Source organism: Periplaneta americana, chromosome 16, assembly GCF_040183065.1.
Source record: "Periplaneta americana isolate PAMFEO1 chromosome 16, P.americana_PAMFEO1_priV1, whole genome shotgun sequence".
In the NCBI taxonomy this organism is placed as follows: domain Eukaryota; kingdom Metazoa; phylum Arthropoda; class Insecta; order Blattodea; family Blattidae; genus Periplaneta; species Periplaneta americana.
Genome location: NC_091132.1, coordinates 74,842,381 through 75,950,077, shown reverse-complemented (window position 1 = coordinate 75,950,077; position 1,107,697 = coordinate 74,842,381). Strand labels below are relative to the sequence as shown.

Genomic DNA, 1,107,697 nt, shown 5'->3' with positions numbered 1-1,107,697 from the left:
CGCCACTGATTTAACAGTTCTAAATGTACAGTAAAGAGTCCACCAACCATGTTGATCAATCAGAGTACTTAATTATCTGTTCATGGGCTCAACTACTGATCAGCAGAAGTTCACTTCTCAACTTAAAGGTGCCCTCAGATGATTACTATTTATTGTTAAAATTGCAATATTACCAGTAATATTGATATGCTGAAATACAGTGTTATCAGTTATGTGACGTGGGGTTTTTCCTATGAGCAAGCCCCCCCCCCCCCCCCCCCCCCATTTGCCATGCACTAGAGGAAGTAGCAAGCCTGCTTACTTGTTGACCTTGCTGATTGTCGCAGCTGTTTCTGGGTGTGTGTTGTGTTTTGTTCATTTTTTAATTTGACAATATACATAAAGTGTATTATGCCTCGTGAGTTTACAATAGCACAGCATGTCTTTACGATTCATGTATGTTAACTCAGTCAGCTCGTGAAGTTTGAAGACAGTTTCAAGACATATTCCTGGGTGTAGATGCTCCAGATCATAAAACAGTTCATAATCTTTATCATAAATTTCAGGAAACTGGAAGTGTCCAGCCCAAGAAACCGAAAAAGCAGCATAGAGTTCTCACCAGAGAAAGATTACATGACATTCGTAATATTTTAGAAAATTTTCCTAGAAAATCTCTTCATCATCTTGCACACAGCAAGTGGGAATTTCATATGGGTCTGTGTAAAAGGCTATTAAATTATTACACTTCAAGGCATATAAAATAACTGTGGCACACGCTCTTCAGCAAAGTGGCCCTGTACGTAGGCGCACATTTTATGAGTGGATTCTGGAAAATGTGATGAATAATTTCCTAAAGAGATGCGAAAAATGTGTGGAGAATGAAGGTGGGCAGTTTCAACAAATTTAATAATTTGGTAAGTAATGAGTAGACATCGGATATTTAGGCCCTAAAAAATTAAGTTTTAGGTGCCTACATAGGTTGGAAACATATGTAAAATAGGTTCTTATTGTTTTAAAATAGGTACAATAACATTTCTGAAAATACATCATAAGGGATATAAGTAAAATTAATACAGTACGTATGTTATATTTGAAATGGTTTGTTTGATGTAACATTTTATCATTCGTATTCTCATAAACGGAAGTACAAAAGAAAAACTTTAGCCTTTTATAAATACAGTCAACTCCGGATATAGTGAACCTCTGCGGATTTGCATATTTCGTTCACTATATTCGAAGTGTCTCTCCCCTAACCTTAAATGACAGAAATGAATGAAATTGTGAACAAAAAAATAAATATTTCATTTTTATGGCATGGATTACACTGTATACTGTTATTCACAGTTGATTTACTTAAACTATGCTGTCGACCCACGTCCGCTTGCAAAAGACCACATTCAATGTCGCTTACAATATTCGCCTGATCTTCCAAAGAAAACACTTTATGCTTTGACATTTTTATACAGTACATTCACAATTGGAACACTAGATCAAATAGAAATGAGAAACTCTGTTATGGTGTGACTGCATACTAAGCCTTGGAATTTTACCCGGGTCACTTAATGGAAACTGAGAGAGGGTTCACGGAGTTTGAAAGCCATCGAAATCTTACCTTCATTTATGCTCTGGACATAATGTCCGTCCCCTTTTAATAAAAGAAGGCAATTTCATTTTCTGTTGTTTCAATGCTATCAGTCATAATGGAAATGTTTCTGGGAACAAAAGGCAACCCTTTGATGGTGGAGGATTAGAAATAACAGTAGAGTAGTGTGCCTGAGAACAGAATGGCAACCCTTTGATGGTGGAGTGAGGCAAGGTCGTCACGCGTTGCCTGGATTTACAGTACAGCTCACTGTCTAGGAATCACTAATCGTACTTTTGTTCTTTGACTAAAGGAGTAAGAAACTTAGAATATTGTTCTCAACACATTCTTTCAATTTTATACAAGAAGGTCTGACTTCAAATAAGAACTTGTCAGGATACAAAGCTCACTATAACCGAAGCTAGGTAGGGTTCACTATAAACGGAAATATTAATATACTTTTTAATGTATGCGGGTCAGGACCAACGATTTAGGTTCATTATAGCCGAATGTTCACTATACCCAGAGTTGACTGTACATTTCATTACTGAACTATGTCTAGTCTAATATTTTTAAATTATTCACGCTTTAATTAATATTTTAAAATTAGTGTCCTTGAAGCATATGCCTATATAGGCAGGCTGTAGCGACAGTGGTGTGAAATAAGCCTTTCTTTATTAAAAACAATCTGGTACAAAGAGTACTGAAGTGATTTATATTGTTAACACACATTCTTAGTGCAGAGCCATCTTCCACGAAAAAATTTACCTATTTAAAAATAGAGAAATGACAGTATTGTAATGCTTGAGAAATATAGGCTTTAAGACAATTGCTGAAACTGCAGTAAATTTAACATTGCAAAAATGAAACAGATTATAGTTTTAGAATGTTATTTCACTGATGGATGAAACTTGTAATGTGCATTTAAGTTAGTACCATGTGGTGTAAAGGTGTCATGTTACCGAAAACTGACCTATGTTTGTATGGCTGCATATTCAATATAAATGTGTAGACCTACATAAACACGGGCCAAGTATTTTTGTGAAGTGAAAAATCAGATCCATATTCGTACATGGAATAAAAAAAAAGTTATTTTCATAATAGAGATTACATTTACCTCTTTATTACAGGCACAAAACCACTTTCCCATCTGTTGTAAAACACTGGAAATCTGAAATCTCTTGTCTTATTATTACACTTTTGGAAGTTTTCAGTTTGGAATTTTGTAGCACAAGCACAGAAGCACAATACCAAAATTATGAAGCACTTTCCTAGACTGTCTAGCTACAACTGTTTCGGAAATGTGTGAAGAAAGATGTCTTAAACTTTTCACAATGGATTTTGCGTGGATAACTATTGTTGACGAGATCTTTTGATCTGGCTGCCACTATTGCCATAAATAAAAGGACGACACTTTTCTGCCTACAAAGACTGCGCCCATTTATCCGACTACTGCAATATAATTGAAGGGTACACGGGAATAACGAACAAGGTCCATCAAAAATCGAAATTGAGTTAATAGTGCCATCTGATAGTAGGAGGGGAGGGGAGGGGAGTACTTTCATGTGGCTGCATTGGTTTTATGTAAGAACGAAAATTGTCCTCAGTATTCTGCGTTAAAGTTTCTGTATACTTTGGAAGAATGAACAATGTCACATCCATCCCAAGAAAGAATGAACAATGTCCATTTTAAACACAGAAACTAATGCAGACAGCTGTTACAAACTTGATCTTAGAGTCATAGCACATTGCTTGTTAGTTTATTTTTACATATGCCAATACGATCTGTATTATACAATAATATATTATTAAATGACTGTATGATGTTTAGCTGTTATTCCATGTGACAATAAATTATATTAATTTTCATTAGAACTTGTGAGCATAATACAAACAGCTGTACTATTCCAGTGTTCAGATGTCTGTGATAGGGTATTGATTATTTCCTTTATTATACTTTTATGGTACATATTGTAGTGTTTGAAGTTAGTACAATTTATTTTTATAATGTCTGACGTTAGAGAAAATGAATTATCGGGACCCATTCCATCTTCTGTAAATTCAAGGAAGAGAAAAGTTACGGGATGTGTTACAGATGCATAAAAAATTCGTGCTATGAGTCATATTATAGGAGAAGACTGTAAATGTTCTCGTTTTCAGTGTTTTCAGAAAATAAGCCAAAGTGAAAGAAGCGATCTTATTAAACATTTCAATGAATTAGCATCATATGACACTCAAAATGCTCACCTTTCAGGACTAATTTCGGTACTTCCTGTCCAAAGAAAAAGATCCAGAAAAACACAAGCCGAAGCTGATTTTCATAATTTTTCTTATAGATATAAAATGCGAATAAACAAAGATGGGCAAAATACTGATGTTCCCATTTGCTATAAAGTATGTATTGCTCTGCATGGAATAACAGGCAGACGTTTAGTCACTTTGAAAACGTCATTGGCTACTACTGGAAAAGCCCATACAGAAACAAGAGTTAAATATGGAAACAGGCCTCACCAAATGAAAGGAGAGATTTTATTTAAAATTTGTCAGCACATTCAATCACTTAGAGGTCAGAAAGTCCACTAATCTCGTCACGATAGCCGAAGGTTGTATCTTCCAGAGGACTTGAATATTTCTAAGCTGCTTAAGTTACAATTAGAAAAATTTCCTGCGAACCCTGTGTCTTACGAGCAATACAGAGTAATTTTTGTCACTAAATACAACATTAGCTGACATTTCACACATTAAATCAGAAATTTCCAATGAAAAAGATGCAAGTAAATTAGATAATTTTGAGAAGGAGGAACAAAATTTGATTTGGAAGAATGAGAAAAGGACAGAAGTTTTATGAAGTAAAACGGGCTGCACGTCTAAAATCCAGGAAGTCTGAGTATAAAGAGGCTATCTGCATGGATTTCCAAAAGAATTACCAGTTCCAAACATTTCAACTATTGAGGTCTATTATCGTCGACAGCTGCCCTTTTATTCTTGTAACATACATACACTGTCAACAGAAAGATTCATACGCTGTCAACAGAAAGATTTGCTTTCTACATGTATGACCAAAATATTTAAAGTAAAGGCTCTGATGAAGTTTGCTCTAAGTTATGGCACCATTGTATGAATACTGTACCAAGCTGCGTTGGTGAACTCCGTATCTTCTACGATTCTTGTTCCGGACAAAATAGGAACTTTACGGTACTTAGATTTTGTCATTATGTAGTACATACTAAGAAGAGGTTTGATGTTCAGTGGATCACATTTCCCACTCGAGGCCACTCGTACCTGGAATGTGATAAAAATATGGGACTTTTCAATCAGAGAGCAAGGTGTGAAGTACCCGATGACTGGAGGCAAGAGATTGCGAATTCTAGGAGGAAACCAAACCATTCATCATTGTAAACTGTAAACAGCTACAAGGAAAAGTACAAGGAATTACAAATTTTGAAAAATGTTTGTTCTCCAACTGCTAGAGAATATTTCAGTCTTCCTCCCACCAATGACGAGTCACAAGAAGTCAATAACAGTGAATGAGATGCTTTATAGTCCAATCTATTCATTCACAGTGGAAAATTCAGTGCAATTAGTAGTGTGTAGATTTGTTTTTCATCACTCAAAGATAAACATATTGTAAATTTTATTAGTTACAACAATGTAATTTATTCGTCACAACAATAATTCCTTTCTACAATTCACCTTAAACGCTCTCGTCAACAATTGGATCTTCACTCAACAAAGTATTCGTTATAGCACTCCACCGACGACAATGACAGTTTACTTGGATTATTACGCACAACAATGAACTGTTAATCTTAACTAATATTTACAAAGCACTATTTACAAATCAGAACTACCAGTTCTCAGTTCACAGTTCTTCTATCTCAGTCACTCGAGTTCACAGTATCTCGAACCACAGACCTTCAGAGACAGTTCACTGTACTCGAACTCGGGTCCCTCCAACTGCGGTCCACTGCACTCGAACTCAGGTCCCTCCAACTGCGGTCCACTGCACTCGAACTCAGGCCTTCGGATGCTGACGCAGATGCGGACGCACACTCGAGTCGAACTCTGGCTTGCTTGCTCTGGCTTACTCACTGACGGAATAACTGAAAACTCTGAAACTCTAGTTCGCTGGCGCCTGCTCTTTTATAGCAAAATCATAGTTGCGAGAACCTTCTACAGTTGTGTAGAGAATTATCTCGATATCTCTACATCGACAGACTCCTGGAATAATCGAGAAGGTCGTTCCACATTCACTGCGTTAAGTAGCAGCTGCGCGCAGACTCGTTGCGTTGACGTAATACACCCTCTCTCTTCTCTCCACTGCGCGACGTCACTCAATGTTCCGTGGAGCCTGTGCGATCTGCTTTCATGCGGGACGCTGGTCGTGAGTTCGATTCTCACGTCACTGTCACATTGCCCCCTCCTTAGGGCTGCTCGTCCCGGGCAGTCCCTTGGTAGGCTGCTAATCGGTCCAGATGCACCACCATCATCTTCCCTCGAGGTTGTCGCTGGATGCGGTACACCACGTCGTTGATCCGGGTCACCACGCGGTATGGTCCATCCCAGGCACGCTGCAGCTTTGGCGATTTCCCTTTGGTCCTAGTAGGTCGATACAGCCACACCAGGTAGCCCTCCTGGAATCCTGCAGAGTTGGCTAATCTGTCGTAGCGCACCTTCATCCTGTCGCTGGCCATCTTGAGGTGCTCTCTGGCCAGTTGGTGAATTCCAATCAACTTCTCGGTGAGTTCTGCCACATAGTCAGTCGCTGGCTGGTCGGCGCTGGGTGGCGTGCCAAACAGCAGATCACAGGGCAGGCGCAGCTCTCTCCCGAAGACCATGTTTGCCGGTGTCATTCCTGTTGTATCGTGGACCGAAGCTCTGTAGGCCAAGAGGAACAGTGGAACTCTGGCATCCCAGTCTCGCTGATGGTTGGACACCACCTTCCACAGGTGCTCCTCCACGGTTTTGATGTATCGTTCCACCATGCCGTCGGACTGTGGGTGGAGGGGAGTGGTCCTGGTTTTATGCACCCCCAGACGCTCGAACAATTCTCCCATCAGGTTGGATTCGAAGTTGCGCCCCTGATCGCTATGCAATTCCCGGGGCACCCCGAATCGGCAGATGAAGTTGTCAAGCAGCGCGTCGGCCACCGTCGAAGCCTCTTGGTTGGGAATCGCGTACACCTCTGGCCATTTTGTGAAGTAATCCATGGCGACTAACAGGTAGCGGTTCCCGCGATCCGTGACCGGGAACAGTCCAGCAACATCGATGGCGATCCTCTCAAAAGGAGCTCCCACGTTGTACTGCTGCATGGCTCCCCTGCTGCGGGTCCTTGGTCCGCGACTGGCTGCACAGGTGTCGCATCTTCGGCACCATTGTTCCGTGTCGGTTCTCTGATGCAACCAATAGAACCTCTGCCTTAACTTGTCCAGCGTCCTGTTGGCTCCCAGGTGGCCTCCAGTCACTCCAGCATGAGTCTCCTCCAGCACTTCCTTCATCTTGCTCCTGGGCAGGACAAGTTGTTCTATGTGGGTCCTTCCATCGGCCGACTCCCAAATCCTCTTCAGGATACCGTCCTTGACAGTGAAGGATTCCCACTGTGCCCAGTAGCTCTTGTAAGTGGTGCTACGGTTGGCGATATCGGCCCATACTGGTCTCTGGCCGGACTCCACATCACGTAGTAGCTGTCCAATGTTTGGGTCCTCCAGCTGCTCCCTCCTTATGGCGGCGTTATCCCATCCTGGGCTCGGCTGGGCAGCAATACTCGTACTGCGTGGGCGTCATCTTGCTTTTCCCCTTGGCCCTCCAAGGAGAGCTCGCTGGCCACGGGTTGGTCTTCGGCGTCCATCAGGAACACTTCATCCCGACCAAGACGGAGTATACGGCGCCGGACGTCCACCGCCGCATCGAGTAACCGCATGGCGTCGAGTCCCAGGACGACGTCCTCGGTGATGTTGGCGACGAACACCCACATCTCCAGTTTCCTCTTCCCCAAGGTCAGGTCCAGGAAGACCTCTCTCTGGATGGGCAAGCTCTCGCCTGAAGCAGTCCGTAGCTCGTATTGGCGCAGCGGCGTCCTCCCAGGTAGGCCACGCACGACGTCTGGTCTGGCGATAGTGAGCATCGCCCCGGTGTCCACCAGTACTCTGCATGGACGGCCTCTTATCCGTCCTTCAGCAATCAGTCCATCGTCGCACCTTCTGTCGACCGGTTTCAGGACGAGCCGAGGGGACGGTGATGATGGTGTCGACGTGCTCCTCCTAGCATCGGCCCCCTCTCTCTCCTGACTGTTGCCAAGTCGGTCGCAACTCCTGCGCAGGTGCCCAGGTTCACCGCAGGACCAGCAGGTGGGCACCCGTCGTCCCCGTTGCTCAGGCGACTGTTGACTCCTCTCGGTGTCAGCCACCTCTCTCTCCGGCCGGTGGCCAGAGCGGTCGCAGTCCCTCCTTAGGTGTCCCGGCCTCCCGCAGGACCAGCAGATGGGCGCCCGTCGTCTCCGCCGCTCCGTTGACTGTTGGCGCTCCTCGACGTCGGCCACCTCTCTCTCCTGCCTGTGACCGGATCGGTCACAGTCCCTTCTCAGGTGTCCCGGTCTGCCGCAGGACCAGCAGGTGGGCGCCCGTCGTTTCCGCCGCTCCGTTGACTGCTGGCGCTCCTCGACGTCGGCCACCTCTCTCTCCTGCCTGTGGCCGGATTGGTCACAGTCCCTTCTCAAGTGTCCCGGTTTGCCACAGGACCAGCAGGTGGGCGCCCGTCGTCTCCGCCGCTCCGTTGACTGCCGCTCGGTTGGCTTTGGTTGGCGCCCCCCAGCATCCGTCGCCGTGACGCTCCTGATCCAGTGCGGTGTTGAGACTCCCGCCGCCGACTTGGCCGCCTCCATCCTGAGGGCCGCCGCCAGAGCTGCGTTGATAGTGCGATGCTCTGCCAGGAGTAGCTGTTGTCTGATATCGGGGTCTCGAACTCCGCTGCCGAAGGTGTAGGCCGCCTCTCCAGCGATGAAATCATTAGGTAGGCCCCTGAGGGCCTTATGGGCCAGTTGCTCCACCGCCATCGCGAATTCTTGTAGGGACTCGCCTGACTGTTGGACCCTCGTTTTCAGTTGGGTCCTAAATGCTGCAGCAAGTTGATGGTCACCATAACGTCCCTCCAAGGCCGCCATTATCTCAGCGGCTGTCCCATCTTCTGGAACGCTGTAAAGAATCTCCGACGCCTGTCCCTGAAGCGCGGCCAGCAGCTGAGTAGTTTTCTCTGCTGGCGTCCACCCATTGTGCTCTGCGATGGCCTCGAACTGGCGACGGAATATTGCCCAAGACGTCGTACCGTCGAACTTCGGCGTCTTGACGTTGTGATGTCTGGCTGAAGCCGATGGTTCCGCAGGGGCACTATATGGAGTCCTCAACTCTGTGGCCGCTTCTTGCATGGCACGTCGAACCTCCTCGGCAACTATCTGTTTCTGTTCTCTAGACTGGCGATCCACCAACGCGAGGATGTGCTTGTTTTCTACAGCATGTTGGTCCATCAGCACACACGTTTCCTCTTGACGACGTTCGAGATCGCGGATCTTGCCGTCGAAATGGTCTACCTCCTGTCTCAACTCGGCTACTGTCTCGTTTATAGTTGTAAAATTCTGGTTTAGTTTATCCAAATCGGCCTTAAGTTCGTCTTTCACGATGGCGACAATTCCATATACGTGGGCCGAAACGCTTTCAATTTGCGTAGTGACGTCATCTTTCACTCCGCTTATGTCACTTTTCATCTCTGTTTTCACTTCACTTATGTCACTTTTCATCTCCGTTTTCACATCGCTTATGTCACTTTTCATCTCCGTTTTCACATCACTTATGTCGTTCTTCAACTCACTGATGTGCTTGTTCATTTCGTCTTTCATTTCTGCTTTCATTTCCGCGATGGCTTGCAGGATCTGCTGTAGGTTCTCCATTGTCGATAATATCCCACTTCTGACACCAATGTAAATTTTATTAGTTACAACAATGTAATTTATTCGTCACAACAATAATTCCTTTCTACAATTCACCTTAAACGCTCTCGTCAACAATTGGATCTTCACTCAACAAAGTATTCGTTATAGCACTCCACCGACGACAATGACAGTTTACTTGGATTATTACGCACAACAATGAACTGTTAATCTTAACTAATATTTACAAAGCACTATTTACAAATCAGAACTACCAGTTCTCAGTTCACAGTTCTTCTATCTCAGTCACTCGAGTTCACAGTATCTCGAACCACAGACCTTCAGAGACAGTTCACTGTACTCGAACTCGGGTCCCTCCAACTGCGGTCCACTGCACTCGAACTCAGGTCCCTCCAACTGCGGTCCACTGCACTCGAACTCAGGCCTTCGGATGCTGACGCAGATGCGGACGCACACTCGAGTCGAACTCTGGCTTGCTTGCTCTGGCTTACTCACTGACGGAATAACTGAAAACTCTGAAACTCTAGTTCGCTGGCGCCTGCTCTTTTATAGCAAAATCATAGTTGCGAGAACCTTCTACAGTTGTGTAGAGAATTATCTCGATATCTCTACATCGACAGACTCCTGGAATAATCGAGAAGGTCGTTCCACATTCACTGCGTTAAGTAGCAGCTGCGCGCAGACTCGTTGCGTTGACGTAATACACCCTCTCTCTTCTCTCCACCGCGCGACGTCACTCAATGTTCCGTGGAGCCTGTGCGATCTGCTTTCATGCGGGACGCTGGTCGTGAGTTCTATTCTCACGTCGCTGTCACAATATTTATAATGGGTCAACAATATTAAATTTATAACCTTTAAAAAGAATACCCTACACGAAAGTAAACATGTGCTACATTGTTTGAAAATATTATGCCTGATTCTATTCCCAACAAATATTCAATTAAACTGTGACATTGTTCGTTCTTCCCGTTTATAAAACGTACCAAAGTAGAATTTTTGCAGTTTTGCATTGTTGTAATTCATAAAATCAAAACAATATTTTGTCACATATCTATCTATATATATAATTTGAACTGGTAATGGAAATTACGGGAAAACGGCTGAACGGATTTTAATAAATGGCCCCTCATTTTGAAGCTTGGAACCCAAAGTTTTTCGGAAAAGTGGTAGTTTTCAGTGAAATGTCAATTTTCCTACACAATTTTCCTATTTTCCAAAATCCATCTGTTGTCAGTTTTGAGAACTAATTTTATCGAATCACGGCCGACTTGATTGAATTTCAGAACAAAACACAAATTACAATAAACAATAGGCTATTACACGAAGGCCATGACCTGCAGGATTGCCGACATATTTAGAGCTCAATTCAATTTGTTATTAAAAACTGATTCTGCAGTGTATAACAATTTTCTGAGTACAGCTGTGTATTGGATATTCAAATCTACGAAACTTGAGGTGGTTTGATGACATTATTATCATTAGAAATTAAATTTTATTATAGTTATTATCATGATGCATCTATTTTTCATTAATTGTACATAATATTGATGCTATATTGATGACATGAAAGTGAAACTTTTGAGGTTATGTAAGTAAATGTAGAGAATATCTTAATTTAGATCTTCATTTCTATAATTTACTGAGTGGCTGCTATATATAACTACAAAACTTAAGTAAGATAATAATATTGTTATTAAAAATCAAATAGTTTTATACTTATTAGCCCAATGGGGTTGGGTCTTTTTCATATACTTAATGGCGGTGTAGTGTAGATATTGATATGTGTCATTGTCTTCAGTCTTGACTCGACAGAGCGCAAAAATTACAGTTCCTAAGGAAAGATCAAAATAAGAGGCCTAGAAAATTGTGTAGTCTCTAGATCATTTCAGCAAGATCTCTTAGTAGGATAAAATGATTTTAGGCTCTACATTTCAAGTTCTACATGCAGCAGCTATAAGAAATTGCTATTGTTCGAAAGCTTAGCAAACCTGACTTTTTTTAACTTTTGCCTACAATCCACAATGACCTGAAATAGCTACTGCTTTCTTCCTGACATTGATACTTGCGTTTTCGCGTTGAAACTCAAAAACTGAAGTTGGATAGGTTCAAGAAAAAGTATTTGGCCTAAAAAAATCCATTCAGAGGGAGTATGTTTCGTTATTATGGAAGCAAATAACTATTAAAAAGACAAGTATTCTTCATTGAAAATAAATCTGAAAAATTTTTATTTGAACATCTAACGAACTTAGTTTGCAGCAGCATTTGCTGCACAAGCCACTAGTTTGCTTTATAATGCTACATTCTTGTGTGATAAAAAATAACAAGTTAACAATAAACTATACGTTTCAAGTCCTCAAACTTTAAATTTCATTTATCTCAAAATTATTCTAAATGGACCTTGTTCGTTATTCCCGTGTACCCTTCAATTGTTAGTGCAGTGTCTGTCTGTCCCTCACCAATTCTGTCTTCGAGGATTAATATTTTTAATATTTTGAATTCTCACTGCTTGTTTGGGGGGAGGGGGGAGAGTACTATTAAAATATGGCGAAAAAAGGCTGTTATAGGTGCAGAAAAGCGAAAACAAGTGCATTTAGGCACTATAAAGTTTATAATAGTAGGCATATTATATATATATATATATATATATATATATATATATAATATTTACTGATAGACAAATTATATGATTATGTCTCGTGACTAGAATATGGTACGAAATGGAAACACAAAAATTGGAGATTTATCCTTCGAAGAGGTGGAAAAATTCAAATATCTTGGAGCAGATATAAATGACACTCGGGAGGAAATTAAACGCAGAATAAATATGGGAAATGCCTGTTATTATTCGGTTGAGAAGCTTTTGTCATTAGTCTGCTGTCAAAAAATCTGAAAGTTAGAATTTATAAAACAGTTATATTACCAGTTGTTCTGTATGGTTGTGAAACTTGGACTATCACTTTGAGAGAGGAACAGAGATTAAAGGTGTTTGAAAATAAGGTTCTTAGGAAAGTATTTGTGGCTAAACATTATAAAGACCGGAAGGAAAAAAAAAACCTTTGGGGAGGCCGAGATGTAGATGGGAAGATAATATTAAAATGGATTTGAGGGAGGTGGGATATGACAATAGAGACTGGATTAATCTTGCTCAGGATAGGGACCAATGGCGGGCTTATGTGAGGGAGGCAATGAACCTCCTGGTTCCTTAAAAGCCATTTGTAAGTAAGATAGGCTATTAAGGAAAACAATAGGTAAAACCCTAAAGATTCGATGCCTAGTAATGAGCTTCTTAAATTTGTTTGTATATTGTTGTATAGTTGGTTTGTTTTATTGTTTTACCCTCTCACTAATCACTGAGACCCGGCTAACTGGCTAACGAGCGACTCGCTCACCCATAAGAGTCATTCCACGTCAAATCACACAAAATTATACAAATTTTGATCTTCATATTTCTGATTGCGTTTATATTTTTTTTACCAACTCTATGGGTCTAATAAACCAACAAGTGTATCTTTATTTCCTCCTAAGTCCACATGTTTTTAAAATATTACATGTTAAAATTCGTTACAAATGTAGCACAATGCAACATTTAAAGCGTCATATTTCTGACGATATTGATGTTAAAAATTTTTTGAAAAATGCATTTAAAAGCTTAAACTACTGTCTTTTATTACATATTTACTAACTAATTTTAATATAAATATTACAAATATTTTTTTATAATTCAATTTTTAAAACATATATATCAATGTGAAATAGCCCTATTAAAAATCTAAAAAAATGCCTGCTAGGTGCTGAAGTATTCTTAATAATTCCAGAAAAAATCAGAATGGGATCTCCAATAGTTTAATGGAAATTTAATTACTTACGAAACAATGTGTAGCGGTTGGTGCAGCAGCAGTGGACAGGAAGTGTTAAAGCATGCTGGGAGGTTTATCGGCGCTGGATGATTGACTGAACATTGCAACATTACACCCAGTACGGATCAAGTCACTCGAGGAAACTCTGCTAATTTACTTATTATGATATCTTCAAATATTTGTACATTATGCTTTTTAAATGTTTCTTTTCATTCACACTTTAAATTTTCATTCGCATACCTTCTTTCTTGAAAGAAAATTGTTTTACTAAATCATCAGTTTTTGACAACAGAATGAAAAGAATGTAATTTTAATGTACCAGTTATTGGTTTTAGATTGTGGTATCTGGCCTGCAAATTTTCAGTGTGGTTTTTGTGCTTATTCAATGGACAAAATATAAATGACACGTTAGAAATGTTTTTTGTGATCAATCAAACAGTTTTTTTTTTGGTGTTGTTATAGGATCTTGTATAGGCTGGCTCCCATGGCAAGTCTTTTAACAGTTTCTCCAATGCCATCACATGGACCTTTACCATGCAATGTTGCAAAGAAGTATCATTCAGCACTAATTCCATAATCGTCTTCATGTAAGCAATTATTTTAATTTTTTTTTTTATTGTGAACTTGATCCATGGGAAAAGTAGATGATTTTTTTCATATCATTGAATTCTTGCTTTAAGAAATTGATTACTTCGGATTGAAAAACGTGAAAGGGATCGGTGTCATGTTTCATTGTTTCTGTGATGACAATACTTTTGTGACGAATTTCTGTATCTCCTTTGAAATATACTACGAAAGGATGTATTGTGGCTTGGCATATGTTCCAATGCATACCTTGTATTGAATCTTGTATTACAAATGCATAATTTTCAGAAAAGTCTGCAATAACTATGTAATTTTCAGGTTGTACATTTCTTTGCATTCTGTCAAAAATAAAATATGGTTGACTTTTGAATAGATGACGATGCATTTTCTACATGAAAAACTTTACATGCAAGGAGCCTTTTACTTTTTGAAACTTTTCACGGGGGTTTCGCGTTTGTTGTAGCTTTCTTTTCTTGATAGGGGATTCTATTGACATCAAACTCTTGTTTAATTCCATAGAACTGCTAGAAGAAGAACTGAGATGAACACTTTCTCTGTCCGCACTTTCATTTGATTCATGTTTATTAATATCACAAGAACTACCGGTTTCACATATAATTTCACCTGACCTATGCGGAAATTGATTGATTTTTATGGAACGAATCACATATTTGCACATTCAAAGACTCCTTTAAATTGAGCTTTATCAATAAGTCGCGACTTACACGTCTTAGTGTATTTTTCTTTTTAAAAGCGTGATTAGGAAGGTAAATGGATTTAAACACTTGTTGTATATTACGCGATCTTTACCATAACTCATGTTGTATAGAAGTCACGTCACTGCGTGAAATTCAAACCCAAACTGATTATTTTTCTCTTCTATATTTTGTCTCCTGCTATCTGTTTACTGTCATAAAGTTTACTGCCTTACCCAGCCTTGCTGTCATCAAACACTTGGCTATATTACAGTATAAGCATACAGCACTGTGAAGGGCTTCCCCTCTTAGCTGAGCTGACAATAATAAAATAATTTTAGATAAGATATTTACTGTTCCTTTTAAGGTATTAATCATTTGATGATTAGTATGGTGACATCAGATGCAAAGGGGGATTTCGTAAAACTTTCCACGGGCAGCCTTCTAGCCTATGGCTGCAAGCAGTTCATTAGCTGGGCATCGCGAGCGCGTGCATGCCTCTGGAAAATAAATTGTTACAAATGTATGAGTGCTGATCCCATATTTATAAATGCATTAGTTTACAGATAATACATCAGCGAACAAGTCTATTTTTTTTTTTTTTTTTTCAGATTTTTCACTTGGCTATTTAATATAGTAATTTTGCTTTGAAAAAGAAATGATTAAAAGAAATAGGCCAAATTTTAAATTTATTTGTGATAGGCCTAAAGTAATAAAAAGTGTTGTATTTAGTCTTTCAAATGCGCCAAACCGCAAATCTCAATTATATGTAGACACAGAGTTCCAAGTGAGTTTATGTAACAGTGCGCGCATAATTTGCGTAACTTCAAATAGTCCTAACTACACAAATAATTAATAATTGTGAAAATAAAACAATATGGGTCTCCTTATTTGATGTCTGGAATTCATGAAAAAAAATTCGACCATTTCTGAGAAGGTCGTGTTTTATTGCTGTGCGATTTGACGTGGAATGACTCATAAGCAAAACACTCCGGTAGGAAGCAAAACTGATCGCACTGTAGACTGACATAGGCCTACTGTTGTCAACACTGAAAATATTGGTGGGATGGTTTAGTGAAAACCAAAATACTTGTAATAATCACGGTATATATTGATCATGTGAAGCCCATTATTGACAATACCGAGATTTGAAATTTCCGTTATAACTCGACCGAGGCAAGTGGAGATCCGACATAATGTGAACTATCGTAATTCCGCTATACAAACGCAGGATAAGTACAAGTGGCACTCTGGGCTGCAGGACTCCACTGGCCTCAGTCGAGTAATACCTGAAACACGGAGATGACTGGCAACTCACCACATGTAAACAGAGACTTGACAACAAATTCTGATACCGTACCCAAGTAGCTTTGCTAATTTTTAGTGAAAACTAGAGAGAGAGCTTAGTGTGTTATATTTCACTGTAACTGGTCCTAACAGTTCCTCGAAACACATGCTAGTAATGCAAAAATAATTTTGAAAATCTCTGGACCAGTGCCTTAACCCCCATTGAAGACCACCAACCCCAAAATGCAACATTCATTATCTTATTTCGCCACCTGAGGTCAGACATTATGTTGAAATAATTTGTTCAACTTTGTATTCATTTAGGAGAAAAGTGATTGGTCTTGCTTGAAAACTGGAACAGTAGCTTCATTTCTTTTTATTGAAAATTATGTTAACCTGTTTTTTGATCTGAGGCTGCTCTCGAACATGGGGTTCGAATCCCGCTTGGGTTGATTACTGGTTAGGTTTTTTCCGAGGTTTTTGCCAACGTAATTCCATGACAAATCGGACTCATTTTCCCAAATACCACCTCACTAATACCAATTTCACTTACATACACAATAAGTCTTCAGGCTGCACAATGCGTTCAGAAATAGGGGAGAACCCTCCTGTTTCGTGTATGTAGGATAGCTGGATTGTACGTTTTTCCCGTATTCATACGTTTTTTCACTTTAAAGTAGGTCTTCCATAATTTGGGGTTATCTAGGTCTTTAATCCTCTGATTGAGGTTCTATCTGATATGTAGCCCACATCTGTTATCAGGCAGTATATCTCACTTGACGATATGTGTCAGAGGAAGAACAATTGTTTTTATGCATCTGAAATCTGACTAATGTAAAATGTAACTAGTCTGTGATGTTTGCAATGGAGGGGAAACGGAACTGACTACCATACTCCATTATCTCCTGGCCTAATTGCCTCATAAGTGGTGATTTCTTGGTATCACTTGCGAGATTCAGACCTGTCTTCGGACAATTGACTAAACAATAACTACGTCTTTTTCCCCCGCAATATAAAAATTATTTTTAGTATGGAGTCCATTTGGCCTATATGTAGAGATTTGTTTTTAAAATACTACAAATGTTTGCACTATTTAAAGGAAAATGTTAAAAAAGAAACGACCTAATGGCTTGTTAATGGTAATGACTAGGCTTGTAATGTTGGGGACCAATTATAAATGTTGACTACAGCATGGTTCATAGACCTGGGATGTAAGCTAGTACGAGGGCATTGACTTGGTTCTGCAGTCAATTACGGGAATAACAAGGTGAACATAAACAAATCTGGACAGCTCTGAAAGTAAATATAAGCTAAATAGCATTACAAAGATATATATTTTTACGTACCTTTCATTATGTGGAGAAGAATTATCATAGAATTCACTCACATTCACTTCAAAACACTCACCAAATTCTGCTGCAAAAATATGTGCCTGAGAACCTTTAATCTTTTGCATTATTATTCAGGTGGTACACTGTTTATGCATGCTACAGTAGTGACTGATGAACGGAGTATTCAACAGTTATGCATGCTAGAGTACTGACTGGAGAATGGATATAAACTTGAAACCACCATAACGCATTCTGTCAGTCCCTGACATTAGTACTGACCATACATCTTAAACAATAAACAGTCACTTATATGCTACTGGTACTAAGTCCTGGGAAGTTCGCATGGTGTCTTCCTTATTTTTTCTGAAAATTTTCATTTTTTCTTAAAACAAACCAGACAACCCTACGCGTATGATTCCCATTAAAATGGCTGTTATCCTTCACTCATCCTGTTCTGATTGTCCGATCGATCAGAATAGAATCAAATTTTCATATCTCAAGAAATCATCTGGATTGAAAATATTTTTAGAGTTAATAATTTCTAGATTTGTTTACAAATAGCCTTACTAAAAGTGATTCTCTTTGCTTTTTGTATGTAGACATACGACATTCCTCATTCTTCCATCTTTCAGTCAATACGAATTCAAAATTACAGATCTATACAGCTTTTAAAGTAAATGTAATTTGATGTACTAATAATAATCATTATCTCTTGAAGGTCCAGACTGACTAGTTGATTGCTGGCCTTACATCCACATACCTCAGCAGAAGTGAACGATCATCTAAACAGTATGAAGATAACAGGTGGTCAACATAATCTCTTGAGCCGTTATAGCTAGTTTTCGAAACCAGAGTTTATCTATTGTAGCTTCCCAAATTCATCATAATGCGGATGAACACTGGTCTCATACATTGCCCGACATAAGAAAGTTTCGAGATCAGTGAGTAATGACGTTAAAATGTGTAATTTCAAAATATGTTTTGTTATGCACACATAGTTGTTTCAGTGTAAGTATTAGAAATTGACAATGAAAATTGTATAATTACTTTGATTGAAATATCACACACTATACATATGTGAAACAATAATAAAATTTAATACGTCACAAGAATGAAAACTTAATTATTTTATTTTACAGAATAATATTGCTTAAAGTAATGTGGTATTAAACTTAAATCCCATTGAAATTTGTGCAATTTTTACTAACAATAGCTTTCTGTTACTTATTAGTTCCATTTTGTTAATTTTTGCTACATGGTGAATTATATATTTTCTTAAGACTATACATAAGAGCTCCAAATTTTTAAGCTAGTGTTTGCTATTACACACACACACACACTCACTTAAAATATTTCTTCTAGAATGTTGTTGTTGTTTTCTAATGCCAGGCATTTGACAAAGTCATTTGACCTCTTGCACTCCAATATTTTTCAAAGATATTATCATGACCAGCCACTGAAGCACAGATTTTGAGATGTTCCGAATCCATTTCTTGGTTTGAGTTGCATAATGGGCAGTTAGGGGACTGATATATTCCAATTCTATGCAAGTGTTTGGCCAAACAATCATGGTCCGTTGCCAATCTAAATGCAGCTACAGACGATTTTCGTGGTAAATCGGGAATTAACTGTGGAGTTTGATGCTCTTATAGAATATATACAGTGCATTATGGCCTTTCAGTTACAATTTCTTGTACTGTGGTAAATGCATAATTGTATTCATCACTTCCAACACAATCCTCAACACTCGAACACCTTTTTTCATTGTGACATAGCGAATCAAGTATGTTGGCACACAGAGTAACACACACACCATCTTGACAACGTATACTATATGATGCTTGTGTAAGATGTAGTCCTTGCCAGTACACTAGAAGTAGGATTACCACTGCACAATAAACTTTCATGATTGCTGGATCTCGGTATAAACCCCTTACTTGATGAATACCAGGAAAATGTGTGAAAATTGTCGTAAGCACATTATAAGCTAGACTCAATTATCTTCACATATCAGCACTCTCCTTTCCTGAAACCTGTAACATACTGTGAAGGTTATCACTTGTTCGCCCACATTTGAATACAGTGGTACCTCGCATAACGAATCTAATCTGTTCCCAGATGAAGTTTGTTATGCGAGAAGTTCGTTATACGGAACACTGTTCCCTATAGTAACATATGGGAAAAATTTTAATTCATTCCTGATCCAAAAAAAACCCAATTTATAAAAAAAACTCACTGATGTTTCTACTTACTTCACAACACCAAAAATCACTCAATTTTCGCAAAGTTTAACCTTTCTGAAACAAATTAAGAAGAAAGAAATATTAAGACATAAGGCATACAGTACAATATCTCAAACTACTGTAACCAAAAAACAAACGGAAAAATATGTTAATAAAAATGTATTCTCACTTTACTCTCGAAATATGCGATTTTTTTGCATATGTGATCGCATGTGTTCAGTTCATTATGCAGGTTAAGGTTTGTTAGACAAGTCGATCTCCAGTCGAATCTCGCTTTTGTTATGCGGATTGTTTGTTGTTCAGGGCATTCATTATGTGAGATACCACTATATATTGTTCTCCAGTTTCCTCATACAAAAAAAAAATGCTGCAATGAATATAATATACACACTTTTGTATTCTTCCCATTGCCTGAATTTAGATCTCTCTTTATTATTTATTACATCCTATGAATTCAGGTACATGTGTCCAACTGAATATATGACAATTCAGAATAACAAATAAGGACTTACATTTAGGTACGTGAGGATGTGTGGAACCAAAAGCAGATGTTTGAGACAAAAAGCATGACAGTCGACTCAACAAATTTTATAAAGTACAGAGTGAGTCAGCCAGGGTTAGACTGGCATTAGAGGAAAGTCGTATGTGTAGTAACCGCTGCGCTATCGCAGTGATCAGACCTCTTGCTCGCATACGTTTCGTGTTTGGTTACGTAAACACGTTCATACAGTGAGGGTGCAGCTGTATACCGTACATTTAGAGTGCAGTAGTGTGTCCATTATGAAATACAGCCTTGAACAACGAGTGTTTATTTACAACTTTGTGAAATATGAATCTTGGAAAACAATTGTAACAAACTTCCGTAAGTCATTCCCTGATTCGCTAGAGCCTTCTAAAGCAATGATTTATAATTTAGTGAAGAAATTTCGTACAACTGGATCAGTATTGGATAAGAAACGAACATGTGTGAAGCGTGTTCTCACTGAGGAGATGTTAGATGAAATTGGCCACCAACTAGAAAGAAGTCCTATGACATCGTCCCGCTGTGTAGCTCAGCAAGTAGGGGTGTCACAGTCTTCAGTGATAAGAGGTACGAAACAATTAAAATTGAAACCTTACAAAATTCGTGTAGTTCAGAGTTTAATGGAACCCGATTATCAGAGCAGACTTAGATTTGCATGTGGTTCCAACAGTTAGTGTATGATGGACTACTTGACCCCATCTTAATGTTTATAGTGACGAAGCATGGTTCCACCTCGGTGATTAAAAGTAAAGTTTACACGAATAACCACATTCACTTGAATGCAAAATATCTGGCACGAAATTCCAGCGATGTCGGAGAACGAACTGCGACAAGTTCTTGGACATGTCTAAAGGAGATGTGCAGCCTGCCAGATATCACAAGAACGTCATTTCGAACATTAATTGTGAATTCGGTAAGTACATCATTATGCAATACTAACCACAAAAGCGCGAAACGAATCCTCTGCATATGGTAGCATTGTTATGTATAAATCAGATGCTGTGAGTGCGGTTAGGAGTCTAGCCTTGGCTGGTTCACCCTGTATTAGCGATTCCATTATTAACATACAGGTGCAAGAACTAAACCATCGCTATAGAGTAATGGTAGCATATCTGACCTTGAACGAATGGGCCCGGGTTCAAATCCTGGTTGGGACAAGTTATCTGGCTGAGTTTTTTCTAGGGGTTTTATCAACCCATTAAGAGCAAATGGCGGGTAACTTTTGGCGCTGGACACTGGACTCATTTTGCTGGCATTAACACCTTCATTTCAGATAAAGCATCGTAAAATAAACTAATTAAAAAAAGTATTGGATTACAAAAAGAAGAATCAAGACACAGCAGAGATGAATTCTTGAGAGTGTGACTGGGGTCACCCTTCTGGATAAAAACAGAAATGTCAATATCATCACACTATTAAATGTATAAAATTAAAATGACAAAATTAATACGATCATATTTTGAGAATTGGCAAAGATAGACTACCAACATAACACCTATCATATAAAGAAATAGCAAATAGTGGGCCGCCCAAAAGCAATATGACAGTATCACTTTCTCTGAATACAGAACAGGCTATATTATACTGTGTATATAGTCTACAAGTTTTATGTATTTAAATTTAAACATAGTTCCTTAGTTCCTAGAAGAAACATTACTGCCTAAACAACAAAATTTCATTCATAGAATAAAAAAGTATGGCCATAGGTCATATATACTTTTGATTTGTAACATCTGCAAGAGCTGAAAGTAAAATTTTGCAACAACAGCTTCATATACTAGAATAAAAGTTATTTCCCAATTTATGGCTACTGGCCTAACCTACTAACAAGGAAGTGATAATAGATTTTCACATCGATTTTTCCCTCATACAATCCATTTGAAATAAGAAACCTCCCTATAAATTTCTACATCCGGAGAAAGCCTAGTTTTCGAGATATTATTTTTTTTTTAATTCAACAGCTAATGCAAACAGTGCTATGTGCTAGACATATCAGACAATAAATTTCATCTAGTTGAAAATGACATTATCAGATATATAATATTAATTAAATTCACTTGTAGAATAGTCTATGAAGAACTGAGATGGGATGCCGAAAAAAAAAACACTTTTTTGTATTGTTGAAGCTAAAAATGTGTATTTTCGTGAAAATTTGAAAAATCGAATTTTTTCAATACCAAAATAATCTTCTACTTCTATAAAGGAAAAAGTAAATAAATATGCAGCTGAAGCGTCTCTAAAGTCTATTTACAATAATGATTTAGAATTGGTCCAGTCTTTTCTAAAATGCAAAAAGTACCTTACAAATAAAATAATGAAATGTAGGATTGCAATACATGTTATTTATTGCTGTATGTAATTTTTTAATTTATCGATTTTTTTTTAGGTTTTATATTATTAAATTGTAAAATGAACAATTTATTATCACAAATAAATATTTGACACTTTAAATCTATTTCATGGCAGTTCCAATTGTTATAGCTTTACTCTATTTCAAACACAAGATAAAAGTCTGTATCTTCAATTAGGCAGCAATCAAATGAAATCCATTCTCAACTATATGAATAACTGCTGATCCGAAGCTGCGCTCGGGTGTGGGTTCGATTCTCACTTGGGCTGATTACTTGGTTATTTTTTCAGGGTTTTCTCCAACTATAAGATGAATGTCAGGTAATACCTGGCAAATCGTCGATTTCATTTTGCCAAATACCATCTCGACATCACAATCCCATCGATACTAAATAACCTAATAATTGATATGTACAGCGTGATTAAATAATCTAATAAAAAAATAAGCTGTCCACCGCTGTGGAGTAATGGTTAGTATGTCTGACTGTGAAACGAGCGGGCCCTGGTTCAAACAAGTTATCTGGTTGGGATTTTCCTTAAACTAATTGAAGCAGAATTGCTGGGTAACTTTCGGCATTGGACCTCGGACTTATTTCGCCAACATTAATTCACATATCATCATCTACAGTCTGATCTGTTTGGGTATGGATAATATTAATTTATTAAATTATAAAGCTATTATGATAGGAAAAATTTCTTGCTGGTTACATTATGATTAAAAGACGGGAGTTTCCATATATGACAATCAACAACGCATAATCTGAAAGAACAAATGAAAATCGTAGATGATTAAAATGGGTACTACAAATCAACAGCGGGCACAATGTGTTCTTTGGTTTGCTAAATTTGAGAGTGTTAAAAGGGTTCAAAGGGAATTTCGACGTGAGTATGGTGTGCGTAATGTACCTAAATACGATTCCATAATGTTGTGGTATCGAACATTGTAGAAACAGGTTCTGTGTTAAGGGGTTGGGTACAGCTTACAGCAGTAAAATTTTTGGAAATATTCAACATTTTTTTCCTCCATTACTGTATCTTGTACAATAATGAAAATTGGTATGTGTAAAACACTGTCCTTCTGATATGTGAAAAAAATATTTTTACGATTTAAAAAAAATTATACACATATATATATATATATATATATATATATATATATATATATATATATATATGTATATATATATATTAAATGTTATGTTTTATTTAACAATGCTCGCAACTGCAGAGGTTATATCAGCGTCGCTGGATGTGCCGCAGAAGTTCTTTTACATGCCAGTAAATCTACTGACATGAGTCTGTCGCATTTAAGCACACTTAAATGCCATCGACCTGACCCGGGATTGAACCTGCAACCTTGGGCATAGAAGGCCAGCACTATACCAACTTGCCAACCAGGTCGACTATATATATATATATATATATATATATATATTTTTTTTTTTTTTTCCAAAATTCATAATGATGGCAGTTCACTGTGCAGTGATGAAGCGTTTCCCTCATAACTCATAAACTTCTTAACTTTTTCATGTTCTCTCTCTTTTAGTTTATTGCTGAAACTCGTGTTTACAATATCATGCTCTTTCAACTACATTCCTTAATAAATAATATTTGTTTTTTATTTTGTGTTAGAAGAAAATACTGATATTTGACCATTTTTTAAAGGAGTTCATTTTTTATTAGACAATCTATCAAAGGTAGAGTAGTGATCTTGCATCATATTGTAGAAATGACATGCATAAATACACACAAAAAATTTCACCACAGAATGTTGGATAGTTTTTTAGTTAAGTGGGAAACGCTTCATCACTGCACAGTGAACTGAATTTTGAAAAAAAAAAAAATGTAAATAATTTTTTTAAATCGTAAAAATACTTTTTTCATATAGCAGAAGAACAGTGTTTTACACATACCTATTAATTTTCATTATTGTACAAGATACAGTATTGGAGGAAAAAATATTGAATATTTCCAAAATTGTATTGCTGTAAGCTGTATCTAACCCCTTAAAAAACATGCAAGAGGTCGCAGGCGAAACCCAGTACGAGAAGCAGCTATCTCTTGGCTTGGTCCCCAAGCTCCCCAGCTCTAACCCCTCCTGACTTCTTCATGTGGGGTTTTGTTAAAGACATTGTCTATTCACAGAAACCCAGGAACATTGATGATCTGAGAATAAAAATTACTCAAGCTTTTCAACAAATCACCCCTCTTATGTTACAATGGACATGTGCTAAATTGCATCACCGTTATGAGTTGTGCAGGGTGCGTAATGGGAATCATGTTGAGCTCTGAGGAATCTTCCATCTTTCAGTGTAGTATGCACAAAGTTTCGACAAATAAAGTTCAGTAGTAAGTGTTTTACGGTGTTTTTATGTTATCCATACCCAAACGGATCACCCTTTATACCATAGTCCGGGTTAAGTTCAGGGCGCGGCATGTTGCACTTGTACAAGAGGACGACAGTTCGACTACATATATCATTCACAGAATAGGAGTGGTAAGCACAATAAGCCTCACGCTGTAGTGTAAAGCTTTGGGTCTGTCTTCTCCAAAAAAAAATCTTATATTAAAAAATACCAGCATAAATACTGTAGATATTTTACATTACCGGTATATTAATATTACCTATGAACCTCCAAAGTGAAACGGAAAAGTAGGTATTCACGAACAGTTTTCTGAAGAAACAAAAATGCAAAGTGTCTATGAAAGTGTCAGAATTGCAGGGGAAAAAAAGAGACAGAGAGAGAGAGAGAGATCACCGAAAAAAGTGCGGAAAATAGTAATCACTCTTGGGAGCGGTGGTGCAATAGAACACAGAAGTGCTCGAATTCGACGCCAGCATATGTTACTCAAGGCTGGTTCACAATAAACCGGGAATGGAAACGAGAACGGAAATATTGTTAAAATAGATGTATTTAAATGTGAACATTCACAATTAACTATTGTGAATGCTCACGTTTAAATACTTTTATTTTAACATTATTTCCGTTCTCGTTGTCGTTCCCTTTTCCGGTTTATTGTGAACCAGCCTTACACCAAATTCCGGAATATGCATGACGTGGAACAAGTAATTAGACTACTGGCATTTAAAGAAGTGGGCAGAAGAAGCAGCTTATTTCAATGGGCATTCCCAATTTGAGAGCCACAAAATATTTCTTGGACCAATTCAAACGTGCTATAAAATAACATCACGCAAGATTACAATGTTCATTACTAGATGGGAAGTTACTATTGACACCGTCGCACAATGTGCAATAACGCAGATCTTACTTACTTACTTACTTACAAATGGCTTTTAAGGAACCCGAAGGTTCATTGCCGCCCTCACATAAGCCCGCCAGCGGTCCCTATCCTGTGCAAGATTAATCCAGTCTCTATCATCATACCCCACCTCCCTCAAATCCATTTTAATATTATCCTCCCATCTACGTCTCGGCCTCCCTAAAGGTCTTTTTCCCTCTGGTCTCCCAACTAACACTCTATATGCATTTCTGGATTCGCTCATACGTGCTACAGGCCCTGCCCATCTCAAACGTCTGGATTTAATGTTCCTAATTATGTCAGGTGAAGAATACAATGCGTGCAGTTCTGTGTTGTGTAACTTTCTCCATTCTCCTGTAACTTCATCCCGCTTAGCCCCAAATATTTTCCTAAGCACCTTATTCTCAAACACCCTGAACCTATGTTCTTCTCTCAGAGTGAGAGTCCAAGTTTCACAACCATACAGAAGAACCTTATGAACAGCACATATTTTCTGCGTACAAACTCTGACTACCGGTACGTTTGTGTACGAGGAACTACCCCTTTATAAGTGGTGGTTTTAGGCTAAAATAATAACTTGTCTCCTAAATACAGATTTTTATGAAACACTGTACGGAAGTTACTGGTAGAATATGTTTTTTTTTTGTTTTTTTTTTTTTTGTGTACGAACTATATTTACGTTTGCATAAGAGAAAGTAACTTCTGATTACATCTGTATGCTACCTGTAGGCCTAATTGTTGTACAAAGTTTCATAACAAATGAAAATATATTATATAGGAGAGAAGTTATTAATTTCACTATAAAGGGGCAGTTCCTCTTATAAAACATAATCAGCCTTTGTAGAAAAAAATATATTGTACTTGTAACTTCTGTATAAAGTTTCTTAAAAATCTGTTAGATAGGAGAGAAGTTATTAATTTTGTATAAATGCACCCGCTATAAAGGGATAGTTTTTCTTGTGCAAACGTAATCAGATTTTGTACACAAAACATGTGTGCCACATATAAAGCATGTACAAAGTTTCATAACAATCCGTTAGAATGCAGAGAAGTTATTAATTTTGTCCAGCTAGTGATTTGCGTTCTGATTCACTGTCATGTGAATAATGTTGCAGGCCTAAAACACTCACAAGAGATTAAAAACTTCTTCATTCCACGATTCTTTTCTGCTGTTAAGCCAAACATGGAACAATTACCATATGCCCTACCACTGAAAAAAATCAATTACTGATAAATGCGCAAAAACGCGAAAACTTTAAAACAGGGATTCAACACTCTAAATGATGATGTACGGTATTATATGGTAAAAGAATTGTTGTAACCGGACGTGACCGATTATACCAAAACTCACATTATATTTGGAGAACTTTAAAATAATATAGGCCTATATTTTCGGTTATAATGTTTAAACCCTTCTGTAAGAGGAAAAATACTTTACAAACTAATAACTGAAGTTACATTAGTAAGAACGTACCTATCTTAACAGATTCCAAGTCTCACAACACAATAAATCACTAACAATTCGCTCTTTTTCATCCACATCTAATAAGCCTCTCTGTCTACGGCTGAACAGGAGCGAGAAGTGTTAGGAAGAACTCAATTGTTCAGACCCTTCTAAATGTAGCTCGCTGCTGATAAAACAGTAAAAGCTATTTCTCACAATATTCTTCAAATGTTAAAGAACATGAATTCATATTCACCTATGCTTAACTACACAAGTCGAAATGTGATTTTTGTCCATCTAGATTGGGAAATTGCATACTTTGCGTCGTCGGGATCAAAACATTGGAATTTGTACGAGAAGTTACGGACAACATTACAGCTAATGAAATCAATGCCGACATGGTGTTCAATACGAACCAAAATCAATTTGAATATGAATTCACGTCAAACAAGGTATTATCAATGGCTAGAGAAAAGACGACTGAAACTGATATGCGTTTCATCTGCTATACACTCGTACACCACCCAGGTGCTTATTTCAATGTCAGGATGCCTTGCAAAGAAACTGAACATCTGCTTTCAGAAAACGGGCGATAAATTTCATAAATGTGTTTCCGAAACACTACAACGTAACCAAATATAGAATATGACTGCAGCACCAATGGTATGATGTCCACAGCTCTCGATAGTCTTGATGCATAGAATACAGGAACCTGAACTAACGGGAACATCGCTTCTGTAACTGGATTTTTGGTCTGGTCAAACCGACGCGGGTTTGTCGATCAAAGCCTTCGGCAACAGGGACGTAAATTTTCAGACAAAATTTCTTTCGCCAGTATAAATCTTTTGCACGACACATGCATGAGTTCATAGTTCATGTGTGGTGAGAAGAAAGCTGGCAACCTGTATGACAGAATCTTCATAGTAAGTAATTTAATTTAACACATATACAGTCTTTAATTGTAGGTAGAAAATTCATCACAGCTCCTTCTTTGAAATTAGTGTACGTACGGTTGTATGTTACGTCCTCTGGTAGGTACCGTAGTAGTTAAATACAATTCAATACAACCCAGTATAGCAAGAAACAAATAAATAATACAATTAAATGTTTATTTAGTGTAATGTGTGCATACGTTCCATTTACTTGTTGCATAATATGTTGCAGGAAAAATTACAAAACTGTGTTATAATGTGAACAGAATTCATCATGTTAACATAACCTGTTTGCATCAACATTTTAAGTTGAGAACGAAAACTATTTTGAGATTTAATAAAGAAGAATATATTTAGGATAAACTTCAGAACACGGTTACCATCCTTACTTGTAGGTAGAAAATTCACTACAGTTCCTCCTATGAAATGTACAGTAAAGGTACAGGTATCCCCGTAACATGCCATGAAGGCACTTGGGGGGGCATGGAGGTAGAGCCTCATGATTTCCATGACCTCGCCACCAGAATGAGGTGGTGTGGTCGGAACCACGCTCTGACCGTCTTTTACCCCCGGGAAAGACCCGGTACTCAATTTTATAGGAGGCATGAAATATACAGTAGTGCCAAAAAAAAAAAAACCGGACCGACGGAATAATCAAAGTCCCCGAAATGAGCCACTGAGCATGCCACACCCGCATTCACAAGATAGCGAGTAATCTATTGAAATTGTTGTAGTTTCGACTGCTGACGTAGCCCATTTCGAAAGCCATTAGAAAATAAGCTGGTAAAATTCATGTTCTGGGAATAATAAGTTAATTAAGTAGTAAAATATTTCTGCAATCGAAGAGTAGTGGGAATAAATTTGACTAAGGAACAAAAAAAAGTTTCCTTCCCAGACGGGATTCGAACCACGAAAGTCTTAGTTACCAGTCTATCGTGCTCGGGAGTGAACAAGGCTCTGAAATCAGCTACAAGGGTCGGTCTGGTTTTTTTGCCACCACTGTAGCGTACATACAGTTTTATTACTTCCCCACGTAAATAGTGGATAATGCAATTCTATACAACCCAGTATCGTAATAAATAAATTAGAATACAAATTGAACTGCGGGAGTATCATACATTACATTTTGCTTAATTAGAATGTATAATTGCGAATATAGGAGTATAAGGTAGGCCTAAATACAGTAAACATAACTTATAATTTCTATATGGCGTCATAACGTAGCTATGGAATGACAGGCATTGGAGAACATTAAAATTAGACAGAAAGCGTTATATTAGGATAACTACTTCTTAATTTAAACTGAATACATTAAGCATTACCGATCTTTTTACGGAAATATTTTATCAGTGTCTATAACTAGTTTGTGTGAAGATTTCTCGACACAAATGCTTGCTTTCACTCTAAAATAATTATTAAGCAATATATTTATACATACGAGTATATTCGTGCAATGGTTGTTGTGGACAGTTTTTACCGCGATAATTCGTTCAAAACAATTTGTCACAATGCGAATTGGTAACTGATAATTCGCCCCAGGTTTGTACCGAATAAGTCCTAGATTTTGGAGAAACATTTTATATCACAAATTTTAAGGGCGTACACCTTTAAGTATAGCTACCTCTATCTGATTGAGGTCCTGGCTAATATGCACAGTCTCCTCCCTCCCCAAAAAAATGACACGACTCTTGGTGATGCGAAAGTCTAGCGTGGTTCACATGATATCGACGTAGCAGGCAGGATTTTATATCCTGTTATCGTTCTTTAGCGTTATAAATAATATTCAAGTTATCATTTATATTCTGTTATCGTTCTTAGCGATATAAATAATATTGACGTTATCATTTGAAGTTGAAGAAACGCAATATTTCTAACAGCAACTTATACTTTTAACTTACAGTTAATTAACGCTATGTTAGGTGCATTTTAACAAAGATTGAAGAAATCGGGCCCAAGTTCATTTCTGCATAGAGGTACACGGAGTATAAAATAAAGCAGATAATGTAAAAAAAAACATTTTTTATTTGATAAGTAGAATACAAAACCGACAGGAGCTAGGTGCTAGTTTTAACAGGTAGTCTATGGTTGACTCAGTACACTGTTGAATACCACTTCTATTACGAGAGGTCCCTTAATTTCTCAGCCTTCGTTGCCACAGATGGAGTTGGAGAGATTACTGGTACCGATACAGGTTTTTCCACCACTTGCTTCTCTTTATGCTCTGAAATATGTTCTCATATTTTCTATATATTATGACACAGTCATAAAATAATTCTTTATACGTCTGTTGATTTTGAGGAAGAGAAGGATTTGATTAAATCATCAGCCCTCCAGTGAGGGTGACCGCAAGGATCCAGATTACAGAACAGTTATGTTTTTTAAGTCGATTAATTAAAAAAATATTTTGGATTTGGGATGCGCTTGATACCAAAATGCCATATTGACAAAATTACCTTTCTTGAAAATATAGATGATATTGAACGATATCTAAAGAGTCCCTAAGAATTTGTAAATAATAATAATAATAATAATAATAATAATAATAATAATAATAATAATAATAATAATAATCTTGAACGGTCCCCCATTGAGGGTAGCCCTTACGGACTCAGTATATCCTCAAAAAAAAATATATATATACATATGTAAACATAGATATTAAATTTTAAAGAAGGGAAACAAAGAAAAGGGCGTGAAAAATTACAATTGCTATTAATTTGCCACCATGTGATTAATTAGGATTTGGCAGAATTTTTTTAACACAATTATCACAATTTCATCCCTCAGAGATGTTGGCAGAGCAAACTGCCGTCGAAATTCTTCAAAAAAAGCTGGTATAGTCCCTCGAGCACCTATGAGCAAGCCGAATACCTCAACGTGAATTAAGGCATATTTCAGCTTGAAATAGTTGACTGTAGGCTCATAGATCGACTTCTTCTCAAGGTGGACCTCGGCTGACTGATGACATTCTACTTCAAAACGTATTGTGGGGTCCACAATGATGCCCTGTTTAGTGTCAGCATTGTACGCTAAAATATCTACTCGTCTCGTTGACCTATTTTCAGCTGGACAGGAGATTTCTTCTTCTACTATCCAGCCCTTATTTCTTAACGCGGCAGCAATTTTGATCTTATAAGATGATGTCTAGAGTTCCTCAAGAGCAATCTCTGTTCACAGAATCCCAAGACGTGTGCTAAAGTTTCAATCTCCGGGCAGCCATGTCTGCACCGGGTACCGTCGAGAGATCTGCCGGGAACGGAACGAACAGCTGCTAAATTTGCTGTCATTTTCAGGCTAGATATCCATTCACTAGTCGAAAGTCCTTTCTTGTTTGCAATCCAACTGTTGGTGGCTGTTACTTCGCTATACATCTCAACACCTTTTCCCCGTCCTGAAAGGGTCTTCCATGATTCATATTCGCGACCTCGCAATTCTTCTCGAAAATTTCGAATTGTAGCTTTAGTAAAGTCTTCGGGAAAAGAAAGGCAGAGGGAATCACACGACGATTTGAGTTCGACATCTGTCTCATCATGTTAACATGCGGATTATCTGCTCTGATTAATGATAGACAGATGTTACAATGTTGAAGAAAAGCTTCCCAAGAAGCGCGTATTAACCGAAGTCCTTTTAACTTTTGACTAGCGTACAGCAATATCAGCCGGGGGGAAAAGCATTTCTTTAACAGAGCTTCGAAGGATCTTATCAACGTCTTCCAAAAAACTTCGAGATAATTTATGTAAGGGAGCCATTTGCAGAGGATATATGAGCTTGGGCCAGATATATTGATTAACAATATTAAGTTTTTGATCAGTCCGCAACATAGATGTCGATACTAAAAGTTCAAGACTTTTTAAAATCATTGACTGTAGTGTTTTCTTGGCAGTCCGGAACAAGTACTTAAATACCTGATAATGATAGTAAATGGCCGGTACCAACTTCTCGACGATCTATCTTAGGATAGATACTCGAGGAGCTGGTACCGGCGGCCGTCCATTATCCTCACTATACTATACATGCAACGAGTTAGATACTATAGAGAGGCTAAAGACCTCTGATAAGCGCTCCCTGCGGAGGCCAACAGTACTATGGATCGTTCCCTAAAAAACATGGCGTCTATAGTACCGCCAGCCTCCGCAAGGAGTGCTTATTATAGGCACACTGTAACGAGTTGGTACATGTATTATATTTTTCAGATACATCAATATTTAATTTAAACATTTCGCTATAGGTTTTGTAAAAAGCTGATTTATAAATGAAAAAGTAATAATTAAGACTTTAAAATTTCCAAAAATGTCTCATTCCCTCGGATTTAAATGAAATGTACCGTAAATCATAATATTCGTTGCTGGATAATTAAACCCTCTCAATACAGGTACCATTGCCGCAGAGAATTATAAGATAAGACAGACAGCATAAGCGAAATATCTGTATTAATAAGTTTGTACCATGAAGAGTTTAGTATTTATTGTGTTTATAGGGCCTACTCCAACTTTCTTTTTATTAATGCGTTAGGGCTCTTTTTGTTATCAAAGAGGAAAGATAGCACTTGCATCACACACAATTTGTCATTATTGTTCAAAATAATGTAAGAACAGTTTTATTCTGTAAAAGCCTCTGCTTAGTTGCGAGACACGTATGAGATCAATGCTTGTTTCAAATTATATTAGACTACACGATGTCTCCATCACGCGACAATATTTGTTTCAAACTATATTAGACTACATGATGTCTCCATCACGCGAAAAGAAGTGTACCTAGCTGTGGGTCCTGTTGTTTCTGATAACAATGTTAATCGTAAGTATCTTATCGTTTCAATAAATGTGGTGAGATATGATCGTGAGTAACTTTCTATTAGTGTCATTCTTTAATTATTATGTTGCATGCTAAGAGATTATTTGTAGTTTTAATAATTTCAGTTTTCAAAAGTTCTCTGTGTTAATTCCAATTTCAAATGAATTTTTCTCAATAACTTAATTACTGGATATTTTTTTTTTAATTTTCGCCACTACCTTTACTATATTTTACTCCTATTAGTTACATACGTCGTCTCTCTTGAAATCACCTGGTGAGCACTGAATTACATGATTTCATATTAGGTTAGACTAGCTGTAAGGTAATTAAATTTGTGACGAAGTCAAAAAATTATTTATTTTTCTTCTGCCGATTAAATTCATCCGTCTTTCGGTGCTTTGCTTTGGTTGCATCGAGTATAGCTTGTCATTTAATATCTGGGCTATATTTAGTGAAAGTAATAAAACATAGGCCTACAGCTGTTATAAAACGTAAAGTTTTGTGTGTATTTTACTTTTTACTTATTAACATAGTCTTAATATGTAACTCAATTCACAATAATACTAACTTCATCACAGTCATTTCCTACAACATCCGAGCCACGCCCCTTTGTTTTGACTAACCGAAACATGGCGGACCAATGTTCAATTTTCTTCAACTTTCTGAGATCTTTGTCCTCTCTATAGTATCTAACTCGTTGTATACATGACGCCTCGTTTCAATGTTGTCACTAACTGCCGCATCAGCGTGCTCCCAACTGTAAGGAACCATGCCGAGATGTACTCTGCTATTTTGCGAAGGGTAGAACAGCCGGGCTCCTGTAGATTCTTTATTGCAGCTATCACGATTTGGACTAACTTCCTTGCCTTCATGTCCGTTGATTGTTGAGTTTTATTTTTTTTTTTAGCAAAGATTTGTTTTAGACAGAAGTTAAATAGGACCTTAAATATGCATAATTAACTGACGAACAAAGAATTCATCTAATAGGGTTCAAAAGTATGAAGAAAATTGATCAGGTATTTAAATACTTGTCCCGGGCTGTCAAGGAAACACTACATACAATGATTTTACATACCTACGTATTTCGTACCGAGGACGATGGAGGGATGAGTGTGCTGAGCAAGGGTTGAACAATTGTGGCGGTGGGTCATACGTGACAGAGCTCAGGAATAACTTCATCATTTAAACAATCTCAATAAATAAACAAATTGTGTCCCATCTAATTTATTTACAGTAACGTAGTAGTAGTAGTTGAGCTCAGGAATGTCCCATCTTTCAGTGTTTTTTTAGTTGGTTATTTAACGACGTTGTATCAACTACTAGGTTATTTAGCGTCGATGAGATTGGTGATAACGAGATGGTATTTGGCGAGATGAGGCCGAGGATTCGCCATAGATTACCTGGCATTCATCTTACGGTTGGGGAAAACCTCGGAAAACCCCAACCAGGTAATCAGCCCAAGCGGAGATCGAAACCGCGCTCGAGCGCAACTTCAGACTGGCAGGTAAGCGCCTTAACCGACTGAGCCACGCCGGTGGCTCTTTCAGTGTTGTATGCACAAAGTTTCAACAAATAAATTTCAGTAGTAAATGTTTTATGGTGTTTTTATGTCATCCATACCAAACAAATCACCTTGTATATCATAGTTCGAGTTAAGTTCAGAGTGCGGCATGTTGTACTTGTACAAGAGGACGACAGTTCGACTAGAAATATCATTCGCAGAACAGGAGTGGTAGGCACAATAAGCCTCAGGCTGCAGTGTAAACCTTTGGGTCTGTCCTCTATAAAAAGCTTATATTAAAAAATACCAGCATACTTTACATTACCGGTATATTAATTACTTATGAACCCTCAAAGTGAAACGGAAAAGTAGGTATTCACGAACAGTTTTCTGAAGAAAAAAATGCAAAGTGTCTATGAAAGTGTCAGAATTGCAGAGAGATATATCACCGAAAAAAGTGCGGAAAATAGTAATCACTCTTGAGAGCGGTGGTGCAATAGAACACAGAAGTACTCGAATTCGACGCCAGCATATGTAAAGCCTTGGTTTTTCTGAACCGACGCATGCGATTTGCGAGGTGCGAGGCCCGCGTCGCAACTCGCATGCGTCGGTTCAGAAAAACCAAGGCTTAACTTACACCAAATTCCGGAATACGCATGACGTGGAACAAGTAATTCACTACTGGCATTTAAAGAATTGGGCAGAAGAAGCAGCTTATTTCAATGAGCATTCCCAATTTGAAAGTCAGCAAAATATTAATATTTAATATTTCTTGGATCAATTCAAACGTCGCTATAAAATAACATCACGCAAGATCACAATGTTCGTTACTAGGTGGGAAGTTGCTATTGACACCGTCGTGAGGGTCAGAACATTGGAGTTTGTACGAGAAGTTTTTTAGTAGGTTATTTTACGACGCAGTATCAACATCTTAGGTTATTTAGCGTCTGAATGAAGTGAAGGTGATAATGCCGGTAAAATGAGTCAGGGGTCCAGTACCGAAATTTGCTCATATTGGGTTGAGGGAAAACCCGGGCAAAAACCTCAACCAGGTAACTTGTCCCGACCGAGAAACGAACCCCGGCCACTTGGTTTCGTGGTCAGAGACGCTAACCGTTACTCCATAGATGTGGACGTACGATAAGTTATGAACAACATTACAGCTAATGAAATCAATGCAACATGGTGTTCAATACGAACCAAAGTCAATTTGAATTTGAATTCACGTCAAACAGGACATTAGCAAAGACTAGGGAAAATACGACTGAAACTGGTTTGCGTTTCATCTAGGCCTATACACTCGTACACTCGTGCTTATTTCAATGTCAGGATGCCTTGCAAATAAACTGAACATCTGCTTTCAGAAAACGGGCGATAAATTTCATAAACGTGTTACAACGTAACCAAATATAGAATATGACTGCAGCACCAATGGTATGATGTCCACAGGTCTCGGCAGTCTTGGATGCATAGAATACAGGAACCTGAACTAACGGGAACATCGCTTCTGTGACTGGATTTTTGGTCTGGTCAAACCGACGCGGGTTTTTCGATCAAAGTCTTCGGCAACAGGGACGTAAATTTTCAGACAAAATTTATTTCGCCAGTATAAACTTTTTGCACGGCACATGGAAGAGTTCATAGTTCATGCGTTATGATGAGAAGAATGCTGTATGACAGAATCTTCATTTTCAAGTTGCAGTCTCTCATATACAATCAATTGAGTGCACCACAATACCAATCTATGCTTCGCTATACAGGGAAGGTGTCTGGGTACTTGTCACAGGACACGCCTTATGTTCCGTAATGTGATGGACATACAGTTTACTGCTTTTAACATTCCTGAATGTGATTCCAGTGCCGCCACTATCTGCTCGTGGTGCGGGATTCAACTTTGCTTGCAACACTGACTTTTCACATCTCATTATCAGGGTGAAAATTAACGGGGGGGGGGATTTCCCCCCTGTTTGAAAGTTGTTCCCCTCTCATAAATTCATATTAACATCCCTACCAGGGATAACTTCTGTCCCCTCATACAAAATACAATTATTGTTTTAATACAAGTATACTTTACAAAGTACAGTATAAATTAAGCAAATAAAATAATATTGATGTATTATCATCACCGGCAAGCTAACTTAGGAATTACACATCTTAGGTTAAGCCTGCTCATGGATATAATTATTACTATAATCAAGATGCAAGACAAGCAACTCAGTGCGACCAAGCGTTGAGCCGTATCGAATGAGATTAATAATAATAATAATTTTATGGTATTATTTATTTATGATTCTATCCCTCCCTCATCAGAAATCTTAATTCGCACCTTGCTCATTACCATGACGTGGACTGGGGTATTTATATGAAATTTACAATTTTATAATGTTGTACATAATCTGTCTTATCATTTGCACGTCTCTCATCTATTTAATTTATTTAACCCTTTGCAGCATAGTGGTTATTCAGAAGAACCACCGTTTTCTATCTTTCTAAATTTTATGGCACAGATATTCCACCAAGGAACCACCTTTTGAGTATACATAGAGGTGCCATCTGTGTTTTGAATTTGTGTGCAGAGTTAAAATGTTGAAAAAAATTGATTGAAACTTTGGTATGATCCATGATATGAAAAACATAAAAAATTAATTTGTGCTTCAAAGGGTTAACTAGCTAGCTAGCGAGTACAAATTAAAATTATAAAACAAAAATGTTTCTAGCCTCTACCGTAAGAGCCTGGCTCGTGTACGGTGTGATCTTAGCCAATAATATAACATAAAATTTACAAGGACAGTTTACTAGGTACAGTAAGCTAAGTAACTTAATTCAAACAATAAATAACACACAAGAGCAAAAAAAAAAAAAAAGAATAAGAAAGAGAAAAAGAGACAAAAAACGCATTTAATATAAATTGACAATCAGACAGAAGCCAGTGTTATTCAATAAAAACATGAATATTGTCGACAGAAATAAAAGGTAAAAAAATACACACAGTTAAGTTGTGTTAGACATTTTATGGCTGCAAATATTACAGGTGCGCGCTTCACTTTTATAAGTAATGTTATAGCACAGTCTACTATATACAGTCACGAAGCTTGAGTTTTGAGGGTGCTAGAAACAATAGACTGTGCCGGTTCTATTTTGCATTGTCTGTAATGAGGTAATATTAGCGATCCTAGTGGTGAGCAACTATCTAATGTTTGCATATTTACTACGTATTGAGCTTCGTGACTGTATATGTATACTAGACTGTGGTTATAGGGTTTACGGTGATTGCGAAATGTCGCCCTTTGCACCAGTTACTTTGGTCTCATGTTTGTCCACTTCAGAAAGTTTCGTGATGATTCTCGTCGGGAGGTCCAAAGCCTTCCTTTGTTAGTTTAAAAAAGTCTGAAATCTTCTGAGGGAACATCTTGGAATCCGGAGAACATTTCGCCCCACCAGAGCCAACCCCTGAATTCATCACTGTTAATGTGTTTGCAGAAACGATTCAGTTGATCTATTTTGAAAAATTACGACGATAATGACGATATTGATGATGATTATGATGTTATAAATAATATTAATAATAAAAGTCCAGCGAACAACAAAAAACCTACCTAAAAAGATGAAAAGATCGTGTCGAAATAACATCACGGTTAATATTTAATTAGCACGTATGTGTACATTGCCAGCGGAGAGAGAGATCGTCTTGACGTTAAACATGGTGGATAGGAGGCCCTCTGTCAGCTGAGCAGCAGCCTACGCGATGATGGCGCGGTCCAGCGCAAGCGAGCCATTCTGCCAGTGCAATACCGCCGTGCCTCGCACACACATACACACAGCGTCATGGTGCTTCCTACCGGCGGACTCCTCTACATCCTCTGCCTGCTCGTCGTCTTCGGTAAGTTCCATTACGATTAATGAAGTTGTATGTAATTTTACAGTTGTACAGCCGTGGCTGAACTTTACGTAATTCTATAACTGGAGTAAAAACATAAATGGGCTGTAGTTTCATAAATGAAAACACATTTAATTTCTGAAAACATTCTCACAGTTCATTATTTTATAAATACAATCCTATTTAACTTCCGATATTGAATTAAAATCGCGTTTTGCAAGAACCATCAAAAGTCTTGACAAGATCTGGTTTATTACAGTTGTACATGTAATGCCCCTCATAGACAATGTTATATCGGTAGCGTCAAGGTCCGATTTCCGAGGCCTTCTGTCCTCAGCCGTACGCCTCAGTTTTCTTTAGTAAGCTTACGATACGTCCCGTAAAAAACGGGAGAGTCCCCTTTATTTGGCCTAGGAGTCCGGCGTCCCATATTTTTTCTCGGAACGCGCAATAGTCCCGCATTTTAATTAAAATCTATTTCATGATGTAAAAATAAATTTCTTTAACTGATGTTTACTTCATAAATTAAAGTTTAAATTATTGCTTTGATTTGTGTAAATGTTTACAAATGTTTAATTTTTAAATCAGCAAATATGAATTAACTATGTATGAAGGGTAGTGTAGACAAAAATATAAGTGCAAAGTACTGTCAACTAACGCATATAAACTGATATGAATAAACATTGTTTAAAGGCAATAATCTTCTTTCTTTCTTTCTTTCTTTCTTTCTTTCTTTCTTTCTTTCTTTCTTTCTTTAACTCTCGCGTTTCAATCTTATTTAATACATTTTTGCACGATCGTGTTTTTACAGCTATTGTTGTTAGGCCTTGAAAGTTAGAATTTCCACACAGAAACTTGTTGCTAGGGAAACCATTCTTCATAACATAAAACAATCCTGAAATAGACCCATTACAGTTCACTTATTATTACTTAGTTACCATTGCAGTATAGTTTTGCGAAGTCTTTGGAATAATATTGCTCTAAATTTTCAATGCAAAATATATTGTATTTGCAATTTTAAAAAATATTCGTGCAAGAAACGTTGTACAATACACATATTTTGTGAAGTGCATTAAAAATCTCGGAAATTGAAAAACTCGCTCTGCTCGTTTTTCGAACTTTTACTCGATTTTATGAAAGCCACTTCCCAACTATGTATTGTAATAGCCTATACTTACTATTTAAACTTCTAACTTAAATCTTTTCGTGTATTTTCTTGAGACATTTACGGTAGGCTTATCTTTAGACTGACCAGAATATGTTAAAAGTAAGATCTTCAATACGCCTGACTGACATGAGAACTAGGCTTCCATGGTATTTTGGGTTTAGCGATAGCATGAGATTTCATTCCTCTGACGTTTCGGAACTACTGACTAGGTTGTATAGCTCCACTCTAAACACGTTCCGAAAGGTTTCCAAAATCAAATTTGTTTCATAACGCCTAGATTGTTTTCTCGAAATTTCTTCGTATTTCGCACATCGTTATCTTCATTGCTCCATATCCTCACTATTACCACTAACATAGTCCTAATCCACGTGAAACTCGCAACTATCACTTAAATAAATACTGTTTTGGTACAGTTCACGGTGAAACGAGCGTTGACAGACTTAAACAAGAAATGTTAAATTATTTTACGAAAATTTGCACCGTGTGACATGAGTGATGCATTGTTGCAGGAGACAACTGACGAAATAGCGTAATTAATACGAAGCTCCTTTTCTGCCTGAGTATTTGTTGACTACAGAAATATGGAAGACAATCGACAACATTTTATAAACGAATGTTTCCGGAAAGTCCTAAACATCAAATGGCCTGATACAATCTGAAAATAAGAATTATAGAAAAGGACAAACGAAATCAATGTCACGAAACAAATTCTGAGCTAGAAATGGCATTGGGGTACAACTCTAAGAAATATCAATTCGAAAAAAAAAAAAAAAAAAAAAAAACACACACACACACACACTGGACTAAAATCTACTAAGGAAAAGAGTGGGAGAAGGCCGAACAAATTGGATAAATGGGACAAATACGCATGGAAGAATTAGGAGACATAGACTGAACATGGAAAGAAGCGAAATGCATAGTAGAAACAAAGTTAATCAACCCAATCGGAAAACACGTTCAAGCGCAGCTCCGCAGTAGGAAAACACGCTACCGTCTGAGCTACGTAAGTAGCTCAACTATACTAATTGCAGTAATACCGCGAGTCAGATCAGTTGCAAATGTAACAAACAGGAAGACACACTTCTAGAAAATTAAACGTGAACAATTACTATTACTTGCAATTATGAAATAAAACAATTTCTAACAAATTGTAAATTTCTTATATTTTTACTTGAAGTCTAGGGAATTAGCGTTTTAATGTGAAGAAAAGACTCAAACTCGGACTTGTATATAAGTATTGTATATAGGTTGATTCATAAATACACGTAAAGACTTTGTGGGTGTAATGTAGAGGTAAACTAAAACTAAAACATTCTATACAACTTTTCCAGCAAATCCTTACTTTCAGAGTTATGATGCGAGTGGCGTCGTCGCAATGTCTCTCTCGAAACCATGTACAGCTGTCAAAAGAAAAAGTGGCCGCTCTCCTGAAACAAAGTTCCCTTCGGGTATCTTCGCTACAATTCGGAGACAGGCGATGTTACATGTTGTTGGACCACGTTGCCTGATATCTACAGTTATAATTGAAGTATACTGTGTGTTATTCGATAGCATAATGGTAGCGTTCAGGCCTCTTATTCATGAGGCCCTGCGTTCGACTACAACCTCGTGCTTTTTATGTCCTTTTTTGTTCTGTTTTTGAGAGAGACAAACTAGACATAATGGCTCCTTTCTCTTTTATGATTATTTTAGTAATTAACATCAGGTTCATTAATATATTATGCCATGACTTTATCATTATCATTATGATATTGTGGCTGCAAATGGAAAGAAAAAAGATTTTATTCTCAATAAAATATCTTTCGTGGCATAAACATAACAAATTTACTGGCGTCGGCCTTAAAACATTCAAACAATTAAGCGTTCAAAAAACAAAACAAAAAGCCACAATTCAATATTTAGTCTATCTTCCTCTTATCTCGATCATCTTGCAGTCGAGTGGGCATGGAATTGACTAGTCTTTGCAAATAGCGACTGTTCTTAGACACGATATTCCAGGCATTCTGAACATACACACATGAATGTTCTGTCCATGGGCAGGTCTTTCATTGCAAACACAGCAATCTCCAATCTTTCCTATTTTCTGCCTTCCTCTTAGTCTCCGCATATGATCCACATATCCTAATGTCGTCTATTATTCTTTTCAACCAGAGACCCAACCAATTCCTTTTTCTCTCTCTAATCAGTTTCAGCATCATTCTTTCTTCACTCACTTTTTCAAACACAATTTTATTTCTTATTCTATCTGTCCACTTCACACGCACCGTTCTTCTCCACATCCACATTTCTAATGCTTCAATTCGTTTCTCTTCATTTCGTCGTAATGTCCATGTTCTTTCCCCATACAATGCCACACTCCACACAAAGCACTTCACTAGTCTCTTCCTTAGTTCTTTTTCCAGAGGTCCGCAGAAGATCCTTCTTCTTCTATTAAAAGCTTCCTTTGTTCATGTTTGCAGTTTTCTTGGGAAGAATAGGCCTAAATGCGGTAACATCCCGTTGCTTTCCGCACACCACTATCTCTTTCGCATCTTATTAAATTCCAGGGGGCCCAAGCGTGGAGATGAGGAGAGTGGATTTGACTAATTGGGCCCTCCGGACTTCACCGAAAGTCACGGCAAGGGTTAAATATTAATTCTATCAGGATGTTTGACCCGGTCAGAGACCGGGAAATCTCAATTAGCCTTTGCCCCCCGCATCCTGGACTAGCTTCTACGAATCGTCAGAAAATCTTAGAGTGTGATTGGGCCAATTTTTCCGAAAATGTTTCCACACTTTTGCTCTCGTACCTCAGCGGACGAAAGTCGGAATTTAGATGTCAACGTCTCAGGTTCAATTCCTCTTTACTCCTTTTCATTTTATTGTGGTTCAAGATAGTATAATGTAATAATACAAAAATAAAAACTAATACCAGTATTATGCAACTGGATTTTTCCAAACCTAATATTAAATTTATGTTATTTATATCGCTAAAGAACGATTACATATAAATAACTTGAATATTATTTATACAGTATCACTAAAGAATGATAACAGAATATAAATGATAAATATCGGTTTGTTTAATTAATATATTGCGAAAGAACAATAACAATATAAATAACTTGAATATTGTTTTATAATGCTAATGAAGGAAAACAGAATATAAATGATAACTTGAATATTATTTAAATCGCTGAAGAACGATAACAATATAAAAAACGTGAATATTATTCATATCGGAATTTCACAGATTTATTACAGATGTATTTAAGAAATTGTAGAAGAATAGTAATTAGTAACAGTGTCCTATTTATTCTTCTTGGAGCCAAATTTGTAGCTTTTAAAAGTGTGGTTACTATGTTGAAGTGTATGTGTTGTAACGGATGCTTGATTTGTTATGTATGTGAGTCAGTTACGGGATGCTTGATGTCGTCGCAATGTCGTAACTATAGTTTGATTGTGTTTGTGTGACTATTGTGTATTAATTTATGATGTATGGTACGGAAAGGTGCATATTTGTGTTATAGAAGTGTTACGTATGTGTGTTAATGTTTTTGTATGTTTCAAATTGATACCTGATATTTGTTTTGCAATCGCAATGCCTAATTTACGGATTGTTTATGTTTTGTTTACATCGCGTAAGCTAATTTAATTTTCTTTTCCATTTCTCTTTATGCTCATCTTTTTTGTGTATAAAACTATAGCCCTAACATACATATGTAAAATAGGGCTAACCCCCATTGGAGATACAATAATAATTATTATTCATATCGTTATAATACGATAACAGAATACAAATGATGACCTGAATTTTATTCATATCTCTAAAGAACCATAACAAAATATAAATAACGTGATATCCATAAAGAACGATAACTGGATATAAATGATAATTTGAATATCATTTACATTGCTAAAGAACGATTAAAAAATAAAATGAAAACTTGAAGAAGGCCCGAACCCACGACCTTTGAATCATTAAACAAGCACTCTACCGCTGGTCTACGAGGCGCAGATATGGAACACTTTCATAGTTCCGGAACTGCTTGTACAAGCACATGCATCGTGTAACATCGCCGCGACCCGTGGACTTTGAAAATATTCGCTGTTCACGAGTGCGGCCACTTTTTTTTTTTTATTTTTTTGACAGCTGTACCTCTATAAAAACGAAAGTTTCAAGTAGGATGGGAAGACTCATTTTTTTGCTGTCAATATGATGAGAATATAAAATGTATGATTTGTTCACAAGTATTAAGAGGAAAACTGTTGTATAACATAAAACGGCATTATACTACATATCATCATCATCATCATCATCATCATCATCATCATCATCATCATCATCATCATCATCATCTCTGTACGTCTATCCTTTTTCGGCAGATGTACGAATAATACGGTTAGCTCTTCAATTTAAACTCTCAGATTTACAATGTGATGTTAAATGAAAGCTAGGTGAAAGGACTTGACAAATGTTGAACTTTTCAAATCTTTGCCAAAAAATAAATATCAGAAGTTTCGTTCTTTCGCTTGCTCTGTTGAAGCCATGTTAGCTACAACTTCCGTTTGTGAAAAAATTATTTTTAACAATGAAAATAATAATAAACCAAATTTAGATCACGACTGACAGACAAATACCTTCGTGATCAACTACGACTGGCAGCAAGTGACAATTCCTGATTTTGAGACTGTCGCAGAGACATTCTGAAGACCGTTAATAGGTTGTGATAATGTGTCCTATGTTTTCTTGTTCATTTCTTTCTTCGTTACACGTACTAGACATTAGTTTGTAACCTTATACTGTATAAAATTATATTTAAGTGCTTGGCGTAAGGAAAATGAAAATCCGTTAATAAGTCAGAGAGTTGCTTCACTTGTCTATCGGGTGTTCGCCTCCCTCCATAGGTGCTATGCACGTTGCAGGTTACACAGTGGCTCGGCGCACGATCACATTTTCGCCACGGCAGCTTTAAAGCAGGCATGCCAAAAATGAGACACGGATTGTGCAGTTATGTGTGCGGATCGCCGGTCTGTGCAGACTGCATCATTCAAGCATTGCTCTTACCAGTTCTTAGCTGGAGGGGTGTACAATAATCTATTCTGCGCTTCTAGGGTTGGATTAAATAGGCCTAAGCATTTGGACATTATAAACACACTTAGCAGAACGAAAAAAACACAGTTATTATCAGTGTATATTTGACAATTGTAATACAAGAAACATTAGGCTTACTCAGTTATACTTCACAAAGTAGTGGTTTGTAAAGCATAATTTATTAATACGATTTTTATATAGTATTCGAAGAAAGAAATATTGCAGTAATTTCGAAACAAAAAACGAACAAGTATTTCATTTTACGTAGGCTACTAGGTACTAATTATTTTAAAGTAATAGACCCTACTCTTTCATTGTTCATCAAGCATTATTATTTATTGGGACCATTGGTACATAAATGTTGAAGAAAATATTATACTCCCAATTAATTACATGCAGTAGGACATTGTGAAGTTTTACACTGAAATCATTTCCTTGCTGTATGTCAATGTAAATTAACATTAATATTAATAAACAATATAAATTAAGCTTAGAATTTAAATTCACATAATACAGTTTATTTGTAAAACTTTGAGAGCCAGTATCGACAAGTTGGGAGCGTTACTGAAAGAAATTAAAAATGTAGTTCACAAGCTGTGAAGCGACGATATTCTCTTTATGTCAAGTTTAAAGATTTATTAATGTACGTATATTAACATAATATAGTGACGTGAGATGGAAAATTTGCCATTATATATTTTTCCAGAAAAATTTTCCGCCTTGCAAATAGTTGCTTTCTTCACTCCTTGCAACCTCAAGAGCCTCACATGCATTCCTCACAATATTATCACATCAGTTTATGAAATGAAAGTCGTAAGTCGTCTAACCTTTCATGGCTGTGTTAGTACAGACTCCAAAACAACGCCATTGTCAAGTTCATTTTGCCGTAAGAAATAAGAGCTGGTGAATATCATATTTTGAGAACTTTACTAATCTGATCTAAACTGTTACAACATTATTACCTCGATATGGGCTGATGAAAGCCTTTCATTTTAAAATAATTATTGTTGGCTGAGGGAAATATTATAACAATAATTATGTTATACGATTCGTAATTTCTCTTCTTCGTTATCTGTGAACTCCTCACTTTATGTATCATAACTCATTCATAGACACAGCCAAATTAGCACCCGTACTGAAACTGTGTTACTGAAACAAAGCTGGTATGTTGCTGAAGGTACAGTCCGCATTTCACAAGAAGATCCGAGCAAGGAATGCGAGTTTTTCCCCCCACTCTTAAAACCTATCCCCGACATGGAACCGACCGGCCATTGACTGAGCTTTGTTTGTACCAGCCGACCAATGACACCACTGCTATCCATCTGCTCCTTCAAGAACTCTAAGTTACTGGTTTACCCTCTCGTCTTACCCCGCAAGGACCGTTCTCCTCTCGCAGGGATCCTCTCGTGAAATTTGGACAGTACTGTCGTGCTCCCCTCCAAGGCGATTCACTCCCTCCAGGTAGTGGAATAGAAAGTGCACATCGCACAGAGACAACTGCACAATGTGCGCGATTGCACAATGTGCAGGGTTTTGACATGCCTGCTTTAAACAGTTATCACAACGTACTACAATAATTAACGAAGTTTTTCGCTCTGAAATAGTGATCTTACAATAAATTGTGATCTTGCTTGTAATGGAAATTGGTTTGTTGCTTATTTTCCATTGCTTCGTGTTGCTTTGTTTAAACAGTTATTAAAACGAACTACAATAATTAATAAAGTTCTTCGTTCTGGAATAGTGAACTTACTTGCAATGGAACTAAGTTTGTCACTTCTCTTCCATTGCCCTATGTTGCTTTAAACAATGATAAAGACTATCGAAGACTATTATTGTTCACTTTTTCATAATAGTGATTATGGGAAAGGAAGAAAAGGGTCTAAAATCTTGTCAAAGATGGGACGACATTTAGCCATGTTATATTTTTATTCCTTTTTAGTCGCTCTTGGCATTCTAACTGCCACTAACCTCGAAATCAATGTGGGTAGTTAAAAATCATAATGTCTACTTTTGGGATTTCCCATATTGTGATAGTGAATGTTATCAGTATTATCACTTGTAAAGGCCTTATTCATAACGAACAAAGTAAACCTATTAAGATGATAGAAAATAACACGTAATGGAGTATTCATAATGTTAAACTGCACGAATTTCCTTAAGCCGTTTGGAGAAAATAGGGTATTTCATAAAACTGATGACGCATGTTGTCTTCAAATGGATTGAAGACCAAAGTAGGCTACGTATCTTCTCTTGGGCCGCGTCTGTGGCTCAAACGCTAGTGCGCTGGTATTTATCCAGGCAGCTTGGGTTCTAACTCTGGCCAGCCCGTGATGTAATTTGTGATGGACAAAGCAAATTTTGCATAGGGTTTTTTGGGGGTACTCTCGTTTCACTCTTATAAGTTCACAAACACTCTCCACCTTCCTTTCATTTCATCTATCTGCAATAGGCCTAGTTAAAAATAGGCTAGGTGAAGTCTTGGGGTTCCCTAAGTTGATATAGGAAGGACTTGGGATTCCAGACACTGCGGGGCTCTCGAGTATTAGTCTGAGGATAGGACCTGAATATTTATAGGTCCACAAAGGGCCAAGCCAAGCTCAAGTGCAAGGATCCGCACCGGTTCCAATCCTCAAAAAGCGAAGGCAAACCACTTTGTCTTGGATATTTGTTAAAGGAATTGGAGAATACTAAAATATGGGTCAAGTTGACATTTAAATTAACTTTATACGTGCGGAGCTACAGTAGTTAAAACATACCAGATCGATTCCGAATAGTATAATGACCTCAGTCCATATGTTTCTCATTTAAAAATTTTGGACAAAATTGATTACACAGGGTGATTCAATAGTTTCTTTAAAGATAGGTCTGCCCTGTGATTTTTCATGTGAAAAATCCATACTTACACTTGTGGCGGGTAAGACTGCAGTTGAGGTTCTCCAGCTTCCCAGTAATAGGCATTGAGAAATATGTATTTTAATCATGGCTATACAGAGTGATTCATTATTATGTGTAAATACTTTGTGTGTGTAATGTAGAGGATGAAACTAAGACTAAAACGTTCTATACAACTTTTTCTCAAAACCTTTAATTCCAGAGTTAACGTCTCAAACAAAGAAAGGATAACACACCAAATTTAAATTAATTATCACTTTCGTACAGTGCATTTGGACTTCAGTACAAAAACAACCAAAGTCACTAAACCCATGTCCTCGGCAGTCTACTTATGCACGTTTTGTGAACTAAAACCAAACACAGTAAAGACTGTAAAGCAATTTCTTCTAGACTTTACACATTTGCACAATTCTTAGTGTAATGCATGTTCAATGTGCTATCCCTCAACTTGAAGACATACCTGTGGTCGCCGCCTCAGTGATCTCTGAACGTTACACAGCCCGTTCAACTCATTACGAACAATTCCACACGCATGTTCAATTCGCTGTTGTAGTACTTCTACGTTAGGTGCAGCAGAGGCATACACTAACGACTTCAGGCTGCCCCGAAGGTAGAAGTCCAGAGGGGTTCATGTCCGGTGATCTTGCTGGCCAAGGAGTTGGCCCTGCGCGGCCTATCCATTGTTCTGGATACGCAGCATTGAGATACGCCCTTACTTTGCAGCAGTAATGCGCAGGAGCACCGTTGTGCATAAACCATAAGTTCACTCGCGTTGCAAGAGGAATATCATGTAGCAAACCATGCAATTCGCGTTCCACGAATGCGCGGTATTTTTCCCCATTCAACCGCGGAGATAGAACTCGAGGTCCGAGTAACTGATTCCCCACAATATCACACCAAATGTGTGGGAGAACAGTAATGCCTATGCAGTTACTGCGATATAGGTGCCATCTACTGGAACTCTGGAATTAAAGGTTTTGAGAAAAAGTTGTATAGAACGTTTTAGTCTTAGTTTCACCTCTACAATGCACACCCAAAGTATTTACACGTAATAATGAATCACCCTTTATACACAGTACAGCAACGCATTTTTCTCATTGAAATATCTATTAAAGCAGAAGTTGTAGTTGTGACTCCGTAAGTTTCGGTGGACGTTTCGGTGGACGATGTTGTTAAATTATTTAATAAATTTTCTCATCCAGTGGCGGGTACTTGCGTTGGCGTCATTCACCGACTGGTTTCTATCTATGAGCGATGTGCTGAAGCTAGTTCTTTTTTTTCCGCCGTAGGCGTGGCCCTCGGTGCACTATGGGTGGCGAACTACATACTATCGCTTAACTGGAACAAGGTGGAATGCTCGTAGAGAAAACGAGAATACCCTCCGACAACCTACCAACACGCACAGTTCAATTCCACTTAGACCCACCGGGATTCGAATCCGGGTGACGAGAAACGGGTTACGTTCTCGATAAGAAAAATGTTGAACGAAGCGTGCTATAATAGCAAACACTGAATATTTGCGTGTGAGGATGGAATTAAGCCCCTAAAAGGTAAAAGATTTGAAATTTCTCAAGTTAACTCCTACAAGATGTCGGTGGTTCAAAAATTGAATCCAAATGAACCAGTAGCCAAAGCACGAGTTTCTCGATGGATGTTAGAATAAATCCACGACGGAATTGTTGACTCAGTGCTTCTTTTTTGTAGTGACGAAGCTTAATTTACAATTGTTCGGAGCTTTATGTGAAGAACAATTTGCAACCGTTTTCACAACTTCTCTTGTAGTAAGAAAAGTATTACACATTTTCAGTAAGATGGCACAACACACACACCGACGCATTCAATGAAAGCCCTGCGTGGAATTTTTGACGAGAGTAATAAATATAGACTGTAACCTGCACTGTCTCCAGATTTATCTATGTGTGACTCTTTATGGTGTATCCCCAAATAAAATGTATGATAACCTGTGTACTCTGTAGGCTCTCAAGGATTAAGTAACACGATTAATACGTAATATTAGTGAGGATGAGCTCCAATGAGTGTTTCAGAACTTCAAACGTAGCTGCAGTATTTGCCTAGAATATAATGGACATTTTCAACAACTGCTCTGAAATTTCGGTAAGATTCTCCCATATCCTTATTCGTTCATTCTTAGTTTTCTTCCCAAGGGCAAGTCTGTCATTGCAAACCAAGCATTCTCCAATGTTTTCTATGTTCTGCTTTCCTTTCTGACTTGCATACGATCTATCATCTGATACCTTCTTCTACCCCGAACTTTTCTTCCGTTCACCATTTCTTCCAGTGGATTCTTCAGTAGACAATTTCTTCTCAGCCAAGGACCCAGCCAATTCCTTTTTCTCTTCCTGATCAGTTTCAACATTATTCTTCTTCCATTATCTATTTCGTTAAATACTAAATAATTCACTAGTTGCAAGAGAGATCACTTGCCAGACTGTAGTGCCGTTAAACGACATGAATGTTATCCATGAGACCTGGCGATCTGCTTGCAGACTGTAGTGCCAAGAAACGGAAAGAGTGCCGGTGCCTTGGATTTGACTTGCTCTGTACAATCGAGAATATCCCTGGTAACATGATAAAGAACATAACTGTTTCAAACAGTGTGTTTTCTTTATGACGCTGATGTTTCGCGAAATAAAGTCATTTTGATTTTAACGAGGCACTATAAAATTGAGTTACAAATCTGACTCTTGTGAAACGAAGTTTGATGCACGTTGATGAAACAGGCTATTAATCTATCAGAAAACTAGATTTTCCTACGATAACTACCTTTTTTATCATGACAAGAGCATAAAATGACATTTAGTCGCCTTGACAGAAGCTATGACTGGAGGTCAGTGGAGCTCTCATGGTTCGACTTGTTACTATGATAATTCGGTTCTTATCAGTGAGCTGGGGTAAAGTTTAACAACGCAAGGACCTGTTCAAAGTTCCTAATTTAACCTCAATGGGATCCTCGATAGATCCCATGAGATTTGTGGTGGACAAAACTGTTCATGGAAAGCTTTCTTCACAACAAAATGTTTGTTTACCAAACTGTGTATTATTCTTCCAAGTTAGTGTATCAATCAGATAGTGATTTCATCAGAAAATTAAACACAGGTAATGAAATCGAGAAGTGTCAAGTAAGTTTCTACGTATAGAGGCTCAAATGGCATGTCCAACTACAAATTCAGCGGTCCCAAGTTCGATACTCAGAAGTTGAAGTGGATATTCGTGCCGTCCACAGAGACTCGATATGTGTATCTTGTACTGTGTTATCTTAAACGGCAACTTTGAAGTCTGCTGTTGGTTTAAAATCCTCAAAGGTGTGAATGGAACGGGCCGAAGGACCCCAATTCTAGAAGAGAATACGAGACAAGTTTTCGAGTACTAACCTTGACGCAAACAGTCGGTAGGAAACTCTATTAATGGATTATCCAAGTACGGCCGATTTTTTAAATTTCCGAAATAGATCTTGTTTTGTTTTTAAATTGTCAGTTTGGTGTCGTGTAATATTTTAAGAAAAGGCCCGGATTCCTGGTCTCAAAACTATTATTAATTTTTCTTTTTACATGGCCGGTTTGAAACTTGGCACCAGTCAAAATGACGGGCGATAGTGTGTTTAGTAGTAACTGTTTATAACATTCTTCTCAAAGATCTTTAAAGCTCAGGAATCCTACATCACAAAGATAAAATAAGAGCGTAGAACGTGGGAGTCATAGAATGAAAAGCTTTCGTCTAATAATTAATTATTTAAACCCATGGTACCCGGCAAAATGACGGGTCCGGTCCTCCTAGTGTTAATACTGTATACTACTACTTCTGTTATTATTATTATTATTATTATTATTATTATTATTATTATTATTATTATTATTATTATTATTATATCCTTCGAAGAGGTAGAAAATTCAAATATCTTGGAGCAACAGTAACAAATATAAATGACACTTGGAAGGAAATTAAAGGCAGAATAAATAAGGAAAATACCTGTTATTATTCGGTTGAGAAGCTTTTGTCATCTAGTCTGCTGTCGAAAAATCTGAAAGTTAGAATTTATAAAACAATTATATTACCGGTTGTTCTGTATGGTTGTGAAACTTGGACTCTCACTTTGAGAGAGGAACAGAGATTAAGAGTATTTGAGAATAAGGTTCTTAGGAAAATATTTGGGGCTGAGAGGGATGAAGTTACAGGAGAATGGAGAAAGTTACACAACGCAGAACTGTACGCATTGTATTCTTCACCTGACATAATTAGGAACATTAAATCCAGTCGTTTGAGATGGGTAGGGCATGTAGCACGTGTGGGCGAATCCAGAAATGCATATATAGGGTGTTAGTTGGGAGACCGGAGGGAAAAAGACCTGTGGGGAGGCCGAGACGTAGATGGGAGGATAATATCAAAATAGATTTGAGGGCGGTAGGATATGATGATAGAGAGTGGATTAATCTTGCACGGGATAGGTACCGATGGCGGGCTTATGTGAGGGCGGCAATGAATCTGCGGTTTCCTTAAAAGACATTTGTAAGTATTATTATTATTATTATTATTATTATTATTATTATTATTATTGTTATTCTCATTATATTGATATGAGACTTTGAATATAGTTTTGCCTAGGGCCTCGCAAATCCTAGCACCGCCACTGTGGGTGCTCTCCATTCAATCACTACTTGGGCAAACTTTACTGCAAAATACGTACCAGATGTTCCATTCATGAAAGTTAGGAATATTCACTTTTTTATTGCGCAACAAACACTTGGTCATTTGTACTTTGGTGATACATAAGGATAAATGAAAGTTGTAGAACAACTATTATTGCCTCTACTGGTATCACTATTCCAATCTCAGCCTGGAAGGGAAGTAGCCTACTGTAAACCAGCGTTGTATATCTATGCATCTGAGAGTTGACGGATGACGGACATAATTTGTCATGTTTCGCTCCGGAAATTTCGGCATCCACCTTGCATGGTTCTGTTCCATACAAATAATTGTGTACGAACAAGAGTTGGAAAGTTAACCTCGCTCTTTGAGGTATACTGTAGTATTACGAAATAGATTCAAATCAAAAGAGAAAAGACTAAAACATAAACAATGAGGAAAATGTTCGCAAATCAGGGGCATGAGTTGATAGGAGGAAGTGAAAAATAACACAGCTAAGCGCTTTCTGACTACCATGTACAGTCTTGGAAGTAATTGATGGTGTGACTCTTGGTGGTGAAAAAAATTTTATCGCACTTCTCATTTAAACTAAATTTTTTACCTGGCACTTGTTCTAGCTACTTAGGGACGACATACAACGAAACAGAACAAAATGATACTGCCTTAACTAGTGGTTCGTCCTCTGATCATGCGCAGTGCCTTTTTTCTAGGACTTCGAAAATGTCTTTGCGCCATCAATTATTTCTAAGACTGTACATAGCACTGTTAGAATTGAGGACGTTTGAAAGAAAACGACGAGAAAAATAATCAGACCTGAAGAACATGAACTGAAGCGGATACAGGAACTCATACTCATATTCTGGAGCTAGTACTGTTAAAATATATGTTTTAAATACAGCACTGAAGAGAAGTTTTACATCTGACAAACCTACAAGAGGCTGTAGAAAATTACAGTGAGGAGGTTTATGGCTTATATTTTGTGCTAAGTGTAGCTAGGATTGAGGATGTTCGTAACAAAACGTTAACAAAAAACGGCCAATGTGTCGATTCCTATTGTACAGTATATTCCGATACTAGGTTAGTAAATGTCCTATAACAGAGGCGAGAGAAAGTTTGAAAAAACGAGGCGCTTGTTTTATTTATTTCGTAATACGTAGCCTATTTTAGTTGTGTGTTAATTTTGAACTGAAAGTTTATAATTTTGTTAATGGTAATGTGTAATTTTCTAGATCGTGTTTTTATATACTGTATATTTTTGTTTTATTTGTTGCATACGACTGTCTTATGCATTGTTCAAATAAATAAAAAGCTATTAAAATATAAGAAATTAAATTGTAGAAATATTTTGTATGAAGGTTTTAAATTGAAAATATATTAGGGCCTATGGATTATATGAACAACAGTTTTGATGAAGTTGATAACGAAATTGAAGACGCTTTGAGAAAAAGATTGGAGGCATGTTTGCCTGTTAAATCTAGAGAAAGGTACAGTAGAGCGTCTCGTTTAGGCACAGTGAAAACGTAAACAAAGTGCAGGTAACATGTGGGGGGAGGACGAGCCGTACGATAAATACGAGCTATGCATAAGGTTTTAGTTACAACATTTATGGCGGAGCATTAATTTTTTTTTTATTATTTTGCTAATAATTGTAGCATAAAATATAATATAAACAGAAAAACTTTATCTCGCCTCTGAAAGAGTAGAACTCCCATTGAAATTATATTTTCCAAAAAACACACAAATTGCACAACGTTATCATATACACATTTTAACAAACAAGCAATTGTAACGTTGAAATAATTCAATATAACAAATCGAATTTTGCTACCTACATGATGTTGCTTTCAAGCAGCACGTTTTACGGTCATGAATTTCATTCTCTGTATAACTAGCATAATATCACAGTCTTCTGTAGCCGAATTAATAAAAGTACTGTATATTGGTCTGAAGTGACAACACTATTTCATAAACATGATTACAGTACTGTAGTTTTGTTAATTCGGCCACAGAATAGGATGATATTACGTTAGTCATACAGAGAATGAAATTCATGGCCGTAAAAATGCTTCTTGAAAGTAACATCATATAAGTAGCAAAATTTGATTTATTACCTTGAATTATTTCAACGTTATAATTGTTTCGATTATTATCTATACAGATATATTTATAGGACCAAAAATTAATCTTTACGTAGTTAAAATTGCTTGTTTATTAAAATGTGTATATGATAAATTGATAACGTTATGCAATTTGTGTTTTGTTTTGTGTTTTTTGGAAAATATTTCAATTAATGCTCCGCCATAAATATTGTAACTAACACCTTGTGCATCCGTCGTGTTTATCGTACGGCTCGTCCTCCCCGCACACGTTACCTGCACTTTGTTTACGTTTTCACTGTGCCTAAACGAGACGCTCTACTGTATGAGAAGGCATACAGTTCTCTTTTAAATGGCTTAATGATAAAAAAATTAAATATTAATGAGAAAACATTAGTTGGTTATTATATAAATAGGAGTAATAAGCCAAAGTCACCTGGTAGCTTGTAGAGAATTTACTTACAACACAGCTGTATTGTAAGTAATTTACTTACTGCACTGTTAATTCAAGCGTTTTCGTAGTAACCATTGAACGTGTTGAATCTTCAAGTTAGCCTACATTACATGCAACAATGATGGTAAGTATGCATAAAAAAGCATGATTGTGAAAAAATAATATATCACTATCTTTCCAATGTCTAAAATAGGATCTACTTCTCAACTAGTCAATGAAATACTTATCTGTGTCACAGAACAAAATGAATAAGCTTTTTTAACATACAATGTATTGTCACTAAAGCCTCGAATCCGTTTTAAATTTGACATGCACAGAGAATGGTTTTGTTGACTTCGCTGTGAAAGAGTTAAATGCTATGTAAATAACATTTACGTTACTGAACATTTCAAATGATAATTATTGTCCATAGCGTCCCTCTAGTGTTCATAAGTGTGGGACTGACTGAGAGCAGTAGGAACAAACAAAGCTGAGCCTCGGATAACTCGGTAATTGCTTCAATTGAAGCACTGCTCTCCCCTTCAGCCGACCTTGCGACTGCAGGAGGGAAGAACGATGACTAAACTGTCGGAAAATATACCAAACTCCACAGGACAAAGAAGATTAATAATTTTAAAAAGTACAAAATTGGCAACTCGGACCTATTTTTATTTACTTTGTAAGTTATAACATATCTTGAAGCTCCACGGGAACATATTTTATTTAAAATTTAAATTATGCTTTATTTAACAACGCTCGCAACTACCGAGGTTATATCAGCGTAGGCTGACCATATGTTCCCGATTTCCGAGGACAGTCCTCGGTTTTGAGTTGCTGTCCCCAGGAAGAAAATGTCCCCGTTTTTGTCCCCAGAAGTTTTGATTTTGTTTCAATGACATTTTACACGTAAATATTTAAGTGCTTACTTACTGGCTTTTAAGGACCCGGAGGTTCATTGCCGCCCTCACATAAGCCCGCCATTGGTCCCTATCCTGAGCAAGATTAATCCAGTCTCTACAATCATATCCCACCTCCCTCAAATCCATTTTAATATTATCTTCCCATCTACGTCTCGGCCTCCCCAAAGGTCTTTTCCCCTCTGGCCTCCCAACTAACACTATATTCATTTCTGGATTCGTCCATACGTGCTACATGCCCTGCCCATCTCAAACGTCTGGATTTAATGTTCCTAATTATGTCAGGTGAAGAATACAATGCGTGCAGCTCTGCGTTGTGTAACTTTCTCCATTCTCCTGTAACTTCATTCCTCTTAGCCCCAAATATTTTCCTAAGAACCTTATTCTCAAAAACCCTCAATCTCTGTTCCTCTCTCAAAGTGAGAGTCCAAGTTTCACAGCCATACAGAACAACCGGTAATATAGTTCTTTATAAATTCTAACTTTCAGATTTTTTGACAGCAGACTAGATGACAAAAGCTTCTCAACCGAATAATAACAGGCATTTCCCATATTTATTCTGCGTTTAATTTCCCCTCGAGTGTGATTTATATTTGTTATTGTTGCTTGTGATAAAACTGCTGCGATTCATGCACATTTCTGAACGGTTGTCAGTATGAGACAGAAGAACCAGCGAGCACAGTATGAGATATTTTGCACTTCTTTAAGAAGAACATACCATTTTTGTCTTCCTTCGCGTTGCGCGAAAGCGTTAGAACTGCCGCAGCATCCATTTTTAAGTAGTTCAAAAATGAGAAGTTTTGTGACAAACCAACAGGTGAAAATTGGTGTGATGTTTTTCAACATTTCAAAAAAAAATCTATTTCATTTGAAAATCTTCTCAAAATAGTGCCATTAATCATGTGTCTTTCAGTGAGTAATTCGTCAGTTGAAAGACTTTTCTCCACAATGAACTCAATCTGGACTGATGAAAAATCAAGAATGAAAACTGAAATAGCTTTGTTACAAGTGAAAACAAACTTTCATTTCTCATGTGAAGAACTTAGTGTGAGGCTGTATGGAAATGAACAGATCCTTAAAAAGATATATTCTTCAGACCAGTACTTGTAAAATGTGTATGTTAGAGTTCAGTGTGTACTGTACAATATTATGTAAAAGACTTCCATGCATGCGTCAGTACTGAAACTGAATTCTTAGTGGCCATAATTATATATAGAAGTTATGTGTGTTTATTCATTTAATTCAAAAAGTAAAGATACTCTACAAATTTAGTGTGCAAAGATCAATCATTGTATCTACTGTTACAAGTATTTTCTGCAACATTTCAACGGATATGACTAGATAAGTGTTTTTGGTTTTTCTTGAAATTGCTGATGTCCCCTGCTGGACCATAAAAAATCTGGTCAGCCTATATCAGCGTCGCTGGTGTGCCGGAATTTTGTCCCGCAGGGGTTCTTTTACATGCCAGTAAATCTATTGACATAAGCCTATCACATTTAATCACTCTTAAATTCCATCGACATGGGCCGAGATCGAATCCGCAACCTCGAGCGCAGAAGGCCAGCGCTATACCTACTTAATTTTTTATTATATTACCGCTACTTAAAATGAGAATATATTGGGACGTTGTGAAAATTGAATTCAGAAAAATTGAATGATTTTTCTATACTCTTGGGTGCTGGAGAGATTACAACAAGGTCGAAGAATGGTGTAAGACAGCGGTTCTCAACCTATTTTAATGGCTTACCACAATTTTTAACTTAGGAAATTTGCTGTACCACTAACCAAATTTATTATGGGAAAATGTCATATGTCACTCCCAGGTCATAATAATAGCAATAATTGATTGCTTTATTTAGGAGTGTTTAATTAATAAGCAGTTACTCTTTGAATTTATTCAATGAGTGTTCCATAAAATATGCAGAAAACTGTTATATACTTACATATTTTATGATAATTTACATTTTTATTTTAAATTTTAAGTACCAACCCGGATCACATAGGGTACCACCCAGCAGTGGCTCGTGTACCACCAGTCGTATGCGTACCATAGGTTAAGAACCACTTGTAAGGGAAATAAGCTTTGACGCAATCATCTACCTGTCGTTTTTACTCGTAGTTGCTGATCATTTCACAGTATACAGGTTCGTTTTTCAGCCATGTGTAAGTTGTTTCTTATTTAATTTAAATAAATCGTTGCATTGATTCAATAGCGTGTGGAAATTATCAATGTTACAATGAGTGTTTACTGAAAAACTCTGATATGTTACGTGCTTCTTTTTTATCCAATGGTAATAGCATTTATTTACCTTACAATCTCTGAATTTTCCAGCTGTAAAATATATTGTATCTATAGCCTTTGCACCTACTTTTGGAATGATTTTATTTCACATCTAGGGGTCTACACGGCATCTGCCGTGCATCTAAACGGTTCAAATTTTCTTTCAACTTTAAGTATTCAACCAATGCATGCAAGAGTGAACGAAACGCATTCAATTGTGCATGCTTTTTGCCACTAAAAATGAGAGCGCATGCGGCAATTGAAAGCTACTGATCGCCGGTGGGTATCTTGAGCGTATTTCGTTCAACAGTAGTATGTAGCGAGCAGCTGATTGTTTTAGGTGGCCGTGAATAAACTGAAAATTCTTTTGTTTGGTGAAAGTAGATCTTTTAAACTGAAAATTGCGGTAAGTACGATTAGCTTTATTGAAGATTATCTCAAATACGAATGCCTATGGAATATTTAACCACAATTTTGCGAATCAAGTAGGCCTAAGTATTGGATTGATATTTAATATTTATTAATTAATATATATACTAGTGAAGATGACGTTCAACACGGCGCACCGTGTACACAAAATCAGCATGCATCTCAATTATTGAATGTTCGTTTTCAACTTGATTCTTTCGATATTCTCCCCAGATTGAATGCGTAAACGCTTGGAAAATTGAACCGTGTAGATGCACCTTAACAGTCGGTTCATCCGAGAATGATTCAATTTAAATTTAAACATACTCATTCATAACTAATGTTGTGTTACTTAAAAATACAATAAGGATTTACTGACATGTTTAAACGACCTTGTTACCGTATGCTTTTATATACGAAAGAGTATTACATAAAACGGCACAGCTCGCATGTTCGCAAAATATTTTATTTCACAGGAAATATTATCGTAGGTAATATAACAAGAGATTTTCATTCTGAAACGAAAATCTCACATAATATAAGATCATTTCTCGAACATAATAATAAATAGTTAAAAATTAATCTTCATCTTTAGACCACTGTAAGCCATACTTAATCTACAAAAAAAGAACTTTAAATTCTCTGATTTCAAATTCTTTGCAGGTGTACATTCCACCTTGCTATTTTTTCTTCTATTGCGTTCCTAGACTCGCTCCTCTTAATTCATAATTTCTCCTATAATAGTTTCATACTGTTGAAGACTACTGGGTGTTCATTTCAAAGTGTGTCATGACGTCACTGTTGTTGGGTCACCGATTTGAAGCGAGTTTCAACTTATATGTTAGAGAAGTTGCCTATTATTTAAGGCGTTCTTCAATCTGAGCTTGAGAACGTGTACGGTATAACTTGAACGTCGTAGCAACAGATGGCGGTCTGTACAGTCTGTGTGCTACCAAAACCTCTTTCGAACTGTGTTTTGCGCCGGCAAGTCGTACGCAGGGTATTTGTTATCATCGGTTGCGTACGGTAACATTCCACAACACAAATCAAATGCTCCGTGTCCATGTTGACCGTCGAAGTTAATGTCAACAAATACGTAAGTAATCGTCTTAACCCTCTCCCCATATCCCGACAGTACGTATTTCCAAACAGTTCACATTCCAGCCACTACCGGCGTTACCGTACGTATCGGTACGTACTCTTCAGAATGAACGCCGTACTTGCTAGCCAACTTCTCTGCCTCTTAGATTATACACCTGAGCTGCGGAAGTGTAGGAAGATTGAATTCTCTAGGCTCATCAGCTAGCCACATGACGGCATACAGCGAGCCAAGACACATTTTGAACTGAACACCCAGTATAGCTATTACAGGAACACTATGAATTACATCAATATTTTATTGAACAACAGTAAAGGTATGAAAATCGAGAAAAATGTTTTATGACAGCATTTAATATCATGTAAATAAGAACAAATAATTATTAATTTTAATGTCAGTAAAAAAATAATTAAAATACAACTAGGCAAGTTTGTATAATTGTTTCGAGCGGTGTATTTTGGAGCTTCTATAAAATCGATTACAGTTGCTAGCAATCTGCTCATATGTTGAGCGCTTATTGTCCCTTAAGGGATTAGGTTGTCCTTCTGCTATGTGAGAAAAATACTTCTACGATTTAAAAAAAAAAAATTATTTATATATATTTTTTCAAAATCAAAATGTTGGCAGTTCACTGTGCAGTGATGAAGCGTTTCCCTCATAACTCATGAACTTGTTAATTTTGCTGAAACTCGTGTTTACAATATCATGCTTTTTCAACTACATTCCTTAATAAATATTTTTTTTATTTTGTGTTAGAAGAAAATACTGATATTTGACCATTTTTTAATTAATTTATTTTTTATCAGATAATCTATCAAAGATAGAGAAGTGATCTTGCATCATATTGTAGATATGACGTGCATAAATACACATAATAAATTTTATCACAGAATGTTGGATAGTTTTTGAGTTATGTGGAAAACGCTTCATCACTGCACAGTGAACTGAATTTTGAAAAGAAAAAAAGTGTAAATAACTTTTTTTAATCGTAAAAATATTTTAGTACAGTGTTTTACACATACTAATTTTCATTATTGTACAAGATAGAGTAATGGAGGAAAAAATGTTGAATATTTTCATAATTTTACTGCTGTACCTAATCATTTAAGAATATTATTATTTCATGATCAGTGTTAAAAATACAGTTTTAAAATTTAAAGTTCAAACAGAAATTTGTAAACTCATTTTTACATGGAAGTTTGAGAAATGATTATAACTCAAAGTGATATGTTATCGCAAATTATTACGCTATTGAACTGATTTATGTCGCTTCTCAACTTTGAACTTACAACCAACATAATATCTACATGCGAAGAGTAGCACTAAAGAAGGAAGTTCTTGACAAATATACTGTAATTCACCACCACCATAACTATACAGTAATTTGATTCCAAGAACTGGGCCGTTGATTTCAAGAATTGGGTCTTTTGACCATTTCTATAACTACCAGGATCCGGATCATTGGAAATCATCATTACTTCTTCTTCTTCTTCTTCTTCTTCTTTTTCTTCTATTAATAAGGTTTAGGCCTATTGAGCTGTCCCATCTTCTATATATATATATATATATAGAGAGAGAGAGAGAGAGAGAGAGAGAGAGAGAGTGAGTCTCTCCAGTAAGTTATTGGTCCTCCAGATTCTGTTCGTACTCTTACGAAAATGAACCAGCATGAGATTGTCACAAATAGGTCGCCTCTGGCTGTGTGATCAGCATTGCGGAAGTTCACCGTTTAATTGAAGGAATAACTAAAAGAAAATTGTATTTTCACGATATTTAAATGGACTATTGAAATATTACTAACATGAATGAAAATATTTGTATTTATATATGTATATGTACTTGGATATTCGGCTGACTTTGTGACAGACTTGGAGGAGTGGTAATTGATATGAAATGGAATGACTTTTGCTTTTCACTTTTTAAATGTTTCACCTTCCATTTCCCCATTGACAATGGCAATGAATCACCTCATAGTCTATCCGGCAACGCTTCAATACGACGTTAAATACCTTGGAAAGCAGCTAGTTTCTCCCATAGCAATCCGTTTTTCCTCGTTACTCTTCTGTATTAAACGCCTGGAATTGCAGACACTCCACACCTGTGCAGTAACGGTTAGCGCGTCTGCCCGCGAAACCAGGTGGCCCGGGTTCGATTCCCGGTCGGGGCAAGTTGCCTGGCTGAGGTTTTTCCGGGGTTTTCTCTCAAACCAATATGAGCAAATGCTGGGTAACTTTCGGTGCTGGACCCGGGACTCATTTCACCGGCATTATCACCTTCATCTCATTCAGACGAGAAATATTCTGAGATGTTGATAAAGCGTCGTAAAATAACCTACTTAAAACATTACAGGCAACTCGTTGGACACAACTCCACCTTTTGTTTCGGAACACTAAGGGGATAAATACTTTGTGAAAGCATTTATTCATTTGTTAAAGTACTCATTTATGCACACCGTTACGTCATCGAACATTCTGGGTTTCGAGTTTACCTTCCTTCTTAACTACTTGCAATGGAGCGTTTCACGAATGAAGATTTTGCAGTTAATCTATTTTGTTTATGGTGAAGCGCGTGCAGAATTGCCATGTTGAAGCGGCCTGAAGTACGAGTAGTTACATTTATAGCTCTATATTTCAGTGTCCTCACCATCAACAAAATTTTTAGTTCTTGGAATGACGCTATCCATCGAATGACAAGATGTGACGCTTTTATGTCAGAAAAAAAAACAATAATAAATAATATACGATTATGATGTCCTCTTAATATTTTACTTAATACAAGCAACTTTACCATGAAATCAAAAGTCATTACACAATCATATACGTCAGTACATGGACTGCACTTCATTAGTCATCATTTCTTTGGCTATCAGTATAAACAACTTTCACTTGTTTACACTTATTACTTCAAAATATATATAAATAGTAATTTATGTAATTAATGTTTATGATGAAGATTATATACGTGTTACAAGGTTTTATGCTATTTTAGCATTAAAATATGTAAAAGAAAACTATTATAAATTTATAAAATATGTTATGACGTAGTCGAGACATGAGTACTGGATTATGACGTATGGTTGCTAAGTAACCGTTTCTAAGACAATGTTATGTTGTTGTTGTTATCTAATGCCGGGCTTTGGCAACGAAGCCATTACGTTCTTGCTCTCCAATATTTCTCTGTGGTGGATCCATCAGGTAGAACTTCACAGGAGACAATGTTATGTTGTTGTTTTTGTTTTGAAGCTTTTTCTTACAGGTACGTTGTATCAAATTATGTTGTGAAGGCGGTGATGACGTCATGAAATATTAGTTGCTAGGTAACCTTTTCTGGAATTTAGGCGTCATAACAAGCTTGTTTTAATGCTAAGATTGTATAAAGGTATGTTTTTGTTTTTAACATTAAAGGTAAAAAGTTGTTTACAGATGATGCAAGAGCTATTTGTTACGTTTCGCGTGAATTAAAGTAGTTAAAAAAATTTAACTTCTGTCTGTTGGGCATGTAAATATGTGACGAAGGGGTAATCGGACCTCTTGAGTTAAAAAAAGATCAGTTTTGTCCTATTGGGTCACATTTCTGAGATAGTAGTAGGAATGTGCAAGATTTTTTTCGTTGTAATAATTTCTTAAGAAAATTGTAATATTGTGATATTGAAACAACAGTATCCCCTTAATTAACATTGTAGCTAATAAGGTTACCAAGGAAAATAAATTAATTTCAGTAGGGTAGCTCAGTTGGTAGAGCAGCTGGCTACGGACTGGAAGGTCCGGGGTTCGATCCCAGGTGGTGACAGGATTTTTTTCTCGTTGCCAAACTTTCAGAACGGCCCCGAGGTTCACTCAGCCTCCTATAAAATTGAGTACCGGCTCTTTCCCGGGGGTAAAAGGCGGTCAGAGCGTGGTGCCGACCACACCACCTCATTCTAGTGCCGAGGTCATGGAAAGCATGGGGCTCTACCTCCATGCCCCCCAAATGCCTTCATGGCATGTTACGGGGATACCTTTACCTTTTACCTTTTACCTTTTTTTACCTTTTATTTCAGTATATGCAAACATTGTATAATAAAAGAATAAGACATTATAGAAAAATTTAGTTTAATTTAAAATGCTTCTTTCTTTACTTTTTCATAGCGATAAATCCTAAGTTTCTCTTATGGTAAACCAGCAATGATCTACTACCACAGTCTAGTATATACAGTCACGAAGCTTGAGTTGTTGGGGGTACTAGGAACAATAGACTGTGCCGGTACTATTTCGTATTGTCTGTGATGAGGCGATAGTAGCGATCCTAGTGGTTAGCAACTATCTATGGATGCATATTTCCTACGTATTGAGCTTCGTGGCTGTATATACTGGACTGTGCTACTACCGTGATTTTCATATTTCTTACAATGGTTTTCCATTTTAGCAATGTCCTGATGGGAATGCTCTCATTGTTCATCGCATAGGACCCAGATTTGGTGGGATAGATTCTTAAGTGTGCGTACAGAAACTGAAGGTCAAATATATTAGTGCCAGTAGCGAAGCGTGACAAAAATTTTGGGTAAGCTGGGCTGAAGGCATGGTGATCTAGGCCGTGCTTTAAATCGCTAACAGGTAAACAAAACGTGGAAACGCTCCTGTTTTTAATTAACTAAATTCTAAATTGATCTTGTCCCTTCCTCGAAAATGTTTGGGAAAGCTCAGCTTACCCTCCCTACCCTAAAGCTTCGACTTAGTGCCACTTATTTTTATAACTTTCTAGAAGATTCTTTTAATAATTGAGCGTAATTTGGGACTTCGTGTTCCCAATAAATACAATATTGTCTCATTGAAAGATTCCTAGTCTGTATGTTTCACTTCATTCGGTTTACAATCGAGAAAGTTTCCTGTAAACAATTTTCTAATGTGCAAAAATGCCTTACTACTTTCCACAAGTTTAACAGCTATCTTTTTTTAATTGGTTATTTTACTACGCTTTATCAACTGCTATGATTATCTAGCGTCTGAGTAAGATGAAGTTGATAATGCCAGCGAAAATGAGTCCAGAGTTCAGCGTCAAAAGTCATCCAGCATTTGCTCTTAAGGGTTGAGGGGAACCCCCCCCCCCGGAGAAAACCCGTCAGCAACTTGTTCCAACCAGGATCTGAAACCGGGGTCCGCTCGTTTCACGGTCAGGCATGCTAACCGTTATTCCATAGCTGTGAACCGACAGCTCTCTTGACGAAACAAGAAGGAAATAGATGTCTCTCTCTGGACATTTTATATCCTCTATTTTACGTAAAAGAGGCGCAAGCAGGTCATCTCCATGAGGCAACGACTTTTGAGACAAATGGCATTGTGGGGCAAATAATTAAATGTTTAGTTTTTGCACTGAATTCAGACAACTTTGTGAGGAAAAAATGATAATCAGTGATGTAATCTTTTATTTCTCGCCAAATCATAAGAAACGGAAAAGATAGTTCTTTCTTTCTTATCACCACTCCAACAAAGTAAACATTTGGCATTGTAAAGAAACAATCCAGAAGACGAAAGCTTTTTCTTATTATTTTGGTACACAATAAATGATTTCGTTTTCATTTCTTTCAAACGACCGGTCAATAAAATAAGCTATTAACGAGAATATAATTAGTAATATGCGTAGAGATAGAATCCCAAAAGTCATGCTCCACTATCGTCCAAACGGGAAGAGATTTCTCGGTCGTCCAAAGAAGCGCTGGATTGAAAACTCAACTGTGAGATCGTAACAGGCCATATGGCCTAATACTTGAAGGGAAGAAGAAGACGAAGAAGAAGAAGAATTAGTAATATCAGAATACAAAACTGAATTATTTCGAACTCTTGAAACCTATAACAATATATTTTGTCCTCATTGTGCCACGTATTTTTAATGTGCAGTCTGGCAACCCGAGTGGTGTACAGTCCCCAAATCATTGATGGGTTCTTGAATAACTGTCTCCAAGTGTAGGAGTGCTCAAGCTTCTTTAGATGGATGATGTGGAACGTAAGCGTGGACATTACGACGCCTGTCACGTGAAGTGCAGCTCATCAACTTCCGCTACGCAGTTCTGGCTCTGCCAGAATCATATTTCATATTATGATCAAGTGTCTGTGTACTAACAATATTTCCGAAAGATTTCAGCAATTTTGCACGTGACCCGAGTGTGAGGAGCTCCCTGACCTCTGAGGTCAACTTGTGTTATCTGTAGTCATACGCAAGGTTCTACAAGGCCAGGCATATCATTGACCGACCGGTTTGACGTTGCTTTTATATATGAACTACGTTCAGTACATTTTTGTTACCCTCATATTTGTATCTCCCCCTCCGGCCCCTCCTCAACTTGAGATGTGTAAGGTCATTACTGGAGTCCAGATTCATACGCAGCATTAATTGTAACTTGAAAATTCTATAACACATATAAATGAATCGAGATTGTGATATCTCATAAAAATTAATCCCCAAACTGTTTTGACAAAAAAAAACTTTCGCATATTTTTTATGTTATAATCAGACCCCGGAGAAAGTATTGCTTACAGGGAAACGCGCGATGTAGTATAGCTAATGTTTATGAACCGAGGACTCTGCACGCATCACTGTACAGGTAGGAGTAGTGCCGGCGTAGCTTAGTACAACGCAGTCAAAAGCAATCGACACGGGTCTTCAGAATGCCGAGACCAAAAGTACGCAAGATAGAAACACTAAGGAAATATGTTCGTCAATAAAGTGTGTTTTCCATCCATGGTAATGAACTGTTTTGTGAAATGTGTCATGTGAAATTGGCAGCCGACAAGGCATGCAACGTTAAGAAGCATATAAATAGCAATAAGCATAAACGCGCATGTAAAAGACAACAGAATTTAAGCAAGGTGCAGCAGGAATCTCCTTCACAACTACTTGAACGAACATTTTATGAAGATATGTGTGACGCATTTATTGCTTCAAATATTCCGTTAAACAAATTAGAAAACGCGAAACTCCGTGGATTTTTTAGAAAAATACACTGGAAGACAAATTCCTAAAGAAGCGACACTGCGGAAGAAGTATGTGCAACATGGATATGAGAAATGTCTGCGTGAAGTGAAGTGAAGTGAAGTGAAGTGAAGTGAAGTGAAGTGAAGTGAAGTGAAGTGAAGTGAAGTGTAAATTACAAAATGAGAAGATATAGGTTTCTTTCTATTGAGGAAAGCATGGACTCCGTTGGACGTCACGTTGCAAATGTGGTCGTGAGTGCCCTTAGTGCGGAATGTTGCTGTAGACCCTATCTCTTATTGAGTGAAGTGTTAGAGAGGATTAATTATTCCACCATAATATGTGAACTTTTTGATAGTGCTATGGGGTTGCTATGGCCATCATGTGTGCAATTCGAAAATGTGTTACTATATGTTACAGATGCTGCAAGCTATATGAAGAAATCCGCTAAGTTTCTTGAAACACGTTATCCGAATATGATACACGTTACATGTCTTGCACATGCATATCATAGTTCATTGCAACGCATCAATACGTAATTAATATTATTACTAGTATGTCAAGTACAATGAAATATTTAGGTCTCTTAATGAGAATAAATTAGAATTGCACTTTGTAAGCTTCATAGCTAATCACTGGAAACTAGTCAAAAGGACGCACAAATAATGAAACTTTCATGTATTAATTCATTTCTCATGAACCAAACTGCACTACTGCCAGCGTCACGCTGTCTATCGTTATTTACCCCATCCCTCTCAAAGCAGATATGCTATGTTGCATACTAAGCTGATAGCAATACTTTTCCCGGGGCCTAGTTATAATGCAACAGTACATAGTTATTTTTATTTGCTTACATAATCTACATAATAATACATACTTCGTTTATGTTTTAATTATTATTTTTGTTTAATTACATTTTAAGTCCACAAAAATTAACACTGTAGTGTGGAAATAATTATAAATAATAATAATAATAATAATAATTATTATTATTATTATTATTATTATTATTATTATTATTATTATTATTATACATCACAAACATAATACGTTTATTATCTCACACTCTTCATTAAATAATAATAATAATAATAATAATAATAATAATAATTAAGTGCAGGAACAAGCACAGAACATAATTAATTTTGAAATATTTTAAGATATTATTCTCAGAAATAAAACCCATTGTTGACATGTTGTCGTCGTCGTCGAATGTGCCTCGTCTAACACTTGAGTCATTAGCAGTCTTGTTCTCCAATACTTAGAGGTTTTAGAATCTTCCTGTTTGACAGTGATGCAGTTGTTCAGGTGGTGTTCATCCATTTCTTCCTCCAGATGATTGCATAAGATGCACTTCGGTGGAGGGAAAATATTGATTTTGTAAAGGTGTTTTGCAAGACAGACGTGGCCTGTTATTAATCGAAAATATGCTACAGTTCTTTTTCATGGCAGGTCAGATATGACATTCTTTTTTTTTTTTTTTTCATTAAGCATTCCCATTTTTTTATTTTGGCTGCTGTTTGAAGTCTGTTATCATTCATAATTTTGGTTTTCAATTTTATGTGACGTTTTACTTTGGAGTAAGGACTCCTCATTTTGAAGCTTGGAAGTCAAAGATTTTCAAAAAATTGTAGTTTTCAGTGAAATGTCAATTTTCCTGCATAATTTTCCTATTTTCCAAAATCCATCTGTTGTCAGTTTTGAGAACTAATGGCTTTCCAGAATAAAACAAATCACACACACACTACAATGAGCAATAATACACGAAGGCCACGACCTGCAGGATTGCTGACATATTTAGAATAAATCGGAGCAAATTCTGTGACATCATAATGACGTGTCGATCTTCATTTGTACAATTTTTTTAACATACTCCCACATTGAAAAATCCACTGATCGTCCTGTCATTGTGACTTGCGTTTTCGCTTTTAAACTCAAAAACTGAAGATGGATAGGTTCAAGAAAAAGTATTTGGCATAAAAAAACCATTCAGAGGGAGTATGTTTCATTATTATGGAAGCAAATAACATTTAAAATGACTGGTATGCCTATTCTCCATTGAAAATAAATCTGAAAAATTTTTATTTGAACTTCTAATGAACTTAGTTTACAACATTTGCTGCACAAGTCACTAGTTTTCTACAGGGACATCATTTTATTTTTACTTCAATTTTTATTGTACCTGAGTTTTTGAATGTACTTCACTCCCACCCCTTCAACCGTCTTCCACACAGATCCAAGACCGCATATACAGTCATAGTAGCCACAGTACGTTCCAAAAATATGTTCGCATTTTTCAGTGACGAAAGAGCTTTTAATATCGAATCATTTTCGCACAGGTACTGTCGTCCATTTGCCTACGTAGTATCCCGGTTTCCCCAACCAGCTTTTATATTCGCCAACTAGTGGCTGGGCTGTCTTAGCTCTTTTCTGAGAACATTAATTTCTGTTAGGAAGTGGACGTGTACGTAATATTATACAACTGTTTAAAATAACTTAAATAAAAGGGCCTCGTTAAGTAATTAACTGTCACGTGATTTCCCTCCTTTCTACGACCCTACGACATAACCACTTGGACGGACAGTAGATATATGTCTGAGTAATTTTATCTTTTCGGGCAGAAGTGAAGATTGAATTTACAGTACGTAAGGTACTCTTTTATAGAGTAGGTACAGAATTATTTCAACATGAGGTATTAGTACGAAGAACTGGTAATTTGAATTAAGTACAATATGCTATAGTGCGATAATATGCACATTAGAACTCAAGCCTGTATCGAAATGTCTTTAAATATCCATATTATGATTATTTTTCAATTTAACTTCATTCTCTATATTGTACGCTAATGTGCTGTAGACAGTATAATATACACTGCATAATGAATACGTCCACATGGACAGCACAGTTCGTGAGTAAAAACACGCATTGTTAATACTGTACTGTATTTTGATTAAACAAAAACCTAATGAAAATGATTAAACTCAAAAGCGCAATATTTCCTAGTTTACATAAATGGATGAACTACTTTTCTTCCCTCCTATAGCTAGTAAAGTGATTTGTTTGTATATTACGTCAGTTCATCGAACTCCAGTCGTGGAAGGGGATAGCAAACGGCGTTGTTTCAGAGGTATAGGCAAGTTAATATTAAAAATGTTAGTAAAAATAAAATGATGTCCCTGTATATATTACTAGTGGCTTGTAGCAGCAACTGTTGTTTGATAGGTAGACATTGAAAACCACAATAAAATTCCTATACACAAAGTCCCACATTACCATGACCTTTAAAAAATCTAATACAGCTGTATTAATAACTCAAATGAAGATGAAGTACATTACGTGAACCACGGCCCACTGCACAACACTACTAAACGAACTGCAAGTTGTCCTACGGTTTACGCTTTACTGCGACGTTCGTACATATTTTTAAAATTTAAAGCTTTTTATGAACTTCGCTACAAACCATTTAGATTTTCCCGCAATATTAATATTATTAGCTTCCGATTCAGACATCACACAACCTCACAGGATGTATAGTTTTCATAAAATTAAATATGCAGATGACACAGTCATAATAGTAATATACGTTACAAGAGCGGTATGTTGACGTTTTCATGTTCGAGGAAAAGATTGAAAAAACGAAACGTAGTTGAGCTTTTTTAATTTCCGAGAACATGAAAACAAACATACCGCTCGTGTATCGTACATTATTTTGTGCGAAGATCGTTTATTACATACCTGAAAGACGAATTTCTAATTAGTTGCAATGAAATCTCAATCTTGGTTTCTGTTTAATGACGGCAACTTCGGAAGGCCAAAATATCTTTCTTGAACATTGTTGCTATAAAATGTTTTCTGTGTTTACTATACTCCAGCAGGCCGTGATATACTGTACGTATTTTTTCCCCCCAGTCTATAAATGCGAACTTAAAACAAACGGTAAGGTTATGTAATGATTTATTTTTCATTTTAATATTTTAACAATATTATTTATATAACATATTGCAGTAATAACATCGGCATCTGGAATCTTGTTGATTTTTTCACGGCTTCCTTAATGTTACTTGTATCAGGAATGCAAAAAGTTTCGTGGAGTAGTAGACTTTACTTAATTTTTGCAAATATTTAAAAACAATAATTAACATTGCAATTTAGATGAAATTGCTGTGGTAAGTTTCCAATTCATAATTATTACTATGTTAAACGTCTCTAAAAATAATATGTTAAAAGCCTAAAGCAGTAAAATGAATGTCGCGCTTAAGCGGAAGGAAGAGGGAAATTGTTATGTGTGTTACATTGGGAATACTGAATGTGGTATTTCACACTTACCGCGTATTGGTTCTGTGCGGAAAACAAGCAAATACGCACGATCTTGCACAAAGTAATCCTTTATACATACGTTGATTTTGAGGAATGGACACAGTTCAAGACATTTTAAAATCATTGTATGTAGTGTTTTCTTGACAGTCCGGGACAAGTACTTATATACCTGATAATGATAATGAACGGCCGGTACCAACTTCTCGAGGATCTATCTTAGGATAGATACTCGAGGAGCTGGTACCGGCGGCCGTTCATTGTCCTCAGTATACTATACATGACGACTAACTGCCGTATCAACGTGCTTCCTCCCAACTGTAAGGAACATGCCTAGATGTACTCTGCTTTTTGCGAAGGGTAGAACCTGCGGGCTCCTGTAGGTTCTTTATTGCAGCTATCACGATTTGGGCTAACTTCCTTGCCTTTATCTCCGTTGATTGTTGACTTTTTTTTAAGCAAAGATTTGTTCTGGACCAAAGCTAGATAGGACATTAAATCTGCATAGTTAACTGACGAACAAAGAATTCATCTAATAGGGTTCAAAAGCATGAAGAAAATTTATCAGGTATTTGAGTACTTGTCCCGGGCTGTCAATGATATACTGCATACAATGATTTTACGTACGTATTTCGTACCGAGGACGATGGAGGGATGAGTGTGCTGAGCAAGGGTTGAACAATTGTGGCGGTTGGTCATATGTGAAAGGGCTCAGGAATAACTTCATTATTTAAAGAATCTCAATAAATAAACAAATTGTGTCCCATCTGATTTATTTACAGTATCGTAGTAGTAGAAATAAATCTGTCTGTACGTGTACAAGGCATTTATTCGTAGGAATATATATTTTATTTCGAAAAATAGAGTACCTAAAGCATGTTACTGAAGGAAAATTAATTGAATCTTTCTGGCAAACAAAATTAAGGAAGTAAAAGAACTTACAGTTTTTTACCGATTAGAATATAACAAGACCTAATTCTTATTCGATCACAGTAAATAAATATTTAATATGGTTTGCACACTGCTTAAGTCGAAATGTACTAAAACAGTAGGATTAAAAATAACACATTTGTTTAATTAAAACAATTCGTGAATTTTTTTTTCGTTTTGATTTTGGCGGGTGTCATACTGACTTCTAATATCGTGAATACTTCAAACTTAAGTACTCTATTACAAAACGTTTTTTGTCTCTTCGAATAGTATAACAAAAATGTACACATTAAAATAATAAATTACATTAGAAAGCTGAAATTTTGTATAGACTTTCAGATCTCTAGCATGTTAATATCCCTTATGGATAGTACGCTTCGCGAGGTCGCTCGTGTGTGCGAGAGTCTCTACACTATGTGCAAATTTAAAACTATTTTTTCCACGTGGTATGTAATAATGAGTAAAGAAATAACTATGACCCTAAAACTTACGTCTCATACTTTGAAATATTGCTAAATGGTTCATTATAACGTCATAAAATGTTACATCAAATTATGCTGTAACTTTGTTGTACATTTTCAGTTTAAATATAAGCATATTCGTAATAATTTTTCTTATAGATTCACATACAAGTCCCCTTAAATTACTACTAATTACTACTCTACTATCGAGAGCTGAGAACGGAATATTGGCGAATCTGAACATATAATTTTGCTGCCATTCGTGGTCAAAGGGATTTTTACAAGCAGTAAATCTACTCAATTAGACCAACTGATTTACGTCTTTGTCCAATGGAAGCAGTACTTCGGATTATTTGTTCCTAAAAAGTAATTTACATTGAGATTGGTTTCAATCCGTGACACTCGGATTCAGACACAAGCATGTTAACCACTAGACCTCGGAGTCGGCCAAAAAAATATGCTTAAAATAAAATTTTAATTTTAATATAAGACTTCTGTTATTGGCCTTACGGAGTGTAATGGAACAAGAAGAAACACTAGTGGAACGATTAGAAAAGAGAACGTTGCAATGGTATGGCCATGTTCAGAGAATGCCAGAGGATAGATGGCCCAAACAGATACTGTCATGGTCTCCATATGGGAGGAAGAAAAGGCACCTGGAGAGGTGGAGTAGCCAGGGTAATGCAGGAGCGGAATTAGAAAGATGGCGACTGGCAGGACAGAAGACTTTGGAGGATGGCAGTAGGAGGCAACTCCTGAAAAGTATTGGCCTTAAAGTGATTTACTAAGAAGCCTTCAAAGTCATTGAACAAACGTTAGCTGCGAGCACTTGTGCGTTGTGTTTGTCTGACCGCTGACCTCGCTATCAACTACAAGCGGCCTAATTGCAGTCGGTCGCCCTCTGCCCTATTTCAATATTTAATATCGTAACATAACATAACAAAGGCACACTTCAGGTATAAACCAAAAGTATTATTATTATTATTATTATTATTATTATTATTATTATTATTATTATTGAGTTGTAATCAGAAGATGAGACGATACTAACGGATATGCTAGTGGAGCTAAAAGACAGCTATGAGCAGTATGGGATGAAGATAAATGCAAAAAGACGAAGATCATGGTTGTCGGAAGGAAAATAAAGAAGGTAAACGTGATAATACTAAATGAGGCAGTAGAGAAAGTGGACAGCATCAAATACTTGGGATGTAACTTACTACTTGTATAATCAGTAATATGAACTGCTGCCAGAAAGTAAAAAGGAGGATAGCAATGGCAAAAGAAGTTTTTAATAAAAAAGGAGCATCTTCTGCGGACCTCTGGAAAAAGAACTAAGGAAGAGACTAGTGAAATGCTTTTTGTGGAGTGTAGCATTGTATGGGACAGAAACACGGACTTTACGACAAAGTAAAGAGAAGCGACTGGAAGGATTTGAATTGTGGGTGTGGAGAAGGATGGAGCGTGTAATGTGGACAAACAGAATAAGAAATGAAACTGTGTTGGAAAGAGTGGGTGAAGATAGAATGATGCTGAAACTGATCAGGAAGAGGAAAAGGAATTGGTTGGGTCACTGAGAAGGAACTGCCTACTGAAGAATGCAGTGAAAGGAATGGTGAACGGAAGAAGAGTTAGGATCAGAAGATATCAGATGATAGTCGACATTAAGGTACATTGATCATATGCGGAGACTAAGAATAAGGCATAAAATAGGAAAGATTAGAGAATGCTGGATTTGCAGTGAAAGATCTGTCATTTGGCAGAACACTACTGCCTATGTATGTATCAAGGCAATAACAATCATTATCAACGTCTGCTAAAGAATAATAAATTGACATTCAGCAACAGAATTAGATATCAACTACAGTATTTTATTCAAAATATTTACGAAATACTTGTAAGAAATTAGAATAACTCTCATTACTTTCATCTGCTAGGGACTATTAAAATTTTGTGTGACCAACTGTGTAATGCTTCGCCACTAATATGGATATAGGTATAGCCACCAGCGTAACTCAGGTGTTTGCGCGTTTGCCTACTGATACGGGGCTGCGCTCTGGCGTGGGTTCGATTGCTGCTTGGGCTGATTATCTGATTCGATTTTTTTCCAGATTTTCCGCAAATGTAAGGAGAATGTCTGGTAATTCTATAGCGAATCTTCAATCTTATTCTGTTACACCAATTCTATTAACGCTGAATAACATAGCAGTTCATACAGTGTCGTTAAATAACCAAAATTTAAAAATATGTACGAATCGTATATGAAGAAAGTTACCTGAGGAGAATAAAAATTCATTATTCAGATTTCACAGTTTCACGAAAATCAAGAGTGCCTAATTGTTGATGAGTTGATGGCATAAAAATTTGACATTAATGAAATTATTTTGATTAAGCTTACTTAGTGAAAACAACTGCATGTGTTATTCTAAATATCTTGCGTATAGTCTTATTGCATGATTTCGAATTGACGTAATTGATAAGATGCTATATCAAGAGATGTACCGTATTGTCTGCAACTTTCATATGTCTATCTTTGATCAGGCCAACGATGAAAATAAATTTGTTTTCTGGGTCGTTGGTTATTGTCACTCGTGTCACGTTCAGCAAACTAGATGATCATTCGTTCTGTCCTCCGCACTTATCAGCGAGATTTTAAAGATGTGATGTCAACATATCTACTAGAGACTACCGTAACTCTGAGTTCATAAAAGATGGAAATAAAATTAAATGATAGGCGACGGTTAAGGATAGAAAAAAACTGAAATTATATGCTGTAATTAATTATACATAATGGAAGTGATATAACTGTTCAGATTGAAGGGGGAAGTAGAATACATTAAAATAAATAAATAAACAAACTGTTACGCGTTTTGTAATTAAGTGCATGATTAATTAGAAAATCAGGCTAAAAGTCTGCGTAGTTTGGCAACAGAGCATCACTGGCTCAAGTACGAAAGTACACAAACACCCGGTCTAAACAGCAGAGTTCCGTACCTTAGTCACTCCAGTAAGGTTGCCAGGCTTTCTAATTTCAGGAAATAACGATTCGTGTTAATTTTTTCATTTAATTTGCAAGAAAATCGTTCATTTTATTGAAAACTGCAAAGTGATAAATCACTGCTTATCACTTTCTCTAGTGATAAAAGTAAAAATCAGAATCGTAGATAGTACTTATCGAGTAAAACAGCGTTAACATTTCATTTATAGCGTTCTGTTCAAGGACAGGTCTTTCACTGTAAACCCAGCATTCTCCAGTCTTTCCTATTTTCTGCCTTCCTCTTATTCTCCGCATATGATCCATATATCTTAATGTCGTCTATCATCTGATATCATCTTCTGCCCCGAACTCTTCTCCCGTTCACCATTCCTTCTAGTGCAACCTTCAGAAGGCAGTTTCTTCTCAACCAGTGACCCAGCCAATTCCTTTTCTTCTTCTTGATCAGTTTCAGCGTCATTCTTTCTTCACCCACTCTCCCCAACTCAGCTTCGTTTCTTATTCTGTCTGTCCATTTTACACGGTTCCGTTCTTTTCCATATCCACCTTTCAAATGCCGTTAACATTTAGACGATTTTTTTTCCTGTGGAAAAGTATTCATTTGGAACTAATATGATAAGTATTATACATTTTTGTTGTTTTCTGTTCTAGGAATGAGTTCTTGAAATCTTCAGAGTTACATTACTTCCACCCTGCATGGAGGAATTTTTATAACTTTTATTCTAACAGAAAAGTTTCTTTCGTTACTTTCGGTGGGAAGGATAGGCGTTCACTTAGTCTACAACAACTGGCTAATTTATTATACATACGTACAGTCGCCTAGGTGGGACTGAGAGCAGAAATTAAAGAATTTTATGGGTGAATTCGTAGTTTTAGATTGCACAAAAATCCATATAATCAGATCACGCACCAATTCCATATAACTTTATTTCAAAACAATTGGGAAATCTATACTACTAATAATAAATCTGTAGTGGAAATTTTTCTGGTAATTTTCGATTTTCCAAAAATAATTGGTCCTAACATATATAATTAACCACCCTGAAACCGAAAATCGCTTTTTTGAAATTTTTGTTTGTCTGTCTGTCTGTATGTTTGTTACCTTTTCACGCGATAATGGCTGAACGGATTTCGATGAAAATTGGAATATAAATTAAGTTCGTTGTAACTTAGATTTTAGGCTATATGGCATTCAAAATACATAATTTAAAATGGGGGTTATAAGGGGGCCTGAATTAAATAAATCGAAATATCTCGCTTATTATTGATTTTTGTGAAAAATGTTACATAACAAAAGTTTCTTTAAAAATAATTTGCGATAAATTTTATTCTTGAAAAATTTTGATAGGACTGATATTTAATGAGATAAATGAGTTTTGAAATTAAAATAACTGCCATCTAAGGCCGTGTAATGAATTAAAAAACAAATGACTTCGTCTATAAGGGGCCTTGGAGAGCAACAATCGAAAGCTATGAAAGATAGCTTACAGAGAATGTTTCTGTGTTTGTATGAAGTAATATCGGAAGCTAAATTAACCGATTTGTATAATTAATTATTATTTCACCACTGGAAAGTGTTAGTTTCTCTAGATGGACATAATGCTATAATGTTATTATAGTATCTTCTGATAATATAATATAATATAATATAATATAATATAATATAATATAATATGTAATGTAATGTATATGTAATGTATTATGTAATGTAATATTATATAATATAATTTAAGTTATTTGAAGGGTTCAGTACCATAGTAGGCCAAGCGCCATTTACTGAATACGTAGAAAACAAGGGTTAAAATTAAGTTATTACCATAATTCAATGGAAACCTATAACAAGTAAAATAAAATATACACATTAAATCTAAATGATGTCAATCTTCATTAAACTATGGTTGCATGTAATAAAAATTAAGAAATATGTTAAAGGAATTGTCATTGCACCAAATGAGTGTCTCTGGACCAAAATGATCACATTTTAATTATTTGGATGCAATTTAAATTAAGTAACATATTAAACGATTTATCTTTCTATCAAACACGAATGTTCCCTGGATCAAATGTCCTATTTTAATTATGTATTTACTTTATATTTATTTCTAACGGGAGCAGCGGAGCGCACGGGTACGGCTAGTAATTAAATAAATCTGCAATATATGTATTAACTGCCAAACTATGTGACTTTCTTGTGCACAGCATTTTCTCTTGGTTCCTAAAATTTTATGTAACACGTTAATTTCACATTGTGTTTTTTTACATAGGCCTTATACATATTCATATTACTCGTACTTCCATTGTTTTTCCGTCGGCCTCTTTCATTTTAAATTATATCTATAGCCTATACTATCCAATTAAATTTATTGGGCACGAAATCATAGCGCCTATTATGTGTTTTATTGACGTGTTCTACGTATATATATTTTGTGACTGTCATTTCCAAGTTGCCCCTCCTCATACTAGCTCGGAGAAAGACGTAACCCTAAATCAAAATGCAACCCCCTCCTGCCATCGGGAATAGGAAGACAGGGAGACCTAATAGCATTAGCATTCTGCTGTCTCTCATAGTCTTGTTAGAGTAAGCAATTGAAATTCTGTTATTTTTGTTTCATCACGGATCCCGAAACCGGTGTCCATAGTCGGTGCGGGGAAGACATATTTTAAGTCGAAATAAAATCATGGTTATCATTTTACAAACTGATCTTGTAGACGCTGTCTCAGTAGTCGTTTTCATGAAAGTTCTTCTTTAACATTGTGTGCGCTTTTGAAAATTTTAAGACCTTTTCCAGTGTTCCGTGAGGTAAAAATATCTCATCCAGACATTACACGAATCCTATAGATTCCCTATATCCACTTTCACAAATTGAAGGATTTTGACAGTAACTGGTGGCAAATAGAGAGAGTTTTCAACCTAATAGTGATTTTTAACTAACCCTTTACTTTAAATTTAGTGGATTTTTTAATTAAGACTATAGAAATCATTGGTTTTAATTCATTATTTGCAAGCAATATGTGAGGGTAACTCAATTATTAACAAAATGGTCTTTAGGGGGTTTTGAATCTAGAGCAGTGGCGGCTCGTGAACTTGTGGATTGGGAGAGCTGCAGTAGATTTGGGTACATACAAATTTCACTTCTTGATACCATTACTAATAAATACAGGACAAAAATAAATGCACTACATATCGAAAAACCAATACTTTCTCACTTAGTTGGGAGATGTCTATGGCATCATTTTCTAATCGCTAAAAAAAAAAAAAAAAAAACTAATACCATCGATTTCAGTCTGAATTTCTGAATCAGCAGACACTCAACTTGCAATCTACCAGTTCATTCTGAATTGTCTTAGAATTACCTTTAAACAGTGGCATGTTCCAAGTGATTTTTGAGAGGCTCGTTTAGATTACTCACGGACTGTAGCAACCCACGAAATAAGTTACACCAGAGTCCTTCGAATCGTTTTTTCATCATGTCCCCTAAGGGGAAGTTCATATTCGCCACAAAATTTGATACAATCAATATTTTTTAAAATAATTTCACGATTTTTTTCTCGCTTCTTGAGTATGTTTGAGAATATATGTTCTGTTCGTTTCACTTAATTGCACAGCAATATTAGTTTTGCCTAACATAGCCAATGAAATAACATTTTTCAGGTGAGATTGCGAAGATTCGTGCTTTTTAATTTCTAGGGGCAGATGTCCTAAATCTGTCACACCACTCCTAGTCTATGCAGTATCACCATCGAAGAGGAGGCAACCACAAATGCTCAGCGTAAATGTCATTATTATACTTCCTTACATATATGCACTATTTCGGATGGAATAAGCTCCAGTAAGATTTAAGTTGGGTAACGAACGACCCTCTAATTTCACTTCATTACATGAATTTTCTCCGCAAGGGAAAGTTGAGAAAAATAAAATTAATATTCTGTAATTCACACACACTCATGCTTGCACATTTGCACTGGTTAAGTTACGGTACTAAAACGTCACACCAAAGCAACACTCAGATAATATACTGATGGTCAACAATTTTCTAAAACTGGAAAAGAAGGCTCTTTCGTATTTTACGTGCTATATCAAAAGGATTATACTCGTGCAATCATTTTGAGTTAAAGCAAATATTAGGTTCTGCTGGCAGCTGGATAGATACGTAATAATAAGATAAAAGAGAACATTAATTTCATTATATTAACTCGATAATATTCTACAACAATAAGTATGTGAAGAGAAAATAATTTTGTCATTAAGTTTCAAGGGAATAGAGAATCCATTTGACGTAGCATTACAATAGTGGTTGGGAGTGGAGGAAAGATCTTCTCTTGTCGCCTGGCTCTGCAAGCCACTGCAGCGAAATACGGGTTTTAAACAGCGGCAGTTTCCCTCTGCTTCCCTTCACCCCTCTATCCCCTACCTAGCAAAACACACTCTCTATGATCTGTCCCACCCTGCAGATCCCAGGACGACTTTGAATGCAGTGTCAATTCCAGTACAGTCGACACGCAAAAAGATAATGCATAAGATAATAGTACATATTCCCGGCCAGATGAAATATAAAGCAATTTACCAATAAACGCTGTAACAATTATTCTACAAATTAAAATAAATATTATTTTTATTTTCCTCTCAAAGCAGGGAGTGCTGCAGCTCCGCAGATCTTATGGACGAGCCGCCCCTGATCTAGAGGATTCATATAGCAGGGCAGACTTGGTTAAATTCGTTTTACTAAGATTTTGGTGTAAAAATAAGGTTTAAATTAAAATAATAAACAGTATTTTTTATGTACGTACATTTTTAGATTTCAGGAAGTTACATGTCAGTATTTTTACCTCAAATAAATGTATACAATATTTACAAAAAAGCAATACGTATAAACAAAACAAAATTAGCACTCTAGAAGGACTTGAATAATTTCGTGATGGTACAAGGGTATTTTCGTGATAGTCCTTAAATTCAAAATATTTAGGCATTGTATCCTTGGTTATTCCAAGAATTTTTTTGTTACTTATAAAAATATAATCTGAACCGATTCTATTGAAAGTACTTAAGTATTTTAATTTATTTCCATTGTATAAGAAGTATTATAATATACGAAAACAAAATATCTATTTTGGCTACTCATTTCTCATTCAAAGTTTCTCCACGGAGCGAAAATGTGTTTTTCGCTTGAAGACTGTTATTTAGACAATAAGGAATTTTATTATAACACAAAAACAATTGAAAGAACTAAGATGAAAATGATGGTTAATTAAGACGGTAGTTGAAAAATCTTGTTTTACCTACTATAATTCTACTATTGCTATTGCCTCTACCAATTTTCAAAGCTTCGTAAAACTATTGCAAATGGCATATCCTGGAATTAAAAATACTGAGGAATTTCTAGTAAAATGTATGCAATGGAACAAAAAACCAGTGGAAATTATAGAAGTGAAACTAGGCCTACTGCAAATATCCTGGTAGGCCTACCATAAACATGAGGATTTCCTTGTAAAATGCGTAGGCTATAAAAGGAAAGGAAACTACTGCAAAATAACATCCTGATAACATAAACACGTAGACTTTCTAGTAAAATACATACAGTGAAAATTCTTAGGATTAGCATCAGCATTAGAAATTACAGAAATTAAAGAGATAAGAAATCACAAAAGAAAATAGTCTTCGAGGAAGAGAAGTGATTGTAAACCTGAAAAAAGTTATTTTCCATAATATTTTCCCAAAGTCACAACATTAAAAAAATTTTATGCTTATCATAGCATTAGGCTTGTCTTCACCGCACCGGCGTCCTCTTTGGGACAAAATTCTATAGCCCTATTTCTATTTTCTCAAACCTCTTAGCCATCTTATCAAAACACGTTCTCGTTCTCCTAAATGCTCTGAAAGCATTTAAAACGAGATTCCCATAATCGGGTTGGCAGTTGTCGAGTCAACAGAAAATGAATGGACCTTTGTAACCAATGGCTCCCAGCCACATCACTACAATCAGCCAGTACATCAACGTCACGCTGGTGCTAACGCGGGCGTGTCAGTCAGGATTGAACCTCTTCCAGCCGCAGAATGGCGCCCAGATGGGTCATCTTGCTCCTATTAGGTAACTAGTATAAGAAAACAATTGTGTACCATATATAGAGTAGTTCAGTTACAATCTGAACAAGATTTTAGAACAGCATCAACGAAAATCATTGAAAATATTAGGGGACATGAGAATAAAATTATATTTGAGAGTAATAAATGAACTTACTCCGAATCAATCATGATTAATAATCAAAAAGCACATTTTAAGAATTAGATTAACTGAATTATACTCAAGTTTTAATTAATTCTTTTGGTGTAGAGCAGTGGAAGCGTAATTTTATATAGTAGACCTACCAAAACTCTTCTGTCTAGATATCGCAGTTGTAGATATAATTATATAATCGTTCTTACCAGTTATCGTCGAACCGAAATAGAAACAGTACGAAGTCATTTTAATGCGAACCAGTATGACGTCATTTAATTAGGCCTATCATTATCATAATTATTCTTCACAACTGAAGGATTGTTCGAATTGACTCCTACTCTTGGTGAAAAATGTGCCGACCACAGATCTAATGGAAATGCCTTCTACTGCCGGTAGGAAAGTGAAAACTTCACTTTTTTTAACTGAGTATATATCCCTTGTCTTACGTTGTTCTGGTTTGTCTTTCGTAATGGTCTTGCACCTTGATGGGTACATTATCAGCAAGTTTCTCTTTCTGGAAATACCTAGTTCTGGTTTACAATAGTAATGACGATAAGCCCAAAAGGCCCAATTCTTAAAGTATATGATTGTACAGCACCTAACAATTACTATTTGCGTCATTTCCATGGCATGCAATAAGCACGGCACAGAACCACTGCTTACGAAATACGATCACAGTCTAGTATATACAGTCACGAAGCTCAGTACGTAGGGAATATGCATCCATAGATAGTTGCTAACCACTAGGATCGCTACTATCGCCTCATCACAATGCGAAATACATAGTACCGGTATACAATCTATTGTTCCTAGAACCCTAAACAACTCAAGCCCTCGTGACTGTATATACTAGACTGTGATACGATCATGTCTATACTTGTTTTTTTTTAAAGATGGTACATGACAGGAGCGTTGCGTTCGGAGAAACAACTGAATGTCACATAGCGTGGTAGGCCTGTTGCTATGGTAACAACTGTTGAGTTGCCAAACTTACAGTTCGCACGTGGCGAGTGCTTAATAGTTCTCTTGGCGACATTTATTGTGCACACAATGTTAGCATTGGTACGTTTCGTCTTTGATTCTCTGTCGATTTTTGTATTGTTTTCTTACCTTCGCGTCAATTGTCAATGGATGTTTTAACGTCAGCCAACTTAACGACAATTGTTACCTTCAATCAGCTGGCAGCGTGGTAGTCCATATCGGCAACATGGCACTGTAGTTCCAAGCTCGGCCGCTTAACTGTCATGCCCCATCTTTCAAAAAAACAAGTATACACTTCTATTAACAAATACTGTCAGCCAGTGGTTATGTCGTAAGGTCGTCGAAGCGGGAGAAATCACATGATAGTTACTTAACGGGCTCCTTTTCTTTAAATTATTTTAAACAATTGTATAATATCACGTAGACTTCAAATTCTATACAGCAAATATTTTTACCAAAGAGGCTGAAAACCTCGCCACTAGCCTTTACAGAGGAGCCATCGGGAACGGGTGGGGAAACCGGGATACGATAACCACTCGGACGGATCTGTGTTTAGAATCACAAATACCATCATAATTTCACAAATGATCACAAGTACTATTATATTACATTACCAACATATTTTTTCATATCATTATTGGATTAACGGTTAAACTTTAGCTCGTTTAGATATTTTTTCATATCATTATTGGATTAACGGTTAAACTTTAGCTCGTTTAGAACTACTTTTGACATGACTGACAATCGATGGGACTAGAGTACAGGCTGGTTCACAGTAAACCGGGAAACGGAAACGAGAACGAGAACGGAAATATTGTTAAACTAAATGTATTTAAATGTAAGCATTCACAATAAACTATTGTGAATGCTCACGTTTAAATACATTTATTTTAACATTATTTCCGCTCTCGTTGTCGTTGTTTCCATTTCCGTTCCCGGTTTATTGTGAACCAGCTTTAACTTGTCATCAGGTGGACGCATATCCTCCATGTACAGTCTTAGAAAAAAGTTATGTCACACAGATACTGTCCCAGAAATGAGGTAATGTGCATGATGAGAGGACGAGCGACCCTGTTCACAAGAGGAGGACTAGTTGAGGTAATAAAATTACTGATCATGCGTACTGCCTCCTTTCTGGGACACCCTATCTGAGCGACAAAACCTTTTTTCTAACAATGTACGTAACATGGCGTCCTTGCGCCATGTTGATCACATGACCAGAGAGTCCGACTTTCGAATATCTGGTATTCGTTCAGATTACATTACAGAAATGAGGACGGAACGGACTAAGGGGCCAATTGTTGGAATCGAGGATTGTGATCATCTCTGCGACTTTTAATTACGCGTCATCTGAGTTTAAAAAGTAGGCCTATTATATTTTTAATTATTTTGTCACAGAAGCAACATTATAGCACTAAAACTGTTACTATAGTATGTGATAAGCATCTTCTTACAGATTTTTCAGCAGAAATCTTAGACTTCTCAGTTTAAAACTGTCAAATGTACTTCCATTTTTTACCGCAGCAGATACAGTCGAATATCTCCTCTACTGAGTTCAGTCTATAAAAAAACCGGAAGCATACTATAGTGCACAACACGGGGAGGGGGAAAAACGTGAAGTTTTATACCAACAAGTCGGCAAAAAATGTTAATTATTCGTCACAGTGTATGAACAGAAACGGTATTCATCATTACAGAAAATACGGGATAGTCAAACTTAAGTTTTGAAATAAAACTTTTCATCTTCAGATCATCGGTAATTTTATTAATGAATGAAAATTTTAAGTTTTAAGTTGGAAGTGAAACTAGTGCCTTGTAGTTCTACTCTAGTGATCAGACGACGGAAGACAATAATCGGCACCTAACGAAAAGTAGTAATAAGAGAAGCTGCCGAGTCGTGGTTGTGTTCTGCCCTTGACCTTCGGCATTCTGTACGTTTCGTTGATATTAGAGACATTTTTTCGAAAGTGTAAAATGATACAACGCAGTAGAGATGTTCTTTAGCCGCGACTGTAGCTCGAGTGCTAGCGCGCTGGTCTTAAATCTAGGCGGACCGGGTTCGATCCCCAGTCAGGTCGTGATGGAATTTGTGATGGACAAAGCAGACGTTGCAGGGTTTTTTTCTTTGGGTACTCTTGTTTCTTTGTCATTCCACCAACACTCTCCACCCCTCATTTAATCTCTCACCTACAATAGTAAAAACAGGCTAGTGTGAAGTCTACGGGATAGTACAAGTTTCCAGTGCTGATATAGGAAGGGCTTAGGGCTACGGGCCCCTGGGGCTCATCAGGCTATTCGTATGCGAACGAGTTCTGGTTCCATATCAGAGGCTGAGGAAGGATGGCTTACCTATCAGCCTAAGATGACAGGAAGGGCTTGGGACTACGGGCCCCTGGAACTTACAGGCTATACGTCCAATAAACGGAGCCTGGCTCTATCAGGAGTTTAGGCAGGATGGCCCACCTGTCATTACCGGATTTACAAATGCCACCCAGGCTACCTGTCGGAGTTGGACTTTCATCGCATATATAGGGCGTACTGTAGACAAAGCATGCCTATGTGTACAGACTTCTCGCAATGCCAAGCCAAGAGATTTGTTTTCATAATGTTTATATTTAAATGTATTGCTCCTTACATATTTGCATTATTCATATGCTTTTAATTGCTTATGGCAGCTTATGTCTACTTATTCCGCTTCGTGATCTGTTTTTCTTATGGGGTTAGGTACAGTTAGCAGTAAAATTTTTGAAAATATTCAACATTTTTTTCCTCCAATACTGTATCTTGTACAATAATGAAAATTGGTATGTTAAACACTGTCATTCTGCTATATGAAAAATTTATTTTTACGATTTAAAAAAAATTGTTTTTTTTTTTTTTTTTTCAAAATTCAAAATTGTGGCAATTTACTGTGCACTGATGAAGCGTTTCCCACTTAACTCATAAACTTGTTAACTTTTTCATGTTTTTTTTTATTTTATTGCTGAAACTCATGTTTATAATATCATGCTCTTTTAACTACATTCCTTAATAAATATTTTTTTTTATTTTGTGTTATAAGAAAATACTGAAATTTGACCATTTTTAAAATGAATTTATTTATTAGACAATCTATCAAAGGTAGAAAAGTGGTCTTGCAACATATTGTAGACATGACATGCATAAATACACACAAAAAATTTCATCACAGAATCTTGGGGTAGTTTTTTAGTTATGTGGGAAACGCTTCATCATTGCACAGTGAACTGAATTTTGAAAAAAATAAGTAAATAATTTATTTTAAATCGTAAAAATATTTTTTTCATATAGCAGAAGGACAGTGTTTTACACATACTAATTTTCATTATTGTACAAGATACAGTAATGGAGGAAAAAAATGTTGAATATTTCCAAAATTGTACTGCTGTAAGCGTACCCAACCCCTTAAACCACTGTTTCTTTGTCAACATGTGTATTTTACAGCTATAAAATCGCTTGGTTTGCTTCAAATCTCTTCTTCCACTATGTATAGCGTCGTTTCAGTTCCTGTATTTCACTCAAAGGTTCTGTGTTTCATGATTGTTTTTCACATACAGTAGAGTCTCGATTATCCGACATTTCTTATTATCCTTCACTGTTCATGGTACATCTCGCAGCGAGAAAACGTCAATCAGCAGGTAGGCAAACATTAATGACATTTTTCTTAAATACTAGACATACTGTAAAAGTTTATAATTACGGATCGAGACTCTACTGTAGATTTAGTATTGATTTTGCATTTCCTTTTAACCACTTCTGCACTTAGCCTACTGCCTTTTGAATGTGCTAAGGATAGCTTAAAACTGTTATTGTTATTTGCGATGTAGCCTATAATTTGTTTTCAGTTTCCGCTGACATAGTAACTCTCAGGTTTTAATATTTAATTATTGTTCCTCTCATTTCTCTTGCATACGTTCAAATGACCAGAACCTTGTCAATATCATTCACGAGATGTGCACAGATTTAATTCTGTTAGTTTATGTATTAATTTAATTATAAGAGCTACTTCAATTTTTTTAGTCAGCCATTCCTAAAAGTAGTTTTTTTTTTTTTTAACTTTATGCAAGCGTGTTCAAAATTGGTCATTATACGGTAGCGTACTTTAAACACTAACTTTAAAATGTATGTGTAGACGTTTCTTCCCACAAAGTGCCACGTCGCAGCGATCGCAACCGATCAAAAATGCGATACGAAACTAAGCCTACTACTTTTAAAAACGATTGTTTTGTTTTGGCTAAATTTCTTCAACAACTGCAGTATTTCATTGATAATCTTAACTTCTTATTACACATTTCCAGAATATACGGGCCTATATTAGAGTTTGAAACATTGAACGAATGGGATGAATCTCTTCGCTGAATACTCAACTTTAACTATATTTTCCGTCATTCCATAAATAGGCTATGTCGTATTATATATTATCTTATTGCTGCCTTGATTTGCTGGTAATAATTCCATTGTTACTCTCCCTGCATCTTCTCATAATTATTCACGTTCACTTTTAGAATAATAAGTTATCTTATCATCATTATTACTATTGTCATTATTATTATTATTATTATTATTATTATTATTATTATTATTAATTTTCGAACAACATTTTGAAACTCCAGTCTAGCACTTCAACCAGTATACCTATGTAAATGAATTACAATATGCAATACTGTATAATATTATCTAGTGCAGGCATGCCCAGGCGGGGCAATTCTAGCCTTCCATCGAGGTGCGACAGTGACGTAGAATACCTTTTATACATGTGCCTGCATGGCATTCTGAGATTCCACGTCACTGTTGCAACTTGTTTGAAGGCTATATTTGCCCCGGCTGGGCATGCCTCATCTAGTGGCTAAATATTGAACGGCTGTCTAAAAATAGTCTACGATAAACATGTTAAAAATTAAGTATTTTATTTTGTACGTAGGGATGCGACACTCGGCATGTGGCTTCGTTTCGCAAACATCCCTGTTCACCAAATAAAATTTAATTTTTAATACTGTATCGCAAATAACAATTAATATCTCGGACGACAATGATAAAATAACTTATTTTAAAGTCTCATTAATTATCGTGATTCTTTAATGAAAAAATGTTTGCTTTCATTTTTCAGAACTTTTGATTTAAATTGTTTGTAATATATCAGTAATGTTACAAAAAGTGTGCCAGCAGCGAGTTTCACAAATTGCTGAATTCTCGACCCAAATATTAAACGTCGAATTGAAATAACTTCTCTTCAATGATAACGGATTTCGATCAGTTCAGTGTGGTCCACAACTTGAGTAACTTTGCCCAGTGCAATCGATTTTCACGTTTCAGAGAGATATATATGAAGAAAAATAAATCGTCCGGTTTTAATTAAGAATAACCACGAGGGTCCGGAAATTAATAGCAATAATATAATGAATTAATGATGATTATTGTTGTAAAAATAAATTGTAATTATTAATCACTGTTAATATCAATTAACTTACATAAAATCTTAAAAGATAACCTTAAAATTAAATTTATAAATAAAAGATATTATTTTAAAAAATTACATGTAAATTTTGGTAAGAAACTCCGAGCACCAAAAAGTAAAACTTACTGACAAATTGAAGTGAGGGATGTTATACTTTCCACTAAGGTAGGAAATAATAAAAAACGAAACTTAAGTTTTTCGTTGTTACATTGATCTTCACTCAATCTGAGAGTTATACAAATAACAGTTTGTGTAATTAGTTCCACTGCCAAAAATATTCATAAATTGTAATATAAAGTATTATAGCATGAATCTATTTACTTTATGTCTGTACATTTCTGAAGATAATCATTACAAAACAAACTCAAACCATTTTATTGTATTAATTTTCTTCCTACTTCTTTGTGCTGACTTCTTTCCTGCATTTGCACTTTGCTTTGTTCACTGGTGAAGGCTTTATCTAATTGTTATCCTCCTTCTCTTTTAGGTTCTTACTGTCAGATGGCACCAGGTAAGCACAATGGGCGTAAGAGCACTTTCTGTATGTATCACTTCCGTATTAATTAACATTTCTGTGCTTGCAAACAGTCTTAAGCATGATACTGTAATTTTATAATAAATTATCATTTGTTGTAAAATGCAATGTCCAGTTTTAAAATATAAAAAAGCAGTGTTAACAATTTCAGAAAGTTTCAATCATCGCCTAATCTTTATAACTAGTATTCTGTTGGCATTGGGCTCTAGTAGCGATTATTATTTATTACACTGTACAACATGAAATTTGCTCTAACTGAAGACAATTTTACTTGTTCTTTTCTTTTGCGTTGAATGCTAAAATTATTTTACAAACAAAAATATAGTTCGTATGCTTTTTTAATCAAAGAAGAATTTTTTTAAATTTACAGTTAGTAGTAAATTCACCATACACTTAAGAAAAGAGGTACGGAGAATTTACACACTGACACAACGTTGCGATCATTACTATCACTACAGACTAGCATATACAGTCACGAAGCTCAATATGTAATAAATATGCATCCATAGATAGTTGCTAACCACTAGGATCTCTACTATCGCCTCATTACAGACGATGCGAAATAGTACCTGCGCAGTCTATTGTTCCTAGTAACCTCATCAACTCTAGCTTCGTGACTGTATATACTAGACTGTGCTATTACTAAATGTGACGTTCTGAATCCTAACCCAATATGTAACAGTTAAATGCACTATTTCACTACTTCTAAATATTAAATCACAACTAATTGCAGTAGTCTGCTATTAACTTCACCTCTTAAACGGCAACAATAAACGCAATTGAAAACCTCAATTAAATTAATTTAGTTTAGTTAGGAAGTTTATGCGAACTGACAGAAATACCATACGTATCTTTAATTTATTGCCTTCAATTAGGTAAATTCAACCTTCTGTGTATATATAATGCATATTACAGGACAATCCGATCAATAATGAAGATGTGCTTGATATTATGGGTAGTATGTCTCTGAACTGAAGCTTTTCCATGTCTGTGTTTTTATAAAAATGATTTGAAGTCTAAGTTTTGTGCTATGTTACTTCATTATTTTTAAATATTAAAGTATACGTTGAAGTTTAGTTGTGGTTATAGGAATAATATCCAATAACATAGACCCATCCAAAAGTGTGCCAAAATTAGAATTTATTCATTATTTTGAGGAACGTCGTTTGACTCATGAAAACGCGCAAAATAAAAATTATATCATAAATAATGTAAAATGAATATATAAACAGGAAATAATGCCACAAAACAAGGAAAAGGCTAAGAATTGAGTCTTCTCATACTAGGTTTATCATGGTGTATTCATATGTTGCTAGGCCTGAAGTCTGGAAAGTAACTATAACGTAAAGCTCCATTTTCCGTACTGATTTGGAGTACGGAAAAAAGTAAAATTCGATATAGCGTGTGTAATAAAATGTTTTACGTGATGGGAGAAATTCCTAGGGATTCGAATTAACGTAGGGAATGGGCGGGAACTTTCCCTCTTCTGAAAGCTTTTCCTTGGCTCGCATTTATTTTTTCCTGCCTGGGATAAAATATTAATCCTTCCGCCTCTGTGCAGTAGGCGCGTCTTCATGAGAGTACTTTACACTCTGAATAAAATAAATCAGAGATTAATATTGTACTGCTGTAACGGAGTGTCAGCTCACTGTTGGTTATGACCTTCAGATAAACATTTTGTATCACATAATCAGCGGAAGAAAAATCAAAGTTCCCCGTTGGTTCAAAAGTCAATGCGGGATGGATATATCTGTAGTGCTCGGGAAAAGTGACACAAGTCAGTTTCCACAAACCTTTTTTGATAATTTATTAACAATTTACGGAACATCTGTTCGCTTGGAAAAAAAATACATAGTTATTCCTCCCATTACAATAATTCATACAGAAAAAAATCAAATCGACATAAACCAGTGTAAGTTGTCAATAAATTATCAAAAAATGTTTGTGAAAACTGACTTATGTCACTTTTCCCAAGCACTGCAGATATAATCATAATCAACGACTCTACTATTTGTACCGTTGGGGACACTTCCAAATATAGCGAGTACATTCGTGCAAATCTTAAGTAATGTATTTTAAAAACATGGATGTCCGTCGTCTTTGCTCTGTGGACAGCGTATGCTTTTGAAATTCAAGCGGTCCATGGTTAGATTCCCGACATGGACAATGGAAAAGATTTATCTCCACTTCGTAAAACTGGTGTTTGTACTCTGTCTTATAGAAGATGTTTATCTCTAGAGGGTGGAACCGGGATATTTTAGCAATCAATGTACGCAAGCATTGACTATAGCTTTTACACACTCGGTACTGGGCACACACTGCGGACATAAACAAAGGTAGTACAGTCTGGTTATGATTGAAAATAAAGCACATGAATACATACCTTATACATGCAAGGTTCCGTCTTCTTCGGTTTCGTTGCCGGCATTACAATGAACAACAAAATACATCCGAAGATTTGCGAACTGAAACGTCCTGCGGCGATCACTCAAACAGTTTTTATATTTTGAGAACGACCGTTCAACATCACAGGATGTCAATGGTGAATGCAAATAATACGATATTGCACTTGTACACGTTACCAAATAAAGTAGAGCGTCTCGTTTAGGCACAGTGAAAACGTAAAGAAAGTGCAGGTAACGTGTGGGGGGAGGAAGAGCCGTACGATAAACAAGAGGGATGCACAAGGTTTTAGTTAAAACATTTATAGCAGAGCATTAATTGAAATTATATTTTCCAAAAACACACAAAACAAAAGAACACAAATTGCATAACTATCATACACACATTTTAACAAACAAGCAATTGTAATGTTGAAATAATTCAATATAACAAATCAAATTTTGCTACTTAAATGACGTTGCTTTCAAGCAGCATTTTTACGGTCATAAATTTCATTCTCTGTATAACTAACATAATATCACCGTCTTCTATGGCCGAATTAACAAAACTACAGTATATTTGTCTGAAGTGACAACACTATTTCCTAAACATAATAATTGTCCCTTCTCAAAGTTCAATTTATTCAGGTACAGTACAGAAGACGGTGATATTATGTTAGTCATACAGAGAATGAAATTTGTGACCGTAAAATGCTGCTTGAAAACATCATCATATAGACTAAGTAGCAAAATTTGATTTGTTATATTGAATTATTTCAACATTACAATTCCTTGTTTGTTAAAATGTGATATGATAATGTTATGCAATTTGTGTTTTTTTTATTTAGTGTATTTTTGGAAAAGTCAATTAATGTTAATTAATATAATTAATTGTAACTAAAACCTTGTGCATCCCTCGTGTTTATCGTACGGCTCGTCCTCCCCCACACGTTACCTGCACTTTGTTTACGTTTTCACTGTGCCTAAACGAGACGCTCTACTGTACACGTAAACACTGTGACAAACAACCTCGACACTATGACTGCGCACAGTACTCTGCTGGCTTAGGTTCGGTTCCTACAGCGCGCAACGTGACGCCTGACAGGTCATTTTGCGTTCTTAACAAAATGTACCTACGAGAGTAACGTCACATGTATAAACTGCGTTGTGCATCAACCTATTGCCGCCGTAAAAGTATCCCAAGCCCGCCGTCTATTTGTCTCCATTTCACGGGACTGGATGTTTGTCCCTTCTTTTATAGAAGAGATGTACCTCAATTTCACGGGACTGGGTGTTTGCCCCTTCTCTTATACAAGAGATGTAGCTCAATTTCACGGGACTGAGTGCTTGTTCCTTCTCTTATATAAGAGATGTATCTCAATTTCACGCGACTGGGTGTATGTCCCTTCTCTTATACAAGAGATGTAGCTCAATTTCACGGGACTGAGTGCTTGTTCCTTCTCTTATACAAGAGATTTATCTCCATTTCACGGGATTGGATGTTGATCCCTTTTCTTCCACAATAGATTTATCTCCATTTCACGGGATTGGATGCTTGTCCCTTCTTTTATATAAGATATCTATCTCTATTTCACGGGACTGGGTGTTTGTTTCACTTGATCTGTGACATGTCTGCAATGGCTCTGCGTTGTGCTGAACACACGGTCAGTGGCCTGCACTGAGAAAGAGTTTAGTGTTGGTCCAAACACATCCTACATCATAATGGATTGTATTATAAGTCTGTAATTGGGGAATACAATAATAAGACTAGAAGAAGAGGAAGATATGAATCATTTGATGGAAATAGACGCATAAACTTTCAAATTTTACAAAAAAACATGTTTACTTGACTTCATACTGTATTCATTAAAGTGCTTATTTCACAGTTTTAAGCTTAATTTTTCAGTATTTGTTATATACATGTTATTTGAGGCGTGTAGTTGTAAAGGCAGATACATCACTTTTTTTTTTTTTCGAAAATGAGTTAATGTTATATTTCATATCTTCATATGATTCTACAACTGTTATAGCACTGTTATGCTCCAAAGCCAGATACATCGCATGGATTTGTATGATGAAAGAATAGTATTGATTGCAAATCCTTGGTTCCTTGCAAACGTTTTATCCTTCATATTGAAACATTATGTTTTAGTGATGTATCTGATTTTGCAACTAAACACCTCATTTGATAGTATGTGTTAATGCCTCGAAAAGTGATTAAGGTGATTTCATTGAAAATAAGTCCCAAATGTTAATAAAACTATTAATTCTACTAATCCCTTGTGACCTGAATGTAGAAATTGTCTTTCTTATACTCATATTATAAATATTTTAAGCGATTTTTTCTATTTTGGAATAATGAAAACAAATTAAATTACTGATGTTTTAAGGTCTCGCACAAGAAAAAAAAAGTTCATCAATTCATTTATTGTTAATATTAATGAAAATCCAACTTCTTTGATAGTACTTATTAGTTTAACAAAAATGAAAAGCTTTAGGTCTATACTTTTTGTAATTTCACTCTAAAGGTGATTTCAGTGGTACAGCATGTGATATTTTGTAGCCTACTATGTCAAACGAACAAAATGTTATTCTTAGACTGAAGATTAATTTAAAAACGTGAACCTTCAAACAAGTTGGGGGATAGCTGGATTGAACGTGTTGGATTTGTCTTATGGTCACGTAGCTCACCTGACATCACACTTTCGGAATACTTTGTATGAGATACACTAAACAAAAAGTAATATTTGCAGCCCTTGCAGCTAAAGTAAATGTGAAATAACGAATATGTGAAGCGTGTATGCTGTTAGATGTTCCTAAGTGTTTAGATGTTAATGGAGGTCATTTTGAGCACTAATAAAGTGATGTAAAGTAATAGCTGTGTGATAGTTACTTCTTTAATATATATTTACCTAATATTCTTTCGAAATTTAAAATGCTCATTATTTCTTAAGATTATGTTTTATTACAGAGAAAAACATTTTAGATGAAAGTTGCTAAACCTTTTGAGAAAAAATTAGAATATTAAAAAAATTAGACCATCATTATATTTGAAATTTCATAGCACTATATAGCTGATTTGCGGTACCTACAAAGAAAGCAGCTATTCGGATTTCACAACCATTCAGTACAAGGAGTGGTAAGACATAGTAAACCCTTTCGAGGCTGCGGTGTTAGTCATCGGACCCCTCCTCCGTACAAAGAAAAAAAAATACGCCCGACGTCCCATGCAAGGAGCACACTGAAAAATTGTTTTTCTCTCTTGTACGGAGGAGGGACCCGAAGGCTTGCACTGCAGCCTGAGGCTTATTGTGCTTACCACTCCTATTCTGGGAATGATTGGGTAACCGAACGGCCGCGCTCGAAAAGTTATGTTACCACTATAATTTTCTTGAAGGCTATTAAGAAAATTTGGAGAAATCTATTTTAGAAATATTGCTTGTAACAATCTACGTGGATCACTTTGTATAGCTTCAAGGTGATTCTTATCGTACTCTATGGAAGATAACATTTCTTCAAAAAGCTCAGAACCATTTTCAAGTACATCTAAATTCAGACGGAACAATTTCACAATTTATGGACTGTTAAAAATCTATATCTAATTATTAAAGTAATTTTGTACTCTTAATTGTAAGATATAAATTTACATTAGAGAGAGAGACATAATATATATTGATCTATTTAAGCAAAGCATAGAATAGTCTGTCACGATTTATATGTGCTATAGACTATGTACAGTACAATTCTCCCTCTTTCTTGACAATTGCTTAACTAGAACGACAAAATTATTATGCTTTGGGATTTTTACTTGGAACATTTTACGTCTACTGCTCAGTCATATCGTTTTATCTGACACAAGTTTAATATTCTTACGTTTTTTAGGTAGGTAAGAGAGACCTTGTAGTTCTTTTTATAAAATAATGAATTTTTTAAAGTGGGGCTTAAAAATTAAGTTGTAAAACTTGTGAGAACTTTGGACATTACTTACAATAAAGCGTAATTGTTTATTTACATGTGTACTGTTAAGGATGATTGCGTTCACTTTTCTTTCCTTCTGTTTTATTTATTTCCCTCCCCTCCCCTCCCCCCTAGGATTGTGTAGGCCTACTTCTTTCAAAAGATATATATTACATTTTCTTTTAATAACGCTGATGAAATACTTGTAGTATTGTTTGTGGTTTATCTACTCCAAGAATTTAGAAATCTAGAGGTATGGCTAATTTCTTATTTTAATCATGTTTCTTCAGTTCACTAACAGATGCATCAATTGACCAACAAAAGAACAAAGAAGTAAAATAATGCAGAGCTCGACCGCTACATGTGAGAAGGAGAAAGAAAACTACCGGTATTTTTAATTTCTGTTATGAATTACTTCTACTTTAGAGCAGTTTAGAGCTTGTACGAGGGTCGTTTAGAAAATAATGCCTCACTTTTTTTTTCTCAGAATACATTTCATGAAAATTATTGCAATTTGGTGACAATGTAAGTGAATGTTTTCTTCATATACTATTTTAAAGTCATATTGTACAGCCTTACGCCAGCTTGAAACGAATCCATGTATTCCATGCCTATACCAGCAAAACCACTTCTTCGCTGCATCAGTTACGCTGTTATCACTTTAAAAATGAGCTACACGCAAAGCAACTTTAACAGACCCAAAGAGATGGAAGTCTAACCGTGACAGATGGGGACTGTAGGGTGGATGGGACAGCACGGTCCAACCCATTTTGGTGATATGTTCCTGGGTTCGCAGATTTGTGTGAGGGCGTGCATTGTCATGCTGGAGCAACATTTCTGCTGGATTCTTGCCTGCTACTACACTTTCTATAATATATAGCATTTCCGTTATTTTGGAGACGATTATGGAATGAATGAATGAATGAATGAATGAATGATGGTTATTAAGATCTCGAAATGTGGTAGACGAAAATCTTTCTGTACACTGCTTGTCCGGCAATGTGGATAACTCTATTTTAGACGTGGAAGAATCTCAGAGGTGGAACTCTTTCACGATAATAGTATGATACAGTATTGGTGATGGTGGGGGTGGTGGTGGTGACTTACAGTGTTGAATTTTGACATGGACAAGAGATGTACAGTACATTTTACTGGAGTTCTCTAGTTCACGAGTAGAGGCAGAGTTATTTTAATTTATGTGCCGTAATTCTTCGACACGCTGCTCTCAGCTTTATTTTTTCTTCGAAAGAATTTAATAATCAATTTATAGTTATTAAAAATTAAACACTCTTGACCTAAGAATCTCAGATCTAATAAGATACACAGATACACACCAAACACTAAGTCTGACGATTATACACTTATTTTGCTTTGACCAAGTTGTTGAGTTCCATCGCGTACAAATTTCGATTATTTATCAAATACAGTATTTAGATTATGGCATATCTATAATTAGTACGATTGAGAAACAAACATAGCCTCATTGAGATATTTGAGTTTGAGGGTCAGAATGTGGACTTGCTCAGCATGTAATAAAACAAGCAATTAACTGCGTGTCCGCAACTCCAGCAGATAAATGACACCATAGAAACTACCGTTTTATCTTGAGATTTGGATAAGTAAAGTAGTATAAGATGTGAAATGTTGAGTAGGTGAATATTTAGCCCTTCATTTAAGAGGGTGCTGGCAAAGGTAATTCAGCGTAACGCGACAAATTGCGACGGAACGCGCTAAAAAGGAAAAACTCCACAGTTAAGGCGTGCAGTTATAACATTGCGGGAGGACTACGATCATAGATTTGAATCCTGCCCAAGGCACGGATGTTTGTATGTTATTGTGATGCACTTGCGTTTTCTTAAGTCGACACCTGTTCAAAGTTGCAGAAGCCCAGCTTTGTACACTGACGTTAAAATATATCTGACTTACGGTTTTATGATCGTGTAAGCGAACTTTTGAGCCACGGGATAAGTCAGAACCAAAGATATAAACAAATTTACAAACTTTGAAAGAGTGCCGCTAGTTCTCAATAGGTGGTACTAATATTGGGGCGTTAAAAAGTGTCAGGGAAAATTATTATGTAGATCAAGCATAAATTATTCTCATAATTGACAATATCAGCGGATTTCAGCTAAACCCAGTATTGTTTTACAATCAGTGGAGTGGTATGAAAATTGAATTCTATAATGCGGGTATATTTATGTACAATTGGCAACACTAACTAATATCTTCGCCATCTATTCACAGAAGTAATAACTAAAGAAGCCATACTAACATCAACAAATTATCCATCGCTATTATACGAGTATCTTTGAACGTCAGTGTACACGTTGAAAACCAAACAATTCTGCGCTGTATCAGGGATATACCGGCACGTAGAATACGTCTCCCAGTTTCGGGAATGAAACTACAGTTGTGTTAATTTGAATATTTTTTTTTTTCGGTTTACAAATGGAGAGTATGAATCTATGAAAAGTGTAGTATAATTTAATGAAGAGCATGCAATATTATTTTCTCTTTACATGAAGCGACATCCCGAAATTAGTCCCAACTCACAACAAATTTTTTATTATGGTTCACTCAAAGTGTATCATACTTGTCTATTATCACTTCAGTACTGCAGGACTCGCGATTACAAATCAAACGAATGGTTGCAGAAATCTGTAGTTGCTCTCGATGCCGAGACATTACTGAGAGAATCTGTATGACACTTTGGCATCCTCATTTCCGTAGCAAGGATAGGTGGTATCATTTGACTTGGTCACACAAGTTACATGGGTTCATGGCCTAAATACACTTAACTTCGATTGTAGCATGTTCTGTAATAACTCCAGAAACGTTGACAGTAGTAAGTTGATCAACGATGGAGCGTGTACAGGAGTGTTGCAATTCAAATGGTCTTGTATTTGAGTGTAATCTCTACAGCATCCGCTGTGAGAAAGAACTGTGTTTTTCCAGAGTAATTATGTTTATTTTTTATCTATTTATTATTTTAGTCAACTGTCCGAAGGTTTGAAGCGCATACGTGGACAGGTTTGAACTTCATAAGTGACACCAATAAGGCATCACTCATATGGCAACTAAGCCAGGAGATAATGGGGTAGGGTGATCAGTTTCTTCCCCTTAATTTTATACGCATTATTTTAATGACAGCTCAACAACATGTGCAACTTTTCCCCAGCAAAATATAGTATTACTGTATTATCATTGAAACATTATGTTGACGTTCATATCTTGAAAATTAAGTATAAACACAAGTACTTAATTATGTGCATCAGGCATTACCTTCGATATGGTTTCATTTATATTTTTCGTATTGTGTGTAGCAACACTAGCTAAAACGTTGTCGGAGGTAAATAAAGGTGTAATGTAACTGATAATACGAAAAACAATTATTTCGAAATTCGCAAAGTGTATAATGAACAAATATGTTTATTTTATTTTAGCTGTATACATTCCGAATAATAGTCACAAATAATTATCAACAAAATTACTCAATAATTCAAGAGAAAATGGATAAACGGTATGCCGAAAGTTACTTTTTGGCATTAAACTGGTTAGGATGTCGTTAGTAAATTAACATGATCAAAATTGTCTGTTTTATTACACTCCTCTTCCGGCGGGATATCTAAAATCTTTCTAAGTAACCTTGACACGTATGTATATTATATATGTATATACTTACACATGTATGCATATATTATATACTTGTAGCATAGTCATGACAATATTTATCCATGCATGATATCTATAGTGCAGAGCGTGGGACAACAATAAATTGTATGGCTTTTCATCAGTAACTGAAGGTTAAATTGACTCACAGCTCGTATTCTTTTCAGACGAGGCGTGGTTCCACCTGACTGGTCGTGTAAACAATCAAAACACTCACTATGTGTTCTGAAAATCCACATCGTGTACAAGAAATCCCTCATCATGATATAAAAGTTGGAGTTTGGTGTGCTGTTAGCGCATTACGAATAATCGGTTCGATTTTTTACGAGTAGAACACACTTTGTCTACTCTTCATTGTTTTTAAATTGAACATTTTATTATTGTGAGGTTTCTAGCATATATATCGGTAGAACAAATGAAATCAATAACATTACAGAGGCCGAATTTAATCGTGTCAATCAGAATGCGTTTTCCCGATTCAACACCTGTTTAGTCGAGGGAGGACGACATTTCCAGCATCTTCTATACTGCACGTCTAGCGGAATTAACGTACGAGTGCGGCCAGCTACGACATACTCAGCCCCCGAGAAGCAAAACAACGCGGAATTAACGACATACTCAGCCCCCGAGAAGCAAAACAACGCGGAATTAACGACATACTCAGCCCCCGAGAAGCAAAACAACGCGGAATTAACGACATACTCAGCCCCCGAGAAGCAAAACAACGCGGGATTAACGACATACTCAGCCCCCGAGAAGCAAAACAACGCGGAATTAACGACATACTCAGCCCCCGAGAAGCAAAACAACGCGGGATTAACGACATACTCAGCCCCCGAGAAGCAAAACAACGCGTTAGCGATGAGTACATTTAATAGAAGCTCTGTATATTTCGAAATTTAAAGAAAGTAATCATAAAACCTTACGCAAGTGGAACATTTGGAACATTCATCTCATTATATCTCAAAATGAAAAGTTCGGCTTTACTTCCTTATGGCTTCTGAGCAGTGGCGGCTGATTGACTGAGGCAAGTGAGGCCGGGCCTCAGTCACTTGGCTTAACTGAAATCAAATTTTGTGTTTTTATATAATGTATTAGTTATTTGAATGAAGCATACATCGCTGTAGAAGCATTTGAAAACTTTGATGTATATAGACCTGTTTTGCAGTAAAATTTGTTCCTGAGGCCAGGATTGCTCGTGCCGGGTCTGGCTTGTGATGTATATAGACCTATTTTGCAGTAAAATTTGTTCCTGAGGCCAGAATCGTTCGTGACGTGTCTGGGTTAATGCATTTCATGTCCTTTCGCGGGCTTTGAGTTTACGCTTAAAACGTTGTAGCTGAGGCACAATTCGTCTGGCCTGGTCAGGTTTCACTCGTCCCATCCATGGGCCGGCCTCAAGGGTAGAGTGGGGTGGGAATAGCAGTGGTGACTTGTCTTCCAAAATTCTAGCTCTTTGGCAGGCAGAGACCCGCTCGATTCTCTCCCCTTATGTCTCAGTTTATGACATAAGCGAGGGTGTTGTACTTTTGTACTTCGTAATACAGTAGTGAATCTGGGCCAATGTTGTTATGTATTTTGGGAAAATATAAACAGAAACAAATGAGAGAAATAATGCTGTTGCAGTTAATTCATTGTTAGTGTCCTTTTTCGAGAAGAAATAATACTGAAAGAAAGGAAGTTTTAAATAAAGAGAGAGACTACCGAGATACCTACGACAACGCTGATTATATTTCTGAAACATAATCTTAAAACGCGAGTTTCTATTGCATCTTGCTATGGGCAACATAAATAGTTATGTGGTAATGTGATGCAAAATAAACTTCTCTTGGCCTTGTTTGTTGCTGTCAAAGGAAAAAAATAAAAAGAAAAGAAAGAAAGGGGAATTTCAACACATAATACGGGTTGCTTCATCACACTGAAAAAATCACTGAAACTCAGAGTATAACAGCTTATTTGGTGAGTGAAATTATTATTTTTCATTGATAGTAATAAGAATAGACTAATAATAGTAATAATACTTACTTACTTACTTACTTATTTACTTACTTACTGGCTTTTAAGGAACCCGGAGGTTCATTGTCGCCCTCACATAAGCCCGCCATTGGTCCCTATCCTGAGCAAGATTAATCCAGTCTCTACCATCATATCCCACCTCCCTGAAATCCATTTTAATATTATCTTCCCACCTACGTCTCGGCCTCCCCAAAGGTCTTTTTCCCTCCGGCCTCCCAACTAACACCCTATATATGCATTTCTGGATTCGCCCATACGTGCTACATGTCCTGCCCATCTCAAACGTCTGGATTTTATGTTCCTAATTATGTCAGGTGAAGAATACAATGCGTGCAACTCTGCGTTGTGTAACTTTCTCCATTCTCCTGTAACTTCATTCCTCTTAGCCCCAAATATTTTCCTAAGAACCTTACTCTCAAACACCCTTAATCTTTGTTCCTCTCTCAAAGTGAGAGTCCAAGTTTCATAACCATACAGAACAGCCGGTAATATAACTGTTTTATAAATTCTAACTTTCAGATTTTTTGACAGAAGACTAGATGACAAAAGCTTCTCAACCGAATAATAACAGACATTTCCCATATTTATTCTGCGTTTAATTTCCTCCCGAGTGTCATTCATATTTGTTACTGTTGCTCCAAGATACTTGAATTTTTCCACCTCTTCGAAAGATAAATCTCCAATTTTTATATTTCCATTTCGTATAATATTTTGGTCACGAGACATAATCATATACTTTGTCTTTTCGGAATTTACTTCCAACCCTATCGCTTTACTTGCTTCAACTACAATTTCCGCGTTTTCCCTAATCGTTTGTGGATTTTCTCCTAGCATATTCACGTCATCCGCATAGACAAGAAGCTGATGTAACCCATTCAACTCCAAACCCTGTCTATTATCCTGAACTTTCCTAATGGCATATTCTAAAGCGAAGTTAAAAAGTAAAGGTGATAGTGCATCTCCCTGCTTTACCCCGCAGTGAATTGGAAAATCATCAGATAGAAACTGGCCTATACGGACTCTGCTGTAAGTTTCACTAAGACACATTTTAATTAATCGAACTAGTTTCTTGGGAATACCAAATTCAATAAGAATATTTTATAAAACTTCTCTCTTAACCGAGTCATACGCCTTTTTTAAATCTATGAATAACTGATGTAATGTACCCTTATACTCCCATTTTTTCTCCAATATCTGTCGAATACAAAAAATCTGATCAATAGTCGATCTATTACGCCTAAAACCACACTGATGATCCCCAATAATTTCATCTACATATGGAGTTAATCTTCTCAAAAGGATATTCGACAAAATTTTGTACGACGTCAACAAAAGAATAATAATAATAATAATAATAATAATAATACAGTAATAATGATATTAATAACATAATAACAATAATAATTAATATCATAAACAAACATTTCCTAGTTGCATTTGGCCTCACAGAGGATTTCGATCACCGGCCGCTACTGCTTCTGAGATAAGAAGCAGTGCCCGGAAATGTATACAAAAACAAAATATCTGTACAAATGCACTCGAATTTAATAAAATATCTATTGCATATGCCCCATATGCAATTAGTTATTAATATAAGGGATTAGGACAAAAATCATACAAATGAATTTATCTTTTTATCTACTGTCACACAAGTGCGAATTCAGACGGGGCACAGGGGCACGTGACTCCCACAAAAGCTGAAAAATATTATTATTATTATTATTATTATTATTATTATTATTATTATTATTATTATTATTATTACTACTGTTTTTGTTGTTGTCCACACCTGTGAAGTAACGGTTAGCGCGTCTTGCCGTGAAACCAGGTGGTCCGGGTTCGAATTTCGGTCGGGGCAAGTTACCTGGTTGAGGTTTATCCGGGGTTTTCCCTCAACCCTATGTCTCTATCGCTTGGTCCGAAGAGTTGTGGGTTCGAGTCCCGCCTCGGGCATGGGTGTTGTGTACGTACTAGTTTAAGAAAACGGAAAACAGAAAAACAGAAAAAAAAAGAAGAAGAACGGAGGAAAAAATAAAAAGCAACTGTCTGACAAATACAAAAAAAGACCCAATATGAGCAAATGCTGGGTAACTACTGGACCCCGAACTCATTTCACCGGCATTATCACCTTCATTTCATTCAGACGCTAATTAACCCGAGATAATGATACAATGGTATAATAAAATATTATTATTATTATTGTTAATTTTTTTCTGAATAGAATAGGGCATTAAAATGAAAGTTTCAAAGAATAATGCCAAACAAACATTCAACTTTAACAATAATAATAGGCCAGGCCTATCAAATTAACGGAATCGATTCTTTTTTTATCAGTAGGCCTATTAGATAAGGAAAGACTGAGATGGAAAATTTGATAGTCATTTATGAAACGAAAGTACTTGCTGGAGAACTATATGTTGATGTAAAAATTCCCAGAATTGCACATAACGACAGGCCAGTTCAAAAGGAAAACAACTCAAAATTTAAAATTTTGAGAAAACTGCATTTTAAAATTCCATATTGCAGTGAAAAATCGAAGAATCATTTAAATTACTACAAATTCTATTAATGATGTTTCATAATATACTTCAAGTTCCAATTAGACTGATGCTAATTTGACTTTTCGCAGCAACATGAAGCTTTAAAATGCAGCTATCGCAAAACTTTAAATTCAGAGTTGTTTTCCTTTTGAACTGGCCCGTCGAATTACGCTATCAACACAAGAGAAAGTGATTGGTATATTTCCATGGAAACATCTAAGGAAACTGCAGCTTCAGCTTGTAGGATGAATGAAATACCTTCACTAAGTTTTTTTTTTTTTTTTTTTTTTTTTTTTTTTTTTTTTTTTTTTTTTTTTTACTCCAGAAATAAGTTTACGCGAGAAATATTTTGGTTAAGTTGTTTGTATTATAGCGTGATTAAATATAAAATTATGTTGCTAATAATTTGGGCGTACATATATAACTGGTAGTAAAAGACATAAAGTATTAAAGATTTATTGTAAAAGAATAGAAGTTTGGTTCGCCCCTGCTGTTACAGTAGGTAGGCATGTAATGTAATTCATTCTGTGGTTTTCCTCGATGGAATTTTACATCATATTAGTTGTAACCGCTTATTACAGAAATGTAATAGGAAGCTTTGTCAAATGTATTTGTGAATTTTATTTATTTTTCTGTTTGAATTTAGGACTGTGCGTAGTAACTAAATAATTTTGATTATCGTTCTATAGGTATGATTGATTTGAAGCACATGAATGAAAGAAATAAAAACACGATTCTTCAGCTGAACACTCAACAATAATGTTAAATTAGCAATTTTGGGTCAAACAAACATACAGACACAATTGGATTCAATGAGACTGTCGAACTTCACAATGATAAAGTTACCAAGAACAGGTAAGTGCGTGCGGTTTTGTGAAGCTTCTGAGTTGGCTTTAAGAGGTCAAGAACTCGGAAACTCATCTTTAAACGCTAGTATTTTTCTTGGCCTCGTCAATTTTAGTTCTGAATTAGACGCACTCTTAAGGAACGTTTGGAAAGAGGAACAGTGTTTAAAAGCACATCAAACACTATACAGCACGAAATCCTTGAAGCCATTTTGGATGTATGCCATGATGAGATTTCAAAGAAATAAAGAATGCTGCTGACTTTTAGCAGTTAAGGCTGATGAGACGACAGACGTATCGAATGCTTGTGAACGTGTGAACTGTGTTATAAAACGTAATATAGCGAAAACAATTTTCTTTACGATGTGTTGCATAGAAATTGAATACTTTACTTTGCTATTACTGTACCTACATAGGAAACTGATTAACTGCAATTTCTTGACTAACAAAATTATGTAAATCTATACCTATATAACATATATTAATAGTTATGTTGTAGTTAGTACCAATAATAATAATAATAATAATAATAATAATAATAATAATAATAATAATAGGGTGTAATAATAATATGATAATCATAATCATAATAAATATTTGTGCACCACCAGGATTATTGATCACCACACGCCACTGTGTCCAAGGGCAGTCACTGCAAACTAAATTTCTCCAATCCCATCCCATGTTTGCAGTTTTTCTTGGGAAAGATAAATGCGGTAGCTTCCCGTTGTCTTCTGCACACCACTCTCTTTCGCATCTTAAGATCTCAGGAGAGCCCAGCGTGGAGATGAGGAGAGTGAATTTGACTAGTTAGGCTTTCGGACTTCACCGAAATTCACCACAAGAGTTAAATATCAGTTCTATCAGAGTTTTGGACCCGATCAGAGCCTACTTGACCAAGGGTACTAAAATATTGTATTTTATTTAAATAGTAAGCCCTAATAATAACCTCAAAACAACATGCACCAACATGAGCTTTGAAAGAATACGGTAAAAAAAAATAATGTACATTCCTTGTTGAAGTAGAAAAACACGCATAAAATCATTATTATATCAAAATATGAAAGACATTGCAGTTGTTAAATTTAATTGATAAGCCTATTTGATTTTTATGCAGTTGGGAAAAGATTAGTCAAGATCTTTTAACAGCCATAGTTCAAGTTTAATTTTTTATATCCACACCAGACTTGGCGTGGTAATGTCTGTCCGTTCCACTGACTATTGTCTTTCCTCCTAAATTATTAAATAGATGGAAGTTACAGTATTATGGAACAAGGAAAAAATGATCGACATACCTGTTAATTTTATTCCTTTTTGTTATACAAGAAATTTTCTAGGATCACACAATATGTATCGTACATGTAAAAGACTTCTAGTTTATTACATTAATAAAAATACTATAAATAAATGCTATGTATTCTTATGTCACCAGCGCAAATGCTGAAGTTTCTTACTGCCATAATATGTTTAAAAATTAAGCCTGGTTCAGACGGTGCTTGTTTTCTTGCGTGTTTCCTTGCTGGCTAGCAAGCTGGGTGCCGTGGTGGGTACGGTGATGGTTGTTGTTCTCACGGAACTCGCTCTTTCCACAATTCAAATTGGAAAATCATCTGCTGTTTTATCTGTTGCCAACACTCATGATCAAAAAGAAACTAAACCGTGAGTGGAAAACGACTAAAGTCCTACATTAACAATAGTAAATGTCGTAATAAGGTAATTAAGCCATAAGTGCAGAACAGCTAAAGTCCGATATTTAATTGCTGTTTCTTGGAAACTAAAGAATATGGAAAAAACAGGTTTAATTGGAAAACAACGAACATGGCGACATGGTTTCAGTGGTGATACTATATCATCATCTTTGGTTCCAGCCTGCAAACCAACACGAAAAATAGCAAGGAACCTACCCTCCAAATCTAGCAAGCTAGCCAACAAAGCAGCCACTTTGCTTTACTTCCAGCAAGTGAACACGTAGGGTAGTCATCAGCGCAGTCACCTTGGAATCCATCACGGAAACAAGCACCGTCTGAACCGGGCTTTATAGGTGGATCATATTTACGGCCTCATATATAATACACACCCCACGGCTACGCTAGATATGGTTAATTAAAAAATTGTTAGTATACAAAAGTTGAAGATTTCAATGAAATGATTTATTAACAGTTATTGCAAAAAAAATGTTAAAATTACTTGTTTAAGATTACACTATTTATTTTGCGTGAGAACAAAAAGACAAGTTAACGACTATCATAAGAAGATTTTGCACATGCGAACACGCAACTAAAAAGGGATGCTAATGAATACTAAGCAAACTTCTGAATGGAAGGAGAAATGTGAACGTACTCACACGCATCCCCAGACGGTAAGCCACCATCTTTGGCAATGCATTCATGCTTAACTTCGACTCTTCGTTGTGACAAGACAATGCAATTTGCTTCTTAATGAGCTTCCGGGAGTTTCGCTTCGTATCGTCAGCGGTAATGGATCTCTATATATTGTGTCTTTTAAATTCTTAGGAAAAACTTCCAATTCTTATTTGTAAAAGTTGTCACTTATGGCAATTCGATTGAGAATTCCAGACAGTGTAACGTTTGTTTTCTTTATTTCTCTGTTTGTCCTTTTGTTTTTGTCCTTGTCTTTGTCATTATTTGCCTATCTGTTTGTCTATCTTTGTCATTGTTTGACTGTCTGTCTGCTTTTTTCTGTCTGCCTGTCTGTCTTTGTCTTCTGCTTACTTGCCTTGTTATTCTGTATGCCTTGTCTGCCTGCCTGCCTGTCTTTGTCCTTCTGTCTGTCTGTCTATCTGCCTGTATTTATGGGGAAATGTTGTACTTTTGATATTTATTTATTTATTTATTTATTTATTTATTTATTTATTTATTTATTTATTTATTTATTTATTTATTTATTTAATCTGACAGAGCTAAGGCCAGTAGGCCTTCTCTTCCGCCCAGCCAGACTCTAATTCTTATTGAATACAATTGGTTACATACCGGTAGTTATTACATTAATAACTAGACCATAAAACAACATGAAAGTAAATAATGAAAGTTGGATAAGTAATGTTAGTGAGACAATAATAAACATTGGTAAGAAATAATAATAATAATAATAATAATAATAATAATAATAATAATAATGAGATAATTTAAATATTTATTCTGTGATCTATATAACCATTAAACATTGAGAAACCTGAAACAGCTATTATTGTTAACAAGAATTGTTAAAAAATATTTCCTTAGCCTATTCTTAAATTGATTTGATGTTTGACAGTCCCTGACATTACTCGGTAGGGAATTCCAAAGTCGAGAATTAGTCACAGTGAAAGAAAATGAATATGAAGGTGTTCGGTGGAAGGGAATGGATAATATTGAGGAGTGTTGTGATCGTGTATATAGATTATGGTGGGTGGATAAATTTTGAAAACAAGACGCAAGATAGACAGGAGTGGAGAAATTCAATATGTGAAAGAGGAGGGAAAGACAGTGGATTTCCCTACGATCTTCTAGACGGAGCCAGGACAACATTCCAAGGGATGGTGTTACGTGATCAGCCCGGCGAATATTGCAGACGAAACGAACGCACATATTATGAACACGTTGTAGTCTCTGCGCCGAAATAACACTTAGGTCAGTAAACAGAATATCACAGTAATCGAAATGTGACATCACGAATGTTTGCACTAACATCTTTTTCATGAAAAAGGGTAGAAAATTCTTCAATAGCCTAAACGAGTGAATTAATTAGAATACTTTTTTGCAGGTTTCTGCAACTTGAATGTTCCAATTTAAACTTTTATCCATATAAATACCTAGGTTCTTTACTGATTCACTGAACGGAATTTCGGTACCGTATATTTTAATCGGGGACAAATTTGGCATAGTAGTAGTGCTTAACAAAGGTGAATGGCCCACAATGATTGACTGTGATTTTTCTGGATTTAGTTTAAGTCGGAATTTCCGTGTCCATGTCCAAATTCAGTCGAGATCGTCATTAATTTTAGTTATTGCATCATTTATTTCGTCAGTGTGGAATTTTATGTATATTTGAAGGTCGACTGTATAGATATTCGGTGTACAGTTGGGAAAACTCTTGAAACATCTCAATGAAGTAATCAGTCGAGCCTAGAAAACAGCTTAGGACCTCATGTCGCTTCCTGGAGTGTTTACAATTTTTTCACATAGTTAACCGTCCATTACTACCGATAAACTTGAAAACTATATTTACTGATTCATGTATTGAGTTACTTATAAATTCATTGCGTAGTATTTTCTTTTTTGAATAATTCATCTCAATTCTACCAATAATACGTAACACATTCGTATTTCCAAACAAAATGTATAGTGACCTATGCCTCGAGTAACAATGTAATTCAAACAGCCGTTCTTTAATTGTTGCATTTAGTTTGCGCGAGTTTAATGTACATTATCTAGAAATTAATATTAATATTTCAGAGTCACTCTATGCAATTCAAGGGATAATAGAATGGGTATTCAGGGGGAAGTGAAGAATGAGATGAACATGTTAGCAGGATGTCATCTGGTCGGATAGTGTGTGCTGTATGAGACTGAAGAGATGAAGGAAGATTACCAGGAAGGCCAAAGAAAATATTGAGCGACTCTTAATTTTAAAACACGGGCTGTAAGCATAGCCTATACAGTAATCAAAAAGGAAGACTGTCTACAAATCGTGGTTTATAGCGAAGAGGAGCTATTTCTGAAAATGTACAGCAGTGACAAAAAAAAAACCGGACCGACCCTTGTAGTTGATTTCAGAGCCTTATTCACTCCAAAGCACAATAGACTGGTAACTAAGATTTTCGTGGTTCGAATCCTGCCTGAGAAGGAAACTTTTTTTTTTGTTCCTTATTCAAATTTATTCCCAATACTTTTCGATTGCTGGTAAAATTCTTGTTCTGGGAATAATAAGTTAATTAAGTAGTAAAATATCGCTGCAATCGAAAAGTATTGGGAATAAATTTGAATAAGGAACAAAAAAAAAGTTTTCTTCCAGGCAGGATTCGAAGTCTTAGTTACCAGTCTATCGTGCTCTGGAGTGAACAAGGCTCTGAAATCAGCTACAAGGGTCGGTCCGGTTTTTTTTTTTTTTTTTTTTTTTGCCACTACTATACATAATATGTAATGCTGAGAAAATTTAATGTATCTCGACTCCATGAAGGCCCACTTTTGTTTTCAGATTCTTGACTTGTTCTCACAGTTTATCAGCTAAATGCATGTGAAGAGAAAACAAAAAGGAGCCAACCTATTTCAAATGTGCTTATATCCAAGAAAGCTCTTTATCTTCTTCTTCTTCTTCTATTTCTTCTTATTCTTCTTCGTTCTCTTTCTTGACCTCGGATTCAATTTAATGATCCTATGAAACAGCTTAATTCCCTAATGTAGAACTGCATATATTCTGTAATATACTGAATAAATAGTACCGAAGTACTGCACCCACAGGTGACTATTCTAAAAACCGTAAATGAATAGTGGATGCTTTCTTTCTTTCTTTCTTTCTTTCTCTCTTTCTTTCTTTCTTTCTTTCTTTCTTTCTTTCTTTCTTTCTTTCTTTCTTTCGAAAGAAGCTGTGTATTATACGTATTTGTATATACTTCCGCATGTGTAATTCTAGGGTAGTATACCGATACTATAAGTTTTATAACAAACACTAACGCTATATGAAAGTGGAGATAGTAAACCAGTTCACTGAATAGTGAAACATAATCGTGTGAAGTTGGTAATGACGTTGACCTAGGTGAGCGTCAATGCATGACGTCACGCCAAATACTAGCAATAAGAAACAAGTAATTGGCAACATTGTGTTTTATGAGTAATCATTTGTGATGGTAATGCATGCTTTGTGGAAGAGAGGCAGGAGGTGCGGCCACTAGGAATGTCGGCGACCCCATCTTCACTAATGTTACCAGAGGCTGGCCATAGCTCGGTAGGGCAATAACCTTCCTGTTTTAGGCATTGTGGATATAGGAGGGGAGTATTTCTAACGATTTTATATTATATGACTGATGCACCCAGATCATCTTACCGGATTAGGAATAATTTTTATCAAAATTAGTAACTCCATCTTTTCCTAGGACGTCCATTGGTTCTTCTTCCTTTAGGTTTGCAAACAACTATCATTATTTGAGGTTTTAGGCTTTCACGGTGATTGTTATGAGCATTGGCTTTTGGTTTTGGGTAATCCACAGTGTCCTAGAACATGGCATTTCTAAAGTTTCTGAACTACATGCAGTTTCCATCATATGGGTAAGGCCAAGGAGATAGTCTACTCTGTTGGCTTAGGCCCGTTACACACTTGAAGAGATCTCGCTAGCGAGAAATGTGTTGCGAAAAAGAGGCGAAGAGCCTTCCTCCAACACACTTAGCGAGGTCTCGCTATCACAGATCACAACTCGTTATGATCATCTATGCACTGCCTTCATGCAAAAAGTAATTTTTCTGATTATAGTAATCACTCGTTGGGGAAATTATTACAGGTTATGTATTCACGCATGTTGTGGTACTTAAATATACAAACCTGTAAGCATGTTGTCGTACTTTACAAATTATGCACAAACGCTACTATGTTGAATCTGAATCTTCAGATGTTGAGGAAATGGGAATTATATGAACATATTTTGTTAATGAAAAGAAAAAGTTGGCTTAAAATTAAAGGCAAAAATATCTGGAAACCACATTGTATCTTATGAAGATAAGAGCGAGTTTCGGTCACCGATTTCGATTTGGATAATGATACGTTTAGGCGTTATTCCAGGTTGAATAGACCTCAGTTTTTTGCCATTAATGATATGATAGAGGATTCTTTGCTATGTTCTGATTAAAATTATGTAAACTGTTAACACATATAGATACATTATTTCAAATGTTATAATTAATAGGCCTACTATTAAATATCATCAAAATAAAATACAGTCCTACTTATTTTCAGATCATCTTATATTTGTCTCCAGATTTCTTCTTTAAGTTTCGTGTTTTTATAGTTTTCATCCCGTGTATGATATATATAAATAGGCCTACGGGTGACATCATATAAGTTCGATAAGTTTCTGGCTGCAATTATCAGCCATATTTTCTCATTGTCAATAAAAACAATATAATTCACCGCCACCTGTGATATTACTTCTTCATCATTTTCTACATTCAATCGTCATAAAGAGTATAAATGTCAAACATCTTTGATAAATGTGTCAAGAAAATTCGCTGAGCTACTGATTTCAGCGAGAAACTCGCTCGAGGTTATCGCCTCGAACGAGAATCTCTTCCAGTGTGTGGACATCCGATTGAAACCTTGTTGTCTATCTTTGATTTTTCTTGCAACACATTTCTCGCTAGCGAGATCTCTTCAAGTGTTTAACGGGCCTAATCCGGACGACTGAGCTGGCGTAACGAGCCAACAGAGTAGACGATCTCTGGTCTTAACCTGATGATGAAACCTGTATATAAGTTCCGAAACGTTGGAGATGTCAAATTCGAGAACACGGTGGATTACCCAAAATACTAATTCTAATCTGTCATTATTGTTTTATTCCTGTTATGTACCTTTCCATTAAAATGTACTAATTCAATTAACTGCATGGATCAATGGCCTGCAAAAATATTTGTACATGGAATATTTTTATGTGGCCCACAAAGAATGGACGACAGTGAGATATTTTTCGGCTTTATAAATAATATTCTCTTTATTATTAGGCATGAATTACTATAACATACACAAATTCCGTGTAAGATTGAGACATAGTATTGTTCAATAGCAAAAACTGTAACCAATGTTATAATTCTGATAGTGTAGAAGAGAAGGCCTCATGGCCTTAACTCTGCCAGGATAAGTAAATAGGCCTACAGTATATAATTTTGAATGTCAAGCTTGTGAACGTCTCTAATCTTTTCTCTCTCGGTCAGTAGTTTGTAAATCGTTCTCTTTTTCAATAATACAGGGTTGTTTCCGATCTCTGATAACGAATTTGAATGACATCATATGCGTCAGGAGTCACACGGCAGCTGAACTGTGGCGCGAGGTGACAGACCAGTAGTGAGTGATCTCACAGTCAGAGTGCACGGCGACTCACGGCAGATATTCTCAAGAAAATCGAGCCTTATTGGGAGGGGTACATAACAAACCTTTCCGATGCCAAGTACAGGTAAGTGAAAATAAAAGACGCCTGCAATAAACGAGGTTTCGTTATTTCCAAGAAAAGCATCTTCTGTATACTTAATAAGATTGGTAAAGCTCGAATGGAATTAATTTGTGTCATCTCGTGGGGTGCGGCGTCTTGTGACGGGGGGGGGGGAGTGGATTTGCTTGCTTTTTCCACTCTGAAATTAATCCCATCCGAGCTTTGCCAGTCTTATTAGATACACACAAGATGCCTTTCTTGGAAATAACGAAACCACGTTTTTTGCAGGTTCCTATGATTTTCATGTAACTGTACTTGGCATCGGAAAGGTTTGTTTGTACCCCTCCCAAAAAGGCTCGATTTTCTTGGGCATTGTTACTGTGATACACCGTGTACTCTGATTTTATGAAATCACTCACTATTAGTCTGTCACCTCTCGCCGAAATTCAGCTGCCGGTGTGATTCCTGACGCACATGTCATTCAAATTCGTTATCAGAGATCGGAAACAACCCTGTACACATTGTGTCCGATTATCCTCGCAGTTAATAATAATAATGTTGAGAATAGATGTGATTTAGTTGCACTGCGATAATCCCTCAAGCTTCACAAAGAGGACTTATTAGAAAGGACTCTTTCTTTTAATTTATTAATTTAATTCTTTTAATTTCTCACTTTTCTTGTATTCTAGAACTGATATGAATCAGTCCGCTTGAGAAAATCGAAAAGTGAATTGGATATCAAGTCAGAAGGTTCTAAAAGATAAACACAATTCCTCCCACACTCGAATTATTGAATTCGTGGCTGAAGTGGTTCCTACTTCCTATAATATTTTATAATTTTAATCTTTTAATGTGAAAAAGTATAACAAGCTATTATCGTATAAGCCCTCCCTCCCTCCTTCTCCGGTTAATCTTCGAGTTATTTTCGAAGGGCCTGAATTTCTCTGTACAAAACGACGAAGAGTTGTACCTATAATTCGTCTGTATTTTTGCAACTTAGGTTTGAAAATTGTATTAGCTAGCAATCCAAATAATTGATGAAATTTGTTCTGTCTCAAAATATGTCTCTCCTTTTCTTTTTACATATTTTACCTACAACAATCTACCAGTGTAACACGTAGTTAATCGGCGATGTATGCAATGGAGGGGGAAAGGAACTGGCCTAGTTGCCTCATAAGTGGTGCTTTTTGGTATCACTTGTGAGGTTCAGATCTCTGTCTTCGGACAGTTGACTAAACAACAGTTCTAATGTTTGTGGGGCCTTTTTGCAAAAAAAAAAATGCTTCATAGAATAAATTGTCATATTGCAACATTTAAAATAATGTAAAATAAAATAGTACATATCTAGTAAAAAGAATACGTAATGTACATACTACTTTATAAAATATCTGTAATGCACTTAAAATTTATATAAGCATTCAGCAATAACTGCAAAAATAAAAGCAAGACAATTTAAATGGATAGATCATGGTGTTGAGAACTCCACCAGATAGGAAAATTAGGAAAGTCAGAAGAAAAACCCCAGGAAGAAGACCACTGTGAAGGCCACGTACGAAATATTTAAACTATATATGGAAAATTTTGCAAATAATAAGCATAAATTACTGAAAAAATGTTTGGTAATACTGAGAAAATATTTGATAAGAATAAAGAATAATCTGGCACAATATTGTTTGATCTGCAATGAAAACTTTCTCGGCTTATAAAACTAAAAATTAAATAATAATAATAATAATAATAATAATAATAATAATAATAATAATAATAATAATAATAAAATACTCAATGCAGAACTGCAAGCATTGGTTTCTTCATCTGACATAATTAGGAACATTAAATCCAGATGTTTGAGATGGGCAGAGCATGTAGCATGTAGGGGCGAATCCAGAAATGCATAGTGTGTGTTAGTTGGGAGAACGGAGGAAAAAAGACCTTTGGGGAGGCCGAAACGTAGATGGGAGAATAATATTAAAATGGATTTGAGGGAGATGGGATATGATTGTAGAGACTGGATTAATCTTGCTCAGGATAGGGACCGATGGCGGGCTTATGTGAGAGCGGCAATGAACCTCCGGGTTCTTTAAAAGCCATAAGTAATAATGATAATGATAATGATAATGATAATGATGATGTAAAAATCATGGTGGTTTTATAACAAGTTCCCACAGAAAGGGGAGCAATAGGGGCAACCACACCTTTTTTTTTTTTTTTTTACTTTTCATCTTGTGTTATATAGATTTTTGTAACATAATTGTATTGTGTTCACAACACTATATAGGCCTATGTATTCCATTTGTACTGGTTTCGTTACAGTATATCGGGGGAGAGCTACTCAGCTCTCAGTTACTCTTAAAAATTAATACCATGGGTCTCAAGGAAATGTTTTGTACCTAATGAGACGAAAAATTTGCACACGCTTCTGGGTTTAAATGGCCATATAATTGCAATGAAATATGATAGACAAGTGTAATAGCCACTAGATGAAAGAACAATTCTCCAACTTTGTCTACCATGAATATCATGATTAATTACCGATCGATTTATTATTACAGTAAACAAGAAGGACGTAAGGAGAAAAGTGCAGCGTTTTTTGGTTTGAAAATTTTGAATCAGTTACTCTTATCTGACGTGAATACCGCTGTGTATTCAACGAGGTTTTCCCACTCAAAAACAACCACCGCCGTTTGGTTAAATAGTTGAAAGGAATGGGAAGGCAACTGGACAAAATGCATTCAGATAGACCGTCTGTAAGTGAAGAGTCTGTTGAAGCCATCCGATATGTTATGTGCGTATTCTCAAGAAATCGGTAGAAAAATGTACTCAACAAGTGGACATTTAAAAAATGACAGTCCATACGGTGTTTAAAATTGTTGAATTCTAGTGATCAAATGCCTATGAAATTCAGTTGTTACATGCATTCTACCCAGATAATTATCACAAAAGATATGATTTGCTGCGGTCATCCTTCATGAAAATGACGATGACTATCAGTCCTTAGACCGCACATAATATTCAATAATGAGCCGACGTAGGTTTCCGGGCAAATTCGACACAATGTAAGAAATTGGACTCTTAAAAATCCACAGGTCACATGAGCACAATAGCCCGAAAGTTAATGTGTGGTGTGCTCTTGCAAGAGATAAAATAATTGAAGATATTATTACAAAAGCAACCCTTGTCAAAATTGCTATTTTTCAGGATAACAATAAAAATAAATACATGTCAGCTGTTTCGGTACAAGTGGTGTTTATCCTTGTGGTTATTGTACCTGACATGTGTCATTTTTGGAGTCTATAAACATTTGAAATAGTAGTAATTGTGTCCTTAACTCAATTTCATTAAAAATGACTAGGGCTGTTTTTGTAATAATGTCTTCAATTGGTCCCTTGGTGAATTGACTGTAGCCTGACAGAATTACCTCAAATTCAAATCCAATGTAATCTTTCGATAATATTGTGTTCCTCCGTACTTTTTTGACGTAGTTCGGGAATCTTTAATTAACATTTCCATAGAGATGGATCGGAAGGGTCTAATAGAAATCATAGCCACCATTCTCTCCGGACTTTACTCCTTTGGACTTTTATTTTTTTATTTTATTGGGTTATCTTACTACGCTGTATCAACATCTAGGTTATTTAGCGTCTGAATGAAATGGAGGTGGTAATGCCGGTGAAATGAGTTCCGGGGTCCAACACCGAAAGTTACCCAGCATTTGCTCGTATTGGGTTGAGGGACAACCCCGGAAAAACCTCAACCAGGTAACTTGTCCCGACCGCGGTTCGAACCCGGGCCACCTGGTTTCGCGGCCGGACGCTCTGACCGTTACTCCACAGGTGTGGACTCTGGACTTTTACTTAATGGGATTATGTAAAGCAAAGAGTGTACAGTACACTGTTAAAAAAAACTTAAGAGAGTTATTCTTCCATTTAGTTGCATCTTTGTCGTGTTTTATTACAATTATATAATCATTTAAAATCCCACCATGACTTGACGGACATGTGGTATTTTCTGTCAAAATAATTTAATAGGAAAGAAATACAACGTCCTGATCCATACAGTTGGTCATGTGACGTGAAAGTGACGCGCATCGTGTAACATCGCCCAGGTAACGGAATCCCCCTTCACAGCAAGCTAGACTTCAGCTCACCTTCACCTTGTAGTAGCGAGGCAGATACGACCGGCGATAATACGCTTGCGAGTGTCAGCGCTACCTTTCAGTGCGATAAGTGACAGCCGTGTGTTTACAACTCATTCCGATTTTAATAAGCATAAAGATTTTCCGAGCTACAGCAATGAGTGCGGTGGTGTGTGTTTATTTGTGTGTTAGAAGGGAATCTCACGCTATATGATGCGGCAAGGCAAGGTTTGACATTTTTCTAAGCGTTGCTCTCTCTGCTGGAGCGTCATTCTAAATCTATGAAAACAAGAATAGTAATTTTATCATAAATGGATACGTATGCAAATCATTTTCTTTGACGTAACAAATGGCGATATCAACGAAAACAGGAACGACTTTGCGAGATATGTATACAGTATGATAAAAAGGTGAAGGTTACGACACTTGAATATCTTCAGATTAAACAAATATATTACATGTTGTATCTTAGATTTTAAAATGCGATGCGAGCCATACTTTTCCGGTAGTGAATACAATATTTCTAATACTATTGGCCTTAGAATTAGACCTATACACAGTAATAAAGAAGGGTTAGTTAGTTGTGTTAGAAGTGCTTACATTTTATAATTTATAATCTGTGGTTAACGAAAACCTTGCTGAAATTCAGATAATCTGACAGAGTTTAATTCAATTTCTGAGGTAAGCGTTTGTCTAAAGTAGAATTCATTAACCCCTCCCGATCTCACCTTGAGACCAAATAAGGCTAGCCGGCAGTAATATAACTCTTTTTTGTTTCAGTTAAAAATAAGGATAATATTTTATGTAAATATCAGGTCGAAACTATGCAATTATTTGCTTATTATTTAAGATAGATTGAATAACCAATACTTTTTTAATGCAACCCAAATGTTATATTTAATTACTATAGCTGTATCTCAAAGGAGAACTCGTAGGTAAACTATACAAAATTCGTTCGTGCTCATAAAATTACGAGTAAATGCCCGAATAAGTAACAAATTTCATATACTACAAATAGCGGAGGCTTCCGGTTCCTTACACTTAGGCATGTTTTGGGCCATTGTGCGCCTATACAGAGTGTTAAAAAAAAGTATCCAATATTTTAGGAGGTGCTAGTATGCATCAAAACAAGAAAATAATGTCTAATAAACATGAGTCCTAAAACACATACTTTCTGAGATCTGAACACTTGTTCATAGGAGGTGCTCAATGTGACGTCCATTCATGGCAATGCATTCCTCTGCTCTTCGGCGCAAGGAATCGCACACTCTTTTAAATTTGTTTTAATACTACGTTAATAACAAAGTCCTGATAACAATCCCCAGTTAATCTCTGTGGTAGCTCATATGGCCCTATTAATCTATCACCAAGAACGCCTGGCCATACGTTAATTGAGAATCGGTGCTGATGCCTTGTTTCTTCAACTGCATGGGAATTTTCTTCAGCCCACACATGCTGATTACCAAAATTCACAATACCATCTCTGCTGAACCCCGCTCATATCCGGAACCAGACTTTTGTTTTCAGTAATCCTTGCGACGTATCAGTATTCCATGCCAGAGGTATCAACTACGGTGTGATTATCTGGCAGTCTGCTGTATTGTAGGGCAGAAAAATGCATTGCCATAAATGGACGGCACAGTGAACACCTCCTATGAACAAGTGTTCAGATCTCAAAGTATGTGTTGTAGGACCCATGTTTATTAGAATTTTTTTTCTTGTTTTGATGCATACTATCACCTCCTAAAATATTGGATATTTTTAACACCCTGTATATGCGATGTTTGTCCAAGTCCGACAGGTGACCTGAGTAGCATTCGTGAATCCGACATTGATAGGTAGGTCATCCTGCCTCAGGCCCTGATAGGCCTAGGTCCTATTTCGCGGACGAATACCTGATGAGCACAAGGGTCCCGAAGTCCCAAGCCATTCCTATATTAGCATCGGACACTCGTGCTATCCATTAACTTTCACTCCAGACTATTTTTACTATTGCAGATGATAGATTAAATGAGGAGGTAGTGTGTGTTGGTGGAGTGATAGAGAGGAAACTGGAGTACCACGAGGAAAACCTTCTGAAACGTCTGCTTTGTCCACCATAAGTTCCATCACGGCCTGGCCGGGAATCGAAACCAGGCCGCCTGGATGAAAGAGCAACGGTCAGTTGGACTAACGGATAGGGAGACCACAAATCTATGATGACTCGATCAATCTTCTTGAATATCGGAACGGCTTTGAGGGCCCAATTCTTGTTAGTTTTGAAGAATATAAGAGTGGCAAATTAATAATTAACCTACAATCTAAAACTGCGAGCAGAATTGTTGGTGACAGATGAAGGTGATGGGCGGTTCTTAAATTTCGAGATCTCACTAAACGCCCCTCGCAGGGATGTAAGTAAGCATGGGTGGGGGGGGGGGGGAATTACTGGGTTTGAACCCCTCTCCCTTAAACTAAAAAGAATACATATTTAGATTTGAATATTTTTTATCCATAATCGTTTTACCTTATCTAATTTTTCACTGTTAGATTAACAAAATCTACATCGACATAAGGTATAGTCCTCCTACCCCTCCAATATAATCCATGTGCTTGGTGCTGCGGAACGTTCGAATTATAACAGTGCTATTTTTATTATAGAGAGACCTACCGCCTAGTAATGGTCTTGTAATATAATGAAGCCAACACAACATGAAATTTAACTTGTGAAACATATTTTGAAAAGCTATTTCGACTGTTCTGCAGCGCAGATGTTAAATATTGTGCATTGTCGATTTTTAAACTCATTTTAAGAGCGGTATTCACCCGTTCGTTAGAGTTCTGACTTTATTGTGAAACATTTGTTGAAAGTTTTGTGCATTTGACTTCATATTTTTAATAATAATATAATAGTAATAATAATAATAATAATAATAATAATAATAATAATATTTAAAATATCGATAATGTAAATTATAAACAATTTTTAATAATGAACCTCCCGTGACGAAATTCTGCTTACGTCACTGGCCCCTCGTGATATTTCTTTATAGAAGTCCATATTACGTCTGAAGACAGTATTGGACCAGTAAATAGTATATAAATGTAAGACGTTTATGTAGACTTTTCCCAGAGTTTAAGCGCGTGTGTAGCGACGTGATAAACTAAGAGGGGGAGAAAATGTTTTAAGCATCCTTAGAAAAAAATCTTTCTGAAAAGTAAATCATAAATTTTTCTTCAGATATTGTTTCAGTTAGCTGATTATAGAGTGGAATCTCTGAAAAATAAAAGTGAAAAATCTCGAATTTTAGTTACTGTGAAACATGAACATGTATCTGTGTGTGTGCATACGTTTGAGTGCTTGCGCTCTTTCCTTGCACACAATTTCACAATCTTTCGTATTAACCATCTCGAGTAGCTAACTTTTCCTTAGTCATGAGAGATGCTGAAACAATATTCTTGGTTGGTAGGTGTAGCGTACCGTACTGTTATAGTTCTCACTTTTTGCTTTAGAGTAATGACGTCAGCATGACAGAACCAGTTATAACGGTGATGGGATAAGTACAGCTTCGAATAATTGTAACACAGGAGAATGTGATAGACTAGACTGAGGTACCAGTAGTCGCGGAAATCAGGAACAGTATCGCTTGGCCATAATCGTACACTCTTATTTATTATCTACAGATTTTAGGTAGAAGAAACATAGACATTGAGAAATGAGAATGTACAGTAGCTTAGAACCACAGTCTAGTATATACAGTCACGAAAAAGGCTAAAAAAAAAAAAAAAAAAGATGCTGGGCTAAGCATTTTAAACATAAACTAACATAAAATTTCTTCGTAAATGTTTAAGTAGGTAATCATTATTCTATACGCATGATGTAGGCTTAAAAATAATAAAAACTCTTACACAGACGTTTAACTGTCTTATACTTACACAACGAATAGCTCGTTTATAAGTCGTATGTAAATTCCTTACTAATAATCACTACATACGTCGTGTATAACAGTACAACTGTTACATAGCTACGTCACAGTTTCGTCATTACTTCATTACGAAAGGTAATAGAATGACTGAGGTTCTATATTGCATCCGATGTATGCTCTAGTGTGCCGCGATAAGTATCGACAGTACAACTGGGCCTGATCGATTACCACGCTATATTTTGATCAAAGAGTTGCAGTAACAGTAATATTATTCTAATTATTCTATGCTCTTTGGTTTGTTCTTCTGTGGTTACAAGGCAACCTTCATCATAAAATGATAATTGATATGAACAGCTGTTAGGAGGACGGCCATTTTTTTCTCTATAATATAATAACTATTGCAAAGCAATTCCCTTGTATAGTTACAGACTGTTTATACATCCATCGCTTATGCGTGGTTTATTAGTAACGTTTTCTGTTCCAGCTCTGCATAAATCTCGTATAAAAACTATACACGGTTTATTAGTAAGATCGGTACTGGTATTAGTGAACGTCTACCACCACCACCACCACCACCACCACCACCACCACCACGGACTGAACTTTTTCATCAGTTCCATCCTGAAACTGGGGCAGAATTTCAACAATACTGTGTATTAGTAATTTACTTCCATATATCATAAAACACTCACGAGATCACTATCGTGTCTTGATAGTAAATGACGTAGGCCTATTATATTTAAGTTTTGATTAAACACAAACATTCTGTGAATTCTGATATGAGTACGGTAGTTTCAAAAGAGTCAGTACCGTTGAAAAGTCGTGAAATAGCGCCTAGCCCTTTTGTAATAAAATTGTCAAGATAATGAATCATAAATTAGAACCAAGTATCCCATTAATTAGCCGTAACTATCGGTAGTAGTTTTACTAAGTGCGTCAACTTGGAATGGAATGAAATTTACGGGAGAGGGCACTACGAGCTGTTACAATCTATTGCGCTAACCCTCAAGCTAGGCGCATTCTCGAACCCACACCGGCTGACTACAATAAGGTTCGCTGCGTATCCAGGTTTCGAGCAGGCAACCCCCCCTCGTCCGTAGGCCAGCCTCTTCATTGAGTCGCCGGCGATTGGGGAATGCTATGGAATGATTAAATGGTGACGGAATAATATTGATGCCTAATATGGAGAAAAACGGAAGAATCCCCAGAAAAATCCAAACTGCGACCTTGTCCTCTACAAAGAAAAATCCCAGAAATGATAGAAATCGAACCCGGCCCGTTTTCGTGATAGGTCGGAGGTCTGACCACTCAGCAAACGCAGGGGTTAACTGCACCAACTTAGTAATAACTTATAAACAGCACTTATTTCAGAGTTTATAGGCTAATATGAAAGCATTCTGCACCCACTCACTCGTTACACATACGGTTTTAAGGTTATGATCTGATATACCTACTTTCGATTTCGCTCGGATAACTGTACACTAACATGGAGATTGATGTGCCACGATAAAGAGTAGGTTGCAAGGCACCAAAACCAGATTAAGGTGGTGGAGATGAACGGATTCTTTAGATAATTGAATTCAGTATTTTAGAATGGAAAACTCGTATGGTCATAAATGTATTCCAATGACTCCTAGGAATTCCTTTGAAAGAATTAAAAAAACTTTATCGCTGCTACAGTGACTGTCAGGATATGCAGATTTTTATTCGAAAGAGGAAAATACTTTTATTGAAAGCTAAGAGAAATATATTACTCCAGTCGCTCAAAAACAAGTTCCAAATTTTCACAGAAATGCAAAAAGAAATAAATAAATCGTCGGTTTACAAGCAAAACACATTAATAATTTTATTGACATATTGTTCCGATAAGCAGGTATGATGACAGTAGAATATCTATGTTTAATTTGTTCCGTCTATAACTCATCTTTATACAGGGTGATTCACAATGATTTATCGTCACTTACAGAGCTTATTTCCGAAGACATTCGAGCAAAAAGATGTCATATAAACATTTGTCCTAATCGCAATATTTTCAAAGTTACATTAATTTAAAGTTGTTAGTAAAATACCGTTTTCTTTAGTTTTACGGGTAAAAAATATTACAAATAGAGAATGAACTATTCACAAGTGTCATTTCTTTAATTGGCTAGTGTTCTGAAGCTAAAAATGTGTTGTTAATTGCTTTGTACAGATTTTATTTTTCAATTTTTAACTAAAAATTACCTAATTCTTACGCACTTATCACAAAAATTATTACAAATCATACGACTTTAGAAACTTGATCTTTTACAGTTTAATTATGCATCCTAATGTAGTCTTAAAGAATTTACAAGAGTGGCGTGATTTCTAACAGTTGTGATAAATGCATAAGAAAATGTAATTTTTAGTTAAAAATCGAAAAAAAAAATCTGTACGAAGCAACTATGGAAGTCATAACACATTTTAGCTTTAGAATACTAGCTAATTAAACAAATGATACTCCTGAATAGTTCATTCTTTATCTGTAATATTCTTTTAACCTTAAAACTCAAGAATAATGGTATTTTACAAACAACTTCAAATTAGTGCAATTCTAAAAATGTTCAGATCAGGACAAATGTTTGACATTTTTTGCTCATAATGTCTCCGGAAATAAGCTCCGTAAGGGACGGTAAATCCTCGTGAATCACCCTGTATAAAAATGTGTGTATAAAGATGAGTAATAGACGGAACAAATTAAACACAGATATTCTACTATCAAAACACATTAAGTCAAAAATATTACTTCTGAGAAAGAGGCGTATATAATGTATATAATGTAATGTCTATAAACTTAGAATTGGAAAACTAAATACACTTAAAGAGAAACTACTTACTAAAATAATATATTGAGGATTCAGTTTTGTTAAGAGCTTTTAAAACGCCTTTTTTTTAGAGGTAATATTTTTTACTTAATGTGTTCTGCTTGTAAGCCGACGAAATAATATATACAGGATGGAAGTGATATCACTATGTAGATTGAAGAGGGGAATAGAACACATTAAGTAAATATAAAAACACCTATTATTAGTTTCGTATAAATGCATGGCTAATTAGAAAATTTGGCTGAAAGTCTGCATAGATTGGCAGTAGTGCATCGCCGGCCCACCTACTAATACACATACGAACTCTGGTCTGAATAGCAGCATTCCGTCCCGTAGTCACTGCAGCAAGATTACCAGACTTTCTAATGGCAGGAAATAACGATACGTGTTGATCATTTTATTTAATTTGCAAGAACTCTCAATTTTATTGAGAAACTGCAAAGATATATATCATTCCTCACCAGTTTATATATAGTTATCGACTCATATGCCCACGTCGTGTAGAATATACCAAAATTTCAAATTTTCACAAAAAATGCAGGCAAAATAAATAGCTGATTTAAATTTTACACACAATTTTCTTTTTCGTTTATTTCGCACTTGCAATAATTAGTAGGCTAAGCTTTAGATTTTATAATACGTAGACATCGAATTCATCATACAGGCGCTTTTAGTAGTAAAGTTACTTCATCCTTCTGCAATTCTCTTTCCCAGAACTTCATCGGGAAAATGTAACGAGTTTCGTTTCTATTTTAGGTAGAGTTTAAATACGATGACTCTGTATGACTTTAAAAGTATTTTGGTGTATTGGAGAGGATTCACTCTTTTGTCATCCATGAATCCGCTTTGAATAATTGCCTTAAATGAAGAATAAGTTCGTTTTAATTACTGTGTTTTGCACTAGTCTTATTTTAATATACTCAATAAACGATAAGTATGGAACATTGCTCATAAATTCTTAAATTTTAATTTTACAAAACAAAAGTTTTATACAAAATCTGTTGGATATAAACAATAAAATTGTTATACCAATGTTCGAAAAAAAAAGTTATTCAGGCATACAAGATGTGACAGTAAACTTCATTTTTAGTGGCACCCTATATTAAAATGTACATATTTCGAATCTCCAATAAATTTTACGTATGAATGTGTAGAAATGTTACCTACATTCACCCGTTTCATGTATTTTAACTATTTATTAAACTTGTTTCGTGGACTTCAAACTTGAGACAAATAAGTAGGTAGTATGTAAAATCATGTTGAGTAGACCATAAAACTAAAAAAAAAAACACTATCACTAACCAAACTTAACAACAAATGCTCAAAATGAGAACCATTCACAGCCAAACAATGTCCCAGTCTCTCACGGAAACAGTCCATTGTCTTTCTCACAGTCACATGACTGATTTGTTCCATCTCATATCTACAATAGACTGTTATATATGGTATATGATCAGGGATAATACGTATCGAAAAGTCATACAGTAACCTGTACTGATGCATTTTATTTTGCGATCCTTTTTACTTCCTTATTCTCTATCCGTTCTCTGTGACAAACTGATCGCGTGCCAACACAGGTCTCGGAAGTCCAGTGCGATACCAACGTCAGGTGGATGAAGTGTGTGGGAAGAACCGTTATGGAAGCAAGTAAAATATGTACAGTAGTGGTAAAAAAAAAACCGGATCGACTGAATAATGTCCCCGAAATGAGTCACTGCGCATGCCACGTCCGCATTCATAAGATAGCGAATAATCTATTGTTGTAGTTTCGACTGCTGATGTAGCCCATTTCGAAAGCTATTAGAAAATAAGCTGGTAAAATTCATATTCTGGGAATAATAAGTTAATTAAGTAGTAAAATATCGCTGCAATCGAAAAGTATTGGGAATAAATTTGAATAAGGAACAAAAAAAAAAAAGTTTCCTTCCCAGGTAGGATTCGAACCACGAAAGTCTTAGTTACCAGTCTATCGTGGCTCTGGAGTGAGGAAGGTTCTGAAATCAGCTACAAGGGCCGGTCCGGTTTTTTTGCTACTATTGTACAGTATGTTCGAATTTTTTTTGACAATGATTTTACTTCAGTTATTGAATTTGTGTATAAATGGCGACTTTTTCCCTTGGTTTTACTGGAAACAGTTTCATAGTCTTTAGAGTGTACTTGGGTGATAAATTCATTGCATAATATCATGTTTAAAATTAAGTTAAAGCAGATTTTATTCTCCTTTCACATACGTGTGTAACACACATGCTTTCATATCGCACATATATTGCTATGTCTAAAATATTAATGTAAGACGACGTTCAAGAAGACATATTATTAGAAAGTTCGCTAAAATATTTCTTGTTATAGAGAAATAAGACTTTCTTAATCGGTTATTTAACGCCACTGTATGGACTGCGAGATTAACTAGCGTCGGTCGGTGGAATTGGTGACAGTGAGATGGTATTTTGGTGAGGTGAGACTGAGGATTAGCAATGAGATTACTTGACATTCGCTTTACAGGTAGAGTAACTCTCGGAAAAAACCCTCGATATAATCAACCCAAGCGGGATTCGAACCACGCCCGAACGCATCTGATCAAACATCCCACTCGCTACCCCGGAACTACTGTACGCCAGTGGTTGAATTACAGCTCATGCATTATGTCCCACTCTTCCTACAGGGCTGTGCACGAGATCGGATGAGTCTACTTACGAATTATAGGGGAATGGGTTAGCCTTTACCTTGAACTCGGTAGACATACGCCCGACCTTCCCTTCTACTCCTACCCCTTCACAGAAACGCTGTTCCCCTACTGCGCATCGCGAGTGTCTTGACAAAATTTATGAGCTGTATGTCTAAATCAACAGTATTACCGCAGCCGATAAATCCAAGGAAGCTTATAAACCGCATTTTAATATGAGTATTTCAAAAATCTAGCCAAAAAATGTAGCGAAATGGAAGAGAAATTCAAGCAGTCCATTTGTTTCAATATGCGGTCTCGCTATAGACGTGATAATTGGAGAAAGACTACAAATTCGACCGACTTTACGGCTTGATTGTTACAGAGAGAATGAGATCGTGAACATAAACCGGGCAAAGGAGGACGCAGTTTCATTATATCTGCTGGGTCATTTAAAAACTTTGCTTTGTATAACAACTTGGTGTCAAATAAGACCATCCTCCACACTGAGATATCATGCTTTCTGTAAATAATATTTTGTTATTCTTTATTGAGCAAAAGATTCTTAAGAAATTATTATTAATTCAACGTGTCACCATATGTGTCCAGACTACGCGTTATTTTCCACTACTGATTGTATAAAAATGGTAAAGAAACGTAAAAAGTGGCATTGAGGTGTGAACTAATAACGGATTTAATTTTAACGTATTTTCTTGATCACTGCATTACATTATCATACGCAGGGTTGGGGGCTATTGAGAGATGAATCAGAAAGGGAAGTTGAACATAAAAGTCTAGTATCATTGTGTTCTTTGTGAACGAGTTTTGAGAGAAGTAACACTTTTAGTTAAATTTTGGAATGCGTATTCCAGGAGAACGGGAGATATTCAATAAGTCATATTGGGGGATTTTGAAGAAAATATACGAGTAATTATTAGAGGGCGGATTTTTGCATATTACCATGTTTTATTCCTTGAAGGTTAAATACTTTATATGTATGAGAGAAATGTTTCATGCTATGGGAAATTAATATGGGAAGTTTTATAGTGCATATGAACATACTTTCTTACAGATGTGAGTTACTTTGCTATTCCTATTTAAATCTCTGTCCATTAATAATCCAGGATTTTTTAGTGTCACTATAATTAATAAACGGTCAATTTATTGACAGTCTCGGTATGATTTTGTGGCTAATTGTGCTGAGCAAGCGCTGATGTCATATTACAATTGCTTGCGATTTTTCTGGGTTTAACCTCAATTCAAACTTTTGAGCCCATAGACAGTTTGTCTTCATTCACTGTGGCCATCGCGTCAGTTAGTTCATCAGGACGAAAGTGTATATAGATCTGTAAATCGTCAGCAAACAAGTGGTATCTGCAGTGCTGTATGGTGTTTACTGGGCATATAGAACGTCATACAAAACCAGCAATTCTTAATTTTAATACAAATTTGTATTTTTATTTTAGCTAACGAGTTCTCCGTAATACTACAGTCCAGTATATACAGTCACGAAGCTTGAGTTGTTGAGGGTACTAGGAACAATAGACTGTGCCAGTACTATTTCGCATTGTCTGTAATGAGGCGATAGTAGCGATCCTAGTGGTTAGCAACTATCTATGGATGCATATTTACTACGTATTGAGCTTCGTGACTGTATATAATTACTAGACTGTGGTAATACCTTCATGTGACCCTACGTCAGGCACCTTCATAATTGAGGGCTTTGCCAGAAGAAAGGCGGATAGACCTATACGCCCTTCTTCGGGAAAACTGTTTAAAATGTAGTGAATAATTATAGTAGTGAAATTTTTGTTTTCATTGTACCGTACATATCTGTAGGACAGTGCTGCGTGCGTGTATAACATTTTATTCAGGTGCGTTTTAAAATCTTAGATTTCATGTATCTCAATTCGCCATATTGACGTATACGCCCTTTTTCCGGCAAACCCCTCAATTGATTTTTGGGTCGTTACTTATATGGAAACCACAGCCCCTTCCTATCAGAAGTAGAATAATGACAGAACAACCGTTGCAGAAATGCAATCAATACACGTGATTTTTAGACAAACATCTGGAAGCAGAACAAATATCGAAGGCTCAACGTAGAGAGACAGTTTGCTCAAGAGAGTTAATTCAAAGGTACAACTGAAGTTATTTTATGTAAAATGTCGTAGGTTTACAATCCACAGATGAACTTAATCAGAGGTTGAAGTGACTCCCCGTTGAACTTTAATTATGGCAAATTTTGGAAGTGACAATCTAAAATGGTAATGAGTTGATGAATGGGGCCCCGCACGTGGGGGAGTGACTGCCGGCATGTTGCGCACAGTGGCTGCGCTGCTGCTACTGTGGCCTCTGATGTTGTGTTACGGCTTCGTGCTTCTCTCGTCTCCAGCCGCAGGGTCGGCGGCCGTGTCCCGACAATTTCAGCTGGGGGCGGGACATGCTTACCGGCTGGAAAGCACCGTGCTGCTCAACGAAGCCGGACCCCGAATCGGCAAGGACGTCGGCTATTTGATCACAGCAACCCTCAGCGTCGGCGTCATTTGGCAGAGCCCCTTCGACCCCAACGACAAGCTACTTCAACTCCAGGTCGGTTTCATTCAAGGAATTCTTTATAATTTATTAGAAATTAAATATTTGTTTACTATACTTGTTTTTTTGAAAGATGGGACGTGACAGTTAAGCGGCCGAGCTTGAAACTACAGTGCCATGTTGCCAATACCACGCTGCCAGCTGATGGAAGCTAGCAATTGTCGTTAAGATGGCTGACGTTAAAACATTCATTAACAATTGACATGAAGGTAAGAAAACAATACAAAAATCGACAGAGAATGAAAGACGAAACGTGCTAATGCTAACATTATGTGCACAATAAATGTCTCTAAGGGAGCTATTAAGCACTCGCCATGTGGGAACAGTAAGTTTGGCAACTCAACCGTTGTTACCATAGCAACAGACCTACCAGTTGTTTTTTCGATCGCAACGCTCCTGTCATGTCCCATCTTTCAAAAAAACAAATATAACACCTCACATCAACGGATGAATTATCATCTTCATCATAACTTAGCATTTTCAATAATAATGATAATGATAATATGTATTTTCCACCATAGAAATATTGTCAGTAATGATAACCGTTTTATACATCATAGTATTATCTCAACAATAAATATTATTATGGACAAGGTAGAGTATCCACCGGCCACTGAACGAATATAGCACACTTTTATCATTGCCAAAGTGGCGCTATAAACCAAGTTTCATCACTTTTATCACAGCCACAACACATTCCAATTCTCATTGTACTATATATATGGAATTATCACTACATTAACACATTTAATATTTCACAAAACATACACTGAACGAACTAAATATAATTATATTATGAAAGTGGCCATATTTTCTTCCCGCATCACGATCTACTTCCACTAGATGGCTTTCGACAAGAGTAGCAGGGATGGCAATACATGCAAACGAAATGATACTAAACGTGAGGAATGTTACTACAAGTGTGTAGTATTGTGTGGCAGGTTAGGTTAGATTAGGCGTGTATTATGTGAGAGGTTAAGTTAGGTTTGATCAGGTGTGTAGTATTATTACTAAATTTTCGACATAGAAACGCACTGCAGTTTCTGCTTCAAATTACATCACATTAACAAAATATGTCGTAATCTTCATTCACGCACTACGATTTTCGTATATGTATATGTAACTTAAGGTACGTATTTAGGATGGGTTGGGCTCTCCCAGTGATCACATCAATTTCTACTAATCAATGCTATAAATTCATGGCATTTTCAAAGTATTTTAGCAAGTTCCTATAGTGCCTGGGACATAAGTAATCTTCACCATTATTATTATTATTATTATTATTATTATTATTATTATTATTATTATTATTATTATTAGTTATTATTATGATAATGACGTAATCTTCTTCATAATATTCTTCATAAAAAATCTTTTTCTTTATAAGCTTCACCACCACAACCACCATCATCATTATCATCATTCCTTTCCGTTTATGATTTTGGTAATGTTCGCCAAACCGATAACTATTTAATTATGGCTGCTACGAAATCGACTGAGGTGGTTACTATGTGAATGAAATTATAGCTACAGTTAATATCGTTGGTTTAGAAGCAAAACACATTAAGTAAAAAGTATTACTTCAGAAAAAAAAAAGCCGTATATAATACACCAAATGTGTGTATAAACTTTGAATTGGAAAATGAAACACATTTAAAGGGAAACAACTTGCTAAAAATAATATTTTGAGGATTCATTTTTTGTCAAAAGAAAAACGCCATTTTCTCAAAAAGAATATATTTGACTTAATGTGTTTTGCTTTTAAACCGACGATATTCTCACGATGGCTAACATTACAAAGGCAATTCGGCACTGAAAAGTAAAGAATAAACCTAAATGTAGGCCTAACGGGAAAATAGGCGGAATTGTTAGAACCTGAGTGACAGAAAGATGATTTCGTCGTAGCTACCGGTTTGGCGAACATTGCCGTTTTTAATGACTCATATTTTAAGTAGTTATTCCTTCGAATGTAACCTTCATTGCTTTCGTTCTTCCATATATATGTCATCATTCAAAGCAATACAGTTTAATTGTTCTCATACAGAAGTATAATTTTAAGGGGCCAATCCAATCACCAAACATTACTTTCTCATTTCTTCCAGAAGCTCTTGGTAATAAGATATCTTGGCTGCATTATGGGCATTGCACAGGATAATGCTAGTCATGAGACTGCTAAAAACAGTACTACCACAAGACGTGCTGATTTTTTATAATGTCATTGACAAATGTTTCTTGTGATAATTATTTCGAGACCGAAGGTTGACAAGTAATTATGTGATATGAAGCATGTGTTTAAAGCGAAATGAAATTATCGCAGAATATTATCACCACGAGTGGTATTTGGCCAAATAACTCCCACGCGAAAAAAATTAAACTTATTGCATGAGTGCATTCAATTATTTTTCTGTGAAAGCAGATGTTAGCCTATAGATACATAGGCCTAGGCCTATCTACGCCTTCTGGAATATCGGCATATGACATTTATTGATAAATATTTGAGAAATTTGGCCTCCTTGCAATAAAACAAGCGAACATTTGAGATTAATTTATTATTATTATTATTATTATTATTATTATTATCATTATTATTATACTTCTCCTTTATTGTGAAATACGTAGACTAAGTTGTTCTGTCTTTATTTTGAAAATTATTTTAAATATATACTGAGTGAATCATAAGTAATGTCATTAATTTCAGTGGGTTATTCTTTGAGATACACTCAGGGACAAAAAAACCGGACACTTTAATATTTGCTGGTATTTTGCAAAACATTATCTTCTCATACAATATTATGGTAGCCATCTGTTTTTATGGAGACGTGTATACATTGTTGATTGTTTTATAAATAAGCCAACCAAATATTCCAATTTTGCTTTCGGAGTCTCAGCTATAACAATTTTGTCTCAACCATTTTGTGCTTCATTATCGTTATCATTCGTTATTTCTTTATTTTTACATTTTCTGAGTTTAAGTGGGGTTGTAACATTTGTCTTAAAACAAGATGCGACCTGAAGATGTGGCTCGAGCTGTAGTCCTTTAAGATGATGGACGCAGTGTACGTACATTGCAAATGTTATGAATATGGCTAGAAGCACAACCCATGATGCCATAAAACGGTATAGAGAGACCCTAGAATATACCAGAAGACCAGGTTCGGGTCGTCCAAGAGCTACATATCCAAATGAAGACAGGTATATGGTGTTGAGAGTTCTTAGGGAGCGCAACCTGCCAGCTACTAGTGTAGCCCAGCAATTTGTTATCATGCATGGACGCCCAATTTCGGCCAAAACAGTTAGAAGGAGGTTGGAAGCAAGTGGACTGATATCAAGTAGACCTGCAACTGGTCCCAGACTTCTCAGGATGCATCGAGTTGAACGACTGCGTTTTGCAAATGATCACAGGGATTGGAGAAATGGACAGTGGAGCTATGTTCTGTTCACCGATGAGTCCCGTTTCAATCTGTGCTCACCTGATGGACGTGAAAGAGTTTGGAGAAGGAGGGGAGAACGATTTTCACAATATTGCATTTCCGAAAATGTGCCATATGGAGGTGGTGGAGTGATGGTTTGGGCAGGAGTGTGTACGGATGCTCGTACAGAGTTGGTTTTTGTTGAAAATGGAAGAATAACAGCTGATAGGTATATAAATGAATGTTTGGCTGATCATGTTGTGCCATTTGGGCCAATTTGTAGGCGATAATTTTGTTTTAATGCATGATAATGCACGGCCGCATATTGCCCATGCGGTCGGAGATTATCTCCAAGAAGTGGGAATCCATGTTCTTCCATGGCCAGCAAGGAGTCCAGACATGAACCCAATTGAACACGTGTGGGACATGCTGGGAAGGCGTGTTAAGAATAGACGACCGAGACCAGAATCGTTACAAGAGTTGAGGCGAGCACTTGGCGAAGAATGGGAACTTTCCTCAAGAAGACATTGCTAACCAAATTGAGAGCATGCCAAGACGTATGGCTGCAGTTATTCAAGCCAGAGGGGGTAATACCCGTTACTAAAAAGAGTTTTTAATGTTTAAGGCACCATAAAATGAAAAAACAGTTAGACCAAACGATGCCATAGTTATACGCCCTTTGTAATTTTTTGTAAATTTTCTCATCAGAGATTTTCTTTTTTTCAAATGTTATCGTATAAGGTGCTAAATGAAACATTATTTTGTTTAAATGGGTTTTGTTTCATTTTGAAATAGTTGGCAACAAAATACAAGCAAATATAGAAGTGTCCGGGTTTTTTTGTCCCTGAGTGTAAGTTATTAAAAAAAAAAGTGAAACACAATTTTGCCCATTTTTGCTTCCTTTTCGAGATAAAAATTGTTTTATATCAAACAATTTTATTTGTAGCGTATTTTGGGAAAGCCATTGATTTAATTCCCGATATGCTCAGTCAATTTAAGAGACCAGTGATAATAAATGACTGAAAGAATTTTACTTTTGTCCTTTAAATGTGCAGAAATTTTATCCGCACAAATGTAACTTTTCGTTCCGAAAAGTAATTTTACAATGTTACATTTGTTCGGATCAAATTTGTGCACATTTAAAGCACAAAACTGAAATTCTTGCTTTGCAGACATGTTTCCATATACCCTGTGCACTACAGTGACCTCTGATGCTCTCATCAGCAAAATTAAAAAATTGACTTTAACATTGTTGTGAAGGTTCTGAAGACTTTCACGAGATAATTCAAAACTTGCGGAAAGGAATGAACTGTTACAGTAGGTAGATATGAGCCGGTAAAAGTAGTCACAATTGACTTACTAAGGCTGAAGAGTCAAGACTCGCTCCTTAATCCTTTAACGACTTCGGAAGAATGTTAGAATTGCTAGATAAGCGTAATCTTGGTCTATACTTAGTAGAAATACTGTTTTGTCATTTCTTTCATTGTCATTTGTCTTTTAAGACTGCAGTCGCTCTTCGTCTTGGATGCAAAATCTGCCTACCACATAAATGTGTATTTGGGGAAGTTGTCGACACTTTGTCATTATGCTCTGAGCTGTGTCAAGAGTAAGGGACGTTTTTTTAGACATTTAACAATTAACAACATAATCAAGAGAGCATTAACATCTTCTAGTATCCCTGCTATTTTAGAACCCATTGGGATTAGTCTGACGGATGGAAAGCGCCCTGGTGGATTAACCTTGGTCCCATGGAGCAGAGGAAAATCGCTAATGTGGGATACGACATACGTGGATACTTTAGCAAATACTGTAGAGACTAATACCGGAAAGCTGGCTCTCATATGTGCGACATCGACTAACAGCGCTCCAAGCGGAAAGGTTTGAATAAGTTGACGAGAGGGTCTCGGTCGGCCGTGCAAGAGGAGATCGAAACATTTCTTGTGTTGCCTGCAGCGAGCTAGAAGCACAGTCTACATAGACTGTGATAAAAGTAAGATACAGTACTACCTGTTTTAATATAATCTATGCATTCTACAAAGTCACAAACTTTTAAGTAAGTCCTGATTGTTGTATTTTTCTTTTCCTGGCCCTAATATCGTAATTGTTACTTGCTAGCAAATATAATTACAATACAAAATGTTTCGAAATATAATATTGTAAGCCTTATAAAGCACAAAATTTATCTTGTTACAGATAACTTGGAGAATGCTGAACTCCTGAAAGAGAAAAAATTTCGTCTGAGAAAAAATTCAGTTTCTTACTAACAAACTAAGGAATGGGCAGAAAATTATGTCAAAACATAAGGAAACTCATTCAAACCCTAAGAGCTGACGTACAAAAATTGAAAAAATCTCATTCATCTTTAGAATGTGATCAATCGCTGGTAGAAGATTCATTTCTTAAATTTCAGTTGAAGCTAAGAAAAAAAGACCTATGGGAAGGCGATATACCAAGTATGACAAAAATTTCGCACTGGCATTGCATTATGCTTCACCGAATGCATATCGATACTTGAGGAAGACTTTCTGTCTGCCGACTATTCGCTCCTTACGTAATTGGCAGCAACAATTGGGTATTGGTCCAGGTTTCAATGAGAAAATAAAGCAACTGCTTGAGATAAAATCGATAAGTATGACACCAGCTCAGAGAGTTGTTTCCATTGTACTTGACGAGATATCTTTGAAACAAAGTTTCTCGTATGATGTAAAATCAGATTTATTCGATGGTTTTGTAGAATTTGGACCGTACGAGAGCCAAAATCAAACAAAAAGTGAAGAATTGAAACCCGCAAGTCAGGCTTTAGTATTTATGATTAGGGGCTTGCAAACCAACTACATGTAGATAATACGATATTTCCTATCTAATAATTCCACGCTCGGTGATGTTCTAAAGGATCTTTTTCCGAAGCCATCCGCGAGGTTAGGAAATGTGTATATTTTCCTAAAGTAGTCGTTAGTGACCAGGCAGCCAGTAATATTAGAATGAGGAATTTATTGGGATGCGAGGTTGATAAACCATTTATTGAAATAGATGGCACACCAGCCACCGGCGTGGCTCAGTCGGTTAAGGCGCTTGCCTGCAGGTCTGAAGTTGCGTTCGGGCGCGGGTTCGATCCCCACTTGGGCTGACTACCTGGTTGGGTTTTTTCCGAGGTTTTCTCCAACCGTAATGTGAATGGAAAGTAATCTATGGCGAATTCTCGGCCTCATCTCGCCAAATATCATCTCGCTGTCACCAATCTCATCGAAGCTAAATAACCTAGTAGTTGATACAGCGTCTTTAAATAACCAACTAAAATAAAAAAAATCCATGACACACCACATCTCTTAAGTCAGTACGAAACAACTTTAAGCGGCACGACCTTTCGTACAAAAATGAAGTATACAAGTTGCAACATGTTGAACTGTATAATAAGGATAAAGATATGAATCCTCGATTATGCCCAAATTTGAGACAAAAACATATAGAACTTCCACCTTTCTCGCCCATGAGGGTTTGACTGGGTGCTAAGTCATTCAGTCAGCAAGGCCATAAAAACTCATGTGTCGTTTCAGTCACTACCTGAAAAAGCTCATCAAACAGCTGAGTTTATAGAGCTAGTGGATCGTGGATTTGACTGTTTTAATTCATCGACCATAAACGATGCTAAATCCTCACGCAGGGCTTTACAAACTACTTCTTGTCATTGGACGACTCTACAAAAACTGAAAATTCTGAGCGAAAAATGACAAACCCTCCTTGCTTTAAGGGTTGGATACAAAATATAATAGCGCTACGTCACTTGTGGAAAGATCTGGAACAAAATTTTAACTTTCGGTTCCTGCTTACAAGACGTATAACACAAGACTGTATTGAAAATATTTTCTCTGTCGTGCGTTTAAAGGGTGGTAATAATATTACCCCTGACAGCTGTAAATTCAAGTCTGCCATCAGAGGAATTATGAGCTGCCAGCTCTTAACACCTTCAAAGAAAGGCAACTGTGAAATTGAAGTCAGTGATTTTTTAGTTACGAAGAAGGAGATTGAAGAAAGTTCATTTAGAATCTGCAGTGATTATCCAGCAACAGAAAACAATTTTGTAGAAACCGCTGAACTTGAAGAGGACAATCATGATTAATGTACTGTATGATTCCAGATAATTCATTAACATATGTGATAGAGTGGGCTTGTAGCAGAATACCACATGAGACATGCAAACTAGAACTAGCTAGTTTGAAATCTGAAAACTTGACAGGCATTTATCAGCATATTGCAAATAAAAAGTATGACAGTGCTAATTTTCTAATTCCCACAAGTTATTCAGTTTCTTTATCTAAAATTATTCGATCAACATTTCACACGCACTTTAGAAAAATTCTTTCATCAAGCAGACACGGTGTAAAAACCAAGTTAATGGCCCCTTATTTTTAAACAAATAGAACAAACTAATTCAGTATGTAAAGATTGTAAACATGTTTTCGTTAATAAGGTCCTTAACGTAATGATCAATTGTTTTGTAAAAAATGAATGTGACACAATAAGTTGTAGAACAGTGACTGGAAAAAAGAACAGAAAGGCCAAAAAAGTAATGCATCAGTAGCCTGGAGAATAGAGAGTTAATGAGACAATTAAGAAGTATATACAGTAGCTGTACTGTAGCTTTAATGTTGTTTTTCATTAATGTGATATCTCTCTTTAGAACATCTTATAATATTATTATTAGCATCATAATGTTCGTTCAATAGTTACGACAATTAAATGAACGAGAATGTAAATCTGACCGTTCTGTAATGATTTCTTTAGCTCTCATGTAATATTGTACAGGCTTACCACAATTCCTCCCAACCCCTCTTGGATATGTACGCAATCAAATACAGTATAGAGCTTCGTACGGTATTTGAAGCAATACATATTGGAAGCATTGTTCAAACCAAGCCGCTAGACAGCGCTAGTGTTCTCGTGTCGCCGCCCGACACCATGTCAATCGCGTTGCTTTCCGGTATTAGCTCTCTACAGTATTTGACTTTAGCTCCATCCCACTTGCCATCAACTTCTAAAGGTACGGTTTGTTTACGGCGATCATCGCCGGACGCACATCGCCAGCGATTGTCGCCGGAGTTGCTAGCAGTTGAAATGAATGCGCACGGTTTCTTTACAGCGAAGATCGCCAGCGCAGTTCGTTGGACGCGACGCAGATCGCTGGAGGTTGCTTCTGAAGCAAATTCAGGACGCACATCGCCGCATTCGTGTTCAATAATCGATATTTAGACAAGGTCATGTTGTAATATCGAATATCTAATCTGTACACGTTAACCACGTCTGTACGTTTTGGCTGCAAAACAAATCAAGACGTTTTGTAATTTTTTGCGGTCTGAAGACGAAATTATTATTGAATATGTGTCACAACATAATGTTCTTTTCAATATGAGCTTGTGAATTAATAAACAAATTAAACAATAAACCCTTACATTACATATTACATTTTTATCACGTCCGAGCCCCAGAGAATTTCGTTCAGTGTTGGGTAAGGGGGAAATTCTCTCTTCTGTAAGTTTTTCACCAGCTCCCTTGCACTAGATTTCGGCTGCCATAACCACAATAATAATCTTTTGGCTGCAGTGCGTTATTATACAAAGTTGAATGGCAGCATTGACCTCGGGTCATATAGCCATCACTCGCTTATCAACATACAATTTTTATATACGGTATACGAGTACATAGGTAGATCTTGTTACATTATATGCATATATAGGCCTACATTTTAAAATTTATTTTACATGTCTTTTAACTATCTCTTTTTATGTAGTTATTTTTTATTTAACTATCTATCTTGTACCAACAATAAAAACATGTTTTAATTACTTTTAATTTGCACAGTCTTCGTACCTAAGTACTTACGCGGTATTCTGAAATATAGCGGTTTTTTTTTTTTTTTTGTAGAGATGTAGTTGATCGTATATACAAGGCATAATAAAAGCCCAAACGAACCAAACCTAACCTATCACATGTTCGTACATGTGAAGTGTATAAGCGGATTACGAAGGGAACTACCTCAGCGCTAGTTTAGCCATTTTTTTTTTTATTATTGGTTTGAATACGCCATGTAATGTAATACAGTATCATAATAATAATAATAATAATAATAATAATAATAATAATAATAATAATAATCAGTTCATAACCTGAGTTACTGCCAATCTTTCAACTGGAGTTACAGGGGTCTTGACAAAATTTGTAGGTAATTTAACATTGTCGTTTTCAATTAAACCCAAAACATAATCAAACTGGTCAGGTGAGAGTCTGAAATATTCCTTAAATTTTTTAGCGTTTTTATAAAGATGTCTCATTATCAATGTGTTAAAAACAGAATTCTGTAAACCTATTCCTGAATATTTCATTAGTCTGTAGCTTGTTCCTTTTATAATACGCATGTTCGATAATAATATCGTCATCTCCCTCTTCTATAATAAATAGCAACTTCATTATCTTGGATTTATTCATTATAATTTTTAGGTTATGTCCGTGGCCTACATTAATTTACTTGACCATATGTAGTAGATGAAGGAATAAACAAATGAGAATCTACAGCGATGTGCGTCAATAAAGAAACCACTTCTCGGCGATCATCGCCAGCGTTTATAATCGCCGGCGATGTGCGTCCGACGATGATCGCCGTAAACAAACCGTATCTTAAAATCGCAAGCTCTGCAGCAGAATCTGCCGTACGCAGTTAACGTCGTAAATACGTACATCTAGTAGACAATTACATCTTCATCGTCTTTTCTGTCGAAACAATAGGCTCCTGGTGTAAAGAAGCAAAAAACCTAGTTTCCGAAATTGGTAGAAGTTTGGTGACTGTTACTGGAGACTCTCACTGCACCAATTACCTACGGCAACGAATAGGAATAGCCATCCAACTTGGAAACGCAGCCAGCATTTTGGGAACCTTTCCAGACGCCAATTCCCTGGATGAGATTTTCTTTATTTGAATGTCTGAAAGCAAGACAAGGGTGAAGTACGAAGCCCCGTAGAATGAAGATAAAACTCCACTCACGGCAAGAATCGAACCACGGACCGCTTCGTTGAAAAACACACGCACTATGTACAGAGAAATAGTGACAGACTATAAATTCAACCTGTTACGAATTAAAGTCTAAAAATTCCTCGGGATATGATGAAATTACAAGTAAAATATTAAAAGCCAGTTCACAATTGTAAATCACAATAAATGTTGAAATAGGCCTAAAAAAAATAGCCCGATACTTAAGCCTACGTCAAAAATAACTTTACTTCACATTCCAAATCTGATGACCGGATCAGTAAAATTTAAAAGCTGATTCCTGATTGATGTTGTGAAGGTTCTGAAGACTTTAACGAGATAGGCCCTAGTTGAAAACTTGCGGAAATGAAGAGAACTGTTAGGTATGGGCTGGCAAAAGGTTGTCACTATCAACTTATTGAGACTGAAGAGTCGAGATGCGCTCCTTAATCCTTTAACGGCTTCGGAAGAATGTTAATGATATATTTTTGGTATGTAGGGAAAATACTATAGGCCTATTGTCATGTGTTCGAAATTCTTGCAAAAATTCAATTAGCTGATACCTGCGTCAAAAACAGCTTTACTTCCCATTCTATACTAATCTTAATTAAGATAACACATTTTCCATTCATTGATAAAGACGACGTAAAAAACAGGTTTCGGCTTTCCCAGTCTTATTTTACAAATATTCATATTATTCACCATTAACTCGCTATGAAGTAAATACTCTTAGGGTCATCTATGAGCACGCTCGTAGAGTTCGGATGAATAGCGGCAAGTTAAAGATTCTACCAACGGATAGAAGAAAAATAATTATCTATTATAGCCTATTAATTAACGAAATGAGCGTCCTGACATCTGAGGATATAAAACTCTAGATAAAAGAAGTGTATTACCTGAAGTTATTATACCATCATATATCATGCAATGTGCCAGTTTGCACGATGCATCATAAATCATAAAGCAAGTCGAAAGCTAATAGATATAAATAATGGAAAAGTAAACCCACGGAAAATGCAACATTTAGTTTGACAAAATTCTGGAGGAAATTAATAAAAAAAATTGCAAGTTGGAGGGATTTTTTGCGATTTATCCAAAGCATTTGACTATATACGGAAGGTTGTTTCCGATTTCTGGAAACGAATTTTGAATGAAGTCATGTGCGTCAGGAGTCACACGACAGCTGAACTGTGGTGAGAGGTGACATACCAGTAGTGTGTGATTTCATAGTTTGGCAGGCGACAATAAGATGTGTATGAAGCGGACATATTAACAATCATGCAGTATCGTTTGCGCGATTCTGTGAGTACAGACGTGTCAAGATCCTAATGTGTGGGATAGTTTTAAATCCGATCATTACTGTTACGAAATTACTACGAAATACAATTTTGAATTAACGTTAATAGCCTATTAATGTGGAAAACTTAAGAATGCAATTATCGGTACTGAAATAATAAATACTGCAGCCGCACCTATATAAATGGTACTGCTCCTTTGGTTTTTGTCGTTTCATTACTCATATCAAATGTCACAGACTGAGTAGACCTTTTTTTTTTTCTTAAAAATAAAAGCAGTACAGCTATATAACGGAGAGGGTCTAATTTCATTGTTAATTTTTATTCCAGGACCCTCTTTTAATTAGACTTACGAAGGTGTAGCACAGGGATGCCCGAAATGGGAAATGGGCAAAACATTGGTTCTAACAAAATCAGGACCTGATAATACCATAAAGCGTCACTTTTATTTAAGCTATACAACAGCCTACAAATAGGCCTCGTTTCGACAACGATCGCTGCTTCGCCTGTGAAGCATGTGCTATACCTTTCGATCATGAATATGAACACGGTCTGCGAAACATGTGGCAATCATTTAGGTACTTAAGAAAAAGTCTGTAAAAAAAGAGTGGGGGGGGGATTTGACGCAGCAGGGAGAATGAGCACCTCTATGTCTAGGAATTCTACCAGCCAAAATGTTCTTGCTGTGGTCTTGTGTTTGTAAATATAAACCACATGATAACGAAAAGGTACCATAAGAAGGATATTGTATTTTGCTCCTGGCTCTCAAAATTTGGCTGTGTATCTTAAAAAGTACTTACAAGACCTGTAGCCTATTATATGTACAGTCTTAATATATGCATCCTTAAATGACGTGATGTCGGTGTTTTTTTCTTTCCACGAGTATAGGTACACTAGTTGCCATAATGATTCGTTCCAAACAAAGAACTATGAAGTAATGGTAAAAGGGTAGTGAACTAAAAAATAGTCGTATAATAGGAAGATGTAGTTCAACAATTCCTCAAATAATTCTACAGAGTAGAAACGAACTCTATCAACAAAATTTCAGAGATTGCTCAGGAATGTTGACTGAATGTTTTGATTAGAGATGAATAAAACTAACTGCCGCTCTCGCTCGCTGTGTTCGTTGTATTTGTCTTTCGAGTCTCGTCTCGTCTCGTCATTCTCGTACGCTTCGAGTCTCGCTCATCATTCTCGAAATAGCATTTGGTCAGCGTGGAAAGATTTCGTAACTTTGAATAACATATACTGTATCATTGAAATAAATAACATTATAAATGTTGAAATGAGACAAAAAGACAAAACACAACAGTATATTAGTTATCAAAATGTTCTGGTTCTATTATATATTACCTATGGTTATATAAATATAATAAAAACAATTCTCAAATAAATTTGCATTTCTAAGGAACATAAAACATAACGTTAATATCGTTTTACTTGAGATTGCACACTTGATCTCAAAAATATGAAAAGAAAATTCCTAGCCTTTTCATAAGGGCCTAGTAATTAAATAAAGACTGAGGAAAGGATTATTGTACACTGAAAAGGTAGAGATGATGTTTCAAATAGGCTACTTGATTGTTTATACATATATAACAGTTGCCAAAGTGGATAAAAGTTCAGTCGGGTATAAACAACTGTGGCGATTCAAGGCTGCTTGACGTTCGGGACTTCGGGAGTGATCAATCTCGACGTCTCGAAACATTCACAAGCAGTCTTTACCTCAACGACGCGACATATACAACACTGTTGTACGAGTTTTCGGCTTTGCTTTGTATTTCTTTAAAACTGAATTACCTTTGTGTGTATTCACGCGGAATTTTTTTTCATTTTTCGAACCAAACTTCCTTTGTGCGTGTTTACTCAGCGCAGTGTCGTTTGACTGGTTGTCAGGGTACTCGCTGATTTAAGTTCATTATCTCGCCAAGAGACTCGAAATCTACTGCTGTATGACAATAAGAACACAGTGTTCAGTCCTGCCCGAGATTTGGTTTCCTGTAGCGCTTTAAGCTAATAGTGATCTAGTATGGATGGGCTTACTTATGAAGATTTAGCAGATATGCAGGATGCAATGAAAGAGCTACTCAATGACACTATAGAGCAGTGGTCAGCACATGTACAGTAGTGGCAAAAAAAATCGGACCGACCCCTGTAGCTGATTTCAGAGCCTTGTTCACAGTGACAGTACGATAGACTGGTAACTAAGACTTTCGTGGTTCGAATCCTGCCTGGGAAGGAAACTTTTTTTTTGTTCCTTATTCAAATTTAATCCCAATACTTTTCGATTGCAGCGATATCTTACTACTTAATTAACTTATTATTCCCAGAACATGAATTTTACCAGCTTATTTTCTAATGGCTTTCGAAATGGGCTACGTCAGCAGTCGAAACTACAACAATTTCAATAGATTACTCGCTATCTTGTGAATGCGGGCGTGGCATGCGCAGTGGCTCATTTCGGGGACTTTTAATTGTTCAGTCGGTCCGGTTTTTTTGCCACTACCGTACATTTCGTACAAGGAGAACGCGACTTCTCAGCATACGAGGTGAATGAGCTGGGTAGATTTGCTGCGATCACTGTAGAACGGCTGAAGGTATAAAATGCCGACCATAGTGAGATGTTCCCGCATGACGGCAACCTCATTACACCACATTTACAGCTGTATATACTGCCCGTCCGAGTGGTTATATCGCATCCCGGTTTCCCCCACCGTTTCTGCTGGCCCCTATGTAAAGGCTAGAATCTGGCCTGTTAGGCTCTTTCCTGAAAATATTTGCTGTACGGAATTACGTGATATTATACAGCTGTTCAAAATAATTTAAAGAAAAGGACCCGGTTAAGTAACTGTCACGTGATTTCCCCCGTTTCGACAACCCTGCGACATAACCACTCGGACGGACAGCAGGCACCTACGAGAAACTGGGTCCTTCCGTTAAAAGTGAAGAGTACGCATGATACTAGCCATGAGATAAGTCCGAACTCCCGATCTTGAAGAGGAAATTTTAAATGCAGTTTATGACAATCCTGCATCAGCAGTCGCCGTATTGCACGAAATTTGAATGTAAGTCATGCAACCAATATTACAGTAGGGCCTACGTATGTCAGAGGGTAATGAGTAGTTGATTCATAAGCGGAGTTATGGGGGGGGGGCACTATTAACATTATAAAATATTAAATTCAAAAGAGTTGTCTCGCTTTTGTTTATAATTAAGTTTCTGTGCTCAAATTGACGAATTAATGTCTTCAGATCATATGTCTGGACTAAATTGACAAATTAATGTCTTCAGATCATGTCTCTGGACTATAATATTTATTTTAAATTTCTAAACGTGTAAGATTTTGTATTCCTAATTTATTTTGAGGAATGGAAGCACTGTAATGTTTCTTTTGTAACAGCCTGTACTCGTGTGTTAGAAGTCTGCAGGTGTTCAGGCCGCCACTGGGAGAAGTATGAAGAATCATACTGCAGAACAATGCAGAAAAAAGAAGGGCGCGCTTCCGTACAGGGGTAGCGGCATTTCTCTAAGGCTGTAGCCCAGTTTAGGTGTGTGTGTATTAATCGAAAATTAGGGGCTAGAAAATATTGAGAATAGGACGCATGTTTATATGCCTTTTTTTTTTTTTTTTTTTTTTTTTTCGATTAATACACACACACCTAAACTGGGCTCTAACCTTAGAGAAATGCCGCGGCCCCTGTACGGAAGCGCGCCCTGGTTTTGCTTTGCCCCCACAAGGAAACTGTTCCCTCTCCGCCTATGAGTTGATTAATGTTTGTTTGCAATATATTAAACAGTTCAAAAGACATAAGACGTGTCTAATACATCAACATCAAATTACTCTGGCATAAGGTACAGGAGACCATGGGTTCCTTACATCAAGATACTCAGCCACTACCCCTGAGTAACCTCTCAAAGTTAGTCGATATAGTTAATTTCCAACCTATATATTACAACTACAATGGTAAAAAAAACTGACATTTTTAATATGAATGTTTTCAAGTTACGTACCTTTTTAAAAATTGTCGATCCGCGCAGATGTTCAAAATGGATGTAAATTTTTCAATAAGCAGTTCAGAATTCTTTCCACATGTAGCTGGACCACCAGAGATGATTAGACTTATGCATAATGTTGAGCTCTTCCATTCTTGGAATACAGAACTTTTTCTTCACCAAAGATTTTCCAACATGCCATAATTACGTCAAACTTGTTATGAATGTCCGGGAACTTATTTTATCATGTTATTATCTCAGTAACTTATGTATCAGTAAAGAAAATTTAATTGTTACCTTTCGGTACAATTATGTGATAGCATCTCGCAAGCAGAATTTTTCACCTAACCTTTTGTTATGCACTCCTGAATAATAAAATTCAGTATCTTACACTGAGGTTCATGATGCTGAATGAGACATATTTTGCCGAAAGTTCGGGGGAACCCGAGTTACCCGTCTCCTGCTAGACACAGATTTTCTTCTTTCAGTACAGCTGTAAACGAACGTTCCTCAATCCACGCGCGGTGAATGTTTGCAAACAAAAAATATTATTTCACAAGTTCATTATCAGTTTTAGTTACGTAATATAAAACCTTTCAGCGTTTTTGCGAAAGGATTGAAAGTAAAATTCTTAAACGATGTAAACGTTATCTATCCTACGTAAGTTCTCACTTGATTGTTTTGTATGAGTTTCCGCCACAGGTGCACCATAATTTAAATAAACATAAGAATGCAATGATGAGCACTGCAATTAATGTACACATAGTTGTTCACTAACATTTAATTGTACATTTTAAATTCCTTCACTCTCGAATCCGTATAACTAGATGGATGATATTCTTTAGTAGCATCGGAATCTTAGCACAGTGTTCCGTGTGGATCATAATAAAATTATAGCCTAACCTCCAATGTTTCATTTCGAAATAGCAAGTTATTATCTTCCAACAGAACTGACGATACTGAAGCACTACAAACACTATGGCGGGTTAATTTATAAATATCTATTAAAACACTGAGGAACAATACTTAAAACTGTTTATAAATACTATCATAAGTTTGCGCACGTACATGATTTGTATTTTACCGGTTAAAGCTGCGTTTTGTGACATCATAAAAGTCGAATCCGTGGCTAACGAGAGTCGAATCCGAAGAGGTCGGGGGGGGGGGGGAGATAGCCAAGAGGACTATGAGATAGCGGAGAAAGAGGGAAATAATCGTTACTTTACAACGACAATAATAATAATAATAATAATAAATTTTATTAGGAACCTTCCATTATACAATGGTTCTCCAACCCAAACCAATCTGCTGTAGAAAAAAGTCAGTAATAATGTCGGCTGGGTGACGCAGTCGGTAGAATGCTGGCCTTCTGTGTCCGGGTTTGCGGGTTCGATCCCGTGCCAGGTCAATGGCATTTAAGGGTGCTTAAATGCGACAGGCTCATATTGATAGATTTATTGGCATGTAAAAGAACTCCTGCAGGACAAAATTCTGGCACACCAGCGATGTTGATATAACCTCGGCAGTTGCGAGCATCGTTAAATAAAACATGATTTAAAAAAATAATAATAATAAAATTTTTTAAAAATTCCAATCTGCCATTTTGTTCAACAATGGGTTCAGCTCAGCTGCGGAATGCACTCGAGTGTCAGTAGCGAGGATAGCACAATTTCATAGGTTTGCTGATAATTTTAATACTCATTAAACTGGACAAGTGGGAGACTGTAAGCTTACTTCTTTCACAAATGGCAATGTCATTCATTACACTAAAGCCTCTTTTATATTCTGCGCTGCTGAAAGAACAGTTATTCTTTGTATACATCTGAAGTCTGATTAGTGTAATATGTTTCTAGTCAGTGAAGTATGCAATGGAGGAGAAAAGGAACTGGCCACCCTAATCCATTATCTCCTGGCTTAGTTGCCTCACGAGTGATGTCTTATTGGTGTTACTCTTGAGGTTCAAAGCTGTCTTCGGACAGTTGACTAAACAACAACAATGGTGATAACATTCGCGATTTTTTTTTTTGCTTTGGCTATATAGCCAACTATATAGTTAATGCCAAAGGCACATTGTTCCTTTCTATTAAGTTATTCTCCACGAAATCTTGGAATCATAATAATTACAGAAAGTTTCCAGCAAGTAGTGCAAAATCCGCTAAAGTCCTATATTTCCAATTGATCGCTTTAGCAGAAGGTAAAATAGAAGATGGTTGAATTAGATAAGTTCGTTTATTTCATTGATCTTTCCATATGAGCTAATTTAACAAAGGGCTCGCGTGAGCTCCCTCCAGCACACCCCTGCATGGGAATCAGTCTCTGTGATCTGATGGTTACCATGCTGGCCATTGGATCCTGAGGTTCGAGGATTCAAATCCGATGGACTTCAAGGGTGATAAAATTCTTTAGCATATTCCTCCAGGAGGAGAGTAAAGCTATAAGGACCCATGTCATACATATATTTATGAAACTCGAAAGAACCTTGTCCCTGACAGAGAGCCCCATGCAAAGTTCGTTGGTAATGTCTTGCTGTCATTGAATTTCTACGCTGAATAACCTCTGCAATTAAAAGCATTGTTAAGTAAAATTCTGCTGCTGCTGCTACACGGAAAAGATGGCATACCTAGTGAACCCTTTTCCAAAGCAGTCATCAGTCATCTACTATCTACACTATCAGCTTGCAGGTCTTCTAACGTTCTATCATATCTGTGGAAGTGAGTGTTGAACCTGCATCTCCAATCTCGTCATTTCCAACGGGGACAGAGGCGCCAAATTGAGGAATATATTAGCACAGTCTAGTATATATATAGTTACGAAGCTCAATACGTAGTAAATATGCATCCATAGATAGTTGCTAACCACTAGGATCGCTAATACCACCTCATTACAGACAATGTGAAATAGTACCGACACAGTCTATTGTTCCTAGCACCCTCACAACTCAAGCTTCGTGACTGTATATACTAGACTGTGATATTAGTTTGTTTCCCGTTGTTGTTTTTTTTTTTTTTTCATTTGAGAAAGGATAAGTTCTGTCCACTGCCACCAATAATTGCAGTGATCTCTTGGAGACTGAAAACCTGGTGTCCAATAATAAAAGCTGATTTTACAGATGTTCCTCTAATGATGTGTGTTATATTTTACCTGCACTTAACCATATTTGAAATATGTCTAGTTACTATTAATTTTACTTTAAATAATAAAGTTTGGTGTGTTACTATTTAACTCAGTGTCCATAATTTTCTGGTTCTTTTTCATTTTAATGCAGTTCTTAAAACAGGTGTGTGTTTTTTTATTAACTTACATAAACTAATCATCAGCATTAACTGATTTCTCTTGTTTGCTATGTAAGTTACAATTAACTTGACCTGTACATCACTTTAATTGAAACCAGTGGCGGCTCCTGCATATTTCTTAAGATGGAGGAAAGAAGTTAACGGCACGAAATGACACCTTCTTGAATGAAACATGCTACAAATTAGCCTACATGCATACGTGTAAGACCAGGTAGTGTTGGGGTTGGCCTTCCCTTCTGTATAGCAATAATCTGTTCTTGTAAACTGAATCTCCTAAATTGTCCAAAATATATTATGTTTTCACTTCCATTCATTGTTGAATAATTGCGCAAATTAACAATTACAAGGAAATTCACAACCTCGTAGCATTTTTCGAGCACACTACAGCATCACACGTGTTGGAAGAGACTAGCTACTAACTCGTAACCGGAACTGTTTTACGGAAATGGAAATGGAAATGGGAAATAATCTGAGGAAAGCGAGAACACTGCACCACCCACGTGGTCTGTGTTGCCACATGTACATTTTACAAGTTCAGTATCACATGCTTTTGAAGAATGTCAGTTCTTTTAAATTCATGCTATCATTATTGTTCAAAGCTGCCAGTGGCCGATTAATTTTTTATGTTAAAAATGATGTAGTTTGGAGTATCTACTTTCAGTTTCAAGTATATTTGTACAAAACTGACAACTTGGCTGTTGCCCTGTCTAGTAAACAATGAATAGAAGTGAATTTCAGGGGCCAACTACGTAGAACTACTTCCTCTTTGTTTTACATAAACCCGACTTTAACTTTCAAATATCCACGAAAGTTTCAAACCATGAATAGTAGCCTATATAAAGTGGAATGAATAATATTTTTTATTTATAATTTTAAAAAGTTTACATGGTGTCTTTCATAGCGTTGCGTTAAAACTGTTTTTGTTGTGTCTCCTCCTAGATGTGTTATAGTCTGGTTGAATGCAGCATCGTTAGGTGGCAGCGGTAGCGAGCTTGCTGCACGACCAGTCGGTTTCTATTTCCCGCCCATGACTGATTCAGAGGAGGATCTCCTCCATCTCCGTTCATTTACTTGCTTTAAAACTCTGCTTCTTTCTCTGGCCGCTAGTGCGCTGTTGTATATGTGTGTTAACTGCAGTAGAGGAGGAATGGAGTGCCTTTCCTCTACACAGACAATCTCGCATCTTTCTCACAGTTTTCTACAGCACATGAGCGTGCGTCGTTTAAAACTCGATCAACCGAGTTTTTCTTATAGCTGTGAACTTAAAAATGATCGAATCTTCCTCGAATTTCAAGGCACATATTTTATTTGGTATTTACTTTCAAAAGAAGAAAATGTGAGGAGGACGTTCCTCCCTTCCCTCCCCCAAGGAACCGCCACTGATTGAAACAAATTTTTGGTACAAGGACTAAGGTGTGTCCATACGTTAATAATTTATTTGGACTTCAAATATAACCTATATTTAGAAAACCATTCATATCTAAATGGCGTATTTTCAATTTGCCAAGATGCTAACAGTTACTTTTTTCTTGCCAGTAGTTGTCCTCATTACAACTGCACATCAAATCAAGAAAAGCGCCAGAACCAGAAGGATTTGTGGTTCATACTTCCAAACTTGAGAGTCTGAAAAACTTGCCATACTTGGTACATTGGAACACAGGAAAGATTGAACATGTGTTTCTAGCAGAAGGAGAGGACCTTTCCATGGTGAATCTCAAGAAAGGAGTTGCTAGTGTCTTTCAGGTATTTACTTATCTTACAATAATAGATCCTAATTAAGCATAACAATTTACAATTGACAGAGTTTTCCTTTTCCTTATTTTATTCTTATAGGTGCCCAAAATAGGAAATATCAAGCAAAATATGGACCTTCATATCGCTCACAAACTAGATTTAAGAAAATAAAATTTCTTCATCACATTAATTAAAGTTGAGTACAATATTAAACAATAACCAATATTAAATAAATTGCCTTCGTTATTGATTTAATCCTATGTAATAATGAAATAGCAATAATTATATCTTATTCATACATACATACAGCAATAAGAAAAAAAGGGTGGAATAGTACATTTTTGTTTTGTCACTTGAAATGTACCTCATAACTGAAATGTATTCTTATAAATCATATAGATAGATACTGGGCACATGCTTATCTCTATTAATCAAGAAATAAATACAGTTTCAGATTCTAGATGTGACACAAACAGAGAAGGATGCATCTGGCAAATGTCAGGTTTCATATAAGTCACTGGATCCACAGACATTCCTCAAGAGTAAGACTGACTGCATCTCAGGAAAAACAGTGCCTTTCATCCTGCATCCTGACAAGGTAATTATATTATCAATCTACTACTTACAATGAACATAAACTTCAAATTTCTTGTGCAACATTTCTAAAGCAGGAGAAGGCAAAAGAAAGTTACAGAAGAAAAATGAAGAAGCACAGATGCAGGAAAAACGTTAATAAGTCGTCTTCATTGGTCTAGAGCAGCATTTCTCAAACTGGGGGTCAATGTACCGTATCAAGGAAGGTGCGAAATAAAAATAACTTAACACATTGAAACACATTTTCTGAGAAAAATGAACGTGCATGTTATTTATAAATTCAGAATACTTCGAAATTTTATCACTAAGGAGGCATTGAGAATAATATTTTTAGCTTTAGTACAATCATTAATGGAATATGGTGTAATAAATTGGGGTTGAGTAGCGTCATCTGTATTAATCCATTAATTTTATTACACAGAAGATTAATAAAAATTTGTCTAACCAAAAATATGGATTATCCAACAAATTTAATTTATACAGATTTTAAAGTATTAACTATTGAAGAAATTTATAAATATAGTTTACTAACTTACTACCACAGAAATCAAATAAAACATAAATCTAATCGACATGAATATCGTACTCGAAGACAAAAGTCTACTTTCCCATTAATTGAGCCTAAATGTCATACAAGTGCAGCTCTTAACATAGTGCTAGTTTCGGCCCAAGACTTTATAATAAAATTACAAATCATTTTCCAAATTTGAAATATTTTAAAATTGAAGCTTTTAAAAAAGAAATTTATAAAATTATTCATGGTATATAATATTAACAAATGTGTGTATTTTTGTACCTTTTATTTCTGTCGACTATATTCATGTTTTTATTGAATATTACTGGCTTCTTCTGATTGTCAATTTATATTAAATGTGTTTTTTCTCTCTTTTTCTCTTATTTTATTTTATTTATTTATTTTTTGCTCTTGTGTGTTATGTGTTATTTATTGGTTTGAATTAAGTTACTTACTGTATTTAGTAAACTGTCCTTGTAAATTTTATCTTATATTATTGGTTAAGACCACACCGTACATGAGCCTGGCTCTTATGGTAGTGGCTAGAAACATTTTTGTTTTATAATTTTAATTTGTACTTGCTAGCTAGTTAAATAAGTTAAATAAATTACATAAAAACACGTATTCTTTACTTGTAGACACACAATTTTATTGTTAAAACACATTCATTAAAACTACAATCCAAAGTCCAATTTTTTTAATGCGATGGATGTGTTTGTTTTTCTGAATGTTATGTGATGGGATCCTTCAATTGTAGCATTATCACTCTGGCTTGCTTTACAACTAGCAGCTTCTTTATTGCTCTTATTTTCTTCTTCTTCTTTTTTTTTTGAGAAGGAAGGATTCAAACTTGACCAAGCGTGATAGATTTTAAATGAAGAGAAAATCCTTGCTTTGGCTTCCTCTGGAAGGAAAGAAAAGATGGGAAGCACACGTTAGAGAATTATGGTATTTAACTGAAAGAGTCCTTAACCCTTAAGGAGTCGCGCCTAACTTGGTAACATTAAGAGTCATGCAGGGTGTTGCTGACATCGCAAATATAATGGATTCTTATGGGCTCTATTTTAGTGAACATTTAAAAAATCGCTCTTTTTAAATTGATACAACTATATGAAATACTTTAATACCTATCACAATGGTAATTTTTCAATATTGGTTTCTCATGTAATATTCGAACGTCTATTCACTCCTAATCATGATATACTTATCTTCCTTTCCAGATCACTTTCTTGATTTTTCTGTCACTACCGGTACTCAACATCTGTTGTTATTGTTACATAAGTATGGTCAGTTTAGTCTCTGTCACTGTTTACAATAGAAGTGCAGTAAGTTGGCGTTACCCCACACCAATTAAACCGTTATTATCTCCAGTAAGCGAATTCTGATTTCAAACATGTTTACGATTATTGTTGTCTTACCAATTCTAAGAAAGGTACTGAAAGTTTCAGAAGTACAGACTTACTCAGTATGCAGTTAACAGCTCCGTATATGTGACTGGGGTGTTGACAACACCTCACGAGACTGCTTAAGGGTTAAATAAAACTCTAATAGCAGAGGAACAAAGATTTGTTGCAGCCTTTTGCTTCAGTCTGAGACGAAGGAAATGATTACTACTAACAGTGATAAAATCTATAGTAGAGGATGGTAATTTTGCCAATTATAAAAGTAGTGAGTGAAGAGAGTAATAAATATTAATATTAGGTAATTATGATTACAGCCCATTCTTTTAACTCTTATCTATTACACAAGGCTAAAAATAACTTGCTTAATATGAGTACTTGGCATGAACATGATATTGTTTTGCAAATACTCCCTCCTGGAGATTCGAATGAGAGACTTTCAACTCCAGAATATTTATCTATAAGAACTGTCATTATTCTCCATTTTAAGTATGAATGTAACCGTTTTTAAGTGGGCACCACTTTTTTAATTGATTATGGTGGTTACACCACACACTCATTCAAAAACCCCCCTCACCTGTCTTTGGTCAATAAATTCATTGGACCTAGTTGGGAGGAAATATTTGAGTCCACCGACCAATCCCCATAACCACTACTTGTGGCTCATCTTTCTACCCGTGACAGGCTAGGCATTAATTTAACCAGCAGTTGAGTTACTATCTTAAAACGTCTGGATAGGTTTTAATGAAATAGTATTTCTTAAATTTGTGCTGTTACAGTCATGCCACCAATACTCTGTCCCCAGTGCCTCATTTATAAAAGTAAGTTGTTCCACGAGCAGTTGAGGATGGTATTTGTATAGGAGAGGTTATGAAATGAACTTCACCACCTTGCAACCCAAGAAAAACAAAGACCACCTCCAAACCTGCAAAGCTCTATCTTCTGGATCCATAACAGAAAGATACTGAAGAGCAAGAGTGCTAATGGCTTCACTGCCAAATTCCAAGCATTAGATAACAACAACATATAAATGTATTTTAATTGAAATATGTTAGTTCATATAATTCTCTGATTTTACTAAAGCTTACTTAATTTGAAAGTATTTTTACATTAGGTGATTGATTTTGATACTCCTCTTGCAGGTAATGGGAACTATAGTTACCTCGAAGAGAGAAGCGAAGTATAGGCTATCAAATGATATGTCAGTCTTGCAGACTGTTGTGGCAGATGAAACCCACAACATGGTGGTGGGAATGCGGCAGGATGCTGGTGGCTCTGTTAGAGCAACCCAGCAGTTAACTTTGACAGGTGCGTCACTTATCTTCTATTTACACTGACGCTCTCTGAAAAGTATTTATCTTATGATTTCTCTTAATGTGTCTGTCATTAGGATAGGGACTTAGTTATAAACGAAGTGGAAGAGTATAAAAGAAAATTTGTACAGTGTAATTTCTACTTTTTTCCTCTAGGTTCCTCTGTCAAAGTTGTACCACTGAAGCTTTCATCCCTCGAAGAAGCTGTTCAAGAGGTTGAAAAGAACTCGAAGACGACCTTCACGAAACAGATTCTGGTGACAGAGAGAGAACCTGCTGCCTGTCAGGATGATTGTCCCACTGTAAGGATAAGACATTTCTTAGAAAATGGGAAAATGTAGTTTAGGAGGGAGCAGCATGAATGCTACAAAGCAAAATGAACAGTCCTATGAAAAGTGGACACTGAATTGTGGTTTTCTTGTCATTTTAAGCAAGTGCAGAGTTAGTGCTCAGGAATAAAATAAGACGACTATTTTATGTTGGTGTTTATTAATATTGTTATTCATAGATTTCAAAAAGGCATATGACTCGGTTAAGAGAGAAGTTTTATATAATATTCTGATTGAATTTGGTATTCCCAAGAAACTAGTTCGATTAATTAAAATGTATTTCAATGAAACGTACAGCAGAGTTTGTATAGGTCAGTTTCTGTCAGATGCGTTTCCAATTCACTGTGGGCTAAAGCAAGGAGATGCACTATCACTTTTACTTTTTAACTTTGCTCTAGAGTATGGCATTAGGAAAGTCCTGGATAACAGAGAGGGTTTGGAATTGAACGGGTTACATCAGCTTCTTGTCTATGCGGATGACGTGAATTTGTTGGGAGAAAATCCACAAACGATTAGGGAAAACACGGGAATTTTACTGGAAGCAAGTAAAGAGGTAGGTTTGGAAGTAAATCCCGAAAAGACAAAGTATATGATTATGTCTCGTGATGGGAATATTGTACGAATAGAAATATAAAAATTGGAAATTTATCTTTTGAAGAGGCGGAGAAGTTCAAATATCTTGGAGCAACAGTAACAAATATAAATGATACTCGGGAGGAAATTAAACACAGAATAAATATGGGAAATGCCTGTTATTTTTCGGTTGAGAAGCTTTTATCATCCAGTCTGCTGTCAAAAAATCTGAAAGTTAGAATTTATAAAATAGTTATATTATCGATTGTTCTGTATGGTTGTGAAACTTGGACTCTCACTTTGAGAGAGGAACATAGGTTAAGGGTGTTTGAGAATAAGGTGCTTAGGAAAATATTTGGGGCTAAGAGGGATGAGGTTACAGGAGAATGGAGAAAGTTACATAACACAGAACTGCACGCATTGTATTCTTCACCTGACATAATTAGGAACATTAAATCCAGACGTTTGAGATGGGCAGGACATGCAGCATGTATGGGCGAATCCAGAAATGCATATAGAATGTTAGTTGGGAGGCCGGAGGGAAAAAGATCTTTAGGGAGGCCGAGACGTAGATGGGAAGATAACATTAAAATGGATTTCAGGGAGGTGGGATATGATGATATAGACTGGATTAATCTTGCTCAGGATAGGGACTAATGGCAGGCTTATGTGAGGGCGGCAATGAACCTCCGGTTTCCTTAAAAGCCAGTAAGTAAGTAAGTTTATTAATATTAATGTGTAAATGAAACATTAAATGCAACATTTATATTCAGTGCTTCAGTAACGTTTATTGGGAACATAAAGAGAAAGTATTGGGAATAGAGAGAAAATAAAATCAGTTCCATCAAAATACATACAGAGGACCTATCTTCCAAATACTGGTAGAACAGACGGGAGATTCCTTTGATTTTATTAATGGAAGAGATATAACTAAAATCTCTGTTATTGAATTGTGATGAAAAGATCAGATAATCCAACAAAGACTCCTGCTTGCTCTTGGATTTAAAATTTCGTGTAATGTACAATATGCCGATTAATACAAAATAATAATAATAATAATAATAATAATAATAATAATAATAATAATAATAATATACTAGTGGTGGTGGTGGTGGTGGTGGTACGTACATACATAGTATTCTGCCCAAGGGCAGATCTTTCACTGCAAACCCAGCATTCTCCAATCTTTCCTATTTTCTGCCTTCCTCTTAGTCTCCGCAAATGATCCATATATCTTAATGCCTATCATCTGATATCTTCTTCTGTCCCTAACTCTTCTCCCATTCACCATTCCTTCCAGTGCATCCTTTAGTAGGCAGTTTCTTCTTAGCCAGTGACCCAACAATTTCCTCTTTCTCCTCCTGATCAACTTCAGCATCATTTTTTCTTTACCCACTCTCTCCAACGCAGCTTCATTTTTTACTCTGTCCATTTACATGCTCCATTCTTCTCCATATCCACATTTCAAATGCTTCTAGTCGCTTCTCTTCACTTCATCGTAATGTCCATGTTTCTGCCCCATACAATGTCACATGCCACACAAAGTATTGCACTAGTCTCTCCGTATTTTTGGGGGGGGGGGGGAGTTATTTTACGACGCTGTATCAACATGCCAGATTATTTAGCATTTGAATGAAACGAAGGTGATAATGCTGGTGTAATGAGTCCGTGGTCCAGCACCGATAGTTATCTAGCATTTGCTCATATTGGGTTGAGGGGAAACCCTGGCAAAAACCTCAACCACGTAACTTGCGCCGACTGAGATTCGAACTCGGGCCACCTGGTTTTGCGGTCAGACGCACTAACCATTACTCCACAGATATGGACCCTTAGTTGTTTCTCCAGAAGATGCTTTTTTTTTTCTCCTAAAAGCTTCCTTTGCCATTGCTTTTCCTTTTGACTTTCCGGCAGCAGCTCATGTTACTACTTTCAGTACACCCCAAGTATAATAATAATCATCATCATCATCATCATCATCTGCATTACGGTATGGACCATAAGATCCGTTCCACTCCAGTCAAATCAAAACTGGTCCCACCATTGGAGACTTTGAGTAAGATAATGTCCCCTAAAGAGGTTACCAACCTCTTGTAGGGTAAGATCATGATGAGGTTGCCATCTCAGAGCATTATATTATAATCATTACTCCCTGTGTACTAGCCCCATCAGGAGGGTTGCCTCTTCCGCCAGTTTCGCCATGTTGATGGTCTACTTCTCTGCCGATTCTGCCATTGAGGTCTTCGCCGTAATCCTGGCAAGGAGCCCTTACAAGGTACTATCAGCCGGAGCCAGCTGAACCAAGGTTTTTTTACAAGATGTTACTCCTTCCCCTCCTCCTTTTTCATCCGGGCTTGGGACCGGCAATGGCGGAGTTAATAATAATAATAATAATAATAATAATAATAATAATAATAATAACCAATATAACAATAAAGTAAAATGTACTGGTACTTTTATTGTTTATTGCACACTTGCATGCTGATCCAGAGTTTGGGCTTGGGTTTGATTCCTGCTTAGCCCGATTCCAGATTTATTTCCAGATTTTCTCAATCCAACAGTAAAGCAAATGTCAGGTAATCCATGGTGCATTCTCAGCTCCATCTCACCTCATCTCTCCAAAAAAAAAAAAAAAAAAAAAAAAGTAGGCTATAACTCTTTACTTAAAACGCACGTTCTAAAGCTTCAGTTGTGATTTAAGAACTATGGAATACAATAAATGAAATGGAAGAAAAAAAATGATACACGTCCATGAAATATCAGAGCTAGAAAATGAGAAAAATTTAAAGACAAACTAGTACTTAATATAGTTGAAAAATTTATAACTTTAAAACTCGCATATTTTTATCATTATAATTTAGATGTTAGTATCTTTTTAATTCCATGGTTTTATGAAATGTAATAATGGAACTCCTGTTTTTAATCTAATCGTTTCCTGTTTAGTCTAGAAAATAATTATTCTTTTGTAATTATAAAATATTTTGTTTTCTTTTCTTTTAGTTACATAAGCTTGTGAAAGATAATCGTGATCATCTGAAGGATGAGAGTTTAGGAACTGCCCGCTCAGCTGCAATATTCATCAAACTACTTAATGTTGCAAGAGAATCAAGGATGGAAGATATTTACAAAGTCCTAAAGAGCTCAAAGAACAAGGACATATTGTACGTACTCATTATTATTAAAGTGAAGGGTACCGGGAAAGAACGAACTTTGTCCACTTTAGCAAATTGTTCAGCAGAGTCTGTCTTTAGCATATTCTATCCTAGTGTGCCAAATCTAAAATCTGCCATAGAACCTACATCATTCATATTATCACAGTGTTTCATGTGTAAGATTAAACTACATGGAATCAGATTCCACATAATATGAATAACTCATTTTTGGAAAAAAGTGAACAAAGCTCTTTCTCTCTCTGTAGGCCTATCTTTAAAATATCACATACATTACCGGTACAGTACTTAATTAGTTGCCCTTCTAGTGCAACAAAATTATTGGAATCTTGCTTCTATTCATTTTAGTAATGGTTACCCTTAAGCATTCACACAGAGTGAGTCATAAAGTTATACAGACATTTAACAAAGTTTAATTTCTGATGTCAGTTTGTGTAATAGTGCTAATACGAATAAATAATTCATTCATTCATAGTGTTCTGCCCAAGGACAGGTCTTTCACTGCAAACCAAGCTTTCTCCAATCTTTCCTATTTTCTACTTTCCTCTTTGTCTCCGCATATGATCCATGTATCTTAATGTCGTCTATCATCTGATATCTTCTTCTGCCCCGAACACTTCTCCTATTCACATTCTTTCCAGTGCATTCTTTAGTAGACAGTTTCTTCTAACCAATCAATTTCTTGTTCTCTTCCTGATCAGTTTCAGCATAGTTCTTTCTTCACCCACTCTTTCCAACAATAATACAATTATTTCCTATTTCCATTGTAAATCAGTCTTGTAGCTTTTGATCTTATAAGCACTTCGTCAAACCCTCGATCTCCTCTGGATCTGCGATTCACATACATGCAGTCAGATTTTGTTTAAGAATGAAATTATATATTTAATATCTTTTATACAGAACGTGTGGTGCACTTCAAACCTACTGGACGAGATCAGATGGAGAACTTTATTTATTTTGTTGATTTTGATGGGCCAAAGTTACTGAATATGTGTAAATACAAATGATTTAATGTACCAGAATCAAAATATAGGATGGAAATAAGAATGAAATGTACATTTTTGAGGTTGCAGCTATGTGACCTGGTGGGTGCCACACAAACCGTTGCAGCTCATGAGGCTGCTAGGAAGTTCCTTCATCTCGACTCCGAAACAGACGTTGATGTGAATGAACGCTACTTTTGGGCACTTTCGCTTGGTTCTCATCCACAACAGCAAGTTATAAAAGGTTAGAAACAATGCATAATTGTACTATATATTGCTAACAGAGGAAGTAAATCTTCCAACATAATTTTTAATATGTATTGTGTGTTCTGGTAGCTTTGACATTTAATAGCTAAGTTTACTACGTACCGTAACGTTAAGATTTATAAGTTTAATTAATGGTTTTAGGACTTCGTTTGCCTGTAGGCTAATTCTTAATTTTCTCAATATACAATGTACAGAAAAATCACTGTGATGCTGTAAAGAAAATTTGTTTGGAGATTTTCATGAAAATCAGGTTCACAAAACCCCTGATTACTGAAAAGTATTAAAGTATTTTGCATTTATTTTCAGATGTACTAAAATTGACCTACAAAGATTTTCCCGAGAAACTGTCGGAAACTCTAGTGCTTACAGTAGGAGCTCTTACTAACAGATTCATGAAACTACCAGGAAACAGTCAAAACAAGGTTAGATTACAAATTTATGTTTGTTATCTTGTAAGTTAATTTTTTCTCATTGGTTGAAACTGTACATAACTTTGGTTTTTCATAATGGACATACAAATCCTCATGATAGAGCAATAAAATTGTGAAAATAATATATTCAGTTCATTAAAATAAATATGTAATAGGCCTACAACATTCCAATTGACTTGCTCGATTTTCATCATCAGCATGTTGAGTAAAAGGCCTAATGACCTGTTGCGATTTTCCGTTTTTCTGTGGGCTTCAACCTAACGAAACATCATTACAGACATTATTTTAAGTATGAAATTTAAAATAAAATGAAAATGTAAAGGAATTCTAGTACTACATAGGTTGCTGATTGAGCAGAAGTGAACCTGCAATATAACAAGTTTAACATTGTCATTGTTCAAATACAAATTCGTAAAGAACAAGAGAGAAAGATGAAAATGTTAAAATAAATGTTGGTTTGTATCGAGTACTCTTCAGAACAGAGCATTCATGCAGATGTTGGCGTTCATTACATAACACTAATTTCAAAGAAACATAAAATATAAACCTTCAGTTTTGATAATGAAAAATACAACAAGTGTTAAGTTACGAAACATTGGGCATAAATGGAAGTATGTTCAAAGAAACCACTGAACTGAAATAACTCTATACCCGGTACTATATAAAGCTGAATATTTTTGTCAAATGATATTATGTATGATAACATTTTTTCTTTTTTGTTAATATTATTCCTGAAAATTTGGTTTGAATGTGATTCACTATAAATCAATGTGTTTGCATCTGATTTAAGTGAATATGTATTTGTAACCAGATAATTGGAGAGGTGAAAACATCACTAGTGAATGGACTGTCCACCTGCTCAAATGAGGAGTGCAAGCAGAAATACCTGCGTGCCTTAAATAATTTGGGCTTGTCAGACACTATACCTGTGCTACTACAGCATGCCTTGAATGGAACAAAGAAGACAAGTGTTACTGCGATGAAGGCCTTGCGGTCACTGCCTCCTGAGAGCTGGGATGACACTGTGAAGAAGGCAGCTATCCGAATCTACTATCAACTGGGAAAGAGATTCGACTCAAGCGCTAGAACACTTGCTGCAGATATTCTTCTTGAGTCTGATCCAAGCCGGGAAGTTCTTAAGGGCTTACTTCTTTCTTTAGCTGTAAAGTCAGATTCAGCTTATGAGGTAAGGGAATAAATATTTGTAATTGATTAACTAGCGGACTTACTCGTGTTAATTATGTAAGTCTGTGCGGCTTACAGTTGTTTCGGTGCTTCATCACACCATCCTCAGGATGAGTAAGTCCGCTAGTTAATCTATTACTTATATTCAAGTGTTAAAAGTAATGTACGCAAGATTCAAAATGGAATAAACATTTTTTTTAGAAATGGGAATAACTTTTAATACTGGTATTTATAATGTAAGTGTTGTGTCGTATTGCTTCTCTGACACCAAATTGTTGTGACGTCGCACTTCTGAACACCAATTTTTGTTGTATTTGTTTCTTATTGCACACAAGTTAAGTTTTACTTTACACTTAATGTCGATGACTTGGAGTATGGATGGCTACTTATCAAACTTATCAGGATTTCTGACACAATCATTATAATATTTTATAATGTAAAAAGAATTATTGTACTTTGTTTCCAACTTTCTTTACACTTTACTTGTTTAGTTAATTTCACTTGTCATACCAGTAATTAATTTATCTAATATCGCTTGTTTTACTTCTTATGCTAATTTTAATCAGGATATATAGGAAATCTACTTGGTTCCTTATTCAGATTCAAGATTAAATTAATTAAAAACAAAACTATAAGTTACTTGATTTATTTAATTTACAATTTACTTACATAAAAATAGATATCTTCATTGTTATGTTTGCCATCTGATGCCATAATTTTTTCCGAACTTTCTTGAAATATCTTCAGCAATCCATGTTTGTCAAAAAACTAATAATAGTCCAATAATAATGATCCTCGCGAACTTGAAGCAACAGGTTTTGTATTCTCAACAACTGCATTTCACCTTCAGTCGGTAAAATACCCTTAAGACGTTAATGTCTTAAGAAAATCTACAGAATCATCATAATGAACACAGAATACAAATTACCACATCGGATTATCTTTAACAGCAATAACGTTATAAGAGAAAACAATGGAATTCTGCTCAGAAAATAGTTCTGTTAACATTCCATCATCGAAAGCCAACTAGAATTTGAAACACGACCATACGTGTCCAATTTACTTTGATGTGGCGTGAATGACTACACTTATTGAAGACTGTGATTCTTATCCATGTGCGTGTCAAGTCTTCTGACGTTTAACCAGAGTTCATATATATGTCAGCGAATTCCCTTCTGGTCAGACAATACATTCTTTACAACTTATTAACTTCCTTCTCGAGGCTTTTATAACGCATTACAATATTTCTAAAATACTTCCTAAGATAACCATAGATCACAGACCAATAGAGAAAGTGCTACAGGGTAGTTATACCCTGGGTCACAACATAAGAAATGTACCAGCGTTTGTGCAGAAATTAGTGCTAGATGAAGGACATGAGTATAAAAAAACCATGAACTTAGAGTATGAATGGACAACAATAGTGTCATATTTTTATAAACCAAGAGTACTGTTAAAAAAAATAATACTAGTAATAGTAAGGAAAAAACCTTCACTTCTGCTTAGAATTGAACAAAGAAAATACTGTAATCTACGAGTTTAATAATTTCATCTCTGTTTAGCAATGTTCATTTTTCTTTATTTTCTTTTATTTAGCAAGTTTTACAATGTTTGTAACATCTTTCTGCGCCCAGTTAATACTGTATTCTGCAGTGCTTCTCCATCCTTGTTATTCCAATCTTCATCCTTCAGTGCTTTCTCCCGCATACCATATGAAATGCCATCCATCCATATATTTATGTCTTCACCTTTTTCTTCTATCAAGTGGAACCCATTCTAGTATTTTCATATTCCTTTAAATAATGTGCAATATATAAATTAAAATACAGGAGAAACTCCAAATTAAAGTATAAAGAAATGAGGAAATATGTTATTCAGTTTAATGTACGGACAATATTACTGCTACATTTTAATACTGATAATATTTTACAGATACGACAGTATGTGTTTCAAAGAATTCATCAGATTAGTGATAAGGATCCAGACTTCAGAGTCCAAATAAAATCTATTATTTTAGAGGAACATGATCGACTCAATAACTACAACGTGATGGCACAGAGAGGTCTTTCCACTGCTTTTACACGGTCATTCTTTTCGAGTCCTAGTGGAAATGGAAGTCTGGTCACTGTACAAGAAATGGCTGGAGGTCTTCTCAAGAGAGGACTTGTAGATGTGGTGCTGGATACGGATGGTATTTCACAACAAATCTTCACCGTGAGTAGTTATCCAAATGAAAACAATTGAAATTACCAAGCTTCCAACATAATGAGATAGATGAACACTAATGTACTGGTATTGATTAGCGGGTCCATATGATATAGCCAGGAGGATTGTCAGACAACTCCACTGACCATATCCCCTCTTCACCACTTAGGGGAAGCTTATGCATGCCATGACAAGTCAACATGCTGAAATGGCATTTCCTCCATTTTTGATGGAACAGTTATACCGCTGTGACTTGGTCCCCAGAGCCTCGTTTGTTAAAAACAGGTTGCACCACGGGAAGGTGAGGATGGGATTTGAGTAGGAGAGGTTATGGAATGCACTTCACTACTCCTTGCAACCCACATTCGTAATATTCTTGTACAAGTCCAATATGAGTTTGCAGAGTTAAAAGCTTTTCCTGTCATAAATATAAATATATTAAACATTGTTGAAAATTAAAAGTTAAATTGACATCAAATTCCTCATAACTTTGCTAATTTTTATGCAGTCTTTGAAATTCGGCTCTTGTCTCTTTAGAGGTGAAATAAGATTTGAGATTTTCTTTTACGTAAGCATTCACTTGCTGGAATAAAAGCTCAATAATTTAAATATAGTTGTTTTGAGTATTACCTTTTATATTTGAAAAATAATCAGGTCTACCTTATTATGTAGGTGCAGAGGATAAGGAACCCTACTCATTGGAGCCATTATAAATGACTAAACCCAGCCACAATTGTGGCTTGAGTGCGCTGGTTTTGCATCCAGGCGGCTCAGGTTCGATCCCTGGCCAGGTAGTTTGTGGTGGACAAAGCAGATGTTGCAGATGGTTTTCTCTAAGTACTCCCATCTCTCTCTCTTATCATTCATCAACACATTTCACTTATCCTCATTTCATCTATCATCTCGAGAGTTAAAAAAAATAGGCTAGGGTGAAGTCTTAGGGGTAATATGGGTTTTCAATTCTGATAAGACTTGGGGTTCCAGGCATAGGGCTTATTAGGCTACTCATTCGAGGATGGGACCTGGCTGTCAGGACTGAGGCAGGATGGCCCATCTGTTAACATTGGATTCGCGAATACTACCAAGGTCGTCTGTCGGACTGAACAATCATCGTATATATAGGACACACAATGGACTAAAATAGATCGAAGTGCATGGATCTGCTCTTGATTGAGCCTTGGAAAAATCAAGCCAAGCCAAATAACTAAACTTATTTGATTGACATCCAGTAAGGTTCTTTCCTTCTCGCCTCACCTGCAAGGGAATTAAATTAATATCATTTTGCGTAATGTCATTAGTGTAATGATCTCCACATATGCAACCCAATATTGGCACCAAAGACATCCAATATTATTATTAATTCACACAGTTTAATCTATTTCATGACTTAATATTTAGGTTTTACGAGTTAATTTATAAGAGAACTTTATATATTCCTTGTGTTTCCCTACATAGCATAAGTAACTCATTTAGTATGCTTACAAATACTAGCAGTTCAATGGAAATAGGTTTATTGCATCTAATCTTTCTGTAGAATATCAAATAGGTTTTATGTTTCACACGTAAAATAAATAATGTAGGAAGATAATATATATTTTCTCATTATACAGAGTGGAAGTGAAATAGTCCTGCAGATTGAAAGGGACGATAGGCTACACTTGAATGAATAGAAAACCTATATTACGTTTTGTGATTAATTGTACAGTTAATTAGAAAATTAAGTTGGAAGTTCCAACAGTCTGGCAACCTCGCCAATAAGTCTTCTTCCATATCATAATACAGATGTAAGAGGTCAACGAACTCGGCATATATGAACTGCCTTGTGCCTCCTCCTCTAGCTACAACGTTGCAATGTAGTGGTTTGAAATTAGTGAGTTTTTAAATTAAATTTACAATATGGACAAGAACCACGATCCAACTCGCAATAGTTGCCGAATAAGAGAGTGTTAAACAATTCAGAAAAAAACATTTTTTTCTGAGAAAACAATGAACTTTCCACCAATATGGTATTACATTTTTTGTTGATACAACATGAGGTATTCGCTCTAAAAATCTGCAGGGTTATTTCACTTCCATCCTTCATGTATTACGCGTTTCAGAACACTTAATTTATCATTTTATCAATAATATTCTTGTTTGCAGTTCATTTTCTTAAACTATCATTCAAAAGATATACAAAAATAAATTCACTAAGTGTGTATCTACATAAAATGTTAAATTTTTCTTTTCCTCGTTACTCATTAAGGCAAATTATTTGTAATTTCACAAGTAAGAAATTTGATTTAATTTATAAATTATACGACTTAAATAGATGTAATTAATTATGCCCAAATTCAAATAGAATAGCTTCTCATATACGTAATCACTTCTAATATTACTTCACTATTCACTAAAATAGGCTAGTATATCAAAAGGAATTTGCATTTGTAATGAAATTATAATTTTATCTGTTGATTCTATTTTACAACCGTTGAAGGATTGGCTGTTTACCAGGTGAGTGACCATGGTCTTCACAAATGTTACAACCGATTGTCTATCTTACAGAGGAAGGTCGACTCTGCCATGTTGGCACACATTTAAATTTATATTTTTGCTATTTTTCTCTTTTTTCTAAGCAATTATATTTTTTTTGAAGCAAATATTTTATGACATACAATCTGTGCCATTCAATTTGTCACTTTATCTTATGAAAGCAGAAATTTCAAGAAAATCATTACAGTCGAAGAGTCCACTGCAAAAAGGGGGAATGTCGTAAATTAGTGAAAAATGAGCTGAAGGTTCAGTACTACAGATAAAAGGGAGTAGAATATAATTCACTTTGTTCCACTTCAAGAAAGATGGTGGTTCCAGATCTACATCGTACTGAAGAATTGATATACCACACAAAGAGTGGGAATGTCAAAGTTTAAATTGCATTTCCTGCCAAATGCAATACATTCGACATTCCTCCTTTTTGCAGTGGACTCTTCAGATGATTTCGAGTAAATTGCCATTCTGTTAAATTTTTAAAATATAAATTAGTTTTTTTGTAAGCTGTACATATTCTACACATTTATCATTGCCGGACAAATACTGTTTCCTTAGAAATTGAATGTAATATTAAACTATTTAATAAAAAACTATGTACATTAGGTACTTAAAAAAATAAAAAACTAAATTTAAAACTACAAACCTCATCCAGATATCACATACTCTTTAATTTATTCAACAATATCCTATTTAAGTTTTATAAAGTAAACAACTGTATAGTACAATATACATTTATTACTAAACTGCAGTTGTCAATGAAATTTTTCCTTGGAAGTGGATGGTTCCGAAACATAGTGCTTACATTTCAGGAAACCACTCTAAAAATAATTCTGCACTTCTTCCTTTAGAAGCCATGAAAATTAATTTGCCGTAAAACTACAAAGGACATTTTCACTTTTATACAGATGAATCAAGAAACTCTAATAATGGGACATCAGGAGTAGGAGGTTACATTTCAAAATATCAAGACAGTTACTTCATACCATGTTCAACTTCCTCCAGTCTTGATACTGAACTTTTGGCTATTGACGCTGCTCTTCATTGTTTTTCCCAAATTTCTAATGAATCTATCTAGCCTACATATTTACTCATTCCATGAGGGCTATATTTAATATAATCAAATGCGCACCAATTCTGTATGTGCATAGAAATAGTCCTACACAAAAGCAACAGAGTAAACTCAAGAATCTTCAAAAGAAAACAATATTTCAATGGATAATAGTTAGCCACTGTGGTATAAACTAAATGGCCTCAAAATATACAATTTACCAAGACATATTCAAATATTTTTAACAAGAGTCAGAACAGGTCATATTGTTACACAATTATATCTACACCTACTTGACCTTTCTGGTAGTTTTGTCTATAGTGTAACAATCGTGAAGATTTGGAATATATTCTTTTATACTGCACACATCCATACATACTAACAGCAGCAAATTAACGTCAATATCAGCCACACAAGACTCAACTCTGCCTTTTTTCTTTTTTTTTCTTCTTCTTCTTCTTCTTCTTTTTTTTTTTTACAGTCATTAAGGCATATAATATAATTTGAGTGTACAATATATTTAAATATTACTCAGATTTCTTACTGCGATAAAATTTAAAAATGTGTGATTTAGAAGACAGATAACTCAATTTTATTTACTTACATATTAATAACTCTAGTTAATACTAGAAAGGTCACAGGCTGGAACAGCTAGGTAAGCTCTGAATAAGAATTTCTGTGAATATTCAGATACATAAAAATGTCTGCCCTGCTATTGTTTTACTGTTGATGCATAATCTATTAGTGATTAGTATTAGCTTCATACATTTAATAAACAGTTAGCAAAATGTTTCCAACTTAAAAAGCACTTTCCATATTTGTAGAATATGGTTGCAAATGTAGGTTATACTGTGAAGATTATAAAAGTTTGATTTATAAACTTACCTGGCATTTACAGCTTTATCTGTTTGCTGGAGGTCTGAGTTCTTTCATCTCTTCTGACGAGGAACCAATTGACCCTGAAGAACCAGAGGAATCTGCTACTGCTGGCATGGAAGTGACAGCACTAGGTGTTCAAATCCGACCTTTTGTCTTTTTCAATGGTCAGGGTGAGCTCATGGGACACGTCTGGTCAGGAACTGGATCAGAAAAAACACCTGCCTTCCAAGTAAGGATACATGAACTTCGAAAATCTTCAAAGACACTATTTAACATAAATAAAATTGAACATGTTACATGAGAATTAACATGATTATTCTTTATTTCAGACACTTGCACTACTACAGGACCACCTGCAGTATCTGCCATTACAGACTGGCTTCATTGCAGAACTGAATCTTATGGGAGTTGTGTCGTTTGATCTCTCCGGACAGATACAACTCAGCTTATGGAACAGAAATGCACATTCACTTGTCGAGAAAAAGTGAGTTAATTTTATTATAATGCACCTTTACTTTTTAACTTTGCTCTAGAGTATGCCATTAGGAAAGTCCAGGATAACAGAGAGGGTTTGGAATTGAACGGATTACATCAGCTGCTTGTCTACGCGGATGACGTGAATATGCTAGGAGAAAATCCACAAACGATTAGGAAAAACACGGGAATTTTACTGGAAGCAAGTAAAGAGATAGGTTTGGAAGTAAATCCCGAAAAGACAAAGTATATGATTGTCTCGTGACCAGAATATTGTACGAAATGGAAATATAAAAATTGGAAATTTATCTTTTGAAGAGGTGGAGAAGTTCAAATATCTGGGAGCAACAGTAACAAATATAAATGATACTCGGGAGGAAATTAAACACAGAATAAATATGGGAAATGCCTGTTATTATTCGGTTGAGAAACTTTTATCATCCAGTCTGCTGTCGAAAAATCTGAAAGTTAGAATTTATAAAGCAGTTATATTACTGGTTGTTCTGTATGGTTGTGAAACTTGGACTCTCACTTTAAGAGAGGAACAGAGATTAAGGATGTTTGAGAATAAGGTGCTTAGGAAAATATTTGGGGCTAAGAGGGATGAAGTTACAGGAGAATGGAGAAAGTTACACAACACAGAACTGCACACATTGTACTCTTCACCTGACATAATTAGGAACATTAAATCCAGACGTTTGAGATGGGCAGGGCATGTAGCACGTATGGGCAAATCCAGAAATGCATATAGAGTGTTAGTTGGGAGGCTGGAGGGAAAAAGACCTTTGGGGAGGCCCAAAACGTAGATGGGAAGATAATATTAAAATGGATTTGAAGGATCTGGGATATGATGATAGGGAATGGATTAATCTTGCTCAGGATAGGGACCAATGGCGGGCTTATGTGAGGGCGGCAATGAACCTCCAGGTTCTTTAAAAGCCAGTACGTAAGTAAGTATAATGCACAACTGTCCGCTCATGCAAACACACAAAGCAGTAAATTATTTCTTTTTTGTCTTCAAAACAAAATTAATTCTACATAAAATTGTCACATTTCAATTCAATATCCAATACTGAATTATCAAGTATTTATGTCGTATAGCTTTCTTGCTGTAAGGTTTTACGAAAATTTTAGACCTGTACACAGAGCAAAGGCTCTGTTCAAACATTACCCCAAAATAAACAATCCCTGGAATATAAATTATTTGCCTTTTAATAAATTACATTCATATAACATTTCATAATTCTCTTTTGATACATCCAAAATTCACACACCTACTAGTTTGAAACAGATAGTGATAGGAATTTACAACATTTGTGACACTACACCAACACAACTGTACAGTGATTTGTAGAAAGTAAAGCACTCTAGTGCAGGGAGTAGGTGTTACTCAAGTTAATAAAAAAATCTTTGTAGAGAAGTGAGATAATGTGGTACATTTAAACAAGCATTCAGTAATGAATCAATGAGTAACTTAGTTCTGCAAATGGTACAAATGCTTCAAAGAAGTCTGAGTATCAATAGAAGATAACCAAAGTTCAAGACGATCTTCCATGTCACAATATGATTAAATGATTGGAAAAGTTTCTGAAATCATTCCTGCTGATTGGTATCTGACACTGTGGGAAGTAGCCAAAGAGCATGGCATCTCAAAGATGTTGTGTCATGAGATTTTAACAAAAAAACCTGTAAATATACTGTCACAGCAAAACTGTGCTATGCATCTTCTGGATGAGCAGAAAGAGAACCATGTTCTCAGTTAAGAAATGCAGATCCCTATTTGAACTTTATAAAGGAAATTGTTATGGATGTTCTACTTCATCTTCTATCTGTGGTGCAACAGCCACCGTCATGCCTCGGGTGGTAACGTGTTTGCCTGCCAATCTGGAGTTGCGCTCGGGCATGGGTTCATTCCTGCTTGGGCTGATTACCTGGTTGGGTTTTTCAGAGGTTTTCACCAATAGTAAGGCGAATGTCAGATAATCTATGGCGAATCTTTGGTCTCCTTTTGATATCATCAATTCAATCGATGTTAAATAAGCTAGTGGTTGATAAGCGTCGTTAAATAACCAAGTAGAAAAAAAAAATTTAGGCCGACCAGCCTCATTCCTCATGCTTCAGCAAAGGTAAACTATCATCCAAACCAGTATGGGGAGTGAAGTGTGGTCAGTAAGATGATCCTTTCAGCCTTTATATTATAGCTGACTCTCAAAACAAGATTTTACTGTAGTTCTAAAAGTTCATCGCGATGCTGGGTGGGCACTGGTCCTAAATACTAGCCGAAATTTCATGAGAAAATATTTTACCTGATGAAACAGTGTTCACATATGACAATGGAACAGAAGCACAGTCTTCAGTGAGTTTCAAAGATATCCATCAGACGCAAAAATACGAGTCAGTACAATGTAAAAATCGTTTTGAATATACTCTTTAACATTGAAGTTGTTCTCCATGAATTTCTTTCCTCAGGTTCAGACAGTCAGCAGACATTATTTTTCAGGAATAATGAAATGTCTGCAAGAGCAGTGAGAAGAAAAAAGTTTGACTCATAAAGGAGAATAAGTAGATACTACACCACGACAATGCTCTTTTACATGGGAAATGTTAATTCTTATTTTTTCACAACCTCTGACTTTACACCTGCAGACTTCTTCCTGTTTCCAAGGCTGAAAAAATGTTGCAAGGCCAACATTTTCGGACAGTAAAGAGAGATCCAGGAAAATTTTCTGGAAGATCTGTGTATTTGCTCCAGCAAGAAGAGTTAAACAATGTTTTGAAAATTCAAAGAAATGCTGGGATTATGGTATTACAGGAGAGAATACTTTGAATGTGACAAGAGTGAATAAGTTGTAAGTCCATTTAAATGTAAAGGAAAACTTTCTGGAACTTTATGGACAGACCTCGTACAGTGAACATGAGATTCTTGAAATAATGCAGACATCATTTACTGCACTCAAAATACAGTGTTCAAATATGAAATAACTTATTTCAGTCAAATTAAAATTTTTTCAAACAATTTTACAGATATTTATAAACATCTACCCAGAAATGTTTCATGTCGATAGACAAGCATGACAAAATTATAAAATGCTTCGCTCATAATGTCGTTAATACTGAGTTCTTGATAATGAAGTTATTAACTTTCTTTCTCTCCAATATTTCTCACATAAAGTGGATTTAGAGGAAAAGGCTGGACATCACTGAAAATGATTCATAATGTAAACACATGTAAAAGATAACAAAAAAAAAAAAAAAACTATATCAAGAACAAACTTAATTGATATTGAAAATAAATTTGTCATAAAGCATATTTGGTGAAGACACTTAAAATAACACGAGATATATGTACACTTCTGTTTTTATTGCAGTGCTGGTGTGACTGTGCAGGGCATCATGAGGGTGGATTCATCATTTGTAAGGAGTCAGGTGGAATTTAATATTGCAACAGAAGCAAAGCTAAATTTGGTTTCAAATATTGACTTCTACAGTAATGTAGCTCTCTGTCTTCAACTACGATCTCCAGATTCAGTAGTTAAGTAAGTATGAGAGTAATGAATCTGATATAATACACATTTTTATATTACTAGTATTTATTATCATGAATTAACTTCGAATTGGACATATTTTATTGTTATATCATACCGTCGCCTGAATGCAAGAACTAGGTAACTTGATTTTTCATATTTTGTGACATTGCCTATTTACTTATTTATTGCACTAAGGAAAAGTCTCATTTTCTTGTACCTATTTGTTATATTGGAAAATAGATGTATCGTTCAATTAGTTACCTAGTTCTTGCATTACATTTTGTGCGATTTTTGCTATGCTATAAAAAAAGGTAACTAAAAAACGCAAATTTCGAGTTACCTAGTTCTTGCATTCACGTGACGATATATTTTCTATTAATTGAGGACAGTTTTTGCAAAACTTGCAAATTGAAAAAACTAAATTTTACAGGCGAGACAAAACACTGTAATAAGCAAGTTTTGCTGTAACTCTTACTTAAACAGAGAGCAAGTTTGAAAAACGATCACACTTTGACACACTGCAATGAAGAGAAATAACCCAATTGTACTAAGACGCCTTGAACATCATGTAGAGGCCTGTCTTATGTTAACGAATCCATCAAAATCTCAATTTTGAAAATTTTGCAGTTAGCAAGTTTTGCAAAAACGGTCCTCAATTGTAAAGTCATCTCAGCTTCATTTTACACTTTGTTTGCAAGAACTTTCATGCAAGAATAACTGTTAATAATGTACAATGTGTCAATCTCACAATTCCATTATAAGCGAATTACGCCACTTAGACATTTTGTCTTACTGTTATGCAGACATAACATCTACAAGGTGGAACGGATTCCTGGAAGCAAGCACAGGCTACGCAAGGCCAAATACAAAGCAATGAAAGTTCCTGGAAGAACGTATGCACTCAACAGAAAGAACAATGAAATGTGCAATGTTATATTCAAGGAATGAGTTGGTGTGAAGGCTAAGAAAGACAAAACTTGATATTGAATTGTGACTTAGAACAGTGATTGGAAAGTGAAGAATAAGTACATTAAAATGTATCTGTGGACTTGTGATCAAATCTTTCTCCTGCCAGTAATTTATCTAATTGTATTTTTTTGTATATAACTAATGTTCTGACATACATTCCTTATTTAAAACTGTACCTTCATTATTTATTTCAAAATCATAACAGAAAAAGAGAGTTTCATAGGAATGAGTGTATGATTGCCCTTAACTGTCCTCTACACAATTGCTTGGAAAGTTTGTGACACCTCACAAATATTTGCACCAATCTTGAAAGTGTATTAACACCTAAGAAACATGTCTCTGAGTGAAATATTTGCATTAGTATTTTTGACATTCAAGGAAAATAAAAGACGTGGATACGTACATTTTTATAACTTGATCCTAAATATACTGGTACCGAAAATATTCTAAAAGAATTAAAATTAAATGATTGAGACTGGTTCAGTGATTTTGAAGCATGGAACAGAATTTAAGTCGACTGATGACAGTGTTAGTACATTCCACATTTTAAATGCTTCATTAATAAAGATAAATTAATGACCCACACGCACTATAAGCTGTAAGCTACTCTAACTCAGGAACTATTATTAAACATCTGCCTGCAAACACTGACAGACCTGCATGCTTGTAAGTACTAAGTACAATAGCATATGTTTTCTAACCAAACTGGAATATAGAAAAATGCTAGTCTTTCTTTAAAAATAGCTTTAAACATACACTTTTAAACAGTTTTTATACATTTGTATATGTGTTTGCGGCATTTATGGGTATGGAATAGGCCTAAAAAGGCAAGTGCTTCCCATTTACACATAATGTATATCGAAAAAGTTGTTTTGACACGGGCTAAAATTTCAACTTGACACTCTGTTTTGTTTCTTACAAAAGTAGCAACAATACCAGGTATTTTAATAATTTAGCATCATCCCATTTTGGTACACTTACAGTACATTAAGTATCTGAAGACAAAAAGGTCTGCATTATGTTAAAATAAGCATACACTCATGTTCTGCATTCGTATGTTTATATCAGTTATGTACTTCTGCACATATACAAGCAATATCATGTGTCAAATTACATTCATATGCATCAAAACAATTGATTGATTGTGCTCTGTTGTTTGAAGGTGAAAATGGAAATGCATTATGTTTCAATTCTACACCACTACAACTCGGCACAGAATACAATCCTGAAGTGAAATTACTTTCCAAACTCAGAAATCTCTCTAGGAATTCAGAAGAATCATAGTAATATTGACTATGACTTAAAAGTATTAGGATAGAAGCTACCAACGACATACCCATACTAACTTCATTATGGAAGTGCTGACTCATGTGTTACATGATAAACTCCATTAATAAATAATAACCACACTACTAGCAACATCTCTCGTACCTCTCAACTCTTCATACGTTTGAAGATTAAAAAATAAAATGCTAATAACAAACTACAAACAACGGAAGTATACTTTCATGCTGTAGGTCATACATGGGCAAAGGTGCCTCAATGGCTTTGGCAATGCTTATCGCTCTGTATGACATAAGCGTCTTACTCCCCTTTCCCCTCTACTCATAGCTCGTTGATGTGGGCAGAATATATATTCAGTTAACAGTGGCGGAATCATGGCTTATCAAAGTAGTGTGTACGAAATAAAAAGACTCTCATGTGGAACAGGAAAAGTTATTTTGCTGTTTAGAGGGAGAGAATATGTATTGTATGTTAAGCTCGAAAATCGTATCATCTTTGACCGCATAAATTACATGGCACATATTTTATGTATATGTTAAACGTAATTTATATTGTGTCGAAAAACTAATTTTTATACGATTTTATATGCAGAGTAATAAATTACTTTCATTTTAATAAAATGCCATCACAATATAACTGGCAAGCATTTGTTGTAAATAATTTCATTTATAAACACAGAAAAAAAAAATAATTTGAGTGGTGAAATGTAATGTACATACAGATGTTAAGAAAAAGATTATAATATTTTGAAATGTGTAGTAGGCCTATTCATAAAAACAAGAAAAAATTCTAATAAACATGGGTACTAGAATATTTTTGAAGAAACAAGGACTGCCAAATTCGTACTGTAACAACACCTAACATTAATTTATTTGAAGAAACAAGGCCTGTGAAATTGTATTTTAACACCACCATAATTATCTTCTAATGTCAGCATTTTATTTGTTTCCTATTGGAATAAGAACACTTCGTTTATTTAATTTGTTAGAGAAAGTTGTGAATTTATTACATTTTTTTTTTTTTTTACATTTATAGCAAATTACACATTTACGCGAATTTTACACATTGTGTAGAAATTAATTTTGCGCGCAACTTCCCACATCTGCCTAATACGCACTAATAAATGTTACACGACATAAAAACACGCTGGATTAAAAGGTATGAGAAATTAAATATTGTTTGTATGTACTATTTCCCAAGGAAATTTAAAAATATGAAATGTGCGTAGAAAACGAAATATGATTTTTTTTTAATTATTTTTAGGTCAAGAACGTGCAAATCTATTAAGTAATCTTGAGAGATGCCAGAATATTCAAGAGAATAAATGTAGACAACGTGATGGAATATTACTGGCTAGTTATACAATTTCTTGGGGACTCGCCTGTGATTTAAATCAATTCAGTGATGGAGAAACAGTAGAGTGTTCATGATTAAAGCTGCCGAATTAATTTTCCCAAAATGAATAAAAGTTTTCGAGAGTTTCACGTTAACCAGACACTTTCCTAATAATTCACTACTGATTGCCTTAGTGATTATGATAAGGTGACGCAGGTCACAGCAGTTTATATTTCCCACCCTACTCTGCAGTCTGCTTTCCTAATAAACAAACTATTTCAAATAGAGTGCCTCACTTAACGGAAAATTGTGTCCATGTCTGCTATAGGTGCTACTGAGACTTCTTATGTAACCCTTGTATATTAATCCAACTTCAGATATTTTCGTTTCACAATGATAGAACCAGACAGCCCAGGTTTAATTCCCAGGAAAAGAAATTTGAGGTCCACAGTCATTTAGAAGAATTGTTATGGTTACAATAAAATGAACAAGTTGCACCACATGTTTTCTCATTCAGAAATTTAAAATAAAAACAGTCAGACTTATTTCTTAAACATTTCAGGAATAAAGGATGGTGCTGGGTTGGTAAGTAAATAAATTACTTCACCTGTTATGAAAATTTGAATTTATATTTGTAAAAATAAAGTACGTATGAATTATAATTTCTCAGACCATGAACTGAGTCAAGATAAACAGCAGAATAATGTGACGGTTGTACATAATACTTTTACCAGCACAACTACATTTTAAATTACAATAAAAAACAAATCAATTATCTATAACCTTTTATAAATATAGATAAATGCGTATGAAATACTAGAGTAATTTCATGCGTACCTTTAATGTACATTATTTTTAATACTATTTACTTAAATATGTATCAATACATTTCTTTAGTTAAGCTAACAGTCACCAAACTTTTTCTCAGATGTGTACTGTGATAAATAAATAGTGAATTTATAGTACACATACTTTTATGAAGTCTCGCATTTTCGAAATGGTTCATGGCACAATAAAAAAAAAAAACACATAAATACAAATTATTGTTCGACAAATAATTAAGTGAGAAGTTATGTTGAAAAAAATCACCCAAAAGAACAATGTCCTATAGATACTTGGAAATACTACTGTTTGAAGTTCACATTCAACAGTTTTCAGGTTAAAATTTACTCAAATGTAGTTATTTTATAAATATTTAACAAACTTTCATCTTAAGAAAGTTTGTCTTCACTAGCAATAATAAGAATTGTACTACGTTTTGAACTTTAAAACTAGGTATGTACTAACTGTAGTAACTTCAAAAACCATTATACAGTGAAAATTAAATATTTACAATAATTTTCTTTATACTTTTTCAGACTAGGTTAAAGTGATGCATCATAACGACCAAATGATATACTAATATACATGGTACTCTGTAAGTGAACTTTAATCTGCATAATATATGTATACTGAAAAAGTAGATATAAATGAAGTGCTGATAAAAACTGAAAGAATGTTTCAAAATGAGAACAACAGGACAAACATACTCTTAAAACTTTCCTTACCGAGTCACAGAGAGTGATGAAAAAAAACTCGATTTGACATTTTAATATAGTTCAATGTGTGATTAGTAATCATCTCATTTACACAAAAAACACACACACAATTTTAATCGAGATTATTTCCATCAATTAAAAAACAGTACCATATAAAGCAATTATTTTACATGATGTAAGGATATTATAAATGTTTTTCTCAAATTTAAGACAAATGAGCAGTTCTTTTCAAACTAAAGGCCATGAAGGCCTACAGAGTAGCAGGAAATTAAGAGAAGCAGTATTAGTAGCAGTAGGGATGTATATCTTGCCAGCTTTACCCTTCAAGGAAAACTCATTGGTATTCATTTGTGTTAAAAGATGAGTCCACTCAGGGGCATTGTGAGCCAGAATTAGGTCAATTGAAAAAATCATGACCAAATCAGGAATCGTATTGTCCTTCGAATTTGTAGTATAGTGGTTAGTAATTTATCTTTTAAAATTTATACTTTCTAAAAAGACTGGAAGCAAGATTTAGCCACTCTTCTAAAGAAACTGATATTTGTGTTCTACAAAATTACTGAGAAATGTTTTGCCTCAACTTGGTTAAACGAAATGAGTAAGGACTTTATGTAAGACACCCAACAATCGATTTGTCTATTCTTTAGCCCCAGAGATTCCTTTTAAATGATCAATGATACGGGTGTCCTATAATGGCACAAATCTCCTGCCTAATGTTTTCTTTAAATTTCTCTGAAGAACAAGGATTGTTTACATAAACTTTCTCTTTCGAAGTACCCAGTAAATAAAAATCGCTGGGATTTTAATAGAGGGACCTAATATCTGATATGGTACATGTAGTGCAGAATTTTCCTGCTACGTTACACAGTAAATTGTCTTGCATAGCAATAGGGAATTTGGATAATACTTCCTACGAAACTTTCTTTGCACTCTTCCCCACAATTCATATTTTGCAAATGTGTTGTTAATGAACACTCATTTTTCGACAATGAATTTCATATTTTACTGACAAATGCAAGTAGCGAATAGAAAGAAACACATCTTATCACAACAGTTCAGAGTTATAGTTAAGGGTGTGATTATATGGTGATTATTTTATCCTGATTTCGGTGATTAAAATGGTTTGATTTCAGTGACTATTTCATAAAAAAAAAAAAAAGATTCTGTGCATATTTCGCACCCTAAAGAAATTTTTTGCATCATTAATTCAATTAAAATTAATTAATTTAATTCGACTGTGAGAGAGTGATGGCAATGCCTTCTTTATCATTCGAAGGCAGTTGTTGCCAGAAAGAGAAATGACTGGTCTGCTTGCGCTGCTCCCTGGAAGTAGTCCCTGAAACTATGTGTACATCGTTGCCAGATAATGATCAAATATGTAGAAATGTTCATGTATATTTTGTAACAAAGAAAATGTTCACTTTTTATTTGGAAGAAAGAGTAATCTTTCGTGCGAATTCTCCATGAAACTTGTTTTTCGTTGAAAATATCGTGATTATTAAGTAATTTCGTGATTTGCATTTTCCATGGATAAAATTAATTTTTAACGTATTTCACGTATATCATTAATACCAAAAAATCATACCCCTAGTTATAGTGCCCATAGTGTGGCAATTTTCATGCGCTCAACTCCAGCCATAACTGTGTTGCTAGAGCATGACTCATTCCCAATTCAGTCAAGCTAAAAGGTTATAAGACACCTCATAATATAGTGAACTATTATGGTTTCAACAACAAACAAACATATTCATAGAGTAGAGCGTCTCGTTTAGGCACAGTGAAAATGTAAACAAAGTGCAGGTAATGTGTGGGGGAAGGACGAACTGTATGATAAACACGAGGGAAGCACAAGGTTTTAGTTACAACATTTATGGTGGACCATTAATTGAAATTACATTTTCCAAAAGCACACAAAACAAAAGAACACAAATTGCATAACGTTATCATATACGCATTTTAATAAACAAGCAATTGTAACGTTGAAATAATTCAGTATAACAAATCAGATTTTGCTCTTGGCACTTAGTTGTATGCCAAGTTTTCGGATGCCATGCCGTGATTTAAAAGTCTTCAGCCATCCACTGCTGGCTTTGAAATTTGTATCACCTTCCATCTTTCTATTCAAGTCTAAAGCTTTTCCACATAATAGTGATCCATACACAGGAATTCCCCATGCCCTTTGTACTTTAAACCACTGCAACATTGCACTGTCAAATTCGTGGAAAGCAGACGTACTACTTTCAATTACTTTTCGTCTTCCTACATCACCATCACTATTCTTAACTTTTTCTGCTATTTCTAGAATTTCCATTCCATTTTGTTTTATTCTAAACATTATACCAATTCGCTACATCAGACACAACGTTACCATTTTGTAAGCATTTTATAATGTCACACTTTTGTTGTACGGTAAGACCACAGTCTACTATATACAGTCACGAAGCTTGAGTTTTGAGGGTGCTAGAAACAATAGACTGTGATGGTACTATTTTGCATTGCCTATAATGAGGCGATATTAGCGATCCTAGTGGTGAGCAACTACCTAATGTTTGCATATTTACTACATATTGAGCTTCGCGACTGTATATACTAGACTGTGGTAAGACTGAGTTTCCTATTCCCTATGTTCTCTACTCAACGTACACCAGTATACACTGTATTGTTAAGCGGAATGGACAGCCCCGACAGACAGTGCTCTATTGGGCGCAGGTCATGATTTCGAGCTTTCGAATGCACTGCCTAAATGAGATGCTCTACTGTACTGTTTAACTAATAATGCTAAAGAAAATATACTCTTATGAGTTATGCAAGGCATTTCTCAGCATGTGAAAAACTGCAATGTAATTATTTAAAACCTTGATATCCAAGAAGAATTAGACAGCTGTGTAAAAAAAAAAAAAAAAAAGTGGTCATTTAGAATACCAGCTTCATTAATGAGAATAATAAATTATCTTCATCATTGATTTCAATAAAATTACAGAATGCCAAAATAATTAGAGTATAATTAAACAACATCTGAAGGAAAGCACATCTACCAAAAAACAAAAATAGCTGAGGTAGCTAGCTTTTCTCAGGTACTTCATCTTTTATCTCTCATAATTATATTTTACTCTTTCACATCTAAAAAAAAGTTGATCTTTCAATATTAACATAAGATGAAGTTTAGAAAACCCAATATTTGACAACTAATACTCTCAATCTTGTAAATACCTAACACTAGAGCACCTACCACTGGTAACTCAAACTTTACCACCGAAATACAGAACGAATGTAATACAAAATCTTTGGTAAAAGCCACATTATCCTGCAGATTCACAGATTCACTATGCATCTACATAGACGTCACTATACATCTATCCAACCCAACCATCACCTACATAACCAAAATATCTCTAAGTTTAAACAATAATCAAACAAATTTACTCTTAGCTTCAGCCATATCAGCCAATGTCGTCATAACATTAAAATAAATTTATGTTATTTTTGCATCAGTTCCTGGGCAATTCTATAATCATACATATATTTTAAAATACCTTTATGATTAATCCAGTTAAAATAAAATTTAAAAAAAATCACACATCAATTTATAAAGCTGCAGGTCGACATGTAAAACTACAATTTTCACAAAAATTGAAATGTACTGTACTCACCAAGATTACGCTATGTACACAGAAAATGCATTACAAATAACATCAATGTGAAATATTTATGATTCATATTATTATCTGCCTTTTCTTTTTTACCCCTCCTAATGGTTGAACTAAAATCTGAATTAACAACAATTAAAAGATTTTAAACAGCATTTCTAAACAATGTGAACAGCATGTTACAGATAGTGCCAGTGATTTTAACATATGGAACTGTTCTATTCAAAGCTTGGATGCGAGTTTCTAATCATTAAGTTATCGGGATGGCATTACACACTGACAGAGCGTAACTAATATATATATATATATATATATATATATATATATATATATATGGTTGAAAGCCAATTTTATTGCACTGTACAGCCACTTCACTTCTGATGTGTGATACACATGACATGTTGGATATATACTGTAAAAAATACTTTAAAATAAAATTCTGCCATCCTCCAGTTCGTCTACTCCCGAAATATCTTCTGCAACATAATTGTTGTTTTTTGTTCCTATGTTTCCGAAAACAGGTCAAATAATTCTCCTGCTCAAAGCATATATGTCTATGTTGCTTTCAATGAGAATGCCTTTATTAGATTTTATTATCTTTTATTTTTTTCCCCATTTAATTCAAGTTCTTCGATGAGTTCTCTCACACTTTTGAAACTATATTGGAAATTAATGTATTTTTTTCAATTATACTAACAATCTCTTTACAGATGGCACTGAAGTTTTTTTCACATAGTTATGGATAGTAGATTAATAACCATTCTGTTGAAATCAAGTTCGTTAACTTTTTTTAGGACATAATGTTTCTTGTGGAAGTACCAAACGTCCGTTATTTTCTTAATATTCTTCAAATTGAACCAACTGATATGTAATTCGCTTTGCTAGTTCTCTGTTGCACTTTCTAAATTTCTTTGCAAAAAGTTGGTGATAACGTTTCCTTTATTTCTGACATATTAACTCATGAAATAATAATAATCCGAGGCACGACAGCCCATGAAGGACCATGACCGACCAGCTGGCTGCTGGCCTCACATCCACATGCCAAAGCAGAGGTGGACGATCATCCAACCAGAATGGAGGTACCATGTGGTTAGTATGATGATTCCCGCATTATATTATATATATATATATATATATATGAATAAAGCAAAATTGTGGTTTGTCCCCAAATAATTTTCACTGCTAAGTTAAACATTAAATTTTCCAGCTTTAGTTATGTAACATTTTGTATGTAGAAATCACACATCTTCCCAATTAACTAACATAACTTGTGACACATGTTTGAACATAATTTCAACACAGACTGTACTGTGTGGTCCAGGTATATTCATAAACATAAACTAAAATGATAAAGCTGCTTTGTTTCCTCAAAACTGGGGAAGTGAGATTTGAAATGCGACAAGAGGGCCAGCAGGGCCCATACGATTCAAGTTGAAGGATAAACGTTAAAATCAATGGCACTGCCTATACTGCATTACATTATGTATTTCTCTGATAAATATTAAAAGGCGACAATGTAGCACTGAACACTAAAAGAGGTAAAACAATAAAAGAACTCCTGTACACTTTAAATAGATACTTACTGACATCACAGTGTATATCCATTTTGGTTACTTTAAACATATTAGACTAAATTACTTATCACAATATTATGAAGTGTGATGTAATAAATGAATATGGCTTCTCAATAATAAAGATTATTATACCAAAATAATATACATTTACTACAACTAATACACTAGTGTGATGTAAAATCACTTTAGAGAAATAAAAATCCACGATGCTTGCATGATAGTAGTGCAAACAACTCATACAACATTATCTGCATTAACTCATTATGTAATTAAGAACTTGAAGTATTTCCGAGTTAAGAGCAAGGTAATTCTTCCCTATCGATTACACCAAACAACATATAAGACTTCAAGGAAATTTACAGTATATTTGGAGAAATTAAACAATGATTCATGTTTACTGAAATATGGATTGTAAGTATAGCTTCCTCACTGCAGAATTAATTTTTGTCACAGCCACAAAAATTTTCTTTCATGGGTATAATATATGAATCTCTCTCTCTCATAAACAAGGCCAAGCCAACATCTACTTTTCTAAATGATGTTTCGTCATATTTGCTTCAATCCATATGGAATGTATTCCAATCGTAATTTGCACTTCCCAACCATTATTCTTACATGCTGATCATCTATTCTAACATTATAAGTGGCAGGCGTACTACTAGCCAAACAGGTGGAGCATCGACTATCCATGTTGGTAAACCAGGTTCGGATGCTGGTGGGCCCAACTGGAATTTATAGTGATTTTCCTATGGGGATTCCAACATTGATCCATTAATCATCATCATCATAATACAGTGTTACACAGTTCGCCCAAAGTCAGTATATATGGAGAGATCTGCATTCTTTTGATCTGACAAATGCAGACTTGATGGCCATATTTACTCCAGAGGAGACTCAGTACAAAACAAGACTTGCGTAGGAACACAGGTTTCTAGTGTGATATTCCATTGTTACCTTGAAGAATACCGTGTTGTTGTGCAGTTAAGTGCTCTCAAAGGTCAGAAAAAAATGTTAGATTGTTTCTGCTGCCTCATGAAGACAGAAATAAAGAAAGAAGAAAGAAATGGATAAACAACATCAAAAGAAAAGGTTGCCTTCCAAAGTGGGCCTATGTATGCAAGGTTAAGTGCTACTACATTTGAATTATATTGAATTTCAATATAGGCCTATATTTTTATTTGTATGTGTTGCAATTTATGGTCACTGTAATTTGTAATTATAGAAACATTTCACATATGATATGTTTGAAAATAATCGAGCTGACAGAAAGAGATTGTTACGCTGAGACGCTGTTCTTACAATATTTTCACATAAGAAGATTCCCAAACCACGGAAAGAACCAGCAAAATGAGTTGACACTAAGGACTTTGACATCTTTATTCATTAACACTTCAACACATAGGCTGTTCCCAACTTACAATATTTTTGAAAAAGTCTATCACTGTATTTTAGGACTAGAATGTATTTATTGTTAAGAAAATTGTCTATTACAGCAAATGCACTATAACAATCTGCTAAATGTGGCAGTCGAAGTGTTGGTATGAGAATTGCAGTAGAAAATTGCTGATTTTATCCCTATTGAAAAGAACACAGTAACATACAGTAAATAATAAAGTGTTATCTCTACTAAGTCATTTCATTATGACAATACTGTTTATTACTCCATGTCTTCTGTATTCAACAAACCACAACAATATCTATGATATCGGCTTTAATGACCTTCGTTCTAGCATTACTGGATATGCTTCTGCACCGAGCAACGAGTAAATATGACTGCCACTGAGAATACAGTACTCTCCAATATATACTGACTCTGAGTTTGCCTCCTATGGTGCACTACACCAATGACAACGCCTTCATGGTAGCTGAAAGAACTACATGCTTCGGTGCGTCATCCACTAGATGGGGACACTTGGGTGAATGACGCAAGTCAAATGTCTGTCATTAGTTTAAAAAAAACATATGTGTAAATTAAGACAAAATACACGAACATGGGTTGTTCACTTGTAAGCACAATTTTTCTACTATCTACAGAAGAATATAATAAAGCAAAGGCCTGGCATTAGAAAACAATATAATAAAGCAAAGAATAACCAGACTTAGAGTTGCGTTATAAGGACAATACTACGAAAAATACTGATGGCAGTTACAAGTACTGATGAAGATCAATCATACCAGTAAATGACAATTATCATCTGAAGAACATCTGCAGTACAATATAAATATTTACACAATTCTCCAGTTGTGGTATAAATGAAATATAAATTTTGTACGTATATGTTAAAAATGATTGGAACACTGGATTTAAGTCTGATCAAATATATCAAATACTTGTCAGAAGAGAGAAATTCTCATACATGTTGACAATGTAATTCTGTGCTATGTACAATGTGTGGGAATCTTCTCCTTGTAAAAAGGAAACGAAATACGTCTTACCTCTCTCAGTGTGTAGTAATCCTGTATGCAGTCTATCTCATTATCTTTACGTATTGTCACTGTATTCGTCCAACAACCAAAATGTTCAGATGGCACATATTTTGACCGACAGAAAACCAATCAAACCTGTAAATTACACAAATAGGGCACAAATCATCACATGCTGTGTTCTACTTGTAAGTTTCTTGTATCAGTAAACCTAAAATCACATGGGAGGGACTGATGGTTGGAGGTGCAATGCGGCAGGAGCCCTCTGTCGTGGAACATGTATATTGATGGCTCTACGATCATCAGCCCTGTAGAATTCATTACTGTTCCTCCACTTAGAACTAGCTTCCTGTGCATTTCTTCTTCTTCTGTCAACGTAGCTAACTACACAGCTTGCTGGAATCCAGATTATAGCTGTCACAAGGATCACAGTGCCAACAATATTGTCTCGCAGGAATACTAGAACTTTATTAATATTGATGTCTTCTATGATATCCCAGAATCTCTCCACCACATCTTGTATTGTCTTCTCACACATACCCTGAAATATACGACACAACACTTAACTACGTGTTTCTGGTGTGATTAACTGTTCAGAACAGGTGTTATGCAGTACTACTTCAGACATTGCACATAACATTAAATATTTTACTTGCATAAAAGAAGAATGAACATGATACCTTATTACAGAAACCCTGTATGCAGGGAGTTCCATCAGGTAGAATGTCTTGAGGATCAACAGGAAAGCATGTATCATTCAAGTTCATGCGGCAACAACGTTTACAAGCATCTGCAACTGGAAGAAAACACCACCATCATTATTCATTTATATAAAGTATAAAATAAGGTTTTTAATTCAAGTCAATCACCACAATGGTTCACTGCTAAACCAAGACATCTGTCGCCTGTTCATATATCAGTCATCTTAATCAAGTAGGCCTACTGATTTTACATATAACTATACTTAACTTCATATTAGAAAGTGTTTGTATGTAAATTCTTGTATCACATATAATTTGTATTCCAATGTGGAAAGGTTCCTTTTCAAAATGAGAATTTACAACACAAATAATGAAATGTTATCTACTTCTAAAATCTTGTACAGAAAAGGTATATCCGTGGTGCTACAGCCCATGAAGGGCTCAGACGACCAGCCGGCTGCTGGCCTCACGGCCACATGCCGAAGCAGAGGTGGACGATCATCCAACCAGAATGGAAGTATATATGGTTAGCACGATGATCCCCCCAGCTGTTATAGCTGGCTTTCGCAACTGGATTTTGCTACCTATCGTGCTCCCCAAGTGCATCACGATGCTGGGTGTGCACCAGTCCCATACACTGGTTGAAATTTCATGCGAAAATTTCTTCCCCCATGAGGACTCAAACCATCGCATATTCTGTAATGCGAGTCCTAGGCAGGATGCCTTAGACCATGACACTACGGCACAGGACAGGAAAGGTATATACAAAGCAGAAATTTATACACAGAACTTTAAAATTATGTACAGGACATATTGGAATGCTGCCCATCTCACAAAATCTTCACAGTAGAGCACCTATAAGAAACATTTCAATCTAATATTGCAAACATACCTACAAATCACCTAAAATTAAGGAAACGGAACAATGTTACCAAGACGAGACAGCTGAACTAAAAATTAATATGAAAAAATCTGAATATTTGGTAGTATGCAATAATATAAACAATCCATTGGTAGAAAATGAAGAAATAATGGAAGTGAAAAAATGCAATTAGGTACAAGCAATATTTAATGAAGATGGTAATAGTAATAAGATAAAAAGCAAGAATATAACAAGGTATCTAAATTCTATTTTGTGTGAGAAGAATATACGAAATCAGCGAAATACAAATATATGAAATATTAACATATGGAAGGTAAAAAAGAGGAAAAAGGAAGAAACTTCTGGCAACTGAGACAGATTTTCTGAGATAATGATTTAGAAGAACAATATTATGCTAACTATACACGGTCAAAGTATCGAGGCTCTTCAAAACAAATTGGTGTGCAGGTCATACTTCACATTAAAACAAGAAGAGCTGTTTTTGATGTACAAGTGAAGGGAAGAGATGTTTTGATAAACATGCGAGAGTACAATGTCAACTACAACAATAAGAAAAATTATGGAAATAAATAAGGGAATCATCAACAAAGTACAGAAACAAGACAAATGGGGACTACCTAGATATAATTTGAAGGAAGCCATGCAGCAAGGAGGATGCGTGCGCATGTCCGTACATATATATGTATGTATCATTCTACTGTAATAGCTTTTTGTTGTACTGTATTACTTATACTATATTTCTTCAAACAACTCGGGGAATTTGGGGGAAAGCCTTAACTTCTAAGCAAATAAAATTATGGGAGTCTCTTATTAGTCTGAGCTTGTATTAATTGTTACTGCAATGGATATTAATTAGTAACTGCAGTGAGTGGCATAAGAGAGGCAAAATTACTAGTCTTTGTGACATCACGAATTGTGAGGCACACTACATTGACCACGTGTTGAATGTTCTAGTTTCGATTTAGAAGTTCAAAGTGCAGTGGTTGGTGCAGCTTATAACATTAAATTTAATGAAGCATTAAACAACATTTTTATGCACTCTCAGTAATCTGGCACTCTTACTAATTTGGCACCCCTCTGCGTGCACGCACGCACACACACACAATAAACAATGCCATCTATACTATAATACTATTCATAAGGAAATCTTTCACCATGATAATATACAGAGTGAAAGTGAAATACCTTTGCAGATTGAGAGGGATGATAGGGTATTCTTAAATGAATAGAAAATCTATATTACATTTTGTGGTTAAATGCACTGTTAATTAGAAAATTAAGTTTGAATTTTCAGCAGTCTGGCAACATCACCGTTAACACACTATTCTCGTGATACAGATGTAAGAGATCAACGAGCTCTGTGTGTCTCACTATACTAAAAGCCAGGTTATGAACCAACTAAACCGGAAGCAACGTTCTGCTGCTCTCTTTCTGAGCTCTATTGCCACATAGTGGCGCGAGATTCAAAGCGTGTTCAGCGTTTGTCACCGATATGTTTAAAATAACTACTGTCTATAGTTCTCAATAACACTATCAACAATATTAGTAATTAAAATTACTGTTTTTAAGAAAGCACGAGCTAAAGACACTGGTATAAAATGCTACTCGCAATGCACATGCTACTGCAAATGAACTGGGAAGTCTGGCTACACTGTCTCCGTGATTCCGTTGCCAGATTTTCTTTAGCAGACGACATTTTCACGTGAGGTCCAATGAAAAGCTCCGTTCTCCTTCCCCCCTCCACCCCACCATACTCAATGTGTCATCGCTGCACAGGCTACCCCTCTAACCTGCACTTTCCTCTCACCCTGCCAACTACTTCCTGTTTAGTCGGTTCATAACCTGGCTTTTAGTATAGATGAACTGTTCTCTGGCACGTGTTCAACAAACTCGCATCTTGCAGAGGCTTGAAATTAAAGTTTTTAAAATTAAATTTACACGAAAACCGTCCACACTATTGAAATACGCCAGAGGGATAAATTATTCTTCATTAGTTTTCCTACTGATATCAATCCTACTCGCAATAGTTACCGAATAAGAGGTTGTTAAACATTTGAGAAAAAATTTTTTTTCTGAAAAAACTATTAACTTTCCACCAATATGATATTACAGTTTTTTGTTACATACAACATGAGCTATTTCACTTCCACCCTGTATAGTCACCAACATAAAACAGTGAAGCAAACTTACTGATATCACACATGCAGCTTTGCAGACCTTGTGTCTCACAATATGGAACACACTTTCCTCGTCGACACTGCCCTCTCTCCAGACATGGAGTTCCGTCTGTCATTGCCAAGCTGCGGGGACATTCTGAAGAGGCCCCAGTGCAGCGAGACTCCTGCTCACAAGTAGCTGGCTGAGCATCGCGACATTTCATCTGTCCTGGCATGAACTGACAGTTCTGGCAGCAAGGAGAGTTTTTGTCACTACAAACAGCTCCCTGGTTGCGACGCAATTTACAGTTCTTATCACAGCAGGCATCATTATCTTCTGTGCCAAGTAACCCTGCATCACATTCCTCATCACCCTCTACACGAAGATTTCCACAGAATGACTCTTCTGGCTCTGAGAAACAGCGTCCAGACTTGGCTTGCAAGACTTTGCGAATTGATCTCAAGCTGCATGGTGAGAACCGCTATAAGAGAAATGACCAATGCTTTTAATGTTATATTCTTCTTATACACTGACCAAATTTATTAACTATAAAATTCTAAATATGAGTTAATATTAGAGGAGAAAAATTCGCTCTGGCACTGGGGATCGAACCCGGATCCTTGGTTCTACGTACCAAGCGCTCTAACCATTGAGCTACACCGAAGTTCAATCCAAAGCACCGGACCAAATCCCTCTCCTTCAGTGTTTTTCCCTTTGTGGCCAAGCATGTTGACATTTTTATATGCCATTATACAAGGAGCACACTCAGTTCAGTGACTTGGTGGCCGGGATTTCACAGTAATATGCACTGTTGCTCGAAGAATATACGTAAAGATTAATTTTTGATCCTACAGAATACGTCTGTTACAGTAACAATTAATATAAAAATGTCAACATACAGTACTTGTCGAACTTGGAGTCAAATCACAAAGGGAAAACACTGAAGGAGAGGGATTCGATCCGGTGCTGTGGACTTAACTTCGGCGTAGCTCAATGGTTAGAGCGCTTGGTACGTAAAACCAAGGACCCAGGTTCGATCCCCGGTGCTGGAGCGAATTTTTCTCCTCTAATATTAATTGTTACCGTAAGACGTATTCTGTAGGACCAAAAATTAATCTTTATGTACATATTAAATTCTTGCAAATATGGTTTTCAGATATAGCTCCCAGTGAAGCTGACTTGAATAATTTCAGAAAAAAAATTGTTCCAGGGCCGGGTATCGAACCCGGGACCTTTGGCTGAGTGCGCCAAGTGAGCTACCCAGAAATTGTAATCAACACTGGCTTAATTTTTCCCTCTATATCCACACACCTCAAGTGGGCTGACAAGACGCCAGAACCCAACACTGAGTGCACACAAACTCTGTGTGATTTGAATTGTGGTTCTATCTGTTAATGAACAGTGACATATATTATGCACTATAAGATACTAGTTCTGGACCAACAATCCCATCATGTACTGACTGCTGAAACCATGTGCAATAATGTAATCTTGCTCCTACACCTACTGGCAGAAGGTGATGAGCCACAGTTGATTTATACAGCCTCAATTTTAATAATTTTGTTACCTAATGTGCAAATGCCCTTGATTACCCTGTTTGTTGTGCTAACTTACGAATAAACTTTCTTGGACTGACTTTTAAACAGGCATCTATCTCGTTCAATTTGTCTTCAATAAGAAGATATCTACATTTAGTTTCCTATCCAGCAGTGATCCTATTAACTTACAAGAAGTTTTGCTGGGTATCTGGAAATTTGGAAATTTTCTATGAAAATATCTTTGACATCATCTCTAATTTTCATATTTAACAGAAGTATTGCTGTTCAGCCAAATACATGTTACCACAACAAAGTCAATAACGCTAGTGAGCATGGCTTGCCAGAAGAAATGAGGGCTCATTTATATGCATGAGTCATGTGATAAATGTGCAGAATAGCATTTTCTCTTTGCCCATCTCTGCTTATGTCAGAATCTCATTATTTAACAAAGAGGAGTTGCAGTGCCTATTGTTTTTTTAATGTAATATAATTTTTGTTTCAACGTATGTTTTTTTTAATTATATTAATTAATTATATTATATTAAAAAAACATGCATGCCTGCCCATATATAGAAAGATGGCTCACCTTGTTATTGATATCATAACCACTGACACTATATGTGTACATTAGATAAGAGCCCCCCTGACTGGCACTTGGACTGCATTCTGGGATATCTGGATCATGCTCAGAACCCCAGTTGTGACCAAACTCATGAGCAGTAACGAGATCTGCTTCTCTTGTGATCACCCTCTGTCCATAGTGATTCCGGCTGGAACTCAGCCCAGAATTCAGATACAAAGTGTATCCATTCTTGAAGTACTCTAGAGTGAAAGAAATAATTTTTAATTACAAACTTCGGTACATCACATTACATTATTTATTAAGTCTGGTATAATGATAACCTTTCCTTTATTAATATCATATCAATAATTGTACAGTGCTTATTTATCTTAATTTTTCTGTATGACTAATATAGTTTAGCAGCTGAAGGTACAATACTGAATTCTATCTAATAACTCATGCTTTAATATTATTACAGATACAAGAATTCATATAAAAGCAACTTACAAGCAAACATTCTCATGGGGGCAGATAAAAAAGTTGATTTTTTTTCTTCCACCATGTTAATAATGTCAAAAGAAGTGCTTATGCAAATTTTGGCCACTCGGCCGCAATTACGGGAGCTGTAAAAAATAAGTTCGCCAGGGGCCATTAACAGAAAGAAAACACAATTTCATTGGAAAAATATATTAGAAAAATCACAGCAATTGTTGAGATATTTTTCAACATATTCCCCACCGGAATTGAGACATTTGTCATATCATGAGATCGGCAGAGAGGTGCAGACGGTTGTCAAACGCTGGTTCCGATCCCAGGCACCTGACTTCTACAACACAAGAATACAAAAATTGATTGCATGGTATGACAAATGCCTCAATTTCAGTGGGTGATATGTTGGCAAATAGCACAACAATTGCTGTATCTGTTTCAATAAATCTTTCCATGCAATTGTGCTTTATTTTTTTTCTGTAAACAGCCCCAGGGAAAATCACTTTTTGGATGGCCTCGTAATTGCAGTCGAGTGGCCAAAATTTGTATAAGCACTTCTTTTGACATTATTAACATGGCGGAAGAAAAAAATTTAACTTTCTTATCTGCCCCCATCAGAATGTTTGCTTGTTAGAGTTTGTAGCACAATGCATTTAAAAATTTGACTTAAAGCTCTCGAAACTGTTAAAACTAATAAAAGTATAACATTTGAGGATACATTAAAAATTTAATTTTTAACACAAGAAAGTAAAATTCGCCAACAAATTTTTACCTAATGAGAACATACACATTTTGGTTCAAACTAAATCACTTTTATAGGAAAGAGATATGTATTAGTAAATTCGGAAAAAGAAATATAGGCATGCTTTGCTCTATTTTAATAATCTTATATTCAAGTATATTACTGTGAGATGTGTCAAAACAAGTCAACATGTAACAATTTCTTGAAGAGAAAAGTGGGATGAGAATTATCAAAATTAGAAATTGACGAATAATTAAATCGCAAGTTTTAGAAAATGTAACTGTTGACAGATCATAACTGACAACAAACAAATCCTATTACATTATCAGAAAGCGTTGATATTAGTATAACTTGAAATGAAACAGATAAGAACTTTCACTAATTTTTATTCAACAAACTCACTCCTTTTGGTAATAGTGCTTGCTACAAATCTCAATAGCTTTGTATATGTGTAAGATATAAATTAATTTATTGTAGACAAAGAGGCAATTTAAACAAAAACAATCTTTCAAATTGTACAAAGGGAAGGTAAATGTTATATAAAAATTACATGAATTGATTTTAAAGCTAACAGTAAATACGTATTAGCTACAAGTGTGTTCAAATTCCTAAGGGATTCAGGAGTAAATCATAGATAAACTTCCTCTCCCTTCAATAAACGCCTTCAAGTCAACTTAATGTAATATACTTCATAATATGAAGAATGAAAAAGAAACAGCTTTTATAGCATGCTAGTTGCCAATTTTGTTAGGTGCAAATTACAGCCGAGTCACAAACCTAAACTCTAAAAGCATATTAGCAGATGATGATATGAAGATAACTGAATTATTATTATTTTTTTTAGACAGAAAATATTCCTTACTACAAAGATTCTACATTCGTTTTTAGTATTTTTCACTTTCATTTGAACACGAAATCCTTAAAACTGCTCTTATCTATTGAAAACAAAGAGGTTTTTGCATAAGACACATTTTGAAAAGAATCTGCATGTAATAAGTATGAAAACCATTATCTCATATAACCTTGTGTTTAAAATATATAAGTACTAAATAAAAAAAAAAAGAGTTTCTGTAAAACTAAAAAAAATATGTTGTCATATATTCATCAAAATATGCAGAGTGGTTCTGCATAACATAAATCACTAAATTTTGGTTTCAATAAGTGATATACGTAACATCAAGATTCTTTTTGCAATAGGCCTATATCATGGCTTCATAATCCAGTCTAAACAAAATAATAGCCTAAGTAAAAGGATGTTTACGACGAGAGTAATGTGATGATAATGAATGTAATATGAAACACTGTGATGGAATAAACCACTAAATTACTTTATCTGACCTGGTGTGCAAATACCCCCAACAGAGTTGCGTCGAGGAGAGCCAACATAAGCCAGTCCCAAGATCCCACCCTCAAACTTGAGGTCTGTGAAAAGATGTGCCAAGCAGAAGTCCTTGTGGCTGTATTCTCGACTGAACACCTGAATAACAAGCACACAATCCCAAACCACAAGCATCCATTAGTCACCCAGTGCAATTTAAAACGTGCACTTTTTTCCTTACCCACTTCATGCAAACTTTAATCTGTAGTAAAATATTCTTTGTTAGATGCCGGATAATCTGATGTTTCTCGACTCTATATAAGCTAAATCACCTTACATTTATCACAAATAACATGTATATCACCACTGTTAAAACTTGATAAATATAATGAGCAACAGAAGACATAAACACATAAATTCATCATTCTATGCATGACTTACAATTCTAAAAAAAAGCGAGCCACATAAATGTACTTCATTATTTGTAAGTGCTAACAAAGTTATTAAAGACTATGCCTTTCTTCTTCCATTTGATGACACTAACTACAGAGTCTTAGTAATGTGGGGGGAAAAGGAAAGAGAGGATAAAAAGCAGTTTTCTAACCTCTAGATCACACCCCTATCCTCTAGATGACACCCCAAGAAGTTCTTAGCTAGGATGAGAAAGAAAACTGTTAAAGTTCCGAATTTGATGCCTACTAAAAATCTAATACAGTATCTCCCAGTCACAAAAAGTAACATATTTTTAGCTATGGTTTGTAAGCTGTTACAAATTATCCACACTGCTTATCAGTAGTTTAATTGGGTTAGACAACAGATTATGTTCCCTTACAAGTAAATTTTCCACACCAGAAATCGATTCCAGACCCAATGATACATTCATTACCTTAAGAAATAAAACACTGAATATCATGTTAGTAAGACTGTGAACAATTATGAGCAGTAATGACAAATGAATACACAATGCTGCAGGAGAACTACTTGCTACTATAAGAATAATTTTCTCTTAATTAATTTAATCATTTATTTTTAAGACAGAATAATTTATATGTAATTTTTAATTTTGTAAAATAACATCATAAAAATTTTGGTTTATGTATGTTTAATGTTGTAATTATATTTCTTATTGCTGGTATAACAATTCGTTCTCTCCTTATAGTGTAGTACAGTAGGAATATTAGCAGTCAAAACGAGAAACCATTTCAGTTCACTGCAGATGAGAAACCATTTTAGTTCATTCCAGACCTAAGTCAAAATCTTATGACACTCCCTCAAAGCCTTCCCAAAAGCAAGTGACTGCAAAGAAATAGTCACTAATATAATATCTACAACCTATGGTACATATGCCATTTCTTGTTCTATATCCTAAATGGCTGGATTTATGTTAATTTTGAAACATAGTTAATTTACACAGATATTTTTAACTTCTTTTAATTTCTAACACCAGGATGTAAGTTTTGATCATAAAGCAATTTAAACAATAGTTTTAATCATCCTGGTTAAAATTAGTTTCGACCAAAAGTGGTTAAAATGGTGAAACTTAAATTTAGAGATAAAAATTATTTAAAAATATACTCATGAAGAATGACTTATTCCAATATAAGCTCACTACTCTAGTTTAATGTAACCTCCAATAAATAAGAGAAAAACGGCATATTCTTATGTACTTAATACAACTATGTACTGAGGAATCATATTCAATACAGATAGACATACTCAAAAATTAAGAATGGCTTATACTTACACACACACACACACATCTATATCACAGCTCTATGTATTTCATATTTAAAGCTGCCAGTCAATTTCTTGTTAACAATTTCTATTTAACAGTTATTTTAACTTTTTTTCAACCCTAAGAAGTTTCTTAATTTGATGCGAGGTTTTTGGATATTTGCACCATGCCGTAGTTGTAGAAACTCGCAGACACATCCAATGTTTCAGAGTAAAATTTAGGATCCAACAGAACGGAAAGAGGAATAGATAAACTCATCTGTGACATTCATTACCAAGAACTATTCACCATGACCAGACGTTGAGTGTAATTCAAGGTGAGTAATATGGTGGGGAGAGGGTGGTGTAGCTATTAAAAGAAAAGTCGCAATTGGTTAACTCAGTGATGTTTTCGTGAGTCTGGTTTGCAGAACGAGTATTAATACAGTGCCTTACACCCAGATGGGTGGCCACAGAACGTGTAGCAATATAGTGCATAGGTGGTCACAGATAGTTCAGCAACACAATCTGTGGTCAAGATTTGAATGGGTCACACAATTAACAAGTAGGCTCTTTTAAGGACCAGAAAGTTATAAGGAATGATAAAAAGAAGAAAATAACGCTCAAGTGAAGAATTAAGTACAGCAGCTTTGAGCTGTGCCATTACAATGATAACCAAGCACACAATATCGCCAACATATGACTATGGCATTTATCTGTGATGTTGATCCAAACAATTCCTTTTTCTCTTTCTTATCAGTTTCAGCATCATTCTTTCTTCACCCACTCTTTCCAACACAGATTCATTTCTTATTCTGTCTGTTCATTTTACATGCTCCATCCTTCTCTATATCCACATGCCATGCCAACTGTTTCTAGTCGTTTCTCTTCATTTCATCATAATGTCCATGTTTCTGCTCCATACAATGCCACACTCCACACAAAGCACTTTAACAGTCTCTTCCTTAGTTCTTTTACCAGAGGTCCACAGAAGATGCTCCTTTTTCTATTAAAAGCTTCCTTTGCCATTGCTATCCTCTTTTTGACTTCCTGCAGCAGCTCATGTTACTGCTTATAGTTACATGCCAAGTATTTAGCTGTCCACTTGCTCTACTGCCTCATTTAGTATTTGCAAGTTAACCTTCTTTATTTTTCTTCCGACCACGGTCTTCGTCTTGTTTGCATTTATCTTCATCCCATACTGCTCACAGCTGTCATTTAGGTCCCTAGCATATCCCTTAGTATTGTCTCCACTTCTGCTAACAATGGCGTATCATCAGCATGATATTTAACTCTTGCAGTGAATTTTGATCTGAAGGGCCTAATTAGTCAAATCCACTCTCTTCACCTACATTCTGCGCCCCCTGGGATTTTTTAAGATGCGAAAGAGAGAGTGGTACGCAGAAAGCAATGGGAAGCTATTGCATTTATCTTTCCCAAGAAAAACTGCAAACATGGCATGATCAGCAAAGCTATTAATAATGACAAAAAGATGGCTTCACTTGCAAAATCTATTTTAGTAGTTCACAAAGTTTCAAGCTCTATTCCGCAAAACTGGCAAAACTGTATATATATAACAGATGGGCAGGTTGTCAGGCAAAGACAGACGGAACACCAATCAATCTTCTTAATGTATCCAGCTGTGTGCTGACAATATAAAGTCCACTATAGTCCACTGTAGTATATTCAGTTGTTGTTTTTCACGAGAAATGAGGGGTATTTTGATTGGTGTTCATTATAGATACCTGTTGCTAGTAGCCAGAGTTGGGATGTAGTCAATATATACTGCAGGGCTGTGTCTTCTGCAACTAGTACTGATGATTTTAATTTACTTCTTTTGTGGTTTATGGATGGACAGTATAGAAGAATGTGTTCGAGATCTTCATCATGATTATTACACCACAGACAAGTAGGATTGTCAGAAATGTGAAATCGGTGTAGGTACAATTGAGTGACAATGTGACCTGTTCTGGCTCTTGTTAAAAATGTTTGAACATGTCTGGGCAAGTTTTTGTACATTTCCAGGTCATTTTGTTTCTGTTGTACAGACTGTAAAATTTTTCCTTTGTCAGAAGAGAGCCAATTGTTGATCCATAGGTTTGTAAAATGAGACTTTACTGAAGCAAAAGCACTGGATAGAGATATCACTTGAAGAAGTGTTGGTTGCAAATATGTTGCCTGTTTTGCAATATTATCGACTTTCTCGTTTCCAGGTATACCACAATGACTAGGTGTCCATTGAAATGTTATTTCCCTTTGGAGTTATTTTAGTTTAAATAGTTGTTTCTGAATTGGAATAATTCTATGTGCATATAGGTTTGGTACATATTTAATTATATTAAATATAGCCCCCTTGGAGTCTGTAAGTATGCAAATAGATTTTTCAGAAATTTGAGTAACACACTGAAGAGCAGCATCAATAGCTAGCAATTCAGTGTCAAGACTGGAGGAGGATGAACATGGTATGAAATAACTTTCTTGATATTTTGGAATATAATACCCTGCTCCTGATGTCCCATTATTAGGATTTAGACTGAATACCAAAAAAGAAATGAAAAATTCTTTGTGGTACCTATAATGAAAACGTGCATTTTTTTAGATAAAAAAAAACAGAAATACTGGTAGTTATTCTGCAGCATAACGAGATTTGCTCTACACTTTATACAATGCGAAAGTAAAAAGTGAAAGTGCTGTTATTCTCCAAGTTGTTTTGTACAGTTAAGTTAAAATATATACGAGTTACAAGATACTATTCCCAACAGTGTGCTACATCCAGAAATTACCACCACCATATCGACATGCCTGCAACAGAACATGAAACAGTTTTATTTTAAATTAACTACTGAAGCCACAGGATGTCTACCAGTAACGAAAGTAACCAAAAAATAACTAATTTAAAGCAATGGGTATCAAAAGTAACAAAATGTAATGAATGGTCGTGGGTAACGAAATTGTGCATATTGTTCTGCTTACTTATTTAATCATGCCGCCACTGCCTGAGCTACGGAGGTGGTAGTTAATTATTATATATGTGTGAGTCTAATATAGTCTAGAAAGCTGGGAGAGAAGTTGGCTGTGCGTCCATTCAAATGAAGATAAGAGAACTTAAGAAACAAATCTGATGACAGATTGTAAGATGACTGAAATGTGATTAATGTTTCTTTCATCGTGCTTATGAGTAATTTTATTATTAAGTTGTGGTAACTAAAATGTAACTAATTTTTGTTTCACGTTTTCGGTAGACACTCTGAGCCCTGAAAAACAGCCTGCACATTCAACTTTATATCTAAAAACATACCACTCTTGTTCAAATCCAGAAATTACCACCACCATATTTGCATGCCTGTAATAGAATATGAACACTCTTGTTTTAAATTAGCAACTGTACAGCTAGAGTTCACCTCTAAGAAAATTAATGCCTCAATAGTTGCTCCTCATTATAAAAATGACAGTGTGAATTTTTAAAAAGTAACTTCAATCAAACTCAGAACTCCGAAATATAAAGCAACAACTCTACTTGAAACTAGTTAGTAACTAGTAGTATAGTCCGGGTCAGCTTTAATACCCTAAGGGTGAAATCTAACCATTTCCCCTATTACTACACATGCTAGTGGATTATAGTGATTTTCTAGCTCTCAGGTTGAATTTTCTTTTACCAACTTCGTTTCGAATTTCAGGTACTGACAAATACTACAACTGGCAGTTATTTTCTATCTGTTATGTTGGCATCAATAACGTCGGCTTACAGTAAAGTAAACTGATGAAAATGCAAGTACCTAGGCTTGTGAATTAATAATAATTAGTAATACCGGTATTAATATTAATATATAATTCAGTCCTGTTTCGTTGTGATTCCAATTCAACTCTACGGGTATATTCAGGTAAGTGTAATTAAATAAGAAATAACTTGTAGACCTACTTCGTATGAAACATGCATGTAAATATATTGACATTTTAATGAAATTCTGTGTTTAGATTTTTATTAAAATGTCCAAGAGAGAAAATAGCATGGTAGCGTTTTCTCCAAGAAAGAAAGTGCTTGAAAGTATTTTAAGTAAGCTATATGTAATAAGCTTTGTCAAATCTGGCAACCTTTTCATAAGGGAAGCTAAATTTATTATTATTATTTTAAAGAGGTGTTCTGTTTTCGGAATTCGTACTAATCATTTCACATGATCAAACTACATTTTTAGGTTGGGTCTCGCGAATCGTAAACTGTTTGGTTAAAGTAATGAATTTCATGTTGCCAGACAAAATAAATTTTAATATTAGATCATACTAATCCTAATTACTAACATAAAATGCGAGAATTGCAGAAGGAAAATATACTATTTCATAAATTATTGAATCATGTAGAAAACACCTCGCATCATAAAGATGAGATGTGGTAAATAAGACATGTAGTTATTGTTAATTACTGTATTATTGTTGTTTTTATTATTATTATTATTATTATTATTATTATTATTATTATTTCAGTATGTAGCATTGTGATTTTCCCCTCTTTGGTGATAACTGGTATTAGTTGGCAACACTGAAGAGACGGCCAAATTAGACTTTTAGGAACTACACTTACGTGATCCTCACTATAATGATAAATGATAATCTTTACTCCAATTTGAGTCCTGTATGTACAACCGTTTGTTACAAAAATTCATCTCTTCACTTCATTATGAAAGTAATAATCAAGAGCATTCATAAAACTCAAACAGACACGATTTCTACACAAACACACTGACTGAAAGTCACAATTCACAGCTATCCATTTGTTTTTAAAACAAGATCTGTTCTAGCAATTATTAATAAAAACGTAAATTAACCAGGAGTGCAGATTCCTCCATGAGAGTAAGGCCGAGGAGAGGCAATGTACGCCAGTCCCAACACTGCTGAACTTGAACTGTCAAATGTCTGATGAGTGAACAGATGGGCCAGACAAAAGCTGGGAAGCTCATTATAACGAGAAAACACCTGGAATATAAGTTCAAACAAAACTTTGCATCACTGACTGGAAACAACATAAAAGCTAAGAAAATCAATTACCACCGATTCATTCCAGTCCCCTAATTATCCTGAAAGGCATTATAATATAATACTACCATTTTAACCATTCAATTCTTTTCCATTGTTTCAAACCTTCATGTGCTTATCAAAAGACCAATTTGAAAACTGTTTAATACAGAGAGGAGCATTTATCGAGATCTGAGGTAGCAGCCTGTTATCTGGCTGAGAAACAGAGAAGCAGCTAGTGTGAAGTGTGGACATGCACACACAAGGACATTCTATCACATCTTTGCTATCTACCAAAGTATCTGTTGCTACCAACAATCAACATTTTCGCTTATAAACAGCTGTTTCACAACTTCTCAAACTATGACATACTCGTATTGTCAATTTTGTTTATTGCACAACTTAGTGGACTAGAGGAAAAAAGACCTTTGTGGAGGTCGAGACATAGATGGGAAGATAATAATAAAATGGATTTGAGGGAGGTGGGATATGATGATAGACTGGATTAATCTTGCACAGGAAGGGACCGATGGCGGCTTATGTGAAGGGTGGCAATGAACCTCCGGGTTCCTTAAAAGCCGTAAGTAAATAAGTGGGCTAGTGTGTTAAAGAAAAATCCAGGTTTTTCAGTGCTGTGGTGACTGAACAAAGTCATGGATGGAAAAGTGAGAATTTTTGTGAAACTGAATAACAATTTGATAAAAAGATGTGAACACTGTATTGCAGCAAATGGGAGATATTTTGAGCAACGACTGTAAACTAAGTAAGTACAAATTCTACAACTCTTAATGCACCGAGGATATAGGTGAGTACCTTGCGGTAATCAAGCCATAGCTCAGTGGGGACTGGCACTATCTATCTCCGGATCACAATAAATGCTTCTCACTGTACTTCTTTCTTGATGATAGTAATTCTAGAATAATTAACGCACCATCCAAATCCATCACACTTATAATATAGATTTAGATCCAAAATTAAGAATTTTTACTTCTCTCTGGTGTATACCTAGCCACATCTAGAATTAATGTCATTAAAATTTAATACCATCCTGCACTCTATGCAACACTCAAACTGATATGAACGAAGAACATCTGAAAACCTGCAGCACACTGTCTGGAGAGAAAGACCTAATTCAAAAGTAATGGAGAGCAAGAGTGCTATTGGCTTCTTTGCCAGATGCCAGGCTTTAAACAACAACAAATTTAATACCTGAGTAAGGAAAAGAACAAAAATTACAACACATGTAATAATTATTAGTATCACTCTCACATCAATTTCTTCTTTGAACGTAAGGAACAATGGACATATTATGTTTGCATTTAACAATATTACACATGCAGTCTCACCTCCAATAAGTTGCGTACATCCCATTTCTCTCGTACCATATTGTAATGAGCTTCTCCTCCTCGCACTCTGGTGGGTTCACTATGGACTACAATTTTTTTTATGACAAATCCCATGCCCTTGAAGCCATCTTGCTCCTGACGGTCTTGCCATGTTGTGTCATTATATATCTTGTGCACTCTATCAATGAGACTAATCTATAACAAAGGAAAAATAACATCTAAAGGTATAGAAAGACTGTGTACAAAAAGGAAAATAAATAAAAAATATAACAAACACAGCCTCAAAGCTTCGCTCTGTATAGAATTCTACATTTGTATTTGAAACAAAAGAATTGTATTATAATTTCATCATATTCCCAAATTCAGATAATATGAATTTTTCTTAAATTTAATTTCAATATACTTTATTTTACCATGCAATGCCATACATTTCTCATCCACAAGAAAAGAATCAAAAAACCACCACCAATACACGAGAAATAACAGAAGTCAGCAACTTAAACAATGCACTTGATGAAGTGGAAACCTTAATCAAAATAAATATTACAGAAAGAAATAAAAGTAAAACATGACAGGCAAATGAATTGTTTGGCAACACTGTTAGAAACTACGAAAGAACACACTCGAGACATTACAAAAAGCAAGAAAAACACCTCCACTCAAGGAAAGTCAACATTATGCAGAAACATGACGAGGATGCGAAGAAAAAATCAGGAAAAAAAAGACACCATACCATATCTCATCAAGAAGAAAAGATAACGCAAATAATAGAAGGGACTTCCAATGTGGCAATAATACAACCAAAATTCCCCATTATGCAATAAAAATGGTAACATGGGAAAGACACCTTGGAAAAACAATGAATAAAGACAACAAAAGGGGAGCATTCAACCATCCACAACCAACAAATGATATTAACTGCCGATTATTTACAGGAAAATAGATAAACTACATAAATCGCCAAATAAAATAAATGCATAAAAGGAAAAATACCTGGACAGATGAGGACAATGATCGAGATATCGTACAAATAAAAAGGTTACATCAAGAACACCAACGAATGGAGAGACTTTGCAGTGAAGCATTGCAACTTTTAAGTATGTATGAAGTTTCTAAGACAAAGACAACAGGAATGAAATATCGGACAAAAACCTACTAGAAACATTGGCTTCAGATCCAGGAGATCAACTACACATGCCATTTCAAATTTACTAAAGGATATACAACACAACTTAAAAATAAATAAGACCAATACTAATGAATAAATTAGCTGATGCTTATGGCCAAAGCTGAAATAAATACAATAAGAAACATGACTCGACTGTTCGTCAATCATCCATATGAAGACAGTTGTGTAGAGCAATTTACCAACAGAGTCATTACCCAGGGAGCGCCATAAAAGGCCCGTCTATGCTACACCCACAATGAGATGAGATGGAGATTTGTTGGGATACCACAGGGGAACCGGACCTCCTGGAGAAAACCCCTATGTTACAATGGGCTTGCCCAGTTATATATCGGGAATATGCTGGGGATCGAACCCAGGTCCACAGGATTATAAGTCCAGTGCTCTAGCCACTAGATCACAATGAAATATCCCAAACCAAATGTGTACTGAAAAACCATTCATTCCCTTAGCCTCACTATTCAAACAACAAAGGACATCACACTATACATAAGAGGAGAGCGGACTTACAAATATATATGCATATGCAGATAATAATCCTCTGATTGAGATTCTGGATGATATGTACATCTATTATCGGGTAATACATCTCACTTGACATATATGTCAGAGGAAGAACAATTGTTTGTATGCATCTAAAGTCTGACTAGTGTAATATGTAGCTAGTTGGTGATGTATGCAATGAAGGGGGAAAGGAACTGGACACCCTACCCTATTATCTCCTGGCCTAGTTGCCTCATATGTGGTGCCTTCTTGGTATAGCTTGTGAGGTTCAGACTTGTCTTCGGACAGTTGACTAAACAACAACAATGCAGGTAATACAGTAGGCTACTTGTATCTAAAACATAGGATTATCTAGAGGTATCACAAAACCTGCTAGCAACCCAGACAGAAGAAAATAGCTAACAGATAAATACAATGAAGATGAGGGTAATGGTTTTCAGAAAGAAAAAGAAAACACCACACAGTAACAATATGGATCACATAATCACAAAAAAAAAAAAAAAAAAATAGGCCAACTTCTATCTTAATTATATAAGAGACAGCAGACATAAGATTAAGACAAAATTCTTACCAAGTAATTTATGGTGGTCTTTGTGTTGCTGCCACCCATTTCTTGATAGAAGCGATAATCTGCAACAAGCAGCAATGGACATCTTGTTTTGGTTGGAGTGTACTCATACTGCTCAGCCTGTCGTTTGCTTCGTATCTGAATATCATCTTCCTCATCGTCGACCTCTTCATGATCTACAAATAATAATCACTTAAACACAAACTGAAAACATTTCGGATATATTATTTAAACACAGAAAGCTGTTCATTCAAATATTAGTTAAAATAGAATAGCACTTTAAAAAAATTGCTTTTAACACAAAAACTTATATGCCTTCTTGAGTTTTTTACTTTGAATCACTCACTACTAATGATTATATATTGTAAGCAGGCGCGGATCTAGAATTTAATAATAGGGGGGGCTAATAGTAATTGAGGGGCTGGGTGCAAGAAGGGCATTTTAGAGGATGTGCCCTTTTTGAGTAAAACGCTTTATTGTGTTCTCTGATCTGTTATGCATATGATCACAAAGTTGTAGTTTAGTACTGTGATCATAGAGGTCAGGAGTACCGGTACCCAAAATGTAAAGGCGTGCATAGATAACATTATTACGGTTTGAATTTTCAACATCAATTTTCTCAAAACTTGCATTTGAGAGAAGTGCCTTTCTTGCACCCAACCCCTCAATTAACATATGAATACAGTAGTATAATCACAACACAGAACAATGGAATTAAAAACAAATAAATAAACCACAACAATATTGTCACTCTTAGGTTCTAAGTCTTCAGTTAGTTCTAATTCTAAAGGAAATGGTGACTGGTATGGAAAGTCGATTAAATGTTACTTACAGTTTAACGAAGCTGAAGTCGTCTGGGATGTTTTCTTGCGAAAAGTTCTATTACTTCGTCCGGACTTACGTCAATGTTACGATGAATGTTGAGCAATATCAAACCATTCAGTCTGTCCTGGTTCATCGTCGATCTGAGGTAGGTTTTCACACGTCTCAGTGTTGAGAATGACCGTTCCGTGGTGCAAGTTGTCACTGGCATGACACATAATATAGCGAGCAGCTCTCTTATATTGGGGTAGAAATTATTCCTAGTATGCAGCAAAGCTTCTATAGCCGTGTCTGGTTTTTTTTGTTGCTCCTTCCAAAATTGAAACCACAAATGTAGCTCTCCTCTAAGCTCTGGAATAGTTCCTGGCAGATCCTGTTCATAAATCGTTGCAGCTTGTAGGATGACATCGATATTTTTATCAGGATCGTGTAAAAAGTTAGGAATCAAAGATTGGAGTTTAATTACATGACTGTGCCTAGCAGGCGAAAATCGTACTGACAAATCGCTTAGAAGGTGATCAAGAAAAGGAAGAAATACATTGAGGCGGTAATAATCTTTAGGATACTTAGACGCAACATCATTGCGATGGATTTGTCTGGATGCAACTCGAGGTACATTTACTTCTACATCTACAGATTGAGCCAATGCAACAGCCTTCTCAAAAAGAAAATTATGTGTTATTATCTCGGCAGGCCTGAAGAGTATTCATGACACATTCAACCATCTGGTAGCACTGACTTAGTTCGAGATTTGGGCTCTGTAGCTTCCGCGAAACACACAGTGTTATTCGAAATATTTCTGCTAAAATATGCAGTGAAATTATGAATTCGAATTTTAGAATTGAGTTAAGCATCAAATGTGCCTTTGTACCATAGGATCCAAAATCTTCCAGGAATGATATAACTGCGGAGAAAATGTCTAAAAATTGTAACACTGCGTCATGCCGTTCAATCCATCTTGTTTCACACAAGGTCTTTAGTTTCGTTTTCTTGTGTTCAGGGCATATTTGACTAATTTTTTCTTTCATCATGATTGACCGCTTGCTAGACTCCCTAACATATTTTGCTATTTCAGCTACTGTGTCTACAGTTTGTCTAACACTGGGAACAGAGCACGATTTTGAAAGTGACAAATTTAGACAATGTGAGGCACAGTGCATATAGTATGCGAGAGGCTGCTCTTTTAAAATTCGCGCTTGGACACCGCGAAACTTCCCCGACATATTAGCACCGCCGTCATAACCCTGTCCGCGAAGATTCGAAATGTCTAGACCTAAGTCCCACAGTTCACTTAAAACAACTTTTGACAATGCCTCTCCACTTAGATCTTGCACCACTACGAATCTCAAAAATTCCTCATGCAAGTAACACTTTTCTCGGTCTACGAATCGCACACATATTGATAGTTGCTCATTGGAACTGATGTCGGTTGTTTCATCTACTAAGATAGAAAAATATTTACTTTGGTTAACCTCTTCAACAATTTTCTTTTCAATAATGGTGCCACAACAGTTTATGAGATCGTTTTGCGTTGTTTTACTTGTTAGAGATGAGTTTTTGGGGGCATTTTTAAGATGACTATGCAGAATCTGATCACTGGCATCAACGCGATATTTTAGAAGCTCCCTGAAATTACCTTCGTTTTGATTTTCGCTTTCCAAGTCAATCGCACCATCATCCCTGTGTCCTCTTAATGGAATATTTTGTCGGCCGCACAAAATAATTGTTTTTACTATTGGGACAAGTTTCATCCTGTTTTCGCGCACTGCTTGTAACACTTCATTATTCAATTGAACCAGAACGTTCTCTACCTTACCTTCAAACACTTGTTTAAAGTTGTCACATTTTAAGAGAGCAGTTTTATGATAACTGTTCTCTGAATGTCTCCTGAATATTTCAGAGGCCTTTTTGAATTTTCTTAGAGGTTTCGTAACTAAATTCTGTAACGTCACTTTGCTTCGCCCTCCCTCTTTAGATCCGAATAAAACGCACACGTGACAGAACGCACCTTCATCCTTCTTACTGTAAGAGAGCCATGGAAATCTTTTAAGCCACGCACGCTGAAATTGTCTAGACTGTCCCGATTCTAGTGTCTTCGGAAATAGATATTTTTCGTCTGGAACCCACGGATTTGTTAGAGCTTTGTATTTTATCTCGTCGCTGCATATTTCTTTTTCCACTAAGCAACCAATATCTAATACATTATGAGTCGTCGAACTAGCGTCATCACTTTCACCGCACATAACCGATTCCACTGTTACGGTATTAACAGGCATACACTTTTCTTCATCAGTTGTATCATTGTCATCCGTACTGCACTTTTCTTTCACTTCACCACACGGCTTCTTGATGAATTGTAAGATATTTGTTTGAAACTTACGTTTCGACATTTTATAATTTCTTATAACTGTTACACTAAATAATTCACCTGTATGGACTGATCACTTCTCGTCTCAATTCAGAAGTCGAATGTAGTGGCTATTGTAAAGTACGATAATTAAGGTGTTGGTAGCGGCCTAGCTACAGTGTGGTAGGGGTGGTTACCGTTAGATTTCCGTTCCGAAGTCTGAACTATTGTTAAACCCCATGGTAACGACCCCTAAGGAATGCGACCACTTACCTGATCTATTCACTCGAACTGTAAAGAGAGTTTGTATGCGAAAGAAAATAGCAAAATAATATTAAGTTTAGAGAGTGAAGAAATCATATAAGTTATATGAATAAAAAAATAATGCTTTGTACATTTTAAATAAAAAAAGTCTTTGAATTGATAGGGGGGTCTATAGCCCCCCAGACCCCCCCCTTGTATCCGCGCCTGATTGTAAGTACTGAGCATTTAACCAATATATTGTTACACAATGACGGTGATCATGTAAACACAGCTAACATTACATTTTCAATGTGCTCCAAATGGAACAAAGCATAGGGTCTATACTCAACATACATCTTTATATCAAATTCACATAATATAACAGAACACACGCACGTTATTTTCAACAACAAAAGTTATAACGAGAAACATTTTTTTTCTATACTGGAAAATAAATTATTCACATCTCATTCTACATCAATATCCCAACCACACTCTTGAATTGCTGCTTATTCAAAATATCAAAACTATATATTAACACTTAAGGAGTAGACTATATTCAACAAGAAAAACAGTAATTTGATGCCAACAGATATAATGCCCTTGTTTAAATAATACACCTATTCAGTTTTCATGTGAATTTGTGATGCTTGCAGATAAGAGTGAAAAGTAATACAGTAAAATCCCTCGTAACCGGCACCCAAATAACCCGCAATACCAAAACAATGGCACTTTTGACTGGGCCAAAAAAAAAATGTTTAAATCTGCCACAGTGTGGGTCGTCAGTTTTGGCATATTAAGAAGTTTGCACGAACTTTCATTTTCAGTGAATATTCGAACCTAAAATTAGTGTACTATTTGTGTTGTATGATGTGTTTTAATTAAGAAATTCCACACAGTTTTTATGTTTATTTAATTATGTTTGGGCCGTCAGTGTTGCCACATTAGGAAGTTTGCACGAACTTTCGTTTTCAGTGAATATTCAAACCTAAAATTATATTAGTGAATTATCTGTGTTATATAATGTGTTTTAATAAAGGAAATACACACAGTTTTTTATGTTTATTTAGTTATGTTTGGGCTGTCAATGTTGCCACATTAGGAAGTTCGCAAGAAACTTTAATTTTCAGGGAATATTCGAACCTAAAATCAGTGTATTATTTGTGTTGTGTGATGTGTTTTAATAAAGAAAATCCACACAATTTTTATGTTTATTCAGTTATGAATAAGTGATAGAGAAATAAGCTTCACATGGCTGCAGTTTCAACATTTGACACCATGAAATACGAACTTTTTTTGTATATACTGGTATTTATTCAATTATCCGTCAAAATCTCGTATCCGTATCCTTTTGGTGTCGGATAAGAGTGATTCTACTGTACAGTAAAATGCTCTCACAATGAAGATATCACCATTAATTCTGTAGACATGAAGAACAAAATTATTCTTTTTATTATTGTGTTTGCATCCAATCTTCTTCCCAATTTATGGCTCTATTTTTCTATTACCTAATTTAAAATTTGAATATTTATCTTTCCCTAGTTGTTTTATCCATAATAATGTCTGTATGTTTATATTCTATATGGCTATTAAAATTTCATTTCATATTCAGTTTTCATTGCTATATACTTGGGAGGAAATTTATAAAGGCTACAGATTGTTTGCTTTATGCTGAGTACATTCTTTCGCCATAAAATCAGACTAGATGAAATTTTAAAAAACATCATTCTTTGCCATGGCCATTAATAAGATCTCTTACAACTTACTTAATCCCCCACTTATTCCATGAAGCTGAACATACATCCCAGTATTAAAAACGCATTACTTTATTTTCAACAATTAACTTATCCCTTCTACATTCAGTGATTACACAAAATTAATTTAAGTGGACTGCTAATAATTAAGTTTATAAACTGTCAACAAATACGCAATGAAAAGTTAAATATCAAATCGTTTTAAAATTCATCTATTGAAGATTGACTTATCTTAAGGGAATGCAGAAAAGTACAACAACAAAAGGTGCCCAGGATGACTGTATATTGATAAAAGTATTATATCTCCTATTGTAATCTCAACAACGCTTGTTGGAGATCAATAACAGCCAGTAGCTGCAGCTGTCACTTATTTTGATAACTATCTTTCCCAAGTATTCATTTAAAGATTGCACACTGCAAGTCTGTAAAAGAAGGATCTCAACTAAAAATGAGCGCAGTTCACAGGTACTGTAACAAAACTGCTACAGTTGAATATAGTAACACTAGAAAGTAGCTTATTTTAGAAAAGACCCACGCACCAAAATAAATACAATTTCAATTGTCACTAATGAATTAATATCTTTTGTCCGCAGAGTTCTCGATCTGAGTTATATTTCACGAGAAGAAAATGACATGAAACCAGAATTTTTTCGTTTTATAAACGAAGACCTCGGAAGTAAATAGTGACAACCCTTAAAATTGAGATTTACAGTTTTCTGGCTGTTAAAAGCCTTTAAGTCACATTATCTTTGATTTGGTTAAAGAATTATATGAATATGTTAACAAATGGTTGGATCATGCTGCTTGAAAAATATGGCAATCATCTTGTGTTTGCAGTAAAACTTAAAATGTATGCAATTTGTATATGTGGGTTATCATTATTTACACCAAGTCTTCATATGCTTTATGCAACACCATTCAGGACTATTTCTTACTTAAAAAATAAGAAATTAAATAACTGTGAACATATTGAGTTTTGCAAATGCGTGTTGAAATTTAATTTAACTAGTGGCTTGTGCAGCAAATTCTGCAAACTAAGTTCAATAGACGTTCAAATAAACATTTTTCAGATTTATTTTCAATGAAGAATACCAGACATTCTGAAAGTTATTTGCTTCCATAATAATGAAAGATACTCTCTCTCGAGCCAATACTGAAGAGAACCATGCATATAAATATCTACACCACACCACCATTAAATATATGAAAAAGACCCAATCCCACTTGATTAATATCTATAAAAATATTTGATTTTTAATAATATTATTATCTTACGTAAGTTTTATAGCTTTCAGTAACATATACTATATATACTATATAGCCGCCACTCAGTAAAATATAGAAATCAAAATCTAATTTAAGTTATTCTCTACATCTACTTACATAACCCGAAAAGTTTCACTTTCATATCATCAATATAGCATTAATATGTATAATTAATGAAAAATAGTCACATCATGGCATTAACTACAATAATATTTCATTTCTAATGGTAATAATGTCATCAAACCACCTCAAGTTTTATAGTTTTTAATATCCAATACATAGCTGTACTCAGAAAATTACACACCACAGAATCGAACCTGTAAATTATTTTTAGTAAGTTAGGTTTTTAATAACCAATTTAATTTGAGCTCTAAATAAATTCGTCCCTCCTCTGGCAAACTAGCGAATGTGAAAAATAAGCGACCCTGCACTTAAGGTCTATATTGCACTATTAAATAGTGCAATATAGATCTTAAGTGCAGGGTCGCTAATTTGTCACTTTCACTAATTTGCCAGAGGAGGGACGATATGTCAGCATTCTTGCCTATCATGGCCTTCGTGTAATATTGTTTACTGTAGTGTGTGTTTTGTTTTATTCTGAAATGCAATTAGCTAGTTCTCAAAACTGACGACAGATGGATTTTGGAAAATAGGAAAATTATGTTGAAAAATTGACATTTCACTGAAAACTACTATTTTTCTGAAAAACTTTGAGTTCCAAGCTTCAAACTGAGGAGTCATTTATTAAAATCCGTTCAGCCGTTTTCCCGTAATTTCCATTACCTGTTCAAATTATATATATAGATATAAATATGGTGATATTAAATCTCAAACCATAATAGATCGCAAAACCCATATTTTATCACAAATTACACATTAAATGTCTAAACTCTCACATGAAAATTAGATTAATTTAAATGAAATTGTAATTTGTAATTTGATTTATTATTATTATTATTATTATTATTATTATTTCGTTCACATCAAGAGAAGTATTATTTCCATGACTCCAGAGCATACTTCCATATTACGATTTCTGGCCAACTAGACCCTAGCTGTTAAGGTATATTATCCTATTTTACAAAATCTCATTTACAGATAATTCTACAAAATTAAACCATATTAAGTTTTACATTAGGCATTTTCTATGCAGTTTCAATTAGAGACGTGTTTAACAATTCTATAATGCTGTGTTTCCTGCTTCAGCCAACAATTTATCGGTTTTGTATTGAAATTCCACATGAATAGTGCTTAAATTGATTTACTATTTTAGTGAGATAAGGTCGAGATTCGTCATGTGATTATCTAACATTCCCTTCATAGTTCGGAAAAAACTCGAAAAAAAATCCAACTAGGTACTCAGCCCAAGTGAGTATCAAATCTATAACTGGTGACCTAAACTGTAGAGAAAAGTTATATAAAACACAGTTTGCTTTTTGTTTTATATAAATAAAATATATGAAACAGCAACCTATAAATCCACTGCCATGTCTTACCACTGTCGTACCACTGCCATGTCTTACTATCAACAAGAGTGATTAGCGCTCCCCGAGTATACTAAAAATAAAACACTCTGACCTGCGTTACCTCGATGTGTTCCAAGAATGTTTACGAAGTTGAGTCAATATAGCTGCAATCTAAAAGAATTACCCTCGTTAACCTCTAGAGTGGGATGATAGCAATGGGTGGCTTGTACCAGTAAAAAGAGATGTGCAAACAGCAAGCAAACAAAAATGAAAGATTTTTTTCACAAGTTAATTAACAAGTCATTCTAGTACAAATAGGCTATATAGAAATTAGGTGTGTCTGATTTAACATTATTATTAACACTGGAGGGACAATTCTTCTTTAAGACTGTAATGGGCTGCATGGCCTAATACTTGGAGGGATGATGTTGATGTTGATGATTATATTATTATTATTATTATAGCTCGACCAACTACAAAAAGATCTTCAACTTTTCCAATACTCTCGTGGCCATGGAGGGGGAGCCGTCATCACTATGCGAGCAGCTCGCTAGGCCATGTTACACTAGTCAGACTCCAATTGTGAATCCAATTCAAAAGCTGTATATGTAGCGGAGCTTTCACTTGGTTTCCCTTCCATTATTATAAATTACAATCTGTTTTAACTAGCCTATATACAATAAGTCGAAATGGAATATTAATTTATTGAAAAGTGAAAGAATGGACGGGAACACGACTGTTGTTTCGAATAGTTTAAAATGTACTCGCTGCGAGACGTCGATCAGGGAGCACATCTACAACACAACTGACCCCCACTATAACAACCTGCGCAGGAACGAACACTGGTTTGAGGCACAGGTTTTTATGTCAGTGGTCGGGCTATACTACAATATTATATTAATTTACAGAATCAATTAATCAGTGAATTAATATTTTACTTCTAATATACCTAGTCATGTAATAAAATAAGATCAGATCCTATTCAAAAATTGCATAACCTTAATGGTCACCTGTACTAACAGCCAATTTTCGAAGAATGGCCAGTGGCTGCTTTAGACATGTTAATACTGTATTGCCTAGTTCTTTTTAAAATATTTAAAAATACATATTAACAATTATCTGGAAACCATAAATTAAAACATTTCCGACACAAATTATAGCCTATTTTTTTGGGACACACCAGTGCCTAAATTAATAGCGGCTGGATTTCAAATATAAATATACTGGTAAGTCCACAGAATTACATTTTGAAAGCTAAAGAATAAAACTTTACTCTGAATAATAATAATAGAATAAGGAATAAAGTCTACCCATGCTCACTTTCTTGAGAGAAATTTAAGTAATTGCATAGTGCATGCCTTGGTCTTGGTTTCACACTTCGCCACTGATACATTCTAAATGCAACACTAGAGGGTTAAAAATTTCAACCATATTAAACAACACAGATTCAACTGTAGAAGAAATTCATACTTTTCAGAAATCAATTTATAACATTCTCACAGTATCTAACATAAAGTTTTTTTATAACATTCTTACAGTATCTAACATAAAGTTTTATCATCATTTTAGTTTCTTCATTCATTCATTCATTCATTCATTCATTCATTCATTCATTCAGTCCTCGTTTTCTAGGAAACTTATCGAAATTTTCCAGTGCTGTGAATGCAAGTCAAGGGCAGGTCTTTCACTACAAACCCAGGATTCTCCGATCTCTCCTACTTTCTTTCTTCCTTTTCGTCTTTGCATATGATCCATGTATCTTATTGCCGTCTATCATCTGATATCTTCTTTTGTCCTAAACATTTCTCACATTCACCATTCCTTCCATTGCATCCTTCAGTATACAGTTCCTTCTCAGTCAGTGACCTAACCAATTCCTTTTTCACTTCTCGACCAGTTTCAGCATTATTCTTTCTTCACCCCCTCTTCCTAGCACAGCTTCATTTCTTATTCTATCTGTCCATTTCACACACTCCAGTCTTCTCCATATCAATAAAATGAAAATACAAAATATTACGGACATAAGATTCTTTATAAATGAAATTCATACTCACCTCTGTCATACCCCTCTTTAATATACGCACATGTGCGTGGCCATGTTTCTGTGTCTCCTTGTCCCTCTCCTTGGTTCCAGCTGAAAGTGACATCTGATGCTCGGTAAGCAATCATTGACTGATTGTCCAAGTGTGGCAGATGTCGCCATGACGGCTGAGTAAAATGAAATAATTATACATATTTTTAAAGTACAATGCACATTTATTCATATATTATACGATCAATAAACTAATTAATCCTTTTCTGGCACCAAAGTGATATAATCCGAAGTCATACCAACAGTTGCCTGGTATAGGCATGCTTTGGTACATGTTTTTCTTCTGCATGTACTAGCTAAACAATAACCAGTCACTCAATGTACTAAATGCTCCAGAATATTAAATTTTCTCTATTAGTTTTCTACACTTTTCTCTGAAATTTTGATAGACTTGCAGTTTAACATGAGCAAAATTTTATTATTTAATCCATCACTTGAATGTGAAACTTGAGGTCCTCATAATGAATATTTCTCTGTTGCAAGCTGCAAAATTATATGATTTGACAAAAGAACCGGGAGGTCAAAAAAGTGAACAGACCGGAAGTAGTAAAATCAGACAAGATTATGATAGAGCAGTTCAAATATTAGAAAACTATGAAATGAACGAAGAAGTTTTCCTTCTTAATGTAGATTTCTGATAACAAATCTATACTAATAATAAAACTGTAACCTAAATTTTTCTGGTAATTTTCGTTTTTACAAAAATAATTTGTTGACATGTATCCTGAGACCGAAAATCGCATTTTTATAATGTTTGTTTGTATATCTGCAGGCTATGATTGTTACCTTTTCACTCGATAATGATATGTAAATTAAGTTAAGCTTAGTTCCCAATTAGATTTTAGGCTACATGGCAGTCGAAATATTTCCTTTAAAAGAGGGGTTATAAGGAGGCCTGAAGTAAAAAAAATCGAATTATCTCGCTTATTATTGATTTTTTTTTTTTTTTTTTGGAGAATGTTGCATAACAAAACTTTCTTTAAAAAATGTTTTCAACAAATTTTAACCTATGCAAAATTTTGATAGGATTGATAGTTAATGAACGAGATATGCGAATTTTAAAATAACAATGCGTTTTATGTCAGTGCTGTCTCAATCAGACATCATTATAAAATGAAAAGAAATGACTCTGCATTTATTTAAGATGGCCAATACAACAATACTCGATTATGTTCCATGGACAAAAAAAAGTGAAAAAAATTAGTATTATTCACTAAGTAATAACAAAGCTGTATTCGAAAATATAATATCTTTAATTCAATAACATTTATTTGTAACAGTGCAGCAAAATGCAAGGGTATGGCTAGTCAGAAATATATTCTTAAAGGGTATGGTTTCAAAGATTTTGTAGGACTGCATGCAAGCAATGACTGCACACAGCATGCAGCAGAAACAGACGATCACAGTGGTGAGGAATCAGTTACATCTACAACAGTGACACTGTACCACTTCTGAAAAGACCACATAAAGGATCCTAATAATGGCCTACAGAATGACCTGAATATTTATAAATTGAGGCATGTGCTTCCCAATGCTAAGAAGAAAGGAAATGTGTAGAGTTCGCTCATCCCACTAAGGAAAGAAATTAGTGTTATGTACGCAAATTGTGACATGGCTTTGTGAAAAACGTCGCATGTTTCAGTAATTATCACAAAAAGAAAAAATACTGAATTCATATGGCAGCATATTTAGCCTAATCTATAACTCAGACATGAAAGTATGTCTGTAAAATATGAGTTAAAAATAATATATATTTTTTCACGCAACCACAAAAAGTTCTGAATGAGTGCATTTTATTTCCATTTTATTTAAAAGGCTGTCAGGATGCTGGTAGCATTTAAATACCTGCTGCCAGGAAAAGGGTTAAAACACTGCATGAACTAAAAAACACGTACGTGGATACTCACCTCAATATGGTATGTCTCCTCTGGAGCATGAATAATTGCCGTCATAACACCATCTTCTAGGTGAACACTTGCATCAGATGATACCTCTCCAAATAAACGTCCATCATAAAAGTTCTCATGATCTGAAATAAATTATCTCCAATATCTATCACCATCATCATCAATTTTATTGCTAATTATATAGTAACTCATTTTCGAGATCACTGTTATTGTTATAGCCTCTGCATTCAATTAATACCCAGCTGGTGTCAAAGTCGATGCATTCCTTTAGATATAAGATAAAAGTTTGTTTATTGATTAGGCCTTATCAGATGCGGCTCCAATCAATGTATGTTTACCAATAATACATTAACATTTTAATTGACATGCCAATACCAACTCCACGTGCAGTATAAAATAAAGTTGTCATATCTCGAGTTGATTGATGGCGACAAAGAAGGTCAGTCATTTTAATTTCAATTTTATATTAAAAGTCATCTTGTAGTTTAAAATTGATTCACTGTGGATGGTGGTAGTAGAAATCAATGTACTGATGTTGGAATAAAAATATTTGTAATTAGGAATAATCTTTACAACGAAAATGTGACAGCACTGCTTGACATTACAAATGTTGACGCATGAAAAAAAGATATATCCAACACGAAGTCTGCTGCTAGGGTATTAATTGAACGATTTTCTGCTATATTATTACTTCCTTACCTAATTCACAATGTTAAAAATAAATGACGACACTGGTGTAGCTCAGGAAGTAGCACATTTGCCTACTGATCAGAGACTGCACATAGGCATCAGTTTAAACCCTGCTTGGGCTCATAATCTGACCGAGATTTTTCCAAGGTTTTCCCCAGGTAATCCCATGACGAATTCTTGTCCTCATCTCGCCAATACCATCTTACCACCACTAATTCCATTGATGCTAGATGACCTCACAGTTGATGGGAAAATTTCAGTATACGGATACCTCACTGGCAACAATTATCTTCAAATACTAAAAAGGGGCAGATTTGTCTGTCTTTGTCGAATGTGCATCATCATGCTTATGAAAAGGCACTTTTCAGTGCCAATAATTTACATTGTATGCACAAGTTGGAATTTTGGAATAGGAAGGAAAGCCAGGTATCCCATCAACTAAGACCTTTATGGAATTCTGCTAGTGTGGCAGAGTTGAATTCCATTACTCAGGCATCAACTATAAGATAGGGTTCCCAACCTTAGGTCAATGAATTCCAGAACTTATATGAGGCACAAGAAAATTGTTCTTGAATCAAAAATTACAATAATTTAAGAGCAATTTATTTTGTCGTGTACATTCAAGATCACATAAAGCAGTTTCCTTCGTGCTCTGGTTACGAAGGTTAGGTTTGGTTAGTTTAGGGTTTTATTAACCAAGTCCACACAAGATCCCGTCGCGAGCCGCAAGTATATTATAAATCAATGTTTGATGATGTCATATTAATTCGATATTCAATTGTTTTCATTTTGTCTCTGTCACTTTGAGATTAGTTCTGGTGATAGAAGGAGCGTGTAGTTTATGTCGCGTGATGATATTTAGCAGAGTTGATGTTCAAGAGGGCATATTCAGATCATCATGAACGCGTGCATTATTTTTTCATGAAAGTGGAAGAAATGTATCCACGTTTTCATTAATGTGAAGTAATGATCGCAGATTGCTATTTACTGAACTGTTTCGTCGTTAATGTAGGTTTGGTTAGGTTAAGTTGTATTAGCTTACAAATGTGAAGTTAATTATTGTTATTATAAGTTGAAATGTAACTTTGAAGTTGTCTATATTTAAAGTGTTTTGTTTTTGCGAATTTTTTGTTTTAAATTTACTTGTAAAAGTTGGGAGTTTTTAGATTTTTTTTAAGTTATTTCAAATTTTAATGTTTTCCGCTCATTTCTTCTTAGTGTTTTCATTTTTGAGGTAAAAATCGGTGGTGTTTGGAATATATTTTTCTCGAAAAGACAGAACTAGTACTTACAGATATTTACCTATTTTTAATAATAAAATTTTCTTCTATAGTGTCCATCAATAAACCACAAAAGAAGTAAATTAAAATCATCAGTACCAGTTGCAGAAGACACAGCCCTGCAGTATATATTGACTACACCCCACCTCTGGCTACTAGCAACAGACATCTATAATGAACACTGATCAAAATACCCCCCATTTCTCGTGAAAAACAACAACTGAATAGACTACAGTGGATTATAGTGGACTTTATGTTGTCAGCAAACAGCTGGATACATTAAGAATATTGATTAATAATAAAATTGAAAAAACAAAAATAGTAACATGTACTTCGAATAAAATAAATAATTCTTATTGTCTAGTATCTTTATTTAATGACTTTTTGGCGATGGTGTATCAACTACTTACTAGGTTATTTAGAGTCAATGAAAATGGTGATAGCGAGAAGATAATAGTTGGCAAGATGAGACCGAGAATTCATCTTTGATTATCTGATATTCGTCTTGTAATAAGGGAAAACTCTGGGAAAAAAAACTCAACCAGGTAGGCCTAATCAGCACATGTGGGGAAGTGAATCCACACCTGAGCACAGCTCCGGATTAGCAGGCAAACGTGGCTGAGCCTGAGTTAAGCTGATGGCTCTCTAGTGTTGATAACTGAATTTACAAAGAAAATATAATTCATTAAGTATTTCCTACATTAAAATAAGTGAAAACGACATTGTTTAAATATTTTTATCATGTTTGGATAAAATCTATTTTACCCATATACATTAAGAATGGTTTACCTTGTTTGGGGTTAGTGTATAGGTCCAAGTTATTCAACGAGAAAAGCTACAAACAGAATTTACAATGTAGAAAAAAAACGAGATATTCTAATGTTTGTTTACCTACTTGACATTTCACTAATTCGTCACCGAACCACAGATGAATTTTGAAAAGGAATAAAATTTCTCCAAAAAGCATCACTTTTAAAGCATTCCATACTTCATCTGATATGCATCTGCAGCAAAGAAACTTACCAACAAACACTGGCTTTTCTTGGCCATCGCCATCCACCGTATAGGCCTTAAACTTGGAATGAAGTACTCCCTTCTTTGGGGTGAGAATTATACGAAAATCTCTGGAAATCAAAAAGGAATATTTTTTTAACAGACAATATTCAGATGAAATAAAAAAACTTATAAATTTTCTTCGTAGCAATACCTTCCAAGTGTAGAGAAAGTAACTTCTCTTATTTTATTAAATGGATGATCACTGTGTTTGATGCCTCTCTTAATGATGTTATGGTTGAATTGAGAAGCGTGGAGTGTCTCAAAGTGTTTCAAGTTTTTATAAATTGAACCTGAAAAACAAATAAGTTAATCTTGGAGTTAATTATGTCTTTTATTTTATAATTCGCACTTTCCCTTGAATTTATAAATGTAAACAAACCCAAGCTTAAAAAAAGTAGAGTTGAGCATTGCATTTGCCCTACCAGCTTTAACTCTTTCACTTTTCCAATCACTTAATGTTGAGTGGCACATCTATAGCTAAATAAAATTAACCTATTACACATGCACAATTCTGCACTTTTTCCAATTCGTTACAAGCACACCTTCTTTTAATTAGGCCTACATTAACTACAGCGTGTCTAGTATCAATAATAAAATTATATTTCCAAAGTGTAAATAACAAAGTTATTAAGTCATTTTTATAATCTTTAAGTTAAGTGGTTGTCAAAACACGCTGTCTGTATGAAGCCCAATATAACCTACAAAATCATATTATATTGATGAAATTCAAAGTGGAAGTAGGTCTAGTTAATGTATGTAATCACAGATATCATCTGTAGGTAGGGCCTAGTACTGATTTAAGTTTCTGTACGGGTCAGATGAGTTAAATGAGGAAATAGCTAAGTGACATTAAGCTGAGGTATATGCCAAGGTTAGTGGGTTAGTTGATGGTTTTATTTAAGTGATATGAGGCCGAGAAATTGTGTAGTGTTGGCAGATACCGAAGTTTCACAAAATGTTTTTGGCTCTCTTGAAAAATTTCGTTCTGTGCACTTACAACCTTTGTCATTTACACTCTTCAATAACAAATTCATTCACGGAGTAGGTGTGGTGACTCGATAGTAAGTATAGGTTATAAAGAAATAGAGTGACTTACATGTTACGATATTACATACATAACAAATTACAAGTAATATTACTGCAGGGTTAAAGACACTTAAACCGTAGATATACATTTATGAATTGTTGTTATATTCTGACTGTACACAATAAATTCGAACTTAAAGAGGTCAAAACAACCTCCTCCATCACTAAACAGTTTGAACTTCGAGTCAATTGTACTCTTTCAACAATTGGTAACCAATGTTAATAAATAACCTGAGTACGATGTGTGGTAACCGTCTTGAACTAATGTAACCACAAGTTACAATAAAATGTGTCGGTGTCAATTCTGTCACTGATAACGCGAACCCTGCGAACAAAGCCGAACATAAACGAAACAATCAGCTGCGAACAGAAATGCTGTGACAGCTGGCCATGTAATTATAGTGTGTCGTGGTTTTAAATATCCAGGACATTATTAACTATATTTTTTTCACTTTATTCCATATTATTTGATGTATTTAATACTTAAAATGGCTGTACTAAATTAAATATTATATAAGGTATGTTCGATAAATTTGTAAAATGCTGTTTGTAGGTGCCCTTCGCAACTAGTCAAATAATGCTAATAAATATTCATTTATTTTACAACACAAGTGGAGTAACACCTGTTCATGATTAGCCGGGGCAGGTGTCGTTATATGGATGATGTTATATGAACAAGGGATTTTTTTCGGCCGCACTTTGCGTCATTGAGTTGTACTATGCTTGACATTGAAATTTATGTTTTGTGGGCACAGAAGTGTAATAATATTTTGTTTATTTTCAGCACATTAAATTTTCTCGTCCAGAATGACAACTAGTAAAAGGAAAATGCTTAAAAGAAATCTATCTCTTCTGGTGTGGGTGTGGTTTTTGTCTGTGTGCCTGGGACAAGAATATAAATTAAATCCAAGATGGATAGAGATATGTCCGCGAATATATTTAAGTGTTTTCACCAGTTTTGCTCCAAGAGGAAACGATACCGCAGGTGTATACACGAAGAAGGATAATATACATACTGTGGAGGGCTGCATTACAAGTTGCTGTGAAGAAGAGACTTGCAATGTTGTTTTCATGCATGATAATACCTGCTACCAAGTATGTCAGTACAGATTTTGTATGTTATGTTTAATAACATTTTACATTATTTTCAATCATTGTTATCAAATACATGATTTAAAACATGACTTATATGTTTCAATAGATATCCTTAACTGTTGAAATTGTTTCATTCCCAGATTATGTGTGATACAAGTGAACTTTGTGCACCATTGTTCCGTCCAGAGCCAAAATTTGGTCAACATGTTAGAATGATACTTGTTCAGCCTGTATCACCAGCAGAATCGTGGAATGATGTAATAGAATCTTCATGGACGGATGACTATAGAAAGTATGTAATAATTTAATTCATGTTTTATACAATGAGACCTGAGGTAAACTTAATATTTAATTAATTTACGGTACCAGTAATAACAACTTTCGTATACTGTAAGCATCACTTTTATGAAGCCATTAAATACACCAAAGGTCTCCACAATAGTAGTGTATTTTTTATAATACAAGCCAGCATTGGACACATCTGAGAACTGTAGCTATCGTCGGGTTATTTTTGGTCTTCTAATTTGGTAATTATTTACATTACTATCTCGCCTATTTCTGGCCGAAAATAAAATAGTCTAATTTAAAAAACATAAAATTACAAATCGAGGTAGTTAATCTACATAATTAATTCTAATTTTGTCAACAATCATCTTGTTGCTATTTTTTATTGTAATAGTGTCCAAAATAGGCCTACACACTGACAGGCGAGGCTTTCTTTGAAACTTATTTCAAACGTCATTTTCATACTAAACATCCATTTAGTGTTTCTGAAATAAATCTCAAAGTAAACAACATTTGTCGAAATGTATTTTATGATTTTAACAATTGGAACAATATATTATCTTTATGTGTTTGTGCATACACTCACATAATTATACATACAAGCATAGTGTAGGCTTACATTTATAAATTAAAAAGTTTCCTAGTATCCGGTACTCATTACATAAGCTGTTAAGTCAATCATTATAAAAGATGTGTATTGTCCCTGGATCAAAAATATATTACAAACTGACTAAAACCACATCTAGTAACAAACTTAAAATTCTTTTCAGAAAGGAATCACTGTGTAAACACAAAAACGACTTATGTAACAGTGAAGTACCGGTACTAGGAAACTACCTTGACATTAGATGTAAAATGTTGCTTTAGATTGAGGCAGAATATTGTAATGAGGGCTACATTTTAGGTACAGTTTCAAGTTTGTCACGAAAGCTTTAGATTACTGTGCACACTGTGAAAAAGAGTTACACAAGTTAGTGTCCTGTTTTGGTAATACTTCTGTGAAATAAAATGTTATACAGTGAGGAGCGTGTTTGCAGGAATGATTATAGACCATGAAGTTCCAAAGTGTAGCAGAAGGTATGGCTTCCATCTTTTCTAGACAGTCAGCATTAGTAGCAGCAGAGATGTCAGTTCTACATGCTTGTCATCTTTAGCCTCAAGCAAATACCACTATTACTCTTTTCTGTTAGAGGCCGAGTACACTTCAGGACCATGGTGTGGCCGGAAGGATTAAATCAATGGCGAAAATGTATGATTCCATTGAGAAACGAACCCAGGACTCCACCGCGCGCCTTATCACTTAGTAATGCCGTTAATTTAAATATCTAATTGCAAAATTAAGTAAAAATTGTTTAAACCTTTGAAATTTTCACTGAACAGATCGTACAGTTTCATTTGTGTTCATGATCATGTGTTAATTCGTTTTATTTATTTTATTATTTTTTTTTTGCTACTAAAATTTCTACATATCGTAAGTTAACTGAAATATAGCTTACTGGTGCTATTATTGCTCTGACAAGTGTACCAAGAATCTTGTTTTCATTTATTGTCACTGAACTTTTAAATGTATTTTCAGCCACTTTTGATCTGCCTTCATTAACGTTTCAGAACATATACTATGTGTCATTTTTTAAACTTAGAATTCTGTTTTACGTAATGTTATGTAATATGTTAGACCCCTTATTATTTTTTTTAGGAACAAAACATGAAAGTCAATGTATTCTTCTCATGTTACGGTTTTCTTTGAAAAAAAAATTCATCTTCAAAGTGACTGGCGATAATCTAATTATGATAAAATACAAATAGACAAGTTGGAATTGGTCATACCCACTTGCTTCAGAATCAGCTTACCACTGCGAATGTATTTATTCCCAAATGGTCGGGAAAGTATGACCTGGCAATATAGATAGTATTTTAAATAATGTCTCCTACATGTATTAGGCAACAGTTATTACTATATTTTTACATCATTTACAAAACATCTCAAAATATCTTCTCCCAAACATTTTTTTTTTCTTTATAATGCCACGAGGTTGTCTTTCGACATTTCTGGTCTTGTCTCCTGGCAGTGGCTTAGGTGTAACCTACTTCTGAGGTTAGGGCACCAGGAAGGCAGAGTTACATTACCCTAATGATATGATAGTATGATCATGGTATGTGGCGCCAGGAGAGGTCTTAAATCTAAACTTCAGCTAAATTCCAGACCATAGACTAACACAGGAATAATTCCTTTTAAGAAAAAATTCTTTTGCTCTAACCAGGAATCGAATCCGTGACCTAATGAACTATAGCTAGAAGCTCTGACCACAGATCATGAGGCTGGCCTCTTCTCTCAAAATTTGAAGCCATAACTGAACTTTTTGGGGGGGGGGGGGACATTATTCCTTAAGCTTGCATTTTTTTTATATGTACTTATCTCATTTGACTTTGTACAGTAGGCCTATATTATGTGTTTTGGTATGGAGTTCTTTTTTTTTTTTTTTACATTTATAATGATTATAAAACTACAATTTTTGCCTGTTTTTCTTCATTTGACCTCTTCCACTCCAATATTTTTCAAAGATATTGTCATGGTCAGTCACTGAAGCACAGATTTTGAGGTGTTCCGAATTCATTTCTTGGTTTGAGTTGCACAATGGACAGTTAGGGGACTGATATTTTCCAATTCTATGTAGGTGTTTGGCCAAACAGTCATGGCCTGTTGCCAATCTAAATGCAGCTACAGACGATTTGCGTGGTAAATCGGAAATTAACTGTGGATTATGATGCAGAGAGTTCCATTTTTTCCCTTGAGATTGTGTTATAAAATTTTGTTTGTTGAAGTCTAAGTACGTAGATTTAATACATCTTTTCACAGAGTAATACATAGATTTAGTAACAGGTCTGTAAGTAGCAGTGCTGCCCTTCTTTGCTAAAGCATCCTCATTCTCTTTTCCCAGGATTCCACTATGGAATGGTATCCATTGGAATACAATTCTTTTATTGAGTATTATTAATTGAGAGAGTTCTAGTTATTTCTGCTGTTTGAAATGAAGGTGTGTGTCTAGATACTATTGATAGAATAGCTGCTTTGGAGTCTGACAATATAACTGCATTCTTAAATTTATTGATGTGGCATAGAAGATTCCTGAGACTTTCACTTATTGCAATGATTTCTCCATCAAAACTTTTGTTCCATATCCAAGAGATCTATAAAGTGAGAAGAGACAGCACATAACACCTACACCGGCACCTTGTTCCCTGGAGATCAAGGATCTGTCGGTGTATAAATGAAGCCGGTTTTGTGGAGAGTACCTAATATTAATTGTCTCTAAAGACAATTGTTTCATTATTTCAGTGTTTACTTCTGATTTCAGTATTTCTTATGTTAAATTTAGACTATACTCTATAATTAATAGGGTTAAAGGGATTGGTTTAATATGTAAGTTTACTTTTAAATTCGGAATGTTGATATTCTGTTTTAATTCTTGAACCATAGATATGAAACTTTTTTGAGTTTTTAATCTACAGAGAGGACTATATGAATGCCAATTGGCTTTATTGTATATGAAATTATTCTTTTATAGCAAGGACTCGCCTTTGGATGTGGCTGAAACTAATTACGTGAGCACTTCAGGTAGAAATTGTGAAATTGGTGTAGTTGTGGACTGTCCATTACATGAAGAATGTGTTCAAATTGCCAAACATTCTCGTAACGGAATATGCCAATGTGTAGAAGGTTTCGAAAAGAACAGCACTGGCTTTTGTACAGCTGTTGGTAAGTTTTTACATTGCTCTACTTATTTATACGTCAGATAATGCCTATAAAATAGAATTATTGCAACCTAGACATAAGATAAAATATGCTGTTATTCGTCGCAACGAGAACTAGTGATCATTTTCATTGCCACTTTGTTATAATGCCGGCTTATAGTGAGTTATATATTTTTCGGATATGATTTGCAGAAGTAGTGGCAACAATGCTTGTATCCAAGACCCACTCTAATATAGTGTATCCTAATCATGTAGCATAGCTTATTGTAACATTCCTCTAAAGTGAACATTAATAGGAACTGACATATCTAAACATGAATTATTAAAGGATAATAAGTACTCTAATTCTCTAGAAGAAGTGAACTACAGCTGCACGTTCCCTCATCACAAGAAGCATTCAGGTGATGGGGAATGAGAGGGGTTTCAAACAGAGTCCATGGGTATGCAGAGTACCGCAATCCTTTGCGCCGGCAAATGCCGACAAATTGGCCATTGTTATTCCAGCATGCTGTGCAGTATACAGTCGTGCAGGGAACAAATGTGATATAAGTGCGAAAAAAATGCCATGCTGCTGTGTTCAGAATTGTTCACAAAGAACTGAAAAAGGCGCACATTTGTTTTCTCTGTCACGAGGTGAAAGAAATAAGGAAAAAGGAAAGAAGTGGTTATGAATATGAAAAGTATTGATTCACTACCTAAGTGAGCATATTTAATTTATTGTGAGATTAATAAATAACTATCTTGGTAGGCCTATTTTTTTCTTCAGAATTTGGCCCCAAAATGTTTTTCTAAAACTAATCTAGAATTTGAGTTGTTGCAGCAATGATATTTGTACATATAACAAATGAAAATTATGTATCAATTAGGAAAAAATATCAAATTTCACCATCTTCTCTCTTTACCACCAAACATTTCTGAATTCATTTCTCATTGATATTTGCCAGAATGCCATACTATATCTGTTAAAGTTCTGAATTCATCCTTGACAACAAGAATGTATTGTTTCGCATGATTGGAAAATACAAAGAAAGGCTGTAGAAATCTTATTAAATGCGAAAGCCAGAGAGTGAGCACGAAGGATGCAATTGGAAATGTTTAAATTAATTTTTTTGCAGTATTATTGTTTTCATTTTTACTTGTAATTTATTAAGTTTGTATTGCTGTAATACCTATAATTGTGATGTGTAGGAAGGAATGTATTAAACACTTAAATGTATATTTATGCTTCAATACTTTTTAAATGAAGTTTTTGTACATTGGTATGTTTTCTGACAATACGAAATATATGAATATCCTTTTGAAGTTTTTGTCCTTAAAATTAAATATATCTGAGTTTTACTTTAAATATTCATATCCTAAGCATTTTGAAAAGGAATAACAATGGCGGCTGACTCGGTGATTATGCTACTCTACTACATCCACAGACTCTGGTTTCAAAGAAGGAGGGGAGCGATCTGTTAGGAAATGAAAGAACCAGATGTTAGATTAAAATTTCTTTACTAGATCTAACTGAGAGGCCGGAGGCCAGAAAAAGACCTTTGGGGAGGCCGAGACGTAGGTGGGAGGATAATATAAAAATGGATTTGAGGGAAGTGGAATATGATGATAGAGACTGATTAATCTTGCTCAGGATAGGGACTGATGGTGGGCTTATGTGAAGGCAGCAATGAACCTGTGAGTTCCTTAAAAGCCATTTTTAAGTAAGTAAGTAAGATCTGATTATAACTCTTCAACTCTGTTCTTTAATCTCGTTTCACAAACAATATCTTCTTTTGTTTAAAACAAATAATTATAAATTAATAAATATCTAAAGTCTATCTAAATTGCCAAACTTCATGTCAAACCAGTTTAATATTTAATCACTGTCTCTAATGAAGAATATCTACCAAATTGGTTATAGATAGTTCCATTCTGAATTCTTTAACGCAATTGTGTTCACAAATTATACATCCAAGATAGGTGTACCATATTTCAGTCATTTGTATGGATTTGTACAAAGCACTTCACGAATCTTGCAAATTGTTAGTTTCAGAATCCTAATGCATGAACAAGTAACGTTTCCTTGTGGACATACAGGTGTATTTCTCTTATCGGTAGTGCTCATTTGTTTCACAAATTAAGTTGTCGATTTTCTTTCTTCATTTACAGGTAAATCTAATTCTAGTATGACCAAAATAAAAGCATTCCGTGCCCAGCTTCTGACTGGTACTCAGGCTGCTCCACAACCAACAAAGGTTTGTATTTGTTTAAATGGAATGAAGTCGTCCCCAGTATTGCAGGTTTAAGCCTAGCTGAGCACGATAAAATCCTTAGCATGGCTCCACCTCGGAGAGAAGTAAAGCTGATGTCCGTGTTATATAGATTTACGGCACATAAAGAAATCCTGTCCCTGATAGAGTTTCAAGCAGAATTTATCGGCCATTTTTCACTCATGTTGGATTTCGACTCAGAATAATCTCTGCAGTTCAAAGTGCCAAATGAAATACTGCTGTCTACATGGATCTTGTGTGGTCTTCCTGAAAAATAGCATGACGTTGTAGCTTGCCTTTCCATTTAACAGAACAGAGTGGGAAAATAGTAAATATGGAATGTTAAATATTTTCTATAATGCATATTTCACTGTAGTGGCAAAATGAATTGACACTGAATAAAGGAAAAAATGCGCTCCAAGCAGTAGAGAGATGCTTAAATAAATGGCCAAATATTGGGATGAAGAATTTTCTCAACATCTATAACACACGAGTAGAATAAAAAATATTGTATAATATTGAGATCTGGGGTAGTATGTTATCCAGCATAAACATCGATAAAGTAAGAGCCAAAATTTGTAAAAAATTTCTAGGAATACCGGAGGATGCTTCTAACCTGGCAGCGAGACGAGTTTGGGAATTATTCTAGAAAGAAAAATCGAATATTTAGGTAATATTCTGTTTAGGAATGATTCAGCAATTATGAAAACATGCATCTTTTGTATGGAAGCCGCTAATTGGAAATCGAATTGGCTGAAAGAGCTGGAACGAGAAATAAACAGATTAGGTCTAAATTGGCTATGGGGAGAACTAGGGTCTATAAGCACGAAAACTATTGGAAGAATAGTAAAAGAGAGGGCAAACGAAATTTCGAGGCAAGATATTTTTAGTAATATTAAGGACCTAGGATCACTAAAATACTATAGGGAGGTTAAACAGTTTTGGAAAAGGAAGAATATATTAGGCTAAATTCAAGGGAAGAGAGAACAGGAATGGCATGGTGGAGATTAGGTATCTGGAGGCTCAAGAATAAGAGAGGGAACGTAGAGAAGGATAAATGTCCTTTATGTGGACTAGCTGAAGACGCAATGCATATTGCGTTAAAGTGTCAGGCAACGAATGATTTGAGAAATGGTTGGGTGAATAAAAAATTCTACAAATAAAGCAGTAACATGAGCTGCTGCCAGGAAGTCAAAAGCAGGATAGCAATGGCCGAGGAAACTTTTAATAGAAAAAGAAGCATCTTCTGCGGACTTCTGTAAAAAGAACTAAGGAAGAGATTAGTGAAGTGCTTTGTATGGAGTGTGGCATTATATGAGGCAGAAACCTGGACATTACGACGAAGTGAAGAAAAATGACTAAAAGCATTTAAAATGTGGATATGGAGAAGAATGGAATGTGTGAAGTGGCCAGACAGAATAAGAAGTGAAGCTGTGTTGGAAAGAATGGGTGAAGAAAGAATGATGCTGAAACTGATCAGGAAGAGGAAAAGGAATTGGCTGAGAAGAAACTGCCTACTAAAGGATGCACTGGAAGGAATGGTGAACAGGAGAAGAGTTTGGGCAGAAGAAGATATCAGATGATAGATGACATTAAGATATATGAATCATATGAGGAGACAAAGAAAATGGGAAAGATTGGAGAAAGCTGGATTTGCAGTGAAAGACTTGCCCTTGGACAGAACACTGAATGAATTAAATGAATTAGTTTAACTTAAATAAGTTCTTTTCTACCTATTGGCTAAGTCAAGATTGCATAGTTTTACAGCAATTCAAGTTATGAATGTGAATAAATTCATTAAAAAGAAACAAAGAACAATGTCTGCATTAAAGATACTGACCATTTTCAGTTATAGCCACTGTTCGTAATTAGTTTGCATAACATATGTTTTTTATATGTTAACATTACCGAAAGTATATTTCTGTTGACTTCTTACATTTAATTGTTCATGAATTAGATGTATTCCGAAGGTGATTTGGGAGGAAGAACTGATGTTTACATGCAAGAAGTAACATCAAGCAGACCTATAAAGCAGCTTGTTGTATCTGCCATTTCAAAGGAAGTTCGTCTTCCAGAGAATGAAGTAACCTTGTCGGCATTCACAGTTCCTGCAGAACAGCCAGGTAACATTGATTACAATCCTTGAATTTCTTTGTATATATTATGACGTTACATGATTGAAGAAATTTATTGATTTTTATGCAGGTGAACATTATAAATATGAGTGGACTCTTCTCTCTCAGCCAGAGGGTGTCAACAGTGGCACAATGAATGATCAGAATGGAGAAACACTGAAACTAAGCCACCTAATTGAGGGGCTTTACATGTTCAAAGTGAGTGTTTCTGCACCAGGAGCATATGGTGAAACATATGCCAATGTAACTGTGCTGCCACGTAAGTAAATGACGCTAGTTTATTAGTAAGTTTAATCGTAATACTGAAACTCTTGCATTTAATAAGTTATATTTGGGCGGAATTCATAGTCGTCACTTATAAATGAGTGAACCCTTACTCATTTCTAATTCATAGTTGTCCCTCATTCACATAATGAATGATTACTTAAGTGAGCTGATCTGTACCCTTAAGTGACCACTCATTTTCAAAATGGATACTGAGAATGATTTTGAGGATTTTGTGGAGTTTGTTGAATGAAATGAAGATATACGTGTCCCAAAAAGGTATATTAGAGACATGGAGAATCCTCTGGAAATGTATAGTGAACTGGAATTTAAGAAACGATATCGTTTTCGCAAGACCACAGTCGTTGATATTTTAGTGCCTTTAATAGACAAAGATGTTGCAAACAACAGAGGGTTAATAATTAATATTAAGGTTACCACTCCCATTACTGTTAAAAATGCTGATAGCACTAAGATTTTGTGCAACATCATTTCAGGTAGGTCGTAATTACACTAGGTCTATTTCTCACAACAGAATCAATAGGCCTATGCTTTATTAACACAGAATACATTATTATTTTACAGTTGGTGTGTGCAGATCTGTACCACGCAAGTCAGTCTGCAGTGTGCAGAATAATTTCCGAAGCAGTATCACGTCATATTAAAAGGTTCAAATTTCCAGCATCTGCCTTCTTACGAAATGTTATATTTCCCGATAGTTTCTTCAATTGCTCGATGTTCCTTGAAATATTTTCGGGGTTGGAATTGAATTCTGACGCAATAGTTTCCCAAGCAGTTTTCTTTCATCGAACAGAGACACAATCAGATTGCCTGTTTTCTGCGATGTCTTTATGCCTTAAAACAAGCTCTCGAAGCCAAAGTCGTTCTTCTTCGGAAAAATTCTTTCCTTTCGGCATACTTATTTTCAGCTAAATTGATCGTTATTCAGTACAATAATATTGATAACTCGTTGTTATAGCAACTCCACATGTACAGCAGCCTTCGATTAGTCCAATGAGAGCAAGCTTTTGTTATGAAATCATGTCCGGCAGCTGTGGGTTCACTTATTATAAGCAATCCCTTATTACTTAAGAGTTCACTCATTTTACAAGTGACGACTATGAATTCCACATCTTGATTACACACTTTTAACATTTGTACCACTAATGATTTAGTGAGTTTATTATATTAACAACTTTCCTGTGTTAATTGAAACTATTTGGTATCTTACGTTAGTTAACAACTAGTTTTGCCTCCATCTTCAGATCCCTTCTCTCTAAGGTAAAATACCATATAGTTTCAATGAACACAGGAAAATTTTTATATAACAAATTCACCAAATTATTATAAATTAGTTGTTTTCAACTTTATCCTTTTTTGGGTGCATTCTCAAACATCTAAGGTTTTGTTTTATAAACATAATAATAATAATAATAATAATAATAATAATAATAATAATAATAATAATAATAATAATAAAGTCATGTTGGTACAGAAAAGCGAATCAACCAACCTCCTATTGCGGTGATCTCCCCATCCTCCCAGACTGTGAAGCTCCCCAACACTGGGGCTGTTTTGGACGGCTCCACTAGTACAGATGATGATGCGATTATAAACTGGCATTGGGAACTTCAGCTAGGCCCTCTAGGTTACCAGGCCCACCTGAAAGACATGCCCACATTACAGCTGGATAATCTAATGGTTCCTGGGAACTATACATTCAAGTAAGTACTTTTTTCATTTTCTGTGTGAACATCAATGTTAGGATAATCTAAGTGAACATACAAAATTTGTAAATCTCAGTTGAACTTACAGAAATTCGTCTTAATGTGGAAAGTATGAACAGGAATAAAGAACAGTTCTAATTTTTGTACAGTGAATTGGTTTTGTGGTGATTCAAATGTCAATCTCCCTCAGGTGCACTGATTTAATTTTCTTACAATTGCAACCAGAATAGACTACATTCAGGATTACATTATATCACAATAGATTTAATACTAATAAGATTTTTCATTATTGAAACATTGACATATTAATACTCTTCAATGCACGTTTGCTTTGTAAACTGGAGAGTTGTGTGTTACATTCTTTATTCTTAAGAGTTCAGTCTGGAGGTACAGCTATACTTACTTACTTACAAATTGCTTTTAAGGAACCCGCAGGTTCATTGCCGCCCTCACATAAGCCCGCCATCAGTCCCTATCCTGTGCAAGATTAATCCAGTCTCTATCATCATAGCCCACCTCCCTCAAATCATTTTTTAATATTAACCTCCCATCTACGTCTTGGCCTCTCCAAAGGTCTTTTTCCCTCCGGTCTCACACTATATGCATTTCTGGATTCGCCCATATGTGCTACATGCCCTGCCCATCTCAAATGTCTCGATTTAATGTTCCTAATTATGTCAGGTAAAGAATGTAATGTGTGCAGTTCTACATTGTGTAACTTTCTCCATTCTCCTGTAACTTCATCCCTCTCAGCCCCAAATATTTTCCTAATAACCTTATTCTCAAACACTCTTAATCTCTGTTGCTCTCTCAAAGTGAGTCCAAGTTTCGAAACCATATAGAACAACCGGTAATGTAACTTTTATAAATTCTAACTTTTAGATTTTTTGACAGCAAACTAGATGATAAAAGCTTCTCAACCGAATAATAACACACATTTCCCATATTTATTCTGCATTTAATTTCTTCCCGAGTGTCATTTATATTTGTTACTGTTGCTCCAAGATATTTAAATTTTTCCATCTCTTCGAAGGATAAATCTCCAATTTTTATATTTCCATTTCGTAGAATATTCTGGTCATGAGACATAATCATATACGTTGTCTTTTCGTGATTTACTATCAATCTATCGCTTTACTTGTTTCAAGCAAAATTTCCATGTTTTTCTTGATCATTTGTGGATTTTCTCCTAACATATTCACATCATCCGCATAGACAAGGAGCTGATGTAACCCGTTCAATTCGAAACCTATCTGTTATCCTGAACTTTCCTAATGGCATATTCTAGAGCAAAGTTAAAAAGTAAAGGTGATAGTGCATCTCCTTGCTTTAGCCCATAGTGAATTGGAAAAGCCTCAGATAGAAACTGGCCTATACGGACTCTGCTGTAAGTTTCACTGAGACACATTTTAATTAATCGAACTAGTTTCTTGAAGGTACAGCTATGCAAAAAAGAGATATATTAAAAAATCTTGGCATTCTTGAGATGGCTAGAGCAAAGTTCAAGATTTAGAAGCAGGATAACATCAGTAGCCAAATTCAAGTATGTGAAGACATTTGAAATTACAAGACTTGTCCGTATACTTCATAAGGATTTAAAACTGTGATTGTTGAGATAGTACATCATTTATTTATTCAGGTTAACTGTTGAGGACTCAGACCATGCTACGAACTCCACTACTGCAAACATAACAGTTCTGAAAGTGACAGATTATCCTCCAGAGGCAAATGCGGGACAGGATATAATTATATATCTTCCACGGAATAACTTAACACTCAACGGGAATCTTAGCACAGACGATAGAGGAATTGCCAGTTGGGAATGGACCAAAAGTCCCTCTGACCAGGACAAAGCTGTTGACATGCAGGTGCAGTATTGTATTTATCTATTTTAGTCTTTCTTTTGCAATGCAACATTCTTTAATAATAACCATATGTTTTTTTTTAAAGAATTGTATTTTAATGTCTTGTATAATACTTCTTTGAACTATACATTTTTATGTACAGTATTAAAATTGAAAGAAAATTAAAATAAGTTAGGTTAATTTCTTACTGACGTTCAGATATTGCAGCTTTATTAGCGTGGATATTTTGTTACCAGTATTATATTTTACTGTTTCGCACATTGTGTAACATATTTTCTTGTGAAAAATATCTTTTTTAAATCTTACATCAATCACTGAAAGTCAGTTGAAGTCAGTCTCTCTCTCTTTCTCACATAATATGGTGCATGTGCATCGACTCTAATGTTAAGTATTTTGTCAATGTTATATCACTTTCTTACAGAACACACGGACGCCATACCTCCAGCTCTCAAATTTAGAGGAAGGGATGTATACATTCGTTCTTAAGGTCACAGATAACTCTGGACAATCTTCTTCTGCAGAAGTTCATGTTTTTGTGAAACCACCCACAAACAAACCCCCTGTCGGTATGTATGGAACAACAGAATGCTTTGGTTAGAAAAATTAGTGACTATTTTAAAGTACCGTACTTACTCGCGTAATAGACGCCATCATATAATGTACGCACCTCAATTGTTGACAGTAATATGTAGGGAAAAAAAATCCCTGCATAATGTAAGCATTATATTTTCAGTCGCTACCTGTGGTAATGTACATACAGTCATAATGTTGGATGCACTTTCTGTGTTTAAATTTTTAAAACAAAGAGTTAATTTATTACAATTGGTCCGATTTCGAAATCAGCTGTTATTATCATGTAGAATGTCAGGTACTTTTGATTTTTCCCTCTAAAATTTTTTCCTCGCATATAATACACACCCTGGATTTATAATCCAAAAATTATGGAAAAAAGTGCGTCTATTATGCGATTAAATACAATATCCGAAATCTGCTTCTTTAGAATTTTCAGTAAACTATCTTTTCAATATTATACAGAAATGTTTTTATACAACTCCAACTTAGCTTTTCTTTGTAGAAACCATTGAAATCCCATAATACAAGAAATTCTAATTAATATAATTTTTTCACGTTTCTTTTATAGCAAATGCTGGAGTTGATGTTACTGTTTCTTTGCCTCAAACCTGGGCTATGTTGGATGGATCTCAAAGTAGTGATGACATTAAAATCACAGCTTGGAAATGGGAGCAGCTCAGGTAATAAGCGTTTTGTATCTCTTCCAACACTATATAAGAATGTGTATGTTCACATTTTCAAGTAGCTTACTATGTTGGTGATACTCGTTGATTTATTTTGCTATACATTATTATAATGGCGGCCGGGTAGCTCAGTTGGTAGAGCAGCTGGCTACGGACTGGAAGGTCCGGGGTTCGATCCCAGGTGGTGACAGGATTTTTTCTCGTTGCCAAACTTTCAGAAGGCCCCGAGGTTCACTCAGCCTCCTATAAAATTGAGTACCGGGTCTTTCCCGGGGGTAAAAGGCGGTCAGAGCGTGGTGCCAACCACACCACCTCATTCTAGTGCCGAGGTCATGGAAAGCATGGGGCTCTACCTCCATGCCCCCCCAAGTGCCTTCATGGCATGTTACGGGGATACCTTTACCTTTACATTATTATAATTTATTCATACAAAAAAATATATATATATATATTTATTTAGTTGTATATTTTAAAAATTTTGAATATAATTTTGTGATTATGATGTAATATCTACATTGTATTTTTATTTTGTGACGTGCACCAATTTTAATCGAAGCTTGTTAATTTTTGTTGTAATAGTGGTCCCAGTAAAGTGGTGTTTTCTGCCAGCAACAGTTCTCTTACAAATGTGACAGAACTGACGAAAGGAGAGTACGAGATTCAACTGACAGTCATTGATGATAATGGCAATAGAGCTAGTGATGCTGTTGTGATCACTGTGACACAAAGTAAGTGCAATTTGTTATAATAGTAATTATTTTTTCTCCTTTTTCTTCTTAAAACTGTTTGTGTACATCAACTCTTATAGCATGATGTTCTACTAAAACAGAATCAGTAACAAGACGTGTTTCGAAAAGGATGTATGCATTTCAGACTCCTTTAAAAAGATGTACGTGGGTTCATTAATTCTTGGGTACTTAACTTTTAAGAAAATCTCTGTGGTAATATTCATTTCTCTTCATGGTTACATAAGTTGCATTCATTTATGTCTTCAATGTAGGATATAAGATATTGTGTTGTTTTCAGATTAGCATTGCAGTGAGAATAAATTTTGATTTCTTACTCATTGTCTTTACTCATGAATATGAGTGATGCCATTTCTTGCAGTATCACTGTATTTGTAAATGGTACTGTGAGCTATGGTGCAGTGCCATAATCACTGTCAGCTATGAGCAATGCAATTATTATCCCATTTTAAGCTGCATTTTGGCTGGATGATTGAATTTTTTCAATTATTTTAATTATGCGCAGAGTGAAGCTATGATACAGTATTGCTATTAATAAATTTCATGTTGCTTGTACATTAACATTTACGAAGCCGTCCACACCTTTGGAGTAATGGTCAGCGCGTCTGGCTGCGAAACCAGGTGGCCCGGGTTCGAATCCCGGTCGGGGCAAGTTACCTGGTTGAGGTTTTTTGCGGGGTTTTCCCTCAACCCAACACGAGCAAATGCTGGGTAACTTTCGGTGCTGGACCCCGGACTCATTTCACCGGCATTATCACCTTCATTTCATTCAGACGCTAAATAACCTGAGATGTTGATACAGCGTCGTAAAATAACCCAATAAAATAAAAAAATTTTACGAAGCCTTTCCTGTTGACATAACATCACCATATTTTTATGGCTAACTACTTGTAAGCTCTACATAAAGAGCAGTATCGAAAAACATTGTTGAAGTTATGAACTGCATCATGGATGAAGCTTCAGTGTGGGTCAGATTTCCTCAGACTGAAGTCACTCATAATGGGGATGTTTGAGTGAATGACGTACATGGCCTGCCATTAGATAAAAAAAATTGTACGTATGAAAACAAATTCTATAAACTTGTCAAGGAGAACCTATTACTTACTTCCTTCCTTCCTTCCTTCAAGCCACAAATGAATAGTTGGAGGGATATCACTCTGATGATTTATAAAAATTAGAAATTACATCCATTTTTAGAAAGAATCAGAAATTACAGGCAAAACTGTATGTATATATCAAGAATTGGCCTCCTGATATGGAGGGTAGCTACGAATATATTGAATAAGCAGTCGTGGACAGCCAATAAGGGGTGGTCCTCCAGCTTGCGGGTTGGGCCAAGAACTAATAACCCATCACTGCAAAAAAACAGCTTGTTACGAAACCACATAATAAGCCTCGGAATGGAGTTAGTTGGGAGGCAGGAGGGAAAAAGACTTTTGGGGAGGCCGAGATTTAGATGGGAGGATAATATTAAAATGGTTTTGAGGGAGGTGGGATATGATAGAGACTGAATTAATCTTGCACAGGATAAGGACCGATGGCGGGCTTATGTGAGGGTGGCAATGAACCTGCAGGTTCCTTAAAAGCCATAAGTAAGTAAGTAAGGATGGCAGCAGAATCTGTCTAAAAATTTTGAATTATAAATTGAAAGAGAAGACTAGGAATGTCGCTAAAATGTCTGATGATTTCATTTTATATGCTGAAACAGAAAACAAATTTTTGACAGTAGTTCAGTATATTCATCTCTGGAGTGGGGACAATTAATTTTCACTGGAGGAGAAAATTTATGGGTGAATCCAGAAATGCATATAGAGTGTTAATTGGAAGACTGGAGAAAAAAAGACCTTTGGGGAGGCCGAGACGTGGATGGGAGGATAATATTAAAATGGATTTGAAAGAGTTGGGATATGATTGTAGAGACTGAATTAATCTTGGTCAGGATAGGGACTGATGCGGGCACATGTGAGGGCAGCAATGAACCTCCGGGTTCCTTAAAAGCCATAAGTAAGTAAGGAGAAAAGTTTCTCGCAGATCACCCCTTGAATTCATTACTAATTTACATACAAATTATTATCTTCTGATTGTCATTAAATCTTCATCTTTTAAGTCATATCTGATGAGTTATTGTCAGATATAAAAATACTTGCATTTATGAAGCTAAGAAACCTTGAAAGACTGCTTACATTTCCCAGACAAGAATGCTAAACCTAAAGCAAATGCTGGAGGAGACCAGACTATAGTTCTGCCAGTGAGTGTGATCATGTTGAATGGATCCCAATCGAGTGATGACCTTGGTATTGTCAAGTGGGAATGGACCCGAGAGTCGAGCAGTCTTGCACTTGGACGAGTCATAGCAGACTCCAGTCATTCGCCTGTGTTAATGGTAAGTTTGACTGAAGATTGTTTAAAGAAGGAATTAATTTTTTAAAGTGGTGAAGTTGATTTTTTCAGCTGTTATTATATACTCTTGTCATAAATTTTTCCCACAGTTAACAGACGTGGTTCCTGGTCGTTACGTTTTTCGGCTACGTGTTACTGATGAACAGGGTGCTTTTGATGAGGACACAGTATCCGTGATTGTAAAAAACGGTAAGGTATCTAATCTGACACAATTGAATTATCTTGTAATTTATAAGTGTTATCTGGAACAGTTTGTCTCTGTTTCAAACGGACATTTGCACAATCTGATCTCAAAAATATATTTTCATTCGAGATCACATGTTCACTATTTAGTTTACGCAATATATTTGAAACCCTCATTTATATTATTAATACCAAGTTCCATCGAGATCCAGAATTTTACTATATGATCGATTCCTTTCAGATCCACATTTGTACCATCTGGTCGAATTGACTCTGAACATTGAAGGCCACATGCTGACAAAGGCTCAGGAGTCTTCTCTTGAAATGAAACTTTCACTGTTGCTGCGTGATGAGGCCGAAATACATGTGCGGGAATTGCGTACAGAAGACCGCACTGGGAGAGCAGTGATTGTGTTTTATGTGGAACAGAGGAGTGGCAAAGGTGTACTGCCAGGGCCAGCAGTAGTGGCTAGACTGAAGGAAAAGTTGACACAGGACTCGGGTCTATTGGAACTATCAGTAGCCAATATCCAAACAGCCATCTGTCAAAACAACTGCTCAGGTATGGGTTGTGGAATAGGAATTTTGTTTTGCATTGATACTTATGACTAGGGGGCGGATGTTGATGACCAGGGAAAGGATTTATATGTAAATACATATTTACTTATAAAGCTAATATAATTTATATTTTGCATTATCTTTATGTTTCACAATGTGTAGGGTTGAAAAATCCTACTTTTATTTTCCATATTTTTCCATATTTTAGAGTTTAGTACATATTTTCGTTAATTTCCATATATTTTCCATATTTCATATAAAACAGTCCATATTATATTAGGTTTAACAATAAAACAAAACAAAATTCCATTAACTTTTAAAAATACATTTCAACAATAGAGATTTAAACACATGTTCAGTAATCCCTTTAACATCAGAGTTATTTGAAAATTAGCAGTCCTATCAACAATGGGAAAGTAAGTTACAAAACTGTATTAATTTAATTTAAAATTTTTAACAGACTTCAGTTGTGCAGCTCAACAGTTAAATGCCAGTCAGAGTACACATAGGTTCAGTTTTGTAAATCATACTATAAAGACGGTAAATATGCCAAAAGTACGTCATTCAGTCAATTTAAAATCAAAACTAACAAGTTACATTTCAGAATTTAAAGAAGATGGTTTATCAACTGACAATAAAATATTATTTTGTAATTTGTGTCAGTGTGCAGTATCATCTACACAAAAGTTCCTGGTGCAACAACACATTACAACTAGTAAACATCAGGCCAACAAACAACTAAATTCCAAGCAGAGACAATTGTTTTTAACACAACCAACAACATCGAATGTAAGATCTGAGTTTAACATCGACCTGTGCCGTTCTCTCATCTCTGCTGATATTCCTCTCTACAAACTAAAGAATAAGGTCTTCAGGGAATTCCTTGAAAAATATACTCAACATACAATCCCGGATGAGTCAACACTTAGGAAGACGTATGCTCCATCCATCTACGATGAGACAATACAGAAGATAAGAGATGAAATTAAAGATAGTTCAATTTGGGTTTCCATTGATGAGACTCCCGACAAAGAAGGTAGACTTGTTGGTAATGTAGTTATCGGTTTGTTAAGTGAACAATATTCTGAACGAATTCTTTTACATTGTGATGTTCTAGAAAAGTGCAATAACAAAACTATAGTTAAACTGTTCAACGAAGCTATGGGTATCCTGTGGCCAAAGGGTATTATGTACGATAATGTGTTATTCTTTATTAGCGATGCTGCCCCTTATATGGTCAAAGCTGGACAAGCATTATCTGTTGTATATCCTAAATTGACTCATTTTACTTGTGTGGCGCATGCATTTCATCGTGTGGCAGAAGTGGTCAGAGACAATTTCCCTAAAGTAGATTTGTTGATTTCATCAGTGAAAAAAGTATTTCTCAAAGCTCCCAGTAGAGTTAACGTGTTGAAAGAAATGTACCCTGAAATTCCATTGCCACCAAAGCCAATTTTAACTAGATGGGGTACATGGCTAGAAGCAGTTGAATATTATGCCGAACATATAGACTCTATTAACAATGTTCTCCTTGCATTGGACTCTGAAGATGCAGTCTCAATTGATACTGCGAAAACAGTTACCTGTGACATAAGTGTGAAGAATGACTTAGCTCACATTCAGCATACATTTTCATGCATCATAAAAACGCTCAAAAGTCTCCAAAATAGGCACCTTTCACTATCTGAAAGTTTTGAAATTATAAATAGTACTGTGGAACAACTGAATCGTGGTAGAGGTAAAGTTGCAGATGCAGTAAGAGCTAAGGTGGACACTGTACTTTCAAAAAACCCTGGATATGAAGAACTACAAAAGGTTGTTGCTGTGATGAGTGGTGAATCAACAGTGAAGATTAACTTGGACTTATCCCCAGCAGACATTGTGAAATTGAATTATGTACCAGTTACTTCTTGTGACGTCGAACGCTCTTTTAGTCAGTATAAATCTATCCTCAGAGACAATAGAAGAAGATTCACTTTTCAGCACTTGAAAGAAATGTTTGTAACCTATTGTTATGGTAACAGACAATAAAAATTGTGTTTTGTTGAAACTACATTGGAAGATAAGGTACGTCCATTATATTTTTTGTTTAGTTTGATTAAAATGTACCAATATTTAACGTACATAGTCATTTTTTTATAATTTTAAGTCCATATTTAATTCCATATTTTGGTAAAAATCCATATTTAATTCCATATTTTGGTAAAAATAACTACATATATATTTACATATTTCATATATTTTTAGTCCATATAAATCCGTTCCCTGTTGATGACCTAAAAATCTACTTAAAATGAGCAATAAAATGCCCTTAAAATAATGGAAAAATGACATTTAAATATTATTTACTGTACTCGCACCACAACTTCTTAAAAATTAGTCGTCTTGTTTCAATGATTGCCCTGTAAATGTCGGAGAGAGGAGGCAACTTTCTGGAATTTGACTAAGATGAAGGAAAAGAGCATGTAACAAAATGAAAGTTTTAAGGGAAACCTATCGATTTTAAGAGGGTTTACAATGTGTTTCAATCAGGGGTGGTCCATGTCAGTGCCTTCATTCTCCTCCGCTCTTCACTTTTGTTACCAGATCTTCCAGATGGGGAGTATAAATGACAAAACAAATTGTGGGCGCAGCATGCATTCTTGAAATATTTGTGTTAAAAATACTGTCTACTGTAGTACCGGTACATCTGTCCGAATCATACTGGGGACACAGCGTCCTTTTGTCCAGGAAATGGTGAAAGTTTCCCCCCTTCCAAAAATAAATTCTAAAGACACCCTCATACCAACAAGAAAATAGTAACCCTCACTTAAACTAAACTGTTGTCAAGCATTTTTTTAATACTTCTGTTGTGTGAGGTGAGCCTTCAGTGAAATGAGGGATGGACTTAAGAGTTTGTTCCAAACTAAAAAACTCAAACTTCATTATTCACTTATTCAGTAGTTAATTACTAGTAGGGCCTAGTACTTATCTGTTTGATTAGAAAAAGATTTAACAGGTCTATATGTAAAGAAGGAGTAAAATATATTCAAAATGATCTAAAAGTTCTTCAAGATATTAAAAATGACCAAAAAATGCCGAAAAAAACACAAAAATGACCTATTAGTTCAAAAACGTTAAAAAAATGCAATAAAAGAAATTAACTTTTTATGTTGATATTAACATAGAAAGGATTTCTATATTAATAGGCATTGTCCTAATGTGAAAACTAGGAAGATGACTTTTCATCAACATCTGCCCCCTACTTATAACAAACTGATTTTATGTAATAATGTAATTTTCCATTAGCTGTGGAATGTGATTTTTAATTTTGGAAAGTGAACAGCTGTTTTTGGACCAATTATGTGCAAATTCGTCCTTTTTAGACAAGTTTTCTTCATTCAGTATGTCGTTGACTAATATGAAAGAAACATGCTTTTAAGGGGGGGAAAATGCTTTGAAAATTGATCTGGTGGCTATGCAGTAATACAAGCTTAAATAACTTCCTTGTATACTCGACAAAGGAAGTCTTTATCACTGAAATAGTACCACAGTGGGATTAGTAAGTCTAAATGCGCCGACATCACAGTGGTGTCGGATTTGAGTTGACTATAGGTGAATTAATTTTATGTATATTTATCAGCTGCTGCCACACTGATTGCTATTAAATATCTGCCATTGTACCGGCAAAGGATAAAATTTATGCTGACTTTAAATATAACAATGTCATTTCTGACCAAGTGTCATCATGTACACTTTATGATAACATTGTTTGCGATTTTGGTTTGTTTGAATGCTGAATGTCATTGTGGATATGAACAATAATTAGTAACATTCTTAATTGGATGAAGAATTGTGATTTGTTTGAATGTTGAATGTCACTGTAGATGTGAACATTAATTTTATTAGTAATATTCCTAATTGGATGAAGAATGATGATTTGTTTGAATGTTGGATGTCATTATGGATGTGAACAATAATTAGTAATATTCTTAATTGGATGAAGAATTGTCATTTGTTTGAATTTTGAATGTCACTGTAGATGTGAACATTAATTTTATTAGTAATATTCCTAATTGGATGAAGAATGATGATTTGTTTGAATGTTGGATGTCATTATGGATGTGAACAATAATTAGTAACATTCTTAATTGGATGAAGAATTGTGATTTGTTTGAATGTTGAATGTCACTGTAGATGTGAACATTAATTAGTAATATTCCTAATTGGATGAAGAATGGTGATTTGTTTGAATGTTGAATGTCATTGTGAATTTGAACAGTATTTATTGGATGAAGAATGATGATTTGTTTGAATGTTAAATGTCATTATGGATGTGAACAATAATTGGTAATATTCTTAATTGGATGAAGAATAGTGATTTGTTTGAATGTTGAATGTCATTGTGGATATGAACATTAATTAGTAATATTCTTAATTGGATGAAGGATGATGATTTGTTGGAATGTTAAATGTCATTATGGATGTGAACAATAATTAGTAATATTCTTAATTGGATGAAGAATGATGATTTGTTTGAATGTTGAATGTCACTGTGGATTGTGAATGTGAACAATAATTAGTAATATTCTTAATTGGATGAAGAATGATGATTTGTTTGAATGTTGAGTGTCATTATGGATGTGAACAATAATTAGTAATATTCTTAATTTCATGAAGAATGGTGATTTGCTTGAATGTTGTATATCATTGTGGATGTAAACAATAATTAGTAACATTCTTAATTGAAGAAGAATGGTGGTTATAAAATATCATTTATGGCAGAATCAGATATACCAGACAAAATTCTTAAATTTAATATATCTATGAGTATCATCAACAGCATTATGAAACCATCATTAGTCCAAAGACATATATGCCTCTGCCTCTATAAAACCTTGGCGAGACCTGTTCTATGTTATGACAGTTTGGCTTGGACACGTGATGAACACCGCATTACTGCCAGTGAAATTAAATTGATGCGTAACACAGTAGGTTATATGAAATGAGACAGGAAAAGAAATTAAGATGTCTTGAACGAGCTTCAAATAATACCTGTTCTAGATCACATACATCAATATCAAACCAACTGGCTCCAACACGTAAATCGAATGTTAAACAATAGAACACCAAAAGCAATCGTGAATTACATTCCAACAGGAAGAAGGTCACTAGGATATCCTCAAAAACGATGGAAAGAAAACTGATAGACTGTAACAGTTCTTGAAAATAGACTGTAACAGTTCTTGAAAAGACTACAACCTGTGAGAATGAGGAGGATGATGATGATGATGATGATAACGACGACGATGATGATGATGATGATGATAATGATGATGATTATAACACTAACTTCTTATTTTCATAAAAATTTCTGTAACATCTTCTCAAACTAGGTATAACAGATAACCACCACAATGATTTTTATAGGAATCTGTTAATTTTGTTCTGCACTATGATTTCATTTTTTTAAATTCTGGTATGCCTATATAGGCTACTACAGCCACATACAGTACACACATTGTTTGTTTCTAGTTCGATTTTTTCAGAGATTTGACATATTATCACATAAATTTACGAAGTACAGATCGAACCTCATTCGATAATTGACACTGTGGTAAAATAATGTATTTAAATATGTAAACTTCAGTGAACTGTAGTCTGTCGAAAAGTGGGCTGCTGACTTTCGTTGTATTTGTAGAAATTGTGTATTACTGAATACCAAGCAATTATTTCTAAATATAGTAATAGAATTTTCTTCAACTTATTGATCTTAACAATGTTGACATATTACATTTCAAATTTGAATTACATGTGGTGAATGAATGTGTTACTGGTACCTACAAAATGTTTATATTACTTCTGTTGAAATATGCTTGGATGCTAGAATAAAGAGAAATTATTTGTTTTTCCTTGTAGGCCATGGTGTATGTGAGCAAGTCACTCGTCAATGTCTCTGTGAAGCATTTTGGATGCAGGATCTCATCACAAAATACCTTGGAAGTGGAGACTCAAATTGTGGTAGGGGCTTGTAGTATACTTTATAATTAAATTCAGTGTTCTCTCAACTACAGTGCATTAGTAATGCAGACACTTATCAATATACTCGTATATATTTAATTACGATAATTTTCGTTTGTTCAGTAACAACTGAATTGTTTTATTATTTTTATTTTTTGTGTTCATTGTTTGAATTTAGTAATGTGCGAGATAACTGCACGTATTTAATGGTAAGGGATGAGAAATGAAAACTAGAAGGAAATCATTAGTACTTGTGTTTAATGCAGCTAAGTATTGAATTGATGCAGTATCATAGTTGAGGTATAAAAAATATTTTCTAGTATTTATTAAATTGCCAAGTACCAGGTGTTTCAAAATGAATATAGGAGTTTTAAGGCTTTGTAGTATTTATTACATTTAACGTACAATTATAAATAATACACCAAATGAAAGAGCAACTCAAACAGTTTTGCTACAAGTGCTCAATGTGAGCACCATTCGTCACACGATACACATTGAGTCGATAAGTGAGTTCTTCCCTAACCTTGACTAGTGTGTCTGGAGTAATTGTTGCAACAACTGCTTCAATTCTCTGTCTTTAAGTCTGGTAGGTCAGCTAGTAGCAGAGGTATATACACACGATCCTTTATGAATTCCCAAGGTAAAAATCGCATGGTGTAAGATCTGGTGAATGTGGAGGCCATGCAAAACAAGCTCTGTCATTCGGCCCCTTTTGGCCAATCCAGTGGTCGGGTACAATGTCGTTTAACCAATTGCGTACTTCCATATGCGAATTCTTAAAATTCTCCACACAGACGTTGCTGGAATTGCTAATTCACGACTAGCCTTCTGAACAGATTTCTTGGGGCTATGCGTGAAAGATTCTCTCACTCGTTCAACGCGCTTTCTAATGGCAGACAGAGGAAACAGTGCATGCACGTACAAAACTGTTTGAGTTGCTCTTTCATTTCATGCATTATTTATAATTGTATGTTAAATGTAATAAATATTACAAAGCCTTAAAACTCTGATACTCATTTTGAAACACCCGGTATAATTAGATCAACAAAGAATGAAATTCTTAAATTTTTGGTATAAAACTTTTGCTATTTTGCTTTCCAGTATAAGAAATTCACTATTGCCATTATTGTCACTCATCACCTTCATTTTCAAAATAATTATTATTGCTGTCAGCCACCACAACTACTACTATATTCATATTCGTTTTATGACTTATTCCGATTGAACATTTTTACCACTTTCTCAATCTCCCTTCATCTCTTATTTCTTCTAGCTAATACCACAGTCTAGTACATATAGTCACGAAGCTTGAGGTGATTTTTTGTATTTCTCGCGATACAATGCTCCAAGCAGTTAGCAACTGAGAGTACTAGGAATAATAGACTGCAATAGTAGCGATCCTAGTGGCTAGCAACTAAAGTTCAACTGTCACTGGATGTGTATGCCCTACGTATTGAGCTTCGTGAATGTAATACAGAAGTTGACATATTTACAAATATTATATGGAACAGTGCTTGCATATTATAGCAGTGTAAATCAAATTGGTTGTAAAACATTGAGCATATATGGGAATGAAAATTAACAATATACACATTATCTTATGATATCTTTATGTGAGGTTATTTACAGGATCGTTATTTATGTATGTCATAAGAAACAGTAAACTCGAGTGTGTGTATATCTATGTTGCAGATTGGAGTATCCTGTATGTGGTGATTGTGCTGTTCACAAGTGTGGTACTGGTGGTTGCTTGTGGCTGGGGAGTGGTCTGCTTATGTCAGCGTGCATGTGCACGTCGACCTCGCAAGAGGCAGCGCTATTCACTTCTGGATGAAGGGGAGGATGATGCCATGATCCCTAGAGGTAAGGGATCTAATTTACATATTTTATAATGATTTTAATTATTTATATAATGTCAACTCCTTTTTTTCAGTCTGGAGTAGTTTCTTTATTAATTGTCCATTGATCTAATTTTCGTTTTATTATTTTACTGCCATATATATAATGTAAGCTTCTTCCGTTAGACCAGAGTAGCATTTTTACTAATTGATTATGCTTGTGACACTAATAAAGACCTCAGAACAACATGAAACATCTAACTGGATTCCAGTAAATCAAGACAAGGATGTGGACTCACACCACTTTTGTTCATCATATATATGAACTACATCCTCAAAATTTGGAGGCAAAGGCATCATGCTGGAATACAAATCAACCGGAACACTTGTCTCGACACTCTGCTGTTTGCTGACGATCAAGTTATCATTGCAAAAACAGAAGATGAACTGCAATGAGCCGTCCACAACTTACAAATAACTGCTTCAAAATTTAATATGGAGATATCAACCAAAAAAACCAAAAACATAGCCTTTTTAGGAAAAGATCCAGTTCCATTCAAAATCATTATAAATGGCACATTAATAGAACGTGTGAATTCATTCAACTATTTAGGTTATAATCTATCATTCTTCCCTGATGATGATATAGACAACAAAATCTCAAAATTTCTAAAAATTGCTGGAACCATCAACAATGTATTCAAACCTTCCCAAGTACAAAGACATACAAGGCTGAAAATCTACAAAACTCTCGCACGACCAGTTTTGGCTTATGGCAGTGAAGCATGGACACTAAGAAAATGTGACGAAAGATGGCTAACAACTGCCGAAATGAGATTCCTGCGATAAACTGCTGGATACTCTCTTCTCGACTATCATCGGAATGTAGATATTCTGAAGGAATTAAAAATTGACTCTATTGTCCATTATTTGCAGCAATACAGGCTTCAGTGGCAGACACACGTCAAGAGGTAGATTTTATCATATGTCCCAAGAGGTCGAAAAAATTTAGGAAGACCTAGGAAACCCTGGCAAGAGACTAATAGATCCACTGGGGTCTAACACTTGAAGGATGATGATGATGATGATGATGATGATGAACAACGGACAAATATATATATATATATATTTTTTTCTTAATAATTTAAAAATTCAGTCATATAAACAAATGCCTTTAAAATATAATAAAGGAGAAGTATATGAGGAGGAATATGTAATGAATAAAGAGTGCATAAAGAATGCACAAATGAAGTTAAATGTACATTCATAAGTTTGCATATGTGCCCTTAATAAGAGTAGGCCTACTATTTTAAATTGGTATAAAACTTGAAGTCAGATATCACGTAAATACAATGTAACAGTAGTACATAGGTTGGATAAAAAGTAATGGCAACACTGCTGTCACGTGACGATGGTATGTTCGAGAGTTGCCAGCTGTATGGATATGAACAAGGACTGTTAGATGAGTTAGTGTAGCCAGCAGCGACAGTACTCTGTCAATCTACTGCAGTGTGTAGAGCATTGACTTTGATAGGGATAGTGCGAGCGCCCTAAGATCATGTTTACAAAACTAGAGCAACGTTCCTGGATCAAAATTGAAGTGGCACGAGGTCGTAGTGCACAAGATTGTTTTCAGGGACTGCGTGAAGCATGTGGCAATGCAGCGTTGCCATATCGCACAGTGGCACGATGGGTTAAAGCATTTCGGGATGGCCTTGCTGGAAGTGCTGTGAAGGTGATATTCATTGTGGCATATGACATTGATGGGGTAATACTGCACCACGCTGTACCTCCAAGGCAGACGGTAAACACGGACTACTACTGCAGGTTCCTGCAGCACCACCTTCATCCAGCCCTCAGGAGAAAACGACGACACTTGGGAGTACAGAACCCCATCATTCTTCATGATAATGCAAAGGTCATACCGCTGCTGCTGTCAAGGACCTCTTGCGTCGCTGGCAATGGGAGATTCTGGAACATCCTCCGTATTCACCCGATATGAGTCCATGTGATTACAATCTCTTCGCCAAAGTGAAAGAACCACTGCGAGGGACCCAGTACAATACCAGAGATGAACTTATCTGTGCTATAGGGTGGTCAATATGGAACGTCAACAAAGATGGACGCGCTGATGGTGTACGACGCCTTCCAAACATTTGACAAAAGGTAATAAATAAGGGGGGCGACTATATTTAAGATACGTAAATGTTGTACCCTTGTGAATAAAGCCATGTCAGAAATATCGAACTGTTGCCATTACTTTTTATCCAACCCATATAAATGTGAAGTAAAATAAATAATAAATACTGTACTGTATTATTAGTATTATACATATTTTCCACTATAAATTCGAGAGTCAATGCCAACTTCAAAATAATAAAGAAGTGGATGATAAGGATACAGAAGAAATAATAGAAGTAACTTTCTGTAAAAGTAAAAAGTGATTTACAACAGCCAAGGAAGAAATAAGACAACTGTAAAATTACAAATAAAATGTTGCTAGGTGAACATTCCGTTAGTGAATGATTAGAAAAACTCAGATATGTTTTAATAGTAGCTCTCTTAAAGAGCTGTGAATTAACATTCAATCGTAATAACTCCCACTTTGATAAAACTCACTATAATAACATTAATACAGTGTTTGTCTCAGTATCACAGAGAAAGTAAAGAGGAACATCAAGTTATCAGAACTAAAATGACATTAATGATCATCCACTAAACTTAAAAAAAAGAAAATTGACTGCATACATGTACACAGATGTTACCTCCTCCTCCTCCTCCTCCTCCTCCTTCTACTTCTTCTTCTTCTTCTTCTCCTCCTCCTCCTCCTCCTCCTTCTTCTTCTTCTTCTTCTTCTTCTTCTTCTTCTTCTTCTTCTTCTTCTCACGTACTAAACCTGGTGGCCTGTTATGGTCCTATGAGATGGTTACCTTAATATCTAAAAAAACAAAGGAATTCTTGCAAAGATGAAAGAATGAAAGAGTAGGATAAAGCAAATCCAATTTTGAAACTGAAATAAAAACGCCAGAATTTCGTTTTACTTAGGAACAACAAAGACCACATCTCTTTACTGTGGTATTTTTAATAGACTCGAAAGCTCCAATTCCGGTACTGTCATCTGGTAATATAATTTGCTTGCTGATCTGGGACTGCATTTGGGGTCAGTTCGATTCCTGTTTGGGTGATAGAGTTTTTTTCCGAGATTTTCTCTAACTGTAAGGAGAATGTCAACAACAATGTACGTTGTACAAAATTTTGTCGAATATCCTTTTGAGAAGATTAACTCCATATGTAGATGAAATTATTGGGGATCATCAGTGTGGTTTTAGGCGTAATAGATCGACTATTGATCATATTTTCTGTATTCGACAGATATTGGAGAAAAAATGGGAGTATAGGGTACAGTATATCAGTTATTCATAGATTTCAAAAAGGCGTATGACTCGGTTAAGAGAGAAGTTTTATATAATATTCTTATTGAATTTGGTATTCCCAAGAAACTAGTTCGATTAATTAAAATGTGTCTTAGTGAAACTTACAGCAGAGTCCTTATAGGCCAGTTTCTATCTGATGCTTTTCCAATTCACTGCGGGCTAAAGCAGGGAGATGCACTATCACCTTTACTTTTTAACTTCGCTCTAGAATATGCAATTAGGAAAGTTCAGCATAACACAGAGGGTTTGGAATTGAATGGGTTACATCAGCTTCTTGTCTATGCGGATGACGTGAATATGTTAGGAGAAAATCCACAAACGACTAGGGAAAACGCGGAAATTCTAGTTGAAGCAAGTAAAGCGATAGGGTTGGAAGTAAATCCCGAAAAGACAAAGTATATGATTATGTCTCATGACCAGAATATTGTACGAAATGGAACTATAAAAATTGGAGATTTATCCTTCGAAGAGCTGGAAAAATTCAAATATCTTGGAGCAACAGTAACAAATATAAATTACACTTGGGAGGAAATTAAACACAGAATAAATATGGGAAATGCCTGTTATTATTCGGTTGAGAAGCTTTTGTCATCTAGTCTTCTGTCAAAAAAACTAAACGTTAGAATTTATAAAACAGTTATATTACCGGTTGTTCTGTATGATTGTGAAACTTGGACTCTCACTTTGAGAGAGGAACAGAGATTAAGGGTGTTTGAGAATAAGGTTCTTAGGAAAATATTTGGGACTAAGAGGGATGAAGTTACAGGAGAATGGAGAAAGTTACACAACGCAGAGCTGCACGCATTGTATACTTCACCTGACATAATTAGGAACGTAAAATCCAGATGTTTGAGATGGGCAGGACATGTAGCACATATGGGCGAATCCAGAAATGCATATAGAGTGTTAGTTGGGAGACCAGAGGGAAAAAGATCTTTGGGGAGGCCGAGACGTAGATGGGAAGATAATATTAAAATGGATTTGAGGGAGGTGGGATATGATGGTAGAGACTGGATCAATCTTGCTCAGGATAGGGACCAATGACGGGTTTATGTGAGGGCGGCAATGAACCTCCGGGTTCCTTAAAAGCCAGTAAGTAAGTAAGTAAGGAGAATGTTGGGTAATCACATGGAAAATCCTTAGCCTTATCTCGCTGTTATCAATTTCATTAACACTAAATAATCTAGTAGTTGATAAGCGTCATTAAATAACAAACTAAAAAAAAGGCAATAGTATAAATTTGATAAATATTCTAAAATTAAAGCACGAACAGCAACATATTTTGAGAGAGTCCCATCAGAGATAAGACTTCAAGAATATAAAATCATTGCTGACTAATTGGCAAAGGAAGCCAAGGTAAGGAAAGAAACCAAAATACTGCCATTACATCTGTCATGCATCTTATAAAGACAACAGCACCACAAAACGTAACAAACAACTATTAGATAAATCCCGAGGAGAAAAATGGCTCAATGAAAGAAAAACCTCTAAAGATCCAGTAAAAGAGCAGTAGCTTGCCGAACATTTGTACAAATTGGGAATTTAAAATCTGTCTGTATATATCCTCTGTTAGAAAGCCAACACAATTTAAACTAGGACCATGGGTCAACATAATGTAATACCATAAACCTTATGTCAATGGAAAAGACCAATAACTTTAACTTGACATTTAGTGTCGAAAATGTGTAAATGTTAAATATCTACAGTTATACAATATTGTCATTGTCATAATTCATGTATGTGTATCAGTTCTGGTTTTTCATACATTTTCACTTCACATGGAGGAAAGTCAGTTTACATTCATACCACCTTCATGTTACTAAGTTACAGTAAGTTTCGTTTGTAATTGAGATTTTAGAGAAGGAACTGTTTAAAGAATACATTGAAAACTTTTTCTCTTTTTTCCAGTGTCCCATGGCAAAATGATGATATCAGAATCTGAGTCAGACTCAGATGTCTTGTTTGAGAGCCGGAAGTGCAAGCAGAATGGAGATGCCCGGAATGGACATGGCAAAACTCGGAATGGTTTTGTCAAGTTAGGACGGCGGATCAAGACATGAAGGTGTTTTGAGTGCTGAAGTACAATGGATAACCTAAATGAAGAGAACTGAAGCAGCTTGTTGAGAAATGACAGAAACAGAACTGGAGAACTTGCGATAAGGTTCATTGTTAGAGTTATACTGGTTAACAAGTTTGCTACTGGCTTATATTTATATTTTATTATTACTGTCGTTTGATGTGCTCATGATACATCGATTGTCATCGTACCTTATACTGTAAATTTGATATATTATTTATAAGGGATGTGCATATATTTTCAAGAGGGATCATGGATAGTCGAGCTCTTGCATTTATTTGTTTCTAGTTTTACACTTATGATGGATGAATTTCATAATATATTCATTTTTATACATTTAGTTAACGCATGTGTGATGTTGGTCACAATGGAACTACAGTTTCTAGACCGTCAATGTTAGAAGATCCAAAACTGCTAAAGCCGCACTTTTTCAAAGTGTAGTTTTCTGTAATACAAAATAGGCAGCCCGCGAAACAAAAAATTATTATACTTAATAAATGAACAAATTATATATTGCTATAATGAGCAAAGAACAGGAAGAATTTTATGTCAGACTTTGTAGTTTTTTAAAAAGTGTGTGAAACAGTGAAGCAGGACACGTTACACAACACTCTCTGAATGTAGACAGCTTTTTATTTCAAGACATTCCACTGTTTTTGAATTTTAAGTTTTCCGTAAAATGATTTCTCGTCTTTATCTTTTTATACAAATTTTGTATAGGTATTTTAAATACTGAGTAAAGTGACTGGCTATCGTAAAATTTTAGCAAATCTTTCTCTTTTCCATATGGGGTAAAAGCATTGCAAACAAAGCCTCATTCTGGCCTTGTCTTTTACTGAAATGACTGTATTATTATACTAATAAACAACGAACATATTGGACATAGATTAGTTTCGTGTGAATGTAAACTTTAATATTTATAGTAGGAAGTTGAGAAGCTTAATGGGTTGCGTGTTTGTAACAAAAGTATAGAGACTGAAAAACTTAATTCATACAATTCCGTTGATGGCCAGATGTGATGACACAATTTCCATTTTATTTACTACTATATTTACTACACATAATTTGCACAAAATTGTGAATTATTTCTTTCAGTCCTCAGCCACATGTTTATTTTTCCTATACTTTTCACCTTGAGATGTTTCTGCATATTCATTTTATAATGTAAGTATTTCTGCAGTATTCCGCTTTATTGGTAGAATGATATAATAGATCCTTACATTACAAATTGAAACTTTTATAACTGCAGTAGATGTGGCCGACTGATTCATCTTTAATTATAACTTCATCTTGAAACCAATCATAAGCTAGTAATAATAGAAATGTTAAATTGCATTGAGTTTTATGTTTGTTACGTCAAAGCTACCCATTGCTGACACTGTTGTTTGCAATAGCTGTTACCTATGTTCTGTTCTAGTCACCTGCATTAACATCCATCATATTCAATGTATTTATGTTGGATCTCGACTTCCAAATAAATTTGAGCTTCCAAATCCAAATTAAAACATTCCATTTTGTTTCTGTTTTTTTTTTAATGATTTATGTAAAATTGTATGATTTTATTTGTTGTGTAAGTGCGGTGTCCATTATTTCTATGTTGTATTAGTTCCCAAAACAGCAATAGGATTGCTGGATTGTGGACTCTTGCTATCCGGCTTGTAAAATTAAATAATATACTTCATTTTACACTGAACTGTATTCAAACTTTTTCCTAGATAAAACAGAGAGATTAAAACTTGTGATCTTCCCTTTTTCGTTTTCTTGTTCTCATTCTTCATATTTCTTATTTTTCTCTTCCACTTTTACAACTCCTCCCCTTCTTCGTCTGCTTTTCCTTAATAATAAATATTCAATACTTTGTAACTATCAAACCGCAGAATATTGATCCGATAATGATGTTTGTCATACAGAGAACATTAGCCATTAACTTCAGAAGAAAGTTATATGAACTTTTCAGTAAATATTCAAGCACAAGACTAAAATATTTTGTAAGTTGATAAAATTTTTCGTAACATCATCTTGATATTAATATTACCTAGTCAATAAAAATGTAGGCCTATGTTATCAAAACGAATTGTTGAAGGAAGCAACAGATATCCTTCATTCACTCTCGTTAAAATGGTAATTTCTTAGGAGTCTTATTTCTTATCAGATGCTGTATTATGCAGAATGCTAACTATATCCTACCACTCTTACTAAAAAGTGCAGCTAAAAAAAGAACGTGATAACTAAAGCTGTACACTTTCCTGCAAATTGCACTTTTTACAAAATTGTCACACATGTCATGGACAGGCTACATCAATTTTTGTCTGACTTGGTTCATTTTTCTATTTCTTGGAACTGTTTTAGAGACTGCTGAAATGGAAACATCAGTAAATCCACTTTTAACTTCCACAATATCATCAATCTTGACTTCAGGATATTTCTCAGAAAACTTACGAAACATGTTTAGTATAATATTCTCTTCACATATTAAAGGCTTTCCTTGACGAAGTTTATTATAGAAAGCCATAATGTTGACACACCAATTTCCATCTACCTGATTCTACTTTTATACGAAACTGATGTTTCAAGTAAAATACGGATACTTAGTCATTGCAAGGCGGTGTTGGCGAGTTCGGATTACATTTTCAGTATCTGTTAAATTGTTCACTAATCTTATCTGTTTTCCGTAAAGTATTGAATATTTGGTTATTAAAATTTGTTATGAATTTCACAATATCGTAGAAACTTCAAACAACAAATCTGTGTTCTAGCTATAGACAGAATATTAACAGGAGAGCAATTAATGTGAAAATATTAAAATCCGATTTCAATCATAAATCATATAGCATTAAATTACCAAATATACAGTGTTTTTCAGAAGTTATGGTAAAAATTTAGGGATGAGAAGTAAAAACGAAGAGAAGCAAAAAACTTTCAGTAACGTGGGTCTGCAAATTAACCATTTACGAGATGATGCCATTTAGTACTGGTAGGAGCCTGCTAAATACTAAGAACTAATTCCAACAAAAGCAGTGACAATTTTATTAATTTATCCATCACGAGACAGTAAAATTCATAATTTTGGCTTCAGCACCACAGAAATGTGATTGAACATACACGAAAAAAGCTCTTTTTGTTTGAACAGCAGTTAAGTTTGTGAATAAACAAGGTACAGCATAGTATGAACATGTTAACTGGAGAATTTTGCAGCAGGTGTTCAAAATGCTGACCATGTACTTGAATACATCTGTCTAGTCTTCTCCACAAAGACCCGCTCAAGGAATCCAGGGTAACTTTGCTGGAAGGCATCTATAATTCGATGCAGCAATATTCTTCAGGTGTAGTATTGTCTGTTGTGTGAACTAGACTTTTTGCATTTCCTCATACATAAAAACCTAAAGAATTTAAATCCGGTGATCTAGGTACAGATCCTCCTCCATCTATTCATTGTTCACCATATCGTCTCACACTTAGAAGGAAATGCGATGGAGAGTATGGCATCGTACAAAGCATGAATGCTACCACTTTACCATACCAGGTGCTCGGTTCACTGATGACCTCAACCAGCACCCATGTTTACTGCAACTTTTTTGCTTCTTTTCGTTTTTACTTCTCATCCCTAAATTTTAGACCATTTTTTAAATATATACAGAGTGTTTCAAAAAGATTGTAAAAGAAACTTCGTGGGGTGGTAGGACAGAGCATTTGGAGCAGTTTGAGATAGGAACTGTATGTCCGCCAAAGGCTTGTTCCAGAGCTACGTCATTGTAAAAGTGCTAAATCCTGTAGGTAGATAAGTTACTGTGTCCATGTAGGAAACAAGGACAACAGATTTTTTGTATAGCATTTGCTATAATGGTATACTTCCCTGGGAAAGGAAAGGTATTAAATGAAAGGAAGAACAGCTGCTTTTTCTATTGCAATTTCAATTATATCATGCATACTGACAAAGCAAAACAAGCAAATTATATAAACAACATCTGTTTTGTTCACTACAATTTCAAGAACAGTAAGTCCGCTGAATTAGCTCTGTGCTAGCGTGTCTGCCTTCAGACTAGCCAGCCCGGGTTCGATTCCTGGCGAGGTCAGAAATTTTCATGTAAAATTTCTATCCCGGATTTTCATTGGACAAAGTTGTTGTTGTTGTTTTCTAATGCCAGGCGTTTGACAATAAAGTCATTTGATCTCTTGCACTCCAATATTTTTCAAAGATGTTATCATGGTCAGCCACTGAAGCACAGATTTGTCATTGGACAAAGTGTAAATGAAAGAAAAGCATATTTCGAGATTTTCAGTATAAAGTTGAAGTTTTTAATATTGAAATCAGAGACGTGATTTTAATGTGCAATGTTTTTCTACGCACTACTCGATAAAAGAATTTTTACAAATATTACAATATTACTCCTTATGGGATTTTGTGTCGATGGTATCTGCTATGCATTCGTTAGCTAAGAACAAGGGCGGGAAACTCGTATTGTAAACAGAACAGTCAGCATATGAGTACCTACGTAATACCAACTGTGGCGGAGAAGCTAAGCTCTCTGAGAGAAGCTGTTTACTGGCCCTAGCTAAGAACTTCATTTATTAGTTCATGTCCCAGCAATTCTGTAAGTGTGAGGATTAGATACATTTGGGTTGTAGCTCTCCCCATATATCAACAGTAGGGGTAACACATCTGCGTTCTCTTACCCTAAGTTGTAGTCTGTGTTGACAGTACACATTGAACACATCACCACTGCTTGTACCTTCTTCAGGTAAATTAGTGGAATGGCAACAAGAGAAGATCGCAACACCATGAGTTATTTACATTTCATTTATTACAAACTGAGACACTTCAAATATGTTTCAAATTTGGAATGTTGTTTATATAATAAAACAGAAACATTGTACAGTATTTTATGCACAACAAATGTTCAAAGCGATCTTTACATTTGTTTTGAGGCCCACATTTTATGACTGTGCCACTCTCCTCTCTTGTTACATTCCACTGTGCTAATACCAAAATTAGCCTGTTTGTTGTCAGTGCATATTGAACCCATCCCCACAACATGGAATGATACACGTAGCAGAAATATACTGACATGCTTCAACTGAAATCATTCCCTATCTAAAATGGCTCCAAATGTGCTGCCCTACAACTCCACGAATGTTTTTTATAATCTTTTAGAAACACGGACACAGCTACCAGGCACCAAAAGGGCCTTTAATTTCAAGCAACTTGCCTACCTGAAGGGGTTAGCACTTTTATAATGACGTAGGTGTAGCTCTGAAAGAAGACTTCGAAGAACATGGATTCCCTTTCTCAAATAGCTCCAAATGTCCTGCTTTACAACCCTACAATCTTTTTTAAACACCTTTATATCTTATGGGAACTACATAGTTACCTCTCATTGTGTGCTGATATTGTGCAAAGAATTATTATTATCATCCTTTCACTTTTTACTCGAACTGCCTGTTATGGTCTCTTTTAATTGTTCCATGGGTCCTGTTGACATTTATGTGAAAAGCTTGCCTTCCTTATTTATGTCATTCTTCCTCTTATGGACGTAGTTGTTCCATTTCAAACCTGTAAGTTTAGGATAAATTTCAACATTGCATTCTTAATCCTTATTTATGACCCCAGAAGTGAATAATCGATGGTTCTCAATGATCTGCTGTTAATATCTTGGCTAGTCGTTTAATATTCATTTGAATTTGAACGTAATAAAATTTCTTCAGGATAAGTCACAAGCAAATTGCTATGTTATACTGCAGTAGTAATATGCCCACCTAAGTCTGTAAACAGGCATTACTACATCATTTTTTATGTATATAGTAATGTTGAAGCTACTTGTACACTTCAAGATACTTGTTTGTTTACACAAATGCAAAAACAGTTTTTCTATCCAATTTTAAAGTTGCAATCCAGACCACCAGTCAACTACATCCTCTGAAATAGAAAAAATTTAAAAAATCGATTGCATGGTAAAAAAAATTCAAAATTTAAGTAAGAATATAGTTTTGCAATGGATCCCAGCCCATTGTGTGCTGAATGGTAATGAGAAAGCTGATATGTTAGCCAAGATAACAACGAAATCAACATAAAAACAAATTAGTACAGTTTCATATGAATCTATGAAACGGGTTATAGAAAGGAGAATTAACTCCAATTATAACAACAATAAATTCAATAGTGAAACATCAAAATTCAAGATGGAAAAAATTCACTGAAAGATTTAAAATTAATCCCTGATTTATCTCAAAAATCTGCTGTGGCCATGTTCAGATTGGTTACTGGTTATGATTACCTTAGTAAACACCTTAATCGAATCAGCTTATTGATTTCTTCGAAATTCTTGTTATGCACAATGGAACAACTAGCAAATTGCGAATCTCTTGAGAATTTTGTGGGTCTTAGGTCAAAATATTGGGAAACAAGATGGAAAATAATTTCATTGTTAAATTTTGAGGCTTAGATGCACACACAAGATGGAACAGTTATTTTGCTGTGACTCAAATTTGAGAAACCGAATGGTAAAAAAAGGATAGACACATATAGGCGAGGTTGCAAATTGGAACAGGTTATTGTTTCTGGTCCAATGCCTAGGCACTTGACAAAAGTCGTTTGCCATCTTGCAGACCGATATTTTTGTAATCATCTTCTTGCAGCAATGCTGTGCCTTTTTTGATGTACAACAAAACCTCGATAAGATACGCCCGCTTATTACGCTATCCCGTGTAATATGCTTTTTTTTGTCTGGTCCCTGCACATTTCATATATAATACTTTTATAAAATACCCTGTTTCTTGCATTCAAGTCTCGCATAATACGCTATTTTTGTAGAATATTTTCGATGTAATTTTCAGCAATGTACTGTAACAGAAATGAAACATTTTGGCTATTGAACTCAGTGGTGCTATTAACCTGAAAAGTACTGGCATTCGACCCTTTACCTGCGCACTTAACTTCATACTATACAATACTTTACCCTCTTGTTACACTCTCTTATTCGATTCTTTACCTGCTCGCTTAAAGCCTATATACAGTTACAATACCCCCACTCTCTCTCAAACAACATTCCTCACTCGGCCATAATAAAATTCAGAAATTTTTTTCTGGTCAGTTTGTTGTCCTTTAGTGTACTGAAGTGTCTGTGAGTGTGATTAACTGATTACAATGAGTGTTAAACGAAAAGTGCTTTTTGTGTCGGAAAAATTGAAAATCTTACGAAAGTACGATGAAAACAATACTCTTAATCAGAAACAACCTCTGATTCATTAGGAATCCCATCATCGACATTAAGGACGATAGTAAAAAATCACGACTCAATCACTGCAGCTGCGACGTCGGGAGGATGTAAGCGCAGGAAAGTGAAGGACTTGGAGAACATGCACATGGCAAACAACTATAAATTACTTTTTTTTACGAAAGAATTAAGTATAGTACATATTGTAAATGTCTTGGACGTACAGTACAGTAATTACATAATGGAGTAATAGTTTCTATTATCTTTCATGAATCATATACTTCTATAAAGAAAAATGTTAATAGATACTGTATATAAGTCAAAATTAGTACATATATCCACCTAATACATGGTCCCAGTTAATATGCGATTTACACGAGGTCCCTTGAACAGCATCTTATCAGGGTTTTACTGTATTCCATGTTCATCTCTCCATTTGTATCACACAATAAAGAGGCGGATGGATGGAAAATTTCTATCCTTTGCAGGTAGCTTGCATCATGACCTGTTATCAACCTGAACATCACAGCAGCAGATTTACGCGGCCCTTGGGGGATTGTCTCAGGGTTAGTCAATGAAATTTCCTAGGTTTTATCTTTTGCTGCATTCGAATTCTGTTGTTTTTGGGCAGATCTGAATTTACTTTTGATTAGTTGTTTTACAGAATAAAATGGAATTCTATAAGAGATGCTTTACAATCCTTTTCTTATCGACAGTGAATAAGTTCTTCAGAAATATGCTTTATCACACCTGGTAGCTGCAATACTTGAATACAGTTCAGTGTCATGAATTTCCGTCTTGATTCCCCTATATTGTAAATGATTATATTTTTCTTTTACTTGTGGCAAATTGTACATAATATTAATTTTATATATGCATTTTCATAAGCTTTTTAGATTAATACATTCGCAGCTGTCTGATTGGTTTACTATAAAGGGTGCCATTGGAACATTATTTGTTTCCCTAGTATCTAGTCATGCATATGTTCCAGATAAATAATCAATATTTTTATGTTTAATTGTGGCGAGTTTGTTCTAAGCATAGGGCCTGACACATGTACAGTTAATAGTGGCAGATGCATACAAACTGTTAGGAAGCAATCTCATCATTCAGTATGACTCCCTGTTTAAATTATATTCATTCATATTTACCAATGAAATTAGCTCTTACTTAGTAAAGCTTTCCATTTAAGATTTTAAGATTTTAATAAGTAATTTTTTATTACTCAAACTTTGGTACAAGAAAATAATGTTTCTTCACTTATTAAATGCAGTAAGTGTAAAGCGAAATATATTGGTTTGTTTTTTATATTGCAAGTACTGCGTAAGGAACTATATATATTTTTAATTTGTCTGTGAAATGCAATTTTATTTAAGATTTACAGCTTTGGTCATTATTGATCTGCCCTCTTTCTGTTATTGGCATTCGTGTACAAAATAAATATCTGATATTAGAATCTTTATGATTGAAGTACACATTTTTTCCCCCTTAATACTGGTTAAGCTGTCTTCTTTGATACTTTGTAGCAGTTTTCGTTGGTTAAATGAGTTTGAAGCAAACTCTTTTCTGGCTAATTTGGACCATTTGTACTTCCAGAAGTTTTTATGCAGCCTGCTTATTTCAGTAAATTACAGAACATGTACACTGTTCAGGTAGGAAAAAATAAATTATTTAAAAATATATAAGAAAAAATAAAAGTTTTAATGCAGAATTGAATATTCAGTTAATGGAAATACGTGTATTACATTTTTTCTTTGTTCCTCTCCCTAATGGTACCACGTTTCCTTTGATTTTAAACTACTGCTATAATATACATGTTCGAAATAGACCAGTTTGTTACACCGACATTTTTTTTCCAAATTCCATACTGGCGCTTTCTTAACGAAAATATATACTTCTTTAATATAATTAGAAGTTCAGTTAAAATGAAAGACAGCACTTTCATTTATTGTGCTGAGTCACAGTTATGTTAAGTTATGTCTGTTGCAGCTGTTCTTGGAATCAACAGTTGCCATCTCAAGTTTAAGAAAAAGAACAGAAGGAACAGTAAAGAATTATCTTTAGTTTATACTATAATGATGGCTGATGTTAGAATTCACGTTAACAAAACACGTGTGATTTAAAGCTCAGTCAGTAAAGGAACACACTGCACCAAATTAAAAGTGATATGTTGGCCTATGTATACATTATATTTTTATTATTACAATATATAATATGTCTGCACGTTTCATGTATATAGTTTTATTTCGATGGTATTACGTAATATTGCTTAAAAAAAACAGCAAAACTTCTAAATTTTCACTTCGAGCATTGTGTATGTTTTGTCCGTGCAAGTTCGCATATTAAATTATCAAAAATGCATTTTGTTTCGTAGCAATAATGCATATGAAGCAAAGTGTTAACTTACATACCCATTACAATTATCTGCAATTACTGCTTCAAATTCCTAATCTGGCTGTAATTATGATCATGGGAAAAAAAAAGTGCATTACCAGTAGTACCGAGAGAAGCTGCACAACCATGCCATGACTCTAAATAAGTATAGCGGTATTAAATTGCCTCGAGGTCCAAATGCATTTTGTGACAAGACATAACAGATTTGAGAGATTGTTCTATAGAGCTGAGTGACCCATCAAAAGTTCTTTATTATTAGATTCATAAATTATAAACAATTTTACCTAGACTGAATACTGCTATGAAGCTACAAAAGTCCTTGTTTCAGTTATAGTTTTGTAAATTTTATCTCTTACAAACTAAAATTTTCCATTGTTCAGAATGTAAGTTGTCATTATAAGTGTGATTCAGGTGAGCAGTGAAATTTTGTAAAATATAATATTACGGTACTCTTATTTTCACACGAATTACTTCTTACACTAACATTAATGTGCTCAATCTGGTCATAGCCATTGTAAAGTTTCAATGATTATTAGAGAAGAAAAATTCGTTCTGGCGCTGGAACGAATTCTTCTCCTCTAATAACCATTGTTACGATAACAGATATATTCTGTAGAACAAAAAAAAAAAAATTAATCTTTACATAAAGTTTCAGTTAATGTAGGCCTAGTCTTTCATTAAGCTTATACTTTGAGAGAATAAACACAGTAGAGCAAACAACATTGAGCTATTTTTGAGATAATGTGCATCTGAAGCAGCTCTTAAATCAGCTACTGTAGAAAATGTTTACACTGAAATGCTACTTCTATAATTAGAAATCGAAATGAAAATATATTTTAATTTGTTTGTTACAGAGTCTATAAACTAGACCATAAGGAATTGGGATTTCTGTTTTATGAAACTGCTTACATGAATATTCTATTGCAATATTGTTACAAATAATTAAACTGTTGTAGAGACTGTTATGTGGAGAAACTGAAGCACTGGTGGGAAAAGAATATTAAAATAAACCTGATTAAAGCTAAAACTGAGACTGTTCTAATTTTCATGAGGGTGGAATTCACGTACCGGTAACGATATTTATAACTTTTATATTTCTCAATTATCACACATATTATCAAATTTTCAACACGTACTACTGTATTTTTTCTATGAATAGAACAATTAATTAATCTTTGTGAACAATCTAAGGAATCATGATAGCATTCAGTATAGAATGCTTGTCTCGTCTTACTGTCAATTTTTGTGCTCAGGGGGATTCATGTTAGGACACTTGTAAGATATGTCGTCATATTAAAACGGCAATATAACCATATGTCTTTAATTGAAGTATATTCCTAAATGTTTAATTTGTACATATCTCTCGACATCAGTATTCTGGTCACTGTGTTAATGTTTAGGGATTGTTTAGTTTAAAAAAAATAACATACAGTAAAATCCCTCGTATCTGACATCCAAATAACCGACAATACCAAAACAATGACACTTTTGGCTAGGCCAAAAAAAAAAATCATTCATATGAAAGGGAAGAGTCGGACAAAGATGTGATTTTCGTGGATCGCATATGCTGCATATTGTGTTTACTTTTTACATTGTTCATGCATGAAAACATAGACAGGAAACCCCGTTATGTCCCTGGAATAGAGAAGGTAGATCTGTAAGCTGTCACTTGGGCCTTGCAAACAATGTGCAGAGACAATACCTTTAAATTTAACACTTGAACTCGTCCGTTTCGAGGGGTTGTTGGACGAGTCTAAATAGGAAAGTGTGTAATTCTCTGTTCCTACAGCATGTAAAGTTTCATTCGAGTTATAGATAGTATATATAAACAAGCAGACATTAGAGATATGTTAAAGAGGTTCAAATCATCGAGTGCTACTTCGTCTTCATAGTTGCGATGTTGGCTACACTACTCTTCACATCACATGGTCGCCATTTAAAATTGTCATAATGTTACAAAAACTTTTAGTATTTTTTACGCTATTATGTATTACTGTACATTACCGTATTTAGTATTAGAAATAAACATTGTACGTATTTCGAAAGTTTATTTTTAAATATCTTTATGGAAATTAACTAAATTTCAACATGGAAAAAAAAATGTTGGTGCAGTACAGTATGTCTTTACATAACCTATAAACGTATTTTCCAATTATCCGGCACTGTTTTTGTCCCACAGTTGCCGGATACGAGGAATTCTACTGTATTTGTTTCTACACATTTTGATGAGATGGTAAAACTCGAATAATTCACTAATTTATGCCTCTTGTTACAGTTTAATATGAGAGAAAACTGTACGGTTCTCTAATAATTGGGCAAAGATAGAGATGTTATCACATACATATAATGTATTTAGTGTTGTTAAAGAAACCTATTATATATACATTTAATTGTAAGCTGTTTTTAGCAGAAAGATATCTTGCAAAAGTTGATGCACAAAGTCTGTAATAATGATCAGCTCCGGATAATGGAGAAGTGATTAAATTATCTGTGCTTCAAATAATTTGAACAGTATTCAGTTGCCAAAAGATAACATGCTGTATCAACCACAATGGAAATCTCAGCTCCTTATCTCCTAATAGTACAGGCAGCCTCATTAACTCTAATTGTATCTTATAATGTAACCTTTCATTTGCTTGCAGACAGTTTCAGCTAAAGGTGGCTAATTACATTTGGAAAAGAAAATCTGTACTGTAACTATTTCATTGTTGCATCATAAATGTTTTGCTACTGATGACGTGTTTTATTCTTCAATGAATTTCCTAAGGAAATGAAACTGGTGAACACACCTGCAAACAGATGTAGTAATATTTTTTGCAAACCAAAGACATTTCTTTTTTTTGGAAACACTATAATCATTTAATATAATATAGTCAAAATCAGGTAAATCTATACTTCATTTTAATATTTAGATTGAAATCGCTGAAAAGAGATGAGAACATGGACAAGATACTATAGTGATATTTATAAAGAATTAAAAAGAAAACTTACAAATGAAACCAAACCCTTTAACTATTAAATATAGAATATAATCTAAATTTAACAGAAGAAATACTGAAATTAGAAGTAAACACTGAAATACTGAAACAATTGTCTTTAGAGACAATAATAGGTACCCTCCACAAATCTGGCTTCATTTATACACCGACAGATCCTTGATCTCCAGAGAACAAGGTGCAGGTGTTATGTGCTGTCTCTTCTCACTTTATAGATCTCTTGGATATGGAACAACAAGTTTTGATGGTGCAGGAATCTTCTATGCCACATCAATAAATTTAAGAATGCAGTTATATTGTCAGACTCCAAAGCAGCTATTCTATCAATAGTGTCTAAACACACACCTTCATCTCAACCAGCAGAAATAACTAAAATGCTATCTCAATTAATATCACTCAATAAAAGAATTGTATTCCAATGGATACCATCCCATTGTGGAATCCTGGGAAACGAGAATGCGGATGCTTTAGCAAAGAAGGGCAGCACTGCTACTTACAGACCTGTTACTAAATCTACGTATTACTCTGTGAAAAGATTCATTAAATCTACATACTTAGACTTCAACAAACAAAATTTGATAACACAATCTCAAGAGAAAAAATGGAACTCTCTGAATCATAATCCACAGTTAATTCCCGATTTACCACGAAAATCGTCTGTAGCTGCATTTAGATTGGCAACAGGCCATGATTGTTTGGCTAAACACCTGCATAGAATTGGAATATATTAGTCCCCTAACTGCCTATTGTGCAACTCAAACCAAGAAATGGATTCGGAAAACCTCCAAATCTGTGCTTCAGTGGCCGACCATGATAATATCTTTGAAAAATATTGGAGTGCAAGAAGTCAAATGATTTTATTGTCAAACACCTGGTATTAGAAAATAACATGTATACTTAAAATAGCAGTTCCATTCATTGTTGCATAAAATGTATGATGAGAAAATATGTTCCATTTACAAACCACTTATATGATAGGCACCAGCTGAAAATTTCAAACCTAGTTGAATGACTGAAGCTATAAAATTTGTTCATACAGTGGAGATTTAAGAAGAAAATAATATAAAAAGAAAGAACATTTAAAAAGCTTTGTTCCGGTTTTAACATACAGAACAAAAACAGTGACATCAGCAACAGAAGTGAAACTTCTGATAATATCAAAAGGAATTACAAGCATGGACAGTCTGAGAAATAATACACTGATGAAAAACAAACTAAAAACTTTTATGCAGTTAAAACAATTGTTTACAAAGTTCTATGAAAACGTTAAAAGGAGAAATGAAGAATTTCTAGTTACCGTTAGTAATGAAAGAACAGCAAAAAAAAAAAAACTTAGAAAGATCAGGTTCACGTTTTATGTATCAGGTCATAAAGACTGGAAAGGAAAGAGGTAGAACAAAACAGGAAGAGTAGAGAATGGGAAGATGAGACAACTCTGTAGGATTTCTTTTTTAATTGCCCACAATAGTAGGTGATGATGGTAGTAGTGAAGAAAATATCAACATAATTGTGTTTATTACAATTCATATCTTACATAATTATTATTTCATAATAACAATAATATATAACACCAATCTTGTGTATTTACAACACTAAAATTATACTTTTTATATTCTACATTTAATACTTTACACTTGTCTCGTTCATTGTCTCACATTGGAATGTATAGGCCACTCTGCTTATGGTTACAGGACAGTGGTGTCACTTCACAGAAATGTCCATGTAAATGAATTAAAAATCGTTTAAATCTGCCGACTTTATTTTACATGCAAAAGACAGTCTAATTAGGAAAAAGGTTGAAATAGTAAGTAATATGCAAGTACTAGACAACACACTCATTTAAACTGAGTCCAGAATCTGTTGAACATATTGCAGTGCCGTAGTCTTTTTTACAACACTTTACTCCAATTTTAAATAATAACAGCCCCAGAAAGCGAATTTCAGGAAAGTGCTTCAAGGTTTCGATTCTCCGTCAGCACCCAGCTGCAGTGAGACTGAAACACTTGGCCATGTACTGGAGTTCTGTAAGGGGAAAACTACTGCGTAACAACAGACACCATTGTGCCCGTACAGCAATTGCCAACCTGCTAAGAAACAGAGGATGGAAAGTAGTACATGAGGAGATTCATTGTGTGTCGGAAGATGGTTTTCTCATAGAAGGGTGGATATAATAACCATCAATAGAAGAACCCAGAAAGCAACAGTCTTAGACCCTTCTATTTGCTTTGAAAGAGACAAGAAATCACGCACTGTGAGCTAAATATGTATCTTGTCTTCCATACCTCAGTGAAAAATATGGCATTTCGCTTTACAACTGGGATGTTACAAGCTTACTATTTGGAGCAAGAGGTTGTTTATCAAAATTTACACGTAATATCCTTAAATCTTTTAAAATTCCCTTTTATGATGTTCAGAAGATTGTGATGGAAATTCTGAAGGTCTCTCTTCAAATTCTACACTATCATTTATATGTTAGCACATAAATTTTTGTTTCAATGTACAAATCGAATAATTATTTTACTCGTTTCATTTCCCTTTATCTTTTTATGTTTGTTAATTCTGGATCCCAGTGATCAACCTCACTTGAGGACAGATAATTTTAAATAAATCTTAGTAGCCATGGTAAATTTCGTATTAATACACACTGCAAATTTCAATACAGAAACTTATCCATTTCTTTCGCTGCACCTGGTAAGAGTTTTCAGAACATTATGCAATTTCGGACAGAGTAATGTTCAACACATACAGAAATATACATTATATAATACTATCTTGTCCACATAGACGAAATCAGTCCATAATCCTGTCCAAGTAAATAAAATATTCCATACGTTAAAATCGCAACAATTTAAGATAAATGTCGACTAAATTATAATTAAACATTATGTTAAAATATTAAGCTTTTATAGAACTGGATAATACTTTTGTTTCTTTCAATTTATTACTCAACTTACAGAAGTGGACATTTCTGCGGAGATATGAGTGAAAATATGAGATGCAATATAGAAATTACATCTCCTCTGACGAAGTATGTACACAAACCATAATTAAACTTACGTATTTAATACTGTGGTCTGATGCATTTGAGTGTTTCTGTGGCCTCAATATTTTCTCTCAATTGTACTTCAGTTGGATGTACAACTCAGAACAACAAAGGAAGTTGAGTAGAAGCAATATAACCCACAACGAAATACTAAAAGGTCATTTGACCGAGTTACAACTAGGGACAGGATATTACAGATTAACATTCGTGTACAAAATATTCTGAGTCTCCTTTACACAAAAGTAATTCAATCACAAATTTCGAAGCTTATCTTCAGCTTAATTCTTTAGTGTATTTAATTATGTGCAATTCACACGTACTAACATATTTCATTTTATATTACAATTCTACTTTGAAAATGAAAAATTTTAATCTGTAGCTTTATCCTGACTTTGATTCATTTCATATATAGGTTATTGAACAAGACAAGAGGCTGTTCAGTAACCTATATATGGAACGAGTCAAAGTCAGGATAGGAGAAGAAATGTCTGAAGGAAGTGAAATAGGGAGAGTAGTACAAGGATGCCCTTTATCATCTACTTTGTTCAAAACTTGGAGGATTTGATGAAGAAATGTTTTCAGAACAAGGTAGGGGTAAAAGTAGGAGGAAGAAGAATAAAGTGTATAAGATTTGGTGATATGGCGTTGTTAGCAGAATAGGAGATGATACTAAGGGATATGCTACTGGAGCTAAATGACAGCTGTGAGCAGTATGGAATGAAGATAAATGCAAACAAGACGAAGACCACGGTTGTCGCAAGAAAAATGAAGATGGTAAACTTGTGAATTCTAAATGAGGCAGTAGAGCAAGTGAACAGCTTAAAATACTTAGAATGTACTATAAGCAGTAACATGAGCTGCAACCAGGAAGTCAAAAGGAGAATAGCAATGGCAAAGGAAACTTTTAATAGAAAAAGGAGCATCTTCTGCGGACCTCTGGAAAAAGAACTAAGGAAAAAACTAGTGAAGTGCTTTGTGTGGCATTGTATGGGGCAGAAACATGAACATTATGACGAAGTGAAGAGAAATGACTGGAAGCATTTGAAATGTGGATATGGAGAAGAATGGAGCGTGTGAAGTGGACAGACAGAATAAGAAATGAAGTTGTGTTGGAAGGAGAGGGTGAAGAAAGAATGATGCTGAAACTGATCAGAAAGAGAACAAGGAATTGGTTGGGTCACTGGCTGAGAAGAAACTGCATACTGAAGGATACACTGGAAGGAATGGTGATGGGAGAAGAGTTCAGAGCAGAAAAAGATATCAGATAATAGACGACATTAAGATATGTGGATCATATACGGAGACTAAGAGGAAGACAGAAAATAGGAAAGATTGGAGAATGCTGGGTTTGCAGTGAAAAACCTGCCCACAGGCAGAACACTTATGTATGTATGTAATATGTTGAAGATAAAATTTAACCCCCTTATCAAGTAACTTTCAATCATATAAAAATTCTATTCCACAAGACAGAAATTTTGAATGGAATTCATGCTCAAATTGCTTTGTCAGAGGAAGGATCTTAATATACTGATAAAAGGGGCATAGGGGATATTCAGGGTTATTCAAATTCAATTTGAAAGCAGATTTTTCCAAATACACGATACTCATTTTCAATCACATTGAAAAATTATTTAAAGAAGAATATAAAGCTTCCCGCTTACTACTGACACAAAAAAAGTTTGTGATAATTATTCATCAATTAAATAATAAAAAAGGGTAAATATCCTGTCCCCAAGTCTTCACTGTGAAAACAAAGCCCAAGAGCCACATGACTAACTCATCCATGTAAACTACGCAGTTTTATTTTATATTATTGAATTTTATTTTACATACTATGGAGATTTAAATTACATCCACTTTCAGTTTCTAGGCTTTAGCTGCCAGATTTCCAGATCCAGCAGGTTGCTTTGTGGTTTGCGTTTGTTCCTTCTCCAGCTGTCTGCCAAGATACTCCCTGTAAGCACACAATCAGACTTCTAGTTTTAGAAGAAACAAGTTCCAATTATTAGCTAATATCAAGAAACAAAGACGTTTCTGTCTGTTAAATACAAATAAAGTAAAAAAAAAAAACAACCTAACTTAATACAGTAAGACCCCGTTTAACATTCCTGGTTTTAAGGAATAATCTGTTAAGTCCCAGCCAAATTATCATAAAAATAATGTAATTAATTCCTGCTTTTAAGGAAACCGGTTTAAGGAAAATCCCACTTTTAAGGAATACTTTTCAAGTGGATTTTGTGATAATGAAGCCCGAAATATCAAATTGACTTTCAATAATCAATAATACCAGCATATTTGGTAGTGCATCTCAATCGATAGTAATGCGGCACCATGCGGCGGCATTATTCTTTTAGGACTATGAAAAGGGAGCAGTTAAAGCTAGTGATGGTACCGAGTATAACTGCAGCAGGTGGAATGGGGTGAATTTCCCCTATAACTTGATGTAAGCAGCGGTACAGACTATGCTGCTTACATCAAGTTGTAGGGAAAATTCACCCCATTCCACCCACCGCAGCTATAATCGGTACCATCTCTAGCTTTAACTGCTCCCTTTTCATAGCCCTAGTCATCACCCAGTGCCATAACTTCATCGTAGATGATGTATGTGTCCAACATTTTGTTCTTGTACAAACCCAGAAACAAAATTTGAGCCACCTGAATTTTCCAAGTTCCAGTAGTTTTAATATTGTGCATTGTCATTAATCTTGGTTCCAAGAGTGAATCATCTGCTTCGAACCTAAATGTACATTAGGCTTAATAAGGTATGAAATTATTATTATTATTATTATTATTATTATTATTATAAACAGCATTATTCATCACCCATTAGCAGCAGACGTAACAGTAACTTCAAGAAAACTGTTCAGTTTTAGTAAATGTGTTGTGCTGTTCTACAGTACTGTAAACTTGACTGTACGATCTCCTCTCCTTCATTCCTTGCCAACCCAGGTTGCCCCTGACCACTCTACTCATGGCGCTCTTACCGCCCCTCCCGCAAGTGAATGTCAATGTGGTCGCACTGTAATTGTTTTTGTCTGCTGTATCAAGAATTTTTCATACTCCTATCGTGTTTCGGATGGGGCTTTTTCAACTTAGCATTAAGGCAGCCATATATTGGATTTATCCTCTGACTGAGGTTCTGGCTAATATGTACATCTATCATCAGGCAGTACATCTCACTTGACGATATGTGTCAGAGGAAGAACAATTGTTTGTATGCATCTGAAGTCTGACTAATGTATATGTAGCTATATATTATTTTAATGTACCGAAGTACATATGATATTTCCATGCAGATATTCTGCGTCATCATACGATGTAAGAGCAATGGAACAGAGAAAAATTCTCTCCGGCGCTGGGATTTGAACCCGGGTTTTCAGTTCTACGTGCTGATGCTTTATCCACTAAGCCACACCGGATACCACCCCAGCGTCGGACAGAATCGTCTCAGATTAAGCTCCAACTCTTGGGTTCCCTCTAGTGACCGCCCTCTGCACTACGTCATAAATGATTATGAACGTAGGAACGAAGTCCACACATGTGCTCTTACATCATATGATGACGCAGAATATCTGCATGGAAATATCATATGTACTTCGGTACATTAAAATAATATATATATATGCGTAAATCACTTCGTGATTTAAGACGGCGCTTATTCCTCGGATCCCGGCCAACTAATCACTCATAACGAGTGCACTTCAGCACATGTGTGGACTTCGTTCCTATGTTCATAGTCATCTATGACGTAGTGCAGAGGACGGTCACTAGAGGGAACACAAGAGTTGGAGCTTAATCTGAGATGATTCTGTCCTATGCCGGGGTGGTATCCGGTGTGGCTTAGTGGATAAAGCATCAGCATGTAGAGCTGAAAACCCGGGTTCAAATCCCGGCGCCGGAGAGAATTTTTCTGTGTTCCATTGATCTTACATCGTATATGTATCTAGTCGGCAATATATGCAATGGAGGAGGAAAGGAACTGGCCACCCTACCCCATTATCTCTTGGCCTAGTTGCCTCATAAGTGGTGCCTTCTTGGTATCACTTGTGAGGTTCAGACCTGTCTTGGACAGTTGCCTAAACAACAACAACAATTTGGGATTTATAAGACATGGGTCAGCACTATGATGAGAACATTCAACTGGCAATGGGCAAACATCCAGGTTATAAACATGATTTGAAACCACGACACGGATTTGATTCATACACTTTCGTTATTATTACACACACCAGTCAGCAGATAAAGTATTTATTCCAGTTCTTCATTTTTGGATTAAAAAAGAACTGAAACAAGATATCTTTAGAGCACTTTACTACACCTTCCACAATCATTATTTAATTGGATGATGATCTAGGGATAGCATTAGAAATATCATAATAATATCTCATTTATGCATAATGTCAAATAAATTAGGATATCATTAAATGACTAAATAAATACATAATTATTGGATGAATCAGTAAACTGATTAACGAATTTACTGAACATAAATTGAAGAAATATACAAAGAACTGAATAATGAAATAACTGAATAAATACATGAACAATTAGGTGAACAAATAAATAAGTATATCGATAAATCAATGAAAAAATTAACGAGAAAGTAAATCAGTGAATGCATATATTATATAAATGCATTCAATTGACTCGAAAAATCACAGTTAAATTGCAAAATGTATTTTAGGAAACGAATTTTAAATCATTGTGCACTGAATTTTTTTTTTTTTTGAACTGGGAAAGAAACACCTCTAAATCAAGAAGCTTAATTTGAACACAGAAGCAAAGTTAAGTGTAAACATTACAATCAATGGAGCTATAATGAGATATTACTAGAAAAGAGAACTTAAATTTGGATCAACTTAATAATTTTAAATCGAAGGTATGACATGAATACAACAGATGAACTGATGTAAAGAACTTAATATCCAATGCATGAAGATGTGTTTGATAAGAAAAATGTGCAAATAATTAAATAAAAGTATTTTTTAATATCTCAAGAAATTATTAACTCCACATTCGTGTTTCAATTTGTTTTTCTCAAAATAAAAGAAGTAAAATAATGGAACCCACCAGTTGTGGACCATTAATTTCTGAACTGCAAGAAGGGCTTCATATCGCACATTGGGGTCTTCATGACCCAGCAACTGCATCACAAGCTGTTTCCCACCAAGCTGTTCGATCACACTGCAAAAAATAGGAAATAACTGTGAGGTCATTCAAGGAACTAACCACATGATAAGAGTACAAGAAATTTATTTTAATTTGGTAGTAAACACTGCTATTATTATTACTCTTGACTAGCCATGTCTTTTGAAACATTTCTACAAAATAGTCAACAAGTGTGCTGTATGTCACATTATGTCAGCGGTGGATTTTCAGGAGAGGCAACAGAGGCCATGTTTCTACTCCCCAGTAACCATGACAACAGCAGTTCAACCAATAAGACATTCCCAAATTCTTTCCACGCATTCTTATGTTACTTTATAAGTCTATGCTAAAAAACCAACCAGGAAAGGATACGCTAAATGTATCACCTTTGGAAAGTAGATTCAATTTATAAAATGATTAGGAATGGCTCTGTAAGGTTATAGCAAGTTTGTGCTACAACCAAAAATTTTTGAAGTCATAATTTGTTTAAAATAAGAGTTGAAGTAATTTAGTTCTGTCTACTAGATCATAGCAACATGATTACTTTGCTTCAGAGAATCGTGCAAATAGTTTGCAGGAGCCTCACTGACTCAATGTAATTGGCTTGCTGGAGTCAATTAACGTGGTTCTTATGGGGACAGATTGAATCTTAGGATCCTTCCTGGGGCAAAGAGATAGAAGGGGTTTTTATAGCACAGCATAAGAGTTGTTGGTAAATGAAATTCCCAGTTCTCAACATACTGTATTACGGACTGAAGGTAGTGAAGGTTAGTGAGAGCGAAAGAAAGAGGGAGAGAAAACACCCTCGTTTCTCTTGTTCTGGTAAGAGAAACAGATTTTCCTTAATTTTATCTTGATAGTGTAAGTATCTTCTGTCTTACTTCCTTTCCAGTTGCAATGACTGTAACTTCAGTGATGTAAGGTTCATTTGCTTGAGTATCCACGGTTCCAGGATGATCGGTCCACTACAGTTATGTCCATTTTTTATAAAGTCCAAAGAAAAAATGTTCATAATCACGTTATGTCCACAAGCGTTTTGTCCATTGAACATAACATCCATAGACATTTAATCCACGAACAAATATGTCCACAACAAATTTTGTCCATATATATTATATATAATGAAATTTTTAGAATCAGAATAAGAAATTCTTATTCACAATGGTAGATTCTATCAGTATCATTCAAAAAGCAAGAATGAAACTAGAATTTATTGGAGATGTGTGAAATGAGATATTTGCAATGCCAGATGTGTTACTAATGCAAATGTCAACCAAATATTGACTGATGATTTTTTAAATTGGTTATTACTTCAGACTTGTGGATCTTTTAAATTATGGACAAACCATCTGTGGTCACAACTACAAATGGACCTGTAATGTAGTGGACTTTAAATAACTGGACCTATAAATTAATGGACTTTAATGTAAAGGACAGAAGAAACTAGACATTTGCACTGTGGACATAAAAAAAATGGACATTTTGTTTGCGGACATATCATCCGTGTATCCTATAGTCATGTAAATATTTAATTAGTGCTAATTATTATCATGTGCGAGATAAGTGTTTGAAGGTGACTTTCGTATTTTATTTAATAAAGGTTAATACTGTAACTTACAGTGTTTATTAGAACAGCTGTTTCAGTGAACACTTTGAAAGAAAAATCGAGATTAAGTGACTTGGCAGACCAACTCTGTTCCTTGAAATTTTAAAGGTGTTAAAATGAAAACTAAGTCTTTTATTAGAAATTTTAATCCAGACGCACAGTCCGCATTTCACGAGAAGATCTGAGCAAGGAATGCGAGTTTTTCTCCCACTCTTATAACCTGACCTGAACCGGTCTGCCATTGACAGAGCCTTGTTTGTACCAGCCGGCCAATGATATCACTCCCATCCACCTGCTCCTTCAAGAATGCCGAGTCACTGGCTTACTCTCCTCTTATCCCACAAGGACCATACTCCCCTCGCAGAGATCTTCTCGTGAAATGTGGGGTTACTGATCTGATGAAAGTAAAACACCAAATTTTTTTAACCACCAGCCACCATTGGAACTGATAAATAAATTCTTTAACAGAACAATGATCTTAACTTAATGCTAACTGTATTTAATACAAAAAAAGAACCAAATTATAAGTACAGTATATCATATGAACACTCACTGTTTGCCTCGAGGATAATGACGAACATATTCACCAATATCAAAGCTTGCAACACTCAGAACGAGAGGATCTTTACTGGACTCAAGGAGGAGAATCAAGATCCGCAAAAGTTCGTAGTTCTTCTCATTGAGTCTAGGAGCATTTTCTCGCCAGAACTTAGCCGACTTATGCACAGGACTCCATTCCAGGCGACCAGATTTCACTTCTGTTGCATACTCGTCAAATGAACTGTAATATAAATATATCAAGAATTGAAACACGTGCTAAAGATAGTCACAGAGAGATGTAAAACTGTTCATTAAATTAACTGATGAACTAGTGGACTTACTCGTGTTAAATATGTAATATTTGTCCGGCTTACAGCTGTAGGCTCTGATGATTGTGCGTGAAGCACTGAAACAGCTGTAAACTGGACAAATATTACATATTTAACACGAGTAAGTCCACTAGTTCATCAATTGATTATATTGAAGTGTTAAAAGTGGTGTACGCAAGATTCAAAATGGATGTTCATTAAAGTCAGATATTATTATTATTATTATTATCATCATCATAATCATTACTGTATTAAACATAACCTCAAATTGCAATAGCCTCTCTGTAGTGGCATAAAATAAATGGTCTCTATCTATTACTGATAAACTCAGCTATCAATATGGAATATAAAACTTTCCACAAAGTTTCAATTCAGCAAAAAAAAAAAAAAAAAAAAAAAAACAAAACAAAAAAAAGTAGCAAATAACACTTCCTTCTCTGGACTCAATATGAATAGCTTTTGCAAAGTTACATATTGTCAATAATTGATTGCGTCCAGGTGAGGATAATAATTTTACTAAACTCAAACTTAAGGACTGAAATTACAAACTATACTACAGTACAATAAAAGAAATAATACATTTTTAAGGTATTAAGTCATAATGATCAGAAAGAGAAAAAGGAATTGGTCGGGTCACTGGCTGAGAAGAAACTGCATACTGAAGGATGCACTGGAAGGAATGGTGAACAGCAGAAGAGTTCGAGGAAGAAGAAGATACCATATAATAAACGATACTAGGATAATATATGGATCATATGAGAAGACAAAGAGGAAGGCAGAAAATAGGAAAGATTGGAGAATGCTGGGTTTGCAATGAAAGACCTGCCCTTGGGCAGAACACTGAATGAATGAAGACATAAACCAAATTGAGAAGAAAGAACACAGTAACTACCCATAAACATCATATATCATGCATTGTCAAAACATTTATAGGCTGTCAGTATAGACATAGTATGAACTAAAGAAACTGTACAGAGTGGTGCAGATAATGATGTGTTGGGTGACCCAGAAAAGATCTGCAACTTCATGTACAGTGAAATGTCAGTATAAGGAACTCACCAGAGGAGTATAATTATTTTCGTTACATCGCAATTTCCCTAAACTGAAATGGACGAAATTTTCCTACGAAGTACATTTTAATGAATAAAATTTAACAGCCTGTAACTTAGCCTATGTGGTGGAAAAGTGTAATTGTCTGCCTCAATTGCATCTTCGGTATATCTCTGTAGTATTTCACAGCTTTCAAGTAAGCGAACTGGTACATCCTTTCTACTCATAATGAAGCATTAAAGCTTTCACATCACGTTCACATCATCATTCATCTTCTCTTTCTTCATCCACGTCACCATCTCCATCAGCATCATCAGGTGCACTGATTACAAACAATGTAAGTACATGCAGTTGCAGCTAACAATGTGACATGTAACTGCATGCAAGTGCTGAGTTACACATTCCAAGCACTTACAATTCCTCAGCTCATAATAGTACCGTTATCAGGTGTTACTGTATCACTAACAGCCAATCATAATCGACTGAAGCCAATGTAGCTACACTCAAAAATAAATTTACCAATAGAACTGATGAGAGTTCAGAAATCTATTTTTTTGGTTTGTTGATCTACTGGAACAAAGCATAATTTGTAACTGCTTCCTATTTAAAAATTTCGTTATACTGATTTTTTCTTCTATGTGGGATGAATTTATTTTACGTTAAACTGAAATTCTCGTTATAGTGATATTCATTGAACTAAAAATTTTTTAGATATAAAATATAAATACATTGGCAGGTATCAGAAAATAATTTCGTTAAACTGGAAATTTCATTACTTCAGTGTTCAAAGATATTTCACTGTATATTTTAACAAGCCCAGAACAATCATAAAACTTCAAAACATAATATGCTGTCACTATAGACGTAATTTTTATTTTTTTATTTTATTGGGTTATTTTACGACGCTGTATCAACTTCTAGGTTATTTAGCATCTGAATGATATGAAGGTGATAATGCCTGTGAAATGAGTCCGGGGTCCAGCACCGAAAGTTACCCAGCATTTTCTCGTATTGGGTTGAGGGAAAACCCCGGAAAAAACCTCAACCAGGTAACTTGTCCGGGATTCGAACCCGGGCCACCTGGTTTCGCGGCCAGGAACATTTTAATAGGCCTAAAAATTTGCACATTCCAAAAGTTACCATGTTAAGAAAGCAGACATATGTATTGAAATTACACATAATTAATGGTTCTCTACTCAAGTTATAGGTCTACTTAATAAGTCATTAAATGCAAATTGCTTTCAGAGATGGCTACATTAGAATAGCGTAAAAAAATTATTATGAAGTCAGAATGCAACAAAATTATGTGACTCCAGACCTCAGATCCTGAACAGATGCCTGCAGCTTTTCATTCAGGAACTCTATATCAGCACAAATATCCTCATCATCAAATTTACGCTGTTCCAAGATGCTCAATTGTTTTAGCACTTTGCACTGCACCATTGCAATACAATGCTCCTTAGAAACCATAGCTTCCTCTGGTTTCTCAATTAAGTTCTGCAAATAAAGCAATAACAATGTATGAGATAGTTTCCAGTTTTTTGTTCTTGGAGATTAATAATGTTATTTATAGCTTCAGCACAATAAATTGAGATGCACAGGCTAAGAATTTATTGCAATACATACCCTGAATACAGCCAAAATGATGCGAGTGACCTTTTCTTTGACTGAATCGCTGAGAATATCAGCTAGTATTGGGATGACACTAAACCTGAAAGAAAAGGGGGAAAAAATAATTTTCTCTAACATTCTAAGGAAACTTAAAAGTAATATCAATGTACATTTTAATCGTTCATAACACCAAATTAATTCTGCTAAACAGACTTAACAGACCTTCAATAACGAAATGCAAGAAGACAAATACTAATTCCGTAAAATCTGAGTGAAGACGTGAAAAGAATATTTTTTTTGCATGAAAACTATATTCAACAATTAGAATTTTGTGTGTGTGTATTTTACACAGAATGTTAGTTTATTTATATTTTATTTTATTGCTTCCTCAAATTTCGAGCTTGACCATAAACAAATCATACCAGATAATAATAAATTTAGATAATGCATTAAATACAAAGTAAAGTTCAAGTAACTTCAAATTTACCACATTGGAAAATCCTGAAAAGTTAAATAATTAGGGTAGGTAATAGCAATGGTTTTTATATTGTATATTTGTAGGGAACCCCTGATAGTGACAACAGTTATTTTTTTTAAATAGATGTTGACAGCGAAAGAGATTTCCAAAATTTCACTATGAAGCCTGGAATTGTTCATCTAGCACCGATGAGAAGACCCATTCTCTCTATATCCTCGAGTCAACTGTCTGAAGATAGGTGTGAACCTCATAAGTGATACCAGGAAGGCTCCACTTATAAGGCAACTAGGCCAGGAGATAATGGGGTAGGGTTACCAGTTCCTTTCCCCCTCCATTGCATACATCGCCGACTAGCTACATATGACACTAGTCAGACTTCAGATGCATACAAACAATTGTTCTTCCTCTGACACATATCATCAAGTGAGATACACTGCCTGATAATAGATGTACGTATCAGCCAGGACCTGAATCAGAGGATGTCATTTTCATAACATATTATTTAAGAACATTTTGACAATACGGTATGCAGCTAGATGAGATTTATTGTCTGATATGTCTAGCACATAGCGCTGTTTGCATTAGCTGTTATAGCTCTGGATTGAAAAATTTGAAAAAATCGTATCTCGAAAATTAGGCTTTCTCCAGATGTAAAAATTTATACAGAGGTTTCTTATTTCAAATAGAATGTATGGGGGGAACAATCATTGTGCAAATCCATTATCACTTGGTGAGCCTTTCTTGTAAGAAAAACCTGCTTCCAGACAAACACCTATTATAAAATGGTATACTTGAAATAATAAATAATGGGAAATAAGTTGTGATCTATCCGAGAGTGTTTACTTGAGGAGATTAGTGAAAAACAGTTAAACAAAAACTTCGTTCTCAAAATCAATCAATTTGACTACTAAGAGATCCAGAAATAGTTTGAACTTAAACACAGTTAGTGATATATTAAACAATCTTAACTTACATTTCACTTCTTGTAATCTGTTTAACATTCTGTTTATATTGCATTTAAATTTGTATAGTTATAAAGTACTTATGTCATTAGAAGTTTAAGCAATGAGTATTTATGAAAATAAAAAACAAATATTTACTCAGCGTTAACAAGTAAGATTCACCTACAATATAATAATATTATAATTGTAACTGTAGGTAGTTTTGATTGTACTCCAAGTTTCTTATAATACAGTTACATTCTTTCATATTTAAGAGTGTTTCAATATCTTTGCATCAGCTTGTGCTTACTTGTTCATTTTCTCTGCCAAAAGAGGGTTAAAGGTCAGCACCCAGAGGCAGAAAATCAGCTGGTACTGAACCTGAAAGTTAACTCGTCCCTGAAGAACAGCCAGAAGAGTAGAAATGCCATCCACTGCTACAAAAGCAAACCTGTACTCATCTATCCGCAACATCATCTGTAGACATCGTGCCACAGATTGCATGTACTCATTGTTCTGAAAGAAAATATTCAACATCACATATGAATTTTGAAATAAGTCTAAAACACTCTTAATATTTTAATTTTGGTGTAATATAAAGTACGGATAATTTCTTGCAAGTGATTTATGTAAAATATGCAATTTTGAAAGGCTGCTACCACATATAATAAATAAATAAATAAATAAATAAATAAATAAATACAGACTTTATCATCTTGGTTATAGAACTCAAAATTGTAAATACAAATCCATAACTATCACAATCTCAACCAATATTGTGAGAATATAGGCGCAATGATTGGGAAAGTAAGATCGGCATTTTGAAAGAAAGATAATATACATTATTTTAATATTGCATTTTTTTAAATCAAGTAAAGAATATTCTGCTGTTGTAGAAAATAAGGATTCAATAATTTTTTTTATAAAACAGACAGACAATCATCACGAGAACACCATTTATAATGCGGTATTTAAAACTATCTTCGCAAATCTATGCTTAATACAGTATGGATGAAAACTATGAACTGAACATGGAGTTAATTGTAAGAGAGCTTAATAAACACTGTCACACATACATACAATAGTAGCCCAATACAATCTACAAATTTAGGAAAATGACATGCTCACATAAATCAATTCCATGAGTTATCAGTGAACCAGGAACTGATTAGTACTTAAAAAAAATTACGTGCTAATTTGTTTTCAAAAAAAAAGAAGAAGAAGAAGAAAGATTTTCTTTTTGGTTTATTTATGACATCAGCAAACATTTGGTGTAAATCAAACATAACTTGTGGACACTAGAGCATTTTTTATGCCGCAAAATTAAAAAAAAAAGTGCAAGCAGTGGGCATGCCAGTATCGTGTATTTAAATCTCAGTGTTGTGCAGTAAAAAATATGGCTACTGAAGAACATAAAGACAGCAACAATGTTAAAATGTTATAAAGAATTATTAAGTACTTGAAACTGCAGTGCACAGAAAAAAAAATCTTTCAACACCGTTAACTTAATCAGTAGATATAATACCCACGAAAATGTTAATATCACTCTCTGAGAAAGTTAATTTACAAACCATCTGGTATTCCAACATAATTAAAAATCCTTCAATCTCACAACACATATAAACATATAATTTCAATACAATATCTTTTTCTTAACCCTTTACCATATTAAAGTAGCTTATGTTAGTCGAAATTTTTAATAGTAAGTTCAGACGTTATTTTAAGTTAATGTTATTTCTCATAAAATTTACTGTTACCCAAGTAATAGGTTAGAAAAACTAACACCAATTAAGGTTTTTATGTCAATTAAGCAAAGAAAACATAATTATCAATGCTTTTAATTAATGTGTACCCACTGGTTTAGTAATACTCAACACAGAAATGTGTTGCCTGTATTTTCTCTTCAATAGCTCAATTCAAACCAAGAAAATGAATTTAAAATTAAAACAAGATATCAGTTGTTATCCTACTAAACAAGTGCACATTATATGATGAAATAGAAACTATCTTACACATGAACTCTCTAGTATATGTGAAAAATATAGGTTATGGAATAACTGTTAAAAATGAATGACTATGGGTATTGTATCCGCATGAACCTACAATTTAAACCAACATGTATCACTGTTCAAGAAAAACGATTTACTGAAGATGATCTAAGTGTAATTTAGGTATGTAAACCTGAAGTAGCATGCACATTAATCCGAACATGACCATTTTCAACGTTTTCTTCGATTTTTGGTCTACCGGCTACACATTTCTGCTTAGTTGAGTTCTGTAAGATAGCAGACTTTCATTGTTGAAAATATGCAGTATATATTTTTTGCAATGTATATTAACACATTTCCTTTCATTTTCGTCCCCAAAAGCATTTTAGTTGTGTTGAACACTTGTTATTGCATTGCTGTGTTCATTCTGATGTCTTCAGAAATGGATACAACTCCACAAATTGCTGCAGAATGTGGTGTCGCCTTAGCTACAGTTAATTTCATCCTGAAATGATACTTAAAAGATATCCATCACATCCCAGAAAAAAGGAAAATGTGGCTAGAAAAGGAAGACTTCACTGTTTAATTATTAGGAAAAGTAAAATAAATCCGACTATATGCTGTCTACTTAACCCGTGAGTTAATAGCTGTAACTGGGACAGACATTCACATTACAACAGTGTGTCATAAACTTTTGGAAGTTGGGCAAAAGGTTTGTAAGTCATTAAAAAAGCAACTGCTAACCCTGATATGTGCAAAAAAGCTTAATATGGGCAAAATTACAAAGAAACTGGACAGTGAATTAGTGGAAAGTACTTTTTTCCAATGAATCTCATTTCGAGGTTCATGGCCATATGTTACTTATGACCATACAGAATCTGAAAAGTTTCATCAGCTCAACTCCAGCAAGCACCGAAACATCCCCCAAAAGTAATGTTTTGGGGTTGTTTTACACTCAAAGGATCCGAATCATTAATTCCTATCAAGGGAATGATGAATAGTGACAAGTATATTCGCATACTGGAAACTAGACTCTTAATGCAGCTATAGAAATCATTTCCAGATGGCAATGGTATGTTTCAACAAGACCTGACAACATGTTATACATCTCAACCAGAATAATATCCAGGTACACCCCCTGGCCAGGCAACTCACTTGATATGAACCTGATTGAGAACTTTTGGTCAATTTTCAAAAGGAGAATGGTAAAGCTAGATTGTTCTACAAAAGAAAAAATGATTTGTTGCCTCATTCAAATTTGGTTTTGTAATGAAGAAATTAAGATGGTTTGTGGAAATTTAGTGAAATTCATGATCATGTCAAGATGTAAATACAAACAAGGGATATCACATAAATTACTAAGGTACACTGAACATTCATTTTATCTTATATTTGTAGTTTTATACATTCAGTGTGGCTTGTTCAGATTAATTTGCACGCTGCTGTAAGATCAAGTAAAATTTGACAGAGAAGTACAGTTTTAAAACAGTATTTTCTAAGTACTTATTTCGTAATTCCACGAACTATCCACTATTTACAATCATATCAGGGAATTGTGATAAATTGATAATCAAAATCATATAATTCTTCATCTTAATGTCATTTATGTTGTTGTCGTCGTCATTATCATCATCATCATCATCATCATCATCATCATCTTAGAAATTAACTTAGGTTTCTTATATCCATTGGTCTACAGCTGTGTAGGCTGTACGTTATAACAGAGTGAAATATATTACATTTAATAAATAACCTCTTTAAGTTTCTGGAACTGACTTGTGACACTTGAAGATAAAGAAAATCATTCCATTTCTTTCTTTCTCTAATTTACAAATATAAAACTTAATTTGTACCTCTCCTTTCTTAAATCATTTTACGTACTTACTGATTCAGCAAACTTCAATTCTGCAGGGATGTAAATGTATATGTGGAAAATAAATTAATATAATATGGCAATTTAAATAATAAAAATAATGAAAATTCATTAGTCTTTTCTATCGAAAGGGGCAAAAGATCATTCTCAGTATTAATAAAAAGGGCTTAAAAAATTGTAACAATTTGGTCAGTTAAAAACAGAGTATAAAAAATATTGCATTTTAGGCACCAAATGACAGTGTCTACTAAGCCTTCAAGATCTATATGATCCATTTGGCATGACCATAACTACGAAAACAATTTCCCATACAATTTTTGTTTGTTTTTAAAGAAATTAAACACTACTAAAAAAAAAAAAATCTAGATTTAAATACCATATTAACTCCTATATTAACTTCTACTTCAGGCAAAGCAAATAAGCATTAGCTTTTCAATTCATAAATCAAAACGCTATAAATTTTAGTCAACAGAACAATAATGTGAAATATGTCAAGTTTTTTTACAAATCTGGCTTTCAGGTATAGCTCCCTGTAAAGCTGACTCGAATAATTTCAAGAGAAAAACTGTTCCAAGGCCAGGTATCAAACCTGGGACTTTTGGCTAAGCTTGCCAATGCTCTATCGACTGAGCTACCCAGGTTCAATTATTCTCCTTATATCCACATACCTCAAGTAGGTTGGCAGAATGTTAGAGCCCAGCATTGAGTGCACAATTTCTATGTGACTTAGGGCTGATCCACAATAAACTGGGAATGGAAACGAGAAGAGAATGGAAAAATTGTTAAAATATACATATTTAAATGTGAGCATTCAGAATTAACAAGAAGCTTACTGCAGCCCGGGAATAGGAACATGAAGGCTGGCGAACTTTTAACTTTGTCATTCTCCTTTCTGATGAAAGCCTATTAGATTCATTCCGCTGTCATCAAAAAGCTACTTGGTCATCATATATTTTGTTGCAAAGAGGCTGTGACATAATTTCTTCTTCATCCATTGCTTGTAACTAACCCAGAAATTCTATAGAATCAACTTTCAATATCTGCTAGATGTATATGTGACCAGAGCAATGCACGTAGATTGAATTCATAAATATTTCATGCCATAAGTTTTGAAGTTGGTTAACTTGTGTTCATGTTGGCTGGCTTGTACTCATGAGAGAATGTCATTGGTCAAATATACACAAATAACATCAGAATGCGTAATATTGATTTTACATATCGTTATTGATATACATGTCGATATCCAAAGCCATTTCCATTCTCATTTATTGTGAATCACTATCTTCATGTTCTCAGTTTCCCGTTCTCGTTTTATTGTGGACCAGCCTTTACATTTGTGGTTTTCACGGTACTGTTCGATAACACAAAACCACAAATTTAAGTCACACAGAAAGTGTGCACTCAATGCTGGGCTCTGACGTTCGCTCAACCCACTTGAGGTATGTGGATATAAGGGGAATAATTGAGTCAAGGTCTGGTAGAGTTTCTGGGTAGCTCAGTCAGTAGAGCATTGGTGTGCTCAGCCAAAGGTTTTGGATAAAATATACATGTCACATGCAACAGGTCCCTTGAAATTATTCATGTTAAGTTTTTGTTTACTCATCTGAATGGACATTACGAAATATAATAAATTAAAGAGAATTTTTAAACAGAATAAAAGATGTTTAATTTTATGAAATCCAACATAAAAAAATCCAGTACTGCTCTCTATCATGTAACAATTTAACAAGTCATTAACACACGTGTATCTTAATGCTAACATCACAGTCATTTCAAACTATAAATTTACACAAATTCTCATCTATTAATAGTGCTTACTATCACATTTTCTATAATGCATGTTATAATGTCCAATTTACAGTAATATGGGAGTATCATTGCTTAACAAATCAGTATATAAAAAAGGTCAATCTTGGAAGATTTTTTATCACTGTTTTCAATCTGATTTCAGGGAAGTTAACAGGGTTTATAAGACGATGAATTTATGTTACCATGAAGAAGTTAAAATGCTTATCTACCAGAAGTGTTACACTGAGCCTTAAAGAAAACCAACCAGGTTGTCCTCATGCTGCTCAGCTGATGATTCCGGCACAGAATCTGGTGACAAATCCTGTGCTGCACGCGAACCATGCAAGTTTTCATCCGTTAGTGCTTCACTCTACAAAAATACAATTGGGGCAAAAACCAAAATACTTCAAATGCTGCCAACCAATATAAGAGTTACTATGAAGCCAGGATAACTGGGACCACTACTTCGAGGATAAATATACATGCTACATGCAACAGCCACATGGAGAAGTTAGCTGAAAATCATTCACAAATAGCATAAATACCGAAAGCTATACTCGATCTTTGGAAGTACAAAGACAAGCATAACTACTACTATGCTTACATCCTTGAAGAACTGAATATCGCATACAGAAAATGTTAGGTAATGCATTATGAGTATGTATGAGCTGTAAGACTGGAGTCATGTGAATAAGTTCTAACATTTTACCATATTTGAGTAAAATTATGAATTTGATAAGTCTAAATGACACTTCCATGTATCTCACAAATATTGAAACATATTATGCACGATCGTACTATTATGGATTTCATTCTAACAATGGCAATGACCTTGCAACCTGACCTGTTATTGAGAATTCTACGAACTTCAGATTAATCAATATGAAATGAATTAAAATGAATCGTGAAAACTTATTCTGAATTCATAAAAATAAGATAAATACTAGACTGTAACTTTATTTCCAGTGTATAAGAATTAAAAGAAATAACTGAAAGGCTATTTGCATAAGTTTAAGACAAAAGCAGATTTCATGATCTTTAATAGCATTATTTTTCTTTAAAAACTGTGATATCTTCTTTCACTGTCACATTATTCATATCACCTAATAGAACTTTACTAAAGCAATGAAGATAATTTTAGACATTACATTTTAACTTCATATTTAACTAAATGTATGATAATAATCAGTGGCGCTACAGCCCACGAAGGGCCAAGATCTACCAGCCGGCTGCTGACCTCACGGCCACATGCCGAAGCAGTAGTGAACGATCATCCAACCAGAACGGAGGTAGCACGATGAGCACCCCTGCCATTATAACTGGTTTGCGTAACCAGATTTCGCTACCTATTGTAGCTCCCCAAGTGCATCACGATGCTGGGTGGGCACCGGTCCCATAAACTGGCCGAAATTTCATGAGAAAATTTCTTCTCCCATGAGGATCCGAACCAGCGTGCATTTTGTAACGCGAGTCCTAGGCAGGATGCCTTAGACCGCGACGCCATGGCGTGGGACAACTAAATGTATGAACTATTTTTAAAATACAGTATAAATTTATAGAAACCCAAATCCTAAAAAACTGAATGAAGTCAACGCTTGCTTTTAAATTTTTCTCAAATATTCGTGACATCACAGGAAAATGATAATTTAATAAATAATTCTGGATTTTATAAATGTATACAGTTACATTATTCATCAGGCCTGATTAAGATTCAACATTTCTTCCAGCTGAGTAGCACAAATTCGAAAATTTTCAACTAATTACTGTCTGATGATAAACTAAGAATTTGTATTAAAAAATGTAAAGATTTGAGTACACATACTCGATCTATGTGAGAATAAGATGATGTATTTGAAAAGAAAGAAAATGTAGAAAAGCTCTCATACTTACTAAGAAAAACGGCAATAAGATGTGGTCATAGAATTTAACTCCAAACCCAAAGCAGCCAATGCCTACAGGTCATATAATCAGTCTCTCTAATTGACAAAAGCTAATAAACCTTCATAGTTTCTACAACATACAAGCTACTAGTTGGAAAAAGAAAAGAAAAAGTGTAATAGAGATAAATTTTGTGTTTTACAACAATTCCGTTCTTTATGATGTTACTGAAGATATTCCATTGCTTTAGTATGTTTTCTTGAACTGAAGGTGTACATAACATACATTTCAACATTTATTATGCACTCAAATAAAATAAATTTACATTTTCTCCCAACACTATTACATCCCACATCAATTTTTAATTATATAGAAGTAGTAATTAATTAAAAAAAATTAAAATTAAATAACCATTAATAACAGCAACTATTTTTAATATTATTTTACTATTTACGATTATCTGCATTTACAACTGACAGTCATATTAAATCCCCCCCTTCCCTCAAATGACGAGTATGTGATTTTCGCCATTCATTAACACAAGTGTTCCCTCTACGAGTGACACGCTGTAACTGTATATCTTTTTGCTGCAATCGCATTGCCCTTGGTGCTTTATAGGAAGCAATCTACATTGGACCAGACGATGATGATAATTAATGGAGCAATGATGTAATGTTGGTAGGGTAAAAGGGAGTACCCACCACCAAGCACCATCTTTGACCACACAAAATCCACTTGGACATGCCAGGATTCGAATCCAAGTTACCAGCATGGAAAACCAATGCTCTAGCCTTTTGGCTAATGGTGCATCATTCACCACACCAGGGCCCTTAAGTTTACTGCTAATTGCTCTAACTCTAGAGCGTGGCTCATAGATGTCACTAGTGTCAAAAAGTGTAGACCACTTAGTTCGTCACAGACTATCCAGAGTGCACCACAGTACAGGGCCTCCAGGATTTCTACTCATCAGTGAGGGCCGGGATTGTGGTGTGTTTCAACTAGAGATGGCCGATATTTCACAAACCGATATTTTGTCACAGGTATTTTTTTGTCACAGATGAACCTGTGACTGATGACGCGAAATATCTGTGACAAAATATCGCTATCGAAATCTGCTCCGTATTCAGTACTTTATGACCGTTGCAACGTCTGTGACTGATATTTTCTCCTCTACATCGTGAGTTTGCGCATGTGCATGATACAATAATAGCAATCAGGCAGTGGTATTTGATTATTTTTTTGTGACATTTTGTTCAATATTATTTTTTTCAAAGTGACGATGTGTTGCAAAGTAATTAGCGGCATTATAGTAATATAATCATGAATCTAACATTTTGTTTTCATATTTAGTCTGTATATATGCTTTATAAATATTTTATGTATTCCCCGAGATCTTCACATTTTCATATTACTGTGAATTTATATTAATGTGTAAGTATTTTCCACCCAATTTTTACGCAGTAACAATATTTTTTTTTAGTTATACTATTAATTACAAACAGAATAGGCTAGTCACAGGAGCTTACATTATTTTAATAACTTTACCGTCCTGTACTTCTCTCATTTATGTATGATCCAGTTTTAATGTATAGCTCCAACACGAACAATGCATGGTAGTATTAATTAAAATAATTAAACTTAAAATAAAATTATTTTTGTAATAAGTTCTTTACCGGTATGTTGTTTATGGTTATTAACTCTTATGAAATCGCACAGTGCTTCCTAACATAGGTACTTGTGTGGGGTGTTATTTCACCCCAATTAATAGGCCTAATCAATGCTCTAAACTTGATATTTAGTGATTTTTATCTTGATATTGTTAAAATAATCAACTTGCAAGTAATTTTCAACTTTTAAATATAATACTATGGGGTAGTTAGCAAAAATTGTCAATTTTATAAATTCCAAAAAGATTGACATCTAGCAGACACTGCGCCATCAAATCATTCTCATTGCCCTTGCACACTTTTAAAATAGGCCTACATTTACACATAAATGGGATAATTAATTACATTTGAAAATAAGGGGCATCAAACATAAATCATGTTAATTCACTCCGTGTCCTGAACGTTATGTTCTTCCGAACTTTCGAAGCATTTCTCACAAGCCGACAACAATGATGGGCAACTTATTTGGCTAAACTAACTTTGAGATAGTTTCCTTCGTATTCCACTTATACACCTTGCATATACGAATCTGTGACAGGTCAGGTTTGGTTGGTTTAAGCTTTTATTATGCCTAGACATATACAATCAATGACTAAACTAGCGTTGAGGTAGTTCCCTTCGTACTACGCATATACACCTTGCATATACGAATCTGTGACAGGTTAGCTTTGGTTAGTTTAGTATTTGTTATGCCTTGGATATACGATCAACTGCATCTCCTCAAAAAATCAAAGTCGACGACTTTCACTTCCGAAATCACCGAAACTACCTTGGCGCTAGTTTAACCCAAGCAACTGTCTCTCCACAAAAAAAAAAAAAAAAAAAAAATCCTTACAAATGCAACAGTTTTCACATCCGAAATCGCCGAAACTACTTCAACGCTAGTTTCACCATCTTATTATGAATGATATAGTGATTACACGATTAAATAATAATACCATTGGTTACCAATACTTTATCTTGTGTAAAATTCTGTCTGAACAACCGTTTTGTTTTGTAATTATTTTCCATTGTTTTTCCGAATACATATGTTTCGTTAATTTTTAGTATTATGATGTTAATGCACGACTTAGAATAATTTATCCATTATATTATATACAATAAAAAGGATCAATTTTTAAAACGATTAGGATAATCACATAACCTCAATTTCTCCATATCCACCTACATTAAAAAATTATCAATTGATTCTATATCTACAATCAATTACGATATAACGTCTTGGTATATGAGGTTAACTTTTTACATGTTACTGTTCAGTTAGATTAGTATTTATTTGTTAATAGTACATGTACATAAGTTATTTGTTGGATTTTCCCATATAAACCACTTATGTGTGGCGTGTATAGAGAAATCGTATTCACATTGCACTGCTCTTCAATATTTCCTGTTAATTTTTATTGGTGTGACAAAATATCGGTGTAATTCATGCATATTGTGCTTACTTATCGATATAAAATATCGGTGTGACAAAATCACAAGTAAAAGTCACAGATATTTAATTGTCACAGTCACAGTTGTCACAGATACTTGAAAATATCGTTTAAGCTCAACTCTAGTTTCAACCCATGCAAGTGGAACTGGTTCAGAAAAATACATTAAATTCCACCCAAATAAAATTATCAGTAATTTTCACAGGTGTTCAAGAACTGCGAGGGAATCCTATGCTAGCCTCAGGCATAGAAGCACAGCTGTGAAGGAGCAGTTCTCCAAGGACACAGACTCTACCAGCTCGCTCAACATAATATAGATCGAAACTGGTAAATTGTAATTTTCTCAGACAAGTTCATGTTTTCTTCGGAGAATGATGGCCAGGTACGAATTTTTCGGCTCACAGGAACCCAATGCAATGCAAAATACGTGAAAGAGTGTGCACGTTCTGGTTGCATTTCTGTGTCTGTGTGTGGGTAGATATCCTTGCATGAATCATATATCTTCATAGGACAGATGGTTGGATGGACACTGTCCAGTTTTATCTCCATATTTTAAGAGATATCATGGTCCCTTCAGTGTGACAAATGTATCCCGATGGGATTATTCTTTTCCAGCAAGATCAATTGCCAATCCATAAGGTAGGGATTGTCTAACATTGGCTGGCCGATTGATGACAATGAGGTGGAGATGCTGGATTTGCTTTCTTGTGGAGTCGATCTCAGCTCCAACGAAAATGTGCGAGTGGAAGTGATATGCATCATAGCCGAAAACTGGTCGATCCAACCCTACACCTAATGATACTCTATGAGATATTGTACTATGTCTGGGAAGAGTGGTCAAGGCAAATGCTATGCAGCTGGACTTGTCAGATTCCTGCCTGACAGAATGACAAATGAGAGGCACTGGAGGCAATACTGAACACTAGTCCAATATGACGCCCAGTCAAACAGTCTTTTTTCAGAACATCTCATTAACATTATTGGCCAGTTGTAGAAAACAAATATGTAACTAATATAATGTTAAACACATATCTATGAACAGTGAATGAACTGCAAAATATCAAAGTATATTGGCTTCTCTGTGGACATGAACCCCCTCATAAGCATCATCTCCTCAGCCCACTGTTTAACCAAATCAGCTATTTCAGCACGTTGGAAAGTAGTGTTGTATTCACATATAGTTGTTCCCCAGTGAGCCTGAAGTAATATTTGAAGCAACAGTTTTCTAATCAGTATAATCACACATTACGAAATATTCGGCTCTATTGCTTATTTTGCACCATATATATATATATATATATATATATATATATATATATGCCACAATGCAGAAACGAAAATTGTAAGAGTACATAAAAAGTGTGAAATTTACTTTGCAACTGTACAGCCTGGTGGGCCAATCAAATGTCACTGGTAAATTTTTCTTTCCACAAGATACACATCTGTATTTATATTAACAATGAAATTTGTAACACAGTGTGGTGTTTATTACGAAAATCTGATTTATGATCTACAAGAAACAAACATTTCAAAGAACTTAAGATACAATAATTACTTATTCATTGAGTTGTAAGGCATGAATTTACAGAACTGAGCATCAGATACGATTTTTAAAATTTATTAAAAAAAGGAAAATGATGTCTACAGAATTATTTTAAGTTACATATCGTTTTGGATATCAGAATTTACTTTTTATGGAATTATAATTCTTGGAGTAAAGATCACCATCTCGTTCCAACTTAAAGTGACAACACGATATTTCAAGGTTAAATACATCTACTGTTGGTGACTCAGGAGAAGACGAGCGCGGAGTGAGGAAAAGGATAGTAACAGATAATGTTACAACAGTGCAATACTTGTACTATTAGTAGGAGAAATGATGTTTCCGCTTACTAGCAGTTACAAGTATTTCACGTGTCGTCGTAACGTTATCTGTTCACCACCCTTTCTCCTCACTCCGCACTCGTCTTCTCCTGAGTCACCAACTTATACTATCATTATCAAAGAGAAAGAAACTTGCTGTCCTGTAGTGACGAAGATATTTCCAGCATTTAAAACAATGTGCTGTTTGAAACAACAGAAACTGTTATTTCCTTTCCATGCTATGTCCCAGAAATTACTATTTTCTTAATGAAGAATCAGGGGCAAACCTCTTCATAATTCTGAGTGTATCCTTATTGATATTATGCATTTTTAACAAATCTAGATTATTAGTAGGCTGCATCAATAACAATTCTTTAAGAGAAGATAAAGAAATTCCAGAATCTCATTTCCATGCTCTTGAGCACTAAAATGTGAGATGAATTAAGATGTGATATCTTCAGACTGACGAACTTTATTGTATGGAAGAGTTGAAGTCAGAGTTTTACGAAAAGCACTCCGAAAAATGACTATCACATAAGAGACACACCTATTATAAACTTGAAAGTGTAGAGTATTAGTAAAGTATACCGGAAAAACCACTACATCTACATACATTATAGTATAATGTGTTAGTAAAATACCTACCAAACAGCCATTCCAATACACAGGGTTCTTATCTACAGGTTACTCAAGCATGCTCTAACTCTAAATGAAGTACAGACTAAACCAAACACCAGAACATTGAACCATGGTTGGATGCTTGCTACACATAACATAACCATGCCTTTCTACTTGAATATTCTCATACATAAACATCAATACCCTAAAAATTAATGCACTACAATTTCACATGAAACTACTTACAGGGCCATAAAAAAATCACGATTAAATTCATGAACATTACTTATATGAAGAACTTTGTGGAGCAAATCAATATAATAAAAATGAACAGTAACTTCAGTTACTTTCAATTAAACATTCACTTATACAGAGTATTATCTTCTATATTTTACGTTCTGGAATGTATTTGAGCCATTAAAACTTTGATTTTGTTACTAGAGCACAATATAACTTTAGGAACAAAATTATAGCACTGAAATGTCTCAACACAAAATTAAACGCAATTTTATCATGACCCTATAATACAGAGCTTCTATCATAATGTACTGACTGCTGGCACAGTGTTTTGCTTCTTAGTGGCTGGGCATGTCACAGCAGGCCACACTCATGTGTTAATCCTACTACTTAAAACGTGTATAAAATCATACTTTATAGAAGAAGCTGTAAATGTTGTCTTCCCTTGGCTAAACAGATGTTGTATCGGGAAAACAAATTCTGATTGACATGACAAAGTTCAACTACTGTAATGTTTCTGATTTTATTTCTTCTACTGGTGTGTATATATATTTGTATCAACAAAGCCGCCCTAACCTCACAATAATTAAAATGCTCAATTTAAACAATGAAGAGTAGACAAACTGTGTTCTACTGGTAAAGGTAAAAGGTAAAGGTATCCCCGTAACATGCCATGAAGGCACTTGGGGGGCATGGAGGTAGAGCCCCATGCTTTCCATGACCTCGGCACTAGAATGAGGTGGTGTGGTCGGCACCACGCTCTGACCGCCTTTTACCCCCAGGAAAGACCCGGTACTCAATTTTATAGGAGGCTGAGTGAACCTCGGGGCCGTTCTGAAAGTTTGGCAACGAGAAAAAATCCTGTCACCACCTGGGATCGAACCCCGGACCTTCCAGTCTGTAGCCAGCTGCTCTACCAACTGGTACATACGATATTTAACCTCACAATAATTAAAATGCTCAATTTAAGAACAATGAAGAGTAGACAAAATGTGTTCTACTGGTACATACGATATTTAACCTCACAATAATTAAAAATACTCAATTTAAAAAAAATGAAGAGTAGACAAAATGTGTTCTACTGGTACATACGATATTTAACTTCACAATAATTAAAATGCTTAATTTAAGAACAATCTACCTTCGTAGTGTATCCAGCTATTTGCTGACAACACGTGTTCCACTATGTGGAAGGAGACCCATTAATTGCCCATATTGACTTAATGGAATCGGCCTGAACAATAACCTAGTGTCCAATATCTACCTTCTTGTGGTGCAGCTGTTACCATTTTGCTTATGCAAAATAAACTAACGGGATGGGCTACCCACCAAATAGCACTGGTCAGCTTGGTAGGCTTATGACCGAGACTGATCCTTTCTCTTTTCTAATATCAGCCACCCTTTTCTTTCCTTTTGCTCTTTCCTATCCAGCCTCCCTTGATTAACTCTTATTCTTTTCGTCTCTGATGGTATTAGAGCATTTGAGGCCTAGGAGATTATTTCCTCTAACCTTTTCCTCTATATCTATCAACACTTAATAAACCCTCGTAGGTACTCACCTAGTGATGGTGAGGTAGCTTCAATTTAAGAACAATGAAGAATATACAAAATGTGTTCTACTGGTACATACGATATTTAACCTCACAATAATTAAAATGCTCAATTTAATAACAATGAAGAGTAGACGAAATGTGTTCTATTGGTATATACGATATTTAACCTCACAATAATTAAAATGCTTAATTTAATAACAATGAAGAGTAGACAAAATGTGCTCTACTGGTACATACGATATTTAACCTCACAATAATTAAAATGCTCAATTTAAGAACAATGAAAATAGACAAAATGTGTTCTACTCATAAAAAAAGGACAGATTATTCGTCTAGCGCTAACAGCATACCAAACTCCACATTTCCTATTATGAAGAGGGATTTCTTGTACACGATGTGGATTTTCAGAAAACCAATAACGAGTGTTCTGATTGTTTACACGACCAGTCAGGTGGAACCACGCCTCGTCTGAAAACAACATGAGTTGTGGGTTGATTAAATATTTAATCACTAACGAGAAAAACCACTCACAATAACGCACCCATGCTACTGGAACACCTTGTTGTAAACAATGGACACTTGCACACTTGCTATACTTCAGTTTTAACAATTTTGTTGCTTTATGTGCAGAAGAAACTCAAACACCCATCTGTTGTGCTAATTTCGGGAGTGATTTTGTTGGCGACTGTTCAAGATGTGTGCCAATTTGGTCTAATTTGTCCTCTGTTACAATTGTACGTTTCCGCGTGTTTTTTGTTTTGCATTGAACCAGTAGATTTACTCTGTGAAAAGATTTATTAAATCTACATACTTAGACTTCAACAAACAAAATTTGATAACACAATCTCAAGGGAAAAAATGGAACTCTCTGCATCATAATCCACAGTTGATTCCCGATTTACCACGCAAATCGTCTGTAGCTGCATTTAGATTGGCAACAGGCCATGACTGTTTGGCCAAGCATCTGCACAGAATTGGAATATATCAGTCCCCTAACTGTCCATTGTGCAACTCAAATCAAGAAATGGATTCAGAATATCTCAAAATCTGTGCGTCAGTGGCTAACCATGAAATCTGTGGTGTTTGGGTAAAGGGAGATAAGTCATAAAAATGAGTTCGGAGACAAATGAAAATTAAACTTGGAACCCTTATTACAAATACTTTTCTACACAAATAAAACACATCAACTGCTAGTATTCTTTGATTTTTGCACATCCACTTGTATAATTTAACTTGTGTGTTCATCTGGGGAACAAAATTCCACCTGGACAAAAAAAAATGACTTATACCCCTTTACCCGAACACCACAGAAATATCTTTGAAAAATATTGGAGTGCAAGAGGTCAAATGACTTTATTATCAAATGCCTGGCATTAGAAAACAACAACAGATTCAAATCTGTTCATAAAATCATGAACTGCAGTTCTCGAAGGAGACAAATGACCAGGGAACGTCTGAATAAATTCCGTATGAACACGATGAGCTGATTCATATTTATAATAAAATTTAAACACAAAAAAATGCACTGCTCTAGAGTCAGCAGTCTATCTTCGTGAATGAATGTATACTGCCACAAGAGAATGGGATATTTATACTGGGGAAGTGCTGCTTGCTGCAGCTGAGAAGCAACATACTGCGCCAACGGTCAATACATATAATAGAAGTCCTGTACAATAACTTGATTGTCAATATGAAAACTTTCCAGATATTTATATTAGCTCTTAATCAGTATCATTGAAATTAATTACGTTACTCAAATCTACTCATTCCCACTTGCAAAACATAACATAAAAATAAATAACCATCACATTCATTAAACGAAAGATGTATGCATACAATGTCTAGCAAATCAATGTATTGTATGTGAAGCACTGCAACACAATGAAAAGGTTTGACAACCATTAACATAAACAATAAAAATAAATAAATACAATTAAATACATAAATAAATGTAGCTATTCTTAAAAGTTTTTCAAAGTAGATTCAGAAAGTTGAACATTTGACAAAGGTGTAAAATGAAATTAACATGTGAAGTCCAGAGAAACTATGTATTAAAAAAAAAAAAAAAAAAAAAAGGAAGGAGGGAAGAAGATAAACAGAGGAGGAAATAACGACATTTAATACTAGCTACAACATGTATCCTAGTCTTATGAATGTGATGATTAATTATACGCTACCAACAGAATCAAGTTAACTGTGAAAAAATAAGTTACGTTTTGTTTCAATTGGTCCTTAAGCCATGTGAGATAAAACTGCAGGTCTGAACGGTCCATCAGTTCTTGACTCCAGCAAGCAATCTTAGCAATTATTCTTGATGTCATGTTCATAATGAAGCCATCTGGGCGGTTTAGAAGATTTAGGAATGGACCCCACACTGATTCTCGCTTCTTTGAAGAATGCTCACGGAATATTTCAACACGTGAATGATCTTCCTGAAATTTAATTAACAATAATAATCAAAACCTATAAGCAGTGCATTAAATACCTATCTATGATTGTTACAATTAATAGGCTACCACTGCGTTTCACGTTCTAAAAGTTCTGACCTTACTATGCCGCTTTACTATGTAGTCACTTATACTTGAATTGTAAACCTAGTTAAGTATATACTCAGTATTATTCATAATACAGTATTATTTTATTTCATATCTTACAGTATTTTAAATAAATTACTGCAAAGCATCACAGGGTGCAAAGTCATTATTTCCACCCTATTTACTAGTTATTGTGTATTTTCATTGCAGTCTCTCTCCTTTCGCCTCTCATGGACTTTTTTTTAGAAAATATATCTCCATCTTAAACACATGGCACTACAGGCAATCAGTGGAAGCAATATATGAAGATAACAATTATAAACTATGTTATCAAGTTTGTGACCACTATGATAGGTATACTTATAACGTTGCAAGATTTTACATGCATGCTCAATGAAAATGAACCTCAGTTACATGTGTATCCATGACATTCAAATGACATCTAAGAAAGAATCAATTCATAGTTTGCATTACTTTCCCATTACTTTGTGTAGCAATGGCAAAGGAAGCTTTTAACAGAAAAAGAAGCATTTTCTGCGAACCTCTGAAAAAAAAAAAAAAAACCAACTAAGGAAGAGGTTAGTGAAGTGCTTTGTATGCAGTGTGGCATTGTACAGGACAGAAATGTTGCGATGAAGTGAAGAGAAAAGACTAGAAGTATATGAAATGTGAAAATGGGAAGAATGGATCATGTGAAATGGACAGACAGAACAAGAAATGAAACTGTGCTAGAAAGAGTGGGTGAAGAAAGAATAATGCTGAAACTGATCAGGAAGAGAAAAAGAAATTGGCTTGGCCACTGTCTACTGAAGATGCACTGGAAGGAATGGTGAACAGAAAAAAAAGTTCGCAGCAGAAGAAGATACCAGATGATAGACAACATTAACATACATGAACATATGTGAAGACAAAGAGGAAGGCAAAAATAGGAAAGATAAGACAATGCTAGGTTTGAAGTAAAAGACCTACACTTAGACGAAACACTATGTATGAATGAATGCATGAATGAATGAATTAACAAAATTGTAACTATTATTTTAGGAAGTTTATGTTAATAGCATGTAAGGTTCATGAAAACATAATTTTAGCATCAATACAAACACATTTCTAATTAATGTATAATGGACTGACTTCATATTTTTTAACATTAACACGTTATGTAATTCTGTTTTAAATCACAAAGCTTCCATTAGAAAGATATCTGATCTGAAACATATTTCAGCAGGAAATAGGTAACTTATTTCTGAATTATTAATTTTAATATTATGCCTATATGTAATTGAAATGACTTGAAAAATAAATGAGAAGAAAACCACAACAGTTCTTTCCAAGCAAAATCATCATTCTGCGCTATTACAATCAAGTATACTTTCCGAAATGTTAATATCTACAGAATAAAGATGAAAATTTTATATAACAGATCCTTCAAAATAAAGAAGTTGATTTGATTGATATATAAAGACGAACAAAATCTGGGACAAAAGGATATACACAAACTAGGTACTCACGTTTGGTATCATGAACCTGCAAAAATGAATTCCAGTTGAAATATCTAAATCGGTATGTATTTTTTTATTTCAGAATCACAATACTTTTATTTTACCCCATATGAAGAAATAAATAACATAACCTATTATAATATTTCTTTTCAATTTTCTAATACTAAAGGAACTCATATTAATTTTATTATTCAACAATCATCATCGTTATCTTCCTACTATATTATATCTTGTAAGAACTGTTGCACTCTACAAGAAATTTTCCACCCATCTCTTCATAGAACGGTCCAATGATCTTCTCCCATTTGGTCGATAGTTCAAAATTTCCTTTGGTTTCTGATTTGGACATTCTGTTCATTTAACAATACCAAACTCAAATATTACATAAGAACTCAATGAGTAATGCCTAATGAAGTGACAATGACTATACTTATTACACGTAAGCAGAGTCATATATATATATATATATATATATATATATATATATATGATTACCTACCAGATTTTGCACTGCTAATAGTACAGTAATATCAGATATTTAATGTTCATAGGGATTGACATATGCATATGTAAAACAAATTTAAGCCACCGGCATAGCTCAGACATTAGCTTGTTTGCCTGCTGATCCACTTGCACTTGGACATGGGTTTGATTGTCACTTGGGCTGATTACCTGATTGGGATTTTCCGAGGTTTTCCTCAACCGTAAGCTGAATGTCAGGCAAATTGTCGGCCTCATCTCACCAAATAACATCTCATTATCACCAATTTCATTGATGCTGTAGTTAATACAGTGTCGTCAAATAAACAAGTAAAAAGAAAATAAATTATTGATTGATACAAAGTCACAATAAAAGAATATTAATCTGACTTCATTTATTATAATCTTCTATAGTGAAAAGGGAAAAAAGTCGGCCTGAGTAGCGTAGTTGGTATAGTGCTGGTCTTCTATGCTCAGGTTCTGGGTTCAATCCCGGCCCAAGTCGATGGCATTTAAGTGTGTTTAAATGCGACAGACTCATGTCAGTAGATTTACTAGCATGTAAAAGAACTCCTGTGGGACAAAATTCCAGCATACCGGTGACGCTGATATAACCTCTGCAGTTGCAAGCATCGTTAAATAAACCATAATTTAAATTTAAAAGGAAAAAATTATTCCAATTAGGCCTACTTGCTGTAAATAAGTGAAGACTTGAGAATATAATTAAATCGTTGACAACTTCACAGTATTAAGTCTCCAGTGTACAACATTTTACCTTCAGCAATACAACACGACACAAGAGTATTATGTAATCATCACTTAAATTGCATGTAAGAGCGAAAGAAATAATTACATGCCACATTGCAGATCAAAGATAAAACTGAACACCTACACAATTCAGATCCATTTCTACAGTGTAAGCAAGAAGTCCGGGCACCCTAATATTTATTCAGTATTGACAATGAATGTTGTTACTTCAATAGGTAGTTGAGTTGGCAGTAGCATTCATTTGGCTCTTGGCTTAGGTAGGCAGGCAACACTGCATTCAAGATCTGGTATGATTTCCATCTTGGTTGAGAAATTATTTGAAGAAGACAATTTCAAGAGTACAATACTAACTAGGCCTAATTATGTCATTCTAACTGAAGTTTAAAAACGAGTGTACTTTATTATAATTAATGTTCAACAGTGGCATAGCGTCAATGTAAGCTATAAAGCTTAGCTTCCCCAGTTAATAATAATTTCATAATAAACCTGCAGTTTATGGAGAAAACTATTTATTAATTTTAATAAATTTATATTTACGCGTTAAATATTGTGATGTGGCAGCTCAGGATGATTTGTGATGCAGCAGTAAACAAGAAGCCTGCACACACCAGCTTCCAAGCAGACTGGTTTCTTCTGTGTAATCCACCCCACAGATTTTCCATCCCTTTCTAACTAAACTATCCTGGTCGCAAGGTTCGCAAGAAGCTAGCTTTAACATTGAAAATAAGTAGTTTCCGAGTTATCCCCTTTCGTCAGTTGTCTTCAGTTGAAGTGTTAGTGTGCATTGTGGCTGATATAATAAATAATGAGCGAAATAACAGTTCCTGACACTAATTTACTTGAATTTTTTTAGGGCAATTGTATTATCAAGACTGACTTACGAACAAAAGTGTGATTTAAAAAACAAATGACCGACTCCCTTGCTGTCAATGAAGGACACAACCAAAAGACAGACGCATACTTACGTAATGATACTAATATTGTGATTTCTCTAAGTATGACAGGGAGTGAGCGAATGTTATACGTATACATGTCTATTTGTTAGAGATATGTGTAAACCGTGAAATTATATTTTACTACGTACCATTTGAGGTCATGCCTTATTGGTGTTACTTACAATGTTCCAACCAATCTTCGACTGCTGACTTGACATTGACTACTATTTATTTTAAGACTGTATTTTTGTAATACGTTTTCTCATATTGCATGAAAGACAACTTGAGTTAGCTTCCCCTGCTCAAAATTTCATGCTACGCCACTGATGTTCAGTATCATTAAATCAGGCTTTTCTATAGCATATGACACTGAATCTTCCAACTTGAATTTTTCTAAGTTATCCGGTGCGGGAATCTGTGACAGGTTAGGTTAGATTAGCTTAGTTTAGGCTATCTGTATGCCTTGTACATACGAATCTGTGACTGGTTAGGTTAGTTTAGTTTTTTGGTATGCCTTGCATATACTAAGTAAAGTGAAATGTGAGTTTCACGTTGTATTTTCAAGTGTTCTATCTTTTCATTTAACGTGTTAAATAATCACTTTTATGTTATCTACACCGATCATTCTTTCCAATTTTTCCTATTTTCTAACATGTTTTCAAGTCAACTGACGTCCTATACGAATTCTTCACATTTCAAATTACCTCCTCTCTGAAAATTAGACCATTTTCCCACTTTTTTCGCCAAAAAAATCTTCAGTGTCATGTGCTATAGAAAACCCTTAAATCATCCTACATATTTCATATTTATTATAGGCCCTATATTTAAAACAAACCTGGAGCATGTCATCAATCATAATGAGAATGTATTGGATAGTTTGATCCTTCGACACATGTCCGAGTAAGTTGAGAAAGGTTTTCGCACACTGATTACGATTATCTCGAAGTAACGCCTCTCGACCTGCAGCATCAGCATTGTCAAATGCAACAATGAAACTGTAGTCCTCTTGAGAAATCATCTGTGACCTACAAATTATATTAAACATATTAAAAGCAAGTTCTTCTTCCCTATTCCTTTCAAGGGATTAATTTAGTACCAATATAGCCTAAATGAGAATAGTAGGCTATCTAACATTGCTATAATTATACCATATATTTGTAAATACAAATACTACGTGAAATGGTCTGTACATTTTCACAACTTACAAAAAATTGGATTAAGAAATAAGCACCTTATGACTGACTGGGCTTATTTTAAATGATTTAGGCCTACTTATTCAAGAATATTTTTATTAATTTTTTTCATATAAAGTTTCAACAATGACATATGTAGCTAGGGCCTAATGCCTCGAATTCTGCACTTTAACCCAGGAATATTCAATGCATCTTCCAATTAGTCACTGCTTAGAATTTTCACAAGATACAGTAACCCCAACGAAAAATGAATACTAGTTCTAACGAGTTACAAAAACAAAATATTAAATGTAGGCTATATGAATATAATAACCCAATCGTACTTACTGTAGATATGACTGCCAGTTGACTCGTTGGGTTCGAATTTCTGTTGCTTGCTGCTGCAACACACTTGTTGCAGCCAACATATCTACAGAAATAAAACATTGGGATCCAAACATTGATTTGCACATATTCCTATCATTATTTGAAACTAGCGTACGGAAGTTCAGATGACTGTAATGTATTTTTGGCCCAGGGAAAATACTCTTTCACGAAAATATTACCACAGTTCACTGAAGTACAGCCTTAACGCCTTAAAAATTAAACTTCATCGCCACAAAAAAGAGCCCTTATAAATTCGACGACTTTCACTTCCAAAATCACCTGAAGGATCTTAACTTCCCGTGCGCTAGTTTAGCCAAAACTCGTTAATATAATCAGTATCAATATATCTATAAAAAGTGAGTAAGTCATTCTAACATATGACAAATTTACAAACATGAAAAAGGTTATGGAGAACCAGCAATATGCTGCATAATTGAAATCTAGGCCAAATTTCCATTACTATGAAATTATAAATGTAACCAACATTAGCAACTATAAAAACCACACAGGATTACTTTTATTTCAACAAGAATTGTTAATTTAACCTACTTCCATTTAGCTACTAAGTTAGAACGTCTACTTTGATGCATACCAATTTTCTCATCTGGTAACGCTGGTATCATAGACTTCACATTAAAATCTGTATTCGCCATTCTGACGACTATTTGGTTCACCTATAGAGATATAATTGAATCTTAAAGTAAAAGTTTATTCACTATCCATTCATCCGCAACACACTACTTCAATTCACAGCAGACAGATCTTGTGATCTCCTTAATCAATTTTGCCAACATAGCAGTTGAACTTTCAATTTGTATGGAAATTAATATTTCAATTTTACTTCTTATGTATTATTTAATTTGACTTATGATCATTGAAATTATATACTAAACTTATATTTCGGAGCATTATAATACACATTTACAAATTAAAAAGACTAATGTTAATTTAGTGTATCTTTTCATAGTTACCGATAGTGGTTAAAACCGCGAATTTTGAAATAGCTTCTTTGGTGAGTAAAAGCTCGTCATGCAACGAAATATAACGTGTATCTTTATTGCCATGTTTTATAACATCTTCAGTATGTTATCCGATACTGTGAATAACTATTTTTTATTAACTTCTTTGTCATGCCATATCACAGTCTACTATATACAGTCACGAAGCTTGAGTTTTGAGGGTGCTAGAAACAATAGACTATGCCGGTACTATTTCGCATTGTCTGTAATGAGGCGATATTAGCAATCCTAGTGGTGAGCAACTATCTAATGTTATATATTTACTACGTATTGACCTTCGTGACTGTATATACTAGACTGTGCTAGTACCACAGTCTAATATATACAGTCACGAAGGTCAATACGTAGTAAATATGCATCCATAGATAGATGCTAAACACTAGGATCGCTAATATCCCCTCATTACAGACCATAGACAAATAACAGAGTAACAGACAATGCGAAATAGTACCGGCACAGTCTATTGTATCTAGCTTCGAGCATTAAATGTTCGAAGGTATCTAGCACCCTCGCAACTCAAGCTTCGTGACTGTATAGTCACAAAGCTCAATACATAGGGAATATGCATCCAATGAGAGTTGAACTTCAGTTGTTAGCACTAGGATTGCTACTATCGCACAGTCTATTATTCCTATCCTAGTACTCTCAGTTGCTAACCACTTGGAGCATTGTATCGCGAGAAATGCAACAACCTCAAGCTTCGTGACTGTATACTAGACTGTGGCTATATACTGTACATTCTATAGGTCCTCTGCAATTTTTCATGCTAAACCCTCTCATGATGGTTTTCATTGCATGAGAATAATCGGTATTGCAAAACTAATTATTAATGAAGAGATGTATTTTGACCTTTCCTGCTTTGTAAAATATTTAAGAAAAACGAGGTTACGAAGGTTGATTGTACCTCCATCTCGTGTTACGGAGAGGAAAAAAAATCAGTCATTGAATGTTTGTAGTTCAGTGCAAATGACAGCCCTCTAAATCCAACCATCAATAAGTCATGATTTTCTTATATTTTTCTGTAAATAAAGTCCAAATCAAACTTATCCTTACTAAATCAATATCACTTCCTTCCCCCTCAAAATTATTAATAAGCTGAGATAACTGAAATCCGTGACAAGTTCTAACTGAAATGAATTCGACATTAGTGTATGATTTAAGACTTCCACAGTTTTCAGTCTAGAGAGAGGTTTTTGATTATTTGCACGGTCATAGATGTAGAGACAACCAACATTTAGCAGCTACATACTACCTGCTCCATTATCACGGAAAGTAGAAAAAGAAGCAATCCATGTGTTGTATCTATTACCAAGAGCTACTGTCTGGTAACGAATAAAACAGTTAGGGTACTCCTCTGCCCTAGTTACAGAGCAAATGTGTAGTGAAGTATTGGATGTGTGTACATTTTTGACATGGTGCAAAAAAAAAAAAAACCCTTGTAACTTTACATTAGTGTGTTAAAGATATATTGAAAATAATATATTTTCACTAAGCAACTAATTTCGAATATTATTTCCCACATTAGACTTCCCCATTTTCTTTAAGGCTATATTTTTTTCTCTCTTGTATGGAGGAGGAACCCGAAGGCTTACACTACAGCCTAAGGCTTATTGTGCTTACCATTACTATTCTGTGAATGATTGGGTAGCCTAACGGCTGCGCTTTTGTACAAGTACAGCACGCCGCACTGTGAACTTAACCTGCGCTATTGTATGGATGATGATATGTGAATTAATGATGGCGAAATGAGTCTGAGGTTCAACGCCGAAAATTACCCAGCAATTCTGCTTCATTTGGTTGAGGGAAAACCCCAATCTGGTAATTTGTTCCAACCACACATTTCATAGCCAGACGCGCTGACCATTACTTCACAGCAGTGGACTTCTTTAAGGCTTAGATATTTCAATTTTTATGCCTTTTCATCTTTTGCTTTGTGTATTACATTTTTAGTACATTGGAATATATCAGTCCCCTAACTGCCCATTGTGCAACTCAAACCAAGAAATGGATTCGGAACACCTCAAAATCTGTGCTTCATTGGCTGGTCATGATAATATCTTTGAAAAATATTGGAGTGCAAGAGGTCAAATGACTTTATTGTCAAACGCCTGGCATTAGAAAACAACAACAACATATTACGTTGGAAAATGGAAGAAAGAAAATGTAAACAGAAATAATGAAATCTATAAAAAAGAAATATATCTTGACCAAATTACAGATTCTCACATTCTGTAAAACTTTTACTGGAATTGGAGTCTTGTTCTTTCATTAATCAAATTTCCTTCAAACAAAAATTATAATTACTAGAACAAAATTTCCTTACATTATCAATTTCTCCAATATCGCCTCTCATTTTTTTTGTATGTGCGAGCTTTTGATTTTTTTTTTTTATTAGACGCTATAGAAATACTGTTCTGCATTTAATTTATGGTAACTCGTTATTATAGGTAGTTGTTTGTCATTGTTTTTTCAGTAATTGAGCACTCTCTTTTTCTTTGAAGCTCTCAAGTTCCACGAAGTTTTTCAATGCAGGTAATAATATTTTACTGTTATTACAAGAATGAATCAATTCTGACAGTTGTAAAACATGGTCTAGTCGCAGTGTTGCTTTTCTACTGGGTAACAAACAAGCTGATTTAAATGTCTATAAAATAGGTTTAATACACTATGAGTGCACGCGTGCACACAATCTCTCTTGAAATTATTTACTACTAATAAAATGTAAATAATGAAACAAAGCATACTGAAAGAATACATTTTCTAACAATAAATGTGGGTAACCTAATGGTACAATACTCACTCATTCGAGAAAAAATAAATAAATAATAATAATGACGTAAAATAGTCACAACACTTGGACCATTATGAATCAAATTACAATGCTCCGGGAAAAATAAATCTGAATAAACACCATACAAGTCTTTGGAATTAGGCTTTTGGGTAATCCATCGTGTCCTGGGACTTGACAGTTCCAATGTTTCAGAACTACATACAGGTTCCATCATCAGAGTATTTCGTGTACATGCACGACAAATTTTTTCTTAAGAGCTAAACAAAACTTAGGATTATTTGCTGAATTCTTATCACTGCCATTTTACTTCAAAGAGTTCACAGAGCTGCAATGCTAGAAGGAAACTGAACAATAAAAGCAAAGTTAAGAGTTATGTCATACTAAATTTAATTAGTGGATAAACTGTTAAAAATAATATGACTAATGCACAATACCACCTCCTACTTCCTATGTAAAATACAGAAAGTAGGATACAAAACATTGAAAAGTAAGTACATCAAGGAGGATTGTATTATTAACAGAGAATACCAGTATCCATTTTACAAGAATATTCGAAATATATGTGAATGAAATTAAATTAATTTATGAAACTGTAACCAAAAGCTACTGAAATACAGGGCATACATTTTATCTTTCCACGCATGTGGAAGTGACAGTGCACAGTGCAGCCCATAACGAGGGTTTGGTTATGAGTAAAAAATATGAGAGATAACCTGTAGAATGAACAGTGTTTTTACAATCTGAAATTGTGAAAGTACTAAAAAAAGTTTACTTTTTCAAAGACGATGTTCAAAGTGTGCTCCATTTTTGCCGCAAGATAGACATTGTAGCATCTAAATATATTTTGATTCACAGATTGCAGCTCTGCTTCCCAAAATGCTGGCTATTTCTTCTTGCATGCTGTTTTGCAGTTCGTCCGAAGTTCGTGGATTTGATTTATACACTCAGTCTTTCAAATTCCTCCACAAATAAAAATCGTATGGTTTTAGGTCTGGGGACCAAGAAGGCCACAATCCTCAAAGACATCAGTAATCGCATGCAATGACATTGCAGCTGTATGAGCTCTAGTCCTGTCCTGCTGGAACCCACCATACCTTCATTCTTTGTTTAATTGAGGGAAAAACTGATCCAAAATTAAGATTTGTACCTGCCAGCATAATTTTTTGTGGAAAAAAAAAAAAAAAAAGAGATGATTATTTGTTTCGCACTTATGGCACACCACACACTGATATTAGGATCAAGTCGTGGACCTTCGTGTAAAAATCTTCAACTATCTACTGATAAGTGAGTGTTAATTCGTCAGTGCAAGTAAAGCCACGCTTCATCACTGAAAATCACAAATTGTAGATCTAAATGGCCGTCATTTGCAGACTGAAAAAACCAGTTGCAAAAATTGATTCTCCTCTTTAGGTCCCAGGGCTCTGAGGTATGCACTTCTGTAACCTTATATGGATTAAATTTTAGTAATTTTGTAGCATTATGTGCTGATGCATGGTTGATCCCCGCTTGTTGTGCTAACTTCGAGAGAAATTTCAGTGGCGATTGTTCTATTCGAGCACTGATATCATCCAACTTTTCCTCTGTTAAAACATGTCTTCGTCTTCTTTTATTGTCCAATACTGAACCAGCAGTTTTGAACTTATTTACTATTTTATGATCTGTAGTCTAATTTTCTGACTCTTTGCTCTGTTTTAAATCTTTGACTTAAGCAATAAACACAAACAAAGAAACGATACTCAATGCCGCATACAATAACAGATAGACCACATCTGTGGTATACGGGTCAACATGCTGGTCTCTTACGCAGAGGGCCCGGGTTCTATTCCCGGTCGGGTTGAATTTCCTGGTTGAGGTTTTTCAGGGTTTTTCCTCAACCATAAGGCAAATGTCAGGAAATTCGGGCCACAACATCCCTGAATATCACCGGCCTCATTCATCACCGAAATCATATTCATAACAAGTCAGTAATACGTATACAGTCGCCATCTAGTTCACAACAATAGAACCAATCTCAACAAAAGTACACAGGCCTTCGGATTTCAACCAAAAGATTAACTCGTGATATGATCAAAGATGTTAAAGCGAGTATAAATAACAGCGAGGAAAAAAAAATAAAATAACAGATGTACTACTCTGAAACTCAACTCAATACTGCACATAATAGCAGACAACTGTCTTATTAGTGACTATGCATATGTCCTTTCTTAAATGGCAGCACACACAGCTACAGTACTTACTGCCGACTCAGGTCCCGTACGCAAAGGTGGAAAGACAAAATGTATGCAATGTACTAAATATTTCCTCTTCCAAATGTTGATTTATTTCACCTTGTTATAATATAAAGGAGGTAATGGGGAGTCACGTAATTATTTTGCACACACATATACATAATTATATAGTTCTCACTAATTGTATTGTCTTTACATGGACCACATAAAAATATCACTTTATTTTCCCAGACTTGGGAAACACTAAATGTCAGCACACAACACTCTTCTTTTAAAATATAAGTCTATACATAGTACAATATTAAAACTATGAAATATCTATGGTTCACGTAACATTTAGCATCAACATCATTATGCTGTTACTACACAACTTTATAACGTGCTTTGTTCATAATGTGGTGTGCTGAGCTCTGCAGTTTCAGCAGTTCCTCCTTTATTAGTCGTGTTATTTCAATCTTTGCTTTCGACACAGCTAGTTCATTTGTGCTCTCTATAGCAAGGTACAACTTTCGCTCTCCCTCAGGTGCTGGCTTGCCTGGAGTGAAGTATGTACCACGAACTGTGATTCCAGCCTCAGAGTACTCACTAATTTGAGCCAATGCTTCCTGTAAATAAAATATAAAGTGAAGTTAATGGTCATACCTAATTTCCTTATCTATATCTTTTATTTTTGTGGCTCTCGAAAAAATGAAGTGAAATTTGCCTATGCACACATCTAGTTACATGAACACATCTCCATGTGAATGTATATTAATACAGCTACAGCTTATTATTTTTCTGATCTTCAATGTTTGAATGGTTACTATATTTGCCATTACGCGAAATCTTTGAAAACTTAATTTCATTCCCAGAAAACACAAATCTTAAGAGGGTAATGTAGAAAAATTATATTTAACAGTGAAATGTCACAAAATTTGTTTCAACAAAATAGCCCCATCACGAAATTACTACTCGAAAACATGTTTCTTTTTTCATGAAATACTCGAGAAAATAAACAGAACTGTAATCCTTTCAAATAAAATAAAAAATTGAATTTTGCTATCTTCTGAAGCATTGCATCAACTGTAAACAATGATTCAACAAAATCTCTGCAGAAACCGAACAATTTGCATACTAGTTCTAATTTACAAGCTATCTGAATCAGATGAGAATCACAACAGTTTTGTTTCAACATGTCGTTGAGTGTTGTGGTTTCTGTCTCAAACATCGACAGTGAGAGAGGATTTTCGACATATAAAGATATTTAATTTGATCAACGAGTTCATTTGTCATGTTCAAATGTTGAAACCATTTTCAGCCTTTATATTCAAGAGCAGGATAGTTAAGTGCTGTAAACCGGTATAATACTTGCTGTTTGGTATCAGACTGAACTCGCCCAGTTTGTGGATTGGTCACTACTTTTCAAACCTTTTTCTAAAATTGTGTAAATTGATGTTCAAGTATTTTTGTTTATGTAATTTAATGTTCATAATATTGAAAGTATCAGGGAATTTGTAACAATTAATTAATAACCCCATTTCCAAGAAATATTTACTGGAATCATTATAAAATAAGAATCGAAACAGAGGTAAAATGTGTGTGTGTATCTAATGCCTACCCACGTCACTTGCGTGATTTGGGTTCCACATACTGCGGATAAATGGCAGGATTGTGTAATTCGTTTTTGACTGCATAAGAATGTACACCAGCTGAAAACCATCGAAGAATGGTTGCAGAATATGAAGAGACTTGCATAGGGAAATCAGCTGTAAAGGGTTGGTGTGTACAGTTTCGTTATGACCGTACATCTCTACAGGACAATTCACGACACCACTTCGGCAGGCCACATTATGCATGTGTAGTATCTGTGAAGAGCTATGTCGTGTACTAGGGTGGTGTATTTGTAAGTGTTCGTGTAAGTGTAGTGTAGGGAAAAGGTGAGGAAGGGAGAAGGGGAAACTCAGTGCTGGCACATAGCTTACTCATGTCGAATAGCACCAAGGGGTCGCTAGGCTTAACATCCCCATTCGACGGATGAATCACTATCAACAGTGACATATGCCTTCACTTCATAATCATCAAAAAATCACATCTCTAATCATTAGATCCGAAAAAATATACGAGTTCAAACTCTGCAGAGGACATTGTATTTAAAAAAAAAACAGATATTATTGAGGGTAATAAAAATCTTTACTGTTGCTTCCTTTGGAGAATAAATTAATCTGAGAAGTCCATGTTATACATTTACAATACAGGAAAGAACTCTGCCTTTGAAACAGGTGACTCCAGGCAAAATATGTGACCCGTTGCATGAAAAGGGATGTAAAGTTGTGAAAGGAAATTTTACAGAACAAAATAGCGAATTTCCAGTGTAAAAACTGAATTTTTATGTTCTGACATCTTGCACTACCTGTAGGCTTTTTTTACATACTAAACTAGGACGTAGGTTTACACAGTGCTTCTTAAATACCTAAATGTTTCTTATAGTTGCTAGGAAAACAAGTGAAAACTTTACTTGCATTTTTCTCGGAAAGTATATAATGTAATATCAACATTCAACAAGTAATGCATTAAAAACTATAGCACATAGGACCATGAATTTTTTTTTTAATTCTCAATATTTCATCCTCTTTTTGAAACTACAAAAAACAAAAAAAAATGAAAAATCCGACTTTAGGTCCATTTCCTGCAACTAGTCACATATTTTGATCACTTTATTTCCATGTCAAAATTCAACTTTGCTAGTTATCAGTCCCTCTTGCCTGCACTCCAATTAGTATGAGTAACAAATTAGCCTTAAAGGTATCCCCCACATTGGAATAACAGAGTCCATGAAGCTCTTAGGTGACAATAACTGAAGGTGTTAGCAACAAATCATATCATTTTGCAAATAGTGCAAACTTATGGCAGTACTGTTAAAATGTTCTAAAACATCTCGAACTAGTGGTGTAAAAAGGTAAAGGTATCCCCGTAACATGCTATGAAGGCATTTGGGGGGCATGGAGGTAGAGCCCCATGCTTTCCATGACTTCGGCATTTGAATGAGGTGGTGTGGTCGGCACCACGCTCTGACCACCTTTTACCCCCCAGGAAAGACCCGGTACTCAATTTTATAGGGGGCTGAGTGAACCTCGGGGCTGTTCTGAAAGTTTGGCAACGAGAAAAAATCCTGTCACCACCTGGGATCGAACCCCGGACCTTCCAGTCCGTAGCCAGCTGCTCTACCAACTGACCTAAATAAAAATATGACATTTCATTTACATATAAAGTATTTTTTTTTCATTGAAGATTTGTAAAATTTGGTTAGTTCAATGAAAATCAGCCAAGACTTGCTATGTGCAACAGGAGTATCACTTTAGAAGTACCAGTATGGGTAACAATGGTTACAAACTTCCTATTGGTAGATGTGGTTGGCATACCTATCATTTCTCCAAAACAGACGACAAAAGGAAAGTGAATAGTGCAAGATGGAAGCTTCCAAATGTGAACAATGTACTGTAATTCGTTTTTGACTGCAGAAGAACGTACACCAGCTGAAAACCATCGAAGAATGGTTGCAGAATATGAAGAGACTTGTATAGGGAAATCAGCTGTAAAGGTTTGGTGTGTACAGTTTCGTTATGACCGTACATCTCTACAGGACAATTCACGACTAGGACAAAATCTCAAGGCTATCATGAGAAATTCAATTCAACATGTTGATGCTCTCAACCGAGAAAATAGGAGAATAACAATAAGCGAACTTAGTTCATTAACTGAATATCAGCCAGGAAAATATTCATAGTATTCTCCACAAACACCTGCAGTATCACAAAGTTTATGCATAGCGGGTACCACTCTTTAACTGCTGAGCAGCAAGTCAAATGTATGAGAATCTACCAACAGAACTTCAATGATATCAGGAGAAAGGTGATCAGTTCTTGCATAGCATTGTGACATGTGATGAATTCTGGTGCCAACATTTTGAAGCACACTCCTAATGGTCTATTGCTAGTGGAATTTCTGGGCTGTCAAGAAATGATCAATTCCCAGAGCTATACAGACATTCTTGGTCATCTTAAGAAAAAATATCAAGAATAAACACCAAGGCCTTTTAACGAGAAGAGTGATTTTTCTCCATGATAATGCTTGAGTTCATGCTGTCAGATCAGCAGGGAAGGACAAAGGTTTTACTGGAAAACATTCCTGAATTTCCCTTACAGCCTAGACTTATCTGCATGCCATTTACATATTTTTGGAGACTTGAAGAAAAGTCTTAAGGGAACCACATTTCTATCAGATGAAGGGATGCAAAATGCTGTTTAACAATGGTTTACTTCCAGGTCACAAAGATTCTATAGAATCAGTATCCATCACCTAGTGTCACAGTGAGAGAAGTGTGTTGACAGCCGTGCTGAATATTAAACAGTAAATTTGATTTATTTCTAATCGGGTTTCATTTGAACGACCTAGCTAATACATATGTGTACATACAGTAACCATACAACCATTCTACTCCTAGTAGTTTATGCTCCACAGTTTGTTACCCAAAGATTAAAAACATTTTTAAATTTTATACAGATTGTGAGAACGAAAATATTATGCTGCACTACACTGTATTTGAAACAGTACTAAACTTGCTACACACTGCAACTCCTACTGAACTGCAATGGCATGGGGGAGGGGAGACGATCCTCAGTTGGTAGATGTGGTGAAGGTTAATAGTTAGTTAACCTCTCAAATCAATTTAATAATAAATTACAAACAGATGCATAAGCTTCACTGCCAACCGTCTCATATATTAGATAATATATTCAAACTAGCAAGATATATCTGCTTACATTAAATTATTTTTATAAATAATTTGTTAACAAACTTCATATTGTTTCTTAAGCCAATAATTTAGTTACTATACTATGTTTCATTCTGGGAAGAAAAATATTTTGAAGAAAATATAATAGTTCTTCCTTTGCAGCACTGACCTTGGATGTAACTCTCCATCGAGCCTGTTGAGGGAAGTCGTTAATCTCCAACTCCTCCTCATATTTACGGAATGTCTCCACCTGCTCTTCTTCTGCTTTGTCATCCTCTTCCTTGGGCTGGTAGTTGAGTTTGGTGTTCAACTTGGCTGCCAGCTGTTCGGCTACAGTCTTTGCCTGTAAAAATGTTGTTTGATGGTAATATATCTCCTGAGTCAGATCAGCATAATAATAATGATAATGATGATGGTGATGATGATGATGATGATGGCTTTGATCATAATAATAATAATAATAATAATAATAATGTATGTATGTATGTATTTAATGCTCAACCAGATTGATTCAACATCATTTAGTTTCTGACAGACCAGTGCAAAGTCCCCATAGAGGATTTAAAATTTACAAGTGTTTTACAAACATTTAAATGTTCCCAATTCATAACCATAACCACTGTTCATTTTGAAAAACAGAAATAACTTACGTGAATGAATTTAAAACTTCACTTAATGATACCAAGACCCAGATTGAGGAACACATTCAAATGCACCTTATACAAGGAATGCTCTGCATCCAGTGAATTTCTATGTTGTATAAATGAGTAGGCCTATTTACAGTAACATCATCCGTTTCATGTAACACCGGAATAATGACAATTTAGTGGGAAGGGAATGTTTTAACACGTCCTTAATGTGCTATGCTTAAGTAAGCAATGTACTAAGGTGATCTGCTGATCAGCAAAGATGCCATCTAGCTATTTCTACACTTGCTAAACAGGGGTTCAGAGGTGCATAACATTTAACATGGATAGTTATATGAGATGTATACACAAGAGAGCTTATACAGCACTTACTGATAACATTTTGTGTTCCAACGGTATATAAGTGGATATGATGGTAGGGATTGGATTAATCTGGCTCAGGATAGGGACCAATGGCGGGTTTATGTGAGGGCTTACAAGCCATAAAGGTTCCTTAAAAGTCATTTGTAAGTAATGGTGTATAAGTCCTGTGTAACATTTATACACTATTTATTAGTAAGGCTGTATGTGTATTTCGAAGTCTTGGTCCTCTTAGTGGTCTGAGTTCATTTGTTACTTCTTCCAAGAGTCTCTTAATTTTGTTTATCTTTAGAGATATTACTACATGTATTATCCACTTTTAACCTTAATTTTTTCAATTACATTAAGCTCGCTGTAGACACTGTAAATCTCTTCGTTTGTTAATCTTCGCCATTCTGAGCTGACTGAGTCAAACACTGCACTAAGTATGTTCTTCAAAATTTTATATTCCAACCTTTTAAGCCACTCTAATGAAAAATTATCTCTGCATGACTATTCCCGTTTTTCCTCCGTTATCCTCAAATATCATAATTATGTCACATATCAAATTAAATTAAGATAACCTATCGAATTAATGGCAATGAATTTGTATATCAGAAATATCTTCCGAAAATCTCAAATCCTGTTCCCAGAACTATTTAACAACGTTACGAATATAACCGTGTTGGTGACTCAGTACTAGTGTGTTGGGCTTGTAAGCCAGGGGTTCAGATTCAAAACCATCCTAAATTTATAATTTGTGTTGGACAAGTCCATAGTCCAGGCAACACAGAGGTTTCCTCCAGATACTCTGATTCCCCTGTGACATCTCAACAATTATCCATCATCATCCACATCCATTACAACTGTAATGTAGATTTACCACCTGTGGTGCATTTTGGATAGTCTCTGACAAACTAAGTAGTCTATACTTCTTGACACTAGTGACATCTATGAGCCCACTAACAGAGATTGGGACAGTAATGATATACATTAAGTGTCATGATATTGGAGGGGGGAGGAAGGGGGTTACGAATATGAATAAACTTCAAGGTAAACATATTCATCCTATACCGTATGTGTTAAAATGCATTCAATGTATTCTCAATCAAACACATAGATTCTCTAGTATATAAATCTATAACACCCTATGTAGTTTTACTGAAGTCTTGTATCAATGGTCAAAATATTTTAAATAAAATGGCATCATTTAAATTACCTGTATCTATAATACACCCAATTTAATTTATGAAATATGACTTAATAAGAGAAAATTGTGTGATTCTGAAAGAATTCTATTTCGACATTCTGCATACAGCATTCTCAAACCTCCCACTCACAAAAAAATTCTCAAAATTCCACTTTTCTTTCTAAAGGTATGGTCACACGTCGCTACTTTTGCAGCACTGCAGTACAAAAAACTGTGACATGTGAACAACGATGCAACCTGAAAAGTAGCAGCTGCCAAACCTGCTGCCCGCTAATTTTTCATGCTGCAAGCAGCTTAAAAGTAGCGACATGTGAACAGGGTTCTCAGGGTTGCAGCCGCAGCATTTTTTATATCGGTTTTGTTGAAATTTTTGCTGCAGTTGCGACCAGTGTTGCCACCCAAATGTGCCAATGATACTTTTATTGTTTGGATATATTTTAATGTTAGATGTGATGAAAATAAATGATTTGTAACAGTTACTAAATGTACAACACAGTCTGAGTATATTTGCTGACGATATAATTCTTTTTTTTTTTTTAATTTTCCGTAGCGTAGTTTCAAATGGGAGAGTTGCCAACATTGATTACGTGAATATGCTGTTGGTTATCATTTAAGTACATAGGCGTTTTTAATAGCTTTATAGTAAAAATAATGCCAATTTCTGAATACTAGTTAGGACAGAAAAGCAAATAATAGATAAATAAGCTATCGCATGAGTTTCATAAAAATGCAAACATAACCACAAAATGTATATTGAAAAGTCAACACGGAGATGGAAAGCTGCAGCATGACTGCGGCTGCAAAAGCAGCGCCTTGTGTGTGAACAGACTCGCAACCTCTAGTTGCAACTTTTGCAGCGTTCGGGTTGCGCAGTATGAAAAGTAGCGTGCAGTGCACTACTTTTGGCTTACGTGTGAACACGACACGCAACTTTTGCAGCTGCAGTACAAAAGTTGCGCAGCAAAAGTAGCGACGTGTGACCGTACCTTAACTATAATGAAGTCTGAAGCCAAAACTAGTGAGTTGAATGAATTGATACACTCAAAGGGCTACAGAAAAAAGTAGATATGGTTAGTAGGCCTATACAGCAATTGCAACTCAGAGGAATCAATTTCTGAATGTCAAAGTCCTAAGTTACTACAGTGCATTGGCCCCTATAATATGTATCGCAATAATAATTATTATAGATTTCATGGAAGAATGGATGGTATTTTCTATGTATAGGAACATGGCACAAATTCTGAAATACAAGACTTCCATTATAAATCAACTGAACGGTTTCATGAAAAAATGCACAAAGGAGTTAGCATTTTTACTTCCTGTAGCTCAATAATAAGCTAGGTATATGCTTACTGTGATAAGAGGCTGTGATCCACCACCCTTGAGAATGGCTTCTGCTGCCTGTTGAGTGGCTCCCTTTGCCTCTGCTCCAAGGTTCTTGGCCATATTGATGCGTGAAGCAAGACGACGTGCTAGTTCTAGTTTGTCAGTAGCTGATGGTATCAATTGATTGGGCATCACTGGAAAGAGAACACGACTGTGTCATAACAGAAGAAGAAGAAGCAGCAGCAGCAGTCATCACTGTCATCTCTGAACGAATTGACATACAAAGAAACAAACTTGGTGCCTGAGGATGTCTATCTTGACACATACGTCAGAAACTGCTTATAAATAATTTTTTTCTTAAATACCAAATCTATTTCAATGTTAAGAAACAATATACAATCATTCTAAACATTTTGGCGTAGAATACGTCTTTCTCCTCACCAAGCATAGGCATCCATATGGAATCTGTAGTGTAACAAAATATAGCGAAATTTTCAAATGCTTACTGTAACAACACTATGAGCCATAGCTGTCTGCTAATGTTAATAGTAGTTAGGCAATGAACGAATGTAACTCGTGTGATCACATCCAATCATACCACCTCCCCCCACTAAAGGCATGTAAAATCAGCAGTGCCTCTCAGTAATATCTCGGCATCGAGAGCAGCTACAGATCTGTGCGACCACTCATTTAATTTGTAATCGCAAGATCTGTAATATTAAAGTGATAATGGACACACACAATACACTTTGAGTGAACCATAATGAAAAATTTGTTGTAAGTTGGGACTAATTTCAGAATGTAGCTTCACATGAAGAGAAAATATACTGCATTCCTTTCATTAATTATATTTCTTATCATAGACCTTTACCTATCACATAGACTTAGAAGTAGTAGAAGGTAGTTTTGCAAGAATGAATAGGATTTCTTTAACTGTTATGGTCTTGGGGCATATTTGAATGTTATAATAATTTTAAAGTTTATTTTTCTCTCATATGAAGAAATGTAGGTCAGAATAATTTTAGTATACTTCAATGAATCTGATAGAGTAGCATTATTATACATCTGTAAGAAAGTCTGAAATTTTCACAAGTTTGTTAAAATAGTTCTTTTATGTTGTCAGCAAACAGCTGGAAACATTAAGAAGACTGATTAAAATAGTTCTTCTACAAAGTGTACTAATAATTATTTGGGAAATGTAGGTTTCGGGAAGCAGGTTTTAGAGTCAAATGTATATTATGACACCACGATTTAAATAAGTGCATTATATTCTCGGAATATATTGGTATATAAATTATATATAGAAAATTATTCAGAATATATAAGCAAATAAAAAAATATAATTCTTTACCCTGTTAAGGACCAACTCCCTTTAAGAACATATGTTTTTTCCTCGTTATTCTGTGATTGAAAAATGCACTTTTTGGGGTTATAGGAAGTGAAAATGAAAATATTTGGGGCTAAGATGGATGAAGTTACAGGAGAATGGAGAAAGTTACACAATGCAGAACTGCACGCATTGTATTCACCTGACATAATTAGGAACATTAAATCCAGATGTTTGAGATAGGCACAGCATGTAGCACATATGGGCGAAGCCAGAAATGCATATAGAGTGTTAGTTGGGAGACTGGAGGGAAAAAGACCTTTGGGGAGGCCGAGACGTAGATGGGAGGATAATATTAAAATGGACTTGAGGGAGATGGGATATGATGATAGAGACTGGATTAATCTTGCACAGGATAGGGATCGATGGCGGGCTTATGTGAGGACGGCAATGAACCTGCGGGATCCTTAAAAGCCATTTTTAAGTAGGTATAGGAAGTAAAAAGAAATGGTGCAAAAAAATTGGCAAAATGAAAACAATTTCTATTATCTATCGTATTTCGCGAATTTCACACAATTTTTTCACAATATGATATATCTGCTTATTCTTCATACCTGGAGCTCCAGGATTCATTCCGATAGGCGCTTTTATTTCCTTAACAATTCTCTTCGGTGCCAGCATGTTCTCAATTTGCTGGTCAATATCATGCTCCAAATCCTCATCATCTGAATCTTGAAGACCTACAAATTATAAATCAATTAGTAACCAAGTCATATTCAATACAATCTGAAATAATTAAGATATATACATATATGTAATTACCAAGAGCAGCTTTCTGAAACTTCTTCTTTTCGCTCACCATCATGGCCTCTGCTTCATCAAACTTAAAGCCCTTGCCACTGAATCCTCCACCAGTGTGCACCTTCTTACCCTCCTGCAAATCAATTCATAAATGTAGCATTGGCGGCCAATACAATAAAAATAGGTACAGTGCACTGCATTGTCTAAGGACAAAATAAGCTATAAAAGCTTTATTATAATTGATTGTTCTGAAATATGAAGGTCCAAATCACAATATAGGCTACTTACTGCAGCTTGTTTTGCCTTGTAACGATCCCATAGCATTCTTAAAGGATCAGGTACAGGTACCAAAGACAACTCCAGAGCTCGGATGATGTCCCCAGCATACCTCTCTTGTTCAGGTGTAATGAATGTATAAGCAAAGCCCTTGTTACCTGCCCTATAAGAAAACAATGCAATTTATTTTGTAAGTTATATTTAAACAAGTAGTACTAAGTTTAATGGTTCATTCTTTGAAAAACATTCTCAATAATGTTAAAATATGAGACAGGACACTGGACCCTATGGAAAGTAAACACCTGCAAGGAGGACAATGGAATAACAGAGAAGAATAGATTTTGGCCATCGAAAGTTATCTGACATCGTAAACCAATTTTATATATAATTTGAAAAAAAAAAAAAAATTCAAATTTTGTTTTGTTCTTTAGGACATATCAGGGAACTTCGTTTTTGTGGAGTCCGGCATACCATTAACCATGCATGAGCAATATTCATCTGCTACAGAGCACATGGACTAAAGAGTATAATAACTCTGATACCCTCTGACATGAATATGGACATGATATTGTTCCTGGGCAGGGCAGGGATGAAGGGAGTAATTGAAACTACAGCTATTTAACTGAACATCGTAACACTGAACAGGTATGTCTACTCTATTACTATTTAAGTATACATCTTATTTTTATTTTACCTCTATCAAATATTTTTTATTTTTTAATCCAATGCCACCAGGTTGTCTTTCGACATTTCTGGTCTTCTCTCCTGGCCGTGGCTTAATTGTAACCCACTTCTAAGGTTGGGGCGCCTGGAAGGCAGAGTTACATTACCCCGATGATGTGATAGGATGATTATGATAATGTGGTGCCAGGAGAGGTGTTAAGTCTAAACTGTAGAATTAAATGTACTTTACAACATACAATTCTGCCTTTTATAATGCATTTATAACAGAAGAATATCATCTGTTCAGTACAGAGTTTTTAGAATTATATAATTTGCACCTCTGTAAGAACATATCAAATATATAAAATAGCAAAACATGATTTAACCATTAAAAGCTGTTTCTTCAAATAATTAATGCTATAAAATGATTTCGGAAAACATTTTACCCATAAATACAAAAAATTAATGCTATAAATTCACACCTCTATCAGTTGTAGACCTACATTACAATCAAGTTCAATTAAAAGCTACCTACAGAAGTTAATATAAGTACGAGAAAAAGTTTATAATGTGAAGAATAAATTTGAACAGTATGAAGGAGACGTAGATGGGAGGATAATATAAAAAATGGATTTGAGGGAGGTGGGACATGATGGTAGAGGTTGGATTAATTTTTCTCAGGATAGAGACTGATGGCGAGCTTATGTGAGGCCGGCAATGAACCTCCGGGTTCCTTAAAAGCCATTTGAGAGTAGGAAGTTATGTAATGAGGAGGCTACACAAAATCTTAAGCAAGCACAAATGAGAATGAACATTCATTACACTTCTCCTCTTTATTTCATCCATCTTTCACACCTGCCAGTTCGTCCACATCGATGAACATAATCCTCATAATGGTTGGGGCAGTCATAGTTGACAACAAGGATCAAATGTTTGACATCCAAACCACGGGCAGCCACGGAAGTTGCCACAAGAAGTCGCACCTTTCCAGACTTGAAATCGACAATGGTACTATCTCTGTCAAACTGATCAATGCCTCCATGCAGAGACATACACTGATATGAGGCCTTCATGAGGTCCTTGAGAAGGCTGTCGGCATTCTCCTGCTTGTCCACAAACACAATGATGCTGCCCAATCCTTGATAGTGACCAAGAAGCTCCAGAAGCTTAAGGAATTTTTGTTCCTCCTCCAGCACCACCACATGCTGCTCCACGTCCTTACACACGACACTGCGGCCTCCAACCTGCAGGAGCAAATCATAAGTAGAGGAGGGCGAATTTCTTGCTATTATAAGATACATATTTGTTTGCTGTTTAATTAAAAACGTTTATCATAACTTAAATTTCACTAAACATAGTTGAATAACAATGAAATCATAAACAAAATAAATATTAAAATATAAATAAATACTATATCAGAAAAAATCGATTTTGAGATACTCACAAACAAATATACGTTTTCAGTATCCTTTACACTGAAGGAAATGGTATTTATAATCTTTTCGCTGTAAAAAAAATCCTAATATAAACAATAACACGTGACTGAAGTGAGGCTTCATTGGCCACTGTTTGGCGCCATACATTCTCAGTACATGTTCCCGCCTACTGTTGTACATTCTGTTTCATGTTAAACATTTCCCGTTACTCGTCAAGTAGGCCTAACCTCACTACTATGCATTCATTTGCTTAGGAAACATTTACTTTATATTCTCCGCTTTTGAGAGGGTTTCTACTCTTATGTTTAATAACCAAACACACCCAGGATGCAGAAGTCATAATTCACTACCACGTGCTTACCAGAACAACTACGAGCTCAAGTGATGTCAGCTTGTTACAAGAACAGACTACCTCGGTATTACTGTTGGTATTCATCCGCGTTCATAGTACATAACAAAATATAAAAGTACTTTTTCTTTTACATATCGTTTTACACATGAGTGAAGTTACATGTTTAATCTTATTTAACAACTAGAATTAAATTTTTTATTTTCAAATAATACAAGATGACAGTTTCCAAATACGGACTATATTTTCCTGCGTCGTGTGAGTGTTTCGACTATGAGCCAATCACGGGTATGACAGTCACGTGCTTGTGTTTACATTAGGATTTTTCTTACAGCGAAAACAGTATAGCATGGTGAGTTTCTCGACATCTGCATATAATGACTTCTTCTAAACTCCTAGACCGACTTTTTCATATCAGTACTTATAAGTCAATTCAACTGAGAATGATACATAGTATATATAATAATTTTTACTACAAAAAAATGTGTATTTATTTAAAATATAATACAAAATAATGGCTTACTCAAAATTATTTTTTTAATCTGTTTCCTACAAAAGATAAACCTGTGACTGAGGTTCTGGTTGATATATACATCTGTTATTAGGCAGTACATCTCACTTGACAATATTTTAGTCACTACATTAAAGGTGTGCTGGTAAACTGTGCACCATGTTGTTTAGATTAGTAAATGGAACGAAATTAAATTTAAATGTAATTTTAATTCTTGACGGAAGTGAGAATGAATAGTTAGCAACATATTCTTAAGAATTTCTTTACATTATCTCAATGATTGACAATCTGGAGATTCATCAGTTACTCTGTATGAAGGAACAAAACTAAAATTTCTTACCACTATCTAGTACAGAAGCTCTTTGTCTTGAAATCACAACAAATTATTTTGTGTTATGATTAAAATTTGTCGGTTAGAGAAATTCACTACAATATTCTCTTTGGTGACTAAGAACAACACAACAGAATCAGATAAAATATCTATGAATGAAATATAGCATATAAATGTAATAAGCTATAAATTATTTACATGTTAAATAACTTGAGAAATGGGACAAAAAATATTAGACTGAGCAAAGTGACTCTATGGTAAAACATTAGACTCACATTTGGGAGGTCCAGATTCAAACCCTGTGGTTGACCAATCTGACAGGTTTCCCTCAGCCACAAAGGCAAATGTCGAATTGGAAATTTACATATCATGATTCATCACCACCTTAATCACCATTATCATAATCATTAAATAAAACTGAAATCAGGTAAATGAATATAAGCCATATATCATATATAACAACAGTCCAAGGTCTATTGACATACCCAAAAAGATCCTACACACGTGATATAACCTAGATGTTATAAATTGTACCTAAATAAATAAAATTTAACAAAACAAAGAATAATATTCAAGATAAAAACTAATATGACTAAATGCTTGGAAATAAAATTAAGAAAAGGATGGCACAAAAGAAAAAGTTAAATTAAAGATATATAAACAAATGCAATCCACTCTGAACAACATACCTGGATTTCAATTGGCTTTGTAAGAATACGCCGTGCAAGTGCTTCCATCTGCCTAGGGAATGTAGCACTGAACATTACAGTCTGTCGATCAGGCCTGATATTTTCAATGATTCTCATCACCTGGAAGAGGAAGAAGATATAATTATTCACTATGTGATGGAATTACACAAGCTCTAGATCAAATTAGTATATCTTACACACTTCAAATTACTATAAATTTGCTAGGAAACAAATATTTCATTAAAATTAAATATTCCCTGTTCCAAATCTAAAGCCTTAATGTCGCAGGACATTAACAATATGCAATTTCAGAATAGCACAGCACAATTAGCTACCATTCTGCATAGCACAAGTGAATGATCTATACTGAGAATCATGTAAGAGTAATTCCTAAAAGACTAAATGGCCGCCTCTTCAGTGTTGCCAACTAATACTAGATATCACCAAAAGAGGATAAAATCACACAATGCCATGTATAATGATAATGATAATAATTTAATAATAATAATAATAATAACGATGTCTTGCTTATTTACCACATCTCATCTTTATGTTGGGGAGGTGTTTTATAAAAGATTCAATAATTTGTGAAAGAGTATATTTTTCTTCTGAACCTCTCACACATTATGTTAGTAGTTTGTAGATTAGTGTATGATCTAACATTAAAATGTATTTTGTTTGACAACACTGACAACATGAAATTCATTGCTTTGATTAAACAGTTTACAAATCACGAGACATAACCTAAAAATGTATTTTGTTTGAGCACATGAAATGATTAGTATGAATTCCGAACACGAATGCCACTTTGAAATATATGCTTTAGAATATTTATTCCATTATTGTAATAGAAGTCTAAACACGAAAGAAATTAATTAAAATGTGAAATGGTATTTCTATTGATTACCCAAGGGCATGTATCACACGAAATATGTTATGTTTATTTACACTCAGCCTACTGGACTCTAATCTTGAAACTGTAACCACAACATAAAGCAACACATACAATAACTATTATGTATTAATATTAATACTGATATTAATTAATTATTAGTATGTTCAAATTTCACTAGCATCCAGTAATGGGCTCAGAAATCTAGAACAATTTGAATTTTCAGAATTTAAACCGACAATTTGTGTCACTGCTGCCAACAGTTATAAAATCACTACCAGTTGTTGTATTTCTCAGTATCGAAATTCGAAACGAAGTTGGCAAAAGAAAATTCAACCTGCAAACTAGAAAATAACCATAATCCACTAGCTTATGTAGTAATGAGGAAAAAATGGTTAGGTTTCACCCTTACGGTATTAAGTAAGTTGACCCAGACTATACCACTGTTTCCCTATCCACGTTCGGGTGGGGATGCAGCAATACATAAATTACACAACCTGCTTGTCATCTTATCACGTCTCATTGCCAAAAATTGTCTAACTACATAGTACATTCTTTCTTCACAGCCTTCATTAGTTTTTCAACTGCTTCATATATCATATTTCCTTTTCATGTTTAGAAAAATAACATGTTTCCTATTAAGTCTTTGAAAATTTATAACAAGTTGCATTTTCGGACTGGAAACATGGCATGCTTAGATGCCCTAAAGAGGTACTTTGTCCTGCAGCCAACAAAATGGGATTCATACGCCTGCATTCGTCTACATTCAAACTCTTCTTGTGTGTAATGAAGATTAAGTTATTTACCTGAGGTTCAAAGCCCATGTCAAACATTCTGTCTGCTTCATCCAGTACCACATATGTAACACGTTTCAGATTTGTCACTCTTCCTACAAGAAAAGAATATAACAAATTTGAAACTTTATAATAGTGAAAGCATGAGATAGAAACATTATTTGCAGTAATAGGATTAAATTAAAAGTTTCAGCATTATACTTCAAGTCACATCACTCACCACTATTAGCAGCTAGAAGATCAATCATTCGCCCAGGTGTGCAAACAATGATTTCTGCACCTCGCTTGAGTTCTGCAATTTGCTCAGATATGCCAGTGCCACCATAAACACACACAGCTCTTAGATTCAAGGACTTTGTAAATTTCTTGCACTCTTTCCCGATTTGCATGCACAATTCCCGTGTTGGAGTCATGATAACAGCTGAAATACAGGATATGGAATATTTATATATTGCAACACACTGATAAACTTCACCACACAACTGGCCATGAAACATCGGTTCTTCCTACAGGTTCAAATTTTATTCCTAACATGCCACCTATTTTTTGCGTCGTGATGACTGCTGCAATATTTTTACCCATTTTAACCATGTTATCTTCATACTTCTATGCTGCACACATGTTCTTTTAACTTTTTATTAAATGCATGGATTCTGTATTTTAACATTTAGACTCTATATGAAGTTTAATCACTACAACCACTACGCCCTTAAGTGATTATTATCATATTATTCTGTGTTTGTACAGTTATTCATGTAATACTGTTTTTAATTAATCTCCTTCAATTTCACTTCCTGCAATTCACCGTATTTTATTATCTTGCCATTTATTTATGTCTTTATGCTCAAAGCATTATTATATGCTAATAGACCTGAAGATGCCATTAATTGGCGAAAGCGCTAGTCATATTTAATTGTGTAATGACCTAATGTAATTCTTGTATTATTTCTTAGGTTAATAAGACAGTTATTGAAGGATTATTATACTTATTTCATTTATCACATCAAAATGTTCAACATTACAATCACGAATGAACAAGGAGAGAGTAAATATTTTTCACAACATAATATTTGTAACTTTATAGACAAGAAAAAGAATTCAACATGGTGCAAAAATGAGACCATAATGTGAATCAAAATATCTGCTGTGGTAAAACAAAAAATACATGACAAGCGAAAAGAAATATATAAAGGTGTGACGGATATCTATAACATGGCACGATTCACATATCTGTAAAATATGTTTTAACCATCAGGCCAGATTCAACCACTGAATAGTTCAATTAATCTCATATTCAAATAGTGCAACTTACTAATTAATTTTACAATATGAATCCTAATACATGTACACTTAATAATTTCTATAAGAGTTAATTCACATTTTTTACAGTTAAGAATCTACCATATTTACTCGAATACAATACGCATCCCAGTTTTTTTTATCCTAAAACCAGAAAAAAAAAATTACTTGTAAACATAATACGCACCTGCGCTAAAATTCACTCAAGATCAAAATTATATTATCAGGACAGGTTATAAAGGCATCCTTACTTACCTCTAGCTATACAGTACATCACATTCATCCTCAATTGCAGTACCAGGACTGGATCTTCCAGTCAGCAGGTCTGGGTTGATGTCAGAACACTGACTGACATTGACTAACGTCACGCCACTCATTTATCAGTAATTTTGCTGTTAGTTAATTGAATTCTTTTGCTTTATTTAAAGACATGCGAGTGTTAAAAAGTTGTGTACACAAAATCCCAGAATAAAAGAAAAATGTGTCATTAGTTATTACCGTAATTAAAAATAATATTAGTATTAGTAATGATTGTTGTAAAAAAATGGACAAGAAATTACGAATGAAAAGTGCACAAAAGACGAGAAAACAAGAACCTCCAATAGTCATTTCTGTTAGCAGTTTCCCACTAAATATCGTAGTCGTAGCATAAATTCAGCATTAATTTAAATCTGTTCGAGTCATAGTGTTTGTATGTAAGTACAATACACCAATGAATCTAATACAAATCCCAGTTTTCAAAATTACATATTATAATCGCGTAAATATGGCTCAAGTCAGTGGTTGCAAGCCTATTTTTAACCACACTCATAATTTCAGAGTGGTAGAAGTGATTTCATCGAAATGACAAAACCAGTAATATATTGAATAATTACAGGGAGCTTCACCTGAAAGACTAGATTTGCATAGTAATATATTGTATTTCACAAATGAGACTTCCAGAGATGCAATAGGCCTACTTTTGGATAAATTACCAGGCATTCCATTATATCAAAGACATAAAGCTTCAAATTCAAGACTTTTGATTCTAAGGGCGATAAATTGATGATTATTCTTTGCAAAGCTTCCATCAGAAGGGATGCAAAACTGGTGCTCTAACATTACAGATGTAATGGAAGCTCTAGCCTTCGAAACTATCAACACAAAATATCCCCCAAAAGAATGGTTACATATTTTTACAGATGGATCTTCTAAAGACCACCAAACTGGAGCTGGAGTCTTCTGTTCACTATTCTCATTTTATCAAGCAACAGATCTTAACACCACAAATTATGAGGGAGAAATAACGGCAATACACATAGCTCTACAGCAGTTAAGGGATCTCCCAATTAACAAGTATAATAAAGCAGTAATCCTCTCAGATTCCAAAGCTACAATTCAAGCAATATGCTCAAACACCATAAAAAAAATCAGAGAAAATAAAGGATTGCTACAACATGTCACTTCAACTTCAAAATCTTAACAAAACAATTCAAATACAGTGGGTCCCGGCACACTGTGGGATCGAAGGCAACGAACTGGCAGATATACTTGCCAAGAAAGGCACAACAATACAGCATATGAAAACGACAAATCTGCCAATGACTTCAATAAAGTGGCTGATCAATTCTAAATTCTCACACCTTTATATTGAGGAAACAAAAAAACATACCGAAAACAAAAAATGGAACATCCTAATCTTGAACCCAGAAGTAATCTCACAAGCACCACGGAAAACTGCAGTTGCAACCTTCAGGCTGCTTACAGGACACGATTGCTTGGCAAGCCACTCAAACTACAAATTCTCAATTCACCATTGTGTCCCTGTGCAACAGTCAAGAGGAGATGAACGAGAGTCACTTGAAGACCTGCAATGCACTATCTGCAGAAGACACTGCAGCCCAGAAGTACACATCAAAATAAAACTCTAGCCACTTGAAGACCTGCAATGCACTATCTGTAGAAGACACTGTAGCCCAGAAGTATTGGAAAGCACGAATGCTAATGGCTTCATTGCTAGATGCAAGACACTGAAAGAACAACATTACAGATTTGCGACACATTAAAGAATCCTTCCCCTGAATAAGAGAGTAATAGGCAAAATTCATTGCAGATTACTAGTACACATCAAAATAAAACTCTGCTAGCATCATTTGCAATTGAAAATGAGTTTCATCTTACGAACACTAGTTAGCAAGTGGAAAAACTACAATTAAAGCAAAGCTACAAAGCATTGTACGTATTAAATCCTACCTATGGGTCCCTCCATTTCTTCTAAAGGTGGCTGGTCCATGATGTGTCGTAACATTGGCAAGAGGAAGGCCAATGTCTTACCACTTCCTGTCTTAGCAATACCTATTAAATCTCGGCCTGAAAGAAGAACATTAGATGATCTTTCTAACTCATATGTACATTATCAACATGACTGCCAAAAATTCTTAATTCTTTTCAGTTTTCAGGCTATACAAACATCTTAAAGACATTCTACTAAAAACTACTTCTATAACTAAACAACAGACGAAAACATAAATGTCGTTAAGTTAACCTGACATGATGGCAGGAATAGCCTGAGCCTGGATTGGGGTTGGTTTCTCGTAGCTCTGCTTCTTTAATACATCCAATTCTTTCTTGCTGACTCCACATTGGGCCCATGTCTTGATAGGTTTTGGACATCCTTTGCCTTTAACCCTTATTCCTTCCAATTCCTAGAAGTATCAAATTTAAGCTGTAAAATATGGAAATAAATACTAAATGGGAGTAGAATAGCTTTTTTCTCTCTGAATAACTTTCGTAACAATTTTTTATTTGTATATCTATTTAAAGTATTCATTTCATATTCTGAGACAATCAATAGTTCGTTATATTCAGCTTCAAATAAAACACAATTTAACAGTACTGTCTTCTTAATAGTGCCAAAAGTAAATTGACTAAACTTACAATTCCTTCCTGTAAATTCTCCCTTCTCCTTTCTTTGTGACATCAAGTTCTTGACATGAAAATATCTTACCTCTTTGTAAGCCTCTACCTCTTCTGATGTCATTCGTGCTATCTCTGGTACTTCCACATAGAAGTTCTTGCGGAATGGAGTGTATTGCATATTGGAATGATCCACCTTTGCTAATTCTTTTTTCTGCTTATTGGCAATTCCAGCTGCAGTTGCATTAAGGTCTTCTTCCTCCTCTTCAGAAGAATACTGCCAAAATATCACACATTAAGTTCTTCACCAAGCATTGACTAATATGACTTAATTCTAGACACTTTACAATCTGAATATAAAATATTCTTAAAGTTTAGTGTACAAGAGAAATATTTCCATTTCAAAATAAGGGTTGGGAAGCTGTACATAAAACTGTTTCGATGTGACATAAAAGACGTAAAAATGAATAAATTACGTCATAAGCATGAAAACTTCAGCCTCAGTTTCAGTTTCATCTGCATCCATAAGAGAAATCTTGGAATAGCAAGTCCTCAAAATGTGGCCATGTTTTCATCAAATTCAACTAAGTAAACAAATTTCAGTATGACTGCATTTATCGACAAGATAAGATATTAAAATGAAGTAAAGTACTGATCATGCCACTGTCAAATTCTTTACCTGTAATATTCCATTTACTGTAGTGTGATGGATTCTACTTATTTTAACAATTTCTGTAAAGTACAATCACATAATGGTTTATTGCAACTACTGCATTTTGTTCAGAAGGCTTTTTTCTATAATATGTGTTATATATTACTTTTTTCTTTTGAATAATTATTCTATTAATAGCAAAATTAAAAAAAAAAAAAATGTTAACTGATCAACAACTGACTGTGTCACTAACATTGACGTATATTGTACAGGACTGGATAAAAATAAGCAATATGTTCACTAACTACGGGATTTTGCTTACAATTCAGATATAGGAAATCTTCTTGCAAAGATCATAATGCCTGATGACATTTCATCTCGTGTAATCAATATGCTAAATTGTTCAAGCATTCTGGCTGTCAACATATGCTGTTGGACTGTGGAGGCAATAAAGTTTATCTATCTGCAGGTAAATCATACTAGTGCTTCCATTATTCATTTAACTCACAGTTTTGGAGTGGGAACATACGTAGCCCCCTAGTGGAGGTTTCAGTACCTACAAGGAATACAGTTACACTCATATTCTGACAGAGGGCAGAGGGACAAGTGATGAGTTCATCGCCTCAAATGCCACCTAGTATGCAACAAAGATATTACTAGGACGTGAGAGAGGAGAAATTTGGTCCAGAAGCTCTAATTTGGGGTCTTTAACGTGCTAAAAACACTGATATGGGACAAAAGAGAAGCATGCTCATTCTTAATTAATATCACTGTAATGTGAAAGTGTCAGCTAATGAAGAAAAAATAGAAGATACCATCCACGCAAAAGTCCTTGTATGACAATGATTTCATTCGCAAGACTAATGCTACTGTTCAACTACTAAATGCTGTAAACAAAGTAACAAACTATCGCTAAAATGAAAACTGCAACATTACTGATGCAGTGGAATTGTGGTTGCATACGAAGTTTCAAGATCACCATCATTGTTATCTTGCTTCAACAAAAGGAAAGAACAGTCCCTAAATAAGTACAGTCTAATTGTTAATGTATTACATCCTAAATACAGTATCAGGAAAAGAAATTTAATGAAGAATATCTTGAAGGGCTAAAAAAATTTCATAGTGAAGAATTTGGATACAGATGGAATCATGGGCTACCAAAGATCGCAAAATTAACCATTAAAATGCTCAACATACCAGTATAATCAACACAACTTGAAAGTTGTTTTCCAGCTAGTTTTAGATTAATGATATATCATCAGTAAACAGGCAAAGCTTTGAAAAATCTAAGATATTTGTTCAAATTTATTATTCTCTAGAAAAAATAAAAATAAGAATGAATAAAACTCTTTGGCAAGAGTTACACAAACTGTAGACTAGCTATATACATAGTACTACATATGATTTTTGTAATCTTGTAAGCAACGTAAAATATGTATAAATTACATTTAAAATATTGTCATGTAATTTACCTTGCCAATCCTGATTGACAGGGGATTCGATATAGCATTGCAGTTAAGGCATTACATTGCATGTTGAAAGGTTACAGGTTCAAGTCCCAACAACGAGGTCATGGATTTTCTTCATTAATCTAATCCCTCTGGCCACACTATGGTCCTGGTTTACTCAATCTCTAACAGAAATGAGTACTACGGATATTTCCTTGGGGGCAAAGGCAGCAAGCACACAGGACTGACATTCCTACACTTAATAATGTTGGTTGTCTAGAAAGATGGAAGCCTCAACCTCCTGCTAACCTGTGGGCCATGGCCTGCAATAGGGCTACCTTTTCCTTCACCTTTCTCTTTACCCTGATTAACATAATTGTTCAGAATTATCTTAGAAGGCAACACAAGTGCATATGTGCATGATGAATACTTCAAGCATTAATAATAGAAAATAATTTTTTCAGGAAATTTCAGACAATTTTCTTCTTTTTTTAATTTACTGTATATATAGGAAGAATATAATGCAACTAGAATCTAAGGTACATCTTCATCACACATTCCTTACCTCTAGCCCATCTTGATTTTGCTCAATAAGTTCTCCCTTCTTTTTGTCAACTTTCTTCTTGGCAACACCTGTAACTATTACAACGCCAGAGCTGTTGGTGTTGACAGCAGCTCCAGGTTTTCCATCTGATTTTTTTCCATCAATTTTATTTACTTTTCTCACTTCTTCTTGCACTCCCTACAAAACAGAGAGTATTTTCTTGAGCAAGCAGGTACATGTAGTAAATGGTTTATTATGCACGCACGTGCACTCACGAAATTCTACATTGATATCGCAAACTATCTGATATTTGCATATTTCTCCTTTACTAATTCACATATGTAGAATTCAAGTTATTTTATACAAAATAACATGGTTGTGAAGGGCATAAAAATGGAATATTTTAGGAATAAATATATAACTGAATATTAACAGGTACAGATACATAGATATTGGTAATGGAAATTAAATTACTTCGCAAACTTAATGTCATATACATGTATACAATATAATATGTTAGATAGATAGATATTTATTTGTCATCAACATTTATATTAGTTATGGTGTACCACAACTTATGTATACGGGTTTCACCATAACTTTCTATTACATATACCTACAAATAGCATGCAATTCCGACAGCTGTTAAACTCATAACTCATCTACTCCCGCAATTAACTTAACTCTAATCAGTCAATTTCTTTTTATTGATCTTAGCTGTTCACCATCTGTTCGTTCCACACTTACGTTCCTTTCAGCATTCTAATCTTGCTAACTAAATTTATATATAATTCCGTCTTTCTACATTACATCTAACTCGTAACACTTCACCCGGTTATACTCATTGGGATCTTTTTTTTCTACCTAATACATGTCATTATAATCTTACTAAATCTTGACATGAGTATCTAGTTCACTTTAGATTGATCATTCATTTCTTAACCACAATCAACACTCAGAAAGAAAGAAAGAAAAAAAAAAAACCATATAAAATTGTAAATACTATCACTAAGATAATCTTTCATAAACTTCACTATATCACTTTCTAAGATTTACTTCTTTACAGTAAACTTCATTCGGTAACTATATTTATTAACTAGCCACTTTTTAATTTCCCAACATCCTTTTTCAATTTTATAACTTCCTAACTGATCTCTGTATCTACGATCCCCTAAACATTTTCATCACACTAAACACGATTTACGAAATTAAATCACCAAACTTCCTGTTGTAATTTCATTCAGACCTTTTATTTATTTCTTACTGCTCATGCACCAACTATAATATATGTTATACTGTATTATATATATTTAATGATGCATGATATATTATATAACACAAGGTGGACCAGAAAAACGGGCGATTTTAAACCTCAGCTTTTTCCAGCAAAGCTCAATTGGGTTCAGCTGTGAACATTCTCGTTGTCTTTAGGAGTGTATACCATTTGGTATTGACAAATTGAACTGGAGTACAAGTAGGCGCAATCCAATTTTGGTGAGTCAAATTCAAATAGACCATCTGCACATTCCTTATTATCAGTGGGGGGAGACAGGGGAAACAACCTTAAGAAACAACAGAAATAACAACTCCAAAGACTGCATTACTGGCGTGTTTTTAAAGAAAAATTGGCAAATTGAACAGGCATACAAGTAGGCACAATCCAAATTTTGGTGAGTTTTTAAATACTTTTTTTTTTATAAATTTGTAAGTATTTTTTGCTATTTTAATTATTTATTTGCATCGTCGTCATCGTAGTCATCCTCATCATCGTCGTCATCATCATCATCATCATCATCATCAAGTCGATATTATATTGAATTTTGTTTTGAGAAACATTTCAGAAACCTCTCCCAGAAAGCGGCACTGTACACCTTGACAATCACAATATGACTTAGGATAAAGCAACACACATGAATCACCCACATCACGCCCATTTTGAATATACAACCTGCATAAATGCATCCAGGGGATCAACTTCTTCTTCCACTACTTCATCCTTGTTCTCTTTATTATCTTGCTTATCTTCTTCCTCGTCACTATCATCTTCTAGTGTCCACTTCTTCATAGGTAATTGTAAGTTGGCTGTAACAAGTTTAATTTCAGTGTTAATCATGGTACAAAGATTCAAAACTTTAATTTGATAAATAAACAATTAATTTATTTTACAGATATATTTTCATCACCTATCTTTTATTATTATCAATTAAGATTACCAACAATGTGTCTGCGAAAAATTTACAAAACTTTCTTTTACAAACACAAAAACTATATAAGAATTCGCTTCACCATTTTTTCACAATTTTTTTCTTATCCAATCAATGGTAGGGCCCTTAACATGGTGTTATTCGCCCCAACTCTATGGGCATGCTAACAGATGTCACTAACTTTACACAAATATTAATTACTAAAACTGAATTACAGGCTTTGTACATACCCAAGAGGCTTCCCTTTATTTCTTTCTTTGTAACTTCCAGTTCTTTCTTCTTCCTTTCAGCTCTCCATCTTTCAATTCTTTCTCTCCTCTTCTGCATTTCCTGCTCAAGTCTCTTCTGTTCCTCTTCCTAAAATAATTTTGTTATAGTATGGTTATTCATATAGGTAGAAACGGTCTTGTCTGCATCTACAATGGCTTTTTATGCTTTACAGCTCATATTTTAGTCCAAATGAGTTAGGTACACATATGGTAAATATCACTGTTAGTCTTTTCTGTCAATTTTATATTATTTTAACTTCCATGTTCAATCTAAGATTACAGTACTATATTCAACTTTTCAGTGTAATAATTTTACATAAGTTGTTAGAATATTCCTTTACAAATTATCTCAAGTCAGTTCAGTAAAAGAATAAATTAATTGCATTAATGAATAAAATAAATAGATAATTAAATAAACAAATAAATAGACAAACACACATACACATAAATATGATATATATATATATATATATATATATATATATATATAAAAATGAGGAATACTTGATCTTAACTTTGACAGACAGTGATATAACATCATATATACATAAATGCAAATAGTACTGAAGTCTCAGATTTAAACTTGCAAACCCAAGTTAAATCGAGTGTGGCTCCTTCAACATTCATAATTGTCTTCTCAGCAACAATACCTATACATGTGTTCCATTTAGCTTGCTCACCCAAAATAAATTGTTCTTAAGTGCCAAATGAAAAATTGTTCCAAACAAAAGTTGTTTAAGAACAATAGGGAATTAATACTATGTGCATATCTTTCTTGTAACCTTGTTCTTTAGGGAGATGTGCCAGGGATGCAGAAGAAATAGCGCATGAACAATCTTTGATTACTTTTTATGCTTCTAGCTGCAGTGTATATTGCTGTACAAGTAGCCGTGACTAAAGAACAAGTGTAAACAAAATGAACTTTAAACAAAATCGAGTTACAATAATTCTTTACACTTTTCTTTACATCTTTAATAAATGCAATCAAAATATTTTATAACTGAAGATGTTATACATATGCAATTTTGAATAACCACCTAAAAGTTATGTGTAATTTCCAGTACCAAATAAATAATTTGAAATTAACTGCATCCACGTATAAAACTTCTCAAACTGCTGAAGTATAAAATCATTGCCATTATAATAGCAATACTGTTATGTGAAAATAAATCTTTTAAGATGTAATTTTGCCAGAATCACTTCTTCGATTTTAATCTCATACCAGCCTTTATGTCTCGTAAAATATTATTTGAAGAAGAAAATCTAAGCATAGCACACTTACCATCATCATATAGCTTGGCCCTTATTCTCGGCTTTGTTAGGCTCATCAATTACATACATGGTTCACCTACCTGTACACCTTACTTACTTACTTTTAAGGAACCCGCAGGTTCATTGCTGCCTTCACATAAGCCCGCCATCAGTCCCTATCCTGTGCAAGGTTAATCCAGTCTCTATCATCATATTCCACCTCCCTCAAATCCATTTTAATACTAGCCTTCCATCTATGTCTCGGCCTCCCCGAAGGTCTTTTTTCCTCTCGTCTCCCAACTAACAATCTATGTGCACTTCTGGATTCGCCCATACTTGCTACATGCCCTGCCCATTTCAAACTTCTGGATTTAATGTTCCTAATTATGTCAGGTGAAGAATACAATGCATGCAGTTCTGCATTGTGTAGCTTTCTCCATTCTCCTGTAATTTCATCCCTTTTAGTCCCAAATATTTTTCTAAGAACCTTATTCTCAAACATCCTTAATCTCTGTTCCTCTCTCAAAGTGAGAGTCCAAGTTTCACAACCATACAGAACAACTGGTAATATAACTGTTTTATAAATTCTAACTTTCAGATTTTTTGGTAAAAAAGAAAGAGAATTCAATATCCAATACAATGGCCAACACCTTCCTAGGACTTATGAATCCAAATATCTTGGAGTTATTTTCGATAGTAAGTTAACATGGAGCAACCATTTGAAATACATTTCTGAAAAAGCTCGTAAAAGATTCTCCCTTCTAAAAAGACTAGCAGGAAAGAAATGGGGATGCTCTAGGAATACTTTGAACACTACGTACAAAATGTTTATACAGCCAGTGCTGACATACTGCGGAGAAATTTTAATTACTTCACCTTTCATAAACGAAATAGAATATGTTCAAAACCAAGCTCTGAGACTCATTACTGGTGGAATCAAAACAACTCCAATAGATTCTATGAGATTCCTCACTAATATTAACAGCATCAAAATGACAACAGAAGAAAAAGCACTGATTCAATATGAAAAACTTATTAGATTACCAGGAAACAATTGGCATTCATACAGTCCTCTCTGTAGATTGAAAACTCAAAAAAGTTTCATATCCATTGTTCACGAATTAAAACAGAAAATCAATATCCCGAATTTAAAATAAAACCTACAAATTAAACCAAACCATTTAACTCTATTAAATATAGAATATAATCTAAATTTAACAGAAGAAATACTAAAATCAGAAGTAAACACTGAACTACTAAAACAATTGTCTTTAGAGATAATTAATATTAGGTACTGGCTTCATTTATACACTGACGGATCCTTGATCTCCAGAGAACAAGGTGCCAGTGCAGGTGTTACGTGCTGTCTCTTCTCACTTTATAGATCTCTTGGGTATGGAACAACAAGTTTTGATGGAGAAATCATTGCAATAAGTGAAAGTCTCCGGAATCTTCTATGCCACATCAATAAATTTAAAAATGCAGTTATATTGTCAGACTCCAAAGCAGCTATTCTATCAATAGTCTCTAAACACAACCTTCATCTCAAACAGCAGAAATAACTAACATGCTCTCTCAATTAATATCGCTCAATAAAAGAATTGTATTCCAATGGATACCATCCCATTGTGGAATCCTGGGAAACGAGAATGCGGATGCTTTAGCAAAGAAGGGCAGCACTGCTACTTACAGACCTGTTACTAAATCTACGTATTACTCTGTGAAAAGATTTATTAAATCTACATACTTAGACTTCAACAAACAAAATTTGATAACACAATCTCAAGGGAAAAAATGGAACTCTCTGCATCAAAATCCACAGTTAATTCCCGATTTACCACGAAAATCGTCTGTAGCTGCATTTAGATTGGCAACAGGCCATGATTGTTTGGCCAAACACCTGCATAGAATTGGAATATATCAGTCCCCTAACTGCCCATTGTGCAACTCAAACCAAGAAATGGATTCGGAACACCTCAAAATCTGTGCTTCAGTGGCTGGCCATGATAATATCTTTCAAAACTATTGGAGTGCAAGAGGTCAAATGACTTTATTGTCAAACGCCTGGCATTAGAAAACATCAACAACAACAACAACTTTCAGATTTTTTTGACAGCAGGCTAGATGACAAAAGCTTCTCAACCGAATAATAACACATCTTTCCCATATTTATTCTGCGTTTAATTTCCTCCCAAGTGTCACTTATATTTGTTACTGTTGCTCCAAGCTATTTGAATTTTCCACCTCTTTGAAATATAAATCTCCAATTTTTACATTTCATATTAACTTATATTACCTGTATCCCTACGTATGGAATCTTCGAATACATTTCATAATTATTTTAAGGAATTGTAAAGCTAAGAAAGTCGTCATTATATGTCCATTTCAATAATGCAGATGTGAAAGATCCATTATTTCGAGCTACAACTCTGGAGGAAAATTTTCTGCTCTACTTGACTTGTGCATGGATAACCTTTGAACTATTTCCCCTCTTTTGATGCGTCCTTGTAGGGGAAGAGAAATGACCCGCGGGCAGTGTGGTGTGTGCTTGCCCATACAGGCTTGAATATACACCACTGACATATGAGTAAGACTTTATTTCTTTAAATGGCACCATGTACATTTTATTCAATATGAATCATTGAACCTCTTCAAGGCCTGCTCAAAAATATATCACAAAGTACCATTCTAATAAAAACAACATTGAGGGGCACAAAAGAATATGGAACTCATAGTGTACATGCTTACTACAAGTCCAAAGTAAAATGACACTTTGTGGACTTGTCAGTCCAATATGTTCTGTAAATTATCTAAGAAAAAGTTTATTTTGGATGACTAAGATAAATGGAACACCTTGTATAATGACTCTTACCAATAATGATACAATAATTAAACTTCAATAATTACTTTTAATAAGCAAAATATACGTGAAAAAGCATATCAGTACAAAATTAATATTTTACAAGCATCTATAAATATAAAATTTTGTCGTATCCAATACTTGTTCTAAAGTACCTTCAAAAGAATGTACTTAAAAAAAAAGTGTTTTGCCAAACAAACGGCATAATAAAAATTACGATGATAAAAAATTCTTACAGAAAAGGAAAAAACTTACTTTATCCAGATTTGTGGGATCAAAAGCCTCATCTTCAGCTTTATCATCACTTTTAGTATCTTTCTTCTCTCTTTCTTTGGAATCTGATCTTGAACTTTCTTTTAGAGACTTACTTTTTGACTTTGACGAAACAGATCTTCTCTCTTTGCTGTCACTCCTGCATAAGACAATCATTTCAGTAGATAGAAGGATATAATTACAAACACTCGACAAATAAAGAATAATAGTGTTAAGGCAATCAAATACGTTTTTACAAATAATAATCCTGGTATGGTATATTCATAAGTACTCTAAAATGTTCTCACCGTTTTCTATCCCTGCTATGTGAACGACGATGACGGTCTCTCTCTGATAAATCTCGATCCCTGTCTCGAGATCTACTGCGCCTATAGCGAGGTTTCACTCTGAAAAATAAAATAATTAGTGAAGAGTTTACAAAAAAAATAGTCAATTTTGAGATATCGAAAGCTAATCAATATGAAGTATAGGTACTTACAAGAAAATCTTTAAACAAATAGGTTATTTAACAGGTAAATGCACACATGGTATTTTCATAAAAATTAGATATAAAACCAGATCAGAGGATCACAAACCATCTTAAATCCATAGATCTGCATATCTATTGAAGTGATAGTATAAAATGAAATTATTTCGAGATTCCATACAATTACAATGAAACAAATTTATTACCATTTTAATTCTCTGAAATTAGAACTACAGTCCAATGTCACTTATACCCGTGGGTTCAATCACACTTTTCAGGTTTAATAACATTCAGTTTAGACTGATTTACAAAATAAACATGAATGCCTCCTTAAAATTGTAATTGTAAATTATAATGCATTCCACTGTATCAACCAAGAACCTGTTCCTTTCATCTCTCCATTGTGATGCCATGTGGATAAATATTTTATCAAAGTAGGCTTAGCATTATATGCTGGTATTAAAATTATGTAGATACTGACACATTTTTAATAAACACGAATTTTTTTAAATATTTATAATTCTGTTAATCATTTTTTTAAACTAATTTGCCGCTGAAACAATAATTCAATTATAAAAAAAATCTAATAACATATTCGGTTTTTCCAGAAAAGCTACACTGGCTTCTGTGAGATGTATATAGTGCTATACAAGGTTCTAGACTGCAGTCACAAATACTTTCAACATAAAAACTGTGTGATCTGTATTTTCTAACGTACTGTTGTAGACGACCCTCCACTATTGCCAACATAATATGCGAGAAATGCAATACGAATTATTAGAGAAATTGTCAGTTTCCCTAGCATTGGGTCCTGGACCTCTCGAGTGCTATATTTGTAACACATGGGGAAGGGAGGTGGCTACAACAATACATTATAATAGAGAATTATTATCAATATATTGTTTCACTGGATGCAACGATTTAACCTAAACCCATTAAGGACCAGATAATTATAGGCAGAGATGCTATGACACGAGACACAAATTGTAACAGACCTAGAAAACCTAGCTATAACAAATATTAGCAACAGGCGTAGCTCAGTTGGCTGAGGCGCTTATCTGCCGATCCGGAGTTGCGCTCGGGCGTGGGTTCCATTCCCGGTTGGGTTTTTTTCCGAAGTTTTCCCCAAGCGTACGCCAAAAGTCAGGTAATCTATGGCGAATCCTCGACCTCATCTCGCCAAATATCATCTTGGTATCACCAATCCCATCGACGTTAAAGGTTAAACAAGCGTTGAGCGACTTCCGCCGATTTTGGAATAGACACCGACGCGGTTAGGTTAGGTTAGTTTAGATGAAGGTGAAAGCGATTGAGTGTGATTTTTTGTTTTCTATGTTGGCAGTTCAAGTGCGTCGGTGTCTATTCCAAAATCGGCGGAAGTCGCTCAACGCTCGTTTCACCTATACTACGTCACTCAAATACTTGCTAGAGTTAGGCTAGATTAGGTTAGTTAGTTATGTTAGATTAGCATAGCCTGCACTCTAAAACACTATTCAAACCTCCAACACCTCACCTGTTTCACGGGTTTTTTTAGGTTATCTGCATCACCAGGTTCCATGCAATATTTAAACATTTTTCAGTAAGTTTATTAATACACGTTCATTATTTTTACAATCCTCGTTTTTCAAACTTCATTAATGAAAAAGTGGGATTACCAAAAAAACACCACTTTTTGATAATTTTTTCTCTCTCAAAAACGCAAGTTACACGTTCTTCACAATCATATTCTTAACCCTATGTTTTTAATGTTTACATTCGTCATACCATCATTCAACAGGACAAAACTTCAACACCACTCTCTTTTCGATTAGTCCCTCTAACGCATTAACCATGGGGCTGAATATTTTACTCTGGAACTATGAACTTTGCAATTAAATAAAAACTCCCTCGTGACTACAATTCAGCTGTTGTTTACCTTTCACGACTACGTGATCTTCTACCTCTCTTCCGCTCTGGACTAGCAGACTTGCTGCGAGACCGTTTACGGTGATGGCTGAAAAAAAAAAAGAGAATCCCATTCTGTTGTGTAAGTTATTCATAATTATAAAGTACCATCATTCTCTTCTAACCTTAAAATCATGGAATTAGTCTTTTCATTTCAATGACCATTGTTTTATAGGAATATAAATATACATACCCACTACTTCGCACCATTATATGGGATATACACAGCACAAATATAGACAGTGCTTCTTCAATGATACCTTAAATTGTAAATTACTCAGCATTTAGCACTGCACTACATATATAACAGTTCCTACGTCCATCCTACGTCTGCCATTTCAATAAGCTTCAATCGTTTCATTGTGCTCCATGGATGAAAACAAAATATTAAGCATAACCACAGTCTACTATATACAGTCACGAAGCTTGAGTTTTGAGGGTGCTAGAAACTATAGACTGTGCCGGTATTATTTTGCATTGCCTGTAATGAGCCGATATTAGCGATCCTAGTGATGAGCAACTACCTAATGTTTGCATATTTACTACGTATTGACCTTCGTGACTGTATATACTAGACTGTGGCATAACCATAACAAGTAAACGTTTCTTGACTCTTTGCTTATGGCTCTGTGTTCGATCTACCTTTGGATGTTCTATGTGGTAAAAATATGAAACTGCAGCGCTGTAAAGTCTTTCTTTCTGCCATGGTAATGAAGAACGGAGTTACATAATTAAATAATTAGCATTTGAATTAACGGAGCAGAAAAGCACACTCCGCGTAAGTTAAATCAGCTGTTGTGTAGTGGTTATTGTGACCATATTGTGTTATCTCCTAGCTTAGTTGCCTCATGAGTGATGTCTTATTGGTGTCACTTAAAAGGTTCACACTTGTCTTCGGACAGTTGACTAAATAACAAAAACAACGCATCTCTGGCTATTTTACCCAAAGCTGTCACATGCAAGGATACAAAGGACAGAGTATAAATTATTTTAATTATTTTTTTTGTATTTTAGCAACACTAGCGCCTCTGACAGGCGACCAATCAAATACAAGATGGAAGTGTGTGCTTGTGGACGATGGTCCAGATGGGTCGAGGTTTGTGTTCTTTGTAATGTAGCAGGTTTTTTTGTCGATTTGTGATCTTTGGAAGTTTGCAATTGTCAGATATGGTTCTTCCGATGTGTTGTAGTTACAATATTTGGAACTGAAGACTGATTCATTTAAATATGTTTAAATGTGTTATAGTACAACATTATTTGTAAGTGATACCTGGAATATATGTTTTATGTCACATGTTTGTATTGTAAATGAAGATCCCGTAACTTTGAAATCATGCTTAATACTGAGTACTTAACGGGGTTTTCCTCTTTGTCATTTTCTAGCTCATTCTTCCAGATGTCTGTATTAGGTAGATATACATTTTAGTATCAGCAATCAAGCTTAAAATGTAAAAAGAAATTAATGTCAAATTGGTATATGATGGTATGTATAGAAAACAAACTTTAATTAGCTGACAAAATTTTAACTGAGTTTTAATATTGAAGGTTTTGTTTTTAGTGCAAGTGAAATAGTTACGAAAGTTGCAACTGTAGTAAATTCAATTTTCCACGCTTTGCTTAAGATCATATGCCTTCGTTTAATAGTAGACTGAGTAGAGAGAATGTAATAAATTATAAATGAAGTAAGATAATAGGAGTGCGGGTAGTGGAAGATGGAATTTATGAAACTACTGACAACTACTAACAATAATTTTAATTCGTTTGGTAGTTTTTTTTTCGGGTTTACTGGAGAATATGATACGGAACTTAACGTTTTATGGTAGATGAGAGTTTTTGTAAAGCCGAGAATAAGCGACAGGTTATGTTAGATTTGTTAAGCCTTTTGGTATGCTTTGCATATAGGCCAGCAGTCATCAGCACAGAACACCCTGGGGCTAACGTCCCTTAACCGCGGAGAACACACTACGCTATGGTGCATTCGAAGCTGCTAGAATTTTCTGAATTTTTAAGCAGGGAGAAGATATTGCAGGATACAGTTCGTCTGGAGCGTGCTGTTATATAATTATATGAGGCGTTCAAAAGTCAACATGATTAACTCCTTTTCCAAAGATTTTGAGATATTCAAGGTTAAAGTTGAATACACACAATTGTTTTTGTGTTGTAGTCAAGAATAATATTGCATTCTGTGGGCATTTTACTGAACTATTAAGTTAATCACTTTGACCACTGAAAATATGGTCAATTTAATACATTGCCAACTTAGAAGCTCTGAAATAACCAAAAATGGAGTTAATCATGTTGACTTCTGAACGCCTCATATAGGAAAAAAAAAAGATTTTTTGTGACTCATTCTTTAGAAGTAAAAACCCCGAACATTATTACCATTGCCCTGATAATACAATATGTTTACAATGAAGAGAACTGGAATAACAGAAGAAAGATTTTCAAGGGTATTATGAAAAAGGTTCATATCATGTTAATTCAAGGAAATCAAATCTGGACACTCTGTCTCCAATTTTGACAATTCTTTCTCTGGATGTAAATCTTACTGAGGTAAGAGCGACGATAAAAATAGTGGTTTAATATTATAAAAATGGTCACAGAAATATGACGTATGTCAGTTTATTTAATGTTTTATTTTTATTGCAATTTTCCTTATGAATTTCCTCTTTTTGTTATTCTCTTATACATGATCTTCATATTTGCCATAGAAGTATTAGGTCATTTTTCTTTATAAAAACACTGTTAAGATTTTTCATTTATAAAAAAAAATATTTAGGACCTATGCAGGTAGGTCTGTTTGGTCACTCAAAAAAAATTAAGACGTGGGAAATTGCTTTTATGGTAATGGAGTTATATGATCTCATAAACCAGCAGTCCATCAGTTTTTTTTAAATATAGATTGTTTTCCTCACATTAGCCTAATTGTGTAGCCCAGTTAATTAAAGGTTTAAATCTATACTGTCGTTCACTGTGTTCATAGATTAATGAAACTGGTACTTCACAAAGAATGTGATGAAAAGGAACATAACATGTATCTTCTGTTTGTGGCTATGGAAAGGTAGCTTAGGTTCATTTCGCCTTTCATTACCATGAACTTCGCAAGAATGTCTACCTCTTCACATCAACTAATGTAATTGATATACCAGTGATTATGATACACTGCTGCAACATATTTTTCAGAACTTAAATTGTCACTCTTTATTGAAATCTCCGTTTCACCTGCCACGCTTCATCTGTAAACTAGTAAACATAGTGTGAAAATTTCATCTTACAAAAATATTAAGATCAGTGTCATGGTAGCATAGATTCAAAAAAAGGTTTTTAGGTGATTATTTACCTTAGCGATGCCCCAGTTGTTGAATGGTACCCAGTATGCCACAAGAGAAGCAAACGAGAGAAGCTGGGAATAGGGGGTTTTGAGTGGGGAGAAACTTGAGACGTCTCCACGACAGTGAGGTAACTTGCATCAGTCACATAAGATTAGTGCATTGTGTTCGTGACATGGGATTATTTAACCCAACCAGTAGAGGCTTCTGCATATTTCTTAAGAGGAGGAAAGAAGTTAACAGTACAAAATGACACCTTCTTGAATGTAACATGCTATAAATTAGCCTACATGCATACATATAAGACCAGGTAGTGTTGGGGTTGGCCTTCCCTTTTTGTATAGCAATAATCGTTCTTGTAAACTGAATTTCCTATAGTACATTATGCAACGAGCCTATAATGGTAGTAATTAAGACACGAGTATGTTTATGAAATGAGCGCAAGCGAGTTTCATAATTTTCATACGAGCGTCTTAATTACCATTATAGGCAAGTTTCATACGACTTTTTATGCACGACCATATTTCTAACTTGAAAATATTCATAAGTATTCATATTATTCTTATCTAACTGGAGAGCGGAATTGACCTTGTGCAATATCTCGTAAATTGTGAGATGTGCGCAGACGCGAAAGTATTGATTTTTTCCGAGGAACAAATGTCATTGACCTTGATATAGTCTAGAGAGTAAAATGAACGTTAATCTTGATATAACTTTGAAATTGATTTAGACATTGAAAAACGAGATGGCAAATTGAATTTATTTGAATATTATTTACAATTAACGCTAATTATTATTGTAACAGAACATAACCTTCTGCGACAGTATTGGATTTCCAGCCTCCATGGCGTTTTGCTAGTTGTCTTTCGATTGCATATCCGAGAATAATCGATACTTGCGCTTTCATATTGCTTTCTGATTGCTGGAAAGCCTGAACTTTAATGAATAGGTGTACTTTAATGAAGTCCATTAAAGGGCTGCTACCAGGTGTATAATTACTACATTTCGGCATGGTCGAGCATAAAATATAATATGTTTTCACTTCCATTCATTGTTGAATAATTGCACAAATTAACAATTACAAGAAAATTCACAACCTCGCAGCATTTTTCGCGCACACTACAGCATCACATGTGTTGGAAGAGACTAGCTACTAACACGTAGTCCACATCTGTGGAGTAACGGTCAGCGCGTCTGGCTGCGAAACCAGGTGGCCCAGGTTCGATTCCCGGTCGGGGCAAGTTACCTGGTTGAGGTTTTTCCCGTGGTTTTCCCTCAACCTAATATGAGCAAATGCTAGGTAACTTTCGGTGCTGGATCCCGGACTCATTTCACCGGCATTATCACCTTCATCTCATTCAGATGCTAAATAACCTAAGATGTTGATAAAGCGTCGTAAAATAACCTACATAAAAAAAAGTAACACGTAACCGGAACCGTTATACGGAAGTGGGAATGGGAAATAATCTGTTACAAAAGCGAGAACACTGCACTCACCCACGTGATCTGGATTGCCAGTGCCGTGTGTACATTTTACAAGTTCAGTATCACATGCTTTTGAAGAATGTCAGTTCTTGTAAAATCATACTACCATTATTGTTAAAATATAGTTCGAGCATTTAAGGTTTAATTGAGCTGCCGGTGACTGAATAAGTTTATGTTAAAAATAATGTAGTTTGGAATACTTTCAATTTCAAATGAATTTGTACAAAACTGACAACTTGGCTACTGCCAGGGGCCAAAAGATCTGCGATACTAACATAGAACTACTGCCTCTTTGTTTTATATGAACCCGACTTTAACTCTCAGATGTCCTCGAAAGTTTCAAACCATGAATAGTAATAGCCTATACCCAAAAGTACAAGAATAATATTTGATTTATAATTAAAAAAATATATATATATATATATGATGTCTTTCATAGCTCTGCGTTAAAACTGTTTTTATTATGCCTCCTGTGTGTTATAAGTAGTTGAATGCAACATTGCTAGATGGCAGCGGTAGCGAGCTTGCTGCATGATCACTCGGTTTCTGTCTGCTACACTATTTCCCGTCCATGCGCAGACTCAGAGGAGTATCTCCTCCCTACCCATTCATTCACTTGCTTTAAAACTGCTTCTTTCTCTGGCCGCTAGTGAGCTGTTGTCTAAGGAGGAAAGGATTGACTCGATCAACCGAGGTTTTCTGATAGCTGTGAACTTAAAAATTATCGAATCTTCCTCGAATTTGTTTTGTTATTTACTTTCAAAAGAATACAAATGTGAGGAGGATGTTCCTCCCTTCCCTTCCCCGAGGAACTGCCACTGAACCCAACCCAAACTAACCCATCCTTATCTAACTTAACTTCCGCAGAGTAAGAAACCTTAAACAAAAGCTGGATGGAGGTTACACAGGAAGAAGTGAAATAGTGGCTTTGAACAATATCACTAAAGTAAATAATTACTAGTTTTTATGTATTTGGTACTGGGAAAATGCGCCAACAACTAGAGAATTGTAGTTACCAAATGTTCTAAAATTCATTTCAAGAAACAGTGAACTGTAAGAACTGTGTGATCAAGAGTACCACTTGTTACAGAGAAACTTAATGTGTTCTGACTTCATTAAAACATGATTCGTTAAGATTTACATCAAAAGGATGCAGTGTAGTCTGAACTGTTTTCCAGTGGAATTCTTATGTAGCATCTTGGTATAGCTACAAAGGAATAATTTTCACCCAGTTCAATAGTGTAACTGCTTCCTTAATGTTTTGTGATGTAAGGACTGAGACTTTGCAATGGTGTCCTCTTAGATAATCCAGTGGATCTACTGTTTGAGGTAATGTTATCTTCTATATCAAAATCATTTTCTTTATAGAGTTTTCCATAATGCTGTGGAGGTGTTTTTTACCAGGAAAATTTCAGCATCTATAGAGCATACATTTTCGAGAATTCATGGAATGTAACTTTATTTTCTAGTAGATATTTATAATCATTGTTCTCTGGTAGAACTGTAGCCACAAGTTTTACATTTTGATGAGAATCGCAGACAGAAGAAAGCATGCTCCTGAATTCACTGTTAGACATTTTGGGAGCACAAAATTTAATTTTAAAAATTTTAATTGATTGAAGTGTTTTGAATTCTGTTTAAAGTATACAAGTAAATTTTTCCTGAATATGGAGTTTTTACTTAGTGTTAAATATATGCTTTTTTTATTAGACAAATTAAAAAAATTCATAATCGTAAAAGAATAATGTGGCTTTATGCACAGTTTGTTTAGGGAGGTGCTTGCCCAGATGGTTTGCGTGCTCATGAAAAATTCCATTTTCTTTGTTCAGTGTTCGGGTTTTTTTATCGTTCATTCAGAAACAAGAAATGCTGCAGTTGTTTTCCCAATTTTCGAACTTCTGAGTACCTAAATAACTGTAACATTTCTTGTTTTGTTGAATCTGAAATTTTATGCTAGGCCTATATTTCGTCTACTAGAACAGTAAAATCTTCACAGCCTGTATAAGCTTGTTTATTGTCATCATCCAGATTTTAAGCAAAATGAAATATTGGAACATCAAGAACTGATACCAAGGTTACAGCATCCTATACTTGTGATAGTTTTTTTTTCTTTTATAAATTACTTTCTCTGACTCCATGCATTTTGTTAGGGGGACATCCCAAGATAGTGATTGATTCGTTGATTATGTAAACATTTCTTGCTTCATCTGTGGACCATCCTCAGGTGCCTATGCCAATATTATTGTTTGCATGTGTTATCATTAATCTTGTTTCTACAATATGTGCATAATTTCTAACCGGTTTAATTAAATAAGTTATATATTTCCGTCCATATTGAATAACTGCAGGATCGAAGATATTTCACTTAAACCTGTTTTAATATGTTCCTTAAATGCGTTTTGAAGGGATCACAGCAGGAAGTTTGATATACTACATCAGTTGTCAGACTTGCTAAACATATTATTATTATTATTATTATTATTATTATTATTATTACAGCTATTGTTATTGTTATTATTTTATTGTTGAACCAGGGCAGTATTTATTTGTCCTGATGTTGGAACCTGTACAGATGGATGGATGGATGGGTGGGTGGATCGATGGATGGATGGATGGGTTCTATAATATTCTCACATTTGCTTTATAGCATAGAATAAAGAACATGTCCAATTCTTACGTTTAACAATAAGATGCAATACACATAAAATGCAAATATGAAATATGTAGAGAATTAATACCTTAATGACAGTAATATTTTATACAATGTAGTATGTTTACCATTTAATAGTACCGGTATTATAATATTTACGCAGTACTGTGAAATGTCAAGAATTCATCTACAGAATAGAAAGTGTGAGATATTAAGTAATTTTTTAGTTTTACCTTAAATAATGCAGGGTTTTGGCTATGATTCTTAATGTCTTCAGGAAGACTATTGAACATTTTTATTGCCATGTAACGTACTCCCCTTTGAAAGCATGATAAATTTGATGATGGCGTATGAAAATCATTCCTTCTGCGGGTATTTTTACTATGTATGGCTGAGTTAGTTGGAAAATTTTCTTTATTACATAAGAGGAAATTTATTGTAGAGTATATGTATTGATTTGTTAAGGTTAGAATCTCTAATTTTTTAAAAAATAATCTACATGATTCTCTAGCCTTTGCTCCAACTATTATTCTAATGGCTCATTTTTGTAATAAGAATATATTTTTACTATCTGCAGAATTTCCTCAAAATATTATTCCGTAGGACATAATGGAATGAAAATAGGCAAAATATATTGTCTTTAAGATACTGCCGTTTAGAAATTGTTGTAACGACCTAATTGCGAAGCATGCTGAGCTAAGTTTGGGGGTTATTTCTTTGATATGATTTTTCCAATTTATTGTATTATTAATATGCAAACCAAGAAATTTGTTGTTGATGTTTCTAGTAGAGGTATATTGTTGATAGTTGTGTCCAATGTTTCAGAGATTAAATTTGAAGTGGCTTTGAATTGAATTATGTTAGTTTTATTAATGTTTAATGCTAGTTTATTGGTTTTAAACCAGTCATAAATTTTAAGGACAATTATTTCTGTTTTATATTTGAACTTGGAAAAGTTCTTCTCTGTAATTATAATACTTGTGTCATCTGCAAATAGAGTAGGATAACCTATTCCTTTTATTATGGGGCCAAGGTCATTTATAAAAATTAGAAAAAGAAGAGGCCCTAATATAGATCCTTGTGGGATCCCTGTATGAACATTTCCCCATGTTGAAGTAGATTTAAAGGAGTTATTAAATGCGTTGATTTCAACTTTTTGTTTTCTGTTTAGGAGATATGACTCAAACCACTGATATGCTATGCCTTTAATACCATAGTATTCTAATTTTTGTAGTAGAATTTTATGGTTAATACAATTAAAAGCTTTGGAGAGATCACAGAATATCCCTCCTACTTGTAATTTTTTATTAATAGCTTCCAGAATTTTATGTACAGTGTGCATAGTTCCAAAATATTGGAGGTGTTCAGTTTCAGGACACAGTGGAATACTCAGAAGTCTTCTTCTGAAATTACTGAATGTTTCGAAAGAGACCACAGTTATCTCCAAATCCCATTCTCACCTTATCATTACATAGTGTTATAAAAAACAACAAAAATAAAACAAGCTACAGATTAGCTCATATGATACGTCCATTTTTATCAAAGCTCACCATTGTGCAAGTGTGGCTTCTAGTTTTTTGAGTTCCTTTTCTTAAGAATTAAAACTTTGCTGCAATATGTCATTATTATTTTTGAAGCAGTGGCATAGTATGTTTTCTTTCTTTCTTTTTTTTTTTTTTTTTTTTTTTTTTTATTTATAGCACCGTATTTTAGGGTAAGAATAATAAATATAGTGCACATAATCTTCAGTGTACTTGATTCTTGGGAACTATTTTGTTAAGGTTAGTAAATGCATGTTCTTGAAATCCTTGTTTGTTCACTGATATGTAGGAAGTTTATTCTTTTGTTTGCACATTGATAAGCATTTCTTTCATACCTTTAGTTATTCTGTAGTGAGAAGGTTTAGCGTGATAACATTGTGTAAATCCGTTATTCTTTGCAATCTTGTATAGAATATTATTTATTATTTATAGGAACATGCCAATAGATTACTAGGTCTTAAAGGTATCAGTTTGCTATCAAGCTTTGCATCTGTTTAAAATATGTATATGTGAGAAATGGGTCATAGTTTCAACGTCTACATGTTACAGAGCAACATAGATTTTAAATTTCGTCTGCATTGCGCCCATTGGACTTTGTTCTTTATTTGTGAAGGTCAAATGGAGTAAGTGAACATTGAAATTAACGTAATACCAGGTGAAAAACTTGAATATGAGATAGAATATTGTAATTAGTAGTGAAATATGGTATATACTTTCATCTACAATGTTAATTTTGTTAGATTCTAAATTAATTTTGTCCATTATCGGAAGTTTGTATGTTAGATAGCGTAGAGAATTTTTAATGTAAATATTTAATTGGATTGATAATAATGTGTACTGTATCTGGAGAAGATTTTCTCTGGCAAGTGAACTTATCATATAAAGTGATAATGTTAATTTTACTGTCGCGTTTTACGAATCTGGGGTTCAGAGAGTCCACATGTTATATAGGAGCTATCAGAGCAAGAGCATAATATGTCTAGGTAACAAGTGCTGTGAATTTGGACATGTAATTTTACTTGATACCGGTACCTCAAGTGTAGAATTTGCAACTTTATATTTTCCAGGAAGATGGAACGCCACCATTCAGAAGTGTAGATATTATGGACTTTCTTGACAAGACTTCTCTCATGTGTTAGGTATTTCAAAAAAGAACTTTACAACTTTTGAAAGCTTACGAAAATTTATTGAGAAAATTTACGTAATTGGTTTTAATATCATCTGACAGCAGAACACATCAAGTTTACGTATAAATATTCTGTGTGGTTCAATGTGTCTGCCGTTGGTCATATGGTAAACATCCCACGTGAAGTCAATGTCTTCACAAACTCGATGCAGCATATCTGACATCACTTCTGCAACTGTTCGACGACTGCATCAGCAACATTTGGGCGTCCTGGAGATTTGGTATGGCAACAGAACAACCAATTATAACAAAAGTCGAACAAGTGAGAGGTAGCTTTGTTCGCAGCCCTTCGAAATCAATGTGGTGTTCTTCTCGTGAGACTTGTGTTCCACAACCAACCGTTTGGTGCATCTTAAGAGGTGTTTGCACTTGAAAGCATACCGATGTACGATAGTGGAATGCATTACTGCAATTGCAGAAGTGACTCCGAATTTGCTGTGTCGAGTTTGGAAAGAAATTAACTTCAGGTGGGATGTTTACCATATGACCAATGGCAGTCACATTGAACCACATTGAATGTTTATGTGTAAACTTGATGTGTTTTGCTGTCAAATTACATTAAAATCAATTGTATATGTCTTCTCAATAAATTTTCGTAGCTTTTAAAATTGAAAATTTATTTTTGAATCACCCTATATAACCCCACGAAATCCATTGGGGTGATGTAAATACGAGGGTCACTCCAAAAATAATGCACAACATTTTTTTAAATTTATATTTTATTCTACACCTCTGCAATTTATGGAGGTCATAGATACATCCTTCCCGCTTGTATTAAAATTTAATTTAAGTTGTTCCCGTGACTGGCATCATGATAGCACTTCTTCAAGATGGCTGCTGTACTTGACATTCGTCAGAAGCAATGTGCTGTTACCGAGTTCCTGTGTTGTGAGAACGAGACAATGGGAAACATTCACAAGAGGTTGAAAAAGGTATATGGAGGGGCAGCTATCGATTGCAGTATGATTAGTTGGTGGGCAAGCAGATTATCTTGTGAAAGAGGGCACGCCAATATTCGGGATACTCCTCCCAGCGGCAGACCCTGCACTGCACGAAGTCCTGACAATGTGCAGCATGTTAATAACATGGTTGTGGCTGACAAACTTGTAACAGTGAAAGAATTGTCACTCCAAGTTGAAATAAGAGAAGCAAGTGTGTGCAGAATATTGAAACAGTTGGGGTTAAAAAAGGTTTGTGCCCACAAAAAACAGTGTGCAGTGAACTTTTGGACCATTATGAGAATGGTGGAGATGATTTTCTTGCAAGAATTGTAACAGGAGAAGAAAAGACCACAGACCAGATCAGAAAACTTGGATGGACAACACTGAAAAATTCGTGTTAAAGTCCTCGTGCTCGCTGCTAAAGAGTGACTCAGACATGTTGGTCCAGACTTTTACTGTGCAAGTATACAGACCCTCCTTCCAAGGTGGTGTAAGTTGACAGGGACGGGGATTATGTGGAAAAGTGACATTTTGTTTCTAAAGGATGTATCTACTTCTTCTTAATTAGTACTACAGCCCAAGAGAGTCTTGACTTCATTAATGATCTATTTATCTAACGGTATTGATTTTACAGGGTGGGTTGTCAGCCGCATGCTCAACCTCCAACCTGGAGGGCCAGGTCATTTTTAATCAGGGTTTCCGTCCCCTTAACCAGCTGTCTTCACCACGACTTTGGAGCCTGATTTGCCCCTCCCTAAAATGTTCCGTTCCTTCTGCCATTGGGAGTTCTTGTCTCCTCTTCTGCCTTCATGATCGTTGAGCATCCTCTTCGCCTCAGTTGATCCACGGACATTTATTTGGCTAAGCCTTATTCAGACCTGTCCTATATATCTACAACAGTAACATCCCCTATCAGCCATTCGGATGCGCCGTGTCGGGGTTGAGGCCCCCCTTCTGGTGTCTCATGCAGAATTAAGCCTAGGCCTTACTTCAGGCCTAAAGCCCTGCATGAGCTGACCAGGCGTGGGGATGTATCTACATTCTGTGAAAATAGCAAAGCTATAGGATAAAAATGCAATTTTTAAATAAATGTTGCGCATTACTTTTGAAGTGACCCTCTTAATTTGGGCTACATAATACCCATTCACATTGATACTGAGACAATGTATAACTAATCCAGTGCACAGTGTGATACATGGCATGCCGTGTAACACCTGACACAAACTGGAATACTGGATGGATATTTTATGTGACTGATGGTGCCCAGGTTGAAGTTCATAAATAAATATGTTACATTAACTATATTTGTCATTCTTGTGTATTTTGTACTTTGAATTAAAAAGGTACATGGCAATAAAAAGATGTCAGCTTGTGGACATGCTATATAAATGATCACCTATAGTGTGCAGATTACTGTGTGTCAATATGCTGAACTGAAAGTTTAAGCAATACAGTTAATAGATATAACACTGTAGGAAGCATTATGTTGAAAAAAATTTAAAATAAATAATACATATACATGTACACACTTCACAGCTTATATATTCAAAATATTTTACCATTAATTATAGATAATAATTTCATTGTTGTTTACACAGGTGATATATTTTTTGAACAATGGCAGAGTACTGTGAATATGAATGGAATCATCGTCGTTGCGACGTGTCTAATACATCCCCCAGCAAATCTAAATCTTTGAGTGGCACTGAGGACAAGACACTAGTTATCCAAGCTGTACGAAATTTAATGTCTACTCGGCCAGAAATAGGTAAGTTGAATATATATATATATATATATGTGTGTGTGTGTGTGTATATTTTTTTTTTTTTGTAAACTTCTAGTCAGACAGATATGGAGAAAGGAGGGAAGGAACAACAACAAATTCCACAATTTGGGACATCTGGCCGAAATCTACGGCTGACCACTAGGATCCAGAATACAAAGCAGAGGTTAAATGAAAAATACAATATGATTGTGGAGAGAATACGGAACAATGATAAATTTAAAAATAAAGTACAATTTGATTTCGGAGAAACATGAGATGAAAATAGATTGAAGAGTAATGAAAAGAAGTGAAAAAAAAATTACGTAGTATTATACAAATAAATTCAGTTCATTTTCCAAATAACAGAACAAATAAAATAAACATACCGAAATAATTAAGTAAGAAAATGGTTTGTTAATGACTGAAAATAAGGAAAAGCCTACACAACGAGGCTTATGGTCAGGAAAGTTTGTTTTAGCGTAATACCACCAGTGAAATTTATTTATTTTCGTCTGCTGCTGAACTGCAGTTGACCACGAAGGTCCAGAATATAAATGAATTGTGCAACAATTGTACAGTTTAAGTGATGAATTTAACAATAATTATAATAATAAATTCGGATAGGCCTATTATAAAACTTTCAGTTTCTAAAAAAAAAAGGACATAATATGCAGAAAAAATTGTGATTGTAGCTACCAATATCATAAAGGCTTATATTTAAAACTGATGCATTGTTTATGCTTGTAAATTGAATTACTCCATGCCTGGGGTAAAGATCCTATTTTCCCTATGTATTTATTTGATAGGAAGCATAATTAAAACATTTCAACTGAACTTAAGAATTTACAGTAAATTAAAGAAACCCTAAAGGAAAATAATGGACATAAAAATGATAGCAGTAACAGATTCTCTAGGCATCACAATAGGTACAGTGAAATTTGTGGACTTAATCTACCAGTGTCAACTTTGTGTGCCGCATTTCTGATAGATGTATCATTGCTACACATACAAAATCCGCCATACAGGCAGACTGAAGCATTCCAATTCATTGCATCAAGAACAGCGACAGACGGTTGAGAATCTTCACTGTCCATGGATGACAGATAACGTTGAACCACCGCTTTAGATATTTCTGTTTTATTACTTCGATCAAGCCTTGATTGAGAGGTTGGAGTTTGTTCGTAGCATTTGGCGGAAGAAATTCCAATCTTATATTGGATAAAGGATTGTCTTTTAGATGAGCTGGACAGTTGTCTACAAAAAGAAGAACTTTATGCTTCTGAATGTCCAGCTGTTTATCCCAGTCTTGGAGCAATGATACAAACCTCTCTCCAGTCATCCACGCTCGACGTTGTGAAGAATAATCACACAACAATGAATTAATGTTTTTAAACACCTCGGCTTTGCAAACTTCCCTATCACTAGAGGGCGCAACTTGTCAATTCCATTACTGTTAGTACACGACAAAACAGTAAGTTGCTCTTTACTTAGTCTACCGCCATGACAGTTTTCATTTTTGTAGACCAGAGATTTATCTAGCATAAGTTTATAGAATAGAACGAACTCATCAGCATTGTAAATGTTGTTGTTTTCTAATGCCAGGCGTTTGACAATAAAGTCATTTGACCTCTTGCACTCCAATATTTTTCAAAGATATTATCATGACCAGCCACTGAAGCACAGATTTTGAGGTGTTCCGAATCCATTTCTTGGTTTAAGTTGCACAATGGGCAGTTAGGGGACTGATATATACCAATTCTATGCAGGTGTTTGGCCAAACAATCATGGCCTGTTGCCAATCTAAATGCAGCTACAGACGATTTTCGTGGTAAATCGGGAATTAACTGTGGATTTTGATGCAGAGAGTTCCATTTTTTCCCTTGGGATTGAGTTATCAAATTTTGTTTGTTGAAGTCCAAGTATGTAGATTTAATAAATCTCTTCACAGAGTAATACGTAGATTTAGTAACAGGTCTGTAAGTAGCAGTGCTGCCCTTCTTTGCTAAAGCATCCGCATTCTCGTTTCCCAGGATTCCACAATGGGATGGTATCCATTGGAATACAATTCTTTTATTGAGCGATATTAATTGAGAGAGCATTTTAGTTATTTCTGCTGTTTGAGATAAAGGTGTGTGTTTAGAGACGATTGATAGAATAGCTGCTTTGGAGTCTGACAATATAACTGCATTTCTAAATTTATTGATGTGGCATAGAAGATTCCTGAGACATTCACTTATTGCAATGATTTCACCATCAAAACTTGTTGTTCCATACCAAAGAGATCTATAAAGTGAGAAGAGACAGCACGTAACACCTGCACCGGCACCTTGTTCTCTGGAGATCAAGGATCCGTCGGTGTATAAATGAAGCCAGTTTTGTGGAGGGTATCTAATATTAATTGTCTCTAAAGACAATTGTTTTAGTATTTCAGTGTTTACTTCTGATTTCAGTATTTCTTCTGTTAAATTTAGATTATATTCCATATTTAATAGAGTTAAAGGGTTTGGTTTAATTTGTAGGTTTTCTTTTAAATTCGGGATATTGATTTTCTGTTTTAATTCTTGAACAATGGATATGAAACTTTTTTGAGTTTTCAATCTACAGAGAGGACTGTATGAATGCCAATTGTTTCCTGCTAATCTAATAAGTTTTTCATATTGAATCAGTGCTTTTTCTTCTATTGTCATTTTGATGCTGTTAATATTAGTGAGGAATCTCATAGAATCTATTGGAGTTGTTTTGATTCCACCAGTAATGAGTCTGAGAGCTTGGTTTTGAACATATTCTATGTCGTTTATGAAAGGTGAAGTAATTAAAATTTCTCCGCAGTATGTCAGCACTGGCTGTATAAACATTTTGTATGTAGTGTTCAAAGTATTCCTAGAGCATCCCCATTTCTTTCCTGCTAGTCTTTTTAGAAGGGAGAATCTTTTACGAGCTTTTTCAGAAATGTATTTCAAATGGTTGCTCCATGTTAACTTACTATCGAAAATAACTCCAAGATATTTGGATTCATAAGTCCTAGGAAGTTGTTGGCCATTGTATTGGATATTGAATTCTCTTTCTTTTTTACCGAGTGAAAATGTTTGGTAGTTACTTTTGCTTAAATTAAGTGTCATCAAATTTGATGTATTCCATTCAGTAGTTGATGTAGAGCTTTAAGAGCAGAATTTTGAATTTTGTCTCTATGTCTGTAAGATCCGGAAGTCCACAAAACTATATCATCTGCAAATAGTGCTGTTTTCATGTTTGATTCCTCTAATAGGGAGGATAAGTCATTCATATAAATATTGAATAAAGTTGTGCTGAGGACAGCACCCTGAGGTAGATCTCGATATGTTTGTAAATGTTACTTAGTGCATAACCCTGTGTAAGATTTCTTACTGTAAGGAAGTTCCAAGAATTGCCATAACATAGTCGAAATCTTTGAAGCCAACCTTTAGATGCACTGAACTCTGTAAAGCAATTTACTACATAAGTAAACATTATAATGACCCCTTAAATTAGTATCATAATTTTGTACAATAAATTATGAACATTTTAATACCTTTGAAACTCCCTTTTTTTTAGCTATCTCCATTGCTTTTTCTTGTAGGACAGGAGAGTTAACTGGAATTTTGGCATTTCTTGTTTGTTGGAACCAAGTGAGAAGACAGTGCTCCAGATCCGCATACTTCTTTGTCTTCAACTTTCTTCTTTTGGCAACCCCTAGTTTTGCATTTTCCTCTATTTTTCTTCCATTTTTTACTATCGTTCGCAGGATTGAAGTTGGGATGCGCAATGATACAGGAAAATCTTTTTGACACAGAGTTTTTATTCTCGCTGTGTTTTCTCAAAATTTCGCATTTTTCCGAAACAGATAATGACTTTCTTTTCTTACATATTGCTATAGAAGACAAACACACGAACAACACAGCTAAACACAAGGACTCACTAAACAGTTGTGTCTCTGTGCTCTGGACATGCTTCGTTGCTTCTCCCTGCGCTGGAGGGGAGGGAACAGGTAAGACTGAACTTTCCTTCATGAACCAAGGGACCGGTGGAGAGAGTGTTGTATCCAGAAAGTGTTATATGCCGCTGCATTACATCGAGATTTTACTGCATTGATTATGGATTGGAGAAAAGGGAAGTATTATGAGGAAAAGATGGTTGTTGGTAAAGGACTAGTAAAAAAGCTAGCAATATTTTTTAATACTAGGACATTGTGTTGTTTCTTTGTTTCTCTCTAGTTTTTGTATATCAAAGAAAAATATAGCAACTGATACAATTGTTTCAGAATTCCTGAGAACTGATGATAACTTCATCATACGATTTCTTCATGCTAGGAAAAATAATGTTCCAGACAGCTTCGAACTTATGGCTAACTACTATTCATACAGGCAGAGAAACAGACAGCTATTTGTTAACTTTGTTGCAACAGAGATTGGCATACAACAAGCTCTGCGGGATGGATTTCCTGGAGTTTTACCAGAAAGAGATAGGTAAGAAATTTCTCGTGAAGTTATTTGTGGCAAATTGTCATTAATACATTATTTTATAAGTCTTGAGTTCGAGATCAGAAAAAATGTTACCTAGTGCATGTTGGCAGGTACTTACCACAGATTTTTGCCATCAACTGTACTTCAGCCCTAGGATGAAAACGAATGCGAATTTATTTGATTTCCAAATGTACGTTAGTATTGAAATAAATCTATATCCTTGCTAATAATCAATTAAATTCATACCAATATTGCATAAACTGAGCTTGGGTAGTATGATCATTATATCTGCAGTCCTGGGAAAAGTGGCATAAGTCAGTTTTCACAAACATTTTTTAATTATTTATTGACAAATTACGGAACATCTGCTCGCTTGGGAAAAGAGACATAAGTATTTCTCCCATTACAATAATTCATACAGAAGAAAGTAAAATCGACATAAACCAGTGTGAAGACAGTTTTTTTTTCTTTCTCCTGTAAAATTAACATTTTTGACTTCTGCCGCTTTTCCCGAGCACTACAGATATGTAAGCTTGGTAAATACAACTGCCTATTTTACATATGTAGATGAATGCGAGGTTTAATTCCTAACAAAAAAAAAGTGGGGGGATGCCATTAATTTCATCTATTGGATATAAAACAAACAAACAGAATTCTTCAAAGATGTCATGATTAGGTTAATTGTGCTGAAGCCTCTTTCACAGTGTGAAGTTCTCACAGAGAGAGTATCAGTTATTGAGGAATTTTCTCTGCACTGTTGTCTGTGTACTGATGTGCCAAAACTTCTGACGACGCAGAAAATACGCAAACCACTACTGTAGATCAACTGACATTATCTGCCTGACCTTTCACTCAGCTGCTAAGTCCCAACTCGGTTATTATCAGCTTGTTGAATTTCTCTCCATTGTTGTCACGTACTCTCGATTAGTGGTCGACATAAGTTACAAGAATACTTACGAGATTGTATATGGATTTCGTCAGTAACTTACACTTTATTCACAATTGATGATTTAATAAGTAAGAGACAATAACTTAATAGCTAGGACGAACATTTTCACCCATATTGGACATCTTCAGCTTCTTATATAAACATTATAAATGAACACTGTATACATATTGAAATTCATAAGATGAATGTTGAAAACAAGAAATGCAAAGCTTAAGGGTGTAACACTGTACATACAATATCATTCTTAAAGAAAAGGTTAAGATATGTAACTTAATCTGTTAAGTTTGTGTGTGCGATTTTTAAAATTGATCGTATATTCTTAAAATTCAGTTTCACATTGTATCTAAATGCAAAGCTTTATGGTACAACATTGTACATAGAATATTATTCCTAAATTGTAGCTTTTATAATGTTACGTTTTGTATGTACATCACTGAGATTATTCTTAGATTTTGAATTCATTTTCACAAAATATTCACCGAATCAATTAAAATTGTAAAATTTAAACTGTATAATACACTTATGTTAATATACACACGTAAACTGTTCCTTGTGGTATTTTCTATTAGACCTTTACATAGTTACATTAGTGGTTGTAATAAAATAATTTCATAAAACATGCTTATAATCTTTTTTTTTTAATGACAGATACTTGATTTTGGATCATTCACCCACGTGTCCTCATCTATAAGCTATGTGCTGAAGCTGTAGTTCTTTTTGCTGCCACAGTTGTTACCCTTGGATTACAAAGTTCATTGGTGCAGAGGTCACACCAGACTTTTAGATTTCACAAGTTTCACTGTGCTACTGAACACAAGTAATCTGAATTGTATGTTTTATTCACAGGAAAGGGCGTTGTGTTCTGGTGATCTTCACAGCAAACTGGGATCATTGTGCATATTCCCTCGAAGTAATTTATCGAGCTCTGCTGCTTTCATTGGAGCGTCTGATTGAAAAGCAACGAAATCAAGTTAATGGTTTTGTTGTAGTTGTGGATTGGAGTGAGTTTTCTTTTCGACAGTCTTCTAATCTGAATCCAAGAATACTCAAGCTCATGATAGAGGGTCTGCAGGATTGTTTTCCAGCAAGGTTCAAAGGGATTCATTTCATCAACCAACCATGGTATGTGGAGGCAGCTCTCACAGTCATCCGCCCCTTCCTGAAGGAAAAAACGAAGGATAAGGTTTGTTACTTGAAATCTAAGTTAGTTTAGTTTTATTCTACTAAAGTAAAGTTGAAGAATGTGTGTTTTGTATATTTGTGACATGTAGAAGATCTGTGACACTGATCAGGCAAAACTTACTGGCCAGCTGTTCAGAATAGGAAAATATTAGTGGTGGGACGAATCCTAAGTTTTCTCGAATCCGAATCTGAATCCTGGAAGGTTCTCGAATCTCTCGGATCCTCAGTATAGGAGTTGAAAGTTTCCGCTAACTGGCATACTGGAAACAATGTGGCACTCAGAGCCACCACAATGTGATATTGGTGCTCTGCATACTATCGAAATGTAGCAATCGCAATTTTTTTTGCACGTCATTGGAGTTAAAACTAAACTTTCCAAAATTATAACAGTTTTTTAGGTTGGAATTCGAATGACGAAAAAAGCGCGAAGATTAGAATTCTTGAGTCTCTAATCTTTTTCAAGGTTTGAGGGATTTGAGGATTCGAATATCCCATCACTAGAAAATAACTTAATTCATATTGATACTTCAATACTGATGTGTGCGTGCGTGGGTGCGTGTGCGTGCGTGGGTGCGTGGGTGCGTGTGTGTGCGTGCGTGTGCGCGCGCACTGGCAGGCAAGCAGGTGTGCGTGCATACATGTGTGCGTGCATTTTTGTCCAGGAAATAAACATTGCCCTTTACCGAATTTTAAGATGTGATACTTGGATCTAGAATAAAACACTGAAACCATTATTGAGGACAACACTGATGTCTGTTGCTCTTGTTTTCAGATATTTCTTCATGGAAACAATCTCAGCACGCTGCACGACTATGTTCCAAAAGACATACTTCCTGCTGAGTTGGGTGGTGAGGCCCCTAGTTACAATCCATTGTTGTGGGCCAATGAAATGTTAGAATTACCTTCAATAGACAAGATACGTGGACTCTCCTTCAGTGATGTGTGTTGTCCGTCACCAGAGAAGTACTTACACCTCTTTTTTTGGCATGTTTCATTTTATGTTTAACTTCATTTAATGATTACTTAACTCCTATTAATGTATACATACAGAAAGGAGTAAGCAACATAAATTGTGAAATTTAGTATGCTGTCTATTAAAAAAATGGTTCAGACTTTCATTAGATATATTTCCTTTCACTGACTTGTCTGACGTGCAATTGTCGTTTCTGATAATGCTTTTCACATGACTTAGTTCATATGTCTCATCTTCGTGGCTGCAATATTTTATCTAGGCGCATGTAATATTTAACTTACCATAACTAACAATCTTAAGTCTGATTAGTTAAGTATGTTACTAGTCAGCAATGCATGCAATTAAAGGGGAAAGGAACTGACCACCCTACACCATTGTCTCCTGACTTAATTGCCTCATTAGTGATGCCTTGTTGATGTCGCTTATGAGGTTCAAACCTGTTTTCGGACAGTTGACTAAACAACAACATAACCAACAAGTCTTAACATCACAACTAGGCAACATTGCTTAAGCACACATACTGTCTCATGTTCTGGCCGAATAAAATGCCATGATTTCTATGAACTAAATCGCTTGAAAAGGGGTATAGTTTACCTTCCCTCTTCTTTTCAGTAAATATACTGGAAATTTTTTACTCTGATTATCTATAACCATTTCTAGCAGTTCTTTCTATTCTGTAATTCTAATTAAAATCTGAACTACAAATTTTCTCAAAAGTTTAGGCTATAACTGGTCATTCAGTTCAGGGAAATTTCAGTTGTATTTATTAATGTTTCTAGTTCTATAGCACTTAATCTTTTTCTGCTTCTTTTCGCAGGAAACCTGAAACATTAACTACCAATAACCATTCCAGAGATAATAAGCTCATAGAAGAAAATAAATGTTACATTCAAGAGAATGGAACTACTTTGTCGTAGTGGCAGTTGTATGTGAAGAGACTTGTTCCATTTTGCTTGCCTGTATAGCCTTCGATGTCAGGGCTCAATATTCCAGTTAACGTTTTCGTGTCTATATATTATGCTGATATTTTAAGACAACTTTAATAAGGAAGAGTATATTTTTATCCAACTCTAACCATTTCCAGGTAATGTTCAGGGAAGGTGCTCAGAAAATTGCATGGTGTAGTAGATATTAATTTCTCATACAGTAATCTTCAATATTATTACTGCACTCAGAATCACTGTGAGGAACAGTTTTACAAAATATGTCTTCCAGCTTATTTTATTCTTGCCTATTCAGTTGCTGTGTCAAAGGTAATACAACTGTCTAAAGATTTTTATACTTGCCAATAATACTCATTCCACTTCCAATGAGCAAAGGACAATTTTATGAACAATGTCTTTATACTGTTGAAATCAATAGGGTAAAGCATACACATTTAATTTGATGCCTGATGTTCACAGCTCTCTAAAGATATGAATGGCTTTTACCAGCATTCATTATTTCGTGATGAACTGGATGTTGAATTAAAGATTATTCATGACAAGTTTTAAGCCATGTGGTCTGTTATTCTCAATCTTTGCCAGTCAACCAGTTGTTGCCTGCCTCTTGAATGGTAACACAGGAGTTTTGGGATTCTCTTACAGTCCATTCTGTTACATTGATTTAATCCAATTCTCTCTTTATGCTTTATGCTCGTACATACTTTAAAACAGATTTCATATTTACTTCTTTTATTATTTTATCATTTCTTTTGTGGTCCCATTTAATATGAGGGCGAATCGAAAAATCTTTGCCTCTATTTTTTTTTCAGCTACAATAATAATTTTACAAGGAAATCAAAATACAGGCAATGTTCTAAGTATCTTTGACTATTTTTCCACATAGTCACCACCGTGGTACAGATGGTTTGTCCCATTGTACCACTAGTTTGGAAATGCCACTGTTGGTCGGATGTGGAACCATCGCTGGACAGCGGTCTTCACATTGTGGGAATTGAACTTTGGTATTTAGAACCCTGCCTATATTTTGATTTCCCTGTATGTTTATTATTGTGACTGAAAAAAAAATTGGGGCAAATACTTTTCGATTTGCCCTCATATAACCCACAGTATGTCTCATAAATCCAATTTCACTGTCAGGCGTGTTTCAGTAAATACTTTTATGGAAGACATCAGTATCAGAGTTGGGAACTGTTCAGTTCAGTATTGTGTTGGGAAGTTTGGAGAAAATATCAGAAATAATAATGGTACCAGTATGCATTTAATTGATTTAATTTTTGAAGTTGGATGTATTAAATGTCTACCAATTTATAGACGTTGTAAGCAATTTGTTCATACTGAGCTTCTTTTATGGAACAAACTTTAAGTTATTTAATCTCTAAATTTATCGACATAAATTATTTTATTACCTTTGTGCATAGAAGATTTGATTATCGATATTTATGTGTGTATAATTCTGTTTTGTGTAAGGAGGAAGTTCATGACAGTATGAGAAAGCAGTGTAGTCATTTTATTCTTTTGTAATGAAAGAGAGAAGGTGTATGCTGGTTTCTCACACGATGTTTGTGATTTTTATTTATGAGCAATTAACTGTAGCTTTTACACCTTCATGAGAGAGTAATAGAAATCATACTCTTAATTTTGTCATGGGATTACTAGCAATACTGCTGGAATTTTGAGCCTTGATCATTTTTATATTGCATGGAAACAGCAACTATTGTACTACTATCAGTTATCCCTCTCTTTTTGATGTTTATATTATAAAATTCAGGTGTTTTGGTCTAATGCATATCTTCACACATGACGTTATTTGCTGTTGCTAGTATATTTACCTCAGGACCACTTGTAAGTTAACTTAGCAGAACCCTCATAGGAAGTTTATTATGGGACCAGATTTTTAAAAATTGGTATGATAGCCTTAATGAAGAAATTAACCTTTTGACATAAGTTTGAAGATTTCTGTAATTCAGAATGAAAGAATAACAGTTATGTTCCACGTTGAATACAGCATCAGAACAAATATTTGGAGAAAAATTATGTAGCTCTAGAACTTCTTTTCTTGAAAATAACAGAACTATGTGATGACCTGTTTCAAAAGTGTCTTCCATTTCGTAACTAGTTCATTCAGTCTTAACTTTCTCATCATGCAAGGTATAGTAGCAAAAATCGATTTTTAGATTTTCGCAGAATGTGCAAGTTTTTAGTATTGTATTCATTTCGAAAGAGTGATTTTGGACAGCCATCTTCTGTAGATAGTGATTTCTCATAAACTATTGGTCTGATTTTTCCAGATTCAGTGTTTATAAGTTAATTTATCTGAAATGATACATATGAAATATAATAATTTTTAGTAACAAAGTAATATGCCTTTATTTAAGGGGTTAGGTACAGCTTACAGCAGTAAATTTTTTGGAAATATTCAATATTTTTTTCCTCCATTACTGTATGTTGTACAAAAATGAAAATTGGTATGTGCAAAACACTGTCCTGCTATATGAAAAAAAAATTTACAGTTTAAAAAAAATCATTTATGTATACGTATATATATATTTTCAAAATTCAAAATGGTGGCAGTTCACTGTTCAGTGATGAAGTGTTTCTCTCATAACTCATAAACTTGTTAACTTTTTCATGTTCTCTCTCTTTTATTTTATTGCCGAAACTTATGTTTACAATATCATGCTCTTTCAACTGCAGTCCATAATAAATAATATTTTTTTTTATTTTGTTTTAGAAGAAAATACTGATATTTGACCATTTTTTAAAATTAATTTATTTTTTATTAGACAGTCAGTCAAAGTTAGAGAAGTGATCTTGCATCATATTGTAGATATGACATAAATACACACAAAAAGTTTCATCACAGAATGTTGGATAGTTTTTTAGTTATGTGGAAAATGCTTCATCACTGCACAGTGAAATGAATTTTGGGAAAAAAAAAAAAAAAAAAAAATGTAAATAATTTTTTTAAAACCTAAAAATATTTTTTCATGTAGCAGAAGGACAGTATTTTACACATACTAATTTTCATTATTGTACAAGATACAGTAATGGAGGAAAAAAATGTTGAATATTTCCAAAATTTTACTGCTGTAAGCTGTACCTAACCCCTTAAACATACAACGATGATCCACTAAAGAATCAACAAGCATTTCTTTTTCTTTAAATTATGTGCAGAATTATTTCTACTTTTTGTTGTAAATTTTATGAAAGTTATAATATCACGTTTAAATGCTGATTTTCGTAAATACAAATATATTAGAAATGGCTACAGTATACATACAGCTACAGTATTTTATGTAAATTCAGAATTTATATCTATATAACTACCGGTATATAATATATAAATTTAGTTAAATGTCTTTCTTTTGGGATCATAAAGATTACTTTTTATATACAATGTATAAAACATATTATAATGAAGTTTGTGTCATCTTATGACACTCGTTTTTTAAATAACTGGTTTCAAAATTTTGATAGCAACAGTTTTAATAAATCGTAAAATTTATCCTCTATTAAATATGGGACATACAAATTTTAACAGAAGAAAGCAATTTGGAAAGTGTCACTCAAGTAATAGCATTCAAAATAATGTTTAATTGATGTTAAATACAATTTATTTATATTAAAATCTTTCTTAATACAACAATTTAAAAGAAATGCTATATAATTAAATTACACTGGGATGGGAATCCGGTGTGGCTTAGTGGATAGAGCATCAGCACATAGAGCTGAAAACCCAGGTTCGAATCCCGGTGTCGGAGAGAATTTTTCTTTGTTCCACTCATCTTTCATCATATGATGATAGAGAATTTCTGCATGGAAATATCATATGTACTTCGGTACATTGTAATAATACTGCAAGAATCAAATTGACTATTAACAAATTATAAAAATATGATTTAATTGATTTGTATAAACATTTATCATGCTATTTTAAACCATCATGTAGTCAGATAGAGAGACTAAAAAGGACCCAGAAGATAGGTTAATTGGTAAAATTGCCTCCTTGAAGAAATGTTAGCTTATGTCACTGTTTTATAGTTATATAGTGCGTATTACTATAAGTGGCGATTAAGATGAGAATTATTCTGTCTTTAATTCCAATGATAGACAATAATGTGTTTGATCAAGACCAAATTGAGTATATTTTGACTGTTAAATATGATTTTCACAGTTCTGTACTTATAAGGTAGTAAATGTGGAATAGGAAGATCTTGTAAGAGGTAGAAATTGAGCCATATATGTACAAATGAATGGGACCTTAAAACAAATTCTTACATACAAGCTTCTTGTCTGGGTTCTGCTGTTTAAAAAAAAAAAAGAAACCACAGGAAGTCTTTCCTTGACTGTGGTCTCTAGTAAAATGCACATGCAAGCGTATCTGAAGTTGTGAATGAGTTGTTTTAAAGTATTAAAGTAGTTTCATATTTCTCAAGTGTTACACCTCAGTAAAGTTGATGAAAAGTTTGTGTTTTGAGGATTAATGTATGAAGGTTCTTTACATATGGAAAAATCTGTGAGGTAAAAAATGGAGTTAAGGCAAGTATTTTTTAACATCAAATCCACTTTCAAAAATGTCACTTTTTGTCTCAAAAGAGCATCAAATTCGATTATACATTGTTCTAAATTAGACTCATATGCTAGAGACTCAGTTTCCACATTTTATCTTCTATGCTCGGACTCATGTCAATAGATTTACTGGCATATAAAAGAACTCCTGTGGGACAAAATTTCAGCACACTGGCAATGCTGATATAACCTCGGCAGTTGTGATCGTCATTAAAAAAAAAACATAATTTTTAAGTCTATTTTCCATTTTAACTCGAAAGGTTCGATCCGAGAGAAAACTGTGAACTATATGTATAAACCCATTGTCTATGGCGAGTACTTGTAGTTTATGGAGAAGACCATAGTGCCAGACTGTATCAAAAGCTTGAGCGATGTCGGGAAAAACTGCCATTGTATGCTGAAATTATCTTTGATGTGAGTAGTGGTTTAGCTGATGAGCTGTGGAGTGCTGTTCTTTGAAACTGAACTGCTGATGATGAGTTCTTGATGGTGTCTGAAGAAGAGGAAGTAGGCGTCTTGCAATGATTTGATTCAAGATAATACCAACATGACATTTGTTGGAATGTAAGGTAACTACATAGAATCCACCATCATTGTCAGCCACCTGTAGGAGAAAATACTAATTTCTTTGACATGCTTCACTCGAGCCCATATGGGCACGCTAGGCAATATGGGTTAATTTGTTGACAGAATGGCAGAACAAAATGTGTCATCAAAAAAGGGAAAGAAAAAGGGCGGAAATTTTGAGAATATTGCGTACTATACGAATTCGCGTTATTTTGCAATTTTAAAAAGTGCCTTTTTTGAGGTTATGGAAAGAAGAATAAATAAACGGTGCAGAAAACTGGCAAAATGAGAACAATTGTTGGATCTCGCAAATTTCATGGATCGCTAGTCATAAGCAAGGCCAACATAATGTTTGCATTACTCTGGAGTCTGAAATATTTAATCCTATTTTTAAAAAATCAGTTGCCCTGTAGCAACGTAGAGTGATACATCCAGACATATTTGATTGTTAGAAATTATTTGCCATAACTCCATGTGTTATCTGATAGTGTTTGTCAGTCAATTTCTTTTGCACCCTGAATGTATGCAAATGTGTAAAATATCCGCCCTCACCATGAGAGTATTAAGAGATGGTGTTTCACTATTTTTCGTTAACGTTACTCTTGTGAACAATGAGATCTATCGTAGTTTTAAAATTAAGATCAACTGTGATGCACCCAAGAAGCAAACAATATTTCCTTCGAGGTCTGCATTGGCTGTAAGTCTGTGATGTTCACATGTTCTTGAGTGAGACAATGCATTTTTTATTACTCTAATTAGCTTTAGTGAATTGTAGTTCATTTGTGTGATATATAATGTTCTGAAATGTAACAACTTTTTAAACAATTTTAAAGCATTTAAACGTAAAATATCAATTTGCACTATGAAATTGCACAGTATTAACGTAGTATTTAAAAGTGGGAGTGGTCTTACGACTTTTTTGATAAGCATATTAATTCTGCAGTATTTGTATAACATTCCATGCTATGTGAGAAGTGATGTCAGGATATATTTGTGTGATTGTTCATTGCTGAATTATTTGTTATAACTTATTATATGAAATGTTCTGGAATATATCTCTTTTCACTAACACTTTCAGAACATTAGCATTTAAATATTTACCTGTTGTACACTTGGAGCAGTATCACCAAATAGTATTTACCAATAAAACCTTAAATCTTGCACTGTATTATAGCTGACATTTTGTTTCATTTGTATTATGTATGAATGATATTCCTACATTCCTTCCAGGAAGTGGATGATATTAATCACTACGTACTGATTTTGAGTGTTCATAAATATCTTACCAATCGAACAGGATGATACTGCTTCCTAGTTTGTGCTGAAATAAACACAACACAATAAAATACTGAAACCAAAAAACTTACGTGGCATGAAGAGTTTCATGTAGATGGTGTTATATTTTCAGTTTGAACTATCCACATTCAGTACTAAGACATTACCTGTAAATGTTCACTACTGGGTAGAGTCGACGGCAATTTGGAAGGTGGTAGTCTGCTAGCGTTTGCGTCTAGAGAGACAGATAGAGAGAGCAAGGCAGCGTACAACATTGCCACATCGTACTTCACACGCACGTGCAATACAAATAGCGCAGGAGAGAATTTAAATTATCAAAAGATAATAATGACCTTAGCCGTTCATTACTGTAAGCATGACACCAAACAAAACCTCTTTCCTTCACTAACTATTCTTTGCATGGTTCTCAATCCCACACCACATGCTTCTGCAGTCGTTTCTTGCCCATTGGCAACATTGCAGCCAGCATGAAGATGGCCGACAGGTTCTGTTTGTCAGCATTTTTAAAATAATTATATATCTTAAACAATATTTTCCGCGCCTGCCTGTGCAATACTTGTTCTTTTACAGTCTCTTCTTCCATTTATTTATCTTACACACACAGTAAAGTTAGTTTTACTTATTCAATGTATTCAAACACTCACACATGAACAAACGAACTGGGGAAGTATTTGTTACAGACTGATTCTGATTAGTTCTACTGTACAAGCTTGTGACGTCACATACTAGAGATACTACGGCGCATATAGCAGCCAACCGCCTTCTGAACTGCCGTCTAGTCTAGTGACATATTGATATTCTGCACGAGTTCCAAGTTTTAATATTTATTATGTATCTGTATTGTAGTGCTTGAACTAGCGTGGAACTATCCTTTGGTGAGGTAGCACCCCATTTCTTTTGCAAAGTTACCCATAAAGTACAATGTGATTGTGAAATAATTTAGTTCTTTGCTTAATTTGAATTTCTGTGACTTGGTGTCAGAAATTCAATGTTAATGACTATCAGTCCTAATAATGTCAGGGAAGATACTGAAAGATACGTTCATTTAAATTTTCATTATTTAATATAAATACAAGTTCATTATAATATGCAGCCAGAGTTTTTAAACTCTGTGCATTCATAATTTTATATAATTTGAAACCTCTACACTTGCAGATTGTTCCTATATTATTATGTTTGACATTTATGAGTCTGCACTTTTCATGCTGTCTGAAAGTGTTTGTTTCGTCATCGGTTGTATAGTGTTGCAGTATAATGCTTACTTAGTTTGCTTATGAGTGTAAAAAATAAATTTTTCCATACATACACTATATCATTGGTTGGGGATCTCGAACTTCTGTTATTAGTAGGCAGACATTTAGATCAATGACGTAAATATATCAGTGAGAAAAAGACAAAAGTAATTTGCAGCATTTAATTTAAGACTTCATTTCACTTCAGAATTTCTAACATTTGCATATTAATTTTATGGAGTTTACGTGGATTTGATAACTTATGAATATTTATATTAACACTATATAACCAGTCTCCCTTAGTCGTGTTTTGTCACTACGCCCAGAAATTATTATTTATTTATTTATTTTTTGTAATAGAAACTCAATAAATATGTTATAATTAGAGTCCTGCGTTTGGTTTCTTTCAATACAAGTTAAGTGTGCATCGATCATACTAGCTTCATATGGAGAGCAAGTTGGAAGTCAACAGTTTACGCTTAAGTGAACTAATGTCTGCATCTGTTTATTCATGTACCTGTGTTTTTAAGTCAGAGAATAACAGGACTACCACTTGGATTTAATAACAATAACGAAGTATATATTTAAAGGCAGCTTATATGCAATGAAAGATCATTTTTATTAGGGATAGACGAAATTTAAAAAAATCGAGAGGCAGCCCCTTTATTTTCAGGAGGACATGCAATGAGAAAACATTGGAGCTAAGATAAAGATACATTTACTGAAATATATTAAACTATGTTAAATATCAATGCATTGCAAACACATGCTCTCAGAAATGCTCTGAAGCTATGTAGGACAATATCTTGAAATGCGTAACAAATGTAACAATATTAATTTAAAAGACACATTCGAATTTCTTCCTACAACCGCTTTGTTAACATTATGTATTACTTGTAGTGACATAAAAGAAATCAAAGTCTTGAAAAAATTTGAACTCAATAAACAATTCAGATGCCACATAGAATTGTTAGTCACCATGGCTACCTGGCACCCGGAATTTGTCTACTGATTTTTACAGTAAGTAATAGATACGTAAAAATTTTATTTCATATGTTAGTAACATTCATTTATAATTAGTAATAATTAGTTATTGTAAGGTCTTAAAACGTGCCCCCTTCCAGAAATGTACATTCTTGAAGCTAGAAAACAATAACAACTGTTCTTGATAAATTCCATAGATTGTATTTTTTTTTTTTTTTTTTTTTTTTGCAATATTATCTGTGGTAAAAAAGTTTATCACAAAACTAAGATGTAAATTTCTTCGGGTAATAAATACTTATAATTACTAACACATTTATGTTCTGTCAGTTTAAGAAAAAAAATAATAATATGCTGAATTACACTAGTGTTGAAGTTGATTCACATTTCTTTACATATATTTTTTAAAAACAAGTTTCTTCATTGTTGCTAAAATCGGTAGATTACTTTGCCACTTCAGAGTGAAGTGTTGTTCGGAGTACACCATGAGGAGATGAATCTACCATTGTACCTGCACAGCTCTCTCCGAGAAGTCAATGTGGGAGAGATACTGTGAAGCAAGTCAACTCATGCAACATAAAACCTCTAATTTTACTGTTTTGTTCATTTTGATATTTTTGTTGCGGAAGATTTCATTTCCTTGATATTTTTTCTCTCTCTCTTTAATGATTTGAGTTAAAGTGCTTGTTGCATTAAATAAATAAATATTTTAAAAAATATAGAAAATTGTTCAATTTTAGAAATGTTGTCTTAACTTCTAGTGTTTCTTGTACCAAATTCAAAGCAGTTGTGTATACTTGTTTTGTCACTGATATATTTTCCTTTAAATATTTTAGCTATTATCGTGAAATGTTGCATGTAATGATAACAAAAGAAACTTCCATTGCTAGTATCCATATTATATTTTATTCCTGGTATGCCACAGTGTAAGATACAATAAATTTTTTTTAGAGTTGTCACTTTAATTGTTTCAAAATCACATACTGCATAATTATCATATTGGAATCTGTAACTGGTTTGTAAGAATGAACTCTTCATAAACTTTCTTCAGTTCTTCACTGAAGATCTAAACTTAATAAATTGTGGTCGTACCTAATATAATTATGTTGTTCTACACTGTTACATATCAATTTTGTGGAGGAGTAAGAGTGAGATAAACATTTCTTTCAATGTATTTATGTATTTTAATGTGTGTTCACAAACAGCATAAATATACTGCATATAATTTTTAACCATTCTGAGAAAAGCTTTCACACAAATTTCACTGTTTTAAACTGTAAGATATGTATGACTTTCTGAAGTCCAGAGTACAGGTATAGTAACAAATGAGGATTGTACCCAAATACTTCCATCATTGTGTACGGTGTAGAAAAAGTAAGGTTAAGTTGTTATGGTAAAGGGAGCCAAATTGAATGAAGTTAATTGAAATAAAAAAATGCCCTTGTTATGTCTGACAGCATTCTGTTAGTGTTTCAATATGACATGAAATTAAGAAAATGTTTGATTCTGAAGAACTGCCAGTAGAGGCTATCATGGGAAATTAAAATGCAATGCATTATAGAAATCTCTGTTTCAGAGTGCTCTTGACCAGAAAAGCTCAATTCCATAATTATTTTTATATTTGCTGATAGTGTTTTGATTAGTGAGTACTGACAATAAATCTTTCTTGCACTACTTTAAATATTGTTTCATCTGCCAAATCATTACACGAGAATACTGCACAAATTATATGTACATACACAATTTTTCAAATAGCTTGTTATAGTTGTCTCTGAACTCAAAGTGAAGATTGAGTGATATTTTCAGACAATACTATGCATGTGATCTGTAATACTTTTGGATGATACTGTGATAGATAGCCATGGCATACTTCTTGAAGATGTGATTAGTTATAGTGAAACAAATTATGTAGGAACAGTTCTAATAGAATAGCATATTTTGTTTAATGTTATAGTTCTGACATTCCTAGATAAAATTTACTGTGATGTGCACTTAATGGAAAGTACGTTCTCGTCACTCTCAAAACTGAAATAGAAAAATGTGGGAAGTGAAGCCTGTTCTGTACCCTTGTCATTATAGCACAGTTAACTCTGTTAAGAAGTTACTTTCAAGAGTATTATTTGGGTAGTCCTCAGTGTTCACAGAATTTGTGCTCTGGTAATGCACAACATATAACACCAGTACACTATTCTTAAACACCTCACTGAAAAATAACTATAATAATATTCTTTGTACATGATATAAGACATGTACGAAACATTGTACCAAGAAATGCATTTATGTTGTAAATTTATATATGTACAGTTACTGAAAAATGGTTCATGTGAAATATTATTGTATGAAATATATTTATGTTGAGAGAATGTGCAAACTGGATAATAGTGTAGGAGAATTATCCCAGAGCATAATTATATGTAACTAGTCGACAATTTAGACTTTCACATGTTTCCGTCTCGCCTTCATTTCAGTTGAACTCATTCCTCTGTGTTAGGAATGCTCATTGCGGAACTTTAAATGACCATTACTGAATGAACAAGTGAAATTGCTGCCTGGTGTGTTACTGTATTTCCTTTCTGTTGTCCAGTTTTTTATATGTAAAATAAATGTTCAAAGGATTTATTTATTTATTGGTTCTTTGTATATTCTGTATTTGGAGTATATTTTGTTGGAAATTGTTATGTATGAATAATTTATGTTATCAATGTAGATTATTTATCGTACCTGTGCTGACTGACTGAGAAACTTGGAAATAAAATAACTAGCTTGTTATATCTAATGATTGTTGCATATGTTTGTACCAAGTTCCCCGTATATGACACTACTGGATGCAGTGGCACTGACTTCCATAAAATATTGGGGGGCCCACCTCAACCTATTACAGTCAACTCTGGTTATAGTGAACTTCTGCGGACCAGCACTAACACCGAATTGTCTATTTTTATACTACTGACGTTGCTATACATACAGTATTAATGCACATTTGGGACAGACCACGTTCAATATCAGTACTAATGTTCTCTTTATCTTCCAGCTTAAACACTTTACGCTTCGACATTCTGATGTTCACAGTTCGAAACTTGAATCTAATCTGGCCATGTAGGTAATAGGCACTGACCGAATACGCACCTCTTCCCACTAGACTCTAGAGGTATGCTACTGTGTACTCAGCCTTGGAATTTCCCTGTGTTCACTTTTACAAAGATGCAGGAGGAAGGGTTGAGGACCATTATACTGTAATCCTTCTTGTATTTACACTTTGATCATCATTCTAATCCCTTTTACAAAAGGAAACACTTTTTTCTCTTCCTATTCTTCTAACAACCCCTTTTAAAGGAGTCAGAACTAATCCTTCCTTTATCTCTCACTGCATAACTATTCTCTTTAACATGTTTCAAACTGTCCAAGAAGCTGAACAAATCCTTTGTCTTTCAATGCACTTAAGGAGTAGAAGGTTTGATATTTTGTTCTGAACTTATTCTTGGAAGTTTATAGGAGAAGGTGTTTCCTAAATTACCATTTTGGCCATTTTAAAATTACATTTTCTTGGGGAAGTTATAGTTTTAGGTTCACTATAACCGAAGTGAGGGTTCACTATAAACGGAAATATTAATGTACTTTTTAATATATGCATATCAGGACCAACGATTTAGGTTCATTATAACCGAATGTTCACTATAACCTAGTTCACTATATCCAGAATTGACTGTATTTGGAAAATCCAAGATTCAGTGACATCACTCAGAACGCATAGTTTAACATTTTCAGTGCAATAACAATTCAAAATTAAATGTTTGTTTATGGTTTACGTTAATATGTTGATTGAAGTACTAATTAGAGTTTGTACTAAACTGAAATAAGATTTATATAATTGATTAATAAGTTATTAATAGAGCTAGAATTCGTATGTAGTAAAAGCTAATATTTTTAGTCGGTATAGTTTATAAACATGCTTCTTATATTTGCCATTCTTGTCATTCAGTGCTTCCATTAGTTAGCGCTAGAGGTCTTTAATCCTCTTAACCACCACTTACAAAACAGTGAGGGGGTTAAAAGCTACATTGTCTAGACCTTGTGACTTTTCTTGCATTTCAAGGCTTGAAACCTTAACCGGCATTACATCGACTCAACTATATTTTGGTGTCATTCTTAACTCTTACTACATATAAATCCTAGCTCTAGTTATTAATAATAACTGTGCTAATAGATTATGTAAATTCGAAACATGCAATTCAATATAAAATAGTTTAAGGAATAAAATAAACAAAACAAATTACCTATTTTAACGAAAATCTGGTGAAGGTATGTCAGCGGAACTCATTTCTTCCGATGAACTGGTCAGCTGTAATATTGAGATCCAACATGCTGCTGATGTTTCGGTGACAATTTAATATGGCGATTGAATTAAGTCTACTCTGTCCCATTGATGACCTTAAGTAACTTTTCAGCCTTGAAAGACTCGAAAATGACCTTGCAGCTGTACAAGTGGACACCGGGAAAGTTAATATAAGTCGTACTAGTTTAGTTAATTCTGGAAGCATTTCTAATGCACAGTAATCACATTTTAGAAACTGTACAACTGAAGAAAAATTATCTAAGGGGAGACAGAGGTGAAATTTTGAACAAAACTGAAGAAAAAATGAAAATTTGTTTTTTTTATTATCTTTATACACTATATTTTCATATTCCGATGTTTTTGATTTTGTGCCCTTTAAAAGTATGAAATTAAAACCAAGACAACTGTATTACTATATTATTGCCATAATAAACTAATACTTATTATTTATATACCTTCTCTGAACATATAAATAAAAATAAATATTGAAAATTTCTTACAATATGGTGCATGGAGCATTTTATATCAAACTATATAAAGTTTTATAAAATTATTAATATTTACAGAACTATTGTACTTAGAAAGTTGAAACTTGGTATGTCCATTACTAATAACATACTTAGTATCCATGATCAATTTCAAACAAATCGGATAAATTTTGTGGATTTTGAAATATTCTCCTCTGCCTCCCCTTAAGAGTTTGTATTTACTTTTGAATTCAAAATGTTCACCATCATGTTATTGTGCAATGTCAGTTTATCAGAATCAATATCATCTTAAAAAAATTGCTATGTCCGTAACATCATTCCTTCTATTTGTGACGAATTTTTCAAAGTTATCCAACAAACGTCAAGCAGCAATTTCAAATCTAGAAACAAGACACTGAATGGAAATATCAATTATTTAAAAAAACTTTGGACGGTACTTATTCTTAGAAGTGGAAAAACTGTGAGGGGCACTTCCAGGACCTTGCCTTTTTGGAGTGCGTCTTTGACGTGGTAGATGTAAGTGAAGAGAATGCGCACTATTTAAGATTTCTTCCCAAAACGTGTCAGAGGTAGTTCTGATATGTGTTAGGGTACCTGTCAGGAGCTGAATCAAAGAATAAACTTCCTGAAAACTCACCGTTTTCTTTGTAGAGCAGTGTTAACTGCATTTGAAGACAAAAGCCACTTGCTTCAGAACCAACAAATTGTGAAAATTTATTTGGGTAAGTAAGGTAAGTTGAAAAGCATAAACTTCCATTTTTAAGGGAAACTGTTTTTGATGATATTTAAAAACTTGAAATCAAAGACATTTCATTAATCATGGCGTCTCTAAAAATTCTCTAATACTGAAGTACTGGTATGTGAATGTACTTAAATGGTGGGTTGCAAGATACCCTATAAAAATATACCTACCTGGATTTTAGAAGATACTTTGCTACATACGTACATATCGAACTCCAGAAAGCTTACGAAATCACTTGAGTGCTTCCAACACTTGTACTTCACTAGATGCTGATAACAAAGTAAATTGTCTCAATTATGGATGACTGTTTCTGATTTAGGTCTAGTATATTCTTATTTTTATGATATATTGACACTTGTTGAAAAACTTGACTGTAACAAAAGATCTACAGAATGATAGTGTTATATTTACTAAACTTCTGTAGGAAGGAAGGAGTTGATATAACTGTCAAGGACTAAACATTACTTCAGGCTTTTATATCATCTGAATTTAAAAGTGCATTTTTTAGTAGTGGAAATCACAGCAATGTATTTAAAAACCTTCTAGAAAAAAAAGGTAAAAAGTTGAAGAAATGTGTCTAATTTTTATTTCAAGTGCCTGTGTGGTGTGAAGTTCGTAACTTACAAAGGTGTACATTTTTGCTGTAACAAACGCAAGATAATTAATTATTAATGACAAAAGACACAGTAATTCTCCTGCTGACTGCCATGTAAACAGATAAGTAGGTCTAAGAGTTTTTTTCTTAAATATTACATTTTATGTGCATAGTTCCTCTGCAACCTCTGATTGAGGTTCTGGCATCCATTCATTCATAGTGTTCTGCCCCAGGGCACGTCTTTTACTGCAAACCCAGCATTTTCCAGTCTTTCCTATTTTCTGCCTTCCTCTTTGTCTCCTCATATGATCCATATATCTTAATGTCGTCTATCATCTGATATCTTCTTCTGCCCCCAACTCTTCTCCCATTTACAATTCCTTCCAGTGCATCCTTCAGAAGGCAGTTTCTTCTCAGCCAGTGACCCAGCCAATTCCTTTTTCTCTTTCTGATCAGTTTCAGCATCATTCTTTCTTTATCCACTCTTTCCAACACAGCTTCGTTTCTTATTCTGTCTGTCCATTTCACACGCTTCATCCTTCTCCACATTCACATTTGAAATGCTTCTAGTCGTTTCTCTTCACTTCGTCGTATTGTCCATGTTTCTGTACCATACAATTGCATCTATTTTCAGGCAGTATATCTCACTTGATATTTAGAACAATATTTGTATGCATCAGAAGTCTGATTAGTGTAATATGTAGCCAGTTGGTGGAGGGGGAAAGGAACTGGCCACCCTACCCCATTATCTTATGGCCTAGTTGCCTCATAAGTGATGCCTTGTTGGTGTCACTTGGGGGCCAGACCTGCCTTCGGACAGTTGACTAAATAACAAACAAACAGTTCCTCTGTATTTAAGAATTAGTTTTCAGTCCTGTTCATTTCTGATAGAGCTCTTATTTAATTTCTTCTACATAATAGCATCAATATCAAATTAAGCTTGACGAGTGTGACCGTAATTGTTTGACATAGCACACAATATAATATACGTATATATATATATATATATATATATATATATATATATATATATATATATATATTTATTTATTTTATTGTAACATCACATATTGTACTTTTGTGTGGGACCTGTGTAAGACGGGCATGCTGAAGTGGCAATGCCAAGTACCCGCCGTTGGATTAAAAAAAAAAAAAGTGATTTGTAAAGAGCCACTGAAACCCATTTCATAAAATTACCTAGTTTATGCGTGTGATGTCGCTAGTGGTACTTAAGCGTGTATATTATTGTATTAGAACGAAGAATGGTCGCAGCAGCAAACGAAATGAAACTTTCCCGAAGAACACTACATATAAATCGTATACTGTATATTAAAATCGTACAATGATACAAGAAGTGTGCGGGTTAGTTACTACTTAAGTAGGGAAGGAATTTATTGATTCACTCATAGTTTTCTTTTTTTTTTTTTTTTATTTACGAAGTGCTGGGAAGAGTGCCATTTTTTCGCATTATTGAATTCTCTATTCTCGCAATTGGATATTGAATGTTGCGCGCGCATGAAAGCAATGGCCACGCGATCATGGAATGACGAAACCAGTTTACATAGCGTCTGCTAGAAGATAGTGCTATTTTGTGTTAAAATACTAATAATCGTAAGTTTTTAACCCTAACGTTATATATATCCATACTATTTACTTACTGTACATTTTATTCTATGAGTTGTCATTATTATAGATTTAATGGTTTAATTGTAAGTACTTAATGTCAACATGTCAAGCAATGATGTTCAAATACTGTTTTTGTACGACACTGTACACACTGTACGTAACCATAACTACATTTTTTTCCCAATATATTCGCGGTTCGAATTCGATTTTGAAATTTAGATTTGGTTTAAATGGATGTTTTGAGAATCCCTTATAATGATCGTATGCATTCAGATCGGTACTGAAAAACTCTTCGCCTTGTAAAAAAAATAATATTTTATGCATATTGTTGCCGTTTTCTCATCATGATCGTTCTATTAAAGTTACAACAATAATATCGTGTAATTATACAGTACTGTATAATATATTATACTAATATTAAGCATACAGTCAAATGACATCGTCTCAAAATAACTTTTTTTACACTGCAAGTAAATAAAGCGTACTTTTTTTTTTTTTTCATTCTTCTACCTCAAAGCAAATTACTAAAGAAGTTTCAATATTATTACGACACTCATTGCAGCTCACATTCCTCCCTTCACTAGTGAAATGTAGATCACCTATTCTGTGTGCTTATAATGCAATTTCACAATTGCTCATTGACTTGCAATTACGAGTTTCTTTGTGGTAATCTCGATGTTGTTTTGGTATTACATGGGATGGTACATTAATTGTTGTCTTTGTAGAGACTATTCTGTAACATGTTGTATAATACTTCATGTAAAGTTTTGTATGAGCAGCACTTTACATTTACAAAGTTCTACTAAAACGAAATGTTTAATTATAGGCCTATGTATACATTTCTCGGCCGCGATGCACTTAAACGGCGAGGATGCGCAGCTTTAGTTGTGCTTAAGTCACGGTTGTGGGTTTGAGTCCCGTCTAGGGCATTCGTTCTGAATGAGATGTCCGATGTCTTAGGTTGGTGTCTTTTGCATTAATGAAATGTTATAGCAGCTTTACGGCTGAGGATAAGAGGTCATATTTCCGATTTTTAGAAAACTTAAATAATGGATTCAAATCGTAAACTACGAATTATTATAAGACTTGTTATACTAAACAAATTGTAGTTGCATGCTGTGCTTACAGAATATGTTGGGTAAGCTGTTAGCTTAAATGTTGTGAGTGAAGTTACGGAAATTGCGTGTAGGCTGGTTAGACATACGATAGTTAATTGTTTGAACTTACTTGTTTTAGTATATTCACGACATAACCTTTGTTAAAATAATAGGCTATATAACATTTCTTGAAAAGTCAGGTGTCGCTTTCGTAGATCTTTCATTATGAATATTGTAGGAGGATTTGTGCATAATTTATACGAGAAATTCATATTCGTTCGGCTGTTTAAAGAGGAAGGTTTTTCGACCTTATGGAAACATCAAGTTGTTGAATCCTTTGGCGCAAATAAGTTTATAAAAGAAACGTGTTTACGCACTACTTTCCACAATTCCATAGCTGAACGTCGATCACATCTTACACTTTATTATGCTATCTTCCTATCTGCAGTGCCGGATTTAGGTCTAGGCGAAGTCAGTTGCGTAGGGCGGAATTTTCCAGGGGGCGGTATTTTCTCTTCCTTTTTTTAATTTTCATTTTACAGTGAAATTTGTTTTTAAAACACTTGTTGGTAAATCTTTTCTGAAGTTTGATCTTGAACACCTTGTGGAAGTCGGATATTGTTTTGTTATCGCATTGTCGTGGTGAGAGTAAAAGGAAAGTGTGCAGTTACATAGTTATATTGTAATGCCGGTATCACGTTATTATACTATGAAACTGCTTGTATAAACAAGAATGGATTGTTGAAAATCAAATTGGATATATGTTTATTATTTATCAACTATGAATAATAACCTCAACTCTCAGTTATTTTAGTACATTTCAATATACATCGTCAACAATACTATTTAATCACTTTCCAGCATGTACACTATATTATACTGGGTGAACAGTATAGAGCAGAACAGGTTTCACGGCTTCGCTCGGCCTTGAGTCCCCCACCTCCGCTCGCATAGTCGGCCGACCGTGAAACCTGTTCTGCCTGTTCACCCAGTAATTCGATATGAAAGGTTTATTCCGCAAAGAGTTGGAGTTTGTTTTTCAATTTACTTTATACATCCTATCGAAGTAAGAAATACTCGTAATAATTCTACCACCAACAAAACTAATGCTTAAAAATAAACCACAGCCTGGCTTTCACAAATCAATTTTGTTTCAACAATGAATAAGTTTGAATTTATTTCTTTGCATCGAGTCTGGTGTGCTTCGTCTGATCGACTTTGATGGCATCATCAATGTTTTCTCTGTGAAGAAAGTGCGAAGGAAATCTATACAATTCACAAGTAAGATGCATGTATTTTGACTTCAGTAATTTATTGTTTTATGAATTGTAACATTAATTCATTTAAAACTAATTTAAACTAAACATGACCTGTATAATAGCTACTCATAAACTGTTTGTTGGAGTTGACGGCAAATTTTAGCACTGCCTAGGTGCGGCACTAAGTAAATCCGGCCCTGTCTATCTACATCTTGACGGATTGCACAGTATGTGAACTCTTGTGTTCCAAAACTGAAATTCAGATTGTATTATACTTTTTCTTTCGAGAAGAATTTTATTTGCTATTAGCAAATACCCTATGGTCGAATCCAGAAATGCATATAGAGTGTTAGTTGGGAGGCCGGAGGGAAAAAGACCTTTGGGGAGGCCGAGACGTAGATGGGAAGATTATATTAAAATGGATTTGAGGGAGGTGGGTTATGATGATAGAGACTGGATTAATCTTGCTCAGGATAGGGACCAATGGCGGGCTTATGTGAGGGCGGCAATGAACCTCCGGGTTCCTTAAAAGCCAGTAAGTAAGTAAGTAAGTACCCGGCATCGATTTACATTCACAAAAGGTAAAAATACGTTTGCTGTTAAGGTATGCGTCTTTGGTGCCAGGGCCTGCTTTAAGCCGATTGGACCGATTTATCCCAATTGGGTCCCCACAAGACTAGGAGTGGTAAGCACTATAAGCCTCAGGCTGCAGTGTAAGCTTTCGGGTTCCGTACAAGAGAAAAAAAAAACACAATTATTTTTTATTTTTAGGTTCTGTCTATGGATACTATAAGAAAATGAGCAGCAGATCTGAAAGTGCCAATGACAGATGTGAGAGTAGAACAGAAACAAGAATAAGTGAATATGATCAAGTTGTTAATACTCGTATAAACGGCTACATGCTTGTGGAGTGAGGTACTGAATCCAATTCTTCGAACAGAGATAAAAATCCGCATGAAAATACTCGAGTTTCTCGCTTGCAATAGGTCTACTGGTAATCCTTTTCCAATAGCTTTTTCACTGTTCTTGGGATTTTCCTGACAGTCCTAGTGACTGTCGCATCAGAAGAAAAGTTTTTCCAAGCTTAAATTGATCAAAACTTATTTGGCTTCAAAGAAAAGAACCACAATCCAACAAAGATATTTTGATATATCGTATTATTGAGCAAAATGTTGTTATTAATAAAGAAAAAATTATAAAGAGACAACATTAAATAATAATAATAATAATAATAATAATAATAATAATAACAATAATAATAATAATAAAATTAGTGAAAATAAATCTTGGTGCTAAATTAAAAAAAGTAAAACTCCAAGAAGAAGAGCAACGGCTCTCTTTAAATTACTAATTGGACATAAGTTTAAGTTTTTGGCGACATATTATGTCCTCATAATTGGAGTTTATACATCACCAAAATGTGTTCTCTATATATTCAGCTATGAACTTGCAGCATATATTAAACTGCACAACTATCAATATTTCAGATAATAAGTGTCCATAAATCACAAATTTTTACTGGCATATTAGAAAAAGTAATGAAGAAAATCCAATGCTATGAGCATTTGATAGATATGTGTGCAGGAACTTGAATTTAACACTTTTTGAAGGAATTAGCACAATCGTTATTTGAGACCATTAATGTAGAAAGAATGTTTGAATAGTTTGATAATTTTATTCTGTCCATTGAATATGAAAATTGCCTGGAGTTAATAAACTTAGACAAAATCCTTAAACTTTTTGCAGAGAAAAAGACATGGAAGATAACTTTTCCCATAGGCGCAGGGCCCAATTGGGATAAATCGATCCAATCGGCTTAAAGCAGGCCCTGGCACCAAAGATGCGCATTTAACAGCAAACGTAATTTTACCTTTTGTGAATGTAAATCGATGCCGGGTGTATGCTAGCAAATAAAATTTCTTCTCGAAAGAAAAAGTATAGGCCTAATACAATCTGAATTTCAGTTTTGGAACACAAGAATTTACATACTGTGCAATCCGTCAAGTTGCAGATAGACAACATAATAATGTGTAAGATGTGATCGACATTCAGCTATGGAATTGTGGACAGTAGAGCGTAAACACGTTTATTTTATAAATTCAAGTTATTTGCGCCGAAGGAATCAATAATTCGATGTTTCCATAAGGTCGAAAAGACTTCCTCTTTAAACAAACGAAGGAATATGAATTTCTCGTATAAATTAAGCACAAATCCTCCTACAATATTCATAATGAAAGATCTACGAAAGCGATACCTGACTCGTACCATTTCATAACATGGGAATGGCCAATCTGATATAAAGTATATTATGTGATCAGAGGTGGTAGTCGTTGCTATTGTAGCGATCGATTTTCGTCTTTTTCCCTTGCAAAATTATCAGTTCCCTTAAGTGAGATCGTGTGATCGAAGTGAGACAGATGGCCTTCAGATTGGCAGCTTACATGAATGTTAGATAAGCTCCACGAACCCTTGTAAGTGTACGCGCTCTCGTGTAGCCTATGTTTAGTTTATTTTTCCTCTTCTTCACCCTTATTGATTCAAGATTCGTTTGGACATACGAGTACATCTCTTCTAACTTAAGAGAGACACTGATTCTCGAATCAGAAAATAGAAATGAGTTTACGACATTATCGTGAAAGTAGCCAAAAAAGATTTTTACGAGCTTATTAAAACTTGCAAAACGTACGGATGTTTTAGATATCCAGAAGTGTACCAAAAGCGAACAAACTGACGTAGGGCCTATAGAAGCTTAACTTAATTCATAACTCCAAATGTACTGTAATCTTATATTTTCATCTGAGGCTCAGTCTATATCTCTTTAGATTATAGTTCGTTTTAGGTAAGAATTTTATGAAAAATATCCGTTACGGAAAGAAGATACCAGTGGGACGATTTATTATGAGTTAAATAATTCAAGAGCGACTAGCCGAGTTGTTTGAACTGGATCTATCCAGTTAAGTGCAGGATTGTGTGACGACGGTTTTGAAAACAGGGCTTCATAATACTTTCAATCTGTCCGGTTTCTCCGACTGGACAAGCAAGGGTAAGAAGAATATTTATTACTGACATATTTTATTATTCAATGATCCGTAATATGGGAATTAGAGTGTGGAAGATTTATATAAGATGAAGGGCAGGTGACTGTTCCATCACCTGAAGACCGAACTATAGAATTTTAAGAACACTTTAGTGTCAGGAGTTTTCTCTGTTAGACAACGTGTGGTTCACATATTTCTGTACATACTATGTACAACGCGTTTAATTCACTTTTCCTACGTTTTTGGCCAACTGCATTTTTTATACCGGGACATCATTTTGTTTTTACTAACATTTATAATATTAACCTGGCTATACTTTGGATTAATGGTTGAGAACCGGAAACACTGTTTGCTACCCTCTTCCATGACCGGAGTTTGATAATACTGGCGTAAAATACAAAGAACTCACTTTACTAGGTATAGAAGGGAAGAAAAGTAGTAAACCAGGAAATATCACGATTTTGAGTTTGATAATTTTCATTAGGTTTCTCTTTAATCAAAATACAATACTGTATTAACAATAAGTATTTTTACTCACGAACTGAGCTATCCATGCGGACGTATTCATTATGCAGTGTATATTATACTGTCTACAGCACATTAGTGTACAATATAGAGAGTGAATTTAAATTCAAAAGTAATCATAATATGGATATTTAAACACATTTTTGAAAATGGTGGCCGTTCATTTCGGTACAGGCTTCAGTTCTTTTGTGCATATTATCGCACTATAGACTATTGTAAACAACCAAATAGTCAGAAAATTTTACTAGTCGTTCATCTTCTCGTCATGTTGATGGCAGCTCAGTCCCAAAACCTTCGCCATCATCCTCAGGCTCCAAGTAGGCGAGGCCAAAGCAATATCGTAACCATTTCCCTATATCAGTATTATTGTATTCCACAGCTAATCGTGGCGACCCACGGAGGGGACGAGTTTGTGTTCTCGAAAACTGGATACGTAGCAAACCTTAGTGTAGTTCGTCGATGTGAGTTGTGAATACGCCTAGCTCGATGGTAAACGCAATAGATCTTGTAGGTCGCAGTGCTGGGTTCTAGTGTTCTCTCCCAAAATACAATACGATACCATATCATCATCACTATCACCATCAATTCTCGACAAAATCAATAAATTCAATCATAACTGGTTACAGCACGTTACACGAGTGAATGATACAATCTCTACAAATTTTTAACTGTCGGCCAAGAGGGAAAATAAGACCGGGAAGACCTCTGAAACTTCTGACAAATAATGACATTTATTTGTTCGCCTAAATGAAACTAGTGGTCTACCATGCGTGCAGATAACGATTTTCCTATTCCATAGGAAAATGTATTTTTTTATTCGTGTTATAGGAATGAATATTTAAGTAATCGATGCTTAAGTGAATTTGGTAAATCTGCTCTTTTCCATTCTATAACGTGGGACTGCAGATAACGTCCTGTGACACAAAAGGTGTAAGCTCTTTAGATTGTTCCATTATATTGTATACTATATGAGAATTATGAACCAACATTAAACATTCCTTTATCATGTGGGCAGCTTGGCACAAGGTATTGCCTAAGTTAATACAGGACAAACACGAGATAAAATATGCACATCCATTATAGGCGGAGAGAGAACCGTTTCCTTGGGGAGGCAATGCAAAACCATAGAATCCTGATATAACGAGGTTACGGGGGACATCATTTTTACTTCCTCCCCCGTTATAGCTTGACCGTGGTACAGTATATCGGAATGTGATCATTTAATAAAAGTATTTTTGGGATGCATGTTTCTTACAGTGTTACATCCATATCCACGATGTTTCGGACCGAGTTATGTAGGGTTTCAACTGTAGGTCTACTACAAATTATAATAGGGCATAACCGTTGTGGAGGCAGTGCCCCCACCCCCAAATTTGTCTGAACTCTTTTTTTCTATTAGCATTAGGAAATATTGAATTCAAAAGACTTTTCTTGCTTTTGTTAATGAATGAGATATTATTTGTAAATGCTACCATCGTACCATCTTCCTGGAAAATGGCTGCTTTCACAAAAAAAAAAGTCTTTAGACTGTGGTTGTTTTATGAAAACTACTGAAAATTTCCACTCCTTTAACATGGTGTTTTTTTTTCACTAACACCTAATTCAGTAGATGGCCGCTGCAGACTTCTAACACAGGAGTACAGGCTGTTACAAAAGAAACAGGTATAGAAATTCTTATACATTCAGAAATTTAAAATAAATACGAGTATTATAGTCTAGACACATGATCTGATGACATTAATTCGTCAATTTAACCACAGACACTTAATCATAAACAAAAGCAGGAAAAGTCTTTTGCATTCAATATTTTATAATGTTAATAGTAAAAAAAAAAGAGTTGAGACAAGTTTGGGGGGCAGTGCCCCCCCATGCTCCCTCATAACTCCGCCTATGACACCCACTCTCTGTGTAAGGTAGGTAAAGTAGTACTTCTGTACTGAAAACAGAACTCTAATTAAATGGGTTTTACTTAAGTAACAGCACAGAACCATTTATAACAGCTGTTTTAGTAATTTTATATTTTATATGCATATTTCAATATTTATTTTTGTATGTATGTAGACCTACAAGTTCTAGTGGTAAGTTTCGCGAGCTTGTAAAATAAAATCGACATGTCTGAAATAAGCGGAACATGAAGCATGTGTTGCAAAGGTCACAGAAAGTGCATATGGAACAATATAAATATTTCCCATGCGACCATGCGCCATGATGACGTGGTTATGTTAAGCATATGAAGTAGACCCTGCACATGCCATTTTATTCTTACACTCATTGTGCAGTTTTCTAGGAAAGTTAATACTTGACACGGATATTCAGGAACACCAATGAGTAGAAGTAGAAGTCTGTTACGTTTGCGTACGAGCTTAGTACAGTGAACTTTTAGCTCATAAGGAGGGAGAGAAAGAGAGAGAGAGAGAGAGAGAGAGAGAGAGATGTACAAAATATATTTAATGTGCATTTTAAATTTTGAATTGCAACTAATAGCATTGGAGTATTATGATGTAGAGTTGTAGATTTGTAGAGTGTCAGTTCAAAATCATCACTAGAATGAAGATAATTATGACGAATCAAGGGGGCTCATTCTTAAAGGCCGATGATGCTAAGAGATTATGATAACAAAAACAGAGTTACAACATGTAGATATCACTTACTGTCTGAACTATTTTTTTTAAGATCCAGAGGTTTAAAAAATCGCCGTGATACTAGCACAGTCTAGTATATACAGTCGCGAAGCTCAATATGTAGTAAATATGCAAACATTAGGTAGTTGCTCACCACTAGGATCGCTAATATCGCCTCATTACAGGCAATGCAAAATAGAACCGTCACAGTCTATTGTTTCTAGCACCCTCAAAACTCAAGCTTCGTGACTGTATATAGTAGACTGTGATACTAGTATTACCAACACAGAAGACGGCGTACAGTTGCTCCAAGCACAAAATGTCGACAACCCATGTGGCGGAACAAGAGAATGGCCACACTTTGTTGTTGTCTGGGCCATTGTTTTAAAACAATAACAATTCCAACTGCAAAAGCTTAAATGTCTGAAGGAAGCGGAGATTGGAAAGGCCTTACATTATTTTCACTATTTAAAACAAAAGAAAGAAGTTTCGGATTTTGTTACATCGTGATGTTTCTACTTAGTCACAAGGAAGCAGCGTGTAAAAAATCAATAAAACATAATTTAATCAGACCAGGTTTAATCACATACTGTATACTGTATGATTTCCAGAAACTGATCAAGGTGTACAGTACGATTATTTCGCCTGGGTATGGAGAGTCCATTTAGTTACGCCAAGGGTTGTTTGGGGTTACTCACTCGCTTGCCTTCGGAGCGATCGGATGTCATGCGCGCGGTAGAGCGGTATGTTTCCAGTACAATTAAGCTGTACTGCATTCCATTACCGACCGCTCGCCCTTGTCTCTGCTCCGGAACTCTCCCCACTCCTATTACTTCCCCTCTTTCGCGTCGCTGAGCTGTCAGGACTAAATGGTCTGTACTCAGCAGTTTGGATTTTGTTCGTTAACAATGTGATGCGCGGTATTGTCTTAGGTGCTGACACCATGTCATAAGAGTCTCAGCATATATTCGTATAGTGAAGATTAAAAAACAAATAAAAACAAGAAAGCACATTGTTTCCTCTTAAAACTCTTAAATGATTAGTAGAGTCGTGTCTTCTTTTATCACTATGCAATTTCTGCACACTTTACAATCGTCAGATGATACGATAACGAAATCGCACTTTTGCTTCCCGATAGATCGCCACAGTGATTCCGTTTCTTGGCCATTAAGGTACGCAGACCTCATTCCTTTAGATTTTGGTTTGTGATGATGGATGAAAAGAAAAAGTATATACCAATAATGGTAAATACAGGAGACTATTTGATCGCCCGCATTATTGACAGTACTGACCTCATAACAGAACGCCGAAACAACATCAGAACAACACGTTTTATTGGGTTGCTGGTTTCTGGGCTTCTGCCGCGTCGTTTCGGTTGCTGGAGCTGACGTTCCGACCGTCTTGCTGTGGCCGTCTTCAGAGCTGTGGCCACAGCAAGAGGGTCGAAACGTCAGCTCCAGCAACCGAAACGACGCGGTAGAAGCCCGGAAACCAACAACCCATGGACAACGGCCCCGGAAACCTACGCCAACAACACGTTTTATTAGCCTACCTACCACTAGAGTTGCAAAGGGTATTGAGCGAGATTGGCGGAGGATTTTGAAACAATTACATTATGGAATGTCAGTTATTTGTGTTTTGTAAGTCAATACTTACAAATAATAATTCAATCAACGTAGTATTTAACTCCTCTTACTATGAAGTGTCAATTATTTTTTTGTCAGTCAATAATACAAACAATCAAGCATATTTAATTCTTTAATTAATACGTGCTAATTCAAATAGCTGTACCTCCTCATCTATTGACGGGAGGACATATGTTTACATGGTCTTTCTTTTTTACTCAGAATTATCGATTCTACAACATATCAAATTATTTACTATTCCTCCTGAAACATGTGTATTAATTGTGTTGTGTATAATTAAGTTATCACTGCCACCGTGTGTTTGTCCACTTGCAGTGTAAATAAAAACATACATACAATTTGTGTAATTTATTAAATAATAAACCATTTTTGTATAATTAACCAAATTCAGTCACCAGAAATACCACATTAGACATATACCGTTTCGGTATTTATCAACATCCAACCTGTACCCTTTGTGACCTTCAAGAAGCGATGCATAGGGATCATCTCCAACGCTGTGCAGCTCTAAAATCACTGACTGAATGTGCCAGATACTGGGAAGCGAGAAGCCTCATGCCTCTGTTATTTAATTAGTTCTTAGTTTTTAGTTCTTTAAGGATTTTGTTTAGTTCCTTCTTTAGATTTAATTTTAAGTTATATTAAGTTATTTTTTTTTTAATCTTGAGGTTGTGTGTAGGTAAAAGATAAGTTATCTATGTACCTGTCATTCGAATAAATAAATAAATAAATAAATAAATAAATAAATAAATAAATAAATAAATAAATAAATAAATAAATAAATAAATAAATAAATAAACATATAAAGTACTATATTAAAATTGCCTGTACTCAAATTCCGAAAAAAAAAGTGGAGACAGTGGGTTTTGAAAAACGACAGCACAATTATACACATGTTTAAATATTGTTTACAATATTCATTTCTAATATGGAGATGAGCTTTACTTATAACTACACAATTTTTATAATTAATAAGATAAAGTGTCATTGACTGGAAGTAAAACTGCTTATATTATCTCATTATCTCCCGTTACAACAGGGTATAACGATGCGCACCACAGTGTGACCATCATTTCTTGTTTGCGCTTCTAATTAGGTCAGGGAGTTTTTCTGAATTCCGTCAACCTCATGTCGTTATATATCTATAAATACATTGGCACTCAGAGATGAAGTGACTGATGCGTGCGTGGGTTTAGTAGATTGACTAAACAACTATTAACACAGGGACAGAATCTGTTAGAGTCTGCAGCTTAAACTCGTTTCGCCGAAGGGTGGAGAGTTTTATTTATGATTTTTCCTCAATCTTTTTAGCAAATAGTGGATATGTCACATCAAAACGGCGACAGGATAACTCCGGTCCGTAAGCTATTTGCAGAAACATCTTATAAAACTGAGATATTTATATTTCGTTTCAGAAGATTTATAGATATCCTCCAGCCGGATAAGGAATGTGTTGTAACCCCCAGTATTAATAACGTTAATATTGCAATTTACGAGGAAAGGAATTACAGCATTTAGTTGAGGAAAACCGTGAACTGCACAGAAATATTCCATTTTTTTTTTGCAATGGCAGGGTCGTTGTTCGCCCCGTCTCTACGAGTGTGACTCATAGATATCGCTAGTGCCGAGAAGCGTATACCACTTAGTTCGTCAGAGACTATCCAGAGTGCACCACAGGTGGTGGATCTCATTACACTCGTGATGAATGATTGCTGATGATGGTGGAGAACTGTTAGACGTAACAGGGGGCAGGAGAACCATCCACAAAATTAAGACACGAGCTTGTCCGCCTCCTTAGTCTTGAGGTAGCGTGCTGGACTCCTGATCAATGTGGCCCGGGTTCGATTCCTGATCGTAAAGTCAGGGGGATTTAATTCTGACCTCTTCACGGGGACTGGTTATCTGTCCATTGTCTCAGTGCGTGTGGGGTCTCGCAGTGGCCCCCAGGTACCCTGACCCAGTAAACGGAGGAGTCCTGCAGTGTGTGCGTGTGTCCAGTAGAGTTGTGGTTCTAGGTACAATAAGCCTCAGGCTGCGGTGCCGAAATTAGTAAAAAAAAAGAAAGACAGGAACTTAATTATGTACAGTCTTTACATACAATCTTTTCCACCATAGTTTCACAAATAGTATTATTTTCTCATTACAAGAAGTATAAAGAAAAAGTATAATGAGAGGGTCTACTACAAAAATTTGATTTTAAGATTTTCACGAAAATACACGATATCAGCATCTCTTACAAAAAGGAAAGTAGTTTTGGACGTGCCATGCTAATTTATTGGACGGATTTTGTTCATTTCCACACGAACAAGTCGATTTGTGCGGTAATGGTGCATATAAAATGTAATAGTTATCATATTCACACATGGATTAGTTACTTTTGTCTGTTCCGGCTTCAAGGGATTGTTGCAACCAACTTGATTTTTGGCGTCCTAGGCTTTTCCATCTCTTCGCTATATGAGAAGTATCTTTTAAAAGTCTTTCCTACATTCTATGAAAGCAGAATCCCAAATGTACAACGATAACGTAACAAAACGAATTTTCTCCTATATTAAGATGATGGTAAAAGGAGTGTTGCAGCAGAAATATTTATCGGTATGAATATAATTACTTACTTACTGGCTTTTAAGGAACCCGGAGGTTCATTGCCGCCCTCACATAAGCCCGGCATTGGTCCCTATCCTGAGCAAGATTAATCCAGTCTCTACCACCATATTCAACCTCCCTCAAATCCATTTTAATATTATCCTCCCATCTACGTCTCGGCTTCCCCAAAGGTCTTTTCCTCTCTGACCTCCCAACTAACACTCTATATGCATTTCTGGATTCGGTATGTATATAATAAGCAAAAATAATAAATTGTCGGTATGGTAAATCTACTTATATTGGTCTATTCCGAACACAGTTACAAAGTGAATGTAATAAATTCTGTCATCGTAATTAAGTATATAAAATATGACTTAGAATTTTCAGTAAGGACCTTGTAATGTCTAACTTTTTTAAGGACTCAATAAACAACAGATTCTCCATCCGTGCTTTAATAGTTATTTATGGTTTAAGTATCTTATCATATTGTTACAGTACGAGATGGGAAAATTGTCAAACAAGACGTTTGATAATCTATCTATCGAGTAATGATGTTATGATACATATATTGTAAAACGTTTTATCCGCTTTCAAATTTCACTGTTAGATCACTTTCCAATATTTAAATCTAAAAGTATGACGTTCTATTAGAATACACTCTTTCTCGGTAGAGAGGCAATAGGATATTGTTTGTAATGAGATTATTGAAACAGCTGGATTTACATTAGCTATGGTATAGTGCTCGCGTTTTATTAATACCCAGCCGATATCAAAGACGACGCTTTCCTTTGAAGAGATAAGATAAGAGTTTGTTTATTGATTAGACCTTCTCAGATACCGCTCCAGTCGCTAGAAGCGGTAACATGTCTACCAATGATGTGTTAACATTTTTAATTTACGTGCCGATATTAACTCCACGTGGAGTACGAAACACCTTTGCCGTATCACAAGTTTATTGACGCGAGTTTAAATAAATATATCGCTAACGGTAATTGTAACTAGGAACGATCTTTACAGCGAAAAGTGACAACAACGCTTGACACTGCAAGTATTGATGTGTGCAAAAAAGATATATCACAACACAAAGACTTCAGATTGGGTATTAAATCAACGCACCGACTGTACCTACGTCACTATAAACAAATTAGTCATAATTTTTGCATCATTGTGAAAATGAGTGATACAGATGAAGAAAGTGTTGCTTCGATATCGATATGGCAGTTAAATAAAAGTAGTTAATGTGTACAGATACGGAATTAAAATTTGGAGCTATTCTTGATGGGAATACACCTGTAAGTAGGCAACAATTTCGCACGGCTGTCCACAAGTAGCATATATACTTCACATGCACAGCGTGTTGTAAGCGAAACAGACAATAAGGGAGCTTCAAATTTTTTTTTCCGTATCTGTACAATAAATAAATTACTTTTCATCTATTTCAACGTGTGCTTCACTTTATCGCACTAGTGTGGTAAAGTGCCACTTTATCACACTAGTGTGGTAAAGTATCTCATTATGACATTTTATAAATGTCATAAACTTTGGCGTTCCGTTACAAAAGCGGATAAAATAATACTACGTTACGATCGCCTGTTTGAAATAAAAGCGATGTATTGAACGAATAATAAGTAATTAAAAGTAACTTTTCAACCGTTCTATTATAACTTAATCATAATCATCGTGATCGTGATATTGACGATAACTCTGTCGTGTTATGTTTTAGTCATAATACTAAACTGGTTCATTTTGTGCTGAAATCATCGCTATTATACAAATATGTCAAGTTTTGATGTACAGTATACTGAATTCCAGATAAGAAAAATAATGAGGTAAACAAAAGAGTGGAGTTTTACTATCTCCCATACCATCGTACCAAATCATGTGTGTTCTCCTTGACTAGTATTGATGTACGCGCTAGAAATTAGTTCGCAATTCCTTATCGAGACGTTGACCATAAGTGATAATTTAGACAGAAGTGAAATATGATGAAATCATGAACCGAGATTCGTGATACGCTCAGATTCAGAATGCAGATATGATTTATCATAAATCTATTGTCACAAAATGAATATTAACTGTCTAAAGTAGGTGGGCTTCCTTTTGGCTACAGTGTTGCATTTCATGTAAATATAGGTAGAACCTGGGTCACAACCTAATATATTACCCGACCATTCTGTTTGTGAAATGGCAGTTGCTTGTACTAATACACATCGCGTCGTTGTTACGTCACCTGTGCAGTACAATGCTCTCTTACGCTATTCTTAGACTGTCTTTCTCTTTCCCATAGAGTAACACCATAAGATCGCAGCGCCGCTGTTTACATTCCACATATAAAATGGTCAGATAATAACCTATACCATTTCACATGAAATGTCGAGACTTGTCTTGCTCTTTTGTAACCCTACAAAGATATGAATCCTATAGATTCAAAATTCTCTACATCCACTTTCACAAATTGAAGGATTTTAACAGTGCCGGTAACTGATGGCAAATAGAGAAAATTTTCAACCTAATAATGACTTTTAACAAACCTTTTCCTTCAAATTTAGTGGCTTTTTGATTTCAAACTGTCTAAATCATTCGAATTCAATCTTAGCAAGCAGTATGTGGGCGTAACTCAATTACGAACAAAATGGTCTTTAGAGGGTTTAGAATCCAGAGGATTCATATCTCTTCTGTACGTACGTAAGTATGTAAACATTATTTTACTGGACATAATGAACAGAAACCCTTGTCACTATAGAGATCGGAGTCTACAGTGTATCGTGATGAACTCTGCACAGGCAGCAACATTAAAACGACTGTGTAATACAATTTTATTTCCATAAAATTATCAAATGTTTATTTACTTCTACATCGTTTTTGTGTGAAAAAATCGGACTAATCATTAACAAGGTATTATAAAAAATGCATTACTTTATAGAATTCAGTGCCTGTCTATATGAACAACGATCGAGAAAACGAGACTAACAGCGCCCGCAAAGCCGAAAACCCGCACAACAATGTTGTATTACGTACGTCGCGTCCTTGACGTAAAGATTGGTTGTGAGTCTTCCGAGACTCGATATTGATCATCTCCCGAAGTCAGCAGTTGTTTATATCTGACTGAACTTTTATCTACCTTTGCAACTGTTATATATGTATAAACAATCAAGTAGCCTATTTGAATCATCTCTACCTTTCGGTGTATAATAATCCGTTCCCCAGTCTTTATTTAATTACTAGGCCCTTATTAAAAGTCTAGGAATTTTCTTTTCATATGTTTAAGATCAAGTGTGCAGTCTCAAGTAAAAAGATATTAATGTCATGTTTTATATTTCTTAGACATGCATATTTATTTGAGAATTGTTTTTTTTTTTTCTATTTATATAACCGTAGGTAATATCATATAATAGAACTAGAACATTTTGATAACTAAGATACTATTCTGTTTTGTCTTATTGTCTCATTTAAACATTTATGTTATTTATTTCAATGATGTATGTTATTCAAAGTTACGAAATCTTTCCACGCCGACCAAATGCTATTTCGAGAATGACGAGCGAGACTCGAAGCGCAGCGAGAATGACGAGCCGAGACTCGAAAAACAAATGCAACGAACACAGCGAGCGAGAGCGGCAGTTAGTTTTGTTCATCTCTACTGTCTACATAGTAACTAAACCTAAGTTCGTAATTTCAATATTAACAGACTGTACCGAACACACGTAGCAAGTTCGCGGGCTGCAATAAGATGACAAATCACGTTACGTATCACAGTGGCGTAGTACATTTCGCATCAAATGTTTGTTTACATCAATATTTTTCTTATATGAAATTTATTATACAGTAGTATTATTTTATCTCTTCTCTTAAAATGCATTTTCTCTTAAATATTCGGATATAATTTAGAATTTTATACCGGAACATCATTTTATTTTTACTAACATTTCTAATATTAACCTGGCTATACCTTTGGATTAACGGTTGAGAATCGGAAACACCGTTTGCTACCCCCTCCCACGACTGCAGTCCGATGATACTGGCGTAAAATACAAACAAATCACTTTATTAGATATAGGAGGGAAGAAAAGTAGTTCATCCATTTACGTAAACTAGGAAATATCGCGATTTTGAGTTTGATAATTTTCATTAAGTTTTTGTTTAATCAAAATACAGTACAGTATTAACAATAAGTGTTTTTACTCACGAACTATCAATGCGGACGTATTCCTTGTGCAATGCATATTATACTGTCTACAGCACATTAGCGTACAATAAAGAGAATGAAGTTAAATTGAAAAATAATCATAATATGGAAAATTAAACACTTTTTTTGAATGGTAGCCGTTCATTTCGATACAGGCTTTAGTTTTTTTGTGCATATTATCGCACTATAGACTATTGTACCTGATTCCAATTACCAGTTTCGTCCTTTATACTAGTAACTTATGTTGAAATAATTCTGTACCTAGTCTATAAAAGAGTACTTTACGTACTGTAAATTCAATCTTCATTTCTTGCCGACCCGCACTGATAAAATTACTCAGACATGCTATCTACTGTCCGTCCAAGTGGTTACGTCGGGCCGTAGAAAGAGGGAAAATCACGTCCCAGTTAATTACTTAACAAGGTCCTTTTATTTACGTTATTTTAAACAGTTGTATAATATTACGTAGACGTCCAATTCTTAACAGAAATTAGCCTAATGTTTTCAGAAAAGAGCTAAGGCAGCCCAGCCACTAGCCTTTACAGAGGGGCGAGTGGAGCTGGTGGGGGGAAACCGGGATGCAACTTAGACAAACGAACGAAGTACCAGTGAGAAACTATGATTCAATATTGAAAGCTCTTTCGTTACTGGAAAACGCGAACATATTTATGGAACGTACTATATACTCACTAACTCAGTACTGTTTACTATGCCCGTAAGGCGACTTTGCATTTGGTACCTTGGTTCTGTATGTAGGACGGTTTTTAAGTTTACTAGTAGAAAGGGTAAGAGTGAAGTACATTCAAAAACTCAGGTACAATAAAAATTGAAGTAAACGTAAAATGATGTCCCTGTATAAGGGAATGTAAGTTTCACAACTTTCACCTTCTATGAATAGTTTTCATCCGTGTTTTATAGAATTTACAGAAAGTATGTCTCGGGTTCGATTCCGGCTGGTGGAGGATTTTTCTCGTTTTCAAAATTCCTGGTCTCCTGTCAAATTGAGTACGAGGGCTTTACTGGTGTAAGAAGGCGATGCGATCGTGATGATGACCACACCACCTTATTGCAATGCCGAGATCATGAAAGCATGAACTCTATCTCCATACTATCATGCGCCTGAAAGCGTTAAAAGAGGTACCTTTATCCTTACTGTAGTGGTTCAGATCGGGTACTTTTGTATCTTTATCTCTTTGCTTCCCACGCTCTAAAAACTTTGATGAAGGCACCTTTACCTTATTATGTCTACTGTAGCGGTTCAGAGCATGTTTTTTTATAATATTCAAAATGGTTTTTAAACTTTAAAGATATAAGAGAAATACTATATATTAAAAAGTTGTTAAATTAGAGTACCTTCTAAAAGTTATTTACGCAATGTATGCAGACATCTGAAAAGATTTGAAGCGTAAAATTGAACGAATATGTGTTGATTTGATGTGAACTTCTGCCACAAGTCTACATAACCGAATGTGGCTTTAGTATACAATACACCCACATATTTATTTTAGACCATGCTTGAAAATCCAGTGACCACAACATAATAGTTTAAACCATCAGTGACCTGCGACGTTCGCACGTTTTTTGAAGCGCAACACGTGACTACTCACGCGCTAAGTTTGTGACAATTCGGATCGCTTTGACCTTCAAAGGGAATTCTAGTCAATGAGGAGAGATCATCTGATGTCTTTGGTTTCGCGTAGTGGCGTGACGACTGAATAAACAGGCCAGTCGGTGTACAAGAGACGAAACTGGAACTTGACTCCTTCTTTAAAATATTCACGGTAATAAGTGTTTCTTCATTTTAGAAAAATTACAACTTGATGACATTTACTATCACTAAAGTCTGAATAGATGTGCAAAAACAAATACTCAAGTGTGCATCGAAGAACTAAATGTATAGCTACACAAAATATTACTAAAATATTCATCGGTAACCACTGTCTGCATTTTTTTTTTTTTCAGAATTTGTGTACAGGCAATTTTAATATAGTACTTTACATGTCTAATGTGGTATTTCTGGTGACTGAATTTGGTCAATTATACAAAAATAGTTTATTATTTAATAAATTACATAAATTAATTGTATGTATGTATGTATGTATGTATGTATGTATGTATGTATGTATGTATGTATGTATGTATGTATGTATGTATCCTTCAGTAGGCAGTTTCTTCTCAACCAGTGTCCCAGGCAATTCCTTTTCCTATTTCTGATCAGTTTCAGATCATTCTTTCTCCATGCACTCTTTCCAACACAGCTTCGTTTCTTACTCTGTCTGTCCATTTCACTTGCTCCATCCTTCTTTATATCCACATTCCAAATGCTTCTATTCACTTCTCTTCACTTCGTCGTAATGTCCATGTTTCTGCCCATTACAATGCTACACTCCACACAAAACACTCCACTAGTCTCGTCGTTAGTTCTTTCTCCAGAGGTTCGCAGAAGATGCTCCTTTTTCTGTTAAAAGCTTCCTTTGCCATTGCTATTCTCCCTTTGACTTCTTGGTAGCAGCTCATTATTATTATTATTATTATTATTATTATTATTATTATTATTATGTTGTTGTTGTTTAGTCAACTGTCCGAAGACAGGTCTGAACCTCACAAGTAATACAAGAAGCCACCACTTATGAGGCAACTAGGCCAGGAGTAATGGGGTAGAGTGGCCAGTTCCTTTTTCCAACATTATTATTATTATTATTATTATTATTATTATTATTATTATTATTAATGATATTCATTACTACTCTAAAATCAAGTCCAGTGATTTATATTCCTCGTCTTGCCTTCTGGGATTAAACCAAATTAATTTTACTGTCTCAAATAAAAATCTACTTGATCTTGTCTTTACTAATATTTTTAATAGTACAGTAAAACTAGCCAATCATTCTCTAGTTTTGGAGGATTCTTATCATCCATCTATCTCCATTAATCTTGAAGTGTATTTGTCGCTACCTGATCACTGCCAATCTAGTACCTTCATAAATTATTCTCAAGGTGATTACTTGAAACTCTATTCCACTCTATACAATCATGATTGGAATTCCATATATCAAACTACTGATGTTAACGTTGCTGCTAACGCGTTATCCCAGATTATGAACAAAGCTATTTCTCTTGCTGTTCCTGTCACTTTCGTAAAAAAATCGCACTATCCTAAATGGTTTTCAAATACCTTGCGTATACTTATTAGGAAAAAGAACAAAGCACATAGAAATTTTAAGAAATTCAAAACTGATCACCATTATCAAATTTTTTCCAATTACAGAAAACAAGTTAAAGCTATGATTAAATCTGACAAATTTAAATGGTTACAATCCATTGATGAAAATTTGAAGAATGAACCTAAGAAATTTTGGAAATACGTAGAATCTTTTCGTAAATCCAATAATTATCCCACCGAATTATTAATAAATGGGATTCACATTACTGATCAGCAAGAAATTGCTAATGCATTTGCTAATCAATTCAAAACGATTCAAAAACAGCCTAATTCTAATCTCTGTTTGTTGGAGTATAATTCTACTGACTTCTTATCCTTACCTAAAATTACAGTTGAAGACGTTTCATTAGCCATAAAAAAGCTTAAACCTAATAAATCAAAGGGCACTGATGGCATTCCTAATTTTATTATTAAGGGATGTTCTAATATTCTAATACCCGTTTTAACCTTCATATTTAATTTAAGTTTATTAACCGGTACATACCCTATGCTTTGGAAAGAAGCATCCGTTATTCCTATCTTTAAGAATGGTAAAAAAAATGTTGTTTCCAATTATAGACCTATTTCAATATTAAACAATTTCTCAAAAATTTTTGAAAAAATAATCCACAAACATGTTTCATTTTATGTTAAGAATAAAATTAATTCAGCACAACACGGTTTTACTAAAGGTAAATCAACAACTACAAACTTAGTATCCTACCTTAATCTTGTTATGCCTGTTGTTGAAACCCAAGGTCAAATTGACTCAATTTATATCGACTTTAGCAAAGCGTTTGATGTTGTACCTCACAATATTCTGATAAATAAATTTAAAAACTTTGGTCTCTCTTCTAACTACGTTGAGCTGGTTTGAAAACTATTTAACTAATAGACAATGTTGTGTTCGTCTTGGTGATTCTCTCTCGGACCCATTTAATTGTTTATGTGGAGTTCCCCAAGGATCTACATTGGGCCCTCTATTATTTTTATTATTTATTGATGACATATGTAAAAGAATAAGTTCAAACTACCTGTTATTTGCTGATGATCTCAAAATCTTTCGCTCAATAAATAGTTCTGCCGATTGCCGAACTCTTCAAAATGATATTAACTCCATTGAACTTTGGTCTGACATTAATGGAATGAAAATTAATGAAACAAAAACTTTTGTCATTTCGTACTCTCGAAAAACTACTTCCATAAAATTTAATTATTCTCTTAATAACGCCTGTATTATTAGGAAAAATTCTATAAAAGATCTTGGTGTACTACTCGATTCTAAATTATACTTTCACGATCATGTTCAATATATTTATAATCATTCAATAAGAATGCTTGGTTTAATAAGGTCTATAACTTATTCTTTTTCTACTCCTGAGTCACTATTAATTCTATACTTTACTTTGGTTCGCTCTAAACTTGAATATGCATCTGTAGCCTGGAATTCCATTACTTCAACCGATTCGGTTAAATTGGAAAATATTCAAAGAAAATTTATTTCCTTATGTGCTTTTCGATATATACCCAATTCCACTGACTTTAACTATGATATTACCTGTAAATATTTTAACTGTTGTAGCCTTTATGCTAGACGTCTAAATCTTGATTATCAATTTTTTTGCAAAGTTATCAAGGGTGATATTGATTGTGAGTCTATCATAAACAATATCAGCCTTCGTATTCCTACAAAAGGTTTGAGATTTCAAAAAATTTTTTATAACCGAAATTCAAAATCACTTTCTCCAGTCTGTAGATGCATAAAATATGCCAATTTGCATGGGCACAATTTAGATCCTTTTAAGGTTTAGTTTCGTTTTGATTATTAGTTTTTACTGTTTGTACACAATTGTATTCATGTATGTTTTTGTTATTTATGATATTATTTATTTTTGTTTTGCACCTTTGTATCTTCTGTTTGTGTATTGTGCTGAACTATAATTGGCCTCTGGCTGTTGTTCAGCACACAAATATTAATAATAAATAAATAAATAAATAAAAAAAAAATTATTATTATTATTATTATTACAATAAGGTGCTTAGGAAAATATTTGGGGCTAAGAGGGATGAAGTTACAGGAGAATGGAGAAAGTTACACAACACAGAACTGCACGCATTGTATTCTTCACCTGACATAATTAGGAACATTAAATCCAGACGTTTGAGATGGGCAGGGCATGTAGCACGTATGGGCGAATCCAGAAATGCATATAGAGTGTTAGTTGGGAGGCCGGAAGGAAAAAGACCTTTAGGGAGGCCGAGACGTAGATGGGAAGATAATATTAAAATGGACTTGAGGGAGGTGGGATATGATAGAGACTGGATTAATCTATCTCAGGATAGGGACCAATGGCGGGCTAATGTGAGGGCGGCAATGAACCTCCGGGTTCCTTAAAAGCCAGTAAGTAAGTAAATAATAATAATAATAATAATAATAATTATTATTATTATTATTATTATTATTAAACCAGTTACTACGTCCAGAGTTTTAGGAGCAACGTCTATACACATATAGGCTGAGAGTATGTCAAAACCATATTTTCTGTAACCGGGTTGTTGCAAACATGTATTTCCGTAAACAAATAGAAATCTATTTGTACATCACACTACTTTCTCTGTATTTCGTACAATAAGAAAGTAGAGTGGAATCCTTTCTACGTTAATGTAATTCGTGTTACGCTTCTTTTTGGAGAGGTGGACAAGAAGTAAAACAAAGACAAGAAGGCATTCTTGGCAAAAACTGTGCTGACCCCCACCCACTAGGGCGTGTCTCATTCTTTGGGAACCGCCGTCGCAACAAAAATAGAAGGATAAAACACATGACCTTTGAAGTAGCTTGTGTCAAAACCTTGAATCTCGCTAAAATCCCAGCGTCGGTTGTTTCACAAGTTTCTTGGCCACTGAGATCATTACCCACGGTTCCGGCCCCATCCCCACTCTCACCACCAGTCACAACACTGCATTGTTGGCACAGCAGCCATGCCATTGTCCGTCTCCATGGAGACGAGGCACCCTGTTTCACATATCGATTATCTGCGCACACGAGACATCGTCTTGAAAGTGTAAAAAGATACCGACGCTAATCAATACGCCACGATCCAAACACACTACACGCGGTTACTATCAAACGATGTCTGTCATTAACTTACTGTACATGCTCAAAAGGAAAGTTCCGGCTTTTGTGTAAATGAAAAGTACATAGCAGTTAGGATAATGAAGGGAAGTACATATCATTTATAATAATGAAGGAAAGCGCACATCACTTAGAATAATGAAGAAAGTGCATATCAGAGCGATAAATATAATGTTTTGTATCAGGCTAAAAAAACGGGTAGAAATGGGATCTTCGTAACTCGAACTATTTATAATACGGAACAAGATGTGTCATAAAATACGCAGTAGATCTACCTATTCTGCTATCATCATCAGAAGCAGCATCATCACTATGTCACCACAACCACCACTACCATAATAATAATAATAATAATAATAATAATAATAATAATAATAATAATAATAATAATAATAATAATAATTACGACTTCCACAATTAATTATACAGATAAGAAGAAAGGTTTGAGATGTAAGCAATTTTCAAAATACTGTACGCTGTTTATCACATACGCTAGATAATCTCGGGGTTCCTAAAGTATCGTTAAATAATCGATTAAAACTAAACTACTGAATGGGTTTGACTTGGCTTTTCCAGGGTCAAACCGGGGAACATCCATGATTTGGTCCATTGTGAGTCCTACTGTTCTCCATCCAGGAGATTACCGTGAAAGTCATCTATTGGAGCGAAGTAGATAGATAATATTACCGTTATAACGTCAGTTTAAAAAAACATGCGCTCTCCTGCATATGTTATTTCCTGTATGGAGGGATTAAAAGACCAAAAAATTAACCGTGATCTAATTTTGTAACTAGGATAGTATAAAAATGTGTGTATCAGTGTTATCGTTTGTGCTTTGAGAGTTAGCCAATGGAGATGCTTGTACCCAGGTGTGTGACCTTATGACATCTTATGACACTAACATTCATTCATAGCATTACCCCGCTGCGTCTCATTCCCCTGAGCATTCTCTTGGTTGGAGTACAGTATATAGACTATAAGAGGATTGTCTATGTCCGACAGCTGGCTTGGGTGGCATTTGTGAATCCGATGCTGACAGGTGGACCATCTGCCTCAGCCCTGACAAAGTCAGACAAGGAGGGCACAGAGCTCCAAACCCTTCTTGTAACATCAGCATCGGAAGCCCGTACTACCCTAAAGACTTCACCCCAGCATATTTTTAACTATTTCAGAATTGCAGATTTTTTATGAAATGAGGAGAAAATGGAGATTGTCGGTGGAATGATATAGGAAAACGGGACGTCTGGTTTGCCAATCGCAAATTCCATCACGATCTGGCCGCGTTCGAACCCGGGCCGCCTGGATGGAAGACCAGCGCGCTAGCGCTTGAACTACAGACGTGGCTTCTAGTCAGTTTGTCTTCTTGATCGATATCCAAAAGTCGATTTATCCAATGCGTACGCAAATGTAATACGAGGTTATTCTAAGAGCAAAATTGCACAAAACGGCGATTTATTCTAAAATAGACTAACAGTTTTTTATTTATATTTCATTGCATGTGCAAAATGAAACATTAACATAGACTATGACCGCAAAGGGGTTTGCTTCACATGTAGGCCTAGATTGAATAGACTGGTTAGTCAGTATTTTTGTCATCGACTTTCAAGCTATTGGAAGAAGATGTATGTGATAGGAATTAAAAGTATAGATAATACTGAGACATTAAAAAAACATGTGGCTAATGATCATGAATAATTTAATAAACATTAATTCGAATTTGTTAGTAGTTATTGTAATTGCTGTGTAAATGTAAGCTTATATGAAAATTTGAGAATTAATTAGGAATAATACGTTAGTTAATTAATTCATACATACATTTTTTTTTATTTTAGTAAGTTATTTTACGACGCTTTATCAACACCTTAGGTTATTTAGCGTCTGAATGAAATGAAGGTGTTAATGCCAGTGAAATGAGTCCGGGGTCCAGCACCTAAAGTTACCCAGCATTTGCTGATATTGGGTTGAGGGAAAACCCCGGAAAAATCCTCAACCAGGTAACTTGCCCCGACCGAGAATCGAACCCGGGCCACCTAGTTTCGCGGCCAGACGCGCTAACCGTTACTCCACAGGTGTGGACTACATACATACAAAATGGAAGTGATATACTGTAACTGTGCAGATTGAAAGGCGCAATAGAATACATTGAAATAATTAAAAAACTATTATTCGTTTTGTAATTAAGTGCATGGCTAATTATAAAATCAGACTGGAAGTCTGCATAATTTGGTAACGGTGCGTCGCGTCGTCGGTTCACCTACGCATTCAGTCTGAACAGCTGAGTTACGTCCCTTACACTGCAGTAGGTTTGTCAGACTTCCTAACTGTAGGAAATAACGTTACATGTTACTTACTCACTTACTTGCTGGCTTTTAAGGAACCCGGAGGTTCATTGCCGCCCTCACATAAGCCCGCTATTGGTCCCTATCCTGAGCAAGATTAATCCAGTCTCTACCATCATATCCCACCTCCCTCAAATCCATTTTAATATTATCTTCCCACCTACGTCTCGGCCTCCCCAAAGGTCTTTTTCCCTCCGGCCTCCCAACTAACACTCTATATGCATTTCTGGATTCGCCCATACGTGCTACATGTCCTGCCCATCTCAAACGTCTGGATTTTATGTTCCTAATTATGTCAGGTGAATACAATGCGTGCAGCTCTCCGTTGTGTAACTTTCTCCATTCTCTTGTAACTTCATCCCTCTTAGTCCCAAATATTTTCCTAAGAACCTTATTCTCAAACACCCTTAATCTCTGTTCCTGTCTCAAAGTGAGAGTCCAAGTTTCACAACCATACAGAACAGCCGGTAATATAACTGATGTTAATCTTTTTATTTAATTTGTGGGAAATCCGTCCATTTTATTGAAAAAACTGCAGAGGGGAAGTCATTCCCTATCAGTTTCTTTTAATGATACGTGTAAAAATCAGAATCGTATGGATAATACTTACCGAGTAACGCAGTGTACACATTTAGGGGAACATTATTTTGTTCTGAAAAAAAATATTAAATTCCACCTGTATACCATTCCCTATTATCAATTCCACCAATGTTAGCTAATTGTACAGTTAATATAGCATAATTAAATAATATATAACAATATAATATATCGTCGTTGTTCCTGCAATACCTCCTAAGTGCAAAATATAATTTTTTCATCCTATAGCAGCCGTACATAGGAAACTGTGAATTCTTACATTTTCGAAACAAAGAAATATAATTACATATAGGAGATATTATTACTTGCTGTATCACTGTTCAAGTTATTTAATAGAGCATAAAACTGAAAATCGATAAATATGTCACATAGGAGTTATTGCAGGAACAACGACGATATTAGATTACAAATCATGATACGGGAAATTCAGATATCGTTGTTATTGCAATTTTTACTATGAAAATAAACCGTTGGAACAAATAAGCATCAGTAACATGTGGTGGTGGTTGTTATTTAGTCAACTATCCGAAAACAGGACTGGACTCCACAAGTGACACCAACAAGGTATCACTCACGAGGTAACTAGGTTAGGAGATAATGGGGTAGGGTGGCCAGTTTCTTTCCCACTCCATTGCATATATCCCTGACTATTTACACATTACACTAATCAGACTTCAGATGCATATAAACAATAATTATTGTTCTTCCTCTGACACATATAGTCAAAGTGAGATGTACTGTACTGCCTGATAATAGATGTACTGTACATATCAGCCAGAAGCTCAGAGGTGATTAACATATTATACGACTATAAAATAATATATGGTGAAGGTGTAGTTAAAATGAAATAGACGAATTAATTATTGACACAATAATTGCCATTTAATTTGTCATCCTTATATTCTAAAATAAGTGCGTGAAGTGTCCGAGAGACAGTTGTGGGTCACAGGATAATTGTACAAGACTCAGAACTTGCTCCGTTACTGTGCAGAGTGCGGAACGGATGCTGCTGATTAGCTCAGCGGTAACGTGGCCAACTGCGTAACGTGGTACAGTCTTCTCAATGAATCCCCTCAGCTTCCACTTCTGTTTGTATTCTGCTCCATATGGTGCCCATTGTCGTACTGTTGAGTAATGCTCGAACAATTGAATGTAGGATAGATAAACTCTCCCAGTCGCCTTTTATAATATGCATTGCCATTATTATTATTATTGTTATTATTATTATTATTATTATTATTATCATCATCATCATCATTATCATAGGCGGAGAGAGAACCATTTGCTTGGGGGGGGGGCAAAGCAAAACCTTAGAATCTCCACATAACAGGGGTTATGGGGGACATCATTTACCTCCTCTCCCCGTTATAGCTTGACCGTGGTACAGTATATCGGAATATGATCATTAATAGAAGTATTTTCTGTGGGCATGTTTCTTACAGTGTTATATCCATATCCGCGATGTTTCAGACCGAGTTGTATAGGGCTTGAACTGTAGATCTACTATAAATTATAATAGAGCATAACTTAAAACAATCTCTTTATTTTTCTCTCTCGTACAAAACACATGGATACATCAATAAAAGCACGTAAAAGTGCTAACAGAAACTTTTTTATACGAAGCTTACCTTCCTGAATCCTAAAGATATCATGTGAAATGTAAACTCTAATTATTTTATTTAATCTCATCTTTAAGTTTACACATTATACCGGAATCACTTTTCTTTTTTCTGCATTGTTGTGCAGTATGTTATTCATACATCTTCAAGTGTCGGCCTGAACACCTGCAGACTTCTAATATTTGAGTACAGGCTGTTACAAAATAAACAATACAACACTTCCAGTCCTCAAATGAGGTATAGGAATTCTTAAACATTCAGAAATTTAAAATAAATATTATAGTCCAGACACATGATCTGAAGATACTAATTCATCAATTTAAGCACAGAAACTTTATCATAAACAAAAGCAAAAACGATGTTTTGAATTCAATATTTTCTAACGTTAATAGAACAAAAATAATTCAGATAAGTTTGGGGGGGGGGCAGTGCCCCCCATGCCCCCCCACAACTCCGCCTATTATTATTATTACTATTATTATTATTATTATTATTATTATTATTATTATCATAATCATCATCTTCGAATGTAGGCTTTCACGACCGGTGTGTCGCCCCATCTTTTTCTCGGTTATCCAACTTACTATTTTTTAACGTTAGTCATTTTATGATACTTTCTACGTGTTTCATTCAGTTATTGCTTTAATAAGATACTTTTTTTTATTCGCTTCACTTTAAATTTTCTAATCGGTTTTCTCTGCAATGCTTTGTTTTCCATATGAATCTTTCACTAGATATCGTGATGTTGAGATTGTAATGAAATATTTAGGAGAATTTAATGCATGTGCAGAGTGTAATTTTAATTAAATTTTCGCTACATATGTTAAGTTTATTAATGCATTGCTTTTAAAATAATATACCGATGTGTATTTCGTGAATAGAAGTTGTCAATATGAAACTCAGAAGCTAGAAGTGTTGTATATCAGTTTATTATTTTTATCGGTCATTTAACTATGCAGTATCAAGTGCGAGGTTATCTAGCATAGGCTAAATGCAAGTGGTGATAGCGAAATGATCCGAGAGTTCGTCGTCGGATTATCCGAAATTCACTTTACAGTTGCGAAAACCCTCGGGAAACATCCAACCTGGTAATCTGCCCAAAGAGGGATTAAAACTCAGCGCGAGTGTAGTCTTAGATTACGAGTCAACTTCGCTACCGTTTGAGCTATGCCAGTGGAAGCGGGCTTACTTCCAGCACTGGATTAATTACAGCCTGAGTCATATAGAATAATTCATTCTGAAGTTCAGATCGACCTTGCATCGAATATCATTGGTTAAGAACCTTTTATTTCGAGTGCTGAACGAGCCTAATTCGAAAATATCCCACTACAGAAGTATTTTACTAGGGGCTTCTACAATATTTTGTTTTCCTTGAAACAATTTCTGGGTTGATAACTATTTAATAAATCGTTAACTGTCAGCAAGCACTGCTGCACCTGCACATATTGTAACATTCATTCAACCTGTTTCTAGCCGGTCGTGATGTACGCAACGGTTAAAAGCGGCTTTGTTGCGTAAAAGTCACGGTCGCGAGTTCGTTTTGTAACTCGTGCATGAATGCTGGTCCGTTGTTACAGCGATATGCATCTAGCGTCAGGTCGAAAAAAAACAAAAGATGGTGCGTTTATAACAAGACCCTATTGCAATATCAAATATCTGTATCTATAATCTGTATCTGATTTCCAGAATTGCGAATAATAATTCATAAATAGACCACGAAACTTTATATACTAAAAACCTGAAAATATGATTGCAACTATGCAGTGAAAAAGGTTGAAATATGCGCTAAAAATTTAAATATAAGCAGTAAAAATAAATGTGAAAGGTTTAATAATACGATGTAAACGAAATAGTACATTATGCAACGAGCCTATAATGGTAGTAATTAAGACGCGAGTATGTTTGTTTATGAAACGAGCGCAAGCGAGTTTCATAATTTTCATACGAGCGTCTTAATTACCATTATAGGCTATTTTCATACGACTTTTTATGCTCGACCATATTTCTAACTTGAAATTATTCATAAGTATTCATGTTATGGTTATGTGAGGAGCGGAACTGACCTGAATTGTGAGATGTGCGCAGACGCGAAAGTATTGATTTTTTCCGAAATACGAATGTCATTGACCTTGATATAATGTAGAGAATAACATGAACATTAGGCTTGATATAACCTGGAAATTGATTTAGAATTGAAAAACGAGATGACAAATTGAATTTATTTGAATATTATTTACAATTAACGCTAATTATTATAGTAACAGAACATAACCTTCTGCGACAGTATTGGATTTCCAGCCTCCGTGACTTTTCGCTAATTGTCTTTCGATTGCATATCCGAGAATAATCGATACTTGCGGTTTTATAATGGTACAATCAGTACAATGGTAATTTCTCATTGGCTGAACAACTGAATTATAATGAATAGGTGTACTTTAATGAGGTGCATTAAAGGGCTACTACCAGGTGTATAATTACTACATTTCGGCATGGTCGAGCATAAATAATTTAAAGTAATAAGTGGTAAGAAGCCATATGGCACAGAAGACTATTTTCCCCACCAGTAGAAAAACATTTGCCTTCAGAAACACATTTTTTAAATAATTTTTTTCTTCTATCTTTTTCTTTCGGCATGTCGGTGGTTAAACTTGTAAGCAAATCGATCATGTACTAGTTCTTGGCTTGATTGTGCAGTAAAACGCGTTGAAATTAAAATGTACACTCCACGAGACTTCATTGTCACAGGTGTTTAAATACATTCGGTTTTGTTTCTATGAAATCAAAGCGCACTAGCAGCATTGCCTTCGCAGCAGTTCACGTGTCTTTATTGTCGCAGGTGTCTAAATACATTCATTTTTTTATTTGACGAAATCAGAATAAAAGGTGGCAAAAGTCTGAATGACATCTAGGCGACGCGCATTTTCGTCAGGCTCCTGAAAAATTACACTTACATGGCTAATACTCGTATATATACAGAGCAGAGCTAGCCTCATGTTAAAGTGGAAAACGACCCAACTTATAAGCTTACAGGTATGGACAAGTATCCATTATCGTCGTAGAAATTTGATGTCCTCAACAGTAATTAACTAACATTATTGGTTTTATTTATGACATAATTTTTATATATCTTGAAAATTATTCTTATTTTTATCACAGAGAAATTTTTAAAATTAGATAATAAATATGCAAAATAATATATATATATATATATATGCATTTATGCAAAATAAAGTCGGCTTTATTTCGGAGGTAAAAACCATGATCGGCAAAGATCCACTTTTACTTTTTCAATATGCCGAATCAATAAAAAAAAACATGCAATTACATGAAATTCCACGGTCTAGTTATGAATTTGATGAATTTAGTAAATTCTTCCTAGTTAGTTGATCATCGTCCATCATTTATTTATTATTAAATCATTTATTTATTATTTAAATCCACCACCAACAGAAGCAGGCTTCCAATTACAGGTGGCTTACATAGATACATACACAAAATACATAATAAGAGAGAAAAAAACAAAACAAACAACACAAACGAAAGAAAGAAAATACATAACGGTAATAGATGTTAGAATATAATATTGCAGTTAATATAGTGCCAAATGTCAATTGATGCAAAATTATTTAAAAACTAGAGTAAAAACATTATAATACACTTCTTCATAATTTAAATATCTAAGGAAATACAATTCTTTTTAATATTGTATGAAATGTTTCAACTGTTAAAACTGAAATCTATAATTGAGAATCACAGTTTAAAGACAGAGAGTTGTAAGTATTACACATAAGAAACAATGGACAGTTCTTGAAGAAAACAGTTCTAGGAATGAGAATCACAAAAGGTTGCCTATGACGTAATTCTGTTTTTTTTTTTTTACATTGAACTGAAGGAATTTAAGAAAATCACAGTTATTCAATATATCGTTAACAGTCTTTAGAGTAAAATTTGACTATTTATTAATCTCGAGATTTTAAAGTTTTATAATGAAATTAAAAAAGTAACTGATTATATGAAATTTGCTTGTCATAAGATGACACGTGACGTTTTTTTATATCATTAATATTATGGGTATGATGATCATGGGTTCGAACCTAACAACAATATATATGGTGGTAGTCTAAAAATAACTCGTGTATTATAATTATCTCTCTGAGTTTACACATAATTTTATGTTACATTCCTGGCTTACTTCGTGCCCGCTGCGGTCAGCGCAACGGCTAAGATCACAAATTTAATGTTGTATAGAAGCAACGGTCTTATATTCTAATTTTCCTGCAGAATTAATGGACTTACGATATGCTTACTGCATGGCACGGGAGTCCTAATGCATGTTCGTTTGCTGAAAGTATTAAAATATGAATTTAGGGTAAATCATATTACAGTAGGGGAAAAGGAACTGGTCACACAGCCCCATTATTTCCTGACTTAGTTGCCTGATGAATGATACCTTATAGTGTCACTTATGGGTTCTTCAAATGAGTGACTTGTTCACAAATAACATAATCAAAATCACATTATTCAGCGATGTATGTAATGGAGGAGGAAAGGAACTGGCCACCCTAACCTATTATGTCCTGGCTTAGTTGCCTCATGAGTAGGGTTGCCAGATTTTAAAAATATCAAAGGGATATTTTATTGCGGTTGATATACAAGCGACTTAATAATAATACATATTGATTACACAACTTTTAATACTATAGCACTTCGGAATATGAAGTATATACAGTATTTACTTTCCCGTGTTAATTAACTAGGTTACCTTGTTGACTATTTTCGGCCTGGGGGCCATCTTTAGGACTGAGTGGTCTTCGCGCTTTCTGTTTCCGTTTCCTGTGGGGGTGCGTTTATGTAGTGTACTGTGGAGTCAAATAATGTGTGTGTTCTGAAATTGAGTTGTATATTGAGGGTTTGATGCGGGTGTGTTTTTGTGTGTCTATATATTTCGTATTGTTCTGGTGTGTTTAGTTTCTGGTTTTTCGGTTGGAGATGTAGAATTTCCATATCTGTATCTATGTTGCTATAGGTGTGGTTGACGTTTGTAATGCATTCTGCTTATGTGGAAGTGTTTTTTATAGCGAAATTTGATTTCTGATCCACATCACTTAACAAAAGAAATGTGACGCATTCCAATGCATTAAAAAAAACTCATGGAAAATTTACGTATGATACCACAAATATTGAGTTTGTTTTTGCGAACATACAATTAACTTTGCACAATTCTAAACAATAGCTTTTTGAGCATTTTCCGAAAGATACTCAAAACAGTACGGCAGTCACAGATGGATGCTAAATCCATTTTTAGACAGTTGCGTTCAACTGATAAAAAATATGAAGGAAGAATTCATTTAAATAGGCTATAGCCTACATACTGTACATACTGATGAAATGTTCAAACTAGGCTTTTTCGTATACATAGTATAGGTCAGTTTGAATAAATAGAATGCATGAATACCCCGAGCTTGAAAAAGAAAGCTCTTAAATGTTTTGTAACATTTGCAACCTCATATTTATGCAAAATAATCTTCTCGTCTATGACCGCATCAAAACTAAGAGGAGAAATCTCATTGAACTTGAAAGTTATATCACTGTGTGTATGTCGAATATGTATTCCAGATTCCAGAGACACTTTCTAAAAGACAGGCACATTTGTTGCATCAATAAAATTCTTTTTACTTTAGTGCAGCGGTGGCGAAAATGTAATCGTGCGCCGAGCCACTGTGTAACCTGCAACATGCATAGCACCTATGGAGGGAGGCGGACACTTAAGCAACTGTCTGACTTATTAACGGATATTCATTTTCCTTACGTCAAGCACTTAAATGTAATTTTATACAGTACAAGGCTACAAACTAATGTTTAGTACGTGTAACGAAGAAAGAAATTAACAATAAATGAACAATATCACAACCTAAAATTAATTGTCTTCAGACAAAGTTTCAAAATCAAGAATTATGTCATTTATTGCTAGTCGTAGTTGATGACGAAGGTATTTGTCTGTCAGTCGCGATCTAAATTTGGTTTTTACTATTTTAATTGTTGAAAATAATTTTTCACAAATGTAAGTTGTAGCGAACATGCCTTCAACAGAGCAAGCCAAAGAACGAAGCTTCGGATATTTATTTTTTGGCAAAGATTTGAAACTTTAACATTTGTCAAGTCCTTACATCTAGCTTTCATTTAACATAGCATTGTAAATCTGTGAGTTTAAATTGAAGAGCTAAACGCATTATTCGTACATCTGCTGAAAAAGGGTCGACGTACAGTGATGATGATGATGATGATGATGATGATAACAACAACAGTAACACTTAACCTTTTAATGTTTCATCAGTAACATGTACTATAATGCCGTTTTATGTTATACAACCGTTTTCCTCGTAATACTTGTGAACAAATCATACATTTAATATTCTCATCATATTGACAGCAAAAAAATGCGTCCTCCCATCCTACTTGGAACTTTCGTACATGGTTTCGAGAGAGACAAATACAAATGGAACAGAGTTTGACTCCAGTGAGTGAGAGGGTGGGGGTTGGCGGAGGTTAGAAGCAAGCGAAATGCACAGCTATCACTGCGAGCCACAATGTCTCGCGAGTCATGTTCTCGCCACGGCTGCTTTAGTGTATAACTACTGATTTTTTTTATTTTTATGGCAGTGAATGACGTACCCTTGGGCAGAACACTAAATGAAATGAAATGTTGTTTATGTTCTGAAAACACAGTAAGTATTTATGTTAATGAAGCGTTTTTTTGTTTCATTTTATAAATCATCTTGCGACTCCCTCAGCCCTTTACACGATCCCCAGTTTGAGGACTGCTCTAGAGAACTCCAGAGTGTTAATTTGAAGTCTTGATATCCATTCAAGTCCCCTCTTTTGTACACATTATGGCAATAACTTCATGTTAAATTTCTTCACTGTGAAACACATTGACCAAAAGCTTGCGTAAGTAAGAAAAGATGAAACTGCAGACGATTCCATTATAATCCTCTTATTAATGGTAATGAATTCTGCCTCTTGGCGGCGTCAGTTCAGTGACCGTTCAGTCCAGAGCGACCTCATGTTTTACCCGATTCCGTGTGAGAGTATGCACACGCTACGCGTGCAACCGATCATTAATTAAAACTGTAGGTCTGTCATTATTCACATTTCTAAGATATCTTGAAATCCGTTCGGTTTGAAGTCTTCTAATTCTAGTTTGTAAAGCAACACTTTAAGATACAGTACCGGTACCTCTAAGTATTGCAAATCGTCGTTGTTCCTGCAATAACTCCTATGTGACATATTTATCGATTTTCAGATTTTTGCTCTATTAAATAATTTAAATAGTGGTACAGCAAATAATAAAATCTTCTATATGTAATTATATTTCTTTCTTTCGAAAATGTAAGAATTCACAGTCTCCTATGTACAGTACCACTGCCATAGAATGAATAAATGTGTTTTTTCTTTCTACTGAAAAATTTTATTGCAGGAACAATGACGTAATAGTGAAATGTGAAAGAATGACTACCAATTTATTATATCTGTTTCAAATACTGAATCAATTGCATTGAGAGGTATTTCACAGTTTAATATGAGTGGCCTATCACATGTACCTAAGAACACTAGGTAATTAAACATTAAATGTAAGTGACGTTAGTGCCGCGTCTGTGGCTCAAACGCTAGTATGCTGGTCTTCTATCTAGGCGGCCTGGATTCGATCTCCGGCTAGGTCGTGATGGAATTTGTAGTGGATGAAAAAGATGTGGGTAGAGAAATTTTCTCGGGGCATTCCTTCTATCATTCTACCAACACACTCTGCCTTCCACCTTCCCCCATTTCATCTATAATCTGCAATATTTGAAAATATGCTGGTATGGTGGGATGGTATTGGTTTCCGATGCTGATATTGGAAGGGATTGGGGCCCAGGGATAGGATCTGTTCTGTCAGGGCTGAGACAGAATAGTACACCTATCAGCATTGGATTCACGAATACCACCGAGGCCACCTGTTGGACTTGACAATCATCGCATATACAGGGTGGAAGTGAAATAACCTTCCTGGTTGAAAGGGACGATAGGGTACACTTAAATGAATAGAAAATCTATATTACGTTTTGTGATTAAATGCACGCATAATTAGAAAATTAAGTTTGAAGGTTCAGCAGTCCGGCAACATCGCCGCTAACACAATCTTGTGTCGCTAGGTGAGCGACGTTGCAACCTGCTCGCATGTGTAGTGGGTTGAAATTAGAGGTTTTTAAAATTAAATTTACACGAAAACCGTCCACACTATTGAAATACACGACAGGAAGAAATTATTCTCAATTAGATTTCCTATCGATATGGACAAAAATCACAATCCTGCTCACAATGTTTACCGAATAAGAGGTTGTTAAACATTTGGGAAAAAACTATGATATTATAGTTTTTTGTTACATACAACTATTCGCTATTCGCTCTGAAAATCTGCAAGGCTATTTCACTTCCACCCTGTATGTATAGGGTCAAAGCAAGTCTGAGTGCAAGATCAGCAGTTCAAAAGCCAAGCGAAGTACTGGCATTTTATATTTGATGCACAGTGTTCCATCCTCGTGTTGACTATTTTGGCAACATTTTATTCTACTCTTCAGTCTCTGTAGAGAAAATTATAGAGTAGCATGCCTACCCTAAGAATGGTTCACAGTCTCTTTTCAAACTTAATTTGTGTTCACGAAACCCAACAAAATGCACAATGCATAGGGAATATTTCATATAAGTTATTTGAATGCACAACTTATTTTTATTTTTATTGATCGTGAAACGATAGGTTCCGGATTCAAGTCGTGTTGGAACAAGTTACCTAGTTGAAGTTTTTTCAGGGTTTCCCATCAACCCATTGAAGAGCAAATGTGGGTAACTTACGGCTCTGGACGCTGGACTCATTTCCTGGCATTAACATCCTCATCTCATTCAGACGCTTGATAACTATTGCAGTTGATGAAGCGTTGTAAAATAATCCAAATAAGAGTAAACATATATTTACTATTTTTTTGGTTATTTACGTATTAACATTACACTCAATAATGGCACTGCAAGACTTTGTCTCGCGAAGTTATCTTGTCTGAAGAGCTACATCTCTTCATATCGAATACGCTGCGTCCTACTTACTTGGTAAGATGACAGCCGAGGACATTTTATTGTGATCTTTATCTCCTAAATTAATACATGAATCCTGCGATATTGCATTTAATCAAAACAACTCTGAGAAGGTTTTCTCATTCTTATGTTTCTTATGTCATTCTCCGGTACAGTTATACAATTATTTTACTATATCATCTTAATGACACTGAATATACCAATAAAGTAGTTAATAATAACCGTTATTATCATAATCTACTGCTTTGGCACGCTACTGTGACCATTTTGAATCAACATTAGACATTCACACTACACACAAAGAATGACAAACAGGAAAAGAGACACATATTCAATCGATCACGAGAGAAAACAATTTCACTCTTTCTAAACAAATTGTGTTACTATAGTATCACTGAATTGTAAACATTCATATCTCCAATAATAATAATAATAATAATAATAATAATAATAATAATAATAATAATACTTAATTACTTACAAATGGCTTTTAAGAAACCCGAAGGTTCATTGCCGCCCTCACATAAGTCCGCCATCGGTCCCTATCCTGTGTAAGATTAATCCATTCTCTATCATCATATCCCACCTCCCTTAAATCCATTTTAATATTATCCTCCAATCTACGTCTCGGCCTCCCCAAAGGTCTTTTTCCTTTCGGCCTCCCAACTAACACTCTATATGCATTTCTGGATTCGCCCATACGTGCTGTATGTCTTGCCCATCTCAAACGTCTGGATTTAATGTTCCTAATTATGTCAGGTGAAGAATACAATGCGTGCAGTTCTGTGTTGTGTAACTTTCTCCATTCTCCTGTAACTTCATCCCTTTTAGCCCCAAATATTTTCCTAAGAACCTTATTCTGAAACACCCTTAATCTCTGTTCCTCTCTCAAAGTGAGAGTCCAAGTTTCACAAGCATACAGGGCAATATAACTGTTTTATAAATTCGAACTTTCTGATTTTTTGACAGCAAACTAGATGACAAAAGCGTCTCAACCGAATAATAACAGGCATTTCCCATATTTACTCTGCTTTTAATTTCCTCCCGAGTGTCATTTATATTTATTACTGTTGCTCCAAATATTTGAATTAATAATAATAATAATAATAATAATAATAATAATCTGTGGCTTGACTGCCGGCCTCACGTCCACATGCCTCAGCAGAGTGCTGGAGATCATCTAACCTGTATAGGGTAATGTATAGTCAGTAAGATGATTCGCCAACAAGATTTCGTTAGTCACTGTAGTTCCCCAAATTCATCGCGGGCACTGGTCCCATAAATTGGTCGAAATTTTGTGATAAATTTCCTTCCCTCATGAGAACTCGAACTAGTGTTCATTCCATATATGTAGCTAGTTTAAGGGATGACGCTTTAAACCACGCGGCTGCGTTAAGGGATAATAATAATAATAATAATAATAATAATAATAATAATAATAATAATAATAATAGTGTTATTAATATTAATAATGGAAACAATAAAAAATAATACGTTTAAGTGCTCTTCTCTGTCACAAAGTTTTTCTGTTTCCGAAGCTTCTTCCTCAAACCTGTCAGGAAATGTCAGCTCACGAGTCATGCCAAGTATATTTTTGGTCGGAAGCTCTAAATCGCAGGTCAGCGGTATTTTCCTTTGTCCGGATCGATAGAGGAGAAACCAAATGACGTGCGAGAACTGAATTCATTTCTTTCCGGCTGAACAGGCTTCTGCTTTTGATATAGAATTATTCTAATATAAATTGAAGGAATGATTACTTATAATTGATAGAATACTATAGAAATTGCAAAGGACTAATAATCCAGCTAGGGACATACAAAGAAGAAGGATTCTAATGCGTATAGGTCCTTCTATAACGTTTAATATTGTATTATTAGCTCTCATACTAAAGCGTACAGTAATTTTCGTCTATTTTTCGCCCGTGCTTGTGTGTATGTTGTTTGTATGTGTTTATGTGTATGGGATTGGCTATGTGTGGTATATTGATATGTTGGTGTATGTGTTTGTTTATCAGTATGTGTAGCCTATATGGCCGGAACTTTACATTATTACAATTAATATTTTTAAGGGAGAGTTTAAAATCAAGACGCTTTTGAAAAACAACATACATAGATAAAGCTCTTGATTTATTTTTTGTTAGTTCATCCATTCTTCACATTGTCACTATTAAGTAATAAGCAAATAATAATTTTTTAACTGCAATAGCAGGTATATTTTACTTTAAGAGAAAATTTGAGATTTTTCTGTGCTTCTGAAACATAATATGTAAGTATTTGTAATGGCTTGGCAACCAATCTATAACAAAAAAAAAACATATTAACTTAGCAATTTGCTCTTAGTCAATCTTAAAACTATTTCAATTATAAAACCATAATTAAAAGTTCAGAAAACGCGTGTCTATGGGCCATTTGCAACCAGCGAGATTTTTTTTTCTTTTGCCAGCTAGTTAAAAATATATGTATATATGCAGTATAGACCACAATCGAAAATAGCACAAATAAACGTATAAAACTTCGAGCTTTGTGAGAGAGAGGTGTTATGTATACGCCAAGAAGGCAGGAAGTTACTCCAATGCTTTCTTGACCTCGGCAGGAATTTAATCCGTGCTCTCTTGATCTCGGCATTAGAATGAAAACCTTGTGGTCAACACAATGTTAATATCCAATATACAACCAAATAGTAGTGAAATCATCTAACAATTTCAGATGCAGCCATCTCTTTAAACATGAGTTTAATTTTAAATCAAACTTTTATTGTCATTATTAAACAGTATTATTTTAAGGTTGATATATCTTTTCGTTAACAGAAAACCACAAATTTAAGTCACACAGGAAGTGTGCACTCAATGCTGGGCTCTGACGATCTGTCAACCCACTTGAGGTATGTGGATATAAGTGAAAAATTGAGGAGGGGTCTAGTATAGTTCCTCGGTAGCTCAGTCTGTAGGGTGTTGACACGTTCAGCAAGGGGTCCTGGATTCGATACCCGGCCCTGGAACAATTTTTCGCTTGTAATTATTGAAGTCAGCTTTACAGGGAGCTATACGTGAAAAGTCAGATTTGTATTGACATATCTTCTTCATTAGATCTAATTTTGTATTATTTTAGGATTAATATAACCTCTTTATTAGTTAGCATTTATGTACAGTAGTGGCAAAAAAAAAAAACCGGACCGACCCTTGTAGTTGATTTCAGAGCCTTGTTCACAGCGACAGCACGATAGACTAGTAACTAAGACTTTCGTGGTTCGAATCCTGCCTGGGAAAGAAACTTTTTTTTGTTCCTTATTCAAATTTATTCTCAATACGTTTCGATTGCAGCGATATTTTATTAGTTAATTAACTTATTATTCCCAGAACATGAATTTTACCAGCTTATTTTCTAATGACTTTCGAAATGGACTACGTCAGCAGTCGAAACTGCAACAATTTTCAATAGATTACTCGCTATCTCGTGAATGCGGGCGTGGCATGCGCAGTGGCTCATTTCGGGGACTTTGATTATTCCGTCGGTCCGGTTTTTTTGCTACTACTGTACATCATACATGATTTATTACGGTTTTTTTTTTAATTTCTTGTTACCGGCAGAGACGAAGAGTTTTCCCGTTCATGTTTGAATTGTGTAGTATTGTAGTATGATGCTTACAAAAATTTCACCCTCAAAGCCGCGAATTAACGCCATTAGCATGTGTTATCTGTATTATTTGGTAATAGTGTTCATATTACTATTACTTGAGAATTACCGATCGAGGACTTTAACAAAGCTAAGTAGGTAACAAATATAATGCTTGCGTAGCCTATGTAAGCTGAATGATGTGATGATTGAGCAAATATTGAGACACGTTTCAGCAAGAGTGGCGTTATGTAATTTAATACCACGCGAGGAATAGCAGCTTTTTCATAAGACGATTCAACATTGCGACACTAAAATTTCAGTTTGAAATTAGGGATGCAAAATCACTTACTTGCTGATCACCACAGCGATTAAGACACGCAGCTTTGGCGCTGCGGGAAGGCTACGATTGTTGGTTCAAGTCCCCACTCTCACCCCTAGGATATGGATGCTTGTTCTTTCCCAATGTGATGTCCTGTGTTGTCTTCGTTGGAGGCCTGACGTAGTGTTGACTCCATGTGGTGGGAAACCTGCCATGTGTATGTCTATCTAGTATGTTAGGCAACGAAATTTCCTGAAGAAAGCTGTGGCCCGCATTAGACTGCCGAGCCACAGATGATGGATGTAGTGTACATAATTACCATGAGTTTCAATAAAAGCAACTAACATCATGTAGAAATAAAATACCACCAATGCTATAGGGCCTACTCTGTTTTTAGCCTATGCAGAGAAATGCTTCTCGCTGAAATTTTAAACGGTCTAACCACCTCCACTTCGAAGAGGGGCTACTGTATAGGGTGTTTCAGAAACTAAGTTAACAAAACCAAATTCAATTAAAGACAGTGTTAAGTTGACAAAACCAAATTAAACGAAAGACAGTGAAAAAATATTTACAGGAACTCACCTTATCAATTTAGCAATCACGAGACGCATCATACTGGGTGTCAAGTTTGACATTCTCATGTTTTCGACATGCATACACAGTAGCACCAACTTATATGGGCCCGTAGGGCCCGAGCCCACCGAATATTTTTTTGCGATATTATTATTATTATTATTATTATTATTATTATTATTATTATTATTATTATTTTTATTATTATTATTATTATTATTATTATTATTAATGATTCGATGAAATTGTAAAATATTGAAAGAAAATTTATTTCCTTATGTGCTTTTCGATTTATACCCAGTTTCTCTGTTTCTAACTATGAGATTACCTGTAAATATTTTAACTGTTGTAGCCTTTATTCTAGACGTCAAAATCTTGATTATCAATTTTTTGTAAAGTTATCAAGAGTGATATTGATTGTGAATCTATCGTAAACAATATCAGCCTTCGTATTCCTACTAAGGGTTTAAGATTTCATAAATTTGTTTACAACAGAAATTCAAAATCTCTCTCTCCAGTCTGTAGATGCATAAAATATGCCAATATGCATGGGAAAAATTTAGATCCTTTTAAAGTATAGTTTCAGTTATTAGCAGGGAAAGGAATTTGGAGTATTATATAGAATGGTGAAACGTAGTATAGATATTCGTAGCTCAGTGACTGTCAAGCGAACTGCGTCACAGAGCATGCACGAGTATAGTCCACTTCATACAAACTTACACGCAACGTGCTGTAAACGTATTTCAGAATAAACAATTGTTATAGTTTAATGTCATATAGTGGACTACATACATAATCTGCATTTCATTTTGAACGACATGTGTTTTTCTTGGCAACGTATAAGACACCAATAAACAACATTACAAATATACATAATTAAATATCAATCTCTGCGTCCTCGCGTGTCAGTGGAAATGTTGATGTCTGATAGACAGTTGTCTTCTGTATGGAACTCGCCTCTGAATATGTATGTTTTTTTTTTTTCTGTCAGGAGCGTGTTAAATTAAAACCTTTATTTACAATATTATGAAATATGATAATATGTATACAACATATACTACAGTATTTACAATATATACAATATTTACAATATAGCCTATTACAGTATCATTAAATGTTGATCAAAATGTAGAACCAAACGAAATGGCATTTTCAATTAATGCTGTGTTTTGTTGATGAAACAATTATTCCTGCTGTGCCTTGTTATAATAAATTGTAAATATAATTTCCAAATTTTCAAAATACAACTTTGCTCTGTTGCAAGGAAGGAAATTTTTTTAACATGGAAAAACTCCGCTCTACATCTGCAGAGACAATTGGAGAGAACTTGCAACAAGATACGTCAATTAAATTCACATGTTGAATGACGTCATTGGGACACGTCTTTGTTAGTACATCTGAAATCCGACTAAGAATACTATATCTATCATTTTAATCAAACTATGTTCATATTTTCACCAACACGTTTTCCTACTTCACATTCTACTGCACTCAGTTTATTTACAATAGTCCTCATAATATTTATTTGCTCAACTAGTTCTATTCCTAACTTTTCTAACCAAATAATGGCATCCGGTAAATATAAAAAAATTGACTTAATATCCATGACTTCTTTTTAGATTGTTCTATCATTTAGCAGTTCCTGGCGTATTTGAAACGCAGCCGCGTCATCGGGAATTGTTTCCTGAATTTTAATACTCGATCTGGAGCTTTTACAAATATAGTCTTTCAATTTTGTATTGTTAGTTGGTTTCACTTTCGGCATTGTACCTGCACTTCACTACTCTGAACTGCAAACCTGCGTGTTGACGTTCTTATGCGACAACTGTCCCGTTCACCTGTTGTTGACGTGCAGAGATCTGCGAGTATGTCATGGAGGGTAGGACTTGGTATAAAGGGTTGTAAACAAATGACTGTGTAGATGCCAATACTAGCTTTTATTACTCCAAATTCCGTTCCCTAGTTATTAGTATTTACTGTCCTTGTTCTCAATATTTTATTTATGTATGTTTTTGTTTGTTTAAGGTATTATATTATTTATTATCGCCCCTTTGTATCTTCTGTCTGTGTATTGTGCTGAACTATAATTGGCCTCTGGCTGTTGTTCAGCACACAGATATTAATAATAAATAATACATTAATAAATTATTACTATTATTATTATTTATGAGATTTATTTAAGTTATAATTCAAATATTTGAGCCCACCAGATGTTTTCCAAAAGTTGACGCCGCTGTGCATACATTTTTATTTTCCGGAACGGCGTTCCGGAAAGCCAGTGAGTAAAGGAATATATGAACGCAAAATACAGAACTACACTAGGTTTCCTAATTCTCTCTTTTTTCTCATTCTTTTTAAACATTTGTTGCGACGAGGAACAATGTCGCCACGTTCCATTAAATATTTCTTATTGTCCCCGTTTCTGTTGCACCGGAATCCAATAACTTCTAGTACTTTCCACAATGAGTTACGTGAAATTTTAATTTGTATTGTTTCGTATTTTATGAGCTTCCAGCAAAATACCGTCTACACTCTACAGTGAAGTAGGTATAAAACCTTCTTTATATAAGGCAAGTACTGTCCGTCTAAAAAGTTTCCTGATTAAATGTGTCCAATGTTGTAACTGTAACAGGTCGCGAGTACGTTTTTTGGAAGAGCTTTTAAGCTTTCCTCACTATTCATTTTCTTTCATGTAACTATATACCGCAATTTTAGACACAATCGCTTTAAGTGTTTTCTCCATAACGTGACTAACGGAAATTGTCTTCCATTACTTGCATTTTCATATTCGCTCTAGAAATACAGGGACATCATTTTATTTTTACTTCAATTTTTATTGTACCTAAGTTTTTGAATGTACTTCACTCCCACCCCTTCTACTAATGAAATTCCAACTGTCCTCCACACAGAACCAAGGCCGCATATAGTAAACAGTACTGAGTTAGTGAGTATAGTACGTTCCAGAAATATGTTCGTGTTTTCCAGTGACGAAAGAGTTTCAATATTGAATTACATGTTCGCACAGGTACTTTCGTCCGTTTGCCTACGTCGCATCCCGATTTCCCTCACCTGCTTCTCGCCCCTCTGTAAAGGATAGTGGCTGGGCTGTCTTAGCTCTTTCCTGAAAACATTAATTTCTGTTAGGAATTGGACGTCTAAGTAATATTATACAACTGTTTAAAATACCTTAATAAAAGAACCTCGTTAAGTAATTAACTGTCATGTGATTTTCCCCCTTTCTACTATCCTGCGACATAACCACTTGAACTGGCAATAGATAGCATGTCTGAGTAATTTTATCTGCGCGAGTCGGCCAGAAGTGAAGATTGAATTTACAGTACGTAAGGTACTCTTTTATAGAGTAGGTACAGAATTATTTCAACATGAGTTACTGGTACGAAGGACGAAACTGGTAAATGGAATTAGATGCAATAGTCTATAGTCGATAATATGCACAAAATAGCTGAAGCCTGTATCGAAATGAACGGCCACCATTTTCAAAAGTGTGTTTAAATATCCATATTAAGTTAATGATTTTTTTTTTCAAATTTAACTTCATTCTGTATATTGTACGCTAATGTGCTGTAGACAGTATAATATACACTGCATAATGAATACGTTCGTATGGATAACTCAGTTCGTGAGTAAAAACACTTATTGTTAACACTGTACTGTATCTTGATTAATGAAAATTATCAAACTCAAAATTGCTATATTTCCTAGTTTACGTAAATGGATGAACTACTTTTCTTCCCTCCTATACCTAGTAAAGTGATTTGTTTGTATTTTATGCTAGTATCATCGAACTCCAGTCGTGGAAGGGGGTAGCAAACGGTGTTTCAGGTTCTCAACCGTTTATCCAAAGGTATAGCCAGGTTAATATTAAAAATGTTAGTAAAATAAAATGATGTCCCTGTACTAGTAAAAAGACACACGACTTTCTTGGTATCAGGGTATGTAATGGCATCTACCACCTATTACAGTAAATAGAAAGTAATTACGAAGCACATCAACACCAGCAAACCAGTCACAACATCCATAATCTTGAATGAAAAGTAATTGTGAATGATGTGTTTAAAAATTGAACTTAACTAGGTTACAAGCAGACCTAGATACAGGGAGAATAACAAAGAACGTTAACGTGTTGTAGGAACATCCTGTGAAACAGGTATACGGTAGTAAGTAGTGCATCCCCAACGTCTCTTGTTACTGATTGGCAAGGTTCGCCATAACGTGTAAACGTTTCCTTCGTACCTCTCGTCTCGCTTCATTTACCTGTCTTCCCACCATAATCTGAACACACGTTCTCCCCATGAAACAATACTAACAATACCATCCCATTGCACTTCTTCATACTCATCCTCTTTCACAATAGCCCTGTCAAGACTCTGGAATTCGCTACCTGCTAGCATCAGGGACTGTCGAAATAAAATTGAATTCAAACACAAACTTGCTAAGCACTTGATCACTAATTGAAACTCGTTCAGACTTGGCTTCTTTAAATAATTCTCATACTCTAGCACAAAATATTTCAATATCCGGTAACTTCATCACTGTATAATTTTATTCTAGGTTTAATTTTTACTTAAGTAAAAAAAAATCTTTCTTTGTTCTTAACTTCTACAATAAACTGTCCATTTATTAATCAGTTAATCTTTTAGTACTTTGATTTTATTGTATTTGTAAATTTAATATTAATTGTAAAATTGTAAGTGTATTCTTAATCCCCTGGTAGAGGGGAAGAGAAGGCCTGATGGCCTTATATCTAGCAGGTTAAATAAATACATATATTCTATACTATACTAAACTTAACGGCTTTTGGAGGGCTGGACCCCGGACTCTCCATACACTTAGGCACGCTTTGACCTTTGTGCGCCCTATTATGCAATGATTGTCCAAGTTCGTCAGGTGGTCTGGGTGATATTCGTGAATCCGATGCTGAAAGGTGGGACGATGCAATGGGACTAACATGATGTGGGTTAACAATACAGGACATCACAATGACACGTAGCCACCGGCGTAACTCAGTTGGTAGAGACGCTTGTCTTCTGATTCGGAGCTGCCCTCGGGCGTAAGTTCGATTCCCGCTTAGGTTGAGTACCTGGGTCCTATTTCACGAAAGTACAGATTACAAATTACAGGCACACAATTGTACAAGTTGTTAGAAAGTAACATATTCTGTTTCACTAAAGTACATGTAAACGATTATAATTGCAAGTGAATTTGTACAAAGTTACAGGCGTTATTTCTACAATTGCACAGTCATTTCTTGAAAAGAGTACAAGTTAGTACATTACACTTGTTGGGTGCCATTACAATTCGACCTACCTTCGGAGGTAGGTTAATTTATGTACAAGTGATTGTAAAGTGAATATTTTATATGGTGTATATCAAACATGTGATAGTTGTTCCGAGGAAGAAGACAATCACAATGTGTTCGTTCGTCGGCGTAGAACATTTAAAACGCGAACAAATGTGTATTTTGATAATGTCTTCGAGTTCAATGAGAGATTTAGAATGACTTCATTTAAACTGACACTGGCTTGAAAGATGACGTCACTTGTGCACCTTCTTGTGCAATTGTATTTTTCCTTATACAAATGTATCGTACTAATACTTCGTGAAACGCATGTTACACAAGTCTTGTCAAAACTGAAGACCGTACTTGTACAATTGTAACTTTTAACTTGTTATTTCGTGAAATAGGATTCTGATTGGGTTTTTTCCGAGATTTTCCTCAACTATAAGGCAAATGTCAGGTAATCTCTGGCGAATCCTCGGTCTCATCTCGCCAAATACCATCTCACTATCACCAATTCCATCGATGCTAAATGACCCAGTAGTTGATACAGCGTCGTTAAAAAATTACTAAAAATGACACGTGGCGAACGACAATGTCTTGGTGCAATTTCAGCCACGTATGTCGTTGCCACATAACATTAAATATGTGTACTTTAGCCAGTGCGTACAACACAGCCAGTAGGATGATAACATTGGAAAAGCCACCGGCGTGACTAAGTCGGTTAAGGCGCTTGCCTGCCGATCTGAAGTTGCGCTCGGGCGCGGGTTCGATCCCCGCTTGGGCTGATTACCTGGTTGAGTTTTTTCCGAGGTTTTTCCCAACCGTAAGATAAATGCCAGATAATCTATGGCGCATCTTCGGCCTCATCTCGCCAAATATCATCTTGCTATCACCAATTTCATCACAACTAAATAACCTCGTAGCTGATACAGCGTCGTTAAATAACCAACTTAAAAAAACATGGAAAAATTAACGTAAATATGACGCTACTAGTCATGATTCAGCATTCGTAGAGAGCTGGGATTACGAAGTCGATCATGTAGCCCTCCTTCCTATAGCAGCATAGGAAAACCGTACTACACCAATATTTCACCTCAGCCTATTTGTATTTTTGCAGATGATAGATGAAATGAGGGATAGGTGGAGAGTTGGTGAAATGATGAAGGGAAACGGGAGTACCCCGATAACACCCTCTGTAATGTCTGCTTTGGCCACCAAAATTCCATCACGACATGGTCGTGTATACTGTGTACAACAAGCTTAATTCTGCATAGCAAGAATGTAAAGTTCCCTGTTTTGGTTCGGAGTAGCGGGAATCACAAGCTCCGAGAATCGACCTGAACACAGAGCACAGTGGCCTGTATCGTAACACGGTAATGAAAGTGTGCGTACGATGAGTTAATGATGTGCCGTTGCCATGACTACGAGCGAGAAGAAAACAAGCGGGGAGCTCCCCCCGCGAACTAGGCAGCCACATCGATCAGCTGCTCGCTCGCTCAGTCTGGCCTAGAAAGTGGTCGAGTGTGTACTGTGATACGGATACTCAGGTAAGCGCATGCTTAGTGTTGTCTGCACGTGCCGTGTTGACGTGTTCCGTGTTCGGCACAGATTGGGCAGTAACACATAAATAATTGAAACTTGAAACTGAGGCGTTTTGTGCTGTACTTTTTTAAACTTACACAAAGACTGTACGCTGTCAACATATGTTAGCTCAGACCCTAGCATGTATTTTTTTTAATTCTATATACACATAAGCTATCCTTTATGTGAATTGTTGTTGAATATAAACGCCAACCTTAAGAATTCTTGCGCTATAATTTCTTCCAAGCTTGTTAAAATTGTATGCGTTCAGCAGACTTTCGTTGTCTTCAAAATACTCTTCATGAGTTATTGATAAACATAAAGGCGAAGAGATCCTGTGCTAACGTTGTGCAAACTTTCAGTAAACTGTATACATTTGACCCATGTTAACTTCATACTAGAGCATCTGAGTTGTTAAATTTCACAAGCTATGTTCTACAATATATGGGTAATTTTGTTAGGTTATGCAAGAAAATTCACATGCCGAAGTATCTAAATGTTTTCTATAGTAAACTTTAGTATTTATACAGGGACATCATTTTATTTTTACTTCAATTTTTATTGTACCCGAGTTTTTTAATGTACTTCCCTCCCACCCCTTCTACTAGTAAACTTCCACCCGTTCTTCACACAGAACCAAGGCCGCATATGGAATCAAAGTCATCTTACAGTATACAGTACTCAGAGTATAGTACGTTCCAGAAATATGGTCGTATTTTTCAGTGAATAATGTGCATTCATTATTGAATACTGTGTCCGATTGGTTACGTCGCTTCCCGGTCCCCCCCACACGTATCTGCCGGCCCCTCTGTAAAGGTCAGTGGCTGGGCTGTCAGCTCTTTTCTGAAAACATTAATTTCTGTTAGCAATTGGACGTCTACGTAATATTATACAACTGTTTAAAATAATTTAAATAAAAGGTCCTCGTTAAGTAACTGTCACGTGATTTCATCCCTTTCTACGATCCTGCGACATAACTAATTGGACGAACAATAGATAGCAATCTGAGTAAATTTATCTGTACGAATCGGGCAGAAGTGAAGATTGAACTTACAATACGTAAGGTACTCTGTTTTCGAGTAGGTACAGAATTATTTCAAGAGGCACAGGATTATGGCCTCCTCATGTCGACTGATGCTTTGCAATATTTCTTTCGGGGTTACTGTAAAAAATTGTGTTCGTTAAACATCCTACAACAATAGAAGAATTAAAGAATTACATTCCAAAAACAATACATTCAATTTGAGAAGATATGCTTAAAAACGTTTTCGGTAATATGTAGATTCACAAAATAACTGAAGCCCGCATCGAAATGAACGGCCATCGTTTTCAACAATTTGTTTAAATATCTAGATTTTGATTAGTTTTAAATTTAAATGCACTCTCCATATTGTATGCTAATATGCTGTAGACAGTTTTTTTTTTAATTTTATTGGGTTATTTTACGACGCTGTATCAACATCTAGGTTATTTAGCGTCTGAATGAAATGAAAGTGATAATGCCAGTGAAATGAGTCCGGGGTCCAGCACCGAAAGTTACCCAGCATTTGCTCGCATTGGGTTGAGGGAAAACCCCGGAAAAAACCTCAACCAGGTAACTTGCCCCAACCGGGATTCGAACCCGGGCCACCTGGTTTCGCGGCCAGACGCGCTGACCGTTACTCCACAGGTGTGGACCTGTAGACAGTGTACTATACACTGCATAATGAATACATCCGCCTAGATAGTTCAGTTAGTGAGTAAAATTATTATTATTATTATTATTATTATTATTATTATTATTATTATTATTATTATTATTATTATTATTGTACTGTATTTTGAGTAAATAAAAACCTAACAAAAATTATCAAGCTGAAAATTGTAATAGTTCCTAGTTTACGTAAATGGATGCACTACTTTTCTTCCCTCCCATACCTAGTAAAGTGATTTGTTTGTATTTTACTCTAGTGTCATCAAACTCCGGTCGTGGAAGGGGGTAACATAGTGTTTGCGGTTCTCAACCGTTAATCCAAAAGTATAGCCAGGTTAGGCTAATATTATAAATGTTAGTAAAAACAAAATGACGACTCGGTATATAGTGGAACTGTAATCAATAATAATGATATAACTTAACCAGAAAATTCATACGTTTATATTTGCAATATATGTCCTTGAAGCTCTCTATGATGTTTGTTATTCATCAGAATGTTTATACTTTGAACTTTCACTCACTGAATTATTCTCCGGAGGCAGTGCATAAAAAAAAGAGTCCTGCAACTTAGTGTCAATACGAAGCCGGATATCGTGAAGCATTCAGTCTCTTGGAGATCAAGATTGCGAGGTTTCATTTCGTGCAGTCCCAGATCTATTTAGAAATTATGGAGGGGGAAATCTTTGTACCATAAGCACTGAATTGTATTTATCCGCGTTTTGAGTTTGTTGATTGGTGTTTGTTAACATCTACAGATATTGTCCATTAAGACCTCCTTCGACTCTGGCAGTCTGAACAATTTTGTCTAATGCAATAACACATGCAAGGCGGAATTCTTTATCTCCATTGGTAGGACGGCGATGATTATGGAGTTCAATTTTATTTTAATGCGAATGAGAATTGGTTGGCATATTCAAAGCCCTCACTTTAATAGCAGAAATCTTTTGCGTATCGAGAATCTGTAAAATGGAATATCCAACTTTATACTTACTTATCTTCCTAAGTATTCATATTGCTCTCTATCGCCCTTAAGAATACATTGTTCTCGGTCGATTTTGAAATCGTGAACTCGGGTCTACTAGCAAACATGGTAAGCAGTGCACTATCGAGAACAACGTTTAGATTGTGATTGAATCTTCGTTCTCGCTACACACACACACACACACACACACGTTGCGTGAAATTAAACTGAGAAATGATGTAACGTGAATATACATAGGCCTAGGCCTATATGTCTGTAAAAATAAATTAAGCGAGTTTTTGTAAGGTTGAGGATCAGTGGCAGGTTAGGTGTGGTTTGTTCCGGCTTTGGTATGCCTTGAATATACGCTTTAGATTTAGATTCATCCTGGACCGAAAAAAGGAGTACTTTCCCGCGTAGTGCAACACAATGGTAATATCACTGGGTTACGTTTATTTCGTGTATAAATACTTGAGGAAATTAAGGATTGAGTATACAGAGTGGAAGGGGTATAATTGCCATTATTTTAACTGATGATTGTTCTTGTCATAAAGAAGAAAAATTTCCTCACAATTTTTTTTCTAATTGCAATATTTAACTAATTATTAAAATTTACATTAGGCGTTTCGCAACGTTGCTGAATGGGGAGGAGGGAATTTACAAGTTAGTACACAGTACAGCTCAAGCGGATACAGACATACCGGTACAAAACAGATGCTCTGTTCTAATGCAGGGGCGGACCGTTGTTTACATAAAACGAACAGCAAATACAAACTTTCAATCTCTTTAATAGAACTTTATGGCAAATTTCCATTTTATTTAACGATATGGGCAATACTGGTCCATTTTTTTATTGTACGTCTAAAAAATAATAATTGTTTACTGCACAAAATCACACGAACGTTTTTAAATGCAATATTTTAATCTCTCCCGCTTCCGTAAACCAGTACCATTTATTAAGAAACTTCTGTTTGTGTGATTTTCGAAACGGGATAAGAGACTCCTAGTTTCTAATAATCGTTGAGAAACTGGTACAAAAGTTCGCCGATTAGGTAACCTTCATTGCGGAAAACATTGAAGGTACATCTTTTTGCCTCACTTGAATTACGACGACTTTCTCCATAAATTAATAACATATGATATTCCTAAACTGTGAATGACATTGTAAGTTGTTTATTGAATACCCTGTACTGAACTGTCATCCACTCGGCAGTAGACATATGGACAGGGAGCTTGAACTCGGCTGACATGTACGTATGTCTGTGCAGAGTACTGCTTGCTCAACACGTTGCCACGTCTCTCACGCCAGAATATTAACAAATTTAAGCATGCAATTTTATTTAATTTCACGAAAACGTAATAGAACACACAAATATGTATTTAAACTAATATTAACTCTTTGCTAGATACACCTACTGATGTAATTGTTTTCATAATTTTACTAACGATATAAGCAGTACAACGGGAATAAAATAAGAGAAGAAATGTTTTTTTCTGGGGAAACTATCAGGTTTTGACCTTATGTTGGACATTTTTTGATCCTGTAGACCAGCGGTGACCAAAGCGGGTTTCGTGATTACATCGTTAATCACAGACATTCAAACGGGTACGAGGAGTTTCCTGTGCATTGCTGTGTGTTTCATGCAGGTACTGAAGGCAAGCAGTGGCGGTATCATGTTGCTCTACAAAGTCTGTCTCTACAAGCAGTAAGAGGTGGTTTGTTGTTCTGTCGGACAAAATGTAATATGCTTACTTTGCTCAACGGTTCAATTAGGAGTATATAGAAACATTAATTGCCACGCTAAATAATGTATTATTATTATTATTATTATTATTATTATTACTGACCACTAAGTATGTGTTTCTATAATTCTTCTGTACGTGCATGAATATTATATTTTTAAATCTTCTCCCCAGAAGGATAAAATTATTGAGTTTTATCTCAGTTTTAATCACCTTAATATTTGGATGAGGGTAACTATTTATTAGTTATTCATTTAATAATAATATTGTAGAAAAACTGATTCAATATTATGTGCCAACGAACTGTTAAACCCCAGGAATTGACATGTCTTAAATCATAGCCAGGAAGAGAAAGATAAGATAAATAAATGTAAGGACGTCAACTACCTAATGGGGTTTGAAATATCTCGTGCTCTAAAATCTTTTAATGTAACAGAATTTCTCAAAAGAGTAATGATTTTAATAGCTTAAATAACTTGTCCATAAGAAGTTTCCAATTTTGAAAAAACTACGAATTTCTCGACAAGTATTGAGAGAAGAATTTAGAAAATTCCTGATTATATTCAAGAGGAAGGTTAAAAAAAGAAGCAAGAAAAATCGTACATTATTCACTGGCTCTTGATCGTAGCAGTGACATTACTGATACAGCAAAGCTTGAGGTTTTTATCCATGGGATTGATCAAGATGTTAGTACAGGAACCACCACTGTTTGTAGGTTTCATGCCAAGTACCTTTCCTCCGTCTCCTTACTTCATAGCCTGTCTGTCGCATGTAATCACTGCAGCTCGAGTTTTGGTCACCGCTGCTGTAGACAGTCCCCGACGACTGTGAAAAGGACGGCACTTATACCCCTTGCACCCTGTATAAGAAACAAATATATTTGTGAGAGGGTTTGGTTGATTTATATTGATCATATCGTGTCTTAATTAAATCATTATGTTTCTTAATGAAGGTGAGAATAGAGGAAATCAGTTGGGGATAGAAATAAGAAGTTAGGGGCCTATAGTAATTTGCGAAGAGTGAATTTAAACTGTTATAGTGTGAAGAAATGCCTAGAGATAAATATTAACAGGGAAGGTTAGAACGATAGAAGTTTAAAGGAAAGAAAAGCAGAATTGTAAAAATATATATAATAAATATATTTAAGTTAAGTTATAATGAAGAATAGAATAAAGTACTTGAGAGAGAAATAGTAGGATGAAGTTATAGGTAATAGTAAATGTTCATGCATCTATTTATGAATTTGAGGAAAATGAAGTTATATAACTTTTACTACAAGATTATTATTATTATTATTATTATTATTATTATTATTATTATTATTTAAGTTAAGTATTAAAAGAAGAGGATTTGAATAAGCTATGTGTTAAATTATGTTACATGTCAAAGTCATCATCGACCTAGATCCCTAGAGGAAGCAAACTCACTTTATTTTATTCGGGCAAGTTTCTGCAGCTTTCTTGTTTGATCCAAAACGTGGTTTCTAAGGTGATCCGACGCTAGAACGTTGAAATGTTGCTTTCGTCATATCATACATACTTTGACGTCAGACAAGGCTGCCAGGCAACTGATATTGAAGTTTAACTGTCAAGGACTCGTCCTATCTATTGTAGTGTAATCTAGATTTCTTTAACAACAGGATATTAACTGTTGCGGCGAACCGCAGTTTTTTTTGTTACTTTGCAAAAAAACGCACAATTGGAAGTAATAAATCTCTCTCTTGAAAAAAGACCACTACGAGTAAAATGGCATTGATTTTGTCTATAAATGATTTCAGGGTCGATTCAAGAACTCGTTACATCCCACTTTAAATGTCGCTCCTATACAGGTCTACAGGTTGTAAAATATGAAATAACTTATAGTTTTTCATTTACTGTAATCAAATTTTGTAATAAAAATTATTATGTAATCCTAAAAATGTTATTATGATCAAAATCGTGTATAATGGACACTTTATAGCACAAGTGTTATAAAGGTTACCTAGCAACGCATAAATAATGACGTAATACACAATAAATTTATTGAAAGAAAAACAATACATTATCGCCGCTCATAAATAAATGAAAATTGTCTTGTAAACGGAAACAAACCACGGCTTCAAAAAAGACTATGACGTTATCACATGAGACAGATGGCCACACGAAAATTTCAAGTCATTTTGTAATTTATTTCCAATTTATAATGCTAGGATGTCATAAAACATTGTATTCATCTCGTGTATAATCTTGATTCTGACAATTTTAGAGCTCACTGGTGTTATTGCGCCTAGATCTAGAACATGACTATATGGCGGCTCCTTCATTGTGAAGAGAGAAAATTTAGGAAATAATTATTAATAGTAATATACCGTATTTCGGTGTCCACCCAGCATCGTGATGCACTTGGGAAGCTACGATACCGTAGATAGCGAAATCCGGTTACGAAAACCAGCTATAACGGCTAGGGGGATCATCGTGCTAACCACACGATACCTCCATTCTGGTTGGATGGTCGTCCACCTCTGCTTTGGCATGTGGACTTGAGGCCAGCAGCCGGCTGGTCGGTCATGGTCCTTCATGGGCTGTCGTGCCTCGGATTATTTTTAATATACCGTATTTACTCATGTAAATTTCTTCCTCGCGTAATTTCCTCCCAAAGATTTTTGGGATGATATTTTTCAGAATGTTATTTTCCTCGCCTAATTTTCCTCTTTTACATAAAAAAAACTGATACACATTTTCCCTTCAAGAGCGTCTTTCGTGTATGTTAAAAGTATTGTAAGAATACACATGGAAAGTCCAAAGCCATTATTAAATTATTCTTCTACAGTGAACAAATCCTATAATTTCTCTGATGGCACGGAAAATAATCTGGATTTGTTCTCTTATTAAAATATCAGAGTGTCAAATATGTACGCTTACAGTATTATCGTTACTTAATTAATAAGTTAATTTTCATAGGAATATTTTACGCTTGAAGTTGAACGCCATCATCCGAAGTTGTCAGGATCGAGCTATCTATATTAGAACTGACACTCACCAGTACAAAGAAATCCGCAAAACTGCCCGATATAACTAAAATTATATTATGTTTATACTTATTTAGTACTGGACATTAATTTGATTAGTATAATTTGTTTGATGTTATGGATGACCAGTTTAGTACTTAATATTTTGTATTCTTTGCGTAATTCCCCCCTCCCCTTTTTCGCTTCCCAACTTTTTAAAAAGAAGGGGTGAAATTACACGAGTGAATACGGTATAACCCTTACAAATAGCGCATAGCGTTTAATTTTATGTTTTTATTTATTTACTTTTTAATTTTGAGTAAGGATATTGAGCATTAATCAATAGTCAAAACCATTACAGAATGACAAAAAACTACATAAATATTCCAGTGCCACCTGTCTTGTGTATTTATGCGGATTTTCTTGGATAGATAACATTTTGTAAAAGGGATTATATCCTCCTATAATTGTCTTTGTTCTTTCATATTTAGGTTCGTATTTAATTCAACGTTTGCATTATTTTCGGAACTGTTGATTACTTCATTATATAAATCATAATGTTATATGTTGGATATTCATCATTCTGTCACCATAACCAATTTCATTATCATTAGGACTTCTGTTCTTTTCCTTTTAGTGAGTAAAACCATGATGAAAATTTACCAACCTAGTAATGAAAAATTATCATTGTTAATTTCTTTCAGTGATTTTTCTCTTCATAATAATGTTTCATTTAATTTCATGGCCTAGGTACTCTATACAAAAATACATCTAACTTTGTGTAAGCTTTTAGGGCCGTTGAAAGAAATGTTATTAACAGGGAAAGGATTTATATGTAAATACATATTTACTTATAAAGCTAATATAATTTATATTTTGCATTATCTTTATGTTTCACAATGTGTAGGGTTGAAAAATCCTACTTTTATTTTCCATATTTTTCCATATTTTAGAGTTTAGTACATATTTTCGTTAATTTCCATATATTTTCCATATTTCATATAAAACAGTCCATATTATATTAGGTTTAACAATAAAACAAAACAAAATTCCATTAACTTTTAAAAATACATTTCAACAATAGAGATTTAAACACATGTTCAGTAATCCCTTTAACATCAGAGTTATTTGAAAATTAGCAGTCCTATCAACAATGGGAAAGTAAGTTACAAAACTGTATTAATTTAATTTAAAATTTTTAACAGACTTCAGTTGTGCAGCTCAACAGTTAAATGCCAGTCAGAGTACACATAGGTTCAGTTTTGTAAATCATACTATAAAGACGGTAAATATGCCAAAAGTACGTCATTCAGTCAATTTAAAATCAAAACTAACAAGTTACATTTCAGAATTTAAAGAAGATGGTTTATCAACTGACAATAAAATATTATTTTGTAATTTGTGTCAGTGTGCAGTATCATCTACACAAAAGTTCCTGGTGCAACAACACATTACAACTAGTAAACATCAGGCCAACAAACAACTAAATTCCAAGCAGAGACAATTGTTTTTAACACAACCAACAACATCGAATGTAAGATCTGAGTTTAACATCGACCTGTGCCGTTCTCTCATCTCTGCTGATATTCCTCTCTACAAACTAAAGAATAAGGTCTTCAGGGAATTCCTTGAAAAATATACTCAACATACAATCCCGGATGAGTCAACACTTAGGAAGACGTATGCTCCATCCATCTACGATGAGACAATACAGAAGATAAGAGATGAAATTAAAGATAGTTCAATTTGGGTTTCCATTGATGAGACTCCCGACAAAGAAGGTAGACTTGTTGGTAATGTAGTTATCGGTTTGTTAAGTGAACAATATTCTGAACGAATTCTTTTACATTGTGATGTTCTAGAAAAGTGCAATAACAAAACTATAGTTAAACTGTTCAACGAAGCTATGGGTATCCTGTGGCCAAAGGGTATTATGTACGATAATGTGTTATTCTTTATTAGCGATGCTGCCCCTTATATGGTCAAAGCTGGACAAGCATTATCTGTTGTATATCCTAAATTGACTCATTTTACTTGTGTGGCGCATGCATTTCATCGTGTGGCAGAAGTGGTCAGAGACAATTTCCCTAAAGTAGATTTGTTGATTTCATCAGTGAAAAAAGTATTTCTCAAAGCTCCCAGTAGAGTTAACGTGTTGAAAGAAATGTACCCTGAAATTCCATTGCCACCAAAGCCAATTTTAACTAGATGGGGTACATGGCTAGAAGCAGTTGAATATTATGCCGAACATATAGACTCTATTAACAATGTTCTCCTTGCATTGGACTCTGAAGATGCAGTCTCAATTGATACTGCGAAAACAGTTACCTGTGACATAAGTGTGAAGAATGACTTAGCTCACATTCAGCATACATTTTCATGCATCATAAAAACGCTCAAAAGTCTCCAAAATAGGCACCTTTCACTATCTGAAAGTTTTGAAATTATAAATAGTACTGTGGAACAACTGAATCGTGGTAGAGGTAAAGTTGCAGATGCAGTAAGAGCTAAGGTGGACACTGTACTTTCAAAAAACCCTGGATATGAAGAACTACAAAAGGTTGTTGCTGTGATGAGTGGTGAATCAACAGTGAAGATTAACTTGGACTTATCCCCAGCAGACATTGTGAAATTGAATTATGTACCAGTTACTTCTTGTGACGTCGAACGCTCTTTTAGTCAGTATAAATCTATCCTCAGAGACAATAGAAGAAGATTCACTTTTCAGCACTTGAAAGAAATGTTTGTAACCTATTGTTATGGTAACAGACAATAAAAATTGTGTTTTGTTGAAACTACATTGGAAGATAAGGTACGTCCATTATATTTTTTGTTTAGTTTGATTAAAATGTACCAATATTTAACGTACATAGTCATTTTTTTTATAATTTTAAGTCCATATTTAATTCCATATTTTGGTAAAAATCCATATTTAATTCCATATTTTGGTAAAAATAACTACATATATATTTACATATTTCATATATTTTTAGTCCATATAAATCCGTTCCCTGGTTATTAATGTTTAAAAGCACATTCAGTGATGTGCATGAACTATTTATGTTTCTATAGACCTACGTAAAATTTAATACAGATTTTAAATACGTAAAAATTAATAGACGGAGTCATTTAAAATAACAAGTTTTGTTACACTGTTTAAACCTGAATAAATCTTTTCCTAAAGCAATGGTTTAATATTACTTTGTCCATACCTGTGGAATAACGGTTAGCGCATCTGGCCGCGAAACCAGATGGCCCAGGTTCGAATCCCGGTCGGGGCAAGTTACCTTGTTGAGATTTTTTCCGTGGTTTTTCCTCTATCCAATATGAGCAAATTCTGGGTAACTATCGGTGCTGGAACTCGGAATAATTTCACCGGCATTATCACCTTCATCTCATTCAGACGCTAAATAACCTAAGATGTTGATGCAGCGTCGTAAAATAACCTACTAAAAATATTACTTTATTTATTTTCTACAATTTTTGTATAACATTTTATGGTAGAATTGAAATTATAAAGCTGGGAGTGATATTCTATACGCCTAAGAGGCTACGCTATAATATACTGTATTATGTTGTACTGTACTCGCACAGAATTCATAGTGCACAGATCTCGAAATTCTGAATGTGAGTAAAACGCATTCTTCAGAATAAGCAGCAGCACTCAGTACATGTTATATTAGGTCATAAGAAACTTTCTTAATCTATTACAACGAATGTACTCGTAAAACAATATTACATTGGAGTTTATAGCTCAAAAAATAATTATAGGTACGCCTAAATGAAAGTTATGGGACACTATGGAGTTTGTAAAAACTTTTTTCCTACTGGGCTAATATTAATGAGATTTACAGGGTATGTTTAGAGTATATTGAGAAGTAAGAGTACCAAGTTTCCAGTTTCTATCATTAAAAGTTTCGAAATTTTGGGGTTAAGTCTGTTCCTCGATTTTTGAAGAACATATTAACTGAAATTTATGTGCTTTGGATATGTTGTAAAGTAAAGGCAGATAAACAGTTCCAGGTATTATTTTGTTTCGTACACCGCTGTGGAGCAACGGTTAGCATGTCTGACCATGAAGGGAGTGGGCCCGGGTTTATAGCCTGATTGCGACAAGTTACCTGGTTGAGGTTTTTCCGAGGTTTTCGCTCAGTCCATTAAGAGCAAATGCTGGGTAACTTTCGCGTTTGACCTTGGACTCATTTCGCTGGCATTACCATCTCACTCAGAGGCTAGAGAACAATAGCTGTCGATAAAGCGTCGTAAAATAACTCAATTAAAAAGAAAAACGTTATATCAAAGACAACAAATCTAAAATAAAAACAAATGCCCAATAATCGATTTTTAATCGAGAGTGCCCCGTTAAAATTATTAACGATTTCATTTTAAATTAATTCGCTAGTTTCCTAGACACTGAACTGATTAACATTTTCAGTCTAATGCCACATTATTGTTATTATTATTATTATTATTATTATTATTATTATTATTATTATTATTATGAATGCCACATATTTACAAAGATAACAAATAATACTGGAGGAAGAGAAAGTTTTTTTTTTCTGAAACGGACTGAGGAAATTAAACTCCAGACTTCTTTAATTCGAATTATGTTTCTAGTCTGTTCTGTCATTAGCAGCTAATGAGCGCGTGTATGCAAGGCCTATCTGGTGTTGCGCAAAACCTGGATTAATTACAGTACCGTTACAAGGCGCTCTCTGGGCCGTGACTGTAATTTCTGGATACAAACCGCAGTAGTATAGAGACTCAAGTCCGGCTAGGTAATATGGTTCCCATCCTTACGCGACGCTGCCGGAAGGAAATATCAAACTATAGGCCTATAATTTTGCTGCCTAAGTCTCGTGTTACGAAATCCGCGCTGGTTCGAGCTCTCATGGGAGAAGAATTTTTCTCATGAAATTTTGGCCAGTGTATGGGACCGGTGCCCATCCAGTATCGTTATGCACTTGGGGAACTACAATAGGTAGCGAAATCCGGTTACGAAGCCAGCTATAACGGCTAGGGGGATCATCGTACTAACCACACGATATCTTATTCTGGTTAGATGATCGTCAACCTCTGCTTTGGCATGTGGACGTGAGGCCACAGCCTGCTAGTCGGTCTGGGCCCTTAAAGGGCTGTAGCATTATTATTATTATTATTATTATTATTATTATTATTATTATTATTATTATTATTATTGATCTATAATTTTAACAAATGTTCCAATGTAATTAACGAACACCGCAAACTTTGCAAAATTATCGAATAAAAATAAAATAAATAATTAATTAATTAAAAGATTAGAAAAGATAAAGAGGTTGGATGCTAACATATTCAGATATGGAGTCTCCCAATCTAGCGATGAGAAGATTCAGTTTCTAATACTAGTATTTCTATAAGGCGCCATTTATTGCCTCTGACGACAGAATGACAGGCAAGTATAAAGATTAGCGGAGTTTAATTTTTGAAGTGGGCGAGAAAAGTCTAGTAAATTTTAATGTAACCCTCTCACTCAGGAACATTTTGTAAGTCTATGATACGTTCTCCCGGGTTTGCTTATACAGCGAAGAAAATCATGCCAAGAATTTTTATCGACACTAAAAATCCATCATTCCCTTCCAAGAACCACTGACCTAATGAATCATGTTAACTACTCAGGAAGAACAAGACAGCAACATTTTCTGTAGTCTCAAGATGTGCTAACAATTTCTGTACGTTCACACATCTAATATTTCATAATAATGCATTTAATATACCTATTTCAGTCTCATATCGCACTCGGCGAAGATTCTCCTGCGAATACTGAATCGACGTTTATACTCATTCTAAGATGAAAGGACAGTGGAAGAAGAGCAATTTTGCTTCAGGAAGGGAAAAGGTACGACAAATAGAACTACTAAGAACAATCTGCGAAAGATACCTAGAGAAGAATAAAGAAGTATAAGTTAGTATTTGTGGACTTAGAAAAGGCGTTTGACGGAGTGGATTGGAACAAACTGAAAGATATTCTCAAGAAAATAGGCGTGGATTGGAAAGACAGGAGGCTGTTCAGTAATCTTTATATAAAACGAGTCAAAGTCAGGATAGGAGAAGAAATGTCTGAAGGAAGTGAAATAAGGGGAGGAATACGACAAGGAGCCCTACGCTGTTCAACATAAACTTGGAGGATTTGATGGAGAACTGTTTTCAAAACATGAGAGGGGCAATACTAGGAGGAAGAATAAAGTGCATATGGCATTGCTGATGATATGGCATTGTTAGCAGAAGAGTAGACGATACTAAGGGATATGCTGCTGGAGCTAAATAACAGCTGTGAGCAGTAAGCGGTGAAGATAAATGCAAACAAGATGAAGACCATGATTGTCGGAAGAAAAATAAAGAAAGTAAACTTGCGATTACTAAATTAGGCAATAGAGTAAGTGAACAGTTTCAAATACTTGGGGTGTACTATAAGCAGTAACATGAGCTGCAGCCAGGAAGTCAAAAGGAGGATAGCAATGGCAAAGGAAGCTTTTAATAGAAAAAGGAGCATCTTCTGAGGACCTCTGGAAAAAGAACTAAGGAAGAGACTAGTGAAGTGCTTTGTGTGGAGTGTGGCTTTGTATGGAGCAGAATCATGGACATTACGACGAAGTGAAGAGAAGCGACTAGAAGCATTTGAAATGTGGATATGAAGAAGAATGGAGCGTGTGAAATGGACGGACAGAATAAGAAATGAAGCTGTGTTAGAAAAATTGGGTAAAGAAAGAATGATGCTGAAACTGATCAAAAAGAGAAAAAGGAATTGTTTGGGTCGTTGGCTGAGAAGAAATTGACGACTGAAGGATACACTGGAAGGAATGATGAACGGGAGAAGAGTTCGGGGCAGAAGAAGATACGAGATGATAGACGACATTAAGATACAATATATAGATCATATGCGGAGACTAAGAGGAAGGCAGAAAATAGAAAAGACTGGAGAATGCTGGATTTGCAGTGATCACTAAGAACATATTCTGTTATTGAATTCCATTCTGAGATAAGAGGTAGATGTAAGGCGAAATTTATTACCGTCATCGATAAGCTGATAAAAAGACGATGACAATTTTATCAGAGGAATTTACACATCGTTCCTACTTAGATACCAAATGATACCACCTGTAGTTGGCAGACGCAGATAAACATCTACACCTGAAAGTAGGAAAAGTAGGCCTAAGTGGTTACAAAATCACTGATAAATATTGCTTATGGCATTCATTGGTAGAAAGTCGTTAGAATATTTCGCTTGTCACAAACATTGTCGTACAGGGTTCAAAATTTTAATATCCACCCGCAGAAAATCTTACTTCGATTTATTTTCGTCCGAAAAAAATTTGTCACCTTCAATCGTCTTAAAAGGGGAGACTCCGCTGATAATCATGAACATTTTCCAAAACATTTTTATTGACTATCTCACTACTTTAGAATATATATTCATACCCCAAATGGATTTAGTTCAATTCTGATTAAAATATGTTTATTTTTTTTAAATCAAGGAAGAAGAGCTGTCAAAATTATTTTTCATTAAAGATTTTTTATTTACGAATATTTCTAAAAAATAAGTAGAAAAAAATGGGAGTTCATCATTTGGATTTTGTAAGTCCTTTACGTAGTAAACATGCTCTCAAAATTTGGTTGAAAAAAAAATGATTAGAAAAAAAAGTTGTCATTTTTAGTGGAGTGTCCCCTCCCCTTTCTATTTCCTCTTGTACGGAGGAGGAACTCGAAGACTTACACTGCAGTCTGAGGCTTATTGTGCTTACCACTCCTATTCTTGTGAATGATTGCGTAGCCGAACGGCCGCGTTCTTGTACAAGTACAGCATGTCGCACCGTGAACTTAACCCCGGCTATAGTATGGATCATAATGATCAGAGGCAGCGCTACATAAAGCCGAAATAGGCTGTCGCCTAGGACCTCGCGGTTGAAAGGGCCTCACGCCTGAAAAGGCGCGCGACTGCGAATAGGCCTACTATTTAAAAAAATGACTTTTCATTCAAATACCTATTATGTTTCGTTTTATTTACGTGTTATTTCTTCTTCTATTTCCACATTCTTATTTATTTTAATTCTTAATGGAACATTATAATAATTATAATTGATACCAGAGTCTAGCTTCCAAAGCAACAATGCATTAATTCATTCCTTCCTTCTCACTTGATCGGCTTTCTTGGAACACGTATTTCTGTTTCTTCCGTTCACGCACAATTTCGATCAACAAGAAAATATTATAAATAATGATAAAACTGAAATAATTATCACAAATTGTTAAATTAAAATATTTGAAATGTTCAAAACACGTTATACAACGGCAATAAATGTATATTTTCTTGAATTATAAAGTTTGTAAATATTCTATTACCTAATAATGAATGTAATAGTAATATGCGTTACAAGAGCGGTATGTTGACGTATTCATGTTCGAGGAAAAGATTGAAAAAGCGAAACGTATTTGACCTTTTTTAATTTCTGAGAACATGAAAACAAACATACCGCCCGTGTATCGTACATTATTTTGTGCGAAGATCGTTTATTACATACCTGAAAGAGGAATTTCTAATTAGTTGCAATGAAATCTCCATCTTGGTTTCTGTTCAATGACGGCAACTTTGGAAAACAAATATATCTATCTTCAACATTGTTCCTATAAAATGTTTTCTGTGTTTACTATACTGCAGCAGGCCGTGATATACGTCTGTCTTTTTTTCCCCCAGTCTATGATGAGTCTGGAATGTTGTTGATTTTTTCACGGCTTCCTTAATGTTACTTGCATTACAAATGGTGTTGTAGAGTTTACTTAATTTTTGCAAACAATAATTAACAGTGCAATTTAGGTGAAATTGCAGTGGTAAGTTTCCAATTTATAATTATTACTATATTGAACGTCTTTAAAAATAATATGTTAAAAGCCTAAAGCAGTAAAATGAATATGACGCTTAAACAGTAAGAATAGGGAAATTGTTATGTGTGTTACGTTGGGAATACTGAATGTGGTATTTCACACTTACCGCGTATTGGTTTTGTGCGGAAAGCAAGCAAATACGCACGATCTCGCACAAAATTATCTCACATTGTCACTCAATATAAATTCTAATGAACCATATTTATGTTACACGCAGTATCACAGTTAACATCTGACCGACAAATAAGGTTCGTTCTTGTTACGGAAAGTTCCAGTGTTGTTTATTCAGTTATACCTTCCCAAGAGAGTTATCATTTTTTAAGTTCACCGTGTTATGTCTTCGTTGTAATGTAGAGGTTGAAATGAAATCTAAATTTTGCTGCAACAATAGCAATTAGAACCGCTTCTGGTGTGTAGGTATGAAACTTGACGGGCGATGGTGTCTCTAGTAGTAATTTCTTGTAACATCCTTCAGAAAAATCATAAAAGTTCAATATTATCAGGAATTATATATCACAAAGATAAAATACAGTAAAAGTCGTAAATCGTGGGAATCATAATGTGAAAAGCTTTCGTCTAATAATTAATTACACTGTACAACATGAAATTTGTCCTTTTTATCAAAATATATGTATTTAATGTATTTTGTGGTCGCAGAAACGAATCTGAAGTTAGTTTTTGTCCATCACATACTTTTTCTCCAAAATAAAAAGTTATTTAATATTAATGAAATGTTGCACTACTTTCATCTTAAGGGATGCAACATGTCACTGAAAGTACACTTTTTTGACAGCAACCTGGACTTCTTTCAAAAAAAAAACCTTGGTGCTGTAAGTGATGAACACGGGGCGATGTTTCATCAAGAAATATCTACCTTCCAAAAGCGCTTCAGTGGAAGGTGGAATGCAAGTATACTGGCTGAATATTGTTGGTCACTCATCAGAGAGATTGCAGAAACTGTCTACAAACGCAAAAGATAAAAAAAGACATTTTAATTTGTGAATTTTTGCCAAACAAAGGTTGCTTTATGTACTAGTGCAACAAATTTGTGTAAATAAGTGAAATGCGTGTATCATAAAATTGGTATGTGTTAGAAAATTTTGATTTTCAGAAATGAACTCAACACCTTTCATTTAGCTAAAATTACATAGCCTAATCTAGAGGACAGAAACAAAGTTTAAATTTGTTGTCCACTGTTATTTTAAACTCGTGGTACCCGGCAGAATGACAGGTCCGGTCCTCCTATATACTACTACTTCTGTTATTGTTGTTGATATTATTATTATTATTATTATTATTATTATTTTCTTATTGATATGGGACCTTGGTTATAGTTTTGTCTAGGGCCTCGCAAATTCTAGCACCTCCACTGATGATGATGATGATGATGATGATGATGATGATATATGTGAATTAATGATAGCGAAATGAGTCCGAGGTCCAACGCCGAAAATTACACAGCAATTCTGGAGTGTCCCTTTAATTCCATGATACTTGATTCGAGACGCACGCATATACCTAATATAACAGCGAGAACAACTGCGGTCATGAGTGCTAACCTAACGTAAATAAAGCACAGTTGTCATGTTTGCAAGGCGGCTTAATACTCTCAGAGGTTCGAAGTGTCGTCTCATAGCGGTGCGAACGGATTCGCCTGACCTAGCGATGAACGGTTCCGGAACGTCGCCTCATTTACTTGCGGTTGTCACAAGAACCGCTGCTAGCACAGCTCTATGAAATCTGAGATCTAGATGTGATATTACTGCAGAGCAAGGGGCAATTTCATGAACCAGTAACCAATTAGTAAAATGATTTCCCAAGTGACTGCGCAGTGAACATGGACAAGGTCTTCCATACTTTGATGAAAGGTGGGTGTCTCGTTGCCAATGCAAATAGAAGAATTACAGGAAATTGCTTGCCCACGATTACGTACTGCGAAGAGGTCCCTGACGTCTGTGAGAAATATAATAACTATAAAGAAGTTCTTTTTATTTAGTATTTGTTTCAGATGGAAATATCCGACTTTGCTAGTCTAATTTTTGCATGCAGTTTAGGAGCTTCATGTCTGACTACCAGCACTTGAGATGAAAACAGTTGTTGCATATATTTACAATTTTATTAACTTTTTCTGTATTTAACTATATCTGAATTTCTATTAGGCTAGTTGATGGTGTTGTTGCAAAATAAAATGATTAATATTTATATCTCCTTCCTTATAATCATCAGTATACAACGGGAAAGCACGTTTGCGGTAATTTTCTAGAAACGTAATCTTTTTGCGTCAAAAAAGGCAACCCGTTTGCAGCATGGTTCTGCTAGTTTCAAGGGCATATTTGCGGCAAGACTCAGCAACACGTGGTGACTGACTTAGGGTTTTTTTTTTTGTAGTCTATATCAGCATGCTCCATTACATTGGAATAATACTACATGCTTTACATAAAATATTACAATAATTAGTTACATAATTTATGACATGAGAACAAGATATTTACAATTTTGATTGCGATCTTGAAATTCTTATAGATACGAGTGTTGCCTAATTGTACTTCTTATATTTTAGGTTAACATCATTGTTAATATTATTTCTAATTTCAATTACTGTTACATCTTGCCAAATTCTATGGATTTTATAAATTTTCTGAAGCTTTTGAGGTATGCTGTTGTGAACTGATCAAAAGGTGGAGGCCAGGTTTGACCTGTGCGTATTATACTAGCTCGTAGGATTCTTCTTTCTTTTATCAGTGTGGCACATCTTAATATTATATGGTTGACTGTCTGCTCTTCTTTTAGTCTGTAAGGGCACGTTGGAGTTGGGATAATCTTGAATCTGTGAAGGTACGATCTTGTGAAGCCATGACCTGTCACAATAGAAGTAAATTCTGCCCCGACAGGTAAATTTATCTTCAATCTATCTTTAATTGATGGGAAGAATGATTTCGTTATTGCGCCCTTAGTTGAGATAGCCCACTGCTCTTGCCATTTTCTTAAGGTCTTTTCTCTCTCTTCTGTTACTATGGTATCTCTCGGTATTTTGTTATAAGCTATTTCCCCTTCATCTTCTATGGCGGCTTGTTTGGCAAGACGGTCAGCTATCTCATTCCCTACTATTCCGACATGGGCCTTCACCCACCTAAAGAGAACTGTCCATTGCTGTCTCTCCAATTTTTTCAATTCTCTCTTTATATTTTCAATTATTGGATTATGTTTATTCTTGTTCTGTAAAGTGTCCAGTGTCACTTTGCTGTCTGTGTTAACTACTGCAATATTCTCTGTTTCTTCTGTTATTTCTACATTCTCAATATGTTGTAGTGCCTTCAAGATCGCTATTTGTTCTGCCTGATTGTTAGAACATTTTTCATGCAGTTTGTATTTGGATCGATGGATGACCACGTCGTTTTGGATTATGACCGCAGCAGCTCCAACTTTTCCTCCGATTTTACTTCCATCCGTGTATATATCTATTTTGTTTGCCGTATCCTCCATAGGCGCTCTTATGAGTGGTTCTTCAGCTGGGTGTGGCCAGTGAATCACTTCCAGAGGTGCATCTTACTCCATGTTTTTGTGGGTGGCTCTATAAATTCTGACCTTTTCTTCTATGACTAGACGAATCGGAAGAACTCCTGCTATTACACATGAGGCGTCATATGAAAGTGTTCTGAATGCCTTCGCTATTTTTATGTTCATTAGTCTTTGAACACGTTGATATTTCCTTAAGTTGTTTTGTTTTGGCCTTCTCCCATATCGGTGCGCCATATGTTAGTACTGGTTCAATTGCACCCATGTATATGGTTTTTAGTGCCCGATGTTCTAGACCCCATTTGAGTTTAGCTACTCTTGCTAGCATTTCTCTGTAATGTAATCTACATGTTTGTCAAAATTAAATCTGGTATCGAGATAGATACCCAAGTACTTTAGTTCGGATACTTGCTTCAGACGTTTATTGTTTAAGTAGATGTTCAGTGTTTTGTCGTCTCCTGATCTTTTCCTTGATATCAATAATGTTTTGGACTTCTTTTCATTGAAGTGCATTTTGTTTTCTCTCGCCCATTTTTTAATTTTCTTCAAATCTAGGTTGGCATAATTCTCTGCATCCGTAGTGGTTTTTCCTTGCGTTAGAACCATTAAGTCGTCCGCGAAAGCAATGACCCTCGTACGATGAGTGAAGTCCAAATTGAGTAGGTGTAAATTCTTGTTGTAACACATAGTCACATTTTCCTTCCCAATGTTCACAGGCTTAGTACGTCCACGGCTTGGTTAAAATGTGACTATACTTCAGTGACAATAATACCACTTCGTTTGATGTTCATAGACATCTACAACTTTGTTGCATAGGATTTCATCTCCAACACTTCAATGTACTGCAAGAGTCCAAAATCTCCATTCTAATATTTCTCCCATAGAGACACGATTTAGACAGTTCATTTTTCCAAATTTATAATTTTCGCTAATTAAACACTCATTTTTTTTGGTTTCAATAACTCCGTCAATTTTTGTGTCCATGTTGCTGTAGAAAACGTTCGTGAGTAGATGTAGGTACTGAAACAGACAAATGAGCATTACGATATCAGTGGTGGCAACTTTAATTTATAAGCTTAGTTCAGAAATATCAACATTTTTTTATCGATAGTTTGTGTTATTTTTTGCGCTAAGCGAACATTACGATATCAGTGGTGCTGTTACTTTTTGGACATCCTTTTAGTTTATCAGGCTTAAAAGATGTTTTTCGATATACCGCATTCGGGTCCTCCAAAACCAACGCAAACTGGCTGTGATTTAATCCTCCTGATTAGCCGTCCTGCCGCTAACATATTGTCCCCGTATACAAAATAACCAAAGACAAATAAATTGGACTAGCTTGAACTATTGCTCAAGTAGTCATTTTGGGCCGTATTCATAGACATTTTTAGCGCGGGTTTCCGGTGGATGATCAGCGTTTTTCGTATTCATAAACCAGTGTTAGCGATAGGATATGATCTGAATTTCTATACAAGTAACCAGTGGATAGCCGAGGCTAGCTTAGTACGCTCGTAGCGCGTGCTGCGAAATGTCTATGAATAGCACCCTTTAGTATTTATTGCAGTACCATCTTTACGATTTCTGTATTTAACAGACGAAATTAATACACCAACATTAATACGGTTAGAATATAAGTAAAAATGGTTTATAATAAAATTAAACATGTTCAAAATAATTTGTCCGGTAGCTCAGTTGGTGCAGCAACTGGCTACGAACTGAAAGGTTCGGGGTTCGAACCCAGGTGGTGACGGGATTTTCTCGTTGGCAAACTTCCAGAACGACCCTGAGGTTCACTCAGCCTTCTATATAATTGAGTACCGTGTCTTTTTTACGGATGTAAAAGGCGGTCGGAGCGTAGTGCCGATCATACCAGCTCATTCTAGTGCCGAGATCAAGAAAGCATGGGGCTCTACCTCCATGCCCCCCAAGTGCATTCATGGCATGTATAGGAGGTACCTTTACCTTTATCTTTACCTTTACCAAAATAATTTGCCAGTAATAATGTAAGTACGTATCTTCTATTGGTCGTGCAAAGCAAAATTTAGTGTCGCCTATTCCTGTGTAGAAATTCTAAAAACCTATGCAAAACAAGTGTGGCTCACAATATTGTTTTCGGCTCCAACTCTACTACAGGATTTTTTCGAATTTTGGCACAGAAATGGCGATTGAATTAGTGAGTGGAAAAGGGAATAACTACTTTGAACACAATTTTTCAGAAAACAAATAAAAAAAAAAAACTTTCTACGGCTTTTCTGTTAAGTTTGATTTAAATGTTGTCAACAGTAAAAATATTCACTATTGTTTGTAGTATATATATATATATATATATATATATATATATATATATATTGCTCTGTGCCTTATTAATATTTGTGTACAATGTTCTTGAAATTTTAAAACTTATTTCCTTTTTCCACTAAATCATTATACATTTACTTTATTTGCTTCCTAACCTCTCCTCCAGTTTTTCTCCTTTAAAATTTATATAAATGATAAAATAGGATAATAACGACTTCTATATTACAATTTTACGAAAAAATATATAATATGCTTAGATTAAAATCGTATACTTTATGAACAGAATACAATAGCTAAAGTTCCATCAATCATATTTTAGATGTTATAACGACACTTTCTTTTGAACTCATCATTGCTTGCCTGTAATTTTGAACATGTTTAATTTTATTGTAAACCATTTTTACTTATAATTCATGACCGTATATAGATCGTATAGACCAATAAAAAGTATTGCAATAGACTTTTTTAAATGTGATTGTTATGCAGAATATATATTTACCCTAATATCTTAGGCAAGCTCAATTGAAACAGCAAAAGTTTCAGTCGACTGGAACATTGAATCTAAATGCCGAATAAATTATAACGACGGCAATAGTGCTAGGAAGTGTTTTATGTTTACTCGATGTTTCAAAATACATCCCACGTAACCGAAATTTCTGCAACGTAAGTAAATGAGTCAGCTATTCGCATGAACTCATTGAGCTGAATACCGTGTTATTAATGGAAAAGCGTACTTGTAGTTCGTGGGAAGCGCAATTAGGCCTATGTACACGTTATAAATTATTTTCAATATTTTACATACTGGGATACACAGTTTTTATATATGTTATAATATAGGTCTATACTTAGATTATAACTATTTCGGGATTTTAGTCTCTCAGATGACTGCGTTCAGAAGATTATTTCTCGATATTCTGCAGTTTCATAATGTTAAAAATTTAAATGCAAATACACAGTAGAATACTCAAAAGTTTTCTTTTGTACAAATGTCTTTTTGAGACATAAGGATTCATAGTTGTATGCATTAGGAACAATATTCGTTTTCATTTCACAATTTGGGATATACAGACACATCATTATTGAAAACTATCGCAGTTTCCGTTGTGCTCATTCTGTCATGCGTGGATAGGTTTACCATGAGAAGATATTCTATAGGAGGACATGGAATCTAAAATAAGAGGACATTGCTGAAAAAAGGAGGACTTTTTAAAAATTGGTATGAAAAAAATTAAAGATAAAAACAATGGCTCACCTTAGTTAGTTCCCTCAGTAGTTGCTGGATCAGTATTGCATCTGTACTTACCGATGGAACCCACTTTATGCAAAAGAACCTGAAGAGACAAACTTCTATCTTGTAACAAATAACTATGGAACTGTTCACAAGACATGTCCTTGAAATTATATTTCACCATAATGATACCTTTGACTGTCTCCGTTAGCATGCGATTTTGTCCATTGTCCATTGAGCAGATATTACGAAAAAACTCTCTCAGCACTTCCATTGTGACTTAGGATAAATAAATAGAATTGACATATTTTTAAAAGTTCTGAGAAAGTTTCAGTGCTCGCAGAACTATTGAAATTTAAGAATTTGCATTATTCTTTATCTAAACTTAAATCTTTGTCCAAATTAACTTGAGTGGCATATCTCTGTACATTGCAGAATAAAATTGATAAAATAGCTTGGAATCATGAATAGTGACATTTTTAGAGTGTAAGAATTCAATGCATGTCAATAGGTCATCATATTTGATGTATTTTTATGTGCTCCAGCTTCAACCATTGAAAGCAGTTAAATTCTTTCATAGGTTTTCACCATTTGTTTAGATATTCTATCGCACATTATTCAATATTTATATTAATTCTAGTTGAAATGCGAAATGACGGATATTTCAATTTTTTTTTTAAATGTCTGCCGGACAGGATAAAATGATTAAAAAAGAGGACATGTCCCCCTTTTGCCGGACGGATGGTAACCCTATGTGTGGACCAATTCAGCATACCGTGAAACGTTTTACAAAAGCTCAGGAATTACTCGAGAAGATTTGGATCGGAAAAAGGCGCAACATTTCAGTCCGGAATGACCGATTTATCGTTAGTCAGATCTTCAGAATTCGGCATGTAACAACGATAGAAGCTCGGAACCAAATTTAGCGTGTGCAGGGTGTTACTGCGAGTTGATAGTTCCTAACATTCATCATATAATTAGAAATGTTTTGAAGAAAAGAAAACCAATTTAGAATAATTTAATAAAAATATATAATTTAAAAATTTGTGCAAATTTTATTAACTTAAATATTTTATACTACCCTAATTATAACAAATTCCCTCACAGTACTCTTAGTTTTGGTTCACTAATGATTCAGTAAACGTTTGGAAAATATTTCCCAATAATTAAACTTTCAAAGATTTATGAATACCTTAATTAGAAATGTTGTACAATAGGCAGACGAAATTGATGCTATCGGACGTGATAAAATCAGAGGTAAGCGCAACCTGCAATATGCAATAAGCGTCAGGGTCTAACACGTACACTGCTCTGGTCTAACAGTTATAAGACATAAGAGGCCTGGATTAGAATACGGGTGCTGTGATGTACGTAAGTGAAAAATAGATTAAGTGACAGATAAAGAAGTAATTGATGTATGGAAATAGATAACGATCCGATCGTAGTGTACATCTGTCGTCGATTTGCAAAAGGGGACATGTCCAAAATAACAAAGTGTTGTAAAATTGCAAAAACTATAAGTTAACAAATTAAAATGTTCATATATTGTTTTTCTAATGAGATCACTTTGAATACATACATTCAGGATCCATTAATATTTTAATTTTTTTAATCTGCTATGATTTTTTTGCGATTTTCCAACACTTTGTTATTTTGGACGTGTCCCCTTTTGCAAATCGACGACAGACATAATATTTAAGGCTTGAATGAACGTTTATGAATAGAGATGGTAGATTTTAGCAATCTCAGATTAAAAATCCAGCACTTTGAAAATAAAATTTAACATTTTAAAGCACTTTCGATGTTACAATTTAGCATTTTCTAGCTTTTTGAGATGTAATATTTTTAATGAAAAGTTTGGAGGTAGAAATTCAATGTCACCAATGTATTAACAGGTAGGCTACATTTTATAGATTTTTCAGTTAAAATGTTCGAAAATGATAAATAAGCAAAGGAACATACAAAATTGCAGTGAAATTGACACATTAAAACATGTCAAAAGATATAGTATGATTTTGTCCCGGTGCTGTGATTTTATCCCGATCCATCTTATTACTCAATCATAGTCATCCGTTACCACATACAACTTGTTTTTGAGTAAACACTGGGCCTAAAGAGATTGCATAGGCAGCCAATATTTTACCACCAACACCAGACAGATTAGTTGAAACTCGAAATAATGGTACAGATAACAACAAAGAGGATATCAGGTAGGTGACATTCCTGCGCTATTTATACAGTAAATGATAACATGGAGGAGTGACCAAACCTGTATGTAAGAACCTGTAAGTGGTGGAGTCTTCAGATAGATTCGGATGTTTTTACAAAAACGCAAAAATGTCTCATAAAATGTAATTTCGTTCTTGTTTCGCAGAAACACATATATGTCACATTTTGTTAATTTCGAATTTTTCGCGGATTAAAAAACTACAGTAACTTAACATGCTTTCAAATATAAAATTACTTATTTTGACAGGATTTTGGCACATTTCGCATTTTTTATAATTACGAAAATCTACCTTCTCTACTTATGAATCAAACCCGTTGTAAGAGAATGGATGCCATGCTCGGGTGAATTTCTGTATTCGGAGTGGTAACATACCAAGTTCAACAGCTTGCTAATCTAATTTTAATTTTTCAAAAAATAAGGTAGATCCTAGAAATAAAAAATGTAATAAAAAGGAAAAAAATAAACAAATAATTATCATTAGCCTCGAATATTAGTCTAAAGAAAACTGATTCGATTCAAAGGACTTACACATAATTGATCTGCACATCTGTTCTCAGGATGACATAATTATGTATCTCTTTTTTTACATAATACATTTTCTAAGAATCTCTGCCTTGCCCAGCCTTTGTTCTTGATAAAAACGGTTAATTTTATGATCCTGTATTTCCTCTAATAATAATTGTGTTTTCTTATAGTCACTCAACTTGATTGGTTCCTTAATAAACTTGAAATAAATAAAATTATTTGAAGTCTTTTAATTTGTCCATTTTGTTCTGTCAGAGTTCAGTAAGCATACCCATGCCCGCCTTCTTGGTCTCGAGGTAGCGTGATGGACTTCTGATCAATGTGGCCCAGGTTCGATTCCTGGTCGTGAAGTCAGGGGGAATTAATTCGGACCTCCTCACGGGGACTGGTTGTCTGTCCATTGTCCAAGTGTGTGTAGTGTCTCGCAGTGCCCCCCGGGCACCCTGAACCAGTACACAATACACGAGGGAGTCCTGCAGCGTGCGTGTGTACGGTAGAGTTGTGCCAAAATTAGTGAAAAAAGTATATAAATTGTCATATAGGCCTAGTAAAATGAGAAAACTTTAAATCTATAAAATAAAAAAGTGTCAATATTTGTTTTTCTTTTATTTAGACCTGGTTATAGTGTTACAAAATATTCAGATTAATTTAATTTAAAAACATTTTCTACAAAACGATTTTACACTGCTATGTGTTGTAAATAATAAAATTAACAGTTAAATTAAATTTTACTCATATTAAATTTCTTACTGTAAAACCTACCATTTTTGTTTTATTTGTTACGCTTATAAATTATAAAATTTTGATGTCCTATTTGGCATATGTTTGTAAATAATTTGATAAACAATGTTGCACCTTTGTTATTGTAGCCTGTTCATCCGCAAAGAGTAATTTAATTTAGCAAGTTCTTAGTATGACAGTGACATTTATTTTAAATGGAGAAATTTGGAAAGAAAAATGTAAAAAAATATGCGAGATCTCGTTTTCATGAAATGGTGAAAGCATGAGAATTAAATTTCGTGAGCTCCAATCTGTTAGCAACTCATCTCACCCTTGAGTTTACCGATGTCGACAATGTAATAGTTAAAACGTGCGAGAGAAGTGAACATTCCTGTATTAAGCCTTGATTATCAATTTTTTAATGTTTTCATTAACTTAATCTCTTTGAATCGGAATTTTCGTATAAATATCGTGTGACATTTAAGACATAGTGCGGGACTCAGTTTATACAAAGGCACACTTTGAAAGCAAATAAGAGTACAAAATACATACTCTTTAACTACATCGAAACAGCTTCGCCTCGCCCATTGTAAGCAATGGCACGTCCTTCATACAGACTCCGCTGAAAACAATAACAAGAAATTTAATGCGCTGAGTGGTTAAGAGCTGATGGGGCAAACCACCGAAACAAAGAAATAGGTATCACGTAACCATGGGAGTTTCTCTGTCGTCGGAGAAATTTTCATGAACAGTGAAGCGTTGCAGTGCCAGACATGTAGGAAAAGATTTGTCTGTTTGAAAGAATCTCGGTAGGTAGTGTTTAAAAAATACTATCAGTACTATGCATTATCGTTTGTCAGCCTAGGCTGTCAAGAAATTGTGATACTTTTATGACATGTAGTAGATAACATTCTTCAGCAAGAGGTGACTTATATAACTGCCGTATCGCCTCACTTTTTCTGTCAGACGTAAACCAAGAAGTGAAAACATTATAACACGGAATGTAATAGCAATTTCGCTTGAGTGGACTTGAACGCAAACTGAGTCTATAGGATTACAAGCGTTGATTTCTTAATAGTAAAATATTATTGAACATTTGGAGGGCAGTTCTTGCACGAAATATTAGCAGTATAATCCTTAATAATACGCATGCAATACTCTTAAGGGGGGGAGATAAAACTTTGAGTACTGAAAAATTGGCGAAATTCATTTTTTTTCTCAACAATGAATAACTCTGTAACCTTGAAATCTTCAACTTACACTATTTCTACAATTGTATACTACCTTATTAATTAATTAATTAATTTATTCATTCATTCATTCATTCATTCATTCATTCGTCCTTTCATTCATTCATTCGTCCATCCACCCATGCATACTGGCGATTATAAATATATATTTTCTGTAGTCAAATTCGCAGCCTTCCAGACTATCTTCTGACGTAGAACTAGTCTTTCTCCTCATTAGGTACGGCTGGGGTAACTTAGAAATTTACCGTCACATAACAATCCACCCTCCCTAGTTCTCCTTGTATTCCCCTTGTTCTCTTCGTCTTCCCGTTCTAGTTGTATTCCCCTTGTTCTATTGCATTCCCTTTGTTTTCCTTATGTACCCTTTGTTCTTCTTTCACTTCTCTTGTTCTCCTTATATAGCCCATGTTCTCTTTGTGTTCCTCTTGTTCTTCTTGTATTTCTCTTATTCTCCTTGTATTCCCCTGTTCCCTTTGTGTTCCTCTTATTCTCGTCGTCTTCCCTTCGTTCTTCTTCTGTTCCGCTTGTTCTTGTGTATTCCCCATGTTCTCCTTATGTTCACCTGTTCTTCTTGTGTTCCCCTTGTTCACCTTGCATTTGTTTTATTTTTATATTCCCCTTGCTCTCCTTATATCTCCCTAGTTTTCCTTGTCTTCACCTTGTTCTCCTTACCTGCCCCTTGTTCTTGTATTTCTCGTATTCCTTTTGTCTTCTCGTGATACTTGTATTCTCCTTGTTTCATGTTTCATTTCTCTCATCACCCACACGCAGTTGTAGTATGTAAAGCTATGCAGTATAGCAAAGTTATGTAACTGTCGACAGGTGATCGTACCCATACTTAGTTGTACATAAAGATATGTAGCATAGTAAGACTTCGCACTTGTTGATTTTTTTTTTTTTTTTTTTTTTGTCTAAGAATCATGTTTATAAACACCCGGTGAGTTTCCTCCTGTTCCTATGATGTAACATGAGAGATAATCATGTATTTCTTTTCCGGAAGCTAACATTACGAAGAACAGAGATGATTTCTCTTTTCACGATAGTTTCGTAACAGTCGTGACCTCACAGCGTTGATGTGGATTGAGCGTCTATATTACATTACTGTGAAACTTTTTTATTGACTTTACTGCAAGGCCAATAAGGCAATACGATCAGTCTGCATCACCTTAAATCTACTTGATCTCTAGATACACTCCTGTCAATAATTTCGAGAAACCTCAAAAGGACGCGAAAACGATGTTATTCTCACTGACACTTAGTTCAAGAAGTTTCAGAATCATGCATACATTTGGACAGAAATCTACAGAAAAATGAGTAACAATAACATTGTTATTACTACCGTCACCACCACAGTTAAAAGCATAGTTCTTAACTCTAATGCTTCTTCGAATGTAAAATTCGTCTTCTCAAACCACTACTTTGGAGATATGCCATTCGTCTTTTGTTAAGATACTCTGACCACTTGGGTACTTCGTTATCGGTGTGTTATCGTCCTCGTAATTTCTATCCTTGCCATGGTTCGCGGATTATAGCCCGTTCGAAAGCGATAAATTTTTAAGGGAGATAAAAATTTTAGCATGCAAAGTAAGTAAGTTGGAAGGCGTATATCATAAATTTATGACAAGTTAAGAAATCTACCCCTGAATATAGAGGACTTAGGCAAAATTATCTAATTACTTCGCCAAATTTTTGTCTCATGAGTAGATGCTAAGCTAATGGTTTAGAGCGTCTTCTGATGCTCGAATCTAGAAAATACAAATAAAATCATATCATTTATATAAACGTTTTAAAGATTCCTACGATGTCATTTAAACTTTCGGAAGGCCTACAATTGCATTAACAAGTATTAGGTACCGATATTGAAACATACAAGAAGCCATCAGGCGGACGTATCTAAATCAGTTTATTGGTTCTATTATGATAGGGATATTCAGTGCCGAATTTAGGCCTAGGCAATCTAAAGAGTTGCCTAGGGCGGCAATTTCCACGGGAGCGGCATTTTCTCTCTCCCTCTTCCTTTTTTCTTTCCTTTTCATTTTAGAGTGAAATTTGTTTTCTAAACGCTTGTTCGTAAATCTTTTCTGATGTTTGTTCTTGAGCACCTTGTGGAAGTCGGATATTGTCTTGTTATCGCATTGTCATGGTCGTGGCGAGAGTAAAAGGAAAGTGTGCAACTGCATAGTTATATCACAGTCTAGCATATACAGTCACGAAGCTCAACACGTAGTAAATATGCATCCCTAGATCGCTACTGTCGTCTCATTACAAACAATGCGAAATAGTACCTGCACAGTCTATTGTTCCTAGTACCCTCATAAACTCAAGCTTCGTGACTGTATATACTAGACTGTGGTTATATTGTAATCCCGGTATCATGTTATTAACTAGAAACTGCTTAAATTTAACTGCTTATATAAACAATTGAAAATCAAATTGGATGTGTTTATTATATTATCGCTATGAATGGTAACCAGAACTCTTATAATAGGAGGCATGTCTCACAACAGTGAGTTACAACAGATAGGCCTATAACGTATCGTCAACAATACCATTTAATCACTTTCCAGCATATGCACTATAATATTCGATATAAAAAGTTTACTCCGCAAAGAGTTGAAGTTTATTTTTCCATTTACATTATACTTCATATCGAAGTAAGAAATATTATTAATAATTATAACACCAACAAAAGCAATGCTTAAAAATAAACCACAGCGAGAGTAAAATACTCTTACTTTCACAATGTATTTTGTTTCAACAATGAATAAGTTTGAATATTATTTCTTTGCATAAAGTCTGATGTGCTTTGTCAGATCGACTTTAATGGCATCATCAATGTTTTCTCTGTGAAGAAAGTGCGAAGGAAATCTTTATAATTCACAAGTAAGATGCATGTATTTTGATTCCAGTAATTTATTGTTTTCTGAAGTGTAACATTTCATTTAAAACTAATTTAAACTAAACATGACTTGTATAATAGCTGCCCATAAACTGTTTGTGAGAGTTGGGGGTGGGGGGCGGCGGCAAATTTTAGCACTGCCTAGGGGCGGCACTATACCTAAATCCGGCTGTGGGGATATTGTATAATTCTTGACATAGTCCCTCGTTTTTCTCTCTCAGCCATTGAGGATGTGTAATTTCCTCAATTTTAATTCGTTGGCGTAGTTGGTTCTGTCGCTTCAACACACAACATCCCGTACTAAAGTCAGTGTCCATCCACAGAAGATGATGAAATGCGTCTGGTGGGATAAAGAAGACATCTTGTACTATACCAATTGCTTCCCAGGAATGTAACCATAACTGCTGACATTTATTTCCAACAACTCAGATGCCTTGGGGCTACAATTGAAGAGAAACGACTGGGAAAACTGTATCAAATGCTGCTGCAACACGATAATACACGCCCGCACTCTGCTAACATGGCGAAATTAGCTTTTTATGAGCTTGATTGGAAGACGATTCCATATACCCCACATTCTCCCGATCATGCATCCTCAGATTTCTAAAGCCTTGGTTTTTCTGAATCGACGCATGGGACATGCGAGGTAAGAGGCCCGCCTCGCACAAATCTGGTCTTCACGAGAGATAGTGAGTGGTCCGCATCTCTCTCAAGTCGCATGCGCCGGTTCAGAAAAACCAAGGCTTAACTTTTCCGTTGTCTGTGCAACAATCTTGAAGGGAACTCCTTTGATAACGGAGATGCTTTACAAACTTAACTTGACGACGACTTTTTAATTTCCAAAGCAGCAGTTTTCTTCAAAGTAAAAGATCGAAAAACTACCCCAGTGTTGGCAGAGACTCATAGATAATGTAAGAGAATATATTGCTCATCAATTTCTATATTCTATTCATCTCAAATAAAAAAATTTAGTTACGTTGGTGGATAAATATATTATTTTATAGGAAAACCGGTGTTCTATATTTAAAGCAATAAGTATTTCTGTCAAAAAGTAAGATGATTAGAAGTGCATTATGTACGGGTGATGAATGTCCAATTGAATTTATTGTTACGTCAGAGCGTTCTACCCGATCTGCTTACTACAGTGCGTTCGTAGCTCGGCCGGACCGTTATAACATAACCGAAATAATATAAATAAGACGTGTTAGAAAAGTTTTAATTAGGGATGATGAAATAAACAAGAAAATTTTTAATTAAGGATGATGAAATAAAAAATAAACATGAATAATTTTAAAAGGAACAATTATTGAAAGTACAAATTTCAAATTTGAATGTTTTAGTGGCCCGGCCGAGCTACGAACGCACTGTATCTTAAACTAACTTCAATATGATGTGTCAGAAGTTTACTGCAAAATTGGGGATATAGTAGAGACCTGCTTAAAAATTTCCTCTTCTGAATAATACCAGAAGTTTAAGTAGTAGGCTTTAGTGTGTAAATATAATGAGTATCTTAATTCTTTAAAGTGTGCAAAATTTGGTAACTTTATCATAGGGCCTATATCGCCCATTAATCCAGTTCGGAAATGCGGATTTTGGTTTTCTGTAGCTCTTATCTGCGAATTTCTCGCATTATTTCACAATCATTCTGTATAAAGCGAGTTTTATTTGCTTTCTCATGTTACATTATTAGTATTGTATGTAGAAAAAGTATTTCATGCTGCAAAAATTGATAAAGAAATGTAAGTCCATAATTCGTGTAAATGGCTGCGATTGTTCTCATTATCGGGGCTCGTAATTGGCAGTCTTCAAACAGCAGTACTGCTACACGAGGCACGCAGTCTAGTGCCCCCATAACCTTCACGTGGTGGCCTTTCAGCAGGTTGTGAACTGATAACTAGTTATCGTACTTTGTACGGTGCTGCAGGGCATCCATCCGTGTTGTCGACTTTGCTAATTTGCTTATCAACATACAACGCTGGCGATTTCATAATAGGTTATTTAACAACATTGCATCAACTGTGCTGTTACCTAGCTTCGGTGGAATTCATGGTAGCAAGGTGATATTTGGCGAAATGAGTCTGGGGATTCGCCATTTGAGTCACGTCTTGACAAATTGTGACATTCTCCTTGCAGTTGGGGAAAGCCTCGGAGAAAATTCAACTAGATAGTCAGCAAAGTGGATTCGAACTCACGTACGAACGCAGCCTCGATGCACGAATGCAGCTCGCCAAATCTCTGAGCTATATCTGTAGCTTAGGAATTTTTTTTTATTAAAGAGTGTGTAGATGCTTGTTAGATTTGAGCGGATTCACACCCGATTGACATCGATAACAATTTTATTCTTTGTATGTTTTCCTTCAGATGAAAAGTAATCGGGAGTCTCGTATTATAGTATATTAAAGAACGTTGTCCCTGAATAACAGGACTGCATGCCAAGCTCTTAGGCTGGTATACGCCTACATAAAAATTGGCGTTTATTCATTGTAAATATGATGTCATTTATTGTGTTAACTGGTCGCGCGGTTAATGCGTAACGCTACAAAGCACGAAGGTTGCGGGTTCAATTCCCAATGGTACCAAAGATTTTCTCCATTATAATCATTCCGGCTGCACTGTAGCTGGGGTTTACTCACAAGGGAACCGTCCCAGGTCATGTAGCTTAAATTTAATAAAAATGCATATTTAAGCTCATTTTCGATCGTTAAGAAACTTGGTGATAGTCATTCGTTTCGCCTTTTCCTCGTTTATGAAATAAAATTACCTGAAAATCGATTCTACTTATGCCGCTTCTTGCTCGCACTTGAATCCTCATAGTTTCGCGACACATATCACAGCTCTCGCATTAATGATCTAGTGTATTTTCTTTTTCTTTTAACTCACATTAAAAGGGTACTCTTGCTGAAATACATATTCAATTTGAATTTAAAATATGTGTTAACTTTGTGACTCACCTTAAAATATGATAGTGTGATTCGACATGAAGTGGTCGGAACAAAGAGCCATTGAACAGTACAAACGTTTATATTGGCTGGTTTTTCACACTACACACACCCTGTTTCCAACTTGCAAGATTGTTGCAAGAACGTTATAAAACTTTCTCACATGTTTCTCCGTCACATATCCACACCTTTGCTACGCGTTATTAGCATGTCTTTGAGGACAACAGAATGCAATATCATTATGAAGCCCCTATCTTGGTATGTGTCTGGAATATTTTCACAGATAACTATAATAATCCATAACGTATCTTCCTTCTGAAGGATTGTGAAGCTGGAAGGCTCGTGTTGAAAATATGCGACACGTAAAAGGAGGCACTTTAGCGTGTATCTCCGACTCCGAATCCAGAGGTGTTACGTCTTCCCGACACTTCTGCAAGGAACGGAGGGATACATTATGCAGGAAACTTGAAGACTTTAAATTGTGGCCGTATAGTCGAATGTTGCGCATGTCATGGACTGATAGGATCGCCAACGAAAAAGTTATGGAGCGCAACACCGGGACAGAAGTCATGAGGCGAAAGTTAGAATACTTCGGACATATAATGCATGACGAGAAATACCGTCTCCTGTAGCTCGTGATGCAAGGAAAAACAGTAGGCTGTCGATGACCTGGTAGAAGAAGGATGTCCTGGCTTAAGAACTTGAGAGACTGGTACGGGATGTGTACGAGGTCGCTGTTCCGTGTGGCAGTCAATAAGGTTAGATTGGCCATGATGGTCTCCAACCTCCTGCCCAACTGTTCAACAATCCTGGAGGGCTGATTATTTACTGTCGGGATTTACTCCCTTAGTTGACGGAACCCCAGTACACTGTGTCTCAAGAGTTATGATGTTGTTTCAAAACGATTATATTGTTGGAATGAAACGGAACATAGCCTACATATGAAACAGGCGTCAAATGGCTAACTAATTCACTAGTTTTCTTTAGGTGCATTAAAAAAAAAAAGGCAAGGAGCAATCGAGTAAATGCAATAATATTCATTCCTTGGTAACAATTGCACACAAAATGAATGTTCAAAGAAAAGTGCAAAGTGTTTTGTGGCTGGAAAAATTTGAATCTGTGACTAGTGTGATACTTGAGTACCGCCGTGTGTTTTAAAAAGAAACACCAACTGAAAATTGCATTCGTCTTCAGGATAGGCAGTTGAAAGAGACGTGAAGCTTTCTGGACAAAAGATAGGAAGACTGTCAATTAGTGGTGAGAATTTGGAACTGTTTGCAATACTCTCAATTTGATGTCAGTGTGATCTTTCAGCAGGATAGAGTTCCTTCACACTATGCCAACATTGTTAAGAAATTATTTAATGAGATATTTCAACAGCACTGGATTGGGATAGGCGAGTGGAATGATTGGCCTCCACGCTTTCCGGACATAACATCTTTGAATTTTTATTTTTGGGGATATGCGAAGGAGTTTACAGTGTTCTTGTTCACAACATTCAATACTTGAAACAGTGAATTAGGGAAAGTGTTAAATATTTCATCCCTAATATTCTCCATCGAGTGTGATAGTAAGTGGGACACCTATTAGGCATTTGCAAAGCCACCAATGGGACCCTAATAGAACTTAGGTAAATTTGTGGGAAAAACTGTTTGTGTTGTTTTTCACTGAATTTATGTTTAATGTACCGGTATGTATCATGTTTCGTTTAATAGATAAAATCTTCTGAAACTCCACCACGACTTTAGGGACGCAGTATATAGCGTCGGGAACTCTCTCCTTCTACCTGCACACTTAGCCATAAATGTTGCCACGACGAGAACGTGATGCGTTGGACTTGGCATGTAGACATGGCATTCCTCGAACTTTTGAGTGATAAGGACAACCTACTGCCCGTTATTACTATTATTATTATTATTATTATTATTATTATTATTATTATTATTATTATTATAACCGCGTCCACACAACCCCAAATATACCGCAAACTTACTGGCTAGTTATGCTCGCCGTGCTGTTTTATATTGATTTATTGTTTTACTATTTTTTACGTCAAAAGTTTGTTCGGAATCACGAAACGTTCTGCAAACATTTGCTGTCTCAACCGAGACATTGATCCTGAAAGACATCTGTCAAAAAGGATGGACTTGATGAGAGGAGGAACAGTTGATCCTTAAATTTTTGGTAGAATCATCTCAACTAAACAATTTTTTCGCATGCAGTAAAATCTATGACGCGGGACCTCCAACGCTTCTTCTCTTTCGAAGGAAATGCTTAAAAATCCTTCATCACTGGCAGAGTTTCAATGTGTCAGCCTCGGATTAGAAGCAAGAATATTAACAACTAGACTTCGAGAACGACAAAAGTGATTTAGTAGGCTACCCATCCTATAAATCTGAGTAGATAGCAGTATTTCAACCGGATAAAAACAAGTATTTCCTGAATAATGTTCCCCTTCATTTATCATCATCCACATTTTTTACTCGAAGTTGAAGGAACAGTTCTATATATTTTATGACTTCTTATTTAGGTTAGCATTTGCGTGATTTGGTCGTCAAACCGTTATCAGATCCTTTTCAGCAAAAAAGGCGAAACATGTTTCTTTGCCTAAAAGTGTATATTTTCACACGTTACAAGAGACAAAACTCGTGACGTTTACTAGCATAGGTCTGCTACCTATTGTCCTCCAAGATCCTCGAAGATCCTCCAAGACGAGTGGGCTACAACTTGATGAAGGAGACAAAACTTTGTAATCTGTTACTTAACGACGCTACATCAACAGCGAGGTTATGGAGCGTAAATGGAATTTGTGATAGCAAGATGGTGTTTGGCGAGATGAGTCTAAGAATTCGCTATGGGATGATATGACGTTTATCTTACAATTGGAAAAGAAACCCCCAGACAGGTAATCAGCCCGAGTGGAATTCGAACTCATATCCAAAATCAGTCTCTGATTAGTAGGAAAAGGTGCTACGGCCTGAGCTACGCTGGTTGCTAGGAAACAAAATGCATCAAATGAATACAGGGTTATAGTTGTTTTAGTGCTTAAAGTGACTCTAAAAGAGATGTCGGTATGCAACTAATATGAGTAAATATAGGAAGGGTGGTGGCGATAATTTAAAGAGAATCGATAATCATTACAAGAAAAATCAATTAAAAAATTAATAGGCCTACGAAATAACATAGGGCCTATTTGTTGTTGTTTTTGTTGTTTAGTCAACTGTCCGAAAACAGGTCTGAACCTCATAAGTGACACCAAAAAGGCACCACTTATGAGGCAACTAGGCCAAGACATAATGGGGTAGGATAGCCAGTTCCTTTCCCCCTCCTTACATATATCGCCGACTAGCTACATATTACACTAGTCAGATTTCAGATGCAAATAAACAATTGTTCTTCCTCTGACACATATCGTCAAGTGAGATACATACATACGTGTTCTGCCCATGGACTGCAAACCCAGCATGCTTCAATCTTTCCTATTTTCTGCCTTCCTCTTAGTCTCCGCATATTATCCACATATCTAATGTCGTCTATCATCTGATATCTTCTTCTGCCCCGAACTCTTCTTCCGTTCACCATTCCTTCCAATGCATCCTTCAGTAGGCAGTTTCTTCTCAGCCAGTGACTCAACCAGTTTCTTTTTCTCTTTCTGATCACTTTCAGCACCATTCTTTCTTTACCCACTCTTTCCAACACAACTTCTGTCTGTCCACTTCACACGCTCCATTCTTCTTCATATCCACATTCAAATGCTTCTATTAGTTTCTCTCCATTTCATCGTAATGTCCATGTTTCTGCCCCATGTAATGCCACATTTTGTACTGCCTGATAATAGATAATATTAGTCAGAACCTCAATCAGAGGTAAGGGTCTATTTAAAAACTAAAAATATATAAACCTCTTAACATGCAACATAACTTAAACAGTGCACCAATAGAAAGTTATTCATATCTTACTACATTTATTTAAAGTGTAAGACGCAGTTAACATTGTATCCGAAACTCACTACAGGAGTCACAATTTCGCACACTTCCTTTCTTTCGCGTATTGAACACATTGTATAGACCAGCGTTTCTCAAATTTTTTTGAAGTGGGGACCACTTTTTAAAGTCAGAATATTTCCGCGGACCACCTTACTCTTGTTCCCTTCGAAAGCAAATTTATCATTTTCGTAGCATATTTTATTACCAGTATACTTATATTTTAAAATTGAATTAAGGTTCGGTACTTTGGTCCTCTGTTATGAATTCGGGTGATCCCTGGCTGGGTTACAGGCGCGGCGCCAGATAAGCAGGGAAAAGATGTCGAGAAACCCACGTATATAGTGCTTTAAATCCCTCTTTTGCTGACTGAGAGTAGAATGGGAAGTCGATAGACAGGTAGGGTAATAAATTTCATAAAATGCAGTACTGGGAGAAAAAGTGAAATTCGATTGCCATATGTCATTTCCAAACTCTGAGATTTTAAGGTATAGTGTGATACGCAATTCGTTTGAATTTTATTTTTTCTTCCACAAAGGCAGACCTCGAGGACCACAGGTGGTCCGCGGACCATAGTTTGAGAAACGCTGGTATAGACTAATACAATTTTATTTGAAACGATCTCAGACTATATCATGGATCAACAAGGTATGAATCATGCCCATCCCAAATTGTTAGAAGTTGTTGATTCTTTATACAAAAAAATTTATAAAAATGTCATTAAAATTATGTAAAGGATCCTCATCGTATTCACAATAGTCTCTTCTACTTGAATTCACCTGTTACAGCGTTTCTTTCAGTCTTAGAATACATAATGCAGGCCATTCTTTGTTAGTTCCTTGAGAATCGCCTCACATTTCTGGAATCAGTTATCACTGGCGATGAGTCATAGCTGGATCATTATAATCCTGAAGGAAAACAAGCCAGCACAGTGTGGAAATCGCCAGGTTCGCCAGCACCAAAAAAGGCGAAAGTTGTCCCATCTGCAGAGAAGATGATGATGACCACGTTTTTTGACTGTAAGGGAATGCTTTACCAGCATGCAGTTCTCTCTCACACTACTGTTACAGGAGTACACTACACGTCAGTATTGGCGACACTGAGGAAGCACATTGCAAAGAAACGATCACAACTTTATCAGGATGGGTGGAGACTGCATCATGATAACGCACAACTTCACATCGCGAATCAAGTTATGCAATTTCTTGCTAAATTAAACATAACCTGTGTACCACACCCACCCTACAGCCCCGATCTCGCTCCCTGTGACTTTTTTATTCCCGTCACTAAGGGCAAAGCTGCTGGGCATTCGACTTAAGAATTCTTGATCAGCCCTCGTAAATAAAATAAACTGTTTGGTATGGTGTATTAAATTCACATTTTATCAGTCTGAATTGTTCTAATAGTAAATGTCCACGAAATATTTCAATGCCTAGTTAGTTGTAATTGAGGGATATTTTCCTAGTTCCATTAGTTCCTTCTGATTTGGTATAAATACTCGTACTATCTGAGAGCTTTGCTGTAGGCCTATAGTTTATCTTTTTTCTGTGGCACTCACAGACATGTGAAGTATCTCCTAAGTCTTTCCAAGAATTTTTCTCAACTTAACACTTCAGTAGGCGAGAACATAATAAACATCCCGTAACGTAATATCAGTATGACGCCGGGACTCCACTTAAGACCACACAAAACATCAAACTGGCAATGAACAAAATCGATGGCCTAGGTAAGATTTTAAAATGTTATGATATCGAAAATAAAAACGTCTGCCCCTGTGGGTTAATGGAGAGCGCATGCGCTTCTACACCAAGCGGTTTGTGGTTCGATTCCCGGCGTGGGCGGAGATTTATCTGCATTTCATGAGAGTGGGTGTTTGTCTCTTGTTTTGTACTTGTTTTTTTATATGTCCGTGGTAGTCCTGCATCGACCACACAGTCGGAAAGGTCTTGTATTGATCCAAAGACACCCTCATTGGATTGTAAGTTGGTAAAAAACAGAAGACGGTTAAATAATAATAATAATAATAATAATAATAATAATAATAATAATAATAATAATAATAATAAAAGGAAAAGTTAAAACTGTTGCTAAATTTTGACACAGTTACTGCAAAAAAATACTTTCCTTTAGGTGCACTGGTGGCCTGATGTAGAAAAAACTGTAGGACGTATTGGTATAATTATGGCAGAGCTGGTTTTGAAGTAGTTCGTGAACAGTGTTCATAAGAAAATAATATTATGTGTAATTTATTATAACGTTTCGAAGACATGATTATATGAACCTCAAACCGCTATGGAATCAAAGCCTCTCGATGAAAACCTCTCTAACTTCAGTCCTTCAAGTTTCCATCTACTACAGACTGCACTGTGTCATTAAGCATTATTATTTCAATGAAATGACATATTTTAATACCTTCCACGACAGTTAAGATAAGAGTTTTCTTATCGTTCATATCTTTAATACTCTGTAAACATATGTTACGTTTCTTGCAGTAGTCTACGTATTATATTTATAGATGTGTTATAGCGCTTTTCACTGAATGTCTCAATTTATGACAAATTAATTCTCTCAATATTCGACTGAAATTTGCTGCCTAATAATACTGTAGCCAGCAACTCTATCGACTATAATAGATACTAGTGTCCTGCATGAGGGAGGCAACCAAGACATGAAAAATTTCGTATTATTTCATATGAAAACTAATCGCAAGATATGTGCTAAAATTCTTAAGCGGTTAAAACATGAGAGAAGGATAGCGAATTTTTTGTAACAAGGTGGAACAAACACGACAGGCCTCCCCCTGCAGAGCGAGCGAACATCGATGATTATCGAACTTCGCCGTACTCGACAAACTTGAACCGAACATAGCGCCTATAATGCACGACGCTATTAATAGGTACACTTCAATTAGATTTCAGGCTTTTATGGTGATTTCAGAGTTCAACAACTGTGTGTTGTGATTTAATTTTCAAAGATTTGGGAATCATTTATAGATTCTATTCTTAGGTTTCTAAGTATTGTGACCCTGAGAGTAAACACGCTCTAGAAGAAAGTCAACATCAGCTTCACCTGCAAAGATATACTAGAAGTCTATTGTCTGAAAGTCTATCTTCCCAACGTAATCTTGGTCTTCCAACAGATTGTCGCCCTTGTTTATTCTTTGTATTAACAATTGACGACTGCAACAACATGCTCACAATACGCAAGAATCATCACAATATTCTGTAAATTGCATTGCCCAAATAAAGAAAATTATTAGAATCTTACAAAACGCCTAACTTAAAAAAAACATTACTAATTAGACGACCTAATGTAGCCTATATAAAAAGAAATGACGTTAAAATAATAAATGCACATGATAAGCCATATGCACGTTTAACAATATTCCTGGTAAACATTTCTGAACATAAAAACTTCACTGTCCGTCATGTTTATAATTATATTTTACTAAGTATTTCTCTCGTGTACCAATTCACCAATAGAATGTAATAGTGAGTTGAATTTCAACCATCAATTACTGTAATATTGTCGATTTAATAATGTCACTTTTATCTTGTGACTGGATATTTGTAATTATTTCCACAAATCACTGAGGAACTCCATAGGGTAACTAATTATTAATAAACTCAGAAGTAATTAATATCGATTTCCTCAGCATCAACATCTGATAAATTTAACTTTAAGGAATATCATATAGCTACATGTAAATTGAAAATTTAATTAAGTGTCCATATTTTTAAATTAATAAACACGAAATAAATGCTATTACGTTTTTTTCTATTCATGCATAATTAGAATAGTTAAAGTTAGATAGTTATAACCATACTTGTAAATAATAGTAATTTATAGTATGAGAGAGTAAAATTAGATTTTGTGCGCGAGTAAAAGTTTAGCGCCTGAGGTGAAGCCGAGGATGCTAATTTCCACGAGCATATAAACTCTGTTTACTCTCGTGTGCTATACATTATTTTATCCATTACTGTTATCTAAATTTCATTATTGGTATCTAAATTCAATTTTAAATTGTATGCTTTTCCTTTGTAATGTTTGTTTGTGAAGAAGCTATGAATGACTGAAAGTATGGATTTTATTGTTGCTAATGTGTTGATTGTCATGGAAAACAAATTTAATTCACTGGTGTGAATTAAAAACTTTCAATTCACTGCTGTGAATAAGGCCATTGTTTAGGTTGCTAAGAACGATGAAATGAAGACCAGTTTAGATAGCAGTTGTGGATAAATATTTTGTATTCTTTCTTTACGAATGCGATATAGAAATACGTACAGTAGGTACTAACGACTGCAAAATATCATTAACATAGTAATCATTCCTCTCTAGTTTACACTTAAGAAGCAGTTCTACGTTCCCATCACCCATTGAAGTTCTCATGGTGTTTGATTTCTGTATTAGAATTACTTCCTTGTGTTTGAGAAGAATATTTCTAGGCTCGTGTTTTAACAGCTGGCTGACCCTGTTCCGTGTCCCTGAGTTCAGGGAACGGGCTATGAATGATCCGGGCGTCGGATCAATAGGGCGTGGTGCAGGTTCCTATAGTGGAAAACTGCTGCCCAAATTTGTGCAGATTTCCTGGCGTAACAGAACAATGATCCATTAACTTGATGAGAGGGATTCGCCCTATGAAATTTATGTAATATCTTCTTGTTGTAGAATAATCTGCTCTAATTTTTTGTAGAAGTTTTTTACTCATTCATCCCTTAGGTTCTGCTTCTACGCAGCGGTGACCAAAACCGGTGTCGTGATTACATTGTGTAATCACAGACATTCAAACGGGTACGAGGAGTTTCTTGTACATTTACTGTGTATTTCATTCACATACTGAAGGCAAGCAGTGGCTGTATTATGTCGCTCTACAAGCAGTAAGAGGTGGTTTCGTAAAGAATGAGAAGGAGAACTTTTTTGTTGTTCTGTCGGACAAAATGTAATATGTTTACTTTGCTCAACGGTTCAATTAGGAGTATATTGAAACATTAATTGCCACGCTTAATAATGTATTCTTATTATTATTATTATTATTATTATTATTATTATTATTATTATTATTAGTACTGATCACTAAGTATGTGTTTCTATAATTCTCCTGTACGTGCATGACTATTGATATTTTTAGATCTTCTCCCTAGAAGGATAAAATTATTAGGTTTTATCTCAGTTTTAATCTTCTTAATCTTTAGATGATGGTAAATATATATTAGTTATTCATTTAATAATAATATTATGGAAAAACTGATTCAATATTATGTGCCAACGAACTATTAAACGCCAGGAATTGACATGTCTTAAATCATAGCCAGGAAGAAAAAGATGACATAAATAAATGTAAGGAAGTCAACTACCTAATGGGGTTTGAAATATCTCATGCTCTAAAGTCTTTTAATAGAACAGAATTTCTCAAAAGAGTAATGATTAAAGTAGCTTAAATAACTATTCCATAAGAAGTTTTCAATTTTGAAAAACTACGAATTTCTCAACCAAGTATCGAGAGAAGAATTTAGAAAATTCCTGATTATATTCAAGAGGAAGATTAAGAAAGAAGCAAGTAAAATCGCAGGCTATATTGTTCACGGGCTCTTGATGACAGCAGTGACATTACTGATATAGCAAAGCTTGAGATTTTTTTCCGCAGGATTGATCAAGATGTTAGTACAGGAATCACCACTGGTTGTAGTTTTCATGCCAAATACCTTTCCTCCGTCTCCTTACTTCATACGCTGTCTGTAGCGTGTAATCACTGCAGCTCGAGTTTTGGTCACCGCTGTAATCTACAGCAAAGGGTAAGCTCTCGGTCTAATTCATTCTCAGAATACATAAAAAAATAATAATTTCATCTAATTCGAGGCTGGGGTAGGTAATGTTTTTTTTTGTGCGGGTTACTAATAATGTTAAAATAGTGATAGAACTATTCTGTAAAACTAATACCTTAGTCACCATCTTCACCATCATAATCGTTCACGAATCTTAAATTAGGCAGTCCGTTTCAGCGACAAATGAACGAATGTCGTCTGTCAAATATTAATGTTTCAGATATCTTTATGTTCTTTCTTTTCAGCCCATAGTACAAAATTTGTAGAGGTAATTGGCCAATATTGTGTTCAGTCATTCTTGTCACGTGTTCTAATTCTGGAAAGTCGAGCTGGCTCTGTCAGTAGAGCGGTAACTACGAACTTGAAGAACCTAGATTCATTCCCGTTAGCGGTGAGACTTTTCATCTAGTCATAACTTCGAGAATGGCTCCAGGGTCTACATAGGGTAAAGGTTGGTAATATTTCGATATGAGTAATATTGTGATAGTCTTTTTGAGAATTTATTACAATTTTACTGAGCGAGAGGAAGATCGGTTTTTAGCATCAACGTATTAAGGGAATGTTCGTGGACAATTCTACACAAAACCGGTTCTTGTCTCGCTCAGTAAAATTGTAATAATTTATAAAAAATTACTATCGCAATATTACTCGTATCACAATATTACTTCTTTTACCCTATACTAATATAAAATTGAATACAGTAAAAGACTGCCAGAATGTGGGGCTGATAACATAATCTCCATTTTATATAAGTTCAGAAAACGTAAGAGCTTTACCTCTACGCCTTGTGTACGGATTTGTTTACAAACAGTTTGCTTTTCATTATTTTTTTTCGAAAATGGTTGCGATTTATAGGTCCTGTAGAACACTGTCTGTAACAAACTGTAGCTAGCTGCTCTTCTCACATACCTCAAATTTCCTGTATTTAATTTTGACACTCTTTTTTACGGAGTTTCAAATTTCGCTGTCATACAGTGATGTGGAATTTCGAAAGAGATGGATAGTAAAAATGTTGTGGCATTTAACTTGAAAATTTAATATAATCTAGTATTTGCTTAAGTTTAGTTACCGCGTCTCAAAATCATTTTTTTTTATTTTATTATTTTACGACGCTGTATCAACATCTAGGTTATTTAGCGTCTGAATGATATGAAGGTGATAATGCCGGTGAAATGAGTCCGGAGTCCAGCACCGAAAGTTACCCAGCATTTGCTCGTATTGGGTTGAGGGAAAACCCCGGAAAAAACCTCAACCAGGTAACTTGCCCCGACCGGGATTCGAACCCGGGCCACCTGGTTTCACAGCCAGACGCGCTGACCGTTACTCCACAGGTGTGGACTCAAAATCATTTTCACCCTTAGCTTCTAAAATAATCTAACATGAAGTGTTTTTGAGTTTTACTGAAGTTTAAAACATATTGTACATTTTTACTGAACGTAATTATTTCATTACACAACATTCAAAGCGGGTTCTCTGGTTAATTGCTTAACAGTTATAATATTCTGATGGTTATACTTTAAAGTAGTTTCACACCTTTTCCATAGGGATGAAATTATTTGACTAGATTTAAGTTTACATGCTATTTTCTACACTCTATTAAATTTCTTAACTTAAAAAGAGATTTACGATTTCTCATTTGTTTCTGTAACTTGTAAGTTTATAAAATACTTCAAATTGACGAATATTGTCGAACTGCACAATGTCTTTACCGTTGAAACATGGAACAGGAAAGGTGGCTGATTTAGTATTCTGATGATTTGGGTTTGATCCCTGAGGCTGGTTATCGTTACTGAGAATTTTTATAGCTTTCCTTAGTCTTCCACACAAATACCAACAATTTTGTGCGAGTACAGATCTGTTTGGAGACCAGCATTGCGCTTCATATTGTCTTCAAACTTCCCCTTAAATATTCGTTCATCCCGTCACTAAATATCTACTAGATTACGATTGATTGCTTCCTTTCAGGTAAACATGTGACGTTTCCTAATCACCATCGTGTTCGACGTGAAATGATACTTTGTCACAGTGCTTTGCAAACGAGGCACGCGCGCAAAGCCAGTTGCTCTACATTCAAGCAATAGGATCGATTACTCGAGTAAATAATTCCTAGCATTTGACATAACATGAAAATGTCATCTGGAGGGTCAGAATTCGGTCAATGTAAAGCACGTGGAGTTACTGTCCGTCCGCGTGGTTATGTCGCAGTGTCGTCGAAACGGGGGAAATCACGTGACAGTTACTTACTTTACGGGGCCCTTTTCTGTAAACTATTTTAAACAGTTGATAATATTACGTAGACTTCCAATTCAATACAGCAAATATTTTCAGGAAAGAGCCTAACAACCCATTCACTAGCCTCTACAGAGGGGCGAGCAGAAACGGGAGGGGAAACCGAAATGCGACATAACCACTGGCGTGGATAGTACATATCTTACATCTGTTCTTAAGATAGTCTACTGAAAAAGTGTAAAAATATGCAACTTTTCAATTACACTTCATGTTTTAGGACTGGGCTTGATAGTCTGTGATATATCGCAGACTATTGAAAACTCATGATTTTATAGCTTCAAATCAAAACGCAGTCACAGAACTCATAATAATAATAATAATGATAATAATAATAATAATAATAATAATCACGTCATAATCATCATTGCCATCATTATCGTCATCGTCATCATTCCTGTTATAGTCATAAACATCAATATTGACCTAAAAGCATGAGCCTTTTATTCGCTCCGTCACAGGACAGGTTAAAATACAAAAACTGGCTCAAGTAACCCAACGCTTAAAACAGTAGGCTGTAAGGAAAAGCTAAATAAGGAGAAGTCTATTATTTTATTAAAACTTTGCTTTCTGTCAATAGTTCAATTTGGTTGTGATATTCTCCAAGTTGTAAGAGAAATAAATCTCTAATAATAATAATAATAATAATAATAATAATAATAATAATAATGATAATAATGATAATGATGATGATAATGATGATGATGATAATGATGATAATATGTAATCTTCCTCAACTTGGTGAGGTTGGCTAGGACAAAGAATGTTAAACAGTAACATTTAAGGTGTGACATATATAAATGTCTTACAAGATAATGGTTTACAATAAACTGAAATTTACAGTAGATTATGTTTTACAATTTAAGATAATAAGAATTTGCAGTAAAATAAAAAGTACAGATAAAAAATAAAATATAATGAGGAAATTGAATTGAAGTACAAGTGTCGCCGTAAAATCTGCAGAGAAATTTTAATTGTTATATGTGGAAACTGAAAATTGGAGAAATGTTGATCTAACAGAAGACTGAGTATGAGTAAAATGAAAAGCTATAATTTTTATTAAAAATTAAAAAGAACTTGTGTCTCTGTGACAATACAAGAAGTAGGCCTATATCTTTCAGGCATTTTTACTCAAGCCGAGAAATTTTTAGTGGGTCATAGCTAGTTTCATATTAATTGCCGTTCCTCATTAAACAAGCGAATACCTTATCCAGAATGAGTTCGTGCATTTCTCTATGACCTAGTTCTCGTATCAGAATTGACATGTCCCATTTATTAAAGTAAAGAGCAACATGCAATTTACCAATTATTCTATAAATTCACTTTATTGATAAGTTTTCAAATGTATTATGTTACAATTGGAATAATTGCTTGCAAGAAATCTTATTGCTATACCTGCCAGAAGACCCGGTGTCGACGCAATGTTTCCAACGATTTGTTTGTTTCGTGAAACGTTCGCTGTAGTATTCCATAAAATTGCACTCCTTGGAAAATGACAAAGTAGCCTATAATACTTTCCCGTGAGATAGTGACTATAAGTTCTCGATATCCATGTTGGAATTATCTTCTGGAAACACATTTCAAGTCAAGGTATGGATATAAACTTCACAAGAAGAGACTTGAATATCCTTTTATATAAAACATTTGTTAGTTTTCAACATATTCAAATGTTCTTTTCATTCTCCTGTAAAATTGATTTTTTTTTACACACAAGGTTGCCGTTCAATATCATTGATATTAATTTATCTGGGTTGTAATGTAGACGGTACTGCTGTGTTGACTATCTGGACAGCTCTTTCATATCCCGTTATACCCACATGCCCTCGCACTAAACTGGCAGATGTGAGCTCTAAGTTGAGTGATTAATTCGTTTATTGAGTGTGCCATGGTGTTGAGGTTTATTTGCCACTGAGGCATTTGAGGGCGGTTTGAAAGTGGCAGTGTAAAGGTAAGCGTTCACTACATCGTATCGCACTCATCGGACGAATCGCACGGATCGGAAAATGACAATCTTTGCTGTAATTGTTATGTAATCGCGTTCACTACATCGTATCGCACGCATCTGCTTTCGGTAAATCCGTCAACGTTTCTCGGATGAGCAACTTTTCCGATACATGCTATCATGGCCTTCTTTAATATATCAATTTTAATTGCTCAACTGTTACTATTATGTTGTGCCATGTTCAGTGTCGCGCCAAAATGGCAGATGGAAAACTTATTTCGCTTGTAGAAAACTGCGAAGAATTATATAATTTGAGGCATTCCCATTATAGTAATCAAGTCGTTTCTTATATATATATATATATATATATATATATATATATATATATATATATATATATACACATATTATGTAACCAATATCTCTTTCGTTTCTTTCTCTTCAATTAAAAGCATGAAACAATTACAAATTCTTATTCGCTAACACTCATGATTAATAGACCTAACCTCAAAACTCCTCTGTCTTCAGCAATGTTAATATCTATGTCATATGTTTTAAACAGCTGTTAGAGAATCCGATGAGACGATGGGGTAGAGACGTTACTGTAGTTAAAATATCCGTTGCGTGCGATTCGTACGAGGCGTGCGATACGATGTAGTGAACGCTTACCTTAAGCGAGCATTGTTTCAGTTCTGCACACTATACCTAGGTATCATGCAAGGATTTCTGAATTTCTGACGAACTGACTGCACACTCGTGAAAGTTTAAACTCTGAGGAAGATTTTTTTTATCTAACGCTGCGCGCATTGACATATAACTCTTTGCGCCTTTGCCATTTTTTTTTTGCGATTATTATGAATCCTATCGTGAGGTTAGGGCACGCAATAGGTTGGATTCTGTTAGCCCCGTATGGTAGGATGGTACACAGGGTTGCCAGACTTCCTGCATTTCCCAGAATTGTTCTGGATTTTAGTGGTGTGTCCTGTGTCCTGGATTGAGTTATATTTGTCCCGGAAAAATACAGTTTTTTGCTCATTTATATAAAATTATTTTTAAAATTCCTTATTCATTTTTTCAAGACCTTGTCCAAACTATGTTCAACGTCGTCGTCAACGTCGCCTGGCTCCTCCTAACGAACTGTATTGAAAAAAAGATAATACTATAGTATGTATGAAGTATTGTGCAGTAGCCTATGTCTGTTCTTTATTCTCTTTGGAAGTTGATTTATTATTGATAGGATTTAAACACTGTATCCTGCATTTTTATGTAGAGATCAGGCTGTAATATGACATTATTTTTCAAACCTTTATCAAATAATATACCGGTAATATAATTTTAAGGAAATTTCATAATCTAGCAAAAATGTAACGTAATTAAAAAGTTTAGGCCCTATGCAATTAGTTGAAATACATAAAACGAATGAAATCAATTCTATTACAAATTGAATTAATTCAAATTAATGTGTATTCACGCTAAGGTACGCAGTATCATCACCTGTCTTGAATTCCTGACGAGAGAAACTGCCAACCCTGTTGACATATGAGTATGGAAGTAGGAAGGATAGTTGAAGATGAAAATGACGGCAAAATGAACCCAGAGTCCGGCGCCGAAAGTTACCCAGCATTTGTTCTTTCATGGATTGAGGGAAAACCTCGCAAAAAAATCTCAAATAGGTAACTTGTTCCAACGAGGATTCGATCCGAGCCCGTATACACTGTACATACAGACTATGACGTAATATTAATAATAATATTTTGGCCTGTTTTGGAACCATTCTCAGTATGTGCTTTGTACGAAGTAAGTTATGTAATAAATTCAAAATAGTCCACATTTCTGTTAATTTTTTTACTCGTATGTCTCGACTAGGCAAATTTCTACCGATCTACGTTTATTTAATGTTTTACTATACGACACAGAATAATTTATTGTGTGCCATAACATCTCACTAACATCCTTGTTTCGCTCATATTGAACGGAGTTCTTCTGTTCAAATCGTAAAAAAATTTAATCGAAAAAAGAGCTATAGATTTTTTATTACCATTTAAATAAATGAGTGATATACGTCTATCGACCTCTGTTATCGAGTTTTGCACGTAAAGTGCTGTGTTTGTACGGTTTACGATTATGTAACTGAGTTAAAAAAAATATTGCATTTGCAAACTTACACAGTGAACATGTATAACGTACCCCGAATAGGCCACTGTGTTTTATTATGTTAGTGAAACGAAAACAGAATATGGCCGCAGAGGATATTATTATTAATCATTGTAATGTCATATTATTATGATGTACCGAAGTACAGTAATTCTGCGTTTCCATATGGTGAAGAATCGGTAGAACGGAGAAAATTCTCTCCGACACCGCGACTTGAACTCTGGTTTCCAGCTTTACGTGCTGGCGCTTTATCCACTAAGCCATACCGGATTCAAGTTCCGATGCCAGATTGAGTCCCTCTCATTTTAAGTTCTGCCTACTGTGTTTGTCGGCCTACTCTCGACACGGTACACGAGGTTAGGCCAACAAATCCTGATGTGGTCAAGAGAGTCTTCATAATCTTCATATCTTGACGTTTATTATTATTATTATTATTATTATTATTATTATTATTATTATTATTATCGTAATCATTCATCATCGTCAAAGTTCCTATTATTTTATTACCATAATTAATGTTGTTGTTGTTGTTATTATTTCATCATACAGATTATTTTACCTTACAAACAAATAGAATTAGATCTTTAGGTTTGCTATCAGTTCGCTGTGAAATACCATAAAGTAGCCTATTCTTCTGAACACAATTACCGTGAAAGATTACATAAATATTAGCATATTTATGTGTTCAGCCAATTAACGTTTGTTTTATATTGACTATGAAATATAAAGTAATTAATGTAGAAGGTACTTAATTTCTGTGTTTCTTTAGTTGTCCTTTGCTATTTTTTCTCGGTAAGTACGCTTAACTTAATTAACATTTTCTTTAATAAATTGCAAAAAAAAAGATTATTTCATAAGGAAGATCTTGTACCAGAGAGTATTAGATACTATAATTAGCTTAGCCGGCAAGCGTGCATTTCCTTATGGTAATTATAAGTAGAAGCGGATTGATATCGCCGCAAGGTACATCTCGTGTAGGTAATTAGAACTTCCTCCTGTCAAGATAATCATAGCGCGGAGCCTAGATGAAGTGAAAGTTGCTAAGTTCTTTTGCTCAGCTTCTTGAAATATTCATACGGGATCGCTGACACCACTCTCTCTACAACTACTCCATCCATGTCCATTGTAATTAAGACAATGTACTATGCAAAAAATTGAAAACTTCTCCGTTCATTAATAACAAGCATCATGTTGATAAACGTTTAATGAAAATAATCCCTTGGTGCTTGTAGCTATGCCATCCGAAAAGTGTAACTTTTCTATCTACGCTTAACATCCTTCATTATAGGCCTATGAGACAATATAACGCTCCGGTCATTAAAACAGAAATTCATGTCGTTTTGACGTGAATACGTCTCTAAAATCAGACAGACACATGGGATACCAGGACGGAAACGGCGTTGTAACGTTTGCAGGGTGATCCATTCCCGCACTATATCTTCGTGATTAATAACACGATTGAAATGAATGTGGTTTCGCTTGATCGGGTATACGACTACGATGCGACATGACCTTGAGTTGGCGCCGCGCATGTGTGAGGCGCAGGTGGGGGTCCCCGGCAACTGGCGGTCATTTTGAATGTGGGCGAAAATTTCCTGACAGTGTATCTCGCGACTCTGCTGTGCTAGCGCGTTGATTTTGGTACCAAACGAAAGATCTAATCTAGATTCGTCGATTTAAACCAGACATATTCACATAAAACCCACGGCCGTGTCACAGACACAGCCACATCCCGATTTTTTCGAGGAGAAAACTTGGTGAAGTAGAGGGGATTTCTTCTAAGAGTAATTTTAAAATATTAGCATAAATGTAATTGATATGACTTTTAACTTCATTTTAATTATTATGTTTATTTTTCTAATATTTTATATACCTATAACTTATTTGCAAAAACATATTTTTAACCACTTCCCTTATTATCCCGAGTTAACTCGGATTGCTAACATGTGTCAAAATTTATTAACCCGAGTTAACTCGTTTGAGTCCCATTGTCTATTTCATAGTGATTTTTTAAGTATGTAAGAAAATTAGTGATGTACAGTGATTCTGCAATATTAAATGACCTCTTTACGAAAATAAAAAAATATGACACTTTTTTTTCACAAAACTGGCAAAATATATAGTAAGGGAAGACGTTAAGTATTAACGTAACGTCTAGGCATTACAAGGGTCCGACATATAAGAAAACTGATATGATAATAATAATATGTGGGGCGACATCCCATGGAGGGCCAAGGCCGACCAGCCGACTGCTAATCTCACGTCCACATGCCTAGTGGAGTTGAATAGAGCTGTGCACGGGCGCGGGTTAAGCTCGCGGGGCTACAAAGATTTTAATGCATGCATGATTAAACGTCCACCTGGAACATATTCAGAACAGTAGATTATCGGTAATTGTTTAGTTCGACTTCGTATTTCGTAACGGCATTTGTCTCGTCTCTACTCTGTCTTAGGGTACGTACAAGACGAAGCCTAGCTGGTAGCCTGTGCTGGAAGGAATGCCTAAACGTTACGCAATGGAGACGTGCAAGACGAAGACTGTCCGGTCGATTGCTACTTAGCCTGGTAGCTGGTAAAATGGAATCCTTCATTTTTTCCAGCTATCAGCGACCTAAATGCCTTTACTGTGCATGGGTCCTGAGAGCCCGTACACACTTCCCCACGTGCTAAACGCCTACTGCTATTCATTTCGACTCGTATACTAGATTGATTAAGATTAATTTTAAATACTGCATTTTCAATGTTTGGAATCAGACTCATCCCGACCACCAAAACCTATACCTCTTATTGTGAAATTGTGAGATGAAGTAGAAGGTGAAATGCATACCAATGAAGATGTAGGCTATGCCATAAAGCTCTTGGGGGCATAGATATAGTCCCATGCTTTCTTGACCTCTGCACTAGAATGAGGTGGTGTGAAATGGATACCAATTAAATGAAAAATTGATGTTTTAGAGTAAGTGACGATTTTAGAAACTTGAGATAATTATCGGTACTGACCTTTTGGTCAATTGAAGAAGTCGAATTGAACTATATAAAACAATGATCCGTAGTATAATTATATATGGAAGTGAAAATTGGACTTTCACAAAAAAATCACAGAATGCAGTTGACAACTTCGAAAGAAAGGTGTTAAGGAGGATATTTGGACCAGTGGTAAGGGAAGGAAAATGGAGAATCCGACATAATCATGAATTATACAGCTTATACAACGATGTAGCTTTGTCAACTTTCATATGGATCAGGACACTGCAATGGGCAGGACATATTGTCAGGATGGAGAAGGGAAGGATACCAAGGATAGAGGAGCAATATGAAGGAAAAAGAACTGTTGGAAGACCACGAAATAGATGGTAGGATATGGTTGAAGAAGATACTACCAGTTTGCTGCGATTGCGGAACTGGAAGGTGGCAGCAAGGGACAAAGAAGAATGGAGAGGAAGAATTGGGGAGGCCATGGCCCGAAAACTGGCCAAGGAGCCATGGATAGATAGACCTTTTGGTAATTAATATATATTATTTTGTCAATGCTTTATTTACATTAGAATGAACTGTATGGGATTTAATTTTTTTAATTTTATTGGGTTATTTTACGACGCTTATCAACATCTAGGTTATTTAGCGTCTGAATGATATGAAGGTGATAATGCCGGTGAAATGAGTCCGGGGTCCAGCACCGAAAGTTACCCAGAATTTGCTCGTATTGGGTTGAGGGAAAACCCCGGAAAAAACCTCAACCAGGTAACATACCCCGATCGGGATTCGAACCCGGGCCACCTGGTTTCGCGGCCAGACGCTCTGGCCGTTACTCCACAGGTGTGGACTATGGGATTTAATGAAAGGGCTTTATTATGACAGAAGACGCTTTCCAGAAAAGTGGAATTATTTACGTGGTTATTTCCGCATTGAAAGTACCAACATATCTAAGGCACACTGAGGAGATACTGGAGACCAATACAGTTCTTCCTGGCACTTTACAAATTGTCATTGGTTTTTTAAAGACAATTTTGAAAAGTACTAAATGACAGGTGCAAACAAGTGTTGTTTTGATCACCCCGACTTTCTTCCCAGCGACCAGCTAGGTTACGAGCGACGAATTCGGTAACCAGCCAGGCTCCGTCTTATACTACGTACCGTTCACAGAGCATTGATTGTTTTACCTTGGAGATTGGGAGATTATTCTCTCTCATGTTACAACTGGAGTGATATCTCTCGCAGCTGTTCCTGAACTCTGTGGTGACTGGTCTCTGCTTTATCTGCTAGTCTTCGGGTTTCGGGTCGGGCTCGGGTTGATAATTTTATAATTTAACCTCAGGTTTCGGGTCGGGTTCGGATCTGGTTCAGATCGAGCCGAGTCGTGCCGGGCCTAAGAATTATAGTGAACCTTAAAAATTGAAGTAACAAGAGTTGTATCCTGACAAATTCTTATTTGAAGTCAGACCTTCTTCTATAAAATTGAAAGAATGTGTTGAGAACAACATTCTAAGATTCTTACTCCTTCAGTCAAAGGACAAAGGTAAGATTAGTGATTCCTAGATTGATTAGTGAGCTGTACTGTAAATCCAAGCAACGCGTGACAACCTTGCCTCACTCCACCATCGAAGAGTTGCCATTCTGTTCTCAGGCACACTACTTTATTGTTATTTCTAATTCTCCACCGTCAAAGGGTTGCCTTTTGTTCTCAGAAGCATTTCCATTATGACGGATAGCATCGAAGTAACGGAAAATAAAATTGCCTTCTTTTATTAAATGGGCACGGACATTATGTCCAAAGCATAAATGAAGGTAAGATTCCTATGGCTTTCAAACTCCATCAACCCCCCTCCCAGTTTCCAATAAGTGACCCGGGAAATTCCAAGGCTGAGTCTTAATTATTATTGAAACATTCCCTTTGCAACTAACAGAAAATTGTTTTCATCATTAGGCTAATCAAATTTATAATTGAATTTCACGAATAACGGCACTACCTTCTTGATGACACGAAAGCAGTTGTTGCAAGAAAGAGAAATGACCATGTCTGCTTGCGCTGCTCCCTAGAAGTGTCCCTGAAACCTGTTTTTTGTTGTTTTTTCATTAAGAGATTTGTATTTTCCATGCATAAAATTAAGTTTTTAATAGATTTCGTTAATACAAAAAAATCACACCCCTATGCATAACATATTCATTATATACAGTCGAATTAAATAAACTTACTTCTGTTACTTCTGTCTAAACTTTATCGTTACGAAGATCATTCAGGAAGGCTTCACGATCCACTCCTACAACATCTTCATACTGAGTGACTGATATGGTATGTTTTATAAGATGGAATTTTATAACAGAGGTAATAACAAACTGACACTGTACTCCATTTTCTATCTCCGAAAATAAATACTCACTTCCCCATAGATGAGAGAGAGAATACACTACGATCCAGCACTGCAACATCGAAGATGTAAGGCGCTAACTGTCGAGCTAGACATATTAAAATATTCAGTGGTTATTCCTATCTTGAAAAAGGGAGAAACAACGTCTCCAGAAAATTACAGACCCATATCACTTCTACCAGTCTTCTCCAAAATCTTTGAAAAAGTAATGTATAAAAGATTATAACATCATCTAGAAAGATACAACATTTCAGTCCCAGAACAATTTGGATTTAGAAAAAATAAAGGCACAGAAAATGCAACATTTAGTTTAACTGACAAAATTCTGGAGGCAGTTAATAAAAAATTACAAGTTGGAGGGATTTTCTGTGACTTATCCAAAGCATTTGACTGTATAAATCATAAAATGCTGGTAGATAAATTATATTATTATGGAATTAAAGGTGTTGCACACCAATGGTTTCACTCATATCTCATAGCTAGGAAACAGAAAGTTGAAATCAATACAACTATGAAATCTGCATCGACATGGGGAACTATTAATAATGGAATTCCTCAAGGATCAATATTAGGTCCCCTACTTTTTCTAGTGTTTATAAATGATCTTGCCCCCCTAATAAAAGATGTAGGTCATCCCATATTATTTGCAGAAGACACAAGTATAGTAATTACAGCCAATAACTCAACACATTCCAATCCTCAACAGAGGAAATTCTCTTTAAAATATGTGACTGGTTCTCAGTCAATAAATTAGTATTAAATTGTAACAAAACTAACATAATTCAATTTAAATCCTGTCCAAATTCAACGTCACAAATTTCTAGAACAATAATTAATGATAAATCCCTATTAGAAACAACAACAACCAAATTTCTTGGCTCAAAAATCGATAATGTGTTAAATTGGAAAAAACATATTAAAGAAATTACCCCCGAACTAAATTCAGCTTGTTTTGCTATTAGATCTATGCAAAAGATAGTAAATATCAATACCTTAAAAACAATATACTTTGCATACTTCCACTCGGTAATGAGTTTTGGAATAATATTCTGGGGAAATTCCACAGATAGTAACAATATATTTCTATTACAAAAAAGAGTAATTAGAATAATAGTAGGTGCCAAATCTAGAGAATCGTGTAGGGCTATTTAAAAAAAAACTACAAATAATGCCCATGGCTTGTCAGTATATCTTTTCATTAATAATCTTCCTCGTATGTAATCGTGAAAACTTTGTAACTAATTCAACAGTTCATAGCATAAACACACGTCAAAAAAATGACTTTCATATACTCCATCGGCAAGTCTATCGTGCTATAAAAAAAGGAGTGCGTTATATGGCAGTAAAAATTTTTAATAGCCTCCCTATCGATATAAAAAATTAAACTCAAAACATAAAATTATTCAAGGCCAAATTAAAGAAGTACCTAATTTCTCACGCCTTCTATTCTGTAGGTGAATTCATGACATTCAATAACACTTCATGAAATTGATACTAAAACTTTGTGTTGTACTAGTAGACTATATTGTAAATCTCGTCTATATATATATTTCATCTAGACTATGACTATAAATTAAGATTTTATAATAGTATTAAGTTTTTTTACTTGTTCCATATTCTAGCTGTAAGCATGTATGAATACCATGGAATGTTAATAAATACAATACAATGCAATATTCCACACCGACTGACTACACTAAGGTTCGCTGCGTGTACACGTTTCGAGCGGGCAATCCCACTCGTCCCTAAACCAGCCCCCTTAATGAGTTCCCAGTGGGTTTTCAAATGGAGATCTGATGGAATGGTGTAGAGACGTAATATGGGGAAACGGGAGAACCCCTAGAAAAACGTCAACAGCGACTTCGTCCGCCACAAATGTCACAGGATTTTTTCAGGCCAGACCAGGATTCGAACTCGGACCACCTGCGTGACAGGCAGAAGGTTAACCCATTCTGTAACTGACTCACAAAAGCTTTGTTTATGTACAACATTGATGGATTACGCATTTTCGCTTTTTAAGTGCTGCAATCGATGTTTTCATTCACTGACTTTAGCGAGGTAAAGTCAAGAACGCCTAGAGGTTAGGCACTCTTCAGAACATGTACAGTAGTTCAAATCACTCTGTGTACGCGATGCAAATGTACACGAATACTCGTCTCTGCTCTAGAACACAGATAAGGACGTGACAGGGAATGCAATAATATCAAAAGGGATTCAGTTGGCGATTAGTACCAGATCGCATTCTCTGCAGCATAGTAACGTGATCCTCTGGTTCGTATTGCAGCTTCAAGATGAGCGGCGGCGGCGTCGACAACGGCGTCTGCAAGCGGAAGAGCAACGACGATGAGAGTCGTATCCCGGTCCCGAGTCCCGGGATGTTCCGGCGCTCCGCATCGATGCGTCTGCGCGGGGAGAGGCCCTGTTCCCGGTCCTTCCCGGCGCCCATTTCTGAGACCGGCCAGTCCTGCGCCAAGCCCTGGCCCGGCCGGCCGACCAGCCGTCATCGCAGCCAGGTGAGTCGAATAGGAGTGGCTGGAGGGTCAACAACCTTTGTACAACTGAAAATCCCTTATCCTCCCAGGGAATCAAACTTAGGCTACCATCATCTGGTTCGTGATATCATACTTTGATATCTCCTTATTCGTTCTCAGAGTGGTTATCGAACATATTGTTTGCTTATTAAGTAATGGGTGATGCTGTACGAAAGAAATAATTGACATTCTTTATAAAGAATTAGATCACAAAATATGAAAAACCGAATCAAATACAGTGTATTACTCCCTTACACTGAATTAGTTCTGTATAAACTCACTTTCCTTTGCAGAACTGAACGGAATATTTCTAATAGTAGGCTAATATTGAAACTAGCTGGAGGAAATATATTTTTATTGAAATTCAAATTGAAATGCATTTTCCACACTTCTAATACTTTCTGGGATGACTCCTTTCATAGAAAGATGTCCCAGGCATCCAATATCCGGAAATGTACCGTACGTATCAAAATTGATTTGGAGCTTTGGTCGTAGAACTTGAATACTTACAACTTACTTACAAATGGTTTTTAAGGAACCCGCAGGTTCATTGCTGCCCTCACATAAGCCCGCCATCGGTCCCTGTCCTTTGCAAGATTAATCCACTCTCTATCATCATACCCCATCTCACTCAAATTTATTTTAATATTATCCTCCCATCTACCTCTCGGCCTCCCCAAAGGTCTTTTTTTCCCTCCGGTCTCCCAACTAACACTCTATACGCATTTCTGGATTCGCCCATATCTGCTACATGCCCTGCCCATCTCAAACGCCTGGATTTAATGTTCCTAATTCTGTCACGTGAAGAATACAATACGTGCAGTTCTGCATTGTGTAACTTTCTCCATTCTCCGTAATTTCATCCCTCTTAGCCCCAAATATTCTCCTAAAAACCTTATTCTCAAACATCCTTAATCTCTGTTCCTCTCTCAAAGTGAGAGTCCAAGTTTCAGAACCTTACAGAACAACCGGTAATATAACTGTTTTATAAATTCTAACTTTCAGATTGTTTGACAGCAGACTAGATGACAAAAGCTTCTCAACCCATATTTATTCTTCGTTTAATTTCCTCCCGAGTGTCATTTATATTTGTTACTGTTGCTCCAAGATATTTAAATTTTTCCACCTCTTCGAAGGATAAATCTTCAATTTTTATATTTCCATTTCATACAATATTCTCGTCACGAGACGTAATCATATACTTGTCTTTTCGGGATTTACTTGCAAACCTATCGTTTTACTTGCTTCAATTAAAATTTCCGTGTTTTCCCAAATTTTTCTGCTAACATGTTCACGTCATCCGCATAGACAAGAAGCTGGAACTTGAATATTTGAATAATTACATTGAAGAAAGATGGAGAAATTGAAATCAGATTTCTTCATCTAGAAAAAAGCCCACTGAAGGTGTTATTTAATTTATTCAAGTATGGCGATTAATATTAGCGTCCGTAAAAGTTCATGACGATAAAAATTGATTACTAACAATGAGATCAGTAGGTATTATGGGTAGTCTTTATTGTGCTGCTAATGTCTTCCTATGTAGTCGGGCATTTTCAATTAGAAAAAACGACTTACAATACAAGCCCTAATGCATGCTGTTACATGGACATCAGGAATTACGTTTTGTGCATTATACACAACGAACCGTAAGTAATGTTTTTAATTTCAGTGGGTCATTCTTTGAAATACATTTGAAAGAAACAAGTGTAATACAGTTTTGTTCGTTTTTGCTTCCTTTTCGAGAAACAAAAATGTTCCCATAGCGTGTTTTGAAAAGCCAGTGATTTAGTTCCCAATATGCTCAGTCAGTTTAAGGGAGAAGTGTATTATGATAATAAATAATTGAAAGAATTTTAGTTTTGTCCTTTAAATGTGCAGAAATTTGATCTGAACGAATGTAACTTTTCGTTCTGAAAACGAATTTTAAAATATCACATTTATTCGAATTAAATTTCTACACATTTAAAAAAACAAAACTAAAATTATTTCTATAATTTATTATCATAATTAGGGTACGGATTTTTAGGTCGTTAAAATGTAATTTTAGGTGCCTAAAATAGGCTTAAAAGTGTAGGAAATAGTCTCTAAAGAATTGAAAATAGTCTCTAAAGAATTGAAAATAGGTTCTAACAAAAAAAAAATATTTTCTTTAAAAACACGTTCCAAATCATTAGGAATTCACTTCTAAAATTTAATAATCTTAAATGCTTATACACCGTTACCACCACCACTACTACTACTACTACTACTACTACTACTACTACTACTACTACTACTACTACTACTACTACTACTACTACAACTAAAAGTACAAAAACAACAAATATCTAATTAGATATACATAAACTAAACAATTAAATGTGAAAAATAAGTTTCAGACATAAATTCAGTACATAAACAATCTAATGTAATTAATTTTTACCAAGCCTTGTCCGTTAATGTCCATAATTAGCTTCTCAATAAATTACTAATACTTTTTCTAAATTTTAAACTAAAAAGCAATGTCGTCTGTCACTCAACACAAATTTGTATGTTGAAAATGAACACTCCACATCCACTGAAGTAACAGGAGCGTATTTAAATTTTGACACTAGTTGGACAGGAATGTTACCTTGTAAATCCGTGTTCTTCCCTGCTAGGATATCTGAAGCAGTACGCAGGTCCTTCAGTCCTACATTTCTATGTAGAACTTACTCCAGTTTATCCCGTACTTTAATTCCAACAGAACCAGGAACACATTTGGAATTTAAGATACAAATTTTCAAAATTAGAATGGGTGTTTTGACCTATTACAGATAAAACATACTTAATAGGTCATAATAGGCTTTGTCGTCAAAATAGGCATTTTTAGGTGCTATTAAAATACTAATTTTAGGCATAGTTTTATATGAAACGTGTACTTGCAAGTTTTTATGAACTTATCGTTTAAGGATTAAAATAGATTTTTACCTAAAATCCGAAGTCTAATCATAATACACTGCTTTCTTAAATTGACTGAGCATATTGGCAATTAAATCAATGGCGTTCCCAAAACACGCTATGAGATGTTTCATATAAAACAATTTTTATCTTGGAAAGGAAGTAAAAACAAGAAAAAATGTATTAAACTTTTTTGTTTTAAATACCGGTATCTCAATGAATAACGCCCCCTGAAATTAATGACATTACTTACGGTTCATTCTATATGTGTATTTGTTTTTGATTTTCTTAATGGTCGAGCGGTTACTATGTTTGCCACTTGATCCGTGGAGCCAAATCGGCAGAGGGTAATGAATTTTAATTTTGAGGGAATAAAAATTCTTAATGTGACTTTCTTCAGAAGTACCAAAGCCCCGCGTCATACATAAATGAATGAGGGAGCTGCAAGCGAAATTTACGGGCCATATCTCGCCTACGTCGAAATTAAACTCCACCAGCCACTATCCTCACATACCATTCTATAGCCGCGGAAAATAAATTCTATTGTACACGTTCCCTCACAACCAATATATCAGAGCCGAGAAAGGTCTTCGTCTGTCATATCTGGAAGTTTCAATAAGCAACCGTATATTTCTAATTATTTATTTTGTTTGTTTGTTTATTTCTTCATTTGTTTGTTTATTTGCTTCTTTATTTCTTTATTTTTTGTTTGTTTATTCTGTCTGTCTGTCCGCCCGCCCGCCCGCCCCTCTACGTATCTACCTACCTACCTACCTACCTACCTACCTACCTACCTACCTATTTATTTATTTATTTGTTTATCTATTTATTTGTTCATTTATATATATATATATATTTATTTATTTATTTATTTATTTATTTTACATGTATATACGGGTGCATGTATTGTATAGTATTGTGTGTATACACGTTTATATGTTCGTATTAGGAACACTTCGGCAGCTAGGTTTAAATTAAGAGTATTTTGAGACATTTTGTTTCGCGTAATAGTTGAAGTCGACTGTAGTTTTCAGCTCTGATTTGATTAGATGGTCGTGCTCCTGTTTCCAATATCTGTCCAATTGAAGACCTAACATTCTAAATGTGCTAAATGTCAATTTTTTAAATTTCATTTTATTCAATAGGCCTATAAGGGAGGAATATCCGTATGAGAATATCATACTAAATTGTCTTTGTCGTAGCTCAACTGTAAGTGACTCATTTGTGCGCCAAAGACGGCGTTGTAGGTGTCTCAACATGCATTTCGCAGTGAGTTTTTCATCATTATCTCAGAAAGTTGTTTTTTGCACTTAGAAAATTTAGAATGTTAGATCCTGAATTATTGTTCATAGATTAAACATCCTCTTTATATTATCATTACTACCTGGTGTGCTTAGAACAAAACTAGACAGTTTTTATGCAAATCTAGTCTTTCAGGTAAAGCGTCCTGTAAAGCAGATTTGAATAATTTCAAGGGAAAAATTGTTCCGGGGCCGGGTATCGATCCCGGGACCTCTGGTTGAACGTACCAGCGCTCTGCCAACTGAGCTACCCGGGAACTCCGTCTCAACTTTTCCCTTTATATCCACACAACTCGCGTGGGCTGTCGAAACGCCAGAGACCCACATCGAGTGCACACAATGTGTGACTTGGAATTGTGGTTTTCTGTTAACGTACACAGTGACGTAAATATTATGCAAATCTAGTCTTTCAGGTAAAGCTCCCTGTAAAGCAGATTTGAATAATTTCAAGGGAAAAATTGTTCCGGGGCCGTAGACAGTTTTTTTTTTTTTTTTTTTTTTTTTTTTTTTTTTTTTTTTTTTAACATGGTTTGATTTTAAAGGGGTGAGCACTAAAATCCATAACTGGCAAACATTACCTTGTACAAAGTTTGCATATTTTAATGCATGTTTTGAACAAAAAATTCATATAAATCATCATAATTCACGGCAAAATCAAATGTTTAGAATAATGATTTTTACATTATGCAAAAATAAGGGAGATAAATGCTCGAAGGAAAGAAAATAGTCCACACCTGTGGAGTAACGATTAACGCGTCTGGCCGCGAAACTAGGTGGCCCGGGTTCGATTCCCGGTCTTGGCAAGTTACCTGGTTGAGGTTTTCCGGGATTTTCCCTCAACCGAATATGTGCAAATGCTGGGTAACTTTCGGTGCTGGACCCCGGACTCATTTCACCGGCATTATCACCTTCATCTCATTCAGATGCTAAATAACCTAAGATGTTGATAAAGCGTCGTAAAATAACCTACTAAATAAAAGAAAATACGGGAGCCGGTAGCCTGTTAAAAGTAAGGGGCAAATACGGGAATCCCGGGAAATACGGGAGGGTTGACAACCCTAGTTCGTATGTATGAATGTGTTTTCGTTTCAAAAGAAAAATAAATCGTTTCAACACATTTAGGTCAAGTACATTTTATGGTACATTGTTTTGTTAGGCTAGCTTGATCCATTACATTTAGATTGCCACGAGGCAAATAGCAGTCGTATGCTACTGTGAAAGCAGTGTACCTATAAGACGTATTGCATGACTTATTTTTGTAAGCCAAGACCTTGAATAGTGTATTACAGGTAATTGTATCTATGGTAACTGCAGCAATTAAGCTTTCCACTACCACAATGAACATTTAAATACCACAGAATAATATTCCGAGAGAAAATTGTATGATGTAACAGCTGGTGGTTGGGTTTCTGAGAAAGGTGTTTTATAGTGCATCGCTTCGTCTGTATCGTTGCGTTATATAGACCTACTCACATTCATTTACCGGTATCAAACTTCAGAATTTATACAGGGACATAATTTTATTTTTACTTCAATTTTTATTGTATCTGAGTTTTTTAATGTACTTCACTCCCACTCCCTCTACTAGTAAACTTCCAATCGTCCCCACACAGAACCAAGGCCGCTTATGCAGTCAAAGTAGCCTTACGGTCATAGTAAACACTACTGAGGTAGTGAGTATAGTACGTTCCAGAAATATGTTCGCGTTTTCCAGTGACGAAAGAGCTTACAATATTGAATCATATTTTCGCACAGGTACTGTCGTCCATTTGCCTACATCGCATCCTGTTTCCCCCACCCGCTTCTGCTCGCCTCTCTGTAAAGGCTAGTGGCTGGGCTGTCTTAGCTTTTTTCTGAAAACATTAATTTCTGTTAGGAATTGGACGTCTACGTAACATTATACAACTGTTTAAAATAACTTAAATAAAAGGGCTTCATTAAGTAATTAAATATCACGTGATTTCCCGCCTTTCTACGACTTTACGACAAAACCACTTGGACGGACAGTATACCTTATTTTATTTCAAGGAGTGCAGTTCGGTGGTTCCTTTGAACACCCATTTACAGATTTATGACTTTCTACACAACAGCTCTGACAATTCCATCCTGTCCCCTAATCCCAACATTGCACAGTTGTCACAATCCTGATGACCTTCGAAATTATGCAGTGAAACTGACGGGATTCTTGGAATTCGGAAACGATGCGGCAACTCTGCCTCCACGTGGATTTGACGGGCACCTGTCAATTCTTCTGAACGAGGGTTGTGATTGGTCACTAACAAGAGAAGACAAGATTTCCGTCATAGTAAGGAAGACATTTATTTATGACAACCAATTAGTAGGGGGCAGTAGAAGGTCTGTCGGCAAAGTCCTTTCTATGAAACTGCACTCCATGAAAAAAAATAAAGTATAGATAGCATGTCTAAGTAATTTTATCTTTTCAGATCGGACAGAAATGAAGATTGAAGGTACTCTTTTATAGAGTAGGTATAGAATTATTTCAACATGAGTTACTAGTAGGAAGGACGAAACTGATAATTGGAATTAGGTACAATAGTCTATAGTGCGATAATATACACAAAATAATTGAAGCCTGTATCGAAATGAACGGCAACCATTTTAAAAAATGTGTTTAAATATCCATATTATGATTATTTTTCAATTTAACTTCATTTTCTATATTGTACGCTAATGTGCTGTAGACAGTATAATATACACTACATAATGAATACGTCCGCATGGATAACGCGGTTCGTGAGTAAAAACACTTATTGTTAATACAGTATTATATTTTGATTAAATAAAAACCTAAAACCCAAAATTATCAAACTCAAAATCGCGATAGTTCCTAGTTTACGTAAATGGATGAACTACTTTTCTTCCCTCCTACTATACCTAGTAGAGTGATTTGTTTGTATTTTACGCCAGTATCATCGAACCCCAGTCGTGGAAGGAGGTAGCAAACGGTGTTTCCGGTTCTCAACCGTTAATCCAAAGGTATAGCGAACTTAATATTAGAAATGTTAGTAAAAATAAAATGATGTCCCTGTACATGTATGTACAGTATTATTAATTGTTCTCTCGTATGTGCCATTTGCAGCTAGAACACTGTCGTTTGTTTACATTGGATTCTACATCGAAGTAGGACAGTAGGAAAGAGGGTTTATTTATAACTTGATAAAGGAAACAACAAGCTATCAAATAAGACACGCTGTTGTAATGAACTCAGAAGTTTATAACGGTTGTATCCTTTGCTATGACGATGTTTCCTAATCGCGTATTGTTAAAGGCTGTTGCTTGTTCTACTTGACAAGTTTAGTACATTGTTCTTCGCAGCATCAACACGAGGAATGTGAAAACTCGTCAAATTGTAGGAGTTACAAGAATAGTCATTTTTAGAAATCATTAAAAACGAACGAAATGGAACTATTATTGTATTTCGTCGTTGTTTCTGCAATAATTCCTGTGTGACATATTTATCGATTTTCATATTTTTGCTCTATTAAATAACTTAAATAGTAATACAGCAAATAATAAAACCTCCTATATGTAATTATATTTCTTTGTTTCGAAAATGTAAGAATTCACAGTCTCCTAAGTACGGCTGCCATAGGATGAATAAATGTGTTTTTTCTTCCTACTGAAAACTTTTATATTTTGCACATAGGAGTTATTGGAGGAACAACGACGATTTGCTTTGTCGTTGCCAAAACGCTCATTGACTTGTTCTACTTGATAAGTTTAGTACATTGTTCTTCGCAGCATCAACACGAGGAATGTGAAAACTCGTCAAATTGTAGGAGTTACAAGAATAGTCATTTTTAGAAATCATTAAAAACGAACGAAATGGAACTATTATTGTATTTCGTCGTTGTTTCTGCAATAATTCCTGTGTGACATATTTATCGATTTTCATATTTTTGCTCTATTAAATAACTTAAATAGTAATACAGCAAATAATAAAACCTCCTATATATAATTATATTTCTTTGTTTCGAAAATGTAAGAATTCACAGTCTCCTATGTACGGCTGCCATAGGATGAATAAATGTGTTTTTTCTTCCTACTGAAAACTTTTATATTTTGCACATAGGAGTTATTGGAGGAACAACGACGATTTGCTTTGTCGTTGCCAAAACGCTCACCGAAGGACAGGAATTTCCTGAGGTGCAAGAAAAGTGAAAATCGCTGGGAGCAAAATCAGGACTGTAGGGTGGATGATGAAACAATTCCCAGCCAAATTCCGTCAAAACAGCTGCTGTGCGCCGAGCCGTGTGCCTACACCAGCGATGCACCATCTGCTTACTCATGATGTTCGGCCCATAGACCTGACAGAGCTGCCGATGAATTTCAATTGGCGCAATGCTTTGTGCATTAAAGAACTTTATCACCGACCGAACCTCGCAGGCGACGGGAGAAGGAATAAGAGCTTCCATTTCGGACCACTGCTGCCACGCTACTGGCACCAGGCGGGACCTGTCCGGCTGGCATATGATTGATATGTCATAGATCTGTTACGCATGTGCAATTGACACGGCTAATTACGTTTACTTTCAAGGGGAAAAAATCGGGAAACTTACTTTCTGGATGCGCCTCGTATGTACAAATCTGGTATCCTTACATTGTTTGTTTTGTTATTTGGCAGTCTGTGAGTAGCAGTCATCTCCTTGGAACACCAACTTCGACTCTCGGCTCATATCCCCATACTCCAACGCCCTCGCCAGAGGATGCCGTAGGAATGGATGACGATATGGACTCTCTCAAGAGTTTTGGGAGTGTGTGTAGTGCAATGTCTTGTGACCACGCTTACTTTGCTCGCAACGGAACAACATTCTCTGGACGGCGCATGAAATACGTTGTTCACTGCTCACCACACATGGATGGCACAGATGAATACCTCACACCCACTCAACGGGCCAACAGACAGATACGCAGGCTCAAGGTAATGTGTAATTATGTGAAATAAAGTTATGTTTGACTTACTCCATCACATACCATTTTAATAATACCTACTGCATATTAGAAATTCAATAAAATGTACAATATATATAAAATGACAGGACGATTGAGATGTGTAAAAGAGGAGTGACAAAGGAGGACTGTGTGTTAGGACGAAAAGTGTACTGTATCTGTTCTATAGTTCATAAAATGAGATTCACAAATAGACTAGCCTATTCACGTTATCCAGAAACACAATCCTTGATATAAGTCATAAATAAATAAATCTATGAAAAGGATTCAATCTATAAACTTCAAACAAAGGGATAAACAAGGTAATTATATGAAATTAAATTAGAAAGTTGACCTAATTTACTTTGTCATCCTAGCCTTTACTTTTCTGAAAGAATTTCATTCCTCTCTAAATATAAGTCACAATTGCACTGTCACACTGCGTTTTCACGTCATGTTATAAATAATTTAAAAGACAGGTAGGATCATAATAAAGGATTGTATTGGTAGCTGTTTTTCACACACCACTACTCATTTATTTATATTAGCAGACAAAGGTTCATAATAGGTCTTTGTTATACTTTAACGGTTTGCTTTTATAGTATGGTACCGTTGCTTCCTTGACAATCATCATCATCATCATCATCATCATCATCATCATCATTATTCTCACAGGTTATAATCCTAAAAGAATTAACTTATTACAGTCTACAAAAGTTTTCTTGTCATATCTTCATGGGGCGTTCATGTGTTCTTCTCAATTTTGGTTTATAATTCAAGATTACCGTAGGGATTTTTAACATGTTGGCACCAGTTATTTTGATACTTATGAATATATTTCAGCATTGGTTCCATTTCAAATTCATGTAAAATTATCCTTTGGAATATGTACAGTAGTTTATTGCTTTCGCATGTTAAATATTAGGTACAGTACCTTGTTGACTAGTTTCTGCCTGTTGTGGGCTATCTTCAGAACTGGTTGGTCCTGGTCTTCGTGACAAAAGGCTGCTGATAAGAACTGCATTTCCTCAATATTTGATGAAATTGTTATACCGCCATGACTCGGTCCCCAAAGCCTCGTTTGTTTATAAACAGGTTGCACCACGTGAAGATGAGAATGGAATTTAGGTAGCATAGTTTTAGGCGGAATGAACGTTACTACCCTTTCGCAACCCAGTTTTAATTGCCGATTTTTATAAATATCACATTAAGTTAATACAAACCATTACAATATACAAAGATCTACGGTTATCATGGGAATTAGTGCACACTTATATGCATTTCCATAGACATACGTATCAGTGGTGGCTCCTGCATATTTCTTAAGAGGAGGAAAGAAGTTAACAGCACGAAATGACACCTTCTTGAATGAAACATGCTACAAATTGGCCTACATGCATACATGTAAGACCAGGTAGTGTTGGGGTTGGCCTTCCCTTCTGTATAGCAATAATCTGTTCTTGTAACTGAGTTTCCTAAATTGTTTTCACTTCCATTCATTGTTGAATAATTACGCAAATTAACAATTACAAGAAAATTCACAACCTTGTAGCATTTTTCGAGCACACTACAGCATCACACGTGTTGGAAGAGACTAACTACTAACTCGTAACCGGAATCGTTTTACGGAGATGGAAATGGGAATGGGAAATAATCTGACGAAAGCGAGAAAACTGCACCCACCCACGTGGTCTGTGTTGCCACATGTACATTTTACAAGTTCAGTATCACATGCTTTTCAAGAATGTCGGTTCTTGTAAAGTCATACTACCATTATTGTTCAAAGCTGCCGGTGGTCGATTAATTTTTTATGTTAAAAATGATGTAGTTTGGAGTACCTACTTTCAGTTTCAAATATATTTGTACGAAACTGACAGCTTGGCTGTTGCCCTGTCTAGTAAACAATGAATAGAAGTGAATTTCAGGGGCCAACTACGTAGAACTACACTCTCTTTGTTTTACATAAATCTGATTTTAACTTTCAAATATCCACGAAAGTTTCAAATCATGAATAGTAGCCTATATAAAGTGCAATGAATAAAATTTTTGATTTATAATTTAAAAAAGTTTACATGGTGTCTTTCATAGCGTTGCGTTAAAACTGTTTTTGTTGTGTCTCCTCCTAGATGTGTTATAGTGTGGTTGAATGCAACATCGTTAGGTGGCAGCGGTAGCGAGCTTGCTGCACGACCAGTCGGTTTCTAGTTCCCGCCCATGACTGATTCAGAGGAGAATCTCCTCCCTCTCCGTTCATTTACTTGCTTTAAAACTCTGCTTCTTTCTCTGGCCACTAGTGCGCCATTGTCTATGTGTGTTAACTGCAGTAGAAGAGGAATGGAGTGCCTTTCCTCCACACAGACAATCTCGCATCTTTCTCGCAGTTTTCTACAGCACATGAGCACGCGTCGTTTAAAACTCGATCAACCGAGTTTTTCTTATAGCTGTGAACTTAAAAATTATCGAATCTTCCACGAATTTCAAGGCACATATTTTATTTGGTATTTACTTTCAAAAGAAGAAAATGTGAGGAGGACATTCCTCTCTTCCCTCCCCCGAGGAACCGCCACTGATACGTATATAATTGAGCTCAGATATCTTACTTTTCTGTAGGTACCGAAAGTATATCTTTTGTGTGAAATTCAGTAAACGAAAGTTATTCTCTTATTAAGGTGCACAATAAATTATTTCATTTCTATATGTTTAGATAAACTACAAATGGGAATATCGTTGATAACATGTTAAAGAATTATTACAAAACACATAGACGTATAAGGAAAAAGTAGGCTATACGTCATGTTGATGACACTAACTTTTTAATCCTATTTTTTACAGGCATTATTGGCGCAGGCGCAAAAGGATATGGAAGCAAAGGACCAAGACATTATTCGACTGACAAAAGAGGTTGTGGAGTTAAGACTATATAAAGCAGCATTGGCTGGACCAAAGGTGATAACTGATTCAACAGAAGACATAGCCACTGCCCAAAGCAGTGACGAAACTGACGCAAAGGAGATCTCATCACTTCAGGACCAGCTTAGTAATGATGACAGAAAGGAGTCTAAAGATGTGGCAGCTGGCTGTGAAGTTTTAGAAACTGCATCTTCGATTTTGCTCGATAACATTAACACAACAAATGATTTGCCATCCTCTCTAGCAGATTCAGGACACTTTGAAGATATAGCATCATCATCGGTAAGTTTTATTACTAAGAGATAGAAAAAAGAATGCATTATGATGAATATAATATACATAGTGGTCAGTACCTAATAGCCATAATTATTTTTACGCATTCACAAGACGACAGAAAAGAAGCTAGTTTATTGTCACTTACAAAAGTCACAAATTTCTTAATACCGTAATGTAAAATTACCATTAATGTTACTAAATGCACATGGCAGAGGCAGGACCACAAACACAATGAATATATTCACAAGGAGCTAAAACTGCACACCTGTATTTTAAAAAATTGAAAAATATAGACCTGACTGGATCCAACATGGACAGGGATAGAAGTTTACAGTTAATTCTCAAATACAGACCATAGGCAAGAAGAAATTAAGGACGTCCTCTGAAGAGACATCTGAATGATTGAGACTGGAACAGGTCACATCACCTAACTCCATGATAGTGATGATATTGTTGATGATGACGATGATGATGGATGGGTCACTCAGTTCAACTGCATAATGGTAGTGATGATGATGACGATGATTACGATGATGATGATGATGATGATGATGATGATGATATTCCTTCTTGTTTTTTTGCATGTATAGCTGGTTAACCAATAACACAAAGTTCATAAAGGATGGTTTTACTCATGGCTAGGATTACCATATCTTTAAACGTAGAGGACACCATGTCATTCGGACCCTTCCAACCCCTAAATAACATCTTATAGATACGATACAAATTCACATAATAATAATAATAATAATAATAATAATAATAATAATAATAATAATAATAATAATAATAATAATAATAACTTTATTTATTTATTTATTTACTTATATTTAATGCGCTGTACAACAGCCAGAGGCCAATTACAGTTCAGCACAAACAATATAACAAAACATTAGCAATAATTTACAATAAAAGTACAAATAAATAATTAAATTAATGGCAATTAATTAAAATGATAATTACAAATGAAATAATGGAATCATAAATGAAGAATGGAATCATATAAAATAGTATTACAAAGATATACAAGATTATAATACAGCGACAATAATGACAATGAATGGACGGGATAAAATGGATGACTAAACTACTATACTAATAATAATAATAATAATAATAATAATAATAATAATAATAATTATTATTATTATTATTATTATTATTATTATTACTATTATTATTAAGTAATAAATAATAATAATTATTATTATTACTATTATTATTATTATTATTATTATTATTATTATTATTATTATTATTATTATTATTATTATTACTTATGGCTTTAGAGAACCTGGAGGTTCATTGCCGCCCTCACATAAGCCCACCATCAGTCTCTATCCTGAGCAAGATTAATCCAGTCTCTACAATCATATTCCACCTCCCTTAAATCCATTTTAATATTATCCTCCGATCTACATCTCGACCTCCCCAAAGGTCATTTTCCTCTGGCCTTCCAACTAACACTCTATATGTATTTCTGGATTCGTCCATACATTCTACATGCCCTGCCCATCTCAAACGTCTGGATTTAATGAATAATAATAATAATAATAATAATAATAATAATAATAATAATAATGATAATAATAATAATAACAACCTTATTATCATCATATAAAATCAGTCCCAGTGTTATCGCTGAAATGAATCACTTCTGGAAAGAAATTCATCACAATAAATCCTGTTTGGAGGACTATAACTCTTTTAATGTACTGGTACAAGTTTTTTTTCCGAGAATCAGTTTTCTGAGACTGTTTAGTAAAGACACGAAAAGCTACTCCTCTCACTGATACAAATATTGACATTATTTTCACTAATTGAAATGCAAAACTCAATTTTTATGTTATACCGGTATTTATTCATAAATTTGTCGGCTTTAAAATTTTTGTTAAGAAACTCTTCTGCTGCTGCTTCTGCTCCTCCTGTTGCTCTTCCTGCTGTTGCTACTCCTCGTGCTGATGCTGCTCCTACTACTACTACTACTGCAACCATGACCACTACCATTACCACTACTGTTACCACTAATATACTACTATCACCATTACTACTGCTGCTGCTGCTACTACTACTACTACTACTACTACTACTACTACTACTACTACTACTACTACTACTACTAACTGCTACTACTACCACAACCACTGCCATCACTGTACTACTGCTACTACTACTACTACTACTACTACTACTACTACTGGTACTACTACTACTACTACCACTACTACTGGTACTACTACTACTACCACTACTACTGGTACTACTACTACTATACTACTACTACTACTGCTAACTGCTACTACTACCACAACCACTGCCATCACTGTACTACTACTACTACTACTACTACTACTACTACTACTACTACTACTACTACTACTACTGTTTTATGCAAATCTAAATGTCCTATAATATCGATGGTGTTCAGGTTCTTCCTCAATTGAAATTTTTTTTTCAGAAACAGCTATATAATCAAATTTTAACACATTATTATTAGTTAAGCTTGAAAGCTTCAGGAAGACTTTTGAGCTACCACAGACACTTATTACTGACATCGTAACGCCAGTTTTGAAACTTTCTTGCCAAATTTTGAGTCATCATATTCACTTTTCACTCTATAATTCATTATATACTGTGTCTGTTTATTTTAATTTTCTGTCAAATATTTATGTAAAACATTTACTAGGTACTGTAAGATTCATGTAGGAGAGTATACCGAGTCCTTCTGGGCTACCACCAATGGGAGGCAGTTAATAAAATTAAATATATGAGGGAATGTAAACATAATTGTCAAAAAACATATCTCCACGTTTTGTAATTAAATTTTAACTAATTACAAAAAAAAGTCACATGTAAAAAATGAGGGTTAAGCTCTTTTACCCAACACTATAGATCTGTTGTTAACTAATGCTGGATTCTTGGCTATAAAGCCATTAACTCTCTTGCTCGGTAAATAGAAAAGTGATGTAGCAAAAGATATATCCATTTTAATGTAGGCACATATTTTTATGTCGTGCCAGCTATATCACCTACACGCAACTCTCAAACTCTTTGGAGGACTACATCTGCTATTAGTTAGTGGGTCCATATGACCTATCAGATAACTCCACCGACAATATCTCCTGTTAATCACTTAGGGAGCGCTTATGCATACCATGGCAGGTCAGCATGCTGAAGTGGCATTTCCTTCCTTTTTGATGGAACAGCTGTTGATTCCTCGTTCCCAGAGCCTCGTTTCTTAAAAACAGGCTTCACTACAGAGAGGTGAGGATGGGATTTAAGTAGGAAAGGTTATGGAATTCACTTCACTACTCCTTCCAATCCATACTAATATTAATACATGCAAAATGAAATAATATAACATAATTAATTTAACAAATGTAATTTTATATGTGTAAACGACCCAAAGTATAGGCTAAAGAAAACTGCAATTTAAAAAAAAGACATAACATACAAAATAAAATATTAACCAAATTATATGATAATCAAACATAGTTATGTAGATTGCCATGACAAATAGACATGTTATCTAACATTACAGCAAGAAAGATTGTCCTCTACAAGTTCTTATATTCAATAGTATTATGACCCGTTATCAGGAGATTCAAGAATGATAGGCATATGATTAGTATAATGTCCTATATGCATTGATTTCATCACCTGTAAGTATGTACAGTAGTGGTAAAAAAAACCGGACCAACCCTTGTAGCTGATTTCAGAGCCTTGTTCACTCCAGAGCACGATAGACTGGTAACTAAGACTTCCGTGGTTCGAATCCTCCCTGGGAAGGAAACTTTTTTTGTTCCTTATTCAAATTTATTTCCAATACTTTTCGATTGCAGCGATATTTTACTACTTAATTAACTTATTATTCCCAGAACATGAATTTTAGCTGCAGTCGAAAAGTATTGGGAATAAATTTGAATAAGGAACAAAAGAAAGTTTCCTTCCCAGGCAGGATTCGAACCACTAAAGTCTTAGTTACCAGTTTATCGTGCTCTGGATTGAACAAGGCTCTGAAATCAGCTACAAGGGTCTGTCCGGTTTTTTTTTTTTTGCCACTACTGTACGTAGCTTAAAAGAAGTATTTATCTCAATCTAACGAATACCGGATTTCACAATTTGAAATATTGCAGGTCCATTCCAAAGATTCTCTAACACACCTAGGTCCACTACCTCACTCCCCAAGCCTGGCTCAGTCTTCAGCTACCCGTAAAGAAGGCCCTGCTGCTGAGGATAGAGAGGGAGAAAGGACTCGTATTGTCACAATGTATGAGAAGAGACTTGAGGAGATGCAGCGGAATCACGTGGATGAATGCCAGGAGATGAAAGAGAGGCACAATGACAAAGTGGAGAATCTGCTACAAAGGCTCAGTGATGTTAACAATAGGTAAGTCACTTGTTTCACGAAACAATCTTTCTTTCTGATAGCTTATTCTTTCCCTCCTCTCACAGCTCACATGCCAGGTCTCGCCTCCTCATCTGTAGTTTAATCAAAAGTGCGTGTGTGTGTGTGTGTGTGTGTGTGTGTGTGTGTGTGTGTGTGTGTGTGTGTGTGTGTGTGTGTGTGTGCGTGCGTGAGTGTTACATACTAATTTTGTGTAAAATGGCTCATACTGAGAAAATATTGAGGTCATTATTTTGCAGAATTAAAAGGAAAACCATTTTCAAATTGGGTGTATGAAACAAAATGAGCTTACAAAGATAGTTGATCGACACTACATTTATATATTGAAATAGCGGATGAAGCCAAAATAGAAAATTTTGATTTTCATGGTATAAGAAATATCCTTGGTTAACAGGGTGCTTTGAGACAAATAAGTTATATTTTTATACCTGTATTCTGTTTGGTGGTCAAAATGAGTGGTCATCATCTTCTTGTGGAATCTGTGTCACAAAAACTTTGATAGAAAAGCCTATAAACATCTGCTCTATAAAAAGATATAAGGTAAGCAGGTTTTTTTTCAGCCTACCCATTATTTTTCACCTTACCTTCGCCACTGAATTTTATATGATACGTAATTCTCTCATGTTGGTAGGATGTTTCATGTGAGTGGTACTTGAACAGTTTTCAATATTTTGAAACTTCTAACTCCATCTTCAGGAATATGGTAACAGGAGTGCCTTACTTGTACTGAAATTGATGTTAATCATCTATAGTAGGGCTAGTTAAAAGTGGCGGATGAATTTATATTTTCCTCCACATAATCTACCTTTATTGATTCCTGGTCCAACTGTAGCTATTACAATTTTCAATATTTTGAAACTTCTAACTCTATCTTCAGGAATATGGTAATATGCCTTACTTGTACGAAATTGCTGTTAATCATCTGTAGTAGGTCTAGTTAAAAGTGGCAGATGAATTTATATTTTCCTCCACATAATCTACCTTTATTGATTCCAGGTCCAATTGTAGCTATTTTCCTTATTTCATTGCTCCCTGCATGGAATGGCGAGATTCGAAACAAAAAATCGTGGATTATAAGTTGAGGTAGTGTTGCTGTGTCGTTGTCAGCTGTATAATGTGCTCTTGTTTCAGCACGTGTGATAAATGTCTTTCATTGGTAGCTGGTAGTAGAAGAGACAGATGATACACAAGCATATAGAGAACAATTTCCCTTCACATGTCTGCCACTATGACAAATCATTGTATTATATTCTACATCCTCATAACTTATGAACTGGTTAAGTGAGAAGTGTGTTATAAATTGAAAGTAATTTTTACAGGTATTGTGAGCTGCGAGTGGAATATGACCGAGCACAGGACAGGATCCGAGAGCTTGAAAAAGATACAGAATCTCTACGAAAGAGCTTGGAGGAGCAGGAGGAACGACATAAGTCCATGTACCTCAAGATGTACATGAAAGGACAGGAAGCAGCCAAATTCGAACATGCAGATCAGGTAAGCAGGAGGATAGAACCAAAATTTCTGGTTGTAAAGATATGTTGTTGTGGATTTAAGGCGATAACGTTCAATATGGTCTGCAGGTGTTGGAGTTTGCTCACCGAGCCCCTACTCGGGTATCAGTTCCAGAGCTACTACAGCAATTACAAGTCACCGAAAATGAGCTGGAAAACATCAAGGTGAGTTTTATTGGTTTCGTCTCTTATTATGTCTCGTGTTTCTCTGGCCAACTGGTACACTAAACTGGATAGCAGACTAATTTTAAGATTGAAATAATATGCCCTCTTTTTCTACATACAGGGTGTCTACACCGAAATGCCCTATTTTTATTTTGCTGTCAATACCAAAGAAATAAAGGTAAAGGAATTTTATTCACAAATATAAGTCATATGAGGTATTAAACTTGTAACAAAAAACACACACTGTCACATTAGCCCCTGCGTTGACACAAAGAATATCTAGGGATGGTACTAATGGCTTCCACAATCCGGACACGGAGAAACATGATCAGAGAAGACTGTCACAAGAACGACCTACCTGGACATGCTGCAGCTGTAAGCCTTTCCCCAGGTTGTAGTTTCAACAAGATGGTGCTCCACCCAACTGGTTGCTGGATGTGCGGAGCGCATTTCCAAGGCGTTGGATAGGACGAGATGGACCCCAGAATAGGACTTCACGTTCTCCTGACATTGGGCCACTGGATTCCCCCTTTTTTTTTTTTTTTTTTGGGTGCTATATGAAGGACAGGGTGTACATCACTAAAGTGTGATGAGACCTCCGTGCCCGGATTGTGGAAGCCATTGGTACCATCTCTCCGAGCATGTTGGAGCGGACCTGGATGCAAGTCGAATACAGACTAGACATCCATCATGGCACCAAAGGGGCTCACATGGAAGTTTGTAATTTTTGTTACAAACTTAATCTCTTATATGACTTATGTTTGTGAATAAAATTTCCTTAACTTTATTTCTTTGGTATTGGGAGCAAGATAAAAACAGGATATTTCGATGTAGACACTATTTCATTCTGCTATTCATACTTCGGACCTTTCTCTTATTTTGATTTTGCGTCAATGAAAATAAAAAAAATCAAGTAAGATTTAAGATGTAGGCCCACCGTGCTATTGAAACTAATAATAGTTTCTGCCAAAGATGTTAACATCCTTGGTTACTCACACATCTGATATTTTATTGATGTATTATTATTTTAATTTTTAAAATGATAACACGTCTTACTAAATAAAAAGTACTGGTACTTAATGTTATACCGTTTGCCCAGGTGGAGAGTTCGAGATATTTAAATATTCCCGACAGCAGAAATGATAATCTTATCATGCCTATCCGGGTTATTAAAAGTGTTTCATGCTACCAGTTTAGGTGTAAGCAGGGGTGTTAAGATTCGGGAGAACCAAACACTTGACGATATATCTAAATTTTTTGTCATATTATGTGAGCAGCACACGTTCGGCACACATGTCATGCAAGAGATTCATTTTCTCTTGTTTAAGTAACTGAATGTTTGGTTCTGTCTTGTTGATTATAATTAAAGTAAAGATATTGTTTACAGGTCAGGAATGTGAAACATAGCTCTTCAGTAACTCTAGGTTTTGTTTTAATCATTAATCATCCTGCTCACTTCCAATGAGTGTGATTTTTTCGCTTTTTCATGATCCTGTTTTGTTGTGATGTCTACCCAGCTGACTGTATTGTACTGTGTGCTTCCTACTAGTTGGTTTGGAGAAGGCCACAGCCAGATAGATGACAGAACTCGGAATGCAACGAATTATGTCGTACAAATATATTTCAATATAAATCAAACATATTATGACTATGGATTTAAAAATTACAGCAGCTTGTTACCTGGAGGGAGAATTACATGCGTTAACAACTTCTTTCTTAAAAAAATAACAGGTTGAGACAGAAGTTGAATTTGCAACCGTTAAAATGTTCGTCCTCATTGTTCCTTTCGGTATTTGTCAGGGATTTATCCAAGACTCATTTCTCGAAGGATAAACTAATATCATCGTTATCTAGCACTGAAAAGATTAGAAAATTTTCACCTTCACTTTAATTATGTAGCTTCAGAGCTTTATTTTAATTGCAAGAAAGATTGTATTATAACCTAAGTTTTAATGCATTAATAACCTCAATATTAAAAAAGGTTTTTTTTTGTCTTTATAAATCTTACATTTTTCTTGCATTTTAAACTAGTAATTTACTTTACTGAATCAATAATTGATTAGGACCTATCAAAATTGTTTATTTATTTAAAAAATAAATAAAACCTTTTAAAAGTACGTTGAAGATGGACATTACTTGAGAAAAAATATGATAAGTATTCAGATATGTATGGGATACAAGTAACTACAAGGAATGATCGGAAAGTAGCGTACAACAGTTCTTTTTGCAAAATACTTAATAGGTAAGAAAAAAATACATAAAAACAAGTTTTACCTACTTTTCTACATATGAACCAAGTATCTCGTCACATGGGATACACGTAACTACGAGGAATGATCGGAAAGTAACGCACAACAATTCTTTTTGCAAAATACTTAATAGGTAAGAAAAAAACATAAAAACAAGTTTCACCTACTTTCCGACATATGAATCAAGTATCTCGTCACATTTCTCCCATCGTGACACCAATTTGAGTATATTTTGTTCATAGAACTCCATTTCCTGGAGATATAGCTACCTGCACACGATCGATTTCACTTCTTCATCTGAACCAAAGTGTTGACCTCCTAGGAATTTCTTCATTGCTCCAAAGAGGTGAAAATCTGACAGTGCGAGGTCTGGACTGTAGGTTAGATGAATGAACACCTATCAGTAAAATTTCTCAATTTTTTCACGAACAGAAGCCGCAAAATGGGGACGAGTATTGTTGTGGAGCAGTCTGGCATTTGCAGTGTCTCTGTTAGAGTGTTTGTCTCGAAGGGCAAGACGCAACTTTGTCAATGTTGAGCTGCTCTTCACACATAGACGATGCTAGCAAACGTGCAATCTTTTCTCTCTCTCTCTCTCTCTCTCTCTCTGAGGGGGGAGAGGGGAACATCCCATGCACCGAGACCTGAGGTTTATTGTGCGCCCCTGGGATGAATTGCATGCCCACCGACCCCACCTACGCCAAACCGACCCAACTGCTAACATCCTGATGACCAGTTCCGCCATCCTTCCAAACTCGTGTACCATTCTATGCCAACAGCCCGCCCACATTTCCCTTCTCAAACAGTCTGAGTTGTAAGTCCCCTCTCCCATCTCCTCAACGGCCTGAAGTGTAAGCCCCCTCTCCCATCATGAGGGGGTGGGTTCCGCTGCTGGCCACCAACTACCACAGCTTGACATATCCATGGAGACTGGCCCAGAGAGTCAGCAGCTTTGGAAGGCCGCAACAGTTGCGATCTGAAAACCAAGTAAGACAACCAGAAATGAAGAGGAAAGGATGATAAGGGAGGAAAGGAAGTGGCGAGAATGAATGGGGTTCCATACTCCTGATAAAGTTACGGTACCTGATATTCATCTATAGGAGTGAGAGAAAAACCCCGAAAAAACTCACCCAGGCAACTTGTCCTAAACAGGGAATCGAACCTTGGCCCGCTAGGTTCGGGAGCGAAGACACTACCACGAGACCACAGCGGTGGACAACATGCAATCTTTATACAGTAGTTATCGCTCATTCTGCCATTACTGTGTGTAGTGCAAGATCAAACTAGCTGCCAAATTTGAATGTCCAGATCAAAGTAACAGTCTGTAAAAAAATTTGTTGTGCGTTACTTTCCTATCTTCCCACATACTAATAGTGTTCAATGATTGAAAATGAAGCACTACATAATATCCCATCCTATGGGTACTGGTATAGTCACTACTTTTTTTGGGGGGGTGTCTTAAGGAGGAAGAACTCCTTTCTATATTTCTTATTGTTTGCTCCTGTATGATACAGTGCTAAAGTTTTTGTTTATTACCGAAATTTTACAGATGGGGAGTTTTTAACAATAAGTAGTTTTATATGACAACTTGCTTTATTATTATTATTATTATTATTATTATTATTATTATTATTATTATTATTATTGTTATTAATTTGAAGTAAAGATTATCTGAAATATATATTTTTGTTGTTTTCTGAGCACTATTTTGATGTACCGGTACTATAAGAAACAAATTACCGGTATCACTCTTATGTTTGAGAACGAGAACGGAAAAAACTTCATAAGCCAACTTATGCACAATTATGTGTTCCTTATAATTGAAAGGGACATTGAGAGAAGAAACTGCATTTCAAATTGATTACTTTGGCATCATACCAGTATTTAAAATCATTATTTGATAAATAATATTGCATTTTTTTTCGTCAATAAAACTTTTGCTCGAACAGACTTCCATTTTGCACTACACAGACAAATTTCTGTATGCACAGAGCCTGTATTTGGGATCATTTCTTCCCTTCTTAAGAAGTGTTTATGTTGTTGTTAACTCAAGAAACAGAACTTATTTTCAGCAACTTTTCTGCTGGCCAGCAAACATGAAAAATCCTGCGAAGCTAGTGCCTTACTATTTGTGAAAAACAATTATTGATATTCTTGTGGAAAATAAATGAAAAAAGCATTAAATCGTGTCTGTTCTTCCTAAACTTTGAATTTCGTTGAAAATGGGTATTACTTTCTTTGTGTTCTGATAGTATGACTTTCTTATCTGCTCAACAAGTGGTGAAAATCTGTATGAAAATTGTGTTGCCTACAATTTACACGCATCTGTGCACATATTTCGGAATCAAGTTAGTTGGCTCATAAAGGCGACTGCAGACATAATGGGTGAGTACTGGACTTCGAATAAAAGCAAGGAATTTTTCTTGTCCGTAATTTCCGAAACGATTTCGGCATCAATTCATTTCTGTCATAAGGCTATTTGGAAGTGTTTTCCTAGTAGAACAGCCTGAGCATAAAACTTTTTTTTAGAGCCGCAGTTATGATAGTATTCAGCTGCATTTTCCTACACACAACTGTCTTACACCTTTGTACGAGAATTCATTTGTTCATCCCTCGTATACATTTTTAAGAAGAATATGATATATGTATTCAGCGTGGAGTATAATAATATATATTAGACCTATAAGAAAATTAAGTGCAAGAAATTAATTCGACTTTAAAGACAATGCAAATATTCAGATTAAGTAAGGTATAAAGAATGGAAAGGGAGAAACTTCCAAGATTAGCCTCGGTATATAGACCAAGAGAACACAGAAATCAAGGAAGACCAAGACATCGATGGAGGGATCAGAGCCATCTGTCCTAGATTATCGTTACAGATCACATGGTCTAAAACGAAGAAGTTCATGATGATGATGATGATGATGATGATGATGATGATGATGATGATGATGATGATGATGATGATGATGATGCTGAAGTATGGTATAATATTTTTGCACATAATAACTAATAAAGAAATTGCTTTAATAATGTGGAAGACAATTTAAATTCTTGCCTACTTATGTTACACTGTTACAGATGGCATCAAATGTTGTAGTGAAACTAATATTGGAAATAAAGAGGATTGTTTTGTACATTTATGAGATCTTTATTATGTTTGAAAATGTTTAATTTTTTATGTCGTTACCTATAGCTACATTAAATATAAAATAAATAAATTAGGTGCGATTTGATATTTACTGAACTTTCTGTGCATTTTGTTATAGTTAGTTTATTTGAAAATGATTTCTTTGATTAATACCATTTGGTGATGTCATAAAAGGTTTGATATTCATATAATGTGCATTAAGTTAATTCTTATTTCAAATAAAGCTTGACATATTTGGAGTAATTATAAGGTAGTATGTCTTAAGTCATCTGGCTCTGGCCTTGGTTTGATGCTCACCAACTTGATATCTCATCAGGAAGATGGTCAAGATAGTCACCCATGAATGTTGTTTGTTTTATTTTGGTGGCAGGATGGGCTTCAGTTTGGGAATTTGTGAAATGTTTGTATTGGAGAACAGAACAGTGACATTCAGAAATTTAAAAAAGGATTGTGAATTGTATAGATCCGCCTTTGAATTTCCTGTAACTTTTCCCTACTTGCTAAAAGTTGGCACTGTCACCCTCAAAACAGCTAGGAATTAGTTAAAATGCTTGTCATTTACTGAGCTATCTAGTTACAATATTGCATGGAACTTAATTCTGTAACTCATACTAATATATTAGCAATCCTAGTTTATTTTATTTTATCATCCCCTCTACATAATTGCTGCATGGCAATATAAGGCTTTGCTCTTTGTTAACTTTGATAAAATCTAATGTTTTTATACTCAGAGTTATGTTTGCTTATTTGATGCTTGGAGAGCTACTCAAAAATAAATCTGCATGCGTCATGTTCATTCTCGGATCTGTTTCTTTCTCAAACATAGCTTCAGCCGTCATGGAAGCTCTTCACATGGTCAAATAATGAGTGAAGAGTCATACTGTATATAATCTGTTAATTGCACGATTTCTTGTCTTTATTGTACCATACATTTTTAATTATATTCATCACGATTTTTTAAACAAAAGCAATTATAACATGGCGAATATAAATCCTTTATGTTCATTTGATACGGTATTAAATTAACAGTTTTAAGCTAGGAATGTGAATTTTAAAATAATTTCTCTCTCATATGCATTCATGAAGTATACAAACTGCACATTTCAAGGACAAAAATTAAGAACAGAAATACACAAACCTTTGTTTAAAATCTGTATACATTTATTGGAAAGCTATTGAAGAGATAGTATATACATAAGAGATTGATATCATTAGGATGAAAGCAATTATTACGTTCTTTATCACTTCATCATTAATTTGAAGTCCTGGTAGTTACGTACCCAGAGTAATTTGTTTAATACAGTACGGTAGGGTATGTATGGTGGTTGTTAAAAATTGTAATGGAAGGTATAGCAGTTGCCCATGACGAGCCTTTAAATTCCCTGATCAGTACATAGACCCTATACAAAAATCGCCGAGTCTTCAGAAATATATGGCACTATGTTTACTAGCAGTTTTTCGAAATAGTGAGAGGGTAACCTAGTGTTTTTTTTTCTTCTTTTTCATAACATAAATAATTGTGTTATTAGCACTGCAGGTAACTGCTGACTGTTTTCAGAGTAACTTACGATATTATTTTTATTTTTAGTTGTTCGAGTAAGTTGTTATTATTTCTTCTCTAAATGCCTTGTGATTCAAACTATTCTGGATTTGCTACAGAATTGTATCATTTTTAAGTAACAATTGTGCATGGATCTGCACAAAAATTGAGTAATCACGTGCATAATATAAAGTTAGAAAGTAGATTTAGGGTGACAGTCATGTCTCCGCTCTTGCTCTGCAACAACTGTGGAAGGAGTGGAATATGAATATAAAGCCCATTGTCAACCAACTCAATCCATTCCTTACTTCCTTAATATCGTCTAAGAAATGTTTGCAATATTTCTTCGTGCACAACTTATTTTTCTCTCACGTCAGTCTCTCATCATGTCTCATTTTTCTTCATGGATGTTCATAGGTGTCTTTTGTGAGCTGCTACAATATCGATAAGAAAAAAAAAAGTTATCAAGAATTAAATGTTTTCCATACAAACACTTGACATATTGCCAAACATGTGTATTTATTGATTAATATTTCAGGACATTTCTTATAAAGGCAGTATATTTGCTAACACAGTTTTTACTTCTTAGTAATATTAGTTGTAAGGTTAACAAATCTAACAATTTATTGAACTAACAGAAATTCCAACAAATCAAAATGTAGTTCCTTCACAGAATAATTACACAGTCATATCCCACACTGCAAATATACCCGTATATCTTAGAAAATCAGCTAAGTCATTATCCTGGTCTACATATAATTATTTGAAATTGATGAAAATTATTGAAACCTTTTTACCAAAAGGCAGTTTTTCATAAATGGAAATCTGCTTAATAATTCTGCTGTTGTAATCATATTATGATTTCTCTCCTGGGCGATTGCAAACCTTGCAGGATACGGACCACCAACAAACAGACAAAACAAAGCCAGCTTTGCTCAGTGCAAAGGAGGCCATATCTCTATGGATACTTGGTACTCGCAAGGTACGTCGCCCACCCCACTCGTGCTTCGCCCATTCTGTTACTTTATGTTTCGTCTTTATTTGTATGCATGGCATGAAATTCAGCATGTATTGTTTTCACATCAAGCCATACAGCAGCTGGAGAACTCTGCCATCCTACACAGAATCCTTATGCTAGTAATTAATACTATTATATAATTACTGATAGGTATTTTATATAATTATCATCACAGAATGTATGGTATCTTTAAAGGCTCTTACGACTTTGCTTTTACTACAAACAGAACAAGGTCATATACCAGAAATGAAATAACAATTTTATGGGATTTGCTAGCACAGAGTGAAAGAAGTGAAATTTAATTAAGACAATTCCATTACTCGTTCAGTTGTTCTGAATGTACAAACAACAGTTTAAATAAAACAGCTAAGGAAAAACAATACTTATTAGGAACAGATATATTTAGTTTTCAATAGATGTAGAGTTTTTAAACCAATCATTAAAATTATATTCTTGCCAGAGTAATAGGGCTCACTAGAAATCCCAAATCAATATTACAAAGTACTGGGACAAAAAAGAAATCAGAGGTGTGCTTAAAAACGCAACATAATTTCTGGTTCAAGACGTCAAACATCCTCAATTAAAGGGATCATTACTATAAAACACAGTCTTTTACTTGATATTGAATATTATTTTACTTTAACAAAAGATGTTAAATCTGATTCTTCTGCAGACATTTTAAAATTGCTAAATACTATACTATACTATCATTATAAACGATAAATTTAAATTATTCTGTTAATGAGGGGGCTACACATATTTTAGAGATGGAAATACTGGTGCAATATGTTTCCATTTTCCCTTTTGCAGAGGATTACATTCCAACACTACTAAGTTTGAAGGTGAAATTTTAGCTGTTCTTTCAAACTTACGTTTTCTGATTGAATTAATACATTTCAGAAGACTATGATACTATCAGATTCAAAAGCAGCAACCCTTGTTGTAGCATCGAATGTAACAGCAAAAAACCTCATTATTCTAGAGAAGGCTCCATCATTTACAGTGCCCTAGTGGGCTTCAGATACTTGTCCACATGGGGTGAACGAATCAAGGTCAGGCATCGTACGGTTATGACGATTGTTATCGCTTCAGTTACTCCTACAGTTCCTACACAAAGTAACCTCCCCTCCTTTGCCTGCTCATTGCTTCCCGCAGAAGGGAAATGTGCCTACTGCCCAGAATCGTGCTATCTGACGGTGACTGTTCTAGAGTGTAGTAAAATTGTAAGACAACTGATCAAATGAGTGGTTGGTACTTCAGTGGCTCCCTGCACATTATGGAGTGGAAGGTAATGAGGCAGTTGATTTCTTGACCAAGAAAGGAAACAAAATTGCTCCAAACTTATCTATACTGGTACCTGTGTTACCGGTATCTACTACACTATTAACGGCACTTTTTTGTTATGTTTTTCATTATGGAACTGAAAAATGTATTAATAATTATGTTTTTAACAATTTTTCTTTGAACTTCGCTTAGGCAATAAAAAACTTAAAGTTGGACGAAAAGTAGGTTAAAAACAACAAAATTCTCTTGCACAGGACAGTAATCATCTCCCTGTTTGTTATAATATATTCTACATGAGTTCTACCACCTTCTTCACTGTCAAACTATTACTCAAGTTCTCCAGCCATTCTGTTAAATACTGGAATGCAAGAGAGCAAATGACATTATCATCAATGCTCAACATCAGATATCAACCAACCATCTTATTACATTGTGTAAAAATGTATAGAATATTCCTCGTAGCTTTATCATTTTTAATTTTACTAGAAAGTGTTACATACAAAAGTTGTTGAAAATAAATGAAGTAATGTTATGCCAGTGCTTTAGAAAAGTATTACTCAAGTATGATAAAGCTTTTACGAACTTCCGGCTCTCACTGGTCGCCTGAAATCCATCACTGATGCACAGTGGCTACTGTGTGTTTGTTTAGAAGGCAGTGAAAGGGAAAAGGACATGAGTGGAAGTTTCTGAGTTCTCTTTCACTTCCCCATTGTGCCCAGGGCTGTGCTACAGCAAGACTGCAAGGATAGCTGCTTTTGACTCTGATAGTATCTCAATCTCCTTAAAGTTATAAATTTAATACAGGACAATGTGTAAGCTTGAAAAAATAGCTAAAATTTCACCAAAATTAGTACCGGTAGGCCTAATGCTTGAACCTAATCCTCTGTGGAAGGAGAAAAGGGAATATATTGCCCCAGCACCAATGTCTCCAGGATTTGGTAAACAGAATCCATCTGTAAAAACATATAATTTAAATATAGGCCTATCATTTCTAATGGTACGTACTAACAAATTTAAAATGTGTGGAGGAGTATCCCTTGATTATACTCTTTTTAACACATATATCGCTAAAGAACTATTGAGTTATTTAAATAAACTGGTACAGTACTTTATAAAGTACCGATAGTGAAGTGAAGTAGTTGTTTATTTAAACAACTTAATAGTTCTTTAGAATCTTTTATCTAATTGATTATATCTATGTGTCTAATGCTCTATTCGAACACACAATTTAATTCAACTACAAATTTTAATGTCAAGCTTCAAATAATAAAATTAAAAAAACATAATACCGGTAATAAAAAATAAAAAAAACACACATTATATACAAAAACGTACTTTCGGACTTACATAGTCTCATCGTCCTCTACGTGTATAGTAATATGTAGACATAGGCCTATGTAACGGAACACTAATGTAAGAATCTTTAATGCAAGTTCTCCAGTATGCTGATGTGTCTTTAGGCACATTATGTTTATTTGGCTTCTTTTTCATTGGTTGGATCCATAACAGAACAACAGGCCACTAACCTTCTCATCAAATCACTTGGGACTGTAATCTGCACAGCATCTAACCCAAAATTGCTTTGCATGTGTTCCAGACCTTTTCTTCCATTCAGATAGATGAGAGATAAAGGATTGGACAATGATCATAATCAGACTGCAGGGATTATGTGAATATAAAAATGGTTTTCCACATATCTGTATTCAGGACATAAGCCAATACCTATTTTGTATCATTATTCTGTACAAAATCTGATGTAGAGATGTGTTTATTTCTTAGAGTTAGTGGATTAGTGATTTATGGCATCGAACATGACACTTTTAGGACATTTATGGTTTATAGTTTAGAGTACGATACTGTTGTAGTTCATAAGTGTGTATTAATAATGTACCTATTTAGCACTGCAAGTTAACAAACTGATCATCTGTGAAAAATTACTGTTTACCAAAACAATATAAAAAATGTCATAGTATTAATAAAATGTATCAAATCGTTATAAGCTGAATTTCTGCATATTTGTACCAAGAGTTGCGAGGAAATAAAACATTAAAATTGATTTATAAAAATTGTGCCAGGTTGGGTTTGTACATTAACATATTGATGACAAGTATGGATCTTTAATTATCTTTCCAAAACACTAATGGTTGTAAAAAAATCTCTATTTAGAAGAAATTCTCATTTTATAGGACCCATGTACTTAAAATTATCTCTACATAAACTTACCTTCATATACATAATTATTATCGACTTTGCAGTACCTATACAATTTTTAGCCATCAAATATATTTCAATAATACTTTCTTAATTACATTCCGGTGGCTATTACCTACATTATTTCTCCTTTAAAACTTGATGCAGTATAAAATGTAATTGTACTGTACATGGCTCAGTAAAATTACACCTATTATTTTTCAACAAGAAACACTTTTTCTCATCTTTCTCCCTTTGGTGTATAATCTGGTTCGATGCTTCATTCCTGAATACTCACTCTCTTATTGTGATTATTTTTATAATCACCTGATATTTAAAGTAGCTACCGTAGTTAAATTGCCATGTTAACATCGTCTGGTCCTTGTGAAAGATTAAATTAATATCAATTACACTGTCATTAACATTTTGAATTGAATTATTTTAAATTATAAAAATTGTAATTTTCTTTAAAAAATTAAGTACGTATAATTATGAATAAGAAACTGGAGTTAGATATCCAGCTTTATTTACAAGTAGTACCAGCGTTTTTGGCGCGTGTCCTTGAGTAAAAAGCCAGTCAGTGAGCACTTGTTGCTAGTGCAGCTGAGAAAGTACCACTCAACACGTCATGTTAGCAGTCTGCCAATCACAGTTGTCAGCTTTCTCGTCCATAGACTGTGGCAAGATAAGATACTCGCTCTCAACGCTACCATTACTTATTTCATGCGCCAGAAATGGTGGCTTTGGTTATAAGGATATTCAGTCATATTGATTGCTTATCATTTACAATATTGTCACAAATAAAAATTACTGTACCAATAAAGTTTAATCACGTTTGCACTGCTGTTACTAAGAATTACATTAACTATGGACATTCTAACAGCAAATATGGTTATTATTATGATATTTGCTATCCAGTTTTGACAGATAATGATAATGCAGAGAATTATAATTTTAAATAAAGTACATATTTGAGCCATCCAAAAAAGGTGGACTGAGAATGACTCACTGAGACAGTAACAAGGCCTTGAGCCTTATATTTGTTTGGATGATGATGATGATGATGATGATGATGATGATGATGAAGTACTTATAGGAAAATTATATTGTATGTGTAAAATCACCTCCAAAATTCAGATACTGAAGATATCAGAAATTAGATATCTTGTACTTACAAGGACCAGAGCTTGTGCATGTGTAAATCTTGTATGTTTAATAAAAACATTATGTCCTAAAACAGTTATATTACCGGTTCTTCTATATGGCTGTGAAACTTGGACTCTCACTCTGAGAGAGGAACATAGGTTAAGGGTGGTTGAGAATAAGGTGCTTAGGAAAATATTTGGGGCTAAGCGGGATGAAGTTACAGGAGAATGGAGAAAGTTACACAACACAGAACTGCACACATTGTATTCTTCACCTGACATAATTAGGAACTTGAAATCCAGACGTTTGAGATGGGCAGGGCATGTAGCACGTATGGGCGAATCCAGAAATGCATATAGAGTGTTAGTTGGGAGACCGGAGGGAAAAAGACCTTTAGGGAGGCCGAGACGTAGATGGGAGGATAATATTAAAATGGATTTGAGGGAGGTGGGATATGATGATAGAGACTGGCTTAATCTTGCACAGGATAGGGACCGATGGCGGGCTTATGTGAGGGCGGCAATGAACCTTCGGGTTCCTTAAAAGCCATTTGTAAGTAAGTAAGTAAGTAAGTATGTCCTAGTACTGTTTCATGTTTTTGTCAAATGTGAAGATATTTGGAATTCTCTTTCAGGAGTGGAAAAGAATTACGGATTAATCATTTAATTACAAAAATAATTTGAGTGTGATTTATTATACAGTACATAGATTATTTAATTAGATGCAAAATAAAGACACAGTTAACTGACTTTTCACAGGCAATGTACCGTCGCATTGTGGAGTCTCGTACTGGGAAAGGTGAAATGGATCCTGAGATCACCTTGCAGTTCCTGAAGTCTGCTATATATTACTTCCTTACTGACAAAGAAAATCATCAAGGTCATCTGAATGCTATCGAGAGTATTCTCGGTTACAATGAGAATGAAAGGCTCAACATTGAAAAGATGTACAGATCCCACACTAAGAAATAGTTCCTCTACAGTGTGCATTCCATTGTCCATGTCCATGTTTCTGCTGTGATGAGCTGCAGCAGAGCAGGTCTCTGTATGCAGGCACTGCTGTCCTTCAGGGCAAGGTTCCCAGTTAGGAAGCTGTTTTACTCAGTTAAGGCTTATCCTTAAGCGTGCAATTTGGGGGAAGGGAAGGTAAGAGTGTTCCCAATTTGATAAATAATGACTGATAAATGTGACTTCATTTTGAGATTGGGTACCATATCTTCTAAGAGGTTTATTTATTCTCAGGTTATTCAAATGCACGGGTAAAAAAATGCTTATTACCACAATTGGTGAGAAAGGAAGGATATTGTAGTACGGTAATCATTCTTGACTTAATAGATATTAGCCCTATTTATCTGCACAGACGATCATGATGTTATGTAACATAGAGAAACAATTACAAAAACGGTTGGCTTCTATTTAGTCTGGTTTCTAAAAGAAAAATAATAGTCTTATAAAACTGTCATTCTTGTGTATGTGTGTGTGCACATGGATTAATATGTCAGAAGGAGATAATATAAAGAAATAGAAACAGAGAGAGCATGAGCATACTTTACTCCGTAGAAACTATCGTATGCATGTATGTATGTCTATATGTTAAAGTTACTTACTTAAAGTTAATATACAAATATGTGTTATTTTGAAACTTCGGTCAGAGCACAGTTTTAAAGACAGAATACAAGATTATTTGATCAAGAAAAACAACAAAGAAATAATTCAGATTCTATCGAGTCATAATTCAGTTTTCGTTTTCATGTATCGGTACTCATTGTATTGGTTTCATTGCAATATTTTTTAAATTTTCATGAACAACTTCAGTTTTTAAAAATTGAGAGTCTAATACAACACAAAGTGGCAGTATGGTCATAGAAGTCATTCAAGACTAGTCAGTAGTTAAGTTACAAAATTAAAAAAAATCCGTCTACCTAAGGGTGACTTAGAAGTAACCAATTTCTGTTAAATATGATATCAGAGTTTCATAGTCTCCTCCAACATGGTGCAAGAGTTTTGGATTTTTACGCCATGACATAGCTGCAGAAATGTTCAATGTTGCAGAGCTGATAAAGCAAGGAAAGAATATTCATCAATTGGATCTGTTATGGAAAGCTATCCTTGTCCTGATGAATGACTCTTAGATCAAACAATTATGTTCTCCTTTCCTTGCCTTCCCTGACGAGGAAACTAATATGTAGCTTTGAAATATTTTACGTTTTTAGTTACGTCACATGGTGAAAAATTCCAAAAACCTCATATCAAGTTCTGTTGCTCATAATGTAACATAGAGATGAGTACCGCTAATATTAGAATTCAATTTTCCGCATTTAGTTAAGTTATTCAGAATACTTTTTGTCACAGTTATTTTATGGGTGGAGAGAGAATATTGCAATATTTTACATTATTTTTCATAATTTAGAAAACTCATTTTGTAATTCTGCTTTTACACATTGATATTAAAAATTCAGACAAGGGGAAAGAAGCTGTCGAAATTATTTGTCATAGAACAGATGATAAGAAAGGAAACTTATAAAATAATCATGATGTTTTAGTTACGTTTCTCTGTAGAAAACAATTGCGGAACTGACATTTAGACTACGTAATTGTGTATTACGAGAATACAAATTTCTTATGTTACGGTACAAATAAATTAAATTTAATGAATAATTGAGATATAAAATGGGAGTAAAATTAATGATTTTGAATTCGTACCACAAGAAGGTTATATTCACATACACCATGTCACGTACAGTAGGTGGTAGGTTATTCTGAAGTCATATGCGAACTCAGTGTTAATCCTGGCTCATAAAAATAACCATACTTCAACAAACTACTGCCATAACAATTTTGTGCTGACCGTATGTTGAGAAGCAGGTTAAAAATTTATTTTTGATAGAAAAAGTACCTATTTATTTTTCAAATGCCCTAACACATTTTCCACAGTGCGTTTATTACCGTATAATCTTCAATCTTATTTTCGACACTTGAAGCCAATCCATATACAGTACTGCAATGATCAAATGAATTAGCAAAAAAAAAAAACGTATTCGGAGAAAACCTTCCACAAAGCCGCTTTGTACATCACAAATTTCACTGGCATTGCTGGGGAACTCCACAATGAAAGGCCATCAACTGACTAAGCCATGGCTCGGCTGTGTTTATTTATATATTTTTACATCTTGATTACGCAACTTTTAACACTATATCACTTCAGAATGTAAAGTATATAATATATGCTTTCACGTGTTAATTAACTAGGTTACCTTGTTGACCAGTTTCAGCCGGTGGGCTGTCATCAGAACTGGGTGGTCTTTGCGCCTTCTGATTGCATTCCTGTGGGGGGGTGTGTTTGTGTAGTGCAATGTGGAGTCAATTACACTACACACATCCACAGGAAACGTGGAGTCAATTACAGGAAACACAATGAGAAGACGCGAAGGTCACCCAGTTCTGATGATAGCCCACCAGCTGAAACTAATCAACAAGGTAACCTAGTTAATTAACACGTGAAAGTATATATATATATACTTTATATTCCGAAGTATTTATTTTTGTTAGGAATAACCACTCTTCAGCAGTTGTCTATAATGCTCTTTCTTTTCATTAGAGAGGAGTACATTCAGCTAGTTGCAATACTTCTCGGACAGATGGCAGAAGGTGAGATGGCATATGAAATTATGATATGAAGGACTGGGAAGGAAGCAGGTCATGGCTCATATAAGTGATACTATCCCAACATTCGCCTGGAGAGCTTTGAAAACACGAAAAATTTAAGTCAGGATGGCAGGTTCCTGGGATCGAATTCCGGCCCTCCTGAATACAAAGTGGACGTGTTAGCTACTATACCACTGTGCTTGATGCGTTTATTATAACAGTTTAAATAAGTATCCTTTATTTTATGATATCAAAATCACCATAAAGCATATAGAAGTGAATGTGTTGCATGAAAAAGGAATTTTCCATCCTGCGTATATGGTATTAATATAGCCTACACTATTACTTGATTAAGCACTTTTTATTGTATTAATATAATAACGAGTAAAAAAATTCGGAAATGATTATTACTTCGTGTTACATTATTTGAAGTTAAGTTCTCCATTGAATTATTACAATACTGAGCGAAAAATTCGGACATGATTATACTTTATTCTCTACCTGTTCATAATTAATGTCCATATTAAATTGCTAGTTTTATAATGGCTCTCATTTCATTATCATTATCCGTGGATGATCCAGCAAGTCTGATATTCAGTTTCTAATTATTATGTAGCCTATCCATTAACATTATAGGTATCTTTATCTTCAGTTGATTATTAAAATATTATACTAATTTGTTTATTTATACGGCAAGAGAAATGTTGGAAGACCAAAGCTAAGGTGGTTGGATAACGTCCAGGATGACTTCATAAAAGCAGAAATAAAGAAAGAATGGAGAAGGAAAGCTCAAGACGATTAGAGTGGACGGATGTTATTAGGAGGCTGAGGTCAAACTTCAAGGACTGTGAAGAAGAAGAAGAAGAAGAAGAAGAAGAAGAAGAAGAAGAAGATTTGCTTATTTTTGTTATTTCGTAATATTTGAAGCCAGGATCTTTAGACTAATAAACACATTATTAATTTAAATTACCAGATACTTTTGCAGCAACTGAATGTTTCGATTTGTTAAAGGAATTGTTCTTAAGTAGTTAGTGCAAACAAGGTATTTGCCTATTACATAAGTAGTCTATTCCCTGATGGGTTGTTGTAGGCATTTCACACCGAAGGGTTATTACAGGTATTGGATAGTGAAAAAATTAAATGAACTTACTGGTATTAAAACTACAATCAAGTAATAATAGGTACTGGTACTATCCACATTACGTTTACTTCAAATATATTTTATATGTGCTTGGAAATGGGAATTAAATAAAAAATCCAATCGACAATACTAGATTTCCTGCTGTAGGCTATAGGTATTGTAACAACCATTATGAAGTATGGTAACAAGACTACTTGGTGCCTGCACAGCATTGACCTCTCTCATGCAGTAATATTTGACCTTGAACAGCAGAAATATCCTTGTTCTGCTCATGAGTTGTGTTGAACACAATATTGAACTTGTGTAATGTTCTTTATGAGAGTGAACAACTGAAATACAATTTTGAGTTCTTTTTGTTTTGTATAGTTAAATTGTTTCTATTGCGTTAAATTTTATTTAATATGATTCCAAATAGCTTTCAGTCTTAGACATGAATTTTCAATTATGACATCTTTTAATTCAGTATATATTTTCAAAGTGTTCAATGAGTCCTATATCACAGAAATACTATACCAGTATCTCATGTCCGAAAACAAAGTGGCCACTTTCACCCAGAGTCTTCATAAGTTTAAATACTGATAAAAGTCATTCAGATAAAAAAAAAAAAAAGTAATTTATTCTAAATGTGTGATCACAGAAAATACGAAGGGGAATGGCAAGGGTCGAACATAAAAACGATTTCATTACAAAATTCCAAAGTTAGAGTCTGGATAGGTATAGGTAATGTTTGAGCAATACTGCTGAATTGTGATTATATTATTCCCCTCATCTCCACTAGTTCCATTTTAGCAGGGGCGTATTTTGCGGGCTACCGGGGCTACCGGCGGTAGCCCAAGGAAATTACAAAAGAAAAAGTTTATAATATAACATAATGTAATAATTTTGTATTATTAGTTTTACCATAGTAATTAAAATTGAAGTAATTGTTAGATATATTTTGTGTAATAATAGGGTCAGCGGTAGCCCAAACCCTTTAACCAGTATACGCCACTGCATTTTAGTATCCTCTAAATACTGGAGGTAATGATGTGAGGGGTTGTGGGCAAGAACATGGTAACCCACAATTTATTGGTTTTGAGAAAAATGAGGAAAAGTAACTGTGTTATGTATTCCAAAGAAGAGAAATGTGGGTTATCGAAACAAGTATAACAAGCCATCTCTTGGGGATAGACGCAAACTACTTCGTCACTAGATAGAGCATGTCCCCTAACATATTATCGCCATGTTAGTTCAAAATTCGTCTTCATGTGGGTTACCAGGTTCTTGCCCACAACCCCTCATATATGTGTCCATTAGATCCTATTAAGATCTTTGTGGATAAGGATAAGTCATGAAGTTTCACGAAAACAAGATATCCTTAACAATGGAATCTTCTCCTTACCAAAATAATGTCTGCTGATATTTTCGTGGTTAATAAAATTGTTTAGTGCCCATCCAAAAACTTTTTGAAATTTTCATTCACCAAATTCACATCTAGATCATCACTTACACCCACAATTCAAGAATACATTGTATTGCTATGAAATAAACATAGATGTACTATGTAAAATATATACTGAAGAATTAGTTTCACAATTTGAATTTCATGAATTCGAGTGAATTTAATATATGTAATTTATTTATATAGCATTGTATGAAGAAAATCTTCGATTTTTAATTGTTATTTATTGTTGTGGAAGTATATATTTAATATGTGATTTGAACAACTTAATTCTGTTGCATAATCTTTGGTCTAATTAACTTTGAGGAACAGAATAGTAAAAAACCGAGCATATTGTCCCCAAACGAACAGTATTCATTTTTCAATATCTCTTACTTCTCTTTTAGAGTTATAATTTAAAAATATGCACTAAATTAGTTTGTCAAATAGTTGATTAAGAAGAGGTAATCTTAAACAATATTATGAAGTACGTAGCAGAAATTTTATATTTTTCCCCTGACAAAAATCTCATCAATCACCAGATACAAGACATGTATTTTAGTACATATAGCAGTGAAAGCTGTGTTTGGCTTTGACAATCTGAATTATTATAGGGAAGGAAGAAAATATGATGCAGAATTATGTAAGATGCACTTAGTCCTATGTTCACAATCAGTAATTTTCCAGCAAGTGTTCTTGAGGTCAGATTTAAAAATGTCTACGTGTGAATTAAATATCTAAGATTGGTATCTTAAAATATTTTATGTATATACTGTTCATATAACAAGGGGTTAATATTAATAAAATTCCCTTTTCTACTTAGTGTTTTACGTAATTCTTCTGCCTTTCGAAGGTCACTACTGATAATCATAACAAATATCTGTTTTCCAGAATTAAAATGTTCATTATACATATAACACATTATCAGACGCATCTGAATTATGTAATTTTTTTTGTAAGCGTTTAAATTTTAATAAGAAATGCACACACAAAATCTTGCAAGCCATTGCTTTCACAGTTTTGAGTGTATTTAGAGACAGTTTAAAACAAAATAAATTTCACTATCACTTTGCATTATCATGCACTCACCTTCCGTGAAAGATTATGCATGGAGGGAGTAACATGTATGGTAAATGAAGTTTCTTCCTGCTTCCAAATTGTTCATTCGTTATATTTCCATTGTTTTCCTTTAACTTTACATTAGTGAGAGAAATAAATTTGAAAATAGTATTAAAATAAAATGGATATTACTGGAGGTGGTGAACTATAAGGAATAAATTGTGAAGCTACGAACACTTGAATCAGGAATGTGAATTCTTAGTTTGTCTAGTATCTGGTGATGTGCACAGCTAAATTGGCTTTTATTCTTCAGTGAAAACCAAAAAACATTTGCTTCAAACTTAATTAACCTGCTTACACAACTCAGTAAGTATAAACTTTTTTTTTGTAGTTTTCCTACAAAAAATAAATTATGTATTAGCTGTAGTAAAACACAGCTTGTAGTGTGACCACTTGATGAACACACTAATACTATGATAATGAAAAGGCAGATCACTTCGAAGCTGAGACTGATAGTGGCCTCTATTTTTTATGATATTATTTTTCTGTCGGAGGAAAAGACTGCCCTGTATGATAAGACAGGCATGAATGAAAAATTTGACACAAATGTAGTTGTTCAGGAATGTAGCTTTCAGTCTTGGTGCTGGACTAGCATTTATATAGATTTCATAATTGTTTTAATGTATATTTAAATAATTGATACCTATTTTTTTAAGTTTCTTTTCCGCAGGCTCAGAAAGATCAGATTGAGTCATATATATAATTTCAGTAGTTTTATGTATGAATATAACAAGTATTAAATTTTATTCTTTTTCTGGTCAGATACCTTTATGGAATTATGTTTTGTTTAGTTATATTTCGGTCTTATATTAACTAAAGGACAGTTTAACTATGTATGTCACGAGGTACTCTCTTACTCTTTTTAATGTGAATGTGTAAAGTATCTATATATATATATATATATATATATATATATATATATATATATATAAACTTGTTCAAAGTGGAATCACAAGGGACCGGGACCGAAATTTTTTTCTGAATTGAACAAATTTTCGCATTATGAAAAACTACTTGAATCTTGAATAAATTGTATCAAGATCGTGTGTAATAAAATACACTATACAGAGTGATTCACGAAGATTCTAGAATCTGATTTCTGATGTCATTGTGAAGAAAAAAATTCATATATACATGTGTCCGATTTTGGATAGTTTTGTATAAAATCATGGTTCTTTCTTCTGTAACACGCATCCTTGTGAACTTCTCTCTTTCTCTCTAGACGTCTGTAGCTGTGTGTGTTACAATACAGCTGATAGAAGCAACACAAAGTCTCGTGATATCAGGGGCAGGGTTAGAGATAATATAACACCAGTACAACATATCTACCTAACATCCGAACAATAGAAGTTAAGGAATACGGCATGCACAATTCACACTCGAGCGAAGGTGGGGGTCTTTGAAAACCGGGTCCAATACAGATTTTTCAGGTGAGTAATAATGTGATTGTTCTTTAATGAATTTATAATACACTCGGTATCATTCTCATAAATAATTTAAATGCTTAAACCTTCATAATTTCCACTTTTATGTTTAATATTTAGGAGGGTGTAACTCACTCAGTTTTAAAAATATGACATATGTTTATATGAAGTTTTTTCATCACAATGTCAGAAATTAGATCCTAGAGTATGGCAGAATCTTCGTGAATCACCCTGTATATACACCTTCATTTGTGAGTCACTCACGGCGATCTTACTAGCAAATGTAGGTGATGCACTATTGTTATTATTACCTCGTTGATTATATCATTCCCGGTTTTCTTCACCTTCCTGAACCCTTGCAGCAACTCGTTCATTATTTTATCTTTTTGTTTAAGCATGTTGTAAATTTGCGGAAACCTTGTAACTATTAATTCTCCTAACATGCTTCATACAGTTCTTTATGTTCAGATGACTGTCGCATATCCCTGGGGGCAGTGATATATGATTGATGGTGGAATGGATTGGTAGGAGAAACCGAAAAACTCTGAGAAAATCTGCATCAGGGCCTTTTCTTCCACCAGTTTCACTGCAATATCAGGAATCGAATCAGACAGTTTGACAGACTCCATGTTTAATTAGTTTCTTCAGTATTGCATCACTTCTTTTATGGTCCCATTTGCTATAACCAGCCTTGCATCTCATAAATCTCATTCCCGTTGCTAGGTGTGTTTCATCCTTTCTCCTATTTTTCGGACTTCACATTCAAAGAGAGAAATTGTTAGCTAGAGTTTTATATAAGTCCATGCCATAAATTTAATGGGTGGTAGAAGAGGCCAAAATGAACATTTTTGTCAGAAAACTTAGGATTGGTGTTGCCCTGTTAGCCCACTAGATAACTTTAGAATCAGGTGTGCTGTTTGTTCAGCTGGTATGCTGGTTTGTTTCACCTTACTTCCAGCTGAAACCTACCTATATCTTCTCCAAGAAACCCTTCCCCAAATACTGGATCCTTTGTGGTAAGGGAACATATCAGTGTGTGGTTGCAGCATGATGGCTACCTAGCACATTTCACACAAAATGTTAATTTCTGGACAATATTTTTTCCAAATAGGTTGATTGGCCATAGTGGACCTGTTGCTTGGCCACCAAGATCTCCTGACCTCACTAGCCTGGAGTTCTTCTTATAAGATCACATGGGTATACCTACCCAACACATTTCACACAAAATGTTCCTGCATTCCTGGACAATGTTTTTCCAGACAGGTTGATTGGCCATAGCGGACCTTCTGCTTGGCCACCAAGAACTCCTGACCTCACAGCCTGGAGTTCTTCTTATAAGATCACATGGGTATATTAGTGTATACCACCCTTGTAAATGAAGAGGACCTAAGAAACAGGATTTTGGCCATAGCAGACTTGATACATTTCATCCCTAGATCCTGACTTTCTCAAAGTCAGACAGACAGTGGATCACCACTGTGAGCTCTATTTAAAATTCAATGATTCTCACTTTTAGCACCTCCTCTGTGTATAGGATGGGCAGGCAACAGTTCTATCCAGCAAGGTAAAGTGCCTTATGTGACACAGTACACCCAGCTGTAATGCCGTCTATCAGGTTAAGAGTGCAATGCTGACTTTAAGTTGTCTGACAAAAAATGTCTATTTTAGCCTCTCCTACAACCCATTAAATTTAATGTATGTATTACTGAGACGTCTGTATGTCTTCAATTTTGTTATTTAACTTCTGAGAGTTTCATTATGGATTTGTAATTAATGGTTAGTTTCTGTTTTATGAATTTAGTGATTTTATTATTCACATCAGGTTTATTAATGAATGACAAGGGGCAGCTAAGATTCTTTCTAATGCTATATTTTTCAGGCATAGTTTACAGGATTTTTTCCCATCAAATGCAAGTTTTTTTTTTTTTTTCATCAAAATTTCTACAATACAACTTTGTGTCGTTTTAATTAAGATTGTGTAGAGTTTCAAACAATCTTCTGAATTTGAAATATGCAAATTGATTTAAAATTCTCTGTTAACATTTCCGTGTTCTTAGAGTACAAAGCAACTTGCTAATATTTGTTTGTATGTCCAGCACCATGACAATTAGACGCAAGTGGAGACATGTTGTAGAACTCCCCAGAATCCCAAGCTAGCTTCCAGTTTCCACTTTACTTAGTTACCATTTTCAGCTATATAATATGGAACTATGATTTGTAATAAATTAATAATAGTTTATGTAAATACAAGCTCTTCACGTTGTTGATTGTTGTTTTTATGCACCTACATAGAACTTTCCTTTGCATTTATCCTTCTTCACGAGAACTCTATAGCTGTACTGTAAGCAACGAGCCGTACAGTGAGAATTATGTTAAGCTCTCTACTATGTTTCAATGACGTTGATTTGATCACCGCAGAAGGAAGTGGAGAAAATTTGCTTACTTAGAAACTGAATGTAGGTATTTATTGTTCTTGTCTAATTAATGATTCTGCAACACTATTTTTTTTAATAACTATCACTAACTAGTACTTAATTCCTAGAGCAATAGAATGCGTCTAAAATGCTGATTTCAACGATAATAATGTAAATTAACCTTGATAAGACTTGTTCTAACTTATGGAACTAAACTTTGGACTTTATTCAAATATAATGGGGTCAGTAAAAGGAGGAAAGGTTATACATGAATATAAGGTATATAAACGTTTTCGCCTTGTGGGGCATCATCAGATATATTAAAATTATGTGATCTGAACTTAGATTAAATTAGATTTATAAAAAGAAAATACAAACAGTGTGTAATACATGGTGATAAAATTTCATGAGTTATATGTATACTAATTGTAACAAGAAATAAGATAAAATGATGAATTTCAATGTAGCAAATAAACATTTGCAGATAGTTGTGTCTTTGATTGAAAATTTATAACATTATTTTATGACATTACTAGACACATCTGAAATATAAAATGAATTGCAAATTACTCAATGTCAATCAGACAGCACTATACAAACATTATCTGAACTTAAAGATTAAATTACACAACACTAATGCAAACATTTGGTTCAACCAACAATGTTTAAAAGAAAAATTATTAATACCTAATTATGCAAAGATTAAAATTAAGAGCAAAACCCAATCAGCCAGGAAAACAAAAATTTCAAAAACGAAATTAAATTTTTACACAAGAAAAAAGATGTTATGAATACAAAGTTATACGAACTTCACCTACAAAATTCTAATACCCCATATTCACTTTCATAGAATTAATTATTTATTCTCATATCACTTTTCTTTTAAAATAGTTCAAATTGATCGAAATATTAATGGCAACATTTCTTGTTTTTACAGAATTCTTCCATATACACACATCTTAATTAAACACAGTAATTCAACAACGATATGCATTATAAAAGATACATTATTTAGATCTAAAGGATCAAGGATAACCACCATTTGCATCGAAACTAGACAACATTTAGATTACAATCAAGCAAAGTACTCGTAAGTAATCCTAACACCTTTTCACATCTTCAAAACCAAAATAGACTTCTATCCCATTTGATCACTAAATAATGCTCATAATTTGTATAAATAAATCATACTTTTATGTTTACAGTATATGAATGATAATTTATATGCACATCACAATCAACTTACAACATCGATTACTGCAAACTTCGGTATGATACACAGTTCTCCAAGACGTGTCATTTTCTAAACATTGAATAACTATAACCCAAGATTTTATCCATTTATTCATTTTAACATGATCATAATTTGCATAACATTATTTGATAAATATGTATTATAATGTAACATGAGTTATATGTACACACAATTCCAATTTTAATCATATTTGAATTTACACTACATTGAAATTCATCATTTTATCTTATTTCTTGTTACAATTAGTATACATATAACTCATCAAATTTTATCACCATGTATTACACACTGTTCGTATTTGCTTTTTATAAATCTAATTTAATCTAAGTTCAGATCACATAATTTTAATATATCTGATGATGCCCCACAAGGCGAAAACGTTTATATACCTTATATTCATGTAGCAAATAAACATTTGCGAGATAGTTGTGTCTTTGATTGAAAATTTATAACATTTTTTATGACTGTATAAATACGCATAAAAAGTTATTTTACATTACATCATGTCCTTGCTGTGAAAAATTAAGCCAGTCTTTTAGACTAATGAAACTAATTTTAGACTTACCATAAGGTTATTGGTGGGATGGTTGATGTTGCCTTGCGAAGTCTGGCTCAAATGTAGATACTCTGAGTCACAAGTTCATTTCTATATTTGTTCTTCAAGAAGACCAGAGCAGAAATGTACTCTCACACAAGTTTGCTGATGCAAATGTCATTGATTGTTGCATTGCATTTCGGAAATATCAGAATATATGGGTAGCAAAGACCGACATTTCTTGCATCAATCACGCCTGTGCTTGGATGCAACAGAAGCATGAGTCACTGCATAGGAAGGCAGTACTTGGGTGGGGGTAGAGTGCAGCAAGTTCCTTGCTTATCTAGTTTACTATAGAGCAGTCCTGAGAGAGACCCGAGCCATAGCGAAGCAAGACCAGGACCATGACTTGATCACCCATTCAGTTGTCTATAGCAATGGTTCTCAAACTTTTTAAGTATTGAAGGGTATTAAACTTCACGTGACTCTTTAAGTTAAATTAGTACTCTCTAAATCACTGATGAAAAAGTAAATATTGCATGATTGTTATGTTAATAAAAAAAATACTATATTACTCTAATTGAGCACATCTTGAAAATTTGTTATATTTTGTATTCACCGAACTAGATGGATGGGCCTGTCGCGTCTGCATAAGCTGGTGTATGTTGGGTTCAAGTGCAGTTAACTTGTTGTAAATCAGAGTGTTATCAAGTCTATTTCTGCACTTGCTTTTCACTTGAACTAAAGAAGAAAATCCCTTTTCAAAAAGATATATCCAAAAAGTTGTTATATCTGAGTGAAAAAAATTTAGTTTAATGTCCGAATCACAGCTAATATCACACTGCTGTTCTCTCTTTTTTTTTTTACCGTTATAATTATGTTTATTATTATTATTGATCACTGAAGTAAATATAAAATATATATAAGGTAGTGGAAGGTAAGTGTGCGCAGTCGGGTAAGAGTGCTCTCGTGAATTTTTCATAACTGGTATGCCTACTGTAAAAGTGGCTTACATTACTCCATTGAGTATAGATTACTGACAAGGTTGAGATATATGTTGGTCGAGCCACAGAAGAATATCTATTTAGAAAGGTGTGTAAACGTTTTATTTGAAATCACATATAATTTATTAAAAAAAATTTTGAGCTTTCTACAGAGTTATGTCAGTCAGAAGGAACATGTTGATATTAAAACTAAGTCCTATTTGTAGCAATGAAGTGGCATGAACTAATGTCCTATGACCGTACTATGCTGTTCCTTAGTAACATATTCTTAAACTGACTCAATGTCTGCTAAGAGAGTACACAGAATGAGCAGGTAAGAGTGTGAGAGTTATGTTTGTTACGAAGGATTTGGAGCATTTGTATGAAACTATTATTCTTGAGTCCTTTTTTTGTAATCATTGTCTATTATTTCTCATTTCTACAGTTGTAGTTAAATTTATTACTAACTCTTATATTTCTGTTGTGGGCACTGTACTCTGGAATAATGTAAAATAACTCAGTTATAAGTGTATTAAAAACCTGAACTAGGCTATGTCTGCCTCAAAAGTCTTCTCATATAAAGCAAATTGTTTTGGCATAAATTCAAATGTTTGTTTCATAAGTTAATCACTGCAAACTCTTTATGCTTACTCTTGCCTGCCTGTGCGGCTAAGAGTATGCTTTTGCCTCCTTCTAAAAAAAATTAAATTTCGTTTACTATCTTCTTCTAAAGTCTATCTGCTGAATTTATAATCCGTATAATACATACTGTCATTCATTAAACAATTTTTCATCTACAGTACAAGAAACTCCACAGACAATACACTAGATGCGCAGACTTACTCTGCTTTACCTTATATGACCAATAGGCCTAAACTTCGATATGTACCAGCCGATTCGCCAATACATAAAAAGTATCAAGAAAAGAGAAGCCAGAGCATCCGTAGGTGCAAGTAAACACAGAGTTGCTCATTCACTTAGTGACCTAGTCTTATGAAGACCAAGCGAGCAGGCTGTATATTCTGAAATCATCCGGTTATGTAACAATTTGAGTCGTTGCTGTTAGTGAGTTGAGTGGTCCTGACACGCTAAATATCAGTCTCTGATAGTGAATGCAACCCAGATTGCAACAGAGATGTTGCAGGAAACAGCTATAATTGAAAGATAATTGTAATAGCCTCTCCTCTACTTTTAGGGGGGGGAAAATATTATTTGTCATGAAGGGTTTTCAGGATTTTTTTTTTTTTTTCATTGCAGAAAAGTATATTTCCTTAATTTTAATGCCTATTGCTGAAGACTTTTTTTTTTCTTACACTTCCAAAGAGATCGGACAAAAGTTCATCATCATGTATTGCTAGAAATTCACTGGGTGATAAATGAATCAAATTCTCGATTAATAAATGAGTGAGATGACAAGTTTAATTTCTTTATCTTTGCTTCACTGTTATCCTGAGTGCTGAGCGCAGTTGAAGTTGAACTTTGAAAATTGTAATTAAAAAACTAACAATATAGGGTAGATACAAAAGACTTGCAAGCCAAGTTAAACTCTGTGTCTCAAAAAGTCTGACATAAAATAATATTCCAGCAAGCTTATAAAAATCAGAAAAAGTTTCGCGGACCACAGATTGGTAACCACTGTCATTAGTATTCTTCATTCAGATCCAGATAATCCAGTTTTCACTTTTTTAATGAAAAAAAATGACAAACTATGTATTTAGTCCTATTACTTGACAACTCCCATCCCTTTACACCCATTTCTTCCATAAAATTCGAAGTAATTTTAAATACACTTACGAAATTTAATTCATTACTGCAGCTGGAAAATGTTTTGAAGCACAAACAATCACATTTCCTTGCGTAATTTGTGCACTCTTCTGGATACTGAAAAATTGGGTTGCATAAAAATGCCATTTTTAGTGGAGGGGTTGATCTAGGTATTTTTCTAGAATGGTATGTTGTATCAATATTTTATTTCAGTTTTGTAATCTTGATTTAATAATAATTAAATTTATTGTAATCATAATGAATGTACTGTACATACCATCTACTCAAAAGCCTAGATCATAGTCTGTAAAGAATTGATAATTGGTTGATGCACTCTTGATGCAACTTCAAGTCGTGATGTCAAGTCCCAAGTACCCACTAAAAGCAGAACTCATACCTTACTTCCGTACTTATGTTTGTGCATAAAATATATGGGGATACGAATTATGGGAGGAAATACAGTAATACTGGAATTCAGGAGATTTAATGTTCTATAAATAAAAAGAAAGACTTTACTTTCAAATAGTTTTATTATTAATAATGAACCAGATAAATATCCAGTATTCACTTTCAACCATTTTAATTCTTCTTACCAGGCAGAATGACACCATCATACTGAAAAGAATACAACATTACAAATTAGAAGATTTTATTATAGATCATATTTCTGCTTGATTTATCATACTAATATTGACTGCTATGCCAACATCCTGCTTAAGAAATCCAAAGGATTCAGTTTATTTAGGAACAGAACATTAATAATACAGGAAAAATGCATGTGTGTCCATTTAGCTCTACTCACGCTGTAAATTCCGTGTATTTTGCATGTAGATCTGGAAAAATATCCTTATATAAAATAAAAAGCTGAACTTGCATTGTATTTGGGGGGGGGGGGGGAGAAAAAAAAAAGCCGAAAGAAAGGCATACGCAAAGAATATTTAATGACCATGTTGCCACTATGCAATTGCAATGCCCCTCCTTGCTAACGAATTGTACTGTATATTTAAAATACTCTTCGTTAAAAAAGTAGATTTTTTTTTCAGTAAGGAAACAAAATTATTTCTCATATTGACTTTTTCGTAAAAATGGAATTTGTTAAATCGAGAAAATTTTAACATTATATTATATTTGGAAAAGAACGGAACAGAAAGTAACTTCATAATATTGAATATCTTTTTATACCGGCATTTGTTATTACATTTCATTGTATTGGCTGTTAATAAATACTATAGTTCCTAAAGTAAAAGAATGTTACTATAGTTCCAAATTGCCTGTCATTATTATAAAAAATGTACATTACCCAATCAAACATTTAAATAATTTCTGGGGGGAAACTTTCTCCTCCCTGTCTATGACGAGAGGGAGTTAGGAGAAAGGAGGGCAGAGGAAAGAATACATACACACATGTATAAGGCATTAAATACAAATGTAAATATTCTTCTCTGTAAGTAACACTCCTAGTACTTTGTTGTAGGAGTGAGTTGCAAAAGAAGGTTTGATATAGCACACGTTGACTAAGTAATACCTCAAGAAGTTCAAAGGTATTACTTGGTACCGAATTGTGTGCAATAAAAATTCAATTTAAATGTTCATTCTCATTTCATACTGTACAAAATAACTACTACACACCAAAGTTAAATCTGCGTCAGAAAAGAATTTAAATCATCATTCCCTCTTCCTCTGGTCTTTGTGACCTATGAGTAAATACTGAGCTGATAAAGAGGTGTTTACTGTTCATGCAAGCAAGCTGTATGAGATAGTGGTGAATACAAGTGCATAGGAGGTGCTGAAAGTGTTGTACCCATATAAATACTGTGAAAGTGTTAATATTATGCACCGTATTTCTTACATTATATATATTATCTCACTCCTTGCATTATCTCTTGTAACATGACCTCACTCACAGATGAAACAGTAGGTTGCATACTAACGAGGTATTAGCACCTCCTTGCTTGCATTCACGGGACGCAAATTTAACTTGGGGGTGTAATATGTACTTACACAATATGATTTGAGAGTTTGTATTACTATTCAGCCATATTACAGTAGTCTCGTTAATCCGAAAATCTGGTTATAGCTCGACCAAGTTAAGTCTGCAAGCCGAGAGGGGAAGTTGGAGACAGTTCTGTAGTGAAAGGAGGCGGTAACGAGAGGAGACCAGTATAGTCTCATATGACAGCAAAGTTTTCCTACTGCGCTTCAGTTCATAGAACGGTAACAATTTAAGATGCTTTGAAATAGACTGTACTTCTACTTCTGCCTGACAGTGAGGTTTGGCGTTCTGATTGGCAAGCATGGGCGTAGGAGAGTAAGTTGCATGAGGGGGGGGGGGGGAGGCTGGGAGACAGCGTAACTGTTGCCTTTATCTGAAGACAATGACAAAAAATGCGTGCGCTCCATAGTGTATTTTAAACGATGTGCACACATTGAAATCTGAGCGTCAAGTGACCTATGTGGCAACTGTGTTTTGCCTCTACATTCCATCCCGATATCCCCACTCGCAGACTTGACTTGGACAAGCTGTAATCTGAACAAAATTATTTTAAGAAGAAACTAAATTTATTGTAATAGTACAAAGTAGCGAGAAGAAAAAATGTATAAATTCACTCAATTTCTTTTACTTTAAAAAATTATGAAAATAGCACATTCAAGGGTACTTACAACAATTAGTGTTTTCTGTACATAATTTACACATCTGTCATGCTCATAAAATCAGTAATTTTCTGTTGTTGTAATGAAGTGAACCTGTTGGTTGTGGTTCTAAAAGTAGCAACAGAGTACTCCCACTACCATCTCTCAAAGCTCGTGAATAGCATGCATTGCATTATAGGAAATATTTAGGTTAATCCGAAAATCTTGTAATCCGAATAGGTCTTGGTCCGAATTAACGAGACTCTACTGTACTTAAAACAGTTCAGCATTTTGAAGAAAAAAGTTCACATATCCTATTTCTGAATTGTTCACAAGTGACAAAAAATTCTTTTCTATGAGATACATTTTCTGTGACTGAAAATAATTTTTTTTTCCTGTAATTGTGAATGTAAATGATTAATGGATTCGCATTAAACAAGAAAAAAATTAAGACTTACTTCCTGCTGAACATTTTCATTTCCAAGTACAGAAATTATTTTATGGTATCTCCCTTAGTTACTGTTCAATTTTCTGAGTTGCTTAAGATTATGTAGAACCGAACAGTATTAAATCTGTGCAATTTTAGTACCATTTTACGTGTATGTTTAAATTTCAGACTAGTTCAATCAACGAATACACACAACATTATCGAAGTTAGTCGATGTATAGCAAGTTTAATTTCATATGAACTCGGAATATAATCAATAATGCATCTCATTACAGCTGAAAAGTTTTAATAATACCTTCTGCTGAAACCACTTAATTGCATCCTCCTTGGTTAAGCGATGTTGGAAACCAACCATACCAGTTTTTCTTCTCCTGTGTGCGACATTGAAACCTGAAATATTCACACGACTTGAATGGACACTACCTCCAAGGCATAACACAACTGAAGAATCACATCACAAGCTTAGAAGTTATTCTGTTCCACCCCTTCAGTAACATGTTCAGTAAAATCGTGAACATGGGTTGCAATTAAGGTGATATGTTCTAGCACTCTTTACTAAGTAAAACCTCTATATATAGTAATGGTCATACTTGAACAAGAATGCATAAGTCATTAATGCTGAAAGTATTTTTTCTAAATTTTATAATATGCTGGCATTGAAGTCTGACATTCACTGTCAGAAAAAGCAAGGTAAAGGTAAATGTGAAATTCACTGACTGCCACAAAAAACTCAACATAAGGCATTTGCCTTACGGTTGAGGAAAAACCCTGAAAAACCTCAACCAGGAAATTCAACCCGACCGGAAATCGAACCCGGGCCCTCTGCGTAAGAGATCAGCTTTTCTATTCATTTACGTGTACCCTAACGTCCCTTTTAATCTGCAAGGTTATTTCACTTCCATTCTATCATTTTTCAAAATTCGACCAAATAGTTTTTAAAAGATTAGGCCTAGTTTTTTCTTTACATAAATGGGGTTCAAAAACTTAAATTTTAAATTATACAATAATAGATGTTCGTGAAAACTCTCAGAAATGTAAAATATATGTTTCTAAAATTGGCTTTTTGTGCCAGCCAGTATTATACTACGAAAAAAATATTTGTAATGTATAACATACAGCTGTCAAAAAAAAAAAAAGTGACCACACTTGTGAACAGCTGAAGTCCACTTCGGATCACAGTGATGTTACACGATGCATGCACTTGTAGAATCATACAGTTTCAGAACTATGATGTTTAAGCAGGAGTCATTTGATATCTGCGTCTTGTGGAGCAGCAGTAGTGTGTTAGTGGGAAAATTTTAGAACATGGATTGCACCTACCAAATTATGTCTTAAAATACTAAAAAGGGCAGATTTGTCTGCGTTTGTCGAATGCGCATCATTATATTTACGAAAAGGCACTTTTCAGTGCCAATAATTTATTTTGTGTGCACAAGGTTGGAATTTTGAAGTAAGAGGGAAAGGGTGCAATCCGTGTTCTGGAGTTTATCCGAACCCGGGCCATCTGGTTTTGCAGTCAGAGGCGCTAACCGTTACTATACAGGTGTGGATTCTTTAGCAATACAAATAATATTAAGGTAATAATTTATATTCTATTATCGTTCTCTAGAGATATAAATAATATTCAAGTTATCATTTATATTCTGTTATCGTTCTTTAGCGATATAAATAATACAAATTTAATGTGAAAAGAGTGACGAAGATTTGAAACCGAGATGTTGACATCTAAATTCCGACATTCTTCAAACTGAGCTAAGGAGGCACAAGTAAAGCATATGCGGAAAAATTGGTCCAATCCTCCTCCAAGACGTCCTGATGATTTGTGGAAGGTCGTCCAAGATGCCTGGGATGCTGTGACTGAGAACAGTAGCTATTTGGAAAGACTAGTAGATTCTATGCCCATTCGACTACTAAAATAGTCATAAAAGAGACAGGAGCAATATTTTTTTCTCTCTCAAAAACAAAAAATAAAAAAATAAAAACACTAGGTTGTGTGTCGAACGCATGAACACCAGCTCGGAACACTACCACTACGCTACAATAGTAACATGTAGACCACTTCAATTATAACTGTAGATATCAGGCCATGTGGCCCAACAACATGTAACATCGCCTGCCTCCGAATTGTAGCGAAGATACCCGAAGGGAACTTAGCATCTAGAGAGCAATCACTTTTTCTCTTGACAGCTGTACTGTGCTGTTTTACATTCTTACCTGGCCGACCCAGTACAACATAGAAATCCAGACCATAAATTCCAACACTCGGATCATACTTGATACCCAAGTCGATATGTTCCTGGATCCCAAATCCGAAGTTACCAGTATCTGAGAAATTATCTTTTCTCAACTCATATTCTCGGACCTAATTAAAAGTAAAAGTTTGTGTAAACAAAATATATCATGTAATCAAAAAATCAGAATACCCAGAAACGTTAGTAAATCAATTTAATAACCTTAAGTCCTCGTTCCAGAATTTCTTCTGCTTTGGCACCTCGTACAGTACAGTGTACGGCAATCTTTTCATTACGACGGATACCAAACGATCGTACAGTATACCTTGCCTTAGAGAATACAGGCTGCTGTCCTGTAAGTGACTCCAACACCTAAAAGGGGCATACAAGAGTGAGCATTAGTTAATATGCAATAATGGAGTAAGAAATATGTTAATAAAACACTTTCAAAATAAATATACAATAATTGGGTAAGAAATATGCTAATAAAACAGTTTCAATGTTCCTTCCCGTTTGCTCCATGCCGATAAACAGTACAGAGAAGGTTAGGTAGGATATATTCTCGCACATTTTGACTAAGTAACACCATAAATAATTCTGGTCTCACTTGGTACCGATTTATGTGCGTTCAGTTAAGAGACAGAACATGTCGTAACTCACCTTTGCTGCACGTGTCAATCTATCACCAGATTCACCAACACAAATATTTAGACACAACTTGCGAATGCGAACCTCACGCATTTGATTTTTAGCTTTGTCCTTTGGCTCCTTACGGAGCTTTTTCGACTTTGCCGAGTCAACCTTTTTGTCCTGAAAATGTATTAAACAAATTATATACTCATATATTTCAATACTCCACTTCCTTTATTCAATACATTCGCAACATGTTCAGACACGTCTGAATGTTAGGTTACGTTATTCTAAATCAACTTCCACTACCATATCAAATAATACAACAAACTTCTATTAATAACACACACTACAGTAACTAAGCAAAATATGTCAGTACAGGGCACTAATATAGAGAAATAGAGAAGATGATAATAGATATTCTTATATTACACATTAACAACAACACTTACGGCCATCCTGTCCACTATGAAGGAAACGCAAAGGCTTATGGGTATGCATATCGGGCAAAACAATTGCTGCTCTTCCGTCGTCTGTTGACGGCTGACGCGTACATATACAAATTCAACATTTCAATGCTTCATTTCTAGTCGCGTACTTCGTGAATTTCCTGAATGAAATTCGCTTTAAAACATATAAAGAAATATTGTAATAGATAAAAAATGGAAGAAAATACAGACGAGGATAAATCGCGAATAATAGAACCTCAAACAACTTCTCCGAATTCTAATGAACAAAATCATCATGTAAAATGGTAAGGTGGGATATCAGCATAATTAGTACAAAACATAAAGGGGTTTCTCTGTAAATAGCGGAACAGTCTTTTGCCGGCGTACCCTTTTGCCTAAAGTTTACTTCAAATTAACTAAGTCATAAGATATTTTAGTGATTGGGTAAAAAACGTTGGCCAACACGTAATTGGGTAGGAGAGGCCTATGTTTACATATGTCATTTTTTTCATTAACTCGACTTAACAAGTTATCAAAACTTTTTTTTCGTTATTTGTCTTTTATATGTCTCTCTTTGCTCCGTTTCCCTTCCCTCTCTCTCTCTTCTCTTTTCTTATTTTTTTATTTATTATTTATCTTGCTTGTATTACTTCTGACTTATCATCTTACATTTAATTTTAAATTATCTCGTGCAGTCGCCGGGATTCGATGTAACAATCTTTTGGTTTGCAGTCAGACGTTTTACCACTGAGTTATGAAGAGATTTGGCAGACTTACTTTAAAATATTTCACTTTAATTAACTGTTGTTTATAAATACGCATCAATGGATGGCGGCAATTCATACAATGTCTGCTATGGAAATTTGTTTTTATCCTACAAAATTCTTATATTTAATTGGTTGAAATTGTAAAGACGAGGCAAGTACATTAATTTGTAGTAGGACTATCTCCAATTCGGAATGTAATTGTGTGTTTGTTGGGGGGGGGGAGCTCTCCCACACACCCCGCTTGTATGCTGTCGCTCCCAAACCCTCACTGACGAGCATTAAAACCAATTACACATACAAAAACAAGTAATGGGTATTTCCAGTGAAGTTAAGTTAGCGGAAAAAAAACGGCAAGTCTGAAAATCTGCAAGACTGGTGCAGCTAAGCTCTTTACTAGATGTCGAATGCGCATATTATAAGCAGTAGGCGACAGGAACCAGCCACTGCAACGTTCCTTCAGAACTACCCTTATTTTTTTATGTATTTTTTTAAAGGCTATATTCTCAGTTTATGAAGTTGAAGCTGATGGTGAGAGTATATGGACAGTAGCCTATAATGAGCTGAGCTTTCACACCTTATATTCTGTATCCAAGTTCTCTTCAATATTTCATCCTTTGGAAACTTGGGAATGGACAATTGTCCCTCTCACTAGTGACCACTTGAAACAAAACATTCTCTGATTATTGCTTCTACTATTGCCTTTAATTTGCATCTGTGGCCCTTAAAACAATTTGGAATGGTGACACTATGAACTTACCCACTTCACTGTTGTTATGAGTGAAAAGATTCGTAATATTATTATAATATGTATGATTTGAAATTTTCACAGTGATTAATGTGGTGCAAAGGTTTTGGTATTTGCACTGTGTCATGGATGTTGAGACATCCAACGCATCTGAAGAATAAATGAGGCGCTGACATGGGAAAGGTTGTAAGTCATAAAAATGAAATTGTACAGATGAGGCGAAAAATAGTTTTGAGAACACCAGAAAGTATATTTTATCACAAAAAAGTATATTATTGTTTAGGGAACATCAGGAAACTTATCTGATTACAAAAAAAGCTGTATTTCTGTTGAAAGAACACCAGCAAGCAGATTTTATCTAACAACACTTTATTCTGCTTGTACAAAAGTAATTAAAAATCAAATGAAATTAGTTTATGAGTTTAACAAAAACAATTTAACTTATGCCACTTCTTATTTTTCAAGAGCAAATTTTCCGATAAAACTCATGGTTCTTCTTGTCCAGAAAATCCAGCATGGTTAATAGGTCCTGCTTATTTAAGACCGGCCTCTTTGTAAGAGGTTGTAATGAGTACTGGTACATATTTGCAATGACCTGGAAAGACTGTCCTCTTTTGAAGATGTTGAACTCTTTCCGTGGTTCATCCCCCCTGGAATGACTGCCTTGTCTTTATTAATGGGAAGTCAGCGCATGAAATCCTTACTCAGAAGAGAGTGCTAATTTTGATAGGCACAGTATTAAGAAATCTATCACATTCCTTGGCAAAGTGACTAAACTCATCAGGCATCATCGTGATTACACGTAACTTATATTGGCATTTACAAGTAGCCTACACAAAGAAAATAACGAAATAAATGTAGTATATATGTACAAAAAGGAAGAATGACTTTGAATTTCATATTTTGTTGAGATAAAGATTTAACAAAAATGAAGACTTACCATTCTGCATGGAATAGATTTCAGAGGCATTCAGGACACCTGAATCACCTTTCAGACAGACAATAGCAGTAAAGCACGCTGTTTACTGTTGCACAGTGGAACAGGTCAGACATGTCGGCAAATGGTGACTTACTATCTTCCCTAAGCCATACCCCATGGACTTGACACACTTGTCTCTAACATCGAGCATTGGAACAAATCGAGTAAATTTACTGACCTACCACTGTTTCCATGCTGTTGGCACTAGCACTTACTATTTTTTTCATGACAAAGCGAAAAATCTATTTTTTTCTAACTTACAACCTTTCCCATGTCAATGTCTCAAATGATCCAATGGATAGATTTCATTCTCTTTTTCAGTGCCTTCCATGGTGCTAGAGCTGATATGCAGCTCTGTAACATTGGAAGTCTACACCTGTGGGAGGGTGCAAATATCCAAAATCCTCTCTCCACGAAACATACCTACTACTGCTAGTCATCAAAACATTTTACTTACCAGTGATGCTACTAATTGTACAAAAATGAAAATCACTGAGCTGTTAAACTAATATTTTCTATGGTTACAACACACATCTGAATGATGGACCATAAAAATTACACTTCCAATAGTCACACTCAGAAGAATGGCTGTTACACCTGTACATTTCTCCAACTGCTGGGACTGCAAATTCTAGCAATGAACAACACTGCTGTTGTTACGATAGCTATTGGTAATATCACTGTAACAACCACCACCATTATTGCTATTCTTACTGCAGTAAACCCCTTTTTAAGGAATCTCAGAGGAATTACTTATTTTTCCTTCAATAGGGGTTTTCTTTAAAAGGGGGTTTACACAAAATGGGAGGAGAAGGGCTAAAATAACTAGTACATACTAAACATGTGTGTTATAGGCTATACCAAACATTAAAATTACTTAATTAGGTCTACAACTATTATTTACAGTACATTTCACTATAATATTTTCTAACTCTTGAAATGGTTGAGGTACGAATGTTCTTCCATTTGGTTGAACCCGAATCACACTGAAACTCATCATTGAAAATTTCTTTTTTCTCTTTTATTATTCCCCCGTAGTAAAGTATTGGCAAATCATGCTTTTTTGCCATATGCGAAAGTGTTATTAGAGGAATAGCCTCCTTATTATTTTCACTCCCTGTCTGATAGTTAATTTCTTCCATTTAGTCTCCATTATAATGATGCATAAACAGCATAAACTAACAAAAAAAAAACTTGAAAACAGGATTCACACAACTTGCGAAAACAAAACAAGCAAAGCCATCACTCTGTGAAAGCAGTGCAAAGTAAGACATAAAGAACGATAAAAAAATAATGCCTCCACATGGTGCCGCATTATTGTTGATTGAGATGTGCTATTGAATATGCTGGTACTATTGATTATTACATTATTCTAACGATAATTTGGCTGGGACGTAACAGATTATTCCTTAAAAACGGAAATGTTAAAATGGAGTTTTACTGTAACAAGTAGGAGAGGATTAAGTTCAGAATTAGTAATAAAATAAGATATATAAGTATAGGTACAATTATGTTTTCAGGCAGCAAACTCCTGAGCGCAAGGAGCAGGATCCTGAGGCTGTAGACAAACAGTTGGAGGCCAGTGAAGCTCAGTTGGAGAGACTACTGCTGGAAGGGAAGGAGTTGGTGAGAGAGAAGAAATTCATATTGCAGTACAATAGTGGCGGCTCCTGCATATTTCTTAAGAGGAGGAAAGAAGTTAACAGCGCAAAATGACACCTTCTTGAGAGAAACATGCTACAAATCAGCCTACATGCATACATGTATAGCAATAATCTGTTTTTTTAAACTGAGTTTCCTAAATTGTCCAAAATATAATGTCTTTTCACTTCCATTCATTGTTGAATAATTGCACAAATTAACAATTACAAGGAAATTCACAACCTCGAAGCACACCACAGCATCACCACAGCATCACACGTGTTGGAAGAGACCAGCTACTAACACGTAACCAGAACCATTTTACGGAAATGAGAATGAGAAATAATCTGTTAGGAAAGCAAGAAAACTGCACCCACCCACGTGGTCTGTGTTGCCACATGTACATTTTACAAGTTCAGTATCACATGCTTTTGAAGAATGTCAGTTCTTGTAAAGTCATACTACCATTATTGCTCAAAGCTGCAGGTGGCCGATTAATTTTTTTTAATGTTAAAAATAATGTAGTTTGCAATACTTTCAATTTCAAAGATATTTGTGCAAAACTGACAACTTGGCTGTTGTCCTGTCTAGTAGACAATGAATGGAAGTGAATTTCAGGGGCCAAAAAGTCTGCGATACTAATGTAGCACTACTTCCTCTTTGTTTTATGTAAATCCAACTTCAACTTTCAGATATCCTCGAAAGTTTCAAACCATGAATAGTAGCTTTTATAAAGTGCAAGGAATAATATATTTTGATATATAATTAAAAAAAAATTATATGGTGTCTTTTATAGCTTTGCGTTAAAGCTGTTTTTATTGTGTCTCCTCCTAGATGTTATAATCTGGTTGAATGCAGCATCGTTAGATGGCAGCGGTAGCGAGCTTGCTACAAGACCAGTCGGTTTCTATTTCCCGCCCATGCGCCGATTCAGAGGAGGATCTCCTCCCTATCCGTTTATTTACTTGCTTTAAAACTCTGCTTCTTTCTCTGGCCGCTAGCACGCTGTTGTCTATGTGTGTTAACTGCAGTAAAGGAGGAATGGATTGACATTCCTCCACACGAACAATCTCGCATCCTTCTCACAGTTTTCTAGTAGCACATGAGTGTGTGTCGTTAAAAACTCGATCAACTGAGGTTTTCTTATAGCTGTGAACTTAAAAATTATCGGATCTTCCTCGAATTTCAAAGCATATATTTCATTTGGTATTTACTTTTAAAAGAAGAAAAATGTGAGGAGGACGTTCCTCCCTTCCCTCCCCCGAGGAACCGCCACTGAGTACAATTCTCCAATCATAAGAATGCTCTACGTGGAAAAATGGATGGTTCTTTTAATGAGATCCTCTTCTTATTTTTCTTCTCTTCTTTTTCTTCCTCATCATTCAGGTGACCCGCAGTGAGATTGTTCGTCTATTTATTTCGCCATTTGTGTACCCCTCCCATAGGGAATGTACTTTCATACTTAGAAATCATGTAAGTAGAGCTAGTTCAAGCTGGTCTATGTCGACTAGCCAATGATGGAATGGAATAGAATTCCGTTCCAATTCAACCCTTTCCACAGGGAATGTACTTTCAGACTTAGAAATCATGTAAGTGGAGCTAGTTCAAGCTGGTCTATGTCGACTAGCCAATGATAGTGAGCTATGTCACCTAGTTAAATCGTTGCGAATACTCGCTGTTGCATCACATATTACTTTCTTTCTTTCGCACACAATATTTATATCCAGACTTACTTTAAAATCATCAGAATTTCGGCATGTCGCTAAATGACACTTTTAGTACAAAATGACTTCCCAAAAACACCAGATCTGGTGACAAAATCACCAACTTGGAAAAACTGATGATGAAACAGGTCACTTGCGCCACCCACCACAGTGATTGACATTTTGTGTCTTTATTCTGTAACTTACACATCTACTGTCTCTGTCTTTAATTTATGTAACATGTGTCAAAGCAGTACTGCTGCTGGCACTCTGTTAGCTTATGCCAGCAGTGGCAAAGACTTTCTCATGCCTGAGCGACCTTGTGAAGCGTGCTATCTGTAAGGATTGTTTACGTATCTCATACCAAGGATTATGGAAGAATGAGTGTACTGAGCAAGGTTTGAGCAATTGCAATAGTGTACCAGTACCATCCATGTCAGGATTTAGGAATAACTTTATTATTGAAAGAATCTCAATGAATAAACAAATTGTGTCTGAAATGATTTATTTGCAGTATCATAGTAGTAAAAATAAACCTGTGTTTACATGTACATGGCATTTATTTTATTTCGAAAAATATACACTACCTAAAGCATGTTACTTAAGGAAAATTAATTGAATCTTTCTAGCAAACGAAATTAATAAACTATAGATCTTATAGTTTACTACCAACAGCATGTAACAAGACCAATAATTCTTATTCGTTCACAATAAATAGATATTTAATATGGTTTGCACACTGTTTAAGTCGAAATATACTGAAACAGTAGGATTAAAAAAACATTTGTTTAATTAAAATAATTCGTGAAATTTTTTCTATTCGTTTTGATTTCAGGAAGTGTCATACTGACTTCTAATGTCATGGATACTTCAAACATAAGTACTCTATTACAAAACAGTTCTTTTTTCTCTCTTTGAACAGTACAATGTAAGAACAAGGTCTGTGTATCTTCAGAACTTATTTTATGGAAGAATGGGCTTTCTTTGTTTCTTAATTTATTTTCATAATATCCGGATTAAGATATTTTAATGCTACAAGCCACAAAACAGCTTTTAATTTCGTATCCTTTATGTTTGCTCTCAGTCTTGGCTTCATACATTTCATTGTAGAGGAGAACTTTTCACAAGCATATGTAGTACCAAACATGGACAGTACATAGACTGCAAATTTACATATGTTAAAATTATTTTTTTGCACACTACATTCTTCTTGCATATTATACATTGGGCATTTTAAAACAATATTCGTACAGAAATTATTAATTCGCCATATTGCTCCCAACATTTTTATGATGTGAGGCATGCATCTTAGTAGAGGGCAGCATTTCGAGCTGCCTTAAAGTAAGGTAACTGAGTGTAGATTTTTGTTCCTATAAAAAACGGCAATAGCTTAACTGTGTAATGGCACAAAGCTCTCCACCGTCAAGGCTGTGACGAAGTCAGAAAAAATCTCCTCTTTACTCAAGACAGCCACTATAATTGTATGAAATTTATTCAGATAGATTACACTGTTATTGAGAAAAATGTTATTATTTTCTATATTCTGTTCATAATGCATGGTTATATTAACATTTTTTATTTGTATAAATAACTGCTAAGTTCGAAACAACATCATTAAAGATGTTAATAATGAGCTATTCATAACAGTACTACATTTTGAAGTTTTTTTTTTTTTTAATTTTCATTTCATTTATTGTATTCCATAGATCTTACATTAGCAATGAAGCTTTAAGATGTGGAACAAGTCAAAATTTTACAAGATTATAATTTTTTGGCGAGATGTATAACTGAAGTTCTATTACAAAACACATTTTTATACTGATTAAGAAAATATATTTCAAACTGCATACCATTTGTGCCCTAATTTGAAAAACTGTGGAAAGTAATAAAATAACTCCATTAATCACTATTGTTTTTACTCAGGTAACAAATGTTCGCATAGCAAATGATACTCGAGAAGTGAAACGAAGAGAAAATGAACGTGCTGCTAGAGAAAAGCGTTTACAGAGACTGGAAGATCAGGCAACTGAAAGTATGGATAAGTTCAATGAAGTCAATTCTAAGTGGGAAGTTATTTTGAAATCAAATGATCCCCTGAGCTTGTACCACGACATAGAAGAGCAGAAAGGTGTGTGAAATTGTCTTATATGCCAAAGGGCATCAGTATTTAAACTGATGGTGACATAATTATAAAATCCTTACTAATTATAGCCTTTACGAGATGGCCAGCACACTTTAATGTCGTACCACATTATGTGATGACAAATAAAATATATTCCAATAGGCCTGTATATAATGTACCAGTATACCTATAAAAATATAATTTATATAAAACAAAATGACAGTAAATGTTAAAATCTAAAGAAAATAAAATTCATATTAACTTTGAAATGTTATATTTAATTTTCTAGCAAATTTTTCTTTCCAAATAAATCTTAAAAAATATCGGTTGAAAGAATATCTCTTTTATGGAAAATAAGTAAACATTCAGTGCAAAGTTGTCCCTGTATATTCCTTTTCTTGCATTTACAGAGAAATGTGCAGAACTAATCGCTCAGAAGGATCAACTGATCAAGGAGCTGAAGCTAGAACTCAAGCTAGCAGATGAGCTCTTCGATGAAGATCAAAAGAAGCAGAAAGAAGACCTATGGTTGCTGGCTGAAAGGATTGACAATCAAGTCAAAGTGATGAGAAGAGGTTATAAAGAGGAACTCAAGCTTATTGAGGTGAAAATAATTATAAAAAATATACGTTCTTACAGAATCTAGTTAAAATGGTATTATTTATCCCTTTCCTTCACCCTTAAAAAGGAAAAATTTTACAGTCCGTACAAAAGAAACCAAATGACCTGGAAATGTACAAAAACTTGCTCAGACATGTTCAAACATTTCTAACAAGAGCCAGAACATGTCACATTGTCACACAATTGTACCTACACCGATTTCACCTTCCTGATACTTTACTTGTCTGTGGTGTAATAATCATGATGAAGATCTGAAACACATTCTTCTATATTATCCATCCATAAACCACAAAAGAATGAAATTAAAATCATCAGTATCAGTTGCAGTATATATTGACTACACCCCAACCCTGGCTACTAGCAACAGGCATCTATAATGAACACCGATCAAAATACCCTCAGTTCTCATGAAAAACAAGAACTGAATAGACTATAGTGGACTTTATGTTCTCAGCAAATAGCTGGATACATTAAGAACATTGCATCATCTTCAAAATCGAAAGCAAAATTATATTTTAATGTGAAACATTTATGTGCTTGACATTCAAGAAATATATAACTTGCAGTAAATATAGAAGCATAACGAAATACTCAATTTAATAAAAGAAAACCCATTTGTGTAAATGGGAGTGATTAAAAAATATGGAAAGTATAAAGACAGAAATAGTTACCGTAACTTAACATAGTCTAATTCTAAAGTACTTAACTATGGTAAAAATTTCCAAATGAATCCACTTCTCTATAAAGACATTATTATTCATTACATTTTCAAACAATTCATTGACGTCATACTGATGTAGGGTTGCCAACTTTTTTTGAAGAAAATACGGGAGACTAAGGATTCAATAAAATTTCACATAAAAAATTGACAAATCATTCCGGTTGCTAAAAAAACTTTATACTTTGGCAGCTAGGCTTAAATTAGACTATTTTGAGATAGATTTTGTCTCGCATAATAGTTGAAGTCGACTGCAGTTTGCAATTCTGATTCGATTAGATGTGTTATGCCCCTGTTTCGAACATTTGTTCAATTACTGTTCATCAGAAGAAACATCCGTTTTGTATGAGCATTAGTACTTGGTATGCTTAGAACAAAACTCGCTAGTTTTTCCAACTTTATAACATTGACGTGGTTTGATTTTAAATGGGTGAGCACTAAAATCCATTTCTGGCAAGCATAACCTTCTACAAAGACTACACGTTTTATTGCATCTTTTGAACAACAAAATTAATTCATCATATAAATCATCATCATGCACGACAAAATCAAATGTTTAGACCAATGATATTTACATTATGCAAAAATATGGGAGAAAAATGCTCAAAGCGAAAAAAAATACGGGAGCCGGGAGACTGTTAAAAGTTAGGGGTAAATACGTGAGATCCTAGAAAATACAGGAGAGTTGGCAAGCCTATACTGATGTGTACCGAATCGTTTTGAATATCAATTGCATTGTTGTCTTGCGATTAGGCCTCATGGTATGAGGAAACAGTTATGAAGTAATTAACGAGAAGACTCTGCCTTGTTAAATTTAAATGTAGGGAGTATAAAGACAGAAATGAAAAGAAATGTCAAAATTTTATTTCAAATCCCAAACAGCATAAATGTTTCACGCAATTATAGAGGTTCGATGAATCCCCTGTCACTTTTTTTCTGTAGTTTTCTCTTTCTAATGTTGCACATTTTCTATCTTTAGTCTGTCTGTCTGATTTTTTAGTTCTTTTTTCCCTGCCTTCCTGTCCTCTATTTTTTGTTTCTTCTTTCTTTATCTCTCTCCTCGTCTAAATTGTTTCTTTTTTCCGTTTCTTCTATTCTTTCATTTTTTCACTCTCTCTTTTTTTGCTTCATTGCTGTCTTGTATCTTTTCCATGATGCTACATGCAAAACTAAGTTGTGTTTTATTTTCAGGAAGTGATTGAACTTGAACACGAGCACCTGATGCAAGCAAATGATAAGAAATGGGAAGCTCTGTACAAAGAGCGTGAAGAGCTGGAAGTAACACATATGAATAAGAAGTTCGAGGCTGTTGATAAGCATGAAGAAGAAATATACAGAGTGGCTGTAGAGCACTACGAGAAATTTAGAGAGGTCAAAATCAAGTTGGAAACCGATATACAGGTCAGGCAACTTACCAAGTATTGAATATTACACTGTATTTATACGGAGACATTATTGTGATGTGAGGTGAGAAAACGGTGGATGACTCGTAGCCCACTGCTAGTGTGGTTTTCAGTGAGTGCTTAACCATTTCTCCGGCACTTCCACAATACATAACACTACTAACAATAAATGTTAAATAATTTGGACTTAGAATGCTCACATTCGTTGCTGAAAATGACCCTCATTTGCCGCCATACACAACTGACATCTTCTGATAAACGAATGAACCAAACTCTGAAGGTCCACATCATTAATGGCCTCTATTTCTTCTTGGATATAGTCTTTTACGTCACCTATAGAATGAGAATTTTCCCCATAAACCCTACCTTTTAGTGTTCACCATAAATAAAACTGACAGGGTGTTAGTTCTGGGCTTGTGAACCCACAAATTATTACGTCTTGTTTTCACACACAACCTTTTGCCTTTCATGTACGCATTACACATATGCACACGTTCACACAATGAGAATTTGTTGGTAGGCATTACCTAAATACACAATAATCACTAAACTTTATACACTAACTTTGTAACTTTTGTAAAACGATTTAAATAAGAGCCACTTCTTAGAATTCATGTGTGTTCTGAAATGCAAGGTCTCTGTTGTTACTTGACACTTTGTATTGCTCAGGTGTTGCAACAGGAATTGGAACAAGTGAAGACACAATGTCTTATAAACAAAGAGAAGCTTGTCTATAACTTCCAAGTATTGAAAAAGAGAGAAGAAGAGAATATCATAGTGCAGGCTCAACAGAAACGTAGTAGCAACAGGTTGGTACTTTGTGAATTAATCACTGCACTGTTGTTTAATTCAAAGCCAAGTCACTTTCTCCATCATCATCATCGCGATACCTCAAAACCTAAGATACTCAGTAGTATTGACCACTCCAGAAAATATTGATGCTATATATGACATGATTTTGGAGAATCGACGAATTGGGCTCAAATGTATTTCAGAGATTGAAAATTTCCTATAAACGTGTGTTTCACATCATACATCATGATTCGGGTATGAGAAAATTACCTGCTAAATGGATCCCTAAATATCAGAATGCTGATCAGAAATGACTTGGTGACAATTTTCAAGTCAGTTTACCGTCGTTTTGTAAAGGATTATTTTACCTTTTTGGATAATATTGGAACTATGGACAAAACATGAATCCGTCATTATGATCCAGAGACAAAACAACAATCAAAAGAATGGGAACACAGTGGTCCTTCCTGGCCAAAGACATTTCAATTTCAAAATTGGCAAGAAAAGTCCTTGCATAGTTTTTTTGGGGGGGGGGGGGGATTAAACATGGAATAATTATGCCGAACTACTTAGAACAAGACAAAGGAGATTGTGAAAATGTCTGCTTTCTTGATCCAAACATTTCTGGACCTGCTTAAAAATTGACATATGACTTTGAGAAATGGAGACAGTATTTCTTCCGGATGCTATTTTTAGTTCTTCCACAGTATGTGGATTATTTTTATATTCTAGTTTTTAAAGTTTTCCAGAGATAAAAGTCACAGAAGGTTAAGTTGAGGGATCGAGGGGGCCACACTTTCTTACAAATAAATCTATCCTTGAACACTATGAAGATTATCCACAAAATAATAGGCTGTATGTGCTATAGCAGAATCCTATTGGAAAAGACAAAAGTGCACTCCTTTCTGTTAAACCACCAGAATCTCGTCTCTTAATTTTGGTGAGTTAGTTTTAACTGCTTACTATATATTTAATAATATTTTATATTATATTTCGTGGTTTGTCAAATCACCGATATTGTGCTATCACCATTATCAAATTATAGGACCTTGCCCACCAGTAACCAGAATTGCCACTTTTTTGCGAGGAGAAGTTTGCTCACTCTGTAATATAGACAATCTTGAAGGGACAAATCACGAACTCTGCTCATTCGGAAGGTACTATTACTTTATCCCCTTTGCTTCTATTATTAAGTTAAATTAGTTAGAAATTATAAATTCACTTACGTTATTTATTTATCTATCTGTGTTTAAGATCTTTTCTTTCATAATTGAAGGGTAACAGGAAAAACGAACAATGTCATAATGCTGTTAAGGGTGATGTCATTATCTAATTCACTGTATTACTACAAACTTTAGTGTTATTTTTACCAAAAGTGGTAAAGGAGAATTAAAACCACGGATACACTCATCATTTCCTTCATTTCAAGTAAAAACAACAATAAATTTTGCAGTAATATACTGAAATAGATCATTATCTCACCTTTAATGGAAATGTGACATTGTTCGTTTTTCCCATGTACCCTTAAATTGTGTCCTAGCATTTTCTTAGATGTCTGTGTAACTCTTTTAGTGGCAAGAACTATGGTAGAAAGAGGAGCAAGTACAGGTTTAAGACTACATCTACAATTAGAGTGTGTTTTTATATTGTTTTGCATTAAATGTTATTATGTTTAATTGGTATTACGAGTTTATGCTTGTTTTTTTCTATAATTCTATGTACTGTATCATTGTCTGATGTATTTTGATTATGTCACTTACACTTATATTCATAGACTGCAAATGAAATTCAAATTCATATTAAAAAAATCAGATAAAATTCACTCAAACTTGAGCATTAATTTTAATTTGATATTGTATTGTTTGTTTTTATGTTAAAATTTGTCTTCAAGGCTTCAAGATGTAGTGTCTAATCTGAAAAGAGAAATAGCTGAAACAGAGAAGTCAACAAAGATAGAGTCGGAAAAATTGACGGAGGAAGTGATTAAACTGCAGCACAGCATTATGGATATAGAAAATAGGGCCGAACATATTGCAAAAGTAAATGATAGGAAATATCAACAGCTATGGAAACTCAACCAAGATGCAGCAGAGAAACTACTGAAGAAGGTGAGGTCATATGTTAATAATTTTCTAGTTTAAAATTCTCCTATTTATCTCCGTTCAAAAAAAAATAAATTGTTATTTTCAGGTTACTAATGACGCCTATCATCTTCCTCATGTTTCAGATTCTAGACATTGATCGTGTAATTCATGAGCAACAGTTGGGATTAGAATGGACCCCCCCTGATTTATCGTTATTACGTCAGGAAGATCTGGTATCATATCATTCTGCCAAGCAAGTTTTTGCTGAATTGTTACACAAGAAAGGTAAGGTAAACCATGAAAAAATAGAATTTACGTCTATCTCTGTCCTGGCTGTACTTTGTCGAACTCGTATTATAATAGAAACAAAGATAATCAATGCAAATACCTTTAAAATTAGTTGTTAGTATTATTCAGTAGGCCTATATATAATCTAAATACACACACTGCTTTTCTTCTATAGAAAAAGGTGGTAGAATTCTGTGTAGAATATACTACATAGTGGACGAGGAGATGATTATTGTCTAGTACACAGCATGTTGTCTTGAAACTCCTTTGCTTTCGACTTTAACATTTCCAAGGCCTAAGCGAAATTCAAATAAAAATTATGTTAAAAACACAATTATTAACACATTTCTTAGATTCATAATAAAAAAAATACAACAAAAAGATAGCAGAATGCTGTTCCAGTGTGTTCCACCAGAAAACAAGCACTGTATATATATTAGGATAGTCGGCCTGGGTGGCGCAGTTGGTACAGGGCTGGCCTTCTGTGCTCGAGGTTGTGGGTTCGATCCCATCCATGTCATTGGCATTTAAGTGTACTTAAATGCGACAGGCTCATGTCAGTAGATTTACTGGCATGTAAAAGAACTCCTATGGGACAAAAATTCTGGCACACTGATATAACCTCGGCAGTTGTGAGCATCATTAAATAAAACATAATTTAAATTTATATTAGGCTTGCGATATGTTCTGGATTTTCTGAGACCATACCGGAATCGAGATCTGCATCCCACAGTCCTGAAAACAATTCTCTTGATGCATAAATGTCCCGGTTTTTAGTGAACAAGAAAGAAAAGACGAAATGGTTTCTTTTCGCACGATTTTATCCCCTTCAATCAATTTATAGGTATGGCAGCTCAAAAGAGTTAAAGATAAAGCACTTCAATACCGGAACATAAAAAATTGAGTGTAAGTTCACGATTTGACTAGGTTCATGCTGAATGAAACATGTTTCATTAGTATGTCAAGGTCAAAGTGTTTTGCTCAAGTTTGCGTGTGGATATTGTTGGTAACCCTATTGCTCTTTGTTTCCATCTTCCTTTTGTTTGAGATTTTGATATTTGAATTTAATTTTATGTGTTAATATTGCTTTACATCGATTCCTTTCTCGTGAAATTTCTTGAAAAGTTGTGTCCATTTGTCTTCCATAGACACATTATCACTGACTTTGTCATTATTTTTTCTATGTATCATGTTTAGGCCTGACCAGCCTCATGATCTAGTGGTCAGAGCTTCTTGCTATAGTTCATGAGGTCCCAGGTTCGATTCCCGGTTAGAGCAGAGGAATTTTTTCTTAAAGGGGATTATTCCTGTGTTCGTCCATGGCCTGGAATTTAGGTTAAGTTTAGATTTAAGACCTTTCCTGGCACCATATAATCATAATCATTCTATCATATCCTCAGGGTAATGTAACTCCACCTTCCAGGCATCCCAACCTCAGAAGTGGGTTACAGCTAAGCCACTGCCAGGAGAGAAGACCAGAAATGTCGAAAAGACAACCTGGTGGCATTGGTTAAAAAAAATGTTTAGGCCTAGTTTCATGAGAAAACATGTAAAGACAAACAATTACTTCAACAAATTCGTTATTCAAGGAAGTACTTCGACACAATGACAATATAGTCCATATCAAGCCATTTTGGTTGAGTACTTCTGTTGTTTTAAAGTTTTACGTTATTTTATGTTCACCATCTAAAGCAGGGAAGTTAATGTATTTTTGCCGCTTTTCTATTTCGTACATTTTGATGAAAGTAAAGTGTCACGAATTTTCGCTTTTTAAATATGGCAACTCCGATTGAGGTTCTGGCTGATATGTACATCTATTATCAGGCAATACATGTCACTTGACAATATGTCAGAGGAAAAACAATTGTTTGTATGCATCTGAAGTCTGACTAATGTAACTATTCGGCGATGTTTGCAATTGAAGGGGAAAGGAACTGTCCACCCTGCTTCATTATCTCCTAGTCTAGTTAACTCATAAGTGGTGTCTTCTTGGTATCACTTATGAGGTTCAGACCTGTCTTCAGACAATTGACTAAACAACAACAACATGTGATAAATACATTAAAATGCAAATTTATTTTTATGCGCATTGTGGGAGTGCTATGCAATTTTTGTTTGTACCATGTTTTAATTTATTAAGTAGCATGGGAAGACTGAAATGAAATAACATTCATTAAAAGAGAAACAGACGCTTCCTCATTGCGAGGTTAGTATGTGAAACAGATAAGATGATTTCCTGTTAATTCTGTGCCAGAAAAGAGTTTATGAAATATCAATAAATAACATATAGTAGGCTAGATGCTTCACAATGATGGTTACCTAAGCCACATAGTTGGTCGTATGTATAGCACATGGGTGTCAAAACGCCTATAGAACCAGGAGATATTGCACGTCAAGTATGCTCTACTAAGGTCAATAACTTTCCATATAAAATAGGAAAAACGACCTTAAAGAATATGCGCTGCGGGTGCTTATGCCAGGGGTTATCTTGTACGAGTTACAATTGGACGTCTATGGTATAGCAATTGGCTTAGTACAGTGGTTTTCAAACTTGTGGTTTGGCTTTAAAACTCCCATTAATTTTTATTTTAAATGGTGGGCAGAGAACATATTTTCAAAGATATTGATGCCTTGATAAACAACTGCACTCTAATGGTCTGTAATTAATACTACTTACTTACTTACTTGCTGTCTTTTAAGGAACCCGGAGGTTCATTGCCGCCCTCACATAAGCCCGCCATTGGTCCCTATCCTGAGCAAGATTAATCCATTCTCTATCATCATATCCCACCTCCCTCAAATCCATTTTAATATTATCTTCCCATCTACGTCTCGGCCTCCCTAAAGATCTTTTTCCCTCGGCCTCCCAACTAACACTCTATATGGATTTCTGGATTCGCCCATTATGAATAAAGAATCCTGTTCCTAATTGGTGATTATCGTTTCCTTCCTCATAATACAACAAATAATCTCCTATTTGTGTTATGCCGTTCCCATCTAACCTAACCTCCTGTACTCCCACAAAGTCTATTCTATATCTAGTTAGTTCCTTTCCTACTAATGTTACCCCTCCTGTTCTATATAGACTTGTAACATTCCAAGTACCAAATCTCAAAACCTTATTCCTTTGCTGTGGTCGTGCCAGAGAATCAGTCCCATTCCGAGGCTTATTTGAAGGATTCGTAACAAGCTGTTTTTTTACGGTGATGGGAGCTGGAGGACCACCCCTCATCAGCTGTCCGCGACTGCTTATTCAATATAATCACAGCTACCCTCCATATCTGGAGTCCGTCTCCTCGATCTGCAACCTGAGGACGCGCCATGCCGTGGTGATAGGGACCCACAATACATGAGGTCTGTAATTAATATCTTCGTAATTTCAGTAATCACTTCATTTTTCCCCTCATACTTTAAGACTACAAAATTACATATAAATACTTCTTTGTGTCATCCAATACAAAGAATATTCAGTAAAAAATAAATGAACGTAAATGTGAAAAATTACGTTTAATTTTCTGTAAATTTTATGCTACAGAAGAACTCTATGGGATATCAATGAAAAAAATTGTTGTAATACGACTATGTTTTAACATAGCATTAGGGGAAATGTTAGATTTTATGTAGAGGTCAAGGAGCTTAAAAAGTTTGAAAACTACTGACTTAGTCAAACATTCATTTGCGGTTTTTTTCTTTGTTGCAAAAGTCAAAAGCCTTATGTTTGTCTAATGACTATAGAAACTTGAATATACCGAATTTGTTATACTAATAATAATATAATAATAATCTCTCTTATTTAAAGATACCCACAGTGTAGTGATAAGAGATGTGGAGAATTTATATGCGAAGGAGAAATTAAAGCGCAACATTTTAGAACTGATTGCTGATAAGTCGGACTTCCTAGTTGAACAACAGCTCAAGAAACTTCTTGCGCCTTACAGCGACACCCAGAAGACCCTAATAAAACTTGACAGCATCTTCACTGTAAGTTTGAAATGTTGTATTTTGTATGTGTCAAAACTAACTTAGCTGATTTAAGAGAGATACAATATGTCTGTAGAACATGATGTTTAATTCTGAGTGTCGAGAAAAAGTGAATGATATAAAAAAAATAATCTTTTAATGCTACTAAAATTGAATTCACAAACAAATGGAAAAGATGACATTTTGTTATATGTTTAACTCAGTTTGAATTATGTTGAGAGAAACTGAATAATAATATTAGATAATATGCAGGTCCTCCACATACGACACTTCCCTCACATTGCAAGCTCAGTGCATTTTCTGTTACCACAAAATCAACTGCCATTTCGACAGTAGTAACTTTAGTTTCTAAAAACATATATTATTTCAATGTACCGAAGTACATATGATATTTCCATGCAGATATTCTGCGTCATCATACGATGAAAGAGTAATGGAACTGAGAAAAATTCTCTCCGGCGCCGGGATTTGAACCCGGGTTTTCAGCTCAGTTCCATTACTCTTTCATCGTATGATGACGCAGAATATCTGCATGGAAATATCATATGTACTTCGGTACATTGAAATAATATATGATATGCGTAAATCACGAAGTGATTTAAGACAGCGCTTATTCCGTCGGATCCCGGCCAACTAGTCACTCATAACGAGTGCACCTCAGCACATGTGTTGACTTCGGTCCTATGTTCATAGACATCTATGACGTAGTGCAGAGGGCGGCCACTAGAGGGAACCCAAGAGATGGAACTCAATCAGAGACAATTCTGTCCGACGTCGGGGTTGTATCCGGTGTGGCTTAGTGGATAAAGCATCAGCACGTAGAGCTGAAAACCCGGGTTCAAATCCCGGTGCCGGAGAGAATTTTTCTCAGTTCCATTACTCTTTCATTCTAAAAACATGTTTAACAAGAAAAATGTTCATAAACAATTTAAAAAATGGTTACAAGTGCATTTTACCTGTACCAGGAGGTGTTCAAAGTGCCTTCCTGCTTTAATACATTTTTGATGTCTCGAAGATTGTTCTGAAATACTCGACTAATCTCTTTTTGCAAAATGTTTGAAATCTTGTTGGATATTTTTTTCCCACTTTTTTGCATTATAACCTAAAAAATAAAAACACACACTAGCTTGCATTACATTAGCCTATGCACGAATGAGTAAGTAAGTAGCTCATAACAGACTGGGTGAACTGTACACATGCAACACCCAACAAATGTTCTTGAATTTTGGGGCATATGACAGGCCCACTGTGGGAGGCAATGTTTCTGTATGATTTGTGGTGTCATAAAATATGTATAATATGTTAGAAGACTTAAGAGATAGGATACAATGAAAAGATAAATGCAAATGGAATATAATTGGCAGGTATTTGATAAACTGAGTCCCTGAGTGACTCTTCCCAATTATTTTCGGCTTAATGAATACTGGATAGCAAATCTGTTTTCATTTAGTGCAGCTCATGCTAGTACGTCATCAAGTTTACTGCACATAGATGGTGATTCTCCATGAAAGATCTATCAATCATTTTTGGGAGGTCGTTTACCAAGAATGGAGGATGGAGTGATGTCGGGTCTGAACATGGGATTTTACCATTATGAACAAAATTAACTTTCACATGCAGTAAATCTACTTCAGGCTTTTCTGGAACATCTAATGGAAGCCTTTTTCTTTTTCTATTGTAGCTGTGCAACCTATTTGCTCCCCAGTTCAAGCTTCATCTGATGATGTGCAGCCACTTTTGTTGGCCTTCTTCTTTTCTTATCTAAAGGTCGATCTTCTTTACTTTTTTTAATTTTTTACTAGTCGATTTTTCTCCATTCTGTTTATTTTATATTTGTAGTATTTTCTTCTGTCTTTAACGAATTTGGTTATATCTTGAATGTTACTATTTGCTCTAATTTCTGTTTTGTGTATTCTGCCAAATTATGTTTTTCTTGGTTAGTCATTAAAATTGTCATTGCACAATTGCTTACCATTTGTTTAGTTGTTTACATGTCGAACTGCTGTTTTGTAAATATGTACTAGTACTTTACTTTCTACTGTCATAATTACATTTATTATGCTATATGAGATTCTTCGGTCCCGCACCATGGTGTTCGTGGTCTAAGGCATCCTGCCTAGGACTTGCATTATGAAATGCGTGCTGGTTCGAGTCCTCACGGGGAAAGAAATTTTCTCATGAAGTTTTGGCCAGTGTATGGGATCGGTGCCCACTCAGATCTTGATGCACTTGGGGAGCTGCAATAGGTAGTGAAATCCGGTTACGAAATCCAGCTATAATGGCTGGGGATCATCGTGCTAACCACACGATACCTCCATTATGGTTCATTCCATCTCTGCTTCAGCATGTGGACGTGAGGCCAGCAGCCAGCTGGTCAGTCATGGTTCTTCATGGGTCGTGCCTCGGATTATGAGATCCTTCATGCATTCTAATATTTGCGATGCTTCATCAGTTTGTTTCTTTACTTCCTGTGTAATTAAAACCACACTTAGGATATCTTCTGCCTACAAAAATCTGCACAGAAATAAGCATGATTATCATTAGGTGACTGAGGGCGGCAGTGGTAACACTTACATTTGAGTACATAGACTCGAGATTGAAACTAGATTCGTGTTCTTTTTCTTCTTAAACAACAACAAAAACAAGGATTTGACCTAATGGTCAGTTCCAGTTTCAACTTTACTTAATCTAAATTGATCTCTCCGTTGCATTTATGGACGTCCACAACTTCAGTGACTGTGGAGGTAAAATCCAGTACAGCTCATGGTGCTCTATTGCCCACCACCCAAAGTACATATTCAGATATCGGTATTGATTTTGATAGTCCCATATTCTATCAACAACTTTATGTATATGGCTTAGCTGTTCCCATGGCCAGTTGAGAAAGGAAAAGGGTGAATGGCTGAAAATGATTTTAGAATGAATATTAACTGTAAAAACCAAGTAAACTTAGATGGCAGTCTATTATCGTCAGCAATTCATACCCTGCCTAAAGAGATGGAGAAGAACAAATGTCTGACACCTTAAAACTGGAATGGCTCAGCTAAGTTTTAGTACCCTGACAGAAGAGTCCTTGGTCCTCCTAATCATGAGATTTTGCAAGGGGCTGGTAACCTTTTCACATAAAATAAATCTTATTCAGAAAGTTCTGAAGATGAATAGAAACCAGATGGAAGAAGATTGATTTTTAAAATGAACATTTCTTTTTAAAAGTTACAGAGGTCTGTGTTCCCCGGAAACTGGTTATGTGTAAATTGATTAAAATTCTTCATTGCAATAAATATATTGAAATTATAAAATGTTTTTTTTTTCTGTATCATACTGTAGAATTATAGAATTTTCCGTTTTCACGCTATAGAAATTCGTTTTATTAATGCTCTTATGTTGAATTACCACAAATTGTATTATTCACTTTCACAAAAGATTATTTACTGGCCAATGTGGAAGTATTAAACTTCAGTGGACGGTATCAGAAAGGAAGCAAAATGAGAATGTGAGATAACTGTAATTTGATTGGACATTAAAAAGATACATTATTAGTTTTATTTCTCCATAAACTGTGATTAAGAATGAAAATGTAAGTAATTTATGTGTACATATTTTAGGCTCTGGGAGTGAAGACTGAAGAAGATATGCAATTGTTGAAAACGTGTTTTATGCCCTATGCAAAGTGCAGTATATGTGACATTTCAAAGGAGGAAAAAGAGGTGGCTACAGTGTTCCGAGGATCTCACGAGTCTCTTGTCAGGTACTGTTAATTTTATTTAAAGTTATTACAATGTAACACTACTTGTGATCTCATGTACGAATATACAGTTTGGAAAATCAGGGAAAGTCAGTGAAAAAAATTAGGGTCAATAAACATCAAAAAGTCAGGAAATGAGAAAATTTCCCAATGATGAGAAACTGAGGAGTATTCCAGCTTGTCGTAACACAAGTTGTAGCATTTTCTTACAGGATTGCTATAGGATGACATCCTTTATAATGTGATTGCAGTACAGTCTCAGTAATTATAATAAAATAGTAGAGTATCTGTTAGCTGCGTAATATTATTACTTTAGCTTGTTTTAACATGTTGTTATTGTTGTTTTTTAATGCCAGGCATTTGACAATAAATTCTTTTGGCCTATTGCACGTCAATATTTTTCAAAGATATTGTCATGTTCAGCCGCTGAAGCACAGATTTTGTAGTTAAATGGCAAGTTGTAGCCGATTTAAGTGAACACCATATTTTAACGTTTTGGTAGCTACTTCATCCACACACAACCCCCAGAATGTCTGGAGGACCACACCTGCTGTTAGTCGATGGATCTACTAGACCTAGTTGGGAGATCTTGTTGATCACAAGCTTTCCCTCCTTAAGCCACTGGAGGACGAGTTTAGTGCCATAGTAGGTCAGCACTAGGAACAGAAAAGTAGAAAGGGTAAGAAGGAAAGTGAAATAAACCCCTAGGCCCCAAATGCTCTAATACCATTGGGGTCGAAGAAAGTAAGAGTTCAGTCAGAGGACTGGATAGGAAAGGGTAAAGAGGGAATTAGGTACTGAATAGAGGAAAATTATACCAAATTCGGTCATTAACTCATTAAGCTGACCAGTGCTAATTGATGAGTAGCCCCTCCCTTTAGTTCAGCTTGTAAAATTATGCTTACTAACAGCTGCACCACGGGAAGGTAGGGATGGGACATTGGATATTTGTCCAGGTTGGTTCCTTAAAGCCTTCAATGGGAAGGATTAATGGCTCTCCCCCCTGTATTTGACAAATACCCTTTTGCAGCCTGTTTTAACGTGTATTTTGTTTATAATTATAGATTTTGAAATAAAAAAAATAAATAACAAATTGTAAATTCACAGGGAGACAACACAAGAAAACAGATAGGTGCTTCAAGTTAATACGCATTCTTTTGTAGTTTATGGGGAAATTACATAATTAGAGAAGTAAATGATTGGTGAAACTAATTTTTTATTAAGATTTTGCTTGAGATTACTGATAAAAGTTTACTTTCTTGGTTTTCCTTCAAAGGTGGGGTAAGATCAGTTGAAGGGAGAAGGAGGAAGAGGTCGAAAACATATTGTAATGATACTGCACAGTCCGAATACAATTTTTGGTCAGGGAACTTCATAAAAATTGTCAGGGAAAGTCAGATAAAAAAATTAGAAAATGCTTTAGGAATCCTGATATACCTGGTTTTTCTCGTATATTAACAGCTCATCAACAACTGGTGATACGGAAACTATGGAGGTTGGTACAGTAGCTGAAATCGTTGAGAAACAAGAGGATCGAGATATGGATGTAATGACGTCTAGTGAAGCCACCTTGACTCCTATCAGAGGTATGTGAGACTATACTGAATGAATAGATTGTAGAGAAACTGCACTGTGGCAACTCTGTTCTTGACTAAGCTGCTCACAGTCTCTGGTTATGCAGAGAGTTTGATGTCGGTGATATGCAGCTCATTGTTAGTAAGTAAACATCTCAAACTCAATTTATACTTTCGAGAGGCTATTAAAACGATGTTAAAGTCAAGCCAATGGTGGTAAAAATGGAACTAATCTCATGTTACAGATTCTGATCAGTATTAGTATCCATAATACAAACAATATTATTACCAGTACTAATATGTTTCATATTGTATGTATGTATTTATTTACACTGCAAGTGGGCAAGCACCTGGTTGCAGTGGTATACACAATAAAAATTACAATACAATACAATTATATAATACACAATACAATTTAACACAATAATTACAATTAATATTAAAACATAAAATAACCTAATATAGGCCCTACATAAGTTTCAGTAGTCTTTCACTTTACTCTCATCTCACTCACTGTAGTGGCACTATAACGCATTTCACTGACACTTCAGAACACATTTCACTGACACTATAGAACAAAACTCCCCAATACCAGTTTAAATGAAATGTTTGACCACTATATGCATACCAGATATGGATTTTGGTTTGACATATGGATATGAATATAATGTTTCGGAATATGTATTATATGTCTTTCTCGTGTTAAAATCTATTGTACCTGGTTAACATGTTTCGGTCTCTTGTCTACCTTCTTCAGAACTGGCTGTTGATGGTCTTGGCGCCTTTTGTTTTGTTTCCTGTGGGGATGTGTTTGTGTAGTATAATGTAGAGTCAAAGAGTGTATGTGCTCTGAAATTGAGTTGTGTGTTGAGAATTCCATTTTGATGTGTTTTTGTGTGTCTGTATATTTTGTAGTGTTCTAATGTGTTTAGTTTCTGGCTTTTTGGTTGGATGTGATGAACACTTCACAAATGCTAACCACACCTACAGAGACATCAACACAGACATGGAAATTCTACACATTCTTTCTTCACCCAATCTTTCCAACACAACTTCATTTCTTATTCTGTCTGTCCACTTCACACGCTCCAGTCTTCTCCATATCCACAAGTCAAATGCTTCTATTCGTTTCTCTTAATTTCGTCGTAATGTCCATGTTTCTGCCCCAGACAATGCCAAACTCCATACAAAGCACTTCACTAGTCTCTTCCTTAGTTCTTTTTCCAGAGGTCTGCAGAAGATGCTCCTTTTCCTATTAAAACCTTCCTTTGTCATTGCTGTTCTCCTTTTGACTTCTGGCTGCAGTCCATGTTATTGCTTATACTAGATCCCAAGTATTTGAATCTGTTCATTTGCTCTACTGCCTCATTTAGAATTCGCAAGTTTACCGCACTATTTTTTTCAAACAATGTCCTCCTTTTTGAAGCTTTGTGTCCTCCTTTTTTATCGATGTGAATCTGGTCACCCTATGGTGATATAACCTCGGGAGTTGCGAGCATCGTTAAATAAACCTATTTTTTTTTTTTTTTTTAAAGGTTCTAACTGTACTTCACACATGTAGGATACTTTCCATCAGAATTATGCTACATGCTTAATATAGTTGATATTACTTTCACCTTCTGTCTACTAAAGGTTGAAAGTAGCTGCCTTAGAGGGTCTTTCAGTCAACTTCTTACAATGTCTTAGATCCAATAGGATGTTAGATGCCAGCTATCTCGGACAATACTAATTTAATCCTGCAGAGCACACCAGGCTACCTGAAATCCCACAGAATGGTTCTGGTGTGACAGGAATATTTTCAGCCTCTTTCTTTTACCACAAAATTGACTATTTCATTGTCAATAACTCATATGATTGTCACTCTGTTCCATTTCTCCAGTTATTAAGGGCCTTACGGCTATGATGTATAGGTGAGGAGGCGAGACCTGGCATGTGAGCTGTGCAAAAAGGGAAAGAATGAGCTATCAGAAAGAGAGTTTCTTTCCGAATGGTTACTGGATATGAATCTACTGACTCGGAAGTTCATCTCAGACTAAAACTTATCTCCCTCCTCCATATCCATTGGTGATGAAGTAGTCATGGCACATGATAAGGTCACTGGACAAGTCTTGCCTCCTCTACTGTACTCTTTTTATTCATTCTGTACAATCAATTGATAGACACACACGAATCTTTTAATATGTCTCACTATAAGAGTATAAGAAACAAAACGCTACTTAATTTATTTCTTTACATGAGCCTTTTTGTTTGTAGAGAAGTTAAGCTTTGTCCAGAAGAAGGCTGCCTGTTCTGAGACCCACCCCTTGGTCATTGATAATGTGTACGTACTGAAAGGTCTTCGTGACTTCGCTGCCAAAGTTTCTTCTCTGCAACATAGGTCAGTATGAATGTGACATCGAGGAAAAGGTGGACATTAACAGTTTTGTCTATAATAAATTTTTTCCATTGGTTTCTCTTTAAAGATAATGTGAAATAGATCTTCTCATGGTGGTACAGAAGTTGAGTGGAGAATGTTTGAAAAAATGTTATACTATCAAAATATAACTATAAGACTGTCAGTTCATTCAAAACTACTAATTAAGCACAAATTATTGAAGCAGTTTCGTGATTTTTTAATGGCCATATTATTAGAGACATAGTGATTGCGTTTTGGTGAAGTATTTCTCAAAGTTTTGTTTCAATTTACCAGCGAAAATATGTTTCCATCTGTAGCCGTGTGAGTGCTCTACAGTTGTAAGATGACGACAAACAGCGCGAAAACATATGCTACCCTCGAATTTCACTCAAGTCAATGTGTCACAGTGGTTCAGCGACACTTTAGAATGAAGTCCAGCACCAACTCCATTTGGTGATGGTCTGAACAGTTTAAATCTACAGTATGCCTCTAAAGGGAAATCAATGGGTTGTCCTCCTGTGTCTGAAGAAACAATTGAATGCATACAGGCCAGTCTCATGTTCGCATACATTACTTCTTAAAAGAAAAAAAAGCTCAATCAATTGCAGCCTGCACAGAACTGGTCAGATATTCATAGAATCGGACTATGTTGTTGTTGAATCCAGCACAGCTGCAAAAAATGCCTGCCCTGTGCACTTGCCGACTGCCGTGTCGTATAACACGTACACATGGTATGCGGCATCACTCTCAGTCCTCACAAAAGAGCAGCGCAAAATTATTTTATCATAATGACAACAATGAAAATTGATACCAAATTTCATAATTTAGTTATAAAATTGTATTTTCTTGATGTATAGTGCACCTGAGATGGTTTTATGCACATTTTTTTCTGAACATTTAATTTTTGTTATACATTTATTCGACAACACTGGAATGGGTTTTTGTTCAAATTTATAATACCAATAATTATCCAATAAGATAGTTGTGTAGTACTCAGTTTCGAACGAGCTTTACAATAATGAATGATTAATCCCTTTGTTCTTATAACGTGGAAATATATTGCATTAAAGTTGAACTTCTACCTGCTGTAATTACATTTTTTATGTTGTTGTTAGTTATTGATAGGTTATACACTTTATTTTAGGAGACCCGAAATTTATTTTTGCAGGCGGGCCTGTTTCACATTCGTTAACGCCCCTGATTGATCGTATTGGGAATGATGATTATGAACTGCTGTCATGGCCTCCACGCTCTCCTGACTTAACACCTTGTGATTTTTTTTTTTTTTGTATGGGGATATTGGAGGATTCAGTGTTTGTGCCACCATTACCAGTTGATCTGCCAGAACTCCGGGCTTGCATCATTACACATTTGCCTAAATTGACAGAAACATACTACATTGAATGTGGGACGAACTTTATTACAGAGTCACTAGAGGGGCACGTATTGAGTACCTGTAACATGTTAATAAAAATATTGGGGAGTTTTTCTGTGTAACTGTGTAGTTATGTGATCATATGTTAAATACTACACCTACAGCGATTCTCTGAAACTTCTTCAATCATTTGTAGACACCCTATATGGTATTCTAGAAATCAACAGTTACAGTACTCCTCTAGAACCTATGTTGGCAGCAAGTGTTAAGTTCCTTGTACGTGATAAAATTTTTCTTTCAGTTCAATACTTTATACATACGAGTAGTTGATTTATTTAGTTCGGCAACTATTTTTTTTCTCGATACATATCATACTTACGTGGTTCTAAGTTTTACAAGCTTTCCATGTAGTCACCAGCATTGAGGAAGCTGTTGGATCCCGTTTGCACTGTCTAATCTGTTGATGATGCTAATAGAGCAGTCGATTGCTTGTAAAATGTCTTTAACTGTTTGGAAGTGAATCCTGTGAAGTGGGTCCTTCATCTTTTCTTAGAGATTAGATCAAAGTCGCAGGGACTTAAATCCGGAAAATATGGCGGGTGATAGAGCACTTCCCAGCCCCAGCGATTGTACAATTCAGACACAACTCTTGCTGTATGCTCCCTAGCATTGTCATGCAGAGCGATGGGTGGGTTATCCATAAAGTGTCGCCGTTTTCTTTCAGAGCTGCTCGCAGATTGTTTCGCAAAAACGAACAGTAGTACTCCGTATTAATGTTCTGCCTTGGGAGAACGGTATGCTTTAAGATCACACCATTCCAATCATAGCCAAGAATCAGCATAGCCTTCATATTGGTGGGGGTCTGCTGAACTGTTGTTTTTCGTGATGACGCCACTCGTCCAATTGGTTCATAAAATCTGGCCCAGGTCTCATTGATTGTAATGATACGCCTTAAGGAGACCTCTCCTTCGCGCTCATAGCGCTGCAAGAGAGTACAAGAAGCGTCATATTGCTGCCATTTCTGCATGCCTGTTAAATCATGCAGAACTCATTTTGAGGCAATTTTCCGCATTTTGAGGTGGTCCTTCAGGATGTGAACCACAGTCGAAGGTGCCAATCCTGTGTCTTGCGCTAACTCACGAATCATTAAGTTTCGATCCGTCTCCACTAACGTGGACACAGTCTGTACATGTTCGTCACTTACTGGTTGGTGACCAGATCGAGACATGTCCCACACACTTTCGCGTCCTTGCCTGAAGACTCTAACTCACCTTGCTACCATTCAATAAGGTAACGCAGCAGCACCTCAAGGCTCTTGCAGTCCTTGATGACATTGCCGTGCTGTGCGACCTCTAGCACATTGAATTTTTAGCCAGCTTCTCTGTTCCTCCTTCGAAAACATTGTGATTGTATTCTGCGACTGCTTGCTCACAACTGCTCGTCTTATTGTTGTCACTGTGGACGGACATGGAGGAGGGAGGGCGAGTTCATTAGCTCTGAGGGAGGCGAGGCATGTAAGCAACCTGTGGTATAAACTATATTACCTGGCTTCTTTGCATGGCATCGCTACAACATAGTTGCCACTACTAAAAAATCAACCCATGTACATCTTGATTAAACAACTTTTAACACTATATCACTTCGGAATATAAAGTAATATACAGGATGAATCAAAAGTCTGGAACCATATAAATATCTTCCATATGCTTGATTTTCGATTACTATAGGTGTCACCAGTATTTGTAAGACCAAATGCTCTACCAGTGACATATTCTATTCTAGTCCTCAGCTATCTCAAAAGTCGCCATTTTGGATGCAACTTTGAAATTTTAAATGGAAAGGGGGTCGTTTAAGTACTCAAAATCATGTGAAATTTTCTTAAAAAAACAATCGTGCAATCTATTTTGAGATATCTCTAATCGTTTTCAAGTTATTTGAAGATAACTATCATAATGATGCAAACCATAATTACTGCATCTACAGATATTTTGTAATATGTTACAGTACTAAGGAGGCTTTGGAAAAGGTATTTTTATACAATCCTGGTAATTAACTTTTCCTGCTTTAGTTGCGTTTATGACAGATTTATATGTTTAATACATAATATTTTATATATATTCTACAGAGCACACAAAACCTTAACATCTTCACTTACTGTAAAGCCAAGCACAATGTCTCGTCTTCTCTCACCGCAAGACATTACAGCCTATTGGACAAGATTTCGGGAGATATTTTCTCCCCAACAGGAAAAGCTTTGGGATGGCTTGTTGTTTGGGCTACAGAGATATCACCGCATTCTGGAAGGTAAGATTCAATGGAAAATATAATTTTCAAATTTCATTTTAAATCTTAACTGGAAATTGGTGAAAAATAACCGTAGCTTCTCTTATTAAAGGTATGTTCAAACAGTAAATTTACCAGTGGAAATTGGCAGTATTTGTCAGAGCAAACATACAAGTACTTGGATGTTGACTTAATTTCAGTGCCATTGAAAGGTTGTGTTATTTAATTGCGGAACATCCATCTCTTTCTGAAGAGCAATTCGCAATAATTCTGAATACTTATATTTAATAGTGTAAACCTAATTTGAACACAATTTACATAAAAATTGTAGCTAATTTCTAAAAGCATATAGGTATTAGAATATATTACCATCACTACCACTGCCATCACCATCACCAAAGATCTAGCCTACTAATATTACTGTTAATACTTACCATTGCCTCTTTTACTACTGCCATGACTAGTACCACTCTCACCACCACTTGGATAATGAATTGCAGAAATCCCACATGTCCATTTGAGTAAATTTTTCAGGAGGCATAAAAAACTTATTACTTTCAAAAGCATTTGGTATTTTGAAGTAACTATATTTTTATTAAAGTATAATAATACGTTCCAGTGTTAGACATATATGAACTTCAATTTTTTTCTTTGGCACTGTATTTTCTGAACGTAAAAAAAAGAAAGAAAGAAAGAAAGAAAGAAAGAAAGAAAGAAAGAAATCTGAATTGCTTGGACATGGGAGGTTTCTGCAATTCAGGATTAGTAACAGTCATTTTATTATTTTAAAACAGACTTGCAGAGCTGGGCGCCAATTGTAGCATTGCGTCACTCATCGGGATATGTCACTCATTCCTTCTTTCCACCCCCGCTTCATTGACTTGATAGGGGAGGGGATTTGTATTCAGTATCTGTGTTAAGTGATTGCGTACCGGTCACAGTGATGTCATTCAACGCCAGTGGACTGTGGACGGGGGAACCAACGCTTTCCCCATGCGTTTCACTCCTCTCTCACCAGTTCTGTATCCCTGCTTTAAAATAATTTTTAGTTAAAGAAGACACATGTTTTTATTTTATAAAAAAACTTTGAATGTATATTTAAGGCAATAAATTGAAAAAAGAACACAAACAAAAAAATGGAAAATTATATGAATACCAAATTTAATTCTTCAAATTCCTTTAATACCGTAGAAAAAAACAAGGAAAAGCAAACAAAATATTTTTTTTTTTTTTTAGTTTCTAAAAGATTCCATATGCCCTGAATTTGTGGTGTTTGTGCAATTTCTTTCAAGTCACTGTAACGTATTGCTGCTGTGAAATGTGGACTGAACACTGGACGTGTGAGATTTCTGTACAACTTGAAAGGTCTATGTATAAATACTCGTATTACAACCATCTGAAAATAAGAATTTGAGAAAAATTTTGACTTTTGAGGTTCCTGCAAGTCATAATTCAATTAAACTTTAATTGGCAGCTGAATTGATAACATATAGTAATATTACCTGTACTTACCTTGACTTACATCATAATTCAAAGCATTATGCATCACTAAAAACAGAACTATAATGTATTAAAATTGTTCAGTAATATTACATTTAATTTGAAAGTATTTTTATATAATCTTTCAGATTACGAATTTTAACGAAAATAACATGTTCTTTTATTTTTAGCACAATTGAGGATCGTTTTTGCAAAACTTGCTAACTGAAAAAACTAAATTTTCAGGAGAGACAAAACACTGTAGTAAGAAAATTTTGTTGTAACTCTCACATAGCAGAAAGCAGGTTTTGGAAAAACGATCACATTTTGGCACACTACAATGAAGAGCAATAATCATATTTTACTAAGACGCCTTTAACATCATGTAGAGGCCTGCCTTATGTTAACGAATCCATCAAAATCTCGATTTTGCAAATTTTGCAGTTAGCAAGTTTTGCAAAAACGGTCCTCAATTGAAAAGTTTTTTTATTTATTATTCGGATTTTAATACGATTTTAGTACAATTGTCATTTGAACAATGGAATGGACATTTTGATCCAATTAGGTACCGGTAATGTAATTAAATATCTGTCAATTGCTACTGTTCTAGAACTCTGTTTTGTATTGCCTTTGTTGAGAAACTCTTGTTTTTTTTTTCTTTTCAGATCGCCATAACATGAATATAGAAACAGAAAAGTTGAGAAAACAAAATGCAGAGCTAAGACGACTGTTGCAACCCTACATTCAGTATTCTGTAAGTAGTGTGAATAGTATGCACTGGCCACTCTGTCACTCCTGCTTTTCTCAATTTCTCTTCTAAGATAAAAGTCTGTACATTCACATTTACATCATAGTTTTTGTTATGTAGATTTCATAAATTTATTTTGTGATAAAAGTATCTTAAATTTAACAATAAAAAGATCATAGAATATATATTATTTATACTTCCAACTGCCTATTGCTCAATATGCTCTGTCTCTGTGGCAGCCTGTTAATACAGGGAGCTGTTATCTTTTAGATAAATAAATAAAATAAATGTCATATATTTTCATTAGCTATGTACTAAAGTCCATATTGTGGGTCCCTATCACCACGGCATGGCACGTCCTCAGGTTGCGGATAGAGGAGACGGCCTCCTTATATGGAGGGTAGCTGCGAATATATTGAATTAGCAGTCTTGGACAGCCGATAAGGGGTGGTCCTCCAGCTTGGGGGTTGGTCGAAGGGCTAACAACCCATCACCATAAAAAAACAGCATGTTACGAAACCAAACAATAAGCCTTGGAATGGGACTGATTCTCCGGCATGAACACAGCAAAGGAATAAGGTATCAAGCAGAATTAATACAAGAGGGTCGAAGCACATTGTCTAGCGAAATTTATAAGCTTGTACTTGCTATCTGGGAAAAGGAAATTGCACCAGAACAATGGAAGGAGTCCATAATCATATCTATTTTTAAGAAGGGGGACGAGACTAACTGTAGTAATTTTCGAGAAATATCACTTTTGTTGGGGTCTTACAAAATTTTGTCGAATATCCTTTTGAGAAGATTAACTCCATATGTTGTTGTTGTTTTCTAATGCCAGGCGTTTGACAATAAAGTCACTTGACCTCTTGCACTCCAATATTTTTCAAAGATATTATCATGACCAGCCACTGAAGCACAGATTTTGAGGTGTTCCGAATCCATTTTTTGGTTTGAGTTGCACAATGGACAGTTAGGGGACTGATATATTCCAATTCTATGCAGGTGTTTGGCCAAACAATCATGGCCTGTTGCCAATCTAAATGCAGCTACAGACGATTTTCGTTGTAAATCGGGAATTAACTGTGGATTTTGATGCAGAGAGTTCCATTTTTTCCCTTGGGATTGTGTTATCAAATTTTGTTTGTTGAAGTCTAAGTATGTAGATTTAATAAATCTTTTTACAGAGTAATACGTAGATTTAGTAACAGGTTTGTAAGTAGCAGTGCTGCCCTTCTTTGCTAAAGCATCCGCATTCTCGTTTCCCAGGATTCCACAATGGGATGGTATCCATTGGAATACAATTCTTTTATTGAGTGATATTAATTGAGAGAGCATGTTAGTTATTTCTGCTGTTTGAGATGAAGGTGTGTGTTTAGAGACTATTGATAGAATAGCTGCTTTGGAGTCTGACAATATAACTGCATTCCTAAATTTACTGATGTGGCATAGAAGATTCCTGAGACTTTCACTTATTGCAATGATTTCTCCATCAAAACTTGTTGTTCCATACCAAAGAGATCTATAAAGTGAGAAGAGACAGCACGTAACACCTGCACCGGCACCTTGTTCTCTGGAGATCAAGGATCCGTCAGTGTATAAATGAAGCCAGTTTTGTGGAGGATATCTAATATTAATTGTCTCTAAAGACAATTGTTTTAGTATTTCAGTGTTTACTTCTGATTTCAGTATTTCTTCTGTTAAATTGAGATTATATTCTATATTTAATAGAGTTAAAGGGTTTGGTTTAATTTGTAGGTTTTCTTTTAAATTCGGGATATTGATTTTGTTTTAATTCTTGAACAATGGATATGAAACTTTTTTGAGTTTTCAATCTACAGAGAGGACTGTATGAATGCCAATTGTTTCCTGGTAATCTGATAAGTTTTTCATATTGAATCAGTGCTTTTTCTTCTATGGTCATTTTGATGCTGTTAATATTAGTGAGGAATCTCATAGAATCTATTGGAGTTGTTTTGATTCCACCAGTAATGAGTCTGAGAGCTTGGTTTTGAACATATTCTATTTCGTTTATGAAAGGTGAAGTAATTAAAATTTCTCCGCAGTATGTCAGCACTGGCTGTATAAACATTTTGTATGTAGTGTTCAAAGTATTCCTAGAGCATCCCCATTTCTTTCCTGCTAGTCTTTTTAGAAGGGAGAATCTTTTACGAGCTTTTTCAGAAATGTATTTCAAATGGTTGCTCCATGTTAACTTACTATCGAAAATAACTCCAAGATATTTGGATTCATAAGTCCTTGGAAGGTGTTGGCCATTGTATTGGATATTGAATTCTCTTTCTTTTTTACCAAGTGAAAATATTTGGTAGTTACTTTTGCTTAAATTGAGCGTCATCAAATTTGATGCATTCCATTCATGTAGTTGATTTAGAGCTTTAAGAGCAGAATTTTGAATTTTGTCTCTATGTCTGTAAGATCCGGAAGTCCACAAAACTATATCATCTGCAAATAGTGCTGTTTTCATGTTTGATTCCTCTAGGAGGGAGGGTAAGTCATTTATATAAATATTGAATAAAGTTGTGCTGAGGACAGCGCCCTGAGGTAGACCTCGATATGTTTGTCTGTAACTAGAAAGTGAGTTATTGAATTTAGTGGCAATGAATCGTTGACTAAGGAATTCTGATATCCATCTGAACATATTGCTGGAGATACCTAATTTCTGGAGTTTTAGTAATAATTTATTTCTCCAAACAGAGTCATATGCTAGCTGAAAGTCAATAAATATTGCCAAGGTATCTTCTTTCTTGTTAAAACTGTCTTTTATTTCTTGGCCGAGGCGTATGACTTGTTCATTGGTAGAGTGTAGTTGTCGAAAGCCGGCTTGTCTTGGTGATAAAAGATTTTGGGATTCTAAATATCAAGTTAATCTGTTGGAGATCATGGACTCCATGGTTTTTGCTATCATGCTTAATAGTGCTATTGGTCGATAACTATTAACATCATGAGCAGGTTTCCCTTTTTTGTGAATTGGTACAATGATTGCTTTTTTCCAAGCTGCAGGAACTGAGGTGTTCCATGATAAATTGAAAATGGATAAAAGTACAGACTTGGCTTTTTCCCCCAGATGTTTCAAAAATTCGGAATGAATGTTATCGGGGCCAGGAGATTTCTTGGTTTTTAAATTTTGTAAAGCTAGAGTTAATTCTTTGGAAGTAAAATTTTGATGAAATATTTCAGGTTTTGTACTAGTAATATTGTTTTTATTATTTTTATGTAATTCTCTTTTGATAAATTTGTCAGTTTTTTTGGTATTGGGATGTAATCTGTGAGAGTTTGAGTAGTGTTTATTAAATGCGTTTGCTATATCTCTACTATCTGTTAGTGTTTTGTTATTATGGATAATAGGTTGGCTAGTATTTTCCTGTGTATTGGAAATATTCTTCAGAAAGTTATATGTTTTAGCACTATCGGTTCTGTAATTAACATTTTCAATAAATTTATTGAAACATTTCTTTTTTGCTGTTATGATTGCTTTTTTAAGAATGGCAGTCTTCTTCCTCCAATCTTGAGTATCTTCTGGTGTTTTGCTATGTTCTGCTTTGGTTCTTGCTTTATCTCTATCTTGTTTCAATAAATTCAGGTTTTCTGTCCAGAATGGGGTGTATTTTTTTGGTTTGCCTCGTGGAATGTGCTTTTTGGCAATTTTAAGAATAGATTCACAGAAATATTTGTTCAATCTATCTGAGTTTGTATTTTCCATTAGTGGTGTGTTGACCTTGAGGTGTTCGTCGAGTTCTGTTGTAAATAGTTTCCAATTCGCTTTCTTAAAGTTCCATGTTGTTTTGTTATTGTAGGGTTCTTTTCTTCGGTTTTGGTGGAGATGAATAGAAGCAATGATGACTCTATGGCCAGATCCAGGGTCTTCAATTATTTTTTTCTTGGTTTCGTGATGTATATCTGATGTTACTAGTAATAAGTCTGGATTTGTACCAGAACCAGAATAATGAATGAAAGTAGGGGGATCTTCTTTTCTGTAGACAAGTTCTGCGGTTGTAGTATTTAGGAGGTACATGATCATTTTTCCAGGTTGGTTTACATTATCGTAGCCCCAAAGTTGGGAGTGGGCGTTAAAGTCACCAAATATGATAGTTTTAGGTTGTATATCAAACAAAGTTAGATCAAGGGGATTATTAGGTGGGTTATAGGCACTGTAGATTTTGAAATGTTGTTGATTTTTCCATACTTCAATTTTTATTAGTTCTAATTTGTCTTGATTATCCATTTCTTTTATGATTTGAAAATTTGTAATTAATTTCTTTGATGTACCTGCGAGAATTCCACTACTGATCTGTCTACCTTTGGGTAACAGTTTCATATTAAAACCTTTAAAATTAAAATATTTTAATTGGTCAGCATTAAGGTTTGCTTCTTGAATAAGGAAGATATCTATATTATTATCTGAGAGTATATTGGCTAGTTCAGTCTTCTTGGCTGATGTTATACCGCCAGCATTCCATTGTAAGATGTTTAGTTGATTCTGTACCATTAAAGTAGTCCCCGCCCGGAGATCCGATTGGGGGACTATTTTACCTCCGGATAATTTAACCTTAATGGTACTCATTTCATATTGGAGTGAAAAATGGCAAGTTGTAGCCGATTTAAGTGAACACCATATTTTAACGTTTTGGTAGCTACTTCATTCACACACAACCCCCAGAATGTCTGGAGGACCACACCTGCTGTTGGTCGACGGGTCCATTGGACCTAGCTGGGAGATCTTGTTGATCACCAGCTTTCCCTCCTTAAGCCACTGGAGGACGATTTTAGTGCCATAGCAGGTCAGCACTAGGAACAGAAAAGTAGAAAGAGGAGGAAGGAAAGGGAAATGAACCCCTAGGCCTCGAATGCTCTAATGCCGTCAGGGTCGAAGAAAGGAAGAGTTCAGTCAGAGGACTGGATAGGAAAGGGTAAAGAGGGAATTAGGTATTGGTTAGAGGAAAATTATACCAAATTCAGTCATTAACTCATCAAGCTGACCAATGCTAATTGATGAGTAGCCCCTCTCTTTAGTTCAGCTTGTAAAATTATGCTTACTAACAGCTGCACCACGGGAAGGTAGGGATGGGACATTGGGTATTTGTCCAGGTTGGTTCCTTAAAGCCTTCAATGGGAAGGATTAATGGCTCTCCCCCCTGTATCCGACAGATACCCTTTTTCAGCCTTAACTCTATATGTAGATGAAATTATTGAGGATCATCAGTGTGGTTTTAGGCATAATAGATCAGATCTTTTATACTCGACAGATATTGGAGAAAAATGGGAGTATAAGGGTACAGTATATCATTATTCATGGATTTAGAAAAGGTATATGACTCGGTTAAGAGAGAAGTTTTATATAATATTCTTATTGAATTTGGTATTCCTAAGAAACTAGTTCGATTAATTAAAATGTATCTCAGTGAAACTTACAGCAGAGTTCGTATAGGCCAGTTTCTATCTGATGCTTTTCCAATTCACCATGGGCTAAAGCAAGGAGATGCACTATCACCTTTACTTTTTAATTTCGCTCTAGAATATGCCATTAGGAAAATTCAGGATAACGGAGAGGGTTTGGAATTGAACAGGTTACATCAGCTTCTTGTCAATGCAGATGACGTGAATATATTAGGAGAAAATCCACAAACGATTAGGGAAAACACGGAAATTCTACTTGAAGCAAGTAAAGCGATAGGTTTGGAAGTAAATCCCGAAAAGACAAAGTATATGATTATGTCTTGTGACCAGAATATTGTACGAAATGGAACTATAAAAATTGGAGATTTATCCTTCGAAGAGGTGGAAAAATTCAAATATCTTGGAGCAACAGTAACAAATACAAATGGCACTCGGGAGGAAATTAAACACAGAATAAATATGGGAAATGTGTGTTATTACTCGGTTGAGAAGCTTTTGTCATCTAGTCTGCTGTCAAAAAATCTGAACGCTAGAATTTATAAAACAGTTATATTACCGGTTGTTCTGTATTGTTGTGAAACTTATACTCTCACTTTGAGAGAGGAACAGAGATTAAGGGTGTTTGAGAATAAGGTGATCAGGGGCTAAGAGGGATGAAGTTACAGGAGAATGGAGAAAGTTACACAACACAGAACTGCACGCATTGTATTCTTCATCTGACATAATTAGGAACATTAAATCCAGACATTTGAGATGGGCAGGGCATGTAGCATGTATGGGCGAATCCAGAAATGCATATAGAGTGTTAGTTGGGAGGCTGGAGGGAATAAGACCTTTGGGGAAGCCGAGACTTAGATGGGAGGATAATATTAAAATTAATTTGAGGGCGGTGGGATATGATGGTAAGGACTGGATTAATCTTGCTTAAGATAGGGACCGATGGTGGGCTTATGTGAGGGCGGCAATGAACCTCCGGGTTCCTTAAAAGCCATAAGTAAGTATGTACTAAAGTAATGAAAAATGAACAATTTCTTTGATACAAATAGTGGTCCGTCCTCTTCCTTAATTTTATATTATTAAATCTATGCTGTCATGGTGGTCTAGTGGCTAGAGCACTGGACTTATAAGCTAGTGGACCTAGGTTCAATTCCTGGTGCACCTTCGATTTATAAATTTTGTTGTGCTAGCCCATGATCCAGGTAATACCAGGGGTTTCCTCCAGGAGCTCCAGTTCTTCTATGACATCCCAACAAATCTCCATCATCAACTCTCTTTGCGGGTGTTACATAGATCAGCCTCCTATGGAGCACCCTGGACAGCAACTCTGTCAGTAAATTGGTCTGCATAACTGGCTTCATATGGGTGAAACAGTCAAGTATCCATCATAGGTTAAAAAAAAGAATATATATATATATAGTTAAATCTTATTGTCTAGCACTTCATATGTTGCGAACATCTAAATATAAGCTTTCAGTTTTTTACATGTACGTCAGTTTGAGAAGCTCGATGACTGATTCTTACTGTAGGTCTAATGAAAACCTTTCAATTTTATCGTAACACAACAAGAGTTCTGTATTTTGTTCAGATTGGATGAAAATAATCTGTTCATTCTAATTTATCAGAGTAGGATCCCGATACTACTATGATTTAAAATCATCCTTCCTCAAGTGAGGTTGACCACTGGGATCCGGAATTAACAAACATAAAAGATAAAGGGAAATGAAACGGGCAAAATATGGATTACATTTGTACATTAAAACAAAAATTTACATGTTAATATATAGATGATAGTGTAAAATTTGAAGAGAGGCCTTCAGAATTTCCATTACAATCTTCTGAATCTCATAAAAGGGAATTTTAAAAGATTTAAGAATATTACATGTAAATTTTGGTAAACAATCAAACAGCTTATATTATCAATGTTGACTCTTTCTTTGCATACTATATAAGTACTAATCTCTCTTAATTTGTAAATATAATGGAAGGTATTAAAGTGGATTTGATTAAATAACATATGTCAGCTTTAGTAAGAATAGTAATGTTTCAGTGTTAATGTTTCATAACAGTCCCCTATGGAACATTGTGAAAGTACAGTATATTTTGCTAGTTTGAAAATGGTAATGAACAGCATCATGGCATGGATTAAATACTGTATTAAGTCGTTGAAATGAAACCTAGCAATTGCTAATAGAAAGAAATTAAACTTAGTGCCACAATTTTTAACACACAAATGATTTACAATAGATTTCTTGTAATGAAGGGCTTCAAACCAGACGTGACTATTCCACAATTCACAAAAGTTAAGTTCCTTATCTTAATCAGTCCTGTGGCAAGTATGAATAACTGATCCGTTAACTGCTGAAGGCTGCAGTTTTGAGATTAAGTTTGGTAACATATGGATTTAACCGTTCACAGCAGTTGAACTTAAACTGTGAATATCTGCGAAATTGTTTAATGTGGATTGGTTATGTCTGGTTTGAAACCCTTCATATTGTGTTAGATTTACGTTTACATTTTAAATACAAGCATGTGAAATTCAGTAAATTTCTGTTCATTTGCACTGGTGATTTGCAGTCTATGTCATAATCACTTTTTCTGTATTCCTCAGGAAAATGAATCTAAATTATTAGCATCACGAAAACATTTGCCACCCCTTGCCAGAAATGCAGGGCACAGAAGAGCAGAATGAAATTCATAACAGCATCTACCAGAAGTTTGGAACAATAGAGCATCAGAGCTTGAAATTCAGTCCGTCCATACACTTGTATGAAAAAAAGAAAAAAATCTGTACTACGCAATTAGTAAATAAAATTTTTATACACACTTCAGTATTAATTATTATCCCTAGAAAAATAACTGAAACTCCGAGGCTTTGCATGAAGTTTATGAGTTGTTATATGAGTATATTAAGTGAACTGACTCAGTCTCCCTCATATGTTAAAATCACTGGACAGTAATGTTCTTGATGCAGACTGTAACACTGCTATCAGGTCCTGTTTGTCTATTTCTATATAGTCCTATATTGTAGTTTGGAATGGAAAACAGTTTTTGGTTGAAGATGAATAATATAACATTATTGTTGTAAAAACTGTACAAGAAGTTATTTGTCTCTGTTAACTGTTGGCATTCCAAGTAACCATTTGAAGAGGATGTGAACGTATTTTAGAAATGTTTTTAGTCATAATTTATGCAGTTGTTATCTTGACTAATTTCTTGAAATGCAGTTGAAGTTTCAGCAGAGATACTAAAGATAGATGATAATGAGTGAAATATAGCCATGAGTTTATCAATGTTTGATGAATTAAATTGGAGTAATTGCAACTGTAATATTTAATTTGTTAATTGTCTTTTTAACTGAGATACTATATGTGACTACTGTTCCCCCTCCCATTTTCGGTAGCAATAATTAATCAGTTCAGGGCTCTCCAAAGCTGTGATATTAGGTACCGTATCATAAGAAAGCATATCATACAGAAATCTAACTGGAATATAAATTAACCTAGTAAATTGTCCACTTTTTCATTTGAACCTGCAAATTTCCACTCAAAACCCTCTAAATTTCTGTATAAAACATTCAGATTTGCCGCCGACTGCTGTCCAACTTTACCGCAGTGAGGAATCTAAAACCGCCAGATTTAGCGAGAAATCACTGACATTGGCGACCCTGCGTATTAGTATGTCCAACTCTAGCAACACTGAATCCGCTACGGAGCTGTCAAAATTCCGCTGCTGTTGTGGATACATATTGTGATGAGGGGCAAAATCTATAGAAAAACAAATGATATTTATTAGGGAAATTTCAGAGAAAATATATAAATTTGAGCTTCTGAAATTACTTATTTTTTTCTATTCTGCTAAATTTAGGGAGGATTTTGATTATCGTCGCTGAAATCTCAAACTCCGCTACAGCTGGGCACCCTGACAGTAATGAAATATCGAGAATACTGTATATTATCGATATTTTATTGTGATTCTTTTGAAAAGATGTCGCTAGTGGCCAGAATTAATCGAAAATCTGTATCGATACTACTAGTGCAACCCGTTGCACCATCTACTGGTAAAAATCAAATTTTATGAGTTTGTCTTGCCGTAAGTGATTGTTGTTGTGATACGAAGATTTTTTATTTTAAGCGATTGGTGTGCATTATTGCTCAATTTATTGGTAAGTCCTGCTTAATGTAATTAATATAATATTTGTAACGTATTTAAACTGTTATAACTGAGGCTGTTTTCAGTAATTACTGCATATTTCGGGGATTATCGTACAGATCCATGTAGCCGGTTGTAGATGGCTGGCAATGACAAGATGTGCGTTTACCAACAATTTTAATCAATAATCGGTATCATTACAAAATCTTATTCAATTAGCTCATTGTATTCTTATCGCTGTAAAATGGTAACTTACTTTCTGATAAACTGTTTATATTTGCAGTTGTTACTACGATATAAACAGTACCGGTACGTAATTTTTGTTCATTCACTAAATGCTATTTGCAATAGACAGGTAACTTGCGTTGTATGTATGAAATGTACACATTTATATTTATGAGATGAAATTGACACTTTCTGTCAGAAAAATTTGTAGTTTTGTTGTGGAACGTGATGGATACCTCTATTTCATAGTTGGTAGTTCTTCATTTGGTATTTGGCAAGTATCAAATAAAGAGGTTATTTGATAAGGAAAATAGTCGCTGTCAGAAGATATTACTTTTATTAATAAATATGAGATTAAAGTTAAGTTTATAACTTGTTTACGGTTATCATATTAAAATAAATTTATTGAACTGCATATCAGGCAGCAACCAAGTAGGCCTAGCACATTTTAAATATCGTTAGAAAAAATATTACCTAAAATACCGGTATGCAAGTCTTGTTCGGTGCCTGCTGTATCATTACATTTCACATTTAAATTGATATCACTTCATTTATATCTAATCAAATAGTGTGTTTGCACATTTACAATCTGATGAGATGAACTTTCACTTGCACTTAGCCCATCAAGTAAGCAAAATTCGAGCTATTATCCTGCGAATGCAAAGGCCCTGCAGGGAATTTCGGACTTTTTTAAACTTCATAAGTAGATAGACACAGAGGCGAAATACCTCGGAATTTTATAAAATCTTTGTAGATTATCAAAGTTCCATGTACTCTTGAGCTAGGTAATTGATGTTTGAAAGATAACGATGTGCGAGTGTAAGGTCGTTACATTAATGCAAAAATTTCTCTTCCCCTAGTCTTTGCTTCGTTCTCCTTGCCTTTTTCCCTGTTTTCCTTGTCTCCCCATTCTTGTATTCTCCTTCAGGGTTCCCATTTGGGGCGCGCTTCCGAACAGGGGCAGCGGTATTTCCTCTAAGGTTAGAGCCCAATTTAGGTGTGTGTGTATTAATCGAAAATTAGAGGCTAGAAAATATTGAGAATAGGACGCATGTTTACATGACATTTTTTTCGATTAATACACACACACACACACACACACACCTACACCTAAACTGGGCTCTAATCTTAGGGGAAATGCCGCTGCCCCTGTTCGGAAGCGCGCCCGCAAAGTATACCAAAAGCCTAAACTAGCCTAACTTGTCACATTCGTATATGCAAAGCATACCAAAAGTATAAATTAACCTAACGTAACATAGTCGTATACGCAGGGCATTCAGAAAGCCTAAGTTAAACTAACCTAACCTAACACAGATTCCCGCATCGTAGAATTTAGAAAAATGCAAGTTGGAAGTGTCAGTAGTGTCACGTGCTATAGAAAAGCTATTATTCTACTTTGCACTGTGTTTGAGTAATTTTTCCTTTATTCGAGAATACCATGAGAGGCTAAGAGCTGTGAAAGATTATGTGGGAGTGTCGGGTAAGATTGAAGACACCAAAATCACGAAGAAAATGTCAGATGCTGCAAGAGAATCTCATGCAAAATATAAAGCAGCCTAGGAAAAGCAAAGAGAACAGAAATAAGGCAATGAAAAAGGCAAAAGGTGAAGAAGTAGCTATCAAGAATAATAACGGAAAAGAAACAAGACCAAAGAAGAAAGCTCCTGAGAACGTGTTAGAAGAAGGGAAGAAAAAACTACAAATGGCATTCAAGCAGAAAGATTTTGCTGAAGTTTCACTAGCTTCAGAAATTATAGATAAGCTTATATCTACTAAAAGATTGAAGAAAACTAATGTCCGGAGTTGTGCTCGGGCACGGTTTCGACCCCAGCTTGGGCAGATTAGCTGGTTGAGTTTTTTTCCGAGGCTTTCCCCAACCGTAAGGTAAATGTCAGGCAATCTATGGAGCATCCTCGGCCTCATCTCGACAAATACCATCTCGCTATCACCGATCCCATCGACGCTAAATAACCTATAGTCGCGTTGCTGTTATTTCCTATGTGGCTCCTTTTTGTTTACATCTGAAGCCTGCCGCGTTGTTGCACATTCTATACCTGCTTGCCGTCGAACACGACAGTATATTAACATCATCAGCAGCCAATGACAAGACGCGCATGTTTAAATGTAGCCGCGCTGCAATGTGATTGACTGTCAGAAATAACAGCGACGCGGCTATAGTAGTTGATACAGCGTCATCAAATCCAAGCAAAAAATGATAATAAAGTTTTGGAGAACAAAGAGAAAAAACAAAACTATTCGAAAATCCAATTTCAGCAGGACTTTATATCCATGCTAATAACAATTTATTTTTGTACTCCTTGTGTGATTTTACCATAGGTAGATGTCCATTATATTCATATTAAGTTAAGTTATATTTTTCTTGTAATTTGTGAGATTGTTTTAGTTCTTCAAATTAAAAAAAAATTAAGGCAAATATTTAAAACTTAACACTTCTTAGAATTAAACTGAACATTACTCACAAAGTTTAAGTTCAGTATTGTTACTTGCGTAGTAATAAATAAATACATACCGGTAACTTTGTACTTTTGTGTTAAACAAAGAGCGTGGACACACGTATGCAATTCATTCCCATTAATGTATAAACAACTAAGTAAACTAGTCATTCCGTATTATTGTCCGTGCATTTCAAACTGGCGGCTCAAGGTCAAGCAATGAACTACATTTGTCACGTGTGCTCATCCCAATCCTGGACCATCCTCCTGAAACAGCCGTAATTACCAGTGCTTCAGTTCACAGTTTTTAGTTCAGTCACTCGTGCGTAGTTTGTACTTTTGTACGTAACCTTAATCCACCAGTTAGAAATGCACAGGTTATTGTGGTATTTCTTCTAATGGCATTAAACTCATTGTGAAGTAGCTATTTCCTATAGTGCTGATTTAATCGCGTTTGTGCGATATGTGGGGGGAAGGGTCCCGTGAGGCTTTAAATAAATATACATATAATGAAATATTGTCCATATATTTTTATTGATGTTTAACTTTTCCCTTCAAAATTATCCTTTTTTTCTTCTTGAGTCGGTGGGAGCTCTGCCTTCTTTCATTTCTCGTACCACCGTACGTTTGTATAATCCTTCTCCTCTCCTTTCTTCCTCAAGCATTTAAAGCTCCTTGCAAGGCAGATTAGGAAAGGAGCACAACTAGAATGTCCAAAAAGAGATTCGCTACAGTGTGACTTCGTTGTTTTTTAGCCTAATTTAACGACATTGTATCAACTGCTAGGTTATTTAGCATAGAATTGGTGATAGCCAGATTGTAGGCTATTTAGCGAAATGAGACCGATTCGCCATGTGATTAGGGTACCTGACATTCGCCTTACAGTTTGGAGAAAACATCGGGGGGGGGGGGAACCAACCAGCTAATCAGCCGAAGTGGGAATCGAACCTACGATCAATCGAAGCTCCGAATGGTGGCTCTCGTTATTTATTTATTTATTTATTTATTTATTTATTATTTTATATCTATAACAGGGCAAAGCCCCAATTATAATAGACAGTACAGATAATTGTTTAAAACATAGAATTGCAGATAACATGAAAAAAGAGATGAAACAGATACAAATGCAAGATACGAGTGTAATACAAATTGAAAATGAAAAAAAAAAAAGAAAAAAAAAACAGAAATAGATACTACCTAAATAAAAGACACTTGACTTATGCTGATGATATTGACATTGTTGGGAGATCAGAAAGAGCCATAAAAGATGTATTCATCAACCTAGATGCTGCAGCACAGCAAATGGGCCTCAAAGTAAATGAGGGTAAAACCAAGTATATGGAGGTATCAAACAGTCCTTCAGAAATGGAGTATCTTGAAGTAGGAGGATACAAGTTTGGAAAAGTTACCGAATTTAAGTACCTAGGTTCACTAGTTACCTCAGTTAATAATGTGAGTGCAAAAATCCAACATAGACTCCTCACAGCAAATAGATGCTATCATGGACTTCAAAAACAGTTAAGGTCACATGATATCAGCCTCAACACTAAGTGAAAATTATATAAAACATTAATAAGACCAGTCTTGCTTTATGGATCTGAGACCTGGGCAGTTGGCAGTGCCGACAATTGTAGGCTGAGTGTATTTGAGAGAAAGGATCTGAGGACGATATACGGACCAGTAAATGATGAGGGCAGTTGGAGGAAAAGATATAACTATGAATTATATCAACTTTTTAAAGAACCAGATGTTTGCAGAGAAATTAAAGCTAGGAGAGTCAGGTGGCTGGGCCATATCTGTAGGAAGGATGAAAATGATCCTTGTAAGAAATTGACTCTCACTCTACCTTTTGGCACCAGAAAAGTATGGAGACCTCAGCTAAGATGGCTGGTTGAAGTGGAGAAGGATGTAATAACAGCAGGTGTTAGAGGATGGAAAACAAAGGTGTTAGATCGAAGGACATGGAAAAGCATCGTTGGGGCGGTCAAGATTGGAACCCGGCTGTAGAACCAAAGAAGAAGAAGAAATAGAAGACACAGATATAGATATAAATGAAAAATACAAAATAAAAATAAATGAAAATTAGATAGTATAGATATCATAGCCAAAGATGTAAAATGTAGCTACAAATGGCAAATTACAGAGTAACAAATAACAATATTATTTAAAATCAACTACCTTCAGTATATTATTAAGAAAATGTTTATATTTCATGCAAGAAATGCTGAAATCTAGATTCCATGTTTTACATATTTCCATGTTATGTTCTATGTAATGAATTCTTCCCTGAAGTTTGTATCACTGCGTCTCGAACAGCGCGTGGGTTTCATTGTCACCCTCACATATTAGTCAGTGAACCTTAAACTATAAGTCAGTCAAATACACTAACACAAATAGGTTACTTATTATAGCTCGTGTTGTCTTTTCATCCTTGTTTCGGCCTTCCTAATGATTTTTCCACTTAGGGCTTTCCAGAAAATACTACAAGCACTTCTAATTCTACATTTCCGCACCACGTGTTCTGCCCGTCGTAGTTCCAGGGGCATCGCCAGAATCAGAGAAGGGGGTTTGAGAATGCGGTGCGAGCTATAAGAGATGGGGAACATAAAAAGCTCAAATCTTCAATATGATTATTTTTTGTTATTATAGCCGCGGCCTCATGCTTAATATGCCGGTATCATATTATCGCCGCGCTCTCATTGTTAACATGTCGGCATCATGCAATAACGTGCGGTGTGCTTTAAAAACATAATTTTGCCGACCGATTGTTGCTCTGTAGGTCTCACTCTAAGCGTCACGTTGCCACGTCTACGTCCTCGATAATAATAAGCACTAGTTTGTTATATTGTTAAATGGCTATTATTGTAATTATAATAATAATTATTATTTCATATACGAGTACGTTGACATTCTTAACTCTTAATAATAACTGTTTAATAATAATTTTTAATCACATACCTTAATGTTCGTCCTCAGCACAAGACATTGCAACCTCGGTTTTAGTCTACATGGATTAGACAAGTAGGTGTCTTTAATAATGGAAGCAGCTTATTGGTTGCAATATTGAAATTGAGGCGAGTGATTGGAGCGGCGACATGAGAAATTGAAAACAATAATGCAATTAAATTTAAAAGACCTGCGGAATGTTAAGCACGAGGCCGCTCAAAGACCTGCCGAATGTTAACCATAAGAGCGCGGCGATAATACAGTAACGTGCGGTGTGCTTTTGAAACATAATTTTGCCTTTGCGATATCTTGCTGTACAAGTCTACAGTAAGGACTGCGAGTTTGCTAAAGCGTTCGCGACCCATTCTGTTGCGCAAGTAAGTTTTTGAACTACGTAAACATAAACACTTATATTCACAGCCGCATTAAATGCTGGTGTTACGATAGAAATTGTAGAAGTTTGTGAACCTCAAGAAATGTCAGTTTATCCTCCTCAAGAAAATTAACTGTTTTGAATGTTATCGATGGTGACATATTCATGCTCATAATGTTTAGTTGTAGAAGTATTCTCAGCGTTTCTTATGGCAATAATTAGCAGATATCGGTCATCAGTCACATTCTGTTGTTGCCAGTGGACGACCACTACGAGGCATTTCGTCGACATTATCTGTGTTTCGGAAGCGATTCCGGGTTCATACCACATCATTCTGATTCAATCCTAAGCGCCTCGCTACTTGCCTGGAAGACAGGCCTTCCTGACATAGAGAAACAATCCTCACACGGTTTAAGTTCGTAACACAGTCTAGCACATACAGTCACGAAGCGTAATAAATATGCATCCATAGATAGTTGCTAACCACTAGGATCGCTACTATCGCCTCATTACAGACAATGCGAAATAGTCTCTGCACAGTCTATTGTTCCTAGCAACCTCAACAACTCAAGCTTCGTGACTGTATAATATACTAGACTGTGTTCGTAATTGACCGCCTTGCCATTGTTCAACCTCCTTAGAACGAAATAAAACTGTTTTACTCTGACCTATTCGTTGAGCGATGAGATTTCCTGCCTTCTGTTTATATCTATTTACTTTTTCAGTCGGTTTCTAGGGTAGACTTCTACCGTTCCTCAACATTGTTTACATTTTTCAGACAGTTAAAAGGATAGCTTTCAAATGTTTTTATGGACATTGCTTGAAGTGGAGCGTAAATACCACTTCTACAGTTGATGTAAAACTTTTTTTGATGTGTGTATTTAGTTGTCTAGTCTATCGGTATATTATTATTATTATTATTATTATTATTATTATTATTATTATTATTATTATTATTATTATTATTCCATGTATTGTGGGTCCCTATCACCACGGCATGGCACGTCCTCAGGTTGCGGATAGAGGAGATGGCCTCCAGATATGGAGGGTAGCTGCGAATATATTGAATAAGCAGTCGTGGACAGCCGATAAGGGGTGGTCCTCCAGCTTGGGAGTTGGGCGAAGGGCTAACAACCCATCACCGTAAAAAACAGGTCGTTACGAATCCATACAATAAGCCTTGGAATGGGACTGATTCTCTGGCGCGACCATAGCAAAGGAATAAGCATTGTATTCTTCACCTGACATAATTAGGAACATTAAATCCAGACGTTTGTGGGCAGGGCATGTAGCACGTATGGGCGAATCCAGAAATACATATAGAGTGTTACTTGGGAGACCGGAGGGAAAAAGACCTTTGGGAAGACCGAGACGTAGATGAGAGGATAATATTAAAATGGATTTGAGGGAGGTAGGATATGATGATAGAGACTGGATTAATCTTGTACAGGATAGGGACCATAGCGGGCTTATGTAAGGGCGGCAATGAACCTGCGGGTTCCTTAAAAGCCATTTATAGTTAAGTATTATTATTATTATTATTATTATTATTATTATTATTATTAGTATTATCATCATCATCATCATTATCGTCATTCTACATTATTCTGTCGTAACTTAGCCTGTAGACTGTCGTGACGGTGTAGGTGTTGGGAAATTGGTGGCCCAACAGTCGTCTCTTAGCAACGCCACGAACGCGCTACTCACGTGCCATTAAAATAGTGGCTTGGCTGTGGCCCGTCTGAAACTTACCATTTAACTCTATGTATCGCGATGAGATGCGCTACTTTTAGTGGCCGCCACCAGCGGCGAAGCCAATCACTCAGTGCGTCTGCAGCGCGACTGATTTTGTAGTTGTGGCTGTGTGTGAAGATCTCCATTTAAATACATTATTCACGAGCGGCAGCGTGTTAGCAGCGCTTCTAAAAGTTGCCTCGTCTGAAGGGACCCTTGTAGTACACCCCAAGTATTTGAAGCTGCCCACTTGCTCTACTGCTTCATTTAGAATTCGCAAGTTTACCTTCATTTTTTCCTATGACCATGGTCTCCGTCTTATTTACATTTATCTTCATCCCATACTGCTCACAGCTATCATTTAGCTCCAGTAGCATATCCCTTAGTATCATTTCCTCTTCTGCTAATAACACCATATCATCAGCAAAGTCCACACCTGTGGAGTAACGGTCAGCGCGTCTGGCCGCTAAACCAGGTGGCCCGGGTTCGAATCCCGGTCGGGACGTTACCTGGTTGAGGTTTTTTCCGGGGTTTTCCCTCAACCCAATACGAGCAAATGTAGGGTAACTTTCGGTGCTGGACCCCGGACTCATTTCACCGGCATTATCACCTTCATTTCATTCAGACGCTAAATAACCTAGATGTTGATACAGCGTCGTAAAAAACCCAATAAAATAAAAAAATCATCAACAAATCATATGCACTATATTTTTCTTCCTCCTACTATCACTCCTCCCATGTTCTGAAAACATTTCTTTACTAAATCCTCCAAGTAGACATTGAACAGTGTAGGTGATAAAGGGCATCCTTGAAGGGTTCCCAGACATATTGAAAAAAAAAAAAACAAATACGGCACACATCAGTTTTCACTGAGTAAGTTTAGTATGCGCACCCATCAAATATGTCAATCTTTCAAAGTGTGTGTGTAGTAAAGTTTACTACACAAACACTTTACCAACTAAGGGTAAGTAAACAAATTTGTTAGGGAGCACATTTTTTATTAAGTTTAAGCTTCTTTATGTAAGTTGCCTTCTAATTGTTTTTACTAAGTTATTACAGAAGTAGCAACAAAATACACTATTCACTGACAATATTCTTATAAATCAATCCGCCTTGGCCTTGCAATATTTCTCTGAAGAATTAATTTCACTTAACAATTGTTTATTTTGAAGAATCATGTATGAAAAACAACACATTCCTCACTGAAGAATGACTTTACAACAAGCATTGATTTTACTGTTTTTACAGACAATTTATTTTTCTCATCAGTCCATAGACCGTTCATGCGATACACATAATGAACTCCACTACCCTCTTCAAATTTGAGAGTTCTCCTTCGGTACTTTTAAGAAGATCCACCCAGACTTCATCTAAACGTTTGGTGTTGCCACCACTCGTCTTGAGAAATTAATAACTCACAATAATTGTTTCATAATAGCCCATCTACACTGGAGTGATGAAGTGCGATGTTTGTAATTTGTAATGTCGAATAGACATTGTAATTTTCCCATTTTTTCTCACTTTAGAACCCTAAAATACGGGATGGAAAGCTGTCCTGAAGACTTTTCTCGGGACAACGGGACGCATTAGCGAAAAACGGGACGTCTGGGAACTCTATCCTTGACATACTGCTCTCCCAATTTCACCTCCTTCCGACATTTCTTCTCCTACCCTGACGTTGACTCGTTTCATATAAAGATTACTGAACAGCCTTCTCTCTTTCCAATCTACACCCATTGTCTTTAGGATCCCCATCTGTTTATTCCAATCCACTCTGTCAAAAGCCATTTCTAGGTCCAAAAGTACTACATACACTTCTATTCGTCTCTAGGTATCTTAATCTCGTTCTTTTTTTTATGTGTCACTGACATGAACCCCACTTGTGAGTGCCTTTCTGCTGTTTTGATTCAAATAGTGTATTTTTACTAAGAATATTGATTTGACCAAAGAAAATGAGCTGCTCCAAATTGATGTGAGGAACCGATCTTTCTAATGTGTAGGTAGTTAATTGTATTTTATTTTTGAAGTAGGTTATTCAAATATTCAAACCCTTAATCTCAGTATTAATGGAACATTTGAACACTAGAACAGTTGGACCTAGTTATATAGGCTACTTAAAACCGCCGATGCAGTCATTTTGACTGCTTCTATTAATATATAGGCCTACACAGTAGGGCTGCAGTTCTAAATAACAAAATAAACAACACTCAACAGCCACCGGCGTAGCTCGGTCGGTTAAGGCGCTTGCCTGCCGATCCAGAGTTGCGCTCGGGCGCGGGTTTGACTCCCGCTTGGGCCGATTATCTGGTTGGGTTTTTTCGAGGTTTTCCCCAACCGTAAGGCAAATGTCAGGTAATCTATGGCAAATCCTCGGCCTCATCTCGCTATCACCAATCCCATCGATGCTAAATAACCTCGTAGTTGATACAGCGTCGTTAAAAAATCAAGTAAAAAACAATAATGCTTCAATATTTCTGTTACTCTCCTGGGAACTTTATAATAGACCTATATGTAGTAGGCCTACAGTTCTAAATAACAAAATAAATAACACTTAATAATGCTTCAATATTTCTCTTACTCTCTGGCAACTTTATAATAGACCTATATGTAATTTATTCATTTACGCAATACAGTATTCTTTAATGTTTCTCTTACTCCCCTGACAACAAGAAATCGTACTTTTTACGTTAGCTCAGAATGCAGGGATCGAATAATCTCCTGGCCTATTCCTACCCATTGTCTCACTGAAGAATTGGGTCCCATAGATGGGCTGAGGGACTTCGTGAATCCGAGTCTGACAGGTGGTCCATCCAGGCTCAGCACCTTATAGAGACAGGTCCCGTTTTGCTGACAAGTAGCCTGATAAAACCCACTGGTCTGGAGCACGAAGCCCTTCTACAATAGCATCGGAAACCCGTAGGCCCACTATTCCAAGCCTTCACCCCGGCCAATTACTGTATTACTGGATAAAATAGGGGAGATTGAGAATGTTGGTGGAATGATAAAGGAAACGAAAGTACTCCAATAAAAACCCAGTGCAACGTTTTCTTTGTCCAAAATAAATTCCATCATGACCTGGTCAGGGATCGAAACCGGGCCGTCTGGATGGGAACCCAGTGCGCTAACACTTGAACCACAGATGCGGCAAGGTTGGGTTACTACTGGATCCAGGTTCAGATTCAACGACTCTATTGCCTTCGTTGTCCGAAGTATTGCCCTCCGATAGTAGTTTTCGTCTGAGGAATTACGACTATATCCTATTAACTTCTCTACGTCTGGATCATCTTCTGTGTCTGATTTATCCACGGGAAAATTATGCATAATCTTCAGAAATTCTTTATTTGTGAGATGCCGTTGTCTGTCATACTGCGATCGCTGCCAACACATTCTTATTATCTGGAAACAAGTGACGAAATGAATTGCCACAGACTAGCTAACATAAAAATACCGATCGAAGGCATCCATTTCATTGTAGAGTATTCAATTTCAATTGTTGGTTTTGAATTAAAAACACAAAAATCGTTACAACATTCGATGGAAAACATTTTATATTAGCATACAGCAGTCAGAGTGACCGCTTGGCGGTTCGAAGTACAAAGACGAATAAATATAGAACTAATTTTGCGAAATTAAAATACTGTTGTGCCGAGATGATTTACGAAACAACTTAGGAAAAGTCATTAACTCACAACAGTACAGAATGAAAATTGAAGCAGTAATAGCGAGTTTAAAAATTGACCGTTCGGCTTCTCTATACTGTGGTTCGACGGTTCTAGTGTTAATTGATACAGTCTATCATTTTTGTTACGTGGATATGTTGGAACCGAGTGAGTATTCGATTCTTTAATCACACCTATGTATATTCAGGCCCGTATTTACGCACGGGGCCAGGCTCAAGGTGGCAAAATTTTGAGGGGGGAAAAAGGCTGAAAATAAATTTTCAATTATTTCTTACTTCGAAGATATCTGCTTTTAGATAGTAGCATATGTTAAATTGTTGTTACTTGCCATCTTTTTACAGTTTCACTACTAAATGTCTAAGATTTGCATAAGTTAGTTTGTGGAGAGCGCAAAATTCTTTCGGGCCCATAGGTGTAACACTACCTAAATACGGGGCTGCCTGTTACTATGCTTTCATGGAGTTTTCAAATCAATTTAAATACCCTGACGTCCACTGCAGTGGCGTAATAGTTAGCATGCCTGACCATGAAATGAGCGGGCCCGGGTTCAAATCCTGGTTGGGACAAGTTACCTGGTTGAGGTTTTTTCCGGAGTTTGCCCTCAACCCAATAAGAGCAAATAATGCTGAGTAACTTTCGGCGTTAGATCCAGGACTCATTTCGCTGGCATTATCACCATCTCACTCAGACGCTATATAACCATAGTAGATGAAAAAGCATACTGACCGTACTGAATACGATTCCCCCTGAACCCTGTTTTCATGCAATTTTCTATACCTGTTGAATACTATTTGAATACGGAATCTGAAGTTTCGAAAGTAGTAATGTTAACATGTCATCGATATGTTTGCATATTGGTCATCCTATAGGCCTTGGGTACGACCTTCGTTGCGTTTTCTAAATGAGGCGCATGAAAACTTAATATTCTGGCTGTTAATGAAAATACAAAATGTTACGTTTTATAACACCACTCTTCAACATACAAAATTGTGCTCGCTTCTGGTAAACCAGATGACAGATCAAACAAATGACGGTCATTCATGTGCTTCGCGTATTGAAATCGTTTTGGATATGATACCCATTTTCATGCAATTCAATCCATATTTAATACGATCCGATCCCACTTTCAGTTGTATCGACCTTGAGACATCGTTTTGAATTCCTATTTGCATGAAGATTTTAATACGGTAAGCTTATTCACGTCGATTTGAATACTCCATGAAAACGTAGTATATATTTCAAAATAAGCTGCCACGGTGGTTTAGTGCTAGAGCACTGGACTCATAATCCTCTGAACCATGGTGCGATTCCTGGTATATCCCTGATTATAACTTGTGTTGGGCAAGCTCGTGGTCCGGGTAACACAGGTGTTCTTGGGAGCTGCGATTCCCATTTGGCATCCCAACAAATCTCCATCATCTCGTCTCATCGCGGGTGTAGCATAGACCAACCACCCATGGCGCACCCTTGGCAATGACTCTGTCAATAAATTTGTCAACAGAACTGGCTTCATATGGGTGAATGACGAACAGTCATGTACCCGTCAAGCCTACAGTCAAATCATTAATGTGGATATTGTCGGCCATTCATGCAGTAACCCCTGACAATAGCAGACCTTCACCTATATCCTTTCCCGTCCACAGCAGACCAGCACGAGAACCCATTCCACTGCCCTCAGGCCTCAAACACCCTTGCTGCAGCATTTGCAAAGCTTTCTTCGTCCCTTCAGATTGCACATATAAACGCTCAGAGTCTTACAGCTCATTACGACGAAATTTATTCTATTTTCTCGGATCTAAATTTACACACTCTTGCTGTTTGTGAATCTTGGCTAAAACCAACTCTTCCTACAAATCTTATCCACATTGACGGCTATGTATTCTTAAGAAATTATCGTTTAAATAAAAGGAGAGGCAGTGTTGCAATATACGTTAGGTCAGACTTAAATCCTAGAATTATACAGAATGTTAAGAAAAAAAGTATCCAGTGTTTTAGAAGGTGATAGTATGCATCAAAACAAGAAAATTATTTCTAATAAACATGGGTCCTACAAATATTTCTGAGATCTGAACACTTGTTCATAGGAGGTGCTCAATGTGACGTCCATTCATGGCAATGCATTTCTATGCCCTACAATACAACAGACTACCAGATAATCATACCACCCTTGGCATGGAATGATACGTCGCAAGGAATACTGAAAACAAAAGTCTGGTTGCGGATGTGAGCGGGGTTCAGCAGAGATGGTGTTGTGAATTTTCGTAATCAGCATGTGTGGGCTGATGAAAATCCCCATGCAGTTGAAGAAACAAGGCAGCAGCGCCGATTCTCAATCAACTTATGGCCAGGCATTCTTGGTGATAGATTAATAGGGCCATACATGCTACCACAGAGATTAACTAGGGATCGTTATCAGGACTTTCTTATTAACGTATTAAAACAAATTTCAAAGAGTGCGTGGTTGCTTACGCCGAGGGGTAGAGGAATGCATTGCCATGAATGGATGCCACATTGAGCACCTATGACCAAGGGTTCAGATCTCAGAAAGTATTATATGTTGTAGGACCCATACTAGCACCTCCTAAAATACTGTATTGGATACTTTTTTAACACTCTGTATATGCTACTCTGGGCGATTATGATGGAAAACCAGAGATGTTATTCGTAGAAATCAATGCTAATTTCCAAAAATGTATTATGTGCGTTATCTACGAACCACCTAAAGTTAATAATATTATAGAAATTGAAAGATCTCTATTGAATATTAATTACAGATTATGAACATGTAATATTGGGCGACTGTAATACAAATTTACTAGTTCCATCTTTAATCCACACGAGACAATAAACTGACAATGTTTCAGGCTCTTGATTTAGCAGTTCTCTCTCTCGATCCCACTCATCACACAGTTTTCTGAATCCCTACTAGACCTGATTGTTACCAATAATACGGACAGAGTACTGACGCATGGACAGTGTGCAGCCCCGGGAATATCATGTCACGATATTGTATACCTGGTATATTCCCTGAAATGCCCTAAACCAAAATCAAAATTTATTACATACCGCGACTTTAAACGTATCTACGAGACTTAACTACAGTCAGACGCAGCAAAAATTCCTTGGCAATCCATATGGACTTTACACTTAGTAGATGAGAAAGCAGACCAGCTGAATTCATATATTAATCTATAATGACAAGCGTACACCTCTGAAGTCAAAGCGTGTTAAGAAGTGTCCGACACTCTGGCTCTCTCTTGACATACGCGCCATGATGAAAGAGCGTGATGCTGCGTACAGACAATACACAATTCATAAGACTGACACATCATAAGATTATTATAAACATCTACGTAACGAGACTACACATGCTGTTAGGAACGCTAAACTCGGACATTTCCACGACATATTACATCAGGGCGCTGACTCTTCCAAACTGTGGAGTAGCTTACATACTATAGGACTAAGAAATTCCAGACCTCAAAGTGACAACATTACAATTCCACTTGAAACTCTAAATGATCACTTCATAACATCACAATCATTGACCCTCGACCAAACTGAGAAACAGTTAACAATAGTTGACGTGCTAAGGACTCTACCTTCGACGACAGACAAATTCTATTTTTCTTACGTGACAGAAAATGAAGTACGAACAACAATGAAACGCATAACAACGAAAGCTGAAGGAGTAGACTGCACAAGTATTACCTTACTGAATAAATACTGACGCTCACTTATATATTTAAAGCTTCTCTTATTACGTCATGTTATTCAACCCTCTGGAAAAGAGTCATCCGCCCACTTCCCAAAATTAAAAACCCGTCATGTCCAAATGACTATAGACCCATCAGTATCCTACCTGCTCTATCAAAAGTTCTGGAACGTATTGTACATAAACAACTGACGAACTAACTGACCGAACATTCCTTACTTGACTATTATCAGTCAGAATTCATAACTGGACACAGCACGACTGCAGCACTTTTAAAAGTCAATGACGATGTACGCCAAGCCGCCGATGAACGAAAATTGACATTATTGGTGCTACTTGATTTAGTAAAGCATTTGACACAGCAGCTACAGAACTTCTCTCATATAAACTTAGACAACTTAATCTTTCTGACACTGCTGTCAATTGGTTTGACTCCTATCTTCGCAACCGCCAACAATGTGTTACAGCAGTATCTTCTCCTCGGAATGGCGTGTCGTGAAATCCGGAGTACCACAAGGCTCAGTACTTGGACCTCTTTTGTTTATGATATATGTTAATGATTTGACTAAAATGATAAAACATTGTAGATATCATATGAAGGGTTCTTTTTTTTTAGTAGGTTATTTTACGACGCTTTATCAACAGCTTAGGTCACTTAGCGTCTGAATGAGATGAAGGTGATAATGCCGGTGAATTGAGTCCGGGGTCCAGCGCCGAAAGTTATCCAGCATTTGCTCATATTGAGTTGAGGGAAAACCCCGGAAAAACCTCAACCAGGTAACTTGTCCCGACGGGGAATCGAACCCAGGCCACCTGGTTTCGCGGCCAGACGCGCTAACCGTTAGTCCACAGGTGTGGACTCATATGAAGGGTTCAGAACCATAGTGGGCCAAGCGCCATCTACTAAAACCGTAGAAAACAAGGGTTAAAATGAAGTTATTACCATAATTCAATAGAAACATATAGCAAGTAATATAAAGTATACACATTCAAACTAAATGATATGTCATTATTCATTAAACTATAGTATTCACTTAACTTTCACCCTTGCTTTCTCCGTTTTTAATAAATGGCTCTTGGCCCACTATGGCTCTGAAAACTTCATATGTACACCGAGGATTTACAAATATACAACCATTTTCATCCTGACGAAATGATAGACGCAATAAAAAGACTCAATGAAGACTTGAACTCAATTTCGATGTGGGCTTATAAATTTGGATTGAGGTTGAACCCAGAGAAATCTCAGGCAATAGTGACGGGTCATCATCGTCTTCTTAGTACTACTGTATACTGCAAAAAATTGCCTAGCATCATACTGAATTGTACAATATTGAATACCGCAAAACAGTAAAAAATCTTGGAATCTTTATGGATAATGATCTTACCTGGAATACTCAAATTACCCATACATGCAAGAAAATATTGTCGCTGCTCCACCCTTTGAAGCACGTAAAACACTTCCTACCACTACATTAAAAAAGAACCTTATACACACACTCGTGATGCTCCATCGCGATTACTGTAATTCCTTGTTAACAAACTTAAGTTCTAACTTAAATGAGAGATTGCAACGTGTTCATAATGTATGTATAAGATTCGTCTGTAATACTCGGAAATTTGACCATGTAACACCGTCTCTTGAGCTGCTCTCGAGGGCTTGTCTAAAGGAACGAAGAATCATACACGCTCTTTCACTTCTATACAAAATTTTACATAACTCTTCAAATTACTTGTCTTCACGCTTTCAGTTCCTAACTACTTCAGAAATCAGCATCAATCTCTCCTTTCTATTCCTTGTCACAGAACTCCCCAATACTCCTATACTTTATCATTGCCTCGCGTGTCCACACCTGTGGAGTAACGGCTAGCGCGTCTGGCCGCAAAACCAGGTGGCCCGGGTTCGATTCCCGGTTGGGGCAAGTTACCTGGTTGAGGTTTTTTCCGGTGTTTTCCCTCAACCCAATATGAGCAAATGCTGGGTAACTTTCGGTGTTGGACCCCGGACTCATTTCACCAGCATTATCACCTTCATCTCATTCAGACGCTAAATAACCTAGATGTTGATAAAGCGTCGTAAAATAACCTAAAAACCTCATTGCCTCGCCTCTGGAATACGTTACCTAGTGACGTCAGGGATTTCGGGACACTGTCACAGTTTAAAAGTAAATTAGAATAGTATGCCAAAGTTTTTAGCTTTAGTATTTTGGCAATAATTTCCTTTTGTTGGATTAACCTTGTCTTTGTTCCAGGATACTAGAACAGCTTATTGTCCCTTAGTTAATAACAGTGATGCTGAGTGACACTGTTATTTTGCGTCTATTTGTTGTATATGTCCCGCGCCGTGGCGTCGTGGTCTAAGGCATCCTGCCTAGGACTTGCGTTACGGATGCGCGCTGGTTCGAGTCCTCATGGAGGAAGAAATTTTCTCATGAAATTTCGGCCAGTGTATGGAACCGGTGCCCACCCAGCATCGTGATGCACTTGGGAAGCTACGATAGGTTGCGAAAATCCGGTTTCGCAAACCAGCTATAACGGCTAGGGGGATCATCGTGCTAACACACGATACCTCCATTCTGGTTGGATGATCGTCCACCTCTGCTTCGGCATGTGAACGTGAGGCTAGCAGTCTACTGGTCGGTCTTGGCCCTTCATGGGCTGTAGCGTCACGGATCTACTTTACTTATTTGTTGTATATGTTTTCACTTTTTATTTGTTCTTTTTTTTTTTGCATCATTTAATATGTTAGACTAATTTTTATTATTTTCAATTTGTATTTGTATGTTCAGTTGTTTTTTTATATCATATTCATTCTATCACTCGTTATTACTGTAGATTAAATGCATTGATGTGTAATTTTTCTTGTAGTTGTATTTCTGGTGGTGTGAGGGAGGCCTGATGGCCTTAACTCCACCAGAGTAAATAAATAAAATTAAATTAAATTAAAATTAAAATATAAAATAAAATTAAATTAAATTAAATTGAAATTAAATAAATAAATAAATGCTTTCTTTTATTATGAGTACGTCTACTAACAGCTTTAATAAATAAATAAATAAATAAATAAATGACTGAATAAATAAATAAATAAATAAATAAATACATAAATAAATAAATGCTTCCTTTTATTATGAGTACGTCTACTAACAGCATTAAAATGCTGAATCTGTGTCATATTTTAAAGCTGTTGTAACCAGAGACCACAGGACTACTACATTATTTAAGGAGAGGAGGATTTTTATGTAATGAAAAAGATAGGTCCGCTTGGCCCACAAATTGATGAATGGATAATGCTTCGGTTTTCCGAACTAAAGACTTGGGTTCGAATTCCAGCATTTCCAAGTGTATGAAGATGACATTTCTGTCATCATTCATCATTTCTCCACTCGTCATCATTCAATACGATAATTAATATTTGTGATAGTGGAATTGATAATCATGCAGAAGATTACTCCTGGCTTTCGTTCAACGAACTTAATGTTAGCTTTGGCTACATCAAGATCACAATTAACATTCTTAATATACCGCAGGAGTGCTGAGAAGAAGTGTCTGCTATAGGCCTAATTATTGCAATTCTCGCGAAAGAAATGAGATACAGAATTCATAGGCGAAATAGCAACCATTTATAAAAGTGTGTGTGTATATATAGCCTATATATATTTCCAGAATGTAGCCTATGTTCATTTGTTCATTGATTGTGATGTATATGTTGTGGCATTTTTCTTAACTCTGCTTGTATTTATTAATGACTCAGTCTAACCGTTATGTTCAATATACGAAACTGACAGTCTTATTGCAGTATAGTTGAGTACGTACTAATAGACTTTTTACATTTTTGGAAGTTAATATAACAGTGTAAGCAATATTTTCATATTTATGTACAATATACCATCCAACTTGCTGATTCAACTCTAAATGTATGAAGCTGTCAGCAAATTTTCTTTTTCATTAATTTTACGGGAATTTATTAAGATCTAATTGAAAAGCAATACTGTTTAAAATAAGAAGAATGATCCGGAGTTGCGCTTGGACGTAGGTTCGATTCCCCTTGGGCTGATTACCTGGTTGGGTTTTTTCCGAGATTTTCCCCAACCGTAAGATGAATGTCAGGTAATCTATGGCGAAACTTCGGTCTCAACTCTCTATTACCAATTTCATGGACTCTAAATAACTCAGTAATTGATAGAGCGTCTTTAAATAACCAAGTAAAAAAATTGGGAAATATTTAGGCTTACTGCTTTTCAATATATTCCGTTGGATAATATTTTGCAATTTACAGTGCCCCAAGATACTGTAAGTTCAGCATCTCTTGTTTAATTCTATTTTCAAGGTTGGGTACACCGGTAAGGTGAAATTTATTACCCATAATGTTTAGGAATATAAAGTATATATAATATTACTTTCTCGTGTTAATGAACTAGGTTTAAAGTTACCTTAGTTGACTAGTTTCGGCCTGAGGTCATCTTCAGAACTCTGAGTTGAGATGGCCCCCAGGCCGAAACTAGTCAACTAAGTTAACTTTAAATCTAGTTCATTAACACGAACAAGTATATATATATATATATATCTGTGGCTTGGTTCTAAAAGGGCCAATGTCAATTTTTTGCACTTTTGAGTTATATACACTTTCGAGCTTATCTCGGTCTGTTCTACCATATACTAAAAGGGCCAATGTCTGCTGCAGTTAATGTGGAAGGTACAGAGCATTCACAAGCCAATGTCATAGGTTCACTGTACAATATAAGCAAATTTCAAACCCATTTATCTCAAAACTAACATTTTTGACATTGGCCCTTTTAGAACCAAGCCACAGATATGTATATATACACACACACACACACACACACACACACACACACACACACACACACACACACACACACACACGAGGGTAGATCGGAAAGTAATGCACAATAATTTTTTTCTGCATCGGTATTGCGTCTGGGATGTTGACATTTCACCGAGATATAGTTTGAAGTTTTCACTACAGACACAATTTGTTTGCATGTGCAGTTCTAGCGTGAGAAGCGTGAACCACGCAACAAAGATGGCGCGCATATTACTGTCATCAACTTGTGAAGAGCAGCGAAGTGTTGTGCGATTTTTGTTGGCTAAAGTACATAACCCGAGTGAAATTCACAGGGACATGTGTGGCCTGTATGGAGAAGACTGTATGGACCATAGCAACATCTCCAGGTGATGCGCATTCTTCGCAGACAGCCATGAGAACCTTTTGATTCGCCACATTCCAGGTGGCCGGTAACAGCTGCAACCTAGCGGAATTTCACAGGCATTGAGACAGCAATTTTGAACGACCAGTGGATCCAACTGTGAACCTTATCTCAGCAGTTTAACATATCATACGGTGTAGTGTACGATGTCATACATGATACATCGAAATTTCATAACATTAGTGCCTCTGGGTACCTAAGAACCTAACAGACGACCACAAGGGCCAGCAAATGATGACATGCTTGTACTACTTAAGACATTACGCTGCAGAAGGGCGTGACTTTCTTAAAGGAATTGCTACTGGTGATGAGTCCTGGGCGTACCACTACACACCTGAAACAAAGCAGGCCTCTATGAAGTGGAAACATGCTGCTTCCCCAGAAAGAAAAAATGCAGAGTGACGAAATCTGCTAAGAAAGTGCTTGTGACAGTGTTCTGGGATATGCATGGTGTTTTGTTGGTGGACTTCGCTAAACACGGGACCACTGTGAATGCTGCAGCCTACATTCAAATGTGTCCTTCGTGACAAATGCTGTAACATTAATGCTGACGATGTAACACTTCATGACAATGCTCGCCCCCATGTTTGCGGCTTCTGTTCGTGAGAAAATCAACGCATTTGGTTGGGAGGTGCTCCAGCACTTACCATACAGTCCAGATCTTGCACTGTTACACTTTCATCTGTTTGATCCCATGAAGAAATTCCTGGCCTGTCATCGCTTTGCGACTGATGCAAAAGTGCAATCAACTGTCCTCAGATGGCTATACTCCAACCAAACGAACTTCTATGAACAGTATATACCAAAACTGGTACCACGATGGGAGAAATGTGTTGAGAAACTTGGCGCCTTGTAGAAAAGTAGCTAAAAGATGTTTGTTCATTTGTGTATTTTTTATTTTTGTTTATCTATTAAACTTTTTTTTTTATTATTGTGCTTTAGTTTCCGATCCACCCTCATATATACTTTATATTCCTCAGTAATACATTGTTAAAAGTTGTGTAATCATGTTTAATTTTAACACTGGGTAAGAAACAGCCAGTAAATTATGTCTGGAGTTCTTAAACTCAAGGATTGGTTCCTTTATGTGCCATGAGTTTATGGCATAGAGTCCCTGGTTTTTCTTCATGTCTGAAGAAAGGAAAGTTAAGTATTTTTATAGTCCTTAAATATCCATTCACTTCAAAATTTGAAACATGAACCTCGGCTCTCTTAATGATAAGCATGAAATTCATTCAAGTGTCTATCTTTCAACAAGAATAATTCTGCAGAAATGAAAATTGGGACAGGGAGAGTTGTAGCTTACTGAGCATGCACAGTATGTTATAACTGGAACTTGAAAAATATTCAGGTGGCCCAAATTTTGTTTCTGGGTCTGTACAAGTAGGCTACACCGTACAGTATTTGTAATATGCTTGCAAATAACAAGTGATACAAGAAATACTATTACTTATTTTTATCTGCCACTATTGTTGTGGAGAGGGAATTTTTAATGAACTGAGAGGTTTTTTTTAGAAGGTGGAGTAATCTATTTCAAGGTTTCATCCTAAGACTGCCCTATGTGATCCAACTTTAGGTATATAGAGGATAAGTGTTATATACTCATCTGTAGGCAAAGTGCCCAGCATTCATGCAGAACTTTGTTAAAAAGATTCACATAATATTTTATTTTATTTGCAGTCATCTTCAGTGAGTAGGCTTATTCATTACACCTAAAGTAATAGATGGAAGTAGGCAATATTAGAAATTATTCTATTACGTCACCTCCGATTTTCTTCGTTTTGTTAAAGAAAGGTTGTAGTCTATACCAGGGGTTCCCAACCGGTGTGTCGTGCAGCTCCATGAAGTGTGTCGCGAAATTTTGGAATTAAAAAATAAATTGTATGTCATCCAGAGTCTCTTTAAAACGCATTCTTTATTTGCAAACGAAGTCTCTGATATGGTACATTTTATTTTGAGACAGACTGTACCAATGAAACGTGAACACCTGCAACAATGCTCAGTTCATTTTTTTCCAAGGCCAGGTATAGAGAAACTCTGTGCAACCAAGCGCATTAAATAGGCGAGTTTTCAGAAACGATAAATTAAAATCGGACATCCAGCATAGATAGGTTGGAATTTTTTACACGTACCTTTGTTTTTTTTTTCCTAATGCCATTCAAGTTGCTGCTTGTTCTTTTAAAATTTTCGATTGCATGTTAACATCAACCTATCTACAAACAGTGGATGTCCAACACTACATAGAAGTTATCAGTGCTTTTTTTTTTTTCTGGCGGAACGTGCTGGAACGGCGTTCTGGCACGTTTTTGTTGCATTTTCCATCATGGAACCGAAATATGTGTGAATATGTTTTTAATATAATTTTTCTTTGAATTCGGCTTAGATCATGAAAGTCTTAGTTGGACGAAAATTAGGTTAAAAACTACGAAATTCTCGTGCACTGCACAGTAATTATCTCTCTGTTCACTATAAAATATTCTACACAGAATTCCACCGTCTTTTTCTCCAGAAGAAAAATACTGCTTATAATAATAATAATAATAATAATAATAATAATAATAAAATCAAATGTGTCGCGATATCATGGGCATTCAGTAACGTGTGTCGTCAGCCAAAAAAGGTTGGGAACCACTGGTCTACACCAAAATCATTCCTCTTAGTTTTCGTTACCATTAATGATTTACTTGAACTTGCTGTGACATCCTCAAAACGTCTCCTTCCTAATGCTATATTTGTTTCCAAAGTATTTTTGTTTCATGCACGCTGTGTTCTCAATTCGTCATAAGCTATTATTAGTTGCTCTAATAGCAACAGGTGAAGAGAACTGTCTTGAAATTCTCTTATTGGTTAATATCATCTGAAGGTATTATTTATTGATCATGATATACCAGTGTATATATAGGCCTATATGCTTTGGACGCAAAGTCTTCCTTAATATTTCTGGCATTAATTTTAATGTATTTATTTAATGGAAGTTAATGGGAACACTAGTTATAATTACTTCCTGATGATGTTTGTTTTTTTATTATGTAATTTGGACAAAATCCAGATCTTGTGCGAAGGTTGCACATTTTCATACCTGTTTCCTGCATGAGGAAATAGTCCCATGTCTTGGCAGAAGTGCAAAGGCATTCTGTATTTCATTATTAATTGGCAGCCCGAAATCATGTTTACACATTTTGCCGAAACTAATGTGTGCACAAGTGGACGCTGTGCCCCATTAAATTTTGGTGTTTTGCTCACACGTATGCTATGTAGCAGTGTGTAAAATTAGCCTAGCATAATTTAAAACCTGCTGCAGAATGCATAACACACGCACACACATACACACACACACACACACACACACACACGAAATTAAATTCTTTGCCGGGCCATTGAATAGACTCCAGCCCCTACCCCTGTGTTGACAAATGGAAAACAGCTGTTGGCACAGTTCGTGCTTAATAACACGTTCGGATGTTTACAGCAATGCAGCTCATCCTTGTTACAGAATAGGTACGATGCAGTGCTACAGTTGCATTGATATTCAGTAGACGTGACTACATAGTGCATACATTCACTTAATAAGGCAAATTTCTGTCTGGTGAGAATAGAACTTTTAAATTTTATTGTGAGTTATACTCGGTGAAGCTGCCACACTATTGTGTTTGTGTGTTCAGTTGTGCTGGTTGCTGCCAGTTGCTTGTGAGACAGCAGCGCAGCCATGAGTTTCTACACGGCTCCAGGTTTCCAAGCTGTAGCGACAATGGTTGGCTACAGGTGAGTACGCTCTTTTATGTGGTTTTTGCATCCAGGTCTGAGGACTCTGTGTCAGACCTTAAATTCACGTAACAGGTTTAATATAATTGATTTCTGCTTATACTAAAGTAATTTATATCGTACATAATTTTTTTTCTCTCATACCATTTGCTGTGATTCATTCATGGAGGTTATTCATTAAGCAACTTAAGAACATGCTTTGAAAGTGGTGTGTGGATAAGCTTCAGGGCTTCTACCGCGTTGTCTTGGTGTTATTGGCTGACGTTTCGACCACTGTGTTGTGGCCATGCTATGAAAGTACTTGGGAAGAAGAGGAATCAAATTCAGTGTAAAAAATTAAATTTCTCATTCAAATTCATCCATACTATGCGAACTTCATTCTGATTTAGGAAGGCAGAGATGAGAGGAATTGATGTTTTGATGCACATGCGAATACAAGCATAGTGAGATCAATGTGATGGAGGAATGCTGCTGATGGTGTGCATACAAGTGCTGTGGTAAAATTTTATCACAAAACCTCATAGTTCACGAATAAGGAGTTAGATTTTGTTCAGAATTCTCACTATGGGGTTGTGTGAAAGTATTTTTAAAAGTGCGGAGATGGACTGATGAAACTTACACGTATTAGAAAGTAGATGAAGGATAGAAAAATCCCTTTTCATTCACTCTACATTTTCGAAGGCTTGTATTTCTCATACACTCGTATTCATCTGCCTTTGCTATCTGTTGCATTTCTTGATATACTCTTTTCTGGATTTAAACTATACTTCGGTTTGCACAAAACATTTTAGAATAGAATGAATGTAGGTTGGGAAACAAACAAACAAACCATACTTTTTCATATTTATGAATAATGCCCTAATGAGAAACTTATGCAAATGCATATTTATATCAGGGCTGCATGTCTTAATGAAACTAGGAAATTACGTGTTTCATGTTCAATTAAGATAATTGATGCATGGTTGTTCATGCATATATGTGCATATTTTGGACATTTGTGCATAACATTAAGAGCATAATTCATGCATTTTTTTTATATATTTTTTGTAGCAAAACTGTTTTCTAGTTTTCTGGATCCTCAATTTCAGTAGTTTGTACATATTGCGTAAGTCAAATCAAGGAGTTCTGAAATAATTTTGTTGACAAATGCTTCATCAGCTAAATTACAGAATGTTATTCTGAAAAAGATGAGGGAAACTAGCAAAGTGCTTTGAGGTTACAAAAATGATGTGAGTGTTAATCCTAGCGTGTCACCAGATTATAAGTTTTGTCCCCTCACTTTATGTGATGTAGGAAGAACCTTTTCTATGCACAAGTTTATTTTTACGGTCAGGAGAAACAAATTGAATCCTGAAAACATGGAAAAGATTATTGTGTCACAAAGTTTCATACAGTCATGAAAGAAATTGAATAATTGTCTGTATCAAATTGGTTTTAATTAAATTATCAGTAGCCAATAAGACAATAACTAAGTAATTAAAATAACTGTTTTTCTTAATGCCTAATAATTTGAATATTTCTCATTATATGGCAGTGTTTTTCGTGAAATACTATAATTATTATGTAAGTTTGCTGGCTCTTCAGCTTTTAGCGCATATATACGTGCATATTTCTGTATTTTAAATGAATATCTATATGAAAATTTAAGGGTTTTTTAATGCATATGATTCTCAGCACTATTATGATAGTTTTATAAAATTGGGAATATTTTTTATAGTAATATTGTAAAGCAGCCCTATATAGTTCAGATTTCTTGCAAATTAATTTTGCGTAAACGTGAATATTAAGTGTGTTTTATTTAGATGTATGAAAATAATATATGATATATGAATGTGTAAAGATAGTGAGGACAACATGGTAAATTGCTAATGGTCATTTGTGCTGAATTGCAGATATGTGTTCAGTGTGTTATTACCTGCTCGTTATTTCGTATTCAATAGGGGTAAACAACTCCATTGCAACATATAAATAAATTCAGTTGTTAATTACTGAGGAAGGAAAACTAACACATTGGCCTACTATTGAAGATAATCTTGAAAAGTGGATCCAGTGAAGTAGGTTACTCCTTTTACATGATTGTAACAATTTTAATTTCTTTAATTCACATTAATCACCTCCCTTCTGCTGACGGAACCTATGAAGAGTTCTGGAACAGTCGAGATTTTTCACTCAGATATATGACCATCACCATCATTGTGCCATACCTAATAAAGTAATAAATAATAATTCAGCCATCATTACCAACAACAGGAACATTTTGTTTTAGGAACCATGTGAGTTGGTCTCATGTAAATATAATAGAATATGACAGTTCCCATCATTTTCTTCATTGTAAAATGTAGAGGAATGATGGACTGATGTAGGAGAAACGGAAATGTCAGAATCTGTTTCACCACCATCTTTGTCTACCACAAACTTCACTATATACTGAGATTTGAACTGTGGGCTCTGGTCTGGAAAACCAATGTGCTCAGACAGTTTAATTTAGTGATGATGGTAATAATAAGAATCGTGATCATCCTTCATAGGTTAGGATTTACTTATTCTGTTCTCATATTTCTGTTAGTATGTTATTAAATTACTCATCAGTCTTGTAGAGCGACCTTTTTTTTTAAACCCGGCCATTTTTTGGGTCCCTTCACTCAACAAGTAGACGCTGCAAGTAATTCTTTCCTATAGCCTATATTTCTTTGTTGATCTAGTGTACCATGTTAGGTGTTGGATCTAAGGTTGTGAATTCAAAATTTGGCCAAGGGTGACTTGTTATGAAGGCTTCTTCTGGTAGGGAAATAAAGTTCTGAGTCCATGTCGTAAATTTACAGCATGTAAAAGAAACCTTTCTTTGGTCAGGGCTGCGAACATTGTCAGGGCAGTCTATTCCCTCACCAATATTTTAATTAATGTTGAAATTCTATAATTTAAATACAGCACTAAGACCACAAGCTAATGACGTTTTATTATAGTGTCCTCACAAAATTGAAAGTTTATCGTTTGAAAAAGTGGAAAAATTCAAATATCTTGGGGCAACAAATATAAATAACACTCAGGAGGAAATTAAACGCAGAATAAATATGGGAAATGCCTGTTATTATTCAGTAGAGAAGCTTTTCTCATCCAGTTTGCTCTCAAAAAAACTGAAAGAATTTATAAAACAGTTATATTACCAGTTGTTCTGTATGGTTGTCAAACTTGAACTTTCATTATACATCTTGATTACACAACTTCTAACACTCACTTCAGAAAACGTATTATGTGTCTTTCACGTGTTAAATTTTATATTACTTTGTTAACATGTAGAGGAACAGAGGCTAAGGGTGTTAGAGAGTAAGGTGCTTAGGAAAATATTTGGGGCTAAGAGGGATGAAGTTACAGAAGAATGGAGAAAGTTACACAACACAGAACTGCACACATTGTATTCTTCACCTGACATAATTAGGAATATTAAATCCAGATGTTTGAGATGGGCAGGGCGTGTAACATGTATAGGCGAATCTAGAAATGCATATTGAGTGTTAGTTGAAAGGCTGGAGGGGAAATGACCTTTGGAGAGGCCAAGACGTCGATGGGTGGATAATATTAAGAAGGATTTGAGGGAGATGGGTTATGATGCCAGAAACTGGATTGATCTTGTTCAGAATAGGACTGATGGCAGGCTTATGTGAGGGCAGCAATGAACCTCTGGGTTCTCTAAAAGCCATTTGTAAGTAAGTCCCCACAAAGAAGGAAATAACGCTTCAATACTAGCCCACTTCTCAAAACTAAACTTGTTGAAAGCGTAACTATTTTCAATAATACCGGATATGATTTAATGGAATTCTTATTTTATGTGAAGAAAGGTTTTGTGAATATTTTATGTCTTCGTCTTCCTAAAAAATCTAGAAAAATCGGGCTGTCCCTCTTCCCCACCCACTCGAGTGGTGTCTGTCCCCCTATGTCAAAAATTCAAAATTTGTCGGCCATCCCAAAAGTAAAATCTAATTTCATGCTGAATAACTTCTGCAGTTCAAAGTGTCGCTAAATAAATACTACTACTCATGAAGCAGAATATTAATTTTAAAATATAAACATGAAAATAAATAATCGAATAATGTCTGAAGTTCAGGAATGTTTCTATTAAGGTCTGGACTACAAGGACTTTAGTGGTGTCGCTGGTCCCACAATATAAATGCCAACAAGAAATTGGATTTTGTGTGTGAATGTGAGAGGGAGTGCATAATCTATAATTTTTGATAAAGAAAGCTTAGGTTCTTTATTGTTTCAAGATACAAAGTAATAAGTATTTGAAGCCACTGGCATAACTCAGGCAGTAGGCATGTTTGTCTGCCATTCTGGAGCTGTACTTGGGCATAGGTTTGATGCCCACTTGGACCGATTACCTGGTTGGGGATTTTTCTGAGGCTTTCTCCAACCATAACGCGAATACCAAGTAATCTATGGCAAATCCTCGGCCTCATCTCGCCAAATACTATCTCGTCACCATTATCATCTATGCTAAATAACCTAGTATTGTTGTGTTTAGATAGCTTGGCTGGTGTTATGCGCGAACATTTGAGTAGAGGGATGATGTGGAGTGAATCAGTTTCTCAGTATATTCAGTGAGGCAGGAGGGGAGAAGGAGGATAACTGCATGCATACTGACGTAAGTTATAGCTATGTTGAAAAACATTGGCCACGTGTCCGCATTCTGTGGGCGATCACAGTTTTTGCACTCACTGCTATTTAAATACTCGTACTTAACACAATGCAGTCTTCTCTTTTTTCTCTTTCACTCGCAATAAAGTAAACTACAATATCTATTGGTTTCATTATGATACTAATGTTTTTGCAATAGTTAGGGTTGCCATAATGAAGAAAGATAAAACCAAGACACATTTGCATGTCAATTCCATTGACAACAGGAAACATGTGAATTTCTAAGGACTTGCACTGTATAGTATGGACACCAATATCTTTATATACTATATATACACTACATCAGTCTCACTTATTTATTCAATACAGGCAAGATTGGACACACTTTATCTTATCTATCATATTCTCATTGAGTGTTTGTTATAGTGGCAGACCATTCAAGTCTTTGTATCACCATCACACTACCACTCATACTTCTCAGAACTGTGAACAGAAGAAAGGAACTTTGTGAATAACCTTGTGAAATTTGCTGCATTTTTCATATACTGTATCTACAGAATTGCATTTACTGACTTAAGTAATAATAATCTGTTCCTTTCTTCTGTCCATTGAGCATTCATCAAAGAAAATACTCTTTCAATGTCGAGAGTAAACCAAAGTACAAAGAAATAAAATTCTGAGTACTGCTTCACAGAAACGCGCTGTGGTAAAAATTTATCCAAATTTTGTGTGAAGGCATATCATTAGAACTTTCCTCTTTGTTGTATGGTAGGAATACGGTTCCCAGATGTCCCGTAAAATATGGGATCGTCCCATTTTTTGCTAATGAATCCCATTGTCCCGAGAAAAGTCTCGGGACAGCTTTTCCAACCCATATTTTAGACTTCTAACTGAGAAAAAATGGAAAAGTTACAATGTCTATTCTACATAATAAATTACAAAAATCGCACTTCATCATTGCATTGTACATGGGCTATTATGAAACAATTATTGTGAGTTATTAATTTCTCAAGGCGACTGATGGCAACAGCAGACGTTTAGATGAAATCTGGGTGGATATTTTTGAAAGTACTGAAGGAGAACTCTCAAATTTGAAGAAGGTAGTGGAGTTCATTATGGAACAAATGCATGTATCGAAAGATTATTTTCTCGCATGAACGCTCTATGGACTGATGAGAAAAATAAATTGTCTGTAAAAACAGTAAAATCAGTGCTTGTTGTAAAATCATTCTTCAGTGAGGATTGCGTTTCTTTTCATACATGATTCTTCAAAATAAACAATTATTAAGTGACATTAATTCAGAGAAATATTTCAAGGGCAAGGCGGATTGATTTGTAAGAATATTGTCACGTAAGTAGTGTATTTTGTTGCTATTTCTGTAATAACTTAGTAAAAACAATTTGAAGACAACTTACATAAAGAAGTTTAAACTTAATACAAATATGCTCCCTAACAATTTTGTTTACTATTTGTTTACTTACCCTTAGTTAGTAAAGTGTTGGTGTAATAAACTTTACTACACACACACTTTGAAAGATTGGCATTTTGGTGGGTGCGCATACTAAACTTACTTAGTGAAAACTGATAACTGCTCCGTATTTTTTTTCCAATATGTGTCTGGAAACCCTAGGTAGGAAAGATTTCAATTTAGTCACCTGATCAAAGGAAAGGCTCATTATGACCCAGAAATTACTAATTAGTGCATTGGAAGACTCCCAGTTTGCCAAGGATGAAAAAAATCGAATGTGCAAGACAAAGCAGTGTTGATAGTGTTTTCGGCATTAGAGTCACTGTGATGATTAGGGCTCGGATTTTTAGGTGCTAAAAATCGGGAAAATATGTGACAAAAAAAGGAAAAATATTTAATTATGTTTCAATTACAGTATTTTATGTGAATATAAACAATATGCAGTACTCGCCAGTAAAAATTATGCTGTCTTGTCAACTGCTGAAGAATTACAGTACACAATGAGATTCATTCTCAAGTTGTCCATTACAAATGACTGACGATTATTATAGAACATTGCCTTGTACTGGGAAAAAGAGCATCCTGGCCATTGAGAAACAACATGCACTCCCTAAAGACATGTTTATGATTGTAAACGAAAACAGAGGCAGCTGATGTTTATGAAATTATAATCACTCCTGAATCACCATTATGATAAATTACAAGACAATACTAAATGACACATCAATGTTTATGTGTGTTAGTTACAATACAATTTTTTAGTGATAACTCTTTATCCCTTGTGGTGAGAGAGCAGACTGCAGTTCCACAGGTCCACAGATGGGCAACTCCGAGAAACATTTCCCATTTGTCGCATCTAAGCAACTGTACTGAACATTTATGTGATAATTAATCTGAAATGGGGCTTTTGTCGAAAATTATTTCATGAAAACTTTATTTTTTTGTTTTTTTTTTTTTTTTCGAAAAATATGTATTTACATTTAAAAATTCAAAATATGTATAAGTTAATATGAAATAAAATTGAAAATATATGCTCAGGTGACCTTGTCCTAAACTTAAAACACAATTACGAGTTTCTATTACAGTGTAAATAAAATATTTATTTACCTAAGAATCCTAGCCCTAGTGATGATTGAATTAATTTTAGAAGGACAGACTGTGACTACATAAATATTACATCGAAATCTTTCAAATATTATGAAAGAAGGGTTCAATCTGTGGAAATATGACAAATGGAAAAGTCTGTGTTCTTGCACACAATGTCAAATCTCTGAAGCAACATTTGGCAGAGACATATTATATCCAATACTGGCATACACGCTATATTCGTCAAATTTAGCATTTCGTGATTTTTTCTTGTTTCCATAAATTAAAAGTACACTAAAAGGGATCTATTTTCAGTCAGTGGACTACGTGAAAAAAAAAAAAAAAACAGCATACCTGCTGTACCAATTCTCTACTCATCAATGACAGCACTGCTATAAACAATATGCAGTGGTGCGTAGAGAGGGCAGGGGAATATAATGGAAAAGATAAAAGTTAAATTCAAGATTTATGAAGTTAGCCATATTTATCATATCAGTTTGTGTTGTTTTTAATAGCCATGCTTAGTATAACTGGTGAAAAGAGTATTCTTGTTTATGGTTTTAGGACCTGATATTATTTTTTTTTTGTGTGGGTATAATTGTAGGATTTCTTTTTTTAAAATCGTTTATGTATATTAAGAGAAGGCTGATATTTTAAATTGGGTTATTTTCATTGAGGATGATAGTCAGATATGGTATATTTCATAAAGTTCTTCCTTGTGCTGCATGTAAAAGTTTTTTTTTTTTTTTTTTTTTTTTTTTTAACTATTGCATATTATAAAGGATCTTCCAATAAGAGTGTCACACTTTTAAAATGAAATAAATTGTATAAACAAAAGAAGTTTATTTATTTAATTACTATTATTTTGAAGCACACTTAATGCCATTACGTATGGAAGAGAACGTCAGTTAAATGGCCACCACGGCTTCATTGGGTTGCACGTATACAGGCCTTCCATTTTTCAATAACAGACAAACATAAACCAGGCTCAATTTCACGAATAACGCACGTGATATTGTTCCTTAGGTCATTAACTGTTTCTGGCTTGTTGGCATAAACCCGTTATTTAACATAACCCCATAAGAAATAATCCAATGGTGTTAAATTACATGATCTTGGGTGCCGATTAACATCACCATCACGCGAAAGGATGAAACATTTGAACTTCTCCCCAAAAGGTCGACTGTATTGTGAACAGTATGACATGTGGTGTCATCTTGCTGAAACGAGACGTTTCTGAGATCCATACCTTCCAGTTGAGGCCAGAAATAATCCCTTATTGTAGCCCAGTATCTTATACACACCATACACTTCACATAATGGACAGAATGCTTGATGAATGGATGACTCTTTTTTAATAATAAATTTTAATGATTTCTACACGTTGTGCAATGGTGTAACGTTCCATAATTATTTGTCAACAACAACTGTAACCATGGGAAAAATATGACTGCTATAGCTTCATAAATACAGCAGCTGTTATATAATATGTTACTGGAAGACCCTATAGTTTTGAACAAATTTTGCTGTTTGGTAATTCTGTGTTGTTTCTTAATATATTTGTTCATATTATGAAATATCTGCTGACAAGTGATCGTAGTCTTAAAATTGGTGTATATTGTTTGAATTTTCTGACACTGTAATTTTAGTATGAACTTGAGTCCACTTGTAATGAACACTATAAACAAAAGTTAATCATATTGTGGTTCACCTTTTTATGAGTATACTAATAGATCTCCCTAGCTCAAATTTTTGGCTATCTTCAAATTTGATTTTATAAATTCTGAATTTCACATGTCACAAACCTTATAGTTGCAAGTAGATTTCTTCTTCTTCTTCTTCTTCTCCTCCTCCTCCTCCTCCTCCTCCTCCTCCTCCTCCTATTGGACTTTTCTGTTTATATGGGTCATCCAACTTAGCCCATCTCTATCCGCCCAAGATTTTTCACTCATCACTGTTGTCCATTCCATTTCTTTTGCATTTAAGTTCTCCCTTATCTGGTCCAGCCACCTTATTCTTGGTATTCCCATTGTCCTCTTTATATTGTCTATTCTCATCTCCAATGCTCTTCATGATAACCATTCTTGTACCATGTCCGAACCATGTAGACTGTACGATAAACTATTAATATAAAATAGCCTAGGAATTTTTTAAGAAATTCATTGTATAAGGTTTTCCAGCATATCTGGTTTTGTTACTGATTTCAGAGCTGAAAGTTTCAGACTGTTTGCAAGGAAAATTGATGTAATCTTCATCTTACGATGTTTGGTGACGTATATACGTCCGTTGATGTGACATATTAATGAATTTAAATACTATTATAGTCACAATCATGCCATGGTATGAAAGAAAAATTACACAACCTCGAGCGGGAATCGAACCTGCGACTTCCTGTTCTCTGGTCAAGTGCTGTAATTTTTCTTTCATACCATGGCATGATTGTGACTATAATAGTATTTAAATTCATCGGAAAATTGATGTATAATGATTAGTGAATGTATAGTGTTTTAAGAAATTAGAATAAGGACTTTATTGTAATCAATTCTTAATAATTTGAAACCATTAGCATTTAAATGAATGATTGCTGTAGGTCTACTCTTTGATCTTTGAAACTTATGAGAATGTGCCTAGGCCTTCATAAAAGCAATCGTCGTCAATAATAAATACTACAGCTGGCATTACCCATCTTAGGGAATTCCATGAACTTGTGCCAAGAGTTAAGAGTTCATCTTGGCAGCTTTTATTATATCACCAAGCCGACAGGTGGACTGCAATTCATTTGGAAAGTCGTTAATTTGTCGATTCTGTGTCTTATATGTAGCCCTTCAAATTTATCGTAGTAAGTTATTTTTATCTAAATAGACTCAGAACATGTTTTAGGTTGTCAATTTTACATGATAACAATTTGATCATCTGATTAAATTTAACGATTTCCTAGCTGTTAGGTTCATTCCACTACCGGCAACACTTCCTCGAATACAGATATCACTATAATTAGTCATTTTGTAACTGTTAGGTTACACAATTTGAAATATCTTTTAGGCGAGGCAAGCTACTCTAATTTCACCAATTTTATTCAAATGCTATATTGTGTACTGTATGTATTTTATACTGTGATTATAATATAAAATAACATAAAATATATTGCGGAAATATAAAATTATTATTCCTTTATATAGTGAGATATTTGTGAAGTTCCTATCTTCATCACAACACATAATACAGCTTTTTAGTAACAGTGCTTTAGGTTAATGGTTGGCTGAATTGAATGCCAGCCATCTTTGACCTTTGGTACCTGTATAGTTTTAAGTATAGTAATGATTGTAGTTTGTAAATTTATTGGCACAATAACATACATGACTTGTGCATAGGTCTACTACTTAATATTTGTGGTTTCAGATGTTCATATTAGATGTTTGAGTAGTGAATAAAATAATAATAATAATAATAATAATAATAATAATAATAATAATAATATTATTATTATTATTATTATTATTATTATTATTATTATTATTATTATTATTATTATTATTATTATAGGCCTAATAATAAGAGCAGAAACAACTTATAAAACTAAAGGTTTCGCTGTCATCATGTATAATATAGTATGTCATAGAATTAATGAAACTTTAGGCCTAAGTTCCTTGCATACACATAGACACGCAGACACACTTTTCTCAGTGAATGTTGGCATGATGTACAGCAGTCATGCTACTGCTTCTGTTTGCCTCTGCAAAGCTCAGCACAATTCTGTCATGAATACATTACTAATATGAGCTATGGCATTATTCTGTTGAAAATACGCCATGAAACGTTATGCACATATTAATTCATCACTCAACAGTTCTAAAATGTGGCTTAATGTATCTCGAACTGTTGATTGTTTCATATTTAAAAAAAGTGGAATAATTCTATGAGCACTGATGGCACACCATACCCCTATTTTTCATCATACAGTGGAAACTTATTCACGATTTTTGGATTGTCTACTGATCAATATCTGTTATTACGTGATGCAGCCTAGTTATGCAGATGGAACCAAACTTTATCTAAAAAGAGAATCGATTTTGGATCAGTTTCCCTATTCTTGACTTGTTCTAACATCCAATTACAAGTCGACCTGGTTGGCGAGTTGGTATAGCGCTGGCCTTCTATGCCCAAGGTTGCGGGTTCGATCCTGGGCCAGGTCGATGACATTTAAATGTGCTTAAATGCGACAGGCTCATGTCAGTAGATTTACTGGCATATAAAAGAACTCCTGCGGGACAAAATTCTGGCACATCCGGCGATGCTGATATAACCTCTGCAGTTGCAAGCGTCGTTAAATAAAACATAACATTTTGTAACATTTTCCAATTACAAAAGTAAAGTCTAATGTTATATGACGAATTAATATATGCAGAACGTTTCACTCATATTGTCGACAGGATAAGGTAGCGCTTTGAAACTTTGTGTCGCTTCTCTTCAAGTTCATCTAGCGTCACTGCTGCGCACGCGTGTCAATCACGTGATCCCTTCGCCCACAACAGACACAGTCTCGAAATTTAATGATCACACCTCATATATACAGAGCGATCCATATTTGTGTCCAGCTTTTTATTACACTGTAGTAGCGAAACCAATCAGGTGAAGTGACCCATTCCACCGCTAAAATATAGTGTGTTCCATACCATTAAAAGCAAAGAAGAAGCTGTTATTTTATTTTACTTTATTGTGTTCTCAGTATGGTCCGAAACATTTAATGTAATCAGGTGTAAATCTTAAAACATTAACCATGGCCACAAGACTGTGTATGATCGAACACGAATTACTGCTCGAATGGAGATGTGACAGTCCCCAATTATGGTGCAAAGATGATGAAGAATGGTGAAAGGAAGAAATGCGATGCTGGACTACAAGACCATCAAGAGACTTCACACCAACTTGATTCACACTGGTTCAGTTACACAACAGAAGGGTGCTGGCCGACCGAAAACAGTGATCACAGAGGAGACCAAAGCAGCTGCTACTGAGGCCTTCCAGAGAAGTCCTAAAAAATCCATTTGACAGTACTAGCTGGAATCTGGTGTATCCTATGGGTCCGTGCAGCGGGTGCTAAAGGAAATGAATTGGCGGCCATGGAAGCCACACTTTGTGCAAGCTCTGTCATGTGAGGACTGTGATATCAGAATGGACTTTGTGGAGTCTATACTAGCATGGATTCAAGAGGAACGTAACCTTTTGCGACACATTCTGGGTCAGACGAGAGGAGTGTGGCCAGTACCAAATGAACTGCTTGTGAGAGCAGTACAGAACTTCAGCCACGTCTAGAAAAATGCACAGCAATTGCTGGTGCTTACATCGAATTTTAATATTGATGGAATTTTAAGCAATCCTAATGACTGGACTATTAGTTTATGCTATTTTGATTCTGTCATGTTAATTCATTTACTTGTGGTAAATGAATAAAAAGCTGGACATAAATATGGATCGCCCTACAAATCACATTCGATTCCAGTAATTCTTTCAGAAAGTGTTCAATTCAGGTGTCTACACAATTTTCCATAAAAAATTTCAGGATTCCATGCAAACGCACATGTATATACATAGAGCATTCATTTCAAAACTTCCCAGGCTAAATAACTATTTAATTCAAATAAGATTTAATTAAACAAAAAACACGTCAATTTAGATATTGAGGGGGAAGTTTAAAACCAGTCTTAATTGCATATTAGTTTTCATACCCTTACCCCCATCCACCCCCGCTTCGAAATTTCAAATGGCATCCCTATCTTGTGACACTTAAATGTGAAAGAGTATTCAATTGTTTATACACCTCATTAATTTGTTTTCACATCTTCTGTTTTCTATCGTCACCTGGCAACCTGGATTGTTGTTGTTGATTAGAGCTGAAGAGAATAAAGCTGCAAAGACTATGGAGCATTTCATGTAATAATTGTGTTTGTGTATTAAATTATTTGAAAATGATGTATAGCCTTCAAGAGAGAACAGAAATCATCCTTATTGATTAAATTTAGGAAATTACATAAAATAAACTGTTTTCATCCTACAATCAACTGACAATAACAGCAGTACAGGTTGCCAGGCGACGATAGAAAACAAAAAATGCGAAAACAAATGAATGAGATGTATAAACAATTGAATATCCTTTCGTATTTAAGTATCACAAGATAAGGGTGCCATTTGAAATTTCAAAGTGGGGATAGCTGGAGGTGAGGGGATAAAACTTAATAATCAGTTAAGACTGGTTTTAAGCATTTCCCTCAATATCTAAATTGACGTATTCTTTGTTTAATTAAAATCAATTTAGATCTTAGCCTATAGTTATTTAGACTGGGAAGGTTTGAAATGAATGCTCTGTATGTGTGTGTGCGTGCGTGCGTGTGTGTGTGTGTTTTTTTTACATGCAATGTATATAAATTACAAATTTGGTTTTAGTTCATTGAAGTATTAAGTACATGTTCATTTTGAGAATTATAAAATGATACTATTTTAGCTAGATAAATAATAATTGGTCTTCGCGTAATATTCAGCTTCTTAGAATGAAGGAATGGTGTAATAATTCATATTATGAAGAGGTTTATTTTTTTATTATTCATTGTTCGATACACTCTTTTAACATATTACTTTATTGTTAAAAGGCGTGGTCTGTATAAGTCATTATTAAGTGCAGAATCTTTCTTCTATCGTGTTTTCATATGACATCATAATAATATCTTTTTTTTTTACTGTCGCCGCCATCACCACCACTACCACCATCACCATCACCACCACAACCACCACCACCGTCAATAAATTCATGTCGAACATGATATGTTTCTACAGTTAGAATTATTATTTTAGAGTAAAGGAAATGATTAAATTTTGGATCTGACAAAATCCCTTAATGTTTAACGAAAATATTCATTATGTGCAATGAGTTATAGAACAAAATTTGTTTCGAAGGCTGAGCTAATCTGTAAAATGCTTTATTTCCATCAGTGGTTAGTTTACTCAACATGATCCAAATTTGATTTTAGGTGGGTCGTTTATCCCAAGAGCCCACTGAAGGGCACAAGTGTGCAGACGTCTGACCTGCCTCACATCTGTGCCAGAGATGTCGCTGCACACACATGGTGATATCATACAGCATGATCTAACATGATTTTATGCAGGTCGTTGATTTTAGGGTTTTGGGTTGGGATAGGCTAGACTTCAGCATTTTAAAGATTGAGTTGAACGTTTGCTATGTGCCTGAAGCTGAAGTAGATTCTTTCGTAACACTTTATTGTGTTTACAGTAATTATTAATATTTAATGCATGAGCGGCTTATAATATGACTTCATTATTATAGCTACCAGTTTAATATATAATGCATGAGCAGCAGTTAAAAGTTTTCATGATCGAAAGGGATTGTTCACAGAGCTTATGGCCTTTGAATAAATATACAGAAAGATCTTCTAGACAATATTAAGTTTTTGATATGCATCTATCCATATTCATTTAATTCAGTAAACTTTATAGCAATAATTTTGGGCTACACAGTCTTCAAACTCGATTTTATTTATTTGTTAAAAATCGTTTTTGTGCAGATGTTATAACAGCAATTTTTAATGTAAATGTATAAAGCAATGGGCGATGTAGTAGTAGGCTGACCATAATTCTTTGAAACAAAAATGGGACTCGTTATATTCTTATAATAATAATAATAATAATAATAATAATAATAATAATAATAATAATAATAATAATAATAATAAATGTTTAAAATGTTTTGTCCGATAAAAATCTTGCACTTCAACAGTAATTAATATTGACAGGGCTTACACAAAAACTTTAGGTTAATGTAGAGGGGGAGGCCGCTTGTCACCACAATCATACCATGAGTATTTTTAGGTGATTTTATTTTACGTAAAAATTTCGGTTTTTCAATACCCTGTCATAAAACCTATCACACTCCATGTCACAATTTTGTCTACAATTAGCATAGCTCTCATTGCTTCAACACATAATTGGAATTTCTCCTTCGACTGTATAATATTCATAATATAGATAAAAAGATATATATTCTTTCTACGGATGCTGTATTTCCTTGCAAAGAAAGACATAACTACTACATTACAAAAATTATGAAAATGCAGGGATTTTTCACTCTGAAAAAACTGTGCATCAGTCCATCAGATAAAGCAATATTGATTTTAGGTTATGATTGACAATATTTAAGCATATTTTAATTTTAGAAGTTTTTATACAAACGAGACAAAAGTGTTGTTTTTATTAAAATGGCAGGACTGCTGGGACATAGTGAAATAATAGTACTGTCCTGTTCAAAACAGTATGTATGGTCAGCCTATGTAGTAACATAGTTAGAATTGCTATACTATGATAAAATATGTTTGAGTATATTCCTTTTTCAATATTTTAGGTACAAAAAATAAAAACGGAAGGAGGGAATACATTACTGCGATAATGCGTCATTGACCTCGTATAAACGAAGGAGTTTGACACATACTGTACATTGTGTTTGTTGTGAGCTTGTGCACATTCATCCATTTATTTTTCCTTATTGACTTAAAAAAGCAGGCAACATGGCAACACTGAGGGTTATTTTGGTGCAATAAAATTTAAATATTGCGCTGTAACAATGTAGAGTCATGCAACACTAGACTCATTCCATGCAGGGTTTGGAGCTATTTATAGGCTTAAGTTTTATTTTACGTCATTGGTTGAGGGGTTAAAGAGAAAGGTGGAATTGATTTTTAGATTCCCACTTTGATTTCTGTTAACAATTGCATCATTGAAAATTACCCAATAATATCATCCTCATATCACAAAATTCCAAAGTAATAAGTAATTTTATTATTGTCACTTCTGTCCCTTTAATTTTATTATACTAATGTAATTTAATTTAGACTATATAGTAGCTATATGTGTAAGCTGAAGTTGTATAAACATGTTGTGGAAATTTATGAGCAAAAGGTTTTCTTTTTCTTCCTCCTAATCTTTGGTTCTTTATTTCTTTCTTCCTTCCACCCTTGCCCTAGATGGTTCAATGAATAATAATAATAATAATAATAATAATAATAATAATAATAATAATAATAATGTCCTTAGTGTGGCAGCCTTTGAAAGGGAAGTAGATTTACAAGTAAATGAACTCTGTTCTTAAACGAAAAGATTTCAGGCAAAATTTATCAGCTGTCGTTCATCCATGTCAGAATTCATCTTTGCTTGTCATAATCCTTATTTGTCATTCATTCATTATGGGTAATGAATTCCGCCTTCCAGATGTCCCCATCTTTCTATCTAGTAAAGTCCAGGAAATATTCAGTGACCAACTATTTTTGTCTTGTGTATGATATAGAATATTGACTGAATATTAATAAATGTTAATAGAGTTTTACGGTTTTAATATATTTTCCTAGAGGTGTACAATCAGTATCTGTTTTGAAGTTTGGATTATTATTGCTTGTTGAGGAATTTTAAACTTTGAATTTCAAGAAGTTTGTTACTAATTTATTACAGATACTGTCTGCGAGAAGTGGATGAAGATCCAACTTCAGAATTGATAGTGCTCAGAATCATTATATTTAAAATTCCAAATTAATTGAAATATCTGCAAGTATATCTTCAGTGTAGCATAACAGTTCATTTTTATATTTTCTTATACAACAACTTTATTGTTCCTAGTATACAAAATTACGTACTTACGAAACTTTTTAATGAAGAAGGAAAGTGGACATGAGTCTACAACAGTTTTATCTTTCAATTTGCTATTGTGTTGTATTGAGTTGGTTGTTGGTTTGTTGGTCTTTCGTGAGATAACTGTGCTGAGACTGTTGCATGTGTCGAATTTTATTGTACTTGATATATATTATTGCCAGGAACATCACAATATTGTGTAGTATCTCAGTAATTTAAATAGAAGTCGTAAATGTAAATTCGTAACACATGGGAATATAAAAATGAGAATCGATATAACATTTCACGTGTACTTGTTTGCTTTTCACTTACATTGTATAGAAAGTTTAGGAAAGATCCTACCATTTCATTTACACTTTATTGAACTTCTTCATAGCAATAAATAGTTTCTTCTATTAATGACCAATTGAACTTCTTCATAGCAATAAATAGTTTCTTCTATTAATGACCAATTGTAATTAATACCATACACCTACATAAAATTAGTTTTCATAGTATATTGCTGTTCTCATATGTATGACTACAGTCTTCATAATAGTGCATTTCTTTAAATGCCATCGATTTTTTTATCTGCTTCGTAATGTGATGTCGATCATATATATATATATATAATAAGGAACTGACATGAAATTTGGCTTTGCTGATTTCGGATCTATCCGTTTTTTTTTTCCCTTACTCTCAGTTTTTGAGTTAATGCACCTTGTCCTTTCAAGTGAATTGTAAACCTATGTATTCCTCACTTCATTTAAGTTAACCAAAACCATTCTCCTTTCTCTTAAATTTTCTAATGAGTACATTAACAAAATTTGTCTAATGGTATTGAGAGATTCATTATCCATTTTACACAATCACTTGTATAATACGATGTAATTTTTTTTTCACTTCATTTCAGTACTCTTCAATGTATTTTCATCTCATGTTTCTCCGAAATCAAATTGTACTTTATTTTTAAATTTATCATTGTTCCATATTCTCTCCGCAATCATATTGTATTTTTCATTTAACCTCTTCTTTGTATTCTGGATCCTAGTGGTCAGCCGTACATTTCGGCCAGATGTCCCAAATTGTGGAATTTGTTGTTCAAATATTGGGTTGAATGTTCCTGACTGGAGTTCGGAACTTTAGGTTTCTGTTTGATCTTTTATACAAAATTACAAAAAGTGATATAGAACAATCATTTTAGTACATCACCTTCAATTTCTGGATCCTGAAGCGGTTTTGAAGCTTTTTATATGAATTTATTTTATGCACAGTAGGATCTTCTTGCTGAAGAAATCAATAATAGACACTCATAATAGAGGGATTCCATCTATCTTGATATCTACATTTCATATTTACAATATCCTGATGAAAATGTTTACTTTGGCAAGTTTTCCGGGAAAAATGTCTTAACTGTCAATAAAGAAAATGAATTTTTATGACATTCTGTATCTCAAGTTCCTGTAGTTCTTCAGAATTTAGATCAATTATCACCATTCTCTAAATTTTTCCTTCCTAAGAATCTTTCACCACTTCTTTAAATGATATTCATGCTTCAAATTTGTTGGCATTTACCTTAGCATCAAAATTGAGATTTTTAAGCAATTTTGTTATCTGTGTACCATTAAAAATTCCTCCTTTGAATTTAGCTTCACTTAAAGTGGGAAACACTTCTTTCAGGTACATTTGAAGTCTTCACCTCTTTTTGACTATTCCCTTCACATAGTTTTTCCTCAGCCCCAATTTTATATGTAAAGGAGGAGGGTTTACCAATGGCGTGTGTTTTATATTCTGCTTCCCTGATTCAAATTCTTCTATCTCTGCCCACTCTTTAACTACATAATGTTGTTCTGTAGCACGATTGTCCCATAAGCACAGGAAACAACTGGATTTTATGAATTCACTCTGTAAACCTAGAAAGAGGCCAACAACTTTTAAACCACCACAAATATGTTAGTTATGTTTCTTATAATTAATGACTTCTAGAATGTGAGATACAGTTTATGTTTCTTTCATACCAACTGCATGAGTCACAGGAATAGATGGTAGTTCCTTACTGTTGTGAAGTAATGCAGCCTTTGAACTTATTTTAGACGAATCTATAAATTAACGCCTATCTTCAACATTATACACAATATTTAGCTTTGACATTAAGCCACTCACATCACTATAAGCACAACACGAATCATCCTTCGCAAAACAAATGGTAATAGGTGTTTATTCTTGTTTCGAAAAAGGTAATTTTTGTGCCCTTTTCCAAGAAATTTCAGTGCTGAAGTCGTGAACCCAGAAGTTCTGAATGTTGCCTTGGCAGTTGTTAAGTGACGCACTAAAACATTTAATTCTGCTTGTGTAAGGAGATGTGGTTATTGTGCTCCTTCTGGTCTATATGGTTCATCTCTTGATATTAATGTCATTACACTGTTATCTGAATCTTATCTTCTGATTCTGAAAGTTCTTGCTAATTTGAAAGGGCCGATGATATTGGTAATTCTTCCCCATGAGGTATTGGTCTTATAGCTGAAGGCAAGTTAGAGTATGCAATACACTGCTCCACTGATTTAGTAGAATGCGTTTGAGTCTAAAGAAAGTAGCAAAACATTACAACATTGTCTATTGTTGTGACAAGAATCCAAGTCCCCGCATACCTGTAAGGAATTATGTCATAAACACTTTCACGTCTGAGTATTTTTGACACAGTAAATATTATTCACTGCCCTGAAAACGGCTCAAATGTTAAGGATATTGCTGGGGAGAGTAAGATAATATTTATTTATTTTTATTATTTTCTTTGCTTATTTAATTCTTTCTTTATTGATTTCTTTCTTTCTTTATTCCTTCCTTCATTCATTCCTTCGTTCGTTCGTTCGTTCGTTCGTTTGTTCGTTCGTTCGTTCGTTCGTTCGTTCGTTCATTCATTCATTCGTTCGTTCATTCATTCATTCATTCATTCATTCATTCATTCGTTCATTCATTCCATTCTTTCTTTCTTTCTTTCTTTTTCTCTTTCGTTCGTTCTTTATATTTATTTATTTACGTACTTGTTTATTACGTATTTATTTATGTACTTATTTATTTGTTTGCTTATTTATTTATTTACTTTTTCGTTTATTAGTTAGTTAATTAATTAATTAATTAATTAATTCATTCATTCATTCATTTTTTATTCAAACTGATTGCAATTATATAAAAATTAACAAAAGACTATGATTGATTTGTATTAAAAATAAATTATTATTATTATTATTATTATTATTATTATTATTATTATTATTATTATTATTATTATTATTATTATACAGTAGTTGTTGATGCAATAATGATAGTAATGAATTACTTAAAATATTATTCAAGCAAGGAAAAACAAGAGTTGATATTGCAAAACAAAATATAATATAATGCAATAATTATCAATAAGTATAACAAAATAAATATGTCAGCATTTTTACATACATAATCAGTGGGATGTGTACCCCTTGAGACAAACCTGTGTAGGGGTATGCTTACCATAGATCGAATTAAACATGATTCTTGCTGATTGCAGGGGACTTGCTCCACGAGTTATATCTAAGTAGGTAAACATTGGCTTTCTACTGTATCGACGGAGCAGTGTAATTGGTTAATTTTTTAATGTAATTTAAAACCTGTTGCATAGGCTAGGCAGAAATAACAATACATTGTTGAAATGGCTGGTAGGCTCATTCCATACCATTGGAACTGTAAAATTAGAAACGTGTTAATATTTTCAATTTGATTAAATAAATTTATAGCCTATGTGTATGAATTAATCAACCTATAGCCTATTATATTTTTATTCTATAATTTTGAAATATATATTAGTCCTACTTTTCACGTGCGATATTATTCTTCTCTAGTGTTAATATTATATTATATAATTCCATTGCTGCTGTAATTATATTTTAGTTCCTATTTTATTTTACTTATTTATTTTTATTATTATTATTATTTTTTATTTTAATATTATATCTGAACTGCGACCGAGCACGAGCGCTGCTCATTCAGTCTCAAATTTTGTAAATACTACTGTATCTTCTTTTTATATTGCTTGTATTATTTTATTTGTATTTCTCTTTGTTTGTTTTGTAATTATATTTCTTTATTCTGTATATTTAAATTGAAATAAAATAAAATTAATAAATTAAAAAAAAGTTTCATGGACACTGGTGCTGTTAATGATGACGGAATTAATGATCAGTGAGATGATGCTGAGTATTCGCATGAAATATTTATGTACACATCAATATCAATATAAAATTTTCGGACACATGCGTCGGAAATTTTTATCACTTTTTTATATTTACACAGATGGAAACCACAAACGGTAGTTCACTTCATTTTGCCGAAAAAAATCTTGGAAAAAAATGTACATATCTTTAATAATTTACTTCGACACACATATTTTTATTAACAAAAGAGAATAATTTCCTGCCCTACATTTATAACTAGAACCTTGGTTTCGCGAAGTCTTTGAAATGTACTCTTAGATCACAGTTTAAACAATAAGAAATTTGACTTGCTTTCTAGCAGTGATCATTAGCTGTATATGGAGTGATAAAGTGTTGCTGAGTCCCGGTCCTTTTAATTTCATTAAAGTCACACTATTATTCAGAACTTCAGCGATACTAAATTTAGAATCAAACATATCAAAGGCATGTCACAAGAATATTATAATTTAGCGAGAGCTTATATGATTGCTATAATACAATAAAGCAGTACTGCCAGTGTCATCAGTATTTTTTTATAATTTAATTCAAATTTAATTGAAAAAATATTGAAATATATTATATAATTAATAATTGCTAAATTAAAACAGTCCAGAATAGATAATAGCCTTTTATTACGAGCTGGAATAGAAAGGATTCCGAAATTTTACGAACCAGAATACCATTCTGATCTGCTCCGATCCATTTTGAGCCCTGCAGCGAACCTTTGTATCTTAATAGCCAAGTGGATAATTGAAATGCCGACTGTACGCAGTTTTTAAAAGCCAAGTTTCAGCGGCTCAGTAAGAATGCTGATAACTTAGGTTTGACTTGCTGTATATACAACTTTTTCGTTTTTAAATTAACGTAACTGTAGCAGATATGGAAATAGGGAAAAAAAGAAACTATGTATTTATTTTTATAAAAACATGCCTCCAGTTGAGAACTACTGCAAACAAAAATTTCAAGGCTGATAAACATTTACGTGCATTACTTTGCAAAATTAAATACAACCCTAGGCATTATAGAAATTGAGCATTTAAAGGACTGTTTTTATTTAAAAAGCTACTTTTCTGTGCATATTGTAAATATATAGTCAGATTCCCCTTCTTACCACAAATAAATGTAAAGTTACGTAAGATTCCATGACTAGATCAATTCTTTGCAATAAATGATTACCTGCTTTTCACAGTTTTAAAAATCACTTACATATTAGACACCATTCTGCAGAAAATAACCAACCTACAAATAAATTTAATGTCTCAATAATAATTTCAAGGATCCATATTTTGATTGAAGATACGTTTTTGGTTAAAGCAATAAGCATGTAGTTACATTTATTTGTGAATTTATTACTCAATTTAACTTTAATGTGCATTTTTCTCAGTTTAGGTAATATGTGGATTGGTTCCTTTCTGCAAAATGTGGTCCTATTCATGTGTCACAAAATATTTGTCCTCTTGAACAGGTTGCTTTCATAGTACTATTGATCATTATAAATGACTGTGTATCAATTTAAAATTTCGACTTTTGTAAATGAATATGCGAAGAACTATATCATGAGAATTTATGCAGAATTTTACATACCTATATTGACAATTTAAGATCGAAGTGATGATCTCTTACTTTTTTGGATTACAGAAAATTACTTTTGTGTGCAATGCATAAACTGAAAATTTTTCTTCTTAATGCACAGTAAATTAATTTTATTGTGGTATATCTTGTAAATGATAATTCAAGGAAATAAACTGTAAACTGGATATAATTTGTGACATAAGATTTGTTTCTGCAGCAGTTTCTAACATTTGCAAGCATCATGAGCATATACACATAGACAACTGTTCGTGCAGTGAAACTTCAAACTCTACTTAATGATTAAAAGTACGCATTCTTGCAACATATCAAACTGTCACCAAACCGTTTCCTGATAGGAAGATTTGTGCTTCAAGCGCAAACCAATCTCAAATTACTTGTGCTTCACCTTTATCCATTGGATTGTCACACTCATACTTTTTGCATTAATATTTTATATTTCCATACTTATCTATATTGGTTATTAAAATATACTCTGAAATTTAATTACATTTTCTGTATAGTACAGTAGTAGATTATTTTACAGTATACATAATGGAGGTTGGTTCAAAATTAGTTTCAAACCAATCATCGTTGATAATGCGCAATAGTTGAGGTTGGAATAATTTTCAAACAGTTGTCAAACCATCACAAACTCGCTGTAGAAACAAACCTATAATAAAGAATGAATTGCTGCAAAACATGTGAAACTTATAATGAGAAAGTATGTGCCATCTTTGTAAATATTTGTATTTTTTTCACTTATATTATGAATAATATAAGATTACCTTTGTTAAATATTATAAAGCATTTCATCGAAGATAATGGATGACAGACAGCTATATTATACATTTTATGCCCTAGTTCAGGCATTTCCAACTACCGGCTCTGTGATATCACATGTCTCTGTTCTCGAGTTCCTTGAGAGGAGAAGCATAGATAAAAGAGCAAAGTAGAGGGAGTGGCAGTGGAAGGGATGGAGATGTTTAAATAGTAGTGTATTTAAGAACTGCTGTTCCTTATTTATTAAATTGGCAGAATAGTTTTACCTTTCATATTGATTTGTTTATTTTTAAATTAAAAGTGATGGCATTGATTCCAGATTAAGTATTTATTTAAAGACACAAAATGAATCATGGTTATTAATGTAATAAACTTCTCTCCATACTGTTACATCCATTTAACATACTGTCAGTTAACAATAAAAGTTTTAAACTGTGCAATCGCAAATAAAAATAAAACAGTGTATTACCGGTATGACAAAAATGAGATATATATCTTATGGTATTATAATATTGAAAGAAATTGACTTCCAACAAACTGTTTTGGTGCTTAGGCTTTCTAGTAGCTTTATGTTCAAATGGCTGAAGAATTTAGACTAATTTTGTATATATATATATATATATATATATATATATATATTGTATATAAAAGAAAGATTTTTATGAGCTATTTATTGTATCTCATTAATACTTGTGCTGGTCCTTCCATATTTTTAAATGTGTTTTGCTTTTACCAGTTTTTCTAAATTGAGAACCATTGCGTGATGTACAAGAAATCGAAGAGCACACTATAAATCATAATCCAATAGTTAACTTCTTTGCCAGGGTTTAATATATGATAAAAGTTGCCCTTGAAACCAAATATATTCAGCATCTTCGTTACAAATCTATATAAGAGAGGAAATCATTTTCTGTGTAACTCGCACAAACTAGTTTTATTTGTATATTATCCATTCTGTAATCCTCTAGCACATTGTAGATGAATAAGCTCTAATTGTAGTTTTGAAACAATGTTATTCATATCGACTGAATATGATGTACTAAATAGCTGGGAATCTGACCCAGATGATTTAATTCTTAAACCTTGATTCAAATTCCAATATTAAAATTTCTAATGTCTCCATGAACTCTTCAGTATTTGCAGATGAAGGAGATATTCAAATGCCTTTGTTAACTTTTGAGAATGAGAAATTTTAATCTATTTTTGAACAAATACAGCTTTTGTTCCAGTGCTATAATTTTGTCATACATTTCGGTTATTACAATCCCTTAACCCTAAAGAGATAATTTCCAAGTCGTTTAAATGATCGTTTTACAGACATACAATCTCCGGGACACAACATTACCCTCCCTCACATGCTCCACCAGCTCTGCTCTGAGAGGGGAAATGTGCTCTGACATCACATGTTGGCCACTTGGAAATGACTGCCCTAGTTCTATACATTTACAGAATTCTGCATCTGTCACTTGGTAACATAATATATGTAAAATTCTGAGTGAGCAGATTATCTATGAAATGTGTTCACAGCCACAGAGCTTATGCTTGTGGCAAGTCGACAACAAGATTTTGCAGTTAAACTCACGACACTAGAGTGGACTGTAACAAAATACTACTTATTTTTATTTTTAAAAGTTATGTACTCATTCATATCATGCAAGGAGATGCTGAAACTGTCTACCTTTATTTTCCACACATTTCTTGCGTATTACAGCTGGCGCCAGCGTTTTTTGGTGTGTGTCCTAGAGTATAGTGATCAGTTTGTGAGCATGTTGCTAGTGTAGCTGAGAATGGTACCACTTTCTGTACACGTCACATCAGCCATTTGCCAAACACAGTTGTCAGACTGACTGTGGCAAAGGTAAAACACTTGCACCTAACGTTCCCATTACTTATTTCACACGTCAAAAACAGTGGCGCAGACTATAACATAGCCATGTAAGTGAAACCAGGTTTTGTTCAAAAATAAAGTGAGATTAGGATCAATTTTTCTGTCATGCACTTTACTCAAAATCCATTCACAAAATAGACTTCTAAGTACTGGATCACCTGGTTTAAGTTCTTACACTACTGTAATTTTATACAGCTTTACCTTAAGTAACTTCGTGGCCTCTCATACAGAAGTATAGGAAATTCTCATTTGCTGAGAAAAATGCCGAAGAGATTTTAGGCGAATTTTCCAGCTGGTGTCCAATGTCAATTAGTTCCTTCTGTGAGTAGGCCTACTGTACGTCGTTTTTTTCGTTTCTTATCTTGCACTTCCCCTTTCACGAAATTTATTAATCAAGTTATGAATCATAGTAAGACCTGAAACTCAAACACCCGGAAATTTCTCTCTTAATAATCTCCTGATAGCGTGAGCACATTCAGTACCAACATATGAATCATAAATGAACAATCATCAAAGAATAGAATAATTAGGCATGTTATTTTCCATTTCACTTTTCCTTTTCTAGCAGACCGTATACAATCACCAACAACATTTGTATTTAATACACACTCCTGTAAGAAACTGCTATGTCATCGCTTCATATATCCCATTAGGCAAGACTCCTCATCACTTGAAATGTCGACTAAGGCCAAGCTAACCTTCCTCTGGAGTTCATATTTCACAGATAATCTGCTCATCCAGTGTAAGTGTTGATAAATAACAGTACTACAAAGAATTAACAACAGAGTCATTATTTAAGAGGAGAGGGAGGTTAACTACCCCATACCTCCGATGTGCCAATATTAAATTTGTTTATTTAATTATTAATTATATCGGGAACTACTGAAGATATCATACTCAATTTTTTACATGATAGAGATACAAGGTTTTTAAGCAAGCTGACGCTGATTTATCAGGAAATTTAGGTTAGTTGTAAAAAAAAAAGATTAAATTTTTAAGTTGTTGTTATTTAGTCAACTGTCTGAAGACAGGTTTGAACCTCATAAGTGACACCAATAAGTTATCACTTACAAGGCAAGTAAGCCATTGTGTTCATCTCTGACTGGTAACATATTACACTAATCAGACTTCAAATGTGTACAAACAATTGAAGAATCTAGGGGAGAAACATGTTTAGTCACATTTTGCAAATTTTTCAGGAGAGCAGGGTGCGAATTAACGGGGGGTGGGTAGGAGGATTTACCCCCTCATAAATTCGTATTAACATCCCTGCCAGGGATAACTTCTATCCCCCCCTCAAAATATAATTGTTTTAATACAAGTACATGTACTTCATAAAGTATAAAGTAAGAAAAAAAAAATGATATTGATGTATTATCATCACCGGCAAGCTGACAACAATCAATAACTTAGGAATTACACATCTTATCTTAAGCCTGCTCATGGATATAATAATTATTATTATGATCAAGATGCAAGACAAGAAACTCAGTGCGACCAAGCATTGAGCCATATAGAGTGAGGATAATAATAATTTTACATATGGTATTCTCAGTCTAGGATTCTATCCCCCCCCCCCCCCTCATCAGAAATCTTAATTCGCACCCTGCAGGAGAGTGTTCACAGACTTGCAGAACTGACAGTTTCTTCCTGTGTAAGCATTTCCATTATGCTTATAATATGGAAACAAGTGAGTTTTTCCCCTGTATGATTTGGAGATCTTAAAGATCTCAACTTTAACTGCCAGATTCAATTAAAATATAAAAATTTCTGAATTTGGACTTAACGTGTTTTTCCATTGGACCCTTCAATTATTGTTCCTCTAACACATATCAAGTGAGATGTACTGCTTGATAATAGATGACATATTTTTAAGTAATGTTGATTTTATTTTGTTTTTGTTTTTTTTAATGCAAATGTCCCATTTTCTCAGGAAATATAAATGGTAGAAAGATGAAATTTTAAACACATCGTCAACAATAGAATAATGAACGTAACACACATTAAGTTATATATGTCTTATTAATTTGATCAGAAAAAAATATATAAAATGTAACAAAATAAAATCAATATTATTTAAAGGTATCAAATATATTTTATATAGGCTATATATTTACAACTTATATTTCTTGATAAATCTGCTTTAGTTTGCTTAGAAACCTTGTGTCTTTATCAAATTTCGATAGTTCCTGAAATAATGGATCATTAAATAAGCAAATTTAACATTGGCAGTACGTATATAGCAGTTAATCTCCTTTCAACATGTTTTACATAAGAGTATATTTAATATAATACGTCCAATGATAAAGGAAATTTAATTTCATAATTAGTGATATCTTCCAGAAAAGTATAATATTTATGATATTTATAATTTGTGTGTTGCAGTCCTGCTTTGCCAAGCACCGTGCCTCTCAGCCAGCCTCTCGTGGCAACATTGCCACTGCCTCCGGTGACTGGTCCTACCCCCACACCAGCACCAGGTCCTCCAACCAAGCCAACTGATGTGCTACCACCAGCAAATTTCCACAACAGTGATCCAGTGACCAAAGCAGTTATGGATAATATAATGGGAAAGCTGCCCACAAAGAAGCAGGCTGTAAGTGTTCTATGTGAATTTTATGTTCAAAGTAAGGATGTTTTTGCTCAGATGGACTTAAAAATGTCGTTGGTTAATTGTGAACTGATAGGCAATAGGTTGATGCAAAATTACATGTTATGTAAAGTTTTCAAAAATGAAGATCAGTAAGTTGTTATATTGAAAACATTCTAAATGGAGAGGCTTCAGGATATAAATTATTTTTATTTTGTGTAGTTTCTGCCCTATGAAATATTTTCATTTGTGTCCATAGTCAATACCATGGATTTATTTAATATAGTGAAACAAGTAATATTTTCTATATATCTGATGATGTTTTTATTTTCTAACCCCTTGTGTTTGGAAGTGAAACTATTAATATGTTCCTTGACTTCAACTAATGTGGCAGTATTGAATCCTTTTGTGAGTTGGGGCATCTGAAAGCCAAAGTTTATTATTATCTCTGATAAGATGATAGATAAAGATAATGGTTAGCATGTATAAGAAATATTGAGGTACCATTAGAGAATTTTCACATCATTCTTACTCTTATATACCAGGAAGAATCATTGAAGTTTAGCAAGCAGAGCTATCTTTATAGGAATTAGAGCTGAATAATGCATAGGACACTGACAGATTTGCTTGTAATAAAGGATTGAATGTTGTAAGGTTCTTCTGTATGCCTCAAATTACGTGCAATACAACATTCTAGCATTTTTTCCATCCTGGAAAAATCTGTTACACTCACCTCTGCATGAACTTGCATTACTTGGGTGTGAAAACAAATACAGTAAACTCTAGGTCATGTTGAAGAGTAAGAAATGAATGATATGTAAACAGTAATAACATTGACCTATGGATACAATAAACAAATCCGTGTGTAAGCATGTTTCGAGATCTGGAAGGAAATATATTCCCTTGGCACTGAAAAGTTGTTGTTGTTGTTGTTTTCTAATGCTAGGCATTTGACAATAAAGTCATTTGACCTCTTGCACTCCAATATTTTTCAAAGATATTATCATGACTAGCCGCTGAAGCACAGATTTTGAGGTGTTCCGAATCCATTTCTTGGTTTGAGTTGCACAATGGGCAGTTAGGGGACTGATATATTCCAATTCTATGCAGGTGTTTGGCCAAACAATCATGGCCTGTTGCCAATCTAAATGCAGCTACAGACGATTTTCGTGGTAAATCGGAAATTAACTGTGGATTTTGATGCAGAGAGTTCCATTTTTTCCCTTGGGATTGAGTTATCAAATTTTGTTTGTTGAAGTCTAAGTATGTAGATTTAATAAATCTCTTCACAGAGTAATACGTAGATTTAGTAACAGGTCTGTAAGTAGCAGCGCTGCCCTTCTTTGCTAAAGCATCCGCATTCTCGTTTCCCAGGATTCCACAATGGGATGGTATCCATTGGAATACAGTTCTTTTATTGAGTGATAATAATTGAGAGAGCATTTTAGTTATTTCTGCTGTTTGAGATGAAGGTGTGTGTTTAGAGACGATTGATAGAATAGCTGCTTTGGAGTCTGACAATATAACTGCATTCCTAAATTTATTGATGTGGCATAGAAGATTCCTGAGACATTCATTTATTGCAATGATTTCACCATCAAAACTTGTTGTTCCATATCCAAGAGATCTATAAAGTGAGAAGAGACAGCACGTAACACCTGGATCGGCACCTTGTTCTCTGGAGATCAAGGATCCGTCGATGTATAAATGAAGCCAGTTTTGTGGAGGGTATCTAATATTAATTGTCTCTAAAGACAATTGTTTCAGCATTTCAGTGTTTACTTCTGATTTCAGTATTTCTTCTGTTAAATTTAGATTATATTCCATATTTAATAGAGTTAAAGGGTTTGGTTTAATTTGTAAGTTTTCTTTTAAATTCGGGATATTGATTTTCTGTTTTAATTCTCGAACAATGGATATGAAACTTTTTTGAGTTTTCAGTCTACAAAGAGGACTGTATGAATGCCAATTGTTACCTGGTAATCTGATAACGTTTTCATATTGAATCAGTGCTTTTCCTTGTATTGTCATTTTGATGCTGTTAATATTTGGCACTGAAAAGTGAATTTAGATATCTCATCAACTTTGTATGTGATTCATTCCGTTTTCATCCCTAATGCATAAACTGTTGGAGAGACTTTTACGATGTAGATAATAAAGTCTAGTTTAAATTAAGCATTTCAATTCTTAGAGGATCCACGTGGAATTTATAATCACAGAATTGATGTTTGTAGCAGATTTTCATGGTTTACTCTCTTTTACTCTGCTGGAATTCCACTAATCAATTCATTAATCATCATCACTTTACTGGTGCAAAGTACATTCATCTACCGTGGTATACCGACAACAATGCTGAAGACTTCTCACCAAACTTAGATGGCCTTAGTCGCAGTAATCTTCTCACCAAACTTAGATGGCAGTAGAGAGATCAGTTTATCCTGCCACAAATATTTATATTTATGCAGGTGACCTTGTATTAATGGTGATGTAATTTTAATTACGACGTTGCCACAACTCTATTGTATAATACTGCCTTATGTGCGATAATGTGGTGACATAATGACTGATGAGACTGATAAAATTCTTGTGAGAGGTAATTACTAACTACTCTGTCAAAAAAAAAAAGTGACTGGTGAAAGGTCCGGGGTTCGATCCCAAGTGGTAACAGGATTTTTTCTCGTTGCCAAACTTTCAGAACGGCCCCGAGGTTCACTCAGCCTCCTATAAAATTGAGTACCGGGCCTTTCCCGGGGGTAAAAGGCGGTCAGAGCGTGGTGCCGACCACACCACCTCATTCTAGTGCCGAGGTCATGGAAAGCATGGGGCTCTACCTCCATGTCCCCCAAGTGCCTTCATGGCATGTTACGGGGATACCTTTACCTTTTTTTTTTTTTTTACCTGTTGCATAACTAGCAGGCATGTAGGCCTACTGAATTATTTATTTTGTTTTGGGTCAGGTATAAGTTTCAAGAGAGTGATGTGAATGAGGCAGTTTGAGCTTGGCGAGAACTAAGTTATAACTTAAATCTTTGTCGTGTTACTCCTAGATGGGAATAATCAAGAATAAAAGTACCTGCCATTGGAGAAAAAAATTAAATGAAGCTATGCATAATGTTGATGACTGCTGTGTAATATTTGTGAAAACAGTAAGCTGTGAAAGTTCTTCATTCCAAATTGTGTGAGTAGATGAGCACTTTTACAGTGATCCTAGCATAAAGTTTATGTTTAACTTGATCAGTGGTTACATTTGTAAATCACTGTAGATTCTGGGTTCTGTTATTGTTTCTCATGTAATTTCAATAATAAAATAATCTTTTGAATGACATTAACTTCTCAATTCATTAAGGTCAGTAATTTGTCCTAGGAGTTCAGATTCAAACTTCTTCTACACACAAAAGTAGGATTTCTCCGAACAAAACAAATAAACACTTGTAATGTTAAAGCTTTTAAATTTATTTTCATAAATTTTGTTTTGGTGTTTGTTCGTTTTATAATAAATTGATAAATATAATTATATATATATTCATATATGAGGCCTTGCTCCTCATTGAATAATCGAGAATATATGTTTACGTCGACATGTAGATACCTATTATTGGAGAAAAATTTGTTCTGGCACTGGGGATCGAACCCAGGACCTCTCAGCTTTGTATGCTGAGTGCTCTTTCCATCTGAGCTATGCCAAGACCCGATTCACGGCACCAACCGAACTCTCCTCCTTTGTATCATCAATGACCTACTACCTGCATTTTAGACCTGTGAGTCATGTATGCAGGAGCGAATATTCAAATGACTTTATGGCCATTTTCGACAACAATTTTTGAATTACTGTTAACATTGATATATTCATATATGAGGCCTCGCTGTCCTCATTGAATAATCAAGATTATAAAATGTAGTCAACATGTAGATATCTATTATTCGAAAAAAATTCGTTCTGACATGGGAATCGAACCCAGGACCTCTCAGCTTTACACACTGAGCGCGCTTTCCATCTGAGCTATGCCAAAACCCAGTGCCAGAACGAATTTTTCTCCAATAATAGGTATAGGCCTATATAATTTTAATTTTGTTAAAAATTTTCATATGCTTTTTATTCAGTTTTGCATTGGAATTTGCATTTAAATTTTAGGATTCTTTTTTTTATATTATTAATTATGATACTACTCAGTCAACGTTTGAAATTAAGTCATAAACTAAAATAGAACTCAGTACTGCAAACTTGTTGGTTCTGTTATAAAGAAGTAATTTTATATGAATGTGGTGTTATAGTTTGAGTGGTAATTAAAAAACACTTTGTTGTTCATTATATGGAGTAATACTGCTTTTACATAGAATACATTTTCATCTGAAAAGAAAACAGGTTTAATGAACATGCAAAAAACACCCTAACGCATATGCTTCAGACTTCAGACATTACATACTCGTAACTAACCTCGAAGTGCTTACAAGATATCCATCTTAATGTGAATATAATGTGAATTTTGAAGTGACCCGGCAAAACTTCAAAGTTACTGGCAGCATTGTTTTTATTTGCTCTGTTCTCATCTCCGGGTTTATTTACTTTGGAGGAAAATAGATTAAAGGAACAGTCACTGCCAAGTTAAACAATGAACTCACTGTGTGGTGCTCACAAATAAACATTGACAAATTATAGTATGTTTTCTTTGTATTAACTCAAAAACAAGAAAGATTGAAACATCTTTTGCAGTGTGTGATACTTATAGTGTATAGAGATGTTAGTATGCGTGTATCAAATTATATTTGCGTAACGAAATTATTATATAATTGTTACTTGATTATGAAATAGGAGTTGCTAAATTGTGGGATTTTAAACAAAGAGCATGGGGACTTGTTTTCTGCAACTTTAAGAATACTATCAGCTTTGCCCTTTCCACTGCATTTCGAATAAATGGTACTTGTAAATTGCACTTACAGACGTGGACAAATTATTAGCAAAATTGAAGATCTTTATGATACAGTTTTACAAAGTTTTACTTTTCAGTTTATGCAAAAATGTCAACTGTGGTCTAAGTTGAAGTGTCAAATTTTGTAAAAATATATCATAATCTTCTGTCTTCCTAATAGTTTGTCCACATCTGTACTTTATCAATAATTATTTATACAATATCTATTAAATAAGAGCCTGATTAAGATAAATAAAACGTTCAGTTTTAAATGTTATTTGATCTTAATTGAGTTCTGTTTTGGGACAGTTCTTTCTTATTCAGTAATGCTCCTCAGTATTGATGCTTGCGGTATTTGAAACATGATTATTCTTGTTATAAATTGTAATAATGGTTCGTTTAATTTTACCATACTGAAATATTTTCTGTAGTTCTAATCTCTGAAAAATTATATACGATTTTATGATTTTTATTTTTTAGGTGACTTGCAAGTGCGACATTTGCGGCCTAGAATTTTCAGGACAGATTGTTTTGGAGACGCATCTTGCAGGAGCAAAACATGCAAAGAAGGTGCTTTATATTGTACTTATGTTATTAGTATTATGTATTTTATATTATTGTAAGACAAATGTCAGATAATCTCATGGTGAAACCTTGAACTTACCTCACCAAAATATTACTTCGATATCGTTGGACATGCTTGTAACAGACATGTTAAAACCTAGTCTTAATTCGACAGTGTTTTCATTCAATTGATTAAAAAATTTAACATACAAAGGCAATATAATTATTACAGTATTAAAACACACATCAGAAATCATGCTTAAACCATACATGTTTTGGGACATGCGGTCCTATCTTCAGCGGTCATCTGTAAGGAGAATAATCTCTTGATATAATGTTACTCAAAAATTACAATGTTGAGATTAAAGTTTAATAATGTGTTTAAAATTGAAAACGGCCATACTTCAGAATGAATACTTACGACTAATCAGCTGGTGTTCACTGAGATGCGATGCTGGTGTGGATCTCTCTCTCTCTCTTAGTAGGTTATTTTACGATGCTTTATCAACAGCTTAGGTTATTTAGCATCTGAATGGGATTAAGGTGATAATGCCGATGAAATGAGTCCAGGGTCCAGCACCGAAAGTTACCCAGCATTTGCTCATATTGGGTTGAGGGAAAACCCCGGAAAAAACCTCAACCAGGTAACTTGCCCCGACCAGGAATCGAACCCGGACCACCTGGTTTCGCGACCAGACTCGCTAACCGTTACGCCACAGGTGTGAACTGCTGGTGTGGATAGGTGACTGAATGCAGAATGTGTTATGACTACGCTGGTCAAATTGAAAAGCAATACACAGATCAGTGAGAATGTTACTTCGGTATCACCAATTCCACTAATGCTAGATAACACCATTTTCTGATACAGCATCGTTAAATAGCTGATAAAGAATCAAATAGCTGCATATAAAAACACAGTTTCCGATTTCAGAACTGATTATAATATTACTAGGGAAATTTCAGTGACAGACTCCTAAAAGACTATTTCGTATACATTCAAAAAAATAATAAAAAAATGTGAAGTCTTGATTGTTTAGTCTTTGACTTATTTATTGTAGCAAAATATCAAAAAGTTATTTTACTAATACATATTAGTGAACGTTTTTGCCCTTATTATGGGCATCATCAGGCTAATAAGTAGATATCTATGTGAAGGTAAGTAAATCCATGTTAAACATATTGCAATAAACAAGTTTAAAAGTTTAAAACAACCATCAATTAACAATAATGATTAAAAATGATTGACAAAGTTACATGTAAAATTTATTGGAAAATTATGCATATTTAATAAAAAACGTACTAAAAATTGTCTGTACGAGACGAGTTAAAAATTTATGAACCAATGCTTTTCTATCATCACTAGGTTGGTTATGGGTAAATTATTAAATGTATACGCAACAATGTATGAATCTGGGAAATAACTGTAAGTAACCACTGTTTATCTTGTTTATTTAGTAATGGGGAGAAATTAAATATGCATACCTTTTTTACAAAAAGATATCTGCAAAATGAATTCTGTCAACAATATCTGGAAAAACAAGTGACGATATAACTAAAATCATGAAATTAATGTAATAAGCATGGATGGAAAAGCACAGTATGGAATGAAATTGAATAGTGTGTAACAGACTATGAATTAGAATAAGTTAACAGTGAGTGTGTGTGATTATTCAGATATTGTCATTTTCAGAAAATAATTACATGCCAATAAATTGCGTTGTTCAAGACATATATCCTGTGTTATTTGATAGTTGATATTTTTAAAACTTATAGTTACATTACAGCATGCTGAATGAATCCTGTTCAGTAAATAATATTTATTGGTATAGTATACAGGGTGATTCACGAGGAAAGGTAAAAAATTTAGGATACGTTATCTTAGGTAATTTTGAGTGAAAAAGTTCATATGAACATAGGTCTGTTTTCGAACGATGGTGGAGCTAGATGCATTTCTTTGATAAAATGTCTCGCCCCAATGTGTATCAGACATTACCATATGCTGCTGACGTGATACAAGGTCACCGATGAATGACGTAACATTGGAATCTGCATTGTGAGCGATGTAGATAAGAGAAGAGAAACAAACCGGGTGGTGGGGCATTACAAATGTCACAACAAATGTGCTATCACTTATTGGTTCACAGCAGTTCAGTCAGCTACCTACAGTACAGTAGTTATACAGGTACAGTTATCGGAAGTGTTAAGTTGTGTTTTTCAAGATGCTTTATAAATTTTCGACTGCAGAATATGCCGATATTGTGTATGTTTATGGTTTGTGCAATGGAAGTTCCTTGCTTGCCATCGCTGAATAGGCGAGAGAGGCACTAATCGACTGTATTTTGGATGCAGTATAAGAACAGCCACGTGCAACTCTCCCGTGCGATGAGCACGATTCACGCCCAAGCGAAACAGTGCATTGAAGCAGAAGGAGGTACCTTTGAAAATGTGTGAAAACATCGACCCCGACTTCTAGAATATTAGGTATGTATGCATACGGGAATATAAATTTTAAATTTGTCCGTTATCTGTCTCTAAATACAGATTAGTACAATGGAATCTCGGAAGTTTTTGTGAAATCAAAGAGCTATATCTCCGCAACCGTTCGAAAACGGACCTATATTCATATGAACATTTTCACTCAGAATGACTTCAGAATTCACATCCTAAGTTTTTTACCTTTCAATCGTGAATCACCCTGTGTATTAATAAAGTTGTAATTTCTATTAACAGTGTTATAATTTTTATATATAAAAATAAAATGTGAGTATACAAGGGAATATGTCGCTGAATGTTACCCCCTTATAACAGAGTACGTAAAATTTGCTCCCCTCAATTTCTTTTTATGGAGGTTTTACTGTTCCAACTAGGTTAAGCTTTGCTATTCTTCTTAAGTGCTTGCCAAACAATGGCTTTGTGTGTTAGAGAAATGCCAGCTCCACATTCACCATACCCAGGATACAATCAAATGATCCTATGATTTCTGTTCACTCAGTTTATAATATGTTTAGCTGAAATATATGTTATTTTTATTCTAAAATGTATGTTATCTCTATTCATCTTTATTAGTGTTGATATATGTAGTGTGTTCAGAATGAGAGAAGAAATTGTATTGTGGATTGTTTGGAAATTATTTCCTTTTAAATATATTGGAGACAGCATACTTTCTCCAGATTATGGGAAAATCTCAGTTTTCATAGACGTTGAGATTTAATTTAACTTACATTATACCTGGTGCTAACAGTTTCCCACATTGGGAGAGTTCTGTAAATAATTTGAAGTGGCTTTGACAAACTGCTAACAATTTCGAAAAGTTTTGATTGTAAATGTACCTTAAATCTCTTGTTAAGAGATCCATTTGTTTGTGTACAGGTGAAATCGCAGGAGATTCTGAAGCAGCTGCAGAGCAGTGGTCAGACCTTCACGCGAGATGAGAAGACAAGGATCCTTAAGTGTGAAGTGTGTGATGTAGTGGTAAATTCTTCACAACAACTGCAGACTCATCTTGCAGGTATATTACTTCTGCATAGGTAACATGTATAACATATTAATTAGATAGTCGACATAGCACAATTATTATTATTGTTATTATTACTATTATTAATTTTTTATTATTATTATTATTATTATTATTATTATTATTATGTTGCTCACACACATGTGCACCCACACTCGCAAACACAGTACCGATACTCATAAGTTCAGACTGCCTCCTACACTGCAAAATTAACAGTCTCTTTAACTGGCTAGTGTAATAGGCGATACATTACTTCAAAATAGATGTTTGAATACTTGGTTCAACTGTATGATTGCTTTAGCCTCGTTTTTACCCCACTCTTTTTTATGTTTTTGGCAGTGGCGTATACTGGTTAAAGGGTTTGGGCTACCGCTGACCCTATTATTACACAAAATATATCTAACAATTACTTTAATTTTAATTACTATGGTAAAACTAATAATACAAAATTATTACATTATGTTATATTATAAACTTTTTCTTTTGTAATTTCCTTGGGCTACCGCTAGTAGCCCCGGTAGCCCGCAAAATACGCCCCTGGTTTTTGGAAACATAACATTTTTAAAGCTATGTGGTTAGCACTATGATTCCCCCAGCCTTTATAGCTGGCTTGTAGAAATGGATTTAATCACCTACTATAGGTACCCAAATTAATCACTATGCTGGGAGGGCACCAGTACCATACACTGGCCGAAATTTGTGAGAAAATTTCTTTCCTCATTAAGACTCAAGCCTGCTGTCATTCCATAATCATTGTCCAAGGCATGACACCATAGATAATGATGCTGCAGAGCGGGACACCACAGTATAGTAGTGTCTGATATAATAGAACGTCATTTTCATTTTGTAAGGGCTACCGCATTAACTAAATGTAATGTAAAAACACATAAGGAAACTTATTTTGAGTAGTTGAGCTTGAACTTTGCAGTTATACGTAACTAAGAAATTAGACTGAAATGTAGGAAGCACAAAATACTGTGAAATTTCAAAATAATGTACTTCACTAGAACATATTTTTCAGCTTAACATATATTTTCAAATTCACCTCTCAAATCATATACGTTACTATGCACAGATATTTCATTTTTACGTTCTCTGGGCTTAAGAAGGTTTCATTATTACGTACAGAATTTTAACAATAAATGTTAATAACACTTTTTTTTAATTTTTACGACTATATTGTGACATACGTTTATGTGTAACAATGTTTTTTCTTAAAGACCTTATCGATTTTGAAGTTTTATTCACCTTAATATGAAGTGTGATACCTTACTTGTTGACTGTCTTTGACATTGCTCAGTGATCTCTTCTATGGATGCAATGCAGTGTGTAAACAAACTCGAAAGTTTACCTGGGGAAGATTGAAAATGTTTCAGAAAGAATTCTGATGTGTTTGACAAAAGTAGAACAATTTGTGGAAAATGAACTACATAAAAAAAACGCTCCAAACAAAAATAAGTGATTTCTTCAGGTCATCCTAGTTCTTGTTTTAAGAAAGTTTTTATCATTTTTTTTATTTTTATTTTTTTTTTTAAACTGTTAGTGTTGTGTTTCATTGTAAAGTTTAATAATTCTTAAAAGTGTACTTGTGTGTTTGAATTTGTTCTGTGACACAAGAACTGTAATCACAACTGGTAATGGTAGGTCAAAAGGCATGGTTTTCAGAATAAAGTATTAAAGTACAGTATAAAAGATTTGATTTTCTGATGTACGTTATACTGAGATTTCACTGTACAAAACTAGTTGAAATGTTTTTGTACTAAAGTTTTAATAATTGCTGCTTTCATCCTCTAAATACATTTTTTGGTGATAGAATTATTTTTTTTTTAAATTTGTGCTGAAACATATATAATTTTAAAGAAGTCAAATTTCGTCTATATTGAGGTAAGCGTTCACTACATCGTATTGCACTCATCGGACAAATCGCACAGATCGGAAAAAGACTATCTTTGCTGTAATTGTTATGCAACCGCGTTCACTACATCGTATCATATCGCACGCATCGCCTCTCGGCAAATCCGTCCACGTTTCTCGGATGAGCAACTTTTTCGATGAGTGCGATCATGGCCTTCTTTAATAGATCAATTTTAATTGGTCAACAGTTACTATTATGTTGTGCCATATTCAGTGTCGCACCAAAATGGCAGACAGAAAACTTATTTCGCCTGTAGAAAATTGCGAAGAATTATTTAATTTGAGGCATTCCCATTACAGTAATCAAGTCATTTCTTACATATATATTGTGTAACCAATATTTCTTTCGTTTCTTCGTCTTCAATTAAGACGCATGAAGCAATTACAAATTCTTATTCGCTAACAGTCATAATTAATAGATCTAACCACAACTCCTCTGTTTTCAGCAATGTCAATATCTTACGACGTCATGTTTTAAACAGCTGATAGGGGAATCCGATGACGCGATGAGGTGGAGCCGTTACAGTGAATGCACTGCACTTAAAATATCCATTGCGTGCGATTTGTACAAGGAGTGCGATACGATGTAGTGAACGCTTACCTTTATATTGTAATACACAGGAATTGAATTGAGACACTTCACTCTAGAACAAAGCATTGTCAGGTTGTGGAACATTTTATTGGAAGTCATGGATTAAAAAAAGTGGTACCGTTAATACCAAGTGATACAGTACTATGAATTTTTATATGTGGCTGTTATCTACAGGTAACAAACACAAACAGAAAGCTCTGAAGAAGGGAGCTTTAGCAAATGCTGTGCAGAAACCTGCTCAGACAAATACGACCACCAGCAATAGCACTGCTACTACTACTACATCCACAACGGCCAGCACAAGCACAAGTACAGTCAACAGCAAAGGTACGAAATAAGATATTGACACTAAGTGCATCTCTGTGTTTCTCCCCTATTGTGGTTTTATATGCCTCGCTCTGGTGGCCATTCACAGTGAAAGCATGAGAAAATGCAGGAATTTCTTTCCTTTTCTGTTCTGTACCAGTTTTGTTTCCCCTATTTGACTCCTTCCCTACTTGTACAAATATTACGGTTTTCCATTTTATCTCAACCACTAATTTATTGTGAACAAAATGACCCTGCAGTAACTCCCATTAGTTAGGTTTGTTATACAGAAATAGTTCAGTGTTAAAAACTAAGTAAGTGACTTAATGTTTCTCCCAGTATAGTTTCAATTGTTTGTACATTCAGTGCTTTGTGTTATACATTAATGATTGTATCAGTACAAACAGTGCAACTATTTACCAAATGTAACTTGTACTGATATAACAATTTGCAACTGTCACCAGTTTTGTTGCTTTTAGGTGGTTGCTTGTTATTTTCAATTTCTTGAAGTAGTAGCCTTGACAGCAGTATAATTTGATGATGTTCTTCTAATGGTTGTCCACCAGTCAGGTTGATTCGGCAGTGTTTTGCTGTTAGAAAAGCACTATACCGCTCAGATGTTATTGTTTTAATAATTTATGTTACTGACAAACTTCAATTACTTACTATAAATAATCAAATGGTACTTACTATTACATCAGACAATCAACTTGTTCACCCTCTGCTTTGAAACATGTGTTAGTCCTATTGAAAAGATTGTAGAAAACTGCATGAAGTTCATTTTGTAATCAGTAGTATTTGCTGTCAAGTTTTTCCTCTGTTAAAACAGGATTGAGCGTATCTCTTGTATACTTTTTGTCTGTAACAATATCATGTGTTTATACTTTTTTCAATAACTTAAAAAATTGTTTGTGATATGGAAAATATTCCCCTTGCAGGATTTGTAAGGATTTTTTTTTACGTAACTGTTGTAAATTAATATTCTTTGTTCTAAATTTTGTTGATTTCTTACATTATTACGAAATTAATCACGCACAGAGCAATAAATGTCAAACTAGCACCGTACTCACAACTCAACTGCATACTGAACCAGTATGAGCTTGCACAGCAATGCTTAAATAATAAAGTATAATGTGCTTTATTTATTTGAAGGAAAATTTTTTATAATTAAAGTTAATGTATGAAGTTCTATAATTATTTTTATTACTAAATATAATGTTTCAGTTATGTAATTAATTAATTATTATTATTATTAATTATAATAAAAAATTACGTAATAAATTTGAATTAACGAAGCAGAACAGCAAACTCTGCGTAAATCAAGTCAGCTGTTGTGCAATGATCATTGTGTCAATGACGCATCTCTTATTACCAGCATAATGCAAAGCTGTCAGGTGCAGGATACAGACTAGGTATAGCTGTTCTAATGAATGAAGGATTTTAGGTAAGATGAAAGAATAGTGCATATTTTATTATTTTTATGCATACATAGTGTATTTTAGAGCATTTTTCCTCATATAGAATATTAACTTCTGAGCCGTAGTCAACACCATTCTGGTGTATTGTAGATTCACTTGGACATAGTGCACTGTTGACAATGTCTCAGATGACAAAGTTTTGTAGAGCTTTGACACGACCCTAGAGGGGATGTTTAAGACAAAATGATCATTCATTTATAGATGGGGATGCTAGACCTGGCATGTGATCTGTGCGATAGGGAAAGAATTAGCTATCAGAAAGAGAGTTTGTTTCATAATGGTTAATATTATACGAATCTATCAACATGGAAGTTCATCTCGGACTAAAATCCATCTTCCCACTCCATACTCATTGGTCATATAACCACAGCACATGATAAGGTCTTGCATCCTCTACTATACCTGCCACTGAGTAAAATGGTTACACGAAATTATTTAAGTACTAGCCGTATCTGTGCACTCCGCTGCACCTGTTAGAAATAAATATAAAGTAATTACATAATTAAAATAGGACGTTTGATCCAGGGAACATTCGTGTTTGATAGAAGGCTAAATCGTTTAATATGTTACTTAATTTAAATTGTATTTAAATAATTAAAATGCGGTCATTTTGGTCTAGAGAGCAATCATTTGGTGCAATGACAATTCCTTTAACATGTTTCTTAATTGTTATTACATGCAACCATAGTTTAATGAAGATTGACATCATTTAGTTTTAATGTGTATACTTTTTATTACTTGCTTATGTTTCAGAAGTTACTGTAATAACATTGTAGAATTATGTCCATCTAGAGAAACTACACTTTCCAATGGTGAAATAATAATTAAACAATTAATTAGCTTCTGATATTACTTTATACAAACACAGAAACATTCTCTTAGGCTATGTTTAATAACTTTCGATTGTTGTTGTCCAAGGCCCCTTATAGACGAAGTCATTTGTTTTTATTTCAATACAGCACCTTAGATGGTGTTGTTATTGTAATTTTAAAACTCATTTATCTCATTAAATATCAGTCCTATCAAAATTTTGTATAGAATAAAACTTATCGGAAATTATTTTTAAAGAAACTTTTGTTACCGTATGTAATATTTTTCATGAAAATCAATAATAAGCGAGATATTTCGATTTATTTAATTCAGGCCCCCTTATAACCCCCCCTTTTAAATAAAGTATTTTGAATGCCATATAGCCTAAAATCTAAGTTACAATGAACTTAATTTATATTCCAATTTTCATATAAATCTGTTCAGCCATTAGCGTGTGAAAAGGTAACAAACATCCAGACAGACAGACATACAAACAAAAATTTCAAAAAAGCTATTTTCGGTTTCAGGATGGTTAATTATACATGTTAACACCAATTATTTTTGGAAAATCGAAAATTACCAGAAAAATTTTGGCTACAGATTTATTATTAGTATAGATTCCTCGTGAAACTTTTTCGAATTTTTTTCGTATAAATGCACATGTATGTCTATTATGATGTTAAAACAATGAAATTTTATCAAATCTTTAGGTCTACTTGAAAGTTGATATAAACGGTATTGGTGATAATCATTCTCACAAAAGTAAGGGAATGAGATGCATAAAACAACATATATTTCGATAATGGAAAAGTATGCCTACGTCTTTGCTGTAGTTTTCCGTGTTAGTATTCCCACATGCATTCTTACTGAATTTTATATCTTTTATGGAAATATTACTATGCTAATGTACAACTTTGGATGAACTTATGCTGTCACTGTGAATGACCTCCAGATGTAGCTGCGACAATGGTGTTGGCTTTCAGGCTTTAAAGTGTGCACGTGTTCTTGAAGGAGGATAGTTTCATTTACACACACTTCACTGTTCTGCATTCCACATTGTGGTACATGTGCTTTTTGTTGTGAACTGACAATACTCTTCGATATTCTTACAATGAGAACAAGTATTGACTACCTTCTTGTATTTTGGGCTGTTGATCATGTCTTTGTAATCTAACTATAGTGTTTATTGATAATAATATCGCATTCAGAAGCTGTAGTGTAACTAAAATTCTTGATATTAGAGAATTAAACAACTTAGTTACATTAATAAAATACACTTGTCTTAGTGGTACTTTGGGGGGAGGGGGGGGAGACCTTATAGATATCCTATAAAATTAAAGAATATGTTATTTGCAGTAGGTCTAATTTCCAGGTACATATTTATACACAGAATTTTAAATATATCTGTTTGTAGTGTGCTCACATGCTTGCATACACACACACACACCCACATGTCCTGCTTAGTTATCTTGTGTTACCTTGCAGTCATTGGATCTGAGTTTTGTAGTTCAAACTGGGTCGAGGGCATTCAGTTCTTAGTATGGTTTCCTGTTGAAGAAAGTGAAGTAGTGGGATCCTTGTCATAGATTTGCAATATGTAAAATCCTTGTCTCTGAGAGAGGGTTCCAAGCAAAATTTGTCAGTCCTGTCTCATCCCTGTTGATCATTTTTGCGTGAATACTTAATACATAGTGCTATAGGTAGAGAGCAGTTTATTTAGCTTTTTTAACCCTGGTACTGACCTTACTATCACGAAATTATTTTTATCATATAGTGTGAAATTGATCAGGCTAGTAGTGAAGAAACAAGTTGATTTTACATTTGTGAAGTTCAAGGTTAATTTCTGAGGCTGGATTTCCTCAGTTATTGTTAAAGTCTTCCTCTACCAATTCACTGAATGACTTCTGTTGTTAAATAAAATGATGATTTTTTAAGGAATAGTGAAAGATTATATAAGTACAATGAAACTGAATTAAATGAAACAACAACAACAACAACAACTGCCCTTTGTGCAGGGATCAAAATACTTCTTTAAATAAAGAATCTCTGTTGTAGTGCAGTCAACTTGTGGTGATAAACAGGGAAATGATAATTCAGTAGCCTTATATTGGGAAGTTAGGGAGAAAATTATTAATTTCAGTATCCCAGATAGCCATTAGCAACCAACCATATATTTTCATGTCTTCTGGGTGTCTCATTTGCCCTCAGTAGTTGGTTGGTGGTTAGCTGGTTCTATATGCGATAAGGAAGAAGCAGATTATTAGTCGTGCTTGGTTATTTTGAGTAGCCTGACAACGAGTCCAACAGAGTAGATAACTCTTGAAGTTTATCTATAATTTGTCCTGTGTGTGTATGTGGTTCCGAAATGTTGAAGATGTTAAGTTCCAGGACACAGTGGAATCCCCATGAGCCTACTTATGAACTCTTTCACTGTGAAAACCTAAAAACTCATAACTGGTATCTATATTATCAGTTCTTATCTTTACAAATTCATTTCAGTGACAAGCATCTGTTACCCCACTCACAAAAGAATTTTCGTGATAAAAACGTGCTATCAGGTGACTAATAAAAATTTGCTTACCTCTTGCTTTGTAAAAGTCTTTGCCGTTTTAGGTATATCATCTGACTTCCTTTTGAGAAAATATTCTGTGTTATATGATTGAGAAAATATTCTGTGTTATATGAAACCTTTGGCATTTGAGGAACAGGCCTGAAATTATAGTTTTCGATGCCTTACAAATTTCATCTGATAAATACCTTATTCACGAGGTTCATTCTGAGTGAAATAAAAATTCTTAATTCTTAAAAATGTATTGTGAATTTTTTCTACACTCGTTTTATGGTGCTCTTGTAGAAAAACTTTACTTTACACACTAGCTGTATAAGTAGGTATTATATTGCTTTCGTAATACCTCCAGTTCATTTGTATTTGTTCAGTAGGTAAAAGGAAGCCAGAGTATGTTAAAGTGCACTCTTGTGTAGTGATACATTGATCCCTGTTTTCTCATTTCTTTTCCCAAATTTTCTTACTCAGTATCTCTCCCTCAAACCTTCACTATGTAGCTCCTACACTGTCTACAAAACAAGTTAGCTCGAATCTTAAAACTGAAATATTTGTTATAATATGAAATTGTTGAAATCTTTGTTAAAATATTTTATTGTGCAGGTCTTTAGGTATCAGAATGAAATGTGGCATGTATAGTTGAAAGAAATCGACATAAAATATCTTAACACGATTTCATCAATGTAAGTACTATTTATATGCATGAGCACTTCATGATCCAATATTAAAGTACTGGCTTTGAGCTGGAAGACTGTCATATGTTTGATATGTCAGTTACTGGAATCATGCCAGTAAAAATAACATTGCAGTTCACTAACAACATGGTATTTGAACATTTTACCTAGTTTTTGCATTGGATTTTTCTTTAGCTAGAAAGCTTGAGAGTGGATCAGGAGAGGTAACAAGGCTTGCTGAGGTGTGAATGTTGAGTGATATGGCCAACTCATTGAAAAAGACATCTTCATATTTGTTGGAACTCAATGTCCAGTTATATTTTTGTTACACAGTTTATACTAATAGACATTTTTCAATTGAATATTGTGTCAAATGTATATAAAAAGATAAATACTTAATCCTTATAGGAATATAGTCTACTATACTTCTTTTCATAATTGTATGTGATTTTCCTGTGAAACTTGCAAACAATATCAGATATAATATTTCAACGACATTATTCCACACACTGAAGATGTCTAGCTGGTGACAGATCTCCATTCCAACGCAATTATCGTGTTATTTTTATGAGCTCCTACAACTTGAAAAGAAGGGTGCTTTGTGTACTCTTGAATCAGTGAATAAAAAAATCATTGGTTTATGTGTGAGCTTGTGTGCATGTATTGATGTCTAAAAAGTTAGGGGAAGCGATAGATAATTAAAATGTTAATAAACAATCACTGTGATAATTATTACTCTTTTAATCAATTTCTTCTCATACTTCAAGATTTATAGGTATCTTAACTAAAAACTTGAAAAATTTTTGTATGTAAAGGAGTATACAGGGTGATTCAAAACCTCTGCAACAAACTCTGAGGAGTGATAGATCTAACATAAGAAACCCTTTTTGTTAAACAACCTATGTCTTTTGACACGTCGTTTCGAAGTTACCGTTGAAAATGTTTTTGCACGGGCGTACGTCAATGTATGCGAATGTGTGCACCCCTGTTTGTTTGTTGAGATGTGATGTTTGTAAGAGACGAGAAGGGTTGTTGTTGTGTTTACGTTTAATGTTCTAAACCTTTTCCTTTCAGTTCAGTCTAAACATCATTTGAGAATGATTTGAGAATGAATGTCTACACTTTTCCTGAGTTAGCTGACATGGTAATGTGTTATGGGGAGGCACGCAAAAACGGAAGAAGAGCTCTCCACATGTACCAACAACAGTTTCAAAACAGAAATCACCCTCACCACACAATGTTTGCTCGACTTTATCAGCGCCTTCGAGACGATGGGTCTCTTCGTCCCCGGCGCATCGGTGGAAGATCGCATAGACATCCATTCTCAATTGATGATTTGAAAGGAAAAGGTATTGAACATTGAAAGTGTCCACACCTGTGGAGTAACGGTCAGCGCGTCTGGCTGCGAAACCAGGTGGCCCGGGTTCGAATCCCGGTCGGGGCAAGTTACCTGGTTGAGGTTTTTTTTGGGGTTTTCCCTCAACCCAATACGAGCAAATGCTGGGTAACTTTCGGTGATGGACCCCGGACTCATTTCACCGGCATTATCACCTTCATATCATTCAGATGCTAAATAACCGAGATGTTAATACAGCGTCGTAAAATAACCCAATAAAATTTAAAAAACATTGAAAGTAAGCGATGAGCTTACTACTTGTCTCTCTGTGCCCTGTCGGCAAATAAGTGTAACTAAATTCCTTGTAGATATGGAAACATCTGCTAGAGGGCACCTGTGTTTTGATTTTGGAACTATGGGTTATTGAATGAGTTGTGTTCAATTAAAACGAAGTCACTCAACCATTAGCATAGCTCATATGGTAGCATTGGTGTCTTGTGGAATAGTGTTGTTCTGCTCTTCATAGAACATAAATGGAACTCTTTTTCGCCTTTTAGCCATGTTCATATATATTATACAGGGTGAAAGGGGTATAACTGCATCAATTTTAAGAACAGAATCTTTAGGTTATAAGTAACCAAAAATCAAATGTCATTTAGGTATTTGAATAATAGTTTAGCCGAAAAAAAATAATTTGGGTCTGAAATTTGAATCCCATTTATGGCAAAACTATTGGGTATTGAGACATAAGAGTGGTAAAACATCAACGCGAAGAACAAGCCAAAAAAAATATATTCCTTCGTAATTTCTTCGAAAAATGCTTCGTGTGTGTGTGTGCGTGCGCATGCGATGCTCTGGATTTAACAATGAAGTCATCATCCTTCTTGCTTCCCAATATTTTGATGGAAGGTCCACAAATGTCCTAAGAATTTCACAATTAGCCAGGTGCTCCATTTCCATGTCCTCTTCTCTGGTGCACAGTAAGCATTTAGGTGAATTCAGTACTCCAATACGATGGAGGTGTTTACTGAGGTAATCATGACCAGTAATCAATCTAAACATGGCCACGGCAGATTTTCGAGGTAGATCAGGAATTAGTTTTGGATCTTTGAATGATTCTTTCCATTTTGAATTTTGATGTTTTGCCTGTTCGCTGTAACTTATTCTTTTTATGACTCGCTTTATTGATTCATATGGGAACTTGAAATTTGTTTTTAAGTTGATATAAGTTCCTTTCTTTGCTAACATATCTGCTTTCTCGTTACTGTTCAGTCCGCAGTGGGCCGGGATCCATTGGAAGACCACTTTTTTATTTAGCATTTGAATTTGTTTTACTATGCAAAATTAAGTGACACTGTAAATGCGTTTCTAATCAGTTAATTTTGTACATTATTACACAACTGAAACATTTTTCGAGGAAATGGCAAAGGAATATTTTTTGGGGGTTGTTCTTCACATTGATATCTCACTAGTTTATGATAAATGGGTGTCAAACTTCAGACACATTTTTTTTTACTAAACCATTATTCAAATACCAAAATGACATTTGACTTTTTGGTTACTTACAACCTAAAGATTCTGTTCTTAAAATTAATGCAGTATACCCCTTTCACCCTGTATAGATCTGTTCTCGCATTTTATTCACCTGCCTGTGTTCTGTGGCTGATCTCTGAGCACAGCACATGAAAATGTCTGTTAGCTGTTCTGGCACACATCGCCAGTTTTTGCCTTTATTCTGCCCAACATTGCAGTTACTTACACCCCCCCAAACTCCACTTGCAAATGGCTTTTGGATCTGCAGCCCTAAGCTTCAGAAAGTGTGCTGAGAATGGGGCGTTTGATGCAAACTGACAAGTGTCTGAATTACTATCAGCACATGGCCAAAATGACGCATTCAAATACTACATACATTTCACCATTACTGCTGGCGTCCACATGTTTTTGTTGTTTAGGTAGTTTTAGTGATAAGAGTAGTGTTCAGTAGCTCTTATAACTCCATTCTGCTGTATCAAGCAATCTTCTTAATGTATCCAGCTATTTGCTGACAACATAAAGTCCACTGTAGTCTATTCAGTTTTTGTTTTTCACGAGAAATGAGGGGTGTTTTGATCGATGTTCATTATAGATGCCTATTGCTAGTAGCCAGAGGTGGGGTGTAGTCAATATATACTGCAGGGCTGTGTCTTCTGCAACTGGTACTGATGATTTTAATTTACTTCTTTTGTGGTTTATGGATGGACAGTATAGAATAATATGTTCAAGATCTTCATCATGATTATTACACCTCAGACAAGTAGGATTCTCTGTATAAACTTGGAAGAAAATCTGAAAATAAAAGGGCGTGACCTATCTATGCCTCTTCAACTTGAACAGTAATAATAAGCCCTACATTAGAAGATTTATCTAAACTGGCTATGACGATTGCAAATGGCTATGTGAGTGCATTGTTGTGAAAGTTGTGATTTGTTTTCCATGTGACAGCAAACTGTTGGCTAACTGTTCACTTGCTCAACGCCATATACTGGCACCAGAGACTTGAATGGCGTTCCAGCTAGTCAAAATACCACACTGACACGTGCAAACCAGAAGCAGGCTGCTTTAAAAATGTGCCACTCTATACCTTTGTATCTTTTTCTAATAATGTTTGTTTTCCGAATTCATTTGTACATCGCTGAAGTTTGAGAATAAACATTAAAAGAGTATTTCTATAGGTGAAGTGAAAACTTCACAAATTCAATGTTTTCGTGTTTTTCCTTATTTTTTATTCTTTTTAGTTACTATTTCTTGAATATATTGAGTGTTTCTGGAACTCTGAAAGCTATTACTGGCAGCAGAAAAGTTTCTTTCACTTGAAATAACAGTATCTCCAATAAGAGAAGTATTGAAGCATCTCTGATACGCGTTTTTCATATGTTCACCACTTCTTATTTTTGAAGCCAGTTTAACCGTTCAAAATTTCACTGGTTTCAACTTAGACTGACTGCTGACTGGAGTGTGACATTCTGGGTAAAAAGTGCTAGCATGTGGTTGCTTTTGGAGATAGACTGTTAGCAGTACTAAAGCTGTCTTTCAGTTTAGAGTTTTCTGTCATGAACAGAAGACATACCAAGCTTCATTACACAAGGCATCTCATTTTGTATGTCCTTGATTGCTGCTGCATTTGTCATAGTACACTTCTTGCATACATTGTTGTCACAGATAAAAACTTTTAGATCTGTTTTATGTAGAAATTTTATTTACATTTAATGCAAGGTTGAACATTGCTTATAGGCATGCCTACGATCTTCAGCAAATGATCAAACTCTGGCTTTGAAGTCTTCTCATTTTCGTTTTGAAGAAGAATTGTTTGTGAGCTCTACTTTTGTATGACTGTAGTTTCAAAAGTCTCTTTGCACTATAGTCGAAGTAAAACATACAGTACAAAGGTAAGTTGCGAAACAGTGATGATAAAAATATGCCGATTTTGCACATATTGGCTGACGTCAAACTTGTCTGTATTACTTGTTGCACGAATGATTGCTGATTTCGAGAGAGGCATTGGCGCTGCATTATGCAATACGATCCATCTCCTATGCAGTGTTTATGCTTTAGTTCACCTACTGGCTGCCGGCAGTCATTCGTGCAATGAGTAATACATACATATCACAAATCTGTTTTTTAGTTGTTCTGCATGACACTGTTCAAGAGGACCACTGTTCATGACATTCTCATATATAAAACTGCGAAATTGATATGTCTGACGTGATATTTATTTAGGTCAAGGCATGTCACAGATAAACATAAACAACCATGCTGAGTCACACTGCTTTGTCCAGAAAGCAAGCAATTTGAAGTCAGTATTGCATTTCATCTGCTCACAGACAAGATAAATGAGATGCTCTTGTTGAAGTCTGGAAGTGTGCTTGTTGTCACGAGAACTTCATCAGTCATAATGCTTATTTTGTGAAGTTATTTACAGTGACAAAATGTATGAATGATTTGCAAGCAGACTGTTAGTAAGCATGGTGAACATGTTTTGAGACATTTTATTTACCGGTATTGATGGTATCAAGAAATAAACAACTTTTCTTTTAAGTGTGAATTTTGGAATTATCTTTCTCCATGTTTACATACATTGTCATCAGTTTCTGAGGAACTTATGATATTGTTCATAAGAGCTATATTTTTAATTTCTAAATCATATAAAGTGCAAATTGATTCAAAAGATTTTGTTAACATTACTAAATTTACAGTAATTTGAATTGTGTATTTTTAATAAGTTATAATAAGTACATGATTTGGATTTTGGATGGGGAATATTTTTACATGAAGTAACTTTGGAGCTCGCTCAGTATTTTTATCCTGACCTTGGAGAATCTGATCTGTTGAACAATGTGCTGGCCGAGCATGTAGGTGCTATACAATAGTTGTTCGATTGTGTTTAATGTTTGATTGTTTGATTTTGTTTTCTTCTTTTGAACTATGGAGAAGATCTACAATTTAAGTGTAAGTTGATGCAATGCTAAGAAATATGCAAGCATGGAAAACTGCTGTAGCATTAAAATAAGAGGTTTTTTAGTGTAGGTCCTACATATATTTTAGAACCTAAATTGTACATTGAAAGTTAAGGAAGATGACCAAGTTGGAACATTGACATTCATTGATGAACCAACGTGTACTTTTGTAACTTTATATGTTTAAATAATGACACACAAATTTTCTTGGTAATAATAATGATTCATAAAAACTCCATGATGTCTAATATGGTTATAAAGTGTGTTAACTAATATTATGCATACACATATAATAGCCTATCATCTTGTAACTGCTTTACGTTTATGTAATAATAGTATTCATTCTGATGTAGACAGACTCGTCCTGATCAAACAGTATAGGCGATCTAGAGCTTATAAGTGATTATTTATAATGAGTGCTAAGCCATAGTGACGATATGAATGCCTATATTACATATTTGACTTGATTTGAAATGTTTAATGTAATGGCATGCCACATTAGTTTCGAACATCCCTAAGCAGAAGAGAAGCCAAATTCATTTGATGTAAACATATCTTAGATATTTTGGAAAGAGTGAACTGAATCATATTTACCTTATGCCCATACCTGCGCTAAAGTTACATTACATTTTTGAAGTTATATTTATTTACATTGTGTACTTGGTGCAATTTTTCAAACTAAACAATTTAGTATGTATGTACACACAGAATTTATGGATATTAAGATCGGACGTATTTTACTTTGGAATTGGCAATTATATTTGTTGGATTGAATGTTCCTGACTCAGTGACTTGTTTATCTTCCTTTAGTTGAAATGTGTATTTCATTTTTAAAATAGAAATACAGTATATTTTTTTCTTAAGAAGGATAACGATTTTCATTCCTAAAATATAGCACTGTTATCCATTTACTTGATAGTCTGAAGATGCTTTGTAGCCTATAGCAGTGTTAGTTTTTGTGAAGATTACGTTATTAATATGAGTGAAAATCTGAGAGTGTGGATTTATTTTGTGTTGTCTTTTTCTTTTTGTGTGCGCCTCTGGTCTCGGCATGTTCGATGAATCAATCTGATTTATTATCCCATCAGTGATGCGACCCTTGGCAGGCGGCTGATGTGATAGATAGATAGTATTGATGATCAGTGGTGCCGGTAGGTTCGGATGTCGGGACTGCAATGTCGGTGACCCCTGGACCTGCTACTGCTGCTACTGCTGCTGCTACTGCAGGAGAGGTCCCCCCAGGTGTGCAGAAGTTGCCAGATGCTGCCGGAGCCAAGACCAACAAGTACTTTTGTGATACATGCAATGTATCTCTCAACTCTGAAATTCAACTTGAACAGGTCAGTATTATAGAAGTTTGAACGTTTAACTTCTTTCAGTAGTGAGAATTACTTTCTGTTCAAGTAAGTACTCTGTCCTAAAGTCACAGGTTGAAATGCAGCTCATGATGAATTTTTATGACTGTAAAATTAAAAATGTGAGAGGTAATAGCTGACATATTGCAGCTCTGCTAAAGATTTCACAGGGACACATTTTAGTTCACGAAACTAAATAAATGTAGTATGTAAGACTTTCTGTTAAACAGGAAAGTGAAGATAATAAAAATAATAGGTCTATGTCAAAAGAGGCAATTTTCTTTGTAATAATGTACATGATGCATTACTTTTTCTTGAAAGATAATAAGCTAGCCATTCTATAATTTATAATTCATGTTGATTTTTCCGATAAGTCGGTTATCAAGTACTATGAATAATACATTTAATTTAATTTTCAATCATATGACTTATCATTATTACAAATATTAACATTTGCTAATACATGTTAATAATAAAAGGAATGTACTAACGTTTTCGTCTATTACGGCATCATCAGATACATTGTTATTACTACAATATCTAAATATAGGTTACATAGTGGAATCTATTCACTGTTATAGTAAATTATCAATTTTATATGTATAACAGTAAGATGTTAAGTTACGAGCTTTATGTAATATGTGCTTAATATAAATTGAAGAAGATGATGTTAATATCAATCTGAATAAAATTGCATTTGGAAAACTATTTTTTGTCATATTCATGTGTGATGGAAATGTATCTATACGTAAAACTCATGTTACATATATAATGTTACATGTATTTATTAGAATAATAACGCAATATATCATACATAGGTATGACAAATATTTCCTCAATTTTTTTAACATAATTCTAATAAACACATGTAACATAATATATGTAACATGAATTTTATGTATAGATACATTTCCATCACACATGAATATGACAAAAATTAGTTTTCCAAATGTAGTTTTATTGAGATTGATATTAACATAATCTTCTTCAATTTATATTAAGCACATATTATATAAAGCTCGTGACTTAACATTTTACTGTTATACATATAAAGTTGATGTATATTATTATTATTTTTTTAAATTTTTTAAAATTTTATTTTATTTATATATCCCGGTGGCGGAGAGAATTTTTCTCCATTCCACTACTCTTTCATCATCAAGTTGATGATTTACTATAAGAGTGAACATGATTCCACTATGTAACCTATATTTAGATATCGTAGTAATAACCATACTTTTATAATTAACATGTATTAGCAAGTGTTAATATTTGTAATAATGATAAGTCATATGATTGAAAATTAAATAAAATATATTATTCATAGAATTAGCCATTCTGGGTTATATGTTTCTGTTTCTGTCATCCACATTACTGTTTAAATTGACTTCATACTGCAATAACTTTACCTAATTGATGTGTGATCTGAATATCAGTTTCTAAAAGTACCGGTACAAAATGTTTTCAGCACTTGGGATCCAGGAAACACAAAGACAAGCTTCTGAATGGAGGCAAGAGTAAACCCCGTATGGCTCCTTACTGGAAGAAGCCACGCCCCAGTTACCAGCAGACTGGAAAACCCAATAAGGTGCCAATGGCACTTCAGTATTCGCAGCCCCTCTCTAACAACTTTGTGAGCGGTGGGGCCATGATGTGAGGGACTGAGTCCTTCAGTGCTCGATTTTGCAGTTAAGAGACCATGTGCTCCCTACTGATGGAGATTCCAAAGAGAAATCTACATTTGAACCCAGGACAGCCAGTTGTGAATGCCCTATTATATATTTCGTTTGGCCACTTGAAATTGTTGGTTTAGAATGTAAATTCTGTATTTCCTCATACAATTTGTGCAGCCGAGTAGTCCGTTTAAATCCTTATCCCTCCAGATAGTTGTCCATTTCTTGAAAAGGGTAAGATATTTTGTTATATTTTATCATTTATAATACAGAGTAAAGTGTTCAGTATGTTAGAATTTAGATATGTGTTCGTTTATTGCAAATAGCCTACTTGTGTGATGGCCTAAGTTACATTTTTCCGAAGACCTCTTTCCTGACTGAGCTCTGTCATGGTTTTCCTCAGTCCGTCCAATTCAGTACATCCCTCGGTATATGCGAACAGCAGCAAATTATGTGAGAAAATAAATATAATTTATTTTGAGTTCAATTCCTGTGCAGTTGGCTGTTCTGAATTGATCATTCCTGTGTTTAGGACCATGTAGCTGTTACATTGTAGTTGCTTATGTTTGAGGATAGAATCAGTATTTGCATGCATTTAGATTATTGAGATGCCAATGACTAAGGTATATTATCTAAATTAAGCTTAAAATCTCATTGTTCTCTCTGAATATGATGAACTGTGTTTCAGTATTAGCTTCTTTTCAAGTCTTGTTACATTGCCCTTATTGGAAGTGTGCAAACAAGAAAAAGTACTTGAATTTGTTTTCTGTACAAAACCTACAAAGTTCTGACTCACGTGCCGAATCTAATTTCCTAGTTCAAAGAAATGTTTGTATATTGCATGTATGTACGGAATTTTTCAATGCAAACATTTAGTGATAAAAATCATTCTTAGAAATGAGTTATCTTGAAAATAAAGGCTTATTCAAAGGTTGGTTGGTTATACAGTATGAAGGAAGGTTGTTTTCATGTCTTACTTGAGTACACTGAAAGTCGAATATGAAAATCAATGTTTGCCTTGTAGATGTTTGTAGTTTAGTTTGGTGTATATGTATTGCTTATACAAAGTGATGTTGACAATTGGTATAGTGTTAGGTAATTAAATTTAAAATGCAACAACTCATTCTGTCTTATTCGAATAATACACATTATGAATGTTTCCAAAATAACAGAGGAAATTGTTTGCACATTGCCAAAGCATAGATTTCTCTTTGCGATTTCTGAGATGTCACGTGGCACAGCTCTTGACTATATAGACGTGCATAAAGCAGTATTGTTTTAAATGATCATAATGTGGCCTTCATTTTCTGTCTACAGTTTGTATATTTTCTTCCCTTTCTCTCTAATATAATTCTTTTTATGTTATTTTTATTTTCATAAAGAACATACATTTATGTCTGCTGAGTTACTTGCTTTGAGGATTGAATTTATGACACATTGAATTAGTTTGTGTATCTGCAGTTATACAGATGAAGCAAACTGTTGCTGAGTTCCATATTATATGATGGACGGACATATACTTAGCTCACAGTATGGAATGTCCTGGTTTTTTATTATACAATGACAATACAAAGTTAAAGCTGACCAGGAAAATGCGACCATATTTATGTGAAGTGTTCCGCAGAACATTTCGGTCAAATTGGCACCACATGTTACAGAGTGTTATTCGGAAATAACACTGTTAAGCTCTCACCTGTTAATTTTTATGGTGAAGTGCGTCTTGGTGTTGACCTCTTATGTATATCTGTTGGACACAGTTCTGCGTGTATAAATCATCCTCATACCATATCTACTCAACCATATTTTACTTATTATAAATCTTTCTTGCATCACTTATTCATGAAACTGTCATTGTTAATGAAATCACGTGCTGCAGCAGAACTTTTTCCCTTTCCATAAATCAACTTCGCTCAGTTTTTAATCATTCGAATTACAAATATAGCTTATAAGGAGCACCTTATGGATTGTTTGTCTTTATGTATTATTACTTGCATAATAGTACAAAAACCCCAGCTGTATCCTTTATTCAGCATCATTGTTTGATCATTTGACAAATACAGAATTTACGTAATTGTAGATATGATTGGAAACTTTAGCAAATTAATACATTAACTATTTTCTCACTTTAGCATATTAATGGATTTGACGGGGCACTAAAGTTTTGATCTTGAATTTCATGCTCATAATGTTTCTCTGACCTCACATCATTAAGGTACATTATGTTTTAACATATAAGTAAGTTTTTATACTTAGTCGCCTGCCTGTAATGTTGTAAATAACTAAAGAATCTCAATCTTAATAGATGAGGGATCTGCATTCTTTGTATTATAATAAGGCTATCAGAAACCCCACATAAAATTTATTTTTCGTGATGTATCATCTTTTCTTTTTTTATTATTTTATTTTATTTTTTTAATACAAAAGCTCGATTTCTGCAGGAACTTCCGGCTGCAGCTCCATGAAAGATGTTTTTATTGTGTGCCTCAGTTTGCAAGTTGTCAATGTTGCTTAATTCACTAAACATTAGCAGATGTTATGGTTCACTTTTTTCATACGTAACTATGTCAATTCAATGTATGATAATGTCACAGTATTATGTAATATTCTACTTTTGCGTATTTGTAACACGAACACAGCACTTTTATAGTTGTTCACCATTCCTAAGGGACACTGAACAGCTAAATCTTACAGTGGAATTAAGGAAAGGTTATGTCAAATCATGAGGTTCATTGTTTTAATTATTCTCATTATTTGGATATTTAATACTATGTGACTTTTTGGTCAGATTTGTGTTGTGAAGGAAAACACTGTGCTTTAGATTACGATCTTATGTATTTAAAAGGAACATTGTTGTATTTTATTTCTAGCGAGTTAGGTTCAGATTTTAGTTCATTTTTTGTGTAGTAATCTGTTACTAATTCAACAAGTGTAAACTGTTAAAAATTTGTGTGTTCAAAGGAAATCTCAGGAACTTGTTTATAGAATTACAGGGGATTGCTATCAATTTTGTTCACGAACTTGGTATTAAGCAAAACAAAAGAAAGTAGACACAGAATTTATTACTTGCAGGCAAGTTATATATGTTTAAAATCTACTTAAATTTCAGAATCTAGTAAGTGCAATGAAATGTATTTATAATGAATGTTACAGCATAAATAGTTATTACACAGAAGCGAGAAATCATCTTCAGAGGGGTAATAATGGAATAGTGATAAAATATTGTCAACAGTTCTTCAAACGACAGTGAGTAAAGAAACAATTGATGGTGATATAGGTAGTACACAAGTACACAAAAAAAGGCATATGTTTATTTTAAATTTGTATTTAAGCTATTACCTTGATACCCCAGTGTTATTTCTTTGATTATAAAATATGTATAGGATAATCATAAATTTACTGCTATTTCATGCCGTCCTGCAAACTGTATGAAAGGTCAGTTATTTTAGTTCGAAGTTTCATCTAGAAGTGAGTTATTTTACGATGCTGTATCAACATCTGAGGTTATTTAGCGTTTGATTGAAATGAAGGTGATAATGCCAGTGAAATGAGTCCAGGGTCCAGCACTGATAGTTGCTTAGGATTTGCTCAAATTAAGTTGAGGGAAAATCCTGGAAAAAACCTCAATCAGGTAACTTGCCCCGACCAGGATTCGAACCTGGGCCACCTGGTTTCGCAGTCAACCATGCTATCCGTTACTCCACAGGTGTGGACAAGTTTCATCTCTTTCATTAACTGACCATGTTTGTAACAATAGCAAGATACCAACCTTGCTAGCCACTGGTGTAGCTCAGTCGGCTAAGGTGCTTGCTTGTTGATCAGGAATTGTGCTCGGACGTGGATTCGATTCCCGCTTGGGTTTTTCCGAGATTTTTCCCAACTAAGGTAAATGTCAGTAATCTATGGCGGATCCTTGCCTCATATCGCGAAATATTATCTCTCTATCCATCGACGCTAAATAACCTCGTAGTTGATACAGTGTCGTTAAATAGCCAAGAAGGAAAAAACCACCCTTGCTCCCATGGTACAGCAAATTTAAGTTATTAGCTGATCTATACCTGACTTCGGTAAATGTGATATTAATTTTCATACATGTTTATGTTATAAATGAATACAATGTTATCAGTCTTCCTATGACTTATTTATACATTTCAGATTTTGGAACTTTATGATATCTTTTGACATGTCAGCTCAGTTGTATTAATTTAAACTTACCCTGTTTCTTCTTTGGTGATTTAAGAAATTACAACTGCATTTAATTTATAAATTGAAAAGAGGATTTTGATTGCTTGAGGGATAGCTTGTACTTAAAACTGATATTTGCGCTAATTATTAGAAGCAGTAGCCTATTTCATGGTGATGCAAGAAAAGTGGGTTGAGTAAATGTGGTACGTTTTATTTGTTTGGATTTTATTTTGTTGTGTGGCTGTGATTGGAGTAGTGTAGTTCCGTTAAGTTTATGCGCCAGTGGCAAGCTGTTACTATTGTTGTTACTGTAGTTGAACCATACAGCTGCCGATAGTACTAGGCTTGAATTGCACGAGGCTATGTAATTCACAATCTATGGCAGTTACAAACAGCGTTCAAACTCTAGACCTGTTAATGCACGTCTAATGTGTTTTTCCTGTTACATGAGTTGCTGTGAGGAAGTCTGGTTGAACCAAATGCTTAGTGTGTGCTTCTTCTTGGCACATTATACTCTTTCTAAGGTAGTGCATTCTGTGACTACTCCGATCATGATAATAAGTCACTTTCACAGTTTTCATTCTCTTGAAGGCATGATTTCTACTTGCTTCGACAGTGTGACTTGTTGATCTGCCACGCTGTGAAGAAGATGACACACACCATGGCACTTGGGATGGTGATGACTTCCTGATAGCACACACTTTGTCTTTGAAATTGCCCCCATCATATTTAAAAATACAAATAACTGTAGTTACATCACTAGCCCACGTAGTGTCAATCCTATCATATCTATATTGTTAAACAGAGTACCTACGTTCATCTTCCAACTCTGACAGTACAGGTCATGTTCCAAGACTGGGTAGCAGGGGTGTCAAACTTTTTTATGGTTTTAATAACTAGGGATGGGGAGCGACTGGGGATGTGGAGTGACAACTCACATATCTTCGTTCAGAAACCTCAGTACTGTTTAAGTTTCTCAGGTAACAGTCATAAGACAGGCCTATCGTTTTTAAGTAATGGGGTGCCAACATCTGTGCCTTTTAGAACTTTGTACAAATGTTCAGCTGGTAGGAAGTAGGAAGGATTAGGAAGGGGATATTAGATCAAAACTAAAATTCTTGCATACTGCTTTTCTTTTTGGGAATGGCTGAAACTGTGTGTTAGTGATGCAGGTAGATTGTGGTTGTATTATAAAAATGAACGATTAGGAGATAATTAGTCATTAGAGAATTCTTCTTGAAAGAAAATAAATTAAATGAATTTACAAATAAAATGAAGGACTTCAGATGACGTTTTCCAATGGAATATGTGAAGATCGGTAGTGGCAACTTCTTGAGACCACATAAATTCCTCTCCGTGTTCAGTTATAACTTATAAGCCTAGAAGCAAAAATCTTGAACAATGTGCCTCAATTACTGCATTGTGTTCTCAAGATGACTGATAGTATCTGCAGAGGTTGGCACCTCTGCTGGTGTGTATACTTTCCGTAAAATTTGTGTTCTTGTAAATGACAGGTGTGCTCATGTTTTGATTTTGTGTAAAGTAACATGAAATAAGTCACGACAAATGGGAAGATCACATGTGAAATGTGTTGCTCCTTTACTCGAGTGTGATATATAAATAAGAAGTATTTTTAATTAACTGTAATTTTAACGTGGAAAGATGGGAGATTATATTTTAGAAATGGGGAGAATATGTTTGTATTATAAGAATTTTAACAAATCACAGTTTGTGGCTAACCCATTCCCAGCAGTGAGTGAGTGTGTAGGAGATTAAGAAGTAGATAGTTCAGGGTTTGGGCCACAGTTGCCCCTTGGATTATGTTTGACACCCCTAGCATTAAACTTTGTAGCTTATAAATATTTAGAAAGAGTTGCCCTCACTTTTTCAGGGGGAGTGCCCCTTTTAGTGCTGTGTTAGCAGGAGCACCTGCAAGTTGCACGAATTGGACAACACTTGTAGACCTCTTAGGAGACTGTTTGGCCAAACTAGCAATGGATGTCTTTTTATCTCTTGTCCCAACTTGTAGAATTGCTGTAGATACAAGTTAACTAAACAGGAGTGGCTTCGCCACTTTAACAATGGTTGTTGTGACATTTTACCTGAGGTTGTTTAACACTTAGCTATCTAGTGTAGTCTCTGAAATTCCTCATCCACATAAGAGTAATATTTATCAACTTAGTTATTCGAATGGACTTCTTGCCCCTCTACAACGCAGTACAAAGTTATTGTTTGGCTCGTTACAAAGCAGTTTGTTTTGTTTTGTCTCTTTGGAAGTTTGTTGCACAAATAGGATGGTTTATTGTAGCTCCATCACGTCCCCCAATGATCCTAGAGTTGTCGACAAGTCGTTGAAATCATTCTAAATGAATTATCGTGCAAACATATTTGGTGTTCAGAATTAATTATTTTTCTCGTGAGGATTTTAATGTCATAACTAGAAGTTAGATTTGCTCAATTTTACCGTCACCTCTGTCTGTAGTTACATATCAGTTTTGAGTTGGAATCGGCTGCATTACAGATGTGTGTTTTATCTCTTCATCTCACTCTCTTTACCGAAACTAGTTTTCCAATAAGTACATGAAAATGAAATTGTGGGGTGCATATATTTGAAATTTGTAAGAATTTTATTTTTGAATCTCATGTATATAATGTATGTGTTCATGTGCTACTTCTTCCTCTCCAATCTTCCACCTGTGGCACTGTAGTTGGTGTACGTGCTGCAGAAAGCATTGTTCCGATAAAAACAGGGTTTGATGGATGGAGCAATTTGCAGTATTGCCAGTTGATGCACTTCGAGTGTAAGAATTAAAACACCGAGAATAGTACCATTTAGGTATATCTTCCTTGCACTGATCACTTTATCCAGAATTACGTATTGGATAGGGATCAGTCATTACATTCTGTTCATAATTAAATATCCCACTCTTCAGAGACTTGATTGATTGTGGCATTAGAAATAAATGATATTATATAAGATCAAAATTTAATTTATGAATGTCATAATTTGTAGTACTTTGCTTACGAGTTTTTTTACCTGGCAACTTCGTCTTTTGCTAGAAGATATTAGGTACTGCTATTTTAGATGCTGATTGAACATTTTATTTGTTCTAAAATGTGTAGTTCCAAGAGTAATACAGATTGTGCAGTAAATTTATAAAAATTGCATCTAGATAAAGTAGGAGCATTTCAAGTTTAGAATTCTGTTAATGTGCCAAGATAGTTCAAGAGCCCCTAAGATGCCAAATGATTTATGGAGGTAAAGTATCTCCATTTAAATTTTGAGACAGAACTTTCCATAAATACATTCCCTATGTAATCTTGTACCCCAGACTCCATTCCGTGATAACTTGTTTGCAATTTCTGCCTATTGCTCTTCTGCTACAGAAATAAACAGATTATAGAATTCAAATTTACGATATTTTTGTGTACTCTCTTGACGTCGTCAGTGTGTGTTCAATTGAGATGATTTCTGCAGCACTTCATCAGCAATGAATAGTGTGACATCATGAGACATGACAGTGCAGATTGGTTGGGTACAAGTGACAATATTACAGCAGTTTGTCTGCTGGTCTGTAGACTGAGGTATTTTATGAAAACAAATCTGAATATACAGATCTGATATGTTATATATATGTAATAGTAGATTAATCAACCCTTTCCAAAGTATGCACAAACAGGGACAGGACCAGGTATTTTAGTGCCTGCCTGTAATTGTTCTTGCACACCTAGTTCTGTTCCTGTGTGCCTGTGCAGTGTGTGTTACTTGTTATGGTGGTGTACTGTGTTGTGAAAGACTTATTGCCTCTTGGCGGCGAATGTGCCATTATATTCTTAAGACAATTTTCATTCCATAGGAATATTTCAAAGAATTCAGGTATTAAGTAAGAAGAATTGTATAGTTGTTATGTTTGTTCATGTACCATAAAATACCTCAGTCTGGATTATGTACAACCAGATCATGAAGGTATTGTTAGTTGTTGGTTTTTGCAGAAGAGGAAGTCAATGTAAAAGAATAATTATGAATAACTATCTTCAAGATCTGGTTGAGGTTTATCTAACAAGGGTCTCGTGCTCTGAGGTCCTGCATGTCACTACTTGCTTTGTTGTGTTGTGATCTCTCTGATTGCATTTGTCATGGAGAACTCAACATTCATTGTACCTGGCATGAAACTGGTTGGTTATATTGGTAATAATGGGGCAAGGCACCCAGAGTATTGCAATATGGTAAGATATAAGAGGGTAACTGAAGATAAGTTGCTTGTGATTTTTTTCAAGATGGGCGTGTCACTCTGTTGTATCTCTAGGGCTATATGTAGGTGAATGTCTCGCTACAAACATAAAGAGGGTTAGATTTTTCACTCTGCAGAAATAAACGTGAAAAGTAAGAGTATCTAATCAGTATGTATTTTGCAAGACAAGATCTACATCTTGATTGATTTGTTTTCTGTTTGTTTATTAAGCAAATAGGATTTTATGTTACCACATGACATATTTATTCTACATAAGGGGGCACTGATTGAATAATTCTGTGCCTCAACTTTCAGTTAGTGAGGCTATAAATTTGCAATACTTTTGTACACGTGAACAAGTGGTATGTATGAAATTCAGGTGGAGAGTGACGCATGTTAAACAACATAGTTACTCAGAAGAGGTGTACACTAGTTGCCTGGAATCTGAAAGCATAGCTTCATCTGTAAAGCAGAGAGTGTGCATGCGCGAGCATATACTACCTGTACTGCTTCTACTCACTGTGTGACGTCACTCATGCTTGCAGATCCCAGGCGGGAAGTGTAGCTTTTACTTTTTCATTTGCTGATGAAGAATATTTCGAAATGTTTCAAAGTTGGCTCTACTTTCTTGTTCATATGGGAGAGGAAAGGCTATCATAGACAATTACTTTAGATCAGGGTTCGGCAACCTTTTTGTAAGAGTGGGCCAGGTTCAGCAACCGTGGGCCACAATGATAAGAAGTGAAGGAGACCTCTGGACATGATTTACAGTTAAATGAATGATAAATATCATTCAGATATATAGTGTGTGTATATGTATATTCATTCATTCATTTAGTATTCTGCCTAAGGGCAGGTATTTCATGGCAAACCCAACTTTCTCCGGTCTTTCCTAATTTCTACCTTTCTCTTTGTTTCCTCATATGATCCATATATCTTAATATCGTCTATCATCTGATATCTTCTTCTACCCTGAACTGTACTCCCGCTCATCATTCCTCCCAGTGCATCCTTCAGTAGGCAGTTTCTTCTCAGCCAGTGACCCAACCAATTGCTTTTCCTCTTCCTGATCAGTTTCAGCATCATTCTTTCTTCACCCGCTCTTTCCAACGGCTTCATTTCTTATTCTCTCTGTCCACTTCACACGTTCCATACTTCTCCATATCCACATTTCAAATGCTTCTATTCACTTCTCTTCACTTCGTCGTAATGTCCATGTTTCTGCCCCATACAAAACATTTCACTAGTCTCTTCCTTAGTTCTTTTTCCAGAGGTCCACAGAAGATGCTCCTTTTTCTATTAAAAGCTTTCTTGGCCATTGCTATCCTCCTTTTTGCTTCCTGACAGCAGCTCATATTACTGCTTATAGTACACCCCAAGTATTTGAAGCTTCCACTTGCTATACTGCCTCATTTAGAATTCGCAAGTTTATCTTCTGTATTTTTCTTTCTATGACTATGCTCTTCGTCTTACTTGCATTTATTGTCATCCCATACTGCTCAAGCTTTCATTTAGCTCCAGTGGTATATCCTTTAGTATCATTTCCTCTTCTGCTAACAACACCATATCATCAGCAAATCTTATGCACTTCATTCTTCTTTCTCCTACTATCACACCTCCCATGTTCTGAAAACAAATTTCTTTACTAAATTCTCCAAGTAGATGTTGAACAGGGTAAGTGATAAAGGAAATCTTTGACGTACTCCTCTCCCAATTTCACTTCCTTCTGACATATATATATATATATATATATATATATATTTTTTTTTTTTCTGTGTATACAGTATACAGAATTACTCTCTTCATTAATAAATTATTTATTATGTATTAAAAAATCGAAGAAATAATGTAACCAAACAGAATAGCAACTAAATTATGTAAATTTGCCTTTGTAACTTTGGTAGACTCACAAATTCAAAGTTTCAAAACAGTATGTGCTTCAATTGTACAAATAGAAAATCTGACATTACAATTTACGCCTTATCTTTAATGAGAAGATAGCGGCTGAATTTTAGATGCAAGAAAATTGATATCTGTTTCGAAGTTGGTGACTGATATACGTAAACGTGGTGCGAAATTTTGATTTTACATATTTCATCCTTGAAAATGTGTGCTCACATATATAAGTGCTTCCAAAAACTGTCAACATTTTAGCTGCAAATATTTTTATGTTACACCATATGTGTAACTGAGAAACATTTGTAAAATTGTATTTGAATGAAATATTTCTTTCAGTTCGTCATTAGTCTGCATGTCATTGAGTTCAAGTTGGTACATTTCAGATACTGTCTCTATTTCAAAGGCGAAAGGGTTCTGATATAAGCGAATATTCTTGGAATATGTATCAAAATCCTGAAATCGTGTATGAAATTCCTTGTGCAACAAATCTATAACACTTCACAGAATCTTTTGTGTGCAACTGTGGTACTTCCTTGTGAAATACTCTTGTAGAAAGGGAAATGGAAAATTGTTTTCTTCATTCAACTATTTGGTAAAAATTTGCAGTTTCAGTTCGAATGATTTTACATCTGAAAACATGTCACAAACTAGTCTTCCTTTCCCCTGCAGTCTGATGTTCAGATCATTCAGATGCTATGTAATATCTGCTAGAAAGGCTAAATTCCATAACCAGTCTGAGTCAGATTATTTCTCATTAAGATTAAACTTTTCTTTTTCAGTGAACAATATTTGAATTTCAAGGCGAAGTCCAAAAAAATGTTGCAGCAGTTTTTATTTAGTTAGCCACTTGACATCAGTATAGTACAACACATCACCATACTCTTCCTCAGTATCTAATAAAAAGTGTTGGAATTGGCTATGGTTGAGTGCAGATTTTCTGATGAAATTTATTGTTGGCACAACAACGCTCATGACAGATCCAAAATCAATAACTTTGCTGCATAATGCTTGCTGATTATTATGCAGTGGACTTGCATGAGGGGATCAGAATTGAAGTTTTTCATTTCAACCTTTATGCACGCAACAACGTCTAAATTCTTTGCAACCATATTTTTCCTATGATCCGTCATAACACTACAAGGTTGTTTCCAGTTTAAATTAAAGGTGTATATGTTGGAAAATAGCTCAACAATTGCTTTGTCTGTTCCAATAAATCTTTTCATGAAATTGTGTTCTCTTTCTCTAAATGGCCCCAGGGAAACTTACTTTCTGGATGCGGCTCGTACATACCACATGGTTTTTGGTTTACTATATACATATGAATATAATTGTTGAATATTAAACTGAAAAGCATTGATACCACATTCCCTCTTCTACTCGATCTTTTCACGTCAACAGCCTGTGTCTTTATTATTCAAACGTAACAAGATAATCAACATCTAATCATTGACCAGCTGAAAAAGACGATTTTATACTTCAATAATAATAGCAATGTTACAAAACTGGGAAATTCTATAAATAGTAGGTATTCATAATGTCTGTTTATATTTCTAAGATTGGCAACACTTATAACCAGTTTTTTTCTCATCATTTCCATCAGAACATTAGCAACTCTCTGACCCCCATTGTAGCAAACTAAGAGTTTCATGATGATATACCTTGCATCATAAGAGTTAAACCTCTCTGAAGACTACTGAGTTAGCCAACAAGATTTAGCTATTTATAACGACTCCAAGGAGCTGGATATCCTTCCAGGATAGAGCAAACGTTGAGAAGTTGTGAAATTTTCATCATAGGCAATGGAAATGTCTACCTCTTCTGAATAACATACTTTTGTTTTCTCTTTCATTTAGAACAACGGTCATCAGCACAGAGCACCCTCGGGCTAGAGTCTCTTACCCGTGCATAAGACATTGCACTGGTGTGCATCCGTGGCTGCTGGCGGGTATGCTTTCTATCTCTCCCTTCTGCACAATAGAGCATATTACGTTGCACTTTATCCGTTTCAGCGAGTGCTGACGACCACTGATTTAGAATCATACTACTACTATGCTCTTACTGCTGCTGCTGCTGCTACTACTACTACTACTACTACTACTACTACTACTACTACTACTACTACTACTACTACTACTACTACTACTACTACTAGAACTATACTGCCACTACCACCACCACCACCACCACCACCAACATTACCACTGAAATTTTTAAGTAAATGAGGTGTATAGAGAAAAGAGAGCAAGTGGTGTTATATTAAGATCACTTAATATAAAGAAAGAATAAATTACATATATGAAGTTATCCATACTAACTTACTCGCAATTTGATAATGAACGCTTAAAAATATGTACTAAACATAATTACATGAATATTATAGATTATTTTTCTCCTAAAATATTAAGTGTCAATATTACAGATAAATTCTGTAGGACAAATTAATATATCTATAATATTCTCTCAGCTAGTAGTGCATAATAACTGCAGATTCCCGGCCAACAAGTCACTCAGCTGAGTGCGCTCCTAGTATAATGGCAGTTGATATTGGATACACGTCAACATATATATGTCTAACTTGGAGTCAGGCCACAAAGGGAAACATCGAAAGAGGAAGGTTCGATCCGGTGCTGTGGATTGAATTCGGCATAGCTCAGTGGTCAGAGCACTTGGTACATAGAACCAAGGACCCGGGTTCGATCCCCGGTGCCAGAGTAAATTTTTCTCCTAAAATATTAAGTGTCAACAATTACATGAGCAAATAGTGAAAACTAGTCTTCTTCCTTTCCTGATTTTTGACTATATATGGTTGTGTCGGCTCGGCTGTAATACTAACAAAATGTATTCTACAGCATAACTCCATACCAAGAAAATACTAAATTTACAGCCATATACCTTCCTTTGAATCAAATGTATAAATATTCAAATCTTTTTAACTAAATCTCAGAGAAATTATAATTTTTTATTTTTTATTTTTTTTTTTATTTATTTTTTTTTTTAATGATAAAAAGACTATTTGAAAAGCATACATTAAACATAATCTTTTTCTACCTCTTTTCTCTTATTGTGAGATATTGTCATCTATATAGAAGCCCTAGCAGTTCATACAGATGGTTAGGACTTCGTATCTAGTCAGCAAGTCTTGAGTAGCATGGGTGCCCGCATGTGGTGATCATTATGACAGTATTAACACAGGATCTTGTCTTTTATTGTTGACTTTTGTTAAGGCATAGTAACGTGTGGTATGGCCCCCTAGTCATATGTAGTTCAGGGAATTCCATGCCGCAATCCATCTTCCATATTTGATTGAACAGGTTATGTTCGTCTGAGTGTGCTTCCATTTTTTATGTTAATTTTGTCTGACTGTTTGGCAGCTATGCTATTATATGCAGTTTAATTGTCACAGTACTTTGGATACAGATGTATCTTGATTTTAAGTATATATTTACAGTACCTAGTTGAAGGTTTTGAGAGTTACCATAATATTTGTCATTAAAGGAGAACAGTTTAATTTTAAACATGCTTATCCAAGTTAAGAGTGAACTTTTCTTATTTTTCTCGCAGGGTGTTCTAATAAATAACTTAGAAACACATATGTTATAACAATCTAGTTTAGAAGTAAATGTTCACACCTGTAGGTGTGATTGAGTAATAGAACATACATACTGTAAAAATGTTATGATTTTGTGTTCATTTTTAAGGTGAAATACACTTTGTTACTTTCTTACAATGAATTTAAGCTGTCATATTCTATCTAGGTATATAAGTATATACATGTCATGTTGATGGAATGCTACGAATAATTTTTTATCATTGAATTGTGGAGCACAGTTTGGAAGACTATTTGTTCTTACTAAAATGTAGCTAATGGAATTCACTGGTTGTTATAAAATGTAACTTACGCCAGTTGTTCTACAAATGTTAAATTGGGCTGCTACCACCATTACTATGACCACTCCAGAATGACGTAGTGTGGAAACCAATGTGTTCCACGATGTTATTTGTTTTCTTCATTATATTACATTTAAAGCTTTGATTTGTATTACAATAATATGATGGCAACATCTATTTTTGTGGTATAGCATTGTTAGAGCCAGTCAGTTAACTGTATTCGTGGCACAGTACAATTTTAGAATTGTAAAATGGTATTGTGTATCAGTAATACATTTAAAAAGAACTTTTCTTCCATACTTTCAATAAAATACCTTCCACAGGTATGACTTACTGGATTATTGCAAACTACCTATAATATGATCCTTCACAATGGTGAGACTGTTGAGCTTGGTGTCATATTTTGGCACATAATTTTAATGATTTTTATATATTTTATTTTTTCAAATGAGCAGTTAAACCATCACATTGTTCAATCATGTATCACCGGATAACTCAGTACTTATATAATTTCAGAACTAATAGGAAGGAAATTTTTAATGTAAGGAAATTGTATGTAGCCTATCTTGAAATATGAGAAATGGATTTCTTAAACATCCATGTTGAATTTATATAATAATATTCATAAAGGAAATCCGTGCTAACTACTGAAACTTTCACTTGAGTGCTTAACTTTCGGAGATTTATTCTTGATAATTGGTAAATCAGGGTAGTTTTTGTACCCCACCTTGAGCTATGGGATACAGAGGTTATAGAGATAAAATTACACAATGAGAAGATTTAATTTTGTTTGTATTTTGAATCCTTGGTGCATGAAAAGTTGATAATGTCTATTATGAGCTATTGATATAGTTTTGTTCAACTAGTCATCAACAATGTGGAGATATCTGAGGTATCATCAATTGGTGGTTTTCATATAATATTTATATAGGCCTACATTCGTATACACAGCCGAATCTGGCTTTTTTTTTTAGCCATTTGGTTCCAATACAAGCAGTAAAGTGTAATGAAATTGAAATTATGTTATGTTATTCTACAGAAATTCAAGTTTTCCAGTTGTTAAAATGTTCTCACAACAGATTAAAGTGTTGATTTTGTATGATTTTTGTTTTAATAATTATTCTCTATGTTGTGTTCTATTTGTGTTCTACGAATATTGTTGAAATTCCTTTTACAATAATAATTTTCAGTTTTTGATCGTTATATAAGTTATATGTGCCAGCAGTGACAAAAAAAAATTGTATTTGGAGAAATTTTGAAGTTCCAAGTTATTAAGTGCTTGATTAAAATGTGTCCTACCTTCAGACATGGGTTTAATTCGAGTCATTAATTTAAACTTAAAAAAAAAAAAGAATATAGTACGAAACATTGTAATGAATGGTGGGTGGTTGTGTTTTTTGAGTAACTTAATTTCATTCCTTCTACTCTCGGATTATAGATTTAGTCATTGACTGTAGTTTGAAGACATATGACATAGATCCCTGGTAGCCTCTGTTGTTTATTAAGTGTGATGGTCGCATCCAGGAAGTGAACAGTATTTTACTGATTCTGTTGTAGTAAACAATTTTTTATTCATCAAAGACAGAAAAAAAAAGTAAAAAAAAAAGTAATCTACCTAGAGGAGTAGCTAGTTTTCCACAGCTTGTGACAGATTTAAGTGATCTGCAGAACTTAACAAGAGATGGAATGTAGGTATGAATTTCTCTTGTTCTGCCTGAAACCATAAGCTGCACAGTAGTCCAAAACGCAAATATAGCTGGACAAAAGTCATCTTATCCCTTTAAAGAAAGCTGTCTCAAATTAATATTTTCGTATTTTACATTCTTTCCTCTATCAAATGCCGTATTAACTTAATTTATTCCTCATAACGTGGCCAGTAGTGGTCCCTCAAACATAAACATCCCAAGATTGCATTTCTGCTGACAGGCAGGGATCTAAAACAATCATGTTTTGTGTTACAGTCTGTGAGTGTGAAGCTTGCATGTATTTTTATTTGAACTGGAAGCCTCTCATAAAGGTAATGTCACTCTAAAGATGTGATAAAAAAGGTTTGTGTATTTGTTATTAAATTATTTTGAATGGAAAAAGTTACACAACGCAGAACTGCACACTTTGTTTTCTTTGCCTGATATAAGGAACATTAAATCCAGACGTTTGAGATGGGCAGGGCATGTAGCACATATGGGTGAATCCAGAAATGCATATAGAGTGTTAGTTGGGAGGCTGGAGGAAAAAAGACCTTTGGGAAGGTTGAGACATAGATGGGAGGATAATATTAAAATGGATTTGAGAGAGGTGGGATATGATGATAGAGACTGGATTAATCTTGCATAGGATAGGGACTGATTGCGGATTTATGTGAGGGTGGCAATGAACCTCCAGGTTCCTTAAAAGCCATAAGTAAGTAAATTATTAAATTATTTATTGTATTGGATTGGTGCATAAGTTCGTAACGTTTTTGTTTCGTGTGTCAGTACTCCCGTTGCTATGGGTTTATTTATCTATTGTCAGTTTTTATTTGAAGTTCAAGTGTTGTGCTTGAGTTTACATATTGAAGTTTTCATTTTTGCAGATAGTGAGTGGAGCCGTGGATGCTAGAAAATGGAGTGTTAAGTGGAGAAAGTGGAACATTTTCGACATATTCTTCTTTTTGAGTTCTATAGAGGGGCGAAAGCAGCAGAGGCGACCAGAAACATTTGCGCCGTGTATGGGGGACAATGCTGTTGGAGAGAGTACAGCAAGAAAATGGTTTTCTCGTTTTAAGGAGGGTCGTTTTGACATTAGTGACACTCCACGTTCAGAAAGACCTTCAGGGTTTGATGAAGATCTTTAAACACATTAGTCCACAATGATCCACGTCAGTGTACCCGAGAACTGGCAAATGTGATGAACTGTGACCATTCCACCATCATGCGACATTGCCACCAACTGAGATGTCTTGCACACGCAATCCAAGAAAAACTACAAACAAGACTGTGTGAAGTGATGCTACTCCACGATAACGCCTGCTAATCTGACACGAAACACTATCCAGAAGTTGGGTTGGGAAGTCATTCCACACTCACCTTATTCACCTGATCTTGCGCTCTCAGATTTTCACCTTTTCTGCTCTCTATTGAACAACCTTCAAGGAACTTCCTTTCCAGATGAAAATGCGCTCCAAACATGGCTTGACAATTTCTTTAACTCAAAATCACGCGATTTCTACAGGCATGGCATCGAAAAACTACTCCAGCATTGGAGGACTGTTGTAAAGAGTGAAGGAGAATATATTGTTGATGATTAACTTCTCTCTTATGTGTATCTGATGTGTTTAATAAACTTATGAAAAAACGTTAGGAACTTATGCACCAACCTAATATTATTTATTATTTGCATTTAATTGTTGCATGATGGGTGTGTTCTTCCTTTTAAAATATTGTTACTATAAGATTAGAAAATTAAGAGTTTTCTATCATTTTTATGTGTCTGTGTGTATGTATGGTTGGGTGGATGGTGTCTGTGTGTATGTATGGTTGGGTGGATGGGTGGTTCAATGGATGAATGGATGTTTCTTTCAAGCTATAGTGAGTTTGTTCACCGACACGACAATTGAAGGCCCTGGCATTTGCTTGAACTATGTTCTTGTCGCTTGTACTGAATATGTTCAATTATGTATTGGCTTGTCCTTTTTAACTACCCACTGGCCCACCACAATATGCTAGTGGACTCTCAAACCGAAGTCTCAGGATTTTTTTTTTCAGTACATTGTATGTTTCGTGTCGAAACTTCCGTCTTTTCATTGTCGTTTATCTAGTAAATTCTGTTCATTAGTGTTACTGGTTATAGTTTAACTGCACAATGGACAAGTACAGGCATAAGTCGGGAGCTGAGAAGCACAAGGAGAGACAGAAAAAATTGGAAGATATTAATATGGGTGCTAGATTGCGTGAAAAATATTATGAAGATATTAAGAGACAGAAAAAATTGGAAGATATTAATATGGGTGCTAGATTGCGTGAAAAATATTATGAAGATATTAACAAACAGATCAGTGATGAGCCGAAATAATTAAAATCAATTCATGCCTCTAACTTAGGGCCAACCCCACTGAAACCTATGAATCTCCTAAATAGTCTGAGGGAATTAGAACTGGACACTTTATTTCCAAATATTTGTATAGCCATTAGAATATTCTATACAATTCCTGTGACAGTTGCTGATGCTGAAAGATCCTTCAGCAAAATGAAGGAAATAAAAAATGTATTCAGATAAACAATGTGTCAAGAACGACTGAGTAATCTTGGCTCCTTAGTCTGGAGAGGGATCTTGCTAGATCTTTAAACTTTGATGACATAATTGATGATTTTGCATCAATGAAGTCAAGGAGAGTTGTTTGTTGATGCTGGACTGCAAGTTAGAAAATACAGGCGTTAAAGAATATAATATATTGTGCTAATGTGAAGTTTTGCTAAAAGTTTTCAACGTAATAAAAGTGTATATTTTTAAGTTCGTATCTATGTAAGAGGTTATCTTTGATTTATTTTGCAAATAATTATTATGGTTAGAATAACTGGTAACTTGTAATAATTGTTACTTTTTTCAACGGGGCTCTGAGTACAGTATTGCATAGGGGCACATAAATTCTGTTGGTGGCCCTGTATGGCACTTCCAACATATCACGATTAAACATTAGAATATAATAATAATAATAATAATAATATAGGCCAGTCTCTGTTGGATGTTTTTCCAATTCACTGTGGGCTAAAGCAAGGAGATGCACTCTCACCTTTACTTTTTAACTTCACTGTGGAATATGCCAGGATAACAGAGAGGGTTTGGAACTGAATGGGTTACATCAGCGGCTTGTCTATGTGGATGACGTGAATATGTTAGGATAAAATCCACGAACGATTCGGGAAAACACGGAAATTTTACTTGAAACAATTAAAGTGATAGGTTTGGAAGTAAATCCCGAAAAGACAAAGTATATGATTATGTCTTGTGACCAGAATATTGTACGAAATGGAAATATAAAAATTGGAAATTTATCCTTCAAAGAGGTGGAAAAATTCAAATATCTTCGAGCAACAGTAACAAATATAAATGGCACTTAGGAGGAAATTAAACGCAAAATAAATATGGGAAATGCCTGTTATTATTCGGTTGAGAAGCTTCTGTCATCTAGTCTGCTGTCAAAAAACCTGAAAATTAGAATTTTGCAAAACAGTTATATTACCTGTTGTTCTGTATGGTTGTGAAACTTGGACTCTCACTTCGAGAGAGGAACGAGATTAATGGTGTTTGAGAATAAGGTTCTTAGGAAAATATTTGGGCCTAAGAGAGCTGAAGTTAGGAGAATGGAGAAAGTTACACAACACAGAACTGTACGCATTGTATTCTTTACCTGACATAATTAGGAACAAATCCAGACGTTTGAGATGGACAGGGCATGTAGCACGTATAGGCGAATTCAGAAATGTATATAGTGTGTTAGTTTGGAGACCGGAGGGGAAAAGACCTTTGGAGGGCTGAGACGTAGATGAGAGGATAATATTAAAATGGATATGAGAGAGGTAGGATATGATGATAGAGACTGCATTAATTTTGCACAGGACAGGGACCTATGGCGGGCTTATGTGAAGGTGGCAGTGAACCTTGCGGTTCTTTAAAAGCCATAAGTAAGTAAATAATAATAATAATAATTTATTTAATCTGACAGAGCTAAGGCCAATAGGCCTTCTCTTCCACCCAACCAGACTATAATTCCAATTGAATACAATAGGTTTACAGTAGATATTACTAGAGAGCGGAATTTAGGCAAAAACCTATTTTTTTTCCTTGAGACATACAGGCTTGAGATTTAATATTTACATTTTTCATGGATATACAGGTATAAATAAAGGGGTTTTATAGTGCCTAAAAATGGCCATTTCAATGTTAGTGCCTATTTTTAAGTTTTTTTTTTTTTTAATTATTGCATCTTTTTCGTAACTATTTACTGTTTTTCTTAACATCATGTACCGTTTAATTCCAAGACGGATAACAACCCTTTCCTAGCAGTGAACAACACAATAGAGAAGTAAGTACTTCCTGGCCACCCCTTCTCATTGTTACAGTGTTTCAATCCTAAAATTCCAACTTTCAGTTGGCCTGGGTAGCGTACTTGATACAACACTGGCCTTCTGTGCTCGAGGTTGCAGGTTCGATCCCGGCCCAGGTCAATGGCATTTAAGTGTGCTTAAATAGGCTATAGAATCGAAGGCTTTGCTGAGTCAAGTAAAGTCATTACTGTCAATTTACATTCGTTCCAGGTCTCGCGCAAGTCTTCCGTGACTTTACCTAATGCTGTACTTGTTTTGTTTTTGATAAGAGTCGAGAATTTTGTATTTGTTTAAGTAGGCCGTCAGTTGCTTGTATACAATGTGTGCCAATGGTTTGGGTAGGACACAGGATGCTGATAGGTCTATAGTCATTGAGATTTCGGTGTTCTAGTCTTGGGAAGTTTGTGGACAAAAGTGAGTTTCCATTGCTGTGGTAAGTCGAAGTCATAATTGAAGGGTTCAGAACTAGCGCCATTTACTAAAACCGTAGAAAACAAGGGTTAAAATTAAGTTATTGCCATAATTTAATGGAAACGTATAGTAATTAATAGAAAGTATACACATTAAAACTAAATGATGTGTCAATCTTCATTAAACTATGTTATTCACTTAACTTTAATCCTTTTACCGGTTTTAATAAATGGCGCTTGGCCCACTATGGCTCTGAACCCTTCAATTGAGGCATTGAAAATGTGAGTCACAGTCGGTGGTATTACGTCTGTTGACTTATATTGTTTAATAACGAAATGTTGACATGTCTGGTCCTGCTTTAGCTGTGATTCGTTTCAAGGCTCTCCTTACACCAGATTGCGTATGTACGAAAAGTGAAATTTTTCTCTTGAGGGGATGGTCCGTAGGTTCAGGAGTTCAGCGATTGTCTGTTGTTTGCCAATGGGGCTAGGCGTTGTAGGGTGAGTTTTCGTAAAGTGATCACTGAGACGTTCCAGTGGGATCGAGTTGTTTGTCTGGGTCATTGTTTTAATCCCATTGTCTGCACATGTCTCCATAGTGTAGAGGGGCTTGTTCCAGGTTCATTAAGGCTGTAGGCTATGCATGTCGGATTTTAGGATTTTTATAATGGTCTGGCTGGTTCTGTTTCTCAGTTGCTTGTACCTGTTAAAATTAGTTTCGTTTTTATCTCGTCTACATTTTCGATATGCCGAATCTCGTTTAGCCATCATGTTGCATAATGTCTACGATAATCATCCACGGTGCAGGCAGTCTTCTTACATCTATATTTTTTAGAGGAGCATGTCTATCATACAGGTTTATAATAATCACGTAGCAATGCTAAACCGCTATGCAATTTCAACTATCGAGACAGAAAAAAAATAATTCACAGGCTTAGCTTCAAATCTCGATCATTGTAAGAGATCGATACCCATCCAGCAACGTGATTAATTTGGGGAGCTACAGTGAGTAGTGAAATCTGGTTTTGTAAGCCAACTATATCGGCTGGTGTGAATAATGTGCTGAACACATTACCTTCGTACTAATGGGATGATCGTTCACTTCTGCTGAGGTATGTGAATGGGAGGTCAGCTTATCCGGCTTGTTGGTCTTGGCCAACGATAGACTGTGGAACCAGGGATATCCATAAATTGATAATTCCCTTTTAGATTTACGTACTATCTTAGTACTACTTAGTTTTATTCCAAATAAAAAAATTCTGCTAATTTTTTCTTTATGTGAGTACATCTTTAAAATCGACCGACACATGGAGTAACAGGACGGAAACGGCGTTGTAACAGTTTTATTCCAAATAAAAAAATTCTGCTAATTTTTTTTTTATGTGAGTACATCTTTAAAATCGACCGACACATGGAGTAACAGGACGGAAACGGCGTTGTAACGTTTGTAGAGTGATTCATTCCGACACTATAACTTCGCGACTGCAATGTGCTAGCGCGCTGATTTTGGTGCCAAACGAAAGATCTCGTGTAGATTATTAGATTTAAGCCAGGCGTATTTACGTAAAACCCACTGCACGACACAGCCATACAACAGTCTAGTATATATAGTCACGAAAGTTGAGTTGATGAGGGTACTAGGAACAAGAGACTGTGCAGGTACTGTTTCACATTGTATGTGATGAGGCGATAGTAGCGAATAGCGATCCTAGATGTTAGCAACTATCTATGGATGCATATTCCCTACGCATTGAATTTCGTGACTGTATATACTATACTTGTTTTTTTGAAAGCTGGGACATGACAGGAGCGTTGCGATCGGAAAAACAACTGAATTTCACATAGCGTGGTAGGCCTGTTGCTATGGTAACAACGGTAACATATGGTGAGTGCTTAATAGCTCTCTTGGCTAATTTATTGTGCACACAATATTAGCATTAGCACGTTTCGACTTTGATTGTCTGTCGATTTTTGTATTGTTTTCTTACCTTCGCGTCAATTGTCAATGAATGTTTTAACGTCAGCCATCTTAACGACAATTGCTAGCTACCATCAGCTGGCAGCGTGGTAGTCCATATTGGCAACATGACACTGTAGTTCCAAGCTCGGCCGCTTAATTGTCATGTCCCATCTTTCAAAAAAACAAGTATAGACTGTGGCCATACCCCGACTTTTTCAGCTCCATGTTTACTTCATGAAAACAGTGATGTATAAACAGAGCTCTTTTGCGAGAAAGTGTTCATATCATTTCAGTATTATTAAAAAATATTATTAGGCAAAAATATTACAAAATTGTTTGAAATCGGCTCTAATAAGTTCTTATTCTTGTGTAACAAATATTTCCAGAACAGTAGCCTACTGTAGTTGGGCCAGTACGGGCCGGTATGCCATACTGTCTAAAATAAAAACTCGCTGTTACTGTAGGCCTACCGGCAAAAAATATACTCGAAAATATTCATTATGTTCAACTACCCTTTAATATACTTTGAAATGGAGGATGTAAGATGTCTGAAAATATTTGATTTTGATATCTGGTATAAAAGTAATGACTGGCATCTCATATATATATTTTCTAAATTATAGACATCAGCTCAAAGAATTTGAGTGACCACAAGGGTCCTGAATACAATAAACATGTACAATAGAATGTGATGTGATACATTAAAGAAAAAAGAAAGTTAATTGTTGAAGGCAAATATAAGTGGATTAATTGAAATAGAGATGATGATGTAATATTTGAAGAGAATCCTTGATAATATGGTATTTATAAACGCTTGTAAATTCGTTATTTTATCGGAAACCATGGTGTGGCACTCAAGAATAGTAGTTGTGATCTGTTAATTTCAAGCTTGCAGACGGCAGACCGTCGTGGTATTTCTAATTAATAGGTCTACTAATCTGATAACATGTCGCCTCAAGACTGAAGCCTACAATAATAAGTAAAGAGGCTCTAAATAATAGGCAAGTTTAGCTAAAATTATGATGTCTGTTGATTTTGTTCAGAATGTGACAGTAGTCTGTCATGGCCTTATTATGAGATGTCTAACAATTCCAGAAGCTTGAAAGCATTCTTATTGTTAAGGCCTTTTTTAAGTAGGTTATTTTACGACGCTGTATCAACATCTTAGGTTATTTAGCGTCTGAATGAGATGAAGGTGATAATGCCGGTGAAATGAGTCCGGGGTCCAGCACTGAAAGTTACCCAGCATTTGCTCAATTTGGATTGATGGAAAACTCCGAAAAAACCTCAACCACGTAATTTGTCCCGACCGGGATTCGAACTCGGGCCACCTGGTTTCGCGGCCAGACGCGCTAACCGTTACTTCACAGGTGTGGACGTTAAGCTCTTTGAATCTATGGTACATTCGCCAGGATCTTATGTTGAGGAGAAATTCTCTGCTTCAAAATAGAAAGTTTTCAAAGATAGTGAGCTACACAGCAGGACAAAGAGAGTTGAAATAAATCCTAGTCAATTTTCCAGAAGCCTGGCAGAGGCTTATCAATCCCACACAAACATCCTACTTGTTGACAATGTAAGATTAGTAATACAAAATGGAAGAGAGGTAAAAAAAAAAGATGTTGCAAGATTTGACTTGTAAATATACAAACATATATAACCTGTAGTGATACATGCATCTCAAACTTGTATGAACATTTCCATTTTGAAGACAGGCGAAAGTGCATTAAGACCTTCAGGGAATATACTGACTTCAATGTGAAACTACCAGAGCTTTGTAGTTTGTTACATATAATAGATTATATTCAAATTTTAACTTCAAAATGGGAAGGCGCATTAGTGTAATGAACAATATCTGGACTAAGAAAAGGAATAGGCTTCTATAAAAGAAGTTCTAGGTTTTTGTTCCCAAAAATGTGTTGCGCCACCAGTGTCAGCATTTAACCCCATGCTTTATGTGTTAATGGCTGCGATCTGGAAGGAGTTCTGAAGAGGAGACTGCATGACGAAGAAGTAACCTTGGAAAAGAAGTGCAGTACGAGTCCATACAGAGTCTATCCTAACCAAGGAGATTTCACAGTACCCTCTATTTTTTTTTCCAACTACAGTACTGTCCCAAAATACATAACGTGTTAACATAAATTTAAGTATCGGTAACTATTTTTTGTCTAAAATAAAACGTCATTCTACAAGGTGGGCACAAAGTCCCGTTACCCCCTATAAATACCTCAAATACGCACACTATTTATGTAATTCCGGTCATAATACAGATATACATCCACTTTACACTAACTCTGTGTCCTAAGTAACCGAAGGGTCAGTATGTCGTCCATCATTCTCCTCACACAAAATAATGCGTCGCCAGGTTCGGTGTGACATTCGCCTCAGCATTGCTGGTGTAATCTGTTGGAAAGCGCGTCGCACGGCATCCTTCAATTCATCAATGATGTCGTACCGTTCCTGTGCAACATTGCTCTTGATGGAACCCCATAGCGCACTGTCACAGGTTGTGCGGTCAGGGCTGCGAGGAGCCGGTGCGATGGGTGCTCCACGGCTAATCCAGCGTTGTGGGAAAACCTCACAGAGGTGGGGTTTCACAAGAGCATTGTTGCATAGAAACGGTACGACACCACTGCTGAATTGAAGTCAAGTGAAGAGTTATGTTGTAAGACACAACACAACATTCAAACTGGCTGACGTTCCAAAACTTGTTTATACAGCTTTCAGGGAAGTACTCGTAATAAGGGTTGTGAGTTGGCGCGATTATATTAAACACGTAATAATAGAGGACAATAATATGTGGAAAGTAGAAGGCATGATCGACAGTGCAGTGCAACCGTTTGTGATTAACAGGGAACGGATTTATATGGACTAAAAATATATGAAATATGTAAATATATATGTAGTTATTTTTACCAAAATATGGAATTAAATATGGATTTTTACCAAAATATGGAATTAAATATGGACTTAAAATTATAAAAAAATGACTATGTACGTTAAATATTGGTACATTTTAATCAAACTAAACAAAAAATATAATGGACGTACCTTATCTTCCAATGTAGTTTCAACAAAACACAATTTTTATTGTCTGTTACCATAACAATAGGTTACAAACATTTCTTTCAAGTGCTGAAAAGTGAATCTTCTTCTATTGTCTCTGAGGATAGATTTATACTGACTAAAAGAGCGTTCGACGTCACAAGAAGTAACTGGTACATAATTCAATTTCACAATGTCTGCTGGGGATAAGTCCAAGTTAATCTTCACTGTTGATTCACCACTCATCACAGCAACAACCTTTTGTAGTTCTTCATATCCAGGGTTTTTTGAAAGTACAGTGTCCACCTTAGCTCTTACTGCATCTGCAACTTTACCTCTACCACGATTCAGTTGTTCCACAGTACTATTTATAATTTCAAAACTTTCAGATAGTGAAAGGTGCCTATTTTGGAGACTTTTGAGCGTTTTTATGATGCATGAAAATGTATGCTGAATGTGAGCTAAGTCATTCTTCACACTTATGTCACAGGTAACTGTTTTCGCAGTATCAATTGAGACTGCATCTTCAGAGTCCAATGCAAGGAGAACATTGTTAATAGAGTCTATATGTTCGGCATAATATTCAACTGCTTCTAGCCATGTACCCCATCTAGTTAAAATTGGCTTTGGTGGCAATGGAATTTCAGGGTACATTTCTTTCAACACGTTAACTCTACTGGGAGCTTTGAGAAATACTTTTTTCACTGATGAAATCAACAAATCTACTTTAGGGAAATTGTCTCTGACCACTTCTGCCACACGATGAAATGCATGCGCCACACAAGTAAAATGAGTCAATTTAGGATATACAACAGATAATGCTTGTCCAGCTTTGACCATATAAGGGGCAGCATCGCTAATAAAGAATAACACATTATCGTACATAATACCCTTTGGCCACAGGATACCCATAGCTTCGTTGAACAGTTTAACTATAGTTTTGTTATTGCACTTTTCTAGAACATCACAATGTAAAAGAATTCGTTCAGAATATTGTTCACTTAACAAACCGATAACTACATTACCAACAAGTCTACCTTCTTTGTCGGGAGTCTCATCAATGGAAACCCAAATTGAACTATCTTTAATTTCATTTCTTATCTTCTGTATTGTCTCATCGTAGATGGATGGAGCATACGTCTTCCTAAGTGTTGACTCATCCGGGATTGTATGTTGAGTATATTTTTCAAGGAATTCCCTGAAGACCTTATTCTTTAGTTTGTAGAGAGGAATATCAGCAGAGATGAGAGAACGGCACAGGTCGATGTTAAACTCAGATCTTACATTCGATGTTGTTGGTTGTGTTAAAAACAATTGTCTCTGCTTGGAATTTAGTTGTTTGTTGGCCTGATGTTTACTAGTTGTAATGTGTTGTTGCACCAGGAACTTTTGTGTAGATGATACTGCACACTGACACAAATTACAAAATAATATTTTATTGTCAGTTGATAAACCATCTTCTTTAAATTCTGAAATGTAACTTGTTAGTTTTGATTTTAAATTGACTGAATGACGTACTTTTGGCATATTTACCGTCTTTATAGTATGATTTACAAAACTGAACCTATGTGTACTCTGACTGGCATTTAACTGTTGAGCTGCACAACTGAAGTCTGTTAAAAATTTTAAATTAAATTAATACAGTTTTGTAACTTACTTTCCCATTGTTGATAGGACTGCTAATTTTCAAATAACTCTGATGTTAAAGGGATTACTGAACATGTGTTTAAATCTCTATTGTTGAAATGTATTTTTAAAAGTTAATGGAATTTTGTTTTGTTTTATTGTTAAACCTAATATAATATGGACTGTTTTATATGAAATGTGGAAAATATATGGAAATTAACGAAAATATGTACTAAACTCTAAAATATGGAAAAATATGGAAAATAAAAGTAGGATTTTTCAACCCTACACATTGTGAAACATAAAGATAATGCAAAATATAAATTATATTAGCTTTATAAGTAAATATGTATTTACATATAAATCCTTTCCCTGGTGATTAATATTGGAGGCGAATCTGACACATCAGCTGACTCAGATAGGCCTACTGTATCAGCTGATTCAGAAATTGAGGGAGAGAAGCCTCTTCTAGCACCTGATTAATCAAGTAAGTTAAGTAGATTTATGACACTTTTTTTCAGGATATAATAATAATAATAATAATAATAATAATAATAATAATAATAATAATAATAATAATAATAATAATAATAATAATATCTTTGAGCAACAGTAATAAATATAAATGACACTCGGGAGGAAATTAAACGCAGAATAAATATGGGAAATGCCTGTTATTATTCGGTTGAGAAGCTTTTGTCATCTAGTATGCTGTCAAAAAATCTTAAAGTTAGAATTTATAAAACAGTTATATTACCGGTTGTTCTGTTTGCTTGTGAAACGTGGACTGTCACTTTGAGAGAGGAACAGAGATTAAGGGTGTTTGAGAATAATGTTCTTAGGAAAATATTTGTGGCTAAGGGGATGAAGTTACAGGAGAATGGAGAAAGTTACACAACGCAGAGCTGCACGCATTGTATTCTTCACCTGACATAATTAGGAACATAAAATCCAGACGTTTGAGATGGGCAGGATATGTAGCACGTATGAACGAATCCAGAAATGCATATACTGTGTTAGATGGGAGGGAAAAAGACCTTTGGGGAGGCCGAGACGTAGGTGGGAGGATAATATTAAAATGGGTTTGAGAGAGGTGGGATATGATGATAGAGACTGGATTAAACTTGTACAGGATAGGGACCGATGGCAGGCTTATGTGAGGGCGGCAATGAACCTGCGGGTTTCTTAGACACTATTTGTATATAATAATAATAATAATAATAATAATAATAATAATAATAATAATAATAATAATAATAATAATAACGCGGAAATTACTTATAATGGCGCCCCTGTCAATTCTATGTATGGCACAAATACACGTGCGTGGCGGAGTGATACATTACTTCGTAGTTATAATGGAAACAGTACAGTGAGGCGAGCTCCAAGGTCGTCTCGCAAGTCGAATGCCCTGGGTCCATTTCTTCTGCTAATTAGTCTGAGAGACTTTTGGAGAATAAAACTGTTTTTACATTTGAAGCAATAATGAGATCCTTCTGTTGTATGAATCGTGTCAATCCCAAATTATCAGAAGTTTTCGACTCTTTATATGAAAAAATGAATATCAATGCTATTAAAATTTTTTATTTAAAATCATGTATAGGAGTTTTCATCGTATTCGTAAAGTATATAATTAAATGTAAACTGAATAAAATAAACTGTTTGGGATGAATGATAATTGATAACCTGATATAAAGGTTAAATACACATTTATCACGCTTATTGACAGTAGGCCTATACCGTACCGACCCACTTTAACCACTGGCTTATGCAATTTGACACTGCCATTATGTAAACAACTGGCAATTACGTATATGTGGTCTGGCGGGTATAGTGTCTCTTATTTAGAAGTCAAAGAGAAAGAAGATTCGATCGACAGAAACTGTCCGTCGACCGGTTAAGGTTGCCACAGTAACGATTCACGCGGCTGCATATGCGCACGCGTCATAGTCTGAACAGACTGCTGGAGCGCAGCTGTCATTTTTTTCAGGCGAAACCAGTGATGTTACCAGTGCTCAATGGGCGAAACATGTGCAGTTAGTTGCAGTACGTAATCAATTGTTGTTAAATGGACAGTCTTGCAGCGTTCTGACAAATAACGGCCGCGTTTCAAGAAGGTACTGTAAGGCAATGACAAGGTTTGTCAATAAGTGATTTCCTGGCGGTGGCTGGTGGCATGTATAAAATCACATACATTTACTTATTAATTTACTGTGTGTCTATTTTATTACAAAGGAAACAGTTTTATTGAGGATCAGCTGTTAATCACGGTTGCTTAGTAACAATGCGTTGTTGTATTGCTGATAAAAATGATTTTTAGTGATATGAAAATTTGGCGGTAGTTTGACATCGGAAATGTAATAACAAATGAAGATTTTGTGTCAATTTAAACTTGCATGCCTGTTTTTTAAAAGTAATACAGGCTCTGTGTACCTATAAGATCAATGTGGCTTTCAGTACACATATCTTTAAATCTAGTGATTTCTGTTATTGGCAGTGTGAAAAATGTAGTATTTTGTTATGTATTTCGAGTTTTATACTGTACTTTGTTGTGTTTTTTTCAAGCGATGTTCTTTGACCATGTCACTCACATTGTCGTGGAAATCGTGGACTAATAAATTAGGTGCCGGTTTCTAACTCCCGTGGACACTGGAACCAAATACCTTGATATAATAATACCGGACAGCTATGTTAAAAGCCAGGTTATGAACCGACTAAACCGGAAGCAACGTTCTGTTGCTCTCTTTCTGAGCTCTGTTGCCACATAGTGGGGCGAGATTCAAAGCGTGTTCAGCGTTTGTCACCGATATGTTTAAAATAACTACTGTATATAGTTCTCGATAACACTATCAACAATATTACTGTTTTTAAGAAAGCACGAGCTAATGACGCTGGTACGAAATGCGACTCGTAATGCACGTGGTACTGCAAATGAACTGGCTACACTGTCTCCGTGATTCCGTTGCCAGATTTTCGTTAGCAGACGACATTTTCACGCGAGGTCCAATGAAAAGCTCCATTCTCGTTCTCCCCTCCACCCCCCACACTCAACGTGTCATCACTGCACAGGCTACCCCTCTAACCCGCACTTTCCTCTCGCCATTACAACTACTTCCTGTTTCGTCGGTTCATAACCTGGCTTTTAGTATAGCAGTTCTGCGCGTGCTGCTACCTAGGCGGCAGGGTGTGCTGAAACCCGCGAAGCAAGCTGTAATCTTTTGTATTGTTACTGGGCTAGTAAATAGTTTTATTAATTAGTGCTGTGTTAAAATGTCAGGGTGTATATGTGCTGTTTATAACTGCTAGAATTACAGTATTACAAACTGCTTCAAATCGTAGGCTACTTTCGATTTCTGAGGGATCATAAAACGTGAGTCAACAACATTCTTTAGTAGGCCTAATGCCTTCGTATCTGTGTTGATAGAACAATAAAAATTAGCTTTTTATTTAGGCCTAATAAATGAATAGAAGTAAAAATGTATTGGAAATTTTAAGGTTTTATCAAATTAAGTTTTATTGTTGTCCACATACCTTTACTAATTATTACAAGCATCAGATTACTACCAAATTTATCTTTGCAGCTGTCAGCAATGTGAATGTAAAGCGTTATTGTAAATTCGTTCTTAATGTGAGAACTAATTTTGTCTCTCTAAAGCTAATAAAAAATATATAACAATTAAATACGGAAAGTAATACGAGTAATGCAATATTTCTCATAATATGCAGCTTTGATGTAAAATAATAATGTTACATTAAATACTATTCAACATTTCTTAAGTGTCTCATATATTATTCTACATTAGTACCTCACGTTTTAAACAATAGTCCGATTCCCGCTATGTTAATATTTGTATTTGTGGTTATAATACCACACCTCTCCGCTAGATGTCAGCTCTGCAACATTTCGTACTCACGTCAACGCTGCTAGTATACAGCTGTCCGGTATTATTGCAGTAAAGTATTTGCTGGAACTAACTAAATCGACTAATAATGAAAGCGAGTGGTGGAAAATAAATCGATATTAAAAAAAAGTCCCGTCGCTATAATTTCCGGCAGCCAATCGCGTTGCAGGTCGGCTACATTTAAACTTGTGCGTCTTGTGATTCGCTGATTCATTTCTTAAGGCTCGATAAATACTTAATATAATCGCCCGCCATTTTAGCTCTTTAGTTGGCGTTCGCAGAAAGCACACGAAGACGTTATTTGCCGCTCAATTATTTGCTGGATTACATTGCGTTTGATTTAACATCATAGGAGTTACGACATGATGATGTTTAACGGTGTTGCAAATAGATTCCTCGTATGGTAGCTCGGCAACGTAAGAACAAAAATGGCGAATGATACTACCTACCTAGACTTTATACAGCCTTCACTTTCTAAGATGTAAGCAAAGAGGCGGGTCACGCCGGAAATAATAGCGTCGGGACTATAGGTTCTAAGTCGAGTTCGCAGGATAAAAAAAAAATACAAAACAAAACAAAACATACACTGACGAACTTCAACTAATTACAAGGAGCTAGTTAGGGTTCACTCAAAAATGAAGTAAATCCAAGTAAGGCTGTTTCAGAATAATTATTCCTAATTTTTGGATGCAATAGAGCACACGTAATGAAGCACTTTTTCGTAAGTGTCCGGAAATATTCTGATCGTGGTTAATGATATGATAGTAATGGAGATTTCAAATAACTCAATATTAAGAGCAGTGGCGCAGCCAGAATTTGGTCCTGGGGGGGGGGGGGGTTAAACTTTAATATATACGGTAAAAAACTTTAACGTGCCATTACTTTATAATTTTATTACAGTTTCAACGAAACAGAACTTCTCATTGGACTAAATAGGATCCAGCTAAAACAAACAGAAATCCATTTGCTGTTGAGTTCACAAAAGCAGCATATAAGTTTATCGGCAACAATGCTTCAGTGAAGAGCACAGAGCGTCACTGAGGGTATTGCACAGATATTTAATATTGTTTAATATATTTCAGTAAATGTAACTTTATCCTAAGTGGAATGGTTTCTAATGGCATGTGTGGGCAAAATGTGTTGCCTCTCGAAAATAAATGGGCTGGCTCCTGAAAGTGTTCAGTTTTGTTTAACCGTGGTAGAAGATTGTCATTTATTGAGTATAACAGATAGCTCATCCTTATGTTAAAATCGGTAGTACTTCGAAGAGAACAACCACCAGAATCGCCACCCGTCCGCCGTAAACGAACACGAGATGGCAGTACAGTCGCTAATGCAATTCAAATAGGAGTTACGACGTGAATCCTAATGTAACAGCTAGATGGTAGCATAGTAAACCTGACAAAAGTTGTTAACGTCAAAGTCTTAAGGCCGAACAATCTGGGTATATATATGATCTTTAAATAAATACTTCGTTATTAAATTTAAATGGTGTTTTGTATATGAGTACTACTCCTGTTGTTGTTATACACACAGGTACACGAATAAACAGAAATGTAAACACAGTATTGGAGCGTGCGGAGAGAGATCGCAGCGTGAACTGTTCACTGCTCCCCTTATCAAGAATATGCTCAACGTACAGTTGTCAAAAGAAAAAGTGGCCGCTCTCTAGCCACAAAGTTCCCTTCGAGTATCTCCGCTACAATTCGGAAACAGGCGATGTTACATGTTGTTGGACCATGTGGCCTGATATCTACAGTCAGAATGAGAGTTTTTGTGTGTTAATCTGTAGCGTAATGGTAGCGTTTCGGGTTAGTGTTCGTAAGGTCGTGCGTTCGAATACAACTAATGCTTTTTATGTTTTTTTTTTTTTTTTTTTTTTTTTTTTTTTTTTTTTTTTTTTTAAGGAGAGAAAGAAAATATAATTGCTCCTGTTTATTTTATGACTGTTTTAGTAATTGACATCAGGTTCATGAATGTATTATGCCATGACTTTGTCATTATTTATTATGACATTATGGCTGCAAATGGAAAGAAAGATTATATTCTCAACAAAAATATCTTTCGTGGCATAAACAAAACAAACTTACAGGCTTCTGCCGTAAAAAAATTAAAACAATTGAAAGTTAAAAAAAGAAAAAACAAAAAGCCACGATTCAATATTTAGTCCATCTTCCTTCCCTCTCGATCACATCTTGCAGTCGAGTGGGCATGGAATCGATTAGTGTTTTCAAATACCGACTGTTCTCAGCCACAGCATCCCAGGCATCCTGGACGAGTTTCCACAAATCATCAGGGCATCTTGGAGGGGGATTGGGCCAATTTTTCAGCATATGCTTCTTTACTTGTGCCGAATTATTCTCCAAAAGATACAAGTCCGGAGAGCGACGAGGCCAGTCTATCAATTCGATATCCTGTCTCCTCGCAAACCAGTCTCGAATCAATTGAGATGTGTGGACTAGATGATTATCCTGCTGAAATTGAAGAATTCCAGCAGGATATAAAAACCTAGCATGAAGAACTATATAGCGTTCCAGCAACCGTTGATATTTGTGCTGGTTAAATTTCCAGCGAATACGATAGATTGTGCCCACTCCACGACGAGAAATCCACCCCAACACGACACAGATACTCTACCACTGCGGGCACGCATGGCAGCGTATCTGTGGTCGAATCGGGTACCAGGAGGACGATATACAAGAGTGGGTCCTTCCTTTGTAGTAGGAAAGGTGACTTCATCAGAAAAGATTATCCTTTTCCAACCCCGATCACCATTTCCCACTGCAAAGACTAAACGTTCCTCTATAATATGCTTTTCCTTATGAACTTCCCTAGGAATGGCACGTCGAGATCTCAAATTGGCGGCCCTTAAACGATTTCTCACGGTCTGACCCTGACCAGGGAAATTAACAACTGCCTTCAAAGTAGCAGCAGTATTAAAGGGATTCCTTTCAACCTCTGCCACTAATCTAGCGTCCTGTTGAAATTTTCCTTCTACCACTCCCAGCTTTTCGGCCAAAAATTGCCGAACGTTGATAATTTTGCACCCATCTCCGGGCTGTCCGTTCTGACACGTTGAAACGCCTACCTGTCTCGGATGCCGAAAAACCAAGATGAATCACAGCCCGTATTATACTTTCCTTCGTTCCTGCATCTCTTTGTGAAGCTATGTCAAAGTCGCAGGCAGAAATGGCGTCGTGGTTTTCTCATAGACTTATTAAATAACCGCTAGACCGCTCACTGGCGCTAGTGTTATGCTCCCAAATTGAACAGCCGGCGGGCGGCCATTTGTTTGTTAGAGCTGAATAAGCACAGTTCTTTCGTGTGCTGCTTTTAATTGCAGCAATGCACACGGATGTAAAGATAAAGTAGGAAGGAATGTTATATTTCACTGATTAGTTAATCCTTCATTTCTAAGACGATTTTGTCTCCATATTATGTTTCAGAAAACAAATGATTGTACTTGTCATGTGACTTTATGCTTCACGTTTCCTCTGAGTAAAGAATCTCTTAACCGAAAGTGGATAGGTGCATTCCGCAGAGAGATTTTCTACCCTACAATGAATGAATCATTCAGTGTGTTCAAAGCATTTCGAAGATAGTTTTTACCTTTCAAACTATGCTATTACCATATACATTGCTATTGTCCTTCATCTACTCCATATCATTCATTTTCTTCAAACAGTTCTTTTTTTAGTGCATACATGAATAATTATTCACCGAATTTAAAGCTACGGAAACTGCATAAGTTATAACATTTTTTTAATATAACTGATTGAAAGTAATTCTTATCTTAGTTACGAATTAATTAAACATTTTCTTATGCTACTACTGCTGCTGCTGCTGTTGCTACTACTACTACTACTATTACTACTACTACTACTACTACTATTACTACTACTACTAATAATAATAATAATAATGATGATGATGATGATGATGATGATGATGCTTTTTGACTTCATGCAGCAGTTTAACCTATAGATTGAATTTAAAACTTGACATTAATTCTTTTATTAACCGTGGTTATGAATATTCACATTCAGAGTTCCTACGAAAATGATACAAGTCTGACAGCCAGGCTTTCCGGGTATCCTAATTTAGGCGGGATTCTCCCAATTTCCTGGTTGAGTCCCGATTAAAGCGAGTCGGGATTGACAAAAAACCCGATTTTACAGATTATTATTCAAACAAATTATGTCGGTATTTCCTATTATCCGATATTTTTATTTAAGCCTATATATTGATTCAAATGGTAACATTGTAAACATAGAAGTTACCACGGATATTTAGTAAGTCTGTAAGGTAGCCCAGCTGATTGCCGTAAGGCAACTAAACTCGCAAAATAATACCTACTTCTCCTAGTTCTACCGCATTGTTAATTAATCCGTTTCGGTCCCTGGTCGCTGCTCTCACAATTATTAAATATTGTGTACTTTGAGTGCGTTGAGTGGCAAAAAAGATAGCGTTTTGATATCGTGTAAACAATTACTGTGTTTTAAAATTTAGTAAACTATGTTTAAACATGGATTCATCGTCAGATAGTGAAACTGTTGCAGTAACGGTTACAAAGTTAATTTAATAGCAAATGGTTAAAAGATATTCGTGGTTAATAAAAGAAAAAAATATAATGTTCATTGTACTATGTGTCCTTTGTACTTTAGTGTTTATCACGGAGGCGAATAGCCCTATTACATTAAAAAGCACGCAAACACTACTTTGCAGAAAACTGCTGTAAATTTTATGGTAAAGTGTTGATAAGACTAATGTCTTAAGTTAGCTTCTGATATTCCGATTTCCCTCGCAGAAAACCTAGCAACTCTGCTGACAGCAGAAACACGGTATTAAAGGTATCTCGCAAAGGAAGTATTGTTCCTTTACACTAAAACATTTGGCTTTAGGATACGCAATACACGTATTTAAATAGCGGTTACGAAATCTCGCGCGTTTTCTACCAAACAAATGGCGGATTTCTGCTGCTTCAATTTGGGAACATATTTCTCACTTCTCCGCTACGGCGCGCCGTGGCGTGGTAGGGGCTCGGGTTTTCTCAGAGAATTAGCCTCTACCTAGGTCTTAAAATAACAGCAAAACATTCATTATACTAAAAATATTATATATTCTTCAATTAGGAAATAATAATATAAATACTTGTTAGAGTCTTATTAATAACTATATCATTTTCAAACATGAAGTCCACAAAGTTAAGAAGAATATAATTCTTTTATAATCTCGACCTCAGTGTCATAATTTGTTTTCGAAAGATCTGTATTGAACTATATCCACACAATACGTCCTTAATCATTGCTGCTGTTGCAGCTGGTATTACAACTATAAATATTATTGTCATAAACGTAACCTTTTTATATCATTATTAAATATTCAGAATATAATCTAAATGAATGTTCAGTTGTAGTGTTTCTGACAATGCGTTGAATTATGTTAATACCAGATAAATGACATAGCTGAGTCGGAAGAACGTAGGAACGTCGGACATCGGGAAAGTCGGAATTCAAATGTCAATGTATCAGGCTCAAATCCTCTTGACTCCTTTCCAATTTATTATGTTACAGGATAGTATAATGTAATAATATAACAATATAAGAAGAAAAAACTAACACTCGTATTAGGCAGCTGTATTGTTTTAAACCTAACATTAAATTTATATTACTTACATCGCTAACGAACGATAACAGGATACAAATGATAATTTGAATATTATTTATATCGCTAATGAACAATAACAGAATACAAATGATAATTTGAATATTATTTATATCCTAACGAACGATAACAGAATACAAATGATAATTTGAATATTATTTATATCGCTAACGAACGATAACAGAATACAAATGATAATTTGAATATTATTTATATCCTAACGAACGATAACAGAATACAAATGATAATTTGAACATTATTTATATCGCTAACGAACGTTAACAGAATATAAATGATAATTTGAATATTATTTATATCGCTAACGAACGATAACAGAATAAAAATGATAATTTGAATATTATTTATATCGCTAACGAACGATAACAGAATACAAATGATAATTCGAATATTATTTATATCGCTAACGAACGATAACAGAATACAAATTATAATTTGAATATTATTTATATCTCTAACGAACGATGACAGAATACACATGTTAATTTGAATATTATTTGTATAGCTAACGAACGATAACAGAATACGAATGATAATTTGAATATGATTTATATCGCTAACGAACGATAACAGAATACAAGTTATAATATGAATATTATTTATATCGCTAACTAACGATAACAGAATACAAATGATAATTTGAATAATACAGTTTTTATATCGCTAAAGAACGATTAAAAATAAAATGAGAACTTGAACAAGGCCCGAACTCACAACCTTCGAATCATTAAGCGAGCACTCTACCGCTGGTCTACGAGACGCAGACATGCAATGATTCCATAGTTCCGGAATTGCTTCTAAAAGCACATGCATCGTGTAACATCGCCGTGACCCGAAGTGGACTTGGAAAATATTCGCTGTTCACGAGTGCTGCCACTTTTTTTTTTTTTGACAACTCTACATCTAACCTGTATTGAAAGTAATAAAACGCAGGACTCTATTTATGAGTGCACTCCTGAGCGAGCGAAATATCGTTCTTTTTTAAAAGAAAATTGGAGGCGGCTATCATAGTTATAGAAAGTGAGGAAGCTAAAAGTAAAAGGAAAAAACAGAAACGATACTAGACGAAGAACTGGCTTCTGTAAAGAAATACATCTGGTTGCATAATTTTAATTAAGGCCATGTTCATCAATCAGCTGAGTTTCCTTATATGGACAGCTATGGCTGGATTGCAAGGAAGGCACTGTCTGTCCGAGAGGTTATGTCGCATCCCAGTTTCCCCCACTCGTTTCTGTTGGCCCTCTGTAAAGGCTAGTGGCTGGACTGTTAGTTTTTTTTTATTGAGACGCCTGGAGTTTTACGTATGCAAAAGCTCTTTCAGAAATTTAAATATGTGTGTATTTTATCATGTTAACATTTTATAAACATGAATTTTGAAATAATAAAAAGTAACTGAGGACAAGGCATGGAAGTTTACAGTGAAAGAGATAATGAAAAATAGAAGCTGCTTGTTGTTTAGTAAAATGCCCGAAGACAGGTCTGAACCTCACAAATGATACCACTTATGAGGCAACTAGGCCAGGAGATGACAGGGTAAAGTGGCCAGTTCCTTTCCCCCTCCATTGGATACATAGCTGACTAGCTACATATTACACTAGTCAGACAAACAATTGTACTTCCTCTGACACATGTCGTCAAGTGAGATGTACGTCTGATAATAGATGTCATTTTATCTTATCTAATTAAAAAACGAAAAATCGTACAGCGTTGAAAAGAAAGGCAATAGATGATGATGATGATGATGATGATGATAATAATAATAATAATAATAATAATAATAATAATTTATATGTAAAATCCTTAGAGTTGATTAGGGCCAAAATTAAAAAAAATATATATATAATTTTGAGATTTTTTCTCTGAAATTGATCCGTCCAGGCAAGCAGTTTGTAGAAAACTTTGTAAAATGGTTCCTTCTGTTCTTTCTTCCACCGATGAAGCCTTATAACATGCTTCTGCCGAAAATATATATAGTTACACACATTGGTGGACAGTTTTCGTATGTGGACGGCAACAGTAAAATATGGGAAAGCAGTTAGACCCTAATAATGTCAAAGCTTTTGTTAGATTATGAAATAGTTTCACACAGTGCTGCCAAAATTAATTCTCCCAGTGTTAAAATTACAGATTGTAAATTTCACTTAGGGCAGAGTTGACTTAGGAAAATTAAAGGAAACAGTACCTATATCAAACCAGAAGCTCCGAAACAAAACATCTGAAATTCGAAAGGGGTTAAAAACTTTAAATTTTTGGTTTTTGTTATTTATCACTATCAGAGGTATCCTATCAGATGTTTTTCCAGTACGAGAGCACCTTTTTTTGCTGATATCCGTATCTTAAAAAAATCTTGCGTAACAATGGTGCAGTACAGTCCGTGGAATTAAATTATTGTTGATTTTTAACTGCATGATATGCCAAAGTATCTTCTGCATCTTGAACTAACTTATCACCACCGCTTACAGCCACTAATTTTTTTTTAAATTTTAGTTGGTTATTTAACGACGCCGTACCAACTACTAGGTTATTTAGCGTCGATGAGATTGGTGATAGCGAGATGATATTTTGCGAGATGAGGCCGAGGATTCGCCATAGATTCCTTGCATTCGCATTACAGTTGGGGAAAACCTCGGAAAAACCCAACCAGGTAATCAGCCCAAGCGGAGATCGAACCCGCGCCCGAACGCAACTTCAGACCGGCATGTCGCGGCAGGCAGCGCCTTAACCGACTGAGCCACGCCGGTGGCTGAAACAAAATCTTCCAAGCTTCGACTACTACTAGCACTATGGACATTTAACTTATGCTTCGATGTTTTCAAATGGTCTTCTAAATCACCGGCTTTTTGTGTGCAATAGATAAATTAGAATTGTATGTTGCATATCTCACTTTTCACTTACCAGTTTCTCCAGTCTCTATTTGAAAGCTGGGGTATTTACTGCGGAGTTCATCGGTTAAAACACACTTCCGCTTAGGTATCTGGCTTTGGAAAATAAATTCAACAGCACGTGTTCATACTACAACCAAATCAAACAAAAACGTGCTACCTAGTACCGCGTGCTACAAATGAGAATCAGTAAGAACTTCCGAACCGGAAATAAATTGCACAGGAAATGAGCACAGCGCATTCTAAAAAAAAGTAGTTCGATTCTGTTATCTTAGGCTTCCGTTCGATTTTTCGCAATCACTAATTATTGCCAACTTAATTGTTTCACTACAAAATATTCGGAAAAAAAAAATCATTAGCTTACAAGTTACATTTCCATAAATAGGCAATTAAAATTTAACTGGAAAATCCCCCCGGACTTCTCCGGACGCCTTAAAAATCAGGACATGTCCGGGAATATCCGGACGTATGTAATCCTACTAATGATGCAGCAGTTGAATTACCTATATTCTGCAGTTGTTTCCAAATCAGTAGCATTACAGGTTAACTTTTTTGACGCCGCGCTTCGAGGCAATAGCAGCTGCCATTTTGTTTTCTGTTCTTGCCTCGACTCTGTCATATTGTTTAATTATCGATTGAAATCGCGTGTCTCAAGAGAATTGTTGCGTTGTCATGATTACGGCAGTCTGCTTGTTGCGACGCGAAGACCTTGCCTACCTGCAGGCCACTACAACGCAACGTGTCACGGTGAGTTTTATTGCTCACGTAACAGCTGGGCTTTCGTACGCAAGGCTAGAGGTCACTCTTACGCAATATTATTAGGCGGAATTTGTTGATATTCAATATTTACTAGTAGGTATATTTACGCGGAACTTTCGAAAATATTTCGTGTGTTCATCATTGTAGAAAGCCACTGTTAAGAGAACACGGAATAGGTTACGGTGTGGTTTTCTACCACGTGTATTACTGGACGTAAGTTGTTCATTTGTATGTCATTTTCTTCCTTTAGAATATATTTACACTACCTGCGAAGGAATATCGCGTAACATTAAGTAACAGTATTCATACATACCACATAGGCCTACCAAAATATGCGTGGATGCATAGAAATTCCATCCATATTGATGTTTTGAATTATGGAGTTAATTATGTGGCCTCAACGAATTGTGGGTATATTAGGAGACCTTGAATAGATGCATATACAGTAGCTACCCTGCAGGTTCGCAGCAGAGGTCGTTGAAATTGACCTTGGAATCAGTGATTTAAGTTCACTATAGCCGAATGTTCATTATAACCGACTTCATTAAATCCACAGTTAGGGTAATTTCATATCTTAAAACAACTTCTACCAAAAGTTTAAGGACATCCCTTCAAAAGAGATGTTTCACTCCTGACTTTATACAGGGTGTTTCCGGGCTAGTGTTACAAACTTTCAGGGATGATGGGGAAGGGCACATGTATCAATTTGAGATAAGGAACCCTGGTCCGGAAATGACTGAGTCGAAAGTTATAAGCAAAAATAGTTGTGTGGAAATGAAATAATTTTATTCCTCTGTACACTTTATTTATGTGTATTTATCTGTACATCTTACACATACTGTATTCATCTGACGTTGTTTACGTTGTCTACTTACAGTATTCCATTCAGTGCGCTGTCTGAGAGGTGGGGACAGGAAACTACACTAAAGCAATGCATATAACATAATGTGTAATGGACATGGTCGGTCCTGATATGCACGTCTGTAGACAGCAGTGTAAACAACATTTCATACAAGTTGAGAGGATGCGAAGGCATTTCTTTCCCCTTCTAATTGCCCTGAGTCCGTCAGTGACAGATCAGTAGTTGTTACCTCTTATACCTGCACCCCCCCCCCCAAACTGTACACACAAAAAAATAAAATATTAAATAAAGTACATTAGTGAATATCCAACAATTGGAAAAGAGAGCCTACACATAAGTAGTAATGACAATGGAGTTAGGTTAGTCAACTTTGCCACATCAAAAAATTTAATTGTCAAGAGTACAACATTCCCCCATAAGGATATACATAAATATACGTGGACTTCTCCAGACGGAATGACACATAACCAGATAGATCACATCTTGGTAGATAAAAGAAGGCACACTAGTATAGTAGACATTCGAACTTTCAGGGGCGCAGACTGCAATTCTGACCATTATTTGGTAATTGGAGAATTAAGAGAAAGACTATCAGTAGCCAAGCGAGTAGAGCAACAAGCTAATATTAGTAGATTCAATATTTTGAAATTAAAGGGCGAGGAAACTAAGCAACGTTATCAGGTTGAAATTTCAAATAGGTTTGCTGCTTTAGCAACTGCTGACGAAGCTGAGGAAGAGTTAGATGTTAATAGCGTGTGGAACAATATCCGAGATAATATCAAAATTGCAGCTGAGCAGAGCATAGGTTATCATGAAACTAAGAAAAAGGAACTATGGTTTGATGAAGATTGTTCCATTGTAGTAGATAGAAGGAAACAGGCAAAATTGAAATTCTTACAGGATCCAGTTGTGGAGAATAGAGATAATTATTTCAATGAAAGACGGGAAGCAAGTCGTACACTTAGGAATAAAAAGAGAGATTACTTGAAGGAAAAACTGAATGAGGTAGAAACAAATAGTAAGAATAAAAACATTCGAGATTTATATAAGGGTATAAAGGAATTTAAGAACTGATATCAGGCAAGGGTAAACGTGATCAAGGATGAGAATGGTGACTTACTTGCAGATTCTCATTCAATCCTGAACAGATGGAAAAACTATTTTGGACAACTACTAAATATACATAGGCCAAATAGAAATGATCAGGACGAAATTCAAATACAAACTGCTGAGCCATTCATGCCGGAACCCACACTTTCTGAAGTCGAAATTGCGATAGAAAATCTGAAAAAGTACAAGTCTCCAGGTATTGATCAAATTCCAGCAGAATTAATACAAGAGGGTGGAAGGGCATTATCTAGCGAAATCTATAAACTTGTACTTGCAATTTGGGAAAAGGAAATTATATCAGAACAATGGAAGGAGTCCATAATCGTACCTATTTTTAAGAAGGGGGACAAGACTAACTGTAGTAACTTTCGAGGAATATCACTTTTGTTGACGTCGTACAAAATTTTGTCGAATATCCTTTTGAGAAGATTAACTCCATATGTAGATGAAATTATTGGGGATCATCAGTGTGGTTTTAGGCGTAATGGATCGACTATTGATCAGATTTCTTGTATTCGACAGATATTGGAGAAAAAATGGGAGTATAAGGGTACAGTACATAAGTTATTCATAGATTTCAAAAAGGCGTATGACTCGGTTAAGAGAGAAGTTTTATATAATAGGCCTATTCTTATTGAATTTGGTATTCCCAAGAAATTAGTTCGATTAATTAAAATGTGTCTTAGTGAAACTTACAGCAGAGTCCGTATAGGCCAGTTTCTATCTGATGCTTTTCCAATTCACTGCGGGCTAAAGCAGAGAGATGCACTATCACCTTTACTTTTTAACTTCGCTCTAGAATATGCCATTAGGAAAGTTCAGGATAATAGACAGGGTTTGGAGTTGAATGGGTTACATCAGCTTCTTGTCTATGCGGATGACGTGAATATGCTAGGGGAAAATCCACAAACGATTAGGGAAAACGCGGAAATTCTAGTTGAAGCAAGTAAAGCGATAGGGTTCGAAGTAAATCCCGAAAATACTAAGTATAGGGGAGAGTCGGGTAGTATCGGACATCGGGTAGTATCGGACAGTGCGTTTCTTTCGTCTACCACCATATGGTAGTACCTGAATGACATGGTTACGTTTCTCTATGCGACATCACAAAAACGTAACCGTGTCAATCAGGTACTATCATCGTGTGGTAGATGAAAGAAACTCACTGTCCGATATTACCCGATGTCCGATACTACCCGACTCTCCTCTATGATTATGTCTCGTGACCAGAATATTGTACGAAATGGAACTATAAAAATTGGAGATTTATCCTTCGAAGATGTGGAAAAATTCAAATATCTTGGAGCAACAGTAGCAAATATAAATGACACTCGGGAGGAAATTAAACCAGAATAAATATGAGAAATGCGTCTTATTATTCGGTTGAGAAGCTTTTGTCATCTAGTCTTCTGACAAAAAATCTGAAAGTTAGAATTTATAAAACAGTTATATTACCGGTTGTTCTGTAAACTTGGACTCTCACTTTGAGAGAGGAACAGAGATTAAGGGTGTTTGAGAATAAGGTTCTTAGGAAAATACTTGGGGCTAAGAGGGATGAAGTTACAGGAGAATGGAGAAAGTTACACAACGCAGAGCTGCACGCATTGTATTCTTCACCTGACATAATTAGGAACATAAAATCCAGACGTTTGAGATGGGCAGGACATATAGCACGTATGGGCGAATCCAGAAATGCATATAGAGTGTTAGTTGGGAGGCCGGAGGGAAAAAGACCTTTGGGGAGGCCGAGACGTAGGTGGAAGATAATATTAAAATGGATTTGAGGGAGGTGGGATATGATGGTAGAGACTGGATTAATCTTGCTCAGGATAGGGACCAATGGTGGTCTTATGTGAGGGCGACAATGAACCTCCGGGTTCCTTAAAAGCCAGTAAGTAAGTAAGTAAGTAAGTAAGTAAGTAAGTAAGTAAGTAAGTAAGTAAGTAAGTAAGTAAGTAAGTAAGTAAGTAAGTAAGTACATTAGTGAATATAAAATACAGTGACACAGATGTCTGACGATTATATGTTTGAGTATATTTTAGTGTTCTTCTTACAATATTTTCAACTAATAGTCAGTCAGTTTATATTATGAAGTCAGGGGTGAGTGACACAGTGCACATTGTCTCTTTGTGTATGCTGTAGAGTAGCGACTAGCGGTGGAGAAAACATTTGTCTTCTGCTCTCAGAAGCTTTTTAATGTGCCAGTTGATATAAATGGCAATAAAATTATATATGAACGGTTAGTATAGACTTTTGATATATAGTTTACCGGTAAACACTTTCGATAAAAAAATTTGTCACTATGTTCAAAGTCAATTAGTCGAACGTTTGTGAGCTGGACAATAGGATTTTCACCTTCACTGATGTTAGAGAGTATGAGTAGAGGGGAAAGCCTATCAACCAAACTGAAATGGGGATTAGGTGTACAAGTTGCAGTGTCCAGTCGATCAGTTCTAGGTAAATGGAGGAGTACACGAGAGCGGAATATGCAGAGCTGATTTTCGAATACGGATGAGCCAATGGGAACAGTAGACAAGCTCACAGATTGTATCGGGACAAGTACCTACGTAGGAGACATCCTGCCCATACCATCTTTCCCCGACTGTTCCAAAGGTTAAGGGAAGGAGGGCACGTGGTGCGAAATTACAATTCCATTTCCACACAACTATTTTTGCTTATAACTTTCGACTCAGTCATTTCCGGACCAAGGTTTCTTATTTCAAATTGATACATGTGCCCTTCCCCATCATCCCTGAAAGTTTGTAACACCAGCCCGGAAACACTCTGTATTTATGTGAAATCTCCTAGTCTTTATACAGGTAACAAATGTCTGTGAAAAATGAAGTTTTTACTTTAAACTCAATCTCTTTACCTTTCGAACTATGGATTATATAACAATTTTTCTGTGATAAAAACTTACCGGTATTGAAAAATTACATTTTTGTAAGAAAAAATTAATTACTCCAGAATGAGTGTACTTAGATGAATTCATTTTGAGATGGAGTTAGACATATCTAAAATGTTACTTTGCAATTATATTTTTTATTTAAAACAATTGTGACAGTTCGTTCAAACATTGTAATCCGGATTTTTTCTTTAATTTATTTAGAAAAATGTCAGTTTTTATAATTCTCTTGAGCTTGAAATTCGCGGCAAATTGGTTAGGGTCCGTCACTGTCATTTACATCATAACATTGGGAGTTGGTAAAAACTTGTCAATCAGCTTATTCCCTCCATTTTTAGTAAACAATTATGGAGTTTGTTACAAGTGTGGAAAGGTTAGATTTCTTCCTTGAAAAAAAAAAAAAAAAAAGAAGTGAAAATGGGTCGAAATTCAGTGAGTATGGACGGGAAGTGACAGATTATTGTAATGTGGAAGAATGACTTGAGATAATATCTAACTCATTGCCAAAGTTCATTAATATAAGTACATCCATTCTGGAGTAATTCATTTTTGCTACAAATATGTAATTTTTAAATAAGTTTTCATAACAGAAAAATTGTTGTATAATTCGCAGTGTGAAAGATAAGAGAGATTGGGTTTGCAGTAAAATAAACTTCATTTTTCACAGGCATTTGGTCCCTGTATAAAAATCACGGGGTTTCACGTAAGTATAAGAACAGGAGTGAAACATCTATTTTGAATGGATGTCCTTAAACTTTTGGTAGAAACTGTATATATCGGTATGATTTTAGCAAAGAAAAAGAAAAAGTAGGAGTAAAACAGTTTTTAACATCAATTTAGGTATTTTAGGTACTATAGTACCTCCAATTTCGATCATATATTTCCATGAATCGTGTATATACGAAATTATTTTCATGTTTTACATGAGGAACGAAATAGGGTTTTATCTAACGTCAGAGGTCTAGTAATAATTTAAGAAAAGAATACGAGATATTTCGTTTATTTGTTTATATGCCCTACTGCACTCGAGGAAGTTGAACAGATTCCTACATGTGGACATATACTCTCGTTCTTCAGTTCAACTGTTCTAAACAGAGCCACAGCATACATGGCCTCGCAACACTTGAACACCAGTAAACCCAATGCAAACACAAATGCCGCTGTTCTCAGACATACTTGCTGGTCAATCGCGTGTTCATAACAGATTAATAAATATACTAGAGTAAAGTGCAGAAATTATGTTATCGAAATAATGATAAGAGCTGCGATTTTGCTATCTGAGCTAATCTGTGTACAGTTCACTGTTTAGAAGATCAACACGACAAAGGTGAGCACTTAGAATTTGAAACGTACTGAAATGTGTTGTTGAAGGGATATGGTTGATTTATTTGAGGACTTATCCTGACATTTGACTTGACCTTAGGAAACTACGAAAAGTCAGATACATTTCCAAATTTAGAAAACGAACCAATTAGATATTTGATTGACTCTAGTAAATGTGTTAACGCTATCGGCTCTCAGAACATAGCACAGCTGTGGTGCAGTGTGAGCGATGCGGTTGTCGGGTAACCTGGAGTTCCAGGGGATTGAAAACTCTGAGAACCATTATGCGGCTTAGGTTATACAGGGTGTCAAAAGAAAGTATCCAGTATTTTAGGAGGTAATAGTATCCATCAAAATAAGAAAAAAAAAAATGTCTAATAAACATGGATCCTACAACACATACTTTCTGAGATCTGAACATTGTTCATAGGAGGTGCTCAATGTGACGTCTATTTATGGCAATGCATTTTTCTGTCCTATAGTACAGCAGACTACCAGATAACCATAGCGTAGTTGACACCCCTGGCATGGAATACTGATACGTCGCAAGGAATACTGAAAACAAAAGTTTGAGGTTAAGCAGAGATGGTGTTGTGAATTTTCGTAATCAGCATGTGTAGGCTGTTGAAAATTCCCATGTAGTTGAAGAAACAAGGCATCAGCACCGATTCTCAATCAACTTATGGGTAGGCGTTCTTGGTGATCGATTAAAAGGACCATACGTGCTACCACAGAGATTAACTGGGGCTCATTATCACGACTTTCTTATTAACATACTGCCTACCTTGCTGGAGTATGTGCCATGTCAGCAAAGACTACAGATTGGTTCATGCATGATGGCACACCAGCACATTTTTTCCGCAATGAGCGTGAACACCTGACGCTGACATTTCAGATTGATTGGGGAGGCCCCACACCTTGGCCTGCTCGTTCCCCAAACCTAAATCCCCTAGACTTTTGGTTATCAAGAACAACCAGGTCAATTTCAAAGAGTGCGTGATTCCTTACGCCGAAGGGCAGAGGAATGCACTGCCATGAATGGACGTCACATTGAGAACCTCCTATGAACAAGTGTTCAGACCTCAGACCCATGTTTATTAGACATTATTTTCTTTTTTTGATGCATATTAGCACCTCCTAAAATATTGGATATTTTTAATACCCTGTATAAGGCCTATAAAATCATGATAAGTCACCTTGTCAGGAGTTAGACGTTACTTAATTTAATCGCATCCACTGGATTCGTTGGCCTAATTATGTGGGTGGTGAAGGTACGTTTCCGTACCTCGTTCTTGCTAAAAAGAACTGAGCCCGAAATTCATCTATAGTGATAAATTCTCGCACTGGCTTATTACTAGACATCGGATTTTTAGGCACTAAAAATTGCAGTTTTAGGCGCCTAAAATAAGCTCAAAATTTGTAAAATTAGGCTCTATTTTAATGAAAATAGGCATTTTAGGCTCTTCAAGGTATCATACTTATTTCTTTCACTGAAATTTTTAGTTATACACTAAAATACGCACAAAAAAGTATGTTTAAACATTAAAAAAGAATACTATATTATATTTATAATCAGAGCTGCACAAATTTAATATATTGAAACTAATGAAATAATGATTATTGATATCAAGATTACTCATTTTAAGTTATTGAAATTCAGTTCCATGCTCAGACTTTATTATAATTATCTGCACAGTATACCACCAGAATTTTTTCTAAATTCTCCACAGTTAACCTTTGCCTTTTGTCACTGAGAATCATTTTGAAAGCAGAAAAACTTCTTTCAATCGAAACTGATGTGAGAGGCGCAAATTTTAAATTAGGTACAATAGAAACATCAATACTTACTGGAACATTTACACTTTCCCCCGATATCACTCTTGATACTTTTTCCAACAATGAAAATCCTACATTCTTATTTAATACGTTGTCCCACTTATTTTTAACTTTTTTCCCAGTTTCGCCCAAAGCAGAATGTATGTTCACTTGAGCTTCCTTTACTATTGCTATTTGGCTACAAAGAGATTGTTTTTCACGTTCTAATTGTTCAATGCTTGCAGGTATGAAAGAAAAGTTTGATGTTATGTAGGCAATATCGTTTTTCACTCGTGAGTCATTCAGACAATCTTTCACTGCTTTCACACACGCTGCACTATCAGTTTCAGGTAATTTATCAATAACTGTGACCACTTCTTTAAAATACTTAGAATAATACACCACTGACTGAATCCAGGTTCCCCATCGTGTAACAACCGGCTGAGGTGGGAGTGGGATATCTGGAAAGTTCTCTCTGAATATTGAAATCCTGGATGGGGCTTTACAAAAACATTTTTTTGCGTTAGAAATAAACGAATTGACAAGAGGTAATTCATTCCGGATTGTTTCAGAAACCCTGTGAAGGCCATGTGCTAGACAGGTTACATGCGTGAGGTTAGGATAAAATGTTTTAAGAAGTGGAGCTGCAGCAACCATGTATGAGGCAGCATCAGTACAAAACAACAGAACTTTAGAATCGTCTATATTACCTGAGCATAAAGACTGTAGGCCTTTATTTACAAAATAAGCAATGGCTTGGCTATTCACTTTCGAAAGTTCCTTGACACATACGAGGTGTGGAATCAAAGGTCCATCAGGGCTAAGTTTTCCTACTACCATATTTGCTATATACCTATTCATAGGATCTGAGGTTTCATCCACAGAGACCCATATGTAAGAATCACCTATATCCTCCCGAATGGAAGCTAAAGTTTCATTGTATATTCTGTCTAAGTAATTTTTTCTTAGGGTCGACTCAGATGGGATATTTCGTTTGCAGTATTTTTGTAAAAACTGTCTTAAAACCGGATTTTCAATTGCATTCCAGGGAATGTTAGCAGCAACAAACGCTCTGGTTAAATCAGCATAGAAATTGCTGCTGAGATTGGATGAAGTAGGCTGTGTTAGTAAAGTTTGTTGCAGTTGATTTTTCTGCTGAGCTTTAGCCTTATGAGCCGCTCCTTGCACATGCTGTTTTAGGTGGCACTTCTTTTCTTGCGAAATCTAAAAATGTAAAGTAAACTGAATTAAAATAAAATCCTAATTGTTGTATTGCCGTATTTCTATCACAAAGTTAGTGGGTTCGAACAATCAAAATTTTAATGACCTGCAAATACTTTAACTATAGGAATTTAAAAGGTTAAAGTGTAGTGGTCTTAAAAAGAATTATACCTCAGGATAGCTCAGTCAATGTATAAATATTATAGGCCTACTCATTAAAATTAATAGAATTTATATATTTCAACTATTGTTACATACCTGTTTGCTACAAATCTTGCAGAATATTATTTTTCCATCATAAGTGAATTCTGAATATTCTGTTAGCCATTGCCGGATCAATGTAGATTTTGCACTTATATTTTTCGGCATTATCGCGTTAAACTTCACAGGAAAACGTCCTACCGCTCAAAACTTCTCACACAATTAATAAGGTGAGGGAAAGAGCAACTGTTAACGAGCATTCAAATGAACCGTTGTTATTGAGATTCAATTGGACAAAAATACAAAGTTCCACTTATTGTTGCATTTCCTGGTAGTGTTAACACTAGGAGGGCCATTCTTTTAAATATTTTGTAACGATTTACCCTACTAATTCGCAGTTTTACGACTTTTCATAAATATTTCAAAAACACTCTTTCTCCAAAAATTGTGATTTTATGACACTCTGAAGGGCAGTACAGCTAATCGGTTTAAGACCGAAAACAGTCATTTTTATAGTATAGTATATCTCTGAATCGGTAGCAGCACATGTTGTGATTGTTGCCTGCTTCAAAACTAAGGTTGGTTCTTTGTCGGCATTTATGCCTCCAAACATGTTAAATTCGGTGAAATCTATTGCGAGTGTCGTGAGATTCAAAACATTTTGTTTCCTTTATCAATGGTTTCATGGCCGGTGTGAAGCAAACTTTCTACTTATTAAATGCCTTAAATTTCGCAATGAATGCATGTATAAATTATAAAAAGTAAGAGTAAAATGCGAAACTTTACAGTGAGTTAGGCATTTTTAGGCGAATATTAACAAATTAGGCTCTAATAACCGTTTTAGGGCATTTTAGGGCACTATAAAACTCTTTGAATACCTTTCAATTTCCATGAAACACAATTATTAATAATTTGTTTTACTTTTCTCCTAAAGAAACAAAATAGGCATTTGCCCTAGAATCCGATGTCTGCTTATTACACAAAAAATGGGATTTTTCGTATCACCATGATAACTAGTTTGTTCATTTCTGATTGTTCTGGCGATCGTGTTATCAGCAGGCACTTTCCTGTAACTTGGCCTGCAAGATCTCCAGATATTAACCCAGCAGATTTTATTGGTTGTGGGTCTATCTGAAGGAAAGGGTGTTCTTGAGAAAACCTACGAAAATTAATGCGTTGAAGAACTCCATCGCACGCACTGTGGCATATATTCCAAAACAAGAACTCAGAGGTGCTATATACAGCATTGGAGAGAAGGTGTTACTTGTGCAAGAACAAAATGGTTAGGGTTGCCATAAGTCCATATTTCGATTACTTCTCTCTCTCTCTCTTGTGGGGCTGGTGGATGTTCGTGGTCTTCCGAAATTGTTCTTATGGATATTCTGAACAGTTCCTTCGTCTTCAAACTTATCGCGCAAACGAGCAATTGTGAGTCGCGTTGGTGAATCTCGTTGAAACTCCATTCTAAACCGTCTTTGCGCTTCACTTATGTTCTCAGTCTTTCAGTAGCACTTTAGAATGATTTTTTCCCCCCTTAAAGTTTAGTCTGACTTCAGCTATTATTTTAAGCGGTCACACCTGAAAAAATATTAAAAAGTGTGTTAGTTATGAGTTATTAAAGAGTGTATACATTTATAGTAGAGGCTACACTATAAGTCTTCCCTATCACTAAGATGGCAGTGATGTCTGCATACATACAAATCGACTTTATGGCCTGAATCAGCCAGTGTGACGGCTTTGCTTCAGCGATTCCGTGTGCTCGGAAGCATTTCAAATTACGAGCATTGTACGGACTCGCATCCACTCAGCTTGAAGAGAATTTTGGTGAGCACCAGTGATGTACGCAGAATTTTGTCAAGGCGAGGGGTCATTATTAAAAATTGTTTACAATTTACATTATCGTATTTTAAATTTTGTGTATTATTATTATTATTATTATTATTATTATTATTATTATTATTATTATTATTATTATTATTATTACTTACCGTACTTACTTACTTACTTTTAAGGAACCGGAGGTTCATTGCCGCCCTCACATAAGCCCGCCATCGGTCCCTATCCTGTGCAAGATTAATCCAGTCTCTACTATCATATCCCACCTCCCTCAAATCCATTTTAATATTACCTTTCCATCTACGTCTCGGCCTCCCCAAAGGTCTTTTTCCCTCCGGTCTCCCAACTAACACTCTATATGCATTTCTGGATTCGCCCATATGTGTAACATGCTCTGTCCATCTCAAACGTCTGGATTTAATGTTCCTACTTATGTCAGGTGTAGAATACAATACGTGCAGTTCTGTGTTGTGTAACTTTCTCCATTCTCCTGTAACTTCATCCCTCTTAGCTCCAAATATTTTCCTAAGCCCCTTATTCTCAAATACCCTTAACCTATGTTCCTCTCTCAAAGTGAGAGTTCAAGTTTCACAACCATAAAGAACAACCGGTAATATAACTGTTTTATAAATTCTAACTTTCAGATTTTTTGAGAGCAGACTGGATGATAAAAACTTCTTCTCAACCGAATAATAACAGACATTTCCCATATTTATTCTGTGTTTAATTTCCTCCCGAGTATCATTTATATTTGTTACTGTTGCTCCAAGATATTTGTACTTCTCCACCTCTTCAAAAGATAAATTTCCAATTTTTATATTTCCATTTCGTACAATATTCTGGTCAAGACATAATCATATACTTTGTCTTTTCGGGATTTACTTCCAAACCTATCTCTTTACTTGCTTCCAGTAAAATTCCCGTGTTTTCCCTAATCGTTTGTGGATTGTCTCCTAACATATTCACGTCATCCGCATAGACAAGCAGCTGTGTAACCCGTTCAATATTATTATTATTATTATTATTATTATTATTATTATTATTATTATTATTATTATTATTATTATAGAGCTCACTGGTGCCTATCAGCTATATTACTACTGAAAACTTCTGCAAAGAAAAGCACAGTTCACATACAGAAAAGTAACTATAAATAACTAAAAATCACTAACAAAATACTATTACCTCCACTGTTAGTCACAAGGGCTGATAAATCTACATTTAACTTTCCGGAAACTCATGAAAGTTATCAATGCAATTAAATTTATAAGAGCTGTTAAGAAAATGAGAATTAACTGAGGTGTACCAGAAACCGGGCATGAACAAGTTACCTGAGCAGTTGAAGGCTGGGGTGGAAATGACGGGGTTGATCAGCCGAACGCGTTAGCTATAAAAATGCGCGCCGCGCAGCGCAAGCCCGACGGGCTGTGTTTGGGCGTGCCTGGGCAATTCGCAAGTCGTCGACTAGTAATCATCACAATCTGGCAACCTTGGGTGCTGTGATTATTGGAGGAAAATAATTTTTTGTCAGGAGCGAGATGTGTTATTAAAGATTCAATTAGCCTATGCTTTTAACGGAAAAACGATGTAACATACGATAAAGATAATATTCTCACAAGGAGGTCGTTCGTATATAAGGTGGGCCAGTCAAACGGAAAGATCTGATGGGGGTATACTGTTCATATGGAAAGGGTGAGAATGAATATAATAGTCTCTTCTCTACCTACCTACTTACTTCACAATTTATGACTCCTTAGGCGGTGACGTCATTATCTCCGTGTTCCCTAGAAACCAAGTTGTTTGTCTCTACCATGTTTTGTTAAATGGTGCTCATCGTTACTGCAAACTGCAATTAATTGAGAAACCTCTCCATGCCCAAAAGGTAACGGTATGGTGCGCGGTTTCATCAACTGGAATAATCGGCCCATTCTTTTTTGAGAATGAGGCCGGAAATGCAGTGACTATTAATTTAGTGCGATATGTTGAAATGATACAGAACTTCTTTACACCGCAACTTGCCCATTTTCCAGTGAATGAAAACATACAACTCCAACAAGATGGAGCAACAAGCCACACCGCAAGAATTTCGATGGATGCTGTGAATGCTTTGTTCCCGGGCCGCGTCATTTCTCGGAAAGAGGATATCGCTTGGCCGCCTAGGTCACCTGATTTAACGGTATGTGATTTCTTCCTGTGGGGACACTTTAAGCCAAGGTGTTTGGGGGCAACCCACCCAGAACAATTCCAGCCCTAAAACAACGTATACTAGAAGAGGTCGCTGCGATACCTGTCAATATGCTGAGAGAGGTTATGCAACAGTTAGTGACCAGACTCGAAGAATGTGTGCGTTTCAATGAAGGTCACTTGGCTGACGTAATTTTTAATAAATATTTTTTTTCTTGTTGCATACCTAATGGTTATTCATGTACTTGTCATTTCTACTCATTAAATTGATAAAAAAATAATAGTAACTTTTCATTCTTTTTATGCGCCTTGAAATCTTTCCGTTTGACTGGCCCACCTTGTATAAACGAAGAAGATGTACAGCACAGTTATAAAGTTGCATTTAAGTAATGGTCGTGGGTTTGAATCCCAGTGAGTGTATGGAGTTTGCCGTTGTTAATGTTACGTCGTGCTGACCTCACGCCACGCGAGTCTCACCATATGTGACCATCTCGACACCATATGGTAAATCAGAATGAAAACAGACAAGCAATGATTTTGTGCAAAATTGACCGGAACACTGTATTTAGGTTACCGAGCGAGTTGCTCAGGCAGTAAATGTTTGATACTAGCATTCGAGAGATCCAGGGTTCAAATCCGTGGTCTGCTAAACCGACTGGGGTTTTTCATGATTTCTCTCAGTCACAAAAGCAAATGCCGGATTGGCAACTTACATAATGATTCATCACCGCCTCAATCACCAATATTATAAACGTTAATCAAAATCTAAAATCAGTTGCATGAACGCAAGCCATCTATAGCACACGACAATATAGTCCCGTCGCTCTAATTTCCGGCAGCCAATCGCGTTGCAGGTCGGCTACATTTAAACGTGTGCGTCTTGTGATTCGCTGATTCATTTCTTAAGGCTCGATAAATACTTAATATAATCGCCAGCCATTTTAGCTCTTTTTTTTGGCGTTCGCAGAAAGCACACGAAGACGTTATTTGCCGCTCAATTATTTGCTGAATTACATTGCGTTTGATTTATTATCATAGGAGCTACGACATGATAATGTTTAACGGTGTGGCAAATAGATTCCTTGTATGGTAGCTCGGCAATGTGAGAACAAAAATGGCGAACGATACTACCTACCTACTACTACTAGTAGATTTTATAGAGCCTTTACTTTCTAAGACTATAGAAACAGCAACTCAACAATAATAAAAACGGCCTCCTGATATACCACAGATATTAAAGCATGTATAAATAAACTTAACAAAACATTGCATTTAAAGAAGTACCGGTAGACTTTGATCACTCTCCTGAGTGGTGGCAATACCGCTGAGTTATATGATGACTGTACAACATTGCAATATTCAATTTAGATAAACACATATAAAAGCCACTGCATGGGGTATTGTCGGACAATCTGCCCTTTGGATTCAGCTGGAGGAATCAGTTGTGATCACGGTTATGGTTACCCGTAGGTACGTATCTAAAATGACATGCATCCATTCAGGGTGCGAATTAAGATTTCTGATGAGGGGGGATAGGATCCTAGATAGAAAATAATATACATAAAATGATTATTATCCTCATTCGATACGGCTCAACGCTTGGTCGCACTGAGTTGCTTGTCTTATATCCTGATCATAATAATTATATCCATGAGTAGGCTTAGGATAAGATGTGTAATTCCTAAGTTACTGATTGTTGTCAGTTTTCCGGTGATGATAATTAGAGCTAGGATTCGTATGTAGTAATAGCTAATAGTTTTAGTCGGTATAGTTCACAAACATGCAAGCCATTCCCCCCACTCCTCAGACTTGCCATTCTTGTCACTCAGTACTTTCATTATTTATTTATTTATTCATTTATTTATTATTTTGCTAATAATTATTACATAACATATAATATATACAGAAAAAACTTTAGAACGCCCCTGAAAGAGGAGAACTCGTGCTCAGGGGCGGATTCCTGAATTGAAATTAATAGGTATACAATACAATTTGTCTTATGTCTACTATGCAATTATAGTAAAGTTAGCGCTAAGGGTCTTTAATCCTCTTAACCATCACGTACAAAACAGCGGGGGTTTAAAAGCTGCATTGTCTAGTCATTGTGGCTTTTCCTGCATTTCGAGTCTTGTCAACCAGACTTAAAACCTTCTTAACCGGCATCACATCGACTCAACTATACTCGGCGTCATTCTTAATTCATACTACATATAAATCTTAGCTCTAATGATAATACATCAATATTATTTTCTTTGCTTACTTTATAATTTATAAAGTAAATATTAGACTTGTATTAAAACAATTATATTTTACATCTTGATTACATAAATTTTAACACTAAATCACTTCGGAATATGTATTATATATCTTTCGCGTATTAAATATTACAGTATCTGGTTAACTAGTTTCAGCCTGTTATGGGCCATCTTCAGAACTGTTTGGTGTTGGTCTTGGTATTTTGTAAGGGGGGGGAAGAAGTTATCCCTGGCAGGGATGTTAATATGAATTTATGAGATGGGGATAACTTTCCAACAAGGAGAAAATCCCCCTCCCCCCCCCCCCCCGTTAATTCGCACCGTGCATCCACTGCATTTGTTGACCATGAAGATTGGTATTGAGTTTTGCACTTCTTATGAAAAAAGAATCTAATCTGACATTAATCTACATTGATCCTGATTTTTAAATAGTGAACTCAATACTGATAACTATATAGATAAGTCTGTCTGTTGTAGCGATGTGAACGCCATGTGGCTTCCAGTATTCCATCTGCTGACGGGGTTGCACCACGCTTACACTATCTCTCGCATGGTCACCGTTGACTACGATGGCGTCTCTCATCCATATATGCTGGTCACACGCGACATGGGATTCCGGTTTCTTACCGTCTGGAACTTGGTGAGTTTCACGTCTTTCATCTCACTGTTGGATACATGAAGACTGAGATTACATTACAATTATTATTCAAAAGGTTCACGTTCGCTGTCTTGAGGCCTGAACTATTTTGAAGTCTACGGTTGTGCTTTCGGTTTAAAAGACAAAGAATTTAAAATCATTTAATTATTTCGGCAATACAGTCAACGCTCGATAACTCGTACTAAAGGGGGCGGAGATCTGTCCGAGTTACGAAAACTCCATCTTATCGAAGGGAAATAAAGTTGTACGTTAGGAATGAACACTAACACCATATGTCAGTCATGTCAACTGATGCCCATAGGAGCAAGCGCGCGCTTTAGAGCTCAGGAGAGCCCGAGCGCTTTACAGCGGAAAGGAAAGAGAGACGAGAGAAGTAGTATATGCCGCTTGGCCGAGTTATATTCAGGGATAGCCAGCACTGATTCAATGGATAAAGGGAAGAGAACTTATTAAAACTATAGCCATGTTATTTTTTAGATTTGCCTAGAAGTATAAGTGCATTATAAGAATTCAAGTTTCAATTTTAATGCTCATTTTTCACGAGTTTCCTTTTTATTCAAAAGCTGTACTTTCTCAACTTTTTATAGAAAAGTGAAATTTTCAGATATGTTTATTTAGTAGCCTTACAGGTACTGAAACAATGTTTTCGTAAATCTAATATATCGTAAATATGTATTACTGAAGATGCGTATTGAAAATTTTGAAAATATTCGCATGGAAAATGTTTGTAGGAAAATGAATTAACAAAGGAACTACTATTATATCATAAACAAAGACATGTGTCCATGTGTTGTAAAAACGTCAGCTCTATAGCTTCAGCAGATTACGATAAAATAATTTAATATTCTGATGATAGGAAGTTGCGCACCAATATCACCTTAAAAACATAACGCGATAAGGGTCTTGTTATGTAATATTAGTTACAGTTGAAACATATACCTAGGTAACTTTGTACTGTAACATTGTTTTGATTAGTTTATTGATTACTTTCATAAGACTAAAGATACCATCAATATCAATTATTCCAACTTACCATGTCATAGCCTATTTAATCTCTTTATTTGCGATATCACTTTCTTTATTAATGATTAGACTTCATGTAATTGCCACGAGAATCGTAAGGTTTACTGCGCACGCGGTATAGACTGTATGAGAAGGGGACATGCAACAGATGGAGTATGCCTCTGATGTAAACACTGAGCAGTATACTGAGGTTACAATAAAACCTGTATCCTGCATTCAAGAAATATATTAAATGATCATTGAAGTAAGAAATGTCTAAACATGTAAACACACAATTATTTTGTAGTGAGATATATTAACTCTTAAAATTTAATGTAATATACTCACATCATCCTTGAATATGTTCATTGCAGTAAAGAGTTACGTACATTTTGAGCGACTGCAAAGTGAACCTCTTCCGATGGTTACTTAAACCGTTTTTGTATTGGGAAAATGTACATTCGACATCACACGATGTAATAGGTGCATATTTTATGAACGGAAACTCACTACTTTTTAGTACACCAACTTCAGACGTCTTGTCGTGACCTGATAGTACATCGTTTATAATACGAATTTATGAATAGGCAGAATTTTTAGTAATAATGTTTCTCAACTTACATTTCACTTTTTCTGAAATTAGTGAATTGTTATTTTGGATAACGGTTTGTGATACTTTATCCACTATATTAAGGGCTTCTGAGAGTTGTAGTTTAGACGATTCTAACAGAGTGATGCTTTTGGACACGATTTTAAAATCAGAATCAATGAACAGAATATCTTCCAATAGCTGTTCAGAAAGCAATGATTTTACAGCTGCAACAGCGGAACTGTCTGTGCTATCCAATGCATCAGTTACCTCCATTATTTTGCCGTAATATTCTGCATAATAATTAACAGCATCCAACCACGTTTTCCAACCAGTTAAGACTGGCTGCGGGGGTAAGGGTATTCCAGGGACAATTGTTTGGAACAGCAACACTCTCATTGTAGTATGTTTGATTGAATTGTTGTCTGCACTGAACAAATGTTAAGCTTTGACTATTCCAACGACAGTAATGGAAAAACAAGTGCTTACATAGGTATACATTAGCTGTAGCTGCTCTATTTATTTGGACCGGTCACATCTCTTAACATGAACTGCTTATACTACGAGACCGGGCGGTCGCCCACCTCCTCTATACTACCGTACATCGGCAACCTAATAGCATGCTGCGTGTGGTAATTCAACGAAGTCTATTAATGATGTTTCATTCACTTAATATAGCATAGCTTTACTACTATGGAATTTATGTGAATATTCCTTCTTAACTCTTTACTACGTTATTAAAACGGAGACACAAATAACACAGGTAGTGGACAAAGTGCATTAATCATATCTATTGTAATTCGATTGGTCTATTATAGGAGCATGATGGTGATTGTTCTGCCACTTTGTTGTTGTTTTCCCCAGCAGAACGTTTGAAAAAGTTGTCAGTCTTCTTTTGTGAAAATGTTTGATGTTGCTTGCGAATAATTATCTCACATACAGTCCTACCAGAATGTGTCCGTCACGTTCATAAATAAAATTTTATTTTCGAAAAATTTGGTCCGACTTATCCGAAGTCCGAGTTATCGAGCGTTCACTGTACTGTTATCTAGAAAGAAGTCGATAAAGACATCATGTGACATAATGGTAAAGCCTTGGTTTTTCTGAAACGACACGTGCGAGTTGCGAGGTGCGAGGCCCGCCTCGCACAAATCCGGACTGTTTTTATAACTGCGAGGTACGCAGACCTCCAATTTGTGCGAGACGGGCATGGGTCGGTTCAGAAAACCCAAGGCTTAACGTGTCTGGCTATACAATAAGCTGGAGACCCGAGTTTGAGTTTCGACGCACCTCGCAGCTATAGAAACTACTCACCATGGTGGAAACATAGTAGAGGTGTGGGACAAGCTGTGCGTGTTTTCGTTCAGGCTGCGCATGACGTCACCTTTACTGCAGGCCGCACTCGAATGACACAGTCAACATAACAGATTGTTGATGGTTAGATCTGCGTCCATAGATTTAAATGAATAAATAAAACTCATGGTTTGTGTATTCAGTAAATATTGACAGTATAGGCTATAATAGGGTCTATCTTGAAGTGATAACATTATAAAATAGTGAACAATAAATTAAATTCAAGAGTAAAGGAATAATGTTATATGGTAGTGCAACGTTAATAATTGTCTTCTGTAATATACACGTACTTTTATAATAATTATAATACATTATGCTACAAATATGCACAAAATTAGGCCCATATATCACACAAATTATATTACACATGAATTCAAGTACAATAGGAACTACCTTGAAATGATAACGTAATAAAATTATGATCTATTACATATTAAACTCAAGTTTCAAGAAACAATGTGATATGGCAGTGTGTCATTAATAATATTGACTTCTGTAATATAGGCCTACACGTGGTTTTATAATAATTATTACAATACAATGTGTAATAAATATATACTTACTTAGATCTATACAGTTATTTATAACATACATTATTTTGTACATGAATTCAAATACTTTTGAACCTTCATTAACATATGTATATGAATTTCTTGGAATAATTTGTCATTATAGTAAACAAATATTTTTATATATTCAGGCTATTGGAGACATAATATAGTCTACTACATTATTTACCTTATTATTCCACACACGACATAACATAATTTCACCATTATAAATACCACTCTGTTAAGTAAATACTTATTCTTATGCAATCTTTTTCATTTTCTTTATAATATTTCTCTTTGAAATTCCAGACATTTTTATTATTTTATTAATTTCTTTAATTCTAATCAATGTTCTTGTTCTAACCAATGTCGTAATTACTTCTGGCGGAAGAGGAGAATTGATTTCTGCTTCGTTTTTCATGGCAGAATTAACCAAATTTATAGTCTTTATTATTATAAATTTCTCATTAGAAACAGAATCTTCGCGCACATCTGAGAATATACTTCAAACAAGCATGGCAACCAATTGCAGATCCTTAGAAGGGAGAATTAAGTTTCCGCGGGACACTGTAGTAATCCAGTCTTTTTGATTAGCAGAAGTTGACAATTTTGTGGGAATTCCAAGATTCGGGTATTGCTCCATATGTTTTGATGTAGCATATCTTGCAATATATTTTAATCCTTCCTGGGATATCCGCTGTCTTGCAGAGATTTCACATATTTTTTCTGGGAGGCCTATATTTTCCTCAGGATCTCGATCGTTGGTAAATTTAACCGGTTTCAGAATGCCTTTAAGAAATTCTGCCGTTGCACATAGTTCTTTCTGCAGATTATCATTGACTTCTGATTGGCTTGTACTAGGACCCACTATTAATGCCTCTTCTTCCGAAAGCAAATCGGAGGTGTTTTTGTTCTCACAAAACTGAGATAATGGATTTCGACCTAGTACGTACCACTTCAGTAGAATGTTTAAAATCTAAAGCAGAGGGATGAACGTTTGTTCTATCATGCTTCTAATTTCCGAAAAAAAAAAGTTTTCTACCAGATCTTGGTTAAGTTTTCTTGTGATGATATATTCAATTTTGTACTTGTACCTCATTGCCTCATACAACAATGTTAATGATTTATTAGTTATTAGAATCCCCTCTTGATAAGGTAATTTCCTGTTTGCTTCTCCTACTTTAACTGTGGTATGAGAGTATAATATTCTGATCTTGAAGGTTAATTCCGTAACTATGCAGCCCACTGTGGGTACCGAATTTAGAAACGGTATTAAATAAATCAAACCAACCATTAGTTAATTTTATTGCCTTTGAAGTTTCTTTCCATTCATTTGATCTCAACAGCTCGTTTTCACCACATCATTTCGAAGCCTTTGCAACTCTGTTGGAAAATAATTGTGCTGCCAAACTAACTTTTTGTCTTTGGGTACCACGGACACTTAAGTGTAACGGAGTTAACTTGTAAGCTAATTTTGTATCAGAGGACGAGGATGCACGTAAAAGTTCATGAATTGGTTCTGATGAAATGTTCAATCCGTTCAAGTTGAAACCATGATCTAGAAAGTGATTCCTGTGTAATTTCAATAAATGTGGAGCGTCTGAAAAAAAATATTTCTCGAGTTGAATCATTTGGATTAGGAAAACTGCAATTTAGTTTGGTAGAAATTTTCAAATCATGCCACAATTTTCTGTTACTTCCACCTAAATCGCTAACTGTGGCCATAACTTGAAAACCACTGCCTTCTAACTGGCAAATTATGTCTGTTAGGATTTCTTTTGTCATTGTCTGATCATATTTATAGTATACGGGCTGCTTCCACCTTGCAAACAAACCACGTGCAAAAACAACCTGCACTGCCTTATGAGGTCCAATTATTTGTTCTTCCCTACTGTCAAAAGAAACCTCCTCATTTAAATAAATTTCATCAAATGCTAATACTGTTACACGATCTAACTCCGACATATTTGTAGCTCTCGCCTTCATCAATTTTAAGACATCATGAAGTACCCCTTCCTCAAGCGATAATTGTTTTACTGCCCATTTTCTCAGAGTTGACAAATCAGGTAACGGGTAATTTAATTTTGTTCTTAAGTATCGGTATGTTTTTGGACTTAGGTTTCGAAGTGTTATTGCAGTACCGTAATCTTCTACAGACCATTTCACCCTACGTTTTTTGTTCAAAAGAGCATCAATTTGCCCAATAGTGAAAAATGGTTTCAAAATTTCAGCCACTTTAGATTTAACTTCTGTTTGTCTAATGTTTTTCAATGAAATTACATTCTCATGTAATTTTCTTTTGTCTTCTTCATGTTTCCTGTTGGAAGCTGTCAATTCCTTAATCCTCGTTTCTAGAGAGTAATTCTTCTCTTCTAATTCTTGAATTCTTTGTATTAGTATTTGGCATTCCTCTGTGACAGTAGACTCAGTGGCTCCGCGATTTTCCATTGTTACATTAGTGCTGGATGCTCCTGTTGCGCTGAAAGTTAACAGGTACAGTAGCCTACATGCAATCAGGGGCGTATTTAGGCCTCGGCAGACTAAGCAGCTGCCTAGGACGGCAGATTTGAGGGTGCGACTTTTAAGCTATTACTGTTAATTTTTTATATGTTTTTTAAATTTTATTCATAACTCTTTAAAGAGTACATGAACTTAAACGCACAATGAAAAGGATATGAATAACATTGGCAACAATCAGTTCAAATTATGTATTGTAATTAATGTCTAGTTAGGTTTGTTAAAGAAAATGTACTCAACGCAATGAGCTGCGATCGCTGTCTGCAGTAAAGATGACGTCACACGCCTCGGCCGCTATCGCAACAGCATGCGCAGTCCCACACCTTTACTATGTTTCCACCATGCTACTCACTAACCCTCGTGTAGTCCGGATTTGTGCGTGGCGCGCCTAGCATCTCGCACGTCGCATGCGAAGTTAAGGCTTAAGCTTTCGTTTTTCTGAATCGCGAGGTGCGGGGCCTCACACAAATCCGGACTACACGAGAGATAGTGAGTGGTTTCCAAAGAGTTTGTAATACTTACTAGAGACACATACCTGTGAGTGGCAGCCTAGATCATATATGTAACAGATAACTCCTCGCTACGTTAAAATCGGCAGCACTTTGAAGAGAACAACCGCCAGGATCGCCACCCGTCCGCCGTAAACGAACACGAGATGGCAGCACAGTCGCTAATGCAATTCAAATGGGAATTATAACGTGACTCCTTATGTAACAACTAGATGGCAGCGTAGTAAACCTGACAAAAGTTGTTAAGCTCAAAGCCTATAAGCCCGACATATCTGTTACATACAGTATATGATCTAGGGTGGCAGGTAAGAAAAATGTCACAAATTGAATCGGCTAGCATCCGCCATTAAAGGGAGTGTTTGCGGCGCGAAATTCGAAAACAGTACCACAATACATTGATGTAGCCTGGTGATAGACACTGTATTAAACGTCTTTTTCCAAGGATGAGTCGTGATGAAATAAACATGAATGGCAGAGGAGAGCTATATTTATTAAAGTATTATAATGATTCATCTTTGGCGATATTCTAAACATTAAATTAAATCACCCATCCCTATACACTCGGGATAAGTGTGTGAAATATTGAATAATTGCAATGTCAACATTAATTTTCAGTATTACTAGTATTGTTTTAAGGACATAATAATGGATATTTACTGTAATATTTAAAATGATCTATATTTCAATCCTTACATGCAAAGGAAGAAGAAAGTATATGATGCTTAGAAAATATTTAGTGGTGAAATATGAGACCGTAAAAATTCTGGAAACTGAGTTAAAACATAATGAGAATAAATTTTATCATAAAACAATCTATTCATTATTTAGTTGATGACCACCAAGTTAGAAGTCAGTAGAGACTTTTTAATGCAATAGTAGCGATAATAGTAGGCCTAGGAGTAGTGGTAATAGTAGGCCTAGTAGTAGTGATAATAGTAGGCCTAGTTTTGGTGGCATTAGTAGGCTTAGTAGTAGTGGTAATAGTAGGTCTAGTAGTAGTGGTAATAGTAGACCTAGTAGTAGTGGTAGTAGTAGACCTGGTAGTAGTGGTCATAGTAGACCTAGTAGTAGTGGTAATAATAGGCCTAGGTAGGCCATCAGCTATATTTTCACTAATTTCTTTGCGTTGAATACAACCAAAAACTAGAAGTACATACTGTACAAAACGGAAATTACATGATTAATTCATTTATTGTGAAACAAAACAGTTTAATACAGATATTGTCTCAGGATTTTCTTATGCACTCTATTATAATGCACTGTAATGTGATGGAACCTAACCCTTACATAGTTCTTGAAATCAACCTTATAAACCTGATTAATGTGTTTCTGTAAAAACTTTATCCAAGAAATATTCCGACATTCTGTAAACACATTCAAAGGAGGAACTGCATTTGGAACATTCTTCCAAATATTAAGATATGCATGCTTTCCTGGGCATCCTACAATAGTAGCTATGTTCGAACAATTATTTTCGGCGCAGTATTTCACCATTTTCTTATTAGTTCCCTCCTAGTGTACTTATATTTATTCGTACTCCTCAAATAAGCATGAACTGCTCGCACTCCCGGCGAAGCATCAACTCCCTTTAATGGCGGTCAAACAGCGGTTCAATTTTGTACGCTACACTAGCGCCATTGGTGTCTCTAGTTACATATTACAAAGTCTTTGGTGGTTTCTATAACTGCGAGGTGCGCGATTTGCGCAGCCTTGCTGCGTCACCTCGAACCGATTCGTCCGGCCGGATTTCTGCGAGGCTTCAACAAATAGCTTTGGATCTAGAGCAGCGGTGACCAAACTGGGTATCTGATTAGGCTATATCGTGTAACCAAAAACATTCATACTAGTAAGAGGAGTTTCCTGTAAAATGCTCTCTGTCTCGCTCACGTACTGAAGGTAAGCAGTGTCGGTACCATGTCGCTCTACAAACCCTCTGTCTCTACGAGCAGGAACAGAAGGTTTCGTACAGAATGCGAAGAGAAATTTATTTGCTATTCTGTCGGAGAAAATGTACAGTAATAAGTTGCTTTGCTCAACGGTTCAATTAGTAGTAGTATATAGAAGCGATATTACAGAGCATTACGCTGAATACACAGGCATTACAGGTATTATTATTATTATTATTGTTATTATTATTATTATTATTATTATTATTATTATTATTATTATTATTATTATTATTTATCAGCAAATGTTTCCATAATTCTTACATGCGTACCTCAATATATAGGCCTATATCTTCTCTTGAATGATAAAATAATTACTACGCTATATCTCCATTTTAATTTCTTTTTTTTTAATCTTTTGATGAATTATCAGTTATTTACTAGTTATTGGATAAATAAATGTAAGGCAGCCAGCTATCTAGCGGCGAACGAAATAGCTCGTTCCCTTAAGCCTTCCAACGGAGAGTTTTATAAAAGCATAATGATCAAGGTGGCTGAAATAATTTGTCCAATGAAAGCTGTTAATTAATTTTGAGAAACTGCGCATTTCTCGACTAAATATCCAGAAGAGAATTCAGAAAATTTTTTATTGTGTTCATTGAGGAATATTAAAAAAATTGTATATATTTTTATATTTTTATTGGTTCTAGATGACAGTAGTGACATTACTGATACAGCAAAGCTTGCTATTTTTATTCGCGGAGTTGATGAAGAACTCAATGTTAGTGCACGAACCACCACTGGTTGTAGTTTCATGCCATGTACCTCTCCCCCGTCTCCTTACTTCTTAGATTGTCTCTCGCGTGTAATCACTGCCGTTCGAGTTTTGGTCACCGCTGTTCTAGAGAGTTGTAAAGAGGAGGTGTAGATTGGATTTCCTTACATTGCCTAATTTTAAATGAATTCACAAAGTTTTGAAGATTGCTTCTGTCTTCCTCTTCAAGTGTGAGAAGGGTAGCCTACTCTTTGGGGTCGTTACAAACAGGTATTTCATTTAATGATAGATTTTACCGGATGAATCACCTAAAACTTGCACCGCAAATATTTCTGAAATAGGTGTTATTGACGTGCTGTTTTCACAAGTGTAACCAAGAGCTCATAATTTTAGCTCATACACAGATTTTTATAATTGTTAGAATGTGTATTTTTTTTAGAAAGTTACATTTTTTCAAATGGAATAATGCCTATTGACATTAACAAAATACAACTAGAGTAAATCATAATGTCAATGGTGTTTTTTGGCAGATTTCCAGTGCAAGTAGTTTACGAGATATCGTATTTTGAAAATTGTAAATACCAACAGTTGTTTTCTCGATGTGTTAGCCCTAACTTAAGAAAAGCAAAAGTGAATAAACTAATTCTTTGGATTCTGACTGTGAGAATGAGCTGGGTAGGCCACCCTAAAGATAAAAGTATCAAAGGATCTAATATTGGCGAGATTATGGTTGTCTCAAAACAATATAAGATAGTCACTATTCATTGTAATTTAATTATATATATATATATATATATATATATATATATATATATATACACTATTAGAATTGACAAGATTAGGATATTTAAATATAAATTTGTTATATATTCTTGGACCTAAATTACTACTGTGATTAAATGTTGTAGCAATGTTGCATTTCTGTTCAAACAATCTTCAAGAATTCATACCTTTTGTTTCAGAAATATGAGAATATAATTCAAAGTTAATTTGATTTTAACGTATGAATTTTATTAACACAATATAATAAATTTCTCTTATTTTAAGAACCTTAAAGTCTAAAAACAATTTTTTGAGATGGAAAATCAACAGGTTTAAGAAGACATATTTAATTATTTTCTTCTGTAATAAATAAAGTGGATTAAAATTGGTTTTAAATAAGCTACCCCATCCTCTAATTCCATACATAATTACCGATTGAAATACTGTTAAATATATTGTCCTTAATAAACTTATTGACAAGTAATTCCTCAATAAAACAAAATAATATATTATTTTACGTAATTTATTACAAAGATAATTAATGTGTTGGTTACATTTTAAATTATTGTCGAAAATTATGCCTAAATATTTAACTCCAGAGGACTCTTTAATAATCGGACATTTACATTGTATAAGGCAACAGAGTATTATGTAATTTAATACGTAACATATATGTAGGAGGTTTGTTACATTTTTCAGATAATGAGAATGGAATAATTCACTGAACAACAAGAATTTTGCTCCGACTTAAAACAATGTGCCCCTTATGGTTTGGTGTGCGCTGAACCCGAAAATGTATCACTTTTCTTCGTATCATGTAAGGATTTTAAGATATACTATTTCACTTTTCGGTGAGTGTTCTCCCAGAACACATCTGGTGTGGGTTGGGGATTGTAAACCAAAAAAAAAGCTAATGCATTTTATGAGTTTATTACTTATTTCCGGTTTCTTGTGGTTGTTGGAATGTTCTTTTGTACTTCTAATAAATAAAGAGATATTGGTCCCTTCTATTCAGTAAATTTCATAACAGCCCAAAGTGAGATCTACGCAATGAAAAAACAAGGGTGTGGTTTTTAGTATTTAAAAGAAAAGTTCGCCAGTTTGAGTGAAGGCAAATTAAACGAGGGCACTTTCATCGGGCCACAAATTCACATAAGTTATGGCTGACTCTTTGTGCGAGGAAAATCTTTTCGTTACAGAAAAAATGGCATGACGCTCTCAAAGTTGTTTGTTCAAATTCCCTTGGAAATTCTATGGAAGACAACTACATAGAACCTGTTGTGTAAACCATGTCAAGTGTATAGGAGAAAATGGGGTGTAACATTATGTCTCTCAAAATACACTTTTACATTCTCATTTGGATTTCTTTTCTTCTAACCATGGAGCGTTAAGCATGGTGAAAGATTTCATCAAGTAATATCTGAAATGGAAAGGCGATATAAAGGAAGATCATCATCCAGCATCCTTGCAGACTATTGTTGGTCCTTGTAAAAGATGGTCCTGGGTTTAGTTATAAACGGAAGTCATTCAGAAAATTCTTTTAAATGTAAGTTCAAATTCCGAGATTTTTCTCATTATAGGCGTGAAATATTTTTATTGTTGTTGTGTTTTAATCTATGTAACATCATTTTTTGTATCCAGTACACATTTTTCAAGTATTATGAGGCATTTTGAATTCCTAGTGAGTTGTAATTTTATCACTAGCAGTGGGGGAGAAAAAAAAAAAAAGTTTTGTCATAAAAAATTCAATTCACTTTCCCCGGAAAATGGTACGTGATGGGGCAATTTGGATTTTTAAATTCAGATTTAGGGAACACATATTAGTAATATTCACCTATTTAGATTTCGGACAAGAAAAAAGTAAACATTTGTTGTTTAGTGATATGATTTTATTTTCGTTGATAGAAAGATAATTTATGTCAAACCATTTTTTATTAACTTATTATTGGAATTATTATATGTATCATACCAGGTTTTTATGGTTATGCACTAGCTTGTCTGGCAAGAGAACTTTCTTCTGTCCGTAGAAGTCTACTTCAATGGACTCTTAATAAACATCAAAGACGTTATGTAACGATGACTTTCGCTGCGCTGTAATAAATCAGCAGTTAACTTTTTGTAGCAAAAAAGCATTACTACAGATAATTTTTTTTTCTTGTGTGTAAGTGTGCGCGCGTGTGTAGTCGATGTATTTTTTATATAAAGTACCTAACCTACAACATCGTTGGATTCAGAAAAATAAGACAGCAAAATGTAAAAGGAAGCCTTACTTAAAAACTGTTAAGTCATTTTAGGCTGTGACGCCACTTTTAGGAACCACTGGCGTAGCTCGGACGGTAGGGCGTTTGTCTGCTGATCCGGAGTTGCGCTCGACTGTGGGTTCGATTCCCGCTTGGTCTGATTACCTGGTTGAGTTTTTCCGAGGTTTTCTCCAACTATAAAGCGAATATCAGGTAATCTTGGTTTTATCTCGCCAAGTATATCTCGTTATCACCAATTCCATCGACACTAAATAACCCAGTAGTTGATACAGCGTCCTTAAATAACGAAGTACAAAATCGCTTTTAGTTATATTAGGTTCAACAAAATTGGTAATTTTTACTCCACTGTATATGAAACGTGAAAAATTGTAAAATATTCTTATTTAATAACAAAGTATAAAATAGGCGAAAATTAAGAATTTGGGTTCTAATACGAGTAATAAATAACCTCTAATGTAGAAAAAAAGTCCCTCTTTAGGTTAATATTCACTTCCGATCGTTGGCAGCAGTAGTTCGTTCCTAGAAGCGCCATTCGGTATAATGGCGTTATCCTTGTCATTATTTTAAAGTTTGTGTTGCGCCGTCCTTGTAATTATTTCAGTGTTTGTAGAGAGACATCCTTGTAATTACTGTACTTCTGTGTTTGTTCATTACCTGAAAACGTTTAGTCATTGTTATATTGTTTAACTTGAAAATCAATAAAAAAAGAACTTTTCATGTACGAGAACATTTTTTTAAACTTTGTTGAAAATTCCAGATCCTGTTACCTCACATCAGCCACGTTTTCCATTTGCCACATCATGTATGTATGTATGTATGTATGTATGTATGTATGTATGTATGTATGTATGTATGTATGTATGTATGTATGTATGTATGTATGTATGTATGTATGTATGTATGTATGTATGTATGTATGTATGTATGTATGTATGTATGTATGTATGTATGTATGTATGTATGTATGTATGTATGTATGTATGTATGTTATTTTACGACACTTTATCAACATCTTAGTTATTTAGCGCCTGAATGAGATGAAGGTGATAATGCCGGTGAAATGGGTCCGGGGTCCAGCGCAGATAGTTACCCAGAGTTTGCTCATATTGGACTGGGGAAAACCCCAGAAAAAAAAACCACAACCAGATAACTTGCCCCAACCGGAAATCGAACCCGGACCACCTGGTTTCGCGGCCAGACGCGCTAACCGTTACTCCATAGGTGTGGACTGCATATATGTATGTATGTATGTATGTATGTATCGTCAACTGTTCGAAGACAGGTCTGAACCTCACAAGTGATGCCAACAAGGCTCCAGTTATGAGGCAACCAGGCCAGGAGATAATGAGGTAGGATGGCCAATTCCTTTCCCATTCATTCATTCATTCATTCATTCATTCATTCATTCATTCATTCATTCATTCATTCATTCATTCAGTGTTCTGCCCAAGGGCAGGGCTTTCTCTAATCTTTCCTATTTTCTGCCTTCCTCTTTGTCTCCTCTTATGATCCATATAGAGATCTTAATGTCATCTATTATCTGATATCTTCTTCTGCCACGAACTCTTCTCTCGTTCACCATTCCTTCCAGTGTATCTTCGGTAGGAAGTTTTTTTTCTCAGCCAGTGACCCAACCAAATCCTTTTCCTCTTTCTAATCAGTTTCAGCATCATTCTTTCTTCACCCACTCTTTCCAACATTGCTTCATATCTTATTCTGTCTGTCCACTTCACACGTTCCATTCTTCTCCATATCCACATTTCAAATGCTTCTATTCGCTTTTGTTCACTTCGTCGTAATGTCCATGTTTTTCATTATTAGAGATAATTTTGGGTCACTAATTGAGTACGGGATATTATTCCAATGGTTTGTTGTGTTATGTTATTACATATAACTTTTTTGTGTTTTATTTGTGGATTATTTTACGACGCTTTTTCGACTTCTGTGGTTGTCTAGCGTCTGAATGATAGGCCTACGAGTATGAAGCTGATAATGCCGACGAAATGAGTCCAGGATCCAGCGCCGAAAGTTACCCAGCATTTGATCTTAAACACAGGAAAAAACCTCAACCAGGTAAGTTGTCCCAACCAGGATTTGAACTCGGGCACGCTCGTTGCACCATTAGGCATGCTAACCGTTACTCCACAGCGGTGGACCCATTTTGTATTCATTGCAGCCACAGTGCGTGGCATGGTACAACTTATCGGATTGTAACGTTTTCTTATTACCTCTTACTGTCACATTATTTATACAGAACTGTAGGCGTAAATTACCTCTATTCACCGCCGATTCGTTTTCCCCCCGTGCGATAGAGCGGTCGGATCTCTCCACTAAACATGCGCTTTACGATCGGTTACATTGCCGGTAAGTTGTATATGCCGCATAGGCTACTGTAGCGCCTACTAGTCAGCAGGCGAATCATTTGCACCTGTCCTCTGTTGCAGATCTTACAGTGCTTGTATTTCGGAATGTGCGGTATGGAGATCATTCTGGATGCTAATATTGAGGGCAGCAACCCGCTGGTCCGGCGTTATAAGAAAACCCGTGACACCATATTTCGAGCGCTTGTCTTCCCAATAGCCCTGGTAAGTTAATTAAATCGAACGACAGGAAAAGGAATTGAAATGGAAATACGAAGTCTACCAAGGTGTAGAAGTCGTCATAAGAGAAAATTGTCCAATTATTGTAGTAGGCTATAGAGACAGGAAAGTTCAACTGACAAGCAAACATTCTGATGGGGGCAGATAAAAAAGTTATTTATTTTTTTCACCATGTGAATAATTTCAAAAGAAATGTTTATACAAATTTTGGCCACTCGACTGCAATTACGAGACCGTCCAGAAAGTGATTTTCCCTGGGGCCGTTTACAGAAAAAAACGATTATATTCTTAAATAATTCACTCCATTAGTCAAGTGCAAGGTTTATGCAGTACAACGGCGGTGTTTTGAATGCACCAAATGAAAATGTAGATGTAGTAATATCATAAAGTAGGTTATCATACCGAAACAAAGGGAGGGGGGGAAAGGTGTGTTTTAGGGAATATCATTAAAATGAAGGAAAGTAAATTTTCGGTTAATGTTCGCCAAAGCGTTAAGTAGACTACGTAATTATGACCGCGTTGCCGTTTTATTTGTGGTCTATAGAAAATACCTCGTCTTTTATGAAAAAAACTTCTAGCGACCATGACATTATTCACCGCTTTTATCATATTATTGTTTATGAATATTACGAAACAAAAACTATCATAAGGGCCATGACCGATAGGATCATCTTGGCTGTCTATGTATGCGCGGACTTGGTCAATAAAAACCTAAACTAACCAAACCTAACCTTCGTATATGCAAGCTGTGTAACCGGAGCAAGAAGGAATCTTCTTGATTTGATCTGGAATGTACACACGAAAATAAATTCAAGTAATGATCACGCTGCCACTGCATGAGAGGTCCACGCATGCACCACAGCAAAACTTCCTGTCGCGAGCCCCTCATCTAAGACACGTAATCTACTCGCAATATTTACGCAAATACATACATCTTGTCGCTAACAGTGGTGCTATCTCTCAGTAATTTCAGAACGAAGGAGGTAGAGAGAGACCAATGTCATGTTCTTATGTTGACAACATCGTGTATTTATTTAAATTTGGTCGTAACCGTAACGACACGGTTCAAAGCTAACGTAGCAAATTCTCCAGTTTAGCGAGAAAATGATAATATTTTTTCAATGAATTAAGTTTAGAACTTTTGTTACAGTTGGTGACCTCTGTGTTTTGGATACTTTTCACCTTGGATCGCGATTTAGTTTATCCGGCTATAGTGGACCAGTACCTGCCACCACATGTGAATCAGATGATGCACACGAGCATTAGTATCGCGGCAGTGCTGGAGTTGGTGCTGCGTCCGCATCAGTACCGACGCCTCTGGACTGACATCACAATCCTTCTGCTGTTTAATTGCAGTTACCTCTTCTGGTAAGTCAGAAACATACTAAGACACTATTGTACAATGTAAGTTAGGGATTCCCAACCTATGTTCACAGACTCAAATTTTATGTACTATAGATTTATTTTATTAATTTGTCCTACAGAATAATACCTGTGATATTGGCAATATTTGAGGAGAAAAATTCGCTCCGATGCTGTGGATTGAATTCGGCGTAGTTCAGTAGTCAGAGCGCTTGGTACGTAGAACCAAGAACCCGGGTTCGATCCCCGGCGCCGGAGCGCATTTTTCTCCTCAAATATTAATTGTCAATATCATAGATATTATTCTATAGGACAAATTAATAAAATAAATCTATAATACTCTCATAGCTGTAGTGCATATATTCGTACAGATTACTGTGCACGTAACTGCGGAATCCCGGCCAAACAAATCACTCAGCTGAGTGCGCTCCTAGTATAATGGCAGTTGACACTGGACATATACTGTACGTCAACATATATGCCTAACTTGGAGTCAGGCCACAAAGGGAAAACATTGAAGGAGGAGGATTCGGTCCGGTGCTGTGGATTGAATTCGGCGTAGCTCAGTGGTCAAAGCGCTTGGTACGTAGAACCAAGGACCCGGGTTCGATCCCCGGCGCCGGAGCGAATTTTTCTCCTCAAATATTAATTGTCAAAGTTTATGCCTTTTAATACTACAGTGAGTCCCAGTGAACATTTCCGGTGTTTCAGTCGACCGACAGGCGACAGGTCCCTTCCTCTATCCCCGCTGCTTGCAAATGCATTTTTGAATCCAGTTTTCCTGTAAAGTATAAAAATGCAAAAATGTGCAACAATAAATTGATTACACGAGGTATTAAAATCTCATGCAAAACCAGGAGATCGTTATACAGGATGAATAAAAAGTAAGGGGATAAACTACAGGAGGTGATTCCTGACAGGAAAAGGAACAAAAAAGTTCATACCAACATGTGTCCGGAAATGGATGATGAGTCTGCAATAAAGCAATTAGTAATGGTATATTACATTACACATTAAATTGTATTAATTTCATCCATGTTGCAATGTTACAACATATGTTCAAAGTGGCTTCCATGGGATGCAATGCAAGCGTCCACACGTCGCATCACGGATTGCCTCACTCTTTCGAATGTTCCAGCCTAGCCGAATAGCGTCACACAGGCTACACGGACACACTCTTCAAGGGTCTGCACATCAGGAACTAGCTAAGCATACACAACACTTTTCAGTTGCCCCCATAAAAACATCAAGAGAGTTTAAGTCCGGTGAACGAGGTGGCCAGACGCAAAAGCCTCCTCGTCCTATCAATCTCTTGGCAAAGATGTTGTTGAGGTGTTGACGAACAGTCATGCGGAAGTGGACTAGTGCTCTATCATCCATCAGCCACATTACCTGTTGTATTGCCGAAGGCACATTCTTCAGCAAAAGAGGCAGAATGTTCTGTAGGAATTTCAGACACGTCTGTCCATTAAGGCGTTATGGTAAAACAAATGGTCCGAGTAGGTGTTTGTTGTTATGAGAGAATGATGTCGTTCATCAGTGCCATCTACCGTGGCAAATATGCATTTCCGAACACATGTTGATATGACCTTTCTTGTTCCTTTTTCTGTCAGGAACCACCTCCTGAAGTTTATCCCCTTACTTTTTATTCACCTGTATATACAGAGCAGACATAATAATGATACAAACTTAAAACAAGACTATGAAAATTAGTAAAATATATATTACACAAAGTGATACAAAAAAAGTAAAGAATTACACTATAATACAACAATACAAATCTCTGATAATAAAATCAAAACAACTTGGAACATAATTAAAAAGGAAAGGGGACGATCAAAAATTAAAGTAACAAACTACTGTACACCCTTATAACTAACAATACAAAATCGTCAGACCCAAATGAAATTGCAAATATACTTAACAAAAATTTTCCTTCAATAACTGATAACCTCAACATCCCCCAAAGAAATGTTACTAACAGTTCAGATTCTTTTACACAAAATTTTCCAACAAAATTCCCAAATATTCAAATATTTCCAACAAACAAATAAGTTGTAAGTATCAATAAAAACATTATTCAAGCTGCCTTCAAAATTAATGTTTATAAAAAAACATGTTTTCGTTAATTTTCAGATGCCCAATATATCTCATCGCTACGAGTGATTGAAAATCAAATATACATAGAATATCAGTGCTTGTACTCCTTCAAAGACACTTATAATAATTGAATACGGTATTACTAATGGGCAATTACAGCCATATTTTAAGTATTATAATAATTTTTTAAACTTTAAACACATATTTTTTTTTAACTTCAAAATATGCATACAATTTGACTAAAACTGGTCATATAACATCCAAAGACACAACTATAGTGTGGTTATTGTATTATAAGATTATTTTAACATATGAAAATTTATTAAATGTTATTTTATTGCATATTAAAAACTGGCTTTACCTCCTCGTTTTCTCGACATTACTCCGTCAGATTTTTTCTTTGTCGCTATATCAAGGACAGTGTGTGTATTCAACCAAGGTGACTGATGTCGACAACTTACGTAATCGCACTGTGGAAGCAGTAGCAACTGTCAACTGTCACACCAGATATGCTAATGAGAACTTGGACTCAAATTGACATTTTATTTATAGGCCTAAGTATATTATTTTGTATAGTTTCTTTAGCTAATGATATTAATTCTATAAAAATTGGAAATGTATCTTTTGAAGAGGTGGAGAAGTTCAAATATCTGGGAGCAACAGTAACAAATATAAATGATACTCGGGACGAAATTAAACACAGAATAAATATGGGAAATGCCTGTTATTATTCGGTTGAGAAACTTTTGTCATCCAGTCTGCTGTCGAAAAATCTGAAAGTTAGAATTTATAAAACAGTTATATTACCGGTTGTTCTGTATGGTTGTGAAAATTGGACTCTCACTCTGAGAGAGGAACAGAGATTAAGGGTCTTTGAGAATAAGGTTCTTAGGAAAATATTTGGGGCTAAGAGGGATGAAGTTACAAGAGAATGGAGAAAGTTACACAACACAGAACTGCACGCATTGTATTCTTCATCTGACATAATTAGGAACATTAAATCCAGACGTTTGAGATGGGCAGGGCATGTAGCACGTATGGGCGAATCCAGAAATGCATATAGAGTGTTATTTGGGAGGCCGGAGGGAAAAAGACCTTTAGGGAGGCCGAGACGTAGTTGGGAAGATAATATTAAAATGGATTTGAGGGAGGTGGGATATGATGATAGAGAATGGATTAATCTTGCTCAGGATAGGGACCAATGGCGGGCTTATGTGAGGGCGACAATGAACCTCCGGGTTCCTTAAAAGCCAGTAAGTAAGTAAGTAATGATATTAATTCTGTATTTTTTATTTTAAACTTTCTTACCGTTTGCTTATCATTCATATTATCGAAGGGGACTCATGTAGAAACCTATTACTGATATTTTTGTGAAATTGTTTGAATTGTACTTCCTAATGAAGATGACAAAAATGTCCTTCCATCATCATGTCATTTTTCTTTTGAGAGGTAGTTGAAATCAGGGAAGTTCGAGAGGGCCACTCGGCATATAAATTATATCTGAATAAATGCTTTGAGTACTTACTTCACTTCTTATCCGACATTCAAAACAGCTAAGGTTACATTAAATTTCCGTGACACTTCATGTAGATTTTTCTAATCTCCAAAACGTTTCCGCCAGAACTACTTTTAGATTAGAGGTTTACTTTTGTAGACAGTAACTAACATCCTTAACACCAATTTATTTTTTGTTTGGGGGAACTCATTCTTCTGTAATGTTTCTTTCATCACTTTGTTCTGAGAAAGAAATTTCAATTTCGATTAAATTACCATTTTGTGTTATTTTTGTCCTTATTTAATGTATTTTAGGGAAAATTATAAATCATATGTAAGTGCACCGTTAGCCAAACGGTTAAAGCGTCCGTCTTTGACGCTGGTGACCCGAGTTCAAATATCGGTGGATCCACATAGAATTTGTGATGGATAATGACAGTATTAGGTGGTAGGCTTTCGCGGGGTACTCCCGTTTCCTTCATCAGTATTCCACTATTGCACCAGTAATCATAATCACCACACTGGTGCGCTGTAGACCACCTCCTTTAGAGCATAGAAGAGTCCGCAAATATGACGTGTTCCTCCTAAAGGGAGACATTGCAATGCAGTGGGGTAAATAACTGCAAAGTCATATACCCGCCATTGAAACAAATAATCATATTTTCATTCTCTGTATACAGGGTGTTTCAAAAATACGGGGCATAATTTCAGGTATGTATTTCCAACATGTAGACAATCAAAATAGTTCATTACAACATGTGTCCGGAAATGCTTCATTTTCGAGTTATGGCCTTCACAACACTGAAATTCACCGGAACGTTTTTCTTTCCGCAGGTCGTTGTCATTACAGAAGATGTTCAAAATGTCCACCTCCTGCTTGAATACAGACTTCACATCGATGTCTCATTGACCTGCGAACACGATCCCAAACTCCAGGAGTATTGCGTATGTCCTCAGAACATGCCACAATTCGATTCCGAAGGGATTCCAAATCAGGCACCGGAGACGAATAAACCAATGATTTTAAATGGCCCCACAAGTAGAAAACGAGAGGGTTCAGATCAGGTGAGCGTGGAGGCCAAGCAATTGGGCCACCTCTACCTATCCATCGATCAGGAAACCTTCGATCCAAGTATCGGCGAGCCGTACGACTGAAGTGTGTAGGAGCGCCATCATGCAAGAAGTGAATGTGTTGACGATTGATCAGTGGAGTGTCTTCTAAAACATGAGGTATGGTGTTTTCCAGGAAGTTTGTGTACGCCTGCCCCGTAAATCTGTTTACAAGTACATGGGGTCCAACTAATCGATCACCAATGTTATCGGCCCACATGTTGAGGGAGAACCGCACCTGGTGATGAGATGGAACAGTTGCAAGTGGGTTTTCATACGCCCATACATGCTGATTGTGGAAATTTATTATGCCATCTCGTGTGAACTGTGCTTCATCTGTAAATAATACTAAAGTTCGGATTTACACCACACTGCTGCAAGAACCACTGACAGAACCTAACTCGTGCAGGGTAATCTGCTGTGACAGGGCCTGTACACGTTGCAAATGATAAGGATACAATTGATACTCTTTCAACAGTCTCCAGACAGTCGTATGAGGAACACTGACTTGCAACGTTACCCTTCGTGTGCTGATAGAAGGAGTCATGTTCACAGACTCCATAATCTCCTTCTGTACTTCTGGAGTTGTAGATCTTGGTCGTCCCCTTCCCAAACCAGGAGAGTTAAATTTTCCATACTCGCTCAGACGGTAATGGAGACGTACAAATGTCTTCCGATCTGGACATTGTCGCTGTGGGTACCTCTCCTGGTACAAACGACGAGCCAGCGCAGCATTGCCGTCCGCCTTACCGTACATGAAGTGTATCTCTTCCAACTCTTGATTTGAATACCTGTCGCACAGTCTAACGTCAACACAACACTGAATGTAACCTTCGCCTCGGAATGAACTGTCAGAGTGCCCTCTTAATGTCTCCTTTGACGGCAACGACCTGCGGAAAGAAAAACGTTCTGGTGAATTTCAATGTTGTGAAGGCCATAACTCGGAAATAAAACATTTCCGGACACATGTTGTAATGAACTATTTTGATTGTCTACATGTGGGAAATACATACCTGAAATTATGCCCCGTATTTTTGAAACACCCTGTATAGTCGCTTAGACATTAAATGTGAATATGGTAATTCCGGTATACAGTAGAGTGTCTCGTTTAGGCACAGTGAAAACGCAAACGAAGTGCAGGTAACGTGTGGGGGGAGGATGAACCCTACGATAAACACGAGGGATGCACAAGGTTTTAGTTACAACATTTATGACGGAGCATTAATTGAAATTATATTTTCCAAAAACATACAAAACAAAAGAACACAAATTGCATAACGTTATCATATACACATTTTAACAAGCAGGCAATTGTAACGTTTAAATAACTCAATATAACAAATCAAATTTTGGTACTTATATAATGTTGCTATCAAGCAGAATTTTTACGGTCATGAATTTCATTTTCCGTGACTAACATAATGTCACCGTCTTCTGTGGCCGAATTAACAAAACTACAGTATATTGGACTGAAGTGACAACACTATTTTCTAAACATAATTATCCCTTCTCAAAGTTCAATTTATTCAGATACAGTTCAGACAAATATACTGTAGTTTTGTTAATTCGGCCACAGAAGACGATGATATTAAGTTAGTCATACAGAAAATGAAATTCACGACAGTAAAAAATGCTGCTTTAAAGCAACATCATGTAAGTAGCAAAATTTGATTTGTTATATTGAATTATTTCAACGTTACAATTGCTTGTTTGTTAAAATGTGTATATGATAACGTTACACAATTTGTGTTCTTTTGTTTTGTGTGTTTTTGGAAAATATAATTTGAATTAATGCTCCGCCATAAATGTTGTAACTAAAACCTTGTGCATCCCTCGTGTTTATCGTACGTCTCGTCCTTCCTCCACACGTTACCTGCACTTTGTTTACGTTTTCACTGTGCCTAAACGAGACGCTCTGCTGCAGTGATCGCCAAAAGCTGTGTCGCGACACATGCCCCTGTCTCCACTCAAGCATAACCATGACATCATACTCCCACCCTCTGTTTACAGCCGTCACTTCGATATAAGTAAAGACATTTAACAGCAGCGGACGTAGCATGTAATGTTACAAGTGTGTAGAATAATATGTTTCGATGTCTTTTCGAAAACAGATGGTAAGTAAAAACTTAATTTTAAGGAGCATGGAAGGAAAAGTATTTATTTTGTGCAGATGGAAAAAATATGAGATACTTAATTTGTTGTAAAATTTTAAATGAAGTATAAAAGAACAATGTACGTTGTCATTATTTTTCTTGTTATGAAGACTACCACGTCCTTACCTGTAACTTGAATAATAAACGAACAATAAAAAGTATTGGCTTCTATGTCTTAATCGGGGTAAAATTCATCGACTTTTTTTCGACGTATGTAGTGTAATTGAATATTTAATTAATAAATAAACAATAAAAAGTATTGGCTTCTGTGTTTTAATCGGTGTAAAATACTTCCACGTTTTTTTCTACGTATGAGTGTAATTTGAATATTTCATTAATAAATAAACAATAAAAAATATCGGCTTCTATGTCTTAATCGGAGTAAAATATTTCAACGTTTTTTTGAAGTATGTAGTGTAATTTACAACTTCGTGACCGGTCTGGTACGTTTTTCTAATTTCAAATTTCTGCTGCTGTAAACTACACGCTCTTTCTATGGTAAATAAGAAAATAAATTTATTTTATTTTATTAATAATGTAAAAATAATTAATAGGAGGATAAAAAAAGTAACATGGAAAAAAGTATGTATAGTTAATAAGTAGAAGAATATTATATTGCTTTCGTTTTTTGGTCACAGTCCGTCTCTGCACTGTTATTCACTGTATTACCTGAGGAGATACCCACTACACCCCTCTCTTTGCGATAGTAGTGTGCGGGTTGCATTTCTATTACGTCACAATTTCGTGGTGTTTGGCAACCACTGCTCTACTGTAATAGGAAAAAATCAGTGCAGACACACTCAGTATGGCAAAACTACCTTCCAATATGCTGGGTTTAAAATTGTGCTTTTACTTCAAAACCTGAAATGAACTTTTTTCAATGTCACAATTTTTATCTACGTATAAATTGTGTAATGAAAGAATAAAATGGAAGGCCAAACTGTTGTGCGTGTTGCAGCTACCAGTACACGTATTGGACTCGCGGCGTTTGGATGTACCCTGTCTACAAGTATCTGAGTTGGAACCAGCAGCAGCTGATGAACCTGATGCTTGGGTTCGTTGTTCCCATTGCCTATTACTTACTGGCGAAGGCAACCGCAATCAAACTTCATGGTGAGATATTTTGCTTCTTGTTCTGACCGTTCCTCTAAACTGGGTTTCTAAGTTCTCCTGAAACTCGTGAGTGAGGAACGATACATTATTCTTAAGGTATATGTACACCTTTTTTTTTTATTTTCCACATAAAAACCCTATTTTACATGAGTATATTAGGGTTAAAGTTTTCTATTTACTTGAGATAATATAATATAAATACATTTTTAACATTTTTTTTCTGTCGATGTTATGAATAAGAGAAATGTAAACTTAATGTTAATATATACAGTACACCTTTACATACAAAAAATTTTGTTTTGTATAATTTTGCTCTGTAAAATTTGTATACAATTGAGAATGGTACCAGAAAGAGAATGAAGTGAACAGATTCCTTGAAGTTATGTCTAAATTGTTTTTAAAAATTATTTTGTTTATAATTTTGACATGCAACTTGAAACATGATAGCTCATGCAGCTTTTAAGATACAGCCACAGTTTTTTCACTGTTTTATAGCTCAAACTATTCTTTAGTGCCTGACATAGAGCTATATTTTTATTTTTATTTACATTAATTAAATATTACTATATATGTAACTTACAATAATATTTTATGTTGCATAAATCATGTAAAAAATTCATAGATAATTATTAATTATATTAATGTTATTGTCAGGCACTGGGGGACATTTCAAGCTTCAAAATGACACCAATATCTTCTTGGCATCACCATATTTGACTGAGATATCATGTTTGAAAGAATTAAATGTTCTAAAATTACTATTTACAGGAAATGAGCCACAAACTTTCAGAGCCTAGAAGTCTCCATCATCATATGTCACCCCTTAAGCAGCTTCATGTCGGTCCAGTTTCAGCTTCTTTCTGCCTCTCAAATACCTCCGCCTTGTTTTAACTTCAGGTGTTGAATGTTGTTTTTGGCATTTTTGTCCCTATTTCCATTGATGCAACAAATCCTGCGATGGTGTTTGTCCCAGAGTTTATGCCCATCCTCCTCAGAATTGTAATTTCTACTTTTGGACTCTTATTAAAATGACGTACAACATCATTGACACACAAATTTACAGTTTTACGGCTAACAGTAAAAGATTATAAATTACTTCATTATGTAAAAGAGTTTTTTCAATCTAATGATCATGCCCAGATATCTATGCATCTATTTCGGGACTAGAAAGAAGTTTATTTTACAAGCAATGCTGGACGAGGGGACTGACTGCTACGAATATCACTCCAAAAGTAATGCACTCCAAAAGTAAGTGACCGTGTCTGATGACGCAGCATTTTGGAAAATGGGACTTATCTGAAAAACCATAAGGCATAAATCGACAATTCTTATATCAAATTAAAGAAAGCAATAATATACAGAGTGAGTCTCAATTGTGTAGGCTACTACTTATAAAGTAGTACAGAGTATTCTGTACTAAAAATGAAACATTTTTTCATATAAACTCACGGTCGTGCCCGCTTCAGTATGGAGATAATGATTAGAACAGTTAAAAAAAAAGAGAACAGGTACTTTTCTGAGACGGTATGGCATAGTTGCGCCCCGCGGTCAATTGGGAGGCCTAGGCATGGCATAGTTGCGCCCCGAAGAAATCAGGTAGCAGAATGGACATGGCATAGTTGCGCCCCGAAGAAGCCAGGTAGCAGAATGGACATGACATAGTTGCGCCCCGATGGGCATAGTACACACGAAAGTGATTGTCATAAAATAAATAAATTACTTAATATTATAGTGGTAGCTGCATTGAAATCAAGTAGCATATGATCAATTTTGCTATTTAAACTAACACTTTTTTATCGATCACACACAATATATGAACTGCATTTTTTGTTTGTACACCTATATCTTAACCCTACGGTACAGGGTTTCGAAAATCGAAACTTAGAACCATTGTGAATTATTAACTCTTTACTCTTTTCACTAAACTTAACATTAATTTTAAATTAACCTCACTATACGCCACACACGGTGTGAAAATCACTAACAAAATGTCAAGATTACTAAGGCCCCATATTCCAACGACTCACTCATTTGAATATGTCAGTTAATAAAGTATTGCCAACTTCATGGTGTTCATTTTAACGGTATCGATAATGAATATTAAATCGAATAAGAAATCAATAAGGTTGGTTGATTACGAGTCTCGAGTTCCCGTAATGTCTTTTTCTCTACCTATTTCATCGGGGCGCAACCATGGTGGGAATATAATATATTCCCACCACGGGTGCAACTATGCCATGCTCCTGTTCTCTACCTGATGGGAACGGGGCGCAACTATGCCCACAAAACAGGGACCCTTTTTTATCTGCTGCATCTTACCTGACCGTGGGACGCAATCATACCCTGCCCTTCTGAGAATGTTGTTTAATAACGTGGTTATTTACATTGCAAGTTCACAGAAGGTGCCCGAAATGTCCACTATTCACTTCACAACACAATTTCCGCCCTTATTCGCCATGAATGTCTTCTCTCTTCTGGCGTATTGTTGAGAGTAAACTGGTCGCTTCATGTGAAAGTAAAGTAAATCCACGGCGCTACAGCCCATGAAGGGCCAAGACCGACCAGCCGGCTGCTGGTCTCACGTCCACATGCCAAAGCAAAAGTGGACGATCATCCAACCAGAATGGCGGTATCGTGTGGTTAGCACGATGATCCCCCCAGCCGTTATAGCTGGTTTGCGAAATCGAATTTTCGCTACCTATCGTAGCTTCCCAAGTGCATCACGATGCTGGGTGGGCACCGGTCCCATACACTGGCCGAAATTTCATGAGAAGATTTCTTCTCCCATAAGGACTCGAACCAGCGCGCATTCCGTAACGCGAGTCTCAGGCAGGACGCCTTAGACCACGACGCCACGGCGCGGGACAGTCGCTTCATGTATGGGATGAAATCTTAAGTATAGGTTTGCGATGCTGATATAGGTAACGGCTTGGAGTTCCGGGCCCAGAATGGGATCTGGCTCTGTTAGGGCTGAGGCAGAATAACTCGCCTATCAGCATCGGATTCATGAGTGGAGTGCCATTTGTCGCTTATATAGGACACACACTGGATCGAAGCAAGTCTAAGAGCAAGAATCCGTTCGGGTATAGCCCACGAAACGCCAAGCCAGTGCACAAATATTATGATCTTGAGATAAACAAAGTTTTATGTCTGTATTTGATAGGCAAATATTATTAAATGTAGCCTAACAAGTTCAACATGTTATTTTCTTTTTTCGACAGAATGGAGTGAGTGAATGTTGCTTACAAGTCGACGATATTTGAAGTAAAAAATAATTTAGGTTTCTGAGTTAATTTAGTAGCTTCAAATGCAACGGTTCTGTTTGCGTCTCATGTACAGTGGAAGCTCTTAAGTTCGACAGAAAACAAGTTCGACGTCCTATAGTTCGACTGCTTACGTAGAATCTTAGACACGCCCCTATAGGCGGAGTTATGGGAGGAAATGGGGGGTGGCACTGCCCCCCCTCAAACTTTGAACTCTTTTTTTCTATTAATGTTAGAATATTGAATTCAAAAGATTGTTCTTGCTTTTGTTTTTGATTAAGTTTCTGTGCTTAAATTGATGAATTAATATCTTCAGACCATCTGTCTGGACTATAACATTTATTTTAAATTTCTGAACGTATAAGAATTTCTATACCTCATTTGAGGAATAGAAGCACTGTAATGTTTCTTTTGTAACAGCCTGTACTCATGTGTTATAAGTCTGCAGGTGCTCAGGCCACCACTTGGATAAATATGAATAACATACTGCAAAACAATTCAGAAAAAAGAAAAGTGATCCGGTATAATGTGTAAAATTAAAGACGAGATTAAATAAAATAATTAGAGTTTACATTTCATATGATATCTTCAGGAAAGTAAACTTCATATAAAAAAGTTTCTGTTAGCACTGTTACATAGTTTTATTGATATATGCATGTGTTTTGTACGCGAGAGGAAAAGAGGGAGATTGTTTTAAGTTATGCCCTATTATAATTTGTAGTAAACCTGCAGTTCAAGCCTCATTAAACTCGGTCCGAAACATCGCAGATGTGGATGTAACACTGTAAGAAACATGCCCTCGAAAACACCTTTATTAAATGATCATATTCCGATATACTGTACCACGGTCAAGCTATAATGAGGGGGGGGGAGGTAAATGATGTCCCCGATAACCCCGTTATATGGGGATTCTATGGTTTTGCATTGCCCCCCCCCCCCCAAGGAAACGGTTCTCTCTCCGCCTATACACGCCCCTATACGGGCACTAAGAAATGGGTTTGCAATTTGAATGGGAATTGGTTCTATATCTTGTAGTGTTACTTTTGTTAAAGGAAAACAGAATATTTTATTGATTAGGACAGCCATATTTAATCACTGATTTTAAATTAATGAACTCTTCTTTTTCTATTTGAGAATTGTGCCGTTTGTGAGACCCACTGTGGTACTAGAAGCGCATACACAAGTCTCGGGGCGGGCAGGAAATGCAAGTACAGTACTGTATTCGTTGATGGATAACTAATAAGAATTGGTATTCATTTCACCTGCCACAACCACACCCACTACCCTTATTGGATTGAACTTTCAATTCTACTCAGTCTAACTTAGGAGAGTCCACTGTATTCGGAACGGGTCGTATTTGCTGTAAGAATAATAATGATGAATAAAAAAAGCTTAAAATGAAAAGAGTAATTGAGTTAGGTTTTCCATATTCTCTATATTACCACTTTTCTTAAATCTAGATTACAGTAAAAGTTAATCGCCGTCATTGACACCAAAGACGATTCTGGTGCATTTGAACATTTTTTTAAACTTTAAGATAGCTTTGTAAGTTTAAATAAAAAATACTGAATTGGAAGTGAACAAATCTCGTTTTCAGTCACGTGCATGTAAGTCTAAACAATAGCAACTCTCTTCCTCAGAAGAACAGCTTCTCTACTTTAAAACTGTGCATTAACATAAACTATGGCACTAATAATTATTTTTATTAGTTTTTTTAGTTTCAAAACTAGATAATGAAGTAGTACACTAAGAAAAGTGTGGTATTCACCTACCGATTATACTCGTATGTTATATTGCGGATGAAAATGATGATTTATTCATAGTGTTCTGCACAAGGGCAGGTCTTTCACTGCAAACCAGGCATTCTCCAGTAATGTAATAATAATAATAATAATAATAATAATAATAATAATACTAGGCCTCTTTAGCTTGGATGGCAACCTATCTAGGAGAAGGAACTCGAAAATCAAACCCGGTCCTCCAGGGGGGTGTTGTGCATCGAGCTGGTTATCCATTCACTTAAAATATTACTATTGATAAAGCTCAGAAAAATTATGATTCTCTCTGAACTTTCGGGTCTACCATGTATAATAATAATAATAATAATAATAATAATAATAATAATATGATGATGATAAAAATGTTAATGATGATAATGATAATAATATATGAGAATAATAAAATAGTAATAGCAATAGAAGCAGCAATAATAATAATAATAATAATAATAATAATAATAATAATAATAATAATAATAATAATAATAATAATAACAATAATAATAATAATAATAATAATAATAATAATAATAATAATAGGCCTCTTTAGCTTGGATGACAACTTGTTTAGAAGAAGAAACTCCAAAATCAAGCCCGGTCCTCCAGGGTGTGTGTTGTGCATCGGGCTGGTTACCCATTCACTTAAAATATTACTATTGATAAAGCTCAGAAAAATTATGATTCTCTCTGAACCTTCGGGTCTACCATGTATAATAATAATAATAATAATAATAATAATAATAATAATATGATAATGATAAAAATGTTAATGATAATAATATAACAGAATAATAAAATAGTAATAGCAATAGCAGCAGCAATAATAATAATAATAATAATAGTAATAATAATAATAATAATAATAATAATAACAATAATAATATAATGATAAAAATGTTAATGATGATAATAATAAAATAGTAATAGCGAGATATTTCGATTTATTGACTTCAGGGACCTTATAACCCCCCTTTTTAAAGAAACTATTTTGAATGCCATATAGTCTAGCCTAAATTTTAAGTGGGATTCAATGTAATATATATGCAATGTTCATAGAAATCGGTTCAGCCAGTATCGCGTGAAAAGATAACAGACAGACATACATACAAAAATTTCAAAAATGTAATTTTTGATTTCAGGAGAGCTAATTATATATGTTTACACCGAGTAATATTGCAAAAATGAAAATTACCAGAACAAATTTAGGTTATAGTTTTATTATTAGTGTAGATTACATATTGATTGTATCATATCTCTGTATAAACTATGTCCCCATATTAACAAGAACAAAATAAATAAATTTATTTCGCTAGAGTAACATCAGATTTGTAGTTTTCAAATAGGAGCTACTGAAGAGAAATGCGAGAGTATATTAAGTAAGAATAATGTTTCGTAGTTACGTTGTTTGCAATAATAAGTCTTACATTTTTTAAATGGAAAGCAAGAGAAACTTAATGGCTTGTTTGTATACATGTCTGTAATTGTGAAATTATACTTCGTGAAATATTTCAACATATCTTTCTATAATTTTAATTTCTTGGCAAGAGAAATATGTTATTTCGTAGTAAGTATGTTTACATAATTTACTTTGCTATCATAAATTTCTTCGTTTAACATAGCGCTTTCATACTGTATATACAGGGACATCATTTTATTTTTACTAACATTTTTAATATTAACTTGGCTATACCTCTGGATCAACGCCGTTCGCTACCCCCTTCCACGACTGGAGTTCGATGATACTGGCGTAATATAGAAACAAATCACTTTACTAGGTATAGGAGGGAAGAAAAGTAGTTCATCCATTTACGTAAACTAGGAAATATCGCGATTTTGAGTTTGATCATTTTCATTAGGTTTTTATTTAATCATAATACAGTACAGTATTAACAATGAGTGTTTTTACTCGCGAACTGAGCTGTCCATGTGAACGTATTCGTTATGCAGTGTATATTATACTGTCTACAGCACATTAGCGTACAATATAGAGAATGAAGTTAAATTGAAAAATAATCATAATATGGATATTTAAACACAGTTTTGAAAATTATGGCCATTCATTTCGATACAGGCTCCAGTTCTGATGTGCATATAATCGCACTATAGATTATTGTACCTAATTCCAATTACCAGTTTCGTCCTTCGTACTAGTAACTCATGTTGAAATAATTTTGTACCTACTCTATAAAAGAGTACCTTGCGTACTGTAAATTCAATCTTCACTTCTGCCCGATCCGAAAAGATAAAATTATTCAGACATACTCTCTGCTGTCCGTCCAAGTGGTTACGTCGCAGCGTCGTAGAAAGGGAGGAAATCACGTGACAGTTCATTACTTAACGAGGCCCTTTTATTTAAGTTATTTTAAACAGTTGTATAATATTACGTAGAGGTCTAATTACTAACAGAAATTAATGTTCTCAGAAAAGAGCTGAGACAGCCCAGACACTAGCTGGCGAATAAAAGCAGGTGGGTGAAACCGGGATACGACGTAGGCAAATGGACGACAGTACCTGTGCGAAAATGACTCAATATGTAAAGCTCTTTCGTCACTGGAAAACGCGAACATATTTTTGGAACGTACTGTTTACTATGACCGTAAGGCTACTATGACTGTATATGCGGTCTTGGATCTGTGTGGAGGTCGGTTGAACTTCATTAGTAGAAGGGGTGGGAGTGAAGTACATTAAAAAACTCAGGTACAATAAAAATTGAAGTAAAAATAAAATGATGTCTCTGTACAATCGGCCAGTTTACATAAATAATTTGTATGACCTATTTAAAGAGCATAGAAACCGGACATGTATGCAAAGAAGAGTGCTGAAGTGTATCTACAGGATTATCCCTACCGACCATTTTTCCTAATCGTTTATTACAAATGACTATTTTTCCGAAATCTCCGTCTCCCCCCCCCCCGAAAGCTAACTTCCGAACATATGACGTGAAGGGTAAAATTTTGGTCTTCTTCAGTCAAAAATCGCATTTTCGTTTTCTTGTAAAAACTGAATCAGCAATCTCTTATTTATATGTTGAGCAAATTTCAATGCTCTGCGGCGCTCGAAAGCATAAAAATTATGCAGTATCTAAATGATTGCACCCTTGAACTCCAATTCCATGCAGATTTTACACAATTTTAAGTACATTTGTCGGATTCGCAGTGTAAAGGCTCTTTCAGTTTTGATGCTAGGAACATGACTTTTTACTGCATGTTCTATATACCATGGTTAACAAATTAGAATGTCAGATTTTTGATATGTCGGTTACTTTATAAAGTAAAAATTAATTTGTATAGCAATAGGTACTAGAAAATAAAAAAAAAAACTAACTTTTGTCAAAATAATATATTTTTTTCTCCACTCTAAGAATATATTTCTAAGATATGGCTGCTTAGTGCTTTTCTAGGTACATCAAAGATACTGTAATTATTTTTCTAGATCATATACCTACTTAAAATTTGTACGAGGAGATAGATTTTGAAAATATATCCCAGTTTTTTTTTAGAAAAAAAAAGGCATAACTCAGAAAATATCTGGGTGACATGCATTAAAATTTGTAGCATATATATAGGCCTATATTATATGTTGAATTGCTAAAAAACTACAGAAGGTAGAAATTTCACCCATCCCCCGCTTAATTCCGAATATTGTTCAAAATATGTTTAAATAAATAAAACTATAAGGATGGATGATATCTTTTTAATTTCAAATGCGTAATTAATAATAGTTATCATTATCAATTTAAAAACAAATAAATATCTACTTAAACTATGCAGTGAAGTTGTGTCTAGTGGCACGAAAATACTCAGGCGACGATTTTCTTCCTTGTATTGGAGGTACTGCAGAACAGTCACCGTAATTCTATGCAACTTATCCATTTCTTTCTAGATATTTGGTTTCACTTGTCATATCCTAAATTCCTGCAGTAAAGTTTCTGTCTTTCCTTGTTCTTTTTTTGGAGTTAACTTAAACCAGTATAAAAGTTTGGGTGATCTTTTCTGACGACCAATTGGAAGGAATTATGAAACTCTTCGCTTAGACCAGCACTTTTAAACCTTTTATGCTCGACCATGCCGAAATGTAGTAATTATACATCTAGTAGTAGCCCTTTAATGCACCTCATTAAAGTACACCTATTCATTGTAGTTCAGTTATTCAGCCAATGAGAAATCACCTTTGTAGCATTATAAAAGCGCAAGTATCGATTATTCTCGGATATGCAATCGAAAGACAACTAGCGAAAAGTCACAGAGGCTGGAAATCCTAAACTGTCGCAGAAGGTTATGTTCTGTTACTATAATAATTAGCGTTAATTGTAAATAATATTCAAATAAATTCAATTTGTCATCTCGTTTTTCAATTCTAAATCAATTTCCAGGTTATATCAAGACTAATGTTCATGTTATTCTCTAGATTATATCAAGGTCAATGACATTCGTTCCTCGGAAAAAAATAAATACTTTCGCGTCTGCGCACATCTCACAATTTAGAAAGTCAGTTCCGCTCCTCACTTAGATAACCATAACATGAATACCTTATGAATAATTTCAAGTTAGAAATATGGTCGAGCATAAAAAGTCGTATGAAACTTGCTTGCGCTCGTTTCATAAACAAACATACTCGCGTCTTAATTACTACCATTATAGGCTCGTTGCATAATATACTATTTCAACATGTGGCACATCAAGAGTGTAATATAAACAACCGCGGCACACTCATATAAACTAAACCAGTGGTTACCAACCAAGGAGGAATTTTGAGAGTTTTAGGAAGGAATATATTTATTTAATTCTAACTTGTGCCACATTCGCTGAAATTTGACTTTTGTGGACTCACCGTTTTGCTGCTCTCTTCACTTTTACTTTTCCAATTTTAGCTAGGACAACCTTTACTCTTTTCTTGCGGAATACCAGTGGATCATTCGTGGCACACCTGTTGAAAATGGCTGGCTTAGATTGTTGGTACGATGGTTGCTTACACAAAGTAGCTTGGTATTGATCTCTGATAGCAATTGGATATCTTGCGGGCATAGTCCATCTCCTGCCCCGTGCTCTTCGACCTCTGATGTAATTTATTTCAAAGTACTTCTAGATAACTTCTATTTATCCACAAGAATTTTTTCGCAGTTTTTCGAGACAGCTCGGCACGTCTTCGACGGGAACATGTGGGAGTGCTAGTAACATAATGTCTTATGCAAATCTAGTCTTTCAGGTAAAGCTCCCTGTAAAGCAGATTCGAATAATTTCAAGGGAAAAATTGTTCCGGCGCCGGGTATCGATCCCGGGACCTCTAGTTGAACGTACCAGCGCTCTGCCAACTGAGCTACCCGGGAACTCCACCCGGCCCCGGAAGAATTTTTCCCTTGAAATTATTCAAATCTGCTTTACAGGGAGCTTTACCTGAAAGACTAGATTTGCATAATATTTACGTCACTGTGTACGTTAACAGAAAACCACAATTCCAAGTCACACAGAGATTGTGTGCACTCGATGTGGGTCTCTGGCGTTTCGTCAGCCCACGCGAGTTGGGTGGATATAAAGGGAAAAGTTGAGACGGTGTCGGGTGGAGTTCCCGGGTAGCTCAGTTGGCAGAGCGTTGGTACGTTCAACCAGAGGTCCCGGGATCGATACCCGGCCCCGGAACAATTTTTCCCTTGAAATTATTCAATATAATATCTGTCTATCTTTAGTTGACAGCTTTCAAAGTTGTTATATTGCTCCTGTAAGCCTTCTATTTGTATTCTTTTGTACAAATTCAGGACTAAATAGAAGAGTCAGGCAACATCGCAGTCACACTATTTACCGGTATTATGGCCTTCCCAGAAACACACAAAACTTTATCTGGGAAAGTTTTTATTTTCCGGAGGAGAGCTTATAGACAAGCACCGCAGCCTTAGGCTTAGGCCTACTGTGCAATCTCCTTGTTTGGGATGTTTTTGAAGTCCTTAGACCCGCTCTTGAATCACGTGATTCACTGCTTGGTGCCATTTGATCGATTCAGTAATGGCATCAAGTTCTGACGGATCCACATGAACAGCAACGCCTCCCCGTCATCTGGCAATGTTACTTGAATCGCGAAATTTTAATTTCGAACTGAATATAAAGCACTTTGAAGTACGTTTGTGTAAAAATGTTCTTTGTTAGAAAGCAAACAGAAACCAATTTTGCACACTTTCAATACATTTTACCTTCTCGGCCAGATTTAAATTTATAATATGCATACACGTGCAGTATTCCCCTTCTGCATGTTGATTACGGTAAATTTAGAAAAAGAGATACAAAAATACTAATGATATAACTGGAATATTATGTTCGGATTTTCTTAGTAACAATAACGACATCATGCAAGCATAGAAATTAATTATTATTAACTAATATTAACATTGACCATGTATGGTGGGTCCCTATCACCACGGCATGGCGCGTCCTCAGGTTGCGGATAGAGGAGACGGCCTCCAGATATGGAGGGTAGCTGCGAATATATTGAATAAGCAGTCGTGGACAGCCGATAAGGGGTGGTCCTCCAGCTTGGGGGTTGGGCGAAGGGCTAACAACCCATCACCGTAAAAAACAGCTTGTTACGAATTCCTACAGTAAGCCTCGGAATAGGACTGATTCTCTGGCACGACCACAGCAAAGGAATAAGGTTTTGAGATTTGGCACTTGGAACGTAACTAGTCTTTATAGAACAGGAGGGGTAACATTAGTAGCAAAAGAACTAGCTAGATATAGAATAGACTTTGTGGGAGTACAAGAGGTTAGGTTAGATGGGAATGGCATATCACAAATAGGAGATTACTTGTTGTATTATGGGGAAGGAAACAATAATCACCAATTAGGAACAGGATTCTTTGTACATAAAAGAATAAAATCAGCAGTAAAAAAGGTCGAATTTATCAGTGACAGGTTATCATATTTAGTACTTAAGGGTAGATGGTGCGACATCATAGTTATAAATGCTCACGCCCCTACAGAAGAGAAAGACGACTATATAAAGGATAGCTTCTATGAGGAATTGGAACATACTTTTGATCAGTTCCCTAGATATCATATGAAAATTTTATTGGGGGATTTCAACGCTAAAGTAGGACGGGAGGATATTTTTAGACCAACTATTGGAAAAGAGAGCCTACACGCAATTAGTAGTGACAATGGAGTTAGATTAGTCAACTTTGCCACATCGAAAAATTTAATTGTCAAAAGTACAACATTCCCCCATAAGGATATACATAAATATACTTGGACTTCTCCAGATGGATTGACACACAACCAAATAGATCACGTCTTGATAGATAAACGGAGACATACTAGTATAGTAGATATTCGAACTTTCAGAGGTGCAGACTGTAATTCTGACCATTATTTGGTGATTGGAGAATTAAGAGAAAGATTATCAGTAGCCAAGCGAGTAGAGCAACAAGTTAATATTACTAAATTCAATATTTTGAAATTAAAGGACGAGGAAGCTAAGCAAAATTATCAGGTCGAAATTTCGAATAGGTTTGCCACTTTAGAAAGTTCCGACGAAGTTGAGAAAGAATTAGATGTTAATAGCGTGTGGGAAAATATCAGAGATAGTATCAAAATTGCAGCTGAGCAGAGCATAGGTTATTATGAAACTAAGAAAAAGAAACCGTGGTTTGATGAAGATTGTTGCATGGTAGTAGAAAGAAGGAAACAGGCAAAATTGAAATTCTTACAGGATCCAGTTGAGGAGAATAGAGATAATTATTTCAATGAAAGACGGGAAGCAAGTCGTACACTTAGGAATAAAAAGAGAGGTTACTTGAAGGAAAAACTGAATGAGGTAGAAACAAATAGTAAGAATAAAAACATTCGAGATTTATATAAGGGTATAAAGGAATTTAAGAACGGATATCAGTCAAGGGTAAACGTGATCAAGGATGAGAATGGTGACTTGCTTGCAGACTCTTCATCAATCCTAAACAGATGGAAAAACTATTTTGCGCAACTACTAAATGTACATAGGCCAAATAGAAATGATCGGGACGATATTGAAATACAAACTGCTGAGCCATTTATACCCGAACCCACGATTTCAGAAGTCGAAATTGCGATAGAAAATCTGAAAAAGTACAAGTCTCCAGGTATCGATCAAATTCCAGCAGAATTAATACAAGAGGGTGGAAGTGCATTAAATAGCGAAATTTATAAACTTGTACTTGCTATTTGGGAAAAGGAAATTGTACCAGAACAATGGAAGGAGTCCATAATTGTACCTATTTTTAAAAAGGGGGACAAAACGAACTGTGGTAACTTTCGAGGAATATCACTTTTGTTGACGTCGTACAAAATTTTGTCCAATATTCTTTTGAGGAGATTAACTCCGTACGTAGATGAAATTATTGGGGATCATCAGTGCGGTTTTCGGCGTAATAGATCGACTATTGATCAGATTTTTTGTATTCGGCAGATAATGGAGAAAAAATGGGAGTATAAGGGTACAGTACATCAGTTATTCATAGATTTCAAAAAGGCATATGACTCGGTTAAGAGGGAAGTATTATATGATATTCTTATTGAATTTGGTATTCCCAAGAAACTAGTTCGATTAATTAAAATGTGTCTCAGTGAAACATACAGCAGAGTCCGTATAGGTCAGTTTCTATCTGATCCTTTTCCAATTCACTGCGGGCTAAAGCAGGGAGATGCACTATCACCTTTACTTTTTAACTTCGCTTTAGAATATGCCATTAGGAAAGTTCAGGATAACAGGCAGGGTTTGGAATTGAACGGGCTACATCAGCTTCTTGTCTATGCAGATGACGTGAATATGTTAGGAGAAAATACACAAACGGTTAGGGAAAACACGGAAATTTTACTTGAAGCAAGTAAAGCGATCGGTTTGGAAGTAAATCCCGAAAAGACAAAGTATATGATTATGTCTCGTGACGGGAATATTGTACGAAATGGAAATATAAATATTGGAGATTTATCCTTCGAAGAGGTGGAAAAATTCAAATATCTTGGAGCAACAGTAACAAATGTAAATGACACTCGGGAGGAAATTAAACGCAGAATAAATATGGGAAATGCGTGTTATTATTCGGTTGAGAAGCTCTTATCATCCAGTCTGCTGTCCAAAAATCTGAAAGTTAGAATTTATAAAACAGTCATATTACCGGTTGTTCTATATGGCTGTGAAACTTGGACTCTCACTCTGAGAGAGGAACATAGGTTAAGGGTGTTTGAGAATAAGGTGCTTAGGAAAATATTTGGGGCTAAGCGGGATGAAGTTACAGGAGAATGGAGAAAGTTACACAACACAGAACTGCACGCATTGTATTCTTCACCTGACATAATTAGGAACTTGAAATCCAGACGTTTGAGATGGGCAGGGCATGTAGCACGTATGGGCGAATCCAGAAATGCATATAGAGTGTTAGTTGGGAGACCGGAGGGAAAAAGACCTTTAGGGAGGCCGAGACGTAGATGGGAGGATAATATTAAAATGGATTTGAGGGAGGTGGGGTATGATGATAGAGACTGGATTAATCTTGCACAGGATAGGGACCGCTGGCGGGCTTATGTGAGGGCGGCAATGAACCTTCGGGTTCCTTAAAAGCCATTTGTAAGTAAGTATGTTGTAATATTAACATTGATGTTGCTCAGGAACAACCATAAAGGGTAAAGGTTGGTAATAATGTGATACTAATAATATTACGATAGATCTTTTCGAGAATTTTTTACAATTTTACTGAGCGAGAGGAAGATTTGTTTTTTTTTTTTTTTTTTGCGTCAACGTATTAACAGAATGTTCCTGGACAAGTTTCTGCACAAAACCGGTCCATCTCTCGCTCAGTAAAATTGTAAAAATTTCTCAAAAAGTACTATCATAATGTACAGTATTACCAACCTTTACCCTACAGGTTTTATTGTTAGAAAATTTGCCTGATTCGGAAAACAAGGTGATTTCGGTTTATATCCATTCCGAAAAATGTCCAATCTAAACAGACTTTCGGAAAAACGGATTCTGCAATAATCTTATTTGGAAAAATAGCCGTGCGGAATAATACTTTCAGAAAAATGGGCAGCAATCGCACAAACATTAATTAAAATGTGCATCATACGTTTACAATTTCAGTTAACATGTTTACCATATAATTGAACAAAAGTTCCGATAGCCGTACAGTTTTTATTAGGACAGAAATAATGATAAGAAAACAACTTGTATATCTGGTAAACTAATATAATTACTTAGGCCGGTGGTCGTCAGCACTCGCTGAAATGTGCTAAGGGTACGCGGTGCTGTCCCGTGTGCACTGTCGTGCAACAGGGAGAGATAGAGAGCATACCCGCTAGCAGCTACGGAGAGCACCCTAGTGCACTGCGTTTTCCGCTGGTAAGAGTAGCCCCAGCGTGCTCTGTGCTGACGACCCCTGACTTAGGCTGTAATATGTCTTACATATAATTACAAGATGTTGAAAATAAATTATTGATTACATTTCAGCATATGACAAGAACAATAAAAATGACTCTCGCAAGAAACGTAAGACAGAAAACATTTGTAGCATTTTATAACACCATGGCAGTTCCGTTATTGATCTACAGATCAGAAACCTGAGCATTAACCACTAGAGGAAAACAACGGACCAAGGCAACAAAAATGTGACTTCTAAGACATGTAGCAAGGCTACAATTTCACAGTCATAAACGAATGAAGAATTAATAATTGATCTACAGAATCAAGTTTGAATTCCACAATAAAACACTACAAGGAAAGGTGGTACGAATATGTGCTGCACAAAGTCTGGAGATAGCAAGTTTACTTTAGCAATTATTACTTTAGAGGTCTGCAGACAAAAGAAAATATGGATAGAGGACATTTGAGAAGATATTTATGCAACCGGAACAGGATAAATCTGCCTAAACCGTGTTGATAATGATGATAATACTACACATTTCATGTCAATTAAGTTACCTTATTCCTTGTTCATGTAGTATGTAGGCTCTAACGAAAGTCATTATGAGATTTTCCTTGGGGAAATTTCTACATCTGTTGCTGAAAATTGTTAAATAAAAACGTTAAATAAAATATAAAAATCTCGACACCATACTGTAAAAGAGATTGTGCGAAAAAATATAGTATGGAGACTTCAAATTATGTCTTAAACAAATAAGTGTTAATTTTTATTTTAGTAGGTTATTTTACGACGCTTTATCAACATCTTAGGCTATTTAGTGTCTACATGAGATGAAAGTGATAATGACGGTGAAGTGAGTTCAAGGTCCAGCACCGAAAGTTACCCAGCATTTGCTCATATTGGGTTGAGGGAAAACCCCGGAAAAAACCTCAACTAGGTAACTTGCCCTGACCGGGAATCGAACCCGGGCCACCTGGTTTCGCGGCTAGACGCGCTAACTGTTACGCCACAGGTGTGGACAATAAGTGTTAATGATATAAACATTTTAGGTATCTCCGACGTTTCAAGGAAGGAGCTGTCATCAATATTCAGTATTTCCATGAACTTCGCTGGTCCGAAAGCACTGAAATGAAGTTTCACATCACCTCAAGATAAATAAAGGGGACTGAGAGCATGTAAAGGATAATTTTGCAATTTGCCTTATACATAATATGATTGATTGTTTCAGGAACAGGAGTGCATCACCTTAATGGAACAAAGAAGGAGACATAGTAACGACGACGCGGAGCGTTTGGAACCATGCACAGTGACTCCATCGGCTGTATCATGCACATTTTCGAAAAGGAGAGAGATCTGAATTAAATTTGGAGAGGTCTAATATGTACAAATGTATAGGCCTATTACTATTCGAGTTGTTCTCTTAGGCCGCCATGTTGGATCTGGGTTGCTTCAACATTTGTAAGACCAGTTTTGGGTAATTAAATCGGGTTCACGTTACAGGTACGAACACCTGATTCAAGATTAGATCTCGAAAAGAGTATGTGTTACTAAATAGCTTTATACAGTGCGCGGAATATAGGGGAGATGGAGGCAGGTTGGCTACAGGGGCACGTTGGCACACCAGTTTTATTTCTGTGGTTATGCGATGGATTGCAACACCACGCAGACAATATGACTCCTGCTTTATAAAGCTCCACGGAAGCGTCAGACTTTTGTGGCAAGCGGTAGAAGAAGGAAGTCATACAGTTGTTTTTGCAGCGAAGATAAGTAAATTTTCACCATCTCGTGATTATTTTTTACAGGGTACATATGTAATATTAATTGAACTTTAAATACATCGTTGGAAAGTACATCTAATTGGCTCTGTTTCGTGTTAATTTAATTTCGATCATTCATTACTCAAATTCGTAATTTTTAACATAAATCAAATATCCACACCAGAGGCAAGTTGGCACAGTTAAGGGGCAGATTGGCACGGTGTTTAACCTACCCCGCTGTGTTACTATAAATGATTATATAAATTATGCAATAAATAATTTACTTATTCATACAATTTTTTATTATATAAGTTCAATTTAATTGATTGTAAATATAAAAAATATATGTTCATTGCAGTGAATGAGAAAATCAGGACTTTAAAAAAGCTGAGAGAGCAACTATTTCTTCTGATAATATGATGCTACGAGGTGTCAGTGCTGTAAAGTTAGAAAACTCAAGTGTGGCCAAGGGGCCAAGGATTTTAATGTCCAATTCCAGACTCCCACTCGGTATTTTAGGTAAGCTACGGATGAGGACATAAGGGGAAAATTGTCTACTGCGATATTCACTGACTCTCCAGTTAAGAAAGCACTAGAGGAGAGGATATCGAAAAAGGATAATGAATTTGTTCAACAAAAATACAAGAGGAGACTTTAGTAGTGAGAAAAGGAATCTTAAGACCAGTCGAAAGACAAAGAATAATTTAAAAAGGGAATGCAACGAAGAAGACAGAGAGACATATTATCTGTATTGTGTTAAATCTTACTCAGAATGTGCACCAGGTGACAGTACCTGGAGTGTAAATTGTGGCACATAAAAATTTGACAGATGGAAACAGAAACTTTGTATGCATAAACTCCTTCTCAGATATTTTTTAATAAGACAATATGATATATAGTCATTTATAAGTTCAAAATTAATTTTTCTAGGATTCAGTTCTTCTTTTATCTGAGTGTTTAACTCCATGGTTATATATTTATGTGCGTTCATCATATTGAATCATTTGCCTGTGTAAAGAAATAAATTCTAAACTAAAAAAATCTAGTCTTATTTGCAGTTTGCTCTTATTTAACATGTAGCCAATTTACCCCGTACCGTGTATCAATCTGCCTCCAGGGCGGGGTAAGTTGACTCAATCTGCACGTTTCAAAATAATACAACATTTCAAATTTAAATCGTGGTGAAATCTGAATTCAAATATCTCTCCAGATAGCCAAAGAACCACGTAGAACACCATCTTTGAGAATTTCATAAATTGCTATGCAAATTACAGAAAAAAAATGAAACGTAAAATTTGAGCCAACCTGCCTCCCTCTCCCCTACAACTTACCGGCATTATAACCGGACATAATGCGAGGTTTAGTGGGGAGATCCGACCGCTCTCTCGCACGGGAGGAAAAAGAATCTGCGGTAAATGGATGTGTTTTAGGTCTGTAGTCCCACAAAAATAATGCGTCGGTAAGAGATAATAAGAAAACGTTATCTTGATCTTACTTTTTATCAAAGTAGCTATATCTGAATGCAAGAAAATTCTGAAAAATCTTCTGCAACTCTATTTGTAATTCCATTCAGCACTCACCTGATTTCATTCTTCAGCTGGATTGCTCGAATACACTCTCTGTTTTAAATTCTCCCACAGATAAAAATCACAAATACTTAAAAATGAAGGAAACGAGCTGGAAAAAGTCCGCGACTAATTACGCTATCATCAAACACTTTTTCTAATGCTTCTAACGATATAGAGCCTGTATGTGAAGTCCAGTTATCCTACTGGAAGTAAGCATACTGTTTTTCATCTTCAGTCAAATTTGCAAGAAATAAAAATAGGAACTTCATGTACTAAACCAGGATTTTCATTGTCCCAGTGCCTTGTATTCTGAGAGGGAACATAACCGCTTAAATGGAGCCAAGCTTTGTCCGTCATAAATTGAGATGGATCAACAGTACCGTCATGAATAGACTGCAACATCCATTAACAAAAATTCACGCGAGTGACTGGATCCCCTTGCTGTAAGGAAAAAAGTGTTGCATCTGTACTGCTCTTAATATTGATCTTTGTGACCTGTCAGTCTTGTGCTAATCGACGTGAAGATTTCCTAGAACTTTGCTGTATTCTTGCCTGAATACACTGGTCAACAAAATTAAACATCTTTTTTGTTAAAAGATAAAGAATAGGTGATTCTTGTACGATTTTTTCGTGCTGATTTCAGATCTGTTTTCAAAATTTTTCTATCACCCAGGGTTTTTGAGTAATTATATGAAATGTACTTCAGGCTTTTCTTGTACTGATACCTTGTAACATTTTACCTAAGATCATATTTATTTACCTAAAATGTGTGTGAAATAGATTTTAGGCCAAGGATACAGAACTGGTGAGAGAGGAGTGGAAAGCAAGGGGAAAGCGTTGGTTCCCCGTCCACAGTCCACCGGCGTTGAATGACGTATCTGTGGCCCGTACGCAATCACATAAGACAGACACTGAATACAAATCCCCTCCCCTACCAAGGCAATGACGCGGGGGTGGAAGGAAGGGGTGAGTGACGTATTCCGATGAGTGATGTAACGCTACAATTGGCGCCCAATTCTGCATGCCTGTTTTAGGCTATACTTCGCTTGAGAAACATCTCTTTTGAGTGTCCAGCAGTAGTCTGACATAATATTTTGGCTCCATTTTTCCTGATAGAGCCCTTCCATTTCAGAAAAATCCTGATGAAAACGCTCCCTATATTCGTCGCTCACTATCCGAAGGTTTTGAGAAGAGAAAAGATAGATGAGAATCCAAGAAGTTATTTTGAGAGATATATGACACTCCATCACGTTATGGTTCTGAATCACCTCACTGACAAGTTCCATGGACGCTGAAGTAGTCACATCAGTTGCTTTGTGATTGATTTTGCATAATAACGCAAGAAATGTGATATTCTTCATAAATAAATCAGAGAAATTTCATACATTACTTTATCCCTCAATAGGGTTTCAGCGCTTAGCAACTGACTAAACAGAAGCGTCTTCCCACAACCACATGATAATAATAATAATAATCATCATCATCATCATCAGCATCATCATTATCCGGTGCGTGACAGCCTATAGCATAGAGGACCAAGTCCGAAACTAAAGCTATGATTGACGAAGAATTTTTGAAAAGATTAATAAATCCATTCCACTTCGCTATACTACGTATTTTTATCATATTACCACAGTCTAGTATATACATACACGAAAGTTGGGTTTATGAGGGTACTAGGAACAATAGACTGTGCAGATACTGTTTCGCATTGTCTGTAATGAGGCGATAGTAGCGATCCTAGTGGTTAGCAACTATATATGGATGCATATTTACTACATATTGAGCTTCATGACTGTATATACTATACTGTGATATTACTTGGTGTTGTATGTACACAAGTTAGCCTATGGATTGGTAAAAGACAAATAAATATCCGAAGTGTTTTCTGTCTCTGATTTTAATGGAAGATATTTTAAATTTGTTTACTTCGTTTTAAGGAGAGGCAGAGGTGAATATTTCAAAATCCACAAAATTTATCCGATTTGTTTGAAATTGATTATGTATACTAAGTATGTTATTAGTAATGGACATACCAAGTTTCAACTTTCTAACTACAATAGTTCTGTAAATATTAATAATTTTATAAAACTTTATATCGTTTGATATAAAATGCTCCATGCACCATATTGTAAGAAATTTTCAATATTTATTTTTATTTATACGTTCAGAGAAGGTATATAAATAATGATAAGTACTGTATTAGTTTATTATAGGAATAATATAGTAATACAGTTATCTTGGTTTTAATTGCATACTTTTAAAGGGCACAACATCAAAAACTAACATCGGAATATGAAAATAAAGATAATAAAAATGGAAAAAAACCAAATTTTCATTTTTTCTTCAGTTTTGTTCGAAAATTTCATCTCTGCCTCCCCTTAACCGTGACAAAGTTTTTTAGTTCTTTTAAGCATTCTGGTTATTGTATTAGGCCTATGTTTGTTTTGTGAAGGATTTTAGATAAGGGCGCAAATAGCCATAGTAACTGACGCGCCCATTTTTAAACTCCACTAAACTCTTCTATTTTAAATTTACAAAATAAGCCTTATCAAGAACTTACTGTAAGTACCGGTATTGGCTGAATTTTTTATCTTGTCACGTCTAATTACAATTATTTTAAGCCTACCTAACCTCTATATTCTGTTCTAGGATGCACACACTAATCTATGGTTGGGATAATTTGATTTTATAAGGACTTATAAGCATGTTTTACTTTAATATTACACATTATACCTAAATTTCCCCAACCTTGGAGTAAACTGAGTATAGTTAAACTTAGAGTTAATATTATGAAGAGAAGAGGCCAACATAAGCAGTCGTGGACAGCCGATAAGGGGTGGTCCTCCAGATTGGGGGTTGGGCGAAGGGCTAACAACCCATCACCGTAAAAAACAGCTTGTTACGAATCCATATAATAAGATGTTTGAGATGGGCAGGGCGTGTAGCACGTATGGACGAATCCAGAAATGCATATAGAGTGTTAATTGGGAGACTGGTGGGAAAAATACCTTTGGGGAGGCCGAGACGTAGATGGGAAGATAATATTAAAATAGATTTGAGGGAGGTGGGATATGATGATAGAGACTGGATTAATCTTGCACAGTATAGGGACCGATAGCGGGCTTATGTAAGGGCGGCAATGAACCTGCGGGTTCCTTAAAAGCCATTTATTTGTAAGTAATTAAGTAAGTAAGTAAGAAAGTTACAGAGTTATGCCTGAAAAAAATTATCATAGTAACAGGCTATGGATCTGTAAATTTAAAAAAGGCTGCTTTTATACCCAAATTTCCCGAACCCACTCTAGTAATGATGGCGATACCTTACTTATGGCTTTTAAGGAATTCGGAGTTTCGTTGTCGCCCTCACATAACCCCGCCATCGGTCCCTATCCTGAGTAAGATTAATCCAGTCTCTACAATCGTATCTTACCTTCCTCAAATCAATTTTTAATATTATCCTGCCATCTACGTCTCGTTCTCTCCAAAGGTCTTTTTCCCTCCGGCCTCCCAATTAACACTATATGCATTTCTGGATTCGCCCATACGTGCTACATGCCTTGTCCATCTCAAACGCCTGCCCAATGTGGGAAAAAATCTCACGATTCGCCGGGACTATAACTCAAACTGCTGCGTGACAGACTGAAGATTTAAACCACTCAGCCACTATAGAAACTTATTATCTCACACTACTGAGACAGCCTGTCTATCCCCCTCAGCCCCTGATAGAGCCAGGTCCCTCTTCGCGGACGTGTAGCCTGATAAATCATAAGGGCCCCGAATTACAAGTCATTTCTGTCATCATCGGCTGACAAGTGTGCCATTCTGCTTCAGGGGCTAGGTAATCTGAGTCCCGAGTAATTGTTTGCTTACTCCCACATAGGTAAACTGAGTCCCTAGGATCATAAGAGTATAGGTAAACTGAGTCCCAGTATACCTCACAAAAATGTGTGGGGGTATACTTATTTGATTTATATGTTACAGTTTTGTAAAACATTTCAAAGTTAATAGTTGTTTTTGTTCTTAATATGCCATGATTATCTCTTTGAGACATAATCTACATCATACCAGATGCACTATTTTCACCATATATTTTGGCCGATTTTGCAGCCACAACAAACAGAACCACAAACAGCTGCGGGTTTCCATTCACGCTTGAATGCACTATTTTATAGAAACTATAGTAACTAAAATGTATGTCAAAATTTTAGGGGTATATTCCTCTCACATAGAGGATGAAAAACACTGTCCGAAAATACTGTATTTCTTTGTTACAGCCCCTTTTCTACAACTCTGCCTACATTATTAAATAAAAATGGCATACAACATGTTTTGCAGGAAGTGCTCAAAATAGCCCTTGTTTGCATGGATACATGCATTATCTTTGAATACATTGCGCCAACTATAGCTATCGTATAATAACACAGTTGCGCTGAACCCAGGGTTGATACATTGTTGGACAAACCATTCAAAAGATCCGTGACAGAGGAGTAGGTAAAGGTGGACCAATTCTTTAGCCTCCACTCTCTCCGGACCTAAACCCACTAGACTTTTATTTAGGGTCATTTAAAAGCTCTCGTGTATGGGACCCCGGTGCAAGTTGAAGAGAGTTCTCCGAGTCCGTATTTTGGAAGGCTATGAGACAATAAGGCATTCTCCAGGGATTCATCAGCGCATCTGGGTTTCAACGAAGACAGATTGGTATATGTATCCGTGCTAACGTGGCCAGTTTGAGCTGTTCTTGTAAGACAGATTTCCAGGTGGCATGCTATATTTAATTCAAAATGTACGACATCATACAATGTAAACAGGGTTGTAGGAAAAAGGCTGCAATAAGTAAATAAAGTGTTTCCTGGCGAATGCTCATATAACATACTTTCATCATATATATGGGAATAAAATTCTCCTAAAATTTTGACATACATTTTACTTACACCTTGTATATATACACATCTACTTATCTATGTATTGAAAGACATCCAGTCAAATTTATTCTTATGTTTCATTGAAAGTCAAGCGTAGAAGAAAAAAAGCAATCGAAAAGAAGAAAGGATTTTTTAAGGGAAGAAATGACACAACGGATCAAGATGAAAATTCCAACCCGACATTTGCCTAAGTAACTATGGAAAACCACAGTCAGGTTTGTCGGTCCGGGAATCGAACCACGGACCTACTACCATTAAAACTACTACTACTACTACTACTACTGCTACTAGTAGTAGTAGTAGTAGTATAACCACCACCACCACTACCATTACTACTACTATTACTACAACAGAGTGTATGTATTGAATCAAAGTCGTGCGTCATGATAACCAGAAGTGACGTCACAACTTGGTTCTTTTGCGTTAGTACCTAGGAAACTTATTGTGCCATTAAATTAACAGTATAACAGCAAGAAGTGAAGACAACAGCATTGCCACATTGCGTGACGAAATGAGACATTAGAAATGCTGTTCATTGTTACATCACGTATCTGCCATCCATGATGATTGTAAAGAAAATACCAACTCAGTTTTCTCATTCGAATGCACTTGTAAAGAAAATACCAAGTCAGTTTTCTCATTCGAATGCACTTGTAAAGAAAATACCAACTCAGTTTTCTCATTCGAATGCACTTGTAAAGAAAATACCAACTCAGTTTTCTCATTCGAATGCACTTGTAAAGAAAATACCAACTCAGTTTTCTCATTCGAATGCACTTGTAAAGAAAATACCAACTCAGTTTTCTCATTCGAATGCACTTGTGAAGAAAATACCAACTCAGTTTTCTCAGTCGAATGCATCTGTGAAGTTTTGAGTTCTGATTTCGGAACAGTTTATATACACTCAGGGACAAAAAAAAAAAAAAAAAAACCGGACACTTCTATACTTGCTTGTATTTTGTTGCCAATTATTTCAAAATGAAACAAAACCCATTTAAACAAAATAATGTTTCATTTAGCACCTTATACGGTAACATTTGAAAAAAAAAAAATCTCTGATGAGAAAATTTACAAAAAATTACAAAGGGCGTATAACTATGGCATCGTTTGGTCTAACTGTTTTTTCATTTTATGGTGCCTTAAACATTAAAAACTCTTTTTAGTAACGGGTATTACCCCCTCTGGCTTGAATAACTGCATCCATACGTCTTGGCATGCTCTCAATTTGGTTAGCAATGTCTTCTTGAGGAATAAGTTCCCATTCTTCGCCAAGTGCTCGCCTCAACTCTTGTAACGATTCTGGTCTCGGTCGTCTATTCTTAACATGCCGTCCCAGCATATCCCACACGTGTTCAATTGGGTTCATGTCTGGACTCCTTGCTGGCCATGGAAGAACATGGATTCCCACTTCTTGGAGATAATCTCCGACCGCATGGGCAATATGCGGCCGTGCATTATCATGCATTAAAACAAAATTATCGCCTACAAATTGGCCAACTGGCACAATATGATCAGCCAAGCATTCATTTATATACCTATCATCTGTTAGTCTTCCATTTTCAACAAAAAACAACTCTGTACGAGCATCCGTATACACTCCTGCCCAAACCATCACTCCACCACCTCCATACGGCACGTTTTCGGAATGCAACACTGTGAAAATCGTTCTCCCCTCCTTCTCCAAACTCTTTCACGTCCATCAGGTGAGCACAGATTGAAACGGGACTCATCGGTGAACAGAACACAGCTCCACTGTCCATTTCTCCAATCCCTGTGATCATTTGCAAAACGCAGTCGTTCAACTCGATGCATCCTGAGAAGTCTGGGACCAGTTGCAGGTCTACTTGATATCAGTCCACTTGCTTTCAACCTCCTTCTAACTGTTTTGGCCGAAATTGGGCGTCCATGCATGTTAACAAATTGCTGGGCTACACTAGTAGCTGGCAGGTTGCGCTCCCTAAGAACTCTCAACACCATATACCTGTCTTCATTTGGATTTGTAGCTCTTGGACGACCCGAACCTGGTCTTCTGGTATATTCTAGGGTCTCTCTATACCGTTTTATGGCATCATGGGTTGTGCTTCTAGCCATATTCATAACATTTGCAATGTAACGTACACTGCGTCCATCATCGTAAAGGGCTACAGCTCGAGCCACATCTTCAGGTCGCATCTTGTTTTAAGACAAATGTTACAACCCCACTTAAACTCAGAAAATGTAAAAATAAAGAAATAACGAATGATAACGATAGGGAAGCACAAAATGGTTGAGACAAAATTGTTATAGCTGAGACTCCGAAAGCAAAATTGGAATATTTGGTTGTAATGGCTTGTTTATAAAACAAAAAACAATCAACAGTGTATACACGTCTCCATAACAACAGATGGCTACCATAATATTGTATGAGAAGATAATGTTTTGCAAAATACCAGCAAATATTAAAGTGTCCGGTTTTTTTTTTGTCCCTGAGTGTATTTGCCAATTGGCCTTTCTTCATTGAAGTGTCACGATACTAGAATATCTGTTTCGTGCATGTTTTGACAGTACCACTCACAAGCCTTCTGAATAATACAGAGTACTACTACGTCTGTAGGGTACAGTATTAGCGTGCTGGAATTTCAACCAAGCGGCCCGGATTCGATCCCCGGTCAGGTTTAGGTGGAATTTGTGGTGGGCAAAGCAGATGTTGCACAGGGTTTTTGTCGGGGTACTTCCGTTTCCCTCTACAATTCCAGCAGCACTCTCCTCCTCTCCTTCACTTCATCTATCATCTGCAATAGTAAAAATAAACTGGGGTGATTTCAGGGGGTACGGATTTCCGATGCTGATCTAGGTTCGAAGAGTTTGGGGCTCTGGGCTCTGGATTTGGGATCGTTATTAAATGAGTCCTTTTTTATATTTATTTATTTTATTGCTAGTAAGTTTGAAATGAATACAAGTTGATAAATACAATGAAAGATAAATTAGCCCACTCCTGAATGAGTAAGACTCGTGCTCAGGAGGGGATTTCAATACAGACAAAAATAAAATTAAAATTGAGAGTGACTACATATTAAAAAGTGTTTAATATGTTTAAACCCAAACTATAAATTCAATACAATTTTTTTTTATTCTTTTATTAATTTGGAGAGGATTCGTGGTTAAAATAATATTGGAATAAAATTTGTTTAATAATCTGGGACCTTGACTCATGCTATGATAAAAAGCTGCATTGGTTTTACATTTTGGTTCACACAAACGGAGAGAATTCATATTTTTAGTTCTATACCTTTCAAAGTTATTAAAATTTCTATAAAAATGTTTTAATAAAATAAAATAATACATTTGTTTAATATTGAAAACTTTGAAGCGTTTAAACTACAAATCAGTTGGGTAATCTTTCTACTTTTTTAAACAAATTTTTAATACTTTTTTCTGTAGTAAAATTAACGGATAAAGGTTGAATTTATAAGTTCCACCCCAACCTATGATACCATACATAAATATAGATTGAAATAATGCTAAATAAATTATACGTAAACAGTTAATTGACAAAATATTTCTTAGAACAACAAAGTTTTACGTAATTTATTACAAATATAATGAATATAATTATTCCATTTTAAATTATTATCAATAATTATACCTAAGTATTTAACCTCATTAACTTCATTAATAACTGAACAATTGCAATTTATATCGGAACAATCAGAATTATGCATTTTAATTTGTAGTATAGATGAAATTGGTTTATGTTGTTTCCGATCTCTGATAACGAATTTTAATGACGTCATGTGCATCAGGACTCACACGACAACTGAACTCTGGCGCGAGGTGATAGATCAGTAGTGAGTCATCTCATAGAGTGCACGGCGACTCACAGCAGAAATTCCCAAGAAAATCGAATCTTTTTGGGAGGGGTATATTACGACCCTTTCCAATGCCAAGTACAGTTAAGTGAAAATAAAAGAAGCCTGCAATAACCGAGGTTTCGTTATTTCCAAGAAAGGCATCTTCTATGTACTTAATGAGATTGGTAAAGCTCGAATGGAATTAATTTGTATCATCTCGTGGGGTGCGGCTACTTGTGACGAGGGGTGGATTTGCTTGCTTTTTCCACTCTGGAATTAATCGCATCTGAGCTTTGCCAGTCTTATTAGGTACACACAAGATGCCTTTCTTGGAAATAACGAAACCACTTTTTTGCAGGCCCCTATGATTTTCACGTAACTGTACTTGGCACCGGAAAGAGTTGTTATGTACCCCTCCCAAAAAGGCTCGATTTTCTTGGGCATTGCTACTGTGATACTCCGTGCACTCTGATTATGAAATCACTCACTACTGGTCTGTCACCTCTCGTCGCAATTCAGCTGTCGGTGTGATTCCTGACGCACATGACGTCATTCAAATTCGTTATCAGAGATCGGAAACAATCTCTGTACTACACGGAATGGAATTGTGCATATGCCCTAAGGTCCCTCTCGCTACAAATTTCCCTGTGGATCGCCTCCGAATTTATTTATTTTATTTAAACTTCACCAAGAACAGAAGCAATCTTCCAATGATAGATGGCTTACATTGATACAATTTATATACAAAATACAAATAGTGAAAAAGTAAAACAAGCAACACAAATGAAAGAAAGAAGGATACATAATAGATGCTAGAATGTAATAATTGCAGTTCTTATAGTGCCAAATGTCAATACAATAGGCCTAATCCAGAATTATTTCAAAATTATAGTAAAACATTATAATACACTTATTCATATTTAAATAGCCTACTTAAGGAAATATAGTCATTTTTATAATTGTATGAAATTTTTTAATTGATATAGTTTAAAGACAGAGAGTTGTAAGTATTACACATAACAAACAATGGAGAGTTCTTGAAGAAAACTGTTCTAGAAATTGGAATAACAAAAGGTTGCTTATAACTTAATTCTGTTCTTTTTACATTGAACTGAAGGAATTAAAAAAAAATCAAAGTTATTCAATATATCATTAACAGTCTTATAGAGTAAAATTTGGCTATTTTAACATTCAAAAAGTAACTGATTATATGAAATTTGCTCTTAATAACACCACACGTGATGTTTTTAAAAATATAAGTACCGGTTAACGTAAAAATCTTTTCTGTATACTTTCTATTTGCATTTGATGGGACTGGAACTGAGGTGACTATATTATTGACTCATACTCTAAGATGGAATGGAATCGAATTTAACTGAGGGGGGCACGGATGGCCCAGCACTGCGACCTATTGAGATCTATTGCGCTAACCCTCGATATGGAATGAGTTGCATGCCACAGATTCCCTACGCGCACCGCCCTAACAACATGACGCCCTTAACAACCGGTCCTTACAGCCGACAGAATTCATATACCATTCCTGCTTCGGCAAAATCCCCCAAGGCCCCCCTGTCGCTCCGAAGCGAAACTCCTCCCCCGAGTAAGTCCGCCTCGGGTGCCATTGCAGAAGCCATCCAACATCGCTGAACTACATTCCACGGAGGCAGGTTGAGAGAGTCAGCAGCTTCGGGAGGCCGCCGGTAGAGTGATCTGAAAAACCAGAAACGGGATGATGAGGAAAGGATGATGGGGGAGGAAAGAAAATGGCGAAGATGAGTGGGGTTCCAATCGCCTGATAAAGTTACTTGATATTCATCCAAAGGAGTGAGGAAAAAAAAAACCGAAAAAACCTCACCCAGGCAACTCGTTCTGACCGGGAATCGAACTCGGGACCGCTGCGTTCGGAGTAAGAATCGCTAACCCTTCAGCCACAACGGTAGACTCATACTCTAACTAACTTCTAACTAGAGTTTTATATAAAGTATCAATAGTATTTATATGTATTTTTTTAATTCTCCTACATCCTATAGAATCCCTTTACCATTCCACGTAAGCATCACCGCTGTTTCTCAACCCGGTCCAACCAGCTACCATGAACCCAGGGGAGAATTCACGGTACATAGCACTACCACCAGCAACTAATCACCACATACCACAGGGTCCATGTTCGGTGACGGCCAGTAGTCGACTCTACTTCGGAGCAAAGCCGAAATATGGGAAACGGAGATGTTGATGAAAGAGGGGAAGTGTAATTATGATGGCGAAATGAGTCCGAGGTCGAAAGTTGAAAGTTACCCAGAAATTATGCTTCAATTGAAGAAAAACCTCGGAAAAACCCCAACCTGGTAACTTGTCCCAACTACGATTTGAACTCGGATTCTCGTTAGATATGGTAACCGTTACTGCGGTAGACATGATGGGACCTTACCTGCAGGGGCCAGGAAGTGTGGTCAGCCTGTCAGCGTCGCATTCACGAATGCCTTCCGGGACATCCGTCGAATTTAGACAATCATCGCATATAGGGCGTAAAATTGGCCTAAATGGCTTAAGTCAGTGATGTCAAAGCAAGCGCATTTTTCTGACCTTGACGTCGTGCGTGGGCAGCAAGCGCTAAGTATGGAAAGAGGAAGGGTTGTGTATATGAATAAGCAACCTATTGGATTAAGAAAACAGTGGTCACAAACTTCAAACGGAACGTGAAATTTTATGTCGTTATTTTTATATGGCTTCTTTCTGTTTAATATTATCTATATTGTCTGTAAAACAAAAGTACTAACACTGATTTCTTAATATTGCACTTGTGTTTTAAATCTTAATAACATAACAGAGAGTTAAGAAGGAATATTAACTTAAATTCCATAGTAGTATAATATTATACTATATTAAGTGGATGAAACACATCATTCATAAAGAAAGTGATATTCCAAAGAAAGAGATTGAGTATGACATGATACGTTGGAATTTATATTGATGGTATCTTTAGCCTTACAAAAGTAATCAATAAACTAATCAAAACAATATTACAGTACAAAGCAAAGTTACCTAGGTACTGTATCTGTTTTAAGTGTAACTAATATTACATAACAAAACTCTTATCGCATTATGCTTTTAAGGTGATATTTGTGAGCAACTTCCTATCATCAGAATATTAAATTATTTTCTCGAAATCTGCTGAAGCTATAGAGCTGACATTTTTACAACACATGGGCACGTATCCTTTGCTTATGATGTAACAGTAGTTGCTTTGTTAATTCATTTCTTTACAAACAATTTCCATGCGAATATTTTCAAAATGTTCAATACACTATCTTCAGTAATACGTATATACGGTATATTAGGTTTACGAAAACATTCTGTAAGGCTACTAAATAAATAGGCCTATACCTGAAAATTTCGCTTTTCTATAAAAAAAAAAGTTGAGAAAATATTTATTTTGAACAAAAAAATCAAACTTGTGAAATATGAACATTAAAATTAAAACTTACATTCTTATAATGCACTTATACTTCTCAGACAAATCTAAAAATTAACATGTATACAGTTTTAATAAATTCTCTTCCCTTTATCTATAGAATCAGTGCTGGCCATTCCTGTATATAGCTCGACCCAACGGTATATACTACCTGTTTCGTCTGTCTCTTTCCTTTCCGCTGTAAAGCGCTCAGGCTCTCCTGAGCTCTAAAGCGCGCGCTTGCTCCTATGGGCATCAATTGACATGACTGGCTTAAGTGCAGGGATCCATACCGTATCCAACCCTCGTGAAGTCATCAATGTATCAATCAATACAGAATAGAATTAGACGAACGTCGGTGGTCTTGTCTTCGTCGACCTGTATTGTCTCTGTAAGTTTCATTCATTAAGGAATGAGTGACCGTAATGTTTTTACTTGTCCCGCCGACCTTCGCAGAGTGATTAGCTGGGCTTCCGTTCTGTTCTGCAGGTCTGTCCCTCACTCGAATGACATTCGCTCTTGTGCTTTGACACCAAGTCTTCCGGAGTATTTTCAAACCCCCGTTACGTACACAACTCAACGAACTAGTTGGGCTTACTCATATTTAATGTTGGTGTAATCAAACTATATCTAATCAGTATTGTCTCAAGGTAAACCACGCTTTCGCCTTTGTCAAGGACTCGGGGTGCTAAAAATATTTTTGTAACCACTCTCACAGACCACAGGACTTCCGACACCTACACAGTAATGGTGAGTACTGTTTGTTTAAGTAATAATAATAATAATAATAATAATAATAATAATAATAATAATAGAAGGGTTCAGAACCATAGTGGGCCAAGCGCCATTTACTAAAACCGTAGAAAACAAGGGTTAAAATGAAGTTATTATTATAATTCAATGGAAACATATAGCAAGTAATATAAAGTACACACATTAAAACTAAATTATATGCCAATCTTCAATAAACTATGGTATTCACCCTTGCTTTCTCCGTTTTTAATAAGTGGCGCTTGGCCCACTATGGCTCTGAACCCTTCAGTTCACCAAACACGAATTTAGGCTATATGTTGACCTGTTTCGGTCTCAGGTAGACAGGGTCTAAGAGTCGGTTTTGTGGACGGCCAGGTCGACGTTTTTCTTGTGTATGGTAACGTAATATAGCATTACGTATCCTAGTTGGTGGCATTCGTGACACATGTTGCAGCCATTTTTCCCTATAATTGAATTTACATTTTTTAAAAGAGCGTAAGCCATGATTTTTGACATTTTAATTTTTTTCGTAGTTTCGAAAGTACATTGATAAACCCATCGTTTTTGCTTGAAAGGACGCCAGTAACATTGTTCGTTGGGTTGTTAGAGGCAAGTTAAAATCACAATTTGTTTTAATTGGTCAGTAGGCAATGATATACATCGATTTAAAACTATTCAATTTGCAGTGGTGACTGAGTGCGAACAGCTGAAAACAGAAGAAACATTACAAAAAAACTGGTTTTTCTGAAGAAAGAAGGAACAAACGAAGAAATGAGATAATCAATTTTGCAATGTGTACCCTATTCCACTTGAGCATACACATAACAGGGTTGGATACACCAACGTATCTAGTAGTATCAATGAATAATTAGTAAGCCACACACATTCTTCATGGCATTTCTGAATGAATCTGTTCCTCCACCAATAAGCTCAATCTATCCAGCAGGAAAAGTGCCAATAAAATAGAAGTGCAAGATTTCGAAAAAATGAAGCAGTAGGTTCTGTATCTCAAGCATTTTATGAGAACTTTTCAGCTGGCCTACAAACAGTAATACAACGTACAATGACTGGAAAACAGTAATTACATCCCATTTTTTATTCTGATTATTTTCCCTATTCACTTCAAAGGTCCGGTTAATATATGTTATATCTGTCCAAAGCGATTCATAATAATTAAGGAAATGTTCTTTTCTTATACCACAATTAATTTTTGCAGACTTCTTGATATCTTGGTTCATAAATTTAAATATCTCGGGTCTCGTTTTATATAGATCTGATTTTGATTGTGGGATAAATGTTGTCCAGGATTGCCTATACCTATTGTCTTATTTCTCTTTTCACTATTATTCTACAACATTTGTATTATATATTATCTTCAACCTATTCGGTATTCAAAAATTTTTGTATGCTGAATTTTTCTGGAAAATTAGTTACTTTATTTCATACTCCCATATTTTTTACTTTCTTCTTTTGTTTGATTGAATTATTTTAAATGTGTCTGTAGATTCGTTAGCTGCTGCTTTTATTATTTTTTAGGTGTTCCCATTCTTGCTCAGTATCTCCATCTGGAATTATCTCCATATGTTGTTCAATTCTGCTACTATATAACCATTTGTCACTGTCATCGTAGAAAAACTTTACTTTATACTTTTTGTTATGGTTCACATTTTGTATGTTTCTTTTTTAGCCATCTTGGTGGGATTCTTAATTTTGCTTGTAGACTACTAGAAAGTGATCTGATCCGACTTTGCATCTTCTGTATGACCTAACGTCTAGGAATAATTTTGAAGTTCTTCTATTGGCAATAGGATAATCTATTATGGATTGAGACTGTTGCCGTTTTCAGGTGTGTGAATGTATATTTTTTGTGATTATAGAATGTATTCATTGTTTTAAAATCATTATAAGCAACGAAATCAGTGAGTTTAATTCAATTTCTGTTACAAGTGCTCTCTCCAAATGTTCCAACGTTACTATTTATTGGAATGTTACCCATTCTGGCATTCAGGTCCCCTATTATAATAATCTAATAATTTTTATTAACTTTATTGTAAATATTCTACAGATTCTTATAGAACTCTTCACTATTTTATCTCAACCTTCTTCTGGAGCATATACACCGATAACTGTAATGTTGCCTCTGCTCATTTTTAAGCGAACTTCCTTAATGCTCTCTGTCCAGTATGTTTTCCCTTATAGAATTATGAATGCAGATCATAATGCCTGCTTGACCGTAAGTTTTCCTGCTCTCTCCGCTATGAATAAGCGTTTAATTATTCGTTTCTTTCGTTCCTTTGTGTTTCTTCTTTGTTTCAGAGTTGACTGCTATGCTAATATTTTTACACTGAAATATTGAATCTAATTTTTCTTCTTTCCCAAAAATATCTCGAACGTTTAAAGTAACATACCTAACAATGTTTTTTTTTTTTTTTCTTCCCCCCCCCCCCCAGTTGCGATTAATTCTTTTATTCGTTGCGTTATGTTGTCATCTTTGTTATCTATCCGGTTTCTGTTTCGCTGTGACTTGAAAGTAATGTTAAAATTCCTCATGTCGGGTTACTAGCCAGAAGATGAGTAGTCCAGTAGTAGGGCTGCTACCTTTTAGCCCCTGGACGGGCTTGGAGAACAGCAATTCCTCTGTTCTAGATGGAAAGGATATACCGCCGTGACTCGGTCCACAGAGCCTCGTTTGTCATGAACAAAATGCATCACGAAGGTGAGGTTGAGATGTAGGTAAGAGAGATTGTAGATGGTATGTACTTCACTACCTTTGCAACCCAATAATAATAATAATAATAATAATAATAATAATAATAATAATAATAATAATAATAATAATAATAATAATAATATACCTCTGATTGAGGTTCTGGTTGATATGTACCTCTATTATCAGAGAGTACATCTCACTTAACGATATGTGTCAGAGAAAGAACAATTGTTTGTATGCATCTGAAGTCTGACTAGTGTAATATGTAGTTAATCGGCGATGTACGCAATGGATCTCCTGGCCTATTTGCCTCATGAGTGGTTTCACTTCTGAGGTTCAGACCTGTCTTCGGACAGTTGACTAAATAATAATAATAATAATAATAATAATAATAATAATAATAATAATAATAATAATAATAATGGTAATAATAATAATAATAATAATAATAATAATAATAATAATAAAAGGTATCCCCGTAGCATGCCATGAAGGCACTTGGGGGGCATGGAGGTAGAGACCCATGCTTTCCATGACCTCGGCACTAGAATGAGGTGGTGTGGTCGGCGCCACGCTCTGACCTCCTTTTACCCCCGGGAAAGACCCGGTACTCAATTTTATAGGAGGCTGAGTGAACCTCGGGGCCGTTCTGAAAGTTTGGCAACGAGAAAAAATCCTGTCACCACCTGGGATAATATAAAATTTGTCAGTATTTAGGAACATTTCAGTCATGCCTCCATTCCCACTACATATGTACATGAAACATGAAGAAAATATGATAATAGAATATAAAACATTTATAAAATTGTGCAGAAATACGCTTTTGAACATGTCTTAATACAAAAAATGTGGTTTTTGACAGTAATAAATGAATATAAAATACAAATTATAAGTGTAATTTTTAAGAATAGTGAAATGAAAATAATACCTCTTTCTCTATTGCACTTAATTATTATAAATGGTGTTTAAGTTCATCATATAGGCTATATTTTCTTCATTTCATAAAAGAATATGTTGTGATGTATTAATGAAAACCCTTTCGAAATTAGTCGGAGTGACTCTGTCTATAAAGCGATAGCCTGCGAACTGGAATATCTCGAATTCAATTTCCGCTGGGATATAGGATAAACTTTCAAAACCTGACATGTCCATTTTCAGAAAACGCTACAAATATTTGCCTCTGTAATAAACGAAGATTTTTCTATGGTGAAATTTTTTATGAATCTATAGCAAACAAAATTGTTTTTAATGTTTCACCACAGAAAATATTATGTTCATTGCAGAGGTGTAAGTTTTTGGCATCTAAAGTGTATTTTCTGAAAATGGCATGTCAGGTTTTGAAAGTTTGCTCCTCATTTTTGTCTCACAATAACTTCCGGAGTCCCTCAGTGGTGTTAGGCATCATTCTTGGACTCACGTTATGGAATTCGGGCTGGTTCGAATACTCATGTGGAAGGAATTTTCTCCGAAAGTCAGGTCAGTTTATGGGATTTGTGTCCACTGAAGGTCATGGTGAATTTGGGGAGCTGCGAGAAGTAGCGAAATCCGGTTACTGAAACCAGCTATAACAGCTGTGGGGGGGGGGGATGTAAAATTGCTTGTGTATGTTTCAAGGTCTGAATTTTGTTGCAAGAAGTTTTAGATTTAATAGACATAATTATTACCTAAAACTAAAAAACAAATACGATGTTCCTTTTACACCATGTTCAGCATTATGTTGTTTACAAAGAAAGCAACTAAGAGTCATAAAATCGTTTTCGCAATAAACCTGTGCCAAGATTTCACATATAGGACAGAACGAAATTTTATCCCTACTCATTATGGAGTCCATTTTTATATTTAGAATGAGAGATTATTTAGTTTCATAAAGAGAGTAGAGGAATACGTACCGCGAAGTGGGAGCTTGCTCACTGTGCGGACGTTTTTCTGGTCCGTGACTTCACAATGTGTTGTTTTGAAATAGCTATACAGAGTTGGTGAGATAATGAAATTATTATGACTATTACACTTTTACTACGTCATACTACTTTTAACCAATCAAACGGTACGAAAGGACGTGTTTCAACTAATCATGGCTGCTTGTTGTTTGTTGTTTAATCAACTGTCCGAAGACAGGTCTGAACCTCACAATTGATATCAAGAAGGCACCACTTATGAGGCAACTAGACCAGAAGATAATGGGATAGGGTGGCCAGTTCCTTTCCCTCTCCATTGCATAAATCGCCGATTAGCTACATATTCCACTAATCAGACTTCAGATGTATACAAACAGTTGTTCTTCTTCTGACACATATCGTCAAGTGAAATGTAGGCCTACTGCCTGATAATAGATGTGCATTATCAGCCAGAACCTCAATCAGAGGTAATCATGGCTGCTTATCGCTACAATTTTATCATTTCCCTTAACATCCCCTGTTTCAATACAATCCTGTGCTTGGTACTCCGGCACGTTCGAATTATAACAATGTTATCTACCGCCTAGTACCGATCTTGTAATAAAATGAAGCCGACACAATATGAAATTTAACTTGTGAAACATTGGAAAGGTTGTTTTGACAGTTCTGTAGTGCAGATGTTAAATTTGTGCATTGTCGATTTTAAACTCATTTTAAGAGAAGTAGGCCTATTCACCCGTTCGTTAATTTGAGTTCTGATTTTATTGTGAAACGTTCGTTTAACATTTTGTACATTAATAATAATAATAATAATAATAATAATAATAATAATAATAATAATAATAATAATAATAATAATAATAATAATACACTAAATTTAAAATACCGATAATGTAAATTGTAAACACTTTTAATAATGACTCCCCTCGACAAACATTCTGCGTACGCCACTGTTAGCAATAAATGCGAATACTAAACTCTCACAAGAAAAAATATTATTAACCTATTTTTCAATCAACGGTGAGTAGGATAGAAGCGAAATTCAGAGAATATAAGCTACAAACTTCTCTCAAATGCTTCTTCCATTGATTCCTGCAACAATGGGTGGATGTTTATGAAGATGATATTTAGTATTACTTAAAATATTCTCCTGGCAGTTGCTTTTGAGGTATCTAATTTACGTAGGTTCTACTTCACGGAGAAGAGAATGTGGTTGCTCTTTGAAAATTAGGAAAACGCCAAGTTTCAAGTAATTGTCAATTAACGGTTTACCAGATATTTTTATGCATCTGATATGTAAATGTTTTCTGAATTTAGCTTGTATTTTACTTACATTTGACTGAGGAATAGGCGGCCGATTTGGATGAGTTTCGTTGAAAGTATGTGTACATCTTGTTGTCTACGTCTTCTATCATCAAATTCTATCATTATCAGTAGGCTTGTTATGTTGGGGACCAATTACAAATGTTGGTTGTAGCATGATAGATAAGCTGGGGACGTGAGCTAGTACGAGAACATTGACTTGCTTCTGCGATCGATTACGGAAATAACAAGATGGACAGCTATGAAAGTAAATACATAGCATTACAAAGGTATATGTGCGGAAGAATTATCATAGAATTCACTCACATTCACTCACCAAATTCCGCTGCAAAAATATGCGCCTGAGAATCTTTAACCTTCGGCATTATTATTCAGCAGGTACACTGTTTACGCATGCTACACTGATGACTGTCGAACGGAGTAGTCAGCAGGTACACTTTATACGCATGCTAGAGTACTGACTGGTGAAGGATAGCAAACTTGAAACCACTGTAACGCACACTATTGGTCCCCAACATTGCAAGCCTAATTATCAGACTTCCAATTGTTTCATTTTCTGTTAAGAACATCTTACTTTGTGTTGATTTTATCAATAAGACTGCTTTCATAACACGACTAACAGTAATTACGTACCAACAATAAAATTGCTACCAGAGTAACCTAGTAACCTTAACTGTAGTACTTCTGTATAAAACCTTTGTCCTCAGATGATATTAAAATAACTATAGGATGTTTTCGATGACGGCATAACTCGCAGAAAAATAATCGCAAAAAAATTGTATATATATATATATATAAGTTATTATATATACAGTATATATATATATATATATATATATATATATATATATATACTGTATATATAATAACTTTTTTCGTTAAAACTATTTATTTATAAATACAAGGTTTGGCGTGTCTGAGCTTTTTGCCCAAAGTACCCCAAATTCAATTATTTATTTTAATTGCAATAAGTGTCTCTTCAGGCGAGGCACTTTTAGTGGCGCGTTAGTGACGCTGCGAACGCGCGTCAGTAGCGCTGCTAACGGATGACTGTTGAGCCACCAATTCCCTACATCGTCGCGACAGTGTACAGGCTTAATTAGAAAAATACGACAGAATAATATTGAATGACGATGATAATAATAGTAATAATAATAATAATAATAATAATAATATTACCATAGACTACTAAATTGCTGGACTAGTGCGAAAATTACGGATATATTATTTATGTAGTAAAATCCCTTTTATTTCACGATTCAATGAATTAATGCATTTAAAAAATGTACTAAATAAAATATTAACAAAGATATGAAAAATTAGCTGATCTCAGGTTCGAACCTGGGTTCAATTACACCACGGCCTTTGACTTTGCCATTACTCTACAGACACCTATTTCTAGTATATTGGTTGAATTACTCGTACGTGCTATGATTGGTTTCATGTTTGGTGCCTATAATATTTAATTTTGATTTCTTAAAAAATAAACAAAACATGTTTTATGCCATATCGTTCTTCATTTGCGTAATTTAAAATTAATATTTTTATTGTCCTAATGTAAATCATCAAACAAGATATGGAATAGTCCTCGATTCTGTCTTTCCAGAACTAATGGATGGACTCAAACTCTTGTTCTATTTTTACGTCTATTCTTTCTCCGTATGAGCAAATTTGCCAAAAGTATATCTCCTTCTACGTCCATGTTCACTGGAAGACTAAAAAATTCTCTACAAAAATTTAGCAGCGCCACTAACGCGCCACTAAAAGTGGCCTCTTCTGAACAGGGACCCTAAGCCAGCGGTCATCAGCATGGAGCACCCTGGGGTTAGGTCCCTTACCCGCGGAGAACACACTGCACTATGGTGCATTCGTAGCTGCTAGCGGGTATACTCTCTACCTCTTCCTGCTGCTCGACGGGGCACACGGGACGGCTCCGCTTACCCGTTACCCATTTCAGAGAGTGCTGACGACCACTGCCCTAAGGGTTACTTTTTAAAAACCCTGTATACGTATAGGAGAGTCTATATGCTTAAGTGCGTCATAGGAGAAGACTATGATGTTTACAATTTGCATTACTTAACAACTACGCGGAGAACTCAGAGCCATAGTCCTGGCGATGCGACTGTAATATTAATTCGGTTGTTTAATAATTTTGTTTTGTACCAATTAAGGCTTAAGTTTATAATATTTCCATATTCAGGTTTACTCGACCTGAAACCACGTGGGGTGTATGATCTGTGAAGTGGTTTCAGATCGACCCTAGACGTTCATCTAAAACATCAAAGGACATAATTATTTGTGAAGGACACACATCCATAATTATAGTCTAGGCTTCCATACAACAGTAAAGCTGCAATTTAGTCATTACCTGTTGCACGACATACATGTTTTAAGTATATGTTCAGTTATTTTTATAGAGTCCACAAATAGACGATGACTCGGCTAAAGCGTCAGCTTTCCACGTTGAAGGCTGTATTGAGTTAAGTTTTCTCAAGATACTCTCGTTTCACATTTTATTATTCCATGAATTCTTCATTCACCATCATTGTTACGAGATATAGACAAGTAGATCTGTTTTGCCATTGTAATCAACTCACGAATCCGATGGTCTATCCTAGATGTAAAAACAAATTGAGTTTGTAGTCTCTAACGAACGGCAGAAGTGAAAGTTCATAAGTTATAAACGTGTGTAATCTTTTTCAATATTTGTAGAAAAGAAATATACTAAACCGAATTGATTGTTTATAAATTGCTTTTCAAATATTTGATGAACACTTTTGTCTGCCTTCAAGTTTTCTTATGGTGAACTACGTTTTGATTTTATTGTAAATCATGACACCAGTTTGATCAGGTACTGCACTCGTTGATTGTTCCTTTATAGTTTGCGATGTAGGAACACTCACAAAATCGTTGACACTTTCTAACTGAACTGCAGAAGAGAGATAAGAAATGCATTTTCCTTCCCTGTATTCTCGCTGTCGTTCATTTTTATTCAGTTTTTGGCGGTTCATTTGCTTGTAGGAAGACAATTTTTTTTTATAGAAAAGAGCTACATTTAAATGCTTACAAAAATATTTAATAGCATCTAAAAATCACTTGGGCTAAAAACGATTTTTAGATAGATTCGTGATATTACTGCCTTAATGCCTAATAGGATATTTATTTATCCGAAAAAGTAACAGCGATTAATAATGAAATTTTATGGCTGCAACGCCGTCCGGAACTCTAGTATTGTGACTGGCTGACGCAAAAAAAAAAAGCTTCTCGAGGCCAAACAGCTTTACATTTAAGCAGGGAATAGCGCAGATATCTTTATCAGCACCCTGATAAGGGAACCGTTCCAGGTCATGGTGCTTGAATTTAATAAAAATGCATATTTAAGTTAATTATCGTTCGTTAAGAAACGTGGTGATAGTCGTTCGTTTCGCTTTTTCCTCGTTAACAAACTAAGCCTTGAAAATCGATGCTACTTATGCCGCTTCTTGCGCGCACGCGATCCTCATAATTCCGCGACACCGTACCACAGCTCTTGCATCAATGCTCTAGTTGAGTGGTTCCCAAACTTCTTGAAGACGCGACTCACTTTTGGGTGAGACTTCAGTTTCCGATCCCCCCCCCCCCCGCCATTACCGTACCGGTTCTTGACTCCATTCCAAAAACAAATCCCTGTAAAATCGTAAACTATAATTTTACTCAAAACCCGTGGATAACACTCCAAGTACGATTTTAAACAACTTTTTGAGTATTTTCCGAAAGAAACTCAGAACAATTACGACAGTCACAGATGTACCTATACTGAATCTGTTGCGTTAAGCGGCTGAAAAAAAAAAATATATATATATATGTGAAGGAAAAACTCATTGAAATTAGTACCTACTGATGGAATGTTGAAATTGTGCCCTGTTTTGCAAAGTGTTGAACAATTTTGCAGTAAAATAATACCTCGAGTTTGCAAAAGGAGTTCTTAAATTTGTTTATAACATTTGAAACCTCGCATTCATTCTCTTCTATGATCTTCATCGAAACAAAAGCGAGATATCTCGAATTTGAAAATGGTATCACTGTATGTATCGAATACGAAGTCCAAATTTTAGAATCACGTTCTGAAAAACAGGCACATTGAATTATTTTATATTTTATAACCACTTATAGGTTTTTTGACTTTTATGTTCAAAATTGTATATGTTTCTAAATGCAACCAAAGGTCCCGGGTTCGATACCCGGCTCCGGAACAATTTTTCCCTCGAAATTATTCAAACCAACTTTACAGGGAGTTATACCTGAAATCTTGATTTGCATAATACACGTCACTGTTCGTTAACAGAAAACCACAATTTAAGTCACACGGAGTTAGTGTGCACCCGAAGTTGGTTGCTTGACGGTAGTCAGCCCACTTTGAGGTCTGTGGATATAGAGGGAAAAATTGGATCGGTGTCGGTTAGAGTTCCCGAGTAGCTCAGTGGTAGAGCGTTGGTACGTTAAACCAAAGGTCCCAGGTTCGATACCCGGCTCCGGAACAATTTTTCCCTCGAAATTATTCAAACCAACTTTACAGGGAGTTATACCTGAAATCTTGATTTGCAAAATAAATGTATGTTAATAAGGTATTTTGTTTAACAATCTCGCGATCCTTCTCAGCTCTTTGCACAACCCGGAAAGGGGTCGCGACCCACACTTTGGGAACCACTGCTCTCGTCTGTGTATTTTTTTCTCTTAACTCACATTAATTTATGATTTTTATATTTAAGTATGACTATTAATATTACTATTTTTGTCATTGTTTCATTGTGTATTTCACTTCTGGTAGTGTGGAAGAGAAGGCCTCATGGCCTTAACTCTACCAGAATAAATAAATAGATAGATAGATAGATAGATAGATAGATAGATAGATAGATAGATAGATAGATAGATAGATAGATAGATAGATAGATAGATAGATAGATAGATAGGTAGGTAGGTAGGTAGGTAGGTAGGTAGGTAGGTAGGTAGGTAGGTAGGTAGGTAGGTAGGTAGGTAGGTAGGTAGGTAGGTAGGTAGGTAGGTAGGTAGATAGATAGATAGATAGATAGATAGATAGATAGATAGATAGATAGATAGATAGATAGATAGATAGATAGATAGATAGATAGATAGATAGATAGATAGATAGATAGATAGATAGATAGATAGATAGATAGATAGATAGATAGATAGATAGATAGATAGATAGATAGATAGATAGATAGATAGATAGATAGATAGATAGATAGATAGATAGATAGATAGATAGATAGATAGATAGATAGATAGATAGATAGATAGATAGATAGATAGATAGATAGATAAACAAACAAACAAATAAATAAATACATAAATAAATAAATAAATAAATAAATAAATAAATAAATAAACAAATAAATAAATAAGTGAATGAGTGAATGAGTAAATGAGGAATAAATTACTATTGCTGAAATAAAAATTGAATTTGAATTTAAATGTATGTATTAGCTCAGGATAGTGACCAATGGCGGGCTTATGTGAGGGTGGTAATGAACCTCCGAGTTCCTTAAAAGCCAGTAAGTAAGTAAGTAAGTAAGTAAGTATTAGCTTAATATGATAGTGTGGATTTGAAATGAAGTGGTCGAAACAAAGAGCCATTGAACGGTAGGCCTACAAACATTTTATATAGGCTGGTTTTTCACACTCTTCTGTAACACACACACACACACACACTGTTTCCAACATGCAATATTGTTGCAAGAACGTTATCAAACTTTCTCAAATATTTCTCCATCACATATTCACACCTCTGCCACGCGTATATTAGCATGTCTTTGAGGACAAGTGAATGAAACGGGTGATACACAACAGAATGTAATGCCATTATGAAGCCTTTGTCGTGAAATGTGTCTGAAATGTTTTCACAGATAATTTATGTCTGAAATACTCATCTAGCCTTCGAATTACAATTTTATATTCCTAAAAAAATACACACCCAAGAGTTGCACAAATCTTGTAGTTTTTGGAGAGATAATTTGTGTTTTAATTGTCTTACCATATAAAGTATTGTTTACTTTTTCATCAGCAAATATAGTGTCATCTATCTGGCCACTTCAGGAATCCAGAAGTAGTACTGTGCCTTTCTTAACATCCGGGAGAAATACATCTCTTAACCGCCTTCTCACTTGATTTTTGTCAATTTACCGGAACTGTACAGTTGGGACGGTCGTTCTGTGCCGGTGTGCTTGGTTACTTGAGCAACAGAGTGAGTTTATAGAAACACGTGACTTACCGCCTCGGCTGGGATCTGCAGCGTGTAGTGACATCATCATGCGCAGTTGGTTCCAGGATGTGCGATGAACGGCGCATTCCACTCACAGTTGTCCAGTATCACTTATCACATCACACGTGTTATCATAATAAATAAAAACTGATTATAAACATAACATGATATCCATGGTTCAATATATAGCAATGAAGAGAAACAGACGCAATCAATATATCTAATCATAAGACAAACTTTCGATACCAGATATATCACCACCATTGTCGTCGTGATTTTCGTTATGATCATCATCTTCATCGTCGTCACTTTCACTACTGCTGTCTCCGCCCGTAATTATGAAGCTTTCAATTACATTTTCCATAATTCCTTCCTGTTCAATATATTCATCTTCGATTTTTTCAACATGTTCACATACTTTTTCCCATTTTTCTACACTGATGTCATCAACCCGTTGTTGGCACAATTTCATCACTTGCTCTAATTTAAAAGTTGTGTTTTGACCGGCTACCCACTGCTTGATATCTGCCCAAATCAGTTCCAATGGATTTAGCTCAGGTGAATACGGCGGCAATCTGAGTACACAGTGTCCATTCATAGCTAAGAGATTGTCAATCACGTAAGTTTTATGAAGTGGCTTATGTGTTTTAATGAGCCCGTAAAGCTCCACTTTCAGCATATTTTCCTGAAACTGCACATTGTTTCTTCTAAGCCAGTCCTGCATATCACTTTTCTTTGAATTACTTGAGGGAGCTTTATGCAACTGCACGTTATGGTAAGGTGCGTTATCCATTATAAAAACAGATCTAGGGGGCAAATTCGGAATCAACTTTTCCGTTATCCACTTCTGGTAATTGTTGGCATTCATTTCATGATGGTAGTCTCCAGTTTTCCTGTTCGATTTAAACATCAAAAATGCGCCAGGTACAAAACCCGCTCGACCCCCTGCATAAGCCTAGGTCCTTTCGAAATAGGCGCCAGTAAACCTGCGGTTTTGTCATCACTCCAATTTTTTGGTCTTGTATGCGTGCTATGAATATACGTTTCATCCTCGTACATTAGAGGTCTACCTTCTTCTCTGTATTTCTTTATTGCGCGTAAATATGATACGCGCTGTTCTCGAATATCATGCCTTTCCTGTAATACCGCTTTATTATTTCTTGTCTTCTTCCATTTAAACCCCATATCACGTAAAATGATCTTTAAACTTGTACTACCGCCGTTAAAGTTTATGGCATCTTTTAGTTTAGGTAGCAGTTTACTGACAGTGGGCACTGTTTTGTCATTTATATAAAAATTATAAATTGTCTGTCGTATAACTCTTTTATCAAAATCATCAACATCTGTGATGCGTTTCGGTACACGATGAACTTTACCGGGCGTTCCAAAAGAGGTCCCTTCTTCCTCACACTGTTTCCCTTCTTTAATTATCTTTCTTATTGTTCTTTCGGGCACTTTAGTTGCTGCACTCATTCGTTCTTGCACCTTTTTCAGCGGTATTAAAAAGTCTCCAGAAGCTGCTTCACTCTTCATGAAAGAATGTATATTGTTCACAACTTCCCGAGTTTGGCTATGCAGTGTTTTTGCGCCAAGTTTAGACTGAATAGGAGGCATTTTAGTCTACACAAACACACACAACTGCAATTTGCCACGATAATAAATAAACAATATGAATATGAACTAACTAAACTAACAAAAAGCAATTATCACGCACGTGGCAGGACGATGTTACACAGCCAAGGCTTTCTGCGAGACTGGCCACTTGCCATATTCTGCGCATGCGCAAGAGTGTAGGCTCACTGGCTAGCTACCACATGATTCTCACCGGCACAGAACGAACGTCCCAACTGTACTTGCATCGACCACGACATTAAATGGCTTACCTTTGTCTACATGTTGTTTTACTTTAGGTCCAAATTCCCCTCTCTGTTCTTGAAAACATATGTACAGTCATGTTCTTAGACTTCAAGCTGCATACCTATGGATTTGGACGATGTACGAATGAGTGGAAGATGTCATGGATTGCACTACTACAGTATTAATGTGAGTTAAGAGAAAAAAAATGACTAGGGCATTAGGCCTAATACGAGAGCTGTGATGTGGTGTCGTGGAGCTATGATTCCGCGCAAGAAGCGATATAAGTAGCATCGATTTTCAAGTCAATGTATTTCGTAAACGAAGAAAAAGCGAAACGAATGACGATCACCACATTTCTTAACGAACGAAAATTAGCTTAAATATTCATTTTCATTAAATTCAAGCTACACGTGTTCTCTTGTGAAGAGTAAGGTCAGTAAGAGGTTCCATAAAGTTACGTCAATAATATGTATTCTCCTCCTTTGCAGGGTTCGCTGCAGACGACATTTCGCTGTCTAGTGCTCCTGCACCATTTGGTGGTGATGTGCTGGTTGCACGCGTTCTTGGATGGTGTAAGAGGGAATCGCAACCAATTTGTACAGGAGCTCTCTGCTTTCCGAGGCGTTTATTTTACGACTTGGAACTTCGTGAGTCACATTTCATTCCAGTCGCACAGAATGTGTCGTGTATGGTTCCTGGGGTAGCTCAGTCGGTAGAGCATTCGTGAGCTAAGCGAAAGGTCCCGGGATTGATATCCGGCTCCGGGGCAATTTTCCCTTGAAATTATTCAATTGTTCTGTCTGTTCCAATAAATTTTTCCAATGAAATTGTGTTTTCTTTCTGTTAACGGTTCTTGATGAATTAATTTTTTACGGCCCTCGTAATTGCGGTCGAGTGGCCAAAATTTGTATAGGCCTAAGCACTTCTTTTGATATTATTAACACAGTGAAAGAAATAACTTATTTTATCTGCCCCCATCAGAATGTTTGCTTGTAAGTGTAAAGCAGAAATATTCTCAAAACGTTTATTCGTAATCAGATAACAAAAAGAAGCAAGAACTTTTACATATAACATAATGGATGGAAGTCATAGTAACGTAATATGCAAGAAAGCGTTAATTTATTAATCTATGTCGTGAATAACTCACGAGTCCTTCAGACATGTAAGTTATTGCTGAGATAAGCGAGGAAAAATCCAAATGTGAATGACACCAGAATGTCTTGAACTTAAACATACACATGTAGGCCAATTGAAGACATAACATTCAAAATGTCCTAAATGCCAATTTTTCAAATGTCATTTTATTCAATCTAAGAGAGGAACATCCATATGAGAATATCATAGTAAATTGTCTTTGTCGTAGCTCAACTGTAAGCGACTCATTCGTGCGGCAAAATACGATGTTGTAGGTATCTCAACATGCATTGCGCAGTGTGTTTTTCATAAATATCTCGGAAAGTTGTTTTGCCACTTAGCACAGTTAGAATGTTATGTCCTCAATTATTGTCATTCTCTGTAAAAGTTTCTCATTATTCTAGAACAGCGCGCAGAATTTTGTCAAGGGAGGGGTCATTATTAAAATTGTTTACAATTTACATTATTGATGTTTTAAATTTTGTCTATTATTATTATTATTATTATTATTATTATTATTATTATTATTATTATTATTATTATTATTATTATGTTACGATATATTTATTAAGAGTGAAACGCGTGAAATTTTCGTCATTTTTGTTTTCTTGTGAAAAATGAATCAGCAATCTCTTATTTATATGTTGAGCAAGTTTCTATGTTCTGTGGCGCTTGAAAGAATACAAATTACGCAATATAGGCCTATAAATGGCTGCACTCTTGAATTTTAATTTCATACAAACTTTACAAGCTGTTTTCTCGCACTTTTTTATCAGCACATTTCGTCAGATTCGAAGTGTAAATGCTCTTATAATTTTGATGCTAGGAACGTGAAATCTTTACTGCATATTGGGTACACTGTGTGTGTATGTGTGTGTGTGTGTGTGTATGTGTGTGTGTCCAATGCCCACCAACTTTACTTACGTGATTCGGGTTCCGCAAACTGCGGATAAATGGCAGAACTGTGACCCATTTTCTAGTTGTACACTACTTCGGCGGGTCACACTGTACATGTTGTGTATCTGTGGAGAGTTATGTCGTGTGCTAGGGTGAGTGTATGTGTAAGTGTTCGTGTAAGTGTAGTGTCTGGAATGAGTGATGATAATGAAGATGAGGAAGGGAGAAGGGAAAACCCGGTGCCGGCACGTATCCTACTCCTGTTGAATAGCACCAAGGCGGCCGCCAGGGTTAACGTCCCCATCCGACGGACGAATCACTGTCAACAGTGACATATGCCTTCTCTTCATATGCACTGCGGAGATATTTGGGATTTAACCCAGGCATATTGGTGCACAATCTAGTGATTAGAAGTTGTGCAACGCCATCTCTCCTAGTCCCGAGGTAGAAATTGACATGAAAATTTCTGACCCCGCCGGGAATCGAACCCGGTGTTGGGTACACAGTGGCTAACAAAATAGCGCATGGGTTTTATGATTATTAAATGAAGTAAAGTGTGAAATATTTATAGTGTCAATGGAAAATGTCTATTTTTTGGTATGCAGCGGTTATAAAAATGTTTCCCCTTTTGTAGTAAAGATACAGGAAAACTAATGCGTGATATTTTTCTAAATATACCATTGATCTTCCAAAAAAAATTTAAGACATTTCACTGAAAAATTGAGCGACACATTTCATTTTGAAATATGCAAATTTTTCAAAATATTTTTGTTAATAACTTAGAAACTGATTGACTCGGAGAAATGAAACTTCACCACATCATTGTCTGTCACATCGTGATTATGTGTACAAAAAAATCAAGGACGTAGCTTGAAAAATGTAGAAAATAGAGATTTAACCCGTTAATATCACGATAAGGAATGAAAAATAGTTAAATCTAAATATGTCATTTCTTTTTAAAAAGTTCAAAGGGGGAGGTGCAAACCCGGAAACCTCCCCTTGCGTACTCCCCTGTTTTATAAAGATAGTGATATACTTCCACTTAGATTTGAATGTCTGTCTCATCCACAATTTGTTCATAAATAAGTTCCTTGATGATCTAAAGTCAAATAGGATGTGTATCGATGTTATTTCAACCAAAACTTCAGTGACATTTTCGGCAAAACTCAAATCGAAGTCTGCTGTATATATGGCAATCAGGAGCTGAAATTAATGAGTCCACATTCAAATGAAAATGACAAGCTTATAGTGAAAGTTCTATTAGCCCTAAATAAGATACGCGCTTCTGAATTCTGCAACTCACTCAACTGTATCAAAAGCAGAATTCAGACTGATGAAACTGTAGGAGCAATAGTTTTTTACTCTCAATGCAAAAATGCCGCTCCCTCATATTCCTGTATAAGAGTTTTCTGTTTGGACTTGTCTTGGTTTATTGTTTTTGTATCCTTGACTTTTTTTTAATAATACATCACAATTCATCATTAGTCTACTGCGTTAACATATACACATAACATTACACACACAATGCATTATCTCAATCGGACACAATATTTAACAACACAATATTAATCTAATTACTTTTAAATGCAATACATCATATAAATCTAAATGCAGCCATACTATCTCATTCTCATTATTTTAGCTGCCTCTCACTTCATTACAGAATATTAAAACTATAAGAACCTCACATTATGTTACATCGAAATAGAGAGAACTTAATTAATTATAAATTATTATCTTATAACATCTCATCAAACTAATTCTTTACATGACAGTCATCATCATTACCCTACATCACAATAATCACCTCCAGTTTTACTATGGTTGATCTTCTTTCTGATCACACAACATGCTATTAATACAACACAATCACTCTTATCCTATTTCAACTCTACTTGCCGTACATTAAGTCACAGCCTACAAATCAAGTCAACTTCTATTAATCTAAATACTAAATATACACCATCATTTCATATCATATTGAACTAAGTACAGCACATAATCTTAAATACAAGCACAAAAATTGCCAACATCTATTATCGTTAATATTTTACAATATCTCACCTCACTATATCCTAATATATCACATTTATCACCGTCTATATTTCCTGTCATATCATATTAACAAAAATATATCACATAACCTCATATGCACCTAATTACACCACATTCAATTGTATCATTTTTGAAGACTCTCTTAATACACATGATTATCCCTGTATTTTCTCAATATTTACATTATAATAAGCTAAATGAAAGAGCGATACTCCTATATGAAATTGAGTAGTGCACAGTCCATTAAACCAGTCTCCTGTCACAGTTGTTAAAATGTTATGCTGTATAGAAAATTAAGAGTTAATACAACCAAAGCACTCTAATTGTAGGACATGATATTTGCTAATTATACAAATGAATTTCCTTTCCACTTATTATCTATTCAATTGTAATAGTTTGAGTTCTTTTAGGATCTGGGATGACTTATCGTTCTTCGTTTCCAGTCTGGCAGCCTCTTCTTTCAACATATATAAGAATTCTTCCATTTTGTGTAGGGGCTTTGTCAACTGGTAGTGCAGGAATCCTGAAGCAAGCCAAACAGTTACAAATTTGTTTTGTTTTGTTGGTGGGTCTAATACCAGTAATGTTTGGAAACAATCATGTAGTTGCGAATCTGGCCTAATTTTTAATAGTAAAGCTTTTGCTCCTTCCCATATGGTTTTCGCAGCACCACAATTTGTGACACGATGTTTCAGTGTGTCTAACCACCCACACTTTTTGCATGCAGGGGAGTCTGTTAAATTATGTCGATGTCTCTTTTCTTCAGTTGGTATAATCTGGTTGAGATAGCAATATACTGTTGTCTTCCATGCAGTCGGGATGTTCGCCATATGCATATTGCGCCATATATTCCCCCATCTTTGGTTTGGCAACTTTTCCATGATATGTGGAGTTTGCACGGTTTTCTTCATGAGGTAAATGTAGATAGTCTTCGTGTTTTGCTTCTGTCATTCGTGATTATTGTTGGGAAATATGACGCTATTGCTTCCCAAATTATTTTTAGCGAATGCGGTAAGACGGTTGTTTTACTGCATAGTAGTGGAATGTAGTTTTGCCAGAATTTGTTGTCCATGGGATCGCTTTCATCGTGTTTCGCACGAAGAATATTCCGTGTCAAAAGAGCCTGACTTTTTTCTTTAATTGCAGTCAGCTGTAAACCTCCTTTCGTTTTTAGAAGATGTAATTGTGTTTTCGACAGTTTGTAAAAATATCCTTTCCAGACATAGAAACTGATTGCTCGGTCTAGCACTGTGGAGTATTTTGTCGGAAGCGGCAAAATCTGTGCTAAATACCACAGTTTGGACAGGCAAAATACGTTTATATGCCATATTCTTTCAAAGAGATTGAGGGTTCTATGTATATGCTGAAATATGGACGCTCGAGTTCTTGCAGACGTAATGGACCAATTGATGTCAACCATATCTTTAAAAGATGCACATACTATTAGTCCTAAAATCTTAGCTTCTTTTTTCATAGGGATATAATTTACAGTTTGTGTAACAGGCCAATTACCTAATGGTACTAATCATGACTTTTGTGTGTTTATTTGTGCACAGGATGCCATACTATATGTTTGTAGAATCTGTGGTAATTTTGTATATTCTTCTTCATCTCGGAGAAGGATTACAATATCATCTGCATATACCCTGATCGTGAACAGGGAGCATGTGGCTCGTCCAGATTGTAAGATGTTATGTGACATTCTAATAAGTGGTTCTATACCAATAGCGAACAGGCACATTGACAGAGGACATCCTTGTCGTACCGATGATGCAATAGGAATACGTTTCGTAAAGAAACCGTTCACTTGAATTTTGGAGTATGCACTATCATATAAGCTTCTTACAACATTAACAATTTTGTCTGGTATACAGAAGTGCTTCATAACACGTTGCAGATAGAGATGGTTCATTCTATCAAAGGCCTTATTAAAATCTATTGATAACAGTGCTGCTTTTTCATCCGGGAATTCTTCATAATGTAAAATTGTATCACGAATGGTGACAAGGTTGTGAATTATTGATTTGTCCGGTACACTGTAAGTTTGGCCTATTTCAATAATATCCCAAAAAGTTGGTTTTATTCTGTTCGCTAGTATCTTCATAAATAATTTATAGTCTGTATTCAAGAGTGTAATTGGACGATATTCTGACACTGTACGTGGTTGTGTCACTTTCGGGAGAAGTATTACAATTCCATCACTGAAACCCTCGACTACAATCCTTTCTTATGATTGGGCTCATGGCACACATAGCATAAAATCGGTTGTCCCACATACGTGATGTGTGCGTTATATCCCGCAATGGATATCGATCCTGGAATATGCTTCTTAATTTCCATTTTTACCGCACGAACGCCATTGTTAACTGAGAAAGGATAAGCTGTGCTCCACTGTTCTTTCGCACTGAATGAACTACACCATACGTGTTTAACGCTGTTTGAATTAATGAACTCGGCACCTCCGGGGGTAGGTTAAACACTCGGACAGTTAAGGACGGAACATCTGCCTTGCTTACTTTCACTTGTGTTTGTTCACCATTATTATATTTGAAATCCGTTGTACCTTCATGTTTGTGTATCAGTTTTTCGTATATTGTGGGCGATATCACTTTTATATATAATGATTTTTCTTGTGTTTTTAATTGCAACATATCTACCTGTTCTGTGGTTAAATTGAGAGTTTGTTGTATCCAAAGATGTACATCCATTGCCGTAAGACCTTGCTTCGAAAACATGACGGCCTCTCTTCTTGGAATCGGTAATGCCTCATAAACCCCCATCCTCTACTCAACCCCTAGTCGAGTGGCAGAAATACAATAGATCGCAGCATTGCCAAATATAGCAGTCATTGCCTCTTAGCTTTCACCCGTTCTCAGTGTCTTTTCAGATATTTGTCGACTTGTTGTTTTATACTGTTCTGTGCTTCAATATGTCTCATTTATTCCGGCCATGATTAATGAGTGTAGGAGCAGATGACCCGCAGCCAGGTCTCCTGATTCACCTGAAGATCACGACAAGAACAAATAACACAGTCGAAGAAAACAGAATATCTTATTTGCAGAGGAGCGTAGCTAAGAAAACAAAGTGTTAAAATTGTGTCTAACGTTAGAAATTCTATCCATAGAGTAATCGAAAGCTGAGGCAGTTTGATAAGTACAAATCTTAATCACTTAACATCGGACGCAACCGGCGGAGTTGGTAAAAAAATATAGCCTATAGGACATATAAATTATGAATTACGGTTTACCAACTAAAGAGGAAATAAACAAATCAAAACAGAATTCGGTAAGAAAGACGATTTTATGCGTGATTTACTTCGTCGAACAGTATGTGAACAGTACGCGAAAGAGATATCGCCAACAGAAAATAAACTTACGGAAATATTCTGGCCTGATTTGTACATTATATTTAAGAATGCAGAAAAAAATTCATTCGATTCTATCCAACACTTTCGGAAATACCAGGAAAAGGTTTTTTAAGGAATATAGTTTGCGAAGAAAAAAAAAGCTCATGTCGTTTTCCACTTAACAGCTATTATAGCCAATGCCGCACTTTACATTAAAAATCATAACTTCAGAACTAATATAGAGCCACTGGCGTAGCTCAGTTGGCTGAGTTGACTGCCGATCCGAAGTTGCACTCGGGCGTGGGTTCAGTTCCCGCTTTGGGTGATTTATCTGATTGGGGTTTTTCCGAGGGTTTTCTCAACAGTAAGGCGAATGTCAGGTAATCTATAGTGAATCCTCGGCCGCATCTCGGCAAATACCATTTTACTATCACCAATCCCATCGACACTAAATAACCTAGTAATTGATGCAGTGTCGTTAAATAACTAAAAAAACTAATACAGGTTGTTTTACCTGAATGAACTTCAATAGTTGGTGTAAAAATTTAAATTTTATTTTACATAACAGAATTTTATTGTATAAGAAGTGTACATGCTCCCTTAATTAATTCAATCATATTTCGTATCTTATAACATTCCTTAGGCCTACAGAAAATTTGCATCGAATCAGCAACTAAACTGGCAGAGAAACAAATATATTCTTTTGTGCTTTAATATGATTTTCCTGTTATGAAAAAATGATGTAAAAGGAATACATTTATCCATGACTGGTATCTAAACTGGTCTTTATTTCACCATCCTTGGCAACCTAAATAATGACATTATTCACAGAGTGCTTAAAAGTTTTCTGAGTTACAGCAGTGAAATAAATGTTTTTAAATCACTCTCAACATGACAGCCAACATATTAGCAATAATAAAATGAATATATATATATATATATATATATATATATATATATATATATATATATATATATAAACTTCTTCGCCAACAACATATTACAAAGAAAAGACGTACAATTTAAAATGAAATTTACATACCAGTAATGAATAAAATATTGTATAGCACACTAGAGTAAACAGATTTTATGCGTTCGTGGAAATTATCACCCAAGGCGAAGCGGAGAAAATCTAGTTTTACTCTCTTGTACTATAAATTGCTATTCAATTATCACAGTTTCCGAAAATTTTACCAGTGTAACATCGTTAATTAAGTATAAAATTCTGGAACTTAATAACATGAGAATTTAACACGTATTATATAATTCTGCATTTCTTTGTTTATTTAGGCAAAACATGTTAGTAAAAATATAAATATAAGTGTTTTTAAAATAAGTTTGTTCATTTTTATACCAATTTTGTTTTAGTAAATTATAAATTAAGGTATATTTACAACTATAATATAGTCTCGCTGAAAATCGCGGTTTCACGGAACACAGTTTGAAAAACGTTCGGAAATCACAATTACTTCAAGAATTGGCAACTCGGCTAAGGGTTTATCCCTTGCGCGTGCCTGCAGTTAACTGGTGAAGGGGATGAGGGAAGGTCGTCATGTTTATAGCACTCCCGTCAAATTGTACTTTAATTGTATTAAGACGTCGTATTGTAGCCATGTTTGGTTTATCTGTTGTCACTTTTCTCTAATATGAAGAAAAGACACACGCGAAAGCATTCGTAAGAATGTAAACACCGCACGAAAATAGGTTCGGTTTAATACAACACTTATAGTATGCACACACTCCGCGTACACGAACTCACTAGGTAACCGATGACTTAAAAACAAAACATTCGACTCTGTATTTATACCAGCCGTGGGGAGAACGTGACTCGCGAGACATTGTGGCTCGCAGTGATAGCTGTGCATTTCGCTTGCTTCTAACCTCCGCCAACTCCCACCCTCTCACTCACTGGAGTCAAACTCCGTTCCATTTGTATTTGTCTCTAACCTGCGAGTGGCATATGTCTCTCTCGAAACCATGTACGAAAGTTCCAAGTAGGATGGGAGGACGCATTTTTTTGCTGTCAATATGATGAGAATATTAAATGTATGATTTGTATACAAGTATTACGATGAAAACGGTTGTATAACATAAAACGGCATTATACTACATGTTAGTGATGAAACATTAAAAGGTTAAGTGTTATTGTTGTTGTTATCATCATCATCATCATCATCATCATCATCATCATCATCATCATCATCATCTCTGTACGTCGACCCTTTTTCAGCAGATGTACAAATAATGCGGTTAGCTTTTCAATTTGAACTCACTGATTTACTATATGATGTCAAATGAAAGCTACATGTAAAGACTTGACAAATGTTGAACTTTCAAATCTTTGTCAAAAAATAAATACCGGTATCCGAAGATTCGTTCTTTCGCTTGCCCTGTTGAAGCCATGTTCGCTACAACTTACGTTTGTGAAAAATTACTTTCAACAATGAAAATAGTAAAAACCAAATTTAGACCACGACTGACAGACATATGCCTTCGTGATCAACTACGACTGGCAGTAAGTGACATAATTACTGATTTTGAAACTTTGTCGCAGAGACATTCTGAAGACAGTTAATTTTAGGTTGTGATATTGTTCATTTACTGTTCATTTCTTTTTTCGTTACACGTACTAAACATTAGTTTGTAGCCTTGTACTGTATAAAATTATATTTAAGTGCTTGACGTAAGGAAAATGAAAATCTGTTAATAAGTCAGACAGTTGCTTCACTTCCCCTTCGGGTGTCCGCCTCCCTCCATAGGTACTATGCACGTTGTAGGTTACACAATGGCTCGGCGCACGATTACATTTTCGCCACCGCTGATTTTTACCATGAAAGTTTTTGGGGAAGAAAGGCACTAATGAAGTTGCATTCTTTGTTTTTGAATATATCATCATAGTTTGAAAGAAAAGAATAACAAAACTGCGTATGTTCTCTGATGGATATATTGGTCAAAATAAGAACTACAAAATATGAATATTATTCATACGTACAGTGTATGCATGGCTTTAATACAAGGAGGGACATTGAAGACGATCACACAGACATTTCCAGAAAGGGGTCACTCAGTTTTGTTACGTGAGTGTAACTTTGGATCTTTCAAAAGAAAATTTAGAACTAGTTCAATTCTATAGAATACATTGTTTACGACATCCTATTTAAGATAACATGAATTCCTTAAGAGCTGAAACGTAAATTTTAACGACTATTAGTGTGTAAATCCAAGCTATACTTAACCCATAAGTTATACAAGAAGTGGTTTTATTTTATTTATTTTTTTATTTTTTTGCAGGTAACACAGATTGTGTACTTTTCCATCTGCGTGGGTGATGCAGCACTCGGCACCATGTTAAAACCGAACGTCAGAGCGAGAGTGAAAAGGTTGCAGGACTTCACTTTCACGACTCTTGTGTTCCCTTTCACGATGGTTCGTTGCACTATAGTTCTTTCTTCATCGTTCTTTATATTATCGTCAACCATTGTAGTAAACTTTAGTTGTGCCCCACTTCGATTACTATCTAAATACTTATCTTGCCCACAGACTACAGCGTGTTCACAATATCTGCGTTCGTTTCGTTTGTAACACTACAAAATTCGATCATGTAACATCGCCACTAGAACTGTTTTCTTGGAATCCACCTAAAGAAATAAGATTCTTCAACTGTCTTATTACTATATAAAATCATCCACACCTCCACACCCTTTTACCTAGCATCTCGTTTTGTTTACCTTTCATTACCTAGAACCAGAACATGTACCTTCTATCTATTCCTCTGCACAGAACTTCCTTCTACTCATCGTCTTTCAGCATATCGATTCCACGCCTCTGAAATTCTTTCTCTTACCGTGTCAGAGACTGTCGGACAATATCAAAATTCATATTTAAATTAAAGAATCATATTCCAGCTCGTGGAATTGCTTGTTGAACATCTATCAGGTTGTGCAACTTTGGCTTAACCCATAACATATAATAAATATTGTAACTATGCTGGTGTAAATTTTATCCTTAATATGAAATGTATTATTATTATTATTATTATTATTATTATTATTATTATTATTATTATTATTATGACTATGTCTCATTAGCTTAATAATTATCTATAGTGTCCTTTTGACCCTGTTGACTCTTTATAAGGCTTTAATCTAATTTGTATTATTTGTGTCAGTATTTGTTTTTTTTTTTGGTATTTATGTGTGCTATCTGGTAGGATGGAAGAGAAGGCCTTATGGTCTTTATCCTGGCAAATTAAATAGATAGATAGATAGATAGATAGATAGATAGATAGATAGATAGATAGATAGATAGATAGATAGATAGATAGATAGATAGATAGATAGATAGATAGATAGATAGATAGATAGATAGATAGATAGATAGATAGATAGATAGATAGATAGATAGATAGATAGATAGATAGATAGATAGATAGATAGATAGATAGATAGATAGATAGATAGATAGATAGATAGATAGATAGATAAGTAAAAATGTAAGTAAATAAATAAGTAATTAAATAAATAAGTACATAAATAAGTAAATAAATAAATAAGTAAAAATGTGAGTAAATAAATAAGTAATTAAATAAATAAGTACATAAATAAGTAAATAAATACATAAGTAATTAAATGAGTAAGTGATTTATTAGTAAATGCTGTTTATAATAAAGAAGAAAGATTGTTGCTTGATGAAAAACAAAATGGCGTACATATTCAACATTTAAACTGAATCTAATAAATCCTATATCTTTATGAATATAAGTGTGTTCTGTTTTGTGTATATCTTAATTCTTAAAAAGGTTATAGTGTCGTCAAAATGTAACTTACTTTTGAAAAACCTTGTAGACCTACATGAGGGATCTAAGGCAATACATTTCTGTCTATTGCAGTTCGTGTCGACGTTCTTCTGGACATTGTTTATGATGGATCGCGAGATGGTGTTCCCGAAATCTGCCGAAATATTGTTTCCTTGGTGGATGAACCACTCCATGCACTCAGTGGTGCTAGTGGTCGTGATACTGGAGACATTGTTGTGTCGACACCAGTTGGGAGCGAGCCCCGATTTGTCCTTGGTTACACTTTTCGGGTTCTTCGCAGCTTATGATGTTGTGTAAGTCTTCATTCGAGAAAAGCACTACTAAGATATAAAAAAAAAATAGTACAACTCTTGGAAAAGTAAATGATTCTATTATTAAAATGTCATCGATAATGGCTTTAATTTGCAACACTTGACTCCACATTAGAAATCAGCATTAAATATCAAAATGTAGGCCTATTTAGTATTTAGTACTTATTGCTACACATAATACAAAATAAATATATATGTACTCAGAATAAAACGTCACAACATCATACGTTTTATGACCGCAGATGCACTTCGACCCAAAAAAATAGACGTTCACGAGGAAGTTCATTGCATTGCTGATAGTGAGTGCAATTGTAGGAACGATAACATAGCTATAAATAGGAATAAACAGACAGCTGAAATAATTGATCCTACGATCAGATTTGAAATCTCAGCCACTCAACCATCTGAAGTGAACGAAGAGAAAAAAGAAAATCTACGAGCCCACGATTCAGTACCTATCAGCGAAATACAACATTGAAAAAATCACAGTTACCGGTCTCTTCTTCGGAGCGAGAGGCACCATTCCGAAAACCTTGTAAAGTGAAGGGAAAAATGCAAGCTGAAGAGAGATCTTCAAGATGCCATCGTCACCACCATAATAAAATTTTCTGTAGCGATATTTCGCCAGCATGTTTATGGTGTACACTCAATTTAAATTATACTAGGTTCTATTTTTTTCTCATGTCTCAGTCACTTTTGTTTGAAACCTGTGTATATATTTTTTCATTTTAAATTTTATTGTGAGCTATTCTGTGTCGCAAGGAAAACCCAAAATATTGGGTCAGACCAATAAATTAAATTAAATGTTGACGTAGCGCACACCCGTTTGAGCAAGCTCGTGTTCGGGGACGGTTTCTATAAATAACCATTTTTTACTAAATGGAACATAACAAAGATTCAATGAAAATTACAAAACCAATACAATTATTACAAAACATGGGTAATAAACGAAGATTAAAGTAGAGAATCAAGTCAAGAACAGAATGTAAGTTGAAATGAATAAACAGTATATTGAATTTACGAAAGAGAAAAAGGGAGCATGAATACTAAATAATTTGCTCAATCTTTTCTTAAATTTATTAAACTAAAAATAACCTAGGTCAGAATTTATTATCGAAATAGAATTGTATAACCTTGGCTCGTAACTCTGGCTATGATTTATTCCGGCGGTTGTGTAACATTTAAGTTCAGCTAAAGGACATGTCAAATTTTTTCTGGTAGGATAAACATGTTGTTCTTATTCATATTTTTGACGATTTTTATGATAATATTTATATATTTGTTCAATTTCGGAAACATTAAAATCGGAATAAACCAGAAGTCTCTCTTTAGATTTAAAGGCCATGTTATGATATTGTCACTTCACTGAAGGTTTTTAAAGGAAAAGTGAGTTTTTAGAACTTCCCTTAACATTCCTTGGTGCTGTGTTTGCTCTCGGTGATGTTATCATTACCTTTGGCAACGTGTAAACATTTTACTAGGGCCTACGTATAATTTCAAGGGAAAAATTGTTCCAAGGCCGGGTATCGAACCCAGGATTTTTGGCAGTCTCTTTGACAGTAGGCTTTTGAAAGTAGTCAATGTCTAAAGCCACTTTAGCAATCATTTGTACCCAACAAACGTTTATTGTAAATGATTTCCTATGTTTCCATATCATTTATCTTAATGTTTTCTTTTTCCTTTCAAATTTTCACACAATTGGGTTTCATGATTATTCTTTATGAACTGATTAGTAGGCCGATCCATTCGAACCCTTATTTAAGGCGGCTTTTTATTAAAAAATTGTACACTATTTACTAATTAGTAGGATATATTATGTATTATGAAATAAACTTATAGCCTCCTGAAACAAAGTATGGTCCCTAATGATGATGATAATGACGTGAGGAGGAATGGGAGAACCCCGAAGAATTCCTCCTTAACTCAAACGGGGATCGAACCCAAGTTGACAAAGTTGCATTTTTCGTCTCAGATATAGTATCCAGGTAATGTTTTATAAACTTCTGCATAATTTTATAAAATCTATGTTCGCAGATTCGTGACCACCAACATTGTGTACGGCGTATGGCTGTACCCTGTGTTCCGGATTCTTGGCTCCTGGAGTCTTCGATTGCTATTATTGGGCACGGCAAACCTCGTCATTTTAGGTTTCTACGTGTTCGGCGTCAAATACCTGTTCCCTCGCCACAAGTGACCTATGACACCGCCCTTCCGAGTTGGGTTGCAGGAGACAATGCGCAGGAGATCCTGGAAAGACGTGAAATCTCACCAAATTTCTGGAGGAACAAAATATAAAAAATCTATATAAGAGCTGTAAAAAGTATCTCACTAACCTCAGAAATGGCATTATGTGCGTAAAAGGATTATTTATTATTTATTATTAGAATGTGTGGATTTTAGTCCAACAGATATATCAAGTTTTAGTATTTCTCATGGCTGGGTAATTTGTTTTTATTTTAATAGGTTATTTTACGGCGCTTTATCAACATCTTAGGTTGTTTAGCGTCTGAATGAGATGAAGGTGATAATACCGGTGAAATGAGTCCGGGGTCCAGCACCGATAGTTACTCAGCATTCGCTCATATTGAGTTGAGGAAAAACCCCGGAAAAAACCTCAACCAGGTAACTTGTCCCGACCGGGAACCGAACCCGGACCACCTGGTTTCGCGACCAATCGGTGATAATGCCGGTGAAATGACTCCGGGGTCCAGTACCTATAGTTACTCAGCATTCACTCATATTGGGTTGAGGAAAAACCCCGGAAAAACCTTAACCAGGTAACTTGTCCCGACCGGGAATCGAACCCGGGCCACCTAGTTTCACGGCCAGACTGGCTAACCGATACTCCACAGGTGTGGACGGTAATTTATTGCTTCTGCAGTTGATGAAAGAAGCAGTACCACAATAAGTGTCAAATTTAAACAGTTATTATTCACATAGTGAGATTCATCATTATGCCACAAGAAATGATTACCACCCTGTGACCCCTAGGGTTAGATTAGTCAAGTCTAAACAATGGTTTACATCAATTGCATTGTTTATGTTTACTAAACTTGCTTTTAGTGCACATATTGTTAATTTTACTAAATTTAGGTGTGTTATTCGTGACTGGCTAATCAAAAACCCTTTTTATGATATAAATGAATTTATGGAAACTAATGCTGATATAGTATTTTAATTTGATTGTTTATCTTGTTTTCTTTTGACTTTGTCTATGTATCTGTGATATCACTACTGTTTTTATCAATAAATCAATAAAACCATATCTCCATTATATTTAATTTTATTGGGGATCTAAGATATTGAACAAAGATAGTGCTTGGTGATAGTGAAGTACTCCAGGTTCTTCTAGCGACATTTCGCCATTGATCCATCCATCAGCATTATGCTATGCTAGGTAGTTCGTACAAGATAAGGCCGGCGACGGAATAAAGAACAATGGCTTCGGCGCATCGCTAATAGATTGAACGACGCAAATGTAAAATCTTTGGAAAAAGAGAGATATATACTCTCATGACAGTCATGACCAAGGTAGATGTGAAGCATTTACGCCTAATTATTTATTAAATAGTAGTGTCATAAGTATAGATAATTATAGTGCAAATAGCAAAAACTCTGTTGCAATGAAGTCAGTTATATTTGCATCAAAACAAATCAAATTAGGAGATCGCGTTGATCTGTGGGAAACAATCTACAAAGTCCTCCGCATATAACGTCTTTATATTCTTTTTCTACACGGGAGGGGAAGGAAAATGGACAGTGGCAATGAAAATTTCAACCTAGAATTTGCCTAAGTAACTGGTAAAAACCACAGTCAGGTTGGTCGGTCAAGGAGCCGAACCAAGGACCTCGCGAATGCGAGGTCGCGAGGTCCATTCGGTATACATGAGCCAATTCGCTGGGGTATAGACAGGATTCTGAGTAGAGACTTGTATTTAAGACTTAGCTTATGTTGTTGTTTTCTAATGCCAGGCGTTTGACAATAAAGTCATTTGACCTCTTACACTCCAATATTTTTCAAAGATATTATCATGGTCAGCCACTGAAGCATAGATTTTGAGGTGTTCCGAATCCATTTCTTGGTTTGAGTTGCACAATGGGCAGTTAGGGGACTGATATATTCCAATTCTATGCATGTGTTCGGCCAAACAATCCTGGCCTGTTGCCAATCTAAATGTGAAAATGGCAAGTTGTAGCCGATTTAAGTGAACACCATAAGGACTTAGGTTATAAACGTAGTGATGGCACTCACCCGGACCGTCCGAATTGCTTGTTGTCGGTATTTTTAGCGTAATTTCATACAAATACTATATCACTATTTTAATGACTGCTACGTGTTTATTATTACTTTGAGAATGAGAACGATACCGCGAGCCATTTCCAAGATGAATTGGTAATTACTCCTTGTTGTAGCAAAGGTTTTCTTTTATTCGCTTTCTGTATAATTACTTCTCCTTCAGGGGAGGGACTCGAGAAGAATACAAATATACTGTTTAATAATCTTATAGCTTATCTCCTAAAAATATACAATGAAGATGGTGTATCTATATTATAATATTTTAGTAAAAATCATCGTATAGGCCCAATTATTTTAGATATAAATCCTATTAAACATTTATTAATTAATACACTTCTAGGGACTATTCATAGATTTCAAAAAGGCATATGACTCGGATAAAAGAGAAGTTTTATATAATATTAGTAGAATACAAATGACGGGGAGTGACAGGCTAAATGGGCTTTAGGGCTTGAGGGGAGTGACAGGCTTGAGTGGGCGTGGCCAAAGTATTACGTCATAGTGGGCGTGGCCAAAGTATGGCGTCATGGGCGGGGCTTAAAGTATGACGTCACGGAGGGGGTGGGGGGGCTTAAATTATGACGTAGGAAAGGGGCGTAACTTAAATTACGTCATAAGAGTTCAAGGTTAAAGTGTGACGTCATGCGGTTATGTAATGGCATGACATGTTCATACATGTTTATCTCCTCAATGTGGGGGGCTTAAATTATGACGTAGGAAAGGGGCGTAACTTAAATTACGTCATAAGCGCTCAAGGTTAAAGTGTGACGTCATTCACACGTGCAGGTATGTAATTAAAGTTGTGGTATGACAAGTTCATACATGTTTATCTCATCAATGTTGCTATGTGTGCAAATATAATGCTGAGTCATATCCGGCAATTGTTCTCAGGTGAAAGACACAAGTTCATACATGTTTGAAAACTGATATGTGTGCAAATATTATGCAAGGTCACATCCGGCGAGTGTCCAAGAATTAATCTATCACACTTAAACACATACATTCTTTTTCTTAAGATTCTAATGTAATGGTAATTTAACTGATTGGGGAATGGGTGTTGGAATGTGGGACATAAATGGATAAAAAATTAATCTAGCACACTTGTAAATTAAACAGGATGTGGTTGAAGTGACGTTATAAATTTGTAATTGAAGTTGGAAATGGGGAAGGGGGGGGTAAAATGTACTTTAAGCCAATTGTTGAGTAATTGATAAAAAATATTAAAATTCTAATGTACTGGTAATTGAATTGATAAATAGTAATGGGAAATGGAAATTGGAATGTGGGAATTATTGATGGCGTAAATGGTTGTACTTTAAGCCAATTTATAAAAAAAATTAATCTAGCACACTTGTAAATTAAACACATATATTCTTCTCATATTATTATTATTCCAATGTAATACATTTTGAGTGGTTTGTTTAGCGTATTTAATTTAAGCCATACATTATTACCAACATTAAATTAATCAGAATGTGACATTATTATGATTTAGAGCAGTAATTGTAGCAGATAAATCAACGTAGATGTATATGTTGTGTAACGCATAAGTGCGCAAATATTATGCAAGCTTGCTGAATCACTTCCGGCGACGATGCATTTGCTGAGTAATAATAAAAGCATGTTCTTTAAGCACCTGCAAAGTGTCATATTACACAAATATTGCATGATGCAAATAATATGCAAGCTGTTAATTCACATCCGGTGAAGACGCAAGTGCTGAATAATGGCCACCTTATTATTATTATTATTATTATTATTATTATTATTGTTATTATTATTATTATTATTATTATTATTATGGTTCCAATTTAATACATTTTGAAGTAACATTTATTGGATTTATTTTAAGCCATACATTATTACCGAAGCAGTTCGTAATATAGTAATTGCTTCTTCTTCTTCTTCTTCTTCTTCTTCTTCTCATTATTATTATTATTCGTCATAAAGAAGATTAAAGTGCGACATTATAAATATGTAATTGAAGTTGGAGTAATTGAAGTTGGAAATGGGGGGGGATTTGATAAAATTCTAATGTAATAGTAATTTAATTGATAAATAGTAATGGGTAAGGGAAATTCGCAAGTGTTAATTTAATTTGGAATGGCGGAATTATTTATGGCGTAAATGGTTGTACTTTAAGCCAATTTATAAAATGTTAATTGAAATTGGAATGGGGGAATTATTTATGGCGTAAATGGTTGTACTTTAAACCAATTTATAAAAAAATTAATCTAGCACACTTGTAAATTAAACACATACATTCTTCTCATTTTATTATTATTCCAATGTAATACATTTTGAAGTAAAATCGAGTGGTTTGTTTAGCGTATTTAATTTAAGCCATACATTATTACCAACATTAAATTCATCAGAATGTGACATTATTATTTCGTAATACAGTAGTTGTAGCAGATAAATCAATGTAGATGTATATGTTGTGTAATGTTATTACCAGGGAAAGGATTTATATGTAAATACATATTTACTTATAAAGCTAATATAATTTATATTTTGCATTATCTTTATGTTTCACAATGTGTAGGGTTGAAAAATCCTACTTTTATTTTCCATATTTTTCCATATTTTAGAGTTTAGTACATATTTTCGTTAATTTCCATATATTTTCCATATTTCATATAAAACAGTCCATATTATATTAGGTTTAACAATAAAACAAAACAAAATTCCATTAACTTTTAAAAATACATTTCAACAATAGAGATTTAAACACATGTTCAGTAATCCCTTTAACATCAGAGTTATTTGAAAATTAGCAGTCCTATCAACAATGGGAAAGTAAGTTACAAAACTGTATTAATTTAATTTAAAATTTTTAACAGACTTCAGTTGTGCAGCTCAACAGTTAAATGCCAGTCAGAGTACACATAGGTTCAGTTTTGTAAATCATACTATAAAGACGGTAAATATGCCAAAAGTACGTCATTCAGTCAATTTAAAATCAAAACTAACAAGTTACATTTCAGAATTTAAAGAAGATGGTTTATCAACTGACAATAAAATATTATTTTGTAATTTGTGTCAGTGTGCAGTATCATCTACACAAAAGTTCCTGGTGCAACAACACATTACAACTAGTAAACATCAGGCCAACAAACAACTAAATTCCAAGCAGAGACAATTGTTTTTAACACAACCAACAACATCGAATGTAAGATCTGAGTTTAACATCGACCTGTGCCGTTCTCTCATCTCTGCTGATATTCCTCTCTACAAACTAAAGAATAAGGTCTTCAGGGAATTCCTTGAAAAATATACTCAACATACAATCCCGGATGAGTCAACACTTAGGAAGACGTATGCTCCATCCATCTACGATGAGACAATACAGAAGATAAGAGATGAAATTAAAGATAGTTCAATTTGGGTTTCCATTGATGAGACTCCCGACAAAGAAGGTAGACTTGTTGGTAATGTAGTTATCGGTTTGTTAAGTGAACAATATTCTGAACGAATTCTTTTACATTGTGATGTTCTAGAAAAGTGCAATAACAAAACTATAGTTAAACTGTTCAACGAAGCTATGGGTATCCTGTGGCCAAAGGGTATTATGTACGATAATGTGTTATTCTTTATTAGCGATGCTGCCCCTTATATGGTCAAAGCTGGACAAGCATTATCTGTTGTATATCCTAAATTGACTCATTTTACTTGTGTGGCGCATGCATTTCATCGTGTGGCAGAAGTGGTCAGAGACAATTTCCCTAAAGTAGATTTGTTGATTTCATCAGTGAAAAAAGTATTTCTCAAAGCTCCCAGTAGAGTTAACGTGTTGAAAGAAATGTACCCTGAAATTCCATTGCCACCAAAGCCAATTTTAACTAGATGGGGTACATGGCTAGAAGCAGTTGAATATTATGCCGAACATATAGACTCTATTAACAATGTTCTCCTTGCATTGGACTCTGAAGATGCAGTCTCAATTGATACTGCGAAAACAGTTACCTGTGACATAAGTGTGAAGAATGACTTAGCTCACATTCAGCATACATTTTCATGCATCATAAAAACGCTCAAAAGTCTCCAAAATAGGCACCTTTCACTATCTGAAAGTTTTGAAATTATAAATAGTACTGTGGAACAACTGAATCGTGGTAGAGGTAAAGTTGCAGATGCAGTAAGAGCTAAGGTGGACACTGTACTTTCAAAAAACCCTGGATATGAAGAACTACAAAAGGTTGTTGCTGTGATGAGTGGTGAATCAACAGTGAAGATTAACTTGGACTTATCCCCAGCAGACATTGTGAAATTGAATTATGTACCAGTTACTTCTTGTGACGTCGAACGCTCTTTTAGTCAGTATAAATCTATCCTCAGAGACAATAGAAGAAGATTCACTTTTCAGCACTTGAAAGAAATGTTTGTAACCTATTGTTATGGTAACAGACAATAAAAATTGTGTTTTGTTGAAACTACATTGGAAGATAAGGTACGTCCATTATATTTTTTGTTTAGTTTGATTAAAATGTACCAATATTTAACGTACATAGTCATTTTTTTATAATTTTAAGTCCATATTTAATTCCATATTTTGGTAAAAATCCATATTTAATTCCATATTTTGGTAAAAATAACTACATATATATTTACATATTTCATATATTTTTAGTCCATATAAATCCGTTCCCTGGTTATTACATATGCATAAGTGTGCAAATATTATGCAAGCTTGCTGAATCTCTTCCGGCGACGATGCAATTGCTGAGTAATGATAAAAATATGTTTTTGAAGCACCTGGAATGTGTTATATTACACAAATATTGCATGATGCAAATAATATGCAAGCTGTTAATTGACATCCGGCGTCTTATGTTACACAAATATTGTATTGATTACAAGTAAATAATAGCTATCTGCTATGTGTGCAAATATTATGCAAGGTTGCTAATTTTATATCCGACGATGAAATTGCTGAGTAATGATAAAAAACATGTTTTTGATTATGTAGCATAATAACCACCTATATTAAGGCTATGAAATTGATATGTAGTAGTAAATCAATATGGATTCCTGCTCGATGCTTACACGTTTGGGGAACGGAGAATACGTGAACAAGATTTACAATATTGGAGAGTTAACACCTGGAAAACCATATTTAATAAAAAGCATGGAGAAGAAAAGAACTCGATACGGGACAACAATCCTCGCAATTCTAGAGGAATTTTCAGTTTTTCTACCACAACGATTTAGCAGTATGTCGGACACATTGTTGAATAAGGTGAATGATGAGTCAGACATTGTTCCACTATACAAAGGACAGGTGGAGATAGGTAATGGAAAGATAATGCACAAGTTGGAGTTTCAGAAAAAGACATTCTCACAATCATCCTCAGGTTTTATCATACAAACATGTAATGAATCCACCGCTCCCAAATAAATAAGCTACCACTGGAATTATGTCATATTCTTGTAACATATATGTTTAGAATAATCTCAGCTTATACACCAATTCTTAAGGATTATTAATATTTGAAAACCTATATACCAATTCTTAATATTGGAAAAGGATTACTAATATTTGAAAGGAAAGTGTTATAGGTTAATAACCCATTCCCCATTTGGAACTCTAAACGAACCCAACCCTTTGGTTATGTGAGATGGAAATGGATGGTTAAGACATAAAAGAAATTACAGTGCAAAACTATTTCCAAAAAGAACATTTATTACAATTCGGACATTCTTCATAATCAAGCTTAACATTCACCACGCTTCATCATGGTCACTTTTTTTTTACACTCAGAGCATTTAAATTGTGCGATTTCTTCTTCTTCAGCTCAAACCGAGACTGGAGATGCAGTATCATCTAAATTAAAATAAAAAATAAATATTGTGAGACATTATTAACGCTATGGCTGCTATTACACTACCAAAGTTTTTTTGACAAAGATCTTTTATAAAATATGTGATAGTGTAATAGTTGTATAAATTCGAGCGTATTATTCATCATCTTGCCCCCCTCCCACCGCTGTCTAAACTTGTTCAATGTCAATTATTCCAAACTGCAATACTTCTTTCATTACACTTCTAAATAATTCACCTCATCATCCAGCCATATTACCTCCAACCGATATGTTTGTAGCTCTATATGATACAATTACATATAACTCCTCACACACTCACACTTATACTGATATAATTAAGCAATTGTTACTCACCTTTCTTTTTCTGAAACTCCAACTTGTGCATTTTCTTTCCATTACCTATCTCCACCTGTCCTTTGTATAGTAGAACTATGTCTGACTCATCATTCACCTCATTCAACAATGTGTCCGACATACTGCTAAATCGTTGTGGTAGAAAAACTGAAAATTCCTCTAGAATTGCGAGGATTGTTGCCCCGTATCGAGTTCTTTTCTTCTCCATGCTTTTTATTAAAAATGGTTTTCCAGGTGTTAACTCTCCAATATTGTAAATCTTGTTCATGTATTCTTTGGTCCCCAAACGTGTAAGCATCGAGCAGGAATCCATATTGATTTACTACTACATATCAATTTCATAGCCTTAATATAGGTGGTTATTATGCTACATAATCAAAAACATGTTTTTTATCATTACTCAGCAATTTCATCGTCGGATATAAAATTAGCAACCTTGCATAATATTTGCACACATAGCAGATAGCTATTATTTACTTGTAATCAATACAATATTTGTGTAACATAAAACGCTGTGAGAACAATCGCCGGATGTCAATTAACAGCTTGCATATTATTTGCATCATGCAATATTTGTGTAATATAACACGTTCCAGGTGCTTCAAAAACATATTTTTATCATTACTCAGCAATTGCATCATCGCCGGAAGTGATTCAACAAGCTTGCATAATATTTGCACACTTATGCATATGTAATAACATTACACAACATATACATCTACATTGATTTATCTGCTACAACTACTGTATTACGAAATAATAATGTCACATTCTGATGAATTTAATGTTGGTAATAATGTATGGCTTAAATTAAATACGCTAAACAAACCACTCGATTTTACTTCAAAATGTATTACATTGGAATAATAATAAAATGAGAAGAATGTATGTGTTTAATTTACAAGTGTGCTAGATTAATTTTTTTATAAATTGGCTTAAAGTACAACCATTTACGCCATAAATAATTCCCCCATTCCAATTTCAATTAACATTTTATAAATTGGCTTAAAGTAAACCATTTACGCCATAAATAATTCCCCCATTCCAATTTCAATTAACACTTGCGAATTTCCCTTACCCATTACTATTCATCAATTAAATTACTATTACATTAGAATTTTATCAAATCCCCCCCCCATTTCCAACTTCAATTACTCCAACTTCAATTACATATTTATAACGTCGCACTTTAATCTTCTTTATGACGAATAATAATAATAATAATAAGAAGAAGAAGAAGAAGAAGAAGAAAAAGAAGAAGCAATTACTATATTACGAACTGCTTCGGTAATAATGTATGGCTTAAAATAAATCCAATAAATGTTACTTCAAAATGTATTAAATTATTAATCAATCCAATAAATTTTACTTCAAAATGTATTAAATTGGAACCATAATAATAATATTAATAATAATAATAATAATAATAATAATAATAATAATAATAATAATAATAAGGTGACCATTATTCAGCACTTGCATCTTCACCGGATGTGAATTAACAGCTTGCATATTATTTGCATCATGCAATATTTGTGTAATATGACACTTTGCAGGTGCTTAAAGAACATGCTTTTATCATTACTCAGCAATTGCATCGTCGCCGGAAGTGATTCAGCAAGCTTGCATAATATTTGCACTCTTATGCATTACACAACATATACATCTACGTTGATTTATCTGCTACAATTACTGCTCTAAATCATAATAATGTCACATTCTGATGAATTTAATGTTGGTAATAATGTATGGCTTAAATTAAATAAGCTAAACAAACCACTCAAAATGTATTACATTGGAATAATAATAATATGAGAAGAATATATGTGTTTAATTTACAAGTGTGCTAGATTAATTTTTTTATAAATTGGCTTAAAGTACAACCATTTACGCCATCAATAATTCCCACATTCAAATTTCCATTTCCCATTACTATTTATCAATTCATTTACCAGTACATTAGAATCTTAATATTTTTTATCAATTACTCAACAATTGGCTTAAAGTACATTTTTACCCCCCCTTCCCCATTTCCAACTTCAATTACAAATTTATAACGTCACTTCAGCCACATCCTGTTTAATTTACAAGTGTGGTAGATTAATTTTTTATCCATTTATGTCCCACATTCCAATACCCATTCCCCAATCAATTAAATTACCATTACATTAGAATCTTAAGAAAAAGAATGTATGTGTTTAAGTGTGATAGATTAATTCTTGGACACTCGCCGGATGTGACCTTGCATAATATTTGCACACATATCAGTTTTCAAACATGTATGAACTTGTGTCTTTCACCTGAGAACAATTGCCGGATATGACTCAGCATTATATTTGCACACATAGCAACATTGATGAGATAAACATGTATGAACTTGTCATACCACAACTTTAATTACATACCTGCACGTGTGAATGACGTCACACTTTAACCTTGAACGCTTATGACGTAATTTAAGTTACGCCCCTTTCCTACGTCATAATTTAAGCCCCCCACATTGATGAGATAAACATGTATGAACATGTCATGCCATTACATACCCGCATGACGTCACACTTTAACCTTGAACTCTTATGACGTAATTTAAGTTACGCCCCTTTCCTACGTAATAATTTAAGCCCCCCCACCCCCTCCGTGACGTCATACTTTAAGCCCCGCCCATGACGCCATACGTTGGCCACGCCCACTATGACGTAATACTTTGGCCACGCCCACTCAAGCCTGTCACTCCCCTCAAGCCCTAAAGCCCATTTAGCCTGTCACTCCCCGTCATTTGTATTCTACTAATATTCTTATTGAGTTTGATATTCCCAAGAAACTAGTTCGATTAATTAAAATATGTCTCAGTGAAACTTACAGCAGAGTTCGTACAGGCCAGTCTTTTTCTGATGTTTTTCAAATTCACTGCGGGTTAAAGCAAGGAGATGCACTATCACCTTTACTTTTTAACTTCGCTCTAGAATATGTCATTAGGAAAGTTCATGATAACAGACAGGGTTTGGAATTGAACGGGTTACATCAGCTTCTTGTCTATGCGGACTACGTGAATATGTTAGGAGAAAATCCACAAACGATTAGGGAAACAGGGAAAGTTTACTTGAAGCAAGTAAAGAGATAGGTTTGGAAGTAAATCCTTAAAAGTCAAAGCATATGATTATGTCTCGTGACCAGAATATTGTACGAAATGTAAACATAAACATTGGAGACTTATCTTTCGAAGAGGTGGAAAAATTCAAATATCTTGGAGCAACAGTAACAAATAAAAATGACACTCGGGAGGAAATTAAACGCAGAATGAATATGTTATTGTTCGGTTTAGAAGCTTTTGTCATCTAGTCTGCTGTCAAAAAATCTGAAAGTTAGAATTTATAAAACAGTTATATTACTGGTTGTTCTGTATGATTGTGAAATTTGGACTCTCACTTTGAGAGAGGAACAGAGATTAAGGGTGTTTGAGAATAAGGTTCTTAGGAAAATATTTGGGTCTAAGAGGGACGAAGTTACAGGAGAATGGAGAAAGTTACACAACGCAGAACTGCACTCATCGTATTCTTCACCTGACATAATTATGAACATTAAAATCCAGACGTTTGAGATGGGGAGGGCATGTAGCACGTATGGAGGAATCCAGAAATGCATATAGAGTTTTAGTTGGGAGACCGGAGGGAAGAAGACCTTTGGGGAGGCCGAGACGTAGATGGGAAGATAATATTAAAATGGATTTGAGGGAGATGGGATATGATGATAGAGACTTGATTAATCTCGCACAGGATAGGGATCGATGGCGGGTTTATGTGAGGGCGGCAATGAACCTCCGGATTCCTTAAAAGCCATTTGTAAGTAACACTTCTAGGGATTGTCCCCGCATACAGGCCACTTGGGTGGGCCCATTCCATAACCTAGAGTGAAATGATGCGCATATCCTAAGGTCCTGATTTCCCTCAGGTCGCCCCCGAGTTCCCCTACTGCCTGCAGAATTCCTTTTAGCTTTCCACTTAGGCATCTCTGCGGTGTCTAAACCCCGGTCCACGAGGCCAAGAGAGAGCAATACTACTAGCAACTAACGATCATATAGCCTACCACTGGGTCTAAGTTAGATGGGTCCTAGCAACCGATTCTACATCGGACGGAAGCCCGAAAGCCGAAATATGAGAAAGAAACTGAAAGTAGGGGATTGTAATTATGATTGCGAAATGAATCCGAGGTCAACCACGCTTGCCAACTTTTCTCGGCAGGAATCCAGGACAGGTAATGATGCTGAGTACCTTAACGTAACTACACATTTAAATGAATTCAGTTTGTAATGGAACTGATTTTATTCATTTTATGTATTGCAAGTAATTATATAGGAACTAAACTTTTAATGTTGTTACATTTTTGCTAGGGTAAGTCCGGGGGAGATAGCCATGCGGGTGAGACGACCAACCGCTCTTATTTTTATTCTAATCACCTGTTTCGAATAAAAATCGGTTTGCCCACAGATGTTAATTAAACGAAGTGATTGTTGCACTTGCGAAAATGTAAGGTTTATTTCCGCGTTTTGTAGCCGTTCGTGAGTCTGTGAGCAAGCAATAATTTTTCACCTTCTGAAATAACAATAGAGAAATACTGCATTTTGTGAGGAAATTTGCTGGAAACATTATTAAAGAGGTAAGGCATCTTTAAACATTCTATCTTAACTGTACTTCTTCTCTTCACTGTTGTCAGTTTTTATTACGCTGTATGGCCATCTCACCCGTAAAAAAGGAGAGATGGCCAGCATTTTTCCGGGATAGATGGCCTACAATTGAGGATTATTATTATGTTAAAAGTATCGTTATTTCTAGATTCCGATAAAATATAAAGCAAAGCCCGGCAGCAACCGCGTCTTTGTAATGAAGATGACTTACACCGTGCTTTTGAAGTCATTAAATATGGCACTTCTGTACGTCAAGCCTTCATTACATTTCAAATTCCAATAAAAGCCTTGGAAAGTGGAGTTAAAATAGACAATTCTACAAAGGGTGCAATGGGACCAAGTGACACATAGGCAATGACAATGGATGTAGGTTTGTTCGCCATATTAAATATGCAGGAACATGGATTTTTCCTTACAGGGACCGATGTCTATAGTCTCGCTTACATTTTTGCTGAAGAACTTGTCAATATTCTCTGACTGGCTGACAAGCAAGCATTCTGATGGGAGCAGATAAAAAAGTTATATTTTTTCACCATGATAATAACGTCAAAAGAAGTGCTTATACAAATTTTGGCTACATGACCGCAATTACGAGGGCCGTAAAAAAAAGTTCGCCAGGAGTCGTTAACAGAAAGAAAACACAATTTAATTCAAAAATTTATTGGCACAGACACAGCAATTGTTGAGTTATTTTTTTCAACACATTCCACACCGGAATGAGACATCTGTCATATCATGGGATCGGTAGAGAGGTGCAGGCGGCTATCCAACGCTGGTTTCGATCGCAGGAAGCTGACTTCTACGACACAATGGTACAAAAATTGATCCCATGGTATGACAAATGTCTCAATTCCAGTGGGAGATACGTTGACAATTAGCACAACAATTGCTGTATCTGTTTCAATAAATATTTCCATGTAATTGTGTTTTTTTTCTGTAAACGGCCCCAGGGAAAATCACTTTCTGGATGGCCTGGTAATTACGGTCGAGTGGCCAAAATTTGTATAAGCACTTCTTTTGACATTATTAATATGGCGGAAGAAAAAAAATAACTTTTTTATCTGCTCCCATCAGAATGTTTGCTTGTGAGACAACACTTCCTATCCCGAAAACCAACTGGAAAAGATACTGTTACTTTGACCTTTCAGGATTTTGTTTCATTAACATGTTCATAAGGTCCCGCGTCGTGGCCTAAGACATCCTGCCTAGGACTCGGGTTACGGAATTCGCGCTGGTTCGTGTCCTCATGGGGGAAGAAATTATCTCATAAAATTTGAGCCAGTGTATGGGACCGGTGCCCACCCAGCATCGTGATGCACTTGGGTAACTACGATAGGTAGCGAAATCCGGTTAAGAAAGCCTGCTGTAACGGCTGGGGGGATCATCGGGCTAATCACACGATACCGCCATTTGGTTGGATGATCGTCCACCTCTGCTTCGACATGTGGACGTGAGGCCAGCAGCCGGCTGGTCGATCATGGTCCTTCATGGGCTGTCGTGCCTCGGATTATTATTATAATGTGTTCATAAGCGTTTCAATTTATTTCTGTGTTGTTTTAAGGAGAATTCACTAAAAGAGGGGGGAAAAAAAAAGTTGTTGAAAAATTTCAAACAATCATAATTATGCACTTAGACACTATATTTATGTGTCCAGTGCATATAACCTAATTGTTTTACAAAAAATTGTTATGAATTTACTTAAAAATAATGGTGGCCATCTATCCCTATATCCTATGGCCGTCTCACCCATATATGTTGGGTGAGATAGCCAGTGGCCTATTATATTTCAAACGTATTTTTATTACATCAGTGAATTCTATGCGCCCTGAGGCACTGTAGTGGAGAAATATAACCTAGAAGGAACGTATTTGATTTGTTTCGTATTTCTTTTCCAATCGGTTACCCTGTTCTAAGTGATTTAAAAAACTATGGCCATCTAACCCGGAATTACATTATGAAATTTCGTTTGAATTATTGATAAAGTATTGAAAAATAATGCCATATTACAGCTTGATCTATACAGAAAAATTGCATGACAGTGTTTAAATCGTATCAATAATAAATCAACTTCCACAGAGAGTGATCAGTACAACCCGATAGGAGAGGCCAGGCGGCTTTGACAACGACGTTGAACATAGGTTGGACAGGGTCTTGAAAAAATGAATAAAATATTTAAAAAATAAGTTTATTGAAAATAGCAAAAAAAAAAAAAAAGTCCTGACAAATCCAGGACGCCTGGCAACCCTGGGTCCTACGTCGAAGTTATTCGGCACATCTGCTTCAATTTGTTGAGGGGAAAAAATCTGAACCCGGTAACTTTTTCCGACCAGGATTTGAACCTGGACCCGCTCGTTTCACGGTCAGACATACCCAGTAACCGTTACTACACAGCAGTGGACAGCACTGTGCTATGAACGTTATGCTAAATGCTACGAGATAAGAATTCTGCTAAGCGTACATTATGCTGCGGTTGGCAACATTGCGTGGAATTAGAAATGCTTTTTTCACGACAGTTCTTGTTACTTAGTCCGGCGAGCGGCTGTCAATGAATGAAGATGTCTGTTGCAAGGCAGCAGTTCGGTAAGTTGGAACTACAGTGGGCCTACATACTGTACGTATTTTAAATTTAATTAGATAAGTTAACTGACTAAAAAGTTACTAGTTATCTATTATCATTACTAGAACCCTGCGTTTGGTTACCTAAGTCTCCGAGCAACGCGCAACAATATAGGTATATATGAGTGTAGCGCAGCGAACACACTTCAGGCTTGACGTTCAGTGAACCATGTCAAAACAAAACAAAGCTAGACGGTTGAAAATTAGTATTCCAATAGGAGAATTTGGCAGCGAGCACTTCATTAGGAAAGAAGAAAACGTATTTTATTAGACAGAAGGAGAATTTTTTCTTTCGACACACTTAAAATGCTTACAGTCACTCGTTGTAATGTAAAGACTGATAAAGCAAGTATTCTGTGTAAATAATTTTGTTTTTACTGTGATTTATTGTATTATTATAATTTCCACCATTTATTTATGTATTTATTTATAGATGCGTACATATATATATATATATATATATATATATATATATATAGACTGTGTCCATTTACAACGTTCACGTGTAAAACAAATAGGAATATTCATAATTAATTTCTGTAATCTGGCATACACGAAAACAAAACCAACCTACAAACATTTATAAATGAACAGAAGTTGAAACATCAGAGATGAAATAAAGTATATATATATATATATATATATTAATACTAATTCATTTTTAATTGTGAATATTCAAAATTTAAATTATTTATGTAAATTATCATATCATTTAGATACTTCTAAACTCATTTCGCTTTGATAAAATATATTTATTTATTTTAAAAAGTCCAATTTAAATATTCAAATGCCTGTAAATAGGAGAAAAATAATGAGCATTGACTTTTAATTTTTGGGTGAAAAATATATTGTGGAATAAAAAAGTAGGCCTACCTAGAATCTAAGTTCGTTTTACTTTTAGTTAGAATAATCTTCTGTTGCACATAAGATGGTTTCAAATAAATATTTTGTTCGTTATTAAATACACACATCACAGTATATTTTGTATGTGAGAAGCATTCTCATTGTTCAATGCCTATACAGATATAACACACGATTCAGAGCCCTCTTTTGCAAGCCAAGCATTTGCATCTAACTTGCACTCAAAGTAACCAAACGCAGGACTCTAACCATTAGAGTAATTTTATATGTTTCCGGCTATAACACCATCCAACCTGTATTAGATTTCCACCAAGTAAGTATAAATTTATATTTTAAGGAAATGTGTGTGTCTTGTCTTGCTTTCCTGCTTCATACTTTCAAATCGGTAACCTCGTGCCATGCTAACTACATACTAAAATAGTCCATCTACCTTTAAAAATGTAATGTTGAAGAGTACAGTAGTGGATAAAAAAAACCGGACCGACCCTTGTAGCTGATTTCAGAGCCTTGTTCACTCCAGAGCACGATAGACTGGTAACTAAGACTTACGTGGTTCGAATCCTGCTTGGGAAGGAAACTTTTTTTTGTTCCTTATTCAGATTTATTCCCAATACTTTTCGATTGTTGGTAAAATTCATGTTCTGGGAATAATAAATTAATTAAGTAGTAAAATGTCGCTGCAATCGAAAAGTATTGGGAATAAATTTGAATAACGAACAAAAAAAAGTTTCCTTCCCAGGCAGGATTCGAACCACGAAAGTCTATCGTGCTTTGGAGTGAACAAGGCTCTGAAATTATCTACAAGTATCGGTCCGGTTTTTTCCCCCTACTACTGTACATAGAGAAATATAATAGAACAAGTTCTCAGTTTCATTATAGTATGTCATTGGTATGCCTCTAAAATCCGCAACGTGTTTTTAATAAGATTTTGCAGGAGAAAGAAAGAAGCATTGTGACTTTGAAGTTCCTCGATTTTCAAAGCTACTTTCGTATAGTTTCAATAATTACATAATCAATTATGAAAATAGAGGGAAAGTAGCTTCGAATATCAAGGGAATTAAAAATGACAATGCTTTTTTCTTTTTCTGAAAAATCTTTTTTAAAAACACATAGCGGATTTGGGAGGTGCAGCGACAATTTATAAAGCTGTTGTAATGAAAGTGAATTTATACAAAGTCTGTTCAAGAAAAAGAACAAAGTGATTTAAGCCAGTAGCGAAACTCTTAAAAGGTTTTTGAGGCTTGACAAAATATAAATTTTAAATTTTCATGGTATAAGAAATATCCTTGACTAACAGGGTGCTCTGAAACAAATCCTAAGTTATATTATTTTATGTATTCTGTTTGGGAGGGTCAAAATGAGTGATCACCATCTTCATGTGAGGTCTGTGCCGCAAAAAATGTTGATAGAAAAACCGATAAACATCTTCTCTATAAAAACATACAAGGTAAGGAGTTTTGTTCAGAGCTTCGTCACTGATGTAAAAGCGTGTACTTGGCCTTGAGATCTATGAACTGGCAGTGACTTGTTTGTTACTATGCGGAAACAGGTCTATTGATGTTTATGGTCTGTCGTTTACGTCATTTTATTTTCTCTGGATGTTACAGTAAAGACATGAGTAAACCTGCGGGTTCGATTCCCGCTTGGGCTGATTACCTGGTTGGATTTTTTCCGAGGTTTCCCCTGACCTTAAGGCAAATGTCAGGTAATCTATAGTGAATCCTCGGCCTCATCTCGCCAAATATCATCTCACAATCACCAATCTTATCGACGCTAAATAACCTCGTAGTTGATACAGCTTCGTTAAATAACCAAGTAAAAAAAAGTAAACCTGTTACAGTGGTCGTCAACTCGATGCCCTGTGGCGTCATCTCAGCAACCCCTGAAGCCCGTTGCGCTCTTGTTCCGCTGCAGCGGGCACAGAAGCGGCTTGCGATGGTGGCTCCTTTTTCGTGATAATAATTGTTTCTCGTATTGATCAAACTAAACGTCAAGTAATGTGAATGTCTAATACTGGTATTTGCGTGTATGAAACCAAATGATTGATGGGTTAGGGATGAAATAAAGCTGAATAAAACTAAATACTGTACTGTGTTTCAGATTTCTACTTTTTCTTTTAATTTTGTTAATGCACAAATGGACTATTAGTGAAAATATTTCCTGATATTCTGTAATGCTAATTTTACTGGAATTTTAAGCCCTTTTATTACGTACTATTTGTTCATTATTATGCAGTTACGCACTACGATCTGGGCAGTGCATGAACTGAGGAAATTTTGTAGATTGTGGTTTTATTTTGTTGGGTTATTTTACGACGCTGTATCAACATCTAGGTTATTTAGCGTCTGAATGATATGAAGGTGATAATGCCGGTGAAATGAGTCCGGGGTCCAAAACCGAAAGGTACCCAGCATTTGCTCGTATTGGGTTGAGGGAAAACCCCGGAAAAAATCTCAACCACGTAACTTGCCCCGACCGGGATTCGAACCCGGGCCACCTGGTTTCGCAGCCAGACGCGCTGACCGTTACTCCACAGGTGTGGACTAGATTATGGTCAGATTTACTTATTTTCATTAAAGAAAACTACGTTTGCGTATGTACGTGGATTCAAACATGCACAGTTTGTCGAAAGCATGCTGATGAAGCCTAAGAAATCTGACCGGTAGAAAATGTGAATAGAAATCATACAAAATTTGTCCTGCTTTTATATTTCACCTTTAGTTCACTATCATACTATTAATCTGTAATTGATAGCTGAAGCTCAGCAGGAGCACCATTTACATTCACAGTGGATGGGTTTTCTGTGGTAAAATATTGAACATAATAATAATAATAATAATAATAATAATAATAATAATAATAATAATAATAATAATAATAATAATAATAATAATAATAACATAATTATTATTACTATTATTTGCATTATTATAATTATATTATTATTAGAATTGTGTTCATATTATTATTATTATTATTATTATTATTATTATTATTATTATTATTATTAGCATTATTATCCTTATATTATTATATATACATTTTTTTGTTATTGATTCATATAAAGTGTCTGGAATAATCTTCGTTTATTGCAGATAAAAAAATGTGTAATATTTTCTGAAAATGGTCATGTCAAGTTTTGAATGTTCCTAAGTTAGAGTTAATGCAACATACATGTAATTATCCCATGTAAATTCGAAACCTGTATAATATTCATGTACTTGAAGAGTACAGTTTATAAATTAAGTCAAATGCTTGCATTTATGATATGTAGATATACCAAGATTGGGGCACGATACATTTTTACGATTTGTTCTTAATAGAAATACTATGCCATAGGAGGGGTGATAGCAGGAGAAAGAAGAATAAAGTATAGTAGTGGCAAAAAAAAAAAAAAAAAAAAAACAGACCGATTCTTGTAGCTGATTTCAGAGCCTTGTTCACTCCAGAACACGATATACTGGTAACTTATACTTTCGTGGTTCGAATCCTGCCTGGGAAGGAAACTTCTTTTTGTTTCTTATTCAAATTTATTCCCAATACTTTTCGATAGCTGTTAAAATTCATGTTCTGGGAATAATAAGTTAATTAAGTAGTAAAATATCGCTGCAATCGACGCGCAGCGAATGCGAACCTACCATTCTGTTCGCCTTCGGCAGTGATCCGTAGCTTGTCGGTACAGTATACCAAAGAGAATTCGAATTCGCTGTGGGTGGGACATTTTCATTTCATCACAGTTCGGTGTTATCACCGAGCTCTAGAGTGATAAAGCATGATGCTCTAAAATTAATAACAGATAATTTTTTTTCTCTTACGTTCATTTGTTTATCCTTTTTGCCACCATCTCTACTTCGATAGTAAGTCTGTACTCATGCATATTCACTCCAAGAAAATATCAACAATCAAACGCTAAAATCTAACTCTCAACAGGGAACGGTTATTAACAGGGAAAGGATTTATATGTAAATACATATTTACTTATAAAGCTAATATAATTTATATTTTGCATTATCTTTATGTTTCACAATGTGTAGGGTTGAAAAATCCTACTTTTATTTTCCATATTTTTCCATATTTTAGAGTTTAGTACATATTTTCGTTAATTTCCATATATTTTCCATATTTCATATAAAACAGTCCATATTATATTAGGTTTAACAATAAAACAAAACAAAATTCCATTAACTTTTAAAAATACATTTCAACAATAGAGATTTAAACACATGTTCAGTAATCCCTTTAACATCAGAGTTATTTGAAAATTAGCAGTCCTATCAACAATGGGAAAGTAAGTTACAAAACTGTATTAATTTAATTTAAAATTTTTAACAGACTTCAGTTGTGCAGCTCAACAGTTAAATGCCAGTCAGAGTACACATAGGTTCAGTTTTGTAAATCATACTATAAAGACGGTAAATATGCCAAAAGTACGTCATTCAGTCAATTTAAAATCAAAACTAACAAGTTACATTTCAGAATTTAAAGAAGATGGTTTATCAACTGACAATAAAATATTATTTTGTAATTTGTGTCAGTGTGCAGTATCATCTACACAAAAGTTCCTGGTGCAACAACACATTACAACTAGTAAACATCAGGCCAACAAACAACTAAATTCCAAGCAGAGACAATTGTTTTTAACACAACCAACAACATCGAATGTAAGATCTGAGTTTAACATCGACCTGTGCCGTTCTCTCATCTCTGCTGATATTCCTCTCTACAAACTAAAGAATAAGGTCTTCAGGGAATTCCTTGAAAAATATACTCAACATACAATCCCGGATGAGTCAACACTTAGGAAGACGTATGCTCCATCCATCTACGATGAGACAATACAGAAGATAAGAGATGAAATTAAAGATAGTTCAATTTGGGTTTCCATTGATGAGACTCCCGACAAAGAAGGTAGACTTGTTGGTAATGTAGTTATCGGTTTGTTAAGTGAACAATATTCTGAACGAATTCTTTTACATTGTGATGTTCTAGAAAAGTGCAATAACAAAACTATAGTTAAACTGTTCAACGAAGCTATGGGTATCCTGTGGCCAAAGGGTATTATGTACGATAATGTGTTATTCTTTATTAGCGATGCTGCCCCTTATATGGTCAAAGCTGGACAAGCATTATCTGTTGTATATCCTAAATTGACTCATTTTACTTGTGTGGCGCATGCATTTCATCGTGTGGCAGAAGTGGTCAGAGACAATTTCCCTAAAGTAGATTTGTTGATTTCATCAGTGAAAAAAGTATTTCTCAAAGCTCCCAGTAGAGTTAACGTGTTGAAAGAAATGTACCCTGAAATTCCATTGCCACCAAAGCCAATTTTAACTAGATGGGGTACATGGCTAGAAGCAGTTGAATATTATGCCGAACATATAGACTCTATTAACAATGTTCTCCTTGCATTGGACTCTGAAGATGCAGTCTCAATTGATACTGCGAAAACAGTTACCTGTGACATAAGTGTGAAGAATGACTTAGCTCACATTCAGCATACATTTTCATGCATCATAAAAACGCTCAAAAGTCTCCAAAATAGGCACCTTTCACTATCTGAAAGTTTTGAAATTATAAATAGTACTGTGGAACAACTGAATCGTGGTAGAGGTAAAGTTGCAGATGCAGTAAGAGCTAAGGTGGACACTGTACTTTCAAAAAACCCTGGATATGAAGAACTACAAAAGGTTGTTGCTGTGATGAGTGGTGAATCAACAGTGAAGATTAACTTGGACTTATCCCCAGCAGACATTGTGAAATTGAATTATGTACCAGTTACTTCTTGTGACGTCGAACGCTCTTTTAGTCAGTATAAATCTATCCTCAGAGACAATAGAAGAAGATTCACTTTTCAGCACTTGAAAGAAATGTTTGTAACCTATTGTTATGGTAACAGACAATAAAAATTGTGTTTTGTTGAAACTACATTGGAAGATAAGGTACGTCCATTATATTTTTTGTTTAGTTTGATTAAAATGTACCAATATTTAACGTACATAGTCATTTTTTTATAATTTTAAGTCCATATTTAATTCCATATTTTGGTAAAAATCCATATTTAATTCCATATTTTGGTAAAAATAACTACATATATATTTACATATTTCATATATTTTTAGTCCATATAAATCCGTTCCCTGGTTATTAATTATAACAAAATTGTGCCTTTAATTATTACAAATAAGAATTGACGGAAAAAGAGTTAATAAAATTATTAGGCCTATAACCTTAAGTTTCAAGTTTAAAATCTGTACTCATGCATATGTGTATAACAAACGTCCTTGGTATAATCTCAAATGTTTAGTTTTCTTCTACTATAACTCGTTTTATTCCTACCATCTCTGATTCATTCAATTACGGTAGAGAAAACATGCATTCTGCTATTGATTAATGGCGGTTCATTATGTTGCTATAACCTGAAATTAAGTTTGTTTTGAATGGAATTAAATTTAAGATATCCGATTTGTTCTCCTTGAAATAAAGGTAATACAATTTGTGTGTTTTGTGAAGATGAAAGAGGTAAATTACGGCCATTTGTACAATTCGTGCTTGATATTTTCTCTGTGATAATTTAATGGAGCTTCTAAACTCATGTGTGTTGTCATAATTTTTTCTCGACCTTCGGTCGCGAAAAAAAATCATGCCAACATACATTCGTTAACCGCAATTAGATTATCGAGAAACTGTCAGCATTCGTATTATAGAAGATAACCTGAATGCTTGGTATTCCACATTCTCTGGTTTATCTATACTTCTCTTATATAATAACTTTTCTCCACTTTAATTTTGACATTTTGGTAGGTAAAAGAGAGTTCTATATGTACTATCAGTATAATCAGATTCTTATAGGTAAATCGAGTGTCAATGAGCTGAGTGATTGGCTGTATGGCACTGGCTTGGAATTGTCACGATAATGTGAGAAGACATGCTTGGAAGGCTATGAGAAAAATGTTGAGCTGCAATATGGGCTTGCATGAATTTTGTTGTTGTTATTATTATTATTATTATTATTATTATTATTATTATTATTGTTATTATTATTATTACTATAATTATGATTATTATTAATTTCGTTTTGTCAGCAGGATAATGTTCGTGAAACTTTTCCATGCTGCTACGCTGTTGCATCATCTGGTTGTTGTAGGTTTCTGTCTATTATTTATTCCCTTGGATAATGACAATCAATTCTTTTGGGACGCCAAGCATTTCTACGGATGCTATTTCACAAACTGGAACTTTGTGAGTACCGGTAATTATCCCATCACGAACTAAGTTTATAACATAGTTCATTCATTCATTCATTCATTCATTCATTCATTCATTCATTCATTCATTATATTCTTGATCTTACATGAGCAATGAAGCTTTAAGATGTGGAACAAGTCAAAATTTTACAATATTACAATTACAATTTTTACAAATTTTTACAATATTTTACAATTTTTACAATATTTTACAATTTTTACAGTTTTACAATTTAGTAATTTTCTACAATTTTTACAATTTTCTGCAATTGTTTACAATATTTTACAATATATATTTAATTTATTCCTAACACCATTACACCATAATTGTACGAGATGTGATCGTTAAATTCCGAGACCTATCTCATAAATGAAAATAAAACTACCCGATTTAAATTCGGCTGCCATCTCCTTCAAAGTAGTCCCCACTGATCCCAGCGCGTCTGCCATTTTTGGAATGTACTTGGAAATTGCGTTCTTGAAGCCTTCTGCTTTAGGGATATCCTGAACTAGCACCAACAGATAGCGCAGTGTACTTTGAGGATTGCGCTTTGCGTGTGCATTTGTTTTTCGGTATATAAACATTGAGGATATACGTAGTGTATTAGTATATTAAATACTCTTAAAACAACTAAAAATGGCATATTTTTGTTATGTTCCAATAACTTATGTAAAAACCAGGGAAAGCTTTTGTCTTCAATCAGGTCCCGAAATATTCTGAATATATGCTTTAAACCTTAAAAATATAAGTAATCAAATTGCGCCTCGAAAGTGCTAGCTATTAAATAAAAGTAACTACTTCAAGTAAGGAATTGTTGACTATAGTTTCATTTTGGAAGAGGAAAAAGAAAAATTAATGAAGACATATGCAACCTCGACAGCAAGCTATGTTAGCTTAGATTATATTATGCAGTAGTTGTAGGAGTCTCCGAAGTTTATGCCTGCAGTAAACTCTCGATAAACTGGGATGTTTATTATCCAGGACCATCCGTCTTGAAATTCATTTCGTGAATTATGTTTTTAATGTACTGTAACCTAATAATTATGAAAACCATGTTTTAACTTCAAATTTTCAAAATCATCCTACATAGTATTCAAAACTGCATGTCCTTAACCTACAAAACGCACGACTAATCGTGATACTACTGCGATCATATTATATCCTATTCAAAATTGCATTTGATCTTCCTGCAACTACAGAAAAAATACAAGGAATTCAATCTCGATAGTCCCTTCCCTATAAAAAAACACATTGGTGGCTGCATATCCTGTTTTTAGCGTACGGTTCGTAAATACTAATGATTAAAGATGATATTCACCTTCGACATAGTTCCTATTTTTATATTCGTGCATCTCGTTCTCAAAGTTCTCGTTTAGGTTCATGAACATTCACATTACTCATATCTATATTCTGCATACTGCAGATTTCCCCACCCATCTCTTAAGGGGAATCGATCAATATTATACAGATTTACGTTATTATTTATTGTAAATTAAATTAAATTATGAGGTAAGAAAATACTGAATTATATTAAATTATACAAAATAATTGTAAATATAATTTTTACACGCACGGAAAACCAACAAGCGGGAAAACGTAATCAAATGTAGCATATGACATAACATAGAACTACAACATGTTGCGCCGCATGGAACGCTCCTGCCATCTAGCGGTAAAACTTCGCATAATATATCCCTATTCGCGTTGGATCTTCTCCACAGAACCACCCCTCGTCTTGCAAGGCGGGCTGCGTTCCATATGACGTCACCTGCGTTGACGTTTTGCCGACCCCTGTCTCAATAGATCAGACGACTGAGACATCTCCGTGTGTCATATGGAAGGGAACTGAGTCGAAGCTTGTGTCTTCTAGTTTTCTTTTTTATTTCCTGAGTAACGTAAATATCGAGTTTTACACAGCCCTGAGATTAAATTACTCCCCCCCCCCCAAATCAAAATCCTCTACTCTTGTCACAAAATCTGGGTGTTTTTTAGTTCGTTATTTAACGACGCAGTATCGACTACTAGTTTATTTAGCGTCCATGGGATTGGTGATAGCGAGATAGTATTTGGCGAGATGAGGCCGAGGATTCGCCATACATTACCTGGCATTCACCTTACGATTGGGGAAAACCTCGGTAAAAACCCAACCAGTTAATCAGTCCAACCAGGAATCGAACCGCACTCGAGCGCAACTCCGGATTGACAAGCAAGCACCTTAGCCGACTGAGTTATATCCGTGGCGGCTAGGTGGTCTACTGCTTGTTCTTTTTTATTATTTTCTTTCTGGGCAAACCTGCGGATTCGCAAATTAGCTGTTCTCAAACTGTAATTTTTCGGACCAAACACATCGACTGATTAAAATAAAACTCTCATGCCCGTGTGCACCATTCTCGATTAAAATTTGACCATGGTTAAGTCGGCACTTATCCATATTTAACGCCAATTTGCGGAGTATCAATCTCGATCAAAGTTAAATAAGCGAGTTGATGATGATCAAATTTGATCACGGGTGTGGGACCGATTATCTTCAATTGAACATGGTCAAGTCGAGAAAACCAAAATGGCGGCACGATTTGACGTAGGCGTACTTGATGGAATTGAAGATAAAATTATGTATCTTGAACACGCAAAACACTGCGGAAATAACAGAATTGATGTTATTGTGGAAAGAATAAGTTTGTAGATGAATAATAAAAATGTTTTTTTTTTCTCAAAATGGACTAATGTTTTATATATGTTTCTGTTTTGGAAGATCGGGACTTTACTTGAGGACAAAATATTATTTAGGCCTAACTGCCCAATTTTGTTAACATAATAATAAAGTAGTTATTCTATGCCGGTAATAATATAGTAAAACTAAATGACCATTTTGTAGAATGCGAGATTATCACTTATTAGCTATAGATTTGCCGTTTGAAACTAGGTCTATTAGGACCTACATGACGTTTTGGACAATTAGGCTATTTACGCTTGAATTAAGAGAAATTACATGGATACCTTCCTTTCCCTCTTACTCCAAAATTTCAACCTTGTAAACACAAAATAAATGGATAAATTTCAGAGGCCGGCCACTAGAGGGAACCCAAGGATAGGTCTACTTTCCTTTCCCTCTTACTCCAAAATTCCAACCTTATGCACACAAAATAAACTAAAAACTTCCTTTTTGTATGCATGATGATGCGTATTCGACATACACAGATGAATTGTTTTGTTTTTTTTTTTTTTTAATTTTGAAATAATTGTTGGCGAGGTATCCGTATACTGAAATTTTCCCAAATTATTGGCACTGAAATGTGTCTTTTCGTAAGCAATTTGATGAGCATTCGACACATACAAATCTGCTCTTTTTAGTAGCCCATTTCAAGATAATTGTCAGTGAGGTATCCGTATACTGAAATTTTCCCAATTATCAATAATATGAAATAACCACTGTATAAATTACGGTACAAATTATGTGGAATTATGTAAACACCAATAACTCATGTTGAATTGTGAGGTTAAATCCAACCAGGTAGCCTGCTTTTCTCTTAGAGAACTTCCGTCAATACTTTTATTCTCTAATATGGATGCATAATTGCTGACGAGTTCTAAAAGAATTCCCACTTCGGACTGTGAGAAGTTCGGTGCTCTCTTCTTTTTTTCTTTTGTGATTATTGAAACTTGTTATTTGAAAACTGCGAGGATGTTTGAAACAGTCCGACAAACAAAAACGAAGCGATAATTGACAGAGTGCGTTCGTTCGCTGTTTTATACGCGGTAACCTAGCGCTCAGATGATTCTTCTCAAGCGAGCGTACCGTCAGCTGACGGTACTTGCACCGCATCTGTAACTTGATCATTGTCAAGAATTAACCATGTTTCCGTGATTGCTGATAAACGGGCTAGATGATCGAGAATGGTGCACACCAAGGTCGCTCGTGATCCTGGCAGCAGATTTTATGCTTGATGTATGGATCGACGCACAGTGGTCCAGGAAGTCAATCTAATTTTGTGGAAACAAAAAGTTGAGGTGTGGCTGTTTGGGGACACGGCCGTGGGTTTTATGTCAATTAGTCAATTTCTGAAACGAAGCCTAGACAACGGCCTTGGCTTTAAACCGTATTTAGATTTGTAAAGTGAGATTTTACTGGTTTTTTCAGCCATTGCTCGAAACCATGGTCTCAATGAGAGAGCACCACGGCTTTATGTATACAATGAAAGAGTAATGGAACGGAGAAAAATTCTCTCCTGGGCCGGGATTTGAACCCGGGTTTTCAGCTCTACGTGCTGATGCCACACCGGATACCCAACCCGGCGTCGGACAGAATCGTCTCAGTTTAAGTTCCAACTCTTGGATTCCCTCTAGTGGCCGCCCTCTGCACTACGTCATAGATGTCTATGAACGTAGGACTGAAGTCCATACATGTGCTGAGGTGCACTCGTTATGAGTGACTAGTGGTATCCGGTGTGGCTTAGTGGATAAAGCATCAGCACGTAGAGCTGAAAATCCGGGTTCAAATCCCGGCGCCGCAGATAATTTTTCTCCGTTCCATTACTCTTTCATCGTATGATGACGCAGAATATCTGCATGGAAATATCATATGTACTTCGGTACATTAAAATAATATATTTATGTATACAAGATGAAGGCAGCAATTGAACTGGATGATTATCTTATTTCCTAAGAGCATTAAATCTCCCGATCAGTGTGTTGAGAGACAGAAATTATCCTATAGAACTCTATAGGGACGATAATTTCGAAGGAATCAACGAAAAATTTAGCAAGTATGCTAAATAGCAATCTGCAACGAAATGCAGTTTTATTATAACGTCTTGTTGCTTTAAGGTAAATAAGATAATAATATTTCATATTTATGTTATAACTTCATTCTTAGACTTTACAATACTTTTGGAAATTTATTAGGCCTATATACAATACTTGAATACTACAAGAATATCAAGCGAACGTGATTTTTGTGTTTTAGATTTTATAATACCGGGGCTTTCCATGTACTAGTATATTTGAAAATAGTATCGTAATGCATTTAGTTTTATTTTTCTATATATACTTTTAACACTTAGATTAGAGGATTGTAATAGGAAGTTAAGTAAGACGATAGAGATAATGAAAATAGGTGAGGAGTATGGAGGGGGAGGCTAGCTAGGATAGTGAAGTATAATATGTAGAAAATTAGTTAGAACTGAAAATGGAATGTACTGTACTTAAGAAACAGACATAATAACGAACATATTGGACAATGACGTAGTAAGCCACCGGCGTGGCTCAGTCGGTTAAGGCGCTTGCCTGCCGGTCTGAAGTTGCGATAGGGAGCGGGTTCGATCCCCGATTACCTGGTTGGGTTTTTACCGAAGTTTTCCCCAACCGTAAGATGAATGCCAGGTAATTAATGGCGAATCTCGCCAAAATACCATCTCGCTATCACCATTCTCATCGACGCTAAATAACCACGTAGTTGCTACAGTGTCGTTAAATAACCAACTAAAAATGACGTAGTATGGTTTAGTAACAAGCTTTGTGACAAACAGTGTGTGTTCGATATAAGTGAACTGGAAATCAAAAGTGTCAATTTTGAATGATCTAAATGTTGTTAGGTTTTAAAGATAGGAAATTGTAATGGTATCTTAATGAAATGACAGATGGGCCTTATTTAGAACCGGGCCTTATTTCACTCATGTACATCATATATCATATCATATATCATATATCATATCATATCATATCATATCATATCATATCATATCATATCATATCATATCATATCATATCATATCATATCATATCATCACACATCATACCACATACCACATACCACACACCACATATCACATATCAAATCACTGATTAAATTTCCAACTTCTTTACTTTTGAGCCTAACAATTAACTGGCATACTATATAGTCTACAGTATAAGCACATAAGAATATAAAGTAAATGTTATTTATCAATGGCTATGTGAGTAATTCCAACCTTTAACATTAGCTTCAGATTATGATTAACTACTCATTGTTTTATTAACTTCATTGCTCATTATGTTATATTTCCCTCAGAGCATGAATAGTAGCTCATTATGCTGAATTAACTTCAGAGTATGATTACCTATTCATTTAAATTTAAAACACACGCACAGACAACCACAACTACAAAAAGAAAACGCACGCACGCACGCACACACATACACATACACACACAAAGATTGAGTCAGAACCTCTACGACAATTCTGGGGAGTGACAGATCACTCAATGAATATAATTTTGCGTGAAACAACCCATCTTCTCTGATGTGTCACTCATGAGCTACATGATATCGAAGAAAAGATTGGTTTCAGTGCAATTTAAAATTATGAAATTTATTATTAATTCATTCCTTCTGGTACCTTGTGGATAGGTTACAGAAGTGTCTAACCTGAATCTGATTACATTCATTACATAGTTGTAGCAGTGACTGTCGAACTGTCAAACATGTCAGATCTGTCACCAACAGAGATTTATCGTAAACACCTGATGTGGATCCAGCGTGGTGGTGTCCCGAGCACAACTGAACAACAACTAAGGAGAACAATGTTTTGGGAGAGTGGGACCTGTTTCATGGTCAAAGCGATCACCTGACTTAACATCCCTAGATTTTTTATGGCACCTGTGAAGAGTATCATGTACGTTATCCCATTTGACAATGGAAGGAGCTGATTGTGCGATGAAATTTGAAATGATTTTTGATGAAATTCGATACAGATCCGAAATGTTCAACGGAGTCCAATAATCACTACTAAAAAGGTATCATGAATGTAATCACGTTCGGAGTAGAAACTCTGAACATCTTTTGTGAACTTGTCCGCATGGATACTTGGAAAAATAAATTAAAAATAAATTTCATAATTGTAAATGTCACTTAAGCCCGTCTTTTCTTTGGTGTCGTGTAGCTCTTATGACGCGTAAGAGATTATGAGTTGTTCCACGAAAAATGATCCTCATTGAGGAATATATCTCTCCTCAGAATTTGTCGCGAGGTCCTAACTTACTCTGTATTTGTATATCAAATTCAGACTTTTATTAGTAGAGCATACAGGCTGATAGATGTTTTCCACTACACAATTTTGATTTTACTAAATCCAAACCATCTTGATAAAGTAGAAAGGAAGCTAAGAAAAGTTAGGTGGATGGATAGGTGAGTGAGTGAGTGAGTGAGTGAGTGAGTGAGTGAGTGAGTGAGTGAGTGAGTGGACCTTTATGTAAATAAAAATCTACAATGTATTCTAATGTTTGTGTGTCAAATTAGATTCAAAATTCCTATTGTGCATGTTGTAACTACTGACATTCAGAACTAGCTTAAGGGGAGAGGATGGTATTTCTTATGAAAAATGACTAAATTAAAAAAAAAATCTTTAAAATACTCTATGATATGTGTGGATCGCCATTTTTAAACTTCCTGCATTATGGACTTTTAAATCACTCGCCCACTTTTATTGTTGTTTCCGGTAAATTAAATTTTCAAAAAATTGTTTTTTTCTTTAAAATACCCTTTGATATGTCTGGAATGCATTGCATAACATTTTGTGGGTATTTGTGCCCTTATCGGATGTTGAGACGTCATTTTTAAACTTCCTGCGCTATGGATTTTTAAATCACACGCCCGCTTTTATCGGTGTCCAGTAACTTCATTTTTTTGCTACATTGCCAGACAAAATGAATATAATTTCTGAACTATTAAAGATACATGCATGAAATTTAGAACACACATTCTTTAGACCATTAGGAAACTTTTCTCTGTAACAGAATTTTGTTAATTGATTTCATTTAAAAAATGCGTCTGTTTGTTTGCAAGAAAGGAAATCAGAAAATTGTTATTAAATTTTAATTGTTTATTTTACAAACGTAGGGACTAATATCAAAATTCTGTTACAGACAGTTTGTAGAACATACTTTTGCAAATACAGTGCAAAAACTGTTTGAATCTATCTTTAAAAACGGTTTAGATATATCGGTTTTAGTTCAATCCTGCATTGGGTATTTTTTTTTTTTCAAATTTGAGCCCCCAAATAATTTTTTTTTTCAAAATATTTTTATTTGGTTGAGTTGCCACAGCTATGAGCTCTCTACATACAAAAAATTAATAATTTACACCAAATAGGAAAACAGTTTTAAAAAATACCATCCTCTCCCCTTAAAGGGCAATTTCAATTATAACTTATTACGCAACTAAAGTTAAATTTTAATAAAATGACATTCAGCCTTTTGAAATGATTTACTTCTAGGCATTTCAAATTCTGTACTTCACCATGTGTGTGGTTGCTGACATGTTGGACGAGAAATCGAAAGTCAACCTTAAATCATGGCTGGAAGACGCGAAGAACTTCTTGTTCACGGTCATCGTCTTCCCATATACCTGGGTGAGCGCTATGGCTTCGGGGTGACTGGTGACTGGTGACTGATGGAATAGCTTGCCATGATTGCATTTGGTAGGATCATGGTGACAACATATTTCGTAATGAATACCGAGCGAGATATTTAATGCATTCTGACATTTGAGAGCTGTCAATAAAGTGTGAAAAATCATATAATTTCTATGCCGTATTCAAGATAAGGATTGACTATACGTCAACAAATAAGACAAAATTAACAAAACGCTAGAAAAACGTAGTTCACACCGGTACGTTCTATGTAAAAATCTGTAGCAGGAAGTAGAATGCGTAGCAGTACATAGTTAACAAGTTTATCTTATCAAAAGTGCTTGATTAGCGAAGGCCAGTGGATTCCTAAAGGGAATTCAGAGAGATATTGGTACATGGGTGTTGAATGTTTTCGTCTGCTCTATTCCATATCGTCATTTAGGTTCAATTGATGGATTGGTAATTGATTACCTGAAGTTCCATTAATTAGGAGAACACGATATATTTTCAACAACAGAGGTTTTAATTTATCTAGAGAAAATCAAATCTCGAGTGGCATTTAATTGACTATTACACGATTAGAAGAAAGTATGTAAAGATTAGAAGAAAAATATACTCTAATACAACGAAATATCAATTGAATTACTAAAATACTAAACTGTCTTGAAAATGTATTGTGACAGCGACGTGAGATTCGAACTCACGACCAGCGTCCCGCATGAAAGCAGATCGCACAGGCTGCACGGAACATTGAGTGACGTCACGCGGTGGTAGAGAGGGGAAAAGGGCCAACGCGGCGAGAGAGTGGAGCGGGAGTGCGCGCGCATCTGGTGCTGGTAGAGAGGAGAGGGCTCGGGATTTTTCTGGAGTGCCATCTCTAGAAACGCGTGGAGCCTTCGAGGCTACGTCGCTGTTGCTATAAATTACGGACGCGAAGGAACGACAGCAGTTTTCCAGTTTGCAGTTTTCAGTTATTAAGTCAGTGAGTAAGCCAGAGCAAGCAAGCCAGACTTGTGTGCCGGAGTTCGACTCGAGTGTGCGTCCGCATCTGCGTCAGCATCCGAAGGCCTGAGTTCGAGTGCAGTGGACCGCAGTTGGAGGGACCCGAGTTCGAGTACAGTGAACTGTCTCTGAAGGTCTGTGGTTCGAGATACTGTGAACTCGAGTGACTGAGATAGAAAAACTGTGAACTGAGAACTGGTAGTTCTGATTTGTAAATAGTGCTTTGCAAATATTAGTTAAGATTAACAGTTCATTGTTGTGCGTAATAGTCCAAGTAAATTATCATTGTCGTCGGTGGAGTGCTATAACGAATACGGTGTTGAGTGAAGATCCAATTGTTGACGAGAGCGTTTAAGGTGAATTGTAGAAAGGAATTATTGTTGTGACAAATAACAGTACATTGTTGTTACTAATAAAATTCACAGTATTATTGTACTATCTCATCATTACAAATATTCCGCTAGATGGCAGTAGTGTGTTATGATGTTAGGTAATACGTATTACAACGAAAATAAAACTTACCAGTTACCACCTTCATGTGTACATCAACAGAATCCTCCTCTCTCCTTTACGGTCAAATTTTTTTATGACGTCATAGTAAAAAATGTCTTTGGCTTTGAATTTTGTTCAATAGAGCCTTTTCAATCGATAACAGTGAAAGTCGCGAAAGCCTGTCTTCGCACTGAGTGTTCCGTATATAACTCTTTACGCGTTTTAAAATTGTGACTTTGATTGTTTTTCCCGTGTACTCTTCATATTTTTCATGTTCTCAATTCAGCCTTTGGTACAGAATTATTGTTATATGCTCAAAGAAATCGTCCTTTATATGTTCAAAGAAACAGCTTTTTACCTCGATATTTATTGGTAATGTTTAATTAAACCATAAGAAAATTACTGCCCAAATAGAAAGGAAAATAATTTCAAATTTGAACTGTTACAGGGGAGAGTCGGGTAGTATCGGACATCGGGTAATATCGGACAGTGAGTTTCTTTCATCTACCACACAATGACAGTACCTGATCGACATGGTTACGTTTCTGTGATGTCGCATAGAGAAACGTAACCATGTCATTCAGGTACTACCATATGGTGGTAGATGAAAGAAACGCACTGTCCGATACTACCCGATGTCCAATACTATCCGACTCTCCCCTAATTTTAGTTATAGGCCTACCTGCCCAACTAAAACTTATTTAATTTATCATGTTTTAGCTTGTACTTCACTGATACATGGATTCTCATACATTGTCATACACTGTCCGATACTATCCGATGTCCGATACTACCCGACTCTCCCCTAATTTTAGTTATTGGCCTACCTACCCAACTCAAACTTATATAATTTATCATGTTTTATCTTGTACTTCACTGGTACATGGATTCTCATACATTGTCATACAGTGTCCGATACTACCCGACTTTCCCCTAATTTTAGTTATAGGTCTATCTACCCAACTCAAACTTATTTAATTTATCATGTTTTATCTTGTACTTCACTGATACATTTTGCCACATCAAAAAATTTAATTGTTAAAAGTACAACATTCCCCCATAAGGATATACATAAATATACTTGGACTTCTCCAGATGGATTGACACATAACCAGATAGATCACATCTTGATACATAAAAGAAGACATACTAGTATAGTAGACATTCGAACCTTCAGGGGGGCAGACTGTAATTCTGACCATTATTTGGTAATTGGAGAACTAAGAGAAAGACTATCAGTAGCCAAGCGAGTAGAGCAACAAGTTAATATTAGAAGATTCAATATTCCGAAATTAAAGGACGAGGAAACTAAGCAATATTATCAGTTCGAAATTTCAAATAGGTTTGCCGTATTAGCAAGTTCCGACGATGTTGAGAAAGAGTTAGATGTGAATAACATGTGGGAAAATATCCGAGATAATATCAAAATTGCAGCTGAACAGAGCATAGGTTATTATGAAACTAAGAAAAAGAAACCGTGGTTTGATGAAGATTGTTGCATGGTAGTAGAAAGGAGGAAACAGGCAAAATTAAAATTCTTACAGGATCCAGTTGAGGTGAATAGAGATAATTATTTCAATATAAGACGGGAAGCAAATCGTACGCTTAGGAATAAAAAAAAAAAAAAAAAAAGAGAATACTTGAAGGAAAAACTGAATGAGGTAGAAACAAATAGTAAGAATAAAAACATTAGAGATTTATGTAAGGGCATAAAGGAATTCAAGAATGGATAAAATGCAAGGGTAAACGTGATCAAGGATGAGAATGGTGACTTGCTTGCAGACGCTCATTCAATCCTGAACAGATGGAAAAACTATTTTGGACAACTACTAAATATACATAGGCCAAATAGAAATGATCGGAACGAAATTGAAATACAAACTGCTGAGCCATTTATACCCGAACCCACACTTTCTGAAGTAGAAATTGCGATAGAAAATCTGAAAAATTATAAGTCTCCAGGTATCGATCAAATTCCAGCAGAATTAATACAAGAGGGTGGAAGCGCATTATCTAACGAAATTTATCTTCTCCAGAATGACCTCAATAGAATAAACGATTGGGCTATAGCTAACAAAATGAAAATAAGTTCTCTAAAGAGCAAAGCCATCAGCTTTACAAGGAAAAGAAATAAAATAATCGCACCGTATACGTTAGGGGGTGAAACCATTCCGGAAGTTAACAAATGTAAATATCTCGGAATAACATTTAGCAGCGATCTTGGCTGGGGGGAACACATTACAGACACAGCGGGAAAAGCATGGAGAGCGTTACACTTTGTGATGAGGGTACTAAGAAAAGGCTCTGATAAATCCAAAGAGATTGCATATAAGTCACTAGTACGTGCAGTAATGGAATATGGTGCTGCATGTTGGGATCCTTACAGACTAGAACATATTACGACACTGGAAAAGATTCAAAAACGGGCTCTCAAGTATTGTCGGAAAAATTCACCATTAAAATGGGACATACTCACGGACAGGAGAACGCAAATTCGATTATGCGCACTGTTCAAAACATACAGAGGTGAGCCTGCCTGGAGGGAAATAAAAAATAAGTTGCAGCCGCCAAATTACTCTTCAAGGAACGACCACTCATATAAATTGAGGGAAAGAAGACAGAGGACGGACACTGGAAAGTTTTCTTTTCTCAATCGTACTATCAGGGACTGGAATGCTTTACCTGCAGGCTTACTAAAGGCTTTACCAACAACCAAAAATGTATTTAAAAATAGGCTTAAGGACTTTACTAATAGACGATAATTATACACAGTATTTAAAGGGTGTAATTGATATTTTGTTATTGAAGTGTTCTATCAGTGAAGAATTATGTTACGTCAATGAAGTGTGTTGTGTCAGTGAAGTGTGTTGTGTCAGTGAAGTGTGTTGAGTAAGTGAAACGTGTTCCTGTCAGTGAAGCTTTATAGTTTATAGTGGCAGTGCAAAGTATTTGAACAGTGAAATGTTTTTGAAGTGTTAGTGAAATCAGGATAGAATCAGTGAAATGTGTCGTAGTTCCAGTGCAGTGAGTGAGTTGACAGCGAAATGAGTGTAGTGTTGAAAGGTACTTGTGCAGATATGAACATATCATATACTCGTGGGTTTTAGTTCGAACATAGGATTAAGGTACAAATTAGATTTACTTTAAATGTTATTTTAACCGATCGTGCTTCATTTAATTTAGGATGTTCCCTGTTATTATTATTATTATTATTATTATTATTATTATTATTATTATTATTATTATTATTATTATTATTATTATAAATTATTGTTAGTATTAATTATTAGTATTATTATTAATTGTATTTTTTATTAATTGTGTTTATTATTGTCTTTATTGAGTGTAATTAGTTACCACTGCCACCGGGTATATACCCATTGCAGTGTGAATAAATACATACACATACATAAGCTTGTACTTGCTATTTGGGAAAAGGAAATTGTACCAGAACAATGGAAGGAGTCCATTATCTACCTATCTTTAAGAAGGGGGACAAGACTAACTGTAGTAACTTTCGAGGAATATCACTTTTGTTGACGTCGCACAAAATTTTGTCCAATATTCTTCTGAGAAGATTAACTCCATATGTAGATGAAATTATTGGGGATCATCAATGTGGTTTTAGGCGTAATAGATCAACTATTGACCAGATATTTTGTATTCGACAGATAATGGAGAAAAAAATGGGAGTATAAGGGAACAGTGCATCAGTTATTCATAGATTTCAAAAAGACATATGATTCGGTTAAGAGAGAAGTTTTATATCATATTCTTATTGAAATTGGTATTCCCAAGAAACTAGTTCGATTAATTAAAATGTGTCTCAGTGAAACGTACAGCAGAGTTTGTATAGGTCAGTTTCTGTCAGATGCGTTTCCAATTCACCGCGGGCTAAAGCAGGGAGATGCACTATCACTTTAACTTTTTAACTTTGCTCTAGAATAGGCCATTAGGAAAGTCAAGGATAACAGAGAGGGTTTGGAATTGAACGGGTTACATCAGCTTCTTGTCTATGCGGATGACGTGAATATGTTAGGAGAAAATCCACAAACGATTAGGGAAAACACGGGAATTTTACTGGAAGCAAGTAAAGAGATAGGTTTGGAAGTAAATCCCGAAAAGACAAAGTATATGATTATGTCTCGTGACCAGAATATTGTACGAAATGGAAATATAAAAATTGGAAATTTATCTTTTGAAGAGGTGGAGAAGTTAAAATATCTTGGAGCAACAATAAGAAATATAAATTATACTCGGGAGGAAATTAAACACAGAATAAGTATGGGAAATGCGTGTTATTAGTCGGTTGAGAAACTTTTATCATCCAGTCTGCTGTCGAAAAATCTGAAAGTTAGAATTTATAAAACAGTTATATTACCTGTTGTTCTGTATGGTTGTGAAACTTGGACTCTCACTTTGAGAGAGGAACAGAGACTACTGTGTTTGAGAATAAGATTCTTAGGAAAATATTTGGGTCTAAGAGGGATGAAGTTACAGGAGAATGGAGAAAGTTACACAACACAGAACTGCACGCATTATATTCTTCACCTGACATAATTAGGAACATTAAATCCAGACGTTTGAGATGGGCAGGGTATGTAGCACATATAGGCGAATCCAGAAATGTATATAGAGTGTTAGTTGGGAGGCCGGAGGGAAAAAGACCTTTAGGGAGGCCGAGACGTAGATGGGAGGATAATATTAAAATGGATTTGAGGGCGGTGGGATATGATGATAGAGAATGGATTAATCTTGCTCAGGATAAGGACCAATGGCGGGCTTATGTGAGGGCGGCAATGAACGTCCGGGTTCCTTAAAAGCCAGTAAGTAAGTAAGTAAGTAAGTAAGTAAGTAAGTAAGTAAGTAAGTAAGTAAGTAAGTAAGTAAGTACTTCACTGATACATGGATTCTCATACATTGTCATACACTGTCCGATACTACCCGATGTCCAATACTACCCGACTCTCCTCTAATTTTAGGTATAGGCCTACCTACCCAACTCAAACTTATTTAATTTATCTTGTTTTATCTTGTACTTCACTGATACGCATGGATTCTCATACGTTATTACGGAACGTTTGACTCCAGTTCAGTGTCACTTGCTTCTGGACTATGTACCACGTGGATGAAGAATTGATATTCCCTCAAGCATTGCAGGATTTATGCCCGCCGTGGCTGAATCATGGAGTGCATACCAACATTTTGGTAGTGGTGCTACTGGAAGTTGTGCTGAGTCCCCGCCATCTTGTCATGAGCCGCATGAAGGGCGCGGTCGTGTTGACAATCAGCCTTGTAGCCTACGATGTTACGTAAGTCTCAGCTTAAGTTTCAGGAGAAAAAGACCTGGTCTAAATGTCCTGTCTGTGACTGGAATCTGCGGCTCTGAGGAGATGGAGGGGGGGGGGTGGAATTAACCACTCTTATGGAGTGAAGAGAAATATTTTCATTCACAAGCATCTCTTTACTCACAATAGTCGAATGGATGATCAAGTAATGTTACCATCGAAAATTCTTTTCAGGATCGCAGATATCAGTCAAAGACAGTAGACTACTCTTTCTTAAATAAACAGGAATGTTGGAGATGTTAGTGAGGAATATGACGTTAGAATGGAAAGATGGACGTTGCCAGTTTCAGCATATGCATTAAATTTGAGCTTGTCCCTGGAGAATAATGCGAGAGTGGAAGTGAGATTCCTTCTTCTCTTTTTCTGTTTCTTTACAAGGCGAACTAGTTGCATAATAGTCACACATTTGCAGTTGCATCAGTGGCGGAACATCTATTTTTAATAAAATGCTATTTATAGTCATATTAGTGGCTTGTGCAGCAAATGCTGCAAACTATGTTCATTAGACGTTCAAATAAAATTTTTTCAGATTTATTTTCAATGAAGAATAGCAGACATTTTGAAAGTTATTTGCTTCCATAATAATGAAACGTACTCCATCTGAATGGCTTTTTATGCCAAATACTTTTTCTTGAACCTATCCACCTTCAGTTTTTTAGTTTTAACGCGAAAACGCAAGTAACAATGTCAGGACGATCAGTGGGTTTTTCATGTAGGAGTAAAGCAATAGCTATTTCAGGTCGTTGTGGATTGTAGGTGAAAATTAAAAAAAAGTCAGGTTTGCTATGCTTTCGAACAACAGACACAGCATCTTGGTATAGCTGCAGCATGTAGAGCTTGAAATGTAGAGGGTAAAATCATTTATCCTGCTAAGAGATCTTGCTGAAATGATCGGGAGACTGCAACATTTTGTAGGCCTCTTATTTTATCAGCCAATACTGAAGAGAATAGCTCATATAAATATCTATACCACACCGCCATTAAGTATATGAAAAAGATCCAACCCCAATTGATTAATAACTATAAAAATATTTGATTTTTAATAATTAACAATATTACTATCTTAGGTAAGTTTTGTAGTTATATGGCTGCCACTCAGTAAATTATAGTAATGAAGATCTAATTTAAGATAGCCTATTCTCTACATCTATTAATATAAACCCAAAACGTTTCACTTTCATATCATCAGTATAGCATTAATATGTATATTAATAAAAAAATAGTCACATCGTGACATTAACTATATAATAATATTTCATTTCTAATGGTAATAATGTCATCAAACCACCTCAAGTTTTGTAGATTTTAATGTCCAATACACAGCTGTACTCATAAAATTACACGACGCAGAATCAGACCTGTAAATTATTTGTAGTAAGTCTTGAAGTTTTTAATAACAAATTGAATTTGAGCTCTAAATAATATGTCAGCAATCCTACAGATCATGGCCTTCGTGTAATAGCATATTGTTTATTGTAGTGTGTTTTGTTTTATTCTGAATGCAATTAGTTCTCAAAACTGACGAAAGATGGGTTTTGGAAAATAGGAAAATTATGTAGGAAAACTAACATTGCACTGAAAGTTACTATTTTACTGAAAATCCTTGGATGCCAAGCTTCAAAATGACAGGTCATTCATTAAAATCCGTTCAGCCGTTTTCTCGTAATTTCCATTACCAGTTCGTTATATATACAATATATATTTACCAAGAGTCAGGAAGTGATAGGGAAGAAAGTAGTGTAAAAAATAAGGATGTAAGTGTAAGTGGAAATCTAGTATGTGAAAGTGAAAGCGAGGGAGAGGGGGAAATAAAAGAGGAATAGAAGAAGAAATAAATAGAAAGAAAGACAAAGACAGAAATAAGGCAGAGACAACAGTAGGGAAAGGTCCGAACCTGCGACACTTGAGAATATAGGAGAGATATTTGATACGTTTAAAAAAATGTGAATGTCATCAAAAAGTGCAAATAAAGTGAAACTGTAAAAGATCGAGAAGTATAGGGGAGAGAGAAAGTGTATAAGCAGATGTGTAGAATAAAATATACTGTAAGTAATTTATAGGAAATGAGAATAGTAACAATGGATTAAATGTAAGCAGAATAGTGAGAAAGTGAAAGTGAGCGGAAAGAGGAATGAGAGAAAATAGTGAGAAAGGGTTAAGAGAAGTGAACAAGTGACAGCATAAAATTAGTACTAACATTTGAACGTTGGAACAGTAAATGAATATAAAAGAAAGATAGGAGAAAAGGTCAAAGAACAAATAGGACAAATAATTCAATATGATAATTTATAAAGAAGAATTGAAATTGAGATTTTAGTTAATAGTAGTTAGAGGAAAAAGGGAGTTTGAAAGGAGTAGGCCTATATAATATTAGATATATTAGGATTAATGAACAAATAGAGAATAGCAAGTGAAATGTAGGAGAAATACTCAGGGGAGTTTAACCAAATAACAAAAAAGGTACATAGTGTATGTAATTGGGAGTATTGGTGTAGACGTGTACTGCAAATAATGTGTTATTGTAATAATATGTTAATGGTGGCACCGGATACAGAAATGTGAGGTACACCATTACATGTAAAGAAGTGCTGTGACGAAATATATCATATATTATATATCATATAATTCATATCATATCATATCATATCATATCATATCATATCATATCATATCATATCATATCATATCATATCATATCATATCATATCATATCATATCATATCATATCATATCATATCATATCATATCATATATTATATCATATCATATATCATATTTTATATATCATATCATATATCATATCTCGTATCATATATCGTATCATATGTCGTAACATATATCGTAACATATATTGTATCATATATCATATCATATATCATATCATATCATATATCATATATATCATATCATACATCATATCTCATATATCATATATCTTATATCATATATCATATATCACATATCATACAGTATTTAATCATAGTAGTAATTTAGGCCCAAGAATATATAACAAATTTATATTTATATATCCTAATCTTGTCAATTCTAATGGTTCTAGTATTAAATTTAAAAAGTTAGGTATGGATTTTATAAAAATTGAAAAATTGTAAATTTAAATTTATATACTATTATTTGCAAATTGTATTGTATAATTATTAATTATAATTGTATTGTATAATTCTTAATTTCAATTCAGGAATCCACCCCTGAGCACGAGTTCTACTCTTTCAGGGGCGAGCTAAAGTTTCTCTGTATATTTTATAATTTATGTTACATATTAGCAAAATAATAAATAAATAAATAAATATATCATATATCATATCATATATCAAATTTGTCGACCTGGTTGGCGAGTTGGTATAGCGCTGGCCTTCTATGCCCAAGGTTGCGGGTTCGATCCCGGGCCAGGTCGATGGCATTTAAGTGTGCTTAAATGCGACAGGCTCATGTCAGTAGATTTACTGGCATGTAAAAGAACTCCCGCGGGACAAAATTCCGGCACATCCGGCGACGCTGATATAACCTCTGCAGTTGCGAGCGTCGTTAAATAAAACATAACTCTTATATCATATCATATCATATCATATCATATCATATCATATCATATCATATCATATCATATCATATCATATCATATCATATCATATCATATCATATCATATCATATATCATATCATATCATATCTATAGATTTCATGAAAGAAAATAGTGACTATAAAATAAAGAACAGTTTTAAGTTTTTAAAACATAGGTAGGCTTTATCCCAGTTTAGTAAAAATTAAACAAAACAAATAGTTCCATTACCGACGGTAGCGTTTGTGACTCGTATTCGGGATGTCCCGGGTTCAAACCCCGTGGCCGACCAATCTGACTGGTTTTTTTCATGGTTTCCCTCATTCACAAACGCAATGACTGATTGGAAATTTACATATCATGATTCATCAGCGCCTCAGTCATTAATATCATAAATATTAATCAAAATCTAAAATCATTTACATGAACACAAGCCATCTACAACACACAACAGAAACAAGAACTCAACAATAGTAACTGCGGCCTAATGGTATACCCACAGATCCTAACACGCGATATAACTACAGATGTTAAAGCGTGTATAACAAAAATAATAATTAAATTAGTTTAGCCCTATTTATATATATTATCAATGTCACTCAATCTCAAGTGAAGATGAGCAGCATTTCCTACCTGTTAACAACACGTCTTTGTTTGGTTTATAAGCTGTCATTGGAAGTCGAACAAAAACTAGAAGAAAATTTGTGAGGCTTCAATGAGTAACACAAGACCCAATAATTCTTTGAGGATGTTAAAATCAGAATCAACTCCACTAATAAATACAATTATTATTTTTGCAGTGTCACCATTATCAATCCTCAGTTGAATGCAAAGAAGTTACACAGTGGTTTATTTTACTTACTACTTCACCTCCAATTTCTTTTATTCTGTTTGTCACTGTACGTCGAGACAGACTTACGACTTACATAAATTTCACTCCTCAGAGGATATTTCGTCGGCTGCTGCACTGATACTGTTTCTAACAAACTCACTCTTATACCCGTAACGACTTCATGTTTCTGGAAATTTGCTGTGAAATTAAGTTATTAACCCAGACAACATTTCTTTATGTACGTGAGAGAGAGATCATCACTGTTAGGTTCCAGAGCTTCTAGATGCGTTATTCCTCCTTTCTTAAAGAAAAAATGATAATTATTATACTGTACCTATGTACAATAATAATAATAATAATAATAATAATAATAATAATAATAATAATAATAATAATAATAATAGTGGCAGCGGCGGCGGTGATGGTTGTAGAGGTGGAGGCGGCGGTGGTGGTGGCGGCGGGGGTGTTGTAGTGGTAGCGGCGGCGGAGGTGGTGGTGGTTGTAGTGGTGGCGGCTGCGGCGACGGCGGTGGTGGTTGTAGTGGTGGAGGCGGTGGTGGTTGTAGTGGTAGCGGCGGCGGAGGTAGCGGTGGTTGTAGTAGTGGAGGAGGCAGCGGTGGTTGTAGTGGTAGCGGCGTCGGCGGAGTTGGTGGTGGTTGTTGTGGTGGCGGCTGCGGCGGCGGTGGTGGTTGTAGTGGTGGAGGTGGCGGCAGCAGTAGTTGTAGTGGTAGCGGCGGCGGAGGTGGTGATGGTTGTAGTGGTGGAGGCAGCAATGGTGGCGGCGGCGGTGGTTGTAGTGGTAGCAGCGGCGGAGGTGGTGGTTGTAGTGGTGGCGGCTGCGGAGGCGGTGGTGGTTGTAGTGGTGGAGGCGGCGGTGGTGGCGGTGGTGGTTGTGGTGGTAGCGGCGGCGGAGGTGGCGGTGGGTGTAGTAGTGGAGGCGGCGGCGGTGGTTGTAGTGGTAGCGGCGGCGGCGGAGTTGGTGGTGGTTGTTGTGGTGGCGGCTGCGGCGGCGGTGGTAGTTGCAGTGGTGGAGGCGGCGGTGGTGGCGGCGGCGGTTGTAGTGGTAGCGGCGGTGGTGGCGGCGGCGGTTGTAGTGGTAGCGGCGGCGGAGGTGGTGGTTGTAGTGGTGGTGGCAGTGGTGGTTGTAGTGGTAGCGGCGGCGGAGGTGGCGGTGGTTGTAGTAGTGGAGGAGGCAGCGGTGGTTGTAGTGGTAGCGGCGTCGGCGGAGTTGGTGGTGGTTGTTGTGGTGGCGGCTGCGGCGGCGGTGGTGGTTGTAGTGGTGGAGGTGGCGGCAGCAGTAGTTGTAGTGGTAGCGGCGGCGGAGGTGGTGATGGTTGTAGTGGTGGAGGCAGCGGTGGTGGCGGCGGCGGTGGTTGTGGTTGTAGTGGTGGCGGCTGCGACGGCGGCGGTGGTGGTAGTTGTAGTGGTGGAGGCGGCGGTGTTGGGGGCAGCGGTGGTTGTGGTGGTAGCGGCGGCGGAGGTGGTGATGGTTGTAATAGTGGCGGCTGCGGCGGCGGTGGTGGCGGCGTCGGTGGCAGTGATTGTAGTGGTAGCGGCGACGAAGGTGGTGGTGGTTGTAGTGGTGGAGGCAGCAGTGGTGGCGGCGGCGGTGGTTGTAGTGGTAGCAGCGGCGGAGGTGGTGATGGTTGTAATAGTGGCGGCTGCGGCGGCGGTGGTGGCGGCGTCGGTGGCAGTGATTGTAGTGGTAGCGGCGACGAAGGTGGTGGTGGTTGTAGTGATGGCGGCGTTAGTTGTAGTATTGGTAGCTGTGATGGTTGTAGTAGTAGTAGTAGTAGTAGTAGTAGTAGTGGTAGCGGTGGTAGTAGTAGTAGTAGTAGTAGTAACGGTGGTGGTGGCTGTATTAATAGTGGTGGTAGTGGTAGTAGTAGTAGTGGATGAGTGATAAGTAGTAGTAGTAGTAGTAGTGGTAGTGGTAGTAGTGGTAGTAGTAGTAGTAGTAGTAGTAGTAGTAGTAGTAGTAGTAGTTAGTAGTAAGTAGTAACGGTAGTAGTGGTTGTGGTAGTGGTAGTGGTAGTAGTAGGGTAGTAGTGGGTGAGGGTGAGTGTTAAGTGATACGTGGTGGTAAGTAGTTAGTGGTAGTTAGTAGTAGTAATAGTGAGTAATAACGGTGGTGGTTGTGGTGGTGGTGGTGGTGGTGGTATTAAATTGATCAGATCATTTAAGATAAAATGTAGTAACTGGTATAGGCCTAATAGATTCCATTACAATAATTACAGAACTTTAGAGTCGGAAAAGTGTTAAGTGATACGTGGTGGTAAGTAGTTAGTGGTAGTTAGTAGTAGTAATAGTGAGTAATAACGGTGGTGGTTGTGGTGGTGGTGGTGGTATTAAATTGATCAGATCATTTAAGATAAAATGTAGTAACTGGTATAGGCCTAATAGATTCCATTACAATAATTACAGAACTTTAGAGTCGGAAAATAGTCAAATAACGATTAATCAGGTTCATTCGTTAACGTTTAGTTATGCAAGCAAAGTATGAAAAACTTTGATAATGAATCAAACAGTATTTAACTAAGTTAATACACGTGGTGAACTGAGTTACTCGGCCCAATTTAAATTCAACAAGTTGGATCCATAATAAGCCAACAATCGAGGGAAAGATCCTTTATCTAAATTAGAATTTTGGAAAATTGAATCAACTAACGGTCAAATATTTTTTTTTATCTAACCTCACGCCTCACAGAGCCGACACTAAGTGACGTTAAAGGAACATTTTCACCTTCGGGACCGACTAGCCTTGAAGAGGCAACTTCCGGGTCGGGAACTCTTCTTCAACTACTTTTCTGTCCAAAGCGAACTTCCAAGAAATAGATTCGGTAGAGCAGCACGAATGCGCGACTAACAAATCAGTAATTGGGCTGACCAAATGATGTCGCCAACATAATAAAACAAATATTACCATACTATGTTACTGTTATCGGACAATCCTACCACAGTCTAGTATATACAGTCGCGAAGCTCAATACGTAGTAAATATGCAAATATTAGATAGTTGCTCACCACTATGATCGCTAATATCGCCTCATTTCTGGCAATGCAAAATAGTACCGTCACAGTCTATTTTTTCTAGCACCCTCAAAACTCAAGCTTAGTGACTGTATATAGTAGACTGTGATCCTACCATGTGAAAGTGGAATAGGGAGCTAAGAGGTAGTCGGCAGTGATTCATTTAAGGTGTTAATGCCCGTACTGTTTTATCAAAATTATGGGACATTATTACGTGCTAAAATTTGTCAAAACCAAGATAAAATAAATATATTAATAAATACGTGTAATAAAAGTGACTTTCAAGCTAATTTATTTAGCCTACATTTCCCAGCAACTCTTAAAAGAAAATCTCTAATTATCCAGTACTAAGTTACCAGAAACCGATGGCTTATCTCATGTGATTCTTTGCGTTATCATCTGGAAATCTGTATAATATGTTATATACACAGAACTTGTATGCCTGCTGTAGCTATTAATAGATATTCATGCGTTGTTTAGTTTAAGAAATAACTACTGTAAACTAATTGCCCGTCTTCTGCCTGCAGGTACTTGAGTGGCAACATTCTCTACGGAGCTTATCTTTATCCATTTTGTACCTGGTTCTATACTTCGGAGATAGTCATGGTTCTTATTGGATTGAATATTTGGATCATGTGTTTCTATATTCTGGGTGCAAAGTTCGTTTTCACATCCAACATTAAACCACAGAAAACAAGAGCTCTTTAGTTTTCTTGAGTATATTCATAGCTAGAGTGGGTGTCTCTTGTATGCGATTGGACAGGAGGAGTAAAAAGTATGGAACAATGCTTGTAACTTTCTTATTTCTAATTTTATGAACAAACTGTTTATACAAAAATTGTAGGAAATCAAATAAAGAATACCGTATTAAAATATTTAACATGTTTTCATATACTATCTTCTTCATTTATAAAGGGTATGCTAATGAGTCTGTTTTTTAAATGTCACCTTGTACTTATTATTATTATTATTATTATTATTATTATTATTATTATTATTATTATTATTATTATTATTACGTGAATAGTAATGTGTAAGAATGTATCAACAGTTAATATTATTTCATTTAACATATAACAAATCGGCAATTATATTTGCTTTTCTCCGCCATGCTGCTGACTAGACGGAATGATAAATTCAATCAACTGGAGGCATTTAGTGACAAGTAAATAGAAGAAACTCGAATGATAACCAGAAAGCGCAGATGGTACAGAATAAGATACCTCAGGCCACGGACCTATATAAGCGCATAATGAATGACATGAATAAATTTCTAAGCTATCATATATGATTCCGAAGAACAGACGAGGTTAATACAAGAGGGTAGAAGCGCAATATCTAGCGAAATTTATACGCCTGTACTTGCTATTTGCGAAAAGGAAATTGTACCAGACCAATAGAAGGAGTCCATATTTGTACCTATCTTTAAGAATGGGGGCAAGATTAACTGTAGTAACTTTCAAGGAATATCACTTTTGTTGACTTCGTACAAAATTTTGTCCAATATTGTTTTGAGAAGATTAACTTCATATGTAGATGAAATTATTGGGGATCATCAGTGTGGTTTTAGACCTAGGCGTAATAGATGTACTATTGATCATTGGAGGAAAAAATGGGAGTATAAAGATACAATATATAAATTATTCATAGATTTCAAAAAGGCGACTCTATTAAGAGAGAAGTTTTGTATAATATCCATATTTAATTCGGTATTCCCAAGAAACTAGTTCAATTAATTATTATTATTGTATCTCCAATAGGGAGGGTAGCCCTATTTTACATATGTATGCTAGGGCTATAGTTTTACACAAAAAAAGATAAGCATAAAGACAAATGGAAAAGAAACATTAATTAGCTTACACAATGAAAACAAAACATAAACAATCCGTAATTTAGACATTGCGATTGCAAAGCAAACATCAGGCATCAATTTCACACATATAAAAAAGCAGTAACAACACACATATTTAACACTTCTTAAAAGCCGACTTCTATAACACAAATATGCATCTTTGCGTACCATACATCATGAATTAATACACAATTGTCACAGAAACACAATCAAACAATAATTAAGACATTGCGATAAAATCAAGCATCTCATAACTACGACTCACATATATAACAAATCAAGCATCCGATACAACACATACACTTACACTTCAACATAGTAGCCACAACTTTAAAACTTACAAATTTCGCTCCCAGAAGAATAAATAGACACTGTTGCTTACATTGAAGAATGTTATTTCCTACAAGGTCTTAAACATATCTGTGATAAATTTATGGAATTCCTTTCAGCAATATTGCTTCAGAAGAACTTTTGTCATAGATGGTGTGAAAGTTATATCGCACATGTTAAGATGGGTTCCAAGCCGGTATCCCTTGCGTTCATTGAACGCTAGTTCAATTAATTAAAATGTGTCTCAGTGAAACGTACAGCAGAATCCGTATAGGCCAGTCTCTGTCTGATGCTTTTCCAATTCACTGCGGGCTAAAGGAAGGAGATGCACTATCACCTTAACTTTTTAACTTTTCTCTAGAATATGCCATTAGAAAAGTCCAGGATAACAGAGAGGGTTTGGAATTGAACGGGTTACATCAGTTCCTTGCTTATGCGAATGAAGTGAATATGTTAGGAGAAAATCCACAAACTATTAGGAAAAACACGGGCATTTTACATGAAGCAAGTAAAGAGATAGATTTGGAAGTAAATCCCAAAGAGACGAAGTACATGATTATGTCTCGTGGCCAGAATATTGCACGAAATGTAAATATAAAAATAGGAAATTTATCCTTTGAAGAGGTAGAAAAATTTAAATCTCTTGGAGTAACAGTAACAAATACGAGTATAAATGATACTCGGGAGGAAATTAAACGGAGAATAAATATGGAAAATGTATGTTATTATTATTCGGTTGAGAAGCTTTTATCATTCAGTCTCCTATCAAAAAGGCTGAAGCTTAGAATTTATAAAACAGTTATATTGCCAGTTCTTCTGCATGGTTGTGAAACTTGGACTCTCACTTTGAGAGAGAAATAGAGGTTAAGGGTGTTTGAGAATAAGTGGTTAGGGAAATATTTGGATCTAAGAGGGATAAAGTTACAGGAGAATGAAGAAAGTTACATAACGCAGAAATGCATGCATTTTCTTCTTCACTTGACATATTTAGGAACATTAAATTCAGACGTTTGAGATGGGCAGGGCATGTAGCACATATGGGCGAATCCCGAAATGCATATAGAGTGTTAGTTGGGAGGCCGGAGGGAATAAGACCTTTGGGAAGGCCGAGACGTAGATGGGAGGATAATATTAAAATGGATTTGAGGGAGGTGGGATATGATGGTAGAGACTGGATTAATCTTGCTCAGTATAGGGACCGATTGCGGGCTTATGAGAGGACGGCAATGGACCTCCGGGTTCCTTACAAGTTATAAGTAAGGATAGTATTTGAACTATTCCTTCTTTGATAGCCTACAACTTTTGTATAAATAGTTTCTTCATAAAATTAGAAATAAGAAAGTTACAAGCATTGTTCTGTACTTTTTACTCACCCTATGTATAACTTACACAAATACAATTTTAAGCGCTCTAGCCGCGAAACCAGGTGGCCCGGGTTCGATTCCCGGTCGGGGCAAGTTACCTGATTGAGGTTTTTTCCGAGGTTATCCCTCAACCCAATATGAGCAAATGCTGGACATCTTTCGGTGTTGGACCCCGGACTCATTTCACCGGCATTATCACCTTAATTTCATTCAGACGCTAAATTGCCTAAGATGTTGATAAAGCGTCGTAAAATAACCTACTAAAATAAATATAATTTTAACGACTCTCCAAGTTCTGGCTATATTAACTCATCTGTAACATCCGTGACAAAATATGTGTAACATCTCGACATGGGAGAACGGCTATAAATTATTTACCGATTTTGTTTTTGTGAACTAATTGGTTGCCATGAGATTTGCATTGCTTTCACATGGACACTATGGGAATGAATCTCTTTTTGCTTGAACTAGATACCTGAGTTTTACACTTTTTTTTTAACAAGGTGTGAAGTGAGTTTACAAATCTTGTAACGTCCGAGATACAACTTTTTCTTTATCTTCTGCATTAATAATACATTTTATTCAACAACTTTTTTCTGTAAAATGATGCCGATCTTCAAAATTGATTCTAACAACAAAAGATGACAAGTTATTTCATTTTCAGTATATGGAATTTGAAATTGGTGAAAATGTAACATCTGTGACAACTGGAATGACTGATAAGTAGTTTCGTAATAGCTCAATATTAGCGCTAGTATTCTAAATTAAGCTTTACTGCTTTGCCAGTAAATAGATGTGTATATATTTACTACGTTTTCATGGAGTATTCAATTCGATCTGAATACGATCCGTACTGAATACAATCCCCGTTTTCATGCTATTTTCGATACGCATTGAAAACGATCTGAGTACGGAAGCTGAAGTTTCGAAAGTAGTTATGTTGGTTAACATGTCATCGACATATTAGCGTGTTGGTCACTCTGTAGATATTAGCTATAAACAATGTTGAGTTTTGTAAATGTGGCGCATGAAAACTTAATATCCTGGCTGTTAATGAATAATGGTAATATTGACTTTTAGGAAAACACGAAATATTATGCTTTACAACACTCTTTTACAATATACATATTTCCCTCACTGTAGTTAAAACAGCTGACACATCAAACAAATGACGATCGATCACGCGCTTAGCGTATTGAGATCGAAATGAATACGATACCCGTTTTCATGGAACTCAATTCGAACTGAATACGATCCGATTCCACTTTTTAGGAGTATCGACCTTGAGACTCAGATCGAATTGAATACGGTACTCATTTTCATGGAACTCAATTCGAACTGAATACGATCCGATCCCACTTTTTAGGTGTTTCGACCTTGAGATTCAGATCGAATTGAGTCCCCGCTTTCATGAAGATTTCAATACGGTAAGTGTATTGAGATCGATCTTAATACTCCATGAAAATGTAGTAACACTTTTAAAACGCTCGGAAAGTGAAAATCCACAGCCGAGAAAGCTACAAGGTTTTGGAATTGAGGTAACGAAACTCATAAATAAACAGAACATTCTGGCTGGGCACATTACGTGATTCTGAGAAATGAGCGCTGTGTGCTTTAAAGAGCGGTTCTTGCGAGCGTGGTGACGTATGCATACTGTACGTCATTCAGTGTCGGTACAGTGGTGACTCTGCAGTATGATGGCGAACTTTGAAGACGGAGCTTCCGCTCATACATTAAAGCGGCTGATGAACATGATAATGATGATGATAAGTACTGTATCACAGAATATTCCGAAATGACATTAGTAATGCAGTATTTTGTTAATATAACCTAACTGATTAAGAAGTGCAATATCCAACGGCATTATTCTTTACAACATGCTACTGAATATGATAAATATGTTGGCAATGAACGCCATAAATTAATACAACAAGTTAAAGAAAATATTTCTCAGGTACTTTATACCAGAGTATCTATTTGATATTTATATTGCATTATAAGCTATTATACATTTAGTAATATATAATTTTAAATTATACAAGTATTATGTTGTATCACAGTATACAGGATGTTTAAAAAATACGGGGCATAATTTCAGGTATGTATTTCCCACATGTAGACAATCAAAATCGTTCATTACAACATGTGTCCGGAAATGCTTCATTTCCGAGTTATGGCCTTCACTACATTGAAATTCACCGGTACGTTTTTCTTTCCGCAGGTCGTTGCCGTCAAAGGAGACATTAAGAGGGCACTCTGACAGTTCATTCAGAGGCGAAGGTTACATTCAGTGTTGTGTAGGCGTTAGACTGTGCGACATGTATTCAAATCAAGAGCTGGCAGAGATACACTTCATGTACGGTAAGGCGGACGGCAATGCTGCGCTGGCTCGTCGTTTGTACCAGGAGAGGTACCCACAGCGACAATGTCCAGATCGGAAGACATTTGTACGTCTCCATTACCGTCTGTGCGAGTATGGAAAATTTAACTCTCCTGGTTTGGGAAGGGGACAACCAAGATCTACAACTCCAGAAGTACAGGAGGAGATTCTGGAGGCTGTGAACATGACTCCTCCTATCAGCACACGAAGGGTAGCGTTGCAAGTCAATGTTCCTCATACGACTGTCTGGAGACTGTTGAAAGAGTATCAATTGTATCCTTATCATTTGCAACGTGTACAGGCCCTGTCACCAGCAGATTACCCTGCACGAGTTAGGTTCTGTCAGTGGTTCTTGAAGCAGTGTGGTGTAAATCCGAACTTTCCTGCCTTAGTATTATTTACAGATGAAGCACAGTTCACACGAGATGGCATAACAAATTTCCACAATCAGCATGTATGGGAGTATGAAAACCCACGTGCAACTGTTCCATCTCATCACCAGGTGCGGTTCTCCCTCAACATGTGGACCGGTATCATTGGTGATCGATTAGTTGGACCCCATGTACTTGTAAACAGACTTATGGGGCAGGTGTACACAAACTTACTGGAAAACACCTTACCTCATGTTTTAGAAGACACTCCACTGATCAATCGTCAACACATTCACTTCTTGCATGATGGCGCTCCTGTACACTTCAGTCGTACGGCTCGCCGGTACTTGGATCGAAGGTTTCCTGATCGATGGATAGATAGAGGTGGCCCAATTGCTTGGCCTCCACGCTCACCTGATCTGAACCCTCTCGATTTCTACTTGTGGGGCCATTTAAAATCATTGGTTTATTCGTCTCCGGTGCCTAATTTGGAATCCCTTCGGAATCCAATTGTGGCATGTTCTGAGGACATACGCAATACTCCTAGAGTTTGGGATCGTGTTCGCAGGTCAATGAGACATCGATGTGAGGTCTGTATTCAAGCAGGAGGTGGACATTTTGAACATCTTCTGTAATGACAACGACCTGCGGAAAGAAAAACGTTCCGGTGAATTTGAATGTTGTGAAGGCCATAACTCGAAAATGAAGCATTTCCGGATACATGTTGTAATGAACTATTTTGATTGTCTACATGTGGGAAATACATACCTGAAATTATGCCCCGTATTTTTGAAACACTCTGTAGTATGTTACAGTTTGATATATCATATCATATCATATCATATCATATCATATCATATCATATCATATCATATCATATCATATCATATCATATCATATCATATATCATGTCATATTATATTATATTATATTATATATTATATTATATTATAGTATATCATATTATATTATATTATATTATATTATATTATATTATATTATATTATATTATATTATATTATGTATTAACAGGATGATAATAATGCACTTAGTGAATCGGCTATGGGAATTAGCTACAAAATTTGCCACGAAATTGCAAGGGGATTGAAAACATTCAACGAAGATAAATTCAGCAAGCGATGTTCAATTATATTGGCAGGTGAACTCTTATCCACAGCAAGTAGGGGAAATGGAAACCATTCGCCTGTCTCGTAGAACCGTGGTGAGGAGATTGCAGTATGTGCGTATGGGTTATGTAAATAAGCCTAATGATTTGTGTGTGTGTGTGTGTGTGTGTGTGTGTGTGTGCATAGAGCGAAGTTTATTCCATTAAATTAATAAAAGTGTTATAAATTCTGTAATGTACAATAGATTGATGTAATATCCTTATAAACTACTATGGTCTGACAGACTAAATGACTAGAACAACCGTGGCTCTTGTTACATTAATGCAGGGAAGGTAGCTATAATGCGAGTCTGCCCTGGGTGAGCGTTCTGCTCTGGCTTGGAATTGAAGTGCCTTGCGGAGCGAGAGCAGCTCTGGCCAGATATATGGAGCCGCTCTCATGCCCGGCCCTGTACTACACACATCGAAAGGTTTTGATAATGTACACATAAATAAAAGAGATACATTCCTAGGAGATAAAACTGTACGTATGTAAATGTTAGATTTTAAGTTTACAATGTGCGTAAAATTGTTATATTATGTAAAATAATAAACATGTCTCAATGATGTGCTCAAAATATCAATATTTTAAAGATAGGATAGAAGCTACCGTCATAGCTCAGGCGATAGCGCGTTTTCCTTTTGATCCAGAGTTGCGCTCAGGCGTGGGTTCGATTCCAGCTTGGGCTGATTATCTGCATGTTTTTTTTTTTTCGAGGTTTTAACCAACCATAAAGTGAATGTGGGGTAATCTATGACGAATCCTCGGTCCTATCTCGCCAAATATCATCTCGCTACAGGCAATTCCATCGACGCTAAATAATCCAATAGTTGATACAGCGCGGTTAAATAGCAAAGTAACCAAAAAAAAGTGATATACTACTCTCATGGCACAACTAGATGCAATTATTGTATCATTTTAATTTTATGTCAGCTGTTTACCCAAATTTGGAAAATTTTATTATCAGAAATTTAAAAAATAGCGTTAAGAATTTAATTCTTTAAGAATATATATTGATTTAATACTATATGTATTTGTATGAGTTAAATTGTTAAAATTGAAATTGTATTTTTTAAAGTTAATTTATTCGTATATATATATTTTTTCCTTGATCGACTTTGTGTCAAATAATTATCTTTGTTTGTGTTAAGTATGTGTTTAGATAAGTCCCTGAGAGCGAGTTTTTACTCCTTCGGGGAAGAATTAAGACTGTATTTTTGTACATGTTATTTTTCTAACAATAAACAACAAAAAGCGAGAAATATGGAAGAAAATATGACCTTAAAAGAGCGAAATATGACCTCAAAGTAACAAAATATGACCAAACATATTAATGTGCTCCTTGTAATAAATGCTTAATTATGTACAGAGTGAACAATAAGTATGGAATATACTTAATAAATCTTTATATTTTAATTTCATAAAAAAAATGTTTTATACAAAAACTGTTGGAGATAAACCCTGCAACAGTTATTCAGACATACAAGGTGTGACAGTAATTTTTAATGGCACCCTATATTAAAATTGACATATTTCGAATCTCCTTTAACTTTTACGTAGAAACTTTACTCATTTTCCCCTTTCATGTCTTTTAACAATTTATTAAACTTGTTTCGTGGACTTATAACTTGACACAAATAAGTATGTAAAATCATGTTGACTAGGTCATAAAACTGAACAAAACACTGTGACTTACCAGACTTTATCACAGATGCTTAAATTTTATCACAGATGCTTAAAATGAGGACGCTCATTCTCGGAATTCAAGAGAATTTTAAATTATCTTCGAAACTCCCAGGGACAAGATAGGCTTTCATCTCTTGCACCGTTAAACATTGAGTAGTCACTTATGCAGAAACTGTTGTCTAAATTAAACATTCGAGGACGACGTTGTCGATATTCTCGCCACCAAGAACCGGAGAATTGACCCAGTCTACAAGAAGTAAGGTAAGCTTGTACATTAATAATCATTCAGTGTAAATGCCCTTAGGAAAGTTCAGGATAACAGAGTGGGTTTGGAATTGAACGGGTTACATCAGCTTCTTGTCTAGGCGGATGACGTGAATATGTTAGGAGAAAATCCACAAACGTTTAGGGAAAACACAGAAATTTTACTTGAAGCAAGTAAAGAGATAGGTTTGGAATTAAATCCCGAAAAGACAAGTATGTGATTATGTCTCGTGACCAGAATATTGTACGAAATGGGAACATAAAAATTGGAAATTTATCCTTCTAAGAGGTGGAAAAATTCAAATATCTTGGAGCAACAGCAACAAATATAAATGCCACTCGGGAGGAAATTAAACGCAGAATAAATATGGGAAATGCCTGTTATTATTTGGTTGAGAAGCTTTTGTCATCTAGTTTGCTGTTAAAACATCTGGAAGTTGGAATTTATAAAACAGTTATATTACCGGTTGTTCTGTATGATTGTGAAACTTGGACTCTCACTTTGAGAGAGGAACAGAGATTAAGGGTGTTTGAGAACAAGATTCTTAGGAAAATATTTGGGGCTAAGAGAGAAGAAGTTACAGGAGAATGGAGAAAGGTACGCAACGGAGAACTACATGCATTGTATTCTTCACCTGACATAATTAAGAACATTAAATTCAGACGTTTGAGATGGGCAGGACATGTAGCACGTATGAGCGAATCAAGAAATGTATATAGAGTGCTAGTTGGGAGGCCGGAGGGAAAAAGACCTTTGGGGATGCCGAGACGTAGATGGGAGGATAATATAAAAATGCATTTGAGGGAGGTGGGATATGATGATAGAGACAGGATAGGGACCAATGGTGAGCTTAGGTGAGGGCATCAATGAACCTTCAGATTCCTTAAAAGCCATTTGTAAGTATTTAAGTAAGTAAATTATTGTGTTAATTTTGTGAATAATCATAAATTAGTCATAACTTGATAGCTTCCCCCTAATAAAAACACTCAGGCTACGCCATTGCTCTTTGAGTTTCTATATGGGAAATGTGTAGGACTACCGGGAGCTATGACATAAATATTATTATCAGAACTAAATATCACGATATATTATTTTAATGTATCGAAGTACATATGATATTTCCATGCAGATATTCTGCGTCATCACACGATGAAAGAGTAATGGAACGGAGAAAAATTCTCTCCGGCGCCTGGATTTGAACCCGGATTTTCAGCTCTACGTGCCGATGCTTTATCCACTAAGCCACACCGGATACTCACCCCGGCGTCGGACAGAATCGTCTCAGATTAAGTTGCAACTCTTGGGTTCCCTCTAGTGGCCGCCCTCTGCACTACGTCATAGATGTCTATGAACGTAGGACTGAAGTCCACACATGTGCTGAGGTGCACTCGGATCCCGGCCAACTAGTCACTCATAACGAGTGCACCTCAGCACATGTGTGGACTTCAGTCCTACGTTCATAGACATCGATGACGTAGTGCGGCCACTACAGGGAACCCAAGAGTTGCAACTTAATCTGAGACAATTCTGTCCGACGCCGGGATGGGTATCCGGTGTGGCTTAGTGGATAAAGCATCAGCACGTAGAGCTGAAAACCCGGGTTCAAATCCCGGCGTCGGAGAGAATTTTTCTCCGTTCCATTACTCTTTCATCGTTGATAAAAATTATCATATACGGCTAGTTATTTTAGGTATAAATCCTATTAAACAGTTATTAATACACTTCTAGGGACTATTCATAGATTTCAAAAAGGCATATGACTCGGTTAAGAGAGAAGTTTTATATAGTTCTTATTGAATTTGGTAATCCCAAGAAACTAGTTCCATTAATTAAAATGTGTCGCAGTGAAACTTACAGCAGATTCAGTTTAGGCAACTTTCTATCTGATGCTTTTCCAATTCACTGCGAGCTAAAGCAAGGAGATGCACTATCACCTTTACTTTTTAACTTGGCTATAGAATATGCCATTAGGAAAGTTCAGGATAACAGAGTGAGTTTGGAATTGTACGAGTTACATCAGCTTCCTGTCTATGCGGATGACGTGAATATGTTAGGAGAAAATCCACAAACGTTTAGGGAAAACAGGAAATTTTACTTGAAGCAAGTAAAGAGATAGGTTTGAAAGTAAATCCCGAAAAGACAAAGTATATGATTATGTTCGTGACCGGAATATTGTACGACATGGAAACATAAAAATTGGAGACTTATCTTTCGAAGAGGTGGAAAAATTCAAATATCTTGGAGCAACAGTAACAAATATAAATGACACTCGGGACGAAATTAAACGTAGAATCAATATGGGAAATGCCTGTTATTATTCGGTTGAGAAGCTTTTGTCATCTAGTCTGCTGTCAAAAAATCTGAAAGTTAGAATTTATAAAACAGTTATATTACCGTCTGTTCTGTATGATTGTGAAACTTGGACTCTCGCTTCGGAGAGGAACAGAGATTAAGGGTCTTTGAGGATAAGGTTCTTAGGAAAATATTTGGGTCTAAGAGGGGTGAAGTTACAGGAGAATGGAGAAAGTTACACAACGCAGAACTGCACGCATTCTATTATTCACCTGACATACTTAGGAACATTAAATCCAGACGTTTGAGATAGGGAGGGCATGTAGCACGTATGGGGGAATCCAGAAATGCATATAGAGTGTTAGTTGGGAGACCAGAGGGAAGAAGACCTTTGGGGAGGCCGAGACGTAGATGGGAGGATAATATTAAAATGGATTTGAGGGAGGTGGAACATGATGATAGAGACCTGATTAATCTTGTACAGGATAGGGACCAATGGCGGGCTTATGTGAGGGCGGCAATGAACCTCCGGGTTCCTTAAAAGCCATTTGTAAGTAACACTTCTAGGGATTGTCCTCGCACACAGGTCACTTGGGTGGGTCCATTCCATAACCTAGAGTGAAATGATGCGCATATCCTAAGGTCCTGATATCCCTGAGGTCTCCCCTGAGTTCCCCTACTTCCTGCAGAATTCCTTTTACCTTCCCACTTAGGTGTCTTTGCGGTGTCTAAACCCCGGTCCACGAGGCCAAAAGAGAGCAATACTACTAGCAACTGACAATCACATAGCCTTACCACTGGGTCCAAGTTAGGCGGGGCCTAGCAACCGATTCTACATCGGACGGAAGCCCGAAAGCCGAAATATGAGAAAGAAACGGAAAGTAGGTTAATGTAATTATGATTGCGAAATGAATCCGAGGTCAACCACGCTTGCCAACTTTCTCGTCAGGAATCCAGGACAGGTAATGATACTGCGTGCCCTAAAGTAACTGCACATTTAAATTAATTCAATTTGTAATGGAACTGATTTTATTCATTTTATGTATTTCAAGTAAATATAATTTTGTTACATTTTTGCTATATTATGAAATTTCCTTGACTTATTGATAAAGTCTTGAAAAATAATGCCATATTACAGCCTGATTTATACAGAAAAATTGCATGACACAGCGTTTTTTAGTGTGTTATTTAACGACGCTGTATCAACTGTGAGGTTATTTATCGTCGATGAGATTGGTGATAGCGAGATAGTATTTGGCGAGATAAGGCTGGGGGTTCGCCGTAGATTACCTGGAATTTACCTTACGGTTGGAGAAAACCTCGGAAAACCCAACCAGGTAATCAGCCCAAGAGGGGATCGAACCCTCGCCCGAGCGCAACTTCAGACCGGCAGGCAAGCGCCTTAACCGACTGAGCCACGCCGGTGACACAGCGTTTAAATCCTATCAATAAAAAATAAACTTTCATAGAGAGTGATCAATACATCCCGATAGGAGATGCCAGGCGTCATTGACAACGACGTTCAACGTAATTTGGATAGGATCTTGAAGAAATGAATAAAGTAGTTCAAAAATAATTTTATTGAAATTTGCAAAAAATTGTATTTTTTTTCAATCTTTTTTGACCTTCCGGGACAAATATATCTCAATTCAGGACACAGGGCACACCATTAAAATCCAGAAAATTCCTGAGAAATCCAGGACGTCTGGCAACCCTGGGTCCTACGTCGAAGTTATTCGGCAATTCTGCTTCAATTTGTTGAGGGGGAAAAAATCTGAACCCGGTAACTTTTCCGGACCAGGATTTGAACCTGGACCCGCTCGTTTCACGGTCAGACACACCTAGTAACCGTTACTACACAGCAGTGGACGGTACTGTGCTATGAACGTTATGCTAAATGCTACGAGATAAGAATTCTGCTAAGCGTACATTATGCTACGGTTGGCAACATTGCGTGGAATTTGAAATATTTTCACGGCAGATTTGTTATTAGTCCGGCACTCCGGCGTAGGGCTGGGGACGGGACGGAGCGGTTCGGTTCGGAGCAGATACTGTGACGTCATTACTCGGTTGATTCGAGTACAGTGTAGAGTACAAATTTGTGGCGGTAGATTTACAATTTTGATAGATTGAGTCGATTTTAGAACGTACTTTGAATGTGAAACCAAGCATATTTTAAAGGCGTTGTAGTAAAGAGCTTTCGCTTTGCCAATTGACGAGAAAAAAAGTACTTCGCTTCATTGCAAATTTTATGTGCGTGATTACAGCTATTTTCGGAGTTATTTTATATGAACTGCGTATTTAACCTTCAGTGTCGTCATATATGACAGACGAAATAAAATTTACAAAATAATTGTTAATACTAACGGCTAATAAACCATCTAATCCAACCACGAATTAACATGTGAGATAAACGTTAAACGCTGCATGAAGCTAAATAAAAAGGAAGATCGAATGAAACTGGCTCCATGAAGCGCTGCCTAAAGCAACGTTATTGTTGTCGTCCTGCATATTTAAATTCTGAATGTTATCCTTATGTGCTCTTTTTACGTGGTTCCATAAATTTTGGAGTGCCTCCGCCTGCACAATATACTCGACTGCAAATGTTATACTTGGCAGACTTTTTTCCAGGACTACAATCAAAATACTGTCATGCAGTGGAGGATTTTCGTGGCATTGTTACCTCTTTTTATTAACGAAAAAACAAAAAAATAGAATAAAAACTAATTAGGCCTACGTATTATAACGTGGCAGAACATAGTAAAAAGTAGTTATTATAAACTACGTATCTAATTAAATAATTAACAGTTCAAATTTGAGAAAACAACTTCTAATATTAACAAAACAATAGCAGAAAACATTTAAATACAATAGTACCTACGTCGTTGCCAGCTAGAATTAAGTGAAACACGTGAACTCTGTTTGAACGTTTGAACTGATCGGTAACAGCTACGGTTAACCGAGTAAAGGCTGATTCACAATAAATCGGGAACGGAAACGACAACTAGAACGAGAACGAGAACGGAAATGTTAAAATAAATGTATTTAAATGTCCACATTCACAATAGTTAATTGTGAATTTTCACATTTAAATACATTTTTTAACAATATTTCAGTTCTCGTTCTCGTTGTCGTTTTCGTTCCCGGTTTATTGTGAACCAACCTTAATTCCGGTGCTCCGCTGCCAAGCACATTAAACGCTGGAGCCGAGTTACTCAACAGTTGTATTCGCTCCGTCCCCAGCTGTAGTCGGGCGAGCGAATGTCAGTGAATGGGGATGTCTGTTGCAGTGCATTAGTTCGGTAAGTTAGAACTACAGTGAGCCTACATACTGTACGTATTTTCAATTTAATTAGATAAGTTAACTGACTAAAAAGTTACTAGTTATCTATTATCATTACATTAATTTTATATCGAACGTATTGTAGTAATGTTTTCGGCTATAACACCATTCAGCCTGTATTAGATTTCCACCAAGTAAGCATAAATTTGTATTTTAAGGAAATGTGCGTCTTGTTTCCCTGCTTCATACTTTCAAATCGGTAAGCTTGCGCCATACCAACCACATACTAAAATAGTCTATCTTCCTTTAAAAGTGTAATGTTGAAGAGTACACAGAGAAATATAACGGGACAAGTTCTCAGATTCATTATAGCAGCCGTGGCGAAAACGTGACTCGCGAGCACATTATTATTATTATTATTATTATTATTATTATTATTATTATTATTATTATTATTATTATTATTATTATTATTATCCTTTTTCAGCATATGTACGAATAATGTGGTTAGGTCTTCAATATAAACTCACAGATTTACAATGTAATGTTACAATGAAAGCTAGATGTAAGGACTTGACAGATGTTGAACTTTTCAAACCTTTGCCAAAAAATAAATATCCGAACCTTCGTTCTTTCGCTTCCTCTGTTGAAGCCATGTTCGCTACAACGTACGTTTGTGAAAAATTATTATCAACAATGGAAACAGTAAAAACCAAATTTAGATCAAGACTGACAGACAAATACCTTCGTGATCAACTACGACTGGCAGTAACATATTCCTGATTTTGAAACTCTGTCTCAGAGACATTCTGAAGACAGTTAATTTTAGGTTGTAATAATGTGTCCTATGTTTTCTTATTCATTTCTTTCTTCGTTACACGTACTAAACATTAGTTTGTAACCTTACACTGTATGAAATTATATTTAAGTGCTTGACGTAAGGAAAATGAAAATCCGTTAATTAGTCAGACAGTTGCTTCACTTACCCTTCGGGTGTCCGCCTCCCTCCATAGGTACTATGCACGTTACAGGATACACAGTGGCTCGGCGCACGATTACATTTTCGCCACGGCTGCATTATAGTATTTCATTGCTACGCCTCCAAAATCCGCTATGTGTTTTTAATAAGATTTTGCAGGAGAAACAAAGAAGCATTGTGACTCTGAAGTTCCTTGATTTTCAAAGCTGCTTTCGGTATAATTTCAGTAATTACATCGCAAATGATTAAAATATAGGGAAAGTGGCTTTGAATATCAAGGGAATTAAAAGTGGCAGTGCTTTTTTCTTTTTCCTGCAAAATCTTTTTAAAAATACATAGCGGATTTGGGAGATGTAGCAACGGTTTATAAAACTGTTGTAATGAAAGTGAATTTATTATACAAAGTCTGTTCAAGAAAAAGAACAAAGTGATTTAAATCTCTTAAGATGCTTTTGAAGCTTGACAAAATATAAATTTTCAACTTTCATGGTATAGGCCTAAGAAATATCCTTGACTAACAGGGTACTCTGAAACAAATCCTAAGTTATATTATTTTTCCTGTATTCTGTTTGGGGTGTAAATAAGTGGTCATCATCTTCTTGTGGCGTCTGTGCCACAAAAAATGTTCATAGAAAAGCCGATAAACATCTCCTCTGTAAAAAGATACGAGGTAAGCAGATTTTTTTCAGAGCTTCGTCACTATAGATGTAAAAACTTGTACTTGGCCTTGTTTGTTACTATGCGAAAACAGGTCTATTGATATTTATGGTCTGTTGTTTAAGTCATTTTATTTTCGCTGGACGTTACAGTATAGACATAGGTAAACTTGTTATAGTGGTCGTCAACTCGATGCCCTGTGACGTCATCTCAGCCAGCTCTGAAGCCCGCTGCGCTCATGTTTCGCTGCCGCTGTCACAGAGGAGGCTTGCAATGGTGGCCCCTTTTTCGTGATATAAATTGTTTCTCATATTGATCAAATTAAACTTGGCCGTATCCATAGACATTTTTAGCGCGGGCTTCCGGTGGATGATCAGCGAACTAACGTTTTTCGTATTCATAAACCAGTGTTAGCGATATATGATATGAATTCTGTACAAGTAACCAGTCGATAGCCGGGGCTAGTTTAGCACGCTCGTAGAGCGAGCTAGCGAAATGCCTAGTATTAGTAGTTTATATTGACATTTCTGGCTTTGAGCCAGAGGCCGTTTTAGGGTCTTATACGTGCAGGACGCCCTCTATGAATAGCACCCTAAGTAATGTGAATGCCTAATACTGGTATTTACGTGTATGAAACCAAATGATGGATGAGTTAGGGATGAAATGAAAGCTGAATAAAACTAAATACGGTGCTGTGTTTCAGATTTCTACTTTTTCCTTCCATTTTGTTAATGCATTAATGCAGTGGTTGCCAAACACCACGAAATTGTGACGTAATAGAAATGCAACCCGCACGCCACTATCGAAGGGAGAGGGGTGGAGTGGGTATCTCCTCAGGTAATGCAGTGAATAACAGTGCAGAGACGGACTGTGACCAAAAAACAAAAGCAATATAATATTCTTCTACTTATTAACTTTACACACTTTTTTCCATGTTAATTTTTTATCCTCCTATTCATTATTTTTGTATCATTAATAAAATGAAATAAATTTATTTTCTTATTTACCATAAAAAACATGTACTTTACATCAGCAGATATTTGAAATTAAAAAAACGTACCAGGCTGGTCACGATGTTGTAAATTACACTACATACTTAAAAAAAAAAGTCGAAGTATTTTACTCCGATCAAGACATAGAAGCCAATACTTTTTATTGTTTATTTATTAATGAAATATTAAAATTACACTACATACGCCGAAAAAAAACGTGAAAGTATTTTATACCGAATAAGACATAGAAGCCAATACTTTTTATTGTTTGTTTATTAATGAAATATTAAAATTACAGTACATACGTCGAAAAAAGTCGAAATGATTTACCCCGATTAAGACACAGAAGCCGATACTTTTTATTGACCGTTTATTAATGAAATATTCAATTTACAGATAAGAGCGTGGTAGTTTTCATAACAAGAAGAATAATGACAACTTACATTGTTCTTTTATACTTCATTTAAAATTTTAGAACAAATTAAGTATTTCATATCTTTGCCATCTGCCCAAAAGAAATACTGTTCCTTCCATGCTTCTTAAAATTAAATTTTTACTTATTTATCTGTTTTCGAAAAGACATCGAAACATATTATCCTACACACTTGTAACATTACATCTGTACATCAGCTACTGATAAATGTCTTTACTTACATCGAAGTGATGGCTGTAAACAGAGGGTGGGGGTATGATGCCATGGTTACTCTTGAGTGGAGGCAGGGGCATGTGTCGCGACACAGCTTTTGGCGATCACTGCATTAATGGACCATTAGTGAAAATATTTCTTGATCTTCTGTAATGCTAATTTTACTGGATTTATGAGCCTTTTCATTGTGTACTAATTGTTCAGTATTATGCAGTTACGCACGATGATCTGGGAAGTGCATGAACTGAGAAAATTTTGTAGATTGTGATGAGATTTACTTATTTTCATTATAGAAAACAATATTCGCATATGCACGTGAATCCAAACATGCATAGTCTGTCGAAAGCGTGCTGATGAAGCCTAAGAAATCTGACTGGTGGAAAATGTGAATAAAAATCATACAAAATTTTTCTTGCTTTTATATTTCACCTTCAGTTCACTATGATACTATCAGTCTGTAATTTCTAGCTGAAGCTCGGCAGGAGCACACCTACATCCGCAGTAGATGAGTCCATGATAGAGATAGGGAAAAATAACATAACAGTACTTTTGGAACAGTTCCGAAAAAAGAACTGTAGGTCGGAACACTCTGTTCCAAAACAACAGTAAGAGTTTCTGGCAGACTCTTTTATGGATGTACAACAGTTCCTTCACGTGTGAATATGCTGGAAAAAACGCGAAACGTTTAACTAAATGACATGTTATACAAGTTGAGAGGATGCGAAGGCATTTGTTTCCCCTTCTACTTACTGTGAGGCCGTCAGTGACAGACTGGTAGCTGTTACCTCTTACACCTGCACCCCCCCCCCAAGCTGTAACACTAGCAAATGAAGGGTTCAGAGCCATAGTGGGTCAAGCGCCATTTATTAAAAACGGAGAAAGCAAGGGTTAAAGTTAAGTGAATACCATAGTTTAATGAAGATTGATATATAATTTAGTTTTAATGTGTATACTTTATTTTAGTTGCTATATGTTTGCATTAAATTATGGTAATAATTTCATTTTAACCCTTATTTTCTACGGTTTTAGTAAATGACGCTTGGCCCACTATGGTTCTGAACCCTTCAAATAAAATATTAAATAAAGTACATAAGTGAATATAAAATACAGTGTCATAGATGTTTGACAATTACATGTTAGAGTATATTTTTGTGTAGTTCTTATAATATTTTTAACTAATAATTAATTACATTTGGTAATGTTATTTTGTACTATGAAGTGATGGGGGAGTGACACAGTGCAGATTGTCCCATTGTGTATGCTGTAGATTAGCAACTAGCAGTGAAGAAAACATTTATCTTCTGTTGTCAATAACTTTTTAATGTGCCAGTTAATATAAACAGCAATAAAATTCAATATAAACGCTTAGTATGGACTTTCGAAATATAGAGTACCGGTAAAAACTTTCAGAAATAAACTTTGTCACTATGTAGAAGGTCAATTAGTCGAATGTTTGTGATGTGGACAGTAGCATTTACCCCTTCATTGATGGTACGGAGTGTGAGTAGAGAGGAAAGTCTATCAACCAAGCTGAAATAGGGTTTACAATGAATTTTCAGGGCACGTTTTAATATTAAGCAATGAGTCTGATTGACCAATCAGCTTCAGTTACATTATTTGCTATTAATATAGCAACAAGAATGAAAAAGAAATTAAATTGTAAGGTTGTGTCTATTATTATTATTATTATTATTATTATTATTATTATTTTTATTATTATTCCAAAGTCATTGTTTTATTATATCCAATGAAAAAATTATAAACATTTTATTGTATTCTGTTATAAAATTGCTAGGCCTATATGATAATCTAACAGTACAAAATGTAACCTAAATAACCTCAGTGTTTATTACAAATAAATTATGAACCTTCAATAGAGACTAATGTCATGTAGTAGTAATATCCTTTATTTAGCAGAAGGAATGATCAAATCTTTGCTGTGTTTTATAGTTTGTATAAATTACAGGCACTTATGCCCGACTGTAACAGCTGTCGTGATTCGAATTGTATTATGGTGTAAAATTTTTGGAAACGGAAATAGTTCCGAGGCAATATATTTTGGTCATTATTACGTTGTGTCAGATATTTCGAAACTGTTCTTTAGAACTAGTACATTCTTGAAACCGAAACACTTTTTCCCCAACACTAGGCTATGAAAATCTTGAAATCTGACTCCATACGTTCAAGTCTTGAAATTTTGAATAAAATTCCTCCCGAAGGAGACGACGACCGTTGAGACTAGAGATGAACAACGATCGAGAAAGCGAGACTAACAGCGCCCGCAAAACCGAAAACCCGCATGACAATGTTGTATTACGTCGCGTCTTTGACGTGAAGACTGCGTGAGTGTTCCGAGTCTCGAGATTGATCACTCCCAGAGTCCCGAAGTCAAGCAGCCTTGAATCTCCCCTGAACTTTTATCTACTTCGACAACTGTTATATATTTATAAACAATCAAATAACCTATTTGAAACATCTCTACCTTTCAGTGTATAATAATCCGGCCCACCGTCTTTATTTAATTACTAGACACTTATTAAAATGCTAGGGATTTTCTTTTCATATGTTTAAGATCAAATGTGCAATCTCAAGTAAAATGATATTAATGTTATGTTTTATTTTTCTTAGAAATGCAAATTTATTTGAGAATGTTTTTTTTTTCTATTTGTATAACCTAAGCAATATCATATAATAGAACCAGAACATTTTGATAACTAAGATACTATTCTGTTTTGTCTTTTTTCTCATTTAAACATTTATAATGTATAATATAATATATAACAAATTTATATTTAAATATCCTAATCTTGCCAATTCTTATAGTTCTAATGTTAAATTAAAAACTTATGTAGGTATGAATTTTATAAAAATTGAAAAATTGTAAATTTAAATTGATATATTCTTATTGTGTAGTAGACTTAAAACAAATTGTATTATATACTTCTTAATTTCAATTCGGAAATCCGCCCCTGAGCACGAGTTCTACTCTTTCAGGGGCGAGCTAAATTTTTTTCTGTATATATTGTGACAGCCCGTCAAGACTCGATCACGCGTCCCGCAGAGGGCAGGGTGCGCGTGGAAGGTTCGGGTGACGTGGAGAAGGGAGCTGCAGCCACGCAAACTAGAGGGGCGCGACGAGAGGGGGAGAAAGCCAACGGCAGCGCGAGGTGAAGGGGAAGATTAGCAGCGTGACAGGTTATTCTCGAATTGTCCAGTACGGAAACGTCGGGAAGGCCCGTGAAGCGTTGCCTAGCAAATAAAAAGGAAGCCAGCCTCCGAGAGCAGAGCAGATTTGGACAGTAAGCGAGTTAGTCTTGTGTAGCAGCGAAGCCAGCTTCGAGACCAGAGCGCGACTTGAGTTGTGTCCGTAACTGTGGAGCCTGAAGCCCGGAGTTCGAGTGCAGTGGACCGCAGTTGGGGACCTGAGTTCGAAGTTCAGCGGATCGTCTCTGAAGGTCTGGGGTTTGAGATTCTGTGAACGCGAGTGACTGAGCTGGAAGGACTAGCCAAGACAAACGAGCTGTGGACTGAGAACTGACAGTTCTGTGTTGTAAATAGTGCTTTGTAAATATTAGTTAAGATTAACAGTTCATTGTTGTTCGTAATAGTCCAAGTAAATTGTCATTGTCGTTTGTGGAGTGCACTAACGAATACTGTGTTACTGTGTGGAGAGCAAATCCTATTGTTGAGATAATAAGATTACATTGTTGTTCAGTATATAAAAAGTTACAATATTATATTTTGTGTTACAATTATTAGCAAAATAAATAAATGAATGAATGAATGAATAAATAAATAAATAAATAAATAAATAAATAAATAAATAAATGCATAAATAAATAAATGTATTTAAATGATGTATGTTATTGAAAGTTACGAAATCTTTCCACGCCGACCAAATGCTATTTCGAGAATGATGAGCGAGACTCGAAGCGCACGAGAATGACAAATGCAACGAACACAGCGAGCGAGAGCGGCAGTTAGTTTTGTTCATCTCTAGTTGAGACACATTACTTCTATTCAACATTGCAGCTAGGTATAGTTGCTACTAAGAGTCGCTACTGAATGGGAGATAGGGTTGCATAATGTCGAAGATGAGGTAATGCCCGCTTTAGGCAGAATTGACGATCGCTGTATGTCGACAAGAGAAGATACATGAACAACAGTTTCGAAATCAACCAACAAATACAGACAAATATAAATTATACAATAAGTCTGACATAATAGTATGCCCAAGGAAATGAATTTGAATGTGCTTAATAAGCTACAATTTTAACATAAATATAACAAAGGAAATTAAAATCACGATAGTGACTAGATAATTTATCCTATAAATTGCTCTAGATCAGTGGTCGTCAGCACTCGCTGAAATGGGTAACAGGTAAGAAGTGTATCGAAATATGCACTGTCATGCAGAAGGGAGAGGGAGAAAGCAAACCCACCAGCAGCCACGGATGCACAATAGTGCATCTCTTATGAGCGGGTAAGAGATGCTAACCCCAGGGTGCACTGTGCTGATGACCGCTGCTATAAACTCTAAATAAAATGCAGGTTATAGAATTGTCATTGTCTTTGGTGAGCCTGAGATTCGAATTATAAAGACCATCAGAAAAGAAGTAATGCCCATCAATTTTTAGCAGAAAAATATGATCTCGGAATTAGAAAAGCAGTCTTAAACAAAATTAAAAGCTTCAGATCATTCTTTAATAGGCTTCATGCTGTCACCAGTGGCTGCAAATCTTAAACACAGGCCTATGGCAGTCTGGTAGCTGCTGGAACTGCTTCACGAAAAAAAAAGTATTGCTTTTACTTGCTATTGGGTCAATCAATTGTACTTTTTCTTCACTTGGTCGTAATGCCCATGTTTTTGCCCCATACAATATCACACTCCACACAAACACTTCACTAATTTCTTCTTTAGTTCTTTTTCCAGAGTTCGCCATAAAATGCCTCTTTTTCTATTAAAAGCTTCCTTTACCATTGCTACCCTCCTTTTGACTTCCTGGCAGCAACTCGTGTTACTTCGTCTTGTTTGCATTTACTGTACCTTCATCCCACACTGCTCACAGCTGTTATTTGCTACAGTAGCATATCCCGTAATATCATTTCCTCTACTGCTAACGTTATATCATCAGCAAATCTTATGTACTTTATTATTTTTTCTCCTGCTATCACCCCTCCCATATCATGGTACTTCTATTAAGAACAAATCGTAAATCGTGTTACATTTCTAGCAGTCGACACTTCTAACATTTATTGCGAGATGAGCCAATAAATTACACCTGTAATGTAATGTTCAATTAGCAAGATTTTATTACCAATCGCTTAACGTAAATAAATAAATAAATAAATAAATAAATAAATAAATAAATAAGTAAATAAATTAAATAAAACAATTCCCATAACTTATTCCGCAACCTTCGTATATCATAAATGGAGGCATTTGACTTCATTTATAAACTGTACTCCTCAAATACATGAATGTTACACAGATTCCGAATTTACATGGGATAATTGCATGTATGTTGCATTAATTTCGAATATTATTTTTATAATTACGGAAATAAACATTTTAAAGTAATATGAGTTTAACACTGACAGACGAAGTAGACTGCCTTGGTTTACTCATGTATAACAAAAAGATCATGAAAAAGGATTTTATTCCTATTATATACTTCGCTCCAAAACATGACGACCTTCCCTCATCCCATTCACCACTGAACTGCAGGCACGCAATCCTTCAGCTGAGTTGCCAATTCTTGACGTTATTGCGATATGCCAAGGATTTCAAACTGTGTTCCGTGAAACCGTGATTTTCACCGAGACTATTATTTTTGTAAATATACGTTGATTTATAATGACTAAAATAAAATCGGTATAAAAATGAACAAACGTATTTCAAAAACAGTTTATATTTATATTTTCACTAATATGTTTCGCCTAAATAAACAAGGAAATGCAGAATTATACAGGGTGTTTCCGAAGTGGCGTTACAAACTTTCAGGGATGATGGGGAAGGGCACATGTATCAATTTGAGGTAAGGAACATCGGTCCGGAAATCACTGAGTCGAAAGTTATAAGCAAAAATAGTTGTGTGGAATTGGAATTGTAATTTCGCACCACGTGCCCTCCTTCCCTTAACCTTTGGAACAGTCGTGGAAAGATGGTACGGGCAGGATGTCTCCTACGTAAGTACTTGTCCCGATACAATCTGTGAGCTTGTCTACTATTCCCATTGGCTCGTCCGTATTCGAAAATCAGGTCTGAATATTCCGCTCTCGTGTACTCCATTTCATTAGGACTGATCGACTGTACAAGTTGCAGTGTCCAGCTCATTGACACTCGATTTGCCTATAAGAATCTGATTATACTGGTAGTACAGTACATATAGAACAGCTTAAAAGATAACCTTATTAGCATTTCACTCCAATCATACTGATTTAAACTATCACTGACTACATTGTTACTTTTTTCTTTAGACATCATCCTGATTGTGCTGTATTTTAATTGTCTCGTAATAATCTCTTTCTATTATCTAATATTATTTGAAATATATTAACATTCTATGTATTTTAGTTTAATTCTGCTACACAGTTTATTTCAGTGTTTAATTAATAGTTCATAGTATTTTGTTGCTTAATTTGTAAATAACTTTTGTATACATGTAACTCTCATCTCAATCAAATTGTTGGATTCTTTGTAAGTTCATGCATATGTATATACACTTTTTGCTGGTTGAGTGGAAGAGAAGGCCTTACGGCCTTAACTCTGCCAGCTAAAATAAATCATTATTATTATTATTATTATTATTATTATTATTATTATTATTATTATTATTATTATTATTATTATAGAACTTTCTTTTGCCTACCAAAATGTCAAAATTAAAGTGGAGAAAAGTTATTAATATAAGCGAAGTATAGATAAACCTGAGAATGAGGAATACCAAGCATTCAGGTTATATTCTATAATACGAGTGCTGATAGTTTCTCGATAATTTAATTGCGATTAACGAATTTACATGTCATGATATTTTTTTCGAGAACGAAGGCTGTATGAGTGCTATACAGCCTTCGTTCTTGTCACTTAGAATTGTCACATTAATGTGAGAAGACATGCTTGGAAGGCTATGAGAAAAATGTTGATCTGCAATATGGTCTTGCATGAATGTTGTTATGATTATTATTATTATTATTATTATTATTATTATTATTATTATTATTATTATTATTATTATTATTAACTTTCGTTTTGTCAGCAGGATAATGTTCGTGACACTTTTCCATGCTGCTACGCTGTTGCACCATCTGGTTGTTGTAGGTTTCTGTATATTATTTATTCCCTTGGATAATGACAATCAATTCGTCTGGGAAGCCAAGCATTTCTACGGACGCTATTTCACAAACTGGAACTTTGTGAGTACCGGTAATTATCCCATTACACCATAATTGTACGAGGTGTGATCATTAAATTCCGAGACCTGTCTCATAAATGAAAATAAAATTATCCGATTTAAATTTGGCTGCCATCCCCTTCAAAGTAGTCCCCTTGGACAACTATAAGCTGATCCCAGCGCGTCTGCCATTTTTGGAATGTCACATGGAAGTCGCGTTCTTGAAGCCTGTCAAGCACCTTCTGCTATTCGCGTTGGATCTCCTCCACAGTGCCAAAACGGCGACCATTTAGTTGAGTTTCATCTTCGAAAAAAAAGTCGCAGGGGCCCAAATCTGGTGAATACGGGGGTGAGAAACGACGACCATCTTGTTACGGGTGCACCACTGGCATGTTGCGAGAGCTCTGTGAGCTGGCGCATTGTCGTCATGGAGCATCCATTTGGATGTGGACGTGAGGATCATTTTAACCTCTGCAAATGTAACGATGTCAGAAATTCCTCTGATGGTGCTGCGTCGAGCATCATGCACAACTTTTCGAATTTTTTCTACATTTTCGGCAGTGTTGTGTGGTCAACCTGGCCTCTCGTCATCCTCCAGCGATGTTCTGCCATTTCTGAAATGCGAATACTACTCAAAACATCTCGTTCTACGCTTCATTCCCGTAGGCTTGCTTCGACATTCCATGGGTTTTGGTTGCCGATTTCCAGAAGAATTTGATGTTGGCTCTTTGCTCCAGTTTCGAGTTTATAACGATTTCGCAAATGCGCGAATGCACGTGCTAACAAAACTTTGTGTAACACAGGTCTCAATGAAGATAGCGCTTTGAAACTTTGTGTCGCTGCTGTGCGCGTGTGTCAATCACGTGATCCCTTCGCCCACAATAGACACAGTCTCGAAATTTAATGATCACACATCGTAAGAATTCTTTTTAAAGACTGCTGGCAACATATGTACTTTTAAAGTTTATTGCACCAGAAATCTTAACAAGTGGGCTATGCTACATTACGAACTTAGATCTACTTTTAACATAGTCTACCTATTTTCAACGTAATTTTCTTTTCGTTATATAAGCTTTCTTAGACCCTAATTATACCTGTTGTCGGTTCATGACAAGCTACACTTTTATTATTTTATATAAAAAAATTAGCGGTCTTTTAGTCTCATTTAAGTAAGGTGGGTGCTCCTGTTATAGCCATGTTCCTGATATGGCCACCCCCCTATTGTGAGTTAGTTAACCAAAAAATCCGCTAAATTGCAGCAGCATCCAGTGAAAGGATATCCTGGTATGTCACTTGATCATTTTCCATCCAGTCAGGTTGAGCAATATGGCGTCAGTTGCCTGTTTTGCGGTTTTCATGTGACCTCTTCTTATTTTTCTCTGGTAAGTTTCCTTTGTTTTATACGTGTTTTTCAAATACTTGTTCCATGAAAACCATCGTACTCCATTCAGTTTTTAATGTTCTGTTGATTGGTGCTGTCGTCGATGGCGTATCTTTTATGAGTTGTTCATAATCAAACGATTTTCGTGAAAGCTTACCTGCTCCTGATATGGCCTTATCAAATGCACCACGGCCATATCAAGTCCATTTCACGTTTATATTTTCACCTGACAAATTTACATGCCTTATAGCTGGGATTACGCAAAAGTTTTGTATTTTAAGAAAAACAACTTAATTTTTGATGGAAATACCTGTTTTGACTACACTTTTGAATTATAAAAAAGATTATTAAGTCACATTTATTCATTTTACGCCAGAATTATTTAATTTTAGCACAACTGCACTATCAAACTGAAAGCAATCACGATTTGTAGAACATGGAACAAGGGTGGCCATATCATGTGCACATGTTCCTGATATGGCCACTAGGTAGAATTTTGGAATTTGGGACTTTTTGGACAATTACAGCTATTTTTATGGGGAAAGGAAATTGTTTTAAGAAAGTCCATTAGACTGAGAACGAGTGAGAAAAAAGTGGTTTACATTTTTTTTCAAAATGGCGGCTAGAAAAATTCTCAAACCTTAGCATGGCCATATCAGGACACCTACCTTATATGTGCGAGAAAAGATCTGGACAGTACGCAGAGTTTTCCTGTTCATTTATGCATACAGATTTTAGTGTTTCAACAACCTATACTGGCATTCTTCCACTCACACAAATTGATCGCTGATTGCTCTTCTTTTTTTCCTTAATATGAAAAGCAGAGCGGTCATAATAACTGCAGCGACAATACAGGTCATGTATGAAGCTCAAAAATTCATTAGAAGGACAACCATAAAGCATGAAGACATAATGCAACTTATACACATGTTTGATACCTTGATTTTTACTCTGGAAGTTATATGGATTGAAATATGTGTAATTTTTAGTATTATAATGAGCACAATATTATAACGAAGCATAAAGCACCCGATATTTCAATAACTTATTATAAAAAATAATAATTAAAACATTAGAGATTTATATAAGGGAATAAAGGAATTCAAGAATGGATATCAGGCAAGGGTAAACGTGATCAAGGATGATAATGGTGACTTGCTTGCAGACGCTCATTCAATCCTGAACAGATGGAAAAACTATTTTGGACAACTACTAAATATACATAGGCCAAATAGAAATGATCGGGACGAAGTTGCAATACAAACTGCTGAGCCATTTATACCCGAACCCACACTTTCTGAAGTCGAAATTGCGATGGAAAATCTGAAAAATTATAAGTTTCCAGGTATCGATCACATTCCAGCAGAATTAATACAAGAGGGTGGAAGCGCATTATCTAACGAAATTTATAAGCTTGTACTTGCAATTTGGGAAAAGGAAATTGCACCAGAACAATGGAAGGAGTCCATAATCGTACCTATCTTTAAGAAAAGGGACAAGACTAACGTAGCAACTTTCGAGAAATATCACTTTTGTTGACGTCGTACAAAATTTTGTCCAATATTCTTTTGAGAAGGTTAACTCCATATGTAGATGAAATTATTGGGGATCATCAGTGTGGTTTTAGGCGTAATAGATCAACTATTGACCAGATATTTTATATTCGACAGACAATGGAGAAAAATGGGAGTTTAAGGGTACAGTGCATCAGTTATTCATAGATTTCAAAAATACATATGATTCGGTTAAGAGAGAAGTTTTATATGATATTCTTATTGAAATTGGTATTTCCAAGAAACTAGTTCGATTAATTAAAATGTGTCTCAGTGAAACGTATAGCAGAGTTCGTATAGGTCAGTTTCTGTCAGATGCGTTTCCAATTCACTGTGGGCTGAAGCAAGGAGATGCACTATCTCCTTTACTTTTTAACTTTGCTCTAGAATATGCCATTAGGAAAGTCCAGGATAACAGAGAGGGTTTGGAATTGAACGGGTTACAGCAGCTTGCTGATTATGCGGATGACGTGACTATGTTAGGAGAAAATCCACAAACGATTAGGAAAAACACGGGAATTTTACTGGAAGCAAGTAAAGAGATAGGTTTGGAAGTAAAATCCCGAAAAGACAAAGTATATGATTATGTCTCGTGACCTGAATATTGTACGAAATGGAAATATAAAAATTGGAAATTTATCTTTTGAAGAGGTGGAGAAGTTCAAATATCTTGGAGCAACAGTAACAAATTTAAGTGATACTCGGGAAGAAATTAAACACAGAATAAATATGGGAAATGCGTGTTATTATTCGGTTGAGAAACTTTTATCATCCAGTCTGCTGTCAAAAATTTGAAAGTTAGAATTTATAAAACATTTATATTACCGGTTGTTCTTTATGGTTGTGAGACTTGGACTCTCACTTTGAGAGAGGAACATAGGTTAAGGGTGTTTGAGAATAAGGTGCTTAGGAAAATATTTGGGGCTAAGAGGGATGAAGTTACAGGAGAATGGAGAAAGTTACACAACACAGAACTGCACGCATTGTATTCTTCACCTGACATAATTAGGAACATTAAATTCAGACGTTTGAGATGGGCAGGGCATGTAGCACGTATGGGCGAATCCAGAAATGCAGATAGAGTGTTAGTTGGGAGGCCGGAGGGGAAAATACCTTTAGGGAGACAGAGACGTAGGTGGGAGGATAATATTAAAATGGATTTGAGGGAGGTGGGGTATGATGATAGAGAATGGATTAATCTTGCTCAGGATAGGGACCAATGGCGGGCTTATGTGAGGGCGGCAATGAACCTCCGGGTTCCTTAAGAGCCAGTAATTAAGTAAGTAAGTAATTAAAACATTTAAAAAAGAGGGAATTTACGAAAACCCAATGATTAAGAGAAACGTCTGTGAGCCTACTCGAATTAAAGTAATACCTAAAATGCATAGTGGATAACACTTTCTTCATCACTGTATTGTAGTTTATTCGATTTAATTTAATTTATTGGGTTATTTTACGACGCTGTATCAACATCTAGGTTATTTAGCGTCTGAATGATATGAAGGTGATAATGCCGGTGAAATGAGTCCGGGGTCCAGCACCGAAAGTTACCCATCATTTGCTCGTATTGGGTTGAGGGAAAACCCCGGAAGAAACCTCAACCAGGTAACTTGCCCCGACCGGGATTCGAACCCGGGCCACCTAGTTTCACGGCCAGACGCGCTGACCATTACTCCACAGGTGTGGACAGTTTATTCGATATTCATATATATATATATATATATATATATATATATATATATATATATATATATATACCTAACATTTCTATGACTGTTTTGAGTTTGGAAATGACAATATTAGTGAAAGAAGTATTAGACCCTATGGAAAGAATTAAATGTACGCTATCGCATACCCTTGCATGGGAATTTGAGCCGAAAGAAAATGTCTATGTGAGCTCCAAGTCTGTTGGCCACTTGTCTCACTCCGAATGTTACAAGTACGACTGAACAGCAGTAGGTTACGATCGCCTGTAAAAAGCCTGGGCATTGTGAGTCATGAGAGGGGGCCGTCACTGTCCTCACTAGATATGGGATCCGAATCTTTTCACTGGGCGAGTGATACTCGACTAAGTTCACTCTGATCCACTGGTGTCCTGCTAGCGTCTTGGCTCCCGAACACAGTGGGCCGGGGTTCGATTCCCCACTTGGGACGAGTTGCCTGGGTGAGATTTTATCGGAGTTTTTCCCTCACTCCTATGGATGAATATCAGGTAACTTTATCAGGCGTATGGAACCCCACTCATTCTCGCCACTTCCTTTCTTCCCTCAACATCCTTTGCTCATTATTCTGGTTGTCTTACTTGGTTTCCAGATCGCGCCTGCGGTGGCCCTCTGAAGCCGCTGACTCTCTCGGCCGGCCTCCGTGGATATATCAAGCTGTGGTAGTTGGTGGCCAGCAGTGGAACTCACTCCCCTCTCGACGGGAGAGGGGGCTTACACCTCAGATCGTTGAGACGAGAGAGGGAGCTTACACCTCAGACTGTTTGAGGTGGGGAATGTGGGGGCTGTTGGCGTGGAATGGTACACGGATTTGGAAGGATGGCGGGACTGGTCATCAGGTTGTTAGCGGTTAGGTCAGTTAGGCGTAGGTGGGGTCGGTGGGCTTGCAACTCATCCCAGGGACGCACAATAGACCTCAGGTGGCTGTGCACAGGAATGTTCCTCTCCCGCCCTCATAGAGAGAGAGATAGAGAGAGAGAAAAGCTCGCCCCGAAGCGTGATGCATCACGTTCTGAAGTACCGAAGGCGACACGCGGAAACCAAGGCTCCGATTTCTTTAATATTTTCATTTTAAAAATGTCGGCATTTATATAGCGGAGTATGTACAGTAGACTACTATAAATAATAATAGCCCGCTGAATATTGAAGTCCCAGACAGAAGACACTGCGCATGGTCAGAAGCCGAGAGTATACAGATACATAGCCTATACAACGCTAACGGAGATACTGAAATTCGTTCTATTAAGAGTATTGACATGGATGGGCAACTCGAGCTCACAAAGTGCTAAAAAACCTTGAAAGAGAGAAAGACAGACGGAGCCAGCCGCAGTAGTTACAAGTTGTTTGTAAAAGCAGTTCATTGCCACGATGTGCTCTGGCGGCTCATGCAGGCAGTCGTGATATCTACTCCATGATTTGAATTTCAGAATGACGCTGGTACAATAATTATAGCAATTTTAGACAGACTGTACCTAAGCACAATAACAAAATTATATTATTTCCTAACTTCGTAAATTAGTTTAGTACTGGAAATACAAAGTGAATGCAACTTTTTCAAGATACAACAAACATAACTGCAACACTTATTATTACACTACTTGTTAATATTTTTATTATGTCTTATTTGAAACATAGAACGCGAGAATTTACAAGTGTTTATACATTAAAGAGTATTTGCAAACAATCGCAAATTCAAGGAAGTATTTCTTACATGTCACGGCAGATGAAATAAACTTACTTCTAAGCCCTTTCTGTACATTGAGAGCTTTTACACTTCTTTCTTGTATTCAACTCTGACTCAAGCACATACAGTATAGATCGAAGCAAAGAGTATATTTAAAAAATTCTGACTTAGGCAGCATTACGAACAGTTCGATTCCTGATTTCGTGGAATCTGAGTGGCGTGCTGTTCTGTAGATTTATCAATTTAAGCTATAAACTTTCAGGAGCTTCTATCGGCTGTAAGCCAAAAGGATTTCAGAAAAATCTCGATTCCTTGTCAATTGTCACTGTTTCTCCAAAGTTACCAGTGAATTCTGCTGTAGGGCTTGAAGTAGGGTCTTATATTTTTATAAGAAGATTTTCTTATCACTCTTGAAGATATTTTATAGTCAAGGAAAGTGAAGTTGTCTATGTTCTACATGATACTGCCACATTTCAAATTTATCCATAAATGCAATTCTGTAACTAGCACGCACAACGTGCTAACGATATTTGATATCATTCTCATCTTGTTGATATCCCATTTTTACCTTTAGTTATTCTAAAGCAGATCTAGACAGTATTTCTTTACTAAAACCTTCACTATGTTTATTTATAACATAAAAGGTCATGCGTAAGAAAGAGTAATATAATATAATATAATATAATATAATATAATATAATATAATATAATATAATATAATATAATATAATATAATATAATATAATATAATATAATATAATATAAGCTTTACCCCCCTTCTTAATAAAATAATCTTTCTCTTTCGACTCATCACTAAAGGGAAATGATTTGGGGATTATATTGTTTTTCACTTAAAACGAGCCGCCACTTACCGCAGACGCAAGCAAACTTGCTTCTTGCAAGAACAGCATACAGATACAGAGTCCATTCTGCCTGCACTGAAGTTGTGTTCACACTTTGAGAGCGCGAGTTGCCCACTCATGAGTATTGACGTAATCCGTTCTGACGAGCATTTGAAAAGATGCGAGGAAACTGGATTTATTGTAAATAATAGATGAATAGGTATATAAATCGTGCAGTAAATTCGAAATTACGCCACTACAAAACTGCAGGATAGTTAAAACTGTACGGAATCAAGAATTATATACAGAGTGAACCGTAAGTAATGTCATTAATTTCAAGGGGTTATTCTTTGAGATATTCTGCGACAATTCTGGGGAGTGACAGATCACTCATTGAATATCATTTTGAGTGGAACAACACATCTTCTCTGATGTGTCACTCACGAGCTACATGATATCGAAGAAAAGATTGGTTTCAGTGCAATTTAAAATTATGAAATGTAGGCTATTATTAATTAATTTCTTCTGGTACCTTGTTGATAGGTTACAGAAGATGTTTAAAGTATCTAACCTGAATCTGATTACATTCATTATACAGTTGTAGGAGTGATTGTCGAACTGTCAAACATGTCAGGTCTGTCACCAACAAAGGTTTATCGTAAACACCTGATGTAGATCCAGCGTGATGGTGTCCCGAGCACAAATGAACAACTAAGGAGAGCAATGATTTGGGAGAATGGGACCTGTTTCATGGTCAAAGCGATCACCTGACTTAAAATCCCTAGATATTTTATGGGACCTGTGAAGAGTATCATGTACACCACCCCAGTTGACAATGGAGAGGAGCTGATTGTGCGAATCGCCATTTTTGATGAAATTTGATACAGAACCGAAATGTTCGAAAGAGTCCAATAATCACTACTACAATGGTATCATGAATGTAATCACGTTCGGAGTAGAAACTCTGAACATCTTTTGTGAACCTGTCCGCAAGGATACTTGGAAAAATAAATGAAAAATAAATTTCATAATTGTAAATGTCACTAAAGCCTGTCGTGTAGTGTAGCTATTATGACGTGTAAAAGATCATGAGTTGTTCTACGAAAAATGATACTCATTGAGGGATATATCGCTCCTCAGAATTTGACGCAAAGGTCCTTGCTTTCTCTGTATTTGTATATCAAATTCAGACTTTTATTAGTAGACCATACAGGCTGATAGAATATGTTTTCCACTACACAATTTTGATTTTACTAAATCCAAACCATCTTGATAAAGTAGAAAGCAAGCTAAGGAAAGTTAGGTGGATGGATAAGTGAGTGAGTGAGTGAGTGAGTGAGTGAGTGAGTGAGTGAGTGAGTGAGTGAGTGGATCTTCATATAAATAAAAAAATCTACAGTGTATTCTAATGTTTGTGTGTCAAAGTAGATTTAAAATTCCTATTGTGCATGTTATAACTACTGACATTGAGAATTAACTTAAAGGGCAATTTTAATTAGGCTATATTACGCAACCAAAGTTAAATTTTAATAAAATAGCATTCAACCTATTGAAATGATTTACTTTCAGGCATTTCAAATTCTGTACTTCACCATGTGTGTGGTTGCTGACATGTTGGACGAGAAATCGAAAGTCAACCTTAAATCATGGCTGGAAGACGCGAAGAACTTCTTGTTCACGGTCATCGTCTTCCCATATACCTGGGTGAGCGCTATGGCTTCGGGGTGACTGGTGACTGGTGACTGATGGAATAGCTTGCCATGATTGCATTTGGTAGGATCATGGTGACAACATATTTCGTAATGAATACCGAGCGAGATATTTAATGCATTCTGACATTTGAGAGCTGTCAATAAAGTGTGAAAAATCATAGAATTTCTATGCCGTATTCAAGATATGGATTGACTAGATGTCAACAATTAAGACAAAATTAACAAAACGCTAGAAAAAGTAGTTCACACCGGTATGTTCTGTGTAAAAATCTGTAGCAGGAAGTAGAATGCGTAGTACTGCATAGTTAACAAGTTTATCTTATCAAAAGTGCTTGATTAGCAAAGATCAGTGGATTCCTAAAGGGAATTCAGAGAGATATTGGTACATGGGTGTTGAATGTTTTCGTCTGCTCTATTCCATATCGTCATTGAGGTTCAATTGATGGATTGGTAATTGATTACCTGAAGTTCCATTAATTAGGAGAACAAGATATATGTTTTCAATAGTAATCTCACTACATGTTTTGATTTATCTAGAGAAAATCGAAACTCGAGTGCGATTTAATTGACTATTACACGATTAGAAGAAAATTGTAACTAGATTATAAGAAATAATGTACTCTAATATAATAAAATATCAATTTACTTACTAAACTGTTTTGAAAATACAAGTATATTATTGTACCATCACAGCAGTACAAATATTCCGCTAGAGAGCAGTAATGTGTTATGATGAGCTGTTCTCTTGTTACCAGTTGTGTCAACTATACAATCTTCATTGAACTCTATGGACGATTACTAGCCAAGAAGGCTTTGTTGATTCAGTTTCATTTTTATTAAAAGGGTTGCATTTCACTTCAATTTTATCAATACATATTAAACAATCTCTGATATGTGACTATCCATAAACTTATACAGCAGAAGCTATAACATAACCTAAATAATATAAACAAGTTAAATGATAGATTTTAATTAAGAATCATGAAATAAACATCATTTTAAAAGGTACAATTATTGAAAGTATAATGTTGGCAAACAAAGAAACAAATGCTAAGGAGGTGATAAAAACAAACAAATGCTAGGGAAGTGATAAAATCAAATACTTGGGAGGTGATAAAAACAAACAAATGCTAGGAAAATGATAAACAAATGTTAGGGAGGTGATAAAAGTTGTAGGATAAGCAGCTGTGATTGGTTGAAACGCGTCGTTCCCTACCGTTTTATTGGTCAAAAGTAATATGACGTAGTAAAAGTGTAATAGTCGTGAGCAAATAAATATCTGATAATACTACTCAGCATTTTGAATTTCAAATTACTGCTAAAATAGATGTGTTATTAAATTATTTTATAGGCTATTCGAGAAATGGCTTCCATTTTTACATTGTATAAAATCCTGATGATAATTATTATAGTTTTCATTCATTTAATTATAAATATTGAAACTTTTCATATAAGAAACAAAATAGGCTATTAAAAATTTATGTCTACTCATGTTGCAAGTCAGCTAACTTCTTGAAAACTTCCAACCTATTTTCTACAATGTTCTTGTAATTTGTATCCTTGTTGTTTCCAAGAATGTTTTCAGTAACAGGTATGAAGGTGGGCCGTGTTTCTATTTCTCTTGCATTGCTAAAATTGTTTCTTTATAAAAGTCTTAGTCCATAAATTTGTAAATTTGAGGGTCGACGAAAATTTTACCTTTTAACTTGTCTTCTGTGATGGATGGCAATTTCTGTGAGAGCTATTTCAAGAAAAGCCCTTCTTCTAGTAGAGTTTTTACAAACTGCCCAATTTTATAATGGTGGAAGTAAGATTTTTGGGACCTAGAAGCGATTCATTCAAAATATTTTTAGTTCAAGGCATAAAATGTTGCTTCTCTGGTCATACTTTCACATCCCATTCACAAAGTAGTCGATGCATTTTAGTGCATCCAGCTTGCTGTCCTAGTAACATCTCTGTAACTTCTAAATTAATGTAACATATTCTTCCAGTGATTACAAAGTAAAATAAAAAGAGGGTTGCGTAAATTATTCTGAAATACAAATCCGAGTGATTTGTAATGTGAGATCTGAAAATTAAATTATTGTCAAACTCTATACCTAAATCTCTTGTTCTTGAACACATTCCAACTTTTTGTCTTTAAGAGAATAAAATGTGAAAATATATATATTACCAGACACTTTACTCCTATAGCTTAGATCTTGTTAATAGATCCAGTAGGTAGGTTACACCTTTGTCATCCCTGATGGTGTAGCCGATATGTAGGCCTAGCCCCAAAACGTTGCACATCTCTGTATTTATGACACGGTAAAAGTACAAAAAAAATAGAAATATACGTTGAACTCCTTGAAAGTCTGAAATCCATTTTTAATTAAGTAAATTAATTTTTAGTCAATACTTCGAGTACAACATTTTATGGTGCTATTTTCTTAAAACTTGAAAATTTATTTACAACATAAATATGAGAAACAATGCTATACAAATTAATATTTGTTATTCTATTTTAATCGTGGAACTTACTGTGAATGTTACATGGTTATAGGTAGAGACTACAGTTTTCGCATTAGCGATAAAATCGACAAATAGTTGATTAAAAAGAAAGTTGATTTGTTTTGTTCTTGAATTCCAATGTTAAAGTTGACGTTGTTGAGGGTTTACGAGCTCTCATCTTGAAAGATTCTGAATTTACATTTACTGTGTTGAAATGTGTTTGGGTTCCTTGTGCGAATACGTCTGAAACAATAGCAAAAATGGCAATATTTTTATCGAGAATTTTCGCGATAGATATGTTTTAGGGCGAAATGAATTATTTAGACTATTACACTTTTACTACGTCATACTACTTTTGATCAATAAAACGGTACGAAAAGACGTGTTTCAACCAATTATGGCTGCTCATCGCGACAATTTTATCACTTCCCTAGCATTTGTTTATTTTTATCACTTCCGTAGCATTTGTTTTTATCACTTTCCTAGCATTTGTTTCTTTGTTTGCCAACATTTCAAACTGTAAATTCTTTACGGTACTATAAAACACGAGTGGATAAATCTCACCCTCTGCTCTCTTCACCGCGCATGCGCTAATCGTCTATGCCCATATGTAAGCATAAAATCGAGTTATCGTCTGCTCTGAAGCTATATGAAAATTTTTTACAACGTACGTGACAAGGTTAGTGGGGTAGTTGAGGAGGTATGTAAGTGACGTGAGGCCAAGGAAAATGTGTAAATATTTCAATGATTTAAGATCCTCGACCTCACGTCACTTAGATATTTCCTCAGCTAATCCACTAACCTTGTCTCATACCGCGCATGCGCAGTGAAGAGAGCCGAGGGTGAGGTTTATCCACTCGTCTTAAAAAAGCTTTGCGACCGTCATTTGTTTCCCGTATAGATAGATATAAAATGGTGGCTCCGTTCAAACATTTTGGTGAAGCTAACATTAGTGAAATAGAATTTTAATAAGTCAATTAATATTTTATTGTATTAGAGTATTTTATTTCTTCTAATCGTGTAAGTCCACACCTGTGGAGTAACGGTCAGCGCGTCTGGCCGCGAAACCAGGTGGTCCGGGTTCGAATCCCGGTCGGGGCAAGTTATCTGGTTGAGGTTTTTTCCGGGGTTTTCCCTCAACCCAATACGAGCAAATGCTGGGTAACTTTCGGTGCTGGACCCCGGACTTATTTCACCGGCATTACCACCTTCATTTCATTCAGACGCTAAATAAGCTAGATGTTGATACAGCGTCGTAAAACAACCCAATAAAATAAAATAAAAAAAATAATCGTGTAATAGTCAATTAAATCCCAATCGAGTTTTGATTTTCTCTAGATAAGTGAGATTACTGTTGATAAAAAAGAGCGAAATTTATTAAAAATTTGAGTTGAATTACTTTTTAAAATATATAAGGCACCTTTTAACTTGTGAACATAATATCCACCCTTCTTACAAGCCGAAAGTTAGAATTGGAAAAACACACAGTTCAAAGGAGATTAAGATATCATCCCTACTTCCAAACTCGTCCATTCAGAGGAGACAAAGGTAATGTCCATCTGAAAGTTTGTTTTTGTTTGCTGATGTTATACTAAGGCCAAGGGTTTTGATAGTTTATGAATTTCTTCCAATATTCAGTTGTAAAGAAATTTTTCTTAGAGATCTGTACCTTCTTGTATTAGGTTATTGTACATGCTATTCATACAAGAAATAGGTTACGAGAATACATCATCTACGTTTAACACCTAAGTTATGTCAAGAATTAGCTAATCATAGGATGGGATTAGGTTCATAAATGAGTTATCGACCGGCACAAATAATGATATGAAATCAGCTACAAATTCTTGCAACCTAAGCGTCTACTGTATAGTAGTTTTTGAAGAGCAGATGAATGAAGCTCAATTTTAGCATCGCATTGAACAGTTAGCTAAAAATCCTGCGTCTTGTTGTAAACTTGGAAACTAAACAAATGTACGAAGAGTACAGAGGAAAAACAATCAGTCACAATTCTCTTAAGGGTAATGCCATCTTGTAATTCAGTATCTTACTGCAATGAAAATTAGGAAAAGATGACTGTATCCGTGACGATAATTCTCCTTCACCAGTTCTGATAAGAAAAACACTGAAGTTTGCAGTAATATATTGAATTAGGCGATTCCATCACCTTTAAGAGAATTGTGACTTTGATTGTTTTTCCCGTGTACTCTTCATATTTTTCATGTTCTCAACTTAAACTTAGAACTTAGACTTTGGTACAAAATTACCGTTATATACTCAAATAAATCGCCCTTTATATGCTCAAAGAAACCGCTTTTTAACTCTATATTTAATGGTAATGTTAACTTTAACCAGGCCTGCACAAGGTTTGCGCTCTCCGAGCCGGCTCACAGCTCATGAGCGGAATGCAGATATTAGCTGCGCTCTGTATAAGGGTGGACTGGAAGAAGGGGTGGACATGGATAAATATATATATATATATATATATATATATATATATATATATATATTTATCCATGGGGTGGATCTCGTACAAAAATATACACAAAAGGAACTACTATTACGAGTGCTTATGAAATGAACTCCCGTTCATTGTTTGCAAAACTATCTTGGACTATTATTAATTAATAAAGAAATATTTATTTTACAGAAGTAATAGAAATTCTATAGCTACTTAAATGTACAATATCATTTTGTTATATTTTTATTTATCAGTACATCAAAACGAGGTTTTATGCTGTTGGCAGCTGAAAGGAACAGTAGCCTACTGATCATAATGAAACATCAATTACAGATGTTCGTTGTCTGCCTTTATTAAAGTTGATTATAGAAAATAGTTGCTCACAAATATAAATGTTGAGCCAAACATAGCAATCATTTTCACAACCAGCCTGTGTAGTCATGGATATTATTGCTAATGTTTAGTCTTGTAAAACTCAACCAGGCTAGTGGTATTATTCAAACGATCTTTAGCCCTTAGGTCACATTGAAGATCAATAAGTACGAGCTGTAAATCGTTAAATGTTAAATGTTAATGTTCTGTCTTTTAGATTCATCCATACTGTACTGTAGCAGTAGGTAAGCAACATGAAACAGTTACTGAGAATAGGCCTACACACTGCACTGCACTAGATAACTGAGTCGTTTCCCTCTCCTCTACCTACAGCAAGTCTATGTCATTCTGACGTATCTTCCTCTCCGTTTCGCTGTTTGTGCAGGCCTGACTTAGACCATAAAGAAATTACTGCCAAAATAGTAAGTAAAATATTTTGAAATTTGAACTGATATATTTTTAATTATACCTACCCAACTCAACTTTATTTATCTTGTTTTATCTTGTACTGCACTCATACGCACGGATTCTCATACGTTATTACGGAACATTTGACTGCAGTTCAGTGTCACTTCCTTCTGGACTATGTACCACGTGGATGAAGAATACGTATTCCCTCAAGCATTGAAGGATTTATGCCCGCCGTGGGTGAATCATGGAGTGCATACCAACATTTTGGTAGTGATGCTACTGGAGGTTGTACTGAGTCCCCGCCTTCTTGTCATGAGCCGTATGAAGGGCGCGGTCGTGTTGGCAATCAGCCTTGTAGCCTACGATATTACGTAAGTCTAAGCTTAAGTTTCAGGAGGAAAAGATCTATTCTATAAATCGTTTCGCTGTAAGAAAAATCCTAATATAAACAATAGCACGTGACTGAAGTGAGGCTTCATTGGCCGCTGTTTGGCGCCATAGATTCTCAGTACGTGTTCCCGCCTACTGTTGTACATTCTGTTTCATGTTAAACATTTCCCGTTACTCGTTAAGTAGGCCTAACCTCACTACTACGCATTCATTTGCTTAGGAAACATTTACTTTATAATTACTGTAATTAAAACTCACATAAGTTATTATATAAATTTAAGACTATTTGTTTTTCTCCGCTTTTGAGAGGGTTTCCATTCTTATGTTTAATAACCACACACACCGAGGATACAGAAGCCATACTTCAGTACCACGTGCTTACGTGAACAACTACGAACTCCAGTGATGGCAGCTTGTTACAAGAACAGACTACCTCGGTATTACTGTTGGTATTCATCCGCGTTCATAGTACATAACAAAATATAAAAGTAGCTTTTCTCTTACATATCGTTTTACATATAAGTGAAGTTACATGTTTCATTGTATTTAACAACTAGAATTCAATATTTTATTTTCAAATAATACAAGGTGATAGTTTCCAAATACGGACTATATTTTCCTGCGTCGTGTGAGTGTTTCGACTGGAGCCAATCACGGGTATGACAGACACGTGCTTGTGTTTACAGTAGGATTTTTCTTACAGCGAAAACAGTGTAAATGTCCTGTCTGTGACTGGAATCTCCGGCTCTGGCATTCGGAGGAAGAGGGGGAGGGGTGGAAACAACCACTCTTATGGAGTGAAGAGAAATGTTTTCATTCACAAGCATCCTTTCACTCACAATAAATGAATGGATGATCTAGCAATGTCACCATCGAAAATTCTTATAAGGATCGCAGATATCAGTCAAAGACAGTAGGCTACTCTAACCTTTCTTAAACAAACAGGAATGTTGGAGAGGTTAGTGAGAAATATGACGTTAGAATAGAAAGATGGACGTTGCCAGTTTCAGCATGAGTATTAAATTTGAGCTTCTCCCTGGAGAATAATGATGTGAGAGTGGAAGTGAGATTGCGTCTTCTCTTTTTCTGTTTCTTTACAAGACAAACTAGTTACATGATAGTTACACATTTGCAGTTGCATCAGTGACGGAACATCTATTTTTAATAAAATGCTATTTATAGTCATACATTAGTAGTGGCTTGTGCAGCAAATGCTGCAAACTAAGTTCATTAGACGTTCAAATAAACATTTTTCAGATTTATTTTCAATGAAGTATACCAGACATTTTGAAAGTTATTTGCTTCCATAATAATGAAACTTACTCCATCTGAATGGGTTTTTATGCCAAATACTTTTTCTTGAACCTATCCACCTTCAGTTTTTGAGTTTTAACGCGAAAACGCAAGTAACAATGTCAGGACGATCAGTGGGTTTTCATGTAGGAGTAAAGCAATAGCTATTTCAGGTCATTGTGGATTGTAGGTGAAAGTTAAAAAAAAAGTCAGGTTTGCTATGCTTTCGAACAACAGACACAGCATCTTGGTATAGCTGCAGCATGTAGAGCTTGAAATGTAGAGGGTAAAATCATTTATCCTGCTAAGAGATCTTGCTGAAATGATCGGGAGACTACAACATTTTGTAGGCCTCTTATTTTATCAGCCAATACTGAAGAGAATAACGCATATAAACATCTATACCATACCGCCATTAAGTATATGAAAAAGATCTAACCCCACTTGATTAATAACTATAAAAATATTTGATTTTTAATAACCAACAATATTATTATCTTAGGTAAGTTTTGTAGTTATATGGCCGCCACTCAATAAATTATAGAAATGGAGATTTAATTTAAGATATTCTCTACATCTAGTAACAAAAACCCAAAACGTTTCACTTTCATATCATCAGTATAGCATTAATAGGTATATTAATAAAAAATAGTCACATCGTGGCATTAACTATATAATAATATTTCATTTCTAATGGTAATAAAATGTTATCAAACCACCACAAGTTTTGTAGATTTTAATATCCAATACACAGCTGTACTCATAAAATTACACACCGCAGAATCAGACCTGTAAATTATTTGTAGTAAGTCTTGAAGTTTTTAATAACCAATTACATTTGAGCTCTAAATAATATGTCAGCAATCCTACAGATCATGGCCTTCGTGTAATAGCATATTGCTTATTGTAGTGTGTGTGTTTCGTTTTATTCTGAATGCAATTAGTTCTCAAACTGACGAAAGATGGATGTTGGAAAATAGGAAAATTATGTAGGAATACTAATACTGCACTGAAAGTTACTATTTTTCTGAAAATCCTTGAATGCCAAGCTTCAAAATGACGGGTCATTCATTAAAATCCGTTCAGCCGTTTTCTCGTAATTTCCATTACCAGTTCGTTATATAGCCTATATAGATTTCATGAAAGAAAATAGTGACTATAAAATAAAGAACAGTTTTAAGTTTTTAAAACATAGGTAGGCTTTATCCCAGTTTAGTAAAAACTAAACAAAACAAATAGTTCCATTACCGACGGTAGCGTTTGTGACTCGTATTCGGGATTTCCCGGGTTCAAACCCCGTGGCCGACCAATCTGCCTGGGGTTTTTCATGGATTCCCTCATTCACAAACGCAATGCCTGATTGGAAATTTACATATCATGATTCATCACCGCCTCAGTCATTAATATCATAAATATTAATCAAAATCTAAAATCATTTATATAAACACAAGCCATCTACAACACACAACAGAAACAAGAACTCAACAATAGTAACTGCGGCCTACTGGTATACCCACAGATCCTAACACGCGATATGACTACAGATGTTAAAGCTTTATAACAAAAATAATAATTAAATTATTCGTTTAGCCCTATTTATATAATATTATCAATGTCACTCAAGCTCAGCTGAAGATGGTCAGCATTTCCTACCTGTTAACAAGACGTCTTTGTTTGGTTTATACTGTAAGCTGTCATTGGAAGTCGAAGAACACAAACTGGAAGAAAATTTGTGAGGCTTCAATGAGTAACACAAGACCCAATAATTCTTTGTGGATGTTAAAATCAGAATCAACTCCACTAATAAATACAATTATTATTTTTGGAGTGTCACCAGTATCAATCCTCAGTTGAATGCAAAGAAGTCACACAATGGTTTTTTTTACTTACTACTTTACCTTCAATTTCTTTTATTCTGTTTGTCGCTGTACGTCGAGACAGACTTACGACTTACATAAATTTCACTCCTCAGAGAATATTTCGTCGGCTGCTGTCATGATTCTGTTACTAACAAACTCACTCTTATAGCCGTAACGACTTCATGTTTCTGGAAATTTGCTGTGAAATTAAGTTACTAACCCAGACAACATTTATTTATTTGCATGAGAGAGATATCATCACTGTTACGTTCCAGAGCTTCTAGATGCATTATTCCTCCTTTCTTAAAGAAAAAATGATAATTATTACACTTATGCACAATAATAATAATAATAATAATAATAATAATAATAATAATAATAATAATAATAATAATAATAGTGGCGGAGGTGGTGGTGGTTGTAGTGGTAGCGGCGGCGGAGGTGGTGGTGGTTGTAGTGGTGGCGGCGGCGGTGGTTATACTGGTAGAGGCGGCGGAGGTGGTGGTGGTGGTGGCGGCGGCGGTGGTTGTAGTGGTAGAGGCGGCGGAGGTTGTGTAGAGGCGGCGGTGGTTGTAGTGGTAAAGGCGGTGGAGTTTGTAGTAGTGGTGGCGGCGGCGGAGGTGGTGGTGGCTGTAGTGGTGGAGGCAGCGGTGGTTGTAGTGGTAACGGCGGCGAAGGTGGTGGTGGTTGTAGTAGTAGAGGCGGCGGAGGTAGTGGTGGAGGCGGCGGTGGTTGTAGTGGTAGAGGCGGCGGAGGTGGTGGTGGTTGTAGTGGTGGAGGCGGCGGTGGTTGTGGTGGTAGCGGAGGTGGTGGTGGTTGTAATGGTGGCGTCGGCGGTGGTTGTAGTGGTAGCGGCGGCGGTGGTTGTATTGGTAGCGGCGGCGGAGGTGGTGGTGGTTGTAGTGATGGAGGCGGCGGTGGTTGTATTGGTAGCGGCGGCGGAGGTGGTGGTGGTTATAGTGGTGGCGGCGGATGTGGTGGTGGTTGTAGTGGTAGCGGCGGCGGAGGTGGTGTTGGTTGTAGTGGTGGAGGCGGAGGTGGTTGTAGTGGTAGAGGCGGCGGAGGTTGTAGTGGTGGCGGCGGCGATGGTTGTAGTGGTAGAGGCGGCGGAGGTTGTAGTGGCAGAGGCGGCGGTGGTTGTAGTGGTGGTGGCGGCGGTGGTTGTAGTGGTAGCGGCGGCGGTGGTTGTAGTAGTAGAGGCGGCGGAGGTAGTGGTGGTTGTAGTGGTGGAAGCGGCGGTGTTTGTATTGGTAGCGGCGGCTGAGGTGGTGGTGGTTGTAGTGGTGGAGGCGGCGGTGGTTGTATTGGTAGCGGCGGCGGAGGTGGTGGTGGTTATAGTGGTGGCGGCGGAGGTGGTGGTGGTTGTAGTGGTAGCGGCGGCGGAGGCGGTGTTGGTTGTAGTGGTGGCGGCGGCGGTGGTTGTAGTGGTAGCGGCGGCGGAGGTGGTGGTGGTTGTAGTGGTGGAGGCTGCGGTGGTTGTAGTGGTAGAGGCGGCGGAGGTTGTAGTGGTAGAGGCGGCGGTGGTTGTAGTGGTAGAGGCGGCGGAGGTTGTAGTAGTGGTGGCGGCGGTGGTTGTAGTGGTAGCGGCGGCGGTGGTTGTAGTAGTAGAGGCTGCGGAGGTAGTGGTGGTTGTAGTGGTGGAGGCGGCGGTGTTTGTATTGGTAGCGGCGGCGGAGGTGGTGGTGGTTGTAGTGGTGGAGGCGGCGGTGGTTGTATTGGTAGCGGCGGCGGAGGTGGTGGTGGTTATAGTGGTGGCGGCGGAGGTGGTGGTGGTTGTAGTGGTAGCGGCGGCGGAGGCGGTGTTGGTTGTAGTGGTGGCGGCGGCGGTGGTTGTAGTGGTAGCGGCGGCGGAGGTGGTGGTGGTTGTAGTGGTGGAGGCTGCGGTGGTTGTAGTGGTAGAGGCGGCGGAGGTTGTAGTGGTAGAGGCGGCGGTGGTTGTAGTGGTAGAGGCGGCGGAGGTTGTAGTAGTGGTGGCGGCGGTGGTTGTAGTGGTAGCGGCGGCGGAGGTGGTGGTGGTTGTAGTGGTGGAGGCGGCGGTGGTTGTAGTAGTAGAGGCGGCGGAGGTTGTGGTGGTTGTAGTGGTGGAGGCGGCGGTGGTTTTAGTGGTAGAGGCGGCGGAGATGATGTTGGTTGTAGTGGTGGCGGCGGCGGTGGTTGTAGTGGTAGCGGCGGCGGAGGTGGTGGTGGTTGTAGTGGTGGAGGCTGCGGTGGTTGTAGTGGTAGAGGCGGCGGTGGTTGTAGTGGTAGAGGCGGCGGAGGTTGTAGTAGTGGTGGCGGCGGTGGTTGTAGTGGTAGCGGCGGCGGTGGTTGTAGTAGTAGAGGCGGCGGAGGTGGTGGTGGTTGTAGTGGTGGAGGCGGCGGTGGTTGTATTGGTAGCGGCGGCGGAGGTGGTGGTGGTTATAGTGGTGGCGGCGGAGGTGGTGGTGGTTGTAGTGGTAGCGGCGGCGGAGGCGGTGTTGGTTGTAGTGGTGGCGGCGGCGGTGGTTGTAGTGGTAGCGGCGGCGGAGGTGGTGGTGGTTGTAGTGGTGGAGGCTGCGGTGGTTGTAGTGGTAGAGGCGGCGGAGGTTGTAGTGGTAGAGGCGGCGGTGGTTGTAGTGGTAGAGGCGGCGGAGGTTGTAGTAGTGGTGGCGGCGGTGGTTGTAGTGGTAGCGGCGGCGGAGGTGGTGGTGGTTGTAGTGGTGGAGGCGGCGGTGGTTGTAGTAGTAGAGGCGGCGGAGGTTGTGGTGGTTGTAGTGGTGGAGGCGGCGGTGGTTTTAGTGGTAGAGGCGGCGGAGGTGATGTTGGTTGTAGTGGTGGAGGCGGCGGTGGTTGTAGTGGTAGCGGAGGTGGTGGTGGTTGTAGTGGTGGCGGCGGCGGAGGTGGTGGTGGTTGTAGTAGTGGAGGTGGTGGTTGTTGTGGTGGAGGCTGCGGAGGTGGTGGTGGTTATAGTGGTGACGGCGATAGTTGTAGTATTGGTGGTAGTAGTAGTAGTAGTAGTAGTAGTAGTAGTAGTAGTAGTAGTAGTAGTAGTAGTCGTAGTAGTAGCGGCGGTGTTGGTTGTAGTAGTAGTAGTAGTAATAGTGGTAGTAGTAGTAGTAGTAGTAAGTAGTTAGTGGTAAGTAGTAACGGTAGTTGGTTGTGGCAATGGTAGTAGTAGGTAAGAGTGGGTGTGTGGTAAGTGGTAAGTGGTGGTAAGTAGTTAGTAGTTAGTGGTAGTTAGTAGTAGTAATAAGTAGTAACGGTAGTGGTTGTGGTTGTGGTAGTGGGTGAGGGTTGAGTGGTAAGTGATAAGTGGTGATAAGTGGTAAGTGGTGGTAAGTAGTTAGTGGTAGTAGTAGTAGTAGGTGAGGGTTGAGTGGTGAGTGGTAAGTGTTAAGTGGTAAGTAGTGGTAAATGGTGGTAAGTAGTTAGTGGTAGTAGTAGTAACGGTAGTTGGTTGTGGTAGTGGTAGTAGTAGGTAGTAGTGGATGAGTGGTAAGTGATGGTAAGTAGTTGGTAGTTAGTAGTAGTAGTAGTAGTAGTAGTAGTAGTAGTAGTAACTGTAGTGGTTGTGGTAGTGGTAGTAGTAGGTAGTAGTAGTGGGTGATGGTTGAGTGGTGAGTGGTAAATGGTAAGTGGTGGTAAGTAGTTAGTGGTAGTTAGTAGTAGTAGTAGTAAGTAGTTATTGGTAAGTAGTAAGTAGTAACGGTGGTGGTTGTGGTAGTGGTAGTAGTGGGTGAGAGTTGAGTGGTGAGTGGTAAGTGGTGATAAGTAGTTAGTAGTAGTAAGTAGTTAGTAGTAAGTAGTTTCATTTTTGGTGATACCGATAAGCTTATATTATTTAACTATAGCAATTTTATTTTCCACCTTTGCTTATCTTAATGTTATTAGTTTACATTAACATTTTCGATACTCTTATTGTATCATCTTCAGATGTTAGGATGTTATGTCAACATATGTGATGAAAACCTCGCCTCATTTTGTGTTGTGGGTTATTCAAATGCATAGAACATATCATGATTTCCTAGTCTAGCTAGGGTTTATCGTTGCTGTGAATTAACCTAATTCTATGTCTCTAGTTACTTGTTAAGATTTTTGTTAAAGTTCGCTATGAAGGTCTGTGTAGGACAGTGTAAAATTATGTGAGAGCAATAATATAACATGTAAATATATATAAAACAAGTAAAGTATACACTACAAAACACTATAAACACTATAAAAGCACTTTGAACACTTATATGGTTGGCCGTATTAGCCTGTTGGTCGTTGAATTGGGCTGCTTCTGCTGATCTTAGTTAAATCACTGTCTTAATAACGTATTTTTTTGTTCACTGATTTATCTAAAGTTTTGGTACTATGTGTTATTGGAGTCTTTGTAGACTTATCACTTTTTTTAAATTATGTTGTTCTTATAAGCTACTGTGAAAATCATTGGTACAGTTGCTATGTGTCGGTAATTAGACGTATGTGGTACAAAGTGATTTTCCGTTGAGTCCGTGAATCTAGTACAGCCTGCGTGTCTGTAACAATTTACATTGTATTAATGAATTGAATTATTTAATTGGGTTATTTTACGACGCTGTATCAACATCTAGGTTATTTAGCGTCTGAATGAAATGAAGGTGATAATGCCGGTGAAATGAGTCCAGGGTCCAGCACCGAAAGTTACCCAGCATTTGCTCGTATTGGGTTGAGGGAAAACCCCGGAAAAAACCTCAACCAAGTAACTTGCCCCGACCGGGATTCGAACTCGGGCCACCTGGTTTCGCGGCCAGACGCGCTGACCGTTACTCCACAGGTGTGGACAATGAATTGAATTAGGACGATTTTGTTTTATAGTTAAGTTGAAAACTACTTCGCGTAAGGCTTATGCAAGAGGATAACTTACAATTTTAGCTGTTGTCGAACTGTTCTTGTTTGTTGCTTGGCTGGGACTACACTGGCGGTCTCAATTACAATATTTCCTAGTGTACGTCATCTGGCATAGGAAGTGTTGGTGGGACCTGTGTGGTTGTTGTGCATGTTTGTTTTGGCGGGAATAATTTTAAATAAGTTAAAAAGTGGATTGTTTGTGTTGACTATTTGTTCATTGAGAAGGGGGTTTCCTGAGTTGGATTATTTTATAATATGGAATTGTTCAGCTGTGTCTATTGTGGGGTTATTTATGATTTTTAGTATTTTTAATGTGTCGTTTACTTACTTACTTACTTACAAATGGCTTTTAAGGAACCCGAAGGTTCATTGCCGCCCTCACATAAGCCCGCCAGCGGTCCCTATCCTGTGCAAGATTAATCCAGTCTCTATCATCATACCCCACCTCCCTCAAATCCATTTTAATATTATCCTCCCATCTACGTCTCGGCCTCCCTAAAGGTCTTTTTCCCTCCGGTCTCCCAACTAACACTCTATATGCATTTCTGGATTCGCCCATACGTGCTACATGCCCTGCCCATCTCAAACGTCTGGATTTAATGTTCCTAATTATGTCAGGTGAAGAATACAATGCGTGCAGTTCTGTGTTGTGGAACTTTCTCCATTCTCCTGTAACTTCATCCCGCTTAGCCCCAAATATTTTCCTTAGCACCTTATTCTCAAACACCCTGAACCTATGTTCCTCTCTCAAAGTGAAAGTCCAAGTTTCACAACCATACAGAAGAACCCATATTTATTCTGCGTTTAATTTCCTCCCGAGTATCATTTATATTTGTTACTGTTGCTCCAAGATATTTGAATTTTTCCACCTCTTCGAAGGATAAATCTCCAATTTTTATATTTCCATTTCGTACAATATTCTGGTCACGAGACATAATCATATACTTTGTCTTTTCGGGATTTACTTCCAAACCGATCGCTCTACTTGCTTAAAGTAAAATTTCCGTGTTTTCCCTAATCGTTTGTGTATTTTCTCCTAACATATTCACGTCATCCGCATAGACAAGAAGCTGATGTAACCCGTTCAATTCCAAACCCTGCCTGTTATCCTGAACTTTCCTAATGGCATATTCTAAAGCGAAGTTAAAAAGTAAAGGTGATAGTGCATCTCCCTGCTTTAGCCCGCAGTGAATTGGAAAAGCATCAGATAGAAACTGACTATACCGACTCTGCTGTATGCTTCACTGAGACACATTTTAATTAATCGAACTAGTTTCTTGGGAATACCAAATTCAATAAGAATATCATATAATACTTCCCTCTTAACCGAGTCATAAGCCTTTTTGAAATCTATGAATAACTGATGTACTGTACCCTTATACTCCCATTTTTTCTCCATTATCTGTCGAATACAAAAAATCTGATCAATAGTCGATCTATTACGCCGAAAACCGCACTGTTTAATGTGTCGTTTATGTTTAATTCATGATTTTCTTCAATGAGGTGCTGTGCAAATTTGGATTTGTTCCTATTGTAAGTGAAATCGGAGGTATGTTCTCGGAATCTGATTTTGAAATTACGTCGGGTCTGGCCTTTATATGTTTTGGTGCAATTTTTACATTTCAATTGGTATATTCCGCTGTTTAGAAGGGGTTCGTTGTTATTGGTTTTGTTCGGAATTATGTTGTTTAATTTGTTGTTAGTGCTAGGAGTTATGTTGATGTTTTGTTTTTTGAAAAATTACAGAGTTTATTTGAAATTTTCCCGTAGTGTATCGAAAACGTTAATGTAAACTAATAACATTAAGATAAGCAAAGGTGGAAAATAAAATTGCTATAGTTAAATAGTAGTAAGTAGTAACGGTGGTGGTGGTGGTGGTGGTATTAAACAGATCAGATCATTTAAGATAAAATGTATTAACTGGTATAGGCCTAATAGATTCCATTGCAATAATAATTACAGAGCTTTAGACTCGGAAAATAATCAAATAACGATTACTCAGGTTCATTCGTTAACGTTTAGTTATGCAAGCAAAGTATGAAAAACTTTGATAATGAATCAAAGAGTATTTAACTAAGTTAATACACGTGGTGAACTGAGTTACTGGGCCCAATTTAAATTCAAGAAGTTGAATCCATAATAAGCCAACAATCGAGGGAAAGATCTTTATCTAAATTAGAATTTTGGAAAATTGAATCAACTAACGGTCAAATACATTTTTTTTTATCTAACCTCACGCCTCACAGAGCCGACACTAAGTGACGTTAAAGGAACATTTTCACCTGTCGGGACCGACTAGCCTTGAAAAGGCAACTTCCGGGTCGGGAACTCTTCTTCAACTGCTTTTCTGTCCAAAGCAAACTTCCATGGAATAGATTCGGAACAGCAGCACGCATGCGCGACTAACAAATCAGTAATTGGGCTGACCAAATGATATCGCCAACATAATAAAACAAATATCACCATACTCTGTTACTGTTATCGGACACTCCTACCCTGTGAAAGTGGAATAGGGAGCTAATGGGTAGTCGGCAGTGACTCATTTAAGGTGTTAATGCCCGTACTGTTTTATCAAAATTATGGGTCATTATTACGTGCTAAAATTTGTCAAAACCAACATAAAATAACTATATTAATAAATACGTGTAATGAAAGTGACTTTCAAGTTAATTTATTTAGCCTACATTTCCCAGCAACTCTTAAAAGGAAATCTCTAATTATCCACTACTAAGTTACCAGAAACCAATGGCTTATCTCATGTGAGTCTTTGCGTTATCATCTGGAAATCTGTATTATAGTCACAAAAAGTCACAAAAATGTGAATATGTTATATACACAGAACTTGTAGGCCCACTGTAGCTATTAATAGATATTCATGCGTTGTTTAGTTTAAGAAATAACTACTGTAAACTAATTGCCCGTCCTCTGCCTGCAGGTACCTGAGTGGCAACATCCTCTACGGAGCTTATCTTTATCCATTTTGTACCTGGTTCTATACTTCGGAGATGGTCATGATTCTTATTGGATTTAATATTTGGATCATGTGTTTCTATATTCTGGGTGCGAAGTTCGTTTTCACATCCAACATTAAACCACAGAAAACAAGACTTCTTTAGTTTTCTTGAGCATATGCACAGCTAGAGTGGGTGTCTCTTTTATGCGATTGGACAGGAGGAGTAAAAAGTATGGAACAATGCTTGTAACTTTCTTATTTCTAATTTTATGAAGAAACTGTTTATACAAAAATTGTAGGAAATCAAATAAAGAATACCGTATTAAAATATTTAACATGTTTTCATATTGTATGTTCTTCATTTATAAAGAGTATTAGCTATTCCATCTCAAATCGACCGAAATATAGAGAAAATTGACCTCACAATTTCTAAATACAATGAACCTTTTTTTTGTACGTAGAGAACTGTGATACAATGTTTGTGCAATGTTTAAGGTTTCAGAACTTCATAGTGTTTAAATTAAAAATATTTAAATTTATCGTATTTTTATTAAATTAGCAAATTTAAACTGTTGTAGCTCCGAAACCCTTTCAGCCAATGATCAAAATCATGGTTTATTTTGATGCTGAGAAATTAAAGTTTATATTGACATATAAACAGATTTTCTTACTTTTTATGGAAATGGAGAAATTTATATTTTTTTTCTCATTAAGACGCCTTTGGCTAGGAAAAAATATTTTAAAAATATATAGTTAGATTCCGCATTGAAAGTACAAATAAACACAAATTTTTTACTGATGGTATGTTGATAAGAAAGTATTGAAAATATCAAATAAAGGAAATAAATAGTGCGCGCGTGAACTAACCAGCTGACTGTGAGACGGAAGCTAAGCCGGGACAAGCAAGGCCAGGAGAGAAACACGTGATGTGTCGTCTAGCAGCGCATAGCTGTGCTAGCTTTATCACAGGTGTTCATAAACACAGGAGTAAAATGACGCCCAATGCTCGCTTATCGGCAAGCTCTCGGCCAGTGCGTGTCGTTCAAGTCTAGGCGTGTGAAAATAATTTATTTAATACCCTCGAAACTTATTTCCGTACCACTAAGCAAACAATGCCGAATCCCTCTTGATAATGCAAGGTTTTTCCTCAATATTTTTTTACATTTTTACAAATGGCCAAAAAGCCTAAAAGCAAGTAAAATCAGATTATCTGTCTCTCTGTGTACAATAAAAATAAGGATTACTTCTTAACATAACCTACCAAACGTCAGCTTCAAAATGAGCTCTCGTTCAATGTTCTGCAATAAATGATTCCAGAGTTCTGAACGCTGAAAGAGGCTTGTTTTTATAAAATACGTTAAATTTGTCGCTCAATAATACGAAAACCGTTTGACTTTCGATAGTATATTCTTGAAAATGCACTCCCCTCAGCACCTTGTATAAGTAGGGAAAAATTAGAGTATAAAAAATGCGAGGTTTTTTACTGATCGATTTCATATGGAATAGCCCATGCTAATGAGTCTGTTTTTTAAATGGAATCTTGTACTTATTTTATTTATTTCCCCATTTTCTAATTCTTCAGGTGTCAGTACGTACAAAATCAGATTTTTTTGTCATTTATAAGGTATTGTTTTGTAAAAATTACCTTTTTTTAATGACAATGTATGTGTACTGAACAAAGGGAAATTTTAATACTTTAGTACATCAATTTGAGGAGGCTTTGGATTAAACAATTGCAGACTAAAGCAAATAGAAACAAGTGAATAAAGCTAATGAAAAAAATTGAATAATAATATTAATATTTTTTAAATTTATAATTTAAAAAAGATACATTGTAGAATATGCACCGTTGGAATTTAACTGCAAAAGTAATACAATACATGGATTTTAAAGCAAGAAAACCCATTAAAACCAAAATCAGCATTGTTGTGTTGTGACACACGTTGATTTCGGTTCACAAAAGGTGTTCAAAATGGCCTCCATTCACTGCGAAACAATGCATGAATCTGTCTTTTTTTTTTTTTTTTTTTTTTTTCGTTGTTGGTAACTCTATAGCATCTATTAGATGCTTTATAGTTGTGTTAACAAATGTCAACAATGTGACGCTGAAACGTGTGTTCAGGTTACTGCCCAGCGACAGTCCTGACGTATTTTTATATTGTGATGATTGGTTAATTTATATTAACCCGGCACACAATCACACTCACACAAATTTCCAGACTCTAGACACCCAGGGAATTCCTCTTCTTCAAGAAAAATTCACCGAGAGCCTAGCCCGGGAATCGAACCCGGGACCTCCTGATCTGGAAGCCAGCATGCTAACCACAGACCACGGAGGCAGTCAAATGAATCTGTCTTTGAAATTGCTTAATGTTCTCAGCAACACTGGTTGACTGATCTGCTGTATTTCATCCCTAATTCTTCGTTGTAAATCTTCCAGGTCTCATGGTCGGTCCTGGTAGACCCTTCAAATCACCTATCCACACACACACACGCACGCACGCACGCACGCGCACACGCACGCGCACGCACACACACACAAAAAATCTAATGGGTTCAGATCAGGGGATCTTGGCAGCCATTTAATAATTTCGCTTCTGTTGTTCGATCTTCTTGGAAATACTGATTTAAATAATTCACTGCCTCCCTTCCACAATTTTGCAGGAGCACCATCTTGCTGGGATAAGATATCATCTTGAATTCCTCCTCCTTCTCCAGGAAATAAAGTACCACAAGCTGCAGAAGGTATAAATACAGTTCGGAATTTAAGTTGCCATCAATGAAAAATAGGCGTATAAATCTGTCATCAATTATACCAGCCCACACATTTACATTTTGTGGACGTTGTGTATGGTGTTCTATCATTCAACGGGGATTCTCGTTAGCCCAGTAATGGCAGTTGTGACGATTTATATTACCGTTTAGACAGAAAGTAACTACATCGGAAAATATTAGGGTTCTGGTTGAGCATGTCATTGAGGGTTTCGGCAAACTAGTACAGTTTCCCTGGAAAAGGATGAGACGATTGAATATTCCTAAGTCTCAGATGTAAGACACTGCGCATGATCAGAGATCAGAGCACTGATACACAAGATAACGAATATTGAGTTGCTTAAATGCAGGATATTTGGTTTGTTACTACCATCGTTCCGAAATTCACTTCAAATATTGCAAAAAATATGATAATATTACGTAAATAAAATATAAATATATACGTAAATCGTGTAGTTAAATCGACAATGGACCTACATGACTAGATCGACACTCCGCACAGAAAGGAAAACTTTCGTGTCGTTTCAATAGCTCAGACGCTAAGACCTCTGCCTGTTGTGTAGAAGAGAGAGAGTTCGATTCTGAGTCTACATCAACAATTTTTTTGTCTAAATAATGTTGAAATAGCTAAGTAACGTTGAAATAGAGTTTTACAAAGTCCTGAGATTAAGTGTTCATTATCACCGACAATACAAAATTACAAGTCATAATATTATAAACGTTAATCTAGTGAATGCATTTACACACATACACACATATACAATGCAAATGCATACATATTAAAAACTAACAATTAAAATGAAATTAAAAAATATTCCTAAGTCACACAGACAAGTTTTTACTAAGGTTTAGAGTCCTTAGGCTATGTCATTTGTTGAGTAGTTATTACAATATTTTATTAGTAGCTTTCCCATATGTGTAAGAAATGCACTCGCATAAAACAATTTTTTTTAAAGTGTGGCTTTGGATTATTTCATTCTCACCCCTTCAGTTGATTTTAACTATTTTATCTACGTGTTTCCAATAGTGTTTAATTTAACATGCATTCAATTTTATTCATGTTATGATTGAATGAAAAAGTAATGTTGCAGTTATTGACTAATTATATATATTAATACTAATTATTAAATGCAACTGTTAAGTAACCAATTGCAGTATCTTTTGCAAAATCTTTAATGTTTAAGTTGTCAATAATATTTCTGTACCATACACTATAAAACGTTAAAAGAATTTGCAATAGATTTGCAATCCTCTACTTTATAATCACTTATTTTAATGAAAAAATATGTTCTTCTTAGAATATCTACAAGTTTAACTTTAATAATATTCCCAATAGCTTTAACTGCATTATCTGAATTTTGTACTTTTCTATTCAAATGTATTCTATTTCCCTCTTTCATAATTTTTGATAAATTACACTGTACTTCTTCTTGTAGTATTTAAGAACATGAGGATCATTACATTGCAGCGCATTACATAGAGATTCTTCTTTTTAATACTTGAGATTTTTAAGTCCCTGCGTTATCTACATTTTTTTTACTTTTGTATTTTTTCACAACATTGAGTGGAGAACATCCACTGAAGTGATTCTGAAATTTAGTGAAAGATACAATACATTTACTCTTAATATCAGTGGTACCAGTTTCATATACGTTTTTCCAAGATTCATTTTGTAGACATAAATGTAAATAATCACTAGATACAGAATTTACGACCCTTTTTTAGTTTTTAAATTAATATTTTGAAATTGTTCAGTGACATTGGAAACACTTAGGGTTTGTTTATCATGTTCAGACAAGCCATTGATTATAGATTCTGTCGAATAGAAATTCAGTCTAATTCTGTGTACAGAACCTTTATCAATGGCTACTTCAGTTTGTATGCTGGTGGGAATATTAAGCTAGGACTAAGGTTGTCAGTTTCAAGGAGTGAATTTAATTTACTTTTACGGAAAAGTTCCGAGAGATAATCTATGTTTATGTCACTACAGAATAGCCACCTATGCCCACCGACGCCCTCGAAATCGAGACGAATTGTGGAATCAAGTTGTTGACACCTGGGAAGATCTCGCCGGGGATCAGAACCTATTCCACAATCTCGTGAGATCCATGCCGGATTGACTTAAAGCTGTAATAGAAGCTGATGGCATGTGTACAAGATTTTAAGTTACCAGGTCTCTTTTTGGTTCTTATGATTATTGTTTGAGGAAGAATACTTTTAACTTCCAAGTAAGATTTTCTGACGAGGTTCAGCCCACTTGTAAGACCCAGAAATTGGGCATAAATTATTCCATATTTTTCGACAAATTAGACAGTCGAGGAACTCTGAAGAAATTAATTACACCACAATAAAAAAAGTTTTACCTGGGATCGAACACGAGACGTTTCGGTTATATAGTGGAACCGACACGCTACTACATGAGCTACCAAGACAAGTCAGTGACAACAGCAGTCTAGAATGTAGATCCCATAGCAGGCATTTGCCATTCGGTACAGAGAAGCAATGATAGCATGTGACCCTAGCTATGTTGTGAAATCGTGGCCTTAAATGGCTGTCTTCTTCGTGATTCTTATTTTGGTCCTTGTCCTTGTTGTGGTCCTCGTATCAATTCTTGCTCTATTTCTCATGTTATGTATCGTTACGTCGATATAGAGTGAACCGCGCTGTAGAACTTTAACTTCCGACGACCAAGAGTCGTCTCATTCCTTTTAAGGGTAACTGTACGTCTATGAAAGTCATCTTCACTGAGTTCTTGTAGCAGATATACCTTGTATGGGAGCAATTTGACCGACTTCATTAAGTTGCATATAGATTTTTGGCTGATATCATGGTTAATTGCAAGCTGGCGAGTCGATAAATGTGGGTATTCTTCTACTGCTAATACAATATCAAGAGCTTTTTCATCATCTGTAATTTGTTTTGGCCTTCCAAACTTTGGCTCATTTTTAACACTTCCAGTTTCATTGAACTTTCTTAAAAGGTTGGCTACCGTAGAATGAGTAATGTTCCTTTCTAGACGCATTTCATTAAATAAGAATAACAGAAAGGGTTTGGAATTGAACGGGTTACATCACTTCCTTGCTTATGCGGATGAAGTGAATATGGTAGGATAAAATCCACAAACTATTAAGCAAAACACGTGAATTTTACTTGAAGCAAGTAAAGAGATAGATTTGGAAGTAAATCCCAAAGAGACAAAGTATATGATTATATGACCAGAATATTGTACGAAATGGAAATATAAAAATTGGAAATTTATCCTTTGAAGAGGTGGAAAAATTCAAATATCTTGGAGCAACAGTAACAAATATAAATGATACTCGGGAGGAAATTAAACGCAGAATAAACATGGAAAATGTCTGTTATTATTCGGTTGAGAAGCTTTTGTCATTCAGTCTCCTCTCAAAAAGGCTGAAACTTAGAATTTATAAAGCAGTTAAGTTATATTACCGGTTCTTCTGTATGGTTGTGAAACTTGGACTCTCACTTTGAGAGAGGAACATAGGTTAAGGGTGTTTGAGAATAAGTGCTTAGGGAAATATTTGGGTCTAAGAGGGATGAAGTTACAAGAGAATGGAGGGAAATATTTGGGTCTAAGAGGGATGAAGTTACAGGAGAATAGAGAAAGTTACAGAACGCAGAAATGCATGCATTTTATTCTTGACTTGACAAAATTAGGAACATTAAATTCAGACGTTTGAGATGGGCAGGGCATGTAGCACGTATGAGCGAATCCCGAAATGCATATAGAGTGTTAGTTGGGAGGCCAGAGGGAATAAGACTTTTGGGAAGGCCGAGACGTAGATGGGAGGATAATATTAAAATGGATTTGAGGGAGGTGGGTTATGATGGCAGAGAATGGATTAATCTTGCTCAGTATAGGGACCGATGGCGGGCTTATGAGAGCGGCAATGGACCTCCGGGTTCCTTATAAGCCATAAGTAGTATAGTATTTGAAATATTCCTTCTTTGATACCCTACAACTTTTGTATAAATAGTTCTTCATAAAATTAAAAATAAGAAAGGTACAAGCATTGTTCTATACTTTTTACTCAACCTTTATACAGGGACATCATTTTATTTTTACTTCAATTTTTATTGTACCTGAGTTTTTGAATGTACTTCACTCCCACCCCTTCTACGAATGAAGTTCAACCGTCTTCTACACAGATCCAAGTCATAGTAGCCTTACGTCACAGTACGTTCCAAAAATATGTTCGCGTTTTCCAGTGACGAAAGAGCTTTCAATATTGCATCATTTTCGCAAAGGTACTGTCGTCCATTTGCCTACGTCGCATTCCGGTTTTCCCCACCAGTTTCTATTCGCCTCTCGGTAAAGGCTAGTGGCTGGGCTGTCTTAGCTCTTTTATGAGAACATTAATTTCTGTTAGGAATTGGACATATACGTAATATTATACCCATACAACTGTTTAAAATAACTTAAATAACAGGCCTCGTTAAGTAATTAACTGTCACGTGATTTCGCTCCTTTCTACGATCCTGCGACATAATCACTTGGACGGACAGTAGATAGAATATCTGAGTAATTTTATCTTTTCGGATCGAGCAGAAGTGAAGATTGAATTTACAGTACGTAAGGTACTCTTTTATAGAGTAGGTACAGAATTATTTCAACATGAGTTAGGCCTACTAGTACTAAGGACGAAACTGGTAATTGGAATTACATACATTAATCGAAATGAACCGCCACCATTTTGAAAAATGTGTTTAAATATCCATATTATGATTATTTTTCAATTTAACTTCATTCTCTATAGCGTACGCTAATGTGCTATAGACACTCTAATATACACTGCATAATGAATACGTCCGCATGGATAGCTCAGTTCGTGAGTAAAAACACTCATTGTTAATACTGTACTGTATTTTGATTAAACAAAAACCTAATGAAAATTATCAAACTCAAAAGCTTGATATTTCCTAGTTTACGTAAATGGATGAATTACTTTTCTTCCCTCCTATACCTAGTAAAGTGATTTGTTTGTATATTACGCCATCGAACTCCAGTCATGGAATGGGTTAGCAACCGTTGATTCAAAGGTATAGGCAGGTTAATATCAGAAATGTTAGTAAAAATAAAATGATGTCCCTGTATAACTTATATATAAGTTTAACGACTCTCCAAGTTCTGGCTACATTAACTCATCTGTAACATCCGTGACAAAATATGTGTAACATTCCGACATGGAAGAAATAGCTATAAAATATTTACCGATTATGTTTTTGTGAACTAATTAGATGCCATGAGATTTGCATTGCTTTCACATGGACACTGTGAGAATGAATCTCTTTTTGCTTGAGCCAGAGACCAGAGTTTTAAACTTTTTGTTAATAAGGTGTGAAGTGAGTTCACAAATCTTGTAACGTCCGAGACAGAACCTTTTGTTTATTTTCTGCATTAATAATAAATTTTACTCAACTACTTTTTTCTGTAAAATGATGCCGATCTTCTAAATTAATTCTAACAATAAAAGGTGACAAGTTATTTCATTTTCAATGTATAGGATCTGAAAATAGTAAAAATGTAACATCCGTGACAACTGGAATGACTGATAAGTAGTTTCGTAATAGCTCAATATTAGCGCCAGTAGATAGATGTGTAGATATTTACTACGTTTTCATGGAGTATTCAATTCGATCTGAATACGATCCGTACTGAATACGATCCCCGTTTTCATGCAATTTTCGATACGTATTGAAAACGATCTGAGTAAGGAAGCTGAAGTTACGAAAGTGGTTATGTTGGTTAACATGTCATCGACATATTAGCGTATTGCTCAATCTGTGGTGAAGTCATTAGCTATAAACAATGTTGCGTTTTGCAAATGTGGTGCATGAAAACTTAATATTCTGGTAATATTGACTTTTAGGAAAACACGAAAGTACACACGTAAGCCAACAACTACATACAGTTTCATCGCTCAGTACATCAGAATGAATATTCGACAATATTTGGTCACCGGGATGCAGTTTATTCAATTAAACTGATTACATGGACAACAAATACATCCCTTCAATTCAACATTTCAGAAAACCTGTGTACGGTGATGATTTAGAATTTCCAAATAATTTTATATGAGAGCACAGAACACTTAACAAGAATTTTACTCGCTCCATCGAAATTAGCCAGTTCATATTTGCTTTTACGACTCTACATGTAGTAATATCATGTTTATATATTTCTAGTAATTTATTGATTTTACTATGATTAGCACATTGATTACTGCTCTCTGTATGCTTCTCTATTCACTTTCAACAAGTTATTGGCAACAGTACAATATGTTTAGGATACCAATGTATTGAGATCTATTTTGTATGCCAACACTGCTATGCAAGCTTACGTTGTTTTAATTTTGTTTTTAATATTTGACATGATCTTTTTTAATGTTGTTTTGGATGATTAGTATTGTCACTATGTTATATTTAACTCTATTTATGTAATTTCCTTAATGTAAGGCAAAGTTTTGTAATTGATTTTAGATGGAGATCTGTTATATCTCGTACCTGAAGATGCCCTATAAGGGTGAAAACGTTAGTATTAAGACTAAATAAGATGTAAAACATAAGGGCCATATTCATAGATATTCTTAGCACGGGCTTCCGATGGATGATCAGCGAACTAACGTTTTTCGTATTCATAAACCAGTGTTAGCGATATGATATGATATGAATCCTGTACAAGTAATCAGTCGATAGCCGGGACTAGTTCAGCACGCTCGTAACGCGGGCTAGCGAAATGTCTATGCATAGCACTTCTAAGTGCTTTGTTTTATATATAATTCAATGCTCAAGCCATAAGACGGAATAAATAATTAATTATATTGATATATGTTATTTACGAAATATTATGTTTTACAACACTTTTTTCAACATATATATTTCCCTCAATGTCGTTAAAGCAGCTGACACATCAAACAAATGATCGATCACGCGCTTAGCGTACTGAGATCGAATTGAATACGATACCCGTTTTCATGGAACTCAATTCGAACTGAATACGATCCGATCCCACTTTTTAGGTGTATCGACCTTGAGACTCAGATCGAATTGAATCCCCGTTTTCATGAAGATTTCAATACGGTAATTGTATTCAGATCGACCTGAATACTCCATGAAAACGTAGTAATACTTTTAAAACGTTCGAAAAGTGAAAATCCACAGCTGAGAGAGTTACAAGGTTTTGGAATTAAGGTAACGAAACTCATAAATAAACAGAACATTCTGGAAATAAAAGCTTCGGTAATACACACAACGAAAGGTTTTGTCAATACGAGTAGAAGGTAAAACTGTAAATATGTTGATATATTTAAGTTGATAATGTACACATAAATAAAAGAGATAAATTCCTAGGAGTTAAAACTGTAAGTATGTAGGCCCTAATTGTTAGATTTTAAGTTTACAATGTGCGTAAAATTGTTATATTATGTAAAATAATAAACATGTCTTAATAATGTGCTCAAAATATCAATATTTTAAAGATAGGATAGAAGCTACCGTCATAGCTCAGGCGATAGTGCGTTTTCCTTCTGATCCAGAGTTGCGCTCAGGCCTGAGTTCGATTCCAGCTTGGGCTGATTATCTGCATGCTTTTTTTTTCGAGGTTTTAACCAACCATAAAGTGAATGTGGGGTAATCTGTGACGAATCCTCGGTCCTATCTCGCCAAATATCATCTCGCTACAGGCAATTCCATCGACGCTAAATAATCCAATAGTTGATACAGCGCGGTTAAATAGCAAAGTAACCAAAAAAAGTGATATACTACTCTCATGGCACAACTAGATGCAATTATTGTATAATTTTAATTTTATGTCTACTGTTTACCCAAATTTGGAAAATTTTATTATCAGAAATTTAAAAAATAGCGTTAAGAATTTAATTCTTTAAGAATATATATCGATTTAATATGTATATGTATTTGTATGAGTTAAATTGTTAAAATTGAAATTGTATTTTTTAAAGTTAATTTATTCCTATATATATTTTTTTCCTTGACCCACTTTGTGTCAAATAATTATCTTTGTTTGTGTTAAGTATGTGTTTAGATAAGTCCCTGAGAGCGAGTTTTTACTCCTTCGGGGAAGAATTAAGACTGTATTTTTGTAAATGTTATTTTGTGGATTGAAAGTAATAAAAATTCCAAGAAGCAAATTACATAACTTTTTGTTTCTACATACTTTATTAAGTTATCTTTCGGCACAATTATTTATAATATTGCACAAGCATTTCACAATTTGCACAAATATAATTTTTCATTTGTGGATTTTTGTGACAATTATTTATTTTCTAGCTTAAACCCTGATTGAAACTATCCAATGCATCTTAACGCCGCTGTATGAGCTGCGTTTGGATTGGGTACCTGTGTTTTATTTGGTTGAGCGCAGTCCATTTAAAAACTAGGCCAATTCGTGTCCAAAACAGTAAATCAGTGTCCCCACTAGCTCATTGCAGATCTCTAGTTTCTAGCAGTTAATTCGATGAGTCACTGTAAATTCGAAACAGCGCAAAACGATAACACTCCGTACTACATGCACAGATTCAAATGTGGCCAACTGAATTTCCTACAGTATAATTATTTCGTGTGTACGGACTGTATGCTTTCACATTGTCGGTGGTGGGCCTGACAACTAGTGGCGCTTCGATCGCTAGGATCTATCTGTTGTCTGAAGTCAGACATCTAGAAAATATATTTCTCGCGCGTTTAATGTTGAAAGTTGTTAGGGATTGTTAATATGCTTTGTTGTTGAGGGTTATGTAGATGTCTTCAATTTGTTCTGCTTTGAATTAACCAGTAATAAAAGAATATTGTGTGTGTGTGTGGTTTACAAAATAATTAAAAAATTGCCGTGCTGTTTCGTTCCGGATTGTAGATCGGAATGCAGTAGAAATAGTGTGAATATCCTGCTGCATTGATTGACAGATGTTTAGTCAGTGGCGACTCGTGAACTTGTGGATTGGGAGAGCTGCAGTAAATTTTGGTACTGGTACATACAAATTTCACTTCTTGATACCATTACTAATAAGTATAGGACAAAAATAAATGCACTACATATCGAAAAACCAAAACTTTCTGACTTAGTTGGGAGGTGTCTGTGGCATCATTTGCTAATCGATAAAAAAAACTAATACCATCGATTTCAGTCTGAATTTCTGATCGGCAGACACTCAACTTGCAATCTACCAGTTCATTCTGAATTGTCTTAGAATTACCTTTAAACAGTGGCATGTTCCAAATGATTTTTGAGAGGCTCGTTTAGATTAGGCCTACTCACGGACTGTAGCAACCCACGAAATAAACCAGGGTTCTTCGAGTCATTTTTTTTCATCATGTCCCCTAAGGGGAAGTTCATATTGGCCACAAAATTTGATACAATCAATATTTTTTAAAATAATTTCACGATTTTTTCTCACTTCTTGATGATATTTGAGAATGTTTGCTCTGTTCGTTTCACTTAATTGCGCAGCAATATTAGTTTTGCCTAACATAGCCAATGAAACAACATTTTTCAGGTGAGACTGCGAAGATTCGTGCTTTATAATTTTTAGAGGCAAATGTCCTAAATATGTCACACCACTCCTAGTCCATGCAGTATCACCACCGAAGAGGAGGCAACCACAAATGCTCAGTGTAAATTTCATAGTTATACTTCCTTACATATACTCGTATATATACTATTTCGGCTGAATGAAGCTTGAGTAAGATTTAAGTCGGGTAACGAACGACCCTTTAATTTCATTTCATTACATCAATTTTCTCCGCCAGGGAAAGTTGAGAAAAATAAAATTAATATTCTGTAATTCACACACATTTGCACTAGTTAAGTTACGGTACCGGTACTAAAACGTCACACCAAAGCAACACTCAGATATACCGATGGTCAACAATTTTCTAAAACTGGAAAAGAAGTCTCTCTCGTATTTTACGTGCTATATCAAAAGGATTATACTCCTGCAATCATTTTGAGTTAAGGCAAATATTAGGTTCTGCTGGAGGCTGGATATGTACAGCTGAAAAAAAAAGTGGCCGCACTCGTGAACAGCGAATATTTTTAAATTCCACTTCGGGTCGCGGCGATGTTACACGATGCATGTGCTTGTACAAGCAGTTCCGGAACTATGAAAGTGTTCCATATCTGCGCCTCGTAGACCAGCGGTAGAGTGCTTGTTTAATGATTCAAAGGTCGTAGGTTCGGGCCTTCTTCAAGTTTTCATTTTATTTTTTAATCGTTCTTAAGTATGTAAATGATATTCAAATTATCATTTATATCCAGTTATCGTTCTTTATGGATATCACGTTATTTATATTTTGTTATCGTTCTTTAGAGATATGAATAAAATTCAGGTCATCATTTGTATTCTGTTATCGTATTATAACGATATGAATAATAATTATTATTGTATCTCCAATGGGGGTTAGCCCTATTTTACATATGTATGTTAGGGCTATAGTTTTATACACAAAAAAGATGAGCATAAAGAGAAATGGAAAAGAAAATTAAATTAGCTTACGCGATGTAAATAAAACATAAACAATCCGTAAATTAGGCATTGCGATTGCAAAACAAATATTAGGTATCAATTTGAAACATACAAAAACATTAACAACACACATACGTAACACTTCTATAACACAAATATGCACCTTTCCGTACCATACATCATAAATTAATACACAATAGTCACACAAACACAATCAAACTATAGTTACGACATTGCGACGACATCAAGCATCCCGTAACTGACTCACATACATAACAAATCAAGCATCCGTTACAACACATATACTTCAACATAGTAACCACACTTTTAAAAGTTACAAATTTGGCTCCAAGAAGAATAAATAGGACACTGTTACTAATTACTATTCTTCTACAATTTCTTAAATACATCTGTAATAAATCTGTGAAATTCCGATATGAATAATATTCACGTTTTTTATATTGTTATCCTTCTTCAGCGATTTAAATAATATTCAAGTTATCATTTATATTCTGTTTTCCTTCATTAGCATTATAAAACAATATTCAAGTTATTTATATTGTTATTGTTCTTTCGCAATATATTAATTAAACAAACCGATATTTATCATTTATATTCTGTTATCATTCTTTAGTGATACTGTATAAATAATATTCAAGTTATTTATATGTAATCGTTCTTTAGCGATATAAATAACATAAATTTAATATTAGGTTTGGAAAAATCCAGTTGCATAATACTAGTATTAGTTTTTCTTTTTGTATTATTACATTATACTATCTTGAACCACAATAAAATGAAAAGGAGTAAAGAGGAATTGAACCTGAGACGTTGACATCTAAATTCCGACTTTCGTCCGCTGAGCTACGAGAGCAAAAGTGTGGAAACATTTTCGGAAAAATTGGCCCAATCACACTCTAAGATTTTCTGATGATTCGTAGAAGCTAGTCCAGGATGCGGGGGGCAAAGGCTAATTGAGGTTTCCCGGTCTCTGACCGGGTCAAACATCCTGATAGAATTAATATTTAACCCTTGCCGTGACTTTCGGTGAAGTCCGGAGGCCCCAATTAGTCAAATCCACTCTCCTCATCTCCACGCTTGGGCCCCCTGGAATTTAATAAGATGCGAAAGAGATAGTGGTGTGCGGAAAGCAACGGGATGTCACCGCATTTATGCCTATCCTTCCCAAGAAAACTGCAAACATGAACAAAGGAAGCTTTTAATAGAAGAAGAAGGATCTTCTGCGGACCTCTGGAAAAAGAACTAAGGAAGAGACTAGTGAAGTGCTTTGTGTGGAGTGTGGCATTGTATGGGGAAAGAACATGGACATTACGACGAAATGAAGAGAAACGAATTGAAGCATTAGAAATGTGGATGTGGAGAAGAACGGTGCGTGTGAAGTGGTCAGATAGAATAAGAAATAAAATTGTGTTTGAAAAAGTGAGTGAAGAAAGAATGATGCTGAAACTGATTAGAGAGAGAAAAAGGAATTGGTTGGGTCTCTGGTTGAAAAGAATAATAGACGACATTAGGATATGTGGATCATATGCGGAGACTAAGAGGAAGGCAGAAAATAGGAAAGATTGGAGATTGCTGTGTTTGCAATGAAAGACCTGCCCATGGACAGAACATTTATGTGTGTATGTTCAGAATGCCTGGAATATCGTGTCTAAGAACAGTCGCTATTTGCAAAGACTAGTCAATTCCATGCCCACTCGACTGCAAGATGATCGAGATAAGAGGAAGATAGACTAAATATTGAATTGTGGCTTTTTGTTTTGTTTTTTGAACGCTTAATTGTTTGAATGTTTTAAGGCCGACGCCAGTAAATTTGTTTTGTTTATGCCACGAAAGATATTTTATTGAGAATAACATCTTTTTTTTTTCCATTTGCAGGCACAATATCATAATGATAATGATAAAGTCATGGCTTAATATATTAATGAACCTGATGTTAATTACTAAAATAATCATAAAAGAGAAAGGAGCCATTATGTCTAGTTTGTCTCTCTCAAAAACAGAACAAAAAAGGACATAAAAAGCACGAGGTTGTAGTCGAACGCAGGACCTCATGAATAAGAGGCCTGAACGCTACCATTATGCTATCGAATAACACACAGTATACTTCAATTATAACTGTAGATATCAGGCAACGTGGTCCAACAACATGTAACATCGCCTGTCTCCGAATTGTAGCGAAGATAGCCGAAGGGAACTTTGTTTCAGGAGAGCGGCCACTTTTTCTTTTGACAGCTGTACATAATAATAAGGCAAAAGAGAATATTAATTTCGTTATATTAACTCGATAAGATTCTACAGCAGTAGTATATGAAGAGAAAATAAAAATTTTGTCACTAAGTTTCAAGGGAATAGAGAATCCATTTGACATAGGATTACAATAGCGGTGTGTGAGGGGAGGAAAGATCTTCCCTTGTCGCCTGGCTCTGCAAGCCACTGCAGCGAAATATGGGGTTTAAACAGCGGCAGTTTCCCTCTACTTCCCTTCACCTCTCTACCCCCTGACCTAGCAAGGCACACTGTCTATGATCTGTCCCACCCTGCAGATCCCAGGACGACTTTGAAAGCAGTGTCAATTCCAGTACAGTCGACGCGCAAAAAAGATAATGCATAAGATAATAGTACATCTTCCGGCCAAATGAAATATAAAGCAATTTACCAATAAAAGCTGTAACAATTCTTCTACAAATTAAAATAAATATTATTTTTATTTTCCTGTCAAAGCAGGGAGTGCTGCAGCTCCGCAGCTCTTATGGACGAGCCGCCCCTGTGTTTAGTGCATCATGTGGCCGGTTATGTAGTAAATCATTCCTATAAGTTTACTGCGTATATCCTTCGTGCTCTTCGACAGGAATGTAATAAGTCTAAACATTGTGCAGCTCTCACCCAAATCAAAGACTACCGATCAGGTAGGAACGTCAGTTTTTTTAACCCATCCCTTCCAAGTTGTGTATGGCGTACTTATTCAAACAGAACTGAAAATTAAAGAAAAGATTAGCTCAGCAAGTGCAATGTGGGATGACATCACCTATCTTGACACCATTGACGATCTTTCGATCCAGTCTTCGGGAGCAGATTGTTGCAGAGAACGCATCATGGATATTATTCCTAAATTAGTCTACCACTACTTAAAGTGCCGATTTTCCTTCAGGACAAAGAAAATCCGTCAAGTCATCTCGCAAACTCTCAAAGGTAGCAGGCAACTGATCATGGTGAGTAATTTAATTCATTTATAGGCACGTAAAATATCATTCAACTCTTTATTTACTAACATTTTGTAGGGGCTTTCTGTCCCTGAATTCGCATCTTGTTACGAAAAGATTATTATTGTACTTCTTTTTTTTTAAGATGGGATATGACAGGAGCGTTACGATCGGAAAAACAACTGACGGTCACATAGCGTGGTAGGCCTGTTGCTATGGTAACAACGGTTGAGTTGCTAAACTTACAATTCCCACGTGGCGAGTGCTTAATAGCTCTCTTGGCGACATTTATTGTGCACACAATGTTAGCATTGGGACGTTTTGTCTTTGATTCTCTGTCGATTTTTGTATTGTTTTCTACCTTCGCGTCAATTGTCAATGAATGTTTTAACGTCAGCCATCTTAACGACAATAATTGCTAGCATCAGCTGGCAGCGTGGTAGTCCATATTAGCAATATGGCACTGTAGTTCCAAGCTCGGCCGCTTAACTGTCATGTCCCATCTTTCAAAAAAACAAGTATAAATATTGAACGTATAATTGCTTTCACAACGTTTCAGATTTAATTGTATTTTCTGTTACGAGTGTTCATAATAGTTTTCCGGATATAAGACTATTAATAAATGAATAAGGGACTATAAAGGTATTTCTTAAGTTACGAATAGCCGGGTTAAATGGAAGAAATTTGCTTTTAAAAAGGACTACATTCAGCGTAACAAGTACTGTGAACTCCTTCCGAGTCACGCTCATAGCGGTAACAGCGCCGCGTTGCGGCGGATCCCTGTAAACTCACAGAATGCGTACAGTTGATTCCGTATTCGTATAAAAAATGTAGTCGGTTATAAACGCCTTCTTTCTGTATAGAACACACCTGCACAAACAGCGCTCAAGGAGCGCACGCGCTCGTTCGGAGCAGGAGAGCCGTGTTTACCGCTCGCTGAAACGGAGAGGAAGATACGTCAGAATGACATAGACTTGCTGTAGGTAGAGGAGAGGGAAACGACCACTCAGCTATCTAGTGGAGTGCAGTGTGTATTCTCAGTAACTGTTTCATGTTGCTTAGCTACTGCTACAGTACAGTATGGAGGAATCTAAAAGACGGAAAAGTGATCATTACGCATATTCTTTCAATGTTGCATGGGAAAATGCTTATTTTTTCATAGCTGCTGGAGTAAATACTCAGTGCCTTATCTGCCACAACATTCTGAAAGGTAGAAAGAAACATAACATAATGCGTCATTACGAGTCCAGACATAAAAATACTTACGATTGTTTTATTGCTGAAGATCGCAGTGAAAAGGAAAGGTTCAGGAGTTACGAAAAGCCCACAATTGATATATCATATCTATCAGTGGTCCATGATTTGCAGCTTGAACTTATTGATCTTCAATGTGACATAAGAGCTAAAGACCGTTTCAGTGATAGTACTAGCCTTGCTGCTTTTTACAAGTCTATACCTCAGCAATAATATCCACGGTTACACAGACTGGCTGCGAAAATGATTACTATGTTTGGCTCAACATAGGCTACATTTGTGAGCAACTATTTTCTATTATGAACTTAGGCATCGAACATCTCTGTGTGATGTTTCATTACGATCAGTACTTTTTCTTTCAGCTGCCAACATAAAACCCTGTTTTGATGTATTGATAAAGAAACATACAACATAACATTGTAGTTTTAAGTAGGTATAGCAAATATATTAATGTATTTCTTTAATATAAATATATTTATTGATTTCTTTATTATTTAGTAAAATATTGTTTTCTAAACGCTGAACTGAAATTTATTTCATAAATACTCTTACTTCCTTTTGTGTACTGTGCCTTCGGTACGAGTCCTCCCCTTCTAATGCAGTTCGTACGTAAACAGCGCAGGGAATACCTGTATTCCGCTTGCGAGTTTGTGATCTATCGGAGAGCGCAAACCTTGTGCAGGCCTGGTATAGAACAAAAGTGGTCTCATTTACCTGTGTGGTGTGATAACGGAATGTTGTATATTTTGTTTGTGATATGTTTTATATTGTTTGTGTTGGAGCCAATGGAAGGAAGCCACGGATAACAATGAAGGTAGATTGCTATAGATTATTATTAGCAAATTAATGGAATTACTATTGTGTACGTAATATACCATCTTTTATGACACGGTTTCAATTGCAGCAATACTGAACTATAAATCTATTTTCAACCACATTCCTCTTCTGTTGTAGTAAACGGTAAAGAAACTTGAATTTGTGTGTCATGTATAGAAAATTGGACAGTGTAAAGCACAAAATATTCAATAAGTGGGGCTCATTTCAAGTGAAAAACAATATAATTCCTAGATCATTTCCCCTTAGTTACGAGTAAAAAGAGAATTTTTTTTTATTAAGAAGATAGGTAAACTTGTATTCTATTACACTTTCTTACGCATGACATTTTATGTTACAAATAAACAGTGAAGGTTTCAGTAAAGAAATACTGTCTGCATCTGCTTTAGAACAGCTAAAGGTAAAAATGAGATATCAACAAGGTGAGACTGGTATCAAATATCATTAGCACGTTGTGCGTGCGAGTTACAGAATTGCACGACGTATAATCGACTAGCTAAGAACATTTATGGATAAATTTGAAATGTCGTAGTATCATAAAGAACATACTGTAGACTACTTCACTTTCTTTGACTATAAACTATCTTGAAGAGTGATAAGAAAATCGAAAAATTTCTGAAATCTTTTTGGCTTACGCCAATAGAAAATCCTGAAAATTTATAGCTTGAATTAATAAATCTACAGTACAGCACGCCACTCAGATTCCAGCAAAATCAAGAATCGAACTGTTCGTAGTGTTGCCTAAGTCAGAATATCCGAATATACTCTTTGCTTCCATATATGTGCTTGAGGCAGAGTTTAAAACAAGAAAGAAGTTTAAAAGCTCTCAAAGCAAAGAAAGAGCTCAAAAATAAGCTTATTTCTTCTGCAGTGATATGTAAAAAATACTTCCTTGAATTTGTTATTGTTTGCGAATACAGACTATTACCTTTCTGAGAACAGAGGAATAGTCTTTAATGTACAGTATAAAGACTTGTAAATTCTAGCGTTCTACGTTTCAAATAAGACATATAATAAAAATATTAACAACTAGTGTAATAATAAATAAGTGTTGCAGCTATATTTTTTGTATCTTGAAAAGGTTCTGTTCAGTTTGTGTTTCCAGTACTAAACTAATTTACAAAGCTAGAAAATAATTTTGTTATGTGTTCAGGTATAATCTGTCTAAAATTAATATAATTATTGTACCATGCGTCATTCTGAAATTCAAATCATCGAATAGATATCACGATCACCTGCATGAGCCGCCAGAGCGCACCTTGGCTTTTGCAGCGAAACTACAAACAACTTGTAACTGCTGCGACTGGCTCCGTCTGCCTTTCTCTCTTTCAAGGTTTTTTAGCACTTTGGGAGCACGAGTTGCCCATCCATGACTATGTCCATCAAATGTGAGAACAGGCATATTATAGGCCTACAGTACGTATAGGCGGAGAACCGTTTCCTTGGGGAGGGGCAAAGCAAAACCATAGAATCCCCATATAACAAGGTTATGGGGGACATCATTTACCTCCTCCCCCCGTTATAGCTTGACCGTGGTACAGTATATCGGAATATGACCATTTAATTTAATAAAGGTACGTTCCTTACAGTTGTTACATTCATATCCGCGATGTTTCGGATGGAGTTGTATGGAGCTTGAACTGTAGGTACTACAAATATAATAGGGCATAATTTAAAACAATCTCCCTCTTTTTCTCTCTCGTACAGAAACACTTGCATACATCAATAAAACTACGTAACAGTGCTAACAGAAACTCTCTTATATGAAGTTTGCCTTCCTGAAGATATCATATGAAATGTAAACTCTAATTATTTTATTTAATTTCGTCTTTAAGTTTACATATTATACCGGGATCACTTTTCTTTTTTCTCCATTGTTGTCCAGTATGTTATTTATGTTTCTCCAAGTGGAGGCCTGAATACCTGCAGACTTCTAACACATGAGTACAGGCTGTTACAAAAGAAACATTACAATGCTTCCTTTCTCAAATGAGGTATAGAAATTCTTATACAGAGACTTCATTTTATTTTTACTAACATTTCTAATATTAACCTGGCTATACCTTTGCTACCCTCTTCCACGACTGGAGTTCGATGATACTGGCGTAAAATACAAACAAATCACTTTACTAGGTATAGGAGGGAAGACAAGTAGTTCATCCATTTACGTAAACTAGGAATTATCGCGATTTTGAGTTTGATAATTTTCATTAGGTTTTCCTTTAATCAAAATACAGTATAGTATTAACAATAAGTGTTTTTACTCATGAACTGAGCTATCCATTCGGACATATTCATTATGCAGTGTATATTATACTGTCTACAGCACATTAGCGTACAATTTAGAGAATGAAGTTAAATTGAAAAATAATCATAATATGGATATTTAAACACATTTTTGAAAATGGTGGGCGTTCATTTCGATACAGGCTTCAGTTTTTGTGCATATTATCGCACTATAGACTATTGTACCTAATTCCAGTTACCAGTTTCGTCCTTCGTACTAGTAACTCATGTGGAAATAATTCTGTACTTAATCTATAGGCTAAAAGAGTACCTTACGTACTGTAAATTCAATCTTCATTTCTGCTCAATCCGAAAAGATAAAATTACTTAGATATGCTATCGACTTTCCATCCAAGTAGTTACATTGCAGGGTCGTAGAAAGGAAGGAGGTCCTTTTATTTAAGTTATTTTAAACAGTTGTATAATATTACGTAGACGCCCAATTGCTAACAGAAATTAATGTTTTCAGAAAAGAGCTAAGACAGCCCAGCCATTAGCCTTTACAGAGAGGCGAGCAGAAGTAGGTGGGGAAAATCGGGATGCGACGTAGGAAAACGGACGACAGTACCTGTACGAAAATATGATTCAATATTGAAAACTCTGAAAAACGCGAATATATTTATGGAACGTACTATACTCACTAACTCAGTACTGTTTAGTATCACCGTAAGGCACTTTGACTGCATGCGCGGCCTTGGTTCTGTGTGGAGGACGATTGGAAGTTTAGTAGTAGAAGGGATGGGAGTGAAGTACATTCAAAAACTCAGGTACAATAAAAATTGAAGTAAAAATAAAATGACGTCCCTGCATATTCAGATATTTAAAATAAATATTATAGTCCAGACATATGATCTGAAGACATATTGAATTCAATATTTTCTAACGTTAATAGAAAAAAAAAACAGAGTTGAGACAAGTTTGGTGGGGCAGAGATGGCGGGCTTATGTGAGGGCGGCAATGAACCTGCGGGTTCCTTAAAAGTCATTTGTAAGTAAGTATCATTTGTGAGGTTCAGACTTGTATTCGGACAGTTGACTAAATAACAACAACAACAGCGGCGACGGCAACGGCAACGGCAGCGGCGACGACTACGACGACGACGACGACGACTCTTTAAATATCTCTCCTAATAAAAGTTTTGGCATTTAGAGGATGGGAAACAATAAGAGCTAAAATTATATTAGAAGGAAAACCTATTGAACAGTTCAATTGCTTTAATTACCTCGGTTGCAACGTGTCATATTTGAAAAACAAAGATTTTACACGGAAAGACATCAAACTTAAATTTTACGAAGTGGTAGCAGTTCCTGTGTTGATGTATGATGCAGAATTTTGGGTTCTAAGTTTGAAAGAAGAACGCAGAATAGAAGCTACAGAAATGAGTTTTTTTAGATATGTGGCTGGATATACTTTATGGGATAGGAAAAGAAATGACGACATTCGAAGAGAACTCAAAATATTCAAATTAACAGAAAACATATCTCCTTATAGGAACGATTGGATGGACCGAATTACAAAATTAATTTTAAATTATAAACCGGAAGGTGTAAGGAATGTTGGCAGACCGAGAAGGAGATGGATACAACGGTTGTAATTCATGAGATCAGAACGAGCCAGTTATGGCTTAAATCCTGATAATGATGATGATGGTGATGATGAACGTTCTATTGTGTTGATAGCAATTTTATTAGCCTTTACAGTTTTTCTTATTTCCATTTGTTCTTGTAGGCCTATTTATATTATTATATTCTGTTATTATTAAATGACCATCTTAATTTAGCAATTCGATTAAGGTCCGAGGAACGAATGTACACAATTAATTGATAGAATAATGTACAATGTTAAATGTATATATTTAATAATTAAACACATCTGTGATACACAGTACAAAAATGTTGCTGTACTCAGCATATATTATATATAAATTAAAGAATATTAGATACTAAAATCATACGAATACACGTGACGGAAATGTCACTACGTGATGAGAATTATCATCTTATTTTTTGTGCACTTAGCTTTTCGTTGATCCTCTCGAGCTCGAACGCTGAAACATAATTAAAACACCTTAATTAGATTTAACCTAGTTATTTTAATTAAATTGCACAAAAAATTCAATATCTGTGAAATATATGACTATTAAATGACGTAACTCCTGCATTGTACATAAGCGTAGAAGCCAATTTAGTTTTCGATTTTTGCCTATCATGTCTGTTTATGAGTTTTTAGTATATGAATAATAATAATAATAATAATAATAATTATTATTATTATTATTATTATTATCATCATTATCATTATTATTATTATTATTATTATTATTATTATTATTATTATTTTACAGATATTGGAGAAAAAATGGGAATATAAGGGTACAGTACATCAGTTGTTCATATATTTCCAAAAGGCATGTGACTCGGTTAAGAGAGAAGTTTTATGTAATATTTTTATTAAATTTGGTATTCCCAAGAAACTAGTTCGATTAATTAAAATGTGTCTCAGTGAAACGTACAGCGAAGTCCGTAAAGGCCAGTTTCTGTCAGATGCTTTTACAATTCACTGCGGGCTAAAGCAAGGAAAAATATATCTTGTGATAAACTGAAACCGTACAGTAGTGGCAAAAAGAACCGGACCGACACTTGTAGCTGATTTCAGAGCCTTGTTCACTCCAGAGCACGATATACTGGTAACTAAGACTTTCGTGGTTCGAATCCTGCCTGGGAAGGAAACTTTTTTTTGTTCCTTATTCGAATGTATTCCGAATACTTTTCGATTGCAGCGATATTTTACTACTTAATTAACTTATTATTCCCAGAACATGAATTTTATCAGCAATCGAAAAGTATTGGGAATAAATTTGAATAAGGAACAAAAAAAAGTTTCCTTCCCAGGCAGGATTCGAACCACGAAAGTCTTAGTTACCAGCCTATCGTGCTCTGGAGTAAACAAGGCTCTGAAATCAACTACAAGGGTCGGTCCGCTTTTTTTGCCACTATTATACATTATTATTAATTGTAACTAGGCTAGACACATAATTACGTAATTTCTTATTCTTATATGTATAGGTAAATTAATTTATATTGTAGCTTATGAAGATTTTAATTGCTAATTATTGTATTTTAATACAATGTTATTTATTCATTCTGTTTCTTATTCTAAGGTCATGTATGACTGACACAAAGACAAGACGTTTCGTTACCACCCGACTGGACATGTTTGTTTTGCTGGTTTGTTGACGTTGAGAGCTGTATTACTATTGTTCATTCGGTAGATATAGGCCTATAGTCCAAGCTCACATAACTTAAAATTTTTGGTACGAACTTATAAAATAAATGCTATAGACCCGCAATTTTCGTTGCCAATAATTCGAAACCTATGAGCGTTGTATGGTCTCCGAGACCTCTTTTAAGATTCCGCTGTTAAAGTTCTGATCTACCGGATAGGAATGGAAAGACGGTATGTACAGCACATTAATTAAAGTTGCTACGGGTCGTAATTTTCGTTGTCAATATTTCGAAACGTATGAGTGTTGTTTGATTTGGTTTTGCTATGCTTCATCTTACATCATAAATTTCTATCCATAACCGAATTATCAAAATCGGCGATTCGAAAGTGTACCCTCTCCTTGTTATTCATTCGGAAATCCAACTTGGTCTGTTTTATCTCGTACTCATTTTGGTTTGCTGAAGTACAAGTTTCACTTACCAACCAGCTTGGAATTGAGGAGTTCGCCTAGAACGTACAGGCCAAGCAGGAAACCAGTGGAAACCACGAAGAATGCGATCCTAAGAGGCCAGCTGTCCAGCACCTTGTAGATAGGGTAGATCCATGCTCCGTCATACAGGAAAGCGTTAAGGAATCTGCACATAGTCAAGTTTCATTTCATTTGTATTGTGGTGCGATATTTCTCACGTTATTATTATTATTATTATTATTATTATTATTATTATTATTATTATTATTACTATTACTAGGCTTCGAGACTTCGGACCCAATAGAGCAGTTCAGTGGGAAATCCGCATAACGGCGTAATGAGTATAGTGATAAAGCGTATAGTAGGTGGGAGTACTGTAGAATGAATGCCAACAAAACCGCAAAGAAAAACGCTCTGGATTTGAAGGTTCTTACAAATAATTTGGTTTTCATACAAACCCGTTTTCAAACTGTCTGAAACTATTACACGGTTAGGAAAGTCAGAGCAAGAGAGCCGGAAGCCCTCAAATTAATTGAGAAAATGACGGACAGAATTAATGAAACACCAAATACACCGGTTACTGAAGTGTAAAACAGAAGTGGAAATCAATTTTATGTAAAAATAACGGATGTGGAACATTGTGTAACATAAACAGCAAATTAGTGGGCATAGAGTCACCCGAGAATAAAGGACTGTCTCTTAAAGACTGCAATGATGTTAGATTTTTTCGTTTTGGTCCTATCACATCATGCGACGTAGAGCTCAGCTTTCCACAGTACAAACTTTGGCAGATAACCGAAAAAGATTTACGTTTCAGACACTGAGAATGTATCTTGTAGTAGGTACATTGCAATTTGGTACTGTAACTGCACTTCCTAAAGTAGACCAATAGGATAAATGAAAAAAATTAAAATTGCTACATGCTTATTTCCATTATCAACACTGTGTATAATTAAACACAAATGTTTATAAAAGACAGGAGAATAAATGCTTTTCACATTCTTTTGATATTGTCATTGTGTAATGTATATTTACGTTCAGAATGTACATATGTGTGTGTTTCCCCATACTACCGTACTCTACTCTAAATAGCTACGTTGTTACCTCAACACATCTCTACCTACCTGCAGCGAGTCAACAACCTACAGTGCATATACAGTAAACTTATTGTATCGGGTCCAAAGTCTCGAAGCCTGATTATTACTTTAAGCGCATTAAAGGCAATTGCGGATTATTTCTTTATAACAATAAATAAACTCATTTTTAAATGAAATGACCAGCAAACTAGTAAAAAGAGCTGAGAAAAAACGCGTACGTACGCTTCTTGGGAGATCGAATAATAATAATAATAATAATAATAATAATAATAATAATAATAATAATAAAATAATAATAATAATATAATAGTAATAATAGTAATAATAATAATAATAATAATAATAATAATAATAATAATACTCACTGCTCAGGTATGTAGCCTACAATTTATATTCAAAATTACAAATTGCCAGTGAAATGTGCTAGATACGGTAGTCTACATTTTTAATTGCACTAAAAATTTCCTCTCTATGTAGTAAGTATTCATTACAACATACAGTACTTCTATATTTAGAAATACAATACAAGGTGATTCACGAGGATTTACCGTCACTTACCGAAGACATTCTGAGCAAAAAATGTCATAAACATGTGTCCTATTCTCAATATTTTCAGAGTTACACTTATTCGAGGTTGTTTGTAAAATACCATTTTTCTTTAGTTTTAAGGGTAAAAGAATATTACAGATAAAGAAATAACTATTTAGGAGTATCATTTCTTTAATTAGCTAGTATTCTGAAGCTAAAAATGTGTTGTGAATTCCATAGTTGCTTCGAACAGAATTTTTTTGTTTCGATTTTGAACTACAAAACTATATTTTTCTTACGCATTTATCACAACAATTGTTACAGTCATGCCACTCTTGTAAATTCTTCAAGACTGTACATTAGGATGCATAATTAAACTGTAAAGAATCAAGTTTCTAAAGTCGTATGATTTGCAACAATTTTTGTGATAAGTGCGTAAGAATAATGTAATTTTTAGTTAAAAATTTAAAAACAGAATCAGTGCAAAGCAATTAACAACACTTTTAGCTTCAGAACACTTCTGAATAGTTCATTCTCTATTTATAACATTCTTTTACCCTTAAAACTAAAAAAAACAAGCATTTTACTAATAACTTTAAATTAATGTAACTCAGAAAATAATGAAATTAGGACACATGTTTACATGACATTTTTTGCTCAGAATGTCTTGGGAAATAAGCTCCGTAAGTGGCGGCAAATTCTGGTGAATCACCCTGTAAATGGTGATTACTTTCACGTGTTAATTTTAACTAAGTCTATAAATACCTATTTGACTAGTTTCGGTTTAGGAGCCATCTTCAGAACTGCTGAGGTCGTGCATCGCTCCCGGTGAGGGTGCATTTGTGTTGTGTAGTTTGGAGTTAAATAGTGTATGTGTTCTGAAATTCAGTTGCGTGTTGAGGATTTGTTGTGGGTGTGTTTTTGTATATCTGTATATTTTGTATTGTTCTAGTGTGTGTTTAGTTTCTGGGTTTTTGTTTGGATATGTAGAATTTCCATGTCTGTGTCTATGTCGCTGTAGGTGTGGTTGGCGTTTGTGATGTGTTCTGCGTATGTGGAAGTGTTGTGTGATTTGGTAAACGCCAACCACACCTACAGCAACATAGACACAGACATGGAAATTCTACATATCTATCCAAAAAAAAAAAAAACTAAACACACTAGAACATAGGAAATAGGCCTATATAGATACACGAAAACGCACCCCCAACAAATCATCAACATACAAATGAATTTCAGAACACACACACTATTTAACTCCACACTACACAAAACAAACGCACCCCCACCGGAAGACGAAGGACCTCAGCAGTTCTGAAGATAGCTCCCAAGCCGAAACTATTAACTAGGTATTTATAAACTTAGTTCAAATTAACACGTGAAAGTAATCACCATACATTGTATTCCTAAGTGATATAGTGTTAAAAGTTGTGTAATCAAGATGTGTAATACTTTTATAATTCTCGTAAGATGGTTTTGAGTGTTAACTTAAATATTGCGATCTAGTATTTTGTATTGTTACTGCTATTAATAGCCCAACTATTAATAACTATATTTATTAATTTCTTCCAGGATAAATTTTGTAGTATTTTAGTTAAAAGGTAGGCCTAATGTCAATCTCTTAGATGAGCCTGTTTTCTCTGTTTGAAAAAACTGTATCAGGCACATTAGCATTACTTTTCTGTCATCACCGGCCATTCCCAGTTAATTCGGCACTGAACTTTTTCTTCGACAATAGCTGGAGTGAATTTGTAGTTCTTCTTAATTGATCTTTAACTTAGTTTTCTTCTACGTTGTAATGTCTGGGTGTATATCTCATTCTTATGAGGTACGAGCTCCCACCTGTGATAATGTATGCCGAAAAATCTGTGAATTTCAATTCGACGAAGTTCTTTCGTTTCTGCAGTGAGAATAGTTTTCTTTTGCCTGTCACGTACGCGTGGTATTACAATGTAGAACAATTGCATGCAACCAAATTTTAAATTATCAATTTAGGCATGCAGTAACCTAATCCATTTTTATACGTATGTACTCGAGTTGAACAACAGCGAGAAAGCAAGACTAATAGCGCCCGCAAAGCCGAAAACCCGCACGACAAAATTGCCTACGTCGTTGATGCAAAAACTGCTTGTGAGTGAATCAAACAAGCGTTCAAGACGTCGGGAGTGGTCAACTCTCAAACGTCAGCAGCCTTGATCTTTTTTTTTTTGAGATCAAGTGTGCAATCTCAAGTAAAAAAAGTATTAACGCTTTATTTAATATTATGTTTTATGTTTTTTATAAATGCACAGACACGGAAATTTTACTTGAAGCAAGTAGAGCGATCGGTTTGGAAGTAAATCCCGAAAAGACAAAGTATATGATTATGTCTCGTGACCAGAATATTGTACGAAATGGAAATATAAAAATTGGAGATTTATCCTTCGAAGAGGTGGAAAAATTCAAATATCTTGGAGCAACAGTAACAAATATAAATGACACTCGGGAGGAAATTAAACGCAGAATGAATATGGGAAATGCGTGTTATTATTCGGTTGAGAAGCTCTTATCATCCAGTCTGCTGTCCAAAAATCTGAAAGTTAGAATTTATAAAACAGTTATATTACCGGTTCTTCTGTATGGTTGTGAAACTTGGACTCTCACTCTGAGAGAGGAACATAGGTTCAGGGTGTTTGAGAATAAGGTGCTAAGGAAAATATTTGGGGCTAAGAGGGATGAAGTTACAGGAGAATGGAGAAAGTTACACAACACAGAACTGCACGCATTGTATTCTTCACCTGACATAATTAGGAACATTAAATCCAGACGTTTGAGATGGGCAGGGCATGTAGCACGTATGGGCGAATCCAGAAATGCATATAGAGTGTTAGTTGGGAGACCGGAGGGAAAAAGACTTTTAGGGAGGCCGAGACGTAGATGGGAGGATAATATTAAAATGGATTTGAGGGAGGTGGGGTATGATGATAGAGACTGGATTAATCTTGCACAGGATAGGGACCGCTGGCGGGCTTATGTGAGGGCGGCAATGAACCTTCGGGTTCCTTAAAAGCCATTTGTAAGTAAGTAATAAATGCAAATTTATTTTAGATTTTTTTCTATTTATATAACCATAGGTAATATCTGATAATGGAACCAGAACGTTTTGATAACTACAATTTTTTTGTATCAGTTAAACATCTCTAATATTATTTGTTTCAATGATGTATGTTATTCAAAGTTACGAAATTTTTCCACGTCGACCAAATGCTTTTTCGAGAATGATGAGCGAGACTCGAAGCGTACGAGAATGACGAGACGAGACTCGAAAGACAAATGCAACGAACACAGCGAACGAGAGCGGCAGTTAGTTTTGTTCATCTCTAGTAACTACAACGCATATTGAATTTATATTTCATAGCAATAAGTATGCCTAACAAATCTATTTTTCCCATTTTTATTCATATCTGATGACATAAAATTACATATAATAGTGCCTTAAATGTCTGCCGTTGTGGCTGACTGGAAAGCGAGTGCACTTCCGAATAAAGCGGTCCGATTGATTCCTGGCTCGATTCCTGGCTTGGGCGGATAGTTGTCTACATTACACGGGAATGGGTGTTTGTTCCTTGTTTTCTAATTAAAATGAGACGTTTCTGTTGTGGCCCTATGTCGTGTTGATCGGTCAGTCAGGGAGACTCTGTGTGTGACAGTCTTGTGTTGGTTCAAAGAAAGGCCAGAACATTTAGAATCTAGATGTTGTAGCGCTTCAAGAAGAAGCAGAAGAAAAAGTGCATTATGTTGTATTTTTACTCCGCCTTCCATTCCGTTGTTTATTACTAGATGGTTATTACCTTCCGAAATGTTACCACGGATAAATTGTAACGCAGGAGTGAAGTTAGTCCTCCGAAAGTAGCGTTATATCAGTTTTTACTATATGAAATTTTTCAGCTTGGAAGTAGTTATCTTAATTACTTAAAAATGACTTTTAGAGAACCCAGAGGTTCATTGCCGCCCTCACATAAGTCCGCCATCGGTTCCTACCCAGTCCCTACCATCATATCCCACCTCCCTCAAAACCATTTTAATATTATCCTCTCATCTACCTCTAGACCCCAACAAAGATCTTTTTCCCTCAGGTCTTCCAGCTAACACTATATATGCATTTCTTTATTCACCCATACGTGCTACATGCTTTGCCCATCTCAAACGTCTGAATTTAATGTTTCTAATTACGTTAGATGAAGAATACAATGCGTGCAGTTCTGCGTTGGGTAACTTTCTCAGTTTTCCTGTAACTTTATCTCTCTTAGTCTAAAATGTTTTCCTAAACACCTTATTCTCGAACACCCTAAACCTCTGTTCCTCACTCAAAGTGACAGTCAAAGTTTCACAACCGTACAGAACAATCGATAATATAACTGTTTTATAAATTCTAATCTTAAGCTTTTTTGAAAGCAGACTGGATAACAAAAGCTTCCCAACCAGATGAATTTTTCCACCTTTTAAAAGTACAAACTTCCAATATTTATAGTTCCATTTCGTATTATGTTCTAGTCACGGGACAAAATCATATACTTTGTTTTTTTCTGGATTTACTTTAAAACCTATCTCGAAAGTAGTTATCTACATTTTCATAATTATTGTTTTTTTTTCATCTAGTGTTGTTCACAGATGTATATTAAAATTTGTAGACAAGAATAATTCGTAGGACCCTTAAATTGAATTAACATGCAAACACTTACAGAATATCGTAGATGGTCAAGTAGATGGCCAAAGCTGCTAGACCCAGACTTCGCTTGGAGTAGCGGTGGCGTGTGAGTCGCATTTCTATCACCAGGGCGACGCTGACGAGGGTGTGCGTCGAGTGGTTTGTCCAGAACGGCATGACGACATCCAAAGAGTTCGGGAACACCAGCTCGCGGTCGATCATGTACAATCCCCAGAACATTGACGACACGAACTGTGAACCAGACGATTGGCTTCGTTATTGTTACGCGAAAATAACCTAATAAACGGCATTTACAGTAGAAGCACAATCTAGTATATACAGTCACGAAGCTTGAGTTGTTGAGGGTACTAGAAACAATAGACTGTGCCGGTACTATTTCGCATTGTCTGTTATGAAGCGACAGTAGCGATCCTAGTGGTTAGCAACTATCTATGGATGCATATTTCCTACGTATTGAGCTTCGTGACTATACTAGACTGTGGTAGAAGTGTGTCAACATTATTCTTGGTGATATTACTATGGCAAATAATAATAATAATAATAATAATAATAATAATAATAATAATAATAATAATAATAATAATAATAATAAATTGGCCTGGTTGGCCAGTTGGTATAGCGCTGGCCTTCTATGCTCGAGGTTGCGGGTTCGATTCTGGGCCAGGTCGATGGCATTTAAGTGTGCTTAAATGCGACAGGCTCATGTCAGTAGATTTACAGGCATGTAAAAGACCTCCTGCGGGACAAAATTCCGGCACACCGGCGACGCTGATATAACCTCGGCATTTGCGAGCGTCGTTAAATAAAACAACATTTAAAAATCTAACATTTAATATAATAATAATAATAATAATAATAATAATAATAATAATAATAATAATAATCTTTCTTATTAGGATTTTTCTATAATACACTAGTAAAGTTATTCTTCACCCAAAGAAATTTTTCTCCTCCACAAATCCCTATCCTCAGCATCTTCTTCAGTAAGATCTCTTCAAGACGTACTCCTTCTGGCGCCATCCATCCATTACTCGCTTGGTTTTTCCTCGTCTTCTCCTTCCCTCCGCAATCCACTCCAGCATCGTTTTCGGTATTCTTACATTTTTCATCCTCTACATGTGTCCAAACCATTTTAATCTCCTTTTTTCTATTACTTCAACAATATTCTTTTGTAACTCAATTTCTCTAATTCTTTGATTTATAATTTTTTCCTTCTTGATTTTCTTGCTGATTCCGCCAGAAGTCAATTTCAGTAGCCAATAATTTGTTTTAACGTATTCTGTCTAATGTACAAGATTCTGCCCCGTATATCATAACACTTTGTACCAATCTCTATAAATTAGGATTTTTGTTTTATTTAAAATTACTAACCACTACGTCTGTTGACTAAACAATGTCATGATGACTGAGAATTACATTTTATTTATTTTTTTAATTAAGTAATTAATTTTTTTTTCTTTCTTCAAAATGTGCTAAAACGCAGTGAATACTAAAATAATTGAATGTATGAATTTTCTGTGGAGGGCAAAATAATTTTGCGGACCGGCGGATGAAAAACACTGCGATAAAGTTGGCCTATACTAAGGACCCATGTACCTATATTTAAAGACTGGAAAATTCAGGCGTTTAGTAATAACACTACATTGCCTTGAATCCAAGATTAAGACGATTTCAGAAAATACTCGAACGGATTAGATGATGGTGAAATTTGAAGGGTCACGAATTAAGTGCGCGACTGTTGGGGTTCCAACTGACCTCAGATAAAGATGTCGGGTCGCTGTGAGGGTCACTGCGACCTAACAGAATCCGTGTCATAGACACAACAAGGAGCGAAGTCCGCTGATAGCATTAATATTGGGTAGAGTTATCTTCTGCACGTGACGCAGGAGATCCGGGAACGCGATGACTTCATTCACAGTCTGCTGCTGGACTATAGTTGATGTCAATCTACGGTTAGCGAAATGGAAGCGTACTACACTTCCTCAGACTGATGCCATCACGCCGACACCGTTTTTGGTTAATGCTATTGTAATCATGATCATTGATAATAAATTCTGAAATAAGAGAGTGACGTTGGAATGCTAGAGAGAAACAGGAGAACCCCAAGAAAATTCTCAGGAACCTTGGCTTTATCCCCGACAAATATGCCTTCGCCATTGTCGCGTCTGCAGCTAAAAGTGCTGGTTTTACATCCTGGCGGCCCGGATTCGATCCTCTGCCAGGTCGTGATGAAATTTATGATGGATAAAATAAAGACGTTGCAGAGGGTTTTTTTTATCGCGGTACTCACGTTTTCTCTCTATCATTCCACCACACTCCAGCTCCTCATTTAGTCTGTCATCTAGTGAAGCCATGCCAAAGTCAGATGAAGGGGAAAGTATGATGTCAACCTCACACCAAATCTTTTAGACACGATTGACGTTCATCCATCACTCTCAATCTCAAACTTGCTTCAGTGGCGGATAGTAGGCCTACATAAAGTCATGTTGTAAAAGCAATCACCAATCTAACATAAATTAGGATAATACCGATAAATTCACACACAAACTATTGAACATTTCTCTACTTAGTGATTAACTGATCGTAGATACGTCTTATTTTCCACTAATATATCAATATTCGGCTAGATTATGTTAGTACATAGACACAAAACAGAGGCAAAATGATAATCATTTAACCTTGACAATAACAACAAAATGAAGAACATGGATTACAATGGTTAATTTTCAACAAACAATACTATTAAATTTTATAGAAAGAAGTTAAATATTACAGAAAATATTATCACATTCTCCCTAGTTCAAAAGAATCAAAAGTGTCTGGGCACAAGTTTGTTTCAATAAAGATTACAGACCACGGAGGCCTACAGGTTAGCGAGAGTTTAAGGCTTCCAACTTCGCAGACAGTGAAAATTAGTAGCAGTAGGGATGTCAGTCCTGTTTGCCGTCGTTATCTGCAAGGAAATACCTCTTGGTTTTCATTTATGTTATACTATTCGTAATTGTGTACAACAATTTTGCAAACAATATAAGAGCAAATTACATTGCTATATCGAAATCACATTCATGTAAGTTAGCATTTTTCATGCATCTGGAGACCGGAGAGAAAGATTTAGAATTTCTAATATAGAAAAGTTTGTGGAGTCCCATGTCTTTCATCGGAATATGTAAGCTGACACTGTTTAAATAATAATAATAATAATAATAATAATAATAATAATAATAATAATAATAATAATTCTTGAAGTACAGCGTCGTTGTGTGGTTGGTTTTGATTTAAAATAAAGAGTTAATGAAATAAAATTGCATTTCATATGAATAATTCCCGGATGAATCGATCAATATTAGGTCCCCTACTTTTTCTAGTGTTCATAAATGATCTTGCCCCCCCCCTAATAAAAGATGTAGGTCATCCCATATTATTTGCAGATGACATAAGTATAGTAATTACAGACAATAACTCCAACACATTCCAATCTTCAACAGAGGAAATCCTCTTCAAAATATGTGACTGGTTCTCAGTCAGTAAATTAGTATTAAATTGTAACAAAACTAACATAATTCAATTTAAATCCTGTCCAAATTGAACCTCGCAAATTTAAAGCTCAATAATTAACAATAGATCCCTATTAGAAACAACAACCAAATTTCTTGGCTTAAAAATCGATAATGTGTTAAATTGGAAAAATCATATTAAAGAAATTACCCCCAAACTAAATTCAGCTTGTTTTGTTATTAGAGCTATGTAAAAGATAGTAAATATCAATACCTTAAAAACAATATACTTTGCATACTTCCACTCGGTAATAAGTTTCGGAATAATATTATGGGGAAATTCCACAGAGAGTAACAGTATATTCCTATTACAAAAAAGAGTAATTAAAACAATAGTAGGTGCCAATCTAGAGAATCGTGTAGGACTATTTAAAAAAAACTACAAATAATGCCCATGGCTTGTCAGTACATTTTTCATTAATAATTCTCCCCGTACGTAATCGTGAAAACTTTGTAACTAATTCAACAGTCCATAGCATAAATACGCTTCAAAAAATGATTTTCATACTCCATTGGCAAGTCTATCGTGCTATCAAAAAGGAGTGTGTTAGGCCTATATGGCAGTAAAATTTTTTAATAGCCTCCCTATCGATATAAAAAATGAAACTCAAAACATAAGATTATTTAGGGCCAAATTAAAGAAGTACCTAATTGCTCACGCCCGCTATTCTGTAGGCGAATTCATGCCATTCAGTAACACTTCATGAAATTGATACTAAAACTTTGTGTTGTACTAGTAGACTATACTGTAAACCTCGTCTGTATGTATTTGATCTAGACCATGACTATAAATTAAGACTTTTTAATAGTATTAAGATTTTTGACTTGTTCCATATTCTAGCTGTGAAGCAATGTATGAATACCACGGAATGTTACAATACAATACAATACAATACAATATTCTCAGACAGTGAACGTGAAGAAAATCTGGCTAATAATAATTCAGGAGAAATCGCAGTAGACATGCGGACAGGCAGACAAAACGGCATGCGTATTTTCCGCGAAAATCTAGAAATAATTTTTTTTCCAGAATCAAAAAATTTTCTCTAATAAAGGAAATAAAAATTAGTAGCATACAAATTTTAAGTGTGAAGCCACTTACCAGAGTGCCAGGGAAGAAGAGTGATGTGAATATGAAATCCTTGACGCGGCGTATCCATTCGTTTGCCTTGTGTGGCAATAACGACTTCGCTTTACTAAGTCGCAGAAAATCCTCAATCAGGCAGATGGAAAAGTATGTCGTCTGCACACCCTGCAATAGGCAGATCACAGGCCATCAAAATCATGCTAAATAAAACTCTTTTCCATTTGAGAATTTCTGTCTAGTCCAAATTAAAACTTAATACAGAAATAAGTGAAGGCAGTGTGTACGAAGAATAGCAAAATGAAGCTCTGCAAGTGGATTATGTTGAAAGATCAAGTATAAACAATAATTATAGTAGACTAATAATAGTAGATAATAATAATTAATAATAATAGAGTAATAGATCTGTACGACCAACTTAACATGACACAGTAATTGTGGATAAACAAAGACACATTATTTATGCACATGACTGTACTGCTGGCAAGCAGCCTTTAGAACAAATACTGTGATAAAATTAACAAATATTTACAGTTGGGGAATGAAATTAAATACCATAACAGCAAGAGAGGGTCATTATAATTCCAATATTTAAAGGTTGCTTAGCGAGAAATTTCTAACATTTTTCCTAAACCTATGGAAAACTAGGTATACATTTAAGGTCGTAGATAAAGGGACAGAAAGTAGATAATATAAGTGACACATGTTGCTAGGAACGTTCTGATTGACGAAAAGTAACGCAACGCTGGATGTTTTTTTCCCCCCAATGTTTATTATATCGGTAAGTTATCTTATACTTCGTAAATTTGGCAACGTTATTCTATTCCATTTTTGTAAGTGTGGCTATTTCTAACAATTTTGTAACAAAACTATTGCACTGTTAAGACGGACTTAGAACTTTAATCAAATAAAATATTATCAATCGTCAGAAATAGAAATATAATTTCCGCCAATTAAAGTCGTATGACTTTTATTACGTATTGCAACTTTCTTTAAAGACAAACGCAGAATTTTTACAAAGTAACATCCCAGCCGCCTACAGAAACAAATTTAAAAGTTTCACATAAAACAGATATAACTTGGAATTTTAATCAAGTATTGTCTCATAATGACTTTCATTACATATTGCAGTGACAGAATAATAAACATTGATTAATTGTTCGGAGATTAATAAGAATGAAATGTTGATCAAAGATTGAATAATAATAAGAATGAAAGGTTGTTCAAAGATTGGATAGTAATAATAATGAAAGGTTGTTCAAAGGCTGGATAATAATAAGAATGAAAGGTTGTTCAAAGATTGGATAATAATAAGAATGAAAGGTTGTTCAAAGATTGGATAATAATAAGAATGAAAGGATGTTCAAAGATTGGATAATAATAAGAATGAAAGGTTGTTCAAAAATTGGATAATAATAATAATGAAGGGTTGTTCAAAGATTGAATAATAATAAGAATGAAAGGTTGTTCAAAAATTGGATAATAATAAGAATGAAAGGTTGCTCAAAGATTGGATAATAATAAGAATGAAAGGTTGTTCAAAGATTGGATAATAATAAGAATGAAAGGTTGTTCAAAGATTGGATAATAATAAGAATGAAAGGTTGTCCAAAGATTTGATAATAATAAGAATAAAAGGTTGTTCAAAGATTGGATAATAATAAAAATGGAAGGTTGTTCAAAGATTGGATAATAACGAGAATGAAAGGTTGTTCAAAGATTGGATAATAATAAGAATGAAAGGATGTTCAAAGATTGAATGATAATAATAAGAATGAAAGGATGTTCGAAGATTGGATAATAATAAGAATGAAAGGTTGTTCAAAGATTTGATAATAATAAGAATGAAAGGACATTCAAAGATTGGATAATAATAAGAATGAAAGGATGTTCGAAAATTGGATAATAATAAGAATGAAAGGTTTTTCAAAGTTTGGATAATAATAAGAATGAAAGGATGTTCAAAGATTGGATAATAATAAGAATGAAAGGATGTTCAAAGATTGGATAATAATAAGAATGAAAGGATGTTCAAAGATTGAATAATAATAAGAATGAAAGGATGTTCAAAGATTGGATAATAATAAGAATGAAAGGATGTTCAAAGATTGAATAATAATAAGAATGAAAGGTTGTTAGAAGATTGGATAATAATAAGAATGAAAGGATGTTCAAAGATTGAATAATAATAAGAATGAAAGGATGTTCAAAGATTGGATAATAATAAGAATGAAAGGATGTTCAAAGATTGAATAATAATAAGAATGAAAGGTTGTTCGAAGATTGGATAATAATAAGAATGAAAGGATGTTCAAAGATTGGATAATAATAAGAATGTAAGGTTGTTCAAAGATTGGATAATAATGAGAATGAAAGGATGTTCAAAGATTGGATAATAAAAAGAATGAAAGGATGTCCAAACATTGAATGATAATAATAATAATGAAAAGATGTTCGTAGATCGGATAATAATAATAATAATAATAATAATAATAATAATAATAATAATAATGTTGAAGAATTTTATAACGATAAGAATGAGAGAATGTTCAAAGATTTGATAACAGTAAGAATGAAATGATGTTCAAAGACGGATTAATAATAATGAAGAATGGACGTTCAAAGATGAGATGATAATTATAAGAATAAAAGGATGTTCAAATAATATATGTGATGACTACGATGATGGTGGTGATGATAAAAATGAAAGAGTGTTAAAAGATTGAATAATTATGAAAATGAAAGGATGTTCAAAGACGGATTAATAATGATGAATGAATGTTCAGAGATGGGAGATAATACTAAGGCTAAAAGGATGTTCAAAGGGGGGATAATAACAATAATGAAATATGTTCAAATACTGGATAATAATAAGAATTAAGAAATAAGAAAGTAACAATAGATTGAATCTGTTAATCAATAGTATGCAGTATGGAAGAAAAAAGTGAATATTTTAGAAGTTAAATTTTAATTGTCTGTCAAAAGCAAGATGGAAATACCATCAACAGGAGGAAGGAGTTGAGGAGAACAAGCGTTGTTTCACTTAACAAGAAGAACAGGCAAGAGGGCTAATCTCTCAACATGAAAAAGCAAATTAATATTAGATATCATTAACTGTGAACATTTACTTACTTACTTACTGGCTTTTAAGGAACCCGAAGGTTCATTGCCGCCCTCACATAAGCCCTCCATTGGTCCCTATCCTGAGCAAGATTAATCCAGTCTCTATCATCATATCCCACCTCCCTCAAATCCATTTTAATATCATCTTCCCATCTACGTCTCGGCCTCCCCAAAGGTCTTTTTCCCCTCCGGCCTCCCAACTAACACTCTATATGCATTTCTGGATTCTCCCATACGTGCTACATGCCCTGCCCATCTCAAACGTCTGGATTTAATGTTCCTAATTATGTCAGGTAAAGAATACAATGCGTGCAGTTCTGCGTTATGTAACTTTCTCCATTCTCCTGTAACTTCATCCCTGTTAGTCTCAAATATTTTCCTAAGCACCTTATTCTCAAACATCCTTAACCTATGTTCCTCTTTGAACCATAAAAAACAACCGGTAATATAATTGTTTTATAAATTCTAACTTTCAGATTTTTTTGACAGCAGACTGGATGATAAAAGCTTCTCACCTCAATAATAACAGGCATTTCCCATATTTATTCTGTGTTTAATTTGCTCCCGAGTATCATTTATATTTATGACTGTTGTTCCCAGGTTTGAATTTTTCTATCTCTTCAAAAGATAAATTTCCAATTTTTATATTTCCATTTCGTACAATATTCTCGTCACGAAACATAATCATATACTTCGTCTTTTCGGGATTTACTTCCAAATCTATCTCAACTGTGAACATTTATATTTAAAATTATTTATAATTTTATTTATTATTATTTTAAATTTAAAAATATTTTTCCCAACGTAATCTCTGATGCAGGTACTCACGAAGTTCCAGCAGGTGAAGTAGCGCATCTTGAACTTCTTCATGACATTCTGTACGTAATCATCGTCGGACTTGTTGAAGTCTATTTGCGTCAACAAGTAAGAACTGACGTAGGTGTGGTGCAGAAGCACGAGAAAATGGAACAGCGTGGCTAGCATCGTTGTGTGCGTGTATGGATCTAATTCCGGGGCGTCCGCTGAGACTGCCTTTATACGTCCCTTAGGTAACTATCTTATCGCGTCGCTAACCCCGGATAAACTTCACTTCCACTCAATAGTGGCTTATTATGACTCCATTCACTCTTAGACTGTGCAAACTTCATTAGTTTTTGATGTGCAAGAGTAACAAAAAAGAACGAAGAAGTAAAGTTTGATTATTTCCATGATTGCCACGATAGACTGTCAGGTCTATATCGATTCCATACCATATGTTTGTTCCTATCGTGTCGGTGCTTCCACTTTCACTCTTCCATCGTTATCGATTGAAATCAATGATATCTTGCAATTATTATTCTACTACAACTTATTCTATGCATGTGTGACTACCAGTTTTTTTTTGTTATTTATCTTTGTTAATATCGATATAACTTTAGCAGTTTCGTTTTCTGTTGATTCTCTTATATCCCACCAATGGTTTTAAAAATCCCACTTCTTCAGCTTCAATTTTGTATTTTTAAGTTAATATCCAGCATGCTGAGTCGTAAAGCAAAGATCACACACATCACACCCATATCTTTGTGTAATACAGTATAACTAGTAAAATTCATGTTCTGAGAATAATAAGTTAATTAAGTAGTAAAATATCACTGCAATCGCAAAGTATTGGGAATAGATTTAAATAAGGAACAAAAAAGAAGTTTCCTTCCCAGGCAGGATTCGAACCACGAAAGTCTTAGTTACAAGTCTATCGTGCTCTGGAGTGAACGAGGTTGTGAAATCAGCTACAAGGGTCTGTCCCGTTTTTTTTTGCCACTACTGTACATATAATATGTAAATGATTATATAACAATTACAGAACAATTAATGTGATAGACTTTGTTATCTAAAACTCGTAAGTTAAACAGAATATAATATGTTTATTTATTTTAGGTCTACTATATAATTTTTAGAAATATAGAATGCCTTACGATTTCTTTTACATTTGTCTAAGTTTAAAACAGAGAAGCAGGCTAATGTACTAATAATTACATTATTAGATAATTATAATAATATATTATATAGGCGTAGTAATTATTATCTGAAAATGTATAAGTTAAGGAGAGTCTAGATTTGTCATGTATTGTAGTATTTTATAATTAATTTTATTTACTAGAGAGGTACCTGCTGCAAAACATGCTTTGATTTCTTGTTGTCTTTTATCAGTATGACATGTTACCGACTGCTTAATAGAAGCAGTTTAATCCATCTGGCAGTGGAGGCCAATAGAGCTCATTTTGCATACCCGTTCTTGTTCACCGCTGCTGCCTGCCGAATAGATTCATTGCAACGAGTCATCGCTTGATCGCACGTAGAGTCAAGTACGTGCTTTGACCTTGACATCGCTGCGTTAGCGTACTGGTCTTTCATCCAGACGGCCCGTATTCGTATCCGGTCATGTCATGATGGAATTTGTGGTGGACGAAGCACAAGTTGCAGGGGATTTTCTCAGTGTACTTCCGTTTCTTTCTTATTTCTCAAACATTCTCCACTTCCTCTGATATTATCTATCACCGGAAATGGTTAAAAATAGACTGAGATGAAGTCTTGATGGTAGCACAGTCCAGTAAGGGCCTATATACAGTCACGAAGCTTGAGCTGTGAGGGTGCTAGGAACAATAGACTGTGCCGGTACTATTTCGCATTGTCTGTAATCAGGAGATAGTAGCGATCCTAGTGGTTAGCAACTACTTACGGATGCATATTTACTATGTATTGAGCTTCGTGACCATACTGTATATACTAGACTGTGTTGGTAGTACAGTTTAGTGTCCTGCAATGTCCAAACATGAGAGAAGCAACCAAGACATAAAAACTTCGTCTTATTTTATATGAAAAACTAATCGCAAGATATGTGCTAAAATTCTTAAGCGATTAAAACGTGAGTGAAGGACAGCGAATATGTTTATAACAAGTTGGAACAAACACGACAGGCCTCCTTCTGTAGAGCGAACATGCGCGAATATCAAACTTCGCCGTACTCGACAAACTTGAATCGGACATAGCGCCTGTAATGCATGTCACTAGTGCAGGTTTCTAATGCTGACAGAGGAAGGACTTAGTTCTTGATCCGTCAGGGCTGAGACATGATGTTCTACCTGTCAGCATCGGCTCCATGAATGCCACCAAGGCCAGTCACCGCATATATGAATCGTGAATTGCAGAAATCTCACAAGTCACATTTTTTCTCAAATTCAGTTTTTACGTGGTTGTACTAATATTCTTACAGAGGTCTTGCAAGTGGTTCAAAAATCCCACATCTCCGGTGCTCAGTGTACATTTCACAGTTGCAATAAGCTACAGTGAATTGCAGGAAATTGCAGAAATGCCACGAATTAAATATGTTATTCATATTTAGATTTAGATTTAGATTTTATTCAATAATAACATATACATAAAAACGTTACATTAAAATACCCCGAAAGAGCAAAGCTCGTGTTCGATTTCTTGTATGAGTTCTTTTTCAATTTCTTGGCTTAAAATAGTCTACATTTAAAGTTATTTATAAGATGAAGAAAATATTGTCCTACCTCTTCTTCACATAAAAGTTGTTTTAAAGAAATAAATTGATTGTTACTAGTTGTTGTTAATTGCAGATGTTCAGGAAATTCAGATTTTTTTTTTCAGAAAATACTAAAGAAAAAAATTGAAGTTCATATATGTTAAACATAAGGACTTATTTAGGGCTTATTATTATTATTATTATTATTATTATTATTATTATTATTATTATTATTATTATTATTATTATTATTGTGCTTTAATAAAACAGAATCAGTTCAAAATACTAAACACTTTTGAAGATATAGGTTTTTTTGTGCCTTCTGAAAAATTTACTCAATGGTCATGTTGAGTTTCTGCAATTCACGTTTCATATAGAGCGTACAATGGACTAAAACAAGCTTAAGTGTACAGATTTGTTCCTGATCCAGTCTAAAAAAAAAAGAAGTCAAACAAAGCCATCCTTAACCAGCTGTATGTAGCCTAAGTCGACATGCGCTCTGCTAAGAATCTTCTTTCTCTGACCTATTCTTACTGACATTGTGAAAACAGCGTACTTTCAAATTGGAATGCATTATTACGGACTAGTGATTTTAGTGTATAGGCTACTCTTTGTGCATTATTGATTGAGTATATTACTCCACTGAAGGTTACATAAAGCACGCTCATCTTATCTCGATACGTCATTGCAGAGGCTATCATCAAACAGTTCAATGCTGTCTCCGGTCTGCTTTTTTACTACTTTTATACCCTTCCTGTGGTTTTATCCTCTTTGCTCTTTCCGGAGCTCTTTCACTACAGTCAGTGGCGAATTTACAATTGTGCTGCCTGTAGGCACCTTAGAATTTCTCGCCTTCTTTTTTCTTAAAATATACCCTTATACTCGGCCGGGTAGTTCAGTTGGTAGAGCAGCTGACTACGGACTGGAAGGTCCGGGGTTCGATCCCAGGTGGTGAGAGGATTTTCTCTCGTTGCCAAACTTTCAGAACGGCCCCGAGGTTCATTCACCCTCCTATAAAATTGAATACCGGGTCTTTCCCGGGGGTAAAAGGCGGTCAGAGCGTGGTGCCGACCACACCACCTCATTCTAGTGCCGAGGTCATGGAAAGCATGGGACTCTACCTCCATGCCCCCCAAGTACCTTCATGGCATGTTACAGGGATACCTTTATCTTTTTTTTTTACCCCTTTACTTCCATACTCAATAAAAGTTGGAATAAAAATGTTTGCTTTGTATAAGGGTTACAGCTGAACGTAGGATATGCCTACGTCACCCACTGTCGGAAATGAAAACGCATTTATATTGATTTGAATGTTTTATTTTTGTTTCGGTTTACAAATGTAGAGTATGGGTCTATGACAAGAGAAGTACAGTAATTAATGGAGGACATGTGATCCGACAATCCGAAATTAGTTCCAGCTCGCAACTAATGTTTCACTATGGTTCTCTTAATGTGTATCGTACGAGTACTTGTCTATTATTCTCAAAAGTAATCTCACTAGAGGTTTTGATTTATTTAGAGAAAATGAAAACTCGACTGAGATTTAATTGACTGTTACACGATTAGAAGAAAGTATGGGAAGATAAAATCTTAATTGACTTACTGAAATTATATTTCACTAATATTAACTTTACGAAAACGTTTGAACGGTGCCGCCATTTTCAGTTGGCTATCTATGCGGTAAACAAATGACAATCACAAAGCATGTTTTATGGTACCGTAAAAAAATTGCAGTTTGAAATGTTGGTAAACAAAGAAACAAATGGTAGGGAGGTGATAAAAACAGAAGAAATTATATAAAGATTAGAAGAAATAAAGTAGTACTCTGATACAAAAAATAGGTATTAATTGACTTACCAAAATTCTATTTCACTATCGTTAGCTTCACCAAAATGTTTGAATGGAGCCGCCATTTTCAGTTGACTATCTATGCGGGAAAAAATGATGACAGTACCGTAAAGAATTTTCAGTGTGAAATGTTGGCAAACAAAGAAACAAATGGTAGGGAGGTGATAAAAACAGAAGAAATTATATAAAGATTAGAAGAAATAAAGTAGTACTCTGATACAAAAAACAGGTATTAATTGACTTACCAAAATTCTATTTCACTATCGTTAGCTTCACCAAAATGTTTGAATGGAGCCGCCATTTTCAGTTGACTATCTATGCGGGAAAAAATGATGATAGTACCGTAAAGAATTTTCAGTGTGAAATGTTGGTAAACAAAGAAACAAAATGTTCATTGATTTGGTGTTCTGTCCAAGGGCAAATATTTCACTGCAAACCCAGCTTTCCCCAATCTTTCCTATTTTCTGCCTTCCTCTTCGTTGCCTCATATTATCCATGCATTAAAAAAACAACAAATGTTAGGGAAGTGATAAAAACAAACATGCTAGGAAAGTGATAAAATTCTAGCGATAAACAGCCAGGATTGATTGAAAGACGTCCTTTCGTACCGTTTGGTAAAAAATAGTATGACGTAGTAAAAGTCTAATATTCACTTTAATATTGTAGAACTTGCGATTAAAAGTCGAACGAGTGGTCGCACAGATCTGTAGCTGCTCTCGATGCCGATATATTACTGAGAGAGGCCGCGCGGCATGGTTCATTTTATACGCAATTTCATTACCCCTATGCCCCTAGGAAGTGGATGTGCCATCATTGAGCTTGGTCACATAGTTATATTGGTTCATGACCTAGCATTCGACTGTGACTCTATAGTTTTGTTACCCATTTAACTATTCATATAGTATTACTGTGATGTACCGAAGTGCATATGAGCCGTTCAGAGCAAAAGTGGTGTAAGTCAAAAATGGGTAATGAGGGTTAAAATAAACAGTCTGTAAAATACAGCGCAAAGTAGCAATTAATATTCAATTTATTTAAACTATTAGTAGTCAGTGGACAGCACGAAGGATATACTAATTGCTACCTGTATTTTACAGAATTTTTACTTTAAACCTCATTACCCAATTTTGACTTACACCATTTTTGCTTTGAACGGCTGATATATTATAGAGTTTCAGTGCAGTAATTCTTCGTTTCCATATAGTGAAGAATCGATAGAACGGAGAAAAACCCGGCCATTAAGTCACTCGTAATGAGTGCACCTCTGTACTTGAGGTTGGACATTGTCTATTGTCACACATATTGTGGCACGGTACACGAGGGTAGGCCAACAAAGGGGAACACAGTAGGAAGAACTTAAAAATGAGCGAGATTCAATCCGGCATCGGAACTTGAATCTCTTTTTTTGGGATATCACTTTCTTTATGAATGATGTTTCATCCACTTAGTACAGTATAATTGTACTACTATGGAATTTATGTGAATATTCCTCCTTAACTCTTTATTACAGTATGTTATTAACCTTTGAAACACAACTACAATATTAAGAAATTGGTGTCGTACTTTTGTTTTACAAACAATATAGATAATATTAAACAGAAAGAAGCGATATAAAAATAACGACATAAAATTTCACGTTCCGTTTGAAGTTTGTGCATCACTGTTTTCTTAATCCAACAGGCTGCTTATTTCTCCTTTCATACCTAGCGCACGACGTCAAGGTCAGAAAAATGCGCTTGCTTTGACATCACTAGTCTAGTGCAATAAAATTGATTTGAAAAAAAAGTACAGGCAATGCACTGACAGATTACTAATATTATATCATTAGTATGTAGGCTGTAGTTTTGTTTGAACAGGTTGTCAGTCCGAGAATATCCAACAGTTGATAGGCCTATCTAGGGGCGGGGAGTCAACTGCTCAATAGCTAGAGGTTCAAGGCAAGTCCGGAAGGGTTATCGCCTACATAGAAGCGAGACATAACATAATTCATTGACCGGCTCACGCATCAGAGCACTATTAAAGAAACAAACTGACGTATTTTGTCTAGAATAAGATGGGATATCTATTGACTTATTTGTTACTTCAACCAGTATTATGAAGACCACATGAATTTTCATGCAGAATATCCTCGTTAAATGAAGTCTACTTCCTGATGTGTTGCGACCTTGGATGTAATGGCGGAGTGGGAGGCCCTGTATTGCGCACACGGTTAAGATAAGGGAAATTATTTTTAAAAGGAGGGGCTTGCGACAGGAACAGTTTTGCTGTGGCGCATGCGCGGACCTCTCATGCAGTGGCAGCGTGATCCTTACCTGGATTTATTTTCGCGTGCACATTTTAATCAAATTAAGAAGTTCCCTTCGTGCTCCAGTTAAACATTTTGCATATACGAAGGTTAGGTTTGTTCAGTTCAGGTCTTTGTTAACCAATTCCGCGGATGCGCAGTTATCATCTGACAGTCAAACTGTTACTGTCGCGAGCCGCACGTTTTTAAAAGGGTATAGCTATACTGCGCACATGTATAGTGTTCATTTTTGCTGTTACTGTCAACATTGAGCACATATGGAAATTGTATACTTGTGATCACTGCAGTAATGAAAAAAAAATCCCTTACAGTGCTGTCAGATGGCAGTAAAAATCTCGAAAAACCGGAATTTCAGGATGGTGGTAGTTTCCTTACAAAATGGTTGAATTCGGGATTTTTTTAAAGTCTTGTAAGATTATTATTATTATTATTATTATTATTATTATTATTATTATTATTAAAATTAAAATACCTTGGTGCAACAGTAACAAATATAAATGACACGCGAAAGGAAATTAAACGCAGAATAAATATGGGAAATGCTTGCTATTACTCGGTTGAGAAGCTTTTGTCATCCAGTCTGCTCTCGAAAAAGCTGAAAGTTAGAATTTACAAAACAGTTATATTACCGATTGTTCTGTATGGTTGTGGAACTTGGACTCTTACTTTGAGAGAGGAAAAGAGGTTAAGGGTGTTCGAGAATAAGGTTCTTAGGAAAATATTTGGTGCTAAGAGGGTTGAAGTTACAGCAGAATGGAGAAAATTACGCAACGAAGAACTGCAAGCATTGTATTTTATCGTCCTAACGTAATGAGGAACATTAAATCCAGACGTTTGAGATGGGCAGGGCATGTAGTACCTATGGGTGAATCTAAACATATGAAGTGTTAGTTGGAAGACCTGAGAGGAAAAGACCTTTGGGGAGGCCAGGGCGTAAATGCAAGGATAATATTAAAATAGATTTGAGGGAGGTTGTTAAACGTCTCCTATGTCAAGCTGAATGTGAAGGAGTTGAACTAATTCGTTTAATGATGTAAAGTTTTTAAAGGTTTATTAGTGAAATGGATTGTGGGCTATATTCATTATATGCTATCTTTAAGTATAAATTAATATTCAATTAACTTAAGTATGAACATTTTTTTCTAATTATTATTATTTTGTAAGTTTTAAAAATTTTGTTGTGTGATGTATCCGAAGATACCAAACAGGCCAAAACGATAACACATATCAAAATGATAGAATACATGTAAAATGTGTTACGTGCTAATGTAATCGTAAGTTAGAAGACTGAAAAAATATTAGATAGTATTACCACAGTCTAGTATATACAGTCACGAAGCTTGAGTTTATGAGCGTACCAGGAACAATAGACTGTGCAGGTACTATTTCGCATTGTCTGTAATGAGGCATAGTAGCGATCCTAGTGGTTAGCAATTATCTATGGATGCATATTTACTACGTATTGAGCTTCGTGACTGTGTATACTAGACTATGGTATTACAATTATACTTATATGAAACAATAAATATGAATTGAGGCGGTAGCCGAGAAATGGGCATATAGATCTATAGGTCTTTTTCGGGAGAATGTTTAATTGGATTCTTCGTTTTAAAATCTACTTTCTTACATAATTTCGTTTCAATATCTTGTAAACAGAGGGCAAGGTAGCTAACTGAATGAATCCATACACTCTTGCGTAGTTGTGGAACTCAGCAAACTTCAGTGAAGATGATCCTCCAGGATGTGTAAACTGCACTCTGAAGATAAACTTTGAAGTGAGTGTGAATCCATCTTAGATGAATACTTACAGACCAATTATTTAGTCCTGACAGCTCAGCGACGCGAAAGAGGGGAAGTAATAGGAGTAGTGGGGAGAGATCCGGAGTAGAGATAAGGGCGAGCGGTCGGTAAAGGAATGCAGTACAGGTTAAGTCCCGATGCAGACTAGCGTTAAAAGGACGCTGTGACGCAGCGTCTCATTGATGCGCGGTTTAGAAGTACATTGTTCTAAGTGACCAATACACACGTGGTTCCCAGGACGTAGCGTCAGGTAAAGACAGACGACGGTCACGCAGCGTTAATTATCTAGTTGCGTGTTCTGACAGAACGCGGCGTCACCGCTGGCTGCTGCGTTCTGGCACTTCATTGTTGACTATTGTTCAATACACACTGGACGCGCGTCTTTACGACGTATGGACTGCGAAATCGACGTAAAATAATGCGTTATTATGACGTTACGTTGGACGGGTGGACACAGGGACGCAGTGTTAACCAAATAATTGGACGCGCGTCTTTTATGACGCTATTCTGCATCGGGCCTAACTGTACTGGGAACACAACGCTACACCGCATGCGTGACATCCAATCGCTGTGACTGCAGGCAACAGACTAACCTGAACATCCCTTGGCGTAACTTAATGGACGCAGACCCAAGCGCAGATCTCCGGCGACTGTCAAGACTAAATAATCGTACTGTAATAACCTGTAATCTGTATTCTGTACTCAACAGATATTCTTGATTTTCACTTATTCGGTACAATGTATGACGTAACTATGAGATATATATGTAAGAAATATAATTTTACTAAAATGATTATGAACTTGTAAACCTCTGTAATGTACGCTGTTCAATGCTGATGTTTAATTTCTACTAAAATATAATCATATTGAAAGTATTTTGATAAAATGAAATTGTTCTCTGGAAAAAGGGCCTATAAAATGTATATATTTATAACACTATAGAAGTCGGAATGCATTATTTAACTAAAACTTGTAGACAAATATTATTATAACAGTATGCAAATTGTTATCTTGATGAAAGTGAATTCAAATCGCAATTACATAGAAATAAATCTTTCAATCTTTGTTTTCTCGAAGCATGACTTTTGCTTATGGGCTCTTTTTCCGACTATCACCTCAATTGTAAATAATAAAAAAATAATTTCGTCTGTTCTCCACTTCTTAGCAATCCCCGATCGCCGGCTGGTCTATGGAGTGGGGTTGCCAGCTCGAAAATTGAGAACTCAGCGAACTCTGTATATTCGGTTGATGTGGTTTGCAATGCATCTAGCTGGATGGTAAGCGCTTTATATATATACACACATTTTATTTTTTAAAGGTCTCAGTGCTGGATCCTAGTGACATTCCTCAAAATAGTAAAATAAATTAACGTTAAATCTTTGAGTATGATACAGTCTAGTCTTGATATGTTTGCGTTATCTCTAAAGCATTTGTACAAATTTTTATTTATTTACAAACGACCCGACGGAATACGCATTAACTAGCTAGTACCTACGTAATATTCGAATCATTTGCATCAGGGTTATCTTTTCTACTGTACTTTGCCCTTGTGCGTTGTATTTAAGATAAAAGCAGTGGGCATGGCCACCCATCGTGTGCGCAGTGGTTAAGGCAAGCAACTTTGCTGGTTTTATGTTCGAATCCCGTTTTCGATAATTATAGTTTTCAGTTTTCTGCGATTTGTTTGTTTTGACTCGGCGCAGTATCGATTAATTCCATCGTATGTCACGTTAAATGGGGTGTAGGCTATAAAACTCTGCACACCACACGACAGAAGGGAATCGATAGAAAGTAGTAGTTGTCTTTTATTGCGTATAAGTTGCTTTCAAATAAATACTTTGTTATTGTTGTTATATCCAAGTGGTATTTTGTACATGAGTACTATTCCTATTGTTTGCCGACTTATAGTGTGTTCTATGTTTGCCGACGGATCCGTCAGCATTTATCTGAGTGGTCAAATCTGTAGCAAAATAATAGGATGCTGATGATATCGAAAGACGTTATTGTGATTAATTGTGACTTGAAAGAATGAGAGCTATTGACTTTTCCCAAGGGGGAGGCACATCTTTCGCTAGTATAATTTTACTGTATATCAATATTTTTTGCTCAGACTCTATAGGTCCTCTGGATTAAAAAAAAAATTGCATGCTTAAATATACACCATCTCAACATTAATAAATATTTTTTGAAAACTCGGTGTCGGCCAGGGTGGCGCAGTCGGTAGAGTGCTAGCCTTCTGTGCCCGAGGTTGCGGGTTCGATCCCGGCGCAGGTCGATGCCATTTATATGTGCTTAATTTCGATAGGATCATGTCAGAAGATATACTGACATGTAAAAGAACTCCGGCGGCACAAAATTGTGACACACCGGCGACGCTGATATAACCTCGGCAGTTGCGAGCGTCGTTAAATAAAACAGAATTTCTTGAAAACCCAGTAGTTATGTTTTTTAGTAATGAAAATTTTTTGATGATTTTTTTTTCAGCTAGGCTGTTTTTACATGATAACCCAAAACGTACGTAAGATATGTTAATGAAACTTTGCTTGCATGTAAAGTTCGCTCATGTAAACAATATACAGTAAAATCTTTAAGATAGAATGTTTAGTTTATTTTTAAAAATAATATTGATCGAAACATAATTAAAAGAAATCAGTATAAAATAAAAAAATCATGTTTTTAAAACTTAAGTGTTAGAGATTTTACTGTATGTTGTAGACATGTTTTTTTTTAATAGATCAAAAGAAGAACAAATAACACAGTACAGAAATATCTAAATAATCACATCAAACATTCAAATAAATATAATTCAACTGGCGTTTACAAACTAAAATGCAATAGTTGCCCACATTTTTATATAGGACAGACAGGAACATCCTTTTTTCAAGATATAATGAACACATTAAAGCTATAACCAAACCCTACATCACATCAAATTACGAAGAACATATTATCAACAATAATCATGAGAGAGAAACATAGGTTAAGGGTGTTTGAGAATAAGGTGCTTAGGAAAATATTTGGGGCTAAGAGGGATGAAGTTACAGGAGAATGGAGAAAGTTACACAACACAGAACTGCACGCATTGTATTCTTCATCTGACATAATTAGGAACATTAAATCCAGACGTTTGAGATGAGCAGGGCATGTAGCACGTATGGGCGAATCCAGAAATGCATATAGAGTGTTAATTGGGAGGCCAGAGGGAAAAAGACCTTTGGAGAGGCCGAGACGTAGATGGGAAGATAATATTAAAATGGATTTGAGGGAGGTGGGATATGATGATAGAGACTGGATTGATCTTGCTCAGGATAGGGACCTATGGCGGGCTTATGTGAGGGCGACAATGAACCTCCGGGTTCCTTAAAAGCCAGTAAGTAAGTAAGTAAGTAAGTAAGTAAGTAAGTAAGTAAGTAAGTAAGTAAGTAAGTAAGTAAGTAAGTAAGTAATCATGACTACAGTAATATAGAAACAGATATGGAAATTCTACACATCACACCAAAACGTCAACAGTTAAACATCTTAGAACAATGAGAAATATACAAACCTACAATAACACATCCACAACATATACTTAATACACAATTACAGTTCAATACCCACACATTGTTCGATGTCATGTTACATAACACACAAACAACCACTCCCACATGTTCACACCTGTGGAGTAACGGTTAGCGCGTCTAGCCGCGAAGCCAGGTGGCCCGGGTTCGATTCCCGGTCGGGGCAAGTTACCTGGTTGAGGTTTTTTCCGGGGTTTTCCCTCAACCCAATATGAGCAAATGCTGGGTAACTTTCGGTGTTGGACCCCGGATTCATTTCACCGACGTTATCACCTTCATCTCATTCAGACGCTAAATAACCTAAGATGTTGATACAGCGTCGTAAAATAACCTACTAAAATAAAAAAAACACTCCCACCATAAGAGCAACACACCCCCATCCCTACAACTGACGAATACAAATAGAAGAATTAAAGATCAACAGGAACAACAGTAGTTCGTAGGACACTGAAAATGACGCAGCACCGGCGTCGAAACGGGCCGTCTGTCTAAGGTTCATAACCTTTTTTTAAAAAAAATAACACTTTTAACGTGTCGACTAAACATTTTTAGGTTTTTCAAAAGAAGAATTAGATCAAGATTAAAATATTTGAGTAATTTATCATGCAAACGCTGCCAGGCTGAACAAAATTAAAAAAAAAGTCTCATAATTAAAAAGAATAATTATTGGGTTTTCAACAACATTAAAATTATTTATTAATGTACATATAGTGTATACTAAGTATGCCAATTTTTATTTCTAGAGGAACTATGGATTCTGAGGAAAAAAATGTCGAAATATAGTAAAATTATACAGTACTAGCGAAAGGTGTACCTTCCCCCGACATAGCTTCTGATCTAGTAGTAAGAATTAATATTGATATTCTATGAGGTTTTCAAAACACCAAACTTTAGTCGTATCAGTAAAAATACGCGTTCCATGATCTGCAGGGATTCAATCAAAACATAAAGTATACAAGGTCACAATTAAAATAAGAATTTTTTACGTCAAAGCAGAGTAACATGTTTATCAAAGGTCATAAACATTGATTCTTTTTGTGTCTAGAGAACATCGCAGACGTCATAGATTAGACACAGCTATTAATAATCGTAATAGTGTTGAATTACGGATACTCAGTATGTTTGCGTAATTCGCGAATTTACGAAAGATCTTTCATGAAAGTAAGGTTATCGTTGCGATTTCCCAGAGTTGATGTATCTCGATATAAAGAAAAGTAATCAACGTTAAGATGACGACTGCCTGTCCGTTCCAATAGTACTATTTAAATTACGGGTGAAACTCAGGCGGTAGCGCTTTAGTCTGATGATCCGGAGTTGTATTTTTGAAACAGAAAATAGCGATGCTGTGTCGAAACAACCTATTACAAAGTGGATTTAAAGATTGCAGCATCTTAGCTGCGAAATTACGTAAGTTAGGGGACTTGTCATACAATTTCTTGTCGGTTTTACCGTACATTTGACAAAGGTTATTCTTTATGACTCGTCTATGTGTTTGAAACGTGATAAATGCATTTTTCAACTAGTAGTGACTGTGGGTTGGCTTTTCCATTAACAAAATATTCTCGTAGAGTCTTGAAAACTTACTCACTGTTTCAATCTGCACAACAAATTAAATTAAGATAACATATTGCTTTATCGCATGTAATAACTATTTTTATAATATAAATAATTTTTAACAATAATATTTTAAACTCTTACCTATAAGTTCATGTTTTCCAAAATCCTTCTTATGTTCAAGATTGGACTGCATTTTTCAACTATTAGTAGTAGTGATTGTCCCGCGCCGTGGCGTCGCGGTCTAAGGCATCCCGCCTAAGACTCGCGTTACGGAATGCGCTGGTTCGATTCCCCATGGGGGAAGAAATTTTCTCATGAAATTTCGGCCAGTGTATGGGACCGGTGCCCATCCAGCATCATGATGCACTTGGGGAGCTACGATAGGTAGCGAAATCCGGTTGCGAATGCCAGCTATAACGGCTGGGGGGATCATCGTGCTAACCACAAGATACTTCCATTCTGGTTGGATGATCGTCCACCTCTGCTTCGACATGTGGGCGTGAGGCTAGCAGCCGGCTGGTCGGTCTAGGCCCTTCACGGGCTGTAGCGCCACGGATTATTAGTAGTAGTGATTGTGGGTTGGCTTTTCTATTAACAACTTATTCTTGTAGAGTCTTTAAGTGTGCTATGCATAGACATTTCGCTAGCCCGCGCCACGAGCGTGCTAAACTAGCCCCGGCTATCGACTGGTTACTTGTACAGGATTCATATCATATTTTATCGCTAACACTGGTTTATGAATACGAAAAACGTTAGTTCGCTTATCATCCACCGGAAGCCCGCGCTACGAATGTCTATGAATATGGTCCTAAGTGCCTTGTGTTATATAAATCTAAACTGAACAGTTGAGATATTGAACTTTATCTTTATTTGTAATAACAAAACAGTCTTGTTATCATATTTTATGTAAATTAAAAGGAAACCTACAATTTATTAGGTATATTCCATCACTTTACACACCCTTGATTAGAACACTATAGTACCGAGTTCAGCCTAGATGCTTATTAATATTATACATACACGCAGAGATAGAATATTTGTAGAGGGAGAAATGAAAAGGTGGTGTATACTGTATACAGTGCCCGAGCTTGAACATATTGCCCATATCTGTTCTGGAAGTTGTGTAGTAAGAACAATATTTGTTGTGTACATAATGCTTAAATGACTGAATAGCTTTCTGTTTATATGTTGATCTTGATAAACGGTGATGTAGTTCTCAGTGTTAATGTAGAATTATGATAGGCGGTTAGACAACTGTGGAAAATTGTTATCTCTAATTGAGACTCGCAGTGTGAACAAATGACATTACTCTCCTTGTTCTTATCATAATTTTGTTTTTAACGTGAAAAGTTTAGAACAAAATCTTCTTCTTCTTCTACTTCAAGCTATAGGCTCTTAAGCCTGTTGCGGGTCCTTTATTTGTTGCCGCCATCTTTTTGATGGTGCCTAATATAAGAATAAAATATTATCAACATTTTAAAATCTCACGTCAGTTGCTTAACAACTGTAAAGAGTTACGTCGAAGGATAGATTTACTTCCTTGCATAAATGATAATTATTATAGGTTTCTCTTATCATATACCTATGCTAACGACTCTCCAACAAACCAATTCAGGTGAAACACAGTAATTCCGTTATAAATACATGTTATTTTTTTACTTGGTTATTTAACGATGCTGTATCTACTATTGAGTTATTTAGCGTCGATGGAATTGGTGATAGGCCTAGCGAGATGGTACTTGGCGAGATGAGGCCAGGGATTCGTTATAGATTACCTGACATTCGCCTTACGGTTGGGGAAAACTTAAAAACCCAACTAGGTAATCGGCCCAAGTGGGAATCGAAACCACACCCAAGCGTAACCCTGGATCAACAGGCAAACGCGCTACCGTCTGAGCTACGCCGGTGGCTAAATATGTGTTCATATAATATACACTGTGTCCGGGCTAGAGGTATCAAGAAATAAAAGAAAAACCTGACTTAACCATGAGATTAATTAACTGAAAATTTGTTTTAATGTTATATAAACCTATCCAAGTTTCACATCCAGTTCAGTATATCTCAATGTGGGCACCTCTTGTTGCTCTGCAAATGTCCAAACGATATTCCAATTCCCTTCAAGTGTTTTGCAACATTTAAGGCGTTATGCGGTCAATTGCTAACCTGTTGCGTTGTCTCAATTGCAACAAATTTCGGATTGGATGTTGTTGATACAGAAAGTCCTTGATGAAACCCCAGGCGAAGAAATCCAACGGAGTCAGATCAGGAGACCTTGGTGGCCATGCTTTGGGTCCGCCTTTTCCAATCCAACGACAAGGAAAATTTCTATGAAGGAAACAGATGACATCATGGTGATAATGTAGTGGAGCACCGTCTTTTTGAAATGTTAATCCAAAGAGGATTTGGGGCACAGCAAACTTTTCTAGCATATCAAGTTAACTGTGCCCAGTCACGGTTTTCTACAAGAAGAAGAATGGACCAAGAATTTCATTGTACATTTACCTCATCCAAACATTAACGTTTCCCATGTCTGATTGGTGTTCCACTACAGCACGAAGGTTCTCGGACTCCATATGCGCAGTTATGGCGGTTAACTTTACCGCATAAATGGAATGTAGCTTCATCACTGAATACCACTTTCTTAAGATATGAAAGGTTTTCGTCAATGCGTTGCAGAATTTCAGTCGCAAAATTTTGTCTTAATCTTGTATCGTTCGGCTGAATGCGGTGAAGAAGCTGGAGCTTGTAAGCACATAGTTTGAGTCCTTTATGAAGAACGTCATGAACAGTTGGTTTGGGAACCTGTAACTGATGACTAGCCTGCCTAACGGACTTCCTTGGGCTCCGGTTGAATGCAGTTCATATACGATCGACCGTTTCTTCGATTATTTTTTTCTTGGGATGTTTATCTGTTTGTCGAATCAAGAATTCTGTCTCTTTAAGAGTTCTATCTCACTGCAAATATTGATTTCGACGTAGGTGTATTTGGCGTCGATTTAAATTCAGCAAGCCAAAGCACGCACTTTATTTTTTGCTATGGTGTCCACGTTTTACGTTCAATTAGAATGATTAATGTTGACTGTTAGCAATTCGTGGCATAAATCGCAATGATAAATCGTGTCTTTTTTGTTTTCTTCAATTTTATTGCTTTGTTGTATAGATTTCTAGCATTGTTGTTATAAAAATAAAATCTTGGAGAGTTTCTGCACCCCGTGCCAAATATATACAGTAATGATAAAATATCTTTGTGTTAATAAATGGTGAACAATTATTTCTTGATGCCTCTAGCCCGGAAACGGTGTACAGAAATAAAGGAAAAATAAACAGTGGTAATGCAACACAAGAATTTGCATTAAGTTTATTTCAGTCTCAATCATATCCACAATCCCTGCAATAAAGAAGGGTCCAGGGGAAAAAACATGTTAAGTCCAAAATTATCAATTTTTTGTTTTGGTTGCCATGTAATACCTCAGGCAGTAGAGATTTCTGTGGTTTAATTGTACAGAGTAAAAACTTGATTAAGCCAGAAATATTTTAAGAATGATACCTCAGAGACAACAGAATGTAATGGACCTTGAAACTTTTAACTTGCTCTCCTGTAAGAACAGTAAAATGTGACTTAGCAGGTTTTTCCCCTGGACCCTATTAAGAATCAATTCCTTAATAATACCCAACCTAAAACATAAATGCTTCGCGTAATTTTTTCACATTAGTGGCTTGTTACGATCACATGAAATTGGACCATACACGTTGTATCCTCGATGTACCTATCCTCCTATACCTTGAAATCATCATTATCTTTTAAAATTTAAGGACATGAGAAGCAATTTAGCCTATTATTTATTAGTTGATGCACTATTACTGTAGTTGATTTAAAATAAATTTGTAGCATGTATGCAATACCCTTAATAAATAAACAAGCATAGGACCAAGTGCTCTTGGTCGTCGTTGACACTCGATATACCCATTAATTAGCTGCCTCTAATCTCCAGAGGTCGTGAACTTGTGACGTTTTTATCTCGTGTCACAGCTCATCTTCGAGGTTGTGGCTTTCAGATGCCCTCGTGACTTACCGCTACGCGTGCGCGGACACTCTTTGAACTAATCGGTGTCACATTACGGATCTCAAGATGTAATATTCCTGGGGCCTGTTTCACAAGTTTACAATCTTTGTAAATTGTAAACTTTGCTTATAGATTGTGAACTTCTGTTTCACAATCTTTGTTTGTAATGTTGAACTTTACAAAGGAAATCAAATATTTACAACTTAAATTTTGCGCACTTTACAAGTATTCTGTTTCACAATGAAGAGTTATTTTACAAACGTGTAAACTTTACTTGTAAAGTTAGCACATTTTCTACAATAGCTCTGAGATGTGTAAAGTTTGATATTGCAACAAATTGTGAATGAATACAATAAATATATTTATTAAATTACTTTTTGAGTAACTAGATAATATTAAGAGTTAAACTAAAGCAGTTTTGATGTTATTGAGTAGTTCTAATGACTCTGACGAAGATATTGAATTTAGGCCTAATCAAACAAAGACGTTTACGTAAAATTTTCTGGCCAAGAATTAATAACATGTTCGAATCATTGTATGAATTTAATGAAAGGTTCCGAATGAGTCCCGCGCTATACTTCAGAATACTGCGTAAGTATTTATATACAAAGACTGTATTTAATAAGTACTCGCACTTAAAAAGAAGTTCCCTGCACCCTGTATATACTGTGGAATCCCGGCCACCAAGTCACTCAATTGAGTGCGCTCTTTGTATAATGGCAGTTGACTCAATATACATATGTCAACATATAATATGTCGAACATGGAGTAAGGCCACAAAGGGAAAAACACTAGAGGAGAGGGTGTCGATCCGGTGCTGTGGATTGAACTTCGGCGTAGCTCAATAGTTAGAGCGTTTGATACGTAGAACCAAGGACCCGGGTTCGATCCCCGGCGCCGGAGCGAATTTTTCTCCTCTAATAACAATTGATTAGTTTAAGTTTTTATTAACCCAGTTCACGCATGCGCAGTTTGATGTCACAGCCAAATTCTTCCTGTCGTGAGCCGCATGTGCATGAAAAGGAGTAGTCTTTGAAATGCACACTCCAACTAGTCATGCCGATTATCATTCATACAATTCAGTCCACTGGTCTGGATGCTGGTGATAGGAAGTTCATAAGGAATTTAGATTATAAATGCATCTACATTTGCTTTTCTCTCACAAAAAAGAACTTCGCACCTATGATGTAATAGATTATGTAGCATGTGTTGCATGCGAGTAAGAAAAGAAGTTTCACCACCCAGCTGTTAACATTATAGAGAAAAGGATATAGAGAAACTCCATATACGTAGCTGATGTACAAGAACCTGTAACAGAACAAAATTAAGTATATATGAAGTATAATAATAATAATAATAATAATAATAATAATATCAAAAGGGATGACGCTAATAGAGGTTTCACTGGTTTCGGAGAAAATATACAGTGTGTAACAGAGTTTACCATACACAGAGCTTTAACATGGGAAAGCAATTTTTTGTAAACACTATAAACATGAAAATTACGATGAAGTGAAGATAAACTACTGGAAGCATTTGAAATGTGGGTATAGAGAGTAGAGCGTGTGAAATGAACAGAAAAAATAAAAAATGAATCTGTGCTAGAAAGAGTGGGTAAAGAAAGAATAACCCTGAAACTAATCAGGAAGAAAAAAAATTGTCTGGGTCACTAGCTAACAAGAAACTGCCTACTGAAGGATGCACTGGAAAGAATAGTGAACGGAAAAAAGAAGATATCAAATGATGGACAGCATTAAGATATGTGGATCGTATGCGGAGACTGAAGGGAAGACGGCAAGAAGGGAAGAATGGAGATTGTCGGATTTGCAGTGAAGGACCTACTCTTAAAGAACACAATGAATGAATCTTACCTGCATGTTGAACAGGAAAATTTCATAGAGAAAAATGTTATGAGAATGAAAACTACATCGAAATGCATTAAAATAATTTTATTTTCTTAATAGGTTCAGAGGAATTAAATAACATTATAAAATGTAAGTTCATTCACTTTAATAATTTGCATTAGTTTCTACTAGAGTCAATTTTTTTTTATCTCTGCTGTATTAACATAGAGTTTCACACTGCTACATGAGGCCTTGGTAGAAATAACACAATGCTACTCAAAATCAGTAAATTGAATTAAAATTAATGAAAATGTACTACATAGAAATTAATAAGAGCAATGATATCCACATTAAACGGTATATCTATATTTACTGCTTTTTCAGATCAATTAGTTATTTCGTGAAAGGTTTTTTTTTTTCAAGGAATTTGACGGAAATTACTTTCGAATAAGCCTCTTACTTCATGCAAACAATTTTCACTATAATGCAATTTTAGGAATCAACATTTTTCCCTGGGCTGCATAATAGGTCCTACTGACAGTATTAATTTTCTGGATTTCGTCTTTCCTAATACACTATCGCTCTTACTAATAAACCGTGTATAGTTTTTATACGAAACTTGTGCAGAGTTGAGACAGAAAACATTACTAATAAACCATGCATAAGCGATGGTTGTATAAACAGTCGCCTCTCTGACAGCTATTCGTATCGATTGTCATTTTTTGATGTTGGTTGCCTCGTAACAAATCAAACAGCAAAGAACAAATTATAATAAATAGAGCCGAGATGTTTAGGCATTTATAACAGTTAAAATAGGCAGGCAAAAAGGCAATAAAAACTTGAGAAAAAGGCACAATAATCTTTGAAAAAGGCATTATAAATTTTAAAAAGGCATAATATGTTTTAGCAATAAATTTAAATTATATCAACATAACTCACATATTTACTTCGTAGGTGACACATGTTGACTTATAAAAGAATTTATTTTCGTGATTAACTCTCTTTTCACAAATCTTATATAACAAAACTGTTCCATCGGTTGAGAACACGTGAGCACCAAATTCACTAACGTAAGCAAGAAGTTCACTTTCCAATGGTTACTGAATTTAGGCATTCTAGCTAACCGATCTTATACCTTCTGTCACCCGACAATAACTGGCTGTTCCTAGCCTCACTCAAATTTCTTTCTCCTGCAATAATAAACACGTGTAGCACAAAATTGTAACAGTAAGATTTGAAAATATGAAAGCAAACAATTCTAAATGCTACGTTACAACTTCTATGAGAACGAGCTTAATATTTAAAATTATAAAGCTGATTGTTGGTATCGTGAAGACATGACAATATTATACAGTATTTGTAACTACGGATTGTCGATCATTTTTCATATTACACCAATAGTAAGCTATTAAAGCACGATTATTAGCAGATTAAGCACCGAAATAAATTACTTTTGTTTACTGTTGTTGGTAAAGTTAGTCATTGTTTCAAATAATATGTAATTTCATACATATTACATTACAATAAAATTAATTAGAAAATTGAATAATTTCGAGAGAAAAATCCTTCCGCGGCCGGGTATCCCGACCTTTGGTTAAACGTACCAACGCTCTACCAACTGGGCTACCCAGGAACTCTACCAGACACCGATCCAATTTTTCCCTCTATATCCACAGACCTCAAAGTGGGCCGACAACCGTCAAGCAACCAATTTCTCTCGAAATTATTCAAATCAACTTCACAGGGAGTTATTCCTGAAAGCTCGATTTGCATAATACACGTCACTGTTCGTTAACAGTAAAACCACAATTTAAGTCACACAGAGTTTGTGTGCACTCAGTGTTGGTTGCTTGACGGTATGGGCCACAGTGTAGGAGTATGCAGTGAAAGGGTGATTTGTAATTTTTATACGAGGGAAAGAAAAACACATGTAACTGTTTTCCGGTGAATACCTGTATTACCAGTCAGTTCTGAGATAGTTAAATTCCGTAAAATACGTAAATGTGTTAACAATGAGATATGATGGTGTGCATATTAAACATAATCTTAAACTCAGTAATCAACGTGAGATTTAAAGGATAACAAATTGAAAATTGGTTTTTGTCAGCTCTGAGACGTCACAGAACTAACATTTTTGTGGACATTATTACATATTTTGTAGAATAAAATAAAATTTTCTTTTAAATATTATGGCCAGTTATGTAACACCGATCTTCATATTAACAATAATGTACAGAAAAATGAACTAAATAAATACATAATTTAAAATATCTGTGAAACTTATCTCATTTTGTCCGATTTTGTGAATTTTAACCATAAGTGTTTTAAATTGAATCAACTTAGAATGATTTGACTGACATTATGGTTCCGATAAATGAAATGGTTTTACTTATAAGTTTTATTTCTGTAAGTTATTTTATCTTTAATGATAAGTTAAGAGGTTAGGTACAGCTTACAGCAGTAGAATTTTTTTTAAATATTCAACATTCTTTCCCTCCACTACTGTGTCTTGTACAATAATGAAAATTGGTATGTGTAAAACATTGTCCTTCTGCTACATGAAAATAGTACATTATGCAACGAGCCTGTAATGATAGTAATTAAGACACGAGTACGTTTGTTTATGAAACGAGCGCAAGCCAGTTTCATAATTTTCATACGAAATTGAATTTATTTGAATATTATTTACAATTAACGCTAATTATTATAGTAACAGAACATAACCTTCTGTGACAGTATTGGATTTCCAGCCTCCGTGACGTTTCCCTCGTCTTTCGATTGCATATCCGAGAATAATCGAAAACCTGAACTTTAAAGAACAGGTGTACTTTAATGACAAGCATTAAAGGACTGCTACCAGGTGTATAATTACTACATTTCGGCATGGTCGAGCATAAAAATATTTTTACGATTTAAAATATAAATATATATATATATATATATATATATATATATATATATATATATATATATATATATATTCAAAATTCATGATGGTGGTAGTTCATTGTGCAATGATGATGCATTTCCCCTCATAAGTCATAAACTTGTTAACTTTTTCATGTTCTTTCTCTTTTATTTTATTGCTGAAACTCATGTTTACAATATCATGCTCTTTCAACTACATTCCTTAATAAATAATATTTTTTTTATTTGACCATTTTTAAAACGAATATATTTTTATCAGACAGTCTATCAAAGGTAAAGAAGTGATCTTGCGTCATGTTGTAAATATGACATGCATAAATACACACGAAACATATCATCACAGAATGTTGGATAGTGTTTGAGTTATGTGGGAAACGCTTCATTACTGCAAGGTGAACTGAATTTTGAAAAAAATAAAATGTAAATAATTTTTTTTAATCGTAAACATATTTTTTTCATATAGCAGAAGGACAGTGTTTTACACATACTAATTTTCATTATTGTACAAGATGCAGTAATGAAGGAAAAAAATGTTGAATACTTCCAAAATTTTACTGCTGTAAGCTGCACCTAACCCCTTAATGACAGAAATAACGAAAGTCCTTGAACTCTTAAAATGAATCCAGAACTACCTAATACACACGAAGCAATTGGAAAAGGGTATTGGGGAGACTCCGAATGCGCTCAGAAGTACATGATGATGATGATGATTACGATAATAATTATGTTATTAGTTAAGTTGATGTATAACATTAGATTTCGAGAAAATTATCCGAATCCAAGTTTTTATACTTACACTGAATCATATCCTACGCAGAAGAAGCCAAGACCAACCCGAGTCATTAATGGTCCAGATAGGCGCTTTCGGGTGAGCATGATCTCCAAAAGAACGGCCACAAAAATGAAAGTGTGTAGTGAATGATTGAACCATTGGGGGACAAATTCGTCCGCCGAACGAGGCAGCACCAGCTCGCGGTCCACAAAGTAAAAACCCCAGAATGTCGTCAATACCAACTGCAACATAAGCAATACATTAATGAGGTCAGGCCAAGGAAAGCATAGACAAGTAACATTAGAAGGAAATCAGGTTTTCTTACAGTGTGTACGGACATCGTTACAATCAGTGCCTGCATACTTATTTCTGGAATGTAATGTAATGCGATGGATGGATGGATGAATTTTTTGTACTCTTCTCCAAAGAAAGTATAGATTTAATTGAAGGGTTGATAGCAAAAACCGGACAAGGCCCAAAAATTCAAATTTTGAGCATGGTACAGTTCTCTTCACTACATTTCAAGCGACATCTATTAACATAACAAGTTTCTACAAAAACCTGATTTGTGCCATTGAAATGAGTAAAAATGTAGCGTTTCTGCAAAAAGCGGATTAGTCCAACGTCTTTCTAGCAAAGACAGACAAGTCACAAACTTATCCGGTTCTTGTTAGAAAATACCATGAAGATGACATTAGTTTTGTCTTCATTTGTTTCATCGCCATATTAGCTGTTATTGTCGGAGTTATTGGTTAGATAGGCTATTTCGTTTTACAAATGAATGATCATCAAAATTAACCAGCAAATCTGGCTTTCAGGTAGTAGCTCCCTGTAAAGCCAGATTTGCATAATATATTCGTTACTGGAAGTACTTTAACAGGAAGCCACAATTTAAGTCACACACAATTCGTGTGCACTCAAAGTTGGGTTCTGGCGTCTTGTCAGCCCATTTGAGTTGTGTGGATAAAAAAAGGAAAATTTGTGACGGTGTCGTGTATGGTTCCTGGGGAGCTCAGTCGGTAGAGCATTCGTGCGCTAAGCGAAAGGTCCCGGGATCGATACCCGGCCGCGGAACAACAATTTTTTCTTTAAATTATTCAAAATTAACCAGATCCAAAAAAGGAAGTCATCAGAATGAGAAGAATGTTGAGTGGCAGAAGATGACATATAGCAGTGGGTGTGATGTGTGAAAACGTCTATAATAATAATAATAATAATAATAATAATAATAATAATAATAATAATAATAATAATAATAATAATAATAATAATAATATACTTTTAGATTGAATATAGTTTGTATTGTTATTAGAATCATTACTTTGCAGTACTTGATATAGGTACCTGATATGCTAAGAATTCAAAGACTGAAGGACACAAATTTAGAAAGAGAAAAATATAAACATAACAATATTGTTTTTCTTGTTAAGGAAATCGTTCGAAAATCAAAACGTCCAACCTCACAAATGATAGCAATATGAAATCACTTATGAGGCAACTAGGCCAAGAGATAATGGGATAGGGTGGCCAGTTTCTTTCCCCCTCCAATGCATACATTGCCGATTAGCTAGATATTCCACTAATCAGACTTCAAATGCATACATACAATTGTTCTTCCTCTGACACATATCGTCAAGTGAAATGTACTGCCTGATAATAGATGTATATATCAGCCGAAACCTCAATCAGAGGTAATTGTTATAGTGTAGGGTTTGAAAGTTAGATTATAATTCTATACCCAAATATCTTATTCTCGAAACACAGTCCACTTTTTTGTCATTAATAGAGTAAGATGTAAACATATTTTCTTTTTGCTGGTACATATTGTCATCACTTTACATTTATTCGTATTAAGTACGCGAAAAAGGTGATGCACCTTATTAAATTTAAAATGACTTGGATTCAAATAGTTAACGTAAAATAATTTAAAGTAAACACCAGAAATAAATTTTTTACACAGTGTACAAAAGGGAAAATCCTAATATTACTATTTGAATAATATGCTTACCATGGTACCAGGATATACAAGTATCGTGAAGAGAAAATCTTGAATCTTCTGGATCAAAATTCTGTTACGAGCAGTAAATCTGTGTCCGAAGGCGTCTTGTAACGCACATACAGAGAAGAACAGCATATGACCAGCCTGTAAATATGGTATCAATAATGAAAATTAATATATATATATATATATATATATATGTGTGTGTGTGTGTGTGTGTGTGTGTGTGTTTCATTCTATACACACTTTTAACACATATAATATCAGTGATCAACTTCTCAACTTCTTTACTTTGTTAATTTTTAGAATATTACCTGGCTGACTAGTGTCGAAGTGTTGTTCTTCATTGTCCAAAGCCTAATGAAGATCCCGCGCTATAATTTTTTTGTCATTTAATATATCAGTATTATACACCGTGTTTCAAAATGATAACACTTTCTATTATTGTTCTTAGTACTGATGTTATTATTATTATTATTATTATTATTATTATTATTATTAAGTAATTAGTAAAATAAGTGTTAATGAGGAATTAACATGTGACACGTTATTTGATAGTTATACATTTCATTTCTAATTTTCGGAAAACGTATCATTTCTGTTGTTACAGAAAGTTTGTTAAAAAAAGAAAACTTCACAACATAATATCACAGTCTAGTATATACAGTTACGAAGCTCAATACGTTGGGAATATGCATCCATATACAGTTGCTAACTACTTGGATCGCTACTATCGCCTCATTACAGAATTTATAAAATAGTTATATTATCGGTTGTTCTTTATGGTTGTGTAACTTGGACTCTCACTTTGAGAGAGGAACATAGGTTAAGGGTGTTTGAGAATAAGGTGCTTAGAAAAATATTTGGGGCTAAGAGGGATGAAGTTACAGGAGAATGGAGAAAGTTACACAACACAGAACTGCACGCATTGTATTCCTCAGCTGACATAATTAGGAACATTAAATCCAGACGTTTGAGATAGGCAGGGCATGTAGCGCGTATGGGCGAATACAGAAATGCATATAGAGTGTTAGTTGGGAGGCCTGAGGGAAAAAGACCTTTGGGGAGACCGAAACGTAGATGGGAAGATAATATTAGAATGGATTTGAGGGAGGTGGGATATGATGATAGAGACTGGATTAATCTTGCTCAGGATAGGGACCAATGTCGACCTGGTTGGCGAGTTGGTATAGCGCTGGCCTTATATGCCCAAGGTTGCGGGTTCGATCCTGGGCCAGGTCGATGGAATTTAAGTGTACTTAAATGCGACAGGCTCATGTCAGTAGATTTACTGGCATGTAAAAGAACTCCTACGGGACAAAATTCCGGCACATCCGGCGACGCTGATATAACCTCTGCAGTTGCGAGCGTCGTTAAATAAACCATAACATTTAGGGACGAATGGCGGGCTTATGTGAGGGCGGCAATGAACCTCCGGGTTCTTTAAAAGCCAGTAAGTAAGTAGAAAGAGGGAAAAGGATTCTCCGGAGAGAAGACAGTATGCAGTAAAGCCAAGGGTTTCCAGTAAAACCCGCAGCAGGCACTAGATATTACAAACCCTGGAAAACTTGGCCAACGAGAAGCTGCACGTTTGTATTCCATCCCAGGACAAACACTAGTGAATAAATTGAAAAATAAACACAGAAATAATTTTGGGAGGCCAAGTATGTTTTCACCGAGAATGTTGGTGCTCTGTTCTATGATGACTTTGTAATAGTCTTATATAAAGGATCAGTGTTCCATGGTGGGCCTACAATCAATGGCATTGAACTGCATGGTTCCGTCTCCAGATACAAAGTCGGTTGTAAGATCAAGAAGGGAATGCATTGGATGTGGCCTGACATGTCTGAAGTAATAACGGAAGTTAATAAGCGAAAGCTGATTAGCGAATTAAAAATAACTTACGTCAAACATATATATGTAGGCAATAAAGATATAAAAATTGTGTTATATTTTCTTTTGTAGTGCTAGTATATTTTATTGTTACAATAGGCTTAAATGTTCTACCTTTTCAATAAACATTTTTTGTGACTTCATATGAAATAAAATTTCATGTATTTTGTTACTGTATGGTCAAAAGTTACCTTGAATTTGAAAGAGAATATAAAGAATTGAGTTTAATAGGAAAACACACATGTACAAATTTTACCTATTTAAAATATGATTTATTATTTTATTAGGTTGTATTATGTGTCAATCCATAAAATAAGTAGTTTTCTTAAATAATTTAGTTTTAAACATCAATTTCAATAGGCACTATTTTAATAAGTATAAAAGTATGATAAAAATGGTACAAAGTTACCTCAAATAACTGTACGTCCTGAATTTAAGACAAGTAGAGCAAAACAGTTTAGAATTATTATGTATAGAAGAATGAGGGTAATGTAGCAAATTACCTAAAGGGTATGGTCTAAAGAGCTTTATGAAGATGCAGAGATGCAACGAAATTGATGTGGATATAAAAAAGTGGAAATATAATAATTTATAGTTATTACCAAATAGAACTCGTGTCTGTATTCTCAAGGAGAAATTCGTTTAAATAATAACTCACTTGATTACAGTTTCCAAGATCTTAAGGTGCGTCTACACGGTTGAATTTTCCATGCGTTTACGCATGCAATCTGGATTTTGCGTAGTGAAGTAAATATGTAAAACAAAATATACATGGTTATTATTTATTGTATTTATATTTATTTATTTGTTTGTTTGTTTGTTTGTTTGTTTGTTTGTCCACCCGTCTATCTATCTATCTATCTATCTATCTATCTATCTATCTATCTATCTATCTATCTATCTATCTATCTATCTATCTATCTATCTATCTATCTATCTATCTATCTATCTATCTATCTATCTATCTATCTATCTATCTATCTATCTGTCTGTCTGTCTGTCTGTCTGTCTGTCTGTCTGTCTGTCTGTCTGTCTGTCTGTCTGTCTGTCTGTCTGTCTGTCTGTCTGTCTATTTATTTATTCTAGTAGAGTTAAGGCCATGAGGCCTTCTCTTCCACACTACCAGAAGTGAAATGCATAATGAAACAATGACAAAAATAGTAAAGTCATACTTAAATATAAAAATCATTTTCATGCACATTAACAAGCTTACATGGGCTATAATGAAATATTAAGTAAACATGATACATAATTAAGTTATTTACAATTCATATCCTAATTCTACTTTGACAGGCCTAAATGACAATTTATATACAAACAGAATAACCTATAAAAATCGGCTAACACAAATCAATTTCATGTAAAAGTGTGTAATTCTTAATTTAAATTGATTAATCTTTCGGCAATCCCTGTAATGACGAAGTAAGGAGTTCCATAGGCGACAAACTGACACTGTGAAAGGGGATGAATAGAAAGAGATGCGGTGACGAGGAATGGATAGTGAGGCCTGATATTGATTCCGTAACGTTGTAAGATATTCAAAGCGAGTTCTCAGATATTTTGGAGTAGAAGTGAATAATATTCTAAACAGAACAGATAAAGAATGTGCTATTCTACGTTCCTTTAGGCGGACCCATGAAAGATGACGTTATATGGTCAAATTTATTGTCCGTTACTCAGGAGAAGACGAGCGGAAAGAATGTGACCTTCTTGACTATCGCTGTTGATTATTATAAACATCGCTCAGATAAGCATCCCAGTAGCTCGGTTATTACTCGTGCAGGAAACATGAGTAACAATGCGTATGGAAATTAAAGCTAAGTTGAACAGAAGGAGACCTAATGTTTCCGCTTACTGCAGTACAAATATTTCACGTGTTGTCGTACATTATCTGTTCACATCCCTTCCTCCTCAGTCCGCTCTCGCCTTCTCCTGAGTCACTGACAGTACGAGTATTGCAGATGAAGCGGCGGAGTTAAGACCTTAGAGCCTTCTCTCACACTCCATCAAGTCACAAATACACAATAATAATCCGTAGTCACTTGAGTTTATTAAGTATATTTTAATCTTATTCCATGGAGATTCTACGTAAACAACTTACGAAATTCCAGGTGGTGACGTAAGCTACTGGGAAGCGATTGAGATCCTTTACATACTGTAGATCAGCGTCATGGAAGTCCAACACAAACGAAGAATAGTAAGCCACGAACCAATGGTGCAGCAGCACTACGTAGTGGAGGACTTGCAGTAGAGTATTCTAAAAATAATAAAACCCAATTAAATAACATATACTTGAACACTGTTCACGATCCAATATTGCTACATTCCTGCATTTGTACATTCATTCCCACTGCTGGAACTATCTTTCTACTCTAATTACTAGGGGGACAGTATTCTGGCCCTGGCGTATAGAAATAAGTTAACTGTCCGTAGACTATATTGTTTAACGTGAGTTTAATATAGCAATTCCTTTGTTTTTTAGAACTTTGACCATGTATTTATATTAGACGATTGTCAGGATGGCCATGACTAGACCATGATAATCACGTGACTTCGATTCGTCCCGAAGCCTGTCTTTCTCGTTAGCTACGGACTATATTGACGTGACGTCATTTTTCGCGCGCGACACAGGTACTATTAGGAAACACTTGCATCTTGTTTGTGATGCAGTTAGTGTCTATTTATGATTGAAAACTAGCCTCCCAGACTGTTCGCAATGCATTCTAGCGCTAAAGAATAATAGGGCCTACTTGGTAAAAGTTGTTGTAATATATGAAGAGACTGTTATTACTTCTTGAATCGTACTTTTACCGATTCCGTTCTAATTCCCGTAAAGATAATACTCGTAATTACTACACATTCACAATTATCGGGACTTCACGGCCAGACGGCTAGCGTGGCGCAAAACCTTATCTATTTCAAGAAATACAGTGTATGACTATTAAAGGTAACTAACATGTTGAAATTAATAATTATAACTGTCATACACTCTACCATTCTGGTTAAATTGTACTTTGTTAGGTCAAATAATTTTTCTCGCAAATTCTTCGTACTCTTGTGCCTTTTTATTGAATGACATACATGCAGTCATATATTTTTTACTGTCCTACCAGTTGCATTGTTGGCTCTAGTATTTATACGACTAGCATTATCTTTCAATAGTGTTTCATACTACTGGGTGTTCAGTTCAAAATGTGTCTTGGCTCGCTGTATGCCGTCATGTGGCTAGCTGATGAGCCTAGAGAATTCAATCTTCCTACACTTCCGCAGCTCAGGTGTATAATCTAAGAGGCAGAGAAGTTGGCTAGCAAGTACGGCGTTCATTCTGAAGAGTACGTGCCGATACGTACGGTAACGCCGGTAGTGGCAGGAATGTGAACTGTTTGGAAATACGTACTGTCGGGATATGGGGAGAGGGTTAAGACGATTACTTACGTATTTGTTGACATTAACTTCGACGGTCAACATGGACACGGAGCATTTGATTTGTGTTGTGTAATGTTATCGTACGCAACCGATGATAACAAATACCCTGCGTACGACTTGCTGGCGCAAAACACAGTTCGAAAGAGGTTATGGTAGCACACAGACCGTACAGACCGCCATCTGTTGCTACGACGTTCAAGTTATACCGTACACGTTCTCAAGTTCAAATTGAAGAACGCCTTAAATAATAGGCAACTTCTCTAACATATCAGCTGAAACTCGCTTCAAATCGGTGACCCAACAACAGTGACGTCATGACACACTTTGAAATGAACACCCAGTATACATTACTGCAGAAAGGCCGGTTCCACACTGCAGCGAGAGCTATGAACTATGTAGTCTAATGTGGGGACACGGCTTAGCTTAGCCTGACGTCATCACACTATAGCGAGAAATATGTGGCTACACAGTGGAGCCATCTCTGTATAGATAATTAAAACATGAATTTTATTACGTCATACGGAAGGCAGTTTGATCAAAGACTTTGTACTTTACAAGGTCTTTGGGTTTGATATGCGCTGATAGAAATAAAGTTAGGTACAAAAATTTGAACATCTGCCTTTCTATTAATTGTTCAATTTCATTTACGTAATATAATTTTATAGGCTACAATTAGGTTAGGTTATCTGTGGGAGCGGGAAATAAGCAGCTATGTTTTCAAAAAGTCGCTAGCCGAAAATGTCAGCTATGTCTTATTTTGAGCATTACTCCGTGCTAAAGGAAAACATTTTTCATAGCTCGACGAATATATTACATATTTCTCTCTGGTGTGTAACGGGCCTAATTCAGTTAAACTTTGAGGATGCTATGCATAGACATTTCGCTAGCCCGCGCTACGAGCGTGCTAAACTAGCCCCGGCTATCGACTGATTACTTGTACAGGATTCATATCATATCATATCATATCATATCATATCATATCATATCATATCATATCATATCATATCATACTTCTAACACTGGTTTATGAATACGAAATAGTTCGCTGATCATCCACCGGAAGCCCGCGCTAAGAATATCTGTGAATATGGCCCTGAGAGTCCATTATAATATAACATCTGTGAAATTGTGTATACATTTTTGGGTCCTATGTGTTGTAAAATGTAGTTCAATTTTATGTGTAAAATCCTATGTAAATGACTTTTGCACGTTAATGTTTTTTCGTCGTTACAGGAAACGACCGCCACGATTGAAAGTTGATTTTACTGAATTCAGAGTTGCCAACCTAGATAAGTATGTTGATATATTACAAGTAACTACTGTAGAGTTGTAATGAAAAGCTCTGCTTATCTGTATGCTACAATCCTACAATGCATGTGAAAATCATACTCAAAAGGCAGTGTTAATTAATATACATTATACAAAACAAATTACTGCTATTTAAATGTACTAAACTTTATTTAAACAATTCAAACTTCACTTAAGAAAAAGAAATAAAAATAATTCCAATTGAACACGAAATATTACAAGTACCTGAATCATTTTTACTCCTTCATATTGAAGTTGATGGTGAAGTTTTTACGTTGGCCAGACTGCTAACCTTCAATCAGCTGTTCATTGTGTAACGTATGTACTGTATATTAAGATTTTTAAAAATATTACTTTCAAAATATACTACCATGCAAAAAAATACTGTACAATACATGTTTTTCAAACTTTTCTTAGTTTTTGTAAAAAGCACTTCCGAACCTTGTATCATAATATAAGTACTATTATTGTATTCATTAATTCTGCTTTACAGAATGCACTGAAAATTCAATATTACTTACAGGTTTTTCATATTTTTCCTTCAGCATCTTTACAGCGCACGATTAGCCGTCAGCTTACTAAGACCTCTGCTTGCATTTCCTCTACTTCATTCCAGTTAAGCAGGTTTACCACTCAACTAATTGCTACAATGAAAAAAAAGTAATATCAACTGTTATTCTCTGGAAAAAGAAAAACAATGTATTGAACATCTGTTTTCTTATTTTACATTCCTTTAAGAACAATTTAATCAAGGTCTTATAAATATGTTGTAAAGTCTACCAGACTCTAATAATATACGATTATTTAGGTCTAAATCATAGCTGACTAGAGAAGAGATTTAACAAAAATGTAATATCGTTAAAATGCATTTTTTCTTTAAATTAGGATATAATAGTCTGTTCCGTTCTCTGATTATGTAATTCTTGGACGTCCATGTGGTTTATATTTTAAAATTTATTTTTGCTGGTTCAGTTAGATTCATACTTGTGCATATTCAGTTTATAGTCATGCATTTTTTTTTCTAAATTAAACAAATGGTATTGTTTTCACGTACTGTTGTGAGTACACGATTTCTCGAGATATAGTCTCTTACATGTATTTATCCAACTCTATTTTTCTTTTTTCAGAGCAGAAGTGATGTAAGTCAAAATTGGGTAATGAGGTTTAAAGTAAAAATTATGTAAAATACAACGCAAATTAGCAATTAATATGTCCTTCCTGCTATCCACTGACTACTAATAATTGAAATAAATTGAATATTAATTGCTACTTTGCGCTGTATTTTACAGAATGTTTACTTTAATCCTCATTACCCATTTTTGACTTACACCACTTCTGCTCTGAACGGCTCAAATGTTAACATAGCATCAGTGGGGTAATGGTTAGCACGTCCGACCGTGAACGAACGAGCCAGGGTTCAAATCCAGGTTGGGGAAAGTTACCTAGTTGAGGTTTCTTACGAGGTTTCCCTCAATCCATTAAGTGCAAATGCTGGGTAACTTTTGGCGCTGGACCACAGACTCATTTCGCTGGCATTATCACCTTCATCTCACTCAGTCGCTAGTTAACCATAGTAGTTGATGAAGCGTCGTAAATTAAAAAAAAATGTAGTGTCATTTCTCATTTATTCTTTAATAGCTATGTATCAAGTACGCAAAATAAAGCTTTAGCGGACGAATTCAGTGTTTTTGCAATCAGAGATTCAATTATAAAAAAGAAAATTCTACCTACTTTCACCTGCCGCAAATAAATAGGGATGCGAATTACTGAATCACTGGTGAAACCTATCTTCTTTGTTCTCTGTCTCATCACAACTGCTGAAGTGACCTTGGTGAAGACATGGGTGGCCACCTTCTTAACAGTATTCCAGGTATATTTATTAAGACACTGCACGGGTCACTTTCAACTGTATATTGAGACCTTGCCGCAACTAACATTCTGTTATACAATTCCGAAGCCGAGGTCATTTTTGCCAACTTTTGATAGCTAGTGATAACTAGCAGCACAAACCGCTAGGCTAGCAAGGTAACCGACGGATTATACCACATTAAGAAACTGTTTTTATGCAATTTACTTAATCATTTTGCATGTCGAAAAAAAACCGGTAGGCTACTTAATTCTCCATTTTCTCATTTAATTTACCAGTAAATTGATACACAAAATCTAAATCAATCTAAAAACTTAAAATTAACCATTTATTTTTAAGTTCGATAAGCTAAAAAAATCCGTTGAGTAACATTAGAATAATACCTAATGAAGAGTAAAACTAATAAATACCAATACTGAAGATGTAAATCCATGTATCACATACATTAAAGCAGCGGTGACCAAAACTCGAACTGCAGTGATTATCTGCGAAAGACAGCCTATGAAGTAAGGAGACGAAGGAAAGTTACTTGGCATGAAAACTGTAACCAGTGGTGGTTTCTGTACTAACATCTTGATCAATCCCGCGGATAAAAATCTCAAGCTTTGCTGTATCAGTAATGTCATTGCTGTTATAAAGAGCCTGTGAATAATATACGATTTTTCTTGCTTCTTTTTCCTCTGGAATGTAATCAGAAATTTTCTAAATCCTTCTCTCGATACTTGGTCGAGAAATTCGTAGTTTTTCAAAATTAAATTAAAAACTTCTTATGAACAAGCTATTTAAGCTATTTTAATCATTACTCTTTTGAGAAAATCTGTTCTACTAAAAGGCTTTAGAGCACGAGATATTTCAAACCCCATTAGGTAGCTGACTTCCTTACATCTATTTATGTCATCTTTCTCTTCTTGGCTATGATTTAAGACATGTAAATTCCTGGTTTAACAGTTCGTTGGCACACAATATTGAATCAGTTTTTCTACAATATTATTATTAAATGAATAACATAAAATAATTACTCTCATCTAAAGATTAAGAAGATTAAAATTGAGATAGAACCTAATAATTTTATCCTTCTAGGAAGAAGATCTAAAAATATCAATATTCATGCACGTACAGAAGAATTATAGAAACACATACTTAGTGATCAGTAATAATAATAATAATAATAATAATAATAATAATAATAATACATTATTCAGCGAGGCAATTAATGTTTCTATATACTTCTAATTGAACCGTTGAGCAAAGTAAACATATTACATTTTGTCCGACAGAACAACAAAAAAATTCTCCTCATTCTTTACGAAACCACCTCTTACTGCTTGTAGAGACAGAGTTTGTAGAACGATATGATACCGCCACTACTTACCTTCACTACTTGAATAAAACACACAGCAATGTACAGGAAACTCCTCGTACCCGTTTGAATGTCTGTGATTACACGATGTAATCACGGCATCCGCTTTGGTCACCGTTGGAGTAAAGTGAAGAAATAACTAATTATATTATTACGGTCTTATTAATAAACAGTGTATAAATATTACACCAGACTTATACACCGTTTAAACACAAATGTTACCAATAAACGCCGTATAAGCTCTCTCGTGTATACACTTCTTGTAACTATCCATGTTAAATGTTATGCACCTCTGGATTCCAGTTTAGCGAGTGTAGAAACGGCTAGATGGCAGCGTCGCTGAACAGCTGATCACCTCAGTTTATTGCTTACTTAGGCATAGCACATTAAGGACGTGTAAATACATTCCCTTCTCATTAAATTGACTTCATTCTGGTGTTATATGAAACGAATAATGTTAAATGATCATTTATACGACACAGAAATTGATTGGATGCAGGGCGTTGCTTGTATGATGTGCATTTTAATAATTGTGTTCGTCAGCCAGGGCCTTGGTTTCATTAAGTGAAGTTTTAAGTTCATTCGCGTAAGTTATTTCAGTTTTAATTAATAATTATATACAGGAAGTTTCAAAAATACGGGGCATAATTTCAGGTATGTATTTCCCACATGTAGACAATCAAAATAGTTCATTACAACATGTGTCCGGAAATGCTTCATTTCCGAGTTATGGCCTTCACAACATTGAAATTCACCGGAAAGTTTTTCTTTCCGCAGGTCGTTGTCATTACAGAAGATGTTCAAAATGTCCACCTCCTGTTTGAATACAGACCTCACATCGATGTCTCATTGACCTGCGAACACGATCCCAAACTCCAGGAAAGTTCGGATTTACACCACATTGCTGCAAGAACCACTGACAGAACCTAATTCGTGCAGGGTAATCTGCTGGTGACAGGGCCTGTACACGTTTCAGATGATAAGGATACAATTGATACTCTTTCAACAGTCTCCAGACTGTCGTATGAGGAATATTGACTTGCAACGCTACCCTTCGTGTGCTGATAGGAGTCATGTTCACAGCCTCCAGAATCTCCTCCTGTACAGTACTTCTGGAGTTGTAGATCTTGGTCGTCCCCTTCCCAAACCAGGAGAGTTAAATTTTCCATACTCGCACAGACGGTAATGGAGACGTACAAATGTCTTCCGATCTGGACATTGTCGCTGTGGGTACCTCTCCTGGTACAAACGACGAGCCAGCGCAACATTGCCGTCCGCCTTACCGTACATGAAGTGTATCTCCGCCAGCTCTTGATTTGAATACATGTCGCACAGTCTAACGCCTACACAACACTGAATGTAACCTTCGCCTCGGAATGAACTGTCAGAGTGCCCTCTTAATGTCTCCTTTGACGGCAACGACCTGCGGAAAGAAAAACGTTCCGGTGAATTTCAATGTTGTGAAGGCCATAACTCGGAAATAAAGCATTTCCGGGCACATGTTGTAATGAACTATTTTGATTGTCTACATGTGGGAAATACATACCTGAAATTATGCCTCATATTTTTGAAACACACTGTATAATAAATATGCAGTCAAATACACTTTTCACTGAAAATTTATTATATATAATTATTAATTGTATTCACACTTTTCTGAACCAACATGTCTTTTAAATATTTCAGTTTTGCCAAATCAACAGTGGTTATGATTGTGTGAATGATATTTTAGATATCGATGCGATAATCTATTTAGACATTCCTTAAACAGGGAAGAAAAATTAAACCATTTGAACACGTGGCTGTCCATTCTTACTAAAAGATGAGGATTTTAAAGTCAAATAAGTTATAGGCCTACGAAGGTTTAGCAAGGACTAACAAATCACAGTTTTCCTTTTTTAGAGTTTTCAACACATCTTTCAAATCAGCCACTTCTTTTACCACTCGCTGATTACACTGTCGTAATGTGTTAATCTTCTTTTTATACACAACTTAGCTTTCTTTAAGTACCGTATTCTTCTTTGACAGAATCTGAATTTCACTTCAGTATCAGCTGTCGAAGTCATAGCATAGGTCCCAGCTTCATCTACAACTGTGACAGTGGAGAGACAAGAATTTTCAGCATACTTTCATTTTACTGATCTTCTTTCCTGAAAATAATGATTCATAATAAGTAAAGATAGGAATTTACCCACAGAGACTACAAGGTTAGCTATGCATTGAGTGTTCGTTGTTGAAAGAAAGAGTGGGTGTAGCTTGCAATGGAAGTGCACGGGCACCTGTTAGGGAACTTTGCCGTGGTATAAGCAGGATGAGGTTGTAGCTTTATGTGGTTAACCAACCAACGAATCGCAGTGCAATGTAAACCAATTGCCGGGGCACAACGCTGAACCCTACGCACGAGAAGCATATCCATATTCAATTGCTGCGATACACAACACATTTCAGTTGTAACCTGGCCATACCTTATTCATGACGTAACGACAGTCTATGCACAACTAACTTATGTTGTGGTATAAATTCCTACCGTTAATAATAAGTAATATAACAGGCCTACTTTGTACACACTATATTATTATGATTAATTATTATTTAATGTTCATACTACACACATTTGGTTATATAGGTTGGAAATATTTTGGGTAGGTTGAATATATCTAAACGGTACCGCCCCCTTTCTGATACGAACACCTGAGAAGGACGTTACATCCATATTCTCCTCCCTGAAGTGACTGGAACAAATTATGCTGCAACGAGTAGGCATCCAGTTCCCCCCCCCCCCGACAGCTTTGACCCATTTGTCTTTCACCTCAGGATCCTTTAAAAAGTTGTAATACAAGTTACATTTACATATTAATAAACTAGACGACACATACGATATTTACGTAATACATAGACCTAATGCCATTAGTCTGTTATACTTACACATATTACAGGTAATTTCTTGGACTTTGGGTTGCATTTATTTATTTTTCAATGCTTTTAGGTTAGAATTGTACAAAATGGAAAAGTAAAAACGAAAATCATTGTATCCCAATGTACCCGAAGTAAGTGTAAGTTAAACCAACATAAATTGAATAGTTATATGATAGAAAATTTGTTATTAAATTGTATATTTATTCTGTATAATCACTATTTGTGCATATATCAGTTTAAATTATTAAGTTTATGTACTTTTGAACTATTAATAAGTAATACTAATAATAGTATCCCAATGTGAGTCTGCAGTATTGATAGATTTCATTACCACATTAAAATATGTGGAATCGTTAATGTTACATAAAAGAGATGGAATATCCATAAAGGAAATGGATGAATAAGATTAGTAGTAATGTATGTACACTGACGTTCAAAGATATCTGACCTACAATTTTCTGATCGTGTAAGCCAACGTTCTAACCATAGTATAAGCACAGCCTAGTATATACAGCTACGAAGATCAATAGCAGAGAATATGCATCCATAGATAGTTGCTAACCACTAGGATCGCTACTATCGCCTCATTACAGACAATGCGAAATAGTACCGGCAAAGTCTATTGTTCCTAGTACCCTCTCAACTCAAGCTTCGTGACTGTATATACTAGACTGTGGTATAAGTTAGAACCAAAGATAAAACAAATTGAAAAACTTTGAAATAGTTCCGCTAGTTCTCAATAGGTGACACCATTATTGGGACGAAAAAAAAAAAGATGTTGGGGAAAAATGGTGATGTAGATTAAGTATAAATTATTTTCATAATAATTGACAGTAATAGCGGTTTTCCGCTAAACCTAGTGTTTTTTTTTTTTGCAATCATTAGACGAAGATTAAATTTTTAATTCTATAATGCGGATATATTTATGTACTAATGGCGACACTGAGTGCTATCTTCGCTAACTCCCTGAAAACTAGATGATGATGATGATGATGATGATGATGATGATGATAATGATGATAATGATGATGATAATGATAGGCCTAATACACAAAATCTAAAATACTGATAATGTAAAATTGTAAATAATTTTATCAGTGACAATTCTGCGTACACCAGTGCCCCATAATGTTTGATAGATTATGAATATCACGTCTGTACACTTACTACTTTTGTGACGGTCACCAACAAAATAAAAGGCATTTTGCCATTAATCCGTATTCTAATAATTACTTACCTAATTAAAAAGTTGTGATGTAGTGTTGGATCACAGTGTGTGGTATGTTGTAGCGCTGTGCCTTCGTCATTTCCTGAGCTTCCAAGTCACGTTTATTTGACTATGTAGTGGAATATTTTACAAGATAAATATAACAGTGAACTGATAATATTGAAAAAGTTATTGCAATGGAAATTTGGAAGAATTGAACCTATTCGGCTTTCTTAACCCAATCTTTCATAGCTTCTGACCTAGTTGTAAGAAATAATATTTATACTGATTTACATGGTTTTCAAAGCAGCAAGTTTTTGTCGTGTGTAACCTTGTAACATTAAAAAGAATTGAGTTCCGTGATTTTTTAATAATTATTAATTACAGAAACGCACAGACCAATAATTGAGACACAAGGTCGCAATTAAAACCATAAGTTATATCAGCTATAAGTAGAGTAATGGACAAGTGAAGAAGTCAAGATCAAGGCATTATTTAATTTTTTCAATAAAGTGGGCGTGGTTAGGTATTATTCCTTATTACTATTGTTATTATTATTATTATTATTATTATTATTATTATTATTATTATTCAGTGGCGTAGCGTCAATGTAAGCTAAAAAGCTCAGCTTCCCCAGTTAATAATAATTTCATAATAAACCTGCAGCCTATGGACAAAATTATTTATTAATTTTAATAGAATTTATATTTACGCGTTAAATATTGTGATGCGGCAGCTCAGGATGATTTGTGATGCAGCAGTAAACAAGAAGCCTGCACACATCAGCTTCCAAGCAGACTGGTTTCTTACACTCATTCTTCTGTGTAACCCACCCTGCAGATTTTCCATCCCTTTCTAACTAAACTATCCTGGTCGCAAGGCTTTCAAGAAGCTAGCTTTGACATTGAAAATAAGTAGTTTCCGGGTTATCCCTTTTCGTCAGTTGTGTTCAGTTGAAGTGTTAGTGTGCATTGTGGCTGATATAATAAATAATGAGTGAAATAACAGTTCCTGATACCAATTTACTTGCATTTTTTAGGACAATTCTATTATCAAGACTGACTTACGAACAAAAGTGTGATCTAAAAAACAAATGACCGACACAACCAAAAGACAGATGCATACTTAATGTACTGTATCCATTGACCGTTAATATTGTGATTCCTCTAACTATGACAGGGAGTGAGCTAATGTTGGGTAGGTGTCTATTTGTTAGAGATATGTGTAAACCGTGAAATCATATTTTACTACGTACCATTTGAGGTCATGCCTTATTGGTGTTACTTAAGAGGTTCCAACCAATCTTCGACTGCTGACTTGACATTGACTACTGTTTATTTTAAAACTATATTTTTGTAATACGTTTTCTCATATTGTATGAAAGACAACTTGAATTTGCTTCCCCTGCTCAAAATTTCATGCTACGCCACTGTTATTATTATTATTATTATTATTATTATTATTATTATTATTATTATTATCAGTGGCGTGCGGTGACATTCATCGATACCCCAGCAAAAAAAAAAAAAAACAAATTTGTTCGACATAATAGTGAATAAGTGCAATATTAATCATCTTAAATGTATTAATATAAATATTTAAAATACTTACATAATGCAGGTATGTTGTGGGATAACCGTACGCCAGGAATGAAAGTGCTGTTTTGTTACTTAATGGTGAACTCTATTCTCCTGTCCTGCACAGCAAAGAAGAATGTGTCCTTTTGCCTGATTTCTTCAAGAAGATCTGCTTCAATTGACAGTAACGCCAGATTTTATAGTCTTTTTTCGCCAGTCCTGTTTCTTGAATATGTTTTAATTCGTTTTAATGCTGAGAAAGACCTCTCGACTGAAGCTGTAGATACTGGTATTGTACATATTAGTAAAATTAACTTTGAAAGCTGTGGAAAACATGTCGAAATGGATTTGTCTGACATTATTTGTAATAACTCAAATGAGCTTTTTTCTTTAAAATCATCAGCAGCATAGAACACAGTTAGCTCATTTCGCAACCTGACTTCCTCAAAATGGTTACCATAGGCACTAAGTAAGTTAGAGAATTCAATCTGTGGAAACTGCTTTTGATAAATGTCGTATTTTCCATTCTCACTTGATATTAGTCCTAAAAAGCCTAAGCTACCATAGTCTTGGAATCGACTTTCTAGATGGCTGTCAACTTTGTCAAATATTTCATAATATATTTGTTTGTAATTCACATTTCTTTTGCATGGTTCTCCGACTTCATCTGCTGTTTCTGCAAAAACAGTTTCTAATTCATTTCTCATGGCTGATATGTTTCTGCGAGTTTCATCTACTTTCTTCCTACAGAAGACAATTCAAAAGATTTGCTTTGAAGAATGCTATATAGAACACTAGTAAATGCAAATATTTTGTCAAAAGTTCTCAGCAGAAAACAGAAAGTGAAGTCTCTCAAATTTAGAAGGTAACCCTTCACAGGTGCCAAAATATCTTTCTCAATTTCACTTGAATTGTTTAGCATTGCATGAAACACCTTATATAAGTCATTTCTATGGACATAGACTGTATTCACCAATCTCTTTGTATAATTCCATCGAGTTGGTGCAACACTAGGTAGCCTCCTCTGTAGAAACGCATCTAGGAACTTGGTTCTCTTGGGTGACCGGGAGAAGAAGGCAGCAATGCCACTCAGATTACTAAAAAAAATTTTGCATTCTTTTATGTTATGGACTGTGTTTGATAGTACCAAATTTAGACAATGCGCATAACAATGTACAAATAACGCCTGTGAATGTGTCTGTTTAATAAGTGCTTGTACCCCGTTTATACGACCTGCCATTGAGGCCGCTCCATCATAAGACTGTGCGATTAGTTTATCATTGCTGTCAAATTCCGTCAAGTATTGTCTTATTAGCTCAGCAATCTCTGGAGCTGTGCGATTTTCACTTACATCTTGAAAGCCAATAAACCTTTCTTTTGTTTGGCCATTATGTACGTATCGGAGTACAATGGAAAATTGTGCAGTATTAGAGACATCTGTTGTTTCGTCAACTATAACTGCAACATAATTGGCTAATTTTATTTATAATTTTATTTCTTCTAATAAAGATTTGGCTACTGCTTCTATTAGATCATTTTGTATTCTATTAGACACGCCTTTGAATACTGTAGAGGTTTCTAAGTGTGCTTTCAAGAGGGGATCGTATTCTGCAGTATATTTCAGAAGTTCAACATAGTTACCCCTATTAATGGAAGTACTGGATTCATCATGGCCTCTGAATGCAAGTTCTTGCTTGCTTAGAAAACACACAGCATGAATAAATCTCTTACGGAGTTCCCTGTTTTGCTCAACTTTCTTATTATGAAAAGTTATTTCATTTTTAAGCTGGTCTCTTAGTTGCATGTCAACCCGAACTCTTCCAAAAGAGGCAATTAAATAGGATGCTTTAATGTGCCCAACAGATTGCTCATGAGAAACTGCTGCTTTTGTGAAGCTCCCTAAGTTAATGTAACCTGATTTTGTCCAGCTGGTATTTCTATCTTGGCCAAATAACAGACAATTCCAACAAAATAGAGAGTTATATTTTCTGCTTCCAGCTAGCCATAAATATTTCTCATAAGAAGAAACTGTAAAATGTCTGGTACAATTTTTAGGTTTATGTACCAAATCTGGCAACTCAGGGGTTGGCCTACCTTCCTGTATAATGCTCTTCTTTTCTTGAAAAGGCCTCGTTGAAAACGGTCGCTCATGTAGCCTCTCAATTATGCACTCCAATATACTCATTTTTCATATAAATTACAAATGTTCTCAATAAAATTAATATAACAACTAGAATATTTCAATGACAATGCCACAAAGCGAACTGCATTAACTACCTTTAACTACTTCGCGACATGTGTAAATTCTAAGCGTAAACACAAATTCAAATTGTAGTTGGCCACGCTTACCAAGTTAACAAACTGAATGCAATAAAAGTCAGTCCAGAAATAACTACATTATAAAACATATTAAATAAATTAACTATGTTGGCCTACTGTTTATTAACAAGTTTACATTCCAGCTAAAAGGTAACTTCCAACTTGATACGAGTAAAATATGTTCAATAATATTATCATCAGTATTTTTAAAACCTTCCGGCTACACTATTGGCTATCCTGATCTGATCAATTCACCATTTATACCTCTATGGCTCCACGCCAACGAGCTAGAGAAACTCTAGCTCGTTGCTCCACGTGCTAAGAACAGTGAGCTCTCACTGGCTAAGAATTCTGACGTCACCTAACGCCAGCTTGCAGGATTTCTTACATTATACACGACCAACCCCCTCTCACTCTCTTGCCCTCAAAGCACACCAGAAATATAGAGAGCGCATGCGCTAACTCAGCAAATTCAGTATTGCTGGGTCTGGCGAGTTCTCATCTGACAGCACATCAAAGTGGATTCGCGCGTGGGAAATTCAAACTAGATTTATGCAACAATGAATATAGTATAGTAAAACAACGGTGTATAGAAATTACTTACCACTGCGGTTGACTGCACGCCACTGATTATTATTATTAATCCAAACAAAGCACTTCACTAGTCTCTTCCTTAGTTATTTTTCCATAGGTCCGCAAAAGATGCTCCTTTTTATATTAAAAGCTTCCTTGTCCATTACTATCCTCCTTTTCACTTCCTGGCAGCATCTCATGTTACTGGTTTGGCGTAAAATTAGACTTAATACAAGTGAAAACTTTTTAATACCTTTTTTTTTTTTTTTTAGAACTTTTCGACTTTCCTTAGTGTTCACCGGAACATTATGAAAATTTCAGGAAATAATAATTTTGAATTGATTAACTTGAACATATTTATAACCTAATGCAGCACAATGGACTCATATTTACAGATCATGTTTCTGATAAACTTACTTCCTCTGTGCCTTCAGGGCTTAAATCTATGTAACGATAACGTATTGAGATAAAGATAAAGTGAAATAAAGAATGGATGATAATGAATTTTATTTCTGAAAGTAATGCAGAATCTTCTGAAATCATCTGTTCTTGACAGGTTTAGTCTGCACTTGACAGGTTATTAAACAAAGTTTACACAAACAAGTTTAGAGTGTCGAGAAGGTTAAAGTCTCTTTTTACAATCAAGTGATCAGGAACGTGTGTTGGACTTTGCTTCAGTCAAGCACGCTAAACCACAGCCATATTGATCACTAGACCTGTGTTGTTGATAGCGATTGAGCAAAGGTGTACTCATATTTTATGAGGTTTTCAGGGTCATTGAGTTATGATATGAAGTAGTAGAGCTTTGAACCATGTGTCGAAGTACAGGTTGATCCACTCGCTGTACAGTTCAAGAGTTAAATTTGCAATAAAGACATTGATCTTTTGCATGTAAAGTGGTTTCTCCGAGTACATAGACTTCCTCTACCATTACCATTATGCTATACCTACAGCATTACCATTTTATCGACTCATTGTCTCTGGAAAACGAAAACTCTCCGGAGGATGTTATGACCAGAGCTAGGAAGTTCGTACCGAAACTATTAAGTTGTGTGAGCTTGGACTAGACCAATATCTCTACAGAATGAAAAATAATAATGTAGGCCTAGTTCTGAACTTCAAAAAAGTAGCACAACAAACGTGTACAGTCGGGTGGTAACCAAACTTGTCCTTGTGCCAATGGTCCATCGCCATAGAACAAACAACGCAATAAGCAAATAATCTAAAAAGACACTAATTGTCAATTGAAGGGTTCAGGGGCATAGTGGGCCAAGTGCCATTTATTAAAAACAAAAGCAAGCAAAAAAGAAAGCAAGAGTTAAAGTTAAGTGAATATCATAGTTTAATGAAGATTGACGTAGCATTTAGTTTGAATGTGTATACTTTATATTACTTACTATATGTATCCAATTAAATTATGGTAATAGCTCCATTTTAACGCTTGTTTTCTACGGTTTTACTAAATGGCGTTGGTCCACTATGGTTCTGAACCCTTCAATTATAAACCTTCGTAATTTTCAGTCTAAAATAATTTACGTATAAAATAAGCACTCAAATAAATAGTAATGTTTCTCTAGACTTGTCACAATAGTTAATAATGTACAGTAATGGCAAAAAAAACCGGACCGACCCTTGTAGCTGATTTCAGAGCCTTGTTCACTCCAGAGCACGATAGACTGGTAACTAAGACTTTCATTGTTCGAATCCTGCCTGGGAAGGAAACTTTTTTTTTGTTCTTTATTAAAATTCATTCCCAATACTTTTCGATTGCAGCAATATTTTACTACTTAATTAACTTATTATTCCCAGAACATGAATGTTACCAGCAATCGAAAAGTATTGAGAATAAATTTGAATAAGTAACAAAAAAATGTTCCTTCCCAGTCAGGATTCGAACCACGAAAGTCTTAGTTACCAGTCTATCGTGCTCTGGAGTGAACAAGGCTCTGAAATCAGCTACAAGGGTCGGTCCGGTTTCTTTTGCCACTACTGTACATTTTCAGTTTATCAAAAGAAATACTCCTATGTTCAGAAAAAAAAAAAACTATTTGTATGTAAAATTTCTTCTCCGCCACAAAACGTGACTGAAGCAAATCTGAAATATGATATAGTATTTCTTACTAGACTTTATCATCAAGTGAACAGTAGCATTGTAGCTTTGTGAATCTAATAGGAAATCTGGTATGTAGTATATCCTATTAAAACCCATAATTCTTTTCATATTTGCTTTAATGACTTCTGCGGATTGGTAAATATACTTAATATACTTGAACAATATTATTTTTTCACATATCTCACGGTTACAGTCATTTCCACATTTCTAGACTGCAGAAGAATGATTGTTATAGACAACTCTGTTGTTTTGTAAGGACGTTGCAACATACCGACATTATACACAGATCTATTTCGAAAATAATTATGTATACTTGACTCAAGTTTTAAAGAAGACGAATTCTCTCAATTGCTGTTTTCCCATGTAAAGGGCGGTATTCCATATGTTTTTTTCATAGCACAGTATTCCTGAACTACTATTCGTTTTATAGATTAAATTTCCACATTTCACAGTATCCTGTAAAGTGTTCCTCCAATTGTTACTATGATTAAAAGCAAATTCTTGAAGTATTGCATTCAACGTCTTGTGACTGGAGGAGTTAAATTCTGTCACATTGAAAACCGCTCATTAAACTGTAATGACGTATCAAAGAACTTACAGTATTGCCGATATCACCTCTATGCCGACGACCTACAACTTTACATACATTCCAGACCCAATACGATCAATGAATCGATTGACAAGTTAAATTGTGACCTAGCCACTGTCTCCACTTGGGCGGCCAATTTCGGACTCGCACTTAATCCAAGTAAGACTCAAGCCATAATTATTGGACATAAGCGTTTATAGTTAACTCCCTTAATAACAGTAATCTTTCAGTTGTTACCCTTAACAACACGCTAATCCCTTATTCATCTGTCGTAAAAAATCTTGGCTTCTTTTTTGATAATAATCTAAGTTGGAATTTTCAAGTTAAAGAAACGATAAAAAAAATCTGTTCCTCCATTCACTGTTTGAGTCGCTTGAGAAACTTCTTGCCCCAGCAACTAAAACTTACCCTAGTGCAAACCCTAGTAACGCCGCACTTCGATTATTGTGACGTTTTGTTAAGTGACCTAAGTTCTGAATTGTCAGTCAAGTTACAGCGAGCTCAGAATATGTGCGTCAGATACGTGTGCAACATCCGACGGTATGATCACATATCACCGTCCTTCGCAAGTCTCTCGTGGCTCCGACTTAAAGAACGTAGAACTTTACACTCTTTGTCTTTACTCTTTCGAATTCTGCACACTTCAACACCAAATTACCTTTCGTCTCGTTTCTCTTATCTATACTCTAACCACGACGTAAATACCAGATCACTTATCTGTGGCACGCTAAGTATACCTCTTCATAGAACATCTTGTTATTCATCATCTTTTACAATATCCACCTCGCGTCAATGGAATTCCTTGTCACAAAGTATTAGGGGCTGCAAGACAATAAACACCTTTAAGAACAGCTTAAAAGATAACCTTATTAGCATTTCACTCCAATCATACTGATTTAAACTATCACTGACTACATTGTTACTTTTTTCTTTAGACATCATACTGATTGTGCTGTATTTTAATTGTCTCGTAATAATCTCTTTCTATTATCTAATATTATTTGAAATATATTAACATTCTATGTATTTTAGTTTAATTCTGCTACACAGTTTATTTCAGTGTTTAATTAATAGTTCATAGTATTTTGTTGTTTAATTTGTAAATAACTTTTGTATACATGTAACTCTCATCTAAATCAAATTGTTGGATTCTTTGTGAGTTCATGCATATGTATATACACTTTTTGCTGGTTGAGTGGAAGAGAAGGCCTTACGGCCTTAACTCTGCCAGCTAAAATAAATCATTATTATTATTATTATTATTATTATTATTATTATTATTATTATTATTATTATTATTATTATTATTATTATTATTATTATTATTATTATTATTATTATTATTACAACTTCACTGTGAACGTTAGTACGTAATATTAATGTAGTGAAGTGACTCAAGTCATCCAGCCATAGTTGCGGATATACTGTGAGTTGTTTATATGAACAGAGTACAGTATGCCAGTGTAATAGATCTACACGCCTGCTGCACTCAATCTGAAAGCAGTGTTTTGGTACAAAATTTCCTAAGACTAGTTATGACTGCACAAGAAGTGGATCAATCTGTAAGTATATACATGACTCGAAAGGGACGTTTTTACGAACTGGAGCGCCCTATTACCTTCGTGGAAACAAACGACAAACGATAGAATTAATTACCAGTGAGCACCTAATATTACCATACTATTAACATTGCACTACTTATATACATATCAATAAAACTGATACCAAAATTGTATAGGCTACACAAGTCTTCCGAAATTTTAATTCCTTTATCACATTTACACAAAGGGAAACAAGGAACGGTAGTTACTTTATTCGGCTGAGAAAAACAATTGAATAACACAACTTATTTATAAATGGTTTTTAAGGAACCCGGAGGTTCATTGCCGCCCTCACACAAGCCCGCCATCGGTCCCTATCCTGAGCAAGATTAAACCAGTCTCTATCGTCATATCCAACCTCCAACAAATCCATTTTAATATTATCCTCCCATCTACATCTCGGCCTCCCCAAAGGTCTTTTTTTCCTCCGGTCTTCCAACTAACACTCTATATGCATTTCTGGATTCCCCCATACGTGCTACATGCCCTGCCCATCTCAAACATCTGGATTTAATGTTCCTAATTATGTCAGGTGAGATTATAATGCGTGCAATTCTGTGTTGTGTAAATTTCTCCATTCTCCTGTAACTTCATCCCTTTTAGCCCCAAATATTTTCCTAAGAACCTTATTCTCAAACACCCTTAATCTCTGTTACTATCTCAAAGTGAGAGTCCAAGTTTCACAACCATACAGAGAAACACGTAATATAATTGTTTTATAAATTCTAACTTTCAGATTTTTTGACAGCAGACTAGATGACAAAAGCTTCTCAACCGAATAATAACAGGCATTTCCCATATTTATTCTTTGTTTAATTTCCTCCCGAGTGTAATTTATATTTGTTGTTGTTGCTTCAAGATATTTGAATTATTCCACCTCTTCTAAGAATAAATTTCCCATTTTTATATTTCCATTTCGTACAATATTCTGGTCACGAGACATAATCATTTACTTTGTCTTCTCGGGATTTACTTCCAAACCTATCACTTTACTTGCTTAAAGTAAAATTTCCTTGTTTTGCCTAATCGTTTGTGGATTTTCTCCTAACATATTCACGTCATCCGCATAGACAAGAAGTTGGTGTAACCCTTTCAATTCCAAACCCTCTCTGTTATCCTGAACTTTCCTAATGGTATATTGTAGAACGAAGTTAAAAAGTAAAGGTGATAGTGCATCTCCTTGCTTTGGCCTGCAGTGAATTGGAAACGCATCTCACAAAAACTGACCTATACGGACTCTGCTATACGTTTCACTGAGACACATTTTAATTAATCGAACTAGTTTCTTTGGAATACCACATGCACACATATTGAATTTTTCGACAAGTAGATCTATATGATTAAATTATTACTATTGAAAGAGAATGATTTCGGGCCGTATACGTATGACTGGAACCTTTGTTTCGTAGAGTCCTTGAAATGGGTAGGTACTCAGGTCGCAGTTTAAACAATAGGAAATTGTTGAACTCGCTACCTAGCAGTAGTCTATCACATCTTGGATATGGAGCGATGAAGTGTTGCTAAGTCTCGGTTCTTTTAATTTCATTAACGCCGCGATATCGTTCTGAATCTAAACGATGCCCAATGCAGAATCAAATATATAAAATGCATGCTGCAAGAGTGTTATTAACTAGAGCTTATACTAATGATATAATATAATAAAACACTTCCGACAGGACCTTGTCATTATTTTTAACAATTTAATTTAATCTTAAATTATAAATGTATTGAAATATCAAATTGAAAGGAACCAGAGTGGACAATAACCATTTTTACGAGACATAACGCAACAGTATATGAAGGGTTTAGAGCTATAGTGGGCCAAGAGCCTTTTTTTAAAAAACGGAGAAAGTAAGGGTTAAAGTTATATGAATACCATAATTGAATTAAGATTGACATATAATTTAGTTTCAATGTGCACACTTTATATTATTTGCTATATGTTTCATTGAATTATGGTAAACACTTAATTTTAACCCTTGTTTTCTCCGTTTTTAATTTATAGCGCTTGGCCCACTATGGCTCTGACCCCTTCAATAACCTGGCGCTTCGGAAATTCATTTGCTGGTTGTAGTTTGAGTAGTTATAGTAGGAGTTAAAGAACGTTGGAAACAACATACAACATAGGTTTAAAAAACATAAAAATTGTTATCACAGTATGTAATTATTGATATGTTCAGTACACCATTCATTCTCATAATATTACTTAAAATGAGGTTATAAATACACAAGTTTTTAATTGATTACTTAATGACACTGTAAGAACTGTATTTATCTAGCGTCGATGAAATTGACGATAGTGAGATGGTATTTGGCGAGATGAGGTCAAAGATTAAGCATGTGATTACCTTACAGTTGCGTAAAACCTCGGAAGAAACTGAACCAGTTAATCAGTCTAAGCGGGATTGGAACCCACGCCCTAACACAACCTCGTATCAGCAGAAAAACGCGCTATTACCTGATCTATGACTGTGCCCTCCACATACTTGTTAATGTTATGTTTTATTTAACGACGCTCGCAACTGCAGAGGTTATATCAGCGTCGCCGGATGTACCGGAATTTTGTCCCGGAAGAGTTCTTTTACATGCCAGTAAATCTACTGACATGAGCCTGTCGCATTTAAGCACACTTAAATGTCATCGACCTGGCCCGGGATCGAACCCGCAACCTTGGGCATAGAAGGCCAGCGCTATACCAACTCGCCAACCAGGTCGACTCCACATACTTTGTTGTGGTATAGTTTACTTGTACATATTTAGATTTCGTCTATCAAGCTCAGACTGTAATAATTGAAAATGTAAGAAATTCAAGTGATTTCATAATAATTTTTATTTTACGCTGTGTCATTCGTTGGCGTTAACATAATGGTACCAACGGTGGGATTCTATGCAAAGGTACAGTTATATCAGCAGCATGTGTATGGATGATGTCAGTTTAAAAAAGGGCGATTGAAAGTTCATTTGAGAGGAACATCAAGGACATTGAAATGGATTGAGTTCCAACTGAATTTCTTCAGGGCAATGTGCCTTTAGAATGCACATACACAGAATTGGAAACAACAAATATATCTCTTTTATGCGACGATTTAAAGACACTCCATAGATGTCACTAAACAGATCTTGGTCCTAAAAAGAATCTGCTTGAGTATTATGATGGAATTCTACGCAAATGCGCAGTTACTTTTTCAGGAAGTACTTTAGCAGCATGTGTATACAATAGAATAATCTCGTAACATTAGTCAGTCATTATAAGCGAGTGTGAACAAACGGAAGCTTTTATTCTTAATATATATTTTATCCAAAGATTTGTATAATTTTTTGTAATAGTTATACACACACTGAAAACTGTCCAGTAGAACATCAAAGATATGACTGAGCAGACATTGGGTTTGAAATGGTACGAGTTGTAATACTTTCTTGGTATAATGTGCGTTCAGAATCCACATACACAGAATCGGAAACATCAAGCATACGCTTTTATGTGAAGATTCAGGTGTATTCCAAAGATGTAACTAGACACTCTCCTAAAAAGAACTGGCTTGAGTACTCTGATGGAATTGCTGACACGACACTGTATGCTTAGGAGCAAATTAACCAAATGGGATCTTATGATGCAATGTTTCACAGTTCAAAGATTCCCTAAGGCCATACTAGGAAGTTTTTGATTTTGGAAAAGACCGAACTTAAGAATTCAGTGGGCTTATAGACGTAGTACTGGTCCCTTGATAGAGGATATCCCATGATTAGGCATTGCGAAGTGGTTAAGAGATCCTTTACAGATATGACTAAGTAGATTTTAGTCTTTGCATCTTTAATCTTGCGTACACTACTTTAAACACTTCAATATAAATGATTGATTGATTGATTGATTGATTGATTGATTGATTGATTGATTGATCGATTGGCAAACTTACTCGTGTTAAATTACATAAGCAACTGTGGCTTTCAGCTGTTTCGGTGCTTTTTCACACCATCCTCAGAGTCTACTAGATACGCCGAACACATAACTAATGCTAACCACACATACAATAACATAAATACAGACATGGAAATCCTACACATACAACCCAAAAACCAAAAACTCAACACACTAGAACAATATGAAATATACACATACACTAAAGCACATCCCGATCAAATTCTCAACACACAGATCAATTTCAGAACACACACACTATTTGACTCCACTTTTAAACACGCAAACGCACCCCCACAACAGGCAGCGAAGTTCGAGATGACGCCGAGATCTAATAGGCTCTGAGGATGGTGTGAAGAAGCACCGAAACAGATGTAAGCCACAGTTGCTTATGTAATTTAACACGAGTAAGTTTGCCAATCAACCAATCATTTAGTCTTTGCAATGTGTTTTCTGACGTTACATGCAATTTATGAATATCATTAGGTACCTAAGCCTTAGAAGATAATATGTGGTTTTGTACTACAAAGTATCGCGAAGGTTTAATTAGACCCAAGTCCTTTTTTTCGTAAAGACGTAAATGAGTCCACTAGGGCCGAAGTGCCCAGCAATGCACTGTCCTACCTCTAGTTGTATTATATTCGTTTAGATTCTCACTAGAGTGCGTGGACGCAATCTGGACTAGCCTCTAGAATGCACAGTTACAACTAGTCTTGTTGGACTCATGATACTGTTACCATTTCCTGGTTTAGACGCTGGCCATAAGAAGTTTATAAAGAATTTAGACTACAAATGGCTCTAGACTTGCTTTTCTCGTATAAAAATAAACTTCGCACCCAAAATGTAATACCCCATGACGCATACGTTGAATCCAAATAAGATTAGAAGCTTCTGCATCCAGCTGTTTACCAAATAGAATAAAGGATAAAGGGCAGCTCCATATATGTAGTTAATGCACATGAACCTGCAACAGAAGAAAAAATTAGTAGTAGCATTAGCATTAGCAGTAGTAACTAATGTTGTTTTATAGGACATATCAGCAGGTACTTTTATTTCCACCTTCTGACTAAATTTGTTTAAAACAAACAACTATGATTAGAGAGAAATATAATAATCAGTTTAATGGACAGAGCATGTTAAAAATCATCCATTCTTCTTGTAATTTTAAAATTATCATAGTGGCATTATTATGCAATTGCATTATTTGTTTCTTGAAATATGAACATATGAAAATATTATTTTGAGCATTTAGTTAATATTTAGTCACAATTGAATCGGATTTTTAAGAAACCCCGTAAGTCAAATTTTAACAAAATTGAGTTTATTGCTAATTCCTGTTATATAGAGATAGACATACCATTTTGTAGAAAAATACCACAAGACAAAAGGTACTTCTGTTGTGACATGTGCGCTTTTAAAATTAGATTTCGTGGAGAAGGTCCAATGACATGGCTGACATAGAATGAACAAAACTATACCCTAAGCTTGTAAGTTTTTTATCTGCCCCCATGAGAATGTTTGCTTGTTAGAACGAGCTGAAAAAATAACCGTTAACACAAAAACACTAATTTCGTGCTACTTTTTGGCTGCAAAGAAATTGACAGAAGAGAATTTGAGCAATCAGTATGCGCTCAGACTTTTAAATCCCTGAAGATGGAGCAATAATCATTCCCTAACGAATATGATAATATGATTATAATGATAATGGAATTATATTAAATGATATCATATAGAATTGTAGGACATTACGTGGACAAATTTCGAGAAAGTTTCTGAATTCAGTTTCTTTGTACTTACGCCGTATCATATGCTATACAGAAGAAGCCAAGAGTAGCCATAGATACTAGGTGGCCAAATAGGCGCTTTCGGGTGAACATCATCTCCAAAAGCACGGCCACAAAAATGACGGAATGTAGTGAATGGTTGAGCCACTGTGGGGTCACTTCGTCAGCCGACTGAGGCAGCACTAGTTCGCGGTCCACTAAGTACAAACCCCAGAATGCCGTCCATACCAACTGTAAAAATGAGTGAGTTGCATGTTATGGAACACAGTGTCAATTCTCCCTCAGTCGGAAAATAATACCAATTTACCCATTCCGTGAAAACTTTGTAACTAATTCAACAGTTCATAGCATAAATACACGTCAAAAAATGACTTTCATACTCCATCGGCAAGTCTATCGTGCTATCAAAAAGGAGTGCGTTATATGACAGTAAAAATTTTTAACAGCCTCCCTATCGGTACAAAAAATGAAACTCAAAACATAAGATTATTTAGGGCCAAATTAAAGAAGTACCTAATTTCTCACGCCTTCAATTCTGTAGGTGAATTCATGACATTCAATAACGCTTCATAAAATTGGTATTAAAACTATGCGTTGTACTAGTAGACTATATTGTAAATTTCGTCTGTATATATTTGATCTAGACTGTGACTATAAATTAAGTGTGCTATGCATAGACATTTCGCTAGTCCGCGCTACGAGCGTGCTAAACTAGCCCCGGCTATCGACTGATTACTTGTAGGCCTACTGGATTTATATCAGATCAAGTCGCTAACACTGGTTTATGAATACGAAAAACGTTAGTTCGCTGATCATCCACCGGAAGCCCGCGCTAAGAATGTCTATGAATATGGCCCCAAGACTTTATAATAGTATTAAGTTTTTTGACTTGTTCCATATTCTAGCTATAAAGCAATGTATGAATACCATGGAATGTTAATAAATGCAATATAGTTCCGCCTTTTTCATGGTCCTAACAGACATTTTTAAATGATATGCATATTTGTATTTAAGGGTCCCGCAGATTTTCACTCCCCGTTTTCTTATTTCTTCATTTTTCAGAATTTTGTTCTATATAAAATGTTCCTTGCGGAACAGTTCTAATCTGAATGAGTTGAAAATTCCTGATAATGTTTTAATAAGTACAAGGATTAATATTCAGGGTTTTATGTCCATTCAGTGTGGTAAATTATTTTAGGTTGATTATATATTAAAAATTTAAAACATAATAATACAAATGAGAGTTAAAAAATTGTAGGGCTGCAAAATACTGTATGTATATACGACATTAAAATCAGGAACAATTTTTGTTTGTACACATGTGAAAAGTATTTTTGCAGTATTTCAGTTCAATCAGATTAAAACTATTACAGGTATGCAAGGAACTTTTTAATAATCAGAAGGTAATAAACGTTGGAAATTTATCTTTTGAAGAGGTGGAGAAGTTCAAATATCTGGGAGCAACAGTAACAAATATAAATGATACTCGAGAGGAAATTAAACACAGAATAAATATGGGAAATGCCTGTTATTATTCGGTTGAGATACTTTTTTCATCCAGTCTGCTGTCGAAAGATCTGAAAGTTAGAATTTATAAAACAGTTATATTACCGGTTGTTCTCTATGGTTGTGAAACTTGGACTCTCACTTTGAGAGCGGAACAGAGATTAAGGTTGTTTGAGAATAAGGTGCTTAGGAAAATATTTGGGGCTAAGAGGGATGAAGTTGCAGGAGAATGGAGAAAGTTACACAACACAGAACTGCACGCATTGTATTCTTCACCTGACATAATTAGAAACATTAAATCCAGACGTTTGAGATAGGCAGGGCATGTAGCACGTATGGGCGAATCCAGAAATGCATATAGAGTGTTAGTTGGGAGGCCGGAGGGAAAAAGACCTTTAGGGAGGCCGAGACGTAGATGGGAAGATAATATTAAAATGGATTTGAGGGAGGTGGGATATGATGATAGAGAATGGATTAATCTTGCTCAGGATAGAGACCAATGGCGGGCTTATGTGAGGGCGGCAATGAACCTCCGGGTTCCTTAAAAGCCAGTAAGTAACTAAGTAAGTAAGTAAGGTAATAAATGCTAATATTGTAACTTGAGAACCGATAAACTCACACAGTCCAAATTTGGTACAGCATGTAGCATGTGGTAAAATTTTCAAAATAACTTTAAAATAATAATAATAATAATAATAATAATAATAATAATAATAATCCGTGGCGCTACAGCCCATGAAGGGGCCCAGACTGACTAGCCGGCTGCTGGCCTCACGTCCACATACCGAAGCAGAGGTGGACGAACATCCAACCAGAATGGACGTGTCGTGTGGTTAGCACGATGATCCCCCAGCCGTTATAGCTGGCTTTCGAAACCGGATTTCGCTACCTATCGTAGCTCCCCAAGTGCATCACGATGCTGAGTGGGCACCGGTCCTATACATTGTCCGAAATTTCATGAGAAAATTTCTTCCCCCATAAGGACTCGAACCAGCGCGCATTCCGTAACGCGAGTCTTAGGCAAGATGCCTTAGACCACGACGTCACGGTGCGGGATCTTTAAAACTATAGGAGTTTAAAAATTGTCATAACTCCCCATAGTTTTTCGATTACAGTTTTCGTAAGCGTCCAGTGTAATCTTTACTGCAATTCCTGTTTTATTTATAGTGAATAGTACCGTGTGAGACTATTCATGGACTTCGATTTTATGCTAAAGTTGAAATTCTTTCGTCTTGTGGTTAAATAGTTTCTAAAAATTTCATTTTCTAAGTGATTTTACACGAAGTAAATATTTCAGAAGAAAAATGTGTTGACACAGAAGATTGTGACAATTAATTAGACTGAAATTGAGGGAATATTCAAACACCAATTTGATAGATTTAATTGATAATTACTTATTTCTTCAATCATTTTCAGCGTAATGTTACTGAAGCCGAGATAGTACCAGTAGACTAATAAAACTTATAGTGAAAAATATCGTATTAAATTAAAAAGACTAATATTGATGTAGTTACTTAAAATAATTTAAAATGAGGAATAGAATGATAATTTCAACTTCAGAACTGTGTAACAGAAGTAGCCTAACACCAGTGTTCTAATAATATGCTCACCATGGTACCAGGAAACACGAGTGACGTGAAGAAAAAATCTTGAAGTTTCTTGATCAAATTCCTATTGCGAGCAGTCCAACTGTGGCCGAAGGCATCCTGAAGCGCGCATATAGAGAAGAATAGCACCTGTCCGGCCTGTAAATGTGGCATCATTAGTGAATATTGCCTTTACATTTAGTGTACCAGTGTTATATATACAGGGTGGAAGTGAAATAGCCTTGCAGATTTCCAGAGCGAATAGCTTATGTTGTATGTAACAAAAACTATAATATCACATTGGTGGAAAGTTCATATTTTTTTTTCAAATGTTTAACAGTCTCTTATTCGGCAACTATTGCGAGTAGGATCGTAATTTTTGTCCATATCGATACGAAATTTAATAAAGAATAATTTATCTCTCTGGCGTATTTAAATAGCGTGTACAGTTTTCGTGTAAATTTAATTTTAAAAACCTCTGAATTCAAACCACTGCACGAAGCAAACGCGTGGCAACGTTTTGGCAGCTTGGCAGCTTACTTACGGAGACTCACCGAATTCGTTGACTTCTTACATCTGTATACGAGTAGAGTGTTTTAGCGACGATGTTGCCGGACTGCTGAAACTTCAAACTTAATTTTCTAATTAACCGTGCATATAATCACAAAACGTAATATAGGTTTTCTATTAATTTAAGTGTACCATATCGTCTCTTTCAATCTGCAAGATTATTTTACTTCCACCTATATATTTAAAATGTATTGTATCAAATGCACGCTTCCATAATATATATTTGATGTGTCATCCGTCATCTCTCTATTCATCTATTAAATATTTTATGCTACTCCTCAAACAGTACGGAAATATTTTCTTAACGCCGGCTTTCGGAAAAATGACACTGAAACCATGAGTGATGTATATCAGGTTGAGGAATCTGTCCAATTTGAACTTGTCGAAGTTCTGACACTTTCAGAAATGTCGCAGCAACTTTCTGACACTTGATGCTCTGTATACCGAAGATTCGTTCGCGAATACAAGTGAAGTTATTAGATCATTCACTGCCGAAACCCTTTCAAACATCGCTCCTGTTGATGAAGAAGACGCAGCCGATGACTGTTCTATCATTGAACCTGTTATTGCAGGAGGGGCTGCAGTAGAATAGGTGAGGAAGGTGAAAAATATGTTATGGAGAAAGGTAGAGCTCGGATTTTATCTAATTACATATTCTGTTCCTGTGTATGTAGCTATAAGAAAAACTAAAATGTCGGCGAATCACACCAAAGGGATCATTAATCCGACGTTTTAAGCTATATATTTGTACATATTTTGGCATATATCACATATTTTACATATTTTGAAGGATATTGCGTATTTTGAAAGAATACACATATTTTTAACCAATTTTCCCTCAGCTTGACTCATAAGTTATGTTTGAAAATTGTTTATAAAGCTTGAGCCTTCGTCTCTAATGCATGGAAATAATTTAATAATTGAAAATAATAAAATAACGTATTCTGTCAAAACAATGGACATCTCTTTTCCATGCTAAATTTTGTGTACCCCTTAAGAAATAACGGTAAAGTAGGAACAATTAACAAAGCGAAGGGTGTCTCATTGACTCATTGTACTGCTACCGCGGTGAAGGACACAGCGAAAATTACCCTGTGGGTATGACCATTTGGCACAAACCTCCCCAATCAGTTGCTCCGAAAGAAAAGAGTAGGCCTAGTTATTTCAGTTTTCTTAAGAAGCTTATTCTGACATTAGGTGATACAGCTAGCTAGTCTACTGCTATGAAGCCAGTCGCATCCAAGATAGCATCCAAGTTAAAAGATTGGATTTCAATTGACGATGCCTTTCCTAGTGAGAGCAAATTCGTGCTGTACAAAGAGTGTGACAAACGCATTTAAAAACTGAACTTCATGTTACAATTTAATAGAAAAACAAGTTCTTCTTACACAAGTGGTGCTGGAACCTTCTTCTTCTTCTTCTTCTTCTTCTTCTTCTTCTTCTTCTTCTTCTTCTTCTTCTTCTTCTACCAGTGTGTTTAATAAAGATTTCTGCATGGCAATGGTTGCTGCAAGCATGCTATGTTATAAACTTGGAGTGCCAAAGTTTCAAGCATTCCTACGCAAATACTGCAGCTTCAATATTCCGGATGAATCAACACTCCGGAAAAATTATTTGAACTGCAGCTATACTGACACAATGGAGACGATTAGAGCTGAACTTGGTGATTTCAACGTTGCCGTTGACGAAACAATCGATGACCGCAGAAAATATGGAAAATATTTAATTATTAATTGCGCCTCGAATCGAATGAGGTTGAATCACATGTGCATCTCAGATTTTTTATCAGCGTGAAAAAATACATTTAATAAAGCATAGATTTTAAGTTACATATTTTTATTTATTACATGTTGATTTACATATTTTGACATTTTTAGCTATATATTTCTTATTTTCAAATCAATAACTTAAAAACTGGGCTCTAGTGATACCCAAGGACTTAAACTCATTTCTTATGCAGATCTAGAAAATAATATAGTTCAAAAAGCGAGAAGGAAACAGACAAAAGTTTCAGATTTCTTTAAAATTAAAAATATAGAAATAATGTTAATAAATGTTTCAGTTAAATTATTCACTTAGAATTTTCATTTTATTTTCATAACGTAAAATATTGTACACTGTTCACTAATTTTTATATAAATACTAGGCTGCTATATAAAATATGTAAAAAAAGTCGCATTTAAAATTATCATACTAAGGTCTAGAGATGGGTCGAAATAGCTGGAACAGTTTTTTGAAACTGTTTCAGTATGAAACAGTTTTGTGAAATAACCTGTTTCAACTGTTCCAATGAATGTTACACCGCTTCAACTTTCCATAAGAGATAAAAAGTTCAATTTCTAAACAATTTCCCTCCTCTTTGCTGTCTGCAAAGGTCACGTGTAGCGCTATCATCAATTTCGAATCGAAAGTAGATATAATATAGATTTTCCACACTGCCTTTGTGCAACAGTATGTAGTACGAATCAAATTCCCTAATAAATTCGATATTAATAATTATTAGCTACCCATTGATGGAGAATATGTTCATGGTGCCCTGACACAGTGTTAATTAATATACCGAAAAAATATTATCGAAAAATGTCTTGTCGTTATTAAACTCTCCTAGGGTTATTATGCTATTTTTTTTACTAAAATCGATTCATTTTTAATTGTAGTTATTTAACAGAAACCTACGAAAAATTACTTTCGTCGTTATAATACATTGAACACCTGATCTAAGACGATTCAAGGGCTTTGAAACATGTTTCTGAAACAGTTGAGAAGTTGAAGCAGTTGGAACACTTGGAACATTTGGCACCGACGTTGTAAACATTATTCTTATGAGACTGTTCCTTTGAAACTGTTATTTTGGAACAGTTTCGCTCAAGAAACAGTTACAGTCGAAACTGTCTCTTAAAAAGAACAGTTTATTTCATCTCTACTAAGTCTAAGAAATTCAAAATACATAAGTCATGTGCCAAAATACAGCAATTTTTTTTCCAACAGTGGACAATTTTCAGTATCCGACATTTTAAATTCTGGAGAGATGTCTGCTATTGAAAAGTTTTATTGTAATAACTTACGAAATTCCAGGTTGTGAGGTAAAATATCGGGAAGCGCCTGACATCCTTTAAATACTGCAACTCGGCGCCAGCAACATCCAACACAATTATAGAATAGTAAGCCACGAACCAATGGTGCAGTACTACTGCGTAGTGAAAGATTTCCAGTAGCATACCCTAAAAATAATAAATAAATAATTAAATAATACATACTTCAACATTAGTATAACTTGACCGAGGCGAGTGGAGACCCGAGCGTAATGTGAACTATCGCGATGACGCTATACGAACAGTACAAGTAGCGGCCCGGGCTGAAGGACTCCACTGGCCTTGGTCGAGTAATAATCAGACAGCGGATTTTCGGTCCTGATACTGAACGTTACGTGTACGTCAGTTGCAGGGAAGTCATTGAACTTATTGCTACGCTCCCTCCGTACGCTGAGGAATAGGACGTCTTCTTATGTATAGTCCGGATCAGCTTACTTAATACCCTAAGGGTGAACCCTTACCATTTTTCTCATATTACCACATCTGCTAGTGGATTATAGTGATTTTCTAGATGTCAGGTCGAATTTTTTTTACCAACTTTGTTTCGAATTTCGAGTACTGAAAAATACGACAACTGGCAGTTATTTTCAACTGTTATGTTGGCAGCAATAATTTTGGTTTGCAGTAGAAGAAATATGGTGAAATGGGAGTGACTAGACTTGTGAAATTCGAACGTAATTAATAATTAATTAGTAATACCGGTATTATATTAATATGAATACATAATTCAGTTGTGTTGCGTTGTGATTCCAATTCAACACTATATTCAGGTAAGTGTAATTAAATAAAATATAATTTATAGGTCTAGACCCACTTGGTATGAAACATGCACGGACTAATGAACAAAAAAATATTTCTTAGTGTTCAGATTTTTATTTTTATTAAAATGTCCAAGAGAGGAAAAATCATGGTAGCGACTTAGGAGTATGTACCGATATTTTAAGTAGGGTATAAATTTCAAAGTGGTGTTCTGTTTTCGGAATTCGTACTAATCATTTCACGTGATCAGCTAGAATAGATTTTTAGGTTAGGTCTCGTGAATCGTAAACTGTTTAATCAAAACAATGAATTTCATATTGTCAGATAAAATACATTTTAATATTAGATCATACTAATCTATTAATTACCAACATAATATGCGCGATGCCAATATGCGATTATTAAACAGTCCCTTGCGTAATAATTTTAATGTGATTGAGCTGAAATTTTGCAGAAATATGCCTCACATGTGTACAATTTTAATGTTGTATATATATTTTGCTGTCCTACAATTTCAAAGTTTAAGAAAACATCCTTCAAGAGCTTACTTGTATGTTTTTTTTAATGTAAACACATATCCCTTCATAATGATCTGATCTGTCTAATCAATAGGATTGAGAAAATGTATTAAATTTAATTGGAGTTTGGATTGTAACTAGGGCTGCCATATGCCGCGGATTTCGTGAACAGACCTTGATTTTATAGTCTAAGAAGAAAGTCTGGGCCGAAAAGACGGATGAAGTCGGACAGAAATCTGAAAAATTGCAATAATTTGTAAGATAATGTTGAAATGATACTCAGGTGGATGCAAGATAGTACATCTTACGAACTGAATAAGGGCCTTCTCTTTATAATAATAATAACAATAATAATAATAATAATAATAATAATAATAATAATAATAATAATAATAATGGTTTATTTTAACTGGCAGAGTTAAGGCCATTCGGCCTTCTCTTCCACTCAACCAGTATGATAGAAAATTACTACAATGCTATGAATATAACATAATTAATACAATACAATACAATTCAAAGCAATACAATACTACAATACAAGACACTATAATACATAATTAATATAATACAATGACAATTCTTTTCATCTTCACAACACAAATAAAATAATTATGTAATAATAATAATAATAATAATAATAATAATAATAATGATGATGATAGTCATACCTAAATTAAATTAAATTATTACACTCGATCACAATTATAACTTCAATTTGACTGCGACCGTAAGAAGTCGTTTAGCCTTTTCTTGAAAGGGGTTATTGTCTGGCAGCCCCTTATCTTCTGAGGTAGAGAATTCCATTCACGGGGGACTGAGACAGTAAAAGAGGATGAATAGTGGGATGTTCTGTGGGCAGGAATTGCTAGGATTTGGCTCTCCTGTGACCTGGTGTTTAGATTGTGATTGGAGGATAAGTAGTTAAACCGGGAACGAAGATAATTTGGAGTAGAAGTGAGGAGAACTCGAAACAGAAGAGACAGCGAATGAAGTGTTCTACGGTTACTAAGTTGCAGCCAGGATAAAGATTTGAACGAGGGTGTAATGTGGTCAAATTTGGAGCATTGCTGATGAATCTGACACTCATATTGTGCACACGCTGCAGCTTGTTCGAAAGGTCAGTTGTCAAGTCTGTAAGTATTACGTCGCAATAGTCAAACAGTGGTAGTACGAGGGTTTGCACTAAAGTCTGTTTTAATTCTGGCGGGAGGAAGTTTCTGAATGGGTTAAGAGAATGCATGGTATAGCACACTCTCTTGGATATTTCCTTTATTTGGCATTCCCAATTTCAATTTTCGTCCAAGAAAATGCCGAGGTTTCTGACGACGGAATGGTACTGAATAGTGGCATTATCTTTGTCCAGGTGATAAGAATTTTTCCTACTGCACAACAACGAGAAAATTTCTTTAGATAAGATTTCACACAAAATCTCGGTAAATTTTTGTCACAATTGTATTTCTGTGGAACAGTACTCAAAACTGCTGAAAATTGTAGAATGTCATTTCTCTCTACCTGGATACAATGCCAACGTTCAAAGAGCATATTATTTGATGAATGCTCGCTCAGTGGATAGAAGAAAGGAACAGATTATCACTGAAGTTAGTAAATGTATTTCTGCAGATAGAGTATAATATGATAAATGTAAATTGCAGTTAATTTTACAAAGTCATCCACAAACGAACAAAGTTCCTTTCTTCTGTTCACAGTTGTGAGAAGTATGAGTGGTTCTGTGATGATGATATACAGACCTGAATGGTGTGGTGCTAAAGTAAATGGTAATAATGTAAATCCCATGCGAAATAAGAAGGTGATAGATAAGATGAAGTGTATTACTGAAGTGGCCAACCTCGTCAATAAAAGTAAACAAGCGCTATTGATGTACTAGTTTCTATAAAAAAATAAATTATATTTAAAAGTTTCTTAGAAATTCATACCGTATGTTTCCTTTTTCGATCATGTCCTGAATTTTTGTTTCTTCATTATAACAACCCTAGTTGTAACTAGGTTTCTACTATTATTAGGATATGGCATTTATAATGATAAATAAGATCAATTAGTTCATTATTTTCATTAAAAATGCCCCTGGCATTCCACTGAATCATATTTAGATTGCAAGTTTTCTATGAGCTTGGAATTCTCAAGATAGTAATTTCCATGATATAGGCTATAATTAAACACAAATCCTAGGGATAACATCTGATTTCAGCAACGGCATAATTATATTCCTTAATTGTTGTATTTTTTTTACAAAATAGTTCATTAGCTGCTTCTTTTCAGAATTCATAAAATTGTTGAAGAATAGATTTTCCACAATGAGATCCTAATTTTACACAAATAGAATCTAATTTATGAGATTTATATTTTGGAATTTTGTTCCTCTCCAATGGAGTGTCGCTATGACACTGTATTGCACTGTATTGTATTGTATTGTATTGTATTATATTGTATTGTATTGTATTGTATTGTACAAATAATGGAAACATTAGTTTTGGGCGTGTTATTACTGCCTTGTGTGGAGTTCTTCTGATTTGTATTGTCTATCAGAGGTGGATGACATTTTGTTTTGAAGTATTTGAGAATAATATGCTCAAGAACAGACATTTCCAGACCAATGTTTGGGCTTATAAAATGGAATATTATGTTGAGTCATAATATTCAAGGAAATCATCAGAATTACAGTTTTTCTTTTTCTTTGAAATTATCTACCACATTTTGGTTAATAAAATAATCATAGCCTATTCCCTGTCGCTCAGCTTGTAAATTAATTAATTTTGACATTTCGAAGATTCAGAATGACAAGGTTCTATCTAGTGTTTAGTAAATTTTACAGGAGAGCATTTTAAAAGTTTGGTTGTTAATAAAATCAATGCAGATCAGAACCTTTTCAAACTAACTTTATCACGAACAATAATTGAGATATTAACATATAATTTATATGATAGATAGCTGTGAAGTAGCAGAATTCAATGCAACAAAAATTTCAGTTTTGCTAAAAATGTCAAATAGAACCTTGTCATTCTGAGCCCGCTATTTACCGAGTGCTCTTTAGGAAATATAGTGTAAAGCGGCAGGGATTAATAAAATAATTAACACGCCATTTTAACACGAATGACGGATGACACCGTACTACTAGCCACCGGTGTAGCTCAGTCGGTAGACGCGTTTGCCTGCTGATCTGGAGTTGCGCTCCGCTTGAACTCATTATCTGACAGGATTTTTTCCCGAGGTTTTCACCAGTCATAAAGTGAATGTCAGGTAATCTATGGCGAATCCTCGGCCTCATCTCGCCAAATACCACCTCGCTATCACCAATTTCATCGACGCTAAATAACATAGTAGTTGATACAGCGTCGTTAAATAACCAAGTAAAAAATAAGACACCGTACTAACAGAAAGCGTGGTCAGGTTTCTGAAACATCAAGTACATAAACGTTTGCATGTTAAAAATATATATTTAGTTTTAAATTTTGAAAACTTTCTTCACTAAAAATATTTGCTTAAGCAATAGGCTACTACTACTACTACTACTACTACTACTACTACTACTACTACTACTACTACTACTACTGCTAATAATAATAATAATAATAATAATAATAATAATAATGATAACAATAATAATAGCAGTAGTAATAATGCATCCGGTAATAGACTTAAAATAGCAAAGGCTAATTTAATTATGTTTGGATAGACATTGTGATATACGTATAGCATATTAATATTTAAGACCTCCGATATAACAATTTCAATTAAACATATTGATGCACCTATATGGCCAACAGACAACATTAAGTGAAAGTGAGGAGAGAAAGTCGCTTGATACAAGAAGTTGGCAGATGAAGTGGAACTCCTATGGAATCTACAGCATGTCTTCGTAATTTCCATTTTCGCACAAGCGGGCGATATAATTTTTATTATAGTCCTGAGTTTATTATATTGCGAGCGATCCCTTTGGTGTAAAATTGCATTAAAATTGATACACAATGCAATATACCTATTGTTCGACAGATTTTGAAGTAAGAAAGGCGAACACAAACTGATAGGCCTACTTAGTAGCCCAGGACATAATAATTACATATAATTATGATATGTGAATTGTTTATAGTTGAGCGAAAAGGTTTGGAAAATAAGAACATTTCGTACCTTCGAAAACTGACCTTGCAGAATACAGAATTTCCACATTTTTGGTATATGTAAAAATAACAAAAGTTCTGCATTTCTTTAAGAAGATAATATTGCTTATTTTCAAACTTCATTTTGTTTTTGAAACACCTCAGCTATTCATATGTTTAGGAATTGTGGGTATCGATTTTTGACGGATTTTATAGGCAGATTTCTTTATTAATGCCATGTCTGTAGGTTATAAATTGTTGTTTACCTCATTTGGCGTCGATTGAAAACTGGTTCTTATTAATTGATTTGGTTGAGAAGGCACGTCTTCCCTAGCTTTCCTGTTAGCGACGGTCCTTACAATCTCTGAACAGATTTCCCTGTTGCCATGGGTTCATGATTATGCTGTTCTCATACGCTAATCACTTTCGAATATTTTGAATCACCATTTTATGACACAACACTGCATTCTTTTGTCCACAACGCTTGCCGGTACTTAATTTATAGTTTTAGTTATAATACAAAGTCTAAACTGTCTCTCTTTGTTGTTAATACGTGATCTATAGGAATAGCCCTTCTGCACTGTCTCTCCACCCCACTGACTGACTACTGTATAACAGCTGTAGCTTGTATGGAATGATTCAAGGGTTATTGTTTGAGATATTTCAAACAAAAAAACTTTAATATAATTTTGTTATTTTTTTGCTTTCTCTTCGAGATAAAATTGTTTTGTATGAAACATTTGATACCGTGTTTTGGGAAAACCATTGATTTAATTCCCAACATGCTTTGTCAATTTGAGAGAGTAGGCTATTATAATAGTAAATGACTGAATAAATTTCAAGTTTTGTCCTTCAAATGTGCAGAAATTTGATCCGAACAAATGTAATATTTAAAAATTCGTTTTCGGAATGAAAAGTTTCATTTGTTCAGATCAAATTTCTGCATACTTAAAGGACAAAACTGAAATTCTTTCAATCATTTGAAGGGTTCAGAACCATAGTGGGCCAAGCGTCATTTACTAAAACCATAGAAAACAAGGGTTAAAATGAAGTTATTACCATAATTCAATGGAAAAATATAGCAAGTAATATAAAGTATACACATTAAAACTAAATGATATGTCAATCTTCATTGAACTATGGTATTCACTTAACTTTAACCCTTGCTTTCTCCATTTCTAATAAATGGCGCTTGGTCCACTATGGCTCTGAATCCTTAATTTATTATCATAATATACCGCTCCCTTAAATTGACTGAGCATATTGGGAATTAATTTAATAGCTTTCCAAAAAAGACGCTACGAAATGTTTCATATAAAGCTATTTTTTTCTCGAAAAGGAAGCAAAAACGAGCAAAATCGTATAAAACATTTTTGTTTAAAATATCTCGGACAGTAACCCAAATAAATTAATGATATTACTTACGGTTCAACCTGGTATACTAAAATGACGTGAATAAGCTAATGAACACCTTACATACTCTCCGTTCAGAACACATGTCGTGTAAGAAGTGACCACCTGGGAACACAAACTGCTAACCAGGCTGGTTTATCAGTGATGTCAGTTATCAGTGGCCTTGTGGTATTATTTCTATCGCGGGTCAGGTGTTGGTTATTGATAAGTGCTATGAACGGCGTGGCGAGAAACTAAACAAGTGAACAGGCGTACCACTACACATCAAAAAATAAAATTAAAGCAAAACTTTACTTGCCTTTAATGCAGAAGTTATGCAACAAAAGCGAATACAAAATTGTGTTTTCTGGAAGAAGAGTTACAAATTTGAAAAGTAAAAGTTATTCTTGCAATAATTACCCTACAATATGAATATTTTTCTACGTATTTACCATATGAGAATACTATACGAATTATACAGAATGTAACTAAATTCAATAACGAAATTCTAGAAGAGACCAAAAAAAGTTTTTTGTTAAACGACTATGGGTCTGAAACTAATTATTGAATGACAAAACCAGAAACTATACCATGAGGAATAAGGACCACAGTTGTAACGTTACTTATGACACTCATGCTTCAAAACCGTCATTACATTAATCAGTAAACACGTCATGACGTCAGAGTGCAATGTTTGTGCTGTGACCACGCATTACGTTTTGTTCACTGAGAGAAGAGAGGTGGAACAGTTCATTTGGGCTGAATTAACAGATGTGCACTTAGTTTACGGTGCACTTGAACCGCAGATTCGTGAGCAGTGGATTGGCCGCGGTGGACCCATTGGTTGGCCTGCTCGTTCTCCTGACCTCACCTCACTTGACTTTTGTGTGTGTGGGTGCACTTGAAGAGCCTGATATATAAGACTCCAATTGAATCGGAAGACGAGCTCAACGCTCGAGTGTTTGGAGCTGTTGACTCTCTACAACACATGTCTGGAGTATTTGATCGTGTATGACAGGCAATGACTCGTCTTTCTGAGTTTGTATTGAAGCAGGAGGCCGCACTTTGAACAATTTTTGTGAAGGATTACAGATTGAAATGGTTTTGAAGCATGAGTGTCATAAGTAACGTTAAAACTGTAGTATGTTTATTCTTTACAGGGTAGTACAGTTTCTGATTTTGTCATTCAGTAATTAGTTTCAGACCAATGGTCATTTAACAAAAAAGGTTTCAAGATGGAATGAGCCACCGACGTGGCTCAGTCGGTTAAGGAGCTTGCCTGCCGGTCTGAAGTTGCGCTCGGGCGTGGGTTCGATCCCCGCTTGGGCTGATTACCTGGTTGGGTTTTTTCCGAGGCTTTCCCCAACCGTAAGGTGAATGCCAGGTAATCTAGGCTAATCCTCAGCCCCATCTCGCCAAATACCATCTCGCTATCACCAATCTCATCGACGCCAAATAACCTCGTAGTTGATACTGCGTCGTTAGATAAACAAATCAAAATAAAAAATGGAATGATTGCCTAATCATCTAATTTTAGTAACATTTAAAATACAGAGATCACCTATTTCAGCGTCGATCACATATTTTATTTAAAAGAAAAAAAAAAAAAAACAAAATTAATATGAAAGCAATTAATATTAAAAAAAGTTTCTACTGCTGGTTTATAAAGCACTTTTAGAAAATAAATATGACATGCTAAAAATAACAGAATAATTTTAAGCACATTAGCAAGAAAATTACTGAAAATCTGAATAGCTACGAGAATTAAGAATAGTATCTTGTATTGTAAGATCTTTAAAAACGTTTGTTGAGTTACTGAATTCTCCTTTCAAAGAAGCAATTCGATGAAGACGGTTACAGAGTGATGGTGGTGGTGATTGTTGTAGTGGTAGTACTGTTTTTTTTTCTTGTTGGTGTGGTAGGTTGTAGCGATTATGACTACAGTGATGACGTTCATGATTTTATTAATCATATTTTACGATTTAATATATTTTTCTGTATAAAAATCTGTCTTCTTAATTCCGCTATAATAATTTTACTCTAAAAATATTCTCAAAATTCAATGCTTCCATTACTTACAGAATATGTTCTGTGCATTTCCTTCGACATCCTCACGGCGCAAGGTTAGCTGTGAACTTGCTGAATGACCTCTGCTTGCATTTCCCCTACTTAATTCTAGCTCAAGCAGGCTTACCACCCAACAAATTTCCCCCAACGAATAAGCCGTAATAGCAACTATGACTCTCGGAGAACTGATAATAAAGAATTAAAACACATATCTTACGTTCTTTTATCATGAATTAGGTTTCATAAAATGTGATGTTGTATTGATTAGCAGAATCAAGAGTATACAATTAATTTTATTTGTAAGTCATAGCTGATCAAAGAACGAACAAAGGTATCACATATTTAAAACTATTAATTTTTTCCGTATATTATCCAAAATACTATTTAATTAAACAATTATTATAAAATATATATTTAAATTAAAACTGAATTAGTTGAAATAATTAAACCATTTCTTTGATTACAAAGGAAATATTGTCGAAAACTATTGAATATACGTAATTATAGCATAACTTGAGAAGTAATTGTAGTTAGTTGCAAGGAACAAGATTCTTTCATACTCAAAGTATTTGGCTGGCATACTGTACGTCTCTCTTAATTCCTGCTCTAAGAATGTTCTAGCTCACATTATTTTAGCTACTGTATTTTCCGGTTATATGATGATAATGTTAATAATAATGAACATTACATTAATAATAATAATAATAATAATAATAATAATAATAATAATAATAATAATAATAATAATAATAATAAACCTCCATTCCGAAATGGCAGGATTTGGTATTCTTATAAATCACAATCATTTCAACAAAAAAATTAGAAAATACACTGTTAATGATTGAGTTAATAGTAATTTTATTCAGAAGATGCGACAACATATCTGAAAGGATCGCTGTATGTTTTTCTGCATTGACTATGAAATGCTCCAACTGGCATAATAATAGGCCTATAACAAAATAACAAACAATTTTCATAACCGTTTCGCAAGGACTGTGTGTGCTTATAATATACATTCGTGCGTGCTCGTGTGTGATTGTGTGTGTATTAGAGAAAATACTGTCTGTAGAAATACAAACAGAATTAAGCTCTTGACAATAAAACACATATATAAGATATGACGGATTGTGATATGAGAACCGATGGGAATATTAATACCAATAAATAATACGCTTTTATTCAACAGAAGATAGGATAAACGTAGGCCCATATAGTAATTAATTCGGCGGAACTCCCACATATTTTCCTAGCATAAATGCTCGCTCCGGGTCTGTCAGACCCAGTCTAGATATTAAAATAAAATATATAATTTTAAGGTTACTATACAGTCTTTCTGTTTGGTAAATGATAGCTGAACTGTGTTTTTACATAGTAACGTAGAACATGTAAACTATTTGCTCTGGATCTGAGAGACCCAGCCCTGCCGGTTTAAAGCGTTTGTGCATTTAAATCATATCATTACTGAACACAAACTACAAAAATCTGCAATCACTTTGAATTCAGTGAATTAATTCGATTACAATTTCGCAGTACCTGATAAAGTACCTACCACGATAAGAAAATTTAAGCATGATTTAAAATTTCCATTATGTCATTCTTTAAATCTGTAGTTGATAAACTAAGTGGAAATCTGAAATACTGATAACAAATGTATTAGTCCGAGAGGAACATAGGTTAAGGGTGTTTGAGAATAAGGTACTTAGGAAAATATTTGGGGCTAAGAGGGATGAAGTTACAGGAGAATGGAGAAAGTTACACAACGCAGAACTGCACGCATTTTATTCTTCACCTGACATAATTAGGAACATTAAATCTAGACGTTTGAGATGGGCAGGGCATGTAGCACGTACGGGCGAATCCAGAAATGCATATAAAGTGTTAGTTGGGAGACCGGTGGGAAAAAAACCTTTGGGAAGGCCGAGATGTAGATGGGAAGATAATATTAAAATGGATTTGAGGGAGGTGGGATATGTTGATAGAGACTGGATTAATCTTGCTAAGGATAGGGACCAATGGCGGGCTTATGTGAGGGCGGCAATGAACCTGTAGGTTCCTTAAAAGCCAGTAAGTAAGTATTAGTCCATCGCTGTGAAGTAACTGTTAGCATACTTCATTTCACTCAGATGCAATTGATAAAGCGTCGTGGAATAGACTAATTTAAAAATGTATCAGTAATAATAATAATATATAATTATCATCTTAATCATGAACGGTATGGGATAAGACAGAGCTTAATGGTGATGTTTATGACAATGAAAATATTAACAGTGATGATGATGATGATGATGATGATGATGATGATGATGATGATGGTGGGACCTAATAATATCGTAGTATTAATTCAATAGCGTTTGTGTTTAAAACGTAAACTACTACAAATAACACATTGTACATAAAAGGCGATATTATCGTCAGTTTATAAGAAAAACATATTAAGTAAAGAATATGACTTCTGAGAAAAAGGCGTAGGCTATATAATATGAGTATAATGTTTGTGTGTAAACTTAGAATTGGAAAGTGAAATGCACATAAAGAGAAACAATTTAACTAAAAACAATAATTTGAGGATTCATTTTTGTCGGGAACTGAGGAGTAATACTTTTGACTTTAATGTGTTTTGCTTATAAACCGACGTTGTAAGGAATAAGGTCACAAACAATAGCATCCCCCCCCCCCAAAAAAAAACTAAATCACCATTTCCGACTTCCCAGTGTATTTTCAAGGTTAAGTGAGAACCAGTCCGACGCATGTTTCACTATTTCGACATGTGTAACAAATTCTTGGTTGCCTTACAAAAGTCATTGACAAGGTGAGCTTCTCAAACTGAGAGGAGTATTAATGAGTGCGTATAATAAAATTCAGTTGAAATACTCACTCGGTGATCGCGTCCGATCCTCGGAGGTGCTATCCGCTACCACCTGTCGCAAACAAGTCGGACTGTGAACTGCTGAATCACTGATGAAACCGATCTTCTTCAGTATCTCTCACGTCACAATTGGAAAAAGTGACCTTGGCGACGGCAGGAGTGTCCAGGTCGTTCATGAACGTCAACAATACTGCCGATGTATTGCAAGAAACACGCTGCAGGAGTCACTTCAACTCTATACTAAAGCCTCAATACTGCCTCGGTGCTTCTTACCCGTTACAGTGTCCCGTTACTTGTGGAACATTTCTTTCCCGTCGGAATTATACAGTACGTAAACTTGTAGGTTCACCCTTTCTCTGACTCTCCTCCTCTTTGTCCCTATCTATCTATCTATCTATCTATCTATCTATCTATCTATCTATCTATCTATCTATCTATCTATCTATCTATCTATCTATCTATCTATCTATCTATCTATTCTCTTAACCCATTCAGAAACTTCCTCCCGCCAGAATTAAAACAGACTTTAGTGCAAACCCTCGTACTACCACTGTTTGACTATTGCGACGTAATACTTACAGACTTGACAACTGACCTTTCGAACAAGCTGCAGCGTGTGCACAATATGAGTGTCAGATTCATCAGCAATGCTCCAAATTTGACCACATTACACCCTCGTTCAAATCTTTATCCTGGCTGCAACTTAGTAACCGTAGAACACTTCATTCGCTGTCTCTTCTGTTTCGAGTTCTCCTCACTTCTACTCCAAATTATCTTCGTTCCCGGTTTAACTACTTATCCTCCAATCACAATCTAAACACCAGGTCACAGGAGAGCCAAATCCTAGCAATTCCTGCCCACAGAACATCCCACTATTCATCCTCTTTTACTGTCTCAGTCCCCCGTGAATGGAATTCTCTACCTCAGAAGATAAGGGGCTGCCAGACAATAACCACTTTCAAATTGAAGTTATAATTGTGATCGAGTTTAATAATTTAATTTAATTTAGGTATGACTATCATTACTATTACTGTTATTATTATTATTATTATTATTATTATTATTATTATTATTATTATTATTATTATTATTATTATTATTTTATTGATGTTGTGAAGATGAAAAGAATTGTCATTGTATTATATTAATTATGTATTATATTGTCTTGTATTGTAGTATTGTATTGCTTTGAATTGTATTGTATTAATTATGTTATATTCATAGCATTGTAGTAATTTTCTATCATGCTGGTTGAGTGGAAGAGAAGCCGAATGACCTTAACTCTGCCTGTTAAAATAAACCATTATTACCTATCTATCTATCTATCTATCTATCTATCTATCTATCTATCTATCTATCTATCTATCTATCTATCTATCTATCTATCTATCTATCTGTCTGTCTGTCTGTCTGTCTGTCTGTCTGTCTGTCTGTCTGTCTGTCTGTCTGTCTGTCTGTCTGTCTGTCTATCTATCTATCTATCTATCTATCTATCTATCTATCTATCTATCTATCTATCTATCTATCTATCTATCTATCTATCTATCCGCTTGTTTGCTTGTACGTCTGTTTGTCCGCGCATCCATCCATCCATCCATCCATCCATCCATCCATCCATCCGTCCATCCATCCACCCATCCATCCATCTAATATCTGTCTGTTCTATCTTAACTGTCTGTGTCTGTCTGTCTGCCCGTCCATCGATCCATCTATTTATATGTCCTAATCTAATTTATCTGTTCTAATCCATTTTATCTTATCTACCTATGTACCTATTTTATCGCCCTATCTATCATACCTGTCCCGCGCTGTGGCGTCAGGGTCTAAGGCAGTGGTCATCAGCACTCGCTGAAATGTGCAAAGGGTAAGCGGTGCCGTCCCGTGTGCACCGTCGTGCAGCAGGAAGAGGTTGAGAGCATACTCGCTAGCAGCTACGAGTGCACCATGGTGCACTGTGTTTTCCGCGGGTAAGAGACGCTAGCCCCAGGGTGCTCAGCGCTGAGGACCACTGGTCTAAGGCATCCCGCCTAGGACTCGCGTTAGGGAATGCGCGCTGGTTCGAGTGCTCAGGAGGGAAGAAATTTTCTCATGAAATTTCGGCCAGTGTATTGGACCGGTGCCCACCCAGCATCGTGATGCACTTGGGGAGCTACGATAGGTAGCAAACCAGCTGTAACGGCTGGGGGGATCATCGTACTAACCACACGATACCTCCATTCTGGTTGGATGATCGTCCACTTCTGATTCGGCATGTGGACGTGAGGCCAGCAGCCGGCTGGTCGGTCTTGGCCATGCAAAGGGCTGTAGCGCCATGGATTTTTTTTATCTATCATACCTAATCTTATCTGTCTGTGTATGTGTCTGTCTGTGTGCATTTAGACCTGTCCACCTAGCTAACTACATACCTTTATGACAGATCCTTTGTTTTCCATGCAGTAGGGTCTTTGTAAGATTTTTTTTTTTTTTTTTTTTTTTTTTTTTTTTGGAATTGTCATTCTAATACCACAGCATTTGGTTACTTCTTTAAGAACGCTTGTGTTAATTATGGACTAAGGTGTTGAGTAAAGGAAAAAGGGAACATTTTCCACATATCATTTTGTTTTAGTATAATCGAGGAACACATATAGGCGTCGAAAGCCGCTAGAAAAATTAGCGCTGTTTACGGGGACAACGCCATTAAGGAAAGTACAGCACGGAAATGGTTTTCCTGTTTCAAAGAGGGCCATATTGACATGAATATTTCTCCACGTTCAGGAAGACCATCTGACTTTGATGAACAGTATTAGGTGATGAATAGCTTTAGATCCAAACGCTTTAATTCACTATGATTCAAGTCAACTCGGGAATTGGGCAATATGATTAATTGTGATCAATTAGCCATCGTACATTATTTTTATTCCATGGGAAAAGTTAAAAAATTGAGATGTATGGGTTCCGTACTGTTTGAGCGAAAACAACAAAAATCAGCATGTTTCCATTTGTGCTTCTTAGCTTGATTATTTAAGCCGAAAACGTTAAACTGAATAAATAATGTGACAAGTATTCTAATAATTAATATTTATTGAGCAGATAAGCACACACGGATCCTGACCATCCCTAATTTCTATGCATTAGCTTATCGGTCCTCACCATGTCTTTCAAATTTGCTCGTCATTGTTTAGCTCGTCAACAACATTATGCAAAATATAGTGTCCGTCCATTTAAGCAAATGTTGTGCATCTGGTGGTATGAGAAGGCGTTGAAGGAATTGTTTCGGAGGAATGCAACTGTCAATGCTGAGATTTATTGCTAACAACTCAGTCGCCTTGAGGCCGTAATTAAAGAAAAACGAGGGGTGAGACTGCATCAAGTGAGTTTGAAGTATGTTAGAGGTCTCAGGGTTCATTGGTGGTCACCCTTAGCGCCTCTTCTAACTGTGGAGAGGGTGGGCAGGCCAAAGACGTTTTATAGTTTAACCTAGACTCACTACGACCGCTGTTCCTCGACCAAAAATTGAACACTTTCGCGCATCTCCATCTTGAGGGCGAGTGCCATGTGACTACAATATGTTTACATCACGATTCCGTCTAATTTGAAATAACATAGAAGGTTATTCAGTATTATTGAATGTGTTAGGAGTAAGTGCGTATTAATTTAATCAATAGTGTGTGTGTATATAGTGTTTACATAGTTTAAATGAATCGTTCTCCTGTGATAGCCTCTACGTGAAATCACAGTGTAGGCCTACTACTGTGCTACATATGAGGCCTTTACAAATAGTGTTTATATAGTATTTTATTCATATTTCTTTGTATAAGTGAAACCATCGTGTGCTCTTGTGCTACGTACAACTGTACAAATAGCGTTATTTTATCATTTATTTTCATCGTACTCCTATATAAATTCCGTAAGTGGAATCATGGTGCATAGTTGTGCCGCATACAACTGTACGAATCGACGTAAGAAGGATTCGGAAATTTCTTTTCACAAGTAAGTTAGTTACATATATTGTATTGGGATATTGTAAAATGACTGAGAACATTAGTACATATTTATTGTGTTAATAGAAGAGAATGTTTTATAGGAGTAAGCGCAAACTTTCTTTTTAGGTTTTCATTGCAAAAGCCTGAGCTTCTCAGTAAATGGTTATCTGCTGTTAAACGCGATAAATTTATACCATCAATTCACCACCAGTATTGCTTTGCACAAGAACACAGTTAGCATCTCTCTAAATCAATTTATTTATGAATCAATAGGTGAGTGCAAAATAAATCTGGTTAAGTATTTTCATACTATCTAGATATGGCCTAGTTACAATATTTTGACATTCTTGCACATATTCGATTTAATAATAACAGTTGATGCATTTCTTTGTTTATTGAAATATTTATTATTAGGCCTAAGCAAAATGCACACAGTATGCAAGATTAAGTTTATGTCCTAATTCGATTAATTAAATATTTCAGGAACTCCATCGGAACAGATCTGATGAATTGTGTAAATATGAATAGGCCTAATCACGAAGACAAGAATTTTTAATTGACAGTTTTAGCATAACAGTTTAATATTTGTTGTTCACAAAGATGACGATTACTGACTGACAGTTCCAGTTTCTCCAATTATTTGCTGTTGTAGACTACTACAGGAATGCAGGTGATTACGTTTCACTGTTTATATTTGTTTTTATCCTTGTTACTCTTTTAGCTTATATTTGGTTGTTTTTTATGGTATAGTAATAAATCTTAGTGTCTTTTGCGTTTGCGTTCTATCAGAATTACTTTTCGTCCGCTATTTTTCACGACTGCAAGATGCACACAATGTGCAAGATTGTTAATGTTCTCACTCGGTTATGGAAATATATTTCAGGAAGCCCATCCAACAGATACGATGAATTATGTAAATATAAATACGCCCAAATCACAAAGATGACGAAGATTATTGACTGACAGTTGCAGCATTAATATCTTTGATTATTTGATATTATACCACAAGAATGCAGGTAATTACGTTTTGATATTTATATTTGTCTTTATCCTTGTTACTCTTAGGCTCATGTTTGGTTGTTTTTATGTTGTATAGTAATAAATCTTAGTTTGTTTTACGATTACGTTCTATTAGCAATGCTTTTCGTCCGCCTCAAGATGGCGGCGAGCAATCGCTTCAATTTGGGTCCAGTCGTATCTTCTGCGCAGCTGGCAGTGTGGGGACTTGGGGCAGGCAATAGCTCTTGCCCATCAGGGTGACGTGTTTACAACTCTGACGCCATCTAGCGCGCCAAGAATGCTAAAAGTTTATTTTGCCATTTCCTACCATCCCTTAAATTTAATTCACGAACTTTTGGGGCACTCGATATTTCACTAATTCCATTATTATTATTATTATTATTATTATTATTATTATTATTATTATTATTATTATTATTATTATTATTATTAGTAATCTTAGGACGTCACTGACTTTTTTGTTATTTAACATGAATGTTAAAAAACACAGTATGGAATGGTAAGAAAAAGGACTCATCTTATGGCAAATACTTTCCTGCCGAGAAACTTGAGTCCGTTGGATTGTAATGGTCAAGCTGCTATTTGAGCCATAGCGAACTACTTGCTCTTACATAAAAATAACATTATTGTTTGCTTCGTAACGACACTGTAAATGATGTTGGAAGTTACCTAATGTTACTCACAATCCCACTAATTTTGCATTATTTGCCAAATTATTTCCCTTCGTAACATTCTATCGTGACTCTGCCGTGTATAGTTGAGACGGTGAGGGAGAACTGGAATCGGTCATGGAAGTTGTTGTTGAATGGAAAAATTTAAAATAGTTCTTTTGATTTAACGCTGGTTTAAATATATATGATTTATCACCATTGGTTCATTTGTTAGGGAAATCGAGAGTATCGGGATAGAAGTGTGAATAGCGTATGCCTGTCTTGACGGTTCAGTATGGAGTATGGCTTCTCAATTTGGTGTTCTTGATGGTCTTGAGTTCGAATCACGCTTCGAGAATACATCTTTGTCCATTGTCTAGTTTGGCTTTCCAGGACCTCACCTGGGACGGATTCTTGGGTTTACGCTTACGCCAGTCCTTCGTACACTATTGGCAAAAAAAGCCGGACCGACCCCTGTAGCCAGGCGCGGATCTAGAATTTAATAATAGGGGGGGGGGGCTAATAATAATTGAGGGACTGGGTGCAAGAAGGGCATTTTAGAGGATGTGCCCTTTTTGAGTAAAACGCTTTATTGTGATCTCTGATCTGTTATGCATATGATCACAAAGTTGTAGTTCAATACTGTAATCATAGAGGTCAGGAGTACCGGTACACAAAATGTAAAGGCATGCATAGATAACATTATTACGGTTTGAGTTTCCAACATCAATTTTCTCTAAACTTGCATTTGAGAGAAGTGCCTTTCTTGCACCAACCCCTCAATTAACATATGAATACAGTAGTATAATCATTACACAGAACAATGGGATTAAAAACAAATAAATAAACCACAACAATATTGTCACTCTTAGGTTCTAAGTCTTCAGTTAGTTCTAATTCTAAAGGAAATGGTGACTGGAATGGAAAGTCGATTAAATGTTACTTACAGTTTAACGAAGCTGAAGTCGTCTGGGATGTTTTACTTTGGTTAACCTCTTCAACAATTTTCTTTTCAATAATGGTGCCACAACAGTTTATGAGATCGTTTTGCGTTGTTTTACTTGTTAGAGAAGAGTTTTTTTGGGGCATTTTTAAGATGAATATGCAGAATCTGATCACCGGCATCAACGCGATATTTAAGAAGCTCCTTGGAATTACCTTCGTTTTGATTTTCGCTTTCCATGTCAATCGCACCATCATCCCTGTGTCCTCTTAATGGAATATTTTGTCGGCCGCACAAAATAATTGTTTTTACTATTGGGACAAGTTTCATCCTGTTTTCGCGCATTGTTTGTAACACTTCATTATTCAATTGAACCAGAACGTTCTCTACCTTACCTTCAAACACTCGTTTAAAGTTGTCACATTTTAAGAGAGCAGTTTTGTTATAACTGTTCTCTGAATGTCTCCTGAATATTTCAGAGGCCTTTTTGAATGTTCTTAGAGGTTTCGTAACTAAATTGTGTAACGTAAGTTTGCTTCGCCCTCCCTCTTTAGTTCCGAATAAAACGCACACGTGACAGAACGCACCTTCATCCTTCTTACTGCAAGACAGACATGGAAATCTTTTAAGCCACGCATGTTGAAATTGTCTAGACTGTCCCGATTCTAGTGTCCTCGGAAATGGATATTTTTCGTCTGGAACCCATGGATTTGTTAGAGCTTTGTATTTTATCTCGTCACTGCATATTTCTTTTTCCACTAAGCAACCAATATCTAATACATTATGAGTCGTCGAACTAGCGTCATCACTTTCACCGCACATAACCGATTCCCTGTTACGGTATTAACAGGCATACACTTTTCTTCATCAGTTGTATCATTGTCATCCGTACTGCACTTTTCTTTCACTTCACCACACGGCTTCTTGAAAAATTGTAAGATATTTGTTTGAAACTTACGTTCCGACATTTTATAATTTCTTATAACTGTTACACTAAATAATTCACCTGTGCAGACTGATCACTTCTCGTCTCAATTCAGAAGTCGAATGTAGTGGCTATTGTAAAGTACGATAACAAAGATATTGGTAGCAGCCTAGCTACAGTGTGGTAGAGGTGGTTACCGTTAGATTTCCGTTCCGAAGTCCGAGTATTGTTAAACCCCATGGTAACGACCCCTAAGGAATGTGACCACTTACCTGATCTATTCACTGCGAACTGTAAAGAGAGTTTGTATGTCAAAGTAAAATAGCAAAATAATATGAAGTTTAGAGAGTGAAGAAATCATAGAGGTTATATGAATGAAAAAATAATGCTTTGTACATTTTAAATAAAAAAAGTCTTTGAAATGATAGGGGGGTCTATAGCCCCCCAGACCCCCCTTGTATCCGCGCCTGCTTGTAGCTGATTTCAGAGCCTTGTTCACTCCAGAGCACGATAGACTGGTAACTAAGACTTTCGTGGTTCGAATCCTGCCTGGGAAGGAAACATTTTTTTGTTCCTTATTCAAATTTATTCCCAATACTTTTCGATTGCAGCGATATTTTACTACTTAATTAACTTATTATTCCCAGAACATGAATTTTATCAACTTATTTTCTAATGGCTTTCGAAATGGGCTACGTCAGCAGTCGAAACTACAACAATTTCAATAGATTACTCGCTATCTTGTGAATGCGGGCGTGGCATGCGCATTGGCTCATTTCAGGGACTTTGATTATTCCGTCGGTTCGGTTTTTTTTACACTGCTGTACATCCTATCTACCGTATGTAATGACTAGGCCTATCCTAATCCGACAAGTGGCTCGGGTCACATTCGTGAATCCGATGCTGACAGCTGGACCATCTCGTCTCAGTCCTGACAGCCAGTCCCATCCTCAGACGAGTATCTGATAAGCCCGGAGCCGCAATCCCTTCCTATATCAGCATTAGAAACCCGTATTACCCTAAGAATTCAACCCAGTTTATTTTTCTATATTCTTATTTTTCTCACTTAATAAGTATCTACGTGATAACTATACAGTCATTGGTTACACAAGTCGGCCTGGGTAGCGTAGTCGCTATAGCGCTGACCTTCTGTGCTCAAGGTTACGGGTTCGATCCCGGCTCAGGTCGATGGCATTTAAGTGTGCTTAGGCACACAGCTTACAGCAGTAAAATTTTGGAAATATTCAACTTTTTTTTTCTCCATTACTGTATCTTGTACAATAATGAAAATTAGTGTGTGTAAAACACTGTCCTTCTGCTATAAGAAAAAAATATTTTAACGATTTAAAAAGAATGATTTACATTTCTTTTTTCAAAATTCAGTTCACTGTGCAGTGATGAAGCTTTTCCCACAAAACTGAAAAACTATCCAACATTCTGTGATGAAATTTTTTGTGTGTATTTATGCATGTCATATCTACAACATGATGCAAGATCACTTCTCTACCTTTGATAGATTGTCTGACAAAAAATAAATTCGTTTAAAAAATGGTCAAATATCAGTATTTTCTTCTAATACAAAATAAAAAAAAAATATTATTTATTGAGGAATGTAGTTGAAAGAGCATGATATTGTACACATTAGTTTCAGCAATAAGATAAAAGAGAGCGAACATGAAAATGTTAACAAGTTTATAGCTATGAGGGTTTCCTTCATCACTGCACAGTGAACTGCCACCATTCTGAATTTTGAAAAAAAAAAAAAAAAAAAATATATATATATATATATACATGTATGTATATATATAAAATAGATTTTTTTAAATCGTAAAAATATTTTTTTCGTATAGCAGAAGGACATACAATTTTCATTATTGCACAAATAGAGTATGAAGGGAAGAAATGTTGAATATTTCCAAAAATTTTACTGCTGTAAGCTGTACCTAATCCCTTAAATGCGACAGGCTCATGTCAGTAGATTTACTGGCATGTAAAAGAACTTCTACGGGACAAAATTCCGGTACACTGACGACGCTAATATAACCTCGGTAGTTGCGAGCGTCCTTAAATAGGTCTAAACCAATTTAAGTTTGATTACACAATGTTCAATATAGGACGACGAGGTTCTCATATAATAATATAATATATCAGTGTTAACAGTGGTCTAAACCTGTTCTTGAAATGTCCATAAAGTTATTAAAATATGCGCTCCTGCATATTTGACATTTATGTCTAGAATAGGGATATCCTGAACTAGTACCAACAGATAGGACACGTGTACTTAGAGGGATGCGCTTTGCGTGTGCATTTGTTTTTTGGTATATAAACATTGAGGATATACGTAGTGTATTAGTATATTAAACACTCTTAAAAACAACTCAAAATGCCAAATTTTTGTTATATTCCTACATGTAAAAACCAGGGAAAGCCTTTTGTCTTCATTCAGGTCCCGAAATATTTTGAATACATGCTTTAAACCTTAAAAAAATAACGAATTAAATTGCGCCTCGAAAGTGCTAGCTATTGAACAAAGGTAACTACTTCAAGTAATGAATTGCTGGCTACAGTTTCATTTTGGAGAAGGGATCAGAAAAATCAATAAAAACATATGCAACCTCGACAGCGAGCTATGTTAGCTTTGATTATATGCAATAGTTGTAGGAGTCTCCTGTAGTAAACTCTCTATAAACTGGGATGTTCATTGTCCAGGACGATCCGTAGTGAAATCCAATTCGTGAATAATGTTTTTAATGTACTGTAGACTAATTATTAAAACCATGTTTTAACTTCAGATTTTCAAAATCATCCTACATAGTATTCAAAACTGCATGTCCTTAACCTAGAGAATACACGAATAATCATGATACTACTGCGATCATATTGCATCAGCCTATCGAACATTGTATTTCATCTTACTGCAACATAGAAAAAATACGAGGAATTCAATCTCGATAGTCCCTTCCCTATGAAAAAACACATTGGTGGTTGCATATTTTGTTTTTAGAGTACCTACGGTACTTAAATACCAGTGATTAAAGAGGGCAATATTCACCTTCGACATTGTTCCTATTTTTTTTATTCGTGCATCTCGTTCTCAAAGTTCTCGTTTAGGTCCATGAACATTCAATTTACTCGTATCTATATTCTGCATACTGCAGATTTCCCCACCCATCTCGGGGAATCTTATGTTATTATTTATTGTAAATGAAATTAAATTATGAGGTAAGAAAATACTGAATTATATTAAATTATACTAGGTTATAAAAATAATTGTAAATATAATTTTGACACGCACAGGAAACCAACAAACGGGAAACGTAATCAATTATAGCATAATTATGACATAACATAGCCCTACAACATGTTGCGCCGCATGGAACGTTCCTGCCTTCTAGCGGTAAAACTTCGCATAAGATATCCCTATTAGAGGTAGAGGCCATTAAAGACACAAAGGTTCGGATTCCGGCATAGTTGAGATGGTAAGAGAACTCAACATGCCAAGCTGAGAGTCCTGGGTTCGATTCCTGGTGCCGGAACGAATTTTTTTCCATTAATAAGCAGCCCATTTTTATTGCAGATGATGGATGGAATGAGGTAAATTAGATAAAGGTGTAGAGTCTTGATGGAATGATAGCGGAACGGGAATACGACTAGAAAAACTTTCTCTGTCTTCCTTGTCCACCATAAATTGAGGCGTTCTATGGAACAAGAACTTAACTACAAAATCTTAAATCTGAGATGCACAGCATCAAACATTTTAGGTCTGGATTAACAGCATTGCACAGAACGACATTTAAATGTTTGTAGAGGGCGCTGTGTTGGAGGGAAATAATATTTTTTTCAGGAAGGAGATGTGTTTTTTTAAGGATTCAGAATATGCTGCAAACGAAAAAACGATGTAACGTGTGATAACTTGTTATTCCAGGGAACTCCTTAATTATCACGATCTGGCCTGAATGAAACGTGGTTCTCCTGGCTGGAAGTTCAGCGTGCTAGCTCTTTAACCACAGACGCTACTTGTCCATAGTTGTAATGTTCCGAGTTGTCCTATATGGAACTCTAGAGTCATGCCTAAACCTGGACGTGTCTGTCTTGTATATGAGGTTCATATTGCCTGAAAGGTCACAAAAGCAATCCTTGAAAAAAGAAAAACCTTGTGAAAGAAATCTTCTGTCCTTACTCAGATGTAGACTTTCCTCGGGCTACGTAGAAAGAAAGTTTTGAATTACCCCTTGACCGTGAGAATTATTGTCCTTTAATTGCTGGACTTGAAACGACTGACACTGAATATTAATGGAGAGTTAGTGGAATTATGGAAGAAAAAAAAAAGGATCAAGAATCTGACCAGCAACCGGTTTGCCCATAACAATAATAATGAAAAATCTTTGTTTGTTGGTTTTTGGCTGGTTGGTAATATCTTCTGATATGATCGATGTTGTAAGTTAGAATTTATAAAACAGTTATATTACCGCAAATGTAGCTTTCAGGTAAAGTTCCCTTTGAAGCAGACTTCAATAATATCAAGGGAAAAATTGTTCCGGGGTCGGGTATCGATCCCGGGAACTTTGGTTGAATGAACCAACGCTCTTACTAACTGAGCTACCCAGGAACATTACCCGACATCGTCTCAATTTTTCCCTTTATATCCACATAATTCCAGTGGGCTGCCAAGACACCAGAAACCCACATTGAGTGCACATCCGACATCGGAACAGTTTTTCCCTTGAAATTATTCAAGTCTCCTTCACAGGGAGCTTTACTTGAAAGCTAGATTTGCATAATATATTCGTTACTGTAGGTACGTTAACAGAAAACCACAATTTCAAGTTACAGAGTTTGTGTGCACTCGACGTGGGTTTCTGGTGTCTTGTCAGCTCACTCGAGTTATATGGACATAAAGGGAAAAATTGAGACTGTGTCGGGTGAAGTTCCTGGGTAGCTCAGTTTTTAAGAGCGTTGGTGCGTTCAGCCAAAGGTCCCGGTATCGATACCCCGCCCAGGAACAACTGTTCCCTTGAAATTATTAAGTTATATTACCGGTTATTCTGTATGATAATGAAACTTTGACTCTCACTTTGAGAGAGGAGCAGAGGTTAAAGATATTAGAGAATAAGGTGCTTAGGAAAATATTTGGGCCTAAAAGGGATGAAGTTACAGGAGAATGGAGGAAGTTATACAACGCAGAAATGCATGCATTGTATTCTTCACATGACAATTAGGAATATTAAATTTAGACGTTTGAGATGGGCAGAGTATGTAGCACGTATGATTGCATTACTCGCTGCGTGGATTATTGCCGGCGGCCAGTAGGCGAACTAAAGCATAAACACGGTGTAGGAGATGGATGACGCAGCGCCAACGTCTCTCTCGAAATCGGCAATCATTCGTGCAACGAATAATAAGCTCTGATAATATATCTTTGTTTGTTTTATTGTCTTGCAAAGTGCATTTTGTTGTTCTCATGAATTTAATGTCTGCTGCAATTACGAAATTTATTTTTTCAGATAATCCAAGTCTCTCTTACATAAAATTGTGCTGGCGTTTCCAAAGTGTTATATACTTTTAATTTTATGTGGTTCTGATCTTGGAAATGTTTTAATTGAGAAGTTTATTTTCAAAACGCCCATTGTCCATTCCCACAAACGTTTGTTGGGTCTAAAATTCTTACCAGCTAGACAAGAGGCATTATGAAACCAAAGAGGTTGGGTGCATTTAGAATCAAATGGGAGCATGAGACTCTTCGATTCCAAAGCTAGAAATAATATTTTGTCGCAAATTCAGCTGTTTATAAGAGACAGTTTTATTCCAATAGTCACTTTTAACGCAAGATTTTATTTTACTTTTATTTTTTTTAATCCACCACCAACAGAAGCAAGCTTCCAATTATAGGTAGCTTACATTGATACATATACAAAATACATAATAAGAAAAAACAAAACAAACAATACAAACGATCCTTACTACTCGGGACAGCTATCTTCACCGGCGACTTGCTTCTAAACCAACTCGACTGCGCTACGATATCGGGAGTACACTCAACAGCAAATGAGCCGTTCAGAGCAGAAGTGATGTAAGTCAAAGATGGGTAATGAAGGTTAAAGTGAACATTCTGTAAAATACAGCGCGAAGTAGCAATTAATATTCAATCTATTTAAACTATTAGTAGTCAGTGGATAGCAAGAAGGCTATATCAATTGGTACTTTGCGCTGTATTTTACACAATTTTTGTCCACACCTGTGAAGTAACGGTCAGCGCGTCTGGTCCCGAAACCAGGTGGCCCGGGTTCGAATCCCGGTCGGGGCAAGTTACCTGGTTGAGGTTTTTTCCGGGGTTTTCCCTCAACCCAACACGAGCAAATACTGGGTAACTTTCGGTGCTGGACCCCGGACTCATTTCACCTGCATTATCACCATTTCATTCAGACGCTAAATAACCTAGATGTTGATACAGCGTCGTAAAATAACCCAATAAAATAAAAAATAAAAAATACACAATTTTGACTTACACCACTTTTGCTCTAAATGGCTCAAATATTGATGCAAATCAGTTACCTCTCTATCACTGTGAGGAATGGAAGTTACTGTAATAATAGTTTTATTTTCCCTGGCAGAGTTAAGGCCATCAGGCCTTTTCTCCCACTCAACCAGGATCAAATCACATACAGAAAAAATACATACCGGTATACAAATATGAACTTAAAAAATAATAATAAGTAGAAAAGAGAGATTGAATACATATACACAATCAGTATTAACTTTGAAATAACAATAATAAAAATATATATATGTAATAAAAAAAAAGAGACTGAATACATAATCACAAACAGAAAAATACATTCTAGTATACAAGTATTAAGTTAAAAGAAAAAAAAAAGAATTAATACATATGAATATAATCTCACAACTAAAGGAATAGTACAATTAGTATGATCAGCACAGCATGTGTTACATTGAGACAATGACAATTACCTAGATATTAGTGCTAATGGAAAAATAAAGTAATGACTGTGTAAAATAATAATAATAATAATAATAATAATAATAATAATAATAATAATAATAATAATAGTAATAATAATAAATAAAAATTATACCTAAAAACTAGTTCTGTGCATTTAAAATATTTCTAAACAACCTAATTTTAAACAACTGGGGACTAAGACTACCCCTGATTTCCAGCGGCAGCGAATTCCATGAGCGGGCCATGGCTATTGAGAAAGAACTTGAGTACAGAGATGTCTGATGACGTGGTATTGATAGCAATAGATTGTGCTGTGAACGTGTATTACGATTATGATGTGAAGCTAGGAGAGTAAACCGAGAGGCAAGGTAGTTGAGTGTGGAATCATGTATAATTCGATATAGCAGGCAAAGAGAATGTACTAATCGTCGATCTTGCAAGCGGAGCCAGGAGAGTCGTAGAAAATATTCCGATATATGATCATGTCGGCGGATATTGAAAATAAATCGGACGCAGACCTTATATACACGTTGAAGTTTTTGAGAAAGTTCAGCACTTAGGTCACTATATAAAACATCACAATAGTCAAAGTGAGGCATTACAAGGGTCTGTACTAGAATTTGTTTTAGTTTAGTAAATTTTTCAGGCGTTTCAAAGAATGCATGATAGAGAAAACTTTTCTACAGATATATCTGATTTGCGTATTCCAGTTCATATTAGAGTCGAAATAGATGCCGAGGTTTTTTACAGTAGCACTGAAAGGAATTATTTTGTTGTTGAGAGAGACAGGCTGAAGGGTGTTCATAGTAATAGAGGATAAAAGCCTTTGCTGCCCCAAGAGAATGGCTTGGGTTTTATCTGGATTGATATTTAGCCCAAATTTTCTTGCCCAATTATTAATTGACAAAAGATCGTCATTGAGGCTCGACAAACGTTCATTAAGAGTATCAGGCCGAGAGTGTATATATACTTGAAGGTCGTCCGCATACAAATGATATCGGCAGTGCTCCAGAACTGAAGAAATGTCATTAATATATAGAGTGAAAAGCAAAGGACCTAGTACAGACCCCTGAGGGACACCTGCTCTCACGTGTCGCCAAGAAGAAGAACGATTATCATGATATACACATTGCTGGCGGTCGCGAAGGTAGGAGTCCATCCATGTGACTGCACTATTAGAAAGATGCATTTGTCTTAGCTTTGAAATCAATATGTCAATGTCGACAGTGTCAAAAGCTCGGCTGAAGTCAATTAGTGTCAATACAGTAATTTCACGTATGTCTATAGCTTCACAATGTCTTCAGAGATCTTGAGTAGAGCAGTAGTCGTACTATGGTGATTTCTAAAACCTGATTGACAGGCGTCCAATAGATTGTGTGTACCAAGGTAAGCAGTCAGTTGTTTGTAAACAATGCGTTCTAGGGCCTTCGACAGTGTGGGAAGAATGCTGATTGGTCTGTAGTCATTTGCAGTCATTGGTTTGGCGGTTTTAGGGAGTAGATGAACGAGGGCGTATTTCCATTGTTGTGGGTAGGTAGAGGTGATGAGGGAAGCATTGAAAATGTGAGACAAGGTAGGGAGAATTATATCTAAAATCAAATTTAACATCAAAATATTAATGCGATCTGTGCCTTGAGCTTTAGTTTTAATCCTTTGTAGTGCTATTTTTACGTCTAGATCAGTGACATTAGTGAAATAAAATTTGTCGCGGTCTGGGATAGGAGCGGTTGAAAGTTCATCTATGGCTTGTTGTTTCAGGTCAATATTGGGATGTGAAGTGGAAGCGGATGTAAAATGGTCATTAAGTACATCTAGAGGAATGTTGATGGGATCCGTTGGCGTCTTATTCTGTCCTATCTCCATTTGTCGTAAGTTGTTCCATAGTTCACGTGCATTTGTGGACGGCTCGATTAGGCTATGGGTGTGTCGGAGTTTGGAGTTACGTATCATTTGTGTGGTTTGATTTCTAAATTGCTTGCATATTTGCCAGTTTTCATCAGTTTTATTGCGTTTAAATTTACGAAAGGCTTCATCTCTTCTACTCATATGATCACGAATTGATTCGGTGAGCCATGGTGCATGACAGCGCTTCAGACGCTTTGTTTTTGTAGGTGCGTGTTTATCATACAACTGCAATACTAAAGAATTGAAAGTGTCGATTTTTTCATCTACGGTGCGTAAGTTCCAGATAGAACTCCAAGGAAGTTGAATGGCGTCGTCTGTGAGCTTTGTGACATCTATATTTTTTAGGGCTCTGTACGTTAAAATTTTAGAGGTTTTTTTCGGGCACTGCAATGAGTATTCAGCAAAGATTAAATCATGTGCAGATAACCCAGGAACAGGTAACTGTCCATGTTTCAGTATTCTCTGTGGCTGCGATGTTACAATTAAGTCTAGAAGAGTATCTGATGTGCTGGTATGGTGTGTGGGTTGAAGGGGGGGAACAGACATATTACAAGAATGGAACATATTTTTAAGCTGTGTGGCAGAGGTAGAATTTATAATGAGGTCAGTGTTGAGGTCACCTATAAGAATGACGTGTTCATAACAAGGTCGATAAGAGCATTTTCAAGATCACAGAGATAACCGATTTTAGGGGCTTTATATATAACACATATTAGATATTTCTGTACGCTAGTTTGAATTTCAATAAAAAGGAATTCTGGACGACCACAGTATTCAGAAGCGGACTGGCACGTACATCGGAACAGCGTTGCCAGCCCTGAGGCTTGACTGGATTAAACAAGGATCGTACACTACATATAAAATAGGCCTATATTGATTATTTTATGTAAACTCCCTCCACAGTATTATATTTAAACAATTTTTTAAATTCTTATAAGGAAATAATTGTTAAAAATTAAATATCAGCATATAAAATGATTTTTAAACACTTTGTTGTCTTCGTGCCTTGGGAGGATCTCCAGAAGGGTTAACAACAGCAGGAACATAAGAGCCAGAACCTACATCTAGCCCTTTTACACTTTGTTTCGTCAGAGCAAAACCAAGCTTTAAATTAAGGAATTGTTTACCATAATTTTCTACAATTCTGTATATTTAGGTACAATCCTATATATTTAGGTACACTGGATGTAGATTTTTTGGGAGTAGGATCTACTAGAGCCACTATCACTACCTTCTGATTCTATTGCGGCTATTTCACGTCAGAACCTATCACAATGACATCTGATTTCTTAGGGTACGTGCAAGACGGAGCCTGGTTGGTAGTTGGTAGCCTGACCGGTTACCTAGTCGGAAGGAATGCCGGAACGTTAAGCAATGGAGACGTGCAAGACGAGGCCTGGTCGGTAGACTGCTACGTTGTCTGCTAGCCCGTTGGTAGCTCGTAGAATGAATCACCTCATTTTTCCAACTACCAACCACCTAAATGTCTTTAATGCGCATGCGTCCGTAGAGCTTTCCCAAGTGCTAAATGCCTACTGCACGTCATTTCGACACGTAAAATGGATTGGGGAAGATTAATTTCATATAATAATAATAATAATAATAATAATAATAATAATATAATGTTTATTGCCAGAAAAATACAATACAAAGAAATTGTAAATTTACAATATTCTAGCACGCCCCTAAAAGAGAGTGTTCTCGTGCTCAGAGTAGGAACCAATACATAATAAATGTAGACGCACTAATTACAACATAACAACATCTAAAAATTAACCATTACTCATAACAAATTGCTTACATACACTTTTAAATTTCAAACTGTTGGAGATAAATAAATTTACGTATTTCTTTATTAATTTTTTATAAATTCTAGATCAGATCTAAGTATTTTGGTTGAAAGCAGTGCTCGTTAAACACTTGGGTTCCAACAAACGTATTGTATTCATGCTTTTGATTTTATTTGTGAGTATATGATCTGAAATATGGGTGATTTTTATATATAAAATTTAATAATGGATTGATATAAATTTGATGTATTTTCAAGACTTTAAATTCTAAAAACAATTTTTTGCAAGATAATCAATGTTTACAAATTTTGAAATCAGGTTCAACCCGACCACCAAAGCTCATATCTTATTGTGAAATTGTGAGATAAAGGAGGAGTTGAAATGGATATTAATAAAATAAGGTATAGCTCCTTCACATGCCATAAAGCACTTTGGGAGCATGGAGATATGTAGGGCCCTAAGCTTTCTTGATCTCGGCACTATAATGAGGTGATATGAAATGGATACCAATAATAAGTAATTTTGTAAATGAATAATTGACATTTTACAGAAAGTGACGATTTTAGAAACGCTATAATTACCGGTACTGACCTTTTGACAATTAATAAATATTATTTTATCGATGCTCTAGGTGTATTAGAATGAACTATATGGGATTTAATGAAAGGGTTTTATTATGACGCTTTCCAGAAAAGTGGAAGTATTTGCGTGGTTATTTCCGTACTGGAAATACCCAAATATCTAAGGTACGTTTAGGAGAACTTGAAGACCAATACAATCTATCCTGGCACTTTTATAAATTGTTATTGTTTTTAAAAGACAATATTGAAAAAGCAGAGTAAGTTCAGCTACACTGACTGGCAGGCGCAAACAAACTTCATTCTTATCAGCTCGACCTTCTGCCCAGCCACCAGCTAGCTTACGAGCGATCAACACGGTAACCAGCCAGGTTCCGTCTTGTACACCCCGACTTTCTGCCCAACGACCAACTAGGTTACGAGCGACCAACTCGGTAACGAACCAGGCTCTGTCTTGTACGTATACCCTTACTCTCCGTATACTATCACGAAACACGACTGGCACAAGCAAGTACCATATACAGTATAACAGACTGTTCCTTGTTCCTTTGTATGTACAAAATAGGCCCATATATTGAATATGTTTATTTCCTTTTTCTGTCATGGGGTTCTTAAAACATTACAACCAACTTATTAGTTATTGCATGCTTACATGACTACAGTAATTATACTAGAAATAGTTATATAGTTTCAGTCAGCAACTTATCATAGTATACTACGATAAGTTGCTGACTGAAACTATATAACTATTTCTTTATAATTCCAACTTATCTGAAACCAAATATGACTTTCAAATTTACAGAAATTATGTTCAGACTATTGAGAGGATTGGAGAGACCATTCCTCTGAGATATTTGGAAATAAACAAAGGAATGTTTGTCAGCGTCATTTTTAATAGCCGCAAGTAATGGTAACTACGTGATTTCTTGTCGCTATAATAATGTTTACCAAAATCAAATTTTCATGTCACCTGAGCTTGGAGACATAGGAGAGCAATCTTTATAGAAATATGTTTTGCGACAGTCGACTTCTACAGTAATTGTAACGCAGAAGCGCTGCATGTAGAAACTACTATAAATGTATAAATGAAATATACCCGTAATATACTGGAGAGATGTATATATATATATATGTTGTGACAGCGTCGTGAGATTCGAACTCACGACCAGCGTCCCGCAAGAAAGCAGATCGCGCGGAGCACGGAGTGACGGCGCGCGGCGGAGAGTAGTGGGGAAAGGGGCCTACACGCGAGGGGAGGCTGCGCGCGCAGCTGCTACTTAACGCAGTGAATGGGGAACGGACCTTCCCGACTCTTCCAGAAGTGCGTCGAAGTGGAGATATCCAGATAATTCTCTACACACCTGTAGAAATTTCTCGCAACTATGATTTTGCTATAAAAGAAGAAACGCCAGCGAACTCGAGCAGTTTTCAGTCATTCATGATTAGTTCAGTCAGTAAGCCAGTGAACAGAGCAAGCCAGTCTTGTGTACCGGAGTTCGACTCGAGTGTGCGTCCGCAACTGTGTCAGCAGCCGAAGGCCTGAGTTCGAGTGCAGTGGACCGCAGTTGGAAGGACCTGAGTTCGAGTGCAGTGGACCGCAGTTGGAGGGACCTGAGTTCGAGTACAGTGGACTGTCTCTGAAGGTCTGTGGTTCGAGATACTGTGAACTCGAGTGACTGAGCTAGAAGAACTGTGAACTGAGAACTGATAGTTCTGATTTGTAAATAGTGCTTTGTAAATATTAGTTAAGATTAACAGTTCATTGTTGTTCGTAATAGTCCAAGTAAATTGTCATTGTCGTCAGTGGAGTGCTATAACGAATACGGTGTTGAGTGAAAATCCTATTGTTGACGACAGCGTTTAAGGTGAATTGTAGAAAGGAATTATTGTTGGAAGAATAAAATCCTATTGTTGAGTGAAATAAAATTCACAATATATATAAAATTTCATTATGGTAAATATTTAAAATATTCTCTTTTTGAACATGTTTTACCCTCTTTGCCAATAGGATCCTACATTTTACACATTATCCGCGGATCATACGATCGTATATGATACCAAAATATCGCACATGAAAGATCCATATTGTATGGTTGGCAACACTGCTTCGGAAGTATCTTATATGTAGTGGTAGCATTGTGTGTAATTTTGAAAATGAAAACTCCGCCTAGGAAATCGCCGCGGGAAAAATACGTTCACAAAACAGAAAGATAAAATATAATGTAGCCTATTAAATTATATAAATAATAAAAAAAAGAGTGGTGTAGCTATTCCTCTGAAAAGAGCTGTGGAAAGGACAGCGAAAGCAGTGGGGAAGAGTGAAAAACCGGTGAGAAACATAGCAAAAGAATTCGAGAAAGTTAGCATTTCGGGCACGCAATGTATGCCTATAACATAGCGCATTTTTCCAGCGATGGATAACATTTTCACATGCAGTAAAGTCTGTGTGATGTATCTTGTCTCACTGTGAAAAGAGAGAGAAAGGAGATATGTCTTACTTCGTCTGTATTGTTATGGCGATAGGGGAGTGGAGCTATGCCGTCCATCCATCCAGTGGCGGAAGGGACTAGTTGATACATTCTGTAGCACAAAATAAAATAACAAAATATCTCTCTTCGTACAGTGTAGTTCCGTCACTGAGCTTGTCTTTCAAGAAACTGAGTTCCGGTAGCTTGTACAATAACAAGATTTTGAAAGGAATCCTGAACATTTACAACCCTCCTATAATCTCCACCCTCATTTGAAGGGACTTAGTTTTATTGCTACTGAGACAAGATAAACCTTAACAGGTATGTAGTATCTTTCTCCAGGCCCTCTTCTCTGCTACGATCATATATTCGATGTAAGTTCACGCTCCGAATTATTCATACGTGTCTTGGGTAGGTAGGCTACTGCACCTTTGCAGGTTGTGTACATGCTCTCTCTCTTTCCCTCCACTCCCTGTTACCATCCCAAAACGCATATAAACATGACAGTGGCGCCCTCGGAGAACAGGGGTATTCCTGTTTGTCCCGAGTAATAACAGATTCAGTGCCGGATACGATCTATCCTTGCCTTTCATTTACAGTACGGCAGGCATGCCAAAACCCTGCACATTGTGCAGTCGCGCACATTGTGCAGTAGTCTCTGTGCGATGTGCACTTTCTATTCCCCTACCTGGAGGGAGTGAATCGCCTTGGAGGGGAACGCGACAGGGCTATACAGACCTACAACAGCAAATCAGCTTTTGTTTCAGTAACGCAGTTTCATTACGGGTGCTGATTTGACTTGTCTGTGATTGAGTTATGATAAATAAAGTGAGGAGTTCACAGATAACGAAGAAGATAAATTACGAATCATATAACATAATTGTTATAATGTTTTCCTCAGCCAACAATAATTATTTTAAAAAGAAAGGCTTTCATCAGCCCATGTCGAGGTAATAGTGTTGTGACAGTTTAGATCAGATTAGGAAAGTTCTCAAAATATGATATTGCCAGCGCTTATTTCTTAATCAGTACTCTCACGGCAAAACGAACCTGACAATGGCGTTGTCTTGGAGTCTGTACTAACACAGCCATCAAAGATTAGACGACTTACGACTTTCATTTCATAAGCTGGTAAGTGATGAGAATATAGGGAGGAATACATATGAGGCTCTTGAGGTTGTAAGGAGCGAAGAAAGCAACTATTTGCAAGGCGGAAACATTTTCTGGAAAAATATATAATAACAAATTTTTAATCTCACTTCACTATATTACGCTAATATACTTATATTAATAAACCTTTAAACCAGACATAAATAGAATATCGTCGCTTCACAGCTTGTGAACAACAGTTTTAATTTCTTTCAGTAACGCTCCCAACTTGTCCATACTTGCTCTCAACGTTTTCCAAATAAACTATATGTGAATTTAAATTCTAAGCTTAGTTTATATCATTTATTAATATTAATGTTAATATATATTGACATACAGCAAGGAAATTATTTCAGTGTAAAAACTTCACAATGTCCTACTGTATGTAATTAATTGGGAGTATAATATTTTCTTCAACATTTTTGTGCCAATGGTCCCAATAAATAATAATGCTCGACGAACAATGAAAGAGTAGGGTCTATTACTTTAAAATAATTAGTACCTAATAAGTAAAATGAAATACTCGTTCGTTTTTTGTTGTTTCGAAATTACTGCAATATTTTTTTCTTCAAATACTATATAAAAATCATATTAATAAATTATGCTTTACAAACCACTACTTTGTGACGTATAACTGAGTAAGCCTAAAGTTTCTTGTATTACAATTGTCAGGTATAGACACTGATAATAACCGTGTTTTTTTTTTTTTTTTTCCTTTCGCTAAGTGTGTTTATAATGTCCAAATGCCTATTTAATCCTACGCTAGAAACGCAGAATAGATTATTGTACACCCCTTCAGCTAAGGAAGGGTAAGAGCAACGCTCGAATGATGCAGTCTGCACAGACCGGCGATCCGTGCACAAAACTGCACATTTAGAGTCTGATTTCTGGCCGTGTTGGTGTTCGGTCGTGTTGGTTAAAAGTTGTGCTCTCCATTGCAAGCGCCTGCGCGTACTTCTGCTCACAGGTAATTTTCGTAATCAGTCCGTAGCTATTTTATAAATATTCATTTTATTTAGTAATTTAATACACTAACACAATTGTAGATTTCAGCATACTAATAAATAATTAGCGACGTTCTTTTTCTGAAAATGTACATATTACTCTTCATTTCTTTCATATCTGGTTACTAGGTGAAGAATGTAATTGTAAATTTTTCACTTACTCTAAAAATACCACTCAGTATTAAATTAATTATCTTACAAGAAAAGTGTAATGTAATGTACGAGTAACTACCATTATTCACCATTTTCATTGCTCTTAATACCAACAGTTCAAAAAATTGTATTGTTTTATAATTAATTTTATTTCCTTAACGTATAGGTTTCTTAATTTTGTTATTCAGACAATATATTGAAACTTGAATCCATAAAATATTACATATGGAGTGCATCATGCCAGAAAGGCGTATCAACAAATTTTGCGTTATTAAAATATGTGTAATGGAACCCTTTTGTGTTTGAAAACAGCCCTTTGAGAATTACAATGGACATGAGAAACAATCAAAGAAAGTAGGCAAGGAAATAAAAAATCATTCCAGCTTTTTATGGCTCTAATGTAAAATTGCAGTTTTGTTGATACGCTCTACTGGCATAGCCTAATGCTGTCAATATGAAACGTGAAAATAATGAAAATATGAGACAAAAGCAATCTGAAAAGCGAATTGTCTGCTTACATTTATTTAGAAAAAATTTAAATAATAATAATAATAATAATAATAATAATAATAATAATAATAATAATTTTATTTATCTATTTTTCTATTTTATTTTCTAATATTTAATGTGCTGTACAAAAGCCAGGGACCAAACAATAGCCATAATAATAATTAACAATAACAAAAAAAATAATGCCAACAATAATGACAATAATGGTAATAATAAAGATATTAAAAATAAAAATAATAATAATATTATTATTATTACTACTATTATTATTACTTCCAATTCTGTCCTTTTTGAAACGGTAGGTCTATGTATTAGTAATGGAGACTGCTCGTTCCAATGTTGCCAACCTAAGGGAAATTTGAAAAATGGGGGCAATGGGAGAAAATACAAACAAATGGGAATATTTTCAAGAAAATTAAATAGAAATAAAAGTAGAAAATATGTAGCCATTGGAAAAGAACACGTAAGTTTAATACGGTTCTTAAAGGTAAATATTTAAGTTTTGGACAAAATAAAAACTGTGTATAATATTTAAAAATATATTGTATTTATATTGTTCTTTTATAGTACAGATTACCGATAAAATTAGAAAACTAGATTTCTAGAATCTATTTTTCAGAGTTCAGACTTTGAATTGATAGTCTTTCCAACCAATTTCAAAAGATGTTGCGAATAATGTAGAAATTTAATGGAGAAAAGTGAGTCACTTATTATTACAGTATATTTCTGATAAAATAAAAATATAGCCAATTGGTGAAATGTGGTGAGAAATAGAAAAAATGGAGGATTTTGATGGAAACCAAGTCTTTCAAAATCATTTTAAATTAGCTCTATTTGAACTAGTAATCCTTCATTCCAATGCAGAGACAGGGAGAATTTTTTCATTTGTCACTGATGTGAAGGTCAAAAAAAGAAACCGTTGGAGCTGGATCTGTCAATTTAATGTGTGTTATCAGGAGCACTTTACAGCATTGACTATCAGGTAAAAGATGTTCATTTGAAATTATTCAATAATAAGTTGTATTCTTTCGCAAAATAATTATAATCACTCATACATAAATGTTTAGTGCTGTTATGCCAATCATTAAGGTAATAATTCTAAGCGATATTGATTACAATGTTACATGAAAATAATTGGAGCAAGCAATTATTGTGGTTTTTATGTTAAATATTATTATTATTGTTGTTGTTCTTATAATCCTGTTATTATTTTCGTAGTGGTGGTGGTGGTGGTAGGTACATAGTAGGTACTGTTCTCCAACCAGGAGATCAACCGTGAAAGGAATGTGCTTACTATTGCGTCATCTATTGGAGCGAAGTAGATATATAATATTATCGTCTGTTTAAAAACCATGCGCTCTCCTGCATTTGTTATTTCCTGTATGGAGAGATTAAAAGACCAGGAGATTAACAGTGATCTAATTTTGTAACTAGGGTAGTATAAACATGTATGTATCAATGTTATTGTTTGTGCTGTGACAGCGAGCCAATAGAGATATGAGTACCCACGTGTGTGACCTTATGACATCTTATGACATCAACATTCATTCACAGCATTTCTCCCTTTCGTCTCATCCGGCAGAGACTTTCTCATGGTTGGAGCACAGTAGTATCTGTGTTTTCTTTTGAACTTAGAGGTTGATGGTTCTGTTAAAATGAGAGGGTAAAGGTATATGAAAGTAAAATACTGTGCTCTATAATGTGGGAGAAAATTTGGTGCGTAAATATTTTTTCATGAGGAAAAAATAAGAAAATTTATATTCTTTTGTGGAAATTGTTACTGAAAAAGATTGGCAACACTGGCTCGTCCTTAGATCATTGTTATGGGCACAAACTGTAGGCTATTTGTACGCTAATTCAAATTGCGACGTAGATGAGAATTTACCGGAAAATGTTACCTGGACCGCTCTGTCAAAGACAAAATTCTTTAACTTTCTATAAATTTAGTACAAGTGACCCACATTTTACTTCCTTCTGGATGAAGCCTACTGACGATTTTGTCGCCCTTTGTCGAGTTTGAACCGACGAACCTTATGACGACTGTGTGTATTTAAGCAACAATTTCCCGAGTATCATCGATTCTTAATTGCAGTTCAGTCACTGTCCATTTCAACTTGCGACCAATGTTTACTGTGTACAGTATAGGTAAGACCGCTGTTTTCTGCAGTCGTTGTATGTACTGTACGTTCCACCAGACAGTTTTATTATAGAGAGGATCTGGTGAATTTTACTTGGTATTATTTCGGTTGTAGGTATGTCTTATGGTACATTAATATTATTAGATGTATATAGTTTAAATCTGTAATGTTATGGCTTGTCGCTCTTATGCCCCCACTCAACTTCTCATGCACGGACTCTTTGACATCATTCCTCCAGCTGTGTCTTGCAGAGGCAAGCTGTGTCTATTGAGGCAATAGTAACGTGTGATATGCATCTTTTGGCGCCACACACAGCTTCTTCTGACACGACCTTGACGTCAGCGTATTTTATTCGCTGCGAATTCAAAATAAGATGCTAGCGGAAAAAAGCGCTTCTTTTAAAAGTTTTTACCAGCGAATTGCCTGGCGAATAAGGAAGCTAGTTGAAAACGAATAAATGCACCGTGTAAATCAGTGGTATTCAATCTAATAATAATAATAATAATAATAATAATAATAATAATAATAATAATAATAATAATAATAATAATAATAATAATAATGATAATAATAGCAAAATTTAAATGAGTTTATTTACATGTAATTCGAGAAGCTGAACAGTTACAATTTAGTGTTAAATAAGACAATTTGTATCAAAGAAATTATATTTCACAATGAAGGAAAGTTATTGATACAATATGAAAAATAAAAATCATACTCCACAAAAGTTACATTTAAAGAAAATCATATTCCAGAGACGAAAAACAATATTTTCGACAATCAGCTTTTGAAAATAGTCAATGTCTAAAGCTCCTGTATACACTATTTACAAAATAAGTAGGCTATAGTATAATGAAATAAAATACCTTTCATTACAAAACACAACACTATACTTAATAGTGTAAATAATATTTGATCAATGCAGTGTACGTTTTAGATTCCCATATTTCAATCTTAGATCTGAAAGATTGCCTTGAGTCGCTAATGCATAACAATTTTCTTTTTATTTACAGGGTCTCATCAGCGGGAGTCGCCAACTTTGCGAGAGAAATGTAAGCAGACATATACACATATTTTTTTAAAAGTTAATTTTGTTTTAAAATAATAGATGTATTTGCCAACTACAGTGTTTAATTCTTGCATGTTTCTTCATTGTGAGAATACGTGTGACTCAATAGCTGTTTGTCGTTATATGTGAATCTCCTGGCAAATGAGATTGGAATATTTATTTTGAGTTATTTTCCTCTTTGACGTTTCGTAATATTGTATGGAACGTGATTAGTAAAATTTATTGAAGTACAAAATGTTAGCACTGATTAAATACCGAAAAACTGAAGTAAGTAGCCTAATTGTACTCACTCACTGTGGGGAAGCAACATTTTCTTAAGATCAGTGATGGACAGATACCTGCACTGCGTGTCTGCACTGTGCAAGACTGAATTTTCGTAGGCTACATATATTTACATGCTCCAGGAACCGGTTCTCAACCGAAGCGATACAATAACACGTGAATATGGGTTAAGATTTATCGATTTTCTTTTTTGCTGTTATTTTTACCCGCTTTAACATCTCTGGTCATCCGCCCCTGAGTAAGAGTTCTACTCTTTCAGGGATGAGCTAAAATTTTATCTGTTCATATTATATTTTATGTTAAAATTATTAGCAAATAAATACTTAAAAAAATATCGCGAGTTAATCTTTTAGGTGAAATCCGAAGGCCTGTGTACTATTGCTGAGTACTGGTTCAATTGTGAACTACGAAGGCGTCTGTAGATGTATTACTGATTTATTAACATGATTTTGGTAATGAATGAAGCCGGTGATATTCAGGAATGTCGTGGCTGTGGCCCGAATTTCCTGGCGTTTGCCTTACAGTTGAGGGGAAAACCCTGAAAAACCTCAACCAGGAAATTCAACCCGACCGGGAATCAAACCCGGGCCTTCTGCGTAAGGGACCATCATGCTGACCCCTACACCATAGAGGTGGTCTTTAGTGAGTTGTTTCGATGATGCAAACAAAATGAACGAAATCACGTATATACTTATATAACTTTAATAGTTTAAACAATGAAATTATTTATACTGTAAGCATTCTTCATTAATTTTAAAATCACGACTGAACCCAAAAACGCCAGCACTGGAAGTACGCAAAATAAAGGAATGCTTTTTTGAAAAAGAAATTAGAAACAAATCTTGTTTCTGGAAGAAGATCTCTAATAAATAATGCGTAACATATTCATAGTATATAGTGAGAATCACGTAAGTGTAGTTCCTAAAATTCTAAATTGGCCGTCTCTTCATTGTTGCCAACTAATACCAGATATCACCAAAGAGAGAAAAATCACTAATAATAATAATAATAATAATAATAATAATAATAATAATAATACAGTAACAATAACTACATGTCTTACTTATTTACCACATCTCACCTTTATGTTGCGAGGTGTTTTCTACATGATTCAATAATTTATGAAATATCAGTGGCGATTTCTCTTAAGGAGCACAGGAGCACTGCACCACCTCTTCAAATAACACATGTTTTTAAAGCTATATCAATGAGCTGCAATAAACTAAGTGAGCGACATAATTCTTTATTATAATACTATGTAAAAATAACACTGCACGTGTTGACGCCTGGGACTTACGTTTACCGCTCGACACTTGCGGCACACTCTTCCATTGGAGTATGCGCAGTAGTACTGTTTCACTGGCAGGCTTTGGAGCATGGTAGGGAGCCAGTACAGTGTGCATAGGCGGGGTTAGGAGCACTTTCAGATGTGTTCTGCAGTCGCTGTTGGCCCGTTCTATCATAAATATTGCAATGAATAGTGTGCAAAATCTTTTAAATATGTAATTTTCTGTAAGAACGTTACACGAAAAGATAAAAATAAAGAAGATGGGTAGACGTACACAGGAATTAAAATTATAAGTAACGAAGAACAGTAATAGAGAAGTGACAAGAAAAACCAACATTCGGACTTACGAAAAATACAATATGTGGCTGCAATATAAAAGACGCTGTATTTTGTTTTCCTTGCCTATTGTTCGGCGGCGAACATTCATTGACAAAAACAAGTAGGCTACGTGTTATGAATTGTATTTATTTTTCTGTTTTAATTTAGGACTGTGCGTAGTAACTAAATAATTTTGATTATCGTTCTGTAGGTATGATTGATGTGAAGCACATGAATGAAAGAAATAAAAACACGATTCTTCAGCTGCACACTCAACAATAATGTTAAATTAGCAATTTTGGGTCAAAACATACAGACACAATTGGATTCAATGAGACTGTCGAACTTCACAATGATAAAGTTGCCAAGAACAGATAAGTGCGCGCGGTTTTGTGGAGCTTCTGAGTTGGCTTTAAGAGGTCACGAAGACGGAAACTCATCTTTAAACGCTAGTATTTTTTTGGCCTCGTCAATTTTAGTTCTGAATTAGACGCACTCTTAAGGAACATTTGGAAAAAGGAACAGTGTTTTAAAGCACATCAAACACTATACAGCACGAAATCCTTGAAGCCATTTTGGATGTATGCCATGATGAGATTTCAAAGAAATAAAGAGACGACACACGTATCGAATGCTTGTGAACGTGTGAACTGTGTTATAAAACGTAATATAGCGAAAACAATATTATTTACGATGTGCTGCATAGAAATTGAACACTTTATTTTGCTATTACTGGGCCTACATAGGAAACTGATTAACTAAAATTTCTTGACTAACAAAATTATGTAAATCTATACCTATAACATATATTAATAATTATGTCGTAGTTAGTACCAATAATAATAATAATAATAATAATAATAATAATAATAATAGGGTGTAATAATAATATGATAATCATAATCATAATAAATATTTGTGCACTACCAGGATTATTTATCACCACACGCCACTGTGAAATAGTATATTTTCCTTCAGAAATTCTCGCATATTATGTTGGTAATTAGGATTAGTATGATCTAATATTAAAATATATTTTGTCTGGCAACATGAAATTCATTGCTTTAACTAAACAGTTTACGATTTATGAGACCTAACCTAAAAGTGTAGTTTGATCAAGTGAAATTGTTAGTACGAATGCCGAAAAGGAACCCTCTTTAAAATGTATAGCATACTTAAAATACTTTCTAGCAATTTTTCTTGAATAAGTCGCTACCATGCTATTTCCTCTCTTGGACATTGTAATAAAAATCTAAATACGAAAGAATTTCATTAAAGTGTCAAATATATTTATGTGCATGTTTCATACGAAGTAGATTTATAAATGATTTATTTCATTACACTTACCTGAATATAGAGTTGAACTGGAATCACAACGCAACAGAACTAAATTGTGTATTGATATTAATATTAATATCAGTGTCAGTATTACTAATTTATTATTAATTCACAAGCTTAGGTAATTGCATTTTCATCAGTTTGCTTTACTGCAAGCGGAAGTTATTTATGCCAACATAACAGTTAGAAAATAACTGCCAGTTGTAGCATTTGTCAGTACCCGAAATTCGAAACGAAGTTGGTAAAAGAAAATTCAACCTGAAAACTAGAAAATCACTCTAATCCACTAGCATATATAGTAATAGGGGAAAAATGATTAGATTTCACCCTTAGCGTATTAAGTAAGCTGACCCGGACTATACAGTAGGATTAAATAAACTTACTCCTATCACAAGTTTATCATTACGGAGTTCAATCAAAATGGCTTCACGATGAACTCTTACGTCTTCTTCAAAGTGAATGATATGGTATGTTTTATAATGGCTCTCCAAATGAAATATTCTAACAATATTGATAACTTTTCTAGAAACTAAACACTTTTTCCTATTTTCTATCTCTGTACATAATTACTTTCTCTTCTAGGATTCAATTGAGACCCTGAGTGTTGTATCTCTGGATTAAATCATTGTTTCAAATTTTTAATTTCTCGTTTAATGAAGTATAAAGGAAGGATTACATGCTGAAAATAGTATTTTTTATGAAAATTCACTCCTAAAACATGTTTAATATCTTTCTCTGTCACTTTGTATGCATATTTTCTTCTAAAATACTGGTTAGTTTTTGTACATACTCAATAACCACAAGTCAATTCATTTGGGTTGTGTGCGTATGAAATATACAAGTGATATTTGCTTCAATAACAGAGAATATTTGAAGTCCTCATTTCAGAATTGCACAGAGCGAGGATTTGCTCAAAATGGGGCCTAATGATTTTCCCCTCAGATTTTTTATCAAACCGTGTATATAGTGCGAAATGAAACAAATTACATATCGTGTTTGTGTTACCGTTAAAACCGAAATCCGTCAAAACCAGTTTAAACTAGTAAAAACTAGTTCAAACAAAAATGTATATGGATTGAAAGCGAGTCTTCGTAAGGTCTAGGATCAGGGACAGGTTAGGTTTGGTTTGTTCAGGCTTATTGTAGGCCTTGAATATACGCTTTCTATTCATGCTCTTTTTTGTTTAAACTAGTTTTGATTAATTTAAACTGGTTTTGACGGTAACATGCACACAAAAAAATTTTGTTCAAATTACTTACCTCACACAATTCATAGATCAGGGATTTTGAAATCTACAGGTTTTCTCACCAGCCTTACGGCTAAGGTTGAGATGAGGCTCAGCTGCTGAAATTAACATCCTTCTTTGTTATTGTGTATTGTAAATCTTTTAATATGGGATAAGAGAGCTCTAGTGGTAGGAATGCTTTGACTATGCAGTGATTTGTCTGTAAAAACTTGATTAAATATAACTTAATACGAGTTAATATTTAATATTAGTGGTTTAATTGTTACGATGTATGTGTAATGAACAAGGTGCATCATATAACGACACACTTTTTAGATTAAATCTGTTGAAATGTGTTTCCTTATTTTCTATCGCTACATTTTCATTTTTTACATAAATGTTTTATATTAATTTTTATCATATATACTTACAGAGCAACTATTTCATATTAAAATAACTACGTAACATTTCTTGGATGATTGATAAAGTGTAATAAAGACTTTCATTTGGTTCAGCCATTAGGATATACTGTACTCTTGTCCTAACATTTAACAATTACTATTTCATTGTAATGGAGTATTTTCTTCTTTAGAATCGCACATGTTAATTACATGTTTTTCACAAAGTTACATCAGTTTTATTTTTTCATTAACTGTAACTGAAACTTCAATCCTAAGTGTTTTGACTAATTTTGACATAATTTCCTGATTTTCAGCTTATTTCTTGTTATTGCTGTACGTATTTCTTGCTTACATTAAAATTATTACGCCATACTTAGTATTGAATTGTTAGTGTATTGCATTGTAAATTGATAATTCTGTATTCATAGTTGAACTGCGCCTGGACACGAGCTATTTTGTTCATTCGGGTTATTAATTTAGATTTTCTGACATTAAATTACACAAACTAAAGAAATAAAAGTAACGTCCTTATCCGGAGTTTACGTAGGTCATTTTTGTGCGAAGATTTATCCCCAGATTTCCTCGAGAAGTATTGCACCGAAACTCAACTTACGTTTGTTTGCTCCCATCCTCCCCTCACCTGCTGCAAGGTACACGGTAGAGTCGGGCAGACTGCCTCATATTATCGCCCGTTCTCGGTTGCGTAATCACCGCAGTCTCGCCCAATGCGCGAGTACCTAACGTAGCCAAATGACTCATTGATAGAGAACACGAGATTCTCTTGGTCCCGAGATTACCGATACTAGGTCATTCCCGACAGTCTCGGACGTCTATGCGGGACTGTAGTAATGATAAGAAAGCAGTATCGCTCGGGCCACGCTTCTACAGTATAGGAAGCATTGGCTTATACACTTCCCGGTTCTTTAAATATATATCATGTCGTAGCTCCTATAATACTTAATCAATCGCGCTGTAATTTTTTGGATTGATAGCTCAATGTCTAAGGAAAGCATAGAAAAACAAATCGAACTGAAAATCTTTTTTGGAAAGTGAAAAAAATATATATATTAACTTCGATGGAGATTGATCTGTTCAGACTTCACCGCTGGTAAGCGGCAAACTTTTTTGTTTTTCACGTTAGATGGGGGGTCAAAGGGAGAGAAATGTTGAGAAAGGATGGAAATTACTTTTAAAAGTGATGGCAACTCAAAATTTTTACTGGTTCTCGAATAACGGCGAGTTAACCTGTTAGCGCGGGACTCATGACTCAAACGTTTATTCCGTAAAATTTGTACGGAACCCTTAAATGGTATTTTAATACAGGTAGTTGAAAATGAGGCTATACTCGTATAGTCCAAGATGGTTTACACTTTACAGTAATTAAGCTATCTTTTATAACAACTAAATAAAAAAATAGTTTGTAACACAATGATATGAAACATGAAAATATTAAAAGCTGGTTCACAATAAACCGAGAACGGAAACGGCAACGAGAACTAGAATGGAAATATTGTTAAAATAAATGTATTTAAAGATAAGCATTCACAATTAACTATTCTGAATGCTCACATTTAAATACTGTACATTTATTTTAACATTATTTCCGTTCTCGGTTTATTGTGAACCAGCCTATACTATAGAAAACTACACTTTCTATTGGTGTGCACTTTATAAATTATTGTTACAGAACAATCATTATTGTATTCTAGCCATGTTACAATATAAAATTATATAGGCCTATATGGTTTAGTCGCCCTGGTTGGCAAGTTGGTATAGCGCTGGCCTTCTATGCCCAAGGTTGCGGGTTCGATCCCGGACCAGGTCGATGGCATTTAAGTGTGCTTAAATGCGACAGGCTCATGTCAGTAGATTTACTGGCATGTAAAAGAACTCCTGCGGGACAAAATTCCGGCACATCCGGCGACGCTGATATAACCTCTGCAGTTGCGAGCGTCGTTAAATAAACCATAACATTTATATGGTTTATAATAATTATCCTATATGTTATAGGAACGAGAATAACAAATTAAGAATTAATCAGATTTCTAATACTTGTACCGGTACCTAATGATAACTTACAAGACAGTAATAAATAATAACCATCATAATAATCCAGATAATCATAATCTTAATCATCCTAATGATTAAGATAATGATGATGATGATAACAGTACTAATAATAATAATAATGGTATAATGATAATAATAATAATAATAATAATAATAATAATAATAATAATAATAATAATAATAATCGCTGTAGAGTAACGGTTAGCACACCTGATTGTGAAACGATCGGCTTCCGGTTCGAATCTTGGTTGGGACAAGTTAAGACTGGTTCACAATAAACCGAGAACGGAAACGACAACGATAACGGAAATATTGTTAAAATAAATACATTTAAATGTGAGCATTCACAATTAACTTTCACGTTCCCGTTTCCGGGCTCCGGCAATCTTCTCGTTAATTGTGAATGTTCACATTTAAATATATTTATTTTAACATTACTTTTCGTTGTCGTTTCCGTTCCCGGTTTATTGTGAACCAGCATTTACCTTGGTGAGGTTTCTCGCCTCAACCCATTGAGAGCAAATGCTGGGTAACTTTCGGCGCTGGACCCTGCACTCATTTCGCTGGCATTATCATCTCATTCAGACGCTAGATAGCTATAGCAGTTCATAAAGCGTCGTAAAGTAACTAGGTAATTTAATAATAATATAATAATTATAATAATAATAACCCTCTTGTATTCTCTGTTGTTATGATAAAGCAAATATAAATGACACTCAGGAAGAAACGCAGAATAAATATTGGGGGGGGGGGAAATGCCTGTTATTATTCGGTTGAGAAGCTTTTGTCATCCAGCCTGCTCTCAAAAAACTTGAAAGTTAGAATTTATAAAACAGTTATATTACCGATTGTTCTGTATGGTTGTGAAATTTGGACTCTCACTTTGAGGAACAGAGGTTAAGGGCGTTCGAGAATAAGATTCTTAGGAAGATATTTGGGGCTAAGAGGGATGGAGAATGAAGGAAGTTGCACAACGTAGAACTGCACGCATTGTACTCTTCACCTGACATAATTAGGAATATTAAATTCAGAGGTTTGAAATGGGCAGAACATCTAGCATGTATGGGCGAATCCAGAATTGGATATAGAGTGTTAGTTGGATGGCCGGAGGGAAAGGACGTTTGGAGAGGCAGAGACGTAGATGGGAAGCTAATATAAAAATGGATATGATGGTAGAGACTGAATTAATCTTGCTCAGGATAGAGACCGATGGCGGGCTTATGTGAGAGCGGCAATGAACCTCCGGGTTCCTTAAAACGCATTTGTAAGTAATTATGATCAATTTGTGAAAGGATCTACTCTATTTCGTAATTCTGTCCTTCCCCTTGCAAAAGTGTTTCCATTTCACATTCAGCATTTTATCAGTTGGAAAACAAAAATATCTTTTGTCAGAGCCTTTGGTCCTTTATAATAATATAAATAAGCATTATTTTATTTCGTCCTTACACAGCGCAATAATTACCCATGCTGATGAAGATGCCCTTGCATTACAACGAAACATCCAGATGTGAACTCGCAATATAATAATAATAATACAGACGTGTGATATCCATTACTATAGCGTATACAAAACACTATTGAAAGATTAAATATGGAATGTCAACAAAATGCTGATAGCGAGAAAATATATCATAGCTCCAACCATAACTTGTTATTGTTTTAGACTAGCTTAGGATTAAGTAACGGCTGAAAGTGCTGCATTATTTTGCTTCTCCGGAAAGGCAATAAATAGTTCATTAAAATAATGCGACTTCTGTAAGAATGTCGACAATCATAATGTGCTGTATTATTTATTGCATACCACACTGCTGTGCCTTCTTAAATTACTTTATGAACATTAATATTTCAGAAAGAGTCACGAATTGCAGTGATGAGCGGCAATTAAGCCGGCAGTCAGTGTACGCATTTCATAACGATAAGTCGGCCGTGCGATAACAGGCCGGGACCCGGTATTCCTCGTTCCCGAGAGTGCCAATCTCGAGAATACGATTCTCGGAACTGGCATTATCGGCCAGCTAGTCTCGCCTACGAGAACGAGCGGGAGTAAGAGGCTGTTTGCCCGACTCTAGTACACGGTGAAAGGTAATTGAACTTAACCCACTCCCTTCAAGTCTCTGACTGCATGGGGTGTGGGGTACTACTTATGCGGCGTTGAGATATCTTGCAATTGCCGTCAGCGCTTTCGATACACTTGTAATTATCTCACTATCCGTAAGTTCTATATTTTTTTTCTTATTTGACAAAACTTACTCTAAATATTGAGTTCTATGGCCCCTGTCAATTAATGTACTACCCCTTACCTTTCATCCTGTATGTATGTATGTATGTATGTATGTATGTATGTATGTATGTATGTATGTATGTATGTATGTATGTATGTATATATATATATATATATATATATATATATATATATATGAAGTACAGTATAAAACGAATTAGGCCTACGAGTTGAAACATCAGGCGGACTATGAAGGATTTTATGAAGAAGAACGTGTAGCTCTAGTAAAATGCCTAAAATTGGATAAATATGTTGTAAGTAGTTCACTCACACTATAAGATATTACAATAATTATTATTTGTCTACCGAATTAAATGCTATTTACCGTAGTTTTAAAGCTCTTGGAATTTACTGATACTACATGTAGACCTATTTACTGTAGTACAATTCTAAGAGGAAACTAAAATTTGTTTGATAGAATCATAGTTAATATATAAAAAAAGGCGTACTAGTAATATAGGTAATATTAATGGCCGAGGCCTGCATTTCGTTTACCCAAATAAATATGAAATTGATCATTAAATTGATACTAAAGTTTGAAGGATAAGGATGATGATTATTACTATTATTATTGTTATTATTATTATTATTATTATTATTATTATTGCTGTTATTATTATTATTATTATTATTATTATTATTATTATTATTATTATTATTATTATTATTGTTACTGCTATACACTTGTACTGTATCTTATTGTTAGAATAATATTCTGCAATTATCAACTTCTACGTTCTGTCGTATTATTGAAGATTATCAATATTGGTAAATAGAAGGTTCTCTGGTCTTACATTTGCACACTGCAGTGTGATCGGTCACAGAACACTTAATGAAGCTATCAGGTACGATTGAATTGTCGTTTGCATTACGTCATTTGCTTCGAATCTGGTACCGTGCTCTGTGTAGGTTTATGGTGGTATTGAGTTTGGCATGACTGGACTAATTAATCCACTTTGAGCGGCTTTATTTATCAGGAACGAAAAATTAAAATTCTGCGTTGAATACGTTATAATTATTCTTTTATGTAATGTCTGTATGTATGGCGGCTAGAGGAGAAAATAATAGGGAAGATGACGGTCAAGGATAGAATGGTAAAACTATGTGCCGAAGATAATGGGGGAGAAGCTCCTAAGAAACCCAGAAGCCGATCTTTGGTGACATCTAACATCTGAAAGGCATAGTGGAATAAGGAAAGAAAGACAACAATAACTTGGATCAAACTGTTTAATTGACGAGAAATACAAGAGCTTAATTATTGTTAGTTAAAGCGATTAATGTAACACAAGCAAATTTTCCATAGGCCTACGTTTATTATTACTTATTGATTTATTGTCGATTTAAAGTATTTGATAAAACACAAAAATTTCAAAATTTACTTTATTTTCAGTTTGTGAATAAATAGTTCTGTGAAAAACATTGCAACACCCAAAACATTTCCTATAATGTAGACGAAAAATGGAGCAAGTAGATGTGAAACAGAGAAAGTGAAATATTCAATTGGAGGATGATAATTCAGGCCAGGTTCATCAAAGGTAATATTTTTGGTTTTCTTGAAAAATCTATGTTTGAAGTTTTTTGATGACACTCCACTATAGAAGTGTCTGATTGTCTTCAACCACCAGCCAGTTTCTAAAAGTTGTGTTATAGCATAGTTGAAGTGATCCAGAAGGTAAAACCCTTTATTCATATGCATGGTGAATTTTAAGTTAACCATTCCATCATCAATTGAACACAGTTGTGCGTACTTGTTTTTTATTAGGTACATCTTGGGTATGATAACAGAGCAGAAGTATGCGTAATCATTGAACATATCCACACGATACATACAGTAAAATTGATCCTCGCAGTATTCCCCCTTCTCTGCAACTTCCCGTGCTCTGTTATTCTCTGATAATTTAAGCAACGACTCTAGAGTGGTTGGGTACCCAAACTTAATTCCAGAATCTAATATTTCATCCAGAGATTCCATTGTTTTCTCTGTACCAGGATCCACAAGCAGACTAGTGAAGAATGTCTGGTAAACGGTGCTTAAGGCATAACAGTAACACACGAATAAGAGAATAAATAACCTCAATTCTACAGTGCGAGGCATTTCTGGGAGAGATACTCCCATGGTCACAGCCCACAAGTTTGTGAAACAGCTTGAGATTGTCCTATAAACGTGTGGATTGGGATTCAAGCGCTCGGTAGACGTCGCAAGTGCCCAAGTGAGAGCAGATGCAATGAAATAAACTACGGAAATGATTGCCCATACATCAAGTGAAAATATTCGAGAAATTGTTCCCAGTCTTGAGAGTTGCTTACCACATGGGATGAACCACATGAAATTCCAGTCAACGTATGGAACTGTAGAGTCTAGGAACGCTATTGAATCGCTCATAATGGGAATACTTCCCATAGTTAAATCTGCGGTTCCATGAAACATTTCCTTCCCTGCTTCTATGACGTTATCAACGTGAGTCGGAAATATTCCAACTGGGGGACGAAAAACGATCGTAAGATTTAACATTTCGCAGACCATGTACAGAAAATCAATTTCTGGTTCGTTGTACTGTGCAACAGACTTATTTTTTTCGTTCAAAACCCAAAAGAAATTTGACAGGGGAGTGACCACTCTAAGGGGGCATTTATGTAACTTTTTAGAAAATCTTAATATTTCGAAGTTTGCTTCTAGAGTGACTGTATCGTCTTCATTCCTTGAGAAACATCGCCCCAAATCTATAACATCTAAATTGCTCATACACTGATTTTCCGAGCTGAACGGGGCCCAACTATATATGTGAAAAGCTTTAAAATCTGTGACATTGTCTGGTGTTGGTTGAATCAAAATTAAAATATTGTATACCTGGAAGTACTTCCAAAATATTTGCTGAATACTGTGTAGGAGCTCTTTCGGAGAAATGAGTATTTCTCCATTCACCACCACAAGAAATCGTGCGCGGTTGTTCCAAGATGGACTCTCCACTAGGTTGACAACTTGATCGTTGAGTAGTTCTATGTCTGTCCCCGTGAAAATCAAGTAGTTACTGTACTTGAAGTCGCTTTCTTCAATGTATTCATCTGCCTGAATCACAGTGATCGGCCATTCGTTGCGTAAATTCACTTCTTGCAACATTGCGTGCTCAAAATCCTCATCTATAGACGGCCCAAGAGTTCTTTGATGCGAAGAGGAACGATTTACTGGATTCTGCATTGAAACCAGCAGGTTATTCCCTGGAGAGAAATGTTGGTGCATGGCACTCTGGATACACTGCACTGCATTGAGGACATCTGTTTTTTGTGTCTTCAGACATTTGGAGTGCAATATCTGTTGCATCCACAATATTAGAACAGCATATTTCATTATATACCTGGAAATAAGTAACTATATTTGTTATATTGGTCAATGTAAGTGACATCACAACTAATTAAATCGAATTTCGGGAAGGAAGCATTGTGGCCTTTCAGGCTCTATTGCGCTAACCCTACACCAAGGTTCGTTGCGTATCCAAATTTCGAGCAGTCAAAACTATTCGTCCCCAGGCCTCCGCGAGTCGCCAACCGGCATTCAGGGAACGCTGTAGAATGATGACGGAATGGAGAAATGTTGACGGAATTATGTATAGGGTTTTTCAAAAGTAAGTTACATCTTGAAATATATAGGCCTATAACATTTAAAAAAATTAACCTATACACAAAATGGTAACGCATTTGTATGTATTGAACAATGGGATTTGTTCAATTATTGCACTCATTTGTTTTGGTTAACATGGTAACAGATTTTGTTTATAACCGTTACCGAACAACGTTATTTTGACAAACTGCAGAATTTTGTTATATCACATTTACGAAGTCGTGACATTGATAACATAATCTTCATGCAGGATGGTACATCTCTCCATATTATTTATATATTAATTAAGCGATTGTTACGTAGGGTAGCACGTTTTGGTGATCGCATAATACAGTAAGCAGACATTTTCCTAACACCTGGTCAGCGCGTTCCCCTGATATCAATCCAACAGAGTTTTGGCTATGTGGTTATTTAAAAGACCTAGATTTTTTAATCAATCTACGACTATCGACGAACTAAAGTATGTAATTTTGCAATAAATTGAAGATATTCCACCAGATCTGTTAGTAAATGATGTTCACAACATACTATAGAAGAAAGATTGTTGCTTGTTTAAGATTAAAATAGCTGACATATTCTGCATTTAAACTGAATCCAATAAACCCCATATCTTTATGAGTATAAGTGTGTTCTTGTTTCGTGTATATCTTAATTCTTAAAATGGTTATGGCGACTTCAAAATTTAACTTACTTTTGAATAATCTTATGTATGCCTAATATGGGGAAATGAGAGAACTCCGAGAAAAACCCCAACTGTGACCTTGTCCGCCATAAATGTTACTATGGATTTTAGAAATCCCAGGACTAACTGCGACAGGAACCAGGAGCGCCTAGGTGACAAGTTGAAGGTCTGACTATTTAGCTACCGTAGGGTTGTTGATATCACGAGATAAAATATCACCCATCACTACGACAATGAGTATTATCTTCTGTTACTTTGGTTTTTATGTGTTCTTTGTAGCTTTCTTATCGTTACAAGTATGGTAGATTGTCCCTAGATACAGGATGTATCTAAATCACCTCTCTAATTTTTAATTTGATTGTGTGTTTGTGGTACTAAAATACGTATTGTGAAAGAATATGAATGACGAAACTATGTTTGTTGATTTGTGGTGTCAGTAATATAATTTAGTTATCTTGGATTATGATATATAGACCTATATATCAATTTGTTTTATTACATTTATTTTGTATTTATATTTAGAATTTTTAGTTTTTTTAGGGTTTTATTTTATTATGGATGATATAATGTCTTTTATTGAGTGGGATATTATTAGTTTTAATTTATCCTGGGCGGCACTTTGGAGCGTCACTGTAGTGGTGTCTGAAATGGTGACTTTTACATATGCAGAACTAGCTCATTGCGTATTTTGATTTCACGGTATGAAATAATTTGTCCTAGATTAACAGGAATCTACCTTAAGGGTATATGTACGTAAACGATCATATTATCAGAAAATGCAGGCTCTATATTTCTAAAATTTTATAATAAAATGAACTCCCAATTAGATAAAAATTATAAGGTACTACAACAAGATTTATTAGAACTTATACATCTGATAAGAGTGTAAAAAAGATTACTAATAATATTTTTCAAACCAATTTTTATCAGAGTATGAAAAAAAAAACAAAAGAATTCTTCAGTTACATCATTTGGTAACAATAACATTGTTATGGTCTCTCTGACATCTTTAATATTTTTCCTGCATGTAATAAACACTTATTTCTGAAAGTAGACTACTCTCAGACATGTACAGTTGTTATTTTAATACATTTAAATCTTTATTTGTTCTATATAAAATATATTAAAATTTACATATTGTTTTGTTGCCTAATTTTTCCATTTTCAAAGAAATGGGCATTATTGTAGTCTACCTTTTGCATAAATGCATGTTAAATCAGTGTATAAAATTTCAGAATTCTATCTTTAACGGTTGCGAAGTTATGAAATAATATGTGTGAACATTTTAAAATTTTGGAAAATTTAATTTAAAGTAAAAAGTGAATTCTTAAAAATATTATTAGTAACCTTTCTTATACTTTTATCAGATATGTAAGTTCTAATAAGTCTTGTTGTGGTACCTTGTAATTGTTGTCCAATTGTGAGTTCATTTCCTTATACAATTTTAGAAATTTAGAGCCTGCATTTTCTGACAATATTTGTGGTCGTTCACGTACATATACCCTTAATGTTCATTAATTTTCATTAATGTTGCCCAAGCTGACTGAGATATGTTCCTTATAACACGTTTGAAAAAAATCTTCCAGTTTTTCCAATGCAGGAGTCATTGCAACTATTCCACGTTAGTCTGTATACACGTGTCAGGTTGTATTTGTACTGGAAGTTGCAGACCTTCAAAATGATTCAGCGTTAAAAAACAAGTTCTTAGGATTGTCGCTTGTTGATTTCTATTCTACGAGTATTACGTTCTTTCCAAAATCTGAAGTATGTAAAAATATTGTAAATTATTAATGCTTTCTATTTTGGTAGCACTTACAGGAATTTGCCTTAAACAGCAAACAAAAAACATTTCTATAGTTTCTTCACTCACGTAAGGTCTGATTTCTTTGTGAATTAATGTATTTTGTGTAAAAAAGAATTCTTATCCTTGTGATGAATGGTTGGTTTAAAAGTAGTTCAACCGGTGTGCCGCGAGAAAATGAAAATAGTAAAGGTTATCGTAGCAAAAATTGGAGAAATAAAAGTGAAATGAGTAGTACAAAGGTGTATTCACAAGAGTCAACTTTCAGCGAACGAGGGACAAGTCAACATTCTGTGAACACAGTGTAGGTGTGCGATCGGCAGAGAAGAGAATGACTGACTGGCAGCCAGGGTTAGTAAAGTTAGAATATCGCCCAACCTTGAATGGAATTCAATTTGAATTTAGGGAGAGGGCACTACGACCCATCACTGCGATCTTATTAGATTTATTGACCGTCAAATTAGGCGCATTCCCAACTCACACCGGCTGACTACATTAAAGTTCGCTGCTGATCCAGGTTTCTAGCAGACAACTCCATTCATCTCTAGACCAACCCCCTCCATGCGTCGCAAGCCGGCGTTAAGGGAATGCTGTGGAATGATCACGGAATGGAGAAATGTTGGCGGAACAATGTAGATGCCTAAAATGGAGAAACAGGAGAACCCCGTGGAAAATCTAAACTATGACACTTTTTCGCCACAAGTGTCACTATGGACCAACCTTAAAAAGAGATAGTTGTTTACTTGCCTTTATGAAAAAAAAATCGTCCCTCCCTAGTTACAAACAGCAGATTTAGATTATACGAGTGTGGCGCGGGATTTTAAATTACTAATTTAGTGTGCCGTATGTGGAAAAAGGTAGACCAATGTTCTGTACATGATGTTGAGGTTGCTAATTAAGTAATACTCAGTTTGGAGTTGAAATCTGATATCTTGGTAGCTAAAACAATGATTTAAAGCAGGCCTGCAGAACTGTAGCTCTTGAGAGCGACTGATTTCCTCCCTTTCTTACCCCACCCACCTTTTCTACCTGTGAGGTCACGGCGTTCTAGTTACGCTCGGCTGCATCAACATTCATTCTCGGGGCGGAAGTCGATCATCTCCAATAGAAGTGGAGTGAGGCAGACGTCATATTTCCCCTCCTTACGAGTTCTGCAGGCCTGATTTAAAGCAACCGTGGCAAAAATGAGACTAACGAGCACATTGTGGCTCGCAATGATAGCTGTACATTTCTCTTGCTTCCTACCTACCCCAACCCCCACCCTCTCACTCATTGGAGTCAAACTCCGTTCCATTTGTCTCTTACGTGCGAGTGGCATATCGTCGCAATGTCTCTCTCGAAACCATGTACCTCTACAAAGTTTCAAGTAGGATGGGAGGACGCATTTTTTTGCTGCCAATATGATGAGAATATTAAATGTATGATTTGTTCACAAGTATTACGGGGAAAACTGTTGTATAACGTAAAACGGCATTATACTACGTGTCACTCATGAAACATTAAAAGGTTAAGTGTTATCATCATCATTATCATCATCATCATCATCATCTCTGTACGTCAATCCTTTTTCAGCAGATGTACGAATAATGCGGTTAGATCTTCAATTTTATTTAAACGCACAGATTTACAATGTGATGTTAAATGAAAGCTAGATTTAAGGACTTGACAAATGTTGAACTTTTCAAATCTTTGCCAAAAAATAAATATCCCAAGCTTCGTTCTTTCGCTTGCTCTGTTGAAGCCATGTTCTCTACAATTTACGTTTGTGAAAAATTACTTTCAACAATGAAAATAGTAAAAACCAAATTTAGATCACGACTGACAGACAAATACCTTCGTGAACAACTACGACTGGCAGTAAGTAACATCATTCTGTCGCAGAGACATTCTGAAGTTAATTTTAGGTTGCGATAATGTGTCCAATGTTTTCTTATTCATTTCTTTTTTCGTTACACGTACTAAACATTAGTTTGTAGCCTTGTACTGTATAAAATTATATTTAAGTGCTTGACGTAAGGAAAATGAAAATCCGTTAAAAAGTCAGACAGTTGCTTCACTTCCCCTTCGGTGTCCGTCTCCCTCCATAGGTGCTATGCACGTTGCAGGTTACACAGTGGCTCGGCGCACGATTACTTTTTCGCCACGGCTGATTTAAAGATTACCCAGGCCAGTGCTAAAATTAAACTAGCTTAATAGGATGAATTTTTATCCGTAGCGTAAAATGTGATTCTGAATACATAACCCCACACTGAGAATTAAGACTGTGCTATTATCCCGTACATACCTGGCCATATTGTCTCCTTGACATCTGAAACACTCTCACAAGTCAGGGCTATAGGGCTAGTATATGTGAGGTCAAGTTTGAGCTACATGTATTTAGTAGCTAATTACCACGAACTGTTTGTTACATTGAAAGCTTGGGATCGATATGTTTATTGCGGCCTTAATTTTCATGTGCGTGTCACGAATTCTTTGTTTTCGTGGTCATTGTGTTATTTGTATGTTCATAATTATGTCGACTATACAGTGGTTGGCGTCATTTATTTGTTTTTATAGTGTTTTTCTTTTAGTAGGTTATTTTACGACGCTTTATCAACATCTTAGGTTATTTAGCGTCTGAATGAGATGACTGTGATAATGCCGGTGAAATGAGTCAGGAGTCCAGCACCGAAAGTTACCCAGCATTTGCTTATATTGTGTTGAGGGAAAACCCCAGAAAAAACCTCAACCAGATAACTTGCCCCGATCGGAAATCGAACCCGGGACACCTGGTTTTGCGGCCAGACGCTCTAACCGTTACTCCACAGGTGTAGACTTTATAATGCTACGATATGAATAAAATGTTTAATGTATTGCCGTATTTCAGCTGAATATAATTATATTGCTATATTCTCTGAATACCCCTTGTACGTACTCGAAATAGGATGTGTCTGTCAGTATTTGTCTGCCTGTGCTTGATTCTATCTCTGCATGTCTTCGTGTCTCTCTATCTCCTCCTCTTGTCTGTTTTTGTCTTCGCATGTTTTATCTGGCTCTGTGTCTGGTCGCCTGTATCTGTTTCTTCTTTTCTGCTTCTGTCTCTATAATTATGTCTCCGTATATCTGTCTCCTTTCTTGTCTGTTTCTGTCTCTGTATGTACATTTCTGTCTCTTGTGTCTCCCCACCTGTGTCTGTCTGTCTCTCGTCTTCTCTCTCTGTCTTCATGTGTATACAGGGCGTAAGGGGTATAAGTGCCATTATTTTAACTGATGATTGTTCATGTCATAAGGAAGAAAAAATGTCCTCACAGTTTTTTTTCTAATTGCAATATTTAACTAATTACTAAAGTTTACACTCTTAGCCGACGATATTAGACGTTTGGCAACGTTGCTGGATGGGGAGGAGGGGGTTTACAAGTACACAGTACAGCTCAAAGGATACAGACATACCGATACAAAACAGAGCTCTGTTCTAATGCAGGGGCGGACCGTTGTTTACATAAAACGAACAGCAAATACAAACTTTCAATCTCATTAATAGAACTTCATGGCAAATTTCCATTTTTTTACAATATTGGCAATATTGGCTCATTTTTTATTGTACGTCTAAAAATAAACAATAATGATTTAGTGCACGAAATCACACGAACTTTTTTTTTAAATGCAACATTTTAATCTCTCCCGCTTCCATAAAGCAGTACCATTTTTAAAGAAATTTCTGTTTGTGTGATTTTCGAAACGGGATAAGAGACTCCTAGTTTCTAATAATCGTTGAGAAACCGCTACAAAATTTCGCCGATTAGGTAACCTTCATTGCGGAAAACAATGACGGTACATCTTCTTGCCTCACTTGAATTACGACGACTTTCTCCATAAATTAATAACACATGATATTCCTAAACTGTGAATGATAAATGGTAAGTTGTTTATCGAATACCTGGTACCGAACTGCCATCCGCTCGGCAGTAGACCTATAGACAGGGAGCTTGAACTCAGCTGACATATGTACGTATGTCTGTGCAGAGTATTGCCTGCTGAACACGTTGTCCTCACCCAAGAATATTAACAAATTTAAGCATGCAATTTTATTTAATTTCACGAAAACGTAATGTAATTGTTTTCGTAATTTTACTAACGATATAAGCAATATAACGCGAATAAAATAAGAGAAAAATTTTTTTTCTAGGAAAACTATCAAGTTTTGACCCTATGTTGTATGGACATTTTTTGATCCTGTAGACCGTCCCCGACGACTGTGAAAAGGACGGCTCTTATATCCCTTATATCCTGTATATCTGTCTCTCTGCTCGCCTTTCTGTTTCTCTCTCCATCTGTATATGTCTGTAGCTCTCTTTTTCCTTGTTTTCTCTGTCTGTCTTCATATGTATAATTGCGAGCAGGCTAATCACTCTAAAGCCTGAATTTATGCAGAAGGGTAACATGGTACTGTATAGAGAAAATCTTGGAATGTTTGAATTGTGAAAGTAATGGATGGAAATTAATTTAATGATTTTCGTGCTTTCGAGACCTTGAATATCCACTATGTTTCCGTGTTCTTTATCGTTTCCAATCATAATGCGTGCTTCGTCTGTAACTCAAACATGTTGTCGCAGCACAAAAACATAATTAATTGAAACGAACATAGTGCTCTGTTACCAAATTATCATTTTTACCGATGGAAATTGTTTTTATTCTCGTTTTCTAATGTGTTGCTCTATGTACACCGTAATTTCACCAAGCATAGACTTCAATTGGGTACTATCTATTGACTAAGTTATTTGAATCCTCTAGATTCAAAACCCTCTAAGCACCATTTTGTTCACAATTGAGTTATACCCACATATTGACTGCTAGGAATAAATTCTAATGCTTTATATAGTTTGAATTCAAAAAGTCTCTAAATTTAAAGTAAAGGTTTGTTAAAAGTCACTGTTAGATTGAAAATTCCCTCTATTTGCCATCAGTTACTGACAAAATCCTTCAATTTCTGAAAGTGGATATAGGGGATTTTGAATCTATAGGATTCATTTCAACGTTTATATAAACAGATAAGGTTGAGAAAAAAATTCATTTATACGCTATTTGTCTTTCACAATTATGAATGACGTAATATGTTATAAAAATTTCTTGTCGAAGTAACTTAGATCTTTAAGTTATTATCATTTTTCATGTTAAGTTCGCAAATCCTTAATGTCAGTAATTATTTGTATAATTATGCTCAGAGTATCATTGTGAAACCGAAAAATATATTTACAGATTTTAAAAAGTAGCCAACAAGGAATCTCAGGGTATTTCAGAAAATCTCAATGATTTCACGATCCGTCCATAATCCGATTAAAGTAATGGATTAAAATGCTGTAACTTACGTAGACTGCTTTCTTCAACACTGTATTGTATCTTATTAAGAAATTCATGTATAGACTAGGGTTCCCATTCGTCCCGTTTTCCCGGGACAGTTCCGTTTTCTGATCATATGTCCCGGTGTCCCGATTTTTTTTTCAAATGTCCCGCTTTTGAATAGCCTTCCTGAAAAAACGGATTACGAAAGTTGTTCTCTTTTCAATAAGTATCGCTCCTGGCGACTAAAATTCATAGAACATTATTTCTATTGCAATGTTGGTGATACTTAGAGCGATGCTCTTTTCTTCTCTCTCCATGGTTATGTTGGCAGTATTAGTTATAATTTCCGTTTCCGATTACATTCAGTATCATAGCATCATGCCGAAACGATAGCACCAGAAGAGAATTCCCATTCATCAAAGGTGCGGATGAAAATGTGGAATGTAGATTGTGCAATTCTAGATTTTGCATTTCACATGGTAGTCGGTCAGACATAGTCAACTATGTCCATAAATCTGAAAATACTTGAATGCATCTTAAAATATTATCTTCACTCTTATTTACAGTACCTATCAAGTTGTATTTAGTAATAATAATAATAATAATAATAATAATAATAATAATAATAATAATATAATAATAATAATAATAATACTTACTTACTGGCTTTTAAGGAACACGGGGGTTCATTGCCGCCCTCACATAAGCCCGCCATAGGTCCCTATCCTGAGCAAGATCAATCCAGTCTCTATCATCATATTCCACCTCCCTCAAATCCATTTTAATAGCCTATTATCTTCCCATGTATGTCTCGGCCTCCCCAAAGGTCTTTTTCCCTCCGGCCTCCCAACTAACACTCTATATGCATTTCTGGATTCGTCCATACGTGCTACATGCCCTGGCTATCTCAAACGTCTCGATTTAATGTTCCTAATTATGTCAGGTGAAGAATACAATGAGTGCAGTTCTGTGTTGTGTAACTTTCTCCATTCTCCTAACTTCATCCCTCTTAGCCCCAAATATTTTCCTAAGAAACTTATTCTCAAACACCCTTAACCTATGTTCCTCTCTCAAAGTGAGAGTCCAAGTTTCACAACCATATAGAACAACCAATAATATAACTGTTTTATAAATTCTGTCTTTCAGATTTTTTGACAACAGACTGGATGATAAAAGCTTCTCAACGGAATAATAACAGGCATTTCCCATATTTATTCTGTGTTTAATTTCCTCCCGAGTATCATTTATATTTGTCATTTATATTTGTTATCTTCAAAAGATAAATTTCCAATTTTTATATTTCCACTAGCTGGAAACAGCCTGCATTGCTCGGGTTTTCATTTTTGCTTTTATTTTTAATTAATTAATTAATTTATTTATTTGTTTGCTTGTTTGTTTGTTTGCTTGTTTGTTTGTTTGTTTGTTTGTTTGTTTGTTGGTTTGTTCGTTCGTTCGTTGGTTCGTTCGTTCGTTCGTTGGTTCGTTCGTTCGTTCGTTGGTTCGTTCGTTCGTTCGTTCGTTCGTTGGTTCGTTCGTTCGTTCGTTCGTTGGTTCGTTGGTTCGTTGGTTTGTTTATTTAAATGATTGTTAGACTTTTCAGAAATCTCGGAAACTCAACTATAGACAATCTTGTTCATAAAGATGATTCTTTACATAGCATCACTTACATGAATTAATTAATGCCTACCAGGATTAACTTACTTTAAAAGAGCTGTAAACCAGGCACCGAGAATTGCATCATGAGCCTTGCGTTTAACTGTTTTTTAAATTTAATTATTATAGGCTATATATATTTATTATTATTTATTTAATCTGTTGTAGTTAAGGCCTCTAGACCATCTCTTCTACACCACCAGAAATAAAATAAAATAATAGAAAAAATCAAACTATAAACCAAGTAAAACCAACGAAAATAAATATATATATAGGCTACAGTCACACGAACTTTAAATGAGTTAGCATTGTCTTGAAGTTCAGCAAAACAAAAACACACCTCTTGGTATTTACACATCCACTTAGCGTTGACCCAATGTTCTACAGATCTTAAATTTTATCTCTAGTGGTCAATGACTGTTAAATTTTAAGTGGCTTATCTTATTCGTGGGCGTTAAAGTATTAAAAAGCATTACAACCTTTCTGCCATCTCTTTCCTCCCCACAGCAAGTGTAACGTTACACAGAGGCAGATATAAAATAATATAAGATCTTACCTTGACGTGAAGCTGTCCTTACACACATTTCACGTAATTTCATGACCATGCGTGCTTTCATTTGAACTTCAGAGAGAGCTGACGATAACAGTCTTAACCCGCTGGGGTGTCATCGTCAGCAAAAATTTATCTCTCTATCGGTCATACCAAAGAATCAATATATACGTCATGTAATTTAATTTATATTCGAAAATTTTTTACCCCTTCAGCCCTGTACGCCAGTTTATGTCGTACCCAGTTTTTTTTTAATATGACTTGAGAAATTATATCTCAGAAATTAAGGACATATTAATTATATTACATCTTATTTTGTATACAAAATAAAGATACAATATATAAATTCGCAATGTCATTGTTTAACATAAATAATATTTTGGGATACGTATATTTTAGAAATTAAGACATTGTTCTTCCCACAATGCTTAACTGATTGGCAAAGTGATTATACAGATAGAATCTCGCAGTAACACATTTTCGGACATGAACAACAATATTTTGTGAGACATATAATTTAGAATTAATACAGTATTATTTTCAGTGGGCTTACGTACATTCACATACTAATATTAGCAACATAACAAAAATATCATTGAATTGCTTTGTCGTATGTGTAAAATGCTTTGTTTTCCCCTCTTTTGCATAAATAAGTATTTGTATATAAAATTACATATTTAATTATGTGGGTTCAAAGAATTCAAGAATTCAGTTGGATAAAATACAGCCTGCTCACTATCTAAACTGCATCGAGAAACTCATAGTACGCTTCTGGACTGCGGAAAAATACTTATTGCGGCCTCGTGAAAGTCGATGTTGAATACAACAGACAATAATAAAGAACAGTTGACTGTAGAATTATTGCATTTAATATTATAAATGAATGTTTGATCGTATATAATCTTATTTTTTTTATTTTTTTTTTAATTAATTTAACGTCCATTTGTCCGATTTTAATGTAGCCTATGTTCTTCTCCTGGTTATGAAGGTTAAATGTGGAAACTTTGGCAAATATAGGTCAAAGCGTGTAGATTTGTATATAATACATACATACATACATACATACATACATACATACATACATACATACATACATACATACATACATACATAGCCACATTGACGTTTATATATAAGATTTCGTACAATATTCTCGTCACGAGACATAATCATATACTTTATAACAATAATAATATCAGTAATAATAAAAATATTGTTATCATCATCATCATCATCATCATCATCACTATTTTTACGTACTTAAGCTTTCTTAACATTGTTGTCAGGTTAGGTGGTGAGTTCCATATACGTGAAGTTTAAGACTAGAATCGTGGTTTTATATAACTAACTTATGTATACTTGATTGCCTTCATTATCCTACCCTCGTCCTCTCGTGAAGTCCAATTAAAACTGATTGTATGTTAGATGTTTGACAGGTTTTTGCTCGTATTAAAAGAAGACCGACTTGCATAATATATACTTTAATGATAGTTCATTTTATTTCAATTTATATAGGGTGCGGCAGTGGGATATGACGGTTTTTATAGCCCTGTTGTGGGACACTCAGGACGAATTAAAATAAAGCACATATACTAGAAGTAATCTAGTTCAATGCAATTTATTAATGTCTGATTACTTTCTGAAAACTACACGTCGTAAGTAGCCTCCACGGCAACAAATACATTCCTGCAATCTGCTATGAAAGTTCTTCATAACTCTATCCAACAAAACAGGCTCGATGGCACTAATTTCGTTCCTTATGTTTTGTTTCAGCTGGATGATGATGCGGGCCTTGTTGCGATACACCCTACTTTTGAGATAACCCCATAGGAAGTAACCAGCGCACACTGCTCATGGTTCAATGAACTGTCCGCGAAACATGTTTCCAGGACGAATAATTTCACGATTTGGAGACATTGCCTGGCCGCCAAGATCTCCTGACCTGACTGTAGCTGATTACTTCCTATGGGGTTATCTCAAAAGTAGGATGTATACTGTATTTTATTTCATGGAGTGCAGTTTCATAGAAAGGACTTTGCCTACAGACCTTCTACTGCCCCCCTACTAATTGGTTGTCATAAATTAATGTCTTCCTTACTGTGACGGAAATCTTGTCTTCTCCTGTCAGTAACCAATCACAACCCTCGTTTAGAAGAATTGACAGGCTCCAGTCAAATCCACGTGGAGGCAGAGTTGCCGCATCTTTTTCGAATTACAAGAATCCCGTCAGTCTCACTGTCTCATTTCGAGGGTCACCAGGATTGTGGCAACTGTGCAATGTTGGGACGAGGGGACAGGATGGAATTGTCAGAGGTGATTATGTAGGAAGTCATAAATCTGTAAGTGGGTGTTCAAAGGAGCCACCGAACTGCACTACTTGAAATAAAATAGAGTATATCGCAACAAGCCTCGCACCATCATCCAGCTGAAACAAAACATAAGGAACGAAGTTAGCGCCATCGAATCTGTTTTGTTGGGGCGAGTTAAGCAGAACTTTCATAGCAGATTGCAGGAATGTATTCGTTGCCGTGGAGGCTACTTACGAAATGTAGTTTTTAAAAAGTAATCGGCCATTAATAAATTGCATTGTACTGGGTTACTTTCGGTATATGCATTTTCTTTTAATTCGTCCTGAGTGTCTCACAACAGGGCTATAAAAATAGTCATATTCCACTGCCGCACCCCATATACCATTCTAAATACTTACAACAATATAACTTTCTTCAGATAAGAGATGCAGCATAAAATGACGAATATATAAATATATTTTTGAATTCCCGGAGGCTCGGAGAAATAAATCGATGAACGAAGACAATATCAACAACATACGAAGTCAGTAGGTTACCTTGGCGATTAAACTTGTTTTCTAATAATGTAAAAACTAGAATTACCTTGAAAAGCTTTTATTATTTTTACGGAATTAATGACAATTTCGATATATAAGAACATGCGAATTCGTTATTTCTATTTTCAGTTGTTAAAAGCGTAGCTTGACCACAGTTGTGGAGTCACCTCTGTGGCAGTGAAACGAGCGGGCCCAGGTTCAAATCCTGGCCGAATCCCAAACTTTCGGCCTTGGATTTCGAATTCATTTCACCGTCATAATTACACTTCATCTCTATCATCATCATCATCATCATCATCATCATCATCATCAATCATCGTCCGTTTCTTTCCTATATAAGTTATATCGGCCTTGCTCGGATGTAGAGTCGGTTGTGAGTCACAAAGGTAATATGATTAATCATTAGCCCTTTCATTGTGTACTGGAATGAATGGTTAACGAGGAATAAACTTATTTATTTTGTTGAACTTAATCTTAAATTAAAAAGTTGTAATATACAGTATTTATGAGACGAGACGACCCAATAATAATAATAATAATAATAATAATAATAATAATAATAATAATAATATAATAGTAATAACTTTATTGACTATTGACAGAGTCTTCTTCAGTTACAAGCCGGAGCCATACGTCAGCAACACTATAATTAACTGTCAAACGGAGGCCTACTATCCAGAATATATGTTTGTGCTAATGCCGATTTTCAATGTAAATTGATGTTACAATATAAGTGTGTGTCGATGGAATTATGTTCGCAGTCGTGCCAAACGTTAATTGTTGATGTATTATAAACTAAGTGCGTGTTGGCGATAAAAACAAGACAATAAATGAAAATATGGCTGCAGTCTTTAGCAATTTTTACGGTTATTATTAATGACAAAGTGATTGACAATTCTTCTAAATATTAAATATTGTATAAACTACATTTTTATAGTCTTACTTGTGGCTTGTGGTGCATCAGAATTCTAGCCAAATTGTTGGGTCTCGCCTGCTATATCAATAAAGTTTATGCAGTTGATTTTCAAGTTCATTGTAAACAGCTGTTCTGTGATCCCATAAGTGTTGCAGTTTTGTTGAAGATTCGGAATGCCTGTTATATGTCGGAACTACGTATAATTTGTAGATGCATACACTCACTTTGTTGGTTTTCAGGGTTTATTTATTAATATAATTTCGTTTGTAATAAACTAGTTATAATTATGTTTCTTTTCACTTCGTATTTACAGGATTTAAAGTTCACTGAGTTTACTCTAATTGGCACATAATAGATAATGATGTGTTTTGTTACGTATTATGTTGAAGGTATGTTTTTTTTTTCATTTTTTAAATAGATTTGTATATTTGGCCTTGGCCTATTTAAAATTATATTTGAGAAAATTTATAACAAATAATTTAAGATAACAGTATTGTTATGGTGACTGGCGAGGTTCAAACTAAAACTGGCTTCCTGGGCATCTGAAATATTTCGGAATATGTATTACCGGTATATGACTTTCTTGTGTTAAATTCTATCGTACCTGGTTTACATGTTTCCACCTATTATGGGTCACCTTCAGAACTGGTCGTTGCTGGGTCTTGGTGCCTCTTGTTTTGTTTCCTGTGAGGGCGTGTTTGTGTGGTGCAACGTGGAGTCAAAGAGTGTGTGTATTCTGAAATTGAGTTGTGTGTTGAGAATTTCATTGTGGTGTGTTTTTGTGTGTGTATATTTCGTATTGTTCTAGTGTGTTTAGTTTCTGGCTTTTTGGTTGAATGTGTAGTAATTCCATGTCTGTGTTGATGTCTGTAGGTGTGATTAGCATTTGTTATGTGTTCTGCATATATGGAGGTTTTTTGTAATTTTTTTATGGCTGTTATGTGTTCTTTGTAACGTGTTTGAAATGATCTGCCTGTCTGTCCTATGTAGAAGTTGTTGCAGGTGTTACATTTGAGTTTGTATACGCCTGTGTGGTTGTATTTGTTTGTTTGTTTGCTTGTTTGTTTGTGTTGTTTGTGTGTTGAGATGTTTTTGTAGAGTTATTTGTTCTGTATGCGATGTTGTAATTTAATTTCTTGAATAAGGTTGCAATCTTGTGTGTATTTTTGTTTTCGTATGTTAGTGTGATGTATTTTTTGTGTTCTTGTGCTTGTGTTATATTCTTATGTTTTTTATGATTATGTTTTGTCTTACCTATTATGTTGTCTTATTATGTTAGGGTTGTATCCGTTTTCTTGTGCTATGTATTTGATTGTGTTTAGTTCTTCTTTGTAATCATGTTGGTTCATTGGTATGTTAAGTAGTCTGTGTACCATTGTTCGGAATGCAGCTTGTTTGTATTGTGTTGGGTGGTTGGATATGTTGTGTATGTGTGTTGTTGTTATTGGTTTTCTGTATACTTTGAATGTGTGTCTATTGTCGACTTTTGTTATTGTGATGTCTAGAAAATGTATGAATTTTTTGTTTTCAATTTCTAATGTGTAGTGTAGCTTTGAGTGTATTTTGTTTGCGTTGATGCAGGTTTTGGATCTGTCTTTAGTTTCCTTTGTATAGTATTAGTATGTCGTCTACATATCTGTGCCAACATATGATGATGTCTGCGTGTTTGTTGTTGTCTTTGTTTAGTATGTATGTCTGGTCAAAAGTTATGCCTTTATTTCGCCTCCGCCCGCCTCCACTCAGCGTTGCCAAACCTACCCATGCTCCGGCTTGTAGCTGAAGACGGCTCTGCCATTGAACATACATGTAGTAGGCCTTGTCATAGAAACTAAAAGTATAAACATATTACATACTAAAAAAATCATTAAGACTATAAAAGCTGTGATATAATAAATAGTTATTTATGAGAAAAGTTCGTGAAGGTTCTCTTTTTGGCACGAGTGTAAAGTCTATGAAACTAGTGCCGAAAAGAAGACTTTATTAATGTATGTTATACAATACTTCTACGACAGCACACACTTACATTAAGTAAATATTTCAAGCTGAAGAGATTATAAGATCACAATGTCATGACCATCCAAACTCAGAACCATTAAGAAGTAAATATCCATGGAATGGAAGTCTATTTTATTCATGTTCAAGATTTCATGACCGTCTAAACCGGCTACATAATCAACAAAGCGATTAGAAACGGTTTAATGATAAATCTTGTTATACTGTATACAATGAGTACTACAATTAATTGTAGTTAAGGTAATAATAAGGGCTAAAATGTAGATATGAATGTTAAATTTGTTACTTATTTCTGTCACGTGTAATATTTACGTAATGAAAGATCGAGGTAATGCATAAATGTCTTACTGAATGAAGTTTTTACATTGAATATTAAATTTTTTGGCACTAGTGTTTCAAAGACAAACTTTAGACACTGAAAACAGTGCGTAAAATGCAACTTTGCGTCCTATCGTAGAAAAAATCTTGTAACAGAAGCTTTAAAGATTCTAAAATTGCTATTTTGTTTAATATTACTGGTAATTTGTTATAGAGAATTATACTCATTTTTAAAAAGATATTCTGTGCCTTAGTCTATAAGTGGGAGTTACTAAATTCGTTTCGTTCTGACGTTAATTATGAACATGTTGAACACTCGTATGACTAGGTTTCTTTAAATGAACATAATTGACACAATCGTAGATATACATAGATGGAAGAGTCAAAATTGAGAGATCCTGAACAATTGCCTGCATGAGGCAGTAGGTAGAGAAGATATTATAACTCTGTCTCTAATTGTCTTCTTTTGTAGTATATATACATCTTTACAGTCACTACTTACAGGTTCCAAATAATAAAGTTCTTTAACTTAAAATGGAATGAAAGAAGCCATAATAGGCACTGATTAAGATATTTAAGGCGACATACTTTTTCGTTCCATTCAATATAAATATAAATCTAGGTAATTTGCTACAGAGCTCTTCACTATGTCTCTTCTAAGTCAACGTACTCACTTACTTACTTACTTACTGGCTTTTAAGGAACCCGGAGGTTCATTGCCGCCCTCACATAAGCCCGCCATTAGTCCCTATCCTGAGCAAGATTAATCCAGTCTCTATCATCATATTCCACCTCCCTCAAATCCATTTTAATATTATCTTCCCATCTACGTCTCGGCCTCCCTAAAGGTCTTTTTCCCTCCGGCTTCCCAACTAACATTCTATATGCATTTCTGGATTCACCCATACATGCTACATGCCCTGCCCATCTCAAACGTCTGGATTTAATGTTCCTAATTATGTCAGATGAAGAATACAATGCGTGCAGTTCTGTGTTGTGTAACTTTCTTCATTCTCCTGTAACTTCGTCTCTCTTAGCCCCAATATTTTCCTAAGCACCTTATTCTCAAACACCCTTAACCTATGTTCCTCTCTCAAAGTGAGAGTCCAAGTTTCACAACCATAAAGAACAACCGGTAATATAATTGTTTATAAATTCTTTCAGATTTTTTGGATGATAAAAGCTATGGCATTTCCCATATTTATTCTGTGTTTAATTTCTTCCCGAGTATCATTTATTTTGTTACTGTTGCTCCAAGATATTTGAACTTCTCCACCTCTTCAAAAGATAAATTTCCAATTTTTATATTTCCATTTCGTACAATATTCTCGTCACGAGACATAATCATATACTTTGTCTTTTCGGGATTTACTTCCAAACCTATCTCTTTACTTGCTTCCAGTAAAATTCCCGTGTTTTCCCTAATCGTTTGTGGATTTTCTCCTAACATATTCACGTCATCCGCATAGACAAGCAGCTGATGTAACCCGTTCAATTCCAAACCCTCTCTGTTATCTTGGACTTTCCTAATGGCATACTCTACAGCAAAGTTAAAAAGTAAAGGTGATTGCATCTCTTTGCTTTAGCCCACAGTGAATTGGAAACGCATCTGACAGAAACTGACCTATACGAACTCTGCTGTACGTTCAACTGAGACACATTTTAATTAATCGAACTAGTTTCTTGGGAATACCAAACTCAACAAGAATATCATATAAAACCTCTCTCTTAACCGAGTCATATGCCTTTTTGAAATCTATCAATAACTGAAGCACTGTACCCTTATACTCCCATTTTTCTCCATTACCTGTCAATACAAAATATCTGGTCAGTAGTTGGTCTATTACGCTAAAACCACACTGATGATCCCCAATAATTTCATCTACATATGGAGTTAATCTTCTGAAAAGAATATTAGACAAAATCTTGTACGACGTCAACAAAAGTGAAATTCCTCGAAAGTTACTACAGTTAGTCTTGTCAACGTACTATCAGTAAAAAACTGTGTGCAAGTATTTTAGCTATAAAACCGACTATATGATGCCCTTTCAACACAAATGATTGAGACTATGTCTGAAGATACCAACATAACAAAAAAGTAAAAATGGGAAAATTAGTGACTGATGCCCTTTCAAAACAAATAGATTCAATTGTGTTGTGAATCCAATGGTGGACAAAGTGTCCTGTCCTGCATTTCCTGTCAGCATGCAAGGCTTTCAAATTCAGGTCAATAAAACATTCTACGAAATAACGGCGGATAGATCGCAATATAGCGAACGCCAGTAGGGGAAGTTATCCCCACCCACATGAAATGTGCATTCGACACAACACTCGCATATCACGTAGAGCAGGAATGAGACGATATTAGCTCCCAATCACTGTAGAAGAGCTCGACCTTGATCACGGGCGCATAGCGCATCCACTGTAACGTAGACAACAGGGATGTACATGCACATGCAGCGAATAAAGGTAGCAATTATTACAATAACTTGCGTTACTAAATTTCTGGCTATGTAATAGAGCTAATTACTATTTTATTTAATATACATGTACATATATAAACAAATTGCAAAGGGAAGGGTTTTTTAGGAACAAAAAGAGAAATAGGAAAAGTTAATTGTATGTAAACCATTTTATTGTTAAAAGCAATTATTTATTATGTAAATACTTCACTTCATTGTTTAGGAGAAACTAATAGGGTCTACCTGCTCGACGTGTGTGATCTCTTTTGAGTATTTGTTGAAAAAATAATAATGGCAATATTGATTGAAATAGAGTATATTGATTATGTGATTGTGAAAATGTAGTCCTTACTCTCCAGTCGTGATTATGTAATGAGTTTTCTTAGAGTGATTTGTGAGATGCACGTAATACGAAAAAAAATTAATTAAATTAAGATATTAAGAGCTATCGTAATTTTTGGGGTCAATCATTTAAGGGGATATGTATGACTTTTAAAACTTTCAGTCCACACCTGTGGAGTAACGGTCAGCGCGTCTGGCCGCGAAACCAGATGGCCTGGGTTCGAATCCCGGTCGGGGCAAGTTACCTGGTTGAGGTTTTTTCCGATCAAATGCTGGGTAACTTTCGGTGCTGGACCCCGGATTCATTTCACTGGCATTATCACCTTCATTTCATTCAGACGCTAAATAACCTAGATGTTCATACAGCGTCGTAAAATAACCCAATAAAATAAAATAAAAAATTAAAAAACTTTCACAATTTCGGCCAAAATTTGTGAAATTTAAACTATATAAACAGATCTATAATAATATCATCTGTACAAAATTTGGTGCAATTAGGTCTAATAGTTTTGAAATTATATTTTTAAGTATATTTTATATTGACGTTACTAAAAAAAAGCTCCTTGCATCAAAGTTTTCAAAATGTTTAGTTCATATTTGCTAAAATTCTGAAAATAGTTATTGGAATAAAAGTGAATTAACATTTTGAGCTTAGTAATAGTGTAAGTTAAAGTGCAATCAAAGATAAAATATTATTTCTCAATTAAAGAAACACGTAGTCTAATAAAAGTAAATATCCAGAAACAAGCAACAAATAAAACATCAACAATACAGTCCACACCTGTGGAGTAACGGCTAATGCGTCTGGCCGCGAAACCAGGTGGCCCGGGTTCGATTCCCAGTCGGGGCAAGTTACCTGGTTGAGGTTTCTTCCGGGGTTTTCCCTCAATCCAATATGAACAAATGCTGAGTAACTTTCGGTGCTGGACTCCGGACTCATTTCACCGGCATTATCACTTTCATCTCATTCAGACGCTAAATAACACAAGGTGTTGATAAAGCGTCGTAAAATAACCTACTAAAATAAAAATCAACAATACATTTAAAATAAAGAAATGAAAGGAATCTAGATAATATCTACTAACCCAAATGTAGGCCTAAATTAATTTACCTTCGATGTCAATTCCGAAATGAATTTATTTCTCTCTTCTCCTGAATAATGCCTCTATTTTTTTTTCATGTTGCATCTCATAATGCCGTTTTATGTTGCTTTTTTTTTTTTTTTTGCAAATGATATATATATATATATATTTTTGCACAACAAACACTGGACTTCATCACCATGTTCGAAGCATAAATATTGTATCTTCCACTCTTCCTTGAAAGCTTCAAGCGCTTCCGTTTCGTCATGATGGCGCTGTGTTCTAAGATCTGTACATCCTTTAGCAATGTTTACAGCTAGAAGAGCTCCGCGCGCGCGCAGCGGGCATAAAATAGCTCTCGCCCGCAATTATTAGTATCCATCGCAAGACTGACGCTGATGAGTTAGTAGGGGAAAAGTGGAAGGGTTCGTGGGCGGAGCTTCTACGTTCGCTATATTGCGATTTGCTCATAACGGCAGTTTTTGTCTCGATAGCGAAGCTGTTCTGGCAGTATGTGTTCAAGAGACTTTTAGGTTCTTTCTCAATGCAGAATACCCTGCAGACCTTTGTTATATACGATTATGAATCATCCTGTATCTAAATGACGGGACAGCTAATGTTTTAAGCATTTCTTTCCTTTTCCTTGTCATAAATTTAATATATTCTCACTTACCAACACACAGATAATATTTTTACATCTCTCCCATTTTTAAGAAAGGTTTTAACTTCTAAAAAGTGAGACTTGACATCGTAAATAATTAAAAATTTCTCTCTTTTCATAACACTTTATTATTTATGATAACATATTAATTTTGTGGGAGTACAGGAGGTTATGTTAGATGAGAACAGCATATCGCAATTAGGAGATTAGTTGTATTAAGGGTAAGAAAACAATAATCACCAATTAGAAACACAATTCTTTATTCATAAAAGTATAAAATCAACAGTAAAAAAAAGTTACAATTTATCAGTGACAGGTTATCATATTTAGTACTTAAGGGTAGATGGTGCGATATCGTAGTTATAAATGCTCGCGCCCCTACAGAAGTGAAAGACGACCATATGAGGGATAATTAATATGAAGGATAGCTTCTATGAGGAATTGGAACACATTTATGATCAGTTATCTAGATATCACATGAAAATTTTATTGGAGGATTTCGGCGCTAAAGTAGGATGGGAGGACATTTTTAAATCGACTAATGGAAAAGAGAGCCTACACGTAACTAGTAATGGCAATGAAGTTAGGTTAGTCAACTTTGCCACATCAAAAAATGTAATTGTCAAAAGTGCAACATTCCTTCATAAGGATATACATAAATATAATTGGACTTCTCCATATGGATTGACACACAAGTAGATAGATCGCATCTTGATAGAAAACGAAGACGTGTTAGTATAGTAGACATTAGAACGTTCGGAGGGGGGGGGGCAGAATGTAATTCTGACCATTATTTGGTAATTGTTGAACTAAGGGAAATAATATCAAGCTTCAAAAATGGAGAAACTTATGACTGACGATCGATTTATTAGAACCAACTATAGGGAAACCCTATTGGTATCTGTAACGTGTAAAATCATTGTAGATATGTCATGGGTTTCTTATAAAAATGTGATAGGATGGAGTAATTTATTTTGGATTTCTTTAATCATGAAATGGCTGGAGAAAAATAGTACGATGAGAAAACTGCCTTCATGTTGTCCTTATCGTTCACAAATTTAATCTGGTTTCCCTAGAATTTATGCATAATATGTATCTTCACGAAGAAATATTTGTGGGTGCGATCACTTGTCGACAGTTCCATAGCTTTACTGTGCTGCATAATATTACGTAGAACTGCGTGTGGGTGGTGTGGGAAATGAAACAAGGAGAAGGCAAGAGTAACGAGAACAGAGGAAGACAAAGGACAACACAAGAATAATGGGAAGGTAATGATAAAGGGAAAAAGCAAGGATAAATGGTGAAGGAAAGAATAATGGGGGTAGGGAAGGATAAAAGGTGAAGGCAAGAAACACGGGGAATACAAGGAAAAATGGAGGAATTCAAGGATAACGGGAGGAAGGGAAGGATAAAGAGGACAGACAAGAATATCTGGGGCAAGGAAAGGATAACGGAGAAAAAGAAAAAACTAACGGGGAGAAGGCAAGGAGAAAGACGGGAAAGCAGGGATAACGTGGAGAAGGGTAGGACAATGAGGAGAAGGCAAGTATAACGGGTGGGAAGGCAAGGATAACGGGTGGGAAGGCAAGGATAACGGGGGGAAACAAGGACAACGGGTGGGAAGGCAAGGATAACGGGGGGAAACAAGGATAACGGGGAGGAAAGCAAGGATAACGGGGAGGAAGGCAAGGACAACGGGGAGGAAGGCAAGGACAACGGGAGGAAGGCAAGGACAACGGGGAGGAAGGCAAGGACAATGGGGAGGAAGGCAAGGACAACGGGGAGGAAGGCAAGGATAACGGGTGGGAAGGCAAGGATAACGAGGAAGGCAAGGACAACGGGAGGAAGGCAAGGACAACGGGGAGGAAGGCAAGGACAACGGGGAGGAAGGCAAGGACAACGGGAGGAAGGCAAGGATAACGGGTGGGAAGGCAAGGATAACGGGGGAAACAAGGACAACGGGAGAAGGCAAGGATAACGAGAAGGAAGGCAAGGACAACGGGGAGGAAGGTAAGGATAACGGGTGAGAAGGCAAGGATAACAGGGAAGGCAAGGATAACGGGGAGAAACAAGGACAACGGGAGAAGGCAAGGATAACGGGGAGGAAGGCAAGGATAACGGGGAGGAAGGCAAGGATAACGGGGAGGAAGGCAAGGACAACGGGGAGGAAGGCAAGGATAACGGGGAGGAAGGCAAGGATAACGGGGAGGAAGGCAAGGATAACAGGGAAGGCAAGGATAACGGGGGAAACAAGGACAACGGGAAAAGGCAAGGATAACGGGGAGGAAGGCAAGGACAACGGGGAGGAAGGCAAGGACAACGGGGAGGAAGGCAAGGACAACGGGGAGGAAGGCAAGGATAACGGGAGTAGGCAAGGATAACAGGGAAGGCAAGGATAACGGGGAGGAAGGCAAGGACAACGGGGAGGAAGGCAAGGACAACGGGGAGGAAGGCAAGGATAACGGGAGAAGGCAAGGATAACAGGGAAGGCAAGGATAACGGGGAGGAAGGCAAGGATAACGGGGAGGAAGGCAAGGATAACGGGGACGAAGGCAAGGACAACGGGAGGAAGGCAAGGACAACGGGAAGGCAAGGATAACGGGTGGGAAGGCAAGGATAACGGGTGGGAAGGCAAGGATAACGGGGGGAAACAAGGACAACGGGAGAAGGCAAGGATAACGGGGAGGAAGGCAAGGATAACGGGGAGGAAGGCAAGGACAACGGGGAGGAAGGCAAGGACAACGGGGAGGAAGGCAAGGACAATGGGGAGGAAGGCAAGGACAACGGGGAGGAAGGCAAGGATAACGGGTGGGAAGGCAAGGATAACGGGGGAATCAAGGACAACGGGAGAAGGCAAGGATAACGAGAAGGAAGGCAAGGACAACGGGGAGGAAGGTAAGGATAACGGGTGAGAAGGCAAGGATAACAGGGAAGGCAAGGATAACGGGGAGAAACAAGGACAACGGGAGAAGGCAAGGATAACGGGGAGGAAGGCAAGGATAACGGGGAGGAAGGCAAGGATGACGGGGGGAAGGCAAGGATAACGGGGAGGAAGGCAAGGATAACGGGGAGGAAGGCAAGGATAACGGGGAGGAAGGCAAGGACAAGGGGAGGAAGGCAAGGATAACGGGGAGGAAGGCAAGGATAACGGGGAGGAAGGCAAGGATAACAGGGAAGGCAAGGATAACGGGGGAAACAAGGACAACGGGAAAAGGCAAGGATAACGGGGAGGAAGGCAAGGACAACGGGGAGGAAGGCAAGGACAACGGGGAGGAAGGCAAGGACAACGGGGAGGAAGGCAAGGATAACGGGAGTAGGCAAGGATAACAGGGAAGGCAAGGATAACGGGGAGGAAGGCAAGGACAACGGGGAGGAAGGCAAGGATAACGGGAGAAGGCAAGGACAACGGGGAGGAAGGCAAGGATAACGGGGAGGAAGGCAAGGATAACGGGGAGGAAGGCAAGGACAACGGGGAGGAAGGCAAGGATAACAGGGAAAGCAAGGATAACGGGGAGGAAGGCAAGGACAACGGGGAGGAAGGCAAGGTCAACGGGGAGGAAGGCAAGGACAACGGGGAGGAAGGCAAGGATAACACGGGAGAAGGGAAGGATAACAGGGAAGGCAAGGATAACGGGGAGGAAGGCAAGGATAACAGGGAAGGCAAGGATAACGGGGAGGAAGGCAAGGACAACGGGAGAAGGCAAGGATAACGGGGAGGATGGCAAGGACAACGGGGAGGAAGGCAAGGATAACGGGAGAAGGCAAGGATAACAGGGAAGGCAAGGATAACGGGGAGGAAGGCAAGGATAACGGGGGGGAAGGCAATAAGAGCAAGGGGATATAAGGACAATCGAAACAAAATGAGAACAAGGGAGGAAGCTGTATTTGTATGTTAGGTCAGTTCCCATGTTATCTCCCCCATAGCTGATGTGGAAGAAGACTGAGTTCTACGTCTAACGTTGGCACAGAATGGCGTACATCAGATGGTTATGGGCAGTCAACTCAGCTTTTCTTTATATAATTCGTGTCAATAATGGAGTAGTTTTGGTTGAAAATGCCTAAGGCAAGACCTAATCACAGTCTACTATATACAGTCACGAAGCTTGAATATTGAGAGTGCTAGAAACAATAGACTGTGACGGTACTATTTTGCATTGCCTGCAATGAGGCGATATTAGCGATCCTAGTGGTGAGCAACTATCTAAGTTTGCATATTTACTACGTATTGAGCTTCGCGACTGTATATACTAGACTGTGACCTAATTTCCTATCGAAGAACACATCCCTGAAGTTTCGTCCATTTCTTTCGTTACATCCTGTATTAGAAGAAAGAGACGAAAATCAGTCTTTTTGACAATCTGCTTTTTAAAGTAGCAGTGTCTGACACTATGTACCTACACTAGAATACGCATTTTATTATTTACACTATCATAAAGAATGTAGGCTTACATTGATCAAATATTATTTACAGTATTATACACATTTTACAAAAATAAGTAGGCTATAGTATTATTAAATTAAATACTTTGCACTACAAACCACAACACTATACATAATAGTGTAAATAACGTGTGATCAGTGTAGGCCTATTTTCTTCAAGACAGTTGTAACTAGTAAAAACATCGCATTCTGATGTAAATAATTTAAATTGTAAATTTTAATGTAAATACTTAACCCATTTGATCCCAAGACACTTTCAATGATTGGAATATAAATATTTCAGAATTGCCCAAATTATTTTTTATTAAAAATGTTGGTGTTTCTTATATATTCCTACTTATTGACACATAAGAAACAAAATAAGATGATTATTGGTCCTCTCAAATCATTTATGCCGTAAATAATGCATGTTCCCATTTGGGAACAGTGGGAGTAAAGGGGTTAAAGTGGTCCATGTTTTTTTCAGACTAACACTGTCAAACAAGAGTCAAGTACTTGACAGATATACACGCTTCATCCACTACCGTAAAACTTCAGTAATACGCGCATTTAACCTTGTAACCTCTTGAGACAAAACGGTTCCTAGTCGTTAAATTTCGAACATTCGCAAGAAGAGATTTGTTGAGTATTTCAGAACAATCTTCAGAGATGTCAAAAATTTATTAAAGCAGGAGGATACTTTGAACATATCTTGTAACATAGGCAAGATGCACATGTATTAATTTTGAAGTTGTTTAACGTGGAAAGTGTTTATAAATAAGTTTTCGAAACTAAAGTTACTACAGTAGAAACAGCACCAGATTTTGCTGTAACTGTGCGAGGCGTATAATAGAAAATGGAGCTGAGCTTGCGGTGTGATGAAAGTGTGGTACAAGAAGGACTCTGTACTTTAGAAGGTGGAAAATTTATTTTATCTTATAAAACTATTTAGTAAGTCCTTAGAAATTCACCAACCACATCTCTTTCTCTCAAGGTACCAGTACATACAACTCATCATAAGTTCGCAATGCAAAATAACTTCACTCCTCTAGTCTAACATATGAGAAAAAGAGCCAGAATAAATGTAATTGTAATCTCGTGGTGCAATAGTAGTGAAAGAAAATGGAGCTAAATGAGATAGAACTACTACGATATTATTTTGTTACGGCTTGCTACACAGAAATACTTGATAAAGGTTAGGCTACCTTAATTTGAGGTCATGGACTAAATATCTGAGACACACACCGTGTTCGTTTTATTTAGGCTATAGTTCGTAAGTTGTTGCCCTCTGTGTTATTTCGTACGATTATATGCATATGAGGACTTTTTTTAATATCGGAGTGCTAGATTTCCTTTTCATGTATAAACAGATACTTTTCACCAAATTTATATAATCCGATTATGTAGATGGCGAAGAGCAGCAAAATAAGCAGCACCAAAAAGTTGTTGTTCAACATGTTGAAGAAAGGGTAGAGAGCAGTGCCATACAGTATGGAGATACATAGCAATCTGAAACAAGTTACCAATTTAACTAAGACATGTATATTGCAATAACAACATTTACAGTCTGTAGGCCTACATATTCTGTCTCTATTGTCTGTCTGCTGTTGAATTACAAAGAAAATCAAAAACCAGGCTGGCATAATCTGTGAATACGTGCTTATTTAGTACGTAATATATTTAATATTACCTTTGATGGCCTCTAGATGCTACTGCTCATGTGGGTATACTTCAGTGAATGTCAGCCAATTGTTTTGACGGACATAGTTTGGCAAAAGATTCAAATAGAAAAGAATTATAAAACAAGTTATAGTTTACAAGAATGAGAAACAAGTCGAAGGAAGAACAGAAAAATCAAAACAGAAATATATAAATAAAATGCACAAAAGTTAGTCAGAATACTGATGTAACTGAAATGGCTGAATCAATTTACGAATAAGGGTCGTGTTATCTCAGCGCACATAGTTCATCTTTACGGGCACATTGTACTACTTCCTTAACAACTACTCAGTGAATATTATATCTAAGGAACGGATTTCTATGTAATTAAATATTATTTTTGCGTGTGATAAAACACAATTAACCAAGTTAAAAATTCCGAACATGAAGTTTCAAGTTTAAAACCCGAATTTTATTTCACATAAAAACACATATTTTCACAAAAAAATTATGTAAATACATATTTTCAGGAAATCTATTATAAACACATACATCTTGGAGTTTTTTTTATCTAAATAATTTTTACAAGAACTTTTAAACATTTTAAAACTAAATCAATTATGTCACTCAGAAGTATATACGTTATCTTTTTTTTTAATTCTTGGTTGCTTCGTGTTTCTAAGCGCTGTGTGGTGTATTCGTGATCCATTTTTGTAATAGTAGGCTATCGCCTCAAGTTCTGAGAACTGTTAGGCAGCATATCAGTATTATTATTAGAGAATAAATTAACATGGACAAGAAGGAGAGATCTTGAAACACATAATTAGGAATGTTTATTGTTGCTGAAGATGATTTCATTCCACGCTTTGTTTGTGAAATACAACAGATAAGAGCTCGGGTATTTAATTTAAACAAATCTCTCGCCTCTCGCTCTGTCCATCAAGTAAGGCAATACGTCTTGTTGTGATTCCCTGTTATCGGGCTTCGTCAATCGATATCCTTCAAGATACACTGAAAAATGATTGTTTAAAAAATGATTTGGCTTTCCTATTAGCAAATCTAAACCTTTTGTGTGACACCATAAAAAAATCGAAACATCCAAAAACCTGTTGTCTGAAACAGGGAGATGCGTGCCGTGGAAATTAAACTAGACTCGCTAACAGGTTCAGATGTACAAGTATTAAGGGACAAATTCCAGGATGTGTTTGGGAAAAACAGTGGATATAAAAAAAAATGTGTAAAGTTTCTCAAGTAATGGAGGGTGTGCCTGTAGGTGAAACTGACGGTGTGTTTGTGACATTCCTCTCTTTAAATATGCACGTCTGACGTCCTGTGATGTGAAAAGATCGTTTTCACAGTATAAGTCGTTGTTCAAAGATAATCGGCATGCATTTGTGATGGAGAATTTGGAGATGACCTTTGTTGTTCACTGCAATTCTCGGTCAACTACTAGCACTCATGTGTGGTTGGTGAGTATCTAGTAACTTTTTTTTTTCCCACGCTAAGTAAGGTATTTTTGTCATGTTAAAAAATATATATTTTTATTTTTAGCAAATATTTTCGTACTTTTTAGCACATAAAAATAAATATATTTAACTTTTTAGCACATAAAAATCCGCTCCCTAAATTTACATCATTCAACCAATGCGAAACGATAGAGGATCAGACGAACGTGACGAAAGTGGAATACTACTGATGTTGGTCATGTCGGGCCCAAGTTTTTTCCCCACCACAAATATTTATATTTATTTATTTAATCTGACAGGATTAAGTCCACCAGATAGCACACATAAATACAAAAAAGAAATACAAACACTGATGGAAATAATACAAATTAAGTTAAAGCCCTATAGAGGGTCAACAGAGTCAAAAGAACACTATAGAGCTCTCATCGAGCTAATACAAGAAAAAAGAAAGAAAACAGAGATAGCAATGATGATATTGATAACTGACAATAATAATAATAATAATAATAATAATAATAATAATAATAATAATAATAATAAATACGTTACATATTAATTTTCAACTTTACAACAGCATAGTTACAATATTTACTATATGTGATGGGTTAAGCCGAAGTTGCGCAACCTGACAGGTGTTCAACAAGCAATTCCACGAATTAGAATGTGATTTTTTAATTTAAATTTGAATTTTGATATTGTCCGACAGTCTCTGACATGGTCAGGGAGAGAGTTCCAGAGGAGTGGAATAGATATGCTGAAAGATGATGAGTAGAAGGATGTTCTGCGCAAAGGAATAGAGAGAAGGTACATGTTCCGGGTTCGAGGTAGTGAAAGGTAAACAAAACTAGATGCTAGGTAAGAGGGCGTGGAGGTGTGGATGATTTTAAATAGTAATAAGAGAGAGTTGAAGAATCTTCTTTCTTTAAGTGGACTCCAAGACAACAATTCTAGTGACGGTGTTACATGATCGAATTTTCTAATGTTACAAACGAAACGAACGCAGATATTGTGAACACGCTGTAGTCTATGGGCAAGATCATTATTTAGATTCGTGGATAGAGAATCGCAATAATCGAAGTGGGGCATCACTAAAGTTTGGATCAGGTTCTTTTTAAGGCTGAGAGGTAAAACGTTGGTTAAATGTTTGAGGGAATGAATTATGGAAAAAGTTTTCTTACATATGTAGGTCACTTGACTTTGAAAATTTAAATTTGAATCTAAATATACCTCTAAATTTTTTGCTGTCTTACTATATGTAATTGTAGTATTATTTATTTTTGTATTTGATACAGTGGCTAGATCTATTTTGTTCAATGTTCGTTGGTGGCCCATTATTATAGCTTGTGATTTGTCTGGATTTAGTCTGAGTCCAAATTTTTGCGCCCATTGAGCTACAGATGCTAGATCTTCATTAATTCTGGTCACAGAGTCATTGATTGTACAAGTTCGGGGATGAATGTAAAGTTATAAGTCGTCAGAGTAAGGTGATGGTTTGAATATTTTAAGATCTTTGTTACGTCGTTTATATAAAGCGTAAAAAGTAATGGCCCAAGAAACAAGCCCTGAGGGATTCCGGCTTTGACGGTACGCCAATTGGAAGAATGACCACTTGCTGATACACATTGTTGGCATTCGCGAAGGTAGGAATCGAACCAAGCAACGGCACTGTTAGAAAGATTGTAGTTTTTTAGTTTATATAAAAGGAGATCCGTGTCAACTGTGTCGAAAGCTTTGCTGAAGTCTAGTAATGTCAGTAGTGTTAATTCTCCTCTGTTGCTGGCTTCTCGAGTGTCTTCAATCACTTTTAAAAGGGCAGTAGTAGTATTATGTCCTGCACGGAAACCAGATTGGTAGTCGTCAAGTAAGCAATGCTCATTGAGGTAGTCAGTCAGTTGCTTATGTACTACGCGCTCCAGTGCTTTTGACAGAGCTGGTAAGAAGATGCTAATTGATCTGTAGTCGTTTGGGGATTCAGGAATTTTATTTTTCGGGATAGGTCTAATGAGGGCTTGTTTCCAAAGTCGAGGATATGTAGAAGTTATGAGTGAGGTGTTAAAAATGTGGGTCAAGGTTGGTAGTATTACGTCAATAATTTTCTGTAGAATAGCACAGTGACACAAAATTTTTCTACTCTTTTTCTTCCTAATTGCGTCAATAACACAATTATCAGTTAAATCCATTCTATTCGAGTGCTTCTTTAAGGTACTATACCTGTTAAGTCCTAGAATTAGTCGTAGATTTTTACACGGTGATTGAGATAAATCTCTGGTGTCAGTGTCAACAAATTGATTACAAATTAAAGTAGCAACCTACATTTTTTAATGAGATGATTGAAGCTATCCCCGCTAAATGGAAATATTTTCCGATGAGCGCACTTGCGAAACAAAAAAGCATCAGTTGCAAGATGGCGGTAACGCTGCTAAGCATTGATGCACACTTGTCCCCGGCTGGTAATGATGTACCCAAGACACATTACTGTACTTGTTACTATCCAGGATATAATATCGCCCTCTTCACCCTATCTGCTCAGATCAAGTCGCCAACTGTTATGCATTTACCTCCGTGACAGTCTACACTGGCCGACTGACTCTGTGTTCGATACCTGTTCATCCTTCAGAGAACTTCTGGACCCAATTGTAGACAACTTTACGTAACAGGCAATGCTCACCATACACGGACAGCATTTATTTATAAAAGATATCCTTTGCTGCCATTCTTTTTCCCAGAAAATTTGTACAACAAAGGGCTGCTCGAAAAATGGTAAATTAGTGCAAAGGTACCGCTAGCTCGCAACTGCTGCTTCTTTGTTTAGCTTGTACGAACATCGATTACCTTGACACCTAGATAATACTACCATAATATAATATAAATAATAATGATAATAATAATAATAATAATAATAATAATAATAATAATGACTCATTCAACCGTCCGTCCACCCGTTTCCATCCAAGAAGGAAACTCTATGTAAGATTGAACAAAAGTTATTAATTTTAAAATCAAATGGCGATTTTTCAATTTATTTTTTTTCTGCACTATCTTTGGTGTTTCGTGATGGTCGTTGGATGTGGAATAATAGAATCTGTATTTACCTTAGCATATTTAGCTCCAACGTGAATCATTGTCCGCGTTTAAGCGCATCTTAATATATATTATTGTAAAAAATTTAAGTCAAGTGAACATGTCGAATTGATTTATTTTTATTAAATAATGTGACTGAGATAGATTACGTCTGCGTTTAAAGAAATATGAGGCGCATCACAAAATCTCTGTTCTCTTTATGGAATCACATTTTTACTAAGCTACATAAAACATTTTCATTACTAATATAATGAATTTGAAAAGAAGGATGTTGAATAACATTTCTTGATAACATAAAGCACTATTTCATTTAACGAATTGTATTGTATAAAATGGTCTCCTTATTGAAATGTCAAATATTTTCTGTTTTTCGTGCTATCTAAAATAAAAACAAAATGTTAACTTTCTGAGGTAGGTTGTTTTGAGTATCAGGCATTAAAATAGGATGTAATTGTAAGGCAACAACCTCGAGCGCTCGCGACCGACCGAGTAAAACCTTCTCGGCTATAACACTTATAACATGCCCTTGACCGAATCATTTCCCAACTGCCTTTTTCACAACCGAAGGCTGGTTGGTGAGCTTCGGTCGGTCGTTTTCAAGAAAATACAGAGGTCTACTATTCATCCATAATATCGAAAATCATCTGAAGCATTTAACTTTACTTACATGACGGTGTATGCCGCACAGATGAAGGTCACTATGAGCAGGGGCAGAAATCGTCCGTACACAGTCTTCCTGCTAAGCACCAATTCCACAATCATAAGCACAAAAGTGACTGTGTGTATGGAATGGTTTATCCATTGCGGTGTCAGCCCTTCCGTCGACAGAGGCAGCACAAATTCGCGGTTCGCCATGTATAAGCCCCAGAACATCGTCGATACGAACTGTATTGTAGAGAGCACGAAATGAAATGTTATTTATTTTTATACAGTCAAAGTTTAATAATCAAGAAAAATTGCCAGTTAAATTTAACTATGTCTTGTAATCTATACTAATAATAAATCTGTAGCCGAAATTTTTCTGGTAATTTTCGATTTTCCAAAAATAATTGGTCCTAACATATATAATTAACCACCCTGAAACCGAAAATCGCTTTTATTAAATTTTTGTTTGTATGTCTGTCAGTCTGTATGTTTGTTACCTATTCACGCGATAATGGCTGAACGGATTTCGATGAAAATTGGAATATAAATTAAGTTAGTTGTAACTTAGATTTTAGGCTATATGGCATTTAAAATACATTATTTAAAAGGGGGGTTATAAGGGGGCCTGAATTAAATAAATCGAAATATCTCGCTTATTATTGATTTTTGTGAAAAATGTTACATAACAAACGTTTCTTTAAAAATAATTTGCGATAAGTTTTATTCCTTGAAAAATTTTGATAGGACTGATATTTAATGACATAAATGAGTTTTAAAATTAAGATAGCTGCCATCTAAGGCCGTGTAATGAATTAAGAAACAAATGACTTCGTCTATAAGGGGCCTTGGACAGCAACAATCGAAAGCTATGAAAGATAGCCTACAGAGAATGTTTCTGTGTTTGTATGAAGTAATATCGGAAGCTAAATTAACCGATTTGTATAATTAATTATTATTTCACCATTGGAAAAGTGTAGTTTCTCTAGATGGACATAATGCTATAATGTTATTACAGTAACTTATAATATAATATAATATAATTTAATGTATAATATAATATAATATAATATAATATAATATAATTTAATATATAATATAATACAGGATATTTAAAAAATACGGGGCATAATTTCAGGTATGTATTTCCCACATGTAGACAATCAAAATAGTTCATTACAACATGTGTCCGGAAATGCTTTATTTCCGAGTTATGGCCTTCACAACATTGAAATTCACTGGAACGTTTTTCTTTCCGCAGATCGTTGCCGTCAAAGGAGACATTAAGAGGGCACTCTGACAGTTCATTCCGAGGCGAAGGTTACATTCAGTGTTGTGTAGGCGTTAGACTGTGCGACATGTATTCAAATCAAGAGCTGGCAGAGATACACTTCATGTACGGTAAGGCGGACGGCAATGCTGCACTGGCTCGTCGTTTGTACCAGGAGAGGTATTCTTCGCACGAAAACATGACGACCTTCCCTCATCCCCTTCACCAGTTAACTGCAGGCACGCGCAAGGGATAAACCCTTAGCCGAGTTGCCAATTCTTGAAGTCATTGTAATTTGCGAACGTTTTTCAAACTGTGTTCCGTGAAACCGCGATTTTCAGCGAGACTATATTATCTTTGTAAATATACCTTAATTTGTAATTACTAAAACAAAATTGGTGTAAAAATGAACAAACTTATTTTAAAAACACTTTATATTTATATTTTCACTAACATGTTTTGCCTAAATAAACCAAAAAATGCAGACTTCTATAATAAGTGTTAAATTCTCATGTTATTGAAGTTCCAGAATTTTATAGTTAATTAAGAATGTTGCGCCGGTAAAATTTTCTGAAACTGTGATCGTTGAATAGTTATAGAATTTATAGTACAAAAGAGTAAAGTTAGATTTTATCAGCTTCGCCTTGGGTGATAATTTCCACGAACGTATAAAATCTGTTTACTCTAGTGTGCTATACAATATTTTATTCATTACTGGTATGTAAATTTAATTTTAAATTGTAAGGCTTTTCTTTGTAATGTGTTGTTGGCGAAGAAGTTCATATATATTCATTTTACTATTGCTAATATGTTGGTTGTCATGTAGAGAGTGATTTAAAAACATTTAATTCACTGCTGTAAGTTAGAAAACTTTTAAGCATTGCTGTGAATAATGTCATTATTTAGGTTGCTAAGGACGGTGTTGCTGTTGGCGATATCTCTTTCGCGTACTGTTCACATACTGTTCGGCGAAGTAAATCACGTATAAAATCGTCTATCTTACCGAATTCTGTTTTAATTTGTTTATTATCTCTTTAGTTGGTGAACTGTAATTCTTAATTTCTATGCCCATATATCCAACTCCGCCGGTTGCGTCCGATGTTAAGTGGTTAAGATTTATACCTATAAACTGCCTGAACTTTCGATTACTTTATGGATAGAATTTCTAACGTTAGACACAATTTTAACACTTTGTTTTCTTAGCTACGCTCCTCTGCAAGTAAGATATTCTGTTTTCTTCGACGGTGTTACTTGTTCTTGTCGTGATCTTCAGGTGTATCAGGAGGCCAGGCTGCGCACAACGGTATAAAACAACACGTCGACAAAGACACTGACAATGGGTGAAACCCAACAGGTAGAGGCAATGACTAATAGATTTGGCAATGCTGGGATCTATTGTATTTCTGCCACGCGGCTAGGGGTTGAGTAGATGAGGGGGTTTATGAGGGATTACCAATTCCAAGAACAGAGGCCGTCATGTATCCGAGCCAAGTATACCCACAGCGACAATGTCCAGATCGGAAGACATTTGTACGTCTCCATTAACGTCTGTGCGAGTACGGAAAATTTAACTCTCCTGGTTTGGGAAGGGGACGACCAAGATCTACAACTCCAGAAGTACAGGAGGAGATTCTGGAGGCTGTGAACATGGCTCCTTCTATCAGCACACGAAGGGTAGCGTTGCAAGCCAATGTTCCTCATACGACAGTCTGGAGACTGTTGAAAGAGTATCAATTGTATCCTTATCATTTGCAACGTGTACAGGCCCTGTCACCAGCAGATTACCCTGCACGAGTTAGGTTCTGTCAGTGGTTCTTGCAGCAGTGTGGTGTAAATCCGAACTTTCCTGCTTTAGTATTATTTACAGATGAAGCACAGTTCACACGAGATGGCATAACAAATTTCCACAATCAGCATGCATGGGCGTATGAAAACCCACTTGCAACTGTTCCATCTCATCACCAGGTGCGGTTCTCCCTCAACATGTGGGCCGGTATCATTGGTGATCGATTAGTTAGACCCCATGTACTTGTAAACAGACTTACGGGGCAGGCGTACACAAACTTTCTGGAAAACACCATACCTCATGTTTTAGAAGACACTCCAGTGATCAATCGTCAACACATTCACTTCTTGCATGATGGCGCTCCTGCACACTTCAGTCGTACGGCTCGTCGGTACTTGGATCGAAGGTTTCCTGATCGATGGATAGGTAGAGGTGGCCCAATTCCTTGGCCTCCACGCTCACCTGATCTGAACCCTCTCGATCTCTACTTGTGGGGCCATTTAAAATCATTGGTTTATTCGTCTCCGGTGCCTGATTTGGAATCCCTTCGGAATCGAATTGTGGCATGTTCTGAGGACATACGCAATACTCCTGGAGTTTGGGATCGTGTTCGCAGGTCAATGAGACATCGATGTGAGGTCTGTATTCAAGCAGGAGGTGGACATTTTGAACATCTTCTGTAATGACAACGACCTGCGGAAAGAAAAAACGTTCCGGTGAATTTCAATGTTGTAAAGGCCATAACTCGGAAATGAAGCATTTCCGGACACATGTTGTAATGAACTATTTTGATTGTCTACATGTGGGAAATACATACCTGAAATTATGCTCCGTATTTTTTAAACACCCTGTATAATATATAATATGTAATATTATATAATATAATTTAAGTTATTTGAAGGGTTGACAACCATAGTGGGCCAAGCGCCATTTACTGAATACGTAGAAAACAAGGGTTACAATTAAGTTATTACCATAATTCAATGGAAACCTATAACAAGTAAAATAAAATATACACATTAAATCTAAATGATGTCAATCTTAATTAAACTATGGTTGCATATAATAAAAATTAAGAAACAAGTTAAAGGAATTGTCATTGCACCAAATGAGTGTCTCTGGACCAAAATGATCGCATTTTAATTATTTGGATGCAATTTAAATTAAGTAACATATTAAACGATTTATCCTTCTATCAAACACGAATGTTCCCTGGATCAAATGTCCTATTTTAATTATGTAATTACTTTATATTTATTTCTAGTGCAGCGGAGCGCACGGGTACGGCTAGTGTAAGAATATATTGTCAAGCAAATTTAATTTTGTTCTTAGACATATCTCAATCTTACAGGTGACACTTACTCACCAAAGAAATTGAGGTTTAATATCCAGCGTGAGATTTGTAATAGATAAAGCCAACTATTTTCCATGCATGTTAATTTATACTAAAGTGAAGTCATAGTATCTATAACTCTGATTTATTTTTATAATTTAGGAAGAAATTTAAATAAATGACGTCCTATTTTTCGTTCCCACATTTCATTGTCCACTACGTTCCACTTATCATTAAATGGTCAATTGTTTACAGCGCACCATGTCTCGTAGTAAGAATTAACAGCTACAGGTCTCTTGTAGGAGGAGGTCGTCATTAGAGAGCTGCAAATTAGGGCTTACACCCGGTTTAGATTCGATCGACCAGAGAATATCCGTCAAGGTCGAGCATCCATTTTTCATAACCAATTGTGCACGACTCCAGCTCGTTATTCTGAACGCTACTCCGGCTTATTCTCTCCTCATGTAAAGTAAAAACTCCACCCGCTGGATCAGTCCCAGAGTTCAATAACTTTTAATCTTCGATATTAGAAATAGATGCACAGTGGAAGCAATTTGATACATAACTGTACGCAAAAAAAAAAATTCTCTCTGAGTAAATTTATATTCTATGTTTTGATATAATCGTGTTAATAAAGTTAATATGTTTGACCCTGTTTGAACATAAGTAAATAAATGTCTGAGAATCAATTATTTTTGGATGGTATAGTTGTTTATACCATACAATATAAAAATGGAATTTATATCACTAGCCAAGAAATAATACAAAATAATATATCACATTGTTGAAAGTGATTACAAAGCTACTGACACACAAATATAGGCCTAAAAGTTAATTCTGGCAGTTGCAAATTTTTTAATACTCAAAATGTTAAAGATCAATTAATAATTTATCCTTTAAACAGATGCTTACAGGATTATGAGGAACGTAGGAAAAGGATGGATGAGGAAAAGTCTGGTAAGGAGACGTGCATGACGGGAAGCATTGGGGAACTAATTGGAAATAGGTTGCCCACAAGTTTGAAATAACGAAGTTTTCCAACTTAACGTATCTGATAGGTGACATCGTCACACTTTCTCCTGCAATCTTCTCTGAGATCAACTCAGGACGGACACGAAGCCCATGCCAAGTGATGGATGATATGTTGCAAAGTTCGTGGAAAAGAAATTGTATAACTCTTGACTTGGTCCACACCTTAAAGCAGTGGTCGTCAGAACTCGCTGAAATGGTTAGAGTACAAGGAGGGTAAGGAAAAAAAACCGTAGAACAGTTTCCAACAAAATTTTAATAACGTATGAATATTACATGTTAAACAATTAAGATTATTATTATTATTATTATTATTATTATTATTATTATTATTATTGTCATTGTTTTTGTTGTTGTTATTATTATTATTATTATTATCATTACTATTGTTTTATTGTTATTATGAAATCATTATTTGAGAAAGCAAAATAATTACTATCACTACGACTCAAAGAAATGTTACAAAATATTTTCAAAAACACACGAGGGCCAAAAAGATAAATTTACGATTTTGTATCCCACAATGTTTTTTTCTACAATAGCACAGATTTACAATAAATAAATATTTCAAGTTTGAGAGGTTATAAGATCACGATTTCACGGCCGTCGAAACTCAGAATCAATAAGAAATAAGTATCCACGGAATTATATCCTGTTTTATTCATGATCACGATTTCATGACAGTCTAAACCGACTATATAATCAACAAAACGGTTTGGAAAAGTTGAATGCTATATCTTGTTGCAATGAGTACTACAGATATAACTGCAGAATAATACGAGCTAAAATGTAAATATGAATGTTAAATTTCTTAGTTTTTTTTATTAGACTACGTGGTAATATTTACTTCAAGAAAGATCGAGGTAATGCATTAAATTCTTATTGAATTAAGTTTATACATTGAATATTACATTTTTGGCAGTATGTAAAGCTAATAGCAGTGCGTAAAGTGATAGCACTATGCACTATTATATTAAAGGCTCACTTTACGCACTGATAACGGTGGGTAAAATGCAACTTTACGCCCTATCGTAGACAAAATATAGTTTGACACTATTCATGATTTTTACAAGTGATATCCGTGTGGCATGCTGAATTCTATATCAAATACAACCATGTTTGAAACACTTGCACTTCTTGGTTCTACAGTCCTTTTCGCAGTAACATCCCTTTCTTGACCACTACCAACAGAAGATAATTTGACTAAATTTCTCACAGTTCGTATATTTTCTGGGACGTATTTTCCTGTCATATTTGAGCAAAAAATAAGCGAGTTGCTTTGTTCAGGCTTTTCGTATGCCTTATATAAAGAGAACCAGAACTCTGACAAATTTTCACAGGTTGTTCTGGGATGTTAGCTGGTTGTTTTGATGTAAGAACCCCATGGTCTCCGGTGACTTATTACTGAGTAATTTGGATGGTGATAAGATGGCTTCTGAAAGATTACAAGGAAAAATAAAAAAACTTATGAACAAAGTTCTGAAGTACGGTAGGTACTGTTCTCCAATCAGGAGATCAACCGTGAAAGGAATGTGCTTACTATTGCGTCATCTATTGGAGCGAAATAGATAGATAATATTATCGTTATAACGTCAGTTTAAAAACCATGCGCTCTCCTGCATATGTATGGAGAGATTAAAAGACCAGGAGATTAACAGTGATCTAATTTTGTAACTAGGGTAGTATAAACATGTGTGTGTCAATGTTATTGTTTGTGCTGTGAGAGCTAGCCAATAGAGAAACGAGTACCCACGTGTGTGACCTTATGACATCTTATGACATCAACATTCATTCACAGCATCACCCCCCTGCGTTTCATTCCGGAAAGACTTTCTCGTGGTTGGAGCACAGTACTGTAATATCATAAACTGTAATACAAGCAATACAAAAATTACATGAGTACCGGTTCTTAAACATATCTTAGAACAAAACACATACTTGTTTGTTAAACACTTTATTGTACAGTACACTGTGTACTCTTCACTTCGTTTAACGCAACTGCTCAAAATGTCGACCGCCATGATCTGTACAGACTCCAGTCGACACTGAAATGGATCTGGTTGCAAGGATTCTCGCAGCCACTGAAGAGGTGCATCAATCGCCTAGGATGCTAGAGCGTATGCGACAGTCTATGATGCGTCGCTGTACAGTTTGTAGAGATCATGGTAGTCGACATTTTGAATACCTGCTTTAAACGAAGTGAAGAGTACACGTGTACTGTACAGTGAAGTGTTAACAAACAAGTATGCGTTTTGTTCTAAGATTTGTTTCATTAGGCCTACTCATGTAATTTTTGTATTGTTTGTATTACAGTACCTAATTCAGACCTTAGTTGATAACTTTTTAATGTAATCTATAAGAACCCATCTTATCACCGTCCAAACGACATGCTACAAGTAAACACATCAACAACACATTACTTAGTAATAAGTCACTGGAGACCATAGGTTCCTGATATTAAAACATTCAGCCAACACCTTTGAACAACCTGTGAAAGTTTGTCGGTAGAGTTTTGGTTCACTCTCTATATACACTTTTCTTGTAGGTGCGTAGACAGATAGAGAGTTTTTGTAGAGTGTTCAGACAAATTAGGTTTGGTATGTTCAGGGCTTCTACAGGGACATCATTTTATTTTTACTTCAATTTTTATTGTACCTGAGTTTTTGAATGTATTTCACTCCCACCCCTTCTACTAATGAAGTTCAACCGCCTTCCACACAGATCCAAGACCGCATATACAGTCATACTAGCCTTACCGTCACAGTACGTTCCCAAAATATGTTCGCGTTTTCCAATGACGAAAGAGCTTTCAATATTGCATCATTTTCGCACAGGTACTGTCGTCCATTTACCTACGTCGCATTCCGGTTTTCTCTCTCTGTAAAGGCTAATGGCTGGGCTGTCTTAGCTCTTTTCTGAGAACATTAACTTCTGTTAGGAATTGGACATCTACGTAATATTATACCCATACAACTGTTTAAAGTAACTTAAATAAAAGGGCCTCGTTAAGTAATTAACTGTCACGTGATTTCCATCCTTTTTACGACCCTGCGACATAACCACTTGGACGGACAGTAGATAGCATGTCTGAATAATTTTATCTTTTCGGATCGGGCAGAAGTGAAGATTGAATTTACAGTACGTAAGCTACTCTTTTACAGAGTAGGTACAGAATTATTTCAACATGAGTTACTAGTACGAAGGACGAAACTGGTAATTGGAATTACATACATTAGAACTGAAGCCTGTATCAAAATGAACCGCCACCATTTTGAAAAATGTGTTTAAATATCCATATTATGATTATTTTTCAATTTAACTTCATTCTCTATAGTGTACGCTAATGTGCTATAGACACTATAATATACACTGCATCATGAATACGTCCGTATGGACAGCTCAGTTCGTGAGTAAAAACACTCATTGTTAATACCGTACTGTATTCTGATTAAACAAAAACCTAATGAAAATTATCAAACTCAAAAGCGTGATATTTCATAGTTTACGTAAATGGATGAATTACTTTTGTTCCCTCCTATACTTAGTAAAGTGATTTGTTTGTATATTACGCAATCGAACTCCAGTCGTGGAAGGGGATAGCAACCGTTGATTCAAAGGTATAGCCAGGTTAATATCAGAAATGTTAGTAAAAATAAAATGATGTCCCTGTATATACTTTGCATATGTGCTTTCTGATTGATTGATTGATTGATTGATTGATTGATTGATTGATTGATTGATTGATTGGCCCTGGACTTTAGTGAACTACTGGTTGATAACATTCGCCTTCCCGCATTGTGTATAGAGCTCGCAGTGATCGCATTATGTCTGCTACAATTTTGAGGTTTGAATTATTTAAGTACAGTTTCCCTGAAAAGGAATGAGACAATTGAATATTCCTAAGTCTCAGATGTAAAACACTGCGCATGATCAGAGACCAGAGCACTGATACACAAGATAACGAATATTGAGTTACTTAGATTCAAGCTATTTGGTTTGTTACTAGCATCGTTCCGGAATTCACTTCAAAAACTGCAAAAAAATATGATAATATTACGTAAATAAAATATAAATATATACATAAATCATGTAGTTAAATCGACAATGGACCTTCATGACTAGATCGACACTCCGCACAGAAAGTAAAGCTTTCGTGTCGTTGCAATAGCTCAGACGCTAAGATATCTGCGTGTTGTGTAGAAGAGAGCGACTTCGATTCTTAGTCTATATCAATGATTTTTTTTCTAAATAACGTTGAAATAGAGTTTTACAAAGTCCTCAGATTAAGTGTTAATGATCACAGAAATTACAAAATTACAAGTTATAATATTATAAACGTTAATCTAATGAATGCATTTATACACACACATACAATGTAAATGCATATATATATATATATATATTAAAAACTAACAATTAAAATGAAATTTAAAAAATATTCCTAAGCCACACAGACAAACGTTTACAAAGGTTTAGAGTCCTTAGGCTATGTCATTTGTTGAGTAATTATTACAATATTTTATTAGTAGCTTTCCCATATGTGTAATAAATGCATTCGCACAAAACAATTTTTGTTAAAAGTGTGGCTTTGGATTATTTCATTCTCACCCCTTCAGTTGCTTTTAACTATTTTATCTACGTGTTTTCAATAGTGTTTAATTTAATGTGCATTCAATTTCATTCATGTTATGATTGAATGAATAAGCACTGTTGCAGTTATTGATTAATTACATATATTAATACCAACTATTAAATGCATGTGTTAAGTAACTAATTGCAGTATCTTTTGCAAAATCTTGAATGTTTAAGTTGTCAATAATATTTCTGTACTATATACTATAAGACGTTAAAAGAATTTGCAATAGATTTGGGATATTTTGCTTTATATTCACTAATTTTAATGAAAAAAAAAATATTTTCTTTCTTAGGATATCTACAAGTTTAACTTTAATAATATTCCGAATAGCTTTAATTGCATTATCTGGATTTTGTGCTTTTCTATTCAAATGTGTTCTATTTCCCTCTTTCATAAATTTTGATAAATTACACTGTAATTCTTGTAGTATTTAAGAATATGAGGATAGTTACATTGCAGCTCATTACATATAGATTCTTCTTTTTAATACATGGGATTTTTAAGTCCCTGCATTATCTACATGTTTTTACTTTTGAATTTTTTCACAACATTGAGTGGAGAACACCCACTGAAGTGATTCTGAAATGAAGTGAAAAATACAATACATTTACTCTTAATATCAGTAGTACCAGTAACATATACGTTCTTCCAAGATTCAGTTTGTAGACATAAATGTAAATAATCACTAGATGCAGCATTTACGACCCTTTTTTAGTTTTTAAATTAATATTTTGAAGTTGTTCAGTAACATTGGAAACAGGATTTGTTTATCATGTTCATACAAGCCATTGATTATAGGTGTTGTCAAATAGGAATTCAGTCTAATTCAGTGTACAAAACTTTTATCTATGGCTGTGCTGCTTCAGCTTGTATGGTGGTGGGAAAATGAGTCTACGACTAAGGTTTCCAGTTTCAAGGAGTGAATTTAATTTACTTTTACGGAAAAGTTCCGAGAGATAATCTATTTTATGTCACTACAGAACACAAATTCCATATGAGATTTCTAAAGTATTTTCTTTACAAATTCAATGTTGGCTATAAATATTAATAAATATTAAGAAATATGAATGATTGTAGTTAGAAGTCTGATTTACATTATAAAAAGCAAGAAGTTACATTCCTCGGCAAGATTCGAACTTTTCGATGTTTGGTTTTGTCGTCCAACGCATAAGCACGGACCTATTCAATGCTTATGTTAATAACCTACAATTTAGCTGTAGCAATGTGGTGTCATAACTTTGGGTTTGTTCACTTAATGTAATTAGATTTAATTTGATTAGCTTCGCAACAATTGGACTTCCTGTTTTATCCTGTTATTTAAATATTTAAGTTAGAGTTGATTTATTAATTCTTACTGTGCAAGATGACGCTTATTTCAATAATTCTATATCACGTTAAATAGTCATTGTCTACACTAAAATATTATCATCATCCCTCATTTCTCATCTTAATGGCGAACCGACGTGACATGAGACAGCGAGTTATAGCTCTAGTTGAGGCTGGATATGGGGCTAGATCTGCTGGCCGTTTGGTCGGTGTTCCTGGAAGTACAGCCGAGAGGTGGGTTCATCGTTACCAAAATTCAGGGGAGGTCGAAAATCGCCCTATTCCTGGGCGTCCCCGGATTTCTTCATTGGAAGAGGATACTCTCTTATTCGAGGCAGTTCGACAGGACCCCTTTCGCACTGCTAACGAAATAAGAGCAGCATCTAACTTTCCCGGTTCTTCACAGACTGTGATCAGCAGGTTGAGGAACCGCGGTATTAGGAGCCGGAGGGCTGCGCAAATGGAAATATTGGAGGAAGCACAAGCTGTCGACCGTCTTGCCTTCGCTACCAATCGAGTGGATTTCGATTGGAGAAATATAATTTTCTCCGACGAAACAACCATCTCGAGTGATTACGAAAGTCCTGTCCGTGTCTATCGTGAGGATGGTCTCCGACATGATCAGCGCTATGTGCAGCGACGTGAACGATCGGGGTGCTTTAGCATATCGTCACAGTCTAGTGTATACAGTCGCGAAGCTCAATACGTAGTAAGTATGCAAATATTAGATAGTTGCTCACCACTAGGATCGCTAATATCGCCTCATTACAGGCAATGCAAAATAGTACCGTCACAGTCTATTGTTTCTAGCACCCTCAAAACTCAAACTTCGTGACTGTATATAGTAGACTGTGATATCGTGTTGGGGTGGATGTCTTACGATGGACCTGACATTACAGAACGCATCGATGACCGGTTTAATGCTGGAACTTACGAGCACATTCTGGAAAATATATTCCTTTCTTCCGTCCCTAGAACGTTCTCCCGAAGGAACATTGCTGTTCCAACAGGATAACCATCCCGTGCACTATGCCTCAAGCATTCAAAGATGGTTTCAAAGGAGACCCGAGATCGAAATCATTAATTGGCCTCCGAAGTCACCTGATTTGAATGTCATCGAAAATTTATGGGCGGAATTGAAAAAAGAGAAGGATAGTCACCTATGCCCATCGACGCCCTCGAAATCGAGACGAATTGTGGGATCAAGTTGTTGAAACCTGGAAAGATCTCGCCGGGGATTAGAATTTATTCCACAATCTCGTGACATCCATGCCGGACCGTCTTAGATCTGTAGTAGAAGCTGATGGCATGTGGACAAGATTTTAAGTTGATAGGTCTCTCTTTGTTTCTTATGATTTTTGTTTGAGGAAGAATACTCTTAACTTCCAAGTAAGATTTATTTTTTTTGACGAGGTTCAGCCCACTTGTAAGACCCAGAAATTGGGCATAAATTATTCATATTTTTCGACAAATTAGGCAGTCTAGGAACTCTGAAGAAATTAATTACACCTCAATAAAAAAAAGTTTTACCTGGGATCGAACACGAGACGTTTCGGTTAAGCAGTGGAACCGACACGCTACTATATGAGCTACCGAGACAAGACAGTGACAACAGCAGTCTAGAATGTAGATCCCATAGCAGGCATTTGCCATTCGGTACAGAGAAGCAATGATAGTTTGTGACCCGAGCTATGTTGTGAAGTCGAGGCCTTAAATGGCTATCTTCTTCGTGATTCTTATTTTGGTCCTTGTCCTTGTTGTGGTCCTCGTAACAATTCTTGCTGTATTTGTCATGTTACGTATCGTTACGTCGATATCGAGTGAAAAGCGCTGTAGAACTTTAACTTCCGACGACCAAGAGTCGTCTCATTCCTTTTAAGGCTAACTGTACGTTTTTTTCCATCTGTGTGTGGTGCATAGCGAGATTGAAGATTCACCATAGTACACAGACTCGATTCTTTCGCAATCACCTGTAAAATTTTAGTATAAATATTATCGCTAGAGCGAGACTATGTTTCAGTCATACACTTGTTTATTTCATGAAATCGATAAGAATAAATGTGCTGAATTCATGAATTCAGCAATAAATCTGCTTATTTCATAAATTCTGCATCAGAGTTTCATTATTCATGAAAAAGGAAGTAAAATTTTTCCCATTATATGAAATAGGTGTTTTCAAGATTTTCGGTGTAACATACATTTTACCTTTCCACGCTTGCAGAAGTAGAGTGGAAGCGGCAGTACACACTTCAGCTGCCCACACGCGACCTGCACTGAGCGCTCGGTTATGAGTGAAGTACACGCGAGATAAACGGTAGAACGGATATTCGACACAGTTTTAAATTATGAAAGTGCTAAAATATGCTTACATTTTTAAACATGGTGTCGAAAGATGAAATGTATCGACGGTATTTAAACCACTATCTTTGTTTCTTGTCTCAGCTGTGTAACATTACACATGGAGCGTGAAAGCATTCACCAAGAATTGTCAAATTATTTGGCATAAGATAAGACAAAATTGTGTGGTTGTTTGTACAGTACTAGTGTTGTAATTTTATGTCCACTCCATCAAGCACACTCGGTAGGTTTTGTTCACTATGCCTTACCTTATTTGAAAAATCTTGAATTTTCTCCAAAACTATAGTATTCCCATAAACAAAGAAACAAAATTTTCACCTCTCATTAAACAGTTGAGTAATACTCATAGTAAGCAACTAGAATTTCATTATTTTCTTTCATTTGATAATAATTAAAAAACTGAAGTGAAAATTACTGAAAATTTGCATTTTTTTTAGAAACTATTGTTGTTGTAGTAACGTGGGCTCTGGAGAAAAATATAATATATTTCTAAAAATTATATTATGAAGAATTAATTACTTTTATGAGTGATCATGTTCTTAAATGAAGTTGTGAAAGATATCAACAAGCTAAGTAATTCGGTATTAGTGTTGACTCTATATCTGATGTATTGCTCACAATTCTATGGTGCGCGGTAAAAAAAAGCATAAGTCAGAAATTGATGATTTTCAGTTATGATCTTCATATGAATACAAAATTTACTTATTCAGATGGTATAAAGGGCATATGTCTATCCCCTTTCATGTAGAGTGTCATATTTTCAGCGCGTCATAATGCTATTGTACATTGTCCTTATTTCAAACGTTCCTTTTGCTCTACTGAAAACTAGCAGTTTATTAATTATGTCCTTTATAACAGAACCACAGAATTATAATACGATATGTGACTAGTAATGTGGATATTACGACGAAGTGAAGAGAAGCTAATAAAACCAATGTTTAAATATGAATATGGAGGAGAATGGAGCGTGTGAAATAAACAGACAGAATAACAAATGAAATTGTGTTGGGAAGAATGGGTGAAGAAAGAATGATGCTGAAATTCATTTTGTGAAAACTCGTTACAAACTTTTATACATATTGTTTGACATTAGACGTAGTTAAAAGTTAAATTAGTTAAATTGATAAACTGCAACACAATCAAGAAAAAAATAACTTGAAAATAGCGATGAAATTTTGATTTGTTTCCTTCCATTCATTACCTCAGAATATTATAAATAACTTACAATGGTGTTGGGGAAGATCATAGCTGTAAATATGAGGTCCTGTAGTCTCTTCAGTGATGTCCTGGTACCTGCTTTTAATTTATTACTTGTAAAATTTTCCAGCAAGCAGAAGAGATAATAAATTGTTTGGAACACCTGAAAGAATAATGTTACTTTTGGTCGCATGAATAGTTTTTTTATTTAACACATTTACGCTGTGAACTTCAAATTTTGTTTGAAGATTATCAAATTAACAATAGTCAATTTTTTGTTAAAATAAGGATAATTCATTAATATAAATAAACAATTAACTGAGTTAGAGGAACACTTAAAGCTAAGTGCAAGATACGCTAACAATAAACCAGGAGTACCTGGGAAGATGTAAGTGATGTTTATGGCAATGATTTCAATGTTTCTAATTCGAATTTGTTGTGAGTTATTACCGCTAATTTTATTTCATTGTAATGTACATATATTAAAAAATATTACATAATTAATTGAAGAATGTATATTAATATTATGAGTAGGTACAGGGACATCATTTTATTTTTACTAACATTTCTAATATTAACCTAGCTATACCTCTTGATTAATGACTGAGAACCGGAAACATAGTTTGCTACCCGCTTCCACGACTGGAGTCCGATGATACTGGCGTAAAATACAAACAAATCACTTTACTAGGTATAGGAGGGTAGAAAAGTAGTTCATCCATTTACGTAAACTAGAAAATACCGCGATTTTCAGTTTGATAATTTTCATAAGGTTTTTGCTTAATCAAAATACAGTACAGTATTAACAATGAGTGTTTTTACTCACGAATTAAGCTAGGCCTATCCATTCGGACGTACTCATTATGCAGTGTATATTATGCTGTCTACAGCACATTAATGTACAATATAGAGAATGAAGTTAAATTTAAAAATAATCATAATATGGGTATTTAAACACGTTCATTTCGATACAGGCTTCAGTTCTGTTGTGCATATTATCGCACTATAGACTGTTGTACCTAATTCCAATTACCAGTTTCGTCCTTCGTACTAGTAACTCTATAAAATAGTGCCTTACGTACTGTAAATTCAATCTTCACTTCTGCCCCATCCGAAAAGATAAAATTACTCAGACATGCTATCTACTGTCCGTCCAAGTGGTTATGTCGCAGGATCGTAGAAAGGGGGGAAATCATGTGACAGTTAATTACTCAACGAGGCCCTTTTATTTAAGTTATTTTAAACAGATGTATAATATTGCACAGACGTCCAATTCCTAACAGAAATTAATGTTCTCAGAAAAGAGCTAAGACAGCCTACCCACTAGCCTTTACAGAGGGCGAATAGAAGCTGGTGGGGGAAACCGGGATGCGACGTAGGCAAATGGACGACAATATCTGTGCAAGAATGATTCAATAGTGAAAGCTCTTTCGTCACTGGAAAACGTGAACATATTTTGTGGAACGTACTGTTCACTATGACCGTAAGGCTACTATGACTGTATATACGGTCTTGGTTCTGTGTGGAGGACGGTTGAACTTCACTAGTAGAAGGGGTGCGAGTGAAGTATATTCAAAATCTCAGGTACAATAAAAATTGAAGTAAAATAAAATGATGTCCCTGTACTAGATCTATTCTTGTGGGTGTTTACTCTTGTTTGTATATTATAGTAAAATTTGTTCATTGCTCGATTTCTAAAAAAACATTTGTAACCCTATTCTAGCCTGAAGGATGCAACATACGGCGGTCATTCCGAAAGTAATGTCTCCTATTTACTTTCATGGAAACTACAACATATACTGAGAGCATAACGACACAGTCAAATAAAGCAAAATTACAGCTACAGTTGTCTCTCCACATAGTCATTACCATTCGTTATGTACTTTTGCTAGTGATGAACAAGAGTCGATATGCCGCGCTCGTAAAAATGTGTAGCTAGCGCAGACAAACCACTTCCTTACAGCTGCGATGCAGCAACTTGTCAGAAAATGTTGCCCTCGTAGTCCAGCTTTCATAGAGCCAAAGAGATGGAAGACTCTCAATTCTTACTATGCAGTAGATGTTGTAGGACAATCTAACCAAATTTTGAAACATGTTCTGTGGTCGCGAAACTGGAATGGGGCCTGACTTTATTGTGTTGCAAGCGAAAGGTCGCCTTTTCTCTGACCTGATTGTGGAAATTCTGGCATTCAGCTCAGCTAATGTCTTCTCGTACCGTTCAGAATTGACAGTTTCTCCAGACTCCAGGACATCCAAAAGAATCACACCCCGTTTATCCAAAAAGACTGTTATTTTCGCCACGGTTGAAACGCACTACTCATCGCCTCACTGGACCAGAAGTTCAATCTAGCAGGAAAACACTCAGTTTACCGACCCTCACAAAATCGGCCATTTATATGTTTATAATTTGGATAAATATCTATATATCAACATCCTTCAAGGAAATTAAGATTGCGATATGATACAGCGACGTGGAGAGACCTCGAAATGAGCTTACAGATAAGGATGCATCCACTGCGCACCAGACGTGATTTGAAGAGTGGATACGTTATGAAAGCTATTCAAATTCTATATTGTATTACTTTGAGATAGATATCTTACCTACAGTTATGTTCTTTAGATTCATACCATTTTCGTCGAATTGAAGGAAGAATAAAATAGTTAAATGTGGACATACTTGTTAATGCCGTGTGACACAGAAGTCGGTTGACAAAAAATGGGAAACATTACTCTAATTGGAATACAATTGTATACAGCGTATTCACTATCACAAATATTCAAAATGTGCTCCACTCGATCCTGAAATTTTTCTGTCACGCTTAAAAGTGTTGCAGGAATTGATTAATATATTTAATTAAAATTATTGCGATTATTATGTATGATACAACCATTAAAATTCTGGATAGCATGAGTGATCCTTTATTTCAAGTCATCCATAGATGTAGGCTTTGTCTAAAAAACGTGTTGTTTGACAAATCCCCATAGAAAGGAATCAATGGGTATGAGGTCTGGTGACCGTGGAGGTCATAACTGAGGTTCATCTAGTCCAATTCAGTGCACATCGAACATCTCATTTAGTTTCTGGCGAACTGTTAGAGCGTAATGTGCCGTGGCCCCATCTTGTTGAAACCACATCCGTTTGTTCAGTAACAAATCATACAGGAACTGCATTACAGTGCTGTCCATAAATTCCCCATGTGTGTGTTGGTTTACATTTACATCAAAGAAATATGGTGCCACAACTATAGCACCTAGTATTCCACACCACACCACAACTTTTGTAGCACCAGGGCTGTTAGCTTCAAGTATCCATCTCGAGTTTTCTTTGGACCAGTATCGTGCATTTTCTGTATTGGAAACATTCGTCATTGAACAGAATATGCTGAAGGAAGGATCGATCTGTACTCAAGCGCTGTGTCATCCAGTTACACTATGTTTACCTCTTGAGTGGATTCTCTTCTGCCATTGTGTATACATGCTGCAATTTGTAGTGGTTAAAACTTGCAGATTTTAATATTCTGCGAACATATTCTCTACTGATACCACTTTCTCGAGCCACTTAGCGCACTGACCTTTTAGGGCTGGCCGTCATCTTCACAATCACGTTTATTCAATATTGTCCATCAGTAGCAGATTTGGGAGACCAATTCGTTTCTTATCGTGTACACTGAAAGTTGTTTTAAATTCATGCAATAATTTGGCTACATTTTTATTTGATGGTTTTGGAATGTCAGGATGACGACGACGAAACTCGTATGCACCTTCTCTCATTGTCCTGTGTTTGTCCCCACAGAGCAGTACTAACTTCACTCGCTGTTCAGGAGTCAACATGATCTCTTCAACTTTCAATGGATATCAGTATCACAACTGAAAACAATAAGCAATAATATTATCTTATTCAACTCTTACTCAACTCAAAATAGTAACTAAATAGCTTCAAACAATGAACGAAACAAAACACAAACTAACTGTAGCGGTGTTGTTTACCGTACCATGGTCTACTTCAATTTATGCATTGTATTCATTTTACGTATTCCACAGAAACTAAATCAGGAGAATGCTAGTGGTACAAAAGGGGGAATATGTAGTGCCAACCTAAGAACTTTATGTGCATTTAACAGCATGTATTACCATGGATATAGCTATAGGTACGTAGGTACAGGTTTCTTTTATCACATGTAAATGAATTGAAGGCCTCAGAATTAATGAGATTAATGGAAAAAACAGTTTGATATTGTGCGCAGAATGACACAAATATTTTCTTATTAATTCTTTATTTATGGTAACGAAGATAATTCTGAATATTTGAAAGATTGCCATGCGGTGTTGCAATCTATCTCGGTATAGGATAAATCAACTAACAGTCTCATTTCCAATCTAAAGTCACCTGTCATTCTCTTTTTCTTGGCAGCTAAGACTTTCTTTTATCCTTGGTTTCAGATTTGCCATTTTTTTCAATTCCAGTCGTTACGAAATGTGCAGCAGGCATTAAAAAATCTTCATCCATGTATGCAACAAGAATAGGCCAAAATTGAAGGCGCTGACGTCACAAACAGTTTGTGCATTTGCTACACTGTTCACGATCTTTGGTGTGCAGATTATGTAGCATGTCTGTGTTGACGACTTAGTAATGACATAACAAATTTTGCCATCCGCCATCTAATAATTATTAGAAAACACATTTATTTGTTTTCCAGCTACCATTACTGTTGTTGGCCTAAGACAGGGGTCATCAACTGACTTGCACTGTGCAACTACCTACCTCGCTCGTTTCTCCGAACAAACGAGTGTGTGGTAACGGAGTAGAGGTCCATGCAGTGGCGGTGTCTGTTTTTTTTTTTAATGAGCAAGACATTGGAGATAGTTTGAACACATGAACATTAACTTTACTATTCCATTAGAATATTATTTTATATATTACATATGCAAACCGAATAAGACGTTAAATAGCGGCAGAACAATTGTTATATATTACTGGCACAATTTCAATTAATACTTAATATTTAACTCAATAAAAATCTTGTATGTATTTCTAAATTAAACGCTTATTGTCACTACATACATAAATATACATTAATTAAACCATGAACATAATGAATGGTACTATTTTTAGGTTTTGAAAGGAGATAAAAAAATGAAATGAGAAACTATAAATTGTTCACAAAAGAAACAATAAAAATAAATATTGCTACTATTTGTGAAATACAAATAAAAGTTTACTCAAAAAGGTAGCGATTTTTCGGGATTTTTGGATTGTTTTTTCACCCACCAACCATAACAGTTCCAGCCGAAGTGTTGTCCCTGGATGTACAGTAATTCCTTCACAGGTGAGTATGATAGAGGGAGCACGAAATTTTTAACTCCAATGAATTTGCAGGGCCCGTTTCATTATTAAGTATTCAGTCTCATTGGCTAATCAACTTTGTTTACATTATTTGTTATTAATATGGCGACAAGAATAAATGAAATTTGAAATTGTAAGATTGTAAGATCTACTATTTTTCCAAAATCTTTGTCTTATTATATCGAATTAAGAAATAATTATACAAATTTATATAGCGTATTGTGTTGTGTTATAAAATTTGTATAAGGTAATAAAACAGTGCAAATGTAGCCCAACTAACCTCAATGCTTATTACAAATAAAATAATGAAGAACTCGGAAAAGTTCCGAAAAGAGAACATTTTTTCCAACACTATGCTACGAATATCTTAAAATCTGACCTAATACGTTGAAGTCTTGAAATTATAAATGAAAATCTTCCCGGAAGGAGACAACGACCATTGAGATATACTTCTTCTATTCAACATTGTAGCTAGCTTCTGCCAAGAGTCGCTACTGAACGGGAGATAGGGTTGCATAATGCCGAAGATGAGGTAATGCTCGCTTGCCCTGCACGGGAGCAGCGTTGAGCGACCATGCTCGCTTTCGATCGAGTTGATAATCACTGGCCTAAGATCTTGAATTTGCTCCTATACTTTATTTATTTCTTTGAGTGCTATTTCTCTTGTCTCTTTTTCAAGGACACGTGCTATTAGTTTACAAAATAATATAGGAAGAGGCCTGAGATTTTTTTTACACTAAAATTGTATATTTTGTGACGCATCACTACAGTAGGCTTAAATTTCTAAAGGCACTAAATATACCAGAAACATATCTAAATTATCGTAATGCCTTGACTCGTATAGTACATTGAATATCTGTTTAGATTATAGCAACTTTGTCCGCTACTACCGTCACACCCTCACTTAAATACGATATTCAATTCATCTCCAAATCTAATAACCCTTGCAAGTATTTTCTGTTGCGCTAAGACCAACATATTTACTGTATGATCAACAATAGCTTGTAATTTTATTTCGGCTGACGTAACAGTTATTTGAGCTTCCTCTTGAGGTAGGTCACATGCCATCTTTGCTTCCTGTAGCTTGTGGTTGAAAGGATAAAATAATATTACTGCTTCTTAATTTAGCATCCATTCTTGTAGCCATATAGTATTGATGCTTAGTCAATTTATTTTCTACAAAAGAGAAAACTTCCTATGGTGTGTAAGGTACAGGGGGCAAAAATGGTGACTCTTACGCTTTCTTACAGTTTGAGTTCTACGAGGGTTAGTTTCGGTTATTTGGACTAAAAAATTAGCTGTACTCTTTTCCTGGAGATCGAAGAGAGACCTGTTTAGAGAATGATACGTAATAATTATTCTTGTGTATAAAATTCTCTACTAAAGAACGAAATAATTCCCTTTCAGTTTCCCTTATGATTTCCATCAAACATTGATTGTTACTACTACACAGGGTGTATGGAAATAAAGTTTACAACGGATAGGATGATAGACGAAGTAAGAAGAACATTTTTATATGCCAAAAATCATCTCTAAGTCCACAGTTTTCCCTCTAGAGACTCTGATGAAGTATATCGCTTAGAGCTTTGGTCTCATTCAATCTCTAGCTAATACCTTTCATTTGTATTTAGATCGTTGAATCTCGAAGTCATTTGCTTGTGTTAAAACTATTGCCTGTATGTTTGCATAACTCCAGTCATAGCTCATGTGGTTGATGAAAAGTTTTCCTCTTGTGAAAAGGGCCTCATCAGCAAACGTAACATCTGTTGGGAAGTCAGAGTTTGCTAAGGTTTGCTGCACAATCCATTGGAAAAATAATCAATGAGAAAAGTTCTATACAACTTTAGTAAGTGCATCCTCTCATATTTTAAACATAACTGATTATCCAGTTACGAGAATGGCAGAATTAACGCTATATTTATAATCGTATCATCCAATTCAAGCACTAGACCTAGTGGTCTGTTGCGGTCTCAATAGTTTCATGCCATCTTTTTAATAGTCTTCCAACAGATTGTTGTTCAGAACAGCGGTAATGTAGCACTGTCTTTGGCCATCTTTTTGTTGGCATTCTCTCGACATGCTGTTTTCAATTAATTTTGTGGTTTTGACAAAAAAATTAATATAGGTTGGACGTTCAATTCTTTCAAAATTTCTTTATTTCGTTTCCTATTCCAAAGTGTGTATCGTGTCGTTTTCTTCGTGGATAATTATATGGTGAACATCTGTTTTGTCAGAGTCCAGGCTTCTGATCCATAGACTAAAATAGGTCGTGCTAAAATGTTATACATCTTTAACCTTATATGTTTCTGTACTAAATAGGTTTGAAAACTGAATTGATAATGCCGATAACTTTGCTATACAAAACACAATCTCACCTTTCTTTGCAGTAGTGTTGCTCATTATGTTGACAATCACAAGACTTCGATCGTCTTTGAAATGAAACAATCTGATCATAAAGACACGACTTGAACATTGATCGATATGAATACAAACGGAAAATGATACCAGGAAGGTTGAGCGATCCTAGATACCTAACCAATTCCGCTTATCAGCGTTTCTAGTTGTAAAACAGTGGATCTAGTACAAAAAATGTTCCCCTTTACCTCCCTTCTCATCCCAGAACCGTTGTAAACTACATTTGACATCTGTACAAAATGCAAAGGTTTTTCTCTAGTCCAGCGGGTTGGGTGTTGTTCAGAAAGATGCTATTCTGTTCTCATGAATATATTTTTCATAAACTTCAAAGATCATGATTTGTACAGAAGAATAAAATCATTATTAAGTAGTAATGAAAATAAAAATATATCCAAATTAAAGGAAATAAAATACAGAAAAATTAATAAGGTATATATCAAATATTGAGTATCACTGTGAAAACTCTATCACGGGGTAAAAGATTTGTTGCCACATAATATAATATATAGCATCTTCTCATCAACTTTCGCAAGAGTTCAATTTCTTGCAATTTTACCAGCGGTATTCTGTTTATAGAATACATACAAATGAGAGATTTACGGACAAAATTTATTCAGAAGTTTCTCCTCTATTTAACTCTGTTGGCCTACATCCTCTCTTATCTCATAGTAAATCAAGAATATACACGTACAATTATTATATTGCCGGTATAATTATGTATCATAATATACAGGGACATCACTTTATTTTTACTAACATTTTTAACATTAACCTGGCTATACTCGGAAACACTGTTACCCCCCCCCCTTCCATTACAGGAGTTTGGAGTTGCTAGTGCAATATGTAAACAAATCATTTTACTAGCTATAGGAGAAGAGAAAAGTAATGTATCCATTTATGTTACAGGGAAATATAGTTTACGATTTTCAGTTTGGTCATTACTTTACAGTATTTTATAAAAAAACAGTAGAATAGTAACCATTTTTTTCACAAACTCAAGTCTTCAGGCAGTTATATACATTATGTAATGTCTGCTTTATTCAGCATATTACTAACCTAATTTATCCCTGAGAATTTTGTGAGCACTTCCGTAAGAAACCCAATTTCTACAGTTAACTTCTTGACCGACTTATTACGACCTCGCTGCATTCTTTCTTTAGCATCTTCTACAGCATCTTCTGCCACCTTTGTTGGCCATCTTACACTTTTCTTCCTTTCTGTACACTCTGTTGCTCTAAATTTATCTACCAGATTAATGACATTTCTACGAAAATATTCCGTAATGATTTAATCAGGAAATTGTGAAAAAAAAAAAAGAAAAACTGTTGTTCACATTCGGTTATATTGTAATTCCAGTTTCCATCATCGTCCTTCATACCTAAAAATAGTAAAACAAAACTCTTGTTTAAATAATGCTGTTAAGTACCGCACCATATTATAGGGTATCGTACTTTCTGTAACTCTAATCTTCACTTGTGCTCAGTCCACACAGATAAATTCAGTTATGCTACACATCATACTTGTGTGAAAATAAACTTCAATAATATAAGCTTTTTCTTCTATAGAAAATGCAACATATTTCTGAAACACACTGTAGGCCTACCCTGTACTGTTTATTTCACTGCTAGCAACAGCGGCCATAAGTTTGTGTGGCTGACGTTAGCAAGGACATTAGTGAAAGGGGTGGGAGTCAAGTACATTTAGAAACGCAGCTACAATAAAAATTGAAGTAAAAATAAAATGATGTCTCTGTACTTTTTTCCAGTTTTTCACACAGTCAAGACAGTAGCATGCCGGAAGTTCTTATTCACCACATCAAAAATGGTGAAAACCTACAAATTACAAAATAAAAATGATCAGGACTCAAAATTCTTTTTGGTGTCAGTTACGAGGGTGACATATTTCTCAGTACCCTTCCAAGAGCATTAAGGGGAGTCTGTACTGCCTATCCCAACAATGTAAATTTCATCTAATTTAGGAATCGTGACAACGATTTTTAGTTCTTTTAAGCATTCTGGTTATTGTATTGTGTTTGTGTTTAGTGAAAGATTTTAGGTAAGGGCGCAAATAGCCATAGTAGCTGACGCGCCCTTTTTTAAACCTAACTAACAAACTAACTAACTAACTAACTAACTAAATACTGTATTGTGTTTGTGTTTAGTGAAAGATTTTAGATAAGGGCGCAAATAGCCTTAGTAGCTGACGCGCCCTTTTTAAACCCCACTAACTAACTTTTTATCGAATACAGGATGTGACAGGGTGATTTAGTTTTTTTAATGACCCGTTTTACTTATCCTCCGGACCCTTTACATCCATAGGTTACATTTGTTTAGTATGTGATTTTAACAAACTTGACATTCGGACCTTTACATCCGAGCATTTTATAAATGCGCCAGACAATTTTTTTATGGTGGCATTTGCTTTATTGTTTTGTTGTTTCTTTTTAAATACTACTTAGGGTCTGAGAACTTCTCACTTTCATGGTTTTTATGCATCACCTTGTTGAAACTGCATTTCTAAACCTCGTTTCAACCGTGACAACGCTTTTTAGTTATTTTAAGTATTCTGGTTATTGTATTGTGTTTGTGTTTAGTGAATGATTTTAGATAAGGGCGCAAATAGCCATTGTAGCTGACGCACTCTTTTTAAACCCCCCCACTCTAATTAGGTGCACTTTTCTCAGGACTTACATAAGATACAAATTTGAAATTTTTAGGGGTTATTCTTCAAGTGTTATTGTATGTAACAGACTGAAGTTACGATCTTTATCTTTTATTACTCTGCTTTACATTGATGGGATGGCAGTACAGACTCCCCTTAAGTTAACGGTAATGGAATTTCAAAGTCTGAATTATCAAATACTTAAAAACTAATCTTCACTCCTGTCAATAAGAAATTATTTTCAGTTTCTAAGCTTTCATTAGGCTTGCCACATTTCAGTAGATACGCCTTTTCAACAGTCTTGCAATGCAGAAGGATAGCAATAATCAATTCAACAAATTTTGTGCTTATAACAAATGGTCAGCACTCACTTACAAAATTCCATAAGGAGAAATAACCGACGTAAAAACTCTTGGCATCTTCCACAAATTGGATGTCGGTATCAGGTATATTCATATTAGAACTGTAATATATTACAAAACCATGGTGTAGCAACCCTACGCCATGGATTATCTGAAGTAACATCTGGAAAAAATATAATGTTAATAATAATAATAATAATAATAATAATAATAATAATAATAATAAACTTCAAAAACTCCTTGACATCAGATTTAAATTTAGTAAAGCTATTCATATGAACTTTGATAAATATAAGATCCTCGAACTTGAAACTAGGGACTTTGATTGAGAATGAAGGGCTGCAACTACTAAATAAAACATAATGGAATATCTTGCCGAATAACAAGAATATCAATAGTATGGTATTCTACAACTCAGACGCATAAGTCACTGTAATGAAAAAATAAATTAAGAAAAGCTTCCAAACAAGATCGTGAGAAACATTAAAGACCAAACTAAGATTCTCTAATAAATTAAAAGCAATTAACAGCTATGTCATACCAATATTAACATACTCATTTTGACTAATAAAATGGTCACCAACAGTTCTAGAGAACATTGACAGATACCTAATGACATATCTCACCAAACACAATATGCGTCATCCTAAATCAGCAGTAGAACATGTAAAGTTACCAACATAATTAGGTAGAATGTGCATCCTGCAGGTTAAAAATTTGCATGCATCCCAAATAAATATCCTGAGGCAATACTTTCATGATAAAAGTCAGACAAATCACACGTTTAAATGATACATAAAACAGACTCTACCGCTACACCACTCCAGTTTTCACCATACAGGTCCAGATAGAGCATCGAAAACAAAAAGAAATTCATGGTGAGAACCCACATGCATTGGGCCAAGAAGAAACCGATATAAAACGTGAAGAAAGGTAACATATTCGGGGAAACTGTTCGTGTTCATGCTAGCTATCCAAGACAAATGTTACAGTTCGTATAATTGCAATGTCTGTGTCGACATATTGCTGTGAGCAATATACAGGGCGTTAAAAAGTATCCAATATTTTAGGAGATGATGATATGCATCAAAACAAGGAAAAAATGTCTAATAAACATGGGTCCTACAACACATACTTTCTGAGATCTGAACATTGTTCATAGGAGGTGCTCAATGTGACGTCCATTTATGGCAATGCATTTTTCTGCCCTACAATACAGTAGACTAACAGATGATCATACCGTAGTAGACACCTCTGGCATGGAATATTGATACGTCGCAAGGAATACTGAAAAGAAAAGTTTGGTTGCGGATATGAGCAGAGTTCAGCAGAGATGGTGTTGTGAATTTTCGTAATTAGCGTGTGTGGGCTGATGAAAATTCCCATGCACTTGAACAAATAAGGTATCAGCACCCATTCTCCATCAGCTTATGGGCAGGCGTTATTGACGATAGATTAAGGGCCATACGTGCTACCAAAGAGATTAACTGGGACTCGTTACCAGGAATTTCTTATTAAAGTATTGCCTGCCTTGCTGGAGTATGTGCCATGTCAGTAAAGACTACAGATGTGGTTCATGCATGATGGCACACCAGCACATTTTTCCGCATTGAGCGTGAATACCTGACGCTGACATTTCAGGACTGCTGGATTGATTGGGGAGGCCCCACACCTTCCGCTCGTTCCTCAAATCTAAATCCTCCAGACTTTTGGTTATCAAGAACAACCAGGTCAATTTCAAAAAGTGCGTGATTCCTCACGCCGAAGGGTAGATAAATGCATTGCCATGAATGGACGTCACATTGAGCACCTATGAACAAGTGTTCAGATCTCAGAAAGTATGTGTTGTAGGACCCATGTTTATTAGATATTTTTTCTTGTTTTGATGCATACTAGCAGCTCCTAAAATATTGGATACTTTATTAACACCCTGTATCTTTTTAATGAATCAATGTAGCCTAAATCAGCTGCACGCTTAAGGTTAAAAAATTGTCATCTTGTCCTTTCATCTTGTACAGTCGAATATTGATACATTAGTGCAGGCTTGCAGAAGTGGGCGCCAATTGTGGCGTACGTCATAAGGCGGAATACGTCACTCATCCCTCCATTCCACCCCCGCGTCATTGACTTGGTAGGGGACGGGATTTGTATTCAGTGTCTGTGTTATGTGATTGCGTACGGATCACAGAGACGTCACTCAACGCCGGTGGACTGTGGACGGGGAATCAATGCTTTCCCCATGCTTTCACCCTCTCTCTCGCCAGTTCTGCATCTCTGCATTAGTGCAAAACAAGAGGTGTCTACGATAAGTTAATCACTAAATATATGTATGTTCAGTGGTTTGTGTGTGGACTTAACAATTCTATTCTAAACATATTATGATTAGATTTCGTCAAATTTTTTAATATCTAATGATGCCGTACAGGCGAAAACGTTCATGAATATCTTTTTAAAGATGTATTAGCAAATAATAAAATTTTCAAATTAATAAATCATATGATTGAGCATTTGAATAAAATTATTATTTTGAACAGATTGATCTGAAAATTAAAATGAATTGTGTGGAACACTAACCTGCAAATCTCTCGTGTAAAAAAGAGCTGTCTGAAATAGTGAAGTTCAAATTATGGGGGGTTTCACTGTATTTCCAACTCTCTAGCTACTATCTCTAGCCAGTGACTTCGGACTCGCTGAGAAGTGTCATCATATTAACTTCGGCATTGCATACACTTGGACGGCATGTAGTCTTGCCTTTACACAAGCGTCCCGTTTCCAAAAACTGCATATCGATGGTGTTAAAAAAAACCTGCCTCGTATGTTAAAAAAATGAACAAAATTATGTTTCATTTTATTCCTATCAAAAAAGTCTTTCCGGATCATATACAAAAACATCTTACGCTAAGCCATGGATACAAACTTTAGAAGAATATACTGTATATTTAAATACACTCTTATGTCGGATATTAATTTATTCGTTATAAAGATATTAAAATGTTTTTCGCTGTCCTGTAGAATTGAATATTTTGGCATACCAGGTTGCTGTTCAACACATCCATATTATACCACCTTCGAATGTTGTTCTCATGTGCGTCCTTTCCAAAACCTAAACGGAATTCACGTTGCAGTGTTCTGACGGCTTTAGAAACCTCAAATCTCAAAAAGCAAAGTGATTTTACTTGCATAGTCGCCATTTTATAATTACACGTCAAATAGTAACAAATAACTATGATAGCGCAGCCAATCTAATAAAAAGGGGGGAAACTTGGACACATGGATAATGGATGAATCTTTGCATGCATTCCATTTCAACACTGAAAAATAATGGAGGAAAAGAACAATGAAGCACCACCATTGTTTTATGAATAAGGTGTACATAATTTAAAAAATATGAATACGGGTTGCATTCGATCTAATCGAGGGCAGCTAGGTGGACACGTCTGGTCTTACCTCTGGCACTGCAGTCAGATCCAACCTCACAAACCGAGCACTGGCTCTATACAACCTCAGAACTGGAGTATGAAGAGATTTTTATGCTGTGACAGAATGTAAGCAGCCTTGAAGCAAGTGCAGTTGCAGTGGGTGTGGTGTGATGAATGTGTTGCATAACAAACGTTTGAAGTTGTTTGCAGTTTTAATTGGGCACTTTTGTCCGGGGTAATGAAGATCTAGACGTTAAAATTCCATGTAGTTTCGATGTGCCCCCTAATATTGTATTGTCCCCTGCGGAGGCTAAGTGGTCAAATCTTCAGTTTGTCATGCAGGCGGTCTGGGTTCGAGCCCCGGTCAGGCCTTCCGTCACCATTTCGTCATCATTCCATAGCATTCCCCGAAAGCCGACTGGCAATGCATGGAGAGATCTAGTCTAGGGACGAGTGGGGTGACCTGTTCGAAACCTGGGTACGCAGCGAACGTTAGTGTAGTCAGCCGGTGAGGATTTGGGAATGCGCCTAGCTCCATGGTTAGCGAAATAGATCGTAAAAGGTCGCAAAGCTGGGTCATAGTGCCCCCCCTCCCGAAAATTCCATTCCATTTCAATATTGTATTCTTTACGAACCACCACAATTTCATTACACAATGAACATAATGGAATTTCCCTTTGTTCAGTACACATATGTACGTTGTCATCAAAAGACAGAATTTTTACAAAAGAATAGTTTATAAATGGCGAAAAATATGATTTTGTACGTACTGAGGCCTGAATAATCCAAAAATTGGGAAATAAGTATATGGTGCCATTTAAAAAAACGGACTCATTGGCACACCCTTCATAAATGAAAAGCATAGTATTTGAAAACATGTTCAAAATATTCCTTCCTTGATACCCTGCAACTTTTGTATAAATAGTTTCTTAATAAAATTAGAAGCAAGAAAGTTACAAGCATTGTTCCATACTTTTTACTCACCATATTGCCAAATTATTGTAAGCAAGGAACATTTAATGTGTTCTTTTCTGATAAGTGT

The 1,107,697-nt window shown here is 35.4% G+C and overlaps 17 protein-coding genes, 2 long non-coding RNA genes and 2 other non-coding genes across 54 annotated transcripts; 12 read left to right on the top strand and 9 right to left on the bottom strand.

Annotated features, from left to right (window-relative positions):
- Positions 1–251: 251 nt before the first annotated feature.
- On the top strand, positions 252–19,184 carry LOC138716481 (uncharacterized). Its single transcript, XR_011336673.1, has 3 exons — positions 252–893; positions 13,820–13,944; positions 17,974–19,184. It is a non-coding gene; the product is annotated as an uncharacterized lncRNA (long non-coding RNA).
- An 18,849-nt stretch (positions 19,185–38,033) lies between these two features.
- On the top strand, positions 38,034–171,036 carry Mtp (microsomal triacylglycerol transfer protein). 4 transcript variants are annotated; one of them, XM_069849619.1, is made up of 16 exons: positions 38,048–38,179; positions 88,008–88,031; positions 127,532–127,728; positions 148,280–148,483; positions 148,923–149,072; positions 152,125–152,290; positions 152,452–152,597; positions 156,195–156,355; positions 157,431–157,591; positions 157,921–158,036; positions 158,857–159,231; positions 161,163–161,444; positions 165,911–166,120; positions 166,221–166,375; positions 169,734–169,901; positions 170,696–171,036. In XM_069849619.1, the coding sequence occupies exons 1-16, from the start codon at positions 38,125–38,127 to the stop codon at positions 170,838–170,840; spliced, it is 2,715 nt and encodes a 904-aa protein (XP_069705720.1). In that variant the 5' UTR covers positions 38,048–38,124; the 3' UTR covers positions 170,841–171,036. The 4 variants fall into 4 exon arrangements, with proteins under 4 accessions (XP_069705722.1, XP_069705720.1, XP_069705721.1 ...); XM_069849620.1 differs by lacking the exon at positions 38,048–38,179 and adding an exon at positions 80,810–80,937; XM_069849621.1 differs by lacking the exon at positions 88,008–88,031 and having other exon boundaries at positions 38,034–38,179.
- Positions 171,037–174,088: 3,052 nt separating this feature from the next.
- Positions 174,089–217,586, bottom strand: Tace (ADAM 17-like protease Tace). Of its 2 annotated transcripts, none has more exons than XM_069849623.1 (12): positions 217,397–217,586; positions 216,452–216,590; positions 216,268–216,368; positions 213,275–213,396; positions 211,330–211,483; positions 201,381–201,553; positions 199,120–199,314; positions 197,587–197,734; positions 188,529–188,764; positions 186,438–186,885; positions 183,344–183,459; positions 174,089–183,204 (listed from the first exon to the last, which is right to left on the bottom strand). In XM_069849623.1, the coding sequence occupies exons 1-12, from the start codon at positions 217,473–217,475 to the stop codon at positions 182,881–182,883; spliced, it is 2,235 nt and encodes a 744-aa protein (XP_069705724.1). In that variant the 5' UTR covers positions 217,476–217,586; the 3' UTR covers positions 174,089–182,880. The 2 variants fall into 2 exon arrangements, with proteins under 2 accessions (XP_069705724.1, XP_069705725.1); XM_069849624.1 differs by lacking the exon at positions 197,587–197,734 and adding an exon at positions 191,074–191,212 and having other exon boundaries at positions 217,397–217,585.
- A 138-nt stretch (positions 217,587–217,724) lies between these two features.
- LOC138716470 (dyslexia-associated protein KIAA0319-like protein) lies at positions 217,725–252,805 on the top strand. Its single transcript, XM_069849588.1, has 18 exons — positions 217,725–217,904; positions 218,171–218,481; positions 218,622–218,773; positions 222,333–222,523; positions 224,668–224,753; positions 226,726–226,891; positions 226,974–227,162; positions 228,663–228,891; positions 230,534–230,762; positions 231,181–231,325; positions 231,901–232,012; positions 232,595–232,743; positions 234,954–235,144; positions 235,251–235,350; positions 235,586–235,906; positions 241,801–241,902; positions 243,595–243,765; positions 249,083–252,805. Exons 2-18 carry the CDS (start codon positions 218,194–218,196, stop codon positions 249,232–249,234), a joined length of 2,973 nt encoding a protein of 990 aa, XP_069705689.1. The 5' UTR covers positions 217,725–217,904; positions 218,171–218,193; the 3' UTR covers positions 249,235–252,805.
- Positions 252,806–263,350: 10,545 nt separating this feature from the next.
- Positions 263,351–300,055, bottom strand: VhaSFD (V-type proton ATPase subunit VhaSFD). Of its 2 annotated transcripts, XM_069849595.1 has the most exons (11): positions 299,864–300,055; positions 299,233–299,314; positions 298,548–298,737; positions 293,710–293,928; positions 282,513–282,617; positions 276,909–277,114; positions 275,195–275,279; positions 274,887–275,065; positions 272,203–272,430; positions 269,966–270,079; positions 263,351–266,849 (listed from the first exon to the last, which is right to left on the bottom strand). In XM_069849595.1, exons 1-11 carry the CDS (start codon positions 299,922–299,924, stop codon positions 266,762–266,764), a joined length of 1,557 nt encoding a protein of 518 aa, XP_069705696.1. In that variant the 5' UTR covers positions 299,925–300,055; the 3' UTR covers positions 263,351–266,761. The 2 variants fall into 2 exon arrangements, with proteins under 2 accessions (XP_069705696.1, XP_069705697.1); XM_069849596.1 differs by lacking the exon at positions 282,513–282,617 and having other exon boundaries at positions 299,864–300,054.
- TRNAY-GUA (transfer RNA tyrosine (anticodon GUA)) lies at positions 268,725–268,796 on the top strand. Its single transcript has one exon. It is a non-coding gene; the product is annotated as a tRNA-Tyr (tRNA).
- Positions 300,056–304,251: 4,196 nt separating the features above from the next.
- Positions 304,252–338,147, bottom strand: Prp5 (pre-mRNA processing factor 5). Its single transcript, XM_069849587.1, has 20 exons — positions 337,970–338,147; positions 337,748–337,825; positions 335,654–335,752; positions 335,349–335,505; positions 330,944–331,070; positions 330,458–330,591; positions 328,531–328,707; positions 325,957–326,142; positions 325,495–325,654; positions 325,203–325,319; positions 321,892–322,092; positions 321,684–321,766; positions 319,986–320,105; positions 317,525–317,913; positions 316,019–316,169; positions 315,752–315,863; positions 315,544–315,669; positions 313,630–313,796; positions 310,250–310,423; positions 304,252–305,914 (listed from the first exon to the last, which is right to left on the bottom strand). Exons 1-20 carry the CDS (start codon positions 337,984–337,986, stop codon positions 305,672–305,674), a joined length of 3,018 nt encoding a protein of 1,005 aa, XP_069705688.1. The 5' UTR covers positions 337,987–338,147; the 3' UTR covers positions 304,252–305,671.
- A 741-nt stretch (positions 338,148–338,888) lies between these two features.
- Positions 338,889–370,620, top strand: LOC138716468 (clavesin-2-like). Of its 5 annotated transcripts, none has more exons than XM_069849581.1 (7): positions 338,889–339,035; positions 350,507–350,676; positions 354,566–354,676; positions 354,950–355,154; positions 356,947–357,283; positions 358,055–358,245; positions 359,073–370,620. In XM_069849581.1, exons 2-7 carry the CDS (start codon positions 350,526–350,528, stop codon positions 359,170–359,172), a joined length of 1,095 nt encoding a protein of 364 aa, XP_069705682.1. In that variant the 5' UTR covers positions 338,889–339,035; positions 350,507–350,525; the 3' UTR covers positions 359,173–370,620. The 5 variants fall into 5 exon arrangements, with proteins under 5 accessions (XP_069705682.1, XP_069705687.1, XP_069705685.1 ...); XM_069849584.1 differs by lacking the exon at positions 338,889–339,035 and adding an exon at positions 347,160–347,436; XM_069849583.1 differs by lacking the exon at positions 338,889–339,035 and adding an exon at positions 347,161–347,404.
- Positions 370,621–375,450: 4,830 nt separating this feature from the next.
- qtc (quick-to-court) lies at positions 375,451–524,010 on the top strand. Of its 4 annotated transcripts, none has more exons than XM_069849592.1 (9): positions 375,451–375,613; positions 481,733–481,961; positions 490,845–491,141; positions 493,982–494,341; positions 498,472–498,725; positions 500,063–500,237; positions 500,324–500,419; positions 508,252–508,341; positions 513,756–524,010. In XM_069849592.1, the coding sequence occupies exons 2-9, from the start codon at positions 481,740–481,742 to the stop codon at positions 513,966–513,968; spliced, it is 1,707 nt and encodes a 568-aa protein (XP_069705693.1). In that variant the 5' UTR covers positions 375,451–375,613; positions 481,733–481,739; the 3' UTR covers positions 513,969–524,010. The 4 variants fall into 4 exon arrangements, with proteins under 4 accessions (XP_069705693.1, XP_069705692.1, XP_069705695.1 ...); XM_069849591.1 differs by lacking the exon at positions 375,451–375,613 and adding an exon at positions 423,830–423,951; XM_069849594.1 differs by lacking the exons at positions 375,451–375,613; positions 508,252–508,341 and adding an exon at positions 423,830–423,951.
- Positions 524,011–529,207: 5,197 nt separating this feature from the next.
- On the bottom strand, positions 529,208–535,105 carry RpL11 (ribosomal protein L11). 2 transcript variants are annotated; one of them, XM_069849603.1, is made up of 6 exons: positions 535,089–535,105; positions 534,667–534,816; positions 534,229–534,378; positions 533,990–534,137; positions 532,071–532,165; positions 529,208–529,311 (listed from the first exon to the last, which is right to left on the bottom strand). In XM_069849603.1, the coding sequence occupies exons 1-6, from the start codon at positions 535,092–535,094 to the stop codon at positions 529,276–529,278; spliced, it is 585 nt and encodes a 194-aa protein (XP_069705704.1). In that variant the 5' UTR covers positions 535,095–535,105; the 3' UTR covers positions 529,208–529,275. The 2 variants fall into 2 exon arrangements, with proteins under 2 accessions (XP_069705704.1, XP_069705703.1); XM_069849602.1 differs by lacking the exon at positions 535,089–535,105 and adding an exon at positions 534,946–534,963.
- Positions 535,106–535,154: 49 nt separating this feature from the next.
- LOC138716471 (dynein regulatory complex protein 1) lies at positions 535,155–574,764 on the top strand. 2 transcript variants are annotated; one of them, XM_069849589.1, is made up of 15 exons: positions 535,155–535,390; positions 539,097–539,202; positions 542,844–543,048; positions 543,453–543,646; positions 545,573–545,782; positions 546,454–546,593; positions 548,468–548,684; positions 548,804–548,945; positions 552,748–552,929; positions 556,535–556,677; positions 558,136–558,260; positions 560,502–560,625; positions 564,144–564,322; positions 566,446–566,534; positions 574,549–574,764. In XM_069849589.1, the coding sequence occupies exons 1-15, from the start codon at positions 535,299–535,301 to the stop codon at positions 574,627–574,629; spliced, it is 2,229 nt and encodes a 742-aa protein (XP_069705690.1). In that variant the 5' UTR covers positions 535,155–535,298; the 3' UTR covers positions 574,630–574,764. The 2 variants fall into 2 exon arrangements, with proteins under 2 accessions (XP_069705690.1, XP_069705691.1); XM_069849590.1 differs by having other exon boundaries at positions 535,174–535,395.
- Positions 574,765–575,988: 1,224 nt separating this feature from the next.
- On the top strand, positions 575,989–669,798 carry LOC138716475 (zinc finger protein 385D-like). 5 transcript variants are annotated; one of them, XM_069849598.1, is made up of 9 exons: positions 575,989–576,102; positions 600,109–600,208; positions 614,418–614,513; positions 627,910–628,120; positions 633,502–633,591; positions 636,955–637,093; positions 639,780–639,932; positions 652,421–652,605; positions 654,089–669,798. In XM_069849598.1, the coding sequence occupies exons 2-9, from the start codon at positions 600,153–600,155 to the stop codon at positions 654,275–654,277; spliced, it is 1,119 nt and encodes a 372-aa protein (XP_069705699.1). In that variant the 5' UTR covers positions 575,989–576,102; positions 600,109–600,152; the 3' UTR covers positions 654,278–669,798. The 5 variants fall into 5 exon arrangements, with proteins under 5 accessions (XP_069705699.1, XP_069705701.1, XP_069705700.1 ...); XM_069849599.1 differs by lacking the exon at positions 575,989–576,102 and adding an exon at positions 599,945–600,032; XM_069849600.1 differs by lacking the exon at positions 614,418–614,513 and having other exon boundaries at positions 575,990–576,102.
- Positions 631,725–631,801, bottom strand: TRNAC-ACA (transfer RNA cysteine (anticodon ACA)). The gene has a single exon. It is a non-coding gene; the product is annotated as a tRNA-Cys (tRNA).
- Positions 669,799–683,476: 13,678 nt separating the features above from the next.
- LOC138716457 (androgen-dependent TFPI-regulating protein-like) lies at positions 683,477–755,974 on the top strand. Of its 6 annotated transcripts, none has more exons than XM_069849565.1 (6): positions 683,477–683,753; positions 711,027–711,189; positions 725,857–725,997; positions 727,163–727,380; positions 735,190–735,344; positions 751,992–755,974. In XM_069849565.1, the coding sequence occupies exons 1-6, from the start codon at positions 683,746–683,748 to the stop codon at positions 752,033–752,035; spliced, it is 729 nt and encodes a 242-aa protein (XP_069705666.1). In that variant the 5' UTR covers positions 683,477–683,745; the 3' UTR covers positions 752,036–755,974. The 6 variants fall into 6 exon arrangements, with proteins under 6 accessions (XP_069705666.1, XP_069705668.1, XP_069705669.1 ...); XM_069849567.1 differs by having other exon boundaries at positions 683,479–683,732; XM_069849568.1 differs by lacking the exon at positions 683,477–683,753 and adding an exon at positions 684,805–684,985.
- A 10,523-nt stretch (positions 755,975–766,497) lies between these two features.
- LOC138716163 (androgen-dependent TFPI-regulating protein-like) lies at positions 766,498–796,909 on the top strand. The gene is made up of 5 exons (XM_069848994.1): positions 766,498–767,043; positions 781,582–781,740; positions 791,817–791,951; positions 793,414–793,634; positions 795,687–796,909. The coding sequence occupies exons 1-5, from the start codon at positions 767,041–767,043 to the stop codon at positions 795,844–795,846; spliced, it is 678 nt and encodes a 225-aa protein (XP_069705095.1). The 5' UTR covers positions 766,498–767,040; the 3' UTR covers positions 795,847–796,909.
- A 14,378-nt stretch (positions 796,910–811,287) lies between these two features.
- LOC138716452 (androgen-dependent TFPI-regulating protein-like) lies at positions 811,288–843,062 on the top strand. 3 transcript variants are annotated; one of them, XM_069849560.1, is made up of 5 exons: positions 811,288–811,386; positions 819,369–819,522; positions 827,777–827,911; positions 834,497–834,717; positions 842,715–843,062. In XM_069849560.1, exons 1-5 carry the CDS (start codon positions 811,352–811,354, stop codon positions 842,893–842,895), a joined length of 726 nt encoding a protein of 241 aa, XP_069705661.1. In that variant the 5' UTR covers positions 811,288–811,351; the 3' UTR covers positions 842,896–843,062. The 3 variants fall into 3 exon arrangements, with proteins under 3 accessions (XP_069705661.1, XP_069705660.1, XP_069705659.1); XM_069849559.1 differs by having other exon boundaries at positions 811,306–811,386; positions 819,366–819,522; XM_069849558.1 differs by having other exon boundaries at positions 811,329–811,417.
- Positions 843,063–857,041: 13,979 nt separating this feature from the next.
- LOC138716451 (androgen-dependent TFPI-regulating protein-like) lies at positions 857,042–894,123 on the top strand. Of its 4 annotated transcripts, none has more exons than XM_069849555.1 (5): positions 857,042–857,195; positions 867,713–867,866; positions 876,595–876,729; positions 882,619–882,839; positions 893,776–894,123. In XM_069849555.1, the coding sequence occupies exons 1-5, from the start codon at positions 857,155–857,157 to the stop codon at positions 893,954–893,956; spliced, it is 732 nt and encodes a 243-aa protein (XP_069705656.1). In that variant the 5' UTR covers positions 857,042–857,154; the 3' UTR covers positions 893,957–894,123. The 4 variants fall into 4 exon arrangements, with proteins under 4 accessions (XP_069705656.1, XP_069705655.1, XP_069705657.1 ...); XM_069849554.1 differs by having other exon boundaries at positions 857,073–857,195; positions 867,710–867,866; XM_069849556.1 differs by having other exon boundaries at positions 857,086–857,226.
- Positions 894,124–916,493: 22,370 nt separating this feature from the next.
- On the bottom strand, positions 916,494–933,473 carry LOC138716449 (androgen-dependent TFPI-regulating protein-like). Its single transcript, XM_069849552.1, has 5 exons — positions 933,276–933,473; positions 929,343–929,492; positions 924,700–924,917; positions 918,365–918,519; positions 916,494–916,706 (listed from the first exon to the last, which is right to left on the bottom strand). Exons 1-5 carry the CDS (start codon positions 933,429–933,431, stop codon positions 916,654–916,656), a joined length of 732 nt encoding a protein of 243 aa, XP_069705653.1. The 5' UTR covers positions 933,432–933,473; the 3' UTR covers positions 916,494–916,653.
- Positions 933,474–950,362: 16,889 nt separating this feature from the next.
- Positions 950,363–967,200, bottom strand: LOC138716448 (androgen-dependent TFPI-regulating protein-like). Of its 3 annotated transcripts, none has more exons than XM_069849549.1 (6): positions 967,002–967,200; positions 965,796–965,918; positions 962,642–962,797; positions 958,657–958,791; positions 956,673–956,890; positions 950,363–952,412 (listed from the first exon to the last, which is right to left on the bottom strand). In XM_069849549.1, the coding sequence occupies exons 2-6, from the start codon at positions 965,820–965,822 to the stop codon at positions 952,247–952,249; spliced, it is 702 nt and encodes a 233-aa protein (XP_069705650.1). In that variant the 5' UTR covers positions 965,823–965,918; positions 967,002–967,200; the 3' UTR covers positions 950,363–952,246. The 3 variants fall into 3 exon arrangements, with proteins under 3 accessions (XP_069705650.1, XP_069705651.1, XP_069705652.1); XM_069849550.1 differs by having other exon boundaries at positions 967,006–967,200; XM_069849551.1 differs by having other exon boundaries at positions 967,012–967,200.
- A 14,049-nt stretch (positions 967,201–981,249) lies between these two features.
- LOC138716446 (androgen-dependent TFPI-regulating protein-like) lies at positions 981,250–1,005,743 on the bottom strand. 4 transcript variants are annotated; one of them, XM_069849547.1, is made up of 5 exons: positions 1,005,574–1,005,743; positions 993,824–993,979; positions 990,213–990,347; positions 987,110–987,327; positions 981,250–986,276 (listed from the first exon to the last, which is right to left on the bottom strand). In XM_069849547.1, exons 2-5 carry the CDS (start codon positions 993,974–993,976, stop codon positions 986,111–986,113), a joined length of 672 nt encoding a protein of 223 aa, XP_069705648.1. In that variant the 5' UTR covers positions 993,977–993,979; positions 1,005,574–1,005,743; the 3' UTR covers positions 981,250–986,110. The 4 variants fall into 4 exon arrangements, with proteins under 4 accessions (XP_069705648.1, XP_069705645.1, XP_069705649.1 ...); XM_069849544.1 differs by lacking the exon at positions 1,005,574–1,005,743 and adding an exon at positions 1,002,711–1,002,790; XM_069849548.1 differs by lacking the exon at positions 1,005,574–1,005,743 and adding an exon at positions 1,000,665–1,000,820.
- Positions 1,005,744–1,071,936: 66,193 nt separating this feature from the next.
- On the bottom strand, positions 1,071,937–1,106,767 carry LOC138716445 (uncharacterized). The gene is made up of 5 exons (XR_011336667.1): positions 1,106,684–1,106,767; positions 1,103,250–1,103,399; positions 1,092,483–1,092,617; positions 1,077,545–1,077,762; positions 1,071,937–1,072,180 (listed from the first exon to the last, which is right to left on the bottom strand). It is a non-coding gene; the product is annotated as an uncharacterized lncRNA (long non-coding RNA).
- Between the last annotated feature and the right edge of the window lie 930 nt (positions 1,106,768–1,107,697).

What these genes read in the sequence shown, in the direction of transcription:
- VhaSFD (XM_069849595.1), bottom strand. Translation starts at nt 299,924, where the DNA reads ATGGCGAATACAGATTTTAATGTGAAGTCTATGATACCAGCGTTACCA. An exon ending in AACTGGCAGTCATATCTACA is followed by an intron (nt 298,738 to 299,232) that starts GTAAGTACGATT and finishes TATAATTTGTAG; the next exon opens with GTCACAGATGATTTCTCAAG. An exon ending in TCATTTTGGCTGTATTCAGG is followed by an intron (nt 275,066 to 275,194) that starts GTATGTATTGCA and finishes CTTTATTTGCAG; the next exon opens with AACTTAATTGAGAAACCAGA.
- qtc (XM_069849592.1), top strand. Translation starts at nt 481,740, where the DNA reads ATGAGCGGCGGCGGCGTCGACAACGGCGTCTGCAAGCGGAAGAGCAAC. An exon ending in AAGATATAGCATCATCATCG is followed by an intron (nt 494,342 to 498,471) that starts GTAAGTTTTATT and finishes GAAATATTGCAG; the next exon opens with GTCCATTCCAAAGATTCTCT. An exon ending in GGATACTTGGTACTCGCAAG is followed by an intron (nt 508,342 to 513,755) that starts GTACGTCGCCCA and finishes GACTTTTCACAG; the next exon opens with GCAATGTACCGTCGCATTGT.
- LOC138716163 (XM_069848994.1), top strand. An exon ending in TTGTGTTCCCTTTCACGATG is followed by an intron (nt 791,952 to 793,413) that starts GTTCGTTGCACT and finishes TGTCTATTGCAG; the next exon opens with TTCGTGTCGACGTTCTTCTG. An exon ending in TTCGCAGCTTATGATGTTGT is followed by an intron (nt 793,635 to 795,686) that starts GTAAGTCTTCAT and finishes CTATGTTCGCAG; the next exon opens with ATTCGTGACCACCAACATTG.
- RpL11 (XM_069849603.1), bottom strand. An exon ending in TTCTGGAACGAGGACTTAAG is followed by an intron (nt 534,138 to 534,228) that starts GTTATTAAATTG and finishes ACTTTTAATTAG; the next exon opens with GTCCGAGAATATGAGTTGAG. An exon ending in TTAAGTGGTTTCAGCAGAAG is followed by an intron (nt 529,312 to 532,070) that starts GTATTATTAAAA and finishes TATTCTTTTCAG; the next exon opens with TATGATGGTGTCATTCTGCC.
- LOC138716452 (XM_069849558.1), top strand. Translation starts at nt 811,356, where the DNA reads ATGAAGATGTCTGTTGCAAGGCAGCAGTTCGGTAAGTTGGAACTACAG. An exon ending in CTACAGTGGGCCTACATACT is followed by an intron (nt 811,418 to 819,368) that starts GTACGTATTTTA and finishes TTTTGTCAGCAG; the next exon opens with GATAATGTTCGTGAAACTTT. An exon ending in ATTTCACAAACTGGAACTTT is followed by an intron (nt 819,523 to 827,776) that starts GTGAGTACCGGT and finishes ATTTACTTCTAG; the next exon opens with GCATTTCAAATTCTGTACTT.
- LOC138716470 (XM_069849588.1), top strand. Translation starts at nt 218,194, where the DNA reads ATGACAACTAGTAAAAGGAAAATGCTTAAAAGAAATCTATCTCTTCTG. An exon ending in CCTGGGAACTATACATTCAA is followed by an intron (nt 228,892 to 230,533) that starts GTAAGTACTTTT and finishes TTATTTATTCAG; the next exon opens with GTTAACTGTTGAGGACTCAG. An exon ending in TGATGCCATGATCCCTAGAG is followed by an intron (nt 243,766 to 249,082) that starts GTAAGGGATCTA and finishes TCTTTTTTCCAG; the next exon opens with TGTCCCATGGCAAAATGATG.
- LOC138716475 (XM_069849597.1), top strand. Translation starts at nt 624,939, where the DNA reads ATGATCGTTTTACAGACATACAATCTCCGGGACACAACATTACCCTCC. An exon ending in ACTGCAGACTCATCTTGCAG is followed by an intron (nt 637,094 to 639,779) that starts GTATATTACTTC and finishes TGTTATCTACAG; the next exon opens with GTAACAAACACAAACAGAAA. An exon ending in AAGTACAGTCAACAGCAAAG is followed by an intron (nt 639,933 to 652,420) that starts GTACGAAATAAG and finishes TGGTGCCGGTAG; the next exon opens with GTTCGGATGTCGGGACTGCA.
- Mtp (XM_069849619.1), top strand. Translation starts at nt 38,125, where the DNA reads ATGGTGCTTCCTACCGGCGGACTCCTCTACATCCTCTGCCTGCTCGTC. An exon ending in CCAGCAGTTAACTTTGACAG is followed by an intron (nt 152,291 to 152,451) that starts GTGCGTCACTTA and finishes TTTTTCCTCTAG; the next exon opens with GTTCCTCTGTCAAAGTTGTA. An exon ending in CATTCACTTGTCGAGAAAAA is followed by an intron (nt 166,376 to 169,733) that starts GTGAGTTAATTT and finishes TTTTTATTGCAG; the next exon opens with TGCTGGTGTGACTGTGCAGG.
- LOC138716446 (XM_069849544.1), bottom strand. Translation starts at nt 1,002,740, where the DNA reads ATGTCGAAGGAAATGCACAGAACATATTCT. An exon ending in TCGTGTTTCCTGGTACCATG is followed by an intron (nt 987,328 to 990,212) that starts GTGAGCATATTA and finishes TCATTTTTACAG; the next exon opens with TTGGTATGGACGGCATTCTG. An exon ending in TGTATAGCATATGATACGGC is followed by an intron (nt 986,277 to 987,109) that starts GTAAGTACAAAG and finishes CTTCTGTTGCAG; the next exon opens with GTTCATGTGCATTAACTACA.
- LOC138716449 (XM_069849552.1), bottom strand. Translation starts at nt 933,431, where the DNA reads ATGCTAGCCACGCTGTTCCATTTTCTCGTGCTTCTGCACCACACCTAC. An exon ending in ACTTCACCTGCTGGAACTTC is followed by an intron (nt 929,493 to 933,275) that starts GTGAGTACCTGC and finishes TGCCTATTGCAG; the next exon opens with GGTGTGCAGACGACATACTT. An exon ending in TTGACCATCTACGATATTCT is followed by an intron (nt 918,520 to 924,699) that starts GTAAGTGTTTGC and finishes GACTATGTGCAG; the next exon opens with ATTCCTTAACGCTTTCCTGT.
- Tace (XM_069849623.1), bottom strand. Translation starts at nt 217,475, where the DNA reads ATGTATATCTACGGTTTAAGTGTCTTTAACCCTGCAGTAATATTACTT. An exon ending in GTTATGATATCAATAACAAG is followed by an intron (nt 186,886 to 188,528) that starts GTGAGCCATCTT and finishes TTTCTCTTATAG; the next exon opens with CGGTTCTCACCATGCAGCTT. An exon ending in TACAGGGTTTCTGTAATAAG is followed by an intron (nt 183,205 to 183,343) that starts GTATCATGTTCA and finishes CGTATATTTCAG; the next exon opens with GGTATGTGTGAGAAGACAAT.
- LOC138716448 (XM_069849549.1), bottom strand. Translation starts at nt 965,822, where the DNA reads ATGCTGAAGGAAAAATATGAAAAACCT. An exon ending in AGGAAAAATATGAAAAACCT is followed by an intron (nt 962,798 to 965,795) that starts GTAAGTAATATT and finishes TATTATTTTTAG; the next exon opens with AATACTCTACTGCAAGTCCT. An exon ending in ACGTCACCACCTGGAATTTC is followed by an intron (nt 958,792 to 962,641) that starts GTAAGTTGTTTA and finishes CCATATTTACAG; the next exon opens with GCTGGTCATATGCTGTTCTT.
- LOC138716451 (XM_069849554.1), top strand. Translation starts at nt 857,155, where the DNA reads ATGTCAGTGAATGGGGATGTCTGTTGCAGTGCATTAGTTCG. An exon ending in ATTTCACAAACTGGAACTTT is followed by an intron (nt 867,867 to 876,594) that starts GTGAGTACCGGT and finishes ATTTACTTTCAG; the next exon opens with GCATTTCAAATTCTGTACTT. An exon ending in CTTGTAGCCTACGATATTAC is followed by an intron (nt 882,840 to 893,775) that starts GTAAGTCTAAGC and finishes CTCTGCCTGCAG; the next exon opens with GTACCTGAGTGGCAACATCC.
- LOC138716468 (XM_069849581.1), top strand. Translation starts at nt 350,526, where the DNA reads ATGGCAGAGTACTGTGAATATGAATGGAATCATCGTCGTTGCGACGTG. An exon ending in GTCTACTCGGCCAGAAATAG is followed by an intron (nt 350,677 to 354,565) that starts GTAAGTTGAATA and finishes ATATTGCTATAG; the next exon opens with AAGACAAACACACGAACAAC. An exon ending in AGGAAAAAACGAAGGATAAG is followed by an intron (nt 357,284 to 358,054) that starts GTTTGTTACTTG and finishes TCTTGTTTTCAG; the next exon opens with ATATTTCTTCATGGAAACAA.
- LOC138716471 (XM_069849589.1), top strand. Translation starts at nt 535,299, where the DNA reads ATGGAAGAAAATACAGACGAGGATAAATCGCGAATAATAGAACCTCAA. An exon ending in AGGAACTCAAGCTTATTGAG is followed by an intron (nt 543,647 to 545,572) that starts GTGAAAATAATT and finishes TTTTATTTTCAG; the next exon opens with GAAGTGATTGAACTTGAACA. An exon ending in CAGAGAAACTACTGAAGAAG is followed by an intron (nt 548,685 to 548,803) that starts GTGAGGTCATAT and finishes CTCATGTTTCAG; the next exon opens with ATTCTAGACATTGATCGTGT.
- LOC138716457 (XM_069849564.1), top strand. An exon ending in TTCTTACCGTCTGGAACTTG is followed by an intron (nt 711,190 to 725,856) that starts GTGAGTTTCACG and finishes CCTCTGTTGCAG; the next exon opens with ATCTTACAGTGCTTGTATTT. An exon ending in TTGTCTTCCCAATAGCCCTG is followed by an intron (nt 725,998 to 727,162) that starts GTAAGTTAATTA and finishes CTTTTGTTACAG; the next exon opens with TTGGTGACCTCTGTGTTTTG.
- Prp5 (XM_069849587.1), bottom strand. An exon ending in CATAGCAGGGATAGAAAACG is followed by an intron (nt 335,506 to 335,653) that starts GTGAGAACATTT and finishes TGTCTTATGCAG; the next exon opens with GAGTGACAGCAAAGAGAGAA. An exon ending in TATTCCTGCCATCATGTCAG is followed by an intron (nt 325,320 to 325,494) that starts GTTAACTTAACG and finishes TTCTTCTTTCAG; the next exon opens with GCCGAGATTTAATAGGTATT.